This window comes from Paroedura picta, chromosome 1 (assembly GCF_049243985.1).
Source record: "Paroedura picta isolate Pp20150507F chromosome 1, Ppicta_v3.0, whole genome shotgun sequence".
Lineage (NCBI taxonomy): Eukaryota > Metazoa > Chordata > Lepidosauria > Squamata > Gekkonidae > Paroedura > Paroedura picta.
This window is the reverse complement of record NC_135369.1, coordinates 112431366-113584798: the sequence shown is the minus strand read 5'-3', so window position 1 is coordinate 113584798 and position 1153433 is coordinate 112431366. Positions and strand designations below refer to the sequence as shown.

At 42.5% G+C, this 1153433-nt stretch overlaps 8 protein-coding genes and 3 long non-coding RNA genes across 45 annotated transcripts; 6 read left to right on the top strand and 5 right to left on the bottom strand.

The window, feature by feature from the left end:
* Positions 1 to 141901: 141901 nt before the first annotated feature.
* On the top strand, positions 141902 to 207698 carry RSPO3 (R-spondin 3). Its single transcript, XM_077300059.1, has 5 exons — positions 141902 to 142881; positions 173836 to 174027; positions 179109 to 179255; positions 181046 to 181243; positions 206420 to 207698. The coding sequence occupies exons 1-5, from the start codon at positions 142767 to 142769 to the stop codon at positions 206614 to 206616; spliced, it is 849 nt and encodes a 282-aa protein (XP_077156174.1). The 5' UTR covers positions 141902 to 142766; the 3' UTR covers positions 206617 to 207698.
* Positions 207699 to 226048: 18350 nt separating this feature from the next.
* RNF146 (ring finger protein 146) lies at positions 226049 to 238839 on the top strand. Of its 2 annotated transcripts, none has more exons than XM_077300040.1 (3): positions 226049 to 226201; positions 233187 to 233348; positions 237083 to 238839. In XM_077300040.1, the coding sequence occupies exon 3, from the start codon at positions 237084 to 237086 to the stop codon at positions 238131 to 238133; it is 1050 nt and encodes a 349-aa protein (XP_077156155.1). In that variant the 5' UTR covers positions 226049 to 226201; positions 233187 to 233348; position 237083; the 3' UTR covers positions 238134 to 238839. The 2 variants fall into 2 exon arrangements, with proteins under 2 accessions (XP_077156155.1, XP_077156163.1); XM_077300048.1 differs by lacking the exon at positions 226049 to 226201 and adding an exon at positions 226649 to 226812.
* A 1498-nt stretch (positions 238840 to 240337) lies between these two features.
* Positions 240338 to 283314, bottom strand: ECHDC1 (ethylmalonyl-CoA decarboxylase 1). 5 transcript variants are annotated; one of them, XM_077300007.1, is made up of 7 exons: positions 283082 to 283314; positions 280954 to 281233; positions 260144 to 260365; positions 258323 to 258465; positions 254475 to 254527; positions 251090 to 251170; positions 240338 to 242020 (listed from the first exon to the last, which is right to left on the bottom strand). In XM_077300007.1, exons 3-7 carry the CDS (start codon positions 260361 to 260363, stop codon positions 241621 to 241623), a joined length of 897 nt encoding a protein of 298 aa, XP_077156122.1. In that variant the 5' UTR covers positions 260364 to 260365; positions 280954 to 281233; positions 283082 to 283314; the 3' UTR covers positions 240338 to 241620. The 5 variants fall into 5 exon arrangements, with proteins under 5 accessions (XP_077156122.1, XP_077156132.1, XP_077156113.1 ...); XM_077300017.1 differs by lacking the exon at positions 280954 to 281233 and adding an exon at positions 263761 to 264002; XM_077299998.1 differs by lacking the exon at positions 280954 to 281233 and having other exon boundaries at positions 283082 to 283312.
* Positions 283315 to 336648: 53334 nt separating this feature from the next.
* On the bottom strand, positions 336649 to 354230 carry KIAA0408 (KIAA0408 ortholog). Its single transcript, XM_077299979.1, has 7 exons — positions 354067 to 354230; positions 351590 to 351744; positions 347530 to 347780; positions 344553 to 344864; positions 343534 to 343613; positions 341713 to 343048; positions 336649 to 339036 (listed from the first exon to the last, which is right to left on the bottom strand). The coding sequence occupies exons 3-7, from the start codon at positions 347665 to 347667 to the stop codon at positions 338899 to 338901; spliced, it is 2004 nt and encodes a 667-aa protein (XP_077156094.1). The 5' UTR covers positions 347668 to 347780; positions 351590 to 351744; positions 354067 to 354230; the 3' UTR covers positions 336649 to 338898.
* A 9701-nt stretch (positions 354231 to 363931) lies between these two features.
* On the bottom strand, positions 363932 to 403056 carry MTCL3 (MTCL family member 3). 7 transcript variants are annotated; one of them, XM_077299946.1, is made up of 8 exons: positions 402921 to 403056; positions 395383 to 396426; positions 393393 to 393617; positions 390049 to 390207; positions 384507 to 384578; positions 382439 to 383614; positions 379827 to 379995; positions 363932 to 371481 (listed from the first exon to the last, which is right to left on the bottom strand). In XM_077299946.1, exons 2-8 carry the CDS (start codon positions 396337 to 396339, stop codon positions 371468 to 371470), a joined length of 2772 nt encoding a protein of 923 aa, XP_077156061.1. In that variant the 5' UTR covers positions 396340 to 396426; positions 402921 to 403056; the 3' UTR covers positions 363932 to 371467. The 7 variants fall into 7 exon arrangements, with proteins under 7 accessions (XP_077156061.1, XP_077209755.1, XP_077156055.1 ...); XM_077353640.1 differs by lacking the exon at positions 363932 to 371481 and adding an exon at positions 371488 to 373197; XM_077299940.1 differs by lacking the exon at positions 363932 to 371481 and adding an exon at positions 371488 to 373091.
* Positions 403057 to 458743: 55687 nt separating this feature from the next.
* Positions 458744 to 470508, top strand: C1H6orf58 (chromosome 1 C6orf58 homolog). Its single transcript, XM_077345782.1, has 6 exons — positions 458744 to 459092; positions 460964 to 461050; positions 465251 to 465435; positions 467095 to 467216; positions 467492 to 467730; positions 469740 to 470508. The coding sequence occupies exons 1-6, from the start codon at positions 458744 to 458746 to the stop codon at positions 469826 to 469828; spliced, it is 1071 nt and encodes a 356-aa protein (XP_077201897.1). The 3' UTR covers positions 469829 to 470508.
* Positions 470509 to 481922: 11414 nt separating this feature from the next.
* THEMIS (thymocyte selection associated) lies at positions 481923 to 562284 on the bottom strand. The gene is made up of 7 exons (XM_077353617.1): positions 561600 to 562284; positions 547537 to 547698; positions 546057 to 546515; positions 539460 to 540511; positions 489902 to 490046; positions 484674 to 484821; positions 481923 to 482067 (listed from the first exon to the last, which is right to left on the bottom strand). The coding sequence occupies exons 1-6, from the start codon at positions 561688 to 561690 to the stop codon at positions 484712 to 484714; spliced, it is 2019 nt and encodes a 672-aa protein (XP_077209732.1). The 5' UTR covers positions 561691 to 562284; the 3' UTR covers positions 481923 to 482067; positions 484674 to 484711.
* A 22694-nt stretch (positions 562285 to 584978) lies between these two features.
* PTPRK (protein tyrosine phosphatase receptor type K) lies at positions 584979 to 1118885 on the bottom strand. 21 transcript variants are annotated; one of them, XM_077353420.1, is made up of 34 exons: positions 1118517 to 1118885; positions 987165 to 987287; positions 930576 to 930847; positions 866036 to 866117; positions 859534 to 859649; positions 831379 to 831553; positions 788571 to 788864; positions 702913 to 703215; positions 697671 to 697780; positions 693905 to 694106; positions 686537 to 686642; positions 680545 to 680818; positions 674741 to 674777; positions 652026 to 652164; positions 645230 to 645259; positions 632615 to 632775; positions 627287 to 627322; positions 624044 to 624055; positions 621960 to 622144; positions 620846 to 620933; positions 615337 to 615413; positions 615123 to 615140; positions 612310 to 612346; positions 609972 to 610069; positions 607692 to 607808; positions 601209 to 601378; positions 600616 to 600751; positions 597769 to 597918; positions 597075 to 597248; positions 595865 to 595996; positions 594769 to 594894; positions 593960 to 594123; positions 588555 to 588690; positions 584979 to 586550 (listed from the first exon to the last, which is right to left on the bottom strand). In XM_077353420.1, exons 1-34 carry the CDS (start codon positions 1118617 to 1118619, stop codon positions 586497 to 586499), a joined length of 4437 nt encoding a protein of 1478 aa, XP_077209535.1. In that variant the 5' UTR covers positions 1118620 to 1118885; the 3' UTR covers positions 584979 to 586496. The 21 variants fall into 21 exon arrangements, with proteins under 21 accessions (XP_077209535.1, XP_077209544.1, XP_077209561.1 ...); XM_077353429.1 differs by having other exon boundaries at positions 652026 to 652161; XM_077353446.1 differs by having other exon boundaries at positions 601224 to 601378; positions 1118517 to 1118882.
* On the top strand, positions 654329 to 657968 carry LOC143845328 (uncharacterized). Its single transcript, XR_013234366.1, has 2 exons — positions 654329 to 654918; positions 657302 to 657968. It is a non-coding gene; the product is annotated as an uncharacterized LOC143845328 (long non-coding RNA).
* Positions 660766 to 685196, top strand: LOC143845322 (uncharacterized). Of its 2 annotated transcripts, XR_013234364.1 has the most exons (4): positions 660766 to 661307; positions 673528 to 673631; positions 684090 to 684177; positions 684804 to 685196. It is a non-coding gene; the product is annotated as an uncharacterized LOC143845322 (long non-coding RNA). The 2 variants fall into 2 exon arrangements; XR_013234362.1 differs by lacking the exon at positions 660766 to 661307 and having other exon boundaries at positions 670696 to 673631.
* A 140-nt stretch (positions 1118886 to 1119025) lies between the features above and the next one.
* Positions 1119026 to 1151914, top strand: LOC143845308 (uncharacterized). 3 transcript variants are annotated; one of them, XR_013234356.1, is made up of 4 exons: positions 1119026 to 1119159; positions 1140824 to 1140969; positions 1148533 to 1148587; positions 1150172 to 1151914. It is a non-coding gene; the product is annotated as an uncharacterized LOC143845308 (long non-coding RNA). The 3 variants fall into 3 exon arrangements; XR_013234355.1 differs by having other exon boundaries at positions 1140818 to 1140969; XR_013234354.1 differs by lacking the exon at positions 1119026 to 1119159 and having other exon boundaries at positions 1130570 to 1140969.
* The last annotated feature ends 1519 nt before the right edge of the window (positions 1151915 to 1153433 follow it).

Below are 1153433 nucleotides of genomic sequence, written 5' to 3'. Positions count from 1 at the left end.
CCCTTTCCCCTCATCTCTGACTATCCCTGGTAGATTGTATTGACAAACTTTAGGCATCTACCAAAAAATTTACCAAAATAAAATTCCAGGGCACCTGGTTCTTTCACTGCTCCAGCAGTGTCCCAAGTTCTGGAGGTCCAGAGTCTTCTCCCTCTTTCTGCCATTGGACCAGTTTTATTTATTTATTTATTTGGATTTTTATACTGCTCATTCTTTACAGCTCTGGGTGGTTGTAACTTGCCAGTTTTAGTTCTCAGATAGTAGCAACTGACAGAAAATTAATCCCTGTGGGATCAAAAAGAAGAAGAATTGGTTTGTATACCCCACTTTTCACTGCCTGAAGGAGTCTCAATGCGGCTTACACTCACTTTTCCTTTCTCTTTCCACAACAGACACCCTATGAGGTAGGTGAGACTGAAGAGAGCTTCTGACAGGACTGCTGGATTAGAACAGCACTATCTGGACCATGATGAGCCCAAGGTCACCCAGCTGGCTGCATGTGGAGGAGCGGGGAATCAAGCCCAGCTCGCCAGATTGGAAGCCACCACTATTAACCACCTCACAATTATGATGATGATGATGATGATGATGATGATGATGATGATTTTGATTTATTACCCACCACTCCCATACAGCTCATGGCGGGTTACAATCGTCTGAATAAAATCCCAATCAAACCCCCATTGAAACCTCCAGACATAAAAACATAGCACAGATCCAACTAATCTCAATAACAAGAAAAGAAGATATGCTGAAAAAACTAACTCAAATCACTATCATTCCCCCAATAAAAATCTCATAGAGGGGGGTGGGAAGAGATGGAACCTGCAAGCTGGCATTCACACCGTTCTATCCTGAATGGAGGCCATACAGATCTTCCTTGCCACACCAACCTCAACCATAGACCTGGTGGAAGAACTCCGTTTTGCAAGCCCTGCAAGAATATGACAGGTATGGATTCATTGTCTGTAGTAAACTACTTGAACCTGTTTGTTGTTGTTATGTGCAAAGTCGTGTCCGACCCATCGCGACCCCATGGACAATGATCCTCCAGGCCTTCCTGTCCTCTACCATTCCCCGGAGTCCATTTAAGTTAAGTTGAGTTAAGTTAAGTGAAGTTAAGTTTAAGTTAAGTCGAACCTGTTAAACCTATTTATATATAGAACTTCCTAAAGGCTCATGCATAATGGTCAACACTTATTTGAATTCATACAGGGACCTTTTTCCTGAGCTTTTTCCTCTGAGTCAACATAGTTGCTGAGGGCTGAGTAAGCCACTTAGATTTGTCTTATGACCTATGTTGCCTAGATCCCAAACTGGGTCACAACGAGCACCTGCAGTAATCCTGACTCACACCCAAAGAGAGCACACATTTCACAGCTAAGACTCAAATAACTAATAAATAGAAGGTTTTGCATTTTTAAGTCACATTGTCCCTCCAGTTGTCTGTTTTGAAAATCAAAGAAGAGCTGGAGGAAACAGCTATTAATACTTTTCTCACACTTCTGATATTCAAAGCAGCAGCTCATTTTATATAGAGTAGAATCATAGAATCATAGAATCATAGAATCATAGAGTTGGAAGGGGCCATACAGGCCATCTAGTCCAACCCCCTGCTCAACGCAGGATTAGCCCTAAGCATCCTAAAGCATCCAAGAAAAGTGTGTATCCAACCTTTGCTTGAAGACTTCCAGTGAGGGGGAGCTCACCACCTCCTTAGGCAGCCCATTCCACTGCTGAACGACTCTGACTGAGAAAAACTTTTTCCTGATATCTAGCCTATATCGTTGTACTTGAAGTTTAAACCCATTACTGCGTGTCCTTTCCTCTGCAGCCAGCAGAAACAGCATCCTGCCCTCCTCCAAGTGACAACCTTTCAAATACTTAAAGAGGGCTATCATGTCCCCTCTCAACCTCCTTTTCTCCAGGCTGAACATTCCCAAGTCCCTCAACCTATCTTCATAGGGCTTGGTCCCTTGGCCCCAGATCATCTTCGTCGCTCTCCTCTGTACCCTTTCAATTTTATCGATGTCCTTCTTGAAGTGAGGCCTCCAGAACTGCACACAGTACTCTAGGTGTGGTCTCACCAGTGCCGTATACAATGGGACTATGACATCTTGTGATTTTGATGTGATGCCTCTGTTGATACAGCCCAAAATGGCATTTGCCTTTTTTACCGCTGCATCACACTGCCTGCTCATGTTTAGTTTACAATCCACAAGTACCCCAAGGTCTCGTTCACACACAGTGCTACCTAGAAGCGTATCCCCCATCCAGTAGGCATGCTTTTCATTTTTCTGACCCAGATGCAGAACTTTACACTTATCTTTATTAAATTGCATCTTGTTCTCATTTGCCCATTTTTCCATTGTGTTCAGATCTCGTTGAACTCTGTCTCTATCTTCCGGAGTATTTGCCAGTCCTCCCAATTTGGTGTCATCTGCAAACTTGATGAGTAGTCCCTCCACCCCCTCATCTAGATCATTAATAAATGCATTTGACTCTAGTTTGGAATTATGTTTTATACTAGTAAAAAAGCCCACTGCAGTCAAATTGCAGTGGGCGCTAGGAGGGCAGGCCATGAGGGCAGCGGGGCTCTGTGGGCTCGCTTGGCATGGCCAGGTTTGCGCTGTGGGGCCGGGGGCGTCTATGACGCCGCGAGGCCGCTCCGCCGGCCGGGAGAAGGAGGCCAGGCCCAGCCGCCCCCTGAGGCTCTTCCAAGCCTTCTCTCGGCCGGCGGAGCAGCCTCGCGGCGTCATAGATGCCGCGAGGCCGCTCCACCGGCCGGGAGAAGGCTGCACGGCCGACCGCTCACCTGTGGCTGTCTGCACGGCTCGGCTGAAGTAGGCAATGGGGAGCCGCGCTTTGCACGGCTCCCCATTGGCTGCTTGGGGCGGGATGGACACTTGGAGGGGCCAATCAGGAGCCGCTTCGCAGCTCCTGATTGGCCCCTCCAAGTTTTTATCCCGGACAGGGCCCGCCCTAACTCCTCCTACAGTGCCCTTACTGCTTTATTCAGTCCGTGGCGCTCCGCGCCACGGGGCTGTTTAAAGATATATCTAAGCATAAAGCCCTGCTCGGAGGCACATGTGTTAGGCGCTGCCTAACATTCAAATTATTTCAAACCAGTTTACATTAAAAACCAAGGAGCTCCCTACCTTCCCTCCAGTGGGAGAGATAGGAATAAAGTGCTATGATTTTACTTATATGGTGTATGGATGCTGTTGTCTGTGTAGAGAGGTCTGTTGTTGTTCTATGGGCCTCAGCCATAGGCCATGCAGAACAGCTCTGCCTTTCAGACCCTGCAGAACTGTTTTAAGTCCCGCAGGGCCCTCATCTTAATTGGAAGAGCATTCCAACAGGCCAGTAACAGGGCAGAAAAACCCTAGCTCTAATTGAAGACAGTTTAACTTCTCTGGGGCCGGGGATCTTGAGCAGATTTTGTGTCCTCAAGCATAGATTCCTCTGACAGGTATGGGAGAAAAGGGAGTCCTGCAGGTTTGAAGGCCCTGGAACATTTAGGGTCTTAAAGGTAAGCACCAGCACCTTGAAGCTGAATCAGTCCTCAATCTGGCACCAGTGCAGCTGGAAAACACTGGTTGAATGTGCTCTCTCCACCTGGTTCCTGTAAGGATCCAGGCAGCTGCATTATGGAAGTTGAAGCTTTTGGATCACATATAAGTGTAGGTAGCCCCATGAGTTACAGTAATCTTAATAATAATACTAACAACAACAACAACAACAATAACAATAATAATAAACCTTTATTGGCATAAAACAATAAGAGGCATTGAACCTTCCCAGTAATCTAATCCGGAGGTGACAGCTCCATGGATCAAAGTGGCCAGGTTAGGAATTGACAAAAAGGCACTAAGTGCTGTGCCTTGTGAATATGTTAAAAGCCTGTTGAGCAGCATTCATGCTGGGAATCTCTGTCCATAATGAGGAGTCCAAGATCACACCCAGGCTCTTGATGGTGGTCAAGGTTGTTAACTGGAAGTCGTAGAGGACCTCTGTCTTAGCTGGATTCAACTTCAGCCGACTTCACTTGAGCCAATCCATCACTGCCTCCAGACACCTGGTCAATGCACTGTGTGTGTGTAGATGGGTAGCTGTCCATTAACAGATACAGCTGGGTGTCATTGGCATATTGATGGCACCCTACCCCAAACCTCCAGATTAGTTGGGCAAGGAGGGTGCATGCAGATGTTTAAATATGAAGAGAAACTCTGTCTTCATGTCCCAAGCTGGCACAACAGATCTGCATTGTAGTATACTGAGGCTGGCATAAAAACATGCTTATTTGACTGTGGTCAGAGTGAACATTCCAATCAGGGGTGTTTAGCCAAACCAGACTAAAACTTTTACCTCCTTAGAGGATAGTTCCATGGATATCCATAATGAGATTAAACTAGACATCCTTTGCAAGACAATTATTATTGTTTCTCCAGACAAGGTTTTGATGTACTGCTGGGTCTTGTATGTTGCAATATCAGCATTTGCCTTTTGTTATGCTGAGAAGATTTGTGATTCCGTTATGGTTTGCACAGTTGTTGCCTTTGAAAACTTAATAAGGAGAAGACATACTTGTTTACTGTATATGTTTACTCAGAAAGTAGCCACTGTCCATTGCCATGTGCCAAAGTAATTTTGTGCAGATTTGGAGCTTTTTCATATTTATAAATGTCTGGAGCACCCCTTGATGATTAAATTCCTGATCACACTGCCATAATTGTATGCTGTTGAACTAAGTGTGATTTTCAAATCAATTAAGATTTCTATGCTGTCTTCCCATCCAATTCAGTGTCCCCCAAGGCAGCAAACATTAAAATGCTAAAATAAAACATTAACAAATCTGACAAATTACAAATATTTAAAATACAAAAACATACATGAAACATTTAAAGCAAATAAATAAAACATAATATCTTTTTACAGCTGTCGCTGTATAAACATAAAAGGCTAAGACCTAAGTGGGTGGAGAATGGGCGGGGTTTTCACGCCTTCCGATTGGGCCCTCACCAGGACAGACAAGAGTTCTAGCCAGTCGGGTAACAGACCAGGACAGACCAGAGTTCTAGTCGGGAAGCATGAAGCCAAAGTTCTGACAGGGCCCTCCCACTCAGCCCAGCCAGGGGCAATCTGGAGACATTGCTGCCAGTCTTCTCTTGACCACCACAGGGAGAGGAGGTCAGTAGGGCTGCAAAGGGGGATGAGAACAGAGATTTGGACAGACTGTGCCAGCCCTTTTCATCCCAAGGCTGTCCTAACTGTCGTGTCCAACTGTAACTTCCTTCACTTTGCCTCAGAAACCTGACAGGAGGCTGGTGAGTGTGTTCCCTCCACCCTCCCTTCAGGCCTGCTGCGAAGGAGCCTGTGACAGCCCCTGACTAAGGGAGGCATTTCTGAGAGCAATGCAGGGGAGCCTGAGGGCATTCCTTTTGAGGGCGGGGAGCTTTCCCCTTCTGCCAAACAGTTGGCTGACAGGGAGGCCACAGAAAAGCCCCTTCTCACTTAAAATATTTCTCTGGCCGGGGATTAGCCAAGCCATGTGTATTTCTTCTTTGCAACTGTCTGCAGATTTGAGGCCACTGCACAGCGTTATTCTGCAGACAAAACTGGATGATGTTGAGGAGGTTCCTTTGTCTCCTGTTTCATCTGCACAACAAACCCATGCAGTAGGCCTCAAGTCTTTCAATTCAACAACAACCTGTGTGGGAGGTTTGAAATGTTTCTTCTCTATCACAACCCTGGCCAAAGTAGCCCTTTCTGCCTGGGGAGCTGATTTTTATACTCTGCAAATGAGCTGTAATTCCAGGAGCTCTCCAGGCCCACTGGGAGGTTGGCTACCCCCCAGTTGGAAATATTCCTAGAGGTTTGGAGGTGGAACTTCAGAATTGTACAATGCCTCAGAGTCCAGCCTTCAAAGGAGCCATTTTTGCCTGCAGTTGGGAGGGAGTGGTGCAGGTGTGTTCCTCCTGGGCTATGAGCTATGGCCATCCCTTACCAGCAACTGTTTGTATTCTGGAGTGCAGACAGACAGACCAGCATCAGTCCTGTGAGTCTGGAAAGTGCAGGAAGATCTAAATAAATATTTACAGCCTGAAACTGTAAATAATGACCAAGTAAATGGCGGGAGAGACATGGGAACTGAAGTTACTTTTTACAGCCTTGGACTGGCAAATAAAAAAAACAGTACCTGCTGAGTCACTGTGGCCCATTCCCAGTTCTCTCAGACCTCTCACAGCCCCACATCCCTCCCAGGTTGGCTGTTGTCAGGAGACAAAGGGAAAAGATGTTTGTAAACTGCTTTGAGACTCCTTTGAGTAGTAAACAACAGGGTACAAAAATCTAGTTCTTCTTCTAAGGAGCAACCATGAAAGAAGCATGTGGGCACATAACATTTTATCAACAGTGAAAAAATGGAGACAGAAGGAACAGGGTGGACACCTGTGTACTGTGACTACCCCATGTGTATTCGGTGTCTGTGGCCTAATTCACACAAGAAGGGAAATGACGCAGAACTGGGAGGAATTGGTTCAGCAGTGGAATAGGCTGCCTAAGGAGGTGGTGAGCTCCCACTCACTGGCAGTCTTCAAGCAAAGGTTGGATACACACTTTTCTTGGTTGCTTTAGGATGCTTTGGGCTGATCCATCATTGAGCAGGGGGGTTGGACTAGATGGCCTGTATGGCCCCTTCCAACTCTATGATTCTGTAAAGAGCCAAAGCTCAACAAAAGTGCCCCTGATCACTGCTGTTGTTTATCTGAGGCTTGGATCTAGCAGCAGCCCCAAACTTTGGACCTGTCTTTTTAGGGGAACTGCAACCTCATCCAGAAGAAAGGCTATCTCCATTCTTGATCAGACTTTCCCCCCCCACTTATAGCATCTTTGTTTTGTCAGAATTAATTTGGGCATTCCATTCTGTATAATGAAATTGATTTAAAATGACTTGAAATGTCACTATTCTACATTGTGTGTAGATATTATCATTAATAGTTAGATCATTACCCACATACCTGAGGGACCATCTTTTGCCTTATGTCCCTTGCAGGGCCTTGTGCTCTGCAGGCTCCATCGTTCCTGGCTCCAGGGATGCTCACCTGGCCTCGACTAGGGCCAGGTCTTTTTCAGTCCTGGCCCCTACCTGGTGGATTGGGCTTCCGGAGGAGCCCTGGGAGAGCTTACTGCTTTCCATAGGGCCTGCAAAACAGAGCTCTTCTGCCAGGTTTATGGTCAGGGCCAGTGCAAAAGCAGTCAGTATGGGTCCCCCTTGGCATTGGTGTCTGAATATCTTGGTGCCAAATATTTTGGTTCTCTCCCATGCTGCCCTTGCAAGGGCCTTCGTGTTTTAAGTGGGGCCATGGTTTTCTTGCCATCTGTCAAGGTTTTGTTGTATTGCAGTAATTGAGATTTTATTGGGTTTTATTGTATGGATTGTTTTGTGTGACCCACCGTGAGGTGATTTTCTCTCTCTTCATGGGTGTGCAAGCAGCAGGATACATCTGTTGGAGTAGACAATGTCTGTTGTACAAAGTTAAGAGGAAGAAGGAGACCCTGAAGGGGTCAGCAAGAAGACTGTTAGATAGGTCAGAGAGTTAAGGACCTATCTATCTTTTAAGTGTGCCTTTTGTTTGTCCCTAGACTGATCCTCTCAGGGCAATTTCCTCTTTCTTCATGGAAGCTTCTCTCAGTCGCTCTCTCTCCTTGAGCTAGTGATGTAGGCAGCACCTCTCCCTCTGCACTATCACAAATGTTCTTCTAGAAATAAACCTTTTCCTCCTCTAATCTAAAATATAGTGTGTGCATATCAATGACTTATCCGCTCTGCTAACATCATCTGCAGGTCTCTCCTGTAGAAACCCAGCCATCTTACTTTGACACACATGCCACTGGATTGGCTGGTGAGACATGGGAAATGCTGTAGAGAATGGTTTTCCTTTAAAAGTTGTGCTATTTTTTATTATGGCAAATGAGACCTGTAAGATTCCAACAGTTCCATTATTGTGGCTTATTAATTTTAATGGAGGGGCCTTAAGCTATGCAAGCCAGAAAGGTCAATCATGCCCACTGGGTGCAATCCAAACCAAGTAAATATGCTGGAGAGCCTAATCCTATGATCCTATTACTCTGGCAGTCAGTACCCTACAGTTATGCCTGTGCTACATTGACATAAGGCAACAAAGCAGACTAATACCAGAAAAAATAAGTCATATTATAGTAGTACTTATAGATGTTCCCCAGCTGAGACTCTCCCCCCCCCCAACATCAAATCAGTACATGGCACTGACTGACTATATGAGCCAAAACCCAAAAAGGAACCCAACCCAACCTTAACAGTTAGGATCTCAGAAGTTGAGCTGTACAATAAAATAATGTAAAAATGTTAATAATTTATTGTAGTGCACAATTAAAAACATAATAAAAACTACATATAACTATACAGAACTAACAGCACATAAGATAAAATGTGTTTTGACCCTACTGGGTCTTCCTCAGTGGTCAGAACTGTGACAATACACTCTATATACATATATCTAAATTCATTCTAAAGTGTAGCTGAGTGGTTGAATGGGATCTGTAAATTATGGCTCCAACCAATATACGTAAATGTTAGACTTTTTGGAGACCACCACCTATGGCTCACCACTCTTCACTATTATATAATTCTGTGCTGAGAGTGTATCTCATGTGTTTTTTTTCTGACACACATGTGAGGAGAAAATGATGGTGAGGAGCAAATGAAGGAGAGAACTGTGTACATCACCTTGAGTGCCTTGAAGGAAAGCTGTGATGAGCAGAAAGATGTCACCAAAAGCAGCACACACTTCCTTCACCTGCACAGTGTAAGACAGGCAGTCAGAAACAATCATGCTACCTTTACCCCTATGGCAGAGGATGTGGTGGCCAGCAGCAAGCACGACGATGCTTGACCAGGAACGTGCACACCTGGCTGGGCATGCATGGCTCAGGCGGCAGGCGGCGGGCCCATAGGCGCCTATTTAAGGCGCCATGTGCATGGGCCCTGCCTTTCTGCCACCACAGGAACTGCTTCACTCCCACCTGCCCTTGTTTTATGGTTTGCTTGTTCAAGTTTTGCTATTTTCGTTGCAGCAGTTTAAGGGGGGCACAAGACAAGAGCCCGGGTTTTCTCAGGGCCCAGTTTGTCTACTGGAGCTCTGAGGGAGGGGGTCTCCATAAGAGACTGGATTTTGTGAGCATAGCCTATCCAGCTGGGTAGGCCAGGGGCTCAGTGCCAGGTGGCTGGGGGGCCAAATGCGGTGGGCACCAGTCGGTCACCTGCCAAGCGGCTTCCCTGGGTATTGGACCCTGGAAGCAAGGACCTGTCCTCCCGGCTGAGAGGGAAAATGGTCCAGAGTGCCACCAGGGCCAAAACATGAGCAGTCGGATGGCTGACGGGGGCTTTAAGTCTCATGCCAGGCCAACCCTCTGGCTGGAGGTTGTTTGATATTAAAGCTGTGGCCTTATTAATGCCCCCCCCCAATGGAGTCGTGTCTTGCTTGCCAATGTGTCACCTGCCAATCAATTTACGCTTTTTCTTGCCCTTGATGTTTTAGCAGGTTAGGTTACAAATATGCTTGGTAATTCTTTGCTCCAGGCTCTGTCATGGCTGCCAACAAGCCCCCAAAACCATTTAGGATTATAGTTTGGTACCTGTGGTGTTGTGAGGGTGTGAATGATTCCCCTGCACCAGCCCTGGAATGTCTACGATCTCAGTACAATGAATCTGTTTCTCAGCAGACCTGCTCAAAGGACCCAGCTGTTAATTATGACATCTGATACAGTTGGGGCCCTTCCACACAACATTCACCATGGAAGTCTTAGGTTCTGCTTGGGTGTGTTATTTAATCACACATAGCTCTAAGTATCTTTCCACAGAGTCTGAATGGGATAAACATGTGATCCCACAGATCAGTAATTTGTTTCCATTTTTTTTTAATCCCCAATGAGAAAGCTTTTAGTTTGGGCCTAAAATGTTTTGACTCCTACAGACTTTCTCTAGATAACTTATAAGATATCCAGTTACAGTGCTTGTTGGATAAAGCATGCCCTCCCACAGCCATTAGCAGCCCCTCTAGAGTCCCCTGAACACGCAGTGTAGCCTCTCCCTCCAAAGAGATAGGATAATGTAATCTAGTAAACTGGCCTCATTACAGAGCTACTGACAGACAGACATATTGGCTGCTGCCAGTGGGCATATGTGCTAAAGGTGAAGGTGCAGAGGGGGCTGTGGAACAGAATGATGGATGGATAACTCACAGACCAACTGGTAAGAGGAGGTCAGGCCTCTTACTGAAATGCGGAGTGAGATGAGGATGGAGGGTGACATCCATCAATCAACTTGTTCATTACTGCAAGAATGAACGTTTTGGGTTCCCAGGAGAAAGAAGGAGCTAGTCATCCCCATATCTCACAGGTGGCATTTCTGAAAAGGCTAACCTTTCACATTTCCAGGAGCAGAAGGATGAAGGACATGTTTTTAATGAATACCCATATACACTCGATTGTTTTGGTGATGTGTGTAAGATATTTTCCTCTACTCAAAAGCATGCAGAAGCTTAAGAACCTGTGTGTTTATCTTCAGTAATATAAAAAAATAATATGCAGTATATTTAGCTTTGTGTCATGGAATATGGCTCTCCTTTTTATTCACTGAACCATATGCCCTGTCTAACATTAAGCATTCACTGTTATATTAACATCTTTAAAGTTAGGTTCAGGTGTATAGCTGTGTTGGTCTGAAGCAGCAGAAAAAAGTTTGAGTCCAGTGGCACCTTTTAGGTCAACACAGTTTTATTCAAGGTATATGCTTTTGTGTCCATGCACACAAAAGTTTATCCCTTTAATAAAACTTTGTTGGTCTTAAAAGTGCTACTGGACTCAAAATTTGGTCTGTGAAGTTAATTCATGAATGAATAAGCAAGCAGCAAAGTGGATTCTTCCTATTCAAGCCTTACATCATATTCAGGGCCATGGAAACATCTGTATTTTCAAGGCACTCTCACTAAATGTATGATTTGTTTTTTTTCTTCTTCTCCAAGATACGTGAGATTTTCAAGTTAATATTTACAAACTGAATAGATAAAAGCTGAATCCTTTAAAACCTGTAAAGTCCCAGTTGTTCCATTCCACCACCACTCCTGGATATGGTATATTTAAAATTAAAAAAAAAAAAACCTGTCACATTGCAGCCAGGTGGAATTCCTCTCATGTACTAAGGCTGACCTGCAGAAATGCTGCATCTAGTTCAATCTCTTCTCTCTTAGCAGTGGCATTCTCACTGAGGTAGCATCTTCTGATTTGGCATCTTGGCTTTTGCTTGAAACAAGGATGCTTTGGATTGAATAGTCTTTGTGGGGATTTAGGGGGAGCTTTTCCTTTGGTGGCTATGAAATCATTTATATGATATTATCATACTGTGAGTTTCCCTGCTCTGAATGTTCTTTATTGTCTAATGTTTTTGTGGCTTTGGAAAACTCAATAATATCACATTACATATTTTTACTTAATTTATATTGCATGGGAAAGGTGGAGAAGAAGATATAGGGCTGCAGTTTTTGTTGGCAGTTTATAGAACACAGGTATTATTATTATTATTATTATTATTATTATTATTATTATTATTATTATTATTATTATTATTATTATTATTTAATTTGTTACCCACCACTTAAGAGCAGGCTCGTGGTGGGTTACAGGTGTCCAGTTAAAACTCTCATTAAGACCCCCATTAAAATAGACAAGAAGTACCGATACAATAAACCGATAACCGAGCAGCATGGTAGAGAAACCCCCCTATCCCAAAGCCCTACTCCTACCTCTGAAGGCAGGAGGCAGGGGAGATGAGATAACCAAGTTGCAGCTTGACACCAGGGGGGCCCCATCGATCTTCCCCCACTGCCCCAACCTCAACCGTAGACCCAGTGGAAGAGCTTCATTTTGCAGGCGCTGCGAAATGCTGGAATGGTTCGCAGGGCCCGCAGCTCACCCTAGGCACTTTAATAGTGTTATTGGATAGTATAGTTAGTATAGTATATAGTATAGTATAGCTTAATAGTTTAATAATGCTAGTCACTTTAATAATGTTATTGGATAGTATCGTTAAAATGGGCCTTGTATAGCCTTCTTCCTTGATATCAAGATATATTGAATTTATTTTAAACTGATTTATAAGTAACTGCAGTAAATTCTAGATTCAGTCCCAAGGAGGGGGAGAAATCCCATTCTATAAATCCGGTTTAAGTGATGGAAGCTGTATGAAAGCACAGCTTTGGAGTAGTTGTTGCACAATTACCATTCATTTGTCAGATTTTTGCCTTCAGGGTGTCCGATTGCTTGCAAGATGTTTGTTTAAACTGAATGAACCTCTGATTAACTAGCCATCTTCTGTGGCATGCCGTGACCCCACTCCCCCTGTGGAATGGTGAAATGGTATAAAGACTTGTCCAGTTTGATCATTGTGGTGAACACATCAGTACAGATGATAAATTGCCCAGTTTAGCAATAATTCATCATGCAAGCGGCTGTGAATTTGCATGCAGGGCTAAAACAATAGCAACTAAATGGTGCTGCAAAGTTGAGCAATCAGGGATGACAGAAGTGTTGGGACCCCAGGGGAAGTGTGCATTTGTTCCCCTTTTAATTTCATTCTCCCCTGTTTTGTTTGTTTCAAAAGTACAGTTGCCAGCTTCAGGTTTGGAAACCCTAGGATTTGGGGATGGAGCCTGGGGAGTACAGGAATACAATGCCACAAAGTTCAGTCTCCAAGTCTCCCACTTTCTTTAGGAGATCTGATCTCTAGTCTGGAGACAAGCTGTAATTCTGAGTGAGGAGGCTGGTATCCTATTCAAACACGTAATTCCATTCATAATCATACTTTGTGCATCTTATTACATTCATCTTTGTTATTGATGTGGAACACATCTTCTCACGCCCCCTCCCTAAAATGGACGTGAATACGGATGTGATGTCTGTAGTCCCACCCCAGGGAGCATGTTAGAAGGTGCAGGGGGGTGGCTGGTAGAGGAAGCCAAAGATGTGGCTGAGTTCGCGGTTGTGCAGCCGTGAAGCCTTTGTAGGTGGAGGCAGTGGCTACACAGCCTCTGTATGTCCAGGCAGCAGCCTCAAAGCTTCTGTGAGCAGAGGCAGCAGCTGCACAGCCTCCGTGGGCCCAGGAAGCAACTGCAAAACCACTTTGGGCAGAGGTGGTAGCTATGCCACCTCTGCAGGCCTGGGAGGTGTGGCAGCAGGCCTGGCCAGTGCCACCGCAAGAGGTAAGGAGAGGGGAGGGGAGATGGGAAGGAGAAGGGAGCCTTGGTGTGTGTCTGTGGGAGGGACCAGTGAGTACAGGGAAGTGAATGGTAAGAGAGGCGAGGACAGGAGGGATAGGGGGGAAGAGTTTGTGTATGTGTGTGTGTGTCTGAGAGAGGGGGAGGGAGAAGGGACCAGGAAGAAGGTTAGGAAAGCAAGAGCTAAGGGTAGGGTGGAATGGGGATAAGGATTGTGTATGAGAAAGAGAGAGAGAAGGGACCAAGGAGCCCAGAGCAGGTATGTCTTTGTGAGAGTTGGGCTGTCAGTCATTTTTTTATTTCAATGGCCACATGAGGCCCTCTTCCTCTACTGTACTTACAGGGACTGTGAGGTACTCCCCTCCCCCAACACATCCTCCTCCTCTATTCCTGCATGAACAGCCCATTTTTTCTACTAAAAACTCTGCTTCAAAAGAAGTTTTTAAAAATCTTTCCCGGCATAGTGTTATTGGGAAGAACTTTTTCTTGGCTCAAGAAGGGAAGGCCCAGCTTGTGTTTGAATGAAAGGAAATGCCCCCTTTGTCTATATTTTCTCAGTAAATTGCCTTGGAGTGGTTGCTGTTTTCAACAAAATTAAGATTTATTTTTTAAATGGCTCAAGATAACATCGACATGACAAAAGCATACTATCTAGCCCCCTCAGAAAATTTTAAATGAAGAAGCAGATTTTAAAATATTTCAAAATCTAAATTTATAGTTATATTTAAGGAATGTTTTATATGATTGTTTTAATGTAAATTTGTATTAACTGTTTTAAAAACCTGTTGTTACCCACCCTGGGCCATCTGCGGAAGGGTAGGTTATAAAAATAACACTGAATTGAATTCTTTTTCTCTGCTCTCTACATCTGCATTTGAAAAGTTCCTGAAGTGCTCTCTGCCCTTCCTAAAAGTGGTAGAAAGCTATTAAATTTTATCATGGTAAATGACCACAATGAGATGCACAGCACCTTCCAGCAATGAGCATTACCAAAGCACCACAGTATTGCATTATTCTTCCCCAGCACAATTCATGCCATAGCACATTATTCTTGAGCAGTCCTATGTGTATATGTTTTTGCAGATGGCAGCATGACAACAGCATGGGGGTAGGGGTGCAAACCACACCTGTTGTGAAAGGGAAACGATGGCTAACCAGGGTGAAAAATGAATTACCCTGTACTGTGTGGATGCACTGGTGTGTGAATCGAACAATTGCACCAGCTTCCAGATGACAACAGAACCAAAAACAATTCTGTGGAATTAGCCTCTGAATGTTGGCCTGTATCTTTCTGCATTCCTTTAATATCTCATTTTTCATTGGTATGCTTGGCTCATATGTGTGCTGAGTTATTCATTATCAGAATAAACATGTAAAAGTGGCTACACAAGCATCATGGTGATTAGCCCATCCAGCAGTCAAGTTCATTGTGTAGATCCGGATCAACTTGTCATAATACGGTCTTTTCTGTGGTCTCCTGCCCATTGCTGTCAGACACAATGTTTTCCAGATGTGCACCACACTTTGCATGATGGGACACTATGTGGCCATTGCTTCAAACCACTCCCACTGTCCTGAAATTACTGACATAAAAAGAGAGGGGAAACATTGAAATCCACACGAGGGGAACAAATAATCAGATCATTATGCTATCCAGAAAACTTTCCCATGTAAAATGACAGCATGTGCTGTTACCAAAGTAATTTACAACATGATTACCAAATGTGAGTGACAAACCTGCGTGTGTATGTATTTATGAGTGCATGGGAAAGAAACAAAGATTTCCTGATACTTCCTTAGTTCTTATGCTTCTCTGGTGCAAGCAATGGCAACCATTGACCTTGTTATTAAAAAGAATTTCAAAATTGTTCCATTAACAAAACAAATCCCCCCAGTGATGGTTTCTTAAATTAAAGGTAGCCATGGATACCATGTAGAGCTGTGATCTTTGAAATACATGACAATCCTTTGCAATGTGTAAGGCCCAAGGTTTGAAAACCATGGCCACATCACCCACAGGCAATGCATTGTCCAACAGTTGTTCAAACCATAGAAGACATTTTGATTAATCTAGTATTTTAATACCATTACAATGGGAGATTTACAGTGCAATCCTTAAAACTCTTCTTTGGGATTAACTGCGTAGACCTGGATGGGATTGTATTTAGGTTTGCCCTGTCAGTGATGTAGCTGGCAATAATTTGCCTCATTTGCATGTGTTGGAAAGTGGTAAAACTGCCTACTTCTTAATTGATGGTGAGAATACTTTATGCCATGGCTCAATTATTGTCAAATGCCTTTTAAATTGCAATCTGTCCTGTTAATTACTTATGTAATCACATCTAACACTTCTGGAGACAGCCAACTGGAGAGGTGAAAGATGATGAAAGCAATGTAGTTGTAAATTGTTGTGGCAATTAGTACAAGTCTTGTACTTAGTCTCTAGGGGTTCTTGTAACTGGAGAAGTGAGTGCTGGAGACAAAATAGCTTGAGGAAGAACAGTCTTTTTGATTTACCTTATTTTGCTTGTAGGCAATGGGGAATGGAATGAAAGGGTCTTATATCTCATCCCAACGTGCCATAAAGGGTTAGAGATGGCAAAAATCCAGTCAATTGAGTCATTCTGAATCACCTAATCATTTCCAGGATTTGATGGACACTTTCTGAATAGCCAAACAATGAACTGTCTTGGGGATTTAATAGACACAGATGTTTCAGGAAAGAACATATATCTTATTTCAACCAGCTCCACCTCCATTTCTTACTAGGATTTTCCTTTAAACCCATAGATCTCTGTCTTGTAGCATAGAGTTGGGAGAAATGTGAATCAGTGTTGGTCAAAGTCCGATTATTTCTTGTTCAGCAAAGCAATCCGAAGTCATCTTGGCTATTTGGGAGATTATACTTAGGCTCTCCTGTTATGTGTGGTGGAGCTGGATGCCTTTATTTCTATGTCTCTTGCAAATCTCTTTCCAGGGCCACATTCTTAGATCAAACTTTATCTCTTGCACTCAACCAAAGGCTTTGGTCAGTATATCCCAGTCTAGATTAGGCTTTCTCAATCAGAGTTTCATGAACCCCTAGGGGTTTGCAATGGCCTGGAAGGGTTTTGTCAACCGGGTGGGAGTTAATTAATTTAAAATATTTTAAATTCTTTTTAAAAAATCAGATGATATGGCCATATATGGTCATGTTGACCTCCCCAGTTGCCAATGATGGGCCTGGAGGGGGTGGATAGTGGAGGGACCCTGGCCATACAAATCTTTGCTGGCTGAAGCTTGTTGCATGTGGTAGCAACTGGAGTCGAAAGAGGTAAGTATTATCATTAACAACTTAACTGCTGGTGTGTGTGTGTGTGTGTGTGTGAAGAGGCATAGGCCTGTTCTGGCCCTGTTACTGGCATTGGGGGTGGAGATAATGGAACAGCATAGATGTGCTCTGGCCATATTTCTGCAGACTCCCACCACAGACTGCCATTGGTGAAAAAGAGCAAACAGGTAGCGATTCCAGAGTGATTCTGTTCACTGCACCACATATATCATCCAAGCAATCCAGTAAACAATCCAGCATGCATCAACAGCAGATATTGTGGATGCTGGACTCAAGGGCAAACAGTCATTGCCTGCAGGGTAGTGTGCATTTTCAAATGGGTACACAAAAACTGAAGTCTTATTTCTTATGTTCTTAAAAGGTGGTCTACTGAAATGCAGAGTTTAGCCACAAAGGTAATAATTTATTAAATGGTTTGTCTCCTTGACTCTTTCTCTGTCGTTTTCAAATTTTGTTCCCCAAATACCATTTATCCACATGGAAACAATTCTTGCTTTTCTCAGTACCACTGCAGTGAATGTGAAATTCTTCTGATATTTTGCTTAAATTTGCTTCAGTTTTTGAAAATCCAAGCTGCCAATTTGGGACTGTGAGGAAATACTTTGAGAAATTTACTTACATATTAGTAAAACTACTTGAGCTTCCCTCCAAATCTTTCTGGTGTTTCACCTGACAGTTCCCAGATACTTATTCTGCATTTCTGTATACTTGGCATCATGGATTGTGCTGAAATTCCAAGAGTAACTCTCTTACAGTAAGAGATGATAATTTATTATAAACAGTATAAAATGTTTTGTAAAAATAATAAAACAATTGCTTCTATATTGAGGAACGGAGTTCTTATAAAAGAACTGGGTCAATGGCCACCTGGGTCTACTTCATAGTGAACTAAAAAAATATTTCTCTGGGAGGCCAGGGCTGGCCTGCTCTCATAACTGCAGTTTATTGGCCCATTGGCTCAAGAAAGCCTAAATAGCAGGAAAGTCAATACTGTATCACAACACTCCGTAGCTAACACCTGGAATATATTCTCCAGAGTGAAAACAGCAGGGAACTGACCAGAAATAACCTCACTCATATTATTGCTTCAATTAGACCAAAACAGCTTTCTCTTTGAAAACTTAATAATAAACACTGCAGGTCATTCACTTGTTCAGAATCCCGTTGGGAGGGCAAAGCAGATGGAGCCCTTTAGCAAGAACTTTCGCTGTCATAGAGACAAGAGGCACAAATCAGGAGAGATATTGATTTTAATTGGAACCAACAGCACCTACATGCTGCCTTAATATCCATGTCATCATATACAAAAAATCTCTCCTCCCCCCCACAACTGTCTGCCAGCACACCTTTCCCATTAATAGTTGTGTCTTTTCCAGGTTCATTGCTTATTCTGGCACTCTTTTCCAGGCATAGGGACATTTCACAGATTCCATGTGTAGCAGAAGCAGGGGGGGGGGAGCTCTTTGTAAACACTCTTTGCAGGATTTCATAACAGGCAGGAGGGTATGCACAGATAGGATTTGTTTAATGGCGCTGGAAATTTACCAAGTGGATGTAAAGAGGGAAGGAAACAAAAAACAAACCTCTCTCCTTACAAGCAAATCACCTGTTACAAATGTTCACCTTTTGGATGAACCCCTTGGATGAACTTCTCATAAATTCATCCAGTCTCCCCTTTTCCTTGACTAAGCAAAGTGGTGGTATCATTTGCCTTTTCCGCACGAAAAACATTTTCCAGTTACCTTTCCCCCTCCCCAACTCAGTGCCTACTAAATTAAGATGAAAAAAAGCATAAAGGATGCACTTTTGTTCAGCCACGTAGGGAGGAAAAGGACTATTTGTGCAATTTTCAGTTGAAATGGCTTTATTGCATGAATGATATTTACACTACTGTTTAGCTATTTCGCAGCTAGCTTCCAACCTCAGGGCAGGCATCGACTGGTTCTGCATACATCATTTATCATCAAGAAAAATAATTGCTATTATAATTCTATTAGGAATTAGCACCATTTCTCAGCATTTGGTATCTGAGGGATGAATCTGAATTTGAGAAGACTAGTTACTAGATAGAGCCAGCAAAAACTGGTATGCAGCTTTATTGATATGTGCATGTGTGTGTGTGTGGGGGGGGGGGGTTCCATGTACAATTTCAGCTTGGGAATTGGATTCAGGATGAGTGGTATGATTTAAATCTGCCTGTATTCACCTGTCTGTGATATGAGCTATGCCTACCAAATAGGTGAAGGTTTGAGGGATCAGAGAGGGCAAATTCTCCAATTTTCTTTAGTATCTACTTAATAACCTGTAGCAATGCTCCTTGTAAATGTGAGAACTGTTTCCTTGACTGGAAACTGAGCAGAGAACAAGGTTTAGGATCTCTGTTTCCGCAATGCTTCTGAGCTATATAAGTATATTATATATCTGTTCCTCTTAAATAAAACAGTAAGGCCACTGTAGGCCGTACATGTCTGATTGGCCCCTCACCTGAACTGACAGGCATTCCAGCCAGTCAGGCAAGGAGCCAATCGCCTGACTGGCTGGAACTGGCAGCAGTCGGGAGGTGTGCAGCACCTCCCAGCCCGCCTGACCCGCGCCGCCACCCCCCAAAGATGGGACACCCCGCGAGCAGAACCGAGCCCTGCCACCCGCGACACTCAGCAGCCGCAATGCACCTTCCCACCCAAAGACCCACACCGCCCCGCCCCAGAGCCTCCAGGCCGCAATGCCACACACCTCCCGAATCGCCCCCCACCCCACAACAGAGAGATGCTGCGATGCCCTGGAGCCGCCAAGGCACGCCGCGGCCCCCCCAAACCCAATGACCAGCAGCCACAGCCCCGAGACAAAACCACTGAGGTACCTTCCCATTGGTGGGTGAGCCCACGAGGACTGGGGAATGCTCCCACACCCTCCTGGAGCGCGCCTGCCGCCTCGCCTCCATGGGGCCTCCAATTTTCTCAAGCCGTCGGGAGGGAACTGGGGAATGCTCCCAAGACCCCGTGGGACATTACGCAGCCTCTGCAGAGTGGCACCGAGCCGAGGGAGGGCCCACCACTCCCTCGCCACCCCTGCCCTCCCTGGGATGCCAATTCCCCGCACCAAAGACGTGCTGTCGGGGGGGCTACCATGGGGAGCCCTGCTAGCACCCGCTATGTTTTAACTACAGATGGCTTAAATTATAGTAATAATTATATTTGAAGAGCAGCTACTGACTTCACAAGAGCAGGTGCAGCCCAGTGGCCAAGAGAATGATCTGTGATCCAGGAGGTGGCTCGTTCAAATCTCATCTTCAGCACAAACTGAATAGGTGCTCTTAGGCAAGCTAATATTTCTTAGCCTCCTACTATACTGTAAATCTCATTGTGGTATGATATGCAAAGTGCCCTGCCAATACATATACAAATGAACTTTTTAGTTGAGAATGTTGTGCATTTCAAGTTAAAATACAAAAAAGCAGAATGTACGCCATTTCCCGAAATGATCAAGGCATGCACGAAAAATAAGAGAATATAGATTTTTGAAGCATATGTTTCAATTACTCCTTTTCTGGTGATAGTATTGGTCTGTTTATACAGTTTAATAATACTGTTCAAAGCACAGAGAATGGTTTATGACCTAATCTCTTTGTAGGGTTAGCTGGTTATGATGGGTTAGACTTCTTCCCCTGACCACATCTTCAGCCATGGGTTCTTGATGATGTAAAAGTCTTCTCCAGGTCCAGGGGGTCCCTGCAGGAACTCCATGACAATTCCTGCCACAACCAGCCTCTGGGTCTTCTATATTTTATTAATCAATATGGGCTAAAAGAAATGGATGTTAAATAGCATCTCAATTGTGATCATTTGAATAAGTCTTTATGCAGCCAAGTGTACATCATGCTTTACTACATATACACTTGGAAAGATAGTGCATACCTTTGCCTCATGGTGGTGCGCCTGCTGGGCTGCTGTTGGGTATTTGAGCCAGGGCCACTTGCCCTGGCTCATCCCAGGTACAGACAGGGGAAGATTTTCCCCACCGGACCCAGTCCACCCTGCATTAGTTCCTCCCCATGAGGCAGGTGGGACAGAAAGATTCTGCCACATAGGGGAGGGCAGTGAGGTCCATTTTTTAATGTTTAGGAATGTGGTAACAATACCATGATCCTAAATTTTAAGAATTGCCCTAGCCCCAGGCAGCTTGGTGGCTCTGCACAGCATCATGGAGCTGCCTAGGACGTTTTATGTCCCTTCCAGGACACTGTAGTCATCCCAGGTTGAGAGAAGGAGCTAGGACAGCCCAACTCTTCCCTACCGGACACCTGGCCTAACATAATCCCTGATGGCACCCATGGTACTTAAGGGAATGTGGAAGAATCTGCATTCCCTTGTCACAGGGCAACAGAGAGCCTGAATCAGACCAGCCCCCAGGCCAGCACTGACATCATCTGGAAGATGATGAGCTCCTGGCAGTCTTCAAGCAAAGGCTGGATACACACTTTTCTTGAATGCTTTAGGGTGCTTTGGGCTGATCCTGCGTTGAGCAGGGGGTTGGACTAGATGGCCTGTATGGCCCCTTCCAACTCTATGATTCTGATTCTATGGAAGCGGGAATTAGCCCCACAGTCAGATGAGTGGCAGCCCGGGCTGAATTCCCTGTGTGGAAAAGGTGTTCAGAGGGACATTTGAATAAAGTAATTGGAGCCATGCTTTACCTGAGGCTCCTCATTGCTGTGGCAGAGGAGCAAGCCCATGGCAGCAGGATGCATCCTGTTGACGCACTGATCACAAGCCTCTTAATGAGGTTTGTTGAAGCACATGATGTGCCTGATGGGCGGGGAGGAGTGGGCATTGCCAGTGCCTTTAAAAGAGGCACCCTATGCAGCATGGTTTCATGGTTGTTAATATTTTTTTCTGTCATATATACACAAACTTTGTCATGGCTAGTGGTTTGGCATCAGAGGTTCCTTTTGGGTGAGACTGGTCTGCGAATTGGTCTCTCTCCTTATATGAGTCTCCATAAGAGAATGCACATATGCAGCTTGGGTGCCAACCTGGCTGGAAGGTTAGCTTGCATTGCCAGGTGGTTTGGGGAGATAGACAGAGGCTTATGACCATTGGGTCCACGCTAAACCATCTTTGGGGTGGCGTCTCAGATGGCAAGGGAACCCACGCTCTAGGCTGATGACTAGATGGGATGTCCAGGGCACCATCTGGGACCTTTGGTTTTATTACAGTCCACTGTCCATATTAGTTGGTCCTCCTCATGCCATGCCAACACTCCTGCTGGAGTTTTAATAAAGCTGAGGCCCAATTCATTCCAAAGACAGTTGTGTTGCATCCTTCTTGCACCAGCTAAAATATGCCCTCCTGCTAGGCAATAGAACTATGCTATAAAAGAATGGTTCAGGAAGGTGCCTTTAGAAAGGGAAAAGGATGCCACTGTGTTTGGTATGTATTATCTGTTAATTGTACATGCTATTGTATTATTATCTTATTGTTTTCTAGTAATGTTTTCTACTTATAGTATTTTTTTCTACTTTGTTATACTATTTTCTTCAATGTTTGACATGTTATAGCCCTATTGCATTGCTGATTAGATGCCTCCTGCTCCTTGCACCATTCATGGAATAAATATTAATTATTCTTGGTGTAGTTTAACCTAATGTGTCTTCTGTTGTAGCCCCCAATGCTAAATAGAGTTCATAACCTTATAATTTCAGGCATAGACATAAGCAGCAACAATTTGAAATCTGAACATGTTCACATACAGCGTCCCAAAGTTAAGGGTCTATAAAGTTATCTAAGCAGCACTACTTAAATAATTTCATAAGGTAATACATAAAGAAAATGGAAAATCCAGGAGCAGCATGTGCCCACAGAACGTAAGTAAAAGGCCATTAACAAAAGTGTGACTGAAACTAATGTGACCCTTTCCCTACACGTTGTTTCTATGGATGCCTCCTTTCAGAACTTCTGACAATAACTCTAAAGCTCAATAAGAAACAGCAATGACAAAAAGTGAGTTTTTTTTTTAATCAAGCTGTGTGTTGTTTGAGGAAAGTCAGAAGCAGACCCATGATATATCTTGGGTCCTGTCCAAGAACTAGTGAGAGGTCCTGCCCAAAAGCAAGAAACAGTATCTGAGGTATTTGCAAGGAAAGAAATTCATGCCAACACTCATCCAGCGACATATGAGAGGAGAGAGAATTTCACATATGATTGAGTTAGACTGGCTGCCATTATCAATTAAGCTCACTAAAGACTCTCGACTGTTTTACATGTTGCCAGAAAGATGTGATTTCTCTACAGCTGTGTGGCTCAAATCTGGGACTACCTTTCACGACAAGAGCATCTGTAGGGCATCTACGGTGGGTTCAGAAAACTCAGTGAATTGCCTCTCATAACATTTTTGCAACTAAAATAAAAACCACAAATTAGACTAAATACTCTCAAATGAATGAAACGTCACTCTTAATTCTGACTGCATTTTGATTGTAGGGGTGTTATTTGGGTTTTTTGCCATTTTTTCATATAGTTCAAGCAAGCAAAGTCGGTGGACTGATAAAGGAAGGCTGGAATGTAGGCCACATCAGTGCCTTGATACTTAAGCCAAATATAATGACCCACTCCCTGATTACTGGAAAACCCACCCAGATCCTGCTTTCTAGCTAATTTTGGTTGAAATTCCCTTCATGACTGTTCACAGCCATAGGGGTTTGCAACATATTGTTTCAATTTGAAAATTTCTGTCACAGTTTCTCTCCTTTTTGAAGGAGAGTGAATCTGTCCTCCCTCCCATATTAACGAAATTCAGTAGAAAAATAGCCATTAAAATGTACTTTTATCGTAAATGGTGGCGCATAATGCAAAAATGGTATAAAACTGTAAAAAGGCAGTGAACCAACAATTTGGAAAGGCATACAAGAAAAAGTCACAATGATTGCATATGAAGGAAAACAAACAACCACCTCCCAAACATGTTAATACATTCCTAGATAGAATCTGCTGTTTTCTCATTAAATCTATGCCTGTGGAATCAAGGATTTCATTTTAAAAACCAGTACATTTTGTCAGATATTAACTATCGTTATTTGTCAACCTGTACGAGGCAAGAGGCTACAAAGTACCATTGAGACCGCTTGTTCTGTATGCCAAAATCAGTCAGAATCTGTCAATGTCGTAGCATGTCTCTGCCCCTATACAATCAAATATTGGTTAAAAATTACATGCTTGTCTTTAACTTTCGACTTCCAAGACTAAAATTTTAGATTTGTAAAACAGATTAATTGGTTATATCACAGGTTTCTGCCCAAGGTCTATATTTTCTCTATGCCAAACAGTACATGAAATACATTTGTTAATAATAGTCCTCCTAGCTCCTGAACAAGAGAGCATTCTGTGCAATCGGTTATATTTAATGATGTAATCTGTTCCATAACAAAAGCCTTTAAAAAAACAACGGTGTGTGTGTTTTTTTTTCTGGAGTGGTTCCTTGGATATATCTTTAACAAATATGGAAGTGGTTTAACATCCCTCTCCCAAATGATACACTGTGCAACAAGGAATGAAACAGAACATCAAGGGCTACTCTGAAAGGGAGGGTAGTTGAGCAGAGAGATGCTTTCCCTGATAGTTGCTTCTGTGTTTTATGTTATCCTCCCAAATTTACTTCCCAGAGTTCCAAATACACCTTGGCAAGTGTGAAGACATTTTGGAATCCGGACAGGGAGGGGTGGAGTAGCTGATTTGGGATGAAGAACCAGCTGGCACAGGATCAAGGGTCCTCTGCTACTTCTCCACTCCAAATTGCTCCCTTCTACAGTAGCATTTCTCTAAAGAAAGAAGTACATGGGGATTGGGTTTAATATCTGATTCAGGACCATACAAAATACTGGAAGACCCATTATTAGAACTGCTGAGAATATTAAAGTTAAATTATAGCTACAAGAACCCAAATTTGATATGGTATGGTTAGTTAGTTTATTGGGCAAAAAGTAGTCAAAATGTGCAGGAAAACTTTACAGAGACTACAGATTTTTCATACTGCTGTAATAGCATTCCACTAATATAAACACAGGGCCTCTTGTGGCGCAGAATGGTAAGGCAGCAGACACGCAGTCCGAAACTCTGCCCATGAGGCTGGGAGTTCAATACCAGCAGCCGGCTCAAGGTTGACTCAGCCTTCCATCCTTCCGAGGTCAGTAAAACGGTAAACGGTAATGATTGGGGAAGGCACTGGCAAACCACCCCATATTGAGTGCCATGAAAACGCTAGAGGGCATCACCCCAAGGGTCAGACATGACCTGGTGCTTGCACAGGGGATACGTTTACCTTTTTAATATAAACATGCTTTATGAAAAAGTGATGCAATGACCATTTTCCAGAACCCAGAGAGATTTGTCTGTTGTGTCTTCACTAGCCATCTGAATGAAGTAAGATGTCTTTATGCAATGAATGTATTAGCTAGACCCACTAGATATTCAGTTTATATTCCATCTTTGACCACCACTTCTGTAAATACGTTATATACATGACAGAGACATCTAGTGGCATAATAAAAATTTTGTCTCCCTGACCCCACCAGAAAACATCTGTGTGAAGTTTATGAAGGACTTTTCTATGAACTTATTCTTTCACAAATACTTTAAACCAATTTCTTAGTTCTGATGTTTTGAATGCTAAGTTCATTCAAAAATAGTGGAGGCAAAAATCATTCAGCTGAAACTGTATGATTCACAAATATAGATTGTGGGAAGGGAGTCCCCAGCTTTGCAAGAGCCAGGCTATGGTCTGAAGGTATATGATATGGCATTGGCAACCTTACTGCTGCTAAGCTATACATAATGTGGAATATTGGTCTGGATACAAAGGCTGTGTCTAGGGATGACCATGAACTGGCTCACGAACTAAAGTTTGCTACAAATGTTGACCGGTTTATAGTTCATGAAGCAATGTTTGTGGAAGGACGCCCGGAATGAACATTTCATGAACCTTGGTGCTTTTCATGGTGGTTCATGAATGCTTACATTTTCCAGACAGACTGTCTCTGCTCAATTAAACCCTTTACAGAACTCCAAGGCAATGGAAGGGAATGTGGAATTCTCCAACCTTGGAAACACCAATAGAAGCCTTCCAAAGCTTAACAAGCACTGCTTGCTGCCAATAACACCATTCTCATTCTTCTCTGTGCGATCAGGAAGCTATACACTCTCAGCTCTGCAGCTTCTTTTCTCTCAGCTGTTCGTAGTTACAGAGAGATGCAGGAAACTTCTTGAAAACAAACTATCAGATCAAATTCCCCTATGATTGGGAACTCCTCTCCCCTGCTGGGGTTTTGTTGTTAGGTAGACTCATGGCTCTGAGCCACTCTGCCTCTGCTTACACCAAGCAGAGGGGCTTAGCTAGTGGATTCCTCAGCTGAGGACCCACATTTTTATTGAGGACTTCTCTCTCCAGATGGAGTTTGGGGGCATGGTGGACACAAAGTTCTGAGCTACCCTGTCTCTCTGCTCACATGAAGCAGAGGGGCTAACCTAATGGATTCCTCAGCTGAGGGCCTTAACTAGTGAATTAATTTTATACCATCCACCCCTCCTGTTTGTGAATTCAACTGTCCATGCCATGATGGCAAAAGTTGGTACAAACAGTTCTCATAATAGGGGGAAGAAATCCTATACCACCACCCTGGTACCAAAGGCCCCCATTTCCAGGCACCAAACTGTCCTGCCAGCCCATAGAAACCGACCCCTAGGTGATCATCACCAGAGGTCTTGGAATCTCCTTTCCCTGATATGTTCTTGGGCCTCTCCACAGACAACAATGAGATGTTAGCACTGGCCAACAAGTAGTTGATAATTCTCTTTGGAGAAATCTCTAATGATTTGAGGGGGGAAGCATCCTCCCCTTCCACATAACTTCTTGTTGCTGCTCCTATCTCCAGTATACCCTTCCATATTCCCTTCCCCGGCCAATGGCAGAAAGCAGCTGTTCCTCCTCTCATTTTCTCCAGTTCTGTGGCATCATTTCAAGTCCCTAACAAAACTTCGGGGCTGTGTCTTTCTGTCCGTCAGAACCTGCCTTTGGAGACTTGGGGGGGGGGGGGTTACAAGCATACAGGGATGCTTGCCTTCCTTCCAGTGTGTGGCTGGGTGTTTGTACAAATGAAAACTAGCATAGTTCAGAAAATAAAGTGCTTGAAACTATCTAGTAATCTAGAATCACTAGAACCTAAACATTCACACGAGACTCCACACAGTTAGTTGAAGTGCCTAAAATATGCTTAAAAGGATTGTGTAGGATCATGAGAAAAAGCATAAATTAAAATTGGTTGACATCTACTAATAATCTACAATGCCTTAGGACCAAGAATGTAGATAAGGAATCATCTTGCTAAATCTAAACAGATGTACCCTTGTATTTGGATAGCAGACTCTTGCTCCATATAGGAAGTAGGCAAGTGAATAAGGAACTAGACCTGATGAGGGACATAGATCAAGCCAGCTTCTAGATATTTAGGTAAGATTTATCAGCCTGCGTATGTACCACTAATTAATGTTTGGCAGGAGAGCAATTAATCACAGAAGGTCAACAGGTCAAAGTTATAGATGGTTTGCATGCAGACACCCTGGCTAGACCTAGCCGTGTATAGAGAGTATGCTTTCCATACAACTAGGCTTAGAATGCATAATAGCTATATGTGTGGAATTCCATGTTAAACTTCCAGTTAAATGAAAAGAAAAATAGTCACTGTAAGGCATTTAGAACAAGTAAAACAAATGAATGGGTTATTGGGAGGGCTGTGTCAGGATGGCCAGTTAGAAACCCTCCCTCCCATGCTGCCCATGCTGATCCCAGGGAGAGCAGACTCTCCACAGGGTAAGCTATTTGTCAGGCTGTGCGGGGATAGCTTTTTGTTGGGATGAGGCATTTAAGAAGATGATGAATTGATTCTTTTATGCCGCTTTTCTCTACCAGGAGTCTCAAAGAGGCTTACAATCTCCTTCCCTTTCCTCTCCCCACAACAGATACCCTGAGAGGTAGGCTGAGAGAGCCCTGATATTACTGCTCGGTCAGAACAGCTCTGTCAGTGCTGTGGCTGGTTGCACGTGGGGGAGAACAGGGAATCAAACCTGACTCGCCAGATTAGAAGTCCACACTCCTAACCACTGCTCCAAGCTGGCCCCTTAAATGTCTCTGAGTCAAAAGGCTCAGTTTTGCCAAATCTTGCTGATCCGAATGCCTTTGAATGTATCAGCATCTAGCAGTGTTTTTTTGAATTACTGTACCCAACCCTGAAAAGAAAGAATTGTTTTTTGCATACCCCTAATTATAACACTGTACATTTGTTGATATAAGATACTGTGTCAGTTAACAAAAATAGGTATTGCATTAAAAGAGCACAAAACAAATTTAGTTTTACATTGTCAGTTCCTGCTTGGCGATGGCAGTGGTCGTGGAGGAGGGGGGATACAACTGTCAGATCCAAGTTTGGAAACTTCTAGAGATTTGGGTATGGAGCTTAAGGATTACCGGGATCTCAGTGGAGTACACTGCCATAGAGTGTACCCTCCAACACATTAACTGAGCACTGTAGTCTGGAGATGAGCTGTAATTTCGGAGGGTCCTGCCTGGAAGCTGGCATTCCTAACTTTGTACAAGTGTCTTTTATACTTCTAGGCTTTCTTTCTTTCTTTCTTTCTTTCTTTCTTTCTTTCTTTCTTTCTTTCTTTCTTTCTTTCTTTCTTTCTTTCTTTCTTTCTTTCTTTCTTTCTTTCTTTCTTTGGTCTTTAGCGAGTTAAATCAATCGATTTGTACATGTTATCAGAGTCCTGCAATTTTCAATGAATCTATCCTAATTTAATAAATTATGGACTTGACTGCCTTTTGTAATCTTTTAATATGTTCTGCAGTCAATATTGTTAGCATTTTGATACATTAGAGTGATATATTTGTATCTTTGGGACAATCTTCATTTGATTTGAAAATTCTTGATGGTGCTTTTTTTGTTTAAGAAAGGAAAGAAAAAGTTTTTGTATATTGCTCTACCAGTTCCACCATCAGGACTTGCAACAGCTCCCCCTCTCCCAGTTAATTTTTTTATATAGGCATAGACATAAGGGATGAGGTTTATTAGTTATATTTAGATAACAGATAATCCTTACCACAGTTACTCTAATATTTGGGAAACAGCAGTATAGGTGGTCCGCTGCCCAGGAATTGAACCCGCTCTCCAGCTTTGGTTTCTGGAGCAGCAGGCTAATCCGGGTGTGGCCAGCACAGCTGGCCCCACCTGGATTGGTCTGCCCCAAAACCTGCCCACCAGCCCAATGATCACTCACCCCCCCCCCACACACACACACAAACACATTTCCAGCCAGCAGCTGAGCCCAGCGCACACAACTTCTTTGCCCGGCCCAGGACTGCGACATGCCGCTGCCAGCCCCCAAGAGGTGGCACCCCCACGAGGAGACGCTACCACCGGGTGCTAGCCTGCAGCCACTCCAAACTGGAGGTGACCCACCACAGGAGGACGTGCCGGCCGCCTGAAGTCGCCGGCTGCTACAAGACCGCTACAAGGCTTTTGCAGCCTAATGGGATGCTGGCGCAGTGAGGGAGCCAGTGGGGGGGGGGGCTTTCCATTGCCTGTTGACCCATAAAGCCCTCTTGCCTCCTCGCAGATGTGGTGAGATGGCTTCACGGCCCAACAGGATCCTGGCAGAGGGGGGAGCGCCGGGGGTGCCTTTCCCTTACCCCTTGGCCTTTCCCTTAGCTATTGGTCCCCTTTCAAAGCCCATTTTTAAAATTGGCTTTCATACTAGTACTATAATAATATTTTGTATATTTCTTTGTGCCACTGAAAGCTATAGAAGCTGACCCTTACATAAGAAACATATGAAAGCTCTTCAAGATTGTATATTTGAATAAAAATGTTTAAGCAACTTCTTAATTTCAGTTGTTTTAGCGTATGTTTTGTTATTGTTGTGCCTCAACGGTAGTAAGGAAGCCAAAAACTTAGTTGACTTCAATTTGTGGACTGAGATCCTGCCAGAACATACTGGTCTTTGCAATACACTTGTTTTATGCAAGTTGAAGTAAACTTGGCTTTATTTTTATAGAGTTTATTAATTTCCTTTTTTTTCCTTTTAATGTTCTCTCAGAAACTCACAGGAACGCAAAAGACCATGGTACTGTGAGGTTTCAAAGCATCACAAGCTTTCATGCTGCTCTTCTCATTTAATTAAATCTTGACTTCTACCTTTTTAAAAATAGTAAACATATGACATTTATTCTCCTTGGTTATATATCTGGAGGGAAATGAGAGCTTTCCTTGCCATTTGTGCTTGGAAGGCAAGATCGTTTAAAAAGAAAGACAATAAATGTTCAAGTGCGTTTAAGAGAAGCTTCCCAATGACAAAGCCAGCATCCATTGTACTGGTGTGTGATCTGATATGGGGGCATTCTTTAATCACCTGTGCTGATGTGTTAAGTAAAAGGAAATAGACTAAATGGAAGCAGTTGTTACAGACAAAGGATATAGAAAAATATTCCTTTTCTCTGAGACCTGATAATCCCTGTCACCAAGAGCATTTCCTGTCTTTATGCCCAAAGAGCTTGACTTTGTAAGTCAATTTTATTGAGACTGGATTTCTTTGTGATCATATCTAATGCCCCTTTCTAATAGCTTCCGATTATCAATTTAATGAAATATCATTCTTGAGAAAGGCTCAGAAAATTCAGTTATGTTATATGTTTTTTAAGCAAGGGGGGAAAATCATGTGGGCTCAGGACTCCAAAGAATATATTGCTCCATATTCATGTGTGTTTCCATGAACATGTCAGCTAGGCTTCATGTCATCTGTCACCCCAGGAGAGCCAAATGCTCAGAATGATGAGCCCCTCTTAATTCCTAATGAAAACACAACCCGCAAATGTTTTTTGCAAGACTAATCAGGGCGTCAGCTTAAAGTTATTGGAAAAATTGCTATTGACTTCAGTGGATTTTGGATCGGTTCCCCTAAGTGTCTCAAATTTTATTTTATTTTTTTTCTTAGCTGCTGACATTTTTTTGCACATACAGCATACTCAATTGTCTAGTGCTGCTCAATTAATGATCCTGGGCCTCCTGACAGCCTTCATGAGTAAAACACATGATTGTTGGAGGCTCGGACAGTCACGCTAGAGACTTATTGTTTGGATAATAAAGTTCAGAGGTACAGAGGATAATCTCATCAGAGAGACACAGTGACCAACTCTCAGTTATCACCCTTTGTACACTTCCTTTTTAGCTAATTAAACTTTTACTACTTAGGAAGATGCAGTTTCTGCAAACCGTATAATAGCTTGGCATGGTATTACGACACATATCTCTCCTATGTTATCTGGCAAAACCGGAAAACTTGTGTTCCAGCATGTCGACTCTGAACATTGTATTATCTTTCCGGTAGTGTATTCTAAGTTCTTCTTTGACTTTTGTACGTGCAATGTCTGCTAAAAACAACTATGTCTTGTTAAAGGCTTTAAAAGAAATGTTGAATGTCCTCACCCGAGATGCTCCTACATTTTCCACCAGTATAGAAATAACAAAGGCAATTAGGAAGTTGCTGTAAACTCTTTATATCAGCCTTTCTCAACTTTTTTTTGCTGTTGAGAAACCTCTGAAACATTCTTCAAGCTTTGAGAAAACCCAGAAGTATCATGATCATGCAGAATATGATTGGGAAGTATAGCTGTGTACATGCCCACCTGAGGCCCCTTCCTTTGCCGCCAACCCCAGGCCCATCATTGGCCATTGGGGGGTCAACATGGCCATATATGGCCAATATCACCAAATAAATATTTAACAACATTTAAATATATATTAAAAATTTACTAACTCCCACCTATTCTGGAAACCCTTCCAGGGCCATCAAGAAACTTTGGTTGAAACTTATCCTGCAATTGCCAGCTCAGCTGCAATATGATGAAAACAAGGCTACCACTAAAAACAGCAGTTCATTATCTCAACCTTACAGTACAAGTTACTCTGTGCCCTATATCATTATGCTGCCTCTGTCTGCAAAGGTCAAAGATGTGGATCAGGAATGCCATGGTAATTAATAAGTTGGAGAGTATGTTCTTGAAATGGAAAAGTTGACACATGTCTGTATCCTTGGTGACAAGCCTATATTGCTTATAATATTGGTTCCTTCCTCAGAAGTGTTTTCATTTTAGATATTAAACTTCAATAGCATATTTCATAAAGAGACAATAGCAACCCTATTCTTTGTCTGTTTCAAAGTTTATTGACTTAGATGGGAGGTCCTTCTGATGCAAAAGAACAAGATCTCATACAAACGAGAAAAAAGAAAATAGGCTTTTTAATTTATTTTCAGAAAATCAGATTGTCTCTTTAAATAAAAATAAAAATGATTTTTGAACCAGCAGAAAACTGTGATCTGATTTAGAATCTTTTTAAAAATAGAATTAATTTCAAGATTACCACCCAATGAAAAGAGAGATCAAAATGAGTTTCCAAGCACCTGGATTTATTAGTTAAACTGTTTCAAAAATGTTTGTTGCAGATAAATTCAGAGAACAATGACAGCAGTCAAGGGAAAATGAAACAGGAAAAATAAGGCAGCTCCAGACTTATTGACATATTTTTATCCCACACCTGCTCAGAAGAACTCAGGGCAACATAGATGTTCTCCTCCCAGTTAATCCTTGCAAAAACCCCTTTGAAGTAGTTCAAACTGACCCAATGAGGTTCAGGGAAGAATGGGCATTTGAACCTGGGTCTTCCTAATTTTAGGGCCAGATGTGATAGCATCCTCATGGTCACATGGTCAAAATGAATTAAAAATGTTAAGAACATAAAAACATAAGAGAAGTCAATGGCCTATCCAGTCCAACATTCTGTCTCACACAGTGACTAAAAAACAGATGTTGTGAAGAATAAGGCCACTCTTGTGCTGAGCCACTCTTGTGCTGAAATGGTCACACATAGAGTTGGGCACAAACCAGCTCACAAGCTAAAGTTCATGATACATTTTGCGCAGTACATAGTTGATCAACTGAAATTCATGGCAAGTCCACTAGTATGAATTTTCCATGAACTTTAAAGCAGTTTGTGGGTGTTTGTGCTGTTTTGTGAATGGACATATTTCCGGACAGTGTCTTCTTAATGCAAATGTCTACCAGACTTCTAAGCAATTGGGGGTGCCACGGTGGCTTGTGCTTGCTTAGTTTGTAATTGCCACATTGGCACTGATTTTTGCTGGGCACTAGTACATTGTATTGGTTTTGCTGGGTTTGTAATCCCCCCCCCTTGCTTGGAATGTGATTCTGTGCTAGACATCTGTTGAGCTGGCATGGCCATAATGACACTGAAGCAGCAAAGTCCCGATCACTTCCCTGTGCCTCCTCCCCACTGAAAAGCCTCCAAAAGACCCTCTGCTGAAACAGCAAAGGCCCTATACCCCCTCATAGTCCCTCTGGACCCCCCTCCCCTCAGTTAAGAGTAAGCTAAATACTTACCTCTCTGGAATCTTGCTCGGGGCCCTCCTCTTCCCACCCCCTTCAAGCCAATCGCTGGCCATTTTCTGAGAGAGGGTGGGTTAGCATGACCATATACGGTCATCTCACAGGACATTTTCAAAAATCTGTAAAAATATATATTTTAAAAAAATTCTCTGCCAATCTTGAACTAAGCTATTCTATCCTCCTTCAGAAAAAAAGTTGGATACTAAAAGTATCAAAAAGAAAAGAAAAAATATATTTTCAAAAATCTGGAATTGACTCAAAAACCACATAGTGATATATTGTATTTACTGCCTAATACCGCCTGAATAAATTCAAATATTTATTTTAAGTATAGTAAATAATGAAGTGCTTTATTCAGCAAGATCCAGTTCTGAACTCCTGTGTCCTCAGCAGAGCAAAGTAGTGCTCTGCTAAACAAGGCAGTAGTAACTGCAAAGTCTGGCACAGTTTTATCTTGCTGAGCTGGGGATCTGTAATGGGCCCCATATTGGCAACAAATCCAGGTTTTGATTGTATGTATTGGATATATTCATAGACAACATCAACACTGACTAAAATGCATCCTATTCATCTCAAGCTTTTAAAAAATCCCAGCTTTTATTCATACCATTGCAATAGCCAAACAGCAGGACCTGTGACAATATTACTACCTGCACATTACAGATGTTGGGCTAAGGCTGAAAGAATAGAAGCCTCTCGGTATATTTATGGCTGATATTTGAACTGGGAACAGGATTTCAGTGACTTGGTGTGAATACAATCACTTAATGAAAGCTTAATAAAAGGGGTCTTAGTTTTGTGAAGGTGCTTTCAAATGTCCTGTGCTTATTGACAATTAAGGCTATTATTGCTAAAATCATCTCCTGGTAACTACTATAATTTAAAGGTACTCATAGCTTGTTTTTTAGCTGAACCCAGCAATTCCATCAGATATTCCAGAATGCCGCAGGTGTACATGTTGAAGAACTAGCTGTTAATTGGACTCATCAGAACATTTTGTTCCAAGGTTATATGCTTGGAAGGTTGTTCCATCATGTAAATAGCCTGTGCTGTTCTTTTGTATCTAACTCTGTTCCTCTGATTTCAAAGGTACCTAAAATATGATATTTTGCTTTTTGCAAATAAGACGGTCCAAAATTGAATTTAAAAGGTTGAGCAGCAGCAGACAAGGTATAAGTATAAAAAATTAAAATGCAAATATTTATTACAATACATGTGCACATACATAACTTAAAAACATCAATGTATATCACACTCTATTGCACAAATCGAAAACATTTTTACCCATGGATAAATGACTAAATGACCAAAAGCATTTCAACCCCCCCCTTGGGGTCTTCTGCAGTGGTCTAATATTTAAATGCTCTCATGTGATGTAATGGGGACTATAAGGTGACAAACAATATGAATGGAGAGGCTCCCCTGCTTATGAAAAGTATCCAAATACATATCTTGAAGCCCTCCAATTAAAATATTTATTCTTCAAAATGCTACCTTTGTAGAAGCCCTCTCTGTGTCTGAGTGTATTCTCATGTGTCTCATTTCATTAATTTGGCATCTGCATAACTGCAAGCATTCAGCAGGTGGGTGACTGCTCTTGGAGTACACTTATAATGTGCTAGCTTGCTTTGATAATATCTGTCTCTTGGGCAGGTCATAAGTTCCATCTCAAATGCATGTGGTCTTTGTGCCTACTGAGTAAGTGGTTTTCATCAGATGATAGTTTTCGTCATGTTGCCATATGCATAGAATTTACTGAAATGAACTACAGTTCCCAGGAAGCAGTACAATAATCCAACTTCAAACACTTGGATAGCACAAATATGGTTAACATTTAAGTGAGAGATCCAAATGAATATTAGAAAATCAAGCCAGTAAGTGTTCACCTACCAGCACTTTGGCAGACCAAGGAAAACACCTTTTTTGAAAGTCAAGTGGGTTGGTAGGATGGCAGATGCGGGAGGTGGGTTTTGGCTGATGAGGAAGGCACAAAGCTAGGAAATCCATGTGAGGTGCAAAGGTAGGAAATCCATATGCACAACACATTTGCAATGCAATTTAGAACTTTCAGTAAACATTGTGCACTGTTTGAGAACTTAAAAGGGTGGCTTACTCTTCTTGCAATCGAACTGAAATTCAAACTTAGGAATGTTTTCCTATTGCTGCTTTAAAGTACTATTGTTTAGCTGGATTGCAACTTCTCTTTTTAAAAGCTTATGTTATTTTTCAACTGACTTACAAGAAGGACATCTGCATCAACAGTTCACATACAGTTAGGAGAGACACACAGCCATTACCAAGATATGTAAATAGGAATTACCATTTGTTAAGGGCTGAATAGAAGCAGTGATTCCATTATTTGTTTCTATAACAGAATGAACAAGTAGCAGAATAGAGGTGAGAAAGAGAGAATATGCTAATCTTTTAAAGATTTAATAGCAAAAATCTTTAATATCTGTCAGGGTTTTTATTAAAAAGATTCTTTTTCTTGACAGTTTCCAATTTAAAACTGTTTCCCAGAATCAACTCCTATCTGATGATGTGCTCATAACTGAAAAAGAACACATACCACAAACCACAAGTAATGTTTTAAAAAAATGTGCAGTGCCAATTTGAGGATGTTGATATATGTAATTTGTCAGAATTTCGTAGTCTAAATACCCCATAGGAAAGGCATTTTTGTGGTATTTCAACTGGAAACAATTCAAAGATGAATACCGTGGCATATTTTTTTGTATAACTGAAATATTGCGGTTAGACCGGGCTTGCCAAATCAATCTTCTTTCAAAACAATGAAAAAGGATATTGTAGAATCCAAGTGATCGAACCATTCCTGTTGACCCTCTATTCCAACTTCTAAAGATACTGAATCTTCAGTTATTAGTTTTATTGTCAACTAGAAGCAAAGCCCATTGTATGATGAAATACAATGGGCGCTAGAATGCCCCTGGGGTCCTCGCTGCCCTCCTGGGCAGGCCCCACCCCCCTGATGGCAGTCGGCCGGTCACCCTCCCCCCGGGTCCTAGGGCCCTTGGAGTGGGTCCTGGGTGGGCCAGGCAGCGTCCCCGCAGTGTGCGTGCCCCCTGTGGAGTTACTGGATCCATTTCAGGGCCGTGGCAGGCTTGCATTGTTTGGGGGTGCACGCGCAGTGTCCAGGCGTGGCTCTGGGGTGGGCCATGTGGTCCTTTCGTGCAGTGAGCCCATGCTTGGCTTAGCGCAGTATGGTGGCGGCTCCCAGGATGGAGTGGGTCCGCAGATTGGGGTGAGGTGCCGGGGGTATCGCTGGGCGGTGGCAGTGGGCACAGAGGGCCCGCCATTGGGGCTGGGCAGCCTTTCTCACTGGGGGAGGCTGAGTGGGTCATGGGTGGGCCAGGCAGTGTCCCCGCAGTGTCCGTCCCCCCCTATGCGTAATTACAGGTGGAATTGCAGGGGTCGTGGCAGGCGTGCATGGTTGGGGGAGTGCGCACAGCATCCAGGCACGGCCCCGGGGCGGGCCATGAGGCCATTTGGTGTGGCGTCGGAAGCGGCTTGGCGCAGCACGGTGGCAGTGGTGAGTCCCAGGACAGAGTGGGTCGGCGGGTCGTGATGAGGTGGCAAGGGGATCGTGGGGCGGTGGAGGCAAGCTCACCATTGGGGCTGGGTGGCCTTTCTTGGTGGGGGAGGCTGTCAGCTTGTGAAGAGTCTGGCCGCGTTGGGACATGGCCCAAGGGGCCAAGAGGCCAATCGGCAGTCGCACTGCGCATGGCTGGCAATTTGCTCCTTGGCCTTGGCCTGACAAGCGGAGGGCCAATGGGTGCCCTTCCCCATCCCAGACTGAGCCCACCCCAACCCCCCTTATTGCTTTATTTATACCGCTCCCATGGAGCGGTTACAGATTACATTAAATGTAACATGCAGAGCAACAATAATAATGCAGACTCGTTTTTGGTGCAATTGATATAGGACAAGCAAGGAATCAGACCTAAATGTAGTCTTTGTCTCAGCATGTGTGTGCATGTGTGTGCATGTGTATTTGTGTATGTGTGTGTAGCATATGATGAGCTAGTACTTGTGCATAGGTCTCCAAGGTGCTTTTTATAGTCAATAGCAACAAAACAGTCAACCCATGCTTAAAAATCAGATTTGAGATCCAAAAAGTAAATAAAATAATCAAGAAGCCTGGGAATTTGAGAACTGAAGATGGCGCCATTAAAAAAAGCTGGACTTCTGTTCAGCTCTTAAGCCATGCCGAGGGTCAGGAGCTTCTGCACCTGGCTGACCTGAGCAGATACGCAAATCTGCTCACCGGTCGCCCCAGGAACCGGGAACGGCATCCTGAGGGTCCTACAGATCCGTGGGGAGATAGGAAGACCGACCTCCCTGGATTAATAGCGGCGTGTGCTCAAGGTCACGATGGCGTCGTTGTCGCAAACAACTTTACAAGCTTGAAACGACCAGCTGACCTTACATTCTTCCCAGACCATCATTTACCAGATCGACAGGAGCAGAAGCTGACAGAAGCTGGAATCTGCAACAGTAAGAATTGAAAGCTTTCTGGCTTTTCTCTCTCTTCTCCCACAAGCTCTTCCCTCCCCCCCCCTCAACCAATTCACAAGCGAATTCCTTCTTTCCCGAGTGAGAGACTCCCAGCTAATTATACCCATTAACCAAACAAAGAGAGTGCTTTGAAGATTTATTGGTGAAAGTTCAGTGGGGGAATTTGACTTGATACGGAGATCGACAAACTGATAATTTGGGATCGCTCGTGCTCCCGCGAGACCTCACGAGACTTTCTGTTTATAGTTTGTGACTGCCTAGAACTATGGAAGAATTAACTAAGGCACAGTTTTTCCATTTGTTATGCAAAGGAAACTCAGAGATACTGAAAGCAGTCAATAAGCTGGAAAAGGAAATTCGTGGGACTAAGGGGAGCTTTTGGATGGAGCCCAAGGTCCGGAGAGACCAGCTGATGACGTAGCTCAGCTAACAGTAAATCAAGTGAAACTTCAATGTCTGGAAGTTAATCAACTGGAGGGAGAGAGTGCCAGAGATGTAAAAACCCAAAGTACCTTTAAAGAACCTGGGAAAACAGATTCAAGGAAGGAAAGTACCGAAAACCTGGAAGTCTATTCAGAGCAGGAAATGACTTGGATCAGCAAAATAAAAAGAGTCTATTCAAAAGCGACAGCAACTAGGAAGCTATCAGGAGATATTTCTGTGCGACCAGAGGAAGAGATCCAGATTGACAAAGGATTCAGAGCCCCCTCAAAGGCAATTACAAGCAAGAATCAAGTAAGAGATTTCTTTGGCCCTGACAGAAGGACAATCAGAAATACTCTACTATGGAAAAAAACACAATTTCATTTTCTGCGACCACCTGAAAGATGAGCTGAACAATGGAGTATTCTCCTGGCTTCCTGTGGGAAAAATAGCAGCAGTAACCTTTAGGACAGGTCCAATATATGAAGGGAACTGACTTTATATCATTTAAGACAATAATAGAATATATCCTTATAATATCCTATGTATCAACAACTACTTTGTTAAGAAAGATGGTAATAACTCCTAGATCAGGATTAATATGCGATGGGAATTGAATATGTATGTTAATATGTATGCTAAAAGAGGATGACAAACCATATTTTATAGGCATTAACAAGACGACAGTAGTAATTCTTGGGTCAGGGCCAATTTATGAAGGAGACTGACCTAATATCATTTAAGATAATAACAGAATGTATTCCTATAACAGATCATACTCTCATATGTATTAACAATCACTTGGCTAAGAAAAATGATAAAAACTTCTAGATTAGGAATAATATGTGATGGGAACTAAATATCTATGTTAAAAGAGATGGCAAACCATATCAACTGGTCGCTTTTTCTTTACAACTTCTCTGTAAATGCTTTATATAACAATAAACAATAAAATTATTATAAAAAAAAAGAAGCCTGGGAATTTTTTTAAGTGCTTTTGCCTGTTGCATATAGCTCAAAAATCTTTGTGCCAAGTGAACTGAGGTGACAAGCGAATTCCACAATTGAGGTGCCATGGCAGAAAAAAAACTTTTTTCTGTTGTCCTCTCAGCTTATTTCTGAAAGGGAAAGCATGCCGACAAGGCCTCTGAAGCTGCTCTTCAGGAATCGAGATATAAATGTCACCCTGCAGATCTGGTAGCTAACATGGGCAGCCACTTATTTAACTTGAGAAGTAATTACTTTTGTTTTCCTTCACAGGAACAAATAAGGATTGAAGGAATTCCCTATGTTCTTGGAGTAAAGACTTTAAAAATATAAGGAGCCCACTGTTAACGCTACAAGGATGGATATATAGAACAGCAATATATTAATGCTTAGTAGCCAAGCAAAGAAAATCATAGCCCATGCTAAAGGACTACAGACTGACAGAAAAAACATTAGTTTGTTTAAAGAAATATTTACCCAGCCATCTTGATTCTTGTCCACAATGTTGCTCAGAATTTACCTTCTTGGAAGCCATTGGGGGTTTTCTCCCTTCACTCTCATGGAGATTTATCACCAAGCTAATTCCAAAGGCTTTATAAAGCTGTCTGTCTAGAATTTCCACATTATAAATTGCTCTTGTTTGGGTACAATTTGAATTATTTTCATTAGCCTCACAGCTGGGTCCTGATCAGAGTTGGGCTAAAAACTTCAGACAAGCTCTACAGAGTTTGCAATTAGTCTGCCTCTCTCCTGTCATCCCCAAGGAAATGAGAGGCAGGGAAGTTTACACTTCAAGTTAATGTTTTAGAAGTGTTTGAAGCAGGAAACAAATGGGATTTTTCATAAGACCATGGATGTTTTGATAGCCAGTGTGGTCTACTGAGTTGAATGTTGGGTTTGCCCCTGAGAGACCATGATTCGGATAATAGCTGAGACATGGGCCTACTGGGTGGCCTTGGGCAAGTCATTTCATTCCACCCCATTCTAAAGTACAGGGGAAACAAACTGTGTCTATCTCATCCAGCATCTTGCATCCAACAGTAGTAAGCCAGATGATTCCCAGGGCTCCACAGCAAGAAATAAAGGCAATAATTCTCCCACACCTTTGCTCTTCTTCCAGTATTCCAGTACACTGCCTCTGAACATAGAAGGTCCATAGCCTAGGTCCTAACTGCTGATAGATAAGACTATTGTGAATTTAAGCTATCTAAGCCACATCTTGTGGCAGTATGATCCATAAGTCAATTGCACAATTTTTGAAGAAGTCTTTCCATTTTATCTTTTCTGAAACTTCTGCCACCATCTTTCCATTTTTTCCATACTCTGTGTTGACTGGCAGTGTAGTATATGGCCAATCAATAATGAGTCATATCTTTGGCATCAAAAAGGCCATAGCTTTATTAAGCCAACATAAACTGAGGGTTGGCTTGGCATGAGGTATGGAGTCTGGCTGCTGACAAGGACTCAAGGGGCAAACTGGGTCCCCCTCCCTCCCAGCCAGGAGGGTGGGTCCTTTGCCCCTTGATACCCTCCTCTGGGAGGAGGCTGGCTAAATGGTTGCTGGGCATCCACCTCATCTAATCATCCCTTCCTCCTGGCTCTGTCCTTGACCTTCCTAGCCGGGAAGGCCGTGCTTGGTATTAGCCGGTCTCTTACTGAGACCCCCTACTCATGGGTCCCAATATGCTAACTGGTCCCTGACCAAAATACTCCACCATGTTCCCCTTTATTCCTTAGCTGTGCTGAATATAAAGAACAATAAACCAGAACCATAACATCAAGGGTAGGTGGGTGGGAAGCTGTCTTGGCGGCCCCAACAGCAGCAAAGAGGGTGAGCTCCTGCACATGGCACCTTAAATAGGTACCCCCTGGAGCCCGTTTCTTATGCCACCACCTGAGCACACCTCACCTGTGCGCTCACGTTCCCACAGGCCTAACACAGCCGTGTCCTAATTGCCTCCCCTCCACCGTGCCAACTCCAGCCTCCGATAACTTGAGGCTGCTTTTTATTTCATAATTGTTATCTTGTCATTTCTTCCAAATATAGTTTAAGCTTTACTTCAGGTGATCTTGTAGCAGAACACAACAGATTTTACACTGGTATTTTCCGGGTAAACATCCTTCACTATTCATTTCAGTGATGAGGGAAACTCTTTGTACACCCCTTACTGGCATCTTTCTCTCTAAGCATAGACTATTCCATTATAAAATGATAGTGGAAGCTCTTGTGGACAGAGGAATTCTGTACTGGAATACCTATATTAGAAGAAAAACTTCTGAATTAGAGCAATTGTCTTTTATCTTCAGGATCCAATCTTCAAAAATGGGAACATAGTATTACGGGAATTATTGGCAAAATTGCTGAAATAAAGAAAGATTGTACCCCTTATATTCAAGCTGAAGGACTGTAGTCCAGCATAAAATACATATTGTAGAAGGACCATGGCCTATCACACAGTTGTCAACTATTTGCTTTGGAGGGACAACAGATGTGCCCCTGATCTGTCTCCTAGCACTAGTATTCTGCTGCCTTTGCATATGAATTGTGCCTTTACAACACCAGAGTACACACCTCTGGCCATCACTAGAAGAAGTAGAAGCTCCCCTATCCATATTCTCTACAGCATGCATAATTTTATAAACCTCTAGCATGTCTTCCCTTAACCATCTTTTTTAAAACAAAGAAGTCTATACTTTTCAACTTTTCCTCACTGGAAAAGTGTCCTAGTCTCTTAATCATTTTAATTATCTCAAATTAATGTTTTCACTGAGTTGTTCACTGCAACTCCAAGCTCTCTTTCCATCTCACTCTCAGCAAGTCCAGACCTCATCAATATAAAGTTAGGATTCGTTGTTCCAGTGTGACCACCTGATAACCTATTTATTTTGAACTTCATTTGGTACCTTTTTGCCCATTTACACAATTTAGAGAGATTATCTTGTAGTTCTTCACAATCTAATATGGTTTTCAATATCATGAATAACTGGGTATCATCTGGCAGTTTAGCTGCTGCACAGCTCACCCCTGGTTCCAGTCGATGAAAAAATTAAATAGCACTGGTCCCAATACCATATTTTGTGGAACCCCTCTGCTCACTTCCCTCCATTGCAACAACTGCCCATTTATTTTTGTTCTCTGGTTCCTGTTGTTTAATCAGTTTTAATCCATAAGAGGACCCATACTATTATATATGACTGCAACTAAAAATTGTGAGAAACAGCTGCTGCTGCTTCTCATCTGACCCTTTCTTTTTCATATATAGAATCACAGAATCACAGAATCATAGAGTTGGAAGGGGCCATACAGGCCATCTAGTCCAACCCCCTGCTCAACGCAGGATCAGCCCAAAGCATCCTAAAGCTAACTTGGTCTGATTCTGCCTCTAATAGCTGCCTCTTGTATGGCTGCCTCCCCAGTTGTTTATATTGAGGGTCATTCCACACGAGTTCAAAGTAGCAGGAGTGTGGCAAATTGTAATCGCTACTAATTTGCAGTTATGCATGATGTCGCACACAATCTGCCACACTCCTGAAACTGATCAGCAAAAAGCGCTTTGTTGTAGTGCTTAAAGGGAAATCCCAAAAAGTGGATTCACCCTCCAAAAAGCGCTACACTCTTGCAACCAATCTGCAACACTAGCGAAAAAGTTCTGTGCGTTACCATTGTTGCAGTTTCAGCAAAGTCCCTCACCCTGGCTCTCTCCTCTCATCTTCCAGTGAAGCAATCACCATTTTTTTTTCTCTGAGCGAGCGGAGAGCAACGAACCGGCGAGCCTTCATTCACCCAGCGAGGCTTCTCCGGCTGCAGTCCCTACACAGAGCTACTTTAAAGCTCGCCTCAAGTCACCAAGCACAACACAAGCCCCGTTTGCTAGTTCCCTTTATTTTCGGCAGAAAATCTCGCCTGTGCGCAGGGCGGGGGATTTTTTTTCCACTTGGGGGAGTGTGGCAATGATGAATCGCCAGCTCATACACCACCTGCCAGCTAGATGGGTCTCTCCGTTGTAACGAATCAACGCAGATTCGTTGCAACGTTTGTTTTTTCTTTTAAAAAAAAACTGTTCTTAAAGGCAAAGGGGCTTTTTCCGAGTATGGTAACATTGGCTGTTCCTTTGATTGATGGCCAGGGGTGGGACAAAGCTCAGCAAATATCGCTTCCTTCCTAGTGATTTTTGCCGAGACCGGAAACCTGTTGGAAACGATAGAAACGCAACTGGATTCCACTACAAAGGCAGGTATGCATAATGACGAATTCCACTATTTAAAATTGCATTTTTTCTTTCCGAAACCAATTTGCCACATTGATCCTGGTGCGGAATGGGCCTGAGTCCTACAGCTCTTTACACTAAGACACCTGTATATCTTCTCTAACAGTAGGACTGCACTTTTGAGATCAATACAAGTTGACTGATGGACTTGTATTTATTGGCATAGTTTGAAAATGCAGAGAGAGTGCAATGCCAGGCTGCTTAAAGAATAAAAGTTTTATTTATGAAGAGAAACAAAGATGTATATAAACAGATAGAGAAAGAGACCTAACTATCTAGCTAGCTGTTGTCTGCAGTCAGTCTTCTGTCAAATGCTGTTCTGGAGGTAAGCTGAGAGGAAGCAGGAAGCCTCTGAAGAACCAATAAGGCACTGGAGGAGACCATTATATTCTGCTCAATCATGTGCACTGCAGATCTTGCATATTCCAACTGTATTGACCAGGCTGCTGTTTTAGCTTTGAAATATCAAGAAATAAAAACCCCAATGAATATCTCTTAAATATTATGATTCTATGATTCCTAATGCCGCAACCCCTTAATACAGTTCCTCATGTTGTGGTGGCCCCCAACCATAACATTATGTAAGTGTTCTTTCACAGAAATTGAACCAAAACTGACCAATGGAGTGAAGATCCATGGTTAATGATTGTATATAAATTGTTTTTTTCCTGGAGTTTCTCAGTTCAGTTCTGTCTCTTGTCCCACCATGCCGATCTCGCTCTTTTCCACTGCTCCAGAGAAGTGAACACTCTATCTTGATCTACCCCACAAGGCTGTTGTGTGGGTGAAATGGAAGAGGAGCAATGTCGACCACTTTGAGACCCTCTCAGAGAGAAGGGCATGCTATGAACCAAGTAACAAAAACGAATGATTTAGAAAACCAAAAACTGAGTCCAGGGGCACCTTTAAGACCTGCAAGAGGAGTGGCAACAGTGGCGGCCCACCACCAAGCTGCTCACCCTGCCGTGACCCCTGTGAAATGATCATCCAGACCCCTAGGTTGAGAACCTTTAGGATGCTTAGGGCTGATCCTGCGTTGAGCAGGGGGTTGGACTAGATGGCCTAGATGTATGGCCCCTTCCAACTCTATGATTCTGTGTTTCTGTAAATACAGTAGTTTTTATTTGTGGGTTCAGCAGACAAAGGCAGGTCAGTCTGTAAAGCCAAAGCCAAAGAACAAAACCAACCAATGGTGTTCCAGATGAAATAAAAAGTTTTCAATGCTTTCATGTTCTGTTTTTTTATTCAAAGGTTCTTGCCAGTACAATAGGGTCAAGCCAGAATGCTATATAGATAGTTATGCCATTTTCAAGGACTAAGCCTTTCCTCATGGCTTCCCCTCACTTCCAGATATTCTCTCCAAACTCATATATTGTAGTTTTCAAACAATGTACTCTCATTAAAGATAAAAATAGTATCCAGTATAACCCGGCTGTAGGGTCTTAGAAGGTGCCAGAGCAGTGTCACTTATCTCGAACACCATTTGATTGTTTTTCTTCTTTGGTTGTGGGTTCAGCAAACACAGCACAACATCTTTGGCAATTTCAGCTCCAACCAAACACTGAAAAAGAAAACATACAAACCCAATGTCCTTTTATACACTTGGGCTTCTCACCAAACAACCTGATTGGCTCTAAATGGAACCTTGCAGTTGGACATTAAACAAAGGATCTCATTGTTACAGCAGACAAGTAGAAGTGGTTGCTGACTGGGGCCGATTCCGCACAAGGTTCAATGTGGCAAATTGCTTTCAGAAAGAAAAAATGGAATTTTAAATAGTGGAATTCGATGTAACGCATACCTGCCTTTGTAGTGGAATCCAGTTGCGTTTCAATCGTTTCCCAAAGGTTTCCGGTCTCGGCAAAAATTGCTAGAAAGGAAGCGATTTTTTCTGTGCTTTGTCCCGCCCCTGGCCATCAATCAAACAAGCAGCCAATGGGCGGTTGTTACCATGCCCCGGAAAAGCCCCTTTGCCTTTAAGAACAGGTTTAAAAAAAGGAGAAAAACACATGTTGCAACGAATATGCCTTGATTCCTTGATTCCTTGCTTCCTCCTAACGTAGAGACCCATCTAGCTGGCGGCTGGCATGTGAGCTGCCGATTCATCGTTACCACGCTCCCCCAAGTGGAAAAAAAAATCCCCCCCATGCATGGGCCCGATTTTCGGCCGAAAATAAAGGGAACTTGCAAACTTGCAAAGGGGCTGTGATGTGCTTGGTGACTTAGGGGAGCTTTAAAGCTCTTTGGAGGGACTGCAGCCAGAGAAGCCTCACTGGGTGAATGAAGGCTCGCCGGTTCATTGCTCTCTGCTCGCTCAGAGAAAAAAAAATGGCGATCACTTCACCGGAAGTTCAGAGGAGAGAGGCAGGGGGAGGGACTTTGCTGAAACCACAACAATGGTAACGCACAGAACTTTTAAGAAACTGTTGCAGATTGTTTGCAAGAGTGTAGCGCTTTCCAGAGGGTGAATCCATTTTTTGGGATTTCCATGGAAGCGCTACAACGAAGCGCTTTTAGCGGGACTGTTTCAGGAGTGTGGCAGATTGTGTACGATGTCGTGCATAACTGCATATTAGTAGCGATTACAATTTGGCACACTCCTGCTACATTAAACTTGTGCGGAATGGACCTGGTTATATTACAATTCCTGCATGGGAATGACTGCAAACATGGTTCAGAGTCCACAGACACAACAGTAATGTTATTTCATAATGAAATAACCAAAAACAAACCTTTTTATACTGAAATCTCAAATGACTCCCAGTGTTGCCATAAACAATTTGGTATTAAGAAGACAATATTTCAAATAAAGATCCCATTTCCATAGAACTAGTTTCTTTCTAGTAGAAACTGTCAGAAGGTGCAGAATCTTAGTTTACTTTCTTACTAGAAATGGGCACTCTGAGATATGTCACATGCCATCACCTGATCAAGTTATTTCCACCCTTGTCATAGTTTGTCTACATGGCTACCTATAAGCATCAGTAACATATCTGAAATCAAACATCAGTTCAGGTGGGTAGCCATGTTGGTTTGAAGCAGCAAAGTTCTAGTCCAGTGACACTTTTATGAATAAATAGTAAAAGGTAAAGGTATCCCCTGTGCAAGCACCGAGTCATGTCTGACCCTTGGGGTGACGCCCTCTAGCGTTTTCATGGCAGACTCAATACGGGGTGGTTTGCCAGTGCCTTCCCCAGTCATTACCGTTTACCCCCCAGCAACCTGGGTACTCATTTTACCGACCTCGGAAGGATGGAAGGCTGAGTCAACCTTGAGCCGGCTGCTGGGATTGAACTCCCAGCCTCATGGGCAAAGCTTTCAGACGGCTGCCTTACCACTCTGCGCCACAAGAGGCTTTTGGGAATAAATAGTATCAACCCCAATAATGATCCTTTTGAAACCTCACTGCTTATTTCCCTTCAATGTAAGAACTATCCATTGATTTCTACTCTTTGCTTCCTGTCATTTGACCAGAACAAAATCTGAGTTCAATGGCACCTTTAAGATCAACAAAATGTTATTCAATGTATAAGTTTTTGTCTGCATGCATACTTTTTCATATACATTGAAATGGAAGTTACCAGTCCATACACATAAGTAGAGTGAGAAGCAATTTACCATACAGCATAATAAAAATGTCTCACAGATGCAAGTACAAAACTGGAACAACAAGCTTAGTTTTATTTGGTCACCATCTGATTGTGTTTAATTCTGCGGAGAGACATAGTGAAGGAAATAAATATATCAAAAACGGAGTTTTGAACTGTAAAGTACTGACAGTAGATAACTGAAAACCTGCTTTTATGCTCCACCCGTTTTCTTTCAAGTGTAGAGGCAACACTACTGCATCCTTCCCTTTGAGGTGGTGCAATCTGCTGGGCAGGGTATCTACTCTATCCCCAAAATGGAGAACTACATTTCAGTCTCCCATTCCAAACTACATTACATTCTATTATTCCTTACATTACAAACTACTATTCCAAATAAGAAATAAAATAAAACAAAGAGGGTGTATAGCCCTTCTAGGGGACTGATGAGAATACAGATGTAAGGACTGAATGATGTTAGTGTATGTAGTGAGATAAAAAAACAAAATCCCTCTTGGGGATTCCATTGTTCTGAGTGTTGCAATAATTTGTAATTGCCATTTCACTTCCTAATATGTTCCTGAAGTTCCTTTGTAATAAAATTTTGAGGTCACCCACTGAATGTCCTGTAAGTTTGAAGTGTTCTATAGGTTTCTCAGTCTTGTGATTCTTGATGTCAGATTTATGTTATCCTTTGACATAGGCTTGACCTGTTTGTCTGATGTAGGGAACGGAAAGGCATTGTACAAGAAGAGTTGGTTTTTATATGCCGCTTTTCTCTACCCGAAGGAGTCTCAAAGCGGCTTATAGTCGCCTTCCCTTTCCTCTCCCCACAACAGACACCCTGTGAGGTGGGTGAGGCTGAGAGAGCCCTGATATCACTGCTCAGTCAGAACAGTTTTATGAGTGCTGTGGCGAGCCCAAGGTCACCCAGCTGGCTGCATGTGAGAGAGCAAGGAATCAAACCTGGCTCGCCAGATTAGAAGTCCACACTTCTAACCACCACACCAACCACTGATGTGTATGTATCTACAAATTTTAAAAATTACTCACATTCAGACCTCCTCATTGTGATGTCTGAAGCCACTCTTTGATGGGTGCTTAATGTTCTGTACAATGTCTGTTATAATCATGGTGATATTAAAAGTCAATCAAAACAGTATTGATCAAAGAAGCTCAGTTCATCTAAACCAGAATGAAGAACTGAAAAACAGAACATGATAATCTTACATATTTAGAATATTTCGCAAGGGAAGAGCCTCTTAATATTCAATATCTGATCATCTAAGCTTCCCTGTGGGACTAGCAGAACCAGCAAGCCAGTGTTATCTCATGCATATTCTAATAAAAAACAAACACAGTGGGCAAAATTCCGTTCTTGGCTGCAGCCATGTTACACCACTGAGGCATATGTGGTTTGGTGAGTGGAACCGAGGACAGAAGCTGATCTTTATTTTGAGATGAAGGATGAAAAATGCAGCATGTTTATTCTTCCAAACTGACAGGAAAAAAGAGGATCTTTTGTCAGGAGGTGCCTAATTCCACAGAATTAGTTTTGGGTTGGGGCAGGCAGAGTAAGCTGTCTTGTGTGATGTCAGAGCATGCTGTGTGGCAAATGATTAAATACACAGATAGCTTCTCAAGCAAGAGAGTCTGAATTCACTGAGAGGCCAAAGATACCACAAATAATTTCTAGCCACTGGAAGAAATTCACTCACTGCTCAGAAGGCAGTATGCCTCAGGAGTGTTTTTCTGCAGAAGCTGCCATGAGCTCAGATTCCAACGTGTAACTTCAATGCTTTTGTTACCAGTTCTGTCTAATGAAGAAGACTACAAATGCCATCTTTCAAATGCTGCCCTGACAATTCTCATCCACATCTTTCTGATCTCAGAACTGGACCCATGTGTGGTATGGCAGCAGTACACTGGCACCATGATTGAGCTGTTGCAGGGTTTTGTTTTTAGCATCCAACCTCTTCTTCACTGATATGCTCAGCCAATGATTTAAAATTCTGTCAAGTGTCAGACTCTAAAGGATTAGCTGAGTTGTGCAAAAGAAAAGGAGATGGAGAAAATAGATGCAAGCATGGATCAAACAACAAAAAAGAGCATGAGCAATGTCTGCTGTAGACTGGTGGATATGCAATGCACAAGATGGATCTAGTATTTAGTTAAGCGCAGGTGCATTAAAACGAAGCTGGTAGGTTTAATTTTGGATTATAGCACTGCTGACTATTACACTGAAACACTGGGATAGTTGCTTGACATGGCCTGAATAATAATGCACAGTCCTTGTATGACACAGCTGTGATATTTCTGTACGCTAGCCAAAAATGCCAAAAGCAGTCACAAATTACATGGTAGATGATTAGAAAATTACCATTCCCCTGCCAATACCAAAGATGTGTCAAACAGCATCAGGTCATCTTTCATGACAGCCATCTTGTCTGGATAAAGACATGTATGTGCTTTTTATTACAGGTCTCAATTTTTAATGCAAGTCTAATATTATGAAATTGTACAAGGCATAGTTAATTCACTAGAATGAGATGCTAAAGTATTTAATTCTACAAACTTTTTGTGTGGTCTTGGGAAAATAGTATGTAAATTCAGTGTTCAGAATACATTAAATTCAGTGTTCAGAATACATCTCTTCAGTAAACCTTACAACAGCTCTGTAAGGTAGGTCAGTATTATTGTAAATACAACAACAACAACAACATTTTATTTATATCCCTCCTTTTTACATTGCTCAGGATGGATAAAACACACAGAATTAAAAATCTAAAACTTTACAATTTTTCTAAATCCCCTGTTATGCCTGTGGGCATTTCGTCACTGATGCAAATGAGGGCTTCTGCCAGCCAAGGAACTAACCAATCAAAGGAACCAGATTGCTCTGCTTAGAGCCAATCAAATTGCTCTGCTTAGAGCCAATCAAATTGCTCTGCTTAAGGCCAATCAGATTGCTCTGCTTAGAGCCAATCAGAAGCAGCAGCTGGCTGCCTGAAAGGTATAAAAGTACATGAGTTTGCCTGTTTTTCTCTGTTCAATATTTGTAGTCTGTTGCTGGAGTTGCTAAATAAAAAGACCTGTTCTGAAGACTTGGAGTCTGTGATCACTGAATCCGCAGACGTAATAGGCTGGATTGCCCAAGGTCATTAGGTGAAGTCATAGCAGAGGGAAGATACAAACTTGTTCACAGATCATGTTTGTAGACATTGGACTATATTAGCTAATGGAGTCTGTCTTTGTCTTGAGTCTGAGACTGAAGGCATTCAGATACGTGACCTGTTGTTTTGGCCATTTAAAATGGCACAGTGCATATGTACAAAACACCTTCAATTAAGCTTTAAAAATGCTCAGTATGCTCAAAACTGCTCTCAAAGGTTTGAGAGCGCTACTTCACAATCAAATTGCAATGTGACCAAATTGCCCATCACTTATGATCATCACAAATAAAATCATAAATACTATAAGCCACAATAAACACTAGGAGAGCTCAGTTTTACCTAAAAGCTACCTGTTTTAACCTCAGATCTTTGTCCTCTAATATTAGAGTCTTGAAACTGTCTGCTTGGTAGTGAGGGAAATCCACTTGGGCATTTTCTTTCCTATTATTCTCAAGGGGATTACTGGGGCCTAGAAGGGATTGCATATGTCTCAAAGGATACTGTTTTCAGTATCCAGAGTAAAATTTGGCCAATACTTTGATGTATGGGAGCCCTGTCATGGAGATGGATTCAAAGCAGGGGTGCTATTGAACCCTGATGGAGAACCAGTGGTAATCTGCAGAACCAGGCTTGATTCCCCTCTCCTTCACATGCAGTGGCAAGCTTGGGCTAGTCACAGTTCTCTTAGAGCTGTTCTCCCAGAGCACTTCTCACAGCCCTACCTACCTCACAGGGTGTCTGTTGTGGGGAGAGGAAAGGGAAGGCGACTGTAAGCCGCTTTGAGCCTCCTTCGGATAGAGAAAAGCGGCATATAAGAACCAACTCTTCTTCTTCTTACATTGTAGGTGTACATTGTATATGAGAAGCTAATCAAAATAATCAGCAACAGCAATGAAAATAGCTAGACCAAAACTGTTTATAATAACGTATGGAGACAAAAAAGAAATAAAAAGGGGCACACATTGCATTCATCCAAGACCAATGTAAAGGTGCCCTCAAATCCATAGAGTAGAAGTATTGATTTGCATCCTGCCTCATGGTTTGGATCCATCCTAGTGCTTGAACTTCCCCAAGTTCTATCAAGACATGATTGTATTATGCGGTTATCAATGAGTGATAACCGATAAAAGGTGATTGTGTGCAGAGAAAGTCTAAAGTAATGATGGGGGGGGCAGGGTTGGAGCAAGATTGAATGGTTCAGCAACTTGCAAGGCAATGTGGACATTCAGTGACCCTGATTTCTTTGCCTCATTTCACCTGATAAATGAGCTCTGAGCAGTGAGAACTGGGACGTCTCTCATGACTTCAGAAATCACTTCAGTGAATGGGATAATTGAGTGTATAAAGGGGATTTGTTTGGAGACCTTTCACATGGTTGCAGCAACTATGGAAGGATATGGTTGCAACCACTTCCTTGGTCTGTTTATCTTCAGAAGGAGAGTAACTCAGGCATTCCATAATTCATATCATAATTGCACTGGGAACTAAGGGGGGGAGACTTAAAAATACAAAGTAAAATGAGGCTAGATCTTATTCTTAACCCAGAAAAAATCATCCAGAGGCTTTGAGTTAGCCCTCATTTGAAGCCTAGTCTAATCTAAAGAGCTAGAGGGCTTTTATTTAGTCATGGCAAAATCAGGACAAGCCAAGCATCTTACCCTTTGTGTGACCATTTTGTGGTGGAAAGCTTTATGCCTAATTCTTCTCCACTGCCAAGAACTTGTGCATAGATCTCCCTTCTTGGGACACTTCTGATGTTATAACATTCTGGGTGTGGTAAGGAGCAGGATTAAGAGGGGGGGGGTTACCTTCCTGCCATCAGGTTCAGCAGCCTCATCTGTGATGCCAGTGAATGCCCACATACTCACATAATTTGTCTTAGTCACATCTATCATAAGTAAATAAGATGTAGCTTGTCAGCTTCCCACAGAGTCCACAAATGTATGCAGATGACACATAACTCTATCTTGTGCTTTTAGCCATAGAAAGCTCGAACTGGTGCCTGGAGGCAGTAGATTTAAGTTGATAAATTGACACTCAGTCTCAGCAAGAAAGAAATAAGCCTGGTCAGGATCTGACCCAGGATTTAAGGTATCACCCATCCTGGATAGGATTGCATTCCCCTTGAAGGAACAGCTCCACACTCTGGTGCTGAGACCCAGGCCTACCGTTGCATAAGCAGGTGGCAGCTGTGGCCAGGAGTGCCTTTTGCTAGCTTTGCCTGGTAGGTCAGCTGCTGAGCAGAAAAGATTTGGACACTGCAGTGAATGCCCTGATTCTATTTAGATTAGATTACTGCAATTCACTTTATGTGGGGAGCCCTTTAGAAGCGCTCCGAAACTTTAATTGGACAGAAATGTGAAGCCAGGTTGCTGACTAGAATCGGTTGCAGGGACCATATCACCCTAGTCCTGGCCTAACTACATTGGCTTCCAGTTTGTTACAGGGTACAGGTCAAGGTGCTAGTCTTCTAGGGATACCAATTTACAATTAGGGATTGCCCAGAATTACAGCTCATCCCCAGATGATGGAGATCAGTTCCCTTGAAGAAAATGAATGCTTTGGAGGGTTGTCTGTATGACATTGTACCCCACTAAGATGTCTTCCCTCCTTAGGCTCCATCCCTGAATGTCCAGGAGTTTTCCAATCTGGAACTGGCAACCCTAACCTCCATTCCCCTGCCAGTGGCCAGGGGGAACCTGGCAACCTCCTTAAAGTCCTATATATTGGAACCAACATGCCTGAAGGACTTCTTACTCCCTTAGGAACCTACCCAAACACAGATAGATTCTTTATTTGCCTTGTTTTGGGTGCCCCCTGAGATTAGGTATGTAACAACCCAAGGGAGGGCCATCATGATCTAGGACTGGAAATCTCCTGGAATTACAACTGACATCCAGATTCCATAGATGGATTCCTTCCTTCCTTCCTTCCTTCCAAACATTTATTTTATTGAAGAAAATGGCTGCTTTGTAAGGTGGACAGTATGTCATTACACTGTACTGATGTCCCTCCCTTCCTTAAAATCCACTGTCCCAGATTCCATCCCCAAATATCTAGGTATTTTGAAATCCAGACTTGGTAACCCTGTCTCAATCACTTCACCAAAATGCTGGAAATCTCTCCCCAGGAAGATTCATCTGCCATCTCCTATTGCCATCTTCTGCCAGTGGGTAAGGACTATTATTATTATTGTTGTTGTTGTTGTTATTAGATTTATTTCCCGCCACTCCCCGTAGGCTCGAGGTGGGTAACAATAGTCTTTCTATTTCATTTGGCACTCCCTCTGTGATCATATTAATAGCATGCTTCCTATACATCAAAGACTTTTTATTGTTTGTTGCTAGATGGTGTAAACAGCACTGTGCAATCAAGTAAGACAACAGACTACTTAAAGCAGCAGATGTGGACACATTAAAATCAGTCTAAGAACACCCCATGCTTCCCACCTTTGCCCAGGTTCAGACTGACTGCACAGCCCTCCAGAAGACCCTTCCTTTGCAGCCTTGCTGGAAAGCCAAATGGTAGGTGCCCCTGAACCTCTTGCCCAAGGCTGTTCCAGAGGCATGGCATAGCTACTGAAAAAGCTTGAGCATGAACTGTTGCTGAACATGCCTTGGCCAAGAGGAGTGTTAACAGTAGGCCATCTTGGGAAGAATGAAGCTGCCACATGGGGACATGCAGGGAGAGGCAGTCTTTCAGATAACAATCTGTAAGGCAAACAAAATCTGTAGGATAGAATATAACAGGAAAAAAACTTTTAAAAGCCAACATGCAGACATAATAATTATTGGAAGGAATTATGATGCATTAAAAAAACCCAAATGTTAGCTGTTATATTTTTGTAATGAAACATCACAAGGAATTTTAAGGGAAAAGAGAAACCTTCCTACAGAGGCCATATATGCAGACTTGTGGTATTGGGGCTGATTGCTGTGCTCTTGCACAACTCTCATTGGTTTCAATAGGGCTTGCGATGGAGAAATTCCTGGTGGATCAGGCCAGCAATGCTTTATTACTTTGTTGGGGGAGGTAAGAAATCGGTGGCACTGCACTCGCATTTGAATAATGCTTCAAATCAATTCCATATGTTGACCCTATGACCAGACCTTGCAGGCGAGTTAGAGAAAACAGTGGAGTTTCTAGTATGATTTCCAAGTAGGAGACTCACGTTGATACAAGTCAGCATACACGTCTGCACCTGCATAAATACAACATTGTTCTTTATCAAGAGCAAAGAGAAACTGAAGTTCTACTCATGCACAAAAATAATTGCGCACAGAACAAATGCATGATGGCATGGCCTTAATCAAATTAAACCTACAAACATATTATTTGGTGTTTTTTTTTTAAATTACCACTGTGAATGCATGTGTTGATTCTGTGTATACTTTGGATGTACTAATAACATATTTCCTTTCATTTGGGAGCATTATTGTATAACTAAGTATGGTCCTGTATTCACTGATAGGTTTTGTTTCAAATTTATCATGGGTCAGTTTATCTCCATAGCTGGCAAGGGAATGTTTGTGCTGGAGAGGGCAGGCAGGACTATATGAAATTTGAGCACCAGACAGGGGCAGTGCCAAAGTTTCTTACACCTTAGGCAAGGCTAACTACTTGTACCCCCTTCCATTGCTTATCAATTTTTAAAAAATAGATGACTTATAGAAAAAATGAAAAGCACAAAACCTGAAATTGTTAATTTAAAGAATCGTGAGAATAAGTAATACAATTATCTTTGTCTTTTGTTCCCCAATTCAAAATTTAGCATACAGATCAGAAATAATTTTGAACAATCCTGTGAAGTATTAAAAATGTAAGTGTCTTAATGTTCCAATATCAGTCACATCAAAATCTCATTTTGCATGCCTTTTGCTTTATTAATTCTGTCACTCATTCCTTCGGGTTAAGTGCTGATGCTTGTACATATTCAATTGATATAGCTGCCAAACCAACTAGTCTCTTTTGAGCATTGTTGAGAGCATATATATGTTTTATACATTTGAGCTTTCAGAAATGGTATTCACCACTCATCACTGACACCGGAAGTGTGAAAAGGATTCTTAACACAACAGAAACATTAGGCCCACTATCCAGGAGTTTTTGTTGCAGGAGGAAGAGAAGTACTTGTTGTGGTGTCATAGTCTTCAAGGTATTGCTACAGATTCACAGCCCAGTTCTTTGGCATCAATATCATTGTTTCCATTGTTCATCTTCAATAGATTTTTTTTTGATACTGTATATATCATACAGGAAGCCAAACAGGGAATTATGTTGTAGCTGTTTTAATCTCTCTTCAATAGATTGTATGGCCATGTTTAAGACAGCATAATGGATACCTACTTAGAATTTCTTCTTTGGATCTTGTGGTCTTCTTGGGCATCATACTCAAATGGCTGTTTTTTTCTCCTTTTTCTAACTTGTTCTGTCTCAAAGTTTGGTAGCATTTCTAGCTCCTTTGCAATCTCATTAATATCTTTCAAAACCTGTTGAAAACCCTCATCACACCTGTAGTATACCACACACTTGAATTTAGAGGAGGAGGAGAAGAGCTGGTTTGCTATACCCCACTTTTCACTACTCCAAGAAATCTCAGCATGGCTTACAAATACCTTTCCCTTCCAATCCACACAACAGACACCCTGTGAGGTAGGTAGGGCTGAGAAAGTTATCAGAGAATTGTGACTGGCCCAAAGGCACCCAGCTGGCTGCATGTGGAGATCTGCTATTCTCCTCTTGTAGTTTATAGAAGAAAACCTTCGGGTTTTTTTAGTTGTACGGAAAATCATAGGATACAACAAGCTGTGATCCATGTAGTATAAGCTGGTGCAAATGATCACTGCAATAGTTAGGTCAGTAAGCAGGGTAATTTAATTCAAGCTGGGCACAATACCATTGTCTTATGCAGTCTTTGCAGTACTCTCCTTTTCCTTGAAATCCTCTTTTTCTGTATTTTACTGAAATATCTCCAAACTGTGAAACTAAGAATTTATATAACTTGTAGTAGAAGCACCGTGTTTGGCTTCCTCAGTGGTAGTTTCAGCAAGGGTATAGTCATGTTTTTGTTTTTTTAATTGCTTTGCTTGCTCCTTAGCACTTTCTGCCCTTCATTTGTGGACCTAAGCTCCAGATGGTCAGTTTAAGATCAGTCCAGGGAAAAGTCAGAACTGCAGTCAGCACAAATTCACTTAGTTCAATCCAAGTAAGACCAGGAGGCAGTTGTGCTTAGGGTAGCGAAAGGTAGGGTAAAGCATGGGAATGAAGTTAGCCAATCATGGGGTGAGCAATGGTGAGGTTATAGTAGGTCATTGGAGCCTTCACTCAGGGCTGCTGGTGGAACAGATTAGCTAGTAAAGCCTTTGAAGACCTTATCAAAAAATGTATTTTGTATCCTGAGAATTAGTTTTCCTTCCACTGCCTCAGCCCTCCCCCATTTATTAGTTTGGCATCTCAGTCACTGAGATATCATCAGCTGGAGCCATAGATGCTGAGCCCCAGCAGAGGCTGTTATTGCTATACTGTAAGTGTGGGGTCAGTAGCAAAGTTCTTAGTGCAGAAATATTTTCCCCTGTACATGCTGCTCTGCCCTGCTGTTTGGTGGGGTGCTCAGTAGGTTTCCTCCCTGTCCTGTCCTGTCTGTTAGCCCTGTTTGCTGATTATAACCACAGGAGACAGACCACAGGGGGGACTCTTACAAGTGGGAGGGGCAGTGGGCACAGTATATGGAAAACTTTTATATAAGAATTTATAATTAATTATATTCTATAGCATCATTGTGGTATTTATCTTAAAACAGAAAATACAAATTGTCAGTTGCATTAAAAAACAAAAGTGCCTTGGCCTCAGGTCAGTTCTGTAGCCCTCTGAGTTTTGTGCCCTACGTGGCCACCTAGTTGGCCTGATGGTAGCACCAACCAAGTACTTCATCTGCAACTTCAGGCACTTGTGGGCTTGATTCCTGAAATCTCCCCAACCATCTCCACCACACCATTAACACAGTTAATATGATATACTGTGTACAAGACAGCAATATGCCTTTAAAAAGATCTGTTATTTAATTATTGTTCAGTTTGACTCAGAATCCAAATCTTCCAAATCTTAATGCTGTGACTGTTTGAAGACTATTAGGCAGTCCAAATAACAAATAATTATTACAAATTTTATAATTTCTATTTTCTCCTTTTCTTTTTTTACCACTTTTCACCCAGCAAAAATTGTTGGAATATGCAAGATCTGAAGTGTGCATGAATAAATAATATATGGGGAATGTCCTGTAGGCGGCATCAGAGGAGATGTGCACTTAGCATACTTAGATCAGGAACTTCCTGATATTTTACAAATAATCTCTGTGTCCTGATTTAGCTCAATTTGAGACTTTCTGCTCCTTTGAGCACAAATCTTCCCTGCTTGCCTCCTGAACAGATTGAATGAACAGAACAGATGGAATCTCTCTTGCCACTCTCCTTCTTTACGAAGTTGTTTCTCTTCTTGAATTATTTTATTCTTTTACGCAGCTTCGTGTTCTTTACCTGTTCAAACCCTGCCAATAAAATTTACAGTAAACTTGGCTGTTCTCTCCAATATTGTGATTTTCTTGAAACCAAATGAAGGCATCTATATTTTTAATCTCATCAAAATGCCAAATAGTACAGCTGGACATGCTAATAATGCATTTTAATCTCTTAAAGTAGAACAGTAAGGGGCTTTCTGCACCAGGATCCTTGTAGCAAATTGTTTGCTGAACGAAAAATCGCCATTTAAAATAGTGGAATTCGTCGTTATGCATACCTGACTTTGTAGTGGAATCCAGTTGCGTTTCCATCGTTTCCCACAAGCTTCCGGTCTCAGCAAAAATCGCTAGAAAGGAAGCGCTATTGCCGAGCTCGTCCTACCCCTGGCCGTCAAGCAGCCAATGGGCGGCCGTTAGCATGCTCCCAAACAGCCCCTTTCCCTTTAAGAAAGTTAAAAAAAAAAAAACACCCGTTGCAACGAATATGCGTTGATTCGTTGCAACGGAGAGACCCATCCAGCTGACAGGTGTGTTTGAGCTGTCATTTCATCGTTGCCACGCTTCCCCCGAGTGAAAAAAAAATCCCCCCCCCTCACGGGCCCGATTTTCGGCCGAAAACAGTGTAAAAAATAAAGGGAAAATACAGCAGCAAACGGGCTTCTCTGTTGTTTGTGCTTAGTGACTGTAAAGAGCTCTGGGGAGGGACTGCAGCCGGGGAAGCCGCACTGGGTAAACGAAGGCTTGCCGGTGATTTGATCTCCACTTGCTCGGAGAATTAAAAAATGGCGATCGCTTCGCTGGAAGATCAGAGGAGAGAGCCAGGGGGAGGGACTTTGTAGAAACCACAACAATGGTAATGCACAGAACTTTCCCGCTAGTGTTGCAGATTGGTTGCAGGAGTGTAGCGCTTTCCGGAGGGTGAATCCACTTTTGGGGATTTCCCTAAAAGCGCTACAAGGAAGCGCTTTTTGCGGATCGGTTTCAGGTGTGTGGCAGATTGTCAACGACGTTGTGCATAATGGCAAATTAGTAGCGTTTTCAATTGGCAACCATTGTGCGATTTTGAAGGAGTGCGGAAAGCCCCTAAGTTTAAGTTTGATAAGAAAGTAAATACAGCATATATTTTATGTTCCCGTCCAATTTCCATCTGCCCCCTCCCATAGTTTCTGAAAGACTGGAATAGTCACATTGCTAGGTGAGAAGGTGCACAGTGAAACAAGTATAGGATAAGCATGAAGCAAGTGTACTAACATGCTCACAGTTAGGGCCATGTTAGAGTACACAAACCGTAAAAGGGAAAACACCGGATCCAGGAGATATTCAAGACACATAACAATAAAAAAGCATATAAATAACATTACCAGATCAGATATGCAATGATAGGACCCTAATGCTTTGAGGAAATAATGTTGGATGCTGCTTAGTCCAACAGTATTGTACAAGCTGTACAGAACATGCAAGTAATACTGTCCCAAAGAAAATAACTTAACAATAAGCACAACAAACTGGAGGAAAAATACAGATAGTTTATTGTGGAATGCATAAAGACATTCAGTAAGCTAGGCATTGGCTTTCTACTATCAGGCAGTGAAGAAAAATGTATCACATTTCTCTATTGTATCAATAATTGGGGAAAGCAAGGAACTGATAAATATGTTTCTCACCGCTTTAAAAGATGGTAACAGGATACAACAATCAATCAGGACTTAATAAATAGTTACGTGCACTCAAGACTAGGGGCTAGACTAAACATGGCACCATCCTCATGATTGGCACCAGGATACTGCCACCATTGTAAGGACATTTCAGTATGCCACAAGGCTTTGATCCTGGTAGGGTCAGCTTCATGGTACTCTGGTTTCCCCACCACCACCACTGCATTTTTTCAAGAGCTAAAACAGCTGCAGTGGGGGGTGAGGGGAGAGAACAAGGTACCCTGCTACAGGCACAATCAAATTGGGCACTCCCAGAATTTAAAACATTTGTTTTTTTTTAAAACAGTAGTAGTACCCCTGTGGAGGCCTCTAGGGTTTTGTATGGCCCTGCGAACCCAAGAGGTGGTCATTATCTCTGTAGACAACTTTTCATTTTGGTCTACAGAAATCCATGTCTAGAGGAAATGGTAGATTCAAATGAGTAGCCATGTTGGTCTGAAGTAGCACAATAAAATCAGAGTCCAGTAGCACCTTTAAGACCAACAAAGATTTATTCAAGGCGTGAGCTTTCGAGTGCAAGCACTCAGAGGAAGAGTGCTTGCATTCGAAAGCTCACACCTTGAATAAATCTTCGTTGGTCTTAAAGGTGCTACTGGACTCTGATTTTATAGTGGAAATGGTGGAATTCTTAACCCTTGTTTCCTTATTCACCTCCTTTTCAAGCTATACTGCTGTAATGATTACAACTGTGTCCAAAATGTAATATATTCTTATATTTAAAATGTAGCTGTTTTATTTAAGAAGATATTGGGTTGGATTCCTTTGAAACTTTCTACAGAAAGGAGAACATCCCCCCCCCCCCAGTATTCTGCTCCTTCCGCTGCAGATCTCTCACTCATGCTGTCATAAATGTCCCTCCATCTCTCATGGGAGGGCATTTGAGGGCCGCTGTGTTAAAGGGGAAACACCAAACTCCAATGATAAATTTCTACCACCATCAAAAACATCCGATGGACACAATACAATTCCAATATAACAGTATATGAAATATTTTGGTTCACTATCTGAATTTCCTTGTCAATTATTTTATCAGTACCTCTCCCTAATTTTAACTGTAGATTACTTTCTAACTCTCTGGATCCAAATGATCTTTTAAAATGTATGTGCATTTCAACTGACTATGAAAATCTGCTGCCATGACATCTTTGGTCCAGAATACAAAGAATACAGGACTTCATTCAATATACATTAAGGGTTTTTTTTTCCATTTAGGAGGAGTATATAGCTAACAGCATTTTCTTGTTTAAGTTAAATAAAATCACATAAGCTCTGGGGGCCCAGCAAGCATTGTACATGCATGTCTTGCTTTTGAAAACAGACCGCACAAGTAACCTCCAAATTCCTCTAATGCTTTAGAATCTGGAATTCCTGCCACTCATATCCCCTTACGCCACCAAAGTCAACATAACCATTTGGTCTAATTTCAACATTTCTATTTCATACTTGGAGAAACACAAAGGACGCTTGTGTGTTTCTTTACTGATGCAATAGCACATTGTCACCATTCCATGCTCAGCAGCCATTCACAGATTCTAGATCTATTTGATACAGACCGAATATACAATCTGTTTCAGCTTTGGTGCCATAGCTGTGATACTGCAGTTCATCTTAGGCTGCATCCATCTATAACACACATGCACATGTGTTGTGGAAATCCAATATTGTGCTGGAAGTGCATTGTTCAGTATTTATCTTGGATAATCTACAGAACTGGAACTATCTGAGTTGGGGATATGAACGTCAGAAATATGTCTTGCAACACATCTTTGTTTAGGACCAGTAAGTTCACTGGTGGGAGGAGATTTGAACCAGACTTTTCCTGGCCATCACAGCACATGTACTCACTAAACCCTTTTTATTTACACTTGGACCTTAAAGTGGCTGGTCTAATGAGTGTTTCCAGAGCTCAAGATCATGACCACAGTTCAGTGCATATACAACCAAAATGTGGGAAACATTGATAGAGAACATTTATGCATCTTTCATACAGGACACTCCAGGATGAAACAAGGAAGGCAAGCATAGTTTTGTTTACAGGTTGCAGGTGGGGAAACAGCACAAGCAAAGACATCCAGTGTGTGTCTTTACTACGAGAACAAGAGAAACAGCAATAGTGCATGAAGCCTTCAAACTAACTGGCTATTATGCATCACTACCTACTCCTAATTTACTGTAAGTAGGTTAGTTAGCATTGTATGAAGTCACAAAATAAAAATATGACAGTATTGCAAAATGGGTGATTAGAGGCAAAGCCCATTGTATGCGGAAATACAATGGGCACTAGCCTTTCCCCGCAGGGAGCCCCCAGCAGCCGCGCTCCGTCAGCGGTCTGACGCCGGGCAGGGAGCTCCCGGCAGCTGCGCTCCACCGGACTCCCTTGTCGGCAGGGCGGGAATCGGCCCAGCGCCTGCCGATTGGCCCAGCCGATGGTCTGTCCGGAGGAAGGGGCCAATCGGCACCCTTCCTCATCCCGGACAGAACCCGCCCTAACTCCTCCCCCTAAGCCCTTACAGCTTTATTCAGTCCGCAGCACCCGTGGCACCGTAGGCTGTGTAAAGATGCCAACTGTATCTTACTCTGATTACACAAATATGTATTGTCACTATACTACAAAGCTAGTACTACATCTCTGAATTTTAGGCAATAGTCATTAGAGAACTCTGTCAGATTTGCTTCCATTGTGATATAAGATCAGACCTAAAGCACATGCTATACAGAAATACAGGAAATGCTGATTCAGGATCTATGATATCTCTGATATTTATATTGTATTTAAAAGTTACTCATGGTGCGATCTGACTGCACTATTTTTGTACAATAGTATGGGCAAGGGAATCAACACCTGTGTTCCTCTGCCTTATCTTGTGCTCTGTAGCATCTTTTCTCTCAGCCAGGTTTCAATAGCAGAAGTGTTTGAGCTTTTGGACTGGGCTTGGTCCTGAGTCCCTCCAGAGAAATACAGCTGCAGAGTAACAGAGTATTTTGAAAGTATGCAATTATTAGTTACCTTTGTGGATGAGGCACAGATGGAGACTCTTAGTGCTTTGAAAAGACAGTAATCTTTACTGAGAAAGCTTATTTGCAAACATATGTCATATTCCTCTGCTTCAGTTCCTTTACTGAAGCAGAGTACAGAAACTTAAAGAGTAGTTACAAAAAAAAAAACATTGCAAACCTTTTGTGTCTAAGCTGCAGGCAGACTACATGCCACACATCAGCAGTTGGAAAAAGCTAAGGCTATAGCTGGTAGCTTGCTTGCTTCTGCAAAAGCACACATTGATCTACTCTTCCTGAAGAAAGAGCAACTGGGTGAGAAGCCACTTTAAACAAAGGTATTCCAGAGCACATGCTGGGGACTTCCCACTGCTCATGGGTGCAATTCCCAGTACTGACCACCTGGAACCACTAGGAAGCTCACAGGTGCAGCTTAGCTGCTTAAGCAGCTTAACAACAGCCCTTCAAGGGTGACTTCATCAAATTACTTCCTGATTGCAATCCTAATATGAAGTCAGACCAGTTGAACAAAAAATGCTGAAATTAAAGTTACTTTGAAGTAAGGTAGCTGAGAATTTAGTTTTGCTCCAATTGCCTGCATAATTAATTTTTGTAACAACTGACCCCCTTCTTGAGAATCCCAAGAAAGGTATTTGTACCCATTGACTATTTGGGATATTTCATCTGAATTAGAATCATAGAATCATAGAGTTGGAAGGGGCCATACAGGCCATCCAGTCCAACCCCCTGCTCAATGCAGGATCAGCCCTAAGCATCCTAAAGCATCCAAGAAAAGTGTGTATCCAACCTTTGCTTGAAGACTGCCACTGAGGGGGAGCTCACCACCTCTTTAGGCAGCCTATTCCACTGCTGAACTACTCTGACTGTGAAAATTTTTCCCTGATATCTAGCCTATATCGTTGTACTTGAAGGGCCGTTCTGCATTCGTCCAAAATACCACAATGGTTACTAATTGAAATCGCTACAGTTTTGCCGTTATGCACAACGTCGTTGACAATCTGCAACACTCCTGAAACCGATCCACAAAATGTGCTTTATTGTAGCGCTTTCAGGGAAATCCCCAAAAGTGGATTCACCCTCCGGAAAGCGCTACACTCCTGCAAAAAATCTGCAACATTAGCGGGAAAGTTCTGTGCATTACCATTGTTGCGGTTTCTGCAAAGTCCCTCCCCCTGGCTCTCTCCTCTGATCTTCCGGCGAAGCGATTGCCATTTTTTTTTCCTCCAAGCGAGCTGAGATCAACGCACCAGCGAGCCTTCGTTTACCCAGCGAGGCTTCCCTGGCTGCAGCCCCTCTGTTTAAAGTCACCAAGCATAAGCCTCGCAGATGCCCGTTTGCTGGTTTATTTTCACTTTATTTTTCACACTGTTTTCGGCTGAAAATCGCGCCCGTGGGGCGGATTTTTTTTTCCACTCGGGGGGAGCGTGGCAACGATGAAACAGCAGCTCAACCATCACCTGCTAGCTGGATGGGTCTCTCCGTTGCAACGAATCAACGCATATTCGTTGCAATGGGTGTGTGTGTGTTTTTTTTTTAAAAAAACCTTCCTTAAAGGGAAAGGGGCTGTTTGGGAGCATGATAACGGCCACCCATTGGCTGCTTGACGGCCAGGGGCGGGACACAGCTCAGCAATAGCGCTTCCTTTCTAGCGATTTTTGCTGAGACCGGAACCCTGTGGGAAACGATAGAAACGCAACTGGATTCCACTTCAAAGGCAGGTATGTGTTACGCCGAATTCCACTATTTAAAATGGCGATTTTTCGTTCAGCAAACAATTTGCTACATGGATCCCGGTGCGGAATGGCCCGAAGTTTAAACCCATTACTGCGTGTCCTTTCCTCTGCAGCTAATGGGAACAGCATCCTGCCCTCCTTCAAGTGACAACCTTTCAAATACTTAAAGAGGGCTATCATGTCCCCTCTCAACCTCCTTTTCTCCAGGCTGAACATTCCCAAGTCCCTCAACCTATCTTCATAGGGCTTGGTCCCTTGGCCCCAGATCATCTTCGTCGTTCTCTTCTGTACCCTTTCAATTTTTACGTCCTTCTTGAAGTGAGGCCTCCAGAACTGCACACAGTACTCCAGGTGTGGTCTGACCAGTGCCGTATACAATGGGACTATGACATCTTGTGATTTTGATGTGATGCCCCTGTTGATACAGCCCAAAAGGGCATTTGCCTTTTTTACCGCTGTATCACACTGCCTGCTCATGTTTAGTTTACAATCCACAAGTACCCCAAGGTCTCGTTCACACATCAATGGGTAAGTGTCACCTGTTAGGTGTCACCTGTCATGGCACCTACCAAAGTGATTAAAATGGGTCATCCACCTAGTTTTTATATACTGATATTCAAAAAGACCCAACTTAAGTTTTTAAAATGACTGAAACCCAAATCAGAATCAGATGTTATGTACTCTCCTGATATTATTTCTAAGTTAATATCTCATTAAACTGTTGATATGAATTGTAATTCAAATGAAATTTGCTAATTTCCTCTGCTAAATCCTTTCCTTTTCCTGGAGGATCCTTGCTGCCAAGGATGCCATAATGATTTCTGATACATGCTGCATAGAACTGATCCTATGAAAGAAACCAGCCATCATTCCATTTCTGGCTACAGAGGCCATCTCCTAGGTAGCTAGGAACCACCAACTAATGAAACCTTTTTGGCACACTTTGGTAGAAGTCTGTTTGCATTTAGCCAGAACATTTCCTGCCTTTGCTAATAATTCTTTTTGGAGAGGACGAAGCAATAACTTTGTGTTTTTAATCGTTCTTCTTTCTTATTGTGGCAGACAAGCTACTAAAGTTACAAAATAGCCAAAGTGGTTATTGGCCACTGCTGAACTTCTTTTGGAACAAACCCCATTGACTGCTGGTGGGGATTTTTTGTTGTTGCTGTTTAACCTTTTCTATCTAAGAATAAATGAATGGAGAACAGAATTGTTGCCAAAAGGCTGATAAAATAAAGATATGAAATGGAATTAAAAACCATATTTAGTTAACCTTACGATCTTAAACATCTAGATTCCAAGGCTCAACATTTTATAACTAGTGATATTTCTAGATTTGCACTCCAAACCCAAACAGGGTCACACAGCCTTTGAAGCCCATTCAGGTTTTCAAGAGTATAATTCTGCTTAGAAGTCCACTATTAAACTACAATAAGCTTAATTCTGTATTATTAAAAGACTAGTAAATAAGCCCGCTGCCCCCAAAATGCAGCGGGCGCTAGCAGGCCAGGGGAGTTCTGCAATGGCGCCGGGTTGAAGTGTAGTCGGCAATGTGAAAGGGTGCTCTGGGGTTGCCGCGGGCTGGGAGCTTGCTGCGGGCTGGGGCGGGGCCACAGCCGCGGCTCCCGGGAGAAACGCCGCTGGGTGCTTGTGGCTGCATGGGTACTTGGGTGAGCTGCAAGGTGGGCCGCAACAGGTCCGTTGGATGCGGAGGTGGGTGGCGGTGCAGGCCGCTCTTGTGTGCAGGGGCCGGCGAGGAGGCATGACATTGGTGGCGGCGGCTGCGGCGGCACGGTTGGCACAGGCACAGCGGCTGGGCCCTCCTTTCCCCGCGGGCAGGCGGCGACCTGCAGCGTCGAGGGGAAGCGCGGTAATGGCTGAAGCGTCCAAGCGAAGTGAGAGGTGGGCGGATCGGGAGGCGCTTTGCGCCTCCTGATTTGTCAGTCCGGGAGCAAGGGGCTCACAATTGGTCCCTTACCACCGGACTGACAATTGGAGGGCCCAATCGATTGGGCCCTCCGATTGTCAGTCCGGGGGAAGGGGCCTATTGGCAGCCTTCCTCATCCCGGACAGGGCCCGCCGATGGAGCTCTTACTCTTTTATTTTATCCGCTCCGCTAGGGTAAAAAAGATAAAATAAATTCTTCAGAACAACCCACTTACTGCAGCTGAATGTATATTGATCTAGTTGTAAGTAAGAATTGTTTCCAACAGGAAAAAGTATCAGTGCAGCTCAAATAACCAGTGTTTCTAGGTGATAGAAAAACTAAAGCTCAGTATGAGCTTAGGCTGGTGAGAAATACTAAGCAAAACAAAAAAAGGGTTCTTTAGTTATGTTCAAAGTAAGAAAAAGAATAAGAACATAGTAAGTGCCATTGTAACAGGTGATGAGGAGAGGGCTGAACTGTTCAGTTCCCACTTCTCCTCAGTCTTTTCTTGTAATCGTGTTCAATATGGCAAAATCATATCATGTGATGAGAGATAGGAACTGCATCTTAGGATCACTGTATGCATAGTCCATAAACACCTAGTATCTAAATAAAACTATAGTATTATTATTATTATTATTATTATCCATATGTAATTTCTTAACCTTTTGCAGATGATACTAAACTGGGAAGGGTAGCAAACACAGCAGAAGAATCAGCATCAGTCAGATGACAGTCTAGATAGTCATCTGACCGATGCTGATTCTGTGAACGTCACCACTTTCAGGCCAGAAGGTGAATTTCCTCCAGGTCAAACTGGCCAGGGATTCTGTTTTGGGGGGGGGGAGGCATCATCTGGGCATGGAACTGAGGTCACCGTGGGTGTGCAGGTAGATAATGGAATTCTGTGACTAAAATTCCAGATGTGTAAGTTGGCCATAGAGGAGATAGGAACAACAAAACAGGTCAGGAGTGTGGGCCTGTGGTGAAGGAGCTGAGTTGTATTTCTTACCATTTCCCAGTTAGAGATGTATACACACACACCTTACTGGTTTAAATCCTGAAAGGGATAAAGATAGGCACAGGTCTCCCCTCCCCACATGAAAAGCAGACCATGTGGCTATTTTTGGTCAGCTAAGTATCCAAGAATGTTTTAAATGTTTTAAACCACATTTTATCAGCACTGTAGCCCTGCTCCTTCTATCTTTCATACACACATGGCCACACATCTTTTCTTCCTGCATGTGTATTCAATGATGGGTTTTCATTTGGATGTCAAAATGGGCATATAAAGTTCAGTTACTTTTTGCTTTTGGTTCAATGCAGATTTCACAAGAGTTGTCCATATCTATTTCCAGTGCAAGGTTAAATATAATGTCTGGAGGCCAGCCTCTGCACTGCCACCATTCTGTCTCTCCATCCTCTACACATCCAACACTCACCTGGGACTTCAGAAGGGGGTACACAACTCATGATACTTCTGAAGCTACAATCAGCACCATCATTTGCAATGAGCACTAAGACAAAGCAGTCATGCCCCTGCTATTGCTTGGAGGGCTGGACACGGCAGGAGCAACTGAACCCTCCAGAAGAGTGTGCTACGAGTATATCATGGTCTAAAATGGGCACTGGGTGGCCATATGAATGGTTACAGCAGGAAAGGGGGACAGTAGCCAAGGGAGGGAGTCCTGAGCTATGTAATCCCAAACAGCTCTTGGCCAAGAAGGATTCACTGGGAAAAGCTCTCTGCTGTGTCAGCAACCTAGAGACAAGAACGAAAGCCAACAGCCTTCCCAGGGAGATGAAGGATTGGGATGAGGCTAAAATTCCCTTCCCTTCCATTCTAAGGCCCAAGGGGCAGACAGAGCTCTCACTGATCAAGCAACATCAGTACAGGGTAAAAGGGTATGTACCAAATGATCGGTCCAATGTCCCACTGGATCAAATATCACCTTTTCACCTTCTATATTTTCTTTTTCCATTGTAAATGTGAACCATGACTCAGCCTTGGAAAAGAACTCTGTAGTCTATGAAAAAGAGACCTGAATTGAAATCCTGAATCAGTCTTGAAGCCTCATTGGGTGGCCTTGGGTACATGAACATCACTCAGCCTAACCCACTCATCAAGGATGTCATGAAGATTAAATAGGGTCAACTCATGTATTGCTTCTCCTGTGCTTCTTGCAAGAATAACTAATAAAACTGTCTCTACAAAGTTTAATAGTACAGATCTATGGTTCAAATGTAGGTTTCTTATGTAAACATTATCCAAGAACTGCTCTTTTACCTCATGTGGGAATGCAATGAAACTGACTCCACATTTTTAGACCAAAAATTAGCTTTGACAATTTTACAGCATCCATTCTTTTGGTGCCGTTTCCATACTTCACAAAATTGATCAACATATCTCAGTGTTTTCTCCAGTAAGGTCTTTCTTCCAGAGATTATGTGTAGTGTGATGGATGTTATGCAGCTCATGACAATGGTTAATTGTCTCAAAACCCAGAAATTATTGTTAAGAATATTTTCTGATCCCATGATTTAAAGTAAATGCCTGCAGCCGTTAAAAGAGTCATTCTTCCAGAAGATTTATACTATATTTTGGCCTGGAAATAAAAGTAATACTTAAGACTAGGAACTAATGGAAATCTATTCTTATAAAAGTTATAATATACTTTTGTTTTTACTCTTTCATAATTCTGATATCCATGAACTGTAAGATGAATCAAACAGAACATTATTTTTAAATAATTCCAGCTATACTAGCCCTTATATAAATCTTGTATTCATTTTCAGCTAGCCAATGTCATTTAAAAAGACAGAAAGACAATTGATAGCAGAAGTCTCAGCTAGATCTTGTCACCTAGGTCCAGTTTTGTTGTGGGGCATTTTCTTCCTTAATTAATTTAAAATCTCTTTAGTTTGCTGTGAATTGAGTTTCTACAAATACTTTAATGCCTTTTAGCACATTCCTAAAAGTTCAACCTCCTTCAATAAACAGCTATCCAATCTTCAATAGAAGTAACGTTTCTTACAATTGGAGATCAAAATATATTATTTATTTATTATTCAATTTATAGCCTGCCTTAATCCAAAGCTCAAGATGTGTTACAGAAAAATCATACCCCCAATACAAAACCCCTCCCCTAAAATCAACACCCCAATAAAACATGAAGATAGTGAAATTTCCTCCTCCCCTCCACAGACAACCACCAGTGGGTCCACTCGATGAACTGGCATAGCCTGAAGGAGACCAGGGCTGAATCTGCATGGAGCTTTTATTGCAATCCAGGTCAATTCAGTCCCTGCCGTCTACACAGAATGCAATTTCCATTTCGATTTTGGGCAATTTAAAATTTTCATCTGCAACAAGCATAATTGATCCAGAGTGACCCTACCTTTTCCCCACAGTATCCAGGAGTAGTTTTAACCCATGATATTTGAAAAATCGGCATGAGTAAAGGTGCAGCTGTCTGCTTTCCCTGAAATAACTTGTTGCTGCCTAATGGCTCCAACAGTGTAACAAGGAAGTCTGTCCCTGGTTGGCTGGGCTCCAGTTCAAAGAATTCCTAGTTCCTGGTTGCAAGATGTATTTCTTTTTAAAACTTTAATGTGACTGTGCTCCACAATCCACACTTCTTGCAGCAGAGATTTGCCTCATTCTGTGAGAGACTGCTGCTGTCTTGTCTATGCTCATCTTGGCTCCCCTGCCCACCCACAGATTCAATCCCTGTGTAGTAGGAGAGGCTGAGAGATCAGGGAGGAAGTTCTCTTAATTCTGGGTCCTCTGCTCATCTCGCCCTCTCCCCTCCCCCCTCACACGCAGCCTTGTGCAGATGAGTTTCTGTTTCATGTTGGTGGGGGGGGGGAACACAAAGATTCCAGTTCAAATCGATCTGAATTCAGCAGAATCGAAAGCAGGAAAAAAAAAACTCTGTGCAGATTCAGCCCTAGTGATCTTAAGAACCTGAACTCAACCAAAGACCTGGCAGAAGAGCTCCATTTTACAGGCCCTGCAGAATGCTGATAAATAAATAAATAAATAAATGTCAATGGTGTGTGCTTTGTCTCAGTTTCAATTCACCAGTGCCACGTGGGCAAGCTGGTGGCTCAAGACCTCCCCCAAGGGACTCCTTTTGGATTGGACCACCACTCTGGGCTCTGAGTTGGGCCTATCATTTGGCTAAGTCTTGAGCCACTGACAGTCATCGGAATACAAGGTTTGTGTGCACCCTCAGTTACAGCCAGGTATGCTAATGTACCTATTTTTTAGCTCTCGTAGGTTCAAGGAAATTGGTGGAATGTCAGGCACAGCATTGTGTTTTGGGTAGTTGCTTATGTATCATCCTATGGCTGGGCGGTAGATCCTCATGAATCCCAGGGTGTTGCCGCTCCACAGTGTGATCCCCCAGCTGGGTTTATCGGAGAGTGGGCTTATCAGGCAGCAGGTGGGTCTCTCAATGTTGGATCTGTCCCCATGCTGTGCCAATATTCCTTCAGCTGTAGTCAATCGAAAGCTATGGCCATGTTTCGACACCAAGTATTGGATCTGTGTGAGTTCCTTCTGTTGCATCACCCCCTATTTCCCCTTCTCACCACTACTTTCCTATTGTACTGTGGGTATAATAACTACTCACAGAAGTTGAGGACAAAATTACCTGCTGGTTAGCATTTGCCTCACTTAGAAAAAAGTGCCAAATGTATGCTTCTAAAGAAATCAGATTTAATATATGGATTCATTTGTTTCTAAGTAGTATTGTGTACCAAAGACATATATAATTAGTTTTAAGATAAGGAGAAATAGACTTCTACATATTTTTTCTTTGAAAAGTATCCAAAGAATTCTTGGAGTTGGAAGACAGCCAGAGGAGCAGTGCTTAAGGGAAGGTGGTTTTTGACTCATTGGTAGGTTCTTAGACTACGAAACCACACAGAAAAAATTACATATGGTGCTCAGACCTAACCATCAGATTTGAAATATTGCACTGAAAAGCATGTGTTGTGGGTGGCTGACATAGCAACAGTAGATGTAGCAGATGTTAACTCAAAGAATCTAAATGACAACAGATGTTAACTCAGTGGCAACTATTAAATGGATGGTGGTCATAGTCATGGCAGTGGTAATTTGTGATAACAGTATCACATGTAACAGAAACAGGAGAAAGTGTGGATTTGAAACATGTTTTTCCACTGATAAATGTAACCATTTTGAAATAATGTAAAGCCATAGCTAAAGTAAGATTCTGCATGGTGACAGGTTTTTGAGCAAGGGTTGAAACAAGGAGCCTTGTACTGTGAGGTTGTAACTAGGGATGGGCACAAACAGGAAAATAAATGGAGTTCATAGCCTAACCACAAACAAAGTTGAACCAGGATGTTCATTTGCAAACCAAACTGGTTCATGCCCCCACAAAACCCATTGAAAGGAATCACAGTTCCTTTAAAAGGCATTTGCAGAAATAAAATTCTGTTATTTTTTTATCTTTATACAACTCTGATTTGGGAATAATTAAATTGGATTAAATTATTTATTGTTGTTGTTGTTTGATTTATTATCCACAGCCATCATGGTGGGTTACATAACAATAAAACTCTCACATTAAATGCATATCATTTATCCCCTCATTAAAATTATGTTCCCTGGTGGAAAAAAACCTATCCTCCCACCTCCAAACCAACTAGCTCCCCCATTGTGCACCATGGGGGTAATCTACGGATGCTGGCGGTTGACCAGCAGGCAATGGTCTGGCCCAGTAGCAATCTAACCTGGAGCAGTCCATCTGATCTTCCGTGCCCTGACCTCAACCAAATACCTGGTGGAAGAGCTCTGTTTTGCAGGCCATGTGGAATGTGAAGAAGAACTGTGTGATCTTCCAAGTGTTCAATATCTCATTTAAATGCTGCTGCTAGCTGTACCACATCAACATGCCACCACTATAAACGTAAGGATTATGGATCCTGGACATACCGACAGGGTACATGATGCAGATGAGAGACCAATTTAAACAATATGCTGGATGCATGACAGCATGAGCAAGATCTTCTTGTTCTCTAACATCATGTTTAAATCAGGCCTATGGCCACCATGTGAACTTGATAACTGAGCTGGAATCTGAGCCCAGATTTCTTTTGTTTAAATCCACCAACACAGCTAATGAATCATACTAGACCTTTCTAGATCCACAGCAGTGGTTCTCTATTATGAGTAAAATCATGGTGCATTAAAGACCACATTGTGTTCAAACTTTATGAAATTGTGCAGGCAAAGTATGAAAAATGAGATCCCTTCAGTTTTTTCCACTTGTTGCACAACATAAGCATTAATACTTCTCTGGGTTTCTTACAAGAGTGCTAACTTGGGGTGTAATTAATGCACTTGAGGGGGAGTGTTTTGAGGTGACAGGCAACATCTCAGGTACCACTCATTTTATTAAATGAGTAGTGCCTCCCCATGAGCAGTTGCATACAGTCTTCAGTCCCCTCCCAGGATTGCTCCTCCATCTCTTGTCTTTCCAGACTATGCTGAGACTGCTGGATCAGGCAATGTATGGAGCACAGAGACCAGCTTTTCTTCCTCCCTCCACTCTTCCAATATCCTTTCTGAAATCCAGACTCCTCTGGTCAAAGAGAGTACTCAATCCTTACCCCTTGCATCAAAATCAAGGGAGATCTTCCATCTTGCAAGACCAGCCCTAAGGAGGGCACATCTAGGATAGCCAAGGGGAAGGTTTTGCTCAGATCACACCTCTAAAGGAAAATGTATTTCATTACATGCTCAATAAAACAGTACTATTTCCCTCTCCGTCTGCTACTACAAGGCTCTCTGGAGGTACTGTCCCAGGCTTGTGCCCGGAAACTCAAAGGTTCCTTACCTTGCAACTTGGAGTTGCAATTGTAAAATAACACACACATGAAGGCTCCTCTATCCCCTGCCAGCACACAGGCCTCTCTCTCCCTGGATCAGGAATCTCTTGTTGTGAAAAGTGCCAAGTCAGACCTGATTTATAATGGCCCCATAGTGTTTTCAAGGTCCGAGATGAGCAGAGGAGGTTTGCTATTGCCTGTCTCTGCATAGCAGCCTTGAAATTCCTTGGTAGTCTACCCATCCAAATACTAACCAGAACGGCCCTTGCTTATCTTCTCAGATCTGGTGAGGTCAGGGTAAGGAATCTTAACTGCACATTTATTTGAATTGTTTATATAGTTATCTATATAGTAGCTCATAACATAGAAAATAACAATAAAACACTAAGAGCATAAAACTGCAAAACATCATTTAAAAAGACAACAGCATAAATAGGATTAAAATTAGAAAAAATTGAAGCATCATTGGATTAAGATTATGATGATATTCTTTAAAAGTCCTGAAGTCTCAGTCCTAAAAGTCTCCGTACCATAAAGGTCTCAGAGCACAAAAAAGGCCAACTTCCTCCATCCTTCCTCACACCATTATGCTTGCCCCCATAGACATGTGTCTTACCCCAGATGTCATGTGACAAGGGCTTCTGGCAATGCAGAAACTTTCAAAATGTTGTGGTTGCAAACTTTAAAAGATTTTCCTAGGAGTAACTCTACTGCATAAAATGGGACTTGCTTCTGCGTAGTGGGTTGCTCCCTTTGATTTCTTCTTCATGTCACTTTCAGGGCACAATAACTTGGAGCAGTGGATCTCGTGTATTTTCATCCCATCAACAACTGTGGTGGAGGCAAAGGGTAAACCTGTGTTCTATTTTGAGCTCTGTGCATATATTTTTTCCCCCTGTAACAGTTGGAAGTCAATATTGTTGAAGAGAGGATACTGGTCTAAATGTTGGTGTGACCCAGTAAAGCTGGTCTTCAAAACAAACACCCCAGAGGAAACTAAATATGGAAAGATTTTTCTTATGACTTTAAATATAAATTGTGCCAATTGTTGCAACACAAGGTTCTCAGGAAACTGATAAACAACAAGCTAGTAGTGCTGTGTCTTGTATGGTACATAGCAAGGTTCAGCTGGTCCAAGGGAATTTCAAAAATAAACATAGCTAATTCTGCAACACATGCTAATGAGAGCCCTATTTATTGCTTCCATGAACATTATCAGAGAGACAAAGGACTCTAAACAGGTGAGAAGAAGATCACAGATATCTATTCATTTGTAAAAGGTAAATACACACAGTTGCAATTCGGATCAGGGCCACGTTGGAAAGGATAGGGAATTGAACCTTTCAATCCCTGGTTGGCTTGGCTAACTGAAACTTCCTGCAATTTTGGCATTTAAAGGGAAATGGCTGTTTGTACAAGGTCTTTTTTCTTTTGAAATGCTAACGAGAACACAGGAAACCTATTTTGATTAGCAAAACTGAACTGGCTTGAAAGATTAATAACCTTCCTTTATCATGTCTCCCAACTAAATTGCTGCTATGCTATTCACATGTTATTATAGACTGATGTAGAAAACAGTTGGGAAGAGAAATACTGCAGGAAACATGACAACCAGGTAAATGATCAGGTAGGCAAGACCCATGTAATTGGCTTCACCCTTGTGGATCTTGAATTCAAATGATGGAGTGATTTCTTATAGTGAAAAATGTGAACAAAGCCTCTGTTAGAAGCAAGATACTTTATTTAAAATTTTATTGATCAATGGTCTTCCATTACCCATCCATAGCAAGTGTCTCCACAAATTCTTGCAGAAATAATCAGATTTTTAAATATTTGAGTTTGAAGCAGCAACAAAATGATAAAGAAGAATGAAAATCCTAAAAAGAGAATTAAAATCATACTGACAAACTGCCTTTGCCACTCATCAGCCCTACAAACCACCTTCCCCGTTTAGGTTTAATTTAGAGCTAATATGATTTGAGTGCTGGGACCCAGGTTGACATCTCCCATTGGCCATGCAACTCACTGGATGACCTCTTGGTCTCATTAGTTGCTCATAGACCTGCCTTTGTTATGGGGTCCCCATGAGGAGGGGATAATCGTGTATCCTGAGCTGCCAAGAGGAACAGCACAATAAAAATGCAATAAATAAAATATAGCATTGTCAACTCATTAGTACCTCATCAGGTTCTCTTACAAGAAAACAGCTCTTGCTGTGGATCAACTGACATTAATGACCTCTCTGTGATGCCTACTGCCCTAAACCGCATGCCAGAGTTGAATCAATAAGAGAGGTATCATCATGCAAAGTCATACTTTAACCACTCACTGGTTAAAGATGAACATTTTATGAAGTTCACATTTTCCAGCACTATCAGCTTCTGGATCTTGCAAATAGTAACTGCATCCATGATGAAAACTTATTATCACCTGGAGCAAAGCATCATTAAGGCTCAAGACTGACATGGTTCAGAATTTGTCAAGGCAAATTTTCTCAGCTGCTGCCAAAGGGAATATCTGTTTTCAGCACTTTGAAAAGGTTCACTCTCAAGTAACCATAGATTTACAGTGCCTATCTCTAACCAGTATCCCAGGTTTCCCATCCCCCTTCACTCCTCTCTTTTACCAGTGACAGCTCTTACTCATCTTCCTGAGCTTTTGGCCAAAAACCATTCCTTTTCTCTTATGGTTCTCACTCTGTGGCACAGACTTCCTGGGGAGCTGAGGGAGGTGCCATTGCTAGAAATTTGCTAGAGGTTTTGTGTGCATGCACACTTCCTCAGACAATGAAACAAGGATAATAAGAGTACAGATATAAGGGAAAAGTAAATTAGTAGCAAATTAGTAAACAGCATCATAAGTCCAAATATGCAGTATGTTAATTCTTTGCTAGAAAAGCCAAATTGGCGCACTTGTAATTTCAAAGAAGTATATGTTCCCCTTCTCTCCTTCCCAAGAAACATGGATTTGTTTTTGATTTTAGATTTGTTTACCAATTAATTTATTGGATGGTTTTCCTTGAAGAAGAACAAAATAACTAAATTACATTTATCTCTGAACATTTATAAAGTTAAATAGTGTTGCACAAGTAAATAATGAGAGAAAGAAATAGAAATTGGGGTGGAAAAACATAAATAGCTATCTGGTTGCAAGCTAAGAAGTTTTATTGGATATATAATATACAAGTTATAGTCTTCAACAAATTACAAGTAATGTGTGTGAGTGAAGTCTTCCCTCTTATCTTTAACCATTCGGTGAGTGGTAATATATTTTGCTAAGGCTGCTGTGGCTGGAGAGTGGGCAGGGCCGGTCTGAGTGAGGGCCCAATCGGATTGGGCCCTCACCCGGACAGGCCATGGCAACCTGGGAGTTCTAGTCAGGATCTTGCAATGTCAGCCACAATCCCGTAAGCTGCATTGTGAAACACTCCACCAGGAAAAAGTCAGTAATGTTAGTAGTAGTACTAGCAACTTGTGAATTAAAAAAAAAATAACTAGGGGATAATGGTGGATAGAGTGATATTTTTTAAAGCGACAGATTTCCTCTATTTTTGAAGAATGGCTTAGCTTGCATTTATTTGACCTGTCATTACATCATGCTGCATAAGGCTTACTATGCAATTACGAAGGTAATGGTTACCATGCTGCTCTGACCAAAGCATGCTGACTCTGGTATTCATTTCCTCAGGTTGCATATGACAAGTGAAGTGGCCATTTTAAGAAGCCAGTACACAAGAGGAAAGATTAATGATAAAATACTATCTCGCTTACCACATGCTGCCTACAACAGCATATTGCTCCCTTTAAATTTGGGTCCAATTTCCAGTTGTTGGTTCAACACTGTACACTCCAATACAACCCTGTGTATTAGTAGTTCTTAATTTTCTGTTATTGAGGCTGTTAAACAAATTTCTATAAGCTACAGAAGGTTTAAATTGCACAATGAGCTCTGGTCTGTATTGTTTTTTATGTATAGACTAGATTCAAAGCCCATTTTATATGGCAATAAAATGGGCGCTAGAAGGGTTCTCGCTCCCCCTGGGTGACTCAGAAAGGGTTCTGTGTGGGTGGGGAGGCAGGCAGAAGATGGGCACGGACCGGGCTGTTGGGGCAGCAGGTCTGGGACAGGCTAGTAGGGGCGAACTCACTTGGGGCAGGCTCCTTGCATGTCTTTGTCAGCAGCAGAGGCGTGAAGGAGGTGAGGAGTGGATCAGGCAGCCATTTTGTCCCAGGCTGGCTGCGAGAGGTGCGTGCTGCGCTGGCGCCGGAGTGGCGGGGTAGGGCTGCCGTGCACGGCAATGTAGAGGCCGGGTGGTGATGTTTGGTGTGCCGGTAGTTCCAGAGCAGCTGGGCGGCAGCCTCGTGGTCTCGGCAGGCATGTTGCTGCATGCTGGCTGGGCGCGGTGGCGGCAAAGTAGGCGGAGAGCCTGGTAAGAATGGAAGCTTCCTCGAAGGTCGGGGAGAGGGCCGGGGACAGTGGAAGTGGCGAGTGCGGTGGCTGGGCACGGTGGCTGGGGAGAAGGTGGCTGAGAGTGCGGCGAGGTTAGTGGATGGTGTCTGCAGCGGCGGCGAAGGTTGGTCAGAGGCCGGCAAGTGGGGAAGTGGGCAGTTAGGGAAGGGCAGTCGCTGGGTGGAGGGAAAGAACTGTTTCCCGAGCCCAGCGGCATGGGGCAAGCCTCCTCCCTGGTAGCCATCTGGCTAGGATGGCAGCTCGGGAGGACTAGAGAGTTCTCGGCACGGCATTCGGGAGACGGGCCAAGTAGCTTTGCGCACCTCCCAATTGGCCACTTGGCCCTGGAGTGCCACTCAAAGGAGCGAATCAGGAGCCGCTTCACAGCTCCTGATTTGCTCCTCCGAGTTTTTATCCCGGACAGCGCCCGCCCTAACTCCTCCCCGACAGCCCTTACTCTTTTATTTAATCCGCTCCGCAGGAGTGGATTAAAGATTAGATCCTTCTATTGCAGTGAATTGGCCTTTACTGATACAAGATTGCCATGTGTAGGTAACAGCATGTGTACAGTTTCTTGTTGGAGGAGTATGAGGGAAAAGAGCCACAGTACCCAGCTGGAAAAGGCTGAGGTAGTAAGTGCTATTAAAGATCACTAGCTGAGAGCCAAATTGGGACAAGTTCTTAAAGAGATGGGAATGCCAGAACACCTTATCTTGAGAAACCTAATTAACATCTTTCCGCAGGGCCTGCAAAACGGAGGTCTTCCGCCGGGTTTATGGCTGAGGCTGAGGCCAGCGGGGGAGATCAGCTGCCCCCCCCGCCCCGGGTGAAGGGAGGTTGTGGGCCTGTAGACATCATGCTGCCCCATGCTCTCAATTCCTCTAGTTGGGATGGGGAAGTAGGTTGGTAGATCATCTGCCATGTTATGGGTTTTTAAGTCTTTTAATGGGGGTGTTTTAAGACCATGTTACCTGCCACAAGCCCATTGGGGAGTGGCGGGATACAAATTGAATAAATAAATAAATAAATAAATAAATAAATAAATAAATAAATAAATAAATAAATAAATAAATATATGCAGGTCAAAAAGCAACAGTGAGAACCGGGCATGGAATCACTGATTGGTTCAAAATTGAGAAAGGAGTTCGGCAAGGCTGTATACTGTCGCCTTGCCTTTTTAACTTGTATGCAGAACACATCATGAGAAAGGCGGGGTTAGATGAGTCACAAATTGGGATTAAGATTGCAGGGAGAAATATCAACAACCTCAGATATGCAGATGATACCACTCTAATGGCAGAAAGCAAAGAGGAACTAAAGAGTTTCTTGATGCGGGTGAAGGAGGAGAATGCAAAGGTTGGTTTGAAACTCAACATCAAGAAAACTATGGCAACTAGCCCTCTCAATTCTTGGCAAATAGATGGGGAAGAAATGGAGGTAGTACAATTCCCATGAGCCCCTGCCAGCAAACACTGGCAGGGGCTCATCGGAATTGTTGTCCATGGACATCTGGAGGGCCGCAGTTTGACTACCCCTGCTCTAGATGGCCAACAACATGGCATAGAGGTTAAGGCCTTACCCTGATGTAGTCTCCTGGCTATAGGATTCAGAGGTTCAGTGCTTCTAAATGTGGAGGTTCCCCTCAGTCACCAGGGCTAGTAGGGGAGCCATGGAAAAGGCTGTGTTAGAGTCGAGCATAACAGTAAAAGTTATGGCACTACCTCATTATTAAACAAAACTGTTTTGTCAGATTCTGAAATTTCTATATAACTATGTTTGAGCTTTGTGTGTTTCCTTTCATCTAGGAAAAGATCAAAATTGTGGCAAAGTATTTGCTTTTTATAAACTTTTGTATTTCATTGCTTGTGGTTTTAAAATATATTTTCCTTAAAAAATTTATGACCAAATATTTTCTAAACATTTTTACTGTTATATGAATGAATTTACAGAACAGACTATTGATAGCTGTGCATGCTTATATGTGAATGTCTGCATACTACGTTGCCCCACCCCCAGCTGCACTTAAGATTGTGTACAAATTGGCTGTACCTCTGACTATTAAGCTATTTGCCTGAATTATTTCTGCAGTAAATCTCTAGAAATGTCCACTTAAGCAGAAGGGGTCATAAATATCTCAGGTTAGTCATAAAACACAACAGAATTTTGGAAGTCATAATTTTAATGGATATAACTGTGCTATAAAAGAGAGGCCTATGGGACTCAAGCTCAAGTAAAATTTATCCAAGAGAGCTACGAAGCTAATCCATCTGCAAGCAATAAATTATCTCCTGTCCCAGGTGTGATATATTATCCAAAGGGTGCCTAGTGATTAAGGACACAAAGGTATAGATATGGCTGATGCCCAAGTAACCCCTGAACAATTAACAGAGACTGGAGTTTGTCAACAATCCCTCTAAATGGCTGATAGTTTCCTATGTACTCAGGTTGGCCAAGGCACAATTCAGGAGTATCTGTGGTCAATCTCAGATGTGAGCATAGATCAAAGTGACAGGAGGCCACAGAGGAAACAGAATAGTAATTTGTTGAATTCAGACTAGTTAAAACCCTGTGTTACACAAGGAACTGACCCCTCTAAAGCTAACAGTGATACTCCCATAACTTTGACTGGTAAAAAGGTCAGGCCCACAGTGTGCAATGAAGAAAATTAGATTTTATGTGTATGAAGGGTGTTTGTGTGCAGGTGGGGGGGAGGGGGGGAGATCAGAATTCTGGAATGATGAATTTTTAAATGATGCTTGATTCTGCTATCATACTAACTCCTGTGAAGTTAAACCAAGCCATAGGTAGAGAAAGACAAAGGTGTTCTATGCTGTCAGGTCTCCTCATTGGTCAAATTTTCAAGGAAGCCTAATCCAGAAGCTGTTAGGGGATGAGGGAGTATCTCTTCACTTTGGGCAGAGCAACTGCAAGTCCCCCTCCCAAGGACATTCAGGTTCCCCTCACCCCACCCAGGAGGAAGGTAAACATCGTTTATTTATGAAAATAGTGTTACTTGCTCAGCTCTTTATAAGGACTAATAGCAATCGGAAATCTCCTTAAATACTTTCTGCCACAAGGTTATGAACTTTTACAATGAACTAATAGGTATGATAGATTTAACACTAAAAATGAAAGTTATTACAGGAAGACCTATGATATTTCCTTGAATACATGCCGAGCAGTTTATGAACAAATCAAGGAGCAGGAAACAACAATTGAATCTTGAACCAACCCTGGTCACCGGATAGAACTGCTGCATTTTCAAATAAGACTTAAAAGATATGAAACAAAATTAATTCTTCCTAATCAGCAGTAACTTCTTGAATCAATTTCCAAGCCTAAGAGTCTATGGATTCAGTGTTTATAAACTGTTAATGTCAAAAACATGCAAGTTTTTCAACAAGGATTTTTTATATACTCATAAAGAACAAATTTCTTGTATAAATAGTCATTTTCTTTTGTTAACTTTACCCTATTTTAAGTACCTTGCTAATTCATAATATATGATAGGGTTGTCACACCAGTGCTGGAGCCCCATAGTAAATGAGGAATGCGGAGACTCCAGCAGCTCTTTCATGTGGACCCCAAGTGACATCTTCATGTTGACATGACACTCTCGAATCTACTCTTTATAAATGTTGTAAGGTTCCTGACAGAAGTGCCATTGTTGTATCACCATGACACTGCCCCCCCTCCCTTTGTTCTGGCACAACTAATATTTAAAGGGTGATTTTCAGGTTCACTTAAATATGGTGAAGGTGTGAGGGGACAGAGCTGTTTGAAAATCCACTAATGGAGATTTTGGGTGGGCTGACTTGGGTAGATCATTGGGTAGCAAAGACCATATTGCATATTGTGTCATAATTTGAATATTATGATACAGTTTACTAATTTGCCACTAATTTACCTTTTCTTTATAGCTGTACTCTCATGATCCTTGTTCCACTGTCTGAGGAATAGTGCATGCACTCGAAAGTTCACACCTTGAATAAAACTTTGATGGTCTTAAAGGTGCCATAGGACTCAATTTTTGTTGGGTAGATCATATCCCCCCTGGCGTCAGAAACGCCACAAGCTAAGTTTAGCTATTGTATGACCTTATACTCTTCAAGAGATTTCTTAAGAAGTTGGTCCTTAAATATAAAAAACGTCCCTTGAAAAAGCTGTAGGGACTTGTTGGGACGCATCGGGACTTGTATGAAATAAGAATTAAAGAATAATTGAAACTGAAGAGAGATGATTCTATATAAGTCCAATTTGGATATTTTTATTGCCATATTGGTTTCCCAGTGCGTCTCTACTATTCTAATTTTGCACGGCAACAGCCAACAGTGATTTTTTTAAAGTTGGATATTTGCCTGTTGTAAACAAAGGTACTTGATCTTTAACATAAACTGTCTTATATTTTTAATCCACAGGGAAGTCTGCAAGCAGCATACCTATGAGGAGGGGAATCTTTCCCCAGAGTAGATACAGACACTTCTTATTCTCTTCTTTCTGTTTTAAAAGCTGGATTTCTCTTTCATTTCTCTGTAAAGGGAAATCAGTGCATCCTTCTGTAACTTCATTTCTTGCAGTTGTTTTATGTTACACACCATAGAGGGCTCTTCTCACAGGAAGACAGGAAGGTGTGAAGACACTGTCTGTTTCTGAGCATCTACAGACTGAAATACTGAAATTTTGCAGAACCTTTCTTCCTGCCCTTCCTCTTTGCATTTCTCTTTGAACATAGCAGAAATAATTAGAAACAGACCTCATATCCCTAAAAAGAGGGAAATAAACAAACTGTTGGCTTTCATGGAGATTATGAGTAAAGAAGAATGAGGCAGTGGCTTCATCCTGGCCATGGCTCTGAGACAGACAGGAATCTTAATATCTGATAGGCCCTCCAAGAGTTTTACTGCCTAATCAGTGTGGAAGAATGTACATCCTTCTACCATATTTCTTGCTCTCTGGAACAAGGCCTATTTGGTAGGTTAGGTTCAGATAAATGGACTAAATTTACCTATCGCTAACATAGTGATGTGGGAGAAAACTGATGTCATATGTCTGATCTTTGCTACTAACTCTTCAACCCAACATTTCTTAATTTATTTCCACTTATCTTTAACCTGCTCCTAGCGAAGCGGATGAAATAATTCGGTAAGGGCCCCCAAGGCGGGCTCTGTCCGTGATGAGGAAGGGTGCCCATAGGCCCCTTCCCCAGGACTGACAATCGGAGGGCCCAATTGGCAGGTGCTTTGTGCCTGCCAATTGGGCCCTCCGATTGTCAGTCCGGCGGCAAGGGACCAATTGCGACTGACTAAATGCGACTGACACCGGACTGACTTTCGCGCCTCCTGATCCACCCCCCTTCCACCTTGCCGGGATGCGCCATTACCTCCTTCCCTTTCAAGCCCCCCGGCCGCTACAGCACCAACCGTCCTGGAAGCCCCCACCATCGTCGTCCTCACGCCGCCTGTCTACGCTGCCACATTCCAAGACGCCGAGGAACGGCCGCCCGCCGTCCTCCTCCCGCCGCCTCCACCTGCGCCAGCCTCCGAGACGTCTGGCCCCAGCCCACACAGCTGGGACCGGCCCACGATGCCAGCCGCCCTGCCTGCATACGCCGCCACCGTGGTTGCGCGGCGCCGCACCAAGACACCCCCGCCCTCCGACCCTCACTAACATGGCGTCTTCCACCATTGCGGACTATGCTGCACAGCACGCTGCCGGCCCCTTGCCTGCGCCATCGCCTCCCCCACCACCCCCAAGGTAGGCCACACCGCAGGATGGGGGAGCACCGGACGAGCCCCTGCCCGCTCGCATGCCGGCCCCCCCACCCACCCTAGCCTCCCGGCCTTGTCCCTGGCCCCGCTAGCGCCCGCTGCATTCAGCCTGCAGAGGGCTTATTTCCTAGTAACATCAATAATTAACCAGAAGTTGTTAAAAACACTATCAATTAGTTCCCTTGATAAGTCCGGTGGGAGCAGAGTTTATTTTGTAATAAATCAATATACTTTGACATACTTGTGAGCATTTCCACTGGATCCATGTGAATGAGTAGGCCTTGAGACAGTATGCATATATTTATTTTTTGTAATTTTATTATTTATTATTATATAAAGCATTTACAGAAAAGTAAAAGAGAAAAAAAGCGACCAGCTGATATGGTTTGCCATCCTCTTTTAACATACATATTCAATTCCCATCACATATTAATCCTAATCTAGAAGTTTTTACCATCTTTCTTAGCGAAATGATTGTTAATACATATGAGAGTATAATCTGTTATAAGATTATATTCTATTATTATCTTAAGTGATATAAAGTCGGTCCCCTTCATATATTGGCCCTGACCTAAGAGTTACTACTGCTGTCTTGTTAATACATATGAAGTATAGTTTGCTGTCCTCTTTTAGCATACATATTAGCATACATATTCAGTTCCCATCACATATTGATCCTGATCTAGAAGTTATTACCATCTTTCTTAGCAGAGTAATTGTTGATACATATGAGAGTATAATCTATTATAAGAATATATTCTATTATTGTTTTAGGTAATATAAAATCAGTTCCCTTCATATATTGGCCCTGAGACAATATTCATATTGAAGCAGTCATTAAAGTCTTGTCAATATGAGGCAGCTCACAAATTGAGCTAGTCTGAAGAATCCCTTCAGGGCTCCTTATCACTAGCTAAGATATTCTACAAATGGTTGCATTTTAGCATGAGTTACAAAAACGAGCACAACATATTCCTTTCTTTGCTTTCCCAGACATAGGCAGCCATGTAGATCCCAAGAAAGAAGCGGCTGATACAATTTTGGGCAGTGAAGAAAAACCAAACAAGAAAAGTTATTCAACAAGCCTTTTTCTGGAGGAGAGGGGTCCAATAATACTTCTTTAACATTACCCTGGATCCTACCCATTATCATAGCAGAAAGAAGAAACTGAAATGTATTTTAGGACAAAGTTTACATGTGAGATGCATCTCCTTATAGCCTTCCTTGTATATGCCTGCTTTCCAAGACAAAACTGTCAGCATTGATGTTCAATAATGTTTTCAGCTGGGATTTCCATGAAATTGTTGTTGTTGTTGTTACATGCAAAGTCGTGTCCAACCCATCGCGACTCCATGGACAATGATCCTCCAGGCGTTCCTGTCCTCTACCATTCCCCGGAGACCATTTAAGTTTGCACCGACTGCTTCAGTGACTCCATCCATCCACCTCATTCTCTGTCATCCTCTTCTTCTTTTGCCCTCAGTGGCTCCCAGCATTAGTCTCTTCTCCAGGGAGTCCTTCCTTCTCATGAGATGGCCAAAGTATTTGAGTTTCATCTTCAGGATCTGGCCTTCTAGGGAGCAGTCAGGGCTGATCTCCTCTAGGACTGACCGGTTTGTTTGCCTTGCAGTCCAAGGGACTCACAAGAGTCTTCTCCAGCACCAGAGTTCAAAAGCCTCAATTCTTTGACGCTCGGCCTTCGTTATGGTCCAACTTTCACAGCCATACATTGCAACTGGGAAGACCATAGCCTTGACTAGACGCACTTTCTTTAGCAGGGTGATCTCTGCTTTTTAGGATGCTGTCTAGATTTGCCATAGCTTTCCTCCCCAGGAGCAAGTGTCTTTTAATTTCTTTGCTGCAATCCCAATCTGCAGTGATCTTGGAGCCCAGGAAAATAAAATCTATCACTACCTCCATTTCTTCCCCATCTATTTGCCAGGAATTGAGAGGGCCGGATGCCATGATATTTGTTTTCTTGATGTTGAGTTTCAAGCCAACTTTTGCACTCTCCTCCTTCACCCTCATCAAGAGGCTCTTTAGTTCTTCTTCACTTTCTGCCATTAGAGTGGTATCATCTGCATATCTGAGGTTGTTGATATTTCTCCCTGCAATCGTGATCCCAATTTGTGATTCATCTAACCCCGCCTTTCTCATGATGTGCTCCGCATACAAGTTAAATAGGCAAGGCGACAGTATACAGCCTTGCTGAACTCCTTTCTCAATTTTGAACCAATCAGTGATTCCATGCCCGGTTCTCTCTATTGCTTCTTGACCTGCATATAAGTTTCTCAAGAGACAGATAAGATGCTCTGGTATTCCCATCTCTTTAAGAACTTGCCACAATTTGTTGTGCTCCACATAATCAAAGGCTTTAGCATAGTCAATGAAGCAGAAGTAGATGTTTTTCTGGAACTCCCTAGCTTTCTCCATGATCCAGCGTATGTTGGCAATTTGATCTCTAGTTCCTCTGCCTCTTCAAAATCCTGCCTGTACTTCTGGAAGTTCATGGTCCACATATTGCTGGAGCCTAGCTTGTAGGATTTTGAGCATAACTTTGCTAGCATGAGAAATGTGTGTTTATTGGCTCTTCAAGGCCAGTTGTAAAATGAGGGCAGTAAGAACCAGGGTGATAACAACTCAGCACTTCTTTTATACAAAAGCAGCAGATGGCATGTGGACTGCTCATGTATTGACTATATACATTTGGATGTACTCGATTTAGCTACATTTCAGAAGACGTTTAAAACAAAACAAGAAACACATCCAAAAAGGAAATGAAGATGGAAGCATAAGCTAAAAATGTAATGCAAGTGTTCTGGGGGCTGGGCTGATGTCATCACTTCAGTGTTTTCTTAATGTGCTACAAATAGACACTTGCAACAACTTTGAATGCATATAAGCTAGCCAAATTTCCAGCAGCTAGATACAAAAGGTGTGCTGGTTCTGGCACCAGATGAAGTCATCCATAGATTCATATATAGAGGAGGGGAGAACAATGTAAGCCCATTTGGGGCCCCATTAGGAAGAAAGGGAGAAAATCCCATGGACGAGATTATTTACAAGGCTATATACCAGCACTATCTCTAGGTTTCTGGTACCTTTGTCCTTGGTATATCACGGTAGGTACTTTGTATTATGAAGAGAGTTGAGGAATGATCAGACCCTTCAGTAACTGACACATATTCTCATCAGTACAGGGGGAAGAGTAGAAAAAACCTACAACATAGAACAAATGCAACAGTTCCAGGGTCCAGAGATCAACTTGTGTTATGTATATGTATTAGAGTGGGGGGAATTAAGTTAGTGTTCAGCCAAGTTATATAGGCTATTAATCTGCACAAGGTTACCCAAGTTTTTACTGTTAAATGCACTATTCTGCTATGCTGAGAGAGACATGCATAATGTGTTCTGCCCTGTTTCATCTAATGTAAAGCGCATCAGTAATTACTAAAGTACATGTAAAATCCATTTCATATATGATTTTTAAAATTTTGGGGACTTTCTGTATAGCCAATTTTATACATACAAATTTGTTTTCCATATATTGTTTGCATTGGTGTTGTCAGCCTTTAAAACCATGTTTTAGTTGTGAGGCTGATGCATTTCCCCTGACCCCATAGTGCAATACAAAAAGAAAATGTTTCCTTCCCCATATCTTGTGCAACTCTGTAGTAATAGTCAGACGGAAAATGGTTGTACAAGTAGCAGGTACTTCTTGAGAATTACATGTAGTGGGGCAGAATTCTCCAACAACAACATTCAGTGGTTAAAATAGAATTTTGAGCTTTGAGGAATGTGCCTTTTGCAGGCATTAATTATTTAGCGACTCTTTTTACAACAGTAAGATAGACTTCTTGTTTTAAAAAATGGTGATGATTGAAAGAATTATCTCATCACTAGGGGCAAAGCCCGTTGTATCCAAGAATACAAAGGGCGCTAGAGCTTGGCAGTAGGAAGAGGAAGGGGAGGAGTTGTCCAGTCTGTAAGGGCATGGGGTTGAAAGTGTGTGTTGCGTGGGAGGTTGTGGTGGTGTGGTGGCAAATGAGGGCATGGGTGTGGAGATATGGGTGTCAAGAACCTGTGGTTTGGAATGTTCATTAAGTGTGGGAGAGGACTGACCTTTGGGAATTGTGGCATAGTGGTTACAGATGAGCTTTCCAGAGCCATGTCCTCAGATATGTGAAGGGAAAATCAGACTGGAGACTCTTCTTAGGGGAAGATTACATGGCAACCAATTCCTCCCAGTTCTGCGTCATTTCCCTTCTTGTGTGAATTAGGCCACATTAACCAAAATGTCCCTCTGCCCTAATACAAATGGGGCAGTCACAGTACACAGGTGTCCACCCTGTTCCTTCTTTTCCATTTTTTCACTGTTGATAAAATGTTATGTGCCCAAATGCTTCTTTCATGGTTGCTCCTAAGAAGAACGGATTTTTGTACCCTATTGCTTACTACTCAAAGGAGTCTCAAAGCGGTTTACAAACACCTTTTCAATTCGTCTCTCCACAATAGTCAACCTGTGAGGTATGTGGGGTTGTGAGAGATCTGAGAGAACTGGGAATGGGCCGCAGTGACCCAGCAGGCCTCAGGTGTCTCAAAGCATTTTCCAATCATCTTCACTTTCTCTCCCCATAGCAGACTCCCCATGAGGGAGGTGGGGTAGCGAACCTCGCAGGGAAGCTGGCAACCCTAAGAGGAAGACTCTTTGTGCACAGCAGTCTTGACCTTAGTAAGGTTTTTTATACTTTTTTTTATTTGCCAGGCCAAGTTTATTTGCCAGGCCAAAAAGTCATGCAGTTACCATGTGTCTCCAGACATTTACTTGTTCTCTATTTACAGTTTCGGGCTGTAAATATTTATTTAGATCTTCCTGCACTTTCCAGACTCACAGGACTGATGCTGGTCTGCCTGTCTGCGCCCCAGAATACTAACAGTTGCTGGTAAGGGCTGGCCATAGCCCATAGCCCAGGAGGGACACACCTGCACCACTCCCTACCAACTGCTGGCAAAAATGGCTCATTTGAAGGCTGGACTCTGAGGCATTGCATGATTTTGAAGTCCCACCTCCAAACCTCCAGGAATATTTCCAACCCAGGGGTAGCTAACCTACAGGTGTGGCCTGGAGAGCTCCTGGGATTACAGCTCACCTGCAGAGTATAAAGATCAGCTCCCCAGGCAGAAAGGGCTACTTCGGACAGGGTGTGGAAGAGAAGAAACATTTAAGGCTTCCCACACAGGTTGTTGTTGAATAGAAAGACTTCAGGCCTACTGCACAGGGTTATTGTGCAGATGAAACAGGAGACAAAAGAGCCAGTTTCTTCTGCAGAATAATGCTGTGCAGTGGCCTCAAATCTGCAGAGAGTTGCAAAGAAGAAAGGCACGTGGCTTGGCTGTGTCTAACCTCTGGGCAGAGCAGTATTTCAAGTGAGAAGGGGCTTTTCTGTGGCCTTCCTGTCAGCCAACTGTTTGGCAGAAGGGGAAAGTCCCCCCCCCCCAAGATGAATGCCCTCAGGCTACCCTGCATTCCTCTTGGAAATGCCTCCCTCCCCTCAGTCAGGGGCTGTCAGAGGCTCCTTAGCAGCAGGCCTGAAGGGAGGGGGAGGGAGTGCACTCTCCAGCCTCCTGCCAACTCTATCAGGGTTCTGAGGCAATTTGCAGTTGGATATGACAGTTAGGACAGCCTTTGTTCTCACCCCCCTTGGCAGCCCTACTGACTTCCTCTCCCTGCGGTGGTCAGGAGCAGACTGGCAGCCAGACTGGGCTGGGTGAATAGAATTTTGGTCTGTCCTGGTGAGGGGCCAATTGGAAGGTGCTTCGCACGCCTCCTCATTGGCCGCTTGGCCCTTGAGTGGCACTTGGAGGGGCGAATCAGGAGCCGCTTTGTGGCTCCTGATTCGCCCCTCTGAGTTTTTATCACGGACAGAGCTCACCCTAACTCCTCCCCAATAGCCCTTAGGGCTTTATTTAACCGCGGGAGCGGTTAAAGATTATAACCATGTCAGCACCATTTTAGTTGTTTAATTTCTAACAATTTCTATGCTGCACTTATGCTGCCTGGAGAGGGACAGGATATCAGCTATACATTGGACTCCAAAGGTTTCAGTCTCCATGCTCAAATTGCACTATGGTTATGCTGGCATTAGGGACTTCAGATACAAGTAGAACTTGTCCCACCCAAATATTCATTCAATCTTCTGAAGAATGGCTGTGAAATGTTCATTATTCTTGAGTAGCCATGCAGTCTGTCACTTGTGTACGTTTTTAGATTTAAAAACTAGTAGTAAAGCCCATTTAAAAACTAGTAGTAAAGCACAAGAGTCTCTTGTGGCGCAGAGTGGTAAGGCAGCCGTCTGAAAGCTTTGCCCATGAGGCTGGGAGTTCAATCCCAGCAGCCGGCTCAAGGTTGACTCAGCCTTCCATCCTTCCGAGGTCGGTAAAATGAGTACCCAGCTTGCTGGGGGGTAAACGGTAATGACTGGGGAAGGCACTGGCAAACCACCCCGTATTGAGTCTGCCATGAAAACGCTGGAGGGCGTCACCCCAAGGGTCAGACATGACTCGGTGCTTGCACAGGGGATACCTTTACCTTTACCTTTTTAGTAAAGCCCATTGCACGCTATAATACAATGGGAGCTAGCTAATGGTTTGCTGTGGGTTGAGTGCCTCACTTGAAAGCTGGTAACCCTAAAAGGAGGTCTCTCTTTGCACAGAAGTCTTGACCCTAGTTAGGTTTATGGACACCTAGGTAATGTGGAATTCCAGAACATGAACCCAATTACAGTAGCAGAGACTTCTCCCTTCAAAGTATCCACTTTCTCTAGGGGAACTGATCTCTTTAGTCTGGAGCTGTAATTCTAGGGTGCCCTCCCATCTCTGTGGCATTTCCCCCTGGCCCTCCCCTCTGTTTGTGGTTTAGGCCGGGGCCACCAGGCTTTTCTCAGGCTGCAGGCATGCCTCAGAGTTGGTGGGAGGCAACATGGAGGCATATGTTGCCGGTCTCCATGTCAGGTGGGCTGGAGGGTTGATCTAGCGGCTGCTGCGTCCCATACTCCATAAGAGGGAGACAGTGGTAGTTGGGGTTGTGGTGGGTCAGGCCCTCAGAGAAGACACAGGCTGGATTCCCTAAGCTCTGTAGACAGGAGCCATTGCTTTAGGAGTGTGAAGCTGAAGAGTTCCCATGCACTCCTGGCAGCTCAGTCACCTCAGGAGAGGTGTCTGAGGGGCCAGAGACTGTGATTAAGTGGCAAAATTGTGGGAAGACCATTAGGGGTGGGAGTTCTAATCTGATTGGGCAGCAGTGGGTGTACGGCCAATCAGGCATACAAGGGCCAATGATAGATCTGAATGGCCCATAACCCTTAACACCAACTCCTCCCAGGATGCCTTACCGCTTTTATTTATAAGATCATGGTTACAGATGTTTACAGATGGGCCAAGCAGCAGTACAGTCAGCCTTCAGTCTTTCCTGTACCACCATTACATGAGGATGGACCCTTGTGTTTTGTCACTGAAATGTCACTTTGTGGGATATTGTTCAGTGGCTAAAATGTGCTTTTATTTGTCATCAGAAACAGCCTTTGGTGAGTCAGTGTTTTAGAATGGATAAAGAAGATCTATTTATTTTGAAAGGCAGCAATAAAATCTAAAGGACGGGGGGGGGGGGGTTGTCATGTTTAATGAAGATTTAGTATCTTGGCAATAAATTGAGCTTTATGATAAAGTGCTAGAGTGTGCAAAGAATTTCCCCAAGGGTTTCAGCAGAAAACTTTTTCCTAACTCTTATTCATTTTACCCTGCATATTTCAGCGCTAGTAACCTGTCTTCTGGGAATGTAGATTACGACCAGCACACAAATTACCTCCTCAACCATTTGTCTCCCTCCAGACTATATTATATGCAAGTTAGTTAATGCAACCGTATCAATTTAGGAGTGCAAAGTAAGAGAAACTTAACAGTATGACAGCAGTTTGTGTCTTCAGTCTTCTTAATTAATGCACGAACTGTTGGAGTACACTTCTCAGCATGCCTGGACATTGGGGGGCACTATATCTCTCTAACCCCCCTCCTCTGTCCTCTCTGCACATGGCCTTCTAAGGACACACATGTCTCTGTAGGTCTCTCCTGTAGACACAATACCCTAATACATATGATGCCAGATAAGTTGGCAATTTGTGATGGTAAAAGTAGTTTTTCGGTAAGGCTTTTTTTCTTTTTTTAATAAAAGTTTTATTTATTTTATATCAAAGAAAAAAAGGAAAGAAGAAATCAGAATAATAATCATGTTGTGTGCATACGAGAAAAAGACCCAGTGTTCATGACATTCTCCAGGTGGTCTTCTGTTCATCAAGTTGGTGAGCTTTTCCATCGCAGCATATCTTATAGCTCCCATCAAAATCTAGCAGTTCTTGCTGCTTCCATCTTGAGTGGATTAGGAGACTAGCTGCAGTTATCACATAAAAGAATTCCCTAGCAAACATAGTCAAATTCTCCGGAAAAATATCTAGTAACATACACTTCAGTTCTAATGGAAACTGTAATTTCTCATGAATTTTTATCCAAAATATTTTAGCTTTCCGACAAGACCACCACATATGAAAAAAGAACCTACAGCATTGTAACAGCTCCAATGACTCCCAAATTGGTCAGACATTTTGCTTATAACTTTGGGCAACAAATACCACCTGTAAAACATCTTACACCAATTCTCCCTCAATAGTCGGCATTTAGTTAGTATAGTATTCCCAGACCAAAGCTATTTCCACACATCAAAGGATACCTCTTCTGCAAAATTGTGCATCCACGTGACCATACAGGTCGTAACCTGCTCTGTTTCTGTATCTAGTTTTAGCAAATGTTTATAGACTCTTTCCAACAGGTGGGATTTATTTGAAATAACTTCTGATTCAAACTCAGTTATGTCTCTGAAGTTTCCATTCAGATACATCGACCACAGATTTTTAAGTCTTCTTTCATCCTTGAGACTAATTGGATATGGCTGAACCAAGTCTTGGTATTTTTAAAAAATCCATGTTCTTTTCCGCCGGGGACTTTAAAGGAGAAATGTTAGGACTGATCCTAGCCCTATATTTTTCCATATCTGTAAAAGACTGCTTCTCAGCACATGGAGGTGTTGCAACCTAGTCCCCAGACCTACTTCTTCTATCTTTATTAATCTCCTTAGTGGTTCTTTCATCCAGTCAGAAATCCACCCAAGTCCTGCTGCGTGATAATACAGCTTGATGTTAGGGACATTTAAGCTCCACCTTCTTCAATCATCCTGCAGGATCTTAAATCCAGTCCGGGATATTTTATAATTCCAGATAAACTTGTTCAGCTGCCTTTGCCATTCTTGCAAATCTTTATCCCTTAATTCAACTGGAAGCATTTGAGACAAAAAGTTCAGTTTGGGCAGCACATTCAATTTAATTATTGCTATCCTGGCTGACCAAGAAAAAATTAATTTAGTCCATCTTTGCAGGTTTTTTGAATAATCTGCTAGGCTTCCTTTCTTTTGATTTCATCCTGAATGTGAGTTGGATTACCTTGATCAAATGTAAATTTGCCTTTTTTTGGCCACATAGTTATTGAGATATTTATTTATTTACTGCACTCAGTGTCATACTTCTAAGGCTGGGCAAAACGCTGCTACTTTATCCAAATATCCCAATACAAGTACAGCCAAATAATTTAATTATGGCCTTGATGATTCTTTAAGTTTCCTTTCATTCATCCTTTATAGAACACATTAAGATCATTCTCACTTGCAATTGTTTCAATCATGGTATGAGTAAAATTCATAAATGCTGAACCCTGGGTTATATTTGTTTTTAATTCTCCCTTTCTCTAAGACATTCAGGGCAGTGTTCTCCCCTCCCTAATTAACAACACTATACAAAACTGCAGCACTAACAGCATGGCTTAGGAGGTGCCCATTGTTACTGTTCAAAAATCTGAAGGCTTATTTCCAAGAGCTGAAGGCATCTTGGAAGAGGGATTGCTCTTTATAGAAAGTACAGTCACTTGCATTACAGGTTTTGGTAGTGAGCATATGAAGCTGTTTTATAATAACTCATTTTGCACATTGCAGTAAATGCACATGTAACTACATGTAGCTACATAGACATTCATTTGTATTATATAAAACATTGCATATTCAATTTACAAACAAAACCAAGGACCAGTAACTGGATGAATGTGGGGTTTCAGTCACATGTGCAGCTATATTGTGCATTAACTGTAACATGAGAATTGTTTATCACATGTATAAAGAAAAGTCAAGTGTACACAGTACATAGATGATATACATTCCATTGTAAGTTGTGAATGGGCTGCTGAGTAAACCCATTGACCATCTAGTTCATTACTGTTCTGTTCTGACTGGCTCTTCACGGGACTCATAATGTAATTAATCCTAAGCTAAGGAGATGGCATCCCCCCAAAGTTTGGGAACCACTGACTAGATTTTGGGGTCCCACAGAAAGCTATAGTCTCCCTGATGTTATTTAACATCTACATGCACCCCCTCACCCAGCTGATCCAGCTGATCCAGAGTTTTTGCCTGGTTGTTACCAATATGCTGATGATACCCAGCTATTTCTGTTAATGGATGACCATCCAGCAGTACCCCCAGACAATTGGCCAGGTGTCTGAAGGCTGTGATGGACTGGCTCAAATGGAGTTGGCTAAAGCTGAATCTCGCTAAGATGGAGCCAAGAGGCAGATTATGATGATCCTGGCTCTTTATGGGGACCAATTGATAATTGTGACTTCCGCCAGGAGCCTGGGCATGATTTTGGACTACTTGTCATTGGAGGCCCAAACTGCAAATGTTGCTTACCTGGCTTTCTTCCACTAGTGCCAGGTGCAACAACGAGCACCCTGCCTCTTAGCCACTCACCTAGGCAGGGCGATCTATGCATTGATCTCCTCCTGGCTAGACTTCTGCAACTCCCTTGAGATTGAGACTTCAACTGGCTCAAAGTGCAGCAGTACAAGTCCTTATGGGGACCCAGTGGAGGGTGCACATGACACCAGTGCTTGTCCAGCTGGATTGGCTCCAGACTGGAGACTAGATCAGATTCAAGGTTTTGGTACTGACTTCAAAGCCCTAAATGGTCTGGGATCTTTGTACCTGTAGGACTGCATCTCCCACTGTGTCCCCCAAAGAGCATTATGGTCTATGGACCAAAATCTGCTCAGAGTCCCCAGCCCCAGAGAGATGAGACTGGCCTGCTCTGGTGGAATGCTCTGCTAGCTGAGATCAGGGTCCTGAAGTATCTTTATGCAGTTCTTTATCATCTATCAGCTGGCCTCCTTAGAAGAACTCTGAAGAAAATCCATCAGAACATCAGAGAATGATACACCCCCCCCCCAAAAAAAAAAACAAGGATACCCTCCTAATACCAATAGAAAATCTAAGGCTTGATTTTCATTGCTTAAAATTTTAATGAAGGGTTAGTTAGAGTGGTTTTAATGTAAAGTATGATTTAATTTTAATGTATTTTTATGTATTTATGATTGATGTTACCCTCCCTGAGCCTATGGGAAGGGCAAGTTAGAAAATTAAACTTTGTTGTTATTATTAGAACATGCAAAAAAAACACACAGTAAAAAACTATTTAAATGTTGTAGTGCATTCCATTGCTGACTTAATGGTGGCAGTCCTCAAAGAGAGAAGCTTCAAGGAGAGATTACATGAGACAGCGCCCCCCAGCGGGTGGTGGGAAAGTAAGTGGATCAGGGGTTCAGGCGGCAGCAACATACCTTGGCAAAAGACTACCCTCCACCGGGCTTCAGTAAAATTGTCAAGCGTTGACCGGTCCCCAGTGATAAAAAGGTTGGGGACCATTGCACTAGACCACCTCCTCTGCTGGTGTATTTTTGCTGAGGTCCACTAACTTCAGTAGAGCTGTATCTTCGGAGTACTCACAGACCCATAGAACACTTTGTGTGTTCTCTCATGGATAAAAGTGACTGGATAATGTGAATGTGACCTTGGCCTACACTTGGTTTGTATTTAATTCTATACAGCATAGGGTGGCTTGTGACATTTGTCATTGCCAGTACAAAAAATCAGGTGGTTCTTGGTCATTCATGCATGTTATTCTGGTTTTGGCTCAGAAAGTGCTGGTGTTAGGCTCTACAAGCTTGTGGCTTGCTTGCTTTACACATATTTTGGGGATTGGCATATATTCATAATTCATTTTCGTGGTATAAAGTCATGTAACAAGGATTAGGCAGTTGGATGGGATTTTGGAGCACTCTGTAGAAAAGAGAAAAGGCCAGATCATCATTTATAACAGGCTGAATGCTTTTCCATTATGCTGTCAAGTATTCTATGAAAGTGCTTTTATTGCTGAATTGCAACAAGACTGTTAAATGGACGGTGAATAAAAGCTTGGAGATTGTAATATCCACAATAATTTCAGGTTTTGTGTAGTGTTTGTGATCATTCAAAACACTTTGTATACTTTGTCACCAAATTGGGAGGACTGGCAAATACTCCGGAAGATAGAGACAGAGTTCAACGAGATCTGAACACAATGGAAAAATGGGCAAATGAGAACAAGATGCAATTTAATAAAGATAAGTGTAAAGTTCTGCATCTGGGTCAGAAAAATGAAAAGCATGCCTACTGGATGGGGGATACGCTTCTAGGTAGCACTGTGTGTGAACGAAACCTTGGGGTACTTGTGGATTGTAAACTAAACATGAGCAGGCAGTGTGATACAGCGGTAAAAAAGGCAAATGCCATTTTGGCATCACATCAAAATCACAAGATGTCATAGTCCCATTGTATACGGCACTGGTCAGACCACACCTGGAGTACTGTGTGCAGTTCTGGAGGCCTCACTTCAAGAAGGACGTAGATAAAATTGAAAGGGTACAGAGGAGAGCGACGAAGATGATCTGGGGCCAAGGGACCAAGCCCTATGAAGACAGGTTGAGGGACTTGGGAATGTTCAGCCTGGAGAAAGGGAGGTTGAGAGGGAACATGATAGCCCTCTTTAAGTATTTGAAAGGTTGTCACTTGGAGGAGGGCAGGATGCTGTTTCTGCTGGCTGCAGAGGAGAGGACACACAGTAATGGGTTTAAACTACAAGTACAACTATATAGGCTAGATATCAGGAAAAAGTTTTTCACAGTCAGAGTAGTTCAGCAGTGGAATAGGCTGCCTAAGGAGGTGGTGAGCTCCCCCTCACTGGAAGTCTTCAAGCAAAGGTTGGATACACACTTTTCTTGGATGCTTTAGGATGCTTAGGGCTAATCCTGCGTTGAGCCTGGGGTTGGACTAGATGGCCTGTATGGCCCCTTCCAACTCTATGATTCTATGATTCTATGATTCACAGATTATACAGCTGGTCCAAAACGCAGTGGCCAGGATCCTCACAACATCACTGTGGAGATCCCACATCTGACCCATTCTCCACCAAATGTAGTGGTTGCCAGTTGAATTCCGGATCAGGCTAAAGGCCATACGTGATCAGGGCCCAGTGAACCTGAGGGACCACCTCCCTGCTTATACCCCTCAAAGAGCTTTACGCTCCACCAACGACAACTGGCTAATGGTCCCTGGCCCTAAAGAAGCCCGCCTGGCCTCGACCAGGGCCAGAGCATTCTCTGTCCTGGTGGACATGTCTGGTGGAATGAGCTCCTGGAGGAGATCAAGGCCCTGTTCCACAGGGCCTGCAAAAGGGAGCTCTTCCACCAGGCATTTGGTTGAGACCGGGCATAACCAACAACATCTGAAGGGCCCCTGCTCCCTCCCTCCCAGAACTCCATCCATGCACTCTGCTCCTGGACCTGTTTACACTGTCACAATTATCAGTTAGTAGTATTAATGTTATGGTTACTTATGTTATGGATTGTTTCTTGTATTGTTTATAACTTTTATGTAAACCACCATGAGCCTCCGAGGAGGGCAATATATAAATATAATGAATGAATTAATTAATTAAATATAAACCTGTAAAATCATCCAGTATGAATATTGTCACCATATTGTAAGTGTCACTGCAAGCAAAACAATAGAGGCTGAACACCTAATGTGTTCTTGACTGAACTAACATTTGAACTAGTAGCCACCTGGTTCATAGCTCTAACAGCTCTAGCCCTTAATAAATACTCTGTGCTAGCTGCCAGTAATAATGTGAATGATCTCAGGTCTCCCAGGATAAATCTGTAATGACTTGCATTTAGTGGTTAAATGTATTTGATTTTATAGCTCAGGGGCTTTCCGCACCGGCATCCTTGTAGCAAATTGTTTGCTGAACGAAAAATCGCCATTTAAAATAGTGGAATTCGTCGTTATGCATACCTGCCTTTGTAGTGGAATCCAGTTGCGTTTCTATCGTTTCCCACAGACTTCCGGTCTCTGCAAAAATCGCTAGAAAGGAGCGCTATTGCCGAGCTCGTCCCGCCCCTGGCCGTCAAGCAGCCAATGGGCGGCCGTTAGCATGCTCCCAAACAGCCCCTTTCCCTTTAAGAAAGGTGTTTTTAAAAAAAACACACCCGTTGCAACGAATATGCGTTGCTTCGTTGCAACGGAGAGACCCATCCAGCCGGCAGGTGTGTTTGAGCTGCCATTTCATCGTTGCCACGCTCCCCCCGAGTGAACCCCCCCCCTCATGGGCGCGATTTTTGGCCGAAAACAGTGTGAAAAATAAAGGGAAAATACATCAGCAAACGGGCTTCTCTGTTGTTTGTGCTTAGTGACTTTAAACAGCTCTGGGGAGGGACTGCAGCCGGGGAAGCCTCACTGGCTAAACGGAGGCTCGCCGGTGCGTTGATCTCCGCTCGCTCGGAGAGAAAAAATGGCGATCGCTTCGCCGGAAGATCAGAGGAGAGAGCCAGGGGGAGGGATTTTGTAGAAACCACAACAATGGTAATGCACAGAACTTTCCCGCTAGTGTTGCAGATTGGTTGCAGGAGTGTAGCGCTTTCCGGAAGGTGAATCCACTTTTGGGGATTTCCCTGAAAGCACTACAAGGAAGCGCTTTTTGCGGATCGGTTTCAGGTGTGTGGCAGATTGTCAACAACGTTGTGCATAACGGCAAATCAGTAGCGTTTTCAATTGGCAACCATTGTGCGATTTTGAAGGAATGCGGAAAGCCCCTCAGTGTTTCCCTTCCCTCAAAGTTCTCCCTTTCTTTTATCATCAGCATAAGTATCTTAAGCCCAATGCTATTATTCCCATTTTGCAGATGGATGACTGGGGCTGAGAGCTGTCCTCAGAAGTCTGCTGGTAAGTTCATATATTAGACCATGATCTTTGATGGTCTACTCTAAAAGATTAACAGTAGGTTAAGCTGCATATGTAGCTAGTAATTCCCTTGCTTGAATGCTGACATTCCTGCTATGAAAGGAGGCTTGGGAGGCTTGAAATTATTGTTTGCATTACCACATTGCATCATTTGGATATTATAACACAGTTTAATAATTTGCTACTAATTTACTTTCCCCTTACATCTGTACTCTTATTGTTCCATTGTCTGAGGAAGAGTGCTTGCACTCGAAAGCTCATGCCTTGAAGAAATCTTTGTTGGTCTTAAAGGTAATATTGGACTCAAATATTGTTGTGATACTTCACACCAACACAGCTGCCTACTTGAATTGAACAATACAATAATGATAGGAGAAGAACAGAATTTTTTCTTTTGCTGAGACTTGGCAGACCTATGCAGTAGAATAAGGTGCTAGCATGTCAAGCTAAGGAACATAATGCTCCCCAACCTTGTCCAAGGTGTTTGGGGAGCTGGTTACATGTAGAAGCATTTGAAAATCCACTTGTAGTCTGAAGTGTCCATTCTACTCCATTACAATTCTCCCTTTTCATCCTGTATACCATTGTTTCTGTCAATCAGTCATTAGAATAATAGATCAACAGAGTTGGGAGGGGCCATACAGGCCATCTAGACCCAACCCCCTGCTCAATGCAGGATCAATCTTATCCATGATAAGTATCTGTCCAAGTGGGTACTCATGTTGGTTTGAAATATCACAACAAAATTTGATTCCAATAGCACCTTTAAGACCAACAAAGACCAGACACTGTTTAAAGACTGCCAGTGAGGGGGAGCTCATCACCTCCTTAGGTAGCCAATTCAGCTGCTGAACTATTCTGACTGTGAAAATTATTTTCTGGATATCTATCCAGAATTGTTATATACACAGTTTAAACCCATTATTGTGGGTCCTATTCTCTGCTGCCAATAGGAACCATTCCCTCCTCCAAGTAACAACCTTTCATTTACTTAAAGAAAGCAGTTATGTTCCTTCTCAACCTGCTCTTCTCAAGGCTGAACATTCCCAAAACCTTTTCCACATGGAGGATGGAAATCCATGCTGCTGCCTGGTTTTTGATCAGGTTGTGGGTGCTCTGAACTCTACCACTTCCCAATGGGAGCCTTTGGTGTGCATAATACCTTTATTGTGCCAGACTCATGCTGCCGTATGAGGCAGCTGACAGACTGGTAGCCAGGGCTTCCCGCCATTCATTTAACTTGTCAGTCATTGTGACATGGCAAGACCTTCCCAATCACTTTCCAGCACCATTTGAGGCCCCCCCTCCAAGTCCTAAATCTTTTTTTCATATTTTAAAATAAGTGTTTTAACCTCCACCATGTAGTTCTTCCTTCTTTTCCTGAAGTGTGGGGAAAAAGTTGCAGCCAATCCATTTTCTCACAACTCTCCCCTCCCGTACCCCTCCCCTCACAAGCTCTCTTCTCTTTTCTTCCTGGCATTTACAGCACAGCTGTGAAGAAGAAGAAGAAGAAGAAGAAGAAGAAGAAGAAGAAGAAGAAGAAGAAGAAGAAGAAGAAGAAGAAGAAGAAGAAGAAGAAGAAGAGTTGGTTCTTATATGCTGCCTTTCTCTGTCTGAAGGAATCTCAAAGTGGCTTACAGTCGCCTTCCCTTTCCTCTCCCCACAACAGACACCCTGTGGGGTGGGTGAGGCTGAGAGAGCCCTGATATCACTGCTCGGTCAGAACAGCTTTATCAGTGCTGGGGCAAGCCCAAGGTCACCCAGCTGGCTGCATGTGGGGGAGCATGGAATCAAACCCGTCTCACCAGATTAGAAGTCTGCACTCCTATCCACTACACCAAACTGACTGTGGAGCTGTGGAGTGCAATGGGGGAGGGAGCCGTGGCTGTAGATGCCGCACAAAGTCAATGTCAGGACAGGAAATTGGAGTAAGATAAGATTCCTGAAAAGGGGAAGATTGCCCACTGCCTCAGGTTGTAACCTGGAACTGCAAGACTCTTAACAGGATTAATGGAGCTCCATTGACTTGTTAATACAATCTTTTTTTGGCAACTTGAGTGGTAGGGGGAGAAGAATGATCGTTCCAGAGTTTTATATTTTTCTATATTTCCCAACCTGCTCTTTGCTACAGTCTCCTGGCTTCCCCTGGAAAGGGTGGCATCAAGCTGGCTAGGAACTTTTGGGGAAAAGCATCCCTTATATGGAGATGCTTAACCTTACACTTCTGTTAACCTTACACTTCTCAATTTTGTCCACATCCTTTTTGAAGTGAGAATGCTTTTTAATGTCTAAGTTGCAACTGAGATTTGTCCTGAAGCAATACTAGAGGAAGTTTTTCATGAGGATTCAAGTGATCATATTATCCAGTCTGTGGGTGACTTTCTCTCCTCCATCTCTTTAAGTCCCTGTTCATTTGCCCCTAGAGTCTCTCAAGCAGGCCTTCCCTCTTTCCTTGCTGTGTTCCAAAGTATTCTTGGAACTTCAGCATTGCAATCAAAATATAATGTGCAAATGAAGAACATTTCCACACATGTGTATTAATCATGTTAAACCCAGTTATGAAAAAGTTTTCTTTGGAAAAGATTTTTATTTGAGAGGAAGGAAAACATCAGGCACATTCTTCTTTCCTTATTTATGCTTCCAGGGAATGTAGCACTAATTTTGCTTCTTTCAAATTCTGTGGGCCATAATTTATAAGTTTATGCTTATGGAGACTTCTCAGCCCAAGAGTACCTTCCACCATACAGGCAGTGTATTTCTCAGCTGAACCTATCAATAAATGTTTAATATCTGGGAGCCTTGCTTTCTTCAGCAGTGTTGCTATGCTGGTCAGTGCACTGTGGCATTCTTGCATCCAGACACCAGTTCTCAAATAGCACACACCTATTCACAGCTCAGAAATACAGTGTAAATGAAGCCAAGATATTGTGGTGTCAAGGCTGAAACAGCAGCGCTTTGCCAGCTCATTAATTCCCAGACATATAAGGCCTGATGTAGGTCCCTCATGAAGACAATAGGAATCTTTCATTGACTTCCAGGGAGCTTTGGATCATTCAGGCCACCAAAGAAATCTGCTTATGAAGCAAATGCGGTCAGATTAACCTAAAGTGTGCAATACATTTGGAAAGAGCTGAAAACCCTCAAGAACACCCACGTAATGTTAGCTAATTGTATGGTTGAACTGTAAACCACAATCAGAGGAGTTCTATGGAAGAATGGCACCGTGGATTCTGACAAGGGTTTTCCAGACCTGCTAAGAAAACTCATACCAACCCAGCACCTTCCTAGTCCCTTCTGAGTAGGGGGCAGCAGAGAAATGCAAAAAAGAACAAACAGCTTGACCATCCGCCAGCTCCTTTTATCCATGGTTCTCTAGAATAATGAGCTTCAATAGTTTGAGTAAGATTTCACATCTGAGCTTAGAATCATAATTACAATCATAGAAATCATAGAATCACAGCATTGGAAGGTACCTTCAGGGTCATCTAGTCCAACCCCTGCACAATGGGGGAACTCACAACTACTTGCCCACCCACAGTGACCCCAATTTCATGCCCATGTAATCCCCCCCCCCCCCATCAAACATCTCCAGAATCCACTTGGCCTGGGGGAAATTCACCTACCATTCCACAGTGACAATCAGCAATTCCCTGGGTATGCAAGGAAGGGCCACAAGAGACAGAACTGACACATCCCTTCCTGCCCACCCACTCACAATCTGCATAAATTCACAATGATGTTAAGCATCTCCCACCTCCCTGGGACGGTGCTGCCCAGCTTCATTAAGAAAGAGCCCAGGAAAGTTATGGTGTCTTAGTAATATCTGCTTTATTTATAAGCAAAAGTAATGGAGCAAATGCTAAAATCACTGAGCAAGTAATCCAGTAGAAAGGGAGGAAATGTGCCTGAGGATGCTTCAGCAGCAGCCAGTTCACACAGCTCTTGGACTTTCCCCTTGAATTTCCCCTTAAAACTGCAGACTTGCTAAGACCCGTTTCTCTGTTTCTCCCTTGGCCCTGCCAGGAGCTGAAGGCTGTCACTCTCCAATAATAGGGGAGAGAGATTCTTCGAACATTGAGCTGCATTAACATTCCTTTGTTAAATCCCAGACTACCAACTGAGGAAGCAATTGACCAGTCAGTTTAGCAAAGGATGGTCAGCCAGTGTCCCTGAAGCCCTTCATATACATAATCTTTAAAAACAGCTTACAATTGCTCTGTAAAGTAGGTCAGTATAATTATCACCATATTTCAGATGGGGGGTCAAGGTTAAGACTGAGAGACAGTCACATTCCTCAGGCAATCTAATAAATTTGTGGCTGAGAAGAAATTTGAAATATTCTTGGCTCACAGCATGCTGCCTGGTCCCATGCATATTTACTTAGATGTAAGGCTCAGTTTGTTCAGTGGGACACGGCCTTAGCCTCTACATGAGCTTAGCTAGATTTGATAGATGACCCTGATATTTTCATGCATACATTTGTCACTCTGTGCCATATCACACACACCCCCGCATACTTTCATTTCTGATTCTCTTCAGGTATAGGATCATTTATCAGAAAGTAATGCACAAGCACTGAATGAATGCCTGCAGCAGCAATTTGCATCACTGCATTTTAAAGAAATATCTATGGCACATGTATATATGAACTATATGCCCATGTAGTCACACATACGAATGCATTAAATCATACAAGCAATATTAATTTATAAATATAATAACAGTTTAATCCTAAACTAAATTGCACTGTTCTAAATCCACTGACATCTATGGGTTTTGAATGGTGTAACTTGATTTAGAATGGCAATGTAAATCCCAAACACCATTTTCTAACGCAAAAATGTGTAGAAAAGTTAATAATTGTAAGCTAAAAAGATACAATGCATCATAGGTTTGCATGGGATCTTGTCCTGTGATACATAATCATGTACATTTTGCCACTAAAAGATCCATGAGGAAATGGTTGATGAACTTGCACATTCAGATACATATCACACCTCATTCTTATATGATAATGTGTGTAGTATTTATTTATGTATTTATGTATTTATGTACTTATGTATGTATGTATGTATGTATGTATGTATGTATGTATTTATGTATTTATTTATTTATTTATTTATTTATTTGTTTATTTGTTTATTTGTTTATTTGTTTATTTGTTTATTTATTTATATTTTTATACCGCCCTTCCCTATGGCTCTTCCCTACATAAAACATTTTAGAACGGTTACATAGAACTTTACAGTAGCAATCCCCAACCTGTGGGCCGTGGACCACATGTGGTCCTTTGACTAATTGGAGGTGGGCCCTGAAGGACGCCTTCACCCCCACCCCGGCCCTTTACTTCATCCTCCCCGGCCCTTTACAACACACTTTGGGGGTCATTGTCTCCCATCACTCCCAGATGGAGTTGCAGAGAAACAAGCTCAGGGTTCCCATTGATTTGTCATTGTCATGAGTTAAAATAGTGAATATTTTCATGAGTGAAAATAAAATGTTCCTTATGTTCATTGTTGTGCCGTGTCTGTATCTTATTTTGAAGGGATGTTTAAACATTACCATAGTGATCAGAGAGCATTAGGGCAGTGGTTGAGAGTAGAGGAGTAAACTACCCCCCCCCCCCACCGGGCCTCAGTAAAAGGCATTGAGTGGTCCCCGGTGATAAAAAGGTTGGGGACCACTGCTTTACAGTATATGCTGTCAAAATCACTTCTGACATTAATCACCTTCATACTGGCCTATCTTGAACAGCTTTGACCTGGTCTTACAAACTGAAGGTTGTGCCTTCTTTTAAGTGAATCTGTCTCTTTTCCTGCTGCCTTCAACTTTCCCTAGTATTATTGTCTTTTCCAGTGAGTCTTGTCTCTTCAGGATGTGACTAAAGTACCATAACTTTCAGTTTAGTCATTTTTGATATAAATTACTTCACAAAGGGTGTTGGCTTCCTGATAATCTGACAATGGTTATGTTGTATGTGGATTATAAATGTATAACATGCGCCAGTGACGTAAACTGTAGCTCACTCTTTATGGGGTTGCATTCCTTGGTGTCTGTTCAATGCATAGGACCAATACAAGGAACAGAGCCACATTTTGAACTTTTCTATACTACTATTACAGCACACCATTCTGCTATGTAACATAAAACAACCGTAACAGCTGCAGTTACAGAAGACTGCATTGATTTCTCATGAAAGAGAATTCAAAATGAAATGAAATAGAAATTCCTCTTTTAAAACATTAAAAAAACAATAAAGGGCTATATGGCTTATCTGTCTCTTGAGAAATCTATATGCAGGTCAAGAAGCAACAGTGAGAACCAGGCATGGAATCACTGATTGGTTCAAAATTGAGAAAGGAGTTCGGCAAGGCTGTATACTGTCGCCTTGCATATTTAACTTGTATGCAGAGCACATCATGAGAAAGGCGGGGTTAGATGAGTCACAAATTGGGATCAAGATTGCAGGGATAAATATCAACAACCTCAGATATGCAGATGATACCACCCTAATGGCAGAAAGCAAAGAGGAACTAAAGAGCCTCTTGATGTGGGTGAAGGAGAGTGCAAAAATTGGCTTGAAACTCAACATCAAGAAAATGAAGAACATGGCATCCGGCCTTCTCAATTCCTGGGAAATAGATGGGGAAGAAATGGAGATAGTGACAGATTTTATTTTCCTTGGCTCCAAGATCACTGCAAATAAATTAAAAGACGCTTGCTCCTGGGGAGGAAAGCTATGGCAAATCTAGACAGCATCCTAAAAAGCAGAGACATCACCCTGCCAACAAAAGTGCATCTAGTCATGGCTATGGTCTTCCCAGTTGCAATGTATGGCTGTGAAAGTTGGACCTTAAGGAAGGCCGAGCGTCAAAGAACTGAGGCTTTTGAACTCTGGTGCTGGAGAAGACTCTTGTGAGTCCCTTGGATTGCAAGGCAAACAAACCAGTCAGTCCTAGAAGAGATCAGCCCTGACTGCTCCTTAGAAGGCCAGATCCTGAAGATAAATACTTTGGCCACCTCATGAGAAGGAAGGACTCCCTGGAGAAGAGCCTAATGCTGGGAGCAATTGAGGGCAAAAGAAGAAGGGGACGACAGAGAATGAGGTGACTGGATGGAGTCACTGAAGCAGTCGGTGCAAACTTAAATGGACTCTGGGGAAGGGTAGAGGACAGGAAGGCCTGTGTGAAGTTCTGGAGGCCTCACTTCAGAAAGGATGTGGATAAAATTGAGAGGGTGCAAAGGAGAGCAATGAGGATTATCCAAGGCCTGGGGACCAAGTCCTATGAGTAAAGGCTGAGGGACTTGGGAATGTTCATCCTGTAGAAAAAGAGGTTGAGAGGGGACATGATTACTCTATTTGAAAGGTTGTCATTTAGAGGAGGGCAGGGAGGTGTTCCTGTTGGTAGCAGAGGATAGGACCCACAGTAATGAGTTTAAGTACTGGCTAGATATTTGGGGTGGGGGGATTTCACAGTCAGAGTTGTTCAGCAGTGGTATCAACTGCCTAAGGAGGCGGTGAGTCCTCCCTCACTTGCAGTCTTTAAGCAGCGGCTGAGCAGTGCTTTAGGCTGATCTTGCATTGAGAGGAGGGTTGGACTAGATGGCCTGTATGGCTCCTTCCAACTCTATGATTCTATAATTCTGTAGGGCCATTCCCCACCCCAACCTACCCTAAATAATGTGGAGAATGAAGACCAAACTGTATGCTCCTGCCCTGTATTTACAGAGAAACAAGTGATAACATTGGGTTTCACCAGATAACCCCATAGAGCGCTATTAAGGCTTAATCCAGCATCACATTTCTGCCTGGTGTTGGCAAGTGACCAGCCCAATTTGCTGGGCTTCTCTCTTGCTATGTTTCTCTTTTGTTTCAAGCCATGCAGAGACATCTTAATGGTGGGTCAAGTCTCAGTCAATGTGTTCCATTCAAGGCCACCATGGGAGAATGGCAGGATATTGTCTTTCCAACAGCAAGTGAATTGCAGGCAGCTTAAGGTGGTATCCATTTCACCATAATGCTGGTTTATGTTACAGCTCTTTTCAAAGTTCTAATTGCCTTGTACGCCTGACATTTATAGACATACTCCTGTTTTAAATGAAAACACAATGCTGAGGTCAGACGGAGGTTTGGGGACAGCAGAGATCCCAGGTGAGGGCAAAGGAGGAAATTGCTTCTAAATGCCAAGCATGTTTTAAAGGGGATGGGGAAGGGAGAAAAATAGAGTTGTGGGGAGTGTGGAAAAGCATTAATCAGAGCCCCAAAGGCAAGAAGGAATATTCATGATGTTTCACACCCTAGCATTTCATGCTTTCAATCTATTTATTCATCTGGCTTTGGGAATAAGTTTACAGTCCCATCAATAGAAAGGATGGTGCAATACTGCAGAGCATCCCTTTGCACAATGCATTTCCCCAACAGACCTCTTTTGAAAAACAGCTCCCAAAGAATTTAAAAGAATTTAAAAAGCAGTTTAGTAATCTGGCTGTACAACAGGGGAACATGGATTAAAATCATATTCATGTAGTGGTTCCCCCCCCCTGTAAATTGTTCTCAATGTAAATGCCTAAATTGTGTGTGCTGGGTGTTTTGTTTTTGTTTTAATCTGATGGAGCATGGTAATTCTGCAAGAACAGCTGGTGAAAAGGAAACCCTTCAGACAATTGGATAAGTTCAGGGATGTTGCATGCTCATGCACTCTTTGGGAAATTGACTTTATTGTAGAAGTAAGTATTCACATCACTAGCAATATTAATCATGCTGGGGGTCGGGGAGGGGGGTTGACCTTTTTTGTTCTTTGTTCTAATCCAGCAGAAGAAATTGATGTATAGAAGCAGACTATAGTGAAGGGATCTCTTGTTGAATTACAGACAGAATAAGTAGTCTGTGGTGGCAGGCATCTGCATTTTAATGCCTTGTCCCTACTAAACATGATGGGCATATCACTTGCGGTAGGTGAGTGGAGTTCATCCCGATTCATAGCCTGAACAACAGGTATATTACAACTTGAGCTGAGCGGGGGTCATAGACTTTAAAATTCCTACCACGACCACTCTAGAACAAAGGTTGAAGTGGGATAAGAAAAATAATTACATGGGCCCATGGGTGTGGATAGGAATGTCTTGCTCCCTGAATAACTATCATGTATACCCAAGCATTCGGAAAATAAGGCTGTAATAATTTCTCATGCATGGAGGCTCTGTATAATTCAAATGTTGTATGTTATTGTGTCATCTCTAAGGATGATAATGATAATTGGTATATTTTTGTACAGATGGAAGTTGCACATCCCAATAGCCCCTGTGATTCTGCCTCCTGATTCCTTCTAGCAAATATCACATCCTCCTTCCCATTGACGAGTGATCAGCTGTGGGTCCTGGAATCTTCCCTGTGATCTACCACATATTCCATTGCTGTGGTGGTGGTGGTGGGGAGACACTAAGAAATTCTACTCCCTTTCTTCTCCTGAGAGCCAGCTGGGTGACCTTGGCTAGTCCCCATCCTGATAGTGCTGTTCTCACATAGCAGCTCTGTTAGAGATCTCTCAGGCCTACCTACTTCACAGTGTATGTTATGGGGAGAGGAATGGAGAGCAATTGCAAGCCACTTTGAAACTCCTTAGGGTAGTGAAAAATGGGGTATAAAAACAAAGTCTTCATCTTCTGGTGCATGATTCTATGAATCTCTCTCACATTCCCTCTTTGTCATCTTTTCTCTAAACTGAAATTTCCCAAATCCTTATCCTTGCCTTGTAAGGAAGGTGATCCAGCCCCTTAATTATTTTGGTTGCCATTTCTGCATCTTTTACCACTCCAGTGTCCTTTTTTGTGATGCAATGATCAAAACAGTACACAGCATTTAAAACGAGACTGCAATATAGATTTTCACAATAGTATTATGGTATTGGGAAGGAAGGTGACATGGTACAGCTAGATCTTGTCAGATCTCAGCAGCTAAACAGAATCTTCACTAGGATAGGAGACCACCAAGGAAAGCTCTGCAGAGGAAGGCAGTGGCATGCCACTTCTGCTTCTCACTTGCCTTGAACATCCATATAAAATGAACCCTCTACACTGACCCTGCAGTTCACCTCAGGGCAACTGGGATATCTGCAAGGATTGGACATATGTGCAGTGAGAAGGGCATCAGATACATTAATTCAGTGTAGCAGACCCACAGGGAAGAAAATTCTTAGAAGAATTTTTGGCCTCAGTTTCCATCACTTTCAGTTTTTCATGTTGCCAAAGGGAAAATTTGATATGCAAAGCAGAATTTCTGCCAATGTTTCATTACCTTTTCAGCTCCAGTTTCTTGTATGGGGTTATTTAGGTTATTTTTTCTTAAATAACTTGGTATGAACTTCTCTTTTCTTGGGAGTTTAGCATTTTAATTCCCTTCATTTTAAAATGCCCTACAACTATTAATGTTCTCTTTTTTTGTGAAAATCATGGCAAGGTTACAAAATAAATACTTTCTATAAAAACAAAAGTGGAAAACAGCTGATTCCAGATGAAGTATGTCTCTGAGACTTTTTAAACTAAAGCAACTTTGGAAACATTTAATTTGACATACAAGAATAATCTCACCATTCTGTTTATGAGACATGAATGCAGCTAAAGGTTTACGACCTGATGAATTACAAACTAATGGGCCAATCACAAAATCAAAGCACCCAATTAGCTTCACCACATATTATAAACAACATGGAAATTAAATATGTATTGCATCCATGCAATCAATTTGGGATGACTGGTTTTGCTTTCAAAATAAGGTTGCCAGGATACAAGAACTACAGAGCTGAATGAAACCACAGTTCCCTATGTGCAATGTATTGCATTTTGGTACAGTATAATAAATGTAAAAGGTGACAGCTATGTCCTGATCTGGATGGCCGGGAATAGCCAGATCAGATTTCAGAAGCTAAACAGGTAAATATTTGAATGGAACTCCAGAGCTGCTATGCAGAGGCAGGCTGTGGCAAACCATCTCTGAATGTCTCTTGCCCTGAAAAGACCACAGGATCACCATAAGTCAGCTGCGACTTGACGGCCCTTTCCACCACAGAGTACAATAAATGTAAAGAATTATAATGGATGTGGAGCAAGTGGGAAGTGCCAACTGTGTTGCTTTTTCATGATCCCATGGTGAGAGTCAACCTGATATTTTAAAATGCTTCCTACAGTCACCTGTATTCAAGAAAACTCTCAAACTCTAATATTTCTGGAAATAATTTATTGTGTTTTGGGATCAAGCTGGAACTGCGCAGCCAGCAAGCATATTTTTTATATCTGTATAATTAAGTTACAATGTACATGAACTCTGTGGGAACCCAGCCACGATTGCTGCACATATTGTACCAGTTTCATGGTGCCAGTTGGACAATTTCCAATGTGAGATTAAAAGCAACATTTCATTGGATGTTTGAGCTATGACCAAAAGTACTTATTCATTAGTGGGTATGTCTGATGAAAAAAATATTTGCTACCAGGACTAAGTCAAGTTCAGGAAACATTTCATATTATCTTCACAGAAATGATAAGAATCCTTGTGCCATAAAGAAGATAAGGCCCTCAGGGTAACTGGACAGGAGCCATGCTGCTGTCGGGTGATGGCATACGCATATTTGCTGACTCCCACCCACTGCTCCATTATTCTTGGAAGCTATCATTCAGCTTTCATTCCCTTTTTCTAGAAAGGAGGCAGGAATTATTGTTATTATTATTAAAAATTATAGCCCATTTTTCTCCTAAGACTCAAGGCAGGAATAATTGTTTTCCAGTAAATGTGTTGAAAGCTTGGAAACAGCAGACCACTTTTGATGGTAGAATCTCTTGCAGACATAATGTTGTCTGCAAACATCCACAGGCAGAAAAGAGAAGCCCCACTGAAACTCAAAAACTGACTGTACATTCCTGCAAAACTTAATAGAATTTTACTTTGCCTGTACACCAGTGGTCCATAATGCGGTGACCACTATGGCCATAGCACTTCTCAGTGTGTTTTTGATTCTTCTGAATCATTTGCTTCTTCTGAATCAACTGCTCAGCAGAGCAAAGAACTAATGCTGGCTTTTCTTCATGCCTTCATTCAAGCAAAGGGAAAGAACTATGTACCTTTTTTGATAAGAGGATGTTTGGCTTAGAAGCTCTCCATTTGGTGGAACAGACTAATATTTTGTGACTGGACATCCCCACTGTAGACACTGAAATTGGTTGACACTACTATTTTGTTGTGAAACCAACTACCTGTCCTCAAATTCGCTAAGTACCCACAACTGCAACATGGTTGGGGACCCATGTTATATACTCTTCCTGCCTTCTTCATTTTGCGTTGTCTCCTAAAGAGAATTCAGTACAACTATGCCACTTCAGGAAAGGGGATGATTTTGTTATTTGCTACTTCTTCCTCTTTCAATTTCTGTTGTTCCAGAAAGCAAGAGTGTCCTTTGAACTGCCTACATGAAAGGATGATAATGGGGGGGGGGAGGGTTTTTTTGATAGCGACCCCTGTCCACATCTGAAGTATGCAATATGTATCAGTTTGCTTCTGGATCAAGTTCAAGGTATTGGTATTGACCTTTAAGGCTATATGTGGCCTGGGTCCCACTTATCTGCGGGTCCCCTTAGTTGCTTATGTCCCCCGCAGGGCTCTTCGCTCTGTGGGTATGAATCTAATGGTTGTCCTGGGCCCCCAGGATATCTGCCTGGCCTCGACCAGGGCAAGGGCCTTTTCGGTCCTGGCCCCCACCTGGTGGAATGAGCACCCAGAAGAGCTGAGGGCCCTGCTGGAGTTGTCAGCTTTCCACCAGGCATATGGTTGAAGCCAGGACAGAGTCTCAGTGTTACTGTTGGAGAATTCCCCCCACCCCCAATATATGATTACATCTAGTCCCTTGATCCCAGCAGAAGAGAATCTGACCCATGGGCTGGTGACCAGATTTTAACATTGGTAAAGCAGGACACCATTGACTGGCAGGGTTCTTGATAAAAATTTGGTCTATAAGGAGCAACAAAAATTTTCATAGAACGCATAGAATGTAAAAATAGTATTGTAATATATATATTTTAATTTAAACATAAGTACAATTTGCCAGGTACCCCCAGATGTCCCTCCAAAAGTGGGACAATTTGGTCATCTTACCATGGGCTGAACGGGGGGTGGGTGGGAGATTAGAACTCTTTATAGGAACTAGATTGCATCTGATTAACCATAGTGTAAGGGGTGTTTTCGGGGGGTTTATGGTATTTTATTGTATTTAATCATTGCTGTAAACTGCCGCAAGTGGTTGGAAAGTGGTGATAAATAAACAAACAAACAAATAAATAAATAAATAAAATCAGAAGGATAAGAGATTTCTTTGCAAGTGTTTGAATGCCTTGCAGCTAGTGTTAATCCTGTGTAAAAGAGATGGAGGATGGGTGTGTTTCACTCAACAGATTTCTACAATGAAATGAAATAAAACATTTTTTTGATCACGAACAGAAAATGTCTGCTGATTTTTCTACTACCAATGGTTCTTAATAAGCTGCTGAACAAAACCATGAATGATTAAGGCATAGAATGAGCCCAGTAACCTATATTCTTAGCATCAAACTAGAGATAGTCCTGCAAACTTGGATGACATTGACCCCACTGAAGGGGAAAAGCTGAAATGACTCCCTGGTTGGACTTTTTCCTTTGCCAATTTTAGCCAATTTTCTCCCAGTGGGGTTCTGTGAATAGCAATAACCTGTGCATCGATTGGCTGACAGAGAGGTTTCAGGAACACTTACCAGCAGCCCACTTACTGAGAAATTAGAACAGCATCCATGGTCAGGGTCCAACATATCTGGGGGACCATCTGTTTCCATAAGCCCCATGAAGAGCATTGCACTCTGTGAATCTGAACAGGCTTGTGGTCCCTGGCCCATGAGCTGTATGTCTGGCCTTGACTAGGGCGAGGTTCTTTTTGGTCCGGCCCCAACCTGATGGAATGAGCTCCCAGAATTGCTGAGGGTCCTGTTCGAGCTTTCAGTTCCACAGGTCCTGCAAAATAGAGTTCTTCCTGCAGGTCTTTTCCTGCAGTTGTCCGTATTCTCCAAGTTTCCTTTGTATTGGTATCTGGAAGTTGACATTGAATTTGCGCCTGGTTCTATGCACAAGTTTTCTCCAAACAGCAATACTGAGGAAGGATTGCTTTTGCATCATGCCATTCACATTTACTTTGAAGATGCCAACGGCTGGTCCCACTTCCCACACTTTTCTCAGAGGTACAGGCAGCAAGTCCCACCCTCTTCCCTTTTGGTTTGGTGTATGCACAATAATACCAGTTCGATGTAATGCATTTGCGAAACATTGGAAGCAAAACTATGCCTATGCTCTCAGCCTCCAGATGACAAGTGACACTGCCCCGGTCCATCCCGAATGAGCCATTCCAAACCTTTCGGCTTCCTGCTCAGTCCTGCACATTGCTACATGCTTCTTTGTTAAAGATACCCTCTGTTGCTAGGGAGCTCAACAGGTGCTGCTTCAGGATGCTCTGTTGCTGCACAGCTTGCCTGTGAATCCAAAAACTTTCACGTAGCTTTCGTACAGAAGCAGTGGCTAATTATAAAAGCTGCCCGAAAACTAATCTGCTTGTCCTTGGATGCTGAGGAGTGTAATGTGATTGGGTATGCTGGAACAATGTCAGAAAGCTTCTGCAGAGGATATGCTCTAAGACAGAAGTCATTATGGAAATAAAAATGTAAGCCGACTAGATATGTAGCTAAATAAGTATCCTGGGGCCCATTGGAAGTTTATGCTGAATGCAGGTAGGGCAGAGAAGTTACCTTTATAGACAACTTTCCTGCCTTAAATACAAAGCCCTGGTGGAGTGTTAGGGTGTGCTTTCAGCCCTCACAGCAACAGTTGAGGACTGTACTACGAATGGATTGTCCCTCATATGCAATAAATCTGCCCTCTATGACACTCACCAGAATCCTCTGCAGCACACAGGACCTATCTTGTAGCTGTGCAGGAGTTCCTTAGCAAGGGATTTACAGTACTGTTTTTCCTCAGTCACAACTCTGGAGAGGTGATAAGAAAGAAAGAAAGAAAGAAAGAAAGAAAGAAAGAAAGAAAGAAAGAAAGAAAGAAAGAAAGAAAGAAAGAAAGAAAGAAAGAAAGAAAGAAAGAAAGATCTCTTCAAGCTGTTTCCATGGAGACAGACATTTTGAAATAACTGTACAAGAGTATTCACTCTGTATTATCCTAATAATGTACTATGCCATTAACTTGGAGGCGGGCAATTGGGCTCAAAGATGAAACTCACAACATTGATTAAATTGGCAAACAGCTTTATTTAAATCACAGCTTTATTTAAACCATTAACATGTGTTGGCATACAAGGAAATCGGGAATCTGAATCCACGTAGGGTCAGCTGACCAATAAACAGCTCTAATGGTACCCTGGGCATCCTTCCACCCATTCCAGCCTACCTGACATTGAATGTTTTGAACCTACCCCTCCGGATCAGCCACATTCAATGCCATTGCCTCTTCCGCGGCCCCCCAATCAGGGATGACCCATTGTTTCCCTTTTTTCTCTTCATACCTGTTCAGGTTCCTTTTCCTTGTCCCCTGCCTGCTGTGACATAGAAAACCATAGAATTCTTCATCACATGTAAAATAACCATACGATCCTCCCCCTCAACCAGGACCATAGGGTGGGAGGGTGGGAAGTTGCTTGCTGGCCGGCTGGGGAGGAAAGAGGCTGCTTCCAGCACGTGGTGCCTTTTTAAGTGCCACATACTTGAGGCACTGATAATTCCTTGAGGGAATTACAGATAGAACAGAGAAGACTTTACCCACTGGTGGAAGAAGGGGTTGTATACAGATATTCAGATATGTTGTATACAGATATTCAAAGTTTCATAGTTTTGGTACTAAAAAGGCCCTTTCTCTGGTTGTCAGACACTTAGGTCCATTCCGCACGACTTTAATGTAGCAGAAAGCTTGCAAATTGTAAACGCTACTAATTTGCATTTCCGCAAGACATCGTACACAATCTGCAACACTCCTGCAACAGTCCCGTGTAGCGCTTCTAGGGAAATCGGGAAAAGTGGATTCACCCTCCAAAAAAACACTACACTCTTGCGAACAATCTGCAACACTAGCGAAAAAGACCTGTGCGTTCCCATTGTTGCAGTTCCAACAAAGTCCCTCCCCCTGGCTCCCTCCTCTGAACTTCTGGCGAAGCGATCGCCATTTTTTTTTCCTCGGAGTGAATGGAAAGCAACGAACCAGTGAGGCTTAATTTACCCAGCGAGGCATCTCCAGCTACAGTCCCTCCACATAAGTGCTTTAAAGCTCCCCTCAGTCCCCAAGCACAACACAGCCCCGTTTGCAAGTTCCCTTTATTTTCGGCCGGCCAAAAATCACGCCCGTGGGGGGGGATTTTTTTTTCACTCGGAGGAGCATGGTAACGATGACTCGCCAGCTCACATGCCAGCTAGATGGGTCTCTACGTTAGGAGGAATCAAGACATATTCGTTGCGTGTTTTTCTTTTCTTTAAAAACCTTTGCTTAAAGGAAAAGGGGCTTTTCTGGAGCATGATAACAACCGCCCATTGGCTGTTCGTTTGATTGATGGCCAGGGGCGGGACCAAGCACAGAAAAAATCACTTCCTTTCTAGCAATTTTTGCGAGACCGGAAACCTGTAGGAAACGAATGAAACACTACTGGATTCCACTACAAAGGCAGGTATGCGTAATGCCGAGATTGCACTATTTAAAATAGCGTTTCCGCTTTGTGGAACCAATTGGCAACATTGGTTCTTGTGCAGAAACACCCTTAATGTCTAACTTCCAGGTGGTAATTGGTAGCTGGAGATCTCCTGGGATGCAGGAGTGGTTTATAGATTCATGAGGCCCATAGCACCATAGCCAGTTTAATCTATAGTCTGATACTATGTAATATATGTTTGGCAATCTTGCTACTCCATTACCACTAACATTTATTCAAATGCAGGAACTGGGCACTGCTGCACTGAAGACTCAGCTGCACAATGTTTAAAGAAATGAAAGAAAAGGGGGAAAGGACATAAACACAAAATGTTGTTGTGTACATAGACAGGAAAATCTAACCCTTTTATAGGCTTGTATGAGCAGTCTCATGTTTGAGGGCTAGAGCCTTTTTGCATTTAGCACAGGTGAAATAGTCAAAGTAAGGCATGAAGGGTGGGTGTTACTCATCACCAGAGTCATCAGATATATTCAGTACTTAACAGGGACCCATATCATTTTTATAGTTGTACACCACACTACACAATAGGCATTAGGTGTTTTAGCTGGGAAGAAGCTCACTTGGGAGGAGATAGGAAAGGGGATTTCATTTTTAAAAGAAGTATTTTGAGTTGATTAGTTTTTCCTGTAATAGCAAAATTTCCTAGAAGATATCTGGAGCCTTCTGTGACAACTTGAGTTGTGGCTGCTCATTTATTTAACATTTATGGCATAATAAACCAATCATCTAGAATGCCTGTAGGATGGTAATAGCTAGTAAAAAAGCAAAACAATCTCCTGCTACACAGCTTGTGAGATATATTGGTATCTATGGCTTTTCCATTGAATAAATTGTTCCACTCCTAATTAATTCAAGGAAGCACAATAATGATTTGCTAATCTGAACACGCCCTGACCTGGATAGCCCAGGGTAGCCCAATCTCATCAGATCACAGAAGCTAAGCAGGGTCATCCGTAGCTATTATGTGGATGGGAGAGCTCCAAGGAATATCCACAATGAAGTAATACATACAGTGAATTTCACATGTATAGCACCCCAGTAAAAAGCTAAACAGTTACCAAACTCAAGCAAACCCAAAGGTTCATGAACACAGGAGTGGGGGTCTGTACAAGTTCGGGGTTCAGGGTTCATGACTTCCTCCAACACACGACAACCCACAAATCCAACAAACTTCAATTTTTCAGGTTTGTGTCCACCTCCAGAGTTGCATCTCAGTGATCCCAGTGAGTTAGGTTAAAGCAAGGGTATGTGAAGGATTTTGTGTTGCAATAACAAACATTCCTGGGGTAATAAACTGGTGCCCATCAATATACTATAATCCCCATTCAAGCTGAAAAAGGGACAAAGCTTCTAGCCAGATCCCCTCCCCTTCCCATCCCCTCCAGGCCCATCCTTGACCACTTTGGGAAGAGATTGGTCAGACTGCCTGCCAAACTAAGGATACCCCCATGGTGTGGTACTGTTGAGGGGTCCAAAATCCAGCCCACAGCAGTGGCCAGTAGTGTGAGGTCAGGATAGGCCTCTCACCTTCCCCCCCGAAAAGAAAAAAAACATCTGGAGCAGCCCAAGGAGCCAGCCTCAGCCTCATGGTACTTGCTGCTGCAGGCCAAAATCTAGCCTGTAGCATCAGCCAGTAGTATGAGGCCAGCTAGGTTCCCACCCACCCTCCACCCACCCAGCAAGGCCCAGAGGGGCCAGGGTGCCGGGCCTGGCCTCACGCTACTGGCCCACAGCAGTGGCCCAATGAGGCTGGGGTAAGAAATAAAATAAGGACTAGAAGAAAAAGGAACTAGGAATAATCAGGTGACTAGAACAGATGGCTGCACTTTGTTCACAATAGTTATATTAGTGTTTTTGGACTTGCAGGGTCAATGGAGGTGGGGGGATAATGGAAGCAGCATCTGAACAAGAATGGATAGTTCTGGCAGTTGGCTGGGAGCTGCAGCCTGCTCTCAAGCTGACAGAAAGTGAACCAGATCTGTTGATTTCTTAAAACAGAGTTACTTCCATCTCCATTTCTAAGGCACACAATTAATGGACTGTACTCAGTTATATTTTTCTAGTTTATCTGGAAATCACAGTACTTTAGTAAATCCAGAAGCAAAGTGTGTTCACCTTCCCACTAGGCAAGGCAAACTGATTTTGAAGAATTGTTTACAAAGTCAGTAGCACTGGTTCAAAGCATAGCACAGCCCAGTTCTGGATGGCAGATGCATCCTCTTTTGTTGTGTTGTTCTTGCAAAGCGGTTGTGCTTAGGCAGAGTGCCAAACGGTCCATGTGCCTTTGTTTATTGAAACATTTCTTCGCAGCAGGCCCATCAACTGTGATCATGTGATTTGTAAAGGCTATTTGCTACAACTGTTTATTGCATTTGACATTGGTGAGTATTTTAGCTATTCCAGCTCTTGCAGTGTACCGTACAAGGCTTTTATAGCGTGAAAAAAAATGGTGGATGGAATAAACAAATTAGTTCTGCTGCGGCTATAGTTCCCATTGAGTTTACTTTTTCCACCTCCATATTTCCCCCATATTCTGTCCTTCTTCAAAAGAAATCAGGCTACATTTTATCCTACTGCATGTTCCCATAGTATTTTATTGCTGTGTTACAGTCAGTCTGTATCACTGTATTTGAGCAAGAAGAGGAGAGGAAAGAGAGACTATTTTGCACAAGGGATATAAATTCAGATAGATGTTAATTTTCTGTATATTCTCGGGCCCCTCACTGATGCCATTGCAAGTCCTTGAGGAACTGTATAGTAAAGAGGAAATGAGAGGGAAGAGTTTAACTAAATTTATGCAAGCTGGGAATATTGTCTTACTAGAAGTCGACTAACATTCCCATGAAACAAACAGGGCCATACAAAGTGACATTTCTTGCTACAGCTGCCCACTTTTTGCCTATCATGACACTGTCTCTGTGGCTTGGAATGACTTGAATGTTGTTACAGCCCTCATTCAGAATTATGTTCATTATCAGAGACAGGATTGACCATGAAAGATGAGCAAAACTGGGCTTGTATTGCTGACTTTTCTTATCCTTTCTGAGTATCCCCAAGACCTGGGGTGGTTACTTAGAGATCTCCTGGAATTATAACTTATCTCCAAACTCCAAGGATCAGTTCTATTGCACAAAATGGCTGTTTCAGAGAGTGAATTAAACTCTACTGAGGTCCCACCCTCTCCAGATTCTATGCCCTCAAGCTCTAGAGTTTCCTAACCCAGCCCTACTAAGACCCCCACTCCAAATGCAGTGTTGGGGGAGGTTAATGGACAGACAAAATGTCACAAGAACCAAGGAACTGCAGTACGGAGGGGAGAATGGGCTGCACTCGATTCTCTCCCTCTTGTGTTGAGAGAAAGCCTGCCACATCATTAAAAGGAAGATCTGGGATCTTTGTAGTATTAAACAATCTCCCGTGCTCTTGTGCTAAAACCAAACATCCTTTTGGGGTAGGAGGGAAGGATTCCTCAGTGGCACAGTCTGCACTGCATCCTTTGTGGTATATCCTTGTAATATTAAATATATGAGTCTGAATAAAACTTGTCTATCTGTTAGGAACAGCATGTTCTACATAGATTTGGATCTCTCTGGGCTGGCATTTCAATGATCCACATATTTCCATGTCAGTTTAAATTGGATCATATCTTTACTGAATTTGATATTTTGGTATGTGTTCTTTCCATGGCCTGGATGAAATTTGTTCCTGCCACTCTGCAGTTATGACTAGCTCTTTTGCTATTACATCAACTCCTAGTATGTGACTGTGACCTTGGTGTTTTTTTTTTGGGGGGGGGGGTTAAATTGATTGTTCCTGTTATTACAAAGCCAGAGAGTTTCCACCTCTTCCGGAACTACAGCATTTTAAGAAGCATGACCTAAAAATGGGATCCAGCTTCAACTTGCATCTGCTTAGTATACTATATGTTTGTATCTTGCCAATCCAGTGGCCTTCACTCTAACCTTCCCCTGTCCCCCCATGAACTAGGAATGCTCCACATTTTCCATAATATTGTAACAACATACAACATTGAATATAGCCTTCCTCATAACCGTTTCTCTTCTGTTTCCTGCCTATCCTATCTGCTTTTGAAGACTCATCTCTCATATGTAGTACTAGCATAAACAGAACACAATCAGGATTTATAAAGTATTTAAACTTCTTTAAAAATGTTTCCTTATAGGCCTATTATGCACGGAGGGGAAGGTCCACATTCGAGGTGGAATGCTGGTGGCTAAAAGCACCAATAATGCACGCCGCAGGCGGCAGCCGGACACAGAGTCGACGTATGCTGCCGAAAAAGCTGCGTTAGTGAGATGCGGAAGAAAGTGGAGCTTCCCGGGTGACCAGGGTGCAACCAGAAGCGGCTCCAGAGTGGCCACGTGCACAATCAGGGAGGTCCGTGGTGTACAGGGCTTCTGGGTGTGCTTGCTCTCTCCCCTTCCGTGCCCTTCAGTTCCACCAGCAGGGCCTGCACCTGCGCGTGCTGTGGCCGCCCTGCTTGGCGGCCCAGCCTCGGTTAGCACCGTGCTCGCGTGTCTTATGTTGCTTTGGCCTTGGTATACGAAAACTCAGTAATGGAAGTGTTGAAATGAGATCTGCTCATTTGTTCTGGTGGTATTCTATGGGCCTTTACGCACGGGGATCTTTGTTGCAAATTGTTTGCGGAATGAAAAATCGCCATTTAAAATAGTGGAATTCGTCGTTATGCATACCTGCCTTTGTAGTGGAATCAGTTGCGTTTTTTAGCGTTTCCCACAGGCTTCCGGTCTCGGCAGAAATCGCTAGAAAGGAAGCGCTATTGTCAAGCAGCCAATGGGCAGCCGTTAGCATGCTCCCAAACAGCCCCTTTCCCTTTAAGAAAGGTTTTTTTAAAAAAAAAACAGACCCATAGCAACGAATCTAGGTAGATTCGTTGCAACGGAGAGACCCATCCAGCTGCCTAATGTGAGCTGTAGTTTGATCGTATGATCGTTGCCACGCTGCCTCGAGTGATAAAAAAAAAATCCCCCCCCCCTCACAGGCCCGATTTTCGGCTGAATTAATGCGTAAAAAATAAAGGGACTTTATTTCAGCAAACGGGCTTTTATGTGGTTTGTGCTTGGTGACTAAAGGTAAAGGACTGAAGCCAGGGAAGCCTCTAAACAGAAAGAGGCTCACTGGTGCGTTTATCCCCGCTCGCTCGGAGAAAAAAAAATGGCGATCGCTTCGCCGGAAGTTTGGAGGACAGGCTCAGGAGGAGGGACTTTGAAGAAACCGCAACAATGGTAACGCACAGGTCTTTATCGCTAGTGTTACAGATTGTTTGCAAGAGTGTAGCGCTTTCCGGAGGGTGAATCCACTTTTTGGGATTCCCCTGAAAGCGCTACAACGAAGCGGTTTTTGCTGATCGGTTTCAGGAGTGTTGCAGATTGTCTACGACATCGTGCGTTAAGGCAAATCAGTAGCGTTTCCAATTAGCAACCATTGTGCGATTTTGAAGCCGTGCAAAAAGCCCCTATGTCTTCTAGACCAGGGGTAGCGTTTGCTGGCAGGGACTCATGGGAATTGTAGTCCATGGATAACTAGAGGACCACAGGTTGACTACTCCTGTTCTAGACAACAGGATCTTCAGGGTCAAGACTGCTTCCTATGCTGAATCCTACAGAAGCCCAGTGGCATTTCATTAACACTAGGAATGTAATTGTTGACTATTCTTAGGAGAATATAATTTACCATTTGTGACATCACTATAAATTATGTGAAGTCATGCTAATGTGTAATAAATGCCATGGTTTTCAGTTCTCTTCCCCAAGGACAATCCTGCTTTACATCCTGCTGAAAATGTGGAGATTGCCTCCTCTTAATGGTATAAAACACTCATTCTTTTGACTTACTACAATGAACTGCCAGATACTGAACTTTACAAACCTGCCACTGGAGCAGAACTAAATATCATTTATCTTTCTTGGCAAGCCAATGATATTTTGGGAGGTAAATGAGGTAAGGAATGAATGATTGCCTTGCTCTGTTTATTGTTTTAATGATGACAGCTGGTTTGAAGCTGCTCTGTAAGTTAGAATTATAAATGGGTAGAAGATGGATGAATAGTGGAAATGCATGGGAGAGAGTCAAAGATCCATACAAAATTCAGTTCATCACATTGTTTCCAGTTCATCACAACTCTATTGACAAGTCACATTACAGTAGATAAAGTCTACCCCCGCCTTACAGCTCTCCTTATAATCCCATTTACATATGAATTCCATTTTTCATTCAGTGCCAAAGACAGTTTAATTGGTTGGCATTACTTATCATTTAAAAAGCCCTGTTGTGATTTGTTTCTTGTATGCTAGTTGTATGCCAGATCAAGCCTAACCTGGATGGCCCAGCCTAGTCCAATCTTGTCAGATCTCAGAAGTTAAGCAGGGTCAGCTCTGAATAATATTTGGATGGGAGACCACCAAGGAATTCTAGGGTCAATATACAGAAGCACACAATGGCAAACCACCTCTGAACATTTCTTGCCTTGAAAACCTTACCTACAGGGTCACTGTACATTAGCTATGACCTAGTGGCATTTTACACATGCCATTTTTTATGTTATTTGCCATATTTACAGTATATATTATTTTGTTACTATGCAATAGCCATGTGTATTGAAATAGAAAGGCATTTTCATGTGTAGGAGCTCCTGATCTATTCACATCAGTGTGTCTGGAGCCACAGGATTGAAACATCCATCAGTCTTAAACAAAAACTTTTAAAAATGCTAGTGAAAGCTTGTTGATTACTTGCAAATTAAAAAAATGTACTCATAGTTCAATGTGAATTGTGTAAAAATAGGCATACAAAATTTAACCCTGCCTTCTGTCTGATACATTAATTTAAAAATATTTTTTCAGCTTCAGTAATCTAAACATTTTATCTTTGATTTCTTCTTATACTTCTAAAAAAAACCCTGTGGCATTATGTTTTTGTGTAGCTAGGATGATGAGATTCATATGTCCCAAATCTGTTTGCTTTAGGCTGAGTTTGCTGCTAGTACTCAGACCACATCTGAAGCATTAATGCTGTCACAAACTGTCTTGTGTTCTCTGATCATTTCTTTTCAACACAGCTTCTACTCAGCATCAAAAACATTAACACTTCCCTGAGAAACCAGACCCTTCTACTTCAGCCCTTGATTTAGCACTATGTTCATTATGCAACACATGGTTTCAGAATCTTTCTTGCCATTTCTGATATATGCAATGCTTCTCTAGCTGCATGAGGTTCTCCCCTCTTACTAACTGAGGGATAAGGAATTTAATGAACATTTATTTCCTACTGAAACACACATACATGTTATGTTTTGTCAGAGCTCTGTAGGAATTATTCAAGAGAATTACCAAAAAAAAAGCAGTTTTGGTTCATATAAAGAAGGGGTTCCCAAAGTGGGTGGTATGCTCCCACTGGGTGTAGTGGAAGGATCCAAGTAGGGAGTAGGGGGGCAGCAGCAATCTGACTTCCTGCGGCATCTGCTTTTTCCTAATGACAGACTTCCCAAAGTGGCTTGCCACTGTTTACCTCTGGGTAGTAGCAACCCTGGACTTCCTTGGTGGTCTCCCATCCTAGTGCTGACCAAGGCCAGCCCCACTTAGCTTCCTGAAGAAAATGACAGCTTCAGGAAGTAGACTGGATGGAATCACTTTCCTGCTGAGTTCCTTGAATTTGCAGTAGATCTAACACCAAGAAAGGGGACTGCAACCAGAATAGGAAAAAACTCAAGGAATGTCAGATCCCTTACCAGGTCTGTGCCTTCCTAGCTGCAAGGCCACCTGTCATAAAATACATCAAAACTTACCAGGTGACAGTACAATCTTTCAAATCGCTGTGCCATTAAACCTGCCCACAACTTTGACCATACCGTAAGATCCTCTCTTATTACCTTGGTCAAACATATGTGATGTTGCTGGGCAGAAACCCCAGACACTAACCTAGCAAACCTAGAGCAGAAAGCCTTGCTGGAAGCCACAGCCTTACTGGCAAAATTAAGGTAGCTCAAGGACACCTGCATTTCATTAAAGGTGCATGCCCTCCTGCCTATCATGGTATCAATTAACCCTTCAAAACCTTCAATTTATCATGTGGGAGTTGTGAAAGACCCCCACAGAATCCAGAAGGATACCAATCAGCAAAGTGTCTGAACCCAAGATAGTGAAATGTTCAGCACTGCTGTATCAACCAATTGTTCTCCTTGTGTTTGGCAGCTGTAGTGAAAAGAATGGCACTTAAAAGCTGACTTTTAGTACTTTTTCCTCTCCCAACATGATGACCAAATGGCTCCAATGTTCAGTCTCTTTCTAGTCCATGTCACCAAATGATTGGGGGGAAATCTAAAAACAACTGGCACACACAAAAATAGTATAAGCAAACAGAAAACAAGTTCATGTGGGCAATCAACAATATAATACTATATAAAGACTCTTATTTATTCTACATCCAGATCTTGGCTACCCAAGAAGAAAGTAATTCAGTGGATTTAATTTAGCAAACTGTAGGCAGCCTATTATACTGTTTATTGGCATTAATTGTACATTGTTAATTGCCCACATGAACCTGAGGGGAAATCTAGCCACCAAATGGAAAATAATAGCAATTGGATCTTAGCAGTTCTACTGAATCTACTGAATTGTGCATGGAATGTCAATGATGAAAAAATAGACCGAACAAAATTTTTAAAAAAGATTTTTGGCTTTAAAGTACCAAGCAACTAAACATCGTTGCATTTTTCTTCAATATGAAGTGCTACCAACTTAATACACAGATAAAATTAGGTTAAAGCTAGGATAATTATTTGAAAGATTATTAGATGGATGAGATGCCATAATTATTACAGTTTTATCAAATAATTCATCTCACGTATTACATGAATGTGTTCATAGATTTGCTACTTATTAAATAGTAAAACTGTGGCAAATCCCTTTCCTATTACACAGAGGTAAAGGCATTGTGCTTAAAAGGATCTGAAAGCTCTGTTTTTGCTGAGTACCATTGCTATGTCCTTATCATCAAATTATGAACATGCATGTTTGAAACAGACTTACAAGCACCTAACAATTTGTTAACAATAGACTTATGTTACCAGATTCTCAGTTTGGCATTTTCATAGCATACTCAGAGTTCCTAAGTTTTGTTCAGAGCTTTTGTGTGGTAGAGCAATGGTCCCCAACCTTTTTATCACCAGGGACCAGTCAATGCTTGACAATTTTACTGAGGCCCGGGGGGGGGGTAGTCTTTTGCTGAGGGACGTCACCGGCCCTGAGCCCCTGCTCCACTTGCTATCCCACCGGCACCCCTGACTTCCTGTCGCCCGCTGGGGGGCACTGCCAGCAGCAGCTGTGCAGTGCCATTCCAAGGGGAAGCCCCAGCCATGGCGGCTGCTGGAGAGCACCAAAGGTGAGCTGGCAGCAGAGTGGCAGGGCAAACCCCGAGGCAGCAGCCAGGGAGGAGGATGAGGAGGAGCTGTGGCCCAGTACCGACTGATCCACGGACTGATCCTGGTCCCCAGACTGGTGGTTGGGGACCACTGTGGTAGAGGATGAAAATGCCAACAAATCTTAGCTTCCTCTTCTGATTCTCAACAGGGCCATAAGCTGTTTCCCTTTAGGAAAGCCCCTACTGCTCTCACCTCAGGCAGCAATGCTTCTCAATATATCAGCTGCCCTAGGTATATTTTAGTCATACAGGTTTTGTCTTGTCTCTGCTCTCCTCCCAGTTTCTTTCACACAAACCAGGTCAAGCACCTTTCTCCATGCTCCACTATTGTTGCTGCTATGATAAGATGTGGCAATAAGTGACTAGAACTCTCTTTTGCACACCAAGCTTCTCCTGGTTTGGGCCACAAGAGCTGTAAAGCAGAGGAAATCCATATTCTATCTAGCCATCTGAAACATTCTCCTGCCTGCACTCTTCTCCAGTGTCCTGGCTGGCTCACTGGAGACTTCCTGCTCTTTTAGCATACTTCCTCCCTGCTTGCCCCCAGAACAGAACATTTATACAGAACTCTCTTCTTCCAGTGGCACTGCTACAACAGAGCATTTAAGTAAAGATGATTTAGTGGAATTTTACTATTCATTTTTTATAATGTACCCATCAATTATACAATTTTATATATTTTAAATTTTATATTGGCTTCCTGATTATGCAATTTTCTGCGGTGAAATGTGTTTTTTTTCTTGCTATCTGTTTTATCTGGCTGCAGTGCTGTATTAAAAAATAAATTAAAAATTAAACAAAATATAAGGAGTTGACTTTCTAGAAATAGAGTAGCTCCTGTATCAGTAAGAAAAAGAAGCCTTGAGTTAATCTTAAATTCTGTAAGCAAAAAAACTAACATTGGATTGAAAGTGTAGACTGTTGTTTTTATCTGTTTGTTGGTAAGGTTTCTTGCACTTTTATTTATGAAAGTATTTAGAGAAAATTCTAAAGTCTTCCGCCAAATACATCAACCCTTCCAACAACAACCCTTCCAAACTCACCCTACAACACTGCTAAATCCATTCAGCTGTGTGTGTGGTAGGTTTTTTGATGTGGAGAAAAGTTCACTAGGGACTAATTTGACACCATCAAACTCAATTTCCCTTTATTAACTTTACACAAGATTTAAACTAGTTTTCAGAGGTGAAAGGTTAACTTGCTATGCTAGCCTCAGCAGGATTCTACTTATGCACAGGCTAGAGAATTTTTTGAGTTTCACTCGATCAATATCCCTAATACTTTCACAGAATCATAGAATCATAGAATAATAGAGTTGGAAGGGACCTCATGGGTCATCTAGTCCAACTCCCTGCACTATGTAGGACACTCACATTCCTATCGTTCATTCACGGTAACCTGCCACCCTCTTGAGCCTTCACAGAATCAGCCTCTCTGTCAGATGGCTATCTAGCCTCTGTTTAAAAATTTCCAAAGATGGAGAACCCACCACCTCCCAAGGAAGGAAATACTTCCGGAAGATAGAGACAGAGTTCAATGAGATCTGAACACAATGGGAAAATGGGAAAATGAGAACAAGATGCAATTTAATAAAGGTAAGTGTAAAGTTCTGCATCTGGGTCAGAAAAATGAAAAGCATGCCTACTGGACAGGGGATACACTTCTAGGTAACACTGTGTGTGAACGAGACCTTGGGGTACTTGTGGATTGTAAACTAAACATGAGCAGGCAGTGTGATGCAGCGGTAAAAAAGGCAAATGTCATTTTGGGCTGTATAAACAGGGGCATCACATCAAAATCACAAGATGTCATAGTCCCATTCTATACGGCACTGTCAGACCACACCTGGAATACTGTGTGCTGTTCTGGAGGCCTCGCTTCAAGAAGGTCTTAGATAAAATTGAAAGGGTACAGAGGAGGGCGATGAAGATGATCTGGGGCCAAGGGACCAAGCCCTACGAGGATAAGTTGAGGGACTTGGGAATGTTCAGCCTGGAGAAAAGGAGGTTGAGAGGGGACGTGATCGCCCTCTTTAAGTATTTGAAAGGTTGTCATTTGGAGGAGGGCAGGATGCTGTTTCCGTTGGCTGCAGAGGAAAGGACACGCAGTAATGGGTTTAAACTACAAGTACAACGATATATGCTAGATATCAGGAAAAAAAATTTCACAGTCAGAGTAGTTCAGCAGTGGAATAGGCTGCCTAAGGAGGTGGTGAGCTCCCCCTCAGTGGCAGTCTTCAAGCAAAGGTTGGATACACACTTTTCTTGGATGCTTTAGGATGCTTTGGGCTGATCCTGCATTGAGCAGGGGGTTGGACTAGATGGCCTGTATGGCCCCTTCCAACTCTATGATTCTATGATTCTATGAAGCCTGTTCCACTGAGAAACCACTCTAATTGTCAGGAACTTCTTCCTGATGTTTAGATGGAATTTCTTTTGAATACATTTCATCCCATTGGTTCTGGTCTGTCCCTCCAGGAGAAGAGAGAACAACTCTGCTCTATCCTCTATATGGCACCCTTTTAATAATTTATTTAAATTATTTATTGAAGACATTGTTATAACACTCTCCTAGGTTCTCAAGATAGGGAACAGGCAAACCATTAAAACAACATTTAAAATGCACAGATTGATGAATGGATGGACATGAATAGACAGATGGACAGACAGAGGCATATATAGGAAGGATGGTCAATGAAGGTCACTGTAGGAACACCAAACAAAACAGAAAAATCTTCACCCATTGGTAAAAGACTGATGGGGATGGGAAACAAACAAATCTCTCCGGGGAAGGAATTTGCCACCCATTTAATATCAGTTGGCAGAGCACCTGAAGTAAAACCTCTAATTATGATCATAGTAGTCAGGTAGGCTCATATCGGAGCCGGTGTTTCCTGAGGTATTTTCTGTATCTTTGTCCCTTTGGTAGCTAGTTTAGAATTGCTGTTGGCTTGATCTGCCTCTTTATGACTTTGTGAGTTAAACAGTCATTGGTAAAAATGACATAAACAGGGGTTTTTCTATTGTACCTGACTCACAAAAGCTCCCACTTTAAGTGTTGTTTGTCTTAAAGGTGCTGCTGAACTTCCTATTCTGATATTTTAAACATCAGCTTGATATTTCTGAGCTTTTTAAATCTAAAATAAATATAGTTGGATAATTTTACATAACTAATGTTTTCCAGATATCTGGCCCTCAAAAGAAGGAGACTAGGGAGAGTTGCAGTGATTCAGGTTCTAATATTTCAAAAGCCCCAGTCATTGGATAAACAATGGTATATTGTAGATTGGCTGTGGCTCAGTGGAAGAACCTCTGCTTTAAATACAGAAGGTCTCAGGTTCATATTTATATGTCTAAAAATATGATCAACCCAATTTGTTGAACAACTTTCTAAAAAACAATAGTTAGTATGATACTCCAGAACAATGGCACTAGTACCTTTAGCAGTCTTTAAAATCTTAGTATCATTCAGTATCACAGATTTATTAAGAGGCTATTATTTGTTATTCTCATGATGCAGGTGTAGAATTGAGTCTGAAAAAATGACATTCCTGAGGCCACCCAGTAATCTGATGGGGACTGGAAACTTGGGCCACCCTGGCTCTTAAAACAGCAGTAATTGGTACTTAGATGGGCCAAAACCACACAGCAGCATTTGCCAAGTCAGGCATAGAAATCAGGTTTCCATAGTGAACTGGTGTTTTTTCATTAAAAAAAAAAAAACGGAGTATGTGCAGACCTGACTGTTATGGTACCTGCAAGTAATAAGATTTCTACCATTGTGAAAATGTATTTCTAGAGAACCTTTTTCATTTAAGAACAACAATAAAAGTTTGGCAAAGCCCATGGGGCACAGGCCATCCCAAAGGAAGCCTGTCTAAATCTAAGAGCCATTCCTCACCCGATTAAAAAAGTGGGAGTCTTACCCTTTAGAAACACCATATTTTTGGCGTTTTGCACGACGTTGTAAACATCCAGCATTACATCTGCAAACCAGCTACTACATCCTGCATGTTAAAGCATTTGCAGAGGGATTGCATAGGCCCATTATGCACGACCGCCAAACCGGCGATTTCGGGTCACATGGAAAACGCGGAGGGGGAAGACGCGACGCATACCGGTTATGCACGGGACGGGGCGCAATGGCAGCAAAACCCAGAGTAACCGATTATGCACGCGGCGATCCAGGCACTGCTTCTGGTTGCGCCCCGGTCACCCGGAAGCTGCGCTTTCTTCCGCGTTTTGCTAACACGGCTTTTTCGGCGGCATGCACCGAAGCTGTGGCCGGTTGCAGCCGGCACCGTGCGTTATCCGTGATTTTAGTTGCCGCCAGTCCAACCCGAATGTGCATTATTCCCCCCGTGCATAATGGGTCATAAACTTGATTACCCCTGCCATGTAGCAAGATGAAAGCAGCCAGCAAGACACTTGCACAAGACACATGCATTACCAAAGTGGCTGACGTAGCGAGATTTCCAGCTCCAGTGGCCTTCCTCAAGCCCACCTCCCTCTCTTTTGACTTGGAATGGGGCTTTCTTTAAAAAAAAAAACTGCTTGGAGCAATAAAGAGGCACACAATTGCCCAGGCAGAGCACAAAATAAAATTTCCCCCACCACTTTGCCCATAAATCATGCCTCTTCTCTACAAAAAAAAAACAAAAACGCCCCCCCAATTTTTTAAAACATCAAGGCTCTGTATTGTAAGAGGGCTTGTAGTGAAAGGAGCCCTATGCATGTATGAATAGATGCATATGAGTTTAAACGCAGAAGTCATTAAAAAAATTAGTTCACAGTCCCTTTAAAAGGGGGAGAAAGGCGATCGGCTGCCTGTCTTGATTGACAGGGGGAAGAGGGGAGCATGTATAGCACATTCCCCTCTTCCGCCATTTCAAGCAGGCATGCAAAATGGCAGGAAGCACTAGATGGCAGCAGAGGAGCCAGCAGATGAGGCATTCCGGGAGGCACATTTTTGTTTAGTGTTATGCCATTGTGCTTGCCTAATGCTGCTTTTTTTCCTGTGCGGAATGGCCCTAAGAATATCACAGTTCCTGTTCCTGTATTCAGAGACACATTACTCTTAGGGCCATTCCGCACTCATTCAAAATTGCACAATGGTTGCAAATTGAAATCGCTACTGTTTTGCTGTTATGCACAACGTCGTTGACAATCTGCAACACTCCTGAAACTGATCCGCAAAAAGCGCTTCGTTGTAGCGCTTTCAGGGAAATCCCAAAAAGGGGATTCACCCTCCGGAAAGCTCTACACTCTTGCAACCAGTCTGCAATACTAGCGGGAAAGTTCTGTGCGTTACCTTTGTTGCGGTTTCTGCAAAGTCCCTCCCCCTGGCTCTCTCCTCTGATCTTCCGGCGAAGCGATCGCCATTTTTTTTCTTGGAGCGAGCGGAGATCAACGCACCGGCGAGCCTTCGTTTACCCAGCGAGGCTTCCCCGGCTGCAGTCCCTCCCCAGAGCTGTTTAAAGTCACCAAGCACCAAGCAACACACAGCCCCGTTTACTGGTTTATTTTCCCTTTACTTTTCACTCTATTTTCGGCTGAAAATTGCACCCATGCGGGGAAGGGGGTATTTTTTTTCACTCAGGGGGAGCGTGGCAACGATGAAACGGCAGCTCAAACACCACCTGCTAGCTAGATGGGTCTCCCCGTTGCAACGAATCAACGCAGATTCGTTGCAACGTGTTTTTTTTAAACCTTCCTTAAAAGGAAAGGGGCTTTTTGAGAGCATGATAACGGCCGCCCATTGGCTGCTCATTTGATTGACGGCCAGGGGCGGGACAAAGCTCGGCAATATCGCTTCCTGGCTAGCAATTTTTGCCGAGACCAGAAACCTGTGGGAAACGATAGAAACGCAACTGGATTCCACTACAAAGGCAGGTATGCATAACGACGAATTCCACTATTTAAAATGGCATTTTTTCGTTCTGCAACCAATTTGCTACATAGATCCTGGTGCGGAATGGCCCTTAGTGTGTGTGTGTAAAGTGCCAACAAGTCACAAACAGCTTATGGTGACCCCAACAAGAACTTTCAAGGCTGGTGAGCAGAAAAAGTAGTTTGCCATTGCCTTCCTCTGCAGAGGCTTTCTTAGTGATCTCACTTTCTAGTACCAGCCCTGCTTAGCTTCTGAGATCTGAGACTGGGCTATACCATGCCACTTTCCCTCCATCATTTCTATTAAGTCAAAAATAATGTAGGAGAAAAGAATGCTATCGTGCATGATCTAAAGCTGGCCAGGTCATCATCCCTATTTTCCCCACCACTTGGCTGAGCAACTGAGGGAAGGACCACTGGGGCCTGAGATGTCTTACACCAGAGACTTATGAAGGCTCTGTTCAAGACCTAATATAGCCTTCTTGACTGCCAAGTCAGCTTTTCTGGCATGTAACCCCTGCTCCTTTTCCTGTCATTTCCCTTTCCTGCTAGGGAACATCCTCCTCTTAAAATTACAGATGCTTTCCAGTAAGGATTGGATCCAACATTTGTTTTCTGATAAAAGAAGTGCAATTTTGCTGGAGAATGAGGATGATGAATTTTGCTCATTTCCCCTTCTTGCAGCAGACTGTCACATCATATCCAGTGTTGTCCTTTGGTGCCCCAAAACCCCAAGGCCATTTTGGGGGGAGACACAGTAAACTACAGTGAGAAAGACAGGCAGAGAATTTCTAGTCAGCAAGTAGAGCTCTATTTGTGATGCCCTAAAATTGATCCTATATTCCTGTTCATCTTTTTGATCCCAACTCTAGAAGAGAATTCTTCTACTGATACCATTGAACCATTTAAGCCTTTGACCTCATCAAGTCCAATATTCAAAATTATTCCTCAAAATTAATAGAATTTAAGAGAAAATGGCTGGGAAAATATCAACCTGATCTTACATTACCAGTTTATAAAATTATGAACAGTGTTGCAAAATTGGAGTGTGAGTATTATTTCTTCCCTTTCATATTTCTTTCCTTTCAGGAAGAGAGGGGATGTTGTCCAAGTCAATCAAACTTGGAATAAACAAAAGGAAACACGACTTTGGACAATTTGTACTTCACTTGTAAGTTTATCATTCACGTGAAATTCACTAGCACAGAATATGATGATGACCACTAGCTCAGGTGGCTTGTTGAAAGAATTAAACAAATTCACAGGGGGGTATTATTAGCAGGTCTTATCTGTAGAGCCTCCATGGAAAGAGGTAGTCCCTGGTTAAAACAGCAGGAGATGGACATCAACATCTTGTTCTTTTGCAGGGGCAACTACTTGACTGGTGCTGAAAGAATGCTAAGCTAGATGTGTCATGGTTGACCCAACAAAGATTTTATGTTTGGAGACACTAGTTAACTTTTTCAAAGTATGCGGATGTTTGAAGGGCCATGGATCCCCTGTAACCTACATAAACCAGTATGGGTAGCAGAGGAAGGAAGACACATTATTTTCACAGCTTGCAAAACTGATTTAAAATCTCTATCCAAACACCTAAGAGATGTAAACATTTATCTTCTCAACATCTTAAAGTTGTTTAAGTACCCGAGGAAATGACCCAACTTCAAAACAATATCTTCCTCCATTTATTTGGTTTACAAAATGATTTTACTTTCAGTTCTCAGCTGAATAAGGCCTATTTAGTTAAAATGTACAACTGAGCCTTACATTCTGGCAGGCTATTTAATCCTGCAATAGTGACACACAACTTTAAATAATGCTTTTTTTGAGTGCCATTAACAATCAGACATTTTGAACTTGTACAAATATGTACAAACAAATGCTACTTATTAATAGGCAGGGATAAAATAGATAAACAGGAAGCAGGCAGAATGTTTTCAGAAAGGCACAAGGGTTGAAATGCATGAAACATAAATAAACTTTCTTAGATTTGACTCCCTCTAGAGTATTTTTGGGGGAAAAGCTCACACAGAGGTTTCATTTTCATTACAGAAACATTCCAGCAATGATTCCATGGTATGGTTTAGGGTTTGTTTTTTTTAATGAGTACTATTTGCATTCTGAATAGATAAAGCAAAACTACTGTAAGGAACAATTATCACAACATAGTATTTTACATTGTCAAACATTTAACTGGTTTATCAAAAGGAACAGGCCAAAGTCTGGCACAAAGGTAGGTATGTTTAAGCCCACTGGAATCAGTTAAATTCGGGGCCAGTTTGAGCCACACACTGAGTTCCCAGAGATAGAAAAAACATCTGATTCTAACACTTATGCTAGCCTATGTCTCCAAGGAACTTTTATTGCTTTAATGTTACCTGACTCTTCAAGCAAGACTGGAGGGTGTGGTCTTCGTAAAATAAGAATAACCCGGCATATCCTTGGAATTCTGTCTTGGGACATATCCTGTGAGCACGAGAAACTGAATGCTTATTACATGCTTGTCCTCCTTTTCCTCCAAGGAGGTTGAGGCAGCAGACACAACTTGTCTCCTTCATTTTATCCTCACAAGAACCCTGTCACAGTAACTTACTGTCCCAAGATCACCGATCAACTTCTTGGCAAAGGGAGTATTTGAACACAGGTGATTCCTGTCCTGCCTGTAACAGTGCACTATGCTGGCCTCACAATCAGTTCCTGGTTGGATGAAAATGTGATTGATGTATGCTTCGCATTATTACCTTTTTATATTAAGATAGCAGTGATCCTTTTGTTGCCTTCTATGGGTGGGCAAAAATAATATGAGATGTTCTTATTCTGTGAAACAAATATGACAAAATTCATCAACATAAGTGGGTTTAGGAGGATAGCACTGTTAGTAAATATATAGGGCCTTAGGAATAGCCACCCATCCATGGATCACTGAGCACAAATGGCCCTACTCAAAATATTTTCAGTTGTAAGTAAAGAATTCCACTCTTTAACAATATCTCTTTAGCTTTCTGCCTTGGATTTTTTATGTGATAGATAAATCCATACATATTTGTTCTTTATGTGCTGTGCATGGGTACATGTGATGACTAAGAAGCTCATTTCTGTGAAGCTGACCAGCCCCTACAGAACTGAATGACATCTACTGACTGCTACAGAAATGGACCATTGTTGTTCTAGGTAAATGAAAGAGATGAGATGTCTATAAGGTTATTTAAAAACATATTTCATATTTCTAGAATTCTGCGTATTCTGGCATTAGAACAGAATCTGTTGCCTGCATTGTTATTGGGTAGATCAGAGAGTCGCCAAATTATAAAGTATGTTAAGTGATGCCAGTGTTGGGTAATGCAGTTCTATTAATACTAATTAGTCTCAACAAATCCCTTCAATCTGTAGAGATTGGAAGCAACTGAAAAACAAAAACCATCTAATACTTTTTGTTGGGACCAACCACAATTTAACAATTACACTGTGCAAGTTTTTGTCTTCAGAATTCTTAATCAGGCTAGACATTAAGAAATGGCTGGGCAGGCAAAAAAAAGAGATATTTCAGATCCTGATCATGAGTCTTCTGCATAGCATGTCTGGCAAACTGGAACAGATAAAGTGGTGCCGGGTGCCTCCACTTGCTTGACTTTTCTGTTTATTTAAATGACACTGTTGTTTGAAATGATGCGGTGGGGGGTGGGAAGGGGTGTTTTGGGGCCATACATTCTCTGACTGAGATGCTTTGCTTGGCCACTCTTAGCACCTCATTAATTACCAGCTGAAGAAAAGTCAAGCTGTTTTGCAATTCTGGTGCCTTTGTTAAGAAATCACAATCCTGTGATGGAATGCTAGAGAGGATGATTATCCTGCCACATGCCCTTTCTGATTCCAGAGAGCACAAGTGGCCTTTTAATCCCTGTAAATACAAATCTACCTTGAGCCTTTGCACCCAGATCCATAAAAGCAGGCCCCAAAGCAATTTTTTGCCTTTGTGTGGAACTTCTACTCGTGCCTTTTCAGTGCAATCTCATAATGTCCTATCCATTCCCAATAGATGGGCCCACAGCCTCATGGATTGGTGCATAGCCCTGGAAAAGATCCTTGCTATTTGGCACAGCCATACGGCAGTTATCTTCTTTAAAAAGATCTTTTGGATAAAAAATATGGTTTAAAAAAAAGAAAGCAAAATATAATTCAAACTTTGGGTTTAGTGGCACCTTTAAGACAAAGTTTTATTTTCTGAAGGAGAAAAGAGTTGGGTCCCTTGTCACAAATATCAAACCACATATATCGTCTTGTGCTCAGAGAAACACATATTGCACAAACAATCACCATTATAATGAATTATATGCAATCTGGGAGAAGAATCGCATTGCCAAAATTATTGAACTTTGAGATATTATGTGAGCAGCATTCACAAACAGGAGCTTCAAATACATATTAATGACCCAATAAAACCAATGATGTAGAAAGGCCAGCTAATATTGGGATCATGTGTTAAGGCATAAGATGAAATTACTATGCAGTGATATCTTGACATTCTGCATATTCTTGAAAGCAGGAACTGGTATTTTAGGCTGTAGCCAGTATACATTTACCATTATTTAATTTGGATTAACTGAATATGAAAGATTAAATGAATGAATGATGCCTTTCGTTCTTCCATCTCTGGTTAAAAGGAGGCTCCCTTCTCCCCCTAGGATTGCCAATGCAGGATTGGGAAATAGCTAGGGGATGCACTTTAGCAGAATATAATGCCACGGTATCCACCTTCCAAAGCAGTCATATTCTCTAGGTGAACTGATACTGATCATTTGGAGATCAATTTTAAAAGTGAGAGATCTCCAGGTACCACTTGAAGGTTGGCAACCCTACCTCCCCCCAAAAGAAAGGCAATAAAGTCTTGTTTATATCTTCCAAACTGAAAGCCAGTAGAATTATGCCCACATTCAGACATCAAAATGATGCCATGTTTTCCTTGACTACCTCTACAAGCTTCAAATTTCATATCTATCTTGATATATACTGTGCTTCCTAAACTGGAATCGAGTTAATTCACAAAACTATTGTTTAGTTAAGCAGCCCTGAATCTTGTTAATTACTTTGAGCTCCATGAGGAAGAAAGGCAGCTAAGACATGTTTTAGCATGTTTTGTGGCACAGAGTAGTAAGCAGCAGAAATGCTGTCTGAAGCTATGTCCATGAAATTGGGAGTTTGATCCCAGCAGCCGGCTCAAGGTTGACTCAGCCTTCCATCCTTCCGAGGTCAGTAAAATGAGTACCCAGCTTGCTGGGGGGTAAACGGTAATGACTGGGGAAGGCACTGGCAAACCACCCTGTATTGAGTCTGCCATGAAAACGCAGGAGGGAGTCACCCCAAGGTTCAGTCATGACTCGGTGCTTGCACAGGGGATACCTTTACCTTTAATAGCTGTGACACAGTACTAGGTTTCTATTATCTTTCTGCCTGCAATAAGGTACCCAGTTGTCAGAAATTCTGTTTTGTTTGTAAAAGTACCAATTTAGTCCACAGAATTCATGCAGTTGAATAAAACATTCCAAATACCTTGTTTCATTTATGGGCAAAGAATTAAACAACTCAATTATCTGATATCATGTTTCAGAAGTGTAATATAAAAGGGCAAAATATCCATTCTCCAACATTCTACATTCTCCTGAGCTGCAAGGGAGGATGGTCTATAAATGTAATCAAATAAAACATGACAGCATCAAAGTTCATCATGAAGCTATCTAACAAAATGCTTGTTTAACATATTCCTCTTTGCTGATGCTGTTAGATGTTACCTCTTGTGGCTTGTGAGAAAGTGGCATTTGGGAATAATACAACATTAAGGTAATCAGCTTTTATACTTCATGCTTTTGTAATATCCTGCTACTATAATACTCAGAGTCCTGCTGCCTGGTAGTATACAAGGATTTCAACTTTAGATCTTTAAATGACAAATGTGCAGGAGCAGTATTTTCTTTACTTCACTTATTTTAGAATAGAATACATTTATGAAATCACCTAAGTGAGAGAGCCCTTATCTAATCTCTCCCTACATGTATTCCTCATGTTACTGAGAAATCATTCAATTTTTTTCAAATGTGAAAAGAAAAGGTATTTAGAAATTTCCATGAACCTTTGACATTAAAAGACTAGTCTATCTAGAACCCAAATTCATAATTTGTACTAACATTGCCCATTTTTAGCAATTGTGATATCTTCTAATTCCCTGTTTGTCTTATTATCATTAACGGTTAATAAGTCAAAGAATTAGAATCACAATTATCAATAACTATCATCAATAACAATTAAATTGTACAGGCATTGCAATGAATGATCTGGCTTGAACACTGCTTAAATATAGTAAAATTTGTACAGACCTTCCACTGTTAAACTCCTAGTTTTTTTTTTCTCTGTACACTGGCTAAATTCACGTTAATCTACCTTCCTCCCTTGCTGTTCTTATATGAACCACAAATCCCAATAAATTCTTGCTTACTTATATTTCTGACAGTTTCCTCTCTGATACTTAGAAACAAAGAAAAAAGTGAGCAACTTGTTCATCTCATATGGCTAAAATTGTGCAGAGTTTTGTTGTCATTTCAGTTGTGCACATGGACAATGTCACGACACCGTTATTGACACACAATAGCATTTCTATCAATATCTGGAATGTTTCAAAAATCTTGAAATGAACTTTTGGCTTGAGCATTTAACACATATGGATATCCCCCTTTCCCCCCCCCCTTATTTTATTGCCTTCAGTCTGATTCTGAGAAGCTCCTCCACCCCCACCCCCACCCTAATGTATATCTCCAGGGTAGGGAGACAGAAGGAAGTTTCAGAATTCAATAAAATAACAATGATGAAATGTGCCTTGGTCCTGTCTAGTTTAATATAAATATTTTGTACTCTGCTTTTGATAGTCTTGTGAATATGAAACAACTGTGAGAAAAGCAATAAGGGATGCTGAAAGGATTTCCATATGATCAGTATAGTGAGTAGAAACTACGTTACATGTAATATGATGAATCTGTATAACATGTAAAATAGTTGAAGCACTCTAGTGAATGTTAGTCTGAACTATCTTGTCATTGGAGAGAATATACTTTATATATATATATATATATATATATATATATATATATATATATATATATATATATATATATATATATATATATATATATATATATATATATATATATATATATATATATATATATATATATATATATATATATATATATATATATGTAAAGTTAACACTATTCTCTATGTTTGTTGTGGGTCAGCTTCTATACCTTTGGGGTTTCTTCATTTATGTTTAGGAACACCATTCCTTAGGCTTATACTGAATTTTCAAGTGACAAGGGAAAAATTATGTCCTCTCCCCACATACTGCAAGTTGTATCTCTGCTTATGCATGAATCTATGTAGTTAAAGACTAAGTAGCCCTTTATAACATCTGTCTAGTAGTCTCATCCCATTCAGCTCAAGTATCCTGGATTTAAAAGATTTTCTTTGGATTCCTTTTCAAAGAGAGCCTCCCACTGACTTTTAAATCCATCACATTTTTATGACACAGATATTTAACAATGCATTGAAAGGGGGAAAGCAACACACCAAAAGGGTATTTCTCTATTTGGTTCTTCAGTTTATGATTTCTGAGTAATCGGTCCTGGGTGCTTACAAATACTTTCTTTTTTTAAATGCAAAATATATGAGTTAGCAACATATGTAAAATAAATTGGGTGCCAAGGAAGAAAAAGTGTTTTATGAAAGACTAATGTGAAGGAAATGAGTAGAGCCAGTTTGATGTAGTGGTTAGGAGTGTGGACTTCTAATCTGGCATGCCAGGTTCGATTCTGCGCTCCCCCACATGCATCCAGCTGGGTGACCTTGGGCTCGCCACGGCACTGATAAAACTGTTCTGACCAGGCAGTGATATCAGGGCTCTCTCAGCCTCACCCACCCTGCAAGGTGTCTTTTGTGGGGAGAGGAATGGGAAGGTGACTGTAAGCCGCTTTGAGCCTCCTTTGGGTAGGGAAAAGAGGCGTATAAGAATCAACTCTTCTTCTTCTTCTTCTAGATAAGTTTGCTGAACAACAAAGTGCGTTGAAAACAATCCAAAATATATTAATTTGGAACTAGAGGACATATGCATTAGAGTACAATATTTAGGCCAAGAACATTTCCAGTTCTATCTTCATATGCATCTAAATTTTGTTAACATAACAGTTAGTTGCAACCCATTCTATTTTCAATCCTATGCATACTTTCTTGGGTCTCAGTCAGGTTAATGACTGAGTAGTACTTTATATGCCTTGCTGTGAAGTATTTAGAGAATCAAACTATGATCTAGTAGGCTCAGATATGAATCTCCATTCTGCCATGGAAGCTTGCTGGGTGACCTTGGGTCAGTAACACGCTCTCAGCCTAACATACCATACAGGGTTGTTGCGATGATATAATGGAGACAATGGAGAATAACTAGCTACTGGGGAGCAAGGCAGGGTATAAATATTGTACACACACAAACAAACAAATAACTACAATGTATGTTTTTTGACTTTTTAAACCTAAAGCTTACATTTTCTACAACACTTGCCTGGAAGTAAGACCTCAGCAGGATTCTGAGAATACCGTATTTATTTGCTTACTTTATTGATATCTCCCTTTTCCTCCCCACTGAGGATACAAGAGCTTGTATCATTCCACTCCTCCATTTTATCCTCACAGCCCTATGAGGCAGGTTTGACTGACTGTGACTGGTCCAAGGTCACCCAGTTAAATTGGAACCTAAGTATCCCAGTTTTTAATCATATCTGTAAGAAATTCTGTTTAGGATTATGTGTGGCACAGAGAAATTCTCTTCTTGTCATGTCCCATATCTGAAGATGCCAGCCACAGCAACTGCCAATATACCAGGGACTAACACAGCCCAGAAAACCCACAACAACCAGTTGATTTTGGCCATGAAAGCCTTTGGCAATTCAGTTTGAGCAATCTGTAAACGCAGTCAGTCACAATAGTCAATTGGAACAGTCAACAGTGTTCTGTTCGGATCATCTATCATAAGGCTCTTCCTCAAGAATAATCAATTTGGGTTTATTTATTTATTTATTTATTTATATTTATATACCACCCTCCCTGAAGGCTCAGGGCGGTTTACAGGAAACAGAAAAAAGATACAGGTAACATATGGTAAAAACAGGTGATAACAATAATAACATTATAACAACAATAACATTTAACATGATAATAACAATAACTTGAGAGAATAATGGAACTGCAAAGAGCTTCAGCTCAACTCTTATTGAGCCCCAGTGGGTTGTGTAGATTCATAGCAGTCATAGTAAGAGGGGGGGGGCTTGGGGGCCAATTGGAAACGATGGTTTGGGTCGACCTCAACCAAATGCCTGGTGGAGGAGCTCCCTTTTGCAGGCCCTGTGGAACTGTTTAGGTTCTGTCAGGGCCCTGATCTCTTCTGGGAGCTCGTTCCACCAGGTGGGGGCCAGAATGGAAAAAGCTCTGGCCCTGGTTGAGATCAAGCGGGCTTCCTTGGGGCCACAGACCACTAGGAGGTTGGAGGTAGTAGAGTGCAAGGCTCTTTGAGGAGTGTAGGCAGAGAGGCGATCCCTCAGGTATACTGGGCCTTAAAGGTGATAACCAAAACCTTAAGCCTGATCCAGAATTTTGTGGGGTGGGGGGAGGTAAAATGTTAGTGAAGGCTTGGGAAGTCTTAAGATGCTGATTTGAGAAGCTCTTTGTGAGCAATTCAAGATGTTCAAAAACGGCAGATTGTACCAAAGTGTACTGGCATAATGAAGCAATTGCTACCTTCTTTTTGACAATAGCAGGTATTCAAATCAATCTCTAGCTCCACAGCACTACTATTTACTTTTATCAGAATCAGAACCAAATAATTTTTCCAGCATGTCTCCATTCAAGAGAAAAGTGGTCTTTGCTTCTTTGTCCCACTATGTTATTGTGCAATACAGATGTTTCCTCTCCCCACACACACTGGGAATGTACACCTGGATTAAACCCTGGGATCTCAGGGGGGGTTTGCACTCATTAAATAGATGCAGAGTGCTTTTTGAATGCCACCCCTTATGGAATCATGAATCTTGATACTTTTAAAAATGAATCTCATTCCTGATTTGGAGGTCATATTCATCTATGATTAGATGCATAGGTGTATAAATGGAGAAGTATGCATGAGCAGGTGTGGGACCATTAAAACATGGAGAAAGGGGAATGGTTGCCTGGATTGACTGACATGCGGAAGAGAGTCGCATATAAAGTGCATTGTTCTCTTCCACCATTCACAGTGGTGCTTGTGGAGGGTAAGAAGTGTGAAAAGGCATCAGACAAGAGCAAAATAGCAAAAAGGTGAGGAGGGGCTGGGAGAAGTATGATAAATAAAATAATATTTAGCGCTACGCCATTCAGCTGGCGTAACACTATTTTTATCAATGTGCAGAAATGCCCTCAATTTGTATGGAGAGGAGTGAGGGTCACAGGCAAACACAGGAACAAGCCAAGTTTTACATTCAGGTTTAATGATGGTTTGACATAATGTCTGAAGGAAAGCCTCAATACACTTCTTCCATTTCACACTGGAGCAGCAGAGCTATATTTTGAACTTTTAATAACATTACTGTATTGTTATAGCAGTTTCTTTAACAGGATGGAAGGGTAGGGCTGCCAGATCCAAGTTGGGAAACTCCTGGAGATATGGAACCTGGGTAGGACAGGGGCCTCCATGGGGTACAGTGCCCTACAGTCCACCCTCCAAAGCAGCATTTTCATCCTTTTTACCACGGAGGAGACCCTGAAATAATTTTTCAGACTTTGAGGAACCCCAGAAGTGATGTTAGCTGGCCACGGCTCCCTGCCACACCCCCTGGAAGTGCCATGTCACCAGAAGTAACATCAGCATCCCACATGAAAGGAAGGCAGGGGATGGAAACACCACCTCCACTAGGGATGCCAGCCTCCTGGTGGAACCTGGGGATCTCCTGGGATGATAGCTACTGAGCTCTGTAGTCTGGAGATGGGCTGTGTCTGCATCCCATGCCTGCCTTTTCACACTGCACTTGAGGAAGAGGTCTGTGGAACTCCCAAGCTAGCCGGTGGGGTTGTAGGTTTTAGTTTGTGGAGCAATCATAACCCTCTCCACATTTGACAGAGAAGAACTGTGGGTTCTTGAATTGTGCATCGCTCTACCCCCCCCCCCCCCAACAGCGTCTCCTTCTCCCTTAAACACCCCCTTCCCGTTTTCTGGCCGTCTGAGTGCTGCTGACAGGGGGACGAGCCACACAGCGGCCTGGCCGGGCTCCTGAGCGCGAGCGAGGGCGCGCGCATCCTCCCCGCCCCCACCCGCTCCCCTCGCGCGGCGCGTCCCTCCTTCTCTTCACGCCCGCCAGAGCCGCCCGTCAGTCGGCGATTGGCAGGTCTTGGGCCGGGCAGCGGGGCGTCCTATTGGCCTTGGCTTCCCCGACCTCGTGCGGGCTTCCCAAATCCCCCTGGGCTGCAGGGAGGAGGAAGCGGGAAGCGGCGGCTCGCGCTTGGCCAGAGCCCACCGGCTGCTCCAGCGGTTCTCCTCCCAGTGGCGCGTCAGCTGCCGCCGCCGCCGCCTTTCGCATCGCCGTGTCGTGGGGCAACTTTTCTAACGGGTCCGCCTCTCTCCGGCGCGGCTGAGGCTGGCGCTGGCGGCTCCCGGGTTGCGCGTCTGCCAGAGATGCTGCCGCCGCTGCCGCTGCTGCTGGGCTGAGAGCGGCGGAGGCTGAAGCGGCCGCCCTCGAGGTGCGCAGGAGTCCGGCAGCCCTCCGCGCCCCCGGCGCCCCCCATGGGCTTCTCTCCCGGAGACGCTGGGCAGGCTTGAGCGCGCCAGCGAGGGAGCCGCCTCCGCCGCCCATGGAGCCCCCGCAGGGGCCCGGCGCTCTCTAGCTGGAGCGGCGAGTGAGCCGCGGAGCGCCCGAGCCCTCCTGCGCGCGGCCAGCAACATGCTACCTGCCTCGGCGCCGACGAGGAGGCCCTTCGCTCCTGCCGCACGGCGCCTTCCCTCCCGCGCCACCCTTGTGAGGAGCCTGCCCGGAGGCAAGCGCCGGGGCCCCTGCCGAGGGCAAGCCGCCGCCGCCGCCGCTCCTTAGGCATCGCCCGCTTTCCCACGGAGACGGTCCCGGGAGGCCGGGGCCCAGGCAGGTCTCCCGGCGGCTCTTCCTTCTCCCCCCTCCCCTGCCCCGGCCCCCAACGGACAAGAGACGACGTGCCCTCCCCCGGGGTTACTATGCAATTGCGACTGGTCTCTTGCTTCCTTATCGTGTGGAACTTGATGGAGTCCGTTGGCAGCCAGCAGCAGCAGCAGCAGCAGCACCCTTTCAGAGTCCGGCGGCAGGGAAGAAGTAAGTGCGCCTTCGCTTCGCCCGCGGGACAGAGGCAGTCGCTGACGGGGGGGGGGGGAGACGCCCCGCCGAGAGGTCCAGGGAGGGCTCCAGGGGGACCCCCTGCCAAGAAACGGGGGGGGCGCCACTAGGGCCACTCCTCCCCCCCTCCCGGAGTTCGGGAAGGCGGGTCCGCCGAGCTCAGCGGGGCTCGACCCCCAAAGAAGGAAGGTCAGACTTTTCTGTCCCGTAAACATGTGCGGGGCCAAAGAAAGATCACGCGGAAACGTCCTGGGGGTGCCCTCTCTCCTGCCAAAGGCTACAAACGGAGCAGTAATGGTTAAGATCGCTTAAGATGCGATAGGAATAGCATTGTCCCACACCCCTGCAGATCCCGCGAAGTTCCTTCCTTCGGTTCCCGGGATGCGCGGCGGGATCCAGCCAGGGGCTCCGACCTTCGGTTGGCCGAGTGTGGTCCGGCCCCGACTGACCTTCGGATTGGCTGGGTTGTACCCAGTACGGGAAGGAGGCAAGAGGTGTTTCCCGGGGGCCGCAGCGTTTGCACCAAGCCCTGCCCAAAGCGGAGACCACCAGGGGTTGTTGGCCCTGGCCTCCGGCTCTTTTTAATCCTCCCCAAGTGGAGAATTCTTTTCTTTACAGCCCCTCAGACCCATGTATCGTGGCTAGAAGGAGCGAAAGCCCAGGCTGCAAGAGCCCAGCGTATCTCTAGGCAGGGATCAGCTGATGATTCCCGTTGAAGTCCCATGAACGCCAAGGGTCTGAGTGCTGTTCCGATTTAAAGTGATCGAGGCGGGTAGCCGAATGGGTCTGCAGTAGCAGGAGAGTGTGGGCTGTGCACAGGAAAGCTTACGCCTTGCTTAAGACTTAGGTGGTCTGAAAAGTGCCACTGGACCCAAACTTTGTTCAGGTTAAAGTGAGATTTTAGATGTGCTTTGACGTCGGCTGGCGCTATCCTTGTTTAGTCATGTTCGAAATGAGAGTTAAGCCCTGTTCTTCCTCAGGAAGTTCAGAGGAATTTGTGAGTCCCAGGTGGTCTGCATCAGTGCAGATCCGCGGGCTTTGACTTCTTGGTGTGATCTGATGCGCAATCTAAACCGATCGGGTTTGTCGTGTATTTATTTATTTATTATATTTATATATACCGCCCTCCCTTGAGGCTCAGGGCGATTTACATAAAACTTAGTGGTACAGATAACTCAGTAGCTATAAACTCAGTAAAAGTACAGTAAATAACAAAAGAACAATATGATAGAACAGTAGAACAATGAACAATAATTCAAAGTACAGCATACTGACGCTCATGGGTTGGACGAATCAGGCGGTGATTTTCATGGGAAGGAGGTATGAGGCAATCCCACACAGATAGACAAACTGTAGTAGACCTTAGGTGCGTTCACTATTTAATGAGACCCGATTGGGGTGGGGGGGCTAAGCCTCGAAGCAGGGGGTGGGAGTTCGACCCCCTTATGGCACGGGTTCTATTCAGCCCTGGAGTGGGGGGGGGGGGGGTCCTGTTCAGTTCTTTAAGGAGGGAAGGACCGAGTTCGAGCGCTCTGCGCAGTTGTGCTTCCAGGCTTAACACACGCGACCCTCTTCGGATCCTGGACAATGGCAGGTTTTCTCACCAAAATCTCCTTCCCCCGCCCTGCCTCTAAGGTATCCTTTCCGAGATAGCCTATCTCCGCATGGGGATATTTCTCGGGTATCCCACCCCCTCGCCGCCCTCTAGGCTTCCTTTTGCACTTTGTACTTTGTGAAAAGAGTACTGTTTATTTACCTCTCGCTTGACAGCTCCGTCCTGATACAGAGAGGGAAATGTCCGAACACACAGCAGCCTGTATTCCATCAAAAAAAGTACACTGGGTTATTTCCTAGGTTTTGCCCGGCCTTCCCTTTCCGCACCTTGGCACGCGTTCCCCTTGAAAGCTTTCTTTGTACTATTGGCCTCGGGAAAACAAGGTTTGATTCACCGAAGGTGCACTGAAAATACAGCTTTTGCGTTGTGTATGTGAAGGAGAGGGCTCTCTGGACATCCCAGAGCCCCCAATATGGCCGAGGAAGTGGAGCGAGAAGGGCTATGGCAGCCCCCGATTTATTGCCCTTGGCGACGGAACCGGTCGCATTTTACAGAGCTTCCCATCTCGTCTTTCACTTCGGTAGCCGAGCAGACGTATCCCCCAAAGAGGAGCCCTCCCTCTTCTGAAGTGCCCAACTACGGTGGCCAGAGCCTCCCAGTGGGAAGAGGATGGACCCTCCACGCCACCGCCGCATATTTATTATTTGATCTGTATCTCGCCATTCCCCCCCCAAAGGGCTCATCCTCCTCCCCACCCCCACCCCCCGCGGCTCCGTCGGCATCGACCTAGCTCTGCGCGCTGCCTCCTTCTCCCACGTGCCATGCGTGCGCGCTTGTGAAAGAGAGGGAGACGGATCACAAACCTGTCGATCGCTTGATGACAAGGGGCGATGTGCAGAGGCGAGCGAGTGACCACAGAGTCACAAGTGTAGCATAGAAGACTGCCAGACATCAGGCAGGTGTATAGACATGACGTTTCGTACCTGCTTAAGAATCGCCATCCTGGCATGGCTTCTGTCTCTGTACGACAAGCCGACAGCGCTGAAAGACCACGAGGTTCCTCCACAACAGTCCCTTGCGTCGCTGTTTTGTCTGGAAGGATTGATCCTGTGGGGAAGTGGGGTGAAAGAGATTTGTAGATGTTCAAGGGAGTTTGTCTGTCTCTAGCTTCCTTTCTCTCTCTCCCCCCCCCCCCCGTTTCCGATCGCTTGCCTTGAAGCTCCAGTGCCGTGAGAGGTGCGACCCCTGGCGTCCGCCACTGTAATACATACTACCTTCCTTGTTGCAGGTGCGTGTTTCTTTTTTTACCTGGATCGCGTGCTCAGGACTCACTGATGTGGGAAAATACAGGAGACAGGGCAACTGATTCACCGGCACGTGTTGCAAAAGTGCATTTCATTTAGTCCCAATCCGAAATTTTGCCATTGACTTCAAAAGGAACAATCTTGGCCCATAAAGTTGTATTTGAAGAGAGTAGTTGACAATAGGGATAATAAAAAGTGTGGAGATCAGGTGACAAAGTGCAGATCTTTGAATAGTTCTTATCCTACCTAAAAACAATCAGACAATGTAAATAAAGCAAAATATTAACTTCAAAAGCAAATTCATGCCTCACTTGATTTCTGAGAACCTTGGGTTCATTTTGTCATTCACTTCATGTATCATATGAAGTGAGCTACTGCCCATGAATCCTTATGTTTCAGTACATTTGTAAGCTTTTAAGGTGTCACAAGTCTCTTTTTTTGTTTGGGGCTGATTCAAACTATTTTGGGGTTAAGGCTGATAAATTATATCCATTGCTAGCTGAATTACTCACCTTTAGATCTATTCCCTATCCACTGAAATTAAGCACAGGTATAGAACTCAGTGTTGATTTACTGAATTGTACATAGCACACAGAATGACAAATTGTTTAGTTTTATTAATGCTATTTAAGATTAACACATTACACTGTTTAGTCTTTCCAAGGGGTACTCACTTCCTCAGAGTGTAGACCTACAAAGATAATGCCCAAATATGGCATTCAGTTTGTTACAAATATGTATCATTTTTCAAGAAAAATTCGAGGGTTTTGCTGGATACTCTGTACCTGCAGATATTCTCCCACTGTGAATACACAGAAAAGATTGTGCGGCATATATTTACCATACATACAAAAATGTATTAGAATCTTAAAGGAAAATTTCCCCTCCGTTTCATGTACTTGAATTCACAAAGACTATTGCAATCACTAAGTAGTAGACATTGTAGAAATTATGGCAATCCACAGCACAGATGTCAGCATGGATTTCTCTTTGTATTTTCTTCTAACATTTTGGAATGCAAAATAACTAAATAGGAGTACAATCATTCCTATGCAGTGAATCCCAAGTTTATGGGTTGAAGTGCAGAGTGTATCAAAAGATTGTTTCATTTGATTACAGTCTGTCAGTCTCAGTTTCATGGGTGGAATGGAGGACCATGAAGAGGAAGGAAAGAAGTGATCATCCCTTTGACCTTACATTCCATTTGTTTCATTCTCTCCCTCTCCCTGTCTCTCTCTCTGTCTCTCTCTCCAACATATATCTTCTATAATTATTACTCTCGTCTTCAACACCTCTAGCTTTTCCCACTATTGGACCCTGTACCTTCATTGCTACTACCAAGAGCCAAACCTCTTTCTTTCTTTTCTTGATGGTGAGGGAGAGGAGCCAGGCAGGGAGCCTCTTTCTTTTCTTGGAGGGGAAGGGGAGAAGATCGAAAAAGGCAGAGGAGGGAGGAAAAAATCCAGGACCGACAGAAGTTGAGAGAAATTAGGGGCTTCTCCTTTAAGGCAAATTTGTCACATGACCAGGTGTGGCCTATCAGAGGTTCTCTACCATGGAGCTTGGTTTCCCAATCCAGATATTGAGCATTAAAAGCACTCCAAGATATCGCACAATAAAGATAGGGTCACTCCGGATCAATCCTTCTTGCTGCAGAAGGAAAATTTAAATCGGCCAAAATGCAAACGGAAATCGTATTCTGTGTAGAGGGCAGGGACTGAATCGATCTGGGGTTGGAATAAAATCTCCGTGCAGTTTACACCCTGGTATTTGTGGTGGTTATGGCTGGATAGCCAAATCAGTATCTTGGCTTTCACGATTTCCCCCCTCCTTTCTTTCCCCCCCCCTTGGGTCTTTTCATTGTTTTATATTCAATGACACTTGAATGACCTTTTGTTGGTTTCCTGCTAGGGGTGGTTTGTGACTCATAAGAGGAACCCTACTGTGTTTACTCCCCCCTCCCCAAAAGATTTATAACTCTCACACCAACACACACCTATCTGCCAAGTTTGATTTTAGAGTTGGCGAGTGACTGCTCTCTCTCCCATAGATCAAACTCCTTTTCCGTTTCCCTCAACAAGGTGGATGGTAGAGCACAAATGCAGGGTCCAAATCAAATGAGGGGTAGGGTGCGCATGAGGGGCACACATTCCAGAGTGGGGAGGCCCATCTCTTCTGTTATGATTCAGGGACTCATCCTAATAGCCAAATAGCCTAATTCGGGTTCTTTTGCCTAGCCCCCAATTAATCACACTGAGAGAAAAAAGTTTTTTAATATTTTTACTGCAGAAGAAATATAGACACAGGGGAGTTTGCAAATATGTGCAGAGAACAATAGGATTACATAGTGTTAAATAACCTTTCTTTGGAGGCTGGGAAAGATGATGCTCTTGCAGGATGAGCCAATAGCCCGGGGTGTCTAACCTCCCCACTCCACCTCCCTGGAACACCCTACAGCCCTTATACCAACCTTTCAGGAACTGCTGACAGGTCCAAAAAGCTGTTTGCATGCTTCCCCCCTCCCAACCTCCAGTTGTTTACATAAACAATACTGACACACACTTCCTTCATTTCTCTAGCCCTGAGATAAGGACTGTCTCAGCTATAACATAAACTTTGATTTTGTGAGAGAGCTTATAAAAAACTACATTTCAGAGAGGAGCAGGCCATTTTCTCTGCCTGATAAGAACCAAAGACTTGAACCAGGATAGACCAGTATGTAAAATTATACCCAATACCTAATAACTGTATGATCAATCAGAAGGCTGTTCCCGGCTGGCATTGCCAGCAGTTCAAATAAAGGTACCTGTGAGGAGGGAGATAACCTTCCTCTGGGATACAAGATGTTCTTTTTGCACACTCAGGGGATGGACAAAGCACACACCTTGAGAAACATTGCTACGATTATAGAGGACAGCTTGAAAGAGAGGCTGGGCAATGGGGAGGTGAACTGGGGCTACGTCATCACAGATGCGGGTACAAACATGTTGTCTGCTGTTTCAAATGTCAGGATGGAAGCATTGTGTGTGTGGCTCACTCCTGCACCAGAACCCTCCGGTTAGCCTTCCAAACAGATGCCCCTGAAGGCAATATGGCCTCAACTTTCCACAGTCTCCTTGCCCAGCTATCACTTGTTTCCCAGCAGTTCCCCATGGTGAGCACCTCCTTGGGACTAACCACAGATGGGGCCTCCACTAGAGGTGCTGCATATTATGGCAAGTGCCAACCCACCTGGGTGGGTGGATATGGATAACATTGGCAGGTGGCCGTGGTGATCCAGACGGAGTCTAACACTTAGTGATCTTCCCGATGACCACAATCCAGGTGGGATTAACAGTGGGGAGTAGAACCACTGCTGTGTTAAGGGGCAGTGCTCCCTCCCACGGAATCCAGAGTGCACCACAGAAGGCTTTTGATGGGAAGAATATCCTTCCCTACTCAATACTCCCAATGGAGAAAAAGGTCTACATTGGTTGTGTTCAAGTTAGAATGTCAGGACAGGAGAGTGGAGCTGGAAGCTGCAATGGTACATTTGGCCACAAACATCCATGGGGATTAAACTTCTGGAGATACTGCATGGAGGGGCAGTGGAAGTGGTGGGGTGGTGTTAGGGTTGAGCTGTGGCTGGCTCCTCCCACAGAAGAAGGACGCCAAAAACATACCCGCCACCCAGAGAGGGTCAGGCATCCCTGCCTTTGCTTGGCTACCCTAAGGTGCAGAAAGAGGGCCAGTCAAATCACCAATCAGGAAAAATTAAACTTTGATGTGCTGGCTATCCCAGTTCTTCTTTTATTCAAACAATTTTCTATGTATTATCCAATTATAGATGAAATAAAATATAAATCATATTTTAATTGATATATTGTATCTTTTATGTTGGAAAATAAGGTGAACTCAAAAATAGCCAATAAGGTAAATATAAAAATAGCCAAAACGGGGTCCAGATATATTCAATACTTCAGTATCCTGTTTTCAACCGTATCTTCTTTGGTAGATACAATGCAATCATTATATATACAAATCAATAATTAATTTATAATTATTTATAATTTATAATCTAACTAGATCATTGAATATAACATGGAAATTCCACCTACTCTTAAGTCAACGTTCAATTTCATACTCTTCAATTATCTCTACAAAAATAAAATATGAGCAAATGGTGAACCACATCTACTACTAGTTGCAATAGTGATATTTCTAAGTCAGAATTGTTCCATTTCAAAGTTACAAATCACATCTTGCCATATACAGCGTCCCGAAGCCTCACAATTTCAAGGAGGATTCTCTCACTGCTCACAGGCAAAGATTCCCCAACTCTCCCCCATAGATTAAGACATTAACAAAGGCACTAAATGACATATGCATCCACATTTAACAATTTAAAGAGACAGCATCACAAGTGACATGAGAGGTCCCAGATAGTATTCAAGTCATTTGGTCCCAAGGTATCCAAAGAAAAAATATAAAAGTTTTCCCATTGGAACAGCAATTTTGATGTTGAAGAAGTGTAGATCCTCCAGATCATATGACTTGAGGATGCTTTATATGTTGAATGTGATCTGTAACTTTGAAATATCACTTTGAAATGTAATAATCACAGATGTAGAAATAGCAAGTTGATGGAGAAACACCTGCATTGCATCTCAGGATTCTCTCACACACATATAAAGAGCAAAAACATGGCACTTTAATGTTTTGTGTAAAAATTATGTTTGTTATCAGCACATTCAATAATTCAACAGAATTTACTGAAAGGAATGTTAACAACATGATATTTGATTCCTATCAGCTCTGACTGTCAGAGGGAGGAAAACCATCCAGGTTGTTTGCAGCAGGTCTCCCCATACCACCTCCTCCCTCACCCACACAGACACTTAGCAACAGTAACATTTCTTGAATGCTTCAACCAATACCACCATCTGCAAATATTTTATGACTTTTAGTGCTTTTTGTTCATGACATTGTCATAATTCATCCTTACAATTTTCCTGCATAAATGCAATGGAAAATACCAGTGCCTTCCTCAAGGTATAAGTAGCATAGCAAGCATGTTGGAGTCCATAGCCATCCTAACAACACTCCAACTCAAGCAGACAATGATGCCCCTCCCTGTGAGAGGGATACTCAGAGGCAGCCAATCAGTGGCCCCTGATCCAACCACTGTCCCTCAATGCCATTCCCTCTGCCATGGAGATCCAGTAGACAGGAAGGGAATATCTAGCAACAGTGCAACCGCAACAGAGGCACATGTCCCAAGCACATCCCACCCAGTCCATAGGAGACAGACACCCATATGACAGGATGCCCATCTCTTCTCCATCAAGGGTCTTCACCCCCAGCCAAACTGAGGAGACAGCCTGATCTGTCTATAGCACACCATGCATCTGAGTAAGTCAGACTTGGTGTTCAGAAGGCAGCCTAAGCAGGATTTTTTAGGGGCAGGGCTCGAGCTGGTGACTCAGCAAAATGGCAGGGACTGCAGTGGAGGTGGTTGTTATTGTTATTATCATCATATTATGCTCCCATAATACCAATATCACTTTAAAATGGGGGAAGTAGCTTCCAGTTTGCTGCTTGGACACTGGATGTTGACGACATTGTGCAAAACGCCAAAAATATGGTGTCTGCAAAAGGTTAGCATTACTCTTTATTTTCCGGGTGCAGAAAGAGCATGAGTTTTACCAGCACAAAGTTTAGAAGGCAGGAACACCGAACCAATTTCCAGTTTCCTTCTTCTTAAACAAACGAGGAATGACTCATCTTCACTAAAAAACTAGTTCCCTTCTTAACTGAGTAAGGATCACTTCTTTTTACTAGAAGATATTTCCCTTTTTGGCTTCTTAATCCACTCAATTTCTTAGCCTTCTTCCCACTCTACACTCAGTATTTAACTGTCTCTTCTTCAACTGGCATTCCTTAACTGACTCTCTCAACAGAATTACAGTATTTGCTGGCGTATAAGACTACTTCCCCCCCCTGAAAAACATGCCTCCAAGTGGGGGGGTCGTCCTATACACCGGGTGCACTTCAGTTGGGATAGACATAGCTGCCCATAGTGGCCTCCTGATGCCCATAGTGGCCTCCCGATGCCCACCCACCTCATTCTACATACCATCCAGTATTGCGTGGTATCCAGCGCGGCCGTGGCAGGTCATCAGCATGGATGCGGCGAGCATCAGCAGCGAGACAGGGGTGACAGCATTTTCGGCGTGAAGGGCCCGTTCGGCTTGGCGGGAAGCAGTGGCGCTCCGGCCCACCTCTTGTCTATGCAGAGCTCGCACATGAGCACTTGCTCACTAGTGCCGGTCACAGGGAGATGCAGGGGTGGGCCAGAGGCGCTGCGGTTGCGCTGCGGCTGTACAATGGTGACAATGACAGGTACTGTAATGCGGTGGTCCCCGACCACCGGGCAGTGGCCCGGTGCCGGCTCGGCAAGCTTCTTACTGTGGGAGGGGGGGAGAGGGAAGCAGGGCTGTGCACACGCAGTGCACATGCACACACACACACGCACACACACTCAATGAGACTTGCTGCTAAGTAAACATAGGATGATGCTATACACCGATTTACTTACTGGCAGCAAGCAAACACCCATCTTTGCCTTCATTGATTTGAGGAATGGGAGAAAAGGGGGGAAATAGCATCAGTGATAACAGAAATTCCCCCAAACTCGATGGTAACGGTCTCAGAGAATGAAGGATTCTAAACTACCACCTGGAAGTGATGACTAATTCCCTATATATCGGCCCAGAAATGACTGCAGACCTTCTGAGACACTCCAGGAACTTACCCAGGTTTATTCTCTAAAACCCTACCCTCCCCAGATACCACTCCAAATATTTCCAACAATTGCTCATGCAGGGCTGGCAGTACTAATATTTTAAAATATTTTATGTTGCATTCATCATTTGTACTATGCTGGCATCTTTACTGTCTAGGTTTGTGATTAAAATAACCTTTATTTTGGAGCAGTCTTCCTGAAAGTGTGTACCAGGCCACCTCCTTGCTGATCTCTCACAAGGCTCATAAGACTTGGTTACTTTAGAGAGCTTTTTGTTACAATTTGATGATAGACAAAAAATGGACTTCTGGTCAGTCAAATATGTTTCCTTTGCCTTGGATCTTTTGATTTTTATGGAAGTTGATTAGGACTCTGGACTTACAATAACTGTGTTGATTTTCTATCTTGTAGCTGTATATTTGGAGGTTGAACATGGGCATTTTTAAGTTTTGTAAACATTGGCCTATACTTGAACACAAATGAAGCAGCCATTTATCAACTAATATCTCTAGGTCAATCAAGATTAATATTGTCAAAGGTCTTTCACATCACCTGCTACCTGATACATTGTTTTATCTGAAGATGTTGGGGACTGAATTTAGGATCTTCTATTCCTCAAGCAGATGCTTTAGTACTGAGCCACTTTTCCTCCTAGATTACCATATTTGTTTCTAAACTATTAAATATCATTAACCTTTGAGAAGGGTAGGTTAAACAAGCAATCCAACAGGCTTCTTAGTGTGCTCCATAAGACTTGGTGATATGGATGGTGTAGAGATACCAATCCCAAGGTAGTACCTGGAGGATTCAATGGAATTATAGCTCATATCCAAACTGGAGAGATCAGTCCTCTGGAGAAAGTAGCTAATTTGGAAAGTGGACTTCACTGAGGTCCTTCCCCACCCCAGATCCCACCCATTCCTGGTCTACCCCCAGAGTCTTCAGTTATTTCCCAACCCAGGGTTAGCTACCTTAATGGCTTTACTTGTGGTCAGATCGCTTTTGTGCAGTATGTTGCCACAATTACAACAGGAGATAAAGCAGTGGTTCTCAACCTTCCTGATGCCGCGACCCTTTAATACAGTTCCTCATATTGTAGTTACTCCCAACCATAAAATTATGCAAGTGTTCTTTCACAGAAATTAAGCCGAAACTGACCAACGGCATGAAGATCCATTGTTCATGATTGTATATAAATTGTTTTTCCCCCAGGGTTTCTCAGTTCAGTTCTGCCTCTTGTCCTACCATGCCAATCTCGCTCTTTTCTGCTGCTCCAGACAGATGAACGCTCCATCTTGATCTACCCCGCACGGCTGTTGTGTGGATAGCACCTCCCCGGCCAAACTGCTTGCCCGGCCATGACCCCTGTGAAAGGGTTGTTCGACTCCCAAAGGGGTCCCAAACCCCAGGTTGAAAACCACTGAGATAAAGGCTTAGGGGCTTTCCGCATTCGTCCAAAATAGCACAATGGTTACTAATTGAAATCACTACGGTTTTGCCGTTATGCACAATGTCATTGACAATCTGCCACACATCTGAAACCGATCCGCAAAAAGCGCTTCGTTGTAGCGCTTTCAGGGAAATCCCAAAACGTGGATTCACCCTCCGGAAAGCGCTACACTCCTGCAACCAATCTGCAACACTAGCGGGAAAGTTCTGTGCGTTACCATTGTTGTGGTTTCTACAAAGTCCCTCTCCTTGGCTCTCTCCTCTGATCTTCCGGCGAAGCAATCGCCATTTTTTTTTCTCCGAGCGAGCGGAGATCAATGCACCAGCAAGCCTCCGTTTAGCCAGTGAGGCTTCCCCGTCTGCAGTCCCTCTGTTTACAGTCACTAAGCACAAGCAACAGAGAAGCCCGTTTGCAGATTTATTTTCCCTTTATTTTTCACACTGTTTTCGGCTGAAAATCGCGCCCGTGAGGGGGGGGGATTTTTTTTTCCACTCAGGGGGAGCGTGGCAACAATGAAACGGCAGCTCAAACACCACCTGCTAACTGGATGGGTCTCTCCGTAGCAACGAATCAACGCAGATTCATTGCAACTGGTGTTTTTTATTTTTTTTTAACCTTTCTTAAAGGGAAAGGGGCTGTTTGGGAGCATGCTAACGGCCGCCCATTGGCTGCTTGACGGCCAGGGGCGGGACGAGCTTGGCAATAGCGCTTCCTGGCTAGCGATTTTTGCTGAGACCGGAAGCCTGTGGGAAACGATAGAAATGCAACTGGATTCCACTACAAAGGCAGGTATGCATAACGACGAATTCCACTATTTTAAATGGCGATTTTTCGTTCAGCAAACAATTTGCTACATGGATCCCGATGCGGAAAGCCCCCAAGTTTTCCTTATATCTGAACAGTCATCAAATATATTGAGGTTGTCATTTAGGTCTAGGATGCTTTCTCTTAAATATAAAAAAATATGAGTATTTGAACTCCAGGATGTAAGACAGTACGGGTATGTTCCTGTTCTTATTTTTTCTGTGTTGTGGGCAAATAAATGAATACCATGACTGCAGGAAAACTGCTTCACAAATCCAGTTCAACAGATGAAGCTTTCATATTACCTCTTCAAGAACATTGCTTCACAGGCGAGGTACCTCATACTTTGAGCTCCAGGTTATCAAGTGTTGAACAATTAAGCAATGTAAAAGCAAACATTATGCATGCAGTTGTGAATCAGCCCACGGTGAAGTTAGATTCAGTTTAAAATGGCAAATCGGGCAAAATCAACATTTGAAAAAATAGACACAATACAATCAAACTTAAATTTTATTGAGTTCAGTTGGTAAACCCACTGAAATCATTTTGGGGGATAAAAGCTTGATTTTGCCTGGATTAGGCCATAAGCCAGTAAACTATTGACAGTAAAACTTAAGGGCCATTTCGCACGGGGATCTTTGTTGCAAATTGGTCACTGAATGAAAAATCGCCATTTAAAATAGTGGAATTTGTCGTTTTGCACACCTGGCTTTGTAGTGGAATCAGTTGCGTTTTTTAGCGTTTCCCACAGGCTTCCGGTCTCGGCAGAAATCGCTAGAAAGGAAGCGCTATTGCCAAGCTCGTCCCACCCCTGGCCGTCAAGCAGCCAATGGGCAGCCGTTAGCATGCTCCCAAACAGCCCCTTTCCCTTTAAGAAAGGTTTTTAAAAAAAAAACAGACCCATAGCAACGAATCGTTGCTACGGAGAGACCCATCCAGCTGCCTAATGTGAGCTGTCGTTTGATTGTATGATCGTTTGCACGCTGCCTCGAGTGATAAAAAAAATTCCCCCCCCCCTTCTCACGGGCTCGATTTTCGGCTGAATTTATGTGTAAAAAATAAAGGGACTTTATTTCAGCAAACGGGCTTTTAAGTGGTTTGTGCTTAGTGACTAAAGGTGAAGGACTGAAGCCAGGGAAGCCTCTAAACAGAAAGAGGCTCGCCGGTGCGTTTATCCCCGCTCGCTCGGAGAAAAAAAAATGGCGATCGCTTCGCCGGAAGTTTGGAGGAGAGAGCCAGGGGGAGGGACTTTGAAGAACCAGCAACAATGGTAACGCACAGGTCTTTAGCGCTAGTGTTGCAGATTGGTTGCAGGAGTGTATCGCTATCCGGAGGGTGAATCCACTTTTCTGGATTCCCCTGAAAGCGCCACAACGAAGCGCTTTTGGCGGGTCGGTTTCAGGATTGTTGCAGATTGTCTACGACGTCGTGGGTTATGGCAAATTAGTAGCGTTTCCAATTAGCAACCATTGTGCTATTTTGAAGCCGTGCGAAATGGCCCTAAGAAATAACCTTTTGAATCACTGATACCCCACACTTCAATACATATTTGGACACATCGGATGCATCAAAAGTTAATCTACATAATAACTCAACAAATTCTAATTTTGATCCTGAAACAAGAAAGGAAATACCCCAAGAGCCAGAGGGAAGCAGCTGCAGGGGCATCTGCTGTTTTTACTGATCCATGGGACTCTCCCTAACATTTTTTACCATTTTTAAGACAACCTTTTTTTTTCCTTCTGCAATAAATATATCCTCCATGTTGTAAATAAATACCCTACAAACATCATAAAGTTAATGCAGAAAAATAAATCTCCACTACCTAATGTCAGGTCAGAAGTATAAATCTAATATAATATGCCAGGTCAGAAGAGAAGAATACTTTCATGGAAAAATAGCAAGCACCTTCCAGTTCAGAGCTCTATTTTTTTTTACCCCTCTAAAACTATGCTGTTGCCAATAAGATGATTCGAACGGTATCCATTTAGAATTTCCAAAACAAATTAAACATGGTGAGTAGAATTAATTTATAAAACGCTCCAAGGTTTATTTTGGCAAAATACCTTTAGGTAGTGAGACTTTTCTCTCATTTGCTTTCTCTCAGATATACATGCATATACTTTCTCCAATTTATCATAGAAGAGAACCGCATTGTTTAGTTATTATATAGTAAGAAAAGAAGAAAATATTTGAATTATCTTTGTAGTTAATGGACTTTAGTTTTATTATTATGCAAAGCTCTCATTTCTAATACAATAGAATTTTCTTAAAACCGAACTCCAGCCATAAATGTTAATTTCAGGGAGCTCTGTAATAACACTTATATAGCACTGTAAAGTAGGTTACTATTATTGGCCTCAGATAATACCAAAAAATAGGTGGAGGGTCCCAGGGCTAAAAAATAAAAACTTATATAAAACTACCTAGTGAGTTCATGGCTGAGAGGACTGTAGTTCAACAGTTAGGAGAGGCACACCAAAAACTAGCAGAATAGAGGAAGAGACAATCCCAGTGTACCCACAAATATAAACAAGAATAATTCACAATCATAATATTATAATGAAACTTCAAAGCAGTCATGGAACAAATATATAATACCAAAACCTCCCGCCCCACTTATTCCTTTTCAAAACTCCAGTTCAAAAAATGCGTAGAAGACACAGACTTGATGGGTGCTAGTTGAAATCCCCTTTTCCCTGAGATGATTATAACGGTTTTGGCCATTTGTCATAAATTGTTCTATTATTTGCCAACTATAGATATGTTTCTAACTTGTCTTTTAGGAAAGGTTTTTGAAGGGGTGGCGGCAAACTATTCCAGGGGTATTCGGATGGTACATCAGCCATTGACACTTGGCTTTTGGTCTGGACAGGGGACAGAGATATCTTTGGTAAAGGTAAAGGTATCCCCTGTGCAAGCACCGAGTCATGTCTGACCCTTGGGGTGACGCCCTCTAGCGTTTTCATGGCAGACTCAATATGGGGTGGTTTGCCAGTGCCTTCCCCAGTCATTACCGTTTACCCCCCAGCAAGCTGGGTACTCATTTTACCGACCTCGGAAGGATGGAAGGCTGAGTCAACCTTGAGCCGGCTGCTGGGATTGAACCCCCAGCCTCATGGGCAAAGCTGTCAGACGGCTGCCTTACCACTCTGCGCCACAAGAGGTTCTTTATCTTTGGTACAGATGGACAAAGCAATTCAACCCTGTGGCTGTTTTAGATTATGAGTTTTAAATCCTTTTTGGCAAATCAAACTCAAAAGATAGCTGCAGATGATATGGGGTCAGTCTTGATATTTGACTTTTTTTTTTTTTTTTGCAAAGTTTGGTGTTTTCACATTTTGAGACCCCTTAATCAGATTTCCTGTAACTTTTGAGTTGTCATTTAGGTCCTGATGACACTCAACTATATATAATGTTAAATAAGCCTCTACATACGGTTATCTGTGTTCTGGACCAATGCTTGAATGCTGTGGTAGAGTGACTAAGGGAGAATAAGGTGAAATTGAAGTCAGATACTTCAGAGGTGACAGTGGTCAGGAATGGAGTAGAGTTTTGCTTTCAGGTATCAATGAAGTAAAACTTTGAAAGATTTTATGAAGAAATTAGGTATGTTACTATATCCTGTTGGAGAAGCAGGTAAATATGGCATTGACAACAAAAATGCATTTTTTCCTAGCTGCATAAACTTTGGACATTTTTCTTATGTTCAACATTGGACAATAGTACAGTACCCTAGAGAATTAGGTGTTGCAGTGTAGTCTATATGGATTTGCCACTGAAGATTATTCAGAATCTTCAGCTGGTAAAAAATACTGTTTGCTATTGAGGGTAACTATCAGGAGCATAGATCCTTCTACAATTTTTTCACTGGCTGATGGTTTGTTTCTGGTCCATTTCAAGGTGCTGGTGCTTACCTTTAAAGTTCTTCTGGAACTCACAAAACATATAAACTGACTCCTCTTGTGTGTATCCATGCGGTAACTCCATGTTTTCCAAAGAGGTCTTCTTGCCATTCCCCTTCCTGGCTATGTTGCAATTGGTGGTTTCCTGAACATGAGCTTTTTCATTTTCTTTGACATGATTTTGACAAAGCCTCTCAGAAGAGGTCAGGAAAACCCCAACTTTGATGACATTCCAGAGGAGTTGTAAGACTCAGTTATTTAGGAAGGCATTTGGGGCTAAGTAATATTTCGTGAACGCCTGACACATAGGAAGTACTAGTTTCACTGAATGGCAACACTGTCATGTTGTTATTCTTGAATGCTTGTACTTATAAGATTTTGTTATTTTATTGTTTTAAATATTAGTACTCATCATGAGTAATGGTTGTGCTTGGAGAAGGGTGTATGTAAAAGTGCTTCAAATATAATAAATAGGAGTTAAGAGGTACTAAATAATATTACCAGTCTGATTTTGTTGTTGTTAGATGCGAAGTCGTGTCCGACCCATCATGACCCCATGGATCCTCCAGGCCTTCCTGTCCTCTACCATTCCCTGGAGTCCAATTAAGTTTGTACCTACTGCTTCAGTGACTCCATCCAGCCACCTCATTCTTTGTCGTCCCCTTCTTCTTTTGCCCTCGATCGCTCCCAGCATTAGGCTCTTCTCCAGGGAGTCCTTCCTTCTCATGAGGTGGCCAAAGTATTTGAGTTTCATCTTCAGGATCTGGCCTTCTAAGGAGCAGTCAGGGCTGATCTCCTCTAGGACTGACCGATTTGTTCGCCTTGCAGTCCAAGGGACTCGCAAAAGTCTTCTCCAGCACCAGAGTTCAGAAGCCTCAATTCTCTGACGCTCGGCCTTCCTTATGGTCCAACGTTTGCAGCTATACATTGCAACTGGGAATACCATAGCCTTGACTAAACGCACTTTTGTTGGCAGGGTGATGTCTCTGTTTTTTAGGATGCTGTCTAGATTTGCCATAACTTTCCTCCCCAGGAGCAAGCGTCTTTTAATTTCTTTGCTGCAGTCCCCATCTGCAGTGATCTTGGAGCCCAGGAAAATAAAATCTGTCACTATCTCCATTTCTTCCCCTTCTATTTGCCAGGAATTGAGAGGGCCTGATGCCTGATACCATGAACTTTGTTTTCTTGATGTTGAGTTTCAAGCCAACTTTTGCACTCTCCTCCTTCACCCGCATCAACAGGCTCTTTAGTTCCTCTTCACTTTCTGCCATTAGAGTGGTATCATCTGCATATCTGAGGTTGCTGATATTTCTCCCTGCAATCTTGATCCCAATTTGTGACTCCTCTAATCCCGCCTTTCTCATGATGTGCTCTGCATACAAGTTAAATAGGCAAGGCGACAGTATACAGCCTTGCCGAACTCCTTTCTCAATTTTGAACCAATCAGTGATTCCATGGTCAATTCTCACTGTTGCTTCTTGACCTGCATATAAGTTTCTCAAGAGACAAATAAGATGCTCTGGTATTCCCATCTCTTTAAGAACTTGCCACAATTTGTTGTGCTGCACACAATCAAAGGCTTTAGCATAGTCAATGGAGCAGACGTAGATGTTCTTCTGGAACTCCCTAGCTTTCTCCATGATCCTCCCAAGGGAGAGGGAGGTAGGTGTGAGGGCAGGATGAGGCAGGCAACTTTAGCATGTTTGAGTCTCCATACCTTCCCTCTGCTGATTGCCTGCTGATTGCTCTCCTGTAGCCCACGCTAAATAGGTTGGGGAATCCACTTTATGCAATTCCCCAACTAGCGCTGTAAATAGAGGATGTAGCCAGCGGGTACTGCCCAGACGCTGGATTTTGGCATCATCATATGGAGGGGCCGGAATATAGCGACTTCTTTTGGCAAACATTACACAATATTTAGAGGGTGTGGAAATACCCCATGAATTCATGCCCCTTCCCCAATGGTACTATCACAGAACTGAGTTTTTAAAAGAATTTCAGCTTTGATTTTTAAAAAAGAGCAAATTTCTAGTCTTTTACGATGTATAGATATAATTGAAAATGTGTGCACAAAGCCTGGTGAAGTCAAACCAGAGGAGTTACTGGATAAAGTTTCTATTGGAGAGAGGAGTTCTCACAATGCCCAGTATAGTCCCTTGTCCATGGCTAGCAGAATAAATAATGCATAACGTTTAAAAATGCAGAATAAACCATGCTATATTATGGGAAACTATGCAAAACAATTTAATTTGCCTTACTATTACAGGTCACAGGATTTCTTGTTGCAGACTTTTTGTAATGTGGGTGCAGAAATAAACATAGAACTTGATAAGTTTGGGGACTTTTGGACTAGACTTGGTCCTAAGTCCCTCAAGAGAATTAGAGCTGCAGAGTAACAAAGCATTTTGAAAGTATGCAGTTTTTAATTACCTTTGTGGATGAGGCACAGATGCAGACACACAATGTTTTGCAGTTTGAGAGGAGAGAGAGAGAATCTTTACTGGAAAGATTATACATGAAGATATATCATATTCATCTGTTTCAGTCTCCTTAGTGAAGCAGAGTACAAAAGCTTAAAAGATAGTTACAAAGAAAACACATTGCAAGCCCCTATGGCTGGCTCAAGCAGACTACATCCCGCACAATGGCAAATTGAAAACCCAATGACTGCTCCTTGCTTCAGGTAGAGGAAGCACATTGATCTTCTTCCTGAAGAAACAGAAGGGAATCCTGGAGCATGTGCTTGAGATTTTTTCACTGCAAACTTAACTGTGACCACTTGATGCACTGGTGAGGACATAGGTGCAGCTCAGCTGCTTAAACAGCTGAACAACAACCCTTCAAGGCTGACTTTACCAAATTACTTGCTGATTGCAGTTCTAACAGTAAGACTAGGGAATGATACAGACATCACTGCCAAACTATACTGATAACAAATTTAGGCCATGTACTTGTAGACCATTCTACCAAGTATAGTATGGCAACCTACTGAGGCATCAATAAGCATCATGTTTGGGGTGCTTGTATGAGACTGCAAAAAAAGAGCAGGGGGGGCAGGGGGTGGGAGTGCACTTACCAGGAGCAGGAGGAATGCCAAGCATTTCAGTGATGTGGCTATATGACATAAGCATGTCAGGGACATCAGGGGGTGACTCTGGTTTTGGGGCAAAACTCAATGGTAGAATTAGCTACCCTGATGTGCTTTATGTAACCTCTGGGACATATAAGCACATCACTGAAGTGTCAGGCATTCCTCCATTTTTGAAGGGGTCCTAGGTCTCAAGCATGTGGCTGTATGATAAACCTGCTGCACAACTTTTTCTGTCAGTATGTTAACTAGCCCTCTAACTTTTAAAATAAGGTTAAAAGGGAGTTCTTTGGACAGGATGTTTGTAGATTATAAATTGTGAGAAAGGACAACAGACTGAAAGTGAAATCTGTTCCTGATGTTCTTTTTGTGGTTTCTATAAAAATAAGCCTGTGTGAAAAAACCTCTTGCTTCAGAAGACTGGAAACTTGCAAATGCTACTGTAATTGTGTAATGTCAATGGCATGAACTGAATGATCTCTGTACAGTTTGAAAACTGATGAGCAAACATTCAACAGCAGACATTGTGTAAATTACTAGCAAAATTAGCTAATCTAACACTGGAGCACATTGAGGCTTCCCAGCACTTTCCTGAAACTTCATTCATTGTTTAGTGCAAAGTAGCTGTTGTAGTTATAAAATCTGGCAATGCTTTATGATTAATAATAATAATAGATTTAGACCTAAACCTATTTAAAAGAAATTCCATTGGAAAGGGATTTTACTTCCCTTGTTCACGTAGGGGTCATAATACAGTCATCAATTTTATTGGAACATAGGGAAGCCTCCCCCATAGGAATAATATGTTCCCTAATATGCGAAGGAAATATGAGACATGAGTGACAAGATGTAAGTACAAAATGCATTTACCTCTCATCGAAAAGAAAGAAGTCCCTGTATGGTGGTCACTTCTACAAACTTCCCCATTCTGAGGTAAATGTTTCCCTGAAAATAAAACTCTTGTTCCCCCACAGACTGAACTAGCCATGTAGCATGGCTCCTTAGTTATAAAAATGAAACTCACTGTCCCACGAGTCACTGTTAGATCTATTTGGCTTTATGCAGCCCTGGAACTCTTTTGGGAAGTTGTAGAGCCTTTTTTTTCTTATAACCCTTTACATTTTTAACAACAAAAGATTTTATTTTCCAAAGAGGAATAGGAAGTCGGAATGAGGAATCAATTTTTTTCTTCTATAGATGAGATATTTTACAATTTCAGGTTCTTAGTTACAGACTTTTTGGCTTTTATTTCAAATTTTGAGATTTCTTTTAAACTGAGAGGTTTGTTACTCTGTTTATCCCAAAACACATCTGTTTTTCTTCTTTTGGCTTTTATCTATTGAGCTCCCCTGAACTCCTTGGGCTTCCGGTATGTGGGCATTCTTTCTTGTACTTCCATTTTTCCTTCCTAGGAGAAACAGTACCCCACTGCCTACTGAGAAGTCCAAAGCATTTTTACACACACACACACACACGCTTGGGCCTGAGGAAATAGACATATCAAATTCCGCCTTTCTAACTGGGCAGGGATCCTCCTTCTCTCTTTAGAAGAATTTTCTTTCCAATTTGGCCCAAATTGTGATTTAACATCTCCTTGCCCATATTCCCAGTGCCAATTATCTCCCCAAGTTGTACAGACACTGTATGGATTAGCAGTCAATAGAAAACTCAGTTCTCTACCTAGAGTTCTCCTCAAAGTGGATGGTCAACTAAGGATCTGTTAGACTAAGGTGCCCAGACGTTTCGATTCTGGCGGGACTGTCCTGATAATTAATTAATTAGTCCCGGGTCCTGCGGCGTTTTCAGAAACTCCCGCTTTTTAAAATGAAGTACTGCTACTGGTTCACCAGCAGCCCATCTTGCTCTCGACCATTTTCTCCTGCAGGCAGTTGCTGCGGCTGCGTGGGAAAGGGCGCCCCTGGGGGCGGCGTGGAGTTGCGACACCCTCCGAGGCCCGGCCTAGTGAGGAATGCCAGGGGAGACCCCCTGTTTCTGAGAAGGCGAGGGAAGGGAGGAGGCCGGGTCGAGGCACAGGCATTGAGGCCACGTGGTTGTTTGTTGATCCCCGTCCCCCTGGCAGGCATCCTGCAGAGCCTGCTCCAGGACCATGGCTGCCTTGCGTCACCTGCCTCCCAAGCTGCCTTCACCAGCTGGCTCACCCCTGTGGGGTTAAGCCCTGCCCCTCCTGCATCATCCCCCACCCACTTCCCCCCCCTCATGGGTACCCTGAACCTTGTCTGTCTACTCCAGCCGGGGCATGCTGTTGACTCCTGACCACTGGTAAGTATCTTCTTTCCCTGGAGCTGTCCCTTCCCCCCTGAGCTCTCAAGCTCCCATGTCCCTAGGCTCCTATCTTCTATAAGTCTGAGCGGGTGATTGGGGCAGACGGCTGTCTTTGTCCCCGGCCCGTCCAGCAGGGGTTTGGAAGAGCTGTCAGCTACCTCTTGGTTCCTCCCCACCCTGCCAGGTGTCAGCATGCTCTTCTTTGTGTTCTTTCCTTTCTCTGTCGTCACTAGCTGTCCCAGAGTTTCTCCGAAGGCTCTAGGACCCTCTCCCAATGCTTGCACCTCCCCCTCCTTGCGCACAGTTTCTTCTCCCCCTGGAGAAGCCGAAGATGAATCGGGAGGCTCTGGTGGAACTGTCAGCCTGTCTCTCGCCACCCTGTCAGTCTGTCTCTCACCCAGACAGCCCCCGAGGTGCGTCGCTCTACTATGGGCTGCGAGGGCACCTTAGGGCGCCTGATCTGTTTTGACTGCTCAGAGGTCAGGGGAGGGCCGCCTCAGCCCCTCGGGGGCTACTCTGAGCTCGCGGGTCCTTGTCTGAGGCAGCTCCTGCCGGCGGCCAGGCTCTTAGCTCCATCTCCCAAGGCGGCTCCAGCGCCTCCTCCCGGTGTCTGTCTGCCTGGGTCCTCCCGCCGAGGGGTGAGAGCAAATGAGGGGAAGGAGGCAGAGGAGACCCGCCAGTGAAGCCTGCCCACCCACACCTCCCCCCCCTGTCCACGACGCAGTGCAAGCTGTGGGCATGTCCCACTTTACCGTTTTTTAAAATCTGGTCACCTTATGTTAGACTGTACTCTGAACCAGCAACTGAATCAGAAAAAGAATCAAATCATAGGCTGATTTCCCACCAGCAGTGCCACGCCAGGCCACAGGCAGTGTGTGGCACCAGGGCAGCATGTTCTGCCATGTCCTGTGTCTCCATGGGTCAATGAAGGGCCTGATCTGTACCTGGCCAGGGCCAGGACAGCGACGACATCATGTGGCTGCAGGGATTAGCCCCACAACTATATGGCCACCAACCCAACCTTTACTGCCCATGCAGAATCGGACAGACTGACCTTCACTTCTGCATACAACTGCTCCTGGCCCTGGATCTCTTAGAGGCCAGAGGATGCCTGCCTCTGCCTTTTACTAACAAAAACAAAAGTTTCAATTCTAGCAACATTATTGTGATTGCACAGCAATTCCCATAAAGCCCATTACAGGGTGCATTCCTTTCTTAAAGGTACAGACCCTGCTTCTATTATTTGTGGGTAGATTAATCTCCCAATATTGGTTTGTTTTTTAAATTTCAGATTCTTCTACAAATATGGGGTTTTCTTCAGGTTTATAAAAAGACCTCTTATAGTTTCAGGGCACCAGTGTCTGGATGTAAGTACCCATAGATGAAGCCATATTGAGAATGTGATATATTGATGATTATTATTTTGATTTGTGGGCTTCGTCCACTAACAAGATCAGGATCACATTGGGCTAGGGGTGAAATAATCTATGCCAGTGATGACTGGAAATGGGCTCCTGGAATGTTTGCTAGTACTTAGGTAAGGACAGTTTTTTGATACACTGTGGATTTTTCATTTCAAAACCTTAAGGTACATTGACCTAATAAAAACACAATTTTCTTCTGGATTTCTATGTGCTGTTGCCCTAACTGACCTCCTATAACTGTTAGAGGAACTAGGTGCAGAGCATGGGAAGAAAAAATCTTCCTCTCACTCTGTATAAAAAGAATTTTTCTCAACTTATTTATAAGGAATCTTGGACTGAAAGCAAGCCAGTTGTGGTTACTGTGGGTAATCTGGAGGTTATTTCTGTTGTGTTAAAGAAGCTAGCAGACAGTTAAATTTGGTATCCTTCCTTGGTGTTTTCCCTCTCAACTTTTCAGGACTTTTTCTCAGGAAATTCAGGATCAGACTTTGAGGACAATTTTAATCTCATCAAGTTCAATATGTCTACTATTTTACCTTTCCATTATGTAATATTTGTAGAGTTTTCTTTCATATTGAAGCAGTGTTTCCAGTATGTTTTCCTTGGCAATTTCTAGCTTTTGGGACTCTCATGTGAAGGCTATTATTGAATCACCACACATACACTGTACACATCTCTCTGTTATTTGGTTTTTTAGTTTCTTCTTTGTCAAAAAAAACAAAAACCCTTTACATTCAATGGGGCTTTCCGCACTCCTTCAAAATCGCACAATGGTTGCCAATTGAAATCACTACAGTTTTGCCATTATGCACAACGTCGTTGACAATCTGCCACACACCTGAAACCGATCCGCAAAAAGCGCTTCCTTGTAGCGCTTTCAGGGAAATCCCCAAAAGTGGATTCACCCTCCGGAAAGCGCTACACTCCTGCAACCAATCTGCAACATTAGCGGGAAAGTTCTGTGCGTTACCATTGTTGTGGTTTCTACAAAGTCCCTCCCCCTGGCTCTCTCCTCTGATCTTCTGGCGAAGCAATCACCATTTTTTTTTCACCGAGCGAGCAGAGATCAACCCACCAGCGAGCCTCTGTTTAGAAGCTTCCCCGGCTGCAGTCCCTCCCCAGAGCTCTTTACAGTCACTAAGCACAAACAAGAGAGAAGCCCGTTTGCTGATGTATTTTCCCTTTATTTTTTACACTGTTTTCGGCCCGTGAGGGGGGGGGAATTTTTTTTTCACTCGGGGGGAGCGTGGCAACGATGAAACGACAGCTCAAACACACCTGCAAGCTGGATGGGCTTCTCCGTTGCAACGAATCAACACAGATTCGTTGCAACTGGTGTTTTTTTTTTTTTTTAAACTTTCTTAAAGAGAAAGGGGCTGTTTGGGAGCATGCTAACGGCTGCCCATTGGCTGCTTGACAGCCAGAGGCGGGACGAGCTTGGCAATAGCGCTTCCTTTCTAGCGATTTTTGCCGAGACCGGAAGCCTGTGGGAAACGATACAAAACGCAACTGGATTCCACTACAAAGGCAGGTATGCATAATGACAAATTCCACTATTTTAAATGGCGATTTTTCGTTCAGCAAACAATTTGCTACAAGGATCCCGGTGCAGAAAGCCCCAATGTGTTGAAAGTTTTGAGCGTCATCTCACAAATATTAGGAAATTTTTCTCTTGCGATGAATTAATTTTCCTTGGGACATAGCAAAACTCAAAGTAATGGCCAACCACTTTTGCTTCTCACTTGCCTTGAAAGCCCCTTGCGATTCTCCTAAGTCAGTTGTGACATGATGGCACTATATACATACGTTGTTGTTGTTGTTAGGTGCAAAGTTATGCCTGACCCATTGTGACCCCATGGACAATGATCCTCCAGTCCTTCCTGTCCTCTACCATTTCCCGGAGTCCATTTAAGTTAGCACCAACTGCTTCAGTGACCTCATCTAGCCACCTCATTCTCTGTTGTCCCCTTCTTCTTTTGCCCTCAATCTCTCCCAGCATTAGGCTCTTCTCCAGGGAGTCCTTCCTTCTAATGAGGTAGCCAAAGTATTTGAGTTTCATCTTCAGGATCTGGCCTTCTAAAAAGCAGTCCGGGCTGATCTCCTCTAGGACTAACCAGTTTGCTCGCCTTGCAGTCCAAGGGACTCGTAAGAGTCTTCTCCAGCACCAGAGTTCAAAAGCCTCAATTCTTTGCTCGGCCTTCCTTATGGTCCAACTTTCACAGCCATACATTGCAACTGGGAAGACGATAGCTTTGACTAGATGCACTTTTGTTGGCAGGGTGATGTCTCTGCTTTTTAGGATACTGTCTAGATTTGTCATAGCTTTCCTTCCCAGGAGCAAGCGTCTTTTAATTTCTTTGCTGTAGTTCCCACCTGCATTGATCTTGGAGCCCAGGAAAATAAAATCTGTCACTATCTCCATTTCTTCCCTATCTATTTGCCAGGAATTGAGAGGGCCAGATGCCATGATCTGACAATAACAATAGACATTGGGGAAATCAGTCTTAGAACCGATATCTATATCTGTGTGTGTGTGTGTCTACACTAGAATTTGAATTTTAGAAACTACCTACAACATACTATGTCCATTCACAAGTAGATTAATTCAGGGTCAGTTTGTATGGCCATGTTTTTATATACTGAAACATTTAACTATAATCTTTTTAGGTGTGGAATTTTTCAACCATACAGATGTACCCTTAGTCTGAATGATCCTTAATGGGGGACTGCATGCTCTCTGCTCATTCAAGATTCTTTTTTAAGTTAATAGAGGAAAATAAAATGGTGAAGCAGATACTGACTTATCTCTTTACAAATGGCAAGTCTCACCAATTTCAGAGGGGCCAATTCCAATGAGAGAAAAAGGCGGAGAGAGTGGTCATATGGAAGCATGGCTAATCCCAGCTTCCTGCAACATTAACCCCCTGATGCCCCACCCACATGGTGAAACCATTCTGCTGATGCTGTATTTCCCAGGGGGACACATTTTGATGCTGGAGTGTGGATGCCACCAAGCGAAGTAACCAAGGCAGAGTGATACCTTAGTTAGAAGGAATTATGCCAAAAATAGTTTCTGATATCTTAGTGAGAAGGATAAACTGATTCTTAGATTTTTGCTCATGTCTGTGGTAAACAGTAATACAAATCCTTCATGATCACTCCATACACAATATACTTATTTAGAATCAGATATCCATTACATTGTGTAGGAAGTAATGTAGTAGAAATATTAATGGGAAGATGTAGAAATATCCATGCTAAGCTATCATGTAACATTACATTTAACTAATTACAGCTTTCCTCCAACTTAACTGGCTCTTCCTTCAGTAGGTGACTTAAATTGGAAGCATGAATCAAAAGGAAAGTGGGGCATAAATGCTCTAATACGTGAATGAATAAATAAAATTTGCTCTGTGGAATGGTTGGATAAGGGTTGGATCTACCCCTCTGTTGCCAGAGGTATGAAAAATGTTCTAAAAAAGGAACATTCATGATGTTTATATTTAGCTTATTAAGGTAAAGGTAAAGGTATCGCCTGTGCAAGCACCGGGTCATGTCTGATCCTTGGGGTGACACCTTCTAGCATTTTCATGGCAGACTCAATATGGGGTGGTTTGCCAGTGCCTTCCCCAGTCATTACTATTTACCCCTTAGCAAGCTGGGTACTCATTTTATCGACCTCAGAAGGATGGAAGGCTGAGTCAACCTTGAGCCGGCTACTGGGATTGAACTCCCAGCCTCATGGGCAGAGCTTCAGACTGCATATCTGCTGCCTTACCACTCTGCGCCACAAGAGGCTCATTTAGCTTATTAGGCCAACATTAATACCTGCTCTGATATGGCTTCTGCCAAGAAAAGAGCTCAAAAAGTTCAGAGAAGATACCCCAGAAACAAAGGCTGCCTGGAACTTCTTTTTTGGCAGTTCTATTCCATCTGGGTATGGGCATTTGTGCAGATCTTTCTTACTCAATATATGCACATTGGTTTATGGCATTTAGGGATCGGTAGGGGGTTTGAGGCAGGGTAGCAGGCAAAGATATTATTGCATGCCACATGACATCACATCTACCCCAGAACCTGGAGGTGATGAAAACATGTTGGGTATCACTCTGGACATTCTAGGTAATTCCATGGTACTTACCTTCATAGAATTCCTGATCCAGGGTGCAAAAGCTGGAGGGCAGGCCCAACAGCACTCCTGCTATAAGTGGGCAAACAGGAAGACTATCTCCATGTAGGTGAAATAGGCCCATAAAGTCTCAACCAGATGGGGTAGTGGCAAAAACTTGCTCCATAAAGCTCACTGTGTATGTTTGAATGAACATACTTTCAACCAAACCTTCCTCAGTGTAGCTGTGAACCAAAGCATGAACCAAAAAATGCCACGAGATTGCCCTGGTTTGTCCTTTCTGATCTGCAGTCCTGTGGAGGCATCTTTTCCTAGGCTTTTCCCAGATTGTTCAGCTGTCGGCCACTTTAGGCCAACAGGAGATGGGTGTGAATGCCCTACTGTCAGCCTAAAATGGCTGCAAGCCATTTCAGCACACTGGTAAGACTAACTTAGAAGGTGATGTAAATTGCTTTGGGTCCCAATTGTTGAAAACAGGAGGATATTAGTGTAGTAAATATGTACTACATATAACAGAAGATTGAGAACAGATAAAGGGTAGGTTGATCAATGAGTTGGAAGGGGAGAAGGAAACAGGGAGAAATAAGGGGATGGGGGCTTCCAGAAAAAAAGGAAATATTAAATAGAGAAGATACAGAGGAAATTAGGGCCCCCTGAAAGGCCTTGCAAGTCTGTGTAATTGAACCAAGCTCAGCTGACACTACAGAACTTGTTCAGAGTTTTCTGGTGAGAGGCTGCCAGGGGAGAAAAAGGAAGGAGAGAAAGCTGGAGTGGAGAGCAGATAAAAGTAGGATGGCTAGTGGGTGAGAAGGAAGTAGGTGGATTTCTAGAGAGGGCTGACATCACTTTCTTGTTTTTCCTGGAAGTGCCATCAATATGTTGATGTAATGGCTATTTAAATTTTTTAAAACTGTTGGCAGCCCAATAATAGTTGTAACAGCATGTTCTGGGGAACACACTCATAATGCATTGACCAGTCATGTAGAAACCACTGCCCCTTACACACTAAGAATGCAACCTTCAACATAGCCTTTTATTGATCCCCACCTGCTCCATTACACTGTAAAACATGAGCAGGAGTTTGTCCACTATCTGGAGGCAATTTGCAAGACTACTAATGTAGAATTCATAAAATTTCAGAAAGCCCTAGAGTTTACTGGAGCACAATTAAAAAGCCACTGACACAATAAATGATTGCTACTTCTCTTAAGTTGTAACTCTGTGCAAGTTTTCTTGAGAGCAAGTCCCTGTGCATAAAGTAGGACTTACTTCTAAGTGAATATAGGATCAGACTACACATTCATTACAATCCCTCTCTTTTTAAAATAAAGTAAAGCCTTTTTGCATTCAAATGAATAACAGTGAAAAGAAAATATTATGTCTTCAGTACAATGAAATACTGGGTTGCAAGCTATTGAAACGAGCAAAAGGCTTAGGGTTTAAAGAGTTTGTTTTTTCAGTGAAAGAAAAGGAAATGTAAACCACCACTAACCCTCCCCCCCCAATTCCTAAATCTTAATGCCGTGGAAAATTGCTAAGCTTTAGAATGCAGGGGCAGGTAATTGCTGATTCTGTTATCAGAACAAAGCTGATTTTTATAATATGTGATGAGTTTGAAGTAAGGCTGTTTTATTTTGGAATATGATAAAACACAATATTTTAGAAAATTGATGAATTCTACTCCCCTCTGATCCCAATCTTTTAAACCATTTATTGACATAAAGCTTTTTATCCTTGCCTTTCTCCAAATAAGATACAGTATACTTAATCCTTACCATTGTGGGCAGAGCGCTGTCTGGGGACAAGTCCAGTGTCCGGCCTGTGCTTCCGTCCACCCGGGCCAATCAGGCCAGCTCTTGGTGCACCCGCCTCCAGGAGCTGGCCGCAAGCCGTGCACCAACCCTCGCTGCCAGACGCTGCCTGGCCGGCAAGGATGCCTCTCCTCTCCTGCCCTACCTTCCCTGTTGGCCTGCCACGGCCGCCAGCAGCAGCGATGGCCCAGCCACCTCCACAGATATCACCCCAGCTCCAACAGACCACCAGCCTCAGCTGCCATGTCCAATGATGCCCCGCAGCCTTGCCCTCACGCCAACTGACAGCACTACACAAGCCTCTAGCACTGTAGAACAGCGAGTGTACCTCCTGAATGACCAGCCACAGTCAATCTGCCGCCTCACTAGCACTGCCACCCACGTGCCCCACATGTCTTTCTACATAGCAATTCATATGTGTGGGGCTGGGGCAGATGAAATCCAAGCTCACATAAGATCTGCAATAGCTAGGCCCAAATTTAACTTTTTGGCCTGCTGTGGTCAGGCAGTTCACGGAGACCTATATATGCTATAATATTATATCACTCCTTGCTCATTCCCCCTCCCAACACACTCAGGTTTTTCCCATCAGCAATTATCAAGTAAGCTGGCTTTGAGATGTTAACATGAAGCCAGCTACAACCAGTTGCCAAGTCACACCTGGATCTGAGATCACACCACTTCCCACACAGTAACCTTATGCAGGGAGTGTTACTTTGGGGGTGGGGGGTTAAACTGCACAAAGGGTATTTTAATTAATTTTGTTCTATAGTGTGAGCAAAAAGTTAACATTATGGGGTGATTTATAACTTCCTTAGGAAGGACTATTCCATAAACCCAGCAGTGCAACTGAGAAGCCACAAGGCCTTATAGACAATGTCCAGACATCCACAGGCTGAGATCTGAAGCAGGCACGGATCAGGCAAACTGCCACAAAGAAGTACTTAAAGGAAAGGCAGAGTGATACAGTGTCAAACTAGGATCTGGGAGACCCCAGTTCAAATCCCCACACTACATGGGAGCTAACTGGGGAACCTTGGGCCATCATACCCTTTCAGGTTTCCAATGGAGGGGGGGTGTTATAAGTCACTTTAGATGCCTAGTTGGTATAATGAGGGAAATAAAGTCACTAGTCCATCCTCACATCAACATTGCCACATTAGTAGAATTCAAGTAGAGGTGTAATTTCCATATCAAATTCTATCAAACTGTTAGCTTTAATTATCTTTATAAGATTTTTATTTACATCTACATTTCATAGCACGTCTTTTGGTTAACTCTAGAAATCAATGGGAATGGTTGCATAGGATATAGAATCATAGAATCGTAGAATAGTAGAGTTGGAAGGGACCTCATGGGTCCAACCCCCTGCACTATGCAGGACACTCACATCCCTATTGCTCATCTACTGTAACCTGACACCCTTTTGCCTTCACAGACTCAGCCTCTCCATCAGATGGCTATTTAGCCTCTGTTTAAAAATTTCCAAAGATGGAGAACCCACCACCTCCCGAGTAAGCCTGTTCCACTGAGAAGCCGCTCTAACTGTCAGGAACTTCTTCCGGATGTTTAGATGGAATTTATTTTGAATTAATTTCATCCCATTTGTTCTGGTCTGTCCCTCTGGGGCAAGAGAGAATAATTCTGCTCCATCCTCCACATGGCACCCTTTTAAATACTTGAAGATGGTTATCAGATCCCCTCTGTCATTTCCTCTCTAGGCTAAACAGACCAAGCTCCCCCAACTTTTCTTCATATGTCTTGGTCTCCAAACCCCTCACCATCTTTGTTGCCCTCCTCTGGACACGTTCCAGTTTGTCAACATCCCTCTTCAACTGGGGTGCTCAAAACTGAACACAGTACTCCAAGTGAGGCCGAACCAGAGCAGAGTAAAGTGGTACCATCACCTCCCGTGACATGGACACAATACTCTGTTTGATACAGCCCAAAATCCCATTTGCCTTTTTAGCCACTGAGTCACACTGCTGACTCATGTTCAATGTATGGTCTACTAAGACTCCTAGATCCTTTTCGTACATGCTACTGCCAAGACAAGTCTCCCCCATCTTACATTTGGTTTTTCCTACCAATATGGATTTCATTATTCATTGTTAAACTGACTGTGCAATTAAGAACTGATCGGACATAAAATAATTAATGGAAACCTAGTCTCTAGTCTGACGGACATTCTGAATTAAGGCTAATTTAAGATCAGTTATATTTGTCTTAAAGTAATTTTAAAATTGGTGTTATGATTATATTTCTTGTTATTACTTGTATAATGTATATAATAATTATTATACTATTGCATGTTTATTCAAATTTATAATAAGCAGTTTTTTAAAACATAAAATATTTCGAGTGGTAATTTCTTCTTTTTCCATGTCTTTTCTTAGCAAATCCCAACATGAGCCAGCCTTGCCCAGGAGGATGTGCAACATGTTCTGAATACAATGGATGCCTGACATGTAAACCCCGACTCTTTTTTTTCCTGGAGAGGATTGGCATGAGACAGATAGGGGTGTGTCTTACTTCCTGTCCCAGTGGATATTATGGAACACGATTCCCTGAACCAACTGCGTGTACAAGTAAGTTGAGGCTGAAAATCAAAGCTATGTTTATGCTGTATAGTTAAATTTATATTCTTGAATTTGATGTATGAAAAGTCTTGAACGTTTAGATTTGCATAAACACTATGAAAGCTCCTTAAGCTCATTTAAGTCTTACTCTGTAGCAAAGCTCATGTTACATATATGGAAAGTATGTAATGGTTCTCTACTATGAAATACCATACACACTGACAAGGAATATCTATTGTTTTATACAAACCAGAGCAAAATCTGATAATCTAGGCAATCTACATTCACAGCAAGGGCTATGCCTCAGGGCTTCGGCAGCAGCTGGAAATAAGTCATGTTTTAGGTAATGTTATAGAAACATTCTTGACTAACTTATTAAATAATTGAGTTTCCGTACTTCCAACAATGTGTTGAACATTCCAAACAACGCCTCCAGGCAGAGCTCCACTTACATCTGGAGGCTTTAGAACATTCAAGACACAACCCCCAATCTTTGCAGGTAAAGGTTGCTTGTGAAGGGGGTGGGATTTAAAGGGGAGTGCACTGTCCTATAACAGCTGATCATGACAGATGTCAGAATCAGCAGTAATGTGGGAGGGGGTGATCCAGGAGCCTTTAAAAGGACTGCCCACACCTGCTTACCGCTTATCATTAGAGCTCTGCAGCTGTCATGATCACCTGTTATGCAGCCTGTGATCCCTTTCAACACTCCTACCTTGGCAGGCTAGGGGGAGTGCTGGAAGGGAGCACAGGTGGCCTAGAGCCCTTCAAATTTTACTGCTAGTTAGTAATAAATATGGTTAGCATCTCTGAACGGACATTTTAAAAGGAGTATTGATAGTTCTTTCCTTACAAAATGAGGCAAACTTCTCCCCACTAGTCAGTAATATGAATGCTGTTTTGTTGTTCATATGTACTTCCCCCAGTCTTCCAGTCAGGTGTCTGCCTTAAAAAAAAATTAAAGTGCAGTATATAAATTATTCACTGTTGCTCCCCCACCCCTTGGGTCTTTCTTTTTACAAAAATGGAAATTCGGTTTAAAAGGACTGAACAATCAATTCAAGGATAGATGATTGGGATATAAGTTTATATTGTCATAAGATGCAGCTAATCAGCACTGTGCATAGCTAGTTTCGGCTGCAAGCCGCCAGAACTGATTTCCCTTTAAGTCAGTCCTGGAAAGGGTAGTATATATCAGTGCACTTCCACAGAAATCCAAAATGTGTAAATTTACTCAGATGTACTGCCCCAACAATGTATATTTTCGCATACCTAAGCTTTACAAGAAAAGCACATTGGGAAGTATATACAATATAGTAGGCAATTTTCAGTACAAAAGAAGCAGTTTCTTCCATTTATCATGGCAGGAACAAAAGGTGACATATGAATAAAATAAATAAGTCTGTGGTGTCCAACCATGTATTACATATGATCTGATGGTATAGAGCGAGACAGTTTTCTGGGTCTTTGGAGCTCCAGAATAGATTTCAGGCCCTTGCAGAGGAGGTGCAAGGGTCAACGAGGGAAGAGGGCCCAAAACAAAGTCTAAGACAAAGTGAAGAGGCCACGGGGATAGAAGGAAATGGAGTTGAGAAGAAAAAAAAAAGGAGAGTACTGGTAATTGGAGACTCCCTGCTAAGAGGAATGGATCGCCATGTGGCTGGCCCCGATCCCCTAACCCGAGAGGTGTGTTGCTTACCAGGGGCAAAAATTAAAGACATTTCAGAACGGCTGCCCAAACTCCTCAAATCTACGGATCACTACCCATTTGTGATGGTCCATGTGGGAACGAATGACATGTCCATGAATACTATCGCTCCTATTAAAAAAGACTATCAAGATCTAGGGAGAAAGCTCAAGCAAATGGGGGCACAAGTGGTATTTTCTTCAATCTTGCCTGTCAAGGGAAGAGGATTGCATTGGGAGAGGAAGATAATGGAGATGAATCAGTGGCTGCGTAGTTGGTGCCGGCAGGAGAGATTTGGTTTCTGGGACCATGGGATAGGCTTTCTTGAGGAAGGCCTACTAGCATCTGATGGACTGCACTTATCGAAGCTGGGGAAGAATGTGTTTGGCAGGAACCTGGGGAGATTCATCAGGAGAGCTTTAAACTGAAGCCACAAGAGGAAGGAGATGATCAACATAGGGAGTGTAAGGAAGGAGACTGATCGGGGGCAGCCCAACCAGCAAGGCCAGCTCATAGGGAACCAAAAGTAAAAGGATTCAGATGCCTTTATACTAACACCCGAAGCATGGGCAATAAGAAGGAAGAGCTGGAACTTCTCATGCTGATGGAAAGGTATGATCTAGTAGGCATCACAGAAACTTGGTGGAATGATTCTCATGACTGGAATGTAATGGTGGATGGATATGAACTGTTCAGAAAAAAACAGAATAGATGGAAGAGGTGGAGGAGTGGCACTGTATGTGAGGAAAGGGCTTACCTGTCAGGAAATTCTAGTGAAGGAGAGCATATCTACACTGGAAAGCATCTGGGTGAAAATAAGCGAGGGGAAAACAAACAGTGTGGTGGTTGGTGTCTGCTACCGACCTCCTGACCAACGAGAGGATGTGGATGCTGCACTTTGTGAGCAGCTTGAGAAAATATCCAAGTGGCAGGACCTTGTCATCATGGGTGACTTCAATTTCCCAGATGTGTGCTGGTAAACAAACTCCGCAAAGCGTCTTCAGTTGTGCAACTTTCTGACCTACCTGGCTGACAATTTCATTTATCAAATGGTAGATGAACCCACAAGAGGTTCAGCCATACTGGACCCTAGGGGGAAGTGACCATGTCCTCATAGAATTCCTTTTGAGATGGGGAGCCAAGGAAGCTTGTAGCCAGACGCAGATGTTGGATTTTCGTAGGGCAAACTTTAATAAACTCAGAGACATGATGAGTGTCATACCATGGACGAGAATGCTGGAAGGGAAGGGAGCATGTGAAGGGTGGGCGCTACTCAAACAAAAGCTATTGCATGCTCAATCAATGACTATCCCAGAAAGATGAAAACACTGCAGGAGCTCTAAGAAGCCTATTTGGATGAACAGAGAACTTCAAGAGGAACTAAGAAAGAAAAGGAAAATGTTCAGGAAATGGAGGGAAGGACAGAGCTCTAAAGAAGAGTACCTAAGGTTACTAGGCACTGTAGATCAATCATCAGAAAGGCCAAAGCTGAGAGTGAGCTAAGATTGGCCAGGGAAGCCCATTGTAACAAGAAAAGATTTTTCAGTTATGTGAGGAGCAAACGTAAAGTAAAGGAGGCAATAGGCCCACTGTTGGGTGCAGATGGACAAACTCTAACGGAAGATGCAGAGAAAGCAGAAAGGCTTAGTGCCTATTTTACATCTGTTTTTTTCCCACAGGTCAAAGGGTTTAGGCACATCTAGATATGGCAGTAGCCAAGAGATAGTGTCTGGGTGGCAGGTTAACATGGATAGAGAGGTTATCGAGAGGCATTTAGCTGCACTGGATGAGTTCAAATCCCCTGGGCCAGATGAAATGCACCCGAGAGTGCTCAAAGAACTTTCCAGAGAATTTGCACAACCCTTGTCCATCATCTTCAGGACCTCTTTAAGGACTGGAGATGTCCCGGAGGACTGGAAGAGAGCAAACGTTATTCCGATCTTCAAAAAAGGGAGGAAGGATGACCCAGGAAACTACAGACCAGTAGTCTGACCTCTGTTGTGGGGAAAATAATGGAGCAGATATTAAAGGGAGCAATCTGCAAACATCTGGAGGGCAATTTGGTGATCCAAGGAAGTCAGCATGGATTTGTCTCCAACAGGTCCTGCCAGACCAACCTGGTTTCCTTTTTTGACCAAATAACAGGTTTGCTGGATCGTGGAAATTCAGTTGATGTCGTTTACTTGGATTTTAGTAAAGTTTTTGATAAGGTTCCCCATGATGTTCTGATGGATAAATTGAAGGACTGCAATCTGGATTTTCAGATAGTTAGGTGGATAGGGAACTGGTTAGAGAACCGCACTCAAAGAGTTGTTGTAAATGGTGTTTCAGACTGGAGAGAGGTGAGTAGCGGGGTACCTCAGGGCTCGGTGCTCGGCCCAGTACTTTTTAACATATTTATTAATGATCTAGATGAGGGGGTGGAAGGACTACTCATCAAGTTTGCAGATGACACCAAATTGGGAGGACTGGCAAATACTCCGGAAGATAGAGACACAGTTCAACAAGTTCTGAACACAATGGAAAAATGGGCAAATGAGAACAAGATGCAATTTAATAAAGATAAGTGAAAAGTTCTGCATCTGGGTCAGAAAAATGAAAAGCATGCCTACTGGATGGGGGATACGCTTCTAGGTAACACTGTGTGTGAACGAGACCTTGGGGTACTTGTGGATTGTAAACTAAACATGAGCAGGCAGTGTGATGCAGCGGTAAAAAAGGCGAATGCCATTTTGGGTTGTATCAACAGGGGCATCACATCAAAAATCACAAGATGTCATATTCCCATTGTATACGGCACTGGTCAGACCACACCTGGAGTACTGTGTGCAGTTCTGGAGGCCTCACTTCAAGAAGCACGTAAAAATTGAAAGGGTAGAGAGGAGAGCGACGAAGATGATCTGGGGCCAAGGGACCAAGCCCTATGAAGATAGGTTGAGGGACTTGGGAATGTTCAGCCTGGAGAAAAGGAGGTTGAGAGGAGACATGATAGCCCTCTTTAAGTATTTGAAAGGTTGTCACTTGGAGGAGGGCAGGATGCTGTTTCTGTTGGCTGCAGAGGAGAGGACACGCAGTAATGGGTTTAAACTACAAGTACAACGATATAGGCTAGATATCAGGGAAAAAATTTTCACAGTCAGAGTAGTTCAACAGTGGAATAGGCTGCCTAAGGAGGTGGTGAGCTCCCCCTCACTGGCAGTCTTCAAGCAGAGGTTGGATACACACTTTTCTTGGATGCTTTAGGATGCTTAGGGCTGATCCTGCATTGAGCCTGGGGTTGGACTAGATGGCCTGTATGGCCCCTTCCAACTCTATGATTCTATGATTCTATGACATTATTTTGACTAAGCCATATTATGTCATATGATTGATGGCAAGAAGAAATCACTCTTTTTTATTTCAGAATGTAAAGCTGACTGTGAGGCCTGCTTTAACAGTAATTTCTGCACAAAGTGTAAACATGGGTTTTATTTACATCTTGGAAAGTGCCTTGAAAACTGCCCAGAATGGCTGGAACCCAACAATTACACAATGGAGTGCAATGATATTAGTAAGTAAACTTAAGATTTGTACTTGAATGGTCCTTGTGAATTCCTTTTGGCTATATCAGTTCTCCATATTTAAATTAAGTGGACAGTTTAAAGTCAACAGAGAGTTATTCTTTCAATAAAAATATATACTCCTGATGTCCAGCACCATTTCTATAGAAAATGTTATTCTCTTGTCTGAAAGTCCCACTTCCACTCTCACTTTCCAGCTGGATCTCCTCATGGGCCATGGGATGAGACAGATTATTTTATGGTCACACTGATTAGAAGTAACTGTGGTTCAGGTTCTCCAAGACATTTAAAAGAGTTATGGCATAGCTAACATGCAGGTTTGGAACCATTCAGTGGCCACTTGCTGCAAGAACAATGTTGTCTGGAGCTTTCTTTTTCTCACTGTGATGTTGCCATTGCTGCCCAGAAGTTATGCCTCTGCAGGGCACCTGAGGGCTGGGCTAAAGGCCTGCCCCAACCCTGAAAATAATTACTCCTGTCTGGGTAGCCAGCAGTAATACATTCACTTGTCCAATGGTAGCCCTGCTGCAGAGCACGTGGGGCTTGCTGGACTGAGTCGGGCGGGATGGGGCAACTTTGGACCCATGGGGGTAGGGAGTCACTTTCTTGCCAGCTCTAAAAGAGTTGAGCGAAGTGTTTCAGTGTATTCCTCAGCAGTTGCCAGCGCAACCCTCTGGGCAGGCTGGGCAGCTACAGAAGGAGCCAGTGGGGCGCTGGAAATGCATACCTGCAGCTAGCGCACACGTGCATGCGCACAACAATCAAAGTAGTGTGGAGGCAGCCATTGCCATGGTTCCACCACCTCCGCTGGCCGCCGCCTTTGCCCGCCTCCACCGCCACCACCCACCACACTCCGCCGGCTGCCACCGCTGCAGCAACCTGCCAACGCTGGGGAAGGGGCCAGCTGACCCCAAATGGGGTCCCGACCCCAAGGTTGAGAACCACTGCTCTAAGGCAGTACTAGAAAGAACAGTGCCATTGTTGTTTAACCATATATTCTACTTTTATCTGAGATGTATGTGTGTCATGCAGCTATCAAGTTGCAGCTGATTTATGTTGAGTCCTCATGAGGTTTTCAATGCAAGCAATCTTCAAAGGTGGTTTGCCATTACCTGCCTTTGCATAGCAACCTCTTAAGTTCCTTGGTGGCCTCCCATCCACTAACCCAGACTGACCCTTCTTAGCTTCTGAGATGATCGTGTTAGCCTGGACCATCCATGTCAGGACAATCTGAAATACCTATCTGATATAATTGAACACTGAATATATACTAAATCTTATGCCAAACGAGTCATGTTCTCTCTCACTTACAGAACTGCAAACCCAGAGTCACTCCATTAGAGTTGATAAATGGCCAGAGAAATGACCTGGTCTGCTCCTGTGCCTTTAACAGTATCTTTGCCTAAAGAAATCTGCAGATAAAGCTTGCCTGGCATAGACTAAGCATTATAATCCGCTAAGAGCTGCTGATCTATCTACAGGCACAGAAACAAGAAGGAAAAATGGTGGCAGCATAATCAGTGTACATAATTTTCTCAGGCTTGCATAGGGGACCTTATCATTTGAGCCAGTAACTCATATGAAATCAGATTCTTAGAAGGGATATGTTCAAAGTCACTTGAGACAGGGTAGAATGAAAATTCAATAAATAAATAAACAAAAAACAAACAAATATTATTTCTTGGATTACTGACCAAATTAGTGTGTTAAATACAGTTTTTGCATTTGTATAAAGCTATCTAAGGCTTACATCAAATATATGTGTGTGTATATGTTACAGTGCATTGTAAAATTAGTGAATGGAGCCTGTGGAGCCCTTGCACAAAGAAAGGGAAAACGTGTGGTTTCAAAAGAGGGAATGAAACAAGGATCAGAGAAGTCCTACAACTTCCTTCTACAAAGGGTAGCCCATGCCCACATACAAGTGAGACAAGAAAATGTGTTGTACAAAGAAAGAGATGCCAGAGAGGAGAAAAAGGTAGTGTTTCATTATTTTACTTATTATTGTTTTATTTATTCAATATATGAATATTCCTTATGAAGTCACATTAGAACTACAATTGGTATTCACATATTTTATGAACTTGTTAGATTGCAAAAGGGGGATTTCTCTTTTTAGAAAGCATATTTAGACTTTTTCAAAACAAAAGTCCTGCACATTTTTATTCTGCTTTATAAATTAAAATTGAGAATAGACCATTTCCCTGCACAGTCAACATGATACAGGATCTAACCAGTGTCCTAAATTATAGGACATGATAATCAGAAACAAAGTATTTCTAAAGACACATTCTAAAGAAAAAGAATGTTTAGTTTTCAAACCCTGATTCAATTTCCTTCACATACTTTCCTTGATTTTATCTATTCTCTAAATTTATTTATTTTTAGATTTATACCCCATCCTTACGCAAGAGGATCATGGAGGCTTACAACAACATTTTAAATACATAGTAATTAAATAGTAATCTCAGTTTTAAAATTCTAAAATTCCATTTTTAATTTTTATACAGTTCTAATATATAAAATGGAAATTCTAAAATTCAATTTTAAATTTTTTATACAGTTCTAATTTTTTATACAGAAACCCTTGGCCTCCTCTTCTTGGTACCAAGCATTGAAATAGTTACTGAACTGGAGGGAGGTGGTATATGGAGTTCTTGGGGAGTTGTTTGAGGGTGGGCTTTTGAACAGGGAGGCCTGCACGGTCTTGATGTTATTTCTAGGCCTTAACCATGGGTCTGGCGGATCAGCTCCTTCTTACAGACCTTGTGTAACTGATTGTCCCACAGGGCTCTCACCTCATTAGGCAGAGTGTTCCACCAGGCTGGGGCCAGGGCTAAAAAGACCCCAAGTTTCAGTCAGTAGACCTTAGCACTCTGGGGGGGGGGGCATTGTGGAAGAGATGGTCTCACAGATACAAACGTCCCATATTGTTTGGGGATTTAAAGGTTAGCACCAAAACATTGAACATGGTCTGGTCTCCAATCTGGAGCCAGTGTAAACAGGAGAACAGAGGCTGAATATGTGCTCTCTGTTGGATCCCAGTAAATACCCAAACTGCTGCATTCTGGAAGAGATTACAGAAAGATTCTGGAGATTACAGAGCAGCTTCAAGGGAAGCCCAGCATAATATGTAATCATATGAATTAAGCCCTGCAAAACCAGTCATTTATATATTTATGCACAGAGGGGGCATTTGGTTGTGCCTACTAGCCTCTTGTAACTTATATATATTGGACTACACATGCATAAACGCTAGTTCTTTGTATCCAGAGTTTGTTTGAAATATCAGTCTTTTTGCTGAATATTTCAATTGCAGCTGTTATCAATAAACTTAGTAATCGTTTTCCATCTTCTTCATTCATGACATCTTTTATCCAACTCAACAGGATTTAACATTATACCTTTGTGATGTTCTTTTCAGCTTTTTTTGTAATAGAAGGCAACTGAATGTCTGTTTATTCACTTAGGCTTTCTCAACCAGGGTTTCATGAAACCCTGGGGTTCCTTGATGACCCTGGAAGGGTTTCCTGAATGGGTGGGTGTTAATTAATTTTTAATATATGTTTTAAAATTTGTTACACATTTATCATATATAGTCATGTCAACTGCCACCCTCCAAGTGGCCAATGATGGGCCTGGGGGGATTGGGAATGGGAGGGTTCCTGGGTAGGTGTGTATACTGCTATGCTTCCCAACCATATTCTGTACCATTGCACCAATTCTGGGGTTTCTCAAAAACCAAAGAATGTTTCAGGATGTTCTCACTGGTTAAAAAGTTGAGAAAGGCTTGACTTGTACTACCATATTGTCTTTTAAACTGTTTCTGTCAAAAAGACCCCCTGTTTCTCAAGGTTCTCAAAAACTCCTTTTCTCTTTATATTAGCTCCTGATTATATAATGTACCCAGTTTGCACAGCTTGTGTCTCTTAATATTGTTATCTGTAGCCACGTGTCTCATTTTGTTATTTTATACGTATAAGTCTAGCAGTGGAGTTGCCATCTCTGGGTTGTGAAATACCTGGATACTTTGGGGGTAGAGCTGAGAGTGGACAGGACTTGGGACCCTCTAAAGCAGCCATTTTCTCCAAGGGAATATATCTCTATAGTCTGAAGATGACCTGTAATTTTGGGGGATCCCCAGGTTCTCCTGTTAAGTATTAACTCCCCAGCCAGTGAGAGTAGGAATAATGAGACTGGAAAATGGAGTGGGGATGGGGGAACAAACAGAAGAATCAGAAGGATAGAGAGGAAAGAAGGCATATTAGGATGGTTGATGGACTTAGCAACACCTCAGGTTTACTTCAGCCTCATTGTAGTTTGTAGTCATGGAGAGCTTTCTAAAAAATGTCTGCTAAAAAGCAGCAAACAGTACCAGGAAACCGGGATTGCTTCTTATGCAGCTCTGCCTTCCCCATGTCCTTAGTGACTACAGTGCAGAACTGCACTACAAGTAAAATAAACTGAAATGCATTTGCTTCATGGGTCCTCAAGCTGACTTGATTCTCAGGAATTTTGCACCCCAGTATCCCTCTCCCTTGGAGCTGAGAATATGAGCACTGAATGCCTGAACAATCAGGACAATACATCATGATCAAAGTAAAACATGCATATATTGCTTTGTTATCCCATTCTACCATATAATTACTGTCACACTGGAATGAGCCCAGTTCCCCATTAGCTTGTGACTCTTGTCACAAAGATGTTTTGGCACATCCCATCTGTATTCTGACCTTTTGTATGAATAGGATCTAAATTTTGCTGTTGTTGCTAACCAACACTAGCAAAGATCAACTAGTCTCAGCAAACTTGAGGCATAACTAAGATGTGGGACACTTCATGCACCAGTGGCTGTGACATGATCCTTTGTGCTGTTTGTGATTGGTTCAAGCAGTTGCAAAAGTTCATGGACAAAACAGTGAGATGGACTTGCAATCCTGCCAGGAATCACTATGAAAACTCTGACCAGTTACATTAGTGTTGAAGACTGTTCTATGGCAGCTGAGCAAATAGCATCTAGATCTGTTTTGCTTGGGTTTTGTGGGGAGTGGATGAAAGAGATCATCAGCGGAGCGCTGTGCTGTAAGTTTATGCTGCCTTCTTTGTATCTTTTGTCAGCTTATTTTCCCTCTGGCAGCACTATGGATAGGTCTACTTCTCTTTATTTAACTGGAGTCTTGATAGGATGCTTTATGCCTTAATGTGTAGAATATATCCACTCCACCAGGAACCTGGGCGTGATCCTGGATGCTTCCCTTACAGTGGAAGCCCAGGTCACAACGGTAGCGCGGCTGGCATTCTACTACGTCCACCAAGCCAAGCTACTAGCGCCCTAACTGGACCCAGAACACCTAGCCACAGTGATCCATGCGACAGTCACCTCTAGGCTGGACTTCTGCAACTCACTCTATGCAGGCCTATCCTCATCCTTGATCCAGAAACTACAACTGGTACAGAATGCTGCGGCCAGGATTCTCACTAAAACCTCATGGAGATCCCACATCCAGCCGGCACTCCAACAACTTGGCTGGCTCCCAGTTGAATTCCGGATTAAGCTTAAGGTTCTGGTAATCACCTTTAAGGCCATACGCGGTTTGGGCCCAGTGTATCTGAGAGACCGCCTTCCTGCCTATACCCCCAAAAGAGTCTTACGCTCTGCCACCTCCAACTGGCTGTGGATCCCTGGCCCCAGAGAAGTGCGTCAGACCTCAACAAGGGCCAGAGCCTTCTTGGTCCTGGCCCCCACCTGGTGGAATGAGCTTCCTGAGGAGATCAGAGCCCTGCCCGAACTTCCACTGCTTCGCAGGGCCTGCAAGAGGGAGCTCTTCCACCAGGCATTTGCTTGAGGCCGACAGACTCAAAACACCTGCTGGTCCCCTCAGACGCCTGCCCATGACTCTCCCAAAGTTACTGTTAATTGTTATCTGTACACCGCCCGTGGCGCCGCGGGCGCCACGGACTAAATAAAACAGTAAGGGGTTCTGGGGCGGGATGTGTCCGGGATGAGGAAGGGTCCGGATTGGACCCTTCCTCATGACAGACAACCGGAGGGACCAAACGGCAGGCGCGAAGCGCCTGCCGATTGGTCCCTCCGATTCCCAGCCCCAGCAACTGCGAGCCGCGCTCAGCGCGGCTCGCAGTTGCTCCCGGCCTGACGTGGTGAGAGGCGCGAAGCGTCTCTCACCGCGTCAGGCCGGCCCCAAGGAAGCCCCCGCCGCAAACACAACACAAGACTCCAGCCGCCGAGAAGCTGCAGAAAAAAAAAAACACCCCCGGAGGAGCCTTTCGCCGCTAGCGCGACGAGAGGCAGCAGAAAAAAAAACCCCTGTAGGAGCTCCAAGCCGCCGCGCCGACGAGAGGCAGCAGAAAAAAAAACCCCTGTAGGAGCTCCAAGCCGCCGCGCCGACGAGAGGCAGCAGAAAAAAAAACCCCTGTAGGAGCTCCAAGCCGCCGCGCCGACGAGAGCTAGCAGAAAAAAAAAACCCTGCAGGAGCCTTTCACAGCTCCAAGCAGCAGAAAAAAAACCCCGGAAGGAGCCTTTCACAGCTCCAAGCAGCAGAAAAAAAAACCCTGTAGGAGCCTTTCACAGATCCAAGCAGCAGAAAACAAAACCCTGAAGGAGCCTTTCCCAGCTCCAAGCAGCAGGAAAAAAAACCCCTGTAGGAGCTCCAAGCCGGCACGCCCACGAGAGCTAGCAGAAAAAAAAAAACCCTGCAGGAGCCTTTCACAGATCCAAGCAGCAGAAAACAAAACCCTGAAGGAGCCTTTCCCAGCTCCAAGCAGCAGCTCCCTGTAGGAGCTCCAAGCCTGCACGCCCACGAGAGCTAGCAGAAAAAAAAAACCCTGCAGGAGCCTTTCACAGATCCAAGCAGCAGAAAAAAAAAACCCTGTAGGAGCCTTTCGCAGATCCAAGCAGCAGAAAACAAAACCCTGAAGGAGCCTTTCCCAGCTCCAAGCAGCAGGAAAAAAACCCCTGTAGGAACTCCAAGCCGGCACGCCCACGAGAGCTAGCAGGAAAAAAAAACCCTGCAGGAGCCTTTCACAGATCCAAGCAGCAGAAAAAAAACCCCGGAAGGAGCCTTTCACAGATCCAAGCAGCAGAAAACAAAACCCTGTAGGAGCCTTTCCCAGCTCCAAGCAGCAGAAAACAAAAAAACCCTGTCGGAGCCTTTCACAGCTCCACGCAGCAGAAAAAAAAACACCTCCTGGTGTCCCCTGGGTCCTAGCGCCCATTGCATTCCTGGTTGCAATGGGCTTTCTTGCTAGTTAAATTATAATTGTGGTTCTGTATGATGCGTTTTTTAAAGTTGTTTTGATGTTATAGTCTGCATAATGTTTCATGTAAGTTATAATGTTCTGTGTAACCCGCCCAGAGCTGCAAAGAAATGGGCGGTATAGAAATATAAATAAATAAATAAACAAACAAACAAACAAATAAATAAAGGGTTGCAAGCATCATTGTAGCCAATACTGGTAGAATGTTAAGATATAAATTTCTATCTTCATCAGCCTTTTCGTATAGGCTCAACTACTAAGGACCTCTCTAGACAAGAGATTATTTTAGATCTTTAGGCACATGGTAAATTTATCCACTGCAACAGCCAGGCCCTCCTAGGCCTCACCATTGTCCCACGTGATTTGAGAATACTGCCTAAAAACACCCAACACAGTTCTAAGCTTGCAGTAGAAGATCAGCAGTAGTGGCCAGATGACTTTCAGGGAAGTTTGACTTCTGCTCCTGTCCTTTCTGCTGAATAACTCCAGATGTACTCCCAAGAAACTCAAGGCCTTCCCCAAAGTGTTACATCCACTGAGGTAAATGCCCCGAAGATGCAAGGTAGTTGTTCTATAACATTTTAGGTTATTTCATGTATTTAAACCCGTAAATAGATTTCATTTTGCTTTTGGAGAGAAAAAGTCCCACGTTCTGGCTATGCCTAACAATTTTATTTAGGGTTTTAAAATCACTTCATCCGTCCCTAATTAGTATGTGTCTATGTAGTGAATCCAACATATTTGTAGACCGGATTTGATAAATATGCAGTTGACTCTTGTGTATACAGAGGGAGTCCAGTCGGATGTCCTGTTGGGCTTTCAGTAGATTTCCTAAAACAGTGCTTAACTAAAATTTCCAAAGCTGTTCATCACTGTTGGGGTCATTGTGGTTTTAGTTGAAGACAATGTAATACAATGCCAGCAGGCTTAAACTATTAAGTGATTCAATTCCTTTTATTTATGCCCACTCACATACTGCACAGATGCAGGCATCAATGAAATTCAATGGGTTGCAGAGGAAAGTAGGCTGTTCATTTAGCATTTCTGTGGAAGGTATTATTGTAACTTCATCTCTGGTCACTTTTCTTTGTTTAAGAGCACAGATTTCATTAACATTCAGTGAAAGTAGAACCAGCAGAAACAGCACAATAGGGTCTAATAAAGTAATCAAAGGCTGCTATCTTGTGCACATTTACCTAAGGGTAAACCCCATTATTCCCAACATAATTTGATTCTGAGAAGGACTGGACTTCATGTGGGAGAGGTAAGAAATGTATTGTGTTCTGCCTTGAAAATATATTGCAGGTTGTCATACATGTACATAACTTTCAAAAAGTTGTATAAACCTTTTTCTTAGGCAGTTTTTCAGCTATCTGTATACACTCCTTAATATTATTCTTGCAGCTGCCTAATTTCTGTCTACCTAGATTATGATGAAGGTTTGCATATCTCTTGTATGTAATAAATGCCTTATCTTCTTACAGAGGGCATTTTTGGCTCTCAGGATCAAGATTTTGCACATAGTTTTCTCATTAGAGCAAACAAAACATGAAAGATTTTTTTAGAAGTTTTGATTTGATGACTGAAGATTTAGGAATGCACACTGGGCATGGCTGGCTAGAAATATTGCTAGATATTGAACCAGGTAATCTTAAGTAGGTTCAAAATGAACCTCTGTATCAGGCCCTTCCACTTGCTACTTCCTGTCACTGTCCACCGTTGTGCTGAACAGCTTATAACAGAAACACTACATGTGTGTAGATTAGATATGCATATAAGACAACCATGCCCACTAACCAAATGGGTTCCCAGTTATGTGGGATGGTCAATATATATGTTTGTTCCGTGTTCAGCATAAAGGACAGTCCAAACCCTCCTAACTCCCATGTGTGTCCTGCAGACGAATTAACTAATCCACTTCGCTACAGTGCCACTGTAGTCATGATCTCCAAATTCTGCTTGATGCAATGCTAGGCAGATAATGATCATGAGGCCCCAACAGCTTGACAGAACCTAATCAAAGCCACATGTGAGATCAGCCCTTTTTCAGTGCCATTCTGCAACAGGAATATTTGAGTGTATTTCTCTCATCTATAAATGAACACAACCCTTCTTTGTATCTTGTTTCTTTTAAAACAGATTTCCAACTTTCTTGTCAGGGTCCAGGGATTCTGGGAGTGAGCCTGACAAGGTAGGGCCCTCCAGGGTTCCACTTCCTCCATGTGGGAACTTTGACAGGCCTCATATTGCCCCTTAGTCCCTCTGCCCTGTGGGTGCTAGGACACTCTCCAGATGCTCCTGAGCTGCACCTGTGCTCATCCTCCCTGGTCTGTCACTTTCCTGAGGGCTGAACACCTTGGACTCACTGATCCTCTCTCCACAGAGGCCAGGTGGACATGATTGGCATTTCATGCTGGGCATGGAATTGGGGTCATAGTGGGTGGGCAAGTAGTTCTGAATTTTTTGCATTCTGCAGGGGGTTGGACTATATGATCCTGGAGGTCCCTTCCAACTCTAAGATTCCATCTGTCTACAGGGATATCAATTCCCTGACCCCATCTCAATCCAATCTGATTCAGCATTATAGGGTATAGCATTGGTTGGGAGCTTCCTCCTATCATCCAGACCCATCTTCTGGCATGTTGCCTGGCCGCTCAGTTGGCACGTCTCCTCCCTCACTCCTTCCTCTTTCTTTGAAGCTTTGGACAAATTTGCAAGTCCCTGAATTGCTGTCAATTAAGCCTTGCCTCTGAGACCAGCACCTGTATAAGGAAGAATCATGCTCAGCTTACTGAGATGGGAGTCCTGTTGAGGACTGGGAAGAGGAGGGAACCACAAAATAGAATGGGAAGCAAAAAAAAGAGCTACTCAGCAAGGAAAGGAAGATTAAAAATTGAACTACAGGATGGTCAGAAAGATAAGGAAAGGAACCATGAAAGAAAATGGGCTGCGGACAACCAGAACATCCTGTGCTCAGCTTTTCTCAAATATCTATCGCCATCCTTGTTAGCACAGACAATTGTAGCACAGGGTTTTAATTCTTCTTCCCATCTCATGTAGTGATGATTGTAAATTGTTATGGATAGTATGGCTGATTGTAACATTCAGAGCATAAAATATTTCACTCGCAGTCTGTTTTCTCTTCTGAAAAACGTATTGAATTGGGGATCTTGGAACAAACCCTAAAGAGCTCACAGCTGAAAAACATCAGGATAGCACAATTCTCTAGTAACAGCAAGTGAATGACACCAGTGTGGTTACGGTTAATGCCCTTTCTTTGTGGTTATTCTCCAGATTGCTGAGGCTTCAAAATTAACATGAAGCTAATTACCGTATCTCGGTGCTGACATTTTGCATACACTGCTGGGTCATCATAACTTGGATTCTGTGAGTCCAAGCTACTACTATAATCTTGTGAAGTTTGGTTGTTTATATTTAAGGGTGGGGGTGTTTCTGCCAGGAAATCCTCTGTTCCTTTTCTTGCAGGGATTTTAACTAACAGAGTATATTTCTGTCCTTTATTTAAAATGACGATGATGCTGAGAACTAAGAACTCAACCACAGACTCCCAGTATGATAATTAGTAATTGGCTTCAGAAAAGTGGTTGCAATTATGATTTAACACCACCAGCAGATAGAAAGAATAAGAGAGAATCCTTTTCACCTTCTATAGATCTCCCGGCATAGTACACATGACAAAGCAAGCTTATATTGGGATAGACATTGGTTTACCTAACTTAGAATTATTCATTCAGATTAGTAGCAACTAACTCACTATCTAAGGTTTTGTCCACCTCTGCCTGAATATCTGGAAATGACAGCTTCTATAAATCAACCAAGAGGACCTGCAAAGCCTCTGGGGGGGGCACTTTCAAAATAACACTCTCCCTCAGTTGTTTCCCTTGCTTATAATGGTAGCAGATATAAAGGTTTGCTTCTGTGAGATAAATTCTGTGGTGAGCAAGAAGAACATGGAGATCATTGAGGCAGGAGCTGTATAGAATAACAAATGTTTGTTTATGTATAGGATGTTTTATAAAACATTTCAGCAGCACGGGTCTCCAATCACTTAAACCTAGGTACTTAAGGCTGAGGTACTTAAACTTAGACTGGTTATGGCATCATCTGAATTTCTTTTAATGTTTGGAGTTACAATCAGGCTTTCAGTGCTTAGCTAATTAGGCTGTATCCTTTCATATACACAGTAATCCACCCACATCAGCTTGCCCAAGTGGCTCTAAAGGGTACCAGCAGGTCTGCTCATTACCAGAGACACACCTTATAATTGGGTATTTTCCTCTCCCAGAGTAGAGGTAAACCACTCTGCCGTATTACTGCTTCCTTCTTCCCACCCACAAGGCAAACTTCCCTTTATCTGCACCCTGTATTCAGCTTTCCCTCCTTTACTCCTCTGGCAGCCTATCCCTGTGAAAAGTCTGATGCCACCAGTGGATGAAGCTGAATGATTCCATGGCAATGTGGTCACTGCTTCTGACCAGGCAACCACTGGACTGGGACCACTGATATGGTGGTTTTCTCTATTGGACCAGGGCCCATGGTACAGTTGTGCTATCAGGCCCTTTTCTTCCTGAGGTAGTATCCATCACTGCTTGCTTGCCCTCTTCTTTTCTGTCACCCACAGAAAACCATGACAGTTGCTTCTCCTCCTCACTACCACCTGTTATCTTGTTTGTTTACTTGTCAGCTGTCAGGGTGAGAAACAGCGAGGAGGAGGAAGAGCTGTGGAAGGACAATAGGGGAGAATCACTAGATGAAAGAAGGGCCCACCAAGAGTTTCTTGGTCGCAACCCTCTATCTTCTCAGCAGCAAGTATACAGCAGCCCTAGTGAGTGAAGACAAAAATTATAAAACAGTTGCAACAATGAGATTGTTGCATAAGATGTATATGAAAACTCCATATTGTTTACTACAAAATGGAACTGTTGGTTTTTAAAGTTTTGAAACAATCCGATAAATAATGGAGATTTCGCAATACAATGCTGGAGCTTTATGCTTGCTGTTTGCAGCCGTCCCATATGGAGTATGGCTCATGTCTCCAAGTCCTTTAAATTTTGCCAATCAATGGTTACTTTGGTAACAGATTTCTGTTGCATTTTTCCTTGCGTATCTTAAATATTTCCTCTATGGTTGCTGCATAAGATGTTTTCACAACAAAAATCAATATTGCTCAATTTCTTGAGAATATAGCACAAAGATTCCCAACCAGGGGTTTGTGGGAGCTTTAGGCGAGTCTGCGACTTTGCCCCTCCTGCTTTAATGGACTCAGCTCTGAAATAGGGAATTGGCCACTTCCATTGCTTCCCCTCCCAAGCATCTTGTGGTTTCTTCCACCTTAAACTACTCTTCCCCAAACAGGGTATTAAATATTAATTTGTGGGGGAAATGAGTTTAGTGAGAGGAGCGTAACCATGATATTTTACTGTGTCTGTACGGGAGTCCAATTCCTTTAGGAAACCTTTAAGTAAGCAGACCTGATTTGGTTCAAAAGGACGTATTTTATTGAGAAATACACAGAGAAAACACAAACACTAAGTTCTATTGGGGGAGGGGGAAGTTAACTACATAGAGGAATAGAAAATATACTGCACCTGTCCTGAAAAAGGATGTGTCCCAGAAAGCAAAGAGATGAAATTGACAACATCGGGTATAGAAAGTGATGCTGGGTGGGGAAAGATCACAACGTACCCATGAGAACTCAGGCTCTGACAGATATAGGGTTTGAAATTTCTGATGCAGATGACAGGTGATTAAGGGCCACAGGTGTACCTGATAGGTGAACTGCAGTATGTTGTAACTGAGGTAGGAGATGAAAGATATGACTCAAAGCCAGAAAGCTTGAGCTTAATGGTATGAAAAAGAATGAACAATAAGTAGGCTGGGTGGAGGCTGATTGGATTAACTCAACTTTGTCTACTCAGTGGCTCAGATGGGTTACCAGAAATCAGGAGCAATACAATTAGGATCAAGTTGGGTAGGAAAACCAGACATGAAGTGAACAAAAGAGTGTATATTTTGGAGGAGCCATTCCTTCTATGGAAAGTCTGATGGTTTTTGGCTAGAAGGGGCAATGGTACCATAATTTGCTCCCATACTGCTCATTAAGCTTAAGTCTGTTGGAAAGAAAATAGAGAAGAATTTTTCTTTCTTGTTCTAGCAGCTCCAGACAAGATGGTGATCCAGTCTGAACTCCTTTGTTGTTGTTGTTGTTAGGTGCGAAGTCATGTCCTACCCATCACAACCCCATGGACAATGATCCTCCAGGCCTTCCTGTCCTCTACCATTCCCCGGAGTCCATTTAAGTTTGCACCAACTGCTTCAGTGACTCCATCCAGCCACCTCATTCTCTGTCGTCCCCTTCTTCTTTTGCCCTCGATCGCTTCCAGCATTAGGCTCTTCTCCAGGGAGTCCTTCCTTCTCATGAGGTGGCCAAAGTATCTGAGTTTCATCTTCAGGATCTGACCTTCTAAAGAGCAGGCAGGGCTGATCTCCTCTAGGACTGACCGGTTTGTTCGCCTTTCAGTCCAAGGGACACACAAGAACTCTTAGTCCAAGAAATTAATCCAATTACTTTCCATATTAAGCAACTGACAGTCTGATCTCCATGAGTACCCACTGCACATTGCCAGATTTGTGCTAGGCGTGCAGAGGTATCTTCTTGGAAACTGCCTTCTGTCATGTGGGCCGCTTACCAGGATAACACCGCCTCCTATCTTTCTCCTACAGTCCTCCACAAGCCTGACATGGCACTTCTGGGGGATATGACAAGAAGGCATGGCCAGTTGATATCCTCAAAGCTTGAAATATTATTTCAGGAACTCCTCCATGGTCAAAAGGTTGAAAAGGGGCGGTATAGCAGCTTGATTAGTCATTTTAAGAATACTACATGCTGTAAAAAATTGTTTCTTCTTTGAATGTTATTGGCCAACACTACTTTCGTGCATGTCTGCTTTGAGAACCATTATTCACCAGCAGATGCTAGAATATTATCCTAGAATTGGGGAGACCCAGGTTAAAATCCTTACTCTGCCATTAAGCTTTCAGTATGCCCTTTGGTCAGTCAGTCTTTTTTAACCTAATCTACTTTGCAGGATTCTTGTGAGAATTGAGATCTATATGCATGCTCCTGGTCTCAATGGAGGAAGAACAGGATAAAAATCTAATAGCTAGCTAGTTGCTTGTGGTAATTATTGCACATGAAGATGGGATGCAGTGATATAGCATTCACATCTCAGCTACATTTGCCACACAGTTAAATTTCTGTGATGTGAATAATCCATCTATATGATTATCAGCCTTTCCAATATTTTGACTATGGAAGCACACCTGAAAATTTTTTCAAGGTGTGATGTCAGCTAGCCACCCCTCCCTGCTATGTCCCCAGGCACAGACATCACCCAGACATAACTGATCTGCATTGCTAGGGTTGCCAGCTTCCAGGTGGAGCCTGGAGATCTCACAGAACTACAAACAGATCCTCAGCAAAAATCCTGCATAGCAGAGAAAGAAAGCCATCATGATAAGTCCCACACGCACTCTTTAGAATCCTCTTTAAAATGCTCTCACTTGTTTACAGTGTGTTTACATCACTAATAAAATAAAATGTTTGTTAAATAAGATGTGTGTGCACATCATTTTTGTGTGGAGTATGCTAAATAGCAAAAATTAATTTGCTATTTAGTCAATGTTTGACTGAACTAAACAAAGGAATTAATTTCCGCTGTCTGCACAACAAATGGGATTGAGCTAATTGTTGCCTGCTTCCCACATTTGGTCTTTACGGGCATTATAATGAAAACAGCCACATTTTCTTTCTCTAATGTACAGCATCTCTACTCCCTCCACTTCCAGGACAAATTTAAGAGAGGTTTTTATTTTATTTTATTATTTTATTTTTATTTCATCTGCAGCTTGTCAGGGACCTGCCTCAGCTTAACTCTGGGCCATAGCAAGGTGCTAGGCTCAGCCAGGCCTCCGAAGCCTCAGATCTTGCCAGGGGTCTAGCTGGGCCCATCACCAGGCCATGCCTAGGTGCTAGGCTGCAGCAGGCCACTCTCCCACCCCCAAACTTCAGAGCTTGTCAGGGGCCTTCTGCGGCATAGTTCCCAGTCACAGCCCCCCCCCCTCCAAGTTAAAACAAAAACACACTGCAGCACACTGGTTAGGAAACACTGGATTATATATATGCACCAATACCACATGGCTTAGTTCCTCATGGTGTATGTAGAAGAAATATCATTCGATAGGATATCACCAGGCTCCAAATTATTGATATTTTAAAATTTTTAAATAACTGGAACTGCTTTCTGATTTATAAGCATTCCATGAGTTATTGATACAAGGATGACATCTAACTGACTGCTTTTATATGCTTAAAGATAGAGTTGCAATTTTTTGCAACCATGTACTGAACCACATTTTACCAGTTCATGCCCATCCCTATTCATAAAACATGTTTTGCCCACAATGTACCACAGATTCAAATGAGTAGCCGTGTTGGTCTGAAGTAGTACAATAAAATCAGAGTCCAGTAGCACCTTTGAGACCAACAAAGATGCTACTGGACTCTGATTTTATAGTGTACAACAGAGTCTTTTCATACACTCACTTTTCTTTATTTGGCATCCTTAACAGAACTGATCTAAGGAAACAGTGTGCCCTACACCAGACAACAACAGTAATCAGCTCATTCCCCGCTAGTTCTTTAAATGAATATTATTTACCTAGAGAATACTGACACATAGTGGAGAAGAAGAGAACTTGACTGAGGGAGGAAATGTTGCTGGCACACACTCCTTTTGAATCTAGAATTCTAGGATGTTAGACCTCAAATACTAGAAATACAGGGGGTGGACAAAAAACAAGAAGTAGCAAAGTAAAGAAAGAAAAACAGTTCATCATTACGTCTAATAAATGTGGCCAAAGTATACAAAACATTTTGAAAATTTTAACCACAGAGCAACGGACACTTTAAAAAGTTAGGCTAGCAAAACACAGTACAGTTTAATTATTTTTCCATGAATTGTGACACTGGAAGACACTGTTAGCCAGATAGAACAGCAATACTGTTTCTTGTGTTCTAAACTAGAATCTTTATGAATTGGCTTCACCAAATCATTAACATTACCTTACCACTCAGACAAACAATTACAAGCACCACCTTCACCAAACCTTTCAGAAAAAGAAAACTTTGCACAGTTGGCTCCATTTTATTAGGAAGTGGTTTAGAAAGTGTCCAAGTTGGCACAGGCACTGTCAGCAGGACCCATAAGAGCATGATAAATCATCATTTTGTCTAGACTATTGCCTAACACAAGCTATATTTATCACGCTATTATGACATTACTGGCAGCTAAAATGACATATTTTTAAAGGCAGGATTCACAGAAACAGTACCTTAAGTTTTGCTTTTTGAGTTTTCTAATTCTGATTTAATAAGCAATCACTTTTTCTTTTTAAAAAAGGATTCATGGACATTCCCATGCTTGTGTATTCTGCCATTAAAAGGTCAAAATTGCCTTTCTAAAAAGGAATTAATTGGAGGGAGAAATGGGAAGTGGTATTTGTTACCATTGATGCCAACTGGCACTAGCATATGTGTGTTTAAAGCATTTACACAGGGTTGCGATCCCTCATAGTTCCCACTCCAAAGTAGTCATTTTTCCCTGGGAGCTGATCTCTGTAGACTGCAGATTAACTCTAATTCCAGAGTTCCAGATCCCACCTGGAAGTTGGCTATCCCGGGTTGGGAATATTCCTTGTGGCTTGGATGTAGGGCTTGAAAATGGTGCAGCTCCTCATGGTCCACCCTCCAAAGCACCATTTTTACCCTGCAGAGCTGATATTTACAATCTGGGTTGAGCGATTTGTCATGACAAGTATGTCTCTGTGTGTAAGGTTCCCCTGGCAAGATCCACAGCAGGCTATGGGTTAGTGCCCATTGCCATTAAGGTTGCAATGGGCTTTACTAGTAGTTGAAAATAGTTATAGTCCTTCTGCTAAACATTGTTCTCAAAGGAAATTAGTAAATAGCATCAAGGCTGCAGTCTTATTCATTGTTAGTTGAAAGAAAGCTTTACTTATACTCAGGGAGAAAACAGAAGTAACAAGAAAATAAAATAGTGAATTTGCAAGTTGCATAGTAGGCTTTACAAATGGGAAATCACATATACATCTCAGTGAATCAAACACTAGCTCAACCATCATTCTTACTGTGCCTCTCATGCTCCTGACATTATTTTTAATTTTTAAAAGCCATTCATGACATGACAGAAGGCAAGCCAGTCAGCATCATATACTATGAGCTTCTGCTTGAAACATTCACAGCCTTCTTTTCGGAGCTTGACCATGGAGAGTAATCAGTTTATCATCAATATATTCTCAACCTGGCCAAATCAGCAGATACTTAAATCCAGGGACTGGAGCAATGAACAGACAAGACAGAGAGCCAGCATGGTGTTGTGGTTAAGCATGCCAAACTCTAATCTGGACAACTGGTTTTGATCCCCCCCCCCACTCCTCCACCTGAGGCTTGCTGGGCAACTTTGGTCCAGTCACAGTTCTCTCAGAACTATCTTCAGACCCACCTACCCCACAAGGTATGTGTGTGGGGAGAGGAAGGGAAAGTGATTGTAAGCAACTCTGAGACTCTTTAGGGCAGAGAAAAGTGAAGCATAAAAACCAACTCTTCTTTATAGAAACATAAAACCTTGGGTTTTCATGAAAATCTGAAAAAAATACATTGGGGACTTAAAACACTGGGTAACTTTGGTCCAGTTACACATTTTCAACCTAACTTACCTCACAGGGTTGTATGAAGATAAGATGGAGTAGAAGAAAATGATGTAAGCTTCTTTGGGTCCCCATCATGGAGAAAGGTGAGGTATAAATGAAGTAAATAGATGTAGCTGAATATGAGGGACAGATAAATGTTAGGTTAATTAATGGGTGGGAAGTAGAGAAAGAAGAGGATATGAGGATTACCAGGAAGATGGAATGAGGCATACAGAGAAAATGAAATGTCTTCCTATAAGTCCTTGTATGTTCCTCACTGCACAATTGAGCCCAGCCCAATAGTTGGCAATGTACAACTGGGCCATAGTTTTCTCAGGTACAAGATGTCAGGGAAAGGGAAAGCTGAAGACGGAGGAGCAGATAGATAGGTTGGCTGGTAGGTAGGAAGGATAGATAAGTAGGAAAAGCCAGACAGGGATGGTGGGGGCTCTCAGGGAAGGGGAAAATGGAAAGGAAAAATTATATCCCCCCCCCCCTCCACAAGTCCTTGCACTTGTTTGAACACAGTTATGTGATTTCCAGTGTGGCTTCACTGCTTTTTTTAAGTATGTAGATTTTAACTCTTAGTGGGACTTAGTTCTGAGTAAGCATCAATAGGACTATACTTTATGGATCATTACTATACAACTGAAGTACCTAGAAAAAAGTTGTAGTTGCTAAAATCTTGGGAAATATTTTAATCATAGTACTTTTAAAGTTTTAAATAAATAAAAATGCCTAAATAAAAATTTTACTTGTTTTAACCAACAGCATTTTTGTCAACCGTTCATATGATATGACTACAAAATAGTCTGTTGTAATTTAAAATACAATGTGCAATAGCCTTCTCTTTGCCCACACTGGGCAGGCCAGCCAAGAGGCCGCAGTGGGCCTTCTTGGGGTGGAGGGGAGTGCTGGTGAGGGTCGCAGCCTTCCCCCACACACACATCAGCGAGGCCAGGGTTCACCTCCTTTCCCTCCCAGGCCCGGCTGCGGTTCCAGGCCCTCCCCCTTCCTCCCAGCTCATGCTTGCTGGCTGCCTTACCTCTTGTAGGCAGTCGAGTAGAGCAGGCTGGCAGTGGAGGGGGATGTGGCCATAGGTAGGGCAGCCTACCTTATTGGTCATTCATTGGGTGGATGGCCAATCAGGTACACAATGAGTCCCAACTCCTCCCACCATCCCTGTCTGGCTTTATTTATGGTACATATTCCTTTTTTCCTTTTAAGTAGGTTACAATTTTTCCAGGTGCTAATAAAAAAGGAAAGAAATCAGACGCAATTCATTGGTCAAAATGTAATCTAAGTTTATGGTATAAAGATTCATAGTTTGTAATCTAAATTTATGGTATAAAGTTTCACAGCTGCATTAGTGTCTTTGCTTTGGTCTTTAGCTTACAATTACATCTGCCAGTTTGTTTTCTAATTGTCTTTACTATTTGTCATCATCTGAGGGATTTAGTTTAATTATTTTATTTATTTATTTATTACATTTATATTACGCCACACCCACAAGGGCTCTTGATGGCTAACAAGATAAAACCCCAATACATAAAAACCCCAATAAAATAAATAACAATTTTGATCAACTAGCCAATCAACTAAAAAACCATCCATTTATTCGGTAGCCAAAACCCCATACTAATCATTATTTTTTTAAAAAAAACAAAACCCAAAAACAGGCATCAGACACAAAACTAGTACATTCCTGAAACATGAGATTAACACAATTTGACTCACACAACCCTTTATTTACAGTAATATGTGATGTCACACTATCATTATGGACAATCTCTCTTTTTGTTTTTACGTCAACACATAAGTCTAAACGTTTAAGGGGTCCTTCTGCGGGGCTTCATTTTCTTCCCACTTCCTCTCCCTTCTCTATTCTATCCCTGGTTTTCCATCACCCTTACTGATTATACTGGTTTTGTGCTACATTCTGCAAACTCAAGTTATTGTTGGCGTATGACTTAAGGGCTCCTCTTCACAGAACACTATCTATACAAACTTTAATAAGGTCAGATTGGGGGGAAATCTCAGCTGCTGATCTTGGATCCTCTGAGCCAGTAACCATTTATAATTAATATTAATGAATGGTAGATGATAGATGTTTATTGCCTAAGCAGAAGTGTGCATTGCAAAACCAGAAGTATTCAGTTAAAGCTCAAAGGAATTATCTTCATTTGTTAGCTAGATGACTGGGGGAAGGGGGGTTGACTTTTGCAAGTGGGTTATCCAGACACTAGAAAACCAAAATATGCTCAGTGTAATGCAATGCAGAAAAGGTTCTCTACCTGCCACTTTTCACTTCCAGCAAATAGAACAGAGACCGAGAAGTTACTGAAGTCTACCAACTGGCTTAGTTGTGCACTATATTATATAGTGCTGCAGAATTAAAACCTTTTCCAAATAGTAGCATTTGACATTCAATTCTCTATTGTCCAGATGGAGTACACATACCACCACCTATCAGGTAATAGTAGAAACAAACCAGTAAAATTCAGTTTCGCTGCATTTCATTGCATTGCCTAATTTATTGAATCAATAAATTGATGTGGGGGGGGGCAAATTGGAATCTCAGCTAGCTTGCCTTAATCATATTACAAATGCAGCATAAGTAACATAAAATATGTAACTGGCAACTCTTTGAAACAGCTAGAATATGAAAACACAGTAGCAGTAAAAGTCTTTGGGAGCAGCAATCTTTCTATGGTCAATTCTGCACCAGCAGCACTGCTCCACGCCACTACCAGCACATTGTGGTGGAGCAGCATGCTCTGCCATTTTTTGTGTCCCCATGGGGGACACATTTCAGCAACCCACCCAGACATTTCAGCAGGATTTCAACCTTAGTCTTCCAGATCATACTCTAAAACTCAAATAATTATATCACATTGACTCAAGTGTCAGTTTCTCCACCCTCAAGTTGCATTCCTCTCACTCAAAACATATACCAGAACAGGAGTGTGACCTTCATGATATGGAAACCAGTTATTTGCTGAGACAGGACCATGTCGTCATGGAGGCCATGAGATCTTGAACCTCTTCTGTTAAAACATCCTCAACATGAATTGGATGATCAGCCATGGGATCCTCAACACTACCCTAAGACCATCTCAGTCACTTGATGTATGTGTTCCAAGTCCCCTGGAGGACACAGTTCTCAGAAGTTAACCACTGTTCAGCCAAGTCTCAGTGATACATGACAGATGTAAGGCAGCTTCGTGTGTATTCAAGTAACATTTAGACCAAACCTGAATTTTCCTTCCTCTTCAGGTCTGCTTGCAATATTTAGTAACAGAAAGTACTTTCCCTTAAACTAAATACATCTTTGCTGGGGGGGGGGATCTTCTTCTTTGGAGCATGTGGCTTGGATTACTTCCTCAAGTCAGTTGGAACCATATGCTCTGAAAGTCTCTTGCTACAGTAAATTGTTGATTCCTTATCTCTGCACAGAATGCACTGACACCCAAATTATTCTAGTTCAGTTATGGGTGTGAGAAAGACAGAATTATTCATGGGTTATGTACCATGGGTTAGGAGTGTAAGACTTTACCATTTTCTTATCTTTATTGAGAAGGTGGGAAATAAAAGTCTTACCAGCATAAGAAAAGCCTGTATGACCGCATTAAATAATCTGAAACTATTCATTTGTTGAAGGCATTCTTAAGAGAATTACTAACACGTAATTTCAAAGTGGCTTAAATCAAAATTCCTTTTGTTGCTTTTCTACTGTTATAATATTGCACCACAAAGAGTTCTGATATTTGCTAGGGTAGAAGCATCTGTCTCTTATCATGTATAACTTTTCCTGATTATTTCTCAAAAGGCAGACTAAACAAGCAGTTCTGACATAATACAGCATCACATTTGTATTTCTGAATTGCTCAAATGCCCGCACCAGCTGAACATAGTCTTTAAAAAGGACAACGTGCATGGGAGGAATGAAATAATATCTTCAACTACCTAGATAAGACTAGTTTTAAAGGAACATCTTCATCTTCAATAAATATATTTTTCCACCAGTGATTAATTGATTAGCTAATGCATGCCTCAATAGCAGTTTTCCCTGATAGCACTATTTCTCTTTGAACAGAACAATTTACAAGCTGGGTGGGAGGGATATGAAGTCTTGTTACAGCATGGGGCTGTGTAAGAATTTTGCTGCTGTTCTTTTCTCAATTTCAAGGGGAAAAAAGATGGGGAAAACATTTGCTGAGGAAAATTTGGGGGCCATATATTTTAATGGTGGTATCCATGGTGCTGCTGATGTTTTTTTCATAGAACAGGGGAAAGAACTGTGTTATGATAGGTCCCTTTCCATCCAAAAACACATCTTGCCAATGAAAAGAAAAAGGGTTCTTTAGTTATTTTCAAAGTAAGAAAAAGAGTAGAGCCTCTTGTGGCGCAGGGTGATAAGGCAGCCAACATGCTGTCTGAAGCTCTGCCCATGAGGCTGGAAGTTTGATCCCAGCAGCCGGCTCAAGGTTGACTCAGCCTCCCATCTTTCCGAGGTCGGTAAAATGAGTACCCAGCTTGCTGGGGGGTAAAACGGTAATGACTGGGGAAGGCACTGGCGTCACCCCAAGTGTCAGACATGACTCGGTGCTTGCACAGGGGATACCTTTACCTTTAAGAAAAAGAGTAAGGACATGGTAGGACCATTGCAGGGACAGGAAAGTGAAATTGTATCAGGTGATGAAGAGAGGGCGGAACTGCTCAATTCCTACTTCCTACTTCTCAGTCTTTTCATGCTCAACATGGCAAAATCATATTACATGATGAGGGATGGAGTTGCAGCCTAGGATCACTGTAGGGACAGTCCATAAACACCTAGTTTCTTTAACTGAAACTAATTCCTCTGGGCCAGATAAATTGCATCCAAGGGTACTAAAGGAACTTGCAGATGTAATTTCTGAACCTCTGTCCATTATTTTCGATGATTCTTTGAGAAGAGAAGTGCCTGAAAATTGGAGGTAGGTAAATGTTGTTCCCATCTTCAAGAACCTTCAAAGATGGAGGTCCTGTGGCTGGGCAGGAAGGGTCCAACTGAGGAAGCACGACTACCCAGCCTGGATGGGGTGCAATTGTCAGTGGCTCAGGAACCTGGGCATGATCCTGGATGCACAGGTCACAAGAATAGTGCAGCTGGCATTTTCCCACCTACATCAAGCCAAACTACTAGTGTTCTATTTGGCCTCGGAACACATAGCCACAGTGTTCCATGCAACGGTCAGCTCTAGACTGGACTTCTGCAACTCACTCTGTGTGGGCCCACCCTTATCCTTGTTCCAGTAGCTACAGCTGGTTCAGAACACAGAGGCCAGGGTTTTCATGAGAACACCTTGGAGGGCCCACATCCAGCCCATGCTCCAACAGCTGCACTGGTTACCAGTTGAATGCAGTATCAAGATTAAAGTCTTGTTAATTACATTTAAGGCCATACATGGTTTGGGCCCAGTGGACCTGAGGGACTGCCTCTCCACCTATGACCTCAACGAGTACTACGCTCAGCCAACTCCTATCAGCTGGTGATCCCTGACCCCAAAGGAGCCAGGTCATTCTCTGTCCTGGCCCCGACTTGGTGGAATGAGCTCCCAGGGGCAATCTGGGTCATATCAGAGCTAACACAGTTCCATAGGGCCCGCAAAATAGAGCTGTTCTGCCAAGCATTTGGTTGAGGCCTATTGGTCCCTATTGGTCCCTCCAGAAAACCATCGTATTCAGATGTGCCCACCAGAAACATCATGGGGCAATCCCAATCTGACCAGTCTGTGGGGGTTTGGTTGAAATTTTAAATGTGTTGACGTTATTGTTGATTAATAGAGTTACTAAAATTATATTGCAACTGTCATTGGACTTCATTTTCTCTGTGAATTGCTCTCAGCCGCAAGGGAGGACAGTATAAAAATGTAAGAGAAGCAAACTTTCTTCCATACCAGTCTGGCTGGGGATTCAAGTTTTGAGGGGGCATCGTCTGGGCATAAAACGGGTTACTGTGGATGGGCAGGTAGCTGTGAATTTCCTGCATTCTGCAAACTAGATGACCCTGGAGGTCCCTTCCAACTCTGTGATTCTGATTCTATGAAAAGTTTAATATAGGCAAGTAGGCAACCAGTTTGCCATTCACCTCTCTCCTTCATTAGTGGCACACAATTACTTTAAATATGGGAGGACCAGATCATTCATTAAACAAAGGTTGGTGAGGATGAAAATGTGGTATCTTTTGCACTGGATAGGAGCTTTGAGGGGCATTTCCCACGGCTTAAAAATAGCACAATGGTTGCCGATTGAAAACGCTACTAATTTGCCATAACGCACGACGTCGTCAACAATCTGCAACAATCCTGAAACCGATCAGCAATAAGCGCTTCGTTGTGGCGCTTTCAGGGGAATCCAGAAAACTGGATTCACCCTCCGGATAGCGATACACTCCTGCAACCAATCTGCAACACTAGCGCTAAAGACCTGTGCGTTACCATTGTAGCTGGTTCTTCAAAGTCCCTCCCCCTGGATCTCTCCTCCAAACTTCCGGCGAAGCGATCGCCATTTTTTTTTCTCGGAGCGAGCGGGGATAAACGCACTGGCGAGCCTCTTTCTGTTTAGAGGCTTCCCTGGCTTCAGTCCTTCACCTTTAGTCACTAAGCACAAACCACTTAAAAGCCCGTTTGCTGAAATAAAGTCCCTTTATTTTTTACACATAAATTCAGCCGAAAATCGAGCCCGTGAGAAGGGGGGGGGGATTTTTTTTATCACTCGAGGCAGCGTGCAAACGATCATACAATCAAACGATAGCTCACAATAGGCAGCTGGATGGGTCTCTCCGTAGCAACGAATCTACACAGATTCGTTGCTATGGGTCTGTTTTTTTTTAAAAAAAACCTTCCTTAAAGGGAAAGCGGCTGTTTGGGAGCATGCTAACGGCTGCCCATTGGCTGCTTGACGGCCAGGGGCGGGACGAGCTTGGCAATAGCGCTTCCTTTCTAGCGATTTCTGCCGAGACCGGAAGCCTGTGGGAAACGCTAAAAAACGCAACTGATTCCACTACAAAGCCAGGTGTGCAAAACGACGAATTCCACTATTTTAAATGGCGATTTTTCATTCCGCAAACAATTTGCAACAAAGATCCCCGTGCGAAATGGCCCTGAGAGAAAAATATTTAGAATTATGTTTTTGGCAGACATTTGTGGAATTCAGACTGAGTGTATTTGAAAGCTGGCCCTTCTCCAAAGAATTGGTCATGCTTCTTGGAAATGAGAAAGGAACTAGGAATTTATGTAGCATTGCATTAATGGAGTATAGGTGACTTCAGGCTGACCCAGGAAAAAAGAAGAATTCCATCAGTGGTTTTTCATAAATTGGCTCTTCCAGCATGCTTTCTCCATTAGGGATTGTTAACTGGAATTATGTATATTTTCCCTTTTTTAATGGCTTTTATTATAGGATAGGCAATGCAAGTCCTATGTACTATTAGCAACACAGCAAGAAGTCAATCTGATTTACATGAGTTAAAGTCTGGGTCATCATACTGGAATAATGGAGGGACTAATCAGGGTTAAATGAGTTGGTCAGCAGGATACAGTTTACAGTTCATAGTGCAATCTTAAACTTAGGAAACCATTCTAAATTCATTGGGTTTAGATGGGCATAACTCTCTTTAGGAATGCATTTTATTCCTAGGCTTTAAGTGCCTCCCCTTTGTATTCTGATGTGAACATTTATTTGATATAAACGAGTAGTCGGGAAAGCAGATAGTTATCAGCACAGTGCTCTCCTTAGCAAATGCCTGAGATTATTATTAAGAGCTTTCTGCCACTGAATGTACCACAAATGATTGGGTAATAGTCACAGTTCTGCCTACTTCCCTCTCTATAACCTTTCAGCCTGGGTCAGGGAGCTCAAACATTTTAAAAGTCAAAGCATGTCGAAAGAATATGGTACACAGGATTAAGAACAAATATAGACCATACTGTCCTTCCTACATAATCATAGAGCTTTCTAGAAAATCAGTTGTCCCCACCAAAAAAACCCTTGTAAAAGAATCCTGTTTATTTGCACAGTTTACAAATGATGGCCTTGGAAAGCTCCATAGTGCCCCTTTGTGGATTTTTATGGGTAGTTCACAAAACCAATGTACTCTTTAGAGCAATAGTTTAATTTTGCCATGATTTATTTCCTGTTTTCATAGAAAACTCGGTGCTGTAGTGATCACATTATCCATCTTAACTGATGCATTGTTAGGAATTTCTTTAATTGTTACAATTTGACTTATGCAGACTATAGCTGAATCTTCAAATGTGCACACTTCATTTTCAAAGCTGCTTGTCATTAATTGAATCACACTTTTCCTATCTATTAGAAGCAAAACATTTAATATAATCAGGCAGTTTAATATATGTAATGTTGTTTACACAAGCAAATAAAAAATGAGTTTCTTTGCATTTAATACTTCAATACCATTTAATTGTGTTGTTATTTTTTTATTGATTTTTATGTCTGGCCTGCTGACACTAGCTTTAATCACCACTGCACAAAACTGGAAAAATACTAAGTGATTTTTTGTGCATGCATTACTACCAAAAAGGTACAGAAGTTATAGTAAAATGGAAGGAAATGTCTTTAGGATAATTATTTAAAATGCTTTTTTAACACTGAAAAACTGTTAAGATGGAGAGCCAGCTCGGTGTAGTGGTTAGGAGTGTGGACTTCTAATCTGGCAAGCCAGGTTTGATTCCGTGTTCCCACACATGCAGCCAGTTGGGTGACCTTGGGCTTGCCACAGCACTGATAAAGCTGTTCTGACCAAGCAGTGATATCAGGGCTCTCTCAGCCTCACTCACCTCACATGGTGTCTGTTGTGGGGAGAGGAAAGTGAAGGAAATTGTAAGCCACTTTGAGACTCCTTCTGGTAAAGATATGCGGCATATAAGAACCAACCCTTCTTCTTCTTCTATGTACCTTTTCAGTTGTTCTGACTTTCAGATCTCATGTAGCTAGTGGAAGAAAGCCATGCCTGACCCCAGTTTAGGAATACAAGGGATAAAATAACAGCACATTCTAAAGAATGTCAATGTGCCTTGCTTTTCAGGAAAAAGAAACAGAGAGGAAAGAAGAAAGAAGCCAAAGGGAGATGAAAGCAAAGAAATTAGACAGGAAAACAGAGGCCGAGAATCCAGAAGGCAAAACAGAGAACGGGAAAACAAAGGCAAAATGCTGCCAAAGAAAAGAAGAACGCAGGATAAACAGCAGAAACTGCACACAATCACCATCAGCACTGTACACTAATTGCCTTACACCACTGTTCAGAACTTTTACTGCTGCTATCTCCACCAGACCCTGGGGCTGGTGCTCCCCATTTAAGCCACAAAAGAACAATATTATGTTATACCTAAATCTTAAATGACATTCCAAATACGTTCTATTATATTCTTCGTGCAGTCATGGTTTATTCAGCAAACTGACGCGATCCAAGGTGGTTTAAAAAACAACAACAGAAACCTTTTAAGTGGGATATTTTCAAACTGTTTTATTATATGCTTCCATACATCTCTAAGAGGCAATTTTAAAGTTTTGTATATAATTATCAATATGGTATAAGGTATAGCAATATATTGAATATCTGGACAGAAAAAGCTGTCCTTTTTCCTTTGTAAAGTATTTTTGATCTATTGTTTATGAAACAAGAGACATCTAAGTCAGTGGCACAATATCTCTACATACATAAATGTTCATGTTACATAAAATTTAAGAGAAGGGGGAAACCTCTGAAAAGGCTGTGGGGATCCGTTTTATACTCAATACCCTTTCGGAACCAGATTCAAATGGGTAACCGTGTTGCAATTGAAGTAGCACAATAAAAGCAGAGTCCAGTAGCACCTTTCAGAACCAGTGGTTCCTGGGACTCATGTATAAAACTCCAAACTAAACAGCTAGAGAGATTCTGAAGGCAAGCGGTGGTGGTGGAGGAAGAGCAAAATAGAAGGAACAATAAACACATTGGAGGCTCTTCTTCTGAAGGACAGCGGCACTAAGCTATGCAGTGCTTTATCTGCAAGACAGCACAATATTTTCAGGTTTAGACCATGATCATACAGCATGTGCTGTTCTAGGCTTTTTGTAACTCTGTGTAACTTAAATCTACATTTACAAAGTTTCCGTGACTGACAAATCATATTTGTAGGAAAACAAACACTGAGTTAATAAAGAACAGAGAAAATAGACCACAAAATACACTACCATTTGCACTGATGATGTTTTTCTTTTCTCTTTTAAACACTACCACACAACCTGCTTTGTAAACAGAGGAAATGGATGCTGTTCTTTAGAAATGTGCTATCTAATAAATGAAGGCCACTTCACTAAAGATACATTTGTGCATGGTGTACATAAAATTAGGGTACTTAGAAGCAGGAGATTATTGGGGTGCCACCTGCAAGCAGCATATAGTAATAATCTTTGCGCTTATCACTGATAATCCAGAACAAATTGCTTTTGGGAAGTGGAAGGCAAGTGGGAAGGGGAGAGTAAATTAGCTTTATTACTTAGCTTTTGAACTGGCCCTTTAACCATGTTCTGATTTGTAACAATTAGTGAGCAAAATTTTAAAAGAATGAGGTATCACTCCTTTTTCTTGTAGGGATCAGTTCAAATGTTGGCATTTCTCATTAATGCCTTTGTAAAGCAGTCCTGCCTATATCCTGTTTTACAAAACAAATTCTGTAGTGTGTATATCTATAGATATATATCTATATCAATATATCTATCTATATGTCAAAACAAAAAGAAACACTGCACAGCAGAAATTAATGTGATTCTTTCACTGGCAATAATTCCATGAGGATCAAGCTATAGAGATGCTAGAGATATGCTGCTACAAACTGGGAAAATCAATTTCAACTTTAAACTTCAGAGAAGAAAAGTTGAACACTTAATACTCCTCACCAGAAACGCTTCAAGTTGTGAAAGAGAATGCTTTATGTTTTGAGTATTCATTGAGAGTTACATTTATAATGTCATACGGTGGACACAGTTGGTTTTTAATAATTCAAAAGTGCTATGAGGTGGCTGCAGTGTACACACTTGTTTATTTTCTCCCACTATTATCTCTAATCAAATAGGATTTATTGATAGGAGCCGCAAGGGAGTGGCGGGCTATAAATCTAATAATAATAATAATAATAATAATAATAATAATAATAATAATAATAATAATAATAATAATAATAATAATAAAATATGAGAAACAATGATTCTTATCACCTTCAGCTCTCTGGGGGAAAAACCCTACTATTTTACTCCAACCTAATGACTTATTCCCATTGTTTCCACATTACCTTGTTTCATTACCTATAGCAGTGGTCCCAACCTTTTTATCACCAGGGACCGGTCAATGCTTGACAATTTTATTGAGGCCCAGGGGGGGTAGTCTTTTGCCGAGGGATGTTGCCGCCGCCTGAGTCCCTGCTCCACTTGCTTTCCCCCTGGCGCCCCTGACTTCCCGCTGCCTGCTTGGGAGCGCTGCCAGCAGCAGCTGCGCAGTGCCACACCAAGGGGTAGCCCTAGCCATGGCAGCCACTGGAGAGCACCAAAGGTGAGCTGGCGGCAGAGTGGCAGAGTGGCAGAGCAGCCCCGAGGCAGCAGCTGGGGAGGAGGACGAGGAGGAGCCGCGGCCCTGTACCAACTGATCCACGGACCGGGACCGGTCCCCGGACCGGGGGTTGGGAACCACTGACCTATAGCATTGGGAACCATAACGAATAAGCCAGAGTTAATTTCATGTGTATAATATCATTTCCTTATGGCTCCTCAACAGTCATAATGTCCTGTATCACCTACATTAGCCCTTACATAGCAAGCTGACTGCTTGGAAGGTGACCTTCAGTACTGATGTGCAGTGAATTTACAAGACAAACCATTTACACTCTTTCCCTAAAATGGAAGTTTGAAAGACCCTTCAGAAAACAGAATATACAGTCATTTGTACCCACAGTTCACAGTCAGCATGTGATGTATGCTGCTCACATTTGGAATGGCAGGGAGGTGAAGAAGAAGTTGCCTTGGTGTGAAATCATGATGATTAACAGTCACAATTGTATAAAAATAAAGTGTAAAAACATTCCTTTGCAAGTTACACTGACTATCACATTGTCATTTATGATAGCTGTAGCTCTTCACACTGCATGTATTATGTAGAATGATATGACTGAAGGCAGAATACTGCTGATTAATACTTGCCTCTGGTGGGCAACAAGATCTTGTTAACATAAAGAGACAAAAGATTATTAAGGGAAACAAGAAAGATATTTTGTGGCTATATATGGGAACAACTCAGCCAACTAACAAGAAGCAGTCTTCGTCATTTTTTATTTACTATCCAGAGATCAAACAATATTAGAACAGAGTCTGCATCTAGTACATACAACATATAAAAGGAAACGTGAAAAAGAAAAGGATAAAATTTTAAAACCTTCCTATGTTTACTAGATGTTGATTGACTGAGTTACCAGCTTCTTTATGACTAAAACCTTAGTACAGAACTTAGCCTCTTCAGCCGAGGTCTTCTTTGAATGCTCTGCAAGGAGGAGCGATGTGTAAAATGTGTCCTATCTGCCTGAGAACTTACTGTGAAGGGTCCTTCTCCCCTGAGATAATAGTAGACACTTCAGTGGGTTATTTCCCATTAATCACTAGGGAGGCAGGAACAACTTTTCTTCCTTCACTCAAAGACCAACTACCTAGAGCTTAGCTCAAAATAAAATGGAACTGGCAAGAAAGAACAGACTCTCTCCAACAATAAACTTTATTTTATGAGGAGAGGGAGCAGAAAAGAAGATAGAGAACATAAAACTCAATAAATTAGCTTCATTCTTAACTGTCCAGTAGGTATAAAAGTATACACTCAATAATAATGTAGCTCAAACATGTGTGATAATGAGGATAACTCCAGGGAGGGATAAGGTGTCACCCATGATCTCAGGGCCATTTTCCCCCTGAGGGGAGGACACCTTAATGGTACCTACCAGAGCAGTCCCTCGTACCTTGGATGGGGAAGGAATGGCCTTATCAATTACATGTTGAAACAAAAATCTACTGAAGCTGGTAGAACTGTAAGCATTGATTTTATAATGCCATATGAACCTGGTAATGTTAGATCAGGTGCCTGCTTTACACACTTGTTCAGTAGTTGTTCTATTAGTGAAAGCAGCATTAGTGGCCACGCTATGTACTGAATAGGCTATGATGCTCTTGGGAACCTGCTTCTTTTGTGACCTGTATGCCTTAGCTATGCATAACCTAACACATTATTTATGGTTGTTGCTGAAAAGGACATACCCTTGTTTGGAGGGGAAATTGATATAAACAAAGAATTGTTTTTCCTAAAGACTTGTGTTCTAATTAGGTACACTTTTAGTATTCTTCTCACAATTGTGCCATAGTCTTTCTCTAGGATGCGACAGCTGAGAACAGAATGTGGCTATCCTGATCTCTTGTGAAGAATGGAAGGCTGAAGAGACTTTGGATCTAAAGGACCGGTCAACCCTAAGGATCATTTTTCTTTGTGAAAAATACAAGGCCTGGCTTGGTTGACAGGGCTCCCAACTCTGACAGTCTACAGGTGGATTTTACTGCTACCAAGAATATTGCTTTCATTGATAAGATTTCAATTGAAATTTCGTTAATTGAATCAAAAGGTTCCCTAGTGCAGGGGTAGTCGACCTGTGGTCCTCCTGATGTTCATGGACTACAATTCCCATGGGAATTGTAGTCCATGGACATCTGGAGGACCACAGGTTGACTACCCCTGCCCTAGTGTACTTGAGTACTATGTTCAACCCCCCCATGTGGGGAAATGATGAACTTGTGGAGGTTGTGTTACAGTTAACCCATTAATGAATCTGACTATATGGGGGTGTCTAGGAACCCATTTACAAGCCATTAAAACTGTGGCTAGAGCTGCAACCTGTCTCCTCAAGGTAGCTGCCCTCATACCTCAGGAAATACTTCCCTGAAGAAAGTCAAGGATTGAGTTGAGACTTGGAGAAAAGAAGCCTACCTTCTTTTTGTTACACCACCTGACAAAGGCTTTCCAGGAGATGTTAAACATCCTGATGGTTGAGGGCTTTCTGGATGAAAGGATGGTATGGATGACATCATACCTGTATCCCTTCCTTCGAAGCTTTAGCCTCTCAGTCTCCACATGATCAGCCTGAATGATTCAGGATTTGGATGCCAAATGTGGCTCTGCAAAAGAAGATCTGAACAGTTCAGGAACTCTAGGGCAGGAGTAGTCAACCTGTGGTCCTCCAGATGGCAGGGGCTCATGAGAATTGTAGTCCATGGACATCTGGAGGACCACAGGTTGACTACCCCTGCTCTAGGGGACCTGTTATTGACAGACGCACTATCATTGAAAACCATGGCATCCTCAGCCAGAACCAATTTTACTTCTGCCTTCTGCTGGATAACCTTGCATAGAAACTTGACAGTAGAGGGAAGGCATATAGTAGGCCCTGAGGGCATGTTGAGGACAAGCCATTCATAAACTCTGCTTCTCTGTGATAATAGTAGGACCTGAACATGATAGTATTTTGATTGAGATGTGTTGTAAAAAGTTCCAACACCAGAGTCCTGAAGTGATGAATGATTAACGAATATGCTTTCTGATTCTCCCTCCTGAATCATCTGGCAGCTCAACAAGTCCGCTTGTATGCTAGTTACACTTTGGATGTTTTCTGCTTTCAACAATAATAGATGGAGCTCTGCCCAAGACATTATCTTCTGGATTTCTCAGTGGAGTTGAAATGAGCATGAGCCCCCTCCCCCTATGATTTATTTAAGATTTTGCAACTGTGTTGTCTGTGTTGACCAACACATGTGATTGATGGAGCTGTAGACTGAAGTGTTGTAAGGCTAGAAGAATTGCCTGAAGCTCCTTAACCTGACCAGAGGCCCTATACTGGAGTGTTGTTTACTCTGCCAGCCCCCCAACCCCCGAGGCTTGCATCCATGATCAGTTGCATCAAGTTTTCGAGGATGCAGAACTTGCTGGTTTTCAGGTTGCATTAAACTGACTATCATCTGAGGCTCTGTTTCACTCCTAATGGGATCTTCAGGGACAAGGATCTTTTGGCAGTTATTTCACTCTGAAATGACCTTAAAAACCTCTGAAGTGAATGAGTATGCCATCTGCCCTATTGAAGGCCTTCCCAGTTGGCTATTAGAAGACCCATGAGGCTTGCCAGTGGCATAAGTGTTGAGGACATGGCATTGCTGACTACCATCATTGCCATTCTAGACTTTGATACTTTCTCCTTAGAGAGAGGAATATCTGGCCTTATACCCTGCCCAAAATCATTCTCAGGTGTTCTAGTCGTTGTGGTGGTGCTAGCTCTTTTTTAGATTTATAAGAAAACTGCATCTTTGCAGGCAAACTATGGTAGAGAGTGTCTATTATTGACTGCTGAGATAAGCTGGATCTTTTGGGAGAACCCTTACACACCAGGAAGCGAGACGTAAATTCAGAACCTAGGCAGAGTCTGCACTTACTTTCTTTATTCCATTGTCAATCCTGTTGAATTCAGATTGCTGGGGGGGGGGGGAGCCAAGCCTCTTTCTTTCTTTTCTTGAAGGGGGGGGTGGAGCCAGGCAGGGAGCCTCTTTCTTTTCTTGGAAGGGAGGGGGAGAGGATCAAAAAAGGCAGAGGAGGGAGGAAAAATCCAGGACCGACAGAAGTTGAGAGAAATTAGGGGCTACTCCTTTAAGGCAAGCGTGTCACATGACCAGGTGTAGCCTATCAGAGGTTCTCTACCACGGAGCTTTCTTTCCCAATCTGGAGCTTTCTTTCCCAAGCTGGATATTCAGGCTTAAAAGCAGTCTGAGATATGGCACAATAAAGGTAGGGTCACTCCGGATCTTTCCTTCTTGCTGCAGAAGGAAAATTAAAATTGCCCCAAATCCAAATGGAAATCGCATTCTGTGTAGAGGGCAGGGACTGAATCGATCTGGGGTTGGAATAAAAGCTCCATGCAGTTTACACCCTAGTGTGATAGCAAGAACTGGAGATGAGAAGACTGCAAATCTACAGGGAACAGTACATAAGCAAGGAAGTTCAAAAGTCAAAACTATGGGGCACACAAAGGATAGATGTCTCTACACTAATGCACAGAGTATGGGAAACAAGCAGGAGGAACTCGTAGTCCTAATAGAGGAAGGGGGCTATGACCTAATAGGAATCACAGAAACTTGGTGGGATAATACAATTGGAATACTAAAATTGGGGGGTACAATATATTCAAAAGGAACAGACAAATAAAGAAGGGGGAAGGTATAGCAATATATGTTAAGAATCTTTATACTTGTGAAGAAATACAGGTACTTGAGCATGAACGTTCAGTCAAGTGTATTTTGGTAATTATAAAAGGAATAGGAAATGTGAATGGTATTATTGTGAGGATCTGCTCTAGACCACCAAGCCAGTCAGAGGACATGGATTAGATATTCCTAGACCAAATTACACAATTCTCAAAGAGGAGGGAAACAGTGGTCATGGGTGACTTCAATTACCCGAATATCTGTTGGAAGGCCAACTCTGCTAAAAAATACAAACTCCATTAATTTTTTTTTTGTCTTGCTGACAGCTTTATTTCCCAGAAAGTAGAGAGGGGAACCAGGGGCTCTGCTATTTTAGACTTGATTCTCATCCATATGGAAGACCTGGTAGATGAGGTGGAAGTAGGGGGCACACTTGGTAGTAATGACCATATGATTTTGGAATGTTCAATTGTGGGAAAGAGAAAACCTTTACATAGTCAGATGAATAGACTGGACTTCAAGGAAGCAGATTTTAACAGACATAAATGTATGTTGGGTAGAGTCCCGTGGTCAGAAAGACTTAAGGAAATGGGAGTCGAAGAGGGATGGGAGTTTCTTAAAAGTGAAATACTGAAGGTTCAATCACAAACAGTTCCCTTGAGAAGAAAAAATGGGAGGAGCCTAAGGAAGCCAAGGTGGCTGCATAAGCAGCTGTCAAATGATTTGAGGAATAAAAAAGTCATTTAGGAAATGGAAGGAAGGCCTTATTACTGAGGATGAGTATAAACAAATAACCAATGATTGTAGGCAGAGTATCAGAAAAGCTAAAGCTCAATATGAGCTTAGGCTAGCAAGGAGCTAAATATAGGGGGGGAAATGCTTCTTTAGTTATATTTCAAGTAAGAAAAAGAGTAGGGACATGGTAGGACCACTGTAAGGAAAAGAAAGTGAAATGATAACAGATGATGAAGAGAAAGCTGAAGGAAATAGTGCTCAATGTGGCAAAACATATCACAAAGGGGGGATGGGAATGGTGCCCTAGGACCACTGTGGGGGCAGTCCATAAACACCTAGTTTCTTTAAATGAAACAGTCGTCTGGGCCAGATGAATTGCATCCAAGGGTATTGAAAGAACTTGCAGATGTAATCTCTGAACCTCTGTCCATTATTTTGGATACTTCTTGGAGAACAGGTGAGGTGCCAGATGATTGGAGGTGGGCAAATGTTGTCCCCATCTTCAAGAAAGGGAAGAAGGAGGATCCAGGTAACTACTGACCTTGACATCTGTGGCTGATAAAATTTTGAAACATCAAATAGTCAATCCTTGAGCAGCTGGAGCAGAGAACTGTGATTTCTAAGACTCAGCTCGGGTTTCACAAGAACAAGTCAGACCAACCTTATCTCTTTTTTTGAGAAATTGACTACTTTGCTGGATCAGGGACATAGTTTATTTCATTAAAGCTTTTGATAAGGTTCCACATGATATTCTTGTTGACAAGTTGGTAAAATGCAGCATGGATCCTAATTCTGTCAGGTGGATCGATAACTGGTTAACAGATCGTATCCAAAGGGTACTTGTAAATGGTTCAGCATCTTCTTAGAGAAGAGTGACATGGGATCTGTCCTGGGGCCTGTGTTGTTCAACATATTTATAAATTATTTGGATGAGGAGTTAGAGGGGGTACTTATTAAACGATACTAAACTGGGAAAGATAGCAAACACAGCAGAAGGAAGAATTAGAATACAGGATGATCTTGATAGGCTCAAGAAGTGGGCTAAACTGAATAAAATGAAATTCAATAGGGACAAATGTAAAGTTCTGCATTTAGGTAGGAAAAACCATATATACCAATATAGGATGGGGGAGACATGTCTTGGCAGTAGCATGTGCAAAAAGGATCTAGGAGTCTTAAGGTAAAAGGTAAAGGTATCCCCTGTGCAAGCACTGAGTCATGTCTGACCCTTGGGGTGACGCCAAGCTTCTAGCGTTTTCATGGCAGACTCAATACGGGGTGGTTTGCCAGTGCCTTCCCCAGTCATGACCGTTTACCCCCCAGCAAGCTGGGTACTCATTTTACCGACCTCGGAAGGATGGAAGGCTGAGTCAACCTTGAGCCGGCTGCTGGAATTGAACTCCCAGCCTCATGGGCAAAGCTTTCAGACGGCTGCCTTACCACTCTGCGCCACAAGAGGCTCATAGGAGTCTTAGTAGACCATACATTGAACATGAGTCAGCAGTGTGACTCGGTGGCTAAAAAGGCAAATGGTATTTTGGGCTGTATCAAAATGAGTATCGTGTCCAGATCACAGGAGGTGATGGTACCGCTTTACTCTGCTATGGTTTGGCCTCGCCATACTGTGTTCAGTTTTGGGCACCACATTTGAAGAGGAATGTAGACAAACTAGAACGTGTCCAAAGGAGGGCAACAAAGATGCTGAGGGGTTTTGAGATAAAGACATATGAGGAAAGATTGGGGGAGTGTGGTCTGTTTAGCTTGGAGAGGAGACGACTGAGAGGGGAATCTGATAACCATCTTCAAGTATTTAAAAGGCTGCCATATCAAGGATGGAGCAGAGCTGTTCTCTCTTTCCCCGGAGGAACAGGCCAGAACTAATGGGATGAAATTAATACAAAAGAAATTCTGTCTAAACATCCAGAAAAAGTTCCTGACAGTTAGTGGTTCCTCAGTGAAACAGGTTTCCTCGGGAGGTGGTAGATTTGCCTTTTTAAGACTGTGAACGGGCTTTCTTTCCCTTTCTTTATACTCAGAGAATGAAAGAAAAGTACAGAAAAGGTCCTGAAAAGGCAAGGTAAGGAATTAGATAAGTGTAGGTGGGTGGAAGATAGGGAATAATTAGAAGTAGGAAAGGATGGCTAAAGTTTAGAAAAGGAGCAGATAGACCCTATCTGAATACTGTGAGGAGCCAGGAAGCAGAAAAAAAAAGTTGTTCCTGCCTCCCTAGTGACGAGTGGGAAATAACTCACTAAGATATCCTCCACTCAGGGGGAGAACTTAGAATAAGGATGAGGTATACAGAATGCATTCCTTATAGAGTTGACAGTGCAGTAACACATGTTCAGCTGTTTGTTGGATTAGCACTAGGAATGTGGAATACATAGGTATCTCCCTTCTAAAAGTGCTGAATTGCATATGACAGAAAGGCTAGCTACTATATCCTATGTCTCCCCAGTCTGCCCTTCCTGTCTACAGGAACAGGCAAAGCCTATACCTTACTAGAAAGTACAGTCCAAGAACTGTGCTGCGAGTGAATCAGAAACCCTCAGTGCCTGAGATGACGCAATATTTTGTGGAAAGTGGAATTGTTATATACAGAAATGCCAATCAGGATCAATCTCTTAGCATATATCTGTTTAGTCACCTCACTGCACCTTCCCAGCTCCAACTGGGCTGGTAAATAAAGCAGGACAGCAAGGGACCAGAATACAGAACATTTCTGATTGATCCTGAAATAATTCTCTTCAGATTTTGAGCATTTATGCTGCCAATATATGTGCATGCCTCAGGTCAGATCTTGAGTAGTAAAGTAACTTACTATTAAAGTGAATAAATCAGTAATTTAACTTGCTTATTCTTGATTGCTCAAAAGCTGTTCCTTTTATAGTTTTACTTCAGCTGCAAATGTCACAAAAATGCAAGAACACCTAGGAGTGTCATGTAAACAGATACCATAACTCCGAAACACTGTTGGTTCCCAATGATTACATTCACATCCTATGTTCCACATATCCTTAACATGTGACTTATGTAGATGTGAGAGAGCTGGAGGATTGCCCAGGGACTTTGTGCCCTTGGAACAATACCTTAGTGCTGTAGTCATCATCCTTCATCATTCAATTGGATTGGCATATATATATAGGGTAGAGAAGATATCAGGAAAAAAGTGACTGCACCCCACTAGAGAGCTATCTAATTGACTGTAGTTCATCCATGTCAACGCCAAGGATGAATTATTAATAAGAATTTGCTATAGTAAATGAGAATGCTAACGAAGGCAGGGGCTCTGTATCACATATGCATAGATGCACTCTAATTAGTCCCACTGAAGTTGACATAACAAAGAGACAAGAGGGCTAGGGTTCTCCCTGAAAATAATCTCTGAAATAGCTACAGATGTGTTTCATTTTTAATTACAATTTATAACGGGCAAAATATTGTCATGGTTACATGCTACAGGATTCCTTTGAAAACAGAGGCCAGTGGAATGTTCAGCAAAAGGAAAGGCCTAAATAGCCTTTGGTTCTGAAGCAGATAAAAGAGTGACTGAAATGGGGGGTGATTCTTAATAGGAATGCTCAGGTGCTCTCAGCTAATATGCATTCACTGCTCCTTCCTGGCTCCCCACATCAAGGTTCTCATGTCACTAGAGATACGAAGTGTTAACTAATACTCTGGAGACTGAAATGCTGATATTTTGAGACAATGTTTCAAGATTTATATTCCTAAAAATTGATTGAAGCACTTGTTCCTCCTTCCTTTAAAATTTAAAAAAAAAACACAGTCATGGTTTTCTTTGATGTAATGCATGTAATATGTAAAAATTGAAATAATGGTTTTTTTTTTAAGTATCCTTTTCTATCTGACCAAAAAACAAGAGTGCTTACCTGTAACGGTTTTTCATCAACGTCTTGTGTGCATACACACATTGGGACTGTGCATGCACAGGCTTGCTGCTCAGAACTCTTCCTAGCTAAAAATTCTGAAGAAGGTGCCCGCCCACGCATGTGCAGGTTTTCCCACTGGTCGAACCATGTGATTACAGGGCACAGCGCCCACCTTCCTCAGTTTCTGTCACCACCAAGAGGTAACCCCCAGTCTATTTAATCCAGACTCAGCAGGGCAGGCAGAAGGGAATGTGTATGTGCACACTAGATGTCAATGAACAACAGTTTCAGGTAAGCAACTCTGCTTTCATTGTCCATCTTTCTTTGCATCCCCACAATGGGACCTTAGCGAGCTTTGGTACCTTAGAAGGTGGGAGAGTCCTCAAACAAGGATGCAGGACCGCAGTTCCAAAATGTGCATCTGCTCTGGCCTTCAGATCAATCATATGTTTAATTGTTGTTGTTAGGTGTGAAGTCGTGTCTGACCCATCGTGACCCCATGGACAATGATCCTCCAGGCCTTCCTGTCCTCTACCATTCCCCGGAGTCCATTTAAGTTTGCACCGACTGCTTCAGTGACTCCATCCAGCCACCTCATTCTCTGTCGTCCCCTTCTTCTTTTGCCCTCAATCGCTCCCAGCATTAGGCTCTTCTCCAGGGAGTCCTTCCTTCTTTAATAAATGTGTCTAATTGAACCATGTCACAGCTCTGCAGATCTCATGAAGCAGGATGTTCCTCAGAAATGCAGCAGATGATGCCTGGGCCCTCAGGGAGTGGGGCCATAACTGCAGAGAACAAGTCAGTGATGATGCTCTATAAGCCTCATGGATCATAGACACCAGCCAGTAAGAAATGGACTGAGATGAAGCCCTAAGTCCCCAACAGGGACCCCAGTAGCATATGAAAAGGAACTTTGACTTCCTTAACTCCATAGTTCTATCTAAATAATAAAGAATTGCTCTATTCACATCCAGAGTGTGTAGCGCTTATTCTCTCTAGGATTGAGAGTTAGGCTAAAAAGGATGGAAAAACTACCTTTTGGGAGAGGTGAAATTGCAATACCATCTTAGGTAGGAACTCAGGATCTGAATGGAGGACCACCTGCAAAGGGAATACCTTGAGATAAGGAGAATCCATAAGGAAGGAAGCCAGCCCCCCCCCCCCACTCTCCTGGCTGACATAATGCCAACCAGGATGACCATTTTCAAAGGCAAGAATGGTAAGGGTATTGAGGCCAATTCTCAAAGGGGGGTTCCATCAGGGTCTGGAGAACCACCTCTAGTGACCATTGAGGGACCAGAGGGTGCTTAGGAGGGAAAGTATTAGTTTGGCCTTTGAGAAAACATTTGGGCAGTTTGTGGGCAAAAATTGATACACCTTGTGTCTCAATGTGAGTCTTAACTGAACTAACTGCAAGTACTGAAACAGCTAAGTCCCACAGGTACTGTAGAATGGTTTAGGTCTGTGTATCTCCAGGAATCCACCATGAGAAGGGATGGATCCTGTGGGATCCAGAGAAAAAGGCCATCTGCAAGTACCATGACTTGGGAAAACCATGGTTGGTGGGGCCAGTAGGGGGTGATCAGGATTGCATCTGTAGCATCTGTGACCATATTCACCAAGGCCCTGAAGATTAGCAGCAGCGGAGGGAAGGCGTAGAAAAGAGCTCCTGTCCAAGTCAACTAGAATGCATCCCCTAGTGAATCTGGGTCCACTCCTCCTGGGGAACACAATGTGGGAGCTTTTGCTGACCATTGCCTGGCAAACAGATTGACCTGTGGTGATCTCCATAGGGAGAACTGGTTGATCAGAAGGTGGTCGTTCAGAAACCACTCCTAAATCTGGCCAAAAATCGTTAACCCACTTCAACTGGATGTGCCCACAAATCCTGACTAATCTGGAACAAAGTGTTTGAAAACACTGATAGGCAGACCTGGAACAATAAGCACACAGAAGAGCTGTGCTGTACCAGTCAGAATTTTGGGATTTGGGTGGAATTATCCTGCCCAAAGGAGTGTTGGTTAGGGTGTTGCCATTGAGAAGGTTTCTTCTTCTGGAACTGGCCCATACGAGGATACTGAGGCTAATACTGGGGTGAAGGAACCGTAGAGCATTGGGAATCATAATATGGAGTAAACAGCTAAACTGGTACTGCTGAGAACGCGGAGGGGGAAAGGAACTGAGGTACCTCGCGGATTGTCGACTCTTCTTGAGAAAGGAGAGGAACTAATCAGTAGATTTTGCGAAGAGGGATGCTTTCTCAAGGGGCATGTCCACTACCTTAATCCTGGTCTCTAAAGGGAGAGAAATATTTCTTAGCCAGGAGTGTCGTTGAAGCACAACTGCTGAAGCCATTGATCTCACTGCCAGATCCGCGACATGCTTGCCCGCATTGATGCCCTGCTTGGAGGTCTGAATGGCCTCATTCAGAACCATCCGAGCTTGTCCTTTCTGCTCTTCTGGTAGGAAATCAATGTACTAAGTTGCCCATAGGCAGAGCTGATAAGCACCAATAATAGCCCGGTAGTTAGCTATTCTAAAACTAAGAACAGAAGATGAGTAGACCTTCCTGTCCAAAGTATCTAACCTTCTGCTTTCTCTATCTATAGGAGATGAGTGCTGCCCCGGTTTCCTCTTGAGCTGCATATCCAGATGGGAACAGTCAAATCCTCAAAGCCTTGTTTAACAGGCTCTGATGTTGATTGTGGCTCTGCCGGAACAGCAGCAGGTGCAACTGGGACCTCAGACATTGAGCAAACAGGTCTCTTAGAGGTCTGGGGGCAACAGTAGCCGAGGCAGCAGTTGACCAAACCGAGAGTTGGTCCCTAAGCTTGGCTGCCTTGTCAGAGTGAGCCTTCGGCATGAATTTCTCGCAACCTGAACAAAAATGCCCACCTCATGGCTTCCCTCAGACAAATCAGAAAACGGTCATGTTCATGGCTTGTACACATTTTAGTGCCACACTGACTGCAGTTTTTGAAGACTGCTTTGGAAGACATAGTGAAAACCTCGAAAGATAGTGTGAAGAAAAAATGATGGAGCACAGACTAGGCCATCCAATAATTGCGGCGGCGAAAAGAGAATTGATGAGGGTGGGCACTCCGCCCAGTAGTCACATGGCCTGAACAGCAGGAAAACCTGCACATGCGCGGGTGGGTGCCCTCTTCAGAGTTTTTAACTAGGAAATGTTCTGAGTGGCAGCCCTGCCCATGCACAGTCCCAATGTGGGTATGCACAGTAAGACAGATGATGAACCACATCTTTCAAAAGAGGCCCTGAATTTACTAGGGTAGGGTAATGGAGAGAAGTTGCATGACTTTTTTTCTCTAGTTTTCACACGTCAGTCTAAGAACTGTAGTCTGATTCAGTAATTTCTGAGCATTAACCAATATAATGAATGCTGTTGACTGAGCTGGTGTAAAAGCAGCACATATGCCCCAAATGAAGCTGATTTGTAAATGATGGATGACCTCCCTGTGATGACACCAAGGCATATATAGTATGCAAAAAAACAAAACAAATTATGACCTTGTGCTACTACTTGGACCAGCCGTGTGATAAATGTATTTAACTGCACAGAAAGCATTTGAAACACTGTTTAATATTGTGAACAAATCCATCAGTATGATCAAAAGGACATAGGATACCTGGGAGAAAAAAGGCACTATGATTAAACATTTCATTTGTGAAAACTGAATAATCTCTAGTTTAATCATATATGTGGTTTTTAAAAAGAACCAGACAAATTTACATTCCAATCCCAAAGAATGTTCAAACTACTGCACCATTGCACTCATTTCTCATGTCTATTGAAGACTAGTTACCATAACAGACTAACACACACTTCACATTCTGTGGTACATGTTTCTGATTAATTAAATATTAAATTATTATAAAATATATAATAGTAATATTAAATATGGCTCTGCTTGGGCACTTTTTAAATGAGATCTGGCTGGACTAGACAGATAAAGGCAGCAATAGTTAAATCTAATTTAAAAAATGATGTGTTAAGTATCTAGCTGCCAAGGTACTCAAAGTCACAAGAGCAGTGCCAATAAATACTTCAGCAAAGTCTTGAGCTAATGAATAATAAAATCAATTATGATTCCCTCAAGCTTTTTTGATGGACAGTCCTGCTAACCTTTGGAGGAAAAAATCTATATCAGGAGAAATTATAGAATATAGATTAGTGAATTCCCAGGGGGCCAGACTGATGATCTAAACTTGACAAGTGACACTCACAAACACACAATTCCCTACAAAGGTGCTTTAGGCAGAGCTACTATCAGCCCATTAAACAAGGCTAATGTGCGTTTAAGTTCAACATGAATATACCTAAGAGCATTTGCTGAAGAGACAAATATAAGAGCTGATTTTAGTACACAGCAGGTTTAATGATCTATTGCAATGGTCCCCAACCCCTGGGCCATGGCCCGGTGACGAGCTGCGAAGGCCTCGGTACTGGGCTGCCGGTGGCTGCACCTGCCTCTCCCCACCCCCCGCAGCGAGAAGCTCACCAGGCCGCGAGCAAAGCGGCTGCCAAAGCCAACCCCGGGTCACCGGCTCTCCCCCACCCCTGGAAGCAGTCCTCAACCCGGAAAAGGTTGGGGACTACTGATCTATTGTATAAATTGGCAATTTCTTCTGATGAAAGCAGAGCAATGAATTCAGCTAGACCAAATACTGGTTTGCAACTCCTCTTCCACAATGTGCCACTCTCTGACCCCACTACAAAAAGAGGATCCTGACAGGCAAACTCTCATGCCTACATATATCACTACATAGAATATTTAGGAATGGTATTAAAAATTGTGGTTTTTCACTGAAGTGCTTACCTTGTTTCAGCTAAGCTCTATTGGCATTAAGACAGTTGAACCATGATACGAACCATCTACTTATTTTTTTTCTATATCAGTTTTCTCGCATAAGGAAGCTTATGCAGATCAATTGAATCATACAGTTGGAAGGGGCCATACAGGCCACCAACCCCTTACTCAATGCAGGATCAGCATACAGCAGCTCTGGGAAGTGTTCATCCAGCCGCTGTTTGAAAACTGCCAGTTAGGGGGACGCACACCACCTGATTCTACTAATGGACAAAAAAAGTTACATTGGCCAGAAGCCATTTCCATGTTCACGGTTATAGACATAAAAATAATATTCCTGTAATCACAGAAATAATTGTAATAATGGTTATCTACAGTTTACTGCATTTTCCTTTGGCAAAGCAAGAATGCAGACATTTTTACTGTCATATAATTATTGAAAGAAATAATGGGAGAACAAAACTGGATAAATCTAAACATATCTTAATGAACTAGTATGTAGACTAGGATCGAATCTTTAGCTATCATCATCATATTGTTATGTTTTGTGAATATTTATTTTTTAACATTAGGACAATTTTTCTCCATTTCATTTTTATTTCACATTTGGTGACATGTCACTTCTGGGGTGTCTGGCAGGGTGGTATGACCGGCTGACATCAATTCTGGGGTACCTCAAAGCCTGAACAACATTTCAGGGGTACCTCCAAGGTCAAAAGGTTGAGAAAGTTTGTTCTAGGGAGCAGTGTCAAAATAATAAATTCTCGCTGTAATTCTGTTAACATAATGGGATTTAACCTGTGATCAGTAACAGACTTCATAGTAATAATTTTCATAAACACACAACAGTATATCGTAGTTTACATCTTTGTATTTTGGTACTGAGTGATTGGAAAAGGTCAGTTTACATTCCAATCCCAAAGAAGGTTCAAACTACTGCACCATTGCACTCATTTCTCATGCTAGCAAAGTTATGCTCAAAATCCTACAAGCTAGGCTCCAGCAATATGTGGACCGAGAACTTCCAGAAGTACAGGCAGGATTTCGACGAGGCAGAGGAACTAGAGATCAAATTGCCAACATACGCTGGATCATGGAGAAAGCTAGGGAGTTCCAGAAGAACATCTACTTCTGCTTCATTGACTATGCTGAAGCCTTTGATTGTGTGGAGCACAACAAATTGTGGCAAGTTCTTAAAGAGATGGGAATACCAGAGCATCTTATTTGTCTCTTGAGAAACTTATATGCAGGTCAAGAAGCAACAGTGAGAACTGACCATGGAATCACGGATTGGTTCAAAATTGAGAAAGGAGTTCGGCAAGGCTGTATACTGTGGCTTTGCCTATTTAACTTGTATGCGGAGCACATCATGAGAAAGACGGGATTAGGAGTCACAAATTGGGATCAAGATTGCAGGGAGAAATATGAACAACCTCAGATATGCAGATACCACTCTAATGGCAGAAAGTGAAGAGGAACTAAAGAGCCTGTTGATGCAGGTAAAGGAGGAGAGTGCAAAAGTTGGCTTGAAACTCAACATCAAGAAAACAAAGATCATGGCATCAGGCCCTCTCAATTCCTGGCAAATAGATGGGGAAGAAATGTGACAGATTTTATTTTCCTGGGCTCCAAGATCACTGCAGATGCGGCTGCAGCAAAGAAATTAAAAGACGCTTGCTCCTGGGAAGGAAAGCTATGACAAATCTAGACAGTATCCTAAAAAGCAGAGACATCACCCTGCCAACAAAAGTGTGTTTAGTTAAGGCTATGGTATTCCCAGTTGCAATGTATGGCTGTGAAAGTTGGACCATAAGGAAGGCTGAGCGTCAGAGAATTGAGGCTTTTGAACTCTGATGCTGGAGAAGACTCTTCCGAGTCCCTTGGACTGCAAGGCGAACAAACCGGTCAGTCCTAGAGATCGGCCCTGACTGCTCCTTAGAAGGCCAGATCCTGAAGATGAAACTCAAAATACTTTGGCCACCTCATGAGAAGGAAGGGCTCCCTGGAGAAGAGCCTAATGCTAGGAGCGATCGAGGGCAAAAGAAGAAGGGGACGACAGAGAATGAGGTGGTTGGATGGAGCCACTGAAGCAGTAGGTGCAAACTTAAATGGACTCCGGGGAATGGTAAAGGAGAGGAAGGCCTGGAGGATCATTGTCCATGGGGTCGCGATGGGTCGGACACGACTTCTCACCTAACAACAACAACTGAAATAGTGCATAACCATAATGATATCTGCTTTGTAATGCAAGGTTTGAAGCATTGGTTTTTATGCAGTCCTTCTCCGAGACTTTCCTTAGAAATACTACGGAACACTTATGCATATATAAGTAGCTTCACATAAATTAATGAAGACCTCTTAAAAGCTGTTGCTGCTTTAGTTGAAAGGGCATAAATAAGCTTAGTAAAGAATTTAGACTTGTTAGCTTTTAAATATTCATTTTCTAACAGGGCCAGCCTACCTTCCACAAGGTATTACTTGCTTCAAATGGGATCACCCTTAAGTGCTCTGGCACAATTATCAGCTTGAACTTGTGAACTAAATCAAGAATTATTTGGCGCCACAGCAACTCCACACAACGAGCTATGAAATGCATGACCTAAAGCGGGCAGCAAAGTATGAAGAATTGAAGTTTATCAACAAATCCAAGCCCCAATCCTTTCTCAGAAGCAAGCAAAGTCGGGTTCAAAGTTCGCGAGGTTAAAGCCCTGAAGGCGGCACAGGAGACGCCACCGACCACCAAACGCCGGCTGAGAAGGTCCGCACTGGACTCGGGGGATCGCAAGCGACTAGGCCGCCCCGGGAATCGCAGAGAACTCCTTCGCGCGGGGGCGCAAGCGAGGCCGCCTGCGCGGGAAGAACCAGCCGCCCTACCCACGGTCGGCGCCAAGGTGGCGCTGCAGCCCCCGCCCGCCGGCCCGTCCAGGGACCGAGGACCCGCCCCTGCGCCGGCGACTCCTCTGCCCCTCCTCCGCGGCGTGCTGGCGTCATCAGAGCTCGCGCCTTCTCACGGGAGGCGGGCGCAGTATAATCGCCGGCCAGGGGAGGTGGGGAGAGAGCGGCCGAGGCGGCGGAGGGACCAGGCGGTGGCGCGGGGCTCCTGAGGTGAGTGCGCGGAATAACGACCTGTGCGCGGCCGCCCGCCCGCCCGCGTTCTCCGTTCCTCCCCTCCCTGTCGGCGCTCGGAAGGTGCTGGCCGTGGCCTTCTTCGCCCACCCTCCCTCCTGCCTGCGCGCAGCCCCCGCGCCTCTGTGCTTCCGGGCAGCGGCCGACCCCAAACAAAGGCCCCATGTTGTTGTCGTCGTCGGTGCCTGCCGCCGCGCGCCCGGAAGGGAGAGGGCGAGTTGAGGGAGCCGCGCGCCGGGTCGTCGGTGTGTCCGGCCTGCCTTCGCCTTCGCCTGCGCTGCTCTCGCGGGCCCTCCTCCCCTCCTCCGAGCGCCGCAGGGAGGTGCGCGTGGGGGCTTCTGGTTGTTATTCGCCGGCCCATCTTTGCGGTCACGAGACGGCTGCGCCTCCTGCATCTCACGGTGCCCGGAGAAGGCGGAGAGGGGCACATCGGGAGCAGCCTGCCCCAACTCGGTGGCGAACCGTCGCTGCGTTGGTTCCACATGATAGTGCTAAAGTGAGATGGCAAGTTTGCTGTGAGGCCCGGGGCTGTTGGCAGTTATGATTGGGAAGGGTCCTCCAGGGTTTTAAGACGTAATTGGAGAAAAAAGGTATTATTTCACTCGACCTGCTACCTTCTAATGGTTAACGAACCATGTGTGCAGAAACTCTGGATGTATAACCATTAAAAAAAAATCTTAGAGGAATCTCTACTGTCATGTTTTTAACGGCTAGATGATTGTTTTAAACGATTTGGTAGAGAGCTATGATAGAAAAGCATTTTCAACTGCAGTACTAATTGGAAGAATTCTGTTATGGGTCTTTGTCATAACTGTTGTCTTGTGTGAAATGCTCTGAGGTCAGCAGTGCTGTCTGGAGAACAGTAAATATCTGTAACTTTGAGAAACCATCATTTCCCCACTCCTCTGTTTGGTTTGTGCAGTGCAGTCACAGTCTATGGAGCCTGAAATTCTGGAATAAAAAACATTAAATTTTAGCTTCAGAGTCTCTTGAGCAAATCACTCGTTCTGTAGCTGCAACTGGGGACATATTCTTATTGAGGCTATAGAGAACTTGGCCCAGCTGATTTTAGGACCTCTATGCTTTGCCTTGTCACTGCATGAGAGTAATCTCCCCTACCCCTACCCTGCATGAGAGTAATCTCCCCTACCTTAGGCTGTTGTCTCCTGATTGAGAACTATTGCTGATTGCAGCTGTTTGTATAATGATCCTAAATATGTGAAATCCTAGTGAAAATAAGGACCAGATATATATTTTTTTCTTGCTCTAGTATTGGCTGAATAATTTGAAATTCTTAATGAAAGGAGCTTTGATTCAAAAGCGTATACCTGTATAATTATGTTGGTCTCCAAGCTGCTAGTAAATTCAAATCTAGCAGAAACTCCTGGGTGTTCTTGATGGGTTTTTGGCTGTGCAGTAATTCCTTTAACAATAGTATTAGGATGAATATGATGTGTCTTTACTTTTTTCTTCCAAATTTTCCCCATCTCCAAAGTTTCAACTTTAGCTTGCATTTATTTATTGTGAGATGAGCTGAGATACAGAGATAGTAATGTAGCTGCATAGTAGTGATTAATGGATCACAACTCAATTATTGTGACCTTCTGCCCTAGTTAGGTTGGGCCTTGGGATTTCCTCAGTGTGATTCTCTGGCATAAAGGTAAAGGTATCCCCTGTGCAAGCACCGAGTCATGTCTGACCCTTGGGGTGACGCCCTCTAGCGATTTCATGGCAGACTCAATACGGGGTGGTTTGCCAGTGCCTTCCCCAGTCATTACCGTTTTACCCCCCAGCAAGCTGGGTACTCATTTTACCGACCTCAGAAGGATGGAAGGCTGAGTCAACCTTGAGCCGGCTGCTGGGATTGAACTCCCAGCCTCATGGGCAAAGCTGTCAGACGGCTGCCTTACCACTCTGCGCCACAAGAGGCTCATTTCTCTGGCATAAGAAGGTGAAGATAGGTTTGTAGCATGGCCCTACCTGGTGGAATGAACTCCCAGAAAAGCTATGGGCCCTGCAGGAGCTTTGGAGCTTTAACACCAGGTCTATGGATGAGGCCAGTACTGAGACCCCCCTTTAAGTAAATACAAGCACCTTTAAGCATCGTGGTGGCAATTTGTTTGGTACTCTCTCACTATCCCCACTGGTAGTTGTTTGATGGGGAGGGTTGATGTTACCACCATTTTGTAATTTTGTGCTTTGTATGAATGTTTGAATAGGATTTTATTGGGGTTTTACTGTGTATGGGATTGATTTTGTAACCCGCCACAAGCCGACTTGCCAGGAGTAGTGGGAAACAAATCGAAGAAATAATAATAATATGCCTCTAGCTCCAGAAGTATTTTCATTTGAAGCTGTTTTATCCAGTTAATAGACTGTTGAAAGTGAGATTGCAAAAGAATGTTTAAAAGCCTTTACAGTTGAGACTGGAAAGGCATAAATGAATACTCAGTTAAAATGAACACATCCATTTTATTTGTTAAGAAAAGCCATTTTGTGTTTTGAAATATTTGCATGTCATATTTACCACGTAGCCCAGGCTGTTTCTTTTCAAAAAATACAGTCATTAGCAAACAATCCCCCCCCCCTCGGCTCCTTAAACATGCAGTTAAAAGTTGGGATTGCTGAAGCTATAACTAAAATCAAGGATACCTTTCAGTTAAGGCTTGGGTTTTGGCCTATGAGCCTCTTGTGGCGCAGAGTGGTAAGGCAGCCGCCTGAAAGCTTTGCTCATGAGGTTGGGAGTTCGATCCCAGCAGCCGGCTCAAGGTTGACTCAGCCTTCCATCCTTCTGAGGTCGGTAAAATGAGTACCCAGCTTGCTGCTAGGGGGTAAACGGTCATGACTGGGGAAGGCACTGGCAAACCACCCCGTATTGAGTCTGCCATGAAAACGCTAGAGGGCGTCACCCCAAGGGTCAGACATGACTCGGTGCTTGCACAGGGGATACCTTTACCTTTACCTTTTGGCCTAGCACTGGATTGGAAATCTCCAACATGACCTGAATAGTCCAGGCTAGTTCAATCTCGTCAGTTCTTGGAAGCTAACCAGTGTTAGTCCTAGTAAGTACTGGTATTAGGATGGGAGACCACCAAGGAATACCAGTGTAGAATCTCTAGAATATGGTTGGGAAGCTTAGCTATATATACATCCACCTGGAGCCCCTCTGCTTCCCACCTCCTCCTGGCCTGTCATAGACCACTGGGGGTGCAGGTCAACATAACAATATATGGTCATATCACCTGATAAATGTTTTATCAATTTAAAATCGTATTAAAATTCCACCCATTTGAGAAACCCTTTAAGGGCTGTCAGGAAACTCCAGGATTTCACTGGTTGAGAAAGCCTGATCTAAAACATTTCATTTCAAGTTAATCTTCTTTCTCCATGTGGCTGGTCACTTTTTCTCATATTCTGTAGTGAGGCATGTCTCCTCCATTGTCCTTAGGATGTCTATGTCTCAAGCATGATGGCTCTGTAAAGCATGTCTGTCCCTGTCAAATAATGGTTCTTTTCTTGTTAAAGTGAGAGCTCCCCCCGCCCCCCAATCACTGGGTAGAGAAGGCAGAGGGCAAGAACTGTTTGATCAGGTCCCCATGACTTATGTGCCAGTTGCTTATCTTTCCTATCATTTGTGTTGCCTTCATTATCACAATCATGGATATGCTATTTCTCTAGCTTGGAAGGGAGAAAGTGAGAAAGGAAGAAAGCCTGCTCTTTCCTCTAGCCAGCCTACTCCCAAAGGCAGTTTGAGCTTAATTCCTGAGTTCTCACTCCAGCATTCTGTTGTAGGAAAACAGTAGAAGCCACCCTCTTACCTTCTCAACTCTCCTTCTGTCCCAAACTCTCTGATTCTTTCAAGGACTTCAGAGAAAAAGTGGGTGGTGCTAAGTAAAACAATGGTAGGGTTCATAAATCAGGCTTGTGTTTGTATGCCCCTGTAGGGTGTGAATTGAGTAGGATTTTATAATAGACAATTCTAACGTTATTTTTATATATATTTGGCACAAAGTTATAAACTAAAAAACGAGTCACACAGTTGCAGCAGTTCCCTTGATACTCAGTGCTAAACATTGCAGACTTAATCAGATACTGTTGTATCAACTCGAGTGGTTTTTAATGATAAGGAAGAAATACTTCTCCACTCCTCCACATGGAACTCTCTCAGCTCCACCTACTTCACAGGGTGTCTGTTGTGGGGAGAGGAAGGGAAAGCCACTTTGAGACTCCATGGGGGGGGGGGGAAGCAAGGTATGGAAAACAAATTTTCTTCTTAAACAGGACACAGCTTCAGCTGCTGTTTATATTTAAAGTGTTATTACATTGTATGCAGGATTTTTCAAGACTGTATATATGAACATTGATTTGAGAGTGTTGGAAATGTAAGTGGAGGAAAGTCATTGATAAGTAAAATGTAAACTTTCAAATAAAATACTTGCATTAAGTTTTGCCCAGACTTTAATGCAAGTATTATACAGTGCAATCTGTGCAATGAATGCAGTGTAAGCTTAAAATCAAAGGCCTCAGACAGGGTATATCACAGATTAAATGTGGAGATTAACTGAAAGCATTTTCTAAATCTGCTGGTAAAGCTATACAGCTGTAAAAAAGCTTCTTTATTATAATCTTATAATTATACTTTGATTAGAGTCTCCTGGAGATAATTGCATGCCTTTTCCTCTTCAGTGAAAAATATTCTTATATTAAAATTCAGAATAAATTAATATTTCGTTCCTCCATATTTAATGGTTTATTTTTCTGCTGGCCAATTGACTGACTGCCCACTGGCTTGGGTCATTGTTCCTATTTGCAGATTTTCATGAAGGCCATATTTTTTTAATGACCTGCAGAGCAAAGCACACTAGGTTTTCAAAACTGTAGCTACAACTGCTTTTTATAACAATCTTATCTTGGCTTAGAAGTGCTGGGTGCTTGATTATGTTCCATTCGCCTTGTCATACATGAAGTCTTTGGCTTCTACCTGTTTGTGTCCCTGCCTGGGGGAGGGGAGATATTGCATGTGTGCACATTTCCTCTCTCTAAATCTTGCCCAGACCCTTCAAAAGTGGAGATGAGAGAATGCTTTTTTTATCACACTGCTTGTATTGGTCCTTTTCTCCCTATATGCTAATATGGTGGCATTCATATTAGTTTCTGTTGCTTAGAGAGAGTGATAATGGGACATGGAGAAAGCTGTGTGGTAAGTGAATAAGTTGTAGAAATTTTACTTAGCAGGTAAATCTGACTTTGAAGGTGTAGATAAGGAAGAATGCTGTGCTTTGCAGGGAATGAAGAGGGTAATGTGAATTTGTACAGCTTACATTATGGGGTATAGAGACAAGAGAGTAAAGGGAATGGAGAAAGATTAATAGGATTTAGAATTGCCTATGGTTGTACAGAGTAGTAAAGAGAAGTGGATTTAAAGGAACATACTAAGAATTGTAGCTTAATCTTTTATGCCATTACAGAGAGATGGCCTCCTTGAGTTCGTAGAAATCGCACTCACTGAGTTAAGCTGTTTGTCACCTGCTTGTCTGTACTTCAGAAAAAGTACAAAACACTTGTAAAATATTTCCATGGAGCATAAGAGAGACTTTAGTACAGAGGCCATTGTTCAAAAATATTTTAATTGGAAGGTCAACCAAAACCTTCCTTGGGTTCTTTTCAGTAATATACATTACCATTAACCTCTTTTGAAGGCCTATCCGTTTCTTAACTTCTCAGCTGCATACTAATATATGCAATAAAACTTCACTTAAATAGATTTGCTTAGGCAATCGACAGTTCTACGTGATCAGGTTCATGAAAAGTGCCTTTCAATATAACCTCTCCTGTAGCAAATGAAATTTAATGCTCCTTTTTTATTAGGCACAAAATATTCAATTTTTAAAAGCTAAAAATGTATAGGGCAGGCAAATGCTCAGAAGCAAAGATTCTTTAGGTGGTGAAATTAATTACTAGATTGCCATTAGAGAATGATTCAGAATAAAGGGAATAGTTGCCTTCAGTAAAGGGGCATTTGAACACTGGTCTTCTGCTAAAACAGGGCTGTTCTAGCCAGCATGCTTAATCATTTCCGGCACTTATGTGGCAGTTGTTACCTTTCAGTAAACTGGTTCCCAACTTTCCTAAAGGTTGCACGTCTATTCTGGAACGGTTAGTTTTTGTAAGGCTTTCAGATTTGCTACCCAGGAATGACTGCAATAGGCTACTTGCCTATATATCTAAAAATGGAGTCTGCCCCCCCCCCATCTGTGGATATCTGAATCTTTAGATCAGGGCTGCCCTGAGACTAAACAGATTTATCTGCAAATTTGGGATACCTTTCCCCCTTCCAGGTTTCCTGAAAAATCTGAAATCTTAAAAGGTTTAAATTCTCCCCCTAACATGTATGGACAACACACACATTACTTCCTCCGTGCTTTATCTGTGATGTGTGTGGCTAAGAGCTGCTATGGCAGCAGTGATGGTGGGAAGAAGCAACTGTGGCAGTCTGTGCCAACAAGGCTGGGAGGAACCACTGGCCAGGAGCTCCAGCGGTCCTAGTGATAGCAGCAGAAATGTGGTGTGTGAGGGAAACTGCAGCAAGTCCAGAGCTTGGCTTGGCTGCATTGTCAGTGATGATGGGAGGTCGGCAGTCCTGGCAGCATTGCTATTTTGCTTGGGAGTGGCCCAGAGCCAGTCCAGCAGCTTTGCTGTTGTGGGTTGAGAAACCATAGAGGGGTAGAGGTCCTGGTTCATGGGTTCCCCACTTCATTTTATTTAATATCCAACTTGGTGAAGGCAGAAGGGTGGAGTATAAATTTTGAAAATAAAATAATTACCACTGAGAGGGCCATAAGAAAACCAGTAAAAGAACGCAAAAGGTAATAAATACTATTTTATGTATGTATGTTGCTGAATGACTTCCAGTTAGTTACTCTAAGATTAGGGTAGTATTTTGATGGTCCCTTTTTTTTTTCAGCCTCCAGTGTAATTTCAGACCTTACGTGCATTCATCAAGCAGTACGCAACAGGAATGAGCCATCAGTGGGACACTGGTCACTGTGCTCTCATTGGATGCATTTAACGATGGCCTCTTTATTTTGTGATATGTTTCAAGAAGAGTTATAAAGGAGAAAGGAAGGTAAGAATTTTGCTTTCAGGAACTTCTGGTATATATCAATTCAAGCACAGCAAGTTGGATTTCATGTGCCTTTATGACTGTTACTGTGAAACCAGCACATTGAAACGATTACAGTGGTACAAAGGGGACTCACTATCCTGTCTGTAGCACTTCTCTGCTCGCAGTTGTTTTCTACCCTCCCTGCCCCATGCATCAGATCTCTGCATAACTGTGCTACAGAAGATTTCTTTGAATTGCTCTGTCCACTAAAAAGTAGGATCTGTTACCATTTTATTTGGGGGACATTTGGGGGTATAAAGGCCAGCAGAGGAACATACCAACCAAAATTAGTACTGCAGAGGGCAGTAGGAGAAAACACTTTCGAAAAGCAGGATAGCTCTACCCTGTGTCCCAAGGAGAGGATTATTCTGAATTGGTCCTGAAAATCAAATTATCAACCAATTGGTGAGCTAGTATAAACAATTTTATTTATTTATAATTTAATTTATACCCCGCCCCTCCTGAAAGTCAGCCTGAGGCAGCTTACAAAAAGATAAAATACAATTTCCATAAAAACCCCTCAATTAATCCCCAATAAAATAATGTTGTTTGTTAGTTGCAGTCATGCCTGACCCATCGCAATACCATGGACAATGATCCTCCAGATCTTCCTGTCCTCTACCATTCCCCAGAGTCACACAGGCTGCTTCAGTGACTCCATCCAGCCACCTCATTATCTGTTGTCCCCTTCTTCTTTTGCCCTCAATTGCTCCCAGAATTAGGCTATTCTGTAGGGAGTCCTTCCTTCTCATGCGGTGGCCAATAAAATAATAGTACAATCTAAAAATGCCAACTGATGGCAGAAACAGCATCCCTCCTCTATCCCAGTTGGTAGATCACCTACCCCAACTGCATCCATACTCAGGCACAACCAGGTGGATCTCACAGCGCCTTCCACTAGGTGGGGCCTCTAGGGAAGATTTACTTATATTGTGGTTTATATGCTCAGCAGGGTACTTCTATAGTGAAAACGGCAATGGGAAATTTAGGGCCCATTCCGCACAAGGACCAATGTTGCCAATTGGTTTCACAAAGCAATAATGCTATTTTAAATAGTGGAATCTTGGCGTTCCGCATACCTTCATTTGTAGTGGAATCCAGTATCGTTTCATTCATTTCTCCACAGGTTTTCAGTCTCGCAAAAATCGCTAGAAAGGAAGAGATTTTTCTGTGCTTGTTCCCGCCCCTGGCCGTCAATCAAACGAACAGCCAATGGGCAGTTGTTATCATGCTCCCCAAAAGCCCCTTTCTCTTTAAGCACAGTTAAAGAAAAACAAAAACATTTCAACGAATATGCCTTGATTCTTCCTAACGTAGAGACCCATCTAGCTGGCGTGTGAGTTGGCGAGTCATCATTACCATTCTCCTCCAAGTGGAAAAGAAATCCTCCCCTCGCATGGGTGCGTTTTTTGGCCGAAATTAAAGGGAACTGACAAACAGGGGGCTGTGTTGTGCTTGGGGACTTAGGGGAGCTTTTAAGCACTTCTGTGGAGGGACTGTAGCCGGAGAAGCCTCGCTGGTTCGTTGCTTTTCCCGCTCACTCTGAGGGGAAAATAAATGGCGATCGCTTTGCCGGAAGTTCGGAGGAGAGAGCCAGGGGGAGGGACTTTGTTGAAACTGCTACATTGAGAACGCACGGGTCTTTTTCTCAAGTGTTGCAGGTTGTTGGCAGGAGTGTAGCGATTTTCTGAGGGTGAATCCACTTTTCTGGATTCCCCAGAAATCGCTACAACGAAGTTGCAGGAGTGTTGCAGATTGCTCACGACGTCATGCAGAACGTAGTTTTAGTGGTGAAAACAAAATGCAAGACTAGTGCTATATTAAAGTTGTGCGGAATGGACCTAGTTCTTTACATTAAATCATGGTTAATTGGATTTACAAAGACTTCATTTATGAATTAGGGTAGGAAAGTGACTTACTTGTAGAATAGCTGCTTTGCATGCTGGTTCAATCACCAGCATTTCCAGCTGGGAAAAATTAGGTGATGTGAAAGAACTGGGATCTTGGGGAGCTATTGCCAATCAGTAGTCCGTATTGCCCTTGATAGATCAATGGTCTGACTTCTTTTAAGGCTGCTTCATGTATTCATGAGTGTTAGCTATAAGTTGTCATAGCAGCAGCACATAAAAATAGAACAGAATAAAATAAGTAATATCATGGTCTTTTGAGGATAGCACATCATCGCTTAAAAAGCCCATCCACATTTTTATTACTGTGATTTCTAGAGGGTCTCATTAAGTGGATGGAATTGGAATCTACAGTTTGCTGTAATGATGTCTTGTGCAGGTGTTTTAGCACATCTCAGCTTGTCACTTTATATATTAATTTACAATAAGTGTTTGCATATGGAGATTTTCACTAGACAGATAATTTTGAGTGATTATTGAATTTGTTGCATCAGATGTCAGGTAATTTGCACTGAATTCAAAGCCAAGTCAATTAGGATCCACTACTGCTAGCTGACATCATCCTCCAGTGCTTTCCTCTCAGGATGTCTTCAGCTGTCAGACAATTGTGCCTGCTGCATTGGAGGGCTTCTAGCATGTGAACTGTCATTGTGGCATTTGCAGTGGGGTGGACTTAAGGTGCTACAGATCCGTCTGGCTGGCGCACAGCAATAAGCTAGTAGCCCAAGTTTTTACTCTATTGTGTCTTTGAGCATGTCCAAGTAAAATGGCAGTGTACTTTAGTATCAAGTAGTGACATGTTAAGAGTCCCAGGTTTACTCCTTGGCACCTCCAGTTCCAGGATCAGGTGGCATGAAAGACCTCTGCCTGAGATCCTGGAGAGCCAAAGCCAATTATTGCAGAAAATACTAACTTGGATGGACCAATGGTCTGATTCAGTATAAGGCAGTTCTCAAGTGCATACAATGGTCAACTTTTAGAGTATGCTCTATATTGTAAGAAATGTAAATATTTACATCTTGTATATAGAACAAAACTGGTACTTTCATGGATGCTACTGACAACTAAAAAAAAATAGTCCTGGAAGAGAACTATACCTTTGTATCAATATACTGTCCTATAATTCAGCCTTACCTTCTTTCTCTAATTTAGTATTAAATCTTTTAAAATGTGATTAAAAGACACTTAAGTCTTTTAATAGCATTATACCTTGTCTTTTAAGGCTCTGAATTCAGTAGTTAAGCTGAAAAATACTGATTGTCACTCAGTGAGCAGGAATTTGAATCCAGAAACCCGAGTTCACGTCTGTCACCTGCAGCATGCTTTTTCATTTTGTAGATTAATGTATTCCAATTAGCCTTTGTAATCATTTTGTCAGGTTTTTGGTTCATAAATGAACTAACAAGGCTTATAGCATATCAGGAGAGAATGGAATAAGCAAGGCCAAAGCTGTAGGCCTTTTTAGTTTCTGGATTTCAGCAAACCATACTTCACTGAACAAGCAAATCAGGATTACAAAGCGTTATTTGTTAAGTTTGGAAAAACATTTACAGGTGAGCCCCCAGGTTTGCTGTACTTCCTGATTTAGATTTGAAGTAGATTATAGTATCAAAAGTAACTGATTGACCATAAGGGAAGAGGGCTTGTGAACAAATTTGAGATCATAGCTTCAAGCCATTGCATCCTGACTTTTTAAAACTTTACAGCTGAAATACCTTACTCCTTGAGTAAGGAACAGCTCAGCATCTCTGTTGTGCAAAATAATATGAACCCTTTGATTGTTTCTAGGATGGCCAGTTGTGGTGAAGTTGATCACTCAATCAACATGCTTCCTACAAACAGGAAGACAAACGAGCCATGCTCCAGCTCAGCACCATCTCTGATGGTCCCTGAATGTGCTATCTGTCTGCAAACATGTGTCCATCCTGTGAGTCTGCCTTGTAAACATGTCTTCTGCTATCTGTGTGTGAAAGGAGCTTCCTGGCTTGGAAAGCGATGTGCACTCTGTCGGCAGGAGATCCCAGAGGACTTCCTTGATAAGCCAACCTTACTATCACCTGAGGAACTCAAGGCAGCCAGTAGAGGCAATGGGGAATATGCTTGGTACTATGAAGGCAGAAATGGCTGGTGGCAATATGATGAACGTACCAGTAGGGAGCTGGAAGATGCTTTTTCTAAAGGTAAAAAGAGCACTGAAATGTTAATTGCTGGGTTCTTGTATGTGGCAGATCTTGAGAACATGGTTCAGTATAGGAGAAATGAGCATGGACGTCGCAGAAAAATAAAACGGGACATAATAGATATTCCAAAGAAGGGTGTGGCTGGGCTTAGGTTGGACTGTGATTCTAATGCTATCAATCTAGCAAGAGAGAGTTCTGCAGATGGTGCAGATAGTACACCAGCTCTAGGGGCTGCTGCTGGGCAGCCTCTAGCAACTGTTTCTGTCAGACCCCTTCCTTCACTAGATGGTCAGCTGACAAGCCCTGCAACGCCACCTCCTGATGCAAGCATTCTAGAGAACTCTTTTACCAACCTACAGATAAATGGAGACAGTATGGTTGAAAGGAGCCATAGGGGAGAGGGAGAGGAAGACCATGAATCGTCATCTTCTGGTAGGGTGCCAGTTCTTGACACCTCTGTTGAGGAAACAGAATCGGATGCTAGCAGTGATAGTGAGGATGTGTCTGCCCAACTTCAGCTGCCTGTATCCTCTGCTCAGCAGAGACATCTGAATGCAAATGAGCCAGCCTTGGATAGACCAGTGGCAGGAAATGGGGTGGGAAACACCAATGTAAGATCTAGAAGGCCTGATGGACAGTGCACAGTAACTGAAGTTTAAATCTTAGAGCCATGTTTTGAAATCTCAAGTCCTGTACCTGTATATTTCGTCTGTATTGACATTGCACTCCAGTCTAGCAGCGTGTTTTAAAGTGTTTGGGGGTGGGTGGATGGGAAAGAGGAAAAAACAAATTTGGGCCTCTAACTTCAAAGGCAATTTCTTAACATGCCTTGGCTGGAAAACTTTCAATGTTTAAAAAACACAAAAAGCTGGGGGTGTGTTAATGGTTTGACAGCTACTTAGCAATACCCAGTTTTGTTTTTGTAAATGTCTTTCATGTTTTATTTTGTAGTATATATTTCCCTTCTCCCAGTGAAACCCTAGCCTCTTTTTTGACCAATGTATATTCACTGTAAAACTTGGAGCCGTCATCATTCTCTGTTACATTAAGTAACTTTAATATCTGCATGGATCGATGTATGGGAGGAACATTAAAACTGGAAATGGAGGAGTTTGGGTATGAGCAGGATGCTTAATTTTAATGAGAAAATAGGTATGACTTCTGAAGTTCAGATGTTTTACTAAAACAAAGAGAATCATCTTCCTGAATGAAATGTAAAAATTCTGTTGCAGAGTTTTACTTGTAAACACTTCATGGTGTCTTCATTGGCTCTTCTGTCTAGTCCCTGTAGTTTGTTTGAGTCTCTTGATCTGTCTTGTTTTTGTTACAAAATTTATAATTTAATAAACTACATTTTATCAACAATCTGAGCACCGTTTCCATGTAGAATTATGCTAAATGACCTTGAAGAGGAAATTTGCAAAGGAGACACTCTTTCTGATGTCTTTACTACCATCTTTCACACTGGTTAACCAAATGCATTAACATGTATAATAAGCCCTAGCTTGAGTCCAAGGTATTTAGCATTTAGAAAAGAAGTCTGATGTGGTAATTCACAGTCTATTCATACCGTGACTTTTCCTGTCAGTCTGTACTGACAATCGGGTTAGTGAAAATAAACAGCTTCTGAAACTGCCCAACAACTAGGTGAAATAAGATATGTATGCATCAGTGATGTGTGACACTATTTACCTTGGTTCTAAACCATAGCAGCACTGTCATATTAACGATGATGATGAAGAGATTCTTATAATTATCTTGTAATAGTTTCTGTAGATTTAATATTCAGCCATATAGACAACTAAGGGTCATGGTGAGGGGATTTAATCTATCCCTAGAAAAATCATATGCAATTTATTCAGCATCAAGTAGTTCCTCCACTATACATTTGCAGCAGCTGTGCACTGCTTTTTTAAATAGAAAGATAGCTTTTGTAGACTCCCAAGTGTTTAATCCCGTGGTTACTGAAAATGGAGGAATAATACACATTTGGCATCCGTCTTCAAGGACAGGAGTAAGCTCTAGGTAGCACATTTGTACCATAATGTCTCAGTAAGAATTAATTTGTTCAGAGAACCCAGTTTGCTGAGCTATAGTCATTTTTGGATATGCTTTCACACTTTCTAATGTGTCAGCTATGAAGCATATTTGTTGAATACGATAAACTGCTGTATCTCACACAGCACATGATGATACCTTTTATCATCACTTGCACACCCAGTGATCAAAATCAGCCAACAAAAAAGCAAAGTTATAGGCCTTGACTTGAACTACTCTCCATAAAGAAAATACTGACAGCTCCACAAGAACTATCAAAGGCAGTTCACCTTTGAGCTCTTGTGTGTTAATAGAATCTTACACAGCCCCTTGAATTTGAGGAAAGTTTCTATACCCCTGTGTACATTTGGTGTGGTATAACACATGTTCATATATTCTTTAGTTACATACAGGCTTGTTATAAAAAAGTTTCAGAACTTGATATAAATGTAAGAGAAGCCATACTGAATCTGACCACTGGTCTATCCAGTCCAGCATTGTCATACAGTGGCCAGAACCTGGGTACCAGGGCCAAAACTCTAGAAGCTTTTCCACTGTTGCCCTGCCCCAGCACCAAAAATGCATCTTTTCCCAAGACACTGTTCCTTTAGGTAGTGTGGCTAATAGTCACTGATGGACCTCTGCTTCATGTTTATCCAATACCCTCTTGTAGGTCTGTTTGTAGTTTCCATCACTTGCAGCAGTGAATTCCACATGTTGATTACTCTTTGGGTAAAGAAGTACTTTTATCTGTTCTAGACCTACTGCTCATTAATTTTATTGGGAAACCCACAAGTTCTTGTAACAAAGAGAGAAAAGTAACATGTTCAAGAATGAATGAGCTTTTAATCAGTTCAATAGCGTACACATTTTAAAGATTGTTCATTAAAATGAAGGTGAGCAGTAGATACTGAGTTAGACAAGAACAGTCTGTGCATGTTTAGCTATGGGAACTAGCCTACATGTAGATTTGCAAAGGGCTATCTTTAAGATTCAAGAATCAACAAGAATCAACAGGCTGACAAAAGCATTTTCCATGCCTGGAATACAGGATTACAAACCAAACACAGCTGTCCAGTAAATACCAAGCCATTCACATCGAAACCTGAACAAAGTAACAATCCTCAGTGAAGGACAAGCTACTTCACTGTTCCCTTTTCTGTTTCCCTTTTTTCTTTTATTTCATTCTCTGCCAGAACATCTGGATATAACAGTCATTTTCACGTGCACTTTCATCAGTGGCAAAGAGCTAAGTAAAATGTCCTCGTAAGCACTTCTGAGAATGAAAATCCAAGAATAAAGACCAAGTATTCAGTTCATACTGGTATCCCTAAAGCCAGTCTACTGGAGATTATAACAGAACTCATATTTACAGGAAAACACTTAAAAAAGCACTTAATGTTTGGTTTGTCAAGGAGCTGATTGTCTATGTACAGGTTATCCTCCTCCCACTATCTGTTCTTCAAAGTAATGGGGCTCAAAACTAATGGTGGTGCCCTTAAAACTGACCCATGTGCCTGGTGAAATTGTCTCTACTCCATGAGAGGTTATACTAGAATAATGTTCCCCCAGCAGGGAAGATGCAAGCACTAAGCATCCCAAGGAAGAACTAGATTGGGAGCCATCAAACTCACCTTCAAGTGCAGCTTGTCTCTTTTGTCTCAATCTTTGTGAGGATAAAGCTGAGTCAAATGAGTATCAGTCACTACATTTGAAATGGATGTTCCTACTGTCAGCCCTGATGGAATCTGTCTACATTACACAGCAACAGTTTTAGAAAAATCAAGTCCAAGAAACTCACCAACCTACCGTCAGGAGAGCTTGCTGGCTAATACTCAAAGTTCCATACACATTAGACCTTTACCTGTAGTACATAACCAGTAGCTGGGAATGAAACATGTTGGTGTTTTGTGGCACTAAGCTCCTGCACTGATGCAATATTTCCAAGAACTAGCCGACTTTTGCTGTAATTTCAAATAGGATCTCCTTACCAGGGAACTTTGGATGTTAATATCCAAAGAAGTGATAAGTTAATTGCTTCCCATGCATCCGTGATTGGCAGCACATTGTTTGCAAAATATCAAAGTTCTTATATATTTCAAAAAATATTCATTTGTGTTTTGTTCTCTGAGTTAAGGCCTCCAAGTTAGCAGGCCCTCCCCAAACAGTTCCAAAAATCTTCATTTCTGATCTCAAGGCAGCTTCCAGCTGTAATTCCTTTCCTGCCACAACTACTTTCTTCACAGCCTGAATCACTTCAGCCGGTCCCTTTGTGTGCTGCTTGAGCCATGTGCGGGTTTCTTCTAGAGGTTCATCAGAAGGGGGCAAGATGGCTTCTATCAGGCCAATACGAAGGGCGTGTTCCGGCTGCACTTTCACAGCACTACTGAGCAACTTGAGGGCAGGGCTGCTGCCAAGGATTTGTACAAGCCTGGCAGCTCCCCCCCAGCCTGGTACTAAGCCCATCTGCTTGTGGACAAATCTAATTTCACTCTCCGGGGTCATTAACCTGTCAGTGAGAAACAAGCATTCAGCTGTTAATTTATACTGAAGCTTAGAATGTGAACTCATGCCTCCTCTGCTCTCTGCCTCATTGTTATGCAGAACACAACTCTATACTCTGGACAGTAAGAGATACAGTGGCTTCAACATTTCCTATTGCTAGGCAGGCCAGCTAAATATTAAGCAACAGAAACAAGTAACAGAAAAAGGTGGATTGCTTCCATTTTTCCAAGTCCTAAGCAAAAATCAGAAACTGGAATTTTCAAACTTGGGTTTGAGTTTTAAAATGTATTAATTCCTAATTCTTTCATGTAGCACTCTATGCTCATGACTCCCTCAGCCTATGGAGAGAAGATCAAGTCCAGGGTCATTTTCAACCTGGATTTTCAGAGGAAGAGCTAATTACAAGTGAAACAGATGCTACAAAATATGGAGGAACTGCACTATAGAAACTGGACTAGACAATGGTTAGAGACCTCCCACATACATTTTCTACAGAGAGAAGGGGTACCAACCTTTGCTACTTTTATTTTCTGACTTCAAACCTCCCCCAACTTTGGTAGATCTAAACCATTATTTTTATTCCTCATATGTCAGTAGCACAAAGTGTTTTGTCAAATCAAAAGAAATACAGGCATCAGATTACAAATAAAGCAAATACATGTTTCATAGAAGAAATATATCCTTTAAAAATGAGAATTAAATCGCATTTTTTTGTACCAGAATGAAGTACTGAAGACAGCCCAGCTAAAAAAGGATAACTATCTTGACAACCTGGGGGCAATCAAAACATTATAGTCCACAAAACTGATACACTCCAGTAAAATAACTGATCTACAACCATATAATTAAAAAAGAAAAGAATAGTCTAAAAAAGTGAACAGAAGCCAGAAAGAAACTGGGCCATTTGTCCCAAAGTAGCTTGAAATTGCTCTAGGGAGTGATTAAGAAACTGAAAATACAGCTAATTTTTCATGTGCTATTGTGGGAGAAAAAAAGGTCAAAGACAATCTTGTAATTTAGATGAGAACAAGGGAAGGGCAGGTTTTCAGAGTGTTCAGAATGGCAGAAGCGGAAGAAAAATAAGTGAAAGGAGAGGAAGTTTGGCCAGCAACAATAACGCTCAACCAGAATGAGAGTGCAAGAGGAGATTGTCCTATATTACTGCAACATGGCAGGCAATGGTTAATTTCTTCAGTGGTCAGGATCTGACTACTGCTGTTGCCTTTCTTTCACTTGATTTTTTTTAAATCACAGTACACCACCCACTACTGAAGTAAAAGCTACATTGCAGGAGAAAACTAGCACAGTTCCCTGGGAAACTAATGACATCTCTGTAAGCTCATTGGAATATGGCCATGACTTTGAATAGGCAACCCATACTAAATGTTTTGGAGGTGGCTATTGGTCTTCACAGTACTACATCCATCAAGTGTTTTCACAAAGCGGGCAGGGCAAGGTGATCTTTTTGAGTTCTTGTTGTTTGTGGTATACTGCCATCAGTGGAGCTACGTTAAGTTCTTTACCTGTGCAAATAACATAAGGATATTCTAGAAACACTGGGCCTTGCTTCTGGCTAAACACAATTGGGCTTCATGATATAAATATTTAATGAGCATAACTGGAATGTTGATTGAAGTCACCTGACCTTCCTAGTAACACTGCATTATTATAATTTGGGTAAAAGTTAACAACATCACTACATCACTTTTTTTCCACTTTTCAAAAAATCACTTGTAATCAGAATCTGGCCAAAATCTGGCCAGGAGTGTTCACCAGCCCTTCAACACCGTCAGTGTTACATGTCCAAGTGCAGGTTGAAAGTGGCTGGGTTCATCAAAGAAGGGATAACCAGGAAAAGAAGTTCCCTGTTTCCTTCTGCCAACAAAATGAAGACATATACTCCCAGTTGAGAATTTCTATCCTAGCTCAATATGTATATTTATTTTATAAGTATATATACATATTGAGAGCCAGTTTGGTATAGTGGTTAGGAGTGCAGACTTCTAATCTGGCATGCCAGGTTCGATTCTGCGATTCTGGCTCGCCACAGCACTGATAAAACTGTTCTGACCGGGCACTGATATCAGCGCTCTCTCAGCCTCACCCACCCCACAGGGTGTCTGTTGCGGGGAGAGGAATGGGAAGGCGACTGTAAGCTGCTTTGAGCCTCCTTCGGGTAGGGAAAAGCGGCATATAAGAACCAACTCTTCTTCTTATGTGTACACTGGAAAACATTTTTAAATAAAGGTTTTGCCTGAAATGCTGAAGACTTGCTATCAGAGTTATGCATAGCCTCACTCCCTGACATTTTGTGGTTGGCTATCTTTCCAAAACATGTTACACAGGGAAACAAAATCTAGTTACTATAAATGCAGAAGTATCACTGCAAATATACCATGCCATACGTACAGATGCATACAATACAAGTAAATGGCAGGCTGCAGCATAAGAAACATTTCCAAAAATTAATCCAAGTAGCACAGGCTTGAATAAGGTTTTTAATGCTGTCTGCCCAAAACTTCAGGGCCTGGGATTCAGTTGGCCATTTACAGGGAGCAATCTATCCTGCAGAGGAACCACCATGGGAAAAGAAAATATACATTTTGAAGGTTAGGATCCTTTGAATTTAAGTATTTATAACATTTCTGACCAAGGGAGCTTTGACTCTAGAAAGCCCAAAAGTCTTGTTGATATTTAAGGTGCTACTGGACTTGAATCTTTTAGTCCCTTCGTTCAGGTTGAGGTGCATGGCTCACCTTCTTTCAACTTCTCTTCACATGGACCCTATGTAAGCTTCATAATAACTGTTTTGCTGCTGAACTTCACAACAAGGAGTTTGAATGTGGATCTCCCCAGCTCTAGTTCAATATTATGACCACTATACTGCATTGACTCGTTGACCAAAAATCTGCAGAGCTCTGCAATGCTAATAAAAGCCTGTGATCTATATTTTACCCACATATTCATACCTTTCTTTTCTACCAAATGGGGACCCAATCAGGCTTGGATAGGCCAAGAGATTATATGGCCCAAGGTCATCCTGCAAATTTAATTGCAAAGGGGGGAAGACAGCCTTGGTCTCCCAGATCCTAGTCCAATAGCCACTTCAGGTGAACTTGTATCCCCCCAGAATTCTAAAAATGCATAAGCATTCAAGATAGGCTTGACATGATCAATAAAAGACAAAGCAAAGAACTGGCCAAACCTCATACAGAGAGGAAGCACTACTGTGTGCTAGAGCTGTGACTTCTGAGAGGTCTTTCACTCCCACAAACATACAGTGCCAAGCTCAGTGTTTTGTCAGCTTCTTCTTCTCAGAAATAACTCATGAATATGCAAATGATCTCTGTGAAATGTAGGCCTTGTAAAAAAAAAGAAGGGAGGGGGAACAGTTGTGAACTTGAGACAACTGTGTTATGAATAAAGACCAGTTTGCTTACCTACTTTGCAGCTTTGCATATAAAAAGGTGACGTAAAAGACTATGATCGTTACATGATGCTTGTTTGTCGGTTAATATTAGAAAAATTGTTTTATAGCATCTTATGTGGAATACTAACTATTTCTAGGGTTTCCCGGGTGTGAAGTAAAATCAACTTAGGAAGTGCACAAGACAAAGTCAGGTCTACAACAGACATGCAGTACACAGGTCAGATTAATGGGCAGAGTGAAAAGAGTGAAAATGAGTGCCACAAAATCAAAGTGCAGGGGTTCCCAATCCTTTTGGCTCTGGGCATCTTTGGAATTCTGACACAGCATGATTAGCACAGCTACAAAATGGTTGCCCCAGGAGGCAAAGCCATCCACAATATGGTTAACAAAGCTTACCTTGTGCTGTGGGAACAGCAGCTGCCAAAGGTATAATGGGTGCCAAGATCCCCACAGGTACCATGCTGAGGACTCATTTTAGTGTCACATTTCCACTCGCACTCCTCTAGGCAACACACAGATTGCATGTGTTCTGCCTTTTTTTAAATGCCCTTGCAATTCAACATCAATTTCTAGTTTTTAGGATCCATGGAGATAGGCTTAGATATACAGCAGCAATACCTACTGAAATATCATCAGTGCCACCTCCTAGATGTCTGTGCCATCAGCAGGCTCCTGTCTCAGGATCCTACAAATCCAAAGCTAATCCAAGGTCCCAATCCATACACAACTCCAGCCATGAGCCTGGTGTTTGAGCTGATGAAGCAATAAGCCAGGATCCAAAGCTCCATGACAGCACCAACCAGTTGAAGGGCCTCAACTATGATGAGAGTTCCAGCTGAGAAGACAGGAGTGCAAGGCTCTTGATAAGTTCTAGCCTTTAGACTGCTTCTAGGTCTCAGCTACGCTGAAACACTTCTGCTCTTAGCAGGTCTACATTAGCATATGGTGTGGGGGGGAGGGGGGGTCTGAGTGCGGAGCACAACAGCCAAGTAGCAGAAGCTGGAGGGGGGAGAGCAGGGACTCTGCAGCAGTAGTGGGAGAACAGGAGCCATGATCCTTGCAGGGATCCATTGCTTCGCTGGCACTGATGTGAGGTTATAGTTCAAAGGAAGTCATGGATGTCAGTCTTGTAAATCTAGAATTGGAGATAAATCTGTTGTTCCCCATTCATGTAATGGGTAGAAGCTACTTAGCAGCAAAAACCTCTAAAACAAATTCCAAAGGACATTCATATGAAGAAGTCACTCACTAGACAGGGTTTTTCCTGGAAACAGAATACCTTGATGTAAGAGGAACAGGGGATGTGGAATAGAGTCATATAGCTCTAGTTCATCCAATCTCAGAAGCTAAGCAGGGTTGGGACTTGAAAAGGAGACCCCTGAGGAAGACTCAGCAGGGGAAAGAATGGAAAACCAACACTGCTTCTCACTTGTCTTGAATGCCTCTTGCTGCGGTTGCAATTAGTCAGCTGTCATTTGAGGGTATATACAACTACTCCAAAGTTTACTACAACAACTGATTAACAGCTCTGATTATAGAAATTCTATCCTTCTATTTGTGGTTTTTCCCCAGCACTTCTCAGTATACAGTTTCACAGAATGATTTCATGAAGTGATCCCTGCTGCACAAATTATATCCAAAGAAAATAAAAAAATACACATTCCTGATTCTGCAGGAAGCAGTAGTGTCATTTCAGATTTAACAAGTGTGCATAGGCAAGAGTACTGCTTGAGACAGGAGGATTGCATGAATTCTGCAGATTTCTACCCTCCAGCTGTACCACATCCTATACAATACCTGAGGGTCCCCACTATCCTCATTAAGGATTTGGAGGAAGGAAGTAAAGGTCTGCTGTGGCAAAAGGAATGCTGGGGAGCTCTGCTTGCCACTCTGGATGGGGCCCCTAAAAGAGGGACAGGTTCAGATAGGAAGAACCCATCCTCTGCCCAGTTTCAGACATTAGCAGTGACCTTGTAAACCTAAACTGGAACCATATTCCTCTCCCATTCCTATGCTATGGCTATCAATTAGTGATGTGGAACATCTACTGCCGTGGTCCCCCCAATGGAAGTCTACAGATATGATGTCCATAGTCCCGCCCCCAGGGACCGCACCAGTAGATGGGCAGCAGCACCAGAGCCCTAAGGCGCGTTCAGTTTTCTGGCGGCACTGCCGCCAGTCTTCCAAGGCCACTCTCACCCTCCAGAGAGTGAGGCGGGGCCAGCCCAGTGAGACACAGCACTAGCCTGCCCCCGCTATGCCTCCCAGGCTGCTCCTGCCCGCCAGAGGAGCAGGATGTTTCACATAAAAGGTGAGAATCCTTATTAGTAGATTTTTGGATGATGTTTTCAAATGACCAAAGCTAAGGACAGATCTTCAGTTAGCAGAAGAGTTAAAACAGGGAATATCAAACTAGAGCTTCCTACCTCAGGCAAGCTTGTAATTATACAGTGCAACATGTTTGTAATTATATAGTAATAGGAAAATTGTGTGGCTAACATATGCCTGTTTACAAATGGTTTTTTAAAGCTGAAAACTTCTAACTTTATATTGTTCAGTGACAAATATTCTAAGAGCAGGGCTTCCTGCCAGAGTTATATTATATCAACTGCCTAATTACATGGACTCAGATACAATGAACTGACTTATTTTTTTAAAGTCTCATACTCGAAGCTCCTGTTGTTACTCCTGTGTTTAACACTGCACAAAATGAGAGAGGGAAAGCAAGGGTGATCCCACTGACAGCCAAAGAAAAACAAGCAACATTACATGTAAGAGGCACCCCATTTTGCAATAACATGACCAGCACCAGCCAATGTGATAAATCAACCTCATGTAGGTTTATTCCAAAAGAGAAACTTCATGTAATCGTGGTGATGATATGGAATCCTACCTCTCTTGCCAAGATTCTCCAAGCTTAAGTAGGCTTAGAGTAGGCTGATTTCTCCTTCTTCCCCTTCAGCTCTCTTTAAACAAATAGGCACCCTTGATACGCCCGGTATGCCCTTCATTGTACAAGGAGGAATATGGTTGCAATCCTCCATTTTACTTCTGGTTCAGTATAAGCAAAACAGGTCAGGCCAAGAAAAGTCTACCCAGAAAGCTTTGCATGTTAGAAATAAGTCAAAAGCTGACTCTATGTAAAGCCTGCCTGACCAACACAAGAGTGGTGCAATTAATCTGTACCAAAGAGCTGGTATGCTCTTTCCCCATCCTGGTACAACAGACAAAGGAACTGATAGCACTTGGCCAGTAGTTTATTTTATCAATGACGTTTTATTGTCTCATCTTAATGTCTCTCCCTAGTGAAGTAATCCTTCTGGCAGCTTCCTCCTGTCCTTAATCACTGGCACATCAAAATTCCAATAACAGAGTCTGCCACACCTGGACTCCCCTTCAAGCCAAAATGCAAATGTGGTCAGTACACAGAATTTGCCCTGAGCCTTATTCCAGGTTGGAGGTTCCCCAATAGTCCATTAACATTTCTTTATCAAAGTCCGGTTTGCCCATTAACAAACTCTCCATTACTTTGACATTGCTCCATTAATCTATCCAGGAAAAAGGGGAAAAGAAAGGGGGGATATATAAAATATAATCCCTTGGATAAAAGTTAATTAGGTAGCTTTAGAGAGGGAGGCCTGCAGTTTTCTGATGTTACCTCAAGCCTTTCTGTTTTACAGAACTGCTTAAGATGGGCAGTGTTCCACCAGGTCAGGGCCAGGGCTGAAAAGGGTGAGGGCAGTTTAATTTCTTTGGGGCTGAGGATCTTGAGCAGATTTTTGCTCGCAGGATCTCAGTGTTCTTTGGGAGAGGTGGACCTGTAGACTGTAAAGGTCAAAATCAAAACCTTAAACTAGATTGAGTCTTCAATCTGAAGACAGAGCAATTGGGGAGAGCACAGGTCATATATGTTCTCTCCATTGGGTCCCAATAAGGGCCCACACTACTGCATTCTGGACCAGTTGAAGTTTCTGGAGTAACTTCAAGGGCAGCCCTGCATAGTGAGTTACAGTAGTGTAGCCTGGAGATGACCATTACATGGATCACAGTGGCTATGCCAGCTACTGACAAGTAGGGTACTAATTATCACGCCAGGTAGAGATGGCAAAATGTTTGACAAGCAACTTTGATGATCTGACCCCGCAGATATCCAGGATCATACCCACACTCCACTGTTGCCAAAGCTGTTAATTGGACCTTGTCAAGAGCTGGGAGTTGCACTGTCTCACCTGGGGCAAAGTGATATGGAATTTCAAGATGCATGTGCCTCTAGTGTGAAAATCTGAGAAAGCCTGAAGATGTTTACTGAAGTACTGTATGTTTTTTTGTCATTAGTATTAATTTGGATGGCTTTTAGCTGTGTAGACAAAAGTAAGGTGGAGATGCTTAATTTATTTAAGGCTAATATTTTAGGTATGTGTTACTTGCACAAGCATCTTGCTAGAATTCCAAGTGAATTATTGAACAAAAAGCTTTTAAATGCTTAGTAGGCATACAGTAAGATTCACGTGAGACTTGCAACGTTGCCAGTCCCAATGAGGTCAATATGCATTCTTATTTAAGATGCATTTCTTCAGTATGACATGTTTTGTGTATGATATTAATAAATGCTGCAGATAAACAAAGATACACCAGTCTAAGCCCATTGACATAAATGGATTTAGAAGGCTTTGCTCTGTTTAGAATTGAGTAGCATACAATATCCCAAAGGACATATTCAAATAAGTATTCTTCACTGCTCTGTAGGTGGCATAAAAGGAGGAGTGAAAATAGCACAGTATGGTCTATTTTGATATGTTCTGCAGGTGAATGAAGAGTTCTCACAATCCAGCCTTTGTACAACATGGAAGAAAAGGGCATAAGAAAAGTAAAGATCCTGATAGTGGTTTGCAGCCCTTATGAACCATGCTTGTGGATCTTCCCCACATCTTCTTTCTCCAGCAATCACTTGATGCCTGTCCAAGTCACAAGAGTCATATGAACAAAATTTGATAGGTTATCACCATGCAGAAGAGGAAGCACACAACATCACTCCTTATTCTGCTGCTGGGGGAGTTTCTGTTCATTTATAGCATCTGATGAGGGGAGCTTTGATTCTTGAAAGCTTTACACCCTGAAACTCTTGTGGGTCTCTAAGATACCACTGGATTCCAGGCTAGGTGCTAACAATCCACCCCCCCCCCCAAAAAAAAAAACCTCCAACAGTGCAAGAGGGACACAACAGTGCAAGAGGGACACAACAGTGCAAGAGGGACACCCCGCAATTTGTTCATGGAGCTCCCATGTTTCTGACATGAGATTTTCAGAGAAGGCTTTTGGCAGTAGACATCTCCTCACAGTTCGTAGGATCAAGTCCAGTGTGAGAGTTAACTATACCCAGAGGCTCCCAGTTTGTTCATTCAGTGAATTTCCAAAGTGATTATTTGTGCCCAAGGGTAATACTCAACTGCTAGATAAAATCAAACTCCACTTGTTAAGATATCAAAAAAGCTAGCACAAATTGCTTTAAAAATCTACATTGTTTTTGCCTGATGAGCAAGAGACAACTCAACATAAGGATCACTCAGAGTCTTCTGTCATCTCTGTCCCTGGACACAGTCCCTGCACATGGCCTGACCTGTTCAGCAGTGCCTGTTGCCTTACCTGAAGTCACATGCAGTGGTCAGTTCTGCTCCTCCACCCAGAGCTTTTCCTTGAACTAAAGCAACTGTTATTAGAGGTAACCTATATATACAGGGAGAAGAACAACAATGCAAAATTATAGCTCCAAGTAAGACACAGTGCAAAATAATCTGAAGTTACACTATTTGTATCAGTGCTAACAGTTGCCTGGGGTTTGAAATGTTTTTCAGACTTCTGTACAGATGGCACTTACACATTTGTTTAGTTTCCAGCTACACTGACATACTCATACACAGAATATTTTTTTGCATTTCACTTTTTTTCATATTTCATACAGAAAAAAGGCTCACAGAAATTGACACAGAAAGAGCATAGATAAAGGGCCATTCCGCCCTCGTTCAAAATTGCACAATGGTTGCAAATTGAAGTCGCTACTGTTTTGCTGTTATGCACAACGTCGTTGATAATCTGCAACACTCCTGAAATCGATCCGCAAAAAAGCGCTCCGTTGTAGCGCTTTCAGGGAAATCCCAAAAAGTGGATTCACCCTCCGGAAAGCGCTACACTCTTGCAACCAATCTGCAACACTAGCGGGAAAGTTCTGTGCGTTACCATTGTTGCGGTTTCTGCAAAGTCCCTCCCCTCCTCTGATCTTCCGGCGAAGCAATTGCCTTTTTTTTTTCTCGGAGCGAGCGGAGATCAACGCACCGGCGAGCCTTCGTTTACCCAGCGAGGTTTCCCCGGCTGCAGTCCCTCCCCAGAGCTGTTTAAAGTCACCAAGCACCAAGCAACACACAGCCGCATTTGCTGGTTTATTTTCCCTTTATTTTTCACTCTATTTTCGGCCGAAAATTGCGCCCGTGTGGGGGGGGTATTTTTTTTTTCACTCGGGGGGAGTGTGGCAACGATGAAATGGCAGCTCAAACACCACCTGCTAGCTAGATGGGTCTCCCCGTTGCAACGAATTAACACACATTCGTTGCAACATGTATGTGTGTATGTGTTTTTTTTAACCTTCCTTAAAAGGAAAGGGGCTTTTTGGGAGCATGATAACGGGCGCCCATTGGCTGCTTGACGGCCAGGGGTGGGACAAAGCTCGGCAATATCGCTTCCTGGCTAGCGATTTTTGCCGAGACCGGAAACCTGTGGGAAACGATAGAAACGCAACTGGATTCCACTACAAAGGCAGGTATGTATAACGACGAATTCCACTATTTAAAATGACGTTTTTTCGTTCCGCAACCAATTTGCTACATGGATCCTGGTGCGGAATGGCCCAAAGAATCAACCAGATGCAATGATAGACATGATTATATGCAGGCGATTTATCAATGCTTATACTCGGATGGATTCAAGTAGGTAGCCATGTTGGTCTGAAGCAGCAGAACAAATTTAGAGTCATTTCATGAATAAAACTTTGTTTGTCCTAAAGGTGCTACTGGTGTTACTGGGCTCTAAATTTGTTATACTCAGGTTTATCAATGGTACTTTCACATACCATACACTCAATGAATTGCTAATTATACATTTATCTTGACTTCCTGGAAGGAGCTCAGGGAAATGCACATTCCATTCTATTAGCTCATGTTCCCCGGTTCAGGGTCATCCAGTAAACTTCAGAGCTTAGTGGGAGTTTAAAACCAAGTTCCAGAGGCTGAGTCTGACACTGTTCACCACATCACATGGCTTAGTTGGTAATGGAGAATGCCAGCCCTAGTTTTGCACACACTTTTCTTCCATTGGCATGGTGGAGAATATGGCTTATGAATTCAGCTACCTTTTTTCTTCCTTGGAAATTCAGAAAGCGCTGCCTTAATTTTCACATTCTGCCTCATTATCCTTGTGCAACCTTCAACAGCTACTATTCTTTCTCACTCTATGTATGCATAATTCAAGCAGTAGGGTTACAGTCACTTAAAGTTTCCAAATAATGGGGAACATGATTACATGTCAGAGAAATGTCTTCTTTTTCAACCCCAAGAGTTTAGGTCAGAGATTTTTTAAATAAAATGCAAAGGCCAACAATAGCCTCCCCGCCCACTCGCTCACTCACTCACATACACACACTCATAGGTGCAAAAGAAATATGAATTCCTAATTACTAAAGAGATACATACTGGAAATCTACTGTATGGAGAAAAAAACAACAGATGGTGGATCGAACTATCATTCGCCTCCTCTGCTTATGTTCTATCTATGTACCTATGTAGGTTGTTCAGACATTGCTCGCCAGTCTTTCAAAAGAGACTGCCCTCCATTGTGACACTGGAGATAGAAGTTAGCAGAGGCAACATTTCCAAAATATTTCATTTTTTTTACAGTTAAAGAAAATATTCCAAATTTTGATGTTTTCTTTTGGAAAAATCTGCCAGATCTTTTAAATAAAAACCAAGTGTTCAGTTTCCAAAACAATCTAGTCTTATGTGTTAGGATCCTTCAGATGTAGGAGCAAAAGGGGCTTGGCCAAGAGGATCCTACCCCATTTTCCATCAATATTCCCGGCCTCCCCCCCCTCCCCCGAAATCAAGTTGTAAAGGGTTAGCTAGAAAATAGGCTGCCGAGATGCAATTAGAAAGAGAAATTGGGCAAAGTCACCTCTCACTTTCGCATACACTCAAGAGTTGTAATGTTATTAATTTCTTCCACATCAGTGTAGTTCCTATTCTGTATGGCAATTCATTCATGAGGGTTCTACAATCCTCAGCATAGGTTTCTGGGAACACAAACGGGGAGCATGTGCACAATCCTCTTATGTTCCTTCTACATCTTTAAACAGCCCCGTGGCGCAGAGCGCCACGGACTGAATAAAGCAGTAAGGGCACTGTGGGAGGAGTTAGGGCGGGCCCTGTTCGGGATAAAAACTCGGAGGGGCCAATCAGGAGCCGCAAAGCAGCTCCTGATTGGCCCCTCCGAGTGTCCATCCCGCCTCAAGCAGCCAATGGGGAGCCGCGCAAAGCGCGACTCCCCATTGGCTGCTTCACCCGCCCAGACAGCCACGGGTGAGGGGTGGGCCGCGCCACCTTCTCCCGGCCGGCGGAGCGGCCTCGCCGCGTCGTAGACACGGTGAGGCCGCTCTGCCGGCCGGGAGAAGGCTCGAGAGAGCCTCGGTGGGTGGGTGGGTGGGCCTGGCCGCCTTCTCCCAGCTGGCGGAGCGGCCTCGCCGCGTCGTAGATGCGGCGAGGCCGCTCCGCCGGCCGGGAGAAGGCTCAAGAGAGCCTCGGGTGGGGGGTGGCCCTGCTCCCAGGCCATCTAGCGCCCATTTCATTCCTAAGTGAAATGGGCTTTAGATCTAGTCTATAAATAAAGGATTGAGCTCCACATACCATTCCAAGTTCGATGCTACTTTTGAAAAGTCTGCAAAAGATTTCAGTTCCAGATTTGGTATATGTGAAAAAATATTATCTACCTCATAAGTCTGGTTAAGGTGTTTTGCATGAACATGCACATATCCATTCCATCCTAAAAATAAAAGAAAACAGATTGAATCATCCTGAAGTACACTAACCCCCAAAGGGAATACCCCCCCCCCTGGAATTCTTGCTGTTCAGTTCCTTTTGACTGTAAAGGAACTTGCATAGGATGTTTTCCCAATTAAATGTTGGTCACATTATGTGTCAAGGAAAATTCAGTCCTGCTTTTGTATCAAATATGAAATTGAATGTTGCAAAGTAAGTATCTACATTGGTACATGGTGAAAATCAATTCCAAGTGTGACAAGGTTGTCAAGCAAATAGAAATGTATCATTTGCCTCTTCTCATATTTGTTTACCAAGTGAGTTTAAATAGACAGTGTACCCCCCCCCGCAATAACTTTTTCCTTTTTTAAAACCAGTGTAGGTAGTCTCCTGGATCTGTAAGAGAACTTCCATATGGGCCTATTTCATGGTCATGTGGGTGTTGACGGCTGCAGAGGCAGAACTTGTGGCTACTTAGGCCAGGTTTGGGTGTCATTCAACTCTCAGCCAGGTGTCAGTAAGGAGGGTGTACAGTAAGCCATAGCTCAAATGGCTATGGGAGGAGGATAGGTAGACAGTGTTTCTTTCCGGAATGAAATCACTGGGAATGAAATGCTACTAGCTGCATGTATTTGAATTTTGGTCTGAATGACCATAAATAAAATATAGCTGGTCCAGCCATCTGAGAAGGTGCCCTAGCAGAAAGGGGTGGGGCTATATGGGAATGAGGCTGGTTGAGAGAACAGAAGTCCAACTGCACCGGAGCCCCACCCCCAACATGCTCAAGAAGCACAAAGGGTTAGGGTACTGTATATCCCTGCCTGTATACCCCTCTACAGAGGAGGATGGGTAACAAGCTCCCACAAACACTACTCCAGAAGTTCTAGGGATGACAGTTCCCAGGTGGGACCTGGGGATTCCCCAGTTTTACAGCTCATCTCCAGACAACTGAGATCAGTTCCCCTGGAGAAAACGCCTGCATGGGAGGATGCCTGCACTCAATATTTCATTGAGGTCCCATCCCAACCCAAATCCCCCCCACTCCTGCCTCTACCTTCAAAGTCTCCAGGTATTTCCCAAGCCCAGAAGATACGGGGCTCTTTGTTTCCTAACTGCCACATTCTTTTACCAAAGCATGACAATATTTCAGTGTTTCATAAAAAAAACCCATCTCAAAATCAAGAGCCCAAATGTGGCATAACTGACACATGTGGTATGTTTTATTTTTCTTCAAAAGAAGCAAGCAGCAAACAAGGGAAAAAACAACAAAAGACTCCTTGGTATTGCTCTGAATGGAATATCAGTGATCAGTGGGAAGAAACAGTCTCTCACGTACACCCCATTTGACACAGGGTAGTTGCACTTTTAATTTAAAAAAACTAACACTTCCACTAAAGGATAAAAAGAAGACACTAGGGGTGGCAACAATGCCACAAAGGTAACTGTCTTCCTGCCAACCAAAATCCCAATATAGCCAGGTCTGTGCTGTTTTCACAAAGGCTGATTTCTAAGAGGATTAGATCAGGATTGTCTAATTCTAGGCAAATGCATGGCTGCTGACACAGGGGAAATGCAAAGCACCAAGGATCCTCATCCAGAGGCTGCATGTGCAACTAGCAAATCACCTTCTTTTGTACAGGATACTCTTGTCAGAGATAAGATGATTTTCTGCACGATTCCACCTTTCACGCAACAAAGCTGCCATGCAGCTATGTCAGAGTATCCTCAGGGCTTTTTGTTATGGTGGCCTATGAAGATTCACTAAGTCACCCTTTTGACAAGCCATTTGATCATGGCCAACTCTGTTGCTTATTGTCTGAGAAGAAACCATTTTGACTAGTGCTTTCATTTCTTTATGCATTCCATCTCAGCACACTGGAAAAGATCCCTAATAGACCATTCTGAATAATCAACTCATCAGAGAACTTACCCATTTTGGCTTACATCTAGCTGAAATAGAAGTGTGCAAGCTCCATTCCATCATCTGCCCTTACACAAAGTTCATCAGGGGATTCATGGGAGTCAGCTGAAAATAATCTGCTGATGTTTGACATGATGGAAGGTGTATGATAGGCCAGAATACATTAGACCACAATGCTTGGATACAATAAACCTTCATGGCCTATCTAGGAAAGATATTACCTTTAATTTGAATAGTTGTTCCCTTCTAAACTCACATATGATTTCCCACTGGTATTTTCATTTTTGCCCAGGACCTGCACAATGACACTCCTTGACAGAATCCATTCCTGATTCTTCAATAAGTGACAGTATTCATAACATATTCCATTCCAGCATGGATATTAAATATGAGTTTTAAAAAATAATGTAGTTTCTCTGCTATAAAAGACCAAACACCGCCTGAGCCACCATCCTTTTAAGGATCTTAAGAATCCACTGACTAATGGATTCTGACCCATCATTTAAAAACCACCCTCCTAAGATTAAGATTCCAAGAGTCAGGGGAAAGATCCATTGCTGCAAGCAATATGTAGGGAACAATTCAGCCCAAAGCTAACAGGTACTGAAGACAAGAAGAGCTTTAAAACCCTGGTGTACCTCTTCTGTTGCAATTAATGGGATTGTAAAAGGCTGTGCTGGCTGGAACAAGGTCTTGTTTCTTTAGTCTTAATCTTTATATCATCATTCACTAAAATAACTGTGCAAGTATGACACAGAATTTAACAAATCCAAGTTAAAAAGAAAAATGAAAAGAAAACAGAATAAAGAAGAATCACTTGTCAAGAAACGTTTAGTCTTAAACATGGACATTCAAGATTGTACCATTTGGTACCACAAGGAAAATGCAATGTATGTACTTCATCAACAAATACACAAAATCAAACCTGAACCCTGCTTTCCAATTATACAATTTCAGGAATCAAACTAAATGGCCTTGTAAATTACACCTAGAAAGCAGAGCAAAAAACCTATTTAAGCCCATAATGAAAGCTAGGAGCTACTCCTTAGCTGAGGGAACAGACAAAAGGGGCTGTGGGTTTTGGTCATTCATTGATATCTCTTCTTTCTTAGACCATAGGACTCATGAAAGCTTCCACAGCAGGTTCCCCTACCTAGGCACTAATCAGATTCAGTAGGAAACACTCAGGAACAATGACTACTCTTAAAAGGGTACATACACTCAAACCCAACAAACAATCCAATACTGATTTTGTGGTCAGTAATTTTGTTGTCCTGCAGTATTTAAGTGTCCTGAGAAAGAGAGAGAATTGTGGGGGGAAAAGGTTTACCAATAGCTGCTGGGGCCATGGATTGTGCAACTGCCAATCCAATCTTGACACTTCCTGCCCAATCCAATATGAGTTTATTCAGAAATTAACTGCAGCTGGCTACTAAGTATGAATAGGACTCTTAGAAATAAACAACTTTCCCTCAGCAGAGGCTTCCTTCTGCTCTCTCCCTCTCCCTCTCTCCAAATTATATGTAAAGGAAAACAACTCCCTTTAGAGGCTTGGCAAATCATTCATGCTAATCTTCTTATCTGTAACTGCTAACAGTCTAGGAGATAAATGTTTTTTAAAGAAATGGAATAAGCTGAAAGAAGAATATGTAACCAGGAGATTCTGAGTAATAAATCATATACTCTGCCACTACCATCCTTATAATTTGTCATTTCTGAAATGCTGACTGCATGCTTAACACCCAGATACAAAATGAAGCATTCTATTGTTTCCCTTTTTGTAGCAATGAAGATTTTTATTGCCTTTTCTTGAATTAATGCTTCAGAACTTTAAAGTGAATTTCTTCTCCTGGAAAAGAAATTGCTCCCATTACTTGCCTGCGGGCTGGACAGTAGCCTGACAGCATTAAGATCAGATCCTGAGCAAAAAGTATTTTCTGCACCATGGATAATAAGTCCTTTTCCATTCTCCCAGTTTTCTAATTCAGCAACCTTTTCTTGTAGTTCTATCATCATTGTACCTGCCAATAACAAAAGGAAAAACTACTGAGGCATTTATCTCACAGTTGGATAGAAGAAAGGACTATACTACTAATACAGATTTTAAAGGCAAAAGTGAACATGTGACTATCTACTTAAATGTAAAACTATGGGGTAAAAGGTCATTTTTAATCCCCTAAAGCAGTGTGCAAATAAGATAACAAGGCCCAGACCCATCACCTTAATGTATCTGAATCCACACAACCCAACTCTCTTTGGGTGCTAGAGCTGGGCTGAGGGGGAAATTATTAAAATAACTCAGAACAATGAGGAAAGACAAGCCAGGGTTAAGATCCCCCTCACTGGTACACTTTGCTCTTTAAAAAAATACCCCTCAAAACATTTTATACATGTAAGTGTGAGGACGTGGGAAAGAAATAGTATGGGTCTGTCTCTCACTCTAATCTTCTCTAATTTGGACCTAGTTGACCAACGACAGAGGAAGGCAGAAAGCAGTCTGGGGAGAAGGGAGTGAGTCTGAGGCATTTCTTTGCCATGCTGACCTCCAAATTACATATACAGTAACTGATGATATTCCTATATCATGCAATCTGTACAGTACCAAGGACCAGTCAGAAGCATATAATGAAAAATGACAGAATGAAATACAAATCCCATGTCCTATATCTAAGTAGCATGCTTCTCACATTAGGGATGAAGTTCAAAATTAAGCCAATGGTCACTTTTTTCTTCCTTGGAACAGAGTGGAACATTGATGATGCAAGGTATCTGCTTCATGCAAAGGGCACTGGAATAGTTATATGACAGGAACCGTCAAGAGTGAAGAAAGCAAAACAGCAATGAATCTCTCACTCCCCATGACTTATCATGTACCAAATGAACACTATAGCTCCCCCATCCCCACCTGATACAAACAACACTTAATGCTTTCTATAATTTCCAGCTAGAAGTGCTTTCATTAGTGGTGTCTAGAGAAAACAATTCTGTGAGCCTTTCTCCTCAGATTTCAGGTCCTGACACCCTTGCAGCTCAACTATTCTGGTAACACAGAAATGTCTTTTACGGTAGACACAGTTTTCAGCATGATGTGAATCACTGTAGTATCCTTCATATAGAAGTGATGCAAAATGCCTGTCAAGTGCAGGCTACTGAGAAGACAGCGTTAGAGCACAACACTGCCTGCCTAGTGTCTTTTAGCTCTATTTCAAGGAGCTGTTTCTGCCCATCACCAATGTTGCACTCAGTCAAGATCAGTCCCTTGAGTGCCAAGAACAAATGCTGAGGATGTTTACAGAGGTGTTAGTGGTAGCTGGGACTACCTCCTCTCTGGTAGTTCAATCATCTTCTAGAAGCATCTTATGACATTTTACAGCAATTATACACACAGTTGCTGGCCAGTATTTATGTACATTGGTGTCCATAGAATTCCCTTGAGGACAGAATATGCTATATAGACCAAGAAGAAAGCAACTGTTTTTCCCTGGAATGTACAGGCCATATGAAGAGAAATGAACTGGGGCAGCCGGCAGTCTCATTGGACTGATTTTCCAGGTTGTGTGTATCTTGCATTACTACAGAAGCCCTGTGAAGAACAAGACCTATTTAACACTTCTGTGATTAAGAGCTAAATCATTTCACAATGATGTTAACTTTTCATTTTTGTCTTTGCATACATTATGGGAATCAAACATATAATACCTGTGAATGCATTCATTAGCTGTGGGTTGTTCAAGGTAAGTATCCCAATGCCATCTTCTGTTTTTGAAAAATTAACAGACCCGCCAGTAAACTGCTGAAGTTTGTTCTTTATTTCCTTCTCTTCAAAACCATGGATATGGTTATACAAAGACATCATTCTTTGCCAGAGCAACATGCTCTTAGGCAGTCGATGGAAACTCTTCCATAAGAAACCAGGCATTTCTGGAAAACAACACACATCAGAAGTCACTATAGGGCTGTATCTCTAGCTTTCTGAAACCTCCCACAAGAGCAAACTGCTCTGACTAAAGATCAACTGCCTTATTTATAGCTGAGATGCAATCAGAAATAAATTCAACACATATGAGGGGCAAATTTTAGAGCTGGAATAGATTCAGACAAATGGACCCTGGCATATGAGAGGCAGAAGGCATGGGATGAAAGAAACTTAATTCCATTGTTTGCCTATCTTTTAATAATCCCTTGCTTCACAGTTTCATGCACAGAAAGCATCAGATGATGAATACACTGCATGCAAATACTTTATTCTTAGTCTCTTGACATGCATGCACTACGCCTTGCCTGACTAAGAACTTTCTCTGGCATCCTGCCCATTCAGTCCTCATGCTCAGGTTGGTTCAAGTCCCCATCTCTGAAAAGGGAAGCCCTTTCTCCTGGTTGACACTGGGCTCCTGGGAGGCTGCTTTCTGTTCTGGCCCTTCTCCTTGGCACCACCAGCCTACCAGATTGTTCCTTGCTTCTTTGCAAGTTCTTTCTCTAGGAGTGGATATCCAGGTTCTCTCCTGCAAGATTCCTTCCATATCAGATGTGGCATCTAACTGTAGGACTGCTACAAGCATTTCTCTTTCAGGAATATGGTGGGATCACTGACATTCATTTGATTTCCATTCTATCCACTTAATATATGTTTATCCTGTTCTTCCAAAGACTTCAGGGCAGCTTCACAGTTTTCCCTTCCTCTTTTTATCCTAAGAGCCCTGTGAGGAAGCATAAGCTGAGAGAAGCTGACTTGCCCGAGGTCACCCAGCAAGTGTCTAGGGAAGAATGGGGGCACGGACTTGCCACAAGGCACATAATCAGACCACTAGTGTAATTATAAGCCACAACAGATCCACTCTATTTTCCTTGTCTAGTTTAAACACTCTACAGAAAATTTTAGTAACATTAAATAACAAACTATAGAAATAGTAAGCAAAAATACCAATTAGATAAGGGTTCTTTTATTGGTTTTTAGGTTTCACAATATACAACTACACTAAAAAACTACTGGAAAAGGATTTTAAACAACAACAGTTAAAAAAGAGAGAGATTTGAATGCACAGCAAATTAGTTTGCCACTCTGTGACTGAGCCAGGGAAAGAAGGTATTCTTCAGGCTCAGTTAGGGCCTCTAGGTGAGCAGCATAATTTCTTGCTAGCTTGCCAGTTGATGCAATGACAAATGATGGTTTGCCACAAACATGGAAATAACTAGTTACCACATGAACAGGGGGAACAGGGGGAACGCTGAGCCTTGTTAACCCAAAAGAGACAAAACATTTTACTGTACAAAAAAACTTCTGTCCAAGGAAAGTGACCTTCTCACCTCCCTCACATCAACATTGCAGAAAAGCCCACCCCCATGCGGCCTGGGGGTGCGGTCCTTGGTTTCCCTGGAGCAGAGGTTCAAGGTTATTTTGTAGCATAGGAGGGAGCAAGAATGTTGCACTCTGAAATGAGAAAACCTTCCAATCATAGAAGCAACTCATAGCTTGCCATGACATCTGAAACAAGTGAAAGCAAGGCATCAAGCCAAATCAGCTTTGAGACCAATAAGTACATCTCGCCAGACAGTAGGGGGATGTACCTCTCCAGATTACATTCAGTCTACTCTTTTGTGGAGTAAGTAGGTCTCCTGCTACTTGGCAGACAGAATTTACTCAACACTTCTAAGTACAAAGAAAGACATGCAAGACTATTTATTTTCTACAAAGCACAAAACTAAACTGTCGGGCTCTCTTTCTTTGTTGTATATATTCCTGAAAATGCTTTACTTTTAAAATGTTGATTAGAAACAAATATTGTGAAGTTTCTCTCCATCCCTGATATCATTTTCTAACAGTGTGGATGGTTCTACAAGTGAATAGGCTTGTAAGTAGCACTGCTATGGTAATCTTTTTTTCCCCCTAAGCAAATGAACAGGTAGGCACAAATTGGACATTACAGCCAGCTGATGATCATGAGTCACAATGAGTGATTCACACAAGGCAAGGTATTATCACAAATATTTTTTGCTCTGCTGTATTTATTTATTTATGTGAAAGATTTGTATCTTCCTAGGCAGCTAACCACATATTAACATAATTTAAATCAAGGTTTTGGTATTCACCTTTAAGGCCATCCACGGTCTGGGCCCCACATATCTGTGGGACCACCTATCTCGTTATGCCCCCCCCCCCCGCAGGGTGCTTTGCTCTGCAGGTGCTAATCTGTTGAAGGTCCCTGGCCCGAGGGAGGTTTGCCTGGCATCAGCTAGGTCATCAGGCTCCCTGCATGCCCTGAGGCACCAGTCTGAAGCTTGTGGAGTGTGGGGGAGGAGGAGGGTTACTGTCACTGCCATGGGTGGGTGAACTGGTAAGGGGATTTTATTGTGGGTTTTATCTGGATTGTTACCCGCCACAAGCCACTGAATAGAAATGGTGGGCTGTTAATAAAATGAATGAATACATAAAATACAAATTCAGTTTAAAACAGAAAACTGCAGAAAAAGTATAAAACATCAGAATAACCATTAAAAAGCAGAATAAGAAAAGCAAGGCTATTAAATGTGAAACACATACACACACTAAATAAACACTAAATAAACACTAAATAAACAACACACATCTACGAATTCTTGCTTGAAACTTTAATCTCCTGTGTCACAACAATCAGGCCCCCACAGCGCTCTTAGACGAAGTTCCCCAGTGGGAACCCTCTGCAAAATGGTGGAACATCCCCAGGGCAATACTGCAGAGACCATCTTGTCTACTTTATCTGTAAAGCAGCCTGTCCTCACTGCCACCCAGGCCTCATCCAGAAAGGGGGTGGGGAGGGGGAAAGATAGACATTAGGATCCCCTATGAAGACCTTAAAAGACAACACTGGTAATTCTACACCTTGACCTGTGTCATGTGAACAGAATAACTACATTTGTGTCTTAACACTTATCCTGAGAAAGTAACAAGAATGGAACTTAAGTCCACGTTCTTTCGAACTACTGGGAATTTTACAACATCCCATTTGTATTTTAATTAAAGTTCAGTCTAGTGTGATGGGGTGATTTATGGAGCAGCTGACATTAGATTTTACAGGTTAGTAATATAAATAGCTAATTATCATAATTTCATGAAGGCTATTTGCCAGTTCAGCTTTATTCTATCCTACACCAACCCAAAAATAGCTTTAAGTTCTTTAGTTACGGTGACTGGCAAATTCATCTCGTTTTGACAATACCATGTGAAGCACTAGTACTCAATAAGCAGCCCTCTCCTTCTTATAAATAAAGCTTTTGATTTGTAATGTCCTTTACAACATTTGTTTTGTTTACCCAGAAAATAAGGCTGTTAATGTTCTTACATTACAGAGATACTCTGTGAGTGAAGATTGAAGTTGAGAAATTATGATTTCTTCAAAGAAAAAGTCTAAGGAAGAGCTTCTAGGTCGAGGCACAGCACTGTCACAGCCATAACTTTCAAATGTTCAAGGAGTTCCTTTGCTGGGAATGACAACTCAATATACCAGCTGCAACTTCCACACTGTCAAAGGCCCTGCCTTTAACAGAAGCTTGACACGCAGAAGTTTGGGAGGGGAAATTTTTCCTAGTATAAATTTAAGCAAAGAAAAAAAATTAAGCTTTGCCTGCTAAATCTGTGTACACTTATAGACATAATGAAACCCTACCCACAATATACTGTGCTGTAAGTGAAGTCATGCACTGTGGGCCATGGAAACGGGAGAGAAAACATGCTTACAGAAAGAAAGAAAAAACTTGACTCCTTCTAGAAGAAAAAAGATGGCTATTTGTTGGTTATTCTGCCCTGACAATTTAGCATTCATATAAGTAGGGCATGCGGTAAGAGAAAAGTTGCTATGCTGCTACCATTACACAGAAATGAAACTTAGTACTTTACAGTTATTACAACAGCTTGCAATTAATATGTTAGCAACTTTAATCAAACACAATAAACCCTAATCTGTATATCCAGAATAGAACAGCCAAGCCTGGTGTAGTGGTTAGGAGTGCGGACTTCTAATCTGGTGAGTTGGGTTTGATTCCCTGCTCCCCCGCATGCACCAGCTGGGTGACCTTGGGCTCCCCACAGCACTGATAAGGCTGTTCTGACCGAGCAATAATATCAGGGCTCTCTCAGCCTCACCTACCCCACAGGGTATCTGTTGTGGGGAGAGGAAAGGGAAGGCGAATATAACCCGCTTTGAGACTCCTTCAGAGAGAGAAAAGCGGCATATAAGAACCAACTTTTTCTTCTTCTAAATGTTAAAACTCTAGTACTTTGGTGGACCTGGTTGAAGAGGCATGGCTGGAAATTTAGCTCAGTGCAAAATGTTGTGTTTGATTAAGGTGACCAGCTTTTTAGAATAGATTCAAATGAGTAGCCGTGTTGATCTGAAGTAGCACAATAAAATCAGAGTCCAGTAGCACCTTTAAGACCAACAAAGATTTATTCAAGGCGTGAGCTTTCAAGTGCAAGCACTCTTCGTCAGACTAAGAACTGACCATCATGACAGTGGGAATATATAAGCAAAAGTTAATCCTGTTACATTAGTAAACTGTGTCACAGCATCCACACACAGCCACATGATAATTCCTTCTGTGAAAACCCTATATTGGGACTGCGCATGTGCTGAAGAAGGTTGTGCCTTCTTATTCACTCATCCTGCTCCTTCTTCCTTGGTGGCCAACAAGGCACAAGCAAGATCCAGACAGGGCTCACACTCCCCATTCACAGATAAAGAACTCCATAAACTCAGTACTCTTGGATGTAGAGGCTATTCTTCATTAATTCTTAGCATGAGGGTCACAAATTACCAGTCCATTATTTATATGGGAATATATGTCCTTGTATCTGGAGCTGATTCCAGAAGACAAATGAACATTGGCCAGAATTCTAAAGGTGGAAGACAATAAAGTTTTGAAGCAACAAATGAATGCTGGCCACCATGAAGCTAATTGTTCACCTTGAGCGATTGCTTCAGTCACCACTTTAAGGTGACATATATGGTTGAGGTTAACTGCCTTGCCCCCAGAGATCAGAGTGAGAGTTGAAGATTTACATTTTAAGGGATCACAACTTTTCTCTTTGAAAGCTGATGAGATGCTGGCCCAAATAAAGAAATACAAACATATGGCCAAGTGGGTGGGGGCGGTGGCGGTGACTACCCCTGCCCCATAGCACTACAGATTCCACTTTGCTCCTTGACAACCTTATCAACAGCTGCAACAGAGATTTTGGAGAAATACACCTTTTTGATGTGTTGCACAATGCTCCTTCTCCTCTATTAAATCATAGAGCCAGTACACATCTTTTCAGCCTAAAACCTGGAATTGTCTCAGGGGCAAAAAGTTCCACTTCTGAGTACATTCAGAATGGAATCTGCCCCCTTCCCTTCTTTGGCAGACTGGTCCTATTTTAAACTATTTTAAGTATTTTAATGACTTCTGGGTTTTATATATTAGACATGAATACAGGCCTGAGTTTACTGTGGCCTCGTCTAGGACTCCCTCATGCCCTGATGTCCAATCTTCTGAAGCCCTCTTGCAGGCTCCACATGATCTCCTGCTTACAGACTCAATACAACATGTCCCATCTGATAGTTCACCTATGGGGCTTTGCTCTAGGTATTTTAGTATCCAAAAATGGTGGTGGGTCAGACATATTTTGGATCTTAGTTGAACAGGGGGGTCTTAAGTGTCAAGGTTTAGAATGGTTTCACTTCTGATTGTACTTTAGTTAGTTTGATAAAAATTAGAGTTCTCTGTGCTAGACCTCAAGAATGGTTACTTCCATATGGCTGTTCACCTGTCATAGGAAGGATCTGCAATTTAGATGCCCTGGGCTTTGTTTTCAGTACATTTAGACTGGCTATTGACCGAAGGGTGCTTACCAAATGTATGACTGTCATAGAATCATAGAATCCCAAAGTGGGAACGTGCATGCAGGCCATCTAGTCCAAACCGGGGTCAACGTAGGATCAGCCTAGTGCAGTGGTTCTCAGCCTTCCTAATGCCATGACCCTTTAATACAGTTCCTCATGTTGTGATGACCTTGAACCATAAAATTATGCAAGTATTCTTTCACAGAAATTAAACCAAAACTGACAATTGGTGTGAAGATCCTTTGTTCATGATTGTATATAAATTGTTTTTTTCTGGGGGCGCTGCTGAAGCGGCTGGCAGCTGAGCGCGGGCACCTGCAGGAGGAGCGGCAACAATGGCGGCGCCCCTCCAGCCAAGCTGCTCGCCCTGCTGCGACCCCTGTGAAAAGGTCATTTGACCTCCAAAGGGGTCCTGACCCCCAGGTTGCCAACCACTGGCCGAAGGCATCCAGGGTAAGTATCTGTCCAGCTGCTGCTTGAAGACTGCCAGTGAGGAGGAGCTCACTACCTCTTTAGACAGCTGATTCCACTGCTGAACAACTCTGTGAAATGTTCTTCCTGATATCTAGTTGGTGCCACATAGTTTAAATTCATTATTGAGGGTCCTATCCTCTGCTGCCAACAGGAACCACTCCCTACCCTCCTTCAAGTGACATTTCAGATACTTAGAGAGAGCTATCATGTCCCCTCTCAACCTCTTCTCCAGGCTGAACATTCCCAAGTCCCTCAGCCTTTTCTCATAGTTTGGTCACCAGGCCCTGGATCGTCCTCATTGCTCTCCTCTGCACACTCTCAATTTTGTCCACATCCTTGTGTGGTGGCATTCAAAGAGTTGTACTAATTTCCCTCTTTGAATGATTGGTTACTGGTTGCACCCTCACTTAATAACCTTTGTTGCACAGGATTCTTTCAACAAAGCACATGCTATATTTTAGTGGCTCCTTTTTGGACTTGATAGAATTGATTCTCCCTACTGAGGACCATGTCTCAGAGAATTATATTAATTTCTTCTAGAACCCAATTTGTTGCAAGGGGTCCAATCTTACACCATAATGTGTCTAGGCTCTAATTAGCAGCTTGGTTTCTTACTCTACCATGGGTTTTTCAGTGTCGATAAATATACAAACCTTCTACTTGCAAATCTTATTACCACAAACAGAAGAAATTTGTCTCTTGGACACTAGGTCACGTGTCTTTCAACTGCCCATTTCTTCTCATAGTATACTACTTTTCCCTTTGGCTAAGAGAGAGTTAGTCCTGTCCTCAGTACAAGTTCATTTGGCAGCCAATTCAGCATTCCATGAGCTTGTGAATGGCTGTTCTGTTTTTTTTTTACTACTAGGTATCTAAGCAGTTCTTTAAGGGTTTGTTCAACCTGTTCACTGCCAGGACTACCATAGTTCTACAGTGCAGACTGTCATTGGTGTTGACCCACTTTATGCCACCTCCTTTTGAGTAGCTTGTTTCTTGCCCAGATAACTTACTTTCCGTGAAGGATGGCTTGCTGGTGCCCATTACCTCTTTAAGGAGGGTGTAAGCTTGCAGTTCTATTGGTTGATATTCCCTTTACAAAGTTTTTGGGGTAGAGAGTAGCTTTAAGACCTAGTATTAAGTTTCTCCCCAATGTTGTATCAGACTTTCACTTTTCTCAGGTGATTAGTTTACCAGTATTTTTTTTCCAAATCAAAGCCTTACACAGTTCAGATGTACACAGAGCTTTATTCTCCTGTTTATCTCTTTCACATTTCTTTTGTAATGATACGAGTCTCTTTGTTTGTCATGCTAGCTCTTGAAAGGGATGATTAGCATCCTCTTGGACTCTCTTTCATTGAATTGTTGAAACCATTAAATTTTGCCCTAACACACTGGTGCTTCCGCTCTGTTGTCTATACAGGCATGTTCAATGAGTACCCAGGAACCTTCAGCTGCCTTTCTACGTCTGATTGCAAGACAGCTACAGGGCTGTGACATGGTCCTTCTTACAGACTTTTGATTTTGACTATGCTGTTAATATAAACACCAGGAGGGAGTCAGCTATAAGAAGAGCAGTTCTACATGCACTTATTAACTCAGACTCTCACACTGCCATAGTGAGTAGCTCACTATTCTCCCAATGTGGGACTGCACAGAAGATGGAAGGGAAAACAGTGTTGCACTTACATGCAACTGTTGTTTGTTGAACATATTTTGTGCAGGAACACACTCCATCCCACTTTCCCTCCCAGGAGTACTCTTGCTGGTTTTCTCCCACACAAAATATTTATTCTAATTGGTACTCTGTTGATAATCCCAACAATTATACTATTATGATCTATTTCCTGAGAGAGCTGTATATGTCCACATAGAACAGCCAGACAACTTGTCCCATGCTTTGACAGTAGGAAGATCTTTACTGTATGAAGGCACAAGAATGACTTCTGATCTATAAGATGAAAATTCTGATATGTGGTTTCTTGTTTTCCATTGAGAAAATAAACCTATCCTTAAGAGCTGAAAATGTAACTCACTGTTCCTTTGCAATATCTAATACAGACTTTCTCAACTTATTTATTCAGTAATTTATTATATACCACCCCTCACTGTGACATCTTAGGGCCGTGTACATAAAACAAAATAACAACAAAAAACACGACTAGAAAACATACATTAAGCCACTAACAAGTGAGAGCAAAAGATATTTCAGTTTATAGTCAGCAGTAACATGACTTAACTTAGAAACATGAGCAACTGTAGCAACTGAAAAAGGAGGAGGCCATGTTCTTAGACAATGGGGACAGCCTGACAAGGATGAGTCTAGGCTGCAGGAGCCCCTTCACTGACCTTCAGTTGAAAGCCTGACGGAAGAGCTCCGTTTTACAGCTCCATTAGGGCTCTGATCACATTGGGGAGCTCATTCCACCAGGTAGTGGCCATTGTCGAAAAGACCCTGGCTCTTGCCGAGGCCAGGCAGACGTCTTAGGGGCCAGAGATCACCAATGTGTTGAAATAAATGGAGTGTATCACTAGGGTGGGGGTGGACAAGCAGATGGTCCTTGAGGTATGCAGACCCTGGACTGTGTAGGGCCTTGAAGGTGAGTACCAGTACCTTAAACCTGATCTGGCACCCAACTGATAGCCAGTGCAGCTGCTGAAGGATTGGGGTAATGTGGATTCTCCATGGTGTTCAGGTAAGGATGCGAGCAGCTGTGGTTTGGACCAGTTGTAATTTCTGGAGCAGGGATAAGAGAAGGCCTGCATAGAGCGAGCTACAGTAATCCAGCCTAGAGGTTACTTTTGCAAGGATCACTGTGGCGAGGTTTCTGGGGTCACATAGGGTGCTAACAGCTTGGCTTGGCAGAGAAAGTACAGTTGTAGTCTTTCCCTCAGAGTATACATCGATAAATCTTGAAACAGTTGTACCTCCTGGACTCCAATATCAGTACAGATGTTTTTCCAAGAAGCTCCTTTCAATCGATTGCTTTCACCGCAGATCCAAATGTCTTTTAATTGATTCTTGTGTACTGTTGCTTTGGAGTGGCTGTATATCTTCTCAGGTAGGGTGTCCTTATCTGAGCTGCAAGACTCTGACATCCCCTTTTCCCTCTCCATAATTTCAGATTCCTCTTCTGCTGGTAATTTTCCACCTTGTTTAGAGCTATCATCAGCCACTACTATTGGTTCATCATTCCTGTTAGAAACTTCTTCCTTAATGCCTTTAAACTCCATGAGCATATTTTTAAGCGAGCCATTTATAGATTCTTTCAGGTCTTGTGTTTGTTTCTCTAGAAGATATGCAAATTTTTAAAGCGAAAACATGTTCCAGGCTTGGAATTTTGTTAGACTTAATCAATTATGCATATGTTGTTTCCAAAATATATTTGCAATTTTGCAAATAACCAGTAGAGGTCCTACAGAGTCCTAACGAAAGCAACAGTCTGTTTTGATAAAGCAATGTCTCTGGAGCTTAGTTCTCGCGAGATTCACGGCTCTAATCTCTCTTATCTCCGAAGACAAAAACAGATGCAATAAGAGCTGTTACTTATTAGTTTGAGTTAATTTAAGTCCTTCTTCTGCTTAGAAAAGAAAATTAGCCTGCCTCATAATGAGGTGGCATCAAGCAGAGCCAGAAACGGGGGAAACAGTAGAGACGGAGAAGCGGAAGAGCACTTGCATCTCTGCGTTGATTAATGACTCAATATCTTGGAATTTGGCAGTGTCCACCCCCTCAGTTGTAATGAATCGTCTTCCTGTCACTCTAGCTTGTTTGGATTAGCGAAAGCAACTCTCCACGCCGAGAGTTCATTCCAGGGAAGAGGGTGCCGGGGGAAACCCCACTCACTGTTTGTAGGCTCGATCTGATGTCTGCCAGATGTTTTCACTCCGGAGTTGTGGTGAGTCGAAGGTCTTGCTGGGAGGTATCCAATTAGCTTTGTAGATTAAAATAAGCTTTGTAGATTGCAGAGTTGAAAAAGGAGGAAAAGGATGAAAGGATATTAAAATGGCGGACGGCGCTTGCTGGACCCTGTGCACACTGAGCTTACGTTCCAGTGGGAGATTAATTTCCCTGCGGAACAGAGAGGCCCCAGAGATTCACAAGGAATTTCTGAGAGGATTGTAGGTGGGTTAGCGTACCCAAAACCCGATTCTGTCAATCACAGCAGCGATTGACCCTCAGTGGAACAGGAGCTCGAAGTATTCGAGCTATCCAAGTGCCATGGCTCCGCCTTCGATCACACCAACTTTCTGACTGCTTGTGCAATTTTAAGTTGCACACCATTCAGGATTGGGATGCACACTTCCTGGTTCAACCCTTTCCCACATATCCAAAGGACCTCCATCTTCAAGGGGTTGAGTTTCATATGGCTACACTGAAACCATTCCACTACAGCTTCCAGGCATCTATCCAAAGAATTAGGGGATTTGTCAGGCTTACCATCCATTAGGAGACAGATTTAGAAACCCCTGAAACATTCTTCAGGCTTCAAGAAACCCCAAGAAGTGATGTGATAGTACAGAATATGATTGGGAAGCATGGCTGTGTACATGCCCACCTGGGGCCACTCCCCTTTCTATGCCCTCCAGGTCCATCATTGGCCACTGGGGGGGGCAGGTTGACCTTATGTGGTCATATCATCAATCAATCATTCCCACCCAATCAGGAAACCCTTCCAGGGCCATCAAGAAACCGCATGGTTTCACAAAACTGTTGTTGAGAAAGCCTGATCTAATAGAACATCACAATGAAAATGTATTTTAGATGAATTCATATCAGCTGTGCTCCCATCTTCTCCTACAACAAATGTTTCAAGTTTGCTCCATCCATCCATTTGATTTATTGACCACCACTCCCAGGCCAAGCCAGCTCATGGCAGTTTACAATAAACCTCCCAAAACACATCAAGAACAAAAAATAAAATCCCCTGGCAGCATAACCTCAACTCACCAGCCCAGCATGGGCCAAATAGCTCTACCACAGCATGCACTGCCAGCTGACCTCATGTGTGTGGGGGGAGCACCTTCTTCCCTAGCTGTTCAGGGTATCCTGAGGTGGGATCCCAGATCTTCCACAGCCTGGCCTCAACCAAATGCCTGGTGGAAGAGCTCCATCTTGAAGGCCCTGCATAACTCTGATAGTTTCATCAAGACCCTCAGCTCTTCCAAGAGATCACTCCACCAGGTTGGGGCCAGGGATGAAAAGGACCTGGCCCTGGTTGAGGCCAGCCATACTTCCCGTGGGCTGAGGACCACCAGCAGATTCAAACCTGCAGAGCAAAGAGCCCTGCAGGGAGCATAAGGAGACAGGGACCAGACCATGGATGGCCTTGAAGGTTAATACCAAACTTGATCTGAAATGCAACTGGCAACCAATGCAACTGCCTCAGCACTGGCTGGATATGGGCCCTCCAAGATGACCTGGAGAGGACCCTAGCAGCCACATTTTGTATCAACTGTAATTTCTGGGTAAAGAACAAAGGAAGGCCCACGTAGAGTGAGTTATAGAAGTCTGGTCTGGAAGTGATCATTGCATGGATCACTGTAGCCAGGCGTTAATGGGACAAGTAAGGCGCTAGCAGCCTGGCTTGGCAGAGATGGAAAAACAGCATGCTGGTGTTATGGCTATGCTGATGATCTGCACCTCCATATATAGGGAGGCATCAAAGATCGCCCCCAAATTTCTGGTGGTAGGTACAGCCTCAAGCTTCACCCCATCCAGGGAGGGAAGGCATGCTTCCTAGTCCTGACCCATTCTACCCAGCCACAGGATCTCCATCTTGGAGGGGTGGAGTTTTAGGCAACTCTGCTTGAGCAACATGTTGATACATGTGAAGAAAAGTAATTGTGAAAACTGTTGTCACCATCACTAATTGTAAAATATTTTCCTGTAGAATTCCTTAGGAAGAGCACTAAAATGTAGATAGTGTCAAGAAGGTTTTGCCTGAACCTCATAGAAATGCTGATGCTGTGAATTGAGGCAGATTGTAAGTGGCTGGGCAGAAGGGACTGTATTCATGCTTGGCTCTTGTGGCCTCTTGTTGCATGCCCAGGGAAATGCGAGTCGCCATTTTGGAGTCTGGAGGCGAATTTCCTCCAGGCCAGACTGGCCAGGGATTCTGGTTTTATTTTTATTTTATAATCATATTTATAGACCACCACTCTTGTCTCAGCCAGCTTGTGTCAGTTTGCATTAAAAAGATTTAAAAAGCATAAAAATCCCGATACAACCGATGGCATCAACAATACATAGTCCACTTCCCCATGCAAACCCTCAACCCTTCTGAACAGCAGTTGCTGTCATGCTAATAGATGATCACAGGCAATGTTTGACCTGGAGGGGCTATAGATACAAAGGGGTACAAGAAATACAAAGTGGGGGACATCATCTGGGAATGGAATTGGGGTCACTGTGGGTGGGAGGGAGCTGTGAATTTCCTGCATTCTGCTGGGGCTTGGACTAGATGACTCTGGAGGTACCTTCCACCTTTATGATTCTGTGATTCTAAGACAATGAAGGAACCTACATCAGAAGACAGAAAGGAGGGTGGAAGGTACCCTCTGTTCTGTTCTTACCTTGAATGCTCACAGGTAAGAGGGATTTGATTTAAATCACTAGCTAATGACTTAAATAATCATTTTCTACATAAAAGCTCATTCTTGCTGTTCATTATAAGTTTAATATTTACTACCCAGATAAAGTTTCATTTTTATAATAATAATGTTTCAGGTTAGTTTTACAGTTATATCTGAAAATTAATAATTAGTTATTTATTATTTGAAACAGATCATTAGAAAATCATTGAGAGGTGAATTATCTCTAATTTAATAGGTAATCATTCATATTTGGATAACTGTTCAGCCATACTTTACTAGAATGTGGAAAATAATAATTAACAATAACTTTTTGAATTGTTTTATTTAATTAAAAATAACATTAAGTAGAATATATATATTCTTGTATTTGCTTGAACATCTGGTCAAATTATAGTTGTGGGTCCCTTCTTAACTAATAAAGCAGAGGCAAAAAATAACATTTCTCTTGCTAAATATTTCTATCATCAGGCCTTCTAACATCACAGATAAACAATACTTTAAATAAATAAGTTAAATACACGAAAGTGAGACTGAAATAATAAAATGGAAGGGAAAAGAAAATATAAAATGGAAGGGAAAAGAAAATAGGTGACATAATATTTGTATGGCTAGCCAACTTATATCAACATCTTTTCCATTCTTTGCCCCCTGTCTCAAAAATCCTCCCACCCAGACAGTTGTACAACACTATTTACTTCATCCTCCTTCAAAACACCAATCATAAGTGACAAGGGTAACGATAGACAACCACCGATTTTAAAATAATGTGCAATAAATCTAAATGAAAGTTAAAAGTAATAATGACTGTCCAAACCTACCGCTTAGTTCAGCTCTCATGTCAAGTCAGCAAATATCTCAGTTTCGTTCCAAAAACTGCTTGAATCTCTAGAGAACACGTGGCCAGTTGCTGCCATACAGGGAAGGAACCTGCACACCAAAGTCCTGTAGGTATGGCAGTATAGCCCTCTGGTTTGGGAGGGAGTTGTGACCAAAGTCCACCAGGAATGTGCTACTTTCTAGATACTGCTACCCATAGTAAGCAAGCCAAGGCAAACATAGTTTCTGTACTATACCAAATGAGTAGTGAATGCACATTTTAAATTACTGCTTAGGTATATTGCAAAGTTTTAGAACTGCAAATACATATTTGCTGTAGTTTTATGGTCCTTATGGCAGTGCCACACCAGCAAGATTGGTCACAAGGATCAGCTATGAAACTGGATCGTGGAAATTTGGTTCATGTCGCTTACTTGGATTTTAGTAAAGCTTTTGATAAGGTTCCCCATGATGTTCTGATGGATAAACTGAAGGGCTGCAATCTGGATTTTCAGTTAGTTAGGTGGATAGGGAATTGGTTAGAGAACCGCACTCAAAGAGTTGTGGTCAATGGTGTTTCATCAGACTGGAGAGAGGTGAGTAGCGGGGTACCTCAGGGCTCAGGGCTCGGCCCGGTACTTTTTAACATATTTATTAATGATCTAGATGAGGGGGTGGAGGGACTACTCATCAAGTTTGAAGACGACACCAAATTGGGAGGACTGGCAAATACTTCAGAAGACAGAGACAGAGTTCAACGAGATCTGAACACAATAGAAAAATGGGCAAATGAGAACAAGATGCAATTTAATAAAGATAAGTGTAAAATTCTGCATCTGGGTCAGAAAAATGAAAAGCATGCCTACTGGATGGGGGATACGCTTCTAGGTAACACTGTGTGTGAACGAGACCTTGGGGTACTTGTGGATTGTAAGCTAAACATGAGCACGCAGTGTGATGCGGTAGTAAAAAAGGCAAATGCCATTTTGGCCTGTATCAGCAGGGGCATCACATCAAAATCACAAGATGTCATAGTCCCATTGTATACGGCACTGGTCAGACCACCTCTGGAGTACTGTGTGCAATTCTGGAGGCCTCACTTCAAGAAGGACGTAGATAAAATTGAAAGGGTACAGAGGAGAGCGACAAGGATGATCTGGGGCCAAGGGGCCAAGCCCTATGAAGATAGGTTGAGGGACTTGGGAATGTTCAGCCTGGAGAAAAGGAGGTTGAGAGGGGACATGATAGCCCTCTTTAAGTATCTGCAAGGTTGTCAGAGGAGGGCAGGATGCTGTTTCCGTTGGCTCCAGAGGAAAGGACGTGCAGTAATGGGTTTAAAGTACAAGTACAATGATATAGGCTAGATATCAGGGGGAAAAATTTCACAGTCAGAGTAGTTCAGCAGTGGAATAGGCTGCCTAAGGAGGTGGTGAGCTCCCCCTCACTGGCAGTCTTCAAGCAAAGGTTGGATATACACTTTTCTTGGATGCTTTAGGATGCTTTGGGCTGATCCCGTGTTGAGCAGGGGGTAGACTAGATGGCCCCTTCCAACTCTATGATTCTATAAACATTTTTTTCAGCTGAACATTTTTAAAAATCTCAAGTCATGATAAGGTGAAATGACCTGAAATCAGTATTCTGTCCAATAGACCTTACAGGTAATTTTGATAAATCAATTCCAAATGCTGCTTGTTTTGAAGAACTCACAATGGCCTTAAGAATTTTAGCCATTAGACCAGAGCAAGGATGAAAAACAGTAAATCTGGCTTCTTGTATCTTTTCTGTTTGCTTTTGAGGCTGTCTGTCCTTAGGGATTTGTTCCCTGTTCCCTGTTTAAAACAACATATGCAACATGCAGAATGGTACAGAGAAAAGAGAAGGCTCTGTTTTGTATGGGATGTTAAGCAGTCTTCTTCTGTGTGCATTGAGCGCTCCCGCAGTTACTTTTAGTCCGCAACTTGACCTATAAGGGAATCAGTATGCACATGTAACAGCATAACCTAAAGGATTTGAAGATGCCCGATAAAACATGTTGGGTATTGAAGAAACAGTGCAGTAGTATCCTTAATACGGCCTCTGCACTTTCTCTCTGAACCACATTGATCAGATGCAGAGGTTTTGAAAAACAAAACAAGAGCAGAACCTGGTTCCACATGTCTTCCAGCAGCAAGACTATCATGAAAAACAAGCAGCATCTCTCTTTCCTACCAATGATGGACCCCTTAGAGTGAGCCAAGAAACAAAAAGTCAGGATTAGGAAGTTTGAATCTGGGCACATACCCAGCATTAGCCAGCGATATGTGTCCTTGACAGATAAGGCTTTACCTTTATATTGGCTTCTGGGAATAAACTGAGCTAAGAATTTCTTTGCATACTTTGCATACTTTTACCTGACAAACTTCTCTGTATATTTCTGCCTGACTTGTTTTAGAACTGCAAAATGCATATTTGCTCTAAAGTTGTAAACATATATGACCATGAAAATCTAACTAAAAATCCCAGAGGCAATGTAAATATACATGCAGTGTACATGCCAAAGTCTGCAATTCTGACTACAAATATAATACAAGAAAGGTCACTCTACCCAATCGGTGTTTTGCTTGTGGAGAAGGGAAAGATTTGGGTTTGGTTTGTGCAAACACGGGTTGAATTCTTGCTCAGTTTTATGGTGGGGCATTTAGACAGGACAAGCATTTTGGTTGTAGAGGTTTTGCTTTCACCTACATAGCACCATAGCTGTGACTGTGAGGATGATAATGAACACTAGTAAGCAAAAATTATGAGCCCCTTCTGCATATTCCTGGGGACATCATTAATGATCACTTCTACAATGCTCTGTTCATACGACAACAGTAAACAATGACATACCATGAGAAAGTCAAGTTTCAAACCTCAGAGAGCCCATATGAGCAGAGTTCTGGAAAGTTATGTGACCTAAAGGGATATCAGAACACATCTCACAGATCAGTCTCACCTCTATAAATCTTCCAACTCTATAGCGATGTTAGTTGAGCAGATAAAAAAGGAACAGCCTGATTTGGCTTTTTAAGTTCAACAGCAGTTTGATCTTGCAGACATCTGTAGGTGAAGAATTTCACAGCAGCACTGCAGACATTTCTCACCAGTGTGCTTAATAAAATTTTATCCTTCCTTTCCTCCAAGGTACATCAGAGTAGCACACTTCATTCTCAATTTCTCCATTTTTATTCTCACAACAGATTAGGCTGAGACACAGTGACTGGCCCACAGTCGTCCAATTAGCTGGCTGTTGTGGTTTTCTGTGCTGTGTGGCCAGGGTCTGGTAAGTTTTAGTCCCTAACATTTAGCCAGTAACCATGGCTGGCACCTGCAGAGATAGGACATGACAATATGGGAATCTCTCTGTGCCTCAGTGTGGAGTATGTGAACAGTTGCTGGGCATTTTGTTTACTTATTTTATTTTTATTTACATGGCTGAGTCCAGCCATGAAAGCCCTCAACAATTCATCCAATCAGTTTCATGACTCAGTGGGATGGGCACTTCGGCACCCAAAGCAAATAATCTCTCCTGGCGCAGCCAGCGCCGCACTGCGGTGCTCGCTGAGCCGGGAAAGATTGGCCGCTTCAGGCGCCGAAGCACCCAACCAGGCTTCCCTAGCCATAGCTCCATTTCTAACCACTCCATGCCACTGGTCCTTACTTTCTAATAAAGTTGCTGAAAAAGGCTGGTTCAGATGCAGGTATATCTGTGATGCACTAGGGCTCAGGCTTTCAACGAGTCTCCATTATTTTCATCCTCCAAATCTCATATATCCACAGACTACAGAAGGAAGAAGGCAACAAAGCCAAGCACAATGAAAGGAAGCAAAGAGTTTACATAGCAAATCCCAAGTCACCACAGACAGAGGGAACCAACTAGAACCTATTAACTCTCAAATTTAACTCTTCATTGGCACTGTGGCACTGCATACTGATATCGAAAAGTCATCACAGGTACAATTCTTTGAGTCCAGTCTCAAAGATACCAGCGACCTTGCAAATACCAGAACTCTCCAACAAAGTCCAACAAGAGATGCTGATAGAATAATACAGTAGAAAGATAAGAGGAAAATACATGTTACTATTTACATTTTCCTCCTAGAAATGTTTAAGAATGCAGACAGAGTAATTTTCCAGGTTAGAGTGTTCCTCACATCAGGAAGTGAATCATAACAAGCAAAAGCCAAAAAGCCCATTCTTGTTGTCATCTAAAACCTGAATAAAGGCCTACATATAACAATAAAAATGAAAGCACAATCTTCATTGTAATGTACTTAGAATTACACGGATCATGATTAGGATTTTAAGTATTAAAGTAATATTGATTTAGCACTACTATTTCTAACAATCCAACTTTTTTGCGTACTGAATGCAGTGTTCATTTTTATATGCTTACAAGTTTTGACTGATTTTGACGTCTTTGTACAATGCAAATAAATGTGCATTTTTCCAGTTCCTAAATGCATTTTAAATGTTTACAAAATACAAAATTACCAAACATGTATCAAACAATTCCTCTTCAAAGGAGTGTGAGTTTGCAATCAAGAACCACTGAGTGTTCAGAATGAAACAGAGCAAGTCAATATAGATCATTCTTCCAGGTAGTATTCAAGAGTAGGAATAATCAAGGCTTTAAACAAATGTTCTGAAAAACAGGATCTCTCAATCTGTCCACTAGTGAAAGCATCAGAGGCATCTGCAACACTCAAAGCCCCTACTAATTCATAAGCATTAGCTGCATCTGTTTATTCATCTGTGATACATATTATTTTTATGAATAACAGGATGACAAATTACAGCTAATTACTGCTGGATTGCTATTACAAGTGGCAATGTTCTCATGTGAAAAGTTTTGGGCAGGATCCAAACTATACTCACAGCATCAGGATTTGATTTTTAAAAATTGCAATATGGCATGCAAGTAGTTTTCTGAACTATAACAATCCCCATCCCATACCACATCACATACCACATCACAAGCTGCATTTTAGAATCTAAGCTATGTGCTCACGTATACCTCTGGGTAAGAGCTGTAGACCTGGAAGTCACATCACATTTTCAAAGTAATTTTTGCAAATATGAAAGCTAGAATCTTCTGCGTAAGCAGAATTTGGGATTGTCAAGGACTCCAGTAAGAAAAATGCCCTTAACACTATTGTGCTCCCTTATATATTTGGGAAACAGCCTCCTCGGAGGAGACTGTCTGTGGCCCTGTCCATCCAGGTCCACCCTGATTGGCCCTCCCCCTCCAGCTCCCACCTTCACTTCTTGCCTGCTAGAAGCCTTGTGGCTGCAGCCTCCATTGTCACCCACAAAGAGACAGGCAGCAACAGGGCTTTGCGGCCTACAGGTATGCTCCTGCTGGGAGGGAGCCGGGGGGGGGGGGGAGTTTGCAGCTTCCCTGCGGGCCGCAAAGCCCTGTCGCCGCCAGCAGGGGGGGCTTTCCACTCCCTTTAGCCCGCTTTGCAGGCCAAGGAGAGCCACGGCCACGCCCTCCTGTTTGCTGCCTCTTTCAAAGCCCATTTTTAAAATGGGCTTTGATGCTATATATATATATAACTATGTGAATATATATAATATATTCACATAGTTATATTCATTCAGCAAGCAAAGTGAATAAAGATCAAGCCCATTCAAACAGTTAAAAGATAATTCTTATTTTTGTATAATATGCTTTACTTACAAACATATTTTATTTAGCCATGATTTCTAATTTCATCAAAACCACAGCTGTGACTTAATAGGTTCTTTTCCCCTCACCTATTACATGATATTTACAGCCTGGTCTCCATCTCAAGCTGCAGATGGGTAGGTTAAACATAGTCAATGCTGTACAGATTAAACTGGTAATCAGTTAGGTCATAAAATGTAAAAATAAATGTTCCTTGCTTGACATCAATTTAAATGTAGGACACACCTCACCCTCACATTTCACTGTCGTATCATGGAACGCTGAACTTCCGGGAAAATTATTTGAGGAAAGCCAAGGAAGGGAAATGAAAACACCATAAGCAAAGAAAAGTGAATTAATTCAAACTATGAATCTTCCTCCTGTGGACACTAATTTGGGGCTAAATTTGAATGGGCTGAGTGGGACTTGCAAGTAACCATCTTGTTTGGGAGAAAAGTAAGGCTCCCTCCCTGGTATGTCTTAATTTCAAATACAGAGAGCGTGATGACCCTGTCAGTTTGTTTTGAAGTTGTTTCTTATTAAAGTACACCACCCTTTTAGGAGATGAAGAGCCTCATATTTATCAATCAGCCAAAAGGTGATTCTACCTGGCACTATAAATCACCATCGCTCCTTCCAAAAGCGGCAGCTGATCTGTGTAGCCATTTCGAAAACATAAAAACTAGGCTACTAGTTTAGTGGGTTCTACTTTGGTGGGAGATGCCACACTGAGACCAGGCAAGATCAGCAACCGCCTGTATTCTTTGTTGCAGCTTTAGGAAATGGCCCGCCTGAAGAGGTCAGGAAGGCTCCCACTCTCTTGGCATTCTGCAAACCATACAAAACTGAATTATTCAAGAGGGAATTTTTATACAGGTAACTGGTCTGTACCATAAATGAAAAGGTTCAGAAAGATGCTTAAAGGAAAGTCTGTTTTATACTACTGTGAATTATCCTACTATCTAATCTCTGTATTGCTTAACATGTTATGTACATAATTAAACTTTGTTTCAGATTTCTGCAATCTTAATACTGTAACACTGTGTACTGGATGTTTCATCCCAGTGATTGTATTGACTTACCGTGTGTGAGCTGCCTGGGGGTCTCAATGAGAAAGGTAAACTATAAATAGCATACATCGAATTTGCTCTCAAGTACTTGGTAGTGGCATGGTCAGAATGAAAAGATGGGTGGGGGACGAAGAACTGCTGAAAGTTTATATTATCCTGAAGGAGGAGAGTTGACAGATGGGATTTCTGCCTTGTTCCCTCCTTTGCACAGTTCTTCACAGTTTGCAGGACAGTGAACTGGGAGCACAGACAAGCAGGGTGCTTTAGAAAACATTTCCAGAAAATATCCCACCTGCAGAAAAAGTTAGTTTGTAACCGATCAACAAAAATAAAACACAATAATGCTAGTCCAGTAGCTGTGGGATACAGAACATAAATTAAAGTAGAGGGGAATGAGAAGGGTATTGCCCTACTCAATACCCTCCTAAAAGCTTTACTATCTCCTTTCAGGATATTATTGAGCTGGTAAAGGCATGCCATGTGTTTTTTCCTCCATCCACTTCTAGGATCCTTTTAAGGACTGAAAACACTTCAAAACTTAAAAAAAAATTCAGGTGGGGAAAGGTTTGAGAGTACAGGAAAATTACTTCCTTCTATCCTAATCAATCACCTTCTTCAAAATGCAATTTCAGGTACAATGTGGAAAACCACAAAAAACTGTTTGTATCCCAGAATGGGATGCAAAATTAGGGTCAGGATTGTGCACCATAAAGTCCACTTTCTGTAAACTGAACTCCCCTACCCTAGAATTCATGACAGTTCAAATAAAGACACCTCTCACTTGCATTGTACCAGTCAGATTCAAATTTAATGAGGCAGGGTCACCAAACATCCTTTTTTTAATGTCCATTCTCTTTTGGCCTCTTTTTTAAAAAAAAATTATGAAAATGTCCTCTTTCAGGACTGAAAGGTTAAGAATATTCCTAGTTAGTAGCAATTATCAGAACTTAAATAGTAGGGACATTTAAAATAATGTTCATTGGTTTGAAGTAGTCAGTTAGGAAATAGGTCCTCTCTTTTGCTTCTCAAAATATGGTAGCCCTACACAAGTTGCTTCCTACTCACTTAGCATTTCAGCATTTGAGCCCATTCAGAGCCAGGTGCACAGGCATCCATTCATTGTGGCTCTGGAATTCAGCAGTGTTGTGCTATTGCACAATCAAAAGTGAAACATTATGATGTTTACACAGAAATAAATGACACAGTTTAAGACAGGGGTAGTCAAACTGCGGCCCTCCAGATGTCCGTGGACTACAATTCCCAGGAGTCCCTGCCAGCGAAGGGGCTCCTGGGAATTGTAGTCCACGGACATTTGCATGGCCGCAGTTTGACTACCCCTGGTTTAAGGAGACTCAACAGTTTAGGACTACAAAAATGGCAAATGGTTATATAAGTTAGCAGCAAAACTCCAGCAGTTAGAAGTTGTGTAGTCAGAGTCCATGCTTGATGGCCTTCTCAGCCTTACAGATTTCCCTGACAGTACACCCAATCAATTTGAAATCCCCCTTGCTTTCTAGTAAGTATTCTTAGTTTCACAACCTTTTCCAGCATCTTACAGCCCATAAAACTGACTACTACTTGCCCCTCCTCGCAAGCCAGGAAGCTATTCCTGGGGTTTTGATCAAGAATCTCTGCAGAGGGGGATAACAACACCATACTAAAAGCATTAAAATTTAGATAGTAACTGGAAACTACAAGGAAGTACCTCTGAGCATAATTATCGCATCTTTCCCTGCCCATTTTATGATCTTATGAAACATCTTCATATGATGCAATTGATTTCTGTGCAAGGATGTTGTGATATGCAAAGCCATCTCCCCCCGCCCCCCCCCCCGCACAAACTGTTTTTTTCAGACACCATCACCTAGCTTTTAACGTATTAAACATATCTCACGATTAACAGAAAGGAGATTAAGAAACAAAAGGCTCCTTTCTCTGGAACGAGCAAATAATAATAAAGGAAGTCTAGCAGGAAGAGACCCTGCTTATGTGCGACGTCTGAATTTGTATTCGGAACAGCAGCCTTTAAGAGCAGAGAGGAAGCACTCTGAGGGGTCGTATTTCCGCTGCAGGGACTTGAAAAGCTTCCCTGGCGGCGAAGGCACTTAGGGAGGGAGAAGACCACGCCAGTGTTACTAACCTGCACCCCCTTGCAGTAGCAGCACACGCTGCCTCTGCCCAGCAATCCGCAATACTCGGTGCTACAGACAAAAGGCTCCCTCTAGCCCTCGTCACCCTACACAAGGGATCCCCGTCAATAAAGGTGGGGGCAGGGGCCGGCTGAATGATGGCGCTCGCCTTCACTGGGGGACAAGGTTTGGGTCCGGCGCACGCAAGCCGGAGGGTAGGGGCAGCTCTTTCCATCTGTTTCCAAAATCCGTCATTTGTTTTCCTTCCGATGTTGCCGAAGAACCTGAGTGTTTTCTATGAGCAATGAACAGCAACGAGAACCGTTCCTCAGGCGCCCCACTGTGGCTCCGTTGCATACTACAAGAATGCCGACAGGAAAAAGTGCAGCAACAGACTCAGATATTCAAAACGCCTTAAGGAGACTATTGGCCTAGATATCCCACACTGTATTTCCTCCAGCTAACAGGGGTCTCCAAATTCCAGCCAGACTTTGCCTGGAGCTCTGACTCTCAAAAACTTTGAAAATCTTGTTGGTCTAAGGTGCTCCCTGGCAAACTATTAGGCAAGCTACATTTAGCTGAAGATGCAGGAAATGCTACTCATGGGCTCTGCTACAAAGCAGTAATCGCCAACCCCCTTATTTTAAAAGATATATAAACAGGGTTCAGCCTAGCAATGGTAACTGGCAATAGCCAGACTGGGCAACAAACAAAAAAGTACAAGAGCCAGCATGATATAATGGTTAGGAGCACTGACTTCTAACCTGGTGAGCCGGGTTTCAATCCCCACTCCCCTTCCACGTGCAGCCAGCTAGGTAGCCTTGGGCTTGCCACAGCGCTGATAGTGCTGTTCTCACAGAGCAGTCCTGTCAGAGTTCTCTCAGCCTCACCTACCTAGAGTGTCTGTTGTAGGGAGAGGAAAGGTAAGCTGCTTTGAGATTCCTGGTAGAGAAAAGCAAAACAAGCCAGGTAGTGCTGGGTCCAGTGTACTAAAAGAAACTAATTAAAATGTTTTAAACTGGTTGTATTTAACGTCTTATTTTAAACATGAGATAACAAATATCAAACTAAAGTTTTACTGAATGTTGTACAGTTTGATATAACAAAATGTTTGTTCTTACAAAGCATAATGATTATCTGCAGTTTTCTGCAATTTATAAACTCAATGTGTTCCAATCAGTCCTTTAATAAAATAAAATAATACTGGGGCCATGTTGTAGTGTGAAGGATAATGCTTGATAGTAGAGACTGTAATGAAGATTATGGCAATGAGAGGCCAGCTAAGACCTCATTTCAGGAAATCTTTTTCAAGCCACTCAAATCTTAAATGATTCCTGTAGGCAAACAGTTACAAAATTGTAATTCCAGGTAAACATGCAAAAACATAATGTTACTAGGGCTGAGAAGAGCCAAATTCAAATCTTACTGTGCCACGGAAGCTTGTAACCTTGGACCAATAACCATATCTCATAAAGTTGTTGTTGGGGGGGATGGTAGGAGAAAGGGATGATAATGTATTTTTAATTTTTAAAAGTTTATACAGTACTTTTCTGCTCTTATAAGGGCCACCAAAGCAGTTAAAATATAAGAAAAAAATTCTTTAAAACCATCAAAACATAATTAAAACAATTACAACAGAGTTGGGAATACTACAAAACATAATAACAACAAATAAAACATTGGGCAGGAAGGAAGGATCACTGAAGGAACACAAAATGAAACAAATGTCTTCATTTGCTGTTGGAAAATGACAACAGAAGGGGACAGACAAATCTCCCTTGTAACTGATTTGCAGAGTTTTGGTGCTGCAGTCAAGAAGACCCCCTCTCAGGTAGCCAACCACTTATTCTCTGTGCTGAAAGAGAGCTCGAGTCTAAAAGGCACCACACAACATTTGCAGGACAGTTGTTGACTGCAGAAGACTGTTAGTCATCACAGAGTGAGGATTGAGAGGATGCTGACAGCCTATATTAACTTGAGGCTGGGAGGCAAAGGAAGCAGCTGGCTTCCCTCCATTGCCTGAGGGAGATGGAAAGTGGGAAGATGCTGAGAACGGGGCAACATACCAGCAGTAGAGCTTTTCAGAGAGGCCAGCACTTCTTCTACCCAGCAAACAGCAGAAAGAGGAGAACAGATAAGCTCCACAATTGGCCCTCACTGGGAGAGTGCTCTCTACCTATTGGTGGCATATGCCCAGGGATGGCCAGTCAGGTAGGCAGTGAGTTCTTCACACACAACTTGAACTTTATTATGTTTAGTGATGATTGGATTTCTAGTTGCCCTTCCTGCAGGCTCAGAGTAAATTACAATACATTAAAAACATGTAGATTTAAAACAGTTTTTTAAAATTAAAACTAGATTCCCAGCACCACATCCTTTAACAAGAAGAAAAGGGGGAGAATTTTTTAAAATATAGTCTCCAAGATGAGAAGTGATAAGGTAAACGTGTACAGGGAGGAGAGCGAATTTATAGATGTTATTCCGGGGCCTCAACCATAGGCCCAGCAAAGCAACCCCATTTTACAAGTCTTGTAGAACTGTTCAAGGTCTCACAAGACCCTGATCTCATTAATCAAAGTGTTCTATAACACTGGTTTTGGTTGGTGTCAATTTAATTTCTTTTGGGCTGGGGATCCTGAGCAGATTTTGTTTGAATGACTTCAAGTTCATTGGGGGACATAGTGGGAGAGGCAGTGTGACAGATACAATGGTTCCAGACTGAGGAGGAAGAGGAGGAGGAGAAGAGTTGGTTCTTATATGCCGCTTTTATTCTTTACCCAAAGGAGTCTCAAAATGGCTTACATTCGCCTTCCCTTTCCTCTCCCAACAACATACACCCTGTGAGGTAGATGGGGCTGAGAGAGCCCTGATATTACTGCTCGGTCAGAACAGCTTTATCAGTGCTGAGGTGAGCCCAAGGTCAATCTAGAAAGCCATTGAATTGTAGATAAAGTTGCTGTTAAAGGCCGTCGGTCATTTCAGGCTTTTGGATGTGAGCAAGTTGGTAACTCCACCTATTAACATGGATAAAGTCATGATTACAAAACAGGCTCTGGTCTTATAATCACTTGTTGAGCTGAGTTACAACATTCTAAAATTTCCAGAGAACAGCTAGCATAGAGTCCTACAGTTGTCGGTGGAAAGTTGTGGTTGTTGAATTTCTTCCTATCATGCAACTGTAAGGTACTGGGGCAGGAGTGGTCTATTTAGTAGACCAAAGAGTATAAAGAGATTCCTATTAAACTTGTTTAATTTTAGACCTTTTAAAAAGTGAGAACTTTTCATTCAGAAGTGCTTTTCACATTGTTCTTCAACAGATGCACAATGAGACAATCATGTACTGCTATGTTCTACTTTACATTTTAAATTATCTCTGGGGGAAAGTAATTGAAATCACCAAATCAGTTTAATCGACTCACTATGAGCAAATGGGAGCTTGACTTACTGCTATTGATTAATTAAAATTGACAAGAGAAATGCCAGGGGCTAGAAACAGTAGTCCAGTAGCCAATTGACTTGTTTGCATTTCTGTGTTTTTGCCAAGGAGCTTAGGGCAAGGGACATGGGGTTAACGCACTTTACCATCACAACAAGTTCATGGGCTGGGGTAGGTTTCAAGGTCACCTGGTAACAATGACCTGTAATAGTGCTGTAGAGCAGGTGCTACATTTATCACCCTTGTATGACATACTATGCTTCTCATACAATTATAGTTACAGGAATTATGTCTTTTTTGTCTTCCTTTAAACACCTTCATAGACTAAAAGACAGTGACTTGCTCAGGGCAGCCCAATAGACTTTAGGGCTGAGTGTGGGCTGAACCATATTTTTTGTCTGCCCAGCAAAATAACTACTGCGTGATAATTGAATATTAGCCAGGCAGAAATTCTCACTATCATAGCATTAATTGAATATGGGTCACCTAGGCTGATTATGCACTTACCATTTTTCAGCAAAGTCTGTTTCTGGCCCTTTTAAATTGTCCCTTTTAAAAACAGTCCTGTTTATGCATGTGCACTGGTACTGCAGTGTTTTTTTTTTACATACTGTAGTAAAACATAGTAAATGGTTATGCATTTGAAACCTTTAAGATGCCGAATCCTCAGAAACTGGAAGAATGGGAGGGGGTTGCTCCATTGTATTGGATGCTCATTGGCTAGTTGTGAGGACAGGTGTGCCGCTAGTAATCGCCGACATTTTCCACTAGGGTTTGCTGCAGCATCAGCTGACCAAGTTCATCACAGTGCTAACAGTTGGCCAGCAGGAGCACTGTGACTAGACTCCGAGATTTTTCTTCTTCTATTGCTGCACTTGGTTTTCCCTGTAAACTTATATTTTAATAAATATGCTGGCGAGAATTTTTTTTCTACAACTATGCCTACTTGACTGGGGATCACAGTAAGGGGGGGTGGAGACAGGAGGGGAGCATTACTTTCAGGCAATTGGTAGGAAATGGCTACTGAGGCATGCAGCTGAGACATCATCTGTTGGCTTCAAAATGGGAGAAAGTCCTAGTCTGTCCAGTTGGGGTTCTTCTATTGTGCATGACACTATCTTGGAGACATCTATATCCACTCACCACATGTTTCTGGCCATCAAAAGGTGCCTTGTGCTTTGCTGGACACCCTAAACTAGGCTTTTAGCAGGCTAGAAAGCCAAACTCACGAGTTGCTTGTTAGGACAAATGCAAAATGTTTGCTGGCAGCTGATATGGTCTGACTATATGGGTTCAAATCTCGTGCTGAAATTTTATGTTTTTAACTGTTTTGTTTGGGTTTTGGATATTTTTTAAAGAGCCACATAAGAAACTTTAATCCAATCAGCCTGACCCTTATCCTTGGAAACAGAATACTTTCCCTGATTTACATAATCCTCGATCACCTGACTGCCATTCTGAGACATGCAGCTGGCAGGGGCTCATGGGAATGGTAGTTTACAATCATACTGGAGACTTCCACAAGACATTCCCACACCGTTTCACAGCCTTTTGAACACTACTCTCCTGAGGTATATTGTTCTTCTTACAGTAGATTAAAATGCCTCTGAGGGAATGACAGTTTAGGATGGGGACATGTCCATGTGCGGCATAAAAAAAGAGAATAGAGGCTGTGAAAAATGGGATTTATGGTTAAGTCTGTACTTCTTTTCTTTAAAGGAATCTTGGTATGACCTTACATGTTCTGAAACAGCTCCAATGGAAGTCCTCAGAGTTAAAGCAGTGTCTGTTTTCCGTAATCACTCAGGCATTATGCTGTGCCTGAGTGATTATCCATTCATTGCTGTAAAGATAGTGAACTGCAGGGTACAATGTTGCACTCCCTGCTGGTGTAATGCTGTAGTAGCAGAGGCAGTGCCAAACTGGGGCACATCAACCTCCCATTGGTGGATGAGGGACTACAAATAGAAAGGGTCTGACCGTTCACCCGTTGGTGTATGATAGCACAGGGGAGGATAGAAAAAACACAGTAGTGTTTATGCATGCAAAAAATAAAGGCATCCTTGGAACTGTCATAAAGGAAAAGGTGTCGTAAAGCAAGTTTAAAATACTGTGAGGAAACAACACTGAAAAGGTGCACTCACCTCCAAAGGGGGTGAGTTTCATGCAGAATTGAAAATACAATGGTGGGGCTTCCACGGGGAAAATGGTACCACATGCAGAAATTTTAAAAGATGTTATTTGCAGAGTTTTTGTAAGTTTTTCTGCTGTGTATAATTTGCCCTATGACCACTTGGAGAGCCGGCTTGAGGTTAGGAGCAGCAGTTTCTAATCTGGTGAGCTGGGTTTAATTTCCCACTCCTCCACATGCAGCCCACTGGGTGATCTTGAGCTTATCAAAGCCTGATAGTACTCTTTTTTCAGAGCAGTAATATCAGGGTTTTCTCAGCTTCACCTACCTCACAAGGTGTCTGTTGTGGGGAGAGGAAAAGGAAGGCGATTGTAAACTGCTTTGAGAATCTTTCGGGTAGTGAAAAGCAGAGTATAAAAACTGACTCTTCTTTCTGTTCCAATTCTGTGGCAAGCAGTAGCTCTCAGCAACTATCCTTAACACGCCCGCGGGCGCGGGTGCCGCGGACTAAATAAAGCGCTAAGCGCTTTGGGGGAGGAGTTAGGGCGGGCTTTGTCCATGATGAGGAAGGGGCCTGATTGGCCCCTTCCTCCGGACAGACCATCAGCCGGGCCAATTCCCGCCCTTCCAACAAGGAAGCAACTGCGAGTCGCGCAGAATGCGGCTCGCAGTTGCTTCCTTGCCGGCGCCCTGATGCGTCGGGAGGCGCGAAGCACCACCGACGCGTCAGAAGGCCAGGCAGGCAGCCCCTGCCAGCCGCGCAGAGCGCGGCTGCCGGGGGCTCCCTTGCCGGCACCCTGATGCGGCAAGAGGCGCTTTGCGCCTCTCGCCGCATCAGGCCGCCGGCCAAAGCAGCCCCCGGCAGTCGCACGGAGCATGGCTGCCGGGGGCTCCCTGCCCGGCCGCCTGACACGACGAAAGGCGCATTAGGCCACCGGCCGAGGCAGCCCCCAGCAGCCGCGCTCCGCGCGACTGCCAGGGGCTGCCTGCCCTAGCGCCCGCTCCATTAGTTGCAGCGGGCTTGATTACTAGTATCAGGATAAATCTGATGTCATTGCTATTATTCAATGTTCACTTACCTATGAACTTTTTGATATAGGAACAAATATATCATTTTGTTTTTCTAATGAATTATGTGCTTTCATTGTTCTCCTCTCCCCCATTTTATCCTCACAACTGTTGGAAACAGCTCTCTGTGCGATGTCTCTTGACTTGTGATGCTGTAAACAGGAACTCTCTGTACCATAGAGTTAGTGAGATAGACAGGGACACTGACCGCTCCCCTTTGATCTCACTGACCTGTCCCTAAGGGTAATTCCCAGTTCCCCCAGTCTCTTCCCTCTTCTCCGTCCCTCAAACCTGCAACATGGTGGAAGGGAGAGGCCTCAGGCATCTCTCTCCATCCAGCTATTTAGACTAGAATAGGAACCTTCTCTTTACCTCCAAGTATGTAGAATTATGTTCTTGAATAAATAGTTCCTATATTAGTTAAGTATCACGTTGGTGAACATGTCTTTCTTTGTCTGTTGTTTTCTGACCGCATGCACTGTGCCCCACGCTGCATTACTTGCCATACCAAGGCAAACTTTCTGGATATTAATACCTTACCAATGCTTAATATCCTTCAACAACAACCCTGTGAGGTAGGTTAAGTTGACAGTGTTTAACTGGCCCAAGAGCACCCAGCAATTTTCCAAGGCAGAGGGGGGATTTAAATTCAAGTCTCCAAATCTTCTTCTGACACTTTTTCTCATTATCATTATTTTTAATTATTATAGTTGTTTCATACTATTAGAAACCATACAATTAAAACTAATAACGAACAATGGCTTTGGTTGGGTGTAGAGGGATGGCAGTGCCGAGTGCCCATGCCTCCTGGAACCATTGATTCATAATTTTTGAGAGAGAAAAATAAAAAGAACATCCAAAGGAAAGTGGAACTTTTTGTAGCGGGACTGACTTCTGCGTTGATGTATTATAAGATTTTGCTTGTGGTGATTAATTTTATGGGGAATCCTGTGTTCAGTTCTGTGTAGAAACCAAGTTTTAATTTCAGCTTCTTGATGCTTGTAGAAGAACAAAACCTTTGGCTGGACAACCTCCTGGTGAAAACTGTTGCTGGGATGAGCTTTGTTTTACTATCTCATCACAATCGTTTTTATTTAAACACCACACACACAAACATTTTGTTATTTTCCACATGGCCACTAGGTGGCATGTGTTTGCATTTGAAATTGAAGTCTGATTACTTGCCAGATCATTCTGCTCTATGTTAACAACACTAGGCAATGTGTTCTGTAAAACTTGGATCAAACAGCCTGTGTTCTCTGATCCATTCATTTGTAAATCCCTTCCCAGTAGCCTTCTACATTTCCTTTGTCTGTTCTTCCATTTATTTCTCCCAAGAAGGGAAGGTATCCTGTTGCCTCCAGAAAAGAAATGTTGTAAAAGAGTTATCTTTCTGTGTACAGCTTTCTGGCAAGTATTAAGTTACCCACCATTCTTCATCAAAGATACTGCCTTATTAGGATTTTCATTTCTGGATTGGGAAATACCTGGAGAGTTTGGGGGCATAGCCAAATGGGGAGGGCAGGATTTGGACTTGAGCAGAGTATAATGTCATGAGGCCATCCTCCAAAGCAGGCATTTCTGCAGGGGAACTGAACTTGGTCAGATGGAGAACAATTGTGGGAGATTTCCAGTGGCTCCTGGCAGTTTGCAGCCCTATGCCTCTAACATCCATTCCAAGACGGTCAGAAAATATAGCAGAATCTGATGTGCAGGTGCTTGAAAGCCGACTTATTGGATGGTGGTAGACATATGCAGGGCATTATTATACATTGCATGTTGAACATACAAACTCCACTACCACACCACTTTTCAGAAGGGCTAGAAGTGAGTGACCACTTGCTTTGTGTTTGACATAAGACACACACAAAAATCAAAAAAATTGAGCCCATTGTACTTCCATAGCTTTTTCTGGAATAAGAAGGCTTCAAGTAGTTATTTGTGGGGGAAGGAGGTGGAGATGGCTTAAGCATCACTTCTTCATAAAATATATTTTTGAATGTGTGCTACTGAGACACAGGTTGCTTCTTAAAGTATTACTGCTTCTAAACTGTGTGATCATGCTGATAATTCTAGCATGAAAATAAGTCACTCACATGTTTTGGAAATGTTGCTTTGGTTCATACAGTTTCAGTTGCCTGTTTGTATAACTGAGATACAGCAGCACAGCAATTACTGTGTAAGCATGCATGACAAAAATGAAGTCTTTGTCTTTTTCTTAAACAATCTTATTAGACTCTGGATTTTCGCACGCCATAAATATAGTGAAATGTTTACCTAATGTAGGCATTATATTCTGACTGCTCCACATGACATCACCCGCATCCAGCATCTGGCCAGCTGACAGTCCACTACATCCTCCATTTTAAAGTGCCACTTTGAAGGTTATAGTATTTTTTCTGGAGTCAGTAAGTTGGGAGCCCCCCTGCTGAGGGAGCTATATAAATAAGGCCATTTCTGCTCAGTGGCCAGAATGGCAGGACGTTTCCCGCCTGCTGTAGCGTGATATTTAATCATGCTATTCCCCCCTCCACACTTTGCACTCTCCCTGCTGCATCTTCCCCTCCCCAAATGCTGTGCAAGCAGCAAACATGGGATGGAAACCAGAGGAGTGCACAGCAAGGCAGCAAATCCCCCCCCCCCATTATTGCAAAAAGCATAATTTTCTTAGGCGTTCCTTCCTCCATGCAGCCTTCCTGTTTTCAGTCTGCAGACCCCCACCCCATGGGCTGCCCTCTTTCCCCACTGCGCCGCCAGTCCATGTCAGTCCGGTGTATGATCCTGGCTGGGGGGGGGGCGCAGAAAGAGCCCAGCTGAAGAGCCAGCCTGCCTCCAACCACTTGCCCCCTCTGCTTGGGAGATGGAAAGGTCAGCAGGGAGGGAGCACCCAGTCCTCAGCCCCTTCCCTCCAGCAAGCCTGAGCTGCTGTTGCCACATCACTTGAACTGCTCAAGCTCAGACTCACCGCTAAATTTATGGTGTGCAGAAAAGCCCTAAGAGTGTTTGGGGCAACCAGTAATTGATGTCCAGTAGGTTCTGCTTTTTCCAGCCTTGGACTACTAATAGCCTTGAGGCCTTTGTAGCATGAAAAAGAAATTCTTTTGCCTGTACCAGAATAGCTTCTGGAATTATACTCAACAGTATATATCCTGGGTACATCAGAAATTTACAACATTTCCTCTAACAACATGTGCATACTAACCCAATTTTTTTTTAATTCACACCTCTACCACATATTTTAAAAAATGATCCAATTGCGTCATTACATCTCTAACAATTTTCCATCAAGCTGACGCAACATTCCCCTGATACCTTTTGCAGCTATATACCACCTATATGACATTTTGTACCAATTATCTCTCAGAATTTGACATTTTGTAAGTCTGATGTTTTTACTCCAAAATTGTTCCCAATCTTTGAAGTCAATCTTCTGATTTAAATTGTGCATCCATTTAATTATACAGTCCTTAACCTGTTCTGTTTCAGTTTCATATTTTACCCTCAAAGGAGGGGGCCAGAAGATAGGAGGCCAGCTCAGGGATATTGTCAATCTCTCCCTGGATTCCGGGGAGTTCCCTGAGCAGTTAAGGGAGGCAGTGGTCCGCCCTCTCCTGAAAAGATCTATGCTGGACCCGCGAGACCCAGACAGCTACCGCCCAGTATCGCACTTAGCGTTCCTGGGCAAGGTGGTCGAAAGGGCCGCGGCAGACCAGCTCCTGGCATTCTTGGAAGAAACTTCGGCACTCGATCCATATCAGTCTGGCTTCCGACCTGGCCACGGGGTGGAGACGGTGCTGGTCGCCCTGCTGGATGATCTCCGTCGCCAGCTGGATAGAGGCGGGTCGGCAGTGCTGGTTCTTCTGGACCTGTCGGCCGCTTTTGACACCGTGGACCACGAATTGTTGGTCCACCGCCTCGCCGAAACGGGGATACGGGGCACAGCTTTACGCTGGATACGCTCCTTTCTCCAGGACCGGACCCAGAGGGTAGCAGTGGGGGATGAGTTCTCGCGCTCCTACAGACTTCCATGTGGAGTCCCACAGGGCGCGGTCCTCTCCCCCACATTATTTAACGTCTTTATGCGCCCTCTGGCCCAGCTGGTGCGGAGTTTTGGACTGGGTTGCCACCAGTACGCTGATGACACCCAGCTCTATCTCCTCATGGACGGCCGCCCGGACTCTCCCCCGGAACCATTTGCCAGATGTTTGGAAGCGGTGACAGAATGGTTCGAGCAGAGTCGTCTGAAACTCAACCCCTCCAAGACGGAGGTCCTGTGGCTGGGACGCAGGGGGCAGGATCAGGAAGCGCGCTTGCCCACCCTGGGAGGGGCGCATCTTACCATCGCGTCCCAGGCCAGGAATTTGGGCGTGATCATTGATGCCTCCCTAACTTTGGAGGCACAGATCAAAAGAGTAGCAGGCCAGGCATTCTTCCAACTTCGCCAGGCCCGACTACTAGCGCCCTACCTGTCCCCCGAACACCTGGCCACGGTGATCCATGCAACGGTCACCTCCAGAATAGATTTCTGTAACTCGCTCTACGCGGGCCTTCCCTTGTCCTTGATCCGGAAACTTCAGCTAGTGCAGAACGCAGCTGCCAGGGTCCTCACTGGTACACCTTGGAGGGCCCATATCCAGCCAGTGCTGAGGCAGCTGCACTGGTTGCCAATTGCTGCCCGGATCCGGTTCAAGGTTTTGGTTTTAACCTTCAAGGCTCTACGCGAGTTGGGACCCACATACCTGAGGGACCGCTTATCGCCCTATGCCCCCCGTAGAGCTTTACGTTCTGCGGGAGAAAATCTATTGGTCGTCCCCGGCCCTAGGGAAGCACGCCTGGCCTCGACCAGGGCCAGGGCCTTCTCGGTCCTGGCCCCTGCCTGGTGGAATGAGCTCCCGGGAGAACTGCGAGCCCTGCGGGACCTTCCATCGTTCCGCAGGGCCTGCAAGACGGAGCTCTTCCGCCAGGTTTACGGTTGAGACCAGGCTTAACACCTACGCCCCCCCGGGACCTGAGGATTGGGATTAGACATGAGTACCATCAGTATCCCCTCTCCACTTGCTAAGGGGAATGGGTAGTTGATTAGCCGCTCTTGCCAGGTAGTCATTAATATTGACATGTTAATTGGTTTTTAATGTATTTTATGGGGTTTATATTGTTGTAACCCGCCACGAGCCGCAAGGGAGTGGCGGGAAATAAATTCAATAATAATAAATAATAAATAATAATAATAATAATAATAGTCTATAGATTAAACCCTGCACGTATAGTTTTTCTTGTGAAACTGTCATTTCAGAGTCTGTCCATTTGTTCATCACCATCGTGGGGCCGCTGAATTCCACCTTGAGCCTGGCAGTGATTTGATGGCATTCAAACCACTGAATGTTTTCTCTTTCTTTTTGAAGCTGATCCCAGTTTTTATATGTCCCGCATTAGTCAATATCTTACACAATGTAGTTTTTTTCTGTTGATGCTTGTTTACATATGCTTCGACTGGTGATTTTAACATAGAAGAGTCTGAACTGATTCTATGATTGTATTTAGTGCATATTATTAATAAGTCACTTCTCTAGAAGTTGGTGCTTTTTCTCTCGAGGTTCTTGCTGTTGGCCATAAGTAGCTATGTCTCCCCTCCTCTTCTCCATATTTTTCAAAAGCCACGTCTCTGGCTAGCAGATTCATGATCCAGGCCACTATCCAGGTTTAAGCTGAGGCATGGTAATAAAGTCTTAAATCCAGTAGAGCTTGGCTTCATCTCATTTTACCATCTGAAAGAATTTTAAAGGCTATACTTGGTCTTTTATAATTCAAAACAAATTTGTTTATTTGGGATTGCCAACTTCTTAAAATTTTATCTTGAACTCTGATTGGAGAGCCAGTTTGGTGTAGTGGTTAGGAATGCAGACTTCTAATCTGGCAAGCCAGGTTTGATTCTGCGCTCCCCCACATGCAACCAGCTGGGTGACCTTGGGCTCACCACAGCACGGATAAAACTGTTCTGACAAAGCAGTGATATCAGGGCTCTCTCAGCTTCACCCACCTCACAGGGTGTCTGTTGTGGGGAGAGGAAAGTGAAGGTGATTGTAAGCCACTTTGAGACTCCTTCGGGTAGATAAAAGCGGCATGTAAGAACCAACTCTTCTTCTTCATCTTCTTCTTTTAAAACCTGGCATAGGAAGCTGAGTTTTGGTAAAATGTTCATTTTAGTTATTGCCGTTCTAGCAGACCATGAAAAATTCATTTTAGTCCATTTTTGTAAGTCTTCTTGTATCTCTTTCCATACTGTATTGTAATTGTTCTCAAAGATGTCTCTCAAATCTCTACCAATATAAATTCCTAGGTATTTGATCTTATCTGGAAAAACACACTGATATTTCTGTTACATACTGGATGACCATAGATCCAGTTGGTGGTGCTGTTGACTTGCTTAGCTTGTTTGTTTCTTTAAGTAGCATGTCAATAAGACCAGTGGCACCTTTAAGACTAACATAGTTTAATTCTGGGTATAAGCTTCTGTGTGCATGCACACTTCATCGGATACTAATAGTGTAATTCTAGGAATGCATTTCTAGAAGTAAGCCTAATGAAACAGACCTGAGAAGGACTCTGAGTAAATCTGCATACAATGGCCATCAATAGGGTAATAATATGTTTTTTTCACTGCATGGACTAGTCTGATACAGTATATGGAGAACTGGATTTGAAGCAGTTCAGAGGGACAGCAAATTCGGTATACTGGTCCAACTTCTCTTATAGAACGGTCTGGGGGGTGGAGCATAACTGCCTCAGCCCTCCATAACCAGTGATGCAGGTTTTCCATAGAAAAATTGAACTGGAAAAATAATTCCAGAAAATTTTTCAGGGCTCAAAATAGAGCAAAATCAGATTCAGCACTGGTGTGCACCAGTAGAAAACTGGTCTGGTTTTAATTTAGAAAAGTACTGCAAATTTGATTAAGAAAAAGAATGAATGAAATGTTAATTAAATTTATAATTGAACAAATCTGAAGTCTTGTATGAAAATGAGGTTTACTAGAATGATAGTCTTAAAAAAATAAAGACAATATATTATGTACTTCCCTTACACCGCTAAACACAAGAAAAAGACATATGCACTGAAAACTGTTGACACTAATTTCATCACACTCAAAGGGCTGTGCATGATATACCATGGATGAGGTTGTCTGCTCATTTGTTTCAACAGAATTTAACTCTCCTCCATGGATGTCTCTGAGGCACATCAGTTTTACTGTTGCTGCCCATAGCATCACTTATATTATTTGTTACTAGGGGCAAAGCCCGTTGTATCTAGGAATACAATTCCCTTCTTGTGTGAATTAGGCTACAGACACCGAAATGTCCCCCTGCCCTAATACACATGGAGTAGTCACAGTACACAGGTGTCCACCCTGCTCCTTCTTGTCTCTATTTTTTCACTGTTGATACAATGTTACGTGCCCACATGCTTCTTTCGTGGTTGCTCCATAGAAGAAGAAGAACTGGATTTTGTACCCTGTTGTTTACTACCCAAAGGAGTCTCAAAGTGGTTTACAAACACCTTCTCCCTTCGTCTCCCCACAGTAGACAACCTGTGAGGGATGTGGGGCTGTGAGAGGTCTGAGAGTACTGGGAATGTGCCGCAGTGACCCTGCAGGCATCAGGTGCCTCAAAGCAGTTTCCAATCTTCCCTTCCTCTCCCCATAGCAGACTTCTCATGAGGGAGGTGGGGTAGAGAGCCTCACATGGAATCTGGCAACCCTAAGTGGAGGTCTCTCTGTGCACAGGAGTCTTGACCTCAGTAAGGTTTTTTTATACTAGTTTTTTATTTGCCAAGTCAAGCTTGAAAAAGGTCACTTCAGTTCCCATGTCTCTCCAGCCATTTACTTGTTCACTTTTTACAGTTTCAGGCTGTAAATATTCTTTATTTAGATCTTCCTGCACTTTCCAGACTCACAGGACTGATGCTGGTCTGTCTGTCTGCGCCCCAGAATACAAACAGTTGCTGGTAAGGACTGGCCATAGCCCAGGAGGGACATACCTGCACCACTCCCTCCCAACTGCAGTCTGCAAGTCTCTACCATAGTATCTAGATCGCTGGTCATCTCTAGATTATAATGATTAGCTCTTCAGGCAAAAATGGCTCCTTTGTAGGCCAGACTCTGAGGCATTGTACAATTTTGAAGTCCCACCTCCAAACCTCTAGGAATGGTAGACAACCTCCAGGTGAGAACTGGAGAGCTCCTGGAATTACAGCTCATCTGCAGAGTATAAAAATCGGATCCCCAGGCAGAAAAGGCTGATTTGGACAGGGTTGTTGTGAAGAAGAGACATTTAAGGCCTCCCACACAGGTTGTTGTTGAATTGAAAGACTTGAGGCCTACTGCACAGGGTTGTTGTGCAGATAAAACAGGAGACAAAACAACAGCAAGAGCATCCAGTTTTATCTGCAGAATAATGCTGTGCAGTAGGTCGCAAATCTGCAAAGTTGCAAAGAAGAAATATACGTGGCTTAGCTGTGTCTAACCTCTAGCAGCGAGGCTGGCCAGAGCAGTATTTTAAGTGAGAAGGGGCTTTTCTGTGGCCTCCCTATCAGCCAACTGTTTGGCAGAAGGGGAAATCTCCCCGCCCTCAAAAGGAATGCCCACACCCATGCTCTCCCCTGCATTTCTCTCAGAAATACCTCCTCAGGGGCTGTTAAAGGCACCTTCACAGCAGGCCTGAAGGGAAGGGGGAGGGAGCACACTCACCAGCCATCTGCTAGCTCTGTCAGTGTTCTGAGGCAAAATGAGGGATGTTGTTGGATGTGACAGGACAGCCTTGGTGTGAAAAGGGCTGGCGCAGCCTGTCCAAGTCTCTGTTCTCACCCCCCTCAGCAGCCCAACCGATCTCCTCTCCCTGCGGTGATCAGGAGCAGACTGGCAGCGATGTCTTCAGATTGTCCCTGGCTGGGCTGGGTTGGCCCAATGATTGTCAGAACTTTGGCCCAATGATTGGGCCAAAGTCCTGAGTGGGTGTGACCTGACAGAGGCAAGGCCCAATCAGGACGTGCTTCATGCATCCCATTTGGACCCTGCCTCTGACAGACTACGCCCACTCTACACCCACTTAGCCCTTAGAAAGTTATTATAACAGCAAGCCCACTGTTACAGATTTGTGCATTGGATCAGTGATTACAATATCTGTTCCCTCAAGAGGGGCATATAAATGAGAATTTTAGGTTTGGTTTGATTTGACCTACACATGTAATCAGGTGAATGTATAGCTTCCAGATCTCCTGAAATTACAACTGGTCTTCAGAAATACGTTCATGAGAAAATGCAGGATGGACCCCAGGGCATTCTATCATATTAAGAATCCTCCCCACTCCAAACCCCACCCTCCCCGGGCTTCACCCCTCCCCCTCCCCCACACAAATCTTTAATCTGAAGTTGGCAATGCTAGGTTGGAAACCCCTGCAGTAAACAATGCATTTGAATTAGGATTACAGAATGAGAAGACAATCTGACCAAGAAACTGCCTAGGCAAGGCATAGAGGAATTACAAATCTGAAAGACAGTGCCACAATAGCAGAATGAACAATGCCAGGAGGTACTAACCTTTCTGAGCCACTCCGAATAGATATTAATGAGCAAACTGCACTAATAGTCAATATAAAGGCAGCTTCAGGCTCTCATGAATGCACATTGTTGCTCTTCTCATATCACTATCATTTAAGTCCTGCTTTCCTAGCTTCAAGCCATTATGTCATACACACACACACACAGAAAAGATATATTTCTAGGAGAGTTCTGCTGTTACAACATCGGGCACCTATCCAGTATAATCAGAACCGTGTCTGTAGATTTTTTATGGCTCAGCGTCTGGCCTGGTCTTCATTTCCCAGTGTCGAGCCTAGTCTGTGACAAAAGGGCTGTTTGGGAAGTACAGCTACACTGTGCAGCCTGTAAGATGGAAGTACTGAACTTTCTCTTTTAGGCCAGTAATAATAACATTTATATCACTTCACAAAGAAGGGCGCTTCTCTATTCTTCCCATATATAGTCATGTTGAGGAAGAACAGGAGCACGGAAACATTAATTCTTATGGCAGGTTTATGTAGTGAAGGCAGAAGGTAAGTCTCAGAGTAGTAAAGAAAAGGAACAAAGGGCAGAGACTTTGGCACTTGAGTGGCTTGCTTGAAGCCGGCAAAAAGAGACACTCAAATCTATTATTTTGTGATCCACTTGACATATTATTGGCCTGAAGGTACAGCAACAGAGCAAAATGGATAGTGATGGAGTACTGCAGTGTGCATTTGAAACTTGAATTCTTCACATGGTTTGTGACTGACTGAATATCATAGGGCCAAAACAGTTACAATTAATCAGGATTCAATCCCACTGAAATCAAAGACTTGCAATTAAGTAATGAGTTACTAATTTGTCCCATTTATGTCAATGGGGCTGTAGTCATCACAATCCATCGTCCCTGGATGGGTATGTGTGTCAGCACAACCTGCATACATTTCTAATAAGACAATATTCATCTCATACTGCAGGCTGAGGTGAGTAATACATCCTCAGTCGACCTTAAAAGGACCCCAGGAAATGTTAATAAAATCAAGTGACTAGTTACATTTCATCATGTAGAAGCACTGTCAGATAATTAACACCTCTCTGGGGAGATGTCAAAACATATATTTGTTTTTTTTTACTCTGTGTTAAATTACTCTGTATTGTTGTGCATCTCTGTTAGTATAGTGGTTAAGAGTGGTGGCCTCTAATCTGAAGAACCAGGTTTGATTCTCCAGTCCTCCACATGCAGCCAGCTGGGTGGCCTTGGATAGTTTCAGTTCTCTTAGAGCTGTTCTGTCAGAGCAGTTCTGTTAGAGCTCTATATGCCCCGCCTACCTCACAGGGTGTCTGTTGTGGGCAGAGGAAGAGTATGCAATTGTAAACTGAGTGAGACCCCTTTGGGTAGTAAAAAGCAAGGAACAAAAAATGCTCCTTTTATTAAATTCAATACAATAATTTAAACAAAACGATAATAGTTCTTATGATACCTCCCACCCCTACAGAGCATTTGGTTGAGAGATTGCCTCCTGTTGTCTATAGAACACAGCAGTTGATCCTATTATAGATTCAAAGTGATATCTAAGGAGCCAGCTTGAAGACTGAGGTAATGCTTGGTGCATGTTGTTACGGATCAAATGCGCCTATTGTATCCCTTTCTCATAGTTCTCAAGCTCGTAGGCTGCTATGAAGGTCACCAGAGTGTCAGTAAGAACTACTTCTGTGGCAGGACATGAAAGCTGAGCCAGGGCATCCTATAAGAATTGCTGCAACGTGACACAAGAACATTCCCTCCTCGCTCCTGGAAGTCTGCTTCCCTTTGGGCTGGCCAGCTGAAAAAAGGCAGGCCTGATATAGAAGGGATACGAAGGGAGGCTGAAGCCTGTGTTATCATGTGCAGAGTGACAAAGGAAGGTACAAACAGGCTCTATGGTATTGGTTTCTGAGTTCTATACCCAGTTGGATGTTTAAGCTTTCTTTGGTGAGAATGTTATTCGGTCATCAAACTTTGATACTGAAATATCACCCAGGTACACCACTTATGTCACTTGACTGACCCGGGGATCCTGAACAGGACCGGCACCAATGGATTTGGAATGTTCGGGCTGCATTGTCAGCTGATCAGCTCATGTAGGCACCTGTGTCCTTTTGGTAGCAAATTAAATATGGATTGTTGTGAAATGTTTAGAAGGCGGGCGAGATACTGTTTGGTTATATTTCCAGAAAGACAAAGCTTGGGGAATGAGAGATTTGGCCCCAAGAAGTGGTGGAAGGAGTGAGGGTAGGACTTTCCTCTTAAAACGGTCTCTGTCTGTTTAATATCAGTCTGCTCAACATCAGTTTGATCTGAAGTTTGATCTGAAGAGCAGGTGACGTTATTTAACTTTCATGCCATGAAAGGCTTCAGCTGGCCATTTCCATGCAGTAAATGTCTGTTGTTAAAGGGACAAGACATTTTCCCTATCCCGTTGGCAACGTTAGATGGGGTAGTTCTTTACGAGCCTGATGGTTTCACATCCCAAATCTCCCCAGTTCAAAATTAATGTTTTAAATGCCAAAGGGAGAGCTGAGAATTAATCAGGACTTTCATGTGTGTGCGTGCATGTGTCTCTGTGTGCTTCACAATGTCTATTACTGTCCCCGGGTAACTATGATATCATGCTTTCTAAATGTTCCAAATGCTGTTTTTGAAATATGCATCACCAGCGGGTGGGGTGTGTGTGTTTCCCTGTAAGCGATAGTCTTGCACTATAGAACCTGTAAATGGCAACACAGACAGAGTGCTTGGAGCGCTGGCCCACTTAATGGGAATGATTCTCATATCACCAGCTTGTGGCAGTGCACAGACTCAGAGGCAAGTGACGATCTCCTCTGCAAGTCAAATGGGCTTAGGTAAAGCAGTACACCAATGGCCAAAGATCGAGCAGGTCACTGTCTTGACCCAATGGCGTTCATGGGTCAGTGAGGCATTTTGCAGCTTCCCCATTTCAAAATTCCTGGTTGTAGACCCAAAATGGGGTTATTCAAGAGTTTCCAGGATATCGTGGGGGAAAGGTAGGGTCACCACCATCATGCATGTTGCAGAGAGAAAATTTAAAGGGCCCAAAACCAAAGTGGAAATCGAATTCGATGTAGACTGCAGGGATTCATTTGAACTGGGAGTGGGTAAAAAGCCATGCAGTCTGCACCCTTAAGTGGATACATGCCTCAATATCTGAAAGACCACCATGAGTAAATGTGTAGAGGCTCCTTTTTGCAAATTAATTTACTGCTACTGCCTGGGAACAAAGGAGTCTTCCCTGTTTGGCCAGGGGATCAGTTTAAGGACTTCCTTATTCCTGGTTGCAAGGCTTCTCTTAAAGTGACTGCACTCCAGAAGCCTTAACTTCTCTCAGCAGAAATTTGCCTCTCAGAGATTTGCCTCCTCTGCTGTCTCCAATCCTCCCCCCCACCTTCAAGAAAAGAAAGAGCCTCCTGCTGTGTTTGCCTTCCCACCCTGGTCTGAGCTTCCCCAGTCACGTGAAGAACACTCTCTGTTTCAATTGGGGGGGGGGAGAGGAAGACCTGAGTTCTTATTGATCTGTATTCAGCAGTATAGAATCATAGAATCATAGAATCATAGAGTTGGAAGGGGCCATACAGGCCATCTAGTCCAACCCCCTGCTCAATGCAGGATTAGCCCTAAGCATCCAAGAAAAGTGTGTATCCAACCTTTGCTTGAAGACTTCCAGTGAGGGGGAGCTCACCATGTCCTTAGGCAGCCTATTCCACTGCTGAACTACTCTGACTGTGAAAAACTTTTTCCTGATATCTAGCCTATATCGTTGTACTTGAAGTTTAAACCCATTACTGCGTGTCCTCTCCTCTGCAGCCAGCAGAAACAGCATCCTGCCCTCCTCCAAGTGACAACCTTTCAAATACTTAAAGAGGGCTATCATGTCCCCTCTCAACCTCCTTTTCTCCAGGCTGAACATTCCCAAGTCCCTCAACCTATCTTCATAGGGCTTGGTCCCTTGGCCCCAGATCATCTTCGTCGCTCTCCTCTGTACCCTTTCAATTTTATCTACATCCTTCTTGAAGTGAGGCCTCCAGAACTGCACACAGTACTCCAGGTGTGGTCTGACCAGTGCCGTATACAATGGGACTATGACATCTTGTGATTTTGATGTGATGCCTCTGTTGATACAGCCCAAAATGGCATTTGCCTTTTTTACCACTGCATCACACTGCCTGCTCATGTTTAGTTTACAATCCACAAGTACCCCAAGGTCTCGTTCACACACAGTGCTACCTAGAAGCGTATCCCCCATCCAGTAGGCATGCTTTTCATTTTTCTGACCCAGATGCAGAACTTTACACTTATCTTTATTAAATTGCATCTTGTTCTCATTTGCCCATTTTTCCATTGTGTTCAGATCTCGTTGAACTCTGTCTCTATCTTCTGGAGTATTTGCCAGTCCTCCCAATTTGGTGTCATCTGCAAACTTGATGAGTAGTCCCTCCACCCCCTCATCTAGATCATTAATAAATATGTTAAAAAGTACCGGGCTGAGCACCGAGCCCTGAGGTACCCCGCTACTCACCTCTCTCCAGTCTGATGAAACACCTCTAATCTGGAGAACCAGGTTTGATTCCCCACTGTTCTACATGCAGACAGCTGGGAGACCCTGGGCCAGTCACAATTCTCTTAAGGCTGTTCTCCCAGATCAGTTCTATTGGAGCTCTCTCAAGCCTACTACCTCTCAAGGTGTCTGTTGTGGGGAGAGAAAGGGAAGGTGGTTATAGGCCACTTTGAGACTCCTTCAGGTAGTGAAAAGCAGGGTCTAAAAACCAACTTTCCTTCTTCATTATAGTTGAAAACTGTCTAATGTTTCAAGAGAGAATAAATGGATAGGGTAAATATTGTGTATTTTTCCTACAACAATTCTCCCTTGCAGATACTGCCCTCCCCCACATCAGCTTCAAAAGGCAACCACAGGATTGGAAATATTGGGGGGTTGTCCTCCCCCCACCACCAAAAAAAGAAGAAGCATTTACTATGTGGCTAGCAAGTGCTAAACAAGTATCAGCTCTGCCCTATTGAAGTATACAGATATTCCTCCCATGTGAATTGTGAAAATTCCTAGGGTCAGTTCCGAAGTATAAAAGGACTCTTAAATCACTGAAAAGGATTGAATCAAATGTTTTTACATGGATAAAGTATTACACAAATAACCTCTGAATCCTTTCTCTGTTGTATCTTCTCTTTTCCCAAGGTGATGCCTATTTTTATATATTCAACACACATGCCCAATATCACTTTACAAAACCTCACACTTCAGAATGGGCCTTTCTGCCAAGGTCATTCTCTTTATACAACCTAAATGTCAGTGGCTGGTTGCCCTAAATACTCTTATTTATATAGCACCCTCAGCAGGGAGGCTCCCATCTTATTGGCTCCAGAAAAGACACTATAACCTTCAAAGTGGCAGCCAGCTCAAGGACAAGCTTCTCTGCACTTCTGGTGACTACAAAATAGGCTGTCTTCTCCTGTTTTCCCTAAAGACTAGAACTGGTATGTTATGGCCTTGTGCATGGTCATGCGGCCCTGATCCAGTTCTAAATTCTATTTGTGCTTTCTTTGCATGAAACACATGGCGCTAGATGGGAGTGCTCTCATCCATAAGGAAGCATTAACTCAATGAGTAGAAAGAATTGGCTCAGCTCCTCCCCACCTACTATTTTGTATGGGAACTACTGTCATCAGAAAAGAAGACCACCAAGCCTCAAACAGGTGGGTGGTCCTCTTGGAGAATAAGTTGTCACTTCATCTGCTGATGGATGGAATTTATGTTTCATAAACTAAAGCTGATTTATTTATTGGTTCAGATTATGATCATGCAACACAAGCAGTTTGCATTTTTTCATATCATGTGACCATGTAAGAATTTGGGTCTTTTGAACCTAAGTTGATATCTCTCCCTTCCAGTGCCCTCTGATACAAACTAGTGGCCAACTCTAGTCCCTTGCAGCTCATTATTTCTTCATAGGACTAGGGGAGAGGAAAGGGAATAACTAACCCTTTATTTGAAGAAGAAGAATAGTTGGTTCTTATATGGCGCTTTTCCCTACCCGAAGGGGTCTCAAAGCAGCCTTCAGTCGCCTTCCCTTTCCTCTCCCCACAACAGACACCCTGTGGGGTGGGTGAGGCTGAGAGAGCCCTGATATTACTGCTCGGTCAGAACAGCTTTATCAGTGCCATGGCAAGCCCAAGGTCACCCAGCTGGCTGCATGTGGGGGAGTGCAGAATCGAACCCAGCATGCCAGATTAGAAGTCTGCACTCCTAACCACTACACCAAACTGGCTCTCTTTGGTGGCTACAGACTCCACAAACACTATTTACTCAGGCTTCAAAGCATATGGGAACTGATGTCAGCTGGCTGTGTCTCCCTGCTATGCTCCAGAAGTGACAGCACCCATATATAAACAATCTGCATTCTAGGGTTGCCAACTACCAGATGGGGCCTGGAGTTCTCAAAGAGCTACAAACTACAGACAAAATCCTGCATTGTAGAGAAAGAAAGCCATCTTTCTTTCACACAGAGAGAGAATAAACTTCTTGTTAAGCTTGCTGAGCCAGACACCCCCCCCCACCCAAGGCCTGGAGCTCACTATGGGGCTTTTGTGGCTTAGGGCCCACTCACAGGTAGGCGTTAGGCCATGGAAGACCTCTTCCCCCCAAGACCCAGAGTTTGCCAGGAGCCTTCTGCAGCCTAGCATCCACCTGCAGAGAAGCACTAGGCCATGGAAGGCCTCTCTCCCCACCCAAGGCTTGGAGTTTGTGGAAGGCCCCTCTGCCACTCCCCAAATTAAAACAAACACAGAAGACCACCTCTACCCCAACCCCAAGTAAGGACTCACCTCAGTCAACTCCAGCCACCACCAACATCATAGATTGATGAAGTGGTTGGAGCCTCTGCCAGCCAAGGCCCCTTCACTTTCCACCCTTCCAGGCCCACCATTGGCCACTTTGGGAGAGGTAACCTGCCCATATAAAGGAGTTTTAAAATGATGATGATGATGATGATGATGATATCACAACATTCCACAACGCGGCATGGGTGCACCAATGGTATACCGGTTGAGAAATTATGCTCCAGTGAGCAGTTGCCTTAAGGATAGGGTTGCCAGCTTCAGGTTGGAAAACATCTGTATATTTTGGGAGGGAGGGAGACTGAGGAGGGCAGGGCTTGGGGAGGGGAGGGACTTCAATATGGTATAATACCATAGAGGCCACCTTCCCAAGTGGCCATTTTCTCCAGATGAACTGTTCTCTGTCATCTGGAGGTCAGTTGTAAACCAAGAGATTCCCCAGCCACCACCTGGAGGCTGACAACTCTGAGGAGCCTACACAGACAGTGGTGCATGCAAAAGCATAACATTTTGTCCGGGCGAGAATGGAGAGTTAGGGAACAAAGGATACAAATGCGGTGAGGGAGACTATATAGATACGCCCGGACTTCAAACTTGGAATGAAGACACTAAAAACAATGGACTGATATCGGCAAACATAGAATGGCCCCTTGCGGTTAGTGCCCAGACAGCCCGAAAAGGGGGTGTGGAGAAAGGGAATTGTTGTCAAGTATACCTCCCCACTCGCACGCCCCGAGGAAGGGCCCGCCCGAGAAGTCGCCACCGCTGGAACCTAGAAAGAAACACTTGCCTGGGAGTAGAAGGGAGCTTCCGGACGCTGAGGATCGACTGGGATGGAAGGGCGGAGGCGGAAAGACGGGTTATGTAGTAGGGCAGGGTCCAAGGCAGGGAATATAAGGTGGGGTACACACATGGGGTTGTTGGGGGTGGAGGAGAAAGAAGGACGTTGCGAGTGTATGGTGAGGGGAAAATAAAGAACGGTGTTTGGAAAATCCAGCATACTTTGTGGTTCTTGGTCGGAAGAAGAGGGGACACCACGGCTGAGAAGGGTGAACCCCGCGACGGGGCAAGGACGAGCCCCACACATCTCAAGCTGCTTACAGTAAAACAACAACAACAACAACAAAGTGCTGGAAACCAGATTCTCGGCCATTATGTGGAAACATCCCACACAGTAGCCGGAGTGACAGCTGGCGAGTCTGGGTGCCAGGTCCCAGCTGCCTCCTCTGCCCATCCACACTCTCCTGAGGGCAGGGGTGGAGGGCAGGCAGTGGTGGTGTGGCAAACGGGGATGGGCTTTGGGGCTCGCCAGCTGCCGCCACTCATTCTTTGGGGCTGTTCCTGCTCTCCTGAGGGCAGGGACGGCCTCAGAGGACAGGCAGTGGTGGCGGGTGGTGAGGGCTGGAGCCGAGCCCCATTCATTGCTACAACTCATCCACCAAGGCTGCCCGCGCTCCCCTGAGGGCACAGGCAGCCTCGGAAGACAGGCAGCGGCAGCACAGCAAATGGGGCTTGGCTCTGAGCCTTGCCAGCTGCCACTGCTGCTTGTTCTTCAAGGCCGCCCACGCTCTCCATCTACTGGTGTGGTCCCTGGGGGTGGGACTACGAACGTCATGCCCGTAGACTTCTGTTTGAGGGGCTGTGCCAATAGATGTTTCCACATCAAAAAGCTGCCCAGGCCACTCTGATTCACTCAGCACAATTTGAATCTGAAGCCATCAAGGAAACAAAGCCTTTCATGACATGATCCTCAGAAGCCACTTCCAAAAGATCACACATAGGCTCTCATCATTCCCTACATTGTGTTCACACGTGTGTATATACCAGGAAAAACTGCTGCCATGTGATACGATAGCATGTGTGCAAAGAAGTTTATTTACAATCCGCATCTAGGCAGTCATGTTTTATTTTTAGCATAGCCTTGTAACCTAGCTGTCTTTTAAATACTTTGCTGACATAATTAAGGAAAGACCTACAAGCTTAGGGATGGCCTACGAGGTGGGTTAATTTTAAAGTAATAACCTCAGCAGCACGGCTATTAAGTAAACAAGGTTATTTTGGAGCCAATAGCATGTGTTAGTGAAGAGGAACTTCACGGAAGAGCAGCTTCATGGAATAACTAGTAAAGTCCTACATTATAAACAAAGTTTACCCTTTTCCTGCTGTCACACTTAATACAATCATTTCATCTGTACTTCACACGTAATACACTATTATACCACATCTCACAATCAATGTGCTAATGGCCAATCTCAAAAAACAACTTTAGATGCAGCAAAAACAACATGACATTTGGGTCATTCCACACCTGATAAATATAGTGAAATACTCACCAAATGTGGATGCAATATTTTTGGTGTTTTACATGACATCACCAACATCCAGCATCCAAGCAGCAAACCGGATGTAGCAAACCAAGCTACATCTTCCATTTTAAAGCGCTAGATAGGGAATCACGTAAAGTGGATTCCGCCAACTAAAAAGCACAAGCGAGGGGACAGCAACCAGCAAGCCACACGCTAAGGAAATGTGTGGAGTTGAAGTAGCACTATTTCCACCTCCGATTCCCGCCCTCGCACCCGCCTCTCTCTCCCTTCTTCTGGGGACTTTCTTAAAAAGCAAACTGTCTGGAGGAACAAATAGGCATTAAACCGTACAGGCAAAGCAAAAAAAAATTTCCCCCAGTTAAAACACAAAACTTGCCTTTCTAAAATCCCCCCCCCTCCAAAATCAGGAATTAGATTAATTTTTAAAAGGTTCAAGGCTCGTGATTCCATAAGAGGTGGCATTATAAAAAGCACTATGCATCTATGATTAGATGCATAGGCATTTCAATGGAGAAGTTTTACTTTTAAAACATTATCTGCCATCACGGGCCCTTTAAAACATGGAGAAAGGTGATTGGCTGCCTGGTTTGATTGACAGGCAGAGAGTCACGTGTAAAGAGCATTGCTCTCTTCTGCCATTTCAAGCAGCCATGTGTAGTGCTAAGAAGTGCTAAGAAGGCAGCAGAAGAAAGCGAGAGTGCCAGAAGGTGAGGATTGGCTGGAGGCGCGTTATTTTTTAGTCTTACACTATTTTGCTGGTGTACCGCTATTCTTTTCAATGTGCGGAACTGCCCTTTTTTCCCCCTGGTCGTGGCTTTTGACAAGTGCATTGGTTACACTGCAGGGATTCCAGATGGATAGCCATATCAATGTGTAGCGGCAAAACAAAACATGTATCCAGTGGCCCCTTTAAGACTAGCAGTATTTATTCAAGCATGAGCTTCCATGAGTTAGAGTTCAGATATGTAAGTGTTCATCCACAATAAATAGTGTTCATTCAATAGGCAGATGTATTCAAACATGCATGTAAAAGGATAAATATTTTGTGCTCTTGTTGAAGTGAGTTCTGCTTCCTGAAAGCTTATCCTGTCCTAAATTTGACCCGGGACATCCTGCAAGTCTTTCTCCATGGCAAGATAACTGATTAATAGTAGTCAGTAAAATATTTGACTAGGATGAGGGCGCATCTTAGTTCAGAAGCCTCAGCCCTGAAGCTCACGGGGTGACCTTGGAACAGTTGTTCTCTCTCTCTCTCTAAGACAATCTCACAGGATGGTTGCGATGATGAAAGAAAGGACTATGCATGATGCTCTGAGGAAGTTAAGGATAACAACAAGACTTATCTGTTCCACTTAATATGTTTCTGGTAAGGCCTTGGAAGGGGAGTGTGTCTCATGGCTTAAGAGCCACTCAGCACTTAGCACCCACTCAGAGCAGCTGTCCTGCCCCTGGGTGCTTCCTCCTCCAACTGGCTTGTCTGTCTGTCCAGCGGCCAGCCAATTGCCTTCTGTCCCCCACTCCTAACCACCCACTTCCCTCTAACCACCCCACTCCTAACCACCCACTTCCCATTCTACTTCCCTCTAAGGCTCAGAGGCTGTAGATCCCTGCTGTGTGAGAGCTGCCCCTGCCGGTGGGTTCCCTGCCCAGGGGCCTCCAGCCTGCAGCCTTTCCAGGTCCTGGGGGGAAGGAAAAATCATCTGCAGAGTTCTTCCACCCCCACCTCCAATCTAGCGCCCATTGTATTCCTTAAGGTAAGAGGTGTTCAGTGGCTGTTTGCCATTGCCAGCCTTTGCTTCACAGACCTGTTTTCCTTGGAGGTCTCCTATCCAAATACTAACCAGAACCGACTCTGTCTAGCTACCAAGATCTGATGAGACCTGATAAGGCTGGGCTATCCTGGTCAGATGGTCCACCATTTTACATCCACAAAAAACTCCTGGCAGGTTTTAAAACTGGGCAGTGCCAGATAGATGGCTACTTGGGCTGAAATAAAGTGTAATGCAAAAATCAATTGTGTATGTGTGTTGGGTGCATTTCAAGTCCCCATGACAATAACACAATATGATGTGTTGTGCCAACATGATGTGTACTGCCTAAAGTAATTCACATATTCTGACTCCTAAGGAGTAAACACCAGTTAAATTTGTAAATGCATTTAAAGCCATCATTTCAACATGCTTCTAATATGCCATAGTGCTAGAGCAAGAACAGGGTGTAGTCTGCACAGGGCTTTTTACCGACTCCCAGCTCAAATAAATCTCTCCCGTCTACACTGAATGTGATTTCCATTTTGATTTTGGGTGCTTTAAATTTTCTCTCTGCAACATGCATGATTGATTCGGAGTGACCCTACCTTTCCCCCGTGATATCTAGAAGTGGATATAACCATGGTATTTGAAAAAATTGCCATCAGTAAGTATGCAGATTTCTGCTTTTTGCTAATTAACCTCCTCCGTGCTGTGTAGCAAAGCAGTCTTCCCTCATTGGCTAGGGCATCAGTTCAAAGACATCTTGATTCCTGGCTGCAAGGCTTGTCTTAAAGTGACCGCGCTCCAGAAGCCCTAACTTCTCTCAGCAGAGACTCCTGCTGCGCTTGTCTCCCCTCCCTACTCTCAGCTTCCCCAATCAAGTGCAGAACACTTTCTGTTTCAATTAGGGGGGGGGAGATAGAGGAAGACCCAAGTTCAAATTGATCTGAATTTGGCAGAATCCACAATGGAAAAATAAAGTAAGTGCAGAATCAGTCCAGGAGCCCAAGCCAGTAATTGGTCCAGTGCCACAACATAATTTATTCTCTGAACTGCCTGCCAGCAGACTGAGTCCTCGAATGAACTTATTTACCCAGGGCTTCCTTAACTGCCCACCCTCAAGGACTCCGAAATGTTGTAGAAACTAGTAGCAATATGTCTACATCTCTTTGTTAGCATTCATAAAAAGTTCCAGACAACAGTTATGGGAAATACTGATAATGAAAGTGTGCTAACAGAGTAAGAGAAGGCTTTTCCATTCCACAATGTATACACGTAAGATTTTTCTTTTCTTCTTGAGATGATAGTGGAATCTTAAACAGAAGTCAACGGCCTTAGAAGGGCATAGCTATTTATGATTGTCTTGTTAATCCAATCATTTCATCCAATGGTCCAGCTAAATTAGATGACTTTTAAGTGCCACTGATTTCTGATTGAGACAGTGTTGTATATCGTTTCAGTAGGATCACACCCTTGACTTGTATCTTTGTCCTCATTCTCCATCCCTATCCTATAACTAATAATAACAACTTTAAATCCTGTTATCCTCATTCCATTTTGCAATGATGTAACTGGATTTTATTGCAAAATGTACGACTCTAATGTAGAACAATGAGGAATTGCTGTTGTAATCTTCAAATCATGCAGCACTGAAACAAAATGGCATTTTGTCTTCTTTAATTTTCACCACTTTTATATAAAGGGTTTTTCCCCCCTCCAGGGCCCGCAGGCAAAGAACAATCACAGTTTTCCTGGAACTATTTTGCTTATAATGAAAACAGCATTGTCAAGTGAATGGAAGTGCAACTCATCTTTTCTAACAAATATATTAGATTTTATAGCAGATTTCTGGAACAATGCGAAAACATAATTCACTCTTACTTTTTTTTAAACTAGGAAGTTATTGTGCAGTGTAATCATATGCATGTTGACTGAGAAAACAAATCCCATTAAGTTCAAAAGAATTCTCCAGTAAAGGAGTGTGTTTTTGGTAGATCCTCCCCTCCCCAATTTAGTTAATTGAGTTTAATTGTCATTTCATCAGTCATGTAATGGTTAGGCAACATTCTGAAGCAGTGCTAGTTATTACTCTCCACATTTCCCCCCCCCAGTGGGAACCCAAAGTAGCGTACAACGCTCTCCCTTTCTTCATTTTATATTCACAACAATCATGTGGGGTAGGCTACACTGAATGAAAGTGTGTGGCTAACCCAAAGTCACCTTGTATGACACTTACCACTGTATTGTGCTGGCTCTATTTATTCGTACTAATTAGATGAATAATCAGAACTTTATGATTCAAGATCCATCCTGAACCATGTCCAGTTTTAAATATCATAAATTAGGATGGCCACTAATCTAAAAAAAGGAAGTTCAGGGTGGCCCACAAACTGAACCTCGAACAAAGCCAGAAGGTCCCACCTAAACTGAGCTGGTCCAGCAAGTTTGGTTGCCACTTTCTCTTAGCAATAGCTTGTCACAGCCAGGACCACTTCTGTATGATGGATAAGCTGATAAAAACTCACTAAATACATCGCTGATGAAAGTATCTGCTTTCTGAAAATAAGAGTAAAACCTGGGAACTCATTCTGGCAAACTCCAGTCATGGGTTCTACGTGTTGAGGAACCTTATTTTTCATAGAATAGAATCATAGAATCATAGAGTTGGAAGGGGCCATACAGGCCATCTAGTCCAACCCTCTGCTCAACGCAGGATCAGCCCTAAGCATCCTAAAGCATCCAAGAAAAGTGTGTATCCAACCTTTGCTTGAAGACTGCCAGTGAGGGTGAGCTCACCACCTCCTTAGGCAGCCGATTCCACTGCTGAACTACTCTGACTGTGAAAATTTTTTTCCTGATATCGAGCCTATATCGTTGTAGTTTAAACTCATTACTGCGTGTCCTTTCCTCTGCAGCCAATGGGAACAGCATCCTGGCCTCCTCCAAGTGACAACCTTTCAAATACTTAAAGAGGGCTATCATGTCCCCTCTCAACCTCCTTTTCTCCAGGCTGAACATTCCCAAGTCCTTCAACCTATCTTCATAGGGCTTGGTCCCTTGGCCCCAGATCATCTTCGTCGCTCTCCTCTGTACCCTTTCAATTTTATCTACATCCTTCTTGAAGTGAGGCCTCCAGAACTGCACACAGTACTCCAGGTGTGGTCTGACCAGTGCCGTATACAATGGGACTATGACATCTTGTGATTTTGATGTGATGCCCCTGTTGATACAGCCCAAAATGGCATTTGCCTTTTTTACCGCTGCATCACACTGCCTGCTCATGTTTAGTTTACAATCCACAAGTACCCCAAGGTCTCGTTCACACACAGTGTTACCTAGAAGCGTATCCCCCATCCAGTAGGCATGCTTTTCATTTTTCTGACCCAGATGCAGACTTGTATTTTTGATTTCTACTGAGACAAAAGAGACTAAACAAGGACAATAAAAAGAGTTTATTATACAGCCATATAGTTGTTCCTCATCTTGCATTCTGGACAATGGCAGAAACTCCACCTTCTTGTTTTTGAAGACATTACTTTTGTAGAAGGCTCAGCTAATCAGAATATAAAGCTAAGTATGCAGAAATTGGACACACAGGACAAGATGGATGGTGGGAGCTGCAGTGCCAAAAATGAAAAGAACTGGGACGTTCTGACCCAAATTATCTGCAGAAGATCCCAGTTGGATTTGCAAATAAATTAATGGTGCCCATGATAGGCAAAACATCTTTAACCACTCCTGCGGAGCAGAAAGGATAAAAAAGTAAGGGCCCTGAGGGTGGGCCCTGTCCGGGATGAGGAAGGGTGCCAATTGGCCCCTTCCCCCGGACTGACAATTGGAGGGCCCAATTGGCAGGCGCAAAGCCCGCGATTGGCCCGCCTGGGCCCCAGGGAGGCTTTTTCCATGGTGGGGGGGGGGGGGTCGGTGGGGCCCAGTCCTTCCCACCCGCCCGGACAGCGCTGCCAGGGCGGTTGGGAACGGCTAGCGCCCACTGTATTTTTTTTACAGCGGGCTTAATTACTAGTCAGAAGATAAAGCGGGAAGCCTCAAAACTAACCACCAACTTCTGGATGTTAAAACAGTTTTTAGTGGCCAAATTGTAGGGAACTCGAACACTCTGGCATGTGTAATTGTCCTACCTTTAATGTTTTCCAGGGTTGTAAGCTCTGGGTTGGGAAAGATTTGGGAATATTGAAGGTATTGCGAGGGAAGCCTGGGCTTAGGGAGGAGAGACACTTCAGCAGGATACAATAACACAGAATCCACCCTCCAAAGTCATCATTTTCTCTGTGAAAACTGATCTTTGGAAATCAATTGTAATAGTGAAAGATCTCTAGGCCCCACCGGGAGGTTAGCAACTTAATTTTTGTCTGTGAAAGGCACAACTTCTCAGAAAATAGAACTAGGCATATGAAATGTGGAACACTCAGATCAGAATGACAATGCCAAAAATGAAGGGAATTGAAACATTTTGGCCTGAGTTATTGGCAGAAACCTCCCGGCCCTTGCTACTTGCGATGCTAAGTCGGCTGTACCAGACATGACTCATCAAAAAATGAAGTTAGGAGCCTCAAAACTGGACAGTAGCTTCAGGATGAAGACAAGAGTTGCATTTTCAAAAATAAATGGCATAGTACCATCCTGACACAGATTATCTGCCCAACATACCCTGGTGTTTAAATAGACATAAGGATTTACTCATGAGAAGCCAGCGAGGGCGAGCAAGGTGGAAAATATCCCCTATCTGACAAAAAAGAGGGGCAAGGGGTTACAACTTCCTTGACCTATCAGGGCCTTTGTGGTAACATGGTTAGAATGTCAGGCTGGATCAAGGAAATCCCTGGTTTGAAAACCCACTCTGCCATGGAAGGTTGCTTACTGATTTAGGATGAGTCTCACTTCTCAGCCAGGCCTACTTCACAAGGTTGTTGTGGGGGATGAAATGGGTGACAGGAGAACAACACAAGCTGCTTTACGTGCCTATGGGGGGGGGGGTCAGAGAATGACATTTGTAATAAGTCTAATTTTGCCTACAGATCACCAATAAAATTGATTGCAATTGCTGTTGCTTTATTTGGTATTGCCAGAGCTCTTTTGGTAGGAGGCAAACCTGCTTATTCTGTATTCAAACTAACATTAAACCAGTTAGCTGCAGGGTGGAAAAGAAGAGCCAACAGAGGTGAAGCCCTTAGTAGTGAATATACCGGTTCTAAATGGCACTATTGCTTAAGAAAGCCTTGCCTCTCCATCCTACAGCAGCAAAAGCCTGAGGAGGGGATTGCTTGGTGCAGTGGTTAAGAGCAGTGGCCTCTTAATCTGGAGAACCGGGTTTGATTCCCTGTTCCTCCACAGGCAGTCAGCAGGGAGACCATGGGCCACTCACAATTCTCTCGGAGCTCTCTCAGCCCCAACTACCTTACAGGGTGTCTGTTGTGGGAAGAGAAAGGGTAGGCGATTGTAAGGCACTTTGAGACTCCTTCTAAATCACTTGAAGAAAAACTCCTTTGAGTAGTAAAAAATGGAGTACAAAAACCAGTTCTTCCTCTGTCTCTACAGGCAGAAGCCATGCCTTCTTCTCAACACTGTATACATGAACATAGCCAGCAACAGCAATCCAACCCTCTCATCAATTGTGGAAAAATTGACTTTGTTCTTGAAAAGTTTCCCTATCACCAATGAAAATTTAGAGCCTTATTTGGATGGTGTGCTTTGAGAAAGAAACTTGAGAATAAATGGAATGAACCACCTTAGGCTGGAGCTTATGACCCTCTTTTACTGAGGACTCTTGCTCCAGAGGAAAGAGATTTCTCACTTGGAGAAAGAGAATTGTTGGATCCAGGCCATGAACTCTAATGCATTTTCACAGTTCTCCAAAGAACAGGTTTTCCATATCATTCCTTGAAGTGAATGGGGAAACCCTTCCTGGAACAATGGACAGTGGAGCTCTGTGAATCTTTTGGGTTCACAGTCACTACTTTATACCAAAATACACAGGTAAATAATTATGAGCCATAAACTGCTTGGGCAGGTTGACACACAAATCTGCACACAAATGCATGATGTTTTTTCCCCCTAAACATGGAACAGAACTGTCTACTCAAAATGTATTGAACAAATTCTTTTTTTGTCCTAATTTGGCACTGCCTGGTCTATTCCTGACTGTTTAATTTTCCTTCCAGTGATCCAATGCTCGGGACCACCCTTTAGCTCCATATGGAGTATGTCTGGCAACTGCAGGAGACCTAATGCCAAGTGGAATATGCTGTCGGCAGCAGCAGCTGGAACTATGTCTATGCTCTTGGCAGCCTTCCTGTGTGATCTTTTCCTTATTTCACTGCGATGCTGTGGGATGGTGCCTGTGATTCGACATATAGGCTATCCAATGCCTGAGAAATTCTGGTGTCCTGCCTTCATAAAAGCTAACAGTAATACTTTCAGCAACAAAGATTATGCTGTTAGGCTAGAATAGATCAATTGTTAGCCAGTACAAACTGATACAGATTTTAACATTTGTGGTTTCCAATGGGAGCAAGCCAGGATCTATGTTGTTATAACTACTTTCTTTATTGGATTCAGAAGAATTTATCTTTAAATCATGCTCTTTTTTTTAACTCCAATGGCATTCAAAATAGCTATAAATGAAAATAGAATCCTGTGTTGCTCTTCTCTGAATCCTGAAAAGTATTATATATGTTAAAGGGGTCTGTTTTCAAGACCTTTGTCACTCTTTCCTCATGATTCAAGAACTAAGAACTATACTTGGCCTCATAATTTAAAAGCAACTAAGGAACCCAGCATTTATTCTTCAGAGTCATCTTTTAAAAACGGGTATTCTGTTTCATCGTGTTACCAATTAAGAATGGCATTTTTCTAAATAAATCATTTCTACCACCCACCTGACCTGCAAGGGATTTTTAACAGTGCTGTCAAGTTTTAATGACTAGAAACACCACAATGCAACATAATTGGAAACAGCTAGTCATAACTTCTCTGAGTGAGGCAACAGGAACACTGCACTTTGGGGATGGACTCTCCACATCTTAACTATAACATTGAGGACAATTTTGTGAGGAACAGAAGAGGCATGAAGACTGCCAACTAGCTACAGTCATTTTGATAAAATGGATGAATACTGGCTTGGATCTGCAAAATATTTTAGAAATGAACAGTGTGCTGTTGAAGAAACAAAAGATAGCTGAGAACTAAGCATTTGAGCCTAGGGTGTAGTCTGCACAGAGCTTTTATTCCAATCCCAGGTCGATTCATTCCCTGCCATCTCCACTGAATGCGATTTCCATTTTGATTTTGTCCGATTTAGATTTTCCCTCTGCAACAAGCATGATTGATCCGGAGTGACCCTACCTTTATCCTGCAATAACCTAGAGTTGGTATAACCCTCAATATTTGAAGAATCGGATTGAGAAAGCATGCGGAGCTCTGCTTGCTTCGAATTTGTTCCTGAACTCCATGGTAGAGAAGCCCTGATTGGTCAGGGTGTCAGTTCCTGGTTTCCTTAAAGGGGAAGCCCTAACTTGCCTTTAAAGGGAAGCCCTAACTGAAGCCTAAACTCTCAATAGAGATTTGCCTCTTGGTTTTTTTCTCCCTCCTCTGCTGTCTCTAATCCTCCCCCCCCCCATTCAAGAAAAGAAAGAAAGAGGCTGTGTCAAAACGATATAACTGGGTGGGAGGGTGGGAAGCCCTTTGCTCAGGTGCCACGGGAGAAAAAGGATAGGCTTGAAGCATGTGGCGCCTTTTAAGGTGCCACAAGCCCACCCCTCCTCTATGACATAGTGCTTTCCCCACCCTCTATGCTCCGCCGGAGCACTCTCCTTTCCGCTCCTTTCAGTTGGAGGGACTGCTGCCACCACCACTGCCGTGAGCCCAGTCGGACGGAGGGACGGGCTGCTGCCACCACCACTGCCGCCGCGCTGCCACCACCGTCGGTGAGCCCAGTGGGAGGGAGGGACGGGACCACCGCTGCCACCGCCGGTGAGCCCAGTCGGAGGGAGGGAGGGGCCACCGCACATCCCGCCTTACCTCCCTTCAACTCTGGTCACCTTATCATATGAGCTCCTGAAAGCATGGGAGGAATTGAGTCTAATGTCCTCAAAAGAGGCTGCTATGAAGCACTGCTCCCCCCCTCCCAACACTACTGATCTAAAACATTCAACTATTCTTCAGGATTAAATTTTGGGGCAAGGTGTTGGAGTTTCAAGATGCTATTGGCTTGGATCCTGCAGAGTTTCTATGGGTCTGATGTTCTCACTTCTCCATTATCCACTGCAAACCCTCCCCCAAACTTTGCAGGAATAGCATTCTAGCAGGAATTTTGTGCTTCAGTGGTCAGGAATGAGAAAAGAAGTTGCACTCATGCTTTGCTGGGCCAACCTATTTGGATCTCTTTTGGACTGGTGTTATGACAGCACCCATGCATTTCCCTCCCTAGAGGCAAGGTTTCCCCTCTGTTTTTCTTTCCCTGTCTGACTGAGCTGACCTAATAAATTGTTATATTTTCCGCTGAAAAACTCTAGCTGTCTCACCCTTTGACTGCATGATATTTTGTCTGCTGGCTCAGTCTAGGAACCTACAGGAAGGATTAGGAGCCTGCTTTAACCTAGACAACTTAAATGGAAGTTGTACATTTTGAAATTCAAAAATTACAAAATATTTTATTTAGCATACAGTGAAAAAGTCAAGAGAAATCAGGAGCTGAAAATTGTGAGGTAAAACCAATACAGGCACAGACTTTAGTTCTTAAACTTTTCAGAATAACTTAAATCTTTATGTTGAGAATATTTTGTTTCAGATACCATTTCTGCATGAAGAATCTGTTCATGGACAGCCATCTAATGCTGGCAACTTTTAGAGCTCCCTCCACATGACGTCACCTGCATCCTGAGGCTGTCAAGTAGCCGGGTCATGATTTGGCCATTTTTAACTTGCGATTTAGGGAATTGCCAAAACTGGATTTACCACCCTAAATCATGCATCCCATTGGTGAGCAACCAGGGAGCAATCAGGTATTAAGACTGTATGGAGGGGAAAACATGCAATAGTCTTGGCAGCTTTGTTCCACCCTCACACCCACCCTCCCCTCTCCATTTCCTGCTCCAAGTAATTTTTTTAAATGGTGCAGTCCTTGTTACATTGCGACTGCAAGCCTACATTGTCAAAGGTGAAATTAAATATTCTTTAAAGGGTCCATAGTCTTTTGGGGATCAGGCAGCCAAAACACTACCCTTTCATGAGTACTTTGTTTTTAAGCCAATCATTTACACAAAATGTTTTTTTTTTTTTGCTTCAGTTACCTGTCCAGCCTTCTCACAGCTGAGGCAGATGAAAACTGTCCCATTTCTGTTTTCTGGAGGTGGGAAATGAGCTGGGAAAGGGAGGGCGGGTGATTGGGCTACCTTCTCCTGATAATACAGGGGTCTGAGCACTCTGTTTTAAAGCCAACCATTAGCACAAAATGTCTTTTTGGCCTCTAGTTGTCCTGTTCAGGTCTCAGAAATCCACCCAGACAGAAATAAACTGCAAAAGAACACAAATTCCAAAAAAGAGGGTGGGAATGCTATATCATTCTCATGTTTATCCATAGCAATGTAGCAGTGTTGGTTTCTATTAAAAATGCATCTGTGTTGTGGCATTACTGCATAGCAATGCAGGAGTGCTTAAAAAAATAATTTCAATGCTGGGTCGGGAGAAAGTTTCAGTCCATGAGAAAACTGCTGTGCTGTGATTGGTGACTTGTTATGCTTGACAAGTCAAGGAGCAGAGGGAGAAGTTTGGCTTGTTTTCCTTTGTGGCCACATCAGGGGGAAAAAGCCATGATGGGGCAAAAGGAAAACATGGGAGGGGTCTCCCTGTGGGGAGAGCTGCAAATGCGAGATTTACCATCTCATGTTTGCAAGCAGGAAGCCATTCACGTTTTACCCCTCCATGGAGAAATGGTCAATATTTTCCTATATACGTTTCCCCATTACACTTCCTTTGAGTAATCTCAAACTCTTTCAGTTTCCAGAAGGCTGCACACTCTTTCCAGTACCTAAATCCCTTCCTTTGAAACATCAGTGCTAGTTTTACCTGACTCTTAACATCTCTAAAGGCAATTTCTAACCAGACCAGACCAGCGATCTCTGTACTCTTCAGAACTATCTCCCTGTTTGACTGGTAGGGAATTTTCTTCTCTCTCTAATCTATCCCCTTCCCTTGGCACAAATGGGAGTCTCCATCCAACTATCCACACATCCTTGCCAACTTTTCCCAGTTCTCCTGTCTGTATTAAACTGCTCTCAGCTAAGGCTGAAATCAGACCCTCTTCAGCCAAGATGGAAATCTTACTGAATCTCTCATTAGCATGCTGCTCTATCAAGACTTTCTCTGATCAATTGATGCAAACCAATCATATTGCTTGGAGCAACCTATCACTCAAACCTTCGGTTTCTGTGAAGCATTTATCCTTCACAGTCCTTTCTTCTGTTTGTACAGAATCTGCCTCCCTTGCCATGGAAGCTTGGAAGCAGCAAGCAGGAAATGGACAGTGAGGCCAGGTGCAAGGGCAGGACAATGCTCAAGAGATTATAGCTTGTTTTCCCTTCCATATGGTTTTATTGCTGCTTGCTCACCACTGGGACATGCTATAGAAGTTGGTAAATCCACTTACCTGGATTTACCACATTACAGTTTTAAAATGGCCTGTCTGCTGGACAGCCTCTGGATGTTGGTGTCATCATGAGGAGGGGTCTGTAAAGACCACCAACATTTGGAGGCTGTCTAGTAACATATTCCTTGTGTGGAAATGCTCAAGATGTTTCCTTTAGGCTGAAGTACACTGGAAAAAGATCAGTTTGACTAGATTCAATTGTGGAATAGGAAATAAGAGGTATATACATCCAGGCTCTTATCAGATCTGTGAAGCTAAACAGGGTAGGCTCTGGTCAGTATTTGGATGGAAAACCACCAAGAGTTGCTACACAGAGGCTGCAATGACAAACCACCTCTGAACACCTCTTGCCTTGAAAAACCACCACCATATATACTGACCAAAGCTTGTACTAGACTCCTCCCTTATCTCACTGAAATGGTGGTACCTGCAAATTGTCCAAGTGATTGAATAGAAACATCAGGAGATCAACAACTTTAAAGGCAAAACTTTTTTTTTGCTGGGTGCTCTTCTGCCTCATGATGATGGTAGAAGATATGAGGAAGTTTTCAGCCCTGTTTTCAGTGATTATCTGGAGACCTTTACTTATACCCTTATACCTGCTCCAATTGTAAAATGCTATGTTCTGAAGGTTACTTGCTGTAAGTTGCATTGTTCTTTTAATGCCGTTAAAAGTATACGTACTGACTGATTATCTGGAGACATTATCAGACCCTAGAAACTTTTTTTTTTACAGAAAGGGTTTGAAATGCTGAGTATCTCTGAATGTACTGCTGTAACCACAGAACAGAAGCTAAAGAGATAGCTTTGTAATAACATGGCCTAAGAGCACAGGATGCTGCTTTGGAACTGCAAGGCAGGCTGACTCCACAAGGAACATTCCCCCCTCCCCAGTCAGTTCACTGCCCCCATATTTCTGGAGGCAGGTTTGTTACACTGTTGTGCTCTTTCTGAGCACAACTCATGGAACTCCCAGATGTGCCTGATGAAGGAAAAGCTCTGTTGATCCAGCTCAGAAGAACTCTTCAGTGGCTGTGGGAAGAGACTCCATGTGGATGTTCCAATTCCATCAATTTCACTAAGATTCAGCTGTGAAGACGGAAAGGGTGTGATGTGTGATTCGATCTGGACCAAAAGTACCTAGATCAGCTTGATTCAAGCATGAAACCGCTGAATCATCATTTCCCAATAAGTTTAAAAGGCCAAATCATGCTTGCTAAAATAACCAACTTGCAATTTGGCACAGTTTGTTGATTCAAGCAAGTAGCCGTTTAAACTTCAAATGGAAAGAGAAAGAGGGAAAATTCCTGTTTTTGTCTTCCCTGGGCTTTGGGCTTCAGGTAGGAGCAGCAAACTTGCAGCAAACTTGCAGTGTGGCTGGAGGACCCTCTTCTCAAAAGAACCACCAAGTTGAAAAAAGATTGGACCAGGAGTTCCAGTTTTAGGGACACCCAAGGAGGGGAGGCTCCATCTGATCATTATTTCTATGATGCGGAAAAAAACCCCGATTCTCTGGTGCCCCTAGAACTGGATCCCTGCTCCAATCTTTTTGCAACATGGGGGTTCTTTTGGGGAGAGGCTCCTGCAGCTACACTGCAAGTTTGGTGCATCTATCTCACTTTGCCGCCAAGCCTGGAAATGTCAGAAAGGGGAAATCCCCATAGACTTGAATGATGCTGCTGGTTTCAGTGGTGCCGAATCAATTCGGCAGTACCCAAATCAATCCAGCTGAATCAAAGCTACGTTGTATGCGATCCATATGATTTGACTTGGTGCAAATCGATTCCGACCAAATAAAAAATGATCCAAATCTTCTTTTCCTTGCTCATCCCTAGTCCATAGGAAAGGAAGAAGTGCCAATTCAACAGAGAGGCAGGAGCCTGGAGACAAGCAATATGGTGCAATCCCCACTACCATCCCCATATTCACTTCAGCTTCCACAGCATTTCCCATTCCAGGGTCATTTGAGTCGTCGTTCACATGTTCAGCTCACAAGGACTTGCAATGTGACAAAGGGCTACTTCCTAGGAGAGGGTTTGTCATTTGGCATGATACACCAGAATCTAATGCTCATGGACCATGACTCATGAATTGAGCATGTTGGTAAGGCGTGGGGCGGGGGTCCTTAAGCATAAGCATAAGGCTCTTTTTTAAAAAATCACAGCTCATATGCATTTTAAAAGGCATGCATTCAAGAAGAAAGGGACTATATTTCACATATGGTACAGCGTATAAGCTTTTATAATCGGATGATGCATCCAAGCACAAAAATATATTGTATGAATTTGTCCGTAGTACCTTTACACTTCTTAATTAACTGCATAGGATACATAGTGATGTCATAGATTGTAAAGTAAGCCAGGCACTGTGTTTCTTGGAGCAGATTTCCTATTTTCAGCAGTGCTCTCTCTCTCTCTCTCTCTCTCTTCATCTTTTGCTGCATGGATCTTTGCTGGCATGTAATTTAAGGGACTCTCTCTCTGTCTCTCCCTCTCTCCCCCTTCCTCCTTCCCCTGCTGAAGCCAAAGAATTGGAAAAAGGACATCCTCCCACTACTTTAACCAATCAGAGCTGCCCTCCCTTGCTGACCTCCCTCTCTCCTACCCTCTTCGTCAATCAAAGAGAAGGAAGGGAATTAGAGTTGGTTCCCAGTAGGGAATCAAATTGCAACATGGTTGAGTTCTGCAGATAATGAATAACTGATGTAATCTGCTTGTTGGATGTAGAACAAAAGCTAAAAGCTAAATGGTTTGGGATGAGACTCACTGTAAGGAAAGCATCTTTCACACTGTCAGGCCTAGTTCTGGAAAGCCAGCATGGTGGACTCTAATCCAGAGAACTAGGCTTAATCCCCCACTCCTCCACATGCAGCTAACATGCAAGAACTGATAGTGCACATGAGCAGGGCTCAAAGAAGTCAGAGTAGGCTGTAGTTAACTGCTCAACATCTGGAGTCTCATTCTGTCTACCTAAGTGACAGGTGTCACTGCTCTCATTTTTAGTCTCCCCTGCCTTTGAATATTTCTTTGGGTCAACAAATATTTATTTATATTTTTAAAAATATAAATATATACTCTCCGGAGACTTGTGGCAGTTTACAATAACAGTAAAAACACAGTAAAATCTCTAAAACACCCCCTTAACACGTTAACTAGATGGCAATCAATAAGGATTCTAATCTATCCCCCCCCCGTTCAGTTCATGGGTCAAAAAGCTCTTCCAGTGGGAGTGAGGGTTCTGATCTAACACACATATCACAGGATCCTCTGATGGTGACTCCGAGAAACCACCTTAGCCTCAACCATACGCCTGGTGAAAGAGCTCCATTTTACAGGCTCTGTGGAAAGCTGACAATTCTGGCAGGGCCCTTAGCTCTTCCAGGAGCTCCTTCCACCAGGTTGGCCCTGATCCTGGTTGAGGGCCCCAAAAAGGCCCTGGCCCTGGTCGAGGCCAGGCGTCCTGGGGGCCTGGGACAACCAGTAGGTTCATACCGGCAAGATGAAGAGCCCTGCGGGGGGGGGGAGGAATAAACAAATAAGCGGTCCCACAGATAAGTAGGACCCAGGCTGCATATGGACTTAAAGGTTAAAACCGATGCCTTGAACTTGATCTGGAAGCATCATCAGAACAGTTGGTAAGGTTTTTTTTCTTTTCACTTCAGCACAGTAATTTAAAAAGATGGGAAAGCTTTGAAAAGTGTTTATGTGATGAAAGAAACAGATTAACTGAATGATTAAAGATTCCTGTTAGCCCCAAATACCCATTCACCGAGTCAAACTAGATCTCTGTTCATCTTTAAAAGCATTCTTATAGGTGTGCCAGTGTTAACCAGTTAACCGCATCCTCTCCAGTTCAGATCATGGATGGAATTTAAGCATTGTATCCTGCACTGTTTGGATAACTGAAACCACCACTGCCCTGCAATATTAGTCGTCACTCAAAAAGAAAAAAGACTGGTATCCATCTTTTGTGAGTGTTTTTTTTTTCCTTTGAGAGGTTATAACATTATAGAGTACCCAGTTTTAGGTTCTCCTACTGTGTGTGTGGTTGAAAGCTGTTTTCCACTCCCCACCCCTTGCCATCCTGATCTGAACAGAACCCCTGCACAGATGTAATTTGGCTTTAAAACATGCCAAGAACATCTAATCCCACATCTAATCTCGGTATCTGAGATATCTTTAATTGTATTTAAAAGCGGTTGTGGGGGCATCTCGTGAGTCCCAGCGAACTGAGAGCTTCCTCGTCTGTGGCTTAATAATGGCTGCCAAGTTCCTTGGAATGAGGGCAGGTTTCCCAGACTATGCTGGAAATATTTAGCACGATGAAGGAACTATGCAACAATCCTTATTAGTGTGTACGGGCCCTCCAACTGCTCTCAGTGCAGAACTACTGGCTCCATGTCCAATACCTTCTGTTCAGTCTATTATGAAATTTTTGCTGTGCGACTTCACGCTTTATTATTTCTTTAAAATATCAGTTTGGATCCCACCAGCAGTTTTTTAAATACATATAGTTAATCTTAACAACTTTCTGAATAAGAGTATTATATTTGTGGAGGTCCGGTAATCCTGGGTCAAATTTGGTCTCAACTGCTGTTCTCTGGCTCCCAGGTGCTAATGGCCATCTCTGTATCAAAATTGTCCTAAGGCAAAAAATAGCTGCTCAACAAAATATATGTTGCCTTCTTCTGACATTTATTCAGGGATCATATCACCTCTGCTCTGAAACATCTGCACCGGCTGCCTACCTGTTTCTAGGTGCAATTAAAGAGCTGTTTCTTACATTAAAGGCCCTAAAGAGTACTTGAAAGACTGCCTTCTCCTGCACTAACCGGCTTTCCAATTGAGGTCCTGCTCCCAAGCCCTGCTGTCTGACCCCTGCTTGTAGAAGTGAGATTGGTGGTAGTGAGAGACAGGTGGCAGATCACTCCTGAGGCTTGCTTGGTACCTGGTGGTGATAGAAAGTGCCATCAAGTCACAACTGATATAGAAACCCCATGGGGTTTTCAAGGCAAGAGATCTTCAGAAGTGGTTTGTTATTGCTTGCCTTCCCTTCATGAACCTGACATTCCTTGGTGGTCTCTCATCCAAATACGTGCCTGGTATCTACCCTACTTTTTAAATGGTGCCCAGCCAAAACACTTTTAACCCAAGCTTTTCATAGAATCATTGAGTTTGAATGCAGCCAGGTGCCTATCAACAACCTCTCTGTCCATGTTAACCCGCCACCCAGACACTCTACCTTGTCAACTACCATCCCTAGATGTGTCCATATCCTTCTGGGAAAACAGAGAGGCAAAATAGGTACTGAGCCTTTCTGCTTTCTCTCTGACCTCTGTCAGAGTCTCCCCACCTTCACCCAACAGAAGTTCTATTGGCTCATTTATCTTACATTTGCTGAAGACGCTCCCCTGGTGGCTTGATCTTTTTAATTCTTTACAATCTGCTTCTAGCCTGAGGAATGTCATAATAATAATTTAGGTTGTTGACAATACCATCCTAAGCACAGTAATATTCTTCTAAGCCCATAGATACAAATGGGCTTAGAATTCTGAATATAATTCACTTTAAGATGGAGCTGCAAATGTCTTATGCTTCTGGGCTTTTATATACTTTTATGATTTCTTGAAAGTTTTTTAATAGCTGTGTATGATGTTTTGTTGTCAGCCCCTTTGAAGAGGTCTCTGAGCATACATACATAGTAAATGCTGTGAAATTGTTAGAACAGAAGACCCCTGATTTGAATCCCATCTCTGCCCCAGAAGCTTGCTTGATGACCTTGGGCCAGTCGCACACTCTTAGCCTACTCTGTAGGGTTGTTGTGAGGGCAGAATGGAGGAGAGGAGAATAATGAAAGGTGGTTTGAATTCCCTTTGGGGGAAAAGACAAGACATAAAGAAATAAATATCAGTGTTTTGACTAGATAAAGAAATAAATTGGTTTTAACATGGAATGAACATAAATTAATGTCATTACAAGCCTGTCACCTACTTTTTAAAGGACAGATCAGTCAATACAGTTAGGTAACATGTAATTCCCTAGTTTTCCATTGAGTTGTGAAATTAACTATGAGAAAGTAATCAATACATTCAGACCACACAGCACATTTCTCTCTGCCTGTTGGATATTCAGCAGAGTAAATGAAGCGCAGTGGAATAATGCAGCACAGACACGTATGTGTTTAATGTCTAAGAAAATGTTTACTTCAAAATTAGGGAAAGGATTATATGGAAAGAAAAAATAGTTTAACTACCTTATTTTTCTAATTCTGATCTACTCCATCTTGTTTCTTTGGTACTGACCCTAAGGAGGAAGGAATGGGAGGAAGGAAGGAACTCTCCACCCATGCATATAAAACAATGAATTATATGACTGAGCAGAAATATCAGGGCTCTCTCAGCCTCATCTACCTCACAGGGTTTCTGTTGTGAGGAGAGGAAAGGGAAGGTGCTGCTTTGAGACTCCTTCGGGTAGAGAAAAGTGGCATATAAGAACCAACTCTTTCTTTCTTTCTTTCTTTCTTTCTTTCTTTCTTTCTTTCTTTCTTTCTTTCTTTCTTTCTTTCTTTCTTTCTTTCTTTCTTTCTTTCTTTCTTTCTTTCTTTCTTTCTTTCCCTTTTGGGAAAATTAATCTACTGGGGATGATGGGATGGAAATTTGTCTGATCACCAGTGGAGTAGAAAGGGGGAATAAATGCTGAATAAAAACTGACCCACCCCCATCTACAGGAGAGAGGTGGGGAAAAGTTGAAGGCAAAATTGTACATGATGGTATGGTTTAAGAGATGAGGTATACTAGTCCATAGGATACATAAGGAGCCCATGTTGATGTAGGTTTGCTAAATGGTTTCAACAAAAATTCCACACATTGTTTTGATATGGACCTTTTCCACACCAGGAATCTGGCCCGGCACAGCGGTCATTCAGTTGCAGGACTAGTGAGAGGGCCTGCATTGCACCAGGCCTGGGACTGCCTCAGACCAGCACTGATGTCATCAGAAATTAGCTCCATGACCAAACAGAAACAGCAAGTTGAATGGACAGACAGAGTAGCAAAGGTTTTTGCAGATGTAGGGACTAAATAAAAGGGTGAAAATAAATGGCAATGGAATGCCATTTCAAATGGAATGGAGAAATGGGCTTGCTTTTATATCTTTGTTTTGTTCAAGACAGAACACAGCAGCTGTGTAAGCTCTGCTTGTTCTCTTTCTCTCCTGTCCTCTCCCTCAAAACTCTTCTTAATAGTAGTAAGAGCATACCATGATTTCTACTTCTTAGCTTATAGTTACTCCTGGGAAAGTGCTTCAGCATTCTCCTTTCACTCAGGGAAGCTCAGTATAACCCCTAAGTAATCTAACCTGAAGGAGCCATGGTTTAATCTTCACTGGGGCTGTTGACACATTCCCTCGCCAAAATTCTAGTTACTTTTCCAAAATAAAATGGGCTGGAATGTTTCAACAAAGTAATTGGGGGGAAAATGAAATGTTGGCAGAATAATGTTTTACTTGCCACATCTTTTAGAATGAAAAAAAAACCCAGAAAGAAGAGGTACCATCTTAAATGTCTTTTTGGCCATTTTTCCCCACATACCATCTCAGGGGAATTTTCCCATGCAAAATTAATTAGTTGTCATCTTTAAGGGTTTTATATCTTTGTCTTTTGCTAATTTTTGTTGCCATGAAAATGGACATCTGTGGAACATTGTCTCAGAAGAGGAAATGTTAAATATATTTGGTTAAATAATCCAAGAACAAACTGTAACCACCCATGCCTGTTTATATATTATAGGTCTAGAAGAAAGTAAATTTTGTGGGGACCTTTAATTCCAGAAACATAATCTTTAGAAACAAAGTTAGAAGTACTAACAAAGACCAGGAGTCATCCTAGAGGGACACACATTAAGTTAATTTGAAGAATCTAGTAATCATCTTGCCTGAAAAAGTTGAATCCTTCAGCGCCCCCTGTGCCCCCATCTTTCAGTTTCTCCCCTTCCTTCACAAACAATATTTTCCATGATTGCAGACTGCACAGAGCTGTGCTGTTCCAAAAAGAAAAGTTATGCAAGACCTTGTATGGAAACCAATGTAACTAACTTAGAATTGCATGCAAGTTTCTGAGTTATCCAGAGCTCTTCATCAGGCTAGATGCTAAAATAATACAAATGGAAGAAGAGAGAGAGAACCAAGTGTTTTAGACCTTGATCTTAAGGTTTCTTGTCTACATCCTGTATAGAATTTTGCGTAAATAAAATAGTGCTTGGAGAGCTGTTATGTTGCATATACTGGGGAAGAAGCCAGTGATAGCCTTCTGATGAAACTTACAACTCAATAGTTTCAGTACTTGGGAAGCCCAAAGGAGCAGTAAAGAAAAGACATATGGTAAGTCTTTGCCCACAGCCACTGCAGTTAATCAGGTTCAAGGGTGGTTCCATCTTTTAAAACTGGGGGGGGGAAAGAGGTATATGATAGGTGTAACTTGTCACACAAGAGGAATCAGAGGTGTGTTCTCAGAAATTTCCTCTTCTGCACATCAAGAAACAGGATGTGAAACTATCCCTTGCACCAGTGTGCCCAAATCACACTTTGTCAGGATAATGGCAAATGGGAGGTTTCTTTTGGTGATGAACAGGAGGAAAAAACCCACAGGCAGGAACATCATTTGGGGTTGGGTAACTAACAGCCTCCTGAACCAGTCTGACTGACTAGCATCCCTTGGCTGATTCTGCACTTACTTTGTTTATTCCGTTGTGGATCCTGCTGAATTCAGATCAATTTGAACTCAGGTCTTCCTCTATCCCCTCCCCCCAATGAAACAGAATAGTGTTTTTTTCTTGAAGGGGGGGGGAAGAGGATTGGAGACAGTGGAGGAGAGAGGAAAAAAACAAGAAGCAAATCTGTACCATGAGAAGTTAGGGCTTCTGGAGCTTCTGCAGAGAGAAGTTAGGGCTTCTACTTTAAGGCAAGTTTGCAACCTGGAAACAAGGAAGCCTTTTAACTGAAGCCTTGGCCAATCAGGGCTTTTCTACAATGGAGGCTGGGCAGCATGTTCGGAACAAGCAAAGAGCTACATGCTTTCTCATGCTGATTTTTCCAATATTGATGGTTATACCCACTCTAGGATATTGCGGGGGAAAGGTAGGGTCACTCCTGATCAATCATGTTTGTTGCAGAGGGAAAATTTAAATTGGCCAAAATCAAAATGGAAATCACATTCAGTGGAGATGGCAAGGACTGAATCAACCTGGTATTGGAATAAAAGCTCCATGCAGATTCAGCCCTTGTAGGTTCCATTTTGTCATCTGTTGTTTCTGCAATGCTAGATTTTACAAGTTGTGCTTACATTAAGGAATTAATGAACACAGCATGTTGCTATGCACCATATGCAGGGGGGAAAGACAAACTAACACAAACATCCATTTTAAAAATTCAGCCTTTTTCTAGTTCTTTTCCAACACTGATTTGTACTATTACAGCTCATTCAAAACTTGGAAGTTTGCTTACTCCTAAAGAATTTCCAATAAAAATCCTTTGTCTGAGCATAATGCTATTCTAACAAAGGAGGGGGGGGGGAAGTTCTGGAGGAATGGAGAGCACTGAAATGACCAGTAACATAGAATGGATACCTACCCCTATGAACAGATGGAGAGCCTGTTAATTCAAATGACTCACCAATTTAAGCTGCTGGCACAACCAGCTGGAAGGCACCAGAGAAAAGCAATGCCAGACTAAACAGGATGGGGTGGGTGAATGTAACAAGATTTGCACGGCACAAATGCTGAGGAAAGTGAATCTCAGATGACAATTGAGCAAAGACACATTTTTCAAGGGGAAATCCTCTTCTTGAAATGAGCAGTAACTATGCAGGAGTGTGATCCTCCCGCACAATTCCTGTTCATTTAAACATAGCTTGTGCAGGAGAATGTCCTAAAGGGAACACTAGGGTCATTCTCATATGTGCAGTGATGGTAGCCATTTACAAACTGAGATGCAATTGGATATGTATAAAGGGAAAAGTGCCCTATTCATGTAGGTGAAAGGCAATGAATGCGACTGAAAATCTAAAGCAATTGGAGAGAAAAAAGAAAAAGATTAAGGCTGTTGGGACTTGCTGTGTCCAGAACATTGGCTGTACTGTGACGTCAATTGCTACATTGCCACCACAACTGTGGTAAGTCACCACAAAGGTGACTTACTGCAGCCAGGCAGCCATGCTAGCACACACAAACTAGAACATAGGATGATGAAGAAAGTGCTGATGAAGATTAAAAACTGACCCATGAAAAACATATACTGAATCAAGGCAACATGCTATTTGAAATCCAGATACCAACCAGAACTATAAGATTGGATCCGGGATCTAGTAAACAGTGGATCTGAGGAAGAGCTCTCTCCCCTTCCTCCTTGCAATATACTCCTTGCTTCATTTGTGGAATTGCTCAAACAAGAGGAAAGAGCATAACAAAACTGGAGTCTTGTGGCACCTTAAGGCCAACACAGTTTTGCTCTAGGTATAACCTTTTGTGTGCTATGCACACTTCTTCAGATACAAAAGGAAGGAGTGATCTCTACTGATTTCTCAGCAAGCTACATGCATTCCCCACCCTCCAGTTCCATTATGTTAATAAGGGTCCTTGGACCTTGACTCAGCCATTCACTGTTCACTGGAGTTCACCCATAAATTACAGGATCCATCTCCAAAGGCATTCTGCAGATGTTCAGGAATTCTAAGCAAAGTTATTTTTTAAGATTACACTGATAGTTCCATTTTGGATGGGACTGTTAAAGTGCCCTGAGTCTTTGAACACAAATCGAAAGAAGGCTGGTATCATGCAGCTGCAGAGGGACTTAATGCACAGCCTACCTTAGAGAAAGAGCAAATACAGCACTAAGAAAGAACCCATGGAATATGCAGTCGCTGCTGGTGATTTATTGGCTCTCTAGAGCTGGGTACAAAACAGAGTTTGTAATTACTACATTGCCTTTAAGCTTCCTTTATGAGTTTACATATATTTATGATTGATTATGCATGTGGCCAAGTGTGGCGGGCTGCTGCCAATTCCTAGCATGTATGCATGGGGACAACATCTCCCAGTGTATGCACAACTCCAGGGCAGGAAGGTTCCACCATACCTCACAGCGGGAGCAGCGGAGGGGGGCAAGGGGCACAGGGGTTTCACCACAGGATGGTGGGATAGCTGCACCATTGTGTACAAATGCCCCGTTCAGCTCTGCAGCACAGCAAAGTGGAATGGGACATTTCGTGTCCCTGCATGGACACTGTAGGTGTGGGGGAGGAGCCAGGCCTTGAAGGCGCGGCTCTTCCCGCATGCACAGGCCTGCCCTGGCAGGGGCTCTGATGGCTGCCGTGACAAGACAGGGAACGCAGAAGAATCTGCGTTCTCTTGCCACGGGCTATCAGAGGCTCTAATGTAGGCCAGAGCTGGGAAGGAGCCCAAATGTCATTGGCTTCATGCGTATCCAGGGATTAACCCCACTGTCCTGCCAGCACTGGCTTGCCTTTCCCTACCCATGCATAATCGGTCTATATGGTCCATGCAGAAATATGTTCTTCAGGAAGTAATGATGTCAACCTCCAGGTGGGACCTGGGGATCCCCCCGAATCACAGCTCATTTCCAGACTACTTTATTTTTTAAAAAATTTATACTGCCCTTCTCAGGGGCTCAGGGCAGTTTACAACAGAGACATTCCCCTGAAGGAAATGGATGCTTTTTAGGGCAGACTCTACCCTATTTAGATTCATATCCTCCCCAGGCTTCATCCCCAAATCTACAGAAGCTTCTTAACCTGAAGCTGGCAACCCTATACACCTCATCTACTGCCAGTGGCCAGGGGGGACCTGGCAACCCTATTCAGGAGAGAATGTGTGAATGCATCAAAGAAAGGAGAACAGGTGCATGGATATATTGCCCATTCTCCAAAGAGGCAAAGTTTAACTTCAGTTTTAAAAAGAGTGCAAACAGTATAATTATTCTAGTATTCCTATTAGTTATTTATGTGAGAAGAATCTGGGTTGGGCCTTGCCTAATAATTCAATCTTGAGTGTTTCTGGTCCTCCAGAAGCAGTGTTGGGAGGCATTTGGGGCTGCAGTGGAGGCAGGAAAGTCATGCTTCACTAATGGAAATCCTTCCACCAGAAGGCATTTTCAGTAGGTCCTGGGGATAGGCAACCCCTGGCATGCTTGCCAGCACTGGCACTCCAGACCAGTTTACTTGGCATCTGCCCAAACAGCTGAGGCACTACCAGCTCTTGCGTATAAGATGATGATAGATGTAGCTTATGTTTGTTATTTACTATTCCCAGACCAGCTCAGACTCCAACAAGAATCCTTGAAGTGCTGCATTGTTATTTGGGCTTGACTTGCCCCTAAGCAGGTCTCCAAGTACAACCTTAGCCTCTCCCCCTCCCCATTTTATTTGCCTGTACACTAACAACTTAACAGATTGAGCAGATCTTTTCAGCACCTGTGCTGAAAGGGTTGCTTGTCCCTGTTCTATGTAGAGACCTGGGACAGAAATGGAAATCTGGGTGTGAGAAAGGTGTGATACTGGTTTAATCATATCTGAAGCATAGCTTCCTTCACTGTTTCACCTCAATGTTACCCTATCCTGCCAAGAAACATTCATTTGTGATGACTGCCAGTAATAACTTTATACCACAAAATGGGCGAGGCTGATTTTTCATAACAGTGACTGAAGTTTACTAGCTGGGTAAGTCCCAGTTGGTCCTCGGTGCCTTAAAAAGATGGGAAATATTGCTTTTGAGCAGAGTCTACTTCTTATTCATGCAGGTTTGTAGACCAGTTTGGATTTATTTCAGTGGCAATGTAAAACAAAACAACAAAGCTCAAAAACAGCGCAGCAAGGGAAAGTGACAATATATGCCTATGGGGCTGAATAAAAACACAAACATATATACAAACTGAGATATACAAACTGAGATATTGCTAGCAAGATGGGGAAAGGGTGAATTTTGAAACAAAAGAAGGTAATGGGGACAGTAAGTCTTAGGAATGTGCATGTTTATCCTGAGGTAAGTACCTATTTACTTTCAAATAAGTGTGACAAGCATTACAGGCTTAAATGAACCATTTAGAATAGATTTCATAGAGGTAGAAAAACCCTACATCTGGATAACAAAGCATCCTGTGGCTCAATTCAGCAGATGAATGAAAATTAAGAAACCTCAGGATCTCTTATTTGGCTGCTGCTGACCGACATGGTTGCCCCTCTAGAATAAACTTTTATGGCCTGCATCGCTAGCTGTCTAACACAGCATTTCCCATCCTGCAGATCCTGATCAAGAAGCAGGCCGCAAAGCTTGTGAGGGTGGGTTACAGGCTTTTGCATTGAGCTGAGCATGCACTGTTTTTGAAGAGGGTCACTATACCAAGTAAACAAGTGGATCACCATACCATAAAGATTGAGAACCACTGATCTAGCACATTTTTATCCCACCCTTCCCAAGAAACTCAAGGTGACATCCATGGTTCTGCCCTGCTCCATTTTATATTAACCCTGCAAATTAATATACGCTTAGAGTTTCCTGCTAGATTGGGGATTTCAGCCTAGGCCTCCCAATTAGAGAGGGATCTTTGATCATTTCCCAGTGGAAATTATATTTCCAAACAGAAGGAACTGCTCATCACCTTGGAAACATTTAAGTACTTCCACTCTTCCCTCTTAGCCTGTCCCTTGATATTCCCCTTTCCCATTGCCAACACTCCCTCTCCCAGAATCCTGTGCTCATGGGATCCAAGTGCAATATTTGGTACAATATCTCCACTGAGGCTGGCAAAGGTATGCTTTGCCAGTACAGGAAACATAGCCAGTGCCAAGGACCCCCAGTGTCAGCACTGCAGGGTAAGGCATAATGGTTTCTATTAACTGTTGATTTCATTACCCTGGATTTCCCTGGTGGGAGTGCACAACATACTGGAAACAATGTGACACCAAACCTTTGATAACAGGCTTGCTTTATATAGAGTCAACAGGTTTTCTCCATTGTTATTGTTGCTTAAAAGAGATGCCGTTATCACATGAGATGAATTCCATTGGAGTGGTGCCAGCTGCACAGCAGCTTCATTCAAGCAGTATATACCTAAAATCAAGACAGCCAATGATCTCCCTAACTATTTAGAAAATTCAAATCAGGGGAACTACAGAATTACAGATTTCTTGGGGCTGGGAAACTTACCTAACCTTGCCATTGACCTATTTAAAGACCATCTCAGCAGCTTCTTGATTAGGTTTATGGAGAGGAGGGGCTACATCAGTTATGATTACAGAATTTATGGTGTGGCTAGGTAAAGTGACACTATTTAGGGGGATATGTAGGTGAATTATGGTAATAACTTTGAATAGTTTGCAAACAATTAGGTATGATCTCAAAGTCTTATCTCCTAACTCTTTTTGAGAACATGCACCCCCCGCATCCCAGGTTTAATGAAAAATGTAATACAGTGAACAGGAAATAGTCCTCTGTTTCTTTTGGAGATGGCCACATTATCTGTTGTACAGCTGTGGCTTTTGTTCTATGTGCAGATCCCTGTAGACTCCTACCTCACAGAATAATAATTATGGAAAAGCAACTTCCAAGTTCTGTACAATGGTAGCAACAAAGAAGGGGAAAGTAGTATCTGAAGGAATGGGATGGTATTGTCAGGAGGGTGAGCATGGCAAAATTCAACTGTGAGGAGGGGGATGCTGGATGCTCTGGATGCTGTAGGATGCTATAGTTTTCCAAAATATCATTTAGCATGTATCACTAAAGCATAGACACATCCTGACAAAATACTCTCAGGTATTTGACCAGAAAACATACTTTCATTAACGACCTGTCATTGAATAACTGGACTTATTAATATGTTTTATACAGAAATTAAGCTGTCAATTCCAGTACGGCATCCGTTACTAGTGGGTGTGACTCCCTCATAGGGTTGCCACCTCCCAGTCGGGTTTGGAGGTCTCCTGGAATTGCAAGAGATCAGTTTGTCAGTATAAGACTCCCTGGCATCACATTCCCCCTGAGCTCCCTTCCCACCCCCTCCCCCACCCCCAAGTCTGAAGGCATTTCCCAACCTGGAGTTGGCAACTCTACTCTCTAGAGCTCCAGCCAAAAATCTTCCATCATCCTGCTATTTGATATTCAGCGACTGAGCCTGGAATGCTCCTGCACGCAGAGCATGTATCTAAGTGGCCCTTCAATCATTATGTTATGTGGAACTACAGAGGGCTGAATTATATCTGCAAGTGGTTAGCTTTTAAACCCTGCTTTGGCATTTTTTTTCCTGTACTCCTGTACCAGTAAAGATCTCTGAGCACAGAGTTTGATATATAGAAAAGACCAGAGGACCAGATGGATAATGCTGATTTTATGTTCTGTTGTTTCTGAGACTGTGAGTGCCTACAGCTGTTTTAGTTACATTGCCACCTTCTCATTAAGTAATCAAATAGTATCTGACAGTGAAGTATAATAGAATAAACACTGTTAGACATATTTTCTGCTCAGAACTGTGGGTATTCCGCAACTGCACTGGGTAACTGCAGAATGGTTGCAGGATTTAACATCTTGTGAGTCTTAGCTATCATGGGGGCCTTTTAAGTTTCTGGCCCTTAAAACTGCTGCAATGCTGGATAAAATACTGATTAGGGGGTTACAGATTGATACAGGGGGTTTCACTCTGTTCTTCTCCATGACTATCAGAAGCAGAATACAATATACAAATTACCTTAATTCACATTTTATACATATTGGAGAATTCAACTTTCATTGGCACAAATATGGGTTATTGTGGCACAGAATTTTTTATATATGTATATATCAACACACTATATACACAGACCTATTCCCTAACTCTTTTCATGATAAGACAGGGTCAATATAATCACTAGCTGAATTAACACAACCATTTCCCCAAGAGGGTTACAGGCACCATACAAGACAACAGAATTCTAACCTCCCAACTTTATCAAATGCTTCCTAAGTAAGTATGTTGAAATACTATATTGAAATCTTGCTTAGAATGCCTGTGGACATGCTATCTGTTCTGAAGCAGAATGGGCCCAGATAAGTAGTAACCCAATTGTCCCTTTGTTCCTTGCAAGCCAGGTAGATTATTGTTCACTTACTCCTCAATACAGTTTGAAGGATGATAACAATTCAGAAAGAGGATGGTAACATTCCTCAGGACTCTCTCTATCTGGCAGGATCTACATGTCATTTAGACCGTTGGAAAAGGGAAATAAACCTGGCTACACACATAGCATACTAACAGCCAACAACACAGAGACAGATGATGGCACACACATATTTCTAATGCCATCCGTCTAGGATTTCTGGCACCACAGCAATCCTATCTTGATGCAATATTTATGTACTGTATGTCAGGCTTGTGCCAGAATGCAAGCAAACCTCATAACTGAGAGCTGCTTGAATCATTTATGGGAGCAGAACGTGTGCTGTTGCCTTGGCCATCCAAAACCCAGTAGCAGATTAAGGGAGAGCAGATCAACTGCAGACTCCTCTATTTCAATGGTTGCTTATTTCTTCTGCTTCCATCAAAAACAAACGTACAAGCCCTTGTCTTTGGTTTATGGATTACAATAGGAAGGAAACCAAGCCCAAACAATTCAGGTCAAGTCCTGACACCTGGAAAATCCTAATAATAACTCTGTATAATTTAGTTATACCACTGGAATACACAGTATTTTTAGGGAAAGGGGAAAATAACATTGCTTAAGGGTTGAAGTAACATTACAAGAAATATGGAGACAAAATGGTCATGTGGTCCCATTCTCTTAAAACTGTAAGTTTCATTTTATGTGACATCCTGAAACCACAATGTCAAACATTCCCCCATCCCACTTGACCTGTAAGCTGCTGCTTACAATGACTTAGGAGCCCAATAGTATAATGATGTCAGGACACAAAGTAATAGAAGTCCTGTTCTTCTTGTAATCTTTAGTTCCACTCTAAAGCATTGTGTGGATTTGTTTTGTCCTCTCTGTACAATTCATATTTTCAGTTAAATAAAGCAAGTAAAGTTCAGTCTCTGAGCTATATTGCAGCAGACAGCAGACCCTAGCATTTGAAGACAGACTATCAATTTTAGGAATGTCTGTGCACTGAAAAAGGCTAATACAGGTATAAATAGCAGAATACGTTTAATGGGGGGGATGTCCATGATGATCTAGCATTGTGAAAGTTAGACAAGTGAAGATGGAAAAAAGTAGCTTCAAGCATGGCTGAGGGACCAGTCCATTGAGCTAATCTGTCTCTGGTACATGTAGTGCAAATGCCTGTTTGCTGCTCTCATAGTTAGAAAAAAAGGATCCGTTAGTTTTTGTATATCAAATATCAGTCCTGTGAAACCTGTAAAGATATACAAAATATAATTGTTGCTAAGACTGCGTATCTTAAAATAAGCCACAAAGTGTGTGTGTGGTATATGTATGTATATAGGCATACATGTTGTAATTACATTGTCAACACTAGTATTGAGTCTGTCTCTTCTAAATACAGACCAGTATACCATCTATTCCAATTCATGCATCTACAAACACATGATCATGCACACAGCATTTCTTCCTGCTGTTTGTGAGAAAAGTCAGAACATACAGAACTATACGTTATTTAAATAATATGCGTATGTGTGTGTGTGGACAGGGTAGATGAATATTGGTGGAGGTCATTCAAAGGAAGTTACTGTGAGCTATAAAATATATATATACATACAAGACACTGTTATCTAATCAATAAAAACACTGAAGACTGTAAGGACGATTTAAGAATCAAAACCATTTCTCAAGCAAGTCAAGCAATGGGTTACTATTAACCAGCAGATGACTGCACAGAACTGGTTGTGGTCAAGAACATGGGAAATAGGGTCCAAATGAGGCATGGAGTTTTCACAACAGTACCAAATCCCTTCTTGAGCTTAAATCACTTGAGACCATTTGACAAAGTCCAAGAGCATTAATTCAGAGCTGTCCTTCTCACAGCAGGTGGCGCCGATGGTGATCTGGAGGCCCACCTTGAAGGTAAGCGTCTGTTTGCTGGTCGTGCTGGCCTAGAGAAACCTTTCCCAGTAGACTGTTTCACTGGCAGAGATACCTGCAATACAAACAGGACTATTAAGAAGTCAGAATAGGACAAAAAAGAGCCAACCATGAACTGCTTAGAGAATGCTATGACGTACACTGGGCAATCTTACAACAGGTGGCCTCAGTTTATTAAAAGGCTCAGGGAATGTATTATTTACCATTTACATATCAATGTAAAGATGTAATAGTAGAGGAACTGTTATGGGTATCCAAGAATTACATGGCATAAAAGAAAGGCAAAAAATGCTTGAGACGGTTATAAAAAAAAACAAAAAACAGAGTTGAGTCACATGACCAGTGGCAAACAGCCTGAGGTGGATTGAGTCAATAAACAGGCTGCAGAGTGTGATTCTTTTGATCGCTCCATTACTCAAGTCTCTTGTCAGCATGAAATCTTAAAATGTTTAAACAAACATCATTTGTGCTGACTGCAAACTGAGTGACAAATTGATCAAATGATGATATACAGATCTTTAAAAAAACTGATTCAGCCCTCCCTGGCAGTTAAAAATTGATGGACTATCCTCTCTTTTAGATTCTGGTCTGCTTAAATCAATGAGATTTGCTGAATACCTGAAATTAATTAAATTTCAAATTCTGTCATTTTCAATCTCATCCTGATAAACAGCAAAAGGTTGAGTAGACCTCAGATCTCTTCCTGCAATCTACCACTCCTGATTCAATCATCAGAAAGGCCAAAGCTGAGAGTGAGCAAAGATTGGCCAGGGAAGCCCACTGTAACAAGAAAAGAGGATGATCTGGGGCCAAGAGACAAAGCCCTATGAAGATAGGTTGAGGGACTTGGGAATGTTCAGCCTCGAGAAAAGAAGATTGAGAGGGGACATGATAGCCCTCTTTAAGTATTTGAAAGGTTGTCATTTGGAGGAGGGCAGGATGCTGTTTCTGTTGGCTGCAGAGGAAAGGACATGCAGTAATGGGTTTAAACTACAAGTACAACGATATAGGCTAGATATCAGGGGAAAAAATTTCACAGTCAGAGTAGTTCAGCAGTGGAATAGGCTGCCTAAGGAGGTGGTGAGCTCCCCCTCACTGGCAGTCTTCAAGCAAAGGTTGGATACACACTTTTCTTGGATGCTTTAGGATGCTGATCCTGCGTTGAGCAGGGGGTTGGACTAGATGGCCTGTATGGCCCCTTCCAACTCTATGATTCTATGATTCTAAGCCAGTCCATCACTGCCTCCAGGCACTGGACCAATGAAGTAAGATGAGCATCTAGCCAATCTTCTATCAGGAGATAGAGCTGGGTGTCATCTGCATACTGGTGGCAACCCTGGACTAGCTGGGTGAGAGGGCACATAAAGATGTTATGGGAAATAATTGCACTATGCAGAACCTTGTGACTGCCAGGGGACGGTCATGACAGAATGAGGAGATTTTATCCACAAAATAACTCATGAAAGCTTTGCAGCTGATTTCAAAGTGAGTACTGTTTGGGTGCCCTTTGTGCAGGGTGGTCAAAGACCTGTTTCTTTGCATGCAGCCCCTCTGTATACCTGGAGGCTGACTTAGAATGGGTGGGGAAAGGGCATCGGGGAGCAATCTCATTAATGGTGGCTAACATCCAACTGTGCCAGTCATTGCCCATCCCATCTAATGAGTTGTTGGGAGGCTTCAGGTTCTACAGAGCATTCAGGAATCCTTCTGGATCTATAAGTCTTTGCATACAGGTAAAAATCTGGCCACGACCTCTGGGGGATGGGTGGGGAATTCACAGGCCCTCAGGGCATAGTGGTTAGGCATTTACTGATACCAGATCGACCTCTCTCCCTGTACCAAATATTAAGTCCTGAGTTTGGTCAGCTTGATGGGTGAGACTGGCAAAACATTGTGAGAGCCCTAGTATGGCCATGGATGCCACCAGGCTCAATCCAGAGACTGGTTTCTCCACATGGACACTGAAGTTCCCCAAAACAATAAGCCTGGAGTACCACAGAGTCCACTAGATCCACTACCTCTAGAAGGCTCAACAGGATATCTGCTGGTGAATTTGGTGGATGGTACAGCAGTCAGATGCTTTTGTCCCATCCTGCAGTCCATGACTGATATAGGACAAAGAATCCTGGGACAGCATGCTCCTTGAGGGTGACAGTTTCACCCTCTTTTACCCATGTTTCCATCATGCAAACCAGGTGCACTTTTTGGACCTACTTCTAAATCTCCAGTAGTCTTTGGGACCCTCCTGCAAAATAACTCTACACAACTTCTCCCTTCCAACAACATAAAACTCAGGAATCTCACATCAGTTACCATTGAACAAGTTTATGTTTCTATTGAGTCCTTTCCAAGCTCTCTCTGTCCCCTTTCTTCTTTCCTGACCTTACAATCAAATCTGTGAGAAAGTCACAACAAACGTTTAAGCCCTGTCCCACAATTTGAAAAGCAGTATCTTACACCAGGGGTAGTCAACCTGTGGTCCTCCAGATGTCCATGGACTACAATTCCCATGAGCCCCTGCCAGCAAACCCTGGAGGACCACAGGTTGACTACCCCTGTCTTAAACTATTCAATAACTGTTTCTCCATTTATTCCCCTAATTTGTTCCTACTGTTTTCCTAAATTGGCTTTAGAAAATTCTCACCTTCTCCATTTTATCCTCACTGAAACATCCTGAGATTAAGTTAGCCCAAGAGTACATACTGCTTCTCATCTGATTTTAAAATCTTACCTCAGGAAATTTCTGCTTCTCTCTGCCTTGTCGGGTGTGAAGTCCAACATGCCTAGCTGAATTATTCTGCAGCTCCTGCTTTCCTAGGTCTGTCTGGAGCATTTCAAAATAATGACCCACAGTTTCACAGTGGCCACCAGCAAATGTGGAGTTTGACTGTACCCACTTCTCTTTGTGAAACTTTGAATTACACAAAGAAGTTGATTTTTCATAGTTCTTCAGAAGCTTTTCAACAACACCATAATTTGACCTTGAATCAGCTGATCGTGGACGACCAGACAAATTACTTGGCCTCCAATCATGCTCATGAAGCATATGTTGGTAACTACTCAGAAGCCCATTTACTTGTTTTTGCTGTCCTGTTGCTTTGGTATTTTTGTTGGGATTGACTAGTTTCTCTTTTGTTCTCAAAGAGGGTCTTGGATCCAAAACATCTGCAACATCTTCATTTTCTTCTGTCCTGTTCTTTACACAGTCCTTCAGTATACCATTGGATTTAGGATCTGCCAATAGTCTTGGTGGCATTCGGTTCTTTGGTGGGCACTTTTTACTTTTATCTGTATGAAATACCGTTCTGTTAAACTCATCAATCTTTGCTTCCAGGGTTTCATTTCTCTGAGTCTTTCCAGTTCCATATCCAGAATCACCCAGCGTGTCACACACAGGAGTGTAAAAGTCAGTGGAGTAACACACATTACTTTGTGATTCAGGATGTTCTGGGGACACCATGTTTCCATCAGAAGAGCTCTTTTGGACAGAATGTGGGGCAGAGCCATTCTTAGTGAAATTCCCAGTCTTGCTTGGTTTGCAGGTCCATGTGTTATGGCAAAATTCCACTGACAGTCTGCATTCAGGGGACAGATCCCTTTTTCCTGTGGCCACTGTGGTAGCCACAGTATGACCACTAACAGGGTTCCACTCATTTGCTTGTGGTCCATCACGTAGATTTGAAACAGATGAATGGATAAAGGTGTTGCTGTTCTGACATTCCTGAGTCTGACAATGGTTTCTGTGCCCTGGGTCTTTTGCTAATGCCTCAGAAACTTGGACAGCTGCAGAAAGAGAGCTTGTCAGATGCCGAGAAGTGCTTCTTGGAGGCACAGGAGGAGCTTCATTCTTTTGCCATGGAAAAAAATCTGTTTTTTCAACATAAGCATGAACACTCTCCTTCACACACCTGCTGATGCCCATCAAGTTCTTCCTGTTATTCTGTTTTTCGGTTTCAAATGCAATTAAAGCAGTTTGTGGGTCACTGTTGCTCACACGGTTCATCTCCAGTGAAATCAGTGTAGTTCCATCTTCTGCAGATTCTTCCATGGAAGGAAGAAGCTTTTTTCTGCACACATATGAAAATCATTTTAATTAATAAGTAGATTTAATTTTTCTCTCTCTAAAAGGCATAGACTGATCAGAAAGTTTTTAACTTTTAAGGTGAGGGGGAGAGTTTAAGAGGGTTCCTTGAATGTGTTACGGAGCAGTTTCACTGCTACTTATAAAATAGGAGAATTCTCAGCTGTCTTAATTTAGGACAAGCGCTAACAGGAGTTTCAGCTGGTGTATCACTTGCAGCCAGAGCTAAGTGTGATCTGGGTAAATCTATTAGCAAGGCCATTCCTATTCACATGTAATTGCCTACATAACATGCAATTTTTAGCCCTATGCAATTTCAGTTAAGCATATGTATTGTTCTATATTGTAACATGTAAAATCATCTGAAGACTAAAGAATGTTCTTAATTTCTCCAACTCTCACCCAGTGTTTCTCATTCACTATCCACAGTGTACTTGTGTTTAAATATATAGATATATATATCAATTTTACCTTCTATGGTTGGACTTCTTGCGTATTTCCTCTTGATAGCTGCACAAGTCCTCACTAACTTTGGCAAGTTCTTTAAGAGCCTTTACAAATGCAAATTGCATTGGTTTAGTGTGATGGGTACGTAACATTTTCAGAATAAACACTTCTGTAATGCTGTATACTCCAAGTCAGAGGGAATGAAAATAGGGCACATCACAGAGACATCTGTGCTAACAGTACCTTAAATGCCATTGTTTACACTTCAGGGTTTATGTATCACCCCTGTTTCCTCCAGTTTTCAAAATTCACCCACCTTTTTCTTCACGCTGCTAACCATGGCTTCATATTACTTTTGAAGCGATGTAAATCTGGGTTAATGAAAACCAGTGTTTCCTCAGCTAATTCACAAACTATGATTTGTAGGAAACCAAGATGATATTCACCATGATGAATGATAAAAATAACAGCAAATAGATGATGGAAGAGGAAAATCTGTTGGTTGATTGATGTGTATGTGTATGTGTGTCCATATTTTGGCATGGAATTTAAATCAAAGCACGGTGACAATTTCCATATTTACTTTGTTTTTACACTTAACCACTTCAGCTCAGGCCAAGCTGTCCTGATTTTGTTACCATCCAGCTGACTCACAACAGACCCACGGAAGTTGCTTCTATTAAGACCAACCAATAAATAGACAATATATCAGAGTCCTGTAGCACCTTTAAGACCAATAAAGATTTATTCAAGGTGTGAGCTTTTGAGTGCAAGCACTCTTCCTCAGAGGAACCTGTACCTGTACTTTCCTCTTCCTCAGAGAAAGAGTGCTTGCACTCAAAAGCTCACGCCTTGAATAAATCTTTGTTGGTCTTAAAGGTATTACTGGACTCTGATTTTATTGTGCTACTTCAGTCCAACACGGCTACCCATTTGAATCAATAAATAGCCATTTATACAAATATGTTGACATGTTACAGGTTGCAGCCAAGAGTGGAACTCTTGTTCAGCCTCAGTGGAACTCTCATTTCCAATTTACTCACAATATTGAGATCCTGAGTGTAATTCTTAGTTGTTTTCAAGCCTGGGCAATCGCCAACTTCCTTGTAATTCTCAAAGGACAGATTATCCTTCACAAAAACATGATTTTTCCTCTTGTTCCTTGTGTCCTTGCTCTCTTTTTCTGCCTTGGTGAGCAAACTTTCTTTATCTTGTGAACAACAGTTGAGTCCTGGTGTGTCACTCCATTCTGAAGTGGGGGAATGTACAAACTGCTGTTGTGTCTTGCTATGAATGGCTTTATTATCAATGGCATTCATGTTGCTCTCACGCCTTAATTTTACCTCCTGGTAAAGCTAGAAAGGAAACAAAAAGCCCCCTATTAGACAACATGATCTTACATGGCTGATGAACAAAGGAATGCATTTATGTTCACTCTGAGTTTGTGTCACCAGACTTCTAAGTTTGGAATCTCTAGGGGACCAATAGATCTGAAACTTATTTTTAGAAAGAGATGTCAAGTCACACATTATAACAGTGATGGGGTCATTCTTTTCACAGGATACAAAGGAAGTACTGCAGTTACAAAAATGCAGACTGTGTTTTGAATGTGCAGTATAGTGAACTGGGACCAAGCCTGAGAAGGGTTTCCCAGAAACTTAAACACTGTACCACACTAGGTCTCAAATGAAATATACCCAGCCTATCAGCTCTGCTGTACCTGCAAATGGTCAGAGCAAACACTTTTGGATCCATATTTAACACTTTTACATGTGTTGCCGAGGATTGAACATGGAACCTCCTGCATGTGGAATAGATGTTCTCCCACTGAGCCACAACCCCCTCCCTAAAGCCACAACCCCACCACTCATACCAGCTCTCCTACATTTTAAGATTCTCTTAAACCAGTTTGGTGTAGTGGTTAGGAGTGCGGACTTCTAATCTGCCATGCCGGGTTCGATTCTGCGCTCCCCCACATGCAGCCAGCTGGGTGACCTTGGGCTCGCCACGGCACTGATAAAACTGTTCTGACCGGGCAGTGATATCAGCTCTCTCTCAGCCTCACCCACCCCACAGGGTGTCTGTTGTGGGGAGAGGAATGGGAAGGCAACTGTAAGCCGCTTTGAGCCTCCTTTGGGTAGGGAAAAGCGGCATATAAGAACCAACTCTTCTTCTTCTAATTTTGTCATGATACCGTCTTTTAAAGATTGATATTTGCCATGATGAGCAATTTTTAAAATTCAGGTCACCAGTATTATGGCATGCCCTCCCAGAGGAGGTTCACCTGATCTCAACATTTGCTTCCATTCAAAGGCAGGTAAAAATCTTATTTTATCATCAGCCTTTTGACAGTAAGAATACATATTGCCTGAGACTGATGTTTGAATATTTCCCTCCTGCTCTTCAGATCTATTGAGTGGATTAAGTGTGACTTTATTGATTTTATTTTATATGTTATGTCATGCTTCGTAGAGAAAATGCTGAATATAAAACCATCAAATAAATGAGAGGAACTAACCAAACAAATACAACATTGCCACAAGAATCAAACTCCGTACATCATCTGCCAAAGTACACTTTGGGAATGACCATTAGGGCACCAGATGCTTAACCTGACCCTGAGTGGAATAGCACTAGGACTTGCAAAGACCAAATGGTATAAATTCAATTCATGTCTCAGCTCTGGCATGTTGTTTATTACAATCCTTTTTCTACTGACTGTCATCAAAATTGTGGCGCCAGGCCAGTTCTCGTACTGCAGACTTCAAGCTACATTCTTTTCTGTGTTAACAAACACAATACCTCAGCATTTGTATCAGAACTAATGTGGGAGGCTAATGAGCAGAGGATTTCAGCTGCACTATGTGCTCAAGACATCTTTAGCTTTAAAAGTTTTTGTATAAATAAACCACACAGAGTATTTCATCAACAGCCCAGGGCAGCTTTTTGTTAACACGTTAGCACTGACAACAGCACCATGTTTCACAGTGAACATCTCATGTTATCGTCTCCATTTTTACAAAATACTCTTTTCTATGCATACTGCTTGTTTATTAAGGAGCCAGTTAATATTGAGTGGGGAAAGGACAGCAAGTTGGTGGGGAAAGAAGGGAGGAAGTTGTGTTCAAATATTTACTACTACAGTAGACATTTAAAAAGGGGGATTGCAAATACTAACAAATATAATAAAGGAACTTTAGCAATGGAACAAGTCATCTAAGAAGACTGGACATGTTCTTTCCTTGAAGTCTTTAAAAGAAGACTGAAGAGCCATCAATTAGGGACGCTCTAAGAATAAGACAAAATGAGATGATAAAGCTTAATAGCAGAGCCAGCCTGAACTCTGCCCTGGGGGAACATTGCTCCTACAGCAGGCTGCTGGTGACAGCTAGCCAGCTAAGCCACAAAGCTGTCTATTCCTTGAAGCTGCCTCCATAGTGTCAAGGTACCTGGCCATCCAGCCAAGCCCTGAAGCCACCTATATAGGAGAAATGAAGGCATCTGACTAGGCTAGCTCTTGTTTCCTCCCTTCCTCCTTTGGAGGGCAAGGCCATGGGTTACCCCACGGTGGTTCTGGGACGCCATCTACTAGGCTGCAGAATCACCAAGACCACTTCTGAGCAGAGCATATGTTTCCACACAGAAAATTCCCAGTACTATCCCTGTATCTCCCAATCTTAAAGCATTTCAGGTTCTAATGTTCAGAGAGACCCCTGCAAAAGACCTTAAAGAATGGTTTCCCAGCACACTGCTAGGTTGAATGAATTAATAGTATGACTCAGTATGGTATTTGTTCTGATGTGTGCTGAACTAGGGCTGCCAGCTCTGGATTGGGAAATACCTGGAGACTCTGGGGTTAGAACCAGGAGTAGGATACCTTCCAAAGCAGCCATTTTCTCCAGTGGAACTCTCTTTAGTCCCTATGCAAAAACTATGGTTTTCTTGCAGTCTTTGATTTTTGCTTAAATTTGTATAGCAAGATTCCATATCATTGTTGACACCCAAAATAAGCCAGAATACCTCTTCTATTTTCTTCTGCATGACCTTCCATTGACATTCCCACTCCTTCCTTTCATTGTCAAAACGCTCCAATAATTCCATTTTCTCTTTATTCCAGTTCCGTTCAGTTGTGGTCTCCAGTTGTGCCCGCAGGTCCATAGCTATAGTGGTTCAATTAAAAAATATCTCTGCTCCTCTTTTACTTTCTAAATTTCCTGGAATGTGGGGATTATTAAGTTGGAACAAGTCTTACTAGTTGCCTTTGGCTCCAGCTATAGAAATAACGAAAAAAGAAAATAACAACAAAATGAAATATGAGAAACTGCTAAACAGCTTCATTTGCATAGAAGGTGGGTTGCAACAGAAAACATCAATTTATATTTCAGAGTATTTTTTTTAATTAAAGAAAATGATTCTATAGGAGAAAATGACAACTTGAAAATTGTATGGAAAAATGGATTTGTATGTTAGGTCTTACAATCTCAACAAACATGGCAACTACTAAGAACCTTGTGTTATAATATGGCACAAAGATGGAAGCATGATGAAAATTATTCGTGGACTAATGATGAAGCAAGAGGAAATGTAATGATAGTCAATGGACTACTATTGATACATATTGGAAATTACAGCTATAATTAATTTTGTAAACAACTAAAATATATATTGCATTGGAATACAATAATTTCCATACAAGTATCCATATACTGATAAACAAAGTTGAATGATTAAATTTTTGGTTTTTAAGAATTTAACAGCAATTGGCTTATTTCCCATTTTCTTTTGTAATATTGCAATTATTATATTTAAATTACTTTTAAAATAAAAATATATTTAAAAACTACCAAAAGAGAGATATATTAAGGCAAGTTATACTCTTCTGAGTTGGGAATGCATTATAATTGACTAGTCTTTCATGAATATATCTAATTCACAACATGGCACCATCTGTGGATACATAGACTCAGAAACTGCAGTCATGGATAGACAAGGCAAATCTTTCTACAAACATAAAAAAGCTCCAAGTTTACAGACAAACCTGAAATCTAAAAAACAAGCACTGGATGGTTAACACCGCAAATTACAGAACCATCACCTATACCTTTAAGGTAAATGTCAATGGAATGTTTCTAGACAACCATAGGATGTCCCACCTTCAAATCCTGGCTTCTGCCAGCAAAAGGAAGAGGGGAGGAGAGCTCTTTCCTGGGTTATTGTGGCCTCCTAGTCCACCACTGCTTCCTTGCCTCCTATTCTGAAGGAAGGACTCAGCAGGGCCAGTCCCAGCAGCAACCACTAGGCAGCTAGCTAACAAGCAGTTCACATAACACACACAGGTGTAGTGATGGCTACATTATGACTTTGATGCCACACAACTCCACTTGGCCCCATTGGGGAAGAAAGTGGCGTAAATTAAATAAATTTATTTAGGATATCACTGTGCTACCTCAGAATCCAATTTGAGGCAGTTTACAATTAAAGCAAGGTCACAACATAACCCAAGCCATTAAAAACAAGCTATTGGGCACATACAAAGTATAAAAACAATCCATGGAACAGAAGTAGACCATTAAAAAGTAAAAGCAGTGCAGATTTTTCAGCACAGGGGTCATACAATCCTGCAATCAACCCCTGACAATATCTTGGCTGCTGTATTTTAGACCAACAGAAGCCAGTTTTCAAATGTGGAACTGTTTTTAGTGCACTACTGTAATCACACTTGGCTCTGATTAGAGCATCATTTTTAAATAATAAACAAAGCTGAAGCCTGGGAGCAGTAGATAAAAGAAATGTTGGTTGGTAAGAGGGAAAGAGGGAAAGAGGAGAGGATATGGGGCTACCAGAAGCCAAAAAAAGAGGCAAAAGGGATGGGTAAATGGATACAGGGGAAAATGAAGTAACCCCTGCAAAATGATGCAGGTTCCCTGCAGGTTCCCAATATCACAGATGATTCTTGACTTAAATTGCATATGAAAATTAGGAAACTTAGGCACTAGAAAGACTGGAATCAAAATGATATACAAATGGTACTATACCATATCAAAAGTATTCAAAATTATCAACTTCATTGTGTTGAAGATGTAATTAAAGAGGTACATTATTCCATATTTGATGGCTATACCCCCAAATCAAGCCTTTTATTACAATATTTTCAAAGTCATGAAAAATATATTAGATTATAAGCTTCCATGCAATTCAATAATTGGGATATTTCTCTCTGGAAGTACAGATAAGATTCAGTGAGAGCCAGAATATTTGTAGCCCAGAACTTGACAAAGAAATCTTTCTCACAAGTTGATTTATGGCTGCATAAAGTTTGGTTAATTATCCTTCTGAATAAGGTGACAGCATTTGGCAGAAGAAAATATTAACACAAGAACCTTTTATTAATATGTGTAAACCTTTTGCGCAATATTGGATGGCGGAAGTGTAGCATGGGAAGGATCAATTTTGGGGCGGCCAAGCTTGCACGCTGGCCTCCCCTAGATTTGGGGGGCCCCTTAAGGGGCTGTGTGGATGCAGAGCCGGGTTGAAGGCTTGCATTTCCGGGAGGCAACAGAGGCTGACACCCGGAGGGGTCACTCCATGTTGCCTCCCCCCCTTTTTCAGCCTGCCATTATGTCCAGGATTATGGGCTGGATAGCCAATGCAACCTGTTGAGGGGCAGGCTGTGATGGGCTGCCTTGTGGTCATGGACCACAAGAGGGCAAATTTCTCTTCCCATGCTTGCCACACTCAATGTTGAATAAAGGCTGTGGCCAAATATGTTACGCCAAATTATGGTTGCCAGTGTCCTCATTAGGCGTTCAATATCCCCCTGCAAGGCAAAACATTAACAAAACAACATTTTATTAATATGTGTCAACCTTTTGCGCAATATTGGAGCAGTATTAAATTTAAATTTTACATTGTGTATACAGTGATAATAGAATAGTTATTGTGTACAGTATTGGTATAACAATATTAATCACTTTAATAGTGAGTATATTGGCAATTTTTGTTTGAACAAAACAAAGTTATTCATTTATCATAATCTAATAATTCTATTTGCTAACAAAGTTATGAGTGATTCATTTTATGTCTTTAATATCATAAAATAAGTTTGTTTTACAAGAAAGTAAACATTACATGCCTTTAAATTCTCCTTAAAATGTCCATTACTCACTGAAAAATGGAAGGGAATGCTATTTTACACTCACATAGTTGATCCTTCCATCAACTCCATCCTCTTTGCCAATAAATATATATAGATACATACACACAAACACATCTTGCTTCACAGAAGTAGTGGTCTGACTTCACTGTTTCATGCTCTGCATTTTTTCTTACTAGAGTATCTGTGGTCTGTCAATGTGTTTTAAATATATGAATCAAAAGTACATGCATATTCAGAATTCTTTAACAGTGACCAAATAAATAATTTATGTTGAGTGAACTTTAATATGCATATTAGCCTAAGAACATGAGATTAAGAACTGCTTTACTGGATCTGTTTAGTCCAATAAACTGCTTTACTGGATCTGTTTAGTCACAAAAATCCCAAGTAGGAGCAGGTATTAGTTATCCCATTGCAAACTGGCTAATGATATACTAGTAGACGGTGGTCTGTATTGCTCTCATACCTCAAAATAAACACACCAGACAAAATGGATGTGTTAAATTTGTTGTTTGTTGCTCTCATCCCAGCTGATTTATGGTGACCCCATAGGTAACCAAACTGTGACTCTCCAAATGTTCATAGATTACGATTTCAGTGAGCCTCTGCCATGACTACATCTTGGCCATTACCTGGTTTATTTCCGTCAGACAACCTCCCCAGGGCCTAACTACACAATACCTGTGACAATAATGTCAGAGGTAATGTGTAGTTTGGTTCCAAGTCAGATTCTTTGTCAACAAGTGTAGGTTCATACCAAATGAAGCTCCCTCTAGTACAAATGGATTCTGCTAAAAGTTGATGCTGAGGCCAGTGTTGTTACTGCCTTCATTGGCATTTAGCTTGGGGCCTAAGAGGGGATGAAGTTTTGAATTTCCTTGTCACTCTTTATCATAATCACATGAATGCCATTCTTTGGCTTACCTGTGCAATGCAGCATTTAGTCCTTTATCTTTCCTGCTCTCATCCAGACCTGTCATTGGACTCTGAAGCCAGCTTCTTTTCCCCACTTTCAGCTTTGTTTCCACTGCTTTCCAATTGACTTCAGAACTAGCAAATTTTCTTCTGGTAATACCTGCCTGGAAAAATTCAGGACTGCTTTATAACAAACCAAGATTACTGTTAACAGCAGAGCTCTAAAAAGATAACACAAGATTCTCAAAAAAAGAAGAAGAAAAAAGCTAGGCAAAACTGATTGTTTAAGCAAAGGTCTTGGCTTCATGGAGTAAGCAGTTGGCGTATGAAGCTTTCACCTTTTCTAGAGCCAAAGTTTCCATTCTGTGCCAGGGATCACAAAGAATGTTTTTCCAAAACAACTGCACGAAATGTTCTCTTTTAGACTAATGTTATTAAAATTAAGAAAAACATTTGCAATTGCTTAAAAGTTTTAGAAGTGTATAACTATGAACAACGAATGAATTTGCTTTTGGAAGAGTTGTTACATTGTCTTTTTTCAGTAGATTAACTCAAAACAGACGTCAAAAGGAATTGTACAGAAGAATTCCTCTTCATTCATCGTATAAAGATTATTCACCTTGGGAATCTCTGGGCAAAGGGATACAATTGGGAAAGGTAAAAAAAACTTGTTTAATGTCTTCATTTGATGAGCAGGATCACATATGGAAATACTGTAGCAAAACCATTCAAACATTCCCCTATTGCTCTCTCACAGTCATACTCTTACAAAACAGTTTAGTTTGTAAAACAAAGAGAAACACTGAACTTCAAAAATGATTACTTGTTTATTTAAATCAATCTTTGTAATGTGTGATCTGTTTCTGACTAAACTTCATTTCAGAAACCACACTGGAGATAATCCAAATGCAATCAAGCTCTGGAAGAGCTTAGCAGGAATATTTACATGACATGTAATGTAGAATCAAATGGCTAGGAGGGAGTTGAGAATCACATAACTATGACAGGCTCTTCTTGACCCAAACTCTCCTAACAATTACCTCAAGTCAGGGACAGCATAGTGCCCTCCAAGCACAGCATTAGTATGGTCTAGTAGTAGACAAAGAACATGCTTGGACCCAGAAACCTGGGTACAAGTCTAAGATGTCAGGTTGTGAGCTTGGCTTCTCCTCTACAATATGGGAAGAAAGGTGACCTCTCACCACCCCAGCAACAAGGCTGTTTTGAATGTAATCCTAATCAAGACTGCAAAGCACTTGGCAATTTCAGTACTAACAGGTTTGAACAACACATACTATGCCCAGAAATGCCTGCAGGATAATGATGCAATTTGAAGAAATATATCCAGATGGCATCACCTAGCAACATCCTCTGCAGAGGCACATTCCCCCCTCTGAACCTTGGTTTATTCATGTTGTTGCTTATGAATTTTCTTATAAATTGATAGTAGGCCAATCATGATATTTCCATAGAGAACTGGGTCAGTGTTTAATTCTATCTCCAATACCAACTGGTATTATGGTGGATAAATTCCTGAGTGAATTGTAGCTCCTATCTTTATCTCTGGCTTCTTTCTCTACTTAGACTATTTTCTACACATGCAGCTTATGGAGAAGGAAGGAAGGAAGGAAGGAAGGAAGGAAGGAAGGAAGGAAGGAAGGAAGGAAGGAAGGAAGGAAGGACTTTGACAGCCATAATTTTAAAAGTTACTTCTGCAATCCTTTTATTTTACTTTTTTTTTTTTTTTTACAAATATATAACTATTATTCATAGCAAGGCAGTTTTTTGTCTCCATTGGGGGATCAGCTGGATGTCTTTCACTGTACTGACACTTTTCAATATGTCCTAGCCAAGGTCAGAAACTCAATAGAGCTTTAGGCAAATGATCAATGTTTTCTGAATCAATTGTATATATGTCACTCTCACTTCTTCAAAACAAATGGAATTCTATCATTTCAAAATTTTGTACAAGGTCTCTCACATTATGATTCCCTTTATCCTAATAAAAATCTTCTACAGTATGGAAGGCAGATTCTAAAAATAACATGCCAAAGCATATGCCAAGGTGGCATTCTGTTTTAAGAGGGGTGAACAAAAGCAGGCAGAGCCCTCCCTGGTTTTCAAGCAGCACAGTCATTCAGCAGTGCCAGAGTATAACCATGCACACTTAACAAAATGGTGAGTGTTGACTCTTTCACAACTGCCAGCTTCTGTATTGTTTGTACAAATTTCCCGAGTGTCTCCTTGTTGGGAAAATTAAAGGGCTGTCTGTCTCTTTCATTTACTGTACGAATCTCCCTGTCCTTAAGTAATCTCTCTTTGTTGTTCAGGTGATCACTGAGCAGCATTCCAATGGGGGGGGGGGAGGGATTCAGTGAAATGGTTTGGGCACCATTTCTAGCTCATATAGTTGTGGACATGTTTTTGTCTTTAAATAAGGTACAAACAACAGTTTAAAGGGTTTTTTAAAAAAAAGATAAGCTTACCTTTTATAGAGGAAAAATCCTTTCAGAATGATTTCAGTCCACATGTAACTAGCAGTGAAAGCAGTGAGGTTGGGAAAGGGTTTCCAGTTGTGAAAATACCAATCCTTAAAAGAGATGAGAGTGCTCAGTTTCTCAACCAGGGCAGCCCTTAGAAGTCCACGAGATCAGCCTGGCAACTTTTTGCAAACTGAAAAACAGTTCCGTTTAGCATCATCCCAGCAGCTGGTTTCTATGTGACGTCAGCACACAGAGGACGGTTTCAAAGCCTCTTCCAATCCCCAGCCCTGTAACTTTATATCTTCTCATATTTTGTGTAAACAACTTCATGTCCAAGACATTTTTAGGTTTTATAGTGGAGCCCAGGATTTAAACCTTGCCAAAACAGCCTGTGTAAATATTACTGCTATGACAATAGCCACTTTTAGATTTTTTTTGAAAAGGCAGTTGTCTGTTTCTAAAGAATTATTCTTTTACTGGGTCATATATGCACAGTGTTCAGAGCTCCAAACTGATGTCTGTTCTTTTGAATCCTCAGTTCTATTTTGAATAACATTTTTGCAGCAATCTTCTTTCTTATTCATGCAAAGAATAAGTTAGTCTTTAAAAAACAAAACCCACTGAGCTGTGCTTAAACAAGGCTTCTTTATACAGAGCAGCATCATACTACACTAGATATATATGCCATATCATAAATTCCACCAGGCAAAAAGTCTGTCTACTTCTTCATTAAATGGAGGTCATGGTGCTAGACCATGTAATGGACTCTGTGCACAGCTGCCACTGAAAACTCTTCAACAGCTGCAGCTGGTATGGAATGCAGGGACTCCACCTAATGATGGGTGGCAGGGGTCACTTAGAGCACATAGGAATAATGTTCCAGAGCTTCCATTGGTTGCCTGCAGTCTACTACATCAGCATAATTTATGGTGCTGATTTAAAGTCACAAACCACAATTTTATTCATTGATTGATAATATATTTTGTCCCATTGCAACTGCAATTTTCAGATAAGAGAGCTTTTTATGATAGTGTCTTCAGCAGCAAAATAAGAGGCATTTTGTGGCTGTAAAATTCCTCTCTGTACATCATTCAGGTATGGTTGCTCAAGAAAATGAGGTATCTTATAGGGAATCCTTGAGCATTATAGAATATTCAGGGGCATATTCTAGAACAAACATTCAAGTGAACACCAGACTTTGGCTAGAGATTTCATTGCCATATGGTAGAAGTCTTTCAGCAGTCTTTCTTGCTACTAATTTGTCTTTTCATTCATTCATTCATTCATTCATTCATTCATTCATTCATTCATTCATTCATTCATTCAATTTCTATCCCACCACATTCCATAGACTCATGTCAGGTTAAATAAAAACAGTTAAAAAAACAATAAAACCTATCAAAACCCCTTATAATAAAGATAAAAGACAAGCAAGCAGCATAGTCCCCATTCCTCCTCTATTCTCAGCCAACCACCACAGGGTGGGGATCACATGATGATCCAGCATTGGCCAGAGGAGGGGGCCCAGTTGTTCCTGACCCCGGCCTCAACCAAAGACCTGGTGGAAGACCTCGGTTTTGCAGGCCCTGTGGAACTTAGATAGTTCCGTCAGGGCCCTCAGCTCTTCTGGGAGCTCATTCCTCAAGGTTGGGGCCAGGAACAAAAAGGCTCTGGCCTGGGTCAGACTGGCTGTGCGCAAGCCATGGATGGCCTTAAAGGTTAATCTGATCAAGGCTACAACTGGCAACCAATGCAGCTGCCTCAGCACAGGTTGGATTTGGGCCCTCCAAGGTGTACCTGTGAGGACCTTAGCAGCTGTGTTTTGCACGATCTGTAATTTCTGGGTCCTTATGCCACCCACAGGGCATTCACTCTGCAGTTACTAATCTACTGGAGGTCCCTGGCCCCAAATAAGCATGCCTGGCCTTGACCCCAGCCAGGGCCTTTTCAGTCCTGGCCCTGACCTGGTGGAATGAGCTTCTGGGAGAGATGACGGCTCTAATGGAGTTATCAGAGTTCTGCATGGCCTGCAAAATAGAGCTCTTCCACCAAGTCTTTGGTTGAGGTCAGAGCCAGGAACAATGGGGGACCCTCCACAGGCTATGCAGTAACAAACAGCATACCCCACCCTGACAGCTGCAGAGATGGGAGGACAGGGTTATACTGCCAATCTTGTTTTATCCTCTTTTTAACAGTGTTTCATTGTTCTGTTATGGGATGGGGTTTTATGGGGGGTTCATATTGTTCATATTGTACCCCGCAACGAGTCTCCAGAGAGTGGTGGGCTAAAAATCTTAACATAAAGACAAGAGCAGGCCCACGTAGAATGACTTAAGGAAGTCTAATCTGAAGGTGACCGTTCCGTGGATCACTGTAGCTAGACAGTCCAAGGGCAGGTAGGCACAGATGGCAAAACACCGTGCAGGCTATACCTTTGACCTGGGCCTGCATGGAAAGAGAGGCATCCAGGATCACAACCAAATTCCTGGCTGAAGGAGTGGTGTTAAGCTATACCCCAGACAAGGCAGGTAAATGTGCTTCCTGTCCTGCCACCTTTCTGCCCAGCCACAAGACCTCCATCATGGAAGGATTGAGTTTCAGGCAACTCTGTTCTAGCCATCCAGCAACTGCTTCCAAACATCTGGCAAATATATCAGGTGGGAGTCTGTGTGGCTGTCCATGAGGAGGTAGAGCTGGGTTGCAACTGCATATTGAATCATAGAATCATAGAGTTGGAAGGGGCCATATAGGCCATCTAGTCAACGCAGGATCAGCCCTAAGCATCCAAGAAAAGTGTGTATCCAACCTTTGCTTGAAGACTGCCAGTGAGGGGGAGCTCACCACCTCCTTAGGCAGCCTATTCCACTGCTGAACTACTCTGACTGTGAATTTTTTTCCCTGATATCTAGCCTATATTGTTGTACTTGTAGTTTATACCCATTACTGCGTGTCCTTTCCTCTGCAGCCAATGGGAACAGCATCCTGCCCTCCTCCAAATGACAACCTTTCAAATACTTAAAGAGGGCTATCATGTCCCCTCTCAACCTCCTTTTCTCCAGGCTGAACATTCAAGTCCCTCAACCTATCTTCATAGGGCTTGGTCCCTTGGCCCCAGATCATCTTCGTCGCCTTCCTCTGTACCCTTTCAATTTTATCGACGTCCTTCTTGAAGTGAGGCCTCCAGAACTGCACACAGTACTCCAAGTGTGGTCTGCCCAGTGCCGTATACAATGGGACTATGACATCTTGTGATTTTGATGTGATGCCCCTGTTGATACAGCCCAAAATGGCATTTGCCTTTTTTACCGCTGCATCACACTGCCTGCTCAAGTTTATTTTACAATCCACAAGTACCCCAAGGTCTTGTTCACACACAGTGTTACCTAGAAGCATTTTCCAGAACAAAGTATGATAGTTGGATGATTTTGAGCTGTATTTTAGAATATTGCATAGTATTCTATTTTTAATTATCTGCTGTTGGAGTAAAGGATCAGGCAGGTTGGCCATTTTAAATGTAAATTACTTTATTAATAACTAGCAAAAAGGCCCATTGTGGAAAAAATACAATGGGCTCTAGCCTCCATGATTCAGATGGGTTCCACCAAGGCCTGGTGAGGTCACAATGGGGCTGCTCAGGGCAGGGGTGACTGTTAGCATGGCTTCCCTGGTTCCTCCCCAACCTGGGTAGGTGCCACTGACACTTAGTGAGGGTGTGGCAGGGCTGCTCTGGTGAGGGAGAGCATTGGTGAGGCCTCTCTGGCCCTCTCTCCTGACCCAGGAGGGTGCTGCCAAGGCCTCGCCAGGCCCAGTAGGACTAGGAGGAGGCATTTCCGGAGCCTTTGGGCTGGGGGGGGGGGTTGGCATTTGGGGACTGATGAGGGGGCATTCTTAGAGGCATCCCTGGCCTCCCGGGGGCTGGTCTGCAGCCCAGCCTACCCATCCTCCCCCGCAGCACCCCACTCAGCCATCTCACCATACTGCCAGCTCTTACTGCGGGTGAATGGAGGAGGTGGAGGTGGTCACAGGTGGGGGCATTCCCTAAGTGATTGGTCCTTGGGGGAGCAAGTGAGTCCCTGAGAATTAATCAGGGAAGTGGAGGTAGTTGGGGGGAGGCATCCCTGTCCCCAAGGGCCATTCTTGTAGCAAGTGCATTGGGCACACATATACTAGACTTTATTATGTGGAATGATGATACTGTGTATTATATAACCTGCTAAAATTGATGCTACTAATCGGTCTAGAACCCAGTGGAAATAATTTGCTTAAAATATAAACACAGTCTGCTTGTTTAAATGGTTATTCAGTTCAGTTCTTCTTGTCTCCAGCTTGCTGATTTTCCAGATGTGATACATTAGCCTGGTGTTGCAAAATGACTTGAAGCCGATTGGAAATAATTAGGGAACAAACATGTTTACCTCCATGAAGAGAAATCCACCGCTACTGTGTTGTTTTCATTCCATGCCACATGGAAAGTGGGTTGTGTATCTTTACATACATAATGCTTTAGTCTATTTTCATTGCACTGGTAGCTTTTTGCTTCCTTTACTCTGTGTGATGGCCTTTACTCTGTTTTCCTGGCCCCCCAACCAAACATGTTACTCCTTCCCATAACAGGGACCTAATTGCTCTTAGCTCTGATGTGGTTTGTAACTGATCAGTGAAGCAATGTTAATCAGTAATTGTGCTGGGTTATGTGCTGCTGTTATAGAAGCTTGGGGTGGTAGAATAGGAATCTGAGGTGATTTTTACTCCCCTCCCCAGTGATTCACACCAACACTTCCTTTTACAACAAAAGAAGTACGTTTATTATCTCTTCCTGAGGATGGCTCATGCTTAGAGGTCTAATGGATAAGGCAAGGGAGGGAACAAGTTGTCATTTAATTACAGCCAAGGATAATAGAACACTGCTTTAAAATAGATACAGTTTCACAAATTCTCAGCTTTATTTATTTATTTTATAATTTCCTTAGATTTCTAGGCTGCCCCTCTCCAAAAATGTCTCAGGGTGGTTTACAGCAGAATACAACTTTTTACAATAAAAGCTTTAAAATGTTTACCAAATTGACCAAATTGACGGGCTGTTTCCACTAGAGAGAGAGAAAAAATGATTTCACTTGGAAATTTTTGTTAACACAAGAATCCAAGGTGATGGTAATGGAATGGAATTTTGAGTTTGACTCCCTTGTCCTGGGATGAGATAGTTGTCAGCAATTCCCTTGTAGGAACGTTTCACACTTTTAAGGAGACAGGTGGGGCCAGCAGCAAATGGTGGGGTGGGAGCCATTGATCACTGACAGGCAGTTCTATTTCTCCTATGTTTTTGTAAACTACACCTGAATTCCAGGGCACTGATTGGCTGTTTTGGCTAAGAATTAACATATGGCTGTATTTGGACATGTGACACAGTTTACTAATGTAACAGAATTAATTTTTGCTATATATTCCCACGGTCATGTAGGGCAGGGGCTGGGGTGGGACGGTGCAATGCATAATTGACAGTGCTAGGCTTTTGGGCCCGCCCAGCCCCGACCTACATGACAGCCCCGTCCCCTGTAGGGACACCACATACCCCTGCCAGCTCCGCCATAGCATGTGGTGGGGGCCTGGCCCCTCCCCACTCCCCCCCTGGCTGCTGCCAGTTCCTGGCAGTGTCCCGGGCTTCCTTGCTCCGGCACACAGTGTGTGTGCGTGTGTGTGTGCGTGCGCTACGCCGGGGCATCTACATACAATGGGGTATGCCTGCCCCTGTGTATACACAAGGAACGTCGGGACCCTGCTGCAACAGCACATCGGCTGCCCAGCATAGCAGTCACCATGCATAATGGGTTCTAGTGAGGCTTAACTACCTAACTCTAACTAATCTCCTGGTAGATTTTTCCTTATTTTGTTGCCACTTCCCCAAGCCCTATCTGAGGTGATGACAGATTTTTCCCTCCACTTAAGTCTTTCTTCCTTACCAGGAGTTCCACAGCCTCTCATTGGCTGATGCTGCCATCTTGCTCTATGCAGGCCTTCCCTTGGATTTGATCTGGAAACTACAGCCGGTACAGAACGCAGCTGCAAGGGTCCTCACTAGAACACCTTGGAGGACCCATATTCAGCCAGTGCTAAAACATCTGCACTGGTTACCAGTCTGCTTCTGGGTCAAGTTCAGGGTTTTGGTTTTAACCTTCAAGGCTATATGCAGCCTGGGTCCTTCCTATTTACAGGACTGCTTATCTGCTTATGCCCCCCGCAGAACACTTTGCTCTGCAGGTACGAATCTGCTGGTTGTCCTGAGCCCCAGGGACATTCGCCTAGCCTCAACCAGGGCCAGGGCCTTTTTGGCCCTGGCTCCAGCCTGGCAGAATGAGCTCCCAGGAGAGCTGCGGGCCATGATGGAACAATCAGTGTTCTGCAGGGCCTGTAAGACAGAGCTCTTCCACCAGGCTTTTGGTTGAGGCTGGGGAGGAAGAGCTGTCCTGGGATTTACGAACTGGAGTTCCTGCCTAGTGGAAGGCGCTGTGAGAGCCACCTGGTTGTGCCAGAGTATGGATGTAGTTGGGGTTGGTGATCTACCAACTGGGATAGGGAAGGGATGTTGTTTCTGCCGTCTGTTGGAGTTTTTAGGTTGTACTATTATTTTATTGGGGTTTAATTGAGAGGTTTTTATGGAAATTGTTGTATTTTATCTTTTATAATTTTATAATTCGGGCTGACTTTGTTGGGAGGGGCAGGGTATAAATATAAATTTAAATTATAAATATAAATACATAAATCCCCTGAGGTCAGAGGTTTTCTAGGATGCCTGGAGAGTGAAAATAGAGGCTCTCTGTCACACTAGCAGTGCCACTCAAATTATCACATTTTCTCCCCGGGAAGATTCACCTGTCCCTTCTTTAAAGTGATTTCCCTTCTGGTTTAGTGATCCTTATTCACTCTTATCCCTGTTTCTGTTTCTTTTTAAAATTGCTGTTGTTGCTACTTATGTGTGTATTGTTTTAAAGGTTGATTTTTAATGTTAAACAAATAAATGCAGTCAGATAGTAATGTGAACAGTCCCCAGCTTTTGCTGTCAGTACAAATAAAGCAGATGGGGCAAGTGCATTCATATGCTTCCTTTTAAATAATTCCAAATATAAAATATGCAAATGTTTTTGACAGAATAGAGAATATATGTATCAAATATGTATGTAACGTTGTGGGGAGGTAAAAGGGAGAGCTTTAGAATGCTGACATCAGAGCAGAGAGAGACTTAGGTCATCTGACTAAGAAGAACCTTGTCCCATTTCTCATGGTGGGCAACCTAATGGATACAGAAAGATACAATCTGCAGCCCTTTCTGCTGTTAACCCCTATAAAATGCTACTGCCTCTCATCCTGGAGATTCTATTTAACTATCATGTACACTAACTACTGCTGAACTTCTCCTCCAGGAATTTGTCTAATTCCCGCTCAAAACTATCCAAACAGTTGCCATGACCACATTGTGCTGCAGTGAATCCCATAACTTAATGATAAGCTGTATAGAGAAGTACTTCCTCCTGTCTCTCCTGACCCCATTGCCCATCATTTTCACTGAGAAAGCTGGTTTTACTAAATTTGGACTACCATAGGGCCATTCTTGACTTGAAAAATTAGTGTCAAGTTTTCCCACAAAGACCGTGCATATATTTTCAGATTTCACACAGATTTACTAGGAATTTTGTTCTTCATAATCTAATTATCACAATTCATTAGCAAATGTAAGTAAAATCATAAGACATTATAATAGGACTAATGTCTACAGCAGTTAGGGAACATGCCAGAAACTTCTATAACAATATTCCAGGCACTACTTTGCAACTGCTCCATCAACATTAACTAATGAAGTACTAAATTAAATGATGAAAGGAATGGAAGGTTAAAAGATTGATTTTAAGAGCCTATGACTATTCACTTGGATCGAAGCCTCCAGGGATAGATTGGGAACAAGAACAACAAAAAAGACCCCAATCTCAAGGAAGGGGAGGAGTGGAGGAGAAAAAGCTAGCCAGTCTGCCCAGACTATGCATGGCTCAGGTAGGCCAGGCGTCCGCTTGCCACTGAAGTGTCCTTGCCCAGAGATGGCAGGACATCAACCAGTCAGGAGAATCCAGTGACCATAATGGCCACATCATGCTTGCAAAGTCACAAAATGCAACATTACCCTAAGGCAAGCAGAAAGGAAAATGTTCAATTGGTCATTGTTGACTTTGGCATCTAAGTAGGCCAATCCTCACCACAGTCTCAAAACAGGTTAGATTCTGTCTCACCGGACTGCCATTCTATTCTACAATGCTTATTTTTATAGCCCATGAACTTTACTTTTTGTCTCTATGATTCAATACTGCACTTAGTTTTCCTTGTCACAGTAGCAGCATAAAGTTAATTCAGTCTATTCCAAGTCAAGCAAAGGAAGTGGAGTGCAGTGTTCTTAAGGTTCTGCAAAGGTTGTAAACAACTCTTGAAGGTCAACTACAGTTCATCTTCTTTCCTTTTTTAATGGCACATTTCAGCAGTGCTTCTTTTCCGTTTTCCAATCTCTGGTTATATTTGTACTTCACAGAGGCACCTGCTTTCTTCTGCTTCTTATTCCAAAGTGTTGGCGACAGATGTCACCAGATCCTTGTCTTATTATATCTGTGATCAGAAGATCCAGGCCCAGATATTTTCAGATGAAAGAAATATCCCTGCCCTTGAAAGAGAACCATTACATTGCCACTTCTCTGCAGTAGTATCATACCAATGAGATTTACAAATTACATCAGAGGTGAATTTTTTTTTACATCAAGCCTGCTTGGTTTTGTTACTTTTGTGGGTGAAAGAAGGAAGAAGCTACAGCAGAAATGAAGAGCAAGCTGACCTGCCTGTTAAATGAAAAAAACTGCTTAAGTGAAACTAATGCTTAGCCTGAACTAAAAGCTAAGTTTCCAGAGATCTAATGAAACCTTACATCACAAGTACTCTTGAAGAAAGAGCTGGGCCAGACAATGCCTTGCTTTTTAAATTGCACAAATGCTCCCAAGTGTCTCTATGTGTGAGTTCTCATAAGTAACATATGTGGCTGAATATCTTCCAAAGCCCAAAATGTTTAAGAAGCTCCCTTTTGCTCTGCCAAACCCAAGGCCAGTCTCTTACTGATAATTTCACAATGGAAAGGAGGGGAAAGATGATACCAGACATATACATAGGCTTCCTATCAGAGATCATCTTTCAGTTTGTACTACCCTATAACAACCCTTTGCAGTGATACCTCAATATTCTCATATCTCAGAAGCTGTGAAGTCAGTCCTGGTTTGGATGGGAGGCTACCAAGGAATACCAAGGTTGTAATGTAGAGGCATGCAATGGCAAACCACCTCTGAACATCTCTTGCCTAGAAAATCCTGTGGGGTGCCTGTGATTTAATGGCAAAAAATTAATAACAATCCTTTAGGAAACATGTGTTCAAGAAGGTTCCATGTGCTTGTGGCAGATATTAAGAAGTGTGCCATATCTGAACTCTTTTCATAACAAAACAAAAAAGCAATGTCAGAAAAGGAGTAGGCCAAGGCCACATGCTGTAGACATCAGCCACTATTATAAGCTGGTGATGTAATTAGTTTGCTGGCCACTGTGCTGAAAATACATTGCCACCTTTGTCATAGGGAATCCGGCCAATGAAATGCTCCCAGTGCCTCTGAGAACAGGATGGAAGTGGTGACAACTAGAGATAGGCATGAACCAGTTCACAGCCTTAAACCTATCACAAATGTGGCCAATTAGTGCTCTACCAAATCCAGGTCCAGAGGAGGTGCTTCCCCAAAACATTTCCTGGTTGGGTTTGGGGTTTGTTCAGGCCATTTAAAACCTTAGTTTTATTTCCCCCCCCCCTTCCAAACAGAGGGAAATTAAATTGATTTCTAGACCAGCTGGCAGCCATTTTGGCACTCCATTTCACTTCCCTCCACTTCTAGGGTAGGTGGGTGGGGGAGAAAAATAACCTAGCCTAAACCCAGCAGGTTCATTTTAGGATCATTTGTTTATGGAAATACCATAAACTCCAAAGTAACTGGAATTTTCTGGTTTGTGCCCATCCCTAGTGACAACCATAGCCAATGGCAACTAACATAACATACAAGTATCCTCCTCACTTTGAAAGATACGGAGCATGCCTTCTCCTCAGATGCTACCTACAAAGGGAACACAGATCCATAAGCTGATTCACATTTGCTTTATTAATGGCCTCAGGCATAGGCAATAACAGTGTAAAACCAATACAAAATTCTTGCACCACAGCCACTAACGTGAAGCTTGCAAGATGACAGCAGTTTCATACAATCCTGTCCCCCTTCAGGTTATGATGCCATTCTAAAAGTCAAGCATCACAGAAGTACAACAATATGTGAACTCGTCCAGCCTTCCAGTTAAGATCTTCCTAACAAGCCCTCTTCTCCAAACTTTGAGGCAAGCGGGCAACCAGAGACAGGGCTTTTTCAGTAGTGGCACCTTGCCTATGGTATGCATTTCCCTTTTAGGTTCACTTGGTACCCACATTACTCTTTTAGTCATCAGGCAAAAATGTTTCTATTTACCCCAAGCTTTTAATTAATAGGAACCAGTTTTATAGTAGGTTTTTACTCTGAATACTTAATTTTAAGCTTCTCCGTTTCTTGTTGGAAACTAAAAAATGTGCATTCCCTGAAGCTTGGCAATATGCAGGAGCAGAGGCTCTTGTTGGCAGCATAATGACATCACTGGCAACTAATGGTTGTCACTCCCCATAAGCCTGCAAGTGACATCAATGTGCCACTGGGAGATGCCAGCAATGCTCTGACATTTGGGCAAAAATCTATGGTTTAATACTGCAATTTCCCTTTTTCCCACCATTCCCACCCCCTGGGCTGACAAGCTGAACAGCAGTGGAGGATCCCATATTCTCTCAGCAGGAGAATGGCATCCCTACTAACATAACAGAATCTCAGCAATTGATCAGGGGCCTCACCAGAGCCATAGCCATGGATGGGCAGGAAAAGGTGGTGCCCACCCTGAAATTTGTTCTGCCTGATCATGTGCCCACCCACTAGCCTTGTGGTTCCCAAAGGCATAGCCAGTTTATCCACGTAGCACATGTAGGACATGCTATGGGCCCTGCATTTTCAGGGGCCTGTATGTCCCCCCCTCCCACCCAAAGGGCCATTTACCTCCCAGTGCCAAGGGAAGGAAGCTAAAGGAAGCCAGTGAGGCTGCAGCTCTTTACAAACTTTATACAGTGACTGATAGGAGGCAGAACAAAAAGACAGCCTACCCTGCCTTATTAACTTCATCTCCTGGTTGTATCTGGCACCTGGGAGGGGGGCAGGGATTCTTGGTTTCCTTGTTGCTGTGCATGGGAGATTTCAGACCAGAACCAGCATCTTCCTCCCAAGCACAACCTTCATCTCCCCCAGCTCATGCCTGCTTGGACACAGTGCATCATCCACACAATCATTTATGATTTGTGCTGTTCTGGAAAGCAATAACCGTTGGCCACCCACATTCCAGAAGCCTCTGTTCTGGCTTGGGGAAGCAAGCAGTTGAGAGGTCTTCTCATGAACAAGCATCATTCTTCAGGTGCTGCTGCCTTGTCATGCTTCCCTCATTTCTCTGCTCTCCATCCCATCCCAGTGGTAAATAATTGCTACATTGCATCTAGGGAGTAGGGACTGAACAAAGGTGGTATGCTCAAATGATGGTGGTTGGGTTGGGGGGGGTGTAGGACAAAAGCCCCCCAAGGCATTTGCCTAGAGGAACATTGTGTTGAAGGATTTCTTTAAAGTATGTTTTTGTCCACTGTTTCCCTCTGAATCAGCAAAAGAATGGAAGGGTTCAGCTTCATTCAAAAGTGCTGAAAAGGGCTTTAATTATTTAGCTTTCGGAGAAATGCCTTTTGATGGCAAATTTCAAAGTGAATCATTTTTGCTTTATCTGACAAAGGGTGCATGCACACTAGAGCTTCTACCATTAATAAAATCTTGTTGGTCTTATAGTTCCCACTGGACTCATACTTTGTTCATTTTCTGTTTCTTTTACCTAGCTTGTTATACCACATTGCTCTGTGTTGAAGGATGCAGTGTGAGACCTAAGCAAGTTTGCCTGTACCTTCAGCGGTGCCTACTCCTAGGTTACTGTGGATAGGGCTTGGTGTCTTAAAGCTGCCACTGGATTCAAAATTTGTTCTGTTTTTCTGCTTCAGACTAACATGGCTACAGAACAGATAACGCTCCTACAAGCACACAAATCTGAAATGATGCTGGTGATAGGTTGTACTTAAGTGTTTTGCAAAGCAGGAGACAAAAATGGGTTTTCTTTTTAGCCAGGAAACACAGAAATCACCTGGTAGTCATTGTATTAACTTTTAACAGTGGAGATATACTGAAAATGTTCCATGAATTGTAAAATCAGTTGAAGGCCAAACTGGATAGTTTTGCAGTCTCATGCTGTTCCATTTGTCAGATACTTTTCTTTAGCTGTATAATAACAGTAGAAAGTTATTTAGGAGTGTGTGTGTTTGTGTGTGGAGGGGTAAATTCCACCAATTTTCCCTTCCCCCTGTATTCAATCTGTAAAACATTTTTGAGAAAATACATAACTCTGGCTTACATATTGGGTTATTTGGCAACAGTTCAATAACTTCAAGTATTTAAAAGGCTGCCATATTGAGGATGGAGCAGAGTTGTTCTCTCTTGCCCCAGAGGGATGGACCAGAACCAATAGGATGAAATTAATTCAAAAGAAATTCCATCTAAACATCTGGAAGTAGTTCCTGACAGTTAAAAGCTGTTTCTCAGTGGAATAGGCTTCCTTGGGAGGTGGTGGGTTCTCCATCTTTGGACATTTTAGAAGCTGGATAGCCATCTGATGGAGAGGCTGATTCTGTGAAGGCTTAAGGGGGTGGCAGGTTACAGTAGATGAGTGATAGGGTTGTGAGTGTCCTGAATAGTGCAGGGGGTTGGACTAGATGACCCATGAGGTACCTTCCAACTCTATTATTGTATGATTCTATAGATAGGCAGTGAATATTTATTTATTTATTTATATGCCACCTTCCTCGAAGACTCATGGCGGCTTACAGGAAACAGGATTATGCACTATGTAGAATATACCAGGGCTGCAGCTATCCATTCAAACTATTTATTTATTAAATATGTTTCCAAATAGTTAAGAGTAATGCACCATTATTCTCAGGATAAATGCAGGCCTGCTTAAGCCTGCTTATTGTCAGGAAAGGCATTCAGTCAGGAAGGAACTAACTGAATCAGCTCTAGCAATTTTACCTCTCCCCCTGTCAAGACAGACATTTCCTGCACATTTCCCCTAGAGATTTACTCTTATATTTTTCTGTGAAAGCTGGGAAGTTGCCCTTATATACCCCCCATAGTGATGGGCCTGGCTTAAGAGGCAGATTAAGCATGAAAAAAGCCTCTACATAAGTATAAAATGTGTATATTTGAATTAACTTTAACAACAAATATATATTTAAAAGAAACTGAATTCCCCAAGGTATATTGCCCTTGGCTCCCCCCACCAGCCTGATTCCAATACTAGAAGAAGCCAAGCATGAAAATGCCCCCCAAAATACAACTTAGACAGGTGAGGAGGGGAGGGAGCAGAGATAAGCTACCTATATGGACAGTATGCATCCCACCATTTGTTGACTTTGTAGATCTTATATTTTTTACTCACCACCTCCCACTGCAGCTCACTGAGCATCCCAGATTTTTATTCTTGAGTAGATGATCAGGAACAGCATCAGGGGCAAACTGAGGAGTCTTAAATTGGGAGGAGATTAGGGAAACTATCCCTCTGTTTCAAAGACTTAAGTGACACTAACTCTTCAGAACTATCTGGTGCCACCCACATACACGCTTTCCTGTGAATAAATAAATATGCCTGTCTGCATCATATCTCATTGGGTCTCAAACCAGCCTAGAACTGCAGTCAAGAGCAGAATCTGCTTTCTGGATATCAAAGAAAGTTTTGTCGATGAAGCACAGAGAATACTGAGGAGAGCATACATTCAGGAAAACCCAAAATAAGTCAGACCATTCACAAGCAAGTGCTTTTGTGTGGTCTCTGAGGTAGAAGGTACTGATGATGTAAGCATGTGGGATAACTATGGAGACCTCCCACCTCCCTCTTAGCTCTACCTGACATCATTTAACTGGGCAATGGCCAAGTGCAAACTGTTTCAGAATTAGAGCAATGGCTCTGCCCACCGTGATCCAAGATCTAATGCTGTCTTCCTGTGCTGCAGTTAGGCCCATCTGGGTAAAATAAAGAACCAGTACAACCATGAAGAACCATGAAGATAGTTTCAGAGGTTAGTCATGTTGGTCTGCAATAGAAAAGCTAGATTTGAGTCCCGTAACACCATGGAGACTAACAAGATTTGAGGGATATACACTTTTGAGAGTTAAAGTTCTTTTTGTCAGACACTAGTGGGAAAGGAGCTTTGACTTTCAAATTTTATACCCTGGAAATCTGGTTGGTCTCCAAGGTGCTCCTAAACTTGAAGCTAGTACAACCCATGTCATCTCTGGCTTGGTTCTTACAGTCATACCAGCTGTGAGATCAGGATGCCCATAGGTCCAGTTACTGTATTTTTTTCCAGGAGAGTAAATTACAGCTTTGGGAATCCCCAGTTCTGATAAGACAGTTTTATTGTATGGTCAACAGCATTTTTTATGATGCATTAATTTGACTGGGAAATGTAGGAACTGTATCTTTTTAATTAACAGTCTCTTCAACATCCGAGAACTAGTCTCAATTACTACAGTCAAAAAGAAAGCCACTTTTTCAATTATATGTAGATTTTCTACAGCAAGAGAAAGGGTAAGCTGTTCAGTTGAACATCCTAGAGTTTTGGGTGAATGCTAGAGTGTCACCCCTACATAATGACTGGGGCTCATGCCAATTGTGTGCATAGGGATATGGAGAACCAGAGTTTGGCGCCCCCTGCTCTAGAGCCATAGGTAAGAGTAGAGTAATTTGACTAGTGATATTGTGCTGGATGAGACATACAACACTTCTCTCTGCTTTCCACCCATCCTGCCCATATTCTCCAAGCTGCTGGTTGCCCCGAATAACAGCCCTGGACAAGCGGAGATATTTAGTCCAGGAAACCAACATAAAGGAAAGAGCTGAATCTTTGGTGTTGTAGCCCTTTCACAGATCGTCCAGTGTCATGTTTAGTCTGGCCCTCTGTGGTGCATTTAGGCAACTCACTGCTGAACAATCTTAACTGAACTAGATGATCAATAAAAATAGTGAGTGCTGTTCCACTTTTCCTTTAAGATAGTGTCCAAGGACACAAACTGGATAAAAAGAACTAGTAAAAATGAAAGTAACAAGTAAATAGTAAGCAATAAAACACTGAAACCGAAGCCATGATGGCCGAAGCCATGCCAGATATCAGCACAGATTTTACATAGCACCCAAAAGGTGACAGCATAAGTGCCAGCTGAATGTGTGTGTGTGCGAGGGGAATAAGAACTAGGATGTCATCACAAAAAAGATCCTCTTTCAGGTAACTGTTAGGTCCATGTGATACCAGAGCATATAGAAATCTGTCACTTGCCAAAGGGAAGTATGACCAAAGGGAAGTGGCCTGAAGAGGTTACTGAATTAGTTACTTCCCCGCTGTTTCAAGATGACCTCTGATAACACACCCTCAATGCAAGGAAAGACTCAGTCAGCAGTCATCCCTGTCTTCAGCCTATTGTTTCCCCAGATATCATCAGTAATTCATACCTGGTTCTTTGTTCACCCACTAGATTTGCCAGTGACCAGTTCACTCCAGTCACTCACCCCCTTCTATGTGCCACTGTTGCATCTATAATTTTCTTGCTTGGCAGTTAGGATCAATTGACCAGTAAGATTCACACTTTTTGGCTACTAAAATCCTGGCTTTGGACCCCACTAGATACTCACCTTCTAACATTTTTACATTACAAATATAGTTTCCCCAAACTTTGCAGCAGCCAGCCCCATAAATGTACTAGCTTGATCACAGGACCCTTGGAGATATTGAATGACCTTTATCTCTGCCCTACTTCTTCCTTCTTCAGTCTTCTTTTAACCTAGACCCCCAGGAACCCCTCACCATAGCATACAAGCTTGTATGTTTCTATTGATTAGGTGTGAGTTTGTCTAGGGTTGAGATTTGCTGTGAGTGTATGTGTGCTTTTCTGCATGTGTTGTTTCCTCACTTGTATGCCCATACTGCATTGAGTTTCCCTCCCTTTCCCACATGTGTTTTGTTCCCTCTAGTGGTCATTTCAGTATTTCATCACTGTATCTGGTTTATTTATAAGCACTTTAGAAGTGTGCACAAATAATTCAAAGATACAGTGCTGGATTAACAAATCGACCACTAGAGGGAGGAAAACATGTGTGGAAAAAGAAAAAAATGCAATGCAGCTGAGCACAGATGCAATGAAATTAAGATGTGAGGGAAAAGCCAATGTGAGTCTGTGGCTCTCTGAGTGCCTCCTCCATTTCTTGATCTATTTTTCTGAATAAAGATTTAGGCTCTGCATGCTTTGTTTCTGGAGACCTCCCTCATTCTCATAGACAGGTGCTACTACCCAAATTCTGGACCATGGTACATATAGGCAGTGGTTCCTAATTTGAAATTGTCTGGATACATGTGTGTGTACTTTGACATCCAAAGCCTGGCAGTCACACACATGTAGGGCATTTGGATAGCACTTGCAGGGGGGCATTTGGGGAAAGGATTATTGTAATTCAGAGGCAGATTAATATGCTAGCAAACTATTCTTAGAATACCAAGACCTCAGAGTGCTTAGGGTTATAAAGATATTAGCACTGTTAGTTGTTCCTGGATACAGACTTGGAGTCAGTAAAATTATTTTTAAAGCTGTAGATATATTCCTAGTCAAAAGTCTGTTAGCCATATTGTTGATCAGATGTCATTTTGAACAGTATTCAAAAGCATGGACTGTGTTAACCCATGAAGTATGATATAATAATAAAACCTGAATTAAACCATTACATGCATAAGAATGGCAAGATCACTTCTGTCTGAATGGGGTTACAGGGAGTTTATTAGCTAAAAATTGTTAACCAGAGTATTCAATGGTAAGATTGAATTCTGTCCAGAACAGAAGAGACTCCTGTTCCAGCAGAACCTCTTTCTTGCATGAACTGAATTTCTTTAACTTAACTTTTCCTGAAAAATAATCCCCTTCCCTTCCCAATATTGTAATGGTTGAGGAAATTATGTTTCACTGTACCTGAAGAAGTGCATTTGTATACAAAAGCTTTTTAAAACTTTTTTCTTCAAGATGCCACTGGACTCAGACTCTGTTCTCTTGAATGTTTATTTGTTACTCTTCATCCAGCCCATTACCAACTCCAAATATCAGTTTAGAATAGCTAATGATTCACCCAACAAAGATAGAAAGGTATAATACAAATGAATATTATCAGCATGATGACTCCTCACTTCAGAATTCTAGATAACTTCATGCAGTGGTTTCATTTACACATTAAATAATGTGCAGAGGGAGGGAGAGATCAGGCATTAAAACCATGGAGCTGAAGTATACTGCTATAGCACTACTTTCAGGAAATTGCCTGAGAAGTAGGGGCTTATCTGCACTGAGCTTTTATAGCTCTGTTGGGCTCAGTTTAAAAAAGCCATCTGCACCGCCTGCCCCTGATTTCCACTCTGATGCTGCTCGCCCCCCCCATCTGCACAGCTGTAGTATGACTCTGCAGTCACACTACTTATTCTTCAGCATATCCAAGAGTGGATTTTTCCTGCTTCAACAAGGAACTGCAAGCCCACAGCATTCTCTTTCAAATACAGATGCCTTTGGAGCTTCTTTCCCCCCTTCTCCATGCCTCCAGCACATATATTGTGCTGAAGTCTCTGCTTATTGGTTGGCTCCCAGCAGCAGTCCCTTTGCTTTCTGGTGCTGCCTAAAATCTATCTGAGCTCTTTAAGTACTGCGAAAAGTACTCATACAAGAAACAGTTAAAGATCAGCACACATGTACTTCACAGGGGACAGAGAGGGGAGAAATGGTTTGCTCTCTCCTTCCAAGCTTGGCAATTTATTTCTTAAATTTCAGAGGAGACATCTGGAAAAAACACCAGAAAACAGTGTGCTCATCAGTAAAGACTTCCCCTCCCCCACACTTACAATCATTTTTAAAGAAAGCATTGTTAAGCCTCCCCTTAACTTTCTACAAGAAGCACTAAAGTGCAAAATGCAAAGCCTGGAATTGAAAACCCTGCTTCTGCCAAAAAACAATCAACAGACCAATTAACAGCTGGCTGGAGCTTGACACAACCTCCCTTCCTCCCCCCTGCATTTAGCTAAAAGGTGCCTACAGGTGCTGGCACACACCTCCCCCCCTTTAAGCAGGGAGGAGAGAAGAGACTGACGTATGAGCGAAAGCTATTTTGAGTCAGAAAAAAGGAATATTGCAGATCTGTTGTAAGACCTGGGTTCAGATCGATCAGAATTTGGCAGGAATGAGAATGGAAAGAAACTGTGACTGCAGACAGAATCCAGGATTGATCTCCACTGTCAAATCATCCAGAAATAATACTAGTCTTGATGGTATTAAAACCCACTAAGATCCAAGAGAATAAAAAAATGCACCCCCTGATACAGATTATCCATCAGTGTGACTAGAATAGTTTCTGTCCTAAAACAAAATCCCAATGGAAACAGGCCCAGATTGTCAGTATCATCCAGTAGCACCTGAAGCTGTATTCACCTCTTGCTTGAAGATTTCCCTTCAGTCTTTGGAGACAGTTTGTTCATGATTCAGGCTGATATCTTCAGAAGTGGCCTCACAATCACTTCCTTAAATCTGTGAGAACTACTTCTGTCAAGGAAGCATTCATCACTCCTGAACCCAACTCGTGACTCTCCTCTGGCTAAATGTAAAGCCAAGAAGGGTAAGGATCAGGCATGCATGCAGTGGGCTGCATTCTCCAAGCATCAAGTCAGCACCTCCAGGTAGCAATAACTGTAATTCATCCAAAAGACCTTGATTAGGCAGTGCACTGGGAACATCCTATATTTCCATTGTATCCAACATTGAGTTTGTATCTAATGGATGTGAGCAATTTTATCTGCAAAAAAATCATGATAGACTATCAAGGGCTTGAGGTGGTCAATATGAGTTATTGTAACTCAAAAGTAACTCAAAGATTACTTTCAAACTTGTAAAATTCCACTAGACAGTAAAAAGCACATGCAGACGATAAGTGATGGAAATGTGATTCCTCTTTGCTATCACTGAGAAGGTCTTCAGATGTTCTAAGTTGTGTGTCATATTTGTTTTAAGTTTTCCTCCATTTGTGCTGTGCTCATAATCCTGTGAACTTCATCACAATAAACTTTCTGGAACAATAAGAAGCCAATTTGGCTCCAGATCTTAGATTAATAAGATTATTTGTATCAACAAGCTTGGTAGTTGCCATATTCCCAAGAGTGACAATAGATTCAATAGAACCACTGGGCATGTCAAGAGGAGAATTCTCCACTACCATCAGGAAACCAATGGGGTCCGTCAGGCTCCGAGGGCTGATAAACTGATCTAGTTCCCTCTTACCACAATATGGTTGTCTAAGGCACAAAAAGTCCCATCCTCAGCAAATAGTGGTGAAGATACAGATCTTTAAAATGTTCATTATTCTATATACCTTATAGGGTAGCAATCAGGAAAAACCAATTGCAGCTCTGCCCACTCCAATGTGGAGTTCCACAGGGAGTTGTTCTCTCTCCATCTTTATAGACTCTCTTGTCCAGCTGATCCAGTTACCTTCCTGGTACAATGAGCTCCTAGAGAACATCAGGGCCCTGAATGAGCTAATACAGTTTTGCAGGGTCTTTAAGAGCTTTTCTGCCAGACATACTGATGAGGCCAGTATGCCTGGGAGATCAAAATACCATATGGGCCTCCCTGACCGAGTGGGATCTCTGTTTTGGGGACTCTGCAGGGATCAAAGCTGGCTTTTTAGCAATTTTAATTTATTTATGTGTTTTTACTGGTTAATTTATAATGTTGTATGCCACTCTGAGATGACGGGCCCAAGAGGGCAGATTATAAATCTAAATAATTAATAGATAAAAGTCTAGTAAATACCCTAGAGTGTAGGTATGTTTCTGAGTCATTCTTGAAAAAGGATCTCCTAATAGATGTTGGTGTCCATAAACTGGGGGAATCGGGCTTAACACCAAGTGCAAGATTACTTTTCAGGCAGAGAGCCTTTTTAGCAATAGAGCTAGTAATGGATTTTAGAAGATACCTGGGTCTATCTGGAGCATCCAACATCACTAATAACATTCAAAATGGAGGCAGGGGTGATATGCAGAAAACCTGCTGAGGGATACGTGATTCAACAGACTCCCTCCCTCCTCTCAAACAACAAAACTATGCTGATGTAACAGTGAGAACTGAATGGACACAATCAGGAAAAAGATAACATTATCCTGTTCATCCAGCCGTATTACTGCGCCACAACCTCAGGTGTCTGCAACAGAGCAACCAGATGCAAAGGGCAAGGCTCCTCTATCTTTAAGGCTTGTGTGGGAAGTATAATTTTAGAAATTGTCGCTTATCCTGTAGGCAGTGGGGAAAGGAGAGAAAACTTGAACTTGCTGAAATTCCATCTTTCATACAATGTTAAAGATGGTCTGCAAGCTTGGGTTCAATTGGTAATAACATGCACAAATCGACTGTACAAAGGATACTAAGCACATGAAATCAACAATATAGAACTGTGAAATGGGAATGCCTTTTAGAGCTGCCATCCCCAACACACTGGCTGGAAGTCCAATTTAATACAAAAGACTGACTTTAATTAAATATGTACAGGATGGGGTGCAAACATATATTGAACTTATTTCTGATCCTGACAAGTCTTGGCCCTATGATAGAACTCATTGAAAGCTTGTCACTCTCCTCAGTTACTCCAGAAATGAAAAGAGGGTTTTTTGTTTACTTCTACCACTGTGCAACCTTTATATGACCTCATTAGAAATTAATCACCACAGCTGCTCCTAGCTAAGACTTTACATTTATTTTGATCAACTACTGCAGTAGTCCCATGAGATTTACACTGGAATTTCTTCAAGGGGAAAATGTCATAAATGTGTGCTCAGAATAACCATCCTCAGAAAGAGTCCAGCTTCATAAGGGAAGCAGTTTTTCACCTTGACCAAATTCTTAAAACTTTTTTCATCTTTTGAAAGGCAGCCATGAGATCAGAGAAAAACAAAGGGTAGGGGGAACCAACCTGAAAATCAAGCCAGGAACCCAGAAGCTAAGCAACTAAAAAAAAAAAGTATTATATTGTGTGTGTGTGTGTGTGTGTGTGTGTGTGTGTGTGTGTGTGGCGGGGGGGGATTAGTTGTTAAACTTTGGGTTCTTGGCAGGAAGCCATGATATCTCCTAATCAAAGAACATTCTTCCACACCATGGCAGGTAATTTGTACAAGAAGACCTAATCAACAGAATGTGCAGCCTTCAACAACACTATTAGCGGTGGCCTTTTCCAGTTGCGCTTTTAGAAAAATATGCCAAGACAAAAGCACTGCAATTCAGAGTGGAGCCCATGGGTTCTAGATTAGGTGAATGTCTGAAGACAACAGAAGTTCCTACCTCCTTACCAAAATGTACTGTTGGGCAGTTATTAAAAGCAAAGACAATGAAGGGTTGCTCACAAACAGTTACTTTCACTAATTTGCAATACAAAAAAACAAGTTTGTTTGTGAATGGAATACCATATATTAATAATATATCCCCTCAAGATGGTTAGAAAAGGGATATGGAACACCAAGAAGATTATGAATTTCAAGAGGAATCAATTATGCATTTTGAAAGAAATACACTATAGATAATGCCTAATCTCTAATATGCCTGCTTCTGAAGTTCTGAATTCATCTGATGAGGTATAGTATGGAAAACAGACCTTGCATATTTGAACAGAAGGTCCCTATTTATATGTTACCTGACAACACATATCCTGTTCTTTCTGCGAGTGGATCTGTCCCATACATTTTCATCACTGAAAATGAAGTATCTGGGATCCCTTCCCAGAGTCTTGGCTTCATCCACACAAAAACTTACCAAGCTTGCAGGCTGGATAGAATTGGATACTTCTGACATTACTCACTATGGAACAGGCCTGCATATCTTTTAAGTCACCAAGCCAAACACAGCCCAATATCATGATATAAGCCTTCTGAGTCCCCTGCCTGTCTCAGATTGTGAAACTAAGGGTGTAGTCAGGCACCTGCCTGGCCATAACACATGGGTGGGAGTCTGCCTATGGCGTGGTGAGTCACAAGTAGTATATGCTTCACATAGAGACATACAAAGTTTAAAAAACTATTTATGTGACTACTTTGAAAGGCATGCATAAATTGTTCAAAACTGATCTCCAGATGTGCCATTCATTTGTTCTACTTTTCCCCTAGTTTCAGGAATTGCTACAGCCTTTCCAGGCAGAATAAAGAATAGCTAGAGACAGGCAAGACTTAAGGAACACAGAAAGTGAAGCATATAGTCCTATCTGATCTATGATGGCCTCAAGCAGGAGGAAAATTCTTGCATAGTTTTCCATCTCATTCCAGCTGTGGTCAATACAGACAACAGCTATACTAATATTCATAGCATTTTGGAGACAGGCCACTATCAAACATTATTCTGATTTTATCACACCCTAAACTCCTGTTCATTGAAACAGAGCCAACACACCAGAGAACTGTTTCCATATTAGGGGCCTATACATTCACAACTCTAAAATGATATTAGAAGCTTTCTCTGCTTATCACTTATCTGAAATTAGGCAATCTCCAGAGAGATTCTTTGTACACCTTCCTTGATCTGGACCAACTTCACTTGGGTGGCATTTGGACATGGCAACAAATCTTAGTTCAAGAAGAACTAAGAAAGAAAAGGGAAATGGAGGTAAATGGAGGGAAGGACAGAGCTCTAAATAAGAGTACCTCCAGGTTACTAGGCACTGTAGATCAATCATCAGAAAGGCCAAAGCTTGGCCAGGGAAGCCCATTGTAACAAGAAAAAAATTTCAGTTATGTGAGGAGCAAACGAAAAGGAGGCAATAGACCACTGTTGGGTGCAGATGGACAAACTCTAATGGAGGATGCAGAGAAAGCAGAAAGGCTTAGCGCCTATTTTACATCTGTATTTTCCCACAGGTCAAAGGATTTAGGCACATCTAGAGATGGCAGTGAGCCTCTTGTGGTGCAGAGTGGTAAGGCAGCGATATGCTGTCTGGAGCTGTCTGCCCATGAGGTTGGGAGTTCGATCCCAGCAGCCGGCTCAAGGTTGACTCAGCCTTCCATCCTTCCGAGGTCGGTAAAACGAGTACCCAGCTTGCTGGGGGGTAAATGGTAATGACTGGGGAAGGCACTGGCAAACCACCCTGTATTGAGTCTGCCATGAAAACGCTAGAGGGCGTCACCCCAAGGGTCAGACATGACTCGGTGCTTGCACAGGGGATACCTTTACCTTTACCTAGAGATGGCAGTAGCCAAGGGATAGTGTCTGGGTGGCAGGTTGACGTGGACAGAGAGGTTGTCGAGCATTTAGCTGCACTGGATGAGTTCAAATCCACTGGGCCAGATGAAATGCACCTGAGAGTGCTCAAAGAACTTTCCAGAGAATTTGCAGAACCCTTGTCCATCATCTTTGGGACCTCTTTAAGGACTGGAGATGTCCCAGAGGACTGGAAGAGAGCAAACGTTATTCCGATCTTCAAAAATGGAAGGAAGGATGACCCAGAAAACTACAGGCCAGTGAGTCTAACTTCTGTTGTGGAGAAGATAATGGAGCAGATATGGATTTGTCTCCAACAGGTCCTGTCAGACCAACCTGGTTTCCTTTTTTGACCAAGTGACAGGTTTGCTGGATCGTGGAAATTCGGTTGATGTCGTTTACTTGGATTTTAGTAAAGCTTTTGATAAGGTTCCCCATGATGTTCTGATGGATAAATTGAAGGACTGCAATCTGGATTTTCAGATAGTTAAGTGGATAGGGAATTGGTTAGAGAACCGCACTCAAAGAGTTGTTGTTAATTGTGTTTCATCAGACTGGAGGGAGGTGAGTAGTGGGATACCTCAGGGCTTGGTGCTCGGTCCGGTACTTTTTATTAATGATCTAGATGAGGGGGTGGAGGGACTACTCATCAAGTTTGCAGATGACACCAAATTGGGAAGACTGGCAAATACTCCAGAAGATAGAGACAGAGTTCAACGAGATCTGAACACAATGGGAAAATGGGCAAATGAGAACAAGATGCAATTTAATGAACATAAGTGTAAAATTCTGTATCTGGGTCAGAAAAATGAAAAGCATGCCTACTGGATGGGGGATACGCTTCTAGGTAACACTGTGTGTGAATGAGATCTTGGGGTACAGAGGAGAGTGACGTGGATTATCTGGGACCATGGGACCAAGCACTCTGAAGAAAGGTTGAGGGACTTGGGAATGTTCAGCCTGAAGAAAAGGACGGTGAGAGGGGACATGATAGCCCTCTTTAAGTATTTGAAAGGTTGTCACTTGGAGGAGGGCAGGATGCTGTTTCTGTTGGCTGCAGAGGAAAGGACACACAGTAATGGTTTTAAACTACAAGTACAGCGATATAAGCTAGATATCAGGAAAAAAAATTTCACACTCAGAGTAGTTCAGCAGTGGAATAGGCTGCCTAAGGAGGTGGTGAGCTCCCCCTCACTGGCAGTCTTCAAGCAAAGGTTGGATATACACTTTTTCTTGGATGCTTTAGGATGCATTAAGCAGGGGGTTGGACTAGATGGCCTGTATGGCCCCTTCCAACTCTATGGTTCTGTGATTCTGTGATCTGTTTGTTCATGACAGACACCATCTCAGTTTGTTGCCATAATCACGTACTTCCCTTCCTGTGCACCTCATGTTCAGAAGTCCAATACAGGCATTTGAGCAACCTGCAGTACAATTGTTACTCCCTTAAATCCACTGGTTGGAGGTACTTCATCCCCAGAAACCATAGTGGAAGCTTTCTAAACAATGGTTTAACCCTGGAATATAACCCTAGTTCCTGAGAAAAAATATTTAGCCCAGGAATCTGAATGTGACCATCACAATTAACTAGGGTTGCCTGTCTCCAGGTGGTGGCTGGAGATCTCTCATAATTGCAACAGTTTTCCAGACAAAAGAAATTCACTGTAGAAAATCAAAGATGGACTCTATGGTATTATACTGCAGTCTATGCCCAAACAGTGCCATGCCCAGTTTCCACTCCCGAAATCTCCAGGAATTTCACAGATGAGAGTTGACAACTATACAGTTAACAGTAATGAAAAGCAGACGAGTTCAATTGCCCTCCAATCATATGAGGAGAAGGAACATCAAGCCAGTTTCATGTCCACTACTAACAAACCGTCATTTCTGCATAACTTGTAATTAGTGTTTCTCCGTTGAGCCCATAATCATACAAATAAAATATCTATATCTTTATAAATAAAGATGCGTATGTATAACACATACCACAATATGTTTTTTGTAATACAAGTACATGTTCTGACTTAAGAAATTCTTTTGAAGAGATACATTAAAATTTCCCCCTGTTCTTGTTTTTGCCTCCAGTAGTAAAAACAGACACTGGGACAAGATTTTCAACTATATTTTATGCCAAAAAATTATTTTAAAAATATCTTATAAGAAAAAAGAAAGATCTGTTTTTTTCCAACTTACCTGGCATTCTTAGTGAGCACAATTTGGATTCATTTAAATGGAGAAGGGTTTTGCTTGCTTTTTTCTGTATTTGGCATGTAACATCAGGTTCTCCTTCTTGCAAACAAGTAGTCTTCAGTGTTTTTACAGCAGTGATTACTACAGAAACTATAGCTCTGGTACTTCTTATCTTGGAGGATGGACAAAATAAAGCAAACTGAAAACAATACTACAATGAATGGTACAAATGATGAAAAAAATCTACAGCACAAAGAACAGTGTGAAAAGGAAGACAAGCTTAAATATTGTTGTGTAAGAAAGGGAGGAAAATAATACAAGGATGAGAATAAGTAAAATGATAGGCTGGAACATCTGGGAAGGTAAATACAAAGACAAGATAAAGCTCTATTAATGACACAGCAAATGTATCATTTCAAGAAAAATCAGCAATCTATGTTCTGGTCCAGCAAAAATTCTGTCTGTCAGGTCCCACTGGCATCGAGGAAATAGGGTCTCAAAGAAGTTAAGTTTTTTGACATTATATATTTTGGCTAGGGAGCATGTTTTAAAAAATGTATTTTTCAAGTTCAGGTATACTGAACCAGAAAAAAAAGTATATATCTGAATCCCAATACCAGTATGATATTCAGATTCCATAAACGTTCAAGAATGCTGAATTTTTTTCAGCTCCATTATAGCCCATGCCTCTTGTGGCGCAGAGTGGTAAGTCAGCAGGCATGCAGTCAGAAAGCTCTGCCCATGAGGCTGGGAGTTCGATCCCAGCAGCCGGCTCATGGTTGATTCAGCCTTCTGTCCTTCCGAGGTCAGTAAAATGAGTACTCAGCTTGCTGGAGGGTAAACGGTAATGACTGGGGAAGGCACTGGCAAACCACCCCATATTGAGTCTGCCATGAAAACGCTAGAGGGCGTCACCCCAAGAGTCAGACATGACTTGGTGCTTGCACAGGGGATACCTTTACCTTTACCTTTATAGCTATGGGGAACATTATAGTCAATGGTCCCCACAACCTATAATAGAGAATAATTCTGGTGGTATCTGGGCTGGGGGGGGGCTTTTTTCAGGTAGAACCACCAAATTTGCGGCATAGCTGCTGGGCCTCACCTCAACATGCCCCCAGCTTTAAAAAGATTGGAGCAGGGATCCAATTCTATGGGCCCCCAAGGTCGGTGCTCCCATCCTCCATTGTTTCCAATACAGGAAAATGCATTTAAACTTTAAAGATAATGTGGTTCCTTTAAAATTTAAATGCCTTTTGCAAGTAGCAGCAGTGGTGCAAGTGAAATCCGAAGGCATTTAAAGGACTCACAGTCCCTTTCAATGCTTTCTCTGAGCTAAGAATTCACCCTTAAGGCACTCTTGGTTGAGGCTGGTGCAGAGAAGATCTGTGGGCCCCTCCTTGGCATAGCCAGACCATGAAGCTAACCCCTATTAACATCTACATGAGACACATCAGGGTCTGTCGAGTTAATGTGAGGGGAAGAGTCTGGGAGTTTTAGTTGTTTCTCTGTCAGGGGACTGTAAGGGTGGATTTTAATTGGGGTTTTATTGTGGGGGGTTTTACTCTATAACCCAACACGAGCCAGCTAGTCTGGGAATGGCAGGAAACAAATCAAATTAATAAAAATAAGTAAAAAATTTAAAGGGACTGATATCCATTTAAATACACCAACTATAGATATGGCAGTCCCAAAAGGTCCCAAATATTTTCAGGATTTTTCAGACTTGGCAATTTTGGACAACTGAAAAATAGCAAAATACTTGAGGCTGAATTAATACTCAAAAATACCAATAAAGTATTTTGGGGGTACTTTTTCAGCTTGAAATAGCCGAATGCACACTAATTTTATCTTAGCAGAGACAAATGTTCATTACTAGATATGCACTGACTACATTTCCATACACCTAAAATGACTGCGACATTTAATAATAAAATGCTGTCATGGTTTTAATATTGCCACTATGATTTAATTCTTAATCGGTAACCACATGAGCATATAATGCTGCTTGCAAGAGCTAAAAAGCATTAGATGCAATTCACTGGTAGAACAATATAAAAAGCTCTACATTCCAAAATGTAACTGTGGGTGGATCACACAGTTGCTAGCTGGAAACACTGTTGATGTGGCTGGAATGTTCATCCTACTGTCATGCATTTGATGTAAACCATGATGTGAGGAATGCCTGCATACGCCCAGTTCCCTTGACCCTTTAGCATATTTTTGAGGGGATAATATTGTGTAAACAAGACACATATGCAAACACCTTTTACTTTGCCCTGCTGCCCCAGAACACACAAGATCATTCCTGCTGATGATCATGGTGGGTTTTTTTGAAATGGCATTTAAAAAGTGCTCTGCTTCTATAGTCTTAATAGGCCAATATCAGATTTCTGTAGCAAGCCACAATCCTGGACACTTAAAAGTAACACTGCTATCCTAAGCAGAGTAACACGTTTCTAAAACCATTGATTTAAGTGGATTTAAAAGGTGTAACTCTGCTTAAGAGATGTGCTAGCAGAATATAAAAATTTGAAGGAAAAGATGACTGAATATTTGAGCCATATCTTTGGCTGAAACTTTTTACCTATATGGTTTATGAAGTAAAAATCTACCTGACTCACTGACAATGGTTCATCTGCACTTCGATCATCTGAAGACTTTGGAACTTCTAGCCTGTCAATAAAGGCCTGAAGTTCTTTTCTAAATGCCTTCATCTGGGCATTTATCCGATAAAGAAGTTCATGCTCCCGTATCCGACTCCCATCGTCTTCATCATCCATAAGTCCAAACAGGTCCCCATTGGCCACATAAATTCTTGCCTCTGCAATTATAGTGCTCGTGTCAGAAATCAGGCGGTCTATCGTCTTGCCAAGACGCTCTGCTTCACAGCGGATGTCCTTCATTTGTTGACGGTCTGTGAAACTTTTCTGCCACCCTGACGGGGTTGGGTAAAACGATCTAGTAGGGGTCAGGCAACGAATGTTGCGTACTTCCTCTGAGTCACTTTCTCCACCAATGGGCCCTTCTCGTTTGCGATGTGGGGGACGGGAGTCATCATCACTTTCTTTTTTCCCTGCATCGCTTTCAGCATCACTGTCTCTGGGACTGCCCCGGATCCCTAAGTGAGAGGCTAGGTCATAGCGCTGCATGTTGGACATCAGGACTCTGTTTTCATACTGAAGTTGCATGACTTTTCCACTGAGCTCATTGATCTGCATGCGAGCAGCTTTGAGTTCTTCCTGCAGAGCTTCCGTTTTGGCACTATCATGATGCCTTGAACTGTCATGAGCCCCAGATTTGTACTTGTATTTGTTTAGCTCTGTTGTGATCCGCTTATTTTGTTCTTCCACATCAGCCAAGTTTCTCCTTAGCAGTTCCGTTTCATCCTCGACTAGCTGAAGATGCTGTCGTAACTCTGACAGAGATTCACTCTGTTCCCTCATGAGGGGATTGGCTGTCCCTGAGAAATCATCTCCTCTTAAGTCATCAAGCTCTGCTTTCAGCCCTCTGTTTTCTACTTCCAGTTCCACTATTTTCCTTCCCAGAATATTGGCTTCTTCTTCTACTAACCTCAGGCGAAGCTTAAGTTCTGCTTCTCTTGTGGTAGGTGGGCCTCCAGCTTCCCCTTTGGGTAAGGGACTGTCTAGATCTCCATAAAGTGATCTATACTTTTGAAGGTCATGCTCAAATCTGTCCTTTTCCTTGTCTATTTTAGCCAACTTTTTCCTCATGAGGGCAGCCTCCTCTTTGACAAACTGCAACTGGCATTTCAAATCTTCATTGTCCTCCTCGTGGAAAAAAACACATTGACACATATTCAGTTTTTTCTTTACATATAAACAAGCCTACCTATAGCACTTCAACACCTACCAAAAAGATAGCCATGGTATAGAATCCTAGTTGTGCTGAACGCAACAGTTCTAAAGAAAGCACAGGCTGTCATTCAATCTACGGTAAACCCAGGACACTATTCTTCCACAGTATTAAATAATGAAAACAAAATCCTGATTCATCCACTAAAGGGTATTTCACATGCCATCACAAATCTGGGTATGCCGTCAAGTACATGCTCAACAGAAAGCTGCAGCCAATCCTGAAGAGTATACTGGATTTGGAAACATGTTAATCTTTTCATTATTAAGAGGAAGGGCATCACAATGGTATAAACATCACTTGTAGCATGTTCTCAAGGGAGTATAATGGAAACAGTTTAAAAATTGACCATTTCAATAAACACTGAAGAAAGATACAGATTTTAAATATTAGACGTTAAACTGCTATGAACTTCTGTAGATTTAATCACCATATACATGTGATTATACATCATACTATGAATTTTCTTAAACACACTTCTGCGTTTATTGACATACATTTCGAGATGTGAGTTATGGTCACATAAGTACTCCAAAAACAGTCAATATGGATTATTATGGCAAAGGCTGCACTCATATGAGGGAATGATGCCCTATATTGAGGCAAATTATTGGTCCAGGTAGCTCAATATTGTTCATTATGACTAGTAACAGCCCTCAAGGTTTCAAGCACTGAGCTCTTTTCTAACATCTGCTACGAGAATCCTTTAACCAGTACCACAACCTATCCCCATTTATGGAACTCCATATTTCATATTCAAAATGGACATAATATACCATGGGCTAGTCAGAATTGTTTTTAGCTTACTTCTGTAGGTGTCTGCTGTGACTTTTTTTCTGATTTCTGTAAGTCTTTACTTCCTCTTCTTTTCATAGACTGCTATGCAAGAAAGAACAGGTGTAAATATTTTTTATAAATATGTATACGATCCAAATCCATTCACTACACATGAACATTCAATTTTATACTTGTTGCTCTGCAAAAATAACACTGAAATGGATACGAACATTTAATTATTGTTATTATGTTATTATTTCCAATTTCTACTGCAATCAGACACATGCATCATGAGACTACAGGCCAAACAATCTTACAATTTTGGAAAATTGCAGTATTCAGCAATGTATGTACCAACCCTTTCTAATGCATATTACAGCACACTTTCCATCAGAGTCAATAAATAAGGCCAGTAGCTGCTAAGCAAAAATCCAGTCAAGCTGCTTGAGTTCACACTTCCTAGGGCATCCATGGTTCAGTTCTTCATATCTTCCTGGGAATCCAGTTCTTACAAGATTGTTTTACCTACCTGAAGTTTTTTGAAGCAATTTCCACACTGCTCACAACACTGCTTAGCACAGGTTCCTGGAAACTATGTTTTATTTAGTCTACAAAGAATACCTCTGTGCTCAGTGTCACCTTCACTGCCCGTGTTAAATATCATGAAGAGAAGGCCATAGAGTGTATATCACTAGCTGGTAACATTATTATATCCACAAAATGGAACACTGGAGGGAAACTTTGATCTGAACTGGGTGATAATAACAGACAGACTAAAGAGAAAAGTGAAACTGAACTTGCTCAAATTCTGAAATTCAGAATCTTCCACCATAGCAACTTAGAAGGACCACTATACTATTATATGAACTAAGATAATACTTCTAGTGATAATACCTCATCACTGATATAATAAAGTAATGCTTCATCAGTGAGGCCCAACTATTCTTTCATTTGATTTCTTCTTGATCTCTGTGTTTCCAGCTTGCTTTAAAATATCCTGACATTAAGAACAGAACAATGATTGGTCCATGAGAAGGTAGAGAAGAACTAATCTCTTTCAAGTAATCTTGAAAACATTCACACCCTCCATCTTCCAATTGGAAGCCAATCACCTATGGAACAAGGACAATTAGAGCCATGGAATTCTACCCACCCCAAATATCCAGTAGTTTCCAGTGCCACAAATGACTTAGCAGCCTATCTTTGAATTCCCATAACAGAAAGAGGCCTTAGTGTCCTGTCATTGTTAGAATAATTCAACTAAATCATATTAACATGCATCCAAACTACTGGTATAGATTCAAATTAAAGGTTTAGTCAAATCTCTACCATCATATGCTTCTAGTAATTAGGTTTCCAGGATCATCACCATCAATCATGCTTTAAATCTTTTTACATTACAGCAACTGAATGGCAGAATATTGTACCTGATAACTTTATTATTTCATTCTGATCCAAGATGAGGAAGCAAATGTCTAAAGACTGGTTCAGTCACTAATAAATAAATCACTCCATAAAAGGAAGCCCAAGCAAATCTGGGGATGCAGATGCATAGAAGATGTGACATCTGACCTGAATAGAAATGCCAGTCCCTAGGTGGGAGTTAGGGATCCTCCAGTTTTGCAACTCATCTCCAGGCAACGGAGACCAGTTCCCTTGGAGAAAATGGCTGCATTGCAGGGTGGACTCCATAGCATTATACTCCATTGAGGTCCCAACCCAAACCCCTCTCATATATATGACTGTGTGCAAATGGAGCTGCACTAAGTCCATTACTGTTTCCACTTTTACATCACTGGAACCAAACCACTATCAGGACCTATCCTGCTCTGCTACAAGCTGTGGCAAATTACATTTGTAAGAAAGTACAGTTATTATTCACAATGATGTGGATACTTTCCATCAGCACTTAAGATACACATTTTAACTTTTCATTGTCTGTTTACTTACACAAATACAAGCTGTAAACAGCAGATTTCCTGGTACACTATGGCGAGTAAGAATTGTCTCCAGGCTACCAGTCTGGTTTGTTCCTTTTCTCTCTCCAGATTCTGGCCTATCTGTAACGACTACTATGAGTCTGTGAGGAAAACTATCATTTGGGATAGCAATAGTTGCAAATATTTCCAACAATGTAGAGAGACAGTATGGTATAGTGGTTAAGAGCGGCAGCCTCTAATCTGGAGAATCGGGTTTGATTCCCCACTCCTCCACATGCAGCCAGCTGGGCGACCTTGGCCCAATCACAGTTCTCTCAGAGCTCTCTCAGCCTTAATTAGAATTGCAAGTTTATAATCTACCATAAAAGAATCTTATGTGTATCAAAGAAGATCTTGTATAGAATTAGCAGCTATGTTAATCACTGACACCTCAATGTGTTCATTATTTCCAATGTATCTATGCTGTCCCTCAGCAAAAAGCTTCTGGAATGACTTCTAATCGAATCGAATCGAATCGAATCGAATATAAAATCCATACAGGAACATTAACAACTGAGTCAATATAACAAGTATTAATGTACTATAAGGCAATATACATATCCAATCAACAACTGCATTCAGAAAACAACATAGTGTGTACATACATGCACACAACACACAAATAACCCACAGCTTGCATGAACAAATCTTGGTGTGGTGTTCAAAGCTAGAAAGACCAGGTGCCGGGTGAAGATCTGTGAGAAGGTTGTTCATATATGGACCTCCGAATTTGGAGGAAGGTAAGCATGGAGGCAAGCAATTCCTTAAGTACTCTGGGACCAGGCTATTTGGAGCTTTAAAGTTTACTTAGAATTTTGCTTGGATAAAATGGGTAACCAGTGATTTTTTTTTAAGTCCTGGTATAACATGACAGCAGTCGCTAAGTATGCATAGCCATGTTGCTGTATTTTGTACCAGCTGAAGCTTCCTAACTTCTAAACCATTTTCCAAAGCAGTTCCAAATCAAATGCCTTAATCAAATATGGATGCAATCAGAACATGGATAATGTAGCCAAAACATGCTTCTGCAGGAAGGTTCATGGGTGGCAAACAGAAGCTGGGTAAAGGAGCAACAAGCTACACTGGACACCTTGACCACCATCTGCAGCCACAGATATAACAGATCTCTAAGCCAAGAATATTGTAGGTGATACTAAATTCTGTTGAGTGATCCAGGAGCATAATCAGTATCACACTTTTCTGGTCTCTTTCTCAGCTATGTCTATCCATTTGAGTTCTTCTGGAGGGACTTCCCAATTGGTCCCACTTGTTCTGAAGGAGACATGTCCATCCTTAATGAAATGTTAGCTAATCGTAGGACTCAGCTGGTCATCTCACTTCAGCTACACTTCACTAACCAAGATGAATATGTTGGTATCAACATGGTAAGAGGTACTTCTCCAAGAAATGTGACCACATCCTCCATGTCACATGTCAATCTAGCAACTGATTCATTTAGGACTGGAGGCGAAAGGAAACCCCCCAAGAACTAAATTAGGTGCTTTTATCTTCTTTCACCAGTGGAAACAGCAATGGAACCAGACTGAGCATATCATGCTAAATTACTCACAGTTGTGATATTTTGTATATGTATATGCAGTGTACATGTATTTAAAATGTATTTCTGGGTAATTTCAATGATTCAATGCTATCTGATATCTATGAAAGGTGACGTCAAATTAACCCTTTCACTACCAGCATCCTCTGCAATCATATCCACTTTTTTCAAGGGAGGGATGGTCTTAGGACTGTAACATAAGTATTCTACTTTTAAAGCCCAGGCTGAGATACAGTACACTGCTGCTAATCCAGACAGAAAATTCATAACTGAATGCCCAAAGAAACATGACATAGAAACAGACATGGGAACACACATAATCACTGTGCTCCTCTACAACTGCCATGTATAAGCTGAAGCTAGTACTCATTATCAAATTCAGAACAGGTCGCAGTTCCATTCATGAATTTCAACAAAGGGTTTCTCAAGCTCAAGGAATTCAAATACTGAGATAACCAGAAAGAATAAGCATATCAGTAGGGAAAATTAGTGTGAATTTGTCAAAAGACTTTGCAAGCAGAACATATTTTGAAGATAAAAGGAAAAGCTGAATTTCTCTGGCAGCAACTGTGTACAGCAAATGCTGCACATGTTTTATCTCAGCAGCAAATTAAATGTAGTAAACCAACAACCCAAAAATATGCAAAAAAGCTGATGCTGTATAAACATATCCAAAGAAGATGAAGAACCTGAACAACACTGGGCAGTCTAGACAGTGGGAAATGAAAATGTAATAAAAATACTCTTCCTAAAAAATCATGGTTTAATGGAAAAAATGTTAAAAATCAAGTTCCCTTTATGTTCTAAATATATGTTGTTAAGCCTTTTTCCTGATAACCTACCAATAGATGCTACAGAATTATTTTTCATGCAACTGCCAGCAAAACATTTAGTGACACAAAGATGGAGACACAATGATGGAGTGGATATATGGTTGGATAAGATTGGAGAATTTGCTACAATGGCTAAATGGACAAATTTAGCAAATAGAAGACTTCCGGGAGAGCTTTATGATCACTGGAACGATTACCTAGAATATCTGAACAAGTAGTTATTTTGATGTATTAGATAATTATTGGGGAGAGAGGTATATTATGTAATCAATTAACTTTTCTATTCTATTCTTTAAACTATAATAAAAAAACTTTCTAATAAATAAACAAATAAAAGTGCTCTTCCCCTTTTCCACACTTCTGGTATAATGAGAAAACAAAAACCAAAAAGAAGAAAAAAAACATGTAGGATTTAATGTACGTTTTCATAATCAGAACACAGACTTTTAAGCTCCAAACAAAATTACAATGGCTGCACTAAAAATATGAAATGATGCAACACAACTCGCTTGTGCCTCTGCCATCCTGTATCAACCACATACGAAGCCACTGCTTTTTTGTCTTCTTTCATACAAAGAATCCTGCTTCAGGTCAATGACTTCATAAAGATGATTTGCAGACCGGCCACAATCCACAAATACAGCTTTGGACACTACAGCTCAAAAATTAAATATCTCCCTGTATTTCTACCAGTCTGGCTGCTCTCAAAAGAACCCCCTGAATTGCAGTATATAATTGTATATTTTGCCAACACTCCACAATAGAGTTGGGCTGATTGCTTTGTTTAGCCCCAATTATTCTGAACATCTGAAAGCAACAAGAAAAGTTCCTTTTTTAAAAAAAATCAGTGTCTTTCATTTCAAAGGCAAGTATAATTAGGGACCTTTATCCAGGAAACACGTACATAGTAACAGGCAATCTTTGGACCATTTGATCATTCACAAAAACCAACAATTCACAGTAGAAGGCTAATCTGTGATATCTGGCAAATTACAGTTTTTCAAATTTATATCCTCCTTCCCAATAAAGAAACTGCTTCATCCGCTGTAAGACTCTCTTGGCTTAAATTTTGTATTTTGAGGATTTACAACCTTCCCTCATTAAGCCTCCTAATTAGCATTTCAACAATCAAGAAATTCATGGCAGAATATGAATTGATGGTATCATTCACTTCCCAAAAGTAAATATTGAATGTTATTAACCTCTTTCATCTTGTCAAGTTCATTCTGTAGAGCCTGCTTAGCAATCTCCACTTCTATCAGCTGCTGTCTTAACTTATCATTTTCATCTTCTGTAGTGGTACGTTTTTCTTCCACATTTTCCAACTCATGATGAAGTCTTACTGAAACATCCTTTGCAACCTAAATGAGACAGTTTAGAACCATTAATTTTTTTGGAAATATGATTATTATATGGCAGTACCATATAATTGTAGAAAGCTCTTATTTGCCATAAATACTGTCCTAAAATGAGTCTCTCACCCTTACAACTGATCTCAGAATCACAGAGTTGGAAGGGGCCATGCAGGCCATCTAGTCCAACCCCCTGCTCAACACAGGATCAGCCCAAAGCATACTAAAACATGATCATCAGATGATCAAATTAGGTTCACCTGGAGAACATGGCTGCTTTGGAAGGTGGACTCTTTGGCATTGTGCCCTGCTCAGGTGCCTCCTTTTCCCAAACCTCCTCCCTTCAAATATCCAAGTATTTTCCAATCTAGAGCTGGTAATCCTATTCTAATACTAGTCTCATTCTGACCAGCTTTTCTTTTCTTTGAGAGAAGATGAGGTTACCTCTGATCACCCAAAAGACTATGTTGGGGGAATCATGGGACCTGTATGTACAATGTCATGTGGGTTAGGAGAAGAAAGAGAAATGGGTGAAAATGAGTGATCCAATCCTAAATATGAAGCTCAGTTCACGAACCTCACTGATGGAACATTGTGTAATCAGGGATCATACTACTAAGTTAGCATTTAATCACAGGACTCCCAAATCTTAGACCAACTGTTTCCTATTAAAATAATGGACATAATTCAACAGAAAATTGTAAAAACCTATATATCTTATGTTTTTCAATGGGAAAAGATTTAGTTTGCTATTAATGATATAAATGTCTCAAATATTGTAGGCCTGGTAACACAGATCTATTTAAATTTGATCTACTAAATTATGGCAGAATCATTCAAGGGCAGATAATGAATGAGTTAAAAATCTTTTAACAGCAAGTTTTAACATTTATTATGTTCCTTCATTTATTATGTTCCTTCATTAATGGCCAAATGCTAAACAGAGCTACCCTTCTAAACCTATTAACTTCAATACACCTAGAAGGCTGTAACCATTTAGGATTGCACTGTGTATTTCTTTTAAATATGCTGTAACCCACCCTAAGCTTTTAACAACAAATATATGCCATTGTAAAGTGGTAAAAGCACATCTCAGTTGAACATGGGCTTGGCTCATCTCTTTGTTAAAATAAACAGAATTGTTGTAAAATATTTCAATTCTTCTTTGGTACACATTTTACAGTATCTAGACAGAGGCACTTACATATTAATGTTGTGCCAGCAATTCTAAACAAACTCTACAACCTTTATCATTGTTTGATAATATACTACTAAAAACCTAATCCCTACTGAGCCTAACAGAGTTCAGTCCTAATTGTATGCATAGACTTGTAGTCAAAATGTAGTTCTTCCTTGTTGCTGCTCAAAGGAAAAACAGCTGGTTGGAAACCACCAAGAAACCTATTATTTACCTAACATCAGCAATAGCGTGTGACTCACTCTCTCCTTATTGGAAATTAAATTTCCTCTGTCAGCATCACTTCATTCTGTCTCAGAAAATCATATATGATAGACACAGAAGATTTTCACATTACCATTCTATACCGGATGTTATTCATTGTAGGCCCAATTTCAAGGAAAGCAATATTTATTTTTATTTTATTTATTTGATTTCTACACCGCCCTTCCATATGGCTCAGGGATGGGGCTTTCACGCTGCAAATTTCCTTCTGTTAATGAGCCCTCTCTGAAGCAGTATGGTCCTTTTAAACAGGGCTGCTTCCTCCGCTCCCCCCACCACCCTTTTTCGCCATGTGATCTTCTTCTGAGTTTTTTAAAACTGAACATTCTAAACCAATATAGCACTTGAGTGCTATATAGCAGCACTACTGAAATGCCTTGACTCCTTTGACAATGTGGAGACAAGGGATCTCAATGGTGCCATTATAGTGCTATATTGGTTTAGCACTATAGTGATCAATTTTAAATGTTCCCCAATTTTAAATGTTCCCCAAAAAGTCCACACTACAGTGATTCAAAAGCACAACAAAAGGGCAGAAAATGGAAGGAAGCAGATTTTTCTTGAAAGTGGCTCAACCATGCTTTGCTAAGCCTACACAAGTGGGTTTATAAAAACAGGTGAAAAATTTCACTAGCAGCCAGTTACTAATGTGTCTGTCTGAAATGACAGGGGAAAATCCATTAGCAACCAGTTGGAATACAAAGACAATTTGAAAATGACCACAAACTATGCCTCCCACAAAGAATGGGAAGGAATCACACATCATGTTGGAGGCCTATATATTGTCTTCCTGTATTGTGAGCAGTTTATCGTATTGGCATGCTTCATTCATACTGAAGCATGCAGAGGAATCTGAGCAGTTCAGCACAGTCACTAAAAGAATGAGGCCTCCAGGCAGTTCAAAATTTACTTCTTCCACAATTTTAGAAGGAGGCCTTAGGCAAGCCCTTAACAGCCCCATATCTGCAATATGAGGATAATAACAATAACCTGCCTTATAGTACTGTTTTAAGAATCACAACAGAATGTATGCAATACATTTGAAATACTGAAAGTACTGTGCAACTACAAAGCAGTATTTACTGTTAGCTGTGTTTCTGAACTCAAAACACAGATCTGGAGTATAGCCCAGAAAGATCAGCTATATGGCTGAACTTTTGTTATTTTAGTTGTTATTGTGGATTTTTTGTTCATACATAATTTGAATCCAATGGCAGCTTTAAGACCAAGAAAGTTTTATTCAAGGTGCGAGTTTTCAAGGTGTGAGTATGCACACTTCCTCAGACAGAAACAGAAATAATCAGAGTACAGATGATTCCTATTTCATTGTCTAAAGAAGTGTGTATGCACACGGAAGCTTAGACCTTGAATAAAACTTTCTTGGTATTAAAGGTGCCATTGGACTCAAATTTTACTCTGCTATTTCAGACCATGACAGCTACCCACCTGCGTCTGTGTTCATAGATTTAAAGGTCAGTTCAATGGCAAAGAAAAGGAATGTACAATCTTCCAATAACCAGAAAGATAAATATTTGAAGTGACTATATCTAAAAATTGAAGATTCAGGTCAAATTCTTGTTTTCAGTGCCATTGAAGAAACTAGGCCTCAAGCAAGCTTGGCTTTACATAAAAAGCTTCACACATTAGTTGATGCCCAAAAGACTACAGTTCTTTCATAGTCTCCCTTCCCACTATCCCCTAAAGACCTGACCACCTTCTGATCCTGCTGTACCTTCAAGTCCTGCTCCAAGCTACGTAGAAGTTCTCCATCAATCTCCCCAGTTTGTGCATAGCGAAGCCTCTTTCGTTCTGCTTTACGAAGACGATATTGAAGGATCCTGCAATTTTTGTTAGCCCTCTCCAACTCATGACGCATTTCCTGAAGCTGGCAGGCATCCTCTTCAAAGAAGCTGTCCCTCATCTCATCCATCTCAGTCCTCATCTCATCTATTTCATTCTGGCATTCATTCAAAAAGAACAGACAAACACATCAGATTACATAAATTCTCCTACTCCATGGGACAAAGGGCAACTGATACATAATTTTTGGATAGTCATCCGTATATGTCCTTTATGTTCACTGAAAATGTCTAATATGCCCCCATGAGTATTAGGAGTCAAAGAAAAAAAAACATAGAAAAGTGATACAGAAGCAGTGTGTTGTAGTGGCTAGATGGTCAATCTGAGAAACCAGGGTTCAGATCTTTTCTCTGCCAAGGAAGTTTTCTGGGTGACCTTGGGCCAGATAGACACGCACTCAGCCTAAACAACCTCAAACTGAGGAGGGGAAAATCCTGTGAACCACTTTGGCTACCAGTGGGGAGAAAGATGGGATATAAATAAAGTAATTAAACAAACAGACCACTGTGGTTAGTAAATGGAAGTTCAGCATCTCTATCACTTCAGGTTTATATACTTTGTACTACATGGGGACATATGTGTTGAATCTTCCCCTTTAGCATCACTAAATAATTAACTGACTAATGATATGACACTTTTGACTCTTCACTCTTAATATTCGTGTAAGTATAGACATACAGATCTAGATCATACAACACCATTCCTCCAAGGTGAAACAAATCAGATAGGAGAACATTATGATATAATTTTATATGCATAATTTTTAACAGAATTACTTTTAAAAGACTACAACAATGCATGAAAGAAAGGCAAAAATCCACCTAGAAAGGCTTCTTATAATGCTGCCATTCGATTAAAATTGTCACCCATGCATCATATAAATTCTAGCTGAATTGTCTGCATAAATCTGCGTATGAAAAACAATTATTTTGAAGGGAAAAAAAGCAAACCCTTGTTGCTTTATTAGGTGAAGCAGGGCTGTCCAGCAGAAAGTGCCACACAGAAGATGCATCCCCCTCCCACGTGACAGTGAAAGCAGAATGCATCTTCTAAGATGGCATCTGCCATGAAGCTTATTTTCAATGAATAATTAACTTTTAAAAATCATTTCCTAATTTTCAGCCTATCAAAAGGTTTTTAATATTTAATAGTCGAAGCCCTAATTGCTTCCTATATCAGTGAAGCTGTAGGACCCTTTTACTTACACAGTACATCAAAACCTACATGTTCTTTAATGTCTGAAGGGGAAGTCTGAAGGGGAAATAAGCAAGAGTTTTTGGACACATTAAGGCAAAACGTTTTTATTCCATTTGTAGAAGATTAGAGTCCACCTTAAAACTGTGTTTGCCTTATGTTCATACTGCAACAGATTAGAGTGTGAGCATGTGAATAGCAGGGAGTGACAGCCAAGTTTGCCAAGCCACATGCTGCTATGCATACACTCCCCCCCCCCAATCATGTAATTGGTAACCATGATTTCCCAAAGAATATCTGAAATGACATGGCTATTCTAGCAGCATTTCCTAGGAGCCCAAATAATTCAAGGAATGTCCTTCTGTGTCTACAGCCGGGAACAGAATAGGGTCTCACTATCAGAGATGCAATGGCTCCCCCTCCCTCCCTTTCATAATTGTGACAAGGGAATTGGAAGGAGATGCGATGCTTAAACGAGGAGGGGGAGGAGGAAGATTCATGCTCCTTTGTTTTGCCAAGGCCCTCTTCTAGGGAGACGTTCCTTAGCAGGTTAGCCGTCCCCTTTCTCTTCCTCTGCCTCCGGGAGAGCATAAAGGATTCGCCAACCCCGCCCCTGCCGGAGCCACACCCGCTGCATTCTTCCCACTCCCCCCCCCCCCGCCGCTCACCTTGAGGGTCTCGTTCTCCTCCCGCAGTTTCTCCACCTCCTCTTGGAGCTCCTGCTGCTGCCGGGGATTCAGGCTGGAGGCGCCTTCGGGGGCTCCGTTGCGGCCATTGCCTTCTTCGGCCCCGACCGGCGCCATTGGAGAAGAGGGGGAGGCGCGCTGGGGCTGCTCGGCCGCCGAGGCGCCGCCGTTGTTCTGGTTACTGCCTTTGCTTTGCATCTGGGCCGCCGCCAGCCCCTTCCTGAGGTGGAACTGGATGAGCTCACTTTGCAGGCATCCTTCCTTCCAGTAGCCGCCGCCGCCGCCCCCCGCCAGGGCCCGGCCCTTCCCTGCGCCACAAGAAGATGGAGGAGCCGGGGCCGCCTCCCCCCCGCCCTTTTGCAGAGGCCTCCCCGCTTTCCCCCGGCCCCAGCTCTTGGGCGGCGGAGGGGGCGCACACGCGCCTTCCCTTTCCCCCTCGCCGCCGGTCGGAAGCGGCGGCGGCTGCTGCTCGCCGGGCCCGCACGTCGCGTCTCTCGCCGGCGCCTCCCGCTCGTCCGCGGTTCTCTTCGGAAGCCCCAGTCCAGCCAGCGCCAAGGGCGAGGCGCCTTGCGCTTCAGCACCACCCCCGGCCTGGACAGCTCCCAGCGGCACGGCGCTCCTCGGCGGCGCAGCCTGCGGAGGCGGCTTGTCCCCACCCACGCCTCCTCCGCCCCCTTTAGCCCGGCTGGGTTTCTGGCCCGCTGGCTGCTGTGGCGGCGGCGGCGGCCGGGCGGAGCTGGCTTTCGAGGTCGCGACTGCGGCCGCCGCTGCGGAGCGACCAGAGTTAGCAGCTGGCGAGGGCTGGCGGGCGGGAGAATCCCTGGGTCTGGCCGGAGAGGATGCTCGCTGCTGCTGCTGCTGCTTGCTTCGGCTGCTTCCCTCTGGATGCAAGCGAGGCGAGGCTGTAGCAGCAGCGCCCCCGAGAGGTGGCTGACTCATGGCGGATGCTATCTTCGGAGGGTCGCGGAGAAGTCCAGTCCTCCCAGGATCATGGTCCGCTTCCTCGTGATTTGCTCCTTGAGGTGGCTGGAGGGGCACACAGAAGGCCGGTGAGGGACCATCAGCACAAAGCAAACCTCTTTCTCAAGATGGGGACAGTGGGTCCACCATGGAGAGGGCGGAGTTCACAACAGCTCCGAAAGCTTGTCTGTATGCCACAGCACTGTGCTCTCTCAAGACACAGACATTACCTGGGGACTTGGGCTACAATCACTGTGGTGACAAGCAGAGCTCTCTGCAGAAATAGATTTTCTACCCCAGGCCAAAACCTGATCTCATTCTCCTCCACCACCACTAAAGAAATCTGACCAAAAGCCCACTTAATTCTTGTGTCCCTGCCTGTTTGCCAGAAGCAGCAAAATACTGGCAGTCTGGGTCTTTCTCACAGGGCAGTTTTTCTCAGGTGTCTGTTCTATTTCCAAGTGCCCAGACTATTTTGTTCTAAGCCAGGGGTGGGCAAACTGTAGCCCTCCAGATGTCCATGGACTACAAATCCCAGCATTCACTGGCAGGGGTTCATGGGAATTGTAGTCCATGGACATCTGGAGGGCCACAGTTTGCCCACCCCTGTTCTAAGCAGTGCCTAAGTCCCTCTTGTCATTTCACTGTTTCTATAGCCCAGTGCTGGTGAATCCGCCCAGCAGTTTTAATTGGGGAAATCCAAGGCCCATCCATGATGACTTCTCATACATAGCCTCCTACCAGTCTGACTCCCCCATGACATGTATAGGATCTACCCAGTAATTCCACCAACTGTTATTTAGTACCAAATGGGAGAGTGCACAAAGCTAGCCTTTTAGTGTCTACTCAATCCCAAAGAGTTGAGCTGGGGAATCTCAAACTTTCATTGTATAGTCATATGAGCTAATTAGATATTTATTTATTTAATTTATATACCGCCCTCCCTGTGGCTCAGGGTAGTTTACTATGAAAGTTTCTCATAGTACAATACAAGGAACATCATCATTTGGAACATATAACATTTCAAAATGGTGGAATTTGTAACAATAAAACATTTAAACACTTGAAAATTAGAACATTTCAACTCCGCAACTCGGTGGTTGTGTGTTGTTTGCGACTCTGCAGTTTCAATTTTTCCCACCTAGTTGGTGGTGGGAGGGGCCTCTGAGCTGTGATTGGTGGAGTTGTTTCACTGGCTTCAATCAAAAGCTTGGTGGAAGAGCTCCATTTTGCAGGCCCTGTGGATTTGTTTTAACTCTGGTAGGGCCCTGATCTCTTTTGGGAGCTCATTCCACCAGGTAGGGGCCAGGACAGAGAAAGCCCTGGTTCTGGTCAAGGCCAGGGGAGCCTTCCTAGGGCCAGGGATCACTAGCTTGTTGTTTGCATAACACATTGTTCTCCAGGAGGCATAGGCAGAGAGGCAGTCCCTCAGGTACTCAGGGCTTTGAAGGTGATTACAAGAACCTTAAGCCTGATATGATATTCAGCTAGTAACCAGTGCAGCTGTTTGAGCATGGGCCAGATGTTAATCCTCCAAGGTGTTCCCGTGAGAACCCTGGCTGCTGCATTCTGCACAAGTTGTAGCTTCTGGGTCAGGAATAAGGATAGACACACATAGACCAAGTCCAGCCTAGAGGTGACCATCACCTGAATAACTGTGGCTAGGTGTTCTGGGCCTAGGTAAGGTGCTAGAGGTGCAGGTGGAAGAACACTAGCCATGCTACTCTTCTGATCTGTTCCTCATCCAGGTAGGGCAATTGCGCTTCCTTGACAGGTCCCTTCCTACTGAACCACAGGACCTCCATCTTTGAAGAATTAAGTTTCAGATGGCTCTGCTTGGGCCAGCCCAGCACTACTTCTGAACATCTGACTAATGAGTCTGGGGGTGAATTAGGGTGACTGCCCATCAGGAGGATGAGCTGGGTGTCATTGACATATTGACATCCCAATCCAGACTTTCATATTAGCTGAGCAACAGCTCAGATGGTATTGAATAGGATTGGGGAGAAAACTGCTCCTTGTGGTACTCCACATGGGAATTGATAACGAAGTGGTTGGTTCTCTCCAAATGCTACCCTTAGGTGAAACTTTGGATTTAAGCCCTTAACCCTCACCTTCAACTACAAGGTATAAATAGGAGGTTGCTGTTTTTACTCACTTAAAGAAGAGACCTATGGTGTTGCTTAACAAAATTATTGTACATGTTTTTGAGCCTCTTGTGGCGCAGAGTAGTAAGGCAGCAGACATGCAGTCTGAAGCTCTGCCCATGAGGCTGGGAGTTCAATCCCAGCAGCCGGCTCAAGGTTGACTCAGCCTTCCATCCTTCAGAGGTCGGTAAAATGAGTACCCAGCTTGCTGGGGGGTAAACGGTAATGACTGGGGAAGGCACTGGCAAACCACCCCGTATTGAGTCTGCCATGAAAACGCTGGAGGGCGTCACCCCAAGGGTCAGGCATGACCCACTGCTTGCACAGGGGATACCTTTACCTTTATGTTGTTTAGTTGCACTGCAACCAAACATAACATGAACAATAATTTTGAAAATTATCTGAATGAACTGGATGCAATTCTACTACTGGAGCCAAGCAAGTCAAGTCCTGTAATGTGAGACTGCATATGAAACCATATAAAAGATGCACCTCAAAGAATGAATCACATACATAGAATAAATAAACAATAGTGTTATAACTCAAAAGAAACTCTCACAATATAAGAAGAAAAGCAAGTTCTAAAACTTGTTTAGGTGGAACATGGGGACAACAGATATTGAAGATTCATTTTAATAAACCTGTGAAAATGGTATAACCTAGGAACATAAGAAGAGCGCTGCTGAATCAGACCAATAGTCCATCTAGTCCAACACCTTTTCTCACACAGTGGCCAACCAGTTCCTCTGGATAGCCAACAACAGGGCATAGAGGCTGATATCTTCCTATGTTATTTCCTGACTCTGATATTCAGAGGATTAGTGCCTCTAAATGGTTCTCCTTAGTCACCATGGCTAGTGGTGATTGATAAGTCTATCAATCTTCTACGAATCTATCTAATCCCCCTTTAAAGCTGTTTATTCTTATAGCCATCCCTATATCCTCTGGCAAGAAATTCCACATTTTATCACTTTCTGCGTAAAGTAGTATTTCCTTTTTTTCCATCCTAGAACTACTCATTGGATGCCCTCAAATTCTAGTGTTTTGGGAGAGGGAGAAAAATTTATATGTCAATTATCTCTAGCCCATCATAATTTTATAAATCTCTAGCATGCCCCCCATCATCTTTCCCCCCCTAAAATGCCCATTTATCTTTAGCAATCTCTTTATTCCATTGTCATCCAAAGGCCCCACTGCTTCTCTGGCTGGTTTCCTGCTCTGGATATTGATGCTTTTAGCAATCAGCCCCTCAAATTCTCGTTTGCATGTGTAATTCTTGATGTACATTTATTTTGCCACAGCAGACCTTCCACTTTTTAAAAGAAGCCTGTTTACTTTTTATCATTTCCTTGGCTTGTGTTGTTAACCATGTAGGCCTTGTCTAGACTTGGCAGGCCTTTCCCAACCCGTGGAATGTATTCTATTTGGGCTTCAATTTTAAATAGTTTCCTAGCATCCTCTATGGATTTGACTCTCTTGTGTTTCCCCTTCAGCTTCCTTTTTTACTATCCCTGCTCATTTTTGTAAAGTTCCTTCTTTTGAAATTAAATGTTACAGTTTTGGACTTTAGAGGCAAGTTTCAATTCATCTGAATGCTGAATTGTTCCTAATTGATATCACAATTTCCACATCTCTCATCAAGTCTTGAGGCCCACTCAGAACAAAGTCCAAGATCACTGGCCCTTCAGTTGGTTCTGTGACCAACTGTTCAAGTGGAGTCATTTATGATGTCGAGGGATCTTATTTCTACAGCATGACTCCAGCACATGTTTACCCCGTCATTGTGAGGGTAGCTGAAGTCTCCCAGTATAACAACATTATCTGCTTTAGCCAGCTCCCTTATTTCCTTCTGCTTCTCATCACCAGCCTCAAAGGTTTGATCAGGTGGGCGATCGTACTTCCCCACTTTTAAGTGACCCTTATGGCCCAGCATTTCCACCCACATCACTACTGTTGAGGCATTAATTTCCCTTATGTTTTATAACTTACTTGCTTCTATGCCCTCTTTGGTGAACAATGCAACACCAGCACCAGCTTGTCCCTCCATATCCAGCCTGTAGAGCATATACCCAGGAATCCCTGTATCACATAGATTTTCCCCTTTCTGCCATGTTTCTGAAATCCATACTATATCTAAATTGTAACAGAGCACCAAATACTTTAGGTCCCCATATTAGCCCTGAGACTTATAGCGTTAGCATATAAACATCTATAGTGTTTCCCATTCCAGTAACCTTCATCTCCTCAGCCCCTCAGTCACCACTACCAGAAGCCAATCTCCCACCAGCCCCCAATGGTAAACTTGGTATGAGAGGATATTGGTCCGTCCCCCCTTCTCTAACTGATGCCCTCCCCCCTTGAGACTCTCACTCTCCAAAACGGTAGAAGAACTGCCAAGATAGGAGTAGAACTATTCTGGCAAATCCTTGAGGGTCTCTTCCTGAAACCTATCTCTCTGCCTCAGCTTCTCCAGATCAGCAACCCTAGCTCAAGGGAATGAACCTGCTCCCTGATACTATGAGTTCCATGCAGCAAGCACACACTTAAAAGTGTTTTCATGCTTGAGGCCAGGGGGGGGGGCAGAATCCCTGCCACTCCACTGCCATTCCCCCTCCAGGGCAAAGCAGGTGCTGGCCCTTGTCCTGTGTGAGATGGGTGGAAGCTGCCATTGCCACTAGAAGCCAGCTATCTAAATCCCAGACTGGGCTGATGCAAATGGTGGCAGGAACCCAACCTTTCTTTCCTTCCTTTTAGGGGAGGGATGGGTGGTCAGAGGTCCAGTGTCAAGGGCTCCATGTGACGTCACAAAGACTCCAGAGGTTGAATCCGGACAACATTTCCTGTGGCAGAATGGAAAATTCCTCCCTCCCTCCTCCCACTGCAGCCTACTGAGCTCCAAGAAATGGTTTTCTTGGGGAACAGGAGACATGGGGGAATAACATGAGAGGGGGATCTGCAATGGGAAGGGGGATCAGTGGAAATTGCCAACTCAGTCTGGAACCAACCATATGGTTCACTAAAGCCCAAAGAAGCTTGACCCTCCAACACAGCCTGCCAGTGATACATAAACACACATCTGAGGCAAACAGGCAGTAAAACACAAGGTTATTATCCATCAAAAGTCTATGAAAAAAATCAAATCAAATACAAGGAAACTAAACTTTATTCTTAACACATTCTTATGACTATGGAATATCTGTAGCCAGAGAGGGGTGGTTTCTGTGTATGGAGAGACAAACATTAAAAAGTCTAAAGTCTATTGTCCTATTTGAGCAGCCTATAATGACACGGGCTCCACCCCAGAAAATAGTAGCTGGAGACTCATGCCAATGCTGCAGTGATTTGGTAATTGTCTTCCAAAACACTGGTTTTTAGGTAAAACAATAAAACGGTATACAGGCCAACAATTACATAAGGTAAACTGGGAAAAGCAGACACATGGACCATTCTGCAGTATAGGGGCCGTATCTGGCCAGTTGTATCAAAAGAGGGAAAGAACAGAAGCAAGTCGTTCGGAGTTCAGTTCTTCCCAAGTACATGTGGAGAGGGGAATGCAGCCACCATTATTCAAGCCCTTTGCATCCTTTTCACAAGTTTGGCCCAGAATAAAGGCATTTTACAACGATCTTTTTTCAATCTGAATTTCAAAACTGTCGCGGGGAGGGAGGGAGGGAGGGAGGGGAGATCCAGGCCCTTAACCGAACAAAGCACCCAAAGCCTTTTCAAAGAACTTCTTGCCAACTCTCATTTACTCGAATCGCTTAAGTAGAGCACTAGATCTTCCCGGAACGTTACCTGATTTCCTTCAAGAAGTTTCACCGCAGCCTAGTCTGTTTCGCCGAAGAGCTGCCAAGGACACCGTCCGATCCCTGCCAACTTCCGCTCCTAGCACTGGCCCTGTTTTCCTGTGCAAACTTCAGAGTCCCGTTTTTTCAAAAACTCACGCAATAAAACCAAGAATCGCGCCTTCCCTCCCTTGAACAAACTCTGCCACACAACCAGACCACGGTGGGTAGGGAGGAGATCATCGACACATGGCGTGGGAGAAGCGGTCGGGCATTGCGTCTCTCCAGGCGGGGGGGGGGGGGGAGGGGGACAACAACAAAAGACAAATCCCGTCAGCTAGCCCAGGTCTAAAAGAGTCTCTGCCTGCAATTCAAAGAACGAGCTGTGTGATTCTTTCTTTCTTTCTTTCTCCACCCCCCCCCCCCGGACGGGATCGCAATCGGCAAGTGCACCGGGAGATGGGGGGAGGGGGGTCTTCCCTGCGGAAGACGAGCGCATTTCCACCCGGTCAGTGGAAAGGCTGAAGGGCTTGCCCCGTTGGCTCTGCCTGCTCAGACCCTTCCTTCCGTCCTTCCTTCCTTCCTTCTGCAAACAATGGCTCTGCCGGCAGCAGCAGGACTGACTTACCCCCCACTTGGTTTGCGGCTCGGCTGCTCCAAGCGCACGGAGGCGCGCGCGGTACCAAGCAGCGACGGAGCTTGCCGGGGAAATGCGGCGATATTCCTAGGCTGACCTCACGGGGCCGAGGGGAGGGGAGGGGAGGGGATGGGGGTGGGGAGGACTCCGAAGGGAAAGAGGCGGCGGAGGAGGAGGCAAGGGCCACGCCCAGGCCGCCGGGCGCGGAATCGGATTAGGGAGCCGACGAAGAAAGAGACGCGGCGGCCCTCATTTGCCTTCGCCATTCAATCGCAGGGCAGCGGGCGATGCTGATCAAGGAGGTGCTCCCCGCGGGAGTCCGGGCGAAGTGAGGCGCTTGGCGGGGGCGCAGCCGCGGCACGATCGCAGCAGGGCTTGCCTTTGTTCTTGGACTTTAGTTGGCTCTTGGAGTTGCCTTCCGGCCGCCAAGTCCCCCCCGGGAAGGGGGACAAAGACCAAGCAGGCCTGCCGATTCTTCCTAGCCTTCGTCTTTACTCACCCTGGTGAATCTCAAAGCTCACTTCTTCACAGGCAAAGCCCGAATGCACTGGCCACAGGATATTTCTACTTATTTCTGTGGTCACCTTTTGGAATCACCATGTATTACAATTGGTTGGCATGCCTTAGAAAATGCTTTATTTTATTTATGAAATCACACCTCCCTGGAGAGTAAAAGATTCTGTCCTGCAGCTAGTTTGTTTCCCCTCCCTTCCACCTTCTCTAGTGGCTACCCATGTTGCTAGCAAACTGTTTGATGTCCATCAGCAAAATAGTCATCTCTTTATATGATGTCATAGAAGACAAGAAACAGCCACATGCCTGCTAATCCCTCCTATTCTTCCACCTGTAAATAAATACGAAGGGGCACAATACATATGAACCACTACATTGTTCTCTTATGTGAAGTTTTACCCATCTAAGCCTATGGACTTCAGTGGACTTAAAAGGTATAACTCTTCTTAGATTGCACTGTCAGTAGCTTGGGATGTTTCTTGGTTTGTAGCAAATGCTTACGTGAAGCTAAATGACAGATAATTTTTGTATTTGGCTTTGAAAGGGTTTCATTGTGATTGAAGATTTTTTCTTCACAAAAAATCTGAAACTCCCCCCGCACACACATGTACCACCCCTCTATATTAACGATGAAATTATTAATGTGAATTGACTTGCAGGCGGGCATTTTGGGTTAGAAGGAGACACTCACTCATCAACTTTTGGCAAAAAACAGGCCACAGCTTTATTAACAGCAACAAATTCCAACAATTGTGTTGGCCAGCAAGGGGAGAGGGAGCCTGTCCACAGGCCCTTAGGCCTTAATAACCACCCAATACTCCCACAGCTTCCTGGAGACCCCACCCGGGATCCCTCTGGATCTGCAGGGCTCCTTGCTGTGGGATTTTGACCCTAAGAGTGTGTTCCTGCAATGCCTTGGGAGGCGTGGACCTCCCTTAGCCCATCCCAGGTCACCCCCTCTTGGGTCCCTGAGCTACCCAGCTGGGTAAGCTCACCCCACATTTGCCCCTCAATCCTGAGGTGGCCTACCATGCAGGGAATCCCTTACTCCCTCCTGATTCCCTGACCCTGTTACAGGCTCCATCCCCTTGCTATCCCCGTAGCTGTGACAAATAAGAACCACTTCAAACTGCCAACATGGCAACGCACTGAAACACAGGGAAGGAGGGTGGGCTGTTGCTCGATCTGCTGCCGGAGGAGAAAGAGGCCAGGCTCAAGGCACGTGGCGCTTATAAAGGCGCCGCGAGCCCGCTCCCCCCATGTGACAGCTCTCCGGGCTGCGCACGCTCTCCGGAGAGCGTCCTCCTTCCCTCCCGCCCCGCCGCCTCGTCAATGGCGGCATCCGGTGAGTCTCCTGCCGCTCTTTAACATGATTGTTTTTTTTCATATTTAGGGGACGTAGACCAATTCAAGGTTTTTCTAGAACAAAAAAAGAAAAAAGAAAAATTCAAAAGATGTGTGTTTATATAAAACACGTAATAAGTAAGATTGACAAATTATAGATTTCTACATTAGAGCTATATCTGAACACCGCACGTGGCGCCGCGGGCGCCAAGGACTAAATAAAGGAATAAGGGCTTCTGGGGCGGGATGTGTCCGGGATGAGGAAGGGTCCGGGTTGGACCCTTCCTCCGGACAGACAATCGGAGGGACCAATCGGCAGGCGCGCAGCGCCTGCCGATTAGTCTCTCCGATTCCCAGCCCCAGCAACTGCGAACCGCGCGCATCGCGGCTCGCAGTTGCTCCCGGCCTGACGTGGTGAGAGGCGCGAAGCGCCTCTCACTGCGTCAGGCCGCTGCCTGAGAGAGCCCCCGGCAGTCGCGCGGAGCACGGCTGCCGGGGGCTCTCTGCCCGGCGGCCTGACGCGGCGAGAGGCGCAAAGCGCCTCTCGCCGCGTCAGGCCGCCACCTCAGAGAGCCGCCACCTCAGAGAGCCGCCGCCCAAGAGAGCCGCCGCCGCCGTGAGCCCCGCTGCCCAACACTTTAACTTTCCCCTCCTCCGCTTCCTCCTCCTCCTCCCCTCCGCAAAATCCCCCCGCACGAGGAGCCGACGCTTCAGTTGCAGCAGCTCTCCTTCCTGCCTGCCTGCTCCATGGAAAGGCAGCAGCTCCTCGCCAATCAACTCCACGAGCAGGTTACAATGTGCCCCGCTGGGTCTGCCTCTGTCATTGCAGCCGCCAGGCTCCCCGGGTGCGTGGCTCCAGTCCAAGATCGGGGGGGGGGGGAGGAAAAAACTCTCCCGGCCCCGGGGAAGGCGATCCACGGCTCGCAGAGCCGCGGATCGCCTTCCCCGGGGCCTGGAGAGCTTTTTCTCCAGGCGCTTTTTCTTCGTTGCAGCCGCCAGGCTCCCGGGGTGCGTGGCTCCAGTCCTCTAGCTAGGAAATTAACCCTTCAGTCTTCTCAGTGCACGTTGACTCGCCAGGACCATGCCACGTTGCTTTTGCCTTCTAGGGCTTGCCATTGGCCTGGCAAATATGCAAATTGACCCACACACACACACACTTTAAAAAAAAATAGGAACTCGGACAGCAGCCAACGGTAGAAAAGATCTGAGCCTTCACCGGTATTGGAGATGGTGGGTGGGCGTGTCAATAGGCGATGAGCGACAAGAGGGGTGCCTCCAGCTGTTCTAGATGGCCGTGAGCCCCGCCGCCCGACACTTTAACTTTCCCCTCCTCCGCTTCCTCCTCCTCCTCCCCTCCGCAAAATCCCCCCGCATGAGGAGCCGACGCTTCAGTTGCAGCAGCTCTCCTTCCTGCCTGCCTGCTCCATGGAAAGGCAGCAGCTCCTCGCCAATCAACTCCACGAGCAGGTTACAATGTGCCCCGCTGGGTCTGCCTCTGTCATTGCAGCCGCCAGGCTCCCGGGGTGCGTGGCTCCAGTCCAAGATCAGGGGGGGAGAGGAAAAAAGCTCTCCTGGTCCCGGGGAGGCGATCCACAGCTCGCAGAGCCACGGATCGCCTTCCCCGGGGCCTGGAGAGCTTTTTTCAAGATCGGGGGGGGGGGGGGAAGGGGCCTGGATAGCTTTTTTCCAGATGGGGGGGGAGGAAAAAAGTTCCCCAGGCCCCTAGCGCCCGCTGAATTTTGGTTTCAGTGGGCTCTACTACTAGTATTACTATATTTACTAATTCCAGCAATGGAGTAAATTGGCCAGTATTAATCTCAACAATACTAACAAAATGAAACAACCCACAAAGCATATGTCGAAGCATGACTGACAATTCTCTCTGAGGAAATGATCTTCCCCTAGGATGTAAAATCATAATCACAGAATCATAGAGTTGGAAGGGACCTCTAGGGCCATATATAAGAAACTTTTCTGGAGTGCTGAAACTAAAAGATCACAACTACCAGGTGAGCGTCCACAGCTGAGATGAAGCTGGAAACGAACAATCATAGCTGGTGTATCTCCCTCTTGTAGTGCATTATGCAGACCATACACCTGGAGCCATATGCTGTGTGTGTTAAGTATTATGTGTGTGTGTGTATAGCAACCCCAAGGCAAACAAGTAGCGGAGGAGGTTTCCCATTGCCTTTGTCTGCAGAGTCTTCCGTGGTGGTCTCCCTTCCACGTACTGACCATGTTTAGCTTCAGAGATCTGACGAGATGATGCTATACTATAACACTTTCCTCCAAAGTCATAAAGTAGCTGTAGCTACAAGCGATAAATGACACAACACAATACGGTCAGATTTTATATTACAAGTTGCCAATGGTATTCTCAGCTCACACAAAAATTGTTACTCTGAGTTTAAAGAAATGGAAAGCATGAAGGGAGCATGTGGGATTAGGGGAGGCTTACTCATCAGGAGACTTTGAAGAACAGAGCAAGAAGGCCTGCTGCAAGAGATCAGAAGTGACACTGCAGTAGCAGCAACCTCGCACAGCATGCAGAAATCACCGTGACACAAACAGCATGTGTGTATGGCGAGAGTCACTGCAGATAGGGAAGTCAGACAGCTCAATGTTGTCTCAAGTTTAAGAAAGTTTTTGAACACATGGGAAATGATAAGAAAGAGCTGCAGGTTCAATTTCTTTGCAAAGATATTTTCCCCCCAGACACTCACACAAACACACACACACACACAACCCATCGGGAGTGCAACTATCTAGGATGAATTATTGAGAACCAGCATCGTTTAGTGGTTAAAGAATGGCAGACTCTAATTTGGAGAACCAGGTTTGATTCCCCGCTCCTCCAGATGCAGCCAGCTGGATGATCTAGTCACAGTTCTCTTAGAGCTGTTCTTGCAGAGCAGTTTTCTTAGAGCTCTCTCAGCCCCAGCTATCCTACAGGTTGTCTGTTGAAGGGAGAGGAAGGGAAAGGTGTTTGTAACCTGCTTTGCGACTTCAGGTAGTGAAAAGCAGGGTATAAAACCCCCAGCTCGTCTTCTTAATTCATGTACACTGGACATACGTTTGTCTTGCCAAAAGTCAGTGCAGGATCCAGAAGGCAACTAGAAAAGCTACCCCACTGGGATCAAAGTGATGGAGGCCAAACGTCCTGTTCCATTCACCCGTTCTGATTAGGCAACCCACTTAAGAACTGACCAGATAGCCGATCCTGGGAACTAGTTTAATGGGAAGCCTATTAATAATTTGTGTAGGAAGAGAGGCTGTACTTCCCGTAAGTTGTGCTTCACCTTGCAGCCTCATGGCGTGTTTTCTGAGGAACTCTTCATAAAGTTCAATTACACAGCCAACATCACGGCTCCTTCTTACATTTTAAAGTAGAAAGGAAAAGCGATCAGGTTTATGAACTGAAGACCAACCCTCAAGCTATAGATTACCCAAGCTATTGATGTTAATAATGGCAGCAAACACTGGCAGTCTCACACAGGGAAACAATTTGAAAAGTAGATCTCAGCAGCGCAGTTTTCAAAAGAATTCCTGAGTCATTTACCCAATAGCCGTGGATAGTGCACCAGAAAGAGAAACCTTAAAGTGCCATCAATTTTTAATATCATAAAGTCTAATATTATATAGTGAGCAGGAGATGGTTATAGATAAAAGAAGAGCTGAGGAAGAAATTATGGATAACAATCCATCAGCAGTTAGATGCAGTGGATGCCTTTGCTCAAGGTGGCTTGTGGGATGACTTGCAGAAGCTCATAGCAGATGGCAAATGAAAGGAGTAGCAAGAAGTTGCGGGCATTTATCCTTAATGAGAGTCATAGTTTATATGTCCTAGGTGCAAGATTGCAGGCCACTGACTACTCCATACTGACCACCAAGGGACTTTGTTTTACTCCATGAATGCAAGCACAAGAGGAAAGCAAAGTATTTGTGCAAAAAATCTTTTCATCATCATATAAATAAATGGTAAGAGGGTGCTGGGAGGAGTTGGCACTTATTGCCAACCAATCAGATACGTTGTCCCATTACTGATTGGCTGTCCATCCAATGGCCAATCAGGAAGGATGTCCCACCACTGGCTTCATCCCCCTCCATCTTCTTCCATGTGGAGGAAGTGCCAGATGGTGAGTGGGAGCTGGAAGTAGGGCACAGGGCCTGGGATTGAGAGCCCTGTAGAGATGGGGTGAAGAAGAGGAGAGGGAGCCACCTTTGAGTGCTCACCCCCGCCCCAAGCAGCCCCGACTGTGGCCTTGCCAGGCCTCATTGGTGCTGTAGTGGCAGGAGAGGGAGAGGGTGAGCCTGTCCCTGCCAGCGCTCCTCCTGCCCCAAAAAACTGTGGTTGCAGCCTTGCCAGGCTGCATGGGGTGGCAGGGGGAGAAGCATGAACCCCATGGAATCAAAATAACTCACCTGCAGCTTGATGGCACTTTCTACCAACAGACAAGTCTCTCTCAAACTAATGCAGAAAAGATGCACAATAATTTAACTTTATGAAAGAATACATGAATATTGAATGTTAGGTTCCCAGAAGATTTGTGCGCTTTGGCACAGTTGGCCACCTCAGCGATCACCGAAACTCGAGATGGCCAGCACCTTGGTGCGGAGAGGAGGGACAGCGGTGGCTGCAGAGCACCAACTGGCAGTGGCTGCTGCCCCTTTTCTCCATCCTACATGCCAATATTAATAAATAAAATTTAGAATTTACCGTTGACCAGATTATTACATTTTTTTCTAAAGTTGTACATTTACTATCTGAAAAGAATTTTGAAACTTCTGCCAGGTTTCCTTGTAGACCTTTTTCAAGGTTTTCATTTGTTCATTCTGATTATTTCCCTATCTATTAGCTTCTTGTTCAGGAGACACTTGTGCAGCTGCTACTGAAACTAGGCCATGAAAATAGAGATTTTGGTCCCTGAAATAGAAGGTGATTGGCTGCCCGCTGGACAGACAGGGAAACTGATTGGAGGAGGAGGCACTCAGGAACAGGAAAGCCACCCTGAGTGGCACTTAAGCCATGAGACACATGTTATGTGGGCCATCACCCCTCCATCGTAGGATGGCACACCCGTGTCAACCCTTCCTGACACAGACCCTGGCACCAGAGAGAGAAAAGCCAGGTCAAGCCTTGCAAAGCATAATGGGAGAGCAACTAAAACCCACTTCTTGCTCTCAAGCAGCACTTGGAGCTAGGCTTCCCCCAACCTTCTTGCTTGCAAACAAAAGAGGAGTTTGTCAGCACACCTGGCAAGTACAGAGAGACAAAGGCACCCCACCCAAGACTCCCCTCCAGCCAGCCAAGCACATTGTCTTGTAAAGGGAACTGGCCACTCTCTTTCAACACCAAATCTAATCCAAGATTTGGTCTTTGTCTTTTCCCTTACCACTATCCCCAGGCACAAGCAATCATCCAGGATTTACCAGAAATGGGCCATCAGCCATTCTAGATAGGAAATATTTCTCCATATTCCTAGCAGCTAGTTTCTTTGTCTCAATAACCCATTTCTTTGTTGGGACCTGGCTACAATCATTACTGGCCATCAAACTCTTTGTCCAAGCCCTGGACAAGGTAAGATAAGCCCTCTGTAACCTCAGGCCACAAATTTCCTTTAAATATCAGGCTCCCACAGCCACAAAGGGCAGTCAGTTTCCAGGCTACAGAAACTCTGTCCAACGCTCATCTTGGTCCCTCGTCCGTCACCCCAAATTGCTTCCCTGGACCTCCGGAAGTCTGCTCCACCCAGAAGACAGGTAGATATCACTTCCAATCAACCCTTAGTATAGGTTCCTCCCCTATAAGCCTTTTCCTTGTGTGCTAGTGGCTAGGAATGTACATTTCTATGCTAGATTGCGCATGTGTTGCCTTTTGTCTAATTAGTGTGTGTTAATAAAGTTCTTCCATGTTTAGATCATTGTCTGCCTTTGTTCTATCTCAGTGACATAATTACCCAGTAAACTGTGCAATACAAGGTCCCATGTTACGCCACGCTGCCTCTTGCTGGCTCTACTAGCTGATTCCCCACAACTAAATTTAGACATGTGTCCTTATAGACACGCATTTGGCGTAACACACACTCCTCCTCCAAGGGCTTACCAGAAATATTAAGTGGAGCAGATAGTTTCCATTTGTGTGAATATATGTATGAATGTTCCTCCTGACAAAGCCAAAAGCATTTTGCATGTAAGGTTTAGTTTTTGCTTAAATAGGTCTGCATTGCAAATATTAAACATATAAGGGGGATAGCCCTTTAATTAAAAAAAATTGTTCTCCCTTATTCTTGCTTTTGCATATCCACGACACAAACAGCATGAGAAATGCTCAATTTGAGAGTTTTTTTTTAATGTCATGTGTTATGACTCCCACAACTCTTTTTTTACACTGACACTTCAGGAGGCTTGAATTGTACAGAAATGGAAAAGGATCTTTACCAGCACAGATGTACAATGGCTTCTCTTTGGTCTCAAACACATGCTAGACTGCTTGGGAAGCACTTTTTATGTGAATGAAGCTAGAGTCCAGGTTTCCATGGATACCTCTGTGGCACGTCAATACATCAACTTGGTCCAATCTCTGGCTGGCTGGCTTTCATTTTTTCCATTATTACGGAGGAGGCAGAGAAAGGTAGAGAACCCCCCCCCTTTAAGTAGCATAGAGATTAAATGTTAGTACTCTTTAGTTGTATCTTTAATCATATTTAAAGGAAAAAATACTGGAAGATTTTTCCAGACTAGAAAGATGACTTTCCTTGCCTTTCCAAAACTTGAATTCTATACTTGCTCTCTGTTGATACACGTTGTATTTAGCCATGTTCAATTTCATATGTCAGTTTTATGATCTTTTACTGATTTTAATTATCATTCAAATTTAAGAAAGGGAAATATGCTTTTAATTAAGGACATTCCCTCTGCTGTACAGAATAAGCCAATTGGAGCAAGATCTGGAGTAAAACCAAACTACTAAAATAAACAAAATGATAAACTAGGTATTTGGAAAAAAACTGATTGTGTGCTTGTTTATTTGAAAATAAATCCGACTACATTTAAAGAACTTAGAGCAGTTTCTCAGTGGAAAAGGGTGGCTTCCTTGAGAGGTGGTGGGAGGTTTTAAAGACTGCATCTGACAGCAATGCTGATTTTATGAACTTGTGCTGATGCAGATTGTGAGAGAGAAGCCAGGAAGGAATGAGTCAGTGGTCAGCTCTTGTGGCTCTTTCTTGCATACCCAGAGTAAAGCTGATAACTACTTGGAGGTCAGGAAGGAATTTTCTTCCAGACCAGATTGGTCGGAGATCCTGGAGGTTTTTTACTTTCCTCTGGGCTTAGAGCAGGAGTCACTGGGGGAGAGGTAGCTGTGAATCTCCTGCATTAAGCAGGGGAATGGACTACATGACCTTTGACGTCACTTCCATCTCTATATTTCTAATTGGCTTCTCCCAGGAATGTTTTTGTACTGATATAGCCCAGGGATTCCCAGTCAGGGGGTCTGCGGACCCCTGGGATCTGTGGGAGCTCTAGAGGTAGTCCATGGCCTCTTCCCTCTCGCCTTAATGGATTTGGCCGCAAGCTGGGGAACTAGTTGCCTCGGCCCAGAGGGCTTGGTGGGTAGGCTGTGGGTGCAAAACTCAAAGGAGGGAGAGTTGGCTGTGACATGGTAGGGGGTTTCAGGCTTCTCATCTCCTGCCCTCCTTTCCAGCACACATGAGGCAGTGCCACCAGTCGTAGTAGTAAAGGTGTGGGGAAGGATCAAAAGGAAGGAGAAGGGTGCAGATGATGAGGTCACTTCAGGGGAGGTTGGCTGGGAGGCATGAACAGTTGACATCACTTCTGGGGTTCCTCAAAGCCTGAACATTTATTTCAGAGGTTCCTCTATGCTCATAAGGTTGAAAAAGGCTGAACTAGCCTTTTAAAAAGTCCTGGAGAAATCAAAATCTTTTTCACTCTTTTGTGATTTTGTTGTTGTTGTTCATTTCAATGCAAGGTTTTACACAGCTATTGCATTTGCAATATTCTGGGGGCCAACCCAACTATGCACTGTCTTAGCCTGCAGAAATCATCCATAATTCCATTTGCCAAATTTACATCAGTGTGCTGGAAATCTTAGGGTGTTTTCAGTATTACCTGTTTAGGTATGCAAAGTGTTTTTTGTAAGTATATACCAAAAGCCACAGTGTGAACAGGAATGTTCATTTGGTTCCATGGAAGAGAATAAAAAGAAATGTGACTAAAACAATGAAATGTCACTTCCTGACTGGACTACTGCAACTCCCTCTACCCAGGGCTACTCTTGAAGCTGCTGTGGACACCTCAACTGGGCCAGAATGCAGCAGCCCAGGTCCTTAATGGCACCCAGTAAAGACAACATATTTGACCTGTGCTCCTCCAGCTGCATTGGCTCCAAATTGAAGACCAAATCAGATTCAAGGTTTGGCAAACATCTTTAAAGCCCTAAATGATGAGAGACCTTTGTTTCTGCAGGACTACCTCCTCACTTATGGTACCCAAAGGAGATTGAGATCCAGTGAGCAAAACTTGCTCAAGATCCCCAGCTATAAAGTTGTAAAACAGGCCTGCTAGGATGCTCTGTCTGCTGAGATTAGGGCTCTGTGGGACCTAGGACTGTTCCACAGGGCCTGCAAGACCAAATTGTTCTGCCTGGCTTATGGCAGAGGCCAGCAACGACACTGAATTCTGACCTTCCTGCTCAAAACATTGGTCAAATCATGACCAGATTATACTAACCCTCTCACTAGAGGAGAAGAATTGGGTTTGGAATTGATCTCATTTTAAACCGGAATATAAATTAATTATTATAAATCAAATACTTTGGCCACCTCATGAAAAGGAAGGACTCCCTGGGGAAGAGCCTAATGCTGGGAGCGATTGAGGGCAAAAGAAGAAGGGGACGACAGAGAATGAGGTGGCTGGATGGAGTCACTGAAGCAGTGGGTGTGAACTTAAATGGACTCCAGGGAATGGTAGAGGATGGGAAGGCCTGGAGGATCACCTAACAACAACAACATAAATTAATTTATGATTTTAGCATTTCTGATGATGATTGTGCTATTTTATTGTTCACTATATATGTTTTGTTAAAAGATGATGCAGTAAAAGTGCTACACTCAATATGCCAGCAAATTTGGAAAACTCAACAATGGCCACAGGATTGGAAAAGGTCAGTTTACGTTCCAATCCCAAAGAAGGGCAATGCCAAAGAATGTTCAAACTACCACACCATTGCACTCATTTCTCATGCTAGCAAAGTTATGCTCAAAATTTTACAAGCTAGGCTCCAGCAATATGTGGACGGAGAACTTCCAGAAGTACAGGCAGGATTTCGAAGAGGCAGAGGAATTAGAGATCAAATTGCCAACATACGCTCGATCATGGAGAAAGCTAGGGAGTTCCAGAAGAACATCTACTTCTGCTTCATTGACTATGCTAAAGCCTTTGATTGTGTGGAGCACAGCAAATTGTGGCAAGTTCTTAAAGAGATGGGAATACCAGAGCATCTTATTTTTATCTTGAGAAACTTATATGCAGCTCAAGAAGCAACAGTGAGAACTGACCATGGAATCACTGATTGGTTCAAAATTGAGAAAGGAGTTCGGCAAGGCTGTATACTGTCGCCTTGCCTATTTAACTTTTATGCATAGCACATCATGAGAAAGGCGGGATTAGAGGAGTCACAAATTGGGATCAAGATTGCAGGGAGAAATATCAACAACCTCAGATATGCAGATGATACCACTCTAATGGCAGAAAGTGAAGAGGAACTAAAGAGCCTGTTGATGCAGGTAAAGGAGGAGAGTGTAAAAGTTGGCTTGAAACTCAACATCAAGAAAATGAAGATCATGGCATCCGGCCCTCTCAATTCCTGGCAAATAGATGGGTAAGAAATGGAGATAGTGACAGATTTTATTTTCCTGGGTTCCAAGATCACTGCAGATGGGGACTGCCGCAAAGAAATTAGAAGACGCTTGCTCCTGGGGAGGAAAGCTATGGAAAATCTAGACAGCATCCTAAAAAGCAGAGACATCACCCTGCCAACAAAAGTGCATTTAGTCAAGGCTAAAAGTGTGTTTAGTCAAGGTATTCCCAGTTGCAATGTATGGCTGCGAAAGTTGGACCATAAGGAAGGCTGAGCATCAAAGAATTGAGGCTTTTGAACTCTGGTGCTGGAGAAGACTCTTGCGAGTCCCTTGGACTGCAAGGCGAACAAACCGGTCAGTCCTAGAGGAGATCAGCCCTCACTGCTCCTTAGAAGGCCAGATCCTGAAGATGAAACTCAAATACTTTGGCCACCTCATGAGAAGGAAGGACTCCCTGGAGAAGAGCCTAATGCTGAGAGCGATCGAGGGCAAAAGAAGAAGGGGACGACAGAGAATGAGGTGGCTGGATGGAGTCACTGAAGCAGTAGGTGCAAACTTAAATGGACTCCGGGGAATGGTAGAGGACAGGAAGGCCTGGAGGATCATTGTCCATGGGGTTGCGATGGGTCGTACACGACTTCGCACCTAACAACAACAACATATATGTTTGTTTGAATCCTGCCCTTCCTGGCATTGCTGGCTTGGGGTGGCTTCCAACATCTGTACACAGCCCGTGGCGCCGCGGGCGCCACTGACTAAATAAAACAGTAAGGGGTTCTGGGGCGGGATGTGTCCGGGATGAGGAAGGGTCCGGATTGGACCCTTCCTCATGACAGACAACCGGAGGGACCAAACGGCAGGCGCGAAGCGCCTGCCGATTGGTCCCTCCGATTCCCAGCCCCAGCAACTGCGAGCCGCGCTCAGCGCGGCTCGCAGTTGCTCCCGGCCTGACGCGGTGAGAGGCGCGAAGCGTCTCTCACCGCGTCAGGCCGGCCCCAAGGAAGCCCCCGCCGCAAACACAACACAAGACTCCAGCCGCCAAGAAGCTGCAGAGAAAAAAGAAACACCCCCGGAGGAGCCTTTCGCCGCTAGCGCGACGAGAGGCAGCAGAAAAAAAAACCCCTGTAGGAGCTCCAAGCCGGCGCGCCGACGAGAGGCAGCAGAAAAAAATTAACCCTGTAGGAGCCTTTCGCAGCTCCAAGCAGCAGAAAAAAAAACCCCTGTAGGAGCTCCAAGCCGGCACGCCCACGAGAGGCAGCAGAAAAAAATTAACCCTGTAGGAGCCTTTCGCAGCTCCAAGCAGCAGAAAAAAAAAACCCTGTAGGAGCCTTTCGCAACTCCACGCAGCAGAAAAAAAAACCCTGCAGGAGCCTTTCGCAGCTCCAAGCAGCAGAAAAAAAAACCCTGTAGGAGCCTTTCCCAGCTCCAAGCAGCAGAAAAAAAAAACCCCTGTAGGAGCTCCAAGCCGGCACGCCCACGAGAGCTAGCAGGAAAAAAAACCCTGTAGGAGCCTTTCACAGCTCCAAGCAGCAGAAAAAAAAACCCTGTAGGAGCCTTTCACAGATCCAAGCAGCAGAAAAAAAAACCCTGTAGGAGCCTTTCACAGATCCAAGCAGCAGAAAAAAAACCCTGTAGGAGCCTTTCGCAGATCCAAGCAGCAGAAAACAAAACCCTGTAGGAGCCTTTCCCAGCTCCAAGCAGCAGAAAAAAAAACCCCTGTAGGAGCTCCAAGCCGGCCCGCCCACGAGAGGCAGCAGAAAAAAATTAACCCTGTAGGAGCCTTTCGCAGCTCCAAGCAGCAGAAAAAAAAACCCTGTAGGAGCCTTTCGCAGATCCAAGCAGCAGAAAAAAAAACCCTGTAGGAGCCTTTCGCAGATCCAAGCAGCAGAAAACAAAACCCTGAAGGAGCCTTTCCCAGCTCCAAGCAGCAGAAAAAAAAAACCCTGTAGGAGCTCCAAGCCGGCACGCCCACGAGAGGCAGCAGAAAAAAATTAACCCTGTAGGAGCCTTTCACAGCTCCAAGCAGCAGAAAAAAAAACCCTGTAGGAGCCTTTCGCAGATCCAAGCAGCAGGAAAAAAAACCCTGTAGGAGCCTTTCGCAGATCCAAGCAGCAGAAAACAAAACCCTGAAGGAGCCTTTCCCAGCTCCAAGCAGCAGAAAAAAAAAACCCTGTAGGAGCTCCAAGCCAGCACGCCCACGAGAGGCAGCAGAAAAAAATTAACCCTGTAGGAGCCTTTCGCAGCTCCAAGCAGCAGGAAAAAAAACCCTGTAGGAGCCATTCGCAGCTCCAAGCCGGCACGCCCACGAGACCTAGCAGAAAAAAAAACAAACCCTGTAGGAGCCTTTCACAGCTCCAAGCAGCAGAAAAAAAAAACCTTTAGGAGCCTTTCCCAGCTCCAAGCAGCAGAAAAAAATTAACCCTGTAGGAGCCTTTCGCAGCTCCAAGCCGGCGCTCCCACGAGAGCTAGCAGAAAAAAAAAACCCTGTAGGAGCCTTTCGCAACTCCAAGCAGCAGAAAAAAATTAACCCTGTAGGAGCCTTTCGCAGCTCCAAGCCGGCGCGCCCACGAGAGGCAGCAGAAAAAAAAAACCCCTGGAGGAGCCTGTCGCCGCTTCAAGCCGGCGCCCTGGGAGCCCCGGCAGCCGCCCACAGCGCTGCTGCTGGCGGCTCCCTGCCCTCATGGCCCCAGAACACAATGGAGCCGCCGGGAAAGCCGCAGAAGAACAAAAAAATGCAGAGGAGCCGCCGCAGCCCAGCGCACCACACCTGGTGCTCCTCGGCAAAAACTACGAGACGCCGAGGAGCCGCCGCCCGCCTCCTCTTTCAGGTAGCCTGTCCCTCGCTCTGTCCCTCGCCTGCCGCTCGCTCTGGTCCCCACCTGCTAGCGCCCATTGTCTTCTTCATACAATGGGCTTTTTTACTAGTCATTCCATAAAACATATACAGTAAATAAAATTATATACAATATTAAATTTAAAATAATCTTACAGTCAACCCTGCAAGTTGTACAGACAACTGGATCAATTAAGAGCATCATGCATTTTTTTTTGAAAGGGTGTCTATGTAGTGGGAGCCCAGTCGAGGTCGATGTTGTTACCTGCCTCAACTCTTAGGGGAAGGGTGGATTATCAATAAAATTTTATTATTATATTATTATGAATGTTATTTGTTTATTTATTACTCTGGAATTTGGCGGTCTGGTTTAGAGAGTTTGAAGACTACCACTCTCTCAACCACCTCTCCTCTTCCCCCTCCTTTTGATGCACTGACTACTTTGACTGCCTTGCTAGAAGAAATTTTATGATAGCTGCAACCGGGTAACTGATGGGCAAGTGGCTCGTTGGAAAGAAAATTCCTCTCATCTACATTTCCACTGGTATCCAGGGTGCACTGAGGGGCAGCTCCCGGGATGCCTCCAAAACAGCATCCAATAATCTAAGACCTTGGAGGAAAAAAATGGATTCTCTTCCTTCTCATCTATCCTTTGGAAAACCAGCAATTACTACAAGCTAGCACTGAGGCCATGGCAGAGGGGTTGTGTGACACAAAGCATCCCTGATTCTTCCCCTCAATGGTCATTGTATGTAGTAATTAACTAGCTCCATACTGCAGGTGTTACTGATCGGGCTTTGCAGATTTCAAGCCTCTCTATCATCTTCAAGGCCAAAGTATGGAATGTGCTAATTGGTTCTATATGAGAATTTGTGAGCCATGATAGGGGAATAGTAAAGAATGGTGAAGTAATCTTTTAGCTAAAATGTATTCTGATTGGTTCATTATCATCACCTGACCCAGGTGGATAAAAATTATAACTGGCTATGGAATTAGGAATTCAGCTAGCTAGCTCAGATATTGATGGGGCAAGGCCTCAGCTATGACCTAGAGCAGGGGTAGTCAAACTGCGGCTCTCCAGATGTCCATGGACTACAATTCCCAGGAGCCCCTGCCAGAATTCGCTGGCAGGGGCTCCTGAGAATTGTAGTCCATGGACATCTGGAGGGCCACAGTTTGACTACCCCTGACCTAGAGTATTAACATGAGAAAACCAATCTCATATACATATTTATATATTATCACGTGTATGAGTGAATACAGTAGGATAATAAGAAACAATTATAAATTTATAAAATGGTAATATGCCTAATAATAGTATTGAATGAAAACAATAATTGAAAAGGTTATCGGGTTAATTTTTAACACGCTTTATGTGAAACATAAATGTCCACTTATTCAGTTAAACTCAAGAGGTTGAATAGAAATGGAAGCTTGTAGCAATGTTGAAGAGAAGCAACAACAGCTGTGGGAGTAACAACATCAATGGCAATGGGAAGCCAGCTATCAAAGAATTCCCATTTTGCTCAAAGATAAGCAAGAATATGATCTTTGATGAGCCACATTTTTTCAAAGAATCCTGTATCCTGTATAGGCACAAGCACATGGTATAAACCCCATACGGAATAAATTCTAATCATTTAAACAAATATTCCTAACTTGAAAATGAAGTAGTTACTCATCCCTGTTGTAATGCAGCCTAATATGAAAGGTTAAAAAAAATACTTGATCTTGGTCAATAAGGTGTGAAGTTCTGTTGTAAGACAGAGAAAGTCATAAGAGTAGAATAAATCCTTGTTCAAGAGTATTTTTCAAATTAAATGATTAGCAAAAACTCATGCATCAATGATGCAAGGTTAGGAATTAGTTGAAAGCTGCCTTCCTGTAGCCGTGAATTTTGTTACTCCCACGCACCTTGCTGTATCTGAATTGCATACAAACAAAAAACAGGGGTTGCTGCTTCTCTTCAACATGCATACAAGACCTTCCCTGCCTTCCCCTGTCAGCCAGGAGGTCAAGGAGAGGGAGGTGGCCATGGAGCACAGGCAAAGAGGATTCCCCTCCCTCACCCAGTGGCCAGGAAGAGCAGTGAAGTTCCAACACCCTGGTGACCAGGGTGTAAACTGTACAGAGCTTTTATTCCAATCCCAGGTCGATTCAGTCCCTGTCATTTCCACTGAGTGAGATTTTCATCTTGATTTCCAAATTGATTTCTGATTTAAATGTTCCCTCAGCAACAAGCATGATTGATCCGGAGTGACCCTACCTTTATCCTGCAATATCCTAGAGTGGATATAACCCTCAGTATTTGAAAAATCAGATTGAGAAAGCATGAGAAAGCATGCGGAGCTCTGAGTGTTTTGAATTTGTTCCTGAACTCCATGGTAGAGAAGCCAGGGCATCAGTTCCTGGTTTCAAGTTTTAAAGGGGAAACCCTAACTTTTCTCACCAGAAGCTCCAGAAGCCTACTTCTCTCAGTAGAGATTTGCCTCTTGGTTTTTTTTCTCCCTCCTCTGCTGTCTCCAATCCTCCCCCCCCCTTCAAGAAAAGAAAGAAAGAGGCTCCCGCTGCGCTTGGCTCCCCCCTCCCCTTCTGAGATTCCCTAACTACACGCAGAACACTTTTCTGTTTCAATTGGGGGGGGGGAGGAAGACCTGAGTTCAAATCAATCTGGATTCAGCTGGATCCACAACGGAATAAACAAAGTAAGTGCAGATTCAGCCCAGGATGATGGCACAACTAGAGCAGAGGGGGCAGATGGAGAGCTGTCCACTGACCTCTTGCTGGCTCCAGAGGAGGAGGAGGTGGGGCAAAGAAGAGCCTATGATTGGCCCTCTGTTGGGGAGGGCCCTCACACTGAAGAGCAATCAGAGGCCTGGCATGTCATCAGAACCACAGAGTTTGGGGTCAAGTGCTAGAACATCACCCTAATGGGATGGCAGGACTTTTGGAAGTGACATAATTGTGCAGCAACAAAGACCACTGCCCGCCCCCCTGCAATATGTACCTATCCCCCATCTCCTGCCATTTGCCTGTCAACCCTAGTCTTTCACTTGTTCCTCGTAGGTTCCGGGGAATAATGCTAATGTAGGAATTAATATAATCTGAATCAAGCCAAGCTCCTCTGAATAAGACTTACTGCAAACACCATTAATGAAGCGGCGAGGCGGGGCAGAGGGGGATAGCACACTTCCGAATGCGCTCCCTGGCAGGGCTGGGCATGCGCGGCACAGAGGTGCCATGTCAGATCAGGGAGGGGGGAGGAGCGAGGCATGGTGCTTATATAGCGCTACGTGTTCGAAAAACAGCCTCTTTCCTCCCCAGCAGGCCAGCGAGCAGCATCCCGCCTTCCCACCCTGTGTTTTGGTCTTGGTTGGTTTTTACAGTAACTGTTAATCAGGAGTTGCATTGTGTTGGGGGATTTTTTCTGCTACATGTTTGAACTATCACAGCTGCACGGGACAAGGGAAAGGAGCCTAAACAGGAGGAAGGGAAGGGAGAGTGATGGTACTCCCTAGAATGGAGGCCTCAGGAAGAGGCATCAGCCTTGACGCGACCAACCTGGATGGGTCAGTCCAAAGTGCTCAAGGGCAGGTAGATTGGAATGGGCTGAGGGAGGTCCACACCTCCTGAAGCATTCCAGCTTAAGACAGGTAACTGTATGGCAAGGGATCCCGTGGCCCAGCATGGAGGCTGGGACGGGATACCCAGGGCACCATCAGAGTGGCTTAACGGTCCAACGACCAAAGTGAGGTTTAGGCTCCTGCTCCTTGTTAGCCAACACATTGTAGATGTTAATTAATAAAGCTGTGGCCTGTTTGCCAATATAAATACTGTTTAAGTGTCCACTAGCCCAATTGCCCGCCTGCGAGTTAATATACTGTCACGTACATCTTCTTCTCTGTACATGGCTACAGCAACTGGTTTCTTAAAACATGTTTGTCAGCTACAGAAGCACAAAAATGTGTTCACCTGACCACAAACATTGTCATCATTCTTCTTTGTTTCTTATTCTTTTCTGTTTTCTAAGAATGGTACAATGGTAACGCAATATTGAATAGATATGAATGTAACAAAACACTGAGTATTACGTAAGCATCAGTAGAGAAACATTCAAAAAGAATCAGAGAATCATAGATGTAGAAGGGATCTCTAGGGTCATCCAGTCCAACTCCCTGCACAATGCACAAACTCACAACTACCTGCCCATGCACAGTGACCCCACTTTCATGCCCAAGTGATCCCCCTCCCACCAAAAATCTCCAGAATCGAGCTTGGCCTGAAGGAAATAGAGGAAGTCCTAACAGAAAGTAAAAAAGCCATTTGTGGACACTCATGCTTACCAGATGCAAAAGAAGAAAACTGAGCTTTGATCTACATCATGCCTGGACAAACGTGTGTTCCCATACAGTTAGCGGCATCTGCAGGGGATTATCAGTAGGCAGGAAAGGGATTCTCTCTTTGCAATACTCCAAATGTTTTGATAAGTAGGTATCAGCAGTGCAGTCTTCAAAGGATTCCCATTTAAACAGCAGTAGAGGATAATGTAATGCAAAGAGCCCTTCAAGTGCCAGCCCATCAATATTTAATATATCATAAAATCTAATATTATATAGTATACAGGATATTGCTATAGAAAAAAAGAGAACTGTGTGTACATTAATTCAGTTATGAATGGATGCTACTGGGTTTTGCAATCCCACTTTTTAAAGTCCAAAATCTTCATTTGACGGAACTGACTATATACTTCTTAAGATAATATCAGACTATATTCTCATATGTATCAATAATTACTTTGCTACCTGGTCGTTCTTTTTTTCTTTCATCTTTCTGCAAATGGTTTATATATAATAAAAATAAAAAACACCAAAATCTTCATTTAACATTTGACTTGGGCACCATGCCAGGCATCTATGCAGTATCTACTGATGCAACAGAGTTGTCATTGGCAAAGCCGATAAATAAGCTACCTTGGTAGTGTTGAGAGCTGATGTGGTATGGTGGCGAAAGGTGTTGACATAGGATCTGGAAGAACCAGGGTGTAGTCTACATGGGGCTTTTTACCTAGTACAAGTTTGAATGAATCCCTCCCATCTATACTGAATTTGATTTCCATTTGGATTTTGGGCACTTTAAATTTCCCCGCTGCAACATGCATGATTAATTTGTGGTGACCCTACCTTTTCTCTGCAATATAAACCTTGATATTTCAAAAACCGTCATAAGTAAATGTGCAGCTCTCTGCTTTTTGTGAATTAACTTGCTGCCTCATGCCTCATTCCTCCAACCAGGGGTAGTCAACCTGTGGTCCTCCAGATGTTCATGGACTACAATTCCCATGAGCCCCCTGTCAGCAAATGCTGGCAGGGGCTCATGGGAATTGTAGTCCATGGACATCTGGAGGACCACAGGTTGACTACCCTGCCTCCAACACTATAGCAAAGCAGTCTTTTCTGATTGGCCAGTGCGTCAGTTCAAACTCTTCCTGGTTCATAGTTGCAAGTCTTGTCTTAAAGTGACTGTGCTCCAGAAGCCTTAACTTCTCTCAGCAGAGATTTGCCTCTTGGTTCCCCCCCCCTCCGATCCTCTCACCCCCTCATTCAAGAAAAGAAAGAGGCTCCTCCTAGCTGAGGAAGTCTTGTTTCAATGGATCTCAAGAAGTATTTTATTTATTTATTTTTATATCCCACCGCTCCCAGCAAGCTGGCTCGCAGCAGATCACAAATAAAACCCCAATAAAACATACAATATTATCTTGTTAAAAATACCCATTAAAAAACCCTAAGGTAGCAACAATTCCAAAATCCCATAGCACTCGCTAAATCCAGTGTCAGGGGAGATCCTGAATGCTGGTTCATCACCCAGTGCAATGGACGGCTGGTGGGGACTCTCCTGATTCCAAGTTCTGATCTTCTTCATCTGCTCATCTGCCGGGGGGGGGGGGATCAGATCTTCCTGGCCTGGCCTCAACCATAGACTTGGCAGAAGAGTCTTACAGACCCTGTGGAACACCGAAAACTCCTGCAGGGCCCTCAGCTCGTCTGGGAGCTCATTACACCAGGTTGGGACTAGGACCGAAAAAGCCCTGGCCCTGGACAAGGCCAACCAAACTTCCCTGGGAAGTGACATAATTGTGCATGCACACAAAAGCTTATACTGTGAATTAAACTTAGTTGATCTCACAGGTGCTACTGGACAGGTGCTACTGTTCCTTCAGACTAGCATGGCTGGCTACCTACCTGAATCTATAGTCTGGATAAAACAAAGAAGGTGAGAAACATGTGAGCTGCTTTGGATTCCCATTGAGGAGAAAGGCAGGGAATAAATGAAGTAAAGTAATAACAATCCTAGCATTACACTTACATAATGGTTAGGTCACTTTTTTATCACCAGCAAAGTAGGTCACAGACCATTGGTGAAGTCTACTGTGAAAGACCTGTGCCTGAGACCCTGGAGAGCCACTGCCACTGAGTAGACCAACGGTCTGAGTATCTGATTCAATCTAAGGCAGTTTCCTGCATGTCCATGGATGTTTGTGCACTGACTGATCATACAATCAAACATAGTCTTCCCCTACCCCCCTGCACTTCACAACTAGATGAACATCTTGCACTTCAGTTTACATGCTGCATTTTGCATGTGCACAGATAGTGGCATTTTATTATGAGCTGCAGCATGCACAGAAATGACAGAAACTATCATTCCTCCTAGATGGTTGGGGATGTGTGGCAGGACTTTCTGGCAGCTGTGTTTGGAGTATGAAATGCCATCTCAGGGAACATTCGCTAGCCCCAGCACTGCTCGCTCAGAGTAGTATTCTGTTGAGATAATTATATTCTACTACAATGGTTTTTGTGTATAAGATTATTTTCAACTATTTAAAAGGTTATTATTTATATAACTGAAATACAAAAGTTCATTATTTTTTGTATTTTAGATAACTGCTGTTTCTATTGCCATTAGTCCTATTGGAAATCTTTGTAGGTGGAAAGATGAGCCCCCCCCCCAATATTGACAAATGTATGGTATAGACCAGTGGTCCCCAACCTTTCTGAGGTTGGGGACCGGCAGGGCATTGGGGCGCGGCCCGCGGCCCGCGCGCAGGCCACGCCCCCGCATCGGCCGCGCCCACGGGCCATGCCCGCGCTGCGCCTCCGCATCGGCCGCGCCCGCGAGCCGCGCCCCGCACATCGGGCCGCACCCCGCGGGCCGCACCCGCACATCGGGCCGCACCCGCGGGCCGCGCCCCCGCATCGGGCTGCGTCCGCACGGGCGCAGCCCGGCCCCGATTCCTTCTCCCCGCCCTCCCGCAGTAAGAAGCTTCCCGGGCCGCAAGCTTGCGGCCTGGGAAATTTTTTACAGCGGGGGGGAGAGGGAGCCGCGGCCCGGCGCCATGGCCTTCGTGGCCCGGCACCGGGCCGCGGCCCGCAGGTTGGGGACCACTGGTATAGACAAATAATAAAAAGCTAGGCATGGTTTTCTGGTTCTTGCTGCTCTAAGGAAATACATTGAAAACATTTAATGAGAACTTTGGAAAGACCAGGTTTTGCAATCATGTAGCCAAAAGTCAAAGAAGACAGACATCCTGACCTTGGCAAGTTAAATGGATGAACAGCTTTTGGAAAGTGCTGTTTGCGATGAAAAGCTATACCGGCTACATCGAGAAAAGCTGCACCTCCTGGAATTCTTCTGCACGGTCATGAAGAGCCCTAACCTCTGTTGCATCTCATCACTCTGCTGAGAAGCCAGAACAAATGAGGTCACAACCTAGCAGTAATCAAGAATGGGGAGGAAAGCATGTAGGCATCCCACAAGGAAGTGACTCCTAATCAGCGGGGAACAAATGTCATTTTAAACAAAGGGGAATGCAGGAGTACAACAGCAAATGATAATTGCTATAAACCTGGTGAGAAGAAGAGACATTTGCATTTGTATTGCATGTCAAGTTTAAGGACATGCCATAATTTAACTGAAAAACAGTAATTTGTTTCTCCTATCTAACCATTGTTACAGAACTGTAAATTCTTAATATATTTCAAGATGCATACTGCCATAACTCATCATGGGAGCAAGTACATTTATTATGTGCATGGCATGAAGTCTGCTCCTTCATCATGCCACCAGTTTTCCATTGAGGAAATTCATGTTTAGTTCCAGTTCCCTTTTCTTTGAATCCTTACACATTTCCCATGCTTCAATCAGATTTTTTTTTTTTGCATTTTCTCAATGATCAGATTCCTGACATAGTTAGCTAGCTAAATGCTTATTTAGTACCCTTTTTTAAAACAACCCATTTTAGATGGATTTTTTTTTTAATGGAGGGGGTGACTAATCTTTACTCTACACCAGGGTTGTTGTTGTTGTTGTTTTTAGAAAGTGAATGGGCCACGTGGGGTTTTTGCCCAATTCATGCAAAGCCAGATTAGATGCCTGCAAAATAAAAACAGATGAGAGCTTCTTAGCTAGCTCAATATGTGTGCTTATTTTGCACACAGGATACAAAATATTGTTAAACACGTTCATTTTTAAAAGGCATTTTCAAAGGTTAAGCAGAGCCTCTGTCTACAATGTTATAGAGCTACTAGGAGCTCTATGCACACCCTGATAATTTTGTCATTGGCTCCACCTGTTGTGGCAGCCATTTTAGGGCTGCGTCCATCACCTTGTGTCAGAATTCCAAAGGTGCCTGCAGGGTCAGAACAGTTAGGGAGCCCTGCTGTGCTCAAATAGCCGATGAAAGGGGAAGGAAATGGCTTCATGATTTTCACAAAAGGCAGTCAATCAGTGCTCTCTACAGCCATCTGGTGCAGGAATAATGAAGTACCAGTTAATCCTGAGCTAAAAGAGGTAATATATCTGGTCAAAAAAGGGATAAGTGAAGACCCAGTAAATTCAACCCCCAGGCTACATATATTTAGAAGCACTTCAGCAATAAAAGATACATCATTTCAGGTTAAACAATGAAATTAGTGTCCACGATATTTTCCCATTTTGTTTATTTGTTCTCAAAGCACCTTCTGGTATCAATAACTAAAATCAATAAAATAGAGGCAAGAACTAGTAGGAGATAACTGCAAGATGGGTAGCAAAAACAGCAGCATTCTGTCAAAATATAATAATGAAATAAATTTAGCAATAAAAGTTAGCATGGAACAGGAAGGCTTAGATAGTCAGGTCAATGAGAAAGAGGCAAGGATAGAAAGAAGCGCTGTTACAGTGAAAGCACAGACAAACCCTGCACATTGTAGACTGGATTATTCTTTGTGTGTGAGTTGATTAATTCTCATGTTATATAGTCAATGCATGTACAGCTGAGCAAGTGATACAAACTACACATCTCACCAGGTATGGGCCCCCAGTGTGTCGATACTGAGGCACAACACAACGGAGGAGCTGAAGGGTCAGACCTGAATTTATTGTTTAGTAACATAGCATAAGCATTTTACTCTGATAATAAAATGGGTTAGAGAAACAACAAATTAAATAAAATCTAAGAATCTTGGTGTCCTGTTTGATAGATAAGACCCCTGTTGTAAAAACCAGCTTATTGGGGTAAAAATGAAGATACAAGTATTGACGCTTCTGTAGAAGTATGGTTAGGCTTATTAGCAGAGTAGAATCACCACCATTTAAATGTACAGGCAATTGTATGAAGTTATATGTTTGGGGCGGTTAGGGGAAAGTATGTGAGCCTAGCCCCAGGAATGCCCTGGGAGGGACAGCTTACATGCAATCTTCTTGGATAAATTGTATAAAAGGCTGCTATGGACCGGCATGTTTTGAGGGAGATCTTGGCTTTTACCAAAGAAAGCTAAGCTTTGCTCCTGTTTGTGCAAACATAACTTTCTTTCTTATTAAAACCTGTTTGTGAAATTTATTTGGCCCAACAGTTTCATTCACAAAGTAAACACATATTGGCATTGTCTTGCAAATAGATATAAGCACATAATATCTGTTCATTAGACTTGTGAACAGGACAATAAAAATGCTTCCAGTTGACATCTAAAGGTCAAGAAGGTTGACTTCAGGTGACCCTTTCAGGTGACATAAGTGTAGTTGCACAATCCAACTTCCTTAACAGAAACATCCGTACCCTCTAGTGGTATCCATCCATCTTACTGCTGATGCAAGTTTCAGAAAATACCCTAGTCCCATTTTTACATGATGACCTGTACTTCAGACCAGACTCGGAAGCTACCAGTGAAAGTCCATCAAAACTGGCAAGATAAGTTCTCAGTCTACATCGTAATGCAATTTTGTCTAGCCTAGATGGAACGAGAACATGGCAATACCAGCCAGCCCACTTGTGCTTCTCCAGGGAAGGCCATGGCTTGTACACCAGCTGAAGATTAAAGATGTGATGTGCTGGAGAGGGTGCTGCATGTGTTTCCAGCTGAGATCTTTGAGCAAACCCCAACTGCTTTCTCAGGGATAGTACAGTTCCATCCCAAACTGGTTTACTTCTCAGCTGCCAATGCTGAACAACTTATCTGTACTATGCTTCACTGGCATAGTACATCAAACCAATTACCAGCAGGCAGAACACATGAGGTATCTAATGATCAAGCAGCTTCTTTCTTCTTACAAAACATCTGCTTTTGGCAAATGTGAAACTGTTGTTGCTGCAGTCCTACAAAGGCTGATGCTCCTTTGCTTTTTTGCCGAGAGCATCTTTGAATCATTACTCTTTTCCACTTGCATGTTGAAAACACATGTGTGAAGATGGTCAGAAAAATGTCCACCAGTGCATCTAACCATCAGATTTATTTTTATTTATTTTCTTTATGTATAGTCCTTTTTCACTGAGGCTTGGCAGATTACAGCATTAAAACAGCTGCAACAAGAATAGCACAAAACCAAAACATACAATCAACATTTCATAATACCGGGGTACAAAAGTAGAAAACAATGCAACAACAAAATACAATATAAGAGTTTAATGCATACAAACACTGCAACAGAATCAGCTTTGGAAATTGTAGAACAATGCAATATAAACAGCGTAATTTCTACCAGAGGAGGGAAGACACCATGGCATAGCCTGATGGTATATATGGTATAGTTGTGCATTAAAAAAATTCTTTTAAAAATTAGTATACTAAAATGAAATTCCATTCCCTTACAGCAGCTTTATTTTTGCCAGTTTACAGATGAGTCTAGACAGACTGCCTCTGTGGCACCATCAAGTGGCAAGAGAGGGAAAGCAACATTCTATTATTCCTTTATCTATTCCTATTGTTGGACTGCTCTTTAGAAGGCCAGATCCTGAAGATGAAACTCAAATACTTTGGCCACCTCATGAGAAGGAAGGACTCCCTGGAGAAGAGCCTAATGCTGGGAGCGATCGAGGGCAAAAGAAGAAGGAGATGACAGAGAATGAGGTGGCTAGATGGAGTCACTGAAGCAGTAGGTGCTAACTTAAATGGACTCCGGGGAATGGTAGAGGACAGGAAGGCCTGGAGGATCATTGTCCATGGGGTCGTGATGGGTCGGACACGACTTTGCACATAACAACAACAACAACAACAATTGTTGGACATTTAACCTCAGTCCCAGTGGTTTGGGAATGCTGACCCAGCAAGTCCAGCTATGATGCTGGCTATCCACATGGTCCACATCCTACCATTTGAGAACAGGAATTTGCCATTATAATGAAAAATATAGGCAGGTACAAACAGCATTGATTGGCCTGTTAGGAAGTTATGCAGCTTTGTCAGGGAGTTATGCAGGGAGTGGGAAATGTAAGAAAGCAAGTCATTACACAACTGTAGTTCCATTATGAACCAGTCACAAAAGTGGACATGGACAGGATGCCTTTTCAGAAGGCAGAAACCTGACTTATGGATCCTGCTTTTATCGTTAAAGTATTCCCCCCGCTCCCTATATTTCACATGGGACAGCAAAAAAGGGAAAGTTTGACCACAGTCTTCTCCCTAGCCACAATCAAGGGAGTTGCATGGTGCTATGTTGGACAAGGGGAATGAACAGCCTTGAAAACAGTGAATGGGGATTTTAAAAAGGGGACGAGGTTGGCAAAATGGCCCTCGCAGTGCTGAGGGCAGTGGGGAGCCTTGCTGTTGTCTGCCATGTCGTGTTTAATGGATGCAGTTCCATATATTGAATGTGGTATGGTAGGTGAATTTCCTCCAGGCCATGCTGAATTCTGGAGATCTTTTTGGTGGGTGGGATCATTTGGGCATGAAATTGGGGTCACTGTCGGTAGGAAGATAGTTGTGAGTTCCTGCTTTGTGTAGGGGGTTGGACTAGATGACTCTGGAGATCCCTTCCAACTCTATAATTCTATGATTTTATGTAATGCAATGGAGAGCTGAGTATCTACATCCTGTATGGATGTAAAAAATAACCTTTTGAGAAGTACATAAAATGGCTGGGCAGCTAAAGTGGCAGGAGAGCCAGATTGGTGTAGTGGTTAGGAGTGCGGACTTCTAATCTGGCATGCTGGGTTCGATTCTGCACTCCCCCACATGCAACCAGCTGGGTGACCTTGGGCTCACCACGGCACTGATAAAACTGTTCTGACCGAGCAATAATATCAGGGCTCTCTCAGCCTCACCCACCTCACAGGGTGTCTGTTGTGCAGAAAGGAAAGGGAAGGCGACTGTAAGCTGCTTTGAGCCTCCTTCGGGTAGAGAAAAGCAGCATATAAGAATCAACTCTTCTTCTTCTTCTTCTAAATCCCACCTGCTTTCATAAGCACAGTATATCAACTAAATGGACGGCGGGGGGGGGATCAAATGTGCACTCAAACACAACACTACATGTCACATCCTCACAATGAAAGGCCCAATTTGATGGAAGATGTCTACATTTACTGCATTTATAGTCCACTTTCTATGGCACTCCAGAGGCTGGCCAGATCCGACCCGTAATAGTTTCACTTTGCCTGCCAGCCATGTCCAAGAATCATCATTGCTTACTGTAACACGGCATGCAGTTCTGTGCTTAATTATTACTTTGCACAATTCTTTACATAGTATTGGTACGAAATCTTGTTCATTTTATCTCTGTGAATGCCTGTATTTCTGGGAGGGCCTGGCTGGGAGGGTAAGGCTTAATTAATTGAAATGGTAATGTGACTGCTGACAAGGGCAAATGACCCACAAGAACGTAATTGTTCCCCAGTTGGTTAATATAATATTCTCCAACATAAATAATAATTTCCCAAGTTGTCTTTTTTATTCATTTAATTAAAAGGCTTAACAATGTGAATAATTGATGAAACAAAAAAATTAATTTCAAATGGGACATGGCTGGGTTTGCTGTGGACAATTTGGTGCTGTTTCTTGGTGATCTAGCCCTTCTTAGTCGCACGTGTATAGAATATCCCCCTGTTAATAGTGGTCTGTCTTGATTAAAGCTGGTTCAGCAGTTTCAAAGGGCAAATTCCCTGAAGAGAGAAAGCGGTTGTACAAATTTTCTGTTCCGCTGCAAAAATATCTGCTTTGGCCAAAGCACCCTTTGGCAAACAGCTGTTTCCACAGAATTACTGGCCTGGGACACTGTGGCAGTACAGAAAATACAACTTGCTCAGGATGGCATCCCAGAAGACATTTCTATTTTTCACAGAACTTTTAATTGGTCAAATATCAAAAAAATACTCTCCTGAGGGAAGTCGCCAATGCTAACAGAATTAGAACTGAATCATAAATGCATAGAAGTCATTTAATTTAGGCACACTTGCTCACTTGTGGACTGGCCCAATTATATAGTATATATAGGTAACATCTGCTCCACTTAATATCTGATAAAGTCTTGGAAGAGGAGCATGTCTCATGGCTTAAGTGCCACACAGCGCTTAACACCCATTCAGGGGGGCTGTCCCACCCCTGAGTGCCTCCTCCTCCTCCTCCAACTGGCTTCCCTATCTGTCCAGCAGCTAGCCTCCAGCCCTGACCACCCCCTCCTCCTTCCACTTTCCTCTGCCGTGTGAGAGCTGCCCCTGCCAGTGAGTTCCCTAACACCTGCCTGCAGTCTTTCCAGGTCCTGGGAGGAGGGGGAGGCTGTCCGCAAAGTTCTTCCACTCCACCTCCCTAATCTAGCACCCGTTGTATTCCTGAATGCAATGGGTTTGGCCCCTAGTAAGTATATAAAGCACTGCATCAATCACAACCCTTTTTTTATTGTTATATACACATCCTACCTTCCTCCCATTATGGTATCTAAGGTGGTATGTGCAGAGTTCCTGCAACGACATTATGTCAATAGTGCTTGGAAATGTTAAAGCCATCTTGCCTGCATCCTTTGCAGGAGGACCTTGGTTCAATTTGCAAAGATAGTGGTTGAATGCAGACTTCCATGGCCTTAGTTTTTAACTAGTTATGTTGGATAGAATCCTGTGGTCAGAAAAAATTAAGGAAATGGAAATGCAAGAAGATTGGGAGTTTCTCAAAAGTGAAATACTGAAGGCACAAACACAGTGGGTACACAGGTCGCACGTGTATACACAGGTTGCACGTGAGTTCCTGCATTGTGCATTGTGAAGGGGGTTGAACTAGATGACATTGGAGATACCTTCCAATGTCTCTATGTTTCTATGAAAGAGGGAGGAAAAGGGAAGAGAGAGAGAGAGAGAGAGAGAGAGAGAAAGAAAGAAAGAAAGAAAGAAAGAAAGAAAGAAAGAAAGAAAGAAAGAAAGAAAGAAAGAAAGAAAGAAAGAGGGGGAGAGAAGGGGGAGAGAAGGGGGATAAAAGAGAGAGGGTGAGGGAAGGGAGAATGGGAGAGAGAAAGAGAAAGGCAGGAAAAGAGGAAGAAATGAAGGAAGAAGAGAATGAGAAAGAGAGAGAAAGAGGGGGAGGGAAGGAGGGTGAAAGGAAGAAAGGAAGGAAGGAAAAGGGGGGAAGGAAGAAGAAAGGAGGGAGGGAAGATGAAAGAAAAAGAAAGGGGACAAGGGAGGATGAAAGAAAGACAGGATGAATGAGACAAAGAAAGAAAGAGAGAAAGAGCAAGAAAGAGGAGGGAAGGGAGGGGGGAAGGCATCAGTTCTTTTGGATAAAACAGCTGCTTTGGAGGGGCACTGGCCCTTCCATCTCCCTAGTGTCTATACAGGTCCCCACTGTCCCCACCTTCCCATCCAACCCCAGATCATCCAAAGGCCAGGCCAAGCAGGATGTAGAGGGGTAGGCTGCCACCTTCCGCCCCCCCCCCACATCTCCCAAAGGTCAGCCTGCTCAGAGAAGGCCATAGATTGGGTTGCCTCCTTCCCACTTGCCCCACATCTCCCAAAGGCCAGGCTGGGTGGGGAAGATCATGATGGGGGTGCTTATTTCCAACCCACCCCTATATTCCCCAAAAGCCAAGCTGCTCGGGGAAGGCTGTGTAAGATGGGCTGCCTCCTTCCCATCCCCCATCTCCCAAAGGGCAGATGGTACAGGTAAGGCTGTGAAGCAGGCTGCCTCCTTTAAGAATCTCTCCGAGACCTGGGAAAGGCGTGTATCGCCTTCCCCGGGGCTCGGAGAGCTTTTTAAGGCGGCAGGGCAGTTTTAAGAAGTTCTCTGAGCCCCGGGGAAGGCGATCCGCGCCTTCCCTGGGGCTTGGGGAGTGTTTTAAGGGCCGGGGGCCAGGGACCTTACCTTTGCTCTCGGCAGCCAGCGAAGTAATGGCCGCCGTGGAGCGAAGGAAAGCTCTGGTGGGGGGTGGGGCGGGTTGGGAGGCGCGAAGCGCCTCGAAATTGGTTGTTGGCCGGGCAAGCAGCCAATCAGCAGCCGCGCTGTGCGCGGCTGCTGATTGGCAGCTTAGGGGTGGACTGACCAGCGGAGGGGCCAATCGGGCCCGATTGGGCCCACAGCTGGTCAGTCCAGGGGAAGGGGCCTATCGGCACCCTTCCTCATCCCGGACAGGGCCCGCCTTCGGTGCCCTTACTCTTTTATTTAGTCCGCAGTGCCCGCGGCGCCGTGGGGCTGTTTTAAGATGGTGGAGATGAAGGGCAGCCTGCAGACTGAGGCAGGGGTAGAGTGGCGTGGGTGTGTCCCACCAGAGCAGTGGGCTTTGGGCAGCCCTTACCAACAGCAGTTTTCTAGAGCCCATTGTATTTTTTACATAATGAGCTTTATTGCTAGTACCATATATAAAATTCACTTGTGGGGGCAACTCAGTTCTTTAAAAATAAGATGAATGGTTCAGAATCCTGGTGGGGAGGCAGGAGTGGTGGGATGATTACGACAGGAGTTTTAATAGCCATCTCTTTGGGCAGTTGGTGGGATAGTAACTTCTTGGCCACTATTTTTCCACACCATAGCCAGGTGGTGCGTAGAGAAGATCTACTTGCCATATTAGCTGGGGGACTGGAGGGGGGGGATGAGGGGAGGCTTGATGGTGTTAGCTTTTAAGGGGAATGGTGCTGAAGGGTTGATGGAGTTAAAAGAAAGCATTTCGAGGTTTTTTTAAGCCAGTTGAAACATATGGCCAGTTAGGTTGCCATTTACTCAGAACCTTGAATAAAAGGGATGAGGGGAGTAAAGTAACAACCTTTGAAGAACTGAAGGAGCTCATAGAACAATTCCACAGGCATGTTCCCTTACAGTTTAAATGGTTCCTGAGGGATAAAGAACTAAAAACAGTGGATGAAGCCACCACTTTATTAGATGAGATTGGGGAGAATCTCTTTTCCCACCTCCCATAAAGAAAAATAAAGTTTAGGGTACCTCAGAGAAAATCAAACCATCAATCACCAACCCTGTGAGGTAGGACATTCCCATACAAAAGGTCAACTAGGTTCCTTGTTCCCAGCTAGAGAGAGAGTTATTGACCCATGCTGAATGGGGTAATGGGCTGGTATTTTATTGTCCACCATCTTGTTATGTTATTATTCTATTATGCTATATTATATTAATTAATGGGGTATTTTAGGGGATTTATTGTATTTTACTGACTTTGCAAACTGCCACGAGATATTCGAGAGCTGTGGCATTTAAATATAAACATAAATAAATAAAATAGACAAGGAGCATTTGTTACCATGATCAGTAAGACCGTTTATGCACTGGGAACTTCACTGCCCCAGTATCCATGCAAGAACACAAATCAAGGGCGGATGAGGTGCACCGGGCCAAATGCTCCCCTATATGGGTGCAGGAAGGGGTGGGGCAACTTGCCATGACTAAAACTCCAACCTGCAGCCCGGCATGAAACCTCCAGTGCGTAAACGGTCTAAGAGACACAGTTTTCTAGAGCCCATTGTATTTTTTTTTCACAATATGCTTTATTGCTAGTAAAATAATAAATCCCTGAGACTCTCAAGGCCACCAGTCTCAAAAAGTTACAAACACTTAGATTTTGTCTTTTACCCAGTAATGTTTCTGATATTGGCCTAGGTTGCCATGCTAAATGAAGAAATCTAACTGGCTCGGAGCCTGGGGTGGGGTTTAATCTCTCTTTTACTTTAGCCATATCCCACCCTTATTTATTCTCATTCAAGCAACCCTGATTCATTCAAGCACACCTTCTGACCCAGTCAGTACAATTTATTTATTTATTTATTTATCATACTTCTATACCGCCCTCCCCAGAGGCTCAGGGCGGTTTACATTATAACAGAGAACAATACATAAAACAGTCTGTAGAACATGTATAACTGATAACTAATAATTGTAACCAAATAACAACACAGTATAACAGTAAACAATATAGTAATACAAACAGGTCCAGGGCTTATTGATGGGATTCTGAGGTGGGGGGGGGGGAGCAGGGGCCCTTGGTCGCTGATTGATTACGTCTGGTCTCGGCCAAATGCCTGGTGGAGGAGCTCCTTTTTGCAGGCCCTGCGGAACTGTTTAAGCTCCGTCAGGGCCCTGATCTCCTCTGGGAGCTCGTTCCACCAGGTAGGGGCCAGGACAGAGAATGCTCTGGCCCTGGTCGAGACCAGGCAGACTTCTTTAGGGCCAGGGATCCTTAGCTGATTGGAGGCAGTAGAGCGCAGAGCTCTTTTGGGGGCATAGGCGGGGAGGCGGTCCCTCAGGTACACTGGGCCCTGACCGCGTATGGCCTTGAAGGTAATTACCAGAACCTTTAGTCTGATCCGGAATTCAACTGGTAACCATTGCAGCTGATGGAGAATAGGCCAGATATGAGACCTCCACGGTGTTGCTGTGAGGATCCTGGCTGCTGCATTTTGAACTAGTTGTAGTTTCCGGGTCAGGGCTAAGGGCAGGCCTGCGTAGAGCGAGTTACAAAAGTCCAGTCTAGAGGTGACCGTCGCATGGATCACTGTGGCTAGGTGTTCCGGGGCCAGGTAGGGCGCTAGTAGTTTGGCTTGGCGGAGATGGTAAAATGCCAGCCGCGCTACCTTTGTGATCTGGGCCTCCATTGTGAGGGAGGCGTCCAGAATCACGCCTAGATTCCTGGCGGAGTGAGCCGTAGAGAGCTGCACACCATCCAGGGTGGGCAGGCGCGCTTCCTCGCAAGGACCCTTCCTACCTAGCCACAGGACCTCCGTCTTTGAAGGATTGAGCTTCAGACGACTCTGCTTGAGCCATCTCGTCACTGCTTCCAGGCAGCTGGCTACTGCTTCTGGGGGAGAGTCAGGGCGGCCATCCATCAGGAGGAAGAGCTGGGTGTCATCTACATATTGATGGCAACCCAGCCCAAACTTCCGTACCAGTTGTGCGAGAGGGCGCATGAAGATGTTGAATAGGATAGGAGAGAGAACCGCTCCCTGTGGGACTCCACAAGTAAGTTGCTGGCGGTCTGATGTTTTCTCTCCTATTGCAACCCTCTGTCCACGATCCTGGAGGAAGGAGATCAGCCATTGAAGGGCTGTCCCTCGTATTCCAGCATCGATGAGGCAGCGAGCTAAAAGCTCATGATCGACTGTGTCGAACGCTGCTGAGAGGTCTAATAATATCAGCAGTGCCGACCCGCCTCGATCCAACTGGCGACGGAGGTCGTCCGTCAGGGCAACTAGCGCTGTCTCTACCCCATAGCCAGGCCGGAAGCCTGACTGGGATGGGTCTAGGACCGAAGCTTCTTCCAGGTATTCCGTCAGTTGGTTTGCGACTGCCCTTTCTATCATCTTGCCCAGAAACGCTAAGTGCAAAACGGGCCTGTAGTTGTTAGGCTCTTGTGGGTTTAGAGATGTTTTTTTCAACAGTGGACGTACCACAGCCTCTTTCAAACCCTCCGGGAATTCTCCTGTTGTAAGAGATAGGTTGATTATCTCCCGGAGGGGGCCCTTTATCTTTATGCTAGCTGTTTTTAGGAGCCAGGATGGGCAAGGATCTAGTGGGCATGTAGTTGGTCTTGTTGTCGCTAGAATCCTGTCCACTTCAGTCAGCGTGAGTCGTCTGAAGTTACTCATAGTTTTCTCCAAAGACGGCCAAGGGGCCTCTAGTTCACTTTTTGTATCTAAGGTTGGAGGGAGGTCGTGGCGGAGTGTCAAGATTTTGTCCACAAAATGACTCGCAAATGCCTCACAGCTGATGTCCAATTGGCTACTGTTTTGTTGCCCTTCAATCAGGGCAGTGAGGGATCGAACTACCTTAAACAATTGAGCTGGGCGTGAGTCTGCGGATGCGATGGTAGCCGAGTAAAAATTGCGTTTTACTGACTTCACCGCCATCTCATAGGCTTTCATCTGCATTCTATAAGATGTTCTTGAGGCTTCGTCACGAGTCTTCCTCCAAACTCGCTCTAACCGTCTCAGTTCCCGTTTCTTGTCACGAAGCTCCTCGGTGTACCAGGGGGCTCGCTTGAGACGGGGCCGGAGAGGGCGTCGGGGAGCTATCTCATCAATGGCAGTCAGCAGTCTGTTATGCCAGTCACTGACCAGGCCATTGAGAGAAGTGCCGGGAGGCATTGGTTCCCGCAGAGCATTCAGGAATCCTATTGGATCCATAAGTCTCCGCGGGCGAGCTAAAATTTGCTCGGCGCCCAACTGAGGAGGTGGTGGGAGCCTTAGCCGAGCCTTTAGAGCATAGTGGTCTGACCATGGCACGGCTGTTGTTGTGACCAGATCCACATCCAAACCTGCACCGAAAATAAGATCCAGGGTGTGACCTGCTTGATGGGTGGGGCCAACAACAAATTGCGAGAGCCCTAGTGTTGCCATGGATGACACTAGGTCCTGTCCAGTTCTAGAGGACAGTAGCTCAGCATGGACGCTAAAGTCCCCCAGGACTAATAGACTGGAGAATTGTAGCGTCCAGGCCGCCACCGCCTCTAGTAGGGCAGGCAGGGCATCTGGCGGTGCAGTGGGCACGCGGTACACTAGCCAGATGGCCACGCTCTTGGTTGATCCCCATCCGAGGCCAACACATTCAATGCCTGGTATTGACGGCGCAGGAAGAGTTCTAAAGGAGAAAGCCTCTCGGGTTAGGATTGCAACCCCTCCTCCCCGCCCCGCTGTCCGGGACTGGTGGAGGACAGAAAACCCAGCAGGGGCTAGATCTTTGAGGGCAACTGTTTCCCCCTCCCTGGTCCAGGTTTCTGTCACGCACGCCAGGTCCGCTCTTTGCTCTGCAAAGTAGTTTTGCAGCGTAGAGGTTTTGTTGTTTATTGACCTGGCATTACACAGCACCAGTGTCAGAGGCGGGTTGTTTACCTTTGCCTCCACCCTAGTGTCACGAGGGATGGGGCGGAGTCTGGAGGGGCCTCGAGTATGGTTGGTTTTAGGCCCCCTTGGTTTGATGTATCTCCGCCATCCGCTGTCCCTGCCTTTGCCCCTTATTATTGGGATCCCTGACCCTATCAAGGCCCCTGCTTTTTCTCCTTCCTCAGTTTTGTTAGGCATTATGAGCTCTATGGACACTGTTGGTTCAATTCTTAGTTCTATGGTTTGGCTGGGGTTGATTGTTGAACCCCGGTTCTGTCTTTGTGTATGTGAGTTTGTGTATCTGTGGGAGGTTGGCCCTGATCGCTAATTACAGCCTATCAGGGCTTTCCAGTTCCACATGTGTGTAGTTATGTGCTGGGTGTAGGGTGTGTGTCGTTGTGGGTGCCTGGAGGGGTGGTCCCGATCGCCTGTTGTGGCACCTCAGGGTTGCCCAGTCCAGGGGTGTGTGATGTATCAGTGGCCTGAGTGTTATTTCATGTTGGATTGTGATTGGAAGTTGTGGATTGGGTGGTGGCTAGTTGGCAGTTTGGGTTGTTTGGTGAGTGGAGGGTAAGTTGATGGGTTGGTTGGATTAATTACTTCGGCTGGGTTCAAGTAACTTGATTTTTTGGAATTTAATTGTTTTGGGTGGGTTGGGGTAGAGTTTAGATTGTTGGGTGGGGTTAGGTTTTTTTTGGGGGGGTGGGTTCGGTATTGGGTTGGTGTAGATTAATTGATAGTAGTTGATTGTATATGGTGGGTGGATGGGCAGGTGTTAATTTAGTGCGAAATCAATCAGGATTAGTTGATTGTATTGGTTTGGGTAGATCTGTTGGTGGCAATTTGTTGTTTTGGCTGGGTGGGGTGTTGATTAATTTGGTTTGGTTGGGTAGATGGGTGGGATGGGAGGAGAACTTAATTTGATTTGGAGTCTGTTCGGTGTGGGTTGGTAGTTGGTGAAAGGAATTCTTCTTATTTCTCTCCTGTCTCTCTCTTCCCTCTTTTTTCTTTCCCCCCCTCCCCCCTTGGTTTTCTCTTCTTTCCCCCCCTCTTTCCTCGTTTTCTCCTTCTTCCCCCCTCCCCTCTTTTTTGGTCCTTCTTCCCCTCTTCCTTCCTTTCCCCTTCTTTCCCCTCCCCTCTCCCCCCTTTTTTCCCTGTCCCCCCCTCTCCTCTTTTCTGTGCATAACACAATGTTCCAACCTAATTCTTTCGCCGTTGCTGGTGGTTTGACCGGTGTCAGCCAAACGTGGTGTGCTAGGTGTTTAGCAACTGGATTAAAGGTTACAGCCCACTGTACTAACCTGCCAACTCCAAGAAATATTTCCATGGATAACAATGAATCTTGTGACACTATACAAATGCTGGAAGATATGCACATATATATGCATATATACAGAGCCTCTTGTGGCACAGAGTGGTAAGGCTGCAGACATGCCCATGGGGCTTGGAGTTCAGTCCCAGCAGCCAGCTCAAGGTTGACTCAGCCTTCCATCCTTCCAAGGTCGGTAAAATGAGTGCCCAGCTTGCTGGGGGGTAAACGGTAATGACCGGGGAAGGCACTGGCAAACCACCCCGTATTGAGTCTGCCATGAAAAAGCTAGAGGGTGTCACCCCAAGGGTCAGACATGACTCAGTGCTTGCACAGGGGATACTTTTACCTTTATACACACATACACATGTACAGCCTACATGACAGGCAGTGTGGTATAGCAGCTATGTGGAAGACCCAGATTCGAATCTCTTCTAGTGCCGCAGAAGCTTACATGGATCAATTCCCACATGGCAGCAGCTACGTTGGTCCTCCGGCCTTTCCTTGCAATTAGTCCCGCTGCTTCCTGGGTGCTTACAAGGCAAGATTTCCCCTGCCAGAACTGCCCTGGCCAGATTTCTGCCTCCTCACGGAGGCAACTGGGGCAGGAAGGTTTCGTGGCGGTGTTTGCGGGGGAGTTAATTTCAGCTGCCTGTAAACTAAACTAGTAATTATCTATTCTCTGTCTATCTAATTGCTGGTTTGGGGTTGTTTGGATATCATTTAACTCTTCCTTCTTTCAAGGGGCCCCTGAGACGTGAACATAATTGTCTCTGACCCCTACCCCCACATTTGCCTTTGTAACATCTCTGACCATTTATGCACTGGAAGTTTCATGCCGGGCTGCAGGCTGGAGTTTTAGTCGTGGGAGGTTCCCCCACCTCTTCCTGCACCCACATGGGGGGTGGGGGGTGGGGAGAGAAATTCCTTCTTAGATTAGGCTTGTTTGGAGGTTCTAGCCAGGGAGCACAGCTGTCATATTTCCTTGACTAAAGAATGGTACACCTCTTCTCTCTGGATGAGCATCCTCTTCCACTGAGTGTGCAGCTTTGGGAGGGATGTATATGGAGTGGTAAGGAAAGCAGGAGATACCTGCCTAGGCAGACAGATCAGCCAAACCAACCCTGGTGATCAATGGGGAGACAGATGTTGCAGCTAGATCACTCTCACATCCAGATCCCGTGAACTATTTATAAGGAAATTAAAGTCAGATGTCACCTCAGTATCAGGCAACTGTCTCATGTGAAGGTGTGCAATTCAGCTGGGGTGAGGGGTTGCCTCCAACATCCATAAGATCGTTGGAAATCCCCCCCCCCCATAAGTTGTGCCACTGTTTGTGAAACACTAGAAGTCATTTCAGAACACTCAAATGGATGCCTAAAATAACACCTAGCCCATCAGGTTGGGCAATCTAACTACATTCCTGAGTAATCATAAAGTGTGTCCTATTCCCCTTGGAAATTAATATTTCCTCAGAGCATCCTGTGCTATAGCAATGTTTGAGCCCTGAAAGCTGTCACAAGACACACACCCTAAGGCAGAAAACAAGATAAATATTCAAACTCCTAGTAAGGAGTACTCTTCTCCAGACCTTGCCTCTTCCTCCTACACCATGCTTTCTCAGCCAGGGTTTTGTGAAACCCTGGGGTTTCTTGATGGCCCTGGAAGGGTTTCCCAAATTGGTGAAAATTAATAATTTTTATATATTTTAAAAATTTGTTAAACATTTATTAGGTGATATGACTATATATGGTCTTATTGACCCACCCAGCCCTCCCAAAATGGCCAGTGATAGGACTGGAAGTGGTAGGAAGGGGAGGGGGCCTGGGTGGGCATGTACGCAGTTATGCTTCCCAACCACTGTTTCCTGGTGCTCAGTTAGCCTTTCCCTCATCAGCTGCTCACACACTTCCAACACACCATGGAGATCCTTCTTCTAATTCTACTTATCCAGCTTTACCCAAATGCTACCCACTGCCAGTTTTAGATCCTTTCTGGCGTCCACACGGATTCTTTACCAGTACTATTCCCAATCTTCTTCTACCCAACCACCTTGCACTTCCATGCACCACTTTTGGCTCCAGTGTAAGGTAGGGGTGCCAGCCTTCAGGAGGGACCTGGAGATCCACTGAAATTATAGCTCAACTATGTCATGACCTATGCTTGGGATCATAAGTCTTACATGCTTTTATTCATTTGCATTGCTGGCATTGTTTCCCATGAAAGTAGTAATCTAAACCCTTTTATCTCTTTCATCTCTTTAAGATGAGAAAGGAATGCCAATCATGTATGCTAGGAAGTGCTAGCTGTCTGGTTCTCGGAGTGTTTCACGTGCTGATTGAGATTCACATCTGGGGACAACAATCTAGTCATCTCTTTTCTGTAAGGAGGGGGGGATATGGCAGCCTTCCTGTTGTGGGGTGATGTGACGTAATATGATGCTGAGTAGGTGTGGTGTCAGAATAATATATTGATGCCTATATTGGTCATTTCATATTCAACAAATCAGCTTCATGGATTTAATTGCATTTTCTTGAATAAATGCTTTTGCTTAAGATGCCAAGAGTTTTTCCTGGGAAAGAACATTTCTCATGAAGGAAATTGATAATTTGGAGAATGGACTAGATGGTGTTGTAATTCACTTGTTAGTGGCTAGACCCCTCCTCATCCTTCCATAACCTGCCAGATAGTAATTTTGCAGAACACTGGGAAGAATGGACTCTGGAATAAATGTAAATACTATCTAAAGGGACTAGAATGCACTGTCTGTTCTCAAGCAGGAATCTTTACATACCTTTGAGACAATAGGCTCTCTGGGAAATGTGGTACTAATCTCATCTGTTCCCAATCTCTCCTTCAACTCACACCCATGGAACTCAATTAGCAATTACTACTAGGGGCACATTCGCACACTGAAAAAAACAGTGTTATGGCAGCAAAATGGTGTAGCACTAAAAATTATCACACATCCAGCCGTTCCTCACCTCCTGGCTCTCTTGCTTTCATCTGTGCTTCTTACACTCTGCAAGTGCTTCTTGAAATGTTGGGAAAGAGTCACGTGCTTTACACATGACTTTCTTCTGCCTGTCAATCAAGCCAGGCAGCCAATCCCCTTTTGCAATGTTTGAAAGGGCCAGTGATGCCTGCTATTTTTTTTAAATAAAACTTTTCCATTGAAACGCTTTTGCCTCTAATCATAGATGCATAGTTCTTTTTATAATGCCACCCCTTATAGAATCACGAGTCTGAAATCTTAAAAAAATTAATCTCATTCCTGATTTGGGGAGGGGGGTGTTAGAGAGGCATGCTTTGTGTGACAACTTTGGGGAAAAATTCTTTTTGGCTTTGCCTGCATGATTGAATGCCTATTCGTTGCTCCGGGCAGTTTGCTTAAAAAAAATATCCCCAGGAGAAGGAAGAGGGAAGCGGTTGTGAGGGCTGGACATTGGAGGTGGAGATAGCGCTTATTCACCTCCATGCATTTCTTTAGAGTGTGGCCTGCCATTTGCTGTCCTGTAGCTCATGCTTTTTAGGTTGGGAATCTGCTTTATGTGATTCCCCAACTAGTGCTTTAAAATGGAGGATGTTGCTTGAGGTTTGCAGGATGGACATGGGAGGTTGGCGACATCATGCAAGATGCCAAAAATATGGTATCTTCATAAAGTAAGCATTTCACTATATTTATCAGGTGCAGAATTGCCCTAGCAAAGTGCCACACAATAATTTCCCATACAGTAATATAGGGGTTGTCAAGAAACATTAACATCGTCAGTTCTACCCCAGTAGAGCAATCACAATTGCTATCTGTTTTATGGGAATCCTTCACAGTTTCTAATTCCAGAAAACCTATTACATATCTTCTAGTTTATTTATCACACACACAAAAAATCTTTCAATGGAAAGAAATTCTGAGGCCTGTCATTCCAGTCCTAGATCCCCTGTGGTACTCCCAGGGGCTATCATTCCACTCTGGGACCTGTCATTCCAGGCCCTGAATAGTCTGTCTTATTCTAATGGAAAATCCATTCCACATTTTCTTTGAAACTCTTTTCCTACTGTAATGTATTTCAATAGAGCCCATGCAAATCAATTGGCATTCATGCCTTCCATTATTATTATTATTATTATTATTATTATTATTATTATTATTATTATTATTATTATTATTATTATTATTATTCTCTCTACATGCTTTGTGAAATTGTTCTGTATTTTATCCGCTTTTTGAAATCATGTACTCAATATCTTTTTGTTTTTTGTTTCAGTAAATTCGCCAGATGAAGCTGTGCACGAAATGCATAGGGGTTATTCAATTATCGAAAATTCTTTTCGTTCTGCATCAATTGTTTCTTCTCTTCATTCAGCAGAGGCCAGGTACATTTGTCAAGAGAAAGAGAACAGTGATCTTGCCATGTAATATTTGCCTTGGAAGTGTCTCTGTATCAAAAACTCATTACTGCCATGAGACTGTGCAGACAGCACAACTGGCAAAGAAGCTTCGATAAATAAAGGCCATTAAGCTAATGACAAGCCTCTGTGTCCATGAAAAGAACATGAATACCAAATAGTTATGAATCCCGGGCAGCTGTTCCTGATGAGGCTTCAGCTTTGCTTGTTTTGTGTCTCTTGAAAGCAGTCTTAACTTTTGCATTGTTTCATTCAGGATGAGGAGCATCACTCCCTTCAAGCTTTATATTTGAGACGTCAGGCTGGAACATAGCTGACTTCTGTTCAAAACCTCCAGAATAGTTGTCGCATTCCCCAAGTTTAGCCTTATAAATGATTGGTTTCAACTTAAAATAATGTGCTTCTGCGGCAGCCCTCTGTGATGAAAGTGCTTTAGCACACAGTCTTATATATGTTTTAGATGTTTTCAGTACATTTTAACATGAAACTCTTGGAGAAGAGTCATTGTATTTCAGAGAAAGCAGGCATTTAGAAAAAAAACCATCATTTCCTAATAGCATAGTCTGCTTCCCACCCAATAGCCATTAACTGTGTATATTATCACCGTCTTGTGGCTCTGATTGGAAGTACATCCAAAGCAACTTCCGATGGAATTACTGCAAATCTATATACATAAAATCATGACCATACACCTTGACAAAATGCTGCGAGTTCCAAAGCCATGTATTGGTGGAATCTCCCCCCCCCCAGGGCCAATTGCTGCTCTTGCTCAGGATTCCACCCCCCCCCCTTCCTTCAGGCCTGCTGTGAAGGGAACCTTTAACCGTCGCTGACTGAGGGGAGGGATGTGTTTCCAAGAGCAATGCAGGAGAGTCTGTGGGCAAGTGTGGGCATTCCTTCTGAGGGGGCAAAGCTTTCCCCTTATGTGTAATGGCTGGCTGAGAGGAAGGCCACAGAAAAGCCCCTTCTTACTTACTATACTGCTGTGGCTGACCTCGCTGCTGGAGCAAGCCATGCATGCATCTTCTTCACTCTCTGAACCTTTGAGGCCTACCATCCCGGGTTGTTGTGGAGATTAAACTGTATGCTGTTGCTGGGGATCTTTTGCCTCCTTTTTGACCCCTGCACATCAACCCTGTGCGGTAGGCCTCAAGAGTTTCATCTCCACAACAACCTGTGTAGGAGGCATCAAATGTTTCTCCTCTACAACACCACTGTCCAACCTCCAAAGCAGTCATTTTTGCCTGCATTGCTGATCTTATAGTCTAGAGATGAGCAGCAATAGTAGAGACAATGGTAGAGGCATACCTTACCAGCAACAGTTTGTATTTGTTTGGTGGAAACAGGCAGACAGACCAACTAGATAGTAGAGACAATGGTAGATGCTTGCAGGCTGAGGCTGGGGTGGAGTGGCACATGTATGTTCCTGGGCTATGGGTGCTGGCCAGCCTTACCAGCAACAGTTTTTATTTCTTGGCACAGACAGACAGACAGACAGAAAGGTCCTGTGAGTCCGGAAAGTGCAGGAAGATCTAAAAAAGGAATATTTAGACCCTGTAAATGGTGAACAAGCAACTGGTTGGCGAGACATAGGGGCTCAACCCCGGTATGTTAAATAAAAACCAGTATTTGCTATGAAGGTCCTAAGAAATAAAAGGCATAAGTTGCCTAGAATATAACATGGATATAACTTGGGAGTTTGCATACAAAGGGTTTACAGGAAAGTAGACTTTGGGGGGAACTAGGTTTTCTAGTTTTATTAGGCAATGATTTGGCTTTGCAGAAACGATAGGAACTGCAGTTGCCAACAGGGCTCAGGCTTCAGAAGGGCTGACATCACCAGGCAAGCAACAAACTGTGCTAGCTGAGCCCAATGAAAGCAAGGTTTGGAAGTAGGGCTTCAAAAGGATACAGTGCCTCAGAGGCCACCCTCCAGAGCAGCCATTTTTGACTGGGAAGGTGATCTTTATAATCTGGAGATTAGTAATTCCAGGTGATCTCCAGGCCCCATCTGGAGGTTGGCTACCCCTGGGTTGTAAATATTCCTTGAGATTTGAAAGTGAGGCCTCAGAAGGATATAATGCCTCCGCAGCCACCCAATCAGCCAAATAGTGTTCCTGGCCTATTTCAGGTCAAGAAAACATTGCAGAGAGGAGGTAAGGTTGCCTGATAGGTGGAGGTTCATGTCCTGGAATTCCACACTTCCTAGGTGTGCTTGAACCTCACTTGGGTCAGGACTCTTGTGCATGGAGAGATCTCCTCTTACGGTTGCTAGGTTCCAAGTAAGTCTTTGGCCCATGCATCATCAGCATTTGCAGATTTTTTTCTGATGTTAGCAAATGTAGTTCGCAAGTCTGAAAAGATAAGCAGTGCAAGTGGTAAACAAAATGGCTTGTCCTTTATTAGAACTCAAGGAGGTTAAAATAGTATTATAAGACCATTCACATAAAAGGTCACTTGGCTGATTTAACCAACCCATTTTGCCAGGATTTATGATTCAGTCATAAAGACTGATGGCTGTGTTGGAGCCATGTGATACAATTAATCTCTAATTCCATCTTTGATCATAAATATGTAAATTAAGGCATAGTGTGAATTATATACTTTCCTGACAAACACCAGATCAGTCCTGGGGAAAGGAGAGCAATCATAAATCCAGGATTAACAGATTTAATCCAGGAAAATAGATGTAATCCAGGATTAAAAAGCTGACTGCTTTCATTACCAGGTCCCTGTTTTGCAGAATATAAATTTAAGTGCCTCTACCTAGGGCAATAGCAAAATGGTAGCATACTGATCCTCTATAGTCCAACAGTATCTGTATCAGAGCACATGGTCTTTATCTTCCATGGGACTTTCAGTCTTTTGGTCCCATGGGATATCAATGTTCATGCAGAGGTATTCTTGGCAATTAAAGGCAACCATGGATCTCACACACGACACTGGACTTGCAGAGGTGAAGGACCAGTTAAAGTGGTATGGCCCAGAGGCTTCTTGGTCCAAATGCTCACAAGAGATCCTTGGAGGGGATCACATGCTGAGCAGTTCCATTGATGCCCTGGGTGAACTCTGGAATTCATAAACTGCCCTGGCAGTTGACACATTTGTACCTAAATGTCCTCTTATGTCAAATAGAAGTTGTGTGGGTCCATAATTTCCCCCAAGAACCTAAGGATTATGAAGCAATGGGGGCCACAATAACAGAGCAACATTGGCAACAGCTCATTTTATAACATACTGGGTTGCTTTGCTAGTTGATACTGCCCTTGCATCTGTACAGAGTTGTCCCATGAAGTGGTTTAGAGATAAGGTGACCAGATTGTCCCACTTTTGGAGGGACATCTGGGGGTACCTGGCAAATTGTACTTATGTTGAAATTAAAATATATATATTACAATACTATTTTTGTGTTCTATGCATTCTGTGAAACTTTTTGTTGCCCCATATAGACCAAAATTTTAATCAAGAACCCCCCCCCCCGGTCAATGGTGTCCCGCTTTACCGATGTTAAAATCTGGTCACCTTATTTAGAGCAGACAAAACTTTACTGGGCAGTGGCCTACGAAACAGCAGTATGGTCCCCACTTCAGGCCCTGACCTCTATAGTCTGATGAATAGTTATAATTCTGGGAGAATCTTACCTCCATAACAGGCTGACCATCTCCTTCTAGAAACATTAAACCATCTACTACCAGAACTTCCATATTGTCTGGTTTGAGTCTCAGTTTATTTTCCTTATTTGTGCTAATACTGCCGCAGAAAACTTCTCATGACTACTGTATTTTTATTTAATTGTTGCTGATCAGTGTGATATTATACTGTTGATGAATTGGTGTATTATAAACTGTCAAAAGAACCCCTGAAAGCAGAAAAATTGCATAAAATTTCAATTTTTTAAAAATCTCTGTTGTTTTTTACTCAGATGACAAGAAGAAAAGCTAAATGTTCTCAGTGTATTACTAGTACCTCACCTGAGTATTTTATCTATTGGCATTAGGTAGATGCTGAAAGAAAGGGGGACAAATGAAACTCTGTAGAATATCTTGCCAGAAGTATCAGGAAATTAAACTATGTTTTGAACCCTACTCACTGGGTAATAGTACAAATACAAGAGTATGGAATCAGCAATCCACAGCCCAGACAGATGGTGCAGGAAGCTACCACTGGTATCAAATTCAAAGTCATTAACAGGTCCAGAATTGTAAGGTTTCTTTTTTTTAAAGAAAACGAGGCCATACTTTTCCTATCTGTCTCTCTGTAGAGATCATCCAGCTGGGCAACAAAGAAAGTTTTAGTGCTGGAAAATAAATTGAAATTGAAAAGGGTCTCAATAATTCTGATCATTCATTAGCATCTGGAGTTGAGCCACCATCATCCTCTCAGGGTTCTTGCCAAAAAACAAAGTCTGGCAACTGTTCAATAACTGGCATATTAATCAGGGCAAAACCCGAAAGAAGCAAAACCTCAAAAAGGTCCTCCACAAGAAAAGTAATACAGCTCAGAGTATTACTGTATTAAAAAGATCTTCAGAAGCACTAAAACAGACATAATACAATATAAAAATATAAACCAAAGTAACAAATATTATTGTTTAATAATATTAATAATAATAATAGAAGTCTTTGATATAAATAGCTTTACATATCCATAGACAAGAATGAACTACAACCCAGCTGAGTTATTTAATAAATTGAAGATATGGCCAATAGTAGTTGTTTTTTCTGCTTCTAAGCACAAATCTGTAGATTAGCAGATTCAATGGAAGTCCAGGAAACAATTCCAACAAATTGCAACAGGATTTGAAATGGCATTGAAAAGATTTGCAGCTGCACCAAGTTCTATCTCTGTTTTGGGAGGCACCCATATGAATTTATAGAATGTCCACAATATCAGAGTGAGCAACTCAGCATGCTTGGATATTGGGGGGATGCTACATCACTCTAGGAGTACACAGGTGTTTAAGGTGGCCAGACCTACTGCCTTTGGCGGGATAGTCCTGCCTTTGGGGCATTTGCTCCGCATTTGCTCCGCATCATGCGGCATCCTTCAGATGTCCTGCAGCGTTCTCCAAACTTTTTTTGGGAGACCCGTTCTCCATTTTTTTTCTTTTTTGCCACAGGCTGCGTGGCAGCCAAACAAGCAGGCCGGGCTCAGGAGGCCCCTGCACAAGCGCCCGGGCTCCAGGGCGGGGCTTGCGCAGCGCCACCATTCCCGCTGGGGCCTGCCGCTGTAGGAAACCTTTTACTACCCGAAGAAGTCATGGCTTACTTCCCGGCCAGCTCTGCTGCCGCCTGCTTGGGCGGCCTTCTCCTGCGTGCCTTCCTGCCTCCTCAAAGACCATCCACTGGGGAGGGCTCTTCCCGGGCCACCACCGCCACTGCCGCCCTTCTTGAGGCCAGTCAGGGAGGGGGGCCCGGCTGCTGCCATGCTGAACTGCGCTGCCATCCTTCTTGAGACTAGTCGGGGGGAGGGGAAGCCTCCCACGCCCTTCCTGCACACCAAGGGAGCAGATGGCCCCCTTCCCCAGCGACAGAAACCTCAACCCCTCCCTCGCCTGTTAGCCAAGCCATCACCATCTTAGGAGTTCACATTGAGATAGGCTCCATAACCGAAATCCTTTTCGCTCCCCCTCGGCCACCCCTCTCTTCGGAACAGATTCCTCTTCCAAGGCAATCACAGGGTTAAACTTAGGCCACACCTGCAGCTTCCCCCACAGGGTTTTTTAAAGTAAGTTTCACAGAAAATTATTCTAATTATATCTGTTAGAATGCTATATGGTTGTAACTATTAATTTGCCAGTTAAAAAGCTGAAAAGGTTTTTTTTGAGGGGGGGGGGTCGGCCTCTGTTAGGAGACAGGGGCAGGGAAATGGCAGAGAAACCAGTCCATAGCCCTTTATTGTTCAACTTAAAAAAAATGTCTTTGTAGTCCATTTCATGACTTTGAGGCATGATAGGCACGCAGGATTTATCCCTGTTGTATAAGACAATCAGTGTGCCCCCAAGTACATGTATAGCACTACGAACTATATGAGTGTTTAGCTTGCCAGTTTTATCTATAAAGGTAATTAAGCTAAACATTCACATGGCTCTTAATGCTATATGATAAAGAGATATATGTTATCTTCATTTCAGAATGGAAAACTGGCTTTACATGATTAAATTTATATTATTTTCTGTGCATTTCTCAGAAAACTGAAAAATCTAAGATTGGTATTGTATGAACATTTGGTGCTTGTTTTGTACCAAGCTGTGCATGCTTGATTTGGTGATTTCAGAACTCCAGGCGGTGCCTGGAGGTTGGCAACCCCGGTCAATGTTGTCCCTCTTTACCAATCTTAGAATCTGGTCACCTTACAGGAGTTATCTCCTTGAATGAGATGCCTTTCCCTAACTTCTCTATTCTCTCTCTTGCTTTGTCCTGTCCCTTCATGGCCTTCAGTGAAGATGCGTGTCTCTGCAGGTAGCTCCTGTAGATTCAATGCCCTCATACTCCCACACACATGTTGCTAGACTAGCTGGCCATTTGTGATAGGGAAAGTACTCTGGAGATTAGGCTTCATTCTGTTCCTTTTGATTGCAACCTGAATGTGCACACAATCTGCTTGAATAAATGCAATTTTACCTTTTTAACATTATACTTCTTGGGAGATTTATTTACTGCATTTAGCATCATGCTTCCATGACTGGGCAAAACTCTGCTATATTAATGAAACATCCCAGTACACAGTGCTTATGCAGTGCTGCTTAAGTTGGACTGAGGGGCCCTTCACATGGGCATCTGCAAATCAGAAGTGGTCTAATTTGCTTAGGGTTGCCAACTGGCATCTTAGTTCAAACAAAAATGTTGAGCAATGTCATGTGACATTATGAGGTCATCTTATAATCTATTTATTTATTATATTTCTATACCGCTCTCTCCAGAGGTTCATGATGCTTTATGAATTCTCTGGTCTCTATAGCAGAATCCATAGAGTTATGGGGAATTCTTGGATCATTGTGATCTCATTTCCAGGTACAACCAGAAGTGACATTCATTCATTCACCACCAGTCCTGGACAGCCAGCTCAAGGTGGTACACAACAGTTAGAGAAAAAATACAATAAAAAAAACCTCAGCAATTCCCGACCCATCTTCCTTACTGGCCCTCAATGGACTGCATTAGGCTCCCATGACCCCACGGACCGGGATTCAGAGGAGGGATCCAATTAATGCTTCACCATCCATCCTCAACCAAACACCTGGTGGAAGAACACCATTTTACAGGCCCTGAAGAAGTGTGAAAGCTCCGACAAAGCCCTTAGCTCTTCCTTGAGATCATTCCACCAGGTCAGAGCCAAGACCAAGAAGACCCTGGCTCTGGTTGAGGCCAGGAGTAATTCTCGTGATCCAGGGACCACCAGCCTATTCAGATTTATGGAGCATAATGCTTTGCATGGGCCATAGGGAGTCAGTTGGTCCTTCAGACATTGCAATGTTGCTCCCTACTTCCCATTTTTGCTCCTACAGGAATGAAGACTGGCAACAGGGGCTGATTTTTTGGGGTGGGAACTTAGCCTGCATGTGCTGCTACGGGGCCAGATAAGGATAATGTTCACATGATAATGTTCACATCTATACAAAATGAGAGGCTATCTCAACAGCCTCTGAAACATCTGTGGAAATCCTCTCATTCAGCAATTAGGTCAAAAAGATTTGCCTAATCAGCATCACTGCCTGAACAATCTTGTTTGAGGACAAGTGGTTATCAGGCCAGATGCTTCAAAGTGGCCAAGATTCAGATGAAGTTCTGGTCCTGCTGATCTAAGCCTTGCTGCAGTTCTATTTTTAAAGTAAAGTTTAGGGTTTGGTGGAACACCTGCTGATTCATTTTATGTCCTATTTTCTACAGATGGTTTCAGGCTATTAGCCAGAGAAAAGCAAGGTCATTATGTGAGCAGATGGTTCCAACATATTGATGAAAAAATGAAAATGCTAGGAATATAAATGGAAACCCTGCAGGAATTGGGTAACACTGCAGCAATTTCGCTTTTGAAATGAGTATAGTAGAGTCAGACAATACAAATACTTCTTTTGGCACACACAGGGTTTGTTCATTATTTTCAGTTGGTCTCCAATCCTCCCTTGCCCCTGTCAGCCTACTTGAAATTTTTAACAATCCCCCCTATGGTTGAACTATTTTTTTTAGTTAGGACGAATGCATTTCCATTGGCAATTCAGAGGGGCTATTAGATGAAGATCCCATTCCAGGACAGTTATTTTGGACTAGGGGCAAAGCCCGTTGTATCCAAGAATACAACGGGTGCTAGAGCTTGGCAGTAGGAAGAGGAAGGGGAGGAGTTGTCCAGTCTGTAAGGGCATGGGGTTCAATGTGTGTGTTGTGTGGGAGGTTGTGGTGGCATGGTGGCAAATGAGGGCATGGGTGTGGAGATATGGGTGTCAAGAACCTGTGGTTTGGAATGTGCGTTGAGTGTGGGAGAGGACTGACCTTTGGGAATTGTGGCATAGTGGTTACAGATGAGCTTTCCAGAGCCATGTCTTCAGATATGTGAAGGGAAAATCAGACTGAGCTTTCCAAATTTGCTGGCATATTGAGTGTAGCACTTTTACTGCATCATCTTTTAAGATTTTGAATAGTTCAACTAATTACCTTGTATGTATACACTAAGTCAGAACATTAGTTCATCAAGCGTTATATGCTCTGACTGACAGTAGCTCTCTGGGGTCTCAGGCTGAAGCCTGTAAAGCATCTGCTCTACTGCTGGGCCATGACCATATTCTGATTCTTGCTGCAGCAACTGGCATGGATGATTATTATGAATATTATCTGAGGTGCTTTTGTTTGGGTCAGTGTCATTCAGGGTCCTTTCCTCTACAGTCCAGATGATTACACCTAGCTGAGAAAATCTCCAGCTGGATGCTGCCACATCTGTTTGCTTTCTTTGAAAGTAACCACAGAAGAAGAAGGGTAAACAGGACAATCAGCCCAGGGAAACAGTTAAATGGGTGCAGGCCATTCTTGGGCCATTTCAAATATTTCAAACCCTTTTCCCCATGTAATAGCCGGAAGGGCTAAAGGAACATGAAAATTTTAAAATTCTCAGTCCAATACACACTGTATATCCCATCACCCTTTGCTGTCCTGAATTTGTTGGCTACTTGTGTTTATAAATAAATAAATAATGGAGAATCCATTGACAGATTCCACATGAGGAATCTGCCCTTGGACAGCCTCTGGTTGCTGGTGGATGACCATGGGCTGGCTTGAATTTTGGCCAGATTTGCCTCGAGATGAGGGAAATTGCCAAAACTGGATTTGCCACTTGTTATCTTGCTTCACATCAGGGAGCAACCAACTGCAAGCCTGTGTGGAGAGAGAAATACGCAACAGTCCCTGCAGCATCTCCCCAGGCCTCGCACCTGCCCTCCCCTCTCTATTTCCTACTTCAAGACTTAAAAAAAGGGAGGGGGGACAAAGCTAATTAGTATAAGTTAAAAATAAAATTTTCTTTAAAATGTCCACAATGTTTTTGGGATCAGGCAGGCAAAGCACAGTTCTATTTGTGTTTTCTGGCGGAGGTGAATGAATAGGCAAAGGGGAGGGCACGTGATGAAGCAACCCTCTCCTGATCAACTAGGCTGTGGTTTCTGTTTTTAAGCCTACTGTTTACACACAATCACTCTTCACGGTCCAGTCACTATGTTCAGCCTCTCACAAATCTACTAGAACATAAATAAAGTCCAAAACACCATGAATCCCCAAAAGAGAGGGAATGCTTTATCATTGTGGCACTTCTCTGTAGCAACACGGAAGTGCTGTAATTTCATTTAAAGTGCATTTATGTTGTGGTGTTACTGCATAGCAATGCATAAGTGCACTTAAAAAATAATTGTGGGGCTTGGGGGGGGGGAATGGAAGTTTAAGTCCCTGCTTTGATTGGTAGCTTGCTGTAATTGACAAGCTGAGGAGTGGGGGGAGAAGTTCGACTTGTTTTCCCCTGCCGCCTCATCAGGAGGCAAAAAGCTGTAATGAGGCAGAGGGAATATGTGGGACAAGTTTCCCATGAGGAAGCTTGCAAATACAGTTTACAACCCCACGTTTGCAAGCAGGAGGCAGGGGAATCGGTCTTTATATCTCTCACCTAAATAATTACCCCTAGCATTTAAATGTGTTTCTTATTCTGTAGACTAAAAGCGGATAGCACTGTAGTTAGTTATCAATGGTTATGGGTCGATCATAATTTTAAAGCAAAAGATTGTTTTGTAATCAGTCGGTTTGATGGTTGACATACCTGTCCTTAAGAATGTGCTGCAGTTATCTTTATGCCAAGTATTTTACCATTAATCTTCACTCTTTGTAAAATTGCTATGCTGCTAGCCATGTTGGCTGAGGGAACCACCAGAGCCAGGAGGCAATGTCTGGGGAAGAGCTCAGCCTCTGTGTCATGATAACTATCTGCCAGAAGAACTGGTTGACACAATGCTGACTACATGGACTACGGTCTGATCCAGCAGAGCTCTTCTTATGTTCCTATGCCTGCCTCATCACCTACTTGCTTTTTGTTCTTGTTGTTATTATTATTGAACATAATCACCTGCTAATTCCTTCATGTCAAGATACTAAGGCCATTTAAAAAACTGGTTATTATCTAAATTAGAGGGGCTTTTTGCACGCCTTCAAAATCGCACAATGGTTGCCAATTGGAAACGCTATTGATTTGCCATAACGCACGACGTCGTAGACAATCTGCCACACACCTGAAACCAATCTGCAAAAAGCGCTTCCTTGTAGCGCTTTCAGGGGAATCCCAAAAAGTGGATTCACCCTCCGGAAAGCGCTACACTCTTGCAACCAATCTGCAACACTAGCGAAAAAGACCTGTGCATTAACATTGTTGCGGTTTCTTCAAAGTCCCTCCTCCTGAGCCTGTCCTCCAAACTTCCGGCGAAGCGATCGCCATTTTTTTTTCTCCGAGCGAGCGGGGATAAACGCACCAGCGAGCCTCTTTCTGTTTAGAGGCTTCCCTGGCTTCAGTCCTTCACCTTTAGTCACTAAGCACAAACCACAGAAAAGCCCGTTTGCTGATGTATTCTCCCATTAATTTTACACATTCATTCAGCTGAAAATCGGGCCCGTGAGAGGGGGGGGGATTTTTTTTTTCCACTCGAGGCAGCGTGGCAACGATCATACGATCAGACGACAGCTCAAACACATAAGGCAGCTGGATGGGTCTCTCCGTTGCAACGAATCTACACAGATTCGTTACAATGGGTCTGTTTTTTTTTTTTTTAAACCTTTCTTAAAGGGAAAGGGGCTGTTTGGGAGCATGCTAACGGCTGCCCATTGGCTGCTTGACGGCCAGGGGCGGGACGAGCTTGGCAATAGCGCTTCCTTTCTAGCGATTTCTGCCGAGACCGGAAGCTGTGGGAAACGCTACAAAGCGCAACTGGATTCCACTACAAAGGCAGGTATGCATAACGACGAATTCCACTATTTTAAATGGCGATTTTTCATTCAGTGACCAATTTGCAACAAAGATCCCGGTGCGTAAAGCCCCAGAGGATTAGTGAGATATAATCCTCTGTTATTCATTGCTGATGCATTATTACTCCGCGATCTGGTTTGCTGCAAGGGAATTGGCAGAAGCAGTCTCCAGAATTTTGCAAACATGTCACTAGTAGAAAGCCCCTCCCTCAATTGGTGTCATTTGACTTACGAATGAACTTTCATTAATGTAAGGCTATTTTGTTACGTCACTTGGAGTATAAAATTAATGACCATTATAACTGGCCAGCGAAAGATTGTGTTCTTTTGGATAACCTAAGAGGAAATTCACAACTATACCAGCCAGTCAGTGATAGAACTCTCTAAAATATTAGTATTCTTCCATGCCTTGCTAAATTCCTAGAAAATCTAGAATGAAAAAGGAACTAAGCAAAACTGCATTCCAATTCAATACATTACTCACTAATGTAGAAACATTACAAAAGCACCTGCTACAACCAAAAAGGAGAAATTGGACTTATTTATTTATATCCCACCTTCTTCTCTAATAATGATCCAGAGTGGCCAGAGTGGTCCAACCCTGGCTTACCTAGGGATATCAGTCTCCAGGTAGGATTTGGGGATCCCTTGGAATTATAGCTCATTGCCAGACTACAAAGGTCTGTGACCCTGGCAAAAATTGATGTTTTGGAGGATAGACTGTATCTCATTGTACCCCCTGAAGCCCCCGTCCTCCCCAGGCTCCATTCCCAAATCTCCAGGAGTTGCCAACGTAGATAAAATCCCCATACAATAAAAATTCTTAAAATATTAGTTTGTTTAAAATTATAGACCAATCACTCGCTCCTTCATATTGTCATGTTCGATGTGAGTTGAAGTTCAACTCTCATGTTAGTTGAAGTTCAAGTTTTCAGCCCAGCACAGATGGGGGGAATAAGGCCAAAGCCAAGGCCCGGGTGGGAATCTAGGAGTGGGGAGGGAGCATTCAGATTCTAAGAGTGCAGCCTTGGCCTCAACCAATATAGGAAATGGTGTTAGCTGCAAAGGATCTCAGAAAATGATATGCTCATGAATGGAGTTTTACCCCTGACAAATTGATCTTCATTTTGTTAGCCAGTGGAATGTCACAAGCAGGGTTGTGCACTTCGGCGTCCAAAGTGGCTGTCCATGAAGGTAGAATTGTGTTGTCATACAACAACACAGTGCACCAGCATCCTAGCATTCCTAGAGGAAATTTCGGCACTCAATCCATACCAGTCTGGCTTCCATCCTGGCCACAGGGTGGAGACAGTGCTGGTCTCCCTAATGGATGATATCCATCGCCAGCTGGATTGGGGCAGCTCAGCTTTGCTGGTTCTGTTAGATCTGTTAGATGCACTTGACATGGTTGACCATGAACTGCTAGGTACCCGGATGGGGATACAGGGCACAGACTTGCACTGGATACGCTCCTTTCTCCTAAACCGGACCCAGAGGGTGGCGGTGGGGGAGAAGTTATTGAGACCTGTAGGACTTCCTTGTGGGGTTCCACAGGGCTTGGTGCTCTCCCCCACCCTTTTCAACATCTTTATGCTCCTTCTGGCCCAGCTGGTGTGGAGTTACAGTCTGGGTTGTCATCAGTATGCAGATGATACCCAGCTGTACCTCCTGATGGACGGCCGCCCAGACTCTCCCCCGGAACCATTCGCCAGATGTTTGGAAGCTGGATGGGTTGAGCAGAGTCACCTGAAATTCAACCCCTCCAAGATGGAGGTCCTGTGGCTGGGTAGTAGGGGGGCAGGACTGGAAGCGCGCTTACCCACCTTGGCAGGGATGCAACTGGCCATTGCGTCTAAGGCCAGGAATCTGGGAGTGACCTTGGATGCCTTGCTGACATTGCAGGTCCAGGTCAAGAAGGTAGCCAGCCAGGCATTCTTCTACCTTCACCAGGCTAGGCTACTAGCACCCTACCTGTCCCCTGAACATCTGGCCACAGTGATCCATGTGACAGTCACCTCCAGAATAGATTTCTGTAACTCGCTCTATGCAGGCTTACCCTTAGGCTTGATCCAGAAGTTACAGCTGGTGCAAAATGCAGCTGCAAGGGTTCTCACTGGGACATCTTGGAGGGCCCATATCCAGCTTGTGCTGAGGCAGCTGCACTGGTTACCAGTTGCTGCCTGGATCCAGTTTAAGGTACTGGTTCTTACCATTAAGGTCCTCTGTGGTCTGGGCCTCACATAACTTAGGGACTGCCTTTCACCCTATGTCCCCTGCAGTGCCTTGTGCTCTGCGGGGACAAATCTGCTGGTCATTCCCGGCCCCCGGAAAGCGCGGTTGGCCTTAACCAGGGCCAGAGCCTTCTCGGTCCTGGCCCCTACCTGGTTGAATGAGCTCCCAGGAAATATATGGGCCCTGCGGGAGCTTTCAACATTCCGCAGGGCCTGCAAGACAGAGCTCTTCCACCAGGTCTATGGTTGAGCCAACGCGTAGAAGAAGATCTGGACCCCCCTTGCCACTCTTGCCATATCAGGAGTGGATTAAAAGCCCCTGAGGTTTTTATGATGTTTTTGCTGCCGATTGGAGGATTTTAAGGGGATGGTTGAGTTATGTTTTATAATGTTATGGGTTTTATGGGGGTTTTATGTATTGGGGTTTTTATCATTGTTAGCCGCCAAAAGCCCTTGTGGGAGTGGTGGGATAGAAATGCAATGATAAATAAATAAACAAACGAATAAATAAGCATAACTCCACCCCCACCCCCCACAAAATGTAGTGGAACCTCTCTACCCCGGCTGCATCGTGGGAAGGCAGTAATCAGGGGTGGACTGCTTCCCGTGGGGAAAATCTTCCTCTGGCTGGACCCGAGAGAGGGCCATGACAAAGAACCAGTGGCAGCCGAGAGTGGTGGCACTGGTGCAGAATGGGCCTCAGAGAACTTTTCAGTAATGTTATTGTGGCTGCTTTCCTGAACAGAACTTCCCAGTTTTCAGAGTGGCTGTCTTATGTGACATAAAATTTCAGTCCAGTTGTACCTTTAGGACCCATATAGTTTTATTCAAGGTATAAGCTTTTGAGTGTTCTCGTACTTCTTCAGATATACAAAAACTTATATTTTGAACAAAACTTTGTGGTTCCTAAAGGTGCCGCTGAACTCAAACTTTGTTTGGCTTCTTCAGACCAACACGGCTACCCACTTGTCTCATGTGAAGTCATTTATCACTAATAATCAACTGAAAATGGATAGCCTAACCATGCTGAGTATTACTATGTTGGTCAATTGGTTTTCGCAAGACATGATAAATTTTCTAACTGGCCTTCAGGACATTGCTAAGATAGCAGTGTTGTGAAAGTCCTTCTAGCCTTCAGTTTTGGAGTGTCAGTTTCATTGCCATAGAAAGGGTGGAGACAAGAAAGGTAATCACACCTGATTTGCATAGGTAGTGTGTTCTCTCCCTCTAAAAAGCATCTGCCACTGCTCTCTCTGAACCCTGAATGCAGGATGGGCCTGTCAGACAGGGCACCTGCCAGGATGAGACTACCTCTTTGCCATCTCACTCACTTTCTTTGTGTTGCTATTTTACTTGGTTCAGCACTTGCAGAAACTGCGAGTCCAGAAGGCTACGAAGATGCTTTCCCTCCATTGTGGCACCTCGCTCCTGGAAACTTGGAGGAATACCCAGTGCAAGGCAATAAAACTGTGATTGCTGCCTGGAACTACAGGCAAAGAATGGGGATTTATAAAATAATGTTAAAGCATACAAGTAACTATTTTGCAGCACTCGGAGCCAATAATGAAGAGAATGTCCTCTGGGGGTTGCCACTGCAACATGGTTGGCAATACAAGTCTGGTATGTATATACAGAACCTTCAGAGCTTGACATATCAGGCTCTGTTGAGATGTTTCCACCTCTCAGACTACCGTTTTTCTCCTGACGTTAAGTTAATGACTTTTAGGTGCCAGATGAAAATATGCTATCTTCCCAAGCTATTTTTATAGATTTTTGGTGCCTGATTCTGTATTTAGTTTCTTCTGTGGTGGCATTTTTAGCTTTGTTGCTGTGGTGCTACTCAGATTCTTTTGATGTATGATTTATTTTTCTAAAGTTATAGAGAACTACTCTTTACTTATTTATGGCCTTACTCATGTAATTTTATACTGTGTTTGCAATTATACTGTGTCTGCAGTGGTCTTTAGAGTTGCTTCTTATGTATTTTATTAACATATGCTGCGTCTCTTTTGGGTTGTATTACCTGCCTTACTTTAATCCATAGAAGCCATCTTGACATTTTTTAATCTATGGGCTAAAAATAGGGAGGACTTCTTTTCACCAATCTTTTGGGGGGTTTTGTACCATATACATTGTTCCTGCCTCTTTGAATGACAATTGCTTGTAGAGTGCTAGTCTGGGATCTGGAAGACACTGGTTTGAATTCCGGCTCTGCAATAAAAGCTTGCCCACTGGTCTGGGGCCACTCACATACTCTGAGCATTACCTACCCGATGGGGCTGTTGTGAGGATAAAATTAAGAAGGTGAAATATTGTAAGACAATGAATCCATATTGGGGAAGAAAGTGGGATATCGATGAAGTAAATGAATAAAATGTTGTCAAAAAGTCCCCATTATATAGCCAATGAGATTTTTCTATATGGTATTATATCTTAATGCAAATCAAACAGTGTCCTTAGTGTATATATTCATGTTCACATCTCAACATTTATGTTTTAAAACTAATAATAAAAAATAAAACTTTATTTCTATGGTATGGGATAAACTTACAAATCTGTACTTTAAAAGCCATCTGGAATTATCCCTTGTTAACAGATATAACTTCTACAATTCTTGGGTGGTTTTCAGCTATCTATCTAAGGAGACCAAATGATTCCTAAGGAGAACCAGTTTGGTGTAGTGGTTAAGAGTACGGACTTCTAATCTAGCATGCTGGGTTTGATTCTGCACTCCTCCACATGCAGCCAGGTGGGTGACCTTGGGCTCACCACAGCACTGATAAAACTGTTCTAACCAAGCAGTGATATCAGGGCTCTCAGCCTCACCTACCTCACAGGGTGTCTGTTGTGGGGAGATGAAAGGGAAGGCAATTGTAAGCCGCTTTGAGACTCCTTCAGGTAGAGAAAAGCGGCATATAAGACTCTTCTCCTTCTTCCTGGTTTGCCATATAACACATGAAGGGTTATGGTTTTAGCTGCATGTTGCTTTTTATCCCGCCTCTCAGAAGAGGGCTACTTGCTTTTCTAGAATTATTTATACACTTCAGTAATGTTTGTTGGATGTCATTCCACAGCTGATGCTGAGGTCAGTGACACTGGCATTTCTCATAAACAAGGCTGCAAGGAGTGATGAAACAGTATATTGCAAAACAAATGCTGGGTTTGGAGCCAGCCAACTTTCTCACTCAGTTTCATCGATGTCTCCTCCTTTCACTAGCCCCTGTCCAACATGGGTTGTGTAGATACAGGTCTCATGACCCCTAGCATAATCCTTTTTTCAGTTGGTTGAAATTGATCCTTCATCTGTTTTTTGCAAGAAAAGAATTGGTTGGATCCTATGCAATTATTTGAACATATCTCTGTTAAATTAATCAAATTTTTTTCCCCAAAGCAAATGTTCATATCTTAGCAAAGTCCCAGGTTGGGTGTGAAAATCTTTGCCATTTAGATAAATAAATTTTAATAAAATGCTCTACTGAATTGTCTTGCAGGAAGACTAGCAGATCCGCTCCATATAACATCTTGTGGCCACAAAGATGGAGAAAATCTGTGCATATCTGTACACAGCTGGTGGGCTTGTAAGTATACATGCTTTCAGAAAACACAAAGTATTATGGCCCAATAAATGTTCCATAATAGCAAGATCTTTACTCTTTAAAACTCCCACTCTAGCACACACATAATAGCAGTAAATTAATCTCTGACACTCTATATACAAATCTAATAAATAAATCAGTAAAAATGGTTGGAGGCTGGCCCCAGGACATATGCAGAATGTTTTGTAGCCAATTCATATCACTGACCCAATCAAAGCTCCAAATTTTATAATCAAACAAACATAGAATTCACAGAGCTTTAAAATCAGCTGTGGAGGAGGTTTGAGAGCATACAGTGTCCTGAGCTCCTTGACATGAAGGACAGGATGAAAAAGGACTACACAGACAGTTGATGTGGAGTAGATATACAAAACAAGGAATTCGGTTCTATAGAATTTAGGTCCTTAATTTAGTTAGCTTCAGCAAGAGATTAGAAAGAGTCATGGAGAACAGAATCATCATTGGCTATTAGGTATAGAAATGAAACAGAGGTACAGTGGCACCTGAAAGGCTAACAACATATATTACAGAATATTCAGGGGACACATAACTAGGTGCATAACTTAATTTTTATATCTAATTAGACTGGCATTCGAACTAATAATGTGACCCTCCCCCACTTGAGCATATTAGAATAAAAATAGTCTTCAAGTTGCCACTGGGCTTCAGTTTTGTTTTGCCACAATAGACCAACATGGCTATCCTTCCATGGGCTGTAACGGAAAGATGGGGGCACCCTCTTCAGGAGCCCCTAGACACTAGAGCTACCTTGAAATGTTGAAATGTTGGAGCCTGTACCTCAAACCTCCACTCTTCCAGGTGGAGAAGCTGAAATTCCCATTTTAGTCAATGGTGCCATCGACTTACATGGGAGCTGCAGCTGAAGCAGCCGAATTGGGCCCTTGCACAAGCCTCCTGATTTTTTTCCCCAAGTGCAGGGGGGGGGACTTCAGAGAGGCATGCTTTGTGTTTAAACGTGGGGAAATTTTTTTTTTGCTTATTCTGCATGATTGATCACCTATTCGTTGCTCCAGGCAGTTTGATTTAAAAAAAAACATCCCCAGGGAAAGGGAGAGGGAGGCGGCTGCGAGGGCGGGACATCAGAGGTGGAGACAGCACTTCTTCACCTCCAAACATTTCTTTTTCTGGTGGCTGGCTGGTTGCTCTCCTCTAGCTTGTGCTTTTTAGGTTGGGAAATCCACTTTATGTGATTCCCCAGCTAGCACTTTAAAAAGGAGGATGTAGCTAGTGGTTTGCTGCTTGAATGCTGGATGTTGGCAACATCATGCAGAACGCCAAAAATGTAGCATCTTCACCAGGTAAGCATTTCACTATATTTATGGCATGTGGAAAGGCCCCAGGTTTCCCAGTGGTTGTTGGTAGACTTGACCCCAATGTGTCCTCCCTCAATAACCAAACTAACCCTGGAAAGGGCACTGCAACATTCTCCTGCATTTTATGGAAATATTGTTGTGGTTGCCTAGCAACAGATACTGAGGGTATTTTTTCTTAAAGTGACAAGTGCTGCTACTAGTATTTTGGGGAGGTTTTAACTCTTCCTCGAATGTACTTCTTTTATTTTACATTTTGCTTAAAAACTAGGCCTTTTCATGTGGTAGAAATATCTGTCCTATCTGTTCAGGGCTCCAGTCTCTAGATTTAAAAATCCACATATTGAGCAACGTTGAAAATCTCAAAAATTTGGGACCACAAGGACTTGCAGGGGAGATCTCATTTTTCTCTTCCCCACTATTTTCTCTTTCCCTTCCCTGAAAGTCCCATGGCCCATCCAATTTTTCTATTTCCCTTACTCCTTCATCCCATCAATTAGCCTGTTTTATCTCTCTCCTACATCTTCTTCTTTGCTCCTTCTATCCCCATGGCAGCCTCTACCCAGGAAAATTATGGCCCAGATGTAAGATCCAATCTAGACTCAGTTATCTATCTATCTGTCTGTCTGTCTGTCTGTCTGTCTATCATCTCACCCTCCATTACGGCTCAGGGCAGTTTACAATAAAAGTTCATAGCTCACAGATCTTAGTACATAGAAACTCAATAACTGCTTAGACTTTTGTTGTTGTTGTTGTTAGGTGCGAAGTCATGTTTGACCCATCGCGACCCCATGGACAATGATCCTCCAGGCCTTCCTGTCCTCTACCATTCCTCGAAGTCCATTTAAGTTTGCACCAACTGCTTTAGTGACTCCATCCAGCCACCTCATTCTCTGTCGTCCCCTTCTTCATTTGCCCTCAATCGCTCCCAGCATTAGGCTCTTCTTCAGGGAGTCCTTCCTTCTCATGAGGTGGCCAAAGTATTTGAGTTTCATCTTCAGGATCTGGCCTTCTAAGGAGCAGTCAGGGCTGATCTCCTCTAGGATTGACCGGTTTGTTCGCCTTGCAGTCCAAGGGATTCACAAGAGTCTTCTCCAGCACCAGAGTTCAAAAGCCTCAATTCTTTGACGCTCGGCCTTCCTTATGGTCCAACTTTCAAAGCCATACATTGCAACTGGGAAGACCATAGCCTTGACTAAACACACTTTCATTGGCAGGGTGATGTCTCTGCTTTTTAGGATGCTGTCTAGATTCGCCATAGCTTTCCTCCCCAGGAGCAAGCATCTTTTAATTTCTTTGCTGCAGTCCCCATCTGCAGTGATCTTGGAGCCCAGGAAAATAAAATCTGTCACTATCTCCATTTCTTCCCTATCTATTTGCCAGGAATTAAGAGGGCCGGATGCAATGATCTTTGTTTTCTTGATGTTTAGTTTCAAGCCAACTTTTGCACTCTCCTCCTTCACCCGCATCAAAAGGCTCTTTAGTTCCTCTTCACTTTCTGCCATTAGAGTGGTAGCATCTGCATATCTGAGGTTGTTGATATTTCTCCCTGCAATCTTGATCCCAATTTGTGACTCATCTGTTAGACTTATAACTTAAATTATATATTAGACTTAAATATAACAATACAGAAATATGTCAATAGTTTTGGGTTTATAGCATTCTGAACTTAATAACAATTTAACAATCATAACTGTGTGATGTTCAACTACTGGCTATTCAGCCATGAGTGCTGTTTTATTTAATGCATGGCCAAGTCAGGCATCATCCTATGCTGTCTCTGTTGGGCAGAACTGATAGTTGGGAGGGAGTTCCTGGTTGGTATTGCTCTGCTGGCCTCAACCAAAGGCTTGGTGGAAGAGCTCCATTTTGCAGGCTCTACTGAACTGTTTTAGTTCTTGTAGGTCCCCGATCTCTTCTGGGAACTTGTTTCACCAAGTGGGAGCCAACATAAAGCCCTGCTTCTGGTTGATGCCAGATGGGCCTCTTTGGGCCTGGGATTACCCATTTGCTGACATTCAGGGAGTGTAGAACTCTTTGAGGGGTGTAAGCAGAGAAGTGGTACCTATATATGCAGGGCCCCACAAGGACATGCAAGGGCATCAAATTTTCCCCTGTAACTACTTTCCCATACTTCTTTTCCTTCTCCTAGTAATCCTCATATCATCACTTTCCCCTCCTTCTTTCTCTCCTGCCTACCAAACATTCCTACCTTGTATCTTTCCATCATCTTCAACTATATGTATTATTTATTTCATTTATACTCTGCCTTCCTCTACAATGAGGATCCAAAGTAGCTTACATCATTCTCCTCTCCTCCATTTCATCCTCACAACAAACCAGTGAAGTAAGTTAGACTGAGAGCATGCAACTGGCCAAGGTTATAAAATAAGATTCCATGGCAAAATAGAATTCAAACCTTGGTCTTCCATATCTTATACTGAAACTTGTTTTTTTTTTTGGGGGGGGGGGGGGACAGGCCTGCGTGAGGCATGCAAGTCACATGGTATGAAGTTGCATGGTGGATGCTGCCAGGTTTGACCCCACTAAATCCTCTCCCATCTCTCTGCCTTTTCCTGACAGAAACCAAAGCATGAAGACTGTTGTCTTTGCCTAGGAAGGGCCACTGAAACATCTGTTTCTTAAAGCAACAAGTACTCCTATAGCATTTTGGCAACTCTGTATTTTTTATATCAGATTCTTCTGCAAGTCTGGGGATTTTTCTCAGGCTTGTAGGTCAGTCTTGTGTATCCATTGCCCCAGTCCCTGAATTTAAAAATCCACAGATAGGGTTATGATGAAAATATGATATATTGTTACTAGATATATTGATTTCTATTTACTATTACAGGTGTAAATTATGCGCTAGCAATTATTCCATTTCTGGGTGCTCTAGAAAGTGGTTTGTTTGGAGTTTTACCATATGAGGTAGAAATGCTACCACCAGATGAACAAAAAAATAACTTTTGTTACAACATTATGGAATGCAACAATCAGGCACCAAAAGTTATGGCTGGGTGGAGGGATTACTTCAAGGTAAGCTGTTTTTCTTCTCACATATTATGTCAGAAGATGTTAGGGTATTTTTTAAAACTTGAAGCAAGACTTTTCACCACTTACTACATGGTCAGTTTTTCACCATCCTAAAAGGATTTTTCTGTTCCCTCATTTCAAAGCAGATTCAAAGCCTTACGACTTCCCTAAATGGAGAAATAAAATATATTTAAATTTAATTCTGAATTTGTTCCCATGACAATAGTACCATATTCTACCTCCAGGCAACTGATGCTGGGTACATTTGCAGAAAGAGAATGTTCCATGTAAATCTGTACTGCAGTCTCCCCGGCTGGTGGTGCATTCCTCCGATCCACCCCTCCCCTACTGGTTCCTTTCTGGGTTTGCCCAAGCTCTGTCCTTCAAGCTCTGTGAAATGCAAATCATTATCTGTTTGTCCCTGCTTCGAAATGTAAACATTCTGCATAGCAGCTGACAGTAGCCAGGCCACCTAGCCTCGGTGGTTAGATTGTTCGGCTACAACTTTCATACTTAGGTTCACTGAACGGTCCTTTCCTGGGAATGGGTTTTCCTGCACAGTATTGGGGATAGGGCCCAAGCCTATAAATCTCTTAGCCCCCCCCCCCTTGTACCCCATTTTCAACAATCCCTTGTTCTGTGAATTTCTATGGATGATGCTTACTCCTGAATGTACCTTCTATAAAGGCTAACTGTAGCTATGCTCCCAGTGCCTGGACTCTGCTCTGTTGGTGAACGTCTGAACTGCACTCTGAGAGTCATGGCACTTTGGTGCAGTGGCTAAGAATGGTGGCCTCTAATTTGGAGGACCGGGTTTGATTCCCCTCCTTGCCACATGAAGCCAGCTGGATGATCTTTGGCTAGTCACAGTTCTCTCAGAGCTCTCTCAGCCCCTCCTACCTCACAGGGTGTCTGTGGTGGGGAGAGGCAGTTGTAAGTTGCTTTGAGACTCTTTGGGGTAGTAAAAATGGGATACAACCCCCCCCCCCTCCCCTCTTCCTCCTCTTCTAATAATATTCGCTGTGAGGGTGAGTAGATAGGTAAGCAATCCATTGCTGAAGTAGTCTGAATAGGGCTTTCTAGCCAACAAGGTGCATGGATGGGGAACATCAGGTTAGTAGCTTTGCCTGAAACAGCTGCAGGTAGGCTATTCAGGCACTTTGAGATGGCTGAACTTTGAGCCAGCTGAATGTACCTTCAGTTATAGTGAAGCTCTCTAAGGAAATGATTTGGATTGTCATGCAGGAGTGACTCTTTGCCTCCAATTATAGTCTTGCATATTTGTAAACACATCAATTATTATGAAAAAGCCATGTCTCTATTGCTTGTTCATCAACAGGAAATTAGATTAACCCGGGAACTCTCTGTCATGCAGAAAAGTATACAATATGAAAAATCACAGAAACCATTTTGTTTAGTATCTACACTTGCTGTCCTTGAAGAGGGCTTCAATTTCTGGTGTTTTTTACCAGGAAGTCAATACCTTGGATAATAATATGTCTATCCTGACCATCATGCTTTCTGGGCAGGCACAATGAGTATGAACATCTTCTTCAAGCTTGCCAGTTAGAATGATCAACTAAAGCAGTTATCTGGGAATAATAAAGAATCACTGAACAATACAGCCTTATATATATATACATATTTATATTTCTCATTTAGTATCTCTCGTCCACTGTAAGGAGCTCTGAAACATTTTCCTTCTCAAAAGATGAAGCATTGAAATACATGTGGAAAGCTCATGTTCTCTCCCTCTCTTATGCACTTCCAAAGTGTCAAAATCGGTAAGATAGATCGAAAACACTTCCCTTACCTTGTGTATTCCTGAATCAGATATAGGGGTGCCATCCCAGAATTCGATATGTTGATATTATTTTATTTTGGCCTTACGGTGCCACTGAACTCTTTTTATTTTGTTTCTCTGTGTAGCATTTTGTATCTACTTGCCCTCACATTAGTCCAGAAAATATTATCCTATTGGTAAAAGATCAATGATCAAAGCAGATTGATCTTGAAAGAGATTGTATGAGTTTTCATTTTACCTTCCATGTTTTTTCAGGCTAAAATTCCTGAGTGGCCCTGAAAGTGGTTTTGCAGAAGACTGGAGTAATGCAGTAGATTTCATTGCAGCCACACGTTTTTCCACAGACCAGATGAATACAAACCACTTCCAAACTGGATTACCAACACGAAAACTCCTTGAAAGAGATAGAGCCCTACCAATTGGTGACTTCACTGCTACACAGAATAAAGTGTTGTTTCTGCTTTCATCTCTTCGCAAGACAAATGAGAAAATAGGTATGGATTCAGGAACCTGAGAGAAGGATCGTTAAGTTTAACTTAACTTAAATGGCAGTTGAGGTGTTTTGAAATTTAGAAATTAATAAAATATTTTATTTATCACGGAGGGAAAAGGTCAGGTGAAATCAGCCTCAATCAATTCAACCAGACTAATTACCCCGATGTATCCCAAACTAATCTTCCCAACCCCAATCAATTCAACCAGCCCAACCTGCCCAACCCCAATCAATTAACGTGCCCCAAATTAACTAACTAGCCAACTCATACCCATACCTATCCCCTAATTAATTCTAATTTAAATCAAATCCAGCAACCAAGACAACAATGGAACCACCCACACTAACCCAACCCAACAGAAGCCCCTACAAACACCCAATATGACCGAATTGGGACCCCCTGGCACAACCCTAATAATAAATAAATAAACATAGATAAATCTGAAGTAAAAGCAGGACATGCACAGATTGTAGTTATTACGTTTCAGTCTAATGAGAGTTTCGTAAACTATTCAGTTACCTAACATCTTTATGTTGAGAGGCCTTTATATTGAAAGGCCTTCCCCAGTCTTTGGACTAAAGCTTCCCCATACCTGTGAGCCAAAGGTTTACATATATATTGTTTAAATTCTGTGAAGACGAATAGATCCTAGTGAAGGACTTCACCAGAAAATACTGAGTTGGAAAAACAACAACTGATAACAAACACTGATCAAAATACCTTTGAAAATGGTTTAAATCTGGAGTCCGTTTTGGTTGTTCTATGACAATTAAAAGAAGAGATAAGACATTTCTATTTATATTTATTGCTAAATTGTTTAAATGTTTATTATAGCCTAGGGTAGGTTCTTCCTTCTGTTATCTAGCTTCTGAGATATGACAAGATCAGTCTATAATTATCATGCCTCCTTCTCCCCCAAATAAAAAAATAAAAAATGTTTTAAAATGGCTATTGTTTCTAATGTTTTTAAATATGTAATTAGATTATTTCTTCACCCAATTTTGAACAAAATGTGTTCAAATAATCTCACAAATTTTAAAATATAAAATTATTATTCAGTATCAATATATGTATAAAATAACAAAACAAAAATAGGAGCATAAAAAAACAGAATAATAATAGTTCAACAGAACAAAATGCAATATAATGCTGGAGCAAACAGATTTTCATGTGATGGCTAAACCCTTAAGGCCTAGTTTTAAATTTTAATGTATTTTTAAAATTTATTAAACATTTATTGGGTTATATGACCATACATATTCATGACGACCAGCCCCCTCTCCTCAAATGGCCAATCATGGTCCTGAAGTGGGTGGGAAGAGGAAGGGCCCTGAGTGGGCATGTCCACAGCATAGCTATGCTTCCCAACCATATTGTGCATGATGGCACCACTCCTGGGGTGTCTTGAAGCCTGAGGAATGTTTCAGGGGATTCTCAATGATAAAACAGTTAAGAAAGGCTGCCTTAAAGTACTAAATGACCAATTCTAAGCAGAAATCCCATGTTATTCAGTGAGGATTAGTCCTAGAAAAGTACCCTTACAGTTGCAGTCTGAATGTTGTAATGTTATATAGGTAAAGTTATTTCAAAGGAAAACCTCCCCCAAATATTTTTATATTTATATTTTATATTATATAGTATAAGTGTGTAAACTGCTATGTATACCTAACCAGAGAGTCTCAGGAAAATTAAAACCAATAAGTATGTCTAATCCTAGAAAAATTTCAAAGCATATCAATTACATTCCATTCTTCCTTTCTTCACATATTTATTTGTAAGGAAAGATGCCATCCACAATTGTGGCGGGGGAATTCTGTTTTAATTCTAAAATTTGGAAGTAGATTGTACTTTTTCTAAGGAAAGATGCTGGGGGGAAGGAATACAGTCAGAGACACTGTCTTCTTCTTATAACTTCACATAATTGGTTCCAGGCACAAGCTCTAGAGTTCAGTGTTAATTGAAATATGCTTGGTGGTGTTTCTGATAACCATTCTATATTTATTTCATAGGAGGAACTTTGCTGGCATTATGGAAAATGGCAATGTCTACAGAAGCTGGAAGAAAAGTAGGACGTGGCCTTATTGAAAGTTTGATTTAAGAGTACTAGTCTCTGGGGAAAAAATCAGCTCTACATAAGCCTGGTTATCTTAATTGATTATTCAATAGTGTTTGGCTTAAGTCAATGTAACTCAATTTGTCTCAATATTTGTTTAATTTTCTCAGTGCATCCTCATTTCTTCATTCTTGTATGCTTATTCCAGTTTTAAACTGCTGAACAAGTTAGTTGACACCAATTGGGTGGAAACACAGTAAAATATATCCAAATGTAGGAGTATGGCTAGCTCTTTCTGAAGTCTACCATCTCCAGAAGAGCACATATGTGCAGTGTAGCTATATGGCTAAACACTGAAGAAAATACAAACAGGAGTGCTAAGGTAAAAATGTGCAACATTTATGGAAGTGGTTTCATGAAACATTTGAGGACAAAGCTGAAGCAAAGTGCCCAGCTCTTCTTAAGGACCCAGATGCCTGTTGAAAAAAAATTATCCAAGCCACAAATTGGGGAAAGGTTCTCATTTTATATATTGTTGATTGACTGCTCCTTTACATAACAGAGATGTTTATCCATCTAATTATCCCAAAAGTTTCTAACAAATATCATGATCTAAATGTGTTTGTGGAAATGTTGATTTTTGAATTTCTGACTTGATTTGCACACTGTTGGATAGTTTTTACATGTCAAAACACATTCTTAAATAAAATAAGAATTAAATTTCACTTATCTTCTTATATCTGTGTGATTACAATCATTTGTAGAACATATAAATGAACTCATTTAATTTGGCATAAAATATTTTAAATAAAGTTCAAAATTTCTGTATCTCAAGACATTTCAAAAAAATTTTTTTTCATTCTTATGGCATCTTGGAACCAGTCACTCAAGAAGTTTAATATTTAGATTTATTGACCTACATAAAAAACAAATTCCAAGGCCAGGGAGTAAAACTTAAAATTCCATTACATTGCCATTACCTTAGAGTCACATTATCACGAATCAAATAAATTGTGAGGAATATAGATACACAAGTTGAACAGGGTTAGCACAAATAGTGCAATAGATAGTTACCAGCAATTCCCTTGTAGGAATGTTTCACAGTTGTATGGAGACAGATGGGGCAAGCAGCATATGGTGAGGTGAGAGCCTTTGATCACTGGCACAGGCGGTTTGGTTTCTCCTTGTGTTTTTGTAAACTACAACTGAATCTCAGGGGATTGCTTGGCTGTTTTGACAAAGAATTATCATTGGCTGCATTTGGTTGTGTGACACAGTTTACTAATTTAACAGAATTAATTTTTGCTATATATTCCCACTGTCATAGGGAGTTCATAGTCTGAGGAAGAGTGCTTGCACTCGAAAGCTCATGCCCTGAATAAATCTTTGTTGGTCTTAATGGTGCCACTGGACTCTGATTTTATTGTGCTACTTCAGACCAACACAGTTACCCATTTGAATCTATCCTTGTGTTCCTTTAAAAATCCTTTCATTCCTTGGTCATCCAAAGTAATAACAATATTACTTTGAGTGTTTCTGCAAATATCTCTTTGGAGTGACATGCTCTGGAGGCACCCTAGCTCCTATCAGCTTTCCTCCAGGGAATAGTTTAATAAAAGCTGCTCTGCCATTTTTTTAAATATTGATCACCAGCATCCCAGTTCCCTTTCTGTTCAAGTGAAGCCCCTCTCTTTTGTAGAGGTTTGGCTTCTCCCACAAAGTTCCCCAGTACCAAAAATCTAAACTCTTCCTCCTGAGCCCCCTGATCTGTGTGTTTCTAGCTGGCCCAAAGCAAGGGCAGTTCCATGCCCATTAAATGTAGTGAAATGCTTACCTTAGGTAATCGTTATATTCCGCTTGCTCTGCATGACATCACCAAAATCCAGCATCCGGGCAGCAAACTGCTCTGTACATCCTCCATTTTAAAGTGCTAGTTGGGAAATTACATAAAGTAGATTCCCCAGCCTAAAAAGCACGAGCTACAGGAGAGCAACCAGCAGGCCACTAGCAAAAGAAATGTATGGAGGCACCTTAAGCTAGGAGTAGCAGTTGTTATACCAGACTTTCTGTAAGGAGATTGTTTCTCTACATTGAAGTTTCCTGTTGAAAACAGTTTCCTGTTGAAAACATTGGAATTGATGTATAATAAAGTCTGTTTATTATACTACTAGGGAGAAAGCCCATTTATAAAAATGGGCATGTGTATGAGCCTCTTGTGGCGCAGAGTGGTAAGGCAGCCGTCTGACAGCTTTGCCCATAAGGCTGGGAGTTCAATCCCAGCAGCCGGCTCAAGGTTGACTCAGCCTTCCATCCTTCCGAGGTCGGTAAAATGAGTACCCAGCTTGCTGGGGGGTAAACGGTAATGACTGGGGAAGGCACTGGCAAACCACCCCGTATTGAGTCTGCCAAGAAAACGCTGGAGGGCGTCACCCCAAGGGTCAGACATGACTCGGTGCTTGCACAGGGGATACCTTTACCTTTACCTTTAGGGCTGGGGAGAAGGAAGCGTTGGCGGCCGCAGGCCCCCCCCCCCAACTTGGCAAAACGCTCCCCAGGCCCTTTGTCAGCAGAGCTTTAGCCACTAGTAAGAAAGAAAGTCCAACAAAAAAAGATAGTTATATATTAGCGCAAATCCTATATGGTACCCAATTGGGTCCTTACAGGAGCTATATGCTGCTTGAAAGAGTGCAATCCAAATTTTTGAGAGATCTTTATAAAACACCTAACTGCACACCAAATATTGTTCTATGCCAAGAATCTGGCCTTCTGAAGGTAGAAACCTGTGCCTGGCTGACAACCATCAATTACTGATTAAAAATTTACCTCCATCCTAAGAGACTAATCCCAAAATTTTTAGCAATCTCCTTGCAATTTCCATGGAATAGTAAAATCATTGGAAAAATCCAAACTCTGGGCCTCGATCTGAACCATCTAATAGAACTTGGCCTTAAAACAGCCAAAGCTGCCATACGGCAACGTCTTTTTGATATAGATTCTCAGGAGGAATTCTCAGTTCTTCCTAGAATCTATAGCACTCTGAAAGGATGGTCAGGAAATACTCCAGCTCCATATCTCACAAACATCTCAATAATAAAATACTGTTGGGCCTTCTCAAGAGCACGTTTTAACTCATTCCCCTCAGCTGCCCTCGAGGGCAGGTTTCTCAATCGTCCGCTGGAGTTAAGTGTATGCCCCTGTGATAATGCCCGGCCTGAGACAATTTCACATATCTTATTATATTGTCCTTTTTATGAAAGCATCCGCAAATATCTAATGCCACTACACTAGACATTCATCTTTATCATCACATAATAGTGACACTCTAGTTAAATTTTTGCTACTTATTTCCAACATGGTAGGAAAATTCCTTAACATCTCTACTAGAATTAGATCGAAAAGAATGTCTGAACGATAGTAATGGATAGGTAATGGATAGGCCATCTTATCACTTGGGTTAATGGACTGTTCTAGAAGATGTATTGATTGATACAGTTATGGTAGGAGTTGTTTAGTTATTTGTATCCCACTTTTCTTCTCATGGGAACCCAAAGAGGCTTAAAATACAAAAAAGGGGGTCACATGAGGAATATCATTTTTAAAAAAACAGGAAAATGGGGAGAAAAGACTAGGAGGGGGAAGAAGACAAATCAGCTCTAGTCAAGAGAATAACACAAAGGGGTAGAGAGGAATATAGTCCAAAGGAGGAACTCCAGTATTCTCTTGGTTATTCCTAGTTTCATGTTCATTGAGATCCTTTGAATGTCAACACATCCCAAAGAGCTCCAATTAAATTCTAGCCACCCATACTCACAGTGTCTGAATACATTCCACTCCATGTTTTGCTTCTCCACTTTCCTCCTTAATTCAGAGTACAACACAAGTTATGATGACATCCTTACCCTGTGCATTTCTCAGCTTCCAGCACAGAAAGCCACTTTTATAAAATAGGGTAGCACAGCACTATGAATGACCTCACTTCACATGTTATGTTATACTAGTAATAAAGCCCATTGCATTTTGTAATGTAACAGGTGCTAGCTCATGGTTTGGTGTGGGTTTAGTGCCTCACTTGAGAGCTGGCAACCCTAAGAGGAGGTCTCTCTGTGCACATCAGTCTTACCCTAGTCAAGTTTATGCACACCTAGGTCATGTGGAATTCTAGAACATGAACCTACACCAATCTGGCAACCTTACCTCCTCTCTGCAATGCTTTCTTGATCAGAAATAGATCAGGGGTTGCTATGTGGCTGGTTAGGTGGCTGCAGAGGCATTATGCCCTTTTGAGGCCCCACTTCCAAACGTCAAGGAATATTTCCAGGCCAGAAACAGCCAACCTCCAAGTAGGGTCTGGGGATCTCCTGGAATCGCTGCTCATCTTCAGACTGTAAAGATCAGGTCCCAGCCAAAAATGGCTGCTTTGGAGGGGTGGCTCTGTAGCATTGCATCTTACTGAGGTCTAGGAATGCCAGCCTTCGGGTGGGGTCTGAGTATCCCCTGGAAGTACATCTCATCTCCAGGCAGTTAGGTGGAAGCTCTTTCCCCTCATATACGCCCCTTCAAAAGGAACACATGTGGCCACAGATACTCCTTGTTGCTTGGCTGCTGCTGTCTACCCTTGTGAAGCCTGAGGCCTCCTGCTGGCAACTACAGTTCTGTTGTCTGCAAGCCAAAAAGTGGATCACCTAGTTCCCCACAATGTCTCACTGTCTACTTTCCTGTAAAGCTAACTCCACTTGAAATTCTGGGCCACTTATGCCTTTGATTCGTGGTATCTTCCTGGCAAATACATTTTTATTTACCAGACCAAGCTTGAGAAAAGTCACTTGAGTTCATATGTCTCTCCTACCATTTACTTGTTCACCATTTACAGTTTCAGACTGTAAATAGCCATTTTTGCCTGCAGAGCTGATCATTAGAGATGAACAGGAATAGTAGAGATGATGGTAGAGGCTTGCAGGCTGAGGTTGGGGTGGAGTGATGCGGGTGTGTCTCGCCTGGCCAATAGGCTTTGGCCAGCATTTACCAGCAACTGTTTGTATTTTGGGGCGCAAACAGGCAGACTGACCAGCATGGGTCCTGTGAGTCTAGAAAGTGCAGGAAGATCTAAATAAAGAATATTTTGGAGGGCAGACTCTGAAGCATTGTACTCTAAGGCCCTCATCAAAACCTCCAGGAATATTTCCAACCCAAGGGTAGCCAACTTTCAGGTGGGGCCTGGAGAGCTCCTGGAATTACAGCTCATTGCCAGATTATAAAAATCAGCTTCCCAGGCGAAAGTGACTGTTTTGGAGGGTGGACAGGGTATTATGCAGAATAAACATTAAGGCCTGCAATGCAGGTCGTTGTGGAGATGAAACACTTGAGGTGTACTCCACACGGTTGTTGTGCAGATGAAATAGGAGGCAAAAGAACCTCTACAACAGCATCCAGTGTCATCTGCAGAACAACCTTGCATGGTAGGCCTCAAATGTCCAGAGAGTTGCGGAGAAGAGACACGCATGGCTTGGCTGCCTCTTCTCTCCAGCAGTGAGGCTGGCCACAGCAGTTTTTTAAGTGAGAAGGGCTTTTCTGTGGTCTCCCTGTCACCCAGCAGTTAGGCAGAAAGGGAAAGGGACCCCTCAAAAGGAAAGCACAAACATGCCCACAGACCTCTTGCATTTCTCTTGGAAAAACATCCCTCCCCTCAGTCAGGGTCTGTTAAAGGCTTCCTTCCTGACAGCCAGCTTGGTGTAGTGGTTAGGAGTGTGGACTTCTAATCTGGTGAGCCAGGTTTGAATCTGTGTTCCCCAACATGCATCCAGCTGGGTGACTTTGGACTCGCCACAGTACTGAGAAAACTGCTCTGACCGAGGAGGAATATCAGGGCTGTCTTAGCCTCACCCACCTCACTGGGTGTTTGTTGTGGGGAGAGGAATGGGAAAGAGATTGTAAGCCACTTTGAGACTCCTTCAGGTAGAGAAAAGCGGCATATAAGAACCAACTCTTCTGCTTCTGCTTCTGCTTCTGCTTCTGCTTCTGCTTCTTAGCAGGCCTAAAGGGAGGAGGGGGGTGAGAAATCCTGATCAAGAGCAGTAATTGGCCCTCCAGGATGGAAGATTCTACCAAAAGGAGTCTTTGGAACCTTCCATATGTTATCAGAAGTATGAATCACATTTTATGTATAAGACTAGCTTTCAAGCCCATTGCTTTCAGGGATGCAACAGGCACTAGCAAGCTAGAGGGGGCGGGGGGAGAAGATGGCCAGTCCACCCTGCCACCCCACCACCTGGAAGAAGGACTATGCCTCTCACTGCGAGCCTCCAGAGCTCCAGCAAGGGCCGTTGCAGGGCTTGAGTGGGTGGGTTGAGGCGGCAGGCAGTCTATGTGCACTCTTCACAAAGCCCAAGAGGGCTTCGGCTGGGGAGAGCATCTGGAGGGAAGGCTGGACCCCTCCGACTTCTTCCTTCCACCCCTCTTGTATCTCCCCCTTTTCCTTTGGGGTTGGTGCTCCCTGTCTTGCAGCAGGGTTTCCCAACACGGCAGCTCTCCTGAGCTTCACACGTGGCCCTGCCTCCCTTGGAGTTGTTGGAGGCGTTTGGCTCGTCTGAGACACTGGTGGAGTTCCCAGCGACTCAGCTGTGTGCGGCAAAGCTGAGTGGCCAGCGGGTCTCTCTGGGAAGTTCTAACATTTCCCGCAAGCTGTCCACCCCCCAAAATGTCAGATAGGAGGACGGGGTCTGTGGTGGCACCCCTGGCATAGAGGGCATCTGCCGGGAGACCGTCCAGGAGAAGGGGTCACGTGGGAGCATCCCGACAGCCACCTACCAACTTCTGCAGCAGCAGGCAGGGGCACACTGGCACCTATTGCAACACAGTGCCTGCTGCCAGGTTGGTGGGGGTGGGTGCAACTGGTCTGTGGCCCAATCAGGACATATGCAGTGCATTCTGATTGGGCCGCAGATCAGAAGTGAAGTCCAGACAGGGCTGGACATGTCTGGACAGGCACCACCTGTTCCGGCCTTTCCCTTTTATTTTAAGGGTCACAGTGGTTAAAGACTGTCTGTAATAAGGAAGAGTGGAGAAAGAATCATGCTCTGCTTTTTATTTTTGTTTTATTTTTTAATTCTTCCTACCTAGATCTGCCCTCAGGCAATCCAAATCATTTGTCTTCCTGTTCCATATGCAAGAAGCAAATGCTTTCCCAGAACCTGTCTATAGCTATGCTGCCTTCTAGTCCCAGTGATTACTACTATCTATTTTAATCCTGTAACCTTGCTGATACCTTGGGAAACTTGAAAACATTAAGTTATCAATAACATTTGGTAGACCTTATGTCAATACTTTCATTGGTCCATGCAAACAAGATGAAAAAGGTGATGTGATATTTTGACCTTACATCACCCATTTCTGTTTCATTTCCCCTCAAAATCTAAATAGTCTTTCCTGACATCTGCATTGGAAGTTTAAGATGGTTCAGAACACTGAACACTTAAGTGCTACTCTGTCCTTTAATGTCCCAGGACAAAGGTTCCTAATTATTCAGTGTCACTTTATGGATAAACTTTTAATGTACCCTCATTATCTAGCAATTTTCAAAGGAAATAAGTTAATGAGGTCTAAGAAAATGTGGGAGTTTTTACCTTAATTACCTGGTTCATAGATCAGACTAATTATATTTTCAACAGATTTTCATGTATAATCTAAAAGTAATTACTGCAGCTGCCAGCTGTTAAAATATTAAGCTAATTGTACTCAAGAAAAGTTGGAAAACAAGTTTTTGACCTTTTCTATGTTTAATTTAGATTATATCTCATAGAGTCTCTGAGGAAAGACCAAATGCTGACAAAAACAAATAACCAAATTAATCAATGAAGGACACAGGTGTTTTTCTTCGTCTAATAAAATAAATGGAAGTACACACAAATATGAATGTATTTCTAAGAAACATGATATGTTGCTTGGTTAATTCAATTAATTTAGTATATTATTATGCCTCTTTTTACTCCATCCTTTCACTTTTCACCTATATTTTGTAAGAAAATGAACCATAAATGAAATAATTGTGTCTGTCTTTGTTATAAAACTATCTTCATTTTTTGTTAGAATACCCTCTTTGCTATTATTAATTATCTTCATCAACATTAGGGTTGCCACTTAACTGATTCTGGTAGGAAACCTTATGTCAACTTTCCTTATCTCCTGCCCTCAAGGGAGCACTGGGGGGAAGGGAATGTGGGAGACAGCCTAGATCACTTCCAGGATATCACTTTAAGTTTTGAAACAGGAAGTGACATAATGACACTCTAGGAATTTTCATATATCTGTGGTAAAAACCTAGAGAGTAATGACATTACTTTTTGTCCCAAACTGGAACTGAAATCCCAGAATTCTCCATCCTCAATGTTCTAGGCAACATGCATTTTTCTTCGTTTCTCCTTTTCTGACAGGAGTGGTGTGGTCTTTGCAGCAGCATCACAGTGAAGGATTTCTCAGCAGCAAGGATATTCTCAGTGATTCTGATCAGGTGTGTGTCCCCCCCCCCCCCACTGTCCATAGTGAGATGACGAGAAAGAGGGTGAGAGGAGCTGTTGGGAGTCTGGGAGGAACCATCACCACTGCGGAGGGCGACCACATTCCTCAGTCCCTACTCTCTTTTTGCAGACCATGCTGGCAGTGGTGTAAATTGCAATAGGATTTTTCATGCCTCAGTTGATTGGTGCTCTCTGCCAGGCTGGGTACCCTGCTGCCAAGATGACTAATTTCATGCCTACCTCCCTTACCATACAGAAGAAAAGTTTAAAGCTGGTGATAGCAAACAACTATTTATTCTAATAAAGAACAATGTTCTCAAAAATATATATTAAAAAAAAACAAATCAAAACAGACTCCTAGGTATATTCTATTCTCGATGCCTTCATCAGTGATCAGTAATACTATAAATACATGAAAAATCATATAACATGTGAGCATATATCTCCATGCATAAAGTAAAATTTAATACAGAAATGAACATATTGTTACCTTAATATTGTTTATAAATATATCCTTTTCAATAACAGAAATATGGCAGGTTACTAAACTTAAAAGTAAATCACATTGCATAAATATTTATAATGCACAAAAATGGAATAAGTCTCAGATAAACAAATTCTACAATCCTTATAGTGATATATTCTGTGAGAGATTATTCACTTTCCATACAGTTATACACTTATCCAATTTAGAGGTCTGGTGAAAATAACATAATCATTATTACTATAGTATCACATAAAATATTAAAATTTTAGATATGAAATATCAGCATCCATAATTAACTTACCTACTAGTATTACCATCACAATGTGTAAGTATTCTCAAGCAGTGACCCAAGGAAATGGAAGGTATCATGCAATATATAATAATCTTGCAATATATAATAAAAGCCACTCAATTATTCCTACAAAGCAATTATGTAATATACAAAATTTAAGGTGACCTGTTCCATATTACAGTAAGCATCATACTAAATTTACAGAAAACATGTCAAAATCCCTCATGTTTCAAAGCTTCTTGCTCATAATCAATAGTGCTCAATATCACTATGCCTTCTCAGTTATCTGATGCCTTAATGATAATAGAGGAATCATTCTTTAATTGGGATAGAGCTGTATAGAATCTTAGAATCATAGAATAATAGAGTTGGAAGGGACCTCATGGGTCATCTAGTCCAACCCCCTGCACTATGCAGGACACTCACATCCCAATCGCTCATCTACTGTAACCTGCCACCCCTTTGCCTTCACAGAATCAGCCTCTCCGTCAGATGGCTATCTAGGCTCTGTTTAAAAATTTCCAAAGATGGAGAAGCCACCACCTCCCGAGGAAGCCTGTTCCACTGAGAAACTGCTCTAACTGTCAGGAACTTCTTCCCGATATTTAGATGGAATTTCTTTTGAATTAATTTCATCCCATTTGTTCTGGTCTGTCCCTCTGGGGCAAGAGAGAACAATTCTGTTCCATCCTCCATATGGCATCCTTTTAAATACTTGAAATTCTTCTAAGAGACTTGGGCCTCCATAGATAGGGAGGCATCCAATATCGCATCCAGACTTTTGACAGTTACCAAAGATGTTAGTTGGACCTCATCAATATTTGGGAGTTGCAGTGGATCACTGGAGACATGCCACCCCAACCAGAAGACCTCCATCTCAGCTGGATATAACTTCAGTTGACTCTGCTTGAGCCAGTTCATCATGGCCAGACAATCTGGGGTTGCAGATGTATGGCTGTCCATCAACAAATATATCTGGGTGTCATTAGTAAATTGGTGACACCCCCAACCCAAAATCCAACAGATATATCTGGGTGTCATTAGTAAATTGGTGACACCCCCAACCCAAAATCCAACAGATATATCTGGGTGTCATTAGTATATTGGTGACACCCCAACCCAAAATCCAGACCAGAAGGCACATATCAATGTTGAAGAACATTGGGTAGAGAATGGCTCCTTGCAGGATCTCACATACTATGGCATTCCACTGGAAAGCACATTGTAGACCAAGCAACTGTCAGAGTTCTGTCCACAGCAGCCAAGGAGAGCGGACTGAAGTGGTCCAAAGTACTGTAAGACATTGAGACAGCCAAGGGGCCTCCAGTTCCCGAACTGTATCAAAGTCAGTCGATAAGTCATGGCAGAACAGCAAGATTTTCTCTGCAAGGAAGTTTGCATAGGTCTCACAACTAATATGCAATTGAGTAATTTTGGACAGTTCTGAGGTGAAGGATGTCAACAATCAAATTGTTTTAAATAATTGTGCTGGACATGAGCTAGCAGAGCCAATAGAGGTCACAAAATATTCTCTTTTTGTGACCTTCACTGCCATTTCATAAGCATCTTATAAGATGTTCTTGAGGTTTTATCATGAGTTTTCCTCCTTGCTCTAAATTCCTGCTTCCATTTTTGTCCTCTCACACCCAGGTGTCAGTCACGCATGCCGGCTCCATACTTTGCTCTGCAAAAAAGTTATGCAGACCTGGGGTATTATTTCTAATGTCCGTGATATTACACAACACCAGTGTCAGAGAAAGGTTAATTTTCCTATCCCCACCACTTTCATACCTCAGGATGGGATGAAGGTTAGAAGGGATGAGATAATCCCTGTCTCTCCCACCCTTTTGTTTAAATCATCTTCTCCCACCACCACCATACCTCCTGTATCCCCCAATAGTGGGAATCCCCAGCCCCGCACTGACCTCCCTATCCTTCCTCCAACCTACCTTCTCAAATTTGATCCCAAATTTTCCCCATAAACAATATAATTAATATGATTAAACAAATAAGAAAAACTTCCTCCTCCCTCCCATTCACAGCAGTGACCTCTATATTATCATCCAGGCCATTTATCCATGCTCCCGAAACCTGTGGGGGCTCTCCACAGCCCATATTTCTTTATCTCCTTACAATTAAGGATGCTTCTGGGACCCTTCCTGTAAAAGGGGCATGATATAAAGGAAGAGGAAATACGGCTACAGTGGCAATTATGTCATAGAATGGTATAATGGCCAAGTCCTTAAATCTTAAATACCTTAAAGGGGATCATTAGGAAAGGGACTAATCCAGGTGATGGCAGAGGTACAGCTAAGCCTGGAGGAGGAACTCCACTGAACTGCCATGAGCCATAGTGGAATCAGGCTAGACTTCCAAGCAGCACCTGCCCTCACCTTTCCTAGGCCCTGTAGTCAGCTAAGATGGAATCCTGACATTAAAGCCTACCCAAGACTTCCACTGCTCAGCAGCACAACTGAAGTCTGGTACAAACTCCACCACTGATTATCATGTGGTTCCTCAGACTCAGGAATCTGAATGATTTATGGGCTAGATGATCAGATGTAACAAGTGACAAGGTTCTTTTAATAGGAGAGGATAATTTGGCAAGGTGGTTGAGAAATTTTGTAATAGACTGGAGGATTCAGGCCACCATTGTAGCCTATATGTTGTTGCTACTTAGAAACTGAGGGAAATTAAGACAAGGTCTGGACTGAACCAGTATTCTTCCTTATCCCTCCTCATTTTCCAGGCTACCCCAACAGGCACAATACCTAAAATTCAATCTCTATAAAATCATAAGCATTCTGTGTGTTTTGGTACTATTATCTTTCATAACATCAGTCAGCACACATGAAGTTCTTTCTCAACACTTTATTATACACAGAGATATTTTCCTTCCATCTGTACAGGAATGTATCGTTATGCTTCAGCACTTTACCATCTTCATAGTAAATGGCAGAGCAATTGCACAATCTAATTTAGTTTTCAAAGGATTCTGAAAAATAAAGGGAGCAAAGGATCAGGATTATTTTGTAAAATGATCAGAATGCTTCATCCATTGTTTGAAGGGCAATATGAAATGTCATTAAAAGGCTACTTTTTACTATTATCTATGTAGCATTCACTACTAGACAAAGAGAAGAAGATACCACTGAATCTGAACTCAAGACTGCACAGGTCTAGTTTCACCATCTCTCCAAACACTAACCATTCGATTCCCAGGGTAATGGTATATGTATGTGTACATATACAAAATTCAGTATATGCCAACCCTAGCTGCATTTAGTTATTTATTATTTATTTCTAGGGTTTATATCCTACCTTTTAGTTCAATCAGGCCAGTTAGGCAGATAACAAGTAGAAAAACACAGCAGTACAAAAATACTTCATAAAATGAGTTAAAAGTGCATATACATAAACGTTCGTATACATAAAAACATGGAAATGTCAATTAAAATATAGGACAGGAAAGAAGGATTATTGAGGGCTGAGAGTCAAAGTTAGGATTTTGCTTATATCTGTGTATGAATAGCTTAAGGCACACTCTAATCAAAACCACTTTTTGTCCTTGATAGTCCTGGACTCCTTCCAACCGAAATAGCTGTGAGTGGCTAGGGATAAGTTAGAAAAAGTGGGCCTTTTGCCTCATGCTCAATTGTCTCAAAATAAGGGAAAGGTAAAATCTTTCCATATAATAAAATGTGTGCCATATTGATCTCTCCCTCCAGCCCCATTTCATACCCTCACAGCAAGGCACTTACCGCTGTCAGGGAAAGGGCTCTTTCCTCCCACTCCCTTCCCCTTATAAGCTGCCTCTTCCCAAGGAATTCAAAGTATGAGAGAGACTGAGCACTGGCTTCCCTATTAAGCTTCTTGCCAGCTCAGATACTATCCGCAAATAGTTTTCTAGAGCCCATTGTATTTTTTCACACAATGGGGATTATTGCTCATCTCTAATAAAACACAGATTCAGGATATAGAGCGTCAGCATGATCTGCCTAGAACACCTTATTACATGAAGCAGAGATATGTGCTCTCCACAGCAGCCTATTTGACTCAGAATGTTAACTTGCTTAGGACAGTTTTCACAATGGCCCATTATGCACAGGGGGAATAACGTACATTCGGGGTGGAATGGTGGCGACTAAAATCACCGATAACGCACGGAGCCGGCTGCAACCGGCCGCAGCTTCGGTGCATGCCGCCGAAAAAGCCGTGTTCGTGTAACGCGGAAGAAAGTGCAGCTTCTGGGTGACCGGGGCGCAACCAGAAGTGGCGCCGGGATCGCCACGTGCATAATCGGTTACTCTGGGTTTTGCCGCCGTTGCTCCCCGCCCCATGCATAACCGGTGTGCATCGCGTCTTCCCCCTCCGCGTTTTCCACGTGACCCGAAATCGCCGTGCATAATGGGCCAATGTGGCTTTGCCATCTGCTGTATCTGCTAAATTGTGTGCCCATGTGTTTAGGCTACACAGTAAGAAATCTGATTAAATATAATGGTTATTCAAAATAATTTTATGTGATATAATTTTAAACTGCACTGTATTTATAAGGAACTCTTTAAATGTTTGAGTTCTTATGAGTTCTTATTGAGGTGGCAATTAAAATGATGGGAAAAGTCACACTGATTCAATATTCAAAGCTGGGGAAAGATGTCCCTGGTCACAGGCATCCCCCGCTTAACCAACACCCCCAAGCAATGGCCCTGCTCCTTCAGGGGGAGTGTAGCCCTATGCAGAGCAGGAGACACCTCATTTTCTAGATATGTCTTTTGGCTCTCCAGTAGTCCATCTTATATATAACTGCAGATTGGGTCCAGAGATCTGTTTGTGAAAATGCTGACAGATATGGGATTTCCCCTTGGTTGCCTTTCTCTCAGCAGTCTTTTCCAACTCTGGGAAAGTGCATTCTTGAGGCTCTGGACTAGCCCTCAGGATTAGTGATGAGGACAGCTTGCTCTCTGTTGACAGGGAATTTAAAAGGCAAGTGAATTAAGATTTGAGGGTCGGATGTTTGAAGAGCAAATGTCTTAATTAGGAGGAGGGTAAAGGTAGTAACTTGAAGATATGTTCTGTTTAGACAGTAGAAACAGAACACAGAATTTAGACATAAATAACTTTCTAAAACTATATAAGTTGAGAGACCAAAACAAAGTGACAGAGGAGGAAATTCTTAACTCTTGGGGGGATTCAAGCATATGGAAAGAGGGAGCCCCTACCAGCGCTAGCCCCCACCCTTAGTAGCCCCGGCTGTGGCCTTTCCAGGCCTCGGTGGTGCTGCTGGGGGGAGGGGTCGAGCCAGTCTCTGCCACTGTTCCTGTCACCCTGAGCAGTTCTGGCCAAGGCCTGGGCTTCCTGGGGCAGCAGGGGGAGGAATGGAGACCCTGCCAGTGCTTTCCCTCCACCCCAAAAAGGACCACTAAGGCCCCTCGAGCCCTCAGCTGGCCTGCCCAGGGCAGGGGAAAAGAACTAAGGGAGTCCCTGCCAACGCGCCTCCCCCCACCCTGAAAAGACCCACCATGGCCTCTCCAGGCCTAGTGCTGTATTTTTTAGGTACAACAGGCTTTTTTGCTAGTTTAAAGATAATCCCAAGGCACTCACATTTTTCTGTCATCTTCCTTAGTGGCTCTACTTTATAATTAAATGGTCCTTCTTGAGTTCTTTTTTGTAATGCCATTAGTAACATTCTTGTCTTCATCATCCAATTCATGACCAGCACTGGGCTTATTTTCAGCAAATGTTTTCCTTGCTGAACATAAAAAAGAAAGCAGGAAAGATATGGAGTGAAATGTCTACTGTGCAAGAAGAGTTCCGACCTTGCTGACCTTCCAATTATTTACGCCAGTCACAGTTGTAAGAAACTCACCACTAGACCTGTGAACCAAGCAGGGGTTCCGGCTTGACCTTTCTTCAGACAGCAGCAGCTGCAACTTCCCGTTTGTCAAGAAGGGTCACTTTTGAAACTGAGTGTGGGATGTAGGACTTGGGACTGTGGTTAAAAGGGAGCCCACTGCAAATGCACGCTGCACCAGACCAATCTATTGAGCACACTGAATTTGACATTTTCTATGGCTATTCATTTCAGCACCGCTTGACAGAGCTTAAATCATCTTGAAGCCCAGAAATCAAATGCTACATGACGGCATGCGCTGGGCTGCTGACAACCCCACAAGGCTCAGTAAGAAGTGTATTTTATAGTATAATTTTGTGATTACAGACAGGCACTCCAGAGCATGGCATGTTGTATTAATTCACAGCCAGGCATTCTGGCTTTGCCCTCTTGCCTCCAAGCAATATAATGGTGAATTACTACCCCCACATTGCCATCTTTGTTGTGAAGGAAATAAGACTTGTCTGCTTATTCATTTATGAACGTGCAAAAGAGGGCTGGTTAAATAGAAGTATCCAAAACAGAAAAAATCAACTGGTTGGCTATAAAAAATAATCTTTTCTTGTTTATAATTGTTCCAATTTATTGAAAAAATGAATAACTTCAATAATTAATATTTTTCTCAATAGCCCATTTTCAATGTTCTCATAGCCATAGAGCAGTTAAGAGTCCTCCATGAAATGCTGAGCCTGAGGGACTGTTTAAATGAAATACTTGATGATATTGAGACATGACTCATTTAAAAATAAAACCACTGAGGAAGAAGGAAACATTGAAAACGGGCTATTGAGGGGGGGAAATGTGTTTATCCGGAACCCATTTTTGATTTATGTTTTCATGCCTTTAACTATGACATCACAGATGAAGATAATATCTATTGAATATTAATTCATTTTTCAATAAATTGGAACAATTATAAACAAAAACAGATTTTTTTTGATAGCCAAGTAGTTGAATTTTTCTATGAACAGTAAACTTTCTTGACATACCTGGAGAAACTTAACTAGACATATGGCCAATAGTTTTTATGTGGGCCACTTTAGGTACCTTAACTGGGTGAAAGGCGGCAAAAACATGTGCTAAATAAATAAAAATTCTCTCAGTGAATTAAAAATTCAATCAAAGCCAAACTACTTGTACTCATACTTACTTTATTCCATCAGAGGCAGCAGAATAAATATGTGGGTAGAATTACCAACTTTAAGTTGGGGTCTAGAGTTATCTTGGAATTACAAGTGATCTCCATCATACAGAGAACAATTACTCTGAAGGAAATGGTAGCTTCCCAGAATGGAAATAACAGTCCTAGACTGGCATCTCATCCATATCGCACTCCTTTACCTTCCCAAATTCTACCCTCCTCAGATATCCCCAAATCCACTGTCTCTTCCCCATCACTGAATGTCCACAGCATTCATTCCAGGCTGGCAAGTCACTTTATTGTCAAATATCTGTGACTGACCCATCTCTCCACATTACTAAGGACTGAATTTCGCACTAAATTCTTAGCAGCCATGACAGTCCCAAAGTAACCCCCCCCCCATCTATATTAAAAGCAACCTAATCTAATATATCGCTGCATTAACTTTCAGGTTCTCCATAGTTCTTCTTCAGGCTAGATGTTACAATTTAAATAATAGGTAAAGGAAAATTCTTCAGGACATGATGTTAAGTCCTTGTCTAGACTTTACAGGATGAAAAATGCAGAACTGTTTCAAATGTTGCTGGTAATCAGCTTATTTTAATGCCCACTGCTGCAGAGCAGTATTAGAACTTTGTTCTCTGTTCCCAGGAGAACAGTGCTGTTTTGTAATCTCACGTCATTATTTTGTCTGGACTTCAGATCCTGGTGTTAAAAGTTGTGATCTGCAGCCTTGCAAGGACCAGGGCTGCTGTGGGTTGTTTCTGGAACATTTGCATATACACAATTGTAGAAGGACATTGCTTTGAGAACTGACCTACAGGCTTTAAACATTTTGGGGAGTGTTTAATTTTTTATATAACTTTAATAATACTGTTGTATCCCGTTGGATCAGTGGTTCAATGTTTTACCGAAAGTCTTAATATGTTTTGCTCTGGTAATTTAAAGGGAGTGGTATGTTTAATAATAATGGAGGTTTGTTCTTTATGGGTTTGCCACGTTCTGGGATCAGAGTATGTTTTGAGAATTAGCTTGCTTGCCTGGCTAGCAAAGCCAATGTGCTTGTAAGCAAAGGGAGCTCTATTGGGAAACTGTTCTTGCGATGGAACTGCTGTTACACAGATATGCAAAGTGACTTTACCGGCCATCTTCAAAGGTTTGGTAAGGAATTCAGGACAAAGCCTTAAGGCGTAATATCATTATTTGCCTATCTGTGAAGCCTCATTGAGGTTCTGAAACCCAAGTAACAAATTGAGAATAAATATCCAGACCAAAGCTGGAGATTCATTCTGCAGACATCTGAAGTTCCACTCATTGTTATGGCCCTTGGCTAAGGCTAACTATATTCTTGATATTGTTTTAAAAGTTATTTGCCATTGCTAAAGGTTTGAATTGCCTGCTTGGGTGCTGCAGCGTTGTTTATGCTTCAAGCCACCTGCGAGATTTGCCTGTTTGGTTTTTGAGACATACTGTCTTAATCTGGAAAGAAAGCTGTTGGTACTCAGTTGTTTGAGCTAACTGAATAACAAAGTTATAGATCGTTCATCTGATGAGAGCCACGATGTTTATGCTAATGATTAAAAATTCTTTAGCACTGCCTATCTAGTGATGTATTTGTGAGATAGACCTGATATATGTATGTGTCAAAGGATGCTTTGTAGAGGTGTGGTCAAGTGACCCATAAAAATAAATGATTGTTTATGTAAAATCGATTCAGATAACCTAAGATGGTTCTAATCTTGACGATGATGCTAATCTTCAATAAATTCTCTAGTACTATGCAGGATCTGGATCTGCTTTATGGGCTTCACAGGTTCGGGGGAGAACTGACAATCTGGGAAATATGTTGTTTTAGAAGAACCATTTTCCTTCTGTTCAACCTAATACCCTCCTATCTCTTCATTCCCTCTGACAGCAGACGGGCTGTGGCTATATAAGCAGAACAGCTGTAGCCAATTCCAGAAAGTCTCCGCCCTCGCCTTTTCTCCAGATCAGCAATCTTAGCCTCAAGGGTACAAACTCTTTTTATCTTGTGTAAACCGCCATGAGACCAATGGAAGAGCGGCGGTATAAAAATCAATTAATCAATAATAAACTCAGTTCTTCAGTCAATAATTCATTGCACCTAGCATATTGTTGTTGTTGTTGTTATTTAGATTTTGATTTCCCACCACTCCCGAAGCTGGCTCATGGCAGGTTACAAACACTCCATACATAATAACCTTGATAAAACCCCATTAAAAATATCAAAAAGCAGAACATAAAAATTACAACATAAGGATGATGACATTATAAAACAACTACCCATCCACCCCCACCCCCCAAATAACATCCAATAGAGGAAGTGGTGAGAGGGAGCCATAACCTGATGCCAATAGATGATCCGGGCATACTGTTGCATTAGCACCAAGTTGTATATGCATACAACTTCTGCTGTGTAGGCAAATGGGCATATATGCTGTACATTGTGCAATATGTTTTATAGTCTCCATGATCTTCTGGCTTTCTATCCTCATGGGTCGTTTTGACTTTTAATGCCATGACTGAATCTAAGGTGGTTATTCTTAACTATGCAAAACAAGAGGGAAAGTGCCTGTTGTTCCTTGTTCCTTGTTCCTTGTTGTTGAAAACAGATCTTTAAGTCAGTCACCTCCTAACATTTTTCAGATGCTTTGTTGTAGCCTTACTTTGTTTAGCAAATTTTTATGCCACCTCTGTAGAGCCCTTTTCATGGCAGTTTGCAATTAAAATAATGCATAACCAACATAAAAGCAAACAAGACATGAAAACAAGCATGGGAATATAAAAACAGCACAAAAGTACCCATTAAGCAAACCTCAGGTCAGAAGTCAACTATTAAACACCTAGAAAGGCAAAACCACGAATTAGAAACTTGGGTAAAAGAGAAAAGTTTTGCATAGTGCCTAAAAAAACAGTAATACAGTCTCAATAACATAGTATTTAGATACACCTCAAATGCACACCCCCTTTTTACTCAGCCATACACAGCTGGCAATTTGGCAAGGCAAGTCGCAAAGTAGACTAACACCTAGAGCTGAATTTTGGAAGTTTAATGGCTGAATTTGGTTTATAGCCATTGCTAGAACTTGTACTTGCACCCCTCAGATCAGGAGATCAGTTCCAAGTGTGTGTGGTGAGCAACCAAAATCATGCAAAATATTTGGTGCACATAAAGCAGAATTTGTATTGTAATGTGCCATGTGCATGCATACGTCCTTATGCCCCCCGCAGGGCACTTCGCTCTATGGGTAAAAATCTGCTGATGATCCCAGGACCTCGGGAGGCATGCCTGGCCTCAACAAGGGCCAGGGCCTTTTTGGTCCTGGCCCCTACCTGGTGGAATGAGCTTCCTGAAGAGCTGCAGGCCCTGTCGGAGCTCTCTGCCAAACCCGGTGCTTCTGCCAGGCATTTGTCTGAGGCCAGGTGGTGGCCCAGGGGCTAAGATTAGGCCCCTTTCCCCAGGGGGGGGAAGGCCAGTATTAGACTGGCCTAGTTCCACAGATTGTTCCACCCTATGCCCAGTTATCCACCCGCTCCCTTCTGCCCATCCAGTGGGCCTGTATGGGAATAGTTTTATTTAATCACCATCATTGCAACTGAGTCATTCTTTATGGGGTTTTAATGGGGAATATTAATGGTTTTAATGTACTGATTTGTACTGAAACATTGTGAACTGCCACAAGCTGGTCATACAAATCGAATACATAATAATGATAATCATCATCATCATCAACATACATACATACATATTACAAGGCTTTGAAACATTCAACTGACCTCTTATCACAGGACTTTCTTCAAATGTAGCTGTCTCAGACATGTCATTCTTGTGCTCCAAATCACTTTGACAACTAAGCTGCAGACCCAAAACAGCAGCAGTGGGATTTGAGAGCCATTCTGCATTGGCTTCTGCATAAAGATTCTGAAATTACACAGGTCAACAGGAATCATTTCTCTCAATTGTAAATCAGAACAAGATGCTATTCAACAATAAGACAAGGAAAGACAATGAATATACTTTAGGCCATTTGCTGAGAAATTGCAGTGGAATCACCAGTGAAACTGCTGATATCCTGGTCTTAAATCCAATCAATTATGACCTGCCAGATTCTTTAGTTCACTCAGGTGAACCAGGTTCTGCCTCTGACCTCTACCAAGTTTTAGGTTTGCCAACCTCCAGGTGATGGTTGGAATTAAAACTCACCCCCAGACTGCAAATATCCATTCCCCTTGAGAAAATGGCACCTTTGACTGGTGGACTCTATAGCACAGTGAGCTGAAGTCCCTTCTTTTCCCAAATTCCACTCTCCCCAGGTTCTAACCCCAAAGTTTCAGGAATTTTCCAATGTAGAGTTGCCAACCCTAAGTCACACCTGACTATGTCCCCTGTCCTCATAGCAATGACTATTCAGTCCACTCAGGCGGTCATTAGTTTAAAAAAAAAATGTACCAAGGAATCCTAAGAAGAAGTATGCATGACTGGAACAAAAGCTGCAGTGTCACCCCGATGAGTTTGTACCAGACCAAAACACACACACACACACACACAGTTACACAACTTAAACAGAAGGACCAAAGTATAGAAGTATGATCTGTTCAGCCATCAAAATTCCTTCTTCTGTAGCTGTTGCTCTAATACTTTCTCTGGATGAGGGTTGAATAAATAACAGGCATCCTGTAATCTCTCAGCCACTAGTGTAAGATTCAAATGGGTAGCCATATTGGTCTGAAGTAGCACAATCAAATCAGAGTCCAGGAGCACCTTTAAGACCAACAAAGATTCATTCAGGGTGTGAGCTTTCGAGTGCATGCAAGCACTCTTCCTCAGACTAAGAACTCCTTACATGACAGGGAATATATAGCAAAAATCAATTCTGTTACATCAGTAGACTGTGTCACAACCAAATCCAGCCAATGATAATCCTTTGTCAAAACAGCCAAACCCTAGAATTCAGTGTACTTTAAACAGGGAGAACCAAACTGCCTTTTATTAGTGTGCTGGTCTTAAAGGTGCTACTGGACTCTGATTTTATAGTGTAAGACTGTAAGGTTCTTTGCACTGGAGAGTGTTTTAAAAGCCTCTGATCTCTTGGGCCTCCAGAATAAAAGGCTACAAGCCACAGTACATCTCTCAGAATGTTGTGTACCCTTCTTCAAACCTTAGAGATCACCTAAATAGCAATCCTTCACAATTTATATTGTTACATGTTCCCTGCTTCCCTGAACTGTGAGAAGTTCAAAGGGCATGGCAGAGTTGGATCTTTGTTGATGAGAGAACACTAGAGACTTCTGGTGTCTTTGTAATACTTATTTTACAGATAGACAAACAGAGTACAGACATTCCTACAACGCACCATATCTTGTACCCCACAACTGACCCCTGAGAGAGAGAGAGAGAGAGAGAGAGAGAGAGAGAGAGAGAGAGAGAATCTCTTCAGCTTCATTTCTAGCTGCTTCTCTCTCTGTTTCAAATGTAAAGTGCTTTTCCTTCATGCAGACACCTCCCCCATTCTTAGCTCTCTCTGTGTGTAAACTTTTTCATTCTCATTTGTCTTTGATCATGAGAGAGAAATCAGAACAGGATTTTCAAAATGATTATCCCCCACTGAGGAAACATCAACATCCATTTCCAGAAACATGACATGTTGACAAAAGAAAACTGAACACTAGCTCCACAGTGCTCAAGTAAAAAATGCTGAGATACCATATAGGTTATTTTTTCTTTCTTGAACAACCCAGTGGCCATGCAGTCTTGAACAGAACAGCATCTATTTGTATGCTTGCAGAAGCCACTGCTACCAAAAATTTAGCCACAGCCAAAGTAATATCAGGATCCATATCAACCATCAGGAAACACACAGAAACAAGGGAAACCTCAGAAACTATCACCAGTTGTATCCACAGATCCCTAAAAGGGGACCACATGGGTTAATACAAATATGAAATGTCTATTTTCTATATGTGCACTTTAACCAAACTTAACAGAGCTATGTCTTTAAGAGCACACAGTGTATAGTGACTCAAGTCTAATTCAAAAGATGCATAGACGAAATTCTGTTCACAGAACTCTGCCTGCCCCTTTTCCCCACCTATGACAGTATGAAATGGTGCCCCCTCATGCTAATCTTCAGGAATGGGATACTGCCTGGCATTGGTGGGCTTGTAGAAATAGGTGAAAATCACCATCTCTTGCATATGCAGATCTGCTTGATTGGAACTACCCCAAATTACTGTATGTTTTAACGAAGACTGTTTCATGTATCGTTGACTAGTTTTAATGTAAACCGCCCTGAGCCTTCGGGGAGGGCAGTATATAAATCTAAATAAATAAAATAAATAAAATAAATAAAATAAAAGTTTGACATTTCAAATTGTAGCCATATATTTTTCGCCATATGTATACAGGAGTAACTGTCTGTTCAAATTTCTGTAGCTAGAAATCACCCAGATGGACAGATGTCACATATGCCATTTCAACAGACTTGTTCAACATTTTATTGTGCAACCATGGCCCTATCAGATGATTGCATCATCAATGAGCTATTTGGGAAGTTAGATAAAACGTTTGGTTTAGTCTTCTGGTACTTTTCCCTCTTTGACAAACACATGTCAAAAACTATTGGATGGACTTACATGTGCATATCCGTGGCTGCTGCCTATGTGCACAGTTGAACCAGGGCTAATGAACATATAGAAGTCTATCCTATTAATTCAACATGTGTTATAGTGCAGTTATATAACCTGATCCTTAAATAAAATTATGTTGTGATTCTGTTCCCTACTCACCCACAGAATGATAGTCCACACATCAGTTCTCAAAATCAGCTTAATCGTGGAACTACATTACCAGAAGTAAGGACAACAAGAACGAAACCTTCAGAACAGATGGATTTAAAAAAAATGGATTAAAAAAATTAAACTGCTGCTTGCTTGCTCTCTTTTTCTAGCTTCATCATTAATGCAGCATGGGGCATAATCCTTATTTTGAATTATAGTCAAATAGCTCTGAATGAAGACTTTATTTCAATAATGATACCAACTGGGAAATTTGTCTACTCAAAATAAATGTGTATAAAGACTGGGATAATATTCTCAATGAAGTCAATCATTTTATTCTTTTTAGAATCTGTTTCATAAACAATTTCCCTGAGGCATTTTACAAATAAATTGAGATCTACAGAACTTCAATATTTAAGAGTGAGCCACATTTCAAAAATTAGATTTCCAATTCAGCTTACACTGAAATAAGATATTCCCCTAGCATAATGTGCTGCAATATGCACAGTTAGTAGACTGCATTGTGCCTTTAAAAGGCTAAAAACCAAGGCCACTGCACAACGAAGATGCTTAAACCTGATGAGCCTGTTGAATAAGGTATGCTTAATTTCCTGTTTTGTTATGGCCTATAAGACCAGTTCATGGTTCAGAAGCTTCTTGGACTCATTAGATATGGCCTGCATGCAGGAATTTCTGAAGAACATCGGGAAATATTGGCTTGGATACAGCAGCCATTTCCAGTGACAGAAGGGATCTCAGTTAGCAGAATCAAACTTCTTCACTTACCTATTCTCATGGTGACCCAAGAGGCAGAGCCCATTGTACCCAGGAATACAACAGCCGCTAGGATGCATACTTGCACTGTGGCCTTCTTGGGGGGTGGCTACATGGCAAAAGCTCCTGCCCACCCTTGGACTCCTGAGGCCCCGCCTGCAAACCTCAAGCAACATTCTTGACCCAGAGGTTACCAACCTCCAGCTGTGGCTTGGAAAGCTCCTGGAATTCAACTATGAGATCAGCTCCCCAGGGGAAATTGACTGTTTTGGAGGGGAGACTACAAGGACAATGCCAGGCTCCTGATAAAATAGCTTGCTTGGGAGGGTGGAACACGGTGGCAGAGAGGTTGGAGGATGGGAGAAATTGGGGGATTTGCTGGAATTACAGGTCATTTCCAGGCAGCAGAGATCAGACTTCTAAAGGGAAGACTATTAAAAGCCACTCTGAGACTCTTTGGGGCAGTGAAAAGTAGGGTATAAAAACCAACTCTTCTACTGGGAAGGTGTTACTGGGAAACAGTGTCTCCCCTCTCCACATGTTCACATGACCTCATGGTGCTTCTGTGCCCTGTCTACATTTTCCCTATCTTCCATTTCATTGGTCTCACATTTACTTTGTTGTGATGGTCGTGGAAAGACTGCAGCAATATTAAGGTGGTATCCATATGGAAAGGGAAAGTCTTCATCTTCCCAGTCCCACCCACATCAGCATTATTTTTCATGCTGCAATTGCCTGTGATGGCTACTCCCCAAACATTGCAAATTATAAACCTTACTAGAAACTAAGCCCGGCCGCATGCAGGCGATGTGGGGGGGGGGGGGGGGTGGATCGGGAGGCGCTTTGTGCCTCCCAATTTGTAAGTCCGGAGGAAGGGGCCTATCGGCACCCTTCCTCATCACGGACAGGGCCCACCCTCGGGGCCCTTAACGAATTATTTAATACGCTCTGCTAGGAGCGGTTAAAGATATCTCTTACTCATGAGTAAACATTCCCAGGGCAGAGGCCTGTCTTGGGTCTCAGAGGACTGGCAAGGGGGCATTTCTGGGCCTCCCACAGCCCCCCCTCCAGATGGTGCACAGAGGCTGCATCGGGAGGTGGCTTACTCCTCCCCCCCCCCATTTTCCAAGTTGAAAGAGGCCAGGGCAACTTACTGGCAGCAGGGCAGCTCCTCTTCTACCCAGCAAACTGCTGACACTGGCAGGAAGTTGGAGGCAGAGAGCAGACCCCTTATTATGTTTTCCTGGCTGAGGGCTTACTCATGAGTAAACAATCTCAGGGTAGAGGCTTTTCCTGGCTTTCTGCACGTAATTTGACCTCATTGGCCCTCATTGGCAGAGTGCTTTCTCTTCCCATTGGCAGCATACCCCAAGGGTGAGCCAATCAGGTAGGGAGTGAGCTGGCTGCATGCAAGTTCAGTTTTATAACATTTAGTGATAGTGATTGGCTAAGACAGTCTGTTTTGCTGCCAGATCCTTGTAAATTTATGTTGCATGAATCTGTTGACAACAGCAAACCATGTCCTATCAGTTCACTTCAAAGATGTTTGTGTGCTCACAGATTTCTTTCATATGCAGTCTACTTAATTCATTTCAATTTAAAGATAGATCTATATGTACAAAAGAATGTTACCTCTGTTGAAGTGAATAAGATCCTTTGCAAGCATATCAAAGTCACTGTGCCTGCATAAACAAAGCCTCATGCATAAGAATAGAAGAGCCCTGTTGGATCAGACTAGCCGTCTATCACAATTCTGTTTCACACAACAGAGGGCCAATAGATGGTATAGAACCTAAGGCCCCAAATGGATTGTATTTTGCTAGCAGAAATACTGCATTCCTATTTCATATAAAGTGTGTTCTCCTGAGTATGGAAAATAATACAGCAACTTTAAACTCTAAAAGTCGTATATATGCATACACACATCAAACAGCTAACTCGCAATGAGTATATTTTATGGAGCGTAGAAATAATGTCTGCCTTTTTTTGAGAGACAAAAACAGTTCCCAGCCTCTGAGAAGACTGTGTCAGAAGAAGTTAATAATTTCATGACTGTGAATCTGTGGTTGTATATACTCCTACCAAACTGCAGTGCATTAAACAGCAGCAATTCAAAGATGAAATAAAGCTGGAGAATTGAGCCAAAGTAGTTTTACTTCAATAGTTCTATCATTTATTTTTAAATCCCTGTACCAGTATTAAATCTGCAGAGATAACCCAGAAGGCTTTAGACCATGTAGCACTTCTGGAAGGCAGAGATGATAAATTTAATTAAACAGAACATTTCATTGGATGCCAAGGAAAGAATCAGCAGTGAGGTCACATACGATTTAGTCAGTACAGAAGCTGCAAATCTCTGCAGAAGTCCGTCCTGAACGAATCTGACACATATGATATCTCTCTTTAAAGTACAGATAGATTTGAGTCCAAACCAGCCATGCACACCTGAGCATGCCATTCCCAAGCCAGGGTGAATGGGGAGGTTTAAGGAAAGATCTGGCAACCTACCTTGTAAAAATACTTTGCCAAGAATATTCTATGGTACAGCTCTCAGACGATTTTGATATTGTGCCCGGTGGTGAGCCCCTCAGGCCAGAAGGTACCCAACAAGTGACTGGGGAGGAGGAATGAGTAGTAGTCCTAGATTTTATGATGTGCCTGGGGGAAATCCAGCAGGAAACCCATGTGCTGATGTTGCCAATGGTGAAAGCAAGGGTCTGCACTATACAAAGATGTGCCAAATAGCAACTTGGAATGTTAGAGGACTGACTCAAGAAAAATTGGAAACTGTCAAAAGACAAATGGTCAGGTTGAACATTGACCTCCTTGGCATCAGTAAATTACATTGGACAGATAATGGTTTCTTTCAATCAGAGGATTTTACCATCTACTATTCAGGATACAACTCCACAAGAAGGTACAGTGTAGGTTTAATTGGAAGAAAAAAAAAATCTTGAGCTGTGGAAAGTTTCTCAATGATCAATGATCAAATCATGACAATTCAAATTTGTGCCAAGCTAGTAAATATCACAGAGCCTCTTGTGGCGCAGAGTGGTAAGGCAGCCGCCTGAAAGCTTTGCCCTTGAGGTTGGGAGTTCAATCCCAGCAGCCGGCTCAAGGTTGACTCAGCCTTCCATCCTTCCGAGGTCGGTAAAATGAGTACCCAGCTTGCTGGGGGGTAAATGGTAATGACTGGGGAAGGCACTGGCAAACCACTCCGTATTGAGTCTGCCATGAAAACGCTAGAGGGCGTCACCCCAAGGGTCAGACATGACTTGGTGCTTGCACAGGGGATACCTTTACCTTTACCTAGTAAATATCACAGCTGTCCAAGTATACACCACGACAACTGATGCAACAGAGATGGAAATTGAGGACTTCTATATTGCCATTCCCCCCTTCAAGGATCGCTGCCTTGTTGTGGCAAGGGGGCTTGCGTAGTTCAGTGAAGCTATGAGCTATGCCGTGCAGGGCCACCCAAGACGGACAGGTCATAGCTGAGAGCTCTGACAAAAGGTGATCCACTGGAGAAGGAAATGGCAAACCACTCCAGTATCTTTGCCATGAAAACTCTATGGACAGTTCCAATAGGCATAACGATATGACGCTGGAAGATGAGCCCCTCAGGTCGGAAGGTGTCCAATATGCTACTGGGGATGAGCAGACGGCTAGTACGAGTAGCGCCAGAATGAATGAAGCGGCTGGGCCAAAGCCGAAAGGACGCTCAGTTGTGGAAGTAACTGGTGGCGAAAAGACAGTCCGATGCTGTAAAGATTTTTATTCCATAGGAACCTGGAACGTCAGATCCATGAATCAAGGCAAGCTGGACGTGGTTAAACAAGAAATGAGAAGACTGAACATCGACATTTTAGGAATCAGTGAACTAAAATGGACAGGAATGGGTGAATTTAATTCAGATGACCATCAGGTATACTACTGTGGACAAGAATCTCGCAGAAGAAATGGAGTAGCCTTCATAATCAATAAGAGAGTAGGAAAAGCAGTCTTGGGATACAATCCCCAAAATGACAGAATGATCTCAGTTCGAATCCAAGGCAAACCATTCAACATCACAGTGATACAGGTCTACGCCCCAACCACTGCTGCTGAAGAGGATGAAGTTGATCAGTTCTATGAAGCCCTACAACACCTTCTAGAAGCAACGCCCAAAAATGATGTGCGTATCATCATGGGGGATTGGAATGCTAAAGTAGGAAGCCAAAAGATAACCGGGATAACAGGCAAGTTTGGCCTTGGAGTACAAAATGAAGCAGGGCACAGGCTGGTAGAATTTTGTCAAGAAAATACAATGGTCATAGCAAACACTCTTTTCCAGCAACCCAAGAGACGACTCTATACATGGACATCACCAGACGGTCAACACAGAAATCAGATTGACTATGTGCTCTGCAGCCAAAGATGGAAAAGTTCTATCCAGTCAATAAAAACAAGACCAGGAGCTGATTGTGGTTCAGATCATGAGCTTCTTGTTGCAAAATTTAGGCTTAAATTGAAGAAAGTAGGGAAAAGCACTAGGCCACTCAGATATGAACTAAATCATATCCCCGACGAATACACAGTGGAGGTGACAAATAGATTTAAGGAATTAGATCTGTTAGACAGAGTGCCTGAAGAACTATGGACGGAGGTTCGCAACATTGTACAAGAGGTAGCAACTAAAACCATCCCAAAGAAAAAGAAATGCAAGAAATCAAAATGGCTGTCTGAGGAAGCTTTACAAATAGCTAAGGAGAGAAGGGAAGTGAAAGGCAAGGGAGAAAGAGAAAGATACACCCAATTGAATGCAGAATTCCAGAGAAAAGCTAGAAGAGATAAGAATGCCTTCTTAAATGAACAGTGCAAACAAATAGAAGAAAACAATAGAATGGGGAGGACCAGAGATCTTTTCAAGAAAATTGGAGATATGAAGAGAACGTTTCATGCAAAGATGGGTATGATAAGGGACCAAAATGGTAGGGACCTCACAGAAGCAGAAGAGATCAAACAAAGGTGGCAAAATTATACAGAAGAACTATACAAGAGCGAGCTTAACATCCCTGATGACCACAATGGGGTAGTTACTGACCTGGAGCCAGACATCCTGGAATGTGAAGTCAAATGGGCCTTAGGAAGTCTGAGCAACAATAAAGCTAGTGGTGGTGACAGCATTCCAGTTGAACTATTCAAAATCTTAAAGGACGATGCAGTAAAAGTGCTACACTCAATATGCCAGCAAATTTGGAAAACTCAACAATGGCCACAGGATTGGAAAAGGTCAGTTTACATTCCAATCCCAAAGAAGGGCAATGCCAAAGAATGTTCAAACTACCGCACCATCGCACTAATTTCTCATGCTAGCAAAGTTATGCTCAAAATCCTACAAGCTAGGCTCCAGCAATATGTGGACCGAGAACTTCCAGAAGTACAGGCAGGATTTCGAAGAGGCAGAGGAACTAGAGATCAAATTGCCAACATACGCTGGATCATGGAGAAAGCTAGGGAGTACCAGAAGAACGTCTACTTCTGCTTCATTGACTATGCTAAAGCCTTTGATTGTGTGGAGCACAACAAATTGTGGCAAGTTCTTAAAGAGATGGGAATACCAGAGCATCTTATTTGTCTCTTGAGAAATTTATATGCAGGTCAAGAAGCAACAGTGAGAACTGAACATGGAATCACTGACTGGTTCAAAATTGAGAAAGGAGTTCGGCAAGGCTGTATACTGTCGCCTTGCCTATTTAACTTGTATGCAGAGCACATCATGAGAAATGCGGGATTAGAGGAGTCACAAATTGGGATCAAGATTGCAGGGAGAAATATCAACAACCTCAGATATGCAGATGATACCACTCTAATGGCAGAAAGTGAAGAGGAACTAAAGAGCCTGTTGATGCGGGTGAAGGAGGAGAGTGCAAAAGTTGGCTTGAAACTCAACATCAAGAAAACAAAGATCATGGCATCCGGCCCTCTCAATTCCTGGCAAATAGAAGGGGAAGAAATGGAGATAGTGACAGATTTTATTTTCCTGGGCTCCAAGATCACTGCAGATGGGGACTGCAGCAAAGAAATTAAAAGACGCTTGCTCCTGGTGAGGAAAGCTATGGCAAATCTAGACAGCATCCTAAAAAGCAGAGACATCACCCTGCCAACAAAAGTGCGTTTAGTCAAGGCTATGGTCTTCCCAGTTGCAATGTATGGCTGCGAAAGTTGGACCATAAGGAAGGCCGAGCGTCAAAGAATTGAGGCTTTTGAACTCTGGTGCTGGAGAAGACTCTTGCGAGTCCCTTGGACTGCAAGGCGAACAAACCAGTCAGTCCTAGAGGAGATCAGCCCTGACTGCTCTTTAGAAGGCCAGATCCTGAAGATGAAACTCAAATATTTTGGCCACCTCATGAGAAGGAAGGACTCCCTGGAGAAGAGCCTAATGCTGGGAGAGATCGAGGGCAAAAGAAGAAGGGGACGACAGAGAATGAGGTGGATGGATGGAGTCACTGAAGCAGTAGGTGCAAACTTAAATGGACTCCGGGGAATGGTAGAGGACAGGAAGGCCTGGAGGATCATTGTCCATGGGGTCGCGATGGGTCGGACACGACTTCGCACATAACAACAACAAATATTGCCATTCAAGACACTTTAAAACAAGTACCCAAGAAGGATGTCATTTACATAATGGGTGACTTTAATGCAAAAGTTGGCACACAAGCAGTGAGAGACATTACTGGCAGCTCCAGAGAAAGGAATGATGCAGGTGATTGCCTGGAACAATTCTGTCATGAAAATTGGTTTCATATCATGAACACTTGGTTCAAACAACATAAACATTACCTATAGGACTATATCTTATGCAGCCAATTATGGTCCAGTTCAGTCCTTGCTGTCAAAACATATCCAGGTGCTGATTGTGGTTCAGATCATGAACTGTTATTGACTAAAATCAAAACAAAACTCCACATCAAGAGCACATCAAGGTTAAGGAAGTTCACTATAAATAAAATTCCCCCTGCATATGCAGTGGAGGTGAAGATTTCAACTACTGGACACAACAGAGAAGATGCCTGGTGAACTGTGGCAGGAAATTCAAACAACTGTTGCTGAAACAGCAGTTAAACACATACTATATGAGAAGCCAGAAAAAAGATCAAAATGGTTCTCAGATGAAACTATAAGAATAACTGAATGTAGAAAAGCAGCAAAAGCTCCAGGCAAAAGGGGGGAATCAAGGAAATTAAATGCAGATTTCCAAAGGGCAGCAAGAACAGACAGTGAAGCTTAATGGAATCAGAAATGTAAGCAGTTAGAACAAGATTACAAAAAGGGACACATGGGAAATGCTTTTGCACAAGTTATTTATTATTATTATTATTATTATTATTATTATTATTATTATTATTATTATTATTATTGGATTTCTAACCCACCGCTCCCCTGAGGCTCGCGGCGGGTGACAACATGTAAAAACCCCATAAAAACACCTAAAAACAATTCCCAACCCCCCAACCCACCCCTCCTGATGGCGGCAGAACTATCCAGGAAACAGGGGTCAATGCTGATGTAGAGGGGGGGCTGATCTAAAAAGGGAGGCACTAGCCTCAACCATAAGCCTGGTGGAAGAGCTCCGTTTTGCAGGCCCTGCGGAAAGATGGCAAATCCTGGAGGGCCCGCAGCTTCTCCAGGAGCTCATTCTACCAGTAAAGAGGTTCTGAATGCCATTTGCTGTTTGCAAAAGCATTATCAAAGATAAACAAGGGAAGGAACTGAATACACAGAAGAACTGTATGTATGCAGAACATACGTTCACTTTTTTTACAATGAAAAAGAAATAGTAATAGAACTTGAACTGGCTATTCACCAGGATGGAAGTTGAACGAGCCTTGAGTTAATTTCCAAACCACAGGGTCCCAGGCATTGACATCATATCTGTGGAACTGCTGAGATGTGTACAAATCAAGACCATGACAGCTTTGTGCCAGAAAATCTGGGAAACTAATAACTGGCCAGAAGAGTGGAAACAATCTGTGTTCATCCCACTAGCAAAAAAGGGTGACTCAAAAAAACGGTTCCAATTACTGTACAATAGCCCTAATTTCTCATGCTAGTAAAAACCTGCTCAAAATCATACAACAATGCATAACAACAACCATTCAAAGAGAATTACCAGATGTTCAAGCTGGTTTTGATGGGGCATGGCACTTGTGATCACATAGCAAACCTGCGCTGGATTTTGGAAAAGTCACAGGAATATCAGCAGGATGTCTACATCTGCTTTATTGACTACAAGGATGTTTTTGATACAACAATTTGTGGGAAGTCCTGCAAAATTTGGTGGTGTCAGCGCATTTGATGAAACTGATGCAGTCGTTCTACACAAGCCAAGACGCCATTGTACATAAACCATTTGCTGACACTGACGGGTTCAAAATAGTGAAAGGAGTGTGCCAAGGTTGTATTCTTTCCCCCTTCCTGTTTAACTTGTATGCTGAGATGATTATGAGAGATATTGAAATCAAAGTATCAAACACTAGAATTAAGAAGGAATATAAATAATCTTCGGTACACTAATGACGCTTCCTTCCTGTCAGACACTAAGGAAGGCCTAAAACAGCTGATTACAAAGGTCAATGAAGTAAGGAAGAAATCTGGCCTTTTCTTAATCACTAAAAAGACAAAAACGACTACTGAAAAAAAAACAGATGTCACAAAAATGATGAAGAAGAGATTGAATGTGTTCAAGAATTCATTTTTCTTTGATCACAAATTGATGTGAGTGGTGATTGCAGTGTGGAAATGAAACATCAAATTGCTCTGGGTCATTCAGTAATGGCAAGCTTGAACCGAACATGGAAAAGCAAGGACACAACCCTGAATACCAAATGTAGATTAGTTAAATCTATCATATTTCCAATAGCCACTTATGGCTGTGAAAGTTGAACAATGACAAAATCGGACAAGAGAAGAAAACTGGCTCACTTATTTTGACCATATCATGCAATCCAACACAACAGAGAAAGCAATTATGCTAGGATTGGTCAGCAGCAAAAGGCAACCAGGCCAACAAAGGGTACAGTGGTTGGACGCGATCAAAGAGGACACCAGCCAGAATATTGTATGGCTGAGGGAAGTGGTGCAAGATCAGGGATTGTGGTGGCACCTAAGAATCCCACGAGATTTTCAGAGTAATAGTCAATGTTCTCTTCTCTCATTGGTCTCTGAGCTGCTGCTGGACCCAAACCTAGCTGTTCTACTGCTGACCAACATGGCTACATTGTGAATTTATTTACAGAGTGGCCATGTGGCATACTGGGGATAGTATATTGGGTTATGCAGGTTTAGCAAAGAGGCTAACTAGACAACCTCAGATTAGTCTCTCTCTCTCTCTCTCTCTCTCTCTCTCTCTCTCTCTCTCTCTCTCTCTCTCTCTCTCTCTGCCTAATCTATCCTTCAGCATTCCTGTGAGGATAAGCAAGGCCATGGGAAACCATGCATAATGCTCCAGACTCTTGGAGGAAGAGTGGGAAACTAATGTGCTAAACAGACATACAGACACACAAACGACATATCATACATCTGTCAATGAAGCAGGGGCTCTGGCCAGAGTCTATGGTGCACTAGAAACCTAACCACAAGAACCAGGTATTCTGGTGTGCACTGCCAAACTAGCTACTGAAAACCCACACTGCTAAAATGTCTGTTCTGCCAAGGAATAGCAGATGAATGATACCCACATTACAGTTTTTCACCCAATTTTTAAAATATTCGCTTTTGCTTGTAAATATTTTTGGAATGTGAGTACACATTATCTCACACATTTTTCACATGGGAAAACTCAAATGATGGTTTGCTCCTACACAGTAAATCTGCAACACACGTAGATGCAACAGGATTGTTTTTATCTGAAATCCCCAGCAACATCCCAGATTTCTTTTATTTATGCTTGGTTTCCTATTCTTATTTATTAATTTCCCTTAAGGCTTTCCATGGATGCAAACTATAGCGTTACATCACTACTATTACATCAGGATTTGTCCCCTAAGAATGGCCATAAAAATTAAAACTCTCCTGGAAGAAATCACCTTATAAATTATTGAAGAACCTCATCTTTGCTAGGCTCCGGAGCCCAGACTGTTCCTCAGAGAATGAACACTTGCAGCTATACATATTAAGCTGTGTAAACAGCCTCAGAGCTCCTGCACACACTGATAGACATCCCAATCCATTGCTTATAAGCTATTGCAGTGACAATGTGTCACATCCAAGATCTACTGAAAGGCTAACTATGGTAATGCAATGAACTGGCAAGCAAGGAAAAGATAAACAGCAATAGTTTCTGCCTCCTTTCCATGATCTGAAATACAGCCTCTCTATTTATAAAGAACCCACTGCCACACGCATAAATGTTACCGCAGTTGGTGAATCAGGTGGTTAAATTAGTATATATACTTGCCAAAATGTCACTGTGGCCATTTAAAAAATGGTGTGATTTATGCTGATTGGATTTTAATTTGAAAAGAATTACATTCAGGAATTACAATAGGATTTATTAAAATAAGATGAATAGCCATGATAACACTTTATGCTCTGTGGAAACAAATATTTTGTATAGCAGTAGCTGTGACATATTGTGCTAAACATATGATCAATTCAATATATGGGAATAAATGTAACATAACTTGAACACACAAAAAACAAAAATCAAGACAAGAGGGTAAAGACCAATGTGAGGAAGCAGACATTAATATATAGCTGCAAACTACTCTAGAGGAGAGAACGGCCCATTTGTTGCATTGCTGGACACCACACTGCAACTTTTGGAGTACATTTACAGTGAGTTATCTGGACTACAAAATGCACATCATAAATTTTTAACTGCAGCCATTAAAGAGGTCCTGGAGAGGCCCTGTGATCATTAGAAATCCGAGGGAAAAACCAGAAAGGACTCTACATTAAGCACTACCTCTCTATGCTTAGTTGTTATAGATAATGTACTCTGTTGAAAACACACATTTAGGCAACCAACAATCCATTACTAGCCTGGAACTGATACTCTGATGATCACTTCCACCCACAGGTAGCACCAACATTTATTCTCTACTTGTATATTAAAGAAGCTAGTAGTGGTGGAGATGGGGTAGACAGAAAATATGACACACAAATCAATATTTGTTTGTTTGTTTGATTTTTATACCATCCTCCCAGCTGAGTCAGCTCAGGGTGGTATGCAACCCGATATGACAATACAATAAATAAAATTAATCAAATAGATTAAATTGGTTTAAAATGTGAAATGATGGCAGTGCAACTACATCAGTGAATACAATCCATTTAAATGTTTCCCCTATACTCCTCAGAGCCAGGATAAGATTTGGGGCTTCCTATAATGATGGTAGATGAGAATTGCATAGCAGGGAGCCAAGCAGCAGGATGAAAGAAGAGTCAGCTCACCCAAGGTTGTCACGATAATGGCCGCAGATTTATTGTTATACAAATTGAGCAAAGGCAACAACAAGGACAGATCCCACCATTTTGCAGCCAGCAGACTGTAAGAAAGCTCCTGCACCAGCAGCCAAACCACCCCAATACACTTCACAAAATGTGTGCTCCAGTATGACCGTTTATGCACTGGGAACTTCACTGCCCCAGCTCCCCTGCAGGAGCACAAATCGGGGGCGGATGAAGTGCACTGGGCCAAATGCTCCCCCATGTGGGTGCAGGAAGAGGTGAGTCAACCTTCCACAATTAAAACACCAGCCTGCTGCCCGGCATGAAACCTCCAGTGCATAAATGGTCTATGTGATGCAAGCTGGGCAGCTGGGAAGTGACAGTCACATTGAGGAATCTGTGAACATGTGGAGCTCTTTCATACTGCCAGCTCCCTCCACCACAATGCGCAGCAGCTGTGTTTAGCACCTAATAAGTGGAACGCAGTGAGTGGGTGGGCCCTATAGATGTTACCATGTCATTGGCCCCAACCAAAGACCTGGTGGAAAATTTCCATCTTGCAGGCCCTAAGGAACTATGCTAGTTCTGGCAGGACCTAGATGTATTCCAAGAGCTCATTCCACCAGGTAGGGACCAGGATAGAAAATGTTCTGGTCCAGGTTGAGGCCAGGCATAGCTCCTTGAGGCCGGAGACCACCAACTGGTTGGAATTAGTAGAGCAAAGCACTCTTTAGTGGGTATAGATAGATAGTCTCTTAGATACATAGGACCCAGACCACAAGTGGTCTTATAGGTGAAGTACCAATATCTTAAACTTGATCCAGAATTCAACAGGGAACCAGTGTAGCTGTCAGAGCACAGGTCAAATGTATGCCCTCCAGGATGTACCCATAAGGACTCTGGCTATCACATTCTAGACCAGTTGCAGTTTCTGTAGCAAGGCTAAGGATGGGTCTGTGTACAGCAAGTTACAGAAGTCCAGTTTAGAGGTGATTGCTGCATGGATGACCATGACTAGATGTTCGGAGGCCTAGTAGTTGGGCTTGGTGAAGGTATAAGAATACCAACTGCACTACTCTTGAGACCTTTGCCTCCATAGATAAGGAGGCATCAAAGATCATGCTCAAATTCCTGGCTGAGGTAGCAACTAGGGTTGGGCACTTCGTCCAGTCTCTTCCGGTGCAGCTAGTGCCGTGCTGCGGGGGGAAGGTGCAGGCATTGGAGCACCAGCAAGTGCACACACGCAGGTATGGAGCTCCATGCCTGTGTGTGTGCCCCCGCCAGCCCCCGCCATGTATTCTCTCCCCCCCATGCAGTGCGGCGCTGGCTGCGCCAGGAGAGACCGGCCACTTTGGGCACCCAAGCGCCCAACCCTAGTAGCAACTGATAGTTGTCTTCCATAGGATGTGTGCTTCCTCGGGCCTTTCCAACCTAGTCATAGGACCCCTGTCTCTGAAGGGTTGAGTTTCAGGGGACTCTGCTTGAACCATCCTGTCACTGCTTCCAAATATCTTGCAAAGTTGATCAGGAGCATATCCAGACTGCTGTCCATCAGGAGGTAAAGTTGGGTATCATCTGCATATTGGTAATACCTGAGCCCAAATACCCAGACCAGCTGGGCAAGAGGACACAAAGATGTTAAACAGAGTTGGAGAAAGAATCGCACCTTGAGGCAGCCCATAATGGAAGTGTCATTGGCACGACTTTGTCTCCGTCAACAACTACCCTCTGTCCACGAGAAAGGAGATCAGCCATTTGAGGACTGTCTGTCATGCATTGGCAAGGCAGAGAGCAAGATGCATGTCAAATCCTGCCATGAGATCCAGTAACAGTCCAGCTGTCTCCAGAGGTTGTCCATCAGGGTGACCAGTGCTGTTTCTACCCTGTGGCTAGGCCGGAAGCCAGACTGGAATGGATCCAAGACTGAAGCTTCATCTAGGTATGCTAGCTATTGGTCTATGTCAGCCCTTTCAATCATCTTCTCCAGAAATGCTAAATGCAAGATGGGGCAATAGCTGGCCAGATCTCGTGGGTCCAAAGATGGCTTTTTCAGTAAAGGGTGAACACTACCTCCTTCAGTCTCCTTGGAATTCTCCCACTGAGAGGGAAAAGTTGATGATCACTTGAAGAAGGCCTCCTACCTTCTCATTGTTCATTCGGGATGCCAGGAGGGGCAGGGATTGAGTGGGCATGTGGTTGGCCTCACTGAAGCAGCAACCTACCCACTTCAGTCAGTGTGAACTGCCTGAAGCCATCAAATCCCCCCCCCCCCCAATACAGCCAAGGAGCCTCTAGTTCTTCTACTGGATTGGGGGAAGGTCGTGGCAGAGCATCAAGATTTGAACTGTGAAATAGCTTGCAAATGCCCCACAGGTTATATCCAACTGTCCATCATTTTGATTCCCTTTCTTGAGGGCAAAAAGGGACCAACCCCCTTAAATAATTGTGCTGGGTGTGAGATTGTGGACATGCTGGAAGCTTAGTAAAACTCTAATTTTACTGCTTTTACCGCAGTGTCCTATAAGATATTCTCAAAACTCATTGCAAATCAAACTCGTTGTAGTCATTTCAGTTCCCTTTCCCTTTTCTCATTGATGGTGAACAGCATCCAGGTATATCAATTGCTGACCAAATCCTGGTACGAGGGGACACTGGATCCTGCAGAGCATTCAGGAATCCTTCTGTATCAATAAGTGTCTGTGGGCAGGATAAAATGGGATGTTGAGGCAGGCCTTTAGGGTGTAGTGGAATGGTGCTCACCACAATCAGATCCACCCCCAGACCTGCACCAAAGGTAGTCCACTGCTTGATAGGTGGGACCAATAACAAATTGCAAGAGCCCCAGTGACACCATGGACAACATCAGATCTGGGGTATACACTGGCAGTCTTCAAGCAAAGGTTGGATACACACTTTTCTTGGATGCTTTAGGATGCTTAGAGCTGATCCTGCGTTGAGCAGAGGGTTGGACTAGATGGCCTGTATGGCCCCTTCCAACTCTATGATTCTATGATTCTTCTATGATTCTATTTCTGGGGGACAGTGATTCTGCATGGGCCAGAGTAGCCCATGAACAAACCAGATTACCACTTCCACCTGTCTGGCAGCTGAGTATCATGAGCAAGAAGCCTCGCCAATCCATGTCACCCAGGAGGTGACTCCATGACTCTGAGTCATCATCAGACAGCTCCACCAGGAGCGTGAAGAAACACCCCCTAGCCCCCACCCATATACTGACTGGCCTCTTCAGTAAAGCTCTGTGAGCCAAAGGTTGCACCATCCCAATTTGTATATCCAGTGTCTTCAGTGATCAAAGAGGTTCAGGAGCTCCAACAACAAGGGGGCCCCCTACTCCCCCACAGGCAAACAGTACACCACCCAGATGGCCAAGCTCTCAGCTGTGTCCCACTTAAGGCCATCACATTCAAAGCCTGAGATCGTTGGTGTGGAGAGTGCCCTGAAGGAGTAAGCATCCTGGAACAGGATTGCCACACCCCCTGACCTGTAGTCCAGAACTAATAGAGGACTGAGAACCCAGGTGGTGCCAGTTCTTTCAAGGCAGTAGTTCTACCTTCCCTTGCCCAGGTCTCAGTCAAACATGCCAGGTCTACCTCCATAATACATTTACAGAGTTGAGACTTCGTTGTTGATCAGTCTGGCATTACACATCATCAGTTTTGGAATCATGATATAGTACGTTACCTCCCTTCCTGTCTGTCAAGGGATGGGACAGAGATTAGAAGGGTTGTGAGCATAATTGCATCTCGCATGCCTTCTCTTGTCCAATCTCCTCTACCAGTTCTCTTGATAACCTGCTTTGGCCCCACTCTTGGTCTGTCCCCTTCCCTTCATCTGGCTTGGATCTTACACTACTTTAGGATGCTTAGGGCTGATCCTGCGTTGAGCTGGGGGTTGGACTAGATGGCCCCTTCCAACTCTATGATTCTATGATTCTATACTCTGGCATCTTAGACCATAACCATAATGTCTTATATCAATTTATTTTGGGGATACCAATCAGTTCTATTCCTATGTTAATATTTTAATTCATCTTAAGGTCATCTCAAAAAATAGGGTTGTCAACCAGGTGGTAGCTGAAGATCTCCCATTATTAGACCTGAACTCCAGACAACAGAGATCAGTTCACTTTTTAAAAATGGCTAATTTGGAAGGAAGATTCTTTGGCATTATATCCTACTGAAGTTCTTCCCCTTCCCAAACTCTGTTGTCCTTAGGCTCCTCCCTACAATTCTCCAGGAATTCCCCAACCTGGGAACTCTAGCTGTGAAGGAAGACCTGAATTGGTATTCATATCTGACAGTCAAATTTGTGTCCAGCATTTTGCTTCCAAATGAATGCAGTCTTCACACAGGAAGGGTTTATTCTTCCTTCTATTGCAGTGGCTATGAAAGTGTATGATTTCTAGGGTTTTGCTCAAATTTGGTGTAGTGGTTAGGAGTGCGGACTCTCTCAGCCTCACTCACCTCACAGGGTGTCTTTTGTGGGGAGAAGAAAGGGAAGGCGACTGTAAGCCGCTTTGAGCCTCCTTCGGGTAGAGAAAAGCGGCATATAAGAACCAACTCTTCTTCTTCTTCTTATAGTATAAATGGTATGGCTATTCATGATGACTCACTTTCATTCATTTTTAAAATATAACATCGGAAGCAATTGAAAACCTCTGAGACTTCATGGGATTATTACTAACATAGCAGCAAGTCAAGGCTGATTTATTCCACTCTTGAAAATATAATTGTCTTCTGATAGTTACTCACTTTATGCTGTGACAGCCTTTCTGCCTAAGCTGTCAACAAGCTGAGCTACGCTGCATATCAGAGGACTCTCTTGTGAGGCAACTCACTATATAGCTACAGGGGCCATAATTTTTGTAGCTAGAAATTTTGAACTAATTCCCCCAATGAACGGATTTCAACATAGGATGCCAAACTTTCATTTTTTAGTCTACTGGGCAATGTGAACAAGAAGTTATTGGTAGCTAATACTCTCCCAAAAAGTCCAGGGATAATAAAAGTGATCTTCCTGCAGCCTGATTAACACACAAGACAGCAGTAGCACATGAGATTTTTTTATGTTCCTGTAGAACCTGGAAGGTACAATAAAACGTACATGAATATTTTCAGCATCAAGTGTGCATTAGTCATGCCTAAAGAGAAGGTTCAACAAGAGTTCAGGGTGATAATCCTAGAGAATGTAACCATGTTATTATGACAATGATGCAGCTCCATCAGTCTAAATAGTACTAAGTTGCATGAGCTGGCATACTTTGTATCTTTTCATTTAGGAAGACTTTAGTAAACATAGCCTGGAAGTGGGATGAGTGTATTATGACCTTGGTTGCTGCAATGCACACCCCATATTCAAATCTAGAACATCTGTCATCAAGTGGCTAAAAGTGAAGTTAATACAGAGACAGTCAATAACAGAGAAACAGGCATTTCTAAATCATTAAGATAAAATGGTGAACATTTCCTTTGAAACAAGAACAAAACAAAACACTGAGAGCTGGTATGCTTTAGTGGTTAATTCTGAAGGAGGGCTGAAAACTTGGGGCCATTTCGCACGGCTTCAAAATAGCACAATGGTTGCTAATTGGAAACGCTACTAATTTGCCATAACCCACGACGTCGTAGACAATCTGCAACAATCCTGAAACCGACCCGCCAAAAGCGCTTCGTTGTGGCGCTTTCAGGGGAATCCAGAAAAGTGGATTCACCCTCCGGATAGCGATACACTCCTGCAACCAATCTGCAACAATAGCGATAAAGACCTGTGCGTTACCATTGTTGTGGGTTCTTCAAAGTCCCTCCTCCTGAGCCTGTCCTCCAAACTTCCGGCGAAGCGATCGCCATTTTTTTTTCCCCGAGCGAGTGGAGATCAACGCACCGGCGAGCCTCCGTTTAGCCAGTGAGGCTTCCCAGGCTGCAGTCCCTCCTCAGAGCAGTTTAGTCACTAAGCACAAGAAGCCCGCAGAAGCCCGTTTGCTGATGTATTTTCCCTTTATTTTTCACACTGTTTCGGCTGAAAATCGCGCCCGTGGGGGGGGGAGGGGGGATTTTTTTTTTCCACTCGGAGGCAGCATGGCCACGATCAAATGACAGCTCAAACAGAGGCTTCCCCGGCTTCAGTCCCTCCCCTTCAGTCACTAAGTGACCTTCAGTTTCACACATTCCATTCAGCCGAAAATCGGGCCGTGAGAGGGGGGGGATTTTTTTTTTTCACTCGGAGCCAGCGTGTTAACGATCAAACAATCAAACGGAGCCAGCGTGTTAACGATCAAACAATCAAACGACAGCTCAAACACCCCAGGCAGCTGGATGGGTCTCTCCATTGCAACGGATCTACTCAGATTCGTTACAATGGGTGTGTTTTTTTTTTAAAAAAACCTTTCTTAAAGGGAAAGGGGCTGTTTGGGAGCATGCTAACGGCTGCCCATTGGCTGCTTGACGGCCAGGGGCGGGACGAGCTTGGCAATAGCGCTTCCTTTCTAGCGATTTCTGCCGAGACCGGAAGCCTGTGGGAAACGCTAAAAAACGCAACTGATTCCACTACAAAGCCAGGTATGCAAAACGACGAATTCCACTATTTTAAATGGCGATTTTTCATTCAGTGACCAATTTGCAACAAAGATCCCCGTGCGAAATGGCCCTTGATGTTCAAAGTCCATGGTGCTCACTGGGGGACTACTTGGCCTGTCATACTGTCCTGCCTTACAGTATTGTTGTGCAGCTAAAATGGAAGGGGAAAAAAGTAACCATATATTCATCCTGAGCTCTGTGGATTAAGGGCAGGATGAAAATGTGATAGGACAGATAGGTAGATGGACATTCTATCTTAATATATACCATGGTTAGATTGATTGATTGATTGATTTATAGTTGGATTTATATACTGCCGTTCGCCAAAAGGTCTCACGGTGGTTCACAATAAAATATAAAATCAAAGTAAAATCACATAAAGCTCCATAAATACCCCATTATTACAATAAAAAGATGGCATTCTATTCTATAACTCTCCCCACTTTCCCTGCTTGTTCAGAGAGAGGTCGGAGGTTAATTCTGTAAGAGAGAGAGGAGAGAAAAACTGGCTGATGGATTAGGGATCTTGGATGGAACCTGGGTTCTGCCCTGGCCTCAACCAAAGGCCTGGCAGAAGAGCTCCGTCTTACATGTATATTTATTCATTTATACGTTATATTAATTAAGCATCAAATATTTTAATCTCAGACAGGATTGATTGGCCATTAAGGCCCCTAGGAGAAGTCCTGAGGGGTTGATAACCTGAGGCCACTGGGGCCATTCTGCCTCAGGGTCATCCAAGGTGGGTGGGAGTTACTGTGAACCTCTGACCTGCCACCAGTGGGAGAACAAGAACAGCCACTAGAACAGTGGTCCCCAACCTTTATTAGGCTGGGGACCGGCAGGGCATTGGGCCGCGCCCGCAGGGACCGCGCGGGCCACGCCCACGAGCCGCGCCCGGCCGCGCCCGCGGGCCGCACCCGCGGATCGGGCCGCGCCCGGCCGCGCCCGCGAATCGGGCCGCGCCCGCGGGCCGCACCCGCGGATCGGGCCGCGCCCGCGAGCCGCGCCCGGCCGCGCCCGCGAATCGGGCCGCGCCCGCGAGCCGCGCCCGTGGATTGGGCCGCACCCGCGGGCCGCGCGGGCGCGGCCCGGCCCTGATTCCCTCTCCCCGGCCTCCCGCAGTAAGTAGCTTCCCGGGCCGCAAGCTTGCGGCCTGGGAAGGTTTTTACTGCGGGGGGGGCGGGGGGGGCGGGGAGAGGGAGCCGCGGCCCGGCGCCATGGCCTTTGCGGCCCGGCGCCGGGCCGCGGCCCGCAGGTTGGGGACCACTGCACTAGAAGCTCTCCTTTGCAAGCCAAAGATGTCTGTCTCATAGAAGGTGGATGGGAGCTTCTTCTCCTTCCTTCTCCCCTATGTCAGGTGGGGGGGGGGTGAGCCAGGGCAGGGTTGGCCTTATCCAGGGCCATTTTGACCTCCAAATCCATGCCTGTTCTCGTCAGACCTTCCTTTGTACGTCAGTGCACTCATTATGTAATCAGATTTCTTTGTTTTTTTTCCTTTTAAATAAAGGGTCAACTTCATATGTGAGAAAATAAATTTAATCATACACAGTGGCCTCCTGTCATGAAGCATTTGAACAAAATGCAGTAGATAACAAAGCTCCATGTGAGAATAGGAAACCCCTTCTCCATAACTGATTTCTGATTCAGCGTGCTAAGAAAAATTAGGAATCTTACAGGAGCTTATATAACTATTACATGTAATCTGAGGTATAGGTTCAATGTCACTGTAATTTTCCTGAAGTAAATTCTTACCTATTGCAGTTATACAAATCAGTTTGGAGAGGTCTAGGTGCTTTTATATCATAATCTAATTACAATTAAACAAATCACTACACCTTCTCCTGTTGAATATATAATAGAAGCGTTTTTATAGCTGAGTCTCAAAAACATAAAACTGGACCTATACATTATACTCCTTTGAAAGTCTGTTAATATTTACTTCTCAGAACACATATAGTTCTGTTATATGGGAATGGCTGCACCAGTGTTTTCTTGCCCCCGTATAGGATTAAGAAGCAGATGAAAGGATAACCTCTCAGGTACAGGTGTCAGGACCAAATCACAGGGCCGTCATATACAATATGGATCTGTATATTGTCTATCGTGCAAGGGAGGGAGAGACTAGATGTTAGAAGACTAGCAATGTGAGGAAATGTTTCCTCTGAATTTTTCCAATAAAAGTTGCTTCCCATTGAATTCAGATTAATTACTTGTTCTGCAGAATTTTTTAAATCCAATTTAGCTTCTTAACTACATTGCTGTCCTCCGAACTGCAGTACCCCCCAGCCTTGTGTGCAATATCATTTACCAATCATTTATTTATTTATTATTTATTAATTATATTTCTGTACCGCTCTCCCCGGAGGCTCAGGGCAGTTTACATTAAACATATAAATAATACATGGAACAGTCTTCATTAATATACATAATAATAATAACAGTGGTTGTAACAGAAAACAGTATAGTGAACAGTATAACAATAATAATAATATAATAGTATAACAATGCAACCGTGCAAATGGCACAGCAGGTCCAGAGCACTCTGGTGGAGTTCTGGGAGGAAGGGGGGGAGAGCGGGGGCCCTTCGTTCATTGTTGGTTGTGCCTGGTCTCAACCAAATGCCTGGCGGAAGAGCTCCTTTTTGCAGGCCCTGTGGTACTATTTAAGCTCTGTCAGGGCCCTGATCTCTTCTGGAAGCTCATTCCACCAGGTGGGGGCCAGAACAGAGAATGCTCTGGCCCTGGTCGAGACCAGGCGGACTTCTTTAGGGCCAGGGACCATTAGCCAGTTGGTGGTGGAGTAGCGCAGAGCTCTTTTGGGGGCATAGGCAGGGAGGCGGTACCTCAGGTACACTGGGCCCTGACCACAAATGGCCTTGAAGGTAATTACCAGAACCTTTAGTCTGATCTGGAATTCAACTGGCAGCCACTGCAGTTGGTGGAGAATGGGCCAGATGTGGGACCTCCACGGTGTTGCTGTGAGGATCCTGGCCGCTGCATTTTGGACCAGCTGTAGTTTCCAGGTCAAGGCTAAGGGCAGGCCTACGTAGAGCGAGTTACAGAAGTCCAGTCTAGAGGTGACCATCACATGGATCACTGTGGCTAGGTGTTCCGGGGCCAGGTAGGGCGCTAGTAGTTTGGCTTGGCGGAGATGGTAGAATGCCAGCTGCGCTACCTTTGTGATCTGGGCTTCCATTGTAAGGGAAGCATCCAGAATCACGCCTAGGTTCCTGGCAGAGTCAGCCGTAGAGAGCTGTACACCATCCATGGCAGGCAGGCACCCTTCCTCACATGGTCCCTTCCTACCCAGCCACAGGACCTCCGTCTTTGAAGGACTGAGCTTCAGGCCACTCTGCTTCAGCCATCTTGTCACTGCTTCCAGGCAGCTGGCTAATGCTTCTGGGGGGGGAGTCAGGGCAGCCATCCATCAGGAGGAAGAGCTGGGTGTCATCTGCATATTGATGGCAACCCAGCCCAAACCTCCGTACCAGTTGTGCAAGAGGGCGCATAAAGATGTTGAATAGGATAGGAGAGAGGACCGTACCTTGTGGGACTCCACAAGTGTCGGCGGTCTGATGTTTTCTCTCCTATTGCAACCCTCTGTCCAAGATCCCGGAGGAAGGAGATCAGCCATTGGAGGGCTGTCTCTCATATTCCAGCATCGATCCAGCATTCCAGCCAGATCTCATCCGTTTAAGGAAGCTAAGCTAAGTAGGATCTGGTCAGTATGTGGATGGGAAACCCCCAGGGAATACCAGGGCCATGACATGGAGGCAGGCAATGGCAACCCACCTCTATCTCTTGCCTTGAACACTTCACAGGATCACTATAAACTGGCAGTGACTTGATGGCAAAACACTAAACAAACAAACAAAAAACAGAAATAGGGAGGCAGTCACTGCACCAAATTTGTCCATCTCTCTTACTCACATACCAATGCAGTTCCTGACATTCTGGTTGGAAGGGCAGAGGGAATAAGACAGGATCCCATCTGCTGGACTTTCATCATGAGGGCTGAGAGGGAGGGCTTTCCCACGAGGGCTTGGCAGGTAGGACAAGAAGGAGGGAGGTGTACAAAAGAAAGATAAAGAGAAGTGTGGTTATGGTTCCTCCTTCTCTCTCCTGCTTTAATTGGGGCCTCAGTAAACCAGTGGTTTATTTGTTTTTGAAGGAGTGGATCAAGATGTTTAGAAAGCAACTTCAGGTTTATGTCGATATAGTGCTTGTATTAAAGAAAAGGGAGTGCACCATCGCTGCTTCTGCAATGACAAAGGACTGACAGAACTAAAATATGATTCTTTACTGGATCCAACGTGCAGAGAAAAGTCCAGTTCGCCAACTTAGAAACAACAGAGCAAAAACAGAGGCAAGGAAGCACTTTGGAGCCATTTTTGATAGCACTTCACTTGGAAGGCACAGAGAAAATACAAAACAGGCATTTAGTGGGGAATTTGTCATTTGGTTAGGCAAATAAACACAACAGTCCTATAATTTATTCTTTCCTTGCCAAGAGTCCTCTTGCAAACTATTTAAGGAAGCCACTAGATGTCGCCATTTCCTGTTTTATATGACACACTTGAAAATTAGTACTGCTAAGATTTTCCATTTTAAACTACTAATTTCAAGGGTCCATAACTCAGAATAAGAATTCACCGCAGGCAAAGAGCATCATAAAAAGATCCAATCTAGGAGGAGAATTTGTTTTCTCCTCCTCCTCCTCTGTACGCTTGAAAATATAGAGATCTGCATAACAGCGATTCTAAGTTGTTAACTACATTTATGTAGTTTGTCTCTGGGCATTGGTTCATGAAATAGAACACAAATAATATGAAAAAACTAATCCTGTTTGATGGGATAATATTTTAAAAGGGGGTAGGGAAAGAATCACAGCAAAACAACATTAGGAAAAGAGTGATATTGTGTTTAATGGATCTGAGTGCACAACTAAATATGTATTTCTGGTCTTCTCTTATTGAGGCAAGGTTGTTAAGAGGTGCAGAGAAGGGGAGAACATGTGGGAGATCTTGTAACTCTGGAGGCCCATCATGGAGCCAGGAAAACTGGGGTGATTGGTTTTTATGTAATAAGAAAGTTAGGCCTGGGTGGTGTAGAGAGAGGCATGCAGGTTCTCTATAGCTTTGCTTCCAGGTGCGCTCTCTCTCTCTCTCTCTCTCTCTCTCACGGTAAAGATCACTTAGACTTGGCAGCACTTTGCACAACCACCAGTGCATGCTTCAGGGCCTAGTTTTGGTTACTCTTCCTTTAAAGCTAAAACAAGGCCCCCTTCCCTAGGGCTGCCAGCTCTGGGTAGGGAAATGCCTGGAGATGGGGGGGGGATCCTGGGGAGACCCAAGATTGGGGAGTAGAGGGACCTCAGCAGGGTATAATGCTATGGAGTCTACTCTCCAAAGCAGCCGTTTCCCCCATGGGAGCTGATCTTGGTCATCTAGAGCAGTGGTCTGCAACCTTTCTAGGGCTGCGGACCGGCGGTGGTGGGGAGGGCGATCGCACAGCCGCGCATGAGCAGCTGAGCATGTGCGCTTCCGGCTCGCATGGTGCAAATGCGCATGCGCGGCACTGCTTCCCTCTCCCCCCTCCCATAAAATGAAGCTTGCCGGGTCGCAAGCTAATCAGCTGCTTTTGCGGCTGATTTGCTTGCAGCCTGGGAAGTTTCTTACTGTGGGGGGGGGGAGGGAGAGGGAGCCGCAGCCCGGTGGTTAGGGACCACCGATCTAGAGATCAATTGTAATGGAGGGAAATCTCCAGGTACCACCTGGAAGTTGGCAACCCTCCCTTGTCTTTCATTGACAGAAACCAAATCTGGAAGGCTAGCATGTAATGGATCCAGTACCTGGATTTTAAAAATAGATATATTAAAATCTATCTATAGATAAAATACTAAAGGGTTCTTGATGTTAAGTTTCAGCAGCCTGGTTCTATTTCCACTTGAGTGAGGTCCACATATCTCGTACATGTTCAGCTGGATGCAGGAACTACCATCTAAACCAGGGGTAGTCAAACTGCGGCCCTCCAGATGTTCATGGACTACAATTCCCATGAGCTCCTGCCAGCGTTCACTGGCAGGATCTCATGGGAATTGTAATCCATGGACATCTGGAGGGCCGCAGTTTGACCACCCCTGGTCTAAACCCTAAACCCTTAATCCCAGCACCACTTTCTCGTCCAAGCACTGATACTCCTGATTTTTGCTTGCCTAGCTGGCCCTGTATGTTGAACAAGTATTGATTCTGAGAATGCTACCTTTGAGGTATTGAACTTCAACTTAGCTATGTTTTTCCTCCAGGACCAGACAACTACACTCTGAACTACACTTTCAGCTGGTGTAGAATATGGCTGCTAGGGTCCTGACTGGGACACCTTGGAGGGCTCACATCCAGCCTGTGCTGAGGGAGCTGCATGGGTTCCTAGTTCTGGCCCTGATCAAGTTCAAAGTTTTGATTTTAATCTTTAAGGCCATTTGCAGCTTGGGCCCTATCTATCTGAGGGACCACTATCTCCTTATGCCCCCCCCCCCACAGGGCTCTTCACTCTGTGGGTGCTAATCTGTTGGAAGTCCCTGACCCTAAGACAGTTTGCCTGGCTTCAACCCGGGCCAGGGCCTTTTCGGTCCTGGCCCCTACCTGGTGGAATGAGCTCCTAGAAGAGCTGAGAACCCTGTCGGAGTTTTTATAGTTCTACAGGGGCTGTAAGGCAGAGCTCTTCTGCCAGGTCTTTGGATGGGGCCAGGGCTAAGATCAGTTGGGCTCCTCCGTGGGATCATGTCCCTGCATTAACACCTGCGACTCCTGCCTTGCATGGCTGTCTGGGATGGGGGAGGGTTAGGGAGTTTTTGGCATCTGGTCATGCTGTTAGGGGACTGGTGAATGGATTTTATGGAGTTTTATGGTTTTGTTGTACACCGCCATGAGTCTTTCGAGAGGTGGTGGTATAAAATTTTGAATAATAAATACATAAAAATTAAAAATAAAAATGTCGATGCTGAGGTGCATCATTACCACTGCCCCCCTCCTCCATGTGATTAACTAATCAGCTTATCCAGACAGCATGGGATGTACACAACACTCATACAAGGCAGGAAAATATGCCCTTCCCAAATCCCACTATCAAAATTCCTAACGATACATTCTCCTGCTAAGCACAACCATGATTCCCCCTCTGAACAGCCCAATTGCCCTCTGACCCTCAATCTCGACAGTAGCAGAGGAACTACCAATATGGAAACAAGACCATTGAAGTTCTGATATTGCTCTGCCCTCTGTTTCCTTGGGTTGGCAGCCTTAGCCCTGAGGAAACTTTTGTTCGTGTGCTAAGGACTGAGCCCTCCTAGGTTGGAGTCTTTCAAAACCTTACTGCTCAACACATTACAGAAATAATGAGAAAATATTTAGCATTTCAAAATAGCTTATTTTGCAGTGTTGCTCATTATTTTGAGAGTTACATTTCACACTTCCAAAATATGCTTTAACCCATAGAACCCTGTCTAATGTTTCATTTCTGCGTGTGTATGTAGTATCAAAAATGCCGCATCTTTAAAATAAAAAAGGAATTCTCTTTCAAAATTAACCTTTGAATGGAGCAAAAATGTGGTTGTTCATAGCTGATTACTGTGTGGGCTTCCTTTGGCTGTATTCCAGATCACCCTCCATATGACAGTTCTCTGACCTACAGCCTATCCAAGGTTTTTCCCTTGGAAGCTAACTGAACATGTCTGGGATTTTCTTCTCTCAGCAGGAGTGGTAGGAGGTATGGGCACTTATACCTGAACAAGGTCCATAATTTCTCATGTACCATTACAGATTCAGGAGGACACATTTTTAAATTTCCTTTTTACCTCTAGATCCAAGTGAATGTAATTAAATTACTTACAGTAACAAAAATGATGGTTAATGATTTTTAAAAAATCTATCTATTTTACGTTTTTAGCAGCACAAGTAAAAAATACACTTAATAGACCCTACAATGAATTTTAATTAAAACACACTTAACATTTTCCCGTTCACGAGCATTTCTTTCACTCCATAGGCATCAGAAGCACATTCTAAGTACAGCCAAGCTACTCAAGTATATTTGCTTTGATAATGAAACGCATGTTTTATACAATGTTATTATATATTTTTATGGCTGACTGATACTTAGCTGTGCCGTGTTTTACACTTTTTAAACCACTCTTCTGGGCTGTTATTTAGAAAGGGAAACAGCACCGATTAACCAGAAAAGATAATCAAATGTATGACACACTTCATTTTAATGGAAACATAATTTGGTTCCCTTTAATGAAAATGTCGGTTTCTATCAACTATAAAATCTCCTATGCTTTCCATGCTAGTGAGTCCATGCTAGGTTTATCAGACTGATCAGAATGCCCATTGCAATGGATACAGATAATATCACATGAACATGAACATATGAAGCTGCCTTTCACATCACCTGCTGCCTGGTCCTTTTACCTGGAGATGCTGGGGATAGTACCTGGAACCTTCTGCATGCCAAACTGAGGGTCTCCAGTGAGCCACAGCTTCTGGGAAACCCTGGAAGCTGATTTTGAAAAGACCACCAGAGTGCAGTCCACAAATTCCTATTCTGAATTTGCAGCTCAAAGGCCCTTTATGCATGGTGCCAGATTCCGCGCGCTGGCGCCATGCCGTTGCAACGGGGCACAATGCCCTGCCGTTTCCCGTGAACGCACGGGAGCGGGGCATGCTGGGTTGCCCCGGCGTAGCACGCGCACGCGCTATATACCGGGGCTAGGAGGCCCGGCCAAGGTAAGTGCAGTGCCGTGGGTGTGGGAGGTGGGGAGGGGCTGGGGGAGTGGGGGGTGGCAGGGGGTTGTCCCTGCCAGCTCAGTGCTGCCACGGAGCCCGCAGGGGCGAGCGGTGACCCTTAAGGGACACCGCAGGTCGAGGCTAGGCGGCCCAACAAGCCCAGTGCTGCCGATTATGCACAGTGCCGGGCCGCCGCAGCCCCGGCTTACCCGGGAAGCTCCAGAAGATCCCGCGTTCGCTTAACACGGGTCTTCTGGAGCCCGGGGCCGGGAGGCACCTGCACTCACGGCGGCAGTGTGCGTTCTCGGTGATTTTAACCGAAGCGCTGCTGCCGCAAGTGCGGGCCTTATGGCCCATGCATAATGGGCCTAAATCATACCACAACAGTTTAATTTGATATGATTCTTTGAAATGTACAACCAGTTCCCACCCCCTGTACCTCAAATACAACCTTTGCCTGATGTAAAAAAAGGACAACTCTGAACAGTAGGACAAGGCTGGCCAGTAGTGTTGTTATCACAGTCTGTTAGAGGTCATGGTTGACTGTCCTTCCCCTACCCCCAAGCTGGATTCCAAAAAGGAAGAGGCTCTAATGCAAATTTAATATGGCTACTGGAGCATACAAAATAATTTCAGAAGGAAATCTATGCTTGTGTTTTATAGAATACTGCAAAGTTGTATGGATCATGAAAAATCTTTGTGTGTGTATATGTGTGTGTGTGTGTGTGTGTGTGTGTGTTTTCCCCTAAGAAATGGGTGTACCACAACATATGATCATTTTGCTAGACCACTGTACTCTGGGAAGAGGCTTCTGTTAGGACAGAATATGGAGAAGCAGAACGTTTTCTGGTTGGCAGAGAGGTCAGATAAGAATGTATATTATCTCATCTGTTCAATCTATATGCAGAGGATAAAGAAAGCTGGATTAGAATTCGATGAATGTGAAGTGAAAATTGGTGGAAAGAAGAATCACAGTTTGATGTAAGCAGATATAACACACTACTGGCAGAAAATAGTGAAGACTTGGAATGACTACTGATGAAGGATAAAGGATAAAGTACCAAAGCAGGATTGCAGCTGATCATCAAATAGAAAAAGGCATTTTATAGACAGTAGCCGCTTTACAGGTTTTTGTCAGTGCTGTGGTGGTTCCAAAGACCTGGTATGATCATTACATACTACATGTTTTCCTCAGTTTTCCCTGTCAGTGTTCCATCTGTTCAAGTTGACAATGTGGATTGGTTTTTTGCTCCCCTCTTTCTTTCATTTTGTCTGTGTGTGCATGCACTGAAGTGTTGCAGTGCTTCAGCAGCCTCAAGCAAGCTGAGAAATCCCCCTGTGAGTACATTTCCCACCCACCACACTGGACCTGTGGTTTACTTATCTCACCCCTTATTGGTTGCATCTTTTCCAGGGTTTGAGTGTTTTCTCTCATTGGTCTCCCCCCCCCCCCAATCTTGAATTTCTTTGCTTGACTTGCATTAGGTACACAGCTCATAACAGCTATTTTCCTTCGACTGCATGTTTTCAGGCTAGCTGCATGCACTGTGAAATGTATTTGAAAATGGTGCTCAGAGACATGCTACAATTTTCTCTTGAGTGCAAATGAAGGAATGGTATCGAAGGCAATGACTACAGAATAATTACACAGAGTTATGGCTGACACGAAGAGCCTCTTGTGGCGCAGAGTGGTAAGGCAGCCGCCTGAAAGCTTTGCTCATGAGGTTGGGAGTTCAATCCCAGCAGCCGGCTCAAGGTTGACTCAGCCTTCCATCCTTCCGAGGTCGGTAAAATGAGTACCCAGCTTGCTGGGGGGTAAACGGTAATGACTGGGGAAGGCACTGGCAAACCACCCCATATTGAGTCTGCCATGAAAACGCTAGAGGGCGTCACCCCAAGGGTCAGACATGACTCGGTGCTTGCACAGGGGATACCTTTACCTTTACCTTTTTATGGCTGACAATGAAGGAACTGGAATTTTTAAAGATTTTCTCTTAGCTGAATCATCAAGCAAATGAGTCTGCAACCAAGAAATCAGGAGAAAACTGAGATTTATAAGGGCAGCCGTGAAGTACCTAGAAAAGAAACTTAAATGTAAGGAAGTGTTGCTGAAAACCAATATTAAAATAATTCATACCATAGAATTCCCCATTAATATGTATGGGTGTGAAAGTGTGGATAACAAAAGAATTTGACCACAAGAAAGATGATTTGTGTGAAACATGATGATGGAGGAGAGTTTCATGGATAGTACTGACCACCAAAAAGAAAAATAAGTGGGTTCTAGATCAGATCAAGCTTGATTTATCCCTGGAAGCTAAAATAACCAAACATCACTGGAAAAGACAATGCTAGGAAAAACTGATGGCTCAATTTGAGATGGATTGCCTCAATAAAGCAGACCATGGCCTTCCATTTGCAAGATCTGAGCAAGGCTGCTAGTGACAGAACATTTTGGAGATATTAATTCATAAGGTTGCCATAAGTCATAATTGGTATTGCTTCCCTGGCTTCGGGGTTTTTAGAAAGCAGGGAAAATCCCCTCAAACCAGCTACTTTCACAGCTGTCCTCCTCCCACCCCAATTCTCCTCATGTGCACTCACCGGGTCCAGGAAAAACATCCTGACATGCTGATATAATCCACAAGTGACATTGGCATGCTGGGTCTTTTTTTTTTGGGGGGGGGGGTTAACATACTGGGTTTGGTGGAAACTCTATGGTTTGAATTCAATTTTTTACCATGGCAGGGCAGCACCTGACAACCCTGTTGTTAGCTGCTCTGAATGGAAGAGGGGGTAGGAAGAGAGTTTTGGAGAGCAAGGCGTTCCTACTTTTTTAAAGACTTGTGCTGTATTTTTACCTTATTTACAAAGCACAGTGAGAGGCAGGGCCAGGCTTAGGCATTGTGGCCTTACAGTAATGCCTGGTGTGCATGTGACACACAGAGAAAATTTTGACAGGTGCTCTCATCTTTACCAGAAAGCCCCCAAAGGCTTTTGGACCCACTTTTGGGCTGAAGAGCTGATGGCCCAGGACCAGGCTCAGCAGTTTGATTACCAGGGCTTTAGGGGAAGGCACTGAAGGTTTGAACGGGTGGAAGGCAGCATGGACCAGCCCGATCTTGTCAGATCTCAGAAGCTAAGCAGAGTCTGTGATTCTTCTATGATTCTATGATAGTCAGGAGTTGGACTGGAGACCACCAAGGAAGCCTCTGCAGAGGAAGTTAGTGGCAAACCACTTTGAAAGCCCCTTATTGAGACGTCCATAAGTCTGCTGTGACTTGACAGTACTTTACACATAAACATTGGACGCATAAAGTGATGTGGCTAAAGTGTAATGTATGAATTGTGAAGTACCACACAGTCTAGTTCATTACACTTATAAAAAAGAATAAAAATGTGAACTTTAACCATAACTGCAAGGCAAATCCAGCCCTCCATTGACTCATTGATGCCCCTTTATATAGCTTGTCAATGACAAACACCATAATTGAGAATGACAGATGATAAAATTACTTTGCTTTCATGATCCCTTTACTAGCATTATAAAGGGCCAATTCTGATACAGCCCTTTGCATTGATATTGTCTGCCCAGCAATACAATCTTGTTGTCAAATGATCACAATACCCCTACAAAAATCCATGCAGATATGGCCCAAGATACAAACTCAATTTTTATCTTAAGCACATCATGTTATGGAGGTGTCCTATATGCTGCAGCTTCCAGATTTCCAAACAGGGCAACCATTTTGGACCTTAAGATGTAGCAAAGATCTGTTGCACATGCCCCACAGTTTTTCTCCATCACTTTTTCTTCTATCTTTCTATGCTCTTAAAAAACCCTAAACCAACAAATAAGTCCATACAAAAAGCCAGAGATGATGGTACCTCCATAAGTCCTGGACTGTTAGTCCTTGGCACAGCTAACAAAGGCTTTGTTGTTTCGGAATAGCAAAGTGTCTCTCCCCCAACTGTGGTTTGCTTCACCTGGCTTTTTCTTGATGTATGGCCCTAGCTGGTGATTAAAAATCATAGAACTGCAGACCTCGACATTTAGTCACAAGACTTCATTACAGAAAACATAATACTATAAACAGTCTGATATTATCTGTGTACTGCTTTGGCCAGTCACAATTCAGTAGAGAGTTTCTGTAGCAGAACAAATAGCCAATACAGTTTTTTTTCTTTTACCTCAGAGGAAACAACATAACACATCTTCCCCTTTTGCTCTTTGCAGTTACACCCAGCAAGTTCAATCATTTTCCCGTTGAATGCACAATCCCCTTCCAGTACTAGGAAACACATATTCCTCTTTGTTTTAATACCTCCCTTGTGCATTTCTGACAGGCAGAGTTCTTTTATCCAAAAAGTGGACTGTAGAAGAGTCTTTTATATCTAGTTTTAAAGGAACATCCAAACCGCCAATTTATACATCTGTGCAATCCCCTGCTGTTTCAAAGAGGATCTTCTGACTCTTATGCCAGGAACTGTTTTATTGCTTGAAAAGAGTCTGCAGGATAAGCTAGAAAATAATTTTCATGGTACTTAGAAACTGTATTCAGTAACCTGGATATGCATCACCTGAAAGGTTCAGCAGCAGTACTATGGAACACACACACAGTGAGATCATCAGCTGATTGCTAGTGGAGTCAAGAGGACCATCTGAACTAAGAGTCCCTCTAAAATAAATGACATAAAAAGTTCTCTCATTTTAGCAACACTGAACTCCTTATCTTAGGATGGTGCTCTCTGTCTTGTCCCTACAGGGAAACATGCTTGATTTTTAAGACCCCATTTGCAGGACAACTTTGCTTTTTCAGATAATTACTTTCAGACCAAAATTATTTTCTGCCATTAAACAGCAAAACATGCTATGGGAAAACATGAAGACATCTCACATGAAGTTAAGGGAACAGTGATGCCCCTCACAGACCATTTCAATCTACTATTCAGACAGCTGGGTTGGGAGGAGAGCAGCAAAGATGGAGGCCTCTGGCTGGGTTGGCATGTTACAGGGGAGGTATTGTAACTCTCAACTCTTGATGGGGTCAAACTGACACCTTCGACTACTGTCATGAGTGAGTGTGATTCTGAATGCTTCTCTATCTGTGGAGGCCCAGATCACAAATGTTGCTTGCCAGAGGTTCTACCATCTTCAACAGGCACAGCAACTTGTACCCTACCCGTCAACACCCTCCCTGTGACCCATGCAACAGTCACCTCCAGACTAGGATACCATAATTTGCTCTATGCCCTGGAAGCTGCTCCAGAAACTCCAAGTGGTTCAGAATACAGTGATTCATGTCCTTACTGGGACCCAATGGAGAGCACATATTCAACGTGTAGCTCTCCCACCTGCACTGGCTCCACACTGGAGACTGGATTAAGTTCAGGGTTTTGGTATTAACCATTAAAACCCTAAACAGTCTGTGACCCTTGTATCTGCGGAACTGGCTCTTCCACTTTGTTCCCCAAAGAGTGATAAGATCTAATGATCAAAACTTACTCAGGATCCCTGGCCCCTCAAAAGTGAAATTGGCCTCAACCAGGGCTAGGGCCTTTTATCCCTGACTCTGGATTGGTGGCATGTTCTGCCAATGAGATCAGGGCCCTGCAGGATCTCAATCAATTCCACAGGGTCTGTAAGACAGAGCTAGAGGTGTCAGTCCCAAGGTGGGATATAGGGATCCCTTGGAATTATAGTTCATCTCGAGTTGACAGAGATCAGTTCCTCTGGAGAAAATGGCAGCTTTGGAGGGTGGACTCCATAGCATTATACTTCACTGAGGTCCTATGTGCCCCAAATCCTGCCCATTCCCAGCTCTACCCCCAAAGTCTCAAGTTATGCTCCAGGCTGGCAACCCTAGACAGAGCTGTTTTGCCAGGGTTATGGTTGAGGCTTAAAAATGCTGTTAAGATTATGCTGGCCTCCCTGCTCAAAAGTCACCCTAAGAACTCCATATAGTGGCTCTATTTCAATGCTTGTACAAAGAAGAGGCAGCCATAGATGTCTGTACAGTTAGATTTGTATTTTTACAACTGAATTCTAGAATTTTAAAATTAAGATTAATATTTAATTATTTGGTATTTTAAATGCTGTTGTAAGCCCCCCTGAGCCCCTAAGGAAGGATGGAGTATAAATCTAAATAAATATCATCTAAGTCATGGTGAATAACTATCAAGTGCTCTTGGCATCAATTCAATTAGTCTGCAAATGTTATACAAGATATTATTAAAATATTTCCTGATCTCATTGCGTAGCTGGAGGGAGGGCATAAGGTGCAGCAATCAGCCATGATTTGCAGGTATGTTTCTGCTCAGTCATTGTATGGGAGGGCTCAAGGGGTTCCTGTGCAAGTACTATGGTATTCCTTGATGGAGGAAAGATGGCATATAAATATTATGGCCATAGACATGGGTTCATCACATTTAAAAGATGTCTGCAATCACCAAAACAGCCTAAGACATTTTGTAGTTAGACAGGAAATCCAAATGATTGTGATTGTGGGTTCATGATTGTGAACATAGGAATAAACAACTGATACCAAAATCTGCCACCTGAAGTGAACTACTTCCAGCCACCCCAAGCACAGTGGTCTTAAACATGAAGAATATAATATGGGGACCCAACTGTTTAATGGCCATGGTTTTGGTTTAGTACATGTATAATAAATGGCACCAGCTCAAACACCACAACGGCACACAGTGCCTCCTGGCACTAAAAATAGCTTTCTAAGCTCATGAGGAAGAATCAGCAGAAATATTCACGAAGTCCACCAGAATTGCGCTCTTAAATGCTATACAGCAGAGGCATGAAGGCATTGAGCTGCCAGGCATAAGAGAATTGCCAGCATAAAATTAAAACGATGCAAGTTTTCTGTAGGGAATTAATAACAGATGTAAAAAGAGCTGATAATAGAACGAATGTGACTCAGGCAGGCTTAAATGAATGTTTAGATAATGTTAACTGATGCAGCTCTGTGTCTCAAGACATTCGACAGCCTGGAGTTAATTTAAATAGCAAAATTAAAAGGATGCCCAGAAGGGATACAAAAAGAGTACTATTGAAAAATATCAAAAAAATAACACTTGAGGAAGAAGCAGTAAATGTCTGCAGTGAACTTAGGCACGAGGCTCACTATATCAAAAGGTAGCCGCATTAGAGGTATCACTGGCCTGCAATGTCAGCATCAGAATAGTGGGGATTTAATGAGGATTTATTATAGAAGAACAAGCAGGGGCTATTTTAAAGATCAGAGAATATGAAGTATTAAAGTAAAAGGGAGAGGAAGATATGCTGTCTTTCAGAAATACAGGAAATGCCTTCTTGGCTAGAAATCCTTGGCCTAGAAATACCTTCACTTCAAGTAACCCTGTAGAGGTTACTGATACAGAACACAACCAACCGTATTCTTTCCAGCAGGCCCCAGACATGGGTGTGAAACATCCCCCACTCAGCGTAGTTCTTCTATGCAGTTAAAACACGGAAATGATAGCGCTCTAGACAGCACTTTGTGTGTGTGTATGTGTGGGGGGGGGGGAGTGAAGGAGCAAGATGGTAAAACATATTTACATAGAATCAGAGAATCAGAGAATCATAGAGTTGGAGGGGGCCATACAGGCCATCAAGTCCAACCCCTGCTCAACGCAGGATCAGCATCCTAAAGCATCCAAGAAAAGTGTATATCCAACCTTTGCTTGAAGACTGCCAGTGAGGGGGAGCTCACCACCTCCTTAGGCAGCCTATTCCACTGCTGAACTACTCTGACTGTGAAAATTTTTTTCCTGATATCTAGCCTATATCGTTGTACTTGTAGTTTAAACCCATTACTGTGTGTCCTTTCCTCTGCAGCCAACGTGAACAGCATCCTACCCTCCTCCAAATGACAACCTTTCAAATACTTAAAGAGGGCTATCATGTCCCCTCTCAACCTCCTTTTCTCCAGGCTGAACATTCCCAAGTCCCTCAACCTATCTTCATGGGGCTTGGTCCCTTGGCCCCAGATCATCTTCGTCACTCTCCTCTGTACCCTTTCAATTTTATCTACGTCCTTCTTGAAGTGAGGCCTCCAGAACTGCACACAATGCTTCAGGTGTGCTCTGACCAGTGCTGTATACAATGGGACTATGACATCTTGTGATTTTGATGTGATGCCCCTGTTGATACAGCCTAAAATGGCATTCGCCTTTTTAACCGCTGCATCACATTGTCTGCTCATGTTTAGTTTACAATCCACAAGTACCCCAAGGTCTCGTTCACACACAGTGTTACCTAGAAGCGTATCCCCCATCCAGTAGGCATGCTTTTCATTTTTCTTACCCAGATGCACAACTTTACACTTATCTTTATTTAATTGCATCTTGTTCTCATTTGCCCATTTTTCCATTGTGTTCAGGTCTCGTTGAACTCTGTCTCTATCTTCTGGAGTATTTGCCAGTCCTCCCAATTTGGTGTCATCTGCAACCCTGATGAGTAGTCCCTCCACCCCCTCATCTAGAACATTAATAAATATGTTAAAAAGCACCGGACCGAGAACCGAGCCCTGAGGTACCCCGCTACTCACCTCCCTCCAATCTGATGAAACACCATTGACAACAACTCTTTGAGTGCAGTTCTCTAACCAATTCCCTATCCACCTAACTATCTGAAAATCCAGATTGCAGTCCTTCAATTTATCCATCAGAACATCATGGGGAACCTTATCAAAAGCTTTACTAAAATCCAAGTAAACGACATCAACCGAATTTCCACAGTCCAGCAAACCTGTCACTTGGTCAAAAAAGGAAACCAGGTTGGTCTGACAGGACCTATTGGAGACAAATCCATGCTGACTTCCTTGGATCACCAAATTGTCCTCCAGATGTTTGCAGATCACTCCCTTTAATATCTGCTCCATTATCTTACCCACAACAGAGGTCAGGCTCACTGGTCTGTAGTTTCCTGTGTCATCCTTCCTCCCTTTTTTGAAGATCGGAATAATGTTTGCTCTCTTCCAGTCCTCTGGGACATCTCCAGTCCTTAAGGAGGTCCCAAAGATGATGGACAAGAGTTGTGCAAGTTCTCTGGAAAGTTCTTTGAGCACTCTCGGGTGCATTTCATCCGGCCCAGGGGATTTGAACTCATCCAGTGTAGCTAAATGCCTCTCGACAACCTCTCTGTCCATGTCAACCTGTCACCCAGACACTATCTCTTGGCTACTGCCATCTCTAGATGTGCCTAAACCCTTTGACCAGTGGAAAAAAAACAGATGTAAAATAGGTGTTGAGCCTTTCTGCTTTCTCTGCATCCTCCATTAGAGTTTGCACCCAACAGTGGGCCTATTGCCTCCTTTACTTTACGTTTGCTCCTCACATAACTGAAAAATCTTTTCTTGTTACTGGCTTCCCTGGTCGATCTTAGCTCACTCTCAGCTTTGGCCTTTCTGATGATTGATCTACAGTGCCTAGTAACCTGTAGGTACTCTTCTTTAGAGCTCTGTCTTTCCCTCCATTTCCTGTGGCTATTTGGGTGCTGGCTTAGTGAGGTGAGATGGCCATTGATATAGATACTCACAGCCCAATATTCTTTTTGAGCTGCCCTCAAACAACAGAGAACAAAAATATTTCTGCCTGTTAGGAACTGGGCTCGCAGCAGGCATTTCTGAGGCGATGATTCTGGAATTCCTATGATTGGGTAAACCAGTGACTGTTGGATGCAGAAAGGGCCTACTGTGGGTTCTGACAGTATGACCGTTTATGCACTGGGAACTTCACTGCCCCAGCTCCCATGCAGGAGCACAAATAGGGGGTGGATGAGGTGCACCAGGCCAAATGCTCCCCCATGTGGGTGCAGGAAGAGGTGGGGCAACCTGCCATGACTAAAACTCCAGCTTGCAACCCAGCATGAAACCTCCTGTGCATAAACGGTCTATGTGGGGCAGATAGTATTTGTGACTGGTGTTATGCTGGGCCACGCATACTAAAAATCCTGACCTCAGCAACTTCTGTAGCAGTGGGAAATATGTAGAACAAGACAAGGAGGAACAAGGGGGAAAGCAGTACAGAAGAAATACATCAGACTGCTGTCTTAACTATAGACATGATCAACATTTTCAGTAGCAACTCAAAAGCATCTCCCATTTTGTGGTCGCCACAAAAGACTTCCTGTGAAACCATTGTCTTATCTTCTAAATGGGGCAGGAGGAAGCAGAATGCCGCAAGGTTATGAACAATTCAAACTAAGAATAAAACTCAGAATCTGTGACAGATGAAAATTACATTATCTAAGTTATTGACAAATAATGTATTTGTGGTTTTCTATTGTTATGTCTTTCATGAGAAATCTTATTAATCATGGATATGCCTGTTAACTTAAAACAAGGGCTCATTATAATTGGATCTGACTTCAGAGGCAGGAGTTGTCAGCCTGACTGTAATAACTATAACGCACGTTTAAAAGTGGATACATTTTAAAAATCATCTATCTTTTTATAGTTGTCCCAAATGTAATAAATAGATTGCAGAATTCCCAGAACAATGGTAAATGTTGCATGATGTGTAATAAAATATTAAGAATCCCAAACATTTTAAAAACGATCTGCTTGATTGCAGAAATATTTGGCTATAATTAATGGTAAGGACATTTATAGTGGCCTTATATGAGCCTATTTAAATGGTCCAAATTACTCTTGAACAGTTTTGAACAAGTTCCCAGAATATGTCTTTTTCTGAAATTGATTGCAGCATAGTAATATTCAGGAAGGGTCTTTTCTCAGTTGTTTTCATCACTGATATTAAGCTCAGAGACAGAAACAGATGTTGCAACCAAAATTCATATAGTTTTCCTGATAGACACAGTTGCTGGGTACAAGCCACTTTGGGGGACTCATTTTGGAAGCAACCAGATCTTCTTTCCCAATTCTATAGCTTGTTCCTTTGTTCCTGGCCTTTAATTCTTTGTACCTTTATGACTGGCCCCTTCCACTTCCCTCCCTCAGAGGCAAGATTTTCCCTTTGTTTCTCTTTCCCTTTACTGACTGAGCTTCCCTAGTAATGTGTTTTCATCTCTGCTGAAGAACTGTGTCTGTCCTACCCTGTCACAGTATGATAGAGAGGTACCACCACAATTCAGCCCAGGAACCTAAGGGGAGGATAGGGAGCCCCTTTATCTTAAACAACTTAAATGGCACTAGAAACATTTTAAAATTTAAAAATAAATCATTTTATTTAACATAAAAGGGAAAGGTCAGGTGCTACCAGGAGTTGAAATTACTGAGATAAAGCTATTTATTAGCTTTATTACCATTTACTAGCTTGGCTTTATTACCATTTACTAGCTTCAAAGCCCGTTCCTAAAATGGGCCTTGAAAGAATCCCCTCACCTGGCCCCCGGCCAGGCAGCTTAAGGTGGCTTTGATCCACAGCTCGTAGCCAGATCAAGTGGGGTGGGCGAGGGCTGCCCAGCTCATTAGCAGGCCCAGGACACAACTCCTTATCAGGCAGTCAGCAGGCTGGGAGACCCTCAGCAGGCCCTGCCTAGCAGGCCAAGAGGCCCTCGTTAGCAGGCCCTTGGCCAGGACCCTTAGCCCGGGGCTCTCTAACCTTACCTGCTGCTGGCTCCAGTCACTGATGCATGTCTGAGACCAAAGAGGCTAGAGTCCACGGACGGAGGGCGGGAACTGCAGGGGCAGGGCCAATCAGGGTGCAGCCAGTAAAGTTGATTGGCCCTATTCCAACATGGACAGCTGGACACATTCCATCCCTCTGGCTGTTTCACAAATATATAGAGGAACCATAGATAAGGATGTTTCACATTAATAATTGTGAGTACATAATTAAAAACTTTTATGTTGAGAAACTTTTGTTCCAGTGTTACCTCAAAGGCTCCAGTACACCTTCTTGCAATATTCTCTGACTCTTTTGTTTTCCAAAGGCTCTTTCCAGAACCCAAACCCCTTCTCTTGAAACACCAGTACTCATCTTGAGTTTTTAATTGACTTTTAAGTTCTCTAAAGGCAGTTTCTAATCAGGCCAGAGATCTCCTCACTCTTCAGAGGTAACTTCCTCTTTTACTAGGGTGGGAAATTTTCTTCTCGCTAGAAGACCTATCTCTCTTTTGTGGTCCAAATTGGAGTCTACACCTACTTCCTCCTCATTCTTGCCAGCTTTCCCTAGTTCTCCTGTCCGTGTTTAACTGCTGTCAGTCAGGAATGAATTTCAAATCAGACTGAATTTTCTTCAGCATCCAGTTCAGAAGTATTGCTCTGCGCAGCTGATCCTAACCAATCATATTGCTTGGAACACCCTGTCACCCAAAGCCCTCTGGCTTTGTGAAAAATTACTCCAGTCCCTTATCTATTTACACACCACAGCAGTTTTCAACTGCTGTAATGCCACGACCCCAATTGCAGCGGTGGCAGTGGGGTGGTGCGTGCTGCTGCACAGGTGCGCGCACACACAGGGGCACACGCAAGTACACAACAATCTGGAGGTGGCATGGAAGAAGCCAGTGCCATGGCTCTGCTGCCACCACCTGCTGCTGCCTGCTGCCACATGCTACCGCCATCTCCTGCTGCCACCACCCACCGCCACCAATCTGGCAACCAGGTGACCCTAATTGGGGTCAGGACCCCAAGGTTGAGAACCACTGACATAGCACTTCAAAGCTTTTAACAATGCAGTTCATCACAGCCTTGTTTTAGAAAAGATGGTTATTTGTATGAGTCCTTAGGTAACTAGTAATTATCAGTGGAAGATCACATCCCCAATCTAACCAACTTTCTTCACTGGAACTTACCCTTAAGTAAGCATAGATAGGATTACAGCTTGAAAGTGAGCCAAGTTACTATATAGCAAAGTTGCTATAACATAATAATGATCAATTCACCACATCTTACTAGATTCTCTTAAACTTAGTCCAAGAATTTGGTTAGAAACACTGGAATCTTGGCTATTTCAAGACTGTTGAGCCTGCAGCATAGTAAGGAACCAGTATACAGCTGAAAAATAACTATTTGGTGCATGTTTTAAAGATACACATATCTGAAAACTGAGTTGAAGCACTGGTAAAATCCAACTTTTCAGATCTTCTTGTGCAGATGAATTTATTGCCATTACCAGAAACTCCCAGGAATGCCTGGCATGTACTCTAGCTAGTGATGTTCCACTTGCCCGTAACAAGTTAGAATATGTTGCATTGTTTGTATGCAAAATATCATTTCCCATTTCAATGGTAGCTTTTGGACAGCTTTCATTGGCTGAATTCTGTCAGTGACAATTTGTTCACTCTTATTTCACAGACCACCAGTGAGCTGGGTGGTTTAAAGAGGCTCATCGAAAGTTAAATTCAGCTGTGTGAAGACAGTTGCCATAAGGCATTGGCACCACTTAATTCCCACTTAGGTTCTCAAAATAACTCATAGGGGAATCTGTTCTCCCTTCTGTGTGCAAGTTAAACTCTCGCTATGGCTCATGGATGGTAGATGTATGCTTTCAAGTAAGAATAATATGCCCTTCACTGCAAAGAGCTGTGACACCTCTGAATAAACCCACTGACAATCCAATCTCTTTTAAGATTAAAAAAGGGGAGAGAGAGATAATCTGGCTTTGCTGAATTCTTTGCTGCTCTTACAATTCAGGGGGATGATGGAATGGTACTCTGGAAGCTATCACATCTGTTAAGAAAAGCCTCCCTTTCAGCTATCAGTTAGCTATTGTAGTTTCTCTTTACAAGGGGGGAAAAGGATAATGATGTGAGGGCACAAGGGGGTCTTTTTTTTTTAGAAGGTGTCAGTAAGATTGCACTGAAGGAGAATTTTATCTTCTGTTTATGTTCACTTAAAGCCAGATAATATTTTCTGAACAAATTAATAGTCAGATCCTATGTCTTGTTTTAGTTGCCATCTTCTCCTCTTAAACTTTAGTTTCTGTGGTACAAGCATAAACAAGTAAGGCAGAGTTTAGAGGCTAAATTGCCTCCAGAATAATCTGATATGTTCTTTGGCCAGTGCCATTTAATATAGCCACTAGGAAGAATTTGTCAACCCTGATGGTTCAGAAATAAAATACAAAATCAGTAGCAACCCTGCCCCTGCTCTAACTCTTCCTTCTTCTACCCTTGAAAAAAAATGTCTTGGAAAAAAAAAAGATGGAGATAGATGCTTAGAATTCTGCGCTTCCCACAGGCACAAAGGTGATGCTACTTAGGGTCTTCTGTCATACCTCTTGCTCAAATAAGGTGGAGGGAAACTAGGAGACTGTCGCTTTGATTTGGGGAAGAGGTATTGGGGAAAGAAACAAATGGTGCCACTTTGGGACCCCCCCAAAATATAAGACAGCCTAAGAACCAGAGACCCATGCAGCAAGACTAGCAAATAACACATGCCAGGGTAGAATCTGGCTGCTTTTCAGGAAACAAAGATTCAGCCCCCAAACACTGAATAACTAGGTAAGATGAGGAAGTATCAACAGGTAGCCAGTTGTGGAGTGGTGAAGACCAATCCCACGATGTGGGAATGTTATTGGCTGTTGCAATGGTTAATTCCAGGACTGAGGAAATTCCCACGTGCAAGAAAATAAGGCAGGACACTAACCTATATTAGGAAGTGTTCTGTTGTGACAGTTGCTCGTTGCTACTAGTTGTTGTGAGTGTGAATAGATTTTGTTGTTCTGATCAAGTGTGTCTCATTCTTCAGAACAGATTGCTGACATTGAGGATGGGGACTCAGGGCCGGATCGAGGAATTCAACGTCACTGACCCCAGCCACTGGGAGTACTATGCGACCAGATTTGAGTTCTATACTGCAGCCAACAGCATTGTCAACCCTGATTAAAAGCTTCTTGAGTGTCTGCAGGGCCCAGGTGTTTGCCTTGGTGGCGCCAGCTCCACTGGTGACTTCGCCCATTGCTGACATTTTGGCTGTCCTCAACCAGCACTTTGTGCCCAAGCCAGAGATCACACACAGACACACTTTCTACATGCAGAGCCAGGCTCCAGGGGAAAGTATTGTCACATTCATAGTGGAGCTCTGGGTGCTCATTTTCTGAATCTGGAGGACATGCTCTGGGATGAGGCAATGCAAAATGAGCTTTTTGCAAGGGAGCCCCTTACCAGTTGGAGGAAGCTTCAGCAGCTGAAATGGTGGAGGCCAGTACACATGTCATCCGTCAACTCTGAGAGGTTGTGGATACCCCATCAAGTGGTGTGGAATCCTGGGTGAACAGCATGCACAACTTGCTCACTGGCAGCAGCCACTCTTGCGTCCATTGTCCACAGAACCCTGACCGTGTGCCAAGACTGGCATGCAGTGCACAGGATGTGGGGACCAGCACAAGCATCAAGCCTGCCATTTATGAGATAATGGGGGTGCCTAGAATTCATCTGCAATGCGAAGGATCATGGCAACAGCCAGCAGGGCTGCTGCTAGAACACATGAAGCCAGGGTTGTCAGCAATGTCCAGATAGGTAGAATTTGAGGATGGCCTGGAGCAAGAGGCACTGGGGCAAACATGCATGTGCCCATCGGTCAAAAGCTGATGTGACCATCGTGATCCAGAGAGTGTCCTGTGTGATGAAAGTGGACTCCAGATCATCATCATCATCATTCTCTATTGTGTTGGAAGAGGTGTTGTGGTAGATCCAGGAGGCCGGTGATGAATTTAATTATTCCTGGCATGGGGGCTAATCCACCACATGATGTCTGTGTCATTTAATCTGCTAATGAATGGGCAGGCTGAACAGATGGCTAGCACAACATGTTACCCCCAGTACAGCAACCTATAAGACTCCCACCAAATTATTGATGCACAGGCAGTTGATGACGGTTACATCTGGATTATGGGGAGGACACATGTGGAGCCTGGGAGGGGGACCAATGGTGACTGGGAATGTTGAAAATGGCCAATCCATTGTATTATAGAAACTATTATTTTTATTTCCTACCACTCCTGGGAACCGTCTCGTGGTGAGTTACAACTATGAGGCGGGCCCAGGATAGATCCCGGCCAAGATCACTGGCCCAGTCTCATATAGGACAATGACACCAGAGGGTTGCATCTACCAGAGGCATGTCAATCAAATGCAATGGTGTGTGCCTGTGCCAAATATGATTCCTGGATTGGATGGAACTGAACTGTCATCCTCTAACAGTGCTACTCCTCTAGGGGACCCATTGGATGATGCACAGGAATTTGATGCCACAGAACAGGTAGATGACCCAAACAACAGTGCAGAAGTTCTGGTGGTGGTTGCGTGTATGGAAGAACAGCCAGATGTGGAGTTACAACAGTCACAGAGGATTCACCCTGGCAACAGTATTCAAAGGATTTTGTGAGTGTGAATAAAGACCGAACAAGAGTGGCTCTTTCTTCAGAACACATCAGTGGACATGTGATATTTCCCATTTTTCAGCTCAGTATGGCGTCCTAAGTGACTTCAGTGCAGATTGGTGTGTGTAGATGTATAAAGTGCTATCAAGTCACAGCCAACTCATGGCGATCCCAGCAAGGGGCTTTCAAGGCAAGTGAGAAGCAGAAGTGGTTGACCATTGCCTTCCTCTGCAGAGTCTTCCTTGGTGGTCTTTTTTTATATCCTGACTATGCTTAGCTTCTGAGATCTCATGAGATCAGGCTATAGAGCAAAATGGGGCAGAGGCAGAGCCAGCTGCTCTAACATTGAGAAGAGGAGAGGATTTGTCTTGTAAGGACACCAAGGCTTCAGTTTGTTGCATAGTGTTAAACGCTTTGGGAAATCCTCCCCCAAAACAACAACAACCAGGAATTAAAAATAAGTTCCAACATTATAGTGTATACCTTTAAAAGATGTAATGTGTAAGTATGCAAATAAAAGCTCAAAACACTTGATAGAAATAGTAGTCTTTCTTGTTTTAGAGAAAATGTGTAAACAAATTATGGTTAATGAACTGGAAGCATATTTTGAAAGCTTTCCTTAAAACAGACTTTCCTTATAACACTTAAAAAAATTATTAAGAAGGGGATGTATGGAGCACTGAGCTTCACTGCTGATAGACGTGTTCCATTCCAAAATAATGTCACTGTCAGTGAATGTGTTTGTTGTGTTAAAGCAAGCTTTAATTACTTCATTTACACTTAGGGAAAACATGGCACTCCTGCTATGGTTTTGATTTATCCTTGCTGAAAGCTTGCATGAACATGATAGAAGGTGGTCAATACAAGTTTTATTTGAATATAAAAGAGTATTTTTTTACGTAATTGTTTTGCATTCTTCACCAGTCTTTCATTCTGACAATTAACTCTGATAATTCATGCCCCATAGCAATTTGACAGATTTAGTTCTGCTGTAAGGAACTCTCTGAGTTTATCGAAGAAGAATTATATGAAACAACTTTCCTCAGACGCTGACACCATACAAAGTAAGAGGAGGGATAAGAAAGAAGAGTAAGTGAATGGTTGGGTCCTACTGATAATAACTTACATTGGGGTAAGCAAACAACATAAAAGCAAACATATTATTAAGTCTTTCTAAACACAAGGTCTTCTATTCTTAGCTATTTCTTATTTTTAAAAACTTATAGCCACAAATTTGTACTCATGATTTCATCTAATTTCATGTTATTCTCAGCATTTTATTCTTAATATAATTTTCTAGGCAGCAATATGTTTGAGTCAGAATGAATTCCAATGCTTTCATTAAAAAAAAAACACCTACATAAAATGCAAAAACTAAGACTAAAATAGTGAAGAGCATCTAAGTTCCTCCAAGCTCCCTCTTAAAAATCTGTGAGTTTCATTGTCCATTATAAATACTATTCAGTACATTCCATATTATTACCATCTAAATCTACATGAGGAAGTACCTGCATTTATACTTAAAATTATTTAACCACTAGAATTTAAGCCCGCTGTAAGAAAAATACAGTGGGCGCTAGCGGGCAGGGCAGTAAGGTGGGCCCAGGAATAGCCTGGCTGCGTCTGCGATGCGGCGAGGCTGTTCTTGGGGCCGGGAGAAGGCCTCCACCTGCCACGGCCCCCTGCAGCATAAAGGGACCCGGGGTGGGAAAGGAGCAGGGACTCCGAGTCAAAGATGCGGCATCCCTGCTCCTTTCCCGAGGGCGAGGGGAAGCCGGCTGGCGGACTTGCCGTCGGGGAAGGCTTCTTCCTCTGAACGGTGACTCCCCGACCGGCCCAGGAAAGGCCGGGCCAAGCAGCCACTGGGGAAGCATGCTTCACGCAGCTCCCCATTGGCCGCTTGACCCTGGATTGACACTCGAAGGGGTTTTTATCCCGGGTAGGCCCCACCCTTTCTCCTCCCACATTACCCTTAGCATCTTATTACTACCACTCCACAGGAGCGGTTTACAGATGTGCTAAAAATGTTCTTTTCCCTCCTGTATCTTCATACTCCATAATATGATGAGTATCAAGTGTTTCCCATATTTTTTGTTATGACTTTAAACAACTCACCATATTTCATACAAGCCTTTATGTGGGAAGGACTTAGGGAACTCAATGGCAGAACACTTGAGTTGTGTGGAGGAAGTACCTAAGTCTAGTGCCTAGCATCTCCATTTGAAAAGATCTGGAAAGTACCTTTGCTTTAGGCATTAGAGAGTCATTTTCAGTTTGAGTACACATAACAAGACGAACAAGGAAACAACTACTAAATTGGGAAACTGCCTAAAGGTAAAGGTAAAGGTATCCCCTGTGCAAGCACCGGGTCAGGTCTGACCCTTGGGGTGACGTCCTCTAGTGTTTTCATGGCAGATTCAATACAGGGTGGTTTGCCAGTGCCTTCCCCAGTCATTACCATTTACCCCCCACAAGCTGGGTACTCATTTTACCGACCTCGGAAAGATGGAAGGCTGAGTCAACCTTGAGCCGGCTGCTGGGATTGAACTCCCAGCCTCATGGGCAGACAGCTTCAGACAGCATTTCTGCTGCCTTACCACTCTGCGCCACAAGAGGCTCTTGGGAAACTGCCTATGGGTGATCAAAGACACAAAGGTCTTCCTACCTTTACAGGTTTTGGTGCATCCAAAGATTTTTGAGCAGGCGAAGCAGTAAAAGACTTCTTTGGTTCTTTTATCATAGGGGCTTTAGGAGGTCTTGGTGGTGGTTTTTTTGTTAGCTTCTCATATCTTCTCATCATGCAGTACTGTTCTTCTGTAATCTCTTCCACAATATTATTCACTGGAAAACGCAGAACATCCTCAGCATCTTTGCTGAGCAATTGGGCAGTCATATTGACACGATGCACAGGAACATCCCAAATTTCTGTGGAGTTATTGAAGTTGCTAATTAACAAATAAGTATCTCTGATCTCTTCTTCAAGCTGCAGTGTTTGGATACCAGCCAAAATGTCCTCTTGGACAGAAGGATCTCTTATTGAAACTTTGACATTGCATGGCATGCAGAAATCTTTGCAAATCTCTAAAAGTTCATACTCTTTCTTATCATGGACAATTTCAACAAAACCACCTTCCATGCACATTGGAAGAAATACTTTCTTGTCTATTTTATTTCCCAGCAGAATTTGTTCACAGGTCAGAGCATTCTCCACTTCCTTCCTTTTCTGATCAATTTCATGTGTCTGGCACTGTGGGATTAAAAACTGGTCCCCAATAGAAACTGAACACTGTTCTTCACAAGGAGACTCAAAAGCTTTGGTAGCTATAACATGAAGCTTCTCCTTCCCACTCCTTGCTATTTCTAGGTCATAGGCAGTTAGAAATTCCCGGGGTTTTCTTTTGAACTTGCCTTTGTAGCTAGTAGGAATTAAAAAGTGTCGTTCTTTGAAACCACTCTTTATTTCAGAGGCTAAGATTCTTATTGCCTGATGCTTTTTGTAAATGACTATTTCTCTGCCGGGACACAATAAATTATATGGTTGCTTGTTTCCACTAGGCCCTTCAATTACTGCAACACAAATAGGAAAATCATTGCTTGTCCTTTCTAATATATCTTCCATTGACAGTGGCTGAAGAAAACTCTTAACATTGTAACAATCTGTTACATCCTTGACTTCAACGTCTAAATCAGAAAGGAAGTGAACAACTTCTTTTTGAACTGAAAAGGAGAAAAAAAAAGGTCAGTTGACGATAATGCAGAAGTCTGTGATAAGCTTATAGCGGAATTTTGTTTTTAAATACAAACCTTTTCTACATTATTGGCCACCAAGTTGAGAACTGCTCAAACTATTCCCCATTGGAAAAACTATTACTGTTAAAATGCAATAGAATCAGAGTCCAGTGGCACCTTTAAGACCAACAAAGATTTATTCTGGGCATGAGCTTTCGAGTGCAAGCAGGTCAGACTATGATCTTCTTACATGACAGGGAAGAAGATCATAGTCTGACGAAGGGTGCTTGCAGTCGAAAGCTCATGCCCAGAATAAATCTTTGTTGGTCTTAAAGGTGCCACTGGACTCTGATTCTGTTGTGCTACTTCAGACCAACATGGCTACCCATTTGAATCTGTTAAAATGCAAGGCTTTCTCATATATTTGAATAAGGTATTAAATATGTTCGAGTTTACTATCACTTAGCCAGAGCTATTATGATAAATAACAATATTTAATGTGCTGCATGTTCCATTTTGTGGTGTGAGTGTGTGTGTGTGTGTGGGGGGGGGGTAATATGCTAACAAATAGCAGCCTATCCTTTGGCAACAGTAATTACCAAAGGAAAAGCAACTCTCCTAAGTATTTTTATAGATTATGTATACTATGTACATCAAAATGCATTAATTTTTAAGGGGATACATCATTAGCATGATTGTGGAGACATCTATAAATTAAATTATAAATCAATACATAAGATTTAACACTACTATGGACAAACTTACAATACAAAATTCTCAAGAACTGAAACCATTGTTTAAAGAGACACAGGCCTTGAGCTACATGGGTACATCTGTGGAAAAGCCCACTTCAGAAATATGCTGTGTCCAAGGCTGCTAGCTCTGGGTTCAGAAATTCCTATAGATTTGGGGGGGGGGGGATGGAACCAGGGAAGGGCACAATATGGGGGCAGGAGGGCCTTCAGTGGAATATAATACCACTCTCCAAAGCAGCATCTTCTCCAGGGGAAAATAACTTTATTGTAATTCTAGGACAACTGCAAGTCCCACTTGAGTGTGACAACTTCAAACACAGAAAGTCCATCTATCATTATAATTCAACCAAAGAAAAAGATCTGCTTTAAATAATAAAGTTAAAGATGATAATTCCTTTTGATGTCTTTTATTCAATACTAGCTTCAAAGCCTGTTCCTAAGAATGGGCACTGAAAGGGTCCCCTCTCCTGGCCCCTGGCCAGGAAGCTTAAGGTGGCTTTGGGGTGCAGTTCACAGCCAGATCAAGTGGGGCAGGCAGGGGCTGGGCAGCACATTAGCAGGGCTGAGACAGAGCTCCTTAGCAGGCAGTCAGCAGGCTGGGAGGCCCTTGTCAGCAGGCCCAGCCTAGCAGGCCCTCGTTAGCAGGCCCCTCCACTACGACCCTTTGCCTAGGGCCCTCTCCACTTACCTGCTGCTGGCTCCAGGCACTGAGGCGTCTGAGAGCAAAGAGGCTAGAGTCCAGGGTCGGAGAATGGGCGCTGCAGGGGCAGGGCCAATCAGTACAAAGCTGGCTGTACCCTGATTGGCCCTATTCCAACTTGGACAGCCGGACACGTCCCACCCCCTAGGCTATTTCAGAAATATATAGAGGAACAACAATGGATAAGGATTGGAGAAGTCAGAACAGGTTCTGGATAAATAATATCCTGTTTTCAATATTTTCTATTTGTTCAATGACCATACCTCAATGTATACTTCAGTTGTATTCAATATCTCTGCTCAATTAGTACATGGGAGATCTTTTGAAAAGTAACTCTCTGGTAGGTCCCCCTGAGAGAGCTGAGAAAACTGGGCCAAGGTCACCTCTACATCCTAGAACTGACCATATCAGACTGGGCAGAGTTATTCAAGCTTCTCCATACACATATGTATACACACAAGCATGCACGTGCATACACACACACACACACCATCAGTCAGAGATTTCAGTAATGGGAGATGGGAAGGAGAGCTGGCAGGAAGGAAGGTTTTGGGGGAAAGTTCAATCAAGACTGTTTTGCAGCTCAGATTTATTTTTTTAATCATCATTTTTTAGCCCCATGGGATGTAGCAAGTTGGCTCTAGGCATTGATCAGTAGGGTCTAGGCATTGGCTCTAGGCATTGATCTAGGCATTGGCTCTAGGCATTGATCAGTTCTACCCCTTGGGTAGAACCTGCTGCATGTGTTCTGCATTTGATCCATGGTACAGGGGAAAATGCCAGCCAGCCCCTTCTCCTTCCTCCTCCCAGGTTCAGTCATGTGGCTGTCTGCTCATTCCCCACCCCCCTCACTGCTGGGATTGTCTTGAAAAGAGATTACAATGAAAACAGTCTGCAAGTTTAAGTGGATGTATGACTTTTTTTCTTTAAGGATTAGAGACAAATAAATATGCTCTAAAAAAGAAAGGGCTAGGTTGGATGATGGGTTTCTCTGACTATCTCTGTACTGCTATCCTTTGAAAACTTAGGGATAAAGTTTCCAGGCTTGTTGTCAAGCCAAAGGGTGAGGGGAGGCTTCCCTCCTCCTCCTTTTATCTGTGCAAAGCTGCAGGGAAACAGAACAGAAATGGGAAACACAATGGACTCTTTTCCCCTCTATGCAAAATAAAGCAAGGGAGCTGGGGTGGGTAGGAGCAGGATAGAACATGGGCTCCCCTCCGTGCGCAAAACACACTTCTCTTGGGAAAACCACAGTCGTAGAAACTGCAGTCAGTCGTTTCGATTTTTTGCCTGCAGTTGGTAGGGAGTGGTGCAGAGTTGTCCCTCCTGGCCTATGGGTTATGGCCAGCCCTTACCAGCAACTGTTTGTATTCTGGGGCGCAGACAGGCAGACCAGCATCATTCCTGTGAGTCTGGAAAGTGCAGGAAGATCTAAATAAATATTTACAGCCTGAAAATGTAAATAGAGAACAAGTAAATGTCTGGAGACACATGGTAACTGAATGACTTATGGGCCTGGCAAATAACCTTGGCCTGGCAAATAAAAAAAACGGTATAAAAACCTTACTAAGGTCAAGACTGCTGTGCACAGAGAGTCTTCCTCTTAGGGTTGCCAGCTTCCCTGTGAGGCTCGCTACCCCACCTCCCTCATGGGGAGTCTGCTATGGTGAGAGAAAGGGAAGACGATTGGAAAGTGCTTTGAGACACATGAGGTCTGCTGGGTCACTGTGGCCCATTCCCAGTTCCCTCAGATCTCTCACAACCCCACATGCCTCACAGGTTGACTATTGTGGAGAGACGAATGGAAAAGGTGTTTGTAAACTGCTTTGAGACTCCTTTGGGTAGTAAGCAATAGGGTACAAAAATCTATTCTTCTAAGGAGCAACCATGAAAGAAACGTGGGCACATAACATTTATCAACAGTGAAAAAATGGAAAAGAAGGAACAGGGTGGACACCTGTGTACTGTGACTACCCCATGTGTATTGGGGCAGAGGGGCATTTCAGTGAATGTGTCCTAATTCACACATGAAAGGAAATGACGCAGAACTGGGAGGAATTGGTTGCCATGTAATCTTCCCCTACGAAGAGTCTCCAGTCTGATTTTCCCTTCACATATCTGAAGACATGGCACTGGAAAGCTCATGTGTAACCACTATGCCACAATTCCCAAAGGTCAGTCCTCTCCCACACTCAACGAACATTCCACACCACAGGTTTTTGACACCCATATCTCCACACCCATGGCCTCATTTGCCACCATACCACCACAACCTCCCACACAACACACACATTCAACCCCATGCCCTTACAGACTGGACAACTCCTCCCCTTCCTCTTCCCACTGCCAAGCTCTAGCGCCCATTGTATTCTTGGATACAACGGGCTTTGCCCCTAGTCCATAACATATGAATCACCGTAACAATAATACTAGTAACTGATAGTTGTAATGCTATAAATGTAATTTATATATAATATAAATTTAAATATAAATATTTAAAGACACTCATGGAAAGTCAGGAAGTGAAGAAGGTCTGTGCAGGGGGTGTTAGGATTGGGAGACAGACAGATACACATACATACATACACAGACAGGGCTACTTTTGGGGCCATCAGGAGAGGCACAGGGAGTGGAGTTAAAGAGCTGGCAAGCATTCCTACAAATCAGAAGAGATACTGGCCAGCTCCTTGGCCCCTGTGCTGCCTGTGCGGGGTGCGGAGAGGCTTCTTCCTGCACCTTGCAGTGATGGGGAATTAAAGAGCTAGCAAGCGTTTCTCCCCAGTGGGAGAGGCTGTTGCCAGCTCCTTCATCCCTTTGCCAGCTTCTCATTGCACCCTGCAGGGGCAGGGAGAGTGAAACCACAGAGCCAGCAAGTGTGCCAAAGGTTCCAAAGGTTTCTGGCAGACACGGCTCAATCTGGAGGCTTTCAAAAATTCAACACATTGTCAGAAGTACCAGTAACTCTTTATGTATGTAGCTATAGATGCTTGCTCTTATTATGTGCTCACAAAGAATTACTTCCCCTTTGGTTACAGACAAGGAGAGGACCTTCCATTAACTGCTTCATTTAAAACATGACAGTTAACATTTAATTATAGAGCCTCATAACTGATCTGTGACTTGGCCCTCTTCATGTCATCAGGATTTATGGCGCATGCAGATTCTATCCAGATCTTTAACTCAGCACTCAGAAGTGAGGTGCATGGACTGCACTAACAAATGTTTCTCCCCTATTTTCTATGCCGAATAATATCAGCCCAAGTGTACATAGTACAGCACCTGGGTCTGGTAGGGCTGTCAGACTCCAGTTTGGCAAGGACCTGCTTATCTCTTAGAATTATACCTGATCTCCAGGTTAGTTCCCCTGGAGAAAATGGCTGCTTTGGAGGACGGACTCTATGGCATTATATCTTTCTGAGGTCTTCCCTCGCCCCAGGTTCCACACCATGCTGAGACATCATAGTGAGGGGCAATATTTAAAACAAATGAATAAATAAATAAACCTCCAGGAATTTCCCAATCCAGAGTTCATACAACCTTGTCAAATAGGCTCTGGTAGGTGCCTGGATGAGAGACCTTCATGAATTCCTCTTTATGCTAACTTGAGTTCCATGATGAAAGAAAGTCAGTATATAAATGTAATCAAATAAATACAAACATCAGTAAAATGAAAATACACAGAGCATTTAGCAGCAACGTATTCTTTGTGAGAAATAGGCCTTCATTCTCTAAATTGCCTCAAGCTATGTAGAAGGTGAAACATAAATAGTCACAGTAACAGTCAATTGTACATGAAAGTATTCCCAACTCGGCATCCGCTATTGTTCATTTATATCCCAGCTTATTCTCCATTGGAGGCTCGGATCTGCTTACAGTGGTCTCCTTTCCTCCATTTTATCCTCACTACCCTGTCATACATTCTCAGCCTTACCTATATCACTTTGGAAAGAAAGATGAGGTAAGAATGAAGTCAAATAAATAAATACATAAATAATTAGGGACAACAAAAACGTCATTTGCAGCATCATGCTTTTTTGGTTTTGAGTGGATTCCTAATTAGACACTGAAATTTACTTACATTTCATCACTGCTTGTACTTCATATATTGGTGATAGAACAACACAGCCATCAAAATCCACAGGGAACTTATCGGTATGGTTCTGAAGATCACTAATATGAGTAAACATAACATGTCTGCATCTGCTCTTTGGGATTTTCCATTCAGCAACCTCCTTTAGGGAATAAACCTGGTTATCTTCTGATTCATAGAAGTCACCTTCTTGTGAGACTGGAAGAAGGAAGTCATGTACCTGGCCATTCTTCTCGACTCTGCAAGTGACAGTCGCTGTCCCATTGTTGTCTTCTACAGAGCTGAATATAATCTTCTCACCCTTATTGATGCTCAGATTTCCTGCTTCTAGATCCCCAGAACAGTAGAAGCTAGGATACTGTTGCTGCGTTGGTCCAATCCAAACTTTTCTCACAATTTCTTCAATATTAACATAGGGAGTTCTATCCACCACTAACCTGCAAAATCCTTCAAGATAAATAATTGATTCAGGAAAGATAATTTCTAATTAACATCGAAAGGCAAACAGACTAAATTCATATGTTTCTAATTTGATTTCCTTTGTCATCAAGCTCAGTTATAAGCTTGGGCCTGGTAACAAATTCAAAGAAAACACACACACACACCTATACATATATCAGTAACTTATAGAGTTATAAGCAGTGGGTGACATGAAAGACCTAAGCCCTTACCCAGTCTTTCTCAACCTGTTTACCATTGAGAAACCTCAGGCTTCAAGAAACTCCAGAAGTGGCACAATCAGCAGAATATAGTTGAGAAGCATAGCTGTGTACATGCCCACCCAGGGCCCCTCCCCTCCTCTAGGCCTATCATTGGCCATTTTGGGAGGGGGAAGCAGGTCAACATGACCACATATGGTCATATCACCCAATAAATGTTTAACAATTTTTAAAAATATATAAAAAACATTAATTAACACCCACTCATTTGGAAACCCAGAACCATCAAGAAACCCCTGCCCTAGACTCTGGATAGCTGCTGCCAATTTGAGTAGACAGAAGTGAACTTGATGGGCTGATTGTGTGACAGAACTCTTTCTGAAGAGAGAGGAACCAATGCAGTGGCAGAGAATTTTTAATCCTTTCCTCCACCTCCATGAGATCTAAAGGAGAGCCCACAGGGGAAGGGTAAAAAAGGAGATTTTGTGTGTGTGTATAAATATTTTAAAAATAAAATCCAGTGTTCTTTTTAATTGGAAGGAAACCAAACTCAGTAGCTCTGCATTTAGAATTGATTGAGGAAATATTGCATGCAATATTTTGAGAATAGATTTGTGCACCTTTGGGTGCTCAAATAACAATATTCCAGACAATTCACTCATATCTGCTCATATCACACATAAGAATGTGTTACGTTGTCAAATAAACACTCCAAATAATCTCAACAGAAGTATCTGGGTTGGGTGGGGAGTAGTTCTTCTAAAATTACTTCTAAAGTAGTATATAAGCAGAAAATGTCCACACAGTACCTGGAAAATTTAGTGGTAGCTCAACCATAGTAGGAGTACACAGGCTGTCATCTTCACATTCAGAGTTACTTGCCAATAGTTTTTTAACTTTTAAGTCTACCACTTTAATCACATCTCCTGTTGATAAACAGCTTTCATGGCCAGACGTCTCATAAATTGTGCCTAAAGGAGAAAAGTATAGAGAAAGATGTTTTGCAGATTCTAAGTGGTAGTTTTCATGTATTGTACTGTGGTTGACTGTCAAAGTGACTAAGGCTCTTGGAGTGGCAAGCTGTTCAAACAGAATTTTGTTGAGTCAGTTAAGAAATGACATTTAGGGACTCACACTCTTAAGCACAGAGTGTGGGCTGGGAAGGAGGCTAAGACAGTGAGTGGATCAAGGATCAAGGATCAAGGATGATCTTCATTCAAGCCAACAAAGGAAAATAGCTTCTAGTAAAGAGAAGTGATTCCTGTCCAGCTAAGAAGAGAAATAGTTTTAAAGACCTTGTGGAATAGCAGAAACACTTATTGGTTGGCAACAAATCACCTGGTGTTTGTGTGAATACAACATTATCTCCGTTCTATTATCGGTTCACCTCATACATCCTATATCTGATTCCGTTTCACCTTTTCTCCTTCAAGTTAAATAAAACATTTTATTTTGAATTTCCAAAAACTTCCTGTGTTTCATGTGCCATTTCAAAAGCAGAATTTAAGAAGGTGATTTTGACTCTTCTCTCAGCAACTGGGTGGGACAGCCATAGGCTAGCGATCCCCAACCTGTGGGCGAAGGACCACATGTGGTCCTTCGACTAATTGGAGGTGGGCCCTGAAGGACGCCTTCTCCCCCCCCCCGGCCCTTTACTTCACCCCCCCCCCAGCCCTTTACAACATACTTCGGGTGTCATTGTCTCCCATCATTCCCAGATGGGACAATCTCGTTGCAAAGAAACAAGCTCAGGGTTCCCATTGATTTGTCATTGTCATGAGTTAAAATTTCCATGAAAATAAAATGTTCCTTATGTTCATTGTTGTGGTGTGTCTGTATCTTATTTTGAAGGGATGTTTAAACATTACCATAGCGATCAGAGAGTGTTAGGGCAGTGGTTGAGAGTAGAGGAGTAAACTACTCCCCCCCCCCAACCGGGCCTCAGTAAAAGGCGTTGAGTGGTCCCCGGTGATAAAAAGGTTGCCATAGGCAACCAAATAATAAGAGAATAGGTTATGGGACTGCTCAGCAAGATGGATGGAAAAGAGCAGGATCATTAGACATTAATTATTCTTAATAGAGCTAATTTCTTCTTTTCTTCTAAGAACTCATTTACTCCAAAGGCTTGGATTGCTACTTGGTTTGCTTACTTCGTCTCAATGCAGAAACAGCATTTTGAACAGATATTAAGGCACTGAAATAAGCATATCTCTAGTAGCAAGTAAAAAATTCAAATAGTTTATCACTGGCTGGCAACAAGCTAGACTTTCTAACTTCAAAAGAAGACATTTCCAGACTAAAGTCTGACAGAATCACTTCAGTTTTCAACTTGATTCACCCTGGTGTGCTGTGCCTGAAGTTTTGTGGAATAGATATCTGTGTAATGTGTAGTTCACAATGCCCTTTTGTGAGAACCAACCTTATCGCTTGAAATTATTTTGCCAGTTTGGAAGACAAAACAACTTTTGCACTTATAAGACCTCCTCGGCTTATATGCAGGTAATTGATTAACAGCCTGCCCCCAGCTAGCCAAACGCAGCATTGCATTTGCAACCTAAGCTCTTTGCGAGTGAGCTAGTTGCTTCCAGTTAACCTTTGCCTTCTGCAAAGATCTTAAAAACTAAGCTCTTTGCAAGTGAGCTAATTGCTGCCAGCTAACCATTGCCTTCTGCAAATATCTTGAAAGCTGAGCTTACTCATTGCATTGCATTTGCAACCTGAGCTCTTTGCAAGTGAGCTAGTTGCTTCTAGTTAACCTTTGAGTTCTGCAAAGATCTTAAAAATTAAGCTTACTCTGGCAATTTGTAGGCCATCAATGGTTTGACTGAGGGATTCTGATATTTTTCCTCTTCTTTTCATAATCACTTCTTCCAAACAATTCTTTTGGTTACTGTGGGTGGGGTGGGGTGGATTTTGGGGGTGCTTTGGGATTTACTGTATCTTCTAGTGTTTCTTTCTTCTTTTATCTGAGGGGCAACATTGTTTACCTTTTCTTCTTGGAGTTGTGTTTCTTTTAAAAGTTGATTTTTACAGTTCTTTCTTTTAGTTTTCAGTTTTACAGTTCTTTATTTCAGTGTTTTGTTCTGGGGGGCACTGTAGCCCCCAGTTTGGCAGCTGTTGTGCTTGTTGTAGTGTGTTGCCAACTTTGGGTACTATTGTTCTGCTCTGGTTTACTGGCTTGGGGGGCACTGTCTGGTTCTCCTGCCAGAACTGTTATCACAGAGCTGTCAGTGCTCTCTCAGGGTGTCTGGCATCAAGAGAGGAAGGGACGGCAATTGTAACCCGCTTTGAGACTCCTTTGGTTAGTGAAAAGCGGGGTACAAAAACCAGCAGCTATTCATCCTCTTGATTTTTTTGTATTTGTTGGGGGGGGGAGGCTGGATGAGAAAGCCTGTGATGATTGAGCATGGCTTAAGTGCTTAGGCCACTCTGTAAATTTACCAGTAGCCTGCTGCATTTCCCACCCTCAGCTTATATGTGAGTCAATGTTTGCCCAGATTTTGTGGTAAAATTAAGCGCCTCGGCTTATATGCAAGTATATACAGTACTTAATTTAAAAGTAATTAATAATAAATACTCAAAATTAAGTCTTGATTTTAGAAAACAATATTTGTTGAGTTTTGATTGCGTGATTATTGACCTTTGCAGTAGAAGGATATATACAATACAGGCAACATAATTTTACCAAGAAGCATTTGCTTCAAGCCATGCTCTTGTTTGGCATATAAATCTTTTTTTTTATATGTTAATTCCATGCAAAAAGTTTATAATCCAGTTCTGCCAACAAGGTACATGAGGCACCTTCCCCATCTTCATTTATGCAGATGCACTCAGTATTTCCTCAATGAAAGACAGAGTGCCCGTAGTGCATGTTAGAATCAGGCACACCTTGTTGGGAAAGGTGGTTATGCACTGAAAGTCCACATATATTACATAATACATGTTTATAAAAAGGCATTACTCTTTGCTGTTAGGCAAATTTTCTCTACAAAGAAAGCATGAAATCCATCGAAGACATAAATACAATTAAGAAGAAGGACAGATTCTTCCTTTCAGCAAATGGAAGAAACATGAGTATTTAGTACATCAAACAATATCCCTGAAGGCTAGAATTAAAGAACTAGATGCCTTTGAAACCATCTTTTTGAGACTGGGACTTTGTTCAATAAAACTACATTTATAACTCTTTTTAATCTCTTTCCTGGTTTTACAAATTCACATTAGCCGTGTCTGTGATCACATCAAAGTAACATTTGATTAAGTATTTTTATTTATTTATTGGATTTCTAGTCCATTCTTTCCCAAAGTCTTAAAGAGAACCATGTAAATTATAGATACAGCATAAGCATGAGGGGAAACAATTGATGCTTCTCATCCAGTCAGGGTAGATGGCATGAACTGGGAGAGGCACAGGGGGAATGCAACCCTATTAATTTTCCTGGACCTTCTGATACCATTGATTGTGATATTGTGAAGGCCCATCTCTGTCTCGGTTGAAATCTCCTAGGTTGGCTGGGAGGCACTGGCTGGACTCAGCCTTGTGCTGTCCTTGGAATTGGCAGAGTTCCCAGCTGTGCTGTTATCAGTCCTGGCTAGTGGCCAACAGCACAGTGAAGGAATGTTACACAGAATCATGGTGGTCTTTTACCAGTTACAGGATTGAAGGCAGGTCGGTATATGGTCTGAAAATCAAGAGGGAGATGGCAAGGCAGCATAGTCATTAGGAAGTCCAAGGGTTGAGGCAGGCAGAAATCACTCAAGGTCATTGAACAATTAGGACCAGGCCAGAATTCAGACAGGGCAAGAATCTAGGTACACAGGCATGGCCTAGGCAGCAGGCTCACTCATTGTACTCAGATGTAGCACACAGGGCCTGGCCAGAGCATGAGGACAGCACCTGCAAGGACTCACACAGTGAGTGTCAACCTTTCAGTCCTTATCCTGCAAAAACTTAGGTGAGTTCTCTAGCCCTTCGAAGTAACAAGCAGCTGACCAGGCACTTCTTCGTCTATTTATTTATATGTTATTTATTTATATTTAAATTTATTAAACACCACTCCCGGCCACTCTGCCTCAAGGCAGTAAAATCCATAAAACAAGAGTTAAATAAAATACAATATTAGCAGCATAATTTTATCTATTCCCTCCTAACCCACCCAGTTTACACTGCCCGCTGGCCTCCGGAGAGGCCACCTGTCTAGATGGACAGGCATCTGGAGGGCCTCTAAAGGAGTTACCCAGGTCTTCCTCAGCCCAGCCTCAACCAAATGCTTGGTGGAAGAGTTCCATCTTGCAGGCCCTGCAGAATTGTGAATTGTGATAACTCCGTCAGGGACCTCAGCTCTTCTGGGAGCTCATTTTACCAGGTTGGAGCCAGGACCTAGAAAGTCCTGGCCCTGGTCGAGGCCTTCCTGGGGCCAGAAACCACCAGCAGATTCAAACCCACAGAGCAAAGTGCCCTGAGATGTAGATCCTGTTTCTCCCTCTGTCACCATTACTCGAGAAATTTGCCACTCTCCTTGGCTCCCTCCTGTTCAAGGTTTCTTGGCTGGTGTTCAGCTGAGGTACATCTTCCTCCTCCTCTGCTTCATCACCAGCCTCCATGGGCAGACTCCTGACAGATAACCCTCTGGATCAAATTTTGGGACTGGGACTGGGAAACACTGATTTGTGGTGGTTCTGGTCCTACCTTGAGGGTGGGTTTCAGAGTGTAGCATGGGGGACTGTTGCTCTGTCCCTTGGCCTTTGGCCTCAGGGTTTCCTAAGGTGCCATCTTGTCCCCTAAGCTTGTTTACATCTATGTCAATTTGTTGGAAGAGGTTATCCGCAGATGTAGGCTGAGCTGCCACCAAGATGCAGATGATCTCTTGCTACAAGGAAATCTCTGGGAGGCAGTGAAAACTTTAAACAGGGAATTGGGGGCAGTTTTGGAATGTATGAGGGCTAATAAACTGAAATTTAATCCCAACAAAATGGAAGCACCATGATTGGGGGAAAGATCTGACCCAAAAAATGGGGTATCCTCAGTTCTGGATGGAATTGTGTTCGTCTAAAGGAACAGGTCTGTAACTTGGAGGTGTTCCTGGATCCAGGCATTCTGCTGAATAAGCAGGTGGCAGCAGTGGCCAGGGGTTCCTTTCTCCAATTTTAGCTGGTGAGCCAGCTACAGCCCTTCCCAAGTAGGAAAGATCTTGCCACCGTGGTGCATGCATTGGTAATATATAGATTAGATTACTGCATTACACTCTGTGGGGCTATCACTGAAGACTGACTGGAGGCTACAGTTGGCATAGAATACTGTGGTCAAGTGTTACTGTAATGGGTCATAGAGACAATATTGCTGCAGTCTTGTTCCACCTACACTGGCTTCCAGTTTGCTTCCAGACTCAATTCAAAGAGCTGGTATTAATCTTTAAAGCCCTGTATGGCTTGGGACCAATATACCTTAAGGATTACCTTCTTCCATACAAACCTACATGCTCACTCCAGTCATTATCAGATTCCCTTCTTCAGCTACACCTCCATCTGATAGAAGACAGGTGGTGACCCAAGAGAGAGCCTTTACTGCTATGGCAACAAGATCCTGGCACTCCATCCCCAAGAAGATTCATCTGTCTCCCTCTATCAGTGTCTTTTGCCAGCAGCTGAAGACCTTTTTTTCCTTCTAGCATACCCCCTATAATGGCATTTTTCCTCCTTCTAATGCTCTGTATTTTTGTGTTTGTTGCCTGTGGACCTTTATTGGACGGAAAGGGGGCATTACAAGGTTTTAAATAAATAAATATAATTGGATTATGACAGAATGATTGTGATCACTATTTTATAAAAACAGATGTCAGATGGTTTAATGCTGCGTTTAACTTGAAGAGAGCCTTCTTTTAAAAATAGGAGCAAGGGGGAAAGAACCCAGAAATTCTACAGCTGTACAAAAACTTGAATTATCAATCAATGTATGGGTTCAAACCAGCTAAATATAGGCTCACTTAAGCACATTGAAGTAATTATGTTTAAGAATGCCACTGCTCAGGATAGTAGCTAAGGGTTCTACTAGAATCATGTTCTGTTCTGCGTGATAAATCAAGCAATTTCATTAATTCCAGCCTCATAAAAATTCAATGGTGAGACAGCGTTTCATGTTCAAGAGGGTTTTCCCCTCTAAATGGTGTAGTACCACTTGCTAACATGCACTGCTATACTATTTGAGGAGTAAGAGCTCAGGGGGCTTTTGACTTTGCCAGTGTGGATTGATATTGCCTGTGAAAGCCTTGCCAATGCTAACGAGGCTTCCATTGGTGTAAACCGAATTGCTGCCTGCACCAGTAGCTCTATCTCACTAGTGGTCCCCTAACAACAGTGCTCTGGGGTTTCTTTGTATATTTCCTACACACAAGCAGGTGGGAGGAGTATTGCTTAGAACTCCTTAGAACTCCCCCAGCAGACCTTTTTTTTAAAAAAGTAAACAAATATCAAAGAAACTCATGCTAGTGTGGTGCAGTGGATAAGAGTGGTAGTCTCTAATCTGGAGAACCAGGTTTGATACCCTATTCCTCCTCCACATGTAACCTACTGGGTGACTTCAGACCAGTCACAGTTCTCTCAGAGCTCTCTTAACCCCACTTACCTCAAAGGGACCTTTTATGCACCAGGAATTTGCCCCGTCTTACTGCTCATCCAGTAGCAGGGTAAATTCCTGGTTCTGCTCGATATTGACACTGGGCCAGGGCTGTCCCAGGCATGGCCCGACTCCCAAGTGGAGCACAAATCTTGGGCAGATGAGGTGCTCCGGGCTAAATGCTCCCCCATGTGGGAGCAGGAAGAGACAGGGCAACCTGCCTTAGCTCAACTAGCAGGCTGCAGACTGGAGCAACAACATATGTGTAGTAAATGTCAGAGTATATGTTGTGGGGAGAAGAAGGGTAGGCAATCATAAATCACTTTGAGACTCCTTTGGGTAGTAAAAAGCAGGGTACAAAATAATTCTTTTTCTTCTAAACAAAAATACACTCTGGGCTTTATGAACCCCAGAGGTCGATAGTCCCTTTACTATGTTGCCCTCCCTTTTTCTGTCTTCTATATTTTAAGCATCTGGTCTTCCAAGGAGCTTCAGATAGCCTATTTGGTGCTCCTTGCTCCATTTGATCTTGAAAACAACTCTAAAAGGAAGGTTAGCCTGAGCAAGATTAAATTTGGCTCTCCTTCAGAATTTATAAAAACAATTTGCAATATGAATCCTGCTGTTTCTTCAGGCATGGATATATTCCTTATGCCCCAAGGAAATTTGTCTCCTTATCTCTAATTCAGTTGATGTTGGAAACAATTCATATCAGCTACAGAAGAGGAATACCTGACTCAATGGGTAAAACTTCTGAACAAATCAGGATTCAACTGTCCATGGCACTTTGATTTGGATTCCTGTTCTGTGTGTGTACCAGACAGAACTCTATTTCTGAAGATACTCGTACACACCAACATTCCCACAGGCTTTTGAAGCCTGATACAGGATACCAAAGTTTCACAAATGCCTACCATATATGGATGTATCATTCAACATACAAATATAAAACTTTACAAGTCAAGAACTTTAATCCATTTCTATGCTAGGTAAATCCTTTAACAATTACTCCAGTTTCTCGTGATTGATTCCTACCCGAATAAGCTGATGACACTGCCCCCCACCCTCTAATTTATCTGGCAACTGAGCTTTGATGAAAACAGTATAATCTTACAGGGAAAAGGATCTTAATATATAACATTTGTGGGCCTTACTTTCCAGAGTCACCATTAAGTGTTTAAATGAGTCCTCTTCTTCCCAATGCCATCCAATTCATTCATTCATTCATTCATTCATTCATTCATTTGGATTTTTATATTGCCCTTCTTTCCCCTTTATCAAGAAGGGTGGCCTTATTGTGGATCTGAAGCAGATGGCCTGCAATAATTTTATGCATTAGTTAATAGGTGGTTAGAAAGAATACAACCAGGCTTTGAAATTTACTGTGATGTTAAGTTGGTTTGTCACCTAAGTCTACATGCTTCACCTGCATTCAATTTTATTTAAATATATGTATGTATGTTTCTAATTGCTCAGCAACTCCCAGGGTCCTCTGCCACTGAGGCCAGGCCTGGAACCTCTCCAAGTGTTCTCTGCCATGTTTGTCAGGCCCAGGACAGCTCCAAGAGTGTACCACTGTAGAAACCCAGCTTGGAACCTCTCCTGAATACTGCTGCCCTCTGGCCAGGCAAGGAGCTGCTCCTATACCGACCACTGCTACTGGGCAAAGAGCCAGTCCCAGCATCTGCCACCACCACAGTTGGACCCAGAATGGTTCCCTGTAGTGGCCTCCACTAGTTGTACTAGTAAGTGATTTTTCTGCACTTGTGCAGAGAATGCTACTTTATTTTTTGAGGGATTTAATCTCAATTAATTTGCTGAAAAATCTGTTTAGCATATATATGGCCCCAAGCTATGGATTTGGGTATCTGGAGAAGGGAGTCACATGTCACTAATATTTGTTTATTTAAGTTTGTCTACTGCCCCACCCTACAAACAGGCTCAGTCCATTCCACCACATAAAATAAACATAAATAAAACATCAGTAAAACCGTCATAAAGCCATAACAGTACTAATACTTACTTTCCACCCCTCCCCCTATCAATCTTTATCCACTGTTAGGTTGTTCAGTCACTGGTAGTCCCCTGGAATGGGGGCAAGAGCATGGTTTTGAAATAAAAGGAGGATAGAGGAAGGGAAAGAGAAAAAGGGAAAGATGAGACCCAACAGGATTCTATGTTACCATGGTTTCAACCATAGGCCTGGTGGAAGAGCGCCATTTTGCAGCCCCTGTGGGACTTTGATAGTTCTGTCAGGGCCCAGATCTCAACTGACAGCTCATTCCACCAGTCTGGGGCCAGGGTTGAAAGGGTACTGGCTCTGGTTGAGACCCAGTGAGCCTCTGTAAAGGCAGGAATCACCAGCATGTTAATATTTGCTGAGCTTAATGCTCTTTGGGGAACATAATGAGACAATTCCTCAAATTGCTGAAATAGTACATAGATAACATCAGATCTTTTCAAATAAACCTGTATAAGCATGGGTAGTACAATCAGAGCACCAATTGAATGTGCTCATTTCATCTGCTTGTATTTAAATACATTTTCTGTGTTGCTGAACATAAAATTGTACTGCATGCTTTGTTCAAAATAACCACGAAACCACAGTGAAATAAATGAAAGGCCTCAAAAAAGATAACAGGGCTGACCTCTTTCAGGGAATATTTTCTCATGATCTCTAGTAAGAGCCCTACAGGAAGCCCATATTTTCTTAAGCTAGAAACACCACTAAGCTAATCAGATCTACTCAGAATCCTATTTAGAACTATTCATGGGGTTTATTCCTGGGAAAATGTCCTTAGGATTGCACTGAAAATGCAGCAAAATAATATAAAGAGTTGAAGAGCCATGGAGAAATTTTCACCACCACCAAATGACTTGGCCTTGCTAGTTTACTGCTTCTTTCAGCATGTATGCATTGCAAAGAGAGACAGGAGCTCCTGCGTGGCACCCTTGTTTTCTATGCAAGCACTCTGGCATCAAATCCTTCCGAAAAGCATCAAAAAGATGTCTGCTTTAGGTGGGCTAACCACCAAAGACATGTAGCTCCACAACCCGCCTGAAGTTCTCAACTTTATGCCAAAGTCAGGACCAGACGCTGTTCACTTGTCCAGGAGTGCAACAAAACCTGCTTGCTTCTGTCACAGATTTGGCCAGCCATGGTTTAGATGTTATGGAAGAGCCAAGTTTTGATCTCTAAGCCATGCAGTCAGCAAGCAGCAGAATGCATGCAGAGTTACTCCAGCCTAAGCATTTTGTAACCATAGGATTTGCCCTTGTATACTAGGGCTACTAGGTCTCCCAGTCAGGCAAGGGAACTACTGTCTAGCAGCACCAGTCCCTGACTCCACTCAGTAGAGCAGAAGGGTTTTTGTTGGCCTTATGATGCTGACATAATGATGTCACTTCTGGATTTAAACCGGAAATGATGCCCCCAGCCCCTAAAGCTCCCCCCAGATGCAAGTGCTGGTAAATCAATTATATTCAGCCATTTCACACCTTGGGTTTAAAACTATTGGGAAACTCTTCTCCCCATTTCCCCACACAGTAATGGTTTATTCATGGCTCTCTCAGGGGTTGCTGGGCTTTTCCCAGTCTTTCCTAAACCCCGCTTAGCTGCAAATTTAGTACCAGACAGAGATAGTAGTAAAGCTTAGAGGGCAGCTACGTGAGCAGGAAAGTTTGGATTTTCCTGATCCTGCTTACATGGCAGCTATTCTCTGTGCTCCTGTCCCAGTCCCTGCAGGGACCATTTTCTCTCACTGTCCTAGGGGGGCATCTTTAAAAACTGGTGACTGAATATCATTATAATGATGCAGCATTGTAACAACTTGTGTAACAGGTTCTATGACTTCTCAATTTTCATTTTCTGTAAAGTAACTCTTTAGCATCATTAACTAATCTTTTCTTCGTTTTTGCAGCTGCAATGCAGACTGTTTCAGAGTTTGTGCGAGCTCCTTTTCTGCAGTTTGAGCAAACTGTAGTGGCTACAGAGTTCATTGCACAACTCCTCCCAGCAGCTAGGTCGGCCACGGTTTGCTTATCTCCCATGTCCAGGAGAAAAAGCCAAGTGCCCTGGCCTAACTGAGAATAGTGACAGTCATTCAATGCCACATGAACATTTGATCCTGAATTTAGCACTCAGAGAAGAATCATAAATCACCAAAGGGTGCCACTGATGTTGATTAAGAGGCTGACATTCATGGAAGTGACAAAAGTTCCTAATTACCATCCCTCCTCTGTCCACACTAGAAATAAGATCTCTTTCCTCCCCCAGTAGATCAACACATCCAAACAGCTGCTGCTTTTGTGCAGGAGATAGGTCTACTTTCCAAAGCCAAGGGTTCCCCATTTTACTCATGCTAAGAACCCCAATCCTGATCTCATGCAGCAAGCAAAGAAAAGCATATACCTGGACTCCCTGTACTTTGGCTAAAAGACCAAAACTATCTTGCATATCAAGAGTGCTTGAAGTAAGATCTCTTAACTAAATCCGGCAAGCTCAAAGAAAGACACGTTTTAGAAAAAGGAGTGGAAATCCAATGGTTGGAATATAACCAACTTCTATCCAGGTTCAAAGCAGAATTTCAGCATCCATTAAATCTACAGGCTCCAATACCAGAATTTGAAATGGTACTAATTCAAGAAAAACCACACTTTCAAGGACAACTATATAAACTTTTATTGAAATACGAAACTGAGATGGAACAGGTCAAATCATATATGATTAAATGGATACAAAATTTTGAGATCCATATGACCTTAGAACAATGGGAATATATATGGACTAGAATTCCAAAGCTTACCAACAGTCAAATTCTTAGAGAAAACTGGTATAAAATGTTTTATAGGTGGTATGTAACACCAAAAGTGATTGCTGCAATTGCAAAAAGTTGTGATAACAAATGTTGGAAATGTGTAGATAAAGTTGGTTCTTTCTATCACATGTGGTGGAAATGTGAAAAAATGTATAAGTACTGGGCTAAGGTTCATACAATAATGCAGAATATGTGGGACCTGAATTTTCCTATGAAGCCTGAAGATATATACTATTAAGTCTACCACCGCAGTGCCTCCCAACACACACAAGAAGTCTATTCTTTTATGTGATGACGGCAGCAAGACTAGTGCTGGCTAGAAAATGGAAAATGCAGGAGCTACCATCAATAGAAGACTGGTTGAACAAATTGGTGGATCTCACTAAGATAGCTATATATTAACTGTTAATGGAAAATCAGAAGAAGCCTTTCAAGAACAATGGGGTCCTTACTTGAACTATTTAAGAAAATAAAACATACGGAGAAAGGAGGGGGTTCTAATATGCTTAGACTCTAAATAATTGCTTCACAAATGTTTATTATATGTATCTATTCTGTTTCTATCTTTTCTGGAAAAATAAAAATTTATGCCAATAAAGAGCGCTTGAAGTTCAGCATTTAAGAGAATGGGGTTGGAAACCAAAGTGTGAGTTGAAAAACCCTGAATCCAAAGCCTCAGCTCATCCATGAACTGCAAACAGGAGTTAATCAAGCAAGTTGCTATCTCTCACCTGATTCCCCTCTGACTGGAATGTGGAAATAATACATATGAACAAACATATATGAAGCAGTTGAGAAACTTCATTTATACTTCATCCCTCTTACTGAGCTCCAAGGCAGAAAGTGCTGTCACTTTACAACTGACTCAGAGTGGCCCCTGAGGGTTTTCAAGGTAAGAGATGTTCAGAGGTGGCGTTCCATTGTGTGCCTTTGCATAGCAACCCTGGACTTACTTGGTGGTTTCTCACAGAAGTACTAACCAAGGCCAACCCTGATTAGTCTCTAAGTTCTAATGAGATCAGGCTAGCCTGGGCCATTCAGGTCAGAGCACTGAACAACAGAAATTACTTTGTGTGTGTGTAGCTATATCCTGTCATTCTCAGCTACAATGCTGAAGTTAATGAAAGTGTAGCTTTATTTGATCAATTTCTGTAGCAGTGGCATGGCAATGAAATACTCTGTTGGATAAAATTTGCTGCTTAACAATTAAGATGAAACCTATGTCCATTTGTCATGATTACTACAACCCCTTCCTTCCCATAATCTCTAAATTTTACCAATTGCACTGGATGTATTCATAGTCTGGTGCAGTGGTTAGGAGTGCGGACTTCTAATCTGGCATGCCAGGTTCAATTCTGCGCTCCCCCACATGCAGCCATCTGGGTGACCTTGGGCTTCCCACAGCACTGATAAAACTGTTCTGACCGAGCAGTGATATCAGGGCTCTGAGAGCCTCACCCACCTCACAGGGTGTCTGTTGTGGGGAGAGGAAAGGGAAGGCGACTGTAAGCCACTTTGAGCCTCCTTCGGGTAGAGAAAAGCGGCATATAAGAACCAACTCTTCTTCTAAAGCTGTTTCCAGCCTCTTACAGTTTGGAAACGTCAGAGCAGCAAAAGAAAAAACAAAAGATTCAAGTCATCAAAGTGCTACAGAATGTTCACTCAAGGCACCCATTTCTATGGATAATCCATTTCCAAAGTACATTTATTTATTTTACATTTTCCTTCCTACCCCTTCACCATCGGGATTCTTAGCAGCAAGAGTAGACTATGGAACCCCAACAAAACCTCAAATGTTCATAATAATTTATTTTAGGATTTTTACACATTTTACATATCTATTAAAGCTAAAATTGTTGAAATCATATGAATGAAGTATTGAATTTTCATCACTCAGCTGTGATGTTAGTCTCCTGCTGGAGTTCCTATTTGAAAGTCATAATCCAATTATCAAAGTCCAGCAGACAGATTTTGAAATAGTATCAGATTGCATGTCCAATTAAGCCCCAGAGCTGTTTCAGAAATATGTATTCAGTTCTCTGAGTATGTGCATACCTTTCTTTGTCCTGATTTCTCAATCCTGCGGGGATGAATTTGCAGAACCCTGCTCCTGTGTGCACCATTCATTAGATTATAGACACAATGGAATTTTAAGATTTAATATTGAACATTGATGGAATATTTGAGTATGAAAGTTGCATATCCCTCCTACAAGTCACTCCCCTAAAGAAGTCCCTTCTTCATTCCAAACAGCAAATACATGTTGTTGTTTTTTCTTGCTCACTGTCATCTTCTATGAAGAGACTTAGCTGGTGTTGATATGCTGCTATTTTCAACACATACAGCTCTCCATCACAAATCTTCATCCCACACAAAAATCTGAAGCTCCCGTCCTTCTCCATACATTGAGATTATTCCTTTAAATATAACCCCCAAAACTCACCTTCATCATAAAAACCAGACTGGATCTGCAAAATCCTAGGAAGCGCTTTTGGATCCAAGGAATGGATGAAATTCTTTAAAGTAGAGGCCATGGTCTGAGAAGCAGCAGGGAGATAGAATGTTTAAACAAAATTACTTTGTACAATATTCACTATTACCTCCTGCACTTTAAAAAGCCTGGGAAATGTGAAAGAACCTTCCAATAAAAAAGAGGCACACACAGGCAGCCACTTCCACTGTCTTAAGTTTCTGTTGGTGGAAGCTGAGGTAGAAGTCAGGCATATGGCTTTAAGAAAGCTATGCTGAACACCTGGGTCTGTATGGCTTTGTAGTTGTGTCAGTTTGAGCTACAGGAAATCCAACACATTTTATTTTGTACCAATACTCAGAGGGTTGAGGAGGAAGAGGAACGATAAGGGACTTTGTTAACTAGAGTGTGGTTTGAAGCTGCACCAATACTATGCAGAAAGGTCTTGTCTTAAGCTTTCAAGAGTTTGAGAGCACAGCTGCTCTTATTCTTTTTAGGAAACTACAGGGGTCTTCGAAAAGATACAATTAAACTAGCTCAGTTTTTATAGCTGGTGTTTTGCAGAATACGGGGCTGGGGAGAAGATGGTACAAATACTATCTGAAACCTTTCACTAGACTGAAGTAGTAGGGAGGAATATTTGTTTAGAGACATTTATTTATTTATTGCATTTGTATACCACCCTCCCCTGAGGCTCAGGGCATAAAGAACGATACACGGAACTCGGTTTTGTGTCAAGTAAAATACAGCACTAGTAATAATAATAACAACAGAATAAAAATGTAACAGAACAACAATCAAACAAGTCCATGGTTCAGTTCAGGTATATGGATAGTCCTTTAATGGTCTTAGTCTGATCTCATCAGATGTTGGAAGCTAAGCAGGGTTGGACCTGGACAGTGTTTGGATGGGAGACCTCCATGACACAGAGGCAGGCAATGGAAACCACCTCTGAACATCTCTTGCCTTGAAAACCCTACAGGGTTGCCATGTCAATTGTGGATTGAGGGCATTTTCTACCACCACCTTTCAAGGATCAAAAGTGACTTATTAACAGTAGCCTGATGGAGAAATGACTATTGATGCCTGGTGTAACAATCTGACTGACAGGATTTGGTAGAGGAGGGATGAGACTGAGATTTATAAGACTTGACAATTACACATGTCTAACCTGCCTTTCTTCCCACAATACTAGTAGTTGGAAGCCAGGTAAAATACATTACAATAAGTACTTCTCACAAGTACAGAATTAATTTGTGAAGAGATTGTCAGTTAGATGGCTGTAAAAGGACATGACTCTGTGTTCTAATGCAGCGTACCTCAAGATACCAGTTTCTTGAGCTAATAACTGGAGGAGGCTTTTGTCCCTGCCCCCTGGAAGGCATATTAGATCATTTGTCTTGTCCAGCAGGGTTAATTATTTTAGCAGTGACATCTTCTAGTCCTTGGTCACATTAACTACTTCATAGAGCTTTGTATACAAACCTCAGTTTACTTCCATTCTGCCAGACTGTGGGAGTTCTATATTGCTGACTTCCAAGCCTCTTGGTCCTTATCCACCTTTAGTTCATTTGGGAATGGAATCCCAGTTTTCTGAGACAAAACCAGGTTTAAAAATGGACTAAATAAAAGCAATAAATTCATTGATGTACATTACTGATGGCATGTATAGAACAAGCTGAATTGTGTTCCGTTTATTTTAGGAAAAAAAAAACACTGAAATACTAAACTCTTAACATAGCACTTTTTAAGTCCAAATACTAATTTCCAGTGAAGATGCATGGAGCACTTGGAAATCCCTTTTCAGGTATGTTGTTAGTCATTATACTGACTAAAGCTCAGGGGGGTTCATCTGTCTCCTTCTGCAGCGGTCTGCCACCAGCAGATGGAATCTTTTTGTTTTTTTAAATTTCTATGCCACTCTCAATAACTGTTCCTTCCCAACTGATGTTTTTGCTTTGTATGACTTCTAAGTGTTGTACGTGTATGACTCCTAAGTGCTTTAGTTCTGTTTTTTAACTCTTGAAATTGTTTTAATGGTCTGTATTTGGGAAGTGAGTTGATTTTAATGCTTTTATAATGTATATTTTAAATAGCTGCATTGGTGGGCCTTGTAAGGGCAGAAAGGCAGGGTCTAAATGCCATAATAAATAAAGCTGATCAGATATGTTGGATGTCAAAATGGCTTCTTCATTTAAAAAAAAGAGTAAAGAAGTTCTCTGGGCTTTCAAACTGTTACAAGTTAATTATTTGAGATTCCTGTTGAGTTCAAGATTTGGCTTATGAAGCCATGGAAGTATCATCTAATGAAGATGATGTAGCCCAGTATAAGCTGATACAGATTTGTTGGTGGTTTTTAATGTTGATATTTCCAGGAACCAGAAATTGTTTACCACCTTGAGAAACTCGGGAGTTGTTAAAAGTTAAAATATTTATTGTAAAATAAACACTTTCACTTGTCAAAGAGCTTGGGGAATGGGGAGAGAAGACATCACTGGAAAAATATTGCAGGTCCAGCATTTACTGTTTAGGTCTACCGTTATAGCGAAATGACTCAAGATCTTCAAATTATTTTTAAAAATGTGTTTTGAAATATGTCTGGCATGTCTTCAGTAAACATGACAGCTGGAGACACACAGGAGACTTTCTGAATTAATTTTACAGATTAATCCTCCTGTGGTATCTAATGTTGCACACTGTAATTCATTTCTTTAAGAAGGCACAGTGATTCTAGGGTGTCATGAAAGAAATCCCCAGAAGAGTTTACCCCTAAATTTTAACTGAAAGGAATGCACAATGAATTCATTTGAATACATTTGTGTTAGATTGGTCTTCCCAATGGAATTTGCACAATCACTTTCTCTAATTATTCTTGAAGTTTTGCCTTTCAGCTTGCCTATCAAGCTGACTATCTTCTGCACCTGGGAAAGGGAAACAGCTTGATATTTTCTGACAGCCAAGAGCTTTTACATTGTTGTACACACAGGAAAGAAAACCAGTCTGCTATTTCCCTTTTCTTTCCTAATGTCTGAAGACCAATTCTGATACAGTGACTTAAATGCCAAAGAGATGCTCACTGCATGAACCACAGTTATTGTGCTCATTGCCTCCATACCAGTGTGCACCATACCAAAAATGTACAATGGTAGCATGAAAACTGTTAATTAGGGGCCATCCACGTGACAAGCGGTTCTCCTTTATTACAGCTGCTGTGCTAAGATGCTGTTATATGAAAAAAAATTTCCTGCAAGTTGTACACAATGAACAATATGATCAGTCACCTGTAAGCAACTAAATGACACTGAAGAAACTGAAATAGGAAGGGGATTGAGTGAAGTTGCAACGTGGTTGATTTTTAACATTTATTTTAAACTATTTAATGATTTAAGACATTTCTATCTTGCCTTATCTCCTAGAGAGTAACAAAAAAACAGGGAACCTTGAGGAAAATTCAGAAAGAGACGAGTAAACGCACCACAAATAAATTGCAAATGCAAAAATTATTATGAAGTGGGTTAAAATTATGTAGAAGAAGACGAGTAAGCAAATGCTTCGCTGGCTGTGAGTGCCACAAACTAGTATTTAGAATGCTTTACTATCCAGCCTAAAATAAAGGACAAAGGCAATCCTACATAGGCTACCAATAAAGACAACATGCGACGTTTTGTCATCTTTATATTAGTGTGTGGCATTGATGACCAACAGTTAGAGGTAAACAACTCTGTTTTCATCTTCTGTCTTGTAGTGCAGCCCCACATTGGGACCTTAGCAAGCCATAAATACCTGGGGACAGTGGTTGTGGTCCTCAATCAAAGAACAAATGCAACACCACTTTCCCAAACTCCATATTACTATGAGTGCAAGAGAGCAATGTCTAATGAATGTGTCTCTCTTGCCCAGGTCGCCCCTCTGAAAGTATCATCCAGAGCAGTGTTCCCCAACCCCCAGACCACATACCGGTACTGGGCCATGGAGCCCTTGGTACTGGACTGTGGCGGGCGGGAGGGAGGCACCGGCACACCAGCGAGCGCACCTCCCTTCCCCTCGCGGTGCAGTGCTTGCTGCAGGGGAGAGGCGTGGGCGCCAGCGGGTGCAAACGCGCAGGCACGGAGCTGCTGCACCTGCGCATTTGCGCACACCGGCATGCTGGCGCCCATGCCTCCCTCTCCCCTCGGTCCCCGACCCAAAAATGGTTGGGGACCACTGATCCAGAGGAATCTTCCATTGAAAAGCTGCTGACATCACTTGTGCCTTGACTGCTCAAACATGCAACAGACACTGCAAAGAAGATTCCCTGTATGCCACCTGAATGGCAGACACCACCCAATGAGCAATAGACTGGGACAAAGCAACATGACCTTTCCTCGGTCCCTAATAACACACAAAAAAGGAGGTTTTGTCCTATTGAAATAATAAAGAGTAGCATGCCTAACACCTAAAGTGTGCAGCATGTTCTCTGCTCTAGAACTAACATTTGGAATGAAAACTGGTAGAGCAATTTCTTGGGAAAGGTGAAATTTTGAAACTACCTTAGGCAAAAAACAAAACACAGATGGTGTGCAACACCACCTTAAAATGAAAGAACTTAAGGAAAGCGGGGTCTGTACAAACAGCCTCCAGCTCTCCAACCTTCCTTGCTGAGGTAACTGCCACCAGATATTTATTAATTAATTTGTTTGCTTATTTATTTATTTGCATTTATATACCGCCTTCACTTGTGGCTCAGGGCATTTGACAGAAATACATTAGGTGAGTAACAATACAAAATACGTTTGGTAATTCTGTCAACATTTTAACATAATCAGTGATTGTAATGTCTTCAACGATCACAATAAGACATAACATGGTCAGGGAACATTTTGTCCACAATCCCATAAAGTGTACTTATCTGGAACAGAGAGGGTTCTGAGGGCCCAGTAGATGTTGTTGCTGACCTCAACCATATGCCTGGGGGCAGAGCTATATTTTGCCGGTCCTGCAGAACTGTGATAGCTTGGACAGCGTCCAGATCTTCTAGCGGAGCTCATTCCACCAGGTAGGGGTCAAGATAGAGGACGACCTGGCTCTTGTTGAGGCCAGGCGTGCTTCCTTGGGACCAAGAATCACTAGCCGGTTGGTATTTGCTAAGTATAGCACTCTTTGGGGGTACCATCTTCATTCTCCAGTAGCTGAATGCTGAAGTTGCCACTGGTTCTAAAGGCACCTTAATCAAAGCTGGTAACACTACATCTAGGGATCACTGAGGCAGTGGTGGAAACATGTTCAGAAGCCCTCTAAGATATGAAAGCTTATGCACAAAAACTGTTTGCCCCTGAACCTCAGTATGATATGCTGCAATGGCAGCTAGGTGAGTGCAGACTGATCACTCTAACAGACTCTTAGATTCTAGATTCATCAAATAATCCAAGACGATACAAAGGGCAAGTAAAATACATAAGCCTCTCTATGATGCCCAGGCCTCAAACCTTTTCCAGTTAGCTTTTAAGCATACCTTAGCTTAAACATTTCTTAAGAAATTGAACCCAAATCTCCTGGACAGCTATAGGGACCAGCAGATGAATCTAATAACTTTTGGATTTAAATTGGCAGACAATGAAAACAACAGTAGAAGAGCTGTTGTTTTTTTTGTAACCTTTTTACTACCCCAAGCAGTTTACAAATGCCTCCCCTTCCTCTCCCCACAGCAGAGATCCTGTGAGTAGGTGAGTCTAAAAGTCTAAGAGAATTCTGTGAGAACTGTGACTGGCCCAAGGTCACCCATCTGGCTGCATGCGAAGGAGTGGGGAATCAAACCTTGTTCTGCAGATTAAAGGTTGCCAGTCAATGCAAAAGATTTCAAGCCTGGGATCCATGTCCTTTTGCTGTCCAGGTAAATCTTGTTGAAGTCCCCCAAATATTATGTCAATTGAAGCAATTTTTTCTTTCGCTTGAGTTCCCAGTGAGACTTGACCCACCTATTTTGCTTTAGCTAAGTTAGGTAAAGGTAAAGGTATCCCCTGTGCAAGCACCGAGTCATCTCTGACCCTTGGGGTGACGCCCTCTAGCGTTTTCATGGCAGACTCAATACGGGGTGGTTTGCCAGTGCCTTCCCCAGTCATTACCGTTTACCCCCCAGCAAGCTGGGTACTCATTTTACCGACCTCGGAAGGATGGAAGGCTGAGTCAACCTTGAGCCGGCTGCTGGGATTGAACTCCCAACCTCATGGGCAGACAGATTCAGACAGCATGTCGCTGCCTTACCACTCTGCGCCATAAGAGGCTCTTTAGCTAAGTTACACATGAAAAATTGCAGTTTTTCCTTTCCTTTGTTTTAAGGGAGATTCCTATGAAGTTATTTATGAACCTCTACTATTTCATTTCTGGGGAATGGTAGAGGACAGAAAGGCCCGGAGGATCATTGTCCATGGGGTCAGACATAACTTCACACCTAACAACAACAACAACTATTTCATTTCATTTATAGAATCATAGAATTATAGAGTTGGAAGGGGCCATACAAGGCATCTTGTTCAACCCTCTGCTTAATGCAGGATCAGCCTAAAGCATCCATGATAAGGACTGCCAGTGAGGAGGAGTATACCACCTTAGGCAGCAAGTTCTATGGCTGAAATATTCTTATTGTGAACCCCCCCCCCCCCCCGATATCTAGCTGGTACTGTTCTTCACGTAGTTTAGCCACATTACTGTGGCTCTTATCCTCTGCTGTCAAGAAGAACCATTTCCTGCCTTCCTCAAAGTGATGTCTACCTCATCTTTCTGGGGACCCAAAGTGGCTTGTTATAAGACTTTGAAAAACATGCTCTGGTAAAATGTGTTGGTAATGCTTGCAGTTTCCTGTGTGTGTGTGCATGTTCTAGCAATTTCCTGTTGCAATATAAAATCTGCTTCTGCTCTTCACTTTTTGGCACTGCTTTTTTACAATCCTAAATAGTTGGATCCAGAGATCTGGTAGTGCCTTCTCCTAAAGGAACATGGGCATCCCCCCAACCCCAGACTTCACCTTCAGATAACAGTAGCAACCCTAAAAGGGCATCCTTTTCTTAAGAAAAGGAAGGAAATTTGTAATTCTGTGTTCAGGCTATTAAAAAGTGGTTGTAAAAGACTATTATTTAATTAATTTTTATTTTTTAATTGAAAAAGACACAGTTTGCATTTGAAAAAAAATCTGAAGACAAATACAACAGATGTGAATAGTTTGGGCCTTACATAACTGAAAGGAGATACTGGCACCTCTTTCTGCACACAAATTAGTTCCCTAGGAGTGGTTCCCTAGGACGGGTAGCAAACACAACTGAAGACAGCAACAGAATACAGGATGATCTTGATAGGCTTGAGAAGTGGGCTAAACTGAATAAAATGAAGTTCAATAGGGAAAAATGTAAATGTAAATGTAGACCATACATTGAACATGAGTCAGCAATGTGACTCAGTGTCTAAAAAGGCAAATGGGATTTTGGGCTGTATCAAACAGAGTATCATGTCCAGGTCACGGGAGGTGATGGTACCGCTTTAGTCTGCTCTGGTTTGGCCTCACTTGGAGTACTGTGTTCAGTTTTGGGCACCCCAGTTGAAGAGGGATGTTGACAAACTGGAACGTGTCCAGAGGAGGGCAACAAAGATGGTGAGGGGTTTGGAGACCAAGACATATGAAGAAAGGCTGGGGGAGTTTGGTCTGTTTAGCCTAAAGAGGAGACAACTGAGAGGGGATCTGATAACCATCTTCAAGTATTTAAAAAGGTGCCATAGGGAGGATGGAGCAGAACTGTTCTCTCTTGCCCCGGAGGGACCGACCAGAACAAATGGGATAAAATTAATTCAAAAGAAATTTCATCTAAACATCCGTAAGAAGTTCCTGACAGTTAGAGCGGCTTCTCAGTGGAACAGGCTTCCTTGGGAAGTGGTGGGTTCTCCATCTTTGGAAATTTTTAAACAGAGGCTAGCCATCTGACAGAAAGGTTGATTCTGTGAAGGCAAAGGGGTGACAGGTTATAGTAGATGAGTGATAGGGATGTGAGTGTCCTGCATAGTGCAGGGGGTTGGACTAGATGACCCAGGAGGTCCCTTCCAACTCTATTATTCTATGATTCTATGATTTCTGCCAAGTTTCCTGCCTGAAAAGAGGATATGGATGAATGATGGTGGATGGATTCTTGTATCCTGAAGACTGCTTTAAATCTGAAGACTGCTTTAAATCTCCTTTCAGAAAAAAATATGGAAATTAATTTTTCAATTACCTAGCTTTCAGTTACTTTGGCTAAGCCAATACAGAGATGGGTGTCATTTTGGTGTCTTTCAAAACTGGACATGTATTCCAATTGGACTTGTTTTTTCTCTTGCCTACCAAACCTAGTTCTAGTGATCAGGACTCAGGTTGGAATATAAAGCAAGAAGATGGCTTAGTTAGTGAAGCTAACAACTAACACAGTAACAATATTTCTGCAGAAGAATTATTTAAGCTAGGGCCCCTGTCCAAAAACTCCCACCTCCATTTTCTTCTTCTTCTGGCAACTCCATTTAAATCATGTTAAGACTGAGACAGTCTCATCCAGACATATCCTGGGGCTGTAACTTCAGAGCTGAAGACCTTCTGCTGACTCTTCATATTGCTTTCAGTTTGATACAGCTGCATTGCTTTGACATCCCAGAACATTTGTGACCCTGAGGCGGGCTCTCACTGTGCACTTAACTCACATACTCCTACATTGTCACAGTGGGATGTTGCCTCCATGTCCCTAACCAAAAGAGTCACAAATATTCTTCCAGAAGACGCAGATTTTCTTTTGGGATGTGGTTCAGCATTGCAGCTTTCAAAAGGAAACTATCAGTGCTGAAAATGTGGCTGAATTGGACTCCTTTACTAAAAACTGGCTAGAGGTCAGGGGGTAGTGAAAGAAATCCAGTGCATCTCTTTGTAGAAGCATGATTTTGTACAGAGAAACTATATTCAACAAATAGATCCCACAGCATTGCTGGAGGTTAAACCTCCAAAGGGAACATATGGTTGCATATCCACAGATGCCTAATTTATTACCATACATGTTTATTCTTTTCAGTACACACAGCCTGTATATGTGACACCATGTACATGTATAGCCAAAATCTTTTGAATATATAATAAAAACAAACAGCAGAGCCTGAAATGTGCTCTAGTGTTACGTGCTTTTTAAAGGCAACTAGTCATTACAGGCTAACAAATGCTTTCATATATCTTGCCTCTCCTCCCTCCCCTCGCTTTAGTGGGAATAAAGTGCTGATAGGCTCCTGCCACCGGGGATTTAGTTTTCGCACACCAACCCCTGTTGACAATCACTCATCCCAAGAAATTACACTAGAACAGATAACTAGGCTTTAATGGAGGCCTCTCCATTGTGGCAGACTGCCATGACTTTATATTTATCAATGAATTTATTCATAAATGAATTTATAGACTGCCACTTTTGGCCCAGCCAGCTCATGGTGGTTTATATGAAATATAAAAACGGCAGAAAACCTAGTGCCATCGATGGCGGAAACAAAGAACAACCTAGTCTCTCATACAAACCCTCAACCTGCTGGAGTCACTTTTGTCCTGATAGCTGACCACAGGCCATGTATGGCTTGGGGGTGGTACAGATTATAAAGAGTGGGAAGGAACCCGATCTTATTACCCTGGCCTCAACCAAATGCCTGGCAGAAAAACTCTGTCTTGCAGGCCCCGTGAAGAAAAGCTTTTAAAAAAGGAAGAAAAGGGAGGCATTTGTGTGTTGCAATCCTCTTATACAAGTTCTATGTTGCATGCAGTAGTTTCCCACAAAGCTCCACTTCAAATAGTCACTCGTACTATTGCTTGCATGTGAATGTGGCTACTGAGGAGCTATTCTTGGAGGAAGGTTCTGAAATCTGTCCCTCCTTCCATGCTCTATAACTAAGTATTATTCACAGCTAGTCCAAAATGGGAGTCCATTTGAGAGGGACAGAATATAGGTTACCATAAAAGAGGAGGAAAAAGAATGGGGTTGTTAACTGGTGAGGAGGTAGGTTGGGAAGTCCAGAGGCTGGCTAGGCAGGACTTGGGCAGTGTGTGGGGGCTGTCAGACAGGAGGAAATAGTAAGCCAGGATTGGGTGAGGAGGGTTGGAGATGTTATAGCTGAGACAACTGAGGAGACACTAAAGGGCAGAGGATAAAAGACTCAGACAGTGCTTGATCCTGCAGTCTTAGAGTTCTGGGTGTAAACTGCATGGAGCTTTTATTCCTACCCCAGATCGATTCAGTCCCTGCCCTCTACACAGAATGCGATTTCCATTTGGATTTGGGGCGATTTAAAATTTCCTTCTGCAGCAAGAAGGATTGATCCGGAGTGACCCTACCTTTATTGTGCGATATCTTCGAGTGCTTTTAATCCTGAATATATTCGTTTTGAATCGGGGCTCTCCTCCATGGTAGAGGACCCGTGATTGGCCACAGGTGTTCATGTGATGAATTTGCCTTAAAGGAGAAGCCCCTAATTTCTCCCAACTTCTGTCGGTCCTGGATTTTTTCTCCCTTCTCTGCCTTTTTCGATCCTCTCCCCCACCCCTCCAAGAAAAGAAAGAGGCTCCCTGCTTGGCTCCTCTCCTTCCACCAAGAAAAGAAAGAGGCTTGGCTTCCTCCCCCCTTCTGAGCCTCCCTAACCACGTGCAGAAGACTTTCCTGTTTCAATGGGGAGGGGGGGAAGAGGAAGAATCGAGTTCAAAGCGATCTGAATTCAATAGGATTGACAATGGAATAAACAAAGTAAGTGCAGACTCTGCCCTAGTGGGGTGATCCAAGCAGAAAGAGATCTTCTCTAGTCATAGTGGTAAAGGGATAGCCTACAGATCCCGATGAATCTTCAAGAGTCCAAGTGACAGAACCCTGGGATCTTAGGAATCAGCATATGTCTCAGCAAAGATGGGTTAACAATGGTTTCAGAGTATGTGAAGAAAATATATGAGCCCCTTTTTCTGCTTAGCAAAAATGTTTTGTAGAATATGGGCTGATGTGGCAGCTATGATGTAATGACCAAAATACAACCCACAGATCTCTAACAGAGCTGGATGCTGGAGTGATGAGTGTTTGTGAAATTTTTCCTATGTGTAGCAAACATCCTTGAGCATAACAGTATTTTTTTTCTTCCACCCTTTGTCTTGCTCCATTTCTTTCAGGCTGCGCTTTGTTCTAGGTGTAACACCCCATTAACACAGCTACTTTCCAGCTCCTGTTTTTAAGCCTCTTAACTATCCTTTAACAAATTCTTTCCTGCCTCCCAGTACTCCATTACTCATTGTCATCTCCTCCATACGCCTTGTTTGCCTAAATCATACAAAAGTAAGAGGCTCTCTTGTTTAATCTGGTGTTTACATGTAAACTTATGTGGTAAAATCTCAAGAGTTACAAAAATAGACTGTCACTTCAGATTACGAGTGAAAGATATTTTTAAGTGTTTTTCTATTAAAAACCAGAACAAATAAAACAAGAAACCTTAGCACACTGGCAGTACTACTTACACCCTTCAAAGCCAGTTAACATCAGCGGACTTAAAAGGTATAATGCTGCTCAGAATGGCATCATGGGAGAGGTTCTAATGCAATCCTCAGAGGAAGGTATTAAAAATATGACCACCCCACTTGCAGCTTGAAGCGATATAGTCCACTCCATTATGTCATGTTGCCACCGCATTCCTATGGTTTTCTGCTACAGGACTATACTGCATGCATTCTTGGCAGTGTACACTTAATAGGCAGTTGGGTCCTTCCCCCTGCATTCTATTTTGCTTTATTCCCAAGCTTTTATTTGTATTCTAAGTTACAAATTTCATCTTTGCAGATGCCAGAATAAAGCACACTGTAACACACCATCCATCAGGATGCAGTGATTGCTTTGTTGCCACATTGATTGCAAATTATGATGTTAGCTATTAGTGGTAAAGCATGCTTTATATATCCTCATTTAGCTCCAAAATTTGCATTCTTCTTTATGCTGATAGAAAAGCTGGTGCATGAACTGTATATAAGACTCATTTACATTAAAACATTTAAAGCAGCTTTTAACCTCTGTTAATGTTACTTTCAGATTGCATGTCCCTAGGCAGCAAGACAGCATTCAAGTGACATCAACCATCTTTTACCTGTCTGTGGCTGCTGCCAATGAACATTAAGAAAAATGTCTTTGCCACATCCTCATATATCCCACAAAGCACTTTGCATTCCTTTAGAGACAATAGAGGGTGTATGTGTTTTATTTGTGTGTTTTATTTCTGTTTAGCTTTCCACATTTCACGCAAAGAATTCTAGTCCAGAGACAGAGTAGCCAGCTCTAGCTTGGGAAGTAGACTCTGCCTTTCAAAGCAGCCATTTTCTCTAGGGGAATTGATATATGTTGCCTGGAGATCAGTTGTAATTCCAAGAGATTGCCAGCTACAATCTCGAGGTTGGCAACCCAACCTGGAGAGAGTATTGAGACTTCTCTACGGCAGATCTCTAAAATGAATGCTAAACCAGAAAAATAAATCTATTCCTTGTAGCTACCAACTCAGCTTGACAAGTGTCAAGACAGAAGCCATCAGAGAGGACAAATCCAGCTAAAATTGTCATCTTCACGCACTCTTGTTACTTGCAGGAGTCAGCTAACCCTGCTTGAGACTGAGGGTTAATTGCCAAGGTCATTTGGGGAGCCTGTTAATCAGTTCCTTTGTGAATCTAGTTTGGGAGGGGAGAACGCACTCACCTGGAAAGTCCCTTGGAGACAGACCAGAATTGGTTGGGAAGGTCCAGGAGGTTACGGCCTGCAATGTGTAGATTTAATTAATTAATTCATTGAATTTCTGTACCACCTTCACTTAAGGCTCAGGGTGGTTTACATAAAACGTAAATCTAGTGACAGTTAACATAACAGTGGTTCCAAAATTGAACATAAGAAATTATAATGAAATACTATAACAGTGTGACAACAACTTTCAAATTTTAACATGAACCCATGAGAGATCAGCATGGCTCAGATCATGGAGGGAGTATTTGGGGGGACCAACAGATGTTATTGAGTCAGTCAGCCTCAACCAAATGCCTGGTGGAGGAGCTCCCTTTTACATGCCCTTTGAAATTTTGTCAGTTAGGAGGGAGCTCATTCCACAGAGCAAACATACTGCTTTATATCCCCTTTCCTCCATCCACCACCTTTGTTGCCTTAAGACCCTCTGTCTAAACTCTGGAACATAATCTTCAGCTATAACAACCAGCACCACTGCCATTAGGATAAGTAAGTAGCATAGACAGTTTTTCTTTGTTATTTTATTTTATTTTTATACCGTCACTCATGGACATTTACAATATAAAAAGTTTATAATACAAAAGTAATAAAATAAAATATAAAGTAATAAAAAAGTAATAAAAATCACAATAAAGCTAAAGGTAAAGGTATCCCCTGTGCAAGCATTGGGTCATGTCTGACCCTTGGGGTGATGCCCTCTAGCGTTTTCATGGCAGACTCAATACGGGGTGATTTGCCAGTGCCTTCCCCAGTCATTACCGTTTACCCCCAGCAAGCTGGGTACTTATTTTACCGACCTCGGAAGGATGGAAGGCTGAGTCAACCTTGAGCCGGCTGCTGGGATTGAATTCCCAGCCTCATGGGCAGAGCTTCAGACTGCATGTCTGCTGCCTTACCCATCTGCACAAGAGGCTGTGCTTCAGACTGCATGTCTGCTGCCTTACCCATCTACACAAGAGGCTGTAAAAATCACAATAAAGGTAAAGGTACCCCCTGCGCAAACACTGGGTCATGTCTGACCTGTAGTGTTTTCATGGCAGACTCAATACAGGGTGGTTTGCCAGTGCCTTCCCCAGTCATTACCATTTTACCCCCCAGCAAGCTGGGTACTCATTTTACCGACCTCGGAAGGATGGAAGGCTGAGTCAACCTTGAGCCGGCCGCTGGGATTGAACTCCCAGCATCATGGGCAGAGCTTCAAACAGTGTGTCTGCTGCTTTACCACTCTGCGCCACAAGAGGCTCTTCAAATATGACCCCATAATTCCCCCCCCAAAAAGTATAGAGCTATAAATGGTGGCATAAACTACAAAAAGAGAATCCCTCAGTCCCAGCTCTACTATTCCAGCCTTGAGGATTTAGGCAATAGCCTAGAAGGTATAAGCCTCAGGGTTGATCTCAACACATAGCCAGGGGGGACCCACAGCTGGCAACTCCGGTCATCTGCTCAGCCTCAACCAAATGCCTGGTGGAAGAGCTCCATCTTGCAGGCCCTGCGGAACCTAGATATTATTATTATTATTATTTGAATTTATATCCCGTCACTCCCCGTAGGCTCGTGGCGGGTCACAGCAGTCCTATCCCCATTAAAATACCCATTAAAAGACTTTAAAACAGTTCTGTCAGTGCCCTCAAGACTTCCGGGAGCTCATTCCACCATGCTGGGGCCAGGGCTGAAAAGGCTGGCCCTGGCCCTTGTCAAGGCCAGGCAAACAAAGTGCATTACCACTCCACTGAACTATCTTGGTTTTAAGAACCTTTTTTGGAATCTCTTTATATAGTTGTTTTTTTTTTTGCTTCATTTTCATGTGAGTTACTGGGGAGTGACCTGAACCTACCCTAATTTAAAACATTGTGGTGTTATTGTTCTCTTTGGGGCCTGGTGATGTACACCACAGGTGAAAAGCCATCATGGTCAGAAGCCATACAGACATGACTTTATAGAGTTCCAGCTTGACCAGTCAAGCCTCAATATCATCTTGCTAATCCAACAGTAGCTGCATTCTCATGCATTTCACAGCAGGATATAAGCTTGGTAGTTTTCTTGTTAAATAATTTTTAAAATTTTTATATAGAAAAGAACAAGGAAAAATATCTTTGATTACAATATCACCCCTCCCTCTAACCCCCCAAAGTCCCCATTTGCTTGAAGTTTTGTATTGCTGAATACTCTAGATCAGTGGTCCCCAACCCCCAAACCGCGGCCCAGCACCGGGCCGCAAAGACCTCAGCACCGGGCCGCGACTCCCTCTCCCTGCCCCCCCGCCCCCCCGCAGCGAGATGCTCGCCAGGCCGCAAGCAAATCGGCCGCCGAAGCGGCCAATTAGCTTGCGGCCTGTGGGGAAGGGCAGGGAGAGGGAGCCGCGACCGGCAGTAAGCCGGCAGCACAAACGTGCATGTGTAGACTTGTTGCGTCCGGCGGGGCACAAATGTGCATGTGTGGCAGTTCTGCGCATGCGCGCATGCGCAGCACCGCCTCGCGTGCGTGTTTGTGCCCCCGCCAGATGCAAACACGCATGGGCGGCATGTCCGCCCATGTGCGTTTGCGCCGGGGCTGCCGCGCGTGCACGGGGCCCTGGGCCGCCCTCTCCCCCACCCCGTGGCAGCGGTCCGCAGCAACAGGAAGGTTGCGCACTGCTGCTCTAGATGTCTATTGCCTGTAAATATAAAAACAAAGCCACAACAAAAAAAAACACTTTAACGTAACATTTCCAGCACTTACAGTCAATTGGGTGTTATAAAAATGACCCTTAAACTTGTACTAAGGCAAATCCTTAAGCTAGAAAATCAGCTGGCTCCTGCACTTGTTTACAACAACATATTTTAAGTACTAAACATTAAGCATTTCTTATAAAACAATATGAACTTTAACCCAGTATTTATAAAAAGAAATGAAAAAAGAAAAAAACCCTTTATCATGATATTTGCCGCTAGTTTAGCCCAATATTTTAAAAAAGGGGGACGACGACCCACTTTATCATAACATTTGCAGCTCTTAAATTCTTCAAATCAAATTGTTTTAAAATCTTTGCAGTTATCTTAATTATTAATGCCATTTGTATAAAAGTATACAGAAACAGAATATATATATCTTAACCTCACCCCCTTGCCTCCCCCCAATCTTCTTAAGGAGGTCTCAGTTCGAGGCTTAGGAAATGAAGTTGTGCTCTTTTCCACAGAGTATCCGCCAATGAATCTTGAAACATTTGCACCTCCTGGTCTCCAATCTGGGTGTGTTAGGACCATTTTTTCCCCATTTTTTTCTCTTTTAGTCAAAATAGTCAAAATCAGACTTAAAAGCCAGCACCAGCCAGGCTTGTGCAATATTTCAAACAGCCAGTAGAGGTCCGCCCACAGAAGTTCTGATTGCTTAGAAAGTCACGCAGTGGAAGAGATATCGCAAGAGCCGTTATCAGTGGAAATCTCCGAAAATATAAACAGACCTTCATATATGTTTAAAATTGTTCCTATGTTTCACCTTTCCCCCAGAGTTTAAAAAAAGACAAGAAAAACAAGCAGGAAAGGATGTGAGAAGGATGAACTCACTGCTGCGGCTTGGTAGATGAGACATGGGGAGGTGTTCGAAAACAATTTAGTGTCATTAAAACGTTACTCACTGTTGATAGCAGATGTTTGAAGTTAGAGAACTCTGGAGTCTCTTCAAAGCAGTTCAGAAAATGAGAAAGAAAAGACGATCCTTATTGGAAAATCTGTGACGACAGACTGCTTCTTGACCTTGCTCACGTACAGCTTTGACAATCTTGAGAATCACTCTCCGCAGATCAGCGACGGGCCTTTTTAGAGCTCCAGAGCTTACCGAAGCTCTTATAAGAAGAATTTAGCAAGGTTTGCGTACCTTGCTTGCTTCTGCCGAATGTAGATACATTCGGCCCCCTGTACAGACCAAGAGCTCCCCCTTAGGAGAACTGCTCAAGAAGCCATCTTCCCCATCTCTCCAGATTGTAAGCTTGGTAGTTATCTGATATGACAACAATCAGGTCCCCCATGGCATAAAGAAGAACAGAAGGAAGATAAAAATTTCTGACAATCAGATTGTCGCAGATTATGTGGAAACACGTAATCTGCAACAAACTGATTCTGGCTAGCAGCTCCCATGCCAGGGAACACCCCTGCCCTCACAGCTGCCTCCTTTCTCCCAGCATGAAGCCAGGAGATCAGGGCCCTTGGCATTGGGTGGGGCCAGGTGCAGAAAAGAGGCATTAGAGGTGGTGGCTGGGCAGGGCCAGCAATGAGCACTGCTTGTTCCACTACCACCTCTTCCACCCATGTTCTGTGGCTGGCCCTGCTGCCAGGAGTGTGGGTAGAAGAGGAATGGATGGAAGCCTCCATAACCCATCTTCAGTGCCCATTCCTCCTCCACCCACACTCCTGGTGGCAGGGCTGGCCAGTGAAGTCAAGCAATGGAGGTGGGGGTGACAGTGGAACAAGTGGGGCTCAGTACTGGGCCTGGCCAACTGCCACCACTGCCAGTCTTCCTTGGTATTCGGCATGGCTGCGGGGGAGACACGGTAGCCCTGCTCCTTGGGCTGCGCGATGCCGCGCCAGCCCTTTTTGGGGTGGGTGGTCTCCCAGGAGGGCTGCCCAGGGGCCGGGGGGAGCACAGATACAATGGGCTTTCAATCTAGTAATAAATAAGAAGCAATATAATCATAGAATCACAGAATCATAGAGTTGGAAGGGGCCATACAGGCCATCTAGTCCAACCCCCTGCTCAACACAGGATTAGCCCAAAGCATCCTAAAGCACTCTTTCCCCTAAGCAGCGATATTAAACTATTCTCATTTTTATATAAATTTGTAAGTACCAGCAAATAATGTTTTACAGTTTATTTGTTTGAAGCAAACTGAAACAAAAGAAGTCCCAAAAGTATTCTGAAAGCATTTGATCCTGATTTTTGAGAAGGAAGGGAAAGGCAAATACTGTAACAAGTATCTTATATGTTTGGTAATGAATGCATCTCTCTGTATACCACCACAAAAAGAAGAAAATATCCTGACCCAGGTCAAGAACCTAACCCCTAAAAAAGGTCAAATTAGGGAAAGCCTCTGTGGGGTAAAATATATTATAAAATTAAATATTTATTAAAAACCCAAGGCTTGAAATATAGCATTAAAATCCAAATATACATTCATGCTAATGCCACCACTAACCAGATGCGTTTTGGCCTCCCTGCCTTTATCAGTGGTCAGGCATAAATGAATAAAGCAGCTTACATAAAATATAAGAATGGCTATGTTAAATATACAGTTGGCTCCTTTACATACAGTGATTTAATGTGTTAAATATGTAAGACACTAAGTAACTCTGAAAGAAGAAGAAAAACTGTGTTATAATAGCATAATATAATATAAATCAATTAGGGAAAACTGTTTCAAAAAGTTTATAAGCTAACTTACTAATTGATTCTATGGACCAGAAGGCCAGATAAAATCCTTTGAGGCCTCTTATGTTTCTAAAGCAGGCCCTGGTCCAGATGAGCACCTATAAAGTTTATAAGCACGTGATTGTTAAAAATTCCCCTGTGATATCTAAGGGCAGGAAATTCCATAAATTACTGATTTGGGGTTACAATTTACATATGATTTTAAAGGCTGGCTCCTATAGGACACTCATTGGACACTGGAAGTAAGATGGTATTCTTGGGCATTATATTGCTAAATATCTTAGGGGAATTTTTAATAATCACATGCTTATAAACTTAATTCTTCTTCACTGTTTTGATACCACTCTCAGCTATCATTTTTAACTGCCACTATCAACTGTAGAAATCAAGTTGAATCCCCTGTCACTCAAGATTCTCAGACTTAATTAAAGCATTAATCATTTACGGTCTGTCACAACACCCCTGCATGAATCCTTTTCTAAGCAATGACCATTCTGAGCTCTCAGTGTCCTTCCTGTGGTCCTGTTGACTGTCCCATAGATGACTTGCATAAAAGGACTCTAGTTTCTTCTTTTCCCAGTATAAACACGTTATTGCTACCAAATCACTTTAATCTGACACTCAGAGACAACTTACTTATCACTTCATGCATAAACCAGCATTGAAAAAGTACATTTTAATGTAGTTTAACACATGGGTTTTGCAAACGAGTCTACATAAAATCTTCAAGGAATAAATGGGTGTCATGGATCATGCCCTGACTGTTCAACAGGAGGGGGGGGAGGACTTTTTTCTTCATCAGGTTAATTTACTACAGTTTCCCCCATAATTGCAGTAGAAAATTTTATTTTTTATCACACAGTCTATGATAAGACTAGTGTATAAAAAACTCTCACATTTACTTTTGGATTACATGGCAGTCTTGGAAAAAGAAAGCAAAAAAGTTGCAAAAGGTGCTTGTGTTATTTGTCAGTTCAGTCAAGCATGGACCTCTATGTGAGTCAGTAACAAGCAATTCTCTCAGATGGTCCCTTTCTTGCTAGTTAGAATTTCCATTCACTAAGGAGAGCTGAAAGGCTGTGTTAGTCTTTATCCATCATTGAATCTACATCAAAGGTTTTGTTTTTTGGTAACTATTATTCTTTTTAGAAATACCTTCTGTAATATGAACTGGATAGATTTTTGAATACCACTTGAGCTTCCCAAGTTTTACTGAAAACCCTTTTGTTTGTTTGGGTTAAATGAGGACATGACATTAGCCAATACTATTATCTGAATGTTCTCCCTAATATAATAAATCTGGGAATGTGCTGGTGTTTCCTACCAAATGCTGAGGGGATGAATTGAACTCTTTGGCACTCCACTCTATGAACATTGGACAACCAATGCTTGTTCCTAAATTTGTGAGACGCAATATGGCCACTCCCCCCCCCCACCAGTTTTTTAGAGCATAAAGTTATTTTGTGGCTTGCAGTTCCAGTGCTCTTCTCTTGGTTCCTTTTCTACTCCACTATGCTGGACACCTTTTAGTCTTTGTGCAAAATGAGTTATTTAAACCAGCTGAATGTACAGGATATTCCAATCATATATTTAATATGCTATAATGATTCTCATGATGACCTTGCCTTTAATTAGCTTTCCCTTCATTAGGAACAAAAAGAAACTATTCCAAAGAGATTTGGGATACAGTCAGTAAACCGTTATCCTGTTCCTAAATACTTTAGACATATCCACTAACAGTCTTCCCATAATCACACAATATCTATACAAGGTTGGGGCATTTAACAAAAGTAGTGAACTTTTATATATTAGTAACCAATAATAATGTTAAGTCATTAGTTCTAGAGTCAATTTTTTTAAATTTAATTTAATTGGAGAATGGAAGAAAGGAGTCTATCCCACAATAGACTTGTCTTCCTTTGTACCTCGACTTTCTCAGAAGCAAAGATGCTGCAAATCAGTGAATATGCAAATAATCAAACATACTTTGACCGATGGCTGCAATCACCTTTAAGTAGAACATCTGATCTGTTTGCCTTTCTATTTGTGACCTTGAACAGAAGTCAAATACCTTGAAATCTGTGCAGTACTTATGGTGGGTAGTGGAGCAATTTTGTTTCCCTGCTGGGCAGAGGCTTGTGGATGTATGCAGTAGGCAAGATTGACTCTATCCAAGGTTGCGTATAGTTGTGTCAAGCCATTAAATTAAAGAGAGAATGGAACCATGCCTCTCTGTCCGGTGGCGGGAGCGCAAGGAAGGATTTCCCTGAGCTCTGTGGCAAATGGTAGCTGGAAGCAGAATTGTCTAGGGTCACCAAGACAATTGCGTGCTGGCACCCTAGTAGGTTGGGGGGGGGGCTTAAGGGACTGTGTGGATGCAGAGCCTGTTTGGGGGCTCACATTTCGAGGTGGCAGGCAAACCCAGCAGGGGCAAAAACACCCGTGGGTTTGCATCTTGGTGCCACCTCCCACATGCAGCAGGCCAGATTATACAGGAAAGAGCAGGCATGCGAGCCAGCATACCCATTGGAGGAGGCCTGCTAAAGTGGGGCTGCCTTGAGGTCTGATGACCACAAGAAGGCATATCTGCTTCCAAACTAAACCACTCTCAGATAATAAAATTGGTTGTGGCCATTTCCATGCCAAAAATGTTGAAGTGTCAGCGTCCTTATTAAGGGGCAACTATAACCCTCTGCAAGGCAACAGAAATTGAAAAGTAGAATAGAAAAGGCTGGTTAGAGAATGACTGATCTGCCACAAGCATATTTTCAGCACAGAAATAGACCGAAAGTTGTAATAGTGCAACTCTCCCATATTTCACTCTGTACATACCCTGGCTGATCTCATTCTAAGTCAGGCTCTTTAATTTAGAAGACAGTGTGTTCTAAAAGCATCTTTGTACCTTAGTCTCCCTATTCCAGGCAGCCAGACTCCACTTGGCAATGGAGACTGCCTGTAGGAGCCTAGGTATACAATAGATCCTTTTCATTAGGTGGAATCAGCCTAAGACAGCTTCCCGCTCCATGCCAAGGGGTTATATTATTTCGGTTTCCTACTCTTTCTCTAGAGATCAAAGAAGCTTCCTGGAAGATAATTTCTAGCATTGCAAATCGCCAACATTTCTCTTTCCTGCTATGTGTCATTGTCTTTTACCTAGGATAGATTCAAATGAGGAGCCGTGTTGGTCTGAAGTAGTACAATAAAATCAGAGTCCAGGACCACCTTTAAGACCAACAAAGATTTATTCAGGGTGTGCGCTTTCGAGTGCACTCTTCCTCAGACTATGAACTCCATCCATCCACCTGTCTGCCTTCCGCCCTCTCCTTCAAGGAAGCAAATGTTCACGTGGCCTTGGCTTCCTTGAAGGAGCAGGCAGAAGGCAGACAGGTGGGTGGATGGAGTTCATAGTCTGAGGAAGAGTGCTTACATTTGAAAGCTCACGCACTGAATAAATCTTTGTTGGTCTTAAAGGTGCTACTGGACTCTGATTTTATTGTTTTACCAAGAGTGTGACTTGACCATCCCATTGCCTCCAGTCAGAGATCCATTAGCATTTCCAAAGCACTGGGCTAGGCAAAACTTGACCCCCCTGTCTTTTCTGAGTTATAAGGGAGAAAAAATATCGTTGTTGTTGTTATTAAATTTATTTAAAATATTAAATAAAAACATCTTAAAAATTAATTTATACTCCAACTTTCTTTCCAGTGGGGACTCATTTGTTTATATTATTTTCCTTTCCTCTATTTTACCCTCACAACTATCCTATAAGGTAGGTTAGGCTGAGAGAGTGTGTCTGGCCTGAAGTCACCCTGCACGCTTCCACAGCATGAGCACAATTAAAAACTGGAGCTTCCAAACCCTAGTCCAACACTCTTAGCCACTACATTACACTGTCTCTCAAGGCAAAGGTTTGGTACAGTCCAAACCTCCAATTAAAATGCATTTCTCCGCACACTGAAGTTATTTTTTCCCTTATATTTTTGACAGTAACTACCAGATGGTAAGTTTCTGAGATCATTAAGCATGATTGATTGGAATACAGATAAAATGTATTTGATGTTCTTGTTCTCTAAGGGGTTTTTTAACAATGGCAAAAGAAATTTGACAAAAGTAAATATTAACTTTCCAGAAGGAACATTGAGCATATTATGCATATTATATCACAAGGATGAATTTCTATTTTTGAAACCAGATCAATTCAAAATGCAGTAAAAGTTATACCTGAGTAAAGTGCATATTGTTGAGATGTTTTGCTTTTGTTTGCTAATAGTATTCACAATATTGTTGGCTTGTCCAATTCTGTTTGGCTTATAAATGTGGAACAGCAGGGTTTAAATTACTGGGTTTCATATTTGTCCAATATTTTGGATAATGATGGAACTAATGAATATTGCTCTTACTTGGGCAAACATAGAACTATAAAGAACATTGATTCCATCCACCCCCCCCCCCCCAGCTTCCAAGATAAGTATGTTTGAAAGAAATGACTCACTGTCCAGAGATGGGCAGGCAGCAGCAAATGCAACTGTGGTGACACAAGTATTTAAATCTTTCTTACCATCAAAATGATAGAGTGTCACAATCACAGATGGATGGAATTAATGCAAATAAAAGAAGTTCAACTCTACTGAATAATTCTTATATATAGCATTGTACCCAGAGAGCCAGTTTGGTGTAGTGGTTAGGAGTGCGGACTTCTAATCTGGCGAGCCGGGTTCGATTCTGCGCTCCCCCACATGCATCCAGCTGGGTGACCTTGGGCTCGCCACGGCACTGATAAAATTGTTCTGACCGGGCAGTGATATCAGGGCTCTCTCAGCCTCACCCACCGCACAGGGTGTCTGTTGTGGGGAGAGGAATGGGAAGGCGACTGTAAGCCGCTTTGAGCCTCCTTTGGGTAGGGAAAAGCGGCATATAAGAACCAACTCTTCTTCTTCTTCTACCCGGATGATGTTTTTGGATATATTTGATAAAATTAATTAATGTTCCTTTCCTGAACCATAACTTCACCTAAATCCACAATCAAGCTTTGGCAAATTTAGTGTCTGGCATTCTTAAGAATACTGGACCCTCAAGTGGACCTACACTCACTAACTGGAAGGAAACCGATGAAAGCTTCTCCCTCAGTCACACACTCGCCATGTAGCCATGAACGATTCAAACAGAAAACAACAGGACATCTACCTTTTATATAAAAAAAATCTTTACTTCACTCTTACTTTACATGAGTATTTATAAGCACCTTGTCATTTACTCTTGATCATAATAATCAACAGGATAAAGGAATGAATGATTTTCATTAGCAAAATAGGTCCAGGCATATGAATACAAAGAGTGTAAAAACATGGATATTTTGTACACCTACAGCTTAACTCTGGCATTTATCCATTCACTTGTTGCTTTATTAGAGGACAAGGCTCCTGTCACTTCAACCCTAAACTACTATTTTGTGAGTGGGAAGGAAGTTCATATGCAGCTGGAAATTTCAGGAAGTTTTTGCAGCAGCTGAACAGTCTTCAAATAGCAAAGGGACTTGTCTGTTGAAATGTGATCAACTGGAGTAAAATCTTTCAAAATGTCTCCAAACATGGGCATGGGAGAAGATTGTATGCCAACAATGCTAAGACTGCAGCTTCAGACTGTCCATTTTTCTAACCAATTATCTCTTGGTTTTTTTGTCCTGTGCTTCAAAGCATTCATCATTGAACTATTTGTTCCCTTAAAAGTTATAATGAAATTACTTCCCACGTTGTGCAAGTCAAAAGCAAGGCCATAAGCAAGGCAATTTCCATTTGATCTATATTAAAAACTATACATTTTGAGAAAGATGTTTCGATTTTGGTCCTGTAAAGACCTTCGGTAACCAAACTGTTGACATGAATTTCATTCACAAACATGTACACATACACAAAAAGATCACTATACCAATGTTTCTTGGTCTACCCATAAAAAGGCTCTTTCTACTTACACAAAAAACATACCAAAAATAATCTACAAAAATTGTTTACACTTGATTTGGGCCAACAACAAAAAAGAAAAGCAAAAAAGAAAACGCTTTCCAAGAGGGAAAAATGTTTTTTGTTCAGCCATCATAGAAGGAATGTCAGTAAATAAATACAGTGTGCTTTCTTTTTCATATAGACATATTTACACTTGAGTCTTTGGCTTATGTTTAGATTTCTTTATAAAGAATTTTGTGATCAGGCCATCATTGCACATTAAAAACAAAATAAGCCAGTTATCTATAATACATTTTTCTCTCTCTACATATATATAATATATATATATATATATTTCTTGCAATACATGGAACTTACAGAGATTATCAATCTGCACAGTTTTATCAAATTAAAAAGAAGGAAAAATAAAATGTGTAGAAATAGATACATGCAACAGATGGCAACTCTAGTGTAATTGAATATACAAACACGGAAAAGTCCTACCTAGAGCAACAGTTGTGATTTGCCTCAGCTCCTCTTTATTTATGTGGCACTGAATCTTCATACTGCGTACAGGCATGGAAACAAATAGTCCTTTTTTCATTATTAAGGTACACCATTTATTAAGAAAAATACTTCTGCATTGAAAAATTAAGTCTTCCCTTCACTAAAATCTTTCTTCACAGGTGCAACAGCTGATGCCAAAATACAGTTCATTGAGTTTCATATTATTTGGTTCACATAATTGCATCTCTTCTTTCACCCTATGACGATTCAAGGTATTCCAAAGCGACATCATAGCAGAATCGATATTGCTCCTAAGAGGGGAAAAATTAGAAAGTCATTACAGTTTATATTTTCCCTTTAAAAAATGGGTCACTGTTAAAATTGCATTATAATTTATTTCTCTGCTGTCCTATTTTAGCTATGTGCAATTTTTGGTAATTCTTAGGATTTTACTGCCGGCTATGGCTTGAGATCTAATCATACAGTAAGACAGCTAGCCATGGAGATAATAAGTATATTGGCTTCCCTATGATTTGTTGTTCTGTCCCACCAGTTACAAAACACAGCTTTCATTATTAGTGGAGAATTTATCTTCTGGAAAAAGAACATATATTTTACACAGTCAAACAGTATTTAGCACTTAGCACTGACATCTTAATACTACAGCAACTTGCTAATCTGAATGAATCGTGCAGCCAGTTTTGGCAACTGTGAAAAAAAACTTATTGTCAAAGAGATAGAAATTTGAATTTCAATGAGCTAGTAAGCAGAGATGTATAGCGTTGCAGCTTGATTGTGCAAAGACATGATTCTAAAAAACAGGTTTTCCACTAAGGCCTGTAGCTTGAGAGGCAAACATAATCAGATCCTTTCTAAGATGAGTGATAAGATGCTGTCTCTCTTTAATCCTCTTCGTTCTGAAATAAAGGATAAAATCCCTTCTCCCTGATAATCATAGCCTAGAAACTATGAACTGCTAGCAGGAAGTGGTGGAAATATTCTGAAAGGTTTTACTGTTCCATTCAGTCTGGTTATCTGATCGTCTTGGTGAATGTAGGGCAGGTGACAATGCTATGCTGGTTTTCTTGGCTTGCTTCCTTACTCAGCTGAACAGCTGCTGTGCATGAGATCAAATCAGGACACCCACACAATACATGACACTGGAAACTCCCAACTCCATTCATTTAGCAACTGCAGACTAAAACTGCAGTGGGATAACTATATACCCCACCCCCACTACATCAACACTTAATATTGGAAATCCCTAGCCTCTCAAGATTTTTAGGTAAAAGGATTATTGCTAATAACAACATGTATGTTCAGAGCTTCCAAAGAGCCTATAGGGAACACAGAGCCAGTTTGGTGCAGTGGTTAAGAGTGCAGAATTCTAATCTGGCAAGCCAGGTTCGATTCTGCACTCCCCCACATGTAGCCATATGGGTGACCTTGGGCTTGCCACGGCACTGTTAAAGCTGTTCTGACCGAGCAGTGATATTAGGGCTCTCTCAGCCTCATCCACCTCACAGGGTGTCTGTTGTGGGGAGAAGACAGGGAAGGCGAATGTAAGCCGCTTTGAGACTCCTTCGGGTAGAGAAAAGCGGCATATAAGTACCAACTCTTCTTCCTCTTCTTCTCTTCTCCTTCTTCTTCTTCATAGAGCTGGGCATGAGTTTCAGCAGCCATAATAATAACTATTAAAGCATTACAACCCTCCTGAATTCTCTTTTGGTTCAGAATCCATTGGCACATCCCTATTTGCCAATAAACTGACTGTTCAGATTATACCTAAGGGTGTATGTTTGCATACCTCTAACAAAATCTTCATAGCTGACATGTGTAAGAAAAGACTACCTGAAAGACTCAGACTGTACAACCACCATAGTTCCTGGAAAAGGCAGAATCACTTGGAAGGAAGTAACTGTACCCCTTGCTTCTGTGCCTTCCTAGAGTGGCCTTTCAGTTCCTTTCCTTAATGCTTTCCAGCTATTTCCTTTTCCACAATGACCATAACTATGTTATCATAGCCAGGAGTAACAGTCTGCTTCAATGAGTATTTTGAAACTTGCAGAGGCTAACCAAAGCCATGCATGTTTTATATAAAAAAGAAAGATCTTGCATTTTTTCAGGAATTTCCTGGGTGTGAAAACGTACAGGGTTACTGAGATTTGCAGTTCAATAATTATTTTATTGAAATGTTTTTATGTTGATGTTGATTTATTATGGAAGAATGCTTCCACATCAGTTAATTTTTTCATAGATTTTAAAAATTTCATTAGTTGCCAACTTATAACACTACTTTGAATCCATGAACTTACAGGTGTTTCTACCATGTTTGGCTTACTGTTCCGTAATGTTTTTACTGCATGGAAAACATCAACAACATTCTGTCTTTTAAGCATTTCCACTACAATGCCTATGGCACAGAACATTCCACTTCGTCCACCACCGTTCCTAAACATAAACAGAACAATAAATTGTAAAAACTGATTTTTTCCATGTACAACATGTAATAGAGCAGGGATGGCCAAACTGTAGCTCTCCAGATGTCCTTGGACTACAATTCCCATGAACCCCTGCCAGCATCATGGAGATCTGGAGAGCTACAGTTTTGTCACCCCCGTTATAAAGCATAAAACATATGACAGACCTCAGAAAAAAGTTCAACTAATAAAACGTGAAACACATACAGATAAAACATGAAACCTATGGGCTTACATCCCCTCTAGAATTTTCATGCACACACGAACGGGGCAATGTTTGCTGAATGCCCTATGGTCATCTGAAATACCCACAAAATACTGCTCTTCAGAGAGTAAGAAACACCAGGAATAGCTTGGGGGAGAATCAGGAGTCTCCCAGTAAAGGAGAGAACTGGCAAAAGGCACCTGCAGAAATTCTAGTTAAGATTCAAGATATTAACGGTATTTGTAATTTAAACATATATTAATGAACTCCAAGGTTGCAGATGAATGGCCCATTATGCACGGAGGGGGGGGGGTAGCGCACATTCAGGGTGGAATGGCGGCGACTAAAATCACCAATAACGCAGGGAGCCGGCTGCAACCACCCACAGATTCAGTGCATGCCCCTGAAAAAGCCGCGTTAGCGAAACACGGAAGAAAGCGCAGCTTCCGGGTGACCAGGGCGCAACCAGAAGCGGCGGTGGGTTCACTGCGTGCATAATCGATTACTCTGGGTTTTGCCGCCGTTGCGTCCCGTCCCGTGCATAAGCAGTTTGCTTCGCTACTTCCCCCTCCGCATTTTCCATGTGACCCGAAATCGCCGTTATGGCCGACGTGCATAATGGGCCGATATGGTACAAAAAGTCCTGTTCCAATGTGGTGGGCTATAAATTAAATAAATAAATAAATAAAAATATCATTTGGAATTGTTGGTTAAAAGGTTTATGAATGATTTGGTAAAAGTAATTTTTTTTGCTTCAGAAAAAAAGCATGAGGGTAGAATCATGAGCGAATGTAAGCCGCTTTGAGACTCCTTCGGGTAGAGAAAAGCGGCATATAAGTACCAACTCTTCTTCTTCTTCTCTTCTCCTTCTTCTTCTTCATAGAGCTGGGCATGAGTTTCAGCAGCCATAATAATAACTATTAAAGCATTACAACCCTCCTGAATTCTTTTTTGGTTCAGAATCCATTGGCACATCCCTATTTGCCAATAAACTGACTGTTCAGATTATACCTAAGGGTGTATGTTTGCATACCTCTAACAAAATCTTCATAGCTGACTTGTGTAAGAAAAGACTACCTGAAAGACTCAGACTGTACAACCACCATAGTTCCTGGAAAAGGCAGAATCACTTGGAGGGAAGTAACTGTACCCCTTGCTTCTGTGCCTTCCTAGAGTGGCCTTTCAGTTCCTTTCCTTAATGCTTTCCAGCTATTTCCTTTTCCACAATGACCATAACTACGTTTATCATAGCCAGGAGCAATAGACTGCTTCAATGAGTATTTTGAACCCACTTTATCTTCACATTTCCAGCATTTTTATTACAATTCTTTGCAAATTCAGCAATTACTTTTGGTGTTACATACCACCTATAAAATATTTTATACCAGTTTTCTTTAAGTATTTGACTGTTGGGGAGCTTAGGAATTCTAGACCATACATATTCCCATTGTTCTATTGCATGAATCTGCTCCATCTCAGTCTCATATTTCAATAACAATTCATATATTTGCCATTATAAGTGTGGTTTTTCTTGAATCAAAAGGTTTTCAAACTCTGGTATTGAAGCCCCCAAATTTACAGGTTGCTGAAACTTAGCTTTAAACCTGGATAAAAGTTGATTATACTCTAACCGTTGAATCTGTACTCCTTTTTCTAACACTTGTCTTTCTTTGAAGACACCCATATATTAAATAATAAGTCTTTATATCGGAGACGTCAGTCTTTTTTGTTGGACTTTGCTGAAGTATGCCTCAATTGGGGACTTTAGAATTGACGGGGACTTTAGAATTGACGGTGCTGGAGATAGTCTTCTTCCATACTTTGTCCACACTTTCAATAGTCCAGTAATCCATGAGTTTTGTATTGTCTCTTGTTTCTGTTTCCCTGATGGCCACAATCTTTCATGAAGACTATTGCTTGTTATCACTTTTTCAAAAATCATTTCTCTTGATTGCGGTTCCCATATCCAATCTACTATGTATGTAAGTGCTGCTGCCTGGTAGTACAACTTTAGATTTGGCACTCCTCTTTTTTTTTCATCTTGCAATATTTTGAAAGCAATTCTTGGCCTTTTTCCATTCCAAATAAACTTGTTAATTGCAGATTGCCATTTCTTAAATATTCTCTCCTCAATTTCTACTGGTAACATTTGAAACAGAAAATTAAATTTTGGCAATATGTTCATCTTGACTGTGGCTATTCTTGCAGGCCAGGATAATTTCAAATTGTCCCACTTCTTGATATCAGATAGAATGGTATTCCAAAGTTTTTCATAATTACCAGTGAAATGTTCTTGAAAATCTTTATCTATATAGATGCCAAGATATTTTGCCCATTTAGGATTGACTTCGCAACCAGTATTATCTTTAATGGTTTGTATCTCCAGGTCTGTAACTCCTTGTAATATAATTTTAGTTTTTGCTCCATTTATTTTATATCCTGAATAAAGTCTCTCAATATGTCTAAGAGCAATGGAATCGTTATTGTCAGATTCACCAAAGTACATCATCCGCATAGCATTTCAGTTTAAATTCTTCACCTTCGATCCTGATTCCAGTAATTCCTTTTGTGTTTCGAATCTTGGTTGCCAATAAATAGTAATGGAGATAGTGGGCATCCTTGCCTGGTACCTTTATTTATTTTGATAGGCTGCTTTGTGAGCATTCTGTTCACCAAAATTCTTGCTTCTTGGTCTGAATATATACGTCTGATCAGGTCAAAGAAAATGTCTCCACAGTCTAGCGTTTTTAGAGTTTCAAATAAAAAGCCCCACCAAACATTGTCAAAAGCTTTCTCTGCATCTAGAATGTCCGAATGGGTTTTAATGGGACTTTAAATGGACTGTTGTAACCTGCCACGAATCTATTAAGAAAGTGGCAGGCAGTATGTTGAATAAATAAATAATAATGCAGCTGATGTCACTTCCTGTGGCTCCTCAAAGCCTGAAAAATTATTTCAGGGGTTCCTAAATGTCAAAAGGTTGGAAAAGGCTGCCTTAAAAGCATGGAATCAGAACAAACCCAACCAGGGCGGGGGGAGAGGGAGGTGGATTTTGCAAGCTCTATGTGAGAAAATGGGAAACACATCATGTTTTTTGTTTTTCAATACATAGCATGTCTTACAGGAGGTTTTTATATTGTACCCTGCCACAAGTCTCCAGAGAGTGATGGGCTAAAAATCTAAGGAAGGAATGAGTGAGTGAGTGAGTGAGTGAGTGAGTAAAGGAAGTAAGGAAGGGAGGGAGGGAGGGAGGGAGGAAGGAAGGAAGGGAAATGGAAAAAAAAACTTACAAGACTCATTTGAGATTGACAAAATCAGCCTTTAAGGCCATAGAAACACCCCATAGACAGAAACAAAGTAGGGGGAAAAAAGAAAAGCAAAAAAGTCCTTAGGAGACTGCAAATGTTTTATTGCTTATGTGCAAATGTTTTATATGTCGTTAGCCATCCCAAGCTGACTGGTCACGAGTGGCAGCTTATATGATAGATAAACAAACAAACAAATAATAAATGCTGGCTCCCAATCATCCTGGTAATTCCTGAATATTTCTGAGATTTTTTCAGGATGATTCTTTTGGTTATACAAAAAATCCTAGATATATTTGGGATGCTGAACAAAACAAAAAAAAATACCAATAAGGTGGTATTGGGTATAGTTTCAGCTTGTGTGTATCCAAATGGCCCATTATGCATGGGGGGAATAGCGCGCATTCGGGGTGGCATGGCGGCGACTAAAATCACCGATAATGCACGGTGCCGGCTGCAACTGGCTGCAGATTTGATGCACGCCGCCGAAAAAGCCGTGTTAGCGAAACGCGGAAGAAACCGCAGCTTCCCTGGCGACCAGGGCCCAATCAGAAGTGGCACCGAAGTCACTGCGTGCATAACTGGGAGTTCCGGGTTGAGCGCCAGAGCCACAATCGAAGCGGCTGCTGGAACGCCGCGGCAGGCAGGAGGGCACCAAAGGGAATGGGGACAGAAAGGCGGCCGGGGAGCCCAAAGGGGAGGGGGATGAGGGGAGCACCGCAGGCAGCAGGCCAGGGCGCAGAGCACCGGCGGGGAACAGAGGGCAGCATGTCCCTATCTAGGGACGGCACAGAGGCCACCGCACCGATCACCCACCAATCCCTGAACCCTCCCCCAACCACAAATGACAGCACAGGCGAGGGGGTGTATGCAAACAGACAAACTTTATAAAACAGTAAAACAGTATAAAACAGTGCAAAACAGTAATACAAACAAGTATGAAAACAGCAAGACAAACTCAAAACGCGAGGGGTAAACAGTATTAAAGGGGACGAACTAGGGGGCTGAAGAAACGGGGCAGCAAACAAGGGGAGGGGCGAACTGGGAGCAAACTAAGGGGCCACCAGAAACCCCCCCAAAGTCCAGCTTCAGGACGGCGGCCTCTGTGGCGGCAGCTCACGTTGGCACTGAGGAGGGTCCAGCAGCAGTGGAGTCGCTTGCTCCCTCCCCCTCCGCTTGCTCAGTGCTTGCTCCCTCCCCCCCATGCCCGTCGGACCCGGCAGGGCTGCGTCCGTGCAGGCTGCAGCTGCCCTTCCTGGCGTCCGCCTCCAACGCGGTGCCCGCTTGCCGACACAGCGGCACGCTCGCCTCACTTCCCCTTGGCTCCGCATCGATGCCTCGACACCCACCACTCTGGATTTTGCCGCCGTTACACCCCATCACATGCATAACCGGTTTGTTTCGCGTCTTCCCCCTCCGCGTTTTCCATGTGACCCGAAATCACTGTTTCGGCGGCCGTCCATAATGGGCCAATGTGTGGATAAGTGTGATCATACTTGCTGAAGCCAAGCATGGGGCCAACAACTATGTAACGTAAGAGTTGATAAGCATGTTATATGATGATACAACATAACTCCCAGACTCCTAACAAACAACACTGCCTCCTCAAAAGCTGGAAGCACTCAGCATTCTAGGTCTTCAGCCATTCCTAGAACTCTGATCTCAATGAAATCTAACTTGTAATACAAAGAAGATTAAGTATAAGATAGAAAATGCTAAATCACACTTACAGGCAGTGAATAATGGTTCTACCTTCTCCTTCTTCACATTCTTCTTGCCACTTTTCAACCTGAAGAATTAACTTCAAGAATGACCGTTTGGAACTTGGCACATCCCTGTGAGATGCCCATCCCAGATACTGGAACTGCTGTACCATCAAATAACCTTCTTGAGGCTGATGAATATAAACAAACACATATTAGTATAATGGATCTAAAACAAAGAATGGTAACACAAACTAAGCAGGCAAACAAACAAAACCTTGTCATAAACTTACAAGGAAAGATACTGAATTAGAATGAAGCTCCTGTGAATGGAGCCAGTGATCTTTATTCCTCAGAAAGCTTTTGTAGAGTGTCAGGAAACTAACTTATACAGAAAGCTAAAAACAGGGAAATAACAGGGGGCTTCTAGGAAAAGGGAAGATCTGCTTTTGTGATCTTCCATTTACAGAAGTCTAGATCCAATCTATTAGCAGTGTCAATGGGAGACAAAACAACAATACTTCATTTTCTCCAAGATATTAGTATTAACCTTGCCAATTTTGGGGGCAGTTCTTAACTCCCCCTCTGAAAAAGAACACCCTGTGAAAGCAAGCTGAATTAGAAAAATGATGGTTTGGCAAATAGACTGAAAGAATGCAAATAAAGAAAAAAACAAAATATAGCCATGTACATTATGCGCAATGTGCCATATTATTCTGGGTCATCCCTGACACTTAGGAAAAGTACATACAGTGAGGGCAGCTGTGTAGTGATGGAGGAGAGAATGCCAATTGAGGGCAAATGACATGGCTTCTCTCCAGAAATGTACTCCTTACCCTAGTTAAATTGCATATCCTAAAAATTCTGTTTATTACATCGCAATCCATTGAACAAGACATGCACTCCACTTGAATGGGACCATATCTCAACATTCCTTCTTCTGGCCAATATTGGGGACAGCCCTGGAAAAAATGAAATTAGTGTATTTAATCTGTAGCAGCAAATTACTTTATCGTACTTATTGTTGTTAATAATGACTTAATGCAATAGGTATAATGAACTACATGTTTGGATCCAGGCAATCATCAAAATAATAATAGCTTGATTGTTATGAAACTACAAAAGACTGCAAGATAGGATTACTGCCAACCTAGCTATTTTGACCTTCCCTCTTATTATTAGCTAGTGAGATGTACTTCAAACTGGGCTCCAAGTATCAAAGTGATCACAGAGGACCTCAAAACAGCTCCCAGTGTGGTGGCAGTGGGTGCCATGATGACCTCTGTTGTATTTCATGGTGCCCAAGTTTTAAGGATAAAGTCCAAGTCATCTTGAATAGAGCTTTTAAAAAAAGAAGGGCACTTCAGATTGCTTCCTACCTGGTGGCTAACCAAGTGCTGAACTCACTCCAAGTAAGCCCTTCACAGGCCCTTAACTGGCCACAGGCACAGACTTGCCTAAGTTTCTTAACTCAGAAATCACAAACAGTATCCATGGAGAGAAAACCCTCCTCTTGGTTTGGAAACTGAAGCCAAACACAGCAAAGAATTCATCCTACCTCCCTACTGCTGCAGCTATTCTGTAGTCTTCTATCCTTTTTCAAAATTTTCCACATTCCTGTATGCTTAACAGATCTGATGAACCTGCTGTAAATACACAGTTACCAGATTATTACATGGTAACTGTTCCCAGGTTGCTATTTCAGACTATTTACACCAGATGACTCTTCACAGATAATAAGTCCTTCTATGTAGGAAGTTTGGTTCAAACTCTGTCAAGTTAGTCTTTGATCTATAGAGTTTTTTTTTTAATGAAGAAGTATCCTTTATATTCTGAAGAGGTATGACTCAGGAACAATTATACCATATGTGTGCCTCTAGACAAATTGTAATTTTAATGGGGGGGGGGGAACTGTAAGCATTCCGAACTGACCTGGGCTAAATCAGTTTCATTTAACATCACAAGAGAAGTACAGCCATAGTCATAAACTAATCTCCAGAAATCCTTCACAGTGTTTGGCAGAGGATGCTGTGTGACAATGAAAGCTGCAGGTTGTCGGTAGCTCTGTATAAAAAAAAGTGATTGGAAACAAATATGTAGTCTTCTTTAAGCCAACTCCCTAGCACAAATTAAACTGCAAATGATAAGAGGAACATGTTTTATTAAAAATTCAAAGTGAGAATTCCACTATACATTATAGTGAAACAACTGAATCTATTACCTTCTGATACTTTGCACCTCTATATCTGATACTTTGCACCTTAAAAAAAAAACCCAGTCCCAATGAATTCACTGAAACTTATTTCCAAACAAGTGCTTGGCTTCCCTCTCTCCATTCCCCACATCAACAACAAAGCAGGAGGGGACATGTTGCTTAAGACTCCTACCTTGGCTGCCAGTTTGTTTCTGAGATCAGTTTCAGATGGTCATGACCATTAAAGTCCTACATGAACACATAACTGAAGGACCATCTTTTCCCTATGTGCCCACAAGCCAACTCTGGACTGCAGGCTGCTACCTACTAGCTGCTTTTCCACTCAAGTAGTCCACCTGGAATCATCCACCATCCCCAGCCCATTCCTTTGTTTACTGTAGCTCTCACTGTGTGGAACACACTCCTTGAGGAGATGAAGGTGGCACAATTGCTAGAAATCTTCAGGTGGCACTTGCAAGGCCATTTTATTTGCCAGGGATCTTAATGGCTTATCTACAGTGGGTTACAGGAATCTGTAAACAGCACCCTGCCAGTACAGCTGGTATCATTCTCAAGTAAATATTATTTTGCTATTGTTATACTCACTAATCCACAGTTTCATCTGGAACTGTTCTCAGTAGTAAAAATCAAATTACTAGAAATAATTTTAAATAATATACACCTAATATACACATCACAAAAATTTTGCTCGAGTTTTTGTCATGAATTTTTGATTCCAACAAACATCTGAAACCCCGAAAGACTGGCATGACAATGTCAAAGAAGCATCAGTAAACAATTTTACTAACTTATCAAATTGTGCGTCTTTAATAGTCATGTTATCGAATGCTACAGGAGAAGCAACTTTCATTTTCTTTAATCAACAAATACTCCTGGACAGTCCACATCTTTTGGGAGCATGTCACACAAACAAGAATAGTCTCTTACATCCATAAGGGCAGCATTGATGTAGTTGCTGCTCTCGCCATCAATAGTGATTAAGAAAGGCAGACATCTGTCAGGTGGCAGCATATCCATAAAGCGGTTCTTGTCATGGTTCCTTGGCAGGCAGGCTATACTGCAGTCTTCTGCTTGCAGTCGAGGAGTCACTGAATTCAGAGTCTAAAGGACAGAAGATATCTTTGCTATGAGGTAGTACCTCTTATGATTAGACAGATTTCAGCATCAAATCATTTTGCATAGAAGAGATGTTGAAAAACAAGCTGCCTGCCCACTTGGGTTGCCTTTGGAGTTTAGTCAGGACAGAAGGTGAAAACAGATATTCCATAAATACTGAATTAGTTTTCAATCTGCATCCCCACCATACTCCCTGTAGGAAAAAGTTGTGTAAAATTCATGTATGCCATTCTCTTATTTAAAATGCAAAATCACCTTCAGATGACCAAAGGTCACAGCTACTCAAGTGAACTGTCTAACTATGGTAATTACAATCAGAGAATGGTAGCCCACATTTACAGAAGACCTTGCAATGTACATAATGGAGGGAATGGGTAATAGATTAGGCTTACCATATGGAGGAGGCCAAAGGTTATAAATCTGACATTAAAACATTTCTCTTTGGAAGCAATTATATGCAATGCAGTTGATGTAATATAAAAGAGAAACCAGCAACTCAAAATACCTGAAATTCATCTTTGAGATGCGAAGAGTTTGTCTGAGAGTCTATTCTAATCATATCAAAATAGGCAGCTTTGAATTCACAGACAGGGATGGCAGTTTCTCCACATAAGCAGGCTTCCAGAATGGCATCATGAATAAAGATATACTGCTCCTGCCAGAGAAGGGATAGAACATTTTGGTGATATTTCCTTTTTAAAAAAGAAATAAAATCACTTTTCTTACTAGGACTGTTATTCAAGGCAATTTAACTCAATCCATTTTATACCGCTTAAGTGCCTTAAGCACAATCAGTTACTTGAGATTCATTTAATCAGAGTGATTGTCTGAGAATGGCTCATTTAAATCTAAGGATGTTTAATGGCATAGATAATAATTTACTTAGAGTGGGGATTTAATTTTGGTGTGTGTGTGTTTCCGTTCCTATGCTTCTCTTTGGGGGCAATCTGCTTCTTTGTTTGCAGTAGCTTTCTTGCATGAAACCCAAAAGTATTGTAAAAAAGGCTTTGGATGGGACTCTGAGTATCCCATGCAAAAGCAAATTTCCTTATGATTATTTAGAGCAGGAATTCTGAACACGGGATAACAAAAGTTAATGAGTTCCTTGATCTTTGCCACAACTCTGTGCTTTCTGTGTACAGTAGCTTGATGTATTTACATTGAATTCCTATTCCCTACTTGGACAGGCCAGGCAAGCCCCAACCCACCAGATTGCAGATGCTAAACAGGGTCTGTCCTAGATAGCACTTAAAAGGGCAACTTCCAAGGAATACCAGGGTTGTGACACAGGGGCAGGCAATGGCAAACCACCTCCGACTGTTTTTTGCCTGGCAGCCAGACAATCTTAAGATTGTCTATAGCATACACAGATCATACAATAAATAAAATAATAAATTATGCAAGATTACTTGTCTGTAAATCCCATTATGTCCAATGAGGCTTGATACCTAGCAAGTGTGTTCTGGATCTCAGTAGACCTAGACGGCCAAGGCAGGTTGTTTTCACATTATGACCCTATAGTGCAGAGCAGCATGTAAGTGACTGCGGAAACCGGCCTCAAGTTCCCACACAGCTATAAAAAACCTTTGAATGACTGGGGTCTACTCATTATTACTTCTCACAAATTTATTGTATAAAGCTTTGTAATTGTAGCATGGGAAATGAGGGGGGTCACGTGCTTCTAAAACATATAAGAGGCTTAGAAGCTGCATTTTAAGATCTTTGTGTTAGGTTATTCAGCAAAAGTGAAATAATCATTACCTCCATATAAGCGGGAAAAATGTATATACCTAATAATGCTGGTTGAAATTTTTATGCTGCTACAACAAACAACTTATTTTGCTGTTAAATATGAAGCAGCATTTAGCTCAACTGACTGCTAAGTTTGCTTTTGCAAGAATACACTTTGAACTTGTCAGTCGGCATGTTGCCTGGATAGTTCCTTATGGCCGTTCTAATATTGCACGGGCAAAATAATGGCTGCTCTATAAAGTCACTGCCAGTCAAATAATATGTGACCTGAGTGTTTAAAAGCAGATGCTAAGAACTAATACACAGGACATAGGAAGGGAAAAATCAGGGTGGAACAAAGTGCAATTTTAGGTTCTATATTTACTAGATAGTGCTGGCATCTATAAAGTTGTGAATAAGATGCCTACATCAGAGGCCCACTCCTTTTCTATCTACAAAGAGCAAGCATGCCCTTTCCATACTTTCTTCTATTCTCTGAAAGTCACTGATAGCATGGTGAAGCCAAACAGAGCTTTTTACCCCTTATTTCTTACCCCTAAGGTATGCAGTCACTCCCAGCCTAACATGTCATCTACACCAGTCTAGATTCACAGCTTTAGCTCCAAATCTGCGCACAGTACATTTTTTACACAGTTCCCAACATTAACATTTAATGACTTCTAAAACTTCTCCAAGTGGAGAAGAGGCTACTATAGTTAGCAGGATATATGGTATTTTTATTTGTGTGTAGGTGAGGGTATATAAAGTATTGGAACATTTTTGGAAAATTACTACTGAGAGAGATGTAGCAGAAATGTATATCATTGCCTTGTTCAAAAGCTGTACTTTGTCTACAAACTTCTAAAATGCAACTGAGCTGGAGTGAAAAATGTGCGTCATTTGCCATCTAGCAACTGTATGTCATGTAAAGTCCCCAAGGTTATATCTACAGTTTGAATTCACACCCTAACTGCCTTTCTGTGATTTAGGACAGTGGTCCCCAACCTTTTTATCACCGGGGACCACTCAATGCCGGGGACCACTCAATGCCTTTTACTGAGGCCCGGTGGGGGGGGGTAGTTTACTCCTCTACTCTCAACCACTGCCCTAACGCTCTCTGATCGCTATGGTAATGTTTAAACATCCCTTCAAAATAAGATACAGACATGCCACAACAATGAAGTGTGTTGCAAAGGGCTGAGGGGGATGAAGTAAAGGGCCGAGGGGGATGAAGTAAAGGGCCGGGGGGGGGGAGAAGGCGTCCTTTGGGGCCCACCTCCAATTAGTCGAAGGACCACATGTGGTCTGCGGCCCACAGGTTGGGGATCGCTAATTTAGGATACTTGTTTACATTATGGACAGGACTGCAGTCTTGGAAGGCCATATCTGGAACTTAAGAACACAGTATCAGATCAACTAGTCCAATCTTCATTTTCCAAAAGGGGCCAGATCAACATACAACAACTCTTTTCCACTTGTGTTAATAGCTCAGTCCCCCTCCCCCCCCCCAATGGACTGTCTTTATGAAATAAGATTCTGTTATTCAAGGAGTGCTGGCTAAATACCTCAAGTAGGATGTTGGACTACCGACTATTAAAGGCAGATAATTAAGTATTAATACCTCTGTCTGTACCATATTGATGCGGCGTGAACGCAATGCTTTGACACAATTGTAGATGTCCACAACACCTTCTCTTTCTGCCATGTCTAGCATGATGTCAATGACAATGTAGCAGCCAGTTCGTCCAGCTCCAGCACTTAAAGGAATTAGGAAATGATTCAGAGTATTCCTCAATACACTTTCCCTGCCTCAAACTGCTAATGTTTCTTGTGCTTTATAGTAAAACTATGAATTGAATATCTAATAATTTTTAATTAAATAAGAGGCAAATATCAGCACAAGTAATCCAGGGATTCCTTAGGTTGGATCCTACTTCTACTAAGCTACATTTGCAGAAACACACACCTGAACCATTCTAATTCTTAATATGACCAAAGCTCATAAACACATACAAGGAAACTACTTATGTCATATACTTTGAAAAAGCACATCCAAAAAAGATGCACTGTTATAGCCCAATGATGTCTCAACTTTTGTTTCAAAAACTGATTCAAAATACCGATAAACAAAACTCCAACAATGTCACATTAACATGACGTCACAAGAGACTACAAGTCATGCTCACATTGAGAAGTTATAGAAAGTGCATCTACCTCTTCTCTACACACCTGCAATGCACAACAATCGGCCCAGCACTAGGAGGGTTAGAAAGTTTCACACGGCGTATAAATGAAAGAAGGCCTGTTGCATTGTATGGTACTCCATGGTCTGGCCAGCCAGTAAAGTGGAACTGTTTGACTTCACGGATTTCATTGTATGCTCTCTGTCAAAATTGGAGGGGAAAACACATCAATATAATAGTTTCCATCATTTGATAAGTTATGATGGGCATAAACATTAAAATCAAATACTGAATTTTGAAATAAGCACAATTACCAGAATCCATTCATTACCCTCCCCCCATTAAAGCTCTAAGTGACAAAAATGATTTTCTTTTAATATAGGATTGCTATAGCAGAATCTATGTATGGCTATAAATACAAAATATCACTGGCTATTTATCAGCTTTTTTCATAAACCAAATACAACACTGAATGGTATACTATTTTATTATCATATATTGAAAACTTCTATGGTCAAAGCATATATTATGCTCTGGTGGAATGAGCTCCCAGAGGAGCTGAGGGCCTTGCAGGAGCTTACAGCATTCCGCAGGGCCTGTAAAGCCAAGCTCTTCCGCAAGGTCGTTGGATGAGGCTGGGCTGCAAGGAAGATCTGCCCCCCCCCTTATAGCAGCAGTAGCGAAGTGTAATCGGCACCCTCTGTCTCCCACCACCCCTCTAGAATGGGTTATCTTGGGGTAGTATAGATAAGATTGCAGTTTTTGCCACATCTATTTTACTGTTTTATTCTATTATATATATTGTATTCTTGTTTTATGGATTTTATTGTACGGTTTTACTGGGGTTTTATATGCTGTAACTCACCTCAAGCCTCCTGGGAGAGGCAAGTAACAAATCTAATTATGATTATGATTATTATACAGTTATAACAGATGAAAGCAGTTTTTCCATGAAGCCCATAATGTGAAATATATTCTTGCATATAGGACAGTGTGAAATAGCTTTTATGGAAAACAGCCCTAGGAGTTAACGGGTACACTACGGCTATTTCAACACAGGTTATTTGCCCAGGATTGATGCTACTAGGAAATGTGCCCCCCCCCACGCTTCTGCACTCCTAGTGATTCCCTGGCTTTTCTTGGATCTCTCCCATACCTGCTTTGCTCTGAAGTTTTGAGAAGGATTCCAGAAAAGTCTTAATGGCTGCTATGCAGGTCATTTAACCCAGTGGTCCCCAACCTGCGGACCACGGCCCGGTGCCAAGCCACAAAGGCCTTGGCGCCGGGCTGCGGCTCCCCGATTAGCTTGCGGCCCGGCAAGCTTCTCTTCTCCCCCCTCTCCGAAGTGAGAAGCTCACCAGGTCACGAGCAAATCAGCCGCCAAAGGGGCCGATCAGCTTGCGGCCATGCAAGCTTCTTGTTTTGGGAGGGGGGAGAAGAGAAGCTTGCCGGGCCGCAAGCTAATTGGCTGCTTTGGTGGCCGATTTGCTGGCGGCCCAGAGGGGCGGAGAGAGGGAGCCATGCCAGCGGCGCAAACGTGCATGTGCGGACTGCCGCGCATGCGTGTTTGTGCCTGGCGTAAACGTGCACTCGTGGCACTCCGCGCATGCGCATTTGTGCTGGGGCTGCCGCGCGTGCGCTGAACCCCGGGCCGCCCTTTCCTCCCACTTAGAAACAGTGGTCCACGGAAGCCGGAAGGTTGCAGACCGCTGGTTTAACCCAAACAATAGCCATTTTGGGAGCTATAGCATGAAAAAGACACATCAACTGATTAAATATAAATAAAAGGATCATGTGTCCTGAAACTGACCAGATTTGATTAGTGCAGCAAGGTATGAAAGAACTAAAAATAATCATGGTGCTAACTGGGTAGTACAAATATTTTTCATAATGGTATCATTCATAATTATATTAACTGCTCCATGATACTCTCCTGAATAAGCAAAGCTAAGTAATAAGACAGAAAATTAAATTCTTTGAAGATTATCTATCTATCTATCTATCTATCTATCTATCTATCTATCTATCTATCTATCTATCTATCTATCTATCTATCTATCTATCTATCTATCTATCTATCTATCTATCTATCAATCAAAATAAATAAATGTATTTATGTGTGAAATCAAAGAGGCATAAATATCTTTCAAGCAAGCTGATCTTAAAACATTGCAAATGAAAAGTTTCAAGGGACAGAAATGGTGATTTTGAACACAGCTTAGATTTTATGACATTTTCATTTGTCAAAAAACATTCAAAGCTTGATTATTATGGAAACAAAACAAAACAAGAAAACCACAAGAGTGGAGGGTTCATCCGTGCTTAAAAAAAGAGAGAAAAGATCTGTGAGACAGAGGAAGCTGTTCCCAATTCACTGACAGATGATGATATACCCCATCCAAATCAAATGCCTCACTGGACACTGTGCAAAGGTCAGATACAAATATTTTAAATGCATAAATAAGGCTTCTAGACTAAAAAATTGCATTGGTAATTTAATTAGCATAGATCAATATGGCTTTGTTCCAAAACGTTATATTGCATATGCAATTAGAAAAGTGATGGGGTTATTATATTTTTCAAAAAAGGAAAAAGCAGAATTGGCATTAATATCTTTAGATGTTTATAAAGCATTTGATTCGGTTGATTGGAATTATCTTAAAAAGTTAATACAATGCTATGGTTTTGGAAATAGATTTAATAACGTAATTCAAGCTATTTATTCCACCTCTTATGCAAATATTTCAATCAATATTATTTCAGAGAAAGTGGAAATTAACTGTGGTACTAAATAAGGGTGCCCTCTTTCCCCACTACTGTTTATTCTGGCTTTAGAGCCTCTAGCAAATAAATAAAGAAATAATCAGGAAATTAGAAGCTTTAATTGCGGTAGGGTGGAAAAGTTGTTAACAATGTATGCTGATGATATATTGTTATCAATAGCAGATTTAAAATCATCTATAAAACCTATTAAGGAAGAATTTCAAAATTTTAGTCAAATTTCAGGGATAAAGATAAACTTTTCAAAATCTAGTCTGTTATGTAGTAATATTATTCCTAAAATACAGCTAGAGGCTTCTCAGAAATTAAATATCCCATTAGTTCATAAAAGTTAAAGATATCTTGGTATAACAATTACTAAAAATTTGAATAAGATGTATCAATATAATTATAAACCATTGTGGAGACAAATAAAATTAGACTCGAAGAAATGGGGAAAACAGAATAGTGATACATTCACTCGAATTGCATGGGTTAAAATGTTTATTATCACAAAATTATCATATTTATTTTATGTATTACCATGGCATCTTTCTGATAAGATCTTAAGTAAATAGCAAATACAAATAGACCAATTTATTTTTAGATCCAGGAAACCGAGGACAGCAAAATTATTGAGATACCATTCAGTAAAAGAAGGAGGTTGGGGGATCCCAAATATTTCTTTACTAGAAAATAAGCCCGCTGTCGAAGAAATATAGCGGGCCCTAGCAGAGGGGGGGAGAACAGACTGTGGGGAAGGAAGGAAGGAAGGAAGGAAGGAAGGAAGGAAGGAAGGAAGGAAGGAAGAAGAGGAAAGGAAGAAGGGGAGGGAGAAAAAAGGGCAAGGGGTGGTTGAAGGTATGGGTAGAAGGGAGAAAGAAAGGAAGTAAAGGAGAGAGACAGGAAGCAAGTAAGACGGAAAGACAGAGAGACAGGAAGGAGATGGAGAAATGGAGGAAGTCAGGAAGTAAGAAGGAAGGAAGGAAGGAAGGAAGGAAGGAAGGAAGGAAGGAAGGAAGGAAGGCAGAGAGGTGGGTGAAAGGGGAGGGGACAGGGGGGCGTAGGTTGGGGGAGAATGGGGGGCGAATCGGGAGGGGGAGGTGGGGAGAAAAGAGGGGGTAGAGAGGAGTGTGTGCTTGGATGTGTGGAGTGGGGGAGAGGAAGTCAGGAAGTAAGAAGGAAGAAAGGAAGGCAGACAGAGAGGTAGGTGAAAGGGCAGGGGCCAGTGTGTGTGTGAAGGTTGGGGGGGAATCGTGGGGAGGAATCGCGGGGGGCGAATGGGGAGGGGGAGGTGGCGAGGGAAGAAGGGGTAGAGAGGAGTGTGTGCGTGGATGTGTTTGGTGGGGGAAGGTGTGGCAGAGCGCGGTCGGTGGGTGGCTGTGTGTGTGTGTGTCTGTGTTCGCTGGGAAGTGGCGGCGGGGCAAGGGGGCGGCTATGGGGGTTTGGGTGGTGAGGCTGTGTGTGTGTGTGTTTGTGTGTGGGTGCAGGGAAGCGGCGGTGGGGAATGGCCATCGGGAAGGGACCCCAGGTGGGAAAGGAGTAGGGATGGGGTGTCTCCCCTGGGCGGCGGTCATTTGGTGGGCAGGGAGTCCCCGGCAGCCGCGCTCTGGGCATCCGCCTGCCCGTGCGCCGTGAGGGAGGCCGTGGCGGCGGGCGTGGGCGCGGGCTGGGATGGCGGCGGCGGTGCTGGAGGCGGGCGGGGCGGCGGCGGCGCGGGCGCGTCGGGTGGTGCTGTGGGGCCGGGCGCGGGGCCTGTGCTGGCGTCTGCGGGCGCTGCAGGCGCAGCAGGTGGGTCTGGCGCGCGACGCGCGGCATGGGGCGGCCCCCACTGGGCTCGGCAGTGCTGGGCTTGGAGCTCCGCCGCTTGGCCGCCAGCGCCTCCGCCCGCCTTCGCGCCATCCGGCGCGCCTGCGACTTCAACGCCACCGACAGCGCCTCCCCGCCCGCCTCTGCGCGGCTGCCGGGGGGTACCTTGCGGCCGGGCTGACGCATCGGAGGCGCTTTGCGCCTCCGACGCGTCAGCCCGGCGGGAAAGGGAGCAACTGTGAGCTGCGCTGCGCGCGGCTCGCAGTTGCTGGGGCTGGGAATCGGAGGGCCCCATTGGCAGGCGCTGCGCGCCTGCCGATGGGTCCCTCTGAATGTCTGTCCCGGGGAAGGGTCCAATCCGGACCCTTCCTCATCACGGACAAATCCCACCTTAGAACCCCTTAACCATTTATTTCGTCCGTGGCGCCACGGGCGGTTTAAAGATATTATGAGGTGTATCAATTAAGACATATTATTCCTTTCCTATCTCTCTCAAGGGAAATTAACAGCTCAAACTTGGATAATTATATATTGGATAAAATAGGAGGCTTCCAAGTTTTATTCAGCAAGATCGCTGGTAAAAATTTAAACATAAACTCTTTGTTTACTCTTCACAGTCTGATTCTTGTATGGAAAATATGGAAAAAGAACCTATACCCTGCAATCTCCTCATTAACACCTATTTTCTGCCACCCAAATTTTTTAGCATTTAAAAGTTATGGATTAGACATTATAGGAGACCTTGGTAAAGTCCTTCTTCTTAAAAATATTCATACAAATTTATCAGAGGTTAGCGAGATATTAAGACATGAAAAACATTTTCCAGAGGGATGTAACTGGATGTTGAAACTTCAAATTTCATCCTTTTTGCAAAGGAAAGAAATTCATATCCAACTGGATAGACCATTAACGGATTTTGAAAAATTAATCAACAACATAGATAAAATAGAAGGGAAGCTAATATCTAAATTATATAAAATATTATGAGATCAGGAACAATCCGCATCACAAACAATTTAAAAAATGTGGGAATTAGACCTAAATATCACTATTAATGGGATAGAGTGGAACAAGATATTTAGGCAAGTTCCATTTAAGTCAATATCAAGGAAAGTCCAAGAACATGCAATAAAGGTAATACAAAAATGGTATTATACCCCAATTAGGGTATATCGAATGAAGAAATCTGGGGATAAAAAATGTTGGAGAGGCTGTGGAAAGGAAGGAACATTTATTCATATGTGGTGGGAATGTCCAGCAATAATGAAATTCTGGGATAAAATCTTTTTGGAAATTAGTAAAATTATAAAAATGAAATTGGAACCTTCAGTCCAGTTGGTTCTCCTCAATTTATTTCTCAATGAAAATGTTCAACGTAAGCAGAAAATATTGGTGAACTTTCTGATTGTAGCTGCCAGGATGTTAATTGCTACTAACTGGAAAAACGCAGATAATATCTCATTAGATAATTGGTGAAAAAAAATTAGGCAGTTTATGATGTTGGAAAAGTTAACAAATAACATTAAAGTAATTCAAGGGGAGAAAAAGATTGAGGATTTCAATATAATTTGGCCTGATTTGGCAAATTACTTAAGGAAATTTTCAGACTATAAGATATGTGAACTAGTGTTGTAATGTGTGACTTGGAATTATGATGAACATTGAAATGTAATACATGAAAGGGACATTGTCTACAGGATTCAAATAGTTTATGAAGTTACAGAGTTGTGCTGCAGTAAATTTTGTTTTTGGTGGGGCATTTCTGTTGAATGTCTGTTATTTATTCATTATAATAAAATGTATTAAAAAAATAAAAAATGCATAAATAAGATATTTATGAATCTTAAAGAATTCATTTCCAAATTAACAGAACAGTGATAGAAGAAGCGTAGTAACACACACACACACACACAGAATATATAAGAGGTACTTCAAAAATACATACTCTTTCAAGGGTGAATGTCCTGACTACATACTCTGCAAGTGGTTCCACTTCTACACAAGTAACTTTGAAGTCTCCATACACTTCAGTGTCATCAGGCCAATACTTGTAACACTTAACCTAAAGTAACATCCAAGAAATACAAAGGCATGAAAGATGTGAATGGTTCCAACATGTTATTAATTCTATCCAGTAATGCTGTTGTTATTAGGTGCGCAGTCGTGTCCGACCCATTGTGACCCCATGGACAATGATTCTCCAGGCCTTCCTGTCCTCTACCATTCCACGGAGTCCATTTAAGTTCACACCTACTGCTTCAGTGACTCCATCCAGCCACCTCATTCTCTGTCGTCCCCTTCTTCTTTTGCCCTCAAACACTCCAAGCATTAGGCTCTTCTCCAGGGAGTCCTTCCTTCTCATGAGGTGGCCAAAGTATTTGAGTTTCATCTTCAGGATCTGACCTTCTAAGGAGCAATCAGGGCTGATCTCCTCTAGGACTGACCGGTTTGTTCTCCTTGCAGTCCAAGGGACTGGCAAGAGTCTTCTCCAGCAACAGAGTTCAAAAGCCTCAATTCTTTGACACTCGACCTTCCTTATGGTCCAACTTTCACAGCCATACATTGCAACTGGGAAGACCATAGCCTTGACTAGCCTTGATATTGTTGATATTTCTCCCTGCAATCTTAATCCCAATTTATGACTCATCTAACCCGATGTGCTCCACATACAAGTTAAATAGGCAAGACGACAGTATACAGCCTTGATGAACTCCTTTCTCAATTTTGAACCAATTAGTGATTCCATGCCCGATTCTCACCATTGCTTCTTAACCTGCATATAGGTTTCTCAAGAGACAGATAAGGTGCTCTGGTATTCCCATCTCTTTAAGAACTTTCCACAATTTGTTGTGCTCCACACAATTAAAGGCTTTAGCATCGTCAATGAAGCAGAAGTAGATGTTTTTCTAGAACTCCCTAACTTTCTCCAAGATCCAGCGTATGTTCGCAATTTGATCTCTAGATCCTCTGCATCTTCGAAATCCTGCCTGTACTTCTGGAAGTTCTTGGCCAGGATTTTGAGCATAACTTTGCTAGCATGAGAAATGAGTGCAATGGTGAGCTAGTTTGAACATGCTTTGGCATTGCCCTTCTTTGGGATTGGAATGTAAACTGACCTTTTCCAATCCTGTGGCCACTGTTGAGTTTTCCAAATTTGCTGGCATATTGAGTGTAGCACTATCCAGTAATACAATAATGCAAATGCTAATTCACAAATTAAATAGCAGATTAAAATGACTCAAAACCATGTAGTACCCATCTTAGTTCTACCTGGATGTTCCTTGTTAAGCTTAGAGATATTACATATTTGCTTCCCAATGCCTTACTTTTAGAATGGGCCCACACTACACATCCCAAGTGTTCATTTCTTACAGCCAACAAGCAAAAGAGGAAGTGTTTTCTTCCTTAGAGACAAGGATGAGTATAATGATATAATTACAAAGGGATTAATAAATGAGAAAATTGTGTCATATATTTAATTGCAGTGAACTGGCTTCATTAAAGCAACACTGGTTTATTTGGAGGCACTTTAATGCTGTATGTTGGGCAGATTTTTACTTTTTCCTGTTGTGTACCATAGTGAACACACAAGAGGGTCTTTGCATCCCGGTTTACACATCTCACTTTTAGACATTCCATACATTCATGTACAAACATAATGCACATATAACCAAAAATGCATAAAAACCAGTTTGTATGGACTGGAATTATGTGACTGCTATCCCATATATACAACTCAAATACTTTGGCCACCTCATGAGAAAGAAGGACTCCCTGGAGAAGAGCCTATTGCTGGGAGCAAAAGAAGAAGGGGACGACTGAGAATGAGGTGGCTGGATGGAGTCACTGAAGCAGTTGGTGCAAATTTAAATGGACTTTGAGGAATGGTAGACAACAGGAAGGCCTGGAGGATCATTGTCCATGGGGTTGCGATGGGTTGGACACGACTGCACAGTTCACACCTAACAACAACAATCCCATATATAATCCAGAAACTGATAATACTAATTTGGGATTAGGATTTGAAGCACATGGGCCCTATTCACGTGTTGCATCTAGGCAATGGACTGGCATTTCCATAATCTTGTTCCAGCTCCAGCTCACTTGTGTTACAAGGAACTCTGGCCCTTTTCTTCATAAGCTTTATTTTCATTCTTATCAGCAAAGAAATTATACTTTAAATAACCATTTCTGAGATTCTACCATTTTCTCTAGTTGTACTTACCCGTCCCACCTCAACTAAATTTGTAACCATAACAATGCAAGCTGATTGTTCCTGCCATATCATTCGCCAGAAATCATACACTGTTTCATGGACTGGGCCTGGAATAGATAACATTCTGAAATAAATGTAAAGTAGCTACACATCTCTCATCTTAGTAATTCTTAGAAATTTGCCACACCCTAGAAACAGAGACAATAGTCTCATCAAAATAGCTTATTATTAGCAACTTATTGCATTATTAAAAATAATACAAAAAACTAGACTCTTTATGGTAGTCAGTATCAGAATAAACCAATATTTAAGAATTATTTTTTTCTGGATGAATCATTAATATATTAAAATTAATCAATGGATACTGCAAAACTCTGTATTGGCTATACTCTCACTATTTGTTACAGAAAATCTACAAACTCCAGCATAACCACAAAGTATGCCCCTGGTTAAAATTTAAATGTTAAAAACATTGTTGTCAGACTACTGTTTAGGTTCAATCTTGCAATTACTGCACAGTTTATTTGTAAATGCAATTTATTATGATTGAAACTTGCAGCTGAAAAGCTGCAGAAGCAATTATATGTATTTAAAGATACAAATTAACAAAGAGTACTTAACAATACATATCTTGGACCACCAGACACAATTATAGTTGTTAAATGATATAAGGCCTTCAGTGACATTAAACTTGAATTAACTATTAGTTTCAAGATGTTTCTTGCTTCAGAATTTGTTCCATTGAATGTATGAAGAATTTTAGTACATATGTCTCTTTAGCTTTTTTTACCTTTGGCTTTTTTGAACAAGAATTTGTGCCATAATACTCTACTGCAGTGGTTCTCAACTGCCTTATGGCCTCAACCCCAACTGTGGTGGCATGGGCGACATGCACACACACAAGGGTGGCGTGCGGAGGCATGTGGGGGCATGTGTGCTCACGCGTGTGCATGCAGGAGCAAAAGGGTGGGTGCGAAGGCGCAGAACAATCAAGGCAGCATGGAGGCAGCCAGTGTTGTGGCTCTGCCGCTGCCGGTTGCCACTGGCCACTGCCACCTGCTACCACTGCCACCGCAGTGGCCAACCAGGCAACCCCACGGAAGGGGCCAGATGACCCCATTTGGGGTCCTGTCCCCAAGATTGCGAACCACTGCTCTACAGCTTTAAGGTGTGTATGTGTATAAAGTGCTTTTAAAGTATGTAGCCAACTTATGGTGACCCCAGAGGATCTTCAAAGAAAAAGACGTTCAGAGGTGGTTTGCTATTACCTGCTTGGTATTCCTTGATGGGCTCCCATCCAAATACTAGCCAGAGCTGACCCTGCTTAGTTTTTGAGATCTGATGAGTTCAGGCAAGTGTGGGCCACCTAGGCCTATACATTTTAGCTTTCATTTATATCTTGTATTATATGTGGTCTCAAAATAATACTGGAAATTTACTGCTTCTTTGTAATTCTTCGTTGTAATTCTTCCAACCTAAATAGCTTTTTTTTATAGTCCATCTTCCTTGCTGAGACTCAAGGAGGATTACAGCATAAAGCAGTGCAACCAGACAGTATAAAATAACCAAATGAACAGTGAAAAAACAGGAAGAATTACAGTTAGCATCATATCCTGCAGCTACATGGGACTGATCTCACAATGGATTTTCACAAATGGTAAAGGGGGATTTTTGTTCTTTTCCCTCTTTGGCTGCATATCTCTAACTCCCCTTATTTCCCCAATAGGAGCACTTTAGGATAGTTTGGGCTGTAGCAGAAAGGGAGGGGAGAAAGTCTGTTCAGGTGATAGAAATCTCATCAGCAAAAATGTTCAACAGGGTTCAAGGAATATTTTGATTGCTTTTATGAAAGAGGAAAAAAACACTCCAAATTAAGAGAGTACATTGTCCCAGGCCAACTCTCCAACATTCATTACAAGGTATAGAATATGTAGAGCACAGCTGTCTCAAGGCAGCTGTGTAGGAAATGCACTGCATATGTTATCTCTTTATACATATAAAGCTTGTCCACAAATAAGGAAACATTTCCTGGTAGCTGTGCGGGATGGCTAGAGTCCAGCCATATCTACTCAGGGAAAATCTGGGTCAGGCATGCACCAACTGGACATCCTATACAAAACAGCTGCAGCAAAAATGGAAAAACAGCAATAACAAACACCATCTGCACAACTGTAAACAGACTTTACCCTTCTAAGCCCCAGACTTTATCCGTTCAGTTTAGAAAGATATAACTCTGTTTAGGGATTACATTGTGAATTATGCACAATATTCTTCTCCTTTATGGAGTAAAGAACTGCTATGGCACTGTTTATTAACCATTCTATAACACAGTCTAGCAAATTCTTACCTTGAGTTGCAATATAGTGACTTGGCCTCTGGTACCCCTGAAACAAACAAAACAAAAATAAACTGATTTCTACAATGGACCATCAATCTGATCAAAACGTAGAGTTGGAAATATACTCAACAAATTTTGTCAGTAGGAGTCTTTTAAAAATATGCTAGTGGTAGCTGTAAAGGATAACTAGTCAACCATATTTGTCTGTTTCAATCAAATATTCTATTCCCAACAATCTGCTTGGAATTCAGCATCATTAATTTCAATACAGCTTCCAAAAAATGTGTTTGGAACTAGAATGAAAATTCTATGTGACCTAATACAATGGTTAATTTAAGGAACATCTAAAGATCAATTCTTAATAAAACGTATGCAAAGTCCACAACTAATTTAACATTTATTTAACATAACTTTGTGCAAGGAGCTAATTTAGTGAATCTATAATTTCTATGACCTCATAGGGGACACATTTCAGCACCAGATCTGCTCGGGCACTGAAATCTGTCCACCTGGGAAACACAACAGTGGCAGATAGGTTCTGCCGTGAGGGGAGGGGGGTTAGTTTACAGGAAAATGCTCTGGTCTGCCTTGAAGAAGGTTGGTTCTTATATGCCACTTTTCTCTACCCAAAGGAGTCTCAAAGCGGCTTACATTCACCTTCCCTTTCCTCTCCTCACAACAGGCACCCTGAGACGTAGGTGAGGCTGAGAAAGCCCTGATATTACTGGTTGGTCAGAACAACTTTATCAGTGCTGTGGGAAGCCCAGGGTCACCCAGCTAGCTGCACGTGGAGGAGGAAGCGTGGAACCAAACCCGGCTTGCCAGATTAGAAGTCTGTACTCCTAACCACTACACCAAGCTAGCAAAGCACCGGTAAAGCAATCAGGGCATTTTTGCCCCCTCTGGGCCACCGTAGGACAACTCTTCCCTGTTCACACAGGCCTGCTGTGGGACATGCCCCACTGGCCCTTGCAGTGGGATAAGGGAACGTGGATTGTCCCATGTTCTCTTAGTCTGAGACAAATGAGGGCCCAATTTGTGGCAGGTCCGGGAGGGAGCTGGCCCAGTGGCTGTGTCATGTAGAAGCAGGGATTAGCCCATTTTCCTTATGAGTGCCCTCTCAGCCTTTTTGGCCCATGCAGAATCGGCTCTTGTGCACAAATATGAGATACCATCTTCAAAAGCAAGACTAAAGTTCTGATAAACTATTACTTCTGATTTTTACCTTTACAGATTCTCAGTTCTTAAAGTACCTCTGGAAGAAGTTGTTTCCTTCTCTTACAAATCTGATTTTACTTTATTAATTGACAGTCACAATAAATACCTGCTTGAATGTCACTATAAATTATTTACTGAGAAACAGCAAAATCTATGGTCTTGCTAGATAACAATCTAAAATTCAGTGATTTATCACATGAAACCGAGTTCAGGTTTAATGGAACTTTTTATGAAATCATCTTGTTAAAATGGTCCATGAAATCTGTTTTATATGCTAAGGGGCATTATATGCTAAGGGGCATATGTAACAGACACTTCATAAACGAGACCTGTCTGAAAAATTATTATATAAGCTTAGGCATAAGGGTACTTATCAGTATACTTTAGCAGGCTAAAAATTGTGCATTAAAATCAGCCATTCAAAAATCCTTAACACTATTTTGCTCCCTTGTATTTGGGAAACAGCCTTCTGACAGGAGCCTGTCCAGGGCCCTGTCTGTCCAGGTCCACCCTGATTGGCCATCCCACTCCAGCATCTACCCTCCCTCCTTGCCTGCTAGAAGCCTTGTGGCTGTGTCCTTCATTGACACCCATGAGGAGAGAGGCAGTGACAGGGTTTTGTGGCCTGCAGATAAGCTTCTGCTGGGAGGGAGCTGGGGGGGGGGGATTTGGGGCCTCCCTGCGGATCGCAAATCCCTATTACCACTGGTGGGGGGGGGAGTTCCACTCCCTTTAGCCCACTTTGCAGTCCAAAAGGAATCATGGACACCCTCTCAAACCCTCCTGCCTGCCACCCTTTTCAATCCCTTTTTTAAAACGAGCTTTGATACTAGTATGTTCTATAATTATAAAGTATTTCTCTGAGTATAAAGTATTCTACCAAAACACATTGATAGGTCTAATTCATTTTATACCCTGACCCCATGTCTTTTCATCACAATGTCAGTAAAAGCATCTTCATTTGATTACTTTTATACATAAATTTCCTTCAGTTAACTTCTGGAAATGTTCCATTAAATAAAAAGCAGAAATCAGGAAGCCTGCATTATGTATCTCAATATATATGTTTGTGTATATACCACAAAACGTTCAATAGAAATTTCAACAATAAATAGGAAGGTAAAATGTTCAGCATACTTAGCAAGATCACATGGGCTTAATCCTTTTTTTAAAATAAAAAAAGGATTCAAATCCCCCGACCCCCCTTCCAATATCATAAGCAGGACATTCTGATGTTTCTTTCAAGAACAACACCATACATCATACTATCCAGCTTCTCACATGAAAATGGAATGCAAAATAAAAGCTACAAACCAAAGCAATCAAAATAATAGTCAAGCAAAATGGAATTTTTCTTAAAAAGACAAATTTAGCTGGTTTAGCTAATGGTTTTCATGACTACACTAAAGAACCAAGCTATCTTTAAAAAAAAAACAGTTACAAACATAAAGTATTAGCACAAAGGAACATTAAAAAGACCAGATATATAAATGAGATTAAATGAGGCATGCATATATATCTAGTAATCAAAATTAGAAGAGGAATGCAACGCTATATTAAATAGTCATAACAGGATGCTGTTATTCACATATAGTGGTACTTACATCCCTGTACAGCCAAATCTACAGCCCAAATCAAAGTCAGATGTGAAAGAAAGCACAACAATGTCAGTGAGTACTAGGACGGAGAACAAGGAAAAGTGTACATATTGTTTTTAATTAAAAAAAATTGTTCAAGTTTGTAGGCATTACATGCAAAAAACGATTTCACAGGGAGAAGCTGGAAAGAAAGGAAAGCTGGGTGTATAAATCTACTTACATCAATGTAATTAGCATTAATGTAGTCTGAAGAAGGATCATCCTCAACAGGTTGCAATATCACCCTGGAGTGGTCATCTGTAAATACAACAGCTCAAGTCAATTTATCCTTAAAACAAATATGTAGTATGGTAAAGGCCAGTATAAAGTGAAATGCTAGATAATAGGAACAAATCTAGTAGCTACACATCATGTGGCAGAATGGCTAGCCACTGTGTGGGTGAAGAAGTACCACTTTGGGGCCTTCTACCCAGAACAAGCAAAACACAAATAGATTTAGTGCAATTCCAATTTCACAAGATCCAGTACAATATCTAGCAAGTTCCTTCCATATATTATGGTGTCCAGAAATTAGCTGAATAAGATCTTACACAAGCAGAAACACAAGAGGTGATCGAGTAAACGTATCTGTGGGACTGCCTTTTCCACTATGACCCCAAAGGTCAGTAAGATCATATGACCAATACCTATTGAGGATTCTTGGCCCTGGTCTAGTGGAACACCCTGCCAAAGGAGACTGGGGCCTTGAAGGATCTTAACCAGTTCCACAATGCCTGTAAGACAGAACTGTTCCATCAGGTCTATGGTCAAGGCTGTAATGAACCAACAAGAAGTTCTGACTTCACTGCTGGAAACTAAGGGAAGATCTGCCCTCAAGGATCTGATCCCCCCCCCCATCCTAGATTAGCTGGAATATAAAAATGTTTATATGGTTTTATATTTTATATTTGTATCATTATTATCTGCCTGAGCAGATATCTGCCTGAGCAGGAAGTATAGGCTATAAGAATAAATATTTATTTTATTTATTTAACCAGGGCCTTTTTCTTGCACTTCTAGTTGCAAGTTCTAGTTGCAAGTAGAAAATCTGATCAGTCTGCTCAGGGAACTCCTCAGGTATACAGGATAATGTAACTTTGCAAATTACACACTCAAAAGAAAGAATCCCAAACAAAGTCTGTAAAGGGCTGAATGTACTTCAGAAGGTAGGGACAGGAAAATCAACCTGTCCCCAAGAACTCAGAGAAGGGAGATATCTGGTGTACAGAATAGGACTTTCCAACAGCCCCCCCCCTTCAGTTTCTCTTATCTCCTCCAGATTTTATCCTCCAACAGTAAAATTAACTGTCACCATTCTGATCATGAAAGCAATGGGGCCAGTCACAAAGAAGGGAAGGTTAATGCATACTTGTTGGAAGCCTGGAGCAAGATATTTTGCATTAAAATATTAACTTCCCTTCGTCCTATATAGATGGAAAATACAAAGTATGCAGCTTGATGGGGAAAATAAAGGTATCAGTCTTCAGCTGTGTAGCAGTGCACTATTTGGATCTTATATGGGGAAAGATCAAACTACTCTAAAATCTTGTTTCTGCTGACAAGGTGCATGGAGAAATCTCTGCAGTACTGCACTGGCTGCCATCCCAGATCTAGAGGGACATCATGTTGAGCTTTCGAGACACTGAGGCAGCTGCTTCTCCTTCCCTTTTACCTTCCACAGGCCCAGGAGGGAGGAGAAGCTGTGGACAGCAGCCATGATGACTGAACCATGTTAAATAGACAGTGGTGAGAGAGGGAGTTATACCATTTCATCTTCAGAGATTTTCAAATGACTTTTCAACCCTTCCCTTAGTCTCCCCCAAATCAGTTCTCTATTTTTTTCTCTTCCAAAAATTCTACTTTGCTTTCTTTCAAATATCTCCCTCCTTTAAAAATACAATTTTACAACAAGAACTTTAAATATAGCAGAAGGCCTACTCTGCTAATTATAGAGGGCAGGATGTTTTTTGTTTTTTTTAAAAAAAAACACTGCCAAAATGTATGCATGCACAGCTTTAAAGTTTTTCAACTTCTACCCCTTTCACCTGTGATGTCTTATGGGTATCCTCAAATTCAAAAGATTAAACAATGTAACAAACTTCTTCAATCTACAAAGAGAGTAATTCTACATTGTATAAAGCGGTGGTCCCCAACCACCGGGCCGCGGCCTGGCATGCCCTGGCACTGGGCCGCGGCTCCCTGCCTCTGCAGGGCTGCACCAGGCTGCGCATGCGTATTTGCGCCATGCATGGCCGCAAACGCGTATGTGCGGCACTCCCGCACATGCGCACATGTGCGGGAGTGCCACACATTCGTGTTTACAGCCGCGCATGGTGCAGATGCGCACATGTGACCCGGCCACGCATCCATGCATGCGTGGGAGTGCCGCACATGCATGGCCGGGTGATCCTCCTCCCTGCCGCCGCTGGTCCGCAGCCTGGAAAAGGTTGCGGACCACTGGTATAAAGCTAAACATATTTCAGTACTAGATTAGGAGTAATCATCCCACAGATACTAGAATGTATGTCCCTTATTAACAGATCATGAGAAGTAGGAATACATATTTTCCATCAATCCAGCACTCACCATAGTTCAGTCCTTTGGAAGGGTTTACATCAACCAATGCTGCATAGTGGTTACTTCAAACAGAACAAAGACACTGTCTTATCATGGTGAGCTGTTTGCCTAAAATACCCCACCAGAAGGTCATGAACTGGCTGATAAACTAAATTTTGGCTCTTTCATGGTTTGCAAAGCAATGTTGGTGAACTGAAGAATTGCTATAAATATCCCCAAATTTTGGTGCAGTTCATGAAATGGCTGCCCTTTACAAAACAACTAATTCTGAGCCATTTCAACCAAACAGCTGGATGATAGTCCTGCCACTCAGCTGTTTGGAACACTCTTTCTGCTGCAGGGAAGAGGAGGAGGAGAGTTGGTTCTTATATGCCACTTTTCTCTACCTGAAGGAGTCTCAAAGCAGCTTACAGTCACCTTCCCTTTCCTCTCCACACAACAGACACTCTGTGAGGTGGGTGAGGCTGAGAGAGCCCTGATATTACTGCTCGGTCAGGACAGTTTTATTAGCGCCATGACAAACCCAGCTGTCTGCATGTGGGGGAGTGCAGAATTGAACCCGACATGCCAGATTAGAAGTCCACACTCCGCAAGTGTTTAAACTAAGTGGCTCACAAACTGATACAAATCTGATTGGTTCGTGAACTAACTTCCTGGTTTGTATGGGTTCATGGTTCAGCCACAGACCTATCATGGGTCAGCCAGATCTTAGCAATATTGAGGACTCCTCAGAGGAGGAAGGGACCAGCATAGCCAGGCCCGAGGCAGCAGAAGCTGACAAGAGGAGGAGGTGCAAGCATGCCAAGACTTATACCTGAGAACTTGTACAGAGTGACCATCATGGGTTTTCCCTCTTGTAAAGCATCCTGCCCTTAGACAAATGGAGAGTGAACTTTGTACAGACTAAGATATCTGCAAGATACCTGGCAGCTTGCCTGATCCAGGGAGAAACCACCTGGAAGCTTGCCTGGATAGGGAAAACACCCCTACCATGCGTGTTAAGATGGATGACAAAGAGATAAGGCAAAGGCCTTGATAAGGCCTTATCAAACTTTATATGGAGTAGTTAATTAAATAATGATCAAATTTGACTGTGTTATTCAGAATGTCTAAAAATCTGACCCCAGTTTGGCTCTGGGGGAGATGCTGAATTTTAGACATGACACAGTACCACCCCTTTTAATGACGCAACTATTAAAACGGTATTCTGAAAGAATTCTTTGGCATTGTGCATAATTTGGATAATTTGTATCTCTCCCCACAATGGGTAAAAATGAACCTGAACTCCATAATGGTGGTCATATCACACATCCCAGCTCTGATCCAGCTGATTAAAGTCATCTGCCTGTTTCCAGCCCTCCGGGATCACCTGCACCATTAGAAAGAAGAAGAGTTGGTTCTTATATGCCACTTTTCTCTACCCGAAGGAGTCTCAAAGCGGCTTACAGTCACCTTCCCTTTCCTCGCTCCACAAAAGACACCCTGTGCGGTGGGTGAGGCTGAGAGAGCCCTGATAAGTGAAGGCATATGCTTAGAGCAAAACTGGAGACTAAAAGGAGAAGTGTATGCCTTATGGCTAGACATCAGCGACCTGCTGAAAGTGATGATGAGATGTTGCTGTCTGGACAGCTGGTGTTTGACTATAAAACCTCTTGAGGGACTCTGGAATGTGGCTGCAACACGAGCTATATCTGGACAAGGAGATATACCCTGCTTGAATCCTGAAGGACTTGACTTCTTGGACCAGACTATCATGCTTGCCAGACCTCTGAAATCCTGAACTTTGGACTGAAATGACTTTTTATCTTGTATCCTTCCTTGGCTTCGATTATTTGAAAGAATGTGAAAGTTGCTGCAATCTGACGAGAGCACCTAACCAGACCATTACAAAACCATATTGATCTGCTAAAATGTTTTTTGTATCTATCCCTAATTGCCACAATTGGATGAACTGGCAGCAGCCAGGCAACAGTGCTGCATGTCACTCCAATGCAACTCCTTTTATTTTATTTATTTATTTATTTATTTATTTATTTAGATTTATATACCGCCCTTGTGAGATCCAGCCCTTTTCACTAAAATGACAGCTTCACTATTTAACTATGAAAACACAAGTAATAATTTGAAGCCTCCATTACTTTCAAAATGAAAATGGGCATTGGAAGTTAAGAATCTGGCCAACAAAGATGCTTAGACTATGAAAAAAAACCTACAATAAGAACATCTGAAAAACTTTTTTCATGTAGTCTATGTGATTGACAGCCAACTCCAAAGCTGTCAGCTGTTTTCCCAATGGTGCCAAGATTGCAGGTTCTAATATTGTTGAAAAACTGTAATCAAATGTTTTTTGTACTTGGTCTTATTCATGAGAATAGCAAGATTCTCAGATTCTAATCACTATAGTGCATTACTGCCAAACAGCTGAAAATCAGGCACAGGGTAGGGATATATTAAAAAGGTTAATTTAAAATTTAAAAGGAAAAACCAGAGGACACAGGTAAGCCTTGTGAATGGACTTGTGAATGGGTCAAGTTTACAGGGCAGATCTTTTCCTGCCCTCCCTTTTCTCTATAGTAGCCCAAAAGCTGCTCCTGAGCATCACTGACCTTCCTGAACATTTATAGCCAAGAGATGGGGGAATGCAACTCAAGAAGAAACAGAAATCCTCATGTCCCCGCCTTGACTGAACTATTGTACAAATGTAGTAAACCTTGTATAACTGATTTCCTTCCCTTGAACTATGTCCTACTTGGCTGAGTAGTTTTTGAGAGGCTTTAGGGACTTATAGGGGGAAGGGAAAGAGATTTATCCTCTCAATATCATTCACTGCATCAAACCTAACTTTACTGAACCTATAGTAGCAAAATTATGAATAACTTTCAAAGGGCATTCCCTGGATGATGTCATGTGACATCAGATGCTCCTTTAGGCAAAATTAGCACAATAAAAATAACAAAACCTGGAAACTTTACACCGATGAAATGGATTAAGTAATCAATTTATATACAATATATTATATATACATAAACAGATAGGCATAATAACATATCTGTGTTTACTTATATAATAAATATTTGTCAGCATGATTAAATGCTCACTATTAATAAACTTACATGCTATAATGTTTCCATATCTATTCTTCGTTCTGTTTTGATCCTTTTTGGCCACATCCCAAGAAGCTGATTGCCCTTCAAAGAAGCTCTTTTTAAAGAGAAAGAAATAGACACTTAAGCAACATTACTTTCCCCTTATTTTTCCATGAAAGTACATATAAAGGAGGACTGTCAAATTAAAAAACCAACCAGTAAAAGCATAAATAAAAAACTCCTCAGGAGACATTATTTGCATTATACTGTTAAAAACAACTTTGGTACTTCTTTAACAAATGATACAAGATAGGTTCCCACTAATGGGCCAAAGAGACTTGTTGCCAAAACAGTACTTTCTGAGTAATCTACCACATAGTAGAAATACTCCACAGAACAATTGGTGGGGCATCCCATGACTTGAGAGTGTGAAAATAGTTATTTGTGTTTATTGGTAAGGGAGATGTTTCTTATTTTTGCCTCACTGATCATTAAGAATCCTAACTGAAAATATAAATAATAATAATAATAATAGTAATTATTCCTGTGAGCTGCCTCTGTCAAGGATATCAACTGAACAAGAATAATTCAGCTGGGAGAAAGAAGGAGAAAGAATCACAGGCCATGTATCTGAATTTGAAATAAAGGTTTAACAAAGGACTTTACTCATTTTCTGGCCACAAATTTAGAAGTGTAAGAAAAATTAGATGATTTTCACCACAATTTAGAATTCTTTGTTAAAGGAAGCTCTTGTTATCCATAGTCATAGTTAATACTTGTGCCAACTAACTACTTCATAGAGCTCTAGTGATGGGAGAAAAGGGGAATTTGAGCTCCTGAGGATGTCTCCCTGTATGCTAATTCAAGTATGCTGGTAGCCACGCTACAGTCTGCATTGACATCCTCTGACATTTTTGTCCTTTGTAATACAGCCTGAAGCAATGGGACACATTGGTTCACTTTGAGATTATTTCATTAACTAATGTTTAATTGAGAAGCGATCCTTTAAAAAATTTAATCCTATTAAACATTCATTTTAATCTTCTTGTAATTAAGAACCCTCAATGCAAACAAGAATCTTTACTCTCAAAGGGCCTCTCTGTCTTAAGTCTCTTCACAAAGGAACTGCTGACATTTTTACCTCATATTCTTCTTTAAAACCATAGCTGTCAGATGTTTTCATGAGGTTAATATGCTGCAGCAAATCAGCTACTCTGATAGCAGGATGCAGTTGGCCTGTCTGGTAAGGGGACTCTGTTCCTTCACAGAGGTACCGAGGCACATCTAACAGACGACTTGACTCCGCTGTCGCGCTGTGGTTTTCATCTGCGGTTATAAGATCCCAGAGAATACAGTAAAGTTCAGTAATAGTGAAACTAAAAATATATGAGTTACAAGCGGGTTTTAAACTAGTTTACTGGAGAACTTTGCAACGATTTGAGTGCTATCACTTCCCATTTAACAAGAAAAATCTAGGCCACAATTGTAACTGTATATGTTTTTTTATAAAATACTGCTCTTTACTAACACTTTGTAAGAAGATTCAAGTTTATTCATCTGTAGCATACAACTGAAAACTCCTGACTTTCACTTTGAGCTGGCCTCCTTAGTCAACATGAGTAACCTAAAACAATCCATGTGAACATAGCTTGACTGGATCTGTGGGTTGTATTGCATTATTACAATCTCCCCAGGATGATTATGTAATAGCTTTCCATTAATTGTGGGCTTTTGAGCCAACTGGTTGCTTCAGGGAATATGAAATCTTGTACAGGCTCACTTATCTACCTACACATGGCATTGAAATGCTTCCAGCACAGCTGTCACTCTTTACTTGGACCTAGGACCACGACTGTCAAAACAACTAAGGTACCTTTGGAGATGTGTGGTGAAAATTATTTGGCAAACCACTGCATACAAACAACTCACCCCAAGTGGTCACATGGAACAATTTAATGTGGCTTCCACGTGAGGTAACTGTAAGTTGATAGTATGCAGACTTTAGAAGTGCATATTCTGTTCTTAGGGACATGATCCATAATTAAGAATGAAGGATCTTAAAGATATTAGATGACAGTTGTAACCATCATGCCCTGACTCTGCACTTCTAAAGGCATCTCAGTGTTCTCTGCTGGGTATGTATGGAATATGTTAAAATTTAATAGCATGAAAAAGTAAAATGTTAACAAAAATAATAATGTGACTGTAATACTACAGTTGCATACAACAGAGTATGATCATAGCTACTCGATATCAGCATTACAGATTCCACTGAAGTATCCTTGTTTTCCAATTCAAGCATGACTGTTGGTGGAAAGTGTCATCAAGTTTCAGATAACTTATGGAAGCCCCATAGGGTTTCTAAGACAAGAGATGAACAGAGATGGTTTACCACTGCCTCCCTCTGTAGCCACTCTGGACTTCCTTAGTGTTCTTGTATCCAAGTACTGACCCCATTTAGCTTCCGAGATCTGACAAGATCAGGCTAGCCTGGGCTATCAAGGACAATTACTGATTTTATATTAAGGGAAGTCTTGCTCTGTTTAGATAAGCACTGTTTCAAATAATTAGTAGCAAAGATTGATGTTGCCAGGGTGAATATGAGAATAGAACTTACTGGCATGATGAAGCTAAAACTTAATTGCTTTCTGACCAACACCATTTCATGAGAGCAGAAATGTACAGAAATATAGCTATAGTCCTATTGCGCATGATAGACTTTTGAAGGCAAAAGGTCTATATACTAATGTTCTCAGCTCCTACTACAACTTCAGTTATTTAACACTAATATGGTGCTAAATGCAGAAAAGAACACAAAAATGATATAATCTGTAACTAGAAGACTGTCATTCTAAATTACAATTTCAAGAACCTACTTCTTCCAGCCTAATCCTGTCCCCATTGCAAACAGATTTGGACTTGACTGAATCAACCTATGAAAGGGTCTGATATCAAAACAGGTTCCAACATGGAACACTAGCATCACAGTCAAATTAATATGCTGGAAGGGCAATCATGTTCTTACACTAAAATAAATAAACCAGCTCCTTAAGTCATCCCATGTGTTTTTTAATTTCAGTGTACTTGTGCCTCATTAAACCAAGTAATAGTATGAATAACATGTCAAAGTCACTTTAAATATCATGCTTTTCTCATTAAGCCATGTGTACTGCAACCAAAATAGTTTCACTGGCAGCTTGACACAGTTTCTTCTCATATACTTACCAGTTATAGGGACTATAATCATTGAAGCATAAAAAAGAAAAGAAAAAAACCAAACATTTTTGAAGTCTGCCTTATATTATTAAATTGTGGAATTAAAATTTACAGAAGCTTCAGAGCAGTAGTAACTGGAAAAGCTTCTATAATTTTAGGGCCACAAAGAAATTACCATGTCATTTTAAAACACCACACGAAAGCACACACACTTCAAAAGGAAATACATAGACAAAGTACTTCTTGAAGGCAAACTTATGAAAAGTATTTGTTATTAGAGACTGCAATGGAAGGAAACACCAGATATATATTAAAACAAAATGACAAATGAGCAGTATCAAGTATTTGATACATCTATAGGCTACTGTGAACTCCAGCCATGACCTGTACTGCTTTTTGCATCACATAAATAATATTTGTCAATGAGCAACAAAACGGATAACTATACTGTGATGTGAATGCATGCAGAATCTGTCAGACTGCCTTTCAGTTTTGCCCTGGGGCTGCTCTTCACAGCTGCTGTCTCACTGAAGTTCTAACAGATTAACCTTTGCATGTCAAAAGATTTGTTTCACCTAACCAAGTTGGAGGTTTTGATAGCTCTAATGTCACATCAAATAGGTTTGTTTAGAGACTACGTGACAGTAAGGGTCTCTTGATGAAACGTGCTAAGAAGTGGCACCTCATCCACAAGTTTGGTTTTATTAATTATGGAAACATGGGCATTGCAATTTAAGATTTTAAATATTAATTTTTAAACTAAATAACTGGAACCAGAGTGGGCATTTTGACAAAGGACTGATTTTGAGCACAAAAGACCTATGTGCAGATATATGAAGCCCACAGTGGAACTTCGGAGGGTTCCTGATTGGTTTCCAAGGAAGAGTACAATTAATAACACATGGCTAGAGGGGTCCAGAGCTATAGACTTGTATTTCTCAAACAGAGCCATGTCACATGGAAAGTTATTCTGGAAGCTAAGAGGATTTTTAAAACCAGTTTGTGTTTATCTACCTATCTACCTATCTACCTATCTACCTATCTACCTACCTACCTACCTACCTACCTACCTACCTACCTACCTACCTACCTACCTACCTACCTATCTATCTATCTATCTATCTATCTATCTATCTATCTATCTATCTATCTATCTATCTATCTATCTATCTATCTATATTTTAATTTATATACTGCCGCTCTCAAAGACTCGTGGCAGTTTACAATAAAAGAATAAAAGAGCGCAGCCCATAAAATCCCAAATACATGGGATGATTATTCATTGGAGTTAACTCCCCATCCCCCCCCCCCCTGTCCAGCTGCAGTCAGGAGGTCTTTTCATTAGAAGTGAGGGTCCGGATCTCACTGATTCTAGGGGATCGGGAGATGGTAACTCTGGGACCTCAGCCCGGCCTCAATCATATGTCTGGCAGAAGAGCTACATCTTGCAGGCCCTGCAGAAAGCTGGTAACTCTGGCAGGGACCCTAGCTCTTCTGAGAACTCATTCCACCAAAGCTAGGGCCAGGGCCAAAAAGGCACTGGTTGAGGCCAGGTGAATGTCCTGGGGGCCTGGGATGACCAGCAGGTTCATACCGCAGAGCAGAGTGCCCTGCGGGGAGCATAGGCAGACAAGTAGTCCTGCTGATACGCAGGTCCCAGTCATATATAGCCTTAAAGGTTAAAACAAATATCTTAAATTTGATCCGGAAACAGACTGGTAACCAGTGCACACTGGCTGAATGTGGGCCCTCCAGGATGTACCTCGTGAGGACCCTTGCAGCTACGTTTTGTACCAGCTGTAATTTACGGGTCAAAGCTAAGGGTAGGCCCACATAGAGTGAGTTACAGTAGTCTAGCCTGGAAGTGACCATTGTATGGATCACTGTGGCCAGATGATCAGAGGACAGGTAAGGTGCTAGTAGCCGTGCTTGGCGCAGATGAAAAAACGCCATTCGGGCTACCCGTGTGACCTGAGCCTCCATGGCAAGAGAGGCATTGAAGATCACTCCATGGCAAGGGAGGCATCGAAGATCACTCCCAAGTTCCTGGTGGTTGGTGCAGGTGTCAATTGCACCCCATCCAGGCATAGGAGGTGCGCTTCCTGATCCTGCTCTTGTTTCCCCAGCCACACAAACTCCGTCTTGAAGGGGTTGATTTTCAGGCGGCTTTGGCTGAGCCATCCAAATGGGGATTATGTCCAAATGGAGAGGAGGGATGGGTTGGCTCTTGTTAATCCATTCCTGTAATCGTACCACTGTGTCCTCGCACATGATCCTTTCCTCTGGTGAAAGAATTTACAGCATCCAAGTCTACACTTACTGCTGACAGCACATTTAGTGGAACAGATTAGCAGGATTTAACCTCATATGTCCCTCTGAGCATGCTCCAAGATTCAGAAGCAAGTAAAGTCTTCAGTTCCAGGACAAAATCTTTCCACCTGATTTAGGGTTCAAAATCTATATTTGTAAAGGATATATGAAACATGCACACAATAATAAGAGACTTTTAATCCTACTTCATTACATTCACAATCCAAATTCCAGCATTATTCTAGAATACCTGTCATGTTTGAACAGTAATGTGGGCAAGTCTGGTAGGCAACGGGAGTAAATGAATAAATGCAATTTAAACTGAATATGGATAAAGACTTGAATTTCCCAGTATTTGCACTATTTCAGCTCTGGCATATAAATGAAGTAGCAAACTATAGGACTGAGACAAAACAAGGGAGCGGTTTTTTGCTCTCCAGGCAAAGCACATTTTTGTTGACTTCTGAGAGGCAGGTACAAAAATGGGTGAAATCTGTTTTGGAGCAGGATCATTTCCTTCCCTTTTACCTAACAGTACTGACACTCTTCAGAGTGCCAATCAGCAGCTGCCTTGACAGCCATCACACAGTCAATTCAGTTACAAGATGCCACTATCGTACACAAAGCATGATATAACTGAAATACAAAAAACGTCATTGAAGCAGCAGCAGCAGCAAACTGAGGCTGAAAAGAACACACAACAACAGCAGCAGCAGCTTTGGAAAGGAACATCTTCCATGGACAGTGCAGAAATTGTGGACTATTTGGTGCAGCCCTAGGAAGATAGCACTGTATATACTTGAGTATTCAGTAGGTCTATCTTTTTTGATCTAAAACAAGCCCCTCCAGCAGGCAATACAATATATTTGTTGGAAAATGTTATGAATCATGCAAGGAAGTGAAATCCATGAAGGAATGGATGAAGAAGGACTAGGTCCTCACCTAGCACAGCAGTCGGCACAAGTGGATCATTTGGCACTGCAGGAAAACAAAGCTCATGAAGAAATACATTACCTTCAATTGCCGTGTGTATGTATGTATTAAAACACAAAGCCCTCCCCCCCCCCAAAAAAAAGAAAAAAAGAAATGACATATCTATTCAACATGTTAATACAAACAGAAAATATACAACCCACTTTCTTGGAAACACTATTAACACATGCAAATTTATAAAAGGCCTAATTGAGTCAATTTGGACATCTGAAAGCATTTGCTATTTAAAAGCCATAGAGTAAATCTCAGGTAGATTTGCCAGCACAGCTGCCAAAGCCTAATTGGGACAGTTAGAAAGCAATTGCTGCTGCTGTCAGAAACTTAGTATTATGCCAAACGCATACTGAATTTTTCACAGGGTATGGTTCAGATCCATTTGAAAGTATATAGTGAGGTTAAAGTGGAGTTACATTAACTGAGTTGCTCATCAGCAAGTTTCCCTGATAAAGTGAAACATTAACAAGCATTTAAATTAAGGACTGAGTTTTTCAGTCTCCAGCTGCTCAGTAGATTGTATTGCATACTAGTGACTAGTGCCCTTGTCTCAAAACAGACATTATGGTTGTCATATGGCTGCACCACATGGACTCATATCAGAATTAAGAGTATCTGCACTGGGCCTACATCTATCACTAAAGTGATATCAAAGCACCGAAAAAACTGCAACCATTAAATTGCATACCTTAGTCCAGTCAAAAATCAGCAATATGTAACATATATATGTAAGAACAACGAAAAGTCATGCTGGATCAGACTAAAGGCTCATCTAGTTTAGCATTCTGTTCACATAGTGACTGACCAGCTACCTCAACAATATCTGAAACAGCATCCTTACACCCATGCTACCCAGTAACCAATCTAAAGAGGCTTCAGGTAATGGAGGGGGTAGATGTCCATCATGACTCACAGCTATTGATAGTTATATTTTGAATACAATAATTGTATTTCCTATATATATGGCATAAACTATAGCACCTACCATATTGCAGCTGACAGAAATAACCATACGGGGTGGGGTGGGGAAGGTATGGAATATATTTAAAAAAGTGGCCATTGAGGGAAATGTTTCTTTGGGATTCCCATCCTGGTAAAATTATTATATTTTACAATATTTGTAAGTTAACAGCTGTTTTCCAAGAAAAACAGGGCATCAAATGCTAAGAAATAGAATAAGTGTAATGTATTGACCTTCATATCAGTACACCTTCTCTTAGTTTCTGAACGGTAACTGACTTTGTATTTGTCATTCAGAATGGGTGAAATAAAAGATGTTTTAATAAGATAATTTTCTTACATTGAAAACAGTTTTGTACTTACCTGTAACGGTTGCTCATCAAACCATCACCTGTGTAGTCCAACATGGATACTACACATGCACATGCCTACCATGGAAAGGTGTCTGAAGTTCAAAAAACACCTAAGGTGTTCTGTCTACTTCCCTGTGTTGTGTTTCACCTTTTCAAGCATGGCAGAGAGAGAGAGGAACACTCTTCCCTTGTTTCCTCTCTGCTGCCCACATACAATTATGAATTTATTTAATAGCTCACAGATGCCCATTCCATTCTGGCAGCATGGCTTTAGGCTGCTGCTGGGTGTTTGGGCCAAGACAGGTTGCCCCTGCCACTTCCCAAGTCCAGATGGGGGACCATTTTCCCTGCTGTGCCCATTCCATCCTGGATTTGTGCCTTCGGACGAAGCAGCCGGGGCGGTGAGGTTCTGCCATGTGGGGGAGTAGCGGGGGCCTTTTTTTTTTAACAATGCAGAGACTCCTGGGGATTTTTTTGTTCCTTCAGGTACACCATAATTGTGGCTGCGGGTGAGGAGGATTCTTCCCTTCCCAAAGGCCCAGGCCCAACAAAGGCCCTGTTGAAGATAGGGAGAAAAAGGGAATGTGGATTGCCACTGAATTTGCTCTGCCACTGGACAATCGGTTGTTCTGGGCATATTCCTGGTACAGAAATAGTCAGAGGGACAGAAGAGAGTGATGTGTGACTGCCCAGATGATCACTGGATGAATAACGGGCACTGGTAAATGCATCCTTGTTTTCATTGTTGCGGTACCTGTGCAGTGCCACCTAGATGAGAAGCAAGCAAATTTACCAGTCTTAGGAAAGCAGGTATAAACTCTCAGTTGACTATGGATTAAAGGACCTCTCCTTCCCACTGCCATGTCTCTCGTAGCATCAATGTCTATCAAGAAATGCTTTGCAATGGCACATAGAAAAAAGACCATGGTGCAGCCTTGCAGACAGTCAATGGAGAAACCACAACAAAAAGCCCCCAAGACTTATCTAAAGGGGCCATTGCCACTGTGGGGGAAGAACACCAACAAGGACCTGGCTGGTGGGAGAGAACTCCCAGCTGTGGCATTCTCTGGGCAGGGTGTGTGTTGGCATGGCAACAGGGGGCGTGGCTGAGCTAGGCGTCAGTTAAATGGATGGCCTGACATTGCTCAGCTTCTTTCCCCTCAGGGTGCCCGAAGAAGCGCCACTTGGTGGGAGGAGCCGGTTTCCTGGCCCAACCACCTCGCAATGTCAGGGAAGCCCAGATATTTTATTTTTTGAGGGAAAAGGGATTATTATTATTATTATTATTATTATTATTATTATTATTATTATTATTAAATTTATTTCCTGCCACTCCCTAAGCAGCTCGTGGCGGGTCACAGTGTCTTAAAACCCCATTAAAACTCCCATTAAAAGACTTTAAAACATCACAGCATGGCGGAAGCAAAAAATCCCCTTCCTACCCCCATTGCTAAGGGGGATGCTAGACATGCTGCGGGGCATTGTTTGTTCTTTAAAAAAACAAACAAACAAACAGCTATGTCTCTCACAGGCCATTTTGGCAGGAGCATTTACCCCTTCAAAAAGAGAGAGAGAGAGAGAGAGAGAGAGAGAGAGAGGAACAAGCAGAGGGGTGGCTCAGAAATCCAATAAACAAATAAATAAATGATGGTGAGTTGCCAATGGAGAGGGCTTTCTTGGAAAAGAGCCTGTCTCCTTGGGTGATTACAAAGATACCGCCACTTTTAGGCAAAGCATTATTTGTGGACAGAGATACCTCGAGAAACACAGAGTGGAAAGAGTGGTGCTGTAGTCTGTTCCACTGAGATCTCACATCTGCCAACCTAAGACTGGTAAGTCAGCTTGCTACCCTCCCATGTGGGACTGCACAGATACCACAACTATGGAAACAGCATTGGACTTACCTATAACTATTCATTTAATGTTCACGACTGAAATCACACATCCAGGCAGAGGTAATGCTGGTTGGTAAGGCTGATACTTTAGAGAGACTAAATCCATTTGTCCTAGATGGAATTATGTTGGCTTTTTCAGAGCAGGTTAAGAGCTTGGGGGTGTCTTGCTGTTTGAAAAAGCTGATTTGGCCATGCAAATTCACACTTCTGCAACCTTATGGTTGGATTACTGCAACACTCTGTATATGGATCTACTCTTGAAGACAGTCTCAAAACTACAACTGATTCAGAATGTGGTAGTCAGTGTCTGGCCACTGGGAAGTATGTTGTCCATTCTGAAACAACTTTATTGGCTGACACTCTGATTTTAAGTTCAATTTACTTCATGGCAACAACTCAGTGGAATGGGCTGTTTGCAGAGGTGAGAGGGGCCTCCTCCTTGGAGATCTTCAGGAGATACTGTAGGGTATGCCTGTTTGGTAAAAGAGCCTCTTGTGGCGCAGAGTGGTAAGGCAGCCGCCTGAAAGCTTTGCCCATGAGGTTGGGAGTTCAATCCCAGCAGCCGGCTCAAGGTTGACTCAGCCTTCCATCCTTCCGAGGTCGGTAAAATGAGTACCCAGCTTGCTGGGGGGTAAATGGTAATGACTGGGGAAGGCACTGGCAAACCACCCTGTATTGAGTCTGCCATGAAAACGCTAGAGGGCGTCACCCCAAGGGTCAGACATGACTCGGTGCTTGCACAGGGGATACCTTTACCTTTACCTTTATGCCTGTTTGGTAGGACATTTGAGTTGGTTTGAACAGAAGGTATCTTTTAAGGGGGGAGGGAGAAGGATGTATGGCTTAAAAAAACCTCTTGTTTTAGCCAGGGATGTTTTAATTATTGTAAGCAGCTTTGAACCAAGAGAAAAAGTGGGATATAAATGTTTTAGTGAATACATAATTATTTCCTTCCTGCACTCTGTGAGCTCTTAATTAAAGCCAACAGCTATACCTCACTCCAGCAACAGTAGAGAGGAACTGAGGCAGGGGTGCTCAGCCCCCTCCTTGTCATGCTGGAAAAAGACAGAAATAGCATTGAGGAGGGGGACAGAGTAAACCTCAGGCATTTCTTGGGCATCAAAAATCTCTGCAGTAGCCCTGCACAGTGCCCGTGTGAGACTTGATAGGTACTACAACCAAGCACTGGGTTGCATTCATCCATCCTGTTCAGAAAATAGTGGTATATTTTATCAGTAAACAATGTATCTTTTGGTGGGATAAGCCTTGCCCCAACAGAATGCACCTCACACTAACCTAATATACCCACTCTGAACTATCTAGGAAGGGTGGGATGCAAAAATTATTACTATTATTTTAAAATGTTCCCATTAAACCTTCATTATATAGTTGATTAAATTAACCAATGATGAGAATTCTCCAACAATTACTAGATTTCTATAACATTCTTTAGCATTTTATCTGCATAAAGGTGCAGGCATTGAAACTCATGTTTCTGACAAATACAGAGGTTTCTTGAAACCTATATGCGTGTCGAGTGATCGTATCAATCCACTTTCAAATTGTCTAATGTTGAAATAATTAAAATGCATTTTCTGATCTAGAGACACCAATTAATAAATAACATGCTGACAAACCTGACTATGTTTTCTATGTCAAAAATTGCTGCTAGGGTAGTTCCCTACTGTTTATTGCAAATCTTAAAAAATTTCACTGCAACTGCAGTTAACTACAGAGTTATAATCTCTTCTAATTGCTTATTTAAGTTTCCAATGACTTATATACATATATATATTTAAAATATCTTATCTTGTCTTTTGTCTCTAATAAACATGAAGGGAGAAACTCTTGCAACAAGAGTCCAACTAAAAATGTTTGCACTTTTCGTGTGCTTTGATGAACATCTACTCCCCCACTTTTCCTTACATCCTTACATCCTTACATATTAGACAAACTCCTCAAAAAGTAATCTTCTAAAACACTAGGTGAACAGAAATTATAGAGAAAATAACAGCTCCTGCCTGCCAAAACAACAACAACAGCAAACAAGATAACTTTGCCAGTAGTGCACTTACACCTGGGGCTGAAGTTATGAGAGTCCATAAAGGTGACTGAGAGAGGATCCTCTGCATGAAGGGTGCTCTGATCTGCATAACTCCTATCCATCGCATTCACCATGTGAGTCATTTCTTGCCTCGCGTTTCCCATGGCATCTTTGCGTTTCTTAGCAAGTTTGCTGCCCAGCCAAAAACACAAAAAAAGGTAGGAAGATATCAGAAGTCATCAGAAATAAATCTATATTGTCCGCAGTAGCAAACAACAACTAAAGAACAGTAACTGAATCTGTCATGCTTAGGGGCACCTTGAGTCATTACAGAATCCAAAGTCACTCTAATCTGCAAATTACTTGAACTATCAATTGATGTGGTGATGGTCGAGGTAGTTATAAGCTTCTCAGGGGTAGTCAAACTGCGGCCCTCCAGATGTCCATGGACTACAATTCCCAGAAGCCCCTGCCAGCATTCGCATTCGCTGGCAGGGGCTTCTGGGAATTGTAGTCCATGGACATTTGGAGGGCCGCAGTTTGACTACCCCTGCTTCAGATCAATGTATAACTTGAGGAATGTAGGGCCTGATTCTAGCCACATTTAATGAGAAATTAGCTCAAAATGAAGAGTCACTTTAAAGTAGGTGGGCAAAGGATTGCAGTTCTTATGCACTTGGTGTCTCTGGGTGGCTGCCTCTGCTATAATATCTAAAGCTGTTCTAAGTAGCTGTCAACACAGGTTTATTCATCACTAAGCAAAGCTTACACGGATATCATTATATCTGCTATTATGTATATTCTACAGAAATATTCTTTCACAAATTTCTTCCCTTTCCTCAATATTGTTTTTCTACCCTGTTGTAGGAACCTACATAATTTGGGAGGAGGAGGAACCTGCATTTAAAAATAATAAACATCTGCACATGTAATCATATCCTCCGTATCAAGTCGCATCTACATTTTAATTTGAAGTCAGACAATTCATTTTTCTAATTCTCTTGGTAAAGAGGTACTGCTTTGGTTGCCAAAAGTATACAAACTGCAGCAACAAAAGATATAAAGTTCTCTGTATGCTAAGGTTCCTTTTCATACTCACTGATCATCCATCAATTTCTTTAAATCATCATACCTAATAAAAAGTGTTGGGTACTACTCAATTATGTGACAGCCCCTCAGTGGAAGGGCCCTCACCCACTGAGGGCCAATCAGAGGCCGCACTGCTCTCCCCAGCCTCCTCTCCATTTGGGCTACATGGGGGAAGAGAAACTGCGTGCTCCATGGTGGTCCTGCCACTCTCTGCAGCGTCCTGAACACTGGGAAAGCTGGGGGAGGGAGGCTGTGCCTGCTTTTAAAACGGGCGTCTCTACCAGTATAAAAGAACAGAAAGAGAACAGAATTCTCCCATCTGTGTTACTACTGCTTTTAATTCACAAAATAATTCTGTGCTGTTTTTGCAAAGCAGACTAAGGGTGCACATTTGATAATCTGAGCCCCAAAAAAATACCAGAAAGATATTTTGTTTGGTATTTTCCAGGTATTATTTCAGCTGGATATAGATTTTGATATTTTCCGGATATCCAAAATGGCCAAATCCGAAAAATCCCAAAAATATTCAGGATTTTTCAGGACCGCCAAGTAGCTGGAACTGAAGGTTGTTTAAAGGAGTTACTGTGAGGATCATTGGTTACTCAGAAAAGCAAACTCTTGGCGTAAAGTCAAAGGTTTCTTTATTAAGTAAGAAAGTGTTCTCATCAGGGCATTGTTGAAACTGGGGCTGTGGACAAATGTCTTAGCTTATATCCCAAACCCTGTTTTCCCCTCCCGTGGGAATCCAAAAAGAAATATCAAACAGTTTCAACATGCCAATGGGAATCCCGTTCCAAGAGTAAAAGGGAAATGAACAGAGCAAACGGGTTGCTAGAGGTGAGAAAGAAGGGAGAGGGGGAAATGGAAATGCTGGAAGAAATATCAAAGCAAAATAAAGCAAAGCAAAGGAGGCAAGCTGTCCCCATTTCTTACACAGGGATGAAATGCTACATAGCCTATTTACATAAACATCCTAAATAATGGCAGAGACCACAGGATTCCAATACCTATACATCTAACAATAAGCTGAATAGCATAGGCATGCTGATGAAAAAGAACAAACATGATTTGTGACAGTGTCGAGATAAGAACTGGAGATTTCAAAGCTCTTACAATCCAATGCATCAATGAATCCCAACAAGATGTACAACACAAAAGCAGTTCTCCACAGGAAGGCAAGACAATTAACACATCAGTTTGTTACTCTTCAAAGACCAATAGTGGTAACTGCATGCAGGATAAGGTGAGGAAGGTGAGGAAACATGCACATTGGAACCACAACAATTTAACAGAATCAAACTGGTTCCCTTTAAACAATTATTATCATAGAATCATAGAATAGAATCATAGAATCATAGAATCATAGGGCCATTTCGCACGGCTTCAAAATAGCACAATGGTTACTAATTGGAAACGCTACTAATTTGCCATAACCCACGACGTCGTAGACAATCTGCAACAATCCTGAAACCGACCCGCAAAAAGCGCTTCGTTGTAGCGCTTTCAGGGGAATCCAGAAAAGTGGATTCACCCTCCGGATAGCGATACACTCCTGCAACCAATCTGCAACAGTAGCGCTAAAGACCTGTGCGTTACCATTGTTGCTGGTTCTTCAAAGTCCCTCCTCCTGAGCCTGTCCTCCAAACTTCCGGCGAAGCGATCGCCATTTTTTTTTCTCCGAGCGAGCGGGGATAAACGCACCAGCGAGCCTCTTTCTGTTTAGAGGCTTCCCTGGCTTCAGTCCTTCACCTTTAGTCACTAAGCACAAACCACATAAAAGCCCGTTTGCTGAAATAAAGTCCCTTTATTTTTTACACATAAATTCAGCCGAAAATCGGGCCCGTGAGAGGGGGGGGGATTTTTTTTTTATCACTCGAGGCAGCGTGCCAACGATCATACAATCAAACGACAGCTCACATTAGGCAGCTGGATGGGTCTCTCCGTTGCAACGAATCTACCTAGATTCGTTGCTATGGGTCTGTTTTTTTTTTAAAAAACCTTTCTTAAAGGGAAAGGGGCTGTTTGGGAGCATGCTAACGGCTGCCCATTGGCTGCTTGACGGCCAGGGGCGGGACGAGCTTGGCAATAGCGCTTCCTTTCTAGCGATTTCTGCCGAGACCGGAAGCCTGTGGGAAACGCTAAAAAACGCAACTGATTCCACTACAAAGGCAGGTATGCATAACGACGAATTCCACTATTTTAAATGGCGATTTTCCATTCCGCAAACAATTTGCAACAAAGATCCCCGTGCGAAAAGGCCCATAGAATTGGAAGGGGCCATACAGGCCATCTAGTCCAACCCCCTGCTCAACGCAGGATCAGCCCAAAGCATCCTAAAGCATCCAAGAAAAGTGTGTATCCAACCTTTGCTTGAAGACTGCCAGTGAGGGGGAGCTCACCACCTCCTTAGGCAGCCTATTCCACTGCTGAACTACTCTGACTGTGAAAATTTTTTTTCTGATATCTAGCCTATATCGTTGTACTTGAAGTTTAAACCCATTACTGTGTGTCCTCTCCTCTGCAGCCAACAGAAACAGCATCCTGCCCTCCTCCAAGTGACGACCTTTCAAATACTTAAAGAGGGCTATCATGTCCCCTCTCAACCTCCTTTTCTCCAGGCTGAACATTCCCAAGTCCCTCAACCTATCTTCATAGGGCTTGGTCCCTTGGCCCCAGATCATCTTCGTCGCTCTCCTCTGTACCCTTTCAATTTTATCTACGTCCTTCTTGAAGTGAGGCCTCCAGAACTGCACACATTACTCCAAGTGTGGTCTGACCAGTGCCGTATACAATGGGACTATGACATCTTGTGATTTTGATGTGATGCCTCTGTTGATACAGCCCAAAATGGCATTTGCCTTTTTTACCGCTGCAACACACTGCCTGCTCATGTTTAGTTTACAATCCACAAGTACCCCAAGGTCTCGTTCACACACAGTGTTACCTAGAAGCGTATCCCCCATCCAGTAGGCATGCTTTTCATTTTTCTGACCCAGATGCAGAACTTTACACTTATCTTTATTAAATTTCATCTTGTTCTAATTTGCCCATTTTTCCATTGTGTTCAGATCTCGTTGAACTCTGTCTCTATCTTCCGGAGTATTTGCCGGTCCTCCCAATTTGGTGTCATCTGCAAACTTGATGAGTAAACCCTCCACCCCCTCATCTAGATCATTAATAAATACGTTAAAAAGTACCGGGCCGAGCACCGAGCCCTGAGGTACCCCGCTACTCACCTCTCTCCAGTCTGATGAAACACTATTGACAACAACTCTTTGAGTGTGGTTCTCTACCAATTCCCTATCCACCTTATCCCTTTAAACACTTTTGCTATCCCTTTAAACACTTTTGGCATTCACTCATGTTCTGCTTCATAAAAATAAATGCCTTATCCACTCTTCAACTGAAAACAATAGAGGATTGGGACATCATATTTGGGGGCCCATAGAATTGGACTAGCGAAAATGGAGTAGCCTCATAATCAATAAGAGAGTAGGAAAAGCAGTCTTGGGATACAACCCCCAAAATGACAAAATGATCTCAGTTCGAATCCAAGGCAAACCATTCAACATCACAGTAATCCAGGTCTATGCCCCAACCACTGCTGCTGAAGAGGATGAAGTTGACCAGTTCTATGAAGCCCTACAACACCTTCTAGAAGCAATGCCAAAAAATGATGTGCTTATCATCATGGGGGATTGGAATGCTAAATTAGGAAGCCAAAAGATAACCAGGATAACAGGCAAGTTTGGTCTTGGAGTACAAAATGAAGCAGGGCACAGGCTGGTAGAATTTTGTCAGAGAATACAATGGTCATAGCAAACACTCTTTTCCAACAATCCAAGAGACGACTCTACACATGGACATCACCAGACGGTCAACACAGAAATCAGATTGACTATGTGCTCTGCAGCCAAAGATGGAGAAGTTCTATACAGTCAGTAAAAACAAGACCAGGAGCTGATTGTGGTTCAGATCATCAGCTTTTTGTTGCAAAATTTAGGCTTAAATTGAAGAAAGTAGGGAAAAGCACTAGGCCACTCAGGTATGAACTAAATCATATCCCCGATGAATATACAGTAGAGGTGACAAATAGATTTAAGGAATTAGATTTGATAGACAGAGTGCCTGAAGAACTATGGACGGAGGTTCGCGACAAGAGGTAGCAACTAAAACCATCCCAAAGAAAAAGAAATGCAAGAAATCAAAATGGATGTCTGAGGAAGCTTTACAAATAGCTAAGGAGAGAAGGGAAGTGAAAGGCAAGGGAGAAAGAGAAAGATACACCCAATGGAATGCAGAATTCCAGAGAAAAGCTAGAAGAGATAAGAATGCCTTCTTAAATGAACAGTGCAAACAAATAGAAGAAAACATTAGAATGGGGAGGACCAGAGATCTTTTCAAGAAAATTGGAGATATGAAGAGAACATTTCATGCAAAGATGGGCATGATAAGGGACCAAAATGGTAGGGACCTCACAGAAGCAGAAGAGATTAAACAAAGGTGGCAAAATTATACAGAAGAACTATACAAGAGCGAGCTTAACATCCCTGATGACCACAATGGGGTAGTTACTGACCTGGAGCCAGACATCCTGGAATGTGAAGTCAAATGGGCCTTAGGAAGTCTGAGCAACAATAAAGCTAGCGGTGGTGACAGCATTCCAGTTGAACTATTCAAAATCTTAAAGGACGATGCAGTAAAAGTGCTACACTCAATATGCCAGCAAATTTGGAAAACGCAACAATGGCCACAGGATTGGAAAAGGTTAGTTTACATTCCAATCCCAAAGAAGGACAATGCCAAAGAATGTTGATGAGTGCACCATTAAACTCATTTCTCATGCTAGCAAAGTTATGCTCAAAATCCTACAAGCTAGGCTCCAGCAATATGTGGACCGAGAACTTCCAGAAGTACAGGCAGGTTTTCGAAGAGGCAGAGGAACTAGAGGTCAAATTGCCAACATATGCTGGATCATGGAGAAAGCTAGGGAGTTCCGGAAGAACATCTACTTCTGCTTCATTGACTATGCTAAAGCTTTTGATTGTGTGGAGCACAACAAATTGTGGCAAGTTCTTAAAGAGATAGGAATACCAGAACATCTTATTTGTCTCTTGAGAAACTTATATGCAGGTCAAGAAGCAAAAGTGAGAACTGAACATGGAATTGCTGATTAGTTCAAAATTGAGAAAGGAGTTTGGCAAGGCTGTATACTGTCACCTTGCCTATTTAACTTGTATGCGGAGCACATCATGAGAAAGGCGGGATTAGAGTCACAAATTGGAATCAAGATTGCAGGGAGAAATATCAACAACCTCAGATATGCAGATGATACCACTCTAATGGCAGAAAGTGAAGAGGAACTAAAGAGCCGGTTGATGCGGGTGAAGGAGGAGAGTGCAAAAGTTGGCTTGAAACTCAACATCAAGAAAACAAAGATCATGGTATCTGGCCCTCTCAATTCCTGGCAAATAAATGGGGAAGAAATGGAGATAGTGACAGAGTTTATTTTCCTGGGCTCCAAGATCACTGCAGATGGAGACTGCAGCAAAGAAATTAAAAGACGCTTGCTCCTGGGGAGGAAAGCTATGGCAAATCTAGACAGCATCCTAAAAAGCAGAGACATCACCCTGCCAACAAAGGTGCGTTTAGTCAAGGCTATGGTATGGTATCAGTTGCAATGTATGGCTGCGAAAGTTGGACCATAAGGAAGGCCGAGCGTCAAAGAATTGAGGCTTTTGAACTCTGGTGCTGGAGAAGACTCTTGCAAGTCCCTTGGACTGCAAGGTGAACAAACCGGTCAGTCCTAGAGATCAGCCCTGCCTGCTCCTTAGAAGGCCAGATCCTGAAGATGAAACTCAAATCGTTGGCCACCTCATGAGAAGGAAGGACTCCCTGGAGAAGAGCCTAATGCTGGGAGCGATTGAGGGCAAAAGAAGAAGGGGACAACAGAGAATGAGGTTGCTGGACGGCGTAACTGAAGCAGTAGGTGCAAACTTAAATGAACTCCGTGGAATGGTAGAGGACAGGAAGGCCTGGAGTATCATTGTCCATGGGGTCGCGATGGGTCGGACACGACTTTGCACCTAACAACAACAAAGAATTGGACTACCTGGTTCAATCTTTGTTTGAGGAGAGGAACCAGCAAGTATGCTGTATATGTTGTGTCTCTGCTTCAAAATATAGCCCCCCCCTAGAGCTCTTTTACACCATGATCGATTCTCCAATTTAGCCTATGAGACCTAGGGATGGGCACAAGCTGACTTATGAGCCAAAATTCATCACAAATTTGACCCAGTAAGTGGCCCCTGAGATGATGTTCAGGGAAGGTGCCTTTCCAAACATTTTCCAGACTTTTGTCTCATTCAGGCCATTTATACCTAATAGCTGAGCACAGTGGTTTACCCTTCCAAACACGAGGAAGTGAGACAGACTGCTAAAATGGCTGCCAGCCATTTCACTGATCAATTTCACTTTCTACCACTTTGAAGAGGGAGGAAGCAAAATTGACTGATGAAATGCGTGCCAGCCATTTAAACCTAACAACTTTATTTATTTTTCAATTTCTATACCGCCACTCTCAACAATAGCCGTCTTGTTGTGGTTTACAAAATATAAAAATCTAAAATTCACAATACAACCCATAAACCCTATAACCAACGATTACAATAAGATGGTGGCATAATTTATTTAATTCTCCCAATCTCATCTCTGCTATTCCAAATTTAGGGCCAATGCAGGTGATCCTAAATGATTTAAACCCAGGAGATCTGGTCATATAAAGCTTTGTTTATTATACTCATATATTAATAAATTGCACATGCTAAACATTAAACATATTGTTAGCAATAGCTATAGATGTAACTTGAATGAAAACTACAATTTTAAAATAAACAAGCAACCAATATTGTGTAATCTAAAAAAATGGATATATGTTCAGTTCAGTTCAGTTAAGATATCCACATTATCCTGTTTTCATCTATGCAGGAAAGGAACTATTCCTTGATGCTGCCCAGAGGATATGCTGTCTTAGAGAAATGTTGTGCCCTAAAACCTTAAATGCATGTCAGTTAGTTGGGACACAAGTACTGTAATGTCCCACACCTGCTCAAAATGTTCTTTTCCCAGGAGGAAGCTGGCCTCCTTATTAATCTAATAATGTTACAGGTACCGTTGAAACTAAACAGATATTGTCCAGATCTGGGCCTGACACCAGAGATCACTGAAAACCCAGGGTCATCCACTCTGAGCATTCTAACAAAATAAATGTAAAAGAATATAAATAACAATATTTGTTTATTGCTAAACAAACAATACTGGAATAACCCCTTAATCAATCTAACAAGACACTTGACCTGTACTGAATTTGAGATTAATTAATAGAGTAGATAAGGTAATGATTAGGTGTGCAGCTAGAGGAGGTAGTTAATACTTGTTTCAAATATTTACTAGTGATACCAACTCTCTTGCTATGTGTTTAGATACATGGTATGAAATAAATGTTGTGTTGGTATTTTCCAGGATTAAAAAAAAAATTAGATTATAAATTAGGGGTCCTGAATCTTTCTAATCTTGTGAGAAACTTTGGGAATGTGTTAGGGGCAACCACAAAATTACTGCTGCAGGCAAAAGCAGCCTTGTCTTGCAACAATCCCATGTAGTCCCACCATGTCAAACACCTGGCAACCACTAGAGATTTGGGGGGGGGGGTGATAGCACCATGTTGGTGAACCTCAGTTTACATGCTCCTTAGTGTAAGTTTTCTCTAACATTAAGACACTTTATTTAGAGATTTAGTTGTCGATAACTTTAGTATAATAAAATGGAACAAGAATTTAAATACAAATTTAATTACTGTTCTTCAATCCCCTCAGTGTGCAAGGCGTTTATAGCACCTATGACTTCTTTTTCCGTACTGATGGATTATTTTACCTATTTTTTTATATGCTCCATCTGTCATTTATATTGCTTCCAGTCTGAAAGTCACCTCAGGGAAGGAAGGAAAGAATCCACGAATAATAAACTAACTAGTCCTGTCTCTTTATTTCACCAAACCCACTTTTACAATACTTCATAAAAATCACGCAGAATTTTAAGTGGTGTTCTCGTATACAGATAGAGTGAAGATTATAACCAGGTTTCTAGATAAGGCAAGCTTTAAAAAAAGCCAGCAACACTTAAAACCTTACAAGTTATTAAATTTGCAGAGTAGCTATTTAACTGAGAAGGTTACTTTCTTTGAAAAAGGCTTGTTGTGGTGATGTAATCTGTCGAAAGCAAATCTAACGAGTATTTTCATACGTTACTTCAATGAGCAAGGATAGCTAGAAAACAACATTCAAGTGGATAGCTGTGTTGGTCTGAAGTAGTACGACAAAATGTGAGTCCAATGGCACCTTTAAGACCAACAACGATTTATTCAAGATGTGAGCTTTTGTGTGCATGCACACAAAAGCTCACGCCTTGAATAAATCTTTGTTGGTCTTAAAGGTGCCACTAGACTCACATTTTGTTAGAAAACTACAAGTGCAATAGAGAGTATAATGTTAAATTAAACTCCCACTAAAAAGCACCTATATATCAGGACTGTTTTCAATGAAACAGTACCTCTTTCTCTCCCATTTCAATCCTGGTGGTTCAGCAACCATCCATTCCTTGTAGCTTTGAAACTTCAGTTCAGCATATTCAATCTGTTTTTTTAGGCAGATGCACAATTTGTATGAGATGACAGGTATAGATGGCCATTATTATCCATCAAAGGATTCACCTGCATAAGCCCGTGCAGCTGGCTCTTCAAGGAAGCACTGGGTGAGATGGAGAGGGGAATGAGGGAGAGATGTTCTACACATTTATGAAACTGCTTGCTTGCTTGCTTTAATTACTTCTGGCTGCACTAATTGTTGTTTAACAAGGGAAATGCAATTAATCACAAGCCAAGTCAGTTTACAACAGTTTTGATAGTGGTTCTAAATGAAAAGTTAAAAGAAGAAAATCTTGCTGTTTAAACTATCATTGCTAATTTCTGACATGGATGGCCCAGGCTAGTCTGATTTCCTCAGATCTCAGGTGCTAATCAGGGTCAGCCCTGGTTGGCACTTGGATTGCTATGCAGAGGGAGACAATGGCAAACCACCTATTTGCCTTGAAAACCCTCTGGGGTCACCATAAGTCCGCTGTAACTCAACAACACTTTCTACCACCAAGTACTGTTCTGCTGAAGTAAAACTCTGCTTAATCCAAGCTAATACATGTATTATGTTATAGTTTGTTTTGATTGTGTAACTTATCACAACCCATGCCCAGACTAGGCTGTTATTATGACTGATGATAACTGTTGCTGCTTGAAGCACACACACAATTATTAGCTGAAGGGCCTATGTGGATGTTCTCCCAACCCCCACCACCAATGCTGTTCCCTACAAGAGATAAGGTTTAATATCCAAGCATTTGAAGAAAGAGGCTGATGCCAGCCATCATTAATATAGCTACATAGAGCAGATGGAACCCTATTTGCCCTTTTGTCTGACAGTCTCCCCACACACCATTTTCTTAGCCATCAGGTAGTGCCCAAATGATAATGTAAAGGTAAAGGTAAAGGTATCCCCTGTGCAAGCACCGGGTCATGTCTGACCCTTGGGGTGACGCCCTCCAGTGTTTTCATGGCAGACTCAATACGGGGTGGTTTGCCAGTGCCTTCCCCAGTCATTATCGTTTACCCCCCAGCAAGCTGGGTACTCATTTTACCGACCTCGGAAGGATGGAAGGCTGAGTCAACCTTGAGCCGGCTGCTGGGATTGAACTCCCAGCCTCATGGGCAAAGCTTTCAGATGGCTGCCTTACCACTCTGCACCACAAGAGGCTCTTAATAATAATGATAATGATAGGCTAGCAAAGGCTGCTAGCATGGCTGGGCCAGGGCCTTCTTTCCATTGCCCCTGCCCTGTTGGTAGCCATAAGATGCCCCAATGAAGGAGTCATGCCTCAGCTTCTGCTAGTTAATAAGCCCAATCATATCTTCATTTCTACAGAAAGGCTCAAGACAGGAGTTAGAAAAATGGCATATTAAGACTACATTTGTTGTGGAAGGGGAGGAGCACATTCATTCTTGGACATATAATGTAGTACAGAGATTGGAAATTTGATATAATAACTACCCGGATCTTTGTGAAAGGAATGATGTATTTTAAAGGGAATCCAGCAGTTTCATAATGTTAGTCTTCAGGGCTGGCTAATGCCCTTTTACTATAGAGCAAGAAATCTGCCACTGTTGTCTTCCTTTTGATATAGAGGAATAAACAGTGTTTTGCAGAAACAGGAAGTTGAAAGGTCATTCCCATTCCTACTCAGGAACAGAGAACATTGAATTAAAACATCCTGACCTCTGAAACATTCAAGGAAGAAGACCAATCCTCTCACTGCGCACAGGGCTCCCAAGAAGGGAGGAATAGGGCACACCTCTGTTGCTGCAAAAAGCAAGTGATCATTGCTACTTCCATTTTATTGAAGATAAGAAAAGGGGCACATCATGTTATTCCACATAGGGGGGTTTTGCCAGAAGAGGGTGGAGTCTGATCTTATCACCAAAAACAAACAAAACTAAGCCAGTTGCTGCCTTCATTCTGGGGAAGAAGTGTAAGTTCTTTTTTTTTTCCAATTTAGCTCCTATATCTAATCTAGGCTTTCTCAACAAGGATTTGGTGAAAACCTAGGGTTTCTTGAAGGCTTCGGAAGGGTTTTTCTGATTGGGTGGGAGTTAATGTTTATATTTTTTTAAATAAAAAATTCATTGGGTAATATCATATTCAGTCATGTCAATCTGTCCCACCTCCCAAAATGGCCAATGATGGGCCTGGAGAGGATGAGAAAGGGAGGGTCCATAGTCACAAAAATCCTTGCTGGCCAAGGCCTGTTGCATGTGGTAGCGACTGGAGTCCAGGGAGGTAAGTACTCTTATTTTAACTTAAATGCATTGGGGGGGATGGCAGGGAGCACCAAAGCAGTGGTCGATTTCTGGCATTGGGGTGGAGGAAGTGACAGAGCATGATGTTGCTTCTGGTGACGTGACTTCCAGGGGCGTGGCAGGGAGTTGTGGTCTGTTGACATCACTTCTGTTTTTTTTTTTAAGCCTGAAGAATGTTTCGGGGATTTCTCAATGGTAAAAAGGTTGAGAAAGGCTGGCCTAATCCATTGCCAGGACTAGGCTCTGCCCTGTCACATGGTAGGACTCAGCCTGCTTATTTCTTGCTTATTAACATGGGGTTAAAAAGCTATAATCAGTGTCTTTTTAGAAGGAAACCCATATCTGATTTTAGAATACAAATGTAAATGGGGTAATATAACCTTCCAAATATATGTAAAAATAAAAATAAATGCTTTAAAGCCAATTAGAATACAATATCCCTTTAAAAATAAAAGCCAAAAACCACAATAGAACATCTCCCTAAAAAAACATCAAAAATATGGAATGTTCAGTAAAATTCTTTATTCTTTTTTTTTTTGAAAAGGGATACTGCATCTTCAAAACATGTAAAGTAGTAAGTCACCCATTTCTACTTACAGATAGTAGGAGTAAGAATAGTAGCTCCTCCTGGCAAGCAAATCACAGACAGTGGAAAAAGAGAAGCAATGGTGAATGAAAAGCGTGACTCTGTCACATTCAGTAAAGCAGAGAAATGTGCGTTTAAAAAAACCTAAAAATTCATGTTTTCTTGGTTAGAATTACAAACTTGCTCATGCACTGATTAGCCTTACAGCGCCATGCAATTAAAAAAAATACACTAGCATAGAAAAATGATTTCGGTATTAGAAGGAGATCACAAGAAAAATGACATGCTGACACTTCATTTGTTGCAAAAACTGGAAATTAAATGGGCTATGTATTTTCAACATGCAGTTCAGCATAAATGTAATGACTGAGAACTACCTAAATGTCATGATATAAAGAACAGCTGTGTACAGATCTTGTGCTCTCAATCTTCTTTTAAAGCTCTGAGTTACAAACTCAAAAGTTTGTCATGGTAAAGCTCGGTTAGTATACAGCAACTAGGGTGGCTACTTACAGGTATACAGGTGTAAATATGACTGACAACGTCCTGTATACATACCAAATCTTGGATTCTGCTCTCTCTGCAGCAGATGTGTGTGTACACGGTACCTATGTTTACACACATAGCTGCTGAATCCAAACCTAATTTTCTGTTTTTAAGTCTTAGAACTAGAAATGCTGATATATGCATGCTTAGTATTAAAAAAAATGGAAAGTAAACAAATGAAAGGAAATGATGTACATTTGGAAATATTTCAATAATGGTTAAAAAATAAAAGCAGCATTTGCTATTCAAGAGATGCAGCATCCCTTTTCTTATCTAGTTCAAATTACTTTGCAAAACTCTATAACAGCAAATAGAGTTTCATCCACTTCAAACTATTTTATACAAAATGATCGCACAAAACATAGGACACCTCTTATTTGTAAAATCATACAACGCAACTTACTACTCTGATCCCACCCCCAATCAAATTTGGAAATCTGTGTCAATGCATAAGAATTATTAAGCACATGTTGTCTGGTCTTTCTAAAATGTTATAAAGGCTTGAGAGTATCAAAAGGGATACCACATGATGGAGTCATCGTCAATCAGTATGTATATATAAAATTATTAATCATTATTAATATAGCACCTAGAAATATACTAAGCATTTAAAATTAAAATTTCAATCTTCAGCATTATTCAGTTAGGTTTACATGCTGGGGAAAGCATGAGAGAAAAATTCTTCATGGTGGAAAAAACAACAATAGATTTCCCTAATTCATAGGCAGAGAAATTAATTTAGAGCCCTAACCCAAATTAAGGCCACAGACTTACACTGAAATAATTTCTATTCCACTGAATTTGACTTTAGGCAAGGGTGGCCAAACTGTTGTTATCCAGATATCCATGGATTACAATAACCATGAGCCCCTGCCAGCAATTTGGCTACCCCTGCTTTAGGCATGCTGAAGCCAGGCTACATATCTGCAAGCAGCCTAGATCTGCCTGTTAGGAATATTGCAGATTCTCATGCTGAGAAAAGAGGAAGCTATGAAGAACTTTAGTCGAACAATCAGTGAAGGAGATGGTTGCTATGTGACTATCTAGGCTATTCGCCCATCACAGATGGGCTAAGTTTTGTGCCACCGCCATAAAAATCCGATGCTCTATAGCAGTGGTCCCCAACCTTTCCGAGGCTGGGGACCGGCAGGGCATCGGGCCGCGCCCCCGCGGACCGCGCCCGTGCGGGCCACGCCCGCGGATCGGGCCGCGCCTGCGGGCCGCGCCCGCGCCACGCCCGCGGGCCGCGCCCACGCCGCGCCCGCGGATCGGGCCGCACCCGAGCCGCGCCCGCGAGCCGCGCCCGGGCAGCGCCCACGGGCCGCGCCCGCGGATCGGGCCGAGCGGGCGTGGCCCGCACAGGCGCGGCCCGGCCCTGATTCCCTCTCCCCGCCTCCCGCAGTAAGAAGCTTCCCGGGCCGCAAGCTTGCGGCCTGGGAAGTTTTTTACTGCGGGGGCGGGGCGGGGAGAGGGAGCCGCGGCCCGGTGCCATGGCCTTTGCGGCCCGGCACCGGGCCGCGGCCCGCAGGTTGGGGACCACTGCTCTATAGTATAATTTTAAGTTCTATTTTATGATCTGTTTTAAATTGCATTATATCAAATGACCAGATTCTTTTGGTCTTCTATGTATTAACTTCACACAACTTGGTATGAACGGCTATAATAAAGTTTGAACTGAGCCCACCACAGCTCTATTCACAAGTGACAGTGAACACATGTACAATTCAACACACGTTAGTGCTGCCAAGTTCGAGGTGGAGTCTGAAATCTCCAGATAATAAAGCTCACTTCTGTGGCTGCTTTAGAAGGTAGAATACATGGCATTACACTTCATTGAGGGCCATTCCTTTCCCATATACTGCCCTGGCTCCATTTCCAAATCTTCAGGAATTTCCCAACCCAGAGCTGGTAATCCTAGCACATGTGCAGTTGACTTGGTGATTTAAGCACCACATCTATCCAGGAACTAGACTCTGGTTCCACTTATAAAGTGAATAGCTGTTGGCTGTTCCTGATTTATGAATGTACATGCAGGTTGCATATTTGTCTATAGTAACATCTGAATAGAGCTGGAAGGGCAAGGATGTTTGGGCAAGGAAACAAGTAACTAAAGATAAGTAATGGATGAGCTGGTGGCTACTCCTTCCCTGCATGTTTGACTGTGATCCTTTCCAGCCTTCTCTGCTTGTTGACAAGAGAATCTTACAAATTTTTAACAGGTAGACCCAACAGGCGAGCATGCTAGTGTAAGCGTGTGTTATATGAGTATGTTTTACATATTTTTAAAATTCAGTTATTTCAACATAGCAGTACATTTTGCTCTTATGAATGTTTTTACTGTTAAAGGATATCCTAAATGACTTCATCCAAATTGTCCATGTTCGGTGGAGGTATAAAATATGTGAAAGGAATTAACGTTATAGAATAGATAACCAAGTAACTTATCATAATGAAAAATACCAATAACTAACATTTCAACAGGATTAATTTTTCTATGGAATAGGACAGGATACAAATCTAATGTATTGTGCATTTGGGATAAATTACAAGGTATCCTTTGAAAAAGCTACTGGTGGTTTCAGGCTTTGGTGAGGTTTTATATTGATATGGCTAATTTATCAAGCAACTGAATGTGTGCCTTTGTTAATAAATGAATGGAAGGAACACTATATACAAGATAAATCTGAATTCACTTCAGTGAATTTGGAGATGGAAGTTTAACATTGAGCTCATTCTTCACTGCCCTACAGACTATTTCAGGAAAGGATGGGAACAACATGGTAAATTCACTATACAGGTAAGATATATCTGGTGCCTTGTTACATAAAATAACAATGTACAATAGAGATTAATATGTTCAAGACATACAGAAAGAACAGAGACATGGAACTCATTCATGAAGGGACAAACTAGATGATAGGTAGCACATAGTTCTGAAAATATATAAAGGTAAATATGAAATGCTGATCTGGAGCAAGTCCAAATTATATTAGAGTTTTGTTGAGGTATTCTTATTCTGCAATTGTAGACCTCAACCATGAAAAGCTTGAACATTCAAAAAAGGGGTGAGGGAACCTGGAGACAGGAAATTACTGTCACCAATGAACCTGTTATGGGCAAGTAGGGTTCCATATAGCACATCTGAGGTTTCTCCTAATGAACTTCCAATAGATAACTCCTGAAATTCTCCAGTACCCTGGTACACTCAGGCACAAGATCTGGAGGCCTTGTAAACATAGTCCATTTTAAAATATAACAACAGCTTATAAAGATATGCATTTGGTTCACATGTTAATATTTCCTCATCTATTCATATAAATAACCATCCCCTTCTATTATATAAGGGACATGAGGAAAGTGTTTAGGGAAAGGAAAAAAGAGAATCTGGGAGTATGAATGTGGTCATAGTTATAGGCACATTACCAGGCACACAAATGGTAATGGAAGACTCAGTCCTTATAGTATATGACAGCAAAGCAGGTAGGTGTCAAAAAGCAGGAGACAACTGTATACTAAATGGCATTATACAAATGCTACAGGACCTTTCCCAGTGAAGTATCCTTGTAATCCAAAGGATTTATTATGTTTAGATGTGATATGATCCAGCTGGGAAGCCCGTTCTGCACCTCAATTTGCTTACATTTCTAATTCAGTTGGACTTCTGGTCATTTCAGTATGAATTAGCCTAATGCATATATGTTCATTCTTAAGCACAGAGGTACACAAACAGAAAAAAAAAGTGAAACACTGTTGGGAAAATCACATATGTATCTAACTAACACAAAACACTGTAAGCATACCTAATATTTCTAATGCAGACGCTTCTTCTCCAAGTTATATATCTCCAGGGGGTAATTGTAAAGAGGCAATAAATTAAAAAAAAAAGCTCTAATGGAAAACATTTAGACAGAGATATGACTTTCAGGCACAACAATAATGTGTTTCTAACTTGGCAAAATGAAAAGAAAAATAATTTTCTTCTTTAACAAAAGACAGTTACAAAAATATCATTTTCTAGATTTCTTATAAACACACATCCTGTGATGCACAAAACTTTGAAGATAATAGCAATGGTTGAGAATGTATTTGGATGCATGTACAGAGCCTAAAATTTAATCCCTGGCATTTCCAATTAAAGGAGAATGGCTGGCAGGGTTTGAAAAGATATCTGCCCGAGATCCTGGAGAACCGCTGCCAAGCTGAGTAGACAGTATAAAGTTAGCGGGACTGACACAGTATAAGCAGCTTCATATGTCCAAACAGTGCTAAAAGCAAACAAGTTTGTGCATCAGAAGGAATTAGAGGGTAGAAGGAAAACATGCAGGAAACCTGAAAGTTTTTTTAAATTAGTTGTTTGGTGATCACTTCTTAAATGCTGATTTATAAGAGTTTAAGCCAATTTTTTAAAATTAATGATATTTGTAAGTTTAATGATATTAAAACATTTAAGTAGTTCAATTATTCTCTACTATTCCAGAAGATGGCACTATTGATTTTTGTCAGGCCTGAGGAAACCTCTGAGGAAAAAAATTATTGTTGTTTAGGTATCAATTAAAACATTGTTGAAACATTTTGATTTCCAAACTTAGATTTTAAATATAACTTTCTCATATGGCCAAAGATGGAGATAGAGGTAGCAAAACCCACAACATATTTTTCCAGATACTACATGGCTACAGTTTAATAAGGCTGTTTAAAGCAGAATGATTGTCTTAAGTCTTACAGAAAGATGGGGTAGTAAATTAATATTATTTATTTATTCAGTCAACTTATATATGCCCTACCCTGTGAACTGGATCAGGAAGGTGTACATTATATTACCGACATCAATAATTAAACAATTCATTACACTAATTAAAATCTAAAATAGATACATTTAAAATTTAGCATAGCAACTGGTATTAAAAAAACAGAATAGAAGCATCAGCAGTCTTAAATTATCTTCTGATCTTCCAGAGCTAGAGTGTGGCCTGGGGCATCTTTTTGATAGGGAGGGCTCCAACCAAAAGCCTGGCAGATGAGCTCTGTCATGCAGGCCCTGTAGAACTGTGCTAGTTATCCACAAGGTGGCCAGAAAATGTCCTGGCCCTGATTGAGGCCAGATATACTTTCTTGGGGCCAGGGACCACCAGTTGTTTGGTATTAGTAGAACGATGCACTCTTCACGGGGTGTAGATAGAGATATCTTTCAGATATGTGGGATCCAGAACATGGATGCCCTTGTGGGTAAGTACCAAAATCTTAAACTTGATCTGGAATTCAACTGGGAGCCAGTGCAGCTGTCAGAGCACAGGTTAAAATGTGTGCCCCCAAGGTATATCTGTAAGAACCTTGATTACTGCAATCTGGACCAGTTGCAGTTTCTAGAGCAAGAGGAAGGGTAGGCCCGTGTAGAGTGAATTACAGAGGTTACTGTCGCATGGATGACTGTGGCGAGATGTTTCGGGGCCAGGTAAGGTGCTAGTAGCTTGGCTTGACATAGGTGGAAAAAACACCAGCTGCGCTAGTCTTGAGACTTGTGCCTCCATGGATAAGAAGGCATCTATGATTACACCCAGATTTATGGTTGAGATGGCAACCTATAGTTGGACCCTGTCCAGACATGGTAAGCATGCTTCCTTGCCTGGTCCTTTCCTACCTAGCCACAGAACCCCCATCTTTGAAGGGCTGAGTTTCAGGTGACTCTGCTTAAGCCATCCCATCATTGCTCCCAGACAACTAGCAACGTGTATCCAGGTGGCCATCTATCGGGAAGTACAGCTGGGTGTCATTTGCATATTGATGGTACCCAAGTCTAAACCCCTGGATAGGCTGGGCAAGAGAGTGCATAAAGATGTTGAACAAGGTTGGGGAGAGAATGCCTGTATATTTTTCACAGCCAGAATCAGAATTTTACAGGATTATACTGATTATTCACTGCAAAATTAGGATTTTCAACTCTGGGTTGAGAAAGTTCCTTGAGATTTGGAGAAGGACCCTGGGAAGGATAGAAGGAATGCAACTGGGATGTGAGGCTATAGACCTCCAAAGCTGCCATTTATCCAGGGAATTTGACCTCTGAAGTCTGGAGTTCACTTACAGGAGAATTCTAGTTCCCACCATGAGGTTGATAACACTATCTAAAATATGACTTACTTGCCATAGGCCTCGTAATTGAGAATAAGAATGCTCGCCCCCTAACCTTTTCCTGAAATTATCTGTGAAATAAAAGATTGCCAGACAAGAATGAAAAAAATAAAGTGCCAAATCTAAAACATTTACCTTTTCTTGACAATCAATATAACCAGGAGGAGGAGGAGAATAAAGACTAGAATTCCAGCACTTATTCCTGCTATTTTCACAACACGGTCTGTTTGCTTGGCTGGGTCTGGAATGACCTCTGGTTCTTCTGTTGCTGCTGCTGAAGGGAAAAAAAGTAAGTTATTACAAGTGTCTTGATCAGAATAGATCACTGTCCCAATCCAAAGGAATGTGTGAGGAATAGCCAGATGTGCACACACAGAACCCTCTGAAAAAGGCTGAAAATTACATTGATCTACTGTTTGTCAGGGAGAGACTTTTGAGGGGATTACATGCCTTTAGCCATTGCATCGGAACGAGACCTTGAGCTTGTTTGAAGTTTCTATCAGGGGAACGAAACTGTCATATGACAGAAGAATGGAACACTCCTATCTGGGATGCTCATCCTCTTCCACAGAGTATGCAGCTTCTGGAGGGGTATCCATGGAGGTAGATAGGGGACACCTGCCTAGTCAACCATATCAGCCAAATCAACCCTGGCAATCAATGGAGTGACAGATGCCCTCACATCTGAATTGGAAAGAGAACCATGCAGGCAGGAGGGCTCTCTAGGCAAAATCACCCAAGGCCTCCAATAGGTTTGTACTGCATAACTATTTAAATTAGAACTAACAGTTACCGGGAAATTATCTGTAAACCGCTCCGTTGTTATAAATAAAAGAGTAAGGGCAAGTTGGGAGGAGTTAGGGCGGGCTCTGTCCGGGATAAAAACTCGGAGGGGCGAATCAGGAGCAGCGAAGTGGCTCCTGATTCGGCCCTCCGAGTGTCAATACTGGACCAAGGAGGCAATGGGGAGGCGCGCAAAGCGCGCCTCCCCATAGCCTCCTTGGCCGCCATACACAACACTTCGATGCGGGGAAAGGAGCAGGGACGCCGCGTCTTCGACGCAGAGGCCCTGTTCCTTTCCAGCCGCACACCCTCCCAACTTGCCGGGAAAGGAGCAGGGATGCCGCGTCGAAGACGTGGCGGCCCTGCTCCTTTCCAGCTGCACACCCTCAACACTTCAACGGGGAGCCGGGCAGCAATGCCATGGTCCCAGGATGCCTTCCGCCTCCCACCTACCCGCCACCAACCTCCAGGACCCTGCCGCCGAACGAGGAAGAAGCTCGCCCATCGCCCGCTCTCAACGCCGCCCGCTGGTGATACCCCCCTCCCTTCCCTCACTACCCTCCCAACATCTCCCCCTTCGCCGACTCCCCCATGCTTCCCCCCTAAACCCTACCCCCCCCCCACACCACCCTGAGGCACGCCACCCACACTCAGACAAGACCTTACCCCCTCGGAGACCAGCCCCTTCTCCCCTGGCACGCTGCGAGCCGTGGCAAAGGCGCCGCCTGTATGCCTCTGAGCAGCCGCCGACCCAGTGTCCCCGCGCCTCGCTGACGATATCGAGCCTCCACTGCAGAACACAGGTAGGCCACAAGACCACCAGAAGCCCGGCCCGCCAGAAGCCTTCTGCACTACACCCCGGGGACGAGGATGCCTGCTTCTGTGACCCACACTGGCACCGGGTGCGCAGAAGCCTTTGGAACTCGTCCCCGGGGTAGGGAACCTCTAGTGCCCATTTTATTTAAAAATAAAATGGGCTTTAAATCTAGTCTTCTCTAATGTGTAACACTTTGCTTGAAGAAACCGTACACATTATGTCTAATATAAGAAGGCATATACTAATTGTAGAAATTTATACTTATTTTTTCAATTGTCCAATATTTTTAATACAGATTTTTCTTTATAAAACCACTAGTGATAATGGTAGTTATATTTGCTATTTATGTATATTTTCATTAATATGAATTCTAAAGTTATTTACACACACATGTATGCATATAATGTAAATTAACAAAGAGGTGAAATTCATAGATGACTGATCAATTCATACTAGTGGTAGTAGTAGAAGAAGAGTTGGTTCTTATATGCTGCTTTTCTCTACCTGAAGGAGGCTCAAAGTGGCTTACAGTGACCTTCCCTTTCCTCTCCCCACAACAGACACCCTGTGAGGTGGGTGAGGCTGAGACAGCCCTGATATCACTGCTCGGTCAGAACAGTTTTCTCAGTGCTGTGGCGAGCCAAAGGTCACCCAGCTGGCTGCATGTGGGTGAGTGTAGATTAGAAGTCCGCACTCCTAACCACTACACCAAGCTAGTATAAGAACTGTAAGATGATCTTTATAAAACGTAGTAAGGGAAAAGTTAGCTAAACTGTGAAAGAGTTGATCGCGCCAAGGTAACATCTTATATTGAAAAAATAAAGCAATTTATCCTGGAACATGTAGTGGTGGTGGAACATGCCATCAAGTCACAGCTGACTTATGATGACCCCATAAGATTTTCAAGGCAAGAGACATACAAAGGCTGTTTGCCTTTGCCTGCCTCCGTGTAGCAGCCCTGTACTTCCTTGGTTGTCTCCCATCCAAGTACTAATTGGGGCTGATCCTGCTTACCTTTGGAGATCAACAAGACTGGGCTACCTTGCATCATCCATGTTAGGGTAGAAATCACAGATATCAGATATCATGAATTAGCTATTATACAAATCAAATCTTGGCTGGTGGCATGCTGAAGAGATGTGAATCTAAATTCCAGTTCAGCTATGAAGCTCACTGGGATCACTCTTCTCTGAGCCTAGCCTCCCAAGGCACTCATTAAGATATGAATGTGGAAAATAAAAACAAAGAAATGCATTAGATATTTTTCTCAACTCTACTCTGTTAGCAGACATGAACAGAAGATGTCTGGGGCCTCCTAATTTGTCACTCCTAGAGACTGCAGTGGGAGAGGACCTTGTTGAGGAGTGAAGAGTATCCAGTGTGATGAGATGAGTCCACACCATGGCACGGGACTGAGCATGTGATTAGGTAAATTGAGAAAACTGTGATCATGCTTCGATCTATACTGTGAACTGTCAATGATGCTGCTGCTTATTTTCCTACTGGTGTTAAAGAATGAAACTTGTAGTATTTAAGTTCATAATCATGTTCTTTATCCTAAAAGCACACTGGTTAATATTCCAGAACTTTCTTTTGTTAAGTATGCCACAATGAACTTTCCATTTCTATTGTGTGTGTGTGTATGGGGGGGGGGTGAGAAGCCCCCTTTTCATGTATGATATGTCTTGTTTCAATTTGCTGAAGTTGCATTTAAACAAAATTCTCCCAGTGGATCAGTCTATTTCATGTTCAGAATTTCTGAAAAGTTTGCACTGAATTTACAAGGGAGGGTAATGCACATATCTTAACACAGCCCACGGCGCCGCGGGTGCCGCGGACTAAATAAAGCCGTAAGGGTTGTGTGGGAGGAGTTAGGGCGGGCTCTGTCTGGAATGAGGAAGGGTGCCGATTGGCCCCTTCCTCTGGACAGACCATCGGCCGAGCCAATCGGCAGGCGCTTTGCAGCACAAGGGAGCCCCCGGCATAGAACAACACGCCGCCTCCACCACAAAATGCTCCCAGTGGATCAGTCTATTTCATGTTCAGAATTTCTGAAATGTTTGCACTGAATTTACAAGGGAGGGTAATGCATGTATCTTAACACAGCCCGCAGCGCCGCGGGTGCCGCGGACTAAATAAAGCCGTAAGGGCTGTGTGGGAGGAGTTAGGGCAGGCTCTGTCCGGGATGAGGAAGGGTGCCGATTGGCCCCTTCCTCTGGACAGACCATCGGCCGAGCCAATCGGCAGGGGCTTTGCACCTGCCGATTGGCCCGGCCGATTCCCACCGTACTGACAAGGAAGCAACTGCGAGCCGCGCAAAGAAGGCTTTCTGTTGCCTAAACTGGAGAGAGAGGCGTCATGCAATTAGTAACCAAAGGATTGGACAGGAGTGACAATCAAGTAGTTGTTCACATAGTGATACTGTCACCTAATTCAGCAATGGTGAAATGATTAGAATGCGTTGTCTTGCTAGGCTCCAAGCACTTTGTATATATGCACCAGGGGGAACTTAAGAAATGCTCAGTGATCTATCTAGTATAACATCCTGGATCACAGAGTGGTTAACAAGTTGCCCCAAAGGGCCAACAAACACAGAGTGATTTTCCATAGTGCTCAGGTTGCTGATATGCATGTGTAAGAAATTGACTCCCAAAGCCCAATATGGGAGTCATGTTTAGGTATGTTGGTGACCATATGAACTTGCCTGACTACTAGGTCATATTCACATGATGCTTTGGGTTCTCCTGCCTCCTTAGATTAGGCAGGTAGCAACCCAGAGAGGGCCTTTTGGGTCATGGCATCAAACATTTGTTACTTCCTCCCCAATAAAATTAATCTGTCCCCTTTCCGTTACCATCTTCAGCTAGTAGGCGAAGACCTTTTGTTTCTTTTGGCATTTAATCACCAATCCCTCATTCCTTTCTCTCTCACATTTGGGGAGAGCGGTATATAAATATAATAAATATAAATAATACCTTGATGATCCCTTCAACCTCTCTTCATCTAAAATACATTCCCCAAGGAGTGCTACAATCAGCCAATACCTTTTGACTAAGTGGCCTCAACCAGAACCAGGGTATTTTTGACTCTGGCTCCCACCTGGTGGAACAAGCCCCCAGGAGAGATCAGGGCCCTAACAGAACTTTCTAAGTACTAAGATAAAACACCTCTGCCAGGCTTATAGTTGAGGCAGGTGCAAAGTACATCAAAACAGTTGATTAGGCCTCCCTTCCCACCCACCCCTGCCACCTCCTTACAGCATAGTATTACAAGCAGACCAGAAAGTAATAATAATCAGTGCTGATATTTTGCTATTTACTTTTAAGCTTGTTAATTTTAAACTGCTAATTTTAAATTTATATCAATATATTTTTACTGTTTTTACTGTGTAACCCATATTAGAGTCATGTTACATATTGCCCTGAGACAGCTACTCCAAGAGGGGGCATTAGAAAACAATGGAAATATAAATTAATATTTGTTTAAAAAGAGGCAGGCTGAAGTGTAGACAATTATTTATATTTTTTTAAAAAACAAACATCCACACCCATAAATCACACTGTATAAAAATAATGTAGCACCTTTAAAAAACCCTTCAAAAACAGTCTCTAGTTATTTGCAGGAAGCACCTCTCCCCCCTAAATGACAGTTTGGGATGGCGGCAGTTGATGATGCTAATTACTGCAATTGCTGGCAAAGATCAGCCTCTTATAGCCATCAACAATGAAAAGAACAATTGACTAGCACAAAGTCCTGCAACTGTGCTTGAGAACACAGCATTCTACATGAGGATCTTGCCTTCTTTTTACAGGTCTAAAATTAAGCAGAGTTCTTTGTGGCGGGAACAGGTCTGCACATGAATAGATGACCTCATGTGGAAATTTGTGAGTGTGCATATGTGTTTGTTGTGGGGGGAATGCATGACTCCCGCCAGGAGCTCCAGGTGGCGGCACAGCTCAGCAGGACAAGAGGCAGAACTGAACTGAGAAACCCCGGGGAAAAAAACAATTTATATACAACCATGAACAATGGATCTTCACACCACTGATCAGTTTGGGTTTAATTTCTGTGATAATTTAATGGTTGGGGGTCACCACAACATGAGGAACTGTATTAAAGGGTCACGGCATTAGGAAGGTTGAGAACTACTGCCATAGACAGAACTAATGATTATGGGTGAAAGGGAGAATAGTATCCTATTATACTGCATGCTACACTTGAGATGGCAGAATGGTAACAAATATGAGATAGCCATGATAAAACTTCCCCGGGTATTTGGTGCTTCTGAAGACAACCCACTTTGCCTTTGTGAAGAACTAACTAGGGCAGGCAAAGTTCATTTTGTGACTTTAGTGACTCTGCTAGAGTTACCTAGGGGGATAATCACTATGAACCCTTTCATACTTGCCTAGGCATGATGTTTATGCAGTTACAGCAATCATGTTCTTTTCATAAAAGTTTGGCTTTGTGATCTCACATTTCTGCTTCTTTATGTTGTTGTTTCTAATGTAAATTTCCATTTCAGTTATAATATTACCTAGAGTAATGTGACCAATTTAACTTTGTGCTGCTTTTGTTCAACTGAAGCTTGCAACTCCAACAATGAAATAATAGTGTCCCTTAATTATGACATTAAGACTGCAGAAGCTATATCATCATTGAATTCCACAATGGTTAGCACAACCCCTGAATTAAAAGCCCAATGTTCACAGAGAATGTAAACAGCGGGTATGACTATATAATGATTAGACAGAAATAGTATGGACTATGTAAAACTGTTTAAACAAAAGAAGGATGAATAAGAGAAAACCTGTAACTGCTTAATACCCTGAGCGTTGGAGCAATTGGGAGATTCTCTGTTCGGAACATTTGTTTGATCAAAATCACTGCAAATTTAATGACTTCAAAATCCCACACATAGGCTAACATTTACTTTAACAATTCCACTTAATCAGCAAAATCATTAGCTAGTATGGAACATATGGAATTATAAATATCTCTTGTCTCTTACTTATAAATGGACACTACACCAAGCTCAGAAAGCCACATTATATTCTAAATGTGGGGCTATTACTTATTTAGAACATCAAGAGACCTAAAAATAAAATATTGTCGTCTATTTCCCAACCCCTTCCCATCCTTTGTAAAGTCCCTCAGCACTTTTTGGAATACTATGGGCTTTCAACACATCTAAAAAAATAGCATTATGCCAGTGAAATTGCATTACACAATTAAAAAACATGCCCCCCGCCATTTCTCACCTTCATGTGCTCCCACTTTTTCTGCCACTTTTTGCTGCTTCCTGGCATTCTGCACGGCTGCCTAAAATGGCAGAGGACAGGGAAGCGCTATACACATGACTCTCCCCCCACCTGTCACTCGTGGCAGGCAGCCAATCAACCTTTCTCCCTGGTTTAAAGGGACAGTGATGCAAGCGTCTTTTAAATTTACGTGAAACTTCTCCATTGGGATGCTTATGCATCTATTCATAGATATATAGTGCTCATTTTAATGCCACCCCTAGGCTTGAAGCTCAAGAAAAAAATGTTTCACAATATTTTTGGGTGTGTGGGGGGGGGGGTCCTGGGAGGCATGCTTTATGCGTCAACTGGTGGGGAAATTCTTTTTAAAAATTGCGCTACTTTGCCCACTTTGGCAATGGACGTGTCCTTGGTGTGTGACTTGCTGGTTGCTCTCCTCCCGCTCACGCAATATGGCTGGAGGAATCCACTTTTTGGGATTCCCTAGCTATCACTTTAAAATGGAGGATGTAGCTGCTGGTTTGCTGCTGGAATGCTGGATGTTAGTGACATCATGCAAAATGCCAAAAATATGGCATCTGCATAAGGTGAGTATCCCACTTTTTTATTGAGTGCAGAATGGCTCTGTATAATTTTCTATTTAGGTGTGGAGTGAGGAGCTTCAAAAAAGGTGGACATCAAAAAGGATAGATGCCACCTCTCAAGATCTTCCCCGACTTTAACTGGCTTATCAACATGTTAGTCTTTCATCAAAGAGGTCAGAGCAGTTTATATATAATAGTATCCCCTCCATGGAATTTACAGGGAATAACTGAGCTAGCTTCAACAGCAAAATTATAACACGTGCATCAAGACCACATCTTGGGTACATTGTATATGTTTATTTTACTATGGTCTGAATAGAAGACATGCACAACCATTGGCATATGAACATATATTGACCTAATAAAGTAGAAATCCATACATTGTCCAAATTGTCAGACACTTAAGGGTGAGAAGAGCTTTTCAAGTACATGAACACATAACTATACTTTATAAAATTCCTTGCACCATTCTAAATTCAAATGTTAAAATATATTTTTCATGACACTACATCAATAAGATCCAATGTTTCATAATCCATGTAGTCATAGGTTTTTGGAAACTTCTTGATTATGCAGATACATTGCGGGCATTTTAAGGACCCTTAGAGAAAAAAGCTCCCAATTTGGTAAAAAAAACATTAAAAAAAACAGATTAGCTACTCTGGGAAGCTCCTATCCCCACGGTGGCAAAAAAGGGTGGGAAAAGCCATTCACATCAGCTACAGAGAATGCAAACTTAAATGGACTCCAGGGAATGGTAGAGGACAGGAAGGCCTGGAGGATCATTGTTCATGGGGTCGTGACACGACTTTGCACCTAACAACAACAACACAGAGAGGGAGAACTTTTTACTGCCTGGAGGAAAATCTGTCCATGGCTGTCCTGTGCAGACATCAGCCCAATGTGGAGTTGCACTGGAAGATGGAACTAAAGTGGAGCTCTACAAAACAGGAACCCCAACCGCCAATTTTTGCTTTATACACCATCAGAGCAAAAAGTGCAAAATTGTTTAACAGCTAACAGCTAGCAGATTAGTGAGTACAGGATTGTCCTATGATGTGCTTTGGCTGCCAAATCGCACAACCCTAAATCAAAGGATAGGAACTATGACAATAGATTTTATTTATTTAATTTTTATACTGCCCTCCCTTTTGGCTCAGGGTGCTTTAAAACATAGCTGAATAAATATGCAATATATATGCAATATATGTATAGATACAACATGCTCCAAGGAAGTTTACTTGACCTCAACCAGGGCCAGAGCTTTCTCCATCCTGGCCCCCACCTGGTGGAATGAGGTCCCAGAGGAGACCCATGAGGACCATGGCCACTGCATTCTATACCAGTTGTAGCAGGGATAAGGGTAGGCCTGCATAGAGTGAGTTATGGAAACCCAATCTAGAAATTATTGTTGCATGGATCGCTGTTGCTAGGTGTTCTGGGGCCAAGTACAGTGCTAGTAGCTTAGCTTGGTGAATGCCAAAATGCCAACTGTGCTACTCTTGTGACTTGCATTTAAATAAAAAGGAAGGCATCCAGTATCACGCCTAGATTCCTGGTGGAGTGAACTACTGATAGTTGTACCCCGTCCAAGCTGGGCAGTCGTGCTTCCTCACTAGGACCCTTCCCATCCAGCCAAATAATCTCTGTCTTTGATGGGTTGATATTCAGACAACTCTGCTTGAACTGTCCCATCACTGCTTCCAGGCATCTGGCAGCATATGTCATGTTAGTAACCCTAATATAATCATGTGGGAGCTTCCTTGTTTTTATTGGCAGAGATCCAGATAAAGTCAATAATAAGAGATAGGAACTACAAATGTATATCTTGTTAGTAATCAACTTGATGCTTCCTTGTTCTTGTTGGCAGAGATTCAGGTGACATGAAGAGACTCTTAAAGACAAGGCTCATGAGCTTATAAAGGTACACTGCTTGGGGCAATGGAAGTTAAAAGATATGCCATGTGAAGAAGTAAGTGTGCTGCAAAACAATAAAGAAGGGGGTTGTAAATATCCTCGCAAAAATTACAGTCTAATCATGATATAATGGGAATAAGATGAAGGACTAGAGTACTGCTTATTGAATAGTAAGTTGAAAACAAGTAACTATTTCAAGAATTTTTCACAGTAGAAGAGTGTAAGGGGGAATTTGAAGGAAGACAAGAAGGCAGGTTGATGAATAGCGATAGCTAATCTGATTACATTTACATAAAGCTTTGGGAAGTCATCTATTAGTTTTTCCACGGAAGATTGATTTGTTGCAGAGGGGATTCAGTCCATTCCATAGGACAGTGAAGAGCCTGAATGTTATAGGTAAAAAAAATCTAATTTTCAATCCATTTACTAGAGCCAGCGCAAGGAGAAAATAGCTTGTTCTCAGAGGGAACTAATGAAGTGTGATAAATTATATGAAGATGAAAGATTAAATTAAGAAGGAAAATAGAAAAATGGGGTAACATGAAGAAAACAAATGGAACTATTACTTCAGGCTCTGCAAAATACGTTAATAATGGAAATTTAGTTACTGTACATCTAACATCCACTGTATAAATAACAGTGGGAGGTTGCCCTTGGAGAGTATTGTAAAAGCCAAAAATAACTAATATTTTTTTCATAGTTCCAAACTTTACCAGTTCTTATTTCAGGTAATCAAGATAAATCATTCATATTTAAAGGTCTTCAAAACTAGATAGACGTTTGGATGTGCAATAATGAATATACTACTGTCAAAGTTCGATTTTCAATTAAATCATCTCCTTGCAGATTCGACTAACTGGTATATTCTCAAGGTTGATGTCTCCATACATTAGGTTGTTAGGCTACAGACACACACACAGAGATCTAAGAGGTCTGCAAATATGCGCAATACACACAGAAAACTTGCACTACTTCCGCAAGTGGGGCAAAATCACGTGATGTCTTCTACCTAAAATTGCGTGATATTAAATTCCACCATTTCTCCCCTCCAAAACCTGAGAGACATTCATTTGGCCTTGACCAGGGCCATGGCCTTTTTGGTCCTGGCCCTGACCAGGTAGAATAAGCTCCCAGGAGAGCTGATAGAGCTGTCACAGTTCTGCAGGTCTGCAAAACAGAGCTTTTCTGCCAGGTCTGTGGTTGAGGCCAGTGCGATTAAGATCCAGGGCCCCTCCCTGGGTTGCCAGTATATCAGACCTCCCTTTTTATTGGCCCCCTGTGGCACAAGATTACAGTTTGAGAGTGGAGTTGGAGGAGGTAGTTTTTATGCTGCCAAAGAGGGTTGTTGGTTAGAATCAAAGTACTTTTATTGGCATAAAATTGCAAAGCATAAAACAAAAATTTCAAACAGTTTCAGATGTAAAATCCATCATAAAAAGATTTTCATTTAAAATTGCCAGTAAAATCTTTGCTACTTTTATAATAGTTGCTGAGTCCCTCACATTTAGTATCATTTTAATCCAATGTTTCTCATTAACACAGGTGAATTTCAGTTTCTTCAGATAATTAGCTAACATGCGACAATATACTTCAAACTTAGGACACACAAGAAGTATATGGTACAATGTGTCAGGGACACTACATCCATGTAAACAGTATCTCTCCTGAGGAGGGATCTTTAAAAATCTACCTCGGGTGACATTTGAGGGAAAGATGTTTAAGCGAGCTACTAGAAATGCTCTTCTTAACTGGTATGTTTCCAAATTTTGGAGATATAAGGGCATGGATTTGTATGTTATGGGAATATCCCAGAAGCGGGGAGAACATACACTGTTGTTAGAGGATCCCAGAATCTGGGTATCCTGATCTTCTAATCTCTGTGATATTAGTTTTAGTATAGTCCTTTCGTCTTGCATGCTAAGGGTTGAGATGTCCAGACCCATAATTTGAAGTTTATTTGACATTTTGCTTAGCCAGTTGAACGAAAGGGTCACTCAAAAGGTTAATTAACAAACTACCAGTTTGAGCATGGAAATGAATTTTTAACCAGTATTTAAAGGATTGAAATCAAGCTCGGGTTGTTGGTTATAAATGTATGGTTTTATGTGGGGCTTGTTAATATCATTACCTGCCATGAGCCACTTGTGGGACTGGTGGGATATAAATTTAAGAGTAACAACATTGATGTTGATGTGATTATCTATATATCAGGTTCTCTGAATTTCTAGGTTTCATTTTTTTGCAAATCTCTTGCCCCTGTCCTTGAGGAGATATGCCTTGCCACTTATGTCTCCACTGGGAAATGAACCAGAGAAAGCTGGAACTCAGAGAAGCAGACACACAGATAGTTATATTATTGTTACAATATGCAATTTAAAGAAAAAACCCTAAAAAGATCCCATGGCAGTGGTGGAAGGAAATGGCTGACATGGAGGAAGGGGCAGGGAAAATGGCTACCACCTAGGTGGGAATGGGAAAATTTGAATTTTCCAACCTATGTGGGAGATATTCAAGCTTTGCTGAAGTCCTTCTGAAAGCTTCTCAGCAAAACAGGTGTGGAAAAGATCAGGGGAAAGCAAGGGAAGCCCCAAGAGACATGTGAATGCTATGGGAAAGTAGGAAAGAAAACCAACTGCCTAACAGCACTGACCCTGAAGCAAAAAGCCCACATGGAAACAACCTTTATGAGCTGTGACAGCCCAACCAACCAAAGCAAATTCCAGGCCATGGATTATTAGGAAAGGAACTGAAAATAAAACAGCCAATGCATTAATGCTACTATATAATGCATCACATCTGAAATACCGTGTTCTGATTAGGATTTCCAAATTTCATTATAAATGAATCCAGACAAATTCTTAGTATACTAGGGGTCTCTAGCTGCCTTCCTGGCCTTCCTTCACAAAAGGGTTGAGTACATGTTGCTTTAATTAATTTTTGGTGTAAGCAGACAAAAGCCCCAGCCTAGCATCTCTCAATGCAATGTTTCACTCTCATTCAAAATGACAGCATTTTGGTCACCAGATATAATAGTATCCTTAATCAATATTCTTTTCTAGCTGACTACCAGTAGGTTCCCCAGTTTCACTCTGTGAATGGGCAATGCCTTAATAGGCATTCAATATAGGCTCCAAATTCCCTCCATGATACAAGTGGCTCAAAGCAGATCACAATAGGGCCCATTACTTGTCTACTGTCACATTTTACAATTTAAGATCACTCTTTTTAGCCATTCACTTTCAAACCATGCAATTTGCCATGTAAACAGGACACTATTCATGTAAACGTTGTCTATAGTATATACATGGTTGTGGTTATTCTAGGGGTTGAAGATCTTCCTCACTATTGGGAACCAAGTTTTTTTTTTTTAATCTGGAGGCCATTTCAGCAAATCTAACTACATTCACAGCTGAGGAGAAAATAATACTACTGAGGAAAAAATAACTTTTCAGCACTAAATCTATTCTAACCAAAAGTCAATACAAAAAAGGATGAAGTAATCAAAGTTTCAATTCCATCAAATGGTGTCAGAACTAGTGATAGTCCACACCTGGCACTCCTCTAAATGTATGGCGCAAAAGAGCAAATATGATCTGTCCAGTCAGTAGGCAAATCGGTTATACCAGCCATGCTAAATACAAGAATCCTGATGGATGCTTAAGATTACTAATAACTGAAGGAATTAATTGCTGGCCTTTGTTCCTGGCTGCACTGTTGCACTGGTGCTCTCTCTGTGTGTATATATCTAAATCTATATTGAAAGATAGATATAGATATTCTGTATTTTAAAATGTAGTTCTGAGAAAATTCAGCAAAATTTTGCAAAACATATTAAGATGTATATTATAAAAAAAGAAATGCCAACAGCTTTTGAACTGAAGCTTGTGGATGAGGATAATATATTGAAGAAATGAGGACACTGTGGTGGCGCTAAATGACTTCCAGTTGTCCATATGCCCAGAAGCATAAATCTGAGAAAAAGCTCTCTGATTGTAGCACAGAAGGAGAGCACTCGGGGCAAAAGCACAGATGCCACAGTTATACTTTCAATTTAGGAGCCCGGGGGAGGGAAAGAAGGGAGCGGTTGGTAAAATGATTTAAGATACCCAGATATAATGGGATGAGCTGAAGAAGCCAACATTTGTTATGTTAGAGGTTAGAAGTATTAGGATTGTGGTTGACAAATCTTTAGCTGCTAGAACGATTTAGGACTGCATTCAGCTTCCTGAGCCTATTAGTACTGTCTTGATTCCCAGTTTTGCAGATTTCTGAGGATTTCTACACGGCATATGGGTAGCATTAAGCGCATTAAAGATTTATACATCTTATCATCACACTAAAAAAATGAAGAAATGAAATATATAGAGAATTATGTGTAATCTGCATGCTGCTCTGCTCTGAATTAAGCCGAAGACTCATTCAGAGTCTGATAATATTAAGTAGAAATCAGAAAAAGAAATATCACTTAAGTTTTAATCTTACAAGCTTCAGGTATTGCTAAAACAACCCAGAGGTTTCCAACACTACACACACATACACACACACACACACAAACCTGTATGTACAAAGGAACTCTACTCATATATACATACAATTCATCCCTTTAAAAAAGATTTTGCCCATTGTTAATTATATTGATTTATTTTCAACATTTTAAATCTGCTGCTCTCTGTTGAACATTTCAAGGCAGCTGACAATGACACTTAAAAATAGTTGCAGATAACAACATTTAAAAATATTAAGCTACCATTGTTTTAAGAAATAATAACAACCACCGCCATAGAACAGGAGCTTTGTGGATGGCTGCCAAGGTGAAATCAGGTTCTTGTACGCTTGCTTGAGGAGTGCAAATATGGCACTTGAGAAAACTGAAAAAGACATCCTTGTTTTGTGGAAAGGACAACTGCAAGACAACAAGACCTCTCGTGTGTATCCTAACCTTACTTCAAATATAGTTGTCAGTAAGATACTTGAGCACCTGCTTGTGGTGGGTACATCCTGCTCATCAACTGCAAGAAAGAAACACAATGTTTTGCAGACAACTCAGGATGTTTGTGAGCAGCAAGCTTGCTTCCTGTGCACACACACTGACATTAACCCAGCCTTTCTCAACCTTTTTACTACTAAGAAACCACTGAAAATCTCCAAGCTTCGAGAAACACCAGAAGTGGCACAATCTTGTAGAATATGGTTGGGAAGCATAGCTGTGTACACACCTGCCTGGAGCCCCTCTCCTTCCCATCCACCCTCCAGGCCCATCACTGGCACCTGGAGGGGGGGGGGTCAACATGACCAACAGCTGTTTAACAAATTAAAAAAATATATAACAAAGAGTCGGATTGGTGTAGTGGTTAGGAGTGTGGACTTCTAATCTGGTGAGCTGGGTTTGATTCCACGCTCCCCCACATGCAGCCAGCTGGTTGACCTTGGGCTTGCCACAGCATTGATAAAGCTGTTCTGACCGAACAGTAATATCAGGGCTCTTTCAGCCTCACCCACCTCACAGGGTGTCTGTTGTGGGGAGAGGAAAGGGAAGGCGACTGTAACCCACTTTGAGCCTCCTTCGGGTAGAAAAAAATGGCATATAAGAAGCAACTCCTTTTCTTCTTCCTCCTCTTCTTCTTCTTCCTCTTCTTCTAATAACCTCCCACCCATTTTGGAAACCCTTCCAGGGCTGTCATGAAACCTCCATTAACCCATTGCTGTTGCTACCCTGATGCATTCCACCAATAGTTTAAACCAAGAAAAATGACCACAGATTAATATGACATTAAAAAGAAGAACCAGCCTCACTGTTTAGTGTTTGAATCAGTTTGACACACATAAACAGCTGCTGATCTAACTGGACTAGACATAACAAAAATAGAGTCCAATAGCACCTTTAGGACCAACAAAGATTTATTCAAGGCATGAGCTTTTGAGTGCATGCATTCTTCCTTGGACCATATATGGTCATGTACTCAAAAGTTCACACCTTGAATAAATCTTTCTTGGTCTTAAAGGTGCTATTGGACTCTTATTTTTGGTGTGCTACTTCAGACCAACACGGCTATCCACTTCAATCTGGACCTGACATAGATGATGCCTGCAGACTCTTAGAGAGTTTCACAGGAGCCCACACTTTCCTCACACAAACACCCAGTGAATTTTACAATTCCTTGCCACAAACATGACTCTGGGGGGTAAATTCAAGTACTGTACAGACACAAAAGCAGCCATGTGAAAGAAATGAAACTGGACCACCACCTCTATGTGAAAGTGAAACAAGTTGATCTGGCAGATTTGAGTACAGCGACGCCTTAGAGTCCAACAAGATTTTTGAGATATAAGCTTTCAAGAGTCAAAGCTTCCTCAATGAGATACAGAACAAAAATTGAGTCTCTTAGGATGGCTACTCATCAGAATCTATCTTCATGAGATACAAGTTTGTATCTGACGAAGGGACCATTGACTCTCAAAAGGGTATACTCCCCACTGAAATCTTGTCGGTCTCTAAGGTGCTGTTGTGCTGATATCTGCTGTTCTGCTGCAGACCAACATGGCTGGCCTGTGAAATTAGGCTGATATGAGGAACAATTTGTGCATGATCATGGCTGTCAAAAATGGCATATTAATTGCATGCATAGCTTCCATTACATTGTTTTGGTCATGCATAGGTCTTTAGTCATTTCAGTGAGGGAAGTCAATCATGCCACTGAAACAAATAAGGAAGCTATTCCAGGCAGGAAATACCATGTGCTATAAAGGTCACTTTGGATTCTGCTCCATATCCCATAGCATATGATCTCAGCTGTACTTTTGATCCAGCCAGTACTGTGACCTTTTTTACATTACATTCTGGACAATTTAAATATCTAACTATGAAAAAGGCAAATAGAGTACAGTTTGAAAGCAAGAATTCTATTTGTTTATTTTTAGTAAACAACTCCCACTAGGTAGCCTAAAAACAAATTGGGTTTCAAGTAGGTGCTATTTGAATAAAAACAAACCAACAAGGAACTCAATATTGCTGGGAAATACACTTTGGAGGAATGTCACAACATACATAAAAGTATGTATTAATATTTTATATATCCTGTGAGAAAACAGACACAAGTCTTCAAAGGTTTTTAAGTTCACTGAAAATAAGTCAAGATTTGTGCATATCACAACTTAACTTCTAATATGCCAGGTATATAGAATGAAATCTTATTCCATTTCTCTAATGTTTCTTTGACTCCGTGTCCTAAGAAACATGAAGTTATGCAGCTGATCAGCAAATAATAAGGATCATAGTTTCAGGATCAGTGCTAACTTTCATCAGGAATTTCTGATGACTTTGAACCTCAGCCTTACTAGACATATTGCCATTGTGTTTACTTTCAGGACAAGATGATAAAGTTCAAACTTATTATAAAATGAAAATACAAAACTGCAGGGTATCATGTCTTAGAGAACATAATAATGGCAAGGTGAAATGCCATCACAGAATGACCTTGTTTTTCACAGAGGCTACACAAGTGAACCAAGATCTCCATGATACTCTTGCAACAGGAAATAGATGTACACCAGAGAATGATTCAGAGTTCATACTGTGCTTTAGAATAGACAATTTACCACCAACATTCTGATAAGCAGCACTCTTCATCAGCCACTAGAACAGTGTTCCCCAGTCTGTGGGTTCGGAACTCAAAGTAGGTTGTGAAACTTCTATGATTCTATGAAGCCTCTGAAAGTGGGTTACAGGTCAGCCCTTCCTAACGGCCCCTCTTGTCCTTTGTATTACTTTCTTTGTTCTTTCTTCTTGCCCGTCTTTTCCCAGTTTCACCTCCCCTATCCTTTGCAACAATAAGGAGGAGAAAATGCTATCTGGCAACCTCTAATGTTAGATAGTAGCTGAAAGAAAAGGGAGGTGAGGCTGGGGACTGGGGGGAGCTTTTCTAAGCATGGCAACATGAAAGACAAAAAAAGAGGTGCATTTATGTGTGGGCTCTGTCTTGTGGCTGCTCTTTCAGCAGCCCAGTCTCATGTCTACCCCCTTGCGGCACCTCACTGCCCTCTACCAGCTTTGTGAGATGTACCACACCAAGCTGCCAACCACTTTGCTGCCAATGCCTGGTGCCTGCAAAGCATACCACCTAAAACTCTGGGTCTGGCCTGGCTGACAGAGGAGGAGATTACAGATAGACTCCTCCTCAAGGAAAACTTTGTGAAATCTTCACTTGAAAGGAGATTCTTTGTTATAACTCGTTCTCCCCCACAAATGACATACTTTATGGACCTGGTTGCTCTAATGCAGTGGACCCCAACCCTGCGGGCGGCGGGTCCAGTTGGCGCAGTGCAAGCGAGCGTCGAGGCCAAGGTGGCGTGGCGCAGAGGGGCAGCAAAGCCCCGGGGGAGGCAGCAGCATGATGGGAATGTTCAGCCTGGAGAAAAGGAGGTTGAGAGGGGACATGATAGCCCTCTTTAAGTATTTGAAAGGTTGTCACTTGGAGGAGGGCAGGATGCTGTTTCTGTTGGCTGCAGAGGAGAGGACATGCAGTAATGGGTTTAAACTACAAGTACAATGATATAGGATAGATATCAGGAAAAAAAATTTCTCAGTCAGAATAATTCAGCAGTGGAATAGGCTGCCTAAGGAGGTGGTGAGCGCCCCCTCACTGGAAGTCTTTAAGCAAAGGTTGGATACACACTTTTCTTGGATGCTTTAGGATGCTTTCGGCTGATCCTGCGTTGAGCAGGGGGTTGGACTAGATGGCCTGTATGGCCTGTATGGCCCCTTCCAACTCTATGATTCTATGATTCTATGAGAATGGGAGGGGCCCTGGATGGATGCATACACAGCTATGCTTCCTAATCATATTCTCTATGATTGTGACATTTTAGGGGGTTCTGAATGGTAAAAAAGTAGAGAAAGGCTGTCCTAGTGGCTGGGTGGGTATATGCTATCTCTCAAGTGCTCAGTCAGAGCATTGGGTTAGTTAATGTACAGAAAGGCAGGAATTACAGAAATAGGGAATTATTGCTAAGGAACAGGTAAGCATATGATTTATATCATGAGCAATACTATAAAGGTTCTACATTCCATACAATTGCCACTTTGGAAAGAAGCAGAGTATCCTCCATGAAGCTTTCCTCCACCTCAAGGAGTCTCACGCCAACTTAAATGACTCTTCCTCCAGTGGAAGAACCATTTAAGTTGGATTCAAATGGGTAGCCGTGTTGGTCGCTTAAGTTGGAGTGAGGCTACTTAGGCTGTTAAGAATCTGGTCTTTCAAAAGTTAAGTGTCTTGAAAACAAGGTGACAATTCACCAGCTGAGTTTGCAAATGCTCTTAAAAATTATTTCTAACTAGAGTTTCTATGAACAGTACTGCATATCAGTCAACATACAATCTGTCTTCTGAAAAAAGCTCTACAGTTTGAAGCTCACATATGTTAAGACCCAGTAAAATCCAGGAAGGCGGAGCCATGGCACTTGGATAGCTCGAATACTTCGAGCTCCTGTTCCACTGAGGGTCAATCGCTGCTGTGATTGACAGAATCGGGTTTTGGGTACGATAACCCACCCTTAAATCTTCTCAGGAATTCCTTGTGAATCTCTGGGGCCTCTCTGTTCCGCAGGGAAATTAATCTCCCACTGGAACGTAAGCTCAGTGTGCACAGGGTCCAGCAAGCGCCGTCCGCCATCTTAAAATCTTTTTTCCTTTTCTTCCTTTTTCAACTCTGCAATCTACAAAGCTTATTTTAATCTACAAAGCTAATTGGATACCTCCCAGCAAGACCTTCGACTCACCACAACTCTGGAGTGAAAACATCTGGCAGACATCAGATCGAGCCTGCAAACAGTGAGTGGGGTTTCCCTCGGCACCTTCTTCCCTGGAATGAACTCTCGGCGTGGAGAGTTGCTCTCGCTAATCCAAACAAGCCAGACTGACAGGACTGTCTGATAATACTGAGGGGGGGAAGCTGCCAGATTCCAAGATACTGAATCATTAATCAACGCAGAGATGCAAGTGCTTTTCCGCTTCTCTGTCTTTACTTTTCCCCCGTTTCTGGCTCTGCTTGATGCCACCTCATTCTGAGGCAGGCTAATTTTCTTTTCTAATCAGGAGAAGGACTTAAATCAACTCAATCTAATAAGTAACAGCTCTTATTATCTGTTTTATTATATCTGTTTTTCGTCTTCGAAGATAAGAGAGATTAGAGCCATGGAATCTCGCGAGAACTAAGCCTTAGAGACATTCCTTTAATTAAAAACACTGTTGCTTTCGTTAGGACTCTGTAGGACCTCTACTGGCTACTTGCAAAATTGCAAATATTAAGTCTAACAAAATTCCAAACCTGGAACATGTTTTCGTTTAAAAAATTTGCATATCTTCTAGACAAACAAACACAAGACTTGAAAGAATCTTTAAATGGTTCACTTAAAAATATGCTCATGGAGTTTAAAGGCATTAAGGAAGAAGTCTTTAACAGGAATGATGAACCAATAGTAGTGGCTGATGATAGCTCTAAACAAGATGGAAAATTACCAGCAGAAGAGGAATCTGAAATTATGGAGATAGAAAAGGGGATGTCAGAGTCTTGCAGCTCAGATAAGGACACCCTGCCTGAGAAGATATACAGCCACTCCAAAGCAACAATACTCAAGAAAGACATATGGATCTGCGGTGAAAGCAATCGATTGAAAGGAGCATCATGGAAAAACATCTGTACTGATATTGGAGTCCAGGAGGTACAACTGCTTCAAGATTTATCGATGTATACTCCGAGGGAAAGACTACAACTATACTTTCCCAGCCAAAGACCAATGGGACAGAACATCAGTCAACGGGAGTCACAAGACGTAATAAGCCTCGAAATGAGACCTCCCTAAGAAGCTTGGGGAATGGAAATGCAACACAGTGGTCGAAATTCCTTTCCTCCTTTACCTCCTTTATGTAGCCATATAGGCAATATAACTAGTTAAGAAGTTAATCTGGGGTCTAAGATCTTTTAAGTAAGCTGAATTTGTATTATTAAACCTAATTTCGCAGCGGCTACCAGCCCAAAATCAAAGCATAACTAAAAGGAGACACCTAATGGAATGGGCTTACATTATAGTGTGGGGTTTGAGATTTCCTATGATAGCTGAATTTGAATTATCTAGCATATCTATGTAGTGACTTCCAGCCTAAATTTAAAGCATAACTAAAAAAAGGTTTCTAGCTGAGGAGGTGTATATATAACTAACGAAAAATATTTTCTATTAATTAATGAAGACTCCATTTTATTATTTCTGGTATCAACAATGTATACTTATATATATTTGTTTCCCTTCTTTCCGTACAACTAAGTATTTTTTTTCTCTTTTTTCCCTTTTTCTAGTGAAAATGTGGAGGGCTCTAGGACTATGTTAAGTATAAACTGTTTATGATTGTTAAAACTATCAGAAACTATGCAAACAAATGTTGAAATGATGGTAACAAAGTAGACTTCTCTTTTTAAATGTGGTGCAAACGTGAAAAAGTCTATAAAAAGTCTATAAGCTTTGGGTAAAAGTCCATAATATTGTAGCCAGTCTATAATCTTAAATGGAGAGAAGAGGGTTTGTAAGATTGAAACAGGGAACCAAAATGTTTTTCCACAGCGCTTCCTAACCCACATACAGAGCTTCTTCTACTATGCGACGACGGCAACAAAACTAGAATTGGCCAAGAAATGGAAAACGTAAGAACTACCCTCGACAGAAGACTGGGTGAATAAACTAGCTGATCTTACCAAGATAGCCAAACTGACACTAAGAGGCCTTTCAAGAATAATGGGGCCCTTACCTGAACTATTTACAAAAGGGATTAAAAATGGGGAACCAAGTGTATCAAATGAAGAGTATAGCTCTCCTTTTCTGTACTAACAATGTAGATTGCATGTATCTCACTGTTTTCAACTCTGGAAAATAAAATAAAAACTTTCTATAAAAAAAAAAAAAAAGACCCAGTAAAATCCTTGGGGAAGGGCCCCAAAGCATAACATTATTTCTATATGCAGCTGCCATTAAACTGTAATGCAGCTAGAGTAATCTGGAAATATTAACTTTGGCTGATGGACAGGCTTAAAAATTGTATTACAGAAAATAACGAGTCTGTTGCAGAGTTTGGGATGGTTGCCAAAGTAGCTTGCAAAGTGATTTCTGGTTCTTGCTCTTTATTGCTTGTGATTATGTGATGTTTTATCAGAATAATTTGATTTCATATTTTCCATACTGGGCAATGCTCCAAATCTCAAAGGTATTAAGCAATTTAAATTTTGTTGTAGGTATTAATGGAAGGCGACTCAGAATGACCAAGAGCAGCACACTCCCATACCAGCATCCCTCAAGATTTAATACATGCCAGATACACCTTCCAAAATCAGTTGAAGTAAGTGACAATATACAAAATCGTTACATTCCCACTTCTATGTATTTCCCAGTTAGTGGTGATGAAAGATCAAACCCTTGTAAAATAATATGTAAAAACAGTTTGCTTAATCTTTAAGAGTCTGCTACCAAGTTGAAAAACATGCTCCAGCATTAACTTGTTTGTTGATTAAAATTATGGCTATTTTATACTGATCAAAGCGTCTATTTGAAAGTTGTTCAGGGAAGAATTATATGCTTGCCAGCATTATTTGAGTCTCATCAAATAACTCTAAACTCAGGAAGAGAATCCAGATGCATGTTTCTTTATTATTTATGTTCCTAAACAGTTCACAGCTCTTCGGCAAAGCTGTCTTTGTAACACTGACCCAAAACTCAATCCCAATATGCTAAATTCACTTTAATTAAAAAGGTGATTTTGACCACAGATGCTCTATAATAGCGTAGCCAGGTGGTTCCAGCTGGGGCCTAGAGTTCTCTCAGAATTACAACTGATTTCCAGACTATAGAGATAAATTCATGGGGAACAAATTACAACTTTGGAGGGTGAACTCTATGGCATTTACATCTATGTTGAGCTCTCTACCCTCCTTAAACTCCACTCTCACCAGGAACCAGTCTCAAATCAAGAATTTCCCAAGCCAGAGTTGGCTACCTTACACATATAAAATAATCAAAGGATTTGGTGTAATATAACAAGCTGGTTATTTAAAAAAAGATTGTTAAAAAACAAATTAAACTGGGAATTAAACCATATATAGATTAAATAAGAAGTTAACTTTTTCCTAGTCCTCTTTCATTCTTCAGATGATCACAAAAACAAGCCCATCAATCCTCAGAAAGTGAAATTAATTTCCTTAATTTCTCAAAACCATGATTACTCATGCAATAATCTTCTTACCAGTAAGTGGGAAAAGACCTCAATACCCTCAAAAAAGTACACAAATGTTGCACCCTGTTGCATTTTACAATAGGAACAGAAAGCCAAGCATTTTGCTGGCACTTTAACCAAGCTCTAAAGACAAATTCCCAGCAATAGAAATGTCACATTTAATTAGCTCCGAAAGCAAGTTATAAAAATCCACCTATAGAGAAAGGGAAAGTTCTTACCTTTGGTTGCTATCCGAACACACTGAGTTTTGGTTTCCTATTAAGGAAGGAAATAGGAGAAAAAACAATTAGTTTGCTTCTGAAGTAGCATCATCAACAGTTCACATCAGCTTGGGAAGAGCTTAGAAAAGTCAACACAAGCTAGTTATGTCATATAGGGATTAAATTTAAAGTCCAAACAATACACTGTAAGGAAAGCATGGATTTCACTGAAAGAAGCTGCCTTACTGTGTCTGTCTTGCAATGTGACATTACTGAACCCTGCTGCCTTCCAGGGCCCCTTCCTACAATAAATTGGGGTAGAAATTCTGAGCATGATGATGTCATGTTGGGAGACTCTAATAACTAAATACTAACAAAGAGATTAAGAGAGGAAGATTTACTGGTGGAAGATTTTGTGCTATACAGGGAAACCTGGCAAACCTATTCTCCTGTCTCCTGTTTGGGTCTAGAAGTGGCAAACACTTAGATGGGAATCTGCGAGGTGGGTAGAAGAAACAGAGGAAACTAAAAATAGTAGTCCTTGTTCCAAAGATTTTCACTGAATCAGTGTGATGCAGGGGACTGAAAACTGGATTTGGTCCTGGTATACCAGCATTCACTTCTGCAGAGGAACTCAGTGTATGGACTTTGTAAAATGGGCACGCTAGTGTCATGCATCACATGACCATTGTGAGTGCCAACACAAAAAAAGCTTAGAAATTCTCTGCAAGGTAGAAATGGTATTTCATAGTTCTAGTAATTAATATAACCCTAAAAGCTAGGGAAAATTAAATATTAATCTGTAAAAGAGATGTTGGTAGGGAAAACAGTTGTGCTTACCTATTGCCAATAGACATCTTCTGGGCAGAAATACACTGGGACTGTGCCTGCACAGGCCTCCTGTGGACAACATTTTTCCAGCTAGAAGCTGAGTGCTCCTCCAGAGCTGAAGCAAACAGCTTTCCCAGCCTAAACGGTTATGTGCTCTGGAAGCACTCACTGCCTTCTCCCTCAGTTTTTGCCAGGCCGTTGTAAGCAAACACATGCTACTGTGGAATGACTATGTGAGAGTTCACAGCAGGGCAGGAGGGAAGGAATGTGTGTCTGAACAGAAGATGTTCAAGAATAAGTTTCAGGTAAGTGCAACTCTGTATTCATCTTCCAGCTTCAATGCAGCCCCACATTTTGACATTAGCAAGCTACTCACTAAGAAAGCAGAGCGAAGCTCTGACTGGAAAAATGATGGAAGAACTGCTTTGCCCACATCTACATCCATCCTGGCTTACAACACAAAGCTTCACAAATGTGTCTTCTGCTGACCATGCTGCAGCACTGCAGATGTCCATAAGCAGGACCCTGCAGGGCCTATGGAAAACAGCCAAGCAACACTGCACCCTAATGGAATGTACAATCAGTAGGATATCCAGCTGCCTCATAACCAGAATGGATGACAGCTACAACCCACCTAGAGAGGGACTGAGAAGCAGCAGCTTTTCCCTTCTTCAGTCCCCAGTAACATATGAACAAAGTCTTATCTACTTGGAATGGTCTTGTTCAATCAATATGATATAACAGAGCCCTCCTGACATCCAGAGTACAAAGGGCCTGGAGAGGTAGTGAGGCTGAATAGGAGGACTGAATACTGAAAAATTTCTAAACCTTCTGTCTTCTATGTGAGCAATGAACAGCAATGTGAAAATAAGTGTCCTTAATCAAAGTCGGCTCTTGGCTCCATGGGGAGAGTGTTCAGTTACTGTGACAGGTTCTTTCATAGGAGAGCTGGTAGCCACCCATAAAGGTTTGGTAATTTGGGACCCTACAATTCAGGGTTGTGGAAGAATACAGCTTCCTGCTCAATGAATGAAAATGGAGAAGAATGTTGACCAGGCCTTTGACATACTGGCATGTCTTCAGTAACCAATGAAGCTGGAGGTGAATGAGTTGTCAGAAATTCACAAGATTCTGTATAAATTCTTGACCCTGCGAGAAGCTGGGGTAAATGCTGTTTTTTGCCAAATTGGTGCTGTTAAGTCAGAAAGGGCTTCTGCAACAGGAAACACCACAGTATCAGGCGAGTCAGGATAAAGGTGACTCAAAATTATATCCTTTGGCCTATTTTGTGACATGGGGATATCATTATCCAGTACCTTAGCTATCCTGAGCATTTGCTCACTATAAAATCTCAATTCTTCATTTAGGGAAATAGGAGTCTGATCCCCAGTGCCATCATCTGGAGACTGTTCTAAAGTGCTCATGGAGCTATAATATGATACTACAGTTCCTACATCTTCAGGGTCCATATGAGGTGGCATAAAAAAAGAGCAGGCTTCCAGACACTTAGGATCACATGCCTGAAACCAGGTACAGGGGGACAAAGTAGCTGGATTGCTGAGAACGGTGTTCAGGCCACAGCTGAAGATATCCCAGTGACATATAGTATGAAGGCCATTTATGTGGACAAGGATGTGGCCACAATGGAGGCATCATCAGCTTAACTGGGACCAAAAGAGGACAGTCTCACTCCCTCCATATCCTCTGCAATCTAGCAATATTTTGCCAGCTGACTGATACATATTAACCACACCGGTACCAACCACAACTATGTTTATGACTACTAGACTTTGCAGTTAATTAGGATTTCAAACAAGGGTTCGCATCTAGTTTCTTAACTTGAATAGTTATGCCTAAGTCTTAAACACTGGTATGATCAGTGCCAATGAAACAGTAAAGCCTGGTTAAAACCAATGAGAGAAACAGAGAGGTAACATGGCAGGATGTATTCAATCTGTTCCCAATTCCTTTGCCACATTCAAGGGACCAGGAATATTACATCTCTACAGGCCCAATGAGTCCTTGTCATCTGCATTAATGTCTGCATAAATTTGACAGCCAGGCATTTAAAAAATTACTCTAGAAATCATCTGAAAAACCATCCAGCTCCACAGCCATTCTGGCATGCATTTTCACTAGCTATGACATTTTCCTTATTTTGCTACGATGAACAGCTAATTTTTTATAATTATAGACATTAGGCAAGACTTCATTCTGAAGAGTGAATGGCAAAGCCATTGATAGCTGTGATCTCTTCATTACTAGCTGCAGCAGAAATCCGAATGGAAGGGTAGAAATGGCTTTGGTTTCTTTTGACAGCAGATTAACCTTCCTGGAGCCTATCAATCTAGTGGCAACCTCCCCTAAATTGCCCATCTCCCCCTTTCTTCCCCCATCCATCTGTTACTAGGACACAATAACCAGAACACAGAGATTTCATGCAAAACTATACTTAATACTTAAATGGAAGTTTTAAATATCTCCGCTACTGTTCTGAATACGATTTCCCTCTTTCCCATCACATTTACAAAAGAAAATGATTTGGTGACAGCAGCATGGGGTTTATCAAATTGTGTTGCTTTTCACACCTAGAGCTGCCTGCAATATTTAACTTCCTGTTGCTTTGTTCTCCATCAGTATGCATACCAAAATAGAAAACAGTACACAACTGTGTCAAAATATCAAACCATAAGGAAATAGCAGTGGCGATATGCAGCCATACCTTTCGTACCTTCACAGCAGTCAAGCAATTTTGAAGCAGACTTGTGTGCTGAGACTTTTCACAAACATACCAAAAGCATGGGGGTTCCTTTACAATCAAGGACTGATTTAGAAAACTTTTTTTATTGAGGCTTGGTGTGCAAGACCCTGAAAAGTTGGCAATGTTTTATTAACCTGCTGAGCCACCTGGATTTTATTTATCCTGAAGCCATTTAATCTTCCAAACTGTGTAAGCACTGAAAACAACAGGACAGCTATTTTCTTGGAAATGCAGAATCACAGATGACTTAAATTATTTCCCTGAAACTATTGATGAAAATGTTCAAGTTGTAATGGTTACTATTACTAACTAACTATGCAGAATATGAATTACAAAGAACTCTGCTGTACACAAATAGATGCAAGGATATAGTACCAAATACAACAATTTAGGCCAAAATTCAGGTAGTCACAATAAAGTGCCTGCCAAGACAGTGAATTAAGACAGTGTGCCTCAGGGGAGAAATTCTGGGATAACATTAAAGAGAAACAAATTACCCTAATAGAGATTATTATATTTTTTTGTCACAAGATATATGCTCATGTGGCTTTTCTGCCCTGTAATATCTTTAGACATCTCTGGCCATGACGCAAGCAGCACAAAAGTAATGCAGTTTTTACCTTCGTTGCAGCCTCATAATACAGTTTCTGTCAGACAAGAGGACCATAATGCTACTTGATCAACCTCTTTCAAAACAGATAATTAGTTAAAAGCTGTTTGTTATGCATCATCTGGAAATGGCTGCCATGTGCATACTCCTCTCTGAAGTGATAAAAGTTCAGTGATGCATATGTTAAGCAAGTTCGTAGAAACAACTGTTTTTCTCTACCTCATAATAATAAAGGAAATGGATAGGCATATCTATGATGGATGGTCCTGCCCATGAATGGCAAAACAGCCATTCGCTGGGAGTGCTGCCCCAGCAACCAATAACCTTTCAGAAGGGGGATGAAATGTTGCAGGAGAGCACAACAGCTGAGAGTGTGCAGGGGGAGTTCAGTTCAGCTTAAGGGAGAGCTCAGATCTGGCTTGGAAAGAGCAGACAGAGTGAAGGGTATCTCTACTCGGTAATGTGGCAGAGAGGTTTAGCTCTATGCCTGAGAGAGAACAGAGTACCCAATTGTTAGGCCTTTCTCTGGTAATGAGCAGACCATGTACCATTTATCTGACTCCTGGGAAAGGGTGGGCTGATATGGGTAGAAACTTGTGTGTGAGAGAGGACCCAGTCTAATGGATAGTTAGTAAAAGCTTGTTTATGCCTAAAACTATTAAAGAAATTTCAAACTACTCTCAGAAGCCATAACTAATTTAAATCAATGTGCCTCAGTCAGGTTTCTTCTTTGTCTATCTGGTGACCTGCACTGTTGATCTATTCCTTGAAACCAATCTGTAAATAAATAAATCTCCTTTGTTGTTTACACAAAAATCCTGCCTCGGTGATCCAGCTCCATTTTCTGTTTGCACACCACAAAACTTACCACACAGCAGCAAACCCATGCCTATACAAATTATCTTAAGAACACCCAGTAACTGTAGGAAAGATTTAAAATTTAAAATAAATCTGATTCCGGAAAAACTGTAAGAGGCTGTGTGAAAGGCTTTTTAAATCAGTAGATAAAAATGATGTCACACTATCATTAGTCATGGCGACTCAATAAAACATCCAAATTCAGAGACAGCTTAGGTGGAAAAACACAGCAGAAACCATAGCTTGTGTCCTGCTTTAAGAGCATTTCATTGGCTATTTCAGTGAAACAGGATGCTAGACAATGGCCCATTATGCATGGGGGGGATAGCGCACATTCAGGGTGGAATGGTGGCGACTAAAATCACCGATAACGCACGGTGCCGGCTGCAACCGGCCGCAGATTCGATGCATGCCACCCACGTTAGCGAAATGCGGAAGAAAGCGCAGCTTCCGGGTGACTGGGGCACAACCAGAAGCGGTGCCGGGGTCACCGCATGCATAATCGGTTAATCTGGGTTTTGCCGCCGTTGCGTCCCGTCCCGTGCATAAGCGGTTTGCTTCGCTTCTTCCCCCTCCGCGTGACCCGAAATCGCCATTTTAGCGGCTGTGCATAATGGGCCTAGATGGAGACCATGACTCTGGTCCACCATAGCAGCACCCATGTTCTTTTACAAGGTGTCTCCATGCCACATCAGAATTTCGAGTAGATAATCCAGATTATCACCCTAACACATTTGATGATCCAGAAGAAAGGTCACTCACCTTCTCAACACTGCTCATGGCTTGGAAATAGATATTATATCCTTTACGAGGAGTCAAAGGTGGATTCCAGAAGCCTTGATAGGTTCTGTTATCACCAACTGTGAAAGGGGCTGGTTCAGGAAGGTTACCAGGTGGCAGTTCTGCAGCAAAATAATATGGTGAGCCACCATTCAGAGCATTATTATATGTGACTGGAATCTGGTAGCAATCCATTGCTCCAGTTTCTCGTTTCGTTCGATGAGGATGCAGCTCTTCAACAACAATCTGGTAGGCACTATTCAAACCAACAAAAACATAAAACGATGTTAAAACTGTAACACACAAAGATATATTTTACCAAATGATGCTGCTTTGAATTCAAGCAAGTAGGAGATAAACATGCCTTAAAACTACAGTTTATGTCTCTCAGAACTATTTTCCTCATTAGTGCATGGTTGATTTTATTTTCTAGTTTTTCCTCCCTGATTCATCCATCCATCCCTAGTCCCCCAGAATATCCAATGAAATATCACAAAAACCCTTCTGAACATTAAAGCCTTGAAACATTATGTTATTAAGCAACCCAAGATGAGACTGATATTATGCACAGACATTTGTAATGCATTAAGCTTTTTCTTGATAACTTGCAACATTTGAAGTAAGCACTGGCCTTTGGAATGATATTATAGAAAGTTCAGCTTCAAGGCCTGTTTCCAGGCACTGCTCAAAACACCGAATTGCAGTTGTCATCTTATTAAGAGGCAGAAGAGCTGACAGGCATTTCCACCTTTTGACCTTGCTGTGCAATCTAGCTTGGCTCTCAGCTACGTAGATCTAAAGTATAAGCGACGTTCAGTAATACAAGCACAGATGGATGGAAATCTGTCCACTCCCTCCAAATAGTTTGTCTCCTTTCCTGATAGTTGCCACTGACAAAAACATCACAAATTGCTGAAGCAGATGGTGTTCAGCCTATTTTAAAAAAAACAATCACCAACTTCAACCTCAACTTGGCAATACCTTCCTCGCAATGACAGCTTTTGGTCATTTCTCATAAAAAATCTCATTTTTGCATGAAAGTGTAATTATAATTCTTCTTTTCCCTATAGGGGACAGAGGCAAACAGCTGAAACATTAGACTAATTGGTAATCAGCACTCGGATGTTCTGATAGCAGGTGCCATACAGGACAAAAGCAAATTTAACTCTTTTAAAATATGTAACAGCAGAGTAAATATTTGAAGTATTTAAAAAATCTCCCTTTGCCTTCAGCCCCTATGTGATTTGTATACCAAACATTGATTGAAAAAATGAACACTTCATATAACATATGTTCTTTAAATTTTAATGTTCATGCTTTTTTGGGGGGGAGGGGGTCCAGGTTGTTGCTGTTTTTAGAAGTTTACCTTTTATTTGTATTTATTTAGTGATTTATATACCACCCTTCCTAGACATTCTGTCTTGGAGCAGTTTACACAATTTGGGTAAACCAATAAAATTTGCAATAAAAAGAATCTTAAATCTTGGGAAAATAGCTGGCAGCATCAACCATAATTATTGAGGCAGATAGTAATTTCAGGCAGCAGGATGTTAAGTGTCAGGAAGAGTCAGAGGAGAAGGCTGCAATGTACAGGTTGGAGAAGAGTTGTTCTCTCTTGCCTCGGAGGGACGGACCAGAACCAATGGGAGAAGATTAATTCAAAAGAAATTCCATCTAAACATCTGGAAGAAGTTCCTGACAGTTAGAGCGGTTTTTCAGTGGAACAGGCTTCCTTGGGAGGTGGTGGGTTCTCCATCTTTGGAGATTTTTAAACAGAGGCTGGATAGCCATCTGAGAGATAGGCTGATTCTGTGAAGGTTCAAGGGGGTGGCAGGTTACATTGGATGAGCGATAGGGTTGTGAGTATCCTGCGTTGAGCAGGGGGTTGGACTAGATGACCCAGGAGGTACCTTCCAACTCTATGATTCTATGAGAAAAAGGAAGGTGGAGGGATGGGATGGAGGCCCAGGATTTGATATCTCTAGGATATCTAGCTGGCCTCAACCATAAGCATTGTTCTGGTTTTACAGTTGTTCTTCAATAGTTGCTTTAGAGATCTCGTGTTATATTTTCTGGGGAAAGGTTTAATGGAGTTGAGGGGGTGTTTCTTTTGTGGGTGTTCTAATTTACCTGTTCTGAAAGACATTTCTGGTTAGGCTTTAATTACACTTATCTATTGGAGAGTGTTTAGATATTTTAAAAATAATATATCACATAAATTTTAGCCCAGGGTTTAGTCAGTGATCTAAAAAAAAAAAAGGCTTTTGTTAGGCTTCCCAAATAAAAAACAGCAAAGTAGTTTTAAAAAGGCCGCACACCTTTACTTAATAAATTACACTGACTTGCTTCAAAACAACTGACCCCACCCAAAGTCAATTTTCATAAAAGCTAAGGATTAGCTTTCTCAACTTTTTTACCATTGAGGAACCCCTGAAACATTCTTCAGGCTTCAAGAAACTCCAGATGTGGCATGATCATACAGAATATGGTTGGAAAGCACAGCTGTGTACACACCCACCTGGGGCCCCTCCCCTTACCACCCTCTCCAACCCATCATTGGCCATTTTGGGAAGGGGTTCTACATGACCATCTATGGTCATATCACCTGATACATTTTTAACAAATTTTCAAAATATATTAATAATTAATTAACTCCCACCTATTTCCAGGATTGTCAAGAAACTCTGAGGTTTCACGAAACCCCGGAGGAAGATAAAAGTTGTTAAAAGGAGCCCCATACTTCTATCTCAGCTGGGTTTGGTAGCTTTTAGGCTAGAAAGCCAGGAACAGTTTTTCAAAAAGAAGTAAGTTAAAGCAAACCTAGGTGTAGTTTTATAAAAAAGAAAGTTAGGTCTTGTGGGGGTCTGAGAAAGAGAATTGCAGTTAGTGCTAAGAAATGAAGGGCAGCAGATTAATGAGTCAGGCCCAAGGGCAAATCAGTTAGCAGTAATCCTATTCTGATGAAGTAGTCCAGTGGAGAAGAACAGGCAATGGGAGGGAACTACAACAGTGTCTTGAGGGAAAGGTTTCTCAGAAGAGTAATAAGATGAAGGAGAGAGCTCCAGCTTCCTCCAAAACCTGTGCTGAGCAGTTTTCTACCAACCTGGAATAGGCCTCACAAGATCATCTTCATTTAGGCTGCCACTGCAGCACCATCTGTAGAGGTGCCTGAGGTAGCATTGGGAAGTTAGTTAGCATTGGGAAGGGATCTGTTACCCAGGCTGCCCCTCTTCCAGCTGTTGATTTAGCAGAAGAGGCCCAGTTGCCTGAGCTGTCTTTTGGGCTGACCTTGGGGAGTTGAGAATCTCTCAACTATCACCCGAGGGATATAGAGGCCATTTGAAGACCTAGAAGAACTGGACATTTCTCTGGTTCCTCCACAGGGTAGTAGACCTTCCAAAGAGGAGAGGGAGGAGGAGGAGGAGAAGGATAGGCTAGAGGTGGTACCAGAGGAAGAGATGGTGGCATGTTCTAAGGTGCTGTCATCTGAACCCTTCTCTCATAAGCATCTTTTTCTGCCCCACTAGATACAATGACTGGCCTGAGTTGGTCCCTCACAGGAGGCAGCTCTGGTAGTGCTGAGTCCTGCAGGCTGCTCCAAGATGCCTATTATTGGTATGTGATCAATGCAGCATGTGTAGCTCTTCCTGATCAAGCAGTACTGGCAACCTGAGATTTAAAAAACCTGAATAATTTTGGAACACCTTCCCTCTCAAATCCTGAAATGGTATCAGGAAATCCAAATACTCTCAAATAACAGTATTTAGGCTGTTCCCAAACCCAAATTTGAAAAATATCTTTGCTTTTCATGTGCACACCCATATTCATGTCTGTTTTGCAGAGTGTTTTTGTGTAGGGATTTTGCTGTGGACCACCTGGGATTTTCTGTACAAATAACACATTTGCTTCATGTCCTAACTTATGGCTTATATAATAGTAATCATAGGTCAGGATCAAAGATTTGTACAAGCAACTGGATTACCCATTTGGGAACACAGACATTTTATGCTTGCCTCTGCAGACACTCTGAGAGCATTCTTCCAAGCTGCCAAGATAAAATAATTGGCAAGATTGTTGCTCTCCAAAGTACCAGAAGATCAGTTAATATCCACCCATTTTAGAAGAAAAAGGGCTGGGAGAGAATGGAAGTAGAGTGCAATGTATGTAATGGTGGGGGACAATGTTTAATGTTTTATTTATTTATCATTAAGGTCAGAATAACTACAGTTCTTCTATTTCAGGGCAGCAAAAGTTTAAGTGGCAAAAATGATCCTGTACTACTCCGTGCCACGCTACAAGGAGGCTGCATAACTGATGAACAACATTGTGTTTACCAAACTAGCATATCAGAGCAATGGCTAATATAGACTTATTCTCTATATATTCCAACATAGATTGAGTTTTTTATATTATCCCCCACTGGCAGTCTTAAGTAACACAGTCTAAGGAAGTTTTACTTTGCCTGTTGCCTATGTGAATTAGTGAGAGAGCACTAAGTTGACATGAATTAAACAGCTCCTTGTTACGTTATGCTTGAAAATGAACCAATATAGTTTACAGCTTGAAAAAACTCCTGCACACATACACAGATGAATATAATCAACCGACAGCCATCGTAACTCATTAGCAATATTGTGGCATATTCATAAATCATGAAGATACAGTTCAGTACTGAAGCTTAACCAGTACATGCTGCCTGTGATAAGCAGATCACTTTTACATGGCTCACTGACAAAGTAAATGCTTATTCCCTTACTGGCTGAGCAGGGAACCTCAGGCTCAGTAAAAGTAAATCTTAATGTCTGATACTAAATACTGATTCATCTGGTCTCCTTTGTATGTCGTGTCTGCTGTGTGGCTTACATTTTCAGGAGGTTACAAAGACTACTAGAGATTATGAGATAACATTTGGCAGGCAAGACATGATTATGTCATGATTAGAACTGTGACTACCCACAGCATGCTGCATTTTAAGGAATGATTGACAGCACCCACAGATTGGAATTGGATTATAGAACATCTGTTTCAATAGGCACGTTCACGGAACAGGCAAAGAATACAAGGGAGCATTTATAGAAGTAAAGCTGATTCCTGGATTAGGAGTGAGGAAATAATTAAATCAGGTAACTATGTAGCATCCACATTTTCCTGAGAATGCAATATTTTGTGTATGTGTGATATCTGGACTGAAAAACCTGGGGTTAAGCAAAACTAGCAGATTTCAATAATCCCCAAATCCTTGCTTGTAAAATGTTGTTCCATGTAGATATAAATTCCTGTTGTTAGGAGTTCATTATTACAATTTTTAAAGGCAGTCAGTTTGAGAGACTTGTCCACGACTGTATAGTGTAAGAGAAGGGGAGCTGGCATTTAGATCATGTCTCCACATTTATGTTATTTATTTTTAGATTTATATCCTCACAATACAGTCATTAAAACATACACAATAAATCTTCTATAATCAATTATAAAATTTAAAATAATCATCTGTATGAGCAGACTAAAACAAAGAGCATCTTGATTTTTGGCTTCTCAGTGGGAGCCCAACAATGCTAAGTCATCCATGTTCTCTTACTAGGATTGCCAACCTCCAGGTGGGGCACAGAGATACTCTGGAATCTGCAAACAACTCCTCAACAAAATGTCTGTTCTAGAGGGTGGGGTCCATGGAATTATATCCTGCTGGAGTCCCTCCCCTCTCCAAACCCCATGGTCTCTAGGGTCCACTCCCAATTTTCTAGGAATTTCCCAACCCAGAGTTGGCAACCATACCTCTCATCTTTGAATTGCCAGAGCAATAAAATAAAATGTAAATAATGAAGGAAAACATTTATTAAATGAGTGAGTCATTGGATTAATCTGGTACTAAATAAAATATCTTCTGATGAATAATTGAATTATCTAAAGTAATATTCACGTGTGTATACACACATAACACAAATACATGGATCTCTAGCCCTTCCCTTATTTTTACCTGATAGGAGCACCTTTGGCCTGTGCTGGTCTCAACAGTACTGTTATGGTTGTGGCAGTTTCATTAAGAATGAATTCAATCCCTTCATAGTCAGGTAGAGTAGGAGCTGGTTAACAGAAAATCAAAATCAAACAATAAATTTCAATTTTATATTAATTTGCACATCTGCCTACAATTTTCATAACATTATAACATTTCTGAAGTCTTTGTACAAACAACAATTGCCACCTCTACCTGATGTGTTCTTTGGGCTGTTAGTTAGAAGTGTACCTCTAGCCATAACTGTAACAACTGTAAAACTGATCAGAGAAAAACAAATACATCCAACACCAACCGCAACTTACCAGACCATTCACACTTCCTATATCCCTCTTTAGAGGTTACACCCAAATGAAATCACAGCCCACGTGTGACATATACCAAGCATTTCATTTCAATTGGATACCTGTACATTCCGGGTTCTGGCTTTCATGTATGGCAGCTATATGGAAAATCCTCATATTACCTATTCCACCAAACAGCACCCATAACAGGCAGAGCCATTGGGATCAGAAGTCCAGTTAGACCAGCATACTGCCTCACATTATGGCCAACCAGTTGCCCTGCAGACATAGAGGCTGCGGCTTTCCCCTAATGTTGCCTCCGCACACTGGTATTCAAAGGGTTGTTGCCTCTGGATACAGAGGTTCCTTTTGGTCAAAATAGCTCATAGTGATGTATCTTGAATGCATTGTGGAGCTGTGTGCATGCAGTTGGCAAGCTACCTGTTCATTTGGCCATAATATCTGAAGAAATCTGTGTCAATAATACTGTTATCCCCTGGCTTGCCTAAGGGCCTTACGATAAGTATAAAAGTCAGCCCACATAGCAATCCAAATTGTTTTTGTTACATTTCAGAAAACATGCATCCACCATGCACTGTGGAATTTATGTTATATTCTCTCTCTTCCACTTTTCAGTCAGACCTGGTTCCTAAAGCAAGTTACAATGAAATCCAACTGAAAGTACAACAACAAAACATTCAAATTTTAGAACTATCCCAAGTTTACAGAGCTGATCCTAATAAAGACATTTAAATTACTATCATACCTGTTAATCATTTTAATGATTATTTTAATGGCTTATTTTAATGAAGAAAATGGCTTTTCAATACCTGAAGGAGTCTTAAAGCAGCTTACAATCAACTTCCTCTCCCCACAACAGGCACCTTGTGAGGTAGGTGGGGCTGAGAGAGCTGTGGCAGGACTGCTCTGTGAGAAGGTCACCCAGCTGGCTGCATATGGAGCAGTGGGGGATGCAGCCTGGCTTGCCAAATGCAGCCTGGCTTGCCGCTGCTCTTAACCACTACACCAAGCTGGCTCTGATCAGTGTTCTTAATAATGAGAGCAAACTGGACAAATATCCCTTTTCCAGTAGGAAATTCCACTGAAAGGGTGGCTTTAAGACCAACCATCAGGTATAAACTTGCATATGTGCACACAGTTCTTCAGGGGGAGGGAGAATTCTTCTGGTAAGCATATATTTACATTGATATCACCCTGCTCTGCTGTTTTCTTAGAGACAATGTCTTTCTCCCTCTCTCACACATATACATGTGTGTTTGTGCGTGAGAGATCTCTCCCAGAAAGTCCCCCCCCCCCAGTCCCTCACCAACAGTGACCATGGACCTGACAACTCTAAGAGAAAGGTTGCCATGCAATTGCCAGAGATATCACAAAGAGAAAGGGCCACACTTGCACAATTGCCAGTGCTGATGTGCTTCTATCCCATTCCCCCTTGAAGCTCTTTGGTGAGTCTCACCTATAAAGCTAGCTGGACAAAGAAAAACCATCAGTAGTAATGCTGAAGCAAAGTCAACTGTTCTGGCTGCTACCTACCTTCCTCAGCTTGGCCTTGTCCAACAGTATCCACTGACTTAGCCGAAGGATCTCCCTCCAGTTGAGGGGAATTGCAGATGGGGCTGATTGGCAAAGTCAAGTTGAGGGAAACATCAGCTACAACATCTGTTTTTGTTGTGGCACCACCACTGTTGGTTTGTTCTTCTCTGGATGGTCCCAAATGCAGCCACCAGTAGCCAATGACCCTCCAGGAATTTCTCAAATGATCATAATGGCCAGTCCACCCTGAATGCTGCAGTGTAGACTATCTGAAGTTTCTAAACATTCTTCAAAAGTAGTACAACATAGACTGCTATGCAATACTTCCATCTAGTTATCACTAAATCATGCAACTTAAAAAAAAGTATACTCCACCGTTCCACTAGCTATAAAAAAATATCTGTCTCAGATTTTGAGAGTGTTCTATGTAAATGTTTCAAAATGTTTCATGTAAACCGCCCAGAGCCATAGGGAAGGGTGGTATAAAAACATAAATAAACAAACAAACAAATAAAAGCAAACAAAAAGACAAACAACAATCAGCCATGGCCAAGAAACATCCATTCTCCCTCTTACACTGCATTCCAGGAAGGGAAATCAACACATTTTCTTTGGTAACAGAAAATAACTGATGAATAACAAGAACTGCAGAGAAACAGAATGACTGTAATTGGATCTTTCATTAGCGCAAGAAAAAGAGAAACTGCTTACTCTTTGAAGTAGCTAGCATGCGCTCATGCATTCCTACCATTTGGTACGCATGGTTGATTTCATGTAGATCATGGATTCCCAACCAGGGTTCCAGGGAAACCAGGGGTTACATGAGAGTTACTTAGGCTTTCCCAGATGTTCAGGTGGCCACTGACATCACTGGATGTCACTGGAGCCCACTCCCCCTTTTACCCTACAAGCCTAGTCTCTTTCTCCACAAAGGAATTATTGATTGGCTCCAGTATCTTACTTCCGTGCTTATTTCTCTGAAGGGGCATGTCACCCTTTACAGAAATATCTGTGGTTCCTCCATTATCAAAAGGTTGAAAAAGGCTGATGTAAATGACGCGCAAGATGATAACAAAATTGAATATTCATTTAAGATTTTGAATTAGCGTCCACATGGTTTTTCCTACAAAGAAATAGATTTTTTGGGGGGGAGGGGGAATACCCAGTCTACTCCTTGAGTCTTTTAAATGAAACTGTTACCATTTCCAAGTCTGCGCCTGAGCAGCAAAATGGCTTGGCAGTTTTATAACAGCATTTTATTATACCGTGCATACTTTAAGGATCTTATTTCCAGGTATCTAAATACAAGTACTTGAAGCCAACTCTCTCTATGCACATTCATTTTTTTAAGGTCAAGAGTGGTGGAAAAAAATAACTGAGCAGTGAGGCAAGAAACTGGCAGAAAATCAAGCATGCTGTTTAAAAGATGAACACCATGTGTGTTATAGAAAACACGGGAATATATTAATCTAAGTTTTGGCTATGAACCTGCAATGCTGTAACAGTTATTTTCAATTGGTGTGTGGGGAAACCCTATCAAAGTTCCTCCATTTGAAGATAATGCCAGACAATCTTCAAATAACATGCTCAGTATCACTGGCCTCTCCCCCTGAACTCCATGCTACAGTCTCGGAAGCCATTGGTTCATATAAACTGAGAGTAAGGCTCAACAGGCTTTACTAGCATCCTGAATCAAATCCGTTGGGAACACTAAAATGCACTCCAGAATCTTTTATAGGAGTTCCACAGCAGATGTTCAGGGGCTCTTGGGTCTACCAACTGTTGTGGAAGTACTCTCGGAAGGTAGCGTATTTAAAGTAGAACAAGGGAAAAAACAACAACCCAAACACACACAAAGAATGCTCATTTTCCAGAAAGAACTAATTTCTACAGCCTCGGTTATGTGTAAACTGCTTCGCTTTGCTGGATAAAGGTCATAGCGTTTCAGACATTTCTTTCAAAGACCAGAATAGTTCAGACCAGAATTATCAGAAATTTCATGCATTAAGGAATTTGACAAAGAAGGTCACCAAGTAATTAAATAACTTCATTTTTTCCAGTAAACAAACATGAAAAGTACATTATCCATTTGAATGGATTAGAATTAATTAGCGTCTTTATTTAAAATCTATTTTCATGATGTAATCAGATATCTAGTAAAAGCTTCTAATGCTGCACACACAGCTTTGTATATAAAGTAGATTTATAATCCCAGGAGAAAAGGAAAGAAAACAGGGGAATATTTCTTAGTAAGATCATCAAATATTCTACCCTTAACAGGAAGTTCCTGGGAAATGACATATTTTCTAGAAGTTGCATGTCAAGCATATCATGAGATCTGCATAATACCCAATAAATCTAGGCATGATTTGGGGTGGGGAGGGACCTCAGCAGTGTATAAGGCCACAAAGTCCACCTCCGAGACCAACCATTTTCTACAGAGGAACTGATCTCTGAGTCTGGAGATCAGCTGTAATTTCAGATCTCCAATTACCATCAGGAGGTTGGTAACCCTAAATAAACTTCAAAACAAATACCTATTACCAACTATAGGAAAAGTAACAGAAATTGAAATTGCCCCCCCCCCATTTTATATTTATTTAAAAGAAATGTTCTGGTTTAGCATATGATGAGTCTCTATAATCAAAAGTGTTTCAGACTTGTTGAATGAGTATTAGGAATGCCATCTTTCACAGACACACACACACAGTCTCCCTCCTTCCCTCCCTTGTAGGAATGTTTCACACTTGTATGGAGACAGATGGGGCCAGCAGCAAATGGTGGGGTGGGAGCTTTTGATCACTGACACAGACAGTTTTATTTCGCTTAGGTTTTTGTAAACTACAACTGAATTCCAGGGGGACTGATTGGCTGTTTTGGCAAAGAATTATCCTATGACTGTATTTGGATGTATGACACAGTTTACTAATATAACAGAATTAATTTTTGCTATATATTCCCAATGTCATGTAGGGAGTTTTTACTCTGGGGAAGAGTGCTTGCACTCGAAAGCTCACTCCTTGAATAAATCTTTGTTGGTCTTAAAGGTGCTACTGGACTCTGATTTTATTATCACTCTACATGTAGACATACTGCATAGGCACATAGGTAGTACAAATAAAAGAGCACTCTTAATCAGTCTCATGGATTGTGATGGAATAAATGCAGAAACATGAGCTCTGCGACATGCAGCGTTTAATATGTTAAGGATTTTATAGGCCCAAATCAGCTCCCTGCGTTATCCCTAGAATAAGAGAAAATGCAGACACTCAAGTACAGGGTCATAGTCAGTTTTCCTCACAAGATGCAGCTGCCACATTTCCTGTTCTGGCCCCAAAGAAATCTGCAGAAGGTCTTAAAAACAAAACCCAAAGAAAGTTCTAGTACTTCTGACTTTCCAGAGGTGCCCATATTATGGTCAATATTAACAATGAAACATTTCAATATCATAATGAATACATTAAAAACTCACATAAAATGATTCAAGTGTTATGTTTCACATAAAATGAGTTATTTATTGATGTATTTATATAGGAAGGACAAAACAATTACAAATATCGTATTCAATTAATATATTATGCTGTTCTATATAAACCAAACAGTACTCAGTAAATAAGGGGTTATAAAAAGTGCAAAAATAATTTCTGCTCTATCAAATAAATAAACAAAAAATATCTTCAGCTTATTTGATCAAAAGATTAGATGCTTTATCATATTTGGAATCTAATCCAAAAGCATGTGAAGGCGGTCTGTGAGTACAGTGCTCCTCTCTCACACCACAAAGCACTTGTGTAACATGGGCTCTACAGGAGGTGGGCCGGCACACTGAGGGTCAGCTGAAGCTTCTGATGAAGTGACAACAGAGCTCTAACCCTGCACACACACATGCAAATCAACAACTGCCATGAGTATGATGGTCCCATGCTCATCTACACGCAGTGACTCTGTATTTAAGAAATATACATTTGTAGGCTCTCTCTCCTTGTGATGGGAATGATACATTTTAAAACATTCCCAGTCATGAGGTGGCTGGACAAATGTACTTTTAAGGTGTAATGGCATCATCAGTTGACTCTGCAAGAGTCTTCTAGAACAAAATAAGTCAGCATTATGACTGGGGCCACCAAACGGCAGCCTAACATGGTCTTTTATCAGATTCTGTGGCCCTGGAGTCATAACAGTATGGGCCTCAGAGTGTTCTGATACCATGTATCACTCTTAATGAGGCAGATTCAAATGAGTAGCCGTGTTGGTCTGAAGTAGCACAATAAAATCAGAGTCCAGTAGCACCTTTAAGACCGACAAAGACTTATTCAAGGCGTGAGCTTTCAAGTGCAAGCACTCTTCGTCAGACTAAGAACTGACCATCATGACAGTGGGAATATATAAGCAAAAGTTAATCCTGGTACATTAGTAAACTGTGTCACAGCAGCCACACACAGCCACATGATTAATGAGGTAGAAACTGCTTCCACACTTCTTGCTGTAATGAACCAGTAAGCAATGGAAAGTAAAGACAAGGTTTCTCTCACACAGATCCTTACAAAATACAGAAATCAAGGCAGACCTTTAGTGTAAACTAGCAGTACTATTCATGGCAAAATGCAAAAGCAGAAAAAGCAGGTTCATTTATTAATGTTGAATTAACTCCCTATAAACATTTATTGTACTTTAAGCAAGTAAGTATATAGTATAAAGTAATATCTTTTAATTAGCAAACTGATCCAAAGTTAAAATACTCCAAGAAAGCAAAATGTCTACTACTTAGTAGCTCTGCAGAAAACAGAATTAAATCTAATGATGTGGTCAAGAAAACAGCAGAGTGAATTCATTTCCTGCCACACTGGGAAACATTCCTTATTTCTAAAGAAGACTGCATGTTCAAAAAGGCCCAGAATCTACTGCTAAACTGTGCTGCTCTAAAACTATAAGTGAATCAGTCCTCAGTTTAAATTGACAGAACCCTAAAGAAAGGATAGTTAAAACGGTAAAACTTTATTTTAAAATAATACTGAGTATTCTAAAATTAGGGGTAACTATTTTTATTATTTATATTTATTAATTATATTTATATTCCGCCCTCCCCGGAGGCTTAGGGCAGTTTGCATGGAACATAAGAACAGGAACAATACAGAGAAGTCATTAATCATTAATTAATTCCCACAGAATCATCAGAAAATGCATGAACTGCAATCCACCCATACTGCATAACTTCAGATGCATAACACTGCACAAAACAACTCGGCAACATTGCAAAAGACTGTAGAATAATCCAGCTCACTCTTTAAGTGAGCATATCCATTAATACAAAAACAAAAACAAACCATAAATAGACCTCTCTGCTCATGCCAACCTGTTATTATGCACTTAATGTCTTCTCTTTATTACAGCCAAATGTTTTGTTGCCTCGAATGACCAGAAGGAGAACTAATCCATGCAAAAACTAATTTAACACAATAAAGCTTTTATGTGCTTCATTGTTTGTCATTACCTGATATGTTGGTGGTAACATTAATTGCTGTAGCTGGTCCAAACCCTTTGATTGTGCTAGCTCTTATGTAAAACTGGTAGGTAGTTCCAGGGTGCAGATGGGAAAAGACATGATGTGTACTATTCCAGAGCTTTGCCACAGTTTGAGCTGGCCCAGCAACGGGAACTGCTGGATCAAATGATCTTATACTGCTGTAACTGACCTGTGGAAGTAATTTCAGAGATTTAGTAGAGTTTTTGGAAATGACTGATAAGTGAACTGAGTGGTGATACAGAGACCTGATTTCAAATCCAGTCTACTAAACACAACACAATATTTCCATTTTATTGCCAATAAGACTGGTAATTTTTCTCATACAGAACTGTTGTGAGATGAATGGTATGGATTCCTCTTAACTTGTATAATACACAGTTCTCTAAACTTGTCCTACACAATTGGTGATCCACAAAGTAGAATACAGTATTGTGTTTTGATTCTGGTGTGTGTGTGTGTGGGGGGGGGGGGTCATCATATTTGTATGTTTATTATAGTCCTAGGAAGGAAACATAACGGGAGATCAGGAGTCCATGTCACTATTCAGGGCTGGTGAGCTTCTGTTCAGATGAGTGAGTCACGTATTGTGCATATGTGCTCTGGCCTCTCTACAATGCCAAAAGTCTTCTCCCCATGTGAAGGTATTTACTTGACCGCACCAGGCCAAATGCTCCCCCATATGGGTGCAGGAAGAGGTGGGGCAACCTGCCATGACTAAAACGCCAGCCTGCAGCTGGCATGAAACCTCCAGTGTGTAAACAGTCTTTGTTAATAGCAGGAAGCAGTTTATTGTGTATCTCCTTAATTCGACTATATCGGTTAAAATAATTCTATCATATAAAAGGATAAAATATATCATATACAAGCCCTATAGCAGCATCTATATCCATTGAAAACAACAGCATTTCAAAAAAATACTGATGAGAAAACAGAAGTCAGTATATGCTAAGTCATGTACATATGATGACTGAAGCATTTAAGTGACACCCGTAGGCATTTCATTTGTTTCTTAAGCAGAAAAGTAGTATTGTCAAGGTTTTTAGTTCTGAATAATGATAGATGCACAGGAAATTGGGTGCAAAATTATTGTTTTTCCTTCCTTCCCCAAGGGCTCATGCATCAAGCCAATGCGTTTTTTTTTTTTTAAATTAAATCCCCAGAATTTACATTCAGAGTTTCTTGAATGGGAAAAGAAAGTGTTACCTTGAAGCTTAGAAATGTCAGATTTCTATTAATAAATCCTTACATATATCACTGCACAGGGCTCCATTAAATCATGATACTGGAAGGCAATACATTAATGATACAAGATTTAAATCAGAACTCCATATTTGAGTGTTGGATTTCATCATTTATTAAAAGCATCCAGCAGCACTGCCTTGGCAAAAGCAAGGCTGTATCGTGACTCAAATACATTGTATTCTTAATTTCCAATCATTAAAGTAATTCTGTTGCTCAGTAATTTAATCTTAGTCGGAAGAATACATCTGTGCAAAGATTATTGGCACAAATAGGGCAGCCTGGATGGGACGGAGCTCATGAGGCAAATACTACGTGAAAATCAATACTGCAATTGCATTCATATCACTAGTAGCAAAACCTGTTTTTAAAATGGGCCATAGAAGGGTGGGAGAGCCCCTGGAGAGCAGGGCAGCTGAACATACTGGTTGGGCTGCTATGATCTGCAGGAACTCTGCCACCTTTTGCTCGTGCACCCTTGCTCCTGCAGAGTAAAGCAGGCCATGCATCAAGCTGGGCTGCAGCCTCCCCCAGCCCCCCAACTCTCCTCACAACCAGGAGGCTTGGGAGTGCAGGCTGGCCAATGTAGACTGTGGCTGGACAGTGATCCCCAGTTCCCAGGCTTACCTTCTGGCTGCTCTTCTTCCTCATCCCAAGTGCCAGGAAGTGGTACAGAGGAGAAGGAACAGGAGCAGGGGTGTGTGGAACAGCCTCTGATTGTCCCTCAATCGGGTACTGCCATCACCCTGTTGTGGGGATGTCCTCCAGTGAGGGCCAATAAGAGAGTTTGGGTTGTTGGGTGGTTAGAGCAGAACTGCCTGAAACTCAACCCCTCCAAGATGGAAATCTTGTGGCTAGGGAACAGGGGGTTGGGTCAGGAAGCATATCCATCCTAGCTGGGATGCAACTTATGATCGCGCCCATGGCTAGGAATTTGGGAGTGACTATCGATGCCTCACTGACTTTAGAAGTGCAGGTCAAGAAGGTAGCCCACCAGGCATTCCTCCATCTTCACCAGACATGGCTACTAGCGTCCTAACTATCCTCTGAACATTTGGCCACAGTCACCTCCAAAATAGATTTTTGTAACTCACTCTATGTGGGCCTTCCCTTGCTCTTGATCCGGGAATTGCAGCTGGTGCAAAACTGTTCTGGTTTTGACCTTCAAAGTCCTTTGCGGTCTAGGTCCCGTATATCTGAGAGACTGCCTTTTGCCCTACCCCCCCCCCGCTCTGCGGGTACTAATTTACTGGTCATTCTCGGCCCCAGGGAGATGCGCTTGGCCTCAACCAGGGCCAAGGCATTTTTGATTCTGGCCCCTAGCAGGTGTAATGAGCTCCCAGAGGAGCTATGGGCACTGTGGGAGCTATCAACATTCTGCAGGGCCTGCAAAACGGAACTCTTCTACCAGGTCTATGGTTGAGGTGAGTATGGCAAGGGAAGATCTGATGGGACCCCCCAGTGTTAAGAGCATAGCACTTGCTAATCGATCTGCACTCCCTCCTCCCGCTCCTGTATTAGTTTTCTTTGAGGAGTTAATGGGGTGCCCTCTGCCATGGTCTTTAAAAATTTTTTAGGAGACTATTGTTTTTGGAGATATGTCCAATGGTTTTAACGGGGTTTTAATATGGGCAAACTGTAACCTGCCACAAGCGAGTCATGAGAGTGGTGGGCAATAAGTCCAAATAATGAATAAACAAACAAACAAACAAACAAACAAACAAACAAATAGACATGTTTTTGGTGGTATGGTGGTGTGTTTCCAAAAAGAAATTTTTGGAAGTGTTATGTTATGTTAAGCATTTGAGAATCAACACAAGATCTATTTTCTATAAAAATAAAGACAAACAGGGTGGTGGTGGATACAACACCAGGATCCTCCTCCTCAGTTCCTGCATGGTACAGTCCAACATCTACCAGGCCCAGAGGGGTTACAGATGCACTTTGTGAAGATCCTCAGATCAGCTATCAAGGTCAGATGGCCTTTTAAGTGTCAAGCAGCCACTGACAATTGGCTTGACAAGAGGTTAGTGAGGGCAGACAAATGCTGATTCCCAGCTCAGAAGCAAAACTAGAGGACAGCAGGTGGAACAGGATAGTACTTAAGCCTTGCTGCTCCCTATTTGACACCAAGGTAAGACACTTCAGCCAAACTGGACCCTAATGCATGATGGTTGGGACCTGGGATTATACAAACGTGGCACTGAATTCTCAGGTCTTATTTGGTTGTGATCTTTTGCTATTTGTACTGGATACTTTCCAGACTATGGTGGTACACCGGGAATAAGAGGAATATCAGCATTTGGGAGTCAAGACTGCAATAAAGCAGAAAACTTCTGGGGAGCGCTACAAATCACAGCCTGTTCCAGACATCCAAGGGGGTTCTGAATATGTGCTAATCATAATATTGAACATACATGTACCACCAACAGGATCCTCAGTTTAAAAGTTATGATGCCTTGATACCTTATTTTATTTGATTGTTCTACAATACCTCATACTGTGTGATGATACCATTTGGATCCACAGGTTCTTTCCAGTTCAGGAAGATCTTGTCTTCAAAGGGAGTTCCCTTTAATGATTTGGCAGGTACAGGACCAGGCACTGCAATGAACAGGATAGTATATGTGAGAAAACAACTGCCACCCTCCCACCCCCCCCGCCAATCACCACTAATGTATATTGGCTTAGAAATATAACAAAAGAAAAAGAATAAACACCACGGCCAATAGCATGCAAAGGACTCTAGACAAGCCAAAAGGTCTGTCACAAGTAGAACTCATTACACTCACTAATGAAAGTATGGGCTACTTTAATGGAATGAAGAGTAACACATTCACGTCCTTTTCATGTTTATGGTTTAAAATTTAGGTAGGGAAGAAGATAAACTCAAGTGAACTAGACCTCCCTCTCTCTATTTCAAGGTGGACCACTTTGTTTTTCTTTTCCGGGCTAACAAGAGCAGTGTGGGGGGGGGGGGTTCTGATGAGCAAACCTATTAAGGAATGGAAGAATTACATCCTCTACTTCCCTAGACATCCCTAATCTGTGCCAGACTTCTAGCTTTCAAAAACTCTCAGATTCATGATCTCCATCTCAACCTTAAGAAGATTAAAAAGCAAGGGAGGAATTTAAGGAATCTGTGACAAACAAGTTACATCTATTTAAGCACTGAAACTTATACTTGCCTAGCCTTTTAAATTAGTTTTTCCCACACTTCAAGCCAACATGCAATGAGTCTCACATATGACATTTCCTGAAGATTTATTTTGAAAACATATTGCCATTCTTTAATGGATAGGAATAAATTAAAACCACTGCATCAAAGGAAATAACATTCACTGCGCTCGTGGCATTAGTAAGGAGCAAGATTTATTTTAGACTGTGCAAAACCATAAATAATAAGCTGCCCCTGGGGAAAATAACTTAATTTGATGAATTAGAAATACATTCATAATGTAAAAAGTATACAGATACATAGATGAGATTCAAAGTCTCAGTTTCCATTCGATATATATATTCAGTCAGTTCAGTAGTAAACTGAAAATGGCTGTTCTTTACATCACATTCAAAATACTGACAAAATTCTAGCGCAGACTGAGGCTGATATGGCATGACAGTCTCTTTGTACCAGTTTGTGGCACTTGCTGATGCGCTGTAGGCATCATTATGTTTTCTACAGGAATACTCTGTGGTTTCTTTTGTCTACATCTCAAATGAAAAGTACATTGCATAAAGTATAATCCAAGTCACAGACTTCCTTTAGCCATTGAATGGAACATAATTAAATGTTTCCAGTAAGTGAGCATGGCTATGTACTATGCAGATTACGCACACTCAGTCATTTAAAGGTTATAAACCTAAAGAGCTTTGGGACCAGATACAGGCCTCCAATATATAGACCTCTCTAACAATAGAAAGCATCCAGCTATCAATAGCAACTACTGGGGAGATAGTAAACATTTATTTTGCTGGTGTTGCTGGGTCTGATCCCTCTGAGGGTTCTGCACTGCAGCCCTTGGTTGGTGAGTGCTTTTTTGTTTTGGGAAAGGGGTATGATTGAAAAAGTTGCTGAGACTACATGACCGGTGGTGTTTCCTACGACTCCTATAGAGCAATGTCTCAAACTCGTTCTAGCATTGTTGGAAACACTGCCTTCAAGCTGGAACCAATGAAAATGTGGTAAGGGACTTATCCATCTCACAGTTCCTCTTCAGGGCAGAAAAAAATCATTTTTTCTCAGGTCTTATCTACACTGGGCTTTTTATACTCTATCAGCCCGGATTTTAAAAAGACAACTGCACCTCTTATGATTTCCACTTTGATTGCTTTACATTTTTCATCTGCAGCGTCCTTGATTGACTCCACAGTGACACTACCTTTTCTATGGGCTATCCGGGAGCGGATATTATCCACTAAATCCAAGAAATGATCTGAAAGCCCAGTATTGCAAGTGTAGATATCGGCTTTTTTTCTCTTTTTGGGGGGGCTTATCTTCTACCCACCTCTCTGCACCTTCACCACTGACATAGCGCAGTAGTCTGTCGCTGACAGGTCAGGACATCAATTCAAAGACTGTAGGAGATATCCCCCTCCCCCAGCATGCTCTGCCTATAAAGTCAGGGGACAAAAGCCTGTAAATAAAGCCCTCTCCAGCTTTGTGCTCCTTCATTGCCAGTTGGGGCACTCCCCCCCTTGCATTCTAGCTTCAGAGCTGGTTGGGAAGGGAGACAAAAGTACACATGGATGCCCCCCCCCCGCATTTGACCAAGCAGGAATGAGACAATTGGAATGATTCAAGTGCAGAATGTAGCATCTTAATAAAATCTGTTTCCAGTTGGAAAACGAGAACATTGAACATATGTTACAGGATTCAGGTTCAGATAATTCAGCGTTTGGGGGGATCAAAAGCAGAAAATCTATAAATATTGGGTTTGGTTCAGAAAACCTTTCCACTCGGGGCATTACTCTCAGTGGAAAAGAACACCTCCCACCCACCCTGGGTAGCTGATAGGTCTCTTCAAAATGTAGCATCTGCAAGAAAATAGATATTCAGGAATATCATGAGGGGTAAGTTAAGGATCTGAAGCAGGAAGAGAGAATAAGTGGAAATTCCCCTATCCATTCCATTACCTAAATAAATAAATAAATAAATAAATAAATAAATAAATAAATAAATAAATAAATAAAAATCTAGTGACAGTCTGACTATCACAAAGTATGTAGAATACATTCATGTTCTGTGGTTCCTTAGTCCTGGCCTCCCCTCTCTGTCACAGAAACATCTCCTTCCATCCCACTTCTCCAGCGTCCTGCTTGGTCTCTCCCCCGGCAGAACATTCAGTGGGGCCTTGCTGTTCTCTGCCACTACCTTCTATCTTCCAAGGACAGTTCTACTATCCTGGCTGAGACAGGCAGCAGAAGTGGCAGTGGCTCAGCCGCCATCTACTGCCACACACCTGAGGTGTCACATCCATTATAATTTCCATTACAGGGAATGCGGCAGTAGATGTGTTCCACATTAAAAACGTACTCTGTACCCAACCCATAATCTTCAGAGTAAACAGACTTCTGAGAACATCAATGTGCAATACAAGAACCTGGTTCTCTGAAACGATTTTAATATATATATATATATATATATATATATATATATATATATATATATATATATATATATATATATATACATACATATACATATACATATACATATACATATACATATACACATATACACATATATACATATATACATATATATATATATATATATATACACACATATATACACACATATACACACATATATATACACACATACACACACACACACATTTCAAATTCTGAATGTGTAGATAAGTCACAAATTCAACTACATGAACATTATGTCAAATCTATATATTATAATTTCTACATATTTAGGAGCTTCGTGTAAAGCCATTTAATTTATTAAGGATTTATAAAGAATAATCATTTAAAGAGCTGTCTTAACATCTAAAATATCCTTTATTTTTCCTCAAATAAGGTAAATGAATCTACACTGTTGCTATAATTTAATAAGAGGAACACTAAGAGACAAACAGATGTAATTACTTTACAGCTGGAAGAATACACCACCAAAGAACACTCAGTCTCAAAACAGAAACACTCCTAAATCTATGATTATGTATGGTAGACTCATTAGAGGACCTGGGAGCCTTTGGGTCTGATGAATGTTAATCACAAGATGAATTGGGGGAACCCCAATTCAAATTACATTTAACATGTGACCGAGTTCTTACCATCAAAATGGTATGTGTGGAAATGGCTCCTGAATACACAGGAAAGTCTTTGTCATTTACTCCATTCCACCCAGCACACATTTAAAGCAAAAAAGCGCCATGGCAGGCAGTGGTCCATTTCTCTTATTGATAGTTCCATGTGGGGGACATGCTACTTGTCTTACTTTTAATCATTATATGTAATTATTTATTTAATTATTTAATTTAGATTTCTATACTGCCCATTTCTTTGCAGCTCTTGGCGGTTTACATTGAAACATTCTATAACTTACATTGAACGTTATAAAGTAACATCAAACAACTTTCAGTAAAGCATCAAAAGATTACAATAACACATTTATAATATAAATAACAATTAACAGTAACATTGGGAGGTTAATTATTTCAGCCATGGAGGGGGCGTCTAGGGGGACCAGCAGGTATTCTGAATCGGTTGGCCTCAAGTGAATGCCTAATTATGATCGTCTTTCTGAATCTTTCTGAATACTCATGGGAAATTTTGGAGAGGACTTGCGTTCAATCCCAGCAGCTGGTTCAAGGTCAACTCAGCCTTCCATCCTTCCGAGGTTGGTAAAATAAGTACCCAGCTTGCTGGGGGGTAAACAGTAATGACTGAGGAAGGCACTAGCAAACCACCCTGTATTGAGTCTGCCATGAAAACGCTAAAGGGCGTCACCCCAAGGGTCAGACATGACTCGGTGCTTGCACAGAGTATACCTTTACCTTTAATAATTTTAACTCTGATTCTCTATTAGACAATTCAAGTGTTGTCAATTTTAGAATTTAAGTTTTTATTTTATTTTGTGTTTTTGTATACTCCTTTGATAGGATTGTGATAGCTAATGGCTAATAAAATAAAAGTTATGTTCCACTTAATATTTCTGGTAAGGGCTAGGAGGAGGCGCATGTCTTATGGCTTAAGTGCCACTCAGCGCTTAACACCCACTCAGGGTGGCTTTCCCGCCCTTGAGTGCCTCCTCCTCCAACCGGCTTGCCTGTCTGTCCAGTGGCCAGCCAATTGCCTTCCATCCCCCACCCCTGACCACCCCCTCGTCCTTCCACTTCCCTCCGAGGCTCAGAGGCTGCAGATCCCTGCTGCATGAGAGCTGCTGGTGAATTCCCCTCCTGGGGGCCTCCAGCCTGTAGCCTTTCAAGGTCCTGGGGGGAGGGAGAGGCAGAGCTCTATCACCCCCTCCCAATCTAGTGCCCATTGCTTTCCTGAATGCAATGGGCTTTGTCCCTAGTCTGTCTATAAAAAACATGTCAATTCTTTTTGAGTACTAGAATGCCAAATGATGTTTTAAAAAAGTATAGTCATTCACAGATGAATGCAAACACCTGATTAAAAGAATAATTGTCAATCATAAAGAAGCAGTGGAATCAACAATTCCTTTCACCATCATTCTGCTCCCCCCCCCCCCCCCCGTACAGTTAAGAAGAGGTTGAACTTACCATCTTCATCTGTTTGGATAATTGTTTCTTCACTTTCTTTTCTTCCTTCAGGATTAGTTAGGATCATTTTAAGGCTTACATTTGTGTAAGGAGGCAAATGATTAACAACGTGCTGGGGTGCTTTGGGATCCATATCCAAGCAGTCTGCCTTGCTTTCATTATGGCCCCGGAAGTAATGATAACAAATTGTGACATTAAATGTGTGGCAGCGAGTAATGTTGTAACCCAAGGACTCCCAGTCCACAGCAATATGTCGGGCCTGGATCTCAGCAATCTTCAGTGTTTTTGGTGTTCTCATGGGCTCTGAAAAAACAACATAACCACACTTTCAATGGTGATTCATCCAGAAATATCCTACAGCAAAAAAATGGTACACAAGTCACTGGAGACTGGATCTAGAACACCCACAAGGAGTCATGCCTTGACCTTATCCCCAAAAGACACTTATATTTCTCTCTGCTATCACTTTTGTGTATGTTCAAAAAACACAAATAGTGAAATAAAATGTTAATTAACTGACAGTTTTGACTAATTCAAGATATTTGAGAATGCAGAAAGCACATGCAATGCAAGCAACCAAAGACTACCACAGCTGTTGCTATGCTTCCCTCTGTTTAGTACTTGCCTTGTACACACATTAAATTCAAGAAAATTGGATAATATATCACCCTGGTGAGGAGTCAACGTGCTCTGCACTGTGATTTATCATGCCACCAAGCAATGCTGTTTACTAATTACACTAATTGCTCTACTAAACTAGCAGTAACTGAAATGATACAGATATTAATTAAAATTTATTATTTGAGTAACGAAGCTATTCATCCACGAGAGAAAGCCAAGACATATTACAAAATCCATTTGAAATATCTAACCATGGTGCTACCTTGAGCCCCAAATAAACCATTAGAGATACCTTAGCTGGCAAAGTAATGCATTGTCACCCAAGCTTATCTGATAACATGTGCACAGATCTACATTTGGCTGGAAAACCCCAGCGTAACTTGTTTTACTCCCAGGACAGGTATCAATCTATCACTTGTCTCCCCTGTGACTTCATCCCTCATGCAAGACTAACTTTATAGTCTGACTTAATTAAAATGATTGCACAATGAAAGTCATGACCATAACCAGACATACTGGTGATTGCTTAGAAATACCCCTAAGGCAGCTGTCTATACTTTCTTATATTTTATTATTATCACATCAAGTTATGGGTTTAGAACAACTTTCAGATTTAATATGTTAGCACATGATCAAATAAGATAAATGCTGCTTTGCATTCAAAAGGTTTCACTGTCTTCAGAACATTTTTTTCCCAGGCTAAAAATCAGAACTAAGCAAACAACTCAGGGCACAGATGGCTCCACCAAATGGGGACTCCATTAAATGTGCTCAAGCATACAGTTTATAAGACAATGCAAACATTGAACCATCTCCCCCATACTTAATCTGTGCAATACATTTATAGATTGTCAAATACAAATGTTCTTCTGAATTAAAGTGCTATCCAGAGGTTAATGTTCTTATTGTTTATAATGACCAGTTTTCCATGCATATTTTAAATGTTGTACATGAACAATCATCATGGCAATTAAATCTAGATAGCTTTATATATAGGAGTTATTATTCTGTTAGAGGATGGTTAAGCATTGCACTCAGCAGTAATAAACCTGTTTTAATTAATGTGGAAGAACCTCTAAAAACATTTGCGATCAGAGTGCACCAGCCATCTGCAACCTGCAAGATCTGATATAATTGAGCCAAAATCCTAGAAGTGCTTGTGAGTTCTGGGGTAGTAAGGATGGGAGAGGAGGAGTTCAGTCCACCTGTTGCCTTGTGACTGATTGCTATTATTAGTAGAAGGAACAAATGGGGCCTCTTTTTGCCTCATGCAGTGCATCTGACATTATGTTGCATTTGTTACAGAAACTGGAAATGCTTTCATCCATAAAGCACTCCCCAATACAAAAACACACTGTCATTCTGCCTGAAAGGAATGTTGTGGGTCAAAGATAGCCCGGGAAGACCAGATAAATTGGTGCCCTGCAAAAAAATAATAGTTGAGGGATTAAGAATTTGGAAATTCAACTCCCTCCCATCTCCCTGACTAATATGCAGAAACCGTTTTGTGCTGCTTTTGTAACTAGGGTTGCTAATCTCCATATAGGACCTTAAGATTTCTCAGAATTGGCACTGGTCTCAAGAGAACAGAGACCAGGTTCCTTGGAGAACGTGGCTGCTTTGGAGAATGGACTCTATGACATTATACCCTGTTGAGGTCCCTCCTCAAACCCTGCCCTTCCCTAAGGAATTTCCCAACATCCCTTGGCTTCCAGTAGGCAGCCCCTGTTCCTTGCTGTCCCAACCAATGGTCTGTTGGCTCTCTACCCTCTAATTTCCCCTCTTTAAAACCCTCTCCTTGGTACTTTTTGCATTCACAGTTTAATTTCAATTGTTACTGAACTGAAGCAGTATTCCTTTAATCCACATCCTGTTCCCGCACTCTCTACCTGTCTTCTTTCTCAGATTTTTCCCTCCAAATTGCAGTTTAGGTCTGCACATTAATGGGAAAAACTGGTTTGCCGAGATTACCCTTCGCCCCTGGAATTGTTGATTGGTCTCTGCTGATTGGTTTCCAGCAGGAGTTGTTGCTTTTACCTCCAGTGTTTGCATTTTAGTGCTGCTTTCATTTTGTCTCACCTTCTATGCTGTAAAGGGTTATAAGCATTATAAAGCCCATAAGTAACATGAGAAGCATTAATGTCTGAAGAAGAGCTCATCCTTGCCTCAAGCTACTTCCTCTTTCCTCCCTTCTTCCTGTCAACATGTGGAATGCTCACCAGAGCTGTACTCTGTCTGGCCTTTCCTCATGCTCTTTCCCTTCCATCGTGGTAATTTTTTTTTTTAAGTTAAGGGGATGCATTACACTGGAATTACTTTCTTTAAAAAAAAAACAATTCTGAGGAGCCATTTCATTTCATTCTTTAAAAAAGGAGAGGAAAATGCCAGAGAACCTATAGGGCAGTGGTCTCCAGCCTTTTTCTCACCGGGGACCAGTCAATGCTTGACAATTTTACTGAGGCCCGGGGGGGGGGGTAGTCTTTTGCTGAGGGATGTCGCCGCTGCTGCCTGAGTCCCTGCTCCACTTGCTTTCCCGCCGGCACCCCTGACTTCCCGCTGCCCCCTGGGGGGGTGTTGCCAGCAGCAGCTGCCATGCCGAGTTGGAACCCCAGCCATGGCAGCCTCTGGAGAGCACCAAAGGTGAGCCAGTGGCAGAGTGGCTCACCTTGGTGGCAGAGTGGCAGCCCCCAAGGCAGCAGTCGGGGAGGAGGACGAGGAGGAGCTTCGGCCCAGTACTGACCGATCCATGGACCAGTACTGGTCTCTGGACCGAGGGTTGGGGACCACTGCTATAGGGCATATAGGCTAGAAGCTACAATACAGCTGAGGTAGCTCAGTCAGTACAGTGTTTGCATGAAGATAACAACATTGGGACTTCAAGCCTGGCTGTGGGTCTTGATTTTTTCCCCAGTTTTTAAACTTTTAAACTTTTTAAACTTTTTACTTTTGAAAGGCTCATGTTTTTAAAATAGTCAAAAGTTACAAATGGTCCATTTGTAAGACAAAACAAATTCAAAAGTAAAAGGATAAAAACTCCTGTGTGGAGTGCTCCCAATACTGTAATCTTAAAATAAGCACTTTTACTGACTGAGCCACCTCAGCTGTGTTGTAGCTTCTTGCCTATAAGAACTATATACCAGGTTCTCTGGTGGTTCCCCCCTCCCTTAAAAAAAAGAATGAAATGGCAAGAATCCCAGGATAATACATCCCTTTCATTTTTAAAAAAGGAATTGTCAAGATGGGAGGGGGAAAGACCAGAAAGAGGGTAGCCCTGGCAAGTGTTTCTTTCCCACCCCCACTGTATGAAGCATGTGTCAACAGGGAAAAGGGAGCAGCTTGAGGCAAGATCCTCTGCTTAATGCTTTTCACATTACTTAAAGAGGCTTATAACACAGGAAAAAAACTTTCACAGCACAGAAGCTGAGACAAAATGAAGACAACACTAAAATGCAGGAGTGAAAGCAGCAGCTGCTGCCAGAAATTAATCAGCAGAGACCTCTGCACAACATAAGTTATGGAAACGTGGCTGGGGTGGGTAAGGGGAGAAAATCCAAAAGACACAGTATACCTGCTAACAGAAGAGAGTGTGATGGGCCCACATTTCTCCAATTAAGCAGAGAAAAATCCACTTTCTGATATTTTGTATTTTATTTTTTACTAGAAATTAAGCCCGCTGTAGAAGAAATACAGTGGGCGCTAGTGTCTCCTTTCCCCAAGATGAAGCCTTTCCAGCACCCCTCCCCCCAAGGCCACAGCTTCATCCCGGGGAAAGGAGCAGGCCCGCCGCGTTGGAGACTTGAAGGGCTATCATATAGAACATAGAAGAGTTATTTTCTGTTGCCCCAGAGCAGCAGGCCAGAACTAATGGGTTGAAATTAATTCAAATAATTTCCAGCTAAGCATCCTAAATAAGATCGTGTTAGAGCGGTTTCTCAGTGGAACAGGCTTCCTCAGGAGGTGGTGGGTTCTCCTTCTTTGGAGGTTTTTAAGCATAGGCCAGATAGTCATCTGACAGAAATGCTGATTTTATGAACTTAGGCACATTGTGAGTGGGCGGGCAGAAGGGGACATGTCAGTGTTTGTCTCTTGTAGCCCTTCCTTGCATACCCAGGGAATTGCTGATCGCCACTGTGGGATGGTAGGTGAATTTCCTCCAGACCAGGCTCAATTTTGGAGATCGTTGGTGTGGTGGGGATCATTTGGGCATTAAATTGGGGTCACTGTGGGTGGGCAGGTAGTTGTGAGTTCCAGCATTGTGCAGGGAGTTGGACTAGATGACCCTGGAGGTCCCTTCTAACTCTATGATTCTATGACTCCATGGTTGATCCCGAACAGTGCAGATTGGGAGGAAAAGGTTAGCAGCATCAAAGTGGAGATTGGGGTCAGGTGCATATTGATTTTTAACCGAGTGGATTGAGGTTCAAAATCACAGTGCAGATAAGACCCTCGTACCTCCTCCTAGGGCTAGGATACATTCCATATTGTCTCAAGCTGTTTCTGGGGTGTTGGGACTTCTGCCTGCTTCAAAGTGTCCCCAGAAGTTTCCTTTCCTGTTCCCAGCTTCCTGTTGCCCTCTACCTGCTCACTGCTGGGGTTGCTTCATCGTCTCTCCACTGCTCATTCTTTGGCAACCAAGGATGGTTGCCTAAGGATCCTATTGTGGGAGGCTTCCTAAACTCTTCAGACGTATGTAAGTCCTGGGGTAGGATGGATTCCATCCCTGGACACAGGGGCTAATCAGTTTACATCTAGATACAGTAAGGGTCTTCAGAACATTATTAAGCCTTCTACTTGATATCAAAAGGCCACTCTTGAATCTTAGGGCAAAACTGTTTACAAGTTCCTTGGAATATAACAAGTACACCTTGGCATTGGAAGGCACATTAAAGGCATTCTTTATGAACCTGCCAGAAAAGGAAAAGAAAGGTCTAGATTTCTCCCTACAATGCTCACCACTGGCAGAGATTAACCAATTTCTGTGAAGACTGAGATGGTAATTAAAGTCTGCAATGTCTTTCAACAGCTTTGGTAAACTCTGCCAACTGTCCCACTACTGCTGAAAATGATGCTTTAAAATGCAATTTTGCTCTCTTCTCAGAGTAACATTCATAACATGGTCTCCAGAGATCAGGTTCAATTGTTTTAAACTGCTGCACCACAAAGCCTCCATCTGTAAAGACTCAGTAGAAAGTAATCTCCTAATAATTATGCTTCCAGATAAGAGGCCGCTAGATTGTTTAGTAAATTCCAAAAACTTAATTGCATTGCATAAAGAATGATTTCATTCAACAATATGCCCCAGTTATTATTCGTTAGGGCTTCACTACGCAATGGAACACTGGCTAAACCCTCTAGTGACTCAATTCCCACGGAGGAGTTCTCCTAGACACAAGCTGTGCTTCCAAGGTACATCAAGGTATTATTTTTTTATTATTTTCATCTTCAGAGACTCAAATTTCCCTTCCTCCCACGCAACCAAAATTTCTAATTAAATTTACAGAATGCCTGTTCCATCATCTGTGTACTAGGAACTAAAAAAGAAGCCAGCTCATTATCAACTCTGAAAGTGTCTATACATTGGAGCATTGCAGTTTATAAAGCCTGTGGGTTCAGAAAGTAATTCAGCATCATTCATATCTCCTCTACATGGCAAATAATCTTATTATTTTAAAATTTGTTGTACAATCAGGATCCTTAGTCAATCAATGGGAAGAAAGCAAGCCTGCAACCAGAAATTTATGTGAAGGTTCATGAGTACAGTGGATTGGTGGCTGCCAAGTCCCATCACAATAAATCCTGAGACTCACTGGGTAGTACATGAGATCAGAGAGTCAACTTGGTTATGAGCAGCAAACTCTTATCTAGATAGGCAGGTTTGATTCCCCACTTGTCCACATGAAACCTGCTGGGTAGGGTTGCCAGTTCTGGACTGGGAAATAACTGTCGACTTTGGGGGTGGAGCAGCAGTTGGTTGGATTTGGGGTGGGGAGGGACCTTAATGGAACATAATGCTATGAAGTCAACCCTACAAAGCAGTCATTTTCTCCAGGGGAACTGATCTCTGTCTCCTGGAAATGAGCTGTAAATCTGGGGGATCCGGAGGTCCCACTTAGGGACAGGTATCCCTACTCCTGAGTGACCTTGGGCAAGTTACAGTTCTCTTAGAACATTCTCAGCCCTAACCGGTGGCATATCTATGGTATTTGATGCCCAGGGTGGGTGGGTTGGTCCTGGAGACACAGAAAGGGGCAGCAGTGGGAAAGGAGGGGTGGAGGTTATGAAATTTGGCCCTCAACAATGCCATCCCCTTGGTCTCCACCAGGTCCTTCTTTCCTGTGATGAGCATCACCTCAGAGGAACATAATTGACCCCTCAGAAAAGTCAGATGGACAAAGGCAACACTGCATGTAAGGCCACCATCCACTCCACAAGTTCTGCCCCTTCGTAGAGGCTACACTACTGAGCATAGTCTGCCTCCTTCTCAGCCACTGAAGGACATCATTGCTGTCAGTGAGGAAGGTCAAGCTCCTGAGAGAAGGAAATGTAACATCCTTTCTAAGGTACATGTGAGCGGGCAGCACAGCTTGTTAAAGTGGGTGTGGGCATGCCCAGGCAGCTTCTGCTGCTGGCAGAATGTGTGCTTGGTCACCTAGCCTCTAGTTTGTGGCAACCACAGCTTAAGACAATGCAGCTCCCACCACCTAGGGTGGCTTAAAGCATCTCTCTGACCCATTATGCACAGCGGCAGCTACACTGGGTTGCCGTCATTCTGTTGCTGTAGGTCAAAAAGCCCCGCTGTTCCCCCCATATGCAGAGGGGCTACCCTGGTGCACACTGGTTGCCCCAACACAATGACCTCGCACATACAATGCGGGGCTGGAAGTGCTGGGAGCACATCGCTGCTGTGGTAATGGTGGGGATTGGGGGCACAATGATGAGGAGCAGCATGCTGCTCTCCCACCATGGTGGGGGTGGGAGGATGCCCCTGTCAGTTCCGCAGTGCTGTTGAGCTGGCAGGGACGAGAGGCATCCCTACAGGGATGCCATAGGTCGGGGGAGGAGCCAGGCCTGAAAGTCCAGCTCCTCCGATTATACACAGGATTAGTCCGACCTAGCCCTCACCTGCACCCGCGGAGGATCCTGACCCATGGAAGAATCCACGTTTTCTTAACGTGGGTCTTTTGAAGGCCTGGGTCAGGCCAGGGCTCAGGCAGAGGCGACGTTGTGCATAATCAGGGATTTTCCCAGAAGCCCTGTTGCCACCATCATAGGCATTCCAGCCCATGCATAATCAGTTTCTGGAGGCTGGAAGGCGGTGAATGGCATCCGCATCAAGTGGTGCCTAGGACATGTGCCATAGTTGCCATGCCCTAGTATGCTGCTGGCCCCACATACCTTACAAATGGTTATTATAAGGGGAGGAAGAAAGGGTGATTGTAAGCCACTTTAAGACTCCTTAGGATAGAGACACTGAACTGAGGCTTCCAAGTAAACTGTGATAAGTGTGACTGTTTATTCAAAATAATAGCTGAAAACTATACTGGTTGAATTGGCGTTTTTTGTTTTTTGTTTTGTTTTTGTTTTGATGGACTTCCTCAGCAACCAGTATCAGAATTAACTTTATGACTTGGTTTTATCATCCCACCTGGAGGCTGCCATTCCTGACCTGTAGAAGAGAGAAGCGGGTGAGGCCTGGTAATACTAATAGTACTACATATCCCTAGGTATCCCTAAGTATCCATCTCCAGTTTACACATACAGCAGTTATTGCAACAGTTTTATAAAAAGGCATAGACATCTGCAAAACATCACCAGCTAGCCAAGAAAAAGTGATTTGATAATGATCATGCGATAAGTCATTTGTTAATTTAATTAGTGCACCTACATTTTCCTCTCAAGAGATGTTAGAGGGCATAAACAAGTGGCATAGGATGGACAATCGTGCTGGGAAAGCTGTGGCATATGTGCGGTACGTGTGGCAATTAAACCCTCTGAATGTGACATCCTGGAAATTAGTACAATTGGCAACTACCCATTCATGTCCATTCATTGTGAAGGCTCCCACCTTGTGAAGAGGTCTACTTGAGGAAGTCAGGAAGTTTCCCACAAGTTCACAGAATATGGAAAACAGAAATGTTCAGGAGAGCACTTTTATAGAGGCAGTAGAACTGTAGTATAATGGAACAGCTCAGCAAGTCACTTATGTAGGGAATAGGATTGTAGCCTGTCACAATGTTTCTTTTATGAATCACTCCCCATAACTAGTAAGGATGCTGGACTATATGGGCCACTGTTCTCATCTAGCAAGGCTCTTAAGTTCTTGCCTTCTTGCCAGCTTGGTGTAGTGGTTAAGAGTGCAGACTTCTAATGTGGCAAGCCAGGTTTGATTCCCCGCTTCCACACATGCAGCCAGCTGGGTGACCTTGGGCTCCCCACAGCACTGATAAAGCAGTTCTGACTGAGCAGTGATATCAGGGCTCTCTCAGCCTCACCTGCCTCACAGGGTGTCTGTTGTAGGGAGAGGAAAGGGAAGGCGATTGTAAGCTGCTTTGAGATTCCTGCTGGTAGAGAAAACTGGCTTTGCAGGCCACTCAGTGCATTATGATACACACATGCCATAGTTTTATATTTAGATTTTATTGTTATTGTTTATGCTGTATTGTTTATTGGAGGTCCCTGCTGTCCAATTTTTTTAAAGTGTGATCTCTTATGAGTCTCAGAAAGAGAGGTAAACTATAAATGAATTAAACTAAATCATATAATAATAATAATTAACATTGAAGATTCTTGTTCCATCTGCCTCTAACTGGCTTCTTCCAGTTTGGAAACCCATCCCCCTATGACAAATGTGGATGGTTGCTACGCAGAGAAAAACTCTTGGCACAATTGCAGTCCGCATATTTGTTATTTTCAGCAAATATTAATTTAGGTTCCAATTTTTTTTTTCTATAGAGAGCAATTGTGGGGCTTAAGTCTGCCTGGATATTATGGGTTTTTTAAAGCCTTTGGCCTTCTCTAGGAAAATACTATTGTTCTGCTGTAGAAGGTTCTGAAGTTTAAACCTGCCTCTGCCTAATACTTTTGTCAGTCCTAATCCCTCCCCCCCTTTTTTTGAGGGAGGGTGAGGACAGGAGTTTGATTATAATTATTCAGTAATAAATAAAAAACAACCTGTATATTCCTAGAAGCAAGCAAGGTAACTTGCAACAACTGATTAAAGCCACATACCAGGCTGGTGAAACTGGGCATTTATTTTCCTATTCCAGTCATGGCCCCACTCCTGAGGGAAATTCCCTACCACTGCAAGCATACACTGTCTCTCCAGAGAACTGCTTGAGGCAGGTCACAACTAAAAGCAGTTATGTGGGTTTTTCGTAGAACAACACCTCAGTCTTTATTGGACTAGTGTACTGGTCCTCAGTTCTTCTACTACCTTCTCTAGGACCTGTGCAGAACTGTCAAGCCACCAAGTGTTAAAGAGGAACAGTGCACATCAAGGCACATTCTCAGACAATCTCTCCCAGCTAGTTTTTGGCAGAAATTTTTGTTAAATTTAAAGCTGAAATTCAGAGGTAGGCACAGTCTACTCCTGACCTCAAGTGCCTCTCCAGCAACTATGGCTCTGGAAGAAAGTTCCATTGGTTCCAATAACTCTACTTCAAAGTAAGAATGCAAGAGACCTCAACCTATGCACACTTTGAGGCCAAGCAGACAAAGCTCTTCCACCAGGCATTTGATTGAGGCAAGGGGATTTAAGATCAGGGCCTCTACTCAGCTTAGCTGGGACAGCAGAATATCTTCTCTGAGGCACTAGGTCGGAGGTTGTTGGGCAGGGGGGATGAGATTTTAGTGTTTTGCTGCTTGGGAAAGTGATGGCTTTAAACTTGGGGAATTGTTTTGTTATTTTATAAGGGGTTATTACTTGTAACATGCTGCAAGCCACCTTACTGGGGGAAGGGAGCAAAAAGTTGAATAAACAAACAAACTTAGGGGGCACAATAATAGTTTTAGTGAGCACACTTGTTCTTTAAGCTGCTAGGGAAGTACAAGGACTTTGGCTTGGGTCCAGTTGAACATTACTATTGGCGGAAAGCTATACACCTATGGAATGAAACTTTTCCTCCTGCTATGACATCTCCATATACTGCCTGAAATAATGCTCCTGAGATAGGGGCATTTTGGGCTTCAGCAGGAATGAGGAGATTAGAAAAATGCTCTCTGCAGGTGGAAATATTTCAGTCTTCAGTAGGGTTCCCATGTCCTCTCTGGCCATTACTGGGGGGATGGAAGGGTAGAACTGCCAGATCCAAGCAGCTTTTCACCCTGAAACTTTGGAAAAAGGGTGAAAAACAACAACAAAAACAACAAGATTTGGGGATGGCGCCTGTGGCAGACAGACCTCAATGGTGTACAATGCCATTAAGGCTGCCCACAAAGGCATCCGTTTTTTCCAGGGAAACTGATCTCTGTAGTCTGGAGATGAGCTGTAATTCCAGGGGATTCCCAGGTCCCACCTGGAGGCTGGGAAACACAGATGGCCACTCAGTGGGTTGATCAAGAACTAAAATACTGAACAGAGGCTTCCGAGTAAACTGTGATAAGTGTGTCTGTTTATTCAAAATAGCAGCTGAAAACCATACTGGTTGAATAGGTCTTTTGATGGACTTCCTCAGCAACCAGTATCAGAATTAACTTTATGACTTGGTTTGATCATTCCACCTGGAGGCTGCCATCCCTAACCTGCAGGAGCATTTGGCTCAATCCTTTGTTCAAACATACCATTTTATCACCAGTATCGAGATCAAAGAAAACTGGTCCTGTGCATTTGGAACCCGGGGGGGGGGGTGTAGGGGGACAAGCAGAAAGAAGTGTTATAACTGTTTCAATAAATAAACTTTAACAAACCAGCTGAGTATTAGTTGAGTTTTGAAACTTTACACACTCTTGAGTTTCTCAATAAATGAAGTCATTTCCTCCTCTCTGGCAGCAGTGTTCAGCTCTTCAGCAACTGTAGTTGTTTGTTATAAGCACTGAACAAACATTACATCAGAAACTTGTGAGCAAAGCACTGAAACATAATAAAGGTATTCAAGCTCTGCCTGAAGCATGGTAGGAGGTGCTAGTCAACAACAATGGATACTGTATTAGCTGGTAAGTGCACCTGTCAAAAGAATTGCCAAGGTGCAGGAAAGCCAGGTTCCTTCTGCAGTAGGAAAAAGTCACAGAATAGCCTCTCTTTAATCACCTTTTTATTCACTTAAATTAGTCATTATTCATCTACCACCATCATAAACATATGGATAGAGTACACCAATGTAATATATTACTTAGAATAGTCCAATAAAAAGTTATTTTCAGATGTAATAAGATTCACATATCTTTGACAATCTAAGACCTGACCTCTGACTTCTACATACCAAAGAACAATATTGGGGGAAAGTGCAGAAAAGGGTAACTAAGTTGACTGAGCGGGTTACAGCACCTTCACTATAAGAAAAACCTGGCCCTTAAGTTTAGAAAAGAGACAAGTAATGGAGGAGGGAATGATAGAGGCTTATAAAATTATACCCAGAGAGTTGACAAAGAAAAAAAAATACTGCCTCTCCCAATACTAGAATTTGAGGGCATCTAATTAACTGAATGGGTAGCAAATTCAGGATGGACAAAAGGAAATACTGTACATAGAGAGTGCTTAAGATGTGACATTCCTGGCAGAGGATATAGTGATGGCCACAGGCCTAGACAACTTTAAAAGGATATTAGATATCTGGATTAAACTGTTAATGGCTGCTAGCCATGGTGACTGAAGGGAACCTCCATGTTCAGAGGCAGTAAACCACTGAATTCCAGTAACAGGAGGCAATATCAGAAGGCCTCAGCCTCTATGCCCTGTTATTAAGCTATACTAGACACACCACAGGTCTGATTCAGCAGGACTCTTCTTATGGTCTTACCTACTCACTCACTCTTTGGCTAGCACATTACCTAGAGCTTACTAGAACTCTTAATATCCTTCCCAGATACAGATGCTGGTTCACGTCAAAACAGAGAAATAAATGTTTATTTGTATGCCAATTCTGTACATTCAAAGATAAGGTCATAGACTATAACTAAGCCCCAGGCCCTGATTTAGCCCAATGCAATGGTCAATACTTAGAATGAGGAGTGCAACCTTATCATGCAACTGATCTTCTTGCTTCAGCACCAGACCATGCTTTATTTGAGCTAAGATAAGATGGCAATTGCTAGATGGATTGATGGATTAGAGCAGCTTTTCCCAGAAGTGGCACAGTTGTGCAGAGTATGGTGAGGAAGCATAACTGTGCACTTGCCCACCCAAGGCCTCTCCCTCCCCCCCCCCAGGCCCATCAGTGGCCACTTTGTGAATGGGGGGGGGGGCAACAGGACAATAAGTAAGCAAATGAATGAATAAATAAAACATCACTCATATAAATGTTAAATACATAGATAAAATAAATAACTCCTACCCATTCGGTAAATCCTTCCAGGGCCGTCAAGAAACCTCAGGGTTTCACAAAACCCTGCTTGAGAAAGCCTGGATTATAGGCATGAACATGCCTGCCACACTGCATAACATGTCCAGTGCATTTCAGCCAAAGAGGTGGAAAGAGGCAAAATGGTGAATTGTGCCCCTACTTGTTTATCACTAGTTAATAATATACATGTTTATTTAACAAATGACACTAGTAATTTATTTCCTATCAAAAGGTAGCCTTCATATCAGAAAGTAAACTGGCACATTTTCAGTAATAGTAAATTAAAGAGAGACAGAAATCCCACTTTCACTTCACAGTAAGTAGCATGCTTACTCATATAAAGGAGGAGAGATTACATGGGTAATGTGTTTGCTTATAACATGATGGAACAGGAAGACTGAATACAGCTTTATAGGATAAAATGATTAATGGCTTTAGTCATTCTCCAAAGGTTAATGATAGAGGGGTAGATAGAAGAAGGACACAGAACCTTTTGACCTGTCAGCCACCTTTCAACAGCAGAAAGATTTAATAAGTTGCTCAAGATAATGGCTAAAATGAAATTCAATTTCTTTAGCACTTGATAAGCAACACATGATATGACAGGTCAATATCAGTGCCTCTTTGTACAGATTATCTCCATTTATTCAGAGCTTGTTTTGAAAACAAAGCCTTCACAGTTAGGAAGGGAACAAGGTGAGAAACAAGCATCTCCTCCTAGCCAATTTTAATGATAACACATTACCCACTGTCAATCAAAGAGAAATAGAACATGTCCCAAAGCCTGTGACAAAAAGGCTATTTCTCAAAGATGTACACAAGGATAGGACACTCGAGCATGACAAGCGCTTTGTGGTTGCTGCTTTCCAAGAGAAAGGCTGCAAGTTGATCAGAATGCACAATTTCAATTCCATTTATCTAAAATAAAAGGAAGTGGCTTTTCTGGTCTGCAGATAACACACGCATTTGTCAGTGTGAAATTGAAAAACAATGAGATAAATTTCATAGCAAAGCCAAAGGCCTATGATAAAAAAAAGGACACTGACAAAGTATCTGAAACATTCAGCAGTTTTTTTCTCCCTTGTTCCCAGATTGCAAAACATAATCAGAAGCCAGCCTAGACGTTCTGGAACCATTCCCTTAGGATGGAGTATGGCTGTTCACTGTTCACCCCTAACAACTTAGCATGCATACTACAGCTTGCATTAAAGATATGCCCAGAGACACAGTTTTGAATGCTGCCTTCCATGAAAACAGAAAACAAGCAACACAAGCAAAGAGTATGCTTACTGAACAAGTGCTCTGCATGAACTTTGTTACTGCAAGCATTCTACTACCCTAGTTCCACCACACTCCTTATTTATTAGAACCCTAGATAGACAGAGAGTTGCAGACTAGCTGCCACTCGGTCTGAGTCATCAATGGCCTAAAGGCGCAGTTGGAGGACTGGCTGCCCATCTGTCAGGTTTGCCCCAGTAACTGTGGACCAGCAGGCCAAAGGAAATCCCAGTTAAGCTCCTACAAAGAAGAGATCAGAAAGCATAAGCTAAGCAGCTTGCTACAATGCCTGACAATTTTTGCGGAGCCAGAAGGAAACTAGGAGGTGATCTTTTCTCTTTTTTTGCCTCCCAAATATTTTGGAACAGCACACACAAAAAAGAAAAGAACAACCTGTATGGTACACATCAAACAGATTTAACTGTTCTGTGCTATAGGGTAATACAATAAATCCAACTTAACTTAAGCATTTGCTAAGGTGAAGTCTCCATAATCAATTTGCTATGGCAAAGTCTCCACATGGCAAAGAATGTTCCTTCTTGAATATGGAACACAGAACTGGAGTCTGACCTCTTTTTTTGAACACACACCTTATATTGCCCTATACTGAGTCAGTGCAAAACCAAAAAGGGAGCTGAAACCCAACCTGAGCAGAAATCAGGAACCCAAAAGTTGAGCTGCAAAACTCATTACAAATATTTATTAAACAAAGTGCAGCAATAATATATTAAAAACAAAATAAAAACAACGCATATCTAACTGCATATGAAAGAATATACCAAACGTGTTTCGACCCATAGGGGTCTTACTCAGTGGTCAATATATTGTGTGAAATGCTCTCTTGAACAAGATCAAACCCTTAAGGCTTTCTGGGTGGCAAAGAAAAATCTGTTCAGTGTACCTCCAACTATTGTTTCTAAGTATCTGGTTTGGAGCCCGCCTAAAATATGTATTATCTGAGGCCACCACTCTCAGCTTTTGCCTAACTCTACATCAAGAGGACATCAAGCTTTTTCTCACACATGGAAATGCACCAATGTCAGACCATTGGCCCATCAAGGTTAGTCCTGTTGACATGGCAACCAGTTCTTTACTTAATCTGGTTACAATTGAAGGAGAAGTTGGTTCTTATATGCCGCTTTTCCCTACCCGAAGGAGGCTCAAAGCAGCTTACAGTCGCCTTCCCATTCCTCTCCCCACAATAGACACCCTGTGGGGTGGGTGAGGCTGAGAGAGCGCTGATATCACTGCTCGGTCAGAACAGTTTTATCAGTGCCGTGACAAGCCCAAGGTCACCCAGCTGGTTGCATGTGGGGGAGCGCAGAATCGAATCTGGCATGCCAGATTAGAAGTCCGCACTCCTAACCACTACACCAAACTGGCTCAAATTGAGAACTACTGATGCCCCCCAGTGATCTTCCCCTTAATGAAAAGATGTTAAATGCCATAACATTACACAGGCACAGACCTTAAGTTTATATGCATACAGTCTCTGAACACAGTGCATATGTACATCCATTTGGGCAAAACACAAATTATATATAACAGTCCTATGCCTTTGGTTCGAGTGAGGCTTAGAATTTCTGTTAGTAACTGGTTTATCCTCCCAGGAAGGGAGCTGACAGTGCATGCACACATTTGTTAGTGACTATCTTCTACTGGGAGCTGAAGAAATTATTACCCAGATAATCAGCAGTGCTACAGTTGCTTCAATAACAACCAAGGGATCATCAATATATTTTAGTGTATATCTTTACGCATGTAAAGTGTACCTGTCTCTGCTGCAGAGACATAATGAAGAGACAAAGATATAACTACACTGCTGGCAATTACTCCTCTGCTTATCTGATAGCAATGTTTATTCTACTGCTTCCATGCATGATTAACAGTTTGTGTATCCTTCACCTGTAATCAATAGCTGTGAAGTCTTGTATTAGCTGTGAAGATTAGACATCCCTTGATAATAAATTTCATTGATTTCTGCAGGTTAGCTGAAGTAATCCCAGAACATTTTTCAGCATTTAATTTAAAAAGAAATATATAGCATTCAATGAGTGGAAATACTAGCATGATTATAAGATGTGACCTCTTTAAACTCATTCCTCCAGATGAATAAAATCCATCTGGTATAATAAAAAGTGAATTGGCATGTCAACAAGCATGAAAGTGAAGCAGGCAAGATAGATAAAATGCACACTCAAGCCCCAAACAAGATTTGCCAGGACTGGAAATAGTGTAAATGCATTTTAAGAGATTGTCTCTTTAAATTTAGGGATGCCAGCTTCCAGGTGGAACCTGGGGATCTCCCAGAATTACAGCTCATCTCCAGTCTATAGAGATCACTTCCCCTGGATAAAATAGATGCTTTGGAGGGTGGTCCTGCCCTCTCCAGGCTCCATCCCAACCCTCCAGGAGTTTCCCAACCTGGGTCTGACAACCTTATCCTTCCCCCTTCGCTCATTAATGGCCCGAGGGAGGGGGAGCTGGCAATGCTATCCAGATTCTTTAATTTGTTTTCAACACTAGGAGAAAACTGATACAAGAAGGAGCACAAGGAAACAGTACCCGATTTCTTGAAATAATGACATATGCCCTTCTGACACAATTGCAGGTCAGTAGCAGTATGCAGAAAAAAATACACGGCAGCTTCATAGGCAGTCTTGGTGTCTGCCTAACCCATCATAACAAAAGACAAAATCTGTGTAATACTTTTTATTAGGGCCAACCAAAATGACACAAACACTGTGGAAGCCTTAATCAGATCCCTTCATCATGATAAAAATAAATTAACTGAGGAAGAAAGCAGATATTCCAGGTCAAGATCTTAAGACTGTTTTGCTTACAGACTTACTGTACAGGTGCACTTGCAATCCCAAGAATAAGCAGCAAATAAGCAGCAAATAATGGCTGGCCATTTCATTTGCCAAAGAGGGGGGGGGGAGGTCCAGTGAAGTCCATATTTATTTTTTTTACCCCTTTGTCTTCAATGGGGATCTAAAGCAGCTTACATTGTTCTCCTCCATGTGATTCCACAACAACCCTGTGGAGTAGTTGGGTTGAGTATTGCTTGGGCAAGGTCACCGAGCAAGCTTTCAAGGTACAGAAAAGATTCAGACCTGAGTCTCCCAGATTTTAGTCCAACACTCAGGGGCCATTCCGCACAATGGGCAATGTTGCTAAATTTGCAATCAAAGCGCTGCAATCAAAAGCGGCAGGTCTCGGTAATGCACACAACCATTTCTATCGAAAAAAAGGCTCTCCCATTAGCGCTGTTCTCATAATGCACAAGTTTCCAGTCTCGCCAAAATCGCAACAAAGGAGGCGATATTTTTCCGTGCTTCCTCCCGCCCCTGGCCGTCAATCAAACAGAACAGCCAATTAACTGTTGTATTCATGCTTCCCTTTAAAAACTGTTTTTAAAAACCCAAAAACACCTGTAGCAATGCATATTTGTTCATTTGATGTATCAGAAAGACCTTTTTTGCTGGCGTGGGAGCTGGCACTTTTTACTCGTTTACATGCCCTTAAAGTTAAAAAAAGCCCCCCCGTGCAATTTCTGGCCGAAATTACGGGCAGCGTCGAACAGGGGGCTGTATTGTGCTTGGAAACTTTACAGACAATTGCTTGTGGAGGGATTTCAGCCAAAGAAGCATTGCTTATTTGTTGCTTTTGCCGGTTTAAGGGGGAAAAAAATGGTGATCATGACACCGGAAGCTCAGGTGCGAGAGCTTAGGGAGGGACAAGCTTGATACACCTACACTGAGAACGCACATGTCTTTTCAGATGTGTTGCAGGTTGTTCTCAAGAGTCTAGCGGGTTTTTAAGGGGAAATCCACTTTTGTGGATTCCCCAAACCACCCTTTTGTGGATCCACTTTTGTGGATTCCCCAAAAAGCACTACAACTAAGTGATTTTTGCAGGAGTGTTGCAGGAGTGTTGCAGATTGTGTACAATGTTGTGTGTAACGTAAAAAAAAATAGCGTTACACAATGGTAAGACTTCAGCAACATTAGCGCGGTGCAGAATGGCCCTCAAAATACCATAGGTAAAGGTATCCCCTGTACAAGCACCAGGTCATGTCTGACCCTTGGGGTGACGCCCTCCAGCGTTTTCATGGCAGACTCAATACGGGGTGGTTTGCCAGTGCCTTCCCCAGTCATTACCATTTACCCCCCAGCAAGCTGGGTACTCATTTTACTGACCTCGGAAGGATGGAAGGCTGAGTCAACCTTGAGCCGGCTGCTGGGATTGAACTCCCAACCTCATGGGCAAAGCTTTCAGACGGCTGCCTTACCACTCTGCGCCACAAGAGGCTCATCAAAATACCATACAAGAAGCCAAATTCTCTTTGTAGCCTGGAATAGTCTGTATTTCAACAAGTGAGATAAATTTACAGTGGTTCTTAAGTTAAATCAAACTGAAGTCAAATGGGGTCATGATTACCTTGCATAAGAAGTTGTCTCCCCCCTGCCCCTGGTTATTCCCATCCTGTTGACAAAGCCCGCACTCATGAAATGAGGTATCCCTAAAGTAGAAAAAAGTTGAGTATGATTTGTTCTCAAATTCTTCATATGATCAGCTCTGCACATTGATGCAGCTGAATTGGTACAAAGTATCATGTGAATCAGACCCAAGTATCTTGATCCAAAACTTTGTGTAATATTGCAATGCTTTTAACTCCCCCGCTCCCCCCCCAAAAAAAATCCCTGTATAATTTCTGTTCAAGAAAGTGGATTACATTGCCATCACTGTTAGAAATTGGGTCATGCTGCCTTCCAATGTAAACTCAGACTCAACAGAACACAGTCATGCTTCAATGCAAAACACCAATTGTTCCACTCTCCCCCCCCCCCCCCTTTTTGCTTGACAACTAGCGTCTTTTAGTGAGAAACACAAACCTCCTCAGGGACAATTCAAATTAGAGTCACAGGGCAAGCATAAAGACATGTCTGTGAAACCTGATACATTTGCTCATTTAACATGCTTCTGTGATTTTTGGTGGGAAAAAATGACACATAGATTTTGCTAGCAGCTTTTTTTCTTGTTGTTTCTCTCGTTTTCAAAAACAGGAATCTCAATATCAGGGAAAAAAGATTCAATTAATGTAGTTAAAACACGAAGTAGTAGTTTCAGGTCAAGTTAATTTCCTTCTGTTAGTAACTCCAGAATTGCCATCAATTGTTTTCCTTTTTCATTAAGAACTTCCAATGATACTTGTACCCCCCCCCCCGTTACTGCCTAGATGAAAAAACTGCAAAAGAAAGTCCAAAATGAATCATTGGATGGAATTTGTCTACAAATATCAGTGCCATGGTAGGCCCCCTGTCATAACCTCAGACAGAGGGCCTACCCTCTATACAAAAGCCAGGATCCCATAGAAATATGTGCAGAAGCCTAATGGGGTTTTGGATGTGTTTGTTTTTAGCAGAACTCCTTCATATTACAAAAGTAAGCAACTTTTTAAATGCAGAAGGATTTAAAAGACAAATTTGTGACATGGTGAAGGGGGTCTCAAGGTATTTTTTTAAAGAAGTTTAAAGTGCTACTGGGTCTTAAAGAAGAGCTTTGGCTATTAACCAGATAGTCTAAGGCTCAAGACAGATATAAACTGGGGATTCCATATTTGTTATTCCCACCAATTTTTAAACTAATTTTCATGTGTTATATGGCGACCCAATTCAGATGGTGATTGTAGCAATGGAAGTTTTAAATCAAATAGTACGTTTGTTTGTGTGTGTGTGTATGGGGGGGGCTTAAACCCCTTTACCGCAATCCATGTAAACTGCCCTGAGTCTTAGGGGAGGGTAGCATTCAAATATAATACATACACACATACATACATATTTGGACCCTTGACCTTCTCTAAACACAGATCTCCCAGTGGACATCTGGTATGATCTTACAGATTGTTATGCACAACCACACTTCTTCCCTTGGTTTCAAAGGACTCAGCATTTTGAATGAGGGTTTTATTTCTTCTGACATGATCAGCTCATAGTTAAAGATAATATTGCCTCCCAGATCTTAAATGTCCACTGAACTGATACTAAACAAGGGAGATTAATGAGAATGTGATATCCTCTTTTCTTGCAGAGTAGCCTTTGGATTTTCAAAACTTATAAAAGAAGAAGAGTTGGTTTTTATATGCTGCTTATCTCTACCCAAAGGAGTCTCAAAGTGGCTTACAATTGCCTTCCCATTCCTCTCCCCACAACAGACACTCTGTGAGATGGGTGAGGCGGAGAGAGCCCTGATATCACTGCTCGGTCAGAACAGCTTTATCAGTGCCGTGGCGAGCATAGTTTTCAGAGGTGAAATGTGCCAGCTATAAATGTAAGACTATTTTGCCATATTTGTATAGCTGAAACTGGGAAACACTTTTGGATGGCTTCAACACATTTCATTAATTATTCAGTTATTTAAAGAAACAGAATTTAAGAGTGCCCATATTTTACTTCCAAGTATCCTGTGTATTTCAGGCAAAAGTATGCTCATATTATTTCATTAATAGAATATATTATTTTTATCCATTCTGCCATGTATGACAGCTTCAGAAAGCATTTTGCTGTTTTTAACTCCCCTCGTTTTCTGCTTATATGAACAGGACAACATAAGTTGTTTTCAACCACAGCACCTTTTCACTGTACCTATAGTACATTTTTTGGTTATCTGTTCTGTCATGACATCTGTCATAGCTAAAATGTGTGAGCAATAGCTTACATTGCATTATTCTAATGAACAGAGTAACTTTGTGCGTTAAGAAGCAGTCCCATATAAAATACGATGAATCGCTATTGGAAGAACTGGATAACTAACAGACAAGAACCAGATAACTAATTAATCCTTGAGGGATCAGTAGGTGCACATGAGTGGACACCCAAACTTTTCCATAACAATGTACTATTCCAATGTAGGCCGAACACAGAGATTATGAATACAGAATGTTTAAACACAGAGGAATTCTGATTCAACTGCACTCCGATTTCTGCTAATCTAGAGTAGACCTAGCCTTCCTGCTCCTTTTTTTATTCACTGCCACACAAATACATAAAACCACTTGCTGTACCTGCCACTATTCTGTTAGAAACCAAGCTGAGAACATCTTACAACATGTGGAAGCTTTTCTTAACTGTCTTTGCAGGAATTATTTAATCCCGTTTCTTAGTTTATTGTATTAGATCTGGAAGTCCGACATCAGCTTTGAGCTTTACATGAAAAGGATAGCTATTAACAGATATTATTTGCACATTAATGTGGTCATATTTCCCAAGCAGCTACTGTGCTATAGATATATTCAGTTTCTTAATAGGAAGGCAGATAACACCTGTAAAATAATTTTATCTACCAAATGTTGTTGGCCAAAAATATGAATACATTACTGTCCTTGCCATCTGTTAATTGTGCTATTTGAATCACTTACTTAATCATACACATGAGTTCTATAAACTTTTAAACAGCTTTCACAACTTGAGTATTAACTCTCTGGGAGAAATAAGACTGCTCAAAAAAAGTACATAATTCTACAGGAAAATAATCAAACAGTCTAAAAAGCCAGTTAGTACCTCCTAGTTCCCTGGTTCTGGACACTCTACATAAGATCAATAAAGATAAATGGGAATGAACCATCTTGGGTAACGACATCATTTGTCAAAGTCATGAACAGCTGGCATATAAATATGATGAGAAGTGAAGCAGATTGTCAGGCTCGATACTAAATTCAAGTCTTTTAATTGAGGGAGCTACTTAAACAGCAGGGAACTAAATGATGATCAAGATACAGATTAGTAAATGCTTATTATGAGAAACTGCAGTTGGAAATTCAAGTGAATACATAAGGTGGATGCCCTAAATTAAATCTGAGGAACAAAATGAAAAGTGAAAGTGGATCCAATGGCCGTTTTTTACCACCAGGAAGAAACTTTCAGGGAATTCCTTGTCTGGAAATGGCCTGATTTCCATTAAGGCACTCTCCCTTTTTAGACCACCATATTGTGTCTAATGCTGTTCTTATAGGTCCCTGAATGCTGGGGTCAGTATTTGGGGGTGGGGGGCAAATTTTATCAGGTAGAAAAAATGTTGTTCTCTGAATTCTCTGTTAGCAATTCTCATTGGGTGTAAGCTGGGGTATTTTCCAATGAATGTAACTGAAAAAGTTTGTGCAAATGTTAAAACCTATACATAAGAATGTTTTGGAGAAGTAAGATACTGCTCGCTGCAACCTCTTCTACACCCATATAAAGTGTACAACAGTATGTTCTGTGTGAAGGAACAAAGCCTAATAACATATACAGGGCCAATGAGCATAATGTTAATGAATACTGCACAACCAGCTGCTGACAATTTAAGTGGAAATCACACTGTAACTTCCTGGGATGGGGTACTTTTCTATTGTTACAATGTTACAATATACATAGCATGGTTCCCCAGCCTTTTGTATTAAGAGAACAACCAAAGGCTGCCATGGAAATCCACAGAATTTTAGGAGCTTTCAAGCCAAGAACACTCCTTTGAAGGATACTTCTTCAAATGGCTACTTGAAATGGCTACTTCCTGTAGACACAAAGGCATTGTCTCTTATGCTGTTCTGAGGCACCTCCTACACTAATGAAAAAGAATAAAGCCAGAACTGGCTCTTTGCTTTGGGAAGAGATTATTTATTTATTTTATTTAAAACATTTATTAGCCACCTTTTCCCTTGCATAGCTCAAGGCAGCTTACAATATAAATAATTTTAAAAATATATAAAATACAATAAAAACTATTTAAAAACTCCATAAAAGTCACAATTGAAATCTCCTATTAGGACTGTTACTAACAAAAGTGAAATCAACTAAGATGCAGCTCTATATGCAGCTCTATGCAACTGCCTCCTCCAGATCGACAGTGAAGGAACCAGGGACACCTGTCTGGGGAGGCTGTTCCATAATTGTGAGGCTGTCATGGAAAAGGCCCTTTCTCATGTACCCAGCAAGCAAGCATCTTTAATCATCTTTAATGATTCTAGGTTAGCCTTCTCCCTAATCAGAGGTGGTGGGGGGGGGGTTGCAGATGTGCCAGAACCTTTGTAAGTGGGGAAGTAAAAGTGCTAATAAACAGTTATTTGTATCCCTGTCCTGGAAAGTTTTGCTGTGTCATTTATGGTATACCAAAGTGTAGGTCGGAGCAAGGTTTTAAACAAAAATGACACTTTCACTTCCTAAGGAAACACAAGCTTCATTTTAATTGTTACAGTTATACTGTAATGTCCCTGTAAATCCTTTTGGAATGTATGGAGAAACAGGGTATAAATGTATTGATTTTGTTTTCCACCCTTTACCCAAGGGTGGTATTTTCATTCATCACTCATGGTGATGTCTGCATTTTTCACTGCTTGTTGTATCCCCATTAAAAAAAAAACCTGGAATATATGCCAGGTAAAGACAAAGTAACTGGCCCAACAAAACAAACAAACAAACCAGCCTTGAGTTCAACACTAATATTGTTAAGAACCCCACCGGGCAATTCTTTTCAGCTAAAGGTTTCATCTATCTGTTCTAGGGATCAATATCTGTAAATAATTGGAAATATAATTCCAATGGCCTCTTAATTTCCAGGCACTGCCATATGTCCATTACTAAAAATGTGACAGGAAACCTTTTAATTAATTTATTTATTTGATGTTTATGTTGTCTTCCTAGTAAACCAGCTCACATTTTCTCAGTGAATTTTGGCTTCAAAGAATATTCATGTGTGCACTTAGTGGCTGCTGAAACAGGTGGATTTTTAAATCATATCTGAAAATGGATCCTGGGTGTAGGAAGCACATATGCACTGTCTGAACTCATCCACATTTTGGATTCTGTTGTGTTGCTATTTGATGTTAAAAAGAATGCTATGCTGCTGGATGAAAATGAATGATGACTACAAAACCACCATATAGTTGAGCTACTCAATATTTTTTAAATTAACTTTCAATTGAGTTAAGACACCAGGAAGTTAATAGTTTACCAAAAGGAGGAAGGCATTCCCTCACCCACGGCATTTTGTACCTGTAGATAAAATTCAAGTGCATTACTCTTGTACTATGAAATAAAGCTCAAGAAAATCAAAGAATCACTTCCCATAATCTTTTATATTGGAATGTTTGAGTGTTATCAGATAATGTTAAGCTAAGACAATCATCATCTTGCTAATCCTGAGCATACAGGGCCTCTAGGAGAACCCAGCAAGAGGTGTTAACAATGCAGGGTTGCATTGCACTTTTCCAACTGTGAGACATTTTTCAGTATCAACAGAATCGAAATTAAATTGCTACTTAGGTCGAAAGCTTCAAGATAGATTTGTGATATCCTTAGTTAATTCTGCTGGATCCAATTTTATCAGCTCAGATTCCTGGATCCTCCCAGCCCCAAATTAAATACTTTCTGCTTTGTATTATTAGGCTTAGACTCAAATTCATATTTTGCTCAAAATATCCAGATATTTAATGTTTTCAATTTAATTAATCAGGCTAAAAAATGAATAAATACACAAATTGTGCATGCAGAACTCTGAATACAACTTTCGCAAAAGCATCTTGAAACAGTGTAAACTATGAGCTTGGCCCTTTATTGATTAGATTATTTATGGCTCACTTTTCAAGATAAAGCTATCAAAGAAAGATACTGTGAGAGGTTTTTAAATGTAAGTAACCCTGAGCAGGACTCTGAAGTGACAGCATATAAATATTATAAATAGCTAAAATATATAGCAATAATAAAATATTAAATAAGTTATTTAAAAACTCTTAAGAAAATAGAGGTTTCAGCCTAAGGGCATTCACTTATTAAAAACAGATTCTTCAGAAAGTCTAAGGCATTTTCACCATTTCACTAGACTTAGAACCTTCACTATGATCAAGTCCATCTTATTTGGACTAAGTTTTTTATTCAGTCTCATCCATTCTGATATGGAATCACCTGATGTTAAGATTAAATAGAATAGGGAGTCCGTTTGCTGATATCCCACTCCAAAATTCCAGGTAATCTCTGCCTGTGGTTTCATATCAATATCAGAATCACTTTAAAGGGAAGATTTTTGGGGACCCCAAAAGCAAGTACCTATAGAGAATAATCATAATCTCCCATTATCAGATTCTGAATTCTCCAGGTTAGGAAGGAATAAAACAAATACAACATCATCCCCTGCTCTCCTCTGGACAAAAGGATACCATGGCTGACTATAATCAAAATAGGGGAAAGTTCCCAGAGCATTCAAGAGGACTTTTTAAATATATATAACTGTATACTGCATTAATCAGAATGCACCTGGAGTACTATGTACAGTTCTGAAGGCCTCACTTTAAAAAGGGTGTGGACAAAATTAAGAGGGTGCAGAAGCGAGTGATAAATGACCCAGTGCCTGAGGACCAAGCGCTGTGAGGAAAAGCTGAGGGACTTGGGAATATTCAGCCTGGAGAAGACAAGGTTGAGAGGGGACATGATTGTTGTCTTTAAGAATCTGAAAGGTTGCCATTTAGAGGAGGGCAGGGAGCCGTTCCAATTGGCAGCAGAGGATAGGACCCACAGTAATAGCTTTAAACTACATGTAGAATGGTAAGAGCTAAATATCAGGAAATGTATTTTTCAGTCAGAGTAATTCAGCAGTGGAATCGGCTGCCTAAGAAGGTGGTGAGCTCCTTCTCACTGGCAGTCTTTAAGCAGTAGCTGGACAGATACTTAACCTGGATGTTTTAGGCTGATCTTGCATTGAGGAGAGGGTTGGACTAGATGGCCTGTATGGCCCCTTCCAACTCTATGATTACATTAGAGATTTTTAATAGGAATCATTCAGATATGTTTCAAATTCTGGGAGCAACTGGTGGGTATTCAGAAATGTAGATACTTTCCAATAGCAACAGCTTCTTACAACAAACAAAGGAGAATCTATCTATCTATCTATCTATCTATCTATCTATCTATCTATCTATCTGTCTGTCTGTCTGTCTGTCTGTCTGTCTGTCTGTCTGTCTGTCTGTCTGTCTGTCTGTCTGTCTGGGGGGGAAGAATGACCCCCAAATGGTGTGCACTGCCCAGACCGTGCTCATGATGACCACCAGAGACCTCTTGCCAGTCCACCCCTTCCTGGGGTTGCTGCAGGAGGACTCAGTCATGCTGTGTGCTAGGGCTGCCGCAGGCTTGTTTCATTATGCTGCCACACTGCCTCCTGCACGTCCACTACTTGTCCACCTGCCCACTTCTCCCTGTCCAGGGAAGCAGGGCTGGCACAGCATTGGGGCCACTTCTACCTTACAACCTGGCACTGTCAGGGCTGCCAGTGGGGTGGTTGACCCACACAGTCCCGTGTGGGCCATGGAAGGTCTCCCTGCTGCCTCCCAGCCTGACACTGTGTACTTGGTATGAGGTAGCAGACAAAAGGTTAAGAAACACAGAGTTACATTACCTCTGTCTGTCTCCCAGGTTATCAGAGTTTCCATGGCATCCTAAGTACTGAGTAGATGGAAAATGGTCTGGATAATTAATTTTATCCACAAGTGTCCAAAATTGATTAGTCAAGGACACCCAGTCACTTTGGCTGACAGAAGAATATTGTTGCTCTATTCCACTCAGTACACCCATCTTCAGAATATTGAAGATGACTCTAATTATATGTGGGAATGTTTGTGTTAATGTAACTAGCAGAAATAGTAGTTTTAAAGAGAATTCACATATAAAATAGATGCTTCTTCTTTGGAAATGGGAAACAAGTGTTTTATTCTTTAGGATGAATCATTAGCATATTATTCTCTTTCCTTCAGTTTTATCTTTCTGCCTACAATAGGGAAAATCTCTTCTTTTTAAACATAGAAAACTGGCACTGTCTTGAACTGAAACAAAAATGAATGAACTGGGAGGGGTAGATTTTAGTGAAGAAACAAATATAGAATAGTACAAATGCACTGGAAAAACAGTATGGCAATATGACCTTGTAAGTCTCTGCTTTCTTTTTGTTTTTCTAAACATTTTAAATGACATTAATAATATAGGCTGCTACACTTTAGTAATATACAAGATTTTTATTATTATAATAATTGAAATGTCTTATTTTTGTTCCAGATACTCTGTCTATCCAGCATGCCTACTGGATGGGGGATACGCTTCTAGGTAACACTGTTTGTGAACGAGACCTTGGGGTACTTGTGGATTGTAAACTAAACATGAGCAGGCAGTGTGATGCAGCGGTAAAAAGACGAATGCCATTTTGGGCTGTATCAACAGGGGCATCACATCAAAATCACAAGATGTCATAGTCTCATTGTATACGGCACTGGTCAGACCACACCTGGAGTACTGTGTGCAGTTCTGGAGGCCTCACTTCAAGAAGGACGTAGATAAAATTGAAAGGGTACAGAGGAGAGCAACGAGGATGATCTGGGGCCAAGGGACCAAGCCCTATGAAGATAGGTTGAGGGACTTGGGAATGTTCAGCCTGGAGAAAAGGAGGTTGAGAGGGGACATGATAGCCCTCTTTAAGTATTTGAAAGGTTGTCACTTGGAGGAGGGCAGGATGCTGTTTCCGTTGGCTGCAGAGCAAAGGACACGCAGTAATGGGTTTAAACTACAAGTACAATGATATAGGCTAGATATCAGGAAAAGATTTTTCACAGTCAGAGTGGTTCAGCAGTGGAATAGGCTGCCAAAGGAGATGGTGAGCTCCCCCTCACTGGCAGTCTTCAAGCAAAGGTTAGATACACACTTTTCTTGGATGCTTTAGGATGCTTAGGGCTAATCCTGCATTGAACAGGGGGATGGACTGGATGGCCTGTATGGCCCCTTCCAACTCTGATTCTATGATTCTATGATTCTAAGAGACAAGTATTTATTTATATGAAGTTTGTCTGAAACACTAATAGTATGTATTCATGACATTTCTATGTGTATTATATTTATTTACTAATAATTATCATTGTACAACTACTAATTTCATATTTGTATTTCCTAAGATTTGTCACTTGACAAAGCCAGTGGGTGAAATAAGAATTTCAGAATAACTGAAACTGAAGAGAGACAACTCTATTTGGATATTTTTTTATTGCCATACTGGTTTCCCAGTGCATTAGTACTATTCTATATTTGTACTGAGACAGGCAATGTCATAGTGTGCTAAAGACCAAATTTTTGTAGTTTCAGATGATATAAAACTCAGTCACAGATCAACTCCACATGATTTTCTTGGTGATTAAAAACATGAAAAATATGAATGAGGTTCATTATATCAATTTGATTAAGTGAAGACCTATAGGAAAGAACAGCAGATTATGAAAAATTTGGATGAACTTTTTATCAGCAACTTATACTGCAGGGAGATCATTCAATTATATAAAATAAATTGAACTTGATAGAACCTATAAGCTACCTTCTACTGAATCACACTATTTATCCATCTAACTTAGAACCGTCTAGAGAAGGGGTATCAAACTTATAACCTGCAGGTCAGAACTGGCCTGTCCAGGACACTTATCCATTACCAACTGATTTCCTTTATTTCTAGATTATTACAGAGGCTGCACATTATGTTCCTGTATATTGTCCCAGTGCTAAGGTATCATGGGAAGTGGGAAGGGTGGGCATCAGGAAGATACTGTAAGGAATTCCTGTAAGAGTGTTAATGTTTTTAGCTTGTTTGTATTTTGAGTAAAAATTAATATTGTTAATTGGATTTTCCTGTGTCCTTTATAAAGTTTATCTATGCTACCTGGCATTACATTTTATGGCACACATAGTCCAAGAAAGTGACATTTAGGTCAGATCTGGACCTCATAATAAATGAGTGACACTTCTGGTCTAGATTTAACTAGGACTCCTAGGTCTCAAATGGATTTCTTTCAATCTAGCTACCAAAATGGTTTTATCTGCAGGTTCTAATGATGGAACCTGGGAGAATATGCAAGATAAGAGGAAGTATCTGACTCTTTATTTGCATTTCTGTCACTAATAGAAAATCATATTCTGTTTAGTTCTAAAAGAAACTCTCAGGAACTAGAAACCCAGTAGGAGCATTACATAATAGAATATGTTGGGCTCACACATAGTCCAAAGTATTTATTTCAGGAAAAGGAAAATAAATCTACAGTAAAGCTTTGGGAGTCTAATTTTTTTTCTCCCAGTTCAAAAAATTAAGTACAATTAACCATTTAAACATGAAAGGGAAATTTCTTTACCTAAATTTAATAATACCAAATTAGAGCCCACTAATGCTGTGATAATGCTTTATAATGGAATTCTGAAGCTGCAAGCTGTGTCATTAACTGTTCTCTTTCACTCCAATTTTTTCCCTAAAGTAAAATATTATCCTGCTTAATAGTTTGTGTATAAACTATTTAAATAAATTAGTGCCATTTATGCATATGCATTCTTTCCTTAAAGGTCATGGCAGTTTTGCTGGCAAATAATTACAAAGCACAACTCACAGTAAAAACTTACATTAGTAATTTAAAAGAAAGCACAAAAAGCTAACCCAGGAAGCTATAATATTAACGGGCAAGGCTAACAATGTTTGTCAAACTTAAATGAATTAGTTCCATGCTGCAGGTCATCCCTATGAGTTCCATTATTTTCAGTTGTACCTTAAATGCTGTATGTCCCCTATCACAGTCTGCTATATTGTTCAATAGACCCTTCACTCTGCAGATTAGCATGGGAGAATATGTTCCTCAAAGCTGCCATTAAGAAAGGCTGGGGTTAGGTGTAAATGCATGTGTGCAGGGAGGAAAACAGTGAATCAAGCATGAGTACAAGAGGGCTTTATGTTTCATATCTGTATTTTTAGCCTGCAACCCTGTTGTACAAGATGAATGGGTGAAAGTACCATCCTCAATCCTGAATTATTAAAAGACACCCCTGAGACTATAAAGGCCTTTCATACTTTATATACCTACTAAGATAACTGTATGAGCTGCTTATATCCTTCATTTTAAGTCCCATTGTAACAGCTTTTATAATTTTTGTCCCAGTATGGAAAGCAATTGGAAGCAAAATGAATCCTACATAGGGAGAGCCAGTCTACACATTGCAGAATCCGCAGGGAAACTGCTTGCAACTTGATGCTTAGATACCACATGTGGCAAAAGCTAAATGGAGGTTACTTTTAATGCCAAATCTATCTGCTATACTCTGTTGGGCCCATTATGCAAGGGCCATAATTCCCACGCTGGCAGTGGCAGCACTTCGGAGAAACTCCCTGATAATACTCGCTGCCGCCACCAGCACGGGCGCGTCCCGGCCCAGGGCTACGGAAGGCACGCGTTAAGCAAACATGGGAACTTCTGCAGCTTCCTGGGTACATCGGGGGCCGGCAGGGGCTGAGGCAGGCCAGTGCTCTGCATAATCACCAGCGCCAGGTCTTTCGGCCGGCCCTGACCTGCGATGTCCCCGAAGGGACACCGCACACCCCTGCGGGTTCTGTGGAGCTGCAGAGCTGGCAGGGGCGACCTCGTGACCCCACCAGTGTGTGTGGAGGGGGCCTGCCCCCACCCACTGCTTCAGCTTACCTTGGCTGGCAACAATCAGGCCCTCCTGGCATGCCCTGCCCCCGTGCATATACGGGGAACAGCAGGGCATCGTGCTCCGCCGCAATGGCACGGCAGCAGTACAGGGTAGCTGCTGCCGTGCATAAAAGGTCTTGGAGTAATATATATATATATTCTGCATTAATTTTTCTCCCTTCCCTTTGCATTAAATTTTTATCCCAGTTTGCTTTCTGGTTGCTTTTTCCTTGGGTTTTCTGAGTGTGCTGTTGTGCCGATTTCCCCCTTGTGTCATTTTCAAAAGTGTACATATCCATACAGACCCTTTTGCTACCCCTAAAGTCACTCCCAACCCACACTGAGGTTACTGCACACACCCTGCACCTTTCCCCCCTTCACTGATGCACAAGCTCCATTTCCCCCCTTTTCAAATTTTATTTTATTTTTTGACAAGTGGCATGAGTTTCTGAATATGAGACTAGTCTTGGATTGCTGAATTAAAAAATAAAATAAAAATGGGGGGAAAGTTTAAAAGGTGCACATGGGGTTTAGTTTCCTGTTGGTACTGCCTTGAAAGGGAGATCAGAAAAGAGGCAAATTTTCTGTTCATGTTTTAGTGTACAAAGTAGGTGGAGGCATTTTGGCAGTCTCTAGAAGCTGGACATTAAAATGGTGGCTGAGCCACATAAACTTTCTGCAAACAGTTGAACTTAAGAACTACTTAGTATCATATCATTTGTAGGAAAGGTGCAATCCACACAAGACAGGCTTTAAAACTGCCAACAAAGAAGGGCAGGAAATTAGTGTTATTATGCAGCTGTGCTATGACATCAGTGGAAATACTCCTTTTTTCAATTTAGTGGCACAAGACAAAAAATGCAATGCCAGTATCAGTGGGTTCTATTATGCATTCTGTACACTCAATATGTTCCCCCATATTATGACTCCCATTTTTCACAGTGGCTAACAACACAGCAGAGAATCATCTAGTTTCCCACAATATGGAAAATGGGACTTTGGAGCAGCTTACCAGTTCCCCAAAAAAGTCTTTTCCATTTCAACTTCAAGTTTTGCTCCTTTGCCTGCATTTCTTTCTGTCCCTTTTCAATCAATGAACTAACACTGAAATGAATGTGCAAACCCTGAATCATGAGGATTTAAATAGAAGGTGCTTGCTGGACACTACTGAGTAATTTACACAACTGTGTAAATTAAAACAAATAAACAAACAAACATTGGACACCTCATGTCACATGTGACGAGAAGGTGTCCAATGTTTGTTTGTCTATTTGTTTATCACATGTGACATTCTACCCCAAACTAAAGAAGTGCAATTTTTGATTGAAGCTGCAGAATAAATACAAATTATGAAGTATATATATAGGTACTTTGGGTAAATGAAGTAGAAGTAAGTGATAACAGTTCCTGTCGACAGACTGTCTTGTCTTAAACTGCACAGATCTTGCTACCGGTCTTAAAACTGGAATTAAAACAATGAAACAAACATAGGGTAAGACACAAAGGTGGCTGCTTGGACTTACTGCTACCATTTTTCCTTTCTTTTGAAAGCTTGCAATGGAGCTGAAAAAGATCTGGGGGTAAGCAATCAAATCCACCACTGTTATTCCACTGAAATCTAAGTTGTAACCAGCACTACAAGGTTTTCTGTCGGTAGGACAATATCTGATTTAGCAGACAGCTTAAGATGACAGCTTGGGTCCCAGGGGTCAAATAACTACATGCTGACCACCCTCCAAAACAGTAGAATGCAGAACATCTCCAAAATGATTGGAAGCTGCCTGTCCAAGGTTCTAAATCCATTTATTATTTATTTACTATATTTATAATCAATTTTTCCTAAGACTCCAAGTGGAATTTACAATTTAAGTTGATAGCATTCCATACCAAAGGACTCCTAATAAGTGCAGTGTATGTCAATTCAATCGACTTGAGGAGAACAATTAATGAACAATGTACAAGGGCTAGGATTACCAAAATCAGCATAGCATATTGGGCATGATATAATGTGTGGATATAATGAAGAAACATGGTATTATATTCCTAGATAGCAATTAAATGACAACAGGGTAATACATGCAATTAAGTAATAATATGACCTTTACATATGGGGGGGGGGGGAAAGCACCTTCCTGAACTATTCTACTACAGTATATCTCTTTTTTAAAACTTTAAAAACTCTGTTTGCAGAGTGACAGGAGTGTGGGAGCTTTCCCGACCTGCTGAAATAGGCCATCCTACAAGGTGAGAGAGTCACAACAGAGTAAGAAAGCAAGTCTATTCGTAACTCCCCCCCCTCTACATAACACTCACATTATATTACAAAATCAGGAGAGGCAGCATAATAATATTCTGTTAACACCCGAAAGAAAACACCACATTCAAAGTTTATATGTATGACTAAATACAGATGCTTACTTGCTTTTAAGATACATTCCTACCACTGTTTCTTATATTCCTCCATTAAAATGGAGGAAAAGAAAGTGTTTAAGTCACTGGCAATCAAAATAAGAATCTAGAACTTTTCAGCCATTGTAAATCTACAAGCTTGCTCTTGATTCTTGAGTCATCACACCAATAGGTGAGGAATTCTGCACACAGACCAAAAAAGTGCAACACAAATTCATTCATTTCCAGTTTTAAAATTCAAATTGAGCAGCCTGCAGAGAAGCTGATAAGCTCTCTAGTAGAGTATAAAGTCTACATAGGCCTTAAGATCTAGCATGGGTGGATTATGTATAATGAAGTAAAAGGAATAAATACCGTCTAGGTTGAACAAATCCTTCACTACTCTTACCCAAGCAAGCAAAACAAAGCTAACAGTATAGAGTTATGAATACAAATTGCTTGAAACTATACATATTACATTTCCCTCAAAAAGTGCCTCAAATCCAGATATGTGCTTATTTAACAACCCTATATAAAGCAGACTAATTTGATTGTAGTTTGTTAGGAAAGGTGGATAGGAGGGCACCCATTCTCCTTCCTTTGCCTCTCTCTTGTTAAAGTCTTCTTTATTCCCTTCAATTAAAAAAAACAATGAACAACAATAAAGCTGAACAAAAGATTCTGAATTGTTACCCATACCATGTTTTAATCATACCGTTCATTTTTGAAAGAAAACCTAAGAAAATCCTCTCAACAGATGATTTTCAAACTTTTTGTATTCATCCTATTTGTTACATCTCCATATCAAAGCAAACAGTGTTCCCCAAGGACACTGCACTACCCAATTTGGCTTTTACTGATTCTTTTATCTTCTGTTTTACTTATTCTATACATTTGTTAATCTAAGGAACACCATGTTTTTCTAATACACTCTGCCTCACAAGGGACCAGGGCTTCTCATTTTGTGCTAGAAACAGTCTTTTCCTCATTTTTCCCAGAATCTTGAAAACCTATTTTGCATGTGGCACCATATATACCATAGGCCGGCAACCCCTAATATGCACATTGAGTAGAGGCATTCCAGACCAGTATTCTCAGCACGTTCTCAAATGAAGCGGGCCCCCAAGGCACTTGGTAGCACTGCTGGTCTTGGAGGAATGGAAGAAGGCAATGGATACGGCTTATGCCTGCCATCACTTGTATGTAAAAGCTCTCCCATCCCAGTAAACAAATCAATAAATGAACAGTTTTGAAACAAAACCACATACTTCCTGGAACTTCTGCTCTTTGAAAACTCTTCAGAAGAATGAATAAGAATTAATAGAGGGCTCAATAATTTTTTTAATCACTCTACCATAGATAGTCAGTGATATGCCATAATTCAGTTTGCAATATCATCATGGCTGGGGTAACAGCACTTGATTTGGGGATTCTGATGCCTAATGGACCTGTGCTGAGCACAACTTTGTTTTGGATGGCAAATTCATCAGTACAATCTCCCCAAACCAAAGGACCAAATGGTTTATCTGGCAATTAAAATACCATTCAGTTCAATTTTTAAAAAAGGTGCTAGAAATATACCTGACTTTTTTTCTAGGAATACTAGAAAGGAATTCACTAGATTCCACAGGCTGTTATAGCTGACAGAAGCATGCTCCCCACTTCCACAGGCTAGCACAGTGGGAAGCTTAATTCCTTCTGTTCATTAACTAATAGGGTAATGTATCAGTTGACCCTGTACACTCACAAATGCTCCATAAAAGAGGGAAACTCACTTACTCACAGACACTTCTGTTAAGTAGGTCACCTCTCAATCAATAGTACAAATGAGGGCAGAACTTTAGTCAGTTATGAGGTACTGCAGAAAACTTCTGGTTTTAACTAAATGAGTTTATGCTGAATCCAGTGATTGAGGAATGAGAGGAGGAATAAAACCTCTTCTGAACACTGCTACTCAAAAGCAATGCCTGCTGAGGTAGGAAGGTAATAAAGGATATGTGTTTTTCAGTAACTTTGTCCTGGTATCCACAGCAGGAATTCAGTACTCAGAAAAGGTGACTCAGTTCTAACACAAACCAAGAATTGGGGTTGTGTAAACAAATCCACAGTATTATTGCTTGCACTGTTCCCTCAAAGCCAATAAGAGACTTCTGCTTTAGTGCAAATCATATTTCAGCAGAAACTACAGTAGGAACTTCTTTTCCAAACCTATTCTATTACCTGTTCTGTAATCTTTGGGAGAGGAAAACTGATAACCACAGTTTGCCAGGTCAAGCTTAACAGCAAATATAATTTGTACTATACTGGAAATTATCAATATACTCCAAGTGAGAAGAAGGAGCGAAAGAGAACTAATGAGGGTATAGCACCAAATCTTCACACATCACCCATAGATTCCATAATACACACTGGGAAGGCAATTGAGGTCACAGACTTTCCTATTTTACAAAATATAAATTCCTTGTAACTGAAAATGAAAATATAATGGCAATGAGTCATTCATAATTTTCCTTAAATTACTACACACAAGAAAAAAAGAAAATGTGAAAGACACAAGAGTTAGTGAATCTTCTTTTGCATAGCAATCACAGTCTTCATTGGTTCTCATCCAAGTATTAACCATGGGTGTTTCCAAACTCTGACAATATTATACTAGCCAGGGCTATTCAGACTGATTAGAATGGGGACAAAAGAGACAAGAAACAAACTGCTATACAAGGCTATTATTACTCACAAGCCCAGAGTCAATAAATCGCATAGAGAATCACTAATATACTTTAAATAAGAAACTGAAGTGAAGAAGAAGAAGAAGAAGAAGAAGAAGAAGAAGAAGAAGAAGAAGAAGAAGAAGAAGAAGAAGAAGAAGAAGAAGAAGAAGAAGAGTTGGTTCTTATATGCCGCTTTTCTCTACCCGAAGGTGGCTCAAAGTGGCTTACTTTCACCTTCCCTTTCCTCTCCCCACAACAGACCCCTGTGAGGTGGGTGAGGCTGAGAGAGCCCTGATATAACTGCTTGGTCAGAACAGTTATATCAGCGCCATGGTGAGCCCAAGGTCACCCAGCTGGCTGCATGTGGGGGAGTACAGAATCGAACCAGGCACTGCCAAATTAGAAGTCCGCACTCCTAACCACTACACCAAACTGGCTCTTAAAGACCCATTATGCACGGGGGTTTTAGCGCACATTCGGGGTGGAATGGCGGCGACTAAAATCACGGATAATGCACGGAGCCGGCTGCAACCGGCTGCAGCTTTGGTGCATGCCGCCGAAAAAGCCGCATCAGTGAAACGCGGAAGAAAGCGCAGCTTCCGGGTGAGCGGAGCGCAACCAGAAGCGGCGCCCGGATCGGCGCGTGCATAATCGGTTACTCTGGGTTTTGCCGCCGTCGCGCCCCGCCCCGTGCATAACCGGTATGCGTCGCGTCTTCCCCCTCCGCGTTTTCCACGTGACCCGAAATCGCCATTTTGGCGGCCGTGCATAATGGGCCAGAGTGGTAGTCTCATGTACCAGAGTGTCATACTGGGTTGGATTTTACTTCTTCCACACAGATGCAAGCACAAGAATGCAGTGTATGAATTAGGGTACTGTAGTTTATGCCATTGCTTTGTGTATAGTGAGGATGTTACTTGAAAGAACAGTAGAACAGATACACAGGAAGTAATTTTGAATCTTTAGCTTGGATAGGGTGACATGCATTATGCGTGAAGAGACTTTCCCCTCTTTTAAAAAGCAAGAATAAAACTTTAAAAAGAAATTCAGCTGTCATGTCTGCCAATCCTTTGCAGCTTTTGATATCTGCATACAACTTTGATTTTTTTGTCCCACCTTCATTTCCCTGTTCAGCTGCAGTTCTTTATGTGGAAGACTGGGACGCAACAGGATTTGAGCTGCAGAAAAGGTTTTCTTCTTCTTCTATGGTGAGATGGAAGAGTGGTTGGGGAATTGTGAGTTTTGAGATGGGGATGCCAGAACTATCACGTATTTTAAGTTTAAAATATATTCTTTCCTTTCCTCTGCCTACTCTGTATCGCCCCCATTTCTAAGAACTATGAAGAAAGAGACAGCATTCACTCTCACTGACAATTCCATTATATATTTTGAAGCCATGGAATGAAGAAGGCATTGGGTCAAAAATAAATACTAGTAATCGGAGTGTTCACATTGCAGTGCACTTTGAATCCTTCTTGGTCAAGGAAAAACAGAGCAAGTGGAGCTTGAATATAAAATAAAAAACTTATCACGTTTCATTGTGATTTTACCATTCAAGCAAAATATCATATTAAAGTGTGCTTTTTTCTCTCAGCATCCTTGAAAGCAGGTGCTGGAGATTCAAACTTTAAATGAAAAAGTGCACTGAATATGCACACTAGCTTCCATTCCAGTACTTCAGGCTTCAAGTCAGATATCACATTATAAAGCATCATCAATGGAAATAACAGAGAGGAGTTAATCCCAAAGCTTCACAGGGCTCAGATATTATATACTGCCTATGTATACACAAGTACATAACTTATAGGAATGGCAAAGTGTAATTAGTAAGATTCTTCTTTGAACCACATTCAGAGAAAAAAAATAGCCAAAATATACCCAGTTCTCATTCAAATGGCATTTTCTATTCTGTACTACATTTCTGCATAATTTTTAGTCTGAAATAGTAAATTAAGCCAAAGAATCCTACACTGACAGGAGAATGAAGTGTTCCAGTGTAATTTACAATTATAACAATCTATTAATAAGCTATTCCATTTATTTAACACAAACATATTCAGGGACAGCAATTTTTAATATAAATCACTACAGGTATGAATTAGCTTTCATAAATGACAACACATGTAAGAGATCTAGAGCAGGGGTCTTTAATCCCTGGTCCGTGGCCCGGTACCGGGCCGCTAAGGCCATGGTACCGGGCCGCCAGCGGCCGCGCCTGCCTTCCCCCCCTGCAGCGAGAGGGGGAGAAGAGGCAGGCGCGGCTGCTGGCACACCAGCGATGCAAACGCGCACGCGCGGAACCGCCGCGCATGCGTGTTTGCGCCCCTGCTGGTGAAAACGCGCATGTGCAGCTGTTCTGCGCATGAGCGTTAGCACCACCTAGTGGCGAAAACGTGCATGAGCGGCAACTGCGCATGCGTGTTTACGTGCAGCTGCTGTGGCCGGGCCGCCGGCTCTCTCCCACCCTCGGAGGCAGTCCCCGACTACAAGAAGGTTGGAGACCGCTATTCTAGAGGAAATGGCAAAAAATTAATCAACACCACCTACTTTTTCCTGAGAGATGACTAAAGCCTGGCACCATTCAAGTATTAACACAATCCAGTTGGAAAGTTTGCATCTTGGGCTGCAATTAACTTACCTTTGATTCTGCCTTATGTTCATGTTGTTTTAGATTGTTTTAGATCACACAGAACATTTCGGTGAATATATTTCTATCAGCGGAGAACCCCCCCATCAAGCAGCCCAAAATACATCCCAAAATGCTTATGCTGCAGGACAGACAATCTCTTAGAACAGTTTGAGTTGGGGAGACCGAGGTCCTCAGAATACTCTTTGGAACCCAACATGTGTGTGTCAACAGCATCCGCTTCTAGGATGTACAGCCAGCGTGGTATAGTGGGAAAACAGTGGCAGTCTCTAGAGAACCATGTTTGATTCCTTATTCCTCCACATGCAGAAAGCTGGGTGACCTTGAACTAGTCACAGTTCTCTTAGAGCTATACATGCAGTATTGGGTGCCAAAAGGTCCTATATGGGTGCTGTTATGATTTTTTCACATTGAGCAACTCTTCAGAAGGTACCCCAAGGGACACGAGAATTTCTTGAATAAACTTTGGAAACACTGGTTTCCATATATAAAATATGAACTGACCTTGTAAAATATAATTCCATGATATTATTATTCTGAATTGTTTTCTGCTAAAAAGTGTTAATTTTGCCATGTTTTGAAAAACTGGGACAAAAAAACAGTTCCTGTGCTGTCATGGTTAGAGTATCAGACTATGACCTTGGAGACTCAAGTTCGGCTGTATGGATGAGCATAGACCATATTTTTGCTGTTTGGTTCATGATAAACTGACAGGCCAAGTTTACAAACCAATCCAGTTAATATTGGCTCCTGTGCCATTTAAAGTTTAAACTCCTGCTCTCTATTTTCTGAAAAAAGTGAAGTAGAAGTAGAAGTAGAAAGTGAAATAGAAAGCAGGGGTTGAAATGGCTTGGAGTCATTTCACATTCTGCTTCCTGCAGCTTTTGGTAGCAAGCAAAAAGCAGGAAGTAAAATGGCTGGGAGGCACTTCACCTTCTGCTTTCTGCTTGTTGCAGTAAGCAGAAAGCAGGGGTTAAATGTCTCTCAGCCATTTCACCCCCAGCTGTCTGCTTGCTACTGCTTTGGCAGTGAGTAGAAATCAGGGGAGCCATTTAAACCAAACACTGAGGAGCAAAGTTCAGCTGTTTTTTGTGAAGTGTAGAAAGCAGGGGTTTAAATGGTTCGGAGCCATTCCTTTCTGTTTTTTACAAACCACCATGAATTGCATCAAAATTCATGGAAGTTCATGGCAGCTCTTCAGTTCACTTTGTGAACAATGAACTGGCCCAAATTCATGATGAACTTTAGTTTGTGAGCTGGTCTGTACCAATCCCTATTTGAATCCCCACTCTGTTATGGAAGCTTGCTGGGTGACCTTGGGCCAATCACATTCTCTCAGCCTAACCTATCTCACAGGGTTGTTGTAAGGATAAAAATGAAGCAGAGAAGGACAATGTAAGTTTCTCTGTGTCTTCACTGGAGAAAAAGCCAGGGTATAAATAAATAAATACTTATGTACAAACTAGGCAAGTTCAAGTCAGGTATATGTTTACCTGTTTCCCTTTTAAACCCTTGAAAATGTACACATGAAGGTGATGTAATTTAGAAACAGAACAAGAGGCTACAACATGAGAGAAAAATTGCAGAAAATATGGGTCTTTCCTGCTGAATCCAAAGCATCTTCAATATTCACCACTTTGGATCCACACCATATAGTATGAAATCAACCCACTTTGAGAACCATTTGAAAACTTTTCCCCTAACTTTTCAATCTGGGTTGAAATCTCATTTTAATTTCTATCCAATTTTGATTTTCTTGCTCAGCTCATGGGAATAGGTAAAACCAGCAATATGTCAGAAATTAGTTTTTGTTATAACCTTTACTTTAATTAAGAGAATGTGGAGGGAATAGTGCAGAAATGCTAATGAAATACACTTTCAAGAATCTACAAAGATCTTGATAATATTTGGCAGCAATGACATTTCTTTCTGAAGCTTCTTAATCAAGTTTTAAAATCAATTCATTCTTGACTTTGAAGTAAAACATTTTTTAAAAACAGTAAAAAAAAAAGGTAGACTAATAGTTTATACTATGATAACAAAATTTTGCACCAAAATAATTGCCACTGTGATAGATAGCACTTTGAAATAACATTTCAAATACTGAAGTAACAGTAGTAGTAAGTAAAAAGTTAAAAATCTTCACTAGTCAGACAGAGCAAGAGTGATAGCCTGCTCTGAACACTCTGACTGGTCAGCAACAGCTGAGATGGAGCTAGGGACCCTACACTAGGGACCATTATGCACGGAGTGGAAGGTCCGCATTCGGGGTGGAATGGCGGCAGCTAAAATCACCAATTATGCACACTGCAGGCGGCAACCAGGTGCAGAGTCAACGTATGCCGCCGAAAAAGCTGCGTTTGCAAGATGCGGAAGTGGAGCTTCCCAGGACCAGGGCTCAACCAGAAGCGGCTCTGGAGTAACCGCGTGCATAATCGGATACTCTGGGTTTTGCCACCATTGCATTCTGTCCCGTGCGTAAGCGGTTTGCTTCGCTTCTTCCTCCTCCGTGTTCTCCATGCCGTCGTTTCAGCGGCCGTGCATAATGGGCCTAGCTGAGTGCTACAGAAATTCATTCTGATTTAGATTCTGATTCAGAGGACAGTCTAACTATCTGCTTTGAGAAGAAACCTTAGTTCGAGAATGGACTTTTTACTGACAGCTAATTTACCCAGTGTCTGGAAAACTAGGGTAGATATTTGGTGCTAACTCCCAATTCAGGCCAAATTATTAGGAAAATTCTTCTAAGGAGAGGATTCATGCCCAGTTAAAAGAGGAAATCAATCTCATTGGTTTCAGGAACAGAGAATTAAGCAAGTCTAAAAGTTGTTTGCTGTAATCTTGATCATCCAGGCTAGCCTGATCTCATCAGATTTAAGAAGGGTTGGCACTGGTTAGTAATTGGATGGGAGATCACCAGTGAAGTCCAGGGTTGCTACACAGAGGTCAGTAATGGGAAGCTACCTCTTGCCTTGAATACTGCAACTTGATGGCACTTTACATGCCTGAAAAAGTTGCTTAGCTTTAACTAGCAGAGGATACGATCTGTTGTGGGTTTAATTCTCCAAACAAGATGCAACTCATATTGTATTACCATAATGCCCTGCAGAGGACCACAGCCCCAGCCTTCAGCCCTGCTTTATCATTTCTGCATGCAGTGGCAAAAGGACCCAAATAGTTTGCTGAGAAAAGGAGGGATTGGCCCCTTCAACCATAAAAGAGGGTTGTGCTGGCTATCATGGGACCTGCACGGACAAATCAATGTGAAACAGGGGTGGTAATATGGTGTTGGATAAGATTGAGTAGAGAAAGGAGTACAGCTACAAGAGTCCATCCTTACTTTCAATGCCCATGTCATTCTTTTGAACTTAAAAAGAAATGATGATGATGACGTTATCCATTCAGTCATGTCCGACCCTTGGCAATTCTACAGGAAAGTCTTCACTATGCATCCCTGACTCTGTCTGCTTCTTTTAATTGGTTCATGGTAATCCCTGTATCAGCTTTGATTGTGTCAAGCCAGCGGATCCTTTGGTGACCATGTTACCTTTTGCCGCTGACAATGCCGAGCATTAATGATTTTTCTAGCGAGTTTGATCCCATGATGTGTCTAAAGTACGGCCTTAGCCGTAATATCTTCCCCTCTAATGACATAGTTGGTTTGCTCCTCCCTAAAACTATATTGTTGGTAACTTTGGCTGTCCATGGTATTCGCAGCATTTGTCTCCAACACCATAATTTGAAAGCATCTATTCTCTTCCAGTTTTCCTTCTTCAGGGTCCAGCTTTCACATCCATAGGTTGTTATGGGGAAGACAGCGGCGCTGACTAGCCTTACTCATCCATATTCGGTTCATGCCTAACATTGCCTTCCGGCCAAGTGTTATTCACCATTTGATTTCACAGCTGCATCCACCACTTTGATTGATCATACAGCCAAGAAAGATAAAATCATCAACACATTCAATGTTCCTATTGTCAATCGTGACTTTGGTGCTAGTGCCAGTAGTTGTTATGATCTTGGTCTTTTTGATATTTAGGTATAATCCCATCCTTTCACTTTCTTCTTTTAGTCTCTTTATCAAGGTCTTCCTATCATGCTCCGATTCAGCAAGGAGTGTTGCATAGCGGAGACTATTGATGTTATGACCTCCAATTTTGACTCCGATCGTAGATTCTTCCAGATTAAGCTTCCACATAATTACCTCTGCAAAAAGGTTAAAAAGAAAGGGTGATAAGATACCCCCTTGTCTCACTCCTTGGTTGACCTTGAACCAATCAGTGTCTCCATATATTGTTTGTACTGGGGCCTCCTGGTTGGTGTACAATGAACTGATGAGGTGGGTTAACTGGGATGATACTCCCAATTCATATAAGGCATCCCATAGCTTCTTGTGATCAGCACAGTCAAACGCTTTAGAATAATAAATAAAGCACAGATAGATGGCCTTTTGATACTCAAGTGTTTTACCAAGAATCCAGTGCAAATTTGCAATCTGGGGTGCCGCAACCATGTCGAAAACCAGCCTGGACATCTGGTAGCTAAGCATCAATGGTTGATTTGAGATGGTACTGGATGAATTTCAATAAGATTTTACTTCCGTGGGAGATTAGGGCTATAGTTCGGTAGTTTAAGCGGATGCGAGTATCACCTTTCTTTAATAATGGGATAAAAACTGATCTTTTCCAGTCTATTGGCCATGTGCCAATTTCCCAGACTTTTTGGGATAATGCTGTGATTGCTGCTGGTGGAACAGATCTGAGAGGTTCCACTGGAATGGTGTCTACACCAGGAGCCTTATTATTTGGGAGCCGTTTCATAGCCCAGATCACTTCATTCAGTATAGATGGTTCCAATTCGTGTTGGGTGTTTTTGGCTGGTGACTGAGGCACCTTGGTGTTTGCATATAATTCTACTGCATATTGTCACCATCAATCCATGATGTTGGTTTGGTCAGTCAAGACTTTTCCATTTTTGTCTTTGATGGTCACTTAACGAGCAGTGAAGGTGCTCTGAACTTGTTTCACCTGATCAAAGAAGCTTCTGGGGTGGCCTCTAATACATTCCTCTTCCAGTCGCTTGCATCGTTGCGCCTAGTACACTTCCTTATCTTGTCTAACAGCACATTGAAAATCTGCATTGAGCCTCCTGAATTAATCTCTCATGCCAGCAGCTTTTGCTGCTTTTCGTTTTTCAGCAATTTTGATGGTGTCAGATTTTAACCAAGTGCATCTTCTTTCCGGCTTTTTGTATGGTATATGTTCTAAAGCAGCTTCTATGATATTAGACTGAAATTCTTGCCACAATTCCGCAGGTAGCTTCTCAGTAGTATCAAGCAGTTTGAATTTGTTCTTCACTTCTATGGCATACGTTGGCGGAATCTTGGTGACGTCAAACTTCTTTGGGGGTACATATTTCTTGAGATTACGTAATCTGACTTTCAATTTGGCCACCAACAGTTCGTGATCAGAGCCACAATCTGCTCCAGGAAATGTTTTTACTGCTAGAACGGATCTCTGCCATCTCTGACTGCAGAGGATTATTAATTTATTGTTTTATCATATTATTTACAGTCCTAAGGAGAATGAGCTCCCCATCCTTTCCCATCATAGGAAACAACTGCTGCCATAGTCCTTTAAAATTGTGACTATCCATTTCATAAACACCATTTTTAAAATATATGCAGTACTACAGCACACAAAGAGCCTCTTGTGGCGCAGAGTGGTAAGGCAGCCGTCTGAAAGCTTTGCCCATAAGGCTGGGAGTTCAATCCCAGCAGCCGGCTCAAGGTTGACTCAGCCTTCCATCCTTCCGAGGTCGGTAAAATGAGTACCCAGCTTGCTGGGGGGTAAACGGTCATGACTGGGGAAGGCACTGGCAAACCACCCCGTATTGAGTCTGCCATGAAAACGCTAGAGGGCGTCACCCCAAGGGTCAGACATGACTCGGTGCTTGCACAGGGGATACCTTTACCTTTACCTTTACAGCACACAATTTTATTAGTTTTTCTTTTTTAATGACGAACTTGAACAAATGAACACAAGAAGCTGCCTTGTAGCAAATCAGACAACTGGTCTACCAAGGTTAGCAATACCTACTCAGACTGAAAGCATAAGAAAAGAAATAGGGGGAGTGTATTTTTTGTAACACAGAAAAAAAGAAGAAAAATAAACTATAAGAGAGGGTAAAGTCCCCTCACAGTTGACATTTTAATCTGTGAAAGCAGCTTGTTGTTGTTGTTATGTGCGAAGTCGTGTCCGACCCATCACGACCCCATGGACAATGATCCTCCAGGCCTTCCTGGAGTCCATTTAAGTTTGCACCTACTGCTTCAGTGACTCCATCCAGCCACCTCATTCTTTGGCGTCCCCTCCTTCTTTTGCCCTCGATCGCTCCCAGCATTAGGCTCTTCTCCAGGGAGTCCTTCCTTCTCATGAAGTGGCCAAAATATTTGAGTTTCATCTTCAGGATCTGGCCTTCTAAAGAGCAGTCAGGGTTGATCTCCTCTAGGACTGACTGGTTTGTTCGCCTTGCAGTCCAAGGGACTCGCAAGAGTCTTCTCCAGCACCAGAGTTCAAAAGCCTCAATTCTTTGATGCTCAGCCTTCCTTATGGTCCAACTTTCGCAGCCATACATTGCAACTGGAAAGACCATAGCCTTGACTAAACGCACTTTTGTTGGCAGGGTGATGTCTCTGCTTTTTAGGATGCTGTCTAGATTTGTCATAGCTTTCCTCCCCAGGAGCAAGCGTCTTTTAATTTCTTTGCTGCAGTCCCCATCTGCAGTGATCTTGGAGCCCAGGAAAATAAAATCTGTCACTATTTCCATTTCTTCCCCATCTATTTGCCAGGAATTGAGAGGGCCGGATGCCATGATCTTTGTTTTCTTGATGTTGAGTTTCAAGCCAACTTTTGCACTCTCCTCCTTCACCCGCATCAACAGGCTCTTTAGTTCCTCTTCACTTTCTGCCATTAGAGTGGTATCATCTGCATATCTGAGGTTGTTGATATTTCTCCCTGCAATCTTGATCCCAATTTGTGACTCCTCTAATCCCGCATTTCTCATGATGTGCTCTGCATACAAGTTAAATAGGCAAGGCGACAGTATACAGCCTTGCCGAACTCCTTTCTCAATTTTGAACCAGTCAGTGATTCCATGTTCAGTTCTCACTGTTACTTCTTGACCTGCATATAAATTTCTCGAGAGACAAATAAGATGCTCTGGTATTCCCATCTCTTTAAGAACTTGCCACAATTTGTTGTGCTCCACACAATCAAAGGCTTTAGCATAGTCAATGAAGCAGAAGTAGATGTTCTTCTGATACTCCCTAGCTTTCTCCATGATCCAGCGTATGTTGGCAATTAGATCTCTAGTTCCTCTGCCTCTTTGAAATCCTGCCTTAAGTATTACCTAATAAAGTAACCTCTCTGCTTATGGAGCCTACCATAGCGATGCCAATATCTGCATTTGCATATAGCCATGGTAGTTAACCTAAAATTTCACCAATGCCCAAATGAAACACTTTGTCACTGACACCCCCAGCTCATGTCTTCCTACTTTTTATATACACTAAAGAACAATGGTGTTTTTCCCCCCAACATACTTTCAGAGTAGATTTTTCTCCATGGTAGAGGAAGCCTCTTTTCATTGTACAGTAGAATATTTTAAAGGCGGGATGAGTCCAATTGTCCTCTTGCACAAGCCTAACTTACACGCAGTGTGCCAGCTGGATAGCTAAGATTTATTTATGTTCAGCAGCAAGAAAAACAGAAAATGCTCTCCGACAATACCCAATGCATTTCCTAGTAACGAAGCTGCCAGCACTGAAAAAGGACCCATTGTCTCAAGCTGCAGCAGCCTGTCTGTTTGATAGCAGGGACAGTTGTGAACACATCCTTCAGGAGCCTGTTTTTTTCTGGCCTGGCCCATCAGTGTCTCTGGTTCTTCCATTTAACATTTCAGTGGCTATATTCTGAGTGGTGATAAATGTTCACAGCATTACACCCCCATATTTTTCTCTGAGTGCCTGTTTCTAATATAACATAACATATACCGTAGTCTGGAGCTATATGAAAGTGTCCACTCAGGTACTGCCCAGTCTCCCTCCCTCCTTACCCTGAGCTCTGGTTTAGAGCCAGACACTGGTTGCCATGACATCCAAGCTGACAAGCTATGGTTTGTGGAAGCAATTAACTAATTCTGACCTCAAGGATAGAGGGAAATGGAAGATTTATTCATGTAATGCCAAATTCTTGTTTCACGCTACTTCTGAAACATAATGCAATCATAAACTGACCAAGAATAGTATCCTGAACTCTACATAACGGCTGTTTCCAGTTTTACATGGCCAGATCTCCCGCTTTAAAGAAAACTAGAATATCTGTAGTTTCACCAATATATTTTAGATTTACAAAAATAGGACTGCAAAATCAGGTTTTCAACTGTTAAGGCATAACTGATCTGTGATGAATGTTTACTCTTGCTTGAATGCAAAAATTGCCTTTCCAGATCAGATCAAAATAAGCAGCATTCATTGCAAGAATGTTAGCAATAAGATCCAGTTGATACACCAAAGTCTGGCTAGTCCTAATCTCTCTGCCACTCTAGTGTGGGCCATTATAACCTTGAAAAACCTCACTCAAGGTAATTGTCAACTTGCCTTGGTTATGTTAGAAACTGAATGAAGATTAAAATGGCCAGAGAACACAATTACTGATACAATGGAAACAGGTTTGATACCAACGAACTGTAGGGAGAGGGAATAAGGAATTGGAAACCGTCTTTCCTGTTCAAATCTTCAATTTATTTTTATTTGTTAACCACCACTACCAGACATAACCAACTTGTGGCAGTTTATAGCAAAATTAAAATCCACATAAAATACATACAATATCATAAAACAATAGCAGCTACCACTGTACCCACACCTGGGGAGGGGTTGATTTACTGGTGCCACCCAGCCTATGGGGCCTATATCAGAAGGGGCCTGCACTTCCTAGCCCGGCCTTAACCAAATGCCTGGCGGAAGAACTCCATCTTGCAGGCCCTGAGGAATTTAGCTCTTCCGGGAGCTCATTCCACCAAGTCAGGGCCAGGAATTTTACCATGCCTTAATCTTGCAGGGACCTGAGGAGAAAATTTCATAGGATTAAAGAACCCTTACCTTATTCCTGAAACCTAGAAGATTCCCCCACCCCATTCAACTATTTGAATATTGCTATAGGAAAGTCTTAGAGATGGGACAGAGCAAGGACTGCTAATTTACAGGAAATTACTAAAACATACAATGTGTAAACCGCTGGAAGCGGTATAAATAATTGGTTAAAGCCTAAGTGGGAGGAGAAAGGGGCAGGGCCAGTCCAGGCTAACAGAAGGCACTGATTGCCCCCTCGCCCGGACTGACAAGAATTCCAGCCTGTCAGTGGAGGGGCCAATTGAAAGGCGCGAAGCGCCTTCCAACTGGGCCCTCACCAGGCCAGACCAGAGTTCCATCCAGTCAGGGGGTACTTTGTGCCTCCCGACCCACCCACCTAGCCCAGCCAGGGGCAATCTGAAGACATCGCTGCCAGTCTGCTCCTGACCACCGCAGGGAGAGGAGGTCAGTAGGGCTACCAAGGGGAATGACAACAGAGGCTTGGACAGGCTGCGCCAGCCCTTTTCACCCCAAAGCTGTCCTAACTGTCATGTCCAACTGCAAATTGCCTCAGAACCCTGACAAAGCTGGCAGGAGGCTGGAGAGTGCGCCCCCTCCCCCCCTTCAGGCCTGCTGCCAAAGAGCCTTTAACAGGCCCTGACTGAGGGGAGGAGGCGTTTCTGAGAGCAACGCAGGTGGGCATTTCTTTTGAGGGGGTGGAATTTCTCCTTCTGCCAAATGGCTGACAGGGAGACCACAGAAAAGCCCCTTCTCACTTAAAATACTGCTCTGGCCGGGAGTTAGACACAGCCAAGCCATATGTATTTCTTCTTTGCAACTCTCTGCAGATTTGAGGCCACCGCACAGCGTTATTCTGCAGACAAAAGTGGATGTTGTTGTGGAGGTTCTTTTGTCTCCTGTGTCATCTGCACATCAACCCTGTGCAGTAGGACTCAAGTCTTTCAATTCAACAATAACCTGTGTGGGAGGCCTTAAATGTTTCTTCTCTACCACAACCATGCCCAAAGTAGTCCTTTCTCCCTGGAGGGCTGATCTTTATGCTATGAAGATGAGCTGTAATTCCAGCAGCTCTCTAGGCCCTATCTGGAGGTTGGCTACCCCTGGGTTGGAAATATTCTGGGTGTTTTGGAGGTGGGACTTCAAAATCATACAGTGCCTCAGAGTCCAGCCTTTGAGGAGGCCGTGAGTGCGCTTCTGGGCCTGGGGGGAATGCCGCACTGCTCTTGGGGGTGGGGAGGAAGCCTTCCCCCCGGCCCCAAAAGCACACCTAGTGCCCATTGTATTTACAAGTACAATGGGCTAGGTCCCTAAGTACACAATAAATCAGAAAAGGGGAAGATAAGAGGTACTGCCTCTCCAATTAAACCCCTGAAGAGCACTTAGATCATCTAGTACCAATATGCTGTCAGTCCCTGGGTCAAAAGAAGCCCAAGGCTTTGGTTCTGTCCCTATCCTGATGCTGCAAGTGAAAATCTGGGATCTGATGGAGTTACCAAAGTTCCACAGGACCTGTAAAACAGTGTTATCCCACCAGGCATGTGGGTCAGATGAAGGCAAACACGTAATGTTAACAGGTTCCCGCCATTAAAATATGGCCCCTCAGAGTATACAAGTATAGATGGCCTAATGATATAAATATCCCTCTTCAACTGGGGTACCCAAAACTGAACACAGTACTCCAAGTGAGGCTGAACCAGAGCAGAATAAAGTGGTACCATCACCTCCCATGATGTGCACATGATACTCCGTTTGATACAGCCCAAATGGATTCCTTGGCATGTGTTTGATACATCTTGTTTGATGTAAACTGCCTTGAGCCTTCTGGGAGGGCAGTATATAAATATAATCAATCAATCTATCAATAATAAAGGAGCAGGACACTTCATAATAGGTTTTAAGCTTGAAGAATATTCTCAGTGGTAAGCCTGCACCTGCACATTCCCAATGTAGAGCTGCACAGCAAGACAGAAGATGAATGGCAGCACTATGATAGCTTGAAATCTATTGGGTGAAGCACCCTGATCTACCAGAGGGTTTGAACCAATGGACTGAAAAATAGCATTCCAGAACAAAATGTATTAGGTCTAGAAAGTAACATTAACCCCGACCAAGTAGTCCTTGTTTTTGCAGGCATGCTAAAATGCACTTAGAATTCCCATGCAATCAAAGCAATGTCATAAAACCATGTTCAAGCAATGTCATAAAACCATCCCACACACTGAGTAACCTTACTTCCAGCGTCTAACTCACTGAGCATGTGTGAGTATTTAGGTGTACTATTGCAACAAGCACAGCTCTGAATTGTTCAAACTGTGTTGTTTACACATACAGACAGGCGTGACGCTAATATGTAATTTTGTAATCTCTAATTAGCATGATGCTGATTAATCACTCATAAAAATGATGCGATTCCTGCACAATTATGGTAATGGTGCTGTGGATATCTGTCCAAAGAGGAACCTTCTATCTACCCTTTGGGCAAGACTGATTTCAAGATACATTCAATTTTATATCATCTTTCCCCAAAGCACACGCTTACAATAAAATGATTCATTTTAAAGTTAATCTAAATACAGCATAATCTTTGCACTTGCTGCCACTTGGTTCTCAGTAGTGTATGTTATGAATCCACCTGCAGAATTATTAATTTTTCCAACCTTATGTATTCTCTCCAGCTGACTTCGGCATTCAATTAAATCCTGGGAGACTGGTGAAATATTTCTATAATCTTGTTAGTCCACCCCTCTGCAGAGTCTTCATGCTGGTGAGAATGAGTTCACTCCCCTCAAACATCCTAATAGGAAGATCCTGGCATGTCCCATGGAAGGAAAAATTGTGCCCATGCTCTGTAAATTCCCTTGATTCAAAGCAGCATAGTAATTTGTCAGCTTCACATGGCCACTCACAGAAAACTTTTTTCTTCCCCAATTATCCCTAGGGAATTGGTAAATGAAGAATTCACACTTCAATTTCTTCTGAACATTTATTATGCAGAGACTACACGGCCAAATTTTTTATGGTTGTATATCGAGATAGATCCAAGATGCTTTAAATTAATTTTATATTCACTTTGCTTGGTTGTATCCGTCTCTTACTTGTCATATGCCATTATCAATTAATATTTCAAAAACTTGGGTCCTCTCAGGAAAACAGTCTAATATAGTAATGTTGGTAAAGCTTCATCTATCATATTAACTTTGGGATGCTGAGTCATAGCAACTAGACCATCTCACAGGACATAGTTACCTTTCACAGAACATCAGAAATAGGATCGCCTAAGTGCACAAACTGGTAATAGGTAACTTGAATCTAACCTGCCATTAAGTGATTTTAAGTAATGTATAAACCAAGTTCAGTTGGCTAATGTGACCAGACAAAATACAATCCAATTCTCAATTAGTTATACTCAGGTTCAACTGGATAAAAAGTCTAGCGTTTCCTAGGAAAATACACAAAGATTAAAGGTTTTAATTCTTCTATGTTGTTTCCTTGCTGTGCTTAAGGGAAAAAATGCATACAACAATGCAGTAACATTGCAATTATATGGTTTACTAAATGTTACAGGATTACTGAATAAGCCATTTGAAAGGCTGTTGCTGACATTGAATGATAAGATTGAGACCCCTCCCCCCCAAAAAAACCCTCCCTTTTTGCGGAGCGAGGTTTGCTATCCATCAGAAGTAAGGTGGTATAAATCAGGAGTACATGCAAAATACCCAGTCACTGGCATCTTCAATTAAAAATTATATCATGCAGCAAGCCTGGAAGGACCTTGGAGAGCTGATACCTAGGGTTTCCAGCTCTGGGTTGGGAAATACCTTGAGACTTCGGGAATGCAGTCAGGAGTGGCAGGATTTGAGACAGGGAGGGACCTCAATAAATTATAATGCTATAGAGTAAGGTGACCAGATTGTCCCACTTTTGGAGGGACATCTGGGGGTACCTGGCAAATTGTACTAATGTTGAAATGAAAAATATATATATTACAATACTATTTTTGCGTTCATTGCGTTCTATGAAATGTTTTGTTGCTCCATATAGACCACATTTTGAATCAAGAACACCCCCCCCCCCCGGTCAATGGTGTCCCGCTTTACCAATGTTAAAATCTGGTCATCTTACTACAGAGCCCACCATCCAAAGCAGCCATTTTCTCCAGGGGAACTGATCTCTGTTGCCTGAGATGAGCTATAATCCCAGGGGATCCCCAAGTCCCACCTAGGAACTAGCATCTGGGCCAACAACTAGCTGAACCAAAATCAAACAACTAAACATATCAACAAGATGGTTCTAAAAGATAGGTGGTAGATAGGTAGGTAGGTAGACAGCCACAGCCACACACACACACAAACACAATTTTTCTGCAAAATCAGAAGGTGGGCAAGTTTGAAAGAAAATTTCCCTTCACTCTATATACCCCTAATCAACAAATCAGGTCATGTTAAAAATTAAATATATTGATTCTATTTTATAGAGTAACAACAGTAAGACAATAGATCCCTTCCCTAAATTCTAGAAACTGAGTAAACAGAAAGCAAAAGTAATAAAGTATTCATGCTGCTTTGAGTTCTTTGGAAGAAACAGCATAACTAACAAACAGCCCAGCTTTGTACTGCTAAAATGCTTAGTCAACTGATTACAAAGGTACCTTCAATTAACTAGAAATCAGATTTTTCAGAGAAAAAGGCATTCTACCTTTCAGACACGGAATAAGTATGCATTTGGTACCCTTTTCAGAATGATTGTTTTATTCATATACATTTATTAGCATTAATCAATGAAGACACAGAAGTAGAATTTCTTTAACAGTGCAAGGGACTAACAAAGGATAAGGGTAAGTATATTCAGGTCCTGGTTAGAATTTGTTTGAGGTAGCATCACAGTCCAGCATCACAGAATTCCAGACCAGTCACAATATTAGCAAAAATAACAGACTTACGGCACCATAAGGAATTCTATACATTACATCCCAGTTCTTTCCTCTATACCTGTTTCCTTAGGTAAGTCATATTAAGCAAAAGCAGCACTTTTAAAAGAGTGTCAGCAGCATTATGGCAAGGAATAATAATAGGGGTACAATAGGGTAAAAGGTAAAGTAAAGGTATCCCCCTGTGCAAGCATTGGGTCATGTCTGACCCTTGGGGTGACACCCCCTAGTGTTTTCATGGCAGACTCAATACGGGGTGGTTTGCCAGTGCCTTCCCCAGTCATTACCGTTCCCCCCCCCCAGCAAGCTGGGTACTCATTTTACTGACCTCGGAAGGATGGCAGGCTGAGTCAACCTTGAGCCGGCTGCTGGGATTGAACTCCCAGCCTCATGGGCAGAGCTTTCAGACAACATTTCTGCTGCCTTACCACTCTGCGCCACAAGAGGCTCTTTGTACAAGAGGGAGACACACTAAATAGTGATACCAATTATCTTAACACCGCCCGTGGCGCCACGGGCACCACGGACTAAATAAAAGGGTAAGGGGTTCTGGGACGGGATGTGTCCGGGATGAGGAAGGGTCCGGATCGGACCCTTCCTCCGGACAGACAATCGGAGGGACCAATCGGCAGGCGCGCAGCGCCTGCCGATTGGTCCCTCCGATTCCTAGCCCCAGCAACTTTGCCACTGGCCTGACGCGGCGAGAGGCGCGAAAATGCGAGAGGCGCAAATCCAGCACGCCGCCTTAAAAAGGTCCCCAAGCCGTGGGGTTTGGCTACCTGCGGGGGAGGGGAAGCAAACCCTCCCCTAGGGCCCGCTGTATTTTTTTGACAGTGGGCTCTACTGCTAGTTATTATTATATAATAAAATGGCAAGAGATTAACAAAAGGTAAAGCTGCATGCATGTGTTGATTTATAGTATTACACAACTTTCAGGTTCCATATTACTGAGCATAAAATTCTGGTGCAACAAATGTGGAAAGTAAATTGCCATTTAGAGGGATATCATCTTCATATAATAATAAAGATCACACATTATTTCTGCTGCAATATTCAGAAGGAAAATCTGGCAACAAACCGTGAATTAGTTTATGAGATGAGAATGTTCATTACTTGTTCATTTACTTGTTTTATACCCACCAAAGTAGACCCAGATAGTTATACATCAACTATCTTCTTCTCCATTTTATTTTCATAAAAACCATTGGCAGTCTGAACAAACAAACAGAGAAATGAAAGTATACTACAGAGCAGCTGTTGAAGATTTGGTTAGTTAGTTGTACATATAGCAAATGCCATAATGGGCTTTATCAACAGGGGCATCACATCAAAATCACAAGATGTCATACTCCCATTGTATACGGCACTGGTCAGACCACACCTGGAGTACTGTGTGCAGTTCTGGAGGCCTCACTGCAAGAAGGATGTAGATAAAATTGAAAGGGTACAGAGGAGAGCTACGAAGATGATCTGGGGCCAAGGGACCAAGCCCTATGAAGATAGGTTGAGGGACTTGGGAATGTTCAGCCTGGAGAAAAGGAGGTTGAGAGGGGACATGATAGCCCTCTTTAAGTATTTGAAATGTTGTCACTTGGAGGAGGGCAGGATGCTGTTTCTGTTGGCTGCAGAGGAGAGGACACGCAGTAATGGGTTTAAACTTCAAGTACAACGATATAGGCTAGATATCAGGAAAACAATTTTTCACAGTCAGAGTAGTTCAGCAGTGGAATAGGCTGCCTAAGGAGGTGGTGAGCTCCCCCTCATTGGCAGTCTTCAAGCAAAGGTTGGATACACACTTTTCTTGGATGCTTTAGGATGCTTAGGGCTGATCCTGAGTTGAGCAGGGGGTTGGACTAGATGGTCTGTATGGTCCCTTCCAACTCTATGATTCTATGATTCTATACATAGAAATCACTGTTTTGAGTGCAAACATACAGTAAACTGAGCCTTCCTTGCTTCTCCATTCTGTTTTTATGAACCCCACTGACCCTTCCTATTTACCAGCACCCAAACAATTTGTTCTCCAGACTCTTTCCACTGCTTCTCACAACACCCTAACTCATGCCACTCAGCTTTATACTCAATCCAGTGTCTGCCCCCACTTCTCTAAGCCCTGGTTCTCAAGTAACTTATTCCTCCACTTCTAGCCCTTGTGTTCTTTCTGCACTCCTGCCATCAATGACCTTTCCTTTCTTTCAGCAGTAAATAGCCTTCTTCTGTATTTAAATTAAACTCTGGCAGCTTGAAGGAAGACAATAAAATCTTGCAAGACACATAAGCACACAAAAACTCAATATTATTCAGAGCCAGATCAAAAACAAACAAATAAAACATAGGTTATCATAAAAACTTAAATAACTGACACAACTGTTTTAATACTTTTGTTGATTTGAATGGTTCTTAACATGAGATTTTATTGATGTTTTAATTTATTAGCTGCCTTGCTGATCATTATGAGGGTAGAAATACATGTGTATGGAGGTATGCAAAGGGTCCAATTATTACAATTTTTTTGCAGAATTCTTTTAGACCAGGGAATACAATATTAGCAAATATGCAAATATCACTTCCCAACATTAGCTAAAACAATTTAAATACTACATAGAAATGGAAGTAACATTGCCTAATTATGCAAAGCTATAATACAAAATTGATTTCTAGTTTTCTGTATTAGCTTTATTTTAAGACATTTCTGTATTGGTATTGTTCCCTTAAATTAGATTTTTAATGAATTTGTTTCTCTAGGAAAAATACATTAATTATACTCAATGAAAAAATGGTATCTTGTATATATATTTTTCAAACAAAATACAAAATACAATTAAATAAGTCTGCAAGCTTCACTCAAGGATTACATTTCATTATGAAGTACAAAACAGACTTAAGGATAGTAGGCAAGCAGTAATTCAAAAAAATAATAATGAGCAAACAAATGGCCAAATCCACATAGCTAGGAATAAAGGGATGACATTTCTAAACAGTACTGTCTTAAGTCAGTCTCCAGATTCATTGCTTTTGTGACAGCTACCTGAATTAATTTATCTCAGGCACATTGGCATTGCACACAATGTATTACAGTCTAAAAAATCAATACTGCATAAGCTCTAAGGTAAAGAACTAACAGTGAGTTCATTCAGCCTTTTTTAATGTAGTGATTGCAGCCATCTGATAGTATGAATTATCTATTTTGAATTTCACTCTATAAAAGCTTTTTCAATAAATACAGCAAGAAAGCAAGCTTTGATACAAAAGAAACATGTACGCTTAATTTTCACTGTCCATCCCATTTATTTTCAAGAGAAAGTTTTAATATTACCAACTCTGATCATAACTGGGGCCTGAGCCTCTCCCTAGGAAGGCACAAGCCTGTTTTTCCTTCTCTCTGTGCTGGCATGGAATAACTTTTAATAAATAGGCTTAGGACCTAAAGACCAACCAAAAGATTTCCAATCACAACCTTCAACCCAGTATTCCCCATGAAATTATTCTTAGTATACACAAAATAACATCCTCCCCCAGTTATAATAATTCATAAAATATACATACTTTTTATTAGCTGAGAGCTGGTTTCCACATTTGAGAATGCAATAACTACAGGGATGGACATGAATCGAACCACAAAGCAAAAATTGTCACGAATTTTGACCTGCTTATGATTCATAAACCAAAGTTTGTAATGGGTCCACCATCATGACTGTCATGAATTTAAAAAATGTTAAGGGGGTTGGTGGATAGAGCAAAACAAGGGGTTTAAAGTTCCCCACAAAAGTTCCTTTAAACCCCTGCTTTCTGTTTCCAGCAAAAGTTGCAAAAACAGCTGAACAATGGGGCAAACCTCCATCTTGCTCAGTTGTTTATTGGGTTTTCTCGTTAAAACCCTTTCAACAGGGTTTGTGGGGCTACAAACCAGATGGTTCATGAACAAAACTGATAATTTGGTTTGTGGTTTGGCCACAAAGTGTCAAAAACTGCATTTTTCTGGTTTGTGCTGATCCTTAGGAATAACTTACTTAATTGTACCACTTAGGGTGGCATTCAGAAACAGTGCAAGAAATTGTATGTGCATGAAAAATTATAACCTTGCTCTACTTTGCTTCTGACACGAGTTAATCTCCCCATGTGATCAATCTGTCTACTACCTACCTACCAGCATACCGTAGCAGTTAAAGAGCAGTAGACTCTAATCTGGAGAACTTGGTTTGATTCCCCGTTTCTCCATAGGCAGCCACCTGAGTGACCTTAGGCTAGTCCTCTTACAGTCCTCTTGCAGAGCAGTTCCCTTAAATCTCTATCAGCCCCACCTACTTCACAGGGTGTCTGCTGTGGGTAGAGTAAGGGAAAGGTATTTGTAAGCCACGTTGTGACTCCTTCAGGTAGTGAAAAGTGAGGTATAAAACTCAACTCTTTAACTGCAGTTTCATCTTCAGAAACCATCAGGTGAGAGTCTGTCAGATATTTTACCTCTTAAGTACAGATCAAGGAGGTAAGGCTTTCTTGTGGCCACTGCCGACCCTAGAACCCACGTTTTCAGACACATCTTGCATTTCTACAAGACTGAATATCAACTGAGTATCAGCCCTCCCTGTTCCAAACTACTTAGGTCTTAATGAGCACTACATAAATATCCCAACATGTGTTTGGCTTGCAAAGGTTAGCATCTTGTAGACTGAGATTGCAGTTTACAGCTCATTTATTCTAGGACAGTCCTTCTAAGAGCAAGGAAATGGTCCACTCAGAGGGCTGAGGTTTCTGACCTAAGGATAATTATATACCTTTAACATCAGCACACTAGGGAGACTGCAGGGAGAAACGTATTAGTCTCTCAGGTCAATTAGGTTTGGCTTTGAAGTTAATGGTGATGATGACCCTAAATTGTACCTAGAGAACTATTAAAGTACTGACAGAAAGATAAAGTACATAGTGAAAGTACTGGTGCTGAATTATTAAAATGTTACATTACAGAAAGCAGAAAAGGCTAGAATCTCAGCAATTTTCTCTTTTGATGTGTCACCAGCAGCAAGGCTACCTGACTACCTTCAAGTACTAGCTTTCTTTTTACCAGAAAATAATAATATTGTCTGGCTTTTGTACAACTGGTAGCATTGTATGCTATTGATAAGAAAAGTTTATTTTGTCAGTTTGTAACTGAAGCAAGTAGCAACTGATAGGGTCAGCCTCATTACTGTACAACAGAAAAATGTTTATCCGCATGCACATCTAGTCTAACAACAAAACCTTTCCTTACAGGGTGGTAGCTTTTTTTTTTAACACTATTTCCATATACTATCTCTTCTTAACACAGGCTATTGCAACAACATTCTTCCAATTAATCAATGAGTAAAATAAAGAACATATAAAATGCTGATGTCAAAAACATCTTCAACACTGGAGGAAGGAGAAAGAAAAGAGAATATATACTTCTCTCCATGAAGTGGAAAGTGCTAGAGAAAACAGTCTGCAAATAGGAAAAGGAACTCCAGAATGAAAGGTTGAAGGTTGGGCATAAATGGCTGAAATGCAGCAAAAAGACTAGTATACTAAAAGTGCCCTACCATCAAGACATTAATGAAAATTCTCTCCACACAACCTTGGCTCAGGTGTCACTGTAGCTTACTTCACAGGCGATGGCAATTATTCTCCCATTTAAGCCAGTATGCCAGAGACCAGTCAACATATATTAGCTGAGTTTCAACTAAAACAACAAAAAGCCTCCTTGAAAAGCCAGAAGTTGAAACAATACATGTCAAAGAGACTGACTCCCGATTTCATATTAACAGAGAAGACATCAGTGCATGACTATTGCTTAGAGTGTGTGGTTCTCTGAGGGATAATGTTAGCACCTTAACACTGGAGGGGAATGGAAAATGCCTGTCATTTTTCTGAGACATTCACAGGTGATATGTCTTGTTACACTGCCAGATCATTTGTCTCTTCTTTAAATATCACCTGTCTTACCTAAGAATGAATTTTTAAAGCAGTGACATGATTAGCCAACTATCTAGATAAATGGCTCAAAGTTTCAGAAGTTATGGACTCTCAGCATAGAGACAGTCAGCCAGAGTCAAAGTACAGTTAATATGTATCTCAACCATTTATGCTCTGTAGCCAGGGGCAGCATTCAGCCTCTGTTGTAGTACCATCTGCCACACTGAATACAGTACCATTACACTATTTTTAAAAAGGCCTTCTACACTCCAGAGAAGATTAATAAGAAACTGTGCTTTTTCCAGAAGACAGCACTTCTTATCTTAAGGATTTCCTTAGATTTCTTCATTGAACTCTTTGTCAAAGGCTGACTCAGTCAAAGAGAACTCAGCCATCCAAGAGCCAAACTAGACATGACACCATAGGGACACATTTTAGAGATGAAATTTCGTCCATTTAGAAATGCCAGGGCTGCCTGATCATGCCTGGGGCTGCAGAGGAGGTGGGCTGGGGGTATGAGGGCCTGTTTCCCCTGACTGTGCACCATTTTCAGGAGTCCAAATGCTGGGGGGGGGGGGAGCTTGAGAGTCTGTTTGGTATAGTGGTTAAGAGCAATGGCTTCTAATCTGAAAGTCGGGTTCAATTCCCTGTTCCTCTGCATGCAGCCAACCAGGTGACCTTAGGCTAGTCACAGTCCTGACAGTTCAGTTCACACAGAGCAAACCTGTCAGAACTCTTTAAGCCCCACCTACTTCACAGGGTGTCTGTTGTGGGGACAGGAAGAGAAGTGGATTGTAGACTGCTTTGAGACTCCTTCTGGTAGTCAAAGGTAGGTATAAAAAAACAACTCTTTCTTCGTCAAAATGGTGCTGGGTGAGAGGGAAGAGTTCCTTCTCTTTCTATGCCAAGATCAGGCCTCATGGTATTTATAAACAGAGAGAATTATATTCCTTAAATTGCAGAGACAGCCTTGAGGGGGGCACATGAATTTTGGGTATAAGATTGCCAACAGCTGCTCTTCAGATTTTGCCGCCGACCAAGGGAGCCCCCGTCAGCTGCGCTCTGCGCGACTGCCAGAGGTTCCCATGCCTAGCGCCCGCTGTATTTTAGGTACAGCGGGCTTGATTACTAGTAGTTAGTATAAGACATAGTTTGGCTAGAAATCTGAATCAAACCTTCTAAAAATAATAGGCTAATGTGGAAATCTGGTAACCTGAGTGAAAAAAAATGTCTTTAAAGCAAAACTTTATTATTTTCATACATCTGGTACTTTTGGTAAAGAAGTGAAGATTCACTTTAAGTAAAAACTGTAATGAAAAGCAGAAGAGATAGCATAGGGCAGAACTTTTTCTTTCACCCTGAGCAAACCTGAATTAATTGGTAGTATATCCAGGAAATATCTATGAAGGTCTTCACATTCTGCCCATGAAAGGTATTGTAGTTTCTTGTTCAGACAGACCAGAAAAGAGCACCAACTATTTATTTTGTTTTGTTCCAGGTTAGAAATGTTTGAAAAACTAAGGAAAATTGCTAATCTTATCCAGTTGCTTTAACTTCCTTTGGAATTTCTAGAACTGTTTTCTCTGGATAAGCATCTCCACATTTGTCTAGCTTCAGGAAAAAAATTTGGTGACAACATGTAGGCAAAAAAGAAGTCAGAATGGCCTAAAGTATAATAAAACAAAGCTGTTCTGGGCTGATGTCAAGTTCAGGGTAAGCAAACAGGATATATTTTTTAAAGCTCAGTTGACTGCTATAATACATAAATTGCATTTGTTTTCATTTTCTGGTTGATACTGTGTATTTATTATGGCACATACAATAAATCTCAAATATGCAATTTCTGAATGGCTATTTATATCAATAAAAAAGCAGTGAAGAAAAATTAGCACACTCCCATCTTGTCATTTTTCTTCTGAGTACTCTTCTTTCATGAATTATAGCTAAAGAAATCACTTGTTCAGAAGTGTTTTTCGGAGATCTATGCAACCACAATGTTAACACTGTAATCAGTTTTACTGAGAAGGTCACTTTAAATGCATGCCTTCAATGAGGATTCCAGTATTGTTACCTTGTACTGGACATGGAACTGGGAAAACACAGATGATTTCAAGATCTCAACTACTTCATTCTGAACACCAGCTTTGGAGAAAAAAAAGAGATTTTGCAGATATGGGGGGGGGGCAGGGATATCCATAAGGAAAATAACAGAAAAGAAGTGAGAAATATCTCCTCTCCCACACACTTTCCTCTTTCTCTTTTCTGAAAGCCCTCATACCTTCTCCCCCTTTCCTGCTTCCTTCTCTCCTTCTAGGGTTGCTAGCCTAGGTGTTTCCTGGAAATCTGGAATCACAATGTATCTCCCAACTACAGAGATTAGTTCCCACTTAGGGTTGCAAGATCTATGTTGAGAAATTCATGGAGATTGGGGGGTGGGGTCTTAGGAGGGCAATATTTGAGAAGGGAAGCAACCTAAGCACAGTATAATGTCATTCAGTCCAGCCTCAAATCAGCCATTTTCTCCAGGGGAACTGATATTTGTCATCTGGAGATCAGTTGCAATTCTGGGATATCTCCATCCTCCAACTGGGTGCTGACAGCCCTAGTTCCTGAGGAGGAAATGGTTGCTTTTGAGGGTAGAGTCTATGGAATTATATCATTCTGAGGTCCCATCTCTCCTCAACTCCCATCCTCCTCTAGCTCCAATAATCCAAAGCTCTAAGTATTAGTGTACTATGTGGATGACATACAGATCTATCTTCTGATGATGGTTGGTCTGACTTCCTCCCCCCCCAAAAAACCCCAAACATTGACCAGATGTTTAGAAGAAGTGATGGTCTGGCTCAAGTCAAGTAATCTGAAACCCAACCCTTCTAAGACAGAGGTGCTGTGGCTGAGTCATAAAGGGTCAGATCAGAAAGCACATCTCCCATGTCTAGATGGGGTGGAATTAGAGATCTCACCCTCTGCCAGGAATTTGGGGATGATTTTGTTTTAAATAGAGGTTTTAGTATTTTATAATATTGTATATAGAGTATTTTATATATTCTTGTTAAATTGTAAGCCTCTGCAAGCTGGCCTAGGCCGAGTTCAGCAGGTAACAAGTTGAAACATAAACAAATAAAATAAATATTACCTAATCTTGAGTTGGTGACCCTATTCCTTCCTACCCAATAGCCAACCTACCTCTGTCTTAAGCTTTTCATCTCTACCTCATGACAGCCTCTGCATAGGAAAAACTATGGCCCTATTTGTGATACTGACCACTGGGCTAAGGTCATTTGCATAATAGAGGACCCTCAAGAAAATGTGGAGAGGCACCTCACTTTCTCTGCTTCTCTCTCTGCATACTATTTCTACTACTGAACCCCAATATTCTCTCCCTTTTGTCTGGCTAATTCTAACATTCACAAAAGTTTTCATCTGCCTCCCGTCTTCAGCTATATTTAGTTTAGTTATACCCTGCCTTTCCCCACAATGAGGATCAACGTAGCTTACATTTTCTCCTCCATTTTATCTATATAACAACCCAGTGAAGTAGGTTAGGTTGAAAGTATGTGATTGGTCCAAAATCACACAGAGAGATTCCACAGCAGGATGGGGATCACAAACCCTACTCTGATTCTCTAACCATCATAGAGTGGCTTCTGTTGAACAGTAGCTAGCAGCCAGACCTAGTTCAATCATGCAAGTAAAGTGATATCAAGTCACCCAGAGGAAGCTAACAGGCCTAGGATTGCCAGGCTCCAGATGGGGCTAGAGATCTCTGAGACTTACAACTCAATTCCAGACATCAGTCTGCTCTGGAGGGTGGATTCTATGGCATTATATTTGGTTAAATGGACTCCAGGGAATGGTAGAGGACTTCGCAACTAACAACAATATATTTGGTTGAGGCTTCTCCCCTCTCCCAAACCCTGCTCTCCTCAGACTCCATCACAAAGCCTGCTGGAATTTACCAACCTGGAACTTGCTGCCCCAAGGAATCCTCAAAGACCAAAATAGGCCTGGATAGGGCCTTGCTTATGCCTTCCTGCCTGGAATACTGTAGTTGCTTGGCAACAGCCACTGAAGGAATCCATTGCCTTAAGCAACAGGTACTACTTTATCATAGTCGAGGGTTTTTTTTAAATAGTTAGTTGATAGTTGTTATTTTCTTTTCCTATTTTCCAGAAAACCTGGGGCCCTTTTCAGGTTTATAGAAAGATTTGTCTTGCCCATTTACAGCTTCAGTCACCAGGTTTAAATATCAAAAGATTTATTAATTACATTTATATATTAATTACATTTATATACAGCCCTCCCCTGAAGCTCACTGACTTGGCTATTAGTATATAGATGCAAACATGTAAATGGGAAGGAAAAACAAAATACAAATATACAAAAGTACCAGGAGGCTAATACAACAATCCAGAATATTTACTGTAGTGTCTAACCTTACGACTGCAGCATGATAGTTATATTGCTGTCCTAGAACAACCACCATTGCCCCTTATATTTAATTACTAGAATTTTAATACCAAGCACTGTCAAAAATTATACAAGCCCAATGTGACAGAGGCCTTGGAGACAGACTGACATATTTGACCCACTTTATATCACTAGTACTTTTCTTCTGCAAGATTTAAAGAATTGTTGAGAATAATATATTGATTTGGAAGCTCCAGATTACAAGTGATAAACATATTTATAGTATTTTATTGCATGATGCTTTGCCATAATCACTTTGTGTGGCATACCTGGGAACATGTGAAAATGTAGAATAAAACAGACCTTTACGGAACAAAATATTGCTTCAGGAAGGTGATTGCTTCATTGGATCAGCCTCTCTCCCTTTTGCAAATTTTATTAATGATAACAAGGGAGACACGTTTGTTTGCCTAAAACTGACCTTCAGCCATTAAATGCGCACTGAATTTCAACACTAATGATTCTCTCCTCTATTCTAGTAAGGGTCATGAAATTAAAGAGCAACACTTTCTTCTAAATTATTCAGAGTTGTGGTCACTGAATCCTGCAAATGGTTAATAAATAACACCTTGTTTCCTTTACTTCAGGGTAACTAGAAATATCTTCAGCTAGTTGAAAGCAGCTTTGGCACTGTGTCAGCCTCCAGATCTGGATTGCAAAACTGGTTTCCGGCGTTTGATGCTGAAGTTGCTAGTTATGTTCACCTATCTCCTCCTATTATTAGGTAAACATCTTGTGCTTTCTTTTCTTCCTAAACAGATCATGAAATAATTGGCACCAGTGGAATTTCCTTGCATTGGCATTTTTTATACCAGGACAATGCAGCACTTCAGTCCAAGACATCTGTGCCTATATCACAACAGTAGCATCCTAAGAATAACACTATATATCTAAAAGATATAACTGAAGAGGTAGCAAATCTTACAAGCTGGTTGATAATACTAATGTTTCTGCTATACTATCATCCTGCTTTTTTCTACCTAACCATTTCTGACATCCCTCACAAGCCAGAAGTGCAGTGAAAAGACTGGGGATGAGACATATTACCTTTTCATTGCATATAGAATTAGCAATGAAAATAGATATTTATCACACTATTTTTGTTATAATAAAGCCAACCTTATATATAAACGAATACATATATGAAGCATTAAAGCTTATTTTAGATTAGAAAATCACTTCTATTCTCAACATAACTAGTATGGTAACTGAAATGCAGCAAAATGGTAAATTTGGAAGTCTGCAGATGCACTACTAAGATTATAATTAGGATCTGAACTTCTAAGCAGGAGCTTTCCTCTAAGCTGTTCTGAAGCACAGTATCATGTGAATGATCATCTGTGCTCTTTCTTTTACTGCTGGAAGAAGATGCTTTGGATTAATGTGTTCAATACATTTTCTTGCCACAGATACTGATGCTCTCAGAAATTTGATCTACTGACTAGATATGTGAACGTCTGATAAATTACAGAGGTAAAAATGCAGCTGATGCACTCTCTTCTTTGGAAGGATGCCAAAACCCTGGGACAGAATACAGTAAATGTGTAGAAGAATTAGTGACAGCCATCTCACTTGCAGTATAAATGGCTTTCCAATAGTGTTCAGAGTTACTTAGCCCATTTTTAACTTTAAAAAGTACATCTGTTTATTTTCCCTCTACTCCTTTCATTGAAGTCTTAAGGTAAGTTTTGGCTGTATCTAACCACTGCCAAAAGTCAAGATATTTGCATCAGATCTTTCTCTATGTGCCCAGCACTTATTAACATCAACTATTGGTGTTCTAAATTTAAATTTGGAAGCGGTAGCTGGATGGCTCAGGCAGAGTCGCCTGAAACTCAACCCCTCCAAGACGGAGGTCCTGTGGCTGGGCAGAAGAGGGCAGGACCAGGAAGCGCGCCTCCCATGCCTGAACAGGGGTGCAATTAACACCTGCACCAGTTGCCAGGAATTTGGGAGTGACATTTGATGCCTCCCTCTCTATGGAGGCTCAGGTCGCCAATGTAGCTCGGACGGCATTTTTCCATCTTCGCCAAGCCCGGCTACTAGCGCCCTACCTGTCCTCGGAACACCTGGCCACAGTGATCCATGCAACGGTCACTTCCAGATTAGACTTCTGTAACTCGCTCTACGCGGGCCTTCCCTTGTCTTTGACTCGGAAGTTACAGCTGGTCCAAAATGCGGCTGCCAGGGTCCTCACTAGAACACCTTTGAGGGCCCACATTCAGCCGGTGCTTCGTCATCTGCACTGGTTACCAGTTTGTTTCCGAATCAGATTCAAGGTATTGGTATTGACCTTTAAGGCTATACGCGGCCTGGGTCCCATCTACCTGTGGGACCGCTTGGTTGCTTATGCCCCCCGCAGGGCACTCCGCTCTGCGGGTATGAATTTACTGGTTGTCCCGGGCCCACGGGATGCTCGCCTGGCCTCGACCCGGGCCAGGGCCTTTTCAGTCCTGGCCCCAACCTGGTGGAACGAGCTCCCAGAAGAGCTAAGATCTACCAGCTTTCCGCAGGGCCTGTAAGACGGAGCTCTTCCGCCAGGCATATGGTTGAGGCCAGGGCAGCTCTCCCACTAATCCATCAGAGGATCCCCTCCAATATTGAGATCTCTAACACCGAGATCATGGTTAGATGTATTGTATTGGTGCCACCCTCTTCTGAACATTATTCTCTCCACCAGGCTGAACTAAGATCAGAATTGTGACCACCGTCGCTATATGTTATGTGATATGTTATATGTAACTTTTAATTGGGGTTTTTATGGGGATTTTATTGTGTTTTAACTATTTATGTTGTAAACCGCCCTGAGACCTATTGGGAGAAGGGCGGTCTAAAAATTAAATAATAATAATAATAATAATAATAATAATAATAATAATAATAATAATAATAAAAATATATATATTCCAAAACTCTTCTTGTTCTATGCTACTGTTTAAAATTAATAATGTAGAACTACAGTACTGATTGCCTACCTTTTTAGTCATGTGTTAATTCTCTGCCTGGAGTTTTATTTTCTTGACCCTCAGAAGATATCACCGCTGTGGGGTCACTGTGGCTGGGCAGATAGTTGTGAGTTCCTGCATTGTGCAGGGGATTGAACTAGATTACCCTATTATTCTAATCCTATGATGAACATAGACTTCTACTACAAGAAGCCAAAAGGATCTAGCAAATTATGTTCTGCTAGAACTTTCTAATTGTTAAGTCATGGACCACAGGGCTGTTCCAAACTCATTTTCATCATCTGTGTGTCCAGGAGCTTCACTTTTCTTTCTTTTCCACACATTTCGTTTCCTCTAGTGCAGCTTCACTTTTCTTTCCTTTTGACATATGTTTTGCTCTGTCTAGTGGTTGAATTCATATTATATCACTGTATCTCTGGAATTTTTCCCTACAGTTTTAAACCAAAGCAGCAGAGGTACACAAAGGATGAAAACAAGAGTGCAGAATAGGCTTGTGCGATTCGGTCGCTTCAACAGCCGTTCCCTCGGGTGCAGCCAGCACCACGCCGTGGGAGGGGAGGGCGGTGCCGGCAGCGGCGTGACAACGGGCCCAACCATGCAGGCGCGCCTGGAGGGAACGGCCACTTCAGTGGCCGAATCGCACAAGCCTAGTGCAGAATAACCCAAGGTTTCTGGCCCTGCCTGCATTGCAAGCACCAAAATAGTTAGTGATGTCCCAGAGAGAGAGAGCTGAGATACTGAGGCTGCACCAGAAAAACCTCAACAGAAAATTACTCCCCAAATTATGAAAATAATATTAGCAATCCAATCCCAAGGTATAGTTTGCATGTATAATTCAGCTGAAGCAAGAAAGGCCTGGGAAGGGGCTGTTTCTTAAATGTGGGTTTCTGTTTTTTCACTGATACATATCAGGCCAAAGCTGAGAGTGAGCTAAGATTGGCCAGGGAAGCCCACTGTAACAAGAAACAATTTTTCAGTTATGTGAGGAGCAAACGTAAAGTAAAGGAGTCAATAGGCCCACTGCTGGGTGCAGATGGACAAACTCTAACGGAGGATGCAGAGAAAGCAGAAAGACTCAACGCCTATTTTACATCTGTTTTTCCCCACAGGTCAAAGGGTTTAGGCACATCTAGAGATGGCAGTAGCCAAGAGATAGTGTCTGGGTGGCAGGTTAACATGGACAAAGAGGTTGTCGAAAGGCATTTAGCTGCACTGGATGAGTTCAAATCCCCTGGGCCGGATTAAATGCACCAGAGAGTGCTCAAAGAACTTTCCGGAGAACTTGCACAACCCTTGTCCATCATCTTCGGGACCTCTTTAAGGATTGGAGATGTCCCGGAGGACTGGAAAAGAGCAAACGTTATTCCGATCTTCAAAAAAGGGAGGAAGGGTGACCCGGGAAACTACAGACCAGTGAATTGGACCTCTGTTGTAAATAATATAATGGAGCAGATATTAAAGGGAGCGATCTGCAAACATCTGGAGGACAATTTGGTGATCCAAGGAAGTCAGCATGGATTTGTCTCCAACAGGTCCTGTCACACCAACCTGGTTTCCTTTTTTGACCAAGTAACGGGTTTGCTGGATCGTGCAAATTCGGTTGATGTCATTTACTTCGATTTTAGTAAAGCTTTTGATAAGGTTCCCCATGATGTTCTGATGGATAAATTGAAGGACTGCAATCTGGATTTTCAGATAGTTAGGTGGATAGGGAATTGGTTAGAGAACCACACTCAAAGAGTTGTTGCCAATGGTGTTTCATCAGACTGGAGGGAGGTGAGTAGCGGGGTATCTCAGGGTTCGGTGCTCGGTCCAGTACTTTTTAACATATTAATGATCTAGATGAGGGGGTGGAGGGACTACTCATCAGGTTTGCAGATGACACCAAATTGGGAGGACTGGCAAATACTCCAGAAGATAGAGACAGAGTTCAACGAGATCTAAACACAATGGAAAAATGGGCAAATGAAAACAAGATGCAATTTAATAAAGGTAAGTGTAAAGTTCTGCATCTGGGTCAGAAAAATGAAAAGCATTCCTACTGGGTAACACCGTGTAACACTGTGTGTGAACGAGACCTTGGGGTACTTGTGGATTGCAAACTAACATGAGCAGGCAGTGTGATACAGCGGTAAAAAAGGCAAATTCCATTTTGGGCTGTATCAACAGTGGCATCACATCAAAATCACAAGATGTCATAGTTCCACTGCATACGGCACTGGTCAGACTACACCTGGAGTACTGTGTGCAGTTCTGGAGACCTGATTTCAAGAAGGACGTAGATAAAATTGAAAGGGTACAGAAGAGGGCGACGAAGATGATCTGGGGCCAAGGGACCAAGCCCTATGAAGATAGGTTTAGGGACTTGGGAATGTTCAGCCTGGAGAAAAGGAGGTTGAGAGGGGACATGATAGCCCTCTTTAAGTATTTGAGGGCAGGATGCTGTTGGCTGCAGAAGAAAGGACACACAGTAATGGGTTTAAACTACAACGATATAGGCTACATATCAGGAAAAATATTTTCACAGTCAGAGTAGTTCAGCAGCGGAATAGGCTGCCTAAGGAGGTGGTGAGCTCCCCCTCACTGGCAGTCTTCAAGCAAAGGTTGGATACACACTTTTCTTGGATGCTTTAAGATGCTCTGGGCTGACCTTGTGTTGAACAGGGGGTTGTACTAGATGGCCTTTATGGCCCCTTCCAACTCTTATGGTTCTATGATTCTATGATTCTATTTTATTGCATAACTGAAGTCTAAACTATTAAAGAAAGAAGCCTGGGGGGGGGGACCTTTAACATACCATTTGAATTAGGCATGTGCCCTAACAAGAAATCTGGACCGCTTCAGGTTTGGGAGAATCTGCTTTGGACTGTGAAAAGCCATCCAAAGCAGCTGCTTTGGATCCGGCTTCGGCCGAAGCACTTTGGTGCCATTGACTTTAATAGAGAATTTCAAGTTTACAGAGTCTCCATGGCCTGGGGTTATGGGTCTAAGTTAGAGACTCCGAACTTTCAGGGTAGTTTCAGGAAGCCCTTTTCTGACTCCCCTCCAAGTTTCAAAATGATTGGGTCCAATTCTAGAGGCTCTCAAATAGGGTGCCCCCATCCTACCGCCATTATATCCTATGATGGGAAAAAAACAGACTCTACTCTTCATCATGGGACATAATGGGCCATTACTTTCGATGGTAAGAATTTATTATCTTTACAGAGTGTCTATTGTTTCTCATAATTGGATATAATGGAGGTAGGATGGGGAGCCCTAGAACTGAATTATACAGATTTACCTAAAACTAGTTTTCCTCACTATAAACTCGTTGGGACTGGCTAAATACAAAAGCTATTCTCCCCACCAGTAAAGCATCTCTAACTTGATAGAAAGTGAGTTAAATCAGTGCTATTAAAGACAATACATTTTTTAAAAGTCCATTTCATCAGATGCATAAACTTTACATGAATAGACAGATTCATGTGTACTGAAAGCTATGAAGAGAACGGCACTTTGAAGCTTTCAGTGGAAATGCTGACCAATCTACATAAAGCCGAAAAGGTGAGCTCTGACTCAGAAAGACCGTTTATGCACTGGAGGTTTCATGCTGTGCTGCAGGCTGGAGTTTTAGTCGTGGCAGGTTGCCCACCTCTTCCTGCACCCACACGGGGGAGCATTTGGCCTGGTGCACCTCATCCGCCCCCTATTTGTGCTCCTGCACGGGAGCTGGGGCAGTGAAGTTCCCAGTGCATAAACGGTCAAAAGCAGGCTCCTATCTTCCTCCTTAACTGTGACAAACACAGCTGCCCATCTGAGATCCTCATCAGTACCTACCACTCAACATTCTGAAATGTTCACTTCCAGATATTCATTGACACTACCACAGATTAGTGTTCCCTGTTAGTACACATTAGGTTAAAATGAAAATCAATATCATGCAGTTTTCATTCTGTCCCATTTTCAGATTTTACAAGCCACAACACACAAACATATAAATTCCTAACAAGAGATAATGAGGGACTGTATCTGAGCCCTTTAATAAAATGAATGCTGTTATCAACCATGGCTGCATAAGCTTTTGTGCCTTAGGACTTAAGGCTTAGCTCTCCTCCTCTTAGTCTGCATGTGCCTCTTCCAAAGGGGTGAGACAAGTGGCAACCACTTTTCTTGTCTTTCTTCTGTCACCCCTCTCCCTCCATCCTCACCTTTCCCTGTTTACTTTTCTCCTTTCCACATATACACCCCACCTATTATTTGCCCCATATATTCAGATATATTTATTATTTACATCATAGCCACTTTCTTGGATTTTTGTCCTCCAACCTGAAGAGTTTAACTCTGCATACTAATGTGAAAAACCGGATTGAGATTTTTTTTTCTTCCTATTTTTTTCTTGAGCCATTGGTTGGCCTCTGCTCATTGGTCAATTTCAGGTGGGAGGTGCCTTTTGAAACTGAAGGAGAGTGTCATAAAGCTGCTTTGACTTTATGATATTGCTATTTTAGTGGAAGGTTCTCCTGCCTTCATTTTGTCTCAGTTTCTGTGATGTAAAAGCATTTTTTCTGCTTTATAAACCCCTTTAAGCATCGTGAGAATCAGGGTTCGGCATTAGTGTCAGAAGAGCCCTTCATGCCTATAGCTCAGGGGTAGTCAAACTGTGGCCCTCCAGATGTCCATGAACTACAATTCCCAGGATTTGTAGTTCATGGACATCTGGAGGGCCGCAGTTTGACTACCCCTGCTATAGCTACTTTCTGATGCTGTAGTGCAGCTGCATAGTAATGGAAATGAGTGCAATGTTTTCTTTGTGATTCCCTAATTCGATCCTGCACACTGATCTTGATCATGTCAGTTTTTTAAAAGCCTGTCCTGTGTGGACTAATCCCAAGCCATTTTTATTTTTAATGCAATTATTTATTTTTCATATAGGATATAATTGAAAAGAGAATAAAAGTAAAAAGCAAAGAATAGACATCATATATCTTTTAACATAGTTACATTACCCGGAATATTGTTACATTATTATTTTACCTCATCCCTAACCATTTTAAATCTCATCAACTCTCTAATGATTATAATATACATATTTAAAAATCTATAGTCTTCTAATCTAAAGATTATCAAACTATTTTCCCCCTAACAATCAAAAGAAAAGTTCAACACAAAATTTCCAGTATATCATAGAAGATGTTAAATTTTCTCTAATCAAAGTAATAAGCTTAACAATTTCAGCCAATTATAAGAACCTAACAAACCAGTCTTCTATTTAAATAAGTTTGCTCCCCCCCCCTGAGTATGAGAGGTATAATTTTCCCACAACCATTATTACCTATCTAGGCAAACTACCATGTTTGTTTTCCAATTCGTTCCTCAAAAACCAATCAAATGTTCTCTGTTTTTTTCCTCCTATTCAGAAGGCGATTTAATCCATATATATTCCATATCCAAAATTTATAATCCATAATCAGTATAGACAAAGTCCATTTTTCCTGTCGTGATTGCTTTTCCATTGGTCTTTTTTTGAAGCTGGTATATGTTTCCGATGCCATGTGATGGCTGTGGAATTTCTAAAACTTTGTATTCTATTTTTAATGATTCCACTGACTTTGGAAACTGAATTAAGTCCGAATCTCTGTAATGATGATTTTGTTCTTATTTGTCCCATCAAAATTTGATATTTTTTTGTTTTAGATTATTTGACAGGAAGACAATCTTTTCTTTTCCATAAAATTCTTCATGAAACTTCCTTCAGAATTATCACTTCTTTACTGTCAGTCTTAAGTTTTGTCTCTGAATATTGTTGTAGGACTCTGTCTAGTAAATTTCTTCACAAAGTACACCAGCAGTTCTCAACCGCATACCTAGAATTCACTCTGTGGACATAATCTACTTCCATTTGCATATATTCAGCTGCGCGCTGCGCACAGCTCGCAATTGGTCCCTTGCCGCCGGACTGACAATCAGAGGGCCCAATTGGCAGGCGCGAAGGCCCTCCAATTGTCAGTCCAGGGTTAGGGGCCTATCGGCACCCTTCCTCATCACGGACAGAGCCCACCCTCGGGGCCCTTAACGGATTATTTGATGTGCTCCGCTAGGAGCGGTTAAAGATATTTCTCAATCTCAATAAATGTTCCTTCTGTTTAAGTTACAAAAGAGCCAAGCTGTCCAGGCTTGATTTAAGTTGTATGTTGGCCTTATTCATCTTTGTTTCTAGTGTTAAGTTTTTCTCTTTAACCAACTGAACTTTCTCTGAAAAAATGATTTATAGAGTTCACAAATTTCTTAATATCTTCCTTGACTTTTGAAGATTTTTAAAAGATTCCTTGGCTTTTGAATAGTTTCTTCTAAACATTGAAGTGCATTGTTTATTCACTGAAGACTAGTATCCAATTTACATTGTCTCTGATCCAATTTCCTGTCCATTTGAAATGTGTCCACATTTGGTTTTTTAGATGCTTCTTCAATCTTGATAACCTTTTTGAAAGACATATTTTTTTATCCACCTGCAGTATCATCAGCTGCCACTGACAGTATTTGTCCACTATATGGTAGCATTGTATCACAAATGGATTTGGCTCAGTGGCAGCCTACCAATAAAAAGTGAGGTACCTCTGCTGACATTCCAACATATATGGCAGTGACTTTTCACAGTCACTAATTTAAAAATACTTTACTATTTAAACTTCGTTAACAATAATAATTATTATCCTTCCAAATATTTTAATTTCAAGTCAATACCAGTAGGGAATGAAACTTTGTGCAGCTCCTTTTAAAATGCTTTGGGGTTCAGTGTTTTGAGACTAGTGTCTCATATCTCTCGTAACTTGTAAAAAAATTAAATGAGGGGAAATGGGACTTATTCATTTATTGTGTCCATTTTTAAAGTTCAAGTATTATTTTATTTGTTGTTTGTTTCTTATATTTATATACCACCATTCCCTGAGGTTCATGGCAGTTTACACAGGAGAATATAAGGGCCATTCCGCACTCATTCAAAATTGCACAATGGTTGCAAATTGAAATTACTACTGTTTTGCTGCTATGCACAACTGCCACACTCCTGAAACCGATCCGCAAAAAGCGCTTCGTTGTAGCGCTTTCAGGGAAATCCCAAAAAGTGGATTCACCCTCCGGAAAGCGCTACACTCTTGCAACCAATCTGCAACACTAACGGGAAAGTTCTGTGCATTACCATTGTTGCGGTTTCTGCAAAGTCCCTCCCCCTAGCTCTCGCCTCTGATCTTCCGGCGAAGAGAACGCCATTTTCTTTTCTCGGAGCGAACGGAGATCAACGCACTGGCGAGCTTTCGTTTACCCAGCAAGGCTTCCCTGGATGCAGTTCCTCCCCAGAGCTATTTTAAGTCACCAAGCATGAAGCAACACACAGCCCCGTTTGCTGGTTTATTTTCCCTTTATTTTTCACTGTATTTTCGGCTGAAAATCGCGCCCGTGTGTGGGGGGGTATTTTTTTATTCACTCGGGGGGAACGTGGCAACGATGAAATGGCAGCTCAAACACCACCTGCTAGCTCGATGGGTCTCTCCGTTGCAACGAATAAATGCAGATTCGTTGCAACGTGTGTTTTTTTTTAAACCTTCCTTAAAGGGAAAAGAGCTTTTGGGGAGCATGATAACGGCCGCCCATTGGCTGCTTGACGGCCAGGGGCGGGAGAAAGCTCGGCAATATCGCTTCCTGGCTAGCGATTTTTGCCGAGACCAGAAACCTGTGGGAAACGATAGAAACGCAACTGGATTCCACTACAAAGGCAGGTATGCATAACAACAAATTCCGCTATTTAAAATGGCGTTTTTTCTTTCCGCAACCAATTTGCTACATAGATCCTGGTGCGGAATGGCCCTAAGGATAGTACAATATAACCCAGTAGCAGGCAAATAAGAGTCAATAAACATGGTTTCCTAACTTTCCATAACTGGTGGTAGCAACATTAAACTTATGACTCCAAATGTTGGTTAGTTAAGGATTCATGTCAGGGAAGAGGTTTGGGGAAGCCCAGTACATAACTTTGGTTCAGTCAACCTCAACAAAATGCCTGGTGGAAAAGCTCCATTTTGCAGGCCCTATGGAACTGTAGCCCTGTTAGGGCCCTGATCTCTTTTGGCAGTTAATTCTATGAGGTGGGTGCCAGGACAGAGAAAGCTCTGGCCCTGGTTGAGGTCAGACATGCTTCTTTGGGGTCAGGGATCATTAGCCAGTTGTAAGTGGCAGAAAATAAGAGGTCTTTGGGGGGTACAGACAGTGAGGCAGTCCCTCAGGTATACTAGGCCCAGACCATGTTTGGCCTTAAAGGTGATTACCAAATTCTGAAGTCTGATCTGGAATTCAATTGGGAGCCAATGTAGTTGTTGTAGAGTGGGCCAGATGTGGGCCTCCACACTTTCCCTGTGAGGACCATGGCTGCGGCATTCTGGACTGGTTGCAGTTTATAGGTCAAGGGTAATTGTAAGCATAAGTAGTGTGAGCTATGGGAGAGCGAGAAAAAGCTCCATCTATCCCTTTCATAGCTGTATAAACCATTATCATGTCTCCCCTTGGCCATCATTTTCATAGACTGAAAAATCCCAGATTCTCTAGTCTTTCTTCATAAAATGATGCTCCATCACCTATCTTTGTTGTTCTCCTTTGTATTATCCTCTTCACAGTCCTGCAATGTCCTTTTTGAGTTATTAAGACTGGAACTGCATACAGCATTATAAATTAGTACATATCTCATTTGGCATATACAAGGGCATTACGATAGCGACCATTTATTTTAAACTAGCAAAATAGCCCATTGCAACTTAAAATATAACAGACCCTAGCCTTCTCTCTCCCTGCCCCGGGCAGGCCTGTAAAGGCCTAGAGAAGCTGTAGTGGGCATTCTGGGGGTGGGGTGGGGAGTGCTGGTGGGGGTCACAAACTTCCCTACCCCCGCCCCCCATGCTAGTGAGGCCAGGGCTTGCATCCCTTCCCTCCTGGACCCTAGCTCCAGCTGTGGTCCCAGGCCCTCCCCCCTCCTCCCAGCTAATGGTTGCTGGCTGTCCTACTTCTTGCAGGCAGTCGAGTGTAGTGGGCTGCAGTGGAGGAGTATGTGGTCAGGGGCAGGGCAGCCTACCTTATTGGCTATTTGTTGGATGGCCAGCCAATGAGGTACATGATGAGTCTTATCTCCTCCCACCATCCCTGTCTGGCTTTATTTATTTTACAGATAAACCCTATATTTATTTATTTATATTTCTAACCCACCATTCCCAGCAAAGCTGGCTCATGATGGCTTACAACGGTTTGGTAAATGATAATATAAGACAACATTAAAACCTTAAAATAATCCAATACTATAATAATATAAAATACATCTCAACTACATTAATAACAATCCATTACCAAGTCAGTGTTCTTTCCAGCAGCAGAGGGAATTTTGAGACTCCAGGCTTCAAGGAGGGGCCCTGGATGACACTGAGACAGTATCCTGAACTCAATCCAAAGCCTGGTGGAAGATCTCCGTTAAGGCCCGGAGATCCTCTGGGAACTCATTTCACCAGGCGGGGCCAGTACCAAAAAGGCCATGGCTCTGGTCAAGGCTAGGCAGACTTCCCTCGGGCCAGGGACTACCAACCTGTTGGTGTTCAAAGAGTGAAGTGCTCTCTGGGGAACATAGGTAGACAAGTGGTCCCCTAGTTACTCTGGACACAGACCACGGATACCCTTAAAGGTAAAAACCAATATCTGGAAATGGATCGAGAACCCAACTGTCACCTAATGCAGCCACCTCAGCACCAGCTGGGCATGGGCTCTCTAAGGTGTTCCTGTGAGAACCCTAGTAGCCACATTTTGTACCAGTTGCAGTTTCCAGGTCAAGGATAAGTATAGACCCACACAGAACAAGTTACAGAAATATTGCTTGTAGGGTCGCGATGGGTCGGACACGACTTCGCACATAACAACAACAAGGTGACTGTCACATGGATTACAGTGGCCAGGTGCTCCAGGGCAAGATAGGATGCTAGTACCCTAGCTTGGAGAAGTGGAAAAATGTCAACTGGGCTACTCTAATGATGTGTGCCTTCATAGAAAGGGAGGGATCAAAGATCACGGCCAGGTTCCTGGTGGACTAAGTGACCTGAAGTTGTACTCCATCTAGTTAGGACAAGCATGCTTTCTGATCTAGTCCTTTCTTACCTAGGCACAAGACTTCCATAATGGAAGGGTTGAGTTTCAGGTGACTCAACTTGAGCCAGACCATCACATGTTTGTTCACCAACTCCAAGAGGCTTGTGAGGCAGGACTTCCCTTTGCAGAAGCCATGTTCATTTTCCTCAGTTGACTCTGTTCCTCAGTTTGTTTAATAATTCTCTTTAATAACAATTTCTATTGTTATTAAACTACTATCCTGGTCAGAATCATAGTGCAGTTTGAGGCTGACAGTTCTGACCCCACTGTTAGAGTTGAGAATACACAAGTTAGGCATTCTGGGAATTTAAAAAAAAAAAGTGTCCTTAAGAAACCAGGCCTAGGAGGGTTTTTCCCCAACATAGCAGCTTTCAAGCAGTAAGCCCTATAATGTGCTTCTTTTGGTGTAAATTGCTTTGAGTTGGAATATCTGGAAAAGTCACATTCTTCTCCAGGACAGAAAAGGCAAAGCAGGTGCTAACAGAAATTAAGGGATATTAAACCATGGTTTTATGGGTCATGTTTGCAAGGCTAAAACCTTAGGCTTCTCATCCCTTTATCACAATAGTAGTTACTAGATATTGTCTTGTTTGCCTCACAAAGAAAACTTTATTGGGGTTGTTGTTGTTATGTGCAAAGTCGTGTCCGACCCATCGCGACCCCATGGACAATGATCCTCCAGGCCTTCCTGTCCTCCACCATTCCTCGGAGTCCATTTAAGTTTGCACCTACTGCTTCAGTGACTCCATCCAGCCACCACATTCTCTGTCGTCCCCTTCTTCTTTTGCCCTCGATCGCTCCCAGCATTAGGCTCTTCTCCAGGGAGTCCTTCCTTCTCATGAGGTGGCCAAAGTATTTGAGTTTCATCTTCAGGATCTGGCCTTCTAAAGAGCAGTCAGGGTTGATCTCCTCTAGGACTGACCGGTTTGTTCGCCTTGCAGTCCAAGGGACTCGCAAGAGTCTTCTCCAGCACCAGAGTTCAAAAGCCTCAATTCTTTGACGCTCGGCCTTCCTTATGGTCCAACTTTCGCAGCCATACATTGCAACTGGGAAGACCATAGCCTTGACTAAACGCACTTTTGTTGGCAGGGTGATGTCTCTGCTTTTTAGGATGCTGTCTAGATTTGCCATAGCTTTCCTCCCCAAGAGCAAGCGTCTTTTAATTTCTTTGCTGCAGTCCCCATCTGCAGTGATCTTGGAGCCCAGGAAAATAAAATCTGTCACTATCTCCATTTCTTCCCCATCTATTTGCCAGAAATTGAGAGGGCCGGATGCCATGATCTTTGTTTTCTTGATGTTGAGTTTCAAGCCAACCTTTGCACTCTCCTCCTTCACCCGCATCAACAGGCTCTTTAGTTCCTCTTCACTTTCTGCCATTAGAGTGGTATCATCTGCATATCTGAGGTTGTTGATATTTCTCCCTGCAATCTTGATCCCAATTTGTGACTCCTCTAATCCCGCATTTCTCATGATGTGCTCTACATACAAGTTAAATAGGCAAGGCGACAGTATACAGCCTTGCCGAACTCCTTTCTCAATTTTGAACCAATCAGTGATTCCATGTTCAGTTCTCACTGTTGCTTCTTGACCTGCATATAAATTTCTCAAAAGACAAATAAGATGCTCTGGTATTCCCATCTCTTTAAGAACTTGCCACAGTTTGTTGTGCTCCACACAATCAAAGGCTTTAGCATAGTCAATGAAGCAGAAGTAGAAGTTCTTCTGGTACTCCCTAGCTTTCTCCATGATCCAGCGTATGTTGGCAATTTGATCTCTAGTTCCTGTGCTTCTTCGAAATCCTGCCTGTACTTATCGGTCCACATATTGCTGGAGCCTAGCTTGTAGGATTTTGAGCATAACTTTGCTAGCATGAGAAATTAGTGCAATGGTGCGGTAGTTTGAACATTCTTTGGCATTGCCCTTCTTTGGGATTGGAATGTAAACTGACCTTTTCCAATCCTGTGGCCATTGTTGAGTTTTCCAAATTTGCTGGCATATTGAGTGTAGCACTTTTACTGCATCATCCTTTAAGATTTTGAATAGTTCAACTGGAATGCTGTCACCACCACTAGCTTTATTGTTGCTCAGACTTCCTAAGGCCCATTTTACTTCACATTCCAGGATGTCTGGCTCCAGGTCAGTAACTACCCCACTGTGGTCATCAGGGATGTTAAGCTCGCTCTTGTATAGTTGTTCTGTATAATTTTGCCACCTTTGTTTAATCTCTTCTGCTTCTGTGAGGTCCTTACCATTTTGGTCCCTTATCATACCCAACTTTGCATGAAACGTTCTCTTCACATCTCCAATTTTCTTGAAAAGATCTCTGGTCCTCCCCATTCTATTGTTTTCTTCTATTTGTTTGCACTGTTCATTTAAGAAGGCATTCTTATCTCTTCTAGCTTTTCTCTGGAATTCTGCATTCAATTGGGTGTATCTTTCTCTTTCTCCCTTGCCTTTCACTTCCCTTCTCTCCTTAGCTATTTGTAAAGCTTCCTCAGACAGCCACTTTGATTTCTTGCATTTCTTTTTCTTTGGGATGGTTTTAGTTGCTACCTCTTGTACAATGTTGCGAACCTCCGTCCATAGTTCTTCAGGCATTCTATCAGATCTAATTCCTTAAATCTATTTGTCACCTCTACTGTGTATTCGTCGGGGATATGATTTAGTTCATACCTGAGTGGCCTAGTGCTTTTCCCTACTTTCTTCAATTTAAGCCTAAATTTTGCAACAAGAAGCTCATGATCTGAACCACAATCAGCTCCTGGTCTTGTTTATTGGGGAGCGGATAAGAAAAAGTGTAAGAAGTTACATACCTGTTCTTCATAGGAAAAAAGAAACTATGTAAAAATAACCTCTCTCAGCAGCAGCAGAGATATATCTGAAGGAAATGCACACACACACCCTTCAAATCAAAAAGAGAAAGAAACTGGCTTTTGGGGGGGGAAGAAAAGGGGTGCCCCCTGTTAAAGTCACTGATGGTTAACTAGATGGAGCACAGTCCTATCTGGTGGTATTACCATCCTAGGAAAGGATTCAAGTATTTGGTGTAAGGTGGTGGGACAATCCCGCATTTGGGGCATTTGCCCTGCATACCGAGATGTTTTCAAAATGTCCTGCGACATTCTCCCCTTTAAAAAAATATATATATTATTATTATTTTGGCCGTATACTGCGTGGCAGCCTAGCAGGCAGCCCGGGCTCAGGAGGCCCCCACGCAGGTGCCTGGGTTCCGGGGCACGGCTTGCGCAGCTTTCCTGCCTCTTCCTCCCTTTCAAGATGGACCCGCAGCGCCACTAACAAAGTAAGACCATCTGCAGGGCAGGGCTCTTCCCGGGCCGTCGCAGCCCCAGGCTCAGGTTCACCTTGCTAGGGAGTCAGGCTCGCCGCCGCAGCATCCCCTGCCGGGGCAAAGTGGAAGGGCATCCAGGCCACAGCCAGAGGAGGATGCCGGGGCACCTCCCCCACCGCCTGCTAAACCGAGAGGCCGGGAGGCAGAGGACGGTGTCAGGGCTCCCCGGGAGGGAGCTCCTGGCTTGGAAGAGGAGAGCTGCAATAGCCGTATTAGCTCAAGCACCAAGCCATGCCCTCAATGCAAGCACTTTACAACTTTCAGGAAGAGAGGCCACATTCCAACTCCTACCAAAATGGAGAACAAGTATAAAGTGAGCATGCTCACCAGAACTATGGATTAGTCACAGCTGTGAGCAGCAAAAGTAGGCCAGGATATGGTGGGCATTAAATGGGCTTTCTTCTCTTACTGGAATTTAATGTAAGCAGTGCTTTTGAAATACAACTGTATAGTATCATACTACTTTTTAGTCACCTAATATTTCTTTTGAAATCATAATGACAAGCTTGTTTCTTGGTTTGTTGCATCTCCCCCTTGCTTGTGTTGAACGAATCATGCAGTCTGAAATGTACTTCCAGATCTTGCAGTTTATACTTTCCAGTAGGAGAACATTAACATAGTTTCATTTAAGTATTATATTGAATATATATGCTTGTAAGTGAGCTTTTCAAAGTTCTGAATGGCTTTTGCTAACGGGCTTTTTTCAATTCATTCATAGGTTAAGAGCTGCCCTGTACATTCTATATGTTGTTATCCCATTAGTAAATGGGGGCTGTAGCTTAGTTTGTGTGTAATGTTCTTGTCTGTGTCCCTTACCCATTCTGATCTGACCCCTAATCAATTCAAATACCTACCCAATTACATCCTAATTAATTTAAATACTTACTTAACAAATTCCAAATTGATTATGCCCCTATCCAACCTGTCCTACCCATAATTAATTAAGGATGATTCCAGAACTCCAGGCTGCAGCTGGAAGTTGGCAACCCCATGGTGTCTCCAAGCTGTGCAGGCCTTAGGTGATTCCAGACCTTCAAGCTAAACCTGAAGGTTGACAACCCCCCCCCCCCCCCCACACACACACACACACCATCAGTGGCACCCCTCTTTGCCAATATTGAAATCTGGTCACCTTAAATTACTGTGTTTGTTTTGCCATGTGTGAAACATATAAACATGGAATACAGAAAATGATACTGATAGAAGCTTGAAAAATTTAGGTATGATCATTGGCTTCAAAGTCATAGCACCTACACATAGAGGATTCCAACTGATGCAGCCAACCAGTAACAGGAACTCTGTGCTATAAAAATGTAGGAAAAAGCATTAAATTTGCTGTTACTGAAAATTATCATAAAGAAACATCAGCTGTGCTTATATGGCATGTCTGATGCCTGAAATTGTATTTCGGTATCACAGATATGCTGAAATGCAGCACAAGAAATCACTGTAACACCCTTTTAAAATGTCACAACATTTAACTGCTAACATCAACATTGCATAAAAATCATGTTCAATTTCTTTCCAAATAAAAAGAGTGTTTGTTCTTAACATAAAACAGCCTGCAGCAGTTTTCTAACATATCTACTAATAATTCAGTGTGTCCTATATCACCTATATGCTGAAAATAAACTTTTAATGCCCATAGAAATATTGGTCTGTAGTATCTACTCATCCATAAAGTAAAGCATGCCAACTTTACATTAAAATTTTGTTTTCAGACTCTACATTTGACATTATATGCATAATCATCTTTATATAACTTTCTTCAAAGCCAGAATTAATTTAATGAAGCTTGCAGTAAAGATCAAACTGGAAATGCCATAGCAAAACTTTTAGAAAATATTATACTTGTAATTGATACCTGACTGCATAAAGGCATATCCATGATTCAAATTACTTGTTTTTTTAAATCTATTTTGCTTAGTTAGATTTAGAGATTTTTTTTAAAAAAAATTTCATTATCTATACACAAGGATAAGATTAAAAATTTTAAATACTTTTTTTTAAAAAACTTCAGCCGGTATTTTCACATATTTTCTAAGCTTTATGCCATGCTGGATTTTATGTGACCCCTCTACTGGAAATTTCATCTGTTTTTGAACACCAGTGAAGAATGCCTGGATCTGGAATCCCCCCCCCACACACACACACACCAATGGCCAGAGGAGACCTAGTGACCCTGGGTTTATGTTGTATTTTGTGACACATATAGTTATTATGGTATAAAACTTAAATTGCCTTAGAAAACTGCCTCAGAAGACTTCAGTTTTAGAAATAGGGCACAATTTTTAAATATATACATAAGCTACAGCTGACAGGTTGTTAAGTTAGGATTTGCAACCAGTGTTGAAAGATCTTCAGTGAGTTCCATTCTGCCCCAAAGTACAATTCAAAATACCACTACTGAATTTAAAAACCCAATCAGGGGTAGTCAAACTGTGGCCCTCCAGATGTCCATGGACTACAATTCCCATAAATTCCTGCCAGCGGCTCATGGGAATTGTAGTCCATGGACATCTGGAGGGCTGCAGTTTGACTACCCCTGCGGATGGTCTATAATCATCAGGATATAATAAATACTTTCTTCTACTATGAGCCTCCCACTCACTAAGATATGTTTCTCAGAAGACTTTCTTTGGTTGCTTGTATCTTTTGGATCTTAGCTACCAATCATACATAGGCTGTGGAAAAGTCTTCTCCCTCAAAACATTTGCTAGCTACCTTTTTGATTTTGACACTGACTTGTAACAAACACAGGATAAATCCAAACTACAAGCATCATTTTTTTTGATAAATCAGATAACCACAACTGGATTTTGGGGGGTTAATATACTAAATTGTAGAGATCAACAATTCAGTATGTATAACCACTTTTGACCATTGCTGTTCTATGTTCTCATCACGGTCTACAACATTGCTGACCTTAAACAAATGTGAGATAAGAGGAGAAATGCTGCACACTGAGAAAGAATAACTTGCTTTGATTCTACATTTATATTTTATCTGGCCAACCCAACCCACCTCCCAAGAAAAATATTGATAAATTAGAGCAGCAAAAAGCCAGTTGCCAAGTCACCAGTTCATTTATTTGATAGTAACAAGAAGGTCTTTTATTCTGATAGTACCTTTGGAGGATGTAGCTTTCCCAAATACTGAGGGGGAATTGGTAGAAACCAGTGCAAACTTAGAATCATAGAATAATAGAGTTGGAAGAAAACTCATGGATCATCTAGTCCAACCCCCTGCACTATGCAGGACACTTACAACCCTATCGCTCATCCACTGTAACCTGCCACCCCCTTAAGACTTCACAGAATCAGCCTTTCTGTCAGATGGCTATCTAGCCTCTGTTTAAAAATTTCCAAAGATGGAGAACCCACTACCTCCTGAGGAAACCTGTTCTACTGAGAAACCACTCAGGAACTTCTTCTGGATGTTTAGATGGAATTTCTTTTGAATTAATTTCATCCCATTCGTTCTGGTCTGTCCCTCTGGGGCAAGAGAGAACAATTCTGCTCCATCCTCTATATGGCACCCTTTTAAATACTTGAAGATGGTTATCAGATCCCCTCTCAGTCGTCTCCTCTCTAGGCTAAACAGACCAAGCTCCCCAAACCTTTTTTCATACATCTTGGTCTCCAAACCCTTCACAATCTTTGTTGCCCTCCTCTGGACACGTTCCAGTTTGTCAACATCCCTCTTCAACTGGGGTGCCCAAAACTAAACACAGTACTCCAAGTGAGGCCGAACCAGAGCAGAGTAAAACGGTACCATCACCAGAGTAAAACGGGAGATGGAAATGATATAGCCAGTGTACTTGTAATTGCTTTAATCAAAGAAGGTGCTTCCACTTGCACCTTAATTTTGCATCAATGTATTAAACATTCAAGGTAACTCAGATTACCAACAGAAGAAAAATGAAAAGCATACCTACTGGATGGGGGATACGCTTCTAGGTAACACTGTGTGTGAACGAGACCTTGGGGTACTTATGGGTTGTAAACTAAACATGAGCAGGCAGTGTGATGAAGCGGTAAAAAAGTCAAATGCCATTTTGGGCTGTATCAACAGGGGCATCACATCAAAATCACAAGATGTCATAGTCCCATTGTATACGGCACTGGTCAGACCACACCTGGAGTACTGTGTGCAGTTCTGGAGGCCTCACTTCAAGAAGGACGTATATAAAATTGAAAGGGTACAGAGGAGAGCGACGAAGATGATCTGGGGCCAAGGGACCAAACCCTATGAAGATAGGTTGAGGGACTTGGGAATGTTCAGCCTGGAGAAAGGGAGGTTGAGAGGGGACTTGATAGCTCTCTTTAAGTATTTGAAAGGTTGTCATTTGGAGGAGGGCAGGATGCTGTTCCCATTGGCTGCAAAGGAAAGGACGCTCAGTAATGGGTTTAAACTCCAAGTACAACGATATAGGCTAGATATCAGGAAAAGAATTTTCACAGTCAGAGTAGTTCAGCCATGGAATAGGCTGTCTAAGGAGATGGTGAGCTCCCCCTCACTGGCAGTCTTCAAGCAAAGGTTGGATACATACTTTTCTTGGATGCTTTAGGATGCTTTGGGCTGATCCTGTGTTGAGCAGGGGGTTGGACTAGATAGCCTGTATGGCCCCTTCCAACTCTATGATTCTATGATTCTAAGTTGGATTTCCTTGAATGATTATGCATGGGGGGGGGGTGGAAGCCCAGGCCGGCGGCTGTGTGACAGCAAGCAAATTCCCGCTTATGTATGACACTGCTCCTGGCCCAGCCCCAGCCCACTTTATGGCCTCAGATGCCCCACATTAAGGGAACACTGATTTTTCAGCATTCCCCTTTGTAATGCAGGTGCCATCCATGGCTATGCTGGCTGGGCCCATGCATACAGGAAAGAGCCAGGCCAGGAAGGCCTAGCTCCTTCCCTTGCCTATGGTGTCCCAGCAGTAACTTTCAGAGTTTCAAATTACTTCTAATATTGAGGCTTTTAGAAACACAAATGCCTGATGCCTCTAATTCCCTGCAACTATAGTAACATTAGAAATGAAAAGCTGCAGCGACATAAGGAAGCTTCAGGGCCACATTAAAACATACATATCACTGCAAATTTCACTATTAACGCAACCTGCGAATAGGCTCTGTCTTCAATGATATTGCTGTTCTTAGATGTTCACTGCTGCTCGCTACTGCACAATGAACAAAAATGCAGCTTCTACTAAGCACTGACATTAGAAGATACCTCTGGCACTGGGTCCTTAAAGTTCCACAACTACTTGAGAATCGCAATGCCATTGTTTCATTGGTGAACCACATAACTTTCAAATGCTATTGAAATGTGTCAGTATTTTTTACAAGAACCCTATAATGTAGCGATCCCCAACCTGTGGGCCGTGGACCACATGTGGTCCTTCGACTAATTGGAGGTGGGCCGCGAAGGGCGCCTCCCCCCCCGGCCCTTTACAACACACTTTGGGTGTCATTGTCTCCCATCACTCCCAGATGGGACTAGCTCGTTGCAGAGAAACAAGCTCAGGGTTCCCATTGATTTGTCATTGTCATAAGTTAAAATTTCCATGAAAATAAAATGTTCCTTATGTTCATTGTTGTGGCATGTCTGTATCTTATTTTGAAGGGATGTTTAAACATTACCATAGCGATTACCATAGAGTGTTAGGGCAGTGGTTGAGAGTAGAGGAGTAAATTGTCAAGCGTTGAGTGGTCCCCAGTGATAAAAAGGTTGGGTACCACTGCTATAACGCACCGGCCTTGTATTACACTTTCACTGTACAGATTAAGTATTGAGGTTAATAACAATGCCCAGCTAGTTCACAGAAAAATTGAAATCTGAACTGGGTTTCATAGACATATTGGATCACAACTATCCAACATCTCTCAAATGGAAAGATTTCCACATCCCTCAAATCACAGATTTCCATATGATACAAGAAAGTTGCCATAAATGTTGAGAAATTATGACCATACAACTTATGGCTATTAAAGTAAGTTATAAAATCCAGTATGGTTGATATGTATGCATGCTACATAAATATAAGAACATTCTCAAGTAAGCAGCAAATCATACCTGCACATTTGGTTCGGGTGATAAGCGGTGGGCCTGGCTGACCAGTACCACCTTCTCCAGGTCTGGTCAAAAGAACACGGATCTCATATTCTGTATCTGGGTCCAAATGCCACAGCTTATAAGTTGGTGCATTTACAGCATGGGTTTCTGTCCAGGTCCCAGTTGTCATATGGTATTCTACTTCTTTCAAGATAATAGGCCCATCTCCAATAATGGAATTAGCATTCAGCTGAATCAGCAAATAAGTTGGCCCAACTCCAAGAAGTTGTGGGGGTGCTATTGGTCGAGGTGGTTCTGCAAGACACAACATAAGACTGAAATATGAATCATCATAATAAAGAATACAAGCATAATCTAAGACCGTGAAGATTTCTAACAAGAATTTAAGGAAAGACGCAATTGTTTAAACATATGAACAGATAATAAGATGAAAAATGACTAAATATATTTTAATACTCTGCAAAATTGAATTTAGCATTGGGGGACTGAAACAGAGAACAAAATACAGCTACACAGTTTCTGACTATAGTGGCATTGCCTAGAAATGATTTATTTTAGGAAGCAATTAAAGTAACACATACTTTCCCAAATAAAATGAATCCACTAATAAACATGGAGGTTTCATTTTCATTCCAGATGGCTCATATTTTGGCTAATTTGTTTCAGTTCATTAGGCAACAAAGCTAAATTCAAGGCACACAGGGGTTTCACAACCAGCAAAAATGCAACTTAGCAACTTCAAAAGCTGAACAGGATACTATGAGATATCAAACCCAGGCAGGCTTTTATAATTTGCCCTATTTTAAGTTCGGTTCCAGGCTTTTGTGGAGAAAACAATACAGAAATAACAATAATAATACAGCTCTTTAACTCACTTTTCTTCAGTCTTTGAAGGTTTGTGGACTAGAAGTGGCTTGCAATGATAAGCCACCAACAATAATAACAGAAAATTACTAAATACCACATATATTTCAACCCAGGCAACATTCTCACAACAGAACAATACCCATGGTGGGGAGGGAGACACAGAATGTAGGAACAGCTCTGTCCTTCCAGGAGGTGGATTCATTCTAAGCCATCAGGCACTGCAAAGGAAGGTAGAGCAGCTGTCAGCCGTTGGGCCCTTGGTGGCAACAGTCTCCTCCCAGATATTATTCAAAAAGCCACTTCTTGCTAACATCATACAACAAAGAGCAGTAAGATCTTCCAATATCTGCTATAACGTGAAGCCTAGAATTAGGTCTCACTTTGTCTTAACTAACAACCTGACTATCTCCTAGTTTACTATCCAGAGGCCAAGCTTAGCTGGCATGGATATTTCAGCAGAGGGCAATTATAAACAAATGCTATTAGCTGCCTAAACACAAACCACAATATATTTGTGATGTTCAGCCTGAAGTTCTTGGTTTCACATGCTTCCTCTTTTGTTATGATTAAAGACCTTCCTGGTTTAGAGTCTCAGAAATTAACTGAATATAAAGTTAGATCACCCTATTTTGCCAAAGCAATGGAATATGGTCTTAATGTCAACACCTACTCTCTCTCTGGACTCCAGGGAATGGTAGAGGACAGGAAGGCCTGGAGGATCATTGTCCATGGGCTCGCGATGGGTCGGACATGACTTCGCACATAACAACAACACTCTCTCTCTATGGATCTTATTCAACAACAGAAAACTGTTTAGGATATACTGGACACCATGGTAAGCAAGTGAGTAACGTGTCTAATTGTAGGCACTGTAGCTTACAAGATGCATCCTTTAAACATATACTTTTGGCATGTCCAGTAATTTGGTTTTTCTAGGAAGACGTCATTACTCATATTAATTTTGAATTAAAATGTCCATGGATACTTATGTACTTTTACATTATTTGCTCATGCCTTGGAAGCTAACCAACAAAAATGGACCCTCTGAGCTCTTTGTTGTTGTTATGTGCGAAGTCGAGTCCGACCAATCGCAACCCCATGGACAATGATCCTCCAGGCCTTCCTGTCCTCTACCATTCCCTGGAGTCCATTTAAGTTTGCACCTACTGCTTCAGTGACTCCATCCAGCCACCTCATTCTCTGTCGTCCCCTTCTTCTTTTGCCCTCGATTGCTCCCAGCATTAGGCTCTTCTCCAGGGAGTCCTTCCTTCTCATGAGGTGGCCAAAATATTTGAGTTTCATCTTCAGGATCTGGCCTTCTAAAGAGCAGTCAGGGCTGATCTCCTCTAGGACTGACCGGTTTGTTCGCCTTGCAGTCCAAGGGACTCGCAAGAGTCTTCTCCAGCACCAGAGTTCAAAAGCCTCAATTCTTTGACGCTCGGCCTTCCTTATGGTCCAACTTTCGCAGCCATACGTTGCAACTGGGAAGACCATAGCCTTGACTAAACGCACTTTTGTTGGCAGGGTGATGTCTCTGCTTTTTAGGATGCTGTCTAGATTTGCCATAGCTTTCCTCCCCAGGAGCAAGCGTCTTTTAATTTCTTTGCTGCAGTCCCCATCTGCAGTGATCTTGGAGCCCAGGAAAATAAAATCTGTCACTATCTCCATTTCTTCCCCTTCTATTTGCCAGGAATTGAGAGGGCCGGATGCCATGATCTTTGTTTTCTTGATGTTGAGTTTCAAGCCAACTTTTGCACTCTCCTCCTTCACCTGCATCAAGAGGCTCTTTAGTTCCTCTTCACTTTCTGCCATTAGAGTGGTATCATCTGCATATCTGAGGTTGTTGATATTTCTCCCTGCAATCTTGATCCCAATTTGTGACTCCTCTAATCCCGCATTTCTCATAATGTGCTCTGCATACAAGTTAAATAGGCAAGGCGACAGTATACAGCCTTGCCGAACTCCTTTCTCAATTTTGAACCAGTCAGTGATTCCATGTTCAGTTCTCACTGTTGCTTCTTGACCTGCATATAAATTTCTCAAGAGACAAATAAGATGCTCTGGTATTCCCATCTCTTTAAGAACTTGCCACAATTTGTTGTGCTCCACACAATCAAAGGCTTTAGCATAGTCAATGAAGCAGAAGTAGACGTTCTTCTGGTACTCCCTAGCTTTCTCCATGATCCAGCGTATGTTGGCAATTTGATCTCTAGTTCCTCTGCCTCTTCGAAATCCTGCCTGTACTTCTGGAAGTTCTCGGTCCACATATTGCTGGAGCCTAGCTTGTAGGATTTTGAGCATAACTTTGCTAGCATGAGAAATTAGTGCAATGGTGCGGTAGTTTGAACATTCTTTGGCATTGCCCTTCTTTGGAATTGGAATGTAAACTGACCTTTTCCAATCCTGTGGCCATTGTTGAGTTTTCCAAATTTGCTGGCATATTGAGTGTAGCACTTTTACTGCATCATCCTTTAAGATTTTGAATAGTTCAACTGGAATGCTGTCACCACCACTAGATTTATTGTTACTCAGACTTCCTAAGGCCCATTTGACTTCACATTCCAGGATGTCTGGCTCCAGGTCAGTCACTACCCCATTGTGGTCATCAGGGATGTTAAGCTCGCTCTTGTATAGTTCTTCTGTATAATTTTGCCACCTTTGTTTAATCTCTTCTGCTTCTGTGAGGTCCCTACCATTTTGGTCCCTTATCATACCCATCTTTGCATGAAACGTTCTCTTCATATCTCCAATTTTCTTGAAAAGATCTCTGGTCCTCCCGATTCTATTGTTTTCTTCTATTTGTTTGCACTGTTCATTTAAGAAGGCATTCTTATCTCTTCTAGCTTTTCTCTGGAATTCTGCATTCAGTTGGGTGTATCTTTCTCTTTCTCCCTTGCCTTTCACTTCCCTTCTCTCCTTAGCTATTTGTAAAGCTTCCTCAGACAGCCATTTTGATTTCTTCCATTTCTTTTTCTTTGGGATGGTTTTAGTTGCTACCTCTTGTACAATGTTGCGAACCTCCATCCATAGTTCTTCAGGCACTCTGTCTATCAGATCTAATTCCTTAAATCTATTTGTCACCTCCACTGTGTATTCGTCGGGGATATGATTTAGTTCATACCTGAGTGGCCTAGTGCTTTTCCCTACTTTCTTCAATTTAAGCCTAAATTTTGCAACAAGAAGCTCATGATCTGAACCACAATCAGCTCCTGGTCTTGTTTTTATTGACTGGATAGAACTTTTCCATCTTTGGCTGCAGAGCACATAGTCAATCTGATTTCTGTGTTGACCCTCTGGTGATGTCCATGTGTAGAGTCGTCTCTTGGGTTGCTGGAAAAGAGTGTTTGCTATGACCATTGTATTCTCTTGACAAAATTCTACCAGCCTGTGCCCTGCTTCATTTTGTACTCCAAGGCCAAACTTGCCTGTTATCCCGGTTATCTTTTGGCTTCCTACTTTAGCATTCCAATCCCCCATGATGATAAGCACATCATTTTTGGGCGTTGCTTCTAGAAGGTGTTGTAGGGCTTCATAGAACTGATCAACTTCATCCTCTTCAGCAGCAGTGGTTGGGGCGTAGACCTGGATCACTGTGATGTTGAATGGTTTGCCTTGGATTCGAACTGAGATCATTCTGTCATTTTGGGGATTGTATCCCAAGACTGCTTTTCCTACTCGCTTATTGATTATGAAGGCTACTCCATTTCTTCTGCGAGATTCTTGTCCACAGTAGTATACCTGATGGTCATCTGAATTAAATTCACCCATTCCTGTCCATTTTAGTTCACTGATTCCTAAAATGTCGATGTTCAGTCTTGTCATTTCTTGTTTAACCACGTCCAGCTTGCCTTGATTCATGGATCTGACGTTCCAGGTTCCTATGGAATAAAAATCTTTACAGCATCGGACTGTCTTTTCGCCACCAGTTACTTCCACAACTGAGCGTCCTTTCGGCTTTGGCCCAGCCGCTTCATTCATTCTGGTGCTACTCGTACTAGCCGTCTGCTCATCCCCAGTAGCATATTGGACACCTTCCGACCTGAGGGGCTCATCTTCCAGCGTCATATCGTTATGCCTATTGGAACTGTCCATAGAGTTTTCATGGCAAAGATACTGGAGTGGTTTGCCATTTCCTTCTCCAGTGGATCACCTTTTGTCAGAGCTCTCAGCTATGACCTGTCCGTCTTGGGTGGCCCTGCACGGCATAGCTCATAGCTTCACTGAACTACGCAAGCCCCCTTGCCACAACAAGGCAGCGATCCTTGAAGGGGGATCTGAGCTCTTACTAGAGTGAAAAGACTTGAATTACAACACCAGAAAGATAAAAGCCTATCCTGGTCAAACAATGGATTGAGGACATTAGAACTCTATCAGCATTTGAACACATGGCACACAGACAGCAATTGTGTGTGAACTTATTTTTAGTTATTTGGAAATCATTTACAGAAATATATGTGTAGATCTGCCACCACTGTTGTTATATTTTTGTTTTGTCTTTATGTGTACCCTTAAAAAAAAATCTTATTTAGTTGGTAGATTTTAAGGCATTTTCTACCTTGTCCTCCCCCCATTATTTTGAAAGAGAAAAAAGACCCTTTGATAGGGCATCTTAATAAATTGGAATATGTGTTCTACAACAGTGGTCCCCAACCTGCCGGGCCGCGAAGGCCATGGCGCCGGGCCGCGGCTCCCTCTCCCCGCCCCCCCCCCGCAGTAAAAAACTTCCCGGGCCGCAAGCTTGCGGCCCGGGAAGCTTCTTACTGCGGGAGGGCGGGGAGAGGGAATCAGGGCCGGCTGCGCCAGTGTGGGCGCGGCCCGATGCGCAGGCGTGGCACCAGGGCGCGGCCCGATGCGTGGGTGCGGCACCCGGGCACGGCCCGTGGGTGCGGCCCGATGCGTGGGCGCGGCCCAATGTGTGGGCCGCGCCCCTATGCCCTGCCGGTCCCCAACCTCAGAAAGGTTGGGGACCACTGGTCTACAATACTGGTTATGAGCAAAGAAACAATATCTTTAACCGGTCCTATTAAATAAAACAGTAAGGCCACCTGGGGAGGAGTTAGGGCGGGCCCTGTCCAGGATAAAAACTCAGAGGGCCCAATCAGGAGCCGCGAAGGGGCTCCTGATTGGGCCCTCCGAGTGTCCATCCAGGGCCAAGCAGCCAATGGGGAGGCGCGCAAAGTGCTTTCCTATTGGCCCCTCACTAGGACAGACCAAAATTCCATTCACCCAGCCCAATCTGGCTGCCAGTCTGCTCCTGACCACCAAAGGGAGAGGAGGTCAGTAGGGCTGCCAAGGGGGATGAGAACAGAGGCTTGGACAGGCTGCGCCAGCCCTTTTCGCCCCAAGGCTGTCCTAACTGTCATGTCCAACTGTAACTTTGCCTCAGAACCCTGACAGAGCTGGCAGGAGGCTGCACAGTGCTCCCCCTCCCCCACTTCAAGCCTGCTGTGAAGGAGCCTCTGACAGCCCCTGACTGAGTGGAGGGAGGCATTTTCCTTCAGAGAGCAACACAGGGGAGCCTGAGGGCCTTCCTTTTGAGGGGGAGACTTTCCCCTTCTGCCAAAGAGTTGCCTGACAGGGAGGCCACAGAAAAGCCCCTTCTCACTTAAAATACTGCTCTGGCCGGGGGTTAGACACAGCCAAGCCATGTGTCTTTCTTCTTTGCAACTCTCTGCAGATTTGAGGCCACTGCACAGCGTTATTCTGCAGAGGAAGCTGGCTCTTTTGTCTCCTGTTTCATCTGCACAACAACCCTGTGCAGTAGGCCTCAAGTCTTTCAATTCAACAACAACCTGTGTGAGAGGCCTTAAATGTTTCTTCTCTACCACAACCCTGTCCAAAGTAGCCCTTTCTGCCTGGGGAGCTGATCTTTATACTCTGCAGGTGAGCTGTAATCCCAGGAGCTCTCCAGGCCACACCTGTAGGTTGGCTACCCCTGGGTTGGAAATATTCCTGGAGGTTTGGAGGTGGGACTTCAAAATCGTACAATGCCTCAGCCTTCAAATGAGCCATTTTTGCCTGCAGGTGGTAGGGAGTGGTGCAGGAGTGTCCCTCCTGGCCTATGGGTTATGGCCAGCCCTTATCAGCAACTGTTTGTATTCTGGGGCGCAGACAGGCAGACCAGCATCAGTCCTGTGAGTCTGGAAAGTGCAGGAAGATCTAAATAAATATTTACAGCCTGAAACTAAATAGAGAACAAGTAAATGTCTGGAGACACATAGTAACTGAAATAGTAACTGGCAAATAACCTTGGCCTGGCAAATACAAAAAACAGTATTAAAAACCTTACTAAGGTCAAGACTGCTGTGCACAGACAGTCTTCCTCTTAGGGTTGCCAGCTTCCCTGTGAGGCTCGCTACCCCACCTCCCTCATGGGGAGTCTGCTATGGGGAGAGAAGGGGAAGACGATTGGAAAATGCTTTGAGACACCTGAGGCCTGCTGGGTCACTGCGGCCCATTCCCAGTTCTCTCAGATCTCTCACAACCCCACATACCTCACAGGTTGACTATTGTGGAGAGACAAATGGAAAAGGTGTTTGTAAACCGCTTTGAGACTCCTTTGGGTAGTAAGCAATAGGATACAAAAATCCGTTCTTCTAAGGAGCAACCATGAAAGAAGCATGTGGGCACATAACATTTTACCAACAGTGAAAATATGGGAGACAGAAGGAACAGGGTGGACACCTGTGTACTGTGACTACCCTATGTGTATTAGGGCAGAGGGGCATTTCGGTGAATGTGGCCTAATTCACACAAGAGGGGAAATAACACAGAACTGGGGGGAATTGGTTGCCATGTAATCTTCCCCTAAGAAGAGTCTCCAGTCTGATTTTCCCTTCACATATCTGAGGACATGGCTCTGGAAAGCTCATCTGTAACCACTATGCCACAATTTCCAAAGGTCAGTCCTCTCCCACACTCAACGAACATTCAACACCACAGGTTCTTGACACCCATATTTCCACACCCATGGCCTCATTTGCCACCATGCCACCACAACCTCCCACACAACACACATGACAACCCCATGTCCTTACATACTGGACAACTCCTCCCCTTACTCTTCCCACTGCCAAGCTCTAGCGCCTGTTGTATTCTTGGAGACAATGGGCTTTGCCCCTAGTTTTCCAATAAGATCAAAACTGTTAATGATAGTGTGATCCTTTGCATTCGTTTTGGTGAGATCTCCAATAGTTTCCCAATTAGGTCGCTTTTCTGTGACAGGAATATATTAGTTACTGATGATTTCACACTACATTTCAAAAAGTTTAGAAATGTAGTCAGTAGAGCATGGAATCCCAGTGTGTGCTTTTTCTTCTGTTGTGCAAGCAATGTTTGAAAGAAAAGAACCTAATGTTTTCTTGATCTTTCCAATGTTAACACCAAATCATTTCATCTCTCAACTTCTCTGTCCAACCTCTGCAGAATAAGTTTTATTTTGTCTCATGAATCTTTCACTAATGATTGTGAAGCATAGTATTTTTCGCAAAAACTAAAGTGACACTATATAATAAGTGTTGTTTAAAAATATAGGTATCGATGCATAGCTGTGAGAACAAAAATGTTAATCTTTGCTCTAGTTTTGCTGTTTCCTTCCAAATCTGCCTGTCTTACTCTGCCACCAAATGCCTTTTGACTGTGAATTAACTCCCAGTATATATACTGTATTTTTAGATACATATATATATTTAAAATAAAGCAACACAAATCCCTTGGTTGGATGGTGTGTACTTGAGAATGCTCAAAGAACCTTCTGGAGAGCTTGCAGAACCTTTGTCCATCATCTTTAGGGCCATTTCGAGGATTAGAGATATGCCAGAAGAAGAGAGGAGAACAAATGTTATCCCAAACTTCAAAAAAGGGAGGAGCGATCACCTGGAAACTATAGGCCAGTTAGTCTGACCTCAGCTGCAGGGAAGATAATGAAGCAGATTTTAAAGAGGGTGATCTGCAAACACGCGAAGTACAATTAGTTGATCTGGGGAAGTCAGCACAGATTTGTCTCCAATAGATCCTGCCAGAACAACCTGGTTTCCTTCTCTGATGGAGTGACAGGCTTTATGGATTGTGGAAACTCAGTTGATGTTGTTTAGCTGGATTTTAGTATGGCTTTTTAATAAAGTTCCCCATGATGTTCTGATGGGTAAACTGGAGGACTGCAGACTAGATTTTCAGATGGTTAGATGAATTGGTAACTGGTTAGAAAACGGTACCCAAAGAGTAGTTGTCAGTGGTATTTTATCAGATTGGAGGGAGGTGAGCAGTAGGGTGCCACAGGGCTCAGTACTGGGTCTGGTACTTTTCAATATTTTTATCCAGGTTTTGGATTCTGGATTTGGGGGTGAGGGGACTCCTCATTAAATTTCCAGATGACAACATAGAGAACACCTGAGAAATAGAGATAGAGTTCAACGAGATCTGAACATCCTTGAAAAATGGACAAATGAGAACAAAATGCAATTCAATAAGAAGTTCTACACCTGGGTCACAAAAATGAGAAGCATGGGATGGGACACACCACTGGGTAGCAGTGTATGTGAAAGAGATATATGAATATCTTGGGATACTAAATATGAGTACACAGTGTGATGCAGCAGTAAAGAAGGTAAATGCAGTCTTGGGTTGTATCAACAGATGCATCACATCAAAATCACAAGATGCCCTAGTCCTGCTGTACACCTCATTGGTCAGACCACACCTGGAATACTTTGTGCAGTTCTGGAGGCCTCATTTCAAAAAGGACTTTCACAATGGACATGCTTTGAATGCTATCAAATCCCAAAGTACCCATGTTCATGGCCTCTCCCCATGGTAACACACCTACACCCTAAATTCAATTCCTCTTCACCTTATTTTCATTCCTTCATGGAACTTAAGCCTCGTGTGCATTTTTTTGATCATTCTCCATGATCTCATCTCTATTACAGACAATACCAGATTCTTTCTAGTTCCTCAATCACTCTTCAGCTACATCACTTTTTACCCCAACCAAAGACAGAATGCATTTGTTGTCTCTGTTCCTTACATATAAATGTTTCTGTGGACTATACATTTCCAATATTCAGGGCCATAAAAAACACTGGTATGCTGGATTTCTGAAAATGCAAATGTCCTTTTTACTAATTCCTTTTTTCGGTTTTAACATATACAAACTTGCTGTATAAGTGTATCTCTGTGCCCATCTTGGAACATATGGTTTTATATTTCTTACGCCAAGGCACTATTCTTTCTAGCATTGCTCATTGGCTACTGCGACTTACTACCATACTGAAGACTTTTTGTTCCTGCAGGAACCATTCTTTTTGGGCTTAATCTTCATGGAGTTTTTATTCCAATCCCAAATTGATTCAATCCCTCCCATCTACATTGAATTTGATTTGCATTTTGGTTTTGGGCTATTTAAATTTTCCCTCTTTCCTCCGTGATATCTTGACCCTATCTTTCCTCCGCGATATCCTGGAGTGGATATAACCCTTGATATTTGAAAAATCGACATGAGTAAGCGTGCAGCTCTCTGCTTTTCCCCGAACTAATTGCTGCCTTGAGCCTCCAACACTGTAGAAAAGCCCTTATTGACCAGGGTGTCAGTTCAAAGGCTTCCTCGTTCCCAGGTTGCGAGGCTTGCTTAAGGGGGAAGCCCTAACTTCCCTTGACAGAAGATCCAAAAGCCCTAACTTCTCTTGGCAGAGATTTTCCTCTTGGATTAATTCCCCCTCCTCTGTTGTCTCCAATCCTCTCCCACCACCAGCTGTTCAAGAAAAGAAAGAGGTTCCTGTTGCACTTGCCTCCCTTCTGAGTTTCCCTAATCACGTGCAGAACACTTTTCTGTTTCAATGAGTAGGGGGGGGGGGGACAGAGGAAGACCTGAGATCACATCAATCTGAATTCAGCAGGATCAACAATGGAATAAACAAAATAAGCGCAGAATCAGCCTAGATAATCATACCTCATCAGAAGCAGATCAATGGGTATGAAACCTAGCTAACATGACACATGAAGCTACTATTCGTGATTTTGATGCAGAGCTTGGTGTGCACTGCATGTTTTCACATCCTGTTTCTTCCTAGTACTAACCCCATCTGTCCAGCAGCCTCACACCTTGCATTTTTTCAAAAGTCACCCTCATTGACAACCCATTATTATGAGATACTGAACATATATAACAACTAAGAACCAGGCATCATACTACCCCTCTCCAAAAATTCCTCCTCTAATTAAGTGCCCTTCTTTCTCTTCTTCCTCCCTCAATCTCAGCATAAGAGCACAGGTCCCTTTGATCTACTGTGTGCATGTCTATCACCCACTGTTAGCCTCCCTCATAAAATGACAATTCCCCTACCAATCACAAGAATTCTTTAGATCGCATTTAATGGAAAAGTGTCACCATATTAAAACAATCATCATACTGTTTGATTATAAAATTTGTATTTTCAAGCAAAGCCATTACATTGCCTCTTATATGTTTAAAAGTACTCTTTTGAATTAGCTGGACTCCAGTATGTATTCTGTATTTTAAAAAGACTAGATAGTTGTGTTAAACTGTCCTTTCCTGCAAATCTATACCTAATGTGAAAAAAACAGGCAAGTGATTTTTTTTAGTTGTGCTTCACTATGTACTCGTACTCTACAATATTATTATATCAGCTATGGACTGAGATGTTTGTGCTTTTTAAATCAGCAAACGTATTTCAAGTGGGTTTAAGAATGGAAGGTGACTGGTTATTCCCCATCTTTACTAAAATTCACTCATCATGCTTATTTAAGATGGAGCTGTTCCACTAGGATTATGGTTGAGGCCACAATAACATCCACCAAGGCTGTTTATCTAGCTGGAATTAAGATAGATAGATAGATAGATAGATAGATAGATAGATAGATAGATAGATAGATAGATAGATAGATAGATAGATAGATAGATAGATAGATAGATAGATAGATAGATAGATAGATAGATAGATAGATAGATAGATAGATAGATAGATAGATAGATAGATAGATAGAGACAGACAGACAGAGACAGACAGACAGACAGACTTACCGCCGAGAGGAGAAGAACTAGAAGACTGGCTCCCTGCTAAAAGGACTCCCCTATCAGAGCCTCTTGTGGTGCAGGGTGGTAAGGCAGCCGACATGCTGTCTGAAGCTCTGGCCATGAGGCTGGAGTTTGATCCCAGCAGCCGGCTCAAGGTTGACTCAGCCTTCCATCCTTCCAAGGTCGGTAAAATGAGTACCCAGCTTGGGGTAAAACTGGGGGGTAAAACTGTAATGACTGGGGAAAGCACTGGCAAACCACCCTGTACTGAGTCTGCCAAGAAAACGCTAGCGGGTATCACCCCAAAGGTCAGACATGACCTGGTGCTTGCACAGGGGATACCTTTACCTTTACCTATCAGGGAAAATTAGTGCGGATTATTTGTACAATTTGTGATTGTTTTAAAATTTTAAATTTGTATGTGGATTTTACTGCTGTTACCCATCTAAGTAACTAGGAAGGGTGGGTTAGAAATAAAAATTCAACAAAAGCTGTGGCAAAAGATAATTATTTTTAATTAATTTAGATTTAGATTTATATAGCCACCTCTCTCAGCATTTTTGGATGGGAGGGGTTACGTCATATTATTAACATTTCATAATACCATAATCCTATAAATAACATGAAAAAATAAATAATAGGATTAAGCCAATCCCACCAAAGGGGCTAACTAAATACTGTTGAACTTCCTTTGGCCTCCTAATGTGCAAAGAGGAATAAAAAGAAAATGGGTGGAGAACTTTTACACTGAGGTGACAATAATGTAATTAATTCAAAAGGTTTCTGAGAGCTTGGGACACACTCCAGATGTCTCATTAAGAAAGTCTCTGATGAAAAAGGAAGAAATGGTCTCTGTTAATGAGAATCTGAAGATGGTTAGCTGTTCATCGGCACTTGTAGATCATCGGAATCCAGAAGCTTAGGTGACTAATATTCCTTATTCAAACTATTGAATCATATCACTGCAAAGATGCAATGTGAGTACAAAATGATGGCACCCAAGCAACAATTAGTTATTGAAAAAGACACTAATGCATGGCCAAACCAGGACATGCTGGGGCCCCATGAATGTTGTTTTTTGTTGGTTTGTTTTAAGTCTAGTGAGAGTCTGACTATCACAGGGTATGTGGAACACATACCTGTTGTGGGACTCCTTTGTCTTGGCCCCCTCCCTCTCTGTCACAGACACATACTCCTTCCCCCCACTCTCCTCTCCTCTCCCTACTACCATTCTTTCCTTGTCCCTCCGTCCCTCCCTCCTCCCCCACCCTCCCCCTTACCTGTCACAGCAAGAGTTATGCAGCCCTCCACTGGTGGTGCAGCAGAGCTCCAAGGCCCAGCTCTAAGCCTCAGATCTCTTTTGGCGCTAGCTGAGGTGTCTCTCTGCTTCCCAGGCTGGTTCTGCTCTCTGGAGGGCAGGGCCATCCTGGGACAATGTGCACCACTCCAGCAGAGCTACAAGACCCAGCGCTGAGCCTCAGAGCTCTCCTGGTGCTGGTTGCAGCATCTCCCCTTTTACCAGGCTGGCTCTGCTCTCCAGAGGGTAGGGCCAACCTGGGAAGACAGAGGCCACTATGGCAAAACTCCAAGGCCCAGCTTTGAGCCACCATCTAATGGAGCACTTCCTAAAGCAGGATAATGACATCATGTCCATTATAATTTCTGTTTTAGGGAGCCTGCCAGTAGATGTATTCTACATCAAAAATATTTAGAAGCCCATATAGAATCTCAACAAATGTAAGTGGTGTTATGTAACATGTACCTTACAAGAATGAGGTTGTAGAATGAAGGCAATTCTGAAAGGGTGGATCCACCTACAGTGCACAAACATATGCTGGACCTACCATGAATTGCTGGTTACAGTCCCTGTTAAAAAAAGCAAGGGCAGGAATCCTGGAAATATGTCTTCCATTTTCAGATGTATCAATGTATCTACTTCATCTTTTTCCAAAGAACAGTACTATGTACCACCTACTCAACAGCTTACTTTTATGGCATGGTTGGGAAGCATACTGTTTTTGACACTCAGCAACAGCCAAGAGCAAGTACTAATTGCTTTGTTGAAGAGTAGTACACATTGTTTCTTCACTGGCAGTTAGTCTACAACACAAACACACACACACAAAATATATGCAGTTTGATGAGGACTGGATCATCAACTTCAGAGTCTCTTCTAGTAATGTTTGCAGTAATGGACTCCTGGGAATGGTAGAGAACAGGAAAGCCTGGAGGATCATTGTCCATGGGGTCGTTATGGGTCGGACACAACTTCGCAACTATCGACAATAAATGTTTGTAGAATTTTGCAAAGTAGCACATTCTTGGCCAGTTACTTTCCAGAAGTACTTGCCCTAAAATAAATACTGATGCTGTTCTGAGATACTGTTGTCAAATGCTTTTTTTTAAAGATAAAGATTGTAAATGACTGCAAAAATAATCTACCAGCACAAAAGAAATACATAATATAATAGCACAAAACAAGCACAGAAGAATAAGGGTCTAGTCTGAAAAGTTTAAATGCTGTCTACCACTGACAAAATTTCAATTCAATTAAATTGTTCCTGAAAAACATGAAAATAGAGAATACTGGAACTCCACAGAGACTTCATACTTTTGAGATTCCGTTTTTGAAAAGTGTTCAGAGTTTGATTGCGTACAAGCTTCTTAGAATGGCACAGAAATTTCAGATATATATTTGAAAATAAAATTATTTTCTTTAGTACAGCAGGTTGGGATAAGACTAATTTGTTGACTGTTGATTCCATCTTTTGCTTCTGAAGTATGTGATTGACATTGCCATCTAAAGGGAAAAGGTACAAAATTTTAAAGAACCAAATTTAGAGCTACCTGAGTGTACCACTGGCAGAATACCACACCTTCAACATTCTTGATGCCTCAGAATGGATGTGATTATTAGAAACATATACTTTGAATAATGGCATAATTATTATAGGTAAAACTGTATTCATAAGGCTAACGTATCACTGCATGTTACATTATTCTTATATCAGTACGAAAGAAAGATCTTAGCAAATATGTTTTGTTTTCAGACTCTTGACTACAAAGAGACATTTAAGAAGTCTGTTCATGTTGCAGCAAATTATGCATGAATTTTAATCAGTTATTAAATGAACCAGTAATTGTTCTGCAGCATTATTAATATTCCTTGGAACACATTCTATCAGAACCAGAGGTGTGGCACAACCAGAAATCCCAAATGTACACTGAGTGACAAGTGAAGCAAGCAATCCCTATATATTGGGGCAGAGGGAGTTTTGAAGTTACCTAATTAACTTTCTTCTTAATGGATCTCATTCCTTATTCAACAACTTGAGCTATCACATATTTTCCTATTTTAAATTCAACATTACAGAATTTACTTTCATACTGAAAGTAATTTGAAAGTTTTTAAAATCTCTAAACACAAGTTAAAAGGAAAGAAGCTGGGTTTATGTTATAGTTTTCATACATAAAACACATTTTGGCTGGTAGGAGGCCAGTTCTGGCAAAGATGACGTGATACTTGGTATGGCTTAAAATATGGCTTTTATTTAAATAGCTTCCCAAACAGAGGGTTCACACATGATGTAGAGCCTGGCCTACACAACCCACTGGACTGTTACCCACATCCAAGGCCCTTCAGAATCCATCGCTACTCCACGCTGGGAAACACAGATCCCCATGCATTTGGGGCAATAATAATTTCGGAGACAGCCCCATTTTGGGAGAGCCAAAGGGTGCAAACCTCTTTGGCTGTCCCCCTAGGGCCATCTGGTCCCCATGAGCAAGCATGCCCACCATCACTGGGTGGGCTCCCTGCTCAAACCACCACCTTCTTAAGAAGGCCCCACTCCCATGGGAGTCCGATCACACACCAGCTCCCATAAACAGACTCATATCATGTTAAAATCTGCTATAACTAAAGAACAATCATAACAAAATGATAACAGGGAGGGTGAGAAGGATCCGCTGTGTGGCTTTCAGGTGAAGAGGTCGGTAGCACCTCTGACCCTGCCCCACACATGCTGAGTGCGCTGCTGCCCGGCAATGCAGTGCCGCATCCTCCTCACCTGCCCTCCACCGTGCCAAAAGGTGGCTTTGGTGAGTCTCCGCCACATATAACTCCAGTAGCACTTTAGAGCCAACAAATTTTCAGTTCTGTGTGTCAAAGCTCATTTTGTCAGCTACAAATAAGAATGATGATTCCCTCAGCCTTTTCATCCAGGTCAGAAGATTGATGGAGTGTTACCAAGAAGGGCCAGTTGAAGTCAAGATGCAGAGACAATGTAAAATGGAGTTAGCTTGTTTAGAGCAAGGAGATATGTAAAGAGGTAGGAAAAGCAGAAGATTAGCATCTGTAGTAAGAAAAGCACAGAACTGGGGCAGAACGGAAGTGTAGAGAATTAAAAGAAAGAAAAATGGTTCAATCCCATGAAAAGAGACAAAGGGAATTAGAGATACTAAGATTAAAAGAGTGTGAATGAGATATTGAGACAGAACAGCGAGTTGCAGTTTACTTGTTCAGAAAAAGACAGACAGCAAACAAAAAAAGTGTGCCCCCTTTCTGAACTCCATTTTAAAACTGAGATATAAAATGTACATCTTGAAAATCCATGCTCATAAACCAAACACAAGATGCCAACAGGGAAATATTGTCTCAGTCAAACTATATGAAACGTTTTGTGGAAACAAACTGGTTCAGCAGATGAATTTGCCCCCTGACTTTTTGTCTATGAGGAAATAAGCTGAAAAGAGTCTACTTCCATTTCAACAGGGATGGACATGGAGGGGTGAGAAAAAGAGGAGAAAGAAAGCAGGGATAACATTGAATTATAATTGTATCTTTGTCAGATAATTGTTAGGAGTCAAGTGTCTTGGGTAATGCTCACTGTGCTGGAAAAAATGGCTAGCTTGTCCTTAAAAGGGAGGAAGGGTGGACAGTCAAAAGTCCTGTTTCTTATAGCCTTGAAGACCTTGGAGAGAATAGAAAACTTTCTGGTTTTAGACTGATGAAAGATTAGGATTATGATTAGGATCGAAAGGCAATGTGTGGAGGTCTATAATGAGGTTAAGACTACGGAGCAAAATATCAAATGTTTCTTTCATGGGGAAGGTTTTGCCTTGGAAAATCTTTCTGTATATAAGGCTTGGGATCCAGCAGTACAATCCACAACATGAGGAGCCTTATTGTTCTATTGTTTTGAGAGCCAAATCGCTTCTCCCTGCAACTCTTTTGCTAGTTTGGGATAAACTGGAAGAGCCAACGTTTCCCCAAAGGAAGCCCATTATTATATAGGTTTATAATTCGCAATTCTAGAAATTATGGCACAGGAATGTAGCTTGAGTGAAAGAAGACTTGGCCCTGATATCTGCTTTGACCCAGAACATGCCCTGCATTATCAGGAACAGGCAAGAGCTGGTGGATGAGGTGAAGGAGGTGGGGACCCTAGGGGGAAGTGACCATGTCCTCATAGAATTCCTTTTGAGATGGGGGGAGGGGCAAGGAAGCTGGTAGCCAGATGCGGATGTTGGATTTTTGTAGGGCAAACTTTAATAAACTCAGAGGCATGATAAGTGTCATACCATGGATGAGAATGCTGGAAGGGAAGGGAGCATGTGAAGGGTGGGCGCTACTCAAACAAGAGCTATTGCATGCTCAATCCATGACTACCCAGAAAGACAAAAACACTGCAGGAGCTCTAAGAAGCCTATTTGGATGAACAGAGAACTTCAAGAGGAACTAAGAAAGAAAAGGAAAATGTTCAGGAAATGGAGGGAAGGACAGAGCTCTAAAGAAGAGTACCTACAGGTTACTAGGCACTGTAGATCAATCATAAGAAAGGCCAAAGCTGAAGGTGAGCTAAGATTGGCCAGGGAAGCCCATTGTAACAAGAAAAGATTTTTCAGCTATGTGAGGAGCAAACGTAAAGTGAAGGAGGCAATAGGCCCACTGTTGGGTGCGGATGGACAAACTCTAACGGAAGATGCAGAGAAAGCAGAAGGGCTCAGCACCTATTTTACATCTGTTTTTCCCCACAGGGCAAAGGGTTTAGGCACATCTAGAGATGGCAGTAACCAAGGGATAGTGTCTGGGTGGCAGGTTGACATGGACAGAGAGGTTATCGAGAGACATTTAGCTACACTGGATGAGTTCAAATCCCCTGGGCCGGATGAAATGCACCCGAGAGTGCTCAAAGAAGTTTCCGGAGAACTTGCACAACCCTTGTCCATCATCTTCGGGACCTCTTTAAGGACTGGAGATGTCCTGGAGGACTGGAAGAGAGCAAACATTATTCCGATGTTCAAAAAAGGGAGGAAGGATGACCCAGGAAACTACAGACCAGTGAGTCTGACCTCTGTTGTGGGGAAGATAATGGAGCAGATATTAAAGAGAGTGATCTGCAAACATCTGGAGGACAATTTGGTGATCCAAGGAAGTCAGCATAGATTTGTCTCCAACAGGTCCTGTTATACCAACCTGGTTTCCTTTTTTGACCAAGTAACATGTTTGCTGAATCGTGGCAATTCGGTTGATGTCGTTTATTTGGATTTTAGTAAAGCTTTTGATAAGGTTCCCCATGATGTTCTGATGGATAAATTGAAGGACTGCAATCTGAATTTTCAGATAGTTAGGTGGATAGGTAATTGGTTAGAGAACCGCAGTCAAAGAATTGTTCTCAATGGTGTTTCATCAGACTGGAGGGAGGTGAGTAGTGGGGCACCTCATGGCTTGGTGCTCGATCCGGTACTTTTTAACATATTTATTAATGATCTAGATGTGGGGGTCTGAATACATTGGAAAAATGGGCAAATGAGAAGTGTAAGTGTAAAGTTCTGCATCTGGGTCAGAAAAATGAAAAGCATGCCTACTGGATGGGGGATACTCTTCTAGGTAACACTGTGTGTTAACGAGACCTTGGGGTACTTGTGGATTGTAAACTAAACATGAGCAGGCAGTGTGATGCAGCGGTAAAAAAGGCAAATGCCAATTTGGGCTGTATCAACAGGGGCATCACATCAAAATCACAAGATGTCATAGTCCCATTGTATACGGCACTGGTCAGACCACACCTGGAGTACTGTGTGCAGTTCTGGAGGCCTCAGTTCAAGAAGGATGCAGATAAAATTGAAAGGGTACAGAGGAGAGCGATGAAGATGATCTGGGGCCAAGGGACCAAGCCCTATGAAGATAGGTTGAGGGACTTGGGAATGTTCAGCCTGGAGAAAAGGAGGTTGAGAGGGGACATGATAGCCGTCTAAGTATTTGAAAGGTTGTCACTTGGAGGGCAGGATGCTGTTTCCGTTGGCTGCACAGGAAAGGACATGCAGTAATGGGTTTAAACTTCAAGTACAACGATATAGGCTAGATATCAGAAAAAAATTTTCACAGTCAGAATAGTTCAGCCGTGGAATAGGCTGCCTAAGGAGGTGGTAAGCTCTCCCTCACTGGCAGTCTTCAAGCAAAGGTTGGATACGCACTTTTCTTGGATGATTTAGGATGCTTTGGGCTGATCCTGCGTTAAGCAGGGGGTTGGACTAGATGACCTGTATGGCCCCTTCCAACTCTATGATTCTATGATTCTATGAAAGTCACAACCTCAACAGACTCAGAATGCTTTAGACAGTGGAGGAGTGGAACTTGAGTTTGAAGGGGGAGACTAGCTCTTCCATGTGTAAGTGGAGATCTTCACTCAGAGAAAGGGCAGAAGCATCTGCTACCACATCACAGCGTGATGGTTAAAATGTCATCTTGAAGTCAGAGCTGGATTCAGGGTCCTGAGGGCATGTCATCAAGACAAAATCTGCAGAATTTTTCACGAAGGAGCACTATAGGATACCAAACAATTACAGTAGTCAAAGAGAGGTGAGTTGAAATGAGTGCTTTCTGATCACTTCTCACCTTTACAAGTAGATCACATTGTGTATTAACACTAGAACTGTACACTAATGACCACAGCGAAGTCTGGTTAATCAACAGCCAGCTTTGCCAATTTTCAAGTCACTAAGCGGCTTCAGGATCCAAGTAGTTCAGCAGAAAATAAAACACAGGAACAATATGGATTTTTGCCTTTAGCTCTTTTTTTCCCAGACAGCGGTACTGGGTAATCCCTTCCACAAATCATTCTGAACTTTCACTTCACAAATTAGCACACTCTCTGGAATGAGAAGTTTAAAACACTGCCTTTCACAGTAACCTGGGGAATGAGAAATGCCCTCATCTTAATGGCGAACCAGAAGGTTTTTTTCAAGGCATGAGACTGCTGCTCTTTTTGCCCCTGCAGATATTATTCAGAGGAGGGATTCCTTCATCTTATTCGTTTGTTGTAAAGATTTTCCCAAAGTTTTGAAAATTCCTATTATGGTTTAACAGGCTTTCATTATAAAGCACACCTATGCCAAAGGTGAACAGTAACAAGTCTACTATTCCAACTGTTGGCAGCAATGAAATGCAGCTTACCACCTGGCGTCGAAGATGGAACTGAAAATAAAACCTGCTGTATCGAACATGTAGAACCTTTAGACTAAATACTAATGCAATATAGTATGTCCCTCAGCTGCCTTTGGAAATGAACTGTTGACAAAGTTCCCTGCTTTGTCCTTCCCCCACAATTGTGTGCTTCTGAAATAACACCACCTTTCCCATCTTAAGTATCTGGAGACAGTGTTAACTTTCCAAAGCTAGAGGTGTTATCATTAGCTGGCAAGTAAGAGAGGGAATAGGCAAACAGGAACATATCTGACACGTCAGTTATGAAACATGGACTTGCAGCATTAACATGCCTCTTCCTATACTCCTTAGGCTAGGGATCCCTGACATGGTGCTGGAAGGCATCATGGCACCCACCAACACCTTTCCAGCCTCTCACCAAGTGCTTTTAAAAAATGGGCAGTGCCAGGGGGTTTGGAAAAAAAAACAGCAGCTGTTCTCACAGCACAAGGATCTGCACCGTGTGACTGAAGGTAAGTTGTCATAGCAGCCATATTGTGGTTGGCTCCACCTGCTGCAGTAGCCATCTAGAGGCAGCCATTTTTTTTACTGCACCCATCATATAGTGTCAGAAGTCTGAACGTGCTCACACACTCCAGATGGCAACTCCATGAAACACAGGACTCCCTGCAGGCAGACAAGCATAAACAGAGATTTTCTGCAATTGAGTCAGGGTGCATGCTAAGTATAAGGCCTGACACTAAGTGAACTCTAAAAGACAGAGACAGTGAAGAAACATAGCAGTTATTTTATTCAGAATAGTAGTTTTTTTTTTAACCTTAATTGTTAGGGTTACAGATAAAACTGACTTATTCAAATGATCATTTATTTCTTATTCAAATGATCTGTGGAATGCAAAATGCCCTTCAAAATGCAATACCCGCATACATGCATGGATTTCAAAGGTAAACACCAAAGATAAGTTCTTAAAGCCTATTGCCCACCAACTACAAAAAACAGACTAATTTATTTCAGACAACTTCTAGCTACAAGTGAAAATCAAAGCTTTTCTGTTCCCTGCAGTTGCAATACATAAATCTAGGCAAGTATTTTGCTTTGTTACATTTTGAAACCATCTTTAAGACCCTCCTGTTGCTCAGAGAGGATAGCAATGTAAACACAATGTACGTAATAAAAAACACCAGTAAAAGCAAAATTAAACACACACTTAAGTACCTCTCTTAAAGAAATACAGGGCTAGGGGTTTCATACAGCCAGTTTTCTCCCATTAATGAACTGTCTCTGAAGCTCTATGGGTTTTCCCACCCTTTTCATTGTGCAATCTTCATCATATTTTTTTTAATGTGTGAACATCTCTATTGAGGGCCCAGGGAAGGCTTTGGCATCCATTAAAGTCAATGGCACCATGGGACCCTTCCTTGGATAGAATGGAGAGATGGAGGCACCCTCTTTCGGAACCCCTGGACGTGGACCCTATGGTCCAATCATGAATTTCAGGGATGGGGCCAGGGAAGAGCTCCCATACCAGCATCACCTGCTGCTTACCTCAAACTCACTGCACTCAGCTGCCTGCCAGGTGGCTTGGGAGCAGCAAGTGCTTTTGTCACCACTGCCTGCTGTAAAAAGGAGCTACTTTTCTACTCCCCCACCACCAGGCCCCTGATCCCCACCCATGGGAGATAATGAGGACCTCCCCACCATCACTCCATTTACTCTTTCACTCACCAGCATTACCTCAAATGGAATAAGTGAGAGCCCTTGAAGCAGACTGATTACCTATGAAAATCTTATATGTCAGAAAATCTGACCCTCCCTGCCACCACAATCTGTATTATTAAGGATGAAAAGGAGGTTATGTGAACTTAAGGTCTGTGACAGGATGCCTTCTATTCAGTTGCAACACTTGTCTCTAAAGGCCAGTGTTGTCAACTGTCACTGGCAGCAGCTCTCCTGGCTGTTTGGTGTAGGAGGGCTTTTGTAGCCCAGGCTAGTATGATCTTGCCATATTTCAAAAGCTAAGCATGGTCAGCCCTGGCTAGTATGTGGTTGGGAGACTACCTAAGAGGTCCAGGGATACTATCTTTTCTTCTGTTCTTCTATTTTCTTCTATTCAGGTGCTATCTTTCATTCTCTTTCATCTCCTGCTTGCTGGCTTGGTTACTTTTCTTCTCTCTCCTTCAATTCCTGCTTTCTCTTTGTTTTCTTCTCTGTTTCTATCCTGCTTGCTTGCTTGCTTCTCTTCTCTCTCTTTTCCTCCCTTCTTTCCTTCTTTTTCTTTCATTTCCTTGCCTTTCTCTTCTTCCCTCCTGCTGTTTCTTATCTTATTTCCCTTCTAACCTGGGTGTAAACTGCACGGAGCTTTTATTCCAACCCCAGATTGATTCAGTTCCTGCCCTCTACACAAAATGGGATTTCCGTTTAGATTTGGGGCGATTTAAATTTTCCTTCTGCAGCAAGAAGGATTGATCCGGAGTGACCCTACCTTTATTGTGCGAGATCATAGAGTGCTTTTAATGCTCAATATCCGGATTGGGAAACCAAGCTCCATGGTAGAGAACCTCTGATAGGCCACACCTGGTAATGTGACAAACTTGCCTTAAAGGAGAAGCCCCTAATTTCTCTCAACTTCTGTCAGTCGTGGATTTTTCCTCCCTCCTCTGCCTTTTTCGATCTTCTCCCCCACCCTTCCAAGAAAAGAAAGAGGCTCCCTGCCTGGCTCCTCTCCCCCACCTTCAAGAAAAGAAAGAGGCTTGGCTCCCCCCCTTCTGAACTACCCTAACCACCTGCAGAAGACTTTCCTATTTCAATGGGGGGGGGGAAGGAAGACCAGAGTTCAAAGCTATCTGAATTCAACAGGATTGACAATGGAATAAAGAAAGTAAGTGCAGACTCTGCCCTGAAGGTTGGCAACCCAGCTGCTCACCCTCCCCCCCACCAAGATGTTACCACATACATTTTCTGTGAGAATCAGATACGGACATCCTTTTTTAAATGTTCTAAATTCAGCGCTATAGCTCTAAACCACTACAACACTGTGAGAATCAGATACGGACATCCTTTTTTAAATGTTCTAAATTCAGCGCTATAGCTCTAAACCACTACAACACTTCAGTGATATGACAACACGGAGATACTTTGATATCATTGAGATACAGTGAGATTGCTCTCGTTGTTAATAACAACTTGTTACTTGGAAACAAGAGGAGAAGTGGTTCATTAGGCAGCAGGTGCTCAGGGCATCAGGGTAATTCAGGATCTGTGTGTAGCCTTTCCCTGCCACATACAGACCTGGCTGGAGAGCTTTTCCTGCACCACATTTAAACCATCTGCAGTAGAAGCTCTACCTGGGATCTGTGCACAGTTGGGTCTCTCCCCAAGCATGCAGATTTGGCCAGAGGGCTTCTCCTGCTGTGCTGTCTGCAGGATCTGCATGGGAAAATCTCTTGCAGCGGCACACAGGCCTGAAAGGGTCAGAAGGGCGAGGGGAGCAGAGAGCTCCATGTCGCCTTGGTTAGGATTGGCTCTTGTAGCATCTGTTTAAATTGAGCTGCAAGAGAAGCCAATCCCAGTTGCAGCTGCATGGAGCTTTCAGTTTCTGCCACCCCAGCTGATCGGTATAGCTAAATATCCCCAAATAAAAGCTAAAATAAATTGATTTTTATTCAGTGACAGCTATATCAGTAGTTGATCAGCTCCTCTGATGTGTAATTGGCTTAAACAATACCTTCCAATATAGTAAGATATTTTGGGATATTTTTTCTCAAATTAGCTGAATGCTTACCCCTAGTAACATACAGATGGCAAGAAAACAACAACACTGGCACAGCATTACATAAATGAATGGTGAAACACATTTGCTACATGAGTACTAGTTCTATTCATGAAAGCAATTATACATATATTTTAAAGAGCCGTGGCCAACTGATTGGGTGCTGTGGGACAATCTGTGTCTTCCATAGCCAAAATATTTATTGCTAATATTAACTACAAAGGAAATAGTGTAACTACTGCCATAAGACCAAATAATAGTTATGGTAAAGACACTAATACTTTTTGATTATGCAGGCAGGGCCCCATTTTCTGAAGAGATCACAAAAATTTTAAAATATCTTCCAGTGCAATCTGAAAGAGTTATACCTTTATAAATCCAGTATTGTACTATTCAAAAGACAGTTTTCCAAGCAACTAGCTAGTAGCCAATTAAATAAGCAGAAAAGGGCAAAATACAAATGTTACAGTAATTCTGAGAAGTATCAGTAATAACTCAAGGAAAAACACAGTAACAAGATGGGTAGCCACATTAGTCTGTCTGTACCAGTAGAAAAAAAGTAAGAGTTCACTAGCACCTTATAAAGACTAATAGCTTTTGTGAAAGGGTATGAGCTGTTACAAGGCACTACTTGCTTCTGTATGAAAGCTCATATCTTGCCAGAAATGTGGTAGTCTTTGAAGTGCTACTGGACTCTTCTACTACTACTACTCCTACTACTACTACTACAGAAAACCATATACATTAAAAACAGGATAAAAACTGACAATTCTCAAGCTAGCCACACTGGCATGAAGCAATTCGGGGGAAGCCTGTAGCCAATGTTTCACAAACAGCAAATCACAAAAAAAGTTACCACACAATATAGAAAAGAAGAGTTGGTTCTTATATGCTACTTTTCTCTACCAGGAGTTTCAAAGCAGCCTTCAGTCGCCTTCCCTTTCTTCTCCCCACAACAGACACCCTGTGAGGTAGTTGAGGCTGAGAGAGCCCTGATATTACTGCTCGGTCAGAACAGCTTTATCAGCACTGTGGTGAGCCCAAGGTCACCCAGCTGGTTGCAAGCATGGAAATGTGGAAACAAACCCGATTCGCGAGATTAGAAGGCCACACACCTAACCACACTCCTAACCACTATTCCAAGCTGGCTCTCTATATTACCTTTAATGATATAATATTGTATATACTCGCATATAAGCCGAGTTTTCCAGCACAGTTTTTAGCACTAAAAAGCTCTCCTCAGCTTATACATGGGTAATTGAAATGACAGCGTGCTCCCAGCCAGCCAAACGTAGCATTGCTTTTTGCAGCTGAACTTGTTGCAAACTGAGTTTATTACTCCCAACCAACTGAGCTTTTTGCAAGTGAGCTAGTTGCTCCCAGCCAACAATTGCCTTCTGCAAAAGTCTTGAAAGCTGGCGGCTTGTAGGACAGCAATGGTTTGACTGAGGTTTTTCCCGTTCTTTTCCTAATGACTTCTTCCAAACTATTCTTTTGGTTTCTGTGGGGTGGGTTTTGAGGGTGCTTTGGGATTTACTGTTTCTTTCTCCTCGTGTTTCTTTCTTCTTTTATTTGAGAGGCAAATTTGGGGTTGTGTTTCTTTTAAAACGGTGGTCCCCAACCACCGGGCTGCGGCCCGGTGCCAGGCCGTGAAGGCCCTGGCACGGGGCCGCGGCTCCCTGCCTCCGCAGGCTGTGGTGGGTTGTGCATGCGTGTTTGCACCATGTGCGGCCGCAAAAGCGCATGTGTGGCACTCCCGCACATGCATGCATGTGCGGCCAGGTCGCAGCCTGGAAAGGGTTACGGACCACTGTTTTGAAAGTTGATTTTTACAGTTCTTTCTTTCAGCTTTCAGTTTTACAGTTCTTTATTTCAGTGTTTTGTTCTGGGGGGCACTGTAGCCCCCAGTTTGGTAGCTATTGTACTTGTTGTAGTAGGTTGTCAACTTTGGGTACTATTATTCTGTTCTGGTTTGCTGGCCTGGGGGGGCACTGTTTGGTTCTCCTGCCAGAGCTGTTCTCACAGAGCAGTTCTGTCAGTGCTCTCTCAGGGTGTCTGGCATCAAGAGAGGAAGGAAAGGCAATTGTAAGCCACTTTGAGACTCCTTTGGTGAGTGAAAAGTGGGGTACAAAAACCAGCAGCTATTCATCCCCTTGACTTTTCTGTATTTGTTGGGGGGGGGGAAGCCTGTGATGATGGAGCATGAATTAAGCGCTCAGGCCACCATGTAAATATACTAGTAGCCTGCTGCATTCCCCACCCTCGACTTATATGCGAGTCAGTAAATTTCCCTGGATTTTGGGGTAAAATTAGGTGCCTCAGCTTATATGCAGGTTGGCTTATATGCAAGTATATACGATATATCATGGGCATTCTAGGTTAATACATGGCAACAAATATTTAGAAAGAGAACATTTTGGAATAAACCTACAAATTTAGGTACAATATACTATGTTCCCTATCATTCACGGATCTTTTCTATGCAAGTAATTGACTTATAAGAGCTTCTTGTGGCGCAGGGTGGTAAGGCAGCAGAAATGCTGTCTGAAGCTGTCTGCCCATGAGGTTGGGAGTTCGATCCCAGCAGCCGGCTCAAGGTTGACTCAGCCTTCCATCCTTCCGAGGTCGGTAAAATGAGTACCCAGCTTGCTGGGGGGTAAAATGGTAATGACTGGGGAAGGCACTGGCAAACCACCCCGTATTGAGTCTGCCAAGAAAACACTAGCGGGCGTCACCCCAATGGTCAGACATGACCCAGTGCTTGCACAGGGGATACCTTTACCTTTACCTTTAATTGAATTATGGGTCAAAAAGTTCTTGTGTATGTGGACTTGCTGCTTAGAACAGCAAAATGCAAATGAAGGATCTAAATCTAGCCAATGAGAGACTTATCCCAAGACTTGTTATGGACCAATCAGATAGCTCCATTAAGAGCCAGTAAGGTTCCCTGGCAGACCAGCTCAAGTGTATATAAGTTCCATGAGTTCTGGTGTTTACTATTCAGTGTTTCTTGTTGGAGTTCGTTCTAATAAAGAGCAGATGATTCTGAAGAAATTTGTATCTTTGTTTACCGAACCCACAGACTTAACAGTTCTGTCAGTCAGGGAACATTCTGGCACTGCAGCAAAACCTCTCATATATCCCCCTATATATCAATGGGACAGGCGGGGGTCAAGTACTTTATCCAGTACCTTATGACCATGCTAAATATGATGGTGTTAACTACATTTAAGAGTTTATACCCCATTCACATCTAACATGAACGATTTACTTTTAAATCAAGGGTACATTGTGATCCACACTCCAAATCCATCTTTTCCTTTTCCACAGATGGCTAAAGAAGCCATCTTGGAAAACTGGAAAATGGGGAAGTCTTTCAGTCCTTCTTATATATAAATACTCTTATAGAAGGTATTAAAAAGATCCTTTCCTATACCCCAATTTACATACCTATAAGGTATTAAAGTTTCATCCTCTGCAATGCTTGGTCCTTATTTTCTCTTTGGTTCTTATCCATTCTCAAGAAACAATGAAAGTCATTCACCTAAACAGAAACATTTAACTGGCAATGTGAGTGCACCTTTTAGAAGAGGGTCCATTGTATCAGAAGCATAACAGAACCAACCACTGAAGTTGATGCATTTGCATCTGGGATGAACAAATGGGAGAAAACTGGAGTTCAGAGGCTGCAGGCACAATAAATCATTGGAGGAATGGTAGGCATAGGTCCATCCAAAGGAAAGATGGCTGGTCACCAATTTGCCTAGGAACACCAGCAGCATAGAGAGGCTGGTTAATCCACACGGCAGCCATCAAGGAAGACTGGTGGACTGATAACTATGCAACCTGTGTGCAGACCGAGGAATAAAGTGCTGTGGGAGGAGGAGGAATGGAACCCTATCCCTTTCCCATCTTGTTGAATAGAACAACCAGCAACTGACAGATTAAACAGAAATCAATTTTACTGCATATTCAGAGCTTTGGGTAGATCACAACATAAAACTAATCACGGATTTCTGAGTCTTTGTAATAATTATATATTTTAGCTCAGTCACAGTTTTGACAAGGAAGTAATCTCATAACATATCCACATCAACATTATATATAATACACTAGCACATACAAGATCATAAAGTCAAGAGTATTTTTTCTTTGTAATTCAATGCCTACCGAATGCCTGCAGTGCCGAAAGACAAAGAATGATTTCACAACAGAAACTGCTAACCCTGCATACTGAATTTCAAAATCCGTGTATCACCATGGCATTTTATTCACCGCAATTTGAAACACCACTACAATCATTTTACAAACTGCCCTTAAATAAAAAGAACAGTGCTTTAGCTGCAGCCATGTCAGCAGAAGCTAAAACAGGGTTTGCTTTATGTTCATTGTATGACCTTTTTGTTTTGTTTTTTAAATCAAGTACTCAGACACTTCATTCCATAGCATTCCTTGCTTCCATTTTGTGAATTCATCTTAAACCTTTTATTGACAAAATTATTGATATAACAACTAAATGGGCACTCCTGTAGCAGCTTGCAAAATGTAATTACCCACTACAGTGGATGTAATACTATGCTTGCCATCATGTCTCCAAACCAAGCATACATATTTACGAAGTCAGCAATATCCTGAAATCAACTATAGTAATGCTTTGACACTGCAAGCCTAACTGCTGTATTATACACATGCATTAAATTCTAACATCTCTATTACCATGGCCCCAAAATGGTTAAGGTTTGTATCACAAAGCTGTTATGACGTCTACACTTCTAAGGATTTGCTACAGGAAACACTATAAGAACCCGGGTATGCATATTGCAATTAGGGTTGCTGACTAGTTCTAGCCAGTCTCAAACAACAGATTAAAATGGTCCTGAATCTGCTTTTCAGAAGAACTACTGACTTTTATTACTAGACAGCTGTAAGACTGCCGATGGAATTCTGATTAGAGTGACTTCATCAACAGGTCATTTTAGAAGGAATTATGCTCCTTTTATTATCCCCCAAACCAACCTGCACATGACCAATACTGTGTAACGCTCCAGAGCATGGGATATGAGTGGATGGGGAATGAAGTGATGCAACAACATCCCACACATACCAATGCCTTACATTTGAGTGTACCTATTCCCTCCCCAGAACGGTCCTGAATAACTCTGGCAAAAGTAACTATAATAGTACAAAGGGTTATGTCTCTTTGCAGTTCCCACTCTGCTTACATATCATCCGTTTCATGCCTTCCAGCAGCTAAATGACACTCCCAAGAATTCTAAAAGAAGCAGCCAACAGCATACACTTCAACTATGTACACTTTATTATTGTTGGTCCCTTTGTATCAGTCCCTACATGACAGAATCAGTGAACACAGATCTAAAAGAACATTTTAAATACATAAATAATATATATCTTTATTCTTATAATCAACCCTTCCTCTATAGCTCAAGGCAGGTGACAACATGGTTAAAACAACAATTCAGCAAAGCTGGCTGAAACTCACTTTCTAAGATGGAGGCCCTGTGGCTAGGTAGAAAGGGGCCAAACGAGGAGGTGCAATTGCCCTGCCTGGATAGAGTGGTATCCATCCAAGTGTTTCATCATACCTTGAAAAATTAGGGCTATGATAGAGATGCTGCAATCTGGGGGGGGGGGGTGAGGAATCTACACACTTCTCATCACATTATAACTATATACTGGTGCAAGTTAGGTCTTTTCCCTATGTTTAAAAAAAAACTGTGTGAAGGTTGATTTTGTATTATAAACAGGTGAGTCCTTTAAAAAAGCCACACTAGGGCCCATATAAAACTGCTTCAACCACACTCTCCATATGTGTGTCTTATAAAGCCACAGAAAATGACCAAAAAATAATTTCAGTATCTCATATGAGCAGAAAAGGAATGCAATAGCCACTGTATGAAAACATGGCCAAAGAAACTGTGTGAACTAACATTTATGGATTATAACTAGGGGCAAAGACCATTGTACCAAGGAATACAATGAGCGCTAGCACACATGACTGCACTGTGGCTTTCTTGGGTGCTGATCCTGCCCCATTCCCCGCAGGAACCTGAGATCCAGCCTGTTGGAAGTGATTAAACATTAGGAGGCTCTAATCTCTAGAGACCAGTTTGATTCCTCACTCCTCCTCCATTTGCAACCATATGAGACCTTCAGGAAAAACAACTGATCTTCAGGCACCAGTTCTGGAGAAAACAGCTAGGAAGGAGGCAGGGAGAGCAGAGGCCACGCTAGGTCTCATGGGGCTGGTGGGCAGCCTCTACTCCTTCTCACATACACACCCCAGGCTCTTGAGACCCACCTCCAAACTTCAAGGAACATTCCTACCCAGGGGGCACCAACCTCCAGGTGTGGCCTGGAGACCTCCTGGAATTGGAGTTCATAGATCAGTTCCTCTGCAAAAATAAAGGCTGCTTGGGAGGAGAACTCTGCGGCTTTGTGCCCCACAGAGGCGCCAAGGGGGACCTGGGAGATTCCCCAGAATGACTGCTCTTCATCATACTGCATAGATTAGTTCCCCTGATGAAAGGGACTGGTTGAGAGCAACTCACTGTGGCAGATTCTGCTCCCCCCCCCCTATTTCCGCACCAGAGTAACTCACTAGGGCTGGCTTTGCTTCCCCTCCCAAAAGGATCCCACACAAGAACTACTCACTGGGGCTGGTTCTGCCTATCTCTGCCCACCCCCCCAATTCCACACCAGAGCTACTCACTTGGGCAGGCTCTGCATATCCCCACCCCACAATTTCTACACCAGAGAAACTCATTGGGGTCAGCTCTGCTTCCCCCCCCACCCCAACTTCTACACCAGAGCTAATCACTGGGGCCGGCTCTGCTTCTCCCTCCACCCCCACTTCTACATCAGAGCAATTTACTGGGGCCGGTTCTGCTTCTCCTCCCGCCTTCCAGGGCTGAGCTACATGCTGGGGATGGCCCTGCTTCCACCCAGCAAGTTCTGAAGGGGGAAGGAAGTTGGGGGGGTGGAGAGCTAACTCCTTATCAGCTCTTCCTGGCTGAAGGCTCCCTCCCAGTAGGGGCTAAGCTACAAGAAATTGTACACTCCTTTATTCACTGTTTTGCTACTCAGCGTGCTAACCTATGATTCTCCCTTCATACTCGTCTACAGGGCAGCAAGAAGCAACTTACTGCCAACTTACCAAGCTTCCTGATCAGGCTCAGTACCAACAGTAGAAGTCTGATAAGAAAGCACCCTCATCTTCAAAGGGCAGCAAAGCCATTCTGCTACAGCAGCCGTTCTCAACTTTTTACCATTGAGAAACCCCTGAAACATTCTTCAGGCTTCAAGACACCCCAGAAGTGGCACAACAATGCAAAATATGGTTGGGAAGCATAGCTGTGTACATGCCCACCCAGGGCCCCTCCCCTTTCCACCTCCTCCAGGCTCAACATTGGCCATTTTGGAAGGGGTAGGTGAGCCAACATAACCATATATGGTAATATCACATGATAAATGCTTAACATATACATAAACATACATACATGTTGTTGTTGTTGTTAGGTGCAAAGTTGAGTCTGACCCATAGCGACCCTATGGACAATGATCCTCCAGGCCTTCCTGCCCTATACATACATACATACATACATACATACATACATACATACATACATACATACATACATACATACATACATACTCCTTAACAAATATCTGTAAACATTGTTGGCTCTAATATTTTGGAAGAGCTACTGTAGGGGGAGCAGTGTCCGGGGCTGTCCAGCCCATGTCTGGATGTCTGGACATTGCTTCCAGCTCCGCGGGCCAATCCAGGTGGACCCAGCAAATCTGTGTGTGCCTGGATTGAGCCAGCCCCTGGAGCGTCTGCCCCCAAAAGCCAGCCATGAGATACTAACGCAACCTCACCACCAGATGCTTCCTGGCCACCGACAAGGGCACTCCCACGGTGCCCTGGCCAGACTGCCACTTGACCCAGCTGCCAGCTATCACGGCAGCCCGCCCGGCTGCAAGCTCATGTCTGGCCACAAGGGTTGAGGGAACCAAGGGGAACAAAAGGATGCACCCACAGGGACACAGAGCTGTGGTGCAGTGGACTGCACAATGGTGGCTAACACCAGGGCCAAACCTACGAGGGAGTCCAAGAACAACAAAAACCACACAGGATGATACGGGACATCCCCGGACTTCGCCGCCCCTCCAGAGACTGTGACAAGAGCAGCGAGAGGCACAGAGAGGGCTCATAGCACCTTCCATGCCAATAAGGGGGGTGGGGAGACGGAGGTGGCCAGGAGGAGCCCTCAAGTGGGAAGGACAGCCAGATGTACAAGGTTGGAGAGAAGGGGGACAGATTCAGGCCAAGACAGTAGGGAAGGCCAAGAACAGTCCTTACCGGGTGAACAAGGACAGCCAGAGCAACAGGCAGAGATGAGAGTCGCAACAAGCCCTGGGATGGCAGCGGAGAGGGAGGGAGAGAGCAGTCCCTGCCTCCTCCCCTTGCTGTCTAAGCGGAGCAGCACTGCTTCAGGAAGCTCTGGGTTGTCTCCGTCAGAAACTGAAGTGTCATGACAGCTCAGAGGGAAAGCAGCCAGGGGAGAAGAGGGAGGAAATGAGACACCAGGTTCAGTGGGAGCCAGGAATGGGGGGGGGGGCAGGGTGAGTCACTGGGAGATAATAGAAACGACAAGGGAAGAGGGACAAGTGGAGTAGAGATAGAGAGAGGCTAGTGCCTGTTGCATTCCTGGTGCCATGCACGTTCATGCTAGTATATATATAATTATAAAAAAATAACTCAAGCCCATCAAGAAACCCCAGCTTTTCACAAAACCCAGGTTGAGAAAGTATGAGCCACAGTGAACATTTCCTCTGTTATTTAATTGTCAGAGTGCTCACATGCATCTCTAGATGACACAGGTAGTTTGGTGCTTGTGTATACAGAACCCTCCAGCATCTTGTAGCACAGTGTAACTGAAGCGTAATAATTACATGACTCCACCAAAGAGCTCATTTTGCATGTTTTAAAAGTCACCTATGCTTGGAAATTCATGATTAGCCATCTCTTGTGAATTATTAAATAATCAAATATTTGAAGTTGTTTGAGAAGGACTTTGGTGAACTATTCTGTGTGAGCCTTGTGCCATTGCTTTAAAATTATTCTCAAACAATACAGGAGACAAAATGATTAAAGGTCACTGATACATAGCAAAGCAACTTATTCTAAAACTAGGGAAAATTAATTATAATTGCAAAAACTATTCCAGGTACATTTTAAACATATAGCATCCAATTATGCTTTTCATTTTCATTTACACCTCACGGGTGAGATCATTTATCATGTTTCATGATAATGACCAGAAGGCACAGAGAGAGATTTCTAGAGGCAACAAATTACCTACCATATTAGCATAAGCTTACAAGATCCCATCAACAAGTATTATGCATAAATATGAGGTAATTGCATTTACAACGAGCGGGAATGTTTGATACGCTACCTTCTTCATTAGCAGCTGCCAAAAAACCTTGGGTTCCTAATTGAACAACCTGGTTTGCTTGCTTAAGTAGAGTAATTTAGATCCTCATAACAAACCAGGAATCATTGTGCCGCAGGTAGATTGCGCATAAACAGCTCAGGATCTGCAGATGAATCTTTCATCGTCAAGTATTATTGCTTCTTACCACTAAACCATCCATCATGTTGCTGAGACAGCTTGGAATGATAGTGCTGGACCCTCACATTACTGCTCCTTGAACTCTGTCTCATCCATCTTTTGCATCACGCCTGATTTGCAGCTAAGTATCATCTCCCTGCTGCAAAACCAAGTGTGAACCCCATAATGCCTCTAACCCAGAGTGCCACTCTAATAGTAATTGATTTCTTTTTATTGCCATGCTCAGGGATTAGAAAGCCCATCAAAAATATCATTGCTATACAGAATTCAGATATTGTTACTGGGAGGGGGAACTGCTTTTCCTTCTATGATATGATTAAAACATATATAATTATAGTGAGGCACGCATAGGTACCATATACAAGTTACCAAACATAGAATATTATTAAGATTCTTCTGATGTAAGCGATCCAGTTTGTCACTACTGGATGCTTAAATAGCCAAGAATGGATGTATGCATATCTTGTGCATGGGGCGAAAGTAACTTCTTATTAATCCCAGATTTATCATAATTCAAACAATCCCTGTTTCAAAGATTCAGACGACCATAAACTAGCTCAGATTAAGTATTGTAATTCAGCTTCACCCGAATGCTGCTATAAAAGTTTAATAAATCAAAATGATCAAAATGCCCCCAGTGGCAAGTTGGGATTCTGTTTTCAATTCAAATTCTCTTTAATATATGACTCCACTGTCAACTTGCATTTCCTGACATCTAACTTGAATTCCAAACTGCCTCCCTTTTCATCCTTACTGTGCATCATCCAGCCAATTCAGCCAACAGATCACTTCTTAACAATCTAGCTTAATACAAATCTTTTCTGCCCTTCAGTAAATAGCAGATAAGAACTGTTTCAATAAATACTATGAAATCTTCCATAATGAACTAGCTCGGACAGACTGGGTTTTATCCATTTTTTCAAGCATTCCTATTTTTAAAAATACTATTATTATTTTGACTTTAAAGAAATAGTGTGAACCCCATAATATTATTATTTTGACTTTTAGGCCTCTTCAGTGATCTTCGGGTGGCTTACAACAAATTTGTAAAATCACAATCAAATTGTTGTTGTTATGTGCGAAGTCGTGTCCGACCCATCGCGACCCCATGGACAATGATCCTCCAGGCCTTCCTGTCCTTTACCATTCCCGGGAGTCCATTTAAGTTTGCACCTACTGCTTCAGTGACTCCATCCAGCCACCTCATTCTCTGTCGTCCCCTTCTTCTTTTGCCCTCGATCGCTCCCAGCATTAGGCTCTTCTCCAGGGAGTCCTTCCTTCTCATGAGGTGGCCAAAGTATTTGAGTTTCATCTTCAGGATCTGGCCTTCTAAAGAGCAGTCAGAGCTGATCTCCTCTAGGACTGACCGGTTTGTTCGCCTTGCAGTCCAAGGGACTCGCAAGAGTCTTCTCCAGCACCAGAGTTCAAAAGCCTCAATTCTTTGATGCTCAGCCTTCCTTATGGTCCAACTTTCACAGCCATACATTGCAACTGGGAATACCATAGCCTTGACTAAACGCACTTTTGTTGGCAGGGTCATGTCTCTGCTTTTTAGGATGCTGTCTAGATTTGCCATAGCTTTCCTCCCCAGGAGCAAGCGTCTTTTAATTTCTTTGCTGCAGTCCCCAACTGCAGTGATCTTGGAGCCCAGGAAAATAAAATCTGTCACTATCTCCATTTCTTCCCCATCTATTTGCCAGGAATTGAGAGGGCCAGATGCCATGATCTTTGTTTTCTTGATGTTGACACAATCAAATACAAAGCACAAAAACCCTAACATTTTATTATTATTTAAACAAACACAACAATGGAAAACGAGAGGCTTTTTAATTGAGCAAAAATTGCATAGAATAAAAGAGACAGACTTTGGATTTAGCATTGTTTCAGTGTAGTCATAAAAATATGTTGATTTCTTGGAAGATGCTTACAACCTGAGTAAAAATTAAAAGAATGGATACACATTCTTGATCAATTGTCAGATTACAATTGAACTGATAGCTTTTTAAATATAATTTGCATCAAATCTGAACAGTTTTAGAGATACATTCCAGAATGTATTTTTTACATGCAGCCTTGCTGTATTGCTTATGCAAAAACAGAAGGAAAATTATCCTCAGAACTTGAGTCCATTTAGTATTATATCACCTTGAACAGCTGGATAAGCACAGCTCCTGCAAATATCTCCAAAACCACTCATGCAGCTTCCTTCACTCCCCTTCTAGCCAGTTCTGAGTGGGAAGATCTTCAGTAGAGAGGAGAGTTGAAGAGTGCTGGGTCAAATTGTGTGGTCTTTTGAGCATGCCAAGTGGAACCCTAGTAGACCTCAGCTTTGGCTAAGCTGAGAGGGAAATGGTACAAATGGTGAGGAGCCATCTGCCAGGTTCAGTAAGGAGCACAGCTGTTTTCCCTAGCACTCAGAAGTGTACAATCCTGGACCCTCACTGTAAGGTTTTTGTGCATAGGCCTGGCTATTTTAATTATCAAGCATCCATACATAATTTCCAGACAATATGCCTTTCAACTGGTGCAGACTGGCAGCCATGGAAGTGGTTGTTTCTAACTAGAAATGCTTCTTGTAACAATCTACACCAATACTTCTGAACACAATTTTATCAATCTATACTGTAAACTAATCTCCAAGCTGAACTTTATAGGAAAGTCCTTAAAGAATACAAATTTCTATCACCATTTTAAAAATAAATGCTCAATTCTGTATATGGAGACATCCCAGTCCAAGTCCAGAAAGAACAGAAATGTAGGCCTGGGGTGTGAAATATCAAAGAGCTGTTGGCACAATGAAGGTTGCCTTGACAACAGCACTACTTTAATAACTCTATGAACACACTAGCCTCCTGTACTCACACATTAAACTCTAACACAGTCCTACAACACTTTTTGTTGTTGTTGTTAACCATCACATGATGGTTAATACTGAAGAACTAGGAGAAAACTTCTTGATAGTTTTGTTGTCTCATTAAATCTAATATGTTTTACTGAGGTAACTTTCATCTTCCCAGACAGCTTTCAGCATTAGTTTTCTCATAATAAAGTCTGAGGGACATAACAAAAAGTAATGTCTGGGTTGTCAAAACGGATGCAAATCTGAAAGACAACACCTTCAGACCAGCATAGGAAGTCCTATAAGTGTCTTATATCATGTAAAATGTGGCTATTCTAACATTACAGTTGTGCTGATATTATGGAGACTCAAGTCTTGAGCCTTTGCCACTGTTTCACCAAAACGAAGGAAAGGCAATGTCAGAATGAACCAATAGTAAGAAATCAGCAGAGTTTCCTAGACTTATGTCTGGTTAGATAGACAATGTTTTTTTTAAATGCCACAATCTAATGATGGCACTCACAGAGTGAGTGAGTAAGTGAGTGAGTGAGTGAGTGAGTGAGTGAGTGAGAAGATAGACGAATATGGATGTGGGGTGAAAATCTCTTAAATACAGTAATCCTGGTTCCTACCATGGCACACCTTTGCCCATGTTAAAGACTGAATTCACTGAAGCCCTGTCTGTTCCTCTGCAATGAACTACTGATTTATTCATTTATATCCTGCCTTTTACTCCAAAGGGGATCAAAAGCAGCTGACATCACTTTCCTCTGCTCCATTTTATCCTCACTGCAACACTATGCAGTAGGTTATGGGATGAAAATGTGTGACTAGCAAGGTGGAGATTTGATCCCAACATGGACTCTCTAACCAGTATACTAGGCTGGCAAAATTTCAGAAAGAGTTCTGTGTCTGTGGCTCCAGGAGAAAGCCAGTTCCCAGTACCAGATCAAAGGCCCTGTTCACACATTGTTTGCCTCAGCCTCAACATGTTATGATCTTGTTAAGATCTTGTTAAGATGTTAACAAGTTATTATTGTTATAATGTCATTACTGTTACTGTTACCTGTTACCATATGTTAATTGTATCTTTTCCTGTTTTCTGTAAACCGCCCTGAGCCCTCGGGGAAGGCGGTATATAAATATAATAAATAAATAAACAAACAAACAAACATTCTGCACCTGCACCTGACATGGATGTGCAGTCTGAATCTGGCTAGCAGAAGCATGCCAGCTATTCCTGGGTCATGGTGGAACATTCCATCTTGATCTTTTGCAAAGAGCTGCAGGAAGAGCTGCATGAGGCTGGCCCCATCTTGCTCAGCATGTGCCACCACAACTCCACAGCTGGGTATGTCACAAAAACAGCAGTCTGCCAGTGTTTGAATTTGGTGGCTATGAATCTCATGAAATTGAGGATGACCTGCAGCCTTGGCACAAACTGTTCTAAGTCTCCATATCCACTGCCTGGGTGAGGCTGTCAGTGATAGCCAGAAGCCTACAATCCCAGAAAGGGAGGGAAAGAGTCCAAGAAAGTGGGGTAGGAAGCCATCTGTCTGCAATAGCTGGTTCTTCTATAAAAGAGAAACTGCAACTCTGAAGTCTTTCGTGTAAGCTGCCATGCTCTCAAGGCTCCCTGAGTGTCTGGAGGCAGACTGAACTGTGAGACAATGCCTTTGGACATGCACCCCTTTCTAGCAACACTGCTATTAAGTTAGCTAAAAGCAGCAGAGCTGGTGACCAGTGTCACATTATGGTCTGTCTCCCAAGAGGCCAGGGAGACTTGGTTTCATGGGTCAGCACAATGGTTGTGTTTCCCTCATTTGCCCCTCCCCCTGCATTCCTTAGGTTTCTGCATCTTTGGGTTTACAACTGGATGGCACACTGGCCATTGCTCCCCCTGCCCCCCCCCCAACTGGGAACTCAGTATTATCAACCAGTGTCCTTGGTTCACAGGGAAAAGACAAATGGCCAGCTGGAAGTCTCTTAGCACCCCAGGAAATAGACTAAGTGTTTCCAGAGTTCGCACCTAAAAGATCAAAGGCCACTCCACTGTGAATCCAATTCCCACCTGTAGTTTCAACCCTATATAAGGCTGGATTGTTCACAGTTCTTTGTCTCTGTCAGTTATGTTTCCTGCAGTGTTCTTTGAGATTTCTGCCATGCATTGTGGTTATCTTCAATAAAGACTTTAGTTTCTTTTCTATTCTTTGGAGTCATGTTGAACTTAGTGAAAAGATGGGTCTCACCTATGCAACAGAATCCTAGGTTCATGACAGCCAGTGACTCTGGGTGAAGTACTGGCAGATCCTGCTCTCTTGGTGAAGGTAGGACCAAAACTGGGAAGGGTTGCCCTGTCTTAGAGGCTTTATAAAGGTTTGTTTATAAAGTCCCAGGAAACAAGGGAAGTAACCCATTCCAGGATCTTCTCCTCCAATAATAGAAAGTTTGTGTTCTGGGTTCCCCTCCCCCATAATACTATATCTCTTTTGTTGCTCTTGTGTATGTGTGCATGTGTGTACACATATGCATGAGGTATGATAAAGAATGAAGGAACTTTTTGCAAGGATTTCTTTACAGTCACTGCCCTGCAGTTGCTTTCCAAACCTCCAATTCTGAGAAAATGTTTTCACAGAACAGCAGGGCATGTACAAACCTACTACCATAAATGCGCATCTAGATAAAAGTTAGGAGATGACAAGTGTCTAGCTGCAATGATCTCCTGAAGTATAACTATTGCTTTCAGAGATAATTCAGTCTCTGGCTCCCAGTTGCGAGGAATTAAGCTATCTATCTATCAAGTACATTTTAATCTTACCTCTTCTCCAAGGAGAGCAGTAAAGATGGTGAAAGGTAAGGTTACCACTTTCACTTCTTGTGAATCTTGCTACACTCTGCTAGACTATGTTGCACAGCAGAATACTGTGCTAAACTGCCCTAAGTTTTATTCAGCACAACAAATTCTGCTTTTAAAACACTCACTGTTTTAATTTAATTTCCAAATACTTTACTAAAGGGGAAAAGATGGGGTTGGATCCAGAAACTAGAAACACCTATCAATTCCCACTTCTTGCTGAAGATCCCCTCATGACATTTCTCAGGTTCTCCATCTCCCAGGAGCAGCATTGGTGGGCTACAATGGGTGACAGAGGCAGGACAATTTCATTAAAATTGGGAAATTTACTCTGGATCCAGCCCAAGATACAGACTGCATTGAAAGTACAGAAAACACATTCAGAATCTTCTTCCCTTTCATAAACTTGATAAGAGTGCACAGTGTAACTCTGTACCTGATCTGAGATTTCATACTACTACGCACGAGTGCAGACGTAGTAAAATAAACATTACTTGCTCCATTCCATCTTTACAATTTCCACACTTACCCAACAAAACTACTATTGATTTCACTGCAAAATAGGATTCAGAGTTAGCGTGTTGAACTAGGAAGCCCAGGTTAAAATTCCCACTCTGCCATGAAGCCATTACTTATCATGTGTATTTTCAGCCTAGTTTATCTGACAGGATTGTTTTGAGGATAAAAATATGAAATAATCATGTATTCTGCTCTGAACTCCATGGTGGAAGCGTGGGATAAAATGCATTGGACTGATGGTGATTTCTTTTCTTGTTATTTTTTAAAATAATATTTCAATATTACATAACATTTGTGTAATTTGGCAAAAAATGTAGTACATCTCAAAAACTTAAGGAATATCCAAGGGCTTTTGCAGTCAGATTTTTTATTTTGTCTCAATTTACACAATGCTAGTCACATTGTTCAGGAATCAAGGATGAGGTCAGGCACTATTTACACAAATACCTAGGAGTGATAATTGCACCATGGAAACCAATTTAAATCAGTACTGCTCAACTCAAGCCAAAGATTTTTTGTACTGCTTTACTGAGACACAACTTCTTTGGTAAACGTAAGTATGAATGCTGTACAGAATCTTCCATCTTGTGATGGTAAAAAAGGAAAATAATCTCCTCTAGGGTCTGTAAAAATAACACTGGGAAACCTTACTTCAGATTAAAATATAGACATTAGCTAACTGCAATCAGGATGTTATCTAAAACTTCTAATTCAAGTCACAAAGAAATATGTAACAATGGGAAGCCTATTTGAACAGTGCAATATTTTTATTTAAAAAATTCTAGGCTTTCTTTTCTCCATCCTCAGGGAGAACAACCAATTATAACTGTTAACTGTGTGCCTTATACAGGCAATCAAATATCCCTGGTTGTAATACTTTTCAGCAACAGCTGCTGTTATTCATCTCTCATTCAATAATAACCAGTGTTGTCAAAATTTGTCTCCTACAAGCTGAAGATAGCCTCATTACTCAAAATGATATGGAAGAAATACTCAAGATATGACAAAGTAAATTGTGTTTCACCATATCTTTTTTTTAATCTTCCTGCGGCTGTAGGAACACACAGATCAATACTCTTCAGCATGAGCACTCCACACTGAAATTTTCATTTGTTCCAAACAGCAACAAAAAGACCTTAAGCATGCCCTGTCACTTTTGGTTTAGGAGGAAATGCACTAATAAACTCTTACCCCTGGGTCATCTTTGACAATGGGCGATACTATGCCAGCTCTTATTAAAGGCAATTCATATCAGTGGCCCAAAAATTTCCTTTAAAATTACTATCTTTTGTATCTATGTAGCAGCATGTCAGCTTTAAAGTGCCACTGAGACATAGGACCTGTCACTATAGTTAATTTTCAGCACAGTTTTAACACCAGGGTAGCTCATCCCCCAGGGTACCTTTTCAACTAACGAGATTTATTTGGTGGTTATCCAGACAAACAAGGAAACATTAGTATCACATATTGCTTTTCAAATAGAACAAGGAGTAGTGAACTCTATGTGCACAAGCTTTAAACTGATATCCAAAGTACTAGATAGAAATTCAGCACAGTGGTTAACAGAATCCGGGTGGGGGGGGGCAGATACCACTGAAAAGCATCTACTGCCAGAGATTATCACCCTCCACATGCATACAATTTCAATCCAGAAAACAAGTACAAGAATTGACAGCAACCATGATTCATGGCACCATAGCTGCAAGGATTAAACATTCATCTCAATCTAGTATTTCAGTCTTGCATATTTAAGATTAAAGGTAAAGGTAAAGGTATCCCCTGTGCAAGCACTGAGTCATGTCTGACCCTTGGGGTGACGCCCTCTAGCGTTTTCATGGCAGACTCAATACGGGGTGGTTTGCCAGTGCCTTCCCCAGTCATGACCGTTTACCCCCCAGCAGCAAGCTGGGTACTCATTTTACCGACCTCGGAAGGATGGAAGGCTGAGTCAACCTTGAGCCGGCTGCTGGGATCGAACTCCCAACCTCATGGGCAAAGCTTTCAGGCGGCTGCCTTACCACTCTGCGCCACAAGAAGCTCTTTATTAGTAGGGCATTATTTCTCTTAGCACTATCTTGGCAGAGCTAAGCAGACTCAGCCATGCTTAGTACTTGGAAATCTGTGGCTTATGCCGAGAAAGGATACAGCAAACCAAACCATCTCTGCTCATATCTTGCCTTGAAAACTTCATGGTCCTGGAGATGCCATAAATCAGTTGTGACTTGACTTATTATTATATTCAGTTGATGATACCCACACACATGTACATCCATCACCAATAAAGTTGGGGGGGGGAACAGTATAGAAATAAGCAGGCTACCGTATAACTCTTGTACAAATTACAGAACTCTTTAATCCCTTCTACTTAATTGAGAATAGAACAGCACATACTGCTGGGCAAGCACAATGAGGTCTTCCAGGTCTCACAAACATTCTCCAAGAGAGCTGGACTATCAGATAGCTTAAAATAATTTATCGAAATCTGATCCCCCCCGAAACCTTTTTTTCATAGTAACAAAGGAAATTTGAAATGAAAATGTAAAAATGTAGAAATTAATAACTGATTTTAAAAGTAAATTGACATTCTGGTAAGGCTTTCATCCATAATGATTTAAAGGGAAATGAAAAAGCAAACACATTTAGAGAGTCAACTTTTGTAAAAAATCAGTCATTTTTATAAGGATTTCTCTCCTTGCATGGTGGATTGCTCCTCCTTCTGTATAATTTCATCGTAAGGGATTAGTGAAATATGCTGAAGGTATAGTTATGTATCACAAGAACATGTGGTTTTAGGTATGAAAAAAAATCTTGTAATGTTACCTCGAACAATAAGCTGAGCGAAGTTAGAAACTCCAGATCCTCTCTCAGACTGAGTAACGCAACGATATAGATCCTGATCTGTTTTTGTCACTTCCCGAAGCTTAAAAGTAGCAGCAAATCGTCTGTGATTTATGTTTTTAGTTTGAGCCACTGGAATATCTTCTCCATTTCGTCTCTAGAAAAAAAAGAAAACCAAACGATTTCATTATTTTTTTAGAATGTATTTCTGGCCACAAGTTTTTAACATTTAATGCATTTTGAAATTGTATCCCACCTTTTAATCAACCCTTTATTAGTTCACAGTAGACTACACAGCATAGACCCCCACCATGCTCTCTATCCCCCAATAGCCTTTTTAGAGCCCTGCAAAAAGAAAGAAACTGATGCTGGAGATTGTAGAACTCTCGTGGACAAGAGCCATATTGGTCAAGGATGGCAATGAGAAGGACTCAAGTGGAAGCACTCCTTGCTCTACTGACCACCATAAGCAAGGCAGACAAAAGTAGGCAACTTGTGCCTTCTCACTGCAGAACATGACTCTCATCCCACAAACACTAGCATCAGTTTTCTGGAAGTTAAAAGACTTCTGTGTGAATAACAGTAGTAACACACTGGCAGCAGGGAGGGGGGATACAACTCAAATTGCATTCAGATCTCTCAGAGAACTCAGCTCACTGCTGCGCTTGCACACTCCCTTCCTCCTCTCCTCAAGCAAGGAGATCAACTGAAGACTTCTTAGTTTGGGAAGTCTGAGAAACAAACAACTGCCCTGACAACAGATTGCAGGCACCTGGGCACGCTGAGGTTGTTTCTTTCCTACAAACATGATCCTAATTGGAATTAAACCTGGTTCAAAATAGATCACTTCCTTTGTTACAGCGTACAGAACCTCCCACTTGGGAAAGAGAGATACAGAAGTACTAGCACACATCAGCTTATGGATAAGATAGTATGAAGAAGAAAGAGGCTTTAAATTGAAGGCATTCTTCATTCATCAAATGATCACTGTGTATACTGCTAGAAGTATCAGGTAGTCATGATTGGCATCCATGTTGCCTGAAACCTACAAGTTGTAGGCAGAAAGGCCCAGGACAAATGCACACAAAGGTAACTTTAGATTAAAAAAAATCAAATCAAAGAGGAATTCCAGCTTTTATTGTATGCCAAGCACCATTCTGTATAGTGATGCCATTTCCTGTACCCATGCTATCCAATTCTTAACATCAGAACTAGACATTAATGAATACATGTGACTGCAGTCAAAAGCAGCAGACTTGTATTTCCCCTCCTACTCCTACAATGCTTACCATGCCAAGGCATGCATTGTAATAATCACTGCATTGCAAGTTTTCTCTGCCTTTGCATTAATGATCTCCTGCAGGCTAATTGAACTTGCAAAGTAACTGACACTTTTTTAATAGTTAAGAAGAGGAAGAGATACAGGGCTGCTATTTATTTTATGACAACCAAGCATGCTCTTCAACTTCTAGTCCGAGAAGTGTGTGATCATTCATTTAGTGACTCAATCAACAATTAAAAATATCTCCCACTATTTAGACTTTGTTGTCACTTGCAGTGCTATATATACTATAATAAGGTGCTCTAAAGATAATTTCTCAACCTGTTAAAATTAACCAGTTGTCAAAACTGTCTCAGAAACATTTTAAAGTGATTAATTTTAATTAAAAAGATAAAAATTGCCACTGACTTTTAAGCCACTCTTCAGAGCTATCAAGAAGAAACAGCTCCACAAGCTAGAACAATTGTAATTTTCACTGTTGTCTTTTTTTATAGAGCCTCTTGTGGCGCAGAGTGATAAGGCAGCAGACACGCAATCTGAAAGCTCATGAGGCTGGGAGTTCAATCCCAGCAGCTGGCTCAAGGCTGACTCAGCCTTCCATCCTTCAGAGGTCGATAAAATGAGTACCCAGTTTGCTGGGGGGGTAAACAGTAATGACTGGGGAAGGCACTTGCAAATCACCCCGTATTGAGTCTGCCATGAAAATGCTAGAGAGCGTTACCCCAAGGGTCAGACATGACCCAGTGCTTGCAGGGGATACCTTTACCTTTAACTGTTGTCTTTTACAGATTTTACTTTCCTTCAGTCTATGATGCCTGGTTTCAAGGCCATTATATCACCTTTACTGAGAACAGTCCTATTGAAACAGCGCTCCAAATCTATGATAAATCTATATTGTGGTAATAAATTTAATTTCCTTTTGTCTGTTAAGATGAAGGCAGCACTGAGACAACTAAGGTATTTTAAATACCTTCCAGGGGTCTGTCTGGCACTAAAAAGAAAGCAAAATTATAAAACTTCTTGAAAATTAGCTAAATTTGACCCCAACACCACAATTAGGGCCAACAAACTTTGGAGGAATAAACTCTCAGGGTCAAAGCTACCTCATTTAGAGCCCTGACTCTCATAAATTGGTCTCTAAAGTGCTTCTGGATAGAAATCTAGCTTATTCTACTGCTACCTCTGAACTCTGCTAGAAATTATTTTGTTAACAACCTTACCTGCAAGCTCAACTAAGTCTCCAGTTAAAACCAGCTTGCCTAAAGTTGTTTTATGCCCATAACTGAATCCCAAGGATGTGTTCAGCTTATCTTGGTTCCTTCCCCCAATGCAGTTGTCACCATTAGTGGAATAGAACCATGAAATCTAACTCTTTAATATTCTAGCTATAAGGAATGGGAAAGAACCTAAACAATCCAGTTTGGTTTGGGTGGGCACTGAATAGAACCACGCAAAAGACCAAGAACTAGAAGAAGAAGAAGAAGAAGAAGAGTTGGTTCTTATATGCCGCTTTTCCCTACCCGAAGGAGGCTCAAAGCGGCTTACAGTCGCCTTCCCATTCCTCTCCCCACAACAGACACCCTGTGGGGTGGGTGAGGCTGAGAGAGCGCTGATATCACTGCCCGGTCAGAACAGTTTTATCAGTGCCGTGGCGAGCCCAAGGTCACCCAGCTGGTTGCATGTGGGGGAGTGCAGAATCGAACCCGGCATGCCAGATTAGAAGTCCGCACTCCTAACCACCACACCAAACTGGCTCTCACTAAACTGGTAAATATGGTTAACTCTACCTTCCAATGGCAGCTTGCTGCTGGCAGTAGAAAGAGCAGTATCACCAGGAAGGGTTAAATGGCTGGCACCTATTTAACCCATATGTTTAGCTTCCTTCTCCCATGTTTAAACCTGGCATGTTTAATGGCTCATAGCCATTGAAACCTAACAGGTCAGCTATGGACCTGTGCCACTCAGCTGTTATGTTCAAATGGCCCAAACAGTCAAACTGAACCAGACAAAAGTCCAGTACATGTTCAAGAAAGTCACCTTAACCAAACACCAAGTTTGAGCCATTTTTTGCCTTGTGAACCTTGCTATAGCATTTTGATAAACCTGAGTACTTTGGAGTACTAGTTATACAGTAAACATCCACAAAAAGTGGCTATATGGAAAGAATGGCAGCGCAACATTAAGTAGAATTACACCTTTCTAAATTAACAGAAGTAGGACAGAAACGAAAAGTTGAAACAGCAGTGGTTGTAGCCTACATGGTCAAGGTAGCCTACATGGTCAAGTTAAAGGGGACATTTTGAAGGCCAAAGGACCAAGAGCTATGTCACAAAGTGATTAAGAGCAATGGACTCTAATCCATTTGATTCCCCATTTCTCCACATTAAGCTTCCTGGGTGATCTTGAACCAGTCACAATTGTCTTGGAACTCTCTCAGTCCCACTCACCTTACAAGGTGACTGAAATCAGGAGACAAAAGGAAGGTGAGTATGAGCCATTTTGAGACTCTTTAGGGCAGAGAAAAGCAGGGTATATAAACAACTTTTGTACTTTTCGACTCGCCTCCCTGGACTCTGAAATTACCTGAGGCAGTTATTATCCCCACATAGTACTAATGACTCTAAATGCTAGTCAATATTGTTGGTTAGTTAAATGAAAATAGTTTAGATTCCTTGTTTATACACCTGACATGAATATTACTGCATACACTGTGGGACTGTATCTGAGTAGCGCTTGGAAGCACACAAGGACAGGAATGGGCACAAACTGGGAAAATGTGGTCTGGTTCAGTTTGTGATGTTCCCAGTTTGCAAACCATGAACTGTCATGAACTTTTAAGGGCTAAATGAACTGCTCTGGCACATGATGTTCGTGATGCAGAGTGGTCCCCTTATGCCAAAATCACAAGGGATCACTGGCTGACTCTTCTCTACCAGCCCTCCTAGTTTGGTGAGGATTGGGTTTATGGGGTCTGAATCATGGTCCCTCAAAGAAGGTGCCCCAGGTACAAGGAAGAAACCCCAGCAAAGGGGGGGGGGGGAAACTGTCTTAAAACTGATATGACAAGTTTGAAACTTTGGGCTACATATCTCAAATGCCCCCTTTAATTATTACACTCAAATAGATCAAGAGATTTAAAGGACAACTGGGCACATTGCACATTTTGCCACATTCTGATGTTTCTATACACTCAGGTATTTTCATACATCTCCACATCTCTGATGTCAACCATGGGCAACTTTCACGACATAGTTGCATGGCTAATTCTAAATAGATGTTTCCATTGGAACAAAATGCATATGCTTTCATGGTAATTTTGAGAGTACCTATTTAAAGCCCTTCAGGCACTGACATTAACAGTAAGGTTTTTAAAAAGAAAATGTTTATTTCATTATCCTATTAGCATGATTTAAACAACACAATACAGGAAAGTGTAGGAGGGGGTCCCAAGAGGAACTTTTCAGTGAACCAAAGCGTTATTTGCTTCAGCTAATTGATATAGGTCTAGAATAATAAAACAATGCAGGGAAGCAATTAACATGCCATTGAATAGGAAACTGAAATACCTGCTTTAAGAGTTATAGAACAGCAATGGTCACTAGAGTTAATACAAAACTACAAACTGACAGGAAAAAGGAATCATAACACATTACAAATGGTCAGTGACATGACCCACAGCCTCATTTGTTGTTGTTATGTGCGAAGTCGTGTCCGACCCATCGCGACCCCATGGACAATGATCCTCCAGGCCTTCCTGTCCTCTACCATTCCCCGGAGTCCATTTAAGTTTGCACCTACTGCTTCAGTGACTCCATCCAGCCACCTCATTCTCTGTCGTCCCCTTCTTCTTTTGCCCTCGATCGCTCCCAGCATTAGGCTCTTCTCCAGGGAGTCCTTCCTTCTCATGAGGTGGCCAAAATATTTGAGTTTCATCTTCAGGATCTGGCCTTTTAAAGAGCAGTCAGGGCTGATCTCCTCTAGGACTGACCGGTTTGTTCGCCTTGCAGTCCAAGGGACTCGCAAGAGTCTTCTCCAGCACCAGAGTTCAAAAGCCTCAATTCTTTGACGCTCGGCCTTCCTTATGGTCCAACTTTCGCAGCCATACATTGCAACTGGGAAGACCATAGCCTTGACTAAACGCACTTTTGTTGGCAGGGTGATGTCTCTGCTTTTTAGGATGCTGTCTAGATTTGCCATAGCTTTCCTCCCCAGGAGCAAGCGTCTTTTAATTTCTTTGCTGCAGTCCCCATCTGCAGTGATCTTGGAGCCCAGGAAAATAAAATCTGTCACTATCTCCATTTCTTCCCCTTCTATTTGCCAGGAATTGAGAGGGCCGGATGCCATGATCTTTGTTTTCTTGATGTTGAGTTTCAAGCCAACTTTTGCACTCTCCTCCTTCACCCGCATCAACAGGCTCTTTAGTTCCTCTTCACTTTCTGCCATTAGAGTGGTATCATCTGCATATCTGAGGTTGTTGATATTTCTCCCTGCAATCTTGATCCCAATTTGTGACTCCTCTAATCCCGCATTTCTCATGATGTGCTCTGCATACAAGTTAAATAGGCAAGGCGACAGTATACAGCCTTGCCGAACTCCTTTCTCAATTTTGAACCAGTCAGTGATTCCATGTTCAGTTCTCACTGTTGCTTCTTGACCTGCATATAAATTTCTCAAGAGACAAATAAGATGCTCTGGTATTCCCATCTCTTTAAGAACTTGCCACAATTTGTTGTGCTCCACACAATCAAAGGCTTTAGCATAGTCAATGAAGCAGAAGTAGACGTTCTTCTGGTACTCCCTAGCTTTCTCCATGATCCAGCGTATGTTGGCAATTTGATCTCTAGTTCCTCTGCCTCTTCGAAATCCTGCCTGTACTTCTGGAAGTTCTCGGTCCACATATTGCTGGAGCCTAGCTTGTAGGATTTTGAGCATAACTTTGCTAGCATGAGAAATTAGTGCAATGGTGCGGTAGTTTGAACATTCTTTGGCATTGCCCTTCTTTGGGATTGGAATGTAAACTGACCTTTTCCAATCCTGTGGCCATTGTTGAGTTTTCCAAATTTGCTGGCATATTGAGTGTAGCACTTTTACTGCATCGTCCTTTAAGATTTTGAATAGTTCAACTGGAATGCTGTCACTACCACTAGCTTTATTGTTGCTCATACTTCCTAAGGCCCATTTGACTTCACATTCCAGGATGTCTGGCTCCAGGTCAGTAACTACCCCATTGTGGTCATCAGGGATGTTAAGCTCGCTCTTGTATAGTTCTTCTGTATAATTTTGCCACCTTTGTTTAATCTCTTCTGCTTCTGTGAGGTCCCTACCATTTTGGTCCCTTATCATACCCACCTTTGCATGAAACGTTCTCTTCAAATCTCCAATTTTCTTGAAAAGATCTCTGGTCCTCCCCATTCTATTGTTTTCTTCTATTTGTTTGCACTGTTCATTTAAGAAGGCATTCTTATCTCTTCTAGCTTTTCTCTGGAATTCTGCATTCAATTGGGTGTATCTTTCTCTTTCTCCCTTGCCTTTCACTTCCCTTCTCTCCTTAGCTATTTGTAAAGCTTCCTCAGACAGCCATTTTGATTTCTTGCATTTCTTTTTCTTTGGGATGGTTTTAGTTGCTACCTGTTGTACAATGTTGCGAACCTCCGTCCATAGTTCTTCAGGCACTCTGTCTATCAGATCTAATTCCTTAAATCTATTTGTCACCTCCACTGTGTATTCGTCGGGGATATGATTTAGTTCATACCTGAGTGGCCTAGTGCTTTTCCCTACTTTCTTCAATTTTAGCCTAAATTTTGCAACAAGAAGCTCATGATCTGAACCACAATCAGCTCCTGGTCTTGTTTTTATTGACTGGATAGAACTTTTCCATCTTTGGCTGCAGAGCACATAGTCAATCTGATTTCTGTGTTGACCGTCTGGTGATGTCCATGTGTAGAGTCGTCTCTTGGGTTGCTGGAAAAGAGTGTTTGCTATGACCATTGTATTCTCTTGACAAAATTCTACCAGCCTGTGCCCTGCTTCATTTTGTACTCCAAGGCCAAACTTGCCTGTTATCCCGGTTATCTTTTGGCTTCCTACTTTAGCATTCCAATCCCCCATGATGATAAGCACATCATTTTTGGGCGTTGCTTCTAGAAGGTGTTGTAGGGCTTCATAGAACTGATCAACTTCATCCTCTTCAGCAGCAGTGGTTGGGGCGTAGACCTGGATCACTGTGATGTTGAATGGTTTGCCTTGGATTCGAACTGAGATCATTCTGTCATTTTGGGGATTGTATCCCAAGACTGCTTTTCCTACTCTCTTATTGATTATGAAGGCTACTCCATTTCTTCTGCGAGATTCTTGTCCACAGTAGTATACCTGATGGTCATCTGAATTAAATTCACCCATTCCTGTCCATTTTAGTTCACTGATTCCTAAAATGTCGATGTTCAGTCTTCTCATTTCTTGTTTAACCACGTCCAGCTTGCCTTGATTCATGGATCTGACGTTCCAGGTTCCTATGGAATAAAAATCTTTACAGCATCGGACTGTCTTTTCGCCACCAGTTACTTCCACAACTGAGCGTCCTTTCGGCTTTGGCCCAGCCGCTTCATTCATTCTGGCGCTACTCGTACTAGCCGTCTGCTCATCCCCAGTAGCATATTGGACACCTTCCGACCTGAGGGGCTCATCTTCCGGCGTCATATCGTTATGCCTATTGGAACTGTCCATAGAGTTTTCATGGCAAAGATACTGGAGTGGTTTGCCATTGCCTTCTCCAGTGGATCACCTTTTGTCAGAGCTCTCAGCTATGACCTGTCCGTCTTGGGTGGCCCTGCACGGCATAGCTCATAGCTTCACTGAACTACGCAAGCCCCCTTGCCACAACAAGGCAGCGATCCTTGAAGGGGGCACAGCCTCATAAACAATGAATAATCCAACAATAAAAGAGTCTCCACAAAGTAGAGCCATATCACAATGTTAGTAGGAGTTGGGCATCCCTAGAAAGAATACACAGACAAGAGTCACCAAGGCTATAGAATTAAGCTTTTGTGACACTTGGCTATTGTTCACGGGAAAACTTAGTTAACCAAGGCAGAATGAAATTTAAACTAGGAGGAACTTCTCATGTGTTGCTGTACAAGGAAAAGCAACAAAAACCTACAAACTAAGAAGCCAGGGGAAATGATCGCATTTGTTTGAAAAGAAAAAGTTCTCTACTAACCTAAATGACAGAGATGACTTCAAAGATTGAATGCATAGTGACAAGAAAGCTTTGACACACAGAGACAAATAAAGATCCCAGGAAAATAAAAGTCAGGAAGTAAGGATGTATGCCCAGTGCTGTTATAGAGCAGTGTTTTTGAAGCATCATTCTTAACGTGACACATGACCATCAAGAATTTCTCAGACACAGTAAACAGTCTACCTGCACCCCTTCTTTGGACAAGTTTGGAACAAAATAGTGAAAATATGCATGCACATGGTCAAGATTATTTTAAGGCAATTAAATAAACAATGGCAGGCAAAGAAACATTCACCATGGAAACCCCAGATTACTTTATATAGCTTATTATCTTATTAATATGCCTCGTTTCAGACTTCAAGCAAGTAGGCACATTAGCATACTGATCATATCTGCACTTCAACAATTCCGCTGGCTCCCAGTTGAATTCCGGATCAGGCTTTAGGTTTTGGTAATCACCTTCAAGGCCATACACGGTCTGGGCCCAGTGTCCCTGAGAGACTGTCTCCCTGCTTATACCCCCCAAAGAGCCACACACTCTGCCACAAACAACTTGCTGGTGATCCCTGGCCCCAAAAAAGCATACCAGAGTTCAACCAGGACCAGAGCCTTCTTGGTCCTGGCCCCCACCTGGTAGAATGAGCTCCCTGAACAAATCAGAGCCCTTCCTGAACTACCACAATTCTGAAGAGCATGCAAACGGGAGTTCCTCCACCAGACATTTGGTTGAGGTCAGCAGATTCAGCAACATCTGTTGGTCCCCCAATCAACATCCTCCACGATCTGAGACATGTTGACCTCTCACGGGTTCATGTTGAAGTTGAGAGTTGTTGTCTGTTATCGTATTTTGTTATAATCTTTTATGATCAGTTTTGGAACTACTGCTATGTTACTGTCATTAGATTTCAATGTATATTGAGGTGTTTTATGTAAACCGCCCTTAGACTTATGGGAGGGTGGTATAGAAATTAAATCAATCAATCAATAAATCCCATTATTATTTAATCATACTTGTAGCCTTTTCTGCCTTCATCAAGAATGCCAGACAATATGCTATGTGGAATGCTGTATTACTGAGATACTGTTCCGAAGAGGGCATCAGCATTTTTAGCAGTTATTTCTATGGATTCTATCAACGTGTGCTCTTCTGTGACAGCTGTACCTTAAATAAATGGAAGCTTGTAGTTCATTGAACATTCAACTCAATGGCAAGCCATTAGAGTAATAATCAACACCATTATTCCCATTTATTGAAAATAAGTATTTTATAGGGAAATTTATATTGCTCTGCATGACTCCTATATGGCTCAGTGCTTACTGGAAAATCTTTTTACAAACTCTTAACACCTGGGAAACAATTGAGCACAGGATGAGGCTGCTTGAATCTTGTTGACTGGAACCCACTAAGTGTAGACAAGATTGTTACAAGTTATCATAGGGCTTATGCTTAATTTAGTCAAAGTAGATGTGTCTCACCTGAGAAGTGAAAATGTTAACAAGAGAAAGGGAATACTGTTAAGTGGTTTCTCTTAAACATGCTATCTAAAAAATACAATAATAGTAGTTCATTGTCTAGGGAGATGATAGATAGATAGATAGATAGATAGATAGATAGATAGATAGATAGACAGACAGACAGACAGACAGACAGACAGACAGACAGACAGACAGACAGACAATGAGGCAATATGAGTGTCTGGCAATATATGACAGAATGAGGGAGTTTTCATGGTCTGAGAACTGCAAATGAACCCAACCTAAGATGGACCCATGCCTCGAACCTATGTAAGTTGTACCAATTAAACAACCTTTTTAGTTTTAATATACAGAAAAAGAATGAGATATACACAAAAGTAGCAATTAATAGGAAATATAGAGAAAATACAGTCACGGTAGATTAAAAAGATACAAAGGTTATACATTACTAAAAAAATGCAAATTTTTTTAGCAAAGCTAGCTATACCTCCAAAACAGTGTTCCTCGAAGTGAAAAGAAGCACAAGAAGTTTGTTATATGAATCCATGTTATCACGTGTTATCATGGACGCAACCGACCTATAAAATGTTCTAAAATAAACAGATTGAAATACACAAGAACATTCAAAAGCTCCTGTTTACAATCAGAGTGTACATATCTAGTACAGAGAAATAAGAATAGCAACCGACCCTGTTAGCTTTGATCAAACAAAGAAAAAAACTATTTTTTTATGGTACTGTATCAAGAGCTGCTGGAAAGAAACTTTCCTAGCAAGATGTGTACTAAAGAAAGACACCTTCTGAAGAATGATGTAATGCTGGATGTGCTGTAAGCTTCCGCTAATTTGCAGCATTGGAGTCTGGAGGGACTGAACCTGCAGCAATGCTCTGAATCTTGTGTCACCACTGACGCAGCGTAGCAATGAGATAGAACAAGATTATTTATTTATTTATTATTATATTTATATACCACCCTCCACGAGGGCTCAGGGCGATTTACAGGAAACAGGGAAGGATACAACACATGGTTAAAATGGAGCATAAAGTGGCAATAGAAGGGGAAAGAAACCCAAGGAGATCATTATGAATTAGCTTTGTAGTAAGAGGGAAAAGTAAACAAGTCTGAAGAAATCTTTAAAAACCATATTGTCTAACAGCAGTACACAGGGGGATCCAGAAAGGATTGATTTAGAAGATAGTAGCTTTAGAGTCTAAGTAAAGAGCTACATTACAGCAGTCTGTTCAGTGGCCAAGAAGGAGAACAAGCATTAGGCAGAGGAAGAACTCAGTACTCCAGACCTGACAGCACTTTTACTGAGGGAGCAATAACTACTGACACTTCCCTATCTTTAATTTGAATGGCCACCACCCCTGCTACAACCCCTTCAAGCATTCCAGTTCCCAGCTGACTTTAAAATGAAAGTGTTTCTAATCAGTCACAGTATTTAAAATGGCAATGGCTTGTAAACAAGCCATACAAAAAGTACCCTCTTGTTATATATATGTTTGACCCAGCGAAATACTAAGAACAATGGCGAGAGAAAATGGAGGGATCTCACTCTCACCCTCCTTTGCCTTCATTCCACCTGCCCCCCCAATCCAATGGCCATCTTGTCTTCTCTGACCACACCTAGAGAATGGAACAAGCCAGCGACCATTAGCAGTCATAACCCAACCAAAAACTATCAAAACTGGAACAAGAAGGTCTGACTTTCAAAAATCAGTTGCCTTTACACAAACCATCTGTAAAATGGAAGACACAGACAACCCTAATAGAAGAATGAAGTCCTCAGACACCCAAGATGGAGTTCAAAGTTAATTGATTCAAATGATTTTTAAAAACTGAAGGAGTTGTTATAGTGGATAATATGTTAATTTATTAAATAAACAGAGAATTTCATTAATTTAGTCAATTTCTAGAATAGATGGTTAGACTAGGGGAGGGAGAATTTGTTAGTTAAAGATATGGAATTTATTGTTTGAAGATAGATGTGCTTGATGGGTTGGTTAAATGGACAAGGTTAGAGGAATGATATGTAATAGTGTCAGGAGACAGAAGGAAATAGAGCAATCCAGTGAGACTGGTAAGGAGAAATAAGTGAAGGGTTAAGGTTGAAAACTTAGACAGTAGAGAGTAAGGATGGTGGATAGATAGACCAACAAACTAGAAGACTCAGTAATAAAAATTGGCAAATACTTGATAAAGATAATGATCCAAGTAGGAACTAGAGTGATGACTGGGAATAATAACATGGAACAGAAGGAATATGAGATCAAGAAAGATGGAGGCCTGAAAGGGCCACAGATCCCAAGTATCTGAAGTAACGGCAGATATGGTGATGGAAGGAGATTTCTCAATAGAAAGAGAGCAATAGATATATGTGCTAACAGTGGACATTTCTGGGCTCTGCATTTCCTCCCAAAATATGGACAGACTTGCTATCTTTTTAATCTCCATCCCATCCCAAGAAATGCAGAGGCCAAGAGTTTGTATCCACCTCTGACATTGATTTTTTATATTAATTCCAGACAGTGGGTCTGGGAGGGAGATTCGCTATCTTGGTTCAGGAGGATTCCTCCTTCAGGATGTTCCCCATGCAAATAATCCCAGGAATTGAGTGTATTGGCCCCAGGTGGGTCCTGGTCAAGTACTTTGCCTTATGGCTGGTATCCTGGCCACCAAAAGCACCAGCAGATGCCCTGTCAGGCCTGTCAGTGGCAGTGGCCACATGGGTTTTGAGACACCACAGGCTTATCATCCTGGGGGACAGCAATATCCTGCAGAGCTGCCAGCCTTTGGTTTGGGTCTGGATCTGGTGATATCCATGGCCACACTAAGGCTTTCCAATTTGTTGCTGGTCCCACCCACCAAGCAGGGCACACCCTTGATCTTTGGTGGAAGACTGGAAGTGGATTTGATAGGAGTTAATGCAGTGCCATGATCAGACCGCTATGCCTTGAAGGCCAAACTACATATTCCCCAATACCTTCCTAGAGACTTTCACCCACCCACAGTGACTTATGGATCCAGAAATTCCTGAATGATCTGCAGGACCTGCAGCCTCATGGCAATTCACTCAATGAGGTTTGGTGACTGGCATAACAGGATGTCGACTGCCATTGACAAGATTGCTCCCCAACATCATTTCCCTACCTGCTCCAACTCAGTCCCTTGATATAACAAGGAACTGCATGAAAAGAAGGGGAGCTGATATTTTTGGAACAAGGGTGGAGGCAAACTTGTGACGAGGTGGCGAGAACTCTTAGGACTCTTATGAAAATCTATGAGATGGCAGTGAGTGAGGCTGAGAGTTTTACAACACCTCCATTCTATCCGCTAGCTCAAACCTGGCTCAGTTATTTAGGGTAATTCAGTTCCTTACAGCCCTGCAAGAAGTACGCCCAATTATTAGTCAATTGGATATGAGCTGTGAGGCTTTTGTGAGATATTTCACATATAAAATCTCATCACTCTGCAGCAATCTTCCACTGACACTTATTACAGCAAATGACCTGTAGGCTCTTTGGCCATCATCAAAGGAGTGCTTTAACAGTTTTAGATGTCATGTGCAGGCTGATGTCAATAGGCTGCTAGCTTCAATGAGGCCAACCACTTGTCCTCTAGACCAGTGGTCCCCAACCTGCGGGCCGCGGCCCGGTGCCGGGCCGTGAAGGCCATGGCGCCGGGCCGCGGCTCCCTCTCCCCGCCCCCCCCCGCAGTAAAAAACTTCCCAGGCCGCAAGCTTGCGGCCCGGGAAGTTTCTTACTGCGGGAGGGCGGGGAGAGGGAATCAGGGCCGGCCGTGCCCGTGAGGCGCGGCCCGATGTGCAGGCGCGGCCCGCGGGTGTGGCCCGATGCGCGGGCATAGCCTGCGCGGCCCGCGGCCCGCGGCCCGATGCCCTGCCGGTCCCCAACCTCAGAAAGGTTGGGGACCACTGCTCTAGACCAGTGGTCCCCAACCTTTTTATCACCAGGGACCAGTCAACGCTTGACAATTTCACTGAGGCCCAGGGGGGGTAGTCTTTTGCCGAGGGACATAGCCACGCCTGAGCCCCTGCTCCACTTGCTTTCACGCCGGCGTCCCTGACTTTCCGGCACCCGCTGGGGGGCGCTGCCAGCAGCAGCTGTACAGTGCCATGCTGAGGGGGAACCCCAGCCATGGCGGCTGCTGGAGAACACCAATTTGAGCCGGCAGCAAGTGACAGGGCAGCCCCTGAGGCAGCAGCCGGGGAGGAGGACAAGGAGGAGCTGCAGCCCGGTACTGATTGATCTACGGATCGGTCCCGGTCTCCAGACTGGGGGTTGGAGACCACTGCTCTAGACACCTGCCCTTCATGGTTCTTAAAAATGAGTGACAAAAAGATAGGAGGACCACTCCAGGAGATAAGAAACCTGTCCTTATTGACAGAGATATTCCCATACAGTTTGACGGAAGCAGTGGTTCATCCTCTATTGAAGGAACCACTGTTGGATCCCTGAGACCCACCTGGTTACCAACCTGTTTGGCACCTTCTGTTTTGGGAAAGGTGACGGAAAGGGAAGCGGCATATTGGCAAATATTATCTCCCATCATTGTTTGAGATTAAGAAAATGGCATGGGTGAAATAAAAATTCCCTCCTGTACCATACTGTGCTAATTCCAATCAGCATTGGACATCTGCTGTGCTGTGAAATGGGGTTCTAAAACTCTATAAAATAACCCCTCATGGTAAACCCAGAGACAGTACATCATCTAGTCCTCCCCTTTTAAGAATTCTATCTATCCAGCAAATATCTAGCTTATTTCAAAAACTTTTAAAATATTGAAATTCTAGAATTTTTTTTTTTTTGCTCCTACAAACTTGACATTATAAGCTAAGCTTTCTTGACAGCCCTGGAAGAGTTTCCCAAATGGTTGGGAGTTAATTAAGTGTGTGTTTATATATATATATCTATCAGGTGATATGACCCAATATGGCCATGTTGATTCACCCATCCCTGTCAAAATAGCCAATGATGGGCCTGGAGGGGGTGGGAAGGGAGGGATCCCAGCTGGGTATGTACACAGTTATGCTTCCCAACCATATTCTGCATAATGATGCCACTTCATGGGTTTCTTGAAGCCTGAAGAATGTTGCAGGGGTTTCTCAAGGGAAAAAAGTTGAGAAAGGCTGTTGTTAGCCATTATTTTAGGATATATTTCCTCCACCAGACAAGGCAACTAGCACCCTATCTGTCCCCAGAACACTTGACCACTGTGATCCATGCAACGGTCACCTGCAGGATTGACTTCTGTAACTTGCTGTATGTGAGCCTGCCTTTGTCTTTGATCAGGAAATTGCAGCTAGTGCAAAATTCAGCAGTCACGGTCCTCACTGGAATACCTTGGAGGGCCCATATTCAGCTGAGGCAGCTGCATTGGTTGCTAGTTGTAGCCCAGATCAAGTTCAAGGTTCTGTTTTTGACCTTTAAGGCCCATCATGGTCTGGGCCACATATATCTGAGGGACCACCTATCAACTTATGCTCCTTGCAGGGCCTTATGTTCTGTGAGTACTAACTTGTTGGTCATTCCTGGTCCTCAAGAAGTTCACTTGGCCTTGACTAGGGCCAGGTCCTTTTCAGTACTGGCCCTGACCTGGTGGAATGAGTTTCCAGAAGAGTTAAGAGCCCTCCAGGAGCTTTCACGATTCCGCAGAGCCTGTACGACAGAGTTCTTCCGCCAGGTCTTTGGGGGAGGCCAGGGTGTAAGAGATCACAGGAGCCCCTCCACAACTAAGGATTATCAGCATCCCTGAGAATTGCGGCCCTGAGGCACTGATGGATGGGGGGAAATGGGAAGTAAAGGAGGAGTTTTATATTCCTAGTTGCCAAAGCAAGTTGTTTGGGTTTTATGGGTTTTTTATGTTTTTATGTATTGGAGTTTTATTCTATTGCAGCGGTTCTCAACTTTGGGGTCGTGACCCCATTTGGGGTCCTTTGGCCCCCTCCCTGGGGTTGCCAGGTTGCTGGCTGCTGCGGTGGTGGCAGGCGGTGACCGGCAGCAGACGCAGTGGCAGCAGGAAGCAGAGGCAGTGGAGCCATGGTAATGGCCGCCTCAATTGGGGTCACATCAAAGGTAAGGCTGTGAACCACTGTTCTGTTATATTGTAACCCACTGTGAGTTGTTTCTAAAAGTGGTGGGTAAGAAATAATAATAATAATAATAATAATAATAATAATAATAATATGATGATGATGATGATGATTTTTCAATTTGTTAGTATTCTCTTTTAATATGAAACGCAGAAGCTTGCTGTGTTATAACTTTTCTACTCTCTATAGGTAAGACAGCAGATGTGTCTTGATTTTTCATTAGTAGAATCCCAAAGGACTACCAGGTTGAATATTATTCTTTTTAAGCATTCTTATTAAGATTGTAAGATGTTTCACAGCTTCGTAAGTTTTCTGAAGCTTATCTGTATTCCATGTTCTACTCATGTCTGATTATGTAGTAGTTCTGCAATTTAGCACAGTTTACTCTTGTGATAATTGTCCATTCCTTCATATATCTACACAATTTTTAAACTTTGCTTATTTACTTATTTTAGCTTAATTTTAAGGGATTCTTTAAAAAAAATGAACACACTATATCACAGATAGAAAAGAGAAACATTAAGCTTTTCTAAACCCTGTGGCATGGTTACTGAAGGATCCCCCCCCCTCAAAAAAAAGCCTTAATGTTCTGTAACAAATGAGCACATACATCATGCAATACAGAAAGCTTTAAACTAATTAGGAAGTCTTGAAAGGGTGCAAACATAATTGCATGGTCACTAGGACATGACTTACAGTGCGATCCTAGCCAGTGAAATCAATGAGTTGAGACTGGACTGTTGTTTAGGAGTACAGATAGTGTGCAACCAAGTACACTGAAAAAGACCAGCAAATTTACCATTGAGTTCTTTCTGAAGGCAGAAGACATCAGTCAGTCAAACTATCTGGCTAGGATTACCCAGAATATTACTTAACTTCAGGTGTCTTCTTACTGCTGCAGGTGTTTTAAAATGAATGTTGCAAATGGTGGTAATTGTTTAGAAGAACAAGAAGAGTTGGTTCTTATATGCCACTTTCTCTACCTGAAGGAGCCTCAAAGCGGCTTACAGTCACCTTCTCTTTCCTAGGTGAGGCTGAGAGAGCCCTGATATTACTGCTTGGTCACCCAGCTGCCTGCCTGTGGGAGAGCGCGGAATCAAACCTGACTCACCAGATTAGAAGTCTGTACTCCTAACCAATAACTAGGAGCAGCGGAAACCAATTATTAGTTTTGTTTAAAAAATATTTAAAGTTCAACTCTAAAACTGCACACACAAGCAAGAGATTAAAAAGAAGTCTACTGAATCCTTATCCTAGCTGCGAAAAGGCATGAAAGACCAACAGGTCCATTTTAAAATCTAAAGATTACAAATCTGTAGAAGTCAATATTTCTCAACAAAGATCATTTTAAATTTACAGGGGAAGGGAGCCAAAATAGTAATGTATTTTTACTCTAGAAAAAAGCTGTGTCATCCTTAACTCCTTGAATGAAAAGATGTGTACAAATGTAATGAACAAATAAGGTAAGAAACAGAAAAACCTGCTGAAATTTTGACAGCTACTGTTTTTAGATATTTGATTAAGTCTGAACAGTTGAATAAAACTGATTAAATCAGTGGTCATAAAGGAACAGCAAAAACAAAGTCCACACTTCCTAGCAGTATTAAGAAAATACAGCTTGTATATCTGGCATATTCTTAACAAGGCTATAATATGCAGTTGGCTCACTGAAGTTTAGCAGTTCAACAGCACAGCCAGCTAATGAACTGAAAACTGCTGGTGTGCCTGAAAACCTGAAGCAGTGCCTTTCCACATGACCAATCAAAGCATACCCAAACCACAATGTAGCCTTTGACATATATTTCTGCAAGTTCCTTTGCAGTGACAGTTCCCTAATACTTTATCCATGCATAGCAGCATGGAGAGAGGCTATTTCTATTTCCTGTTTGTACTCCCCACTCCAATTTTCAAACAATCTACTGCAATGCAGGATTTAGAGAAATATGCAGCCTCACTTTTGTTTTCCATGGATGGGAGGGAGTTTTTCTGTTTGTTTGCTTTTTACCCAGATCTATCATGTGACAAATATCTAATAGCTGTTCATATTCAAAGATTTTTTTTGAAGTGTTACCTGAATGTATGGGGGGTGGGGTGTGATTTTGCTCAAAGAAAATATGCACAGATTAAACACACAGCAGAAGAGAAATGAATGTAGCAAACTGTGTACATAAATCTTTATATTGCAGAAGGGCCTCAAGATGTTTTTTTCAGTAAACTGCTCTTGAGTTTTATATTCTAGTTTCAATTCGATCTGTTCTTCTCCAATCATTTTCAGGCAACTGTTTTAATTATCTGTATCTCCATAAGGAACGGGATTTTCATCTGGCTGGGAGAAGAAAGGCATCACACGGAATTAATGCTGATGAGCCTCTCCAGGGTGAAACCATGGCACTTTCTTCCAGTTTTGGCAGGCCAACTGAGGAGGCATTTAGCCAGCACCTAAGGCAATCACTGACACATTGGTCCATTTGCATTGTTGCTTTGATCGCAATCTGCACAGGGTTACCAGTTATGCTTTAGGACTTGTTAAGTACAGGAGAAAGCCTTTCTCATTTTAGATTCACCAAAACAAACCATAGTATCAAGGCCTGTGTGGCAAAGTACAAACTGGAATTGGAAAGTCTTTGTATAGAAGCCAAATGATGTATTAATACCAAGGCACTTCAGTGACGGATAGCCTCATTAGTGGTTTCGGTTATCAGCAGCTGAACCTGAAGCCAAGACATATGGTTTAGCAGATGCTCCATGAAAAAGACTTTATTGGAAGACTCATGTAGGTATCTCCATATACTGGACACTGATAAGCCTAAAACCTTTGGGGGCCACTAAGACTCAGTACTATTTCATAATTTGAAAGCAAATGAATACTATTATATTAGGCAGAGGTGGGGGAGACAAACCTACAGAGATATTCACTCCGAACATGACTGATTGCATGGGCAACAAAGCTCATGTAATCGAAACATGTAGCAAGCCTGTATTCATCAGGAAGAATATGAAGTGAAATAGACTTAACTGTTTAAACATTATTTACACCTTTAAAGGCTTTGCATATCTAAGGAGCCACTAACTAGACTAGATCCCTTGGAGAGTCTTATGATCAACAAATGCAAAATGGGTAATGGTCCCCGGCCCTAAAGAAATATGCTTGGCCTCAAAAAGAGCCAGGGCCTTTTCAGTCCTGGCTCCTGCTTGGTGGAATGAGTTCCCTAGCAAGGAACTTGAAGATCTGCAGGGCATGCAAACAGAATTCTTCTGCCAAGTTTCTGGCTGGGACCAATAATGATAACATCAATCAGGGCCTCCTGCATTTCTCTATCCTCCTTTCCCCCTGTTCCCCTCCTCCCATTACAGGGCACCGGACTTAAATTATTAACTGATTTTATATTAATTTCACTGTATTTCAAATCTTATTGTATATTTTTAACTTTTATATGGCCCTGAGCCATATGGAAGGGCTGTATAGAAATCAAACAAACAAACAAATAAAGCCTGCTGCACCCAGGAATACGACACTAGCACATGCACCTGCATTGTGACCTTCCTGGGTTCTGGCCCTCATCCCCCTTATTCCACGCTCCATCTTGATATCTAGTGTGGTGATGTGGTTGAAGAGTAGCATACACTAATCTCAAAAGCTGGTTTTGATTCCTAACTCCTCCTCCATATGCAGCCAGGGGGGTTGCCAACTTCCAGGTGGAGGCCTAGAAACCTTCAGGAAGATGAAACAGAATGACAGGAAGAAATACAGAAAAAAAGAGGGATGAGGGAAAGAAGACAACAGTTCTCCTGGAAAAAACAGCGACTTTGGAGAGGGAATGGCCCTCCTACCCCCACCTCCATACAACAGTGCCTACACAAGTCACCACTGTCCCCACCTTCCCCTCAAACCCCATATCTTCCAAAGGCCAGGACAGGTAGGCCATGGAGGGATGGGATGCTACCTTCCCACCCACAACATCTTCCAAATGCTAGGCTGAGAAGGCTGCCACCTTCCTCCCAACCCCACCTAGTTTCCAAAGGCTGGGATAGACAGGGAAGGCTACACGGGGGCTGCCTCCTTTTCGCCTCTTCTTCCACACCTGCCAAAGGAACGGCAGAATGGGTAAGGCCATGGGAAGGGGGGATGGGTTAGCCACCCCCACATCTCCCAAAGTTTAAGCTGCTCAGGGGAGACCATAGGGGATGGGCTAATTCTTTTCCACCCATCCCCATCTCCCAAAGGTAAGGCTGGGCAGGGAAGGCCATGGAGGACTGCCTCATTTCCACCTACTCCCCCACTGGCTGCCTGCTAAGGAGCTCTGTCCCAGCCCTGCTAACGAGCTGGCCAGCCCCCGCCTGCCCCACTTGATCTGGCTGCAAGGAGGATCCTTTCTTAGGAACGGGCTTTGAAGCTAGTTTTAAGATAAAACTAGGCTCCTGTTCAGTAGGGACAAAGTAGATGGATCAACACAAGTTGCTCTTTCCTTTATTTTACTTTCACATGGCTGCTGCGCAGAATTTAGCTATTTTGCAAACAATGTTTGCAAACAATGGCGTTGCCTTGCCAGTTTTTTCCTGGTCAGTAATGTCATGGACACCCTTAAGCACTGGGAGCATTAACTTAGAACAAAGTTCCATATAAAAAGAACATCTAAAAAGAACATGTTCTAATGATTCCATCTAACCCTGCCCACACAGACAAAGCCTCTCAGACTTTGGGATATTCTTGAAACATCCTTCCAATACTGCAGAAGGGAGGGCATCATCCCTCACTAGAGTAAAGGCCATCCTTTGGTTTTTAATTTCCAAAGAGAATTGATAATCAGCTGGAGCTTGAAGATATTTAGAGCTGGGGTGGGGGGAGAATTAGGAGTGCACAAAAGGTCCGGTTGATACTATGCTTGGGCCAAACTAAAATGCTATAGTATTGGGGGGGGGCATGGCGAGCCATTTTTTGCTCTGTAGCAAGCAGCCATTTGGACTTCAATTGATTATAGGGGAGTAGGGGCAACAGCCAATCAGTAGTCCAATGCGCTTTGAGCCAAAGACAGATTGAGGCCAAAGCAATTCTGGCCTCCATTCTTATCGATCCAGTTTCTAGCCTAATCCATAAATTGGAAATACACTTTTGTGTTTTGAGGGTGGCTCTAAGAAATTTCAATTGGACCCTTTCTAGTGGCAGAAAACACAATGGAGAAGGGCCTAGCAGGGTTCCATACAGCATTTGTGAGACTGTCCTAGTTGTTTAAATGTTTAGTGGCATTTTTAGGAAATTAGTTTGAATAACCAACAATATTTTCCATCCAGCATTCAAAGGATTGCTGAAATAGATGCTGTTCTTTTGCTAGACTAATTTTTGGTAAATACCGAGAAAAATGTAAAGTAAAGAGACGGCTCCCTCAACTTACAGCGGATCAACTCCCAGGGGGATTAATGAGGGGACTCTCTTGGAGCAAGACAAAGCCAATTATCCTTAAGGCTGTAGGATCAACCGGGGAGTGGGGCGTAGGCATGCTGCTCAGGCTACATATTTCTTGGTATCTATGACATACAGGTGACAAAGGCATACAAGCTCACTTAGTTCATGCTGAGCCTGGAGAAAGACTAGATTTGGCTGGTGTAAAGTCAGAGGAGAGCTAATCTCTAAAATTGCAGCTATAGGAAGCATGAACTAAGACTGTATATTAGTTAGATTACATTGCTGCAGATAAACTGTTAATCAAGTAACCTCAGTATAATCCAACACAAGTCCATGTAAGGCCATGTAAGCAGACAGTGCACTTGTTTTCAATCAGCCATTTAAAGGATTGCAGAATTGGCATTCGTGCTTTGCTTCTTTACAATGAGTTGCCCTCCCTCCCTAAATATCTTGTCAAGTTCTTGAACATTTGAAAGAAATATGTATGATGGTAGTAAATCCTTGGTAAACTGGTAATCTGATAACGAAAGTATATATATAAAATAAAATTTCTATTACTCACGGAATATTCAAAACTATCACATCCACTGTTTGACCACACTACTAGTAGAACCATTAGTATTATAATTTCACTAGATAGAACAATGTGATTATTCATAATTCCATGCCTAAATTCAGAATTCTTGAATTGAGTTAAGTGTCAAATGTCAACCAACTTATAGACATATAAAAAGAAAGCCTAGACAAATTTTCTTTGGCTCCAGAAGCCAGCCCACAAATTGAAGTACCAGACTCATTTTTTCTGCCTTTTCCCCCCCATCTTTATGCACATAAAATGCAGACACACACACATATATAATCTTGTACCATGTTTAATAACATGCATTTTAGATCTAATACAAACTTGATTTTCAATATCTTTTGCATCTCATTGTGAATCAAAATCCAAAAAGGCCATTCACGATCTTGGACCCACATACCTCATTTCCCTATGTCCCTTGCAAGGCCTTTATCATGAACTCCGATTCATGCCAGCTAAGTTTCGTTTTCTTGCAAGCCTCTTTGCTTCTCACCAGCCTGGTAAAGCCAAGGCCATAAACACATAAATCTGCCTATGGGCTCCTAGCCTTCCTTCCCTTTCCCAGCGGGAGTTTTCCGTTGCTGATTTATCAATCTCACTATAAGTGTCCTTGTGGAAACAACCCAAGTCTCAACAATGTGGCAACGACTTAGATAAGATTCCGGGCCATCTGGTCTCTTCGGAATCAACTCACCTTTGCTGCCCTCTTGCTCTCCCGCCCCTCCCTTATGTGCTGGGCTCTATATCTGCCCTTGGTTTCCTATTGTTCTTTGTTATTATCAAGATCTTTGCTTAGGAAGATCTTGGCTTGCTCTAGCATTCTGTGGACTCTGTTTAATAAAGCTCTCTTTGGATTTACAACAACCTGTTGGATCTTGGATGTGTCTTTATCTCAGACCCTGCAGGCTAAGCTCAGCCTGGTTCCTGACAGCCTTGTGCTCTGTAGGCACCAATTTGTTGATCGTTCCTGGCCCCAGGGATGCTCACCTGACCGTGACCAGGGCCAGGTTCTTTTTTGGTCCCGGCCCCTACCTGGTGGAATAAGCTCCCGGAGAAGCTGCGGGCCCTCATACCACTTTCTGTAGGGCCTACAAAATGGAACTCTTCCACCAGATTTATGGTCGGGACCAGTGCTAGAGCAGGTGGTATGGATTCCCCTTGGCATTGGTGCCTGAACATCTGGGTGCCACCCCATGCTGCCCTCATATGGGCCTTCCTGTTTTAAGGAGAGCTATGGTTTTTTTGCCAGCTGTTGAGATTTTCTTGTATTGTAGTAATTGGGGTTTCAATGGGGTTTTATTGGGTTTTACTGTATGGATTGTTTTGTGTGACCCACCATATGCTGATTTTTGAGAGCAGTGGGCTATAAATCCAATTAATAACTAAAATAATAAATAATTATTTCTTCGCTTTCTTGCAGATCCATCATCTTGTTTGTGTGTGTGTGTGTACACATGTTCATGTATACACAAACACTGGCAAGCCAAAAAAATACTCATCAGCTTTGTAAAACACTATATAAACAGCAAACACTAAAATACAAATCCACAACATTTTAAATCAATATATCTAACAAATGTCAGCCAAGAAGGCTCTTTTAAAAACAGATCTTATAGAAAGGTTTGACAAAACTTCACAAACCGGTCACCTTAAAGACACATACTGGAAAGCCTTTCCATAACACTGAGGTTACAAGTGAAAGCCAATTTTTCCCCCTAAGTGATGGAACAATATGCATTATAAAATTAAAATCCCAGGATAATTCACTTTGCCTTGTTTATTTTGTAATATCTGCAACTTCACATAAGAGCCAGAAAGAACCAGTGCAACAAAACTATCAAACATCCACTGTTAGATCACAAAACCCTTTTCAACCCTGACCCTGGCTTGGTGGAATGATCTCCTGAGTGAGAGCAGGGCTCTGCTGGAACATCAACAGTCATGCATGGCCTGTAAAATGGGGCTCTTCTGCCAAGTCTTTTGTTGAGGCCACCGTGGATCTAATTAGGCAACCATGGGCCTCCCCCTACACATACTCTCTGTTCCCACTGTTCCACTAAGAACTACTCCGACAACTAGTGGGCAGCCATCTGGTGGTTAGAGGTATTAATCCTAGATTTATTGATCATCAGGTTTTATATTAAGATGTTTTATTGTCTTAATGTTATTCAAGTTGTATTTGTAACTGTGCTGTTAGCCAGACCCCAACTGAGGGGCGGGATATAAATAAAATAAAATAAATAAAAATAAAGTATGTAAACTGCCTACACTGTTATCACAATGTGTTATCTATCACAGTGATTCTTAACATCTTGGAGGGAAACACATCCTCCTCCACCACCACCACCACCCTGCATTGGTTTCTGGAAGCCAGTGGAAGAGAGATTATTTATATTGCTCCCTCCATCTTGGTGATAAACATCCAGATCCTAAATTTCTTCCCTGGATCCTTAAAAGAGTGGCACGAAAATGTAATCAGAGTGGCACAAAAATGCTCCCTTCTTACTTCAAGAATAAGCTCACAGTGTGGAATATCCTGGTAAATTTTTAAGGGAAGACCATGACATCTGTGCCTGACAGTCCTTACCACTAGATGAAATCTGACATAAGAGACTCTGGATTACTTGGCAGGACTGTTGTAATTTTCATCAAAAACCATATGTCAGACAGCCACTGCTCCTTACTCTGGAAGGCAACAGGTTTTTCAGATCTGCAAAGTCTGAAGGGCTTTTTTGTTTTAGTTTTCAAATCTAATTTGCTTTTTTAAAGGTCACATTTACATGTTGCATACCATGCCCTTGGGGGCAACATAAAATTCCCAGCTACACTGATTGTCTGAATAATGATTCAGGAGCTATGGCATTGTTCTGTAAATTACATACTCATTTTAAAAAGTTCAAGTCAATTCTAGTGATCAACAAATAGATACCAACACAGAAGCCATCTTTTAAAGCACCAGACACAGATTGCACAGGCATAAAACTGGCACACAAGCTCACACTGTTTTTAATTTATGATAGAAGACTATGGTATGGGGCAATGGGACTTGCCTGAATATATTCAAAGGCACTTACACATTCAGCCTATTGTTTGCTGACTTTGTTGGCATCTCTACTAAACATGTAATATGTGATTTTTATACAAATTAAGCTGACAGGCAGCAGATTTAGAACTAATAAAATACCCTCAGAAAGCATAACTGATGTTTGGAATTCACAGGCACAGTATGTGCCAATAGTCATGGGTTTAGGGGGCTTTGAAAAGAAAAACCCATGGAAGACAGTTATCATGGACAACATGACTAATGAAACCTAACAGAAAGTTTGTGGGATTTTATGTGAGCCGCTTCGAGCCTTCGGGGGGAGGCGGGATATAAATAACATTATAATAATAATAAAAAGTCCTCATCCAGAAATAATGCCTCTCTGAATACCTGTTGCTGGGGTCACAATGGGGGGGGGGGGATATTGGAATTCCCTTGGTGAGTCTTGCAGGTCTCCTCGCAGATTTTATTTACTGTGTGGAGGAACTCCCTCTACCTAAGAATTCACCCCAGTATTTAATTTATTTTGCAATTTATATTCTGTCCTGTTTTTGAAAACTCAGGATGGATTACAAAGTTGTAAACTATATGATATATAGTAAACTTAGAATTAACAACTAAATTAATCACATTTTAAACATAAAACTAACAAATTAAATACCAAAATTACTGTATTAAATTAAAACATTAAAAAGTTAAATATTAAAACTGTCCATGGTGCTTTTTTTTTATGGAGGGGATCATTCAGAAAACTTCAGTATGCATTTCATCCTCTCAGGGGTGGACAGAGAGGCCAATGGTTGTAGATGTTATTCTGGCCTCAACCATATGATGTCTAGCAGAACAGCTCTGTTGAGGATCCTGCACGGCTCTCATCTCATTTAGCAGAGCATTCCACATAGCCAGAGACAGGGCCGAAAAAGTCCTGGATTTGGTTGGGGCCAGTTTGACTTGGAGCAGATTTTTCTCACTCATGTCCTATTGGGGCCATAATGAGGGATGTGGTCAAGATATGAAGGTCCCAGACCATTTAGGCCTTCAAAGGTAAGAACCAATACTTTTAATGTGATCCAGTCTCCAATTTGAAGCCAGTGCAGCTGGGAGAACACAGATTGAATATGGGCTCTTCACTGGGTTCCAGTAAGGACCCATGCAGAGGTGTTCTGGACCATAGAGCAAGATGCAGTGATCTGGCCAGGAGGAGACCATCGTGTGAATCACAGTAGCTAGATGGAAAGACTGCAATCATTTAAAGCCTTGTCCATGGACAAGGGCCCTTCAGCAAAATAACAGCAGAAAGAAAGGAGGGGAATTGTCAAACACCCAATGCAGAGTATTCCAGACTATTCCAGATCTTAGTTATGCAAATTACTTACTACCCACTTCCCCCTAGTAAGTCACACCAGGCATAAAGCTGGAAAGACTAAAGTGTCAGAAGGAAAACTCTTTCTTTGGGGCAACAAGGCCTTCCCAAAAGTGAGTGCAGAAGAGAAAGAGTTAAAAATTATGGACACAAGAAAGAGAAGTCTTTTTACTTTTTGGAAAGCTCTTCAGATTTATACAAGTATATGAAGGACAAAACTTTCACCAAGAGGCTCCATCTTGCCCACAAGGCAGGAGATAATGGAGAGGACTCCCAACTTGGTGATCCAAGGTAATGATAAACTCTAATTTTCAGCAACTTCAAATAAAGTTTGTCTATTTGAAAATTCAACATAATCAGGCAGTACCTAGTGTACAGGGGCATACTGGCTGCAATTGCACCAGACTATCCCTCATCAGGTTAGTTGGGGGCCGGTCCAGCCTCTGTTTCCGGTCCACAGTTAGCATCCTGATTGGCCTGTGGACCGGAAACAGAGGCCATACCAGCTCCGCCCAGGAGGCCTCTGCTCAAATATTAAGAGCAGCTTAGTGTTAAAGATACGGAGTCAAAATCACAAAGAGCTGGAAGAGACCACATAAAGCCATCTAGTCCAGCCTCTACCTTCTCATAGACTTAAAAATCACATGTTCCTGACAGATGCTCATCTAATCTCAGACTTCATCACCCGCAGAGGCAGCATATTCCATCTACGAAACACCCTAATGGTCAGAAAATGCTTTCTAATATTTAAGTGGACCATCCTTTCCCATAATTTGAATCTACTGCCCTTAGTCCTTGTCTTTAAAGCTGCAGTAAACAAGTTTGCCCCCTCTTCAATATGCCTACCTTTCACATAGTTAAACATGACTATTATATCACTCCTTCCCCTCCTTATTACATTTTCTTATATTTTAAAATCTCTAAATCTATTATCTGGAGGAACACTAGTTGTACTCCATCTTGCTATCTGAAGAGTGGTACTGTGGAAGGGCAGCAGAGAAGTTCTCCATCCTGAAACATTAATGTTCTAAAGTAATTGACTGCCCCCACATTTGCATGCCGAAGGACATGGGAGGCACAGCAATTAGGCAGTACCTCTAAAAGGCAACAGCATGAGATACTCCTAAAAGTCATCAGGGGCAATTGGTGGTTACCTAGTTGGCAACTTTCCCACTGAAACTCAGTTGAAATATGAGGTTTTACAACACATTTGGTTTCCTGAATACAAAATTGCAATAGTTTCAACTTAGTATTAGCCTGTTGCAATCCGGAGAGTTTATCATTTATCAGCTCATTTTTCTTTTATCAAGCTGATAAAGTGGGAGATGTGGCTGCTCCAACTGCTGTCTTCGACTTGAGTCCTTTCTTTGTACCCCTCCCAGCAATAGCATGTAGGTCTCTACCTTTGTTCTACTGCAGCTGAGGAAAGGAGAGCACGTAATAGATTTGTGGAGGAAATTATGAGAGTAGACACATTAAGTTTCATTTTCTGGGCTCCCATATTTTAGTTGGAAAAGATGATGATTGTTATTAATAGAAGTACTTGAGCAAGATGTTTCATTCTGGGTAAACCAACATAGAAGAAGCAGAATATTTTGCTTTTACAAGATGTATATCCACAGGCCAAAACGAGCGAACCTTACCTGCAGCCATAACTTGTTATTCACAGCATCTCTCCCTGTAGCAATGCACTGAAATGTAGCATTCTGGCCTGCATTGACCTCCACATCCCCGAGCCTCAAGAAATGAGGAGATTTATCTGTGTGGGAGAGGGAGAAATATTGCAAGAAATGCTCACAGACAAAGCCCAAATATTCCTTTCACAAGATACCTGTTAGTGCAACCTTTCAGTAAAATAAATTTTTACATGAAAGAAAATAATTGTTTAAATCTGTCTTAATCTTTCCTTGCTTTTAATGCAAAATGTGCTAAAACTTGTCATATGAACTGGAAAAAATTATTTATAATAAGCACAAGCATATATACAATGCAGGAAAGTCTAAACACTCATGACATTCTAGCCAGTGTAGCCACAGCATGAATAAAGTCAGATTTAATTAGTTGCATATAGCACTATCCAGTAAAAATGAGAAGGCCTTGTCAGAAAATATTGCCTCCACTACAAGATACAGTAACATTAAACCCACTGACAACCCTATTTCATATTATCGCAGTGCCTCAAGGAAAGCACAGCAACAAAGCTATCCATGTAAAAAAACATTAGGGTTTGATAAAGGCGATGGGAGCAGTTGAGGGACATACATGCTATGTAGTGCTCAAACATTACTTAAACAACCTGTGAATAGATTAAGGATAAAGGGAAAGTATAATTCATGCTTTAACTCATGGAACGGGAGCAAAGGTACCGAGCAGTATTCGACATCTTAAAATTGAACCAAACCAAATCACAGGTGCACTGATTAACAGGCTTAAAGCAATCATACTTCAAGGCGATTGATGGTGAACTGGAACCAGGAACATCCTAGCCGAGGAAAACCAGATAAGTCACTAATACTAATTAATTACTAATTAGATACAAGTAGATACGAATACTAATCAGTTCACCACTCAGGAAAGATAGAGTTGTTGGATCACAAGACTGCATTCATTCAGTCCACGGTTAGCAAAGAAAAATTTTGATGCTCATTCCCCAGCCTGTTATTAGTCTGTCCTCTGTTTACAGAAGGTAGTTAAGTGACATACTGTTGTGAATCTTCAAGTACACTTGAATAGAACTGGCTGAGGTGGTACCGCCAAACTGGCTTTGGACTCTCAGTTCCCTACCAAATGAAATGGGCAATTGCATCATATCGATTCTGTTAGGCTTTTGTTTTTGTTTTGTTATTTGTCGTTGATCATGAGACATCAGTCAGGCTTGGATGATGTCTGTGAAAATTCATTCTAGGTAGCTGTTCATTACCTCGCCTCCCAGGGTTGCCAAGGCTGGGTTAGAAAATTCCTAGAAATTTTGGAACACAGCCTGGAAAAGGCAAGGTTGGAAAGGGGAAGAAACTCCAACCTCCAAATCAGCTATTTTCTATAGGGGAATTGATCTTACAATTAACAACAAAACCTCCACTCTGCAAGCATACTTTGCAGAGCATAGAGTGGACCTGGCGTGCATGACAGAAACCTACACCAGGGAGAAAGAGACAGTTACTTGCTGGGTTCTCTGTCCATCATAAATCATGGACCGCAGGGCAGGGAGAATCGGGGGCAATCCTAATCCATGAGGAATTCTCCTTCAGAGCACTCCCTGCTCCGTCAATTCCAAGAAATTAATGTTTTGGCCTCCGGTGGGGGCACAACCGAGAGGGTGGCCATCTGGCTAGTTAACCGCATGCCCACTGCACTGCCAGATGCCCTGCTAACCCTACTAGAGGTGGATGCTCCCTGGACATTCCAGTACCCTAGACTACTAATTGGGGGGGACTTTAATGTCCATGCAGAGCTGCCACTTTCTGGAAAAGGGCCATGCTGACACTAGGACTTTTGCATTTGTTTTGTTGGCCTGTCCATCAGACAGGTTACATCAGACAGGTGCTGGTCCCCAGTAACCCTCACAATGATCTGAATCCAAACCAACCTCTCTAAAGGTTCATGGTAGAAGTTATAAAAGTTATTGTTGCATTATAAACTGTTGTAAATGTGTTAATTTGAAACCCACTGTTACGATTATTGTATTATTGTTATCATTCAATGTATACCTCCAAGTTCTATGTAAACTGCCTGAGCCTTATGGGAGGGCGATACAGAAATATGAAGAAGAGTTGGTTCTTATATGCCGCTGTTCTCTACCTGAAGGAGTCACAAAGTCACCCTCCCTTTCCTCTCCCCACAATCAAAACTCTGTGAGGTAGGTGAGGCTGAGAGAGCCCTGATATTACTGCTCGGTCAGAATAGCTTTATCAGTGCTGTGACTTCCCCAAGGTCACCCAGCTGGTTGCATGTGGGGGAGTGCAGGATTGAACCCGGCTTGCCAGTTTAGAATTCCGCTCTCCTAACCACTACATCAAGCTGACTCTCTATAATAAACAAACAAACAAATCTCTGTAGTCTGGAAATCATCTGTAGTCCCAAAAGATCTCAAGCTCCCACTAGAGATTGACAACTTTATCCCAGCACTTCTTAGGAAGTATCACAGTTTTTTCCCCCTAAGATCCTCACGCTAACCAAATAGTTAATTAACATGGGACCAAAGGTTGGGAATAACACACTGGTGTTATCGAATTCAAATCTTTCAATTCCAGTGTCTATCTATTGTCTAGCTATGGTAGAAGCCAACTGTTAAATATAGGCATGTAATGAGAACTGGTACATATTGTGAGTTGGGGAAAGGATGACTGCCCATACTACTAACCTTGAGGCTACCACTGAAATCAAACTTCTGTTCATTAACTCCTGTTAAGGGCATACAAGATAAACTGTCTCATTCCTATCTCAGCTAAAACTGCCCAGTTAATTATGCAACTGAACTCTAGCTAAACCTTTCTGGCAATTAACCTCCCCCCTCCAGCTCCCTTTCTTTACCTATCTGCTTATCTGAGGAAATTCTGTTCCAGTATATCTGAAGAAATGCACTTGCTCACAAAATCTTGTATATCTTGAATAAAACGTGTTGGTAAAAGAGCCACTGGACTCAAACACTTTTGGGGACCTTGGATGCTCAGAAGAAAGGTAGATATATAAATATATCTTGGACAACTTGGAAAACTGAAGGCTTCAACTAATGCGGAAGGCCACTGTCAGTACTTAAAGTAGCTATTTTATTGCAAAGGAACTTCAAGAACAGACTAGCAAGGGAGATTGCAGAAATGCAAGTTATTACAACACTCAAAATAATGGCATACCCTGGACTCAACAAAGACATAGGTTATTTATTTCACTATGCATTCTAAACTCCTTCAATCCCCTCTTTTTTTTATTTTATCTTATGTGATGTTAGTAACGTGATGTTAGTAATTTTGAATCTAACTCTCTTGTCTCAGGACAAAATAACTTGCTAGCACAGCTTGTCACTTGCAGGGATGCCTCCACATTTGGGCGGGGACAGATGGGGCAAGAAACTAGTCTCTTTTAATTATTTCATTTCACAACTGGGAAAGTGTCTGCCATTAATCACTAACATGGATAGTTTTATTTCTCCAATGTTTTTGAGAACTACAACTGAACTCAAAAGGACTGATTGGCTGTTTTATAAAGCATTATCATATGGCATCATATGGCATGAATTGGATACTGTGACACAGTTCACTAATTTGCCACTGATTTACCTTTTCTTATATATCTATACTCTCATGATCCTTGTTCCATTTTGTCTTAAGAAGTGTGCATTCACCCAAAAGATCATGCCTTGAATACATCTTTGGTCTTAAAGGTGCTATTGGAGCCAATTTTTGTTGTGCTACTTCAGACCAACACAGCTACACACTTGAAACTCTGTATTTGACTGCACAAATGATTTGGAAAGCAAGTTTACGCTTACCTGTAACTGCTGTTCATTGAGTAGTGACCTGTGCAGTCACACATAGGTATTGTGCATGCACAGGCCTATTGTGGAGAGATTCTGAAGCTCAAAACTGCCACCCCCCACCCCCATGCTGTTTCTCACCTTTTTTCAATGTGATAAGGAGGGATGGAGCAGCCTGACCTCAGTTTTTCACAGCTGCCAAGAGAGTGAGGCATAGTTGTCTAACTGAGGAGCTCACAGCAGTGTAGGAGGGAGGGTAAATGCAACCTAGTTCATGCTACTTTTGCAGTATCACAAGAGAGAGCAGGAAGCTGACTTAGGAAGGTAGGTGTGAGTTCTTAGTTGAACAGAGATAACAGGGACACTCTTTCCCCTGCCACATCTCTCATGGAAACTTTCCCATTGAGTAATGATCGGGAAAGGAGCATGAGGAAGAACACATTGCAGGCTTGCAGACAAAGTTCAGTGGGGAGACTGGGAACAAGCAGCGGAAGTAGATTGTGCTTGGGTGCAGAGGAGAATCAACTTGGGCTGGATTATAACATAGTTTAACATAGGCAAATATCCATCTGGAAATGGACTGGAGATAGACTGAGTCAATAGTTTCTTGCCCACTTTGGGGCCTAGGAAGGAGCTTAAAAGCTTGTTGTCTTTTGTGAAAGGTTTAATTGGAATTTACTGACTCTTCTGACATGATGAGAATCAGAAACACTGTTTTCATGTGTGCAGCTAACAGACTGTTGTACAGGGTCTTGAGCTCGAGCATGTTGATGCAGTGGTGTGCTTCTTGGATAAGGTGGCCAGATTGTTCCACTTTTGGAGGGACATCTGGGAGTACCTGGCAAAGTGTACTGATGTTGAAATTAAAAATATATATATTACAATACTATTTTTGCATTCTATGCATTCTATGAAACTTTTTGTTGCTCCATAAAGACCAAAATTTAAATCAAGACCCCCCCCCCCTTGCTCAATGGTGTCCTGCTTTACCAATGTTAAAATCTGGTCACCTTATTCTTGGATAAACTGACCGACACTTGCCCAGTCTGTGGATCCAACCCAATAAGTAGGTATTCATGGTGCGTGTGACTTTGCTTAGAGGGGGATAAAATGAAATCCCTACTAGGAGGTTGGCACCTACCACCTTTCTTGGGATATTTAGCCTCATTGATTGGAGGTGACAAATTTAGTTGATAATCCTGATAAATCATAACTGCAGAGGCTGCATTTATACCCTCGCATGGGGTACCACTGATTTTGTGGAGGCCATTAATCCTATCAGATTTTGAATTAATACAGCTGGCTAAAACCGTAATTTCTAGCAATTGTGTATATTTAGTATGATTGCTAGTATTCTTTCTGGTGTTGGGAAAGTTCTGGTTAAAGCAAACTTTCTCACCCAGGGTTTCATTAAACCCTGGGGTTTTTTGGCAGTCCTGGAAGGGTTTCGTAAATGGGTGGAGTTGTTTATTTTTATTTTAAAAAATTGTTAAACATTTATCAGGTGATATGATCATGTGGTCATACTGAACCATGCACACAGCTATGCTTCCCAATCATTTCTTCTCATTGTACCACTTTTGGTGCAAGCCTGAAGAATGTTTCAGGGGTTTCTCAACAGTGAAAAAAAATAGAGCTGGCCTAGAGGATAACTTACCATGGCTTAAATGGATGGAGCCATAAATCAGAGCTATGTACGAGCCCTTTGCATGGGTTCCAACTTGGATTTCATTTTACTGACCTGTAGTTGCCATGCCTTCAATATTCTTAGCATGAGGCACAAGTTCACTTAAAATTTGGCTTGTTATTGGATATAATCACCTGATAGTTGAAGTTCAGATATATCTCATTCCCCAGCATTCATAGGTAGGCATCTACCACTGTAACTACTTTTGGGAATATACTGGGGATCGTGGCTAGCCAAAATGGAAGAACTATGTATAGGAAATGGCAGGAACTACATGGAAAGCAGAGATATTGCCAATAGTCTGGGTATATATCAAGCTGATATAGGGTAAAAAAAACCCATAGACCCCAGTGTAACAGAGAAAGGACTTGTAAAGTACATAATATTCTAAGGTTCTTAATTAAGATAAACTTGTTTAGGCTTCTCAAGGCTTGGATAGGTGTCACTGCTCCCTTATTTTTGATCAAAAAATATCTGGAGTAGAACCCAAGTGCTAATCTTTTACCAGCAATGTCACAATTGTTTTCTTGTAGATGAAAGGCATCAAACTCTGTGAGGGGTTCTGTTGACTGTTGTGCCTGGCATGGGCTGCAGTTATCAAAAGCCCTAACTCACAGGTTGGTTTAGCTGGGGTTAAGAGGGTTAGTATTCTTTTAGCTACATTCCTTTTAGCTTTGCTACAATGCAGATTCTTAGGTTACATGTTCTGAACTTGAGGGAAGATATAGACTAGGCCAAATAAATATTTAGAGATCCTTATTCAACTATAAACTAAAAAGTCTATGAACAAATTACAGTGACATTTCCTTTAATAGAGCCAAGCATAACTTGCCCACCACCATTTCCCTTTTCCCAACACAATGTAAAAAACTGTGTGTGGGGGGAGGGGGGGTAAAGACATCATTGGCCAGGTGATGAAAACAGCAGTCAGACAATATCGAGCCAGTCCTGAAAAGACGGGAAAGTGTGACTCTTAATCAGTACTCACCGCAAGGGTAGCTCAGAACCTGGATGTCATCAATGGCAATGTAGCCATTTCTCCCATCTGAGACCTCAGCTTCAAATATTACCTGTCAAGAGGAAAGAAAATAATGTTTACAACAATAACTGAAACAGAATTCCCATCAGTGCAGTGTGAACACTGCATTTTTTCACAAAAGCTGAACTTTTTCATAGATTTCATTATTGCATTTCAAAATGTCTACATTTCATTATTTATGCAAACATCAGCTTTTAACTAATACTATTCTCTTTTGCACGTGTTCTCCTCTTTGTGCCATTTATAGATCCCCCTGTTTGTTTAGAGGAAAGGGGGATTATATTATGTTCAAATAGCCCAGATTCTCCCAGATAAAGAACACCAACATTTTTTTCAGTGTTTCATGTTCCTGTCTTAAGGATGTGCATCATATTTTATATGAAAATACAGAGATAGGCTCTAGTCCACAACAGCTTATGTCGCAATAAATCTGCTGGTCTTTAACATGCCAAAAGATTCTTTATTGCTTTGAAATAATATATCACTGTGTTACATGATACTGCTTGGGTGACATGAAACCCACATCTTCAGCCTCAGCAATTCAGCTGAACACCATCCTGACAGTAACACTGAAAGTGTAAGAATATTTATCTTGCAGGTATCTTCCTTTTCTGTTTCTGTTATGCAAGATATTTTTAAGGCTCACAAGGAATACAAAATGTATGCTGGCATATCCTTCTATCCCTTGAACAAATAAGACCACTGCAAAACATGAATTACAGGCAAACAACCCCAACTGCAGAAGAATAATCTTTTCCCACTAAAGAACAAAGCTAAGCATAAACCGGATTATAAGGCCTAGGTTAGAGACTGGTATCTTTTAGTATGTATGCTGAGTGGTCTCATGTCAGGTCAGAGTCAAGCTAGTTTTCTCAGTAAGGAATCAAGGTCAGTCCCAAAGTGAAGTTAGTGCCAGTGGGGCTCATCTTGCTCCCAAGGATGTTCACTCAAGGACAATTCTTCTTTTGCTTACAAACACACGTTTTATCAGCACACCAACATCTTCACAGGTGGAAAGGTTACTAATGCTGGCTTGGATAACTGGTGATTTTGGAGCAATTCTGGAAAGGGTGAATTTGGGGAAATGGAGGGAGCTCAACAGGGATGTGATGCCATAGACTCTGCCCTCTGAATCTTCCATTTTCTCCAAGAGAACCAATCTTGGTAGCTTGGAAACCAGCCTTAACTCTCGGACATCTCCAAGCCCCACCTGGAGAACAGCCACTCTAATGTCTCTTGGTTTGTAGGTGGTGGAAAGTGCTGCCAACACTGTCCTTTGAAGCTGCTATTTTCTCTAAGGGAATGGCTCTCAGTCATTTGGAGATGTAATTCCAGGAGAATTTTAGGCCTTACCTGGAGACTAACACTAACTAACAGCCCAGAATCTTCTGCAGAAGTCTAAAAGGCATACATTTGCAGAAATGTGAGAGTATTCTCTCACAGAGAGAAGCATGGAAACTCTGCGTATCTTTCTCTCAGAACTGGAACAGAAACTCTGAAAGGTTAGCTAGAGGTAGCAACCAAGAGGGCCTTACCCTGATGCAAGTTAGTAAGACTGACAAGTGTGAGGGGAAGGGAGAAAGAAATTTATACCTAGTAGTAGGATGCTGTTTTAACCCCCAAGCCACATACTATACTGATCCCTAGGGTTCCCCAGTCCTGAAGAATTCCACTTGCAGTTTCCTGGAAACAAGCCAATTAGTGTAATTTTCCTGCTTTTCTTTGGAAAGTTATTTTAATAGAATCACTTAAGCCATTAAAACATTCTGGAGAACAGCAGGAAATATATGCTCACAAACTCTAAATCTCCTCTCACATAACCTTTTTTGGGGGGGATAAATGTGAATGTGGGTGAGCAGGACATGGCAAACGCTGTTCTCATCCTATATATATTTAAATAAAAGAATATAGAGATACGTATAACTGTACAAGAGCTGCATCTCTAGACAACTGAGAATTTGCAGGCTGCCCTCCCTACTAGATCTCTCAGAATTACAGTGGATCTCCAGGCAACAGATTTTAATTCTCCTAAAGAAATTGGATGCTTTGTAAGTTAGGTTCTATGGCACTATGCTCTACTGAACTTTCTTCTCTCCACAGGCTCCACTCCTAAAATCTCCAGTGTTTTCCCCAACCTTGAATTGGCAAACCTGGCATGAAAGCAAGCAGATCAGAGGCAGAATTTGTCTTTGAAATAGAAAATCACTTTCAAATGTATTGCTTGGAAGCATCCACTTGACCATCTGAAATCGCTACCTCCCCGGCCAAAATGCACATCTTAACACAGTTAAGTGCGAAGTCTTTTAAAAAAATATTTTAGCATGTACTTCAGTGGTCTTTTCTTATATGGAACAATGGAAAGGAATAGAGCAAATACACCAGTCCTCAGAACAGAGTGCACTTTGCAATCATGTCAGGCACTCTTCCAAAACAATCAGTGCAGCTCTTTTTTTTTTTTTTAAGCCTGTGATGACAGTGGATCTTCTAAGTGGGTTCTTGCTTTTAAAGATGGGGGAGGGGGCATTTTGGAGGCACTAGAAAATAAAGATGATTCATGCTGAGACTTCTTTGACAGGCAAGTCTTGATTTATACAAAGGTATGTTTCAGGGAACAATGGCTCTGAGGTCCACTAATCCTGGTAAAAAAAGAATATAATGTGCCAGCACCAAATAGTACTAGTTGATTAACAGGCTGGGAATCTCATTTTATGTAGTTAAAAACTTTATGCAGGTCAGACCATTATGGTGCAATTATTATAATATATTAAGCTTTCTTGGAGCACAGTACTTCAGAGTACTTTCTTCTCCCCAATACAGCCGGTTTCCTGCAATGAAATTATATAGATTTTTTTAAAAAATTTAAATCTTGCCTAAGGAAGAGCTCACCAGCTTTGTCAAGGTGGGGATGACTAAAAACTGCTTGCAACTTTCTTAGGATGTAGTGAATTTCAGAAAAATCAAGCAATGAGGCCATGAGTCATGTAGTCATGTACTTAATATAGGGAATGATCTCAGCAGAGAAAACTCAAGGTCTCAAACAGTTTGGTTTCATTTTGTAGCCAAACAAATTCAATGCATATTTATCTATTTCTAACTATCTAGTCATTTTGAGTGTCCCTGAGGCTCAAAACAAAGGAAGCCCTCATACTTCTGGGGAACTCTGCACGTGTCACAAGGTATTTCCCAGAAGTTTGGATGGCAACTGAAATAATTAGATGTCACTGGAGCCTACTTTCCTTGTTGCTCTACAGGCCAAGTTTCTTCCTCCACAATGGAAACAGTAAATGATGGATTGATTGACTGGCTCCCACATCTGTGCCCACTTCTCTGAAGCGGCATATCACCACTTCCAGGGGTCCTCAAAGTCTGAATAATTCTTTGAGGGTTTCTCCATGGTCAAAAGTTTGAAAATGGCTGTTCTAGAGGGTATGTGTGAGGGTAGTGGGAGTGTAGTTAACTACAGACTGATTTTTCTAGGGCAAAATTATGGGGCACAAAATGCCACCACTGATTTGCTTTAAAATTTAAGAATCCAAAACTCAAGCTCTTACAGACTCTATCAGCTCCCCTTGAAATACATGCTTAATTCAACACAAAATGGCATGTTTTAATTTCTGTTCCTCACTAGGCACTGGTACACATCATTAAAATTACCAGAATGGCAGATTCTACAACTGGCCAGGATCTAATTGTCCTTATCATGTCAGCAGAGCATTCAACTGGCAAATCTTTTATCTCTGTCTACAGAAAAAGATGGATGCTTGTGAGCTTAATTATCCAAAACTTGAGCTGAGATGCAGGTCAGTTCTGATGCTTGGTGTCAAAAATTGTGTAAGGGACTAGAAATAGAAGTACTGTAGTCATGACAATATGAAAGCCAATGTGTGCTTCAGCTCTGGAATGAAACAGATTTTGCCCTTCATGCTGTTTTCTCTCTGCTCAAGCACTTGAAAGCCTGACCTATTCTAATCTCATTACTTCAGTGCCAGGACCATTTCTAGGCTGCGAAGTGTTGTATGAGTACACACACACTGAACAGAAAATAGCATTGTACTTGCCTGTAACTGCTGTTCATTGAGAATCTTCTGTGCAGTACACATGGGGACTGCACATGAGCATAGATGCCATAGGAAAGGTCTTTAGAGCAAAGAGTTGCCAGGGGATGCTCCATGCTGGAGCCAAAGCTTGTTCCCACCAAGGGGTAACATGCTCGTGTACAACACTGCTGCTGAAGAGCATGAAGTAGGGCAGGAGGGAGAGTTCAGAGTCATGCAAGACCTGACCTGCTGGTAAACCAACTTCCATCTCCCTCACTGAAATAGAAACAGGAGGGAACTTCAGACCCAGGGATTGGATTCTAGGTTTTGCCTGAAGTAGGCTCAGGAATATAGAAATAGGCAAGATGGTGAGACATTAATGTTTGCTCATCCTTCTCCTTGGATTTGTTCTTTGCCTTCTTAGCTGATAGTTCAGATGAAATGCTCTGAGTTGGAGAGAAGTGTGGCCCTGAATGGATCCATTATGATATGGGTCCGGGAGGTGGGGCCAACCTCATCAAATGCAAGGACTCAGCACCAGATAATTTCTCTGGAGCAGAATTAGTCAAGGAGACCACTAGTTTTGGTGGAGAAGCATTGGGAGGCCATATATGTGAGGATATTATGTCCTTCACCCCAACAAAACAGACATAAGTCATGTTTGTCTATTTGGATCATTTTTGCACCACAACGGGTACATTTTTTAAATAGATATTTCCAAATCATGATCTAGATCTCAGAAGCAAAAGAAATTCCATCAAGCTGGCAAAGCAAGTACTCACCGATACAAATCTAGGAGTCTGCACAAAGACAAATTCTCCTTTGACGGTAATAGGGAACATGAGGGTGGGGGCACTACTGTGCAGGAGCATGCGACCCCTGGTTGGGAAAAAGCTTCTGGCTCCTGCACGGAGTGCTAACTGAGGGCTTTTTGCTTTAAAGATCTTTCCAATGACAGGACTGTTCTTGCACAATATCCATGTGCCACTGCACAAAAGATCCATGATGAACTGACAGTTTATTTCCCTTAAATCTATGTATGAGAAATTAAAACTATCAGGAAATTCTAAATTTCTCCTTGGGTTTCCTACCGATTTGAGGGATGGAGCTGAGTGAGGGTAGGGTTTGAGGAAGGGAGGGACATCAGACATGTGTAATACCCTCAAAAACAATTTCCTCCAGGGAAACTACCATTGCAAACGTCCAGGTGACAGCTGGATATCATCCAGAATTACAACTACTCTCTAGAACAGCGGTCCCCAACCCCCGGTCCGGGGACCGGGACTAGTCCGTGGATCAGTCGGTACTGGACTGTGGCTCCCTGACTGCTGCCTCGGGGGCTGCCCTGCAACTCTGTCACCGGCTTAGCTGCAATGAATAAGGCTCTCAAAAGGGCCATCACAGCTCCTTTCCCACCAAAAGCCATGAGCAGGCCTACAGGCCTAGCAGGCCTTCTCCTTTAGCTCTCAATAATCTCCCCTCCAGGCGGTTAGCTGCTAATCTGACTAGCAAACAATGAAACTGGAGGTGAGGGGAGAAGGTGGGGGTGGGAGGAAGGAAAGAAGGCTAGAAAAGTTGAGAGAAAAGGCTTTCGAGAAATGAAAGTAGCAGAGATCTCTGTCTACGCTGTCTCCCTATCTGGAGGCAGGGGAAAGACTGGGGAATGAGACGCTGCACACAGGACAGGAAGTGAGGGAGGCTGTTTTAATTAACCCCTGCCTCCCTGAGAAGCCGAAGGGAAAACCCATCCTTACAGATGTCCTCCAATCCAGGGGGAGAAAGCAAGGCTTAGGAGGCAAATCTTAAACAGGGGACTTGACTCCTTGCAAACAAATGGGAAGCTGGTGCAGATCTCTCAGCACTGGAGTAATACAATCCCTGTATCTCAGTTACCTGTCAGGAATATGGTAAACTGTATCATGTAGAGTGGGTCTTGCAACAACTGCTTCTCGACACTCTATTCTCTCAGAGAACATTTAATCCTTAAAAGGTTGTTTTTAAAAAGATTATTCGCTATTTTTGAGGGGTTAATTTACAAAGCCAGGGGTTTTTTTGCATAGCTAAAGAGAACAGATCTACCTTGTATTTAGGTGACTTAGTTATATAGCTGTCATCATTTACATGAGGACAGCTAATTTACTATTAAAAATTAGTATTTTTGTGAAATGCAGACTAAAAATGCTATAAAATCAACAGCTACAATTATGATAATTTGAAGGCAATTAGTATTGGAGACATTATATATTTTCTTTGAGAGCTGAGAAGAACTGCTTTTTTCACCCCACTTTTTAGTACCCAAAGAAGTCTCAAAGTGGCTTCCGCTCCCCACAACAGATGCCCTGTGAGGTAGGAGGGTCTGAAAAAGCTCTGAGAGAACTGTGACTGGCCCAAGGTCAATCAATTGGCCTTCGTGTGGAAGAATGGGGAATCAAACCTGATTCTCCAAATTAAAGGATGTCACTTTTAGCCATTACGCCAAACCGCTAATAATCACTATGCCAAGCTGGTTTTCAGCTTGGCTGGACATTTGATCATGTTTGGGCCCAAAACTGACCAGTGGAAAAATTTATACAGGACTTCTATGCAGAAAACACAGCAGGTGATGGGAAGGAAAAAGCCTAGTCACAAGAATGAATATTAGAAATTCTATTCACATTCAAAATTTTGGCATGCCAAACCGTTTAGGAAAAGATTAACATCATAATTGTAAATAGACTTTCATGGAAGCAAATTCCATCTGAATCAGTTAAACACCTTTATCTAGGCAATATTGTCTGTTTCTATGGAGGGATTCTTCTAAAACACTGACTTTGAGGAATTGCCAGGAATCTCATTTTGAACTGGATAGCCCAGTGTTCACGCATTCTGTCCAGGAAATAAATCGAGAAAAGACTGGCTACATAAATGTCTGGTATTTTATAATTAAGTTTTATTACTGTTTTTGATAGGCCAGTGTCCCCAAAATGGCGCCCATGGGCAGCACAGAATCTGCCAACTATGGATGCGCAAAGGGAAGAAAAAATAGGACTGTTTTGGATTCCATATTGGAGATCGAACTGGACCCACTGGTCCAATCTTTTTGCAACTTGGAGTTATTTTGATGAGGGGCTCCTGCAGGCATGTTACATTGCCGGTTGCCTACCTCAAACCCCCACTCCCCCAGGGCTTAGAAAAGACAGAAACAGGAACTTCCCCCCCTTTCTCTTTCCCTTTAAAGTTTAAATGTTATCAGATCTTCACAATTTGAATGCAGTTTTTTTATAATTTAAGTGAAACGATAACATTACTACATCAAATTCTGTCCACTTAAAAAAAACGTTCCTGTCAAACGCTATCTGGAATCTCTCTCATGCTATTCTCATGTGTAAGGAGCTCTCACCAACCCTTCAACACCAACTGGTGCTTGTACAAGTATTAGTACAAGATCAAAATGACTGAGGTCAAGCAGAAGGACTCATATAAAGGGGATAACCAGAAGCAGATGTCTGCAGAATTAAGACAGATACTGCTAGATAAGGATAGCTAGCTCAATATGTGTATTCTGGCTAGCTCCTCTTCTGACCTGTCATACTAGCCCTTGCAGTTTTGTCTGTTTATTATTCTTGCCCATTATTTATGTTTTCATTGGTATTCACAAGGTAACTATAATCATTAGGTTTCACTCTACCTAGAGTATGTGGATAACTATACAGTCATTCTTTACAGGGCTGATGTAAGGATTATACTGATAATGAGTCTGAAGCATTTTGATCACTAAACAGCACAGGAGCTACAGGCTTTGGGATGGTCTATTGTGTATTGCACAATAAACAGGAAGTGCAGCTATTCATTCCTAAATGCTGAGGGTTTATAAGCCAGGAAGGTTCAGCCAACCAGCCCCATCCCACCCAACAGCATGGATCTCCAAACATCACTTCTGTGGGTAAAACCAATGAAGTGGCTATAGAAATCAAGACTGAAATGTGAAGAAGCCCTAATATCCTTATCTATGGTTCCTCTATATATTTGTGACACAGCCTGGGGAGTGGGATGTGTCCGGCTGTCCAAGTTGGAATAGGGCCAATCAGGAATTGGCCCTACCCCAACAGCTCCCTCCCTCCCTCCCTCCCTGGACGCTAGCCACGTTCCTCTCAGAAGTGCCAGAGAGAGATACACACATGGGCCCATTATGCACGGCCGCCGAAACGGCAATTTCGGGTCACACGGGAAACGCGGAGGGGGAAGATGCGATGCACACCGGTTATGCACGGGATGGGGTGCGACGGCGGCAAAACTCAGAGTAACCGATTATGCACGCGGCGATCCCTGCGCCGCTTCTGGTTGCGTCCCGGTCACCCGGAAGCTGCGCTTTCTTCCACATTTCGCTAATGCAGCTTTTTCGGCGGCATGCACCGAAGCTGCGGCCGGTTGCAGCCGGCACCGTGCGTTATCAGTGATTTTAGTTGCCGCCATTCCATCCCAAATGTGTGTTATTCCCCCATGCATAATGGGTCAGAGAGAGACACACAAAGCCCTGCCAGACTGAACACAAGCCCTCATTCCCTCGAGAGCCAGTTTGGTGTAGTGGTTAGGAGTGCGGACTTCTAATCTGGCATGCCAGGTTCGATTCTGCACTCCCCCACATGCAACCAGCTGGGTGACCTTGGGCTCACCACAGCACTGATAAAACTGTTCTGACCGGGCAGTGATATTAGCGCTCTCTCAGCCTCACCCACCCACAGGGTTTTTGTTGTGGGGAGAGGAATGGGAAGGTGGCTGTAAGCCGCTTTGAGCCTCCTTCGGGTAGGGAAAAGCGGCATATAAGAACCACCTCTTCTTCTTCTTCTATCGCTCCTGCTGCGAGGGAGGCAGGCAGGCAGAGAGAGCTGCCCCAAGCTGCTGACAAAGACACAGAGATAATCGCCCCTGCTGTGACAGATGGAGAGAGAGAGCTGCCCCAAATTGCACACCAGCCCTCCTTCCCTCCTAGGAACAGAGCTTACCTGCTATGCCTCTTGCTGTGAGGGACACAAAGCGAGAGGGAGAGAGAGATGCAGAGAGAGAGCTGCACCTCCCATTTTCTACTCTGAGGCCTTCCTATATAGGCTTTTTCAACTTTTTTACCATTGAAAAATCCCTAAAATACTCTTCAAGCTTCGAGAAACCCCAGAAGTGACACAATTGTGCAGAATACAGTTGTGAAGCATCATTGTGGTGCCCCTCCCCTTTGCACCCCCTCCAGGCCATTTTGTGAGGGGGACATGACTACATATGGTCATATCACCCGATAAATGTTTAACACATTTAAAAATATAACAAATTAATTAACTCCCACCCATTTGGGAAACTCTTCCAGGGCCAGCAAGAAACCCCAGGACTTCATGAAAACCTGCCTTGCTTAAAACACTGTAATTCAGTTAAATGCAATCTATCTCATGCTATTTGACCCTCAAGCTAATATATGCTGCTGCTAATAAACTTCCCATATTATGTATATTTTGGTGGTGGTCATTTTCATAATATGTCTGGTATTTCTTTTATTCATCAGGCAATCCTATATTTTTTAGGCCATAAATAAGCTATTGTACATACATTAAGTGCTAGGAGGCAGCAACAGGGGAAAATCTTGACCTTTGTGCCTTTTTTGTTGACCCTCCATCCAAGGCAACTGGTTGGCTGTTGTATAGAACAAGCTGCTGTACTAGGTGGATCATTGGGCCAGTCTTACATTATCTTTGCAGCATTTAGTATTCTCAAAAGCCAGAAAATCACAGGGGAGAAAAGGGGGAACAGAGAGCATGCCTACTGTTATAAAGGCAGAATCTTAGTAAAATGAAGAAAGCCGACCAAATGCAAAAAAATCAAAAACAGTGTGTCAGACAAATGAATTATTTTTTTCCACAGTACCCAAAAAAACACATACACAAAACTCTTAAGAACTCTGAAGGCAGAAAATACATACAATACACATTGTTGTTGTTGTTGTTGTTTTTAAGACAATGCTAGTTTCTCCTTGAGATAGAAAGGCTGGATGAATGTCTCAGCATTTACTATTACCTAACCCACAAAAATCTGTTGACATAATAAAATGAATCTCCCTTGTGATAAATTTTGCTTAGCTAATTTAGAAACCATGAAAACATAATTACTTCCATTTGAATGCTTAAGTAATGCTGTGAGGCAGGGTTTTCTGCTGACAATGCCCCAGAGGACTCTCTTTTTAAACACAGTAAATCAAATACAAAGTAAATAATCCAGCCTTTTAAAGATTTGCTAGTTAAGGAACAGATACACTTCTCTCGCGACTTGAGAATCATCTTAAGGAGCCCTTTCTTGTTCTTAAATGATATTGTTGGTAATACAGTTGATCAGCATATATACACAAATCGGTAATCAATCAGGTGAGCCTACAGTTTTCCATTAAAGGCTGAAATCCAGAAAATGACTATATACATGCATTAGTCGGCTTCATCTCACAACATGGATTCTCTTAGGAGATTACAGACAAATGCTAATAGCTCTCTGAAACATTTGGCAAGTGATTCTGACAGGAAACACAATGTAATAAAGTTAAGTCCATTGTATTTATTTATTTTCCTCAGATGCAACATATTGCAGGGACATAAGAACAAACACTAACAATAAGAACAATGCATAAAGCAGCTGTCTTTCTCTCATCTCAATGTCAGCCACATCTGGCCGCCAAGCTGGCTTCTTTTAAACGTCCCAAGCCTAATGCACATGCACACATGTGTTGGCTTATTATTATTATTTAATTTCTAGCCAGCCACTCCTGAAAACGGCTCATGGCAGGTAACAACATACTACTTAAAACCCCCAATAACGGCCCCAAGAATAAAACCTCATACATATACAATCGAACCTGGCTAGCGGCGATAACACCTAACCCCCTGAATCAGCCCAAACAACCACCCGCCTCGTGGTATAGGGAACACCTGATGATCTGGCAACATTTGAGGAGGGGCCCTTGATCTTACCTGCTCTGGCCTCAACCAAAGACCTGGAGGAAGAGGTGTCTTGCAGTCCCTGCTGAATTGTGATGATTTGGGCCTTAAATGTATAAACCAGGACTTTGATTTGTGCCTTAAGATGGTGGGCCGACAATGGAAATATTTTGGCACAGGAGAGGTAAGATCCCTCTTGCATGCGCGGCACTTGCCCTGCTGGCCCCCAGTCTCAAAAAGGTTGGGGACCACTGTTCTAGAGTGTTTGATCCTTTCACACATTATGTTTAATTTATATTATACTATATTTATATGTGGAACACAAATGATGTTTGAGGCCCTAAAGTTGCATATATTTGATATACTGACACACATACTGATATACTGTCTGTAAATTCTGTATTGTTATTAATTTTCATTTATTTATTTATTTATTTATAATTTGATTTATATACCACCATTCTCAGACATTGGGGTGCATGGCAGTTTGCAACATGTATAATAAAACAGTAAAATCTCAATTCATAACAACATTGAACCCAATAAAACATCCTAATACTGCACAGATTCCCAAGATGGTGGTTAACAAGTTTAATTCTCCCAGACCTCTAATGCTATGTAATCAATAGTTGGAATGACTGAGGATGGAAACCACTTTGGGATAGTTCCTGCCAGCCTAGTACCTAAGCATGGCAACTAGGGGGGGTCCAATCTTCCCCGGTACTTATCGCACTTAGTGTCAACCTAATGCCTGGCAGAAGAGCTCCATCTTACAGGCCCTGCGGCACCCAGAGAGTTCCAGCGAAGCCCACAGCTCATTCCACCAGGTAGGAGCTTTCAGCTTTCCATAGGGCCTGCAAAACAGAGCTCTTTCACCAGGTCTATGGTGGAGGCCAGGGTGAAGAGAAGATCTATGGGCCCCCCAAAAGGAATAGTATTCCACCACGTCATCTATGGCAGCGGTCCCCAACCTTTTTGCGGTTGAGGACCACCTCCAGGGGTGGGGGAGAGCCGGCGGCCCGGGCGCTGCGCGTGCATGCATGACAGCTGTGTGCAAATGCGCCTGCATACACATTTGCACCAGCAGGCCTCAGTATTGGGCTGCTGGCAGCCACGCCTTCCTCTTCCACCCCCTCGCAGCGAGAAGCTAGCCGGGTCGCAAACAAAGTGGCCACTCGTGGCCTGGTGAGCTTCTCGCTGTGGGGGGAGGAGGCAGGTGCAGCCGCTGGTGGCCCGATACCGAGGCCTTTTTGGCCCAGTATCAGGCCGCAGACCAGGGGTTGACGACCCCCAATCTATGGTGTTCAGCTGTTCCCTTACTCCCAGTGGGGGATAGGTAGCGGGTAGGTTGTTGCTGTCTTTTGGTACTTGTATTTTAATTATTGGTTTTAGGGGTTATAGGGATTTTAGGGGATTGTATTGTTTTTACCCTGTAACCCGTCACGAGCCGGCTTTGCCAAGAGTGGTGGGTAATAAATCCAAATAATAATAATAATAATAATAATAATAATAATAATAATAATAATAATAATAATAATCAAAGAAGAAGAGTTGGTTCTTATATGCCGCTTTTCCCTACCCGAAGGAGGCTCAAAGCGGCTTACAGTCGCCATCCCATTCCTCTCCCCACAACAGACACCCTGTGGGGTGGGTGAGGCTGAGAGAGCCCTGATATCACTGCCCAGTCAGAACAGTTTTATCAGTGCCGTGTTGAGCCCAAGGTCACCCAGCTGGTTGCATGTGGGGGAGCGCAGAATCGAACCTGGCATGCCAGATTAGAGATCCGCACTCCTAACCACTACACCAAACTGGCTCTATAATAATAATAATAATCTTCAAATACAAGGGGTAGAGAAATGATCTCCCTTTCTGAGTTCTGCAGCTGCATGTTGATCTATTCTTCTGTAACTGCATAGCTACAATATTACAACAAGCTCTCAGACAGCCTACCCTTGAAGATTATTCAGAAACGCAAAATGTTGTGGATTATGTTCTAAACCACATACCTCACTAGTTAGAAGCTGATGGGAAGGCTTAGGGAGTACAACCAAGGCAAGAACAAAGAGAGGCAGGTGAGAAGGAACCTACTTCCACAGCTGTTCTCTGACCTGGCCTTCCTAAACTTACTTCCTAAAGGTAATAGAAGAGGAAGAGGAAGAGGAAGAGGAAGAGGAAGAAGAATTGGTTATTATATGCCACTTTTCTCTACCCGAAGAAGTCTCAAAGCAGCTTACAATCAGCAGACACCCTGTGAGGTGGGTGAGGCTGAGAGAGCCCTGATATCACTGCCCGGTCAGAACAGTTTTATCAGTGCTGTGGAGAGCCCAAGATCACCCGGCTGGCTGCATGTGGGGGAGCGCAGATTCAAACCCGGCTCGCCAGATTAGAAGTCCGCACTACTAACCACTGCACCAAGATGAATGAATGAATGAATGAATGAATGAATGAATGAATGAACGAACGAACGAACGAACGAACGAACGAATGATAAAACTGAAGACAAATTTGGAATACTTGGACAGCCCAGGCAAGCCCAGTCCTGGCTAATACTTGGAAGTGTCAACTGACCTAGTCTGAGAGAACAATTAACGTATCAACCACAGAGTATGTAGTTTTTATTTGTTTATTATTAGTTTAGTTTTCTATACCACCCCTCATATGTCGGCTTGGAGCAGTTCACAACGTATATGTTATTGTTGTTAGTTGTGAAGTCGTGTCCGACCCACCACGACCCCATGGACAATGATCCTCCAGGCCTATATATGTTATACACAATCATATTAGAACTTTAAAAACTCAGTTTTCATTATTCATTTAATTAATAAGTAAATTGTTCTTCCAGAATTGTTACATCTATGTTACCAACTAAGATTCATTTTGTAAACAGATTCCACTAACTCCACATGTCTGGATGTGGAACGCAATCTAGGGAGCCATGCTCAAGCCCCCTGAAACTGATCCAAGCTGCCCAGTCAATGAGCTCCATGATTTGCACATACAGTCATGTCATAAATTGGAGATTGCTTGAGTATTCATCAGACAAATCTAGTTAACACACTTGAGATGTATAGCTACTTTACAAACTCTTCTCTCATTGGGTTTTGATAGCTGAAAATTATACGACAGAACAAATAAAATCATATATCATATATTTATTTATAAAGTGTTCCAGGATGCGATTTAACATGTAAAAATTAGTGCAAAATAAAGTTACCCCCCAAATGAAAAGTGAAAATGTCTACATATATTTATTTTGTTATGTTTACTTATTGGATATCGGCAGGCAAGCTGCTGTCTTCTTTACAGTTTCAGAAGCATGACTACCATTATGGGTATTCACAATAGGTGACATTTTTCTTAAGTTCAAATTTCAGGAAACCGAAGACTGCATGACAATCTGGCTTCTTTCTTTTATTGAATGAAGAGTAAGTTTGAAAATGTGACCCAAGTGAACATTTAACAGCAAGATAAAGAAAACAAATAAAAATTCCACCAAACTCCAGAGTATTAAACATATAAAAATTGGGCTGGGGATTCTTTTCTAAAGCTTTTGGATAATTACATGCATGGTTCAAATGAAGCCACATTAGCCTAGGGCTTGAGTTCAGTCTAATCAACATCTGCCAGTAGACTAAATTCAGGTAATGGGGTAACCTTGAGTTCATTTAGGGGTTTGTCTGTGCTTCATTTTATCAGGTCTGATTCATCAGATTTAACTGCTTGGAGGAAGCAATATTAAAATGTGGACTTGGAAAAATATTAACATTCCCAAAGGTAGCAATTATATTTTACTTGGGCAAGGTAAGGCTTTCATCCCCCACACAATGAAGTCTGAGTGTTTTGTGTCTTTCTTCCACTCTATTGTTCCTTTACTTCATCAGGTTTCCATGTATCAGTAGCCTGGAGAAAAAATGAACACAGAACGAGGGGAGAGAAGGGTTTTAAGCAAAAAGGCATAGAATTTAACAGTGATATCCAATAATCACAGCAGCAAACCTGAATGTTATAAAAGAACAAATGGGACTTAAAATAGAGAGGCAACAGAACGCAAAGAACAGACTCCCAGTCAGCTTGAAATCAGCTTCTGTCCCTACACCTAAAGTTGTTATCCCACCACAGCAGAATTACAGGTAGACACTAGAGAGGATGAGACTTGTGGGGAGGGGGGCTTAACAGGGCAAACAGTGTGCGGCGCGGCCCTGATTCCCTCTCCCCGCCCTCCCGCAGTAAGAAGCTTCCCGGGCCGCAAGCTTGCGGCCTGGGAAGTTTTTTACTGCGGGGGGGGCAGGGAGAGGGAGCCACGGCCCGGCACCATGGCCTTCGCGGCCCAGCACCGGGCCGCGGCCCGCAGGTTGGGGACCACTGTCTTAGCCAATCTCTCTCAGACACATCATACACAAATACACACACAGTTTAGCTTGTGTACTCTGTGTACTTCATGTTATAAACCAACTAAACAGACTCAAAGACTCTACATGCAAGACACATCTGAGGGTATATGTATACTAATAAGGAGAAAGTTCTGAAAATCAGGGTGACAAGTTTTAATCAATTTAAATCCATATATTAGAACTAATCGAACAAAACTCGCTTTGCAGCTAAGGGCCCTGCCAGAGTTAACAGCTTTCCGCAGGGCCTGTAAGACGGAGCTCTTCCGCTAGGCAAATGGTTGAGGCCAGAGCGGGCGGTCCCAATATTCGATCTGGGCTCCCTGGGTCCATCTGAATGATCTGACTGCCTCACTCCCATATTACAGTGATATATATTACAGTGATACTAGAAGACCAGCGACTTGGTGTCCCTCGGCTAACGTGGGGGGGGGGGTTAGTGGGGTTACTCAGTGTTTTCGCCTGTTGCCTAACAAAGTTGATATTGTTGATTGATTGGTTTTAATGGGTTTTAACTTTGGGTTTTATTGTTACATTTTTATTCTGTAAACCGCCGTGAGCCTAAGGGAATGGCGGTATAAACGTTTAATAAATAAACAAACAAACAAACAAATAAGTAAATTTCCCATTACCACAAACAGCAATCCATTAATTAGCAAACTAGAATTAAAAACAACAGTGAATTTAAAATCAACTTTGTGAGCAGAATATGTGGAACTTTCCCTCTCATTTTCTATAACATCCTACAGTATGGAAGATCAGAGGTCCCCTGAAAAATATTTCTTATGGCAAAGGAAACTGCATCAAGCAGGGGAGAATCAGTCAAAATCCCAACTGGACTTTTTTGTACGTTTCTGCTCCATTAACTCAGTGATGGAGAATACTTTCAGCCCCTTCTTCCCTCAACTTCCTGTGTTGCGTGGCAAGCTGTTTTGAAGACTATGCCCATTGGCAGTATTGACTTGGGGAGAAGGGCAGGAGGCTACCCAGAGAATGGAAAGGTGGTAAAAATTATTCTGCTGACTGATTCTGGTCAATATCAATACATCATCTTAAAATTTGTTTCGCTGTAGTGATCTGTATTTAAACTTGGTCATTTGTAAAGGCTTTTTGATGTGCTGCTATATTAAGAAATACTTTTTAAAAACCAAGTTGTCAAACTGCAGATATTTTAAAAAAAAATTAACACCATCATGCTTTTAGCAATGAACTGCCATTTTTCAATCTATCACACTTGGAGATAAATTATTATTAACCTGAAAATTATAGCCACATTGACATACTGGCAACATGGAATTTTATACCTTTTACTTCAAATCAACATTTAAAAAGTTCAGTTGACACCATTTCTACAAATATTTCACATTACTATACAAAGCTAGTATGGTGTGCTGGTCTGCATGTTGGATTAGCACATAGTAGACCAAGTTATAGTATGCAATCTGCCATAGATTCTCACTGGATGTCCTTGACTCAGTTACACTTCCATAGCCTAACTAAGAGTTGCTGTTGTGAGGATAAGTAGAAGATGGAAGAATGATAGTTTAAACTGCTCTGGGCTTTCACTTGAGAGAAAAGCAGGGCATCATATCTAATTATGAACCTGGCCCCTAAAACCCAGAGAGTTGGGCGAGGTACACACAGCAGTCATATTTCTAGGGAAGAGGAGGGGGGGGGGGACTAAGTTTGTGAAAGAGCCGAAAAACACTTTTAAAACCCCTTTGCTATTTACTGAGATCTATGTCACAAGATCTTGAGAGCCATTTTAAAGAAGGAAGGGTCACCTCTCAAGGTTTGCTGCATCAGCCACCCAGGGGAAAGCCCTCACCCCCTCTTCTATCACTGCAGTAGGGCAAAGCAAGGAGGAGCACTGCATATGACAAGTTATTTATTTATTTCATTTATACCCTGGCTTTCTCCACAAAAGGAACCAAAAGTGTTGTTATTGATGACCTCCTATTATGCAACAGTCACCATATGTAGGCAGCTGCTAAGAACAGCAAGAATTGTCTTGGGACTGAAAAGGCTGCCACCAGCACAGTTTCTGTTCTCTCTTCCATGTATCTCTGGAGGCTATCCAATATCATTTAATGTTCCAGGCACAAGCCCAATACTGAAACATGGCCACTTACAGAGAACGCTCACGCCGTGTAAGACCCAGAGGAATACTTGATGAGCCTTTTGAAATCATAATGAGCCCATTCAGTCATTGTCAGGAGTTGGTCTGCCTTTCACACAAGAACTGTGAGTCAACTCATTTTTTCTGCTCTCCAACCAGGAAACTTCAGTTCAGTAAATTATTATAATAGACTATTGATCAGTTAAGAAAAGTGTCTAAAGGCCATTCCACACCAGGATCTATGTAGCAAATTGGTTGCGGAACAAAAAAAACGCCATTTTAAATAGTGGACTTCGTCATTATGCATACTTGGCTTTGTAGTGGAATCCAGTTGCGTTTCTATCAGTTTCCGGTCTCGGCAAAAATTGCTAGCCAGGAAGCGATATTGCCGAGCTTTGTCCCGCCCCTGGCCGTCAAGCAGCCAATGGGCGGCCGTTATAATGCTCCCAAAAATCCCTTTTCCCTTTAAGGAAGGTTTAAAAAAAAACAGACACGTTCCAACGAATCTACGTTGATCCGTTGCAACGGAGAGACCCATATAGCTAGCAGGTGGTGTTTGAGCTGCCGTTTCATCGTTGCCACGCTCCCCCCGAGTGAAAAAAAAATACCCCCCCCCAGGGGCGCAATTTTCGGCCGAAAATACAGTGAAAAATAAAGGGGAAATAAACCAGCAAACGGGGCTGTGTGTTGCTTCATGCTTGGTGACTTAAAACATATCTGGGGAGCGACTGCAGCCAAGGAAGCCTCGCTGGGTAAACGAAGGCTTGCCGGTGCGTTGATCTCTGCTTAGTCCGAGAAAAAAAAATGGCGATCGCTTCACCGGAAGATCAGAGGAGAGAGCTAGGGGGAGGGACTTTGCAGAAACCGCAACAATGGTAATGCACAGAACTTTCCCACTAGTGTTGCAAATTGGTTGCAAGACTGTAGCACTTTCCGGAGGCACTTTTTGGGATTTCCCTGAAAGCGCTACAACAAAGCGCTTTTTGCGGATCGGTTTCAGGAGTGTTGCAGATTGTCAAAGACGTTGTGCATAACAGCAAAACATTAGCGATTTCAATTTGTAACCATTGTGCTATTTTGAACGAGTGCAGAATGGCCCTAAGTATAGCATGCATGTTTTCCAAAGAAGAAATGGCATGTAGCAAGAAGGATACAATTCTACTAGAAATTATCCCCTACAAATCTGTGTCCATGAACAGATTCACATTTGAAAAGCGCTACACCTAAATCTAAATTCTACCAATAGGAACACTAACATTTTGAAAATCCAGTTTTACAGATCCTATCAAAGTATTCTTTAGCAAGGGAGATCAACTCAAGCAACTTCCTTTAATCATATTACCCACTGGTTTTTTCATGGTGTGTCAGTTCCAATGAGCAGAGTTTAATGTTTGATAAGATATTCACTGATGTTCAAGCCATTTGCACATGTTTTAATGTGCTGAAGAATCAACTGCATGATCACATACTGCTTTTCCCCTCCCCCCCTCCCCCCCATAAAAACCACTTCCTACATTTTCATGGAAGTCAGCTACACATTTCTTTAGTTGTTTCCATATATTCCTTGTAGTCACTCAACAGCTGGAAATAAATGCTTCTATTGAAATCTATCGAAATCTCATCTAAATAAATCAATCAATAAAATAGCCCAAATGGGCTAAGAAAAGTGCCATGGGGGGAGGAAGAGTTTCTACCTCCCCCTCCCCCCGCAGCAATTTACTTATACCATTCAGAGCTCATTTGGGTTCATCTCTGTTTTTCTTTCTTTCTCTTTTTTTTAGGAGGAGTTCCCCACAGTTGTGTGGCTAAAAGGAACATGGGGAAACAAGTGTAAATAAGTGAAGAAATGTGTTGCTGATCCCACAGTTAACTTATAGATAAGTCCTTTATGGCTGGCTTGACTAGCGTTCATTAATGCCAATGGGAGGCAAAGTGCCTAGAAAAGGATGAATTTGTGCATGGTCATGCTCACACTACTACAAGAGAACTGCAGCTATTTTTCAGGAAAAAAGACTCATTCCCTAGACAACCGTGTAACTCTTGTATTTATTTATATTTATTATTTGATTTATTACCCACCACTCTCTGACTAGCCAGCTAATGGTGTGTTACAATAAAAGTCCCCACGATAAAACATAAAAACCCCAACCTCTTAAAAATTAACAAGTACTAATCTGCTTCGTTGTTTTCATACGCTCATGACTCTGTAAGAATATGAAGCAGCAACTATTCTGCAGGCATAAGCTGCACCATAAGATGTGCCATCTGAACTTTAACAAAAATATTCAACCGATTAATTGAGGGGAATCAACTCTGTGAAACTGGTCAATTATATTAAGTCCAAAGCATGTTTGCTCAAAGACCTCATTATCTTTACCTTTAAATAACAACAACAACAACAACAACAACAACAACAACAACATTCTTATAGTCCACCCTTTTCACAGGGCTCAACAATAAAATACAGCTATAAATAGAGAAGAAGGAGCTGGTTCTTATCTGCTGCTTTTCTCTATCATAGCGATCCCCAACCTGTGGGCCGTGGACCACATGTGGTCCTTCGACTAATTGGAGGTGGGCCCCGAAGGACGCCTTCTCCCCCCCCCAGCCCCTTACTTCATCCTCCCCAGCCCTTTACAACACACTCCGGGTGTCATTGTCTCCCAACACTCCCAGATGGGACTATCTCGTTGCAGAGAAACAAGCTCAGGGTTCCCATTGATTTGTCATTGTCATGAGTTAAAATAGTGAATATTTTCATGAGTGAAATAAAATGTTCCTTATGTTCATTGTTGTGGCATGTCTGTGTCTTATTTTGAAGGGATTTTTAAATATTACCATAGTGATCAGAGAGCGTTAGGGCAGTGGTTGAGAGTAGAGCAGTAAACTACCCACCCACACACACCAGGCCTCAGTAAAAGGCATTGAGTGGTCCCTGGCGTTGAGTGGTCCCCGGTGATAAAAAGGTTGGGGACCACTGCTCTATCAGAAGGAGTCTCAAAACAGCTTACATTACAACCATCTTCCTTTCATCTCACCACAACAGACACCCTGTGAGGTTGGTGGGGCTGAGAGAGCCCTGATATTTCTGCTCGGTCAGAACAACTTTATCATGGCTGTGGGGAGCCCAATATCATCCAGCTGGTTGCATATTGGGGAGTGTGGAATCAAGCCCAGCTCGCCAGATTAGACATTGGTGCTCCTAATCACTAGGCCAATAACATTAAAACACATTTTAAATTAAGAAAAGTTACTTGTACACTGAAAAAAGTTTCCAAGAAAGAAGGCTCCAGCAACTGGTAAGGTTGCTGAGACACCAGCACATATAAGAGCTTATAAACTGCTGCTACTTATATACTTAACAGAAGAACTGAAAAGCTGTTAAGAAAGCATAAAGACAATTTTCTGTTTACCCATATGCACCTAAGAGGTTCATTGAAGATACCTTGATTGAAAGTTCCCAGTTCCTCGAAGCAATAGTGAACAGAAAGAAAACCATCTTCAAGTAAGTTTTTTTAATGAGGAAAACCTGTCCTGCAAACTATTTTAATATTCTTCCTTCAGCCGCATAAGAAACTTATTAGGCTAAAATTACTGTAGTAGGCACTCTAAAAATTGTCTAGATCTTCTCTTCAACATGTATTGGTCCTTATTAGCATTTTGGCTCAAAACAGGGAAGGAACAGCAATATTTCATAATTTGCTCTATATAAATTTCCTTACAGATATTATTGGCTTTATTACACTACTAGAAATATAGCACATTGCAGTCCGAAATGCAATGGGCGCTAGGAGGGAGGCTGGAAGGGGCCGGGACAGGAACGGGCCCACCCCACCCAGCAAGTGCCAGGCAGGCGTTGGAGGAGAGGAAAGGTGATGGGAAGGCGGGGGGGGACGCAGACACAGGAAGCGGGGCCATGCAGGCGACTGCCATGGCAGCAAGTCTGGGGCGATCCCCAGCCGAATGGCAGGTAGGTGCACAGGGCGGGGAGGCAGTCCCGGGGAGCGGTGGCATGTGGAGGGGCGGCGGGTGAGCGCTACGGGGGCGAAGTAGGGCCAATTGCTGGGTGGGAGAAGGCGGCGCGGTCCACCCCTCACCCGTGGCTGTCTGGAGCAACCGGCCAGATTTCCTGGCCGGGTGAAGCAGCCAATGGGGAGCCGCGCTGCTTGGGCCGGGATGGACACTCAGAGGAGCCAATCAGGAGCCGCTTCGCGGCTCCTGATTGGCCCCTCCGAGTTTTTATCCCGGACAGGGCCCGCCCTAACTCCTCCCACACAGCCCTTACTCCTTTATTCAGTCCACGGCGCTCCGTGCCGCAGGGTTGTTTAAAGATTTATTTTCTTTCTTCACTTCTGTAAAACCATATAAGTCCTTTATGTTGGACATTTGAAACATTACCGAAATATCAGCTGCAATTTGATTTCTCCTGGAACAATATAAAAGAAGGACAGAATTACACTCTGGTATGGATTAAAATTTGGACTGCCTTGGAGTACAGAATGAAGTTAGAAAAATTCTAGTAGAACTGGTCATATTAGTATAGGCATTTAACCCTTCATACACAAAGTTTGCCTCAGCGAGTATTACTATCTTCTTCAATCTATTTCTCTCATAAAATATCCACTTTTCACAATCAAGAAGACCTAAGATTCAGTATAGGATATAGTGCAGGTTGCATCAAGAAAGAATTGGCAAATATCATGTCTTCTTTCATAACATTCACAATTCCCATTCTTTCTGCCCCCCTCCAGTAAATCATAACCAATAAAATTGTGACCATGCTTCTAATTATGTCCCACCTCTGTGTGGGGCGAAGAGCACTGGCAGCATCTACCATGGATGCCTACCCTTCTGGTAAGCCTCCATGCAGGGTGAGGAGTATGGACAGCATTCACCATGGCTGCCCACTGCCAGAGCTGCTGGAGGGACTGCCACTGACTTCCAGCTCCACACAGCAAGAGTTAGCAGGGTGAGGGGGTGCAGCTTCACATGCAGAGAGCTGGTGGGTTTGGAGGTACTGCTGCTCATTCCTGGCATCATGCAGCAAGAGCTGGGGGGGGGGGGGCTGCAACCGGTTCCCAGCCTACTTTTAAAGCAGGCTTTGCCCTTAGTAATACTATAATTCCATGTTTTTCTCCTGACCATAAGGAATGGTCCTCAATGGAGTACAAAAGAATGTGGCAAAAGGAATGTGACAACAATTCCTTCTGCAATTTCATTTTGAATGCTATGCAATTTTATTAGTGGCTTAATGAAATCCACTTCTTGAAATGTGAATTAGCAACAATAACAAAGGGTTCTCAAATTTTGGCTGGCATTAGTAGCCAACTTTGTAATCAATCACCACTGTCTTTATTCTTCTACAAAGTTCTTTATCCTGTACAGAGTATTGTCTAGTCATCCTACAGGAAAACAATGATCCTCAGTGTCTGTTCATCCTACAGAACAGGGATGGACCAGAACTTACTGCCAAGCAGTCACCAGAACAAGATAGTTTATTTATTTACAAAATTCTTATCCCAACTTATCCCACCAAAGCAACCGACAAATTTAAAACATACACAACCCCCCCCAGGAAAAATGCAAATACCTATCCCTCCCCCCTTTATATGTCTACCATCCCTGGGTCTGCTATCTAGAATGACTCCAAAACCAACACTGAAAGTGTTCAATTTCTTCATTATCACTATGATCAAGAAACTATGAATTATCTTTTATAGAGACAGATAATTAAGTTTTATATAGCTTTTCATATATATATGTTATATATGGAATTGTATGCACATTTTGAGAGCCTCTTTTGGCGCAGAGTGGTAAGGCAGCAGACATGCAGTCTGAAAGCTCTGCCCATGAGGCTGGGAGTTCAATCCCAGCAGCCGGCTCAGGGTTGACTCAGCCTTCTATCCTTCCGAGGTCAGTAAAATGAGTACCCAGCTTGCTGGGGGGTAAACGGTAATGACTGGGGAAGGCACTGGCAAACCACCCCATATTGAGTCTGCTATGAAAACGCTAGAGGGCGTCACCCCAAGGGTCAGACATGACCTGGTGCTTGCACAGGGGATACCTTTACCTTTACCTTTTATGCACATTTAATAGTTGACAGGCAAATAATGCTCTCAGTGAGAATTATTGTGAACAGAATTTTCACATGACTAATAATGTTGGCTTATCTCCTCCTTTTCCTATTTAAAATGCCTCCAGTTACTATTAATTAATAACATAACAAAAGGAACTGAATAACATAATAGATGGTAGTAAATAATGACATCTTGGCAGAGACAAAACCCCATCCTTGGTTTTTGCTTATTTTTTCTGTGCTCAAAAACCCATCCATGTCAACAATCGTCAGACTGACAACAGTAAGTGATAAACAAAAGTGATGTACACAAAAAGCAAGGGAAAAAACCATAAGCTATCTCGTGTGGTAAAACAACCTTTTGGACAAGCAAAAATGCATGGCTTCTTATTAAACAATAAATTTAGACAATGTCAGAATATCTAGGCAACTTAGGAACAATTCATCTTGCACTAGAAAGCTATGTCGAACAATTCTTTACTAACAGCCATGATTTTTCTTTCTCCCCTTCCTGTTTATCTTTTATTTACTGCCTTACAAGGTACTGCTGAATACCTCAATTTCCAAATCCAACGTACATTATAGAGGTATGTGTAAAGTCAGCAGCATATATTGTTCTTGCAATGACAGTTTCATCACTCTGGTCTACATAACAGAAATCATCAAGGTACTATTAAATACTTTACTACAATTTATGTCTCCAAGCAAATATTCAAAGATATATTGGAATTTCAGCGGAAAGAGCAATACTTATTGGATGTTAGAATCACAGAATCATAGTTGAAAGGGCCCTCCATGTTCATCTAGTCCAACCCCCCGCACAGTGCAGGAACTCACAACTACCTGCACACCCACAGTGACCCCAATTTCATGCCCAAATGAACCCCTCCACACACACACCAAAAATCTCCAGAATCCATCCTGGCCTGGAGGAAATTCATCTACTATCTCACAGTGGTGATCAGTTATTCCCTGCATATGCAAGGAATGGCCACAAGAGAGAAACACTGGCCATCCCTTCCTGCCCAACCACTCACAATCTGCCTAAGATAATAAAATCAGCATTTATGTCAGATGACTATCTAGCCTCTGCTTAAACACTTCCAAAGACAGAGAACCTACTACCTCCCAAGGAAGCCTATTCCACTGACGAACCACTCTGTCAGGAACATCTTTCAGATGTTTAGTCGAAAATTCTTTTGAATTAATTTCAACCAACTGTTTCTGATCCAACCCACTGGGGCAACAGGAAACAACTCTGTTCCATCTTCTATAGCAGGGGTAGTCAACCTGTGGTCCTCCAGATGACCATGGACTACAATTCCCATGATAATGGGAATTGTAGTCCATAAACATCTGGAGGACCATAGCTTGACTACCCCTGTTCTATAGCAGTGGTCCGCAACCTTTTTTAGACTGCGGACCGGTGGGTGTGGGAGGGTGACCCAGCGGCCGCGTATGCGCGGCCCCGTTCGCGCATGCGGCCGCGCTTCCCTCTTCCCCCTCTTCCTGCAAAAAGAAGCTTGCGGCCTGGGGGGGCGGGCCGCAGCCCGGTGGTTGGGGACCACTGCTATAGGACAGCCCTTCAAGCATTTGAAGCACCAGTAACCTGGTGTTTCACAGCAGCATTCTTGACAGAAAATATGTGAAATATGGGTGGATATAGATATGGATAACACAAATTTAAATTCCAACATAAATTCTTCTGGAAACAGTCATTTTTACAATGACCAATGTGCCCAGAACAACTAGTTGCACTGTGGCAGTACAAACCCAAGATGACTAAGGTTAAGCCAGGCAAGTACTTCGGAGGGAAACATCAAGCACAGATTCAAAAATGTAAAGAATGGAACCCTCCCCCCAGAAGTAACAGAAACCAAATGCACAGGGAACCTCAACCTGCTGCCTGTCCCTCTACAATCTCTCCAAGTTAGGAATGGATTATATTTCTGGAGTCCCAGTTATAACCCTCCCAAAAGATCTGGAGTCTATGGAATGGCTAAGAAATAAGCCAATGATACCAAATTCACAGGAAAATTTCAACTGAACATCCCCCCATACCCTACCCCCATAATAAAAAGTAAAGCAAGCTTCCTCTCTATGCTTGCAGACTCTCTGTACTCACAGTCCCTCCCCAAGTATCCAAAGACAGGTTCTGAAGGTCAGAAAGGCAGACATTCCCCAGAGGTCCACCAGACTGGGAAAAATCAGAGTTCTCCATTTAAAATTATTAGTGATGCTATGACAGAAAGGCAGGCATGACAAAAGACTTCCAACAGGGGCTCCCCAGAGTAACTTCATGACTGCTTGAAGGACACCACAGCCCAACAAAACCATTGGAAATCAACGTTTTCCATTTAAAGTGATCATGAGGTACATGTTGTGTTATAAGGTAAGTGCTGAGTGAGGGAACCCATCTGCACCCAGTAGAGGTGGCCATCCCCCCACCTAAATGCCATGGGGGCAACCATTAGGTCACAGGCTGAATGAGCCAGAGAGGAGGAGGAAGGACCCAGAGAGGGATCAACAGGAAACATGAAAGTGTGGACTGTGAAGTCCATTAGAGGAGTAGTCCAGCAGCGTCCAGGGTCATGTTGACCTTAAGGAAGGCCAACTTGTCCAACCCTGGCCCGGTCCAGGCAGGTGTGGCGGGGGCTTAGAACACCCAGTGGCTCTGGACACTGTTGGGAGGGTAGAACAAGAAACTCGTGGCATCCTTCACCACTAGGTGTAGCATGTACATCAGCCAGATGATGCCTTTAAGGCAATCTGCCTTCACCACTGTCAGCGTATTAGTGCTGGTGTTATTGATCATGTAGCCAGGGACAATATTGCAGTAGGCTATTCTGTATCATGCTGGTGTTGTTTTGTGCTGTCTTTATCCATTCCCTATACATTGTGCAGAACCATTTTGTACCTCAGTAGCAGGACTGTCCTCTCCTAGGACTAGGTCTATGCCCAACATTCCAGACAAACAGGTCCCCTGGTTACCATCACACGGAGAAAGGAAGAGATAGCTGTGATGTTGGCTTCTCCAGAAGTCTGCATTTGCTTTTCACTCTGGAGAGCTCAGTCTGGACCACAGGGGTCATTAAAGGGAGTACTGAAACATTTCCAGTGTGGGGCTGGAAACAACAACCCAGGGCTGGAGAAGGTGAGAAGACAGACAGCCACCTTCTCGTACTGGATGGGAAGGGGCCACCAAGCGGTGTATTGAAGGAAAGTGCAGTAACAGGGGGTTGTGGGGGAAAATAGGATGTTTCCTTGCTTCCTCCCCAAATAGCTACTGTCAGGGATTTCTCTAAAGCATGTTATCAGCCTATAGTCTATTGGCAGTGCTAACTCTTTATACAGATAGATTCAGGAACAGATTGGAGAAAGGATGATATGACACCAGATGCTTACAAAGATAAGGCGGGACACCATCCCGGAAGGGACAGCCTGGCCCGAAGGTCACTAGGGCAGAGGTGGCACCCCCCTCCCTCCTTCCCTCTGGCTTGGCTCACCTGGCCACCGGCGAGGAAGCGATGGAGCCAAGACTGACTCTGGCGGCGGCTCAGGCCGGGCAAAAGAGAGTGGCAGTGGCAATGTCCGGCCGCCATGGGCTCACACAGCGTGGGGACTACAAGTCCCATGGTGCCCCACCATCCATGCCCCGCCCTCGCCAGCTGCCGGGTGGGGGATCCCCACCGTCTTTTTTTCGGTGCGCTCCAGGAGCAGGGCGTGCCTCAGCTGCTTCTACCTTACCAGCTGCTGCTGCTGTGGCAGCAGCTCAGCAAGTCCGCCTCGCCTCCCATGGCCCGCCGGCCTGGCCACCTGCCTGCCATGGGAGTCGGAGGATGGCAAACTGCAGCTGCTCTGGAATCTGGGTCTGCAAGACCAGGGATTTCTCCTCCGCCCGCCCCAACTCCTGCCGCTTCTCCTTCAAAGAGGGCGAGTGGAGGCATACCTGGTGAAGCAGGCCCCAGAGTTGAGTTGCACTGTTGCCTTCTCAATGCCGCCAGCAACAAGAAAACCGCAGCAGCCGTCGAGAGCGACGTTCTTGCAAAGCAACTTGCTGCACCCCTGAAACCACATATGCCAGGGCAGGCTCACAGCCCGAGGACTCCCAGCGCCGACCCGCACTCTTGGCCCGCACCACCCGAGGCTGAAGCCAGTGCCCTTCCTTCTCCCAGCCACGAAGGGGGCACTGAGCGATGGCGTGGCCTGTATGTTGGGAGGAGCTGCCTTAAAATTGGGACTTTCACATAATGACACAGGACATGGGACATTTTTGTAGAAGGCAGAAAAGCGTTATGAATGGTCACCTTACCCTCACAGCGATGGCTCACAATCAGGAGACATGAATCATGGCTCAGAGCCCTGAATCCCGCTAACAACCCCAAACCCTACCAGATGAGAGGAATTCTCAATCAAAATGTGGGTCTTCAACCAAGGAAACTAATAGCTAAGCCCCTCTGTTTGGTCTGAGCAAAAAGACAGGTGACTTAAATACCTGAATCCATCTATGATTTCAAAACACCAGCAGGGGAGAGGAACAGCAATCAAAAAGTACATCTTCAAACAAGGAACCCCCTACCTGAGCCCCTCTGCTCAGTGTGAACAGAGCAACAGGTGGCTCATAATCCTGAATCCACCGAACACTAAAGCCCCCAAAGGGGAGAAAAGTTCTTAATCATGAGGGAATGTGCTTTGCTACTCCGCTTTTCCCTTCCTCTGTAACTGTGAGCTGGCAAGAGAAGAGAGGCTGTGTATCTGAGCTAAGTGTATATATAGCATTTTGATCCCAAAGAGCAGACTGGGAATTCTGTTATTGGCAGCCAGCAATGTCTTTGAAGAGTTGCTATTATTTAGTTATGTAGAGGTTGTGTGTCTGGAAAAATAATAATTCATGAACCACTATGAACAGCATTAAAATTGTGAAATGTTTGTGCTGGGTAATCTTCCATGATCATCACTTCCAAAACCACAAACCAGCCAAAATTTGTGACAAGCTTTACTTTGAGAGCCACTTCATGCCCATACCTAGAAATAACTCCCTCCTGCTTTTCCATACCACTTTAAACATCCACTTTAACCTCAGACCTAATATAAATACATTTAGTAAAGCAAAAATATGTTGTGGACAAGTTATTTGCATGTAGCTCAGCCCTGTAAATCACAAAGACTACTCACTGGACATTTCTGATCAAAACTTTACTACATCTCATGAATTGTCATGCCAGTTTTGTCCACATTGAAGTATTTTTAAAAAAAAAACAGAACTATGAATTACTTCGGAGAACATACATTTTGTACCACACTATCAACACTGACTTCTAATAAATTGATAAGTTTTAACTCTATCATGTATTTGAGCCACAACATCCCAAACTAAAAACTGCTGCTGTCTTTATAAAGTGTGGATTCAATTGTAAGTGGGAGGAAATTCTTTTCATAGCCATCATCACTGACAAACCAAAACAGTAGTGACCTTTACTGTACTGATTAAAGTAAATGACTCATGCAAAAGTGATTTGACAAAGTAATCAAGAAAAACATATCAGAAAGAGGCTTGAACTACATTCCCCATATTTATAGTAATTTCAAATTAAATCAAGCTGAAATTTGCATTAAGAAATACAATGTACCTTCTTTCTATTTCTTCCTAAGCTGTAAAATAAAAATCAAGCTATCACACTGAATACAGTAGGGCATCTACCATTCTAAAAATTTTTCCAGTTATTAAAACCCAGAAATGCAAATTACAAAACTCTTCTTTAGGGACAGATGAGACACTATTCTCATATGGTATTAATTTTCCAGGACAATAATTTACCACTGGATTTGATAGCCATATATATTTACTCTAAAGTAGCGATCCCCAACCTGTGAGTCGTAGACCACATGTGGTCCTTCGACTAATTGGAGGTGGGCCCCAAAGGACGCCTTCTCCCCCCCCCCGGCCCTTTACTTCATCCCCCCCAGCCCTTTACAACACACTTTGGGTGACATTGTCTCCCATCACTCCCAGATGGGACTATCTCGTTGCAGAGAAACAAGCTCAGGGTTCCCATTGATTTGTCATTGTCATGAGTTAAAATTTCCATGAAAATAAAATGTTCTTATGTTCATTGTTGTGGCATGTCTGTATCTTATTTTGAAGGGATGTTTAAACATTACCATAGCAATCAGAGAGTGTTAGGGCAGTGGTTGAGAGTAGAGGAGTAAACTACCCCCCCCCCCCACCGGTCCTCAGTAAAAGGCGTTGAGTGGTCCCCGGTGATAAAAAGGTTGGGGACCACTGCTCTAAAGCAAATCGTCCAATACAAGAGGAAAAATTTCATAGCATCAACTTAACATATATCCTTGTCTTCCTGAACATCTAAATGACATATTTTAGGGTAAACTATTGCAATTCAGAATTGCAGCCACACCATACCAAAGGCTCCCGTTTCCCATTGCAGAGGGTGAGATCAGGAAGAGGCAACAGGGGCGAGGCCCGAGCGTGTGGCTGCACCAGCCAGTGCAAGTATGGCCTGGCAAAATCACAGCCAGCAGCAAACTGCAGGGGAGCGTGGCCAAGCTTCTTTACAGAAGCAGCCTGCTGCTTGACGCACACCCTCTTTGCCCTGTGGGAGACTAGCTGGAAGCTACCAATGTCTTTTTCAATTGTTATGCCTGATTAAAATGTTTGTATCTATAGATGGTTTGCCACAGGTTCTATACAAATAAGTTGTATGTACAACATACAACAATAATAAGTTGTATGTTAACTATATTTTGTTGCAGCTGGCAGTTAGGGCCTGGGGAGGATCCTTTTAGGGGCAGTCTGTGAAGTGGACTCTCCATAATGGGCGACTCTTAAAACCTTTATTTGAAGACTGCCAGTGAGGGGGAGTTCACCACCTCCTTAGGCAGCCTATTCCACTGCTGAACTACTCTGACTGTGAAAATCTTTTTCCTGATATTTAGCCTATATCGTTGTACTTGTAGTTTAAACCCATTACTGTGTGTCCTCTCCTCTGCAGCCAACGGAAACAGCATCCTGCCCTCCTCCAAGTGACAACCTTTCAAATACTTAAAGAGGGCTATCATGTCCCCTCTCAACCTCCCAAGTCCCCTAACCTATCCTCATAGGGCTTGGTCCCTTGGCCCCAGACAAGTGCCGTATACAATGGGAGTATGACATCTTGTGATTTTCATGTGATGCCCCTGTTGATACAGCCCAAAATGGCATTTGCCTTTTTTACCGCTGCATCACACTGCCTGCTCATGTTTAGCTTACAATCCACAAGTACCCCAAGGTTTCATTCACACACTGTTACCTAGAAGCGTATCCCCTATCCAGTAGGCATGCTTTTCATTTTTCTGACCCAGATGCAGAACTTTACACTTATCTTTATTAAATTGCATCTTGTTCTCATTTGCCCATTTATCCCTTGTGTTCAGATCTTGTTGAACTCTGTCTCTATCTTCCGGAGTATTTGCCAGTCCTCCCAATTTGGTGTCATCTACAAACTTGATGAGTAGTCCCTCCACCCCCTCATCTAGATCATTAATAAATATGTTAAAAAGTATCGGGCCGAGCACCGAGCCCTGAGGTACCCCGCTACTCACCTCCCTCCTGTCTGATGAAACACCATTGACAACAATTTTTTCAGTGCGGTTCTCTAACCAATTTCCTAGCTACCTAACTATCTGAAAATCCATATTGTAGTCCTTCAATTTAACCATCAGAACATCTTGGGGAACCTTATCAAAAGCTTTACTAAAATCCAAGTAAACGACATCAAACGAATTTCCACAATTCAGCAAACCTGTTACTTGGTCAAAAAAGGAAACCAGGTTGGTCTGACAGGACCTGTTAGGAGACAAATCCATGCTGACTTCCTTGGATCACCAAACTGTCCTCCAGATGTTTGCAGATCGCTCCCTTTAATATGTGTTCAATTATCTTCCCCACAACAGAGGTCAGACTCACTGATCTGTAGTTTCCCAGGTCATCCTTCCTCCCTTTTTTGAAGATCGGAATAACGTTTGTTCTCTTCCAGTCCTCCGGGACATCTCCAGTCTGTAAAGAGGTCCTGAAGATGATGGACAATGGTTTTGCAAGTTCTCCGGAAAGTTCTTTGAGCACTCTCCGGTGCATTTCATCTGGCCCAGGGGATTTGAACTCATCCAGTGCAGCTAAATGCCTCTCGACAAACTCTCTGTCCAAGTCAACCTGCCACCCAGACACTATCCCTTGGCTACTGCCATCTCTAGATGTGCCTAAACCCTTTGACCTGTGGGGGGAAAATGTAAATTAGGCGCTGAGCCTTTCTGCTTTCTCTGCTTCCTCCGTTAGAGTTTGTCCATCTGCACTCAACTGTGGGCCTATTGCCTCCTTTACTTTACGTTTCCACCTTACATAACTGAAAAATCTTTTCTTGTTACAATAGGCTTCCCTGGCCAATCCCCAGCCCTGCTGGGGCGGCAGACAGGCTCGCATTGTGGGGAAACTGGAGGGAACCAAGCAGAGCCCAGCACCAAAAGGATTCATTCAGTTCAAGGTTGCATCCCATTAATGGTCCAAGCAGGTAAGGGGAGCTGTGCTCTATGAGAGGCTGAGTGTTCAGCAGTTCTGGTGTTGCCACTGAAATTAGGGCTTCCTTGAGGTCCACTGATCACAAGTCAGCAGGAGTGTTCCCCATGGCTGTACTGACACTCTCGCTTGGTGGTCAAATAAGCTGCAGTCAACTTTATGCCAAGAAAAGTCAACCCTGTGTGTGCATTTTCTTGTGGGCCAATTTTGCTTGCCTGCTAGGCAATTACTATTCAAAATCTTAAAAGATGAGTTCCAGAAGAACATCTACTTCTTGCCTCATTGACTATGCTAAAGCCTTTGATTGTGTGGAGCACAACAAATTGTGGCAAGTTCTTAAAGAGATGGGAATACCAGAGCCTCTTATTTGTCTCTTGAGAAACATATATGCAGGTCAAGAAGCAACAGTGAGAACTGAACATGGAATCACTGATTGGTTCAAAATTGAGAAAGGAGTTCAGCAAGGCTTTGCATTTTGTTTCCTGTAGAGCTGCCAAAAACAAGTAGGGTATATAGCTATGTCACAAAACTGTGATAAAAGATATCTGTCCTTTATGTATGGAGTTTGTCTTATTTTTTCCTTGGGAGAAAGATGAAACGATATTGCCTGCCAAGCTGGAGATAAGAATAGGTAGCAGACATTTCTACTAGCAGACATTTAGCAGCAAAAGAACTCCCATTTCTGCTGAAATCATGGCCAGCAGTAAAAGTCTCCGTTCCTGCTTGGGCTTCATATGTTTCCTGCACTCTTGTTGACAAGTACTTCCTCCTCAAGAGGGAGTTGGAGCAGGAAAGTCTCAGCAAATTTACCATAGATTTTTTGAAGTATGGCCTGCTTTGTCTTTCCACTTTATTCGAAGAGAAGGAAAAAAAATAATCTCACCAATGCACATTGTGACATCCCAGATACAACTAGGCACAGTTTTAGAATAGCTGATTTAGATTCTATCTAAAGCACACTGGAATACTGATAGCACTGACATGAACCAACAATACGTGCACCAGGGTTACCTGTTTGTTTGCTTGTTTTTGTTTGTTTGTTTTACACAATTATATACGACCCTCCCTGAAGGCTCAGGGTGGTATTTACATAAAACTGAGAACTATACAAGAAACTATAAATATAAATAACTATAACAGCTACCACTGGAAATATATGACACAGCATCTAAAACTGGTAAATGCAGACAATCTTAATCAAAATCTACATACGCCCTATACTAAAAGAAATACCAGTCAATATTAACAGATATGGGATCATTAGCATTTACTGCTATATATCATTAGCAATCACTGCAGGAGAATGAAGAAGGAAATAAAGAAGGAAAATGCCATCTTGGGCTGTATCAACAAAGGCATCACATCAAAACCGCAAGATGTCATAGTCCCACTATATGCCGCATTGGTCAGACCCCACCTGGAGTACTGTGTGCAGTTGTGGAGGACTCACTTGGAAAAGGATGTGGACAAAATTGAGAAGGTGCAGAGGAGAGTAACGAGAATCATCTGGGGTCTGGAGACCAAGTCCTGTGAAGAAAGGCTGAGGGTCTTGGGAATGTTCAGCCTGGAGAACAGGAGGTTGAGAGGGGACATGATTGCTCTCTTTAAGTATATGAAAGGTTGTCACTTAGAGGAGAGCAGGGAGCAGTTCCTGTTGTCAGCAAAGGATAGGATCCACAGTAATGGGTTTAAACTACATGGATAACGATATCCACTAGGTATTATTTGGGGGGGGGGAATTTCACAGAGTAGCTCAGCAGTGGAAACGACTGCCTAAGATACCGAGTTCTTCCTCACTTCCTCTTCAAGCAGCAGCTGGACAGATATTATTCTGGATGCTTTAGTCTGATCCTGCACTGAGCAGGGGGTTGGACTACATGGCCTATACGACCCCGTCCAACACTATGATTCTATATCAAAAAATGAGGCAAAGGATAAACATGGACATTCACAAAATCTGAGGTCTTTGAAATCACAGGGGAAAGAGAACTTTCTTAAGATTTTGCATTCACACAAAACATATCTGTTTCTACTTTGTAAATTTAAGCAGCAGATTAATAAATATAATGTTACACTATTATTTGCAGAGCTTGCAAGATGAGATCAATTCCCTCCTTTTGATCATATTGAGACTTTTATGACAAAAACAAAGCTGGCATCACAATTCAGGGAATGTGAAGCTTTGCCAGCAATGGACCTGCCATCTTTAATCAAACAGCCTTTTCCACGAATGCTTCCGTTTGTATCCAAGTTATTACAAGAAAAAAGCTATGAAAATACAAAGGAAAATATTAAGCAATATCAGATGATTCATAGAATCATAGAATAATAAAGTTGGAAGGGACCTCATGGGTTATCTAGTCCACCCCCCTGCACTATGCAGGACACTCACATTCCAATCACTCATCCACTGTAACCTGCCACCCCTTTGCCTTCACAGGATCAGCCTCTCCGTCAGATGGCTACCTAGCCTCTGTTTAAAAAATTTCCAAAGATGGAGAACCCACCACCTCCCGAGGAAGCCTGTTCCACTGAGAAACCGCTCTAACTGTCAGGAACTTCTTCCGGATGTTGAGATGGAATTTCTTTTGAATTAATTCCATCCCATTGGTTCTGGTCTGTCCCTCCGGGGCAAGAGAGAACAATTCTGCTCCATCCTCCATATGGCATATTTATTGGTTTTCATACACCAATAAACTGACAGTTCAGTATCCTTAACTTGCACAATTTAATTAAGAAAACCACCAGATCTGTCAGTGTGGAAGAACCAATTAATTATTGCACATAAAGCAGTACTCTATATATACAATATTATAAATGTCTAGTGCCCACAGAAAGTTATTCCAGTGACTATGAATAATAGTAGGTTTTTTGCATACACTCAGTAGGGAAAGATCAGAAGAGGGCAGTACCTCTGTATAAAAGCCACATCATTCTTTGTGCTTTGGTCTGCAATTGTCTTATTAAAGCTGATGATGAAGTTTACAAATGTTCTGTAGGCTGAACAGTTCTGTCAATACTTTGCCTTCTACTTACTACAATGCTTCAAGGCACAAATAGTATTATCCTATGAAATTTCTTTTTCTTTCTTTCTTTCTTGAAAACATTTCTATTCTACCTTTCCATCCAGCATAGTATTCCCAAGTTAGCAAACAATCATAAAACATTAATACAGGCTTTTATGTGTATTTTTAAAGGATTAAACAGATTATATAAATAGTTAAAATTCATGTACATGAAGGGAGGTTAATCACAATAGCAAATGAAGCTGGGCTTTACCGACTGCTGGAAAACAATAAAGAGGAGGGAGGGAGGAGGGGGGAGTTCCTTAATTTTGGTATCAAAACTGAGAAGGTCCTTTCTCAGGTTTTCAGTCATTAATTAATGCATTCCTTATGACATTTTTAGAGCACCCCTATCGTATCTGGTGTCTTGGGAAGGTTCACAACATGCATAGGGCAGTTAAAATCATAAAACGATTAAAAACGGCACAATATTAATGACCCTAGTTGTGAGTGGCAGGAGTGAAGGATATTACAGCAGCTATTATTACAGATGCAGCAGCTGCAGCAAGGCTATTTTGTTGTTAGTTATCCAGACTGGCCTCAATCATAATCCTGGTGGAAGAGCTCTGTCCATTAGGGTCCTTATGTTCTCAGGGAGCTCATTCCACCAGACATGGGCCAAGGCTGGGAAAACCCTGTTCCTGGTCAAGGCCAACTGGACTTCTCTGGGGCCAGGGACTATCGGAAAAATTGCTATTTGCACTCTCTGAGGGACATATTCAGATAGAATGTTCCTTAGATACGCAGGCCCCAGGCCGTGTATGCCATTGAAGGTTAGAACCAAAACCTTGATGTGAACCCACTGGGAGCCAAAGTAGCTACCGTAATATGGGCCTTCAGTGGTGTTCAAATATCTTAAGGAGAATATAACCCCCTACATGCATTTAGACTCCTTTCTCTATCCCCTGATTCCAATACATTAGTCAAGAGTTAATTGATAAGATGTCTCTACACGTATGACTATTTAAACTTTCTAATAAACTTTGTGGGAGGATCTTCTGAAAGTTTTATGGACAACTTATCAACTTGTTCCAATACACTTTTGTACTGGAGCTCCCCCAAATGTCAACAGATTTCAAAGACCTGCTTTCCTTTTACAGCCTAGGTAATATCTTCCCCAATATCCACAATCAAGACAGCTTTGCTCGACATATCCAGCTGTTCTGGGAATTGATAGTTTCCTATCCCCACCTGTCCTTTGGACTGAAAAACTCAGGTGGATGAAAGGCAGGTTGTTGAGTTTTCAGTTTTTTTTCTGCACCTTCCCATCCGTTTGCTACATCTCAAGGAAGTTTCACTTGTGCCATTATATGATATTAATCAGATTCAGAAAGTAGAAAATGTTATTCAAGGCAGCAATCTCCTATACAGAGGCAGCACTATCCTTAATACCTCACCTACTGGGGAATATGAACACTGTTCCCAATAATAGTTAATTATGTGTTAACAACGTGAACAACGTTTGAATCTGCAGCTTCAAACCAACATGTCTACACACCAGTGTTAACTGTTAACTTTTTAGAAATTGGCATACACAGAACCCGCCAAAGATCAAAAATGGAAGCACACATGAAATTATGAAGCTGCCTTAAATTGCATCAATCACTCATCCATCAAAGTCAAACTTGACTGCTCAGACCAGCAGCAGTTCTCCTTTCAACTGGAGATGCCAAGGATTTCATCTGGGACCTTCTGTATGCCAAGCTGATGTTCTACCACTGGGCCATAGTTTTCCAACACTGCTAATATTCTGAAATACTTTACAGATCTTAACAAAGAGTTTGTATATGATTCAGCAACTGTTATTAGGAAAACTGGCTCCAGTTTAAGAAACTCCTGGAGATTTGGTGGTAAAGCTTAGCAAGGACAGGGGATGGGGAAAAGACGGACTTCAGTGGGCTATAATGCCAGCAATCACCTTCCAAAGCAGCCATTTTCTCCAGGGGAAGTAATCTCTTTTGTCTAGAGCAACCTTTTTCAATCTTTTGACCACAAAGGAGCCCCTGAAATATTTGTCAGGCTTCAAAGAAACCATGCCCGTTCAGAGAAGTGGGTGACAAAGTAAGCTGCAGGACGTAGGGTTGTGCGATTAGGCAGCCGAAGCGGCCATTTCTGCCCGTAGCAGACAGCACAGCACCATGCCACAGGGGGGGGAGGCACCAGTACACCGGTCAACGCACACACACAGGCACAGTGTCGACCAGCGCATCAGCGCCCGCACCTCTCCCCCCCCCCCACCCCGCAGTGCGGTGCTGGCTGCTACAGACAAGAAAGGCCACTTCAGCTGCCGAATCGCCTAACCCTATGCTGGAACTAGCCAATCAATCATTCATTTACTATTTCCATTGTGGAAAAAGAGAACAGGACTGTAGAGCAACAGGGAAAGTGGGCTCCAGTGATGTTTGGTGATGTCAGCAGCCATCCAAACTTCTGGGGAAGGCCGCATAATCCCTGGGAAGCCCTAGTGTAAACTCAAAGTTCCCCAGAACTCTCACGGGAATCCCTGGTCTGGATGTTGACAACCCTTGTCATGCTGTTGTTCTTAATTCCAGAATTAATATAGTATGAGTTTCACCCATCATCACAATAAATAATTGGACAATTGTTTACAAAGGTTGTATCTTATTTTTGTTTTTTAAAAAGGCCAGGACCACATTAAAAAGGACTGTTGTGAGATTCATTAGACCAGTCTCTCCTTGTTGTAACACTGATCACAGGATCAATACTATACCAAATAACATTAAACAGCAGTATTAAACTAAAGCAGGCCAAGATGCTTTTAAAAACACCCTTAAATGTTTGTTCTTGCAGGCCATTTCAGATTTAAAAAAAAAAAAACAACTTCAGTGACTCTGTGGTTTCTGGCTTTTCAGTTCTCGATATTCAGTCGTTTGAATGTGCTTGGGAACAAAGGTCAGTTTGAATAATTAAATTAATGTCTAAGAAAAATGTAATAAATACAATAGATGAAAACATAAAAGAATAAGAGAAAAGACGCACAAATAAAAGCAACCGTCTTATAAGTAAAAGTTAATTGTGTACACTGACAACCCAACTGAGGGCCAAAAGGTTTATGCAACCAGAAAGACTAAATTATATTTCAAAAAGCATTCTGCTATGACATATCATACAGCAGTAATTATTTCTACTGTGTGTGCATGTGTGTATGTGCACACACACTTGGCATTATGTCAACCCAGCTAACACAAACAACCTTACTGAACTTTTCCAAGAACAAAATCAATCAGAAGCACTCAGGAGCACATTTCAATACAGACGAAAGCAAAAGGCCTTTGTCTCTTTTCTTCAGATGTGGGATTTTAGCACAAAATGATGATGTCAGTGAAATGAAGGCCTTCAGACAAAGCTTCAATGGTATGCTGCAGTGAAGATTTTTTAAAGGCTTTAATGTTCTTTCAATCTGATTTCAGTTATTAAGTAAAAATGGGTACTGCGTTTAACATTCTTTAAAAATATTTTCCTGTCCTTTACTTACCAGATCAACAACAAACTCAGTTTCAGTGTGAAGACATGTGAATCGAGAAGCTGGAAGTACTAAATTCATACTAGAGTGCAATGCAACTAACCACTTTGGTTTTTTACCTGGGATCATTAGCAACATTTTTTGAGTGTTTGACAGCAGTGGCTATCATGGGTGTAATGCCACGGACTAGAACACAGCCTTGTTGAACCTATGGGCACTTTAGGAATTTTGTAAACGGCTAGTGGAGCTATTTCCAAATGGGCCTTCACCGCAGATATAAACATGATACCACGAAAAAAAGGGACGGTTCAAAATTATTGTAACAGAAAACAGAACCTATCCCGGGCTATACTAAACAATTTCACAATAAATACAAATAAACGTTTCTTATCTCTTCTTTTATATATATATGTATATAAGAACAACCAGAACGGCCTCTAGATTGAACCGTTTTCAATTGGGTTTTCCTCAGTGGTTGTTTTTCAAGTTTTCCTCTCAGAATTTAAATTATATATATGTGGCCTTTGGCTCCCAAGTTCGGGGAGGTCTAGTCAAAACCAAGTTAACACTCCTTTTCAGTATCTGAACTGTAGTTAAGTACAACTGATTTTAAAAAAGGAAACAGAATTTTCCCTAAACTATTGTCCATTAATTATAAAAATAGCAGATTGCTGCCATATGTACCGCTAATTTTTCTATTTCACTTCTAGTTCTCCATTTTTATAGATTTTGATACTGCGTAGGGATGGGCTCAATCTGGAAAACTCTGCTTCAGTTTGGGGTTTTCACAAACCAAATACCTAAACCAAGCCTCACCCAAAGCTTCAAAATAACCGGTTCAGTTCAATCTGTTTTCACCTGCACCAGACCCACCAGCTGCCTCCTTATTCCTTTAGGTCACACCTTGTCACATTGATCCATCCAATGGTAACCTCCAGAATGGACTACTGCAATTTGCTCTATGTAGGGCTATCCTTGAAAATGCTTCAGAAACTGCAGGTGGTTCAAAATGTAGCAACAAGTTGCGGATTGGAACACCATGATCAGCTCATATTACTCCAATTCTGTAGCAGCTATACTGACTACAAATTAGCCTCCAATTCAAAGTGTTGGTGTTAACCTTCCAAACTCTTAATGGTCTAGGGCCCTCATACCTATGTGACCACCTCTCCCATTACAACACTCCTTTTGGTCATTAACTAGGGGCCTCTTACACTTCTCTTGGATGCTTTAGGATGCTTTGGGCTGATCCTGCGTTCAGCAGGGGGTTGGACTAGATGGCCTGTGTGGCCCCTTCCATGAATCTATGATTCTATGATTCTAGGTGCCTGGCCCTAGGATGTCTCACTAAACTGTCATCAGTGGAAGGACCTTCTCATTTGTGGCCCCTACCCTGTGGAATGCACTCTCAGACAATACCAGTGTCCTGCCAGACTTCTTTAGCTTCCACATGACATACAAAACTAAGTTAATTAGGTGGGCCTTTGGAGGGTGACCACGTTTGGTCTGTTTTAATAGAGGTATGTAATAGCCATTTATTTTAATGTTTTAATATGTAATGTTAATATTTTATATTTGTTTTTATGTTTTTATCTTATTGGTTTTAAAGCTGTAAGTTGCCATGAAACCCTACAGGGGAGTGCAGCTAAAAATCCAATACATAAATAGAAAAGCCTTAGGGAAGAGATGTTTTGGAAAAGAAGTAACAGGGTCTCCCAGGAAACACCTTACCTAGCCCCTCCTTGGGCAAATCTTGTTTTTGTAAGATGGTAATCTTGCAGTAACTGATTGCTTTTTGTTTTCTCATTTGTTCATTATAAATCGAACTGTGACATTTTAATCATCATAAACAGTCATCTAACAGAACTGTTCTGGTTTGTTAGAAACTTAATTTCAACCTTTTCAACTGGAACCAGAGTTGTCCATACTCTGGTGTGTCTCTATTAAAAAAAGAATTCACTGATAAAATGATTTGTGTTTGATCTGCCCTAAGCATGTCATTGATCTGACCTAAGCATGTCATTAGTTCTGTGATTACTTTCTGTTCATGTTCATGGTGAGCTACTTTTTTGCATTCATAACTGAAATTATATTTTCTTTTTCACTTAAAACTCTGTGATTTCTGTCCTTCACAATATCCTAACTTTGTTATTCTGTACATGTAATTTGTTTGACTTCAAGGACATGTTCCAGACCTTTCTGAGATGTTCTGTAATCTATTTCATATAGATTGGGTTTATGGGAGTCTGCCAAATTGATTGTACACCCCCCCCCAAAAAAAAAGGAAGGGAAGGATTTTGTAGTAACACCACAATATTCCTTTTACAGGAATAAGAGCATCATATGACAGGAATGGTAAAATCAGTATTCTTCACGTATCTGAAAAGCTCCTATAACATTCAGCACTTAGAAGCACCCATATATTTTCCTTCCAAGGGGATTCTCACTCATCTTCAAAATAGAAACAAATAGGTAAAGAGGGAAACGGAATCTTTAATATTACACAACCCCTAAGCATTTGCATGCAGTTTCATGAGGAGGAATCATTCAGATTCGTTTTGGTTCTGTTCCCATACATAACACTGAAACAGACTCTGTTTAAGTATATGAATAGGAACGGGACCAAAAAGAATTGGAACAATTTCTCCTGATGATGCTGCATGCAAAATTATATGTGTTTATTATTAAATTATTAAAGATGTTTATCTCCTTTTGCGCCAATTTGTTTCTTTATCTGTGTTTCGCCTTAGTGGGACCCACTTTTCTCCTTTCTGTCTCCATAACTGATCTTGACTCCTTCACAAGTATTCTAGGCATTAAATCAGGACTGCATCTGAAGTTAATGGACAAACCTTTCTCGGTGCTTAAAAAAAAACTTTTAAGTAGGGTGAAGATGTTTGCCAAAGTCCACACCTCTTTTGCAACAATAATTTGTCGACTGCCCCACTGGCACAATTTTCTCTATGTAAAATTAATATTAAGGTCCTAGAAAAGGTGATGTGATCTCATGTCCAATAAGATTCAGCTCTGCAGCAAAATTACTGAATTACTCAACCAGAGCAGTGCCTCCATCTCAGCCAAAATAGACCAGGGAATGGGGAAACAGCAACATGTCTAAATACTGATGTAATACAGAGTGATTATAGACTCCTTTGTAACTCTGCCACCGCTAAACACCCCCCCCCCCACACACACACACTGATTATCGGTGAAAAGGAGGACACAATTTGCATTAACACTTTATGAATCACATGCCCGAAGGCTGGGTCAGCTCTAATCAAATGGTCTCCTGTCATCTTAAGAGGGCACTGCCATTCCTCCTGCACACAACAACATTGTACAAACTACACACACACACTACTACACACACACACACACACACACACACACAGGAACTCAGCTTACAGAATCAAGGTTACCAAAATACAGAAGTAGAAAAAAGAAATAGGGTTGAATATCTGAAGATCGGATCAGAACATCATTAGGGGGAGAAACAGTGTGACATTTACAGATTGGAAGATACTGAAATCACACATGAACACACAAAATCTCACTTTGCTTTGTTTCATCTTTTGCTTATGTAAACAAATCAACATTTTCATAAAATATTCTTTAGTAATATATAAAAATAGATATTGAGATTAAAAACAGTGCAAATTGGTATTTTATACTGCCCAAACTCAGGTAAAGTCATCCTAGTACATTAATATGCTTAATCTTTTCCGTACACTGTGAAATGTTAACTGCCATTCAACATATATTTCAAGTAGTTCCTCTGTGAACCAGGTCAGAAGCCTAGCCCCAGACCTTTAAATCAAAATTACAATTTTGCCACTGCTGACTCCTAACAATTCACTTACAGAAGAGTTTAAATATTCTCATAGGGTCGCCACAGCGATTCAGGTACCCATTTTAATCTCTCTAGAGATACTGTTGCCACTTTTATGACAAAGTGACCAGTCAGTTTAATCGCTTTAACACAATCTGTTGTCCAAGCAGAAAGTGTCACTGCTCACATGGACTGGTGTAGGAGAAACTGTGGCTACAACACAGTCACACTAACATTCCTGCCTGTTGCCACACTGGGCTCAGAACACAAATGGTCAAAATTTGAATAGCAAATCCATTCCAATGAACTGATGTTCTACATGTTTTGAACTAAAATAGTACCAGGGGTATGTGGGGGGGGGGCAGGATCAACATGGGTCTTCATGTGGTTCTTATTAGATTGAAGGGCAAAGTCTAGAAGGTCAAAGAGCATAGAACAATAGGGCACTGGTGCCCGATCCTGACTAACAGAGATACTGCCTAATCCCACAGCTCTTTTTTTAAGATTCTCTAAAATAAATTAGCCAATAAGGACTCCAAGATCAGAAATTAAAGATCAAGATGTTCAAGTAGAAGCAGGCACAATATAGAAAACAGCACTCTAAAATGATACTGTGTAATAAAAAGCACCCGAGACTTATATAGAATCATAGAATCATAGAGTTGGAATGGGCCATACAGGCCATCTAGTCCAACCCCCTGCTCAATGCAGGATCAGCCCAAAACATCCTAAAGCATCTAAGAAAAGTGTGTACCCAACCTTTGCTTGAAGACTGTCAGTGAGGGGGAGCTCACCACCTCCTTAGGCAGCCTATTCCACTGCTGAACTACTCTAACTGTGAAAAATATAAAGGAGCCATTGCCACTGTGGGGAAAGAACTCCAACAGGGACCTGGCTGGGGGAGAGAACCCCCAGCCCTGGCATTCTCTGGGCAGTGTGTGTGTGTGTTAGCATGGCAATAGGGAGCGTGACTGAGCTAGGTGTCAGGTAAATGGATGGTCTGACATTGATCAGCCTCATTTCCCCCTCAGGGTGCTTGCTCTAGTAATTTTGTGTGTGTGTGTGTGTGTGTGTGAATTCAATTAACACAGGGAAACTAGCACAAAACTAGCACAAAACTCATTTAGCTGCACTGGATGAGTTCAAATCCCCTGGGCCGGATGAAATGCACCCAAGAGTGCTCAAAGAACGTTCCGGAGAACTTGCACAACTCTTGTCCATCATCTTCGGGACCTCTTTAAGGACTGGAGATGTCCTGGAGGACTGGAAGAGAGCAAACGTTATTCCGATCTTCAAAAAAGGGAGGAAGGATGACCCAGGAAACTACAGACCAGTGAGTCTGACCTCTGTTGTGGAGAAGATAATGGAGCAGATATTAAAGGGAGCGATCTGCAAACATCTGGAGGACAGTTTGGTGATCCAACGAAGTCAGCATGGATTTATCTCCAACAGGTCCTATCAGACCAACCTGGTTTCCTTTTTTGACCGAGTAACAGTTTTGCTGGATCGTGGAAATTCGGTTGATGTCGCTTACTTGGATTTTAGTAAAGTTTTGATAAGGTTCCCCATGATGTTCTGATGGATAAATTGAAGGACTGCAGTCTGGATTTTCAGATAGTTAGGTGGATAGGGAATTGGTTAGAGAACCGCACTCAAAGAATTGTTGTCAATGGTGTTTCATCAGACTGGAGGGAGGTGAATAGTGGGGTACCTCAGGGCTCGTTGCTCGATCCGGTACTTTTAACATATTTATTAATGATCTAGATGAGGGGGTGGAGGGACTACTCATCAAGTTTGCAGATGACAACAAATTCTATGATTCTATGAATCTATGATTCTATGATTCATATAAATTCATTATTTGTGTATGTATGAAATCACTCCTGTATTCAAATGATTGTGACTAACCCAAAAAGGCAAGGAAACCCTCACACGTAAGAGTTTGCTAATCTTGCCAACCAGGAGCATTTCAGGAGTAGAATGATTTGGTTGACAGATCTTGGAGAAGGTGACATCACCCAACATTGTGACATAATTTCTCAATGAGTACATGTAAGCAGTACCATGGTATCACGCAATACTCTAGATCAGTGGTCCCCAACCGCCGGGGACCACTCACCGGGGACCACTCAACGCCTTTTACTGAGGCCTGGTGGGGGGGTAGTTTACTCCTCTACTCTCAACCACTGCTCTAACACTCTCTGATCGCTATGGTAATGTTTAAACATCCCTTCAAAATAAGTTACAGACACGCCACAACAATGAACATAAGGAACATTTTATTTTCATGGAAATTTTAACTCATGACAATGACAAATCAATGGGAACCCTGAGCTTGTTTCTCTGCAGTCCAATCTGATAGTCCAATCTGGGAGTGAAGGGAGACAATGACACCTGAAGTGTGTTGTAAAGGGCCGGGGGGGGGGGATGAAGTAAAGGGCCGGGGGGGGGGAGAAGGCGTCCTTCGGGGCCCACCTCCAATTAGTCGAAGGACCACATGTGGTCCGCAGCCCACAGGTTGAGGATTGCTACTCTAGATTCCTCTAGATTCACAGCAGAAAATTCTAAAAACAATAAAATCCCAATTTACCCAATTACAGAATAAATGTCCCTTTAGCTGTCATTTCACTTCTAGGTGATAGTATCCATCCCCAGTTTTGCTCCCACCATTCTAATGAGTGAGGGTAGGGGCTGCAGCAGCAGGGGAAGAAGGTAGCAAATCTGGGGAAACTTGGTGAGCCTAGGATTTACATACCTATTGAGCAAAGTGAACTCAAGCTATGATTTTAAAACAAAAAGTTCTGTAAAATCCTAAAAACAGATAAAACTCATTTGGATTATCTGCTTGCATAATTCTCTCTCCCTCCTCTGCAAAGTATATTTGAGTAGAGAAACTGAGAAAAAGTCAGGCTATAGTTAGCACCATTGCATGCAACTCAGTCAAGAAAGAAAGGAGAAAGACATATACATAATTCTACATGCACCTTCCTACAGAAGACAGGGATAGGATTATCTGTTTTTCTCAGACCAACCAGCAATTTCACACTGAATGAAGAGCAAGGCGGGTAAGCAGCATGGACAAAGGAAATGCATGCCTTGCACGGTCCTAGGAGAGCACAGAGACGAGATTACATGTGGCACTATTCTTGCTTGTAACACAGGCATACATCCATCTGCTAAACTTCAATCTCACAGCCTTGGCACCTATGGAGATTACAGTTTGGCAGCAGGCACCGAATAGAGCATGTAGAGATTGCTTGTTCAAAGTCATCAAGTGAGAACCCATCTTGTAGGTGGCCTAGTTGAAAGCTGAAGCCTGGTATGTTTAATCATGGATAAGTATCTGATCTTGCTACGTACTACTCTCAAAAAGGTACTACTCTCCAGGCTCCCTTTTCTACCCACCCTCCTCCAAGCTTCCCTCTTCCCAATCTCCTTTATCAAGCCAGATAACACCCAACATGCTCTAAGCACTCCAGCCACCAACTAGTCCCCTTCTGTTCCTGGAGGCACAGGAATAGAAAGCCCCATAATTTGTGTTCTGGAAATAAATGCTAGACCTGTGGCTCCTTCCCATCTCTGAAGCAGGAGCCAAGGTTCTGTGTGCCCTTCTTTGAAGCTGCAGCCCAGCAGGCATGGAAGGCCGAGACAGCATCATACCAGAAACAGACCTGCCAGAAGATGAACATGCCTGGAACAAGAGGGACACAGGGTCTGGAGCTGCCTCTCTTTGGGCGGTGGGTGGCTGAAGGAGACAGGACCATCGGGGGGGGGGTCCTGGTGTCCTCTCTCCCCCATGCTGTCTTATATTATATTCAAAAATTTTATTTATTTTATCCCACCCTCCGCTTAGGGCGGTTTACATAAAACATTCTGGGGTATTACACAGAACATCATAGACATATAACACTGTCATAGCATGATATAACATATCAACAACAGTTCCAACACTGGTTCTAGGATTAACAGAATTACAACAGGTTTGATTAAACAATACTTTAACAGGAACTACAACTTTAACAAAAAAAAACAGGGATGTCAGATTGGTTCAGGTCATGGAGGGGGGAATCAGTGGATGTTGCTGGCTCAGTTGGTCTCAAGCAAATGTCTGGAAGAGAAGCTACCTCTTGCAGGCCCTGCAGAATTGTAGGAGCTCAGGCAGGGCCCTGATGTCTTCGGGGAGCTCATTCCATGAGGTGGGAACCAGGACGGAGAAGGATTTGGTCCTTGTTGAAGTCTTTAGGGCCAGGGATCACCTACCAGTTGGCGGTGGGAGAGCGTAGGACTCTTTTGAAGGTATAGGCAGAGAGACAGTATCTCAGGTTCACTGGGCCCAAAACTTTAAGCATGATCTGGGATTCAATTGGAAGCCAGCTGAGATGTTGAAGTATGGGGCGGATGTGGGATCTCCATGGTGTATTGATGAGAATCCTGGCCATAGTGTTCAGAACCAGTTGTAGTTTCTGGATCAAGGATAAGGGTAGGCCTGCATACAGAGAGTTGCAGAAGTCCAGTCTAGAGGTGACCGTCATATGGATCACTGTGGCTAGGTGTTCTGGAGCCAAGTAGGGTGCTAGTAGCTTGGCTTGGCATAGGTGGTAGAAGGCCTGCCGTGCTACTCTCATGACCTGCGCCTCCAAGGAGAGGGAGGCATCGAAGATCACACCCAGGTTTCTGGTGGAGTGGTCTACTGCTAGACGCATTCCGTCCAGGTTGGGTAGGCTTGCTTCCTCATTTTGTCCCTTCCTACCCAGCCATAGGACCTCCATCTTTGAAGGGTTGAGCTTCAAGATGACTTTTCTTGAGCCACCTTGTAACTGCTTCCAGACTTCCGGCTAAGGATTCTGGGGGACACTCTTATAAAATATGCTACATATCTATACTGCTGGACAACCACATCATGTGTGCATGCACTAATTAATCTCACTGCTATTCCAAACGCATCTAGTTCAATCTAACCTCACAGAGGAAGCAAATAATGTATTAGATGACAGAATGCTAAATCTCATGGAACGGACCAGGCATCTCAAGGTAGAGAGACCAGCACTGTTGATTTTTTCCCCCAGATACAGCCATTCCGTCAGGGTCCTGTATTCCTTCAGGGTCCTGTAGTCCTCTTAATTTCTTTCCACTGTCCCCGACCCTATACTTTTCCTCATTTCAATTAGCCTCTGCCAGATGAGAACCTTAATCTCTCCCTCTGCCCTTTCACCAATCCACTCAACTGTCTTCCATTCTCTTTTCTTTCCCTTCTAGTTACAGTCCTGTTAGAGCTGTTCTCATGGTGCCATCTGTCACTTAGCCCCACTACCTCACAGGGTGTCTATTGCGGGGAAAAGAAAGGGAAGGTGATTGTAAGACACTTGGAGATCCCTTCGGGTAGTATAAATATCAACTCTTCCTCTTTCTCATTTTGTCCTACTCTTTTCCTTGCAATGTCTCATACTCCTACTTTCACCATGGTATAGCATGCCACAGAACTAGCACCTGCAGGATGGCATCCAGTTTGTCCAGTCCAAGCCTGAAGCTCATCCTCAAGAGGAATTGGATAATCTGAGCAGTAACACAGCCATGTTGTGACAAATTGTTGTTACTTCTCTCAGACCAGCTTCCTCTGCTTCAGAATTTCCTCAGTGTTAGTCATTGCCTTTGCATGCCATGTTGGTCAGTCAACTTTAAAAAAGAAAAGAAATCTGCAAGGCACCCAAGGTCATTTCAAGTTTAGCCATGAAAACATATATAAACAGAACTCTTAAAAATGGAAAGAATTATCTACAATCCAGGTTTGATTGAAAACATCTGACATATAAACGTCTTCCATCTCTCTACTCACTGTACAGAAAGCCTGAATTGATAAATTATATCAAATCACTTAAAAAAATTCCTGCATGTTGGCCAAGAATCCAAACACAAGCCCCATATTTCTATCCACTAACAAACTGTTTTCAATTAGAATGAAAAAGAAAATAGATTGTTCAGCCAGGGAATAAGACAGGTTACTATGTGCAGTCTTCCAACCCATAGCATATTAAACAGATGTTCAAAACACAGAGCAATATGCATGTTATCCAAGCTGTACATTTTTCAGTGTTAAAAATGTGAACAAAGTCTATACATGAAGCATTCCTATTAAACATTACTCTTCTAGTATGCCCTCTTCACCATAGGGAGAAACACAAGCCATTGGTTGTGGCACATTGAAAGGCATAAAAATGCATAGTTATTACTGAACAGTAACAAGTTACCATCACATTCTGCATTTACCAAATTTCATTGCTAATATTTGAGCCTGTGTGTTACTTACCTACATTAAACATATATCCACTCAATTTATAAATGCTTTCCTTTATGTATTTTAGGTATATGGATTTTAAAAAATTCAATAGCTTTATTTAGAAAGTTGTTATAATTTCTCCATGAGATGTATGTTTCTAATAACTAATTAACCTTTTATCCAGGCAACAACATTCACTACCAACAAGCAGTTGTATTATGACAATGTATTTCCCAAAGGCAATATTATTATTTTTTTGGCTTTAAAACTCCTTTTTTTCTTAATATATACTTAACCTCAAGATGGTTGCTCCTTAATCCAAAGCTAGAAGCAAGATGATGGGGGTGGGGGGAGAGACCTAGGTATTTAAAAAGTACTTTATCTGTTAAGACCTGTGCAAATACAAGTTTGGTTATTTATTGCCCAAGTTAGAATGGATGGAGCACAACAAGCTCAATAACTCACTTAGTGCAAACTTACTGGTAGTCCGTGGCCCCAAAGACATCCACCTGGCCTTGACCAGAGCCCTCAAACCTGATGGAATGAGCTGCCACTTGAAACTAGGGCCCTGACTAGGGCCTGCAAAGCAGCACTTTCCCACCAGGGTGACCTACTGAAAGAACCACCCACCAATCCTCACAATTCTCCCCCACTCCCTCGATGCCGCTGAGATACCTGCCATATCCTACAGGTGGGGTTAGCAGAAAACCTGAGGAGGGGATAGTTAATTATACAAATTAGTTGCTGGATAGAGAGTTGGTTATTCTTAGTATAAATTTTAGAATTTTGATAGACCATGGGTCTGATTCAGTATAAGGCAAGTTTATGTGTTGAAACCCAAAAAATATTAATAAGGAGTTTTCCAGGTATTTTCAGATCAGATATATCCAAATGCATAACTCTAATGCAGGGGTAGTCAACCTGTGGTCCTCCAGATGTCCATGGACTACAATTCCCATGAGCCCCTGCCAGCAACCACTGGCAGGAGCTCATGGGAATTGTAGTCCATGGACATCTGGAGGACCACAGGTTGACTACCCCTGCTCTAATTCATACACGAATTATGTGGGAAAGTGTCTTCTGCACAGCTACAGATCTGTCATCATGATTTTAATAGCAGTTCTTTTTTTGGTCACTAACCAAATGAATCTATGTTTCTTGAATTAAACTACGTTTCTAGAATTAAAATATTCCCCAAAAGAATAAGCTGTAGTGAAATAGACAAGTGTGCTCTATATGTATCTGGTGAGATTATAGCTACTTGTGACTTTTTGGATGGAACAGTAACCAGCACAGCTTGTGCCTGACCTGTTAAGACTGTTTGATCTCAAGGCACAGCTGCAGGTAATTAGTTGGCCTGTAAGGTCTAATCGAATGAACAAGCATACCGGCAGAGAAACCTGGAGGCTGTTCACATCTGAGCAGCAGGCTAATTAGTTACACAGTTAGGGACAAGCCCAAAGACACTTAATGGGCCAGACAAATCCTGTCATACCACAGTGGTTTCATAAATCCCTTGACAATATTCTTCAAGGACAAGCAGAGAAAGATTATAATGAATCCCACCTTGTCCTGTTTCCATGGAACAGTGGCCAGCGTGATGATGCATGACAGTGCAGTCTGGGCACATGAACTAGATACTTCCTCTGTTCAACATTATCACCTGTTCTCTGTCCATGCCCTAGTTTAGGACTAGCCAACAGGTAGTGGCTAATGCCAAGACAATTGTATTCAGTGTACTGAGTCCTGTAAGGGTACACAACTACTGAAGCCATCTCAATAGCCTAATAATTCTCAGAATTCAGCAGCTAGATTATACTTGGGTGTATTGAAAATGGAGTATAACAGAAAAGACTGACCTTGTGCAATGGCGATTTCTGACCAAGGTGGCTCCATTTATTCTTCATGGCTAACAGCCATAGGGTTATATATTCCCTGTCATGTAAGGAGTTCATAGTCTGATGAAGAGTGCTGGCTATCAAAAGCTCATGCCCTGAATAAATCTTTGTTGGTCTTAAAGGTGCTACTGGACTCTGATTTTATTGTGCTACTTCAGACCAACATGGCTACCCATTTGAATCTAGCCATAGGGTTATTTCGCATGAAACTGTCCTGTCCCTTTTTAAGATTTATAACAAATCCCTTTGTCCTTTCTGCTTGAACCTCATGGGGTCTTCAGATTAGATAGAGAACTATATTATGTGCAAATTTTATGCCAATATCTTTAAAAACAGACCTTTGAATTCCTCCATTGAAAATAATGACCCAAAATTATGGGACCTAAAATAATCAAACAGAATTGTATCCTGAAATGGTAATGTCCTATCCCAAAACATGGAATAAACATTAAAGATGCCTTCCCAAAATCCCAGGTCTAATAATGAATATCTTCTTGGAGCATGCCCCACTCCACTCTTCCCTCCACCATTACTACAATGTGAATGAGCTTGACTCAATTAAAAATCATACCTATTCTCCACAACATGATTGGCAGGGCAGGTGGGTACCTGACTAGACAAATACTCTGGAATGACTATGTTTATTCACTAATTTATTTTTTAAGTGACTCCAGGAAACTGGCAACCATTTTTATACCCTTTTCTCACTATACAGAGAGGATGAGGGGCATCTTATTCGAGGGGCTGTAAAATCATAATCCTTTGTCTAATTTACTTAAAACGGGAGACTTTAGAAGAGAGGGCACACTAGGATTCCTGGTATTTCAATACCATTTGCTGAAAAAGTACACTCCAGAAAATATTTTCCCTGCATGGAAAACAATGGCCAGATATCTGATTTGACGTTAATGAAAAACAAAATGGAACTAATAAGTCTTAATTATTGATACAATGGTAATATTACCAAGAATTCTTAAAACTGATACTTTCCCTTTAATTATAATACATAATTATTTTTTTACACTGCATACTCTAATCTTCAGCCACCCAGTTCAGACCATTTCCACATGAGGAATCTGCCCCCCTGTGTTGCTAGTGAGTTTTAGAGCCCCCTCCATGTGACATCGCCTACATCCCGAGGCTGTCCAGGGACTGGATTGTGTTTTGCCTAGATTTCACCCAGGAGGTGGCTTGCTGTGATTTACAAGCCAAGGAGCGGGGGAGAAGTTTGGCTTGTTTTCCTTTGCAGCTTTGTCAGGAGACAAAAAGTCGTGATGGGGCAGAGGGAAAATGTGTGAGGTTTGCCATCCTGTGTTTGTAAGCAGGAGGCCACTCAAGTTTTACCGCTCTGTGTGGAAACGGTCTCAATGTTAGCTTTATGAAAAAGTGGGTTGACTGCATTAAACCTCAGTACAGAGCTAATCCTTTTTGTCCCTGAAGTAAGAGGGAGATGCAACTGCATAGGGAGCAGGGCAAGGGGTGGTTTGGGGCTTGAGCTCCAATTGATCCACAGCCTATTCACTCCATGTTTTAGCTGCAGACACCTGCTATAGCAAACATGCAGGATAAAACATTTCAATATATGCACATATGTACTTGACCGAGTCATAGGAAGAAAAACAAGCTAGAACTCTATTTTGGAAGTCACTAAAGCAATGTCGCACTGACTACCTTTAATGTTTTCAGCTTCAGTTGTTGGCAACTATTTGATCTGTATATTTCAAGTACTGGACAGATTCTTTCCATTGCTGGTTATCCTTGAATTATCAAAATTTATATTTTAAAAATAAATTAAAATTAGAGCCCCTTTTGAAAGGTCACTAATAAAATTAATGTAAGCTATAATAAACTTCATGTAGGGAAGAGAACAAGATGACTGCTTTTGAATGTGTGATATACATACCCCTAAAAGAGCAAGCACAATCTAACTGCAAATAATCTAGTGAATTGTGCAAATAAAAGCTTCTGATTTATTCTGTATGCCAAACATCTAAGTACATGTTCCTTCATCCTCTGGACATCCACAACTGCAACACAAATAGTTCTTGTTATCATTTAATGTAATTACAACCTTCCTTTCAAGTGTTTTGTTGAAGGATGGATTTGTCTCTTATTCACAGAAAGCAACTATGAGTATACTTAATGCCACATTTTCTATTTTCTCCATCCAACATTTTTGTTCAACTACTGCCCCAGAAGCAGCACTTCTTATCACAAAGACATATGCTGAGTATTCAAAGAAACTAAACTAGGTATGTCAACTGTTAGGCGGTATATAACCTCATACAGAAACTTTTTGCAAGAGGGTTTTTATACATGTTTTCATTTTGCAGTATGACATCAAGTTATAATAGAATGAATGGAACTAAGAGTTCATTCTGTACTCTTCTTAAGTATTTAATCACTAAATCCATTCATCAGCTGAGAAATCTGTGGATCATTTCAAGGCAACATAGAATACAATACAGACACAAGTAAATTATCTAGATTGTAACCATGAAGCTATATATTAAAGACAGGAAAACCAAATAAAAATATACACACACACAGCTGGTCAAATCATTAAATAACACAAATTAATTACAAGTTCTTATAATGACTAAATTCTCATCCACAAAGTATCAATAGTATCATGAACTTAAGCTCAATTAAGCAGACTCTGTTTCCATCAAGACAACATTTGCATGTGCCAGTAGAAGGACTAAACACAATCATGATGTTTAGTCATTATGAGTCATCCACTGAATACCAGATCTTGCTAGAGAATATGGACATATGTCAACAACTAGCACATAGTTTACCTTTCATATAAGTATGCGACTGACACCCATAAACAGAACCCGTAATGGATCTTTCAGTGCCTCTCCTTAGCAAGAACAATAACCAGGACCCAAATCAACCCTCTTTCTAAAGCAATAGTAGATGATGAGGATGATGATGATGATGATGATGATGAGGAGGAGGAGGAGGAGGATGAGCAGAATTGAAGTAATGTGTTCAATATTCAACATGGCTCTACCTGTGGGTATTTCGGGTCATGTAGGACTAGGCCCATGTAGAAAGAAAATTGATATTTTTATAGATATGCAGCCCATACTCACCATGCAGAAAAATCTGGGAACACACAAAAGAAAATGTGGCTTACATCCCTGTAAAATGAAGGATCATTGTCTGTACTTGTAGCTGGGGTTGGGAGAGCAGGAGCTGCTACTGCCCCTCCTACATCACTGAGACAGCAGCATAGTGGTTCAGTGAGGGAATTGTTCCCTTGCCACGAGCCAGGTGGAGCAGTAGGACAGGGGAACCACCTCAGCCCCACCTCTTTCCACCATATAAACCAGACAAGTGAAGAAGGCAGCTACAACAGTGAAGCTGAGCAATCCAGCTGGCAAGTGGCTGATTGCCAAGCAATGGGTAGAGGCTAGTGCCCCTCCCCAATAAGTCTTACAGTTGCCCTATCTATTTGTATCTCCTGCTACTCTCATTTACAGGAATTCATGCTGAAAAAACTGGTGAATTACCCAAAGAGAACAGAGAGAATGTTACAACATGTCAACAAAGAGTCAAGTGGGTAGCCATGTTGGTCTGAAGCCGCACAACAAAACAAAATCATAGTTCAGTGGCACCTTTAAGACCAACAAAGATTTATTCAAGACATAAGCTTTCGAAAGCTCACTCCTTGAATAAATCTTTGTTGGTCTTAAAGGTGCCACTGGACTATGATTTTGTTTTACATGTCAACAAAGAAACCCTTTTGTAGACAAAACCATTTGTTACTAACTATGACAGCCTCTTGTGGCGCAGAGTGGTAAGGCAGCCGTCTGAAAGCCGTCTGAAAGGCAGCCGTCTGAAAGGCAGCCGTCTGAAAGCTTTGCCCATGAGGCTGGGAGTTCAATCCCAGCAGCCGGCTCAAGGTTGACTCAGCCTTCCATCCTTCCGAGGTCGGTAAAATGAGTACCCAGCTTGCTGCTGGGGGGTAAACGGTAATGACTGGGGAAAGCACTGGCAAACCACCCCGTATTGAGTCTGCCATGAAAACACTAGAGGGCGTCACCCCAAGGGTCAGACATGACTCGGTGCTTGCACAGGGGATACCTTTACCTTTACCTTTATGACAGCCTTAGTGAGCTGAGTCTTCTTTATTACTAGGATTAAGTTATCTCCAGTTCACATCAGAATGCTATCCCATCAAGTGTATTTAAAGCCATTTGCTATGATCCTAAGGAATGGATAAATTCCCTTGTGGAACAAACCATTGAAAGGTGACCTCATGAATGAAGTCACCTCTGTTTGGAGCCATCTGATTTTCAAAGTGAAGGCAAGATTACAAAACAACGTGGCCAGAATAAAATACAGATGGGCTAATTTAAAAATGGGTCAAAGAGACCAAATGATTGACAAGCAATTTTTTTTGGGGGGGGGACACTCTCACTGCACTCAGTAATGATAATTATCATGCAATTATTTTCACAGAAACAAAGCAGTTATTAGATGGGATTTTTTTAAAGACTTTTCAATTCTGACCTCAAAGCACTACATTTAAATATATGGACTAGGGAAATCCAAAAACTATTTCTTGATCAAATTATAAAGTTTTTATACTGTATGTAATGTTTGGAACTTTTAAAGCTTTTCACATACATTTTGTTGTGATACTTATAACAATCCTATAAGACAAAGTCAACCATTAGTCTAGCTAATCTCCTACCCTTTCTAGCTATTAAAAGTTGCTGGATGAGGACTCATTAGTTAACAATATGAAACAGTTATTGCAGCCTTGATGGATTGGGTGGTCTCCACAGTCTTGAAGGATGGTGAACAACTAGAAAAGGAATTCACAGTTAACACACCATGTAAGAAATATCAGCCACTTTGACCCCGTATTTCAGCAAGATATTGTGGTAGAAACAGTTCTTCATCGATAACTGGCATGGGCTCATTATGTGGATTATTTTAAAAACAGATTCACACCTGATTTTAGAACTGCTCTGGTAATTCTAGATGCAAGCCAGGAGATGTGTAAAGGAGTGCATCTGTCAGTTCTCCCAATCTTCTCAACAGCTTTTGAGTCCACAGACCCCAGTCAATCCTTCTTTGAGTATACCCTAAGAGCAATATGTGTACATTAACACAATTCTTCCTATAGCTATCTATTCTACATCAACCTCATGGAACAAATATCACCATCATATCTTATGGTTAACATAACACAAGTAGAGTTCTGTCCAACAAACAGATGGATTTATTTCACTTTTCAATGCATTTGTTTCACTGTTCTCCAAGATGAGGCTACTGCATAGAATAATTCAGTTAGGAACTGAGATGTTTCTGATTTTCTTAGACAGGATGCCACTAGGAGAGGGGAGTTATTCTCAAAAAAAAGAATGTTATTCTACTTACCAGACTATTTAGTTTGAAAAAGATACAATTTTTGTGTGTATTGAGAGATTCAGTTTCTGTTTATGGTAACTGAGAGGGTTTAAATTAAATTTCATTTAGGTTCACCTCTCCAGAAGGAAAACAATATGGTTGCAAAGAATGTGCTTGGGGAACTGATGTCTATAAGCCACAAAAGGAAAAAGAAAGTGTTCACTCAGTTCCTTCTAATCACTGGAATTCCCTTACAGTCATGCCTTTTATTTATGAAGATCCTCCAGCTGCCAAGAAGTTGCTGGTGGGAAGGAGAATGAAAGACAAGATTACTACATCTCTTTGGCCCCTTATGCACAGGGCTAGAAATCCGGGATGATGGCAACAGGGCAGCCCCGATTATGCACCCTGTTGCCGCCAACCCAGCCCTGGCCTGGTGCAGCGCCCTGGAAGACCTGCAACAAGGGAATGCGGAAACTTCCATGTTTCCTGGGATGTCGCAGGTGCCAGCGAGGGTTGGGTCGGGCCAGCCCTGTGCAAAAGCGGAAGAGCCAGGCGGAGCGCCTCTCGCCGCGTCAGGCCGCCGCCGCCGGAAGATCGCCGCCAAGATCGCCGCCAAGATCGCCGCCGCCGACCAGCCTGCCGCTGCCGACCAGCCTGCCGCCGACCAGCCCGCCGCCGCTGCAGCCGACGACTCAAGTAAGCACCTAGCGCCCGCTGCATTCCCCTGCAGCGGGCTTGCTTACTAGTAACTTATAAAGCCCTGAACTTCCCATGTAAATTAACTAAAGATTGCTTTAATTCCATTGCTTCAACAACTTCCCTCAGAATACATTCCCTCAAAATAGATTTTTTAAAAAATACTGCCAGAATTAAGCCAGTATAAGAAATATTAGTCTGGTTTTTGTTTTGTTTTTTTTATAAGCAGTTTTAAATTTTTATTTTTATTTTATTTTATTTTGCTGCAATATTAAATTATGTGCGGAAGTCACCATTATTCTTGGAAAGAAAACATTACCCAGTTTATTCATTAGCCCAGAGGATTTGCATGGGATGAAGAAATATGATGGAGATGAAACTGGATGGAAAGAACTTTTTCTGCCTTTCCCATAATGTTAGAACACATAGTAGACACTCAATTAAGTTAATGGGCAATAGATTCAGAACAAATAAAAGTCAAAGTACAATTAACTAAGGGAAATGCACTGATAACGGGATATAGTGACAGCTACTAGTATAGTTGTGCAAAAGCGGAAGAGCCAGGCCTTTTGGCCTGACCCTACCTACAAACTATGCTGTTCCTGGAGAGACACTGCACACCTCTGTTGGGGCAGGAAGTCTCCCCACACCACCTTGGTGGGAGAGCGACATGCTGCTCCCTGCCATTGTGCGGTGGGGGCCCCATTCCCCCCGCTCACCTCCTCGTTGTTGCTGCCTCCAGGCAGCATGTCGGGCTTTCAAGCCCCAGCGTTGTGCACGTGCATGTGTGCATGCCTGCACTACGCCAGGGCAGCCCGTATACTCCGGAGGATTCCTCCCCCATGAGTACACAGGAAGCCCGGCAACAGCCCAGCATGGCTCCTGCCATGCATAAAGGGTCATAGAAGATACAGCCTAGTGAATCTTCACCTGGTGATGTGCTGAGGATAAGTTTCAATAGACTGCACTTTTAAAAACTTTGAACACAGAGCCAGAGAGCCTTGAGTGACAGGCAGTTGGTTAGCATTAGTGGAGCAGAGAAAGACTTTTGAACTAAATGATGAGGAGAATTCAGTCTGATTTTAGCCTTAGCTGAGATGTGCTGAAGTTTTGGAATTCAGCCCTAGCTGAGGGTTATTTAACACAGCCATGAGAACTAGTAAAGATGGCAAGGATAAGTGAGTAGTTAGATGGAGCTCCCCTTCTAGTCAAATAAAATGGATAAATCTTCTAATGAGAGGAGAATTTCCCTACCCAGTCAAATAGGGAGTTAGCTCTAAAGAGTACAGAGTGCTACATTTAGAAACTGTCCCTATAGAAACTAAAAGTTAGTTTAAAAAACCTCAAGACTACTGTTGTTTAAAGAGAAGGGATTCGGATACTAAAAATAATGCACCAATCTTCTGGAAGAATGAGAGAACATTCAAAAAAATGTAGTCAAGTGTTTTTGGAAAACTCTGAAACAAAAGCCTCTCAACATGAAGATTTAAGCCACTGTGAAAAGAAACTCAAATTAGCTTGAAACTTAAAACTAAAGTATGTGTATAAATCTTTGTTGGTCTTAAAGGTGCTACTGGACTCTGATTTATTGTGCTACTTCAGATCAACACGGCTACTCATTTGAATCTGATTTTACCTCAGTAATCTATATTGAGTCACCTCAAAAATGCTCAGTCCTTGATTTCACCTGACCTTCCCTCTCTACGTTAAATGAAATATTGTTATTTTTGAATTTCCAAATGCCTCGTGTCATTTAAGTTGCTTATGTTAAAGGGGGCTCCTGATCCTTCCCTCAGATTCCTGGGCTGAGCCAACAGCCAAAATGTTGTACTGTGACAGGATAAAGCAGCCAGAGTTCTTCAATATGGAAGAAAATGCATTACAAGGGTGGTTCAGTCAGTAAAGGGAAATAGAAACTGAGGGCAAAATCTTGCCTTTGAAGGATGAATCACTTGTCTGTGGTTTCAAATCTCTGTGATCCATCAGTGAACTAATGCCTGACTATGACCGTTTATGCACTGGGAACTTCACTGCCCCAGTTCCCGTGCAGGAATACAAATTGGGGGTGGATGAGGTGCCACCCCCAATTTGTGGTGGGTGCAAGAAGAATTCAGGAAGAACCCGTGTGGATGCAGGAAGAGGTGGGGCAACCTGCCACAACTAAAACTCCAGCTTGCAGCCCTGCATGAAACCTCCAGTGCGTAAACAGTCTGTCTGGACCACAAAATTCCATGAGAATCCAAATCTCAGAGGAAGAAGATTCAGATATAGCAGCCTTCAGTTTGCAGTTGTAACCTGCAAGCTATACTAAGTGCTGTTTGGGGCTGCCACTGTTAACAGTTCAAATGGTGCACTTGGTACAAATCATAACATCCTGTTTCCTGTTCCTGAAAGCAAGTTACACTACTGTTCAAATCCACCACTGTAGTTCTGAACTGTTTTCGGGACACAATTTATAGTGTGAAACATCTTTAAACCGCCCGTGGCGCCATGGGCGCCACGGACTATATAATTCGTTAAGCCCCCTTGAGGTGGGCTTTGTCCGTGATGAGGAAGGGTCCGGATTGGACCCTTCCTCACGACAGACAATCGGAGGGACCAATTGGCAGGCGCGAAGCGCCTGCCGATTGGTCCCTCCGATTCCCAGCTCCAGCAACTGCGAGCCGCGCGAAGCGCGGCTCGCAGTTCCCCCTGGCCTGACGCGGCGAGAGGCGCTCCGCGCCTCTCGCCGTGTCAGGCCGCCGACCCAGAGAGCCCCCGGCAGTTGCGCAAAGCGCGGCTGCCGGGGGTTCCCTGCCTGGCGGCCTGACGCGGCGAGAGGCGCTCCGTGCCTTTCGCCGCGTCAGGCCGCCGCCCGAGGGAGCCCCCGGCAGTCGCGCGAAGCGCGGCTGCCGGGGGTTCCCTGCCTGGCGGCCTGATGCAGTGAGAGGCGCGGAGCGCCTCTCGCCGCGTCAGGCCGCCGCCGCCGGAAGATCGCCGCCAAGATCGCCGCCAAGATCGCCGCCGCCGACCAGCCTGCCGCTGCCGACCAGCCTGCCGCCGACCAGCCCGCCGCCGCTGCAGCCGACGACTCAAGTAAGCACCTAGCGCCCGCTGCATTCCCCTGCAGCGGGCTTGCTTACTAGTAACTTATAAAGCCCTGAACTTCCCATGTAAATTAACTAAAGACACTCAATTAAGTTAATGGGCAATAGATTCAGAACAAATAAAAGTCAAAGTACAATTAACTAAGGGAAATGCACTGATAACGGGATATAGTGACAGCTTCTAGTATAGTTGGCTTTAGAGAGGGATTAAATAAATTAATTACAAATTCACTGGCTTTTAGCTATGACTAACTAGAACATCTGGCTATTAACTGGTTATTAACTATGACCATCTAGAACATCTATATTCAGAGGAAGTATAAAAAGTTGTACAGTCGTATCACTCAACACACCATCCAAAAGCAAGAACAAAATCTGTGAAATACCTTTTATTATAATCAAATGATTATAAAATGCTTCCTGTCATGTGTAATCTACAAAGAACTTTGGAATTTGGTACGATTTGGGGCTGGACTTTGGAGAGTTTTGTGTTTCAGTGAGAGAAGGAAAACTGAAGGACTGCTTCTGAAGAAGTGTGCATGTACACGAAAACTTATACCCTGAATAAAACTTTGTAGGTCTAAAGGTAACACTGGACTCAAACTTTGTTCTAATAGACTGAATATATTTTCCCACAGATTTAATGCCTAATAAAGTTAATTTCCTGCTTGCATTTCACAGAGGATACAAGTAATATCCAACTCATGTAGGAATAAATCAAATAGTCAGAAAGTTGGAGAGGCCATACAGGACATCTAATCCAACCCCCTGCTCAGTGCAGGATCAGCCTAAAGCAACCCTGTTGTTAAATCGTTAAATGCTCTAACCTGGGCATCCCAGGATAGCCCAATCCAGTCCTATTTCAGAAATCAGGCAGGGTCAGCTCTTGCTAGCATTTGGATCGGATACCTCTTAATAATACCAGGGTTGTGATGCACACGCAGGCAATAGTAAACCACCTCTGAACATTTCCTGGCAGTCACCATAAGTCAGTGGTGGTGCTTTTTATTTTAAAGAAAGTTTTTACGTCTTTTTCATGGCCAGAAAAATATGCCTTCTATCTTTGAAACTTTAATTTTTTAAATATCCCACCAGATTAAGAGGTCTGGTAAGATCAAAAGCTTTCACTATATTTTGTGTGATATTGCATGGTTTTTATAAAATTATGACATAATTTTTGGTTTTTGTTATCATAGAAAATAACCTTCTGAATACCAGTGACAGGAGAGCAACAAGAGGAGCTTGCAGCACTTCTGGTTGAACACTGTGTGGATCAGAATTCTTGTCTAGATTAACCCTTAGTCTTAACACATTTACCACTGACATACCTCCTGCATGAACTATAATGAAATCTAAATAAAATTCACTGCACAAAATCTGTTTACTTTGAACAATGAGATCTCTCCACTTTCACTAAAGCTGAAAAGACAGTGTACTGAAAATCAACCAAGATGAAACTGAGCTTGGCTGCTCTCCCTTCAACTCCCCACTGGCTGCCATTTCACACCCCAGATAATCTGTTGCCAAGATAGATGTTCCAAGCTCAACTACACTCATGTGGGGCAGCAAATTCCCAGAACTTACTTCAATCTTTCCCAGCAGGATCAATGTCTATTAAGCGAGGATGATAATAGCAAACTCTGCCAGACAATTACAAGGAATTCACACATGTGCCAATTTCAAGGCAATTATTTCCAAGCAAAAAATGCTTCCCTCTCCCTTTCCTGGCACCTATCTACCAACTGCAAGTTAAACATTCTATTTTTCAAGTTAATTATTTTGAGAGCATAAAAGAGGAGGTAAATGACACTATAACCTTGATGTCACATCCTACATGTGTAAATATAGCAAACAGATGGCTATCATACAAGTCTGGCTTACCTATGTAGCTCATGGAGATGCAAATGAGAAGGCAAGCATGGAAAATGTGTGTGTTACCTTATACTACAGTTGTTCATAATGAGGGTCTTGCTATGGTTTTCAAAATACCTGTTTTATTTTATAATTCAACTCTTATAAGTAAACTCACAGCTGTATGAAACACATACTGAATTCCTCTAGTGTTTGCTCTATAGGCTAACATGCAATCAACAAAGTTGGTGAACTGGAACATTGTCACAAAGTACTGCAGCTAAACAAAGACAACATTCATACTGTACTCTGTCGTGTAACACAACATTAAAAGTAGTATTGTAAAGAAATGACAACATCCCTTCCCCAATCAATGCTTTTTAAGCAGCTGTGTTGACCTCATGCTCTTAAAGCAAGCACTCACAAAAGGTTACCAAAAAAAGGACTACACTGTTAAGAGCTTATGACCTACTTCTTATTTAACAAAGAAAAATAGGAGATGGATTAAGATGGGTAGCTATGTTGGTCTTAATCAATAGAAAAAAGTTTGAGTCCAGTGGCATGTTTAAGACCAACAAAAAGTTTAATTCGGGGTATAAGAATCAACCTTTGTTGATCTTAAACGTGCCACTGGACTAAAACTTTGTTCTAGAATATATGTTTAACATTCTCTCAGTACTACCTTTAATATGCTCTTAAACAAAGCATTAAATCACACGGGGTACAAAAAGTAAAGTTCTTGTGTACAATACTAATACTATTATAATCTTATATTTTGGTGACAAATCAAAGCTTTAATATATCAACTTCTGCCTCTCCACAATATGTTTCATACTCTTATACACCTTAGTACAAAGGGACATAAAGGATGCTAATACAAAGCACATGACAAGGAACAAGATACACAGCAGATCGTCAGTCATATAGCTAAAGCATCTTGAGGCAGGAAATGTTACTGGAGGACAAAAGAAAGTGGATGGGAAACGTGCTAATCATCCTCCTCTCCTAATAACTGATGGCAGTTTACTACTCCTGAAACAGTCCATTTTCTGCTTGAAAACAAATGTCAAGCTGCCATGTTGTGTTGTGAATTGTTACTTGATTGTTGTGATGTTGTATTGAAACTTGTATAATGTTCCATATAAAGTTATATAATGTTCCATGTAAACTGCCCAGAGCTGTAAACAATAGGCGGCATAAAAATCCAAATAAATAAATAAATAACATACATTTCACAGAATCATAGAATCATAGAGTTGGAAGGGGCCATACAGGCCATCTAGTCCAACCCCCTGCTCAATGCAGGATCAGCCCAAAGCATCCAAAAGCATCCAAGAAAAGTGTGTATCCAACCTTTGCTTAAAGACTGCCAGTGAGGGGGAGCTCACCACCTCCTTAGGCAGCCTATTCCACTGCTGAACTACTTTGACTGTGAATTTTTTTTCCTGATATCTAGCCTATATAGTTGAACTTGTAGTTTAAACCCATTACTGCACTTCCTTTCCTTTGCAGCCAACAGAAACAGCGTATTCCCCATCCAGTAGGCATGCTTTTCATTTTTCTGACCCAGATGTAGAACTTTACACTTATTTTTATTAAATTGCATCTTGTTCTCATTTGCCCATTTTTCCATTGTATTCAGATCTCGTTGAACTCTGTTTCTATCTTCTGGAGTATTTGCCAGTCCTCCCAATTTGGCGTAATCTGCAAACTTGATGAGTAGTCTCTTCACCCCCTCATCTAGATCATTAATAAATATGTTCAAAAGTACTGGACCGAGCACCGAGCCCTGAGGTACCCCGCTACTCACCTCCCTCCAGTCTGATGAAACACCACTGACAACAAATGGTCTCCAGTTTTTCAGAAACCACTGGCATCATGGATATTCAGATGGATTTTAAAGGACACAATGGAGTAAATTTTGCAGATATGGGAGAAGGCTGTTCCAGACTCAACCTTTTTAGGACAACATATCATAAAACGAGACTGGAAGAATGGAATCTCTCTGGCTACAGAACATCAGCTGTGTTTATTTAAAATAGTGAGGAAGAGCTAAGTTAAAGATATAGTCCAGGAAAAGTAACACATAATCTTACCTGTAAAACATCATGTTTAAAAATTAGAGATTCCAAAGTTCGGATTCAAGGGAATGCACCCTGCCAGGGACACAGCTGAAGAATATTTGAATCCCTTTACTACACAGACAGAGCCTCTTGTGGCACAGAGTGGTAAGGCAGCCACCTGAAAGCTTTGCCCATGAGGCTGGGAGTTCAATCCCGGCAGCCGGCTCAAGGTTGACTCAGCCTTCCATCCTTCCAAGGTCAGTAAAATGAGCACCCAGCTTGCTGGGGGGTAAACGGTAAAGACTGGGGAAGGCACTGGCAAACCACCCCGTATTTAGTCTGCCATGAAAACGCTAGAGGGCATCACCCCAAGGGTCAGACATGACTCGGTGCTTGCACAGGGGATACCTTTACCTTTACTATACAGACATACACACAGAGCAAATTAATTTGGCCAGACGGAAAGCAAGAAATACCCTATGATGATAATTTCAATTTCTAAAAATAGATTGAGATGCATGCTGTGTTCCTGAAATGCATCATCCGATTCACCCACAAGTTTTTTGTTCTCCTACAACCCAGAATGGTAGACAAAAGCAATGACCTACATGTTCCAATCACTGAAAACTCACAATATGATGCTCATTCTCCAGCAGTCATTTCAGACATTATGTCATCAGGAATTTAAAGGATGATTAATACTGAACAGAAATACAATTAAAAATTTATTCCTGGCTCACCTGGTATTCATTTGGCCAAAAGGTGCTCACAGCCAACTCTGCTCGCAGCCAGTCTTTGCCAGTGGATCCTGTCACATTCCAAATGGGATTAGCCAGAGGTCCCTTGTTCACCCTCACCAAGATGTTCAGAGTTCCAGGGTTTGCTCCTTTCTTACTGTACAATAGGTAGCTGAAATCAATACAGTGAGTATCATTTTCTTTCATTGTAGGAAGCTGGAGTCGAGCCTTTTCTCCATGGCTATGATGTGAAGACTCCACTATCATGTAGGAGCCTGTCAAAATATTTAAAAAGATAAACATAGAGGTGCAAGTCAGCTCATTCAGGGGAAAAAGGAATGGAAGCAGAATTTGTGATACAATAATGCAACTAACTGTTAGTAACAATTCTGTGAACTATAAAATAATATGCACTGCAAGGAATAAATTAACTTCCTAAATAACATATGCCCCATAATATAAGAAAAGGCACTTTTAAAGGTGTTTATTACAACTTAAGTAAATCAGCTATAGGCATCTTTAAATAATGCATGCAGAATGTATTGAGCCACGAACCTATAAACTTAAGGTAAAGGATAGCTGGCATTGGGAAGATCTTTTTCTAGCTAAGACCCTGGAGAGAAGATGCCAGACAAAAATAAAAATGTACAGAGCTAGAAAGACCAATTATCTGACTCGTATGTGACAATTTTATATCTGTTCACATCAGAACTACAGCAAAATATAACAATACTTAAACTATGACTGGGTTTGGAATTACATATTGAATCCCAATTTTAGGGGAAAGTTAAAGCAAGCTCCTCCTGCCTAAATATTACATTTATTTATTTATTAAACTTTTATACTGCCGTTCCCTTAGGCTCACAGCAGTTTACAAGATAAAAATTGCAATAAAACCCATAGTTAACCTTCTCAAATAAAACAAATAAATCATGTTATCCATATTTGTGAGCATTTAAATTCTGCCCTGTTGTCTCTGACATTACTATGTCAGATGTTTATGTGGTTGTATAGTAAGTTTCTAAAGAAACTAGTCCACCTATGCCTGGCACAATACTGTAAAAGAAGGGCCCCATGGTTCTGTCCTCAAATATGTGTTTCAAAGAAAATTGTTTATAATACATTATGGGGACATAAACTTCCAAAAGTTTCTTTAAATTTATATTCAATGAGGCTGACATGCCAGCCAGCATTCTAGAGAGGTATATTATCTACTCTTGAAAATGTACTTCAGGTAATGCAAGATAGATTGCTGAGAGGTTATTGCTCAATGAAAATACAAAATAGGTCAGTGAGAGACAGAAAAATCAACATTTATTTCGTTTGTTTACAAACCTTTTAATTGCCCTCCAGGCAATTCAGCACTGCTAAGGTAATGTCTAATAGTATAGACAGCAATAGCTTACAGCTTCGAAACACATTTCTAAAGTTTTATTATTGACATGCAATTATCTTTTATTTGTGCATCTAAGTGCAATTTTTTTAAAGAAAAGCTGTGAAAGTTCAACAACTGGTTTACATACACATTTGATTAACCAAACACTACCAAATAAAGTGCCCCCTTCAAGGATCGCTGCCTTGTTGTGGCAAGGGGGCTTGCGTAGTTCAGTGAAGCTATGAGCTATACCGTGCAGGGCCACCCAAGACGGACAGGTCATAGCTGAGAGCTCTGACAAAAGGTGATCCACTGGAGAAGGAAATGGCAAACCACTCCAGTATCTTTGCCATGAAAACTCTATGGACAGTTCCAATAGGCATAACGATATGACGCTGGAAGATGAGCCCCTCAGGTCGGAAGGTGTCCAATATGCTACTGGGGATGAGCAGACGGCTAGTACGAGTAGCGCCAGAATGAATGAAGCGGCTGGGCCAAAGCCGAAAGGACGCTCAGTTGTGGAAGTAACTGGTGGCGAAAAGACAGTCCGATGCTGTAAAGATTTTTATTCCATAGGAACCTGGAACGTCAGATCCATGAATCAAGGCAAGCTGGACGTGGTTAAACAAGAAATGACAAGACTGAACATCGACATTTTAGGAATCAGTGAACTAAAATGGACAGGAATGGGTGAATTTAATTCAGATGACCATCAGGTATACTACTGTGGACAAGAATCTCGCAGAAGAAATGGAGTAGCCTTCATAATCAATAAGAGAGTAGGAAAAGCAGTCTTGGGATACAATCCCCAAAATGACAGAATGATCTCAGTTCGAATCCAAGGCAAACCATTCAACATCACAGTGATCCAGGTCTACGCCCCAACCACTGCTGCTGAAGAGGATGAAGTTGATCAGTTCTATGAAGCCCTACAACACCTTCTAGAAGCAACACCCAAAAATGATGTGCTTATCATCATGGGGGATTGGAATGGTAAAGTAGGAAGCCAAAAGATAACCGGGATAACAGGCAAGTTTGGCCTTGGAGTACACAATGAAGCAGGGCACAGGCTGGTAGAATTTTGTCAAGAGAATACAATGGTCATAGCAAACACTCTTTTCCAGCAACCCAAGAGACGACTCTACACATGGACATCACCAGACGGTCAACACAGAAATCAGATTGACTATGTGCTCTGTAGCCAAAGATGGAAAAGTTCTATCCAGTCAATAAAAACAAGACCAGGAGCTGATTGTGGTTCAGATCATGAGCTTCTTGTTGCAAAATTTAGGCTTAAATTGAAGAAAGTAGGGAAAAGCACTAGGCCACTCAGGTATGAACTAAATCATATCCCCGACGAATACACAGTGGAGGTGACAAATAGATTTAAGGAATTAGATCTGATAGACAGAGTGCCTGAAGAACTATGGACGGAGGTTCGCAACATTGTACAAGAGGTAGCAACTAAAACCATCCCAAAGAAAAAGAAATGCAAGAAATCAAAATGGCTGTCTGAGGAAGCTTTACAAATAGCTAAGGAGAGAAGGGAAGTGAAAGGCAAGGGAGAAAGAGAAAGATACACCCAACTGAATGCAGAATTCCAGAGAAAAGCTAGAAGAGATAAGAATGCCTTCTTAAATGAACAGTGCAAACAAATAGAAGAAAACAATAGAATCGGGAGGACCAGAGATCTTTTCAAGAAAATTGGAGATATGAAGAGAACGTTTCATGCAAAGATGGGTATGATAAGGGACCAAAATGGTAGGGACCTCACAGAAGCAGAAGAGATTAAACAAAGGTGGCAAAATTATACAGAAGAACTATACAAGAGCGAGCTTAACATCCCTGATGACCACAATGGGGTAGTTACTGACCTGGAGCCAGACATCCTGGAATGTGAAGTCAAATGGGCCTTAGGAAGTCTGAGTAACAATAAAGCTAGTGGTGGTGACAGCATTCCAGTTGAACTATTCAAAATCTTAAAGGACGATGCAGTAAAAGTGCTACACTCAATATGCCAGCAAATTTGGAAAACTCAACAATGGCCACAGGATTGGAAAAGGTCAGTTTACATTCCAATCCCAAAGAAGGGCAATGCCAAAGAATGTTCAAACTACCGCACCATTGCACTAATTTCTCATGCTAGCAAAGTTATGCTCAAAATCCTACAAGCTAGGCTCCAGCAATATGTGGACCGAGAACTTCCAGAAGTACAGGCAGGATTTCGAAGAGGCAGAGGAACTAGAGATCAAATTGCCAACATACGCTGGATCATGGAGAAAGCTAGGGAGTACCAGAAGAACGTCTACTTCTGCTTCATTGACTATGCTAAAGCCTTTGATTGTGTGGAACACAACAAATTGTGGCAAGTTCTTAAAGAGATGGGAATACCAGAGCATCTTATTTGTCTCTTGAGAAATTTATATGCAGGTCAAGAAGCAACAGTGAGAACTGAACATGGAATCACTGACTGGTTCAAAATTGAGAAAGGAGTTCGGCAAGGCTGTATACTGTCGCCTTGCCTATTTAACTTGTATGCAGAGCACATCATGAGAACTGCGGGATTAGAGGAGTCACAAATTGGGATCAAGATTGCAGGGAGGAATATCAACAACCTCAGATATGCAGATGATACTACTCTAATGGCAGAAAGTGAAGAGGAACTAAAGATCCTGTTGATGCGGGTGAAGGAGGAGAGTGCAAAAGTTGGCTTGAAACTCAACATCAAGAAAACAAAGATCATGGCATCCGGCCCTCTCAATTCCTGGCAAATAGAAGGGGAAGAAATGGAGATAGTGACAGATTTTATTTTCCTGGGCTCCAAGATCACTGCAGATGGGGACTGCAGCAAAGAAATTAAAAGACGCTTGCTCCTGGGGAGGAAAGCTATGGCAAATCTAGACAGCATCCTAAAAAGCAGAGACATCACCCTGCCAACAAAAGTGCGTTTAGTCAAAGCTATGGTCTTCCCAGTTGCAATGTATGGCTGCGAAAGTTGGACCATAAGGAAGGCCGAGCGTCAAAGAATTGAGGCTTTTGAACTCTGGTGCTGGAGAAGACTCTTGCGAGTCCCTTGGACTGCAAGGCGAACAAACCGGTCAGTCCTAGAGGAGATCAGCCCTGACTGCTCTTTAGAAGGCCAGATCCTGAAGATGAAACTCAAATATTTTGGCCACCTCATGAGAAGGAAGGACTCCCTGGAGAAGAGCCTAATGCTGGGAGCGATCGAGGGCAAAAGAAGAAGGGGACGACAGAGAATGAGGTGGCTGGATGGAGTCACTGAAGCAGTAGGTGCAAACTTAAATGGACTCCAGGGAATGGTAGAGGACAGGAAGGCCTGGAGGATCATTGTCCATGGGGTCGCGATTGGTCGGACACGACTTCGCACATAACAACAACAACAACCAAATAAAGTGAGGAAGTGAAAGAAAACCCGGCAAGAATATATTGTCTAATAAGCCAGTTTTTAGTGCTTATTTCTGAAAATGAACTGGCACCATGATATTTATGTTCTCAATTATTGACAGTTGTGCCAAAGAACTGATCACAAATGACTCAGTGTGGTGCATTAACCATTTCCTGAAGTGGCTGCTTCAGAGTCCTACAATCACTATACTTGAGTGTCCCACTGTAAAAGCCTTCGTAGCACAATTCTTTCACCAGACCAATTCCTTGTTCCCTAAGTGTAAATGAAAGATAATGGTGAACCAAGAGATCCTGTAATTATTTTATCTTGCGTCTCTTTTAATCCAGATATTGAAACAGATCATATCCAGTGTCAAGCGATATTTCCATTGCCAAATGCACTCAACTCAGTCACGAGGGTAACAGAATTAATTATGTACACGGGAGTTCCCCCATCAAGTTATTTTTGTGATAAACGTTGTGTCAGGCCCCTTCCGTGGCTCTGAGTGGGTCCCTTCGTCGCCCAACCTCTGAACCCCTGAACCCTTTTCCCTGGGACAGGAGCAGGGATGAGGGGTTATCCCACTCTGGCCCGTAGTCTGAGTCACCTGGGCTCCACTTGCTCTCACCGGCAGCCTCCTCCAGAGTCAATAAAACACTAGAACACTTTCCAGATGCTTGAGTGCTCTTTTATTGTTCCCGTCACACAGCCTACTGCTTCACTTTCCCTTCTCTCTCCTACCCCCTTTCCCAGCCTTTTCTCCTCCTTTTATCTGTGTTTCTTGCTTCCTGTTTCCTCCTCTCCGCTGGGTGCCCAAGGAGTCATAAACCCCACCCCTTCCCTGTGCTCCGTGTTCAGCGTCTTTCCCCAAACCCACCCTCTGTCCTTTCCTGGTTGCGGGTGAGCTCGTCTGGCCAGCAGGCCTCGTGCCCCGGCATCTTCTGCTGTGCTGCCCTGCCTGGTGTCAGTCACTGCCACTCTCATGGGGCCTCATCCGTCTGCTGGCCCTCTAGACCCTCCCCTCAGTTAGAGTGCCCAAATAGAATGGGATGTCTTCAAAGTAAAGGGTGAACTGGAAAAGAACACCGTGACACAGTGATCCAGGCAACAGTCATTCCAGAATGGGTTTCTGTAACTCACTTTACGTGGACCTGTCCTTGTCCTTGACCCAGAAACTACAATTAGTGCGAAATTCTGCTGCTAGGATTCATCATATAGAGGCCACATTCAGCCAGTGCTGAGGCAGCTACATTAATTACCAGTTCAATACTTTATCAGGTTCAAGGTTTTGGTCTTGATCTTTAAGGTCATTTGCATTCTGGGCCAAATGTATTTGTGGGACTGTCTTACTCCCTATGCCCCCTGCAATTCATGGAGGTATGAATTGGTTGGAAACCCCTGGCGCACAGTTAGTGCACATGGCCTTGGCCCCGGTCTGGTAGAATCATAGAGTTGGAAGGGGCCATACAGGTCATCTAGTCCAACCCCCTGCTCAACGCAGGATCAGCCCTAGCATGAGCTCCTGTAAGAGCTGAGGATCCGGATGGAACTGACTCAGTTTCACAGCAGAGCTCTACTACTGGGCTTCTGGTTGAGGCCAGGCAGAGGAAGATCTGCTCCATTTCTGGTGCTCCAACTTTACATTATTTCCTGGATAGATAGCAAGTGGTTGCAGGATTAGAGCAGGGCGGGGGTTCTAGGAGGGGGAAGGGTGGGGGTTATTGGTTGCTTTATGGCTGTTTGAAATATATTTTATCATATGTTGTAAGCCGCTTTGAGCTAGTTGGCTAGGAGTGGTGGCCTAGAAATGAATTAGTTAATTAATTAAATAAATACAATCCACCCTAGACCCTGAAAAGATACTGTAAACAAGATGGTTGTGCTTCAGGAACATCGCCTTCAGAGCGAATCCTTTGAAACTAACTGTTCTTTTAGGCTCATCTAAATCACTGTTCAATACCATAATTATAAAAGCAGGTTGCAATTGTAGTATATTTCATGGGCTTTCTTGTGCATTCTAAATCTGCTGCCACTTTTGACCAAAGCTGTAGTATACTGAAAGAAAGAAATTTACTTTTACCATATCTACAAAGTATTACTCATGTAATCTTCCATTCTAACAGTCAAAGTGGTACAATACAAGTATTATTACTTAGAAAATGTATAGACCAGCTGATTTATTGTCCATGAAGCTTTATTGTGAAGACACGATTATGCTACTTTGTATTTAACATAAATGTATAATGTTTTCATATATTTTGCAACATATATTATAAAAAGTCATAAAATACTTGACAAAGAAAGCAATTTTAAACCAAACCCATTTATTCAACATCCTACAAAAAAGCATGGACTATCATCATTACCACTATTCAATAGAATGCATCCCACAATTTAAGTCCTCTTGCTCCTTATTCTGTTACTCCCATGAAATCATGGCAGGAATTTAATCTACTATCAGAAAAAAATCTTCTTAGATACATTTGATCAAAAGGCTAGATAATCTCTTTTTAATATAGAAATCCTTCTATTTCATTTTCTGTTTAAAACTTACCTAACTTAAGTAAAGTTATCACTAGGGCTATGATCCAGCTCTATCTGAGCCAAAAAAAATAGTTGGAAAATACCTTATTGGTATATATCAACTATATTTTTCAGCTGGACAGCTGGGAATATTCGGGATTATCCAGGAAAACAGGATGACTCACCCATAAACTGAGTTGCACACAGTTACAAATGTACCATTAAAACCTAATCCCACCCTCAAAATTTACACAACAGAACTAACAGTCAAGTCTCTAGCCTTGCCTATAAATCTGAAATCTGTAGGCGGTATGAAATCATATACAGAATTGTTTTTCAGGAAGATTTTTTTTTAAAAATAGCTAATGTGTTTTAATGGGAAAAAGTTCCCCATGGAAAAAAAATTCCCTTTTGGGTAAGCTCCAATAACATTAACAAACTTCTGCACCCCCATAAAACAAAAATGACAAAGAGAGGGGGGAAAGATAGAGATAAAGGGGAAATAAGATGGAGACTGAGGAAGACAATTCAGTGACACGTAAATGGTGATGGGAGCTAAAGTTTTCAAGTGCTTCCTTAGCCATGACTCTAAAAAAATTGCCTCACATTCACAAAACATTTTGCACTCCACTGGAAGTTAGAGGAGGAAGAAACAACTATAAACCTTAATAAGGAAGACATTCTAGAGCAGGATTTCTCAATCAGGGTTTTGTGAAATCCTGGGGTTTCTTGATGGCCCTGGAAGGATTTCCTGAATGAGTGGTCATGTCAGCCTGACTCTGTTTTATGTGAAACTGCCCTGAGCCTTTGGGAGGGCTGTATATAAATAAGTAAGCAAGTAAATAAATAAATAATGGCCAATTATGGGCCTGGAGGGGGTGGGAAAGGGAAGGGCTTTAGGAGGGTGTGTACAAAGTTATGCTACCCAACCATTGCACAACTGCGCCCCTTCTGGGGTTTCTGAAAGCCTGAAGAATGTTTCAGGGGTTTCTCAAGGGTAAAAAGGTTAAGAAAGGCTGTTGTAGAATCTTGTGTCAACTGCAGCAAAGTCCTACTCTTCACAACTAATAGATATTCTTTCCTCTTAGAGGTTAGATATGTTTGCATTAGCTGTGTTGTATTTTAATGGGTGCTGGTTACTGTGTAACCATTGATATGTTTTAATGTTTTACTGTTTTATTGTGAGCCATCTCAAGCCAGTACCTAGTACCAGGAGAGGCAGGATATGAATGAATGAATGAATGAATGAATGAATGAATGAATGAATGTTACTTCCAGGAAAGACTAGAAGTGACATAGTGGATGTTCTGATATTTACAGAAGCTCTCTGGTAAAACCACGAGTTCCGGGTATGCAAAGTACTGACCCAAGTTTCTCTTAAGTTGCCAGCTCCAGCCTGACAACCCTATGCCTAGTGAATTTTCTTTCAAAGCCTTTTTTTTTTTTTTTTTGACATGACCACTCATTCAGGAAATCCTTCCAGGGCCAGAAAAGTAGAAGATATTTTCCAAACAAAGGTTATTTTTTTCCCTAGAGGGAGGTTGCTATTTTGGACAATCCCTCCCTCCAAATGTCATTTCTCACTGTGAAAAGCAAGCTGCACAAACGTTCCATAAAGCTTTAGTTTTTTAAAAAATCCATTACCTAATAAAAATAACTTCAGAAAAGTATTTATGAAGCAATCACTGCAACTGGCTAAGAATACTTTGACAGTACTTTACAACACACTTGAGGGAAATTAGAAGATGACTAACGCACAAAGCTTTAAATTCTAGCAGATAACACTGCATTTTGCAAGAAAAAATTAAAAACAACTACAAATTTATCAATGCTAGATATATTTACAACATCCCAAGTTACTAGATGCAAGTATTGACTTGCTACAACAGTTCAACCAGCTTTAAATTCCAGTACTGTGAAAACTAGTGTGAATATCTGAGAGATGAATGTATTTGTGTATTTGTATCCATTACACAATCCCATTTTAACCTACCGTATTTGCCGGCGTATAAGACGACTGGGTGTATAAGACGACCCCCCAACATTTCCATTCAAAATATAGAGCTTGTTACATTACATTACAATACTATGGGCCACTATGGGCAGCTATGTCTATCCCAACTGAAGTGCACCCGGCATATAGGATGACCCCCCCCCCACTTGGAGGCATGTTTTTCAGGGGGGGGGAAGTAGTCTTATACGCCAGCAAATACTGTACTTGAACTTTTCTGAAAAAGACTGTATATTCTGCTCAGTTTGGTGAACGGTCACCAACCTCTGTGGGGGAGGCAGACACCCCTCAGAATTACAACTGACCTATACACAACAGGGTTCAGTTCCTCTGGAGAAAAATGGCTACTTTGGAGGGTGCATTATATTGTATTAACCATCTCCAACTTCCACCCGCAAATCTCCAGAATTTCCAAAACCAAAGCTAGTGAACATAGTTTGAGGCTTCACTGTACTAACTCACAGAAGAGTGCACAAAAACAAGTAGTATCCTTTAGAAATGTCAGTAATTTAATTTATCATATATTGTAATCAAATGTTTTCCTCTGACTGTACAGTATTAAAGTAACACTTGAGACTACCTGCAATATTTTCCTTCTCACAGATACTATATATACAGAATAATGCTACATAAATTATTCTTGATTTTAAACGTACAAGTATCTGGATGGATTGCACTCTTAGCTATCCAAAGAGAAGATCTTGATGAGAATATCTATGAGTGGGGACTAGATTCCAAGTCCTGATCTATGGTTGCATGAAACCTCCTCTTGGACTGCCTTGTTTGGACAGGCCCGAGCATGCACTGACCTATATCTGCCTGACTTTCCTCCTTCCAGGGGAGGGAGGGAAGAGGGGGAGTGATTTCTAATACAGGATATAAATCTTCCATGAACACTGGGAGAAACAGGAATAAAACTGTGGTGAAGATCTCTTAATTCCTCCCATGTTGCTTGCCTAAGGAAGACCATAGTCTGGAGGGCACTGAAATGATCCCGAGGGATCTAACATTACCACTTTTTATCAGAGCTGCATAGGCCAAGCAGTATGCATCAAGCCTGGATTGTGATCCCATTCCACAGTGCCTGTCTGGGATGTTAAAAAGGCATGAGTGTCTTCAGGATGATGCTTCCCATCCTCTTTTGTTGTCTCTTGAAGTGAGTGATTCCCCTGAGAAGGTAGCCCCACTGAAACAGATCACTAAAAATGGCTCCCATTGTAACCCTGTTGGCTCAAACTGGTTGTTGACCTTGGCACATGTATGCACTTTGTTTTTGCACACTTTTTCTTTTTTCAGGGGGGCTGGCCATGGCTGGAGAAGGCCACATCAGAGCCACGTCTTCAACAGCAGTCCCCTGTGTTGAAGTATTTGCGACAAAGAAAAAGTCTCACAGCTAATAAATCACATGTATTTTCTCAATATATTTGGTAGCTATTACATACTTCAATTGTGAATTCATAAAGAAGAGTGTGTGAATGGATGTCATATTTGTGAAGCATTAAAAGGACCTTTCCATCTTTCTTCCATGCCAAGCTACACCGGATGCAATCAAACACACACTTAGGCCCATTATGCACGGCCGCCGAAACGGCGATTTCGAGACACATGGAAAGCGCGGAGGGGGAAGACGCAAAGCAAACCGCTTACACATGGGACGGGACGCAATGGCGGCAAATCCCAGAGTAACCAATTATGCACGCAACGACCCCAGCGGCACTTCTGGTTGCGCCCTGGTCGCTCGGAAACTCCGTTTTCTTCCGCGTTTCATTAACGCGGCTTTTTCAGCGGCATGCAGCCGGCGCCATGCGTTATCGGTGATTTTAGGCGACGCCATTCCACCCAGAATGCGGACCTTCCCCTCCGTGCATAATGGGCCTTAGTGATGCCACACACAAATCAAGGTGAGAAAAGACAGCTGTTCAAGTCTCTAAAATTCAGCAAATAACCCAAGAGATACAGAATTGTCTAGATTTCATTGGCTTCTCTAAAATAAGGACTGTGGAAGCAAAATCTAATGAACATAGGCAAGACTGTGTTTCAATGCTCCCTCAAAATCAGTAGACTACGGCTATACAAGTTGGTGGGTCCACAGAACTATACTAATTGCTTTAGCAGACTAATTATGCACTAGCAATTACCTAAATAAACCACTCTATTAATTCATCAAGAAAATTGGTCTGTTTGCGCTTTTCTTCCTTGTTCAACAAAAACAAGAGCAAAGTAGTCTTGGAGTCAGACACAAGAGTCAACTATATATAGAGGCCTGACTCACTTTTCATAGTCACCAATATTCTTAGCACAGGGCAATTTCATACTTGATGCCAAGGCAAACCTGGACTTGCTACTGAATGTGCATATATTCAAAGGTGATCTAAAATGTAGCTCGTTGACTGGTGTACAGTATGTGTTTGCAAATGTATTTACTGAAATTACATATTATACTTTTAGTCCCATGAAAAAATACGAATTATCCATAGCCTGGATAATGCCTATTTTTTCATGGAACTGTGATATCACAAGAAATTGACGGTTTGATAGGATATTATACTTTTAGGCACTGTCAATCATTATCTACATATAGTGGCCTCCAGATACACAAAGACAAAATGATAATTAGGAACAAACATTTATGAACTCTGTCTGAATTTCTAATGAGAAATACAGAAATGTTTTGAAAAATATAAATACAGAAAGAGCCAAGTCCAGGGTTAAGGAGGTAAAAGGAGCTTGTATTTCTACTTAACTGTATTACCATAACTGTAACTGTATTACTGCAGGTCAGATTCCCGGTAAATCCAGCCCTGTTACTTGCTCCTTGTCTTAGCTGTATAATCAACTATAGGACACTGATTAATTGCTGACTTTAAAGAAGGGTGCCTCACAAGACATGGCTCACAGTCTAGACAGTTATATGACGCCCAAAGTTGTTATGTGCATGTGGTCAAGAGGCAAAGAACTCTTTTAATCACTATGTTGCTTGAGCTTAATTTAAGATCCACTGTATTTATTACATTTTCAGTGATCCAATACTAATTACTTGATGTATGCACTTGACAAGCTCCACTAATTAAAGAGAAAACTATAGCCATCTTTGAGAAACTTAATAATCTGCAGTCAACTGTAAAGAGTTATAGGTTGAACAGAAGTCCAACACGATTGAAGCAAATCACTGGACACTGTTATTGCTTTTACCGAATGAAATCACAAAAGCAAAATAACCCCCCCCCCTCAAATTTTCCATATTATCAGGTCATATCCATACATCCTACAGTATGTTTCTTAATAATCTGAGTTGTCCTGTACTTTTTCCAGTTCTGTAATATTTCAGAAGACTGACATCATAGCTTTCTTATAGTGGCCATACTGATTTTTCTTCAGGTTTTGTTCTTTGTTTATGCAAAATAATCCTGTTTTAAATAACCATTTTTACTAATTTACCCAGGATAGCTGTCAGGCTAATAGCACACCAATATCCTGATTTCTTTTGGGACACCTTAAAAAAAAAAAAAAAACCCTCAGTGTAACATTTGTTACACACCATTTGTCTGGCAGAAAGGCTAGTTTTAGTATGATAATACAACTAGTTTTTCAGCCTTTAATAAAATCTGGGAGAAATCAGCATTATTTTGGAGGCTTTCAAGATTTCACTCACTCATGGGACTCCACTAGGCAGTTCAGGAACTTTTTTTTCTGCTTACCTAAGACAATGGTTTTAGCGCATCTGTCAAGAGCCAAAGAACTACATATTGGTATCAAGTAAGAGAGGGAGAAATCTTTGTTTTTCTGAAAACTGGATGTCTATGTACTATTTTTTAATGTAATAATCCATTCGTATTGGTAGCTTAAGCTTTCTTTGACATCATCAAGAAAGAGAAAGCAATATTTCAGAATTTTGAAGATTTTCACATTACCATTCTAAACTGCATGTTCTTTGAGTAAAGTGATACATAGATGGGGGTTTCATACAGCAATTTTTCTCCTTAATAAGCCATCTCTGAAGCGCTAAGGTAATTTCAAACACTGCCACTTTTCATCCGCCCTTTTTGCTCTGCAATCTTCCTTGAAGTTTTTTTTTTAATGTTCTAAGTTGGGTGCTATAGTACTAATTTATTTATTTATTTATTATATTTATATTCAGCCCTCCCCGAAGGCTCAGGGCGGTTCACATAAAACTGAAACAATACAGATAACTTAGTTTAACAATAATACAGTGAATGACAAGCAACATAGTAGAACAATAGAATAATATGGAGAACATTAAATTAACACATACTGATAGCCCATTGAATGGGGCAGAACTGTAGTGGGTGCCATAGGAAGGAGGCTCAGGTAGAAGGCCCAAGGGAAGAGGTGGTTCGGGTTGACCTCAACCGAATGCCTGGTGGAGGAGCTCCCTTTTGCAGGCCCTGCAGAACAGTTCAAGTTCCGTCAGGGCTCTGATCTCTTCTGGGAGCTCGTTCCACTTGATGTGCGCCAGGATGGAGAAAGCGAGCTTGAGGTCAAGCAAGCTTCCAGGGGGCCAGGGATCACCAGAAAGTTGGAAGTGCTGGAGCGTAAAGCTCCTTGGGGGTGTAAGCAGAGAGGCGATCCCTCAGGTACAGTGGGCCCAGACCACATATGGCCTTAAAGGTGATAGCCAGGACCTTTAGTCTGATCTGGAATTCAACCGGAAGCCAGTGCAGCTGCTAGAGGATGGAATGGATGTGGGACCTCTGAGGTGTTGCTGTGAGGACCCTGGCAGCTGAGTTCTGGATCAAAGTCAAGGGCAGGCCTCCATAGAGCAAGTTGCAGAAGTCCAGTCTAGAGGTGACTGTTGCATGGGTCACTGTGGCTAGGCGTTCCAGAGCCCAGAAGAGCATTAATATTTTGGCTTGGACCGTTTATGCACTGGAGGTTTCATGCCAGGCTGCAGGCAGGGGTTTTAGTCGTGGCAGGTTACCCCACCTCTTCCTGCACCCACATGGGGGAGCATTTGGCCTGGTGCACCTCATCTGCCCCCGATTTGTGCTCCTGCACGGGAGCCCGGGCAGTGAAGTTCTCAGTGCATAATCGGTCTTGATGAAGGCGGTAGAAAGCCAGGAAGTGCTGCGGACATTTTAAACAGCATACTACAGTAATTAAGAAGCACAAGAAAATGGGAGAAAGCAGTTTTTCTCAAAAGCAGCTCAACCACGCTATGCTAAGCTGACCCTAGCAGGTTTGTATGAACAGGCAAATAAATTCCACTAGCAGGCGAATACTAAAACAGGTCTGTCTGAAATCATGGGGGGAAATCCATTAGCAACCAGTTATGAAAAGAGAATACAAAGGCAGTTTGAAAATGACCTTTTCTAATTTGAACTATATCTTGTGAACCAAATGACTAATTTCAAATTTTAAAGCACTTTGAGAAGCTATTAAATTCACCTACAAATAACTAATAGCAATACTGCCATTTATCCATTATTGCTTTTGTGATCTAAGGGGGAAAAATCTATTCCCCACATTTTAAAAAAGTTTATACCATATGTCATTTTCCGTAATCCAGGCAGTCACCTAAAGTATTTCAGCCTTTAATAAAAGTCAGATGACTCACGCTGACCAAAGTGGACAGGATACTAGCAACAGCAAGGGCAACCACATGCCCACTGGACCCTTGCCCATCTTGGCTCTTTTTAAAAGCTGGAATAAGGATAAAGGGCCCCGTCCGGGAGATAATCAACCTATCTCTTACAACGGGAGAATTCCGGGAGGGATTGAAAGAGGCTTTGGTACACCCACTGCTGAAAAAATATCTCTAGATCCACGAGAGCCTAATAACTACCAACCCGTCTCGCATCTAGCGTTTCTGGGGAAGATGATAGAAAGGGCAGTCGCAAACTAACTTATGGAATACCTGGAAGAAGCTTCAGTCCTAGACCCATCCCAGTCAGGTTTCTGGCCTGGCCATAGGGTAGAGACAGTGCTAGTCGCCCTGACGGACAACCTCCCTCACCAGTTGAACTGAGGCGGGTCAGCACTGCTGATATTACTAGACCTCTCAGCAGCATTCATGAGCTTCCAGCTCGCCGCCTCATCGATGCCAGAATACGAGGGACAGCCCTTCAATGGCTGATCTCCTTCCTTTGGGATCGTGGACAGAGGGTTGCAATAGGAGAGAGAACATCAGACCACAGACAACTTACTTGTGGAGTCCCACAGGGAGCGGTCCTCTCTCCTATTCTATTCAACATCATGTGCCCTCTCGCACAACTGGTATGGAAGTTTGGGCTGGGTTGCCATAAATATGCAGATGACACCCAGCTCTTCGTCCTGATGGATGGCCGCCCTGACTCTCCCCCAGAACCATTAGCCAGCTGCCTGGAAGAAGTGACAAGATGGCTCAAGCAGAGTCGTCTGAAACTCAATCCCTCATAGATGGAGGTCCTGTAGCTGGTAGGAAGGGCCCATGCAAGGAAGTGTGGCTGCGTGCCCTGGATGGTGTGCAGCTCTCTATGGCTTACTCTGCCAGGAATCTAGGCATGATTCTGGAAGCCCAGATCACAAAGGTAGCGCAGTTGGCATTCTACCATCTCCGCCAAGCCAAGCTACTAGCGCCCTACCTGGCCCTGGAACACTTAGCCGCAGTGATCCATGCGATGGTCACCTCTAGACTGGACTTTTATAACTCGCTCTATGCAGGCCTGCCCTTAGCCTTGACCCGGAAACTACAGCTGGTTCAAAATGCAGCGGCCCATTCTCTACCAAATGCAATGGTTGCCAGTTGAATTCTGGATCAGACTAAAGGTTCTGGTAATTACCTTCAAGGCCATATGCAGTCAGGGCCCAGTGTACCTGAGGGATCGCCTCCCCGCCTATGCCCCCAAAAGAGCTCTGCGCTCCACCGCTACCAACCAGCTATGGGTCCCTGGCCCTAAAGAGGTCCGCCTGGTCTCGATCAGGACCAGAGCATTTCCTGTTCTGGCCCCCACCTAGTGGAATGAGCTCCCGGAGGAGATCAGGGCCCTGAAGGAGCTTAAACAGTTCTGCAGGGCCTGCAAAAAGGAGCCAGGCATTTGATTGAGACCAGACATAACCAACAGCATCTGAAGGGCCCCTGCTCCCCCCTGCCCCCCTCAGAACTCCACCAGTATACTCTGGACCTGTTTGCACTGTTGTTTATACTGTTATATTGTTATATGGTTACAACTATTAGTTATTATTGTACAGTTATCCTCATGTTATAGACTGTTTCATGTACTGTTCTTATGTTCTTATGTAAACTGCCCTGAGCCTCCGGGGAGGGCGGCAAATAAACAAACAAACAAACAAACAAACAAAAGTATATTAGATAAGTAAAAAAATGTTTTTCCTTTCCAATGAGTTATACCATGAAGGAATTCATAACATGAGAAAATCATTCATTTGGAGTTCATCCTCCAAAAGCAGCCATTTTCTCCAGATAAACTGATTTCTGTCACCCGGAGCTCAATTCTAATTTCAGGAGATCTCCAGGCCCTACCTTGAGGTTCACAATCCTACATTATCATAATTTTATTAATACAGTTCACTTTTATGATTCATTAGGAATGAACTGTTCAATAGGCTTCAAGTGATACGTATGACTGCTCTGACCCCCAGATTGATTGGGTCCATGTACTCTTATGATGTTAATATTGTAAACGATTCAAATAAAAAAAAACATTCATTTTGCACTATAAAATGAGTTTCCTTGATCCTAACATATATATTGCTTACTGATAAAGGAAACTTCTGTATCCTGACAGTATCTCAATGTCCAAACTGGAAAAAGAATATCAGCTTCTAAAGAATGAGTTACTGCAGTCAAAATCTATACAATGTAGCCCTGTCGGCATTGCAAATAAGGAATGGTGTTCATAATTTTAAAAAATTTCTCTGAGCCCTGGAATCTGAACATGTCAGAAGGTGATTACAGTTATTGCAACATCTATTACAAAATATATTACCAAATTCTTATACACAATAGTCACTAGAACACAGAAGATGGGAAATAGTCCTGCAAATGTTTGCAGGCTTGTCCTTTCCTTTGGTCACGACCTGATAAACTCTGTTACTAGTGGCAAGACAAGGGCCAACCTCTGACCCCCAACTACTTACGTTGCCAATAAAGTGACCTAACAGAAAATGTAGAACTCATTAAGATCCTACACCAGCTTGGTCACAGCATTTCACACTCCCAGCTTCAAGAGACTGACACAGATCTCTGCATTCAAATACTTGCAATGGGAAAAGGAGATGTTGCCCTTCCAGCTAACATTTACAATGGAATTCCTATCACGTTGACTTGGAACAATATGGATCGGCTAGAGGGCATCAGAGTCAATAGAGCTGCCATCTAACCACAGAACATTAGGCCTCATTTGCTCAAATCAATCTAGCATGATGAAAAACAAGAACACAATCATTTCTAGCCAGTATTTGTTACCAATGGCAAAATGGAAGGTCCACCAATAACTTTTAACGTGAAGGCAGATATCATTCTGCCATGCTTTTGATAAGAACCTTACATGGCTTCTGGTATGCATGTAAAACCATGAACACATGTAGCTGAACAGGATTTAACATACTTGTCTGTAGTGATGTCACAGTTGTGCAGGACAACACTGCTATTTGCGAGCAACAAATGCTCCTGAAATTAAAATATTAACTGAAGTTCTAATCAGTCTATTGATGTCAAGCATCTTCAAAAATTATCCAAGATAGTTTGTGAAGCAGTTGATGTAAGCAGGGCTAGAGAGAAGGTGTGCTCATGGGCTACAGCAGGACCAAGGGAGCATGGCCAGCCAGGCAGGGGAGGGAAGCCACCCCAGCCCCCAGGACTCTTAGCACAAAGACCCACCTGGGAAGGCACAGCCTATGGGGAATGGCCCTGGAATAGCCTGAAGGCAGGAGTGCCTGTCCTGGATAATGGCCTAGAAAGAGAGTGAGAACAGGTAGCAAGGAAAGTGGGGTGGGCCAAGTAGCCTTGGTTGGGGCTGATTGGGAAGAAGGAGCCAGGAAACAAGGAGAGGATAAAAAGATAAAGGGGAGAAGGGGGGGTTGTTATGATGTGAGAAGAAGCACAGGTTGAGAGCAAGACAGAAAGGAAGACAGCCAACCTTCTCCAATAAAGCTCTGCATGCCTGCACAGGCATCTTAACTGGTTCCACATCCATCTTCTTTTGGGTCCAGCAGGGCATGGAGCCACAACACCAGAGGGTTCTCCCCCAGCATCACAGACACTTCACAAACTTTTAATTTATGATGCACTCAAGCAGCTAGCGTGGCAGGGTTTCATATCATGATTGGCAGACTGTCCTTGAGAAGACAACTGATCTGTCCCACAAATTATATTGAGAAGTTCACAGTCCTGACTAAGGCTGCCAGCTCTCCCCAACCCCCGGGGCACTGGCGTTTGGGGGGAAGAGTGCTGCCAGCAACAGATTAGGAAAATCCTGAAGATTTAGGAGCGGAGCCTGAGGACAGGAGCTTCAGTGGGGTACACTGCTATAGAGTCCACATTTCAAAAAATCTTTCTCCTCCAGGAGAACTGATCTCTATAGTCTGGAGAGCAATTGTAATTCTGGAGGATTCCCAAGCCCCAACTGGAGGCTGGCATCCTTTATCCTGACTTTTATTCTGTGCTTTATAATGTCATGTTTATTGTGCATCAGGCATAAATGTAGTCTTTTGTGATATTTTGGTGAATTCTGCTTTCAGAGTCAGGGACCATATGCTGTGGTTCTTTGAAACAGCTTATTCTAGAAAAAAAATTGTTTTAATTATTAATATACCACATTCCTAAAGGCAAACCCAAAGTAAACATATGACAATTTTTTCTTCCACTTAAAAGCTAGTGAATAGCGTAAATTATCTCTGCAATTCATCCCCAAGTCCATACAATTTATTGATCAGGTTTTCTCAGTAAAAATATAAGAAAAGTCCTGCAGAATCAAACCAGTAGTTCATCAATTCCAACATCTTATACATACAAGCAGCCAGCCAGATGCCCCATGGAGCCAAATGACAAAGCATTGAGGCCATGGCCTTGAATGACTGCTAATAAAGAACTGGGCCAAAACATACACTTATAAAAATATAGAAGACATTCCCATTCACATAAGTATGTATCCACGATTTGCACTTCCACCTAGCCTGGTGGAATGAGCTCCCGGAAGAGCTGAGGGTCCTGACGGAGCTATTACAGTTCCACGGGGCTTGCAAAATGGAGCTCTTTAACCCGGCATTTGGATGAGGCAGGCTATGGAAGATCTGGGTCCCTCCTCCAATGGCCCCTAACGGCCTTTATGGCCCTAAATGCCCATCCACCTTCGGCAACCTCCTGAAGGTGGTAGACGGCGTATACTGGGACTGGTTGGGAAATTGGGGAGAGTATTGGTTTTTGGACACTGTGGGTTGCCTTGTTTTATTGTCTTTTTCTAAACTGCCATGAGCCACCATTGTCCAAGAGTGGGGGTCAATAAATCGAAATATCAAACAAACAAACAAACAAACAAATACTACCACTCAAGATGCACCCCCATGCAGCCCTGTCAGAGCCCTGCCAGTAAATCTCAACTGTTCCTGAGGACCCCTCCCATCAGAACTGTTGGTAAAGGAGGGAAGGGGAAATTCTAAAGCTGCCAAGAGCACAGTGTTTCTATTAATTAACACACCGGGAGGGCAGTGGTATCCCAGCACTCAAAGTCACTCATGATTTTTTTTAAAAAATGGGAAAAGGTGGGCAAAATAGGCATTCAGGTGAGATAAATGCCAGAAAAAAGATGTACAAATTTGCTTCATATTTTTCTCTCCCAAATAATCAAAGAATGGAAAATGTATTCAGCTGGCCACGAATTTTGCAATTTCATTCACTGTTCTCAGACCCAATCAAATTCCAAACAGACATACATTTGCAAAGCCTCTGACTTTTACCAAGGGAAACCATTTTTGAAGCTGATACTTTTAAGGAGAATCCCAAGTATTTTTTTCCACAAGCACACCACACACTGTTTTGTGCTAAGCTTTTGTTTGCTGACAGGCTACTGGGTTTTCAAGAAAAATTTAGAACTAAGAAAACTGCAAGCACTGCATATTAAATCAGTGGTTTAAACAGAATACAGAATGTGCTGCAACCAAGACTGCTGAGCTGTTCGGTGCTGCACTGTTGTACACTGTCTTATATATCATATATATCCTCTTAAATGAATAATATCAGATACACTACAAAGGTTTTTAAGGCATGTTTTGAGGGCACTGGAGGTTCTGACTCTAGAGGGGCCAAGCTTAAAGCCTAATTTTCTAGGTCATATCAGCAGGACAGATTGTCTAGCTTACGACCACTCTTTGAACTGCTCAGAGGACTGACTTGTGGCTAGGTGGGTTGTAATATAATTATAATGAATTATTCAGTTTATGATTTTTACTTCCAGCTTTATATATTGGGAATAAAAGGCTGCCCTCCTCCATCTCCTTTCCCTAATGATGCTGCATGTGTTTTAAAAAAGAACAAACCATGAGAAGCTACTAATATTTACAGTATATGCTTATTTTTTAAAATGTCTTGCCTTCCTTTAGAGAGCAGCAGTATATGAAGAAAGATTCCTTTTAAAAGTATTCTGCTTGCATTTTAAAATATCTATTAGCCAAACTTATCAGTTTGTGTAACCAACTCAAGTCTATAGTGACATTCTAATACATATGCAGTAGATCAGAATGGCCCCAGACCATTATTAGATTGATTTTGTCAATAATCTATATGAAATAAATGATGCCAGTAGTGGCAGATACTAATTTCTGTGTATATTTGTTTTGTTTTGATGACCAATCAACAACTTTCTTGATCACAAGATTTTAAATATGCCCCTTGTTCCCCAAGAGCTGCTTTTCTAATACAGCCTTTCTTCTTTACTGTTGAGAAACCCCTGAAACATACTTCAGGCGACAAGAAACCCCCAAAGTGGTTTAATCATGCAAGTATAGTTGGAAAGCATAGCTGTGTACATGTCCACCCAGGGTCCCTCCCCTATCCACTCCCTCCAGGCCCATCATTGGCCATTTTGGGAGGGATGGGTGGGTTGACATGACCATAAATGTTTTGCAAATTTTAAAAATAAATTAAACATTAATTAACTCCTAGAAGAAGAAGAAGAAGAAGAAGAAGAAGAAGAAGAAGAAGAAGAAGGAGGAGGAGGAGTTGGTTCTTATATGCCGCTTTTCCCTACCCGGAGGATCAAAGTGGCTTATAGTCGCCTTCCCATTCCTCTCCCCACAACAGACACCCTGTAGGGTGGAGGAGGCTGAGAGAGCCCTGATATCACTGCTCGGTCAGAACAGTTTTATCAGTGCCGTGGCAAGCCCAAGATCACCCAGCTGGTTACATGTGGAGGAGCACAGAATCGAACCTGGCATGCCAGATTAGAGGTCCGCACTCCTAACCACTACACCAAACTGGCTCTCCTGCCCATTCAGGAAACGCTTCCAGGGCCATCGAGAAACCTCAGGGTTTCACAAACCGTGGCTGAGAAAGCCTGTTATAATCTAACCAGTTATTTGAGTTTTTCAAAAAATATATAATTGAAACTTTTTCTAGAAAATTAATCTAATCCTTTTAACAGAGTACAAGCCTCTCTCCCTTTCTTGCAAAGAATATTAATCACAACTGTTCCTGAAAATACCAGTATGTCACTGCTTAGAGTTGACAGCTGCAACTGCTGCTCATATTCCAAAGCTGTCCCTGCACTCCTGAGGGCAGGAGCAACCATGGGAGACAGGCAGCATTGGCAGTGCAGTGGGGCTCAGTGCAGAGCCTAGGCAGCAGCCTCCACTACCCACCTTGCAAGGCTGTCCCCACTTCCCTAACCATGGGAGTGGCCAGATGGGCAGCGTCAGCAGCATAATGGGGTTCAGCATGGAGACTCACTAGCCACTTCCTCTGCTGCCCCTCTTCTGAGCCTGTCCCGACTCTCCTGAGGGCAGTAGCAGCCATAGGAGATGAGCAGCATTGGTGGCACAGGGGGCTATGTGCAGAGCCCCAGCAGCCACCTCCACTGCCCATTCAGTGCTGTCCCCACTCTTCTGCAGGGTAGGAGCAGCCATGAGAGGCAGGCAGTGCCAGTGGCACAGCAGGGTTCCAAGCAGAGACTTGACAGCAGCTGCTGCCTCCAACGCCCATCTTGCAAGGCTGTCCTCACTGTCCTGACCAAGACAAGCGGCAGAGGCAAAGGTGCCACATCCGCCATCTAATGGCATGTTCACTGAGGTGGGACAATGGATTGCTATCATTTCTGCTATCATTTCCATTACATGGAACACAACAGTAGAAGTGTTCCATATTTTTTAAAAATCGAGAATGCAGAACTGCCCCCCAAAATAGTTGTGCAACACTGTGACTGAAACAGTGATTAGATCACATTAAGTTTCTACCATTTATTATTATTTATTTAATTATATATATATATATATGCTGCCCTCCCATATGGCTGTGCACAACAGACGTATGAGATTTCAATCTACATAGTAGGACTTGCTTATCTCTCTCATCCTGCCACATCCCAAAATGCCCGCAATGTCATTCCAGAGGGACAGGAAATCCCCAGAACAGTATGAGTTGGGTGTTGGAAGCCTGCAGTCAAAAAGAAGAAATGAGGTTATTTTATTCATTCATTCGATTTATATACTATCCCACACTGCAATGGTTTAGGGCAGTGATGAAGGTTAGAGATGAAGTAAAATAATAATGTAACAATTCTAAGTAATGTAATTGTAAGTTAAAAGATATACGATTTTTGAATTTTGCTTTTTTTCTTTTAATCTTTTCTTATCTATTGTATCCTATAATTAAAAATATTTTTAAATTGTAAAAAAAGAGAAGACATTAGGAAATTGCCCCTCTTCCATCTGTAGAAATGTCTGCTGGATCTAGCTCATGCTATATATTTATGTTTAATGGATTTATAACCACTCCCAGCTAGCTGGCTCAAAGCCGTTCCCAACAAATAAATTAAAACACAGAACACAACCCACCCTCACCCACCCTCACCCCTCCTGTACTCACTGGCGTACATATGCCACCTCAATCTATGATGTGGTGCTCAGAGGAGGGGCCCAGTTGATGTTCTACCATCCAGCCTCGACCAATGCCTGGTGGAAGTGCTGTTCTACCCAGAGGAACTACGAGACCTACAGCAGAGCCCTTAGCTCTCCCAGGAGATCATTCCACCAGGTCCTGGTCAAGATCAGGAATAGCTTTTATGGACCTGGGACTATCAACCTGTTCTGATTTGCAGAATGTAACAGTCTGCTAGGGGCATAAGGAAGTCTCACACTGGGCCCAAACCACATATAGCCTAAAGGTCCAAAGCTTAAACTTGATCCAGAACACAACAGGCAACAAGTGCAGCTGCTGCAGCACCCACAGGATATGGGCTATCCATGGTGTTTTTGTGAGAACCCTTGCAGCTGCATTTTGGACCAGCTGCAACTTCTATGTCAAGGATAAGGGCAGGCCTGCATAGAGTGAGTTACAAAAGTCTAATATGGAGGTAACCACTGCATGGATCACTGTGGCCAGGTGTTCTGGGGCTAGAAAGGGTGTTAGTAGCCTCGTTTGACGAAGATGAAAAAACTGCCTGCTTAGCTACCTTCATGACCTGAGCCTCCATGGAAAGGGAGGTATCGAAGGACACCCCTAAATTTCTGTCTGATAGCAACAGCTCAAGCTGCACCCCATCCAAGCAAGGGAGACATGCTTCCTAGTCTGGCCCTTTCCTCCCCAGTCACAGGACCTCCATCTTGGAAGAGTTACGTTTCAAGTGATTCTGCTTGAGCCAAATCATCATTGTTTCCAAGCAACTGGTGAATGTATCCGGAGGCTAGTCCAACCACCTGTCTCTTAGGGGACAGAGCTGGGTGTCATAGACATACTGATAACAACCTAGCCCAAAACCTTGGACTAGCTGGGCCAGTGGGCACATGTAGATGTTAACCAACAACCTCCCCTCCCAGGATTCCACACCAAAGTTGGTAATTGCATGACTGCTTGTCTCTCACTCCAAGCCTCTGTGTGCAATTCCAGGGAAAGGAGACCAGCCATTGCAAGTCTGTCCCTCCTATTCCGACTCTGGTGAGGCAGTGGGCTAACAACTGTTGTTCAATGACATCAAACGCCACTGACAGCAACATGAGGAGCACCACCCCGCCCCTGTCTAGCTGGTGCCAGAGATCATCCATAAGGGGACCCAAAACCATCTGCACCCATGGCCAGGCTGGAACCATACCCAACCCATGCTACATTCAAAACCCTTACCTACATACTTAGCATTATCTCCATGGTTTACCTTCGCATTTTTCAACAGATTTTTTTTAAGTTCTTTTCCCCCTAAATCTGTCAGAGATTTCCACTAAACATACTAGCATTTATAAGGTTAAGAAAATGGTGAAACAGGATTATGTTAGTGGTGAAACAGGATTATATTAGTAGACAACGTATATGCCTTCCCCTTTAAAACTATCATGTTGTTTTAACTAAGTATTTTGTGAATGTGTACAACATTACATTTTATGTAGTATAAAAATTAAGCAAGTTAAATCTTGAAACCTTTTCTCCTCTGATGATACACACACACAATATAGTCAAAGGTGCCACATGATTGGTATCCACTTGACAGACACTAATCCCCAATAAGGAAAAAGGCAAAATTTGTATTCCTTGGCAGAGATTCTAAGACAAAGAAAAAAGGGACATGCTAAAACCAAAGATCTTATCTTATACTATATATTATTTAGCACCAGAGTGACTGATTTGTAGAAGCAGCATTCTGGTAAAATCAGGAGATCATGTCCTACTTAAAAGACAGCTTCACAAAATTGTGTGTGTGTGTGTGTGTGTAGGACTTACAGGGTGCTGCAAAGCTCCTTCGCCACGTTCAGATAGAACTATAATTGGTTTTAGTATCTCTATTAAATGAACAGTACTCTTTCTCCCAGTAGGGGCTGCCATAGTAATGATAGAGCACTGTACTTAACAGCAGGAGGCCAAGTCTCATGAGGTAGTCTGGGCCTGAGAACATTATAGTCCCATTATCAGCCATTAAAAAGAAATCAGGCACTGAGTGTCAAAACAGAGTTAAGATAAATTCAATTTCAAAGCATCAGACATGTATACGAAATGTGCAGAGCAGGGACAGGTGCTTTCAGAAGCATATCTTGGATGAGACATACATCCTTTTCTTGATGTAAAACTGCCATGAGTAGAGAGAGGGGGGGGGACAGAATTTCAGGTATCATCATAAGTTAGCCTGCATCTACCTGAAATAAAAACAGAACATTCAAAACTGGGAGCATATCTAAGGCTCTGTATATTGGAACAAACCTTCGGTAGTCAAACAACATGGAAACTATTTTCACAAACACAGTGGACTGTCTGATTATTGCTTTTATCTAATTTATCTAGTTTTATCTAATTTTAATTGGAAGGCTTGGCAAATTATACAGCCATTTCTGCTACTGGTACAAACCTCTTTTGAACTTTTAATTTCCCTGAGCAGGAGGGAGTTTCAGGGTATTGTTTTACAACAAATCTGACATTGGGGTGTACCTGTATTATCTGTTTACAAACACACAAGTTGACCAATCTTGGATGGGGAATCTTTCAAGTATTTGATACAGTTGACCATGATTGTCGGTGAATTCTCTACCATGTTTGGAATAAATATTTATTACTGTTGGTCTTTCCCTCTTGGCAGAAAACAAATCCTTACCATTGGTAGCTCTAATATTTCTGAAAAGCCACTATGGGTGTCCGGCCTGCACTTCTGCCTGCACGAGATAGGTCTGGATGTCCAGCCTGCACTACTGCCTGCACAAGCCAATCCGGGCATGCCCAGCAAAGCAAGGAAAGGAAACAAGGCCACCCCCTTGGAGCGCCCTCCTCCAGAAGCTGGCCCTGAGGCACTCAGTCAGACAAGGCCTGGCTGATGAGGAGGGCACTCTCATGGCGCTGTGCTTTTGCCACCGATTGACCCAGCTGCCAGCAGCCACAGCAGGCCAACCAGCAGCGCAGCCATTGCCTGAGCTGGCAGTGGGGCTGCCAGTCTGACCAGCTGAAGGGCCATCGCCCCCGCCAGCAGCGCGATGCCCTGCTTGACCCCCATGCACCCTGCCACCCGTCTGCTGAGCCTTTGGCCTTGCCACAAGCCACAATGTTAGGTTGGGTGGCAGCAGCCCCCTCTGGGGGCGCACACCACTAGCGCCATTGCTTTACTGGATGCCACCCTCTTTCAGGCTAGTAGTTACTATAAAAGAATTTGAGTCAGAAAGCTGGAACTTGATGAATACAATACCAAAAGTCCATTCTATTCCAAGTTCTCTTTCTTTACAATGAAAAACCTTTGGCAGTGATTATCAGAAGTACTTGAATAGATTGTCAATAATACGTTTTTGTTTTCCAGCATTATATTTTATTATCCAAGCCTCCAGAGGCAACTGTGAAGGTCCTGAGACAGTGTCTTGTCACTGTGGTCAGGTGAGTGACTATTAGCATAGTGAAATTTAATGCAGACTGGACAGAAGTGATGCTGGTTAGGAAGGAATGTAGGTTGCCTTTCATCTAGCAGGCTAAATTAACATTTCTCTAGTTGATAAGGGTAAGAGACTCAGGGTGCTTCTGGACCTGATCTTTTACAGGTCAGTATGATTTTTAGGAAAGTCTTCTTTTAGTCATTTAGCTCATAAACTATCCCCTTATTGAGACTCTGCTATCCTAATCCATATTACTGTAATCTTCAGATTAGACTACTGTAACCATGTTATATGTGGCTTCCTCTCTGGACTTCTCAGAAGCTCCAAATAGTACAAAATGTTGCAGCAAGATTACTTACTGGAGGTAGCAACTCAGAACACATAACTACAGTGCTGCACTGGTTACCTATTTGCTTTGAATAATAAAAAACTTTGAGAGATCTCCAGGTACCACCAGGAGGTTGGCAATCCCAGCAAGTCCCGAGAATATATTTTCTCAGGGCTAGAAATGGCAGCCAGGTTAAAGGGAATCTTTGTGCAGGCTGCACACAGTCTTTGCACTGGATCCAAGTGTACTAGTCCTCAACTAGCGATGCCAGCCTCTCGGTGGGACCTGGGAATCTCCTGGAATTACAGCTCATCGCCAGACTACAGATACCAGTTTCCCTGAAGAAAATGGCTGCTTTGAGGGTAGATTGTATGGCACTGGACACAGTCCTCTTCTGTTTGAATATCTGAATGCTTGCAACAGGCTTCCTGCAGCCATTTTCTGCTGGCAGAGTTCTGAGAAGAAAATCTGAGAGCATGGAAATGGGAGAAGTCAATTGGGGTGGGGAATAGTGTAGCAGATTCAGCCCTTCCCTCCCATTCCTTTTCCATTGTGTGTGAATTCAACAAGACCACTGTAGACCAGACAGATGAACAGAAAACCACTCTGTCTTCCTGACCTGGGACCTGGGAAATCCCCTCCCCAACTGCAGTAACCCCTCTGGGGCTCTGGAGTAACCGGGGGTTACTAGTAACCCTGGTTGAGAATAAGTGTTCTGATAGAACTCAACTTGTCCTTCCCAACAGCAATGGTGGCCAAGGTTATGTAGATATTAATCAAATTCCTTGCATTAACTGTAGGAGTGGGGATGAAATTGCTCCCCCCACCTCAATTATCTGTCTCTCTTCTGTTTCACAGGTGCCTGATTTTCAAACACCTATTTTGCACTACTCCTTATCATCTTTCTTAGGGGTTCTCAGCTTACAATTCTATGTCCTGTCTTCTCCTCAGTGGCATAGAAATAGTGTATTCTACGTTTAGTTCTAACTTGCTTTCAGGCAGCTCTAAAGAATTACGGGCAAGTCACTTGCAGTAAGCAACTACATGAAGCTAAGGGAACTATACAGCTAGCTTTTGTAAATTAAAATGATTTCCACATAAACATCAGATTGTGCATTTACCACTGTGCATTTTGCCTAGTTTTATTCCGTACTTGATAAAGCCAGTTTTGGCTAGGTAGAGCAATGGTTTCTATTTAAGCATATATACACATTTCCCTTTCTAAAACATAAAGAAGACAAAATGTCAACTCACATTTCCTTCAAAATGTGCAGAAATTAAAGCTGGTTATGGTACATTGGAATCTATAGAAACAATGTGTCATTATAACACTAAGATTTCTAGTTGTTTAACAATGGCAAAAAGCCATACACAATCTATCACATTTTCCCTCATCTGTTTATTGATTTACCCTCCCCTAGACACATTATTAGAGCCTCTTGTGGCGCAGAGTGGTAAGGCAGCCGTCTGAAAGCTTTGCCCATAAGGCTAGGGGTTCAATCCCAGCAGCCGGCTCAAGGTTGACTCAGCCTTCCATCCTTCCGAGGTCGGTAAAATGAGTACCCAGCTTGCTGGGGGGTAAACGGTCATGACTGGGGAAGGCACTGGCAAACCACCCCGTATTGAGTCTGCCATGAAAACGCTAGAGGGCGTCACCCCAAGGGTCAGACATGACTCAGTGCTTGCACAGGGGATACCTTTACCTTTACCTTTAGACACATTATTACTAGATAAACTCATTAGCTAAACTCCTATTCTATCACATTGACTAGTGTAACTGTAAAGCAGGAGGAATTGCAAAAGTGAGCTGCCAGATGTGCTATAAATTATATGAACTTAAAATGTAGTGATTTAATTTATGTCTCTCCTCCAGATACCATAAACAACTTAGGTTCCCACTAGTGAGTTTCATGCCAAGCAGTGCCCGTATTTTAACTTCCTGAGATGGCAGAAAGAATTCTATGACACTTTTCTTATAAAAAGGCAAGATTAGTCTTAGGAGCCTACAAATATCAGTTCCCAACATTCCTAGTTTATCCCATATATTTCTTGGATTTTTCAGTACCCATTTTTCAGTATCTGTCTCTAGATGTGTCTCATTTTCAAATGACAAGCACCCCCATACTGATTCAGAGCCGAAGGCCACATTATACATAATATGCATTTAACTGCCTAATCAAGGTGCTACATATCCTTATTAGGAATCAGTTATATTGAATAAATGCAGAGAGGACAACCACTGAAGAAAATTACTTCTTGAAAAAGGGACACATCTAGAGACCATTTTGGTTGGACCCTTCATAATAAAAGAAAAGAGAAAAGACACAACTTTCTCATTTTGCATATCTTTATCCTGTACAATTTAAAAATCAGTCTTCTATTTTGAAAAAAAACTTTATTATAGTACTATCTATTGTCATAAGCCAGGGGACAGGTTCTTTTTCCTTTGTTGACAAACTAAACAGGCAAGATGTACTATGATGGACAAAACAAAGTGCTGAATAGCAACAACTTACAAGCCCTAAACCAAATAATGTACTCTATGTTTGCATGCATCTTCTCACTCTGACCTGCTGATGAGGACTTTAACCTTCAATGTAGCTTTCCATAGTAATTAAATTGGGCAACTAACTCCATGATTTATATTTCAAAGGTCAATTAAGCATGCAGCAGTTTCTGGCATGTAATCAAACTGGGAGAAGATTAAAACTTGAGCCATTAATATTTTTGATAAGTGATACAAATATATATATTAAAAATGCTTGGTAATCTATCACCTTGAGCTTTTTTTTCTGTACTATATTTGCTATCAGCATTGCTATCAGCATCAGCCCTTTCCCAATGGAAATGCTGCACTTGTGTGGAAAGAGGAAATATGCTAGGATGGAATAAGGACACCAACACCAATAATAAACCATAACAAATATAAAGCCAAACTTTCACACCCCTAGTCTGATAAGTTCATACTGTCCTTATAAAACAAAGTTGGCTGACCAAAATTAATATCTGGGTGGTGGATAGCAAAACTGCCAGTGCGCAACAAAGATTTAGCCAGCAACCTGAGGACCTGCCTCATAGCCAAGTCCACACACTCCAGTGCAACTCCTCCAAGCTCTCCTTCCCAACAAATTGGACCAGAGAACCAGAGTTCCAGGTAAGCCTTGGTAAATGGATATTAGATATGACACAACCAATGTGGAAAGTGATAGAACAAAAGTTGGTTCTTATATGCTGCTTTTCACTACCTGGAGTCTCAAAGCGGCTTACATTTGCCTTCCCTTTCCTCTCCCCACAACAGACCCCCTTGTGAGGTAGGTGAGGCTGAGAGAGCCCCGATATTACTGCTCAGAACAGATTTATCGGTGCTGTGGCAAGCCCAAGGTCACCCAGCTGGGTGCATGTGGGGGAGCGGGAAATCAAACCCAGCTCACCAGATTAGAAGTCTGCACTCATAACCACAACACCAAACTAGGCCTGAAACTGCCAGAAGATCATTCTCCCCAAGTTGAATGATGAGTACCACCTAATAAAAGCTTGAAGGTCCTAGCTTGATGAAGAAAGGCAGGGTGGTGTGACCAGTAAGCAAAGGCATGCAAACAAAACTGCCAGGGGGGGGGGGCAGTAATCCCTGTGCACACACAACAAACAAAAAAGACTCACATAGTTCCTCCTCCTTTCCCCCACTGATACCCCAGTTGTAAAAACTTCCAGTATTAAACTGGCTACCTCTACATGCAAGCATTCAAAAGATCACCTCCTCACAGCTCACTACCAGGACTAAAACTGAAAAATAGAGAACTCCACAGAGGCAAAGCTCCAATTAAGTCACCAAAGGTCTCCAATGAGCGACTTGATCCAGGTCTTTTAAGTTTACAGATGTATGCGGTATGAAGCAAGGCCAAAGGAATAGAGGGAGTGCCTGGGCGCCACAGGGCAGCTCTTTAAATGGCTCGACCCCCCCCCCCAGTGGCCTGACAGCCAATCATCACAAATACACATGCCAAAAATGGCAGGAAAATTAAGCACGAGGCATCCCGAGCATCCCTGTGTAACTGCAATCTGCAGAGTAGATCATTGACAGCCAAGTCTGCAGGTAAGATGAATTATGCACATATTATACTATTTTACACTGATAGTCAAAAATTACTGAAATTTTTAAAAGTTGAAAAAATAACTATTTACTTTAAAGTGCACAGCACCCTTTTTACATAACATATAAACAAGTCAGAACTTATACTTCTTTTATGTATTTCAAAAATATAATACAATATTACGCACACACACACACAATTAGATGACATGTGGCAGAATTGAGCACCTATAACAAGTCATTAATCTGAAGCAAATTTACATAACATTTAACAAATAATGTTCTTCCAGAAAGGAGGTAGTGGAACTTTCACCAACTTTTTAATGAATTTTCAGAGTATGAAAAAGCAAAGCACAAAACATAAAAGTCACTCCTGCAGCCAAAATGCTGACAGGAATAGGTCACAGGGACCATATTACTCCAATCTTGTTTCACCTACACTAGCTACCAGTTAGCTGCCAGGCCTAATATAAGATGCTGGTATTGCCTTTTAAAGCCCTGTACAGTTTAAAGCAATGAAACCCTAAAAACTGCCAACTCCTATATGAAGCTGCCCAACCACTGAGATCTTCAGAGATCATTCTTTGGGTGTCCCCACCATCTGAGGCGAGATCATGGCAATCCATGAAAGGTCCTTCTTGATTGTGATGCAAAAATGATGATGTATTTAACAGAAATAATAGAATCATAGAATCAAAGAGTTGGAAGGGACCTCAAGGATCAACCCACTAAAGAATGCAGGAAATTCAAAACTATATGCCCACCAAAAGTGACCCCAATTACATGTCCACTTGCTGCCACCCAAATAACCAGAAATTCTTGGCCAGTCTGGCTTGGAGGAAATTTGCCTCCGAACCCCAAAGTGGTGATTACCATTTTCCCTGGGCAAACAAGGAAAGGCCACAAGACACAAGCACCAACACAATCCCTTCTGCCCACCCAGTTACAATCTGCCTAAGTTGTCAGGATGACAAATGATCTGCCCCCTGCCATTTTCTTCCATTAAGACTTTTCTGTATGGCATTCTCTCACTGATTCTCCTTCCACTGTATATGGTTTATTTGTGAACTAGGTGTCAACCCCATTGCATTCAGGAATACAATGGGTGCTAGATTGCGGGGGGGGGGGGTAGAAGAACTCCCCCTCCCCCAGGGAGATGGCCTCCCCCTCCCCCAGGGGAAAGGCTGCAGGCAGCTGTTAGGAAACTCACCAGCAGGGACAGCTCTTATGTGGCAGGGATCTGCAGCCTCCAAGCCTCAGAGGGAAGTGGAAGGAGGAGGGGATGGTCAAGGGAGGGAGACGGAAGGCAGTTGGCTGTCTGCTCGACAGACAGGCAAGCCCATTGGAAGAGGAGGTACTCAGGGGTGGGAGAGCTGCCCTGAGTGGGAGTTAAGCACTGAGTGGCACTTAAGCCATGAGACACACTCCTCCTCCAAGGCCTTACCAGAAATATTAAGTGGAACAGATATGTTTTCATTGTTGTACTTGTTTTTGTAACATGTACTTTGCATGCTGTAATGCAACACTTGCTAGCTCATGGTTAGGTGTGTGTATGCTGCCTCACTTGGAAACCGGCATGGCATCTTGAGGTCTGCTCCTCTTGGCTCCACCCCCTTCTGCCATCTTGGCAATAGCTTCTCCCTTCCTCCTAGAATAACCACAAGATTTATAGTTGAATAAAGGGATTTACTGATGATTTGTTCCAACACACAAAGCACCACTCTACTTCTCAGCTCCTATTCCAAACTGCCACACCGTGCTTCCCTTTCCCTCCTTTTTATATCCTCCTGTGTCTCCACCGCCCCATATATAAACCTCCGTGCCCTCTTTCTGTTCCCAGCCACCCTTTCCCTGGGCGTTGTCTGCTTCCGTTTCCTTCCTCTCAGGTAAGTCTGGATTTTTTCTCCACTGGACTCCAATGTCAGTTCCACTCTCATTGGCCCACTACTGCAGAACGTGGTGCAGGTTGCTGATTTTGGTCTCACCCTCCCATATCCCCTCTCACGGGCTGGCTGAGCCTTATCTCCTACTGCTCTCTCTTCCTCTGGCATTCAGGTGAGTTTCCCCTCCCTCCCCCTCCTTGGCTGTGTTTTTCCCTTTCATGGGCTCTCCGTGGGTCTGGTCTACACATTCTTCACCCATCCCCTGCCAGCCAGCTGGCCCCTTGCTCTCCCCTCCTTGCTTTCCCTCCCCCCTGGGCAGCATGTTCGGGCGTGCAAGCAGTGGTAGAGGCTTCGATGACAGTTGGAGCATCTGCAGCGGCTTCTTGCCCCAGGCAGGGCTGCTCGTGGGCGTTCCAAGCCTCCATCTTGTCCTGGGTCTCTCCTCCAGCTGTCCACATAGTTCCTCCGTGGGTCTTGGAGTCAGGGGGGGGTTCATCCTCAGTTCTCTTCCCGGGTCAGCTCGTTCCATTGCCGGCATCTTGCCTAGCCCCTGACCCATTGCTTCGCCCACCACCTCGCCCATGCCCAGACAGCCAGCAATCCTAAGAGGACTGGGAGCACTTGGCCTACCCTGTGCAGTAGGCCTCAAATCTCCAGAGATCTCCCTGTGCTGCTCTAGGCAATGCATCCCTCACCTCAATCAGGGGTTTCCTTCACAATAGACCTGAAGGGAGGGGCAGGGTGCTGAATCCTGAGCAAGACCGGCAATTGGTCCAGGGGTGGGGGGTGGGATTCAGCAAGTTACAGAATCTTCAGCATTGGCATGCCCCTGCCGATGCCGCCTCGGCCTTCTGAGGCACTGCCACAGCAACCAGAGCCAGCTGTTCCACATCCATCACCTGGGCAGCCAGTGTTGGCTGAAGATTCCTTCACACACTGCAGAGCAAGGAGGGAGTGAAAGGAAGGAGCTGGTTGTGTGCCAAGACTTAGCCCCAGAACAGCCAGAGTCAGACAACAGCCTGGAGGAGTTGGTTCGGCGCTTATGGCAGAAGGGATGAGCAGCAGCCATGGAATGGTGAAGAAGCACAAGGCTGCTGGCTCAATGCCAGCATAGACCAGACACAGCTGATGCAGCTTCAGAGAGTGATTGATGGTCCAGCTGGAATCTCTCAGCTCATTAGCAGCTTTTTAGGCAGGGCTGCAGCGTGTCAGCATAGGTGCAATCTCTGCAGAAACCCTCCTGTTTGTCTTGGATTCCCTTGGCTCTGCAAACTCCTGTGGATCCCTATTGGCTTCCCTGACTTCTGGCATACGGCGCTTGACCACACTCCTGGTAATTGGACTGGCTTTGACGAATATCTGCTCATCTGGATCCTGACCTTGGCTGTCCCTCAACTACTCTTTGCCACACCCCGACTGTTTGCTTTGGTACATAATGACCCAGACTGGACATTGTCCTTGCTCTAGTGTGGAAAATGGGGGAAAAACCCAGGGGGAAAAAACAATTTATATAAAATCATGAACAATGGATCTTCACGCCATTGGTCAGTTTTGGTTTAATTTCTGTGAAAGAACATTTGCATAATTTTATGGCTGGGGGTCACCACAGCATGAGAAACTGTATTAAAGGGTCGCAGCATTAGGAATGTTGAGAACCACTGCTGTAAACAATGTGGAGGTTTTTCCATAAAATTTGTACTTCCATGTTTAGAAAGGCTCCTAGAAAAATACTGATTTTGCACTTAATCATCTTGTTCAAAAAGAGGCTTTTTTGAGAGTGCTAAGCAGTGTGTGTGAGATTGTGTATGAAGGAACTTCAGAGAGGTACTACAGATTGTGAGAACAATATATTGTGCGGAAGTTATTGGCTTAATTACAAAACATAATAAGCCTGTGTAGTTAAGACCTATTTAAGACTTATTAACTGTACAGAAATCATTATACTCTTTTATTTATTTTAAAAGCCTGTATTCATATTTAAGAAAAATATTATTTATTTTAGAGAAAAGGATCCTCTTACCACGGAGCCACCCCACAAGCTGACCATTTTTAAAATTTACCATGTATAACTAAGCCATCTTGTTCTTTGGGACAAACTAAGAATTCTAAGGCCTTTGGTGGCAGAAAAAATAAGGAAGACAAGGAGGTAGTAAAATACAAGTAACCTCAGAACAAAAGAAGTCCCTTTACAGAAGTTCCACACGAAGGGGACACATAGAAAAGAGAGTTACGCACACTATTTTTCCAGTGTAATATAACATCTCATTTTAAATATTTTAAAAGTTTTGTACCTTTGGATAATTCCATATCAATTTGACAGTTCCCAGTAAATTCGGAATGCATCAGCACCTTGGGCCACTTGCGATGGACTTAATTCAAGAACTGAATGTGGACAAGCTAACAATATCTAGGAATCAGCTATAAAATTTTAAACATTTACCATGCCAATATGAGTAAATGCAGGCATATTAAAATAAATCTGTAAGAAGAATCTTTATTTTTGATGATAGAGATTGCATACAGGAATATTTGGCTGTAGATACACAGAATATTCATTTGTCTTAACTGATGTACTTCCTAAGCTTGTAAGTTTTAATATAGAGCACAGATAACAGTGACAAATGACAGTAGTTTCAGAGTAATTTTACAGAGAAACTCACTAACTGTTTTCAGAGTAAGATAATCATTTTGTTTTCTAAGTGAACAAGTTAGAAAACATACACTGATGAAAATAAATGTTTCCGGGGATTTAATGATAGTAGCTTTCAACAGCAGTCTTTAAAAGTTGCAGTTCGCTTATATTTCATCAGAACTTGTTTAGAATAAGGGTTTTGAAAGAGAGAGAGATTGCTTTTGTTCTTTATCAACTTTACAAACTACTTTCCTTTGGCTATCAAAAGAAGCTATGAAAATTATTACTCACATTAGCAAAGTGTTGCCTAAACTGAAAGCTCTTGGATCCAGGCCACATTGTGAAATCCAAAAAAAGATGCAACATCCAAGAGCATGTCTTACGAACTTTGAATGATTTGTCATTCATGCCATTAAAGGTACCATTCAGATGCATACTCTAGAAACATTTCATTTACAAATATTATTTAATTTTCATGGCACAAAATTCAAACATAGATTTTACATGAGACTGTTTCTTCTCCTGTACGTTCTAGCTGGCTTTCTGAAAACAGATATTCATAATGCTGGTGCTCTTGCTTTACAGCAAAGTAGTAACTCTATTATACAAATGTCTCTGCTGGTGGCTCCCAGATATTGGACCCATAGGTTGGACCCAATGACATTGTTTCACTAAATCTTCCTTCAAAAGAGTACAAGTCCCTTCAAAGGAGAATAATTTTCTGCTGGATAAAGGCTAACAAAAAAAAAAAGAAAAGAAAAATTAACAATTCTAGTAATTGTGGAGAATCACTTTTTCACTTGGAAACTCCCTGTCACTTCCATTTTATTTAACAGTTCTGTTCCAATTCACATGAAGGCACAGGAAATTCCATCAGATTTTCTTTTTAACCAGCACAAAAACTGAAAAAATTGGTGGAATAATGAAAAATATTTAAACTAGTCTTTCTTTGGGGATGAGTGAAATGCTTCTTAAAGTAAGGTTTAATTTATTCAAAATATATCATATGAAAAACATACATATTTTTACAGCAGAAGCTAAACAAATTTTTTATTGTTTATTATTATGGTACTAGACCAGTAGTCAAATTACAAGATACATAAAAACATCTGGCATTAACAAGATAAAAGAATCATTGATAACTAAATTTTTTATTGCTGTTATTGTTGTTAGGTGCGAAGTTGTGTCCGACCCATCGCGACCCCATGGACAATGATCCTCCAGGCTTTCCTGTCCTCTACCATTCCCCAGAGTCCATTTAAGTTTGCACCTACTGCTTCAGTGACTCCATCCAGCCACCTCATTCTCTGTCGTCCCCTTCTTCTTTTGCCCTCAATCGCTCCCAGCATTAGGCTCTTCTCCAGGGAGTCCTTCCTTCTCATGAGATGGCCAAAGTATTTGAGTTTCATCTTCAGGATCTGGTTTTCTAAGGAGCAGTCAGGGCTGATCTCCTCTAGGACTGAGCGGTTTGTTCACCTTGCAGTCCAAGGGACTCGCAAGAGTCTTCTCCAGCACCAGAGTTCAAAAGCCTCAATTCTTTGACGCTCGGACTTCCTTATGGTCCAACTTTCGCAGCCATACATTGCAACTGGGAATACTATAGCCTTGACTAAACGCACTTTTGTTGGCAGGGTGATAACTCTGCTTTTTAGGATGCTGTCTAGAATTGCCATAGCTTTCCTCCCCAGGAGCAAGCGTCATTTAATTTCTTTGTTGCAGTCCCCATCTGCAGTAATCTTGGAGCCCAGGAAAATAAAATCTGTCCCTATCTCCATTTCTTACCCATCTATTTGCCAGGAATTGAGAGGGCCAGATGCCATGATCTTTGTTTTCTTGATGCTGAGTTTCAAGCCAACTTTTGCACTCTCCTCCTTCACCTGCATCAACAGGCTCTTTAGTTCCTCTTCACTTTCTGCCATTAGAGTGGTATCATCTGAATATCTGAGGTTGTTGATATTTCTCCCTGCAATCTTGATCCCAATTTGTGACTCCTCTAATCCGCCTTTCTCATGATGTGCTCCGCATACAAGTTAAATAGGCAAGGTGACAGTATACAGCCTTGCCAAACTCCTTTCTCAATTTTGAACCAATCAGTGATTCTATGTTCAGTTCTCACTGTTGCTTCTTGACCTGCATATAAGTTTCTCAAGAGACAAATAACATGCTCTGGTATTCCCATCTCTTTAAGAACTTGCCACAATTTGTTGTGCTCCACACAATCAAAGGCTTTAGCATAGTTAATGAAGCAGAAGTAGATGTTCTTCTGGAAAAAAATTTATAGCATAAGCTAAAAAATCTGAAATGTTGCCAATATGTAATACACTATCATGTGTTTGGAAACAATGGCCATATAAAGGGTTCCAATAAAGTTTAATATCTAACTATGATGGTAGTCTTACTTATTTTTTCTCCTACTCTTGGCAAAAATTAAGATAATGTGTTTAGAATGCACAAGATGTAGCAGCTCTCTCTCCAGTGTTGGGTTCATTTACAATTTAAGCATAGAGAACTAAAACATTTGCATTCTTAATTTCCATAAATACTACAATTTTATTTGCTACATTATAAATGGCATAGTTTATATTGTTAAAGAAGAAAAATAAGTTCAGGCTATAGAGGAAAGCTAGCATTGTGTATAGTTTGTTTGTTTTTCAAGATTTCCTTTTCCTCCAGACAAATAATTCATTTTCCCATGACTCCAAAATTTCACATTTTATATTCCTGGTTCAGAGGGGGAAAAGTATTGTCTACAATAAAGCTACATTATTGTCTACATCAGGGGTAGTCAAACTGCGGCCCTCCAGATGTCCATGGACTACAATTCCCAGGAGCCCCTGACAGCATTTGCTGGCAGGGGCTTCTGGGAATTATAGTCCATGGATATCTGGAGGGCCGCAGTTTGACTACCCCTGGTCTACATTGTGTTACTGGAGCAGTTTCTGTTCACGTCTACAATAAAGTTCATTAAAAATTCCAATGCTCTGGATCAAAGCCATTTTCTAAGCAAGGCACAGATCCTATGCATTGGAGTCGTTCTTGATCCTTTACTCATACGAGAGCATAAATGAGCTATGTCCTGTACAATTTACCTCTGCTCTGAACTCTATCCTTTAACCGAGACTGAGGATTGTTTAAAACATCATCACATGCTTTTTAACCAAAAAAGTGAAATTATTGCAAACTCTTTGACCTTATCGTACTTTGGTCACATATAACAATTAACCATGGTATGAACAATACTTATCAGAGGCAAAGTGCATAAACTTCTGGACACACATATAAGTCTTTTCTTATTTGCTTGATTATGCTAAGGAAAATAACCACTGCATATGAATTTGTCCTCTTCAATGAATTTGATATTTTTACTGGTCCACATTTGATATTTTAAACCATGATTAAGCTATAGTTTAGCAATAGGAAACAAGCTCTCATAAATGGGTCTACCTCACCTTCTATACACTTCTATACACTTTCTATTTGTGACAGATGTCACAGGTGCTAAATTGCTATTACTGAAAAATGCACATTTGCTGACCTTGTACAGTAACTGCTACCAGTTTCCACATATTAATGCTAGAATATATTATTACTATATTTACCACTGTAAAACATCAATGAATGCCATTTCAGCAGCAAAACATAATGAGAGAATACAAATCACACACTGAACAGCCAAAAGGAATAGAGTTACAAAAAATCAATATTTACATACATAGAACTTTGAATTCTGCAGAATATTACAGGAGAAAAATGGGTAATGATTTTACTACTTCTTCCAACAATCTGTTATGATGCTGCCTCATGTTGCCTCAGAGTAATTATTTTTTAAATCTGATGTTGTGTTCATCATATCCTCTGCCTCAGCACTCCTATACTTATTGACACAACACTCATGGTCTCAAATTAAATTTCAAGGCCTGTAGGTCATAACATTGTACCTATTAGACTGTGCAGTAACTAAAAAAAGATGTGTCAGTCTTGATTGAGATTTTTAAGTATTTCTGTTTCACATTCATGCTGTCATCTTCAAAAAATGTGCATAAATTAAATATCATTACATGAAGGTTAAGAACGGAACGGTTATTTAAAGATAAACGATAGGTGTAGCAGTTTATTCTGTATATACGAATTAAAGTGCTATCTTTGTGGAGATTATGCTCTTTTGTAGATATGCTAGTGAAGAAAACCTGAGCTTTAAATGAATATACTGATCAATAATGCTGAGTGAATACATTGCAACATCCAAAACAATCCTCTGCAGTTAGTCAGCTCTAGACAGACTGATTTAAGTGGGCTTATAGTAGACTAACTACATAGCATTGCACTGACAAAGATGCTTTGCATCACCAAGTTTCTTAGACCACTGCTTTTAGTTGTATAATACTCTTGCCAGTGTCCATTTTGATCATGTTTAACCATACTGTTCTTAGTTGGCCTGGTTTCCTTTTACCACCGACCAATCCTAGCATAACTGATTTCTCCAAAGAGTTGGATTGCATGATACAGCCTAAGTAAGTGAGATGGAGTTTCATGATTTTGTCTTCCACTGATATATCAGGCTTTCTGTGTATCTTATATCAGCAGCAGTCACAGTTGCAAAAATGAATACCACATTCCCACATGTGCAGTTTTACAAGGCCATGTTCTACGAAGCATATTTACATCTGAACTGGTCTGTGTCCTTTGTATGCACAACAACTGAAAGAAGGGTCACTGTTTCTGCTCTTGTCCAGGTCAAGTGAAGCTAATTATGAGTGGAAGGAACAAAGAGCTGCCCTCCAAAAGCAAATGGAGCCATTGTCCCCTCCACTGCCTTGGGGATCTCTTTCCACAATTCTACAGGCCCAATGGGAGGGGGGATGCCAATTGTCTATATGACAACTCAGATGAAGTGTGCATATCTCCACCAATGGATCCATCCACAACTGGTATTTGAAAGTTGGCTACAACCTGTTATCCACTCTGCAAAATTGTTGGTTCTCTGGCAAGAGACAGAATAGTAGCTGGAAACAGCAGCTCTGGTGGTCATCATGTAGATTTAAAGGAGAAAAAAGCCATGCTGATGTCATGCAGCAGCTTAGTATCATTTGCTGTCAAGTGCTGTTCCATCCGTGACAGCTTCTTCTGCTTCGTCCCTGCCATCACAGTTAGTCAGCAGAAGGTACAAGGAGCACTTGGTGATTTCTTCAGGAGGTTCATCATTTTCTCCTGCTTCTTCCTAAATGAGCTAAGTTGTGGAAGCTTATCCATCCATAGAACAGACAAAGCATGGACAGCCTCCTCAGGATAGTGAAAACCTTTGCAAAAAAAGCTCAGTTAATAGAGTAAGGAGGAACCCTTACAAGGGATACAACCCATACAAGGATATCTTTCTCCATTAATACAGAAAAACAGATTTTGTTGCTTTCATTCTTGTAATAATGTTAGCAGCACCTTTGGTTACTGAATAAATTAGCTTTCCTTCCTTTATTGAAAATTTCCACAGCCTTCTATAAGGCGATCTTTGGTAATGTGGAAAAGAACTAGGAGCCAGGGTTCTGTAAAATAGATCTATATATAGTTTTTACATTCAAATAACCTGATGTTTAATTTTCTGATGTTTGTTTCAGTTTTTTTTCCTCATACAAATACAGAAATAATTCAGTGTTGACAACTGCATATTAAAGAATGCACTTACTTTCTTTCTACAGAACTGGTGACAGCTTCTGGGAAACACTCTGGATTGCTGCTTCTGCCCCTGAGTAGCTACCAGACACCAACACTGCTGGGCCCGAAATCCAGGAGCCACAGCAGCTAAGTGATGGGGGAGCCACTCCAGACCTGGAGTGGTTTCCAGACATGACAACTTTCACAGTCCAGCCCACAGAAGGCTGCTGAAGCCAGAAGACAACAACAGAAAGGTGGGATTTTCTCCCCCCCCCCCAGCAAATCTGGGGAGGCCTCCACTAACAACCCAAGATCTAAATTAAAGCAGAGGACTTGCAGCTGCTAGCCTCACCCCGGGATCACCAGAGCCTTTTGAACATTGGAGAAGGTGGACCCAGAGGGAGGCACAGGAACATTGTATAGTGCACAGTTAGCAGCTCAGCTAACTTCCCACAAGTTTCTTGCTGTTTTCCACTTGTATATCCTAATTGCAAAGTCAGTCAAATATGACAATATTTAAATCTGATGATGACTGGAGCTGTAAATGGACAAGACAGACCTTTCTACAAAAATGAAACATTCTCCAGGTTGGCAGGTCCCATCCAACATTGGGCGCTGCACATTTGGTGTGGTAGATCTGAGCCTGATATTTGTAACAGCTCACCGGTATAGAGGGCAACTGCTGTTTTTTTATCGCCATCTGGGGACTTATGTTGTTCAATATTGTTGTATACAACTGTGGATTTTAATGTTTTATGAATTTTCTGGGGTATATTGTTTTTATTGTTGTAAGCTGCCTCGAGACAACTCAGTCAAGAGAGGCAGGATATAAATTTCATTATAAATAAATAAAATTAATAAATAAACAGGGGAAAAGGAGACAATATGGGAGTTAGCAAGGGGAAGGAAAGAGGAAAGTGGAGTGTTTCCCTCTCCCACATACAAATTCCCATGCAACTGAGCCTAGCTTAGTGGAACACAACTGGGCTTTAGTTATGCTATGTAGAGGCTGTGGGTGGGGGGGCTGCTACAAGGGGGAAAATAAAGGTAGGTCAGCTGTTGAATGAGAAGAAAAGAAGGAATAGTGGGGAAATAAGATGCCTTCCATTAGTCCTTTTGGGTTCCCACTTGTTCTATAATTCAAACATAGTATTCATAGCTATTAATTTTTTTTTAATTTCAGATGTTGGTGACTTCCACATGGGTTTTTTGCTTTGGCGTGGGATCCCAACTATAGATTATTTCCAGGCTTTCACATAACTTCAATGACTCTCTATTTTCTGTTCAGTTTCACTGTGCTTTCTCTGTGTTTCTTCAAACTTACCATCATTTCCTTTCTAACTGAAAACAACCCCATCTCTACCAATCCTGAAAAGCTCCATTTTACTAAATATTGAACTCTTTTTTCCATCCGTATTTATTATAGTAAGTCTTTTCAACTCCTTTTTTTTACTCAAGCAAGCTCTTAATTTTCTTTTTGCTTTCCAAATTCACTTATATATTCTTCTAAAGATATAAAACCTACTTTTAAAGCCTCTAGCCTTATCCTTGCATTGCTACAAAGATATTCATTACCTAGGGGCCAAATACACATTATGTTGGTATGTATGATTAAATCTTCCAAAGTGTAGTTTAAATTTTAAAAAGGAGAAATTCTGATCTGGATCAGAGCAGTGCTGCAAGGGCAGGTTTTCCCCATGACATGTCCCTATACTAATTGGTTCTATTACTAGAACTCTTCAGAAAAATACTTGAACAAATTGTATTCCGGACTACATTCATAGCACAAAGTATCTTAGGATAGAAAAATGTCCCACAAAAGCCCTATTTTTGGTGGCAGAAAACTTTATATTTATAATGTACAAATACCTGGAGCATGAAGCCAAAGTTTCTTGTGAGGCAGAAAATATCCAACATTTCTATTAAGGTTTGTAAGTGGGGTATTTTTAATACTCAATCAACATATCTTTTTGAGGTGTGGTAAATATTATCTGTTATCAGAAGGAATATTTCTCAAAAGCACTTGCAACTGCTTCTTTGGCCTAAAGTTTGTTGGGTGCGGGGAGGGAAGAACTAAGCCAGTATTTGGTAATGAAAATCAGAGTTTTTCGGAGTTGTACCATGGCTGCTCTTTCCTTTATAGAAAAACTGTAAGTGGTTAGTAGCTGTACTTTGAGGACACTGGGTTGGATCCAAATGAGGATACATGAAAGAGAGAGGGAGGAGGTCTGACTCATATAAAGAATTTTATAACTGAAGGAGATTTCAACATGGACTTCCTAGACCAAGTCCAACATATTATTCACTTGTCTCATGGGCACTCAGAATAGTCCATCTACAATTCTTAAAAGAACATGTTTGACTGCAAAGCGAACATCAAAAACTTTATTTTTATAGTCCGCCCTTCCTGGTTGGCTCAGGGTGGATCACAACAGAAATTGACAGAATTAACATTACACTGATAAACAGCTGACAAACAGTTTTTAATGTTCAAATTAAATTATAGCATGCTAATTAAATTATATTAGTGTATTCATGAACCGCCATCTAGAGAGAGCCTGATTTTTTTGTTGGGATGTTGGTGGCAAAGATGGTAGAAAACCTGGGAAGCAACTTTTGTGATCTGGGCCTCCACAAATAGGGAGGTATCGAGAATCACACCAAAATTTTTGACAGTGGTTGTAGGTGTTAAACAGACCCCATCTAGCATAGAGAGTTAGCTTCAGTCCACTACAGCTTCCAAGCATTTGGACATTGAGTCTGAGGGCGTTGACGGATGGCCATTCATCAGCATAAATAGCTGGGTCATTAGCATATTGATGACAACCCAGCCCCAAATTGTGGATCAGCTGGGCAAGGGGGTGCATGTAGATGTTGAATAATATTGGGGAGAGAATAGCTCCCTGTGGGACTCTGCATGTTAGAGATCTCCACTGGGATATCCTCTCCCCTAATGCCATACTCTGCCCCTGAACTTGGAGGAAAAACTGCAGCCATTTAAAGCTAGGCCTTGGATCCTCATGTTGGTTAGGCATTGGGTTAGTATCCCATGATCAACTGTGTTGAACATTGCTGTCAAGTCAAGTAAGAACAGTAGCACTGACCCACCTAGGTTCACTTGTCTCTGGGCAGCAAAACAATAGAAATTCACAGACTAAAAGAAAAGGGAGAAAAGAATTTCAATTGTTCATAGGAAATTAACACAAATATTAGGCTATTTGAGAAGTTTTATTGCCAAGATGCAAAGACTCATATAGTTTCCACAGCTGAACACCTAAAATTAATCACACTTACCTCTAAAGGCATTCTGTCATTCTCTTTAATTTTTATTATTTTCAAGCTCATTTAAGTCCAGGAGAATGACAGCATACTAGTTAAATCAGAATATCACAGTCTATGAATCTAGAAGACGTTAACAAGGCCAGTGCTAATGACTGAACAACACGTTGATTAACAGGCTATATTAAACAGGTTTTAAAATGGATACAGAAAGAAGCCTAGTCAGCCCTAGAGATTTATTTTGATTGAGAGAGTCTATTTATTCTACTAACAAGGCACTTAGTATCAGATGTGCTACTACAATACAAATAATGCACAGGACACTAGAATCCATCAACCTGAATGTAAAAACAACAGGCTTATTAAAAGTTACATTACTAGATTTAAAAAAAAAGCAAAATTAGGCATTTATTACCTCTCAAGATTCAAAAGAACCAAGGTATTGGAGAAGAGGAAAGTTAATATATTTTTAATGGTTTGGGGTATTCTGTCCACAAACTGAACAAATGAAACATTGTTACAGTTATGGTAGCTTGTAAAAAATGTTGGTGACACCTAGCTCTTCTTCCTGATGGATGGCCACCCAAATTCATCCCCAGAATCTTTAGCCAGATGTCTGGAAGCAGTGATGAGATGGCTCAAGCAGAGTCGTCTGAAGCTCAACCCTTCAAATACAGAGGTTCTATGACTGAGTAGGAAGGATCCAAGTAAGGAAGTGCAATTGCCCATCCTGGATGGGGTACAACTTCAGTGGCTCACTCTGCCAGGAACCTGGGAATCATCCTCCAATATGAAGGCACAGATCACGAGAGTGGCACGGCTAGTGTTCTACCATGTGCACCAAGCCAAACCAGTGCCCTACTTGACCCTGGAACACCCAGCTACAGTGATCCATGTGACGGTCACCTCTAGGCTGGATTTCGGCAACTCGTCTACGCAGGCCTACCCTTATCCCTGATCCAGAAACTACAACTCTTCTAGCCAGGGTTCTCATGAGAACACCTTGGAAGGCCCACATCTGACCCATACTCCAACAGCTGCAATAGTTACCAGTTGAATTCCAGATAATGCTTAAGGTATTGGTAATTACCTGTAAAGCCATACGTGGTCTGGGTCCAACATACCCGAGAGACCATCTCTCTGCCTAAATCCCCCAAAGAGTGCTACACTCAGCCAATAGCAATCAGCTAGTGATCTCTGGTCCCAAGCATGTTTGGCCTTGACCAGGGCAAAGTTGTTCTCTATCATGTCCCCCACCTGGTAGGATGTGCTTCCAGAGGAGAACTGGGCCCTGCCCAAACTATCACAATTCTGCAGGGCATACAAAACAGAGCATTTGGTCGATGCCAGTGACAATCTGAGCCAAGACATACCAGCAGGCTCCTGGTTGCTGCCGTGATGTGCTGCTTTCATGCACCATTGGAGGTGAGCCTCTGTATGAGGCTCGCTGAGGTGTGTGACGCGCCTAGTGGGCAAGGGGAGGGGTGGGCATCACTGACACCTTTAAAATGGGCCAAGTGTACAGTGGCGTTGCGGGAAGCTTCCCACCCTCTCTCCCTATATGGCATGTTGTTTTATTGTTGCAGATTCTTAAGAGATTGCTAGTTTGTTAATGTTTAGTCACAGTGGGCAGTTTGGCATGGGAGAATTCTTGGGGGAGACAGGTCTGCAAATAAGTCTCCGCCCCCCTCCCCAATCTGTGGGGTCTCCATAAGAGATGGCGCATATGTGAACCAGGGTCCCATACCTGACTGGGATGGCAGGCTTGCATTGTCAGGTGGTTTGGGGAACTCCCATTGGTTCCCCATCAAGCCATCTTCCTAGGGTGGGTTTCTGATGGCAAAGGGTGCCACACTCCAGGCTGATGCCTAGTCGGGTGCTCCAGGGTGCCACCTGGGACCATGGTTATCTGCGGTCTGCTGACCATTTTAGCTGGATCCTTTCTCATGCCATGCCAACACTCCTGTTGGAGTTGTAATAAAGCTGTGGTCATATTTATTCCAAAAGAAACTGTGTTGCGTCTTTTCTCTGCAGGCTTATCCTGCCCTCCTGCTAAGCAACATCTATTAGGCCCCCATCCCCTCCTATCCAGACACACACACTGTGGACAAAATATCACCTGAACATGTTATGTCATGATATGACTGTTGATGATGTTAAATTTGTTGATATTGTTGTATGTTGTTGATGTTAAGATTGATGAGACAGTTACCAAACTTATTTTGAATAGTTACTAATCTAACATTTTCTGTAAACTGCCCTCAGCCACAAGGGAGGGCAGTATATAAATATAAATAAATAAAATACATACAAAATTTAAAATGCTGTAAATCAAAAGTAAGTTTTCATTAATTGGATCAGCTTGATTTTTTAAAAATCCCACACAACTCCCAAACAGGTTGTCTTATGAAACAAAACAATTCTTGATATACAACCTCAGTTTTGAAGACTAATCAATACAATTCAGGAAGGAACATTCAGTGCTCCCATTCTGCTACCACCAGCTTTTCATCACCTTCAAATAAGTACAGGGTGGTAAAATGATACACATGAATATCATGGGTAAGCAGCAAGGATGGTGAACTACTAAAGGGAACCCATTTTTATTTATCATGTAATAATGCTGCTTCAGAAATGATATCATGTTATGTGGATTGTTAATGGATGTCAAAATCTTACTGTCGTGCTTGTGGTATGTCCATGACCAATGGATAGTGAACTAGATGAAATGTCCTGCTCTAGCTAGCTTCTTCTATTATGAGGAAAGTGATTTTGAAAATAAGTATTAAAATCTGGGATTTCAATGACTAAGCACCATGATAGATCATGCCTTAAAATAGTTGGTGGATCAAAGCTGACACTAATTACTTCTCAGTAATTCATACCTTTGCACCCTGGGATGCCAAATGTACCTCCTAAAGGAAGAAGAGTACAACCCCCAATAATGTGTTAATGCCATATTATGTACATTTAATGATACTGTGGACAACATTCTTGGAAGAAGAAATTAATAACTCTGGGTGGATTTGAATACCCAGTTTCTAAAACCAGCTATATTTTTCAGTTTGCCTAGTGGAAATCAGCTGGAATATCACAAACTTCTTAGGTAATCTAATGATTCTGAGTTATGTTTTACAAAAAGTATCCAAAAGTTTTACAACTAATCACACAGTGGATCCAGAGATCTGAAGAAAAAAAAAGAATATTGATCTCTTCTGTGTTCCTCTCCCCCAGTAGTCCTTTCCAACATCAGCCAGGAGATTACGTGGAAAGAGATAAAATGGCCCTCTTCCTTCTTACATCAGTCAGTCTACAAAAGTCTCATTGGGAGAAGAGGGAAATAGGAAATATTCACACTTTCTGGGGACAAATTTTAGGATTAGACCTCACCTGCAAAGTATGCTACTGCGCTTCAAGGAAGTGGGTTGTTATGGCTTTCACAATCACACTCTACCAATTGCTTAACCATGTCTAAGTGATCATAAACAGATCATTGGATTGTGTATTTCACCATCTCTTCCTATCTGGATTAAAAATCTCCCCATCAGCCTTAAATTTCAGGTCACCAACAATATCACCTATGGTTAAGGCTAATAACATTGCTTGATTAACCCAGCACCTGAAGCCAGCATCAAGCGGTTAACAGTAATTAATCCTGCAGAGATGATTCATATTCTAGAAGGGGAGAATTGTATGATTCTGCGGTTGGCTTCAAAATTGGCCTTCAAAATGGGGAGCATCAAAACATATCAATATTCGAACACCTACAATATTAAAACAGCATTTTATACCCACACACCCACACACACAAAATCAAACAATTGAATAAAAACATATAAAACATACAAACATGCATCACTTCTTTGCACTGTTATGCCCATTGATGATGTCTCCATCCCTTTCATCATTGGCAGTGTGCTATAGTGGTTAAATATGGTGGCTTCTATCTGACGAGTCGAGGGAAGGTGACTGTAAGCTGCTTTGAGACTCCTTTGTGGAATGAAAAGCAGGGTATAAAAAATAATTCTTCTTCCTTCTAAAAATTGATTTGGTGTTAAAAATCCTACCTCAGCTGGCCTGCTTCTAACATCAGGATCACTATACATTTTTAGAAGATATTACAACCAACTTCCTCCTACCTGTGTATTCTTTTGCTAAAAGTAGTGTGGGAAGAATGAGAGAATTTGCTGATAGCTTACAGTGGAGACAGCAGATTGGCCAACAATTTTTAACTGATCTTTTATACGTTGCACCAGAAAAATCTATGAATACCTGCGTACGGAAATGTATTTCTGGAATGGTGTGAATCAAAAACTAAAATTGGAGCTCACACACTGTTCCTATTTTGCGTTTTCATACCTTTTAATCCAGATGTTTGGTAAGTCATGGCTCAAACTGAAAAACATACTATAGTCTCAGATTTTATCTTAATACCCCTCCTTCCATATACAAACCAAAGTACATAACAGTATTTGGAACAATGAAGTATATCTCAACAACCAAATAAGGTTTATGTTATTTTTGAGATCACAACTATATAAATGACAGGATTGGACTCCTCAGTGCTATATGCTAGAAAATTATAAAATTACCAAAGACCTACAAACTCCTATTTCTCATTATTTTCAGCAGACCTAAAGAATATGTTTTTGGGAAACCTGTGCTACAGATATGAAATTACAAATCATTCTCTCCTGCAACAGCAGTTATATAGAGAATCCATATTTGTGATGTTGTTTTGAGGTTTTAGGATTTTAAATTTAATTGTTGCATTGTGTTTTAACTTTATATTGCCTCCTGGTGGAATATGCAAGGAAGGAGAACCAGGATTTCTAACTCTGAATATCAGCTCCCAATTACCCTTTTATACAAAGCAACTTAACCACAAATATGTTATAAAGCCTTCCTCATCAATCAGTACAGACGTATAAACAAATTTGCCCCAACAAAAAAGGAAACATCAAGATGGAATTGGAAATACTGCTTATAAACTGCTTGAGTGGAAAGATAAAAATTGACCAAAATTCAAAAGCATATTATGGCTCTAACCTAGGATTCCTATTATGCATATTTTCAATTATTCATGTTCATGCAGAAAATGAACTTTGGAGAGATAGAGAATGAACTGAGCAACTTTTGCAAAAGTGGATAAAGATACCCTCAAGCAACTTAAAGTGTCTTGTAGAAGATGAGGTTTTTTGAAACAAAAAATGATTACTACATCACTTTCACTCTTATCTCATATGCCCTGCAGCAGGAACTGCATCCTCCTTTCTTCTATGCCAGCCACTATAAGGCAGACAAGTAAAATACTAGAAACAGATATTTGGGGTGGTGGCCTGTGATGAGTGGGTTTTACCAGAAGGAGGCAAAGAGAAGTTTCAAGTCAAAAGGCTAATGAAAAATAAAATTTTATTTATTTTAAAAAGTTTATTTTAAAATTTTATTTCTGTGTCCTTAAGGAGGGAAAAGGGGGGAGGAAAAAGGCTACAGCCCTAATCCATGGGGAGAAGTTACCTTCTGGGGCTCCTGGAAGTGTGGGACCCATAGCATGTGCTACATGGATAAGCTGTCCCTGCATAGCAGTGTTTTCTCTTAAATCTCATATTACATTCTTCTATATACCTTTAATAAAAGTGTAAGAACTTGATCATTAACTTCCTATATAAAACCACAATTTTCTTTGTAATTCAAAAAGTTCAGCCTATATGTGGGGTCCCCACCATGGTGCCCATGGGTGCAAGGGTGCCATTGCTTAGTGCCTGCCAAATGGTTTTAAAAAGTGAGCAGGGCCAGGTAGGTATTTTACCCAGCCATACTTTTGATTGGCCACTGGAGATTTGATGGGGTGTGCACTTTTTTAAAACGTTGCTTTGGCAATGGCTTCCAATAAAGCACAAAGATCTTTTTTTGTGTGACTGAAGGTAAGCTGTGGCCGGTTCCAACTCCAGCAGCATTTTCTGGCTGTGCCCACCATGCTATGTCAGAATTCCAAAGAAGCCCACAAACTCAAAAAGGCTGGGTATCTCCTCACCTAGATCAATGCAGTACAATGATGTAAACAATATTCTAAATGAATTATGTCTCTTTTATTAGCAGTGATCACCTTTGTGATCTACCAGTGAGGTCTTGCTTTCAACACAAGCAGCTAAAATGTTGAAGAAATTTACCAGCTAGTCTGAAACAGGAAAGTGAATTTCTGACATTTCTCAGATATTGAGTGATACAAAGACAATTTGAACTAAAGATGGAAAAGCTGGGGAAGCAGAAGAGATTTACTAATTCTGCCAAAAAAGGAGGGAAATCTTGGGGAGCACTCAAACTCCATTAAATATTTTCTCTTTCAAAATGTGTAAAATGCTTCTTAACACCAGGTCTTTCTTACTCAAAATATAAAGCATGAAAAAATATTTTCCCCTCTCCTTTTGAAATGAATTGAGTGAAAGTTAAGTATTTACTCAAAATATGTAGTATAACTTTTTTATGTAGGACAATCTACAGTATCAGATCACGATAACTGTTATGTATACTGTAGTGTACACAATATTTTCAATATTTTCTTCTTAAATGTAAATATTTTGGCAAATATTAATACAGCATGCATTTAATTATAATACATGACTAAAGAACCAGAATTTTATGTTATATATGTGCCATGGTTGCATAAGGTGAAGCAGCTGACAACTCACAATTTTACTTAAGGAAAACAAGGACATTAACAATTGCTGCATATATATCAACTTTCTCCCAAACCTATGGATTTCCAAAAAAAATTAATCAATGCTTTTATTCTATTGCTTTAAAATTTCTTGAAATTTGAACTGAATTGAAATCAAATATTAGTTTTGATACCCAAGAGTAATGGCAGCCAAACTTATACTGCTTCCATTAAATTCCATATAATCTATTTAGCTGTTGTTGTTGTTGGTGCAAAGTCATGTCTGACCCACTCCGACCCCATGGACAATGATCCTCCAGGCCTTCCTGTCCTCTACCATTCCCTGGAGTCCATTTAAGCTAGCCTCAGTGACTCCATCCAGCCACCTCATTTTGCTGTTAGATCATGTAATATATATTAACTAAAATGCTTGGAATTGGCATGTAGGAGGTGATATAGGCGAAAGAAGACGTGACACCTCTGTTTTGCTTAAAAATTGGCCACAGCTTTATTAACAAACATCCCTCTGTGACGAGGGTTGGAGCAGCATAGACAATGAGCTGAACCTAAGAAACCAGCCAGCTGCTACCCAAAGATCCAGCCCATGATGGAGTCAATCACAATTCCCCTCTGGGAAATATGGATCTCCTTAATTTGGATCTACTAAGATGGGAGATGACCCAGTTGGGGGGAGCCAAAGGGCGCAAATCTGCTTGGCATTCCCCCAGAGCCGCATGGTCAATTAATGAGCCTTATAGGCCTACCCCGCCGGGTCGGCTCTGCTCGTAACTACCATCCCTTTAAAGAGGCCCCAACCCTTGCAGGGAGACTGATCGCACACTGGCTCCCCACTAAACAGGCTCATTATCCAGCGCAGACATAAACATCACAGAGTTAACAAAACAGAAAACAAGGGGGGGAGGGAGGGTGGGCAACTTGCCACTGCCTCAGTGAAGAGGCGGGAAAATCCCAGGCAGCATCTGAAGAAGACACTCCTGGCTCCACCTCCTGTGCCAAGCACGCCACCACCCGCAGTGCACACAGGCACAAAGATGCCTGCATCACGCCTTCTCCTGCCCGCCCTTAACTCCACCAACGGCGGTTTGAGTAAGTCCCTGCCGCCCATTATCAGAACATGATCCATGTAATATATTTTACCTAATGACACATAATATGCAAGCTTTCATGTTCCGGAGAATTCTTCATAAGGCCAAATACAACATTTTCCATATAGCCCTTCCAGGGTTTCAGTCTTTTTTCTTTGATTGGACACTAAGAGCCTCCACCAATGGGTTTGTCTTGATATACTTGGAGTATGTTCTTGCTTTTTACATGTTCCTTTTGAAACGGTGCAGTTGTAAACAACAGCTTAAATGTGAAACAGTCTGAACCACAAATAAGTCAATTAATGCAAGCCTTTTTGTTAAAATGGGTGTCAGCAGGCTACATTTGTAAAAAAAAAAAATTGTTTTGCTTGGTACTGGTCACTCCTCCTGTACAAAGGACTACCAGATTTACTTCTGTTAGACTAAGTGTGCAAAATATACAGACAGCATGTGGCTCAGGAAAACATGCTGTGATGCCTATGGATCCCCACCATGAAACTGGTTATTTGCCCCTTCAGCCTTAATTTAAAAGACTAGTGTGTTTCAGTCTTATCCCTCTCTGACATGGCAGTGAAATGTCTCCTTTTCAAAAAAGAGACAGAGGAGCTCTGAGACTGAAGATTTAAGCCTCACTGCGTATAAGGATTCTTAGTACTGAATTATGAGCCAATGCTAAACTTCAAATTCACCTAACTGATAAAAATAAAACTCACCTTAGAATTTCAATTTTATGAGTTTGCCTGAAACGTACAAATTCTGAAATTTAGATATTGTATAGCTATAAAAATATGCTAAATATTTTAGGTCTAAAAGTAAGAAGTGGGTTTGCAGCATTGAGAGGACATACATGTTTATCTTTGAATTGGGATAGTTAATTTCCTTTGTTAAATTTGGGGACAGGGTGGGGAAACCTATCAGGCATTTTCCAAGAGACATGGAATGATATAATGCATCACTAATACATTATTGTTTAACAAGGAAGATGCAATGTAGCATTTAACCATTATCAATGGCAAGCCTCAAGGCTAATTATCAAACTCAAAGCACAGCCACTTTTTAAATTAATTAAGGAAAATACATGAAAAGACACTTGTGAAGAGATAGGTTTAATTTTACAGTCAAAAGATCTCTTTTTCCCTTCTTGAGAGAAGCTGTTCAGAGGGACAAATAAAGTGGCCTCAACCTTATTTCCTCCTTTTGCATGATTAATTATTTAATGCTGTATTAATTGAAATATGTTCCTGAATTTCAGAAGCATTCATTTTACTTGGCAGATCATTCTGTCTAGAAAGCACCGATTAAGCTGTTCATCAAAGGTGAGCAGGCAAGGTCATATAGGCTGTAACTCCTCAGTTATTCATTATCTTGTCCACAGTAGTAATTAACAATGGAAACATTTCCATAAATCAGAACCCTTCTGATATTCTCAGCTGATGAAGTCAAAAGATACTTTATTTTATGAGTACCTTGCACACAGAATGGTGGGGTTTTAGCCTGGTTTTTAAAAAGAGGGAAACCATCAGCTGAACCTTATTTTTACAACCAACTGCTTATAAAGGAACTACTGAAAAACATATTTATTGATGTCCAAGAATATAAATATTTTATTCAAACATTTTGCATTGTCAAATTCAAAGCTTTCTTGGAATTCCTTGTTGGTTACTGAGATGAACGGTTATATATTCCAAGTATAGTATTTTAAAATGACGACAAATATAGATTGTTTGTATAATTATATGTACTTAATATTCTACAGGTACAGCACAGATTTTTATAGATTAGATATTAGCTTGTTTTTTAAAACTTGACTCAGAATTATAACTCCACATTTACATCATCAACTAAAGGAGTATGCAAAAAAGCATGGAAAACCATTCCAGGAAATGAAATAAATGGGGTGCAACTAGAAGGTAGTTTGATATTCTCATACATCTATTATCATAACTCGTAAAAAGATTACCATACATCTGATAACATGCTTAAGGTTCCAAAGCCTTCTATTGGAAGCCTCTACAAATCTGACTGAGGCAAGGAAGGTCTCTGTCTCTCTGTGTCAGCCATCATGTATCTCTGCGTCAGCCATCATTGCTACTCTTCTGAGAGCAACGCAGGGCAGGGAAGACCGTGGGAATGTCTGTGCATTCCTTTTGAGGGGGGCATAAGTGAGGGGGAAGATCTTTCTCCTTCTGCCTAACAGTTAGAGCAAGGGTCCTGCAAGTCTGAAAAGTGCAGGAATATCTAATCTAAATGAATATTTAGAGCCTGTTACTGAAAATCGTAAACAAGTAAATGGCTAGGGAGACACAGGGGCTGATACGACTTTGCCCAAGCCTGGCCTGATAAATAAAAATCAGTGTTTGCCAGTGTTTGTCCTATGAAATGAAAGGCATAAGAGATCCAGAATTTCAAGTGAAGTTAGCTCGGGAGTTCACATATAAAGGCTTTACAGGGAAGTAGATAGTGAGACTCTGGAGAAAACTAGGTGTTCCATTTTTATTAGGTAATGAATTCACCTTGCAGACAACATTAGGAATTGCATTTGCCAGCAATAGAGCTTAGGCTTCAGAAGGGCAGACATCACCAGCCATGCCCAGTGAAAGTGAAGTTTGGAGGTAGGGCTTCAAAAGAGTACAGTGTCTCATAGTCCACTCTCCAAAGCATTTGTTTCTGCCTGGGGAGCTGATCTTTACAAACTGGAGATGAGTTATCATTCTGATAAATCTCCAGGTCCAACCATGGAGTCGGAAATACTTCTTGCAATTTGGAAGTGGAGCCTCAAACGGGTACAGTGCCTCAAAGTGCTCTGTCTCTCTGTGTGTCTGTCTCTAACACTGAGGGGCAGCCATTGCTGCTGCTCTTCCTAAAGCAGCACAGGGGTGTCTGTGGCCATGTCCATTCCTTTTGAAGGGGCATGTGTGTGTGTGGGGGGGGAGAGCTTTCCCCTTCAGCATAACTGCCTGGAGCTGAGCTGTACTTCCAGGGGATCCTCAGATCTTACCTGAAGGCTGGCATCCTTACACCTCAGTGGGGTACAGTGCTACAGAATCCCCCCACTAAAGTAGCATTTTTTTCTCTGGGGAGCTGATCTTTATATTAATGAAATGAGCAGTATTTCCACAAGATCTCCAGGTCCTACCAGGGGCTGGCTCCCTCTGAGTTCGAAATATTCCTTGAGATTTGGAAGTGGGGCCTCAAAAGGGTATACATCCACAGCCACACAACCAGCCAGAATGCACACTTGTGTCAGAATGCACACTTGATTTAGAGCTGGGCAAAAGCTGAGAGTGGTGACCTCAGAAAGTACAAATGTTAGAAGGTGGGCTCCAAATCAGATACCTTAGAAAGACTAGTTGGAGCAGCACCTAATAGATTTTTCTTTGCCACCCAGCAAACCTTTTGATTTTGAATTGATACATAAGTGCATTCCTCACAGTAATTTGACCACTGAGGAAGACCCCTTGGGGTTGAAACGCATTTGATCCATTCTGTTGGTCTATTTCATGTGTAGTTAGAAATATGTTGTTTTTAAATTATGATGTCTATGTTTTTAATATACTGAATTGGTGCACTTTATTTAATAAATTTAATACATATATGTATTATATGTATACATATATGTATACATATATGTGAAAAAATTTTAAAAATCATTTTTGCAGTTCAGACTTTGGGTTCCTAACTTTTCTGGTTAGGCTGGGTTTTGATTTCCCTTTCTGATTTCACATTCACTGCAAATACTGTCAGGTGATTCACAAATGGCCTCAGAACGGAATCACATAATCTGATTGTCCATAACATCCAAAGGTCCTGATAATGAAAATTTTGAAACAAGCAAACCTACAGTTTCATTTGCACTGTCCTTTATACTTAATTTTAAAATTCTGTTGAGCTGGTAAAAATATTATAGTATTTCTAAATGATTATGCACATGTTTAAGTGTCATGTTTAAGCACAATACAAACATTTACTTTGCTCTCATTACGAAGATAAAATACACACTTGCCTTAAAAGTTTCTTGTTCCCTAACAGCAGACTACTGTTGAACAGCAACAACCAGTGGCTCAACAAATTGCATCCCTCAACTTAAAAGAGGAAAAAAGCATCCTCCCAGGAAATAATTTTCCTGTGATTGTTCAGCTATCTTCGCAGCTCTTACCTGGAGGCATCTCAGGTGGCAAGTAGTGAGGCTCTTGAGCACTAATATGAACCCAGTCAAAATCATCGTATGGGTCTTGATGGTAATCACAAGGTCCTGGGCCATCATCAAATGTGCAACCACCTAAAAGATGGGGGGAAAAAACCTTTTGTCATTGTCTTTAATTCTAGACTACATATTGAAAATTTTTGAAAAGCATAAACTTTCATCCACATTTTTTCTTAATAACACAGCTGCTGTGCACACAGTCCATGAGTTTCAGTAGTAATGCGTCTTCCTCCCATACCACATCTGAATAAGCTTATTTATCAATATTTGCTTACTGTTTGTCTGCTTCATACAAATTCCCTTTTGCAGCACTCTATTGGATTTACAATTCACAGGCCAAGCAATTCAATCCCGCGCAGAATGTAGCTTGGTATTTATTTAAAGAAACATACTTGAGCAAACTGAATTAAGGATGAATTTCAAACATATTATAGTCTATCAGATTCCAAACACCAAATTAAACTCTGATTTCATGAAATCAAAATAGTGAACTACACTAATGTTTCAGTTCTATGGTCTACATTTACTGCTGTTAATTTATTAATCCAACACACAAAGTCAACGGAGAGGCTATTACCAAATTGATCAAAAAGACTATAATAATAATAAGCAATGGAGACAAGGATTATCAGGGAGCTATTTCTTATTGCTTTGTGAAAGCAATTGGCAACATTGGTCCTTGTGTGGAATGGGCCTCTGTGTTCACAGGTTTTGTTAGGTTACCCTTGTTACTAAATCTCACTTGCAATCTGGTATACTTATGTAACATGACCATCAAATGTAGCAGCCTTTTATCAATGGAGGAATTGGCCAGCTTGGCCCACAATTAGTTTCTTGGGATGGTATCAAAAGCAGTCTTGAGATCAATGAAGGCTGCATATAGGGAGCCCTTAGTAGTTGTGACATGTTTATGGATTAACTATTGCAAGATAAGGCAGTGACACATGGTTGATATCCCTGGTCTGAAGCCAGCTTGTTCATCTTCTAAGATTTTTTCTTATTCTAGCCACTTGCATAGTTTAGGGTAGTGGTCCCCAACCTTTATAAGATCAGGGACCGCCTCCGGGGTGAGGGAAGAGCTGACGGTGCGGGTGCTGCGAAAACGTGCACACGCAGTTGCCGCGCATGCGCGTTTTCGCCACGAGGTGGCGCTAACACGCATGTGCTGCAACTGCGCGTTCACATTTTTGCCATCAGGGGGCGCTAACGCGCATGCACGGCAACTGCATGAAGAGTGATGCCAAAATAGGGGCCCATCAATCAATATTAGATTTTAATAGGTCAGGGGAGATAAAGTCACTGCCAGGAGCCTTAGCACATTTTAATTCTTGTATCAGTTGTTTGATTTCCGATATGGCGACCTGCGGCCATTGAGGAATTATATCTAAAGAAGATTCAGGTGTAAATACTTCAGATGGGGAATCATTATACTGGACAGAGAAAAATTGCATCCATTTAGTTGCACTAATAGTATTGGATGCAAGAAGGTGATCTAGATTCGAATGTGAGGAGGTCAGTCTCCAGAATTCTGCAGTGTTATTGGATTTAGCAGCTTCAATGATGATCTCTCTTTTTTTAATAATGATTTTAAAGGCTCTTATTTTCCAATACTCTTATTTTTAGCTGAGGAGATAGACTGAGTTTGAATACATTAAGTTGTCTTAATAATTTTTTTTTTAGCTACCACACATTCTTGGTCAAACCATTTTGCTGGTTGGGGCTTTGGGTGGTGGTATTTTGAGTTGGCTTTAGAAAGCAAAGGATTTAAAGTTGGTATAAGTTCCTCATATGCATCAAGGATAGAGTCATTTTCGCTAGGGTTTGTCAATTTGGCATGAATCAGTTTGGCTTGATGAGAATTTAACCACCCATTTACGTTATCTTTTAGCTGGCAACTCCATTTGATTTTTTGTCTTCCCAGTATGATTGAGGTGTCTAGATAGGTAAGATCCCTAAGTTTTTCAGGGTTCCTGTCAAGATTGCAATATAACGTAAGAGGTATGTGATCACTTTCGGATCTTGAAAGTATTTCAAATTTATTTACTCTTTTTGCTAGACCTGGGGCAACTGCAAAATAGTAATTGGTATTGGATACCGTCCAGAAAGAGAATTGGCCAGGGTAGTCTCCAGGAGTTGAGCCATTTAAAATTGTAAGATTTAGTTTGTTAAAAACACGCCAAAGACAAAGACCGGCAAAATTAGCAATCGGATCTAGAGATAAGTGTGATGGAAAGTACTGTTCATTTTCTGCAGGTGAGGGTGTATATTGAAATTTATTAGCCAATGAGACATCTTTATGCCCTAGTCTGGCATTTAGATCACCTCCTATAAGAGGCAGTGCAGTAGGATATTTGTTTATGAGGGAAGTTATAAAAGACTCCACTTCCTTCCAGAGAGCCTCAATTTGGGAGTGAATACTTAGAGGTGGTAAATATAGGTTGATACACTGCCCAATTGTAATGCATTTCAATCTATATTATCATGTCCCTAGAAGGCCTTGATATTTTAGTCTAGCCATTCTCTGATCACATCCTGGTTAGATTATTGCACACCCTCAATACAGGGGTACCTTTGAAAATAGTTTGAAAGCTTCAGCTGACATAAAACACAGCAGTCAGTTGACTCCCATAAGATAGGAAGATCATTTTTTGCTTTTGGGAAAAAAGTTAAATTCACTGTTGGGTACAAGTTGGTTATTTCCTTTAAAATACCTAAAGTATCTGAGACCTGGATTTTCTACTTAAATCTGAGCCTGCCCAATAATTAACATCCAATAGGAATGCCAGTCCCCAGGTGGGACCTGGGCATTCCCTATAATTATAGCTTATCTCCAGATTACAGAGATCAGTTCACCTGGAGAAAATGGCTGCTTTGGAGGGTGGACTCCGTAGCATTATACTCTACAGAGGTTCCTCCCTGCTCAAATTCCACCCAATCGCAGCTCCAACCCCAAAGTTCCCAGGCATTTGCAATCTAGAGCCAGCAACCCTAACATCAATTATGGAGGGAATTTTCTTTGTAACACCACTGGGACGGTGTCTGCTTTATTAAGATGGCTTGACTATGGAAGTACCTTCCTACCTTAACAGTTTGGCGGCATGCAGAAGATTTCTTTTTCTTTAGCTTTTGTCTTCCTGAATATGTTTCGAAGTCAGTGGTGAGTTGCCACCATCTCTCCCACAGATTTTTAACAGTGGTGTTAATATGGTCTCAATAACTTAATTAAAAAAAAATAATAATTGCAAATTTCACAGTTATTGGCATGTTGATTAATTCTAATCATGTTGCTTTATTTGAATTTTTTTACTACATTTATTATTACTACTGGTTCTTATTTTAATTTCTAGACACTTTTAAACCAACAATGACCCTTCAATATTATTTTGACAAAAGAGGGTAGGAATATTACACATGGTGCAGATCTCTTCTAAAGAAAGCAACAGATGTTAATCATATTAAGAAACTTGGTAGCAGCTGTTTTCGTATGTTATACTTTGATGCAGAAATCCTTGGATTTGTTGTTCAGCTTTGAAAATGAAAAGCAAGATCAGGAATGATCATCTGTGATAATCTCTAAAACAGTGCCTGGCTACAAATCTGGTATATGACCATCTATATAAAATGAATGGTACAACACAGTCAGTATACCATAGAACAGGGGTTGTCAAACTGCGGCCCTCCAGATGTCCATGGACTACAATTCCCATGAGCCCCCTGCCAGCAAATGCTGGCAGGGGGCTCATGGGAATTGTAGTCCATGGACATCTGGAGGGCCGCAGTTTGACTACCCCTGCCATAGAATTACAGAAAAATCTGCCTAGGAAAAAATTAACGCTAATATGGCAAGACTACAACAGAGTAGGCCATAAGGTAAGCTTAGTAGTCAACGGCTACATTTCACATTATTTTTCCCCATCGAAAATGTTTAAAAGAACTACAAAGAACTTTAAAAGAAGGATAACAACACATTATAATCAAAAGAAAAAGAACATACCCAGGGTATCCAAGTGGGATGAAAAGAGTTTATAATCTAAATTTGGAGGAAAGAAAATAATAATTTGTAGTTTAGCCAAAATGACAACCAATTGTTGAAGGTGTTTCATTATCAAGGCTTGGATCTACTAGAAGACTATGAAAGACACTGGCAATGTGCATTCTTGCTGCCTTTCCATTCCTCCAACAGCTTGCCCTTTACACCATGAAATCTGTCTCTGAGGAACAGCAGAGCCCTACAAACAAAATGCACCACAGGATGGGTGTGCAACAAGTTGGAATCAAATAAAACCTCTTCTCTGTGTTCTGAAGATACCAAGCTACAAACAGAAAAGAGGAAATAAGGTTTTATGTGATTCCCCCTCATTCCTGGACTGTGGCTCATCATGCTTCAAAAGAGAAGTTTCATAGAGAAGTTTCAGGACAATGGGCAGCAATGACTCACCAAAGCTGCCATTTGGCGTGCTTGAGGGCAGGCAGGAGAGAAGCGGCACGAGCAGCCAGGCAGACACCAACATGCTGCAGGCATAGCATGCAGCCACATGCACAGCGGTGTGGGCAGGGCCAAGAGGTGTCTTTATAAGGCACCACATGCTCAGTCCTTCACTGCATGTTTGAATGGTGGATCCCTCCCTGTGTTACTTAGTTATGGGAATTATTGGTTAAGTGTTTTGTCACAGTGGGTTTTGTCAGAGTGTGTGATCCAAGTCCCTGGGGCGTGGAGCACCATTAAGGGGTGGTTCAAACAAGCGGGGAGCCTATCCAGTGGGGTAGGCAGGCATAGCTCGCTTGACCAGGCAGCTCTGGGGCAGCCAAGGAGGTTTGCACCCTTTGGCTTCCTAGAGAATCTTAGAGAATCCAAGAAGCTAGGGGATCTATGTTCCCAGAGGGGAACAGTGATGGACTCCATGGTGCCCTTAGATTCGACAGTAACAGTCAGTGAGCTGTATAGGGGTATAGGTCAGGCCATTCTTCATGTTGTGCCACCCTTCCATGTGGAGTGATGAGAATAAAGCTATGGCCATTTCCAGGCCATATAATGTGTTGCGTCGTCTTCTACCAAACCTGGCCCTCCTACATGTTAAATGAAAGGCTGAAAAGAAAAATATTCTCTCTATTTACTTGTTTTGTGAGTTTTTTCCAGTGTGCAAAAGGAGCAGAAGAGATCATGCAAGGCTGCAGATCCTCTAAGCTCACCTTGTAAATTGGCTATTATATCTGAACCATATCAATAATGTAGTAACTAAATTTAGCAAAGTGATCAAGCATTCTGTTTAATTTGGATGTTTTATTATTCATTTGATTTTTATTTATTAGACTTTACAATTTATTGGAATACCACCACTTATGTTTATGACTAAGCTGCACATCACAGACAGGCCCATAAGAATGGCACTAAAGTCTACCCTGATAAGGATATCACTTCAGAGCAAACATCTGGCAAGTCTGACTTCAGTTCATGGAAAGGAACCTGTTTGATGTCCGAGAGTAGACCCACTAGAAACAAGCCTAATTAAATCCAAGTTGTTAAGTGTTGCAGAGGGATGATGAATCTCACAATTTTCAACAGACTTATCATGTTCCAGAGGCGTGTCAGTCTGTCACATCAAGAAAAGAAAAAAATAGATGTGGCACCTTAAAAACTAATTAATTTAAAAAATATTTTCAAGTCAAGAGTCCACAATCAGATCCTGAAGCCTGTCAGGAAACTAGCCTATTTAAGCAGTTTCTTGATCAAATTCCAAATAATGATTCAGGCTGTGTTTCAGTAAAAGATGGAAGTTTCTTTCTCTGAAACACAGGAAGCTGCTAGTACATTCAAAGACTCACACAAGGGAGATGGGAGGTAATACAACTGTTTGTCACACAATTATGTCTATAAGCTTCAAAGACACAAAAATCTAGGAGGGTGCATTCCATCTTGTTAGCACATAAGTTCACAGGTGGGAGAAGGTGCTTGTTCAATTGAACCCAGAGCAGTTGAAGGGCACCTTCAAACTGGCAACCCTTCTGACTGGTCAGATCACTTGTTTAGCAACAGGCCTGAGGGTCAAATTGCTTCATTTGCTACATGTTTGATTTGATTAACTAGAATCAGGCCAACACAGGGCATAAAGTAAACGTTTTTCATTCTGGTTTTGCCTTTTGCATGAATTACATCTAATTCTGTGATACTTCTTATTTTGTGTGTGTGTGTTACACAATCAAAACTAATAAGTCTGTGGGCTCAGCGAGACACGAACTCAAAGTTCTTAGAAAACAACAGCTCTTTATTAACAACAACTACTCTTACCCAGAACAGGGAACAACAGGCACGAAGACAGCTTATATATATTTCAGCCAACCCAACAAGAGCTCTGATTGGCCCTTAATGGGGAAGGCTGATAGGCCCTTAACCAGGGCTTCGTATTGGTCCAATATTATAGTTTAGTCCAGTTTATGATCGGTTGGTCTTCAAGCCATCGTTTGCATATAGCGTGGATTGGCCACATACATAACGAAAACCTTGTCTTAGACTTTGAAACCTTATTTGACTGTTTTGGTAGTATCTGGATCTTGAACCATCCTTAACACTTTTTCCTTCCTCTTAATATTTGTGAAACCGCCCCCTGGGAGGAGAATGTCCTGGCTATCAAAAACCGGCTACAGAAAAGATGCAGGATCCTGATTGGTCACCCAGACTATGGGTGTCCGAGTTGGGAAAAAACTTGGCTGCCCAGACTAAGGCCCACCCTACAGACGCCTGCGGAGCCTGCTAGCCGCCATTTGGCCAATAGACTTCACCGAGCACAGGTAGGCCTCAAGAACCTCGGCACTCTGCCTGCCTGTAGGCCTCAGGAGCCTCAGTGCTTTGCCTTCCTGCCAGGTGTCAGGGCGGGGGAGAGGGGGGCAGATTCCCAGCGCCGACCATGCCTCCACTTTCCTGGGGGGTGGGAGTTAGGAAGCCCAGCACCACGCCACCTGTGCTTACTTCATGGGTCAGCTGGAACCCCAGTGCCACCCCAGCCACCAATTACTACCACGTGAGTAGAGGGGGCTTTAAGCAAAACCGCACCCACATGCCTACTGGGCCCTTAGGTGGCCGGCCCATGCCCACGTCCATTCCTTCTGGTTGGGGGGGGGCCCACCGCCAATCCAGCCCTGTCCTCTTGCCTCCCGGGTGGTCACAAGGAGGAGTATGCCCATCACAGGCTGCCTGCCTCCACTTTCCTGCCCAGTTGTCATGTGGGGGGGGCATATCCAGCACTATCCCAGCCCAAACACCATGGCCGCATGGATCCCCCTGTGTGCTGAAGGCAAGGCTGGGAGAGGGGGAGAGCCTCCACTCTTCCCACCTCGCCTTCAGTCTTTGCCATCCCAGCCAAGCAGTGGGGACAACGTGGATCCTGCTGCTCCACTGGGAAGGTGCGGCCTGAAGGTGAGGCTGGGAGAAAGGGGGGGCTGTGGAGACCAGGGGATGAGGAGATCCAGATAGATAGAAAGACATGCTGCCAGAAATACAGGCTGAGGGAGACCTCTAGGAGGGGGGGGGGGAGAAGATGATTTGGGTGGATGACCTAGGAACAAGCTAGCTGGAGATCCAGCTGGAGGATCACACTGAGGAGCCAGAAACTGCTTGGAGTGGGTGGTAAACTAAGGCTGCAGAACAGTGCTTACACTCGAAAGCTCGTGCCTTGAGTACATCTTTGCGGGTCTTAAAGGTGCCACTGGACTCTCATTTTGTTTATCTGTGTCGAGTACGCACATATGGATGGATGGCACATACATACTGGAGGGACAGATAGGGTTTCCTGAGTCTGGCAACGGCAAATCCCCCCCTCCTCCAGGCAATATCTCCCTTCTTTGCATCTCTCTGCTCTTCACATTCTTGGCCGTTCACCTTCCCCTGCCTCCGTCCTGGTCAGCCCTGTCCTCCCCAAACACCTCTCCCCTGCGCTCTTCCGTGGCTCTGGTGCTCTCCTCCAGCCTTTGCTCATAGCGATCGCTCGCTTCTGCCCCCCCCCCACATACTTTCCTGTTCTCCTGGCTGGCTCTGGCATTCCGTAGCTCCAGTGGCTGGGCTGGGACAGCCCTGAGCATCCCGGTACCCCCTCCATGCAAGCAGCAGAAAGGGGCGGCTGCCGTGGGGCATCTCCCCTTTGCCTCAACCCCCATATGCCTTCCCAGGCAACAACAATTCCAAACGGAAGACCACCCTCCCACCAGGCTAGAATCCATTGTATTTACAGCAAGATCGGGCTTTCCCTCTAGTTGTATATAAAAGCGCTCAGTTAATGGTCAATTTAAAAGCTGCAAACAGTGAAGGTGTTTTTACTTTTTCTGCACAATTTTAAAATAAATCATGGCATTCTTGAATTCAAGGGGCTTCAATCTGAATCCAGTATCTTAGCCATCATGAGCTACCAGAGTAATTGTTTTGTGAAACTCGTAAGCATCCTACCTTGCAAGGGTGACTTACTACTTGATTTTTGGTTCCAGGGGGACCTGAGACCTCAAACAGTGGCAGGTGACTGGTGGTATCTCTTCTGGGGTACAAGGACACACACAGCAGTTGTTGTTGTTTTGTTTTTTTATTTGTTTGTTTGTTTGTTTATTGTCTTCCTTGAATTGCCCCTTTCCAAGGGATCCTAGGATGGTATCCCTTGACAGCATCAACAACTGATTAGCTAGGTTTAGTCCACCGAAGGTGATGCCACAATATATCTGTTAACATTTAAGGTGCCACTATGCTTCTTTTTATTTTAGCCCATCTTGATATTTTCATCTATATTAACTGAAACACAACATCTATTCACAGTAGAGGGGGGAACCTAAAACATTTGGGAGGGATCAGGAGAGAAGAGAAATACTTATAGGAATAAGATGCTCTTGTCAATGCCAGACTGCTAAAATCTGTTCTGTGTTCACCTGAGCAAGGTCTTTTATACAGCAAGCATTTATCCATTGCTTTGACAATCCCTACTGATCCGATCTTAATATCAGACCGACTGTCAATGACACCTGGGGGAGGACAGAAAAACAATGAAGCTTCTGAAAGTCTCGATGCTATAGGCACCAAAAGGCCTTTTCATCTACATCTATCATAACAAATCTTGTCCTCATTCAGAGTACAGTATTACTATAATCATTTTACAGAAAAACCTTCCATTTCTATTGATACTAAGCTGATAAATGAGTAGGGTTTCTTTTTCTTTTAAGCTAATGTTATCTTCAGAAATGTGCATGCACATGAAACTTATACCTTGAATAAAACGTGGTTGGTCTTAAAGGTGCCACTAGCTTTGTTCTAATAAAAAGACTTTGTCATTTATATCTTGTTTCTGCAAAACACCATGGCCAGTAAAGGTACTTAGTAAAATATTTACTATTCAATCCATCTGTTCTTTTTTCCATCTCCCATTTAATTGGGTTCTACCTACTCAGTACCATAGCTCAATGATTTAAGTTACAGGTTCCCAAATTGTATAGTAGAAGGATCCAGTGGTGGCAGTATAGAATGTGGGGGCAGTAGGGAGACAGTGAAGAATTGGGGGGGGGGGGGAGCAGTATAATTCTTCTTGTTGCAGCTATATTTTCCCAGTGAGAGACATTCCAAGTTGACTTGCCATTGCCTGTCTCTAGTAGTGACCCTGAACTTCTGCTGGTCTCCCATCCCAGTGCTGACCAGAGCCAATCTTGCTTAGCTTTCAGGAAAATGACAGCTTCAGAAGGTGAGCTGGATGGATCGTATTCCTGCTTAGCTACTTCCCATCCTCTGTCCTTCCCAGTCTCCACCCCTGACCTCCAGGTTTTTATTAACCCAGGGTTGGCAACCCTTCCCCAAGATTCTCCATCTTTGGGAGACTGGAAAAAAACTTTCTCCTGCATAATCCTGGCCATGGATTTTCCATTCCTTGCTGCTTCTATTTATTTCATTCCCCATCTGTTTTTCTCCCCAAAGGATCCAAAGTGGCTTTTACAGATAACTTTTACAAAGAATTTCTATATTTTTTCTAGACTAAAATCTGGCTGCTGTACAACAATAAACAAAGAAGTGTAGGCCCAATTGTGTGTTTTGCATTTGCAGTAGACCTAACACCAAATAAGAGGTGTGTGTTCAGATGTGTGTGTGCATGGGAGGGGGGGCACTAGGGGGCAGCAGCCCAGACCTTTTCCGCAGGGTCGCTGCAAAGGCAAGATGCCTTCTGGTTTCCTATCCACACACAGTTGCCGCAATGTTTCCCATTTCCTTACTGGAGTCTCTATCTCACATTTCTCCCAATCTTGTCCCGGATTTCTGCTTCCTGACAAGTCAATCATAATCCCATGGCAGAAACTCCCAATCTCCTTCCAGAGAGATGTAGTGCAAATAAGGAAAGAGTTACTGTTTGCTTAACCCCTTCTGGCCCAGCAGAAGCACACAGGCAGTGCACACCACAGACTTACTCAGGAGTAAACACATTCTCCTGCACAGCTATGCAGCTCCCATGCCAGCTGCCAGGCTGAAAGGGGTTAAGCGAACAGTAACTCAGCCTTTCCCCAAAAACAGAGCCACCTGCTTACTCATGAGTAAATGGAGCCATTGGAAGCATTTCTAAACATTTTAGAAGCTGTTTTTGAATTACTGCACAATAACAACTTCTTTTAAAAAATTAAAACTGTTTCCCCAGGTTCCGCTGTGCTGCAAAGTCAAGAAGCATTTTAAATTTTTTTTAGGAATACCCAGATTAGGGCGGAGATAAGCCAGGCAAGGATCTGTTGGTGGTGGGAGTCTGGCAAGTGAGGTAGCAAACAGGAACTGGTGGAAGTGATGCTCTGGAGTGATGGGGTGGTTGGGAGGGCGGGGAAAGAAATGGCCCTAGTTTTTCCATCCTGACTGTCCTGCTGCAACTATCTGCTTGTTGTCCCCCACAGGAAAAAAGGGACTGTGGATTTATCCACATTCTCTTGTTGTGGGCCAATTGGCAGACAGAATCGTGACAGCCCTCAGACAGTCATGGAACGGCGCTGACATCATCAGGAAGTGGGAATTAGCCCTTTGACCAGACAAGTGCTGAGCCACCACAAATTCCTCATGCAGAAAAGGTTCCACTGAGTTAAGTGTTAAAAATATGATAGACTATGCATATCCCTATTCAGAAGATATAAAGCAATTTTCATCTATGCAAATCCATTAGACAGTCCAAACATTATCACCAAATAGAACACTTTAGTGGTAATTAAGATATGGACATTTAAATACATTACAAGAAAGAAAGGCAGACCGAAGGGGGCAACTAAGTGAACTAAATCAAAATGAATATGGAATACAATTTATTAAAGCACTGGTGAAAATGAAAACAACAATATGACACTAAATGGGAATTGAGGGGCACAGTATTTTTCTAAGAGGACGCAAATGCAGTCTTGGGTTGAATCAACAGAGGCATCACATCAAAATTACAAGATGTCATAGTTCTGCTGCATACCGTATTGATCAGACCGCACCTGGAGTACTGTGTGCAGTTCTGAAGGCCTCAGTTTAAAAAAGAACATGGACAAAACTGAGGAGGTTCAGAGGAGAGTAATGAGGATGATCCAGGGTCTGGGGACCAAGCACTATGAGGAAAGGCTGACTGACTTGGGAATTTTCAGCCTGAAGACAAGGAGGTTGAGAGGGGACATGGTTGCTGTCTTTAAATATTTGAAAGGTTGGCGGAAGACAAGACCTGCAGTAGCGGGTTTAAAAATACATGTAGAACAATACCAGTTAATTATCAGGAAAAAAAATTACATAGAGTAGTTCTGCAGTGGAATCGACTCCTAAGGAGGTAGTGAGCTCCCCCTCACTGGCAGTCTTTAAGCAGCAGCTGGACAGTTACTTATCCTGGATGCTTTAGGCTGATCTTGCATTGAGCAGGAGGTTGGACTAGATGGCCTGTATGGCTCCTTCCAAATGTAAGATTCGATGATTAATGATATTTAACTATTGGAAACTATTGGAAATCAAACTATTGGGGCAACAAAATCCAGCATCATCATGCTAAAGTTATTCTTAATTCTTTCCCTCCCCCCTCCAATCTAGATGAATACACAATAAATTCTAAGTCAATGTTCACCTAAAATCATCATGAGTGACAATGGTAACTTATGCCTATTCTAAAACTGCCTTTCAAGACACTGCTGCCAGTTTCCAAGAGCCACTTCGCACGGCTGAGCAGAGTGACTCCTGCAGCTCTGGCTTGCAGCTCAGGAAGGGACTTCAGCTTGGCTTACTCCAGAGCCTATTTTCCCTTCCCAGTTTGATTCTGTGTCCGATGCGTGTTACAACACAGACTGAGAATGAGGTTACTCCAAGGGCTCATTCTAAATTCTGAAATGTATGTGAAGACTAACTAAAGAGGGTCTGATCTAACAAAATTTACAGGGAATGTAATAAAGAGTCAGACAGTAATGGGACAGTGATATTCAGGGACACTAGACACCATTTTTGAAGGTATGCATGAGACATTCACCTTAGAACAGGGCCTGGAGAAATTCTGTTCATGTTGTCTTTTCCAAAACTAATTTCCCTTATATATTACATACATAATCTTGTCAGCTCTTGGTTGAGAAATACTTGTGGATTTGGGGGTTAAGTCTGGGGAGGGCAGGGTTTGGAGAGGGAAGGGACCTCAGCTGGGTACAATGCCACAAAGTCCACCCTCTAAAACAGACATTTTATCCAGGGGAACAAATCTCTATTGTCAGAAGTTCAGTAGTGAGAGCGGGAGATCTCCAGACCCCACCTGGAGGCTGACAATTCTATTAGTCTGGACTGAATTTATGTAAATTTATCAGACTATCAAGCATGACTCTCCCAGATACTGACAGCCTGCAGCAAGCAGAATTTGGTTTCCTCTGCTAAGCAAAGTAGAGTATCAGGTGACTTAACTTTTATGGTGTTCTTTTTGAATCACAAGATCATTATACTGAGTTTATTCTGCATCATAAAAGTTAGAGGAAAGGAAATAGAGGCCTCACTTGGGAAAAACTGAATATGGTTGAACATTACTGCCAGCAGCCACAAAACTGAGCTACTAGTTCCACTTGCTCAAGGGGTTTTTATTCCATTAAAAGAATCATATATGTGTGCAAGTACATCTACATCCCTACTTGAAACTGCTTCTCAAAGCCTCTCAAAGCAGTTTCCAACATTTTTTGTAGTTCAGAGAAATATTTAAAAACCACACTAGCCAAGTACAAGCCCTCAGGCTTAACTGGAGTCACTGAGTTCCAGCCAATGAGAGTTTCTCTATTTCTCTAGGACAAAAGGGTTCAACAGAAACATAGTGGCCCACCACAGGGCCTACTGTTGCCGAAAACCACAGAGAAGGCCAGGGGGGTGGGCTGCAATGTGAGCCCTAACCACCACGTGGCAAGCCGTTGGTCAGGCCACCTACAAGCTGCCTGCTCAGCTGGCTGAGCTGTGCAGGTGGCTGCTGGCTTCCACAAAGAGGCTGCTCAGCTGGTGGGGGGCCTAGGAGGCGGCTTGGGGGGGAGGGAAACCCCACCATCAGCCCCATGAGCCAGCCTGGCTTGGGTGGGGAAGCAGAGGGCTGCAGTGGACACACGGCCCACCTCCCCTCCCACCTGACCCAGCCATGCGCTCGCCTGCCCACCTCACCCAGCCAGGTGGTGGCCTCTCTTTGATCAGGGTTGTTGACCAGGGATTGGGAGGAAGGCGATCACCAGCCTCGCTGCTGCAAGAGACCTCTGCTGCTATGGGGAGGCAAGGAGGGGGCCTGGGGTGGCTCAGCAGGGGGCAAGGCAACTCAAATTTTGTAGGGAGGCAAGAAGGGGAGCCTCAGGTGGCCAAGAGGACTGCCACACTTACCACCTTCCCATGGGCCCAGCCCGCCTCCAAGCTGCACACTCCAGCCCTGGTGTGGCCCAGATGGGTACTGGCCTTCTGAGAGGAGTCTGGCCAGCTGGGAGCCGGGGGATGAGGGGAGGCAAGACCCTACCACGCAGTTGCAACCCAGCCCATTTAGCATTGGGAGCCAGGTAGTGAGGCAGAGGCTTCAGTGAGCCTTTTCGGTGCAGCAGAGGGAAGTGTGCGGTGCCCACGGGCACTTCCTGCCGCAGCCCTGAAAATGTCTGCTGAGGCCTGAGGAGTGGAACAGGCTTCACCGGGAAGCAGTCGGTTCTCCTTCTTTGGTGGTTTTAAAGCAGAGGCTAGATAGCCACCTGACAGAAATGCTGATTCTCTGAATTTAGGCAGATTGTAAGTGGGTGAGCAGAAGGGATTGTGTCAGTGCTTGGCTCTTGTGGCCCTTTCTTGCAAGAGAAATTCCAATTGACACTTTGGGATCAGGAGACAAATGTCTTCCAGGTCACACTGCCGAGATATTCTGGTTTGGGGGGGCATCATCTGCGTATGGAATTGGGATCACCATGGGTGGGCCAGTGGTTGTGGATTTCCTGAATTCTGCAGGGGGTTGAACTGCAAGGGGTTCCAGGTCACACTGCCGAGATATTCTGGTTTGGGGGGGCATCATCTGCGTATGGAATTGGGATCACCATGGGTGGGCCAGTGGTTGTGGATTTCCTGAATTCTGCAGGGGGTTGAACTGCAAGGGGTTGAACTGGAGGTCCCTTCCAACTCTATGACTCTATGATTCTGAGTTGGAATAGGATACAGATGTGATATTTTGTTCACACACGCTTCAATGTTACACTGAATAGTTAACCAAATTTCATTAGGTAATCTCGTCAAATCAAATATCTTTTCCCTCTTAATAAAACAGTAAGGGGTGTTGGGGAGGGCTCAGTCCGTGATGAGGAAGGGCAACAATTGGTCCCATGGCCCTGGATTGACAAGTGGACAGACCAAAATTCCATCCAGCCAGGGGCAATCTGGAGAAATGGCTGCCAGTCTGCTCCTGACCACCAAAGGGAGAGGAGGTCAGTAGGGCTGCCAAGGGGATGAGAATGGAGGCTTGGACAGGCTGCGCCAGCCCTTTTCACCCCAAGGCTGTCCTAACTGTCATGTCCAACTGCAAATTGCCTCAGAACCCTGACAGAGCTGGCAGGAGGCTGCAGAGTGCTCCCCCTCCCTCCCTTCAGGCCTGCTGCGAAGGAGCCTCTGACAGGCCCTGACTGAGGGGAGGGAGGCCTTTTCCTTCAGAGAGCAACGCAGGGGAGCCTGAGGGCCTTCCTTTTGAGGGGGGGGACTATCCCCTTCTGCCAAACAGTTGGCTGACAGGGAGGCCACAGAAAAGCCCCTTCTCACTTAAAATACTGCTCTGGCTGGGGGCTAGACACAGCCAAGCCATGTGTCTTCCTTCTTTGCAACTCTCTGCAGGTTTAAGGCCACTGCACAGCATTATTCTGCAGAGGAAACTGTGTTTTTTTTGTCTCCTGTTTCATCTGCACAACAACCCTGTGCAGTAGGCCTCAAGTCTTTCAATTCAACAACAACAACCTGTGTGGGAGGCCTTAAATGTTTCTTCTCTACCACAACCCTCTCCAAAGTAGCCCTTTCTGCTTCGGGAGCTGATCTTTATACTCTGCCGGTGAGCTGTAATTCCAGGAGCTCTCCAGGCCCCACCTGGAGGTTAGCTACCCCTGGGATGGAAATATTCCTGGAGGTTTGGAGGTGGGACTTCAAAATCGTACAATGGCTCAGAGTCCAGCCTTCAAAGGAGCCATTTTTGCCTGCAGTTGGGAGGGAGTGGTGCAGGAGTGTCCCTCCTGGGCTATGGGCTATGGCCAGCCCTTACCAGCAACTGTTTGTATTCTGGGGCTCCAGACAGGCAGACCAGCATCAGTCCTATGAGTCTGGAAAATGCAGGAAGATCTAAATAAATACTTACATCCTGAAACTGTAAATAGTGAGAGGGAGAGGGAGGAGATGCTTGGAAAATGCTTTAAGACACCTGAGGCCTGTTGGGTCACTGCGGCCCATTCCCAGTTCTCTCAGACTTCTCACAACCCCACATACCTCACAGGTTGACTATTGTGGGAAGACGAATGGAAAAGGTGTTTGTGAACCGCTTTGAGGCTCCTTTGGGTAGTAAGCAATAGGGTACAAAAATCTGTTCTTCTTAGGAGCAACCATGAAAGAAGCATGTGGGCACATAACATTTTATCAACAGTGAAAAAATAGAAAAGAAAGAACAGGGCGGACAACTGTATACTGTGACTACCCCATGTGTATTAGGGCAGAGGGGCATTTCGGTGTCTGTGGCCTAATTCACACAAGAAGGGAAATGACGCAGAACTGGAAGGAATTGGTTGCCATGTAATCTTCCCCTAAGAAGAGTCTCCAGTCTGATTTCCCCTTCACATATCTGAAGATATGGCTCTGGAAAGCTCATCTGTAACCACAATGGCACAATTCCCAAAGGTCGGTCCTCTCCCACACTCAACGAACATTCCAAACCACAGGTTCTTGACACCCATATCTCCACACCCATGGCCTCATTTGCCACCATGCCACCACAACCTCCCACACAACGCACACATTCAACCCCATGCCCTTACAGACTGGACAACTCCTCCCCTTCCTCTTCCCACTGCCAAGCTCTATTGCCCGTTGTATTCTTGGATACAACGGGCTTTGCCCCTAGTAGAAGTATATTTTAAAAGACATATTATCTAACATTACTATATCAAACTTTTCCATCTTATTCAAAGGGCAACCCATGACATTGGGAGACTATGGAAAAGTAACCTGGCCAATGCTTCAAACAGGGTTTCCCATATCTAATCACAATGTTCAAGCAGCTCAAACAACAGAAGCTCTTTTAAATTTAAGAACAGCAATCCACACTAAGAAGAAGAGTTTTTTATACCCTGCTTTTCACTACCAGAAGAAGTCTCAAAATGGCCTTCTCTTCTTCTCCCCATAATAGACACTCTGTGAGGCAGATGGGACTGAGAGAGCTTTGAGAGAACTCCTGTGGGAACAGCCGTAACAGGATTGTGTCTTGTGCAAGGTTATCCAGCTTGCTGTATGTGGAGGAGTGGGGAACCAAATCCAGTTCTCCAGATTAGAAGCCACCTCTCTTAACCACTAAATCAAGCTGACTTTATCCCAAAGAAATAAAGAAGAGTCAACAACCAAAAAGTAAGGCAGGTCTCTAGTTCAGGAACATATAAATACCAACTTGTTTCTTCAAAGGGATAATAAAAATCACATTGGACATAAAACAATAGTAACTATAGCAAACAGCACTGAAAGCAACATGAGGGAAAAAAACATCCAACAGAATTACATTGCCTCTAACTTCTTATGTGATCTCTTTGCCAATACTTCTGTGAAAATTCTTATTCTTCAGTGACAATTACCTAATAAGCAACTCATCTGAAAATCCAGGTTTAATGTCAGATAATCAAGAATTAACATTACAAATTAGCTATGACATGGCATATCTGATGCACATTTCATTTCAAGCCAAAGCAACGTCTTCATCCATTGCTGAGGTTTAAAATAACACTTCAATTTATGAAATGTTGATACAAGCATTAATATCTGGCAATGGCAAACACAGAGGTTTCATACAGCATTCCCCACAAATTACATATAAAGTTTTCTTCATTTGCATACGGTTCTCAGTAGCATGGACACTCATGAGATGCACTCTTCTTTTCAACATGTTAAGCATCAGCAAAAGATGGGGAAACAGTGTTACAGATGAACTAAGAAACAGCAGTAATGCACCTAAGGTAGATTGTTATGCTGTCTGGATACTTTCACATTTATCAAACCCACCCTGCTTCTCCCCCCCTTTCTAGTAATTCTCTCATTCACTGAAAACAAACAACATAAAATGTACCTTGTAATTAATTTCACATTCAAGAAACATATTCATTGGTAATGGAATACCAGTGTAGGGGGCGGTCAAAAGATTTTCAGATGAGTTTGGCAAAACTTCTTACTCTACAAAAATCCACCCATATTCTGATAAGTGATGGCAGAAAAGAAAATACTACTTGACTCTTGCACGCTGTGTTTTTCATTTGCAAGTCACATCTTCATCAACATTGCACTGAGAATGGAAGGGATCGATATTCTGCACAATGTAAGTATGCAACAGGATCTCAGCTTTACTGCACAGTTTGCAAAGCCCATTTAATCTATGCCTGCTGGTTTCTGTTTCACAATGATTAGTGGAGAATGACAAACTGCATTATAGAAAACTGCATTGGGGCCAACGTTAATTCACTTTCCTGATCAAAAACTAGCCTCTCCTCACAAGCAATTTCAGACTAGCAGTAAAAATCTGTAGCAATGAATTATCCTGCATGCCACACTTTTATGTGAGGGTCAGTTGCAAACCCCTTCAAATACACAGGCTTTTTATAAAGAGGACTAGTAAATAAGCCCGCTGCAGGCAAAATGCAGCGGGCGCTAGCAGGGCGTGCGAAGAGGGTGGCAGGGCTGTGCGGCCCTACCTGGCACGGGCAGGGGCATCCTGTGGGCCTGGTGCTACCTGGGGTGGCGTCACAGTAGCTGGGCGGCTGTTGCTCTGTGGGGCAGAGCAGAGCTTGCAGCGGCGGTCCCCAAGGTTCCTTTGGCGGCGGCTGCTGACTGGTTGCGCTTGGGGGGGCGAAGTGTTGGTGGCAGTGGCACGTGGCAGCTCGGCAGAAGCCGGGAGAACGGCGGGGCTGGGCAGGAGCGGCTTCTGCCGGACCCGGGTGCTCCTTCGCCACAGCGAAGAGTAATGAGGAGGAGGAGAGTAATGAGAGTAATGGGAACGGCGGGGGTGGGCTACAGCAAAGGAGCGGCCGGGCCTAGCAGAAGCCAGGAGAACGGCGGTTTGCACTTACCTGAGGTGCGTGCTCGCCAGTGGCATGGGTGAGGAGTCCAGGGCGGGCCAAGTGGCCAATAGGGAGGCGCGCATGGCCCTTGGAGAGGGCCAATCAGGAGCCGCTTCTCCGAGTTTTTATCCCAAATGGGTCCCGCCCTAACTCCTCCCACAGAGCCCTTACTCTTTTATTTATTCCGTGGTGCGCTGCACCGCGGGGCGGGGTTTAAAGACGCGCCGCGGGGTTTAAAGATACTTTGCCAGACTTTGCGGGATTAAATAATCATTTATTTTATGATTAAAACATGTCCAGTTTTGAAAAATGAAAATGCATAATATAGATTGAAGAAGCTACAGAAACAAAGCATTTTCCTACACATTCATGGATGGATAGGAGCTTGCAAATTTTCTCTTAGGGTGGAGAGCAGCACTTCATATATCCAAAAGTGTTACTCTATAGCAGTGGTCCCCAACCCCCGGTTCGGAGACTGGTCTGTAGATCAGTTGGTACCGAGCCACGGCTCCTCCTCATCCTCCTCCCCAGCTGCTGCCTCGGGGGCTGCCCTGCCACTCTGCTGCCGGTTCACCTTCGGTGCTCTCCTTTCTCCCAAACAGAGTTCTGAAGAGGCTTATATCATTTTTCTGTCTTCCATTTTATCCTCACAACCATTTAAAGCAGATTAGGATGAGAAACAGTGACAAGTCCAGGGTCACCCAGCAATCTTCCACTGTAGACTGAGGATATGGACCAGCATTTCCCAGATCCTAGCCTGAGACTCTAACACTATACAACCCTCAGACAAGCCTTAGAAGGCTGAGGATGGGAGAGGATAAACATTTTATTTGTGCTTGTATTTATGTCATGATATTGTATGGTCCTTAGGATTCTAGCCATGAAGAAAATGCTATTAATTTAATACGTGGTTGAAAGCTGAGTTAAATCATATTTGGGCATCAATAAAAATAAAAACATTCACTGCCTTGAGGAAAAATTCCCACACTTTCTGCCAGCAATTCAAGGCAGCTTCTGTCCACTTCATCCTCATAACATTCTTTCTGAGTTAGTTAACCTGAAAGGCAGTAGACTCAAATTTTGTTGATCAACATATTGTCATTCAGGTTAATTCTGCATGGGTAGAAAAAGCTGGGAAGGCACTCATATGGAAGTGGGGCTAATCCTCACTTCCACAAGATATCGCTGCTGGGCCAGCCCCCTCCTGGGCCAGACATGTGTTATGCCACCGTTGCCATGCTTTAAGGCAGTGGTCCCCGACCCCCAGTCTGGGGACCAGGACCGGTCCATGGATCAGTCAGTACCGGGCTGCAGCTCCTCCTTGTCCTCCTCCCTGGCTGCTGCCTCTGGGGCTGCCCTGCCACTCTGCCATGGGCTCACCTTTGGTACTCTCCAGTGGCCGCCATGGCTGGGGCTCCCCCTCGGCATGGCACTGCTCAGCTACTGCTGGCAGGACCCCCAGCAGGGAAGTCAGGGGCATCAGCAGGAAAGCAAGGAAACAGATATTTTCTGTGTTCCCTTAAGCAATCTGGGGGCTAATGTGGCCTACCCAGCAGAGGCCCATGTGGAAGGGAAGGAGTCAGACCTTCCAGGCTCGGCTCCTCCCTGTCCTATGGAAGCCCGGTAGGTGCAAAAAATGCCCCACTCAGTTCCACAGTGCTTCTTGGTGCCATGGGACAGAATGGGGGATTTATTTATTTCCAGAAAGCTGGCATTGTGTGCGATCCCCCCACCCTACCCCTGCACAGCAGAACGTTTCCACCAAGGCTGATTCCCTAGCAGGGACACATTTTAGCAGCGGCACCAAAATGTGTCCACCACAGGGATGCAGAACATGGCAGACCAGTTCTGGCACCAAAATGTGTCCCCATGGGGACACAAAAAAGCAGGGGATCATGGTGCACTGCTGCAATGCACCAGCAGTGCCCCAGAGCAGTGCTGCAGGTGTTGAATAACCCAGGTGTTGAACTTCATAACTTCATAATGGGGAACTTAATCATGGATCTTCTACATTATAGTTCAGTACACTGACACCTGTACTCACTGGGTTAAATGGAAAAGCAGAAACAACAAAGAGGTTCAACAGAATATTAATCATACTCGATTTCAAATATTCTTGTAACCTGTTGAAGAGGTTTTGTGTAGCTGGGAGTACAGGGGGGTAAAACAGAACTCCATAGAAATCCATAGGAAAACTATGCAGTTAGAACTGAATTTTCTTCCCATCATAAACCATTGAAAACCAGTGTATTTCAAATCCCCAGTCTTGTAAGCCCGATATCCATAGGATATTGTATAATTCCACTGAAAAGTCCCCAGACTACAGCGACATACTCTCAAACATCTCCCCCACACACACACAAACTCCATCAGTAGTAACACTAGGTCTCACAAATTGTAGATTGGGTATAGATGATGATGATGATGATGATGATGATGATGATATTATTTGTTATTATTATTTGTTGTTGTTATTGTTGTTGTTGTTGTTGTTGTTGAGTAACAAAAAGTGGTAGTTGGAAAGCACCTTGGTTTACCTAAGCTAAAGCAAAGAGGAAAACATTCTTGTAGAAATAAAAAAATGAGACTTTTCAGTTTATATTAATCAAACATAAAAATGCAAATTATTTCAGTGGTCAGCAAGGGGCCTGGAGCTTGTATTCCCTTTCGCTATACATATACAAAAATACGTCTCTATGCAATTGTAGGCAGTCTTGGATCTACAGCACTGAGCTATTTTTTTAGCTTTACTAAACTGAACAGTAGTGTAACGAATCATACTGATAAAAAAGAAAGAAATATAATATGGGAAAATGCTTCATAAACTGCAGTAACCCCCAAACAATAAAAGCTGTTTAAGACTATATAAAAATCAATATTTAATAAACTGCCACATAATGCATTGGAAATATGGCACAGAAGACAATGTTTTTTAAAAGGATTAAATCCATACTTAGGCTTTCAAAGCTCACTATTCATTACATTAAATGTTCCCTGCCAAACCATGTCTATTCAAAATATAAACCATGATCCCAAGACACCCATCTACTGCCTATGTACATTTTCACAAGCATAGGCATAGTACTCGGTGTACAATCTCCCTGCAACTAGAAACACTGCTTTTAGGAGGAATGCACACTGAAGGATATAGTCACAGCATACTCAGTATTATACCTGATAGTGCTCCTAGGTCTCTTGTTTATGAAGCTTGGTCACAATAAACTTGCCTACAGAACACTAACTTTTTTCCTGTGCTAGTTCACTGACTAAACTGAACTAATATTAATATGTGAGCAATATCTATTTTAAGCATAATTCAGTTGCTGCTTCAACCAAAATAATATTTTTGAATTTATTTATATTAAAATGTTGAAAGCATTTCACATACCTAAAAATATAAAATTATAAAGTTGGAAGGGACCTCCAGGGTCATCGAGTCCAACCCCCTGCATAATGCAAGAACTCACAACTACCTGCCTACTTTCATTAATCTCAATTTCATGCCCAAGTGATCCCACCACCAAAAATCTCCAGAATCCAGCCTGGCCTGGAGGAAATTCACCTACCATCCCACAGTTGCAATTTGCAATTTCCTGGGTATGCAAGGAAGGGCCACAAGAGACAAACACTGGCACATCCATTCCTGCCCACCCACTCACAATCTGCCTAAATTCATTTCTGTCAGATGACTAGCCTCCGCTTAACAACTTCCAAAGGAGAACTCACCATCTCCCAAAGAAGCCTGACCCATTGAGGAACCACTCTGTCAAGAATTTCTTTAGGATGTTTAACCAAAAATTCTTTAGAATTAATTTCAGCCCATTGGTGCTGGTCCGACCCTCTGGGGCAACAGAAAACAACTCTTCACCATCGTCTGTGTAACAGCCCTTCAAGTATTTGAAGATGGTCAGCATATCACCTCTTAGGTGTCTTCTCTCCAGGCTAAAGAGCCCAAGCTCCCTCAACCTTTCCATATATGGTCTCTAAATCCCTCACCATCTTTGTAGCCCTCTTCTGAACATGCTCCAGCTTCTCTACATCTTTCTTCAGTTGTGGTGCCAAAAACTGAGTGTGATCTTACCAGAGCAAAGTGGTAACATCACCTCGCATGATCTAGACACTATACTTCTTTTAATACAGCCCAAAATCCCATTTGCCTTTTTAGCCACCAAGTCACACTGCTGACTCATGTTCAATGTATGGTCTACTAAAACTTCTAGATCCTTTTCACACATACTACTGCCAAGACAAGTCTCACCCATCCTATAATGATGCATCTGATTTTTCCCACCTAAATGAAGAACTTTACATTTATCACTATTGAAATCATTTTATTCATTTTAGCCCAGTTTTGTAGCTGTCACAATCATCCTGTATTCTGATTCTTTATTTTGGTGTGTTTGCTACCCCTCCCAGTTTAGTGTCATCTGCAAATTTAATAAGAACCCCCTCTATTCCTTCATCTAAATCATTTATAAATATTTTGAACAACAAAAGGCCCAGGACAGATCCTTGAAGCACTCCACTCGTCACTTCTCTCCAAGATAACAAACCATTTACAAGCACCTTTTGGGTGCAATCTGTCAACCAGTTCTCAATCCACTTAACAATAGTAGGAATCATATTGCTGAAATCAAGGTAAGCTATGTCCACAGCATTCTCCTGATCTAACAAGGTAGTAACTTTCTAAAAAAAATAAGAGATAAGGTTAGTCTGACTTCAACTGTTCTTGAGAAAGCCATGCTGACTCTTCGTAATTACAGCCATCTGCTCTAACTGCTCAAGGATCAACTATTTGATGACCCTGACCACTAGGTTCTGTCTCTCTGAGTGAGAACTTTGTAATCTGGTCTAGGAGCATCTCATTCATGTCCTCCACCTGGCCTGGCAGTCTATAGCAGACCCCCACCATAATACTACTATTATTTCCTACTCTTTTTATTTTTACCCAAAGACTCTCAGCTGAAATGCTCAGATACACATATTTACTCACTATATATATTCTTAAAATATTCTTTACTTGTCTGTCCCTTTTAAATAAGTTGTACCGCTCAATCCTATTATTTCAGATGTGAGTTATCCCATCAGGTTTCTGCAATGCCTATTAGAATAATTTCTTTATTAGAACATGTAGTTCTTCCTGCTTGTGTTCCATACTCTGTGCATTAGTGTAGAGACATTGTAATCCTTCATACGAGTACCCCAGGCTTTTCGTTTTTTAACTTTCCTGTAAAATAATAGTTCTCTGCATATGTGCCATTCCCTTTAAATCTGCAGTGTTACATCTACAGTTATTGTCACTGAACTAGGCTTTGAATGTGCGTCTCCCTCCCTCAGTTTAAAGCCCTCCTCACCAGGTCTTCAAGACTCTTTGCAAAGACATTTTCCCCACCCTTGTAAGGTGCAAACCATCTCTCGATAGAAGAGCCTCACCATGGTAGCATGATCCATGGTCCAAATACCCCAAACTTTCCTGATGACACCAATGACATAGTCATTTATCTGCATTATTTTTCTTTCTCTTCCTAAGCCTCAGCCATTAACAGGAAGAACTCATGAAAACACAACCTGCACTCCCAAGTCCTTCACTTTCCCCCAAAAAGCCATGTAGTCTCATTTCATATACTCCACACTGCATTGGGCAGTATCATTTGTTCCCACATGAATGAGCAGTTAGGGATAGCTGTCCTTGAGCTTTACAAGTCTTTCCACTCTTTCTGTGACATCCTTGATTCTCACACCAGGTAGACAGCATACCTCTCGAGACAAGTCTGATCGATACACTGGCTTCTACTTGTCTCAACATTGAATCCCTAATTACTAGCACATGCCTAGTCCTAATACGTTTGGGAGAAAAAGAGTTAGTTCTCTCACCCACAGGGGCCTGTGAAACATCTTCTGAACTTTGGAGGAATTGAGGGGATAGCCCTTATTCTGGAGTCACTATTTACAGGCATATCCTGGAAAGGATTTCTGAGCATCAGTGGAGTAGAACATTTCCTTATTTTTCAACATTTCTGGGTAACATTCTTCCATCCGCTGTCCTCTTATATTGGGTTTTCCTCTAATTGGTGAGACACCTTTCCCACCTCTCCCAATTGCCCTCCAAAAAGTGCTCCATGAATTATTTCTAAGCAATTATTTACAAGTGATGATACAGACTTATTACAAACACTCAAACTATTGGGTTTTCCTCTAATTGGTGAGACACCTTTCCCACCTCTCCCAATTGCCCTCCAAAAAGTGCTCCATGTATTCTTTCTAAGCAATTATTTACAAGTGATACAGACTTATTACAAACACTCAAACTAACATCTCATGGCAGTGGTAATATCTGAACTCGGATTTCTCAGTGTGTTCCCTTAGATCTCTGAGAACTTTGTTAATTAATATTAGGGGAACTGAACTTCTTTAATATTAATCCATATTTATGTCAGTTCAATATGATGTGATCTCTGGTAAAGAAAAGGAAAGACAATCCACCTGCCAAATCTTTCATTAAAAATACTATAAGTCCCTTTTTCATCTAACTATATGACAAACATACCCATTTTCCACATTGAAATGTCAGCTGTATGTAGGCCTGTCCATATCAAAGGAAGTAGGAAAAACTAATACTTTTTGTGGTCTCTGGACTCGTTGTCAATACTGCTGAATAGACTAACTTTTATTGCTTTTTAATTGTAACATTTGATTTAACACAAAGCGAAGACATGTCTTAGAATAAGCTTCTAGGATCAGAATCTTCAGTACTTGATTACATTCTCAATATTGCCTCTGTGTTACTCTCTTGCTGATGACAGTGATATCACTTACTTATTTCCTGACACAAAGATTTATAAATAATTGGAATCTCTGTTTTCCCAGAGCCAAAATCAACTAAATTAATTCCAAATTATGAGAAGACCACAATGGGAGCCTAGATAGGGACTGGGATCTCCCCCCCCCCTTTCTTATTAAATTGTTTTGAGAGTTAAGCTTCAAACATTCTGTCTGGTATCCACTGTAATTTCCTAGTTACCAATCCATGTGCAATATTTCTATTCTAAGGAACAGCAGTAAAATGATATAGGTTTTATTAACAGACTAGCTGCAAAGCCGGTTCATAAGAATGGGCTTTGAAAGCCCCCCCAGGCCACCGGCGTTGTGGCTGCCTCCCTGGGGCTTGCCAAGTGCTCTCGCCACCTCGCATCCTGATTGGCCCTATTCCATTTCGGACAGTCTCCACCCCCAGGACTGTTTCACAAATATATAAGTGGAACAATGGATAAGGATACTTAAATGATCATATTTGAATTATTCCATTCAACAATACTATTAGTAAAAGTGGGAGGATGGAGAAACATCAAGTAGACTCTTTGTGCCTGGAGCCAAAGGCATTTTTATGTAATGCTGACTGGAGACTAAAAATATAGACAGGCAAAATCAGTCACTTGGATCAAGAGGTCTGATACAAGATTGTTGTGCACATTGCTCATTCATATGGAAAACTGTGAAATTAATTAGAAGTTTTGGAGAAAGGGTTTGAGAAAAATTCCCAAGGCCCAAGCCTCTAGATTAGATTAGCATATTTCAGAGTTTATCTTATAAAAGCTCCCTTTGATTTTATACAGGAGTGCATTTCTCATAACAATTAGCCCACTGAGGAAGACCCCTCAGGGTCAAAACTCATTTGGTCTATTCTATGTTGGTCTATTCCATGTGTAGTTGGAAATGTGATATTTTAAAATTATGATGGCTATGTAATTCATTGATGTTTTTAAATTTTTGAACTAGTGCATTTTATGTAATAAATTATTTTTACCCCTGAATTTTTCCAAGCCAAGAAATTTCCCTAAACCACAGAACCAGAAAGTCACCAGGATCAGGTGGATTGAGGGGGAAAAGCTGACTCATATCTAAGGAACAAATATAGGGACAAACCGCTATCAACTTTACTGCTGCCCCAAATTTCCCTAATCCTGATTTTAAGGCTGCCAGTGATGCTAAAACGGCAATGGTTTAAAGCTAAGCACACACACACACCCATGCTTACATTGTAAAATAACAGATACAAACATCTCTCACCAGCAATCTCCAGTGATTAGCTGAGGGGGAATAAAGTGTCATTCCAATTTTGGAAACAATGTCTCTTGGCCTCAGGGTTAGAACTATCAAGGAGCTGCTGAAGTGCAGAATACTAAAAAGTAAAATGTCAGCTAAAATGCAATGAGTAAAAAACCAAGGGACCCAACTTAGACAGCCATATACTTACCTCTGCCTTGGGGCAGTTACAGCATTTTTGACATTCATCTCTGGTTAAAAGGAATGAAGATGACACAAATTTAAAAGGTGCTTGCTGCTATAAGATAGACTTATTTAAATCCGAGTTGTAAGTAGATGCTTCAAGGAGTGAAAAGGCTTTTTTTTAAGTTGTTGGGTGTTGGCACTGAAATGAAGGGATCTCTTTGTACAAATGTATCCGCACACTGACTAGTATGCCTTGCTGCAGATTGTCAGAATCACACAAATACTTGTCAGTGATCCCACATTGCTCATCCAACTTTAAATGGCACATAGCCATATACATTACATATCAACAGACCAGTATTTACTGCTTCCTTCCAAGTGACAAAACATTTATCAACAATGTAAGCAGTCATACAAATACAAACATACTGAAGAAATTCCACCAAACTTTGTATAAACTGTTGCAAAAGACCAAGGGTATAATGTGAAGGTTCCATGAGAGAAATACCTGAAATTTTGTAGTCAAAGAATCTCTCTCCCCTATTAAATTGTGACTCCTATACAAGATTAGGGTTTTTAATATCATCCAAAGAAAGTGATGACTAAGCAACATTCTAAATTAGTCTCTGTTTTTTTAAATAAAGTGAACCATTTATCTATAGCACAAAGAAGAAACCTTAGTCAAGTGATAATGTGACCCATTGTGTTCAGTGTTCTAAATGTACACAAGGCAATTCTCACATTATCAGCTGGATCATACAAGGTGTGAACAGAAGGCACTTGTGGATCTTCCTAGTACATTCCTCCCTTACACCAGTGTCTTTGTATTCACAAAAAGCTTGTTTCAGGGGTTTGGGGAACTGCACATTCAAAAAGCCATGCAACCTGAGGGGCTGTAGAGGGGGGGCATCTTAACAAGGAATATTTTTATTTATAATTCCACATATCAGTTATCACATGTATACTGCCTGAAGGTACTTGGGATCCATGTTGTTTTTTTTTATCTCAGGATGTTCATTATTTTTAATTTATAACTTGTACCCAAAGCAGTCACAAAAACTGATACAAATATATATCCTAGTAACAGTAATAGGTATGTCATTCTGGGAAGAATTATCATTAATTAATATTATTAATTATCTCAAGTAATGCCAATTTAAAGCTGCCCCCATATTATTACAGAATCGCTTGGCAATTTCAGATATTGGGAAGAGATGGGATTTGTATGCTACTGTAACTTAATTCATAACAAGATAGCTATAATTTACAATTCTATTCTGGGTAGTCTCAATTCCAGTACTTAAACACTTTCTATTATGAAGGCTGAAGAAAGGTGTATTTATAAGAGGGGTGGCAGCTGAAACAAAATTCCTTTAATCTGTAAAGCTGATCAGATCTCCAGGGGCCAGACAGCCTGCTGGGCAGAGCCCGCCTGAACCCACCCAGTATCTAAAGTTTAAACAGCCTTCTTCCAGCTGAAACTGCTATTTATTTGAAGGAAGAGAAACAAACCGGATGGATGTTTGCTAGAATTCTATGGTCTTAGATAGGGAATGAAATTATGTATAGGCTAGCAGTTCAAACTCATAAAGCTTTAGATTATACATCTAAATAGAGTTGTAATTTGTTGATTCAAATAGCAAAACTCAGTAGCATTACAGAGTAACAGAAAAGCCAAAACACATACCAGTAGAAATTAACTTTCTATGCTTCAAGCAGATGACCAAGGCACCTACTGAGGAAGATCCTGAAGCACCAAGTTGTGACTAAATATTTTGCACAACATGAGAGTGTCACATGCAGACCTGCTAATAAGTCCATCACTAGGCTACAATTTTAGGACTGGACTTGCAGGAGTATGACTTCAGATTTCATGCAGAAAAATGATCCTCCAAGTAACAGAAAGCACTAGACCACGGCTGGACTTCAAAAGAAAATATGTACTGTCCTCATCTTGAGAGACTTGCAATGTGACAAAGAAATAAAACTAACTCCAACCCTGCATTTATACAACTTGCCCTCTCCCTGCACGGAATATTAAACAGTCTGGATCCAATTACTCTTCTGACAGGCTTGTAAAAACACCCTACCCATATAAGTTAATAGTTCATAATTCATACTGATAGCTCTGTGCAAACAATAGTCATGTATGTTGCTTAGCAATGCTCAAGAGCTTAACCACCTTAAATCACTGAGCCTGTGAGTGAAAAAACGAATGGGGCTGTTTTATAGCCAGATCTGCCTTTTCAAGTTTTAAAGCAAAACATTTACTAGAGACATTAGAAGTAAATGAAGGTTTTAATCTTATAGCACTGTCACTTTCAGTCCAAGTAAAGAACCACAGAAACTATTCAGACACACCCTTTTCTAATTTGGTACAGAGCATTTAATCTTTTAAAATATACACATGGTTTCTCCTGACCAAGAAAAATGTTTTTGCTAGAAGTATAAAATGGACCTAATCAAATTTTACTCTTACGAAGCTCTTATTCAGAAGAACACATACAAACAGCAAAGGTTGTGCTGTTTCTCAGGTAAGTTATAATCTAATGTAAATTCTGTATACCAAGGTTATGTCCAAAGAATCACAAAACTGACCTCTGGTCATGGCTGTCAGAGATGAGTTCCCATAAATGAAGATGTATTAGAACTAACAGAATGGTGACAACAGTGTACAATGACATGAAAATTGGCAAAGACGTAATACAATAACATTCACCATGCTAAATAAGATATAGACAAAGTATGTCATCAATACCTCTTTTAATGGGAGGCATATAGGTGGGCCTACATTGGGGGAGACCACCCCTTATTCCCATGGGTGCTGTCCAAGGGTTCTATCACATTGGCCTGTGTGGTAAGAAAAGGCCTCTTACTTTCATAACAAACAACTGATGGAATTTGATGTTAGGACAACACCAGGTGTTCCTCCAAGAATGTTTAACCCCAATGCTAAAATGTATTGCTATAAATTGGTACCAAACCTTAATTGTAATATGAAATGTCTTAACCTAAAGGATAATATGAAATATGTTATATGATGACTGATGCTTACTGGAAGCTAGTTCCATCTACAGGTGCCCCCCCCCCCCTGAAGACACACAGTCAACACTCCGGACCGCTTCCCAGTCACAGCTTCCAGCCACCACATTCCCACACATGCACTCCAACCTTAGGAGCAAAGGATATCTCCAGGTCTGGAGGCTTATACGAAACCTACCTGTGCAGATTCAAGTGCGTAGCCATGTGGGTATCTGAAGTAGCACAACAAAATCAGAGTCCAGTAGCACCTTTAAGACCAACAAAAGATTTATTCAAGGCATGAGCCAGAGTGCTTGGTACTGGACTTTGATTTTGTTATACCTGTGCAGGTGCAACATTAGGAAAAATGGGACACGGCTTCACTGATCTCAGCTCTCCTTACAGTAAAAATAAAGAAAAAGTAAGCAAAAATCCTGAACTTACTACCAGCCTGGGAATGCATGCTGTCAGCTCCCTCCCTAATCAATCTGTCTTCCTGGCCCTTACCCAAGTTGCTCCCTACACTCACAAACAGCAGGCTTCTCCCGCACACCTTAAACATACAGATTATTATCAGGAGTACAACCCATATTTATTTATTATTAAATTTACATACCGTCCCTCTCTGTGGCCAGGCTCAGGGTGGTTTGCAATGTGTTAAAATCAGTTTAAAATACATTGTAAACAATTAAACAGTACTACACCAAATACTCTGATATGTCCACATCTTCTTCATATATTCAGATTCAGTAATGGGATTTTATTCTGGAGAGGGAAGGAGAGAGGCTCATATGATTTTTTTACATGGCTGCTCATTGAAAAATACAGAAAGACAGTGTGAGGCATACCGCAAGTAATGAAAGATTCATCAGTTTAGCCAATAGTTGCTTATGGAGCTGACTGACCAGACAGGCAACAGAACCCAATGCCCAGCATCTAATTGCGATAGTGGGCAGTGTCTTCAGCAAGCAGTTATGTGATTTTTATGGTACAATTAAAGATAACAATAACTGACTTGATATATAATCTGATGCAGCCTTCTGTGTAGATTTATGTAAAGGGATCCCGTTGTGACCCATGCAGAGCTAACTCTTACTTTTTTTTTACCTTCTAAAGGCAACATACTTTACCTAGAAATATTGTGATAGAAGGGTAGCTATTTCTTTTTTAACACTGCTGTTCTGCTATAATCAAGGCTGTGTATGTGTGCGTGTAGGTGTACAACAATAGTTCGTTTCCCTTTAAACATAGTACACAAAGACCACAGTCCTAAGCATGCTTACTAGTAAGCCTGATTGAGCTCAACTGCATTTACTTCTAAACATTGGTAAAGTGGGACACCATTGACTGGGGGGGGGTTCTTGATTAAAAATGTGGTCTATATGGAGCAACAAAACGTTTCATAGAACGCATAGAACGCAAAAATAGTATTGTAATATATTTTTAAATTTCAACATAAGTACAATTTGCCAGGTACCCCCAGATGTCCCTCCAAAAGTGTGACTATCTGGTTACCTTATTCTAAATCAATGTCATGCTTAGAATTGTTCTGCAAATCATTCTTCCTTTCCACATTAGATTGCCTGAAAGAGAACTTTTTTCTGTTGTTTTTTCTGCATATTTATGGTGCACACTACCTACCAAGCCTGAATGTTATGACCTAGTGGGTGTTAATAGAGGGTTGGATGTGAATAGAGGTAGTTTAGGGTTGACAGTGCCAGGGAATCTCCTACCCCTACCCAAAAATCTGGTAATTGTTTCCCACAAGTGATGTCATGCTGTAACTGGCAGCTGCGCCTCCCCTCTAGTCTTCCATTGTTTGCCAAACGGGTTTGCCAATTTTTAAATTAACTCCCCCACTCAATAAAAATTTTTTAAGGTATTTGAAAGGGATGGTGGAGGCCACACCATTTTTCCCTTAAGAGAATAGACTATGAGACCATACAAGCATACTGAATTAAAGAAAGAAACTCTTCTTAAGCTTATTTAAATGTTAACTGTGAAGAAACTAATTATAGTGTTAAAACATTCTCAGTGCTTCAAGGGATGAGGACTTAGTTTGCTGTCTACCATCTAGTACCCTACCCTCTGATTACCAGCCACACTGGGCACCAGCCACCACTGATTAGCATTCATAGTATGGATTTTTATGACTGATGATGCTTACTGGAAAATAAAGAATTCTTCAATCATTTTCATACATGAATTTTACAACAAAACTGTGTCAAACAATATCTAGACTGAAGGACAATGACTAGATTGTGATTCAGTTCAAGTCCACTCAGGATTCATTGGCCCTCAGAAGTGCCTTTTCACTCAACTACAAAGTACTCTGCAACACCCTTCCCGAATTGCTGTCTCTCAGTCTCATCTGTGATAAAAATACAGAACGTTATTCCTGAAGAACTTTGAAGACAAAAATAGAACATTTAAACAGCAGTTTATTGAACATATACATGCAAAAGCCACACTGGTGACAACATACAGTCTGTTTCATCCTGAGAAATAGAACATCCCCACACAACACAAAAGAACTCCCCATCAAGAGCACTAACAGACTTTAGGAGAATTTAGATGTCACAGTTAACCATGAATAAGATACGTAATGCTTTGGCTTACTGCTGACCTCGGATATCTACTGCCCTCTTGCCCACTCCCAAACCAGGCTTAAAATTCCAGTTACTTCTGGGGAAGGGAGGACTGCCTAACTTGTGAACCTGCACTCATAAATCATGGATTAATTTTTAGCCAAGATTATTTGTGTAACAAGGGACAGGGGAGGAGCAAGGGCATGTGTAATCCTGGCAGTATTCATGCCATTTTTCTATAACAATGGTTGCACATGACATCTGAATGCTGTCACAGATAGCTACCCCTGGACATGAGAGACTAGGAATATCCTGCAGAATTCAAACTGATTATAAATACTGAGTACACGGAAATTCCTATTAGCCTATGTGGTGAAAAGTATCTGTGACAAAATTTCAACTCTGCAAGATGACATGTATCTTCTGCTCTTTGAAAACTCGTAAGTCAAACTAAAAACCGAATTCAGAAAGGCAAAAAGCCACAGGCCGGGGTTATTTTCTAGTTAGACTTTCAGTCTGTTCAGATATGGAAAACAACCATCTATATGTGAAGTGTAGTTAAGTCAACAGGAAAAAAGAAAGAAAGCATTCTTTGGTGCCTCAAGAGTCATGAGTAATGAATTCAGAAAAATCTCCTCGAGAAGAGACTAGTAATTTTCCATAAATACAGGGGAAGGAGAGATACTTGATTTTGAAAAATGGATAGCTGCACAAAGAAAAAATACAGACATGACTGAACAAAAATGCTTATATGACAGAAGTGGGGCCAAGACATGGCAAGAGTGATGAAGAAATGTATTCAACAAGAAGACCAAGAAAGAATCAGCATAAAGCATCAAACAGACATCTGTTAATTTTCAGAATTTATGTTTTTACTAGGGGTTAAGCCTGCTTTAAAAAACAGCTAGAAGCAGCACCACCCCCTACTTGCCAGCAGTAGAGGTGTCCCTTGCCCACTCTCCCTGCAGTCCCATAGCAATGGCTGAGGGATGGCTGGCAGCTCCTACACACTTTTGAAGCAGGCTTTGTCACACTGCCCTCCATGGTGGTCTCAGCATGCCAGGGATGGTGGCAGTCAGCAGCACCACATCTTCTCGGGGCGGGAGGTTTGGAGCTGCTTGGGAGCCGGTAGCAATCTCCCCTTCTCCACGTGAGAGCTGTGAATGAGCAGGGCTGGAAGGCATCAGTGTTCTCGCCACCCTGCTAATGCCATTCCTCACCTGAGGGAGAGAAGTGGAAGAAGCCCCCCTCCATGGCAAGTGAGAGCCATAGGCTACTGCATCCAGTTCTATCTTAGCATAGTTTCCTCATATGAAATATATATTTCATAGGAGTTTCTCAGTATCCCACAAAATGTTTTGATTGGATAATTGGAGAGGGGAAGAACCATTATTTTCATTTAGCCCTATGCAACCCCATCTGTAATCCATGACAAGATTCTTGGTTTCAGTTTCTTTAAGGGAGATATATCTGACTAAGGATACATGAAGAATGTTTTAAGGACAATGGTTGTTAGGAATTCTAACAAAGTATTAAAATACAGAATAGATACTGTAAAATGGGCAGGGGGCAAATATGTACCACTGCATAGTAAAGGCAAGAGGATTAACTCTAGCTAATAACCAAAGAAGTTAAGTTTGTTCTAATTATAACTCAAAATAACTCTAATTTTTTAAAACTTCTTAACTTTTTAACTAGAAGGTTTATACATACTAACTGTATAATAATATAGACATTCTTGCATTCTTAACAGTATCAATTCTTAACAGTATCAAACACCTCCTCCTGTTACCAGCTTGGTATATTGGTTAAGAGAAGTGACCACTAATTTGGAGAACTGGGTTTTATTCCCCACTCCTCCATATGCAGCCACCTAGGTGACCTTGGGCCTCTCAGAACTCTCTTAGAGCCTTCTCACATACCTCACAGGGTGTCTGTGGAAGGGAGAGGAAGGGAAGGCAACTGTAAGTCACTTTGAGACTCATTCAGGTAATAAAAAGTAGAGTTCAAACAAACAGCTCTTCTTCTAAAGTCTTGTTTAGCCTCATGTATTGTGAGCCTTTCCCATATGAATAATGTAGCACATTACAATAATACAATAAATTGCATATCTGGCAGATATTAAGGAGTACTGTTTGTAGTAGAAAATCAAAAACATTCAATCACGTACTTATCCACCCTACATACCTATTCTATTACTACTTCCCCCTTTATAGATGCAGTCTAACATGAATTTCAAGTACTTGAAATAAAACAATAGAGAGAGGTGAAGAAAAGGGCAACAACGAGTGCCAGTGTAAGGAACAAATTTTTGTTCAAGGAAAGATGCCAACAGCTGGTTTCATAAAGGAACACATCCAGTGTAGATCATTTAGAGGCTTTATTTGTACCAACACTCTGAAACACTTATTTTAAAAGTAGTAATATTCCAGAGTCACAATTGTACAACCTGGATTTGTTGCTAAAACAAGGATACCTTTTCTACCCCGCAAAGAGAAAAATGTTAGTATGGGACACAGTTCACTTAACCTCTCTCCCCCACCTCTTGAATCAAACCATGGAACCATTGTGTGGATTAAAAGCAAAAAATGCCATTCCACAATGAGACAACCAGAATGAAATAAGAAATATATAATCACGTGACTCCACAGGGCCTAGACCCAAGTAAACAACCAATGCTTAAAAATAACCTTACATTCCAATCCTATCATGAATGTTCTTTTCAGTTCTTCTACACAGGTCTATAAAATTATGCATGGTGTGAAGAAAGTGAATAGATGAAGCCTTGTCTCCATAACAATAGAACAAAAGTGTTAGGGGAAATATTCAGAGCAAATAAAAGGAAATACCTCTTTACACAACAAGTAATAAAACTGTGGAATTCACTGCCAGGGGAAATAGTGATTGCCGCAAGCACAGACAGTATTAAGACACATTCATGGATGACTACCACCAATGACTACCAGCCATGGTCACTGAAGGGAGACTCTATATCCAGAAGAAGTAAACCTCTGAATACCAGAACTGGGAGGTAGCAGTAGGAGAAGGCCTCAGCCTCTATGCCCAGTTTTTCTTCCAAGGCAAATAGTTGGCCACTGTGTGAAACAGGATGCTGGACTAGATGAAACACTAGACTAATCTAATTTTGTTCTTGCATCATCTACTGGCACCCTCACAAAGTAAATACATTGAAAATCAAGTTTCCATAAATGCCATAATAGGGTGCAGATTTTAAGTACGTAAGCTGGTATTTTAGATTCAGTTCTACCCAGAAACTGCCAGTGCATCATTGTAACGTGAGCTTTCTCAATCAGGGTTTTGTGAAACCCTGAGTTTCTTTGATGGCCCTGGAAGGGTTTTCCAAATGAGTGGGAGTTTATAATTTTTTATTTTTTAAAATTTATCAGGTGACATGGCCATATATGGTCATGTCGACTTGCTCCCCCTCCAAAAATGGCAATGATGGGTCTGGAGGAGGTGGAGGAGCCCCAGATGGGCATATACACAGCCATGCTTCCAAGCCATATTTTGTTTGATTGAGCCACTTCTGGGGTTTCTCAGAGCCTGAGGATTATTTCAGGGGGTTCTTAAAGGTAAAAAAGTTGAGAAAGGCTGCTCTAACAAGACAAGGCACAACCTCTCTAAGACAAATTTGCTATCATAACTATCAACTTTATTCATGCTACAGAAATCAGGCAATTATAAATCACTCTTTCTCTTCCCCATTTCCTCAGCCTCTCTATCTCCTCATTGCACCCCACCCCAGCCTGGTTCCCTCATCTCTTCATCTCAATTCTCTCACCCCTTCCATTTGATTCGCTTTCGGCTTCCTGCCACTTCTCTTACTCCTCCTACACCGCTTATGCACTGGAGGTTTCATACTGAGCTGCAGGCTGGAGTTTTAGTCGTGGCAGGTTGCTCTACCTCTTCCTGCACCCACACGGGGGAGCATTTGGCCCAGTGCACCTCATCCACCCCCGATTTGTGTTCCTGCACGGGAGCTGGGGCAGTGAAGTTCCCAGTGCATAAACGGTCCTAGTCTCACTCTCCTCATCCTCAACATTTTTTTCATATTTTCTCTTCTCATTTTTTAAAGTCTGATTAATCTCTTTATTCACAATAATGCTACTCTTTGCATTTTCTCATTTCTCTCTTGGAACCCACACCATACACGTGGCCTTCATTCGGAGTAGATACTGGTGAATACTGAATGCAACAGCTCAACTGTTGATAGGAGTCCCTAGGTGACTGCACATTACACCAGTCTTGGATCTGCACTGGCTCCCTATTTGTTACCAAGCCCAGTTCAAGGTATCAATGTTAACTTTGATGTTAACATATAAAGCCCAAAATTGTTTGGGCACCAGTTATTTTTTCTTCCATACAGACCAACCTGAGCACGAAGAACTCAAGGAGAGGGTCTTCTTGCAATCCTGTCTCTCTCTGAGGCACAGGGGGCAGTAACACACAGGAAGGCCTTCTCTGTGGTGGCCCCCTAAACTTTGGAACAGCCTTCGTCTGATGATTCAGAGGAAGAAAGAAAAGGAAAATGTTCAGGAAATGGAGGGAAGGACAGAGCTCTAAAGAAGAGTACCTACAGGTTACTAGGCATTGTAGATCAATCATCAGAAAGGCCAAAGCTGAGAGTGAGCTAAGATTTGCCAGGGAATCCCATTGTAACAAGAAAAGATTTTTCAGTTATGTGAGGAGCAAACGTAAAGTAAAGGAGGCAATAGGCTCACTGTTGGGTGCGGATGGACAAACTCTAATGAAAGATGCAGAGAAAGCAGAAAGGCTTAGTGCCTATTTTACATCTGTTTTTTTCCCACAGGTCAAAGTGTTTAGGCACATCTAGAGATGGCCGTAGCCAAAGATAGTGTCTGGGTGGCAGGTTAACATGGATAGAGAGGTTGTCGAGAGGCATTTAGCTGCACTGGATGAGTTCAAATCCCCTGGTCCGGATGAAATACACCCAAGAGTACTCAAAGAACTTTCCAGAGAACTTGCACAGCCCTTGTCCATCATCTTCGGAACCTCTTTAAGGACTGGAGATGTCCCGGAGGACTGGAAAAGAGCAAACGTTATTCCGATCTTCAAAAAAGGGAGGAAGGATGACCCAGGAAACTACAGACCAGTGAGTCTGACCTCTGTTGTGGGGAAGATAATGGAGCAGATATTAAAGGGAGCAATCTGCAAACATCTGGAGGACAATTTGGTGATCCAAGGAAGTCAGCATGGATTTGTCTCCAACAGGTCCTGCCAGACCAACCTAGTTTCCTTTTTTGACCAAGTAACAGGTTTGCTGGATCGGGGAAATTCGGTTGATGTCATTTACTTGGATTTTAGTAAAGCTTTTGACAAGGTTCCCCATGATGTTCTGATGGATAAGTTGAAGGACTGCAATCTGGATTTTCAGATAGTTAGGTGGATAGGGAATTGGTTAGAGAACCGCACTCAAAGAGTTGTTGTCAATGGTGTTTCATCAGACTGGAGAGAGGTGAGTAGCGGGGTACCTCAGGGCTCGGTGCTCGGCCCGGTACTTTTTAACATATTTATTAATGATCTAGATGAGGGGGTGGAGGGACTACTCATCAAGTTTGCAGATGACACCAAATTGGGAGGACTGGCAAATACTCCGGTAGATAGAGACAGAGTTCAACGAGATCTGAACACAATGGAAAAATGGGCAAATGAGAACAAAATGCAATTTAATAAAGATAAGTGTAAAGTTCTGCATCTGGGTCAGAAAAATGAAAGGCATGCCTACTGGATGGGGGATACGCTTCTAGGTAGCACTGTGTGTGAACGAGACCTTGGGGTACTTGTGGATTGTAAACTAAACATGAGCAGGCAGTGTGCTGCAGCGGTAAAAAAAGGCAAATGCCATTTTTGGATGTATCAACAGGGGCATCACATCAAAATTACAAGATGTCATAGTCCCATTGTATACGGCACTGGTCAGACCACACCTGGAGTACTGTGTGCAGTTCTGGAGGCCTCACTTCAAGAAGGATGTAGATAAAATTGAAAGGGTACAGAGGAGAGCAACGAGGATGATCTGGGGCCAAGGGACCAAGCCCTATGAAGATAGGTTGAGGGACTTGGGAATGTTCAGCCTGGAGAAAAGGAGGTTGAGAGGGGACATGATAGCCCTCTTTAAGTATTTGAAAGGTTGTCACTTGGAGGAGGGCAGGATGCTGTTTCCGTTGGCTGCAGAGCAAAGGACACGCAGTAATGGGTTTAAACTACAAGTACAATGATATAGGCTAGATATCAGGAAAAGATTTTTCACAGTCAGAGTGGTTCAGCAGTGGAATAGGCTGCCAAAGGAGATGGTGAGCTCCCCCTCACTGGCAGTCTTCAAACAAAGGTTGAATACACACTTTTCTTGGATGCTTTAGGATGCTTAGGGCTAATCCTGCGTTGAGCAGGATCTCTATGATTCTATGATTCACCAGGCAACTACATTATATGGTTTTCAGTACCTGGTGTAAACACATTTCTTCATCTTGACTTCTCATTTCATATGTGTGCTCTCCTCCCAGGCAGGGAGAAAGGAAGGGAGGGAGATATGTTTTAACTGTTTATGTATTTTAGAGTATTTTATTCTGAACCATTATTATTTGATAAATTAGACTGATAGATAAGATAGCATCCACTAGGAATTGTTTACTTACTTGTTTACTGGTTAGTCCCTGATTCATGAAATTTATTTCCTTCTGCCTAATTTACTAGATTTTATTATGTTCTTCAATATTGGTATATTTTATTGCATTGTCTTTTTATCTGTCTTTCTTTTCCTCCTGTTTATGTTCAATAAATCTAGTTCAGTTGAGCGGTGTCATGAACCCCAATTCATGTCCCCCCCCCTGCTTTGCCATACTTTCTATAAGGTCCCTCAGGCCAAGCACTATAAAACCATAAATCCTTCCCTGGTTTCTGGCCTCCTCTGCATTCCACTGAAGTTTCCAGCAGGGCCCCAGCCACTATCTCATCCTATGGCCTTGCCTGGCTGCTGGAGACGAAACAGAAATGTAACTGTTAGGATCAAAGATGGGACATCTGGCCTGGGCTGGGAAACCTTGCACCTCTTGGTATCTCTTGCTCTCCCGCCTAATCCCAAAGCCCCCCACCCTTATGGGGTTACTCCTATAAGAATCACCTAAAGTCTGTTGTACCTTTGTATCTGCCAAGACCTTTGCTCAATGGGTCTTGGCACACTGTTTTACTTTGTACCGTCTTTTTAATAAAGCTGTCTTTTGGATTTTCAACTGCCTTGGAATCCTGGACTCTCCTTTATCACGGACATTCTAGCCTGGCTGAGCCTGATCCCTGACAAGGGCTGTCTTTCTCCCACCTCCCATACTGCCTCCAGAAATATTAACTACAATATTATACCTATCTTAACACAGCCCTCGGCGCTGCAGGCGCCGCGGACTAAATAAAAGGGTAAGGGCTTGGGAGGCGGGATGTGTTCGTGATGAGGAAGGGTGCTGATTGGCCCCTTCCTCTGGACAGACTACTGGAGGGACCAATCGGCAGGCGCAAAGTGCCTGCCAATTGGTCCCTCCGAGTCCCCGCCAGAGCAACTGCGAGCTGCGCACAGCGCAGCTCGCAGTTGCTCCTTTCCCGGCGGCCTGACGCGGCGCGCCTCTCGCCACATCAGGCCGCCGGCCAAGGGAGCCCCCGGCAGCCGCGCTCCGCGCGACTGCCAAGGGTTCCCATGCCTAGCACCCGCTGTATTTATTTTACAGCGGGCTTGCTTACTAGTATATACATAGACCTTAAATGGCATAACAAGGTTGAGAGGCACATGTATAATAGCACTCCTTCTGCTGATAACATAGCCATAATGTAAAGAACAGACTAAGACCTTTATTGTCATTATTATACAGAAGAAGAGAGAGTCCAGTTTGACAAGACATGTCACAGTGTCACAAAAATTCAGTTAATACCATTACTACAACTATGGTGAACAAACTGAACACTCTGTAAAAATCTAACAAGCTTCTCAATTTTCTCGGGCATTGTATCAACAAAGAGACTATAGAGCCCTTTTGAATCAGAAAGATTAGTGTCCTGAGCTAAAAGGCTCCTGAAATAAAATTTATGTTGGTAAGTCTCAATTTAAGATGTAATAACAGACACTGAACATATGTAAGAGTGTGGACTGAAGTTTTTAAAATACAAGTATGTTAGGTGGTTGCTTTATTTTCAAAACCATAACTAATATACGTATATGTAAGTGCAGCCAAAAATCAGCAAAATAAATTCATATGCCTGCTCATATAAGCAGTATTCTACACACGTTTATGGACTGCATGGCAAGTCATAGATGTATATGAAAACTTATAGTATATTCCCAAGCTCATTCCAATTATTATTTGTGAACCAATAACCAAGGAGGGTAACTGGTATTTTTGTGGTGAAGTTCAACTTAGGTTTTTCCAGAGCTCCAGAAAAAATCATTGGATTCAAGAGCAGTTTACACAAAATAAAACATTCCCTTTTATTTTTAGAAACTACAGTTGTATTAAATATTCGTTTGTTTGTTTGATATGATTTGTATACCATCCTCCCAGCAAACCACCTCATAGCAGTGAACTACAACAACACCAACGGAGATTAAAAGTCAATAAATTATAACACTAATACTTATCCATGGTGCCTCTTAATATTTCAGAAACTCCCCAGGGGGTGGAGCATGTCTTCCCGTACCCTGATTGGGCCACCCCCTGCACGAACCTAACCGCCCACTCGCCTCTCAATCCTGGATGCCAGAGACACTGCTTCTCTGCCGCCCTGCCGTTCCACTAAGCTGGAAACAACAGAAAGCACAAGCCAGCAGCAGCAGCAAGAAACAGGCGGCAGCAGTGCCAACAAGAAGATGGCCATGCAGAGGATGACAAGGCCCCTATGGCAAAGAGTGTCCAGAGGAGGAGGTGGCACCAGTGGACCACGGTAGGAGGCCACAGCGCTGGCAACACGCAGGATGCAGCGGAGGCCCCTAATAGGAGCCACTGCTGCAGAGAACAGGCAGGAATTCTAACTCATGGTCCAACCATCCACATCCAGCCTGGGGCCCCCCAGCACCATGCCTGACATGCCCTCACCCAGCCGCCCGGGGGGGGGCAAACAGCCAGGAGCTGTCTCTGTGCCTCCGTGTTCCTGCCTCTCCCCTTTCTCTCGCTAACACCCGCTGCATTTCAGCATGCAGTGTGCTTTCCAACTAGTAAGCCGTATAAAACCATTTTAAACCACATTCCATAAACCAGCAGCATCATCACATTAAATATATTTCTACCATGGTCTCAGTTCAGATGTGGGAGCTTTTTTATAAGGGGACTCATTGATGTTGGAGGATCACTGGCCCCAAACCAAACATTTAGCGGAAGAGATTTTTGTTGCAGACATTGCAGAACTGTATTAGCTTTGTCAAGGCCCGGATTTCCTCCAGGAGTTTATTCCACCAAGTAGGGACCAAAACTGAAAACTGAGGGCCATTCCGCACGAGTTTAATATAGCACTAGTCTTAAATTTTGTTTTCGCCACTAAGACTACGTTCCGCATGACGTTGTGAGCAATCTGCAACACTCCTGCAACACTAGCGCTAAAATCGCTTCATTGTAGCGATTTCCGGGGAATCGGGAAAAGTGGATTCACCCTCAGAAAATCGCTGCACTCTTGCCAACAACCTGCAACACTTGCGAAAAAGACATGTGCATTCTCAATGTAGCGGTTGCAACAAAGTCCCTCCCCCTGGCTCTCTCCTCCAAACTTCCAGCAAAGCGATCGCCATTTTTTTTCCTCGGAGCAGGGAAAGCAACAAACCAGCAAGGCTTCATTCACCCAGCGAGGCGTCTCCGGCTACAGTCCCTCCACAGAAGTGCTTTAAAGCTCCCCTAAGTCTCCAAGCACAACACAGCTCCCTGTTCGCCAGTTCCCTTTAATTTCGGCCAAAAATCGCGCCTGTGTGGGGGGAGATTTTTTTCCCCACTCGGGGGAGCGTGGAGACGATGAATCGCCAGCTCACATGCCAGCTAGATGGGTCTCTCCGTTGCAACAAATCAACACATATTCATTGCAACATGTTTGTGTGTCTGTTTTTTTTAACCTGTGCTTAAAGGGAAAGGGACTTTTTGGGAGCATGATAACACCCGCCCATTGGCTGTTCCATTTGATTGACGGCCAGGGGCGGAAACAAGCACAGAAAAAAATCGCTTCCTTTCTAGCGATTCCTACAAGACCGGAAACCTGTGGGGAACGAATGAAACGCTACTGGATTCCACTACAAATGAAGGTATGCGGAATGCCGAGATTCCACTATTTAAAATAGCATTTCCGCTTTGTGAAAGCAATTGGCAACATTGGTCCTTGTACGGAATGGCCCTGAATGTTTCCTTGGGGCCAGAGACTACCAAGCAGTTGAAATTTGCAGAGCACAGTGCTCCTTGGGGAACATATGCAGAGAGACAGTTCCCTAAGTCCACTGGGCCCAGACCACGAATGGTCTTGAAGGTAAACACAAATACCTGAAACTTGATCTGGAATTTACCTGGGAATGCAAATGCCAAAGGGCAAATGTGGGTTTGGTGGGGATGGAGGAACACCAGCCATGCTACTCTCATGATTTGTGCCTCCCTAGTATGGGAAGTGTTGAATATCACATCCTGATTCCTGACTTCATGTGCATTAAGCTGGACACCATCCAGGCAGGGCAGGCATGCTTGCTCACCTGGTCCTTTCCTACCCAGCCACATGACTTCTGTCTTTGAAGGGTTGGGTCTCAAGTTACTCTGCTTGACCCATCCTGTTATTGCTTTCAGACAGCAAGACAATCATCTGGTGATTGAGCTGGGTGCCATCAGCATACTGATGAAAACCCAGTCCAATCTCTTGGACATGCTGGGCAAGACAGTACATAAAGATATTAAATAAAATTGGGGATACATAGCAAGCAAGCATTTGGGTTGAACATAAGTTTTAACAGTCAGAGGTACACACGAGACCAGCAAAGACTATGATAAAATTACTTTCCCTTAGGAGAGAGAATTGAATTCTATCAATTCAATAATTGTGTCTATCAACACAATGAACTTACTGAGGCACATTAAAAAGGGAAATGGGGATGGGTAGTAGAGAAGTGCAAGACCCAGCACTCTAATTCACCAACTGCTACATTTGCAGGACACCAATTTTATTAATTAAAGAGAGAGGTCCATTATTACACCATCCATTAAATAATGATCAGTAACCTTAATGGGTAATTGGAGGGGGAAAGATTTATTGTGCAAAGCATACAAATTCAAGCCACAGTCAGCTAATGAGTATAAGATGTTGGCTCATAAGTGCTTTAACCAAGGAAACAATCAGAATTTCTTCACCACAAAAATCCTAACAATGATTATTTTCCATGGTCACCATATCACAAAAAACAACCTTACCTCATAATTTTTGGTCTCCAAACCCCTCACCATCTTTCAATCAATCAATATTTAATTACAATCATTCAGACAAAATACCTCTGGTTTCTCTACAGATCGTATAAATCTTTTGCCTCACCATCTTTGTTGCCCTCCTCTAGACATGCTCCAGTTTGTCTACATCCCTCTTCACCTGGGGTACCCAAAATTCAGTACTCCAAGTAAAGTTGAAACAGAGCAAAGTGGTACCATCACCTCCCATAATCTGGACATGATACTCCCTTCGATACAGCCCCAAATCCCATTTGCCTTTTTAGCCACCAAGTCACATTGCTGACTCATGTTCAATGTATGGTCTACTAAAACTCCTAGATCCTATTCACACATACTACTGCCAAGACAAGTCTCCCCCATCCTATATTGGTGTAGATGGTTTTTCCTACATAAATACATTTGTCCCTACTGAATTTCATTTTATTGTGTTTAGCCCACTTCTTGAGTCTATCAAGATCATGCTGTATTCTGATTTGGTCTAATGTTGTTTTTGCTACCCTTTCCCAGTTTAGTATCATCTGCAAATTTAATGAGTATCCCCTTTTAAGCTTGCGGCCTGGTAAGTTTCTTACTGCGGGGGGGTACAGGGAGAGGGAGCTGCGGCCCGGCACCGGGCCGCAGCCCAGTGGTTGGGGACCACCGGTCTATAGCATTCCCCTGACCTAGCAAAGTAGCCACTTTCTTGAAAAAAGACATAACGTTGGTCTGACACAACTTGTTTTTGTGAAACCCATGCTGAGTCTTAGAAATCACAGCTTTCTGGTCCAGATGCTCGAGGATCGACTGTTTATTTGTTCCAAACTTTTGCCAGTTACAGATGTCAAGCTGATGGACCGATAGTTTCCTGGATCCTGCTTTTTCCCTTTCTTGAAGATGGGGACATTTGCCCGCCTCCAACCATCTGGCACCTCACCTGTTCTCCACGAAGTGTCAAAAATAATGGACAGAGGTTCAGAGATGACATCTGAAAATTCTTTTAGCACCCTTGGATGGATGCAATTCATCTGGCTCAGAAGACTTTGTTTCTTTTAAAGAAACTAGGTGTTTACAGACTGCCCAAACAGTGATCCTAGGCCACCATTCCCATCCCCCCTGTTGTGATACATTGAGCACTATTTCCCTCACAAGAGAAGACTGAGGGGAAATAGGAGTTAAGCAGTTCAGCCCTCTCTTCATCAACTGTTATTTCATTTTCTTGTCCTCGCAGTAGTCTTACAGAGTCTCTACTTTTTCTTACTTGAAATACAACCAAAGAAGACTTTCTTGCTATTTTTAGCACTTCTTGCTAGCCTAAACTCATATTGAGCTTTAGCTTTTCTAACGATCTCCCTACAACATTGGTTATTTGTTTATACTCATCCTTGGTAATAAGGCTTTCCTTCCACTTCCTAAATGACCCTTTTTTATTCCTCAAATCATTTGACAGCTGCTTATGGAACCATCTTGGCTTCCTTATGCTCCTTCCATCTTTTCTTGCTTTGCAGGGGAACACCTTCCATTCCACAAATGACTCAGACTCCAGAAGTGTTTGTTTGGCAAAAAAATGGCCACAAGACAGCCAACCTTTAATCCCCAACAGGCACATACAGGTCCTTCTGGCCCCATGCCAGATACCCTATGCCCCCAATGACCTTCTGGGTATCAGGGAGATGGCACCCCTCAGAAACCCACTGAGGCGTGAACCTCTGACAGGTCTCTTGCCATCCGGAATGCGTCACCGTTCAGGCCCCCCCCCATGAGTGGGGGGCTGCCCGGTTCCGCTTAGCCCCAGCCTCTTATTGAGGCCCCTCCAAAAAGTGAGCCAGCTCGCAGGCCTGCCTCACTCACAAAGGGATCTTCCCCATGCCACCTTCCCGACAGATTGTGACATAACAGCATTGTAACAGAATCAACAATAAACAGTTTGTTCTCAACAAATGGTGATAGTAAATGATATTAATAAAATGGTTTCTTCAACAACTACAGGAATCTGTTTTGTATTCTCCTTAGTTATTCGATTCATATTTATAATAATAACAACATTACCCAACAGTAAAACAGACACCTCCAAAAACCCAATAACCAATACCCAGTTTCCTCTATCTAGGGTGGGTGGGTGGGTCTTCCTTGCTGACGGGCGAGAGGGAAAGAGCCACGCGCCTCTCACCCAGCCTCCATACAACAGAGGGGGCAGGGAGGAGGCCAACCGCCACTTCAATGCTCAGCGGCACACGCACCACTGTCCCAGGCTGCCCTGCCGCCCCAGAGGACCCTTGGACTTGTAGTCCCGGGCCATCCAATTCTTCTTGCAGCGTGGGGCTTCCCTGCAGCAGCAACTGCTGACAAGGTAAGTCCTGTTCACCCTTCTCAAGGGAATTGTTTGAGCATTCAGTATTTCACTTTTAAGAAACTCCCAGCCCTCTTGGACTCCCATCTCCTTCTGACCATTCTACCCAACATACCTTTAAGTCTGTTAAAATCCGCTTTTCTGAAGTTCAGTCTATACATCTGACTATGTAAAGGTTTTCTCTTTCCCACAATTGAAAATTCCAAAATCACATGGTCACTACTACCAAGTGTGTACTTGGTAGTTACACCTCATCTACTAGTTCTTCCCTACTGATGAGAATCAAGTCTAAAATACCAGACCCCCTGGTTCCCCTCTCTACTTTCTAGGAAATGAAGATGTCGACAGGACAAGTTAAGAAATTCATGGAGTTAGAAGAGTGAACACATTTTGCTTTACCCTTCAACTAATGCTTTACCCTTTTAAATTCTGCTTTCAGGAAGCCTCTTTATTGTATTAGCATATGACTATAGGTGCCACTGGAACTGCAAGGGCTTCAACAGGCAAGGACAGCATAGGGAAAGGTCTGTCCTGGTTACTAAATTCAAGTTCATAAGGTGCAGTAGAATGGCTAGAATACTGAACATATGAGATTTGAATTCAACTTGCAGAACACAGACCTCAATGGATAATCTTTAAGCAGTCATGCATTCTAGGTCACAGAGCCATTAACTATCTAAAAATGAGCTAAATTCATGCCAACTACCCTTAGCTCCTGAGAAGAAATTTGAATATGAATGTGAAATGAATTCTCAGAAGAGCTAAGAGCTCATTCCTTGGAGCCTACAAAACAGAGGAGCTCTTCCATCAGGCATTTGGTTGAGTCCAGGGCAAGGGAAGATCTTGGGCCCCTCCTCTAAGCATCAACCCTGAGAAATATGGCTGTAATAGGAGGATTTTAAGGTGGATGCGGGTCAGATTCTTTTTATGTTGTTTTTAGAATGTTGTGTTTTTAATATATTCATGTTGTAAACTGACATGAGACAGCTGGCCCAGAAGCAACAATCTAAAAATGTGATAAATTGATAAATAAATGTAACTGGTAGTAGATTTTTAAAAAATTTACTGCATTAATATAGCTTTTAATATTATTACCCATAGCTTGCCAAACATCCAAAAACTCACAGTGAAGATGTCCCTAAGCATTCAGTCCAGCCTTTCTCAACCTTTTTACCATTGAGAAATCTCTGAAACATTGGAAAGGGCAGATTTTACAGAACTATGAAACATCACATTTATTGTAGGGGATTATTAACGGCAAGGACATAACGAGGTTGGGTGTATTCTGGTGAAAAGGTTGTTTGGAAGTCAGTTTTAACTTGACCATGTATGTCTTAATTAGTAATTTGTGAATATATATATATATATATATACTAGCAAGAAAACCCATTGCAATCAGGAAAGCAATGGGAGCTAGGACCCAGGGGACACTGGCAGGCACAGATCTCTCTGCCTCTCTCTCTCTGTGGCAGCAGGAGCCATAGGAGGTAATCAGGGCTCGTTTGCAGTTTGGGGTTGCTCTCTCTGTCTCTCTCTCCTTCTATCCCTCACAGCAGGAGCAATAGCAGGTAATCAGTGCCCATTTGCGGTTTGGCAGGGCTCTCTGTGTCTGTCTGTCTCTCAGACAACTGGAAAATGCTTTGAGTCACCTGAGGCCTGCTGGGTCACTGCAGCCCATTCCCAGTTCTCTCAGACCTCTCACAGCCCCACATACCTCACAGGTTGACTATTGTGGGGAGACAAATGGAAAAGATGTTTGTAAAACGCTTTGAGACTCCTTTGCATAGTAAACAACAGGGTACAAAAATCCATTCTTCTTCTAAGGAGCAACCATGAAAGAACCATGTGGGCACATAACATTTTATCAACAGTGAAAAAATGGAAAAGAAGGAACAAGGTGGAAACCCGTGTACTGTGACTAACCCATGTGTTTTAGGGCAGAGGGGCATTTCGGTGTCTATGGCCTAATTCACACAAGAAGGGAAATGACACAGAACTGGGGGGAATTGGTTGCCATGTAATCTTCCCCTAAGAAGAGTCTCCAGTCTGATTTTCCCTTCATATATCTGAAGACATGGCTCTGGAAAGCTCATCTGTAACCACTATGCCACAATTCCCAAAGGTCAGTCCTCTCCCACACTCAACGAACATTCCAAACCACAGGTTCTTGACACCCATATCTCCATACCCATGCCTTCATTTGCCACCACACCACCACAGCCTCCCACACAACACACACACACATTCAACCCCATGCCCTTACAGACTGGACAACTCCTCCCCTTCCTCTTCCCTCTGCCAAACTCTAGCGCCCATTGTATTCTTGGATACAATGGGCTTTGCCCCTAGTATATATATAAAATTAACTTCCACCCATTCAGTAAACCTTTCCAATGCCATCAAGAACCTGCAGGGTTTAACAAAACCCTGGTTGAGAAAACCTGCTCCAGACATTAATGTGACATCTGCAGGGTAGGATAATGAAACCAACAGTTCATCTGTCTAAATGAAATAACATTAAAATTGCATGATATGGAATTATCAATGCTTAAGTAACTCAAGGATATTACTTCAACTGTGCAACATCATACTGCAGAGAGGGATCCTTCACACGAAACTTGTTTTGCAGCACAATGAAAACTTCAAAGATAAATTTGAACTGTAAAATACAGAACTCTTGTTTGCAACATCATAGGAAAAATTATCAGCAGTAATTTTTTTTAATGGGAGACTTCTATTTTAATGCATCGTTCAAAAGAATCACATGATTTTGCCACATAGAAAGACTGTTGTATAACATATCAGTTCTTCTGGATCTCAAGATCCAATCCAACCAGTGGCCCATGGTCAGCCAAGATATCCTGAGATCATTAATGTTGGCTTTGAGCATTGTAATTCTGGGAGCTCTACATCAACCATAATCTCAAAGGCTGATCAAGAGCTATAGTGACCTAGCTTACGGAGCCAAGTGAGGGAGTTTTCAGGGCATGCAATACGAATTATTTAAACCATTTTTATAATTCTTCCCAATTACTGAAGTCTAGTCCAGGGGCTCTAAGTTTCATCACACAACCTTTAAGATAGAACCTTTAGTTCTATAAACTAACATTGCCAGGATGAATTTAATCAAAGACTTCATCTTGTTGAGGCTAATTTAGCTCATATCACTGTTATCCTAAAGAACAAAATATCTCATCATTTGACTGCATAGCCAAGAGGACACAGTACAAGAAACCTACATGAGTCCTACTGCTCAGAGGCAAGTCCTTAGCTTGAATTCATCTATCCCCAAAAAAGCACATGATGACCCACATAATTAATGATTCTTTGAAAAGAAAGGATTCACCTGAAAAATCTTGTTCTATTATTATCCCTTAAAAATTGGAATGAAGCAGCTGTGTATTTGGAAAAGCTCTCTCCTTTAACAGATACACTCTGATGAACTGTGGGGTTTAATTGGGTTCCAGCTGGTACTAATAGTTTTTACCCACCTTCCTTGCTGTTTATTTGTTACAACAGCAGATTGAGCAGGAAATACAAACACTGCCACTACTCTGTGAGATTAGGACAGAAGCTGTGAACAGGAGAAATTAATTTTTGACTTTACAATTCATTAGAAAAATGTCTTGGAAAAAAAACAAAGTTCGAAAGAAACAGACAGCCTTCATCATATAAAAATAAACTGATACTTATTAATTACTGTGTAATATCAAAGGCAATATGCTATTAACATTGAAGCCCTTCATCTGCATTCCTTTCTTTATCCAATGACAACTGACTAAGCTTAGAAATTAAGTATTTATACACCACACTTTATAAAAGGTAACCTGTATACTATACATACTTTACTCTGCTTCCAGGTAAAGTTCAAGGTTCTGGTTTTAACATTCAAGGCTACATGCAGCCTGGATCCTACCTATCTGTGGGACCGCTTAATTGCTTATGCCCCCACTGAACACTTTGTTCTGTGGGTACAAATCTGCTGGTTCTCCTGGGCCTCTGGGACATTCACATAGCCTTGAACAGGGCCAGGGCCTTTTAAGCCCTGGCTCCAGCCTAGTGGAATGAGCTCGCAGGAGAGCAACAGACCCTGACGGAGCTATTAATGTTCCACAGGGCCAGTAAGATGGAGCTCTTCCGCCAGGCTTTTGGTTGAGGCTGGGGAGGAAGAGCTGTCCCGGGATTTATGAAATGAAGGTCCCACCAAGTGGAAGGCACTGTGTTAGATCTATCTGGTTGTATCAGAGCATGGATGCAGTTGGCGTAGGTGATCTACTGACTGGAATAGGGGAGGAATGTTGTTCCGCCATCTGTTGGAGTCTGGAGTGTATTTTGTTGTTATTGTTGTTATGTGCGAAGTCGTGTCCGACCCATCGCGACCCCATGGACAATGATCCTCCAGGCCTTCCTGTCCTCTACCATTCCCTGGAGTCCTGGAGTGTATTTTACTGGAGATTAATTGAAGGGGTTTTTATGGAAATTATTGTATTTTATTCTTTTATCCTGTTGTAAGCCGCCTTAGGCTGACTGTGTCGGGAGGGGCAGGGTATAAATTGATTGATAAATACTCATCACAGAAGAAGTCTAGAAAACAGGGTTATTCACCTCTTATTGCACCCTGTCCAGGATGCTTCTAAATCCGTCACTGTCCTACCAAACCACAGGACCTCATCTGATGGAGTGAGGAGTGAAATAACTTTTAAATTTTTGTTCTGTAAAGAGAAACTTGGCATCTCAAACAGTTTCCCAATCCAATGGCCCAACTTGTTCTTGGCTGCATCTTGAAATATTGCCAATATCAGGCTGACCTCAAGGCCAGAGAGGGAGACAGAATGAAAGTTGCCTTTTATGAGATTTCCGGGGAGCTGGTATAGATACAACAGGGTGGTCCTGTGGGATGTGCAAAGGGGGTGGAGACCCCAGGTTACTGGGGTCCCCACCTCCAATGGAATGTTATAAAGTCCCATGTAACATTTTGTTCTTTGCACAGATTTGGAACACCCCTCTTTGTCTATATTTCTTCTGCAGTAAAAATATTAAAAAGGTTTTTCACTCCTGGTGATTCCTTGGGATGGGCAAAAGGGACCTTAATTTGGCTGTCTGGCCATCACCATCTTGGATGGGTTGAATTTCGGTCGTCTTTTTTTATGCCAAACGGTAATTGCTTCCAAACAACTGGAAAACTTTCTGGGTTTCTAGAACTTTATTCAGTACCTAAAAACCCAGTGGTCTGAAGTAACATGCTTCCACTCAGAGATATTTATCTTCAAACTTAATGGATACAGTAGATTCCATCAGTCAGAATCTTTGTTTTTGACCCTGCCCAGCTTCCCTTTGGGCAGGGGTAGAGTAGGACAGTCTTCAACAACTAGAGCAATTTCTTCTAGAATATCCCTCTTGAAAGTACAGACTACATTGAGGATCCTGCAATCCTTGAGCACTATAAAATCTTTCCTTAAATTTGTTTGTCGAATAGACAAAGAGAAATGGAAAAAAGAAAAACCCAAAATTATACAACTGCTTCGTGGTAATGAGGGGGGGGGGAAATCTGTGCCTAATATGAAGCCTCATGATGTTCTAATGGATAATTTGAAGGACTGCAATCTGGATTTTCAGATAGTTAGGTGGATAGGGAATTGGTTAGAGAACCACACTCAAAGAGTTGTTGTCAATGGTGTTTCATCAGACTGGAGGGAGGTGAGTAGTGGGGTACCTCAGGGCTCAGGGCTCGGCCCGCTACTTTTTAACATATTTATTAATGATCTAGATGAGGGGGTGGAGGGACTACTTATCAAGTTTGCAGATGACACCAAATTGGGAGGACTGGCAAATACTCCAGAAGATAGAGACAGAGTTCAACGAGATCTGAACACAATGGAAAAATGGGCAAATGAGAACAAGATGCAATTTAATACAGATAAGTGTAAAGTTCTGCATCTGGGTCAGAAAAATTTAAAGCATGCCTACTAGATGGGGTGTTACGCTTCTACAGTGTTACGCTTCTAGGTAACACTGTGTGTGAACAAGACCTTGGGGTACTTGTGGATTGTAAACTAAACATGAGCAGGCAGTGTGATGCAGCGGTAAAAAAGTCAAATGCCATTTTTGGATGTATCAATAGGGGCATCACATCAAAATCACAAGATGTCATAGCCCCATTGTATACCGCACTGGTCAGACCACACCTGGAGTACTGTGTGCAGTTCTGGAGGACGTAGATAAAATTGAAAGGGTACAGAGAAGAGAGTGACGAAGATGATCCGGGGTCAAGGGACCAAGCCCTATGAAGATAGGTTGAGGGACTTGGGAATGTTCAGCCTGGAGAAAAGGAGGTTGAGAGGGGACATGATAGCCCTTTTTAAATATCTGAAAGGTTGTCACTTGGAGGAGGGCAGGATGCTGTTTCCGTTGGCTGCAGAGGAAAGGACGCACAGTAATGGCTTTAAATTACAAATACAACGATATAGGCTAGATATCAGGAAAAAAATTCACAGTCAGAGTAGTTCAGCAGTGGAATAGGCTGCCTAAGGAGGTGGTGAACTCCCCCTCACTGGCAGTCTTCAAACAAAGGTTGAATACACACTTTTCTTGGATGCTTTAGGAAGCTTTGGGCTGATCCTGCGTTGAGCAGGGGGTTGGACTAGATGGCCTGTGTGGCCCCTTCCAACTCTATGATTCTATGATTCTAAGAAGCCATTTTATATATCAATTAACTAGACAATAGTCAATTAATGAAAACAGTGAAGATTTGTAACAGGCAAAATTAGCTTGCATAAAAATAACTCTTGAGTATATTGTATTATTAAGAGCCTCTTGTGGCGCAGAATGGTAAGGCAGCAGACATGCAGTCTGAAAGCTCTGTCCACGAGGCTGGGAGTTCACTCCCAGCAGCTGGCTCAAGGTTGACTCAGCCAACGGTAATGACTGGGGAAGGCACTGGCAAACCACCCCGTATTGAGTCTGCTGTGAAAACACTAGAGGGCATCACCCCAAGGGTCAGACATTATTCGGTATGATTACAGAAGCAAAGTACAGACCAATTTATTGGGCACGACTTTGTAATTTTTTCTTTACCACAATTTGGAATAAGCCAAGGCAACAAGTTTTCTCCAAGGAAATACCTCTTTAGCACGGTTCAGAAAATTATTCCAACATACCAGGGAGTTAAGCTCTTTCAAAACCAAAATCATGCATATTACTTAAACCTAAAGGACAGAAAGGGTTTGGGTTTTTTTTCCTTTTGAGAGCACTGTCTATGATGTTGCGAATAAAGCCCTTTTTAAAACACTATCACAAAACTAGATGTTATCTGAATATTAAGAGGTTACAGGAACCAGGACAACTCAATGTGAAAACCTGAGGCCTCTTTCAAGTTTTTTAATAGATGATATTTTAGTTTTTGACTAAAACAATGGAAATTCAAATTATTGCACAGAAAGGAAAATATTTCTCAAATTTTGGGAAAAGGGTTATTTAATGGAGAAATGTTAACTCTTGTATCAGATGCCCCATAAGTCTCTCTTTTAGGTTGCCTAGATGACATTTGCCAGAGAAGCAGAACTGGTGATTAATTATTATCATAAAATTAATCATAGTCAGACACTGGCAAAGACCATTAAGTTTTTCACTGGATGAATAACTCTAGAACATATAAGAACTAGAGGGGGGGGGAAATTAAACTGATACTATATGAATATGATATTTACACAGGGATGACCATTTTGAAATTGGACCTTGTTACCATACCATGTGCATCTGGCACTGAACTGCTCTTTGTGTGCAACTGGAGAAGAGAGACAATATCTGAACATAAAGCATTTATATTGAAAGGCAATTGATACATCAGCCAAGTTGGAAGGCAAATAGGTTGCTAAAGAAGCTACAGGTTAAGGATACACAGCCTGGTGGTGGGGTATGGATCCTGATCCCTCAGAGTTCATATCTGGAGGGGGAAGATATCATGCTTATCTCTATCCTCTTCCTAGTTCTCCCATAATGGTGTTCAGTGCCAGTCCCTTCTGACCAACCTCAATAATCTCCTCCTTGAGCTGAGGCTGAAAGGGTTTAAATAGACCATCATAGGGTTTATATACTCCATCCCCATTCCATGGGTCAATTGATTCCTGCAAATTTCCTCCATCTCCCTCCAGCTGGGCCCTGCCTCCTCATCCCCTCCTAGTCAATCAGCTCCCTTGTTATATCTTTGGTCCCTTTGCTGGGTTGGGACTTCATTGTGCTCTGCCTGTGTGTTCCTGCCAGCCAGCAAAGCTTCAGGGGAGTGTTTGGCAAACCCCCACCAGCCAGCTGAACCAAAGAAAGGGCCTTGGCGTCCAGCTGTCATTGAGCCACATGAATGACACTCTGGGATGCCCCACTGGACCCTCTGGAGTGGCCTACTATGGAGTCCTCATCATGTTAAGTAAAAGTATTGACCAGGATGGGATGGGGCACCCTGCCTACCCCCAAACTATTTCTATAGGAAGTTTTTAATGAAAGCAGCAAACACATTTTCAAAATAAAAGCACACAATAAAAGCCTGGTTACAAATCTTCCATATCTGTAATATAAGAAAGCCCTAAAGGGACAGTGATCTTTCCGCATTCTTCCCTTGCCATTAGTTCTGCAATAAAACATCTTATATGTGTATAACAAACACTGCTAGCTTCCCCACATCATAACCCAGCTATTCTTGCCCAATTAAGGATATTTAGTCTCATTCCAACCCTAAAATCTAACACCAGTATCTCTCACCTTGCAACCATTTTGCAGTTCTCTTCCACTTAATCTATTGTCCCATCCAAATGGATCATGTCACCCAAATAGGGAGGAGTAACCTGCTTAACAGTGAGCAATCTCATTCTAAATCAAGCCCTACATTGGAAACTAATCTATCTGCGTACAGAATGGGATAGTATTGAATCCTAGCTTGATACTGTGATCCAGTCAGCCATTTGAGAAACTGTTCAGCAATTGCTGTTTAAAGACTGGTGCAACTGTAAATCAACATTTAGGATAAACACTGCACTTTAATAATGTGGTACAACTGACACATTTAGAATAATTTGTATAGTGAACAATTCAATTTGTCTCTGACCAAGGCCACTTGTGACTAATCATGTAACAATGCCGTATTTTAATAGCAAAATAATAAAAATGTGTACGCTTTCAGTTGCTCATGTCCAGAACTGCTAATCCCAAAGTGTACTGCCTTCAACATACATAGCATCCCCCTAGAACAGCTAGGATTTTAAAGTGCACGTGTCACAGCATACACATTTATATTGGTATAAAGCAGACATACGTTTTACTCCTGTCACTGTGAAAAGTGTGAGAAGACAGAAAGCAGAACAGTGTGTCTTTAAGAGGAGCAGCCTATCAGCTTTGAAAATTTGGCTAACTTTTTAAACCATATGTGGAAGCCCAATTAGTCTCTGAACCTTTTAAAAATATTCACACTGTATTAGGATGCCAAGTTACACTATCATACATAAAATCTTCATGTCATTGGACCTTCATATCTGTAGAATCATCTCTTCTCCTATTCCCCATCAAAAAAACTGCACTCATATGTTCAAAGACTTCTTCAGATTCCTGCAAATAGGCAAGATCAACAACTTCCCATATATGTGCATTCTCTGTTTTGGTCCCATGTTAAGGGATGGTTGGCTTGAGAAGGTCAGGAATGTATGTATATATGTGTGTGTGTGTGTGTGTGTGTATACACACACACACATACATGCAAACACACACACAATTATACTCATCAAGTATGCAGATGACACCAAATTGGGAGGACGGGCAAATACTCCGGAAGATAGAGACAGAGTTCAACGAGATCTGAACACAATGGAAAAATGGGCAAATGAGAACAAGATGCAATTTAATAAAGATAAGTGTAAAGTTCTGCATCTGGGTCAGAAAAATGAAAAGCATGCCTACTGGATGGGGGATACGCTTCTAGGTAACACTGTGTGTGAACGAGACCTTGGGGTACTTGTGGATTGTAAACTAAACATGAGCAGGCAGTGTGATGCAGCGGTAAAAAAGGCAAATGCCATTTTGGGCTGTATCAACAGAGGCATCACATCAAAATCACAAGATGTCATAGTCCCATTGTATACGGCACTGGTCAGACCACACTTGGAGTACTGTGTGCAGTTCTGGAGGCCTCACTTCAAGAAGGACGTAGATAAAATTGAAAGGGTACAGAGGAGAGCGACAAAGATGATCTGGGGCCAAGGGACCAAGCCCTATGAAGATAGGTTGAGGGACTTGGGAATGTTCAGCCTGGAGAAAAGGAGGTTGAGAGGGGACACGATAGCCCTCTAAGTATTTGAAAGGTTGTCACTTGGAGGAGGGCAGGATGCTGTTTCTGTTGGCTGCAGAGGAGAGGACACGCAGTAATGGGTTTAAACTTAAAGTACAACGATATAGGCTAGATATCAGGAAAAAAAATTTCACAGTCAGAGTAGTTCAGCAGTGGAATAGGCTGCCTAAGGAGGTGGTGAGCTCCCCCTCACTGGCAGTCTTCAAGCAAAGGTTGGATACACACTTTTCTTGGATGCTTAGGGCTAATCCTGCGTTGAGCAGGGGGTTGGACTAGATGGCCTGTATGGCCCCTACCAACTCTATGATTCTATGATTCTATTATTCTATATCATGATGCAGAAGTTATAGAAGGTACTTAAAGGTAATGAGACTGTAAGCTTCACTCCTGTGTACAGTATACTTACTCTCACTATATTGCTACCCATCTATGTAATTCCTTTCCCTTTTTTGGAATTGTTAACATATTTTATTTTTATTTTATTTTATTTATTAGATTTTTATACCGCCCTTCCATATGGCTCAAGGAGGTTTAAATATAAAATCAAGCGGGGATACATGGAACGGCCGGACATATAACAGTCAAATATAACAACAATAATCTAACAGTGGTTCTGATTAACACAATTTTAGTGATTTTTTATTTATTTTATTTATTTTATTTATCATACTTATATACCGCCCTCCCTGGAGGCTCAGGGCGGTTTACATCATAACAGAGAACGATACATGAAACAGTCTGTAACATGTATAACTGATAACTAATAATTGTAACCAAAATAACAGCACAATATAACGGTATAACAATATAGTACTACAAACAGGTCCAGGGCTTATTGATGGGATTCTGAGGGTGGTGGTTTATTGATTGAATTCTGAGGGGGGTTGGGGGGGAGCAGGGGCCCTTGGTCGCTGTTGATTACATCTGGTCTCTGCCAGATGCCTGGTGGAGGAGCTCCTTTTTGCAGGCCCTGCGGAACTGTTTAAGCTCCGTCAGGGCCCTGATCTCTTCTGGGAGCTCGTTCCACCAGGTAGGGGCCAGAACAGAGAATGCTCTGGCCCTGGTCGAGACCAGACGGACTTCTTTACGGCCAGGGATCCTTAGCTGGTTGGTGGTAGTAGAGCGCAGAGCTCTTTTGGGGGCATAGGCGGGGAGGTGGTCCCTGAGGTACACTGGGCCCTGACCGCGTATGGCCTTGAAGGTAATAACCAGAACCTTTAGTCTGATCCGGAATTCAACTGGTAACCATTGCAGCTGGTGGAGAATAGGCCGGATATGAGACCTCCACGGTGTTGCTGTGAGGATCCTGGCTGCTGCATTTTGAACCAGTTGTAGTTTCCGGGTCAGGGCTAAGGGCAGGCCTGCGTAGAGCGAGTTACAAAAGTCCAGTCTAGAGGTGACCGTCGCATGGATCACTGTGGCTAGGTGTTCCGGGGCCAGGTAGGGCGCTAGTAGTTTGGCTTGGCGGAGATGGTAGAATGCCAGCCGCGCTATCTTTGTGATCTGGGCCTCCATTGTGAGGGAGGCATCCAGAATCACGCCTAGGTTCCTGGCGGAGTGAGCCGTAGAGAGCTGCACGCCATCCAGGGTAGGCAGGCGCGCTTCCTCGCATGGGCCCTTCCTACCTAGCCACAGGACCTCCGTCTTTGAAGGATTGAGCTTCAGACGACTCTGCTTGAGCCATCTCGTCACTACTTCCAGGCAGCTGGCTAATGCTTCTGGGGGAGAGTCAGGGCGGCCATCCATCAGGAGGAAGAGCTGGGTGTCATCTGCATATTGGTGGCAACCCAGCCCAAACTTCCGTACCAGTTGTGCGAGTGGGCGCATGAAGATGTTAAATAGGATAGGAGAGAGGACCGCTCCTTGTGGGACTCCACAAGTAAGTTGCCGGCGGTCTGATGTTTTCTCTCCTATTGCAACCCTCTGTCCACGATCCTGAAGGAAGGAGATCAGCCATTGAAAGGCTGTCCCTTGTATTCCAGCATCGATGAGGCGGCGAGCTAGAAGCTCGTGATCGACTGTGTCGAACGCCGCTGAGAGGTCTAATAATATCAGCAGTGCCGACCCGCCTCGATCCAACTGGCGACGGAGGTCGTCCGTCAGGGCGACTAGCGCTGTCTCTACTCCATGGCCAGGCCGGAAGCCAGACTGGGATGGGTCTAGGACCGAAGCTTCTTCCAGGTACTCCGTCAGTTGGTTTGCGACTGCCCTTTCTATCATCTTGCCCAGAAATGCTAGGTGCGAGACGGGCCTGTAGTTGTTAGGCTCTTGTGGATTTAGAGATGTTTTTTTCAACAGTGGACGTACCACAGCCTCTTTCAAACCCTCCGGGAATTCTCCTGTTGTGAGAGATAGGTTGATTATCTCCCGGAGAGGGCCCTTTATTCTTATGCCGGCTGTTTTTAAGAGCCAGGATGGGCAAGGGTCTAGTGGGCATGTAGTTGGTCTTGTTGTCGCTAGTATCCTGTCCACTTCGGTCAGCGTGAGTCGTCTGAAGTTACTCATAGTTTTCTCCAAAGACGGCCAAGGGGCTTCTAGTTCATTTTTTGTATCTAAGGTTGGAGGGAGCTCGTGGCGGAGTGTCGAGATTTTGTCTGCAAAATGACTCACAAATGCCTCACAGCTGATGTCCAATTGGCTACTGTTTTGTTGCCCTTCAATCAGGGTAGTGAGGGATCGAACTACCTTAAACAATTGAGCTGGGCGTGAGTCGGCAGATGCGATGGTAGCCGAGTAAAAATTGCATTTTACTGACTTCACCGCCATCTCATAGGCTTTCATCTGCATTCTATAAGATGTTCTCGAGGCTTCGTCACGAGTCTTCCTCCAAACTCGCTCTAGCCGTCTCAGTTCCCGTTTCTTGTCGCGAAGCTCCTCGGTGTACCAGGGGGCCCGCTTGAGACGGGGCCGGAGAGGGCGTCGGGGAGCTATCTCATCAATGGCAGTCAGCAGTCTGTCATGCCAGTCACTGACCAGGCCATTGAGAGAAGTGCCAGGAGGCATTGGTTCCCGCAGAGCGTTCAGGAATCCTATTGGATCCATAAGTCTCCGCGGGCGAGCTAAAATTTGCTCGCCGCCCAACTGAGGAGGTGGTGGAAGTCTTAGCCGAGCCTTTAGAGCATAGTGGTCTGACCATGGCACGGTTGTTGTTGTGACCAGATCCACATCCAAACCTACGCCGAAAATAAGGTCCAGGGTGTGGCCTGCTTGATGGGTGGGGCCAACAACAAATTGCGAGAGCCCCAGTGTTGCCATGGTTGACACTAGGTCCTGTCCAGTTCTAGAGGACAGTAGCTCAGCATGGACGTTAAAGTCCCCCAGGACTAGTAGACTGGAGAACTGTAGCGTCCAGGCCGCCACCGCCTCTAGCAGGGCAGGCAGGGCGTCTGGCGGTGCATTGGGCGCGCGGTACACTAGCCAGATGGCCACGCTCTCGGTTGATCCCCATCCGAGGCCAACACATTCAATGCCTGGTATTGACGGCGCAGGGAGGGCTCTAAAGGAGAAAGCCTCTCGGGTTAGGATTGCCACCCCTCCTCCCCGCCCCGCTGTCCGGGACTGGTGGAGGACAGAGAACCCAGCAGGGGCTAGGTCTTTGAGGGCAACTGTTTCCCCCTCCCTGGTCCAGGTTTCTATCAAGCACGCCAGGTCCGCTCTTTGCTCTGCAAAGTAGTTTTGCAGCGTAGAGGTTTTGTTGTTTATTGACCTGGCGTTGCACAGCACCAGTGTCAGAGGCGGGTTGTTTACCTTTGCCTCCACCCTAGTGTCACGAGGGATTGGGCGGAGTCTGGAGGGGGCTTGAGTATGGTTGGTTTTCGGCCCCCTTGGTTTGATGTATCTCCGCCATCCGCTGTCCCTGCCTTTGCCCCTTATTATTGGGATCCCTGACCCTATCAAGGCCCCTGCTTTTTCTCCTTCCTCAGTTTTGTTAGGCATTGTGAGCTCTATGGACACTGTTGGTTCAATTCTTGGTTCAGTGGTTTGGCTGGGGTTGATTGTTAAACCCCGGTTTTGTCTTTGTGTGTGTGAGTTTGTGTATCTGTGGGAAGTTGGCCCTGATCGCTAATTACAGCCTCTCAGGGCTTCCCAGTTCCGCTTGTGTAGTTATGTGTTGGGTGTAGGATGTGTATTGTTGTGGGAGCCTGGAAGGGTAGTCCCGATCGCCTATTGTGGCACCTCAGGGTTGCCCAATCCAGGGATGTGTGGTGTATGAGTGATCTGTGTGTTATTTCATGTTGGGTTGGGACTGAGGTTTATGAATTGGGTGTGGTTTAGTTGGATGGTAGGGTTGTTTGGTAAGTGGGGGGCAAGTTATTGGGTTGGTTGGTAAGTTGGGCTAATTGGCTGATTGAGCTAATTTCCTCAGGCTGGGTTGGGTGTTCAATTGATGGTGATTGATTGTTTAATTGGTAGGATTGATTATTTGGGTGGTTTTGGGGTAGAATCAGTTGTTTGGGGTGGGGATTAGTTGTTTAATTGGTAGAATTAATTGTTTTGGGTGGGTTTGGGGTAGGTCAGTTGATGGTGTTTAATTGTGTTGGGTTTATTGTTTTGGCTGATTGGTGGGTGGATATGTTGATTTAATTTGGTTTGACTGGGTAGGGGGGTGGGGATAAGTCAGGTGTGGGTTGGTAGCTGGTGAAGGTTGGGCTATCTTTGACTCCCTCTTGATTCCTCCTCTTTTTTGATTTTGGAGTATTTCCTTTCTCCCTCTCCCCTCTCCTTTTCTTTATTTCAGTCCTTTCTCCTCTCACTTTCTCCTTCCCTTCCCGTTTTTTTTCTTTCCCTCCTCCCCTTCTCCCCTCCCCCCTTCTCCCCTCCCCCCTCCCCTCCCCTCCCCTCTCCCCTTTTCTTTATTTCAGTCCTTTCTCCTCTCGCTTTCTCCTTCCCTTCCCGTTTTTTTCTTCTTTCCCCCCTCCCCCCTCCCCTTTTTCCCTTCTTTCCCCTTCCCCTCTTTTCTGTGCACATCACAATGTTTCTTCCTGATTTTTTCCCAGTTGTTGGTAGTTTGGTTGGTGTCTTGTCTTTCTTTCTCCCCCGCTCTCTTCCCCCTTACCCTCCCCCCCTCCGTTTTCTGTTTACAGTTTCCCCGCTTGGTTTTTCTTCCCGCCCGATTTGTTCCCGCCCAGTTTCTGGTAGTTTGTTTGGCGTCCCTTCCCCCTTCTTGGAACGGAGTAATCTCTGTTTGTGATCTTTTCCCTCTCCGTTTGATTTTCTTCCCGCTCAATTGTCCCGCTCAATTTTTCCCGCTTAATTTCTATTAGTTGTTTGATGCCCTTCCCCCTCAAACAATTGATCTCAAACAATAATAATATAACAGGAACGGTAACTTGGCTAAGGCCCCCAAAGAGGTCAACCTGGTTAAGGCCATGGAGGGGATTATCTGAGGGGGACCTGTGAATGTTATTTGAGTTTGGTCGATCTCAGGCAAATACTTGGTGGCAAAGCTCCTTTTTGCAGGCCCTGCGAAACTGGGAGTTCAGGCAGGGCCCTAATCTTTTCAGGGAGCTCATTCCACCAGGTGGGGGCCAGGACAGAAAATGCTCTGGCCGTTATTGAGGACCGATATGCTTGTTTGGGGCCAGGGATCACCAGCCAGTTGGTGGTGGTTGTCAGTATCAACTTCTGCTCTCTGCCATGTTTGATTTCATTGAACCTGAGAGACTCCATCTTTGTGCGCTGTGCTCTTGCTGCCTTTTCCATGTAACCAGAATGCTTATGGCTCTGTAGTTTCTCTTTAATCCCCCCTCCTTTGATCCTCATGCTTTCATACTGCATGTTCTCCCTGTGATACATTGTTGCCAGTGTTCCTGTGTAAACATCTTATCTGTAGCCTGGGACGCCAGCCTGACCAAGGCTGTGCTAACTCTGGCACCTTGGCAGGAAGCCGGGGATGGCACCTGGGTGAAGAGTGACCCCCTCCGCTTGGGAACGGGTCTGATTTCGGCGGGAGAATTGTACTGATAACTGCTTGCATCCCCCATATCGAACAGTCTTGACTTCAGATGTCAAAGTGCTCAGATCTACTTCCAATTAAAGCGTTCTTTCTATAGAAGCCTGTTTGTGAGTTTTGTCTGCCCTTGACAGTGGTGGAGCATAATGCTCTTTTGGTGGTATAGGCGGAGAGATCGTCTCTCAGGTACACTGGGCCCAGACAGTGTATGACCTTGAAGAACCAAAACCTTAAGCCTGATCCGTAATTCAATTGGGAGCCAGCAGAGTTGCTGAAGTATAGGCCAGATGTCAGATCTCCAGGGTGTATTCGTGAGGATTCTGGCCGCTGCATTCTGAACCAATTGCAGTTTCCAGGTCAAGGAAAAAGGTAGAGCGAGTTGCAGAAATCCAGTGTAGAGGTGACTGTTGCATGGATCACTGTGACTACGTGTTCTAGCGCCAAGTAGGGCACTAGTAGCTTGGCTTGGCGTAAGTGGTAGAAGGCCTGCCATAGAGAGGGAGGCATAGAGGTGGATCACACCCAGGTTTCTGGCTGAGTGGGCTACTGGTAGACACACTCCATCCAGGTTGGGTAGGCGTGGTTCCTCGCTTGGTCCCTTCTTACCTAGCCACAGGACCTCCGTCTTTGAAGGGCTGAGCTTCAGACAACTCTGCTTGAGCCATTCTGTCACTGCTTCCAGGCATCTGGCTAAGGTTTCTTTGCAGGTCTTTTGCTTAAAGATAGTGTTTCCTAATGGATCAGAAATGCTCATTTACGCTTTCAGGTTATGCCATCAGCCCTACTCTCAGGCCGCTTTTCCAGTGTACCTTTTGACCTTCACCTATGTATTTGTGGAGAAACTGCTGTTGAAGACTTTTATCATTATGTTTTGGATTGTCCACTATCTTTGAGCCAAGAACTAAATCTATTGAGAGATTTTTGAGTGGCCAGAACTTCCCTGCGAATGTGGACAAAATGGTCTTTTTATTATCGGATACCAACCCCCTAATTAATGCTTAATAATAATATAATGCTTATAATGCTTCACTATTTGCATAAGCAGCAAGGAAAATTCGAGCCAAATTTATGCCGCCAGAGAGCTAGAAACCTGAATTTTTATTGTCTTTTATTATCTATAGACTACCGCATGCATTGTTCTAATTCTTTTACTCTTTTTATATCAACTGATGATATGATATTGATTGCGTTGTAACGGCCTATGGCTGGAAACAATAAAGTCTTATACTAATGGGTCAGAAACAGAAGATCCCACTTGAATAAGAGGTGATATGATAAAAAATACTGTCACATAGAACATGGAACAGAGTTGTTTTCTGTTGCCCCAGAGGGTCAGATTAGAACCAATGGGTTGAAATTAATTCAAAAGAATTTTCAGCTAAACATCTGGAAGACATTCCTGACAATTAGAGCAGTTCCTCAGTGGAACAGGCTTCCTCGGGAGGTGGTGAGTTCTCCTTCTGTGGAAGTTATTAAGCAAAGGCTAGATAGTAATCTGACAGAAATGCTGAATTTAGGAACATAGGCAGATTGTGAGTAGGTGGGCAGGAAAGGATGCATCAGTGATTGTCTCTTGTAGTCCTCCCTTGCCAGGGAATTGCTGATTGCCACAGTGGGATGGTAGGTGAATTACCTCAAGGATAGGCTGGATTCTGGAGATTTTTTGTGGGCAGGGGAGGATCACTTGGACATGAAATTTGGGGTCACTATGGGCAGGCAGATAGTTGTGAGATCTTGCATAGCCCTTCCAACTCTATGATTGGGGTGTGACACTATGACTTAAATGTTCTCTCACTGGTTAGGTGATCCTCTGAGGGAAATTGTCAACCACTCCCTTTCTTTGGGAGAGTTCCCTTAGAGCAGTGGTCCCCAACCCCCGGGCTGCCCCAGAGCGAGAAGCTTGCCAGGCCGCGAGCAAATTGGCCGCCAAAGATTCTTGCTTCGGGAGAGGGGGGGTAGAGGGAACCGCGGCCGCCAGTATGCCGGCAGCGCAAACGCACATGCGCGGTCTTGCTACACATGCGCTTTTGCGTCCGGCGGGGGCGCTTCGGCAGCTGATTTGCTTGCGGCCCATGGGGAGGGGCGGGGAGAGGGAGCCACGGCTCCCGGCATGCCGCCGACGCAAACGTGCACGCACAGACTTGCCGCGCATGTGCATTTGTGTCCAGCGGGGGCGCAAGCGCGCGCGTGGCAGTTCTGCGCATGCACGTTTGCACCGGGGCTGCCGTGCATGCGCGGGGGCCCGGGTCACCCTCTCCCCTACCCCGTTGCGGTGGTTTGCAGCCACCGAAAGGTTGCGGACTGCTGCCTTAGAGGGTCAAGGGTCCTACAGATCTGTGGGGAGGTAGGGGGACCGAGCTCCCCAGATCAACAGTGGCGTGTGCTCAAGGTCACGATGGCGTCCTTGTCGCAAACAACTTTACAAGCTTGAAACGACCAGCTGACCTTACATTCTTCCCAGACCATCTTTTACCAGATTGACAGAAGCGCTGACAGAAGCTGAAGTCTACAACAGTAAGGATTGAAAGCTTTCTGGCTTTTCTCTTTCTTCTCCCACAAGCTCTTCCTCCCCCCTCCTCAACCAATTTACAAGTGAATTCCCTCTTTCGTCGAGTGAGAGACTCCCAGCTAATTATACCCACTAACCAAACAAAGAGAGAGCTTTAAAGTTTTGTTGGAGAGAGTTCAGTGGGGGAAGCTGACTTGAAACGGAGATCGACAAACTGATAATTTGGGATCGCTCGTGCTCCCGCGAGACCTCACGAGACTTTCTGTTTATACTTTGTGACTGCCTAGAACTATGGAAAAATTAACTAAGGCACAGCTTTTCCATTTGTTATGCGAAGGGAACTCAAAGATACTGAAAGCAGTCAATAAGGTGGAAAAGGAAATCCGTGGGATTAAGGGGGAGCTTTTGGACGGAGCCGACGGTCTGGAGAGAGCAGCTGATGACACAGCTCAGCCAACAATACATCAAACGAAAATGCAATGTTTGGAAGTTAATCAACAGGAGGGGGAGAGAGCTAGGGATGTAAAAATCCAAAGCACCTTGGAAGAACCTGGGAAAACAGATTTAAGGAAGGAAAGCACCGAAAACCTGGAAGTCTATTTAGAGCAGGACGTGATTTGGATCAGCAAAATAAAAAGAGTCTATTCAAAAGCGACAGCACCCAGGAAGCTATCAGGAGATATCTCTGTGCGACCAGAGGAAGAGATCCAGATTGATAAAGTATACAGAGCCTACTTAAAGGCGACTGCAAGCAAGAATCAAGTAAGAGACTTCTCTGGCCCTGACAGAAGAACAATCAGAAATACTCTACTATGGAAAAAAAACACAATTTCATTTTCTGCGACCACCTGAAGGATGAGTTGAACAGTGGAGTATTCTCCTGGTTTCCTGTGGGGAAGACAGCAGCAATAACTTTTAGGACAGGACCAATATATGAAGGGAACTGACTTTATATCATCTAAGACAATAATAGAATATATTCTTATAATAGATTATACTCTCATATGTATCAACAACTATTCTGCTAAGAAAGATGATAATAACTTCTAGATCAGGATCAATATGTGATGGGAACTGAATATGTATGCCAATATGTATGCTAAAAGAGGATGACAAACTATACTTCATAGGTATTAACAAAACGGCAGCAGTAACTCTTAGGTCAGGGCCAATTCATGAAGGGGACTGACCTTATATCATTTAAGATAATAACAGAATATATTCTTATAACAGATCATATTCTCATATGTATTAACAATCACTTTGCTAGATTAGGAATAATGTGTGATGGGAACTGAATATGTATGTTAAAAGAGGATGGCAAACCATATCAGCTGGTCGCTTTTATCTTTATTTTTCTGTAAATGCTTCATATAATAATAAATAATAAAACTATAAAAAAAAGAAGAAAGGAAGGAGGAATTTAAATAAAGTAATACATACACATGTACACAGACCAATGTCCCAAGACTATTTCTATCATTTGTGTTGCCATCTAAAATTTCAAATTATGGATCCCTTTGAATGTCTTGGCAGACAACTGCTATACCTATGCTGCCAAGACAATACTTGAAAGCACACACTATACCCTTCAGAGCAAATTTATTGTAGTCCATTTATTCATGGGCCAGAGGTACAGGGAAAATATGCCAGAAAAAATTAATCTATCATTTTAAAAACCACAAGTTGTCACTGCTGCTACAACAGATTAAAACAACCTATCACTCTGGAATTTGTCACTTGAACTCGTTACCATACAAATATCTCTAGCCATGTTCTAAACTGGTTATGTGTACATTTTTTTTAAGCAGAAAAATCAGCAAGCCACAAGTTTCCAGAAAAGTTGGGGTAATCACTTCCCATTTAGCTGACACCTCCTTCTGGACCTTCTTTTAAAACATATTAACAAGTGTTTCTGCTTGATGTCAGGAAGCGATAGAAACATATACCAGTTCAATTCAGAAGGGGCGGGGGAGCTGATCTCTGGGCTAAGTAATCCAAAATATTTTTGTCATAGAACCTAAACAAAAATGAGGGGGTAGGATGTATAGTTAACTCGAATGCTATCAATCTTCCAACTCAGGTTTAAGACGTTTATTCGCATGCTTGCCTGTTTTAATTTATTTAGCCCCAAACATATCAAAATTAAGTTTCCCAGATGTTTTTGCCCAGTCATTCAGTTCATAGACATTTCTCTGCCTGTGAGGGCTTCACAGGACCCCAGAACACATTTCCTTCACAAAATGAAAATCCAAATTAGGATCTGTCATTAATGTTTCAGGAAAAACCTTAAAAGTGCCTCTTTTTCTTTTGTTTAGGTTTAATTAAAATGTTGTATACATTCCAGAATTATATTAAAACTGAACGTCATTCTCTGGAAGATTTAACTTTTGCTGATAAAAATCAATGGACAGAGGTGAAACTGTAAAGCCAGAAGAAACTAGAAAACTGAGTTTTGAAGTTAAAGTTAAAATTCAAAATAGGTTTTAAAAAGTGATTTAAAGTTTCACCCTAGTTTCAAGAAAGGCAATCTTCTTTTAATATAATCCCCCTTGGCTACTTAAAAGGCATTTCTCTGGTCAAGTGCCTGCAGATGCTCCAAAAAACTAACAAATACACTGTGTGTGAGTCTCTGGTGGTCAGGTCAGCATAGTGCACTTGAGCAGCCACAGGCTTTAAGCAAGGCAATCACATACACATGTTGTACTAGGCACACTCAGTTCAACAATAAAGTTTAAACAATGTGTGTCAGCAATAATTCATTCATGCCTTGTTTGGAAATGTTTCTAACTAAGAGATTATCCAGTGTGTAATATTGAAAAACAATACCCTCCCCCCCCCCCCCGAGACTGCAGGGGAAAGCCATTTCCTCTCAAGTCCACTGAGGTTGGTTGAATCACCTTAGGACATTTCAAATGGAATTTTTCAGTCCTCTGGGCAACACTGGGTATACCATACCAACCTTGGTTTATCATGTTAGGGTTAGTCCAAAAGTATTTCAAAAGTTATCAATTTTTCCTAGCGCCTTTCTCCAGCTATTCTACATCATTTTCAAGTATTGTATAATGACACTAAATTTGTAGGCAAATGGTATTACAGCTATAAATGGTCACTACTTTTTGGTCACAAAGCATATAAAAGGAGTGGTCAGGTTCTCCTCCACAGATTTATAGATAAGATCCTACTCCTGGTAAAATTTGAAACAGCTGGGGAACTGAGAGCCTTTCAAAAGATGGCCCTTCAAAATAGACTAGCCTTGGTTATCTTTACTGCTGCCCAAGGAGGAACTTGATCCAAGAACAATGCTGTGTACATGTTCCCAACACTTCAGCAGAAATAGAGTCTTGGGCCAAATATATATCTGATGTAGCCACCATCCAAAATGACAACTCAATGTCATAGTGAAATACTTTGTGATCATGGCTACCCTCTCTAGAACCTCTGTGAACTTCTATACTGGATCCTGTATTTCTTCTAGAAAAACATTTTCTTCCAACTCTGTCTAGCCCAGATGACCTTGACACAGCCAATTTAACCACTTGGATCCGGGTCATGATAAAATCAAGATTAGGTTACTGTAATGAACTCTACATAGGTCTCCACTTGAAGTAAATTTGGATACTCCTGTTGTTGCAGAACATTACAGGAACTAGACAGAGCATACATATTTCCTCCTATTCCGCAGGCACTTCACTGGCTGCCCATCTGTTACTGGGCTCAAAACAAATAATTAGCTGTCACACACAAGTCACTTCCTAGCCTTGACCACCTTTCTCCCTAGGTTCCATCACAGCCGCTTCACTTATCAGAACAGAGCCTTCTGCAAGTGTCACCCTGCAAATAGGCAAAATCAACAACTACCTATACATATGCATTCTCTAAATTTTGCCCCCATTTTATGGAACAGGCTTTGCTGTTATTAAATGGTTCAGAAAGATTCTCTAGAAAAGGGATAGGGATTGTGGACAATACTACTGCATATGGTTTGCAGTCTTTTGCTCTAAGCATGCTACAGCTACGTAATTTTATTTAATTCATTTTATTTAATTCATGTGCTTTGTTCCATATTTCTGCAATCCAAACCCTATTGCATTGTTTATTGGATATTCCACCTTGTTGGTTATATTGATTCACACTGTGCAATCTGGCTCAGCAAGAAAGGTGGACTATAAATATTATTATTATTATTATTATTATTATTATTATTATTATTAATTGGATTTGTAGACCACCCTCCCAAATGGCTCAGGGTAGTGGAGAACATAAAATATATAGAACGGATAATAAATATACAACACACAAATACATGTCATGTTAAAAATAATCATTTAATATTATCAACATTTACCATGATCATAAAACATTCAACCATAACTGACACTTGTCTAGTCCTTAAATTCCAGCTCATCCTAGCTGTTCCCACTGGACACTTTAATGGAAGTTCTGGGGAGGATACTGGAAGGCCCAATAGATGTTATAAGATCACTGGCCCCAACCAGAAGCTTAGTGGAAGAGCTCCATTTTGCAGGTCTTGCAGAACTGTACCAGCTCCAACAGGGCCTGGATCTCCTCCAGGAGCTTATTCCACGAAGTGGAGACCAGGACAGAGAACACCGTGGCCCTAGTTGAGGCCAGACATGCTTCCCTGGGACCAGGGATCATAAGCAGGTTGGAATTGGCTGAGTATAATGCTCTTCAGGGGGCATAGGCAATGAGAAGTCCCTCAAGTATGCCTGGCCCACATCACGAATTACCTTAAAGATAATTACCAGAACAGCATTCAATGAACACTCACACTCTCTCACTCATTGACTTTCTGATGAAATGAAAACAACATCACCTATTCTGAGGCATCTGTACTCCCAAGGATTCCATTCCAAAGTTATTGGAATTGCTGTAACTGGAGGTTGAAAAAAATAAAGTTTTATCGATCAATTTGCTTCTCCTATTTACTTAAGGCTGAATTAAAACAAACGACAGTGTATCTGCTTTTACTGATTACTCCTGGGTATCTATGTATCTTTTATAACAAAAATAAAATAGCACTGAGGTTGACAGCAAGCTTCTGTAGGCATATGTTTAACATGCTTTTATAAACATATTTAGGATCAATCAGTTAAGAAGTCCTTGTTCACCACCCACAGCTCCTTCCTCTTACCCTAGCAGAGAAACTGTGCTTCACCGCTGTAGGCTAATTAAACCATCTGCTTAGCCACCAAACTGCAAAGCTCAGACATAGCACATTAACTCCTTAACATTCCCAAATGGAGCTGCCTTGGGGTGCCCTAGTACTGTTTCAGACTGTCAAAGACACAGTCAGGGAGAAGGTAGTGGAACTCAAAACTTCCCATTATTTGTATTCTTTGCTTCCTTCAATACAGCTGCAGTGCTGAGTCTCCACAGGGATTTCAACAATCTGACAATTTTCCTCCACCTCACCCCAGTGCTATAGTTGCCAGTTGTCAGGATCGGCAATAAAAACCATCAATCTTCCTCTCTCACACACACATACATACAAACACACAAGCGCACTCACCTCATAAAGGAGAGAGCAAATCTATGAAAGGCAGCCTGTCAAAGGAAGTAGTCACAATACACAAAGTAGTACAATGCCTGAAACACATTTCAAAGTGTACATTCACAAAACCCTAAGGACTGATAAGCCAAGATTTAAAAATATATCTCCACAAGGGTAAGACCCTTTTACCCTTGGAGCTTCCAGTTACACATTCACATGCATACCACCTTAGCCCAGAAGCTCTGAAATTTCATGGAACTGTGCTTCCCTCATTCAACCCTTTCATCAACTGCATTGTAAAAAAGTTAAATTATTTTTTAAAAAATATTTTATCTAGTTGCTACAATGCCCTCTCCTTCCTTAACTATCTGGCACATCCCCCAATCCCTATGGCAGAGCTGGCCAAACTGTGGCTCTCCAGATGTCCATGGATTACAGTTAACATGAGCACATGCCATCACCATGCTGGAAGGCACTCATGGTAACTGTAGTCCATGAACATCTGGAGAGCCAGTTTCATCACCCCCACTGTATAGCTTCTATAAAGTTTCAGCTATACAGTGAAGCTAATGTCTTCAGAGTTTTGATAAGCCTAACACAGAGAAGGTGTACATACTTCATGAAACTTTTGAGACAACAGTCAGATAGTATTGCTGCAATCACCACGTGAAACATACACTAGAACAAATCCTTTCTTGTCCAACTTTCAGCCTGATCTGTACAAGTGAGCTTTCTGTATCTATATGCCTAATTCCTGTGTACGCCCCCAGGGCAACTTCCTATGTTTGAAGAAAAGTCTGAAAAGTTTTTTTAACTTTCAATTCTCCCCCGAAATAAAATACTGTAGAGAAGTTGGAGAGGAGCCCAGAATTTGCTGCTTCAGCAGCCGCAATGGACTCTCAGAGTTGCAGCAGGCCCGGTGGCAGCAGAGCCCAGGAATCACAGCAGGTTCCGACCAGCTCCCAGACCCGACCATCGCTGAAGCTGGTCTCAAAGTGAGTCAAGCCAAAGGGTAATGGGTGGGGGGGGGGGAGATGTATGTAACGGATTCCAATGATGATTTGTCCCTTTCAAACTATGCCAGAAGCCAATACATCTGCAGGCTTATGTACATTTTAGAGCTGAGCTAAAAGTAGTTACTTAAAAAAAAGAAAGTCAAGCAATGCCAATTACCTTTTCCCTTTCTTTCCACACTCCTTGTTCACCTAGCCATTTAAACTGAGTTAATTCATAACTCCATTTGTTCAGTTCTGATGGATCCCATTAGATCTCGGAAGCTAAGCGGGGACAGTCCTGGCTAGCAGTAGAAATGGTGACCTCCAAGGAACACCAGGGCCATGATGGGGAGTTAGGAAATGGCAATACCTCCCAATGTCTCTTGCCTGGCTGCCAGGCAATCTTAGGATCTCCTGACTACATAACACACATGCCTTATATTAAATAAATATTTAATATTTTTTCTCTCATTTGCTCTGCAGTATCATGACACCATCCTGTTCACTGCAAGATCCCCATTCAGGGGTGCATCACCCATGCAACTAATGATGTTGGAGTGGGGGAGCAACATACAAGAAAAATAATAGAGTAAAAGGGACTAGTGTTGTCCAGGGGGAATTCCCACAACACTGTAATTCTGAATTTCAATCAAGCTATAAAAGTGAAAAATATCAGTTGCACTTTAAAACTCTCTCACTTTATTTTTGGACAATGTTACAGAGTACATAATACAAATTGAGCATCTCTAGTCACCAACAGGGCTTAGTAATCAGCATCACACAGTGAACAAAATCCTTTCAGTTTCTTTCTAGCCTTCAGAAAAAGATGCAGATTATCACAGAAAGAAGTTACCAGAGGACACATAAGCCCGTTCAACTCTACACTTGAAGAAAAGATTTTCTAATATCTCAGCAACTGATTTGAAAATAAAATTGAATAGGAAGGATGCAGTGAACTGTACAGAAAAGGAAAATTTTAGTCATACCTGATTATGCTGCTTTCATAAGAACACACACAGACAAAATCGGGAGAGGCAACACAACATGTTCTTTGTAATACTGGTTTTCCAAAAATTTCAGCACATACTTAAATTTAAAAACTGAGAATTGCCTTACAATTCAATAATTGCCAACAAGTTTAACTGCATATAAACTGAAATGTAAAAGGTTTCTGGTTTTCCTCATTTATACCTCGTCTTTCTCACTGATTTTCAAGGTGCATTATAAAATATAAAAAATAATAATTCAAACACCACATGATATCAAGTAAAATGCAAGGCATAAGATTCCAAAAATTAGGCAACAAGCACAGACAACCGAGATTTCTAAACTCCAGGTTGGGAAATTTCTGGAGATTTGAAGAAGGATGCTGAGAAAGAAGGGATGGAAGCTCAGCCAGGTATCTTTAAACCACCCGCGGCGCCGCGGGTGCCGCAGACTAAATAAAGCCGTAAGGGCTGGGGGGAGGAGTTAGGGCAGGCTCTGTCTGGGATAAAAACTCGGAGGAGCGAATCAGGAGCCGCAAAGCAGTTCCTGATTCGCTCCTCCAAGTTTTAATCCTGGACCAAGGAGGCAATGGGGAGGCGTGCGAAGCGCGCCTCCCCATTGCCTCCTTGGCCACCATTGCCTCCGCCTCAATGCGGGGAAAGGAGCAGGGCCACTGCGTCAAAGACGCGGCGGCCCTGCTCCTTTCCACCCGCACACCCGCCCAACTCTGCCTTCTCCCAGCCACTGCCGCCGATGCAACTGCCCCGCGGCCGCCACCGCCACACCAGCACCACCAGCACCCGGCCAACTCTGCCTTCTCCCGGCTGCTGCCGGTGACGCGACTGGCCCGCGGCCACCACCGCCGCGCCTGCACTGCCAGCAACGCACCTGGCCTGCTGCCTCCACCACCGCAGCTGCCCCGCTGCCGCCACACCCATTCTCATGGTTGCCTGCCTCATGGCCGGTCGCGACCCAGCATCCTCGGAGCTCCCGGCCGCTCAGGAGCTGTGCTACATGACCCCAGGTAGGCCTACTTCTTCCCGTCCAAGGCCCGCTCCGCAAAAGCCTCGCTGAACCGACGCCATCCCTTGCATCGCTGGTGCCCTTCGGATTCGGGGGGGGGAGCCCTCTAGCGCCCATTTTATTGCATTATAAAATGGGCTTTAAATCTAGTAATGTTATAAAGTCCACTATTCTCAGAAGCCTTTTTCTATAGTGGAACTGATCTCTGACATATGGAGATGAATTGTAATTGTGGGGTCTCCAGGCCCCACCTGGAGATTGGTAACCATATAATCACAGAGTAGCAATGTTGGTCAAAATGATACACATGACATGCACACTGCAAGAGTCTACAATCCTAAAGTGCAATGTTTGTCAAGATGATACACATGACACACACTGGAGACTATAATCTACAATAAGTTTCTTCCTGGGCTTCCATTAAACTACAATTCTGATACTCTTATAAAAATGCCCTCTATGTGTTGCAAGAAATAAAACATGCCATTTTCACCAAGCACCTGGTATTTACATCTTCAAATTTCTCTTTTTCCATACTCCAAAACTTTAAACTACTAATGAAGCCATAATTTAAAAAATTAAAAATGGAACAAGAGATCCACTTGTGTCATTTATTAACTGACTTTAACTACTAGCAGAGAACTATTAAATGAACTAAGCCACAGTGTGCATGTGGTCAGTGTACACGTGGTCAGCAAACAGCCAACTATTCATTAGTATTTCACATAAGTCCAGTGTATATATAGCTATAATATGGCCAAATTCAAAATAACTTCAGATATGGGTTGGCACAGCCTCAATATTTGGGACTGGCCAATAAGTGCAGAGCAACTGTATGCTGCAGGGGACATATTTAGCCTCAGTGTGAAAGCAAGACTCTGTCCACTCCAGTTTTAGATAGCAAAACAAGGTAAAACCAAGCATTCAGAAGCCCATTCCTTCTGCTGTTTCAGCTGATGGAAAATACAGAGTTAGCCAGCGGCCTTGTTCTATATAGATAAAGATCAATGACTGCATTGCAAGAACCATTTTTCTCCTAATATGGGTGGAAAAAACCCATAGCAAATCTACGAAATCTAGCAAAACTGCTGGTTTCTGCTAGCATGACCACTTTTAGCAAGCCAGACATCGGCAGTTTTCCAAAGACAGAATAGCTTTGGATTATAACACCATGTACAAATACAGCCACAATCCTCAAAGGCTCAGCACCCAGAAAAGAGCATAGTCAAAGTCCTTCCCCAGTCCTTTCTAGTTCATGTTGACTATATCTGTATGCAGTGGTCTGCCCCTGATATGGACTGCAGTTTTTGAGTTTCTTGGAGGGAAAAACTGTGGAAGTCTGACAAATCTTTTAGTTCCTTCTGATCAAACATATTTATCCAGGGTAACAGTGCACACAAGTGCTTACACAGTGCAGAAGATAAACTTCATTAAGTGCTGCACTCAACAGCATTGAAGTTCTTCTTTGTTTCATTTCTGCTTTATATACTGTGTTCCACCAACATGTATAAGAGCTTGAGTACACTGGTAACAGAAACAGGGAACAGAAGTAACCAATAACAGAAGTAAGTCAGCAGCAAACTGTGATGCATCAAATACAGAATAGAAGAAATTCAAGTGGGTAGTCGTGTGAGTCTGAAGGAGCACAACAAAAATAGAGTCCAATAAGCATCTTTAAGACCAACAAAGGTTTATTCATATTATTTATTTCGAGTCTATGCACTCTTCCTCAGACTATGAACTACCATCATAACAGTGGGAATATAAAGCAAAAGTTAATTCTGTTAAATTAGTAAACTGTGTCATAACATCCAAATTCAGCCATATAATTCTTTGCTAAAACAGCTAATCAGTACTTTTGAGTTCAGCTGCAGATCACAAAAACATTGGAGAAATAAAACTGTCCACATTCGTAATTAATGGCAGGCACTTTCCCAGTTGTTGCTGGCCCCATCCATCTCCACCCAAGCATGGAAGCATCCCTGCAAGTAACAAGCTGCGCTGGCAACTACCTTGTCCTGAGACTAGAGAGTTCAATTCAAAATTACATTACATATTACTAACACCACCTTACAGTCACATTGCCCCAAATAAAATAATTTTAAAAAAATATAAGATTTTTTTTATATAGGAATGTGGATATGTGGAATGTGAATATGCAAGTTAAACAGAGTTGCTTACCGTTTACGGCAGTGGTCCCCAACCTGCAGGCCACGGCCCTGTGCCGGGCCGCGAAGGCCATGGCGCCGGGCCGTGGCTCCCTCTCCCCGCCCCCCCCCCGCAGTAAAAAACTTCCCAGGCCGCAAGCTTGCGGCCCGGGAAGCTTCTTACTGCGGGAGTGTGGGGAGAGGGAATCAGGGCCGGCTGCGCCCATGTGGGCGCGGCACGGGCGCGGGCGATGCGTGGGCGTGGCCCGCGGGCCGCGCCCCAATGCCCTGCCAGTCCCCAACCTCAGAAAGGTTGGGGACCACTGGTTTACGGTAACTGTTGTTCATTGACGTCTTGTGTGCAGGCACACATTAGGACTGTGCACGCGCAGGCCTGCCGCTCGGAACTTTCCCTAGCTAAAAGTCTCCAAAGAGGGCGCTCTGCACCGCTACCACGCATGCGCCGGGTTTCCCACGCACCGATCACGAGGACATGGGGCGGAGCGCCTACCCTCCTCAGTTCTCTGCCGCCGCTCCTCGGAACGAATCCGATAAACTCCAAGACTCAGCGGGGCAGGCGAGAGGGAATGTGTGCCTGCACATAAGACGTCAATGAACAACAGTTACCGTAAACGGTAAGCAACTCTATTTTCATTTTCTGACTTGTGCAGTTCCGCATTGGGATTTTCACGAGCTAAATACCTATGGAGGTGGGTGAGTCCTCTAAGAAAAAAGTGAATGCAGAACTGAAGTTCCAAACCGAGCCTCTGATCTTGCCGACAGGTCGATTGCATAATGCTTGATAAAGGTGCTTTCATTAGACCACGTCACTGCTCTGCAGATGTCACGAAGAGGAACCTGCCTGAGGAATGCAGCAGAGGTGGCCTGAGATCTCAACGAATGCACCCGCAGGTGTAATGGGCATGGGAGTGCTGCAGCCTTGTATGAGGCACGAATCATGGATACCAGCCAACGAGAGAGGGTCTGGGAAGACGCCTTGCATCCCTTCTTAGGCCCCCAATAACAAACGAACAGGGACAACGACTTCCCAAAGTCCCTTGTCCTATCCAAATAATAAAGAATCGCACATTTGACATCTAAATTGTGTAGTTCTTGTTCTCCCGGTGATTGTGGGTTCGGGAAAAAAACCGGGAGGGAAATCTCTTGTGAAAGATGAAACTGTGAGACTACCTTGGGTAGAAACTGCCAATCTGGATGGAGGACAACCCTGGAGGGGAACACCTTCAGGAAGGGGGAATCTATCCTAAGCGAGGCTAGTTCACTGCCTCTTCTCGCAGAGGTAATCCTGACTAAAAAAGCTACCTTCATGGATAGCAAAGCCAATGAAATGGACCCCATGGGTTCAAAGGGAGGACTCATCAAGGCCTGAAGGACCACTTCCAAAGACCATTGCGGGATTGGTGGTTGACGGGGGGAAAAACAAATTCGTAAGACCCCGGAGAAAACGTTTGGATAATTTGTGGGCAAATAATGAAGTGCCTTGCACTTCGGCGTGGTAAGAAGCCAACGCTGCCAAGTGAGTCCTGACTGAGGTAACTGCCAGACCAGAGTTTGCTAATTCCCATAAGTACAACAGGACCTGTGGTAAGGGACAAGTAAATGAGCAAAGATGTCATGATAGACACCAATGTTCAAATCTAGCCCACCTAGTAGAGCTTTTCCGGGACTGCAACAACACCTCCCTCACGCTAGGCGGGAGGGGTTCGTTAGTGGTGTGATCCACCATGCCGTGAGGTGAAGCCTGGATAAATCTGGGCATGGTTGGGAACTGGAAGTCAGGAGGGCAGGGTCCAACAGGAGTCGGATCCAAATGCCGTTGGCCATCAAATTCAGCTTGGTAAACCATGGCTGACAAGCCCAAAAAGGGGATATCAAAATCGCATCCGTATTGTCCGCCGACATCTTCGCCAACATCCTCGGGATAAGAGGCAGCGGGGGAAATGCGTAATGCAGAGCCCCTGTCCATGTGATCTGGAACACATCCCCCAGAGACTGCGGGTCTATCCCCCCTGGGGAGCAAAACTCGTGGGCCTTCGCATAATGTGCCCTGGCAAAACGGTCAATCTGGGGGATTCCCCATAGGGAAAATAAACGGCTCAGGACCAGGTCGTCTAGTGTCCAGTCGTATTCCTGAGAAAACACCCTGCTCAATCTGTCTGCCCTGGTATTCATGAAGACCGCTATGTGTATCGCCCTCATGTCTGCCTGAATGTCGAAAAGAATCTGCCACACTCTCAGAGCCTCAGCACATAGGGCTAAGGACCCGGTGCCCCCTTGTTTGTTGATGTAGAATAGGGTCGCGGTGTTGTCCGTGCGAAGGAGAATCCGCTTGCTCCGGCATAAATCTGAAAAAACAGTCAAGGCCAAAACCACAGCTCGAATTTCCAGTAAGTTAATGTGTAACGTACATTCCCAAGGGGACCAACGACCCTGAGTCGACAACTCGCTGCAGTATGCCACCCAACCTTCTAAAGACGCATCAGTAGTAAGAACTAAGTCATGCGTCCAGGAGCCAAAGGGTACACCCCTCAACAGGTTATTTTCCGAGGACCACCAGCGAAGGGATCGGACAACTGATCTCGGAACTGAAAAGTGTTGGAACTGTGAGTGTCCTAATGGGTTAAAACGCCTGAGAAACCAGGATTGAAGACCCCTCATGTGCCATCTGGCATAGGGGACCACAGCTGTCACTGAGGCCATAAGGCCGAGAGCCTGTTGAAATCTGTATGCAGGTTGCCATCGGTTCCGTCCAAAGGAACCCAGAATGGAAGACAAGGGCCGTATTCTATGGACTGGCAAGGAGGCGGTAGCAGTAGACGAATTTAGGAATGCTCCTATGAACTCTACCTCCTGCGACGGAACAAGGTGGGACTTCTCTCTGTTCACTGCCAAACCCAGTCGGGCACAGACCAATAAGGTAAATCAGACTTGGTCCGTGAGCTTCGAAGCGTCAGGACCTACTAAAAGCCAATCATCTAGGTATGGAAATATTGTAATGCCTCTCAGCCTGAGAAAAGCGATTACTACTGCCATACATTTTGTGAAAACCCGTGGAGCGGTAGCTAATCCAAAAGGAAAAACGGTGTACTGATAGATATCGGATCCGTGTTGGAACCGAAGGTATTTCCTGTAGGACCTATGAATACCAATATGGAAGTATGCGTCCTTGAGGTCCAAGACTACAAACCAAGCATTACGTTGTAGGGATTCGATAATGGAAGGTAATGAGACCATACGAAATTTGGAAATGTATAAGCATTTATTTAGCTGCCAAAGGTCTAGGATCGGGCGGACCCCACCGTCCCTCTTATCCACCAAGAAAAAACGGGAGAAAAAACCCCTCTTGGGTACCTGTTCGCACCAACTCTACAGCTCCCTTGGACAAGAGGTCAGAGAGCTGGACAGTAAGCTCTGGGAAGGGGTTGTCTGGGGCAGAGGAACCCAAGACACAAACTGGTGAGGATTGAAACTCCAAGTGATAACCCTCAACAATGACAGACAAAACCCAGGTGTCCTGGGTAATACTGAACCAGGCCTCACGGAATTGGGCCAAACGATCCCCAAAAAACTGCACTACGGGGTCGGGCTGCTGGCATAGTCAGAACTTTTGTTTGGGGTGGGGTGGCTTCGACCAAAAGATTGGTTCGAAGGGCGTTGACACTGAGGATGTTTACGGGCTTGGAACTGGGGCGGACCGGAGCGGGGCGGATACTGAGATGGAGGACCTGAGAAACGTTGAGGGTAGTAGGGTGTGGAAAACGAGGCCTGACATTGGAAGCGCTGCTGGTAAAAATTTTGAGAAAGCGGAGGAGGGAAAGAATTTAAGTATCTCACAGACTGCCGGGTCTTCCTCAAGGAGAATAGGAAATCATCCGTTGGCTTAGCAAACAACGAGGACTTCTCGAACGGCATGTCTTCAACCTTGATTCTGGTTTCAAGAGGAAGAGATGTATTTCGGAGCCAGGAATGGCAACGAAGGACAATAGCAGAGGCCATGGATCGGGCCACGATATCTGCCGCATGCTTGCCTGAGTTGATACCCTGTTTGGAAGTTTTGATCGCCTCGGCTTGGATCATGCGGGCAAGGCTTCGTTGCTCTTTGGGAACCAGCTCAATATACTTCAAGAAACTCTCCCACAGGCAAAGCTGATAGGCGCCTGATAGGCCTGGTAATTGGCTATACGAAAACTGAGCGCCGAGGAAGAGTAGACCTTCCGTCCCAAAGTATCCAAGCGCCTGCTCTCGCTATCTACCGGGGAGGAATGCTGGCCAGGTTTGCGTTGCAACTGCATATCATCTATAATGGAAGACGTGACAGACGGATGGATGGAAAGATATTCCGAAGAATCGGGCTTCACCCTGTACAAGGATTCAATTTTCTTCGGTGCCGGTTGTACCGAAGCAGGTTTGTCCCAGATAGGGACCGTCAGATCTTCGAAACCCTGGATAATAGGCAGAGCAATATTCTACGGGGTATTAGAATAGAGTCTGCTCAGGATCTTGTCCTTGGGCCTTGCATCCGATGTCAAAATGTCCAGGTCAAGGGCCTTGGCCATTCTTAGGAACTGCTCTCCATACATTCTGTAGTCCTCAGTAGGCGAAGCTGAGGTAGGGTCTGCCAAGGCTTCATCGGGGGATCTGATGCGGACTCAGGGCTGGTGGGAATCAGAACGGACTGGGGCCCAAACGAATCCGATGGAACAGCCGACATCATGGCAGAAGCGCTGTCAGTGAAGTCCAAAACAGGATCCTCCTCCTCAGCCATAGGCCGGTCCCATTGGCCGACATATATCGGTGAATGCCCCACAGGGACCTGGGTCAATGGTCTCCATTGAGCCGGGGGAGCAGAAACTGATCGAGGCAACGCAACTGAGGATCCATCGTCCTGCACATCCAAGGAATAGGACTGTGTTAAAGGCTCTCGCAACGGAGGCGTAGAGGACCGACGAATGGAACCCATGGATCCGTGTTTCGGAACCGAAGGCTTGTCCTTATGCTTAGACTTTTTTGCCTTTTTAACAGGGGGATCGGCCAAGGTGCTCCGTTCCGAAGGCGGTAAAGTCGGTGCTGAAGCTACGTTAGGAACCACTGGGGGTCTCTTAGGAGGTTTTGGGGAGCCTCTTGACGGCTCCATGCCAGAACGGACGGAGGAAGGTCTGGATCCAAGGACGGATGGCACCTTCGATGGTGCCCGAGATGGAGTCGGCTCAGACTGGGTCCGTACAGGAGGGTCTGCCGAAAGGGCCTTCTCCCAAAGCGCCGCCTTGAGCCTCGCAGCTCTGTCAGAGCGGGCCTTCGGAGTAAACTTCTGACAAATTGTACACGAAGGTACGGAGTGGCCCTCACCCAGACAAATAAGGCAACGGTCGTGCTCGTCCGTCACCGTTATCTTCATAGCACACTGGCTGCACTTCTTAAAAATAGCCTTAGAAGCCATTCTGAAGAAAAATCGCTGACGTAGTAAGAAAAAGATGAGGAGACTAGCAAAGGACGTCCACTAATCGCAGCGGCGAAAAGAGAACTGAGGAGGGTGGGCGCTCCACCCCGTGTCCTCGTGATCGGTGCGCGGGAAACCCGGCGCATGTGTGGTAGCGGTGCGGAATGCCCTCTTTGGAGACTTTTAGCTAGGGAAGTTCCGAGCGGCAGGCCTGCGCATGCGCAGTCCCAATGTGGGACTGCACTACAAGATGGAAAATGAAAACAAGGTTAGCATGCATAGTGAGATAAAAAAAATCTATGTCCTTGTTGAGTCCAGGGTATGTCACTGTTTAGAGTGTTGTAAAAGGAGAAGTTATGTTTCTGAAATTCAAAGGAAGCTAGTGTAGAATGAAAAACAAAGCAAACTCACACAACAGTAATGGAAGGGAAAAAATCATTCAGCAAAAAGCAGGGTACTGAATCCCCTTCACTGGTTGAAGATATACTGATCTAGGAGTAAGCATAAATTATTCTTCCATTTTCCCTTTATCGACCTTTTATAATTCCACCAAGCTTGCTACAGTGAAGGTAGAAGAAGAGTTGGTTTTTATACCCTACTTTTCAATGCCTGAAGGATTCTCAAAGCAGCTTACAATCCTTTTCCCACAGCAGACATCTTGTGAGACAGGTGAGGCTGAGTGACAGGACTGCTCTGTGAGAACAGCACTATGAGGACTGCAGTGAGCTCAAGCTCACCCACCTGGCTACATGTGGAAGTGTAAGAATCAAACCTGTCTCACCAGATTAGAAGCATGTGGCTCTCTTAACCACACTGGCTCTCTATTCGTTGCCCTGTAGTCTATTCATTGCCTTCTAGCAACATACAATAATTCTAACCAAGATTACATGGAGTTTGTAGCCTGTAGCCCAGCACTAATAGTCTCTCAGGAACAGATTATTTAGAAGATGACCAAGATGAGCTAGAGGTCACCCTGGGGAATGACCAGGAGTTTCAAGGGACACCTGACCCCCCCTAGATCTGACCCAGAGCTTCTGAATTCCAAGGCCAAAGACAAAGGACCTGCCTAGCTACTGGATCACATTACTACTCAAGCATGCATAATGCTTTGCAGGGTCAGGATTCAATCAGATGAAATCCAGGAAAAGTTGGGCCTCTTCTCCAGGATACCTAAGCTCTGGGGCTAAAAAAAGGGCTTTGCTTGTCCAACCAATTTGTGTGGCTAGCTTCCTTCTGTGCTGCTTAGGAAGTTGGACCTAGTTGATACTATCAAGACTGTTCCAAGCCTTGGTAATAGAGCCAGACAAACAGCATGTGAAATCAAGGTATAATTATAGTGCGACTGTCTGAATGCAAGTCCCATTATTAACTAGGTTCAGGATCCATCAAACCAGGATCTGAATGTAGATGTGATAGAAAGTGTTATCAAGTCACAGCTGACTTATGACAACCCTGTAGGCTTTTCAAGACAAGAGAGATATTCAGCAATGGTTTGCCATTGCCCACCTTCATGTCAGTATTCCTTGGAGGTCTACCATCTAGATTCTATTGAAGGCCAACAAGATCTGACAAGACCAGGATAACCTGGAATTGAATGCAGATATCTTGATTTAGTTCTGGCTTGTTGTCTGATTAAGTCCTCCTATGTTACAGAGATGGCAATTAAACCTGCATCTTTCAAGATAACCCAGAATTTGAATTATTGCCCATGATCTGATTTCTGGTTTCACAAGCTAACCATCTTAACAAAAGCCTGCGGCGCCACGGGTGCCGCGGACTAAATAATCCAGTAAGGGGTTCTGGGGCGGGGATGTGTCTGGGATGAGGAAGGGTCCGGATTGGACCCTTCCTCCGGACAGACAATCAGAGGGACCAATTGGCAGGTGCAAAGCACCTGCCGATTGGTCCCTCTGATTCCCAGCCCCAGCAATTGCGCAACTCACAGTTGCTCCTTTGCCGGCGGCCTGACGTGTCGGAGGCGCAAAGCGCCTCCGACGCATCAGGCCGGCCACAAGGGAGCCCCTGGTAGCCGCGTCAGGCTGCCACCCGAGGGAGCCCCTGGCAATTGCGCGGAGTGCGGCTGCCGGGGACTCCCTGCCCGGTGGCCTGACGCAGCGAGAGGCGCTTTGCGCCTCTCGCCGCATCAGGCCACCGCACGACTGAGCCGCCGCCAAAACACCGCCCCCCGGGGGAGGCCCCGCCACCCGAAGGAGCTGCCACAGAGCACCCGCAAGAAGGTAAGTACCTAGTGCCCGCTGTATTAGCCATACAGCGGGCTTAATTACTAGTATTGAAAATATAGCTCAAATACATAGTTTCATGTTATATTTGCACAGTCACTGATTCCACAGACATACCTGCATACCTTGGACAAGGGGAAGAAGCTGAGCACATTCAAAATAGATGACAGTTTGTCCCTACTTTTTATCAAGTTCACTTAAAACCTGAGCTTGGCCAAAATGTGGGCCAATCAGTATTAGCCCAGAATATCATTGTTGCTCATCACCTTTTCTAAGTTCGTATTGGGGGACTATATATGAGGCAGTTTCAATATGTGTTTATTAAAGTTTAAATGTCTGTGGTTTTTGTATATTTCACTTAATAAGCCAGCTTGAGTATGAAGGAAAGTGGGGTAAAAATACTTGAGAGCCAGCGTGGTGCAGTGGTTAATAGTAGCTGCCTCTAAACTGGAAAAATCTGGTTTGACTCCCCCACTTCTCTACATGCAGCCAGCTGAGTGACTTTGGACCAGTTAAAGTTCTCACAGCTCTTTCAGCTCCATGTACCTCACAGGGTGCCTGTTGTGGAGAGAGGAAGGGTAGGTGATTTTAAACTGCTTTGAGACTCCTTCAGGTAGTAAACAACAGTATAATGTTAGACTCAATTTTGCATGTTTATGGACACATACAATTTATCAGTACAAAAATATGCCTTCATTGCCAGATACATCTATACCACAAGATCTATATCTAGACAGCTTACTAGCCAACCTGAACTTCTTAAATGACTTGCTTGAATGAGTGCCAAAGATATAACAGAAAGATTACACAAGTGAGGTAGGCAAGTATTTATTATACAATCAGTTTGGCAAATGGGCTAATTCCAAAAGCAACTCAACTATGCTATCATACAGGCATGTAGAAAAAAGTTTCCACAACTACTGACAGTATTAATCAAGATGACTCAAATTAGGAGTTTCTGCAACAGAGGTATGCCAAGAAAACTTTTTCATATTGTGCAAGATTTTGAGTTTCTGGTGTAACATTTCATCTGACTTGCACTTTATGTGACCTGTACAATCACTGCAACATCAAGGTATAACCTTTTTGCATGAAAGCATTGATTAATACCACAGATAGAAGGTTTGTATCTGTTTGTATTACCTCATGTTCAATGCTTTTCAATCATGTAACATCCCAAAAACAGATGTTTCAAAAATGCCTATGTGAACAAGAGTTGGGACTTCTGGCTCCTTCTGTTCCAGCACAATCCAGCCCCATGAGACATTCTGGGTCATTTTGTGTGTTTCAAATAAAGTGAAACCATCAAACCATCAAAGCAAACAGAATAAAAAGTAGTATATTTAAGCAAACACTAATAGATAACAGAGCATCACTTTGGTATAATGTCTAACAAGGACTTGAACCATATTTTCAAATCACTATTTGGCCATGATGTTCACCTTCTGGAATGGCCTTTCTGAGGTAGTCAGAAAGACTCTCACACTTCTGCTATTCCACTAACCAGATGAAAGGAAGAGGCAAAAGCATTGTGTGAGTTTGGCCATGGTTTCAAAGGGATCCAAAAATCCTTCAGTGATTTCCAGCAGTGCAGTCTAGTTAAGGGACTAGATTAGTGGTTGGCAGCAACATATTTCTCTGCTTTGCCAAGGACAGGTGCTGGGAAGGTTCAAGGCAAAGTCTAAAATTCTGTCATATCTGTATATCTTCCTAGGGAAAGCTAATTATTTCCCCATGCATCCAACACTTAATGACTGGCAACTGACTACATGACCTACAGTACTTTTGAAAGGTCAAATACTGCAGTGTACTATTAAAAACAACCTATTTGAAATGGCATAATAAAATAATCTTGTTTTAATGAACGGTGATTTGAGATTATAGATGGTCTTATGATGGTTATAACAGACTTCTTGAGAATTGTTTCGATTTACCTTTTGTTCTCAACATTATTTGCTGTTCCTTTGCCTCTGAGCATTGCTGTCAGCTTCCTTCCCAAAATACCTGCCTTTTGAAAGCAGTAGTTAAGGGCTGTTTATTGAATTTGAACCATTTGCTTTGCCCTTTCTTAGCTTGGAAACATTGCTCAATAGATCCTAGCTATCAAAGAGTTTTGCTGTGGGTGGAGGGAGATGGGAACTTGCTGAAGAGTGTGTATATATTATTTTTAACTTGATTACTTTGGGTAAAGGTCATGTTTGTTTTCAGTCGAGTAGCCTTTTTTAAAAAAAATGAACATATTATTTCTACCTGTAGCAGAAACTTGGAGGAAAGTTTTAGTGTCATAACCTAACTTGGGAGAACCAGCAAATTTGATTTAATCTTTTCAATTTGTAGCCTATGTAACCTATAGTTTTTTCCTCTCCTGTAAACTACAGTCATTTTTGGAACCTGAAGGTTTCTGCTATACTCTTATCCTTCTGTTAAAAGCAAAAATGTAAACAAAATTGAAGGTGATTGTGGGTGAACGATTTTTGAATTCTACGCAAGTTGTGAGAGATGCCATGTTCAGTTACATATCAAAAATCATAGTATGTTCTTTTAAAAAATACAAACGTTCATGAAAATGTTAAATTGCTCAAAATGGTTGATAAGATTTTAATCATTAGAAAATTGACATAGTGAACTATAGCATATCTTTGTTTATGCAGGGGGATATTATTCACATCGTAATAAGGACTCTGACACCTTATATTTGTCATGAACACCGATTCATGCCTCAACTTTGATCCCAGTCTCCCGGTCTCTCCCAGCTGGTTGTCATAAAGCCATAAATCACCTGCCACTTCCTGGCCTCCTCTGCATACAAAAGTAGCTCACAGCAGGGACTCCTTATCTCTATCTGTTCCTTCTCATAGAATCATAGAGTTGGAAGGGGCCATACAGGCGTGGTCTGACCAGTGCCGTATACAATGGAACTATGACATCTTGTGATTTTGATGTGATGCCCCTGTTGATACAGCCGAAAATGGCATTCGCCTTTTTTACCGCTGCATCACACTGCCTGTTCATGTTTAGTTTACAATCCACAAGTACCCCAAGGTCTCGTTCACACACAGTGTTACCTAGAAGCGTATCCCCCATCCAGTAGGCATGCTTTTCATTTTTCTGACCCAGATGCAGAACTTTACATTTATCTTTATTAAATTGCATCTTGTTCTCATTTGCCCATTTTTCCATTGTGTTCAGATCTCGTTGAACTCTGTCCCTATCTTCTGGAGTATTTGCCAGTCCTCCCAATTTGGTGTCATCTGCAAACTTGATGAGTAGTCCCTCCACCCCCTCATCTAGATCATTAATAAATATGTTAAAAAGTACCGGGCCGAGCACCGAGCCCTGAGGTACCCCGCTACTCACCGCCCTCCCGTCTGATGAAACACCATTGACAACAACTCTTTGAGTGCGGTTCTCTAACCAATTCCCCATCCACCCAACTATCTGAAAATCCAGATTGCAGTCCTTCAATTTATCCATCAGAACATCATGGGGAACCTTATCAAAAGCTTTACTAAAATCCAAGTAAACAACATCAACCAAATTTCCACGATCCAGCAAACCTGTCACTTGGTCAAAAAAGGAAACCAGGTTGGTCTGACAGGACCTGTTGAAGACAAATCCATGCTGACTTCCTTGGATCATCAAATTGTCCTCCAGATGTCTGCAGATCGCTCCCTTTAATATCTGCTCCATTATCTTCCCCACAACAGAGGTCAGACTCACTGGTCTGTAATTTCGCGGGTCATCCTTCCTCCCTTTTTTGAAGATCGGAATAACATTTGCTTTCTTCCAGTCCTCCGGGACATCTCCAGTCCTTAAAGAGGTCCTGAAGATGATGGACAAGGGTTGTGCAAGTTCTCTGGAACGTTCTTTGAGCACTCTCGGGTGCATTTCATCCGGCCCAGGGGATTTGAACTCATCCAGTGCAGCTAAATGCCTCTCAACAACCTCTCTGTCCATGTCAACCTGCCACCCAGACACTATCTCTTGGCTACTGCCATCTCTAGATGTGCCTAAACCCTTTGACCTGTGGGAGAAAACAGATGTAAAATAGGTGCTGAGCCTTTCTGCTTTCTCTGCATCCTCCGTTAGAGTTTGTCCATCTGCACCCAACAGTGGGCCTATTCCCCCCTTACTTTACGTTCCTCACATAACAGAAAAATCTTTTCTTGTTACAGTGGGCTTCCCTGGCCAATCGTAGCTCACTCTCAGCTTTGGCCTTTCTGATTATTGATCTACAGTGCCTAGTAACCTGTAGGTACTTTTGTTTAGAGCTCTGTCCTCCCCTCCATTTCCTGAACATTTCCCTTTTCTTTCTTAGTTCGTCTTAAAGTTCTCTGTTCATCCAAATAGGCTTCTTAGAGCTCCTGCAGTGTTTTCGTCTTCCTGGGATAGTCATTGATTGAGCATGCAATAGCTCTTGTTTGAGTAGTGCCCACCCTTCACATGCTCCCTTCCCTTCCAGCATTCTCGTCCATGGTATGACACTCATCATGTCTCTGAGTTTATTAAAGTTTGCCCTACGAAAATCCAACATCTGCGTTTGGCTACAAGCTTCCTTGCCTCCCCATCTCAAAAGGAATTCTATGAGGACATGGTCACTTCCCCCTAGGGTCCCCACCTCCTTCACCTCATCCACCAACTCTTGCCTGTTGGTCAGTATTAAGTCCAGTATGGCTGAACCTCTTGTGGGTTCATCTACCATTTGATAAATGAAATTGTCAGCCAGGCAGGTCAGAAAGTTAGACCTTGCCTGGTTCTGCGTGAGCTCAGGAGTTCTGGGCCTGCTGATCGGGTGTCCGCACTAAGTTTGGCATCAATATGGCAAGCCTCCTATAAGAGGTGGCCACTGATGTGACCCGCTGGGCGTCAGCCTCTTTCGGGTTCCGCAGCTACCTGGCATTGCGAGCCACCTCATGGCCCTATCACCCCTTGGGAGTGTATCTCCTGGCCCCATGTGCTCATAGCCTCTTACAGGGGTCCCCATGACTTTGGGAGGCCAGCCAGAAGCTTAGTCATCCCCCCCCCCCCAGCAATCCTCCCCATGCTTAATCCGGGAAGCTGTGACAATGATATAGAAAAATTAAATAATATTATGTAATACAACCAAACTAAACCCTTAACTTAACCAACAGAAGGAAGGATGGGATGCCTCAACAGACCAGCTGAGAGAGGGAAGAGACAGAGCTCTATCGGGCACTCTTTTATAAAGGTGTCAGCCTGGCCTTCCCCCTCCTTGCATGCTGACACAGGTCTGATTTCTGCCGGCCTGGGGATGCTGTGGCTAGGAGCTCCCAGACTAACAGCAAGTCCTCTTTCCACCACAGCAAAAACCATACAGGGTGAGTCTGTGTGACTCTTATCATGCCCTTCCTCTGAGAAGTTCATGGTGGTGTACACATTATTCCTTCTTGTTTTACTTTGACTTAAAAACACCTGTGTGAAGTACATGAAGATGACAGAGTAACTGTTCCAAAGTGACAGTTTTTATTATTTGCCTGATTACCTTATAGTCTGCTTTTCTCACTGAGACCCAAGGTAAATTACACAGTGGTAGTCACTGTAGTTGATAGGATGAGACATCTAACAAGCAATGGAATAGGACTACAGCAGTCTAAAACAAAACATAGAGGTGAAATGCTAGTGAAGAAAATGGTGTTACACATGTATAAAAACAAAGCAGTGAGAATGGGATAATGTGTGGCGTTGCCCTTGAAGACAACCCAGAAACTACAACTGGTCCAGAATGCAGCAGCCTGACTATTGTCAAAGGGTGATGGCTGGGAACATACATTGCCGATTTTGAAACAGCTACACTGGCTGCCAGTTTGTTTCTAAGTTCAATTCAAGATGCTGGTTATGACCTGTAAGTCCTTGATGACCTGGAACCCATATATTTGAAGGACTCGCTCCTTCCATATGTTCCTGTGTGTTACAATAATTAGGCAGACATCTGTTGGCTGTCCCACCGCTTAACTTTGCAGGGAGGGGCAGTATATATAAAATATAAAAGCAATAATAAATAAAATTAAAAATTTAGGGTGGCCCATCTGACATTGACCAGAGCCTGGGACTTTTCCTTTATGGTGCTGTCTCTGTGGAATGGGCTCCCTGAGATCTTCAGGAGGTGCTGCAAAACTGGCTTTTTGGTTCAGGTTTATCTTTTAGAGGAGATAGTGAGGAAAAGATTTAGAGTTTGAAAATATGCTTTAACAATTTTTGTAAACTGCATTGAATCATGTGGAAAGGTGGGGGTAAATAAAATGCCTATAGTAAATAGATAGTACATAGATGTTTAATCCATTCTTCCATTTGTTTTATTTTTAAAAAGACTTTCTGAAATGTTTTGTTGTAATGTAGCCCAACTTTATTTATAAAAATGTTCAGGCTTTCTCAACCAGGGTTTCATGAAACCCTGGGGTTTCTTAATGGACATGGAAGCGTTTGCTGAATGGGAGTTAACTCATTTTGTATGTATTTTTTTAATTTGTTAAGTTTTTATATGTTGACCTCACCTCATGGCCAATTATGAGTCTGGAGGGGGTGGGAAGGGACAGGGTCCCAGGTGGGCATGTACATAGCTATGATTCCCAATCATATTCTGCAAAATTGTGCCACTTCTGGGATTTTTTGAAGCCTAAAGAATGTTTCAGGGGTTTCTCAATAGTAAAAAAGTTGAGAAAGGCTGGTTTAGGCCTACAAAATTCACATGTTGCATGGTAACACATGGCTGCTAGACCTGGCCTGGGGTAATAAACCTTCCATAAGGTGAATGGCAAAAACAGGGCTTAGAAGGTAGTCCAGTATTGTTGGAGTTGCCAGTCCCTAAAAATAAAAACCAATTATGTCTCAGGACATAATCTTACAAGCTCACAATGTACATTCATCTTCTAATGCTAAAGACTTACATTATTTGGTATATAAACCCATGTATTTTTGCCTAGGTTCATCCATGAAACTTCCAGTTTAAATGTGTGCTTCTTTGGATAAACGAACAAGTGGGCTAATATTCCCAAAACCCAAATAAGATACATTAGTAGAGAGACAACAGAACACAACTGTTTTTGTGAAATATGATGAAACCTTGATGTTTGTGAAATATGATATAACCTTGTTGCAGTTCTTCAGTGAAACAGGCTTCCTCAGAGGAACAGATTCCTCAGTGGAACAGGCCTCCTTAGGAGATGGTGGGTTCTCCTTCTTTGGAAGTTTTTAAGCAGCGGCTAGATAAGTCATCTGTCAGAAATGCTGATTTTATGAATTTAGGCAGATTGTGAGTGAGTGGGCAGTAAGGGATGTGCCAGTGTTTGTCACTTGTGGCCCTTCCTTGCATACCCAGGGAATTGCTGATTGCCACTGTGGGATAGTAGGTAAATTTCCTCCAGGCCAGGCTGGATTCTGGAGATTATTTGGGGGGGGGGGGGGATGGGGGACACAGGAGCATGAAACTGGGATCACTGTGGGTGGGCAGGTAGTTGTGAGTTCCTGCATTGTGCAGAGCGTTAGACTAGATGACCCTGGATATCCCTTCCAACTCTATGATTCAGTTGCTAATAGTGTTATTTGTTCCACATAATATTTCTGGTAAGGCCTTGGAGGAGGAGAAGGTCTCATGGCTAACACCCACTCAAGGTGGCTGCTCCACCCCTGAGTCCCTTCTCCTCCTTCCACTTCCCTCCGAGGCTCAGAGGCTGCAGATCCCTGCTGCGTGAGAGCTACCCTTCCCAGTGAGTTCCCTTCCCAGGGGCCTCCAGCCTGCAGCCTTTCCAGTTCCTGAGTGGAGGGAGAGGCCATCCACAGAGTTCTTCTACCCCACCCTGCCCAGTCTAGCACCCGCTGTATTCCTGAATGTAATTACTTTGGCCCCTAGTACATAGTATAATATATAAATACATCACTGAAAATATGCTGTACAGTTTTGTAGTTTTTTTATATAACCTTACTTAATCTTTAACCACTCCTGCGGTATTAAATAAAAGGGTAAGGCCGCCTGGGGAGAAGTTAGAGCGGGCCCTGTCCAGGATAAAAACTCAGAGGGCCCAATCAGGAGCCGCGAAGCAGCCAATGGGGAGGCACGCGATGTGCCTTCCTATCGGCCCCTCACCAAGACAGACCAAAATTCCATTCACCCAGCCCAGTCTGGCTGCCAGTCTGCTCCTGACCACTGCAGGGAGAGGAGGTCAACACAAGCTGCACCAGCCCTTTTTGCCCCAAGGCTGTCCTAACTGCCATGTCCAACTGCAAATTGCCTCATAACCCTGACAGAGCTGGCAGGAGGCTGCAGAGTGTTCCCCTCCCCCCCTTCAGGCCTGCTGCGAAGGAGCCTCTGACAGGCCCTGACTGAGGGGAGGGAGGCCTTTCCAAGAGCAACGCAGGGGAGCCTGAGGGCCTTCCTTTTGAGGGGGGGGGAATTTCCCCTTCTGCCAAACAGTTGGCTGACAGGGAGGCCACAGAAAAGCCCCTTTTCACTTAAAATACTGCTCTGGCCAGGGGTTAGACACAGCCAAGCCATGTGTCTTTCTTCTTTGCAACTCTCCGCAGATTTGAGGCCACTGCACAGCGTTATTCTGCAGAGGAAACTGGTTTTTTTTGTCTCCTGTTTCATCTGCACAGCAACCCTGTGCAGTAGGCCTCAACATTCAACCCCATGCTCTTACAGACTGGACAACTCCTCCCCTTCCTCTTCCCACTGCCAAGCTCTAGCGCCTGTTATATTCTTGGAGACAACGGGCTTTGCCCCTAGTCTGGTATAAAATACAGGAACACTCCAAGCAACTGGGGATATATCTGTATATGATGACTCTAGGCTAACAGATATACATTCCTACTTATGCACAATTTCATCATCTCAAAAACTAGACACATAAGCTCATAACCATCAGTACTATATAGATGTATGAGGAAAAACTACCCCAAAAAAGCCAGTCAAGAACATAGGTGAAAGCACCTAAGGGCTCCTTCATTAGTTCGCTCAAGATCAAACTATATATAGGAAAGCATGCCCTCAGAGCTACAATTAGTAATTCTACACGAGCAGAAAAGCACAATTATAGATATGAAGAAACCGCAAGATCATAAAGGCTGAATCTCATTATTAATGTAGTAGATAATGGTACACTGCAAACGTAGGAAGCTACACAACAGGAACATAGACTAAGACCAAAACGAAGACAACATAATAAAGTCCTGTGATACTCACCTAACCACATTCACTACAACAACAATCACAGGGTTTGGCATGGTTGGATCTAGAAAGTAAAACAATCCCTACTCAAAAACTCCAATTTGTGTGTGAGAATCATAGAATCATAGAGTTGGAAGGGGACATACAGGTCATCTAGTCCAACCACCTGCTCAACGCAGGATCAGCCCTAAGCATCCTAAAGCATCCAATAAAAGTGTGTATCCAACCTTTGCTTGAAGACTGCCAGTGAGGGGGAGCTCACCACCTCCTTAGGCAGCCTATTCCACTGCTGAACTACTCTGACTGTGAAAAAATTTTTCCTGATATCTAGTCTACATTTGCAGTTTAACCCCATTACTGTGTGTCCTTTCCTCTGCAGCCAATGGGAACAGCATCCTGTCCTCCTCCAAGTGACAACCTTTCAAATACTTAAAGAGGGCTATCATGTCCCCTGTCAACCTCCTTTTCTCCAGGCTGAACATTCCCAAGTCCCTCAACCTATCTTCATAGGGCTTGGTCATTCTACCACCAATAACCAATTTATCTGTTTTGACAGTGTGATCTCTCTTAAACAAAACTTAATAGTTATTCATTGTGTATCACATGTAGATACTCGTCCCACAAAGCACTTGTGACACACAAAGACCCTAAGGGTTTTCTTCACTACCCCTGAATGAATTCAAGGAATTCAGACTCAGCATCACGAGAACATTCTAATTCACACATTCGAATAAACTGACAAGACAAGAATAAACTGACAAGACATTGCTCGGCCTCTTTTCCCCCTCAGGGCACCTGAAAATGCGAAACTATCCCTCCTTCCTTGTTTATGAATTGTTGGACTATTGGTTAGATGTTGGATTGTGTTATTGTTTAATTGTCACAACCGGCAGAAGTGTAGCATGGGAAGGATCAATTTTGGAGTGGCTAAGCTTGTGCACTGGCCTCCCCTAGATTTGGGGGCCCCCTTAAAGGAATGTGTGGATGCAGAGCCTGGTTGAAGGCTTGCGTTTCCAGGGGGCAGGAGAACCCAACAGAGGCTGATGCCCAGAGGGGTCACTCCATGTTGCCTCCTTACTTTTTCAGTCTGCCATTATGTCCAGGATTTTGGGCTGGATAGCCAATGCAACCCATTGAGTGGCAGGCTGTGGTGCGCTTCCTTGTGGTCAGCTGATTACAAGGGTGTAAGTTTCTATTCCCATACTTGCCATGCTCAATGTTAAATAAAGGCTGTGGCCAAATATTTTACACCAAATTATGGTTGTCAGTATCCTCATTAGGCTGTCTCTATTTAGGCTGCATTGGGCTGCAAGGAAATACTACTGTAAAACGTGTGCCTTCATACATGTTTATAAAGACGAAGAGGAACAAAGTTAAGCTTTACAGCTCTCAGTGATATTTATTAAGAGCAAAAACTACCTTTTAATATAAATCAAGCCTTTTAACCCTACTAAGTACTTCTCTGTCCAGTTGAAATAATTAGAAGGTATTTCAAAATCACCCTTTGCATTCCAATAAAGTGACTATATCCTGACCTGGATAATCCAGGCTTACCTTATCTGGCCAGGTCTTGGAAGCTAGACAGGGCCAAACCGTGGATACTATTTGAATGGGACACTACCAAGGAAGTCCAGGATTCCTACACAGAGGCAGGCAATAGCAAACCCCTTCTGAACATGTCTTGAAAACCCCATGGGGTCACCCTAAGTCAGCTGTGACTTGATGGCAAAAACAAAAAGAAAGTGTTCATTCTACCACCAATAACCAATTTATCTTTAATTTCTTTTTCTCTAAAGCTGCAAGTATCAGGAGACCAAAATGAAGAACTTATAGCATTTCAGCCCTGGCCTCTTCTCACCCTTCCCCTCCCCCCAGCCCCCATACATAGCTGAAGGTTGAAATATTCCCATTTTAAGACCATAAAGTTCTATTATAGAGCTAAAATACCTTAACTTTAAAGTTAAAATCTTTATGATCATTTTCAATCACTGAATACATTCAAAAAGAGGGTTAAAAAGTTACAGCTTATATCCTATCTTTCCCTTCCCCTTAACAATGATTAGAATCAAGGCTAATAATGTACCATGCTTTTATCTTTACCAAGCTTTCCTATAGCAGGTGTATAAAACTACATACATTAGTCATTAGTGTATCTAAAAGACGAGCAAACTACTGTTTCAAGACAATATTCTTACTTCAAAAATAAAAAAGGAAATGCTGGATAGTAAACAATTCATGCTTGCTTACAGGAATATTATTCAGTATGTAAATGTAAATTTGCCTCTATCTCAACAGATTGGGCTACTGACAATAAACCTTGTTGTTAAAGCATACATACTTTTTTGACCAAGTAGCTCAGGTACCTCAGGGCTCGGTGCTCGGCCCAGTACTTTTTAACATATTTATTAATGATCTAGATGAGGGGGTGGAGGGACTACTCATCAAGTTTGCAGATGACACCAAATTGGGAGGACTGGCAAATACTTCGGAAGATAGAGACAGAGTTCAACGAGATCTGAACACAATGGAAAAATGGGCAAATGAGAACAAGATGCAAATTAATAAAGATAAGTGTAAAGTTCTGCATCTGGGTCAGAAAAATGAAAAGCATGCCTACTGGATGGGGGATATGCTTCTAGGTAACACTGTATGTGAACGAGACATTGGGGTACTTGTGGATTGTAAACTAAACATGAGCAGGAAGTGTGATGCAGCAGTTTAAAAGGCGAATGCCATTTTGGGCTGTATCAACAGGGGCATGTCTTCAAAATCACAAGATGTCATAGTCCCATTGTATATGGCACTGGTCAGACCACATCTGTAGTAATGGGTTTAAACTACAAGTACAACGATATAGGCTTGATATCAGGAAAAAAAGTTTCACAGTCAGAGTAGTTCAGCAGTGGAATAGGCTGCCTAAGGAGGTGGTGAGCTCCCCCTCACTGGCAGTCTTCAAGCAAAGGTTGGATACACACTTGTTTTGGATGCTTTAGGATGCTTTGGGCTGATCCTGCGTAGAGCAGGGGGTTGGACTAGACGGCCTGTATGGCCCCTTTCAACTCTATGATTCTATGATCCTATGATTCTATACATTTCAGAGGAACACCACAAACATATAGACCATAACAGACATGCAAAATCATCTGTTTAATCTACTACTTGAACTCTGGAGTCATTTTTTATTATTTTAAGAATGCTTTTATGAAAGCAGACCCCTCTCCCCCTCCGTTATGTTATTCCAGATCACACCAGTGTCCCAGGGGGGAGGGAAAATATAAATTTAAAATTATAAAATTATTATTTCAAAAATCCTTCAACAATCATGGCTTGCAAAATGTTTTTCACTCTTAATAGACTGAATCTCAGTCAAAAAAGAAGACTCTAAGATGTAAGGAAGGATGCCATTAAATCCTTAACTGAGACAACCAGAGGGAATATTTAATTTGTTTATGAAAGGAAATACCCCCCCTTTTCTTCATTAACTTAGGGTGAAAGTGTGTAACTGGACCAAGATCATATAGTGTCCTTCATGACTAAGTGTGGATTTGAACTCTGGTCTCCCCGATCTTACACCAACATTGTAACAACTTTGCAACTCATATACTGGATACTCAATATGTATCTCCAAATACATCTCAGAAGCCAAAATAAATATAATCTTCTCAGATCTCCTGGTCTGAAAATATGGGAGCATTTGTTTGACTGAAGCAGAGTCTGGGACAGCAGAATTGCCTCATTTTTTCTATATCTGGTGAACCAGTTTTATCTCCTTCACTTCCACATACAGATGTACAGATATAAACAAATATGGCTATTCCCATATCTTTCATTTATTTTTCTCTAAAGCTGCAAGTAGCAGGAGACCAAAATGAACAACTTCCAGCATTTCAGCCCTGGCCCCTTTTCCCCGTCCCGTCCCCCCAGCCCCCGCACATAGCTAAAGGCTGAAATATTCCCATTTATTCTCTAATGCTGCAAAATCGCCTTAACTTCTGTTATCCATTTTTCAATGATACAGAGGTTGACAGTCAACGTTCTGAGCAGAGTTTCCAAAGATCCTATCTTAATAAAGAATAAGGCAAGACAGCAAAGGTCCCAAAGGCAGTGATCTGCAGTGATCTTGGAGCCCAGGAAAATAAAATCTGTCACGACCTCCATTTCTTCCCCATCTATTTGCCAGGAATTGAGAGGGCCAGATGCCATGATCTTTGTTTTCTTGATGTTGAGTTTCAAGCCAACTTTTGCACTCTCCTCCTTCACCCGCATCAACAGGCTCTTTAGTTCCTTTTCGCTTTCTGCCATTAGAGTGGTATCATTTGCATATCTGAGGTTGTTGATCTTTCTCCCTGCAATCTTGGTCCCAATTTGTGACTCATCTAACCCCGCCTTTCTCATGATGTGCTCCGCATAAATAGGCAAGACGACAGTATACAGTGGAGTGTATGAGACTATAATTTTGGCTAGCAGAGCAACACAAAAGAATTTCAAATAAATAAGATTTAGGAATTCAGGGTAAGCCCAGAATGAGAATCTGTGGATTTTCTAATTCTGACTAAGTTAAAGGAAGGAGGAGCAAGCTTCCAGAAAATATGACAAATAGAGATTGCATCCACATACGGCAGACAAAAGGGATGGCAGTGTACAAGCTTCTCACCATAATTATTTATTATTGTGTACAACCCCCAGACAGCAGAGCCGATAGGAGGGGTTATAAATTTAATCATCAATAAGTAATGTTTTCACACCATGGCAAAAGGTAACAAAAGGAGACCACATGAAGGAAAGTTGGTTTCCCTGATGCTTGGAGCAGACTGATAGGCTAGGAAACAGAGAATATCGGCAAAAGATCATCAGCTCATCTTGCTACTTGATAGTAAGAATTCACCTGTAGGACGACTTGTATTTGCTGATGAAATTACCTAGGCTAAGGGGGGGTGACTGGCTTTGCAGATGTCCCATAAGTAAATTAGTGTCCTGACCAAGGTCTTGGCCATTCATAAGAAGACGACGAAGAAGAAGACGAAGAAGAAGAAGAAGAAGAAGAAGAGTTGGTTCTTATATGCCGCTTTTCCCTACCCGAAGGAGGCTCAAAGCGGCTTACAGTCGCCTTCCCATTCCTCTCCCCACAACAGACACCCTGTGGGGTGGGTGAGGCTGAGAGAACCCTGATATCACTGCTCAGTCAGAACAGTTTTATCAGTGCCGTGACAAGCCCAAGGTCACCCAGCTGGCTGCATGTGGGGGAGTGCAGAATCGAACCCGGCATGCCAGATTAGAAGTCCACACTCCTAACCACTACACCAAACTTGACCTCACTTCCTCCAAATCAAGACATTGCTAGCTCCTAACAAGGCTTCCAAGGCAAAGTTAGCCAGGCTGGAATCAGTGTAGACAGCACATATCTTGGTAGGAAGGGGGGTCTTGGTAATGCTCCTTCCCTACCCCCATAGAAAACATAAAATGGAAATGGGACTATTTCTTTCACTAAGGCAGGGCCACCAGAACACAGTAATAATGCAATTATAGTATACTATCTGTGAATGGAAGCCATAACTCTCTTGATTGTTCGGTCAGTTGTATGTCGCCACTCCCAGCCCGCTGTCTTGTGGTGGCTAACAATGATACACACACACACACATACAGAGGGTAACTATGATGACCAATAGTAAAACAGCTACACTGGAGCACTTCAGATACCAAGAACATTTTGGAGGCATAAAATTTTGAGAGTTGCAGCTCCCTTCAACTCTCAAAAGTTTATACCCCCAAAATCTTGTTGATCTCTAAGGATTTGTATCTAGCTATACTTTTCTGTTGCAGGATACAGGAAATACATTCTTCTGTCCAACCTCTAAGGCCTCCTGATTGCTAGATGGATTGATGTTTCCCTTCTCCCCTTCCATGCTTTCTCTCTCTCTCTCTTTCTTCATAGACAGTATTATCCCCTGAAGCCCACCCCCCCTTTACAAAAACAAACCAATGAAACCAGCCCTGTACCTCATAGGAACTTGCTCAGTTGCCACAAAGACAACCTGGCAGCCTAAGCAGTTCTTTGATGCTACCTTGCAACCTGAAGGAGCATTGTCTCCTCTGGGAAATACTATGGGATATTGAGACTTGCTGCCCTTACCCATAGTTTCCGTCCCTGCACGTGATCACTTTGCAAGAAAATCTACATCTCTAGTTACTCATCGCTTCTTTCTTGTTCACTTAAGAATGTAAGAGAAACCCTGACAGATAACGTCAATGGTTCATCTACACCAGCATCCTGTTTCTAACAGCCTGTAACCATGAGAAACAAGATGCCTTATGCGATATGTACTATATTAGGTGGGATTCTGAATTATATATATGAATGACTGTTGCAAAGGGAAGAGCTGTATATTTTAGAACAGTACACATTAGAACAGACAACATGAAAAATATAGCCGAAGAATAAGAACTAGTTGTGTGTGATTTCTACTGCCATCTGCTGGTCACAGTTATGTCCTTAAAAATATCAAATGCTCCACGATCTATTCGTTTCTATTTTAATATTAAAACCCAAAGATTTAAGATACCATGAAAAATAAACATCTGGGAGCCAAAAGGGAAAAATCAAACATACAAATTATGTGACGCTTACTGCTCAATGCAGGAGATCTGTAGCTTGTACATATATCAATCTGGAAGATGTACTAGGATCATAGCCTTTGAAGAACGCAAGAACACAGGAAACTGGCTATCCCAGAGAATAGTTCTTAAACCTACCAACCTCTGAGTTGGATCATATAAATCATATAAATCCTAACCTTGTTAGTGGGCATTCCTTTATTCGTTCCATAGGTAAAATACACTCTGATATTGCAACATCTTAGTAACAGAGGCAGTACCTCATAAAGCCATATAATACATTATGACATGGCTAGCTGAACTATGCATTATCAAATTGTAAGGACTGGATAGACACATTTGACATGTTCACTTTTATATGGTAGTAAGATAAGATTTGATAAGTTTTCAAAACCCATTTTTTAAAAGATCTGGCAACATCCTTATCCATGGTTCCTCTATATATTTGTGAAACAGCCTGGGGGGTGGAACGTGTCCAGCTGTCCGAGGAATAGGCCCTGATTGGCCGTGCCCCTACAGCTACCGCCATCCCTCCCTGGAAGCTAGCCATGTTCCTCTCAGACACACCAGAGACAGAGAGAGACACACAGAGCCCTGCCAGACTGAACACGAGCCCTCATTCCCTCCTATCGCTCCTGCTATGAGGGAGGCAGACAGAGACACAGAGAGAGCCGCCCCTGCTGCGAGGGAGGGAAAGATAGACAGACAAGAGAGAGCTGTCCCAAACTGCATACCAGCCCTGCTTCCCTCCTACAAACCAGCCCTCATTACCTGCTATGCCTCGTGCTGAGAGGCACAGGGAGACACACACGGCGAGAGGGAGAGAGAGAGACACAGAGAGAGAAAGTACAGTTTATAAGAGGAGGAAGAATTTAACATTCCACAGGACCAGGAACAGTCCTGGCTTAGAGCAGTGGTCCCCAACCCCCAGACCGGGGACCAGTCCCGGTCCGTAGATCAGTCAATACCGGGCAGCGGCTCCTCCTAGTCCTCCTCCCTGGCTGCTGCCTCGGGGGCTGCCTTGCCACTCTGCCGCTGGCTCACTCCTGACAGTGCCCCACAGTGGGCGGTGGAAAGTCAGGGGTGCCGGCAGTAAAGCAAGTGGAGCAGGGGCTCAGCTCTTCCCGCCACACCGGCGCTGCACCCAGACGAGGCACAGCAGGGCGATGAGCACCCAACTGAAGCTCAGCCCCAGGTAGCCCAGCACGTACACCAGTGATGTCCCTCGGCAAAAGAGTAACCCCCCCAAGCCTCAGTAAAATTATTAAGCTTTGACCAGTCCCTGGTGATAAAAGGGCTGGGGACCACTGGCTTAGAGAACAAGTCACAGATGATTCATACTGTAGGAAGGCTAAGGGGCCAAAGCTACTGTACCAATGAACATATGAAATAAGAAAACAGCTAACTATTGTGAGCCACCTCAGGAAATTGTTCTAATGAAGCAGCAAATAAATATTTGTATTAAAAGAGGTCAAGCGGAAAAAGAGGATGGCTAAAATCTCATGTGTCTTGAGTAAAAGCAAGCTCTGATCTATCTATAAATTCAAATAAATAACTATAATATAAATAACTATAATTAATTAAGAAAGAACAGACAGGGAGTCCTGGAAAGCCTCAGAGCAGGGAAAAAAAGAATAAATTTTCTCCCTGTCATCTCTTGCCAACAATATACACTTCTCCCCTCACTACAACACAATGGGGAAGACATACCTGCTGAAATTCTCTTTCAACTTCACAGATACTATCAGGATACAAACCTGACAAACTCTAAGGGCCAAACAGACACAAGAGGCAATTGTATCATCTGGAATCTAAAAATCAATTTTTGTCTTCCTTTTGTTTAGCAATAGTAGGAGTAAATAAGCAAGATTTGGCACACTGAAAGATCAACATAGAAACATTAATTGAACAAAGAAAATAAAGAAAAGAATAAAGAAAAGATGGGAACAATACACTAAAGATCTATACAGAAGAGATGAAAGGATAACAGAGTCACACTTGGAAAAAGAACCTGCAATTTCAGAATGTTAAGTGAAACCTGCACTCAAAGCAACTAGAAGAAACAAATCACCAAGAGTAGATGGGTTATTAATAGACTTTTTCAAGTTTCAGAAATTGAATCCATAAAAATCTTAACGATCGCCCACATGCTGGAGACACTGAATCTACATTCCAATTAAGAAAAAAAGATGTCAAAGATTGCAGCAACTATTAGACCACTGCATTTATTTCTCCCAAAAGTAAAGTGCTGCTCAAAATCTTACAACAAAGACTGTTGTCACTTGTAATAATATTTTATTACCCACCCTAACTCTAGAGACTCAGGATGGGTTACAATGATCAAAAAGAAGAAGAAGAGTTGGTTCTTATATGCCACTTTTCTCTATCCAAAGGAGTCTCAAAGTGAGTTACATTCACGTTCCCTTTCCTCTCGCCACACCAGGCACCCTGTGAGGTAGGTGAGGCTGAGAGAGCCCTGATATCACTACTCAGTCAGAACAGTTTTATCAGTGGCGTGGTAAGCCCAAGGTCACCCAGCTGGCTGCATGTGGGGGAGTTCATGCCAGATTAGAAGTCCACAGTCCTAACCACTACACCAAGCTGGCTCTCACCAAGTCTATTCTTTGCACTATTACTATTCAGAATTTCAGAGGAACTAGATCAGTCTTTCTCAACTTTTTAACCATTGAGAACCCCCTGAAACATTCTCCAGGCTTTGAGAAACTCCAGAAATGGTACAGTAATGCAGAATACCGTTGGGAAGCATAGAATGGTATACACGCCCACTCAGGGCTTATTCCCTTCCCACCCCCTCCTGGCCAATTTTGGGAAAGGGGGTCGAAATGACCATATATGGTCATATCACACAATAAATATTTAACAAATTTTTGAAAATATATTTAAAAATTAATTAATTCCCACCCATTCGGGAAACACTTCCAAGGCTGTCAAGAAACCCTAAGGTTTCACGAAACCCTCACTGAGAAAGCCTAAACATGCTAAAGTGTAGTATTCAGTGTGGGCTTTGGAACAACAACAACTAAGTGCTATGTTACAGAACTGATTTCTTTCAGAAATGCACCACTCTGCTAATATTAAACTATTGAACACACACATGCCGTGGATAAAAGTTTGTTTGCCTTTACTGGGCAAGCTAATAAAATCTTAAAGCCTCAAAACACGCATAGAAGAAACGGGAACACAAGAAAAAGACTTGCTACCTGAATTCAGAGTTGTTTTTTAAACCCATTTACAAGGGCTAAATCATAATTTTTAGATCAACTAAAATTTTACAGGATCAATTAATGATTTAAGGACACATTTGATTCTGGAGGAGATAGGTCACTTTCAATGAATTTCTATTTTTAGAATATAGAATTTGTTATTTTTATTTACTCCTATTTAAATTCTGCCTTTCACCAAACTGGGGACTCCGTAATAACTTACAACTTTTGCCTCTCTATTATCAGTATCTGTGTTTTCCCAAGAAATGAGTGTTAGCAATGGATTGAGTGCAAAACCCTGAATTTCTTGCCCATGCAGACAAGGATTGTTTTATCAGGATGACAGCCCTGAATAGCACACTCTGAACTCTCAGATTCTGTAAGCAGAACGTTTTGGAGAGTTTCCAAAATGTGTAGAGTTTCCAGGAAACTGCCCAGTATTATCTTGCAATTGTGACACCAGCTCCCAAAGCTTCACCACCACAGGAATGTCTTCAGTTTACATTCATAAGTTTGTCACCAGATGAGATTTACGAAGGGTAATTCTTACTTTAAGAATAAAGAAAATAATAAGAAACAGGTATACAGACTTTAAATAGTACGGCTTTACAAATATGATCAAGTTAGCACGAAAAAAGTACAGTCTCTTTATATAAAGACAGAATCTCATTCAATCTTAGAAGTATATTCATAAGCAAAAACAAACTACACCTCCACCAAAACTAGTAGGGTCCCCCTTCGAGGACAGAGTGATGTGAATGGAGGCTTGCGGGTTTCCATCTGCACCCCTCTTCTCACCACCCTCTATGGGTTTTTATTGGGAGAATGATAGCGATTTGAGTTATTTTTTCCACTTATCCCCTTTCTTTGTTATTGTGATTAGTTGTTTTTATGTCTGGGGGTTTTAATGGTTTTTTACTGGGATTTTATTCAGACTATTGTAACCCGCCATGAGCCATTTGGGATTGGCGGGTTAAACTGAAATAATAATAATAATAATAATAATAATAATAATAATAATAATAATAATAATAATAATAATAATGTGATTAGAGAGAAAAACAGATATATAAGAATAAAATCTAGCATAACTTTTCTTTGTGATATAAAAGAATAGGTCCATCAACAACTATCTAAGAAGCATGTTTAACCATGCAATCCTATCCTTGAGTGAAGCCAATTAAAGGACAATAGGATCGAAACGATGTTGTTGTTGTTAGTTGAGAAGTCGTGTCCAACCCATCGTGACTCGAAACTATAAAGGTAAAGGTAAAGGTATCCCCTGTGCAAGCACCGAGTCATGTCTGACCCTTGGGGTGACGCCCTCTAGCGTTTTCATGGCAGACTCAATACGGGGTGGTTTGCCAGTGCCTTCCCCAGTCATTACCGTTTACCCCCCAGCAAGCTGGGTACTCATTTTACCGACCTCGGAAGGATGGAAGTCTGAGTCAACCTTGAGCCGGCTGCTGGGATTGAACTCCCAACCTCATGGGCAGACAGATTCAGACAGCATGTCACTGCCTTACCACTCTGCGCCACAAGAGGCTCTTTCGAAACTATACATTACCACAAGTCAAAGTTATAGATGGTCTGTAGATATATGCTACTACTGTTATCTGATTACCATTACAAATCAGCAAATTGTAAGCAATCTTACAATTATACAAGGAACGTGATGAATAGAGATGCAGATGTGATGTAGGCATAGTGAATGGACAATGGCCAGCTTGTTTGGCATCCTACTGTTCACCATGTATTCCCAGCAAAGTTTCACTCAAAATGAGTGGCTGCATCTTACCAGGGATACCGGTTGACAGAGCAGCTGGCAGACTTGGGAAGACGCAGGAACTCCTGGTGCATCTCTGTGCATGCCAGTGAGAGCTGGCATTGCAGGGGCAAGGAGATGGGTCAAGGCAGCTATATATAGCCACCATGTGCTCTCAGCCTGCCTCTCCATCCTAGAAGCTGCAGGAACAGCATCCCCACCCTTTATTGTTCGGTTCCTGCTTAACATTGTTAAATTGGTTAATCTGTTATGATTATTTAAAATCCGGATATTTGTTACAGCTGTGGTTCTGGGCATGAGGGGGAGCCTGTTTATTTATTTATTTATTTATTTAGATTTATATACCGCCCTCCCCGAAGGCTCACGGCGGTTTACATTAAAACTAGTCAACGATACATGAAACAGTCTTCGTTAAAACATACAGTAATTAATAACAGTGGTTGTAACCATATAACAGAATAATGTAACAGTATAACAATATAATAAAATAATATAACGATGGAACGGTGCAATACCACAACAGGTCCAGAGCGCTCTGGTGGAGTTCTGGGAGGAAGGGGGGGGAGAGAGGGGAGGGGAAGGAGTGGGGGGGGAGCGGGGGCCCTTCATTCGCTGTTGGTTGTGCCTGGTCTCAACCAAATGCCTGGCGGAGGAGCTCCTTTTTGCAGGCCCTGAGGAACTGTTTAAGCTCCGTCAGGGCCCTGATCTCCTCCGGGAGCTCGTTCCACCAGGTGGGGGGCCAGGACAGAGAATGCTCTGGCCCTGGTCGAGACCAGGTGGACTTCTTTAGGGCCAGGGACCATTAGCCAGTTGGTGGTGGTGGAGCGCAGAGCTCTTTTAGGGGCATAGGCAGGGAGGCGGTCCCTCAGCTACACTGGGCCCTGACCGTGAATGGCCTTGAAGGTAATTACCAGAACCTTTAGTCTGATCCGGAATTCAACTGGCAACCACTGCAGTTGGTGGAGAATGGGCTGGATGTGGGACCTCCACGGTGTTGCTGTGAGGATCCTGGCTGCTGCGTTTTGGACCAGCTGTATTTTCCGGGTCAAGGCTAAGGGCGGGCCTGCATAGAGCAAGTTACAGAAGTCCAGTCTAGAGGTGACCGTCACATGGATCACTGTGGCTAGGTGTTCCGGGGCCAGGTAGGGCGCTAGTAGTTTGGCTTGGCGGAGATGGTAGAATGCCAGCCGCGCTACCTTTGTGATCTGGGCTTCCATTGTAAGGGAAGCATCCAGAATCACGCCTAGGTTCCTGGCAGAGTCAGCCGTAGAGAGCTGTACTCCATCCAGGGCAGGCAGGCACGCTTCCTCGCATGGGCCCTTCCTATCCAGCCACAGGACCTCCTGAAGGATTGAGCTTCAGACGACTCTGCTTCAGCCATCTCATCACTGCTTCCAGGCAGCTGGCTAATGCTTCTGGGGGGGAGTCAGAGCGGCCATCCATCAGGAGGAAGAGCTGGGTGACATCTGCATATTGATGACAACCCAGCCCAAACCTCCGTACCAGTTGTGCAAGAGGGCGCATAAAGATGTTGAATAGGATAGGAGAGAGGACCACTCCTTGTGGAACTCCACAAGTAAGTTGACGACGGTCTGATGTTTTGTCTCCAATTGCAACCCTCTGTCCACGATCCCGGAGGAAGGAGATCAGCCATTGGAGGGCTGTCTCTCGTATTCCAGCATCGGTGAGGCGGCGAGCTAGAAGCTCGTGATCGACTGTGTCGAACGCTGCTGAGAGGTCTAATAATATCAGCAGTGCCGACCCGCCTCAGTCCAACTGGCAACGGAGGTCATCCGTCAGGGCGACTAGCGCTGTCTCTACCCCATGGCCAGGCCGGAAGCCTGACTGGGATGGGTCTAGGACCGAAGCTTCTTCCAGGTACTCTGTTAGTTGGTTTGTGACAGCCCTTTCAATATCTTCCCCAGAAACGCTAAATGCGAGACGGGTCGATAGTTTAACAGGGAATCGTGGAGCCGCATTAAGAGGCTGGCTATAACGAGTGCAGCTGACCCAGCTGGGAAAGCCAGGGGCTTGTGCACCGGTTGGCGCACATGCACAGGTGCAGAACTCTACGCCTGCACATGTGCGCCAACCAGCATCCCTCCCCCCTTGCGCTGTGGCGCTAGCTGCCTTGGGCAGGAACAGCCACTTCGGACGCCGAAGCGCCCAACCCTAATCAGGATAAAGGATGATCTTGACAAGCTGAAAAATAGGGCTAAAATGAATAAAATAAATTTCAATAGTGATAAGTGTAAAGTTCTGCATTTAGGTATGAATAATCAAATGTCATTATTTTTTTATTTTTTTATTTAAATGTATATCCCACCACTTCTCCGTAGACTCATGGCAGCTAAGAATACATTCAATATATTAAAACCCCAATAAAACCCTCAATTAACTCTGCAAGAATGGCAGCCAAAAATATCCTGAGCAGCCCACCCTGGGGTGGGATGCAATGATGGAAATACTCATCCCTGAAGAGGGACCACATTGATCTTAACTCTGGCCTCAAACCAGGACATGACAGAAAAGCTCTGTTTTATAGGCTCTGCAGAACTGTGATAGCTCCGTCAGGGCCATCAGCCCTCCCAGAAGCCCATTCCACCAGGTCAAGGCCAAGACTAAAAAAGCCTTGGTCCTCATCAAGGCCAAGTGAACTTCCTTAGGAACTTCCAACAGGTTAATGCATTCAGAGCAAAGAGCTCTGCTGGGAGCATAAGGAGACAATCGATCCCTTAGATAGATTGGGCCCAAGCCGTGAATGGCCTTGAAGATCAAAACCAAAACCTTAAACCTGATCCCGGCCAGAACTGGCAACCAATGCCGCTGCCTCAGCATATGATGGATATGGGTCCTCCACAGTGACATGGTGAGGAACCTAGCAGCTGTATTTTGTACTATCTGTAGCTTCCGGGTCAGGGATAAGGGCAGGCCTGTGTACAGAGAGTTACAGAAGTCCAATCTTAAGGTGACTGTTGCATGGATAGCTGTGGCCAAGCAGTCCCAAGACAGGTAGGGTGCTAGGAGCTTTGCCTGGCACAGGTGGTAAAATACTTTATGAGCTACCCCCATGACATGGGCCTCCATAATAAGGAGGCATCCAGGGTCACCCCCAAATTCCTTGCTAAGGCCGAGATATTAAGCTGAACCCCAGCTAAGGTAGGTAAATGTGCTTCCTGTCCTGCCACCTTCTTGCTCAGCCACAGGACCACTGTCTTAGAGGGGTTGAGTTTCAAACGATTCTGCTCTAGCCATCCAGCCACTGCTTCCAAACATCTGGCAAATGTATCTGGGGGGAGTTCGAGTGGTTGTCCATGAGGAGATAGAGCTGGGATTCATCCGCATATTGGTGACAACCCAGCCCATAACTCCGGACCAGCTGTGCCAGAGGAAAGGGGGAGACCTATTTTGGCAGTATTATATGTGAAAAGGATCTAGGGGTCTTTGTACACCATACAGTGAACATGAGTCAGAAGTATGACTTGGTGGCTAAAAAGGCAAACAGGATTTTGGGCTGTATAAAATATATAGTGTCCAGATTGCATGGCATGATGGTAACACTTTACTCTGCTTAGTTTTGGGCACCACAATTGATGAAGGATGCAGACAAATCAGAGTGCATCCAGAGAAGAGCAATGAAAATGGTGAGGGATTTGGAGACCAAGTCATATTAGGAAAGGTTGAGAGAGCTCGGTCTGTTTAATCTGGAGAGAAGATGACTAAGAGGTGGTATGATAGCCATCTTAAAGTACTTGAAGGGCTGTCACATAGAGGATGGTCAGAGTTGTTTTCTGTTGTTCCAGAGGGTCAGATGAGAACAAATGGGTTGAAATTAATTCAAAAGAAATTTTGGCTAAACATCTGGAAGAAGCTCCTCAGTGGAACAGGCTTCCTCTGGAGATGGTGGGTTCTTCTTCTTTGGAAGTTCTTAAGGAGAGGCTAGATGGCCATTTTATAGAAATGCTGATTCTAAGTTCTGTGAACTTAGGCAGATTGTAAGTGGCTGGACAGAAAGGATTGTGTCCGTGCTTGACTCTTGCATGCTCAGGGAAATGCCCATCACAACTTGGGTAAGGAGGCAAATTTCCTCTAGTCCAGAGATTCTTGTTGGGGGGGGGGTCATCATCTGGGCATGGAATTTGTAGGTGGGCATTCTACAGGGGTTGGACTAGATGGCCCTGGAGGTCCTGTCCAAGTGTATAATTCTATGATTTTATGACAAAGCTTCAAAAATGTTTCTTTTTCTCAAAATTCAATCGGAGGATTTAATAATCATTTTCGCTTGTCTCTTTATTACTACACTGTATACTTGTGATTACTTTTCAAGTTTTTAAAACCTCAGCTTTTTAAATTGCAATAGAGCTATTATACAAAGCATTATAAAAGTGTTTCCAACATGTATGTCTTGCTGTACCACAAAATCATGAAGGAAAGTGCACATGTGGGTATATACACACACAAGATAAGAACAACCAAACAGACTGCATATTTTAAGAGACTTGAAGTTGTTACTTTCTCAGACTCATCATGTTTCTACATTGACCACAAGCAGATTATAAATTTAAGCAGACGATAAAATGTACTTTCTATAAACTGTTTCAGTTTGTTTTTCAGTAATAAAAACAAATGTAAAGTGCTCACTAGAATTGCTTCTTAAAGTGATTTGCTTTTTCATTCAGCTGTTGGTTATCCTGTAACAGTGCCACTTTGTGTACATTAACAGGCTTTTAAAACAGTGCCTGAAACAAAATATCTTCACGCTTTCCAATTCTTTCCTTCATATTCTTTTAAACAGTAGGTGATACACATAATGCTAAATAGAGAACTGTGAATTCTATGTACAATTTGACAATGACAAAAAAAACCCAAGGCTGTTGTTTGTTATACTAAGCCATACTCCACTCATTTGGCTCCAGGAATGTAAATATTGGTATCATATTGCAACTTGCTATACACTTTAAAAACATAAATTCAGTCCTCAGGGTCCTCTTCCCTCCTCTCAATCTTGCTCTGCCGGTAGCATTAATCAGCTCATTCATGCAACCTGTGCAGCTGTTCTTCCAAATCATGTGGGGGGAGGAACACCTCATACCACAAAGACATAAATAAAATAAAACAAGCTTGACTCACAATTCAAATCAAGCATTGAGATAGTTTCAAGTCTTTTACACAAAGGCTTGTATTGATACGTTTGCAGCCAAGAATGAAAAAGATTTGCTGGGGAATGTGGAATGATGTTTTAACAAGGAACCACAAAATATCTCTACCCAGTAGTCAAGGTGTTTTATTTAAAAGAGCTATATATGTCTGTGTTAGGCTAAGCAGGGAGGGAAAATGTTCATTAAAGCAAAAGCATTTCTTCATTTCAAGAAGACTGGATGTTAAGGTCAACCTGGTGTCATTTTAAATATGATACCTTGGATACTAAAGGATGCAACAGATTCTCCTGTGTCATCCAGCATTAGATTGCATACTCACTCTTGCATATGAAGCCAGGACTCCTAGTCTCCAGACTAGGGTGGCAATTTCTACAATGTAGTGGACAGGATACTGACAGAGCCAACAGAACCACCTTCCTCCCACCCCAAAAGAAACCTTTCCCTATCTGCTTTTTCATAAGTCTCTTAGCCAAAGCATACCTTGTTCAGACTATAAGGCTTAACTTTTCTGCAGTAACGGTGAACACAGTAACTACCAAGGCCTCTAGCAAGAAAACAAAGTGGTCTGATTTACAACACCTCAAAAGGAGAGAGATGTGAGCAACCAAAGGAATAGACAACCTCTACTGCATCACAGCTCAACATAACATAATTGTGAATGAAGCCCACAGTGAAGACCAATTCAATCATTTAAAAGAAGGCTGCATAGCCTCAATATGCAGCCTTTGGAAAGATGCTGAGCATTATTTCATCAAAGGTCATGCTCCGTGTATCTTTGCTTTTGAATAGTATTCTCTAATTCAAGGTATATACAATCTTAATTTAAGACACTAACAGTGCAATTAAATGCAGACAGTTCCAAAGAAGTAACCATATTAATTTGCTGCAGTTAAAATAAACAGGAATTGTTCCATCTCTTAAAGGTAAAGTACCCAGCTTTTTTGAGCCTGTCAGCACCTCTGGAATTTTGACACAAGGCAGTGAGCATAGCCACAAAATGGCTGCCACTGGAAGCAGAGCCAAACATTGATTGTTACAGAGTGAGGTTACACATAAAACTAATAGTAATTCTTCAACAGAAGTATTTCAGGAAGAAGCTACATTTAACGTGATGCCTTTTAAAATGAACAAATAGTTTAAAAATATTTTCTTTCGTATGCACAGCTTACCATCAGTCACGCAGTGAAGATCCCTGAGCTGTAGTGGCAGATGCTACTCAATCAAATTTTTAAAAATCTGCACAGACAATCTGATCTCTAATGGCCAATCTTCCAAGCTACATTGGTCAAGGATCTTGGAGGGTTTTTGCCTTCTTCTGGGCATAGGGCAGTGATAATTGAAGGAATGGTGTGGGTAGGTGAAAGGTAGCTGTGAATTTCCCATATTGTTCAGGGATTTGGACTAGATGACCTTTTAACCCTATTTTTCTAGACTGCAAATATCAGGGATCTCTGAAACATTAAAGCCAGAGTGTAATAAAACATTTTCAGTTCATAACTTCTGAGGATAATTCCAGAAACCTAAGTATATTTATTGCAAACGCAAGATGATGACTACACTCTAAGGCAGTGGGTCCTCAACCTTCCTAATGCCACAACCCTTTAATACAGTTCCTCATATTGAGGTGACCCGCAACCATAAAATTATGCAAGTGTTCTTTCACAGAAATTAAACCAAAACTGACCAATGGCGTGAAGATCCATTGTTCATGATTGTATATAAATTGGCTTTTTCCTGGGGTTTCTCAGTTCAGTTCTGCCTCTTGTCCCACCATGCCCATCTCGCTCTTTTCGACTGCTCCAGACAGATGAACGCTCTATCTTGGACTGCCCCGCAAGGTTGTTGTGTGGATGGTGCCCCCCCCAACCAACTGCTTTTCCTTCTGCAACCTCTGTGAAAGGGGCGTTCAACCCCTAAAGGCGTTCCAACCCCCAGGTTGAGAACCACTGCTCTAAGGGCTAACCAATTTACTATGGCACAAGCTTCTTAAGCAATAGTAGCAATTTCTATAATTTAGGCAACTCCATCTGCCAAACTTTCCTCTAGAATCATTACTGCTTGAAGAAATGTTGCCAGACCAGGCTGGAGCAAAACCTGCAAAATTATATATGGCCTGTAGTTCAGAAATAAGCTACATCAGACCTCCCACTCCTTGCCCATCCAAAGGGCACTAACACACATCCTAATAATGCAGTTTCAATCCACTTCAGTGATGGTTTGTCAATCAGTTTTGCCATTTCACACAGTAAAATCCAGTTTGAAAGTGCATTATTTAGTGTGTACAAATGCTATTCTATCAGTTATCATTTGGAAAACTGTCCTAGAGTTCACCAGTGAGAAATGCCAAACATGTGGCATATTTCTGTACACATGCAACCTACAGTGCCCCACAGGAAACAACTTAGTGGTTTCATACTGATTGATTACTGCCCCTCTCAGACTTGCCATCTTGGAGTAACAGTCAGTAAAAATGTTCTGCGCCAAGCCTCAACTAACCAATGAGCCTCTCCAGTCTAACCAAGATTCAGTAATTAGTGATTCATATTTCTTCAACCAATGTGCATTTTCTTTCAATAACTACATGGTCTTTAAATCTGAACACCCACCTTTCTTTATACATTAAGTGTTTACCATGTTGATATATTTTCCCTTTCCTTCTGTATTGAAGGCAATAGCAGTGAAAGATGAAGAAAAAAGCAACTTTATGAAGGAGCTGCCACATGTAATAGCAAAGCTCCAGAGAGCTAAACCATCATCTGTCTGTGAACATGATTCTCATGATTATGGTTTGTACCACGCTACAACCAGTGACTTTACACATCCTAAAACATTTCCCTCAAAAATAGGTTTTTTCATGAAGTCTTGCTGTGTGATAACTGATGGGTACCTTGGGACATCTCACAACATTTGGTGGTTTTGCTGTTTTTCAGACTCATCCTTGCAACCTCAAAGGCTAAAACAAGATGACCTAAAAGTTAACTTGCAGAACCAGCCTGATGAGCCCAACAGCAAGTCCGAAGATAAACAGCACAAGAGACAGTTAAAAGTCAAAGGCCAGTGATCTAGCTAGCACTTGTCACTTGCAAAATCATAAGGTCAGCAATGCATGCACTCAGACCTTGCCCTAGAGCAGATGAAAGCCAATTTCCTAACAAACATTTAATGATGACCATGAGTGTAAGTAGAACATATTTCTTTAAAAAAAATACCAGACTTTATGGGTATATATTTGCTATAAAAGATTAGATCTAGCAGAGTTTTCCTTTGTTCCATTTTTGGTCCAAGACATTTCACCCCTCATCAGACAACTTAGTGGCCTTCATCCCCCTAGGAACTTCCAAACTGATTCTGAACTAAATATGTGACTGGTAAAATCTACTTTTTCTAGTTTCTTGAGATCCAAGTGATTCCTGCAAGCAGTAGAAATTTCAAGCAGCAGTCACATTCCCAAATTGTAATGACATCCATAAAAATATGATGCACAATTTAAACATGGATAGAGTTGTATTTGATGACTCACTACATCCTATCCTCACTGATTCTACAGGTCGACAACTCTGTTTCCATAGAAAAGTATTTCTGAAGCTAATCCTAAATACACAATAAGTATACAACAACAGACGTGTTTGAGCTGGCTTTGGTTTTAACAAAGCACACAGTGCAATCTTTAATATAATTTTTAAGTAAAGAAGGCTAGGTAAAAAAACTACATGCAGGTATTCTACAAACATTCTTAATCCATTCTTACTTATGAATCATTTTCTTCTAAATAATGATTCAGTTTTCTTAGCTCAAAAACAGAAATTTAAAAAAGTAGTACGATCTTATGAGCAATCAACAAAATTATGAATGTGCTTAAGATCACTATCCAAAGGCAAAAAAAGAAGCTTGTTTTCAACAGTTTCCAGTTCTACAAGCTGGTAACTCAAAGTTCTCCAAGAAGTATTGCAGTGGAACCAATGATACCCCTTGGGGCATTCAGCTATCCAATACAACTCACCCAGCAGTTTCCCTGTGCGATAGAATTATACCATATTAAAAGTCTTCTTCAGGACAAGATGGAGGCAGAGAGGCAAGGAGCCAGCAGTAGCCCATCCCCAGTACAGTGGCTCATTTCAAGAAGACCTCGGCTCCTTAATTCAGCAACTTATAAAACTCAAAACTAGACCTTGCAACAAAGACAGCATATTGTGTAACCGTTGTAACTGTTGTTACAAATATTATTTGCATCTACTAAAAACTGGCAAAATCAACCAAATGTGTTTGCAAGTAAAGACCCCAGAAATGACTCCACGATAGCCATAAAAGGGCTAAATTAAGCATTTCACTTTAGCAACTCAGAGAGAAAAATATTGTTCTACCAACCATGTTTTACTGCCAACTCAAGTCAAAGGAAACTAACACTTTCTGAATGTTTAAAAAGTAAAAATTATGCTGGAACAAATTACCATCTTCCCTTTAAAAGGTGTAGAAATATCATATGTATGTCAATTTGCACATGCACTATTTATACATTAAGATACATATGCGCGTGTGAAGAATTCAAGGGGATACAATCCATCTGCCATTTCAGTATACTGCCTTTGGTATAATGAGCTAGTCTTTAGAAAGAACAAAGAAAGTGATTTTGTAAAAACTTTTATGTGAAGAGCTGAATTCTCAGAATCATAAATTTGGCATTTTGTTTCTTTATGCAGGTATGCTTATGGAGACAATAAACCTTCAATAGGAAACACTTCATTCCACAACTGAGATTTCAAATTCCCTCCTTTGTGCGGGAAAACAAATCCAGTTACACGACACAGAAAATAACAGCTTGTTTCCTCCACCAAAATAAAAAGTATTCAAATAGTTCAAAGGTAATGCTAATGCACCATAAGCACCTGATGTTTTCACCATCCAACTGAGTCACGTTGTTTTGAAGGACCCACACTGTATTTGGCAAACATAAATTTTAGGTCCGCTTGCACCTTCTTCTTGTAAAAATCTCCAAAATAATTCCCTCTTTGGCCCATTATGCACAGAGTGGAAGGTCCACATTCGGGCTGGAATGGCGGCAGCTAAAATCACCAATTATGCACGCTGCAGGCGGCAACTGGGCACAGAGTCAATGTATGCCGCCAAAAAAGCCGCGTTAGCGAGATGCGGAAGAAAGTGGAGCTTCCTGGGACCAGGGCGCAACAAGAAGCGGCTCCAGAGTAGCCGTGTGCATAATCGGATACTCTGGGTTTTGCCGCCGTTGCATTCCGTCCCATGCGTAAGCGGTTTGCTTAGTTTCTTCCTCCTCCACGTTCTCCATGCCGCCGTTTCAGCGGCCGTGCATAATAGGCCCTTATGGAATCCAAATAAGTGAACTTTAACTATTGTTAGAAAGGTGATCTGCCTTTGTTGCTGTTTCTAAACAACTGAACATGTATTCCGCTGTGTCACAGATTTGTATGTATTCATTAACATAGCATAAGCAGGCCTAAAATTGCAATAGTTCATAGAACCTGCTTCTGACTTCCTGTTATAAGCAGACTTTTTGTCACCATTCAAGTAAACCGAAATAACATTACTGGAAGAAAAAAAAACCTTATACGTGCTCAGAGAAGCTTTGGATGGTGAGAAATCTGGCAATTCAGATTTTTTTACATGTAAGCACCCCTATGAAAGCTGTTAGCAAGCTATGATGTATGAATTTCTCAGAACTGGAATTCAATAAGACCCTTAGAAGAGTCATGCTTCATCCACCAGTAGTCCATCTAGTTCAGTATCCTGTCTCATACAGTAGCCTCTGGAGATCCAACAACAGGGAACAGAGGCTGAGGCTTTCACCTGATGTTGAATCCAGGCACTGGTATTCAGAGGTTTAATGCTTCTGAATATAGAAGTTCCTTTTAGTCACTATGGCTATTGGTCAGCAATAGACTTATCCTTCATGAATCGGTCTCTCCCTTTTAAAACTGTCCATGCCTGTGGCTCTCACTACACCCCCTGGAAGCCAATTCCACATTGTAATTGCTCACTCTATAAATATTTCCTTTTGTCTGTCCTGAATTTACTTCAGGACAGCTTCATTAGATGATCTTCAGTTCTAGCATTTTGGGAGAAGAAGAAAAAGTTCTCTTTGTCAGCTCTTTCCATCCCTTGAATTCATTTTATAAATCTCTATTGTGTCCTCCCTTAGTAGTCTCTTGTCATCTCTTTTCTAAATTGCAAGCCTCCCAATCTTCAGCCTTTCCTTACAGGGAATGTGTTACAATCCTAACCATCTTGAGTTGCCCTCTGCTGAACTTCTGCCAGCTCTGTTATGTGTATTATGAGATAGTGAACAGAACTGCACATAGTTTTCCAAATGCAGTTTCACCATAGATCTACACAGGGATGTTCTATTATCAATCCAACTCTGAATAATTCCTAAAATAGAATTTGCATTTTTCACTGAACAGTATACTGGTTGAAACGTTGACTAAGGTTGATACGTTGACTACAACCCCAAGCTCTTTTTTCATCTCAGATTCAGCAAGTTTAGACCCCATTAGCCTATACCAGCTTTTTTACCACTGAGAAACCTTTGCAACATTCTTCAGGCTTTGATAAATCCCAGAAGTGGCATCATTGTGCAGAATACAGTTGTGCAGAAACTGTGTACACACCCACCTGGGGCCCCTCCCCTTTCCAGGCCCAACATTAATCATTGGAGGGATAGGTCAACATGAACATATCACCTAGTAAGTGTTTAACACATTACTCTCTTTATTGGTCTACTACTCAAAATGCACCCTTATAGTAGACAGTAGATATCAGAAACAGAATCTCCAAGGAAGTTCTAGTGGGTATCAAATCATATTGCATCCATAAATGCTAGAAAAATATCTGTCAATGTTTCCCTTGAAGGCTCCTAGGAAAGGAGACTCTGCAGCTTCCTCCAAACAGCCTGTTGTGCTACTTTACTGCATTGATGAAAGTTAAGGGCATTTGGGGGCGGGGGGTACTGTTTAACTTAAATTCACATCCCCATATTGGTGCTAGCAAATCACCAGATCAGCTAATTAGTTCTGCAGACTGGGAATAAAAAAGGTTTTTCCACACTAACAGCAAGTTTCCAAAGATGACTGAATAACATTAAGAATAACTAACGTTATTACATAGTTTGGTGTTGTGGTTAGGAGTGCGGACTTCTAATCTGGCATGCCAGGTTCGATTCTGCACTCCCACACATGCAACCAGCTGGGTGACCTTGGGCTCACCACAGCACTGATAAAACTGTTCTGACCAAGCAGTGATATCAGGGCTCTCTCAGCCTCACCCAGGGTGTCTATTGTGGGGAGAGGAAAGGGAAAGTGACTGTAAGCTGCTTTGAGACTCCTTCGGGTAGAGAAAAGCAGCATATAAGTACCAACTCTTCTTCTTCTTAAATTAAGTGTATTTCCAGAGAAATGCATGGAGACCTAATGGTCACTTAAGCTTTCCTCTCCTCTGGCAAGATCATGAAGATCTAGCTAACTTTAATAGCTTGATGAGCACAATATAGAATACAACATGAGAAAATACATGAGAAACATTATGCGTCAGTGGCTTTTAACCATGGACTGAAAAGGACACTGGGTCCCCCTCAGGCTCCACTAGGTCATCAAGCGGACCCCCTGGTGGTAGTTTGTAGAGCGGAAAAGGGAATTTTTGCTATCTTGGTGTTTATTGGGTTGTTGATTTTAGGGGAGGGGGTTTTATATTGGGGGTATGACTTTCTTGTAACCCGCCTTGAGCTTTGGAGTAAGGTGGGCTATAAATTGAATAATAAATAAACTAGGAACCTTCCGTTTCCACCTTGATAAACCTTTTTGGCAAGCCATACAACTATAGAATGGATGAAAGGGGATCAAGATTTAGGCTTCTTCCATTTGGTTTTCTTTACACTAACCTGCATGGCAAATGCTTTGGCAACTTTGACCTCATCGATCTGGTTCTCTGAGCCTGTCCATCTTCCATTCCTGCCTCTCCACTGACCTTCCCATATCCTTTCACTGTCAACAGATACCTCTGCTGTGATCCCAGGCTAGTAAACAGCTCTTTGTGATGGCACTTTGCACAAGATGCATTAAAACTCCCAGCCACAATCCTGCAGATATTGTCTGAAGCAGTTTACTGCCTACTGTGCTGATACTACTACAGTTAAACATTATTTTGACATTATAAAGTACCAATAAACAAAAAAACTACAGTGTTATAATTGTGTCAAAATTACATGCATATGAACCTCACTGAAATTAACAACATTTACAAATGCTGCAGCCTATTAGCAAAGAGAAGAGTAATGCCAGCTTATTTAGTGAGTGAATTCCTGCTGTGGTCTTAACTAACAGAACAATGAGTGGGTGATAAAATCTTAAAATTATTTCTAAAGGCTTTACAAAACACTTCAAAAGAGCTCTGAAGATCAGTTCTGTTGCATTTTGCCATCATAATTCTTAGCACAGGGAGGCTAATCTCAAGCCACAACTATGAATTAAAGACCAATTATGAAATCAGCACCAGGTTTCCAATAAACTCTCGAAAACATCGGAATATATGCTTCTGGAAGAACTGACTAAACATTTACCAACTTCAATCACATGTTAGTGTATCCTCCAGGGACTGTCTAGTGTACAAGCTAATTAAATGCAAGCGTTTCTGTGGAGCTTTCCTGAATTCTTGATTGCTAACGGGATTCTCTGTCTTGGGGACTGAGGGCAATCTTCTCATTTAGACTGTTTTACAAACTGCATGAAATACATCATTTCATTTTACAGATCGCAGTCATGTTTGCTTGGATCTCTTTCCTGGATCTCTTCCAGCCTGCCCCATTGTCTTCAGGAAGTAGTTTAGAAAGTGACAGACTGTGATGAAGTTTGCCATCCTAGGAAACTTTTTGGAACATTATAACACTTTTGCCTCCACACTCAGAAAAGTCAAGGATGAGAAGTTTATATTTAGCATCTGGATGCTATTATCATACACTGCCATCTATGCAATTACCTTGCCATATATCCAAGACTCGCAAATGCCATTAATGATTACATACAGTATTCTTCCAAATCTGCAGGATCACTGTGTAGACAGCCTCAATTTGAAGATTTTAAAGCACATAGTTTGTCAATTTAAGAGAAGCAACCCCAGTATCACATGAGCACTTTCACAAACATATGTACTCTCAATTCTGCTTCAAACCTAAATCAGACTACATAGTCCAATTCCTTACACCTAGTTCTGCTGGAAAAGTAACTTTATTCTGGAACTGACCAATGATTCAGACTAGACATGGATTCTTTTTAAAGTGTGAGAAAATTGCTTGCTTGTGGGGCTTGAGGTACATGTTTTCTGGCATTTAGACAGGATTGCCATCTTCAAATAGCCTCCTTTTACAAAGGAAACACAGGAAAAGAGGAACTGAAAATCAGGTATCACATGACAGGCTGTGCAACAATTTCCTTGACCAATCCCAAGTTAATATTCTCTGGCTAGCTGTATAACTCATGGTACTCCAGGATGTTAGATATTTACACATTGCACAGAAATTAACCTGTGTCTGCAACCATAGCTATACCCCAATTCTTTCCATTAGTATATTTAGCACAGACATCTCAGACATCTGTTCCATTCACAGTGTATTTTCAATGTATACTTTGAAAGTTAGATATATATTCAAAGATATAGGAACAGACCCTAGTTCAGTTTTTCCACTTCTTAATACAGAAACTTTGTGTCAAGTAAAAATCACATAGTTAAAAAGATATCCATGTTGACTCCTTTTCTGTTGTAGCTAAGACAAAGAAACAGCAATTGGTTGTACATATCAATAAAAACAATCATTATGTAGTAGGTCTACTATGTTTTACTGAGAAGAAGCCATGTACTTTTTTTCAAAGCTTATCATATCTAGAATTGTCCAGATATATACTATTCCTTCACACCATAATAACAGTTCCATAGCACAACGAAACAGAACATGCAGAACACCCGACACAACGTTCTTGAGATTTTGTCAACCATGCGAGTACCAAAACCATGCAAAACCCAAAAAGTCTTGAGAACAATCTATAACAAACATAAATGGAGTCTCGGAACAGACAACCAACTAACAGTTCTTGAAGTTAGTCCAAATAAACGGGGAACCTTCGAGGCACATCTCATTTTTCTCTGTCTCTTCCTCTAGTTCCTCTCCCTAGGGGCCCCCAAAATCTCTCATTTTCCCCATCCATCAACCAACCTAGATTTATCTGCTCATCTATATTCAGCTTTCCCTCACCCTGGCAGCCTGACCCTAGAAAAGTTTGGCCCAGGTGCACAGAGGCCATCTGTACCAGCTAAAGGGGCATGAGTAATGAACCTCTAGTAGTCACCACTGAGCCTGTCCCTGGCCACGTTCTCATTCATCAGGGAAAGGACTCCTTCAAGGGCTGTTTTGGCCTCCACCTCTGCTCCTCATGCCATGGCTTTGCTTTACAGAAACCAAAGCTTTGAAAATTCAACAATATTGTTGTGGTTATCTAGCAACGTCCAAAATGACCACTGCTGAGGATTATGGGATCCTATAGAACAAGATGCCATGTTTCTTGAGGTAGATTTCTTCCAGAGTCTATTTTACTCATTGAAGCCCCCCATTAAGTCTGCTCGGGGGGGGGGGGTTCCTAACCTGCCATCAGCATATCAGGATACATAGGAAACAGAGAAAGCAACAAAAACTCTTGACTGTGAAATTGTTCAATTTATTTACAATTAGGTTTCAACCATATGTATTATGTGAGGTAGTGTAGCACAGTGGTTAAGAATGGCAGACTCTAATCTGGAGAACTAGGTTTGATTCTCAACTCTTCTACATGCAGCCAGCTGGGTCACCTTGGGCCAGTCACAGTTCTCTCAGAGTTCTCTCAGCTCCACCTACAACAAAAAAGTAACTGTCATGGAAAGAGGAAAGGAAAGAAGATTGTAAGCCATTTTGAGACTCCTTAAGATTAGGAGCCCCTTCTAGGAACCCCTTCAAGGATTGCCGCCTTGATGTGGTGGCTTGCGTAGCTCAGTGAAGCTGTGAGCTATGCTGTGTAGGGCCAGCCAAGACAGACAAGGTCATAGCTGAGAGCTCTGACAAAAGGTGATCCACTGGATAAGGAAATGGCAGTATCTTTGCGATTAAAACTATGGACAGGTTCAAAATGCAAAACGATATGACGCCGGAATATGAACCCCTTAGGTCGGAAGGTGTCCAATATGCTATTGGGGATGAGCAGATGACTAGTACGAGTAGCGCCAGAATGAATGAAGCAACTGGGCTAAAGCAGAAAGGACGCTCAGTTGTGGAGGTAACTGGTGGCGAAAAAACAGTCAGATGCTGTAAAGATTTTTATTCCATAGGAATCTGGAACATCAGATCCATGAATCAAGGCAAGCTGGACATGGTCAAACAAGAGATGACAAGACTGAACATCGACATTTTAGGAATCAGTGAACTAAAATGGACAGGAATAGGTGAATTTAATTCAGATGACCATCAGGAATAATACTATGGGCAAGAATCTCTAAGAAATGGAGTAGCCTTCATAATAAAAGAGTAGGAAAAGCAGTATTGGGATACAATCCCCAAAATGACAGAATGATCTCAGTTCGAATCGAAGGCAAACCATTCAACATCACAGTAATCCAGGTCTATGCCCCAACCACTGCTTCTGAAGAGGATGAAGTTGATCAGTTCTATGAAGCCCTACAACACCTTCTAGAAGCAACGCCAAAAAATGATGTGCTTATCATCATGGGGGATTGGAATGCTAAAGTAGGAAGCCAAAAGATTACCGGGATAACAGGCAAGTTTGGCCTTGGAGTACAAAATGAAACAGGGCACAGGCTGGTAGAATTTTGTCAAGAGAATACAATGGTCATAGCAAACACTCTTTTCCAACAACCCAAGAGATGACTCTACACATGGACAACACCAGACGGTCAACACAGAAATCAGATTGACTATGTGCTCTGCAGCCAAAGATGGAGAAGTTCTATACAGTCAGTAAAAACAAGACCAGGAGCCAATTGTGGTTCAGATCAGAGGGAGGACCAGAGATCTCTTCAAAAAAATTGGAGATATGAAGAGAACATTTCATGCAAAGATGGGTATGATAAAGGACCAAAATGGTAGGGACCTAACAGAAGCAAAAGAGATTTTTAAAAAATGGCAAAATTATACAGAAGAACTATACAAGAGCGAGCTTAACATCCCTGATAACCATGATGGGGTACTCACTGACCTGGAGCCAGACATCTTGGAATGTGAAGTCAAATGGGCCTTAGGAAGTCTGGGCAACAATAAAGCTAGTGGTGGTGACAGCATTCCAGTTGAACTATTCAAAATCTTAAAAGACGATGCAGTAAAAGTGCTACACTCAATATGCCAGCAAATTTGGAAAACTCAACAGTGGCCACAGGATTGGAAAAGGTCAGTTTACATTCCAATCCCAAAGAAGGGCAATGCCAAAGAATGTTCAAACTACCGCACCATTGCACTCATTTCTCATGCTAGCAAAGTTATGCTCAAAATCCTACAGGCTAGGCTCCAGCAATATGTGGACCGAGAACTTCCAGAAGTACAGGCAGTATTTCAAAGAGGCAAAGGAACTAGAGATCAAATTGGCAACATATGCTGGATCATGGAGAAAGCTAGGGAGTTCCAGAAGAACATCTACTTCTGCTTCATTGACTATGCTAAAGCCTTTGATTGTGTGGAGCACAACAAATTGTGGCAAATTCTTAAAGAGCTGGGAATACCAGAGCATCTTATCTGTCTCTTGAGAAACCTATATGCAGGAAAAGAAGCAACAGTGAGAACCGGGCATGGAATCAAAGATTGGTTCAAAATTGAGAAAGGAGTTCAGCAAGGCTATATACTGTCACCTTACCTATTTAACTTGTATGCGGAGCACATCATGAGAAAGGCGGGGTTAGATGAGTCACAAATTGGGATCAAGATGGCAGGGAGAAATATTAACAACCTCAGATATGCAGATGATACCACTCTAATGGCAGAAGAGGAACTAAAGAGCCTGTTGGTGAGGGCGAAGAAGGAGAGTACAAAAGTTGGCTTGAAACTCAACATCAAGATAACAAAGATCATGGCACCCGGCCCTCCCAATTCCTGGCAAATAGATGGGGAAGAAATGGGGGTAGTGACAGATTTTATTTAAATAAATAAAATATGTCACTACCTCCATTTATTCTCCTCGGCTCCAATATCGCTGCAGATGGGGAGTGCAGCAAAGAAATTAAATGACGCTTGCTCCTGGGGAGGAAAGCTATGGCAAATCTAGACAGCATCCTAAAAAGCAGAGACATCACCCTGCCAACAAAAGTGCGTCTAGTCAAGGCTATGGTATTCCCAGTTGCAATGTATGGCTGTGAAAGTTGGACCATAAGGAAGGCAGAGCGGCAAAGAATTGAGTCTTTTGAACTTTGGTGCTGGAGAAGACTTTTGCGAGTCCCTTGGACTGCAAGGTGACCCTGCCTGCTCCTTAGAAGGCCACATCCTGAAGATGAAACTCAAATACTTTGGCCACCTCATGAGAAGGAAGGACTCCCTAGAGAAGAGCCTAATGCTTGGAGCGATTGAGGGCAAATGAAGAAGGGGACGACAGAGAATGAGGTGGCTGGATGGAGTCACTGAAGCAGTTGGTGCAAACTTAAATGGACTTTGAGGAATGGTGGAGGACAGGAAGGCCTGGAGCATGATTGTCCATGGGGTCACGATGGGTTGGGCAGGACTTCACACCTAACAAAAAGATTAGGAAAAGTTGGGTATAAAAACCTCATCATAAGAATTAGCTTTTTTTACCTGATTTCAGTCCCTAAATGACAAATGTTGGTCTATTTTGGTCCTATGAAATGAAAAAAAGATGTTTCACTGATCTTTAGTGCTGGAGAAGATGCAACTTAGTTCAAAATATATAAAAGATGTAAAAATCAATATTGACTAGTAAGCTGGCTACTTCAAAACTACAGGGAGCAAGATTCCTTTCTAATACAAATGCTTTAATTGGTTCAGAAAGAGAGCAGTTTAACAACTAAGGGTGCAAACTTCACCACCAATTATATGTGCCAAAATATAATGAGCACAGTAGACTCAAGCATTTTAATAGGCACAGTTAACCAAGAACTTATGACTTCCAAAGGTTTTGACAAATGGTTATAATAGGCATTTCTTTAAAGCTTAATCTGTGGTGGTGCAGAAAATATAATCTCTCTCAAATCTCTAGGTGTAGTCCAAGATGTAAATTTGTCTTAATTAGATTAACCACCATTCAATTACATAACAAGTCATTTGATTTGCTGATCAAGTGCACGTCAGCAACCATTTTCATAGCGAAATTCATGAATGAGTCACAATTTTGTTTTTGTTTGAGTAACTCCCTAACTGTTTAAAATGAATTTACAAATGCCACAGCAATTATCTTACAATAGTAAAAAAAATAAACTTTATTTTACTCGAAGAAGAAGAAGAGTTGGTTCTTATATGCCATTTTTCTCTACCCGAAGGAGGCTCAAAGCGGCTTATAGTCGCCTTCCCTTTCCTCTCCCCACAACAGACACACTGTGGGGTGGGTGAGGCTGAGAGAACCCTGATATCGCTGCTCGGTCAGAACTTTTTTATCAGGGCCATGGCTAGCCCAAGGTCACCCAGCTGGCTGCATGTGGGGGAGTGCAGAATCGAACCCGGCATGCCAGATTAGAAGTCTGCACTCCTAACCACTACACCAAACTGGCTCTCAAACCATAAATGCAGTTGTGTCATCCATGTGAGTCAGCTAGAGAGTATAATCCCACTGGGGATACAAGTCAAGAAAAGTTAGAGAGTAGATTGTGAGGTCATCTGGCATCTATTTACCAAGAAACAACTTACATGTGTATGGGGGGAGGGTGTTAGTCTGCCTGCTATTTTCTACCTGTCAGTAGTCTGTATCAGTCTGTCAAGGACAATAATGTTATCACACAGTAGACGACGTTATGTGAGGAAATTAGTGTCCCCTCCCCCATCGTCCTCCTACATTTCCAAAGTAGGTCCACAGACTACGAACTGTGGGGCAGTGGGTCTACAGAAACATTGACATTGGCAAAAGGACTACATTCATCAATTATCCACACTTTATGGTTTAGATACCAACTTTATTCTTGTTTCCACAGTGTTAAGTCAACTGCTGCTTCATTACCAGTTTCAACTTGCCATTACATTTAAATATCTTTTACTTTAATGAGTTTTTAAAAATATTACCCAAAAGGCCCTATGTTATTGACACTGTTTCTGTAAGTCTTTCAGCACAATGGACTAATTCAAATACTGGATGGTATATTAACTAAATTATATTAAGCACAGTGGTCCTGTAGCACAGTTTTACCAATAAAACAGGGAATTTGTTCATGGTTCATTAACATTATATTAGAACTTATTCAGGTAATGAGTAATTAATGAATTACTTATACTCTCGTAAAGAAGACAGAATTACCTATGATAGATCGTTGTTAGTGTTCATTTGTTAAAGTCTTAAAACAGACTAATTATTGTTTCATAGTCAAAGGCAGCCTTTGTTCTCATTTAAAAATTAGTAAGGAAGAAATCTGTAGTACTTCAAGAAATCTACACATTTTTTAAAAACTACAGTCGTCACAATTCTAACATTTACAAGCTCATATTTTCTGACTACTTACACTAGTGACCAAACAGTGCATCATCCCACTGTATGTAGCAGATACTCTTTTTCTTTGGTTTCAAATATAGACACATTGCTAGTTCTTGAAACTCTTAAAAACATTTATCAAAAGCTAGTGTCACACTAGCATACTTGAACCAGGAAAACTTGCTTCAAATTCCTATCTGGAATTAAACACATTGGGTTTCTTTGAATTAGCTTGTCTTTCAAACTCACCTTACCTCAGGATGTCATTGTGGAAATGTGAAGAAATGTATGTACATGGTATGTATGCTAATATGTTACGGTATCATGGACTCTTGGCATAACATGGAGAAATGATTTTTCATGTGGCTTCAGAAGACATTTTAAAACATTTCCTGGAGAATTCTGCTTAATAGAGCTACTAACCCCCAGTTAGGTCTCAAGAGTTCTCCCTAAATAAAACTGAACACCAGTCTACAGTTCTCCTGTAGACTGGCAACCTTATACCCGTGAAGTATTTGGATATAACAAATGTTCCTGTGGTTAAAGGACAAACGGTTGACTACTGTGTGAAACTCTCAACATACATGGTTATGATGTTACTCCTAAAGTGAGAGTTCCTTTAATGGAAATTGCTCAGAAGTAATGTGTATGGTTTTCTTACATGATGTTACTTCAGTCCTACATTAGGGTCTATACAGGATCTTTTCTGAGGTGATAACAAAGCTGCTTTCTTGCATTCAGACAAGCATCAGGCAAATTAGATCATAGAAATAAGCATGGCCTCAATTACAGCATTCTCTAACCATATCCTCCAAAATCTCCTGTTCAGGGTTGATACATTTTAATTGCAGTGTCTGGCTAAGTGGCAATTCAATGAGGTATTTAATTCTTTAAGTGATAATGCTTAACATGACTCCTGATATGAAAACCTTCATTCTATTTCTTTTGGTTAAGTGGTCAAACGAAATTTACAAGACCAACCTCTGTTTCATTCTGTGGCTAATAATGCCAGCAAGGTTATAGAACCTACAAAAGTATCCTGCATTTTTTCTGCTTCACAAAAAAAACCAATTGGTTTCAAAAGATTAGCTTTCTATGCAAAACCAGAGATACCAGGAACAGCTTAACACCTGTTTCAGTACCTTTCCTTGTATTTGCATTTTAATTTGGCATTCTTTAGCTCAATCATCCTATTGCAAGGATTTGGAGTTAGTCGCATGATACCTTACAATTACAGTCATGTTTGTTTGTTTTTTGGCTGGGCTGTGGAATGTATAGAAAAGACAGCCTGTTAGGGAAAGTTATAAGCTGCATGCAAGACTCTTCAACTGAGGCAAGTGAACCTAGTGATAGTAGATATGCAGTGTTAAGCTTATCTCCAGCAACTGTGCAAAAAGGGCCTTAAATCACATACAAGATTAAGAAGGGAGAGAGTTAAGAGGGTCATGACCCAGGAATAAGTGATCATGTTAATAAACCCTTCCCCCAATACAACCTTGTGCAGTCTTTTTTCACTCAAAGAGCTGCCACTCATGCAGCTCAGTTGTGTTCACCAAGTCTTCAAGACTGTCACTTACAATGAATTCTCAGAGACTTTGATTTTTCCCACAAGGAAATAAGTTTCACAATTAACAATTACTTCATAGTTTAGAAACTTGTGCCACAGATTGTAATAAAAATATTTGGGCTTACAAAAGCTGGTTCATATTTCAAATTGAAATTCTTCTAATAAGAATAACTAACTTGGGGAAAAAATTATTCAAGCCATGTTGGTCTGAAGTAGCACAACGAAATTTGAGTCCACTGGCACTTTTAAGATCAACAAAGATTTCTTCAAGGCATGTGCTTTCGTGTGCATACACTCTTACTCAGACAAGGCAGAAGAGTGCACGCACTCAAAAGCTAACACCCTGAATAAATCTCTGTTGGCCTTAAAGGTGCTACTGGACTTATATTTTGTTGGGGGGAAATGGTGGCTGTTAAATTCAATCCACAGGCCCATTTGTGTCTAATTTTTCAATTAGAAAAATGACAAAATCTTGGCTTTAAAAACCTACTTTATTATTTACTAGCATAGCAAAAGATACTACAATTACATAATTGGTTTTAAAAAGTAACTTTTTAAAAAGTTTCTATTTGCAACTTTTTTGCTATTCACCCATTAAAAATAATTATCATATTTGAACACATAACATTTAAATGTTTATATCTAATATTTAATAATATTCTGTCCCTACTGTGAAATATCACATGAATCTCTGCTGGAAATTTGTACTTCCTGGAATGTTGTGGCCAGATATAATAAAAGTGGGAGGAGCATTCCATTAAGCACATCTAGCTTCCATTCATTAAAAGAGTGACTTATTACCTCTTCCTATCTTTTGACTCCTGCGTCATCTTGGCACACATACCCTAACCTATCACCAAATGTAAAATTCATACAAAATATAAACTGAAGGGCTGTGTGACATTCATTTTCACGTAAAAGACTACGACAGGACGAAGAGAGAACAGCAGCGCTAAATGAGTAATCTCACAAAGAGAGGGACAAGACTCAATCCCCCCCCACACACACACACACAAACCTCTAACTACATCATACAAAAATCTTAATAGATACCTAGCTATTTTCAATTATATCCACAGATTGTGGAATCAACTTGTAAAAAAAAACATGTTTATATTCACATTTTGCTATTTGCTCCATATATCATTTTCCCCACACATTATTTTAACTTGTTCCATATCCAGCCACTTTCAATTCCCACAAGTGTTTTATACATTTGAGGAAAGGAATGAAGGCATAAGAAAGCCACTTGCAGTAGAGCCATTTTCACTCAGGTTTGTGGAGCATATTTTGACCAAATATTAATACAATACACTGCATAACATGCAAAAAAAAATCAGCACTGATTATCATATACCTAGCAGCCCTTCCTATATTGAAAACAGACAATTAATTCAAGACATAATCTAGAGATTACATACAATTTCAATTAACCTACTGGCAAGGCCCATCAAAAGGATACTGAAATTGCATCCGGTAGGCTAAGATTATTAAAGATGTTAATTAAATGATGATCAGGACAGTCAACATGTACAGGGAATCTGATAATGTTAACACAGAATACTAAACAAGAATGATAACCAAGTTTCTATTATCAGTGGAAGAGAGAGATAAAGAAACCAATTATGATACACAATAAATGAGGGTGACCAATATATGCAACCTGCCACTATACTAACACAGGGCAAGTGTAAACACAGCTAGGCACTTACATAAAGTTACATATAGCATTATATACAAGTTATATGTTATTTTGTGCTTGACAATCTTATGTATTCATCTGATTTACCAGAAGGGAAACAAGGAGTGACAAATAGTAAACATGTTATATTCCATATCTTGAGTGCTTCAACACCAGTAAATTAAGGACAAAGCAATGTAAGCAAGGCAAAAAGAAAAGACAGAACAAAAATTACACAAAGTTATCAGGGATAGCAAGGAATATCTGTAAACAAATGTTCGGGGATCATGCAACTTCAGATCCTTGTAGCGGCACCCAAAAACGGTAACTTTTTTGTTTCCTTCCAAATCAAAATATGAACCAGTAAGTGAGCCATTAGAACTTTAGAACAATAAAACATCTTGCACAACCTAGAAAACAGTTCTAGCTCACTCAAGGGTTCACCTACCAAGTAAAGGGCGGGGGGGGGGGGGGGGAATCACAAGCCTTGGGGAACCTTAATGCTGGAAGTCTGGAAGATAAGCACCTAAGAGACATGGTCTGTTTGTTTTTGTTTTGCTCCAGCAACCCCTAGTACTGCTTTTTTTCTTGCAATCTCTCCCAGCAGGCAGTTACTCTCAGTTCTAAATCATGAAACCCCGTAGAAGCTTAAAATACAGCTGCATTACTTCTTCCCTTGGGGAGATGGAGGAACCAGTCCTAATAAACAGCATTTGAGTGAAAAGGCCATGTACAGAGACCACAGAGTTGGCAGCATTCTGACTATTACAGCCACAAATGAGGTGTGATGGTAAACATGCATTAATGAGGTGGTTAGTCAATACTGTATATGGCACAGGAAACACATAAAAATGTTGAATACAGCTGCTACTTCTCCCCTTTGCCATATTATTGAAAAATTAAAGGTGACACAGAACAAAGTTTCACAGCCTTACATTAGGAAGAAAAATAGCTGTGTTACTGTGGTCAATATTTCTAATGTATATATTTTATATTATTGCAATGTATTCTTATTTTATCAGATTCTGTACACCCATCTTAAACTTGGAAAGGCAATACACCAATTTTAAAATAAATCAAGAAGAACAAAGGACACATGCACCTACCTGCCATTTACCATTTTTAACATACAATAAAAAGTGATATTGCCAATTTTGGAAATTAGGGGCAATTAGAATCCCAGCAGCATTCCCATTCAAACATCAATTTACAGAGATATTCTGCTAAAATGGAAAAATAGTGCGTCTTTCAAAGTTAATCTTCTAAATGCTGCTTAATACCCATTGGTGCTGGAAGGGAACCATTCCATGCAGTCTGAATGGTGCTGCTACTGTACAATTAGAAGGGCATGCAATATAGTTGGGAAGCAGTGGTTCAAGTTTCACTTGTTCTTCTGCAGAACATACAACACTGCCAGTGTACTGCGAGCAGCCCATGTTCAGTGAGATGCAGGCATGTTAAACTGAGAATGGTATTCAGATTCTGCATGAGTGAGCTCAGCCACTAGATCAGGCTATAGGAAGTGGTTAAATCCAATACTTTGTCTGGGATTTGTGAGCAGGGCCCTTGAACTGGATAAGCAGGTTTGTTGGGAGTTTCTGCATTTCGTTGTGTTGCTGTCAACTTGCTTCTTTTTTCCCCTCCCCAAACCAGCCCTGCTAAAACCTTCAGATGACTTCCCTGGGCTTCTCTTAATCACTGCCTTTGCACAAGCAAGGCTGAACTAAAAGGAAAGCAAGGGCAGCTTGCAAAGAATCAGGCGGTCGGTCACAGACACCAAAAGTTCTTGACGTCCAGGCAAGCAGAGCCTGCGCGTCCCCGGCAGCTCCGCCCCGCTATTCACCCAGGTAAAGTCGCTGCCTCTGAGGTTAACCAGCCGAGATCAGTCCCGCTGCCAAAAGTTAGCCCAACGCTAAGTAAATAGAAGAAAGCAAGAATCGGCCTCTCGCTGCTGGGCGCAGCCTGTTTGCTTTAGAAAACCCACATCACACAGCTCTCAATTCATTAACTCTTTCGCGACCACGTCGCCGCTTTTGAAAGAGACGACTAAACTTGCGGGGGGGGGGGGGGAGGGGGAGGAGAGCCGATCGCGCCTTAAGAGAATCTCTTCCCCCATCCTCGATTCCGACCGCTCGTGAATTGCAGTCCGGTTTTTACCCACCGCTGTTGCCTGCGCTTTGGGGAAACCTTTCAGAGCGGCCGTTGTGCGCGCCGTTATCGCCCTACTCTCGTCGACCCGAGCTCGGTGCACTTCAACGAAAGAGAAACAGGCACAACTTCCACAATGGAAGAGGCGAAGGCGATGCAAGCACGACCTGGAAAGCTGACCAGAAAGAGGGGCCGAGGAGTGGCCTCAGGAGACCCTGCAAAGCGGGCAGCCGCCAAGGAGGTCTTCCCTTGCAGATATGTCCAGGCAACAAGACCCCCCCTTTGCAAAAGCCGCCGCCACCCCTTCCGCGCGTGAAATGGGGGGGGGGGAGTGCTTTCGAACGATCTGCCGCTTGCCCAGCTCCATGGCTTTCCCCCTTCCAAAGACCCATGATCCCGAAACCTCTCAGGCCGTTGCCCCAATATTCCCGAGCGGAGCACCGAGCCTTTCGGCAGCCTGGGGCTCCTGGGAAAGGGGGCCCTGCTCCTCCAAGGCGCCTCGGGCCCAGAGGAGGGGGGCCGGTCCACGAGGACGTTTGGGCTGAGCCAGGTCGGCAGCAAAGAAGCGCCCGCCCGCGAAGTTTCGAGCCTGGCGTGGGACCCTGAGCGCCTTCTCTCTCGGCCCATCCCCCAGGCCCCCCACGAGTCTAAAGGGGGGGCGGGAGTCGAAGGAAGGGCTGCCGAGCGGAAGGGGGGCGCCTCCAACGCAGCCGCCGCTTACCTGCCGAGAACTGGCCCCGGGCTGCTCCGAGAAAGGCAGCCGAGGGGGCGACGAAAGAGGCGAGCGCCGCCAGGAAACCGACTGCTCCGGCCCCCGGAGCCATGGTGGCGACTTTGGAGAACTTTTGCAAGGAGTCTCCGTTTCTCCGCCGCAGCCGCCAACAAACGCTCGCCTCCCTTGGCCGCGCCGGCTCCTCCAGCTGCCCTGAGAAACTCCCTCCGCAACAGTTTCCCTGCCGCCGCCGCCGTCCTCCGCGGCGGCTGACCTGGGAAGCTTCCCCGAGGGGCAAGTGGAGTCCCGAACCAGCCGCTCCCGTCCTCGGCGCGAGCGGCTCCTCTCGCTCCGGAGTTACTTTGCTAATCAGCGAGTGGCGAAGGGAGGAGCCGAGCGCGCGCGTCAAGCCCTCCGGTGCTCAGCGCTCGGCTGAGGGAATGAGGGACTCCTTTCGGCCGGGAGTCCAAGACCGGGCAGAGCTGTGCCCGCCAGCGCCTCCTGCTGCTCTCGCGCGGAAAGGCGGTCCAGTTGTGGGTGGGGGGAGGGGGTGCTCAGTGGCTGCCTTGACTGCTAGAACCGAGTCTCTCCCGCCCTCCCTCCGGCTCTCTCGGCAAGGGTCCTTTGGCAGCCAGAGAGACAAGAGCCGTGCGTGAGTGTGAAGCCTCCGAAGAAGAAAGGGAAGCGGCTGGAACTGGAGGGGGAAGGAGGGCCGCGGGGTGGATAGGGATTCACGTTTTTTTAATCGGGGAAACCGGGGGGGGGGGGGCGGCGAGGCGAGGGAGGAAGGAAAGTTGAAATCTGAAAACCCGCAGCGATGGAGTATTTGCCTTGTATCGATTTCTTCCGCCAACGTTTGCGATTTTACGAAGGTTTTCTTGACAGTCAGAGAGCGGCTAACAAAAGCCACTACTCCCCGAGGGAGGCCGGGATTTTAGTCACACAGCTCAGCCTTCCGCCAGGCTACCCAGGAGCAAGTGCCGCTCGTTCACAGACAAGCCGCGTTGAAAGCGGCTTCCTCCTCATTTCGGGTGCGTGCCAGTCCTGCATAGAGACACTCGAGGGCTGCGCTGTAAGTTGGCGTCTTGAGCCGCGCAATCCTTGCGCTTCCCCCGTTCCTCTTTCCTGCCCGAGCCCTGCGGCTGCCTTTAAGCCTCTGCTGCACCCTGGGGGCTTGGCTCTCCCGAGCGGGCAAAGGTGCACTTGTTGAATGGCTGCCGCTCGGGAGGCTGGGAGAGGCGGCTGTCCCGGGGGCCCAGAGAACGAGGCGCTCCAGTCAGTTCCCCGTTTGTTCGAGTCGCGGTGTGAGCTCTGGGTCAGGAAGGCTACTCAGTCTCCGAGTGTGGCTGTAGGCAGGCATCTTGCCTGGATCCCAGTCTTTCAAAGCTGACATCCGCAAAAGCCCCGCTAATTGGAAGGGTCGCTGCATTTTAAGTGGTTTATAGGCTGGGAATGGCAAGGTGGGGGGAAATGGGACAGATAGGACTAAATATACTCAAGGAGGCCTTGGTAGCAGAAGAAAGGTGCTTGGGCTTGTGGTCCAATAGAAGGGCACGAGCTACTGATATCAGATCGCTAAACTGGTAGACTGCTCCTGTGCTTGGTTACTCAGAAGTATCTCCCGCTGAGTTTGTTGGCTTTACTGCTTCGTTTAGGACTGTAGACATGCAGTCCAGCGCTGTTGATGCTCTTTTTATTTGTGTGCCCTGTTGCGCAGACATTATAGTTGAACGGCTTAGCTAATATGCCACTTTTCTGAACATAATTTCAGTGGGATTCCTACATAGATGTGTAGCCCAGTCATGCATATTGATCCAAATGGATTCAGAGGGGCTTATTCCCAAACGAGTGTGCCTTGGAATGCTTCTGACATACTTCAAGGGATCTTAACTGACAGGTGTTGCATAGGGGCTAGATTGCTAGGTATAAATGCTGCCCATTCAGGCTGAAAATAAATGTTCACTCCTCTGTATTAAGTAACGTTAAGCCAAATGAAATAAGAATATTCATATACTGAGAAATGCTATATAAATTAATTGGACTTGGAAGCTAAGCAGATAGCCCTGGTTAGTATTTGAGGTGGGAAACCACCAAGACAGAAGCAGACAATGGTAAACCACCTTTTAACATCTCTTACCTTGGAAACCCTACTGCAGTCTTTTTCAACCTTTTTACCTGAATCATTCTTCAAAATTCGAGAAACCCTGTAAGTGATGCCCACGGGAACACCTTCCTGCCACACCCCCAGAAATCACATGTCACCGGAAGTGACATCATCCAGATAATCCCACTGGATGTGACATCACCAAGCCACTCCCACAGCTCAGGAAGTGACCACATATAAATATTTTCAGCTGATTTGTGAACAGAACCATACCTGCACTTGGGGCTGGCTACCACTTTGCTCTTCTTCACCAAAGGGAACATGCAGAAACAGGGCTGGGGCAGGGCTATGCCACTCTATTACCTCTGCCCCCTGAACATGAGAAACAGGGACACTTTATCACCCATGCATGCCAGAAACAGGACCAGAGCAGGCCTATGCCATTTTGTCACCCCACCCCAACACCAAGAACAGTACCAGGGCAGCTCTATACTACTCTGTAGCCCCCCCCCCCCAATGCCGGAAACGGCCCAGCGGCCTGCTCCACGGGGCCAGGGACAGGTTTAGGACAGGCCTATGCCTCTCTGTTGCCCCCTTTGTGAAGTTGTTAAAAAGAGAGTACATACCTTGCAGGACTCCCATATATGGTCATATCACTCAATTTTTAAAATTAAAAATATATCTAAAATTAATTAACTCCCCACACAATTGGCTGAGAAAGCTTGTCCTGACTGCAAGTCAATGACAAGGTGGAGGAGCATTTTTGTAACTGGAACTGATAACATCAGTGTGTTCAGAATCCAGCGTCTTTGCCACAGTCAAGCCTGTTGCATCCAGGAATGCAACAGGCACTAGCGGGCCACGCAGTCCGAGGGGGCTTCACATACCTGAAGCACTGGCGGCACGGTGGTCAAGTGGGGCGCAGCACTGGCTGGAAGCCATGGAACTTCCCTATTGGTGGTCAACCCAACGCGTGCCATCAGAGGCCACTGGGGGGTGGGGCGATGCTGGGGGGCTGCTGGGGGGTGGGGCGATGGGTGCGCTGGCGGTTGGGCGAGCATGGCCTCTGGCAGGTGGGTCAAGCTGCAGCAAAGGTACAAAGCTGCAGGAGCGCTCTCCCTGCCGGCTAAGAAGCATCTGGCCGCGTTGGTTGAGTGGGCTGCAGCACTGGTGGCAGTGGACCATGCCTGCTGGTGGTTGTGGTTGGCCCAGCGCGTGCTGTCGGAGGTGGCAGGCTCGTTGCCGAGTGGGGTGACTGGTGTGCTGGCAGCTGGGACAGCATGGCCACTGGCAGGTGGGTTGAGTGGTGGTGAAGGCGTGGAGTCATGGGAGCACTTTCCTTGCCAGCCAGGAAGCATCCGGCGGTGAGGCTGGACAAGCGCCTTGTGCCTGGTTTCTGAAGGCAAGCGCTCCAGGGGGCTGCCCAATCCGGGCACGCCCAGGATTGGTCCGTGGTGGTGGAAGCGCAGGCTGGATACCCAGAGTTGTCCCAGACAGCGCTCCGACTAGGCTGTCTTGTCACAAACATTAGTGCCAGCTTATGGTTAGGATATGACTAAGTCCCTTTGTGCTCAGTGGAACTGATGTCTCAGTAAACATATTAAGATGGTGACTTATAGCTGCTATCCTGAGTGTGCTTCCTAGAGAGCAAGTCCCACTGAACCCAGTGGGCTTTCCTTCTGAGTAAACATGCTTACATTGCACTGCATAATCCCAATGCTGAAAGCGGTTTCCACATCAATTGCCCTTTATCACTGTCCTGTTAGATTCACTTGGTTTCCATATTACCTAGTAGGTGTTCCACCATTTTCCATGTGTTTGACTTTTAATGCACTATAAAGTATGACCTCTACATGACATTACTCAGTGGATGCCTTGTCACTTACTCTAATGGGGCTATATACAGCCCTTAAAATGATGCATAAAAAGAACAAACATTGGCATCTGAATTAAAGATGAATGCAGTTCTTCTGTATCCCCTTAATAGAATTTTCTCCCCTTAGATATCTGAATAGATGAAAATCTATAACCAGAGATATGCGGGGGGGGGGGGGGGCGTAAAGCTTTTTACATGCTTTTGTGGGTTGAACTTTGTTTTTCCTTTCTTTGCTTTTTTAAAGAAGGGAACTTTGGTGTCTTGAACAAACTTGCATAACAAGAGGAAATATATATAATATTCATATAATTTTTCTAAATTTTAAGAATAAGTGCCTACAGTTTGTCAATCTTCCCAGTGTATTTACACTCATTGACCAGAACACTGGAATATGGAGCAAGTTTAGTTTTTGGTGAACATTTGCATAGAACTAGCATTGTTTATATATAAGTAATAATAATATGGCTACAGTTATTTTTTAATGAACACTGTAAACAGAGGGAAGGGACTGGTCATAGCCCTTAAAATAGCTTCTTTAGATCTGGTGAGAGAGAATATTGCCTATTGCCTAAGTATTAAAACAATCAAATACACATACATACATACATACATACATACATACATACATACATACATACATACATACGTATATTGTTGTTGTTGTTAGGTGCGAAGTCGTGTCCGACCCATCGCGACCCCATGGACAATGATCTTCCAGGCCTTCCTGTCCTCTACCATTCCCCGGAGTCCATTTAAGTTTGCACCTACTGCTTCAGTGACTCCATCCAGCCACTTCATTCTCTGTCGTCCCCTTCTTCTTTTGCCCTCGATCGCTCCCAGCATTAGGCTCTTCTCCAGGGAGTCCTTCCTTCTCATGAGGTGGCCAAAGTATTTGAGTTTCATCTTCAGGATGTGGCCTTCTAAGGAGCAGTCAGGGCTGATCTCCTCTAGGACTGACTGATTTGTTCGCTTTGCAGTCCAAGAGACTTGCAAGAGTCTTCTCCAGCACCAGAGTTCAAAAGCCTCAATTCTTTGACGCTCGGCCTTCCTTATGGTCCAACTTTTGCAGCCATACATTGCAACTGGGAATACCAAAGCCTTGACTAAACGCACTTTTGTTGGCAGGGTGATGCCTCTGCTTTTTAGGATGCTGTCTAGATTTGCCATAGCTTTCCTCCCCAGGAACAAGCGTCTTTTAATTTCTTTGCTGCAGTCCCCATCTGCAGTGATCTTGGAGCCCAGGAAAATGAAATCTGTCACTATCTCCATTTCTTCCCCATCTATTTGCCAGGAATTCAGAGGGCCAGATGCCATGATCTTTGTTTTCTTGATGTTGAGTTTCACGCCAACTTTTGCATATATATATATATATATATATATATATATATATATATATATATATATATATACACTAGTAAATAAGCCCGCTGCATGCTTAATGCAGTGGGCGCTAGCAGGGCTGGCGAGGCACGCTGGGGCTGGGGTGGCTCGGGCTGTGCAGTGTGGTCCAGTGGCGCAGCCTACCGTGGGGGCCACCTTGTGGGCACCGGAGCAGTTCTGTGGCCAGGTTGGGCAGCGGTTGGGTCGGCGGCGAGTTGGTCCGAGCAGCACTGGAGGGTGGGAGTCCGGGCGGGGCGCAGGGGCACAGGGCGGCGGTGCAGGCGAAGGCGCGGCAGCGTGTGGCGTCTGGCGCCACGGGTGGTGTCGCAGGGTGCTTCTGGCGAGGGGGAGGCATGGCACCGCCGGCAGGGCCACGGCAGCTGGCGGTTGGAGGGCGCGCCGCGAGGGAGTGGCCGTCCGGGCCGCATGGGAGAGTGGAAATGGCAGCGGGCGGTGTGAGGTAAGGAATCAGGAAGGGGGGCATGTCAGGAGGCGCGATTAGAAATTGCGGCGGTGAAGAAGAGGGCGGAGCTATGGCACTTAGATAGCTTGAATACTTCGAGCTCCTGTTCCACTGAGGGTCAATCGCTGCTGTGATTGACAGAATCGGGTTTTGGATACGCAAATCCACCTACCATCAACTCAGGAATTCCTTGTGAATCTCTGGGGCCTCTCTGTTCCGCAGGGAAATTAATATTCCCTGGAACGCAAGCTCAGTGTGCACAGGGTCCAGTAAGTGCCGTTCGCCATTTTAAAACTTTCATCTTTCCTTACAACTCTGCAATCTACACAGCTCTTACTCTAATCTTCAAAGCTAATTGGATTCCTCCTTGCAAGACTTTTGACTCATTACAACTCCGGAGTGAAAACAACTGGCAGACATCAGATCAAGCCTACAAACAGTGAGTGGGGGTTTCCCTCGGCACCTTCTCTTCTGGAACAAACTCTTGGCGTGCAAAGCTGCTTTCTTTAACTTAAGCAAGCTAGAGATACAGAAAGATATGTGAGAGAAGGTAAAGAAAGGAGTTAAGGTAGCCAGAATATCCCCTCGCCACTGCTTATAAATCGGAGATTGAAAAAATAGATACAAGAATCTCGCGAGAGCTGCTTGCCAGAACGAGAACTGGCTCGGAAAAGCTTCAACAGGTCATTAAAGCGACGGACGACAGCTGGTGAGACATTACTGTAATACCAAAACAGACTGTTGCTCTTCGTTTGGACACCGTAGGACCTCTACTGGTTATATGCAAAATTGCCTACAAAATGTCCATGCTAAAGAGATTTGCTTATCTACTGGAACTACAGACAGAAGACCTGAAAGCACATATAGATGGCTTGCTTAAAGATATGCTCAAGGAGTTCAAGGGTGGTAAGGAAGAAGTCTCTAACAGGAATGATAAATCAATAACAGTGGCTGATGACAGCTCTAAACAAGGTGAAGATATGCTCAAGGAGCTCAAGGGCGGCAAGGAAGAAGTCTCCAACAGGAATGATGAATCAATAACAGTGGCTGATGATAGCTCTAAACAAGGTGGAAAATTACCAGTAGAAGAGAAATTGGAAATTATGGAGATGGAAAAGGGGATGCTGGAGCTTTGCAGCCTAGATAAGGACTCCCTACCCAAGAAGACATACAGCCACTCCAAAACAACAGTATACAAGAACCAATCAAAAGATATATGGATCTGCTGTGAAAGTAATCGACTGAAAGGAGCTTCTTGGAAAAAAAACTGTACTGATATTGGAGCCCAGGAGGTACAACTGTTTCAAGATTCACCGATGTATACACCGAGGGAAAGACTACAACTCCACTCGAACATGGGTCAGTGGGAACAACAAGATGCGGCAGGCCTCGATATGAGACCCCCTTAAGCCTCCTCCTGCTTTCTTCAGTAGCCATATAGGCAAGCTGAATTTGAATTAACATATCTCTGTAGTGACTCTCAGCTTAAACTTAAAGCATAACTAACAGGAGGCAGCTAACTGAGGAGGTGTAAATGTAACTAACGAAGACCTTATTTTACAAACTAATGAAGACTCTATCTAATCATTTTTTGTATTTAATACTGTACACTTATATAGCTTACAACCTTAACAACCTATACATATATATATATTTCTTTTTCCATACAATTAAGTAGGCTTTTATTCTTTTGTTTTCTTTTCCCTAGTGGAAATGAGGATGGCTCTGAGACCACGTTAAGTACAAATTGTTTATGATTGTTAAAAGTGTTAAAAACTATGCAAACAAATGTTGAAACTTCTCTTTTTAAATGTGGTGGAAAGGTGAAAAACTTTATAAGCTTTGGGTAAAAGTCTATAATATTGTAGCCATGTGGAGTCTTATAATTTAAATGAAGAGAAGAGGCTTTTCAAGAACAATGGGGCTCTTATCTGATCTACCTAAGAAAATAAGTCAAAAGGGGATTGAAACGGGGTATCAAGTGTATCAATCGAAGAACATAATCTTTTTCTTTCTGTATCAATAATGTAGATTATTTGCATTGTATTATCTTTAAATATTACAAAAGGGGATTGAAACGGGGGACTAAATGTATCAAATGAAGAGCATAACCTTTCTTTTTCTGTATTAACAATGTAGATTGCCTGTACTTTATTATCTTTAATCTTGGAAAACAAAAATAAAAATCTTATTAAAAAAAAAAAAAAGAAAAAAAGAAATTGCGGCGGTAAGGGACCAATTGCGAGTCCTCGCTGTGCGCGGCTCGCAATTGGTCCCTTGCCACCGGACTGGCACTTGGAGGGCCCAACTGGCAGGCGCACAGCACCTGCCAATTGGGCCCTCCGAGTGTCAGTCCGGGGGAAGGAGCCTATGAGCACCCTTCCCCATCACGGACAGGGCCCACGCTGAGGGCCCTTAACCGATTATTTAATCCGCTCCGCTCGGATTAAAATAATAAAATAATATAAATTAAACATTTATCAGATTATAAATTTAATTTAGGTTTTAAAATCATCTAAAAGTTCCCCCCTCTTTAGAATTTAAACTCTTACTGAGGGATACTAGTCAGTGCTTAGGGGGGTTGGGATGGATTCCCAGGTAGGGAGGCCAGCACCTTCTTGATGTTATTTCCTGGCATCAACTACAGAAGCAAAGGCAGATCTTCTTCCCAAGTCCTGTTAAGCCATAGTTCCTCAATGATGTGCTAAAGAGACATCACCAGGGAGCTTTGGTGTCAGTCAGTGACATTCAGTTGTTTTCTTTATTTACCTGATCCTGTAGTGTAGGGCTCTTTGATGGGCATATTGGAAATTTGGAGAAAGGGTAGTAGTAGTTATCATGAAATGGCAAGTAAACACCAAATGAATCTCTGCAGGCTCAATAAACAGTTTAATGAGGGAACCTCCTAACAGAAATGTACTAATTTCCAGTGGCAATCGCCACTCCACATTCCTGGAGATGGAGAAAACACAGAGCATTTGCCATTGTATCCCATTGATTGTTACACTGTACACTGATGAAGTATATCGAAATAAGGGTAAAGTTTGTTATTTTGTTACATACATACATAAGACTTTGTTTCCAGCCATAGGTGATTACAATGCGATCAATATCATATCAGTTGATATCAGTTGATTGTTATTTTGTTGGAGATTGGCACATGTCTGTTAGAAGGTTCCCTCATTAAACTGTTTATTGAACCTGATTTGGTGTTTACTGGCTACATTCTGTGTACTCATTTTATTGGTTACCATGAAATGGCAGCCAATGAGAGTGAAGTCAATCACATAGTGATTGGAAATGAGAGTGGAGAGTGGAAATGAGAGTGGAGTCAATCACATACTGTTTGGAGATGCCAAACCTTGGAATGTGCCCTGCAGGTGCAAAAGTGATATTCATGAGCCCATCTGAAGGACCTCCTATAGTAAGTGGAAAGAAAGCCAGCCAGGATCTTTGCTTTGAGGAAGAGTTACTGTTTGGTTTCAGCGTCTGAAGAAAGCAAAGGGTTTGTTTGTGGCTTAGATATTGAAGACCTGATTCCTGAGAAACCACAGGTTGTTATTTCTGAATTGGTTCAAATGACAAAGTATAATGTGTTTACTTACCCACCAACCAGGATTCCAGATTTGTAGGCAAGAAAACAGACTGCAGTTGGTTGTTTTACGCAGTCTAGTGAGAAGAAGGAACACATGACTCTGCAACTGGTTTGTTACTTGTAAATTGAGCCATTGTCAGTTTGCTTATGTGCTTCCCTGGAACACAAGTGCTGTACTTCTTAAAATTGCTGATGTTAATCCTACTGGCACTTGTCCCAATCCAAAAAGATCAAGTCAGGTTATAACATAGACCTAGACTGTAAAAAGTGAACCGTGTGGTGTGCTCTGTAAAGATAAAGGTTTCCAGTATAAGATTGTGTTTATATGTCCAGTTTATATATAAAGTCTGCTCAGAGGTTTGTTTTAGCACACACACAAAATTGTGCTCCAGCCTCAAGCTGCTAAATTGGAAGTCATTTGCAGATTTGAAGCTGATAGACACAATACAAAATGGTAATAAATAGCTTGCTATAGAAAGTCCCTGTCCCTCTTTAGGCATTTATACACTATTTTCATGTTGATTTGACAGTCTATTATAATTTGAAGTTAATCACACCTACTATGTTAAATCTTTTATTGTTTTTGACAAGATTTAATATACATTTGTGAATACTATTTCACACCACATCTATTGAATTTCTGGACCTTTGGGGGCTCCCTTTGCAGAAAAACCCCAAAATTTTCAACCCTTCTCCCAGTCCACAGTGCTTTTGCGTTGACCAGAAAAAAACAAGTGCTCACAGTGAAAAATGCAAACTAAAATTACAATACAGTTTTATAAAAACCTATTAACAATTATTTACTCCATAGAAGATAGATGAGACAAGGAACAAATATATGTTAATTGTTTACAGAAATTATGATATGTAGCAAAAAGTAAGAAAATATGTTCAATAATAGAAAAATATTTGCAGTAGTGAGAATAGGAATCCAGAATCAGCTTTGGCTGATGAAGACTGTTGAAACAGGATTACATCCGGATTCCTGTTTCCACTACTACAATTATTTTCCTATTATTGTATATGTTTTCTTACTCTTGGCCACATTTTGTAATTTCTCTTGAGGTTTTACATCTGTTTGTTACTTGTTTAATGTTCTGTGGAGTAAATGCATTATTAATCCATTTTTTAAATGGCATATTGCTATTTTGGTTTGTCTGTACCGGCGCACGAATACGTGCTGACACTTCATGTACTCAATTTAAAAGATCCCAAAATATATAGTTACAATAAATATAGTATTTCAGGTGCCTCCTGAGTCTTTGTTGGCAGCTATAGACGATGGTGATTGCCTCTGTGGATTTTGTAGTTTTCATTCAACTGCTTTAAATGAAGCACATACAAAAACTTAATTGTGTGGGCCCATGTTGTGCAACAAACAGTTTTCACAAAAAATGTTAGCAGTAGCATTTAATTGTTGTTTTACTGTTGATGCCATAGGGAAAGTATTCCTGTTGTTGTAGAGTTTGTTCTTTGCAAGGGATAGGTTGTTGTCAAATTTGACATCTTAAGCCTGCAGACATATAGCTGAGGCAACAATGGAAAGTTGGTTTGCATTGACATTGCTAGGTCAGTATCCCATCCTGCAATGTCTTATGGGTCCTATCCTGCCATATATAAGAAATGATGCTGATTTTGTTCAGGGAGTGTCCTGGAATTATTAATTCTGAAGGATCCAGATAATATTCTTCTGGCAAGTACAACCATTTGTGGGAAACAGCATTTTCCTTTCATTTAAATCTGATTCACTAGACAACTACGATTGCACTTCCCCCCTCCCAAATTACCACAATGGGAATGATCATAGTAAACAGTGGCTCTGGATTAAGGTTGCACTAGTATTATATGCTCCTATTTTGAGGGTTTAAAATGTCTACCATTTAATTTAAAAACGAATATCTTCCATTTGGAGGGTATGTTTTCTCTCCAGTGACATATCCATGTCCTCCCTGTTTTCATAGATTAAATTTTCACCATCTAGTGCATCTCCATTAGGTGGAAATGGAGTTGGAGTGCCATGGGCATGGGATCAGGGTTTAATGCCCTTTTAGCACTTTGGAAAGCAAACATATTATTGCTTCTTTAGAAAGTCCTCAGTTGGAACAACTCTATTTTGTTACATTACCTGCAACTACCATTTTCATCATGAGAGGCTTAGTATGTGAAGCTATACAGAGATGTTAAGTACAGTCCTTAATTTAAACCTGGAAGCTTTAGTCCTGAAGCTGTTGCTTGTCTTAGCACTCAGTTTTGAATCTGAAGCCATAATAGACAGTAGCAAAGCATGTACAGAGTTCTTTTTCTCCTCAAGAGGTAACCACAGAGTGCATCTGGAAATAAAAGATCAAAGTTCCTAATCTGACTTCATCCTGGATGCTTTTCATTCTGAGAATTAACCCCCAGCTGGCTTCACTTTTCCCAAATGCCTGTAGATTCCTTTGATGTGATTGCCTTATATTGCTTTGTGCTTTAACAACAAAGTGACGTACAGAAATTGCTTTAGGATGCTTAGGGCTAATCCTGCGTTGAGCAGGGGGTTGGACTAGATGGCCTGTATGGCCCCTTCCAACTCTATGATTCTATGATTCTAATTTAACAAAAAGAAGCTTCGTTCATCTTCATGTTAGGAAATGTGTTGGCTGCCGAACCACAGTATTGAGATGGCATTCAAAGCATAGGAATAGGAGCAACAAAGTGGCAATCCTCAAACAACAAGTGGAAACCTGCAAGGATTTGCAAGAGGCATCTCATTTCCCCTCCCCCACTACTTCCAGGGGAAACATGGAGATCTGCTGGAATGACAACAGAGATTAGGGTTGTCCACTTGTGATGGGGAAATTCCTAGAGATTTGTGTGTGGAGCCTGTGGAGGATGATGTTTGGGGAGGGAATCAACTTCAGCAGGGCATAATGCCAGAGAGTGCACTTTTTAAAATGGCTGTTTGCTCCAGAGAACTGATCTCTGTCATCTGGGGAGCTGTTGTCATTCCAATTGATCTCTGCACACGGATGCACATATGTGAGAGCTGAGAAACCCTAGTTTTCCTAGAGAAAATGGCCACTTTGGAGGTTCAGTCTGTGGTGTTACACCTATCTGAGGTCCCATTCCTCCTCAAGCTCCACCCCCCTATTCTCTAAATTTTCTAATCTGAAGTTGGCAACTCTATGTCCTTCTCACTCAACAGCCAACCTACCTTTGTCTGCTCCTAGCAGCTTCAACCTAGGAAAACTATGGTTAAGTATCAACAGCTGCAGGAGGCCCACTTGCATGGAACCCTGACTTAGTTGTGGGTTGGCGCCTCACATTCCCCTCCCCACACTATTATCTCTTTTCCTCCTCTATATCCTCTCTGCTTTAGTCTCTCAACCATTCACCAGCCTCTCTTTTATCTGCCCTCCATCGTCAGCTATATATATTTATTCTTTATTTACTTGATTTATACCCCCGCCTTTCTCCACAATAAAAAACAAATTAACTTCCAATATTCTCCTCTCTTCCTTTTTATCTGCACAGCAGCCCTATGAGGTACTTTAAGCAGAAATTATATGAACAGCCCCAAATCACCCAGTGAGCTTCCACATTGACTAAGATGGGAATTAAAATCTGTGTCTTCCTGACCCAATTTGGAAATTCTGCTTCACCCTGCTGGCTTTCATAGGGTACAGTAGCAAGCAGTCAGGTGTAGTTGAGTCATAGACATCATGTAATATCAGGTCACCCAAGGGTTGCTTCCAGCCTTTGCCCCAATGAGTCTTCCCTCAAAAGCCAAAAGAGGCCTAGAAAGGACCCCCTGCCTTTTCCCACTACCTATTACCTTACAAAAATCCAGCCTGGAATACTGTGATTGATTAGCAACAGCCATTGAAGGAATCTGTTGCTTAAAGCTACAGGCATTCCTTTTATGCCCCAATATATTATTATTATTACTAGTATTATTACTATTACTATTACTATTACTATTACTATTTCTTCTTCTCCTTCTTCTTCTTCGCGGAATCCAGTTGCGTTTCTAACGTTTCCCACCGGTTTCCGGTCTCGGCAAAAATCGCTAGCCAGTAAGCGATATTGCCAAGCTTTGTCCCGCCCCTGGCCGTCAATCAAACAAGCAGCCAATGGGTGGCGGTTATCATGCTCCCGAAAAGCCCCTTTCCCTTTAAGGAAGGTTTTAAAAAAACACACACACACGTTGCAACGAATCTGCGTTGATTCGTTGCAAGGAGAGACCCATCTAGCTAGCAGGTGGTGTTTGAGCTGCCATTTCATCTTTACCACACTCCCCCCGAGTGAAAAAAAAATACCCCCCCCGCACGGGCGTGATTTTTGGCCGAAAATAGAGTGAAAAATAAAGAGAAAATAAACCAGCAAACGGGGCTGTGTGTTGCTTGGTGCTTGGTGACTTTAAACAGCTCTGGGGAGGGACTGCAGCCGGGGAAGCCTCGCTGGGTAAACGAAGGCTTGCCGGTGCGTTGATCTCCGCTCGCTCCGAGAAAAAAAAATGGTGATCGCTTCACCGGAAGATCAGAGGAGAGAGCCAGGGGGAGGGACTTTGCAGAAACCGCAACAATGGCAATGCACAGAACTTTCCCACTAGTGTTGCAGATTGGTTGCAAGTGTAGCGCTTTCCGGAGGGTGAATCCACTTTTTGGGATTTCCCTGTAAGCACTACAACGAAGCGTTTTTTGCGGATCGGTTTCAGGAGTGTTGCAGATTGTCAACGACGTTGTGCATAACAGCAAATCAGTAGCGATTTCAATTTGCAACCAATCTATTCCTGTTCATGTTACTGTAAAAGCACATACATCCTGCTTGCACATGCATACTTCTGTTTGTAAGAAAGAGCCAATGTGCATTCACTTTATGAATGAAGCCATCAAGTATCAATACCTAGATAAATGTGGGGTTTTATCACATTTCAGCTCTACCTGTATTTACATTTACATTATCACATTTCAGCTCTACCTGTATTTACTGTAACTAAGAATTATTCAATGAATACACAAAGAACAATCAATCATATCCTGTACACAGATAGCATGTATGTTCATTGTAATTTGTGAAAATGGCTACTGAATTGAGGTCTAAACCAATCCAATCCTATAGTTGTTCACTAGGAAGTAAGTCATGCTGAGTTATTGTGTCTTAGACACAGGGCTTCAGCCTCTCAAGAACAGAGTTCAATGAGTCAAAGTGAATGAGATTTCATTAGTTCTTCTTTTGGATTAATAGAATTCAATATGGGATCAGAGAGGCAGGACATTCCAACATCACTTCCAATACTGTGCTCCTGTATGCCATTGGATAGTGCAGCTTTGAAGGGTGTACTTTTGTCCGTTTCCCTGAAGCACACACGTTGCAAAACACAGCAAAATCAGAGAGGTTGTTTTGAAGATGACAATGATGTGATCAATGACTTTTAAAGAAGCCCTATTTATAAATTTGCTCATTCATATATTGTTCTTTTTCTACCTTCCATTTTCCACCTCTTCAGCTTTTAACACAGGAAGAATAATTCAATAATAAATTCCTATTCTACATAAGATTTAAAAATGTCTTGAGTGGAACATTCATATATTGAGTGAGAGCTTGAAAAGAATTAAAATGGCAAAGGAAGAAACCTTCATATGGTATTACTTCAATTCTCCCCCTCCCTGGAGGGACATTCTCTGATACCTACCATCTTTAATCCCAGCTGGCTATAAATTGCAAATGGAATGAAAAATAAATTTCTCTCCAACTAATAAAAAAGAAAAGACAAGCATAATGCTTTCATATCTCTGTAGGATCTCCCAAACCTGCACATATTCCCATTGGAACCTTTCCAGCATGCTGCTGGGTTCTGTCAAATCAATCGTAAACTAGACTGTGACACAAGAAAACTGAGAGGGGGAAACTGTCACTTGTTACTTTCTATTTAAAAGGATCTGTTTCATCATATCGGCACTTGGAGACTTTTTCAAAGTGTAAAGTTTTCCTTTCCAACTGCATAAACTTTAGTTTATCATTGGGTTGCTGGTTTGCAATAGCATTGTACAGAGAGAGGTTATTTATTTATTTTAGAAAAACAGTGAGGGCACAGAAAAGAAAAGGGAAATGGAAAACAACAATTACATCTGTCAAGGATGATAATGTAGTACATAATGTATAGGGTAGAATAATTTCCCTTTTATCCCCTTCACTATAGTTTTAAGGTATTATCTATAAAGTACAATCATTCTTCTATTGGGGTACATATGAATTCATCATTTAACTGTTAAGTTAAAATTACAAACAGTATGTTGTGACTAAGCTGGTTTCATCATTACCATGTATTCAACATAACATGTTTTCACCACTCCTTTAATAGATAAGTAATATGTCACAGTGTAAAAGAAAGTCTATTATATATCTCATATTCAGTATATTACATTTAGAACAGATTTTCATTCTGTTTCTGTTTCATTGCCATCTGTTTATATCTGACATCACTCTAAGAGCATTTCCACAGTAGGGATATCTTTTGGAGTTCTGTTTTTAAAGGGTCAGTTTCTGCACTGAAATTAGCCTTTTGAGGCACAGACCAGACACAGACCCAAATAGCCCCCTGACTTGCCCCGCAGCAAAGGAATCCTCAGAAATTGTTACTGGTCCCTGGTGGGACCAGTAACAACTTGAAAGAACCCTAGTGTCACCATGCCTATCACCTGGTCCGGGCCCCAGTGATAAAAAGATTGGGGACAATACATTTGTGAAACAGCCTGGGGGGTGGAACGTGTCCGGCTGCCCGAGTTGGAATAGGGCCAGTCAGGGTGCAGCCATTAACATTGGCTGCACTCTGATTGGCCCTGCCCCTACAGTTCCCGCCCTCCCTCCCTGGATGCCTACCACATTCCTCTCAGCTGAGACAGAGACAGAGACACACACAGAGCCCTGCCAGACTGAACACAAGCCCTCATTCCCTCCTATCGCTCCTTCTGCAAGGGAGACAGAGAGAGAGACAGAGAGAGCTGCCCCAAGCTGCTGACCAGCTCTGCTTCCCTCCTAAAAACGAGCCCTAATTACCTGCTATGGCTCCTGCTGCCATGGAGAGAGAGCTGCCCCTGTTGCGAGGGAGGCAGAGAGAGACACAGAGAGAGCTGCCCCAAACTGCACATCAGCCCTACTTCCCTCCTCAGAATGAGCCCTAATTACCTGCTATGCCTCCTGCTGCGAGGGAGAGAGAGATAGAGACACAGAGAGATCTGTATTTCCCCATGTCCCCTGGGTCCTAGCTCCCATTGCATTCCTGCATGCAATGGGCTTTCTGGCTAGTTCTATATAATGAAAGAGTTGGGAGACTTCATCACAGATCAGCAGTCTTTGTAAAAAGAAGAAATCCTCCCATAAACTCTTAAATGAATTTTGAGAGATTTCATCTCTCAATGTAGAATGTAGTCAGTATGTCCCCAGTTGTCTTTTGTACATTCAAGGGTAGTGATACACAGCTATACTAAAATTATTCCTCCTGCATGTTCCTTTTTAAATACATTATATAGCTAAAATATTATTGCCTTAAACTATAAGGCCAGATCAACACGAGTGAAAATGTGAAAAGTACAGAGATATTGCCAAAAAATTATATAGGACAAAACAAATAAAAGCTCGAGGTATATACAGCATTTGGCAACGATAGATAGGAAAGTTTAAAGCCAAAGGGTTATGTGAGGCTGTGAAGCCAGTTTAGAGATGGGGAGGGAGAGAGAAGGATGGGATTATCACCTTTTTACAGACCTTGTGTCTATGCCTTTAACAACAATTTGAGAAACAGAAATTATCCTGTGAAGTTTTATCTCTGTGCCAGAAAAAAGCTTCACACGTTATATCAGGCCACTCATATAGGCATAGGGGCCAAGCAAGAATTTTGGAAGTAAGTAGCTATGTTATATCATTGCCAAAGTCAAATAGCTTAATATGCCAGTGTTATTCACTGTCACAACAGTTAGTAATTTCTGAGTGTTAATCTTAGAAATGAGTTCATAATTTCAAAGGTTTTCCAAATATGCAATCAACTTGTGCTCCTGTATAGTATTTTCAGCGCAAATGTCTTGGGATAAAAATGTGATCAGTGTTTCAGCAACAGCTTTAATATGTATCTTCAAAATTTACCACTAATTCATGATTATGAGCGTGAGATTTTACACATGGAGGTACTGGGGGGGGAGAAGCTGTGTTTCTAATATTTCTATCAGTGCTCAAAAGCTCCCCTTGAGGCACCTGAGCGAAGTAGCTAATTTCTCACATAGCAGCTGCCACTAGAAACCTTTACGAGTTCAAGAATGCACTCAGGGTTTTCAAATATCTGGAAGAACTAATATATTTAGCTGATACCATTTATTTACTTATGGGCATTCTGAAAACCATGAGTATTTAAACAGCACTTTCGAAAAATTGAGCACTTCATTTAAGTTGCAGAATGAGGGAAGATCTGAGTTATTTTGGAAAAACCTGAAAAGCCATTTTCCTGTGGACCTTACATACTTGACATGACAGATCATTATAGTGGTCCAAGGTTCTCTTGACATTCTCTAATTTAAAGGAAACTCTACTATCATTATTTTGTTTCAAAAATATTGTTTCACACTCCCTTGACTCAAGTGGTATGGCAGCCTTCACAGAATTACAGTGCATTCCTAAGCAGAGTTACACCCTGCTAAGCCTATTGCTCTCAATAGAAAGGTATAACTCTTTTCAGGATTGCATTTTCAGCCTCCTTTGAAACACAGAGAACTGGGAAAAGTTGCATTAAACTGTTAATCAGGAGGGGAGGTGGAATGGAGTAGTCTACCCCAGTATTGTCAGAGCCTAGAAGCTAAACCTGGGCGAGATCCTGGATACTTAATGGAGGCTCAGTAGTGTGGCTGGCATTCTACCACCTTTGCTAAGCCAAATTACTGACACTCTACTTGGCCCCAGGACACCTAGCTATGACATCCATGTGACAGTCACCTCTAGACTAGACATCTGCAACTCACTCTACATAGGCCTGCTCTTGGCCTTGATCCGGAAACTACAACTTTTCCAAAACGCAGTGGCCAGGGTCCTTACAGCAACACCATGGAGGTCCCATCCACCAACAACTGCAGTGGCTACCAGTTGCATTCCAGATCAGGCTAAAGGTTCTAGTAATCACCTTCAGTGCCCAGTATAGCTGAGGGACCACCTTTTTGCCTACATACCTCAAAGAGCCTTGTGCGCCATCACCTCCAACTGGATAGTGATCCCTGGCCCCATGGAAGTCTGCTTGACCTCAACCCTGGTCATATCCTTTTCTGTCCTGGTCCCCACCTGGTGGAATGAGCTCCCAGAGGAGATCAGGGCCCTGATGGAACTAAAACAGTTCTGCAGGGCCTGCAAGATAGAGCAGCTCCACCAGACATTTGGTTGAAGTCGACTGGACCCAACAACACCCATTGGGTCCCTGGACCGTCCTCCTAGGAATCCATGCACCCGACTTGAACTGTGGACCTGGCTGATTGTTGTTCTGTTGAGCTGTTATTCTTTTGTGGTTGTTATTATCATTATCATTGCTGTTGTTTCTATTCAATGAGTTTGATGTATAGTTCTGTTACATTTCATGTGAACTACCCTAATAAATAAATAAAAGAATTGCTACTTGTATGGGAGAGCACCAAGGATGACTCTGCAAAGGAATGTAATGACAGATCACCTGTGCTTCTCACATGCCTTGAAATCCCATCACAGGGTCACTGTTAGCTGGTTGTGACTAAGCATCACTTATGTATGTATTAACCTGTTTCCCTATGCATTATTTTTTAGAAATAATTTTGTATTCACTATTTTGTAAATAGTTGCAGTGTAATCTTACACAGAGTTATGCCAATCTAAGGTGATTGAAATCAAAGGCAATTTAGAGTAACTCGGCATAAGCATGTACCATTGCTAATGCAAAAAGATAAGAAGGCTGGATCCCTAGCATTGTCATCAGAAGGAATGCAAATATTTGCTGCATTCCTTTCCCATCAATAGACCTTTCCAACTCCCAGGAATAACTGCAGGACCTATGAGGACCAATATCGATGTGGGTGGAAGATTGCAGTAGGGATGAGGATGGGGAAACACTGTTCTATCATCTATTAGTACATCAAACAATCTCCATTTTATTTGGTTTTAATTTGTAATCTTTTAATTATTACTTGTAAGCTGCCTTGAGTCAAGAGAAATGGTGAGATATTGATACTTAAATAAGGTTGATGGGGCAAGCAACTAGTCTCTTAATTACTTCTTTTCACAACTGGAAAAGTGTCTGCCATTAATTACTAAACTTGACATTTTTATATCTCCAATGTTTTTGTGAACTACAAGTGAACCCAAAAGGCTGATTACCGTTCTAAGCAAAGAATTATCTTACTGCATAATTTGGAAGTTATGACACCGTTTACTAATCTGCTAATTTACTTTTGCCTTATATCTGTATTCTTTTGATCCTTGTTCCATTGTCTGAGAAAGAGTGCATGCACTTCAAAGCTCACACCTTGAATAAATTTTTGTTGGACTTAGGTGCAACTGGACTCAATTTTTGTAGTCCTAACCCTAAACACTCATATGCATGAATCAGTCCCACTGAACTCAAGCTTCCAAATATATGCACTTTAGATCATGCACCCACATTTTCTCCAAAAATTAGCCTTCTCTACCTTACCTGGATGTCTGTTGGAAACCGAGCTTTACTCTTTCTTGTATTCAGAATAAAGGAGTGATTTCTTTGAGACTTTGTAAGAAGGTGAGATTATTTTTTCCAGCTGCAATTCAAGCAGCTATGGGGCAACCTTGACTAGTTCTCTGGCCTGGGGCTGGAGAAGCCTTTGTAGATCCTTGCTTGCTTTGCACTCTCATTACCTGATGTGTGTAACAATATTCATGGAAGAATTGTGTAAAAGTTCCCTTCCAAGTAGCCTCTGTTCACTTGCTCACAATTCTTTTTGCAAAGGATGGTATTTTTCCATGCCTGGCTTTTAAATCTGAGCAGGTCCACCCAATTTTTGTAATGTTTGATCAAAAATGGCTCCAATAATTTTTAAGCAACAGAAAAGTAGAAAACAGCAAACTTTTCTTTCTCTATGAGGCATTTTTCAATATATCCCTGAACAACCCAAAACCCTTCATCGAAGGCTGAGACATAGTTTGAAATAGTTCCTACAAAGAGATTGATTCATAGCCTTGTTCTAGCAAAATGAAATGTCATTTACTCTTTTTTAAAACAAGGTAGATCTTTGAATTGCTGTTTAAGTCTTAAACACTCATCTAGACATACTCCAGTAAAACTATTTTTCATGTTCTTCCCTTCAACCATGCAAGCAATACAAGTTCATGTCAGTAGTCTGCAACTATATTACCTTGAAGTCAATAGAAAGCAACTTGAAGCCTGCTGAGCAGGGATCTATCTGTAAAATGTTAAGCAAATGGAGGCTCAGACTGCAGGTGGGAACTGAAGTCTGAACATTCCTTGTATACACAATACAGCACATTGGAGAAAAAGTCTAGAAAAAACGCAGCTGCTAGGGTCCTCACTGGCACACCTTGGAGGGCCCACATCCAGCCAGTGATGAGGCAGCTGCACTGGTTGCCAATTGCTGCCCGGATCTGGTTCAAGGTTCCGGTTTTAACCTTCAAGGCTTTACGCGAGTTGGGACCCACATACCTGAGGGACCGCCTATCGCCCTATGCCCCTCACAGGGCCTTGCGCTCTGCGGGTGAAAATCTGCTGGTCGTTCCTGGCCCTAGGGAAGCACACCTGGCCTCAACCAGGGCCAGGGCATTTTCGGTCCTGGCCCCGACCTGGTGGAATGAGCTCCCGGGAGAGCTGCGGGCCCTGCGGGATCTTTCAACGTTCCGCAGGGCCTGCAAAACGGAGCTCTTCCGCCAGGTTTATGATTGAGGCCGGGGCTGATAATATAGATCTATGCCCCCCCCCGGGGACTCGGGATTCGGACCCGAAGTAAACATCATAAGGACCTCCTCTCCACCCACTAGTAGTGGGAGGGGGGAAATAGAGAGTCAAAAGAAAAGCATACACTGCCTGCCTAAAGAGAAATGGCCAATGCAATGTAGCTCAGGGAGAAGGAAAACATGATCTGAGATGGGGGTTCCCAGGGTAAAAAGAATTCTAAAACTGAAACCTGCTAAGGGGATCCCATGATGGATATAAGTTCAAGACCAAAGGAGTTTGATGATATCAGTAAGGATGGAGGATCATCCAGGAGCAGAACCAGGAATTCCAGGCACAGAGCCAACGAAGTGTGGAGGGGCTGAGAAGCTGTTTATAGGAGACTAAATTTCAGTGGGAAATTCAGTTATTGGCCAAATCTTGTGCAGATTCTGAGGTATGGGGTCTTATTGGTGTGTTTAAATTTGGGGTCTATATAGACAGATTAATAATTAGAGTGGTCATGCTAGGGAGGATTACTGGGTTACCTGAATGGCTAAAGCTGAGCAGCAGATTGATGGCATTCCCTTGAGAGGGTCCTGGGGTCTCAATGTATTGCCCAACAGGTTTGAGTTATTTACTTGTGAGAGTGTGATGGAGCTATGAATCAGAGCAATACTTGGAACATTCCAGCAATAGTGCTACTCCCATCATATAAGGGAATTCCTGTCTGTTTCAGGGGACCCAGGGCTGTCAGTATGCTGTAGAATTACTGTTCCCTGTTCCACTAAGTTTTATGTAAACTCCCTTGAACCTCAGGGTTAGGGCAATTTATAAATACAATAAATAAATATTAAACTGGTTGTTCTATCCAGGCATCCACAAGCTGAGTCAGAAGATCTATTGGGAGGAGAAAATGTTTGCTTTTAGATTTCAATTGTATTTAGTAATTTTTATCTGTATGTTTTATCTTTATATGTGATCTACCATGAGTGTCAGGAGATAGGAAAGAAAGCTTTAACCTGGAAATTACAGCTGTGAATGTGGCTGCTATGGTCCCCACTGGTACATCTTGGAGGGCCCACATTCAGCCGGTGTTGCATCATCTTCGCTGGTTACCAGTCTGCTTCCAGATCAAGTTTAAGGTATTGGTTTTGTCCTTTAAGGCTATACGCGGCTTGGGCCCTATGTATCTGCGGGACTGCTTGTCTGCCTATGCTCCTCGCAGGAAACTCTGCTATGTGGGTACAAATATGCTGGTTGTCCCAGGTCCCTGGGACATTTGCCTGCCCTCGAGCAGGGCCAGGACATTTTCAGCCTTAACCCCAACCTGATGGAATGAACTCCCGGTAGAGCTGAGGGCACTGTCGGAGTTATCAGCTTTCTGCAGGGCCTGCAAGATGGAGCTCTTCCACCAGGTATATGGTTGAGACCGGGCTGAGATCCCAGAGTTATCATCAGGGGATCCTCTAGAGCAGTGGTCCCCAACCCCCAGTCTACGGACTGGTACCAATCCGTGGATCAGTCGGTACCGGGCCGTGGCTCCTTCTCGTCCTCCTCCCTGGCTGCTGCCTCAGGGGCTGCCCTGCCACTCTGCTGCTGGCTCACCTTTAGTGCTGTCCAGTGGCCACCATGGCTGGGGCTCCCCCTCGGTGTGGCACTGCACAGCTGCTGGGGGCAGTGCCCCCAGCAGGTGGTGGGAAGTCAGTGGCGCCGGTGGGAAAGCAAGTAGAACAGGGGCTCAGGTGGCGGCAACGTCCCTCAGCAAAAGACTACCACCCCTGGGCCTCAATAAAATTTTCAAGCATTGACCAGTCCCTGGCTCCTCCGGACCACTGCTCTATTGTCAGTGAGATCAGGACCCTCGCTCCTAATGGAAGAGCTCCAGACCATAAGCTGGACAGAGGGGTGGGGAGTTAACTCTAATGTACATCCATGTTTTAATGTATCAGGGGACCTTTTTAGGTGTTATATTGTTGTATTGTTTTTATTATTTTACTGTAAACTGCTGTGAGTCTTTGAGAACGGCAGTATATAAGTCGAAAATAATTGATAATAGAATGATCTGTTTCAAGTGAATTGGACAGCTGTGTTTATGTACCTTATTATTATTCTGTTTTGTATTATGTTTTAAGATGTTTTAATTCCTGGTTTTAATTGATGTTTTTGTATCATCTTGTGCTGGCCTATGACCGTAATAAAACTAAGTCTAAAATAAATAAATAAATAAACAAACAAGTCTAAAATAAATAAATAAACAAACAACAAATAAATAATCTTTAGGCATAATGAAGTTCAAGTTGTATGAAGACAACTGACACCCTATCTGATTGTCCACTCTATCATGGAGGGCCCATGATGTGTCTTTCCCACTCTTGGTCGCTTCCTCCTCCTTGTTAGAAGAAAAGCCAGCGCCCCTGCTGGCCCACCACCATGCACACCCCCCTGATATGGGGGGCTGCAGAAGATGGAGAAAATGCTGCCTGCCAACCCCATAGGGTCCAGGGCAGTCTTTGGGCACTCATTCACATGCCCCCTACTGGAGCGTGTGTGGAAGAGTCTTCCTCCCTCCCCCTCTTTTATCTCCTTTCTTTCTTTCTTTCTTTCTTTCTTTCTTTCTTTCTTTCTTTCTTTCTTTCTTTCTTTCTTTCTTTCTTTCTTTCTTTCTTTCTTTCTTTCTTTCTTTCTTTCTTTCTTTCCCTTCCCTTCCCTTCCCTTCCCTTCCCTTCCCTTTCTCTCTGTCTCCCTTATTATCACCCTTCCTTCATTCCTTTTCCTTCCTTCTTTCTTTTTTCTGTTTGTCTTCCTTCCTTCCTTCCTTCCTTCCTTCCTTCCTTCCTTCCTTCCTTCCTTCCTTCCTTCCTTCCTTCCTTCCTTCCTTCTTACCTTGCAGCTGTTTTTTTCCAGAGGAACTGTTGCCTGGAGAGTAGTTGTTATCCCTGAAGGCCTCAGGCCTCCACTTGGAGGTGGCAACCTACCTTCCTTCTCATGGTGGGGTAGTGGAGCATCAGACCCAGCTGTTGGGATTAGAGTCTGCTACTCTTTAACCATTTCACAATGCTGCATCTCAAGTTTGAGCAGGGAGACAAGGACCAACACCCAGGGTGGGCACAGTACAGGCATGCATCCTAGTGCCCATTGTGTTCCTGGTTGCAACAGGCTTTGCCTCTAGTTAATAATAACAACAACTTTGGCATCTCTCCCTTAGTTCTCTGACTGTTTATCATCCAGTTTCTAGTATTCCACTTTTCTAGCAAGCTCTATTCTATTGCACTTCCAAGTTACCTGCTTTGCCTAATTAGATGCTGACCCAGTCAGATATAAATGGTCTTACATGGTCAGAGATGCTGCACAATGGAAAGGTATTCCACAGGATTGATTTTAAAATTTTATGTGCATCTCATCCTCTTCCATTTTTCCTTAGGAAAGTAAGTCCCCTATTATCTGAGAGTAAATGTTGAAGGTAAATACTGTTCAAACTATGTGGCCATGAAGTTTGCAATATTAAATCCTCTTGCTTTAAAATAAGTCCTACTGAATTCAATGGATTTGGTTCCAAATAAAGATGTGTGGCACGAGTTAGTTAAATCAGTATTTCAAACTTCCTAGATATCAGAGGACTTTTCTTGTGGTTAGATATTTCATGTCATAATGGCAAAGGGTAGAATTAATTTTTCAGTGTTCAAAAGATGAGCAGTGTTTTCAGGCTTTTTCAGAACAATTATTCATTTTACGATAACCTTGTACAAAGTTTGGGAGGCAAGTTAATATGTTGTAATATATGCATATACCTTTAAGAATCTGTGAAATATTCATGGTAAGACTGATTGCTAGTGGACTGCAGTTATATGACAGTTTGAGAAATGAACCTGACAAAAAATGGAAGCTTAAAGCTGACACTGTTGGATGTTTTGTAAAAGGCTTTGTGCATAAGAAAGTTTATCTGTTCTATAGGTATCTAATCCCTACTACACAGCTAGCTCCGTACCAAGAATTTCTCTTAGTACTCCTTATGATTTAAATGAGCATGGAATTTCTGCTTAAAAGATGAAAGATGATTTCACACACACACACACATTCACTGTAATTCCAAATTTGTGGGCAATTATCCCTATGCTAGGTTTTCATGACTGTGCTTGAATTTCACCAAATGGACCTTTTAAAAAAACACCATAAAACGAACAATTAATTACAAACCAATTGGAGAAACAGAAGAGAGCTTTCAGTCTTTTGATCCATATGGGGCTTGCTCTCAATCAGTTCCTGTCTGTAAGCTTTAGTCACACTTAGTCATTCCCTTGCTAGTTTCCAGCACATTTAAAGGAAGTGAGTCTCTCTTGCTACTTTGGAGGGAGCTAGCTGTGATACATAGGTGGAACAAGAGGGTGCTTAACTATATATTTGTCTTAGACCAAAGATCGATAGATATGAGAGAGAGAACATCCTTGACCTATTACACATTGCTGAGTCCCAAACCCAATGCTTTGTCAGTCTTTCCTAATGACCTTACATGAATATTAAACAACAGAAAAGAATTATCATGTCCATTCAGCACCCTAGAAGTCCACTTCAAAAATTATATATATCTCCTATCCTCTCTTTCTGTTCTTTCACACATACACACCAAAAAAATCAAAACCAATGTAGTTTACCCTACTCCAACCTGAGATGATACAGTAGAATGGTACAAGTTCATAAACCAAGAAGAATGAACAAAGAAACATTTCCTCTATCCAATTGAAAGTTAATGTTATCCACCCTCATGGCCCCACAGCTGAGCCTGAAGTCAGATCAATAGTAAATGTGCCAGCCAGGAGTAACTGAAGCTGTTCTGCCACCACTTTACCACCAAGTGGTAAATTACACTGCTCTAACCTGAATTTATTTTACTTGGTCTCATAAGAAATTAAGAGTCACTGGAAAAGACAATAATGCCAGGAAAAGAAGGCAGCAAGAAAAGAAGAAAACCAACATGGGATGGATTGAATCAATCAAGAAAGACACAGCCCTCAGTTTCTACCATCCCATGTTTTTAAGTTTAAAGGATCAAGACTACTGCCCATTGAAAATAATAGCCCTTTAAAGTTTAAAGGATGTTGTTTTGCATCCCTCACTGGTCAACAGGAGCAGCAATGGAGGAGGGAAAGAAAAAATGGAGAATTCCTTGCCAATCCTGAAATGAAATTAGTATGATTCTTTTTTGAAATGCATACAGCTACACATGCTTATTTGGTGCTGCTATTATTTTTAAGTTCCCCAGTTTACATGGAGCTTGTCTATCACATCTTATGTATATATTCTTTCAGTTGATTCATACTGATGGATTTCTCTGCAACACAAGTCCCATCTAAGTGCAACAAAGAATGGTCAGTGTCACAGCACTGGAAGGTCTTGGTCATATCAATAGGAAGAAGACACACTGGCCCACAGTATGCATGAAAGTATTGTTTACCATTAGATGAAAGAATCCAGATACTTACAAAGAGATCCATCCATGTTTTTAGCACAGCAACAACTGGCACCAACTTTACATGTTTCCTTCCTGTCTTTGAACTCCGACCTGACATTTGTTAGGTTATAGTAGGAAAAAAGTGGAAAGGGTCAGTTGTGCAATCAAAACTGCTTCTCTTATCTCTTCTGTATATTTGTGGAAAGATCTAAATTTTCCACTTTAAAAAGGTATGCTTATTCACTTTAAATATATCCTAAGACATTAATTGCCTTGACTCAGCAAATTACTTTTTTCCACCACAGATGGTTACATTCATCAATCAACCTCATACCTTCAGGGAAGTGGATCATGTATGTTTATTGGGTGATCATGTTTAGAAAATGAAGGAATGTTGCTACCAAGCGCACAAGGTTGCACAAAAGGCAATGACTTCCCCAGAGTCTGTCAAAATCCATGTCATATCTATAGGTGATCCATTTTATAGCAAAGACCAATAAAGTTTGGTATCAGAGTGATATAAAAGCTAGGTTTCAGCATTTCACATACGAGTGTGACCAAGAAACAGAAGTTCAGATAGTAACAACTTTTATTCTAAATGACTGTATTAAGCAAGTTAAATAAAAAGTTTACCCTCTCACTTCTTCATAACATCTAGTGAAGTCTAGAACTTCTTTTACATCAATAAATGTTTTCTGTTCTCTTGAGGACAAATCAGAGAACTGCACTTGAAAGCGCTGTGACTGTTCAGACAAAAATCTTCTTTTTGTTGCTGCTGTTGGTTCTCATTGGTTCATACAGAAGGTACAGTTACTGTAACATAACTGATCTATTCACAGTGCTGTTTACACCATACATTCTGAACATGAACCTTCAACTAAGTTAAATCAGCAGCTGCTTTAGCACAAGTTGGGCAATGCACTTTAGAAATAATTTGCAAATGGATTTTCCAATGTGAAATAGGAAGATCCACTTACAAACATTACCTGAAGTGGACTGTGAAAGCAGCCAGAACGGCTGAGATGTCCATTTCAATCCTACACATTTGCAGAGAAATAAGCCTGGTTGAATCCACTGGGCTGTACTTATATAAAAATATTCACAGGTAACTGCTTAGGGTATGTATTTAACCTGACCAATGCAATAAATAAAATTTAGAACTGTTTGACTGGATTGTGACCTTTATTTGTAGAGGTTTTTTTTTTTTGGGGGGGGGGTTGTAAATAACCAAATACATTGCCAGCAAAAATCATTCTGTTACAACAGCAAGCATTCTGTTACAATCACCAAGATCTAAGTTTCACTGGGAACTTAATCTTTATGGAACTTGTTCTCCCAGCCTGATAAAATGCTACCCCTATTGCTGTAGTAGGTTCTAGCAGAAAATTTCAAGTGTCTTTTTTGGGAGAATAATAGCAGCCAGGTGGTCCATAGCCTCAAGACTCCTCAGATTTCTATTATGTCTGGTAGTATTATGTGCCACAAAGGGGTTTATTAAGGACCCAAGTGCCCCATCAATTATTCAGCAGTACAATAAATTGAGCAGTCAGTTCTGTAATGCAGATAAGGCTCTTCTGGTATCTGTTAAATTCATAGCATCAAATTTTGCAGATTTTAAAGAACTCAGCTATATAACATAGCTCCTAAAAGATGACTGTTTAAAAACACTTCTATTTTAGGATTCAGCATCAATACTCCTCATTTATTAATTGGCAGTACAGTAACATTGATTTCTGAGAGCGTTACTTGGGTTGCTGCAAGATCTTACTCAAAAACCAAATAGGAGGTAGAGATATGTACTTATTCCTGTTACCTTGATAAACGTGAATCCATTGTGTTCAGTAATGAGGTTCATATTTGCACATTTTCTCATTTAATTGGAAACAGATGCAACTGAGGATAGCTCTCTGAAGATGAAATTATCAAAACGCAACATGAAGAACAAAGCAAAACTAGTGCTGCAACATACAGAAGGAATATTGCTCATTGTCTGGCAGTATTCCCTTGCAACAGGGAACACAAGTGGAAATCTGCAAAGACTTGCGGGAGGCATCTCATTTCCCCCTCTCCCACTATCTCTTCTTTCCCTTTCCTGAAAATACCCATAGCCTCTCCCTTTTTTCCTACTCCCTTCTCTAACTTCTAGGGTTGCCAGCTTCCTGGAGGAGATTTGGGTATAGAGACTTGGGAGGGTGCAGTTTGAAGACTTCAGCAGGGTATAATGTTATGGATACTCCCTCCCAAGAAGCCATTTTCACCAGCAGAACTGATCTTTGTCATCTGGAAAGCAGTTTTTATTCTCTATCCCCAACCCTGAGGCCAGCAACACTTGTTCTCCTGAAGGAAATGGCTGTTTTGGAGGGCAAAATCTATGTCATCATACTCCTCTGAGATGTCTCCTCCCTTTAAATAGGGTTGCAAGCTCTGGGTTGGGAAATACCTGGAGATTTTACAGGTAGAGCCTGCAGGATTTCGGGAAAAATTCAATGGGGTATAATACCATAAATTCCAAAGTGGCCTGGAGATCAATTGTAATATTGGGAGATCTCCTGCCATCATCTGGAGGCTGGCAACTGTATCCTCAAAATCACACCATTCCCAGGCCCCCCTCCCCCAAATATCTAGGAATTTCCTCACCTGGAGTTGGCAGCCCTATCTCATGCCCACCTCTCCTCTTTTGCTACCTCATTTTCTCCTTGTCAGCCTTTCACCAACCTACCTCTTATCTGCCTCCCATCTTCAACTGTATTTATTGTTTATTTACTTCATGTAGATCCCATCTCTCTCCTCAGTGTGGTGGAAAGCAGCTTCTATTATTTTCCTCTCCTCCTTTTTATCCACACAAGAACCCTGGGAGGTGTGTTAAGCTGAATGTCTGTGTCTGGTCCACAGTCATCCATTGTGCTTGCACAGCAAGATGGGGATTTGAACCTGGTCTCACAGACCCTTCACAGAAGTTCTAACTGCTGTATGACACTGACTTTCATAGAGAAGCTGCTGCTAAACATCAGCAAACAGCGAGACCCAACTGAGTCATGCAAATTAGGTGGTATGAAATCTCCAGAGGTTGCTGCCAGGCCTAGGGTTGATAACCTCCTGGTGTGACCTGGAGATCTCCAGGACTTACAATAGAACTCTAGACAACAGGATTCTGACTCCCTAAGTAAAACAGCTTCTTTAGAGAAGAAGAAAAGTTGGTTTTTATACCTGAAGAAGTCTCAAAGCAGATTATAAGACCATTCCCTTCCACTTCCCACAGAAATCCATCTGGCTTCAACCAGAACCAAGGCCTATGGTTGAGACCAGTAAAACAAGTAAGTGTCTGGGTGGGGTGAGGTGGGAGGAGGGAGAGAGTCTGGGTGGGGTGAGATGGGAGGGGAAAAGGTGTCTGGGTGTGAAGGTCTTCTGGGTCTGAAGAAGGTGTGAGGGACCAGAAAGGAGGTCAGGTAACCCAGAGGTAAAGGTGGTGAGGGTGAGAGATGAATTGGGGCAAGGAGTTTGTATGTATCTGTGTGGGTGGCTGAAAGAGGGGGGAGGGACAAGGGAGGAGGCCAGACAAGCAAGAAGTAAGGGGGTGAGGGCAGTGGGTATGGGGGGGAGGAGTTTGTGTATGTGTGTGTCTGAGAGAGGGGAACAAGGAACCTGTAAGCAGGTATGTCTTCCACATGCCTTGTGAGAGTCAGGCTGTCACTGATTATTCAGGGAGCCAGAGGTTAAAGAGGACAGTAAGGAAGAAAACATGGAATGGGAGAAGATGAGGAAGAATCCTGCTGACCACATGTGGGACAACTGGCTATTTGGATATACTCTCTGTATGGCAGTTAAAATTCAGGTGTAGCCAGAAAGATAGGCAGCTTTAATAAAATATTTAGATTTTATTCATTGGGTATATGGAAAGCATGCAGGGTCTGCATAGCTCTGTTATGGTGAAACTTCTAGAATATGCACAGTGTCAGACCCTGGGCTGGCATGGGATAAAGAAAATGGACACCTCTGGCTGCAGTGGTTGGGACCAACGAGGCCATTATTGGGGAGATATCTAACAGTGGGCAGCTCATAGCTAAAGACAGCCTGAAATGTACTCAGCTATGGCTAGTAGACCAAAGCAGTTCAACCCAGCTGCTTTGCTGGGTGTTTAATAGTGGGGGCTGCAGTAAGAAGTTGTGTAAGTTTAAATATGCTTGCAACTGTCATGGGGGTAACCAACTAGGATAAACAATCCTAAGATTCAAAGGGGGTTGAGGTGGAAGCCACCCCAGAGATGGCAGGAGAGGTGGTTCAGTAGGTGGACCTCCAAAAGACACTCAGTCCAATTCAGCCTGTAGAGCTTCTTTTGCGGTTGGACCATTACCCTAATAGGGTTGATGTGACTTATTGGTAGCAGGAATTAAGGTGGGTTTTAGGATACCTTATGTGGGGCCTAGATAATTTTATAAAGCAAGAGCATTTTTGAGGATTTTATATGTTAGTCATAAGGTGACACTGAAGCAGATTCAGGTAGTGATGAAGTATTTGATTTTTGGCTGCAGGGTTGTAGCTCTGGAGAGGGCCTTTATGTGTAGAACAACAGACGCTACCAGAGGTGCTAGTTGTGCTTGTTACAAGATTAAGATCATGGGACAGATTAAGGCAGATGCCTTTGTCTGGCTGGACTTCCTTCAGGGATTTACTGCTTTATACTTTTGGAGGAATTATTGACCGGCTGGGCACAACTTTCAGGTACAATTGGATCCTGCAGGGGCCCATGGCTTTGGAATCCTGATATTCTTCTGCATCTATGTGAAAATACATAGTGCTGACAAGGAATTGAGTAAATGTGGAAAATAGATAGGGATCTAAAACTGATTTTTAAAAGTTGTTACACAGTGCCATTATTGTATGGTCTGATTTTTTTTCAGGGGTGGATTTGGAGATGAGTACTGCAGCCTGCTTGGACTGAGCACACGAGGACCAAGGTTAACAGTCCAGTGCAAAGTGTAATTTTGGACACTGGAGGTGTGTGCACATTGCACAACTCAATTATGATATGCTATGCCTGTATAGACATGTGATACCTATTTGGTAGATCTGCATCAGGGTCTACAGACATTATAGTCAGCAGGTAGGGCAAAAAGTGCTAAGCTGGGCTAATTCCCTTGTGCAGCAGGGACAGGGCAGTCTGATCACAATTGGTAGGAATTATCAGCAAGCACACCAGGGCATCCGCAGTGATGGAGGGTGTGTCTGGAATAGTGCATCACTGGCCATGTCACTGGGGAGGTATGCCCTTGTGCTAAGCGGCATCTTTCTGTACCAGATAGTGGCCATGAATCACATTGGGGAAGAGAAGAAGAGCTGGGTTTTTGTGCGTTTTATTACCTGAAAGAGTCCCAAGGCGCTTACCCAATCACCTACCCTTCTTCTCCCTACAAAAGACACCCTGTGAGGGAGGTGAGGCTGAGAGAGCTCTAAGAACTATGACTGGCCCAAGGTCATCCAGATGGCTGCATATGGATTAGAGGCCTATAACCCCTACAGCAAGCTGACTGTCAGGTGATGGGGCTTGGCAACTCTTGGCACTGTGAACTAGTGATAACAATAAGGCCAAAAGAAAATTCAGGCTGTTTGTAGTACCTAGCACAGCCTGCCCATAAAATATGTCAGCATATCTAATGATAATTATTTAAATAAACGAGTTAAATCTAATGCTGTTATTTCATGTCTTCACTGAGGGCAAATACCCCAGCCAAATTATTAAGGTTTTTATACTTTAAAGTATAAAGCTTGCCATTAAAAAAAAAAAACTATGGGTACATTTTACCTATTGCCTGCAGCTCTCTGTCTTTGCTCACAGTACTAGATTTCCCCCATTTTAAAGGAGAACCAGACAAACACTTTCAGGAATAAGGATGAAAATGGCAAAGTCAAGGTCAATATTATTGGCGGCTGAGTAATAAAATTGTCTTTAGCAAAGCCAGAATGAAGTGAACACTGCTGAAAAGTGAAATCCTGCTGAGAAAGATCAGTGGGGTTCTTCGGAAATTTACTTTAAAAATCTTTTTTGTTTTCTACTGAGAAAGAGTACTCAGATTATAGGTAAGAACACAAAAATAACTTGTTCACTATTAAACAGTATCCATGCAAGAGTCACAATCTTGCAAATATTAATGAGCACAAAGACATATTAAGATGACTCCTGGGAGCATAAAAGGCACTTGAGATGTTGTCCTGCAGCCCAGTTACTTACTTCTCCAAGTTTAATTGGTTCTAATGAGTAGTTTATTTGAAGCTGGATCCAATGATTCCCTTCCACTAGATTCTGGGGAAAGTATTTTTTGGAAGACTGAGCAGATAAAAGTAACTGGATTCAACAAGCTTATTATAAACTAAGAACTGGCAACCTTTTTGAATGGAGTCCCATGAAATGTACAAAGTCTACCTTTGAACAAGTTGATATGCCTTCAAACATGGGGTGTACGGGGGTGTATATGCTTTTCATGTCAAACACTTCCTCTAAGACTTTTTTAGGATTCTGTCTTAACTATCCCTATTTTGAATTTTGAAAAATATTGCCAAGTATTACCATTTTGTCATCCAAGTGCTTTAAAAGTGTTGCAATATCTTGTATATGCTTGGCATTTATTAGATATGTATTGCATAACAGGTGAATAATAGATTTGCATATTAAATATTGATATTTATTTATTTTTATTTTATTTAAAATATTTATTTACCGTCCTTTCTCCCAGACATCCCATGACCTAAGATAGTAGTATTTAAGTACTTCTGCATGCTAGCTATCAAATACAGTTAACTATTAAGTACAAACACATGACAATTAACAGGAGAATGTCAATTCTAAATAAGGTTACCTTATTTGTATACATTTCAAGTGTTTAGAGAAAATCTGTTAAATAGGCTCAGACATTCTCAAAATACTTGTGGTCAAAATTCAAAATAAGGTTATTACAAAAAGGTTATTATAATGACATTGTTTTGTGGTAATTGTGTAAATCCATATGCTGAGGGTAAATGTGTATCGTACTTTAGTTGTACAGATTTACTCCAAAGTTTAGTTCACAAATGTGAATTTGTACTAGAATTTTTCTAAACAAATTTTGGTTTAATTTTCACCCAGATGACAGTTTCCTGTCATCTCAGTTTCCTGCAGAGATGGCAGTTTCCTGCCTTCTCAGTTTGGTACTCTAGTGCTAACTGGGAAGTGAATGAAATGGGAAGGTCATGCACCTTTGAAATCACCTACCTTAAAAGTGTTAGATGAAAGGTGAGGCAACATTTGTCTACTTGCATTGATGATACAATTTATTTTTTCCTTGTGTTAGAGCAGTGATCCTCAACCTTCCTAATGCCATGACCCTTTATTATAGTTCCTCATGTTGTGGTGACCCCCAACCATAAAACTATGCAAGTGTTCTTTCACAGAAATTAAATTGAAACTGACCAATGGTGTGAAGATCCATTGTTCATGATTGTATATAAATTGGCTTTTTCCTGGGGTTTCTCAGTTCAGTTCTGCCTCTTGTCCCACCATGCCAATCTTGCTCTTTTCCGCTGCTCCAGACAGATGAACGCTGTATCTCAATCTACCCCGTAAGGCTGTTGTGTGGATGAAATGAAAGAGGAGTGATATAGGCCGCGTTGGGACCCTCTTGGAGAGAAGGGCGGGCTACAATCTGAGTATCAAAAAACAATGATTTGGAAGAACAAAAATTGAGTCCAGGGACACCTTTATGACCAACAATTATTTATTCAAGGCATGAGCTTTCGTGTGCAGGCACCCTCCCTCAGACAAAATTGATTTAGAGACATTAGTAGAAGGATGTGGGTCACTTTGGGTTCCCCTTGGAGAGAAGGGTGGGAAAGAAGCCAAGAAAACCCATGATTTGGGGGAGGCAACACAGGCAGGCCTGAGAGCAGAGCTGCTCGACCTGCCTCAACACCTGTGAAAGGGTCATTCGACCCCCAAAGGGGTACCGACCCACAGGTTGAGAACCACTGTGTTAGAACATGGTCAACTAATTTATGAGGGAAATCTGGATGTCCAAAGTATATCTTCCTCCAAGTGTCATATACATTCTCTCTCAACATATGGATTTGTACTATTACCATAGAACAATGTCATAAATTGTAACCAATTAAGAAATAGATTCTAAGGAAAGG

Excerpts from the sequence above, each read along its gene's own strand:
- RSPO3 (XM_077300059.1), top strand. The coding sequence starts at position 142,767 with ATGCAATTGCGACTGGTCTCTTGCTTCCTTATCGTGTGGAACTTGATG. Across the intron at positions 179,256-181,045 it reads AATGGAGTGCAATGATATTA|TGCATTGTAAAATTAGTGAA; the intron begins GTAAGTAAACTT and ends TATATGTTACAG. Across the intron at positions 181,244-206,419 it reads ATGCCAGAGAGGAGAAAAAG|GAAAAAGAAACAGAGAGGAA; the intron begins GTAGTGTTTCAT and ends CTTGCTTTTCAG.
- RNF146 (XM_077300040.1), top strand. The coding sequence starts at position 237,084 with ATGGCCAGTTGTGGTGAAGTTGATCACTCAATCAACATGCTTCCTACA.
- ECHDC1 (XM_077299988.1), bottom strand. Across the intron at positions 258,466-260,143 it reads GCTAATGAATGCATTCACAG|GTACAATGATGATAGAACTA; the intron begins GTATTATATGTT and ends TGTTATTGGCAG. Across the intron at positions 242,021-251,089 it reads ACCACTGCATGTGACTTCAG|GTTAATGACCCCGGAGAGTG; the intron begins GTAAGGCAACAG and ends TCTCACTGACAG.
- KIAA0408 (XM_077299979.1), bottom strand. The coding sequence starts at position 347,667 with ATGGACCTGCGGGCACAACTGGAGACCACAACTGAACGGAACTGGAAT. Across the intron at positions 343,614-344,552 it reads ACACTCAGGATCTCAATATT|GCTCTTAAAGAACTTGCCAA; the intron begins GTGAGTAAATTG and ends GCATTTGTAAAG. Across the intron at positions 343,049-343,533 it reads AAGAAGTCCAACCATAGAAG|AAAAAAGCTTCTTCCTTCCA; the intron begins GTAAAATTGATA and ends ATATGTGTGCAG.
- MTCL3 (XM_077353631.1), bottom strand. The coding sequence starts at position 396,339 with ATGAGTCAGCCACCTCTCGGGGGCGCTGCTGCTACAGCCTCGCCTCGC. Across the intron at positions 393,618-395,382 it reads AGGAGAACGAGACCCTCAAG|AATGAAATAGATGAGATGAG; the intron begins GTGAGCGGCGGG and ends AATGAATGCCAG. Across the intron at positions 383,615-384,506 it reads CACAGCAGACACCTACAGAA|GAGGACAATGAAGATTTGAA; the intron begins GTAAGCTAAAAA and ends TTTTTCCACGAG.
- C1H6orf58 (XM_077345782.1), top strand. The coding sequence starts at position 458,744 with ATGGGCCTGTCAGACAGGGCACCTGCCAGGATGAGACTACCTCTTTGC. Across the intron at positions 461,051-465,250 it reads TGTACACAGCTGGTGGGCTT|GTGTAAATTATGCGCTAGCA; the intron begins GTAAGTATACAT and ends TTACTATTACAG. Across the intron at positions 467,217-467,491 it reads CTTCCAAAGTGTCAAAATCG|GCTAAAATTCCTGAGTGGCC; the intron begins GTAAGATAGATC and ends ATGTTTTTTCAG.
- THEMIS (XM_077353617.1), bottom strand. The coding sequence starts at position 561,690 with ATGGCCTCTACTTTAAAGAATTTCATCCATTCCTTGGATCCAAAAGCG. Across the intron at positions 547,699-561,599 it reads GTCTGGTTTTTATGATGAAG|GCACAATTTATGAGACGTCT; the intron begins GTGAGTTTTGGG and ends TTTCTCCTTTAG. Across the intron at positions 484,822-489,901 it reads AGAAAGTCCTGTGATAAGAG|CAAGGAAAACATTTGCTGAA; the intron begins GTCAGTTGAATG and ends TTTTATGTTCAG.
- PTPRK (XM_077353420.1), bottom strand. The coding sequence starts at position 1,118,619 with ATGGCTCCGGGGGCCGGAGCAGTCGGTTTCCTGGCGGCGCTCGCCTCT. Across the intron at positions 788,865-831,378 it reads CGCTCAGCTTATTGTTCGAG|AACCACCTCGACCAATAGCA; the intron begins GTAACATTACAA and ends TGTGTCTTGCAG. Across the intron at positions 594,895-595,864 it reads ATGAAACTGATTTAGCCCAG|GGCTGTCCCCAATATTGGCC; the intron begins GTCAGTTCGGAA and ends CATTTTTTCCAG.